Raw genomic sequence first — 1153433 nt, 5'->3', positions numbered from 1 at the left:
AGGATACAGAAAGTGTTCTGGATAGATGAGGGGTTTGCATCATCTGTGTGGGGCTGGGCATCTAAAATGGCAGGTAGATGCCCACATAGGCCAAGGGGCAGCCCTGTGGCACAATGTCAAAAGCAGACAGGGCCAACACCAGTGTTTTTCTGTGTGGCAGATACGATACAAATAAAGACACTGATGTCTTGTTTGCGACTTCACAGAGGCCTGACTGTCTTGGGAGCTGGGCACGTTGTCCTCTCCGTGTGCTGTCCCCACGGCAGCAGAGATGTGCAGGGACCAGAAACACATGGAGAAGCCCTGGCATACTACCAGGGAGCAGTTTGTGGTGGCCACCTCCCACTGCGCTCCCAACCCTGCAAGGGGCTGGGAGGAAACATTTGAGGACCCGTTCCTTCCTGCTGTTCACGTCATTGAAATACTTGTCAGCTGCAAATGATGATGGACCAAGGTCAAGTTCTAACAGGCACCTCAAGATTTATCACTTGTTAAAGTACAATGGCACAGTTATTTATTCAAAGAACCCTGAAATTTTACCTAGCTGTTAAATAAGAAACACTGCGTCATTACAGCATCATTATGTTGTAGTTTTCGTTTACAACTTTTGGCTGGATTTTGGGCTGAAGATGAAAGGAAAATGTTGTTTCTGAAGATGTTAGCAAGGCTATTTAGCTATTTCTCCTTTCTTTCCATTCATTTATATTATTGCATTATACAATGTTAAAGCACCAATTAACTCACAGAAAATGTTCCAGGTTCTCATGATTATTAATCTCTGCTTTTCAAAGAGCTAACTGAATTACTGTTGTGTAAACCCAGAGCATTATTCATGAGGCTGTGGCTGAAACAGCATTTCTTTCAATCTCCAACAAGATCAACCATATCCTTAATGAACAAGAGCAAATGGGAAATAAATCCAACAGAGGATTTTGATATTGAATTTGAAAAGACTACAGTCTATCAGTCTTGGCAAGACAACTGCATAAAAAAGAGAAAAATAATGTTTGTATTATGCATGCTGAAAAGGAAGAAGGAAGCGTGTCCTGGTTGCATGAAAACAGTAGGAATACTGTGATGATCAACTTTCCTATATAAACCTCACAAATATCATTAGGTACACCTTTCCTACTTCATAGCGCATCTGCTACGTTAAAAACAAACAAACAAAACCCTTTACGTTTCCAGGAACCCTTGCTTTGTATCCTTGATTAAAATCTCACTGATTTTATTATACTGCTGTGGCTCCTCTAGTGTATTTAGAACAGCATGCCACAAATCTGAGACTGCAAATTAAAAGAAAAATAATTTCTCTTATTTTAAGAGACAATTTTCGTATATCTTTGCATCACATTATTTCTATTTAGCCAGTCTCTGCCAGGAGATGGTTTAATTCATGATTTAATCGGAAAAACTGCTTTTTTCTCAAATTCCTTTACATAGTAAAAGTGTTTTTCTCTCCACAATGATAATTTCTGCAGCATAAGCACCATACCATAGCACTAGACTAACTCACTGCTGCTAGCACCCACCAGTACATAGGCAGCAGGTTTTTGCATGAAGTGGCAGACAGGCGATGGCATTCAGTGCTACTTTTCCACCCAGTGCACACATGGAGGTAAATCCTTGCCCCTGATGTAAGGCTTCCATATGAAAGCTGGGGAGGGGGCAGGTACCCCTGCAGGGCTGCAGGAGAGCTTTCTGTCCTCCTCACTCGGGCAGACACGTTCTCCTTCTGGAGACCTCTAAGCACACATAGTCTCTGCTCTGGCTGTATAGGATTTTTATGTACTTCCATGAGGACTTTACAACTAAGCACCTGAACTTTAGGCAGCAATTAGCACCCACAAAAGGAAAACTTGATCATATCCTTCAGTTCGTTAAGTGCCTTTAATTGCCACACTCACATTAGTCAACAGCAGCTGGCTATTCTAAGCTATTTTTATTCACCTGCATTAACACCCCAATGACTTTTTTCTGTTAGCAGTGCTTTGTTTGTACTGCTGCAGTGGGGCCCCTTTCTGTTGTGCACTGTGTATTTTTTTCAATATCTATTTACTTGAAAGAGTTTGCCACCCAAGTGTAAAATCAGAAATGGACACAACAAAGATGGGGGAGTCCTGAGGCAACAATAAAATTATTACAATATAAGGAAGGAAAAACGCTCACGTCAAACCAGCCATAAACCTAACCAAGTAATTTGAAGACTGCGATCATATATAATCTGCATTTGAGAGGGGACCATACTGGCAAGACTCTGCTTGCTGGTTTGTCTACGAGGGCGTTGCTAAAAACATATTCCCATCCCTTTGCAGAGGAGTAAAGTTATGCCACTTTTCATAATTTTGAAGGAGATGGAAAAGACTGATTAAACTAACATGTTTGGCAAGCAACACTTCAGTCAGTGTCACCTTTCGCAGGAAAATAAATTTTGGCCCAAATATTTCATTCAGTTCTATTGGTGAACAGTTACTCTGGCCATGGACATGAAGACATAGAACATACTTGTATCTCACTCAGATTTGTCAGCTAGAGCACATTAATCATTCGTAGCTGCTTTGGAAAACCATGAAGGAAGACTTATTCTCAGGTATGTGCAGTGCTAATTTCACCAGAGATTTTATATAGAGCAAATAATTAAATACATGTGAACCAAAATCATAAGACAGCACAGGTGTGGAGCTGTCACCTGCTAGATTCACTCCATGTTGGGCCCAGCTTCCTAAGCAGTGGTTTTTATCAAATGGTCTTTGCTTCCATGCTTAGGTAGAGCATGTTACCAAGGCACTCTATTAAGAAAAAGAAAAAGAAAGCTGTTGTAGAGGGTGTGTTGGTTTTTTTTTTTTCCATCTAATTTGTGTAATATTGCTACATCATTTGTACCCAATTCAGTGACAAGCTTGTAAAGGGACTTTATCACACTCTGTGCCTGCAACCAATTAAGAGGAAAAGGGCCTTTGTTCAGCTAATCATCTGAGTGTTATCAAAATGATCCTTCTGGGCCCCATTTAGAAGTCTAAATACCTCTGGCAGTTGAAGTGTAGTGCATGTAAATAATTAAAATTATAAATATCTCTAAACAAATGAAATTGCTAGCGATCTGGTAGCTTGCCAGTAAATTCTTGCTCACTGAGCTGAGAACAACAGAGAAGATGCTGTAATCGGACAGCATATGGCAAAGTTACATTTAAAGTTTCCAAGTAGTGTTCTTTTTCTGACTCACATTTAAATGATGTGCTATGGAGACAGAGGGTATATAACTCAGTTTGTGGTAGAAGACAGATGTTCCAGGCAACAAGAAATTAAAGTATACTTCAAGTATCTGACTTCATGTTTTTCTTTGTATTTTTATGCCCCAAAAGCAATACCACAGATGTCAAATGTCGGACTTCAAGTAGTTTACTAATAGAAGTCATTTTACATTCTTTAATCGAACTCACCTCTTGTTTAAAATAGTTCCATGAGCTTCATGAATTAAATATTTTGCAACTGCAGGGTCTAACTTCATTTTTGTTTACTTGCACTGTTAGTAATAATATCTTTATATGCAGTAATATATGATGTACAAATACATCCATTTATTTATGCGTCAGAAATAGCCAGAGCTGAGTTAAAGTCAGACAGGCAAGGAAGTAAAAGGACTTTGCACACATAATTATGAGTTTGTAACTTGATCTGGAGTGATGGCTTACATATCCAAAATTTTTTTCAGTGCACAATTTGGAAATATCTGTGGATTTTGGTATTCAAAGATGTGAAAATTCACTTCCACTTAAAATGCTTTACTTTTCAGGTGCTTGAGCAGCACCTTAAATAATTCATTTCTTTTTCTATTTAAATGGAATTTCTTCAAAAAGGCCATCTGCCTGTGAAATGTAAATAAACACCCTAATAATCTCAGAGAACGAAGAAAACCCAGCCACACTCACATATCACTTCCATTTTGTGCAACTGTGATTAGAAATAGTGCTTGCAGAAATAAGATTTACAGCATGACATCAAATTCTGGCCACCTACAAATAGCTATACTGGATGAGAAAAATGGCCCATCATTATCCTATCCCCAGCAGTGGCCATGAAGAAAAGTCTAGGGAAAAGCAAAACTGGCATGCATTTATGATATCCCCCATGAGTACACTCAGCCTTTGCTGTTTTATGCTCAAAGGGGTTCCTGAGACTGATGTGGATTCTTATTTAGTTCTCCTCGCCTGATCTCTCTTCCAAGAACTTGTCCAGTAACATTTGAATCCATGTAAAATTTTCATTCACAAAAAATCGTTTGGAAATTATTTCCACGGGAGCACTACCCACTGCAATGCACTTGTTCTCCTACTGACAGAGGTAATGCACATTTTCTAACCATGCTTTCTGTGTCTCCCATCATTCTGCAGATCTCTGTCATATTCCCCCTGCATCAGCTCCCTCTGGGCTGCAGCAGACGCATCGAGTCAGTCCTGCCTCACACACAAACTCTTTCCTACTGCTGATCATTCCCATCACCCTTCCCTGAATCTTTTTTAGTTCTAATGTGTCTTTTATTAGAATGAGGGAATGAAAACTGCACACCATGAGCGGGGTGTGGGAGAACTAAAAAATTTATTCCAGTGGCATAACAATACATTCTGGTTTGTACTCTGTTCTTTTTCTTACAATTCTTAACTCTGGATTTGGTTAGACTAAGCACTGAGCTGATACTTTTCAGGGAACTGCAGGACAGAACCTCCCTCCTGCGTGGTAACTGCCATCTCAAATGCATTTTGACTGAATGCATTATTTTACACAAAAATGAATGCCATCTCTTATTTGACTACCTAATCATAATATTTAATAAAGTCTTTTATGGTTCTTCACAACCTGCCCTTGTCTTGTTACCAAATCACCAGTAAATTTTCTTCCCTCATTTTACACCCTGTTTTATAGATCGTTGTGATACGACATCTTCTCTTAGGCCTGTCCAGACTTCCTCTTCCCAAGCTGGTATGACACATTAGGATGGAATAAATTCCCAAACCAGGGACTTTTCCAAGTCACTTCATAACAGTACGATCTTCCATCACCATTTGCTATCTGTTCTCATGGTTACTCTTGTTTGTTTCTGGACGAAGTCAGCACATGAGAAGAAAATATATTTAGCAGGCTGCTTGAGAGGAACCTTCATCCTGGGCTCTGCTGATGAGTGACTTTCCAATTGCAAGTTCTTGTAAATATATTTGCTTCATTATAGCCACACTTACAAGTCTGAAAATGTTGGAAACAAAATAATGAATACAAATGAAAATTTACCTTTAAAATTGTAGTAAGACGAGTGCATCTTCTGTTACTGTGGAGACAGTGATTAGTTACTTTGCATCTTTTAAGCCTTGGACCAGTTTTGGTGCCATTGATTGAGACAAAGTGATATTTCTTGAAAACCTCTAAAAGACTATGTGCTGGAAGAGCTGTTATTCATCACTATTAACTCTCTATCCTAAATTATTCTAGTCAACATTTGTATATATTTCTTTGTTTCATGGGATTCTTCAGACAGCTGATTAGATTGTCTCGTTGCATGTCAGTATGATCAGCCAATGTTATTCTTTTTCTTTGCTTCTTCTGTGTTACTTTAAGATAATTATTTTCTGTCTCACCTAGACAAATTTTCCCGGAAGTGTAAGGGCCAAATCCAGTAAATATCTTTTGAAAATAGAGATTACCATAGTTATTTATATCTCTGTGTACAATAAAATTAGGTATAAAAGTTTTTATTTTAATTGATGAAACATTGGAAAAATTCTGAGATAAAGAGGTCTACAAATGTAAACTTTCAAAGGAAGTTTGCAGGGCTTCTGGCATTGGTTCTGCTACAGTTATTACTATTGTTGTTGCAATGTTATGACATTTTTAGCTATTGATTTTTTTTTCTCCTTGTAAAGATATAATATACAAATTGTCAGGAGTATGATGAGGAAAGAACCCAATATTAAAAAAAAATCTTGGGGAAATAGTACCCTCTTGACATTTTGTCATGGGAGGACGAGGACACTGATTTTACCTGTCATGAAATAACAACTCCAGAGGTCACATCAGATAATGAGATGTGGCTGGATATAGAAGAATTCAGTCTGACTTATCCATCTCATTCCTTCAGAAGCACAACAAATCCTCAGGTCAAAGTTTTCAAAGCAAGGTTCAGGGGTCCAATTCTGAAATATATATGTATGCTGAAGTAAAGGCCTAGACCTCTGTCCTAACTCCTAAATCCCATGAAGAGTTACTGAACTCAGACAGAGTTTCCAAGCAGACCATACACAGAACTGGAGTCTCACTGATCTGCTTTTCAAAAGATTTACCATTCAGCATTTCCCACTGAAACCAACAGCACCTGCTGACAACTTGGCAATTCTGACAGTACCACTTTCTATGAGTCCAGCTACAAGTCAGGAGTTAAGCTAAAGGTCTGATAATCCATTCCCAATATGCAAACAGGGGATGTAGGAATCAGTGATTGCATTTAAAACATCTTTAGAGATGTTTCAGAATTGTTCGTCCATACTGCATACAATTTTCATTTAGCGTGTTAACTCTTAAAACTAGATTCCTCTCTTCATTTCTGCCAAATGCTATTTTCATTCTCCTAATCTAAATTGAACTGTGTGATGCAGCAAAGTACATTTCCTCAATGATAACTCTGGACTTACATAATTTTCTCACATCCCAAAGTCTAACGTGAAGGATACAGCATGAAGTAATGCTACTTTTATAGATGGGAAAGTAAAATTAAGATAAAAATGCCATTACTTTACTTCAGGGAAAATGTAATTGCAAGGTTTGAAACTAATTTGAATATTATTCGAGAAACTGGATGACTGTGTGCAGAGCTCTGCAGGACATGGCAAATATACTTGTTACTCTCTCCCCTTTGAAAGATGCAAAGGGAAAAGATGTTAGCCTTGAAGTGGAAGGCATCTGGGGTTTTTACATTACTCTTATTTCATTCTCCACCTCAGCGTGATAAGAGGAAATGTTTTTTCAGTGGAAAAAGAGCTACTTTAATAAAGATGTTTGAAATGTAAATTAACAAGGAATGAAGTAGTCGATGGACAGAAAGCTTCAAGAGCCATGGTTCAGCTACCGACCTACCTACCTGTTTACATGATAAATTCTCATTAGCCTGTCATCACTATAGTCTCTGAAAAAATCAAAACTGTAATATACTTATCTTCTGTACATCTCAGTGAAAAATGGAAGTAGTTTCTCCATATTAAGCAAGCGAGTTATGGAGACGTTAAAATGACCTTCCTAAGGTCACACAGGGCATCTGAACAGGGACTTTCTCATTGTTGTTCCCTTTTTTTTTTTTTTCTGTTTAGGCTACTGTCTCTTGGGATCAGTGCCTTTTTTTTTCTAAATCATACGTATGGCCTAACATAATGTGACCTTGTGCAAGTCTGCACCAGGTGCAAGTCTGCTCGGTGTTAACATGGTGAAATCCTAAATAATGTAATTCATCAGAAGATGAGAGATAAAGAACTGTAGAGGAAAATTAGAAGTCTTAATTTAATTTTAAATGTTTCACCTTTTAATTACTCAAGAAAAAAATCAATTTAGACAATTCCATGCTTCATTTGCTTTGGAACATGTAATTTGAAGTGCCTGGGTTTGTACATTGTCTTACTTTTTGTACCACTTTTACTGGAAAAGTATAGAATGAAAGTTAGAAAGAATATGACAATTACTTAAACTCATTTTACATTGTTTGAAATTTTTTCATGGAAAAAGAAAGAAAAAATGTAAGTGAAATCTATTTTTCTTCCCAGCTTTTACAAGTTTCCCAGGTTTGGGAAAAATGAAGAAAAAGGAAATTTAAAATATTAAAAATAAAATTATCCCATTATTTTTAGAAACATATATTTTCACAATGCCTTCATCAGATATGAAAAAAAGAAACATTTTGAGAAGGATTATTTTTCAGTAACTTCAATTGAACTCAGTGTTCCTCCTTACATTTCTCAGCAACATTTGATAATACTGATGATAATGAAAGCTGTTTCATCTTAATTGTCTGGCCCTGGGCTACAGTTTCATGGTACAAATTATTCAGAGAAAACATTAGCTTAAAGTATTTCAGACTCTCTTTGCCTCCTACCACTTCTTCGCACCTCTGTCATTCTCACCTACTACCTTTACTGTGCCAGAAAATTGTTTGTAAGGTTGCGCTGCCCACCAGATCCTGGAGCAGATGGACACCAAAAGAGTAGCATAATGCAAACGTGAGGCCAAGGAAGACCCTTTCTGCTGCGAAACCAAGATGTTAGTCACTGTTAAATCGTTATTACACGTAAGTATCCATCTTTTTTGTCGACTCAAATAGCATTTGCCCCAACACTAGGCATCTGAAGTTTGGGCTGCTCGCTTAGGCTCTCTCTATAAGCACTGGAAAGAAACAGTAACTTCTTGAGGATAGTATGTCTCATTCTAAATCCACTGTTTCAGGATAGGTGAATAACTGTTTAAAGACCTATATTTCTTTTTAAAAAATTAATTTATAATTAAATGTTTAAAATAAGTGAGGTCATTTCCATCTACCTCCTTCCATCATTCTTGAATTTAAGATTTTGATGGATAAATGTGTAGACAATTAAATAAGAAAAAGAAAGATGACCCAGTCCCTGTCTTAGGAATATCCTGCTAAGGAGACAACATATGATAAGAAAAAGAGGAAATATAACTGAGTAGTTGAGTCAAATATATCTTTCATGTTGGTGAACCAGATTTTTCTGAGTCAAAATTAATTTCACATGCTTAAATATTGAGTGTTTGGGGTCTATACGTTCGAAATGCAGGCCATGACCCCAGTTAAGCACCCTGCCCCTGTACTGCAGATCCTGACTTGCAGGTGGTACACACAAAGGTCTCAGCTTCTGTGCTGAAGACCAGAACTGCAGCAGTATTCATGGGCATCTGCACAGGATACCAAATTTACAGAATCAAAATATGATGATTATTTGTAGCAGGTCAGATGAGACCATCATAATATTAGGTATGGTACAGATAAATGAAAATACAGTTCATCCTCCCAGAGTGTGATTTAAGGCTACAAGAAGAAACAGTGGCAGGTTACATTCAGGCAGATGAGGCTTATACACCACACAGAACCTATTCTGGACAATAGAATTGGCTTCCTGTATCAGCATTCATTCAAAAATTTGTAGGCATTGAAGCAACCACCCTGTATTTCTCATCAAACTAATCTTTTCTATCAAGAGAGGTTGGAAGAGGTAGGAAGAGGTGTTCTATGCTGCACTGCCATACCTGCATGGGGTCTAAGATATTTCTCCCAGAAGCACTGAAACAGTGAGAGAGGCAGAACAACTGCAGGACCTGCCTCTCCCAGGCAACTGTGCTGCCCGAAAGTGTGATTCTTACTTGTGCACAGAATAGTTGTTTTATGCTTCCGAGGGACAATCAGTACAGTGAACATCTGGTGCACAGAGATAAACGTACGCGTACACCATCCAACTTGTTCTTTTTTGCTCAAAGTGGATAATAACAATGTGAGCTCAGTGTTTCTTAATAAACTCGTTCAAAGCACTGATTAAAGAGAAAAATGTCCTGCATTCTAATAAATATTCATAATTCTCTATAAGTCAAAGCTGGCTCTGTAAAGAACAGGGCATACCTTTAAGGTTATTTTTATGAGTGTTTTGATTCCATTGTCATAAGCTCCTTATGCCACTATGCACAAGGACTGAATTTTACTCCTTATAATAAAATCTATTTAAATTTACTGAATACTAGCCCATTTTTTAGTCACAATAAAAATGATACTCTAACATTCTCCTTCTACTTAGCCTAGCAAGCAAATACTTATCTTCTGAGATATGCTTGTGTACACAAAATAATTCATTTGTCTGTAAATGCAAACCAATTATTCTAACAACCTAATCTATGGAAAGAAGAGCCGGAAAAAATAAAAACAAGAAGTCATCCCTGATTTTAAACACCTTTGAATTCCAGAATGCTTTGATGAACATAATGCAAAAGCACACACCATCTGCAAAATTCATACTTCCTATGGATTGATTGACAGGGAGAGCAGATCGTTGGTTCCAGACTACGTGTGAATGGGTGGTAGATTTTGTTCTGTATAATATATTTTCAATACCCACATTGACATTTTATAGCATTATCATGCCAGCACATGGTATTATGAGTAGAAGATTAAAAAACATTTAAAGCATTTAATGGACTTAATTTCAACAACTGACCTTTGCTGACATTACTTAAATGCTGTTTTGCAAAGAAAAAAAATGTAGCTTCAATTGTTCACAGCCTGTCAGCCTTTCAAATTACTTCAGGAACAAATCCTTTTTTTTTTTTTTTAGCAAACTGGCAACTTTCCCATCAGCCTGCAGAGAGGACTGTTGAACAAGCTCAGGCACTGAAGGAGCAAAAGGAGATGTCGATAATGCTGTGGGAACACTGTTAGCAAAAAGGTTTTTCTTCATGGGCTGAATGCACTGCTGTCCTCTTGCTAATCTGAAACTTCAACATATTGTCAAATTCTTTCGTCAGAAACCAGTTTCTCCTTGGGTTGGTTTTGTTCTAGTAACACTGCTTGACATTTCCAGGTGTTTGTCCTGAACTATGTAACAACACTATGGCAGGGTGAAACTTCTGAGCTACTTCTGACCCGATACCCTACTGGGAGAAAACATAAGTGCCCTGGCAAGTATCATTTATTGCAGTGTTTCAGATGCCAATGGAATAAATAAGGACAATTTTAACTGCTGGTGAAAAGTTAGTCTATGGTTATTTACAATAAAAATTGAAAGAATCCTCCCTTATTTTTTCATTCAGAATATCAGATTTTTAAATAGATTCCTAAAAATGGAGGATGGTGGAATGGGAAGTTTGGAAACTAAACTAATGTGAATATCATATGTATAGAACAAAAGGATGTAGATCAGTTTCCCCATTATATCTTCCCTTTAAATCCGAAGAACTATGTTTATTCAAGTTGTTCTAAAATTATGCTTTCATTTATTTACATGTTTACATAGTTTTCTTTACTCCTACTTACTGTAACTACATTAATTTCCTTACATGCTCTTGAATGTTTTCCTCAAACAACAAAAAAAAGCATCATGAATAAATACCAATCCAGTTTCTCCTGGCATCCTTCTGCTCCTTTCTCTTGTGGTAAAACAAACTCAAGGGAGCTCTTTTTGCAGTTGATACATCTTCATTTTCTTCTGACAAATACTTAAAGTAAGCTTTTAAGCTTTAATTCTAGTTTATACAAATTTACCTTTTAAACTTCCATTAGAATTTCTACACCTCTAAATCTTCAATGATAATTAACATTTTTCTAAACCTGAGTATTTTTGTCCACAAGGATCAACCAGGCTGACATAAACAACATCAACTAGAATTTCTAATGCCTGCACAGGTCATTACACATCCTATTTAACCCCTAATAACAATGATTTATATGCATGATCTTCTTTTTCATTATCCTTGTCCATCACCATAAACTGTTCCGGCTTGCTAGAGAACTGCCTGCTTTGATAAAATTTTCTTACATAAAACTAAAGCGAATTCAATTTATCATACTATTTAAAAAGAGGATTTGGGCATACAGAAAAATGTCATTTTTTCTGGTGAAAAATAAGGTCAACCAAAGGTACAATGATGGGCTGTCTTCCTGCTACTCGTTTGCGAGGGGCAAAACTGGCGTTCAGCTCAGACAACACCATCAACGTGGAAGGTCTAACATTTCCTCATAACTTTACAAGGGTTTACTTGGGCTTGTTTCTCATTTTTCTTTGAAATTTAAGTCAGAAATTAGAGTCTGCTAGTTTAAAAAGACAATTTAAATGAGACCCCTCATTTTTAATTTAAATGAGAGCCCTGCTCTGGTGTCTGTGTATCAGCAAAATGGAGGACCCTTTGTACTGACAACAACTAGATGAAAATATAGAGGTACGATTACTGACATTTGTGTGCTTCAGGTGTGTTAAACTCTGCATAGCATCTTGACATTAATAACAGAGATGCCTGATAACTTTGCCTATGTTAAGCTAAAGTTATTGTTAAACATAGTGATTTTTCAACCCCATGGCACTGTGAAGTGTGTGTTAGTACCAGGATATGCATCCTCTTTTGAAATCCCTGTGCGATCTCTCTCTACCTGCTGTGCTTAATTTCAAAATCCAATGCTATCATTAGGGAAAGAGAGCTGTTTCCTCTTTTGTCTATGTGCTCTATTTCACACCAATTTCAGCAAAAACCTTCTACAGTTCTTGCTGCAAATTGATCCTGTGTAGCCCTGTCTGACCTTCGGACCCTACAAAGTGATATTTTTTTGAAGTTTAAAACCTTGCGCTATGACACATCTAAATAGCCAGGGACGCATTTGGTCCTGTTGTAATTCCATTGAAACTATTTCATTTACAAAAGGAGTGAGTTTTTACACGAGCAGTGCATTTTTCTAGCAGTTAGTACACCCCTGCACACCGGTATTGTGCAGAGCGCAATCTGCTTTTTTTCATTTGACTGGAAAGAAAAGAGAAGGAAAAGGAGAAGGGTAACTCCGGGTCTCACCTGATGGTTGCTGCATAGACAAAAGCACCTTATTTGAGAGTTTGGAAGAATGGCTGGACTGCTGGCTCTTCAGGGAACTCACAGCTATATACAGTCTGCACCAAGAGATATCCTAGAATTCATCTTGTTCTTCAATTTATAACACTATTTTCACATTTAAGTGCGATCACCTGCTCCCACAGGAAACATTTTTTACATCCTTTTCCTAATATACTCCTTCTTTAGATGTCTAGTTTTAAAAGCTGTTATTTGGTACTGATGTTCATTAGGTTTTGTTAATAGAGACAAAATAAGGTTTGTTTGGCCACTCCCCACCTGTGTTTGATAAACACTATAATTAGGCTCATTTCTGCATTTCGACTCCAAATTTGCAGATTTCCAAACTTAAATACAGGGTTTGGGCTTTGTGCGTTATTAGGAGAAACATATTTTTATGATAACACAAGAATTATCAAGAGATTTTGCATATTTTTTAAAAATACGTTGTTATCAGAAATTAAATAACTTGGTAGGCAAAAGCAGAGCAAGGAAGGGGCTGAACAGAAAAAAGTGTTCTTGAACGTTCCAGCACAGGCAGAGTAGTTTCTACAGCTCCGCTTCATGGGACACGAGCTGTTTTTGTAATGCTAGAAAGGAGTGACTTTATTAGTGTCCTCCAAATACCTCCCGTGAGCACTACATTCCTGGGAGAAAAGAGAAGCTGCAGCCTGCAAGGCACCCTAAGAAAACCTTACACTGTCTGCCTAAAAGGGAAGAATCCCTTTTCTCTGACTCCAGAATGTTTCTGAGTGAAGAAAGACGATTAACTTGGCTCTGAATTATTATTATTATTAATCCACACAAAAATGAGGTCTGAAAATACATGATATGTAAGAACGGATTCTGAATCAGCTATAAAGGCCCTAGAGTTTCTTCAGCTCTGTAGTGAGTTTTATGGGATACAGTCAGACAAATAGCATTAAATTCAATGGTCTGCTGGGCTAGAAACATCAATATTGACCCAACTCTGCAGTTCTGATTAGAGAGGATTTCAGTGAGAGTTCTCCTGGAATTACAATACTGGAATCACGCCCAGTGTCTCTGCGAAGTCAAAATGGCACCACAGATTACTAAGCGTGCCTGTTCACATATCAGTGGATCCATCCAATATTTGCTCTTACATTTGCTTTGAGAATGCCACAGTAACACAGATGGTGCAATTAGGTGCTTGGCTTTGATAAGTTGCACCTGCTTTTATGGCCTCGGAACATAATGTCTCTAGCCATTTTATTTCTTGCAGCATTTTTTTTCAGCTGCTGGAAAAGTACTTCTTGTTTGCACTGCACTACTTCTGTGGCAGCAAAGTATGTCTTTACAGGAATATAGAGCCACTTTTTTATCTACTGGTGCTAATGGGACCACAGGATTTTTACCATCGGCTGGAAAATGATGCCACAGTGTGATGTGTGAAACAAAATTGCCTTTTGCACACAAATGCTTTTCTTCAGTGAACTCAAAGAAAGTCTGCACTGACAAATGTTCTGGATAGTAATGACAATCTACCTTTTTAAATTAAAATAGAACATGCTCTTTCCCGGTGAAACCCTTTGATTTATTTCCCTAGACTGCAGGGACTTTTCGACCTGCCTTCCGCCTTCAGCTAAGAAAAGGGAGCTTGCTATTTTCGCAGCGGCCATCCAAGCTTTCCCAGACCTCTGGCATGAGTGGTCCAGAGGTTAAGGGACACAGCAGGACTCAATAGGGGTTTGGAAAAGACTGAGAAGTAGGTAAGGCCACAGCGTAAACCAAAGAGCAAGGATAAGTCTATCTAGGTTTGGGAACTGGGAATGAGCCCTTGGTCCAGGGAAAACCCTCGCATTTGGTGCAATACCGAAAATACATGTCTTTAAGGAGATTGTGCTCAAATTTACTCCACTTTAGATCACTAATAGCTAATCAGAAGCTTTTACTTAGTGCTGTGTCTTTTTCCCAGATCAGACAATTTTCTGGTGTCAATCAAAAGACTTTTCTAATCACATCTCAGCCCTCTACAAAATTCTGGGAAAGGAAATATTCATTATGGGCTATTAAAATGCAAAATGTATATCAGAGTTAAAATATCAATTAGAAGAATCACGTATGTGATTTTTTTAACACCCTTCGCACAAAATACATGTAAATTTAGCAATTAGTTAAACTTAGCTGAACTTCTTTCTTTTAAGACTGAATTAATAACAAAGATCCCTCTTTCAACATGATTCCTTTGTCAATCGATCTATTTAAAATTTGAGAAGGGAGACTCTCAATGATTGTGTGGTCTATTGCCTTTCCAACTTTTCCTCCCGTTCTTCAAATGAAAATATTCTTTCAGAAGTTTTTACATTGCTTGAAAATTGTACAGAACAAACACCCTTGCACAGTGACCTGATTCCCATTTCACAGATAAAGCACATGCAGCACGTGCTCAGAGCCTCACCCTAGTGTTTGATAGATGGGCCTCACTTCCCTCTAACACATGCAACTTTTGTAGTAGTAGCAGTGGATAATAGGGAGACATAATTTGTTTAAAATGCATAGAAAAGGAAGCGTCTTATGTCCAACTGGTAGCAAAGCTGGACATGCAGTACGTGAAAATCTGTGTTCTTTCTTTTTCTTTTACACCTGCCTCCACAAACACAGGAACAGATGAGCAGCTAATCTCCCTGCTCTTCCTCAGACCGGCTACATATTAATTCAAGACCACTTTATGCTTTCTTTTAGTTTGCCTTGCATCTTAGTACCTTTACTTTCCATAGAATGATGTCTGTTAATTGCTTCTCGGAATCACTATTCACAAAATGCACTGCCCACACCAGTCCAAATCCAAAGAAAATGAAATATATATCACGTTACAGACTAAAATGTAAAGACCCAAGAGAAAAATACTCAGGCTTCAACTCCTACATGCAAAATTTTGTAAAGCACCTATTTCAAAATATATTCTCTGTGTGTGTGTCTGTGTGTGATATACATGCCTTCCTATATAATTTTTCCAGTCTTTATGGATGATGAGCCAATTAGTATGGTCATAGTCCAGGGAAGGAGACACTAGCAGACACTGTATTTCCCCACAATGTGAACTGCAGATGTATTTGTTTTTCAAAATGCAAAAGATTTATTTCTTTTTAAATATCCAAGAAACTTGGACCAAGTATAAATGGGCATGCATGTCGGAAATAAATGTGTCCATTATGTTATTTATGGGTGGTGAAAACGTAGAGGGGCACAAGATGAAAACGAACGCCAGCCATACGGAACGCACATAGTATTTGAAGGTATAAAGCTATGCATTTTAGGATCGTGCTTAACATGTTTCTTTGCAGCAGTTCAAATGAAGGGCACGGGGAAGTATAAATCAAGCTAGAAATACAGAAAAACAATATATAGTGGCAGTGCCCACACAGCCCAGCTTCGGCAAAATGGCTTGGATAGCAAAGACTAATAAGATAGGGATGTGTGGTGGGTTAGCTTTGGCCAGCAGCCAGACTCCTACCCAGCTGGTCTCTTGCTCCTCCTCGTCAACAGGATAGGGGAGTAAGATGAAAAATCTCATGGGGGAGGTAAGGACAGGGAGATCACTAACCAGCCCCTCTGCTACCAACATCTTGACACCTACACCAAATGCAGGATGTGAGTGTGGAACAATGTGTGTGACGGGACAGACAAACCCATCTGAGAGTGCCTTTGCCTCAAACTGACAATGTTAAGAAGGAACTCCATGACTATCATCAACCAGATTAAACAGTAACCATGAAATTACAAAGAGACTTTTGAAACAAGGAGGGCATCAGCCTGAAAAGCAGTGTAAGAGAAGCAGGGAAATGTGTAGAAAGTGTTGGTAGAGGCCTTGGAGCTGGACAAGAAGCAGTAACCCTGGTTGGGCACTGCCAGGAGTCACCGCATGGCATCTCATCCCTGCCTGGGCCATGCCTAGCAGTTCCCCATGGGGTGAGGGAGCACCTTGTACCCAGCCAGTGACTCACAGCACGAGGGCAGTGTGGGGCACCTCTCCTCAGGATGCATGTAGGACCATGTGGGTCCCCAAGCAGGAGACCACCTGGGGAACCTGGACCCACACAGAGGGAAGGGAGGGTACCTGAACTGACAGAGGGTGCAAGCAAATATGGGGGGGTGCATTAATTACAGAAGGATTTTTTGAAATCTGTAGGGTTATATTAACATTTTTCAAGCATCTGGGATTGTGGTTTATCTGTTGTGTCACCAGTATCGATCCTGAATATATAATTCACTGATTGCCAGTTAACTCTGTCATTAATAAATCAATAAACCACTTTGATCTTGATTTGATTTAAACCACATGAGTTGAGTAGTTTTTCCCTGTGACACACATGATCTATCGCTACATGAAGTCAGAGGCCTAAATCCCACAGAGGAGGATACAGGGCCACGTTTACATCCATAAATAAATAAAAGCTCTCAGCTTAAATGGTTCAGCAGTGGCAAGGTTAAAAATAGTGGAATGTGGAGGGTATAAAACTCTAGAAAACAGAACCTCTTTTTATAACATCGCTGCTAGGGAGAGCAATTTGAGAAAATTATACAGCGTGTTTTGCAAACAGCAAGACTCCGTATGTTTAACAGTTACTATTTTTCAATTTATTGAGATACCACATTTTCCACCTGTTATTCACAGTCAATTTATAAAGAAGCTAAAAAGTTTGTGACTGTTTTGGCTTCCATAAGGAGACAAAGAGTTTCAGTTACTAATTTTGAATGTCGGTGCTTTGTTGCTGAGTATGATTTCAAACACTCATTCACAAGTTTGGTTATCAAATGCAACAAGGATATGCAATGATAACAACCATGTAGAATAGACAGGTTAAACTGAAAGGAGGGTATTACAGCAAAATCGTCAGTTCACTCTAGGGGCAAACCCCTCCTACAGCAGGGCACAGAGTCAGCCCAACAGAGACATCAGGTAGAAAGAAAATCTGAACCACGTTTCTCACTCAGAAATCAAATGTATATGAAAAACTGTTGGAATATTTATCAGGCAGAAGAATCAAAAGGCAAGAAAGATAACTGAATTTTAGAAAATGCAATACTAAAAAAGATCAAAAATTATGTGGAAAACTTTTGCCCTGAGTCATTCCTAATAGAACAAAGTTTCATGTGAACAAACAAAATTGCCCAAACACAGAAGTAGAGAGATCCCTACTGACATCCCAGATCCTAAATAGAGATTGTGGGGCAATTAGGGAGTTAATAGATAATTAGAGCCTGTCTCTCAAAACATCTTTATATTTCACAGTAGACTTTAAGAGGAATGCTTGAAGGAAGAACAAAACATTTTCTGTGATTACCTTGTTATACAAGAAAATGAAAACAGAAATGAGACTGTCTCTGCAACCCAGGTAATATTTTGAATCTAAAGAGACCAGAAACAAACATGAATTAGTTTTGCTTCTTCTCTATGTATTTGTTGATAATTGCAAGCCAGAGTATTCTACATGAATATAGGAATAAAAGGGATTTGAATTTAGAAGTCATTTAATTTCATAAGGTTGATCTTTACTAAATGCAAAAGTAATATTCAACTTGAGAATATTTTTAAGCATTAACATACAGCCTTTCTCCCAAATAATTCATAAAAGTATTTGCTTTTATTTTGGACACAATTTTGTTTTGACAGTCAGTTATAGGAAAAAAAATGTATCTGTAATCAAGGCTATTTTTCTTGCCAGTTCAGTTCTGTTGCTCTTCATCCCTAGATTAAAGACCTATTCATTGCCTGATGTGCTGAAAATTTCTATAAATGCCATCCTTCCTTACAATCTAAAATATTATAATTAACTAATTAGTGATAGACCAAGATCAGAATTTTTGGCATTCCGGTTACATTCAGATAAAAAAAGGTTTGGGATTGTACTTTAACTTAAAAATCCAAACTGGAAAATGCACAACTGAACCAAAAAAATCTTCTGTAAAGGGGTTTCTGCATTCAATTTTAATACTTCTGGCTAATGGCTGAGCTAAATAACCAGTTTTGTTGGATTTTGACATCTGAATTCTAAAATAATATATCCTATAGAGTAAGAATTGTGGAATTGTTAACATATTCATACATATGAGATATATTCATAGTTTGCCCTTTCTAGCCCTCCATCTGAGATTTGTAGCCAGACTAAAGTGGAAAAAAAATAAAAAGAGGAAATGACATTTCAAGGCCAAGTTTATTCTTATTATTTAAATGCATCACAACTGTCGATGAATCCAAACGTAGCTCCCATTGAAAGAAATCTGAATAACTCCCATTTTTATTAACATTATGGGCAATATCCTCTGTAGCATATTGGCAGGCTCTCTTGTAAATTCAATACAAAAATGTCACAATCTGATTCAGCACCTTTGTAGCAAGAGAAACATGAAAATAAAGCATCAGAATAATAATTACGTACTGTGTCTATAAAAGTTGTCCCTTTAAGGTTGGTTGGCTGCTCTGCAGAAAGCTTAAGCTGTTTTAAGCCAACTGAATCTCATCTTGCTCGTGGCCAAAAGTTCCCAATCTTTTTCTTGTGTCAGCACAAGTGCGTATGCGATCAGGCACATGGCTACATCCTACCCTTCCTACCGAAAAATATTTTTTTCTGCATTAGTTCTTAGCAGAATGAACTGTCTGAGTTAGCTGACTGCAAAGCCACGCAAGTGATGCTGGCAGAAGCGCACACCATGCAGAGCAGGCTGAGCAAAACCCATTGGGAAATCCCTTCTTGAGACCAACTAGAACAACTCGGCTCTTTAAATCCGCTCTTTCCTGAACTATGTAGGCTATCACATCATCCATATCACATAGCTCTTGTGATGGTGTGATAAATAAAATGGACAATTCTGATAATTGTGTTATGCTCTGTCATGTTCTGCATAAGAGAATAGTGTGTGCAATATAGAATTAGGTCTGGGAAGGCAGAGTCAGTTGTTGAAGAGGATTCCAACACAGCCTAGATAAGGACTGACCTCGTTAAGAAAGAAACTTTGCAACAGGTTAAAATTTTATATTTTTTATTTTTCTAGTGTCATTGACATGTGCATCTGCTTATATAAGATGGAAAAAGATCTCCTTAATTCTCTGATTCAGTTCCTTGCCTTTGCAGACCACTATGCTACATAATCACATGCAGAGTTTATCAAGCTCAAATTTATCAAGGAATTTGCTACATCTCTTGTCCCCAGTACTCCTATGAGGAGAGTTTTAATCCAGCTTTCAGTGTTAACTAGTAATAGGAAACACATCACAAAGTTCTCAAGTATTATTTTTAAACGCGAGACCAACAAGGAATCCTCCAGTTTCCTCCTCCAAATTACAGAGAGGACTCTCTCATGCTACTAGTCTTCTTCCCTACAGGTTCTGTAGTTAAGAATGTGTTTCTCTTTCTTCAGTAAGCTACATTTCTCTCTGAATTCCTTCAAGTTCTTACAGAATTTTTCAACTGCAGAGATTTTTCAATACATAGCAACTATATTCAGTTTCTCAGTCTCCTGGGGTTTTATCTCTCCCTAAACTCTAATGTTTTACAAGAACCTGCCTGTACCTGGAACGTGTTATTATCATTTCTGCAGTTTGTTTAGATACTGATTAAAATAATTAACCTGTCACAGGTAGACGTAACAGCACTAATCTCTTCTCCTCTCTTCCCAGCTCACCTACCAAAAGCATTAAGAGACAGTTTAGGGTAAAGACAGGTAAGATAAAAAGATAGAATCATGCCAGAAAATCTAACTGGAACTCATGAAATATATAATGCTCATAATGCATCCTGACTTTACTGTTCCATCAAATAAAAATATCACATTGGGATATCACCAGGATGTTCAACAAACGTTTTGCAAATGAGAGTTTTAGAAGCACTTTTCAAACAAATCTTTTCTTAACTTTCTCAAATCCAGTTGTGCACATCGATATCAGAAAAGAATTGTGGAAGGGCCTTTTTTCAAAGCCAGCGGGAAGTATGGCTTAATCAAAACCAATTATCATTTTGATTATCCTTTCACTGATTATATTTCCATATCAATAGAAATAGTGCTATATAATTTTAAATAATTTAATCTCTTCTTTTAATTTAATGAATTAATCAAATATTTAAATCAAATGTATATATTTCTCCTCTGAAACTTTTAAACTGCTTGTAAGACCCACACAGAAACAGTTACAAAAAAGGAAAAGGAAAGGAAGGAAATTCATATATACTAAACATTACCATATGTATGCAAAATATTTGAAGTTATCTGTAATTCTTGTACAAAGCCCTTAGTGACCAGCAAGTAGAAAAAGTTTGAAAAAACGACGAGCTATACAAAAGTCAAGAAATCCCATTCCTTCCTGGAATTAGCAATGTAGCAAGTAAAAGAAACATACACCAGGAAAGAAATAATTACAAAAAATATATGTATTAGCATAATTTTAGTAGAACAAAAATTAATTACAAAGGAAATGCTATTTTAATATTAATATTACATATTGCTACATTGGTGTGTAATACACCTTGCTACTCTGTAAAGTATGTATTTGGAAACTGGTGTCCTAGAGTCACTCAGGAACAGAAGGTATAAAATATATGCATTGAATGAGAAATAGTGTTGTTCAGAAGAAAAACCTGACATTAATCTTCCTGAATCCTACAGTTCTCTGTTCTGTTTGCACCCAAGCCAGCCACTAAAGTGAGTTCTTCTAAGGCTTTTGATTCATTATTCATAGCGCTGGCTATTGTTGGCTCACCCACAGCACAGTACAGATCACGTCTCACTTTGCAACTTCTTGAAACAAAAAACATAGGGAAAGTGAAAAGAACAAATATTTTCATAGAATGTTAAAAGAATAAGTTGTACTTTGCTCTTCTGCACAGGCCATGGAAGGATTTTCATCTGAATTCCACAGTCCTGTGCTGGTCTCTATTCACATATTCAGGAGCAGAACATTGCACCTTTGGAAGATGTCATTTTCAAAACACTTTCTCTTTGTCTTAATAAATGTGGACAGTTAATTTACTGTCCATTTTATGACAATGATGTTCGAAAACTTGGAAAGCACAAAGCCTAACACAGATTGCCCTCAGCCCACCCTCTGCATCATCTACCTACCTCATCTTTGCTTCACCCAGGCACAACATAATGCCAAGCTCTGAAAGTTCACTTGTTTAAATTAAAAAATTGCAATGAATCCTGACAGAACAAATAAAATAGGTCATCTCTAGGAAGTGTACATCTCGCTCACCTTAAAAAAAATCTTCCAAACCTGTAATGCATCTTTCATACTTGTGAGAGAAACATTATACTCACACTTAATGGGTGAAATATTGCATATTTATAATGATTCATTGAGCCATACTCAAGCATTCTGGAGGGACAGAGGTAACCAGACTACTTTTTCCCCAAGTGCATACAAAAACAGAGCTGAAACACGGTGAGCACAAATTGTGATAATTTTAATAGGGAATTCAATACCTATGTTACGGTGATGTTATGAAAACCATGATTTTAATTAAGGAAGTGCTAACAGCAACTTGCGTATTGCATATTTATTTGCGTACCTTCATCAGTTTTTGTTAAAAAAAAAGGTTCAATTCCACAGCACATTTTGGCAGTTTATTTCATGTTCTAGACATTTAACATAAATACAGATCTCTCAACCTGTGTTTATCAATGTGTAAAGTATTAAAAACAATTAAAAGAAAATACGGTGGAAGATAAAAATACCTTTTTCTGACATGTTTCTACACATTAATATTTTCAGTTTCTGCAAAAGCCTATACATATTTATATTTCATGAACTACCACAGAAAAGATACCCAAAAGCAAACCAAAGCACTCTTTGCAGAAGATTAATCAAGCAGTTGTATGATGCTGCAAATCATTATAAATATTAAGGATAATTTCTTGGTCATAGCCTAATGAAGAAAAGTGCCCTGGAGCGCCTTTCCCAGCTGAAAACTTGCGTATTTAGAAAATAGGGTGATTTTGAGCTTTATTGTCTTGTTAATATCTTGTCTGACATTTTTCCAGCAATGCAAAAGAAGAATATAATTTAAGAAGACACATATAATTTAAAAAGAAACACACATTTTATTTGGATTGCCATTATTGATCCGAAGATCAGGTCTCCACTCTGAATACATTTGACTTTATAAGGAAAGTTGTGGTATCTTACATGCATACTGGATAATTCAGTAATGAACAAGTGCTAAATAGAGTTTGCTGGAGCCGAAAGAGTACTGGCAGAGTTTTTATATATTGTTTTCAGCAATTGAAGGTAATGCCATTATTCTTACCACATCCACATAAAATATACAGGTAGATTAGATGAGCAGGATTAAACCCCTACTTGGTCCCTTCCAACCCCTACCATTCTGTGAGTCTGTGATTCTGTGGTATGAAGATGCCTATAATGCAAATGTCTGAATTTGAACTAGACCTTGTGGGACCTCTTTATAGTGAATGGAGAGAAAATAAGTATTTCTAGGGTACAAATCATCTAATCCTGGACCTGAAGTCTATAATAGGTCAGATGCATCAAAATTGAGAAGGTCTAGGAACCAGGACAACTAGGTTAGATGTAGACACCCACACTGTGTACATCTAAGGTAAGATGAGATGGCTGATGTCTACTTCATACAGGAAGAACCAAGACCGATATAGTCCAGCCACATGCCTGAACTTCACTGAAGTTGATGCCCTGCAGAATTAGTTCAATAAATTACCCAAAATTGCTCCAGATGAATTCTGGGAGCTATTGATTCCCCTTCAGTTTTTTCAAGAGAATTCCAAATTAATTTAGATCTAAAGGACGGTAGAACTGAAGACGAGACAAGGAGATTAAAACATATTCCTCAGCTCAAGAAAACAGCTTTGCTGTTTTCAAATTAAAATATGCTATATTCAAATTAAAATATGCTTTATGTTGATTTAATACTATTTTCACTGCTGCTTTCTTCCGTAGATAGGCAAGAAAATCCTCCAAGTTACACAGTTTAATACACTGGGGTTTTATACTGATCCCCAAATCAGAAAATTGGAAAAACATCTAAAAGCATATTTGAACTTTTATGAAAGTGAGTTAGTGAAAGTCAAATTTCCAGTTTGTCTATGTAATGGTAAGCCTGACAGAACATTGGCACCACTTTTCTCATTCAAAAATAATGATCAAAGTCTTTTATGTCTGGCTAGATATGGAGAAATTTGGACCAGCAGAAAGAGTTTGTGTGTTCAGTAGGCTCACTGAAGCTTGCTAGGACTGCTAGCATCAGGTTCTGGGCTAAGCCTGTGACGAAGCTGGATGGAAAAGATACAAATAAATACTGAACTCATTCCCTAAGAGGAGCATCTCCATCTCAGCCAATGAGCAGAGGGATGAATGTCACTAATCTTGACAGTAGTAACTCAGTCTGCAGTTAGGTAATTGATGAAATATCATTGAAACCCAGAGCCCAGATAAATACACATTGGCTCTTAGAAGAGTGTGTTATATCAGTAAATCTACTCAGGAAACCATTGCTCATCTCTTATGAGAAAGATGTACGTTAGCAGGATAAAGACCTAATGTAAATTTCCTTAGGCTGAAACCTTGAATCACTGTTCTACCTGCCCAGTCTAAAGGTTAGCGACTGAAGTACTTAGTGCTATGCTAAATACTATACTTTTTGGTTCAAGCAATTTCTGTTATGTGTCAGATGATAATGTGTGTGGGCGTGTGTGTTTGTACACATGATTTTTTCAAGCAAAGGATTTTTCCAAGACAGCTGCAAAGGAATTTTACGCTGGACAACTCTCTGAAGGAACAGAAAAAAAAGCATTTGTATAACACTAACATGAACTGCAACTTGTTCCACTCCTGCCATGGGGTTCTTAGGTGTATTTAAGTGAATTAAGTCACTGATAAAACGGTGTATGCAGTCCCTGGGTTGAAAGTATAATGTGATATCACCACGAACAGAAACATACATGAGGTTCAACTTTTCTGACAAACAAATTAGTCTGTTTCTTGCAAATATTTAAATATGAGAAACATTGACCTGAGAATAACAAACTTGAGTGGCCATTTCTTGTTATCTTTACTCTACCTCCCAGCTTATTACGTACAGGGAGTGAGACTGTACTCAAAGACATTTTGAAAACCTCTTTCTTTTCATGGAACAACAGAATTAAGCTCTTTCCTTCTGTCAGTAAGAGACCACACTCCTAGTACATAGCAACCACACATAACTTTTCTTTTGTGATTATCATAAATAGCGTACAATGTGCAGAAACATGGGAAACATGAAATGTTAATTCCCCCTCCTTACTGCAGAGATTGGAAAGAGATGGAAATCCATCCTAATTTAGAATCTGCTTTTGTCTTCCTCAACGTTTTACACTCTGTGTGCTGTAACTCTCGCTTTAAAGCCTGTCAAGCTTGTTTACCGAAGCATCATCCCTAGAGCAAGCAGGATAACCAGAGCTAACCAGTTCAGAAGTTGGAGAAGAGAAAAATCTTAAAGGTAGGATGATGGGGTTCTGCAGAGCGAACCTGGATTCCTTAATCACTCTGCATTGTTTCTCAGGGGGAAAGTTTCTCATCTATTCCTTTTTTCACCCTCTTTTCACCCACAGCACGAGCCCTCTTGCCTTCTCGTGCCGACCCTTTCCATCCTCCCCCACTCCGGATCTGAATGTAGTTCTTCTACAAAACAAAAGCAACAAATTCAAAAGAGGGGCGGAAAAGAAACAAATATAGGAAAACGGGAATATTCAATTTTCCCAAGCCTTTCACTGACCATTTTCCCTCAAATTCCTACATTTTGTTCTGTCTGTCCCTAGTTGCTCTCATGGCCTCGTTGCAAGCTTTGTAAGAACGAGCGGAAGAGCGGGCCAGCTGGCTGCAGACACAGCCTCACCTCCATCTGCCTCCTGCAGGCTCAGCCCTCCCTCAGAGAGATCGAGCGCTTAATGGCAAGTATATCGTGCCAGCCTGTTCCTTTGCAAGTGTAGTAACTTTAGGGAAAGCACTGTCGGATATAAGAGACAATTACAATTTCAAAACAGAGCTGTTTGAAGCCTTCTATTTAATTCAATAAAATGTAATGGCAAATGGTATTTTTTTCAAAAAACCTCATAAGACAGTATAAAAAAAATCAATAAAAATCTATTTCCCTAGCTCAGTTGCATCATTAGAAAAGCTCTACTTTTTGGATTCATATCTATGGGACTTTATTAGTTTGATCCCAATTCAATCTTATGGTATTCTTCCTTAAGAAAAGCAAGAAAACCGACAACAAGGGGAAAAAAAAGAATCCTGTTGTAAGGTCCAAAATTCAGATTTTACAAAAATACAAAATCTCAGAACATAATGTTCAGTTTCACATTCTTGTAAAATATTATGTCACTGTCAAGGCAATAAACTCTAATAATGAGAGATATTAAATTTCAAAAGGTATGTTTTTCAATGGTTAAATTACCTGTTTTCCTAGTCATTTTGTCAGGTAAGGCAAAAAGGCATGTCTGATGTAAGATATGAAGCTGAAATATCCCTATCAATATGAAAAAATATGAATAAATGCATAATAAGAGGATTCAGGGCGATATCCTACAAATATAAAAATTAAAAAGGATAAAAGAAGGAAAATACTGTTTTTTATTTCACTGTCCCCAACATGAGACTCAACTTACAATATAAAAGAGCTTTCAAACACAGAAACCTACCCAGTTCTGAAAGAGTGTTTGTTTGTATTTCCAGACTAGTACAGCAGAGCACCAGGTCTCCTGGCAGAAGAAACGCGTGCGCCACGCCAAGAACTTTGCACTGATGCATGAAGTCCCCTAGCTCTATCTAGTGGATGGAAAGAGCAGACTGCTTTCTGTGCAAGAGCTGCTTAGAGCTTTTGCTTACATATTTGAACGTAATATAACGACCATTTCTTTTCACTTTGAATGTAGTTATACTGTCTGTAAATGGATTCAAGCAATAACACAATTGGCTGTATTATTTTAGAATGCTTCTGTTTTCCTCTTCTTGCCCTGTGCAAAAGATAGAGCTTAACAAAACATAGTGAGGTGGGTTTGTAGAGAGAAATTGTATTTTAATTAGCAACTGATATTATTGGACAAAAACAGGACATTTTTTTTAGTCATGCATGTTCTTCTCTGAAACTAAACCAGACTTGCTTATGTTGTGGACCGAACTAAATCTTCACCTTGTATTTTCTTCTTTTTTCCTTTCTTTTCTTGCAATACCCATATATGCTTATGAATCTTGTTTACAAAGATATTGCCTACCTCCCCCATACAGTCTTGCACATCATGACTATGCCAATAATACAAATATAATAAATAACAATTATTTCTTTTACTTTTCTTAAGGCAATGTAATAGGGCATACTTTCTCATAATTTTGATATATTGTACCTACATAGACAAAATAAAAGACAATAGGAGAAGAAAATATTTAGATGTGTCTATTAGCTGCTAACTGCGTTCCCTCTTGAACCTTGCCTGTAAATCCAGCCCAGGCTTCCCCCTATTCCTGCAAAACCTTGTGCAGGAAGACCTGCCTATGGGTTACCAAGTCCGGAGCAGAGCAAAGTTGGGCAGCGCAGCACAGCCATCACTGTGGGCTCAAGGTATGGCCAAAAGGGTGGCATGGGGTGAGGGGGGAAGACTTTGGTGAAGGTAAGGGATCCTTTAATGCCCTGCAGGAGAAAAAACACCTTTCTCATTAAATTTATGAAAGCATTTGAAACTAGTTGTCACGTCCCCTCACAAAAGCAAGAGGAATTCAATGAGATTTCATGTGACATCCCTCTATACCCTCCTAAGCAAGTATGTTCACTCACTTGACAACATATTTGTCAGACTAAAGTATGTGGGAGTTAGAGTATTGTTAGAGTTGTTGTACCATTTCTTTGTTATTGTCACGCATTGCACAAGTTTATGCATATTTGGGATCTCCCAAATGAACTAATGAGAAGTTTGCCACATGAGCTGTTTTTGAAGGCCTGCAAGAAATTTATACTTGTGCTGAATGTAGCTGCCAATTTGTTTACTGGAGTGAGGAAAAAGTCTTTCTCTTCCGAGGACTCTTGTTTAACTCTGCACAGTGTTGGCTTTTTGTTTTGATCTGTAAATCCCTCTATAGTTGAAACTTCGTGCACTGCCACAGCATTGATCTGTTGAAACATTTTAACTAACTTTCTTTAACTTTCCCACAGAAAGGTTTTCAATCTAGAAAAAGTTTGAGAAGCCATCAAATCCTTGATGCATTGCGATTTCAGCAAAGGACTGGTGCCGTAAAATTCTTGGAAGAGTAACTGCAATGAGAATGACTCAAATCTAAATAAACCAGGACAATCCCAGGAAAGGAAGAGAGAAGTGAAGGAAATGAAAGATCATAGGCTTAGCCGATATTAGAAAAAGATTTATTGTACAGCTGTAACAAGAGACGTTTCTAAGTTAGGTACATCTTTTAGCAGTGTAACATATCCAGCTTTACACCAACAAACTGCAATTCACGAGCAAAAATGTTTTTTCCCCCCCTACATAGTTGTGTTTACATTAAGATTTACAACTACAAATATTATGGAAAACTGTACTTCTAAGTATTGTGATTTTTTTAGATGATACCGTAATTTTTTTTGACCAACTGACTTAGCTTACAAAAAATAGGCAAGTTTTATCTACAAAAATGCATCAGTATTTTTAGTGTAGAAGTTTATCTAACAAAGATATTCTTTCTCCTTCCAGACTTCATACCTTTACAGCTACAACACTAATGTCTGTAACTAGTATCACCATATCATAAAAAGATTCTAGCATGGACCTAGCTTTAAATCAGTATTTTTTAACATTTTTTTTATAGCATTTTTCGAAGTATAGACACTTTGAAAGTTTTTCCAGTAGAGATAATGTAGAGGAACATTAATGTGGAGGAACCATTAATGTCCTAAATTACCTTTAGCAGACATTTGTTCAGACCAAAGATCGAGAGTCCCATGGAACCACAGATTTGAATTAAATTAATCTATTTTGAAACAGCACACATATGCATCATAAGTTTCATAACAAGTATTTTTACCTATGATCAATCTGAGGAACTGCTGAAGACCAGAGAGCAAGTAACTGGCAGAGATGAGAAGAGGCAGCTGGTTTAGTACTTAGCTGTACCCCACTCAAGTCTTACCATCAATTATTGTTTTTGCCTAAAGCTGAAGAGAATGTTAGAGGAAGACTGGTGAGAGCACAGTTGTATCTTGAGGGGTTATGCTCAGAAAAAAATTGACTACAATGAAGATGCCATTATGCTGGGGATGGGAACATCCCTGTTCTGTTTGGTGCAAGACAGCTATCCATAGGAATCACATTAATTCTAAAATGTGGTAATATTGTTAATAAATAATACTAATATTGAACCATCCTGCTAATATTGTACATCTATTCAGATCTTGTTGATTTATCTTGCTTCCTAAGCCAAATAATATATACATATTCACACATTTGAGATTATATGAGCGACTAATTAATATTAAAAGCTAAAATGAAAATAGGAATATTATCACAGTTTTGCAATTCAATGATTTTACAGTCAAAACTCTACAACATGGGGAAGGCTTGTAAAACTGGAAACATTAGAAACCAACTTTGATGAAAAATTTCAAAATTCCTAGCTCTTTTTTATCCTTTGGTGAGGTTTTACAGCTAATGTGAAAACTCTAAATCTAAGTAGATAACAGTAATTTATTCTGCATAGACTGCCCATTTAATTGAAGTGTAACTAGCATAGTTGCGGCTATACCCTGAGGACCCTTTGAAACTGAGGAATGAACCCATCAGATTGTTTCTTCTTGATAGGAAAAAAAAGAGAGTGTAAAAGCCTCTACAAATCCTGAACCCTTTGGCTGACAACATAAAGTGTCTGTGCCTAATGCATAGGTGCTGATTAGACATTTATTTGATTTACTGAATCACTGCTACTTAACAGTTTGCAACATATCAGCCTCCCGAATGGAGGCTCAGACCGCAATGTGTCCATCTAGACAAATTTTATCTTCACCTTTGTGAAAACATGCACTAGGAAACTCCCAGAGAAGTGAAATGCTTCTGGTCTTTGGCCAAAATACTTTTGACATTTATTTCTCAGACCTTTATATGACTATTCATTATATTGGTGAAGGGATACCATTTCACCCCCGCCTTTTTAAATTATATAAATAGCTACATAGGTTGTAAGCCATATATTTCTGTCTCCAAGTGCTGTTTCTATTGTACCTTGCCTATTAGGACTTGGTCATTACTAGAGACCACAGGCTTCATTCCCAAATTGTTTATGATTGCAGCTTCTCTTCTTCCTTGCCTCCAGACACGCAACTGCAAATACAGTAAAAAAACAACTGCATTTCTTATAACACTCCCTTATATCTCCTACTATCGCTCTGCTTCCAGTTGTAATTCCTGATTTGCAGACTACTGCTGTCGGCAGCCCCACAATACAAATAATGAGTCATGCAGAGCAGTATAAAGTGCCTAGGCAAAAGCTGAAATAAGTTACATGCTCAGGAGTGCTGCAGTCAGGGAGGCAATATGTAGGCTTTAGACAGTGGCCATATATCTAAGGTATAGCAGAAGATATAAGCCCTTTTTCTCTCACCTCGTCAGACCGCAGCTGGAGAAGATGCAATTCGCCGTGGGAGCCCAGGCCAACCCAAGAGGGCAGGAACAAGGAATCAGCAAGAACACCCTGACAAAGGGAAATCAGACAGGGTCCCTGTCTCTAAAATATGCTGGTGGCGGGGAACAAGCACATGGTAGGGAATGAAGTCCTTGCATGGAACAGCACTGAGTGTGTGTGGGAGGTGGGGCGGGGGGAAGGCAGGGGGAGGAAAGAGGCTCTTTCTTTAAGGCTCGATATGCCTGTGGAAGGTGATATATTGTATTGGCACAGTTATGAGTTGCAATTTATACGGAAAAAATAGCACATCTGATTCCACCCTCTCTCTAAGACAGATGGTTACACCAATGAAGGAGCAGCTAGCAACATGCACCAGGCATAGACATGGTCTTCAGGGCTAGGTCTAAACTGGCAATTGCAAGAGATCTTCCAGCCACCTGTGCCTAGGCCACATCTTGTGTTATCCTTTTTGGGGACGTATATTGAGGTACACTGGCTTCCTCTCATCCTGCTTCACCTCAGTTTCTGTGGGATGGAAACCTGGGCCTCCTCTGCCAGAAAGGGAACAAAGCACGTTTGAACCTTCTGGATGATCAGGGGAAAAGGACTCATGTCCTGTTAATTCTTGTTATCACAAACATATATGACAGTCATAACTCATATTCACTCACATTTTAATGGGGAAAATGTAATGTACTCTATATGTAAGTCTGATATGCAATAAGCTGAGACCATAGCCTACTATGTCAGGAATCACGTTTAAAGCATCAGATGAGCTAGAATAAATCTCTTAAAGCTAATAGTTGATTTCATTTACTCAGCAAAATGATATATTGATTTTGAAAAAGCAGAAGGGTTGTGTTTTTTCACCTCTATATTTAAAAATGTAAAGTCTTACAAGACAACGGCCTAGAGTTTAAACAGGTTAAAAGAAATCAAGGAACTGAATGATACGATCATTTGGGGTCATTGCACTAAAATAGGTAAGATTCTGCATCTCTCACTGGAGGTTAGATTTGCTTTCTGTAGGAATCTTACTTTTTTTTCTGAAGTATCCATAACAAAATTCTTAATCATAGTGTCCATTCAGGCTGTTCTTAGAACTAAATACACATAGTTGGTATCTACACTATAACAGGTAAAAGAAATGTGGGGTTTTTTTTAAAAAAACAGCATGTGTGTCAGACAGAACTATAAGATATCTCTTCCTGCATGCTGTAGAAAACAATGGCTAGGCAGTAGCTCACCCAAAATCCTGAACAAAGACTAAAAAATCTAGTCAGTTATTATGCACTCAGTTGGCAGAACAGCTCTTAAAAGAAGAAATGACAAGCAAATATGATGAAAAGATGATACTTAAAAACCTCTTAATTTTACATAACTTTTAACAGTATAATTAATTATAATTATGATAATTAATAGCTCTGATTTTGATTGGTATAAGAGAATACATAAATATTAAAAAGTTATATTCTTGCATGGGAAAAAATGCCTAAGACACAGTGATCCACAGACAAAAGACTAAGAAAACACTATTTTTATTTTTCTTCTTTCCAAGACCAGGATCCAGCAAAACAGAAGGAAATCAATGAGAATAAAAACAATCCTGAAATTCTTTTCCTTCTTAGTAGGTGGCAATTACATTTTATTATTGTTTTAGGCTTGGTACTATGCTGCTTAATTATCCATTTCTTCATGTTCCCATCTCCACTTGTAACATTGCTGTGGGAAAAAAAAGTATTTTTATGGTCCTGTTCCAAACAGGCTCACTTGAATAATTTGGCCTTACTGAAGAAAAGCTATATAGATATCAGTAGTACTTGAAATTTTGCAAGTCAGCAAGAGACACTGCAAAGTTATACCTCAGATTAACATTTTCTATTACCTAAGGATCTTTAAAATAAAAACCTCTTCTCTTTTCAAGATTCTTGGAGATAAATTTGTAGGCACCAGATCAACTAAGCTGGATACAAGTGTGAATGCCATCAAATGTGTGAATCTTCTCCCTTAGTCTCTGAAATCAGGCCACTAAAAACAGCGAAATACCAGACTCTATCATCATTCCATTAGATCTCACACCGAAGAAATAAACCTCCTGGGAGCTTTTGGGAAGCACTTTGCTTCAGAAATTGTACTCTGTACACTGAAAATTGCTGGAGAAGCATGATCACACGGTGGCAGGTTGCACAGAACTGCTGGGATAGTCATCTACTGAATGAGACAAAATTTAGATAGTGAGAACGTTTGACTGCCTACTTGGATGTGTGCTGTTTGGAGGTTCCTGGTCAAATTTAATTTTGATTATTTAAGTACTTCTTGTCTTTATAATAAAATATGATATGACAGAAGCAAACTGTATGGACTTTCCTTCTCTTTATTTTGTTCTGAGTTTAGCCTGGGCGTTTAACCTTTATGTGGCTCTGTAAGAAGGATCTGTATAACCTCATTTTTAAAAGAAATTATGTGTATGATGTATGGGGAAACTACACTGCTCTGGATCCAGCAGCCCAAGAGAGGTGAGGCTGCCAGAATTCCATGCCACACATCCAACCACTAGCAAGGCTGAGCACATATACCCAGCAGGCACACACACACACAGAGCACACATGTACACCCCATAAGGACTCCTGGGACACATCTGAGAGGAGCCCAGAAAGGACGTCCCTTCCTCTGAACCCTTAATTTTGGTTCCCACCTGCCTTTGGGCTCTGTGCTCCTCTGGGATTGTGGAGATGGGCCTGTGGTGGGCTGATGGCTCCTAGGATGGGCCTGGGAGACCCCAGAGCAAGGTATTATTTGGGCTCCCCTCCATGTGCCATTGCCTTTCTGTGTTCCTCTCTGGGTGTGTAGATGAGCTTTTATCACATGACATATAGGTGCTGGTGTTTACAGAAACTAATTTGTGTCTAGTAGTTGATTGGCCTCAGGAAGTGCCACACCAAGGACATGTGGAGGCACAGAAAAGTCTTAGAAGGGTTTGCCGTTGCGGTTACCTTTGTTCTGAGAAGTTTTTAGATACAGGTTAAATAAACTTCTGCCATGAGTCTGCCACCACAGTCCCCATCCCCAGTCCTGCAACACACAAGCCAAGGTTTCCAGACCTCTTTCAATGTAATTTCCACAACTTCATGATTTTACAAAGTAAGTAACCTGTTTCCAGCTCACACAGTGCACCCAGAGAGACACAGCACCCTCTGCTGTCAAAGAACAATACTTGACCTCTGTCTTTTCACAAGATCTGTGGCTTCAAACAGCAGTTAAAACAGGCAGATGTTGCATGATGATTCAACAGGTTTCAACAAAACAAAACAGATTTTGCTTTGCATGCTGCCATTTTTGAAGATGCACATATCAGACAGCATATCTCGTACAACCAGTATGAGCAGGGAACAGAAAAATCTGTTCCCCTGCTATCAAGAGAAGCAGATGGTGGCAACATCCATTTCTGTTCGTTACAGCAGCAAGTTGGGTAGTGCGGTCTTTCCAAATATATACTTCCCTCGGGGCAGGTAACCCAGATCCCCAAACCCAACCCACTGATACTTTGTGGCATCTCAAGGCTTAATGAAAATGATGCAAGATGACATTGGCATTTCCCTGGTCATTCCACACAGCTGCTTCTGAAATTGACGCTGAGCATTTGATTTGAGTGGTACAACAAGAAAAATGACAATGCAGAGATGTTACTGGCATCCAAAACTGGCTTGGCATAACGAAGGCTACCTGTAGGCTCCAAGAAATGGCCTGTGTGGACTCTAGATTTTAAAATACATTAACCCCTTTTCTTTCTAAATAAGAAAGAAATAAACTACACAATGTAGAGATCAGTTCATACTGCAAGTGACTTTGGCTGGGCCCTGATCCAAGTGACAAGTTACACTTTCATTCCTGGAGTCAAGCACAGAGGCAAAGGGATGATAGCAGCTGCAAGGCAACACCCACGGGATGCAGCGGGAAGCTTTGGTTCTTCTCAGATCCAGCAGAATTCAGCTGAAGCAGCAGCTGGGCAGATGGATAACTGCTATCTGTAGGATGCCATTGTAGTTCCTGCCTTTATTGGCTCTTCGTTGAGTTAGTATAGATCACACGCCAGTCCTATAGCACACAGTGACTCTTCCAGGTCTTAGTGTCAAACCTTTTTTAAAATGAAAGATTAATTTGTTGTTTACACTTACAGGAACTCCAGAGAAGCCAGGTAACCATTGTTCTCTATGTGGCTTCTGTAACCAGTATTTGATGCTTCCGGTCAATGACATCCTTTGACACTGTTGGTGAAGTGTACTTCAAGGTCAAAACCATGGTCTGATTGGGGGAGGTCCATCAACATACTAAACTTCCCAAAGCTATCTCCAAAATAATGTCCATGTAGAAACAGTCTCTAGATGCATCCTTCCCACCCACTTCTTTGTTAGTTGGTTGCACACAGGTGTTCAGCTGGATGAAGGATGAACCCTTTTGCCTGAAGAAGCTGTATGATCTGTCTTCATTTCCTTTTGCTTTCCCATCAGCTTTTCCTTCTTATTCTGATAGTTTTATTGATGTGTGCTCTTCTGCATGAATATTCTCTTTCCCCTTCCAATCATCAGCACACTTACTGTGCTTACAGACTTACAGTGCAAGCATTTCTGTAAGCATATACCCTTAAGAGTACTCCCCTAAGTTTTCAATGAAAATGTTACGAAAAGGAAATTTTAGTGACTATGATCTGAAGTTACTTTTCAAAACTAAAATAAGTTTTAAACTGATGTTTTCACAGAGTTTCTTGCAAATAGCGTTTTGCCAGTGTCTAGTTACTCATTGTTTAGTATCTTGGTAAGTGATCTGGATGATGGAATCAAGTGTACCCTGAGGAAGTTTGCTCATGATACCAAAATGAGTGGAGAAGTGGACACTTCGGAAGGGAGAGACACCCTGCAGGAAGGTCTGGATAGGCTGGAAGAGTGGGCTAACAAGAACCTCATGAAGTTCAACAAGGACAAGCATAAGGTCTTGCACCTGGGAAAATATAATCCAGAAGTGCAGCATAGACTGGGATCTACACGGCTGGGGAAGACTCTGTGGAAAAGGACCTGGGGGTCCTACTGGACAACAAACTCAATATGAGCAAATGGTGTGCTACGGTGGCAAGGAAAGCCAACAGGTTGCTGGGTTGCATCAACAAGGGCTTCACCAGCAGAGATAAAGAAGTCATTATCCCACTCTGCTCAGCGCTTGTCAGGCCACACCTGGAATATTGTGTTCAGTTTTGGTCCCAGCTATACAAAAAAGATGTGGACAGGCTGGAGAGGGTCCAGAGAAGGGCCACAAAGATGATCAAAGGACTGGGAAGGCTGCCATATGAGGAAAGGCTGAGAGAACTACGTTTGTTCAGCCTTGAGAAAGGCTTAGGGAAGACCTTATCACCATGTTCCAGTATTTAAAGGGTGGCTACAAAGAAGATGGAGACTCCCTTTTTACAAGGAGTCACGTGGAAAAGACGAGGGGTAATGGCTACTTTTTTACTCCTGGTAAGATTCCGATTGCACACGAGAGGAAAATTTTTCAAAATGGGAACAATCAGCCATTGGAATAATCTCCCCAGGGATGTGGTGGATTCCCCAACATTGGACAGATAAGATTTGGCTGGACAGGGCATTGGGCCATCTTCTCTAGACTGTACTTTTGCCAAGAAAGTTTGTACCAGATGATCCTTGAGGTCCCTTCCAACCCGGTATCCTATGATTCTATTGAAGTCTTCACTGAATGGCAAAGTATCCCCAAAAGAGAACTGAAAGTTAGTTTCAACTTTTTACTTTATGAATGCATATGCTGCTAAGGCAACCTACAGAGCCCCAGGATTAGTTCATCCTCACTGTCAAGCGAGGTCAACAGGTCAGCAGTGATGGAGCAATATGCAGAATACCTATAATAAAGAGACCACCTTACTGTCCTTTGTTTAAAACTCTTTTGTTAATATGTTCCTGTGTGTTGCAAAGCTACCATGTTTCCAAGCAACATTGTGAGCATCCCAAAGGAAAAACAAATTTCAATCAGTGTATATCTTCAAAGTCAAAGTGATTTGCCCTTTTCTTTAACTTTACCTGTCAATGACAGATGCCCCCATATCACTACAGCAATAATAATAGCCCAAATAAAGCAAGATGCTTCATGGGCCTTGCTGTAATTTAGTGATTTATCTTGCATTACATGGGAGCTTAAAGTTGGACCCTGTTGTGAATCTCCATGATTTAGCGTCTAATACAAAGAAGCTTAGCATGTAATTCTGTTGTAAATTTATATTGATTTGCTGTACAATATACAGAACCTTATGGTGTAGCTTCATTGTGACTCTTTTCTTACTTCCAGTATCATGCAGCTGTAACCGTAACTTCCATGTGAAACATTCTGATTTACTAGGGGGCACAGAAGATTTCACTGTGCAGCTCTGTTGTCACCGTCTAATCATGCGCTCACTGAGTCCTGCTGGAAAATAGGCTGGACTTTAACTGATAGCATTGATGCTGCCATGTGGCAAAGAATATCTGCAGCCAATGAAATATCTAAATATAAAAACCAGCCTCCAGAGCACAGAATCTGAAATAAAACACATTTGCTGCTAAGCCAATCACTAATAAAGTGTCATACAGAAAAGATCATTTTCTCCAAGATATCTAATGGCCAGGCGTAGACAGTATACCACGTGTGCCTCATATCTCCCAGTTTTCAAAACCCTCAGACATTTCTACCTTTTCCACAAAAATCCTAGTATTACTGATGCTACACATGATTATTCCCCCTCCAAAAACTCCATGATTTTTAGCTAATGTACTGTGTTTCAGCTGGGGTCGTCTTGGGCCGGGGCCACAGGTCTTCAAATAACTGTTTGTGGTGGGTTGACTGTGGCCAGCAGCCAAGCACCCACCCAGTCGCTCACTCACCCACACTTCCGTCAGTATGGGGGAGAGAACTGGAAGAGCAAACATGGAGAAAAACCCATGAGTCAAGATAAAGGCAATTCCGCAAGCGAAGGAAAGAGCTAAAAAAAAACCCCAAGTGATGTAAAAGCAATCACTCACCACCTTCCGCAAACAGATCAATGCACAGCCAGTCTCCAAGAAATGGATACTTTGGAAAGACTACCTCCCAGATTTATTGCTGAGTACAACATCATATTGTACACGATATCCCTTTGGTCAGTTGGGGCAGCTGTCCCAACTCTGTCCCCTCCCAACTTCTTGTCCACTCCAGCCTACTCTCTGGCAAGGCAGTATGAGAAACGGAGAAAACCTTGATGCTGTGTAAGCACTGTTCAGCAGTAGCTAAGACATCGGTGTGTTACTAACACTATTTTAGCTACAAATCCAAAACACAACACCATATGACCTGCTATGAAGAAAATTAAGTCCGTCCCAGACAGACCCAGTACTCTGTTGAAGGATGCCTAAGAAAGCAGGTTTCAGTAAAGTTGTCCTTAGCCTTAACTTTAAAGCCACTGCAACAGAACTTAAACAATACAACATAGAAAAGAATATAAAATTTAGCTGCCCTCTGAAGATACCTCTTGCCACTGAGCAGCCAGGGTTCCTATGGGAACTAAGATCCTAACTGAGGTGTACAAGTGCCTAAAATTTGGTGGGGTGAGCCTGTGCCCAATAGCTTTGAATTCAACTTAATATTCCACAGAAAGACCACGTAGGGTGCCTATGGAAGAGGCACAAAACAATTTCATGTATTAACTGCAATTCTGTAAGGGGTGACAGGTTCCATCTCAGGTATACTGTATACATCTCAGGCTACAGGTATAGTGTAGCCTTATAAGCCAAACAAAGCAAAAAAAAATAGACTGGAAAAACTAAGGACATAACATTTACCAGGAAGGAATGTCATATCTACTGTGAGATAGCAGAAAGCACTATTTGAGGATGTCGTTATGATGAGAGCTTAGTGTCAGAAAAGAAATCAAAAAACACTCTTAATTTACAGATTAAATGGAACAATTGTTGTTGTATACCTTCAATCAAAGAAAGTTGCTCTGTAGTTGCAAACTCATCCAAGTGGTTTCTCACCTTCAACCAATCATTCTTCATCCAGGAGCTGGTCTCCTGCCCACTGCCTTTCTCAGTTTTTCTCAGGTGTTGAATTAGAGCTTGCACAAAGCACTCTCACCTGCTCAGCCCTCTTCACATCTTTCTCCCCCTGCTCAAGCCTAACATACATGGTTAGTGGAATTGCTTGTAAGTAGTTCCTCTCCTCTTTGCTTCCTTTACTGCCATACCCTGGGAACACATTTTTCTGTTTTCCACAGACATTATATTAAAATACTCTAAAACAGCAGAGTTTCAGAGTAGTTAAATTAATGCTCCGCAACAGCCTTGCAGGATCAATTTTTATTTCGAGCATTTGAAGAATTTTGAACATAGTTGAGGTCTTTAGTTTAAAAAAATCGTGAAGATTTTGCAAATGAAATGTTGGAGGAAAGGGATTGTTAAGACTTGAATACTGCAACTCTGTGAAGAAATTAAAGATGTGGAAAATGTGAGTTGTGGAAGTAGACTTGCAGAGCAAAGCTGTGTACATATATGAAGTCACAACCACTTTAAAATGTCTGTCCCATGTACTGACTAATATCTAGAATGTGTAGGTAAATTCCAGTAATTTAAATTCTGCTTAGAGTTAGGTGTCTGCTCAGAAATTGAAAGGTGATTGGAATAAGTGTGTCTAGGGTGCATTTATTCAATATGTATTCATGATTTTCCTCCAGCAGACAGGAAAAAGTGATTTGGAAAGGTAGGGAATCAGTATAGGTAAAATGGCAGCCCCTAGAAGCCAGCAGACTTCTGAAAGTATTTTAATCAGATGAAAGTATGAAAGAACTTACAGTGACAGTGTATGCTAAGTCACAAATAGTGAAAACTGCCATTTAATGATTTGTACTTTTGTTGTGATGTTGTTAAAGAATACATAAAGATGATATAGAGACACACACACACACATAGACATATACCTTCTACTAAAGATTTACACAGTGTTATCAAGAATTAAAATAATATTTTGGGTCTTACAGTGGATCCTTTACTGAAAAGGCTATGCAAATTCAACAGTTAGCTAAGCTTAACCAAACAAATGACAAAGATATACGTCAGCTTTCAGCTACCATACTACCTTTTTTAAAAAATATTGTAAGTACGTTTATAAAATATATAGGTGTATTTTAACGTGGCGTTTTTCAGCACAGCATGAGCGCTTGAGATGCCGGAGGAAAGTTTCACAGTACGCTGCTGCCCTCTGGCTGGAGCCCGAAAGAAGAAAGTCTGAACATTCACTTGTGTGTATGGTGTCAGAGGCTTGACATGCTGGAGAAATATTAGTTAATAAATCAAATTCTCTTTTCATATCTCAGAAAACCTGAAGCCTAGTTAGAAGTGTGGCACCTCCAAATTCAAAATAAGCTACTGTGTGGAGGGCTCAGTAGATTTTGTGTTATTTTCTGATACTATGTCACTAAATAGATCAAGACATGATCACAGAACGACAGAATGGCAGGGGTTGGAAGGGACCTTTGGAGATCATCTAGTCCAACCCCCCTGCCAGAGCAGGGTCACCTAGAGCAGGTTGCACAGGAACGCATCCAGGTGGGTTTTGAGTATCTCCAGAGTTGGAGACTCCACCACCTCTCTGGGCAGCCTGTGCCAGGGCTCTGCCACCCTCAAAGGAAAGAAGCTTTTCCTCATGTTGAGATGGAACTTCCTGTGTTATAGCTTGTGGCTGTTGCTGCTTCTCCTGTCGTGTAACAGGGGTGTGAGGTAGCTTCATTCTTCATTGCACAACATAAAATTAACCTGAGCAATGACAGCATGGTGTTTCAATACATTTTCACTGTGTTCCTAGTGTTTCATCATGTGCTGTGTCTAACTTAAGCAGTAAGTCAGTTTTTCTGACTGCTTTGCTAGTACCTACATTCTGGTCTACCTTCTTCCCTGAATACACACATTATTAACAGAATTCCCCATTAAAAAATAATGTGATTGTGTTATTATTTTTAATCTCTAAAATAGATAAAATATTTTCCTTTCCTATAAACACAGCTATGAGCACAGTTTAGCAGTCTGTTCCACAATCACACTGCAACATGAGACCCCAGCAAACAAGGAAAATGAGGCAGCTTATTATACCTGTAAATATGATGCATCTAAGCATTTACCATCTTGGTACATCATAAATTACACTTTGGTGTTCCTTATCAATACCCTTTCCACAGACTTCTGCCTGGTACCAGTTTCATTCTCCTTAACACTATGAAGTTTTCCAGGGTGTCTAGTCTAAATCTTCCTTGATACAAGTCTGTTATTCTGTCCTAACTGCTATCGACAGGAAGAAAACTGCATAGCTTCATCTTTTACGTGCCTGAAAACCATTATGAATACCTATACCCTATCTCTCTTTCTAAGCTAAACACAGTCATTCAGTTCTTCCTAGTAAATAGGTCCTACCTAGGCTTATGATCGCTTGGGTTCGTCCCCTCTGGATTTTCTCCAATTAATCTACATGTGTTTAAAGTGTGTCACCTTATTATCGAATTTAATTGATAGAAGAATTATCAATAGATAGAAGAATTTAATTGAGCAAAAGGATCAGTTTCTGGTTCTTACAAACTATGCCCTTGTTTATATTTCCTGATCTGCCTCTTTGAAATTGCTGAGCTGTGAAACAAACACAACCCAGACTCCTCTGTGAACAAACATGTACCCAGGCAGTTCACATCCTTGTCTCAATGTAGTATCTTGTTCAAGGACGTGGGTTTTTTTCCCAGAACATTTCTCCAATCTGTTAAAACTGTTTTTTCTTTTTATCTTGTCCTCTTACATAAGTGGGGGAAAAAAAGAAACAAGTTTGGTGCTTTTGGAGACGGTAAGCCTGTTCTCTGTTTCATTAGCAAGGTGATTAGGGTAAACAATGCACACTGGACTCTAGGATGGATCCCTGTCAAATCATATACTACAAATTTTTCTATTTTGACAGGTAAATCTTTTATAATTATCCATTTCCCCTTTTAGATTTTTCTGTAAAATTTACTTCATTTGCTATTCCACTGAAATTACATACTGAGTTCTCATCATGTTTGCTAGAATTTCAGATCAACTGTTGTTTTTATTAATAAATGACTTCTGAAAAATATCACCTAAATTTATGATATCTCTCCTGGGATATACTTTCTGTGACAAAACTCCCACTTCACATTATAAGAAGGATTATAAATTTGCTTTTCAGTGAAAAGATTTGTTGATGTATAGTAATGATGCACGTGCTAAATAGGTTATACAATTTATGCAATATGGAATATTCTTCCATAAAAGTCTATATACCTTAGCTGTTAGTTACAAAAGACTCTTCTAACTTTTCTGGTAAAAAATATCCTTTCATGCTATTGAGGGAATGTTTATTTAATGATTATTAATGGTATTGATCAAAAAGCTTAGCTAGCCTAGCAACTGTTCATTTACCTGCATATAATAAATTGCAAACTACCATAATGCCTTCACGATGCTGGCATTGCAAAAGCCGCCTTTCTGTACATTAAAAGGCTTCGGAGGTTCTAGCACTGCTCCTTGTAGTTCTTCTGTATGTTATGGAACCAAGGCCTGGCATGGGCAAACATGTAGAAAAAGCAGTCATAACATAGAACAATGTCAAAAGTAGAACCACTTTGACAACAAAGATATAAATATATAGTCTGCTTAAAGCTGAAAAGACGCTTTATTAATAACATAAATTTCTTACATAAATCTTTGAAACATCTGACTGTAGTATCCTGCAAAATCAGCAGGACATTATGCAAAACTACAGCTTTCAAATGTATTTATTTATTTATTTATAACACTACACAATTTCAAATTATCTAATTAGTGATGCTTAATACATTCATCTTGGACCTGTAGAACAGCGAAGAGTATGTTCAGTCAACACCTCAAGATAAAATTTTAGCAATACAGCAGTCAATAGTAATTCATTTCAATTGAGCAGTATGAAGTAATTATCTTTTCTCATTGCCTTTCTGAAGAATATGCATGAAAATTTGGTTGGGGATGCACACAACTTTAAAAATTCATAGCTGCTTACTTTGAAATAAAAATTTTTTATTTTTTCCCACAGAGTTGGAGTTATTTTATTTTTATTATATAGAACATACTTCGGAAACTGTATTGAAGAAAATATTGACCAAAGTTTAGGACACACTAGCCTCAAGCTGCATTCGTGAACCTTCTATTAAAAAAAATAAAAGGCATTGATTTGCCAGAAACATGAAATATTTTTATTTAATCATAAGTCACTGCCTTTTCAGGGCTTATGTCATTGAGGACTACTTAGAAAACAGAAAATAGACTCAGAAAAGACTTGTAGATTTATCAATTTATCTTATCTTGCTTTATGATAACCTGTAAAACACGAGTTCTAGTCAGTTCTTTGTTCCTAGATAATGGCTTTACTGAATTTAGTCAGGTAGCTGGACATATGCGGCAAAAGCTTTGGGTCTGATGTTATGTCTTCAATGTTGTGGTAAGACAACAACGTGGATAATGCACATAGTATATATAATGAATTTCATGTTCATTAAATTCACTTACAAATTCACTTAATGAACTTATAGAAGTTCATTATATATTATCGCTTTAAAAGTGACTGTATGCAGTGACGGAAAATTATAAATCCAAGACAAACCACGGTGTCTTATAATCAAAAATTTGTTTGAAATTTGGCATAGTAAGTAGCATGACGTCCTAATAATATATGTATATAAATCGAAGAGATAAATACATAGTTTCATCTGATTCTTTGATTCATTTTGCCATCCTTATAATCAGGTGCAGAAGTAGTACAATGTAGAAAGTGAACTTAAATACCTTCTGAGATTTCAACTTAGAAATGTGGTCAGAGTTATGCCAGTGTAGCTTTCCAAGTCCCAAAAGAACTGAAAGAGCAATGTAAGTCAATTTTATAAAGTGTTTAATTGAGAAGGCTGAGTTCGCTTCTGTTTTGTTTAATATGCTTTATTTTTAAAGAAAAATTTGTGAAAAGCACATGCAGATCTGAAACTGGATTTTGGAAACTCAGGGGTGGGAATGTGTTTCTATTTGAAGATCAACTTTCAGCTAGATTTTAAAATTAAGATCACTATGCCTGCAGAGCTTAATACATGTTCCATAACCATTTCTGGTATAGCTTTGTTTAGCCAGTGTATTTACTACCATACAAAAATCCCATCACATTAGCACACATCATAAATGCAGTGTTGTGCTTTAGTACATCCTTGACAGATGAAGAACCAAGGAATAGTTATTAGCCTCTGTAACTGTTGGGACTAAATAATGAGTACAGTAAGCAAGCTGTCTGAGCAAGGAAAGAATTTCTACGGGTGTCTTCTGCCAAGCGCTTGTGAAGATGAGAGTGGGAAATAACCAGGAGGAGAAGATAGAAGACAGGTCAGAAGACAGACAGATTGATTCCCAGAGCCCCAAAAGAAGCGTTAGGGCAGCAAAAAAACTTTTTTTCAGAATGGGAAGTTCTGCTTAAATGTGAGGCTAGACCTGTCCAATGCAAATCAGCCTCGACTAAAGAAAAATAGTCCCATGATCTGGGGCACACAAAGAAATGTGTCAGGTGAGTAAGGGAGAGAAGCAAATCTACTCACCAACCGCAGACCGAGACAAGGGAATGCGTTTATCATCTTTCCTTAGATTATTTATTTCTTTTTGCTACTTGAGTATAAAATGAGTTCTTCTTTGAGATACCACAAAAAGTCTTAGCATACCAGGTGCTACATTTCAGGTGCAATACTCTGTGGGGGAAGAGTGGCAGATTCATCAGTAGGCAACTAACACTTTTCTGTTCACACCTTCTAGTTCTCCATGTTGGCAGAGGCATTGTCTGAACCTTACTTTCATTCCACTGATGTCCAAACACTTTCATTCACAAATCCTTACACATAGATAAAAATATTGGGACAGGATAAAGAACATCAGAAATCACTGTTAATGTGGAGATGGGGTACAAAACAAGGGTTTTCTTTAATAATGAATGATTACAGCAGCAATAAGTAACAAAAACAGAGAGCAAATCTTAAAACCAGCTCCTGCCATTCCAAAAATTTTATTTTTCTTTACACCAGCTGCCATTTTTAATCCTAGGATGGGTCTCCTCTTCCTCTGTTTTACCACTATTTGCCAGTCTGAGTTCACATCTTCACTCTTTCTGGTTTAACTTACTCTTTCTCTTTGTCTCTTCACAGTCATCTTCCTCATCCTTGAAAATATCAGGTTTTGAACATGTAAAAAGTCCACTTTAAGCACTTCATTCTCTGGCTTCTTTGCCCTTTTTTTCTTTATTCGTCATTCATCTCTGAGCTAATCCAATGACTATCAAAACAGACATAATACCAGCTCCTTTTTTTTGTACAGTGGCCTGATGCTCCTGTCTTTCTATCGATCATTAGGTCTTCAAGCCACCATTTGATTTCCGTTAGTATCTTTATCCACTATAATTCTTGCAAACTTCATTCAGTAGCAGAATTCCTGATGTATAGACTATTTTATACACACTTCTCCGTCCTGTCTTTTTATTTATGTCCATTAAGATACTGATTCCTGCCTCTCAGGTTCTACAGCCTCAGTCCTTTGCCTCTCTACAGTGTTCATCATTCTAGCCTAAGTTTTAAATCAAAGTCAGACTCTTCTGGTTTAGCAACTCTTCAGCTACTGAATAAGCCGGGAGAAATCCCATAACCGTGCTGAATAAGAAATTCCCTCAGTTATCCTGCCCTCTGACCCCATTATTCCTACTTTTCTCCACATCAGGCAGTCCTACTACAGTTATACAGTTGCTCTTCTACATTTCACCTTCTCTTTTCTTCTTTTGACCAGCAGGTCTATTCACTTAAATTGAAAAAAATACTGTTTTTTAAAAGCCTGTTAAAGTACTTTCATGAGTATCAGCTTTGCACTGTCCTGAATGTACTCAGACAGTAAAATGCAATCACCATTTACTACACAAAGGAGGGAAAAAAAATCGCAAAGCATTAAAAAGATTTTTAAATATGTTTACTAATTTTGAGATACTTAGCCATTCACTGTATGCATTTACACAGCATCACTACAGAAGAGTGTTCTTTCTAAATAAAATACCCCAGGCATTTATTCCTTTCGCTATCCATTTCTTCAGTTTCTAACTCATAATGCTTCATGGCAACAAAGTATCGGATAAAAGTTTCGCCTAATGCTTCCTTGATGCACGAATCTTTCTCAAGTGCAATAAGAGCATCTTCTAGCTTCAGAGGGACTGACGAATGTTTCAGGTCAGCAGTGTGATTTTCTTCTTGGAGCAAATCATCATACCTAAGTCCTCTTTTTACTCCATCTAGACCTGCAGCAATAGTAGCAGCAAGCACGAGGTAGGGGTTTGCTGTAGCAGAACTTAATTTATTCTCTATGCGAGTGCCTTTTCCACTATGGCATTTGACATTAAAGGCGCAGCTGTTGTCATTATATGCCCATTTTGCATTTACAGTCTCTTTTGATTCTTTACTGTATTTAGAATACGGCTTACGGCAGCTGGTGGTAGGAGCCATCAAGCAGCTGATGGCTGCTGCGTGTTCCAAGAGACCCGATAACCAATTTTTTCCAATATCTGAGAGATCCTCAACTCCATAACCAGCAGAAAACACATTCTTCTGGCCATTCAAATCCCACAGGCTGTGTGACAGAGGCCCTGAATTGTAGAATCCCGATTCTGAGAAAAAGCTAGCCACGTAGTTGTACTTCTTAGCCACCTCTTTAATGCCTGTTCTAAACGTGAAGGCACTGTCAGCAGCATCTATGCCAAACGCTGGATGAAAAGTGATCTCCATTTGCCCAGGCCCGCTGGAAGAAGAAAAGCTTTCAATGTTGGCACCAGCATAATACATTCCTTCAATGAGCTCCTGAATGAAAGTCTGGTCATGGTTATTTAGTATCGTGGCTGCAGGAAAGGATATTGTCTTTGAATTTACAATCTCAGTAATGCCATAAATACAAAATTCATAAGTGAAGGCAGACTGCAGAGAAAAGCCATTGTCCTGAAGCTGGCTCAGCTGTTTCTTGGCAATGTGCCTTGGTGAGGTCATTAACGGGTTGCCCAGCACGGTGAAGGAATCGCATATCACTCTCGCAGTCTGCTCAGTCCAGGGCAGAATTCGAAACGTTGATAAATCAGGGTTCAGGATTATGTCACAATTAAAATTGGTTGCATTTATGTAATCTAATTCATTATCTCTAGGATTCAGGGTCAGCTCAAGATAACTTCTGGGCATGGCAACACCATGAATTGCTTTTTCCTAAACACAGAGCAGAATGATAGATTACCAAATGAGAAAAGAACTCAACAGTATTTTTATGTATGTAAAATACACAACACTCAAATTCTCAGTAAGAGCAACAGCATTTTTCCTAAAAGACTAAAATGCAGTGATCGCTAAAGTGGAGGGCAACAGCCAGTTACTGTGTCATTATGAAGCAGAACAACCTTCTACAATATTGGTATGAAAACCTTGGCATCAGATATCCCAATGAACATTTTTTAGATTTCCATAAAGAACTGAAAAAATGTTCAGGGCTTATTTTCTGTGGTCTTTATACAACCATAGGCATTGCCAGGTAGGTGGACATTTTTCAAGTCAAACTTCTACCTACAGTTACTCTATTAGGTTTCCATATCCTCTGAGCCTTTCCTTTACATAGATCCAAGTGACGACACAAGACTCATGGCAATAAAAAATTCAGGCTGTAACTTCTCTTTAAATACCATAACACGTACCGCACCGTATTTCAGATGCAAAGTTCGACTGAAAATTCTCACCTTCTGGACTTAATGAGTTTGGGGGAAAAAATGCAGGGAAGCACTTTCAAGTGAGAAATTATTCTAATGATTCAGTAGTTCGTCCCCTTCTAGGTAGCAAACAGGGTAATCCCATAATTACATTTTCTTCTCCATTTGAACAGAGAGGTTCAGCTTACACAAGTGCAATGTAGATAGGACCCCAAGGAAGGATCATTTACCTTCAAAGAAGCATCTTTACAACTTACCTCATATTCAACCCTTTAGCTGATGAAAACTGCAATTATACCAAGTTCTATCAAGTGAAATTTGGCTCAGGTTTACATCTTACCTTTATTCTTCTAAGGGAAAGGATTACCATCTAAGTGAGCAGAGAAAAAACCTAAAAAGGGGCAAGCTTAGAGCTAAAAAATAAAATTTTATCTATGCAGATAGAAAATTCTTGAAATACTTCAAACTGCCTATAGTGACTTCTCTTAAAAATAATGTCTGCCTTCTCTTAAGTGGGTGGCAGTCCAGTGGTAGCAATTCTCCCTACACAACACCCATAACCAAAGCTACGTGAGATGGCGAATACAACTTCAAGATGTCTAAGCTGTCTATTCAACAGTGAAAATGAGTTGAAGGTGATTACCCTATAGTACTACCTCTCCCTCCTCCAACCCCCTACCCAAAAAGATTAAAAAATAAGAGGAAATTACTGTCACTTGCTCTGAATGTATACATGTGTGGGTATGCACATGCACACTTTTTCAATGTCCAAAAATTTAGACTGTCATGCAAAGCTCCAATTTGTTCAGATGGTAAATAACTAAACACGAAAGCTGACTTTTAACAAGCTCAACTAGACATTCACAGTTTGATATCGCAAGTGAAAGAGAAGTTGCAATTAACCTACCACACCTCACAAGAATTAAAGTGGCTGAGAGGAAATTTATTTTGATAAAACCCAAATGACGTCAGAGAGAGCAAACTGTATCTAGATGATACAGTTGCAGTTTAGCAATATCTAAAAGGGAAATAATGAAAACATGGCTTAGGCTTCAGGAGGAACTTGAAACAAAAGTGCTCTAAGTCTTTTCATGTTCCTATCTTTTTTTTTGTGACCACTCAGTAGTTTAAAATATTCATAGTGATATGTGAGTGAAAGTATAATGCAGTTATGCACATGAAGTATCACAGAAGCAATATACTGAAAGGCTGATTGGTCAAGAATAGACACAGTGAGGATTGCGTCCTAATTTGGTTCTTAGTTCCTGAATCATCAATACGGCTAGTATTGCTATTAAATCATCACACAACCCAGTGATGCATTCTTATGTGATTGATGACTACAAAATTTCTCATAGCTAAAATGATTTTCTTTCAGTCGTTTTCTTTCATTCAGTGTTTAATCATTTCTTTTTGCAATTTACTGATGTTCAGTAAAACAAAATCTTTATAGTGCATTGAACCTGAAAAGATAATTCTGAGGAGATTATTAGAAGCACAAAGAACTGAAATTACTAGCCTTATTTAATTAGATTACTACTGGGGGGAACAGAGGAATGGATGATTGCAGTGATGAAAAAAGTCCAGGTCCTTTGGGAACATCAACAAGTGGAGGGAACAGATAATTTGTTCTAAGTTTGAGTTTCTGCCTACACTATGAAAAAAAATTAAAAAAATAGAAATTAAGGGCAGACCCATGAAAACACATAAAGGTACAGCTAGAAACCAAAAAACTTACGTGAAAAAATCGAGAAGGAACATTCTTTGATCTTGACACACCATGGAGATCTATTGATTCAAATCTGACAAACTGTATGTTGTCCCTGGCCATCTGCTGCTTAATAAATTCAATATGAGAGAACAGGTGAAGGAGAGTTGGACTTTCAAGGCCGTTTACATCAGGTTCTCTGCTGGACGCTATAAGTGAAGAGGAATGATCACGTCAAACAAAATAATGAATCGTGGAATACAGGCTGTTCTTCTAAAAAGTGCAATAGTGGGAAACAGCGACATGGAGTGTAAAAACGAAAATAAGAAAAAGATACGGATCAGAAAACATTTTTGTAAATAAACACACCTTTTTTCCCCTGAGGACCTGTATAAAATCCCTTATTTTTTTGGAATGGTCTATAACTTAAATGTTTTTTCATGTTGATAAGATAACACAGGGAATTCATGGTAAAGCCAGGAATTTCCGAGGAATACCTCAGATGGTTTGTCAGGTGTTTTTAGGAGCACAAATAGCAGCTGGATACCTATTTCCCACTGAAAGCTAATAGAATTCAGTTGCTATGTTTCTTCAATGCCTTTGAAAAGTGCATGGATAGAGAAACATGATAAAAAGGGCACTTGTCTTCCATTAAACCTTTCTCAAGACCTCCTGAGGAGAACTGGAGTCTTACCCTCAGGCAGCAGACTTTTAAGAGAAGTTTATGCATTTGCTGTTATGGAGTTGTTTTCTTAACTGTATTACAGCAGCTGTAGGACTGTATAAACTTCTTGACATGAAAGCAGTAACATCTGAGTATAACCTCTGCAATGGAGCAGAGAGCCGGGCACAGTAACTTCCTTTCACAAACCTCTCGACCTCTCAGCCTGTTGCTCTTTTCAGTATTGTCCTTGTTTCAGCTGGGATAAAGTTAATTTTCTACCCAGTAGCTGCTGCGTTTTGCATTTAGTATGAGAATAATGTTGATAACACATATTGTTTTACTTGTTGCTATGTAATGTTTATATTAAGTCAAGGACTTTTTCAGCTTCCCATAGAAGCTGAGAGGGAGCATAGACAGGACAAGCTGGCCAAAGGGGTATTCCATACCACAGACATCATGCTCAGTATATAAATGGGATTGGCCAGGGGGGACAGGAATCCGCAATTGCTGCTCAGGATGGGCTGGGCAATTGATCACTGGGTGGTGAGGGCAATTGTATTGCATCACTTATTTTGTGTATTCTTTTACCATTAATAAGAATAATTAGTAGTAGTAATAATAATAATATTTTTTTCTCTCTTCTGTTACTGTGCTATTAAGCTGTCTTTATCTCAGCCCAGGGGGGAGGATTTTTTTGGTTTTTTCTCCCTCTTCTCCCTACCCTACAGAGGCAGCGGGAAGTGACTGAATGGCCGTGAGGTCCTAGTTACCAGCTGGGGTTAAACAACAACAAATACCTCTGTATTGTTATTATTCAAGTTAAACTACATATGGTATTAATTTTCTATTTGGCACAATAAACTAACTGGACCAAGAGTAAAATTTTATGTTAAGATATGAAAAAATGTGAAAAAATATTTCTTTCTACATTTCTGTGAGGAAAGCCCTCCATTCTTCCTGATGATATGAGCAGATGAACTTTTGCAGGTCTTTCAGATCCACAGTGGAAGATCACCAACCACCAGCAAGATCAGCAACCGTTCACCACCACCCTTCAAGTGGAAGTTAAAAGCTTCATGCTGAGGCACTTCGGAGGTTGGTGGGAGCACTCCCAAACTCTCCAGTACCAAACTGCCCAAACTAGAGAAGTTCTCCATTAGCAGTATCCAGCAGACACAAACACATCTTTTTGACTTCTCCTTTGGGGCAAGTAGGACTGCCACTGCAAACCTGTAAGGAGGCTTTCCAGCTAGCCCAGCACAAGGCTGTCTGATTATTCCCTGAGAAGGCAGCAATCCTAACCCACAGTCATAGACTGCTTGGAGCTTTTGAATATCACCAGAGCATCTTTCAGCTTCAGATGACAAGGAGGTGACAAGGATACTTTAGGTCAGTAAAGTAAGAAGTTATTAAGTAATAACAGTGCCCCATGAGGAATGACAGATGAAATCACAGGAAGAATCTTAGGTAAATATAAGAGCCTATATGAAAATAGAGTAAAAATCAAAAAGGTAGCAGCAAAAAAAAAAAAGAAATGTCAAATCCACTTCTCCTCGTGACATCTTTCCCTTTGGTCTGCTTCAGCTGTAAGCTGCTTATGAAAATAGCTTTTTTCCTCTGTCTTGTACAAACATTAGGACATTATGTACTTTAAAAAACGTACATTAGATAAGGAAGTCCTGTTTAAATATTTTGTGTAACACTCACTCTGTTATTGATGCTGCTAAATCACAATAGTGAGCAGGGAGGATATGTAAACTGGCCTCATCTTGCATGTGTCGCCCAAGTAATAGTTATTTGAATACCACTTCAGTCATCCTGTAACGTTGTTTTACAACATAAAAGTTTACTGACATTTAGCAGATTATGAACCTGACCATCAACAAAAAGCTTAACAGCTAAAAAACTGTGGCTGTTTATTAGATTAATAGAACTAAAAAACATTCTGAAAAATCTTCCTACAGATTACAGTGAGCAGTGTTTTCTTCAGCTTCAGGGACAGAAGCCTGAGGCTTTTGCCCTTTGTAAAAGCAGTGCTCAGCTCGTTATTCTACATGTTTAATTTCCTGTGTAAAGATGGTAGACATTTCCAGTCTACCACCTGTCACGCAGAAATTTTTATGTCTTCATATTATTCAAAGCAAAGTTTGACTGGCAACCCTTGGCATATGAATATTGTCAACTTCCGGCATAAATTTTGCAAGTATTCCTTATAATGTCCTGAAATGTTGCCTGGTAATTTGTATCTACTGAACAAACATTTTTCAGGTAAAAACATATAATTCATGAAAAAAAAAAACAACTTTAACTCTGATCCAAGTAATTCTTTAAATCGGTGTTCCTAAGAGATATAAATGGTATGAAATCAATAACTAAGAAAAATAAAAATGTGATATGCATTCATATCAGTGATGTATGAATTTATTTAAAAGTAGAGCTATGAATATACTTAATTTAAATATCTAACAATGGTACGTAATTTTCCAAATTTTATATTTATCTGTTGTCTTCAAGCTAAAGTTATTTGAATAAATGCATAAATACATATTTAGATCATACGAAATAACATAAATTAACAGAAAGATCCTATAAAGTAATGTTTTTAAAGAACATTAAGCAAGGAAAAATGAAGCAAGAATTTGTCTTTTCCAGTTGGACTTGTTATGATTAATGATAGATCTTTTTAAATGATGAGACTAAAATTTATATATTGGTCTACTAGTAGTCTAAAATTAGTCTATATACCAGTCTAGACAGCCTGCTAGTCAAAAGACAGATACTTATTCATTGACAATAACCTTTATCCAAAATCTGTTATAAACAATAGAAACAGTCCCACAGCTTTCACATACTTACTAGAGGCAGTTCATCTTTTATATCATTTGCAGATTATCGCTCACATTGAAATAATAAGTTTCTGTAAACTGTATGATAGATAAAAAATATCATCATTACTTAATATCTCTGAATGATTTTGGAGATACGAAAGGGGATTTGTTTCTTAAATAATATTTAGTGAATAACTACTGGCCTCCAGGACAGGTTCCAAAATATATTTTCTTGGTAGCCACTAAATAAATCACTGGCACACTAGGTCCATGAAGCCAATGATGACTAAAGTTTGGAAAGTTATAGTTATTCATTAGTAGTTATTGGAGATAAGGTAGCTAATAAAAAAGTATTAGACAGGTCTAGCCTGATTTAGATGCACAGTCTAAAAGTCTTACATTCTTATGAGGGGGGATTGTGTTCACGAGTATAACTGTTTCCCTCACTCTCTGGGCCTCTAGAAATAATGACACCTTTATATTCTTTTCAGAAAATCTGCTAATGGAAATATGCATGTAAATTTCAAAAGTTGGGCAGATTTTGGTTTAGATTTTCACTTCAAAAATCAAATATAAATCCAGACTGGCCATCTTTCTTAAATCAGAATGGTACGTACAGGTCCTTGCATATCTGTATCAAATCAGTAGTACACAGAAGAGCACTTAATACTTGTTTTTCTATGGCTCTATCAGTTGTCACTGAGAAACAATTAGCATTACTCATGTTTCTTTTGTAACTGGTACAAAATTTCTACAAATTTAAAAAAATGATCTTCATATATTTAAAAAAGATTAATAACAAAACTAAAAATATTAACCAAAAAAATCTAAAAATTATACAAATTACATTATTATTCTTTCTAGCGGAAATTCTTAGATTATTAATATTGAAATTATTCGGACTGCTGAGGGCAGCCGACATCAGGCTAGGGCAAGTGGTTAACATCAGCTTTATCTGCTCAGCAATGGAAACGTGCCATGACAGAAGAAATTGCACACGTCCCAGATCAATCTGTCATTATCTGCTTGTTCAGAGAAATCCTTTCCCATGGTCCCTTATTAAATCACACCGCATCTAAAGCAAACAATTTCTCAGCTCTATAAGAGGTGACTGTGTCAAACTGATGAAATGAAAAGAACATGTTACATGTTGCCAGGGGACTTGACAATGACAGGAACAGTCTGACCTAACAAATGTGGTAATATTGGAAACTCTTCACGGGGAAACACGACCACCAATGTAATGTAAGGCAATAACAACAGACAGCAGCAGGTAGACTCCAGATACAAATCTTGCACTGGAGAAGGAGACATGTTTCCATCAGCCCTCGTCTGGTTTCTTCCTCCCACTCTGTCTCCAGCTGTCCCAGATGTGCGCTCTCCCAAAACGACACTGCGGCAGCCACACCACTGCTGCACACCCTCCTCCTGCCCCATGAGATGGGGTCGGTCACGCCAGCATCCCAGACAGCATCGGAGTGCACGTCCCTGTGCTCTGTGGCACGTTGTGGCACCTGGTACTGTCTCAGAGCAGCAGGGTAATAGAAGCCTTTGCAGGCATCGGAATTGCTGCACCAGCCAAGGCAGCGTTTCATCACATTACAGCTGTCTTTGGCACTGGCTATTAACGGGAAAGGCAAGGTGCTCTTTGCAAAGTAATCTGCCTAAAGAGAATGGATTTTGCAGTTTCTCACTAAAAAAGGTGGTCTTGTGGTAAGGAACCGAAGGGTTAATATTCCAGTTTGTCTTAATTCCTTCTTCATCCTTAGAAATCTAACACTGGGTGCTTTGAACATCTGTGTGAATATTCATCCCCTTTAAAGAAACATATATCTTGTGCTGATGATATCCACTGGCAATGACTCCCACAGGGTAATCACACATCTAGGCTCTTCTAAATCCTATGGAGATTCCTGTCGGTACTAATTTAAATACGTCTGCTCTTCCTCACAGGACTCCAGATTCTGTATCTAAGAACAGCCAGTCTACTTGGTTTGTACAGCATGTTACTGTTCTCATGGTTGTCTTCAAACATTAACAACCTCTGTTTCTCAGATCTCATATGATAGCTTTTCCTACGCTAGCCATCATTGTCATTGCTAGTATTTAAAGCCTCTCTTTTCTATTCCCATCTGGCTTTTAACATGGCAAATAGAAATCAGTACTAGGTTACATTTGAATTGTGCTATTGATGTGAATAGTGATCAGAAGCATTTTTAGTTGAAAACATTATATAGTTTACATTTCTTTTTCATGCAAAAAAAGTTTTGCCAAAAATGGTTACTGATAGGTCAGTAAAGTATTTGATTTCTGCGGTCAAGTACATAAAAAGGTGTTTATTACCTCTTATTTTTGCTGCCCTACAAGACCTCTGACAGGGGAACAAATATGTAAGCATAACAGAAAATTATGAAAGCATGGGAGACAGTAAAAATATTTCCCTGATCTGTTTGATATTGATACCGTCAATGTTTTTTCCATCCATTTCTTTATCTCATTATATTCTGCTTTCTTATATAATCTTTACTGTGAAGCAGGCTTTTCTACTGATATGTCCGTGAAGAAGCTCAGCTCTTTTTCATGAGTTTTATAGCTAATTTAGAGACCAATGAACAGTTTCAATCATCCATGAATTATTCTTTCCAAACTGCATGACAACAACATGACACAGCTTCTCAGAGGAGCTACATCATCAAGAACTGAATACAAAATAAGATTTTATTTCTCAATAGATGAAAGATAAAATAAATTACTCTCTCTTTTTTCCTACCTTCCAGCATGTTTTATAAAAATGGCTCTTTTCTATTGAATGAGAAAATTATCATAATTTTATAGAAATGTTAGAAAAGATTTCACCTAGGCAAGAGGATTTGAATACAAAATATGCAGGTGTCTGAAAAAAAATTAAGGTGAGCAATACCCACTGGAACTACCTATATAATAATCCTAAATATGACCTATCTAGAGTAGCATGTCTGTCTTCAAATTCAAACAGATTTGGATTTAAGGAAGGAATCACTGAGCAAAGTTGCATGAACTGAGGGATGCACTACTGCAAACTAGATAGCCCTAAAAACGTTTGACTTAATTAAAAGAAAATCAAGTGAGAATGAGTGAAAGCACCACATTAAAAGGGAAGCAAGGTTATTTAGGGAAGAAAAGATTTTGCACAATGCTGAAAGTAAGGACTAAACTCTTCTTGGATGTGTTGTAGAAGGAGAAGTCTGGCAGAGAGATCAAGCAGAGAATGCATTCTATTTACATTAGGTGTAAACTAATAGTTTTGGCAACATTTCACTATTACTAGAAAGAAAGTAGGCACTTCCAGTGGGTGGGAAGGATTACTATTTGAATACATCTCCTCTCACGGTCACAGGAGGGCTAGCTTACTACAGGCAGGGTCAGATGAGTTGGATCTCTCCTGAAAGGGGACACAATAGACCAGAAAGATAGTATGGAAGTGCCGTCTGAGCATTTTTATTTTGTATAGAATGAGGGAGAAAACAGAAAACCATAGAGTCACAGAGCAGGAAGAGATTTCAGCTATTGGTATGGAAGATAAAGGACTTAGCAGTTTTGGTTTGCTTTAAAGAGAAATAGCTGCTCTTAGAGCTTGTGAGGTAAAAAAAAAATAGCAAGTTATATATAGCTCAGTTCAGAGGGAAAAGAAAAGAAATAGGTAGAAAATATGATGGTTTGTTCAACAGAAAGTAAGGGCAATCGAGAAGGTTTAGAAAGGAGCTGAGCTTCACCCTTGCTACGTTCAAGTTGTGTTCAAAATGTAGAAAAAGAAACGTTAGAAAAAAATTATTGAACTGCAGATAGGGCACAAGGAAGGAACATGAAGGAACAGTATGGCTCTAGTTTTTCACTTTAGGAGAGATGCAAGAACAGCACAGATTATGTAAAATACAAAACAGAGAAGAGTAGCAAGTAAAAAACACTGTCCTAAGAAATCCCCAAAGTAAGACATCGTTATTCTGCAGGAGGCAGCAAATAGGAAGTGCCTGGAGTAGGAACTTCTGTGCCTCTCCTGTGTCCACTTATGTCCTGATTGTTCACTTACAGCTCCTGAAGGCTCTCCATTTCTATTTCCTCACCACTGACTAGATTTACCGAGCAGAATCAGTGGAGACAGGTGAGCACGGAAGACAGCAAAAGCAGAAGGGGAGTTCAAATTTTGTTAAAAGTGTGTGGGCGACATTTTAATTTCAATGGAGCAAAAAGCTTAGGCTATTTGTTTTGTTAAAGTCTTCTTTTCATACTTCTGCCCCTAAATACTAGGTATCATCCTTTGCCTTATCAGCAAAAGTAAGAGCTTTAAACAACTTATGAATGACAATGAGGTTATTAATTGTAATAGAAAAGAGAATTGCTTGTAGGACTGGTGAACTCCATTCTTAAGTATGAAATATAGTCTGTTAGCAGCTACTTGATATACTTTTCTTTAAAACAACAACTTGACAAAGGAACTTAGTGTTTGGAGTCAGCACCCACATAACAATTCATGTGATTCTTGGAGCATTCAAACTTTCTTTTTCTGTGCACTTGAAATTTCAACAGTCACTAGGTAACTACTGATGCCTGCAGCTATAGTTAAGACACATTTTCTTTCTTCAGAAATTTCTTTCTCCCTCCTACCGTTCCTGATCCCGTGCTGGTCATACTTACATTGCCTCACTTGATGTGTACTCAAGAAGATGAGCCCTCTTGAGAGGACCTGCTCCTGAGCTGCTCAGGTTTCTGGGGGGCCAGCTCTGCAGTCTACATGCAAAAAGATTTTAACAAACTTGTTTGTCCCCAGCTACAGACCAAGATGTGCAAAGGGAATTTGAAGCCTCAGGTGACAGCCAGTGTGTTGCCCACCTACAGCTACCTGGAGGTGCTGTTGTCTCATAAGGTCCAGAAGAGAGATTTCTCCTGAGCCTGCGTGGTGGCACCAGGCTCTTCAGGTCCCTCTGACCATATGCAGTGTGGGTGGCTGCTGAAGCCACCTGTAGTCCCTGACTCTGGCAGCCCCCTGTGACAAAGAGAACCCCAACAGTGTGGTGTATCACGATCATTCTATGATAAGACCTGAATTCAGAGAGGTCAATTTACACTTACGTTATATGCTATATATACTATACATACAGTATATACATGCATTAATATGCGTGTATGTACATATTCTGAAGTGTTTTATAATGCTATATACACAAAATTTCATCTGATTTTTTTCTGTTTGGAAGCCTCTCTCTTGGTGTCCCAAGAATGCAGGCACTGAACAGCTTAAGAAACACTGGATTGTTAATGATTACATAGCAGTTTGCAGAAGTGCACGTCATTATCATATATAGATACTTATGCACATAGAATTGATAAATTCATGTTAGTGTAGTCAGTATATTTGCCTAATTAGTTACATGTGTTAGTTTCTATCTTTCCATGGTAACAAATTAGATTAAAAGAGCTTTAGCTTTAGCTTCAGCTCCAGCTCCAGTTTCACTGGCTGTTCGAGTACTATTTTTCATATTGACTAAAATATCTTACATGTTTGTCTCTTTTCTATTATCTTTTTTCTCATGTCCAAGCATTTCTTTTACAAGAGACCTGGCAAGCAATGGACAAAACGCACATGCAGTAATATTTCCACAATTTCCAATCAGAATTTTGGAAAAAAGAATGGATTTGTTATTTTAGAGAGATGTTAACCATGTAACTAACATGACTGTATTTCCATCCTCTGCGTTACTGAATCACTAAAGCTCAGCTACAAGTCTTAGCCTTTCTACTGCTGACCTCTAGAGATTGTCCCTTAACTGTGTACTTTTAGAACAATAAGGTTTATTCCTGCTTTGGCCATGGCTTCCAAACGTGAATAGTGCTCAACATAGCAACTAAGTACATATACTGGGCACTGTTTATGTAACAATTACGTATGTAGGTATAGTCATACAATTTCAGTGCTCTCCTACTTTGTATTCCGTATTAAGGAAACAAAAAGAGGAAGAGAACAATTTACGTCTTTAATTGTATTTTTTAAATCAAATGTTTGGAAAAATTTTGGATCAAGATTTTTGATTTGAGCAAGTTCAAATATTTGAAAACTTGCAAAATACAAGAGGTTGTATTTCAGATCTGCTCATCGTCAAGATATGCTTAGATCCAAGACTTCTGTTCAGACACTTTGGTAACTAAAATATTTAAGATAATATTTTAATCATAAAAATAAAATATTTAGGATTTTATCTTATCAAACGTAATAAATTATTACTGACAGCAATGAAATACTGTTTATGCAAAGGCTCATTAAGGACTGCAGAATGTTATCTAAAACTTTCTCTTCAGTTAGGTTACTGAATGTATTCGATGAAAATTAAATTTCAAACACATACATTTCTGATTAAGTAGAAACTCCTTCTGTGTGTTCCATTTACAGTGTGTGGAAACACACATTGAATCCTACAGTTTCTTTGGTCAAAGCCAAATGGAATTCAAACCTCATGGGATTACAAGACTTTTGGTTTCAGATTTGTTTCTGATGAGACAAAACTGCTTTCCCCCGCCTCCCTTCATCGTTAGTTCTCATCTATAATTCTCTTACAGCCATTGTTATTGCCAGTGATACAGAGTAGGATAAGCCCAGGTAGCTTTAGGTATTTTAGAGTTAGGCAAATAATCTAAACTAATCATCATGGGACTTCTTCCCCATTGAGTGGAAAGAGATGCCCATGTCCGGAAGTCAATTTCTCATCAACCCCTAACACCTCTTTGAAGACAAAATGCCTGTCTTTCTCCACTGACTAGGTAATAAGGTTGGATTAACCACTTCACTTTAAGTGGCTAAAATTGGGTTGAAATCTCCCTGTGGAATCTACAATTAATCTCATCAATTCCTTGTGCCTTGTAAATGGTCTTATGATAAAGAATAGTTATTCTTATATTTTAAAATGTATGTGCTGGTTTTGCAGGCAATGAGAAAACAGTAGTAATTTAAATTTGACAATGCATTTAGCTAGCCTTTCAGCAATGCGAAAACCAATGTAATCTGGAAAGGGGACAGCATCAAGTGTAGGCTGAGAAATAATCCTCTATCCTCTTTATTCTAATAGACAGGAATAGAGAGCGGTTTGAGCATGAAATATCTTTACAAAGCTCTATATTTCTCATGCAGGTTCCTGAGTCAGCACTGATAATGTTCATGGATGTCTTGTTCAGGCTTGTTCAAACTGGGTAACACAGTAAATCTACTGAGAAACCCTGCTGCAGCTAACAACATTTGATAGATTCAAATTGTCTGTTTTCAGAGTATGTATAGCAATATTTCTACCCATATGAAAGACTTTTAAAAAGCTGGATACCCTAATGTTGTTGTACAAATTTAATTGCTATCATTATATTTTATTATGGAGTTAATGATGGACAAGGTATTTTATCAATGAAGAGATAAGATTCTTATTTTTTGTATCGGTGAGATAAATCAGTCAGAGGGCAAGATATCTATCCTGAAAAGCTGATAATATGATCTGAGCCTCATGCTCCTGGAAATTTATTAATCTGATATCTATTCAACTGGCAAATTGTTATTTGTGTGTTTCCTGGAATAGACACAAAACAATTAACTTCTCAAGCCCATTACATTATCACAGCGAACAGTAGCTTTCAGTTTGGTGATCCAGCTAGCCCAGAAGTATAGCCTTTACAGTTTCAAAGAAACCACAGCCTGTTAGTAGCAATTAATTGGCCCTATAAACACTTCCAAAATGGACTTATTGAACAGCATGAAGATAAGTGGAAGTTCTCTGCCTCATTTGCTTTTCTTCCCCTATAGTTTATATTAGATGTTTTTGCATTCCAGTCCTCTCACAGGACGGATAATTGAAAACATCATCCCTACATGGGAGCAATTTCCACTGCTGGAAATGTTAACAAAAAGGAAATTTTAAGAAGCCCAGATGCCATCAGAGCTTTGCAGTGCCTAGCAGATCTTTGGGAAATGTTTCCTGAGCTCAATTTAAATGAGGAAATATTTAAGTTTTAGTGAAAAAGACATGACTATTGGTGCATGGCAGCTTTTAGCAGGTAGCCGGGCTTCATAAATGCCTTAAAAAAAAAAAAAAAGGCAGCATAGGTGTAGAATACAACTTCTGATCCATCCCAATCACACAGAAACCACAGGTGTCCATTCTCTTGTGCACTAGCTCTGACAAAGTTTGCAGCTTAACAAAACCCCACAAAACAACAGTAGCATTTTCTTTAACAGGACAGCAGGTGCTGTTTAAATATCCTTACCGGCATGGTCTGTGGAGGAGTCAAACTGAATCTCGGGAGCCGTGCCTTCCACATGCGTAGCAGCTGCTGGTAGTCTCAGAATAAGTTGATCCATGTCGCTTCCCGATGGTTGCTGCTGATCAGACCCGGCAGAGCTGAGGACCAGGAGGGGTTTGCTCCACTGCCCCACTCCCTCCTTGTGGAAGCTGCGGTACTTTTGATTCTCCTCTCCAAAGTGGGGACTAAAAGTCTCAAAGGGTCGGCCCTGCTTGTCCGCTGCTTTCTCCCAGGGCTTCGAATTTTTCTGAGAATAAGTGCCACCCGCCTTGCCTCTGTAATTGGGCCCATAATCAGGCAAAGGACCTTCACTCAGCAGGTTTTTCAACTCCTGCAAACTTCGTTTAGAAATGTCAGGTGCCCCTGTGAAGGCCTCTGCAGTACCGCTCCCTTGCGTGGTTACAGCACTGCCCAGGGAGCCCGTCTTTGCCACATGAAACTTGACAGCTTTGTCTTCCATCCCACCCCATTGCTGCTCTGCCTTCTCGCTGCCCTCTCCCCTGCGTGCTGCCCCAGGACACCCAGCTTTCCCTGAGCTCCTCGCAGCCTGCACGCCCGTGGGCTGCTCCGTTTTAGCTGGTAGATCTATTTCCTCGTGCATTTTTCCTATTGTTTTTGTCCCAGTGTCAGCATTTTCCTGGTTTTCTCCTGTTTGTCCAGACATGTCTTCTTTCATGTCACTGCTGGTATCGGAACTGTCATGACCCACTCCGTCCCTTTGTACTGGAGGAAAGCTAGTCAGGTTTTGAAGCGACTGGTCTGGTGGTGGTTCTGAGCAACTGGTGGTTCCTTGAAGGGGACAAGGATCTGGGATTTTTGAGGTGCGGAACAGCTCCATCTTCTCATTTTCTAAAGGAGGAACATACTTTGTAGGACCTTTGACTCCCTTTTTCTTTCTGAAACCACATATATTGTTGCCATCAACTTCATCATTGTCATTTTCAGATGTGTTCTGTAACCAGCAATAAAATATACAACCAAATAACATGCATGAATGAAACAGAACATGGTAATGGAGTACTACCACCAGCTGCATTTACCTTGTAGCACTTCCATTACATCTTGCTCATGGAGGTCTCTGCGGACACTCAAGTTCTGCTACTTTGATTTTAAAAATTCTCACAGAATTCTTTTTCTCATGTTTTAGAACAAAATTGGTGAAAATGCTTTCATAATATAGTTTTTAGACAGATTTAGTAGATTAAAATATAGGACATTGTACACCGTGTGACATCATTTGTCAAACACATGCCCTTTAAAAGCATTTGTATTTATAAAGGGAATGTATCACCCTGAAACATAGAACATTGGCAATTCTTATAAGTGTGGGAAGTGAAACCTGAAAATAAACAGCTTTTAAATTAATTTCAGGATCTAACTTGGCCAAATAACTGACCTTTCAGGGCAGTGATCAAAAGGACAAACCCATATTTGTATGCGTAAACAGGAAAGAAACAGAAAATTATGTTTACCTTTATATATGGCATTCATATGATTTATATTGTAGTGCTGGGAGCAGATTTTAAAATTAATGTGGAGATGGTGCAAAAAGGAGCTACAAAAATTAATCTGCTTGCATTATCCCAAAGAATATCAAGAAGTATCTGGATCATCAGCCCTCCTAAGTATCCTGATCCTACCACAAGTGTGATTAATCTGATGGTGGCAGGGAAAAGGACAGGAAATCAAAACTAGATACATTCAAATTAAAAAATCACAGAGATTTTAATACTGGGGGTGACTGATTATTTCACAAAATATCAAGGTAGGGATTGAATTCTCCATCTCACAATGTCTTAAAAAAGACTCCGTAATATGGTTTAACCAAAATATAAATCAATCTGTAGCTAATCACAAAATGCTACATTGCTTATGAATACCTACTCAAGCATGTATTTAAGACTCAGTGTCTCAACCAACAGTCCTTGATTTGCTTGAGTTGGGCTGGAATTAGCACCTGTAAAAACATTGTGAAATCAAGAGACATCCTCTGAAGGAGACCATTCTTTGCCTTTTCACTAAAGGAGTAATCTGCACTCCCCAATTATTGAATTTCCAGAAGGAGTAGGGATCTGCACAAAAGCAAAGTGAATGCCAGTCTGGATAATGTAAAAGAGATTCCTGTTGGCAGACGAAAGCACGTAGAAGAAAAGGCAGCAGCGTCTGACGTGCATATGGCAGGAAACAGTTATATGGCCTCCATTAAGGTCATTAACGCCTCCCTTTTTCAATATTATTCTTCCTTATTTTCCCTATCTTCTCATTACGCTATTTTCCATCATTATCTAGTCAAAAAAGGCTTATAACTTCTCTCCTAACACAGAACTCACAGAAATATTTCCTTCCTTGCTCTGAATTTCTGCGACACGCTGTACTTACAGCTACTTTGTGAGCTCACCGGGGCACTACTGTTGGCGTGGACGGGAGCTGGCATCCAGCTCTATAGGCAGGACAAGCCACTCTGTGCCTGTAACTCCCATCCATGTATCTCAACAGTGACATGCTTCTGATCCCCACTTGCAATCAAACATAGCTACTGGCTCATTCACAACAGAAATCCTTGCTTACCCAGTTTTAGCACTCAGTTTTTAATGAATCTGTTTCTTCATCAAAAAGCTTTGGTTTACTCCCATAATACACCCTCTAATACCCCATTAAATAATTCTGGGTGTATTGCTGATACCTCTACACATTCACCTATACAGAATAGGCCTAATTCCTACAGCTCCACATCATTATGGAATAGAAATGGAATGAAGGAACTTTCCTGAATGATGACACAGACAAAACCTGTTTATAATGGAGGATTATAATGAAGAATTTTAACACCTCCATTAGTAACTCAAGAAAGTGAAGGAAGCTGGGGGAGAAATAGTAGGGGTGGAGGAACCAGTGCCTGTCAAATGGGAAAACCCAAATAATTTTGAAATAAAGGGGGCATCAAATTAAATTCCTAGAAGTATAAAACCGTTTTTTGAGAGAAAGGAGAGAAAAGTTCCAGCTATGAATGCTACAGTCATAAAAGGATTGCATTTTTTAATGAATTTATGAAAAATATTTATTAAATATCTTTTGTTGCAGAGGCTGCCATCATTAAAATATCCTGGTTTCAACTTTATGAAGTTTTCAGAGTTCTTTTGCTTCCTTTGAATAACTTGAAACCGGTAACATAACACCATCTGCATTTCTGATGTATACTATATTGCCACTGCGCTCAAAGATAACCATTGAAAATTTTAATATTAGGCTAAGGTTTTGCCTGCCATTCCTATTGCAGATCTCTGAAAATGTTCAGTAAGATGACTGAAGGAAATCTGAGCACATCCTTTTTTATAACACCTGTATAAGTCAGACGAAGAGTAGTTCATGTATCAAAAGCAAAATTGTCAGAATGCTGCCTGTTCACATAATTAGCCATTCTAAATGGTTTAATGAACACAAGGTACCGTGCCCACGTTATAATCCTTAACTAAAAAAAAATTCCTTCTCAATAGAGATGAGCAGGATAAGGACCAACCACTTGCAAATTTGTTAATGGAAACATTCATTTCCAATAGAACTCTAATAACTAGTGTGTCTAAAGGAGTCTGCAAAGGGCTTATTTTCCATAAAGAAATTGAGACTATGGTACTGCATTTTGATCATAGACCTGAAAGAGATACTGTGCCTATTGTTTTTAAACAAAAACAGTGATCATTTTTACCTTCAAATAAACAAAACTCTTACATTTATACAGGGAACAGCCTATGTATTACTTAAGATCCTCAGCACAAGGCACACTGTGACTTTGTGCAGAAGAATGGCTCTTCATTTCTAAATAAATTCATCAACTTTCATTTAGAAATCATTTGCAGTGTTTTCTGCAGTGAACTAAAGAATGCTAGATTTGTTGCAAGGTACAAATACAGCATCCCTCCCTCATACGCATGAGTTATGACAGAGCCTTACTGGCCTCGTAGTTTATGTGGTGTCTACCATCAGAAAAGGCCTCATACCTGGGCACAGAGTGGAGAACACCCAGGAAATAGGACTTATGAATTATATCTTTAACTTTTTATTACTAGCAAGTTTTTTTCTGCAGAAGACAGGGATGATTAAGTAAAATAGCAGCTTGAAAGAGTTACAGTGCAAGCGAGTTGGATACAGATTGTGACTTAATTTCATAGAACCATGTGTCCTGCCGTGCTGAAAGGAAAGCAAAACAGTCGTGGAATTAATATGGCAAAATTTCCAATTATTTTTTATTTCATTGCTGAATGTTTCTGCATTTTTGTTGCTCTGTGGCAGCAGTAACAGGAGATACTAAAGCTACTTGAAAGCTATTTTAGCCAACATTTGTTTCAGCATAATTCAATTTTTGTTTGCTTGTTTTCAAATATGTACTGGCACCCTAAGTCAGAGTCTTGAAAGCTTTGAAATTTGCTTCGCTTTCTTTGCAAATGAACACTTGGGTGGTGATTCAAACATTCATGCCAGAAGGATTAGGTCCAAAAAATAGACAGCATGGGCCACGTTATGCAACAAATTTAGATTTTTCTTTCTGAAGATACATCTGATGTTAATTGTCATTGATAGGTATTGGTACTCCCTCAAGTTCTGATTTCCATCAGGACTTCTTGCCCCAGTGCTACAGCTGGTACTGATACACCCATCCCCTCTGCATTGGGGGTTTGTGCCTGGTAAGGTCTCAGCAGAGGTGGACGAGCACAAGTCCTACAATAGGCAGGAAGAGTTGGGGTGGATCAGACTTCATTTCCCATTATGGATAATCTCAGCTCAAATAACGGCTCTGCTTGTCTTCACTAGATGCCTACTGTGTCCCTTCAGGTACACAAGTGTCTGGATGTCTGTAACTATCAACAGAGCTTAAGAGCTACGCTCGTGCATTACGGCAGCATATTAGGGCACTGTGCAGGTAGGAAGAGGAGAGAAGAGAGGACAGTATCAGCAAGCAAATATTTCAGCCCTGTGCGGATGAAATTGCTTGCTCTACTTAACCCAATTACATGCCACTTCTGGCATGCCATCAGGCTTCTACAGCAGATAGACATTTTATATCTTGCGGTAACACAGAAAACATACATCTAAAGCAATTTTTCTTAATCAGTTTGTGATCACTTTTAGGCTTCATACAAGCTCTGCAGTGGAGCACTAACTATATCATGAAATACAGCAATGCCAAAAGGCCGTTCATCTGTAAACCTGCAGATCCACAAGCTGAGAGCATTTGGAAATATAAAGCGTTGCCTTTGGGAGGAATAATAAGTGCTGAGATTTCTGGTGTGTAAAACACAGGTGAAAATCCAAGGAAATTCTTGAACTTTTGTCTTAAAGGGATTTTGTAGGTGACTGAAAATATATCTGCAATGTTCTATGAGGCAAATTCAGAGGCTGCGGAGGGGACCTTCTATTTTTCTCCTACTTCTTGTTGGCATCATGACCTCAGGCAAGACTGTTGGGTTTACAAACCTCCCTCAAAATTGTATTGACAAAAAGAGACAGGGAAATGGGAAAAAGAAACTCACACTACAGCATTTGAAAGGGAAAAAAAGGGAGAAAAGGGGAGAAAGGGAGTTAGTTTCAAAGATACTCTGAGTAAATATAGGTGAATAGCTGCAGAAGGATTTCTATCCCAGAAAGAGGTGAAAGAGGCAAGGTGCTACTCCAGCAGGAGCTTTTGTTTATCTAATTAACCAAATAACCCAATGTTCCTTCTACTGGCTACCCAAAAAAAGTGATGCAAACACTCAATAAAATACACTGGGGTCTTAGTCACATTCTCGTTTTTTCTTTTATTTCAGATGATTAACCAATTTTAGCCATTATTTTAACTGATTGTTAAGAGGTCAAATTGTGATGATCATTCTGAGTTATTGCTAAAGATTTTTCAAGGACAAAAGGTAAATTTTGCAAAGAACACCAACATGTCAAAATCTGGTATAACTAAGAATTAGAAAAACATGGGAAAATGAAACAGAAAAGTCAAAAATATGTAAGGATTGGTTGTCTGAATTTTTTATTTATGAAAAGTTAAACTGTTTCACTTAGGTTTGACTTTTTTTTTCCCTATCATATCAAGCAGTGTTGAAAAACTGAAATGAAATGTTTCCAATCTAAAAAAGTCTAAAGATATCATTCAAGTGATGTTGACATGTGGTATTATTCACATTGTTTGAACTTTTTTCCAGTTTTATTTCAAAAGCAACACAGATTTTCAAAGTATTTCAGTTGCTATGAAACTGTGCTGAGAACTTTTTCTGTCCCACTGGGGCTGGTTACCCTTTATAGCTCCCCAGGTTGTTACTGTCAAATTTAGTTAATCTTTTTGTGTAGTAACAAATTCCAAAAAGCAGAAGCCAAGTCAACAGGAGACGCTGCTTTAGACCTTACAAAACAGTACCCGTGAAGCAACTATAACCATGTCCAAGTCCTATCCCTACCCCTTCCCTGACAGATGGAAAGCATTACCCAGCTGCTCCCCCAGTATCCAGGCAGCGAAGGAGCAGAGGATGCAGGAACAAATTATCTACTGCTGGGAATTAATGCAGCTTCACTGAAGTCACTGAAGCTACACAGATTTGTACCAGGAGGGAATCTGGCCATGGAGTCACATGGAGGACAACACAGAGGTTTCCAGGGAGTAGCTCCAGGCACAGAGAGGGGTTCTGGCTCTTGTGCAGAGTGCTAAAACAACGTGTGCTATGATAAACAGACACCGGTGGCTTGTAAACTATAGACATGAAGATCACAGCACATTGTCAAGATATTGCTGTGACTAATTTCTCCCTTGGTGACCTTGTTTGATGAAGTGGCTCTTTGAGAGTGATTTACTGCTAGAAAAACCTCCTACTGAAGGACCTGCAAGTGGCATAAATATTAGGTACATGTGATTATTTTGCAGTTAGAGAAGCTGAAGCACAAACTTGCCATAGGTCACAGAAAGACATGGTAATGTTAAGAACAGAAGCAAAGCCTCCTTCCTTCTTTGAAACTTTAAATATACTGAAGATTATTAACATCCTTCACGTGAAAAAGTAAGGAATGAGTTTAGTTCACAATATTGTGCTACTTATTTTCACATCTGACATCTGTCTTTATCTGCTACTCCCACCCAATGCCTTTATACTACACACGCAATTATCAGATGAGCTCCTCAAGGTCATTGATTCTCTTGCTGCCTCAAAGCAGCAGAGTCGTCCTTGTGGCAATGTTATTTCCAAACACTTTCCCTTGGACTATGCCACCTGCACCCCATAAAGAAAAACAAACTAAAGACAGAGTCTCAAAATGAATAAGCTGATCCTGCCTTCACAGTGATTTGGGACTACAAAAGTACACTGGCGGTGTCATCTCCAATTTGCAGCAGTGTAAATGAGATCTAAAAGAGGACCCATTTAACAGTTGACTAATCCTCAGGAAGACATTTGAGAGGAAGTGAACTTAATGATCTACAAGACTTTTATGTCTAATTTCTATGACTCATTTCATATACAAATATGGTCTAGGAGGCAGTCAGTGACTCAGAAGAGGTGCATCTCTGGCATATAAAGTATCTTTTTGTTCACCTTGATAAAAATGTCTAGTAGCCCCAGGAAGTCTGCCTGCACTGTTAGTTCCAAGCCACATTACATCTTTCTCAATATTTTTAATGAAACGCTTCAATTCCATGTTTTGACTATGAGATCTTCTGGACACTACTCAAAATAACATGTACATTTTTTCTTTTTTTTTTTTTTTTTTTTTTTTTTACTTTATTGAAAGTATATCTTACAAATTCAGGACCAGAACCTGTTTTAAAATGTACTCATATTGAAATTGGGGAGCTCCTCTTAGGTCGGTAGCCTGACTTAAGATGCCACTTTCTAATCCAGGTCAGACTCTGGTCCACAAATTTTAGTGCTTTTATTTACATTAATGCAGCCAAAGGCAATCTGTTTTCCCACATATATTAAGGGATCAGATTTTAGATGCCTATTTCTATTACTTTTGATAAAGTTATAACTTAAAGAAATTGGAAGTTAAAATTACTTAGGTTTTCTTCCTAAAGCAAATGGGTTTTTTTCAGCTTAAACAAGAAGCCTTTCTCTGACCTGCATTTGTTTCAGAATTAGACCATGCTCAACATAGATGCATGAAGAGTCTTGTACAAAATCCCCAATGAAGTATTTGCTGACTTGAAATCTTGAAGTGGATTCAAAAAGTATTTTCTATCAGCATATCTGCTCTAAAATCACCCACAATCAGTCTCTTACCTGCTGAGTAAGATCTTCCTTTTTGTTCATGTCCACTTCATTCTTGTTCAGGTCACCATTAGAAATGGTCTAGTAAAAATCTAGTAGAAAGACATGCCATATTTATAGGCATAGATACAATAAAGGTTAGTTAAAACAGAATTGCTGTAAAGTTCTTTTCCCAGAAAGCCACGCAGATGACGAACCCTAAAGAGCAACCCCAACGTAACATGGTGAAGAGCACCGCTTTCTGGAACAGCGTTAGAGTAGTAAACTGACAAATGCACATTATTAGCTGCCTGCCTGCCTGGAAACAAAGACAACTGAGTGTAAAACTGTTTTGCTCAACTTTTCTCCTCACAAAAGGCTTTTGTCCTGTAACAAGCCATTTCTGTTCTGGAATAGAAGCTATTGTTAGGCTCCTTAGAGGTAAAACCTATATTGGGCACTATAACAACCATATGTTATTGAGGTACACGGACTGGGATTCGAAAGGCCCAGCACACTGCAAGAACATCTAGTAATCGCCTGTTATTCCAGGGGCTTGCACATTGTTAATTAATATTGGTGGATCTGGTTGTATTAGAATTGGAGGGAGGGGTCTTTTTTGCATTAGATCTCTAAAAATATTTCAAAGATTAGATAGTTAACCTTGTCTTTCTTATGCTTTTTTATTTATCAGGTTTAACATGAATTCAAACTGGGTTTAACTGACATCTCATTCATTCAAGTTCCTTCAGCTGACATAACATTGCAGGATGACCATATTGTGTGTTGTTTACAGCAACCCTTCCTGACAACTGATCACCCAATAAACTCAAGTAAGCATGGTGTTAAGATTGGCATTCAGTCCTGTAAAAATGCAGATTTGGCATTTTTTTATATTTTCAATAAATAAAAAAAAATTAAAAATTTAGTTTGTTAAAATTACCCCATCAAAATAATGACTCTGGGTTAAGAGCTATAGTTCTAAGACATCACCAGTGAAATGCATAAATACAGGTGACCAAGTATCACGCTGAATCCAAAAATCCTTCCTTGTCTTGGAGGCACTGGAAGGAGAGAGCTCCTAACTTTGTGACTCCATCCTTTATCTGTAACTGCCCCTGTTCTGAACTGCCCCACTTGTCACAGAGCAGAACAAGCAATAACTCAAAGTTTATTAGTATTCAAGAAATAGGCTTACTTATAAGACTTGATACTTTGTCAAGCAGACATTAAAAAAATCAACACCCAGCACACTCCATAGGACTGGGCTCCTGCAAGACAGATAGGATGGAAGTCAGCATTTTGCTTGCAGAATACTTTTTCCAGAGAAGTTGCCCTCAGACTGTCACCATACAACAGTTAGCACAATTGCACAGATCCCTTTTCCAGGGAACTTTCAGGTGTCACAGGCCCATAGCTTGCCATTGCAGAGTTGCTTGTTGAGTCTGTGTTGTGATGAGCTGTGCCAAAAGGAGAACATTCTGAGCAGGACTACTCAGATCAAATAGTCTGAGAAGGAGAGGCCAGACAGAAACAGGTCTTCCGGCTTTCCATTTTTCACATTTTGAATACAAACATGAGCAACATCAGCTCATAGTTTGAAAAAGGCACACCTCAGGTTAAAAATTTCATTTGTCAGAGCAAGAAAAGCATTCTTCACAGCAAGAGTGGTCAAACCCTGGCACAGGTTGCCCAGAGAGGCTGTGGGACCACTGTCCTTGGAGATATTTGGAACTTGACTGTACAAGGCCCTTGAATAACCTGATACAACTTCAAAGTTGGCCCTGATTTAAGTGGTGGATCAAACCTGATGACTACCACAGATGCTATCCAGCCTGAATTATTGTACAGCTGACACATTTATACATATTTTTAAACTTCATTACATTTTTGCAAGTACAAAACATCTTTACCATACTTTGTATTCTGTTCTACTCTATTCTGCCAAACAGACAAGAAAGAACAACTTGTGCCTTAAAGAGTGTAGTTTTTGAGGCACCAGTCTTGCAAACACCATTAGTAATTAATAATCTTCTTGTTAGCACTGGAAAGATCAACTATTTCTATCTCAAATGCCTATTAGATCATCCTAAAAACAGTGTTGTTTTGTTTCATTTTGTTTTCTGGACAGAGTGAAATAGGAGAGGGAGAAGGTTCTCTGCCAACATGTGCCTGTGAGGCTGCTGGTTTCAGTAGAACTGTGCTGATCAGAGAAGCTGAGAATCTGATCCAGAAGCTGATGGAAGACCATTTCACATCTACAACAGTATACGGACTACTGCAAAGAGCACCATTTGTTCAGTAATACTCATCATCTTCCCACCTTTGGCAAATATGATAGATCAGGCCAAAACTACTGTATCTGCATAAGGAATATCCAGGTTTTTGTAAAGAAAATGGCTTTTATATATGGACTCATAAAGACATTTTCTGTCAGTAAGCTTTTGCAAAAACCTGCTTTCACATGGATATGGGAGTATTACTTCATAAAACAAACGGCTCCACGGTCTTTCACAAAAAAAAGCTCCAGAAGGCGGCATCCTATGAGGGAGAAGTATTCTGTTAGTATCCAATTGAGAGAAGGGAAGATAAAATAAACGGGACCGTGTTTATTTTACATTTATCGTCTAATTCTGCATGAGAGGCATTATAATTGGTTAACTCCAGATCCCTGGATTGGTCACCAAAGAAAGGGTGAAAGGGTATGGAGTAACGACTATGGCTTGATCAGGGACACAGCTGTGAGAAACATCTGTACCACCCCCATCCCACTGACCTCGCTCCCTGGCAGGTGGATGGGCTGGAGCAGACCTGCCTCTCAGGCCGTTCCTCTTTCAGCTGCTTGTCCCATCTTTCCTCCCCTCACCCTCTCCCACTCGATTACAGAAGCACTTTTTCCAGTCTTTAATCCCTCCAGGTAGGAGTAGCAAAATTTTGTTCATCTTCCTCGCTAAGAAAGCCTTGAGGTGGTTTCAATCTTAACATTAGCATAACTCTGTGCTAAAAATGTTTTTTTCCAGCTTATACTTGCTACAAAATCTCATTTAACATCGTTATTAGTAAACCCAGTTCCTCAAGGGTGTGTATCATGTAGTCCAATATTTTCATAGCTATGTGTTTTTGGTAGCATCACTGGAAAGAGAGCTTCAGAATAGCAGTAAGGGTGTTCTCTGCAGGAGAAGCAGAGATTTACACAAAATGATCCTTTTCTTTAGAACTTAGAACTGATATCATAAATTTGCACAATTATTTAATTTAAATATGCTCGGCTTCAACTACAGTTTATCAAATATTAATCTAAAAACCTAGACACTTTGGAAGTATAACTCAGACCAAACATCACAAAAGCGATCACTTAATACTTTAACTACAGATACTTTGTGTGCGCTGCCTATGATGAATAAGTGGCAATGAGAAAGTGCAAACTGCTCATTATCCCATTAGCGCTCTTCAGCAGCTAAAAAAGAGATACAGCTTCTCCGATGACAGCTAAAGTGGCAAATAGCTGCCGATTCAGGGGAGCTCTCTGCTGGCGAGCAGCCAGCAACCTTCATGCACACGACTTCACCATCATCGTGGCTTAGAACTATTTCTGATTCCAGCTACTGATGTCCAGGCGTTTTTCACGTATTTTCAAAAAAAGAGATGAAAATTATCACTGCTTGTACTCTCCTCCTATTCAAATGGGTTTTTCAGAAGGGGAAATGTTTATATGCTCTGAATTAACATCATTTTAAGTAGAAAAGAATCAGGCCTCAGGGCATCCACCAGGAAACTGTTTTTCTCCCTGCTAGTGTAGGTTATCTTCAGCTGTTAATTTAAGTGGGTCCACTGAAATACCTAAATTATTCAAAATAAACTTTAGAGAATACAGATTTTGTAGCTGGGATAGGTCTGGGGTAGTGCCTAATGCTTTTTGGGTTGAAGGAAGGGAGAATTACATCCTGTAACCTGCTCACAGGTGTGGAAAATTTCTCAGCATAATTTTATCACTTTTTTTTATCACCTAAATGTTATGGGGTGCTGCCACTCCCATTTCTAATCCTGACGGGCATGCCAAAAGACACCTATCCACCCTGACTGGCTTCAAAAGCAGTCCTCTCCTTAAAGATAGCTAAAGTAGGTAACTAAAGGTTAACAGAGAAAACAGTTCAAATCAAAAACTGTTTCCTCCAATTTCAGAAGCCTTAAAAATAAAACGTCTTTTAAAGCCTTATAGTATTCTTGTAACACGCGGAGATTTCCAAACGGGTGCCAGCTGGCTAGTACCAACTAACATCCGCACTACACAGTACTGTATGGATATACAGGCTGAGATGGATTTTGCACAGACCTATCTTGGACAGCAAAGACCCTCGAACTCCCCAGTTCCAAGGCTGGCAATTACATGGTCAGCAAAAGGAGATATTCACTGAGTTTCTGTCTCACCACCATTAACCTATAAAATTCTGTACTAATACATAAAGGCTGGCATTACAAAGCCAACGGAGAAATTCAAACACCAACTCCTTTCAGGAAAATCTAATGCAATGTATTCTTTCACCAACCAATATTTCTGGTTTTACCCCTAACCCCATGCCTTGCCATCATTATTAAACAGCACCATAGTCTGTCTTGCACAAAGTGTCGTTTTCTTTGCCATTTCTTCACAACTGACATAAAATGTAATTCAGCATCAAGATCTGCAAAAGAATTCTGCTAGTTAAATCCCATTTTATATTGCCACCTAGTAAATTATAACAGTAGAAAAGAGCTTGGATTTGCACTGATCCTCACTCAATTACTGTAGTTTTCTTTCTGCTAGGTTGTCTTTTTTTTTGATTTCTTCACATGGTTTTCTCTTCCCGCATTCTCACCAGTATGCCTTCACTGTGCATGACTGCGTTTACCCAGTATCCCCTGTTTGTTGCCCAGTGATTTACCCTCCGGGTAGGTAGGTAGCCATGCTGCGGCGAAGCCCTGCTCACTCCTCTATTTGCGGGTGCCAAAAGGTCGGCACAAATGGTCCTCACAGACAAGGATAGGACTGAAAACTTGGTTAATGAAGTGAACTTTTATAGCAATGGCACGTATGAGAAATTTTATCAAGAGGTTACAAGCAATTATTTTATACTCATGACTACAGTTGTCAAAAAGGTTGATTATTTGAAACTGTAGCACTATTTGTGCCTAATATATGCTCTCCATAATTTCAGCATTAAAATGAAATGCCAGACCTTATTACACCTTCCCCAGTTCTTGGTCTTTTGTGTATCAAATGTGCAAACAAAATGCAGGGACCTTTTTATTTATTTCACTCCTGACAACACATTTGATTTATTTTCTATATTGAAAGCTTAAAATGACTGTTCAAATTATAAAGAGCCACTGATAAGGAGATCATGAAAAGTCTGTTGTTCTATGAGTCAAAGTGATCATCTTACACAGTCAAGCCCTTGTGAGTTTGTATCATTCGTAATGAAAGCAATCAAATATTTTTTCACCCTTTCCATTGCTTCCTCTGTCTTATTAAGTGTCTGGAAATTATTCTGTTTCTTTTATTTATTGTTTTATTTTTTGCTTTCATTCTCTGCCAATAATATAATTTCTCTTCCAGCCTGGAAGCCAGTCTGTTCTTCATATACTAAACAGAGCCTTGCGCCAAAAGTCTTTCCTCATAGGCTAACTTTTACTTGCAAAGCATATGCTACTTTACTTGCTCCTGCATACAGCTGTCACTGTAATAGAATTTAAAAAAAAAAAAAAAAAAAAAAAAAAGTTACAGAATAATGTTAAGGGTTTTAGATAGGTGACGAAGAACAGTAAATAGGAACCAAAATCAGACCATAGCTAGAACAAGAATTCCTGTGCCCCTAGCTCTGCCCAATAGGCCTTCCTCCTCCTCCTCTGCCACCACGGAGGCAATATGTGCCTGGCAATATGTGGCAATATGTGACTCCCCTGGCAGTCACAGGTTGCCACAAGGCAGTTGCTGCAGTGGGGGAGCGGCTGTAGAGCTGTGCAGCAGCTAGAAATTTGTGTCTGTGGTTTCCCATCGCAGCTCATCACATCTACCCCACGTCAAGGCATAACCTGAGGCGAGGCCCGGAGAGGGAGACCAGCAAGCAAGGCACAAGACACTCCTCCCCGTGAACCTTACGGCTGCACCCGGCCCTGCAGACTATAATTAGCAATTAATCTGGATTAAATTAAACCGGGGCAATGCTTGAATTTCTAATCCTTCAAAATACATCATGTGAGCATTAGTAACAGTATTCCAGTTTTGCAGCTATCCCTGTAATGCTGTCTGGCTGTGACGCGCTCTCTGAGGTGAACTGGAAGAAGCTGCACAACAGAAGCACCAACATGACCTTCTGCAGCAGCTGGGATTTTCCGCATTAATTTAGCATGCAAATTCCTAGCAGATGTAACAGATCTTATTTGACCCTTCAACACAGCAGTGTCACAGGCTGAGGCGCTGTAACTACAGATCTTTGCATCCTGGGTAAAGTCCTGATAATTCATTCTAGAAGCATGCTAATTCAGGAGGCCATGAACCCATGCTGGAAGAAGGTTATATGGTTACCTTAGCTTGTCAGCATGGACCAGCATCATGATTTGATTCTTGTTACCTCTTGTTACTTGTCAGCAGCCTCCACAGCTTTTTCTTTTCCATATTCTGTCAGTCTTCAAGAGCTTTTTCCCATTGTGCCTACCAACCCTGTTTTAGCAGAAGGATGGGAACAATTAATTGTCCTCTTATGGCCTCTATAGCCTTCAGCTTGTTATGGCCCTTGCCTTTGTTCACATGTTTCTATGCCCTCCAGGTAAACACAGATGGTGTAGTGCTGTGGTTTGGATTTGGGATGAAAATAGTGTTGATAGTGCACTACTGGTTTTGGTTGTTGCTAAGTAGTTAAGGCCTTTTCTGCTCTTCACGCCACCCAGCCAGCCTGTAGGATGGGAGTGCACAAGAAGGGAGTGCACAAGTTGTGAGAAGACACAACCCAACTGACCAAAGGGATATTCCATACCATGACCTGCTCAGTATATAAAGCTGAGGGAAGAAGAAGGAAGGGGGAAAGTTGGGAGTTAAGGCATTTGTCTTCCCAAGTAACCATTAAGTGTGAAGGGGCCCTGCTTTCGTTGAGATGGCTGAGCACCTGCCTGCGAATGGGAAACAGTGAATGAATTCCTTGTTTTGCTTTTCTTGCATGCACAACTTTTGCTTTACTTATTAAACTGTCTTTATCTCAACCCATGAGTTTTTTTCTCACTTTTGCTCTTCCGATTCTCTCCCTCAACCCAACTGCGGGGAGTGAGTGAGGGGCTGCATGGTCCTAGTTGCTGGCTGGGTTACACAATTATGCAAATCACTTAAAGTAATGACGTATACCATAGGAAAATCAGGATATTTAGTATGTAATCTGTGACTATTAACAATATTCATGCAAGTCATTCTACAGTCCTGAAATTTCTAATTGTCTATCTAAAATGTACATATATATATACACACACAATCTACAAGAGGAAATTAATTGTGCCTGCTGCTTTAATCTTTACTTATAAATTGGCAAAAGTCAATGAAATCAGACGAAAAAAAGTACATATTTGCCCACATATGCGCTTGTTTGTAAAAAAAATCTTTATAACTGCTAACTTTAGGGTGTTCTTTAGGTAACGCCTGTAATCTTAAAACCAACCTAACTTTTCATTTGTTCAATAAAGTATACTCACCTAGGGTACAGTCGGTATGGTTTCAATTCAACTCGTGCCTGAATGGATTTAAATATGCAGTTCTAACCCATTCCCTTAACAATCACGTTCAAATGTTTAATGGTTCAAAGCTGCATCAAAGCAGGTTCAGACTAGATATTAGGAAGGATTTCTTTATCAAGACAGCGGTCAAACACTGGAATAGACTTCCTAGAGAGCTGATTGATGCCCCAAGACTGTCAGTGTTTAAGAGGCATTTGGACAATACCCTTAATAATATGCTTTAATTTTTGGTCAGCCCTGAAGTGGCCAGGCTGTTGGATTAGATGATCATTGTAGGTCCCTTTCAACTGAAATATTCTATTCTATTCTATTCTATTCTATTCTATTCTATTCTATTCTATTCTATTCTATTCCGTTCCGTTCCGTTCCGTTCCGTTCCGTTCTGTTCTACGCTACTCCTGTTCTGTTCTGTTGTTCTAAATCAGGCCAACAGCTGCTGTTGCTAAAGGAATAAGTGACAAAGGTGTTTAATTTTCCTTGTTAAAATTGTTCCACTTGATGTAAACTGATTACAAGATCATTGGGTCAGATAAATGTAAGAAATATAAGCTTAATTCTGTATATCACTAGTGAGACACTCTTCCATATGGAGGGAGCACCAAGTTTAATCCCTTCTCCAAATGCATTCCTAATCAGGAGCAAGAAATCTAAATCAATCATAAGAATACATGAGCAAACTGATCATCTGTAAAAATGTAAGCCTCGTTATATGAGTTTAACAAAAATTAGCCTCCAAAATCTATTTTTTTCTAGGGATTGCTGAAATCAGAATACAGTTCTGATTCACTTACAGAAAATCAACAGTATCAAACAACTGTCATGTTTCCCTGAATTCCCATAGGAATAGTATGAAAACATATTATTAACGGCACTCAAGAATATTATGACAAATGTTAGAACAGCTTTTGCGTTTTCATGTAGCCCCAGTGCCCCTGGGCAAGACAATTTAAGAATCTCAGCTTTCATTTGAAAAATATATTTCTGTCTTATGTTTTCAAGGAAGCCTTGAAAACAAGCCAATGCCAGAGGAAACAATTTCTTTGAGAGTTTGCTGGTTTAGGGGGAGGGTTTTTTGGTTTGATTTTTTTACTTGTCAATCCCTGTGCTAAACCAGCCTTAATTAGTAAATAAAAGTTTGTGTGCTGTATGTGAAATCACTTATGACTTTTATTTTATGGTGTCCTGATTCAGTTGCAGCTTGCCACTGATTTTAATGGGTCTGCCTCACTGATTTCAGTGGCTCAGTTGACACTTTTTAGTCCACTCCAACTTGATCTGCGCTGATCTGAGTACTTACTGCACTATTGCTTTAGCTCCTTTGCTACACACACACCTGAGTTTCCCTCCACGAGAAGCAAGGTCAAACAGAGGATGACATACACCCACATCTTGTCCGTACACAGAGTCAGGACACAGCCAGCAACAAGGACTATGAGTGGTCTGCTGAGCATTCTTGTCCTACAGTTAGATATACTCAAAAAGGAGCATTTTTAGCCTCTTAAAGGTTAGATAAGGAAGGTGGAGTATTAGTCTGTTTCAAGAGATGACTTAGGCAGAAGAGGGGAAAAATAAAACCATACTGAATTGGGAATCTATTGGGCATTATTCTTTTCACAGGCAAGTGAAGCTTTCTGTGCCAAACCAAAAAAAAAAAAAAGATACGGACCAAGAAGAAGACATGTTCTGTGTTTTATGTGGAATGAAATCCTTCTATTGGATTTTATAGCTTGGCACAACCACCATCTCTGCTGTACCCGGGAAAGCTGATCCGTGGAGTGATCAAGTGATACAAGTATGTTACGCAAAATACAAATCCCAGTCAAGTTGGCTGGTTTTGCAATAAAAATGCTAATTCTATCTATGTGAAGGAAAAAGCTGCTTACAATGCATATTAGTGGGGTCAATGAATGATAACATAAAAAGGTCATAGCTATCTCAAAACTGCTTTCATCCAATGACTTGTCTGTACAGATGATACTGCACCTCTTTTATCTGCTAGCTGTGTAATGACTGAATTTTTGATCCTTGTAAGTCCTGTCCCCAGCCATCTGAATATTGTGCTTTCTCATACATCTTCATGTTTCTGTAAAGAGGCTTTCAAAAGACCCAAAGAATATCACAGTAATGTTGAACATTTAATATAATTCTACTGATATAGAGGGGATTTTTACCACATGAAGCAATGGCTTTTCCTAAGCCAGTTAAAAGTGTTCATGCTCTTAGATACAGGGATAAACAGTAACCTTTAAGTTTTCGAGGCTGAGCTCAGGAAATTAGCTGCATGGTTTTGATAGCTTTAATGAAAGTTGTGTGACTAAAACATTATTCAGCTCTCTACAATCACCACACATGAGCCTGGGGAGAGAAAGAGCAAGATGATCAGTGAAAAGAAGATGTGACTTTCTAGTTAATTAAAATGTGCATCCACAGTCACAGTGTTTAGCTTTTATTTATTCATAACTATGCTTGGGATGTTTTTTAATCAAGAATCCTTACTGTAATTTAAGAAATAAGTTCCAAAAAACACCCTAAGTGACATAGACACTCAGCCTCACTCAAACCACTATGATTGAATGAGCTTGTTTGATTACATGGAAAAAGGTGAAGAATTATATAGCCCATTTACACAAGCTAAAAGACAAGGGCACTGTGTCTTGTGAAGCACTGTATCAAATAGCTCAGCTTATATCAGATCCACAGTTTCCATACCAATTATCCAAAAACAGCTTAAGAAATAGAACATCTGAAAGTAGGTGTCCATAATGCCTTTTTCAAGGTAGGTACCTAATCTCTCCTTGATTTTATATAACTTTAAAATCCCTTTTCCTCTTATGGAAAAGATTCTTTAAAACACATTTCTGACTATGCCACAGTTCTCAGCCAGAGCTGAAGCTCAATACCTGAAGTTACAGCAATGCAGAAGACGTAAATTGCTGCAAACCACACTACATACTCTCAAAATCTGAGTAGACTCCGTTGGTGCAAATGACAGCGGCACTACACGAGCACAAAGGTGTACACCAGTACCTAGGCATGATCATGGCTAAATCTGCAGCAATGCAGGTCGAAACAGCATAGTTAAGGAGGACACAAGACAGCTGCTATTCTGTTAGGCTTTCTCTGCGTCATTTTCCCTTGTTTCTTCTCAGTGGGCAGAGTATTTACTAAATTCTGCTGTCTCCTCCTCCAGCAGTCTCTGAAAATGTTCCCAGGTGACAGATGAATCCGACTGAAGCCAGGAGAGCTGCATGCAGTTAAACCTAAGAGATTTTTAGTCAAACATTTTCTGTATTTTCTATGTTTTAAAGACTTGAAATAGATCAAAACATATTGATGAAAAAAAGACCAGAACAGAAGTGAATCTTACAGAAATGAGACCTTTTCAGTCATCCCATGGAAATCTCTGGCAGAATAGTCTTCCAGATAAGTACACAGAAGGGATAAAAGAATATTAAATTCCTAACCTTTCAATCCTTGCTGGTAACTTAACAATGTCAAATAAACGGAAAACAGTTGTCATGTTCTCTATTTACATTAGGTGGCACCATCCTCACAGATTTATGGTTTACGTCAAAAAGCAGTAAAACATTCATTCTGAAATTGAGTATGAAATACCTTGGTAGAGTAGGTACTTGATTTGCAACCAATAGGAACATCTTACATTATTTAGAAAAGAAAGACTACTTAGCTTTCGCGTAAAAGAAATCCCCATTACTGAAGAAAAGCTGCAAGGAATAGCTAGCGAGAAAGTAGAAATGCTGAGGGATTTAGTAGTAAACCTTGCTCTGTAATAGGCTTATTATTAAATCTGCAATGCACTCTCCATCTCCAAACAGGTTCTGTTCCCAGAAAAATAATAGCTAAAACCCACTTATGATTCAACTTATTTAGCTGGGTTATGATAATTTGCTAGGACCCTAACACTTTTCAGTTATTAGTGGAGGAATTTCTCAAAAAAGGTGACTGAGGTTGCCAATTCCATTTTGTAACATTCATCACTATTTCATAGTGTGGTTCTCCCCATGTTAAAATGAAGTCAGAACTTTTAAACACTTTTAGAAAAAGAATGAAGGGGGGTGTAAGTGGCACCAGCAACAAACATCAAATTAAATTAAGATCCGCCTCTTCTCAAAACAGGAGAAGGCAAGGCATGGACTTAGGCATGGATGTCCAGTGTCTCTAGGTGACACCACAAAACAAATGGTAATGTGTAAGAAGGTTCCCTGACTCTGAAGAAAACTTTGTATATTCTTAAACACTTTTCTGCAAAGTGTTTTCACTCTGAGGTGAAACTCCAAGGTAACAGTGTTCCAGCTGGCTGTAGTCCTGACTATTTCCATGCCATTAGGCTGCCATCACAATTGAAAATCTTTTTAGAAAGAAATTCTTACAAGACTCACGACTAGTATTCCTGGAGAACTCTTGGAAAAGCTGTACTTGAAAGTTCAGGGTTTAGTCTTGCCAAACTTGGAAAAATACATACAGTTAAACAGATAGGAACAGAAGAACCGGAACTGTCTAAATATTTCAGGAACCCAAAATAAATGTGATTTTCTATTTCATCGCTCCATCTCTAGTTTAACATCCTAGGAGCTCACATTTGTGACCACCTGAGGAACTTGAACATATAAAATTCTATGGGACCTGATAAGATGCATCCCAGAGCCCTGAAATTGGCTGATGTAGTAGCCAAGATACTCTCCATGATACTTGAAAAGTCATGGCAGTCAGATGAAGTCCCCAGTGACTGGAAAAAGGGAAACATTGCACCCATTTTTAAAACGGATAGAAAGGATGATCCTGGCAACTACCAACCTATCAGCCACACCTCTGTGCCTGGGAAGATCATGGAACAGGTCCTCCTAGAAGCTATGCTAAGACACGTAGAGGACAGGGAGCTGACTCACAACAGCCAGTATGGCTTCACCAAGGGCAAGTCCTGCCTGACCAACCTCATGGCCTTCTATGATGGAGTGACTACATCAGCGGACAAGGGAAGAGCTACAAATCTTGTCTATCGGGACTTCTGTAGGGCCTTTGACATGTTCCCCACACCATCATTCTCTCTAAATTGGAGAGGTATGGATTTGATGAGTGGACTGTTCGGTACATGAGGAATTGGTGAGATGTTGGCATCCAGAGGGTAGTGGTCAATGGCTCAATATCCAGATGGAGATTGGTGACAAGTGGTGTTCCTCAAGTGTCTGTGCTGGGACAAGTACAGTTCAATGTCTGCATCCATGACATAGACAGTGGGATTGAGTGCACCCTCAGCAAATTTGCAGACAACACAAAGCTCAGTGGTGCCTGCAGGATGTGATGCCTGATGGATGGGATGCCATCCAAAGGGACCTGGACAAGTTTGAGTAGTGGGCCCATGTGAATCCCATGAGGTTCAACTAGGCCAAGTGCAGGGTTCTGCACCTGGTCAGGGCAACCCCCAGTATCAGTACAAGCTGGGGGATGAAGGTACTGAGAGTAGCCCTGCCAAGAAGGACTTTGGGGTACCAGTGGACGAAAAGCTGGACATGAGCTGGGAATGTGTGCTTCGCAGCCAGGAAGGCCCACAGTATCCTGGGCTGCATCCAAAGAAGCGTGGCCAGCAAGTCAAAGGAGGTGATTCTGCCCCTCTACTCCACTCTGGTGAGACTCCACCTGGAGTACTGCATCCAGCTCTGGAGCCCCCGACATAAGAAGGACAGGGACTTGTTGGAGCAAGTCCAGAGGAGGACCACAAAAATTATCAGAAGGATGGAACACCTCTCCTATGAGGACAGGCTGAGAGAGTTTAGGTTGTTCAGCTTGGAGAAAAGAAGGCTCCAGAGAGACTTCCTTGTGGCCTTTCATTCCTTAAAGGTGGCTTATAAGAAAGATGGGGAAAAGCTATTTAGCAGGGCCTATTGCGATAGGACAAGGGTTAATGGTTTTAAACTAAAAGAGGGAAGATTTTGCTTAGATATAAGGAAGAAATTTTATACAATGATGGTGGTGAAACACTGGAACAGGTTGCTCAGAGAACTGGTAGATGCCCCATCCCTGGAAACACTCAAGGTCAGGTTGGACGGGGCTCTGAGCAACCTGATCTAGTTGATGATGTCCCTGCTTATTGCAGGGGTAGGTGGACTAGATGACCTTTAAATGTCCCTTCCAACTCAAAATATTCTATGATTCTATAGCTCATGCAATGAATTTAAGTAACTTCGCTAAGGAGTTAGGGTCAAATTCATAAAGGCAAATAGATGCTATTTGAAATTTTCACGTACATATCTTGTTGCTCTTATTGCTGATGATCCTCTGATACCAAATTTCATCTCAGTGCAAGCTCATGCCATTTATCAGTGCTTACAGAGACAGGTGATCCAAACAGCCTGTAAATTAAATGGGAGTTAGATAACAACATTTTTTTAAAAATCTCCTGAGGACCCAATATGCAATTTTAGATACCAGGTAAAACCAGGCTCTGAATCCTATTACAATTGGTGCTAGTGGAAGGGTTTTTCATAAGCTTTAAGATATGACTCAGTAATGTTAAATGTCCTTCTACTCAGTTTATATCCAGATAAAAAAGCTATGATAATTTGAAGTTACGATTCAGGGTAGGTGATTTAGGTAAAAAGCACGTTAAGGCATGGAAGGCCCTAAATACCTAGCCTTAACTGTGTTTTGGGATGACATCATGCAATGATTATTAAATGCATTATAGTAGTTCAGTCCCAGGTAACACTGGACTGATTACAAGACACGCTCACTCTGTTTTCTTGCTCATATTGCTACTTCAGAGATGAGTTAATGATGCCTGATCTATTTATTTAAAAAAACATCTCAAATAACAGCAACAAAATTTAGAAAACTGAGTATAGTTTTTCTATTGCTTTCAAGGAAACCACATTGGTATCAGTGTTAAAGAGTTGTCAAAGAACTGCAGCAAAACATTGTTCAAAATACTTTTAGACAGTGAAAGTTACCAGGTGACTTTACAGTGTCTTTCTGAGCTCCTGTCTGTAAGAGTCTTTACGGAGCAGATGTAACAGGTTTTTCAGCACTTAATAGGTCAACTGGAGAATGGAAACACATAGCTGCATAATATATGGCATTTATAAAAGTTACAAGTAATCTTAGGATACATTTTCAATAAAGCAAACCACAGTAGTCCTGGAAAGCAGATTTACTCCCATACACCTGTTCATACCTTACACACCTATGAGGTAGTAGTACTCTCTATAACTAGGAGGACGCGGAAAGAATCAGTGGCTTTTTCTGTAGTGTGCTGCTACTGAGACTGTATCTGCAAGCTTAGAAAAGAGGTTTGGCTATAAAAAACAACCGTATGAGTTAAAAGTAGTTAATACGTACAGCAGCACATACTACAGTAGAGAATATAGTGAACGCTTACCACCATCATGCTGCAATTTTGCACATTTACTTGAGTCAGATAGTACCAGTGGATTCCACAAATGCCATTTATCATTTGCCATACTTGAAGCAAACATCCTTAAGGCTGAACCACTGAATTAAATATCTATAATAGGAAAGGAACTGGACAGAATGAAGTTAAGTCTGCTGCCTCTGACGCCTTATCATACACAGACTTAGCATTTCTACCCTATCCGTTGAAATGTCACTGGGTCAAGGCTATACATATAGATATATATATTGTCATTACTGTTCTTTTAATCGAGCCTGTGAGGATGATTCATGCCCTGATAGACCTTCAGAAAATGGTATGGAAACATCCATGTGCACAACAGATGAATGGACTGAAAGCATATAATGAAACCAGTTTGGGAGGCCTTCTAATAGTGTACTCATGGCCCATCACTCTTCCTTGCTGATAGTGGACTTTACAACACTTCCCTCCACCAGTACGCCTGACGTGGGTTTGGTACATGCCCACAGGCCAGGTGGCATTCCCCTGAGCAATGCCTTGGCACAGTTCAGGGCTTAACACAGGCCAGGGACCATTCCTAACAAGTGGCTTAGGTATGCCAAACCCATTTTGAGAAGGCACAAGAGATCAGACGTAAGGGCATGAGTCATGCAGTTCCAGTTAACGTCTGGATCCAAGAGCTGTTCTCGGCTGTATTCATACACTTGTTTACATTTAGGCTGACAGTCCAATGGGGGAAAAGGAGGTAGAGATGGTATAGCACATAGGAGGCTATAAAATATTCTGGCGTCCTATGGCACTTCAGCCACTAGGCTATGAAATGCCTATGATTTGTGCCATAAGCCTTTGAAAGAATTAGGTTGCCAGATTGTTTCCTGCGACTCTGGTAACGGTGAGGCACTTGTTCCCCCGTGCCATAGTCCAGAGGTCATTATTTAGCAAATGTTGAGCCTCTGTGAACTTTTCTAATAAGTTCAACAACATTGGCATGGATTGGTAAATAAAGGTGTTGTGTAGATGTAATTTCTGACCAATCTTCCTCATTGTCTTATCAGGCCAGTTCACACCTACCGTGCTTCTACCTTCTCCAAGCTGATTAGTTACAGTATAGGCAAGCTATTCTTTCCGGTATCCAGTCCAAGGATCCAAACTCCCATTCACAAATAACTCCCTCTACTCAGTAGCTACCTTTAATAATGGATGAATACTCTTTGTAGACACCTGCTTGCATCTTCAGCAAGTACCTGACTGTCCTTCCAAATACGATCCAGAGAGACCATGGGGAAAGACTAGCTGTCTGCTTACATAAACAAAAAGAGGTGCCAAATCCCCACTTTTTTGCTAGTGATTCAGTGTCATTCAGTAGCCCTTTTTTTCCCCAGTGATCCATATAACAGGCTGATCTATTCAAGCATAAGGACGCTAGGTGTAGGAGCCCAAGGTAAAAGTCATTACAAAAACAGAAAAGAGGAACCTGACCATGTAACAATGAGACAGTGACTGCACTGCTGCCAGCCTACACCTGCCTAGAAACAGGATTAACATAAAGAGTGGAGCAGGTGCTTAAGCACCTCATTAGCGTGATGAGTGTTTGCAGTGTGACCGTTCTCATTCTCTGAGGTGTGGGAGAGAGAGAAGAAACTTCTGCTCAAGAGCAACAACTGCTTCCAAAGCTAGACAGGTCTACTGTCATTAAAATCCCTGCTCCTGTTTGCAGAGGAGCACCAGAGCCTAATACTCCTCACAACATACTGCCCCAGGATCTGCAGGTTCAAGGAAATACTTGTTGGGAGAGCTTTGGGGAGTGAACATTCCCCCCTTACAGGTTCTAGGAGAGAAAGCATAGGGTAAAATGAGTGCCAAAGGCACTTTGCTTTTATAAATCAGAGCAGTTAAATTATTCCTTAGAAGCTAGGTAAAAACATGGCTAGTATTCATCAAAATCATTGGTTGTTACCTGTGTAAGCTGGATTTTAACTATGAATTTTAGGTAGAAAGCTCATCATCTTGCTATTTATCCTCCATGCTAACCAGATCACAGAATCACAGAATCTTCATGGTTGGAAAGGACCCTTAAGATCATCGAGTCCAACCAAACAACCTACAATCTCTGCCACTAGAGCATGCCCTGAAGTGCCACATCTAGATGTTTCTTAAACACCTCTAGGGATGGTGACTCAACCACCTCCCCGGGCAGGCTGTTCCAGTGCCTGACCACTCTTTCAGCAAAGTAATTCTTCCTAATATCTAATCTAAACCTCCCCTGCCACAACTTCAGACCATTTCCTCTGGTCCTGTCCTTATTCACCTGGGAGAAGAGGCCAACACCCACCTCTCTCCAACCTCCTTTCAGGTAGTTGTAGAGGGCAATGGGTCTCCCCTCAGCCTCCTCTTCTCCAAGCTAAACATGCCCAGCTCCCTCAGCCTCTCCTCATATGACCTGGTCTCCAGACCCCTCACCAGCCTGGTAGCTCTCCTCTGGACACACTCCAGCACTTCAATGTCCCTCTTGTACAGATGGGCCCAGAACTGAGCACAGGACTCGAGGTGGGGCCTCACCAGTGCCGAGTACAGAGGCACGATCACTTCCCTGCTCCTGCTGGCCACGCTATTCCTGATACAAGCCAGAATGCTGTTGGCCGCCTTGGCCACCTGGGCACACTGCTGGCTCATGTTAAGCTGGCCGTCCACCAGCACCCCCAGGTCCTTTTCTGCTGGGCAGCTTTCCAGCCACTCTGCCCCAAACCTGTAGCGTTGCTTGGGGTTGTTGTGACCGAAATGCAGGACCCGGCCCTTGGCCTTGTTAAACCTCATACAGTTGGCCTTGGCCCATCGATCCAGCCTGTCCAGGTCCCTCTGTAGAGCCTTCCTACCCTCAAGCAGATCAACACTCCCACCTAGTTTGGTGTCGTCCGCAAACTTACTGAGGGTGCACTCAATCCCCTCATCCAGATCATTGATAAAGATATTAAACAAAACTGGCCCCAAAACTGAGCCCTGAGGGACACAACTGGTGACCGGCCGCCAAGAGGATTTCACCCCATTAATCACAACTCTCTGGGCATGGCCATCCAGCCAGTTTTTAACCCAGCAAAGAGTACACTTGTCTATGCCATGATTCGCCAGCTTCTCCAGGAGAATGCTGTGGGGGACGGTGTCAAAGGCCTTACCAAAGTCCAGATAGACAACTTCCAAAGCCTTCCCTGCATCCAGAAGGTGGGTCACATGGTCATAGAAAGAGATCAGGTTGGTTAAGCAGGACCTCCCCTTCCTAAACCCATGCTGGCTGGCCCTGATCCCTTGGCTGCCCTGCACTTGCCGTGAGAGCTCACTCAAGATGATCCTCTCCATGATCTTTCCTGGTACCGAGGTCAGGCTGACAGGCCTGTAGTTCCCCGGATCCTTCTTCCGACCCTTCTTGTAGATGGGTGTCATATTAGCCACCCTCCAGTCATCTGGCACCTGCCCCGTTGACCGGGATTGTTGATAAATGATGGAGAGAGGCTTCGTGAGCTCTCCCGCCAGCTCCCTGAGTACTCTTGGGTACTTACACTGCAACTCCTTCCCGAGACATATCAATATACAAATAATACCAATCAGAAAAAATATTTTTTCCTGAAGCTTTTCATGTTAAAGTAATAGTTGGGTATCGTATATGGAATGATGCAAATATATCAGGTAAAGCCTCAGAATAAACACAATTCAAGTACAATTAAACTTCGTGCAGTGTACATTAATCTTTGTCCATGACAAAAATAGATAATTTTGTTAGATATATCCTATAGAAACTAAGGATCATTGCAAATTTCACTGCCTTGCCTTCTCCAGTGTAAACACACAAGAAAGGAAGACCTACCAAAACAAAACAAAACACCATTCAAAATATACAAATCCCTCCTTGACGTGAAGGTAAAAAAAAAGAATTAACTACTTGCAAAGGATGTAAGCATGCTGACTGAATTGCTTGACCTTGTGATCCTTATTGCAGTGTTGCGGTAATAGAAAAAATATTTAATAAGCTACACAGAAGACAAAACCACTATAAAGATACATGATGACCATTTTAAAACTTTCAAGGTTAGGAAATCAAAAGTTAAATAACACTAGAATGAAAGTTTTCTATGTAGGCTTAATTCAACGTCCTGGTGTATACGTAGAATAATAGAGTCTTTGCACTTACAGATAAACATCCTAACTTTTCCCTTTAGGTTTCCACAGGTATTTGTTTGCACCAACAGAAAGGAGAATCTCCAGCATCCTGAGTTCCGCCCCCCAGAGACAAATATTGTCCAACAGCTTCTCTGCTATACCTTCTTTAAGAGATTCCCCTTGTAACTTCTCTCTTTCCATCACCTATCTCTCCTTCCATAATTCAAGGTACTCCACTCCTTTCCTTCTTCTCTTAGTCCTAGCCTATATTCCCAGCATGTTCGTTTTAGTGTATTTACACAGTCATCCCTGTTCTCTTCTCCCAGGCTCATTTCTGACCCTAACACATAGGGTCCCACCCTTTCCACAGTCAGTCTCCAGGAAGTCTTTAGACTCCGTTATGAAGCAGTACCTTCTCTTTCTTCCCCACGGACCCTGTCTCACTAATCTCCTTTTCTGTATTCTTTCTTTTCTCAGCCAAACACTATTCTATGTTGCTTCCCTTTCTATGTACAGAAAGCCAGCGTAGGGGTAGAAGTGGCCTAGAACATGAGAAGTTTTTCAGAGTTCACCCAAAGTCATTGACTGAAGCATACTTACTCTGTGGGGAAAGCACACGTCTGGTCAGCTAAGGGTAAAGTAACAGTTTAAACTAAAGACGAAATTTGCAACAATCCTTAGTTTCTGTAGGAGATACCTAAAAAGCCTGAACTACCAGCTTCCTGACAACTTTCCTGAACCTGTATGAGTTGCAATTGACATAATTATTAAGACTTTGAAAAAAACAGGCGGGATTTTCACAGGCGTGATGGAAGGTTTATTTTTGACATGAGAGTTAACCCTCCGCCAAACTCAAAATCCCTGCAGGGTGGTGCTGGAGCATTTCAAAGAAAGGACCTCGAAGTATTAACATGAGCAAAGTGGCACTTTGTTCCTAGGCTCACTGAAGGAGCTGAATTATTTGGCTAAAATATTACAGAATTCAGCCAGGGGCACAAGCAGGGTATGAAAAGTTTTGGCTTAAACTCAGTGCTTCAAAAAGGTATAAACAACTAAAACCAGTATTGTATAATGGTAATGAAGGCTGTGTTCACTGGTGCCTTTGGTGCTGCATAATAAGTGGTGCTGCTAGAACCGCGTGTAACAGACACACAGAGTTCTGACCCTGCTTCTTCCCTTTCCATTACTGAAGTAGGGAAGAGGAACTTTTAATAGAAATACCAGAATCGTTTAAAAGGTCATTAATGGCCCATTCTATATAATATTCAATTTCTCCTCCACCTAGCATTCCATTTTAATTAGGAGTTCAAGAAGCAACTGGGAAAAAAACATCATCTCAGGGTATGCCTAGCATTATTCTCTAGTACATCACTGAAGCAGACCGCAGTTCTCCCAACCCCTGAGAGACAAGGAGAGACATGAGGAGTGAGAGTAGTATATCAGTCCTTCCTGTATGCCAGCTTGAAGTTAACAAGATGTACATGACACTATGACTCAGCAACAACAAACCTGCCATTTCCTGCAGGCTTCGGGCATTTGACATCAGAATGACTCAGCATCCATATGGAGAGTCGAGGAGTCCTTTGCACAGCCGCACCAGAGCATCTTTAGCTGAATTTAAGAGAAATAACTGTAGTTTTCAATGTCTCTTTTTTTTTTAATAACTTTTTTAGCTATTGCAGTAACCTTCCTGTGATTGTTTCAATAATGAGATACTGCTGCACAGAGCTGGTTGTGGCTCCACAGCTCTTACAAAACAGTATTGCATCTCGTTCTCTCAGAGGTTCTTATCACACCATCTTTTCCGCCAAATCTTTGATATTTGGCAATACTAAAATAAATAAAACCACAAATATTGTAAGGCAGGAGTCATCACTGAATTCTGGTGAAAAGGAGCTGAGTCATATCTTACAGTCTTGGGCATTTTTCATGCCTAAGAGTGAGAAGCAGTTCACACTTCACCCAGGGAACAGCCTGCCCTCAGCACCCAACCAACCCCACACTTCCTAAAACAACCACACAGTGAGCTCGAGGACCTCCAACTCTGAGTGAAGACTAGGAATGGAAAACATGGAATGGAAAACATGGAATGGAAACATGCTAAACTGAGCAAGATCCCTTCACCCATAATTTGAAAGGAGGCCACAGCTGCCCATCCTCAATCAAGAAGTCCCACATAGAATACAAATTCAGTCCGTGTTTCTGCTTCACGAGACCATCTAAGCACTAGCACATGGACTCATATTCCCACAATGAATAACACACTCCTATTGTCCAAAAGTCAGATCTGTCAAATTTTGACATCAGTGAAGTGAAAAACAACTGAGGGTTCAAATGTGATGATGGAGCTTCTTACACCGTCACATAACGGAAGTTGTTTCAGTCATCTTTTCAAACAAACAGCTAAGGAATTAACTTCAAAACTAATATGCAAAAAGAATATTACTTAGGTTGCAAGTTCTTTTGCTATCATTTACTTTTTTAGGTGCTGCTGCTCCTAAGCAAGCTCTGCTTGTCCTGTTAGCAACATAGATATTGGCCGGCTTCAGTCCAGATGTTGGAGAGTCACTTTAGCCGTTGGTCTAGCAGCTACTTCAGTTGCTTTAGTCTGCTCGGCTTAAAGAGCCCAGATGAGTGCTTGAATACATTCGCTTGGCACCACACTACCTCAACACAGCCACACAACGGTGGGACCACAGCTGGTGTGTGACCACCCGGCGGGGAATGCAGGCTGGGGAACTGAGCTCTGACACTGGAAGTTAGGAAACATCAGATAAATGATTTCCTGGCAACCTTTATTCTGTTCCCTTGTGCAACTACATTTCAATACAGCCTTCAATTATGTAATCACATCCTATTCCTCCCCTTTTTTTACTTCTCAGATTTAATGCAGAAAGTGGATCCCGATGGTAGCTAAATTAAGGTTTCAGAGGCAACTGTAGGTATACTGTTCCCTAGCTTCTGTGCAGCTTGACCCTTCATCCTAAATTATATTTTTGGCATGGCTTTTTTTTATATGTGAGTTTATATGACTGATAATATCGAAGTCAGGCGAATTTTGAGCGTCCTTTACCACAGCTTTGCAAGTGGCTAGCAGAAGCAGTCTTTGTTTTTCACACATCACAAGCCTGAACTCCAACACGCATTAGCTTGTGAAAAGTTTCAGTGTTTGGTTGGTTTGTTTCCAGAAGAAAATTGTTTTTACTAAACACTAAAATGTGATCATTTTTCATGTGAGACGTTGCCTTTTCACTGAAAATCATGAAAGAAAATGGGATACGAGCAATTGAGCTGCAGTTCCCATAAGGCATGAAAGTAGCATTCCACATGAAAACCTATAGGTTTAAACATAAAAGTTTGAGGTTGAAAATTGATGAGGTCAGGCTCAGACCTTCAGCATCCAATTTTTCACCAAAAGGCCAATATTTTCTTTGAGGGAAGAAAGTCAATCCTCCTACTAATTCTGCTTCCGAGTGGTAGCCAGCACTGTTTGAAAACGTTACTAGGCAATGGCAGGACAGCAGAGAACAAATGAAACCAAATTCTTTCCTCAATGTTCTTTAACTTGCATTTGGATTTTAAGAGAAGAAACTGTTTCTAGTTTTGTTTACTTAGCCTATTTCAGCTCTTTTGTTTATAGTTATAATGAAGTTCTAGGGGCAGAATGAACCCCCTCAAAGAACACTGTGTTTCTGTCCCTGCCAGTCAATTGCTCCAAGCATTGAAAACACAACATTATGTTTTCTTCTTGGCAATTTAAGAAGCTTTGATATTTGCTGTTTGTGTTTAGTGCCTGTTTAAAAGCATCTTTTCCAACACACCACTGACCAGACCTGAAAGCTTTTTGCACTGTTCTGAAGGGGTTTATTTGTTCTGTTTTAATCTACGGATAGCTAACGTGGTCTCGATCTCAGGTTTGCTCTTTATTGAATTAGGTGACTCATCTGTCATGGGTGCTTCTATTCCGGTCTGTCCATATCTTCAGCCTGGTTTTATGGGTTTGCCTGCAGTTTGTGCTTGGCTGCCTTCAGGCAGATGTTCTTCATTTCAGCTCCTCTTTTCAGTCTCATAACTAAGCCTAAAGTGAGAACATAAAAGAAACCAAATACTCCAGGAACGTGATGAAAAACAAAGCTTTCTTAGAGGTCGTTAACCTGTGAACCTATTTAATCAGTCGAGGAGATTTGATGCTACCATGGAACAAGGGAAATACTTGAGATTTATAAAGTTTTATTATGATACAAACTTTTGGCTGATGGGCTTTTGTACTAAATTCTTTTATGAATATTTAGGAAAACAGATTTTTCACTGTACAGCCCTGAGACTTTTTTAGGGCTTGCACCAGACATCCTGTGCCTGCAGCTAATAAATAGCTGCAATATCAAAATTTAAAAGGCAGTACTGTGGATTCCTATGGGAGTCCTCCTTTCCAAAAGTGCTTCATGCTACTGAAATGCCTTTACCCCACTAAAATCAGGAGTTTTGTCAGAAGTGGCTTGATGCATGTTGCCTATACTATCTCATTGCTGTATTAATTTATAGGACAGGGAACCCACTGCACACAAGAGGCACCCCTAACTAATCTGTTCAAGAAATGACAATTAGTAATTGCTTTTGCTTATCTGAATTAAATCCACTACTGTGCACTAAATGTGGCTCTTTCAGAAAATCTCTGTTGCTTTGTGGAAAAATTCCTTGAGTAAAGCATTCTCTTTTTAAGGAGTAGTTACAAGGGTTTGGGTTTTTTTTAATTATGGCTCTCACTTTTATTATTATGGAAATAAACATTTGCATGCAAACTGGATTTTTATTTGAGAATTATTCATAACGCCACCACTTTTTTGCATTCAATTCATGATTTTCACCTTGGAAGAGCAATAAAACATCTGTTAGTTACTGCTAACTAGTTACTATCTACCATAATACTACAGCATAAATGAACTATTGTTCCATGAACATCATAAAGGTACATGTGATGTTGCAGTAGACCATCATGAAAAATACTTTTTTCACATGCATGTTTATGATAATTTTACATGGGAGATAAATGAGTGCCAGGAGTAGAACTTTCACACAAATTTTTCTAGCAAAAATGAGGAAAAAACAGCACAGCACAAAGACTTACTGACCTTTGCTGGTTTCAGACTGCAGTTGCTTTCTGCAGTCCTGCTTTGGAGTCTTAATGTCGTGTGTAAGTGAATCTAGGATGCAGGAATTTGGATACTGCTTGTAGAAGATACTAAAGAAAAAAACCCAAACCAATAGATTTTATTTTACTAGCATACTTGTTCTCTTTTGGTTGCACGAGTTGGTGCAGCCAGTGCAAAAATGCCACAAAGAAAGAAACATTGTTAGAAATTAATTTTCTATGAGAATAAAACATATTGCTAATTTCTAGTGAGCAAAATAACATTATGAAAATGCCTCCATCTTTGACATTTTTGTGCCTAATGAAGCTTCAGACACTTAACATGAATTTACAGAGGCATAACACTGTAATCAAAGCTGCCATCCTTTTAATCTTTACTTTCTCATAATGAAGGTCTTGAACCCAGTTTTTAATTTTCAAATCCAATCTTTTCTTTTTATGAATAGAGACTAACTGCTACCAAGGATGTAAGGGGCAAGTACAGGCCATATCATATGTCCTCATTATGATGTTTCCTATTGCTCAACACACACATAATTTAATCACCTGTGGAAAGAGAAAACACCCAAAAAACCAACCAACAAACAAAACCTTTAAACAATTATTGGTGCTGGAAATCCACATGAAAAATGGATCATATGTCATAATGTGGTGTTTTCTTTACATTTCTCTGTACATCCTCTTACATTTAAAAAAAAAAAAAAAACCAAAACCAAAACATTTCATCATCCATGCACTTTCCTTTGTCTTTACTAAGGTAGGATTTCAATTTGAAGAAGGATTTCTGCATGATTTAAAGGATCTTTTGGACTTTTCAAATAATCCCTCAAAAGCTTGCCAAACTCCGTGTCCACAGTTTAGTTCCAGAGGTATCGAGGAAGATCTTCTAGTTAGTTCTTCCTTCCCCAAAATGCTTCTACGTGCTTGAAAAACTAAAATCCTTTCTCTGTAAACCTACTACTTCTTCATGTATTGGCCCTCTGAAACTCACCTGCCTAATGATTTTGCCTGTCAGTTTTGAAGCACAGAAGATAAAACTACTAATGTGTTCTGCAGAAAAATAGCTCTTTTTTTGTAGAAAAAAAAACCAAACATGTTTAGTTCTACATGACGGTAAAAATTTTGGACCACTGAAATATCTGTTTCTGAACTTTTTTATTGTCATGTAAATTAATCTTCTTGGCCTATCTCTGGCCAGCGTAGCTTCTCTAGAAAGATTTTTGCTGTTGCTGGTTTGCAAAGGTAATTTGTCTGCCAAGTTTGCAATTCATGGCCAAGTCACCAAGTGGTGTTTTCTAGCTGTTTAAGCTGTGGGACACTTTCCAGCAAGTAGATCTGAAAGCGCACACTGACCCTACCTCAATCTTTACCCAAATGAAACCTGGGAATGCCTCAGCTCCCTCCAACTTCCAACTGAAGGCAACCTGCGCACCCGGGCTAGAACACCATCCCTCTGCACAGCAGCATCACCCCAACCTGGGCTGCGGGTCATCCCAAGGAACCCTCCTGCCCCCTTGACTGGTCATAGCTGAAGCCTGTGCATATGTATGAAGGAGGGATTTTGTTAAAACAGCTTTTCATGGCAAACACAGTTTCTGCGAAATCTGGATGTTACATAGAAAAAATACTTTTTAATGAAAAACAATGAAACATAATAATTCATTTTATCACGAGTGTAAAACTGTTCTTTGCTACATACTGAACTCTAACTATGGCTTCAGGAGCCTTGTGGTCTAGAAGGTGTTACCCTCTTTTGCCTCCTATGAAGTTTCCTGGCCAGACTATATTTCCCATGATCTACTGGAGACATCCCTTACTACAGTGAAGAATGGCATTTCTTTATCAGATCACAGGTTTCATCTGGTGAGTTTTTCATTCTAAAATTCAAACATTCCTCTTTGTCCCCCTTATTAGACCATATTTCTGAGGTGGAGGACTGGGGTATCCAGGGCTGAAATTCAGTCAGATTTCACAAAATCTTCAAGCGCTGTTGGGACTTTGAGAGCCATGAGTTGCAGCTCGCTGTATATTCCCTATGGTAAATTCACAGTCTCAGCTGACCACCCTGTCGGCTTTAGAGCAACCGAACGCTGCCTTGCGCCAAAGATTGGATATAAAACAGAAAAAACACAAGCAATTTTCTTGTACCTTCAGGCTCCAGCACATTGTATCTATAGCTCAGCCACCCATCTGGAAATTCTGGATCCACTTACAGATAATGGCCACAGAGTTGCCTTTTAATGAACCCAGGACCCAACAGCCACAGAAAGACAGCAGAATATTTTCAACTGAGGCCAAGGTCCAGAGATGAAGAATACTACTGATGGGCAAAGCCCACTTCCAACAATTTTTTATTGCTTTAGAGGATTAACAGAGACAACGGTATTAAATTCAACTTCTTCCACAGTTTAGTCAAACTAATCATTAATTCATTAATATCCACTTATCTTCTTGATGGGTGACTCGCATCCACGGCTAAAGTGCCACATATTTCAGTCTGAGTCATCACTGTTTAAGTTCTGAATTGTTCTGTCTCACATTTTTTTCATTTACACCGCTAGTCATTGCTTACTCACATTAATAGCTTTGCCGTGGCCTCACGTCTCCCTCCCCAGTACCCTCCCAGCATCTGTGGGCACAAGCCAATGTTTGCTGTCTGAGGCAGGTTGGAAGATTTACTGCCTCATCCACGAAAGAGGAATCCTCACTCCTCTGGAAAGCCAGTCACAGCTTTATCACTCCTTGCTGCTGAACGTATGCTACAGCTGATCTAAAAAAGCCTTGGAAGGTGCTTGAGAACTGGAGCTGCTGGCAAGGCAAAGAAGTGGCAGTCACTCCCCACCCCCTCCAAGAATTCACATTCTGCAAGGGGGATTTTCCTCTCATTTAAGCCTGAAAACATTCCTGAGAGGAACAGTTTGTCCTCAAGTTGGCATAATGTTGCACTAAACATTTGCCACTTACTGTTCTGCAAGCTGTTAAGCTTCCTGTGAAAGCAGTAAGATACCACAGAAGCACTCTTTTGTAAACAGAGTCCTACATCATTTTATTAAAGCACTGTGGCAATACTTATCTGGGAACAAAACAAGGGGAAGTTGCATCAGTATGTGGGCTGCAAATGGGGCAAGGGGAACTATTATCCTAAATTAACACAGAAAAACAAATTATATTCAACCAGGAAGCCTTTTACAAGGAACAGCATGTAGAAAGAAAAATATGCAACTCTAATGCTAAGCATGAGTTATAGGATATACAGACAGAAAGAGAGGAAGGGTGAAATTTGAGAGTAGTCCTGACATGAAATTACAATGGAAAATAAAGAGAAGTAGTAAAACTTCTTCTATTGGAAGTTCCAGTAGGCTCTGAAAAATGCACAGAAATAAAGGAGAAATGCACTTCTTTCTTACAAAGATTCTGGACAACATTCCAAGTGAGCAAGAAGTCCCTTCTTTTCTCATTGTACAAGGACACCAGCACCACACTGGGCAATACGAGCCCCTTGCTTGGCTAAGGACATTGCTTTTTCCTTACTTACTGAACTGTAGGGCTTATTTGCAGTCTTGAATCATAACTCTATTTGCTATGCGCTTTACAAGCCCCCTACTGCTAACAATCTAATTGCCACACATGAAATAACAGATAAACACAGATGAACATCACTCAGTGGATCTAGGTGGTCCTTTCTAGTCTAGCATCCCCACAGAAATGGGAAAGCACCCTGAAACTTTATTGTTCACCATGACAGACATTGGTCAAAGAACATCTGCACCTCAACCACCAACACCTGCACCGTCACTGCCAACAGTTTTTGCAGGTTTCTGATTTTCTGAATGGATCTCAGGAAATGTAGCAGAATGGGAGTCCTGCACCTGTCTGTATCTCTGCAAAAAGTGACCAGGCTGAACTTGCTCAAGAGGTGGCAGGTAAGCAACTTGGTGGAAGGAACCAGTTAAAGCACTACACTACTCTACAGAGATTAAGCATGCCCGTGTTTTCTCTCTGATACTGAAACTGGCTAGACTAGAACGTCCTGTCTGCTCTACTGACCACTCCTTCTCGCCAAAGCATGGTAGCTGCTTCCAAACTGCCTAGAGGGAACAACCTCTATTCTGTACTAACTCCCAAGTAGTGCCCAAGAACTGCTGGGAGGAGTCTGAGCTGATCCAGCCCAAACCAGGGACCAGGTTAATGATCTAGCACTACAGATGAGTTTATTACTCCAGATTTAGCGTAAGAGTCACCTGTGGCACTAACCTCAAGGAAGTCACGAGCAAGAATTAACTGAAGGAGAACAACAGTGGTTTGAAGAACTTACTGCAAAAACACATTAACTGGACTGCACACTGTATGTAACAGAGGCAGAAAACAGGTCGATACCCTAGAAAGAAAGCTCCTAAAGGAGCTCTTGTTCAGCAGAACATTGCTTGGAAGGACAAACTCAGGACTGTAAGCATAGAAACTACTTTCTTTTCTCTGTTCCTACTGCAAGGCAATAGGCTTGTTGAGCGCGGCAGAGGGGAAGGCTGAGGAGGAAGACAAGGGCATCCCTATTTACAGACAGACAAGGCTGCACCAAAAGTGCCTGACTTACATAAGCAATTTGTCCTCCTGTTTGTGTAAGCAATCCAGCTAGACCACAAATGCCATCCAGAGTGCTCAGGTGAAAAGCGGTTGCAAGTCATTGTTCTGAGAAAATGCCCTGAAAGGCAGAGCCCAAGGCTGTGACATCAACTGCAGACCTCCGCGTACCAAGAGCGGATGGTGGTGAGTCATGGCATGCATAAAACTGCAGCATTTGAGAAGCCCTTCATAGCCAAGTCCAGCAAAATTTATTGTTCTTAATTTCCAATCAACTCAGATTAAATTGACATAATTGGCAGAATCTGACTCGTAGCCTTTTTATAAGTTTATTTTTAAATCTTACTTATAAAATAAATGCATTTTTTGTTTCTGAAATGATATAAATGAGCATTACTTGTTTCTAAATGAAGTAACGCTGCATTTTACACAGCAAAGGAGATGGACCCTAGTTTGTTAGCACTTGTCCTGTGTCTGGGCTGAGAAACCAATCGATACCCTTAAATCCTGCCCCAAATGAACTTTTGTGCAAACTTACGTCTCACAGCACAAACGAGGTTTTACATCGGCACACTGAGCCAGATCCTGCCTTTAAGCTACAACTGGGTTTATGTTGCTGTAAGAGAGACCAGAGCTGGGCCCCCTCCCTCTTTCTTTTGTTTGTTTGGTTTGTTTTTTTTTTCTTCCAGATAAAAACACCAACTCCAATTCTAATCTCCTGGACTGCAGGATAATTAGCAAAACAACTTGTCCTGTGTCAAGGGAGCTGGTGCGGGGCGGCAGCAGAACGGGGCTGTGCTGGGCCGGAGCAGGCTCAGCAGCGTAAGGCAGGTGTCGCTAGGCAACAAAAGTAACCATGGTTACCTGCATCCCCAGCCATCCCTGGATTTCCAAGGTGAGTCATTCATCTGGAAAAATACTTTTACCAAAAAAAAAAATAAAAAAATAAAAAAAATTCTCACAGTACAACATTTCCTCTGCATAAATATTGTTGTAATGGTGAGATGCAGTTAAATAGATCTTGCTTTACTGGTTGCTCCGCCTCAGACTCGGAGAGCTCTAGGTTGGTGGCTTTCAAACATTTGGTCAAATGCTTGTAGAGTCTTCATTAGGGAAATACCCTGGAGAAGCCTTTAAATGCTACAGGAAAGGCAGCAGAGTTCCTTTACATATAAATTACCCAGGGAGACTGACTGTTCCTTCTCCTTGTTGGTGTTCAGTTGGTATGTATGTTTGTTTGCTGATAAATATCAAAGTTGCCAGTAATCATGTGCCCACACTAATATTCTCACATGTGACATCTTTCTCATATGTGCTGGAGATTTCCAAGAAGCAAAGGTGGCCCAGAGAAAGTGGCACCCCAGGGCCCTGAATGAAGCCACAGCAACAGGGGCAAAGAGCAGCCGGGGTCACCAGCAACTCGCCTCCAGCACTTGCAGGAATGCGATCTTGTGGAATACACCCGCATGATTTTAACGGAGCCAGAAAACCTCCAAAATCCTTGGCAGTCCGTGGCCACTACGCCCCTGAGCAAAACGCCCTGCCAATTCCAAGTCTGGGAACCTGTTCAGCCCTGCACTTGTGTGTCTCATCACACACATCACCTGAGATTCTGGTATTACCAGTCTCTTTCCTACTGCTTCTTTCACCTAACGCTAAATAGTTGAATGAGTAAAATCAATCTGTGGTTAGCATAGGCATTCACAGGAGCATGGATTTGGCCTTGCACAAGTGGTATATTCAAAGTGATTGGCTCAGTCAATCCTTACGGGGGCTTGTAGACAAATTATTGATTCCTGGGTGTTTGGGAGATACTAATTAGAATTTGAATTTACAGCAACAGCTCTCCTCACTTCATCAGAAGAAATTGTAAAAACATATCAAGGAGCTCAGTTAGTAATTAAAAAGTAATCTTTTTTATCATGTGATATGTTGGCTACTTTAAATATGAATGTAAAACAATAAGAAAACGAAGTAATGCGAATACACATGCTACGTATAACCTATCTTGCCTTGATTAAACTAGTTTACTTTGTTTACCATTGGAATGAGGCAGCCCCTGCAACTTACTTTAATCTACTTATTCAACTTCTTGATTAAAATCATGCTTTTCAGCTGTGATCACTAAGCCAAATAATACACAGTGTAAGCAAAAAGCTTATGAAAATCTGTATAAACTATTTTGATCAGTCTTAACCAAAAGATGAATTGGGCTTTGAACAATGAGCCTTTTTTTCTATGAAGCCTTTTAGGAAATCCGGCTGCAAGTATTCTTAAGCTTAAATGGTAGCTACTGAGGCTACCATTTGCATGCTAGAAACATTAAATTAGATTTACTGTGCATTGCAGAAAAACAGAGGAGAAAGGAGAAAAAAAATTGTCTGACATTTTGTCTGTAGATTTGCAATACTGACACAGTCACAAACTACACTGATCTGTCTTGTGGTTGGGCGTCAGTGATGTTGGCTTCCTTGGACACAAGCATTTGGGAAGAGCTCTATCATTTCGTAGATTTTGTTTCATGAAGCCTAAATGTTTATGCACATCTATACAGTTTCCTTGCAGACACACGGTTGCACAGAGATTCTGATACAGCATCCAGGAAAAAGCTTTTTCTCAATCAGAGATGTGAAAAAACATCAAAGTGGTTTAACCCCTAGCAATGAGGTGTTTCTTTGTAAATGATGTGCCAAGGAAAGAGAAAAGTCTTAGACTGGATAATTAGAATTCATATATCCTATACTAAAGTGACAGCCATCTAGAAACAACCCAAAGAAAGACTGGAACAAGACGCACTATAGCAGATGCTTATTATCAAAACCCATTTGATTTAGAAGCTGGGCTGCAAATCTCATAAAAAATTTATTTTCACATGACTGCCCAGAGTTTCTGTTTTAGACTGGCTCAGAAATGCCTTGGCCTTTCTCACAGTGTTACTGCATTTCTGCAGCCAAAAGCAGAGGCACAGCAGACTGCACAAAACGAAGGAATAAATTATTTACTAAGTAAAACAAACCTCTCCCTGAACGTTGAAGCTAATAAAGCTTGGTTGCGTATAAATTTCTGCCTTGTACTTGATTGACTTTGGCCAGATGTGAACACTTGAAGTACTGTTTTTCACAAACTGTGCTGTCCAAATGAAGTTTTTCATTCCAGGCTCCAGGCTTCTTTTTCATGCACATTCTAACAGGGTATAAATTTCTACTGCGGGCTTTAATTAACAGACTTCCCCTCCTCTAACTGTTCGTTTATTTGCATAAAACTTGGAGCTTAACTATTTTTGAGATCTCTACCATTTTGTGAAACGTGACAGAAATCAGACAGGACTTTCCAGTTATTAGGGAGGATTCGGAAAATCACCATAGATGCAAAGTGACCTCAGCACACACAATTATGTAAACCACATTTCTATTTGAAAAAAACAATTAAAAAAAAATGTGGATTCCAAGACTGAATTAAATAATGGTTGGGTCTGTGCTGTAAAAGATTCAGATACGGATTTAAAATGTGAGGGTTCTTGGACCTTAGGACCTGGAGCTGCCCATACGATTCTGCAAAATTCTTATTTAAATCTGGCTTTGACTTCTTTGTGCCATTATCACCTGGGATGTTTTTGAAGATAGATTCTTAGTTCAGATCCTCCAGTGACTGCTATTAATCTCTTCTTATCTAAACAATCTCTTAAAGGATGGAAAGCTTCTTTCTCTGATTTTCTCTTCATTAATAATCTATTCACTGAAGTGTTGGAGTTGGTTCTGAATGCTAAGGAAGAGCACCTCTTAGTTTGCTAATGAGGACAAACACAACATAAGTATTTTTGCAAAATCCTAACAACTGCGACTAGCTTTAGAAGAATTTTCTGAGCTGATAAAATCAGTTCTCTATACAAAAGGGCGCTGAACTTTCCCAGACAAGAAAAGTTTGTGCATGTGGTTCTTGTACCACACTGCAACATTTATTTTTGAATGCAGTGGTAGAGCATACAGTTCATACAACGTGATCTAGTACAAGTGCTTTTACATTTCAAACTGCATTAAATGGATCATATCTCACCATTACTGAGCTTGTGGCTGAGCAGAAAATAGATTTCTCCCCAAGAGAATGTCTGCAATTGTCTGTTAGTTTTGATTTTTCTTAATAATTTATTTCACCACTTAATGCCCTTCAATTTAATAGGCCCATATCTGTAATAAACTGCATTTTTAACATCTGTTTTCACAATATTTTCCCCATGGGCTTCAATGAAGTCCAACAATATTACACATAGTTTGTGAAATATGACAGTTCATGGACAAATTAAAGTGGACTAGAGTCACAGTGGCTGAAATTGATCCCACCTACCTACAGTTTGGATTTTGGGGCTGAATGTGCCTGGACCAGAAGTGACCTCTCATGCTGCTGAGATTCCCTCACCTGCGACCCCTGTTACAGCTGCTGGGCTGGAACGGGACCCTCAGTCCCTTGTCTATACCCAGGTTGTCCACATCTGGTGCCTTACGGTGTGCACTAACCTGAGAGGGCAAACAAGAGGACACATATATCTACAGCCTTTTTGAGATAGTATTTCTCATTCTGGTTCCTGATCTGATCTCTGCCTGTGCAATACCCATTTAAGAGACATGGGATAAAAAGCACAAACAGTATTGGTTTTATACATTTTCCCGTTCCCCGTTCCCCATGAGTTTTTCTCTTCCTGGCTCCATGAGTTCTTTGCAGTCTTTTCTGCACAGTGATTCAGCTTCATCTGCACTGTAGATTATCCAGTGGCCACGTGCTCCGAAGACTCTGAGACAAGGAAGGTGTGATTTCAGCATCTCCCAGAAAAAGTGTGGTGGAGAAGGTCTTGCTTTTCCTGGGCGAGTGCTCTAATTTCCATGGTGCTGATCAAAGGTAGGTATGCCTTCAAAGGGAACTCAGGAATGGGAAACCCCAAGGGGATGTGCGTGTCTGCTGTGAGTCCCTCCGTGACAGAGTTTCAGCCATTGAACAAAGCTCAGAGTTGGTGACAAGGCTGTGACCAGTGTCCATCTTGCTGAAAATGATTTTCTAAATCTTTGGAAACCTCTACCCACTCTTCAGAGGTCAAAAAGCAACTCTGGCTCACATAACACAATGAAAAATTGTCAGAAATTGATTCCTCAGTGACAGGCCTGCTATACCACCCATCTAAGATATTTAGGAAAAGTAAGATGTGGTAACAAATCAATAGAGCGGGGTCTTTTCTGTCCATTGGAAAATATTCTATAATATAAGTCAATCCTCAACTAGACTACAGGAAAAATACATACAAAAAATTTGTCTGCTTTAAGGCCCCCAACATAAGAGCTGTTGGAACAAGTCCAGAGGAGGGCCACGAAGATGATCAGAGGGCTGGAGCACCTACAAAGACAGGCTGAGAGAGTTGGGGTTGCTCAGCCTGGAGAAGGGAAGGCTCTGGGGAGACCTTATTGCAGCATTCCAGTACCTAAAGGGGGCCTACAGGAGAGATGGGGAGGGACTCTTTATCAGGAAGTGGAGCGATAGGACGAGGGGTAACGGTTTTAAACTGAGAGAGGGTAGATTTAGATTAGATATTAGGAAGAAATTCTTTACTGTGAGGGTGGTGAGACACTAGAACAGGTTGCTCAGAGAAGTTGTGGATGCCCCATCCCTGGAAGTGTTCAAGGCCAGGCTGGATGGGGCTTTGAGCAGCCTGGTCTAGTGGGAGGTATCCCTGCCCATGGCAGGGGGTTGAACTAGGTTATCTTTAAGGTCCTTTCCAGCCTAAACCATTCCATGATTCTGTGGTTTGTTAGGCTCATTTGACATTGATTAGAGTTTTGTAGCTTGTTTTTTGGAGCTTAATTTGCGTAGGTTGCTGACTTTGGCAGGATTGTGCATGGTATCTTGTAAGAGTGCCATTTGACTTACTTAGCTCTGATGTTATTTTTTCTTTCTATGTGAAATGCCGAACAAAACCAATAACTGTGTTAAAGATAGACCCTCACGCTTGATATTTTTGTTAATTCACTGCATTTAGCAAACTTTCCGAAATTCTTTTTCTCTTGGAGCTTCTAAAGTCACTAAAAATAATACAACTGCATCTTTACAAATACTGTCTACTCATGGCAGCACATGGCATCTTTGACATCTATAGGATCATACACTAAATTGTTGTATGATATTTTTCATGAACAGAAAATGTTAACACAACTTAACCGAAGGAAGACTTTTTAAGAGATGATAAATCAAATCAAGTTTTCATTGGTATTTCAGTGAAATGTATGGAAGATTTTATATCTGTCCTGATATTCTATTCTTTATGAGTAGCAAACAACAGAGACAAGGAAATAGTCCACTTCTGTATATAAAAATGTGTATCTGATATGTATTTATACATATCAAATATTCAGATACACATAAGGAAAAAGGAGATTAAAATATGCCAGTTCTCCCAATCTAGTCATCTTAAATTAAAACACAGGCTCACAGATTTCACCTCAGAGATGATATTGAGAAATCTGGAGAAGGAGCAATTGGCAGTTGAAACTTATTTTAATCAAATTGCAAGCTAATTATTGTTTAATATTCCATTTTGATATAGATTATTTTCTGCTTGACACATCTGTTAAGCTGTAAGTGTTTCAGAACTGTTCTCAGTGAGAATCTGAAAGCACGGATTACTCATCACCACCTAATTTGCTAATGCCCACAATCAAGTACATTTGTATTCCACTATATTTGCACCACATCTGAAACAAACATAATGTAGCTCAGGTCACAAAGTACATGAAAGTGGAAAGGTAGCATTACAAAACTAACAACTTAGGCAATAGTGAACTTCCATTTAGGTGGTTGAAAACACTGGCAGTCCCTAGTTGGTTGTTCCCATCTGTCTGTTGGAGGTTCGTGACCTCCCGACCCTGCTGTGGGAGGAATCCTCTGTGCAATCCCCCATTTACTTCAGGCAAAGGTGTCTGGGCTGGTACGCAGTCTTGTATCAGCACTGTCACTATCTCATCGATCCTGCCTGAAAGTAGATTAGGAAACCAATGCACAAGCCTTCTGGCAGCCAAGTCATAAACGACTTGGTGGTACATTTGGGTCTATTAATGGCTTCAGCTGAGACAGGTAGATTCCCAAGGGATGTTTGCCCATAGACTGATTCATGCCTTTTATTTAATTTACATTCCTCATCCAAAGAGTCTGAGTTTTCTGCAGGCAAAAGATTTGTATTGGAATACGTTTTGAGTACCTTTCTGAGGTCAGTAAAGAAAATTTTTTTGCTAACTAATCATCTCCCTTTGCTGTAAGCTTCCTAAACATCTTTTTCTTTTTTTATTAAGGCAAATAGGAGCACACATGGTCATAGTCATGGCTGTGATGGGACATGGTACGAGGAGCTTTCCATCCAGGAATTAAACAGTGGCACGAAGCTGGGGTATCATTTTAAGCCACCTGCACACACATGCCTACATCCAGGCAAAGACACAGCGCGCTCCCAAAACTCCAGGGTTTATAGTAAAACAAAGCAGTCAACATTATTGATGCAGAAACTGATTAGAAAACAGCAAAACAAAATGCTAAAGAAAAACCCCTGGTTCTGGACGTCAAGGTAGTTACTTTAGAGCAGCTTTCCTCATCATCCAGACCTGAATACTGAATTGTTCATAAATGCTTCTGCTGTAGCGACATCCTTGGACAGCATATACTGAACACAGCGGCAAACACAACTCAGCCCATTTTACTACTATTTCCTTTCAGCTAGAAACATGGGGGGTTTTTTGTCTAACGTTTCAACATGACAATATTAAGTTATGCAAAGCAAACAATTAGTCAATAAAAAGTCACACTTAAGCACTCTGTGAGTAAAAAAAATGCCTTTTTTATTCTAGGCCCCTCTTTTTTTTTTTTCTTCCAACCAGCAGAAGACATCTCTCTGCAAAGCTGCTTTTTCACTTCACAATTCTGGCAAAAATTCCCCCTTGAAATTACAAGTTCTAGCTACAAACAGAGATGAAACCCATGCTCAAGCCCAGTCAGAGGCAGCCATCACAGAAAGGCAAACCGGGAGACAAGGGTGACACCAGCATAAGTAACACTTCATCAGCAGGGCACAGTCCCAGTGGGACTGGTAGCAACATCCCTCAACAGCCACAGCACGAGGTGAACCAGGTCCAGGATCTATCCAGAGAGCTCAGTCAGGAGCAAAGGAGACAGGGCTGCAGACAGGCTCAAACATACATCCAAAGGGGCCACCCAGGAGCCCAGCCACCTACAGCATAGGCCCAAAGTCCACCCAGGAGAGAGGCACACCTACAGCACAGCTCAGGCTTAAGGACAGGGAGCTCTGGGGCAGGGGGTGACGGTCACAGGTGAGGCTGGTCAAGGTCATTAAGGTCAATTGGTGCTTTCAGGGCCCTGACACATCTCATCATGAAGCAGCTGTAATGCATATTACAAGTCCTTCTGTATTGCAGCTTTCCTACAAAAAAAAAAATTCAGTCCAAGCGTTATACCAGTATCGGTGATGTCAAAAACGTTTTATACAAGTCTGACAGAAAAAAGTTTTATCTGATATTACATTTCTTTTATCTATCTTGAAAACCTTCTAAAAGACTATTATATGTCTTGGTACTAGAAATATTCCGACACCGGACATAATTTCTTACCTTGGCATATATTAAACTACTATTATTTATCCCTTATAGGTGTTTCAGTTAAGCTCTATGTTGCGGGTGCTGTACAAGGATAAAATAGATAGCCAGTTTCTACCCCAGTAGAAGTTAGTTTCTGCCCACAGTAAGCTTAGCTCAAGGCACTGCAATAAATATAATAAGTAGTAGAACAAAATGGAAGAGGAAAGGCAAAGGAAGTCAGACTGCGTGCTAACAAAAGGCAGCAAAATGCATCTGCATCATTTTAGTTTAATTCTTCGGTTGAAAATCACACCTAATTATCAGAAATCCCCTTTGGCTGTTTATATCCAGTAATATTTCTGGAATACTGTTTCAGCTCGGTATAAAATTCAGCCCACATTATTATTGTTTTATTTCTTTGCCATCCAACATCTTCTAGTAATAAGAATTCCTGGCACTGAACTTAAAACAAAACTGTTTTTCTTAATTGCCCTAGGATCTGACCTAGCGTTACCCAACGTCCCCTCTGCTTACTGGCTAAGGCAGTGTCTTGTAATAATGGGAAACGTATACAGATCTGCTATTTCTGAAGAGAAGCAGCCACGGAATGTGAAATGTCCAGCAGATATTCTGCTCCTCTGAGATGAGCTGGGAACACAGAGATCTCTGAGATACCGCCTCTTAAATTCTACAGATCCGTGAATTTGGGGGATGAAGTATATATTAGTCATAAAGGTTTAACAGAAATTAATTTAACAGAATTATTTAATAAAATAAACACGACAATGTCTAGCTCAAGTATCTGGTCACCACATAACCTTCTATTAGATACCCTGATTTTGTAAATAGCCTGCAGAAAGAGGTAGGAATATAGATAATGGAAACTCCCCCTACACAAAATGTACAGGTTAAAAGGAAGTTTTCTGAAGTCAGCCAAAAGGAAATCACTTAAAAAAAAAGGGGGCGGCTGGTCTCTCTTTTGGAGATTTGGTGCATTTCTTAAACCTGCAGTTAAGTTCACTTATCCCCACAGATCGAAAACTCAGACTTCTTGCAGGGGAGGGAGGGGGGGTGTTTTTAAAGCCACATTTTGAAGAATTCAGCAGTGAGGACTACGTTTAAAACATAAGCAAAGGCTGAGGACACAGAGCTGCCCTTTGAATTTTACGCACGAAGATCAGTGTGATGTCAGATCTCCTCTAGTGAGGTGGATGTGCAACCTCAGCACTCACCACTACTTGAGGAACTTTAAGCCCAAATAACTTTGGATTGTACCTTAAGCACCGGACAAGGGACTAACTGGATAAAAATGGTACTTGCCATCGTTTTTGGCGGAGCTGTCATTGTACACAAAAGAACATGAAAGTCATTTGGCCACACAGCACTAATGCAAGAGGGGACATGACAAAGTAAGTAAAAGCGCTCTTTTGGGTGAACAAGAGAGTAATCAGAGCTCTAAGCACTGATCCTTATCCAGAGGTGTTTTACATATATTACCTATGATGCTCCATACCAACATTCATCACAGAAACATTCCAAAACCCAGGTCACTGTCCTCCCAGTGCATGCCACAATTACTACTCTACAGGGTCAAGATCTTTCTTGTGCTCCATCTTCACAGTCCAGTGAAATGGCCTGCTTTCCTTCTCCAAACACTTTATTTCCACGACTGGTCACTCATACCACTCTCCGCACTTGGTTGAATGCAGGCTGCAGCAGAATAGATAGGAATTATCCTTTTCTGGGATTTGCACATCTTTTAGACATAGTCTAAACAGCATCAGCCCTGCAACAAGGGCTCTGAGCAACCTGATCGAGTTGAAGATGTCCCTGCTCATTGCAGGGGTGTTGGACTAGATACAGTTTAAAGGTCCCTTCCAACCCAAACTATTCTATGATTCTGTGATTCTAGAAGATATTAATAACAATAAATGCCCTGGAATCTGCAGTGAAGTAATTCTGTTTTTGTTGGGACCTCTACTTCCTTTATGGTCTTGTGTTCCTATATGTGTCAGCCTTATTCCTACACATCATCCACATTCTAAGTGGGTCTGATCTACCCATAGCAGCTGTACCTGACTGAAGGGCAGGGAGCTTACTGCACTGTTCCTCACAGCAGGAGGAAAAGCCCAGTCAAAAGCAAGGCTTTTGGACCCTTAATACCTTAGGCTCTATTATAGTTACTTTTGGCAGGAGGAGGATCAAGTACAGTTTAAATCTCATGACTGGATATCGGTCCCACAAATAAGTATAAGCAGGTCAAAGGAGTAGCTCCAGAGTCCAGGACAGCACAAACATGGATGTCTGATGACATTAAAGAAACTAGGAATCACTAAAGTCAGCTTGTATCCTCCAAAAATACCACTAACCAGAACAAGGGCAAAAGTTATTTGGTTTAAGATTCAAATTACTGCAGCCAGTGAACTGCTGAGCTGCTTGGACATGTAATTGGGTTAGAAAACATTCCTCTGTATAAACTTTGGGAATTCTATATGCTTTTCTGAGGGAAAAATATATGTGAATACTTACAGGTCTCCGAAATTGTTCACTGGTATGAATCAAGCATTATTTTTTTTTTTCTGTTTTGCTTCTAAATTCAGTATACATAGCTATTTTCTGCCTCTCCAAAGGCTGTGCAAGGCAGCCTGGCAGCCTGTGCTAAATGAGAGGCAAACAAGACTCCATGGTGCACAGCTGAGGACTTGAGCCTTTCTTAAATGAACATGTGTTGTCTCAAGGGAAGAACATATCGTGGCTGAGTTTTTTTATATCAGCTAATCCTTTCAGAAACTGCACTGAAAGTCAAGAAATAAACAGTTATTATACCTTGGTCTAGATTTTCACGAAGAAATAACCCTTCTTTATAATCCTCATGCAAATAATAATACAAGGGGTACTGCAAGATGCAATAATTTCTTCTAATAGGAGGCTCAGCTCATTTTCTAGATGTAGGATTTTACACAGGAGCTCATGAACCTGCGTCTAAGATACCACGTAGCTTTCAGCAAATCATGTTGTTTCCTAGTGTTTCTTTATCCTCTTACTTCCTTTTTCCTCCTCTTTCTTTCTCTCATTTCAGGATGAGTCATATCTACATGCAGTGTTTAATAACACGGACTCTTCAGTTTTTCATGAGTCTGTATTGCTCTTCACACATATGCAAAGGACTACAGATTGATAAATCAAAAGACTGTGAATTCTGAGAGTTTAATAAATTTTAGTGTACATTCTGATTCAATTAAAATTTTACTGAAAGCATAAAATTTAGTCTTCTCCTTTCACCATACCCTTGATAAGTACGTCTGTGTTCCAGGCAGCTGAAACAATACCTCATGACTGTAACCTCTACGCTCATTTATACTGATATGTAAAAGAAGACTCTCTGCATATTGGCGAAGACTGTTTAGGGAATAAGGGAGAATAAGGAATGGGCAGAATTGAGAATTGCCCCAAATACTGGCTGAATAGCAAACTGGTAGAAAATCCAAATGGTAATTTTCTGGTTGCCAAACACAGTGACTAGAAAAATATTGGATGCAGCATCAAATAAAGCACTTCAGCTTACAAATTGTTTGTTGCCATTATCTGTGAAATATCTCAACATTAAATAAATTTGGATAAGTTAGGATTACTCTGGTAACAGAAACAGACTAGATTTGTCAGATTTATTCATTTAAAAAGGATGCTACTCTGTCAACAAGTCCTTATGTATGGAAAAAGCTAATGAATGTGCTTCATGAATTTTTGTTTTATGAGTCTAATCTCAGATTTCAGTGTTGACTTGAAATCAACAATTCTGATCTATCCCTGTAATGAATTTCTATCTTGCATAACAGGACTTTGAATCATATGTGTATAACAAATATGTCCAAGTTTAGGAACATACATGAAATCCAAGAGGCAAAACACAACCACAATGAGGCTCCAGGGGTTCAATAGAGTTAATGAAAAATAAATACCTAGACTTGTTTATATTTCTTTTATGACGGATGGTAGATTAAGAAGCTTTATTACATATATCTATTCAGATGTATATTATTCTATAAATCATATTGAATTTCAGCCCCTTGAAACCCTCATTTTTATTTATGTCTATTTTAGCAGACTACGCCTTTAAGAACATGCCAGTTACAGATATTTAAACCTCTTTGTTCTTCTAAGATGTCATCTCTTATGAAGCAATCGCCAATTCCCATTCTCCTTCTTAACCTTCCCTGAGCTTGGCATTCTTCACCTAAGCATAAAAATTTCTACTCATAACCGGCTGATGTTTGACAGACATCACAAACAGTATTCCGACATCTTTTCACAGACAAAGAAAATTCAGTATCCACAATAACTGTAAAGATGGGTCATAGTAAATTTTGTCTATTGCTCAGAGATTAAATTCTGTCTTATTTCCAATTAAGAATGGCTATCAGCCAGTAAAATTGCAAATAAAAATACTAGGAGGTTTGGCAAGATTGCATCCGCCTCTTCAATTAAATTTAGGTATTCCTTGACTTGTCAAGTTTCACACAGTAAAGCTGAAAATACTTGGTTCCTATTTCCTGCAGTTAAGACTATATATATTTACACTTTGTGACATCTCTGCTTCTCTGTTATCCCACAATCCCAAATGGATCACGGTTATCAATGTACACTAGCATGTCTAGCCTATAAGGGTAAGGAGCGAAAAAGAGGCCAAAAAAGGACTACAGGAGAAAAAAATGTCTCTGTTGCAGAAGCACAATACCTTGTGCAGCCAAGACTATAAAATATAGAAACTGTAGTCTTGGTGTCCAAGGAAATGGGAAGAGAGTCATCAAAATCGCATTCCAGCCTAGCTTCCCATCAGTTTGCCAAGCCCTTTTATAGAGTACCTTTCCATGAAGCTACTCAATCTTAGGAAACTACTTCTGTCTTCCCAATCAAGACATATTAACGAAGATTTGCAGTGAAATGCATACTGACTTTTATCTGTTGTTACAGTGATATCCAAGTCCTCTAAATTGCTAGTTACTGTGGCTCTCTAGACACCAGCTACCTGAATCTTGATTTTAAAAAATACAGTATCCAGCTTTCATCCTCCCATGCCAATCACCAACATGGAGTCTGGAGTATTGCTTAGCCCACTGTCCTCCACTGGAACCACAGAAAAGTGGTGAACTGAAAATGTTACCTGAAGAGACGCAAAAACCAGCTGCTACTGGTTCCTCCTACTTCCCTGAGGTTTTCTTCATGATAGATTAGACACTGACATGTATCACGTCTGGACTTTTCAGCAGCATAAGCATGGCAGAATCCTAACCCCTGATCGAGAACTATAGATTATTCATATTATGATGAGCAAGGAATCAGTATTGAAGCTCCTCAATGAAATTAGATTTTCAGGAAGCTTTTGAAAAGATTCTATTTTAAGCTATTTTAAAAGAGTGCAATGTACAGGGAGGAAGAAGGAAAGTCCTCTCATGGATTAGTAACTGGTCAAAGAACAATCAATAAAGATTAGGAATAAATGGTAGGTTTTTCACAAAGAAGGAAGATACCAGCAATTTCCCTCATGTATCTGTGTTTAGACATACGATATTATACATTCTTAAATGATCTGGTTAAGGGTGAGGCAAAAAATCTCAAAATGATACAAAATTAATTGCAAAAGTCAGCCCTGGAACTGACAAGGATAAGTTGCAGAATGGTCTTATAATACAGGACATCTGCATGATAGAGGGGCAAATAAAATTCTTCAAACATAATACTGGGTTTTAAACGACCATGGGGAAGGTGATCTTGGAAGTAGATCTTACAGAAAGTTCTCTGAAAACATCTTTTCAATGCTTAGAAATGATCAAAACAGAAAATAGAATAGCAAGAACTATTATGAAAATAGTAAAGAATCAAATGGAAATAAGGTACTGTGATTCTACCCCAAATGAACACAGTAAAATCAGAAAATAAGTACTATTGGGGATTTTGAATGTTTCTACATGGGGAGAGATTAAATAAACTAAGATTCTTCAGTATGGAAAATAAATAAACATGGAGAAATTGGAGAGAAGTATGTAGAAACTGTGAAAGGCATAGAGAGGGTGAATAGGGAATTCGCTGTTTCCCATAACACAAAGACAAGGTGGAACAAAATGAAATTACCAGGCAACTGGTTTAGAACAAATAAAAGGAAGTATTTTTCATGTGACACACAATTAAATTGTAGCACTCATTGCCATAGGATGTTGTGGATGCCAAAAGTATAAATGGGCTCAAAAAGCAATTAGACAAAATTAATGGAAGAATTCATGGAAGACCTCCATTCGGAAAGTCCCCAGGTCTCAGACTGCTGAAAGTTGTAAGGGTGTAACCACAGGAAAAATCATTCTGTGCTTGCCCTGTTTTATTGTCTTTCCCAATCTACTAGTAGCCATTGTTAGAGACAGATCAGTGAGCTAGACAGATGTTTGTCCTGATCTAACAAAGTTGTTCTTATACTTTGACACAAGAATGCAACTGTTTTTTCATTGGAAGTGAGCATATTCTAAAGTGCACATGTTTTAAAACAAAAGTCATGGCTGGACTTTTTATCAGTGGTTGGATGGTGGTTGCAAGCTAGCAATGGAATTACTGGTTTGATGCTGCCCCAACTGTGGCAATGAGCAGGAGCTCTTGTCATTTGATGGCTGTTTTATGTGATAGAATTGATGGGGTCAGTCTGATTCCCAGAGATGAGAAGACTGTATCCTAAAGCCATATTCACAACTAAAACTCCAAATTAAAAGGACCTTGGTTCAATTGGTTCAGTATACTGCATCCCTCTTCATTAGCAAGGCACGTTGATTGGGGTATAGCACAACACTTGCACTGACAACCATTCATTGTGTGCAAGGTCTCAGGACGTGCTTCTGTAAACCGTCAGTAATGTAACTGGAGAGTAATTTTCTGAAAATTATTGATACTATCCAGTCTTATTTCCTGCATCTAGAAGTTTTCATGACTGAGGCCCTTGTCTAATTTTACGTAGTCTAAGTAATGAGAATTTTAGACCATTTCTCCTTTCAGAATCCATGGAAGAGCTTCAATCTAAACAATAGCAAGTGACAAGACAGGTGACAGTGTAGGGAGTATCAACTGAGCCCATGTTAGTGGAATTCATTACTTTCAGAAATGAGGCTGAACTGGAGTTTTGAACACTATTCATTTAATACGCATTTTCCTAATGGATAAGGGGGCATTCTGCTGTTGAACTGCCAAGGAAAGGTGATGGGGTAGGCAGGAAAACGAAAAAACAGAAGCAGAGATCCTTTCACATCTTTATGGCTAATGCTCTGGTTTATACAATGCCCCTGAACACAGTGGAGGATTTATAAACCATTGAAAACCAATAATTAGTTCAGAAAAGACAATACTACTGAAGTATCATACTGATAATATACCATTCCGTTTATTTTTTTTAAGCTGTGTAGCATTTTTCGGCATGTTTTACATAGGAGTGTATTTCCTCCTTGACTGCTATGAGGAATTTAAATACTGTAATCATTATTTTGTGCAATATACTTGTTTTTCATCACTGCTATCAAATAATGTTGCTTGGAAGCCAGGCAGATTACCGGACATGTGGCCTCTTGAGGCATATCGTCCTCTGTAGAAACAATCACTAGCAGTTCAGATGGCACAGATGATAAACCAGATACAGACAAGCAATGGATTTTAGATCCCTGCCAAGGAAAGATGTAGATCAAGTTCAAATGTTTACAACACTGACAAATCCATAACTATGAGGTTGCATGAGAACAGAACAAGCCTGTTTTCTCATAGTTTAATAGGGTTTAGTTGCTAAAGGTATTGGGAATAGACAATCTCTTGACAGCTGCAAAATTCTATATGGTCTGAGATGTGACTACATGCTTTCTGCCGGTTTGCTTTAGTCAGATTGCCGCACAGTGTCATTATAATTCAGGCACCAGATAGCTGTAAATTTGCCAACAATGTCAAATCTTTACTTACTGCTGAAAATGAGCCTATGAAATCTGAGGTGCAGATGAACAGGCAGCAGTGGGAGGATGGCAGGAACTGCTTGCGCAGACATGGCACTGGGGTTATGTTTCACGGTGATCAGCATCTGAAAGACATCAGCAAGCAGCTAATTGTCTGTAAATTACTGTATTTACCAGTTCAGCAGGGCAAATTCTAACCTAATGATATCTAAATTCAATACGCCTGCTACACAATCAGACAGACCATAAATTAATTCTTTTTAAATTACAGCTTTCTCACTACAAAAGCAAACAAATAAATGAGAGAAAACAATGTTTTAATTTGCTCTTTCAAAGCTAAATTCATCATTTGTAGTGCTTACACATTGATGGATTGCTGAGGCGTAGAGTCACTCAAATGCCCCCTAACAATACTGCACCCAAACTGAGAAGGACTGATTTAGCTGGAATCTTGTAAGAGGTTCCCACTCCAGCTGTCCATTTTTGCCTTCTCATGAGAGAACTGCTAACTTAGCACTAAGTGGCAAACCCAGCGTACCCCTAAACGTTTTGATCATATTTGCTTAATTCACTTCTTTTTCTATTTTTGGTTTTACTTGTGACTTAGAACTGAATTGCATCTGCAAAAGGGATCAATGCTGTTCTGCAAATTTTTGGGAGGCTGATACAGCTGTGAAATAGGAAATAATTTGCTTATATCCTGTTTCTTATTCTCTGTCTAAGGGTATGAACACATCACTTTTTATCATGCCCCTGCCTCGAACCTTCCCCATTGTTTTGAAATAAGCTGTTTTTTCAGCTAGTATTTCAATGCTGCTGTGTCTTCTATACCTTCAGATGAACACAAATAAACAGTTTAATCCTTTAAATACCATGGAAGTGTTTCTGCTTGGTCTTTTGCTACAGTCTATTGTCTTTGCCATGTGATACTTGCTTATTCAAATTCTTTCCAACCACGTTTCTTTCCCAACCCCTAAGCAATAGGGTAATGTAAACCTTTCCTCCTGGTTTTTTCCTGTTAGGTTATTAGCACTGAGGTGTTTGCAATCACAGTCTGTTGGCAACACATCTCGTTAGAATTTATGAGACATGAAATACCTCACTGCCAAGGCAGGTCTACACTATACATTTTGATAAACTGCTAATAAATGCATTTTGATAAACGTAACCACACATACTGAGTAGCTGGTAAATACAGTAAGATATAGCTGCATGTTGATGCCTTTCAGATGCTGATACCTCATCCAGAACATCTTCCTTCTAAATCAGTTCTTTGCCCAGGCACAACTGGATCAGACAAACCACAATAGTTCCCTGATAGTATCATACACTGAATAGCATAAACTCTGAGATATAGGGCTGGTCCAATGGAAGTATATACTTCTGCCGATGCTTTTTTATCTGTGTTCCCTATGAGATATTAAAGCCACATGCAGAATAGTTACCCAGTGCTCTCAAGTTTGGTGCCCCAAGTGTAGAGGAGGATTAAATGAATGTTTGAAGCTGTTACTGACTTTATCTGTTTGACTCACTCCTCTGAAGGACCACCATGGACACCTGAGGGATCTCAAGAAAGGAAAGGCATTTCAAAGGTCTGAGGGAAACCCTGTCAGATCTGCCAAATTATGAGAAGCTGGCTTCATCCTTTCTGGGGATGAAGACCTTGTTTCCGGATCTGTTAATGGCTTTTCTGAATAGCGCACAAGGATCTCCTAATGCGTAAGGCTATTTGCTACAGCGGAAACCAAGGAAAATTAGCTTTGGTGTTCACAGGGGGCTCTACAGCTAGCCCAGGTGAGCAGTACTGTTGGTTCTCTTCTGTGAGTATGTAGATCTGTCTGAATGTATATGCTTTGGCTTCTAAATGTTTTTCCTTTTATAGGCGCACAACCGGGCTCTGGGTGTTCTACAAACAGGGACATCTTATGGGTTGGACTTACACCCATTCTGCTTCTAGAGATATAGTTATGAAGTTATAGCCCAGAATCCTAACCCCAGACTCCGTTTCATCTCTGGAGCTATAGCCTGTCTGTGCAAAACCCACATATATACCCCATATACCAATGTCCCTGTCACATTGCAGCCACTGAATGACTGATTTCACAGGTGCCTTCATGTGCAGTCTCCAAGCGTTTTACTACAACTCTTCACTATCACCTCTGGAAGTTTCTCTCCCCAAGCACAATCAATTAATCTCCAAGGAAGGAGCAATGACCCCCTCGTTGCAGAAGGATATCCAGCAGATGCAAAAATATTGCCAATCATATCATGGTATGCACACTTTCCAAAACTTTGCTTTTCCAGTGACCCACAGATGATAATATTTCTTGCCTGGATGCTTGCCTTTCCTTGGAGTACCACATTTTGAAACGTTACTAGACATATGCATGCAGTCTTCTTTTGGCTTGAGCAAATAGTTATTTTCATATCCTTGCCTGAAACCGACCGATTACCATCCTTGCTGTGCAAGGGTTGGCCATGGTCTTAAGTATTCCACAACATCAAGGAGAAAGACACTCCTGAGCTCACAGCAGAGCATGGCAGGAAATGAAAACAATTCTCCAAGACCTAACACAGGCTCACACAAAGAATTGTTAAGAGACACTCATTCATGCTTAGCATGTGATACACAGGAATGTCACTGTCCCCATTTGAAACCTCCGCATCCGTTCACAATCCTTATAGCACAACCATCTGCTAACATTCATATTTCTCTTTAGAAACTCAGTAATTGGGTGGAATGAGGATGGGACCAACAGAAGTAGTGATGATGTTAGCAGGTCCCAGCCAGCCAGCCTGTCTGGACTGCACAATTTCCGCGCTGTAAGTGCCCCACTGAGCTCAGCAGTGATTCAGTGGCTGGGCACACGTCAGTACTCACATGCGTAAAACAGAAACATCATCACCTGCAAAAGTCCTTCCAGCGTAGTCTTTATGCTTTCGCTCCAGCCCAGGTGGGAAAGTAGATAGAAGCAGTGGTTACATCTGGCAGAGTCAGTTTACAATGCAGCTGCCTCCTGGGGCAGCAGCTGAGCTCTGAAGCAAAAAGCAGATCGACAAGCACTGGATATGGCAGATTTGTGGAAAGTAAAGGGAAGGTTAGACACAAGACAACCCAAAAGATCACATAAAATACACAAGAAAAACTGGAAAAAAAGCACAATATGATTTTGCCAATGCAGGCAGTGACCATTCATGACCTGACCTTGCAAGGACATGTTGAATTGGCCCTAATCTGCTCTACCAGATAATCTGGCTCTGCGCATATGTGGCATAATTGCTTTTATCATTAGACTTCATAACTACACCTAAAATCAAATAAACCCATTACAAAATAAAGAGTCTTGTTTTAATTGAACACTCTAGATTCGTTTTTGTTGAGACTTACTGAAAAGTATAACATGAAAAAGAGCTTTTGCTTTTATACCTCTTTTAAAAGACCGACTTGAGAGCTTTTTTATTGACTAACAAACTATGTGTACAAATACATGTACACACACACACACTTTCATATATATATATATATGGCAACTTCCTGACATTATGGGATTTTCAGCATCCTATAATGGTGACTTACACGTGATACTAACGAAATAATAGGAAACAGGCCTGAAAATCAAAGGTCATTTAGTCTTTCTCTCAGATGCAGCGGAGGATCAGCTTTGTCACACTCGACAAAGTTTGTCTATTCTGTCCACAAAAGCATTCAGTGATGGATATGCCTTAGTACCCATAAAAAAAATCAAAACAAAACAAAACAAAACCTGTTTCAGTACTAAGGTTGGAATTCAAACGTTAAAATTAAAAATCTTCAAGAGAGACTTTAGTCTTTTTTTCCCTTTTTGTTTATGCTTTGTTATAACGAGGTTCAGTACATTGGGTTTTGCCTGATTTGAGGATTTGAGACACTGAACAACATTTCTTATCAAAATCAATAGCATTGAATAAAAAAAGGACTTGGGTGGTATTGATTACAATAACATTTAAATCCCTGTAGAAATAAAAAGTCAGAAAGACTCTCATTTACCTAATGAGAAGTGCATTTACTATACTTTTTCAGATTTTTCAGATTTCTACTTACTGGATTCTTCCTGCTAACTGTAAATGCTGTCCCAAAATCCCTTCCAGCTGAGTGAGGCTAAGCTGGTAGTAAGAGACAGAAAAGCTAATAAATTGAATTTATTCTGCAATTAAATTGAATTTATTCTGCAATTAAAATTGTTTGGCTACATATGCAAAGTGAAAGAAAGCTTAATTTTCTTTATCTTCGTGATTGCTCCAACAGTAGAGAAAGTAACAACAGTAACAGAAATACTAAGATTGGTATCGGCTGAATTACATACAGAAAAGTTTGTGTGTAAAAGCACCCCAGGAAGGACTTGGTGGATGAAAAGCTGGACACGAGCCAGCAATGTGCGCTCGCAGCCCAGAAAGTCAACCATAACCTGGGATGCATCAAAAGAAGCATGGACAGCAGGTCAAGGGAGGTGATTCTGCCCCTCTACTCCGCGCTGGTGAGACCCCACCTGGAGTACTGTGTCCAGCTCTGGGGTCATCAGACACATGGACACATGGACCTGTTGGAACGGGTCCAGAGAAGGACCACAAAAACAGACGGATGGAGCAGCTCTCCTATGAAGACAGGCTGTGAGAGTTGGGGCTGTTCAGCCTGGAGAAGAAAAGGAGACTGGTCTCCTCAGGGAGACCTTATTGCAGCCTTTCAGTACTTAAAGGGAGCCTACAGGAAAGATGGGGACAAACTTTTTAGCAGGGCCTCTTGTGATAGGACAAGGGGCAATGGCTTTAAACTAAAAGAGGGAAGGTTTAGACTAGATAGAGGAAGAAATTGTTTTACAATGAGGGCAGTGAAACACTGGAACAGGATGCCCAGAGACTTAGTAGATGCCCCATCCCTGGAAACACTCAAGGTTAGGTTGGATGGGGCTCTGAGCCCCTGATCTAGTTGTACATGTCCGTGCTCATTGCAGGGGGGGAGTGGACTAGATGACCTTTGGAGGTCCTTTCCCACCCAAACTATTCTATGATTCTATAAGAAACAATAGAACAAGAGCTAAAAGAAGGTCCTGTGTAGATGGCAAAGGACAAAACTCTCAGGAATCAAACTGGCAAAAGGTGAGGAATGTGGTTTTGTCAAGATCAGAGGGCCTGCGGTCTGGTAACAGGAGGATGGCAATAAAGATACGACATATTGTATGTATCATTTCTGCTCCTCTTATCCTAACGGGAAAGCAGATTTTAACCTTAAAGGTTCTTCAAATGAAGAAGTAAATACAACAGGCAACACATTGTCTAAAATTCATGGAAAGTGAAATTAAATTCTGAAATAGAAGAATCATCCTAAAATAATGTCTGATTTCTAAAATGGTACTGAAGAGCACTCCAAGCCCCTGTTTGTTACCACCAGTAAAGAGGAAGCCAAGAGACATAGCGAGGAAACAACAACCAATATCCTTTTTCATCCACATAACACACAGACAGTCCTTGCTAGACCACTTGAGTATGTGGGTATGAGTGAGTGAAAACCTAGGGCTGACTGAAACGAGTTTTGTTTGAAATAATTTTCCGTAAATTCTCACATTGATTTTTTTAACTTAAATTTCCCCCAAACCTGAGGAGAAAAGGGATGTTCTTATTGATTTGGTTGCAAATGGTCCCCAAAGAGAGACCAGTTAAAATAAGATGAAAAATTGCTTGAGCAAAGAACTTCTTAAGGAAATTTTTTCCTTCTGTGAGTGCCTTGACCATGAGGCCATAGACTTGTAGTGCTGACTAAGTTACTTCTTGATGAGAGAATCGTCATTATTATCTCTTCTATTAGCTATGTTTTAGAAAGTAGAGCTAGAGCTCTGACTGAATTTGAAGGATCTCAAATCTTTATGTGGAGTTAGGCATATCTGGAGGAAGGATTTCAGATTGGATCCCTTTGAAGTCTTAACAGCTGTTTTGGGTAGGTTTTGGATCCTACTACAGCAAAAGTGGAAGCCAAGCACTGAGCTGCTTAAACTGGGACAGTGCAGAAAGAAAAACTCTGAGCAGCAAGGAAACAGTCAGGATGACTTGCTGAAATGAAGCACTTACAGCCACCACATGAAGAATTTTGATGTGCGACTGCACTGTGTATGAGATTAAGACACCTAAATTTAAGTGTTATAGGTATCTAAGCTGCGGAAGTGTTTTATTTGCTAGTGAGGTCATAGCCTTCATGTCTGCTCTAAGGTGATCTAAACTGCTCTTTAGATTCCAAGTGTGTTGATTAGATTTCCATCAACTATAATGGGGCCATAGGCATGTTTGTATGAGTCCAAATATAAAAATCTAAATTTAAGGGTCCTGATGTCTAGCCAAGCATCAGTCATGCATATGTCTTGCTCTAGATGCCATTGGGCTTTCTTTGCATGTGCCTCTAAATCACACTTCTGCAACAGTTTGTTTATGAACGTCCCTCTATTTTTCATGATTGAGTACATTTTTACTGTTGACCAGTTTGTATTTTTTCTCACTTTTTTCAAATAACAGCATTAATTATTAATTATTAATTGTTAATTTTTAATTCATGCTTAAATTGTATATTTCTTGAATTAAAGTTTTGTGTAGTATAACTGTTTCACACAGTTAAAAACTGGCATATTCGTAACTGCCCCGGTTGTTTGGTGGTATTTATGCTTAGCGTAACAGGGCACCATACTCTGGGTTAATGTTTCCTGAAAGTTTAAAAACGGACAGACTATGTGACATGAAATTCAGTATATCTGCAGCAATTATTTACTGTTCAGGTCCCATAAATTTTCCATTATTCACAGATAACATGCCACGGAAAAATGTTCAGATATTTCTATTGTAACAGATCAGACGATTGCATTTTTCTTTTTATAGTGAGAGTAAACTCTTGTTCTTGGAAGTCCTGACAATGATATCTGAAATCTCTTGTTTAGTCACATAGCAACATTCATATCTAATGATAAAGTAAATTTTCCCCGCTTTTGGCTGCCAATAGTTTCAGTGCTGAATAAAATACTCCCAGTTTCCAAAGAATTAGATTAAAGCTGCCTTTTTTTCATGCTATTCTTGGTTGTAAACTCACTACAACTGTACAGTTCTTAGAGTACAAGTAGAAATCAAGACTTTGGGGGTTTATTAGCAGTTCTTTGCTGACTGTTCAGACCTGTGCAGTACCTTAACTTTCATTTCTGTTTTTCTTTGTGTATGGTATTCATGCTATAGTCCAGAATCTCATATAACTCGGCAGGAAAACAAATTTTAACAAGTATAGTAGATGCCAAAATGTTGCTTTTTAAATCTATTTTACTCATCTTAAACATCACTAAGTTGTTGATTTTTGAATGAAGTCCTGATTATTCTTCCTGCTATTACACACAAACACACTTTGAAATTTCATTTTGATTGTGTTTTTGTTTGCCCTGATTTGGGTCACTTTGCAGAGCTGCAGGAAAAAACATCTGCTTTGCTCCCTCCCAATGGTTACAGTGTGAAGCCAAGGAAAGAATGCTGCACAGGCAGTGAAGGACAAGCCGTCCCACGGGAATACCTTCTCCCAGATAGGCACCCCTTCTCCATCACCTTAAGTGGAGCTGGAACCTGTGGACTTCTACGGAGGGCTTAGGATCCTCCCACCCACACACACCTTTGACAAAGCTGAACATGAACCAGGCTCTGAGCAACCTGACTGAGTTGCAGATGTCCCTGCTTGTTGCAGGGGGGTTGGACTAGATGACCTTTAAAGGTCCCTTCCCACCCAAACTATTCTATGACTCCATGCCGCCTTTGCTGATTACAGCACCATAGTCTTGGATACTCCTGCATGTTTTTAGTAATGTTTTATTTCTTTTGGTTTACGTCCAAAAGGTATCTGCCTAAGTGCAAGAGAAATGAGCTCTAGCGGTGATATGGAGAGCCTTCCACCTGCCCACATACATCCTGGCTGTGATGTAGTGCACAGACAAATTTTAAAGTCCCAGTGTTAATTTTTCATGTTTGTCAGGAGAGGTATGATGTAAAAAACATCTATGGAAAATGTAAAATGAGTGGCAGAACACAAAACTCTCTTCTTTTCTGCTTTCGGTAACAGATTCAGGATACCCTGTTGCTATTCTATTCTGTCAAAAATGCTAAAAGTCACTACGTAAATTATCCTCAGGATAGGTTGCCATTAGCTTAAAGACTGAAGTGACTCTTTCTCTGTTTTAACATATCAGTATCTGTTAATGTTTAATACTTGCTTCTGTGATTTTTTAAATATATGATTTTTAAAAAATTTGTAGATTATATCCGCTGCTTATATGAATCCATTTTTGTGGCTTCTTCCATTTTGCCCAATATTACAGCTGAAAGTCTTACTTTTCAAAATTGTTGCAAAATATAAAATACACTGAAACAGAAATCTAAGCCTGACCCTCCTATATCCCTGTTTAAAACTACTCTGTTGTATTTTCCCTCTGTACCAGTGAATAATTATATTACAAAAATGAAACTGTTTCAGTGTGGCTTTTTTCTCTCCCCTTTATTCTGTTAATTAAGGTGTTCTCACATAAAAGGGAAAGACTGCTCCAGATTCTGCTATATTAAAATGAAAATTTGAATGTATGTTTTTTTCTTCTCACCTGAGTGTCCCAACTGTTGCTTTTTTGGAGGGAATGTGCATATATCCACTACCACATGGCGTGTAAAAACCTTTATCGTTCATCAGAAATGGTATGAGACCACCCTTTAAATTGGTCCCCTAAGAGAAGATAGCCGGGAAGATGTCTGGTTTGGCAATCCTGTCAGGAGACAGTTTTCAGCGTAGGTTCCCATGCAGTGGTTCCCATGCAATGGGAACCATTGTATTCCCAGGTTCCCAAGCAATGCTGTGACATCCAGTATAAAGTGGCAGAAGCACCTCAGTGGAAAAAATTCACACAGTACATGAATTGAAGGATTACTTGTCCATAAATTTGAGGAAGTTGGCACTACCAGAGTGAAAGACTTTTGCATTAAGCATCTTTTGGTATTAGACCCCTGTCTCAGATAATGGAGAGAACTGCTATCTCCCCACCTCGCAGGGACTGTGGGGAAATAAGTGCCTTAAAAATTGCAAGGCTCTGAGACCAACAGATAAATAGTCATTCACGTAGCTTTCTAGGATAACACATTGTGTACAGGACATATGAGAAAATGCTTAGTCTAAACAGATGTACAATGCAAAATAGTGGGGTGGAAAATTTACAGATGGCACAGAAATATTCTGAGGCACGAAGCCAACATTTTCAAGTACGAATCCTCAGAAGCCATGCACACAGCGAAAGAAGCATCTTGTCTGAAAGAAGCTGCTCAGAAGTGTTGGCTCCACCAACACAGACTGCCCCTGGCTATTTATTTCAGGTTTAATTCTAGTTTTAGGACTTAAGTGAGCATTCAAGCTTGAAAATGCTCATCTGTTGCTCACAATAATGCTCCAAACCAGGAGTAAGGTAGGTCAAGCAAGTCATGCCATTAAATATTCACACATAGTAGCTGCTCATAGAGCCAGACTCCCAGGTATCACACTTTTCATTATCTAAGGAGGCATTTCAGCATCAAGCACTTGTTACACATGGGCATCAACTGATCACTTTGGACAAAAATTTGACCCAGGAAAATAGCAAACGTGAGAGTCTGTGTGAAAATGATCAAAAGATGTTATATCAAGTTTCTCTTTCTCTTTCTTTTTCCTCTTTTTTCCCTCTCTTTAGTCTATCTTTTCGATTTTGCTCATGCCATTTTTTATCTCATTTATCCTCCTTCAGAAATTGCATTCCCAGGCAAGTCTCCTATTTCCCTAATCTTCACTCAGCAACTCCTACAGTAGTGTAAATCAGACTTTGGAATCAGTGCACTGAAATCCTCCTGTGATTGACAAGTCAATGAATCAACTGTATTCAGATTTCTGAAGGCGGTATTTCCTACCTCTGACTGACAGAATGAGTTCAAGATGGATAATTTCAACCACCTTTCATTTTTTCTTCTTGCAACGCAGCCCAGATTTTTTTTTTAACTTGACACCTTATAAGATTAAAATTTCTCTTCCTTTCCTGTTCCTGTCCTCTTTCCCAAAGATGTCTTCCCAACCTTATCTCTTACCTCTGTTTTTTTTTCTTCTATAAGAAAAAGATCAAATTAACTTACACTATTTCTTCACTGCTTTTATTTATATGTAAGAAATAAAGCTCTCTGATGGTACAAGGAAGGACCTTTAACGTTGAATACAGTCACACATTTTTAGAAATTGATGACAAAGAATGATACAGTATTTCACTATCTTAGTTTATGTAGTTCAAAAAACAATGTTATGCACTTGAGAATATGTATCAAAATGTACTTATATGTACACTACATATATACATATATATGTGTGGAAGGATGGGCAGGTATATGGATGTGTGTGGATATATATTATCATTTCAAAAACAAGATTAGAAATATAAACTGGAAGTCTGCCACAGAAACACATAAAGCCCCCAAAAGACTGAATTTTTAATTACCAAAAAGCAACTGTTTTATGATTAATTCCTGCATTTACTAAAATAAAATAGAGTGGTTATTAATTTCTACCCATAAATGAATACCTTTAACCCTTTTCCTTCTGTGCAGGTCATATGTCAGTATATTCTTTCTTTTTCAAAAGAAGATAAAGTTATGAATATCAAGATGTCAATATTTTTCTTTTACAGTTTTGCAGTTGCTGAGGGTAAATTCCATGCATTTTCTGTAGAAGTTTTCCTGGAGAGCTGTGGATTCAGTCCCAGTATTTCCAGTGTCTCACCATGATAAAAAGAGTCATAAATAAAGCCATCTCATTAAACCCATGACATTTCTTGAACCTTCATATTCATATGAATGAATAGCGTATTTGAAGGGCACTTAATTCATTATGCAAAAGCATCCATTACGAACATAAGATCCTTCAAATGAACTCCTGAAGTATATTTGGAGACAGGCAATCCTATCGTTGTGTGGAAATAAATAAATTTTCTAAATGTTATATCTTCTATTTTAAAGCCCTTGTCAGCATGTTCAGAATAACTACATGTCAGAAAGTTATTTAAAGGAGAATGACCAATCAACAATGCGTAATTCAGAAAGGAACCAAAATACCGCTGAGCCTGGAAACCTACAGAAGAAAGTGTCTCTTCCCCACCAAGCTTTGCCTCAGTCATGATTGCTACACAACTGCAGTACTCTTTTTTTCTAGGCAGTAAAATAGATTTCTATAGAACTGTTGGTTGAAATGGCATTTTTGCCTTTCACTGATTTATGACGATGAAAGCATTGTATGTTTAGAACTACTCATGTAGCAGTTTGAAAAAATTACTTTGTTGTTTTTCTGAATCCTCTGTGGGTCTTGGGGAAGCAAGTTGTAGGATAGCTTTAGAAAATGCCTGTATAGCACAGACAGAATATGTATTCACTTGATGGAGGAATCCCAGGAGGAACAGCAGAGCTGACATTTGACACACACTCATTATTAAACTACATCTCAGGGAGTGTACCAAAAGTGGATTTGCCAGCCATGTCTCCGTTAATAAAGATGAACTGCAGTAGCTACCATACTTAGCAACTCAACTGGAAAGAAAGTTAATTATTAAGGTTATATGGAAAACAATTCCATTTGCCAATGGCTTTTGAAATTACTTTCACTTTGATGTGAAGTGAAAAGAAAAACAAGCGGATTTCTTTCCCCAAATGAACTTCTGTTGAAACAGCTCTTTAAATTTCAAGAACTCAACTTGTATGATCACTAGAAATAATCAGAGAACCCTGCCAGAGATCCATCATAATACTAAATTCTGATGAAACTTCATGAAAATGTACGCACCCAAGAAATATTCCAGCTATGGCAATATTGGATATTTCAACATCTTTCCATTTTAGTGAAAGTAGCTCTCGTAATTATGTAGAAAACTAAGATGAACGCTACCACTCTTCTCTTACAACACTGCAACCAACTTATTAGTAACAAGTCCTATTTTGACACTTCTAAAGGAAATTGTTAAAATGGATAGGAAACAAATGCAATGGAAAACAAAGGTATTTTGTGATCATCATTCTTCACAGGTTAATTTAGATTTCTTGTATTCAAAATGCATATTTACTTCAATGAAGGGTAAGTTTCAAAAGGCACAGTTTCTCCTTTTGTGCCATTGAAACTGCACTGAAGAAGAAACCTTGATATATGAGACTGCCAATAGGATTAAATAAATTAATATTTTTAAAATTATGCAAGTACAATATATTTTCCCTATGGCCCCCATCATTGGGATAAACCAGGACAAGGAAGGACACGACCACTACAGCTAAGCATGATCTCACTGAGAAATACATAATCTAATGTTGCCAGAGTGACTGCTGGGAAGCTGGTAGGTCTCACTCTTTTCTTCTCCCCACCACTGCCCCTCTTTCTATTTTACTAATGCAGCACAAAGAGCAAAACCAGAGTTCACAGAGCCATGCTGTGAAAGGTAAGGCAATTTTCATTCTTCTATATATGGAGGAACTCCAAATAATCATACTTTCTAGGAGGTTTTCTGTTGCAGCATAATCTCGACTTGATGTTCTCACATTGGTTAGATTTTTAAGAACAGAATATTTAATATAAAGTTATTTATCAAAGCTTGCCTAAAAAAGCCAGTGACCAGCTGGTTCCAAGTAATTTAGTTATTCTGTATTAATTAAGTTTCATAATCTGGGGTAATTATACCTCTTACCCATGAGAATTACTTGACTCCTGCCAGTCAAGTGGGTTGGATTCCCCAATAGATTGGATTCTCTTCTGGCTTGCATAATTTTGAAAATTATTTATATTTATGCTTGCAATTAAGAACTTCATTTAAAATGTAATTTATTTTTCTTTTATCACTCTCTTTGCAAGGATAGAAGTGGCTACTCCCATTGCTAGAAAGAAGATATTAGGTTAAATGCTGTTACAGCTGGTAGAAATAGAACATATGAACTAATGCACTTCTAAATGTTTCTCCTCTTTTAAGGACCATTCACCAAGAATCCAACCCGACACCAACTGGAGTCAATAGAAATATGCAGTTTTCACTTACCATTGGATCAAGTTAGGAAGGTGAACACTGACAATATTGTTCTACAGAAATAACATTAAAAACACCCAAAATATAGGTAAAAGTAAAGAAAACTTCACTGAAGTGGGAAATAAAAGAGCACTGACAGTTTTGCCTATATGTTAGGCAAACTGAATGTTTGAGATATACCTGTATTGAAAGAAACCTTAGCACGGATGAAGCTATTCTACCAGTTTACTGCTACAATTATACCAGGAAATCTTTCTAAGCCTAATGAGGCTGACTCAAGTCACCCATTTAAAGATAGCTTCACAACTGGCTCTTCCCATGATAGTTTGTATTTAAACAAGACATTTCTCCCCATGACAGTTTGTATTTAAACAACCTATTTCTCTCCATCGCAGCTGTTCAATTCTGTTTGTGTGCTGCCCCCGTTGTTCTGCTGGTTCATTTATTTGTGTGGCCGTGGATGAACCAGATTGAGAAGCTGACACAAGTTAAAAATAAGCCAAGGAAAAAAAAGATTACTATTTTAACCCAGTTATTTTCTTGATCCAGTTCACCAGCTTCAGAAAGGAAATTAAAGAAAATTTTGCATTTTTTCTTTTTATCAGGGTGGGCCTGCATTCTGGGACACTCGAGGCCAACTCAGGATATATGGTCATTTCCTATTAAGTCTTCTGCAATGCATTTCTAACCCTTAAACATAACGATATAAGGTCTGATGGTAGGGGTGAAGAATTTACAAAAGACAACGTGCTTGGGTCATTTCCAGAGACTGAATTAATGGCTAGCAGGGAGAATATACATCACTTAGATCTAATACCTAAAGTACGTTTCAAAATAATTTTAACATTTGTAAATATTTTTCTATGGTAGCTGTAAACAAATTATCTATTTGAAATGTGTTTTAAATGTCATTTAAGTATTCTTGTTTCTTTCTTGAAGAAAAAAAAAGGAAAGTTCTAATGCATTTTGTGTTTTACATTTAGATGTGTGATGAAAAAGTATTGTTACAAAAATATTTTTAATTATTATTTCAGAAGGTCATTATTAAGATTACAATTTTATAAAAAAATAAGGAATTAAAAGGTCTTCGAATAGATTCTTTCAAGAACCTCTTGAAATCAGTGGCAGGGAAGACAGTTTTTCTATGAAAATCTTTCGGGATTTCTATTCAGATAATGCTTCCTTGAAATTAAGGTTATTATTTTCTTCAAAATATATACAAATTACTAATATTTTAATAACTTGTACAAGTGTGAGGAAATATTTCAACTATTTAAACACATGTTATGGTCATACGGTAAAACTCACATTTGGCAAAACAAAAAAAATTTCAACAAATGCAATAAACGATTGTAAGAAGTAGGTAAGCATTATCTGTAGTACATAATTCCTACTTACTTCAGATTGATACCTTCAAAAGAAGATTAATCTGTTTTCTATAAGATTTATTTATAAAATTGTACAGCTTTACATATTTATTTTTAAAACCATATAGTAACATGTATCACTTCTCAATATTCTACCAATATTATTTAATGAAATGACTATGTTATTTCAAAATATTAACTGTTTTCAGAAGAATATGGGTGAGGCAGAAAGGGAGCAAAGGCCTCTTACCCCTGTATGTTCCTTCAGATAAAGAAGCTAGCTCCACACAACTCTCCTTAGAGTTCATAGAAGCCTTGACAGAAGCCAGGAATGCCTATAATGTCTACAATGCCAAGAATTTCACAATATGCCTAATATTTTTATCAGTTCCTGAAATGACTAATTTTACAGGAACGTAATATATTTTCTGTGCACTTTTCCTATTACTAAAGTAACACAATTTTAAAATAAATTAATGTTTGCACAAGATGTGAAGTGGACTGATAAGGTTATTAGTAAAGAAAAGAGACTACATTTTCCTGTAAGAAACTAGCAAGTCACAACACAAAGAATGGAGATAGGGAAAGTAGGGCAGCAGCTGCTATGAGGAAAAGCCACTACAATGTATGTACATGAAAGATTTGACTTAGCTCCAGATACATACAAGGTCCAACATTCTGATACTTTTAATTTCCACATTAGTAAGAAAATAAAGGCAACATAAACAAGAGAAGAGTCATCCTAGTCTTGCTAAGACACTGTTGTGCTTGCTACAGCAGAAGTAGTATCGTAGTATCATAGAATCATAGAATAGTTTGGGTTGGAAGGGACCTTTAAAGATCACCTAGTCCAACCTCCCTGCAATGGGCAGGGACTTCATCAACTAGATCAGGCTGCTCAGAGCCCCATCCAACCTGACCTTGAATGGTTCCAGGGATGGGTCGTCTACCACCTCTCTGGGCAACCTGTTTTAGTGTTTCACCACTCTTATTGTAAAAAATTTCTTCCTTATATCTAGTCTAAATCTACCCTCTTTTAGTTTAAAACCATTGTCCCTTGTCCTATCACAACAGGCCCTACTAAAACATTTGTCCTTGTCTCTCCTGTAGGCCCCCTTTAAGTACTGAAAGGCCACAATAAGGTCTCCCTGGAGCCTTCTCCAGGCTGAACAACCCCAACTCTCTCAGCCTGTCTTCATAGGAGAGATGCTCCAGCCCTCTGATCATTCATGGCCCTCCTCTGGACTCTCTCCAACAAGTCCATGTCTTTCCCGTGCTGAGGACTCCAGAGCTGGATGCAGTACACAAGCGTAGTAAGGCAAAAGGCAGAGTCCTGACTCATCAAAATAGATTTTCTGGACAACGGAATTTGCCCAGAGAAACAAGACACTCATAGATTTTAACTTCTTACTTTAGTGTGCAAAAGGAAAGAAAGAGGAAAAATATGCTTAATTTACCATTATTTTTTTTCGTGTTAAAACTCCTGACTGTTCTGTCCTTCTCTTTATTGATACACACTTAAGTATTATTGTCTTATCTGACTTACAGTTGAAAATAGAATAGAATAGACACTGTATTAATTCCATGTAACTTCATTAAATTAGTTCTCTCCTCTCATTTGCCCCAGTTTTAAAGTCATGGATTTTCCTCTATAGCGCTGACTTACACAAAAAAAGTGCAAGAGATCTCTGATCCTTTGGCATGGGATTGTTCTTTTAAGAACATGTGTGGATTTCATTCTAAAAGATATATATGCACTTCTCCATGTGCTTTAGCTGAGGGATTGATCTGGTTTTGGAAAATAAAAAAGATGTGATGTAAATTAAATTGCTTATCTGGGATTTCTGATTGTTAGGATGCAGATAATTGAAGGCCAGTTGGAAAACGAACTAAGCTTTCTCCTAGAAAAACTGCCAGAGGGTGTCTGGAAAAGCAACTGGACCTAGAAATACTTCCTAAATACTTAAGGAGGCAAAAAAGCCACACCTCATTACCTCATCTCTAGCTGTTCAGTATTCACTAAATTTATATTAGTGTTCTTAACCAAAGAAATTATTTGAATTAATTTGTTTATTTGACACTATTTTGAGTATTTGATATCACATTTGCACTGATGTTATTTCTTTTACAAAAAATGCAATTATTTTGCACTTGTCCTGGTGTAATTTAGAGCAGAATGAGGCCCTTAGAATTACTGGAAGCGCAGGTGGCTGAGATACCATAGCCAATACTTTCCAGTAGAAAAAGCTGGATCAGTTATTTTAAACTTGTCCAACAACAGTTGTTTAAGCTGACGTTTTCTATACTGGAATTCTGGCTGAGTCTGGAATCTTTTAGAAAACATTAGCAATAACATTTTATTTATGAGAAGAGAATAAGGAAAAACCATGTTGTTTCCTACATAAGAAAAAAAAAAAAGAGATCTTTTTTTTTTGAGCAACCTGGTCTAATGGGAGGTGCCCCTTCCCATGGCAGGGGGGTTGGAACTAGATGATCTTTAAAGTCCCTTCCAACCTAAACCACTCTATGATTCTATGATTTTCTTGACAATATTTTAGCCCCATCTCACTCTTCCCGTCTTCCCCTTCTCCATACTTTGTGCCATGATTTTGAACTTGAGCAAATACGGACATTTCAAGGATGGACCTGTCACTGTCCCTTTGAAATACCATCTTAAATGGCCACATGATAAAGCTTTAATGTGCCACTCAGGCATACCCATAGCAACCCATGAGAGACAACAGTCAAAATCCTTAGAAACGCCACACTCACGGAACACATTAAAGCTTTACAAGGCTTGTAACGATGAGTAGGCTGTTCTCGCACCATCTCCATAAAGTGAATGACTGAGCTCATAGACAGAGTCTTGGAAATTTTTCCCTTTCCTGGCTGTCCCCAGCTGCTCTGCCTCAGAGAGGTTCTGGTATAAGAAGTGAAAACTGCAGTCACATAGTCTGAGTTTTTAGGTATTAAGCACTCAGACTGTAACAGTTGTCAGAGGGGCCTCTGCTCTAGACATAAGAATTGCTAAAAATACTGCCTTATTTGAAAAATGAGGCCTCAGCCTTCTCGGTTAGACACATGAAATTAATGGATCCCTTTGACCTACACCTCTCCACACTTCAGCTTCCTACAAATCAAATAGGGATAAAATATTCCTTTATTTCACATGGGCATTGTGATAATAAATTAAGGCATTTTTGTGGTGATTTCAGATAGAAGTGACACATTTCATAGAAAAATCTGTGAGAAAGGTAATGATTCAGAGAAGAATTTAAATAGAATTTACACTGTCAGCTGTAATGAATTAGGCAATGTTTCAAATATGCGCTTCTATATCATAATACATAGGCACTTGGATGCCAAATTAAGATTGCAGAGGCATTTTTCATTCTGGCACTTACAAGCTTTTTAGTACTTGGTTTCTCAACCTTACTCACATTTTTATGTTTGTGCATATGTCTGTAGTCTTTAAAACGGTGAATTTTGCTGCGGCAGCACTTCAGGTCTGTAGCTCATGGCAAATTCTACAGCCCCTGAATAGAAAAGGACTTATTTCTAATTGCCTTATAATTGTTATTAATTACTACCGACTGTAATTTGCTTCTACAGTCTGTTTTTTCGCTGCATGCCCTGCCTTGCATGTTTGCGACTCTCGTGAGAGCTGAGGAGTCCCTTCAGAGACACTGTCCCTCGTCGCTTCGCCACACGCTCACTGCTGGGGAGTTGTGCTACCTGAGCACACACCTCTGTTTATAAACATTTTAATCTTTCCGTTGCTGGCCATAATGAAAAATAATTGACCAATACACTAATGGAGAAGGGATTCACTCCCAGATTTTTGCCGACAGGCCATGAAATCAGGTAAGCGAACAGCTGAACAGATCACAGTTTGCTATTTCTTGCCCTGTTTCACCTCTACTGACCAGTTTGGTTTAGCATCGCTCAACTTTGAGGAAAGTTAGAAATTTTAATCTTGTGCTACATACCAATACACTTAATAACATTTTTAACTGTTGCCAGCTAAAATCAGTCATACAAATACATCCTTGATGTTAAATCTAGAGACGTGAAAGGGATTAGCAGGAATGTATTTTCCACTCTTTTTTTGTCACTGGCTTACTTTTGCACGTGTAGCTCTCAATTAATAAAGGAATGGATTTACTTGGTAAGAAAGTCACATATTTAAATAAATGTTGTCCAAGGAAAGTCACAGCTTGACATTTAACATGAATTTGAATGAAGTGGAACTTGTAGTATCCAATAGCTTAGAGCTGATAGAAAAGATGCCTATACATTCACTCCAATACCATGGTAAAAGCCAACAGGGAAAACCACCAAAAGTAACAGATGCTGTGGCAAATTTTGCACATCATCAGAAAGAAAACTTGAACTGGTGTTTTATTTGTATGCTTTTTAAGCAGGCAGATTTCTAGAAATCTTAAAAAAGAACATAGCCAAAAAGACTGAGTCCGGGCATTTTGACAGCCAAGTAGGTCACCAAGAAAAGAGCAACCCAACTAATGTAAAACAGAAATAATCCTGAAGATGAAAACTAAAAAAAAAAAAAACTCGGGGATCTAGCTGAAGCAATCATTTAAATCCTAAGGAGAAAAAAAAAAGGTTATACAAAACAATTTCTCTGAGAGAGGTCACTATAAATCCAGATCAACAAAGATTAAAATAGCAGCAGGAGAAATTCACCATAGCAAATCAATTTCACAAAGTAAAAGTCCTTTATCTCAGTGATAAACTAGAGACAAACTAAAAGCATGCAGGAGAAAATCATACAAAAGAATAGCTACGGCCTTTGGTGTAATATATCAAAGTTAAGTCTGGAATACCATCCATATTTTAGTAAGTTTAAAGATCACAAATTAAATAGACATAAAACTTTTGCTGAATCCTGAGATCAGGAGAACTGGGTATACCAAATACAATACGTATGTTAGAAGCATCCCCAAATCCCAGTGAGAAACAGAATCCCGTGTACAAAAAATATATGAAATCATGGTCACCGCTCTTAGCAATGCAGTATGAGCAAGATAGACACTGAACTTGTTTTATCCACTGGAGCTTTTACAAGATAAAAATTATGGGTTTTTTCAATACATTTGTTCCTCTGCTGCAAATTTACCCATAATGAAGGTCCTACAAATTATAGGTTTTAAGATAGCATTCAAATACATGTGTAGGTGTTCATTAGACATAGCAAGCCGCTAGGGACCAAATACAACATCGTGTAAAAGAACAGCTTTTGAACGTTACACCCTAAATACAGCCTCACACTTAAGAAAAGTGAAAATTCAGTTAACTGTACACTGCATTGTTGTTCCCATGTTATATCAGCAATGGCTATATGTTTTAAACTTGCCTACAAAATATACAGAGGCCAATTTGCATTACACTCAGAAGAGAGTTTGCATCTAACATTTCAAGCACCATAACAAAAATGTTCTATCTTGTCTCCTTCAAAATGTTTCATCAGGATTCCCAAAAGATAAAAATTACAGGAGCTTTTGAAATACACTGAAAGACAGCAGGACCGTGCAGTCAGCATTGTTTTCTATAAATTCAATGTAAATGCTACACATGCTGTTGCAGGCCTGACTTGATCCCATTTCTAATCTGCCTGTACTCTTCCAAACCTTCCTCCAGAGATTCAAACTGTTTCATTTTGTCACGATATTATCTAAAAACTGTTCCTCCCGTACATTTTTCTAGTCAATATCTGAATCAGACAATGATTGTGATTCCTTCAAGTAATTGTAATAATATTTACAACTCCAAACAGCTGCCATCAGTTTCGTAAAATACCAAAAAAACCTAAGTAGATAGGATGGACATGAAGAATTATGAAAGGTCAAGCTCTAAACCCAAGTTTTAGAGAACCTTTCTGTCATCCCTGCAGTTTTCAAAAGATGGTGAGTATGGAATTTGCCACATGCTTTCTTAACTCCTCCTGATTTACATAATGACAATACAAAATTGATTATAAATTGATGATGAGTTTCACTGAGATTACTCAAACTGATTGGTACTAAAGGAACTAGTGCCAGCTATGTATGTATAAATGCGTTAGTATTTATTTATTCTGTTCTTATATATGAAAGCAGGTGGTTCAGACTAAGACTTTTGAAGCACTGACAAAATCTCCCTCTCACAGAGTGACTTGGACTTGAAAAATGGAAAAGAAAGACTTCTCATGCCTTCACTAATCCTTTACTAAGAATACTGTATATTTCATTATGGGATTTTGTTTATGGAAGGATCATTTGAATTTGTATACATATCCATTTATCTACGTAAGTTGTTCCCTATAAAAATTATCCTCAAATGTTGTCACTTTCAAACCACATGATAAAAATTAGTAAGTTATCAAGTGATATGGAACACGTCCATAACAAACAAGGAATTGCTGTAAGTTTTAGATCTGCTAGGGATTTAACTTCTTAAAATCAGTGATTCAGTCATAAAAACAAGGATATTCAAAGACGACTGAAAAAACGGAAGGAGTAGGCTCCTTCTGAGCCCTTTGGAAATCCGAGGTGTGATCACTGAGCAGACTAGCATTTATTTTTCTACCATACATTAATGATTTAGCCAATCAGAATAGAAGACAGCAACAACGGAAAAAAGCAAAAGTTTTAGTAACAACACACCTATCTTACGACTTTGATTAACGCCAAGGTACTTAAACATAGTACAGAGCTAACAGCAAGGTACATAAATGAAAATGATTGTAAAGAGCACTGGATGAACTCAGCTCATGGGTAATGTATACTTGTAGGATGTGCTTCTAAACCGCACACTTCAGAAACATATTTCCTAAGAGATTCCCGACCCATTCTTCTCTTTTTTTTTTTTATATAATCATTGTCTATTTACATCTTACTGACTGAAATTGTGAGGTCCTGTCTCAGTTAGCTCTAACCTCAAGGGAAAATCTTCACTGGATTATCTCCACAGTCTCCTTTGACTCTTCAAAATTAATTCAGGGACCTCGCATGCATAGCCGACTCCTTCAGTTACTCAACAATTTATTACTATTATACTGGTCCTAAAATATGTCAGTATTTGCTTTTCCCTCTGCATACAAATGGTTTTTACTCAGCCTTATCCAGAGGCATGGAGACCTTTACATAGTAGTAAGGAAGAGGAATATAACACATGTGCAAGCACTGGTTTGTGAAAGTTACCTTTAAGCTAACTTGGGCAACAAGTCCATAAACTGTCTGTACTTCATTTCAGTGCCCCTAAAGGCCAGTAGGAAGACTTGCATTTGATTTTGGAGACCAAAGAGCGGGTATATTTGGATTCCAGGTCTTTCAAGCCACTAACAAAGGTTTAGGAGGTCTTTGCTACAGATAGCTGACCTACATTAGTATTTAAGTACATAAACAGCATAAATACACGAAAAAAAATTGCTAAGCTGTTAGAATACTTTCTCTATTTGCAGCTTCAGGATGTTAAATAGTAGAGCAAATTTCCCTTTACCAAAGAAGAAAGATGTTTAGTTTCAACAAGACATTTTTATACACATAGATAGTTGTTTCTTTTAGTGCAACCATAGTGATAAAAAATCTCAATAAGAAAGTGAGCTAATTACTCTAGCCTTTTCCACAATTAATGAAATATTAGCAATATTAACAACTAGCAATATTTCTTTAAATATGTTTTGGACCAAAACCAGTTCTCATTGGTTTTGATTTGTAATTATATGAGGGTACAATGAATTTTACCCACTTTTTCTTTAACTTCATGTCATTGTTCTACTTTCCTATTCTATTATTTCTTTTAACAAGCTGGACAGCTGAACTGAATATCTCCCTTTGCCTTTCTTGTCTCAGATCTCCAAATCACTAGACAGTGACACAAGGTAATTGGTAATTATTAACTGGGAGTTGTCTGTATTTGTTTTACATTTTAAAAGTGCTGTATAAGTCCCATTATTCTTAAATGTCCTTCTGCAGAAATTGAGAAGCTATCATTTTCTTAACTATATTTCCCTAGTCATACCCACGGAAGTGTTAAAAACAGTAACAACGCTGGTGCTGACTCATTTCCCATTGCCTCCAAACACATTTGTGCTGAATTAATATGAACAGTAGATTTAAAAGGCATTTTACCCAAAGCAATGCCTTGCTTTCAATTCCAGTTCCAGAAGGTTGCAAATCAAAGCCGCAAACTCCTTTTCTGTAATTTTAAGAAAGGAATCAAACATGTTCTACTGTTATTTTCTTGCTATGTTCAAATGAGAGGCAAGCATCTTGCCAAATTTGAAGAAGAGTTTTGACTGATTTAAAAAAAAAATTCTTTAGAAAATCTAAAAATGTACATAATTTCTTATATATTTCTGTAACGTCTATTTGGTAAAAGCAGGTGGTACACTGGGTTGCAGGTTTCTGTTCTAGTAATAGAATCTAATAGTTTGGTAGGAGCTCAAATTGACACGAAGTCAATTTGCTTCTAGCTGGTATTTCTACAGCATTTTACCCCAGTGCATCCAAAGTAAGTGAAAAAAGCTCCTTTTTTTTTTTCTTTTTTTTTCCCATTATTTCTTAGAAGCCAGCATTTGCCAGGTAATAATTCCAGGTGAAATTGCTCCAAATCAAACACCACACCTCTTAGTGGCAAATAAGCTAGAGAAGAATTTTATTCTAGAAAGTTTTGGAACGATACCTGTCTTGCAAAGAGTAAGCAAAATTGGAAATTTGAGGTTCCCCACTCCCTTGTGCAGTGTCTTCTTCTTACCTAGAACAAAAGACAGGAGAAACAGGAAAATAATATCTGAGATGCTTGTTTGCAGGCACATGCGGACCTGCTAGAACTGTACTCCATTTTCTACCATTGCAAGGTCTTTGGAAGACATGTTTTTTCCCTTAATACATCTACCTGTTCCACTTACGCCCCTGCTCTCTCCTCAAAATAACTCAGTATTGTAACAACCACCTTTTGGCCTTCTCTGGAAAACTGCTTGTATTTTCTGGGGAACAGCCTGTCCTATTGACTAATTTCATAAAGGCTAAAAAGCTTTACTCAAGAAAATGGCTTTTTAACATAACTTGGTCAATTTTTATATGTAAGAAGAGACAAATCACATGAAGCTGGGCCTGTGTTTGTGAGACTTCAGTCTGCAAAATACCAGCAGTATTACAGTCATAAAAACAGGGCTTTGTAGAGGCCATCCCAATTTAGCTAAAGTATTGCTCTCCTGACACTGTCATTATATGAACACAAAGCTCTTCCTATTCTCAGCTCCCACTTGCAGTTTATAAATAGCTGTGTTGCTCTGTGCAAAAACAGGTTGCAAACAAGATGGAAGGAACCAGTAATGAGAAATAGCCTACCTTTTTGCTGGGGTCTAATTATTCTTTGTACTGCTGCAATGAACTGAGTAAAAGCACTTGAGTGCCCTGTGTGCTTTAGAAATGAACTATGTCCTTTTTCTCTTCTTTGTGATTTTGTGGAAATAATTCATAAAAAAAATACTAAAGTGGAGTCCAGCAATGGTGGGTTGATCAAAAGAATAGTTGAGATTAAAAAAAAATTTCCCTATTTTTTTTCCACCCTACCACTCCTTCACATTTCTTCAGGCAACATTTCTGCCTGGCACTGACACAGGGAGAGAAAGTTTGGTGGGATGAGGGCAAAGGTGCACATAATGTCACTGTGGCAATTAGGAGGTACCCAACGCACTCAATGGCAGCAGTAGTACAAAGAAGACCTACGAGTTACAGCCATTGGCCCACAGCCCATGTGATCTGGCCTGCCTGAGGAAAGGCACTATCAAACTAGCCTTTGTCTGGCCGAGATCTGTGGGACAAAGAACAATTTGTATAAGAAGCAGTGATCTTAAAAATCCCAATAGAAAAATCGTGGATTTCTGCCAAACTGCATATTGGGAGCTTTGGGAGCTTTTGAAAGAGATGTTTCCCCTTACAGGGGAATTGCCTTACACATGTACTCTTTTTCCTCTAACTTTTTTTTCAGAGAGATGCTATTAACCTTGCAAAAAGGCAGCAAAATCCAGTAAGCCTACAGTCAGACAGTTCTTCCCTCAGAAAGCTCAACACAGCGTCTGTAAGGTCTGCTCCCAAGACTGAACAGCACCTGTCTTTCCAATATAGTTTGCTCCTGTGCCCTCCCTGCCCCTGGTATTTTCAGCTGGAAACCCTTAGCCTAAAATCCCATTGCATCCTCTATTAAAAGAAGATCTGAAAAGAGACACAATAAGATATTTAAACACTTGGTCCCAGGAGTAGATTTCAAAACCCAGGATTTGGCATCCATATGACATATATATATATATAGCACACTATATATGAAAGCAGTATGAAAGCGACTTAGAACGGCAACACAAAAATTTGATACCCTGCTGCCCAGACAATAAAAAATCCCAGGATAGCGACATGTCTGAAATCCCTCCCCTCTGGAAATGCTGCATGTAATGCCAGACAAGAGTAAAGCATTCCTGTCCACTCGTGATCCACAGTCATGAATTGTTGGTTGAGAGTAGGCTGGATACGGATTAATTCCTTTCCTTCTAGACTGCAATGGAATGGTTTCCGCATAGCTGCCTTGAGGACAACACACTGCTAAGCAAAGGACTGCCATGGGTTTAAAATTTGTCTTCAACCTCAAACCCATGTTTTCTATTTTCTAGAGAATTTTCTAATTGACACACTATCTGTAGGCTGTAACTAAGGTTCCAGAAAGAATTTTAACACATTTTAAAAGGAGGCAGAGAGGGAATTAGGAACTTACAAACTAGTCAGCCAACTGCAATTCTCAGAAAAATACTGCAATAAACAACCAAACAATTGGGAGGTCTTTAAGGGATAGCCTAAGAGGGGAATCCCTTGCATTAAACCAATTTAAATCTCCTTCTAAACCAGGCAATAGGCCTTGTGGATAGGAGAGAAACAGAAAAGATCATACGTATTAACTTGCAAAAAAATTTTTGATACTTCCATGAGACTTTATTTCAAGCAATCAAAGAAAAATATCTTGATGAAACTAAAGGAACATGGGTGCAAAAGCACTTGGGAAATGATTTTAACAATTTTTAAAGAAAATTTAAAATTAATAGTTCATTGTCCAAAGGGAGGGATGATTGAGTATAAAACCGCAGAAATTTTCCTTACATCTGATACTACTCAATAATGTGGCATCAGTAAATTAGATTATCAAACAAAAGAGTAATTTATTACAGTTGTATTTTATATTAGGTTTGGAGAGCACATAAGCAGATTGAATGACAGAATTAGAATTTGGATGCTTGAAGAAACTGTAGAAAAGATCAATGCAATAAAAAAAGAAGACAAGTTCAAAGTATTATTCTGTTTAGGGTTTACCAAAAGTACAACTGCAAGATTGCTAGGCAGAATTTCTTCAAAAAAGAAGCCGTGAGACACTGTGGTTCATAAGCCAAGGTGAACCAATGCTGTCTTACTATTGTGAAAAAATAAGCCATAGTGGGAGGCATAAACAATAGTGTTGCAGACAATGCGATATGAAGTAGCGTTTCTACTCCCACAGACACAGACAGATGCTTGAATTGAGTACTGCATCCTGCTTCAGGCATCTAACTTCAAGAAAGGAGTTGGACAAAGTGGAGCAGGATAGGAGGCAAAATACGTACTCTGGAGCAAAAGACTGAAGGAACTGCGTTTGCTTAATTTCAGAAGAAACCTAAACCTATAGAACTCCAGCAATGATTTAAGCAGATAGTCCATTACTTGCTGTATAAAATGACTAAAGCTGTGTCTGAAGTGCTGTGAAATATTAGGTTCCTTCCATTGTCCTCCAAGTGAAAAAAACCAAATTGAAAAAATTTGCTTTTGGGGGGCCACGTCATCCATATCTAAGACTGCAAGGAAATCATTGCTACTGGATTTCCTCTTTTTTCCCTACTTACCATGTCTGGCTTACTTTCATAAATAACCCCATCGTTAGCAATGTAAAGTCAGCACAGAAGAACGCAGAGCTGAAGCAGACATCCCAGACCTCGACACAGTAAATGCGAATGTGTCGTGGTTTAACCCCAGCCAGCAACTAGGATCATGCAGCCGCTCGCTCACTCCATGCCCCCACTCCTCCAGCAGGGTAGGGAGAAGAGGGAGAAAGGGAAGGAAAAGGAAAAAAACCTCATGGGTTGAAATAAAGACAGTTTAATAGAACAATAACAGAAAAAGGAAAATAACAATAATACTAATAATAACTAATAGAATACAACACAAGTTGCTCTCACCACCCCATGATCGGTTGCCCAGCCCATCACCGAGCAGTGATCACAGATTCCTGCTGCCCAGCCAACTCCCATTTATATACTGAGCATGACATCTGTGGTGTGGAATATTCCTTTGGCCAGTTTTTCCGGTCTATGCTCCTTCTCAGCTTCCACAGGAAGCTGAAAAAGTCCTTGACTACGGACTTTTTCTTTACTTAGTCCTTGACTAAGTAAACATTGGTTAGCAACAACTAAAACAATATGTGTTATCAGCATTATTTTCATACTGAACCCAAAACACAGCAGCTACTAGAAAGAAAATTAACTCTATCCCTGCTGAAACCAGGACAAAATGAAAACAGATCTGGCAAAAAAAAAATGTAGTAAGCTTAAAATGCAATGTAAACTGGGGGGGGGGGAATATTTAAAATATTTAACTATATTTGGAAATATATTTTAAAAGATTGGTTTTAGCCCTTATAAGTTAGGGGAATATTCACTGAAAACCAAGGCACCTATGCAGCAAGCCTCTGTTTTTAACCAGGTGACTAACTATTACCAACAGGAAGGAGGGCATTAGCGAAGTCTTCCTTACACCTTTTAGTCTAGCAGAAGAACTTTGAAAAAGAGCAATTAAAAACATTAATTTACCTATAAATACTTAAAGTTTTTTATATTATATGTCAAATTTAGAAAGGCCTTAATACAAAAATCAGAAGTTATCATATATTTTGTCCAGTGAGCTGAAAAACTGTTTACTTAAATAAAGTAAACTTTATTTTGGATTATTGGACCTCCTTCCCAAATTACAGGGAGATCTCAGACATTACTAATCAACAAACATCATTTATTACAGGCATCAAAATGTGTGGAAAATGGTGATTCCTAAGGTCTGTATTTCATGTTAAAAGGCATGAAAAATGTAAACCCTTTGTTCAAAATCATACCTGAAATCTTCTATTTCAACACTATGTATGGTTGAAACCATATTTTCAAATTAGTGTTTAAAGACTGAGCTCTTGTATCATTTAGATAAGCAGCAGAAGACAAGGATTCAATTAGGCTGAATGTCCCCACCAGAAGGCAGTAACCAAAGTCCAAATTCCTCTTTTTTCTGTCACTCTAACTAAAGTTATGTCCATAGTTCAGGACAAGTATATTCACAGCACAGAGCTTCGTTAACCCTACAGTCCAGGCATTTGTCCCTTTTAAATTGACACTAATCTTATTGCCAGCCTTCTGCAGTTCAGTCTTATATTATGCTGAATTGCTTAAAATATGTTTGAAATACACTATACCTCCTTGCTCTTTTAAATCCAGCAATAAGAAATAAATTACTAGCTGTTAATGCACTATCCTGGAATGTTTGAGACTTCTGTTTAAATCATTATCCAAAAACAGAGAGACCTAACTTAAAATCCTGTTTCTTTAATCACTGGTCTATCCTGGACCATCCTGGACCACTGATTATATTGTTCCACTATGGATATAAAGCATAAATAACCAGTGAGTCAGAGACCAAAAGAGTAAGAAGGTAGACACTTAACTAATAGGTATGGCACATGTGTTTCAGCAAAGGTTTTTACATCCTGCTAGAGAGCGGAAGAGTAACAGGAGAGATGGAGAGGCCCCTGGTCACTCACTATATACTGAAGACACGGTACAGTGTGAGGATTAAGGGAGTCTTCTGAGAGACGCAGGCTCAAATCCCAGAAGATGGACGAGAGGATTAAAGTGCCCTCACCCTGCAGTATTAGGCCAATACCGCAACATAATTGTATTTGGAAACCATGTGAGGTCCTTCATTTATTTTCTTTTTCTTAAAAATGCATAAATCATTTCAGGCGAAATGCACCTTTTAATGCTTTAAAAATTAAATTATGATGCTTTCTTTTCTAACTGTTTTCAAGGTAAGGATAATAAAGAACTAAAACAGATATCTAAGAGGTTGTAGTATACCAAATATTGGAGCACGGTCAGTCAGGACAGATTAAAAAAGCATCTGTCAGGAGTGACATGCACTGCTCCATAACTCTTTGGACAGGAAAATGGACTGGGTGACTTCCTGTCCATTTTTCTCTGATCCTCTCTCCTTCAGAAGGGATCAGACTGGTTTTAATCTTAGCAAAAGCACAAATTTCTCCCACAGGTTTACAGATGACAAGTCCATTTGAAATATAAGAAATTTAGATTCAACTGCAAAATTTGAAATATGGACATGTCTTCTTAGGGCTTGCAAGTACTCTACCTGTCATTTTAATACTCTAAATAGAGTATCACTGCTTAACTTCAGGATGATGACTTCAGAGAATGTATTGAAATCTTGCAGAAGAAAGGTAGAAAATCATGTCCTGCGGAATAGTGGATGAATTGTGTCAACTGACTGAATACATTTATCAATAGTCATATTTGATTGCGCTGCAATTCTGTTGGTTTTCACAAGCTAAGTGGATTAAGGTCTGCTTGGTACGTAGCACAAGTCAAAGTAAAACATCAGGCAGAGTATGGGAACAGATACTGATGACTCAGAAGATGTGCTTCCCTCTGACTCAGAACTAAGCCAGACACCTAGCATGGTTTTAGATATTGATGGGGTAATTTTTGCAGATGAGTGATACACTAAAGCCATTGGTAAGGAGAGTCCATGTCACTCTAGATTGGCAAGACTTGGAGTATCACTTCTGGCACGACACCCAACCCCATATAAATTCTACAGTTTCAATAGAACACAAAGGTGGTTTATGTTATTCCTATCGCACGTTGTTGGGAAGACTTCTACTGTAAAAATATGGTTATTGTTTGCATATCACTATATTAAATGCTGTAGGACAGTAAGCATTAGATGCATTCAGGGTATTAGAATGTAATTTTAGAATTTTCCCTTTACTTTTAGATTTATTTTTGCTTGACGCATTATCTACTATTACAGTTAATAGGGAAAAAAATTTTTAATATTTATGGCCACTAATTCAAAATATCACACACGGTTTGACTCACTGTGTACACTCTAGCATGAATAAATACTAACACAAAGCCAAGGAGTGCTAGAAATAGGACTATAATTAGACAGATGCGGAAATACCAGAATTTAATATCAGAAGCCGTGTGCTGTTAAACAGTCTTATATTTCTTGCCAATCCCAGAATTTCACCAATTTAAAAAATTAGGCATTTGAATACTAGGGAGGCAAATGGAATAGAAGGAGACCAGCTCTTTAGGAAGGACAGGCTAGGGAGACAAGGGGACTGAGGGAGCAGTTGGAGTCCATGGATCTCTGCCTGGGGATGGATAAGGAGACAAATGACAGTTCAGGGACCGGAGCATCTCTCATATGAGGACAGGCTGAGAGAGCTGGGACTGTTCAGCCTGGAGAAGAGAAGGTTCAGGGGGATCTCATCGATGTATATAAATACCTGAAGGGAGGGCGTAAAGAAAATGGAGCCAGGCTCTTTTCAGTGGTGCCCAGTGATGGGACCAGAGGCAAAGGGCACAAACTGAAAACATAGGAGGTTCCATCCGAGCATCAGGAAACACTCTTTTATTTTACTGTGAGGGTGAATGAGCACTGGCACAGGTTGCCCAGAGAGGCTGTTGAGTCTCGTCTGGACATGGATCTGAGCAACTGGCTCTAGATGGCCCTGCTTGAGCAAGATGACCTCCAGGTGTCCGTTCCAACCTCCGCCACTCAGTGAGTCTGTGACAAACTACGGGGGAGTTTATATATCTATCTACCTTAAGCTGCCCATGGGGGACAGGATTCATATTACCAGTTTGAACATTGTTCATTCTCTCTCCACAGTTAAGAGAAACACTGCTGAAAAGCAATTTATCCCATCTCAAATACTTATTTCAGAACAGGATTAATTACCCTCTAAAAGGGCTTCTGTCTCTCTCTCTGAATTACAGAGGAAGCCTAGACCACTAACTCACACTTGACACCTAACTCACAATGGTAAAAGTTAAGTGGGATGTATCCTACTACGGCAGGTTTCTAAATGAGCTGCACCCCAAAGTTGGGTGTCTGTTTTGCCACTTTAAGGGAAATGATTCTGATTTAGCTTGAGCTAAATGTCTGAATTTGTGTGAATACTAATTCGTAAATTTTCTGCATTACAAGTCAATCCTCTGATTAGGGTTTTCTGTATTTATCATTTTGTTTCCTGTTTTACATTATGTCTTATATAATGCAATGACAGTTACTTCAAAGACAACATTTTACACAATTTTTGCCTTATAATAACATGGCAGAAGACAGAACACAAGGAAAGCATACAAATATGTAGGCAGAAACAGACAGCTCACGTCAGGAGAACTTGAAAAAGACAGTATAGAAGAAATATAGAGCATAAGGGAGAGGAAATCCAACCAATCCCTAAGACTAAATATAAAACTGAATTCCTGACCACTCAGAAGGGGAAAATAAAGTTATTAATTTTCACCTCTGCTTCTGAGGTTGAAGACTGCAATCCTTGCAGAACGTTCTAAAGAAGATTGAGGTAGCCTGGTGCACGAGATACAGGACTGAGATCACAGGAATAAAGAAAAAATAAATATGTAGCCTTGTGGCAAATCAGACAAAGAAAACAATATTGTTACTATTTATTGGTTTCTATAATGCCAGCAGAGAAAAAGCAGAAGGAAGGGCTGTCAAACACGGGTAAGTGAAACGTGAAATCCTTAAAAATAAAGAACTTGTACGATACATAGAGAAAGCAGTACACAGGAGTAGTTAAAATTTTACATAATTGTAATACCGAAGAAACCATGCTGCTTTAGTTTCTAGAGAATTAATGGATTTGAGTGAGGCAGTGTGGGAACGAGAAAATTATAGGTAGGAAACTTTTATTTTATGTTCCTATGATGGATAAGCAGATAAATGAAAACATTGTTTAAAGCAGTATTATTCTGATGGTGCTGCACAGCTGAAATGTATTTACAAACTGACTGGAGTAGCCATTTACTTTGCTGATAATTTTCTTCACCTGCAGCCTGTACTGATACCTCTTTCTTAACTCATCAGCACTTTAGTAAGTTTTCTTAGAGGCCATAGTATATTTTTAAAATGCTTTACTTTTTAAATATACTAGTTTCACGGTTACATTCAAGAACTTTTACCCCCATGTTCACGTATTTTCTTCCTTTGTTGTGACTGCAGCCTGACTAAAGAAAGTCATCCTCATCCCCCAAGAGTTGACCAGGTTATTCAAGTTTTATTCCTCTCCTCTATATTTTTTGTTTGCTGTATCTCCCAGTGAGCAGTGCCAACTCCTGTTCTTAGTCTCCTAGTTCTCAAGTTTTGAACAGGAATCCGTAACATCTAATTATGGGTGTGAATTCCCTTACGCTGGCACCATCTAAAGTTGGGAATCCCCAAATGACTATTGCCTTGGAAAACATGACTTACGCTCTGAGATCATTTAGATGCTTTTGAAAAGTAATCTTTTAAACTAAAGGCCAACTTCCAAAGGTAAAACTTACCTTTTGCTCAGCTCTTTATCTGAGATGAAGTCATATTTATTTGTTTCCAAAATTAGTTTCATATGTGAGAATATGCCTGAATAAAGCACAGTAATACCTGAATAAAGGCTTCAGGCTATTTTCTGAAAGATAGGATATCAGTTGTTCTTTCCTAAATAAGGATAATTAAAGTACATAAAAATGGAAAACAGTATAGCAAAAAACCACCAAAATATGAGCAGTGGTATATCGAAGTATTTATGGCCAGCTGTATTCACAATGGTACCTTCAAAAAAATGTAATGATTCCTGCATTACTTTTCACTGTATTTTAGTCAAATCAGAGAGCGATTGGTCGCTTTTATCTTGTAGAAATAATGCTTGGCTCTGAAAGCTTCAAGTCCAGACTTACTGAATCACTAACAGGTTGAGAGGCTTCAGAAAATGCATGGTTCACAGAGCTGCCTTACGAGCCTCACAATAGACAGCAGAAGTTTTCCGGCTTTTGTTTGCATCCACTGAGCAGCATAATGTGCTCAATTTCAGAGGTTCTCTCCCAGGTTTGTAGCATTAATTCTTAGGAACAGTATATGCGGAGTTCTGGTATCACATTGCCCAGACTTTTGAAAACGTCTCCAGGTTGTTTCTTGCTTGCTTACAAATGATTTCATAAAATTAAATCTTGGAAAGTATCTTGATGCTTAGATATTAGAAGTTTTGGATTTTTATGATGTTTTCTACAATGGTGGGGGTTTTTTTAAACTGGAATTCCTAATAAAATGACAAGCTACAAGAAAGGTATCAGTAAATTTTAGAATCTGGTTTCTTGAAAAAGTATACTTTGTGTAGTGAAAACGATAGTCTGCTTCTAAACTTCTTTAGTTCTTCTACAGTACAGCAGAAAAAAATTTATTATCAATTTTACATTCATCTTGTCTGTATCCTAAGAATTTTCTTCTACTAACTAGGAGGACTTTGCACGGAGTGTCTTTTGGCATACTAAAGTCTTTCAAAAGTGTCTGAGAGAGACTCTGCAGGAAATATTGTCTCTATTGGCATCTCAAGAGCTACTTCACCTTTTGCTGTCATTGCAAATACTGTTAGATTTTCTGAATTACCTGTTGTGACCTATTTAGTAAGACTTAGCACGTAGCTCCATACTTTTCTCCTCCTTTTTCCCCTCCCTTCCAAAGGCCAGCTTTAAGGACATGACTTTCACTATATATGATTATCCACAGTGGGTATGTCCACCTAACTGTGTATTTTCACATCTACTCAGGCAACCTTAAAGCAAACTACTTCTGATTATCTACAATTCGATAAACCAAGTATGTCCCGAATACTCACCAGTGCACTTGCTTACTCCAATGGTTATGACGGTACACCCAAGTTTACCTAATGCCCTTCTGACTGGTGCGTCTCTAGGAAAAAAGCAAACAGATTATTTTTCCTTTCTGGCTCTAAGAATGGAAGACACTTTAGCTTGCCACCACATACGCATCAGATACTTCTGGCCCCTGTAGTTCTTACTACTCTCCATTTGCATCACAGATCCATTAAACATGCTGCCCCCAATTCTAAGCGTTTATGTTATGATGGAGAAATCCACATGATGCTTCATGCCTTTTGGACAATACTAGAATGTGAGAAGATGCTGAAAATCAAAGAAATGACTATCATAACATTTTTATGATAAACTGGACAGCCATGGAAACTGCTGCAATTGTTACTCTATCCTCAAGCATACACTGGCATTTCAGGCAGGCATTGTGCAATTCTACGATGGGGACATTTAAACACAGATAGTGAATAGTTGCAGTGGCTCCAGAATTTTGCACTTAAACAGATGTAGAAATAAATGTGTCCCTCTCTTCTTGGTGTGGAGATGGTAACTCTCATTATTAAAAAAAAGTTACCCATGTGGCATCAGAAACATGTTGAAGTAACAGCTAGTTTCGGAAAACAGGGTTATTGCTAAGTGCATATGCCCACTGTAATATTGCATTGCGTACACATACAAACGTATCAACTACAACCATATTACACTCCCTGGTTTTGGGTTTGATGTCAGGTTCAGAACTAATAGTTTGAAAAATTTAAAAAGGTGCATAGCACTACAGGTACAAAGGAAGCCTTTCTGCATGAAGAAACTTGCGCGAGCGAACTATAATGTATTTAGTCATCATATTCTCAATGGGGTAGCGGTCCCTACTATTTGTTTGGTATGTATTATTTTGGCCAACAGTCTTACACGACTGCTGGCCAAAGTAATATTCTGACTGTGCAAGCCCAGGGAAAAGACAATTTAATTACACACATAACAAAGGCCGGTGCAGAGTTCATCTGGCAGACTGAAAGCAAAATAGCATATGACCTACAACATCATTTGAATGTCAGTGTTGCAAAAAGTGTGTGTTTATTGATAGCCTGATACACTCTACCCACTGAAAGACCAAACAAAAGTCCTTTTTTATATCAAAGATTTAGCATATTTTTGATTTGCTGAACCAGTTTGTTCAAGCAAGAGGCAAAGAAAATTAGGGATCCAAGATAATCTCAGCACCAGATCATGGAGGCTGATAGTTCTCAGATGCTTTCTTGTTTAAAATAAAATAGAAAAGCTGCTTATTTTTATTATTTTTTTTTTACGAAGTACAGAAAATAACTAATCTTTTCCTTATATTGGCTTAAAGCTTCCATCCTGATTTTTAAATATACATTATTTTCTCCATTTAAAGTAGTACTAGTTAATCTCCCTGTGTTTGTGAGCTTTGGACCATAAGATTACACATATTTTGGTTTCCAAGTGATTTGTTTTTCCTGCTAAATTCAAAATTTTAGAAGTATGAATCTTTTCTAATACACTGACAACTATGGTACTATACAAAAAAGAAATGTTCACTAAGCAAAGAAGCAACAAAAGGACACGTACACCTAACAAGAAAATACAATCATTTGTATTTTCTATGACATTTTCTAAATTTAATGGCATAGGCTTATATTTGAGCAGGGAACAGAACTGCAACAGAGCTTCTGTTACTAGCTTTGGCGTCTGTCTTTCAATTTTTAATTCAAATCTCAGAATTAAAATCAAAAGCAACAATTTTTAATACTAATGGAATACAAACAGTACATGACAAGACATACTTTTGAGTCTACTGACAGTACAGCATATCAGTTGACAGATGAATACAGTGAGTTATAAAAGTGGACCTGTAAAGTTTTCCTGTCTTGATAATTTGTTGATATTTCGCTGCACAAAAAAAAAAAAAAATAACGAACCAAACAAAAAATCAATGAACATTTCTTCCTGACAAAGGAGGGGGAAAAATCGGGAGCAGTGTGGAGAGGATGCTGAACAGGCAGTGAGTGATTGATAGCTGCAGTAATCTGAACAGACTGAGCAAAGAGATCGCTGTTTAGTTCTGGCTGCAGCACTAACAGCACAAGGCAATAAAATCTGTGGTTAACATTTTAGACCAAAAACATAAATGAATTTTCACACTCATCCGTAAAAACTTTTTAAAAGGCAATAGATATGAGGCCTTGTAATTGCCGTATGCTCTTGTAATTGCCATTAAAATGTCAAAGATATTATTATTAAAGAACCAGTTTAGCAGTCTTCATTAGCAGCATTGTTGAAAGACAGTAACAAATTAACCCAGAATTAGATTGCAATTTTGTAACAGCAGCTGTATAGGATTTTTACACCACAATTTCCTACATACTCACTCACAGCAAATATGGAATGCACTATTAGCATCATCCCTATGGCCAGGCTCTGATTCACCCCCTAACGTATCTTGAGAAAATATTCCCAGACTGTCAACTCAAACAGTTTGTTGAGATAAATGCCATGATATATCCAGAATGTCAGACCATTGGACTGTTCCAAAAAGAGTGTTTGGAGAAAAGCTAACTTAAACAAAATTTAAAAAAATCCAGCTTTCCTAATGATGAGGCTTAATCTACTGCAATACAAATAAATAAGTAGATACGCTGTAGAAGCACTCAATACAAATAAATAAGTAGATACGCTGTAGAAGCACATAACAACAGAAAACTTACTTGTGAGGAAGACTGGGCAATTTTTTTTTTTAAACTATTCATCTTTAGGATTACTCCTGTAATACTTAAATTACCACCTACTTTGATTATATGTTGCCTAAGTGCCAATCATGAATGTTAAACCTGCTGAGTGACAATTACAGCATGTGCCTATAAAAGACCATGACTTCTTCAGTCTTAAAAAAATCCTTCTTTAGTGTATCTCCAAAGTTTTAACACATATTGGGCATAAAGTCCATTACAAAGACAATTCTTTTATTGAACAGACAGAAGCAACATTAGGAATTCACTGAATATTCCCAATAAACAACTGAAAAGAGGCTTCACAAAGTTGGGTTGTATTTGTAAAGTAGAGTAGTTCTCTACTCCCTCTAACTAGTCCATGGCCAATGCATATTACCAGAGTTCCAGAAAGAAAGTGAAATGACATTCTCTTCCAAAATCAGAAGCAGTTTTGGGAGCTGAAAATGGAAAACAACTCTTATTACCACTAAAGCATATACACAAGGTCCAGACCAAGATCATGATACTATACCAGAAACCTTTAGCATACCACACCTTGTATATGAAGTGCCTATTTACATTAATGGTCAGAAAGGTCTGTGCTAAATCCTCAAAATTAATTCAGGGTATTTTTTATTAATATGCATGGACAAAGAAACCAAACAAATATGAAGAATCCGCTTTAAAGTCTTTCAGTTTTGACAACGTGCTTGAGCAACACACGTAAATTTCCTACAATAAGCTTAATTCTGTATCACTCTTCAACCACTTAATTCCACTCAAAACCACAAATACATCAAATATATCTCCAGCACATCATCACAGAAATTTCCAGAGAGGAAAGGTTTCCTTCTCTGGCATAGAGCACAGGTCTATTCCATCAATCTTTTGCTAGAACAGTGCTTCTTAGTGCTTTCTTAGGTGCTATATGCCAGCAGCAGAGTACTTGAATGTATGCTTGTGACCATGAAGGCCTGGGCCATGGATACAGAACGGGCTCCCTGACTATTGAGCAAAATTTGGACATAGGAGATAAATGAATTAACATTTAACAACCATGGGACTCTTTAAAGTACTACACAAAAGGACGCAGTTTGAAAACAGATTTTGACCAAAGACATCCATGAAATAATGAAGAGGAGAATATGCTAGTGGGGGAAATAAATGAGACCAAGCCACAGAAATGAACCTGACAGCAAAAATTGAGAAGAGCAAGAAACTAAGTAATTTAGAAGAATTTCATATACACTGAGAAATTATCATCAGTGGAAAAATATAAAGAAACAGTTAAATTGTAAGTATTAATGAATTTTAGAAATATTAAAAGCAAAATTTCCAGGTAAGACAAAATTTAAGAAATTATACACCTCCATTGTGATATAAATACCATGAGGAGTTTGAACTAGCTAAAAAAACCTCAAATAAAGCATCTTCTATCAAAAGCCTTCTCTTCCCATTAGATTCTTTCCTCAAGATGTGAAAACCTGTATTTTGTAGTTTATAATCTCCTTTGCATCACATTGTATGAAATTTCACCCAGTGATTGCTGTACTGAAGCCGGCAACTTGTATTTTCAGAGCATATGACCTTGTCAGACTTTTATCATCCATTCCACCTTACTCTTCAAATTAAGAAACCTTTAGAAGACTGTATTTTCTCCTTGTGAGATACCACTGAACTCTACTTTTTGAGTTAAACAGGGAGAGTCCTTTACATGTCTCACTCTTTCCAGTCTTTGAATATTTTTTGCAGCTTTGCATTCTCACCAATATGTCACTACCTCTTTTAAGAGATGGCTGTGGACCTACCACATCTCAAACACAAATTTTACATAAACAATTGACACTATTCTGCAGTCTCTTCCACTCCATTACCCTGTTCACCAGAAAACCAGAAGACCGCAGAATCTGAGAGACACTAGAGAACTGAAGAGGGAGAAGAAAAAGGGCTAGAGTAGGAGCCTAACTGTAAAGGAAGAAGTAGGTGATAGGGCATGTGAAAATCGCTACCTACAGGCTCCAGACACATTGGGGTTTTTTTAATATGAGAAAATAAGGTAACTTGAGAGGTCTATGGTCAACAGAACTGCACATGGTATTTCAATAGTTAGTATTGATGCTATTTAAAAATAAAAATCCCTCTACTCCTTCTCACAATTTCATGTTAGATATCTAAGGATCACATAAAGATCATTTTTACCGTTACCACAGCACTGCCCTGGGAGTTCATATTGACTTACTTGTCCATTATAATCCCTGGACTCTTCTACGTGGAACAGAAGCATTCTTAAGAAATTATAAATTTTGCTTGTGCTCCTGGTTCTAGCTGTATGACTTTGTATGTGTCCATACTAAAACACATTTTTGAGTGAACACAAGTTACTAAACAATCTAGATTACTCTGCAGAACTACGTTGACATCATTGTTACTTGCTATTCATCAGTCTTTGCATCAGTCGCACTTGTTTTTTTCAGTGATATTTGATTACACTCCTTTGATAAAACTGTTTGAAAACATGAACATTTAGCGTTACAGCTATGCAGTTACTTTTATGCCCAACTTGTAATCTTATCAAAGCATTAAATCAGCTTTCTTTACAATAGCTATTTACCCTAGAACTACATTGATTTGCATTAATTATATTCTTATCCTTTAATTCTTTTTTGTTTTAATCAGCTTAGTCACGTATAAGTTTTCTATTAGACAACAGTCTAACCCAGTCACAGTCAACTCACTTCACCTTTTTAAACACTGGCATGACATAAGCATAAACACAGCCTTCAGAAATTTCCCCACAAAAAGCTACAGTTAGTATCAGCAAATCAAAGATCTAACCAGCAAACCCTTAAGTCCGTGAGTTAATTCCATACAAATAGACTAGTAACGGACACGACACAAATATCTATATAAAATCCCCGATTCCATTCAAATTTAAAATAGGATTAATTCAGACAAACACAGTGAAACTACAGTGAAACTACATCCAACCGATACTTGAACAAATTCAGATCCCGGTATTTTTTCGTGTATACAATTGTTTGGGGTTTTTTTTCCCTCAAGTTATGATACAGAAGACCCACATAAAGGTCAGGGACAACTGACTTCTGTCTAGAGGGTCTAAGGAAGTTAAGTGTCTGCAAAAGACAAGCACACTAAGCATCAGTATTTTTATTTATACTTTGAGTAATATTTATATTAGTTGGTACATAAAGACACATACTTCAAACATAAGAGTAGTATTTTAAAGTTTAACTTTCATGAATTCCACAGAAGGAGCATTCTCAAACCAGAACCCATGTACTAGCAAGAAATTCATACAAACCACTTCAAAGTGATGCATGGACACCGTGTGACTGCATGTTGAAGACTACTTCCTGTTCTGGTCCTCTGGTTAAAAAATAATATAATGGATTTTTTGTAAGTACAGGGAGGTTGACAAAGGTGATCAGAAGTGAAAAATTGCTTCCTACTTATATTAGGATTCCCCTTCTTGACAAAAATGGCTAACAAAGCGTATATACACTTTTACATAAAGAAAGTGAATAGGGATTTTTTTTCACTGTTGTACTGAAGAGAATAAGGTAACACAGGTAAAAACAAATTATCAGAGACTACAAAGAGCAGGTTTTATAAAATAAAAGAAAGTAATCATAAGGTATAACGTATCATTTTGATTTTTGAAACTTTTATATTCTTCTAATTGTCTGGTTTAATGCAAAACTTCCTATTAAAACTTCCAAAAAATATTGATAATAGCCAACTAGGTAAGGGCTGGACATTCAGACTATGCCCAAGTTTTATTTTTGACTCACACTGCTTCAAAAATATATTTAAGTTTTGTCCTATTACAGCCTCTTATCCTAAAAGTTGTATTAATCTTCCTAATACCACAACAATGGTGATGATCACATCTTTGCTTCTCAAACTGATAATATTGGTCTCTTCTGAATTCACCCCACAGATTTCTCTTCACAAGTATTTATTTTTTCTTATCTTTAAAGTTCTTCATGAGTCTTGTTTCTTTCTGTTACTTTCTGCCTCCTCAACCCACTTTGTTTCATCAGTTCACTAGTTGGCACCTTGTAACTATCCATTTGTCTACCTCTCCTATAAGTATCTTTGACTCTGTTCTATGTTATATGAAATACTTTATGAACTATATTAACTACTTTATTGTAGTCTACTTTTCTCTCACACTCCAAGTATCTTGTCATCTCAGAGCATAAAACACAGCAACTGCATCTTAAGTGCCAAATAGTATGACATAATTAGTCACAACTTAGGGGGTCCAGACAGGGACAATCATAATAATAAAGAATATTAAATATTTAAAATGACGCATTCTTTCCTCAAAAAAAAAAACCAAACCAACACCAAACCCCACATGTTTTTAGACTAAAAGCTTTCTGAACTAAATCCTTTCTTCTTAGGATATATAATTTCAAAGTAACCACTGGCAGCTCTTATTTCCAGTGTAAACTACTGTATGACAGTGTTAAAAGGATGTTACAGCAGAAAGCAATTTGATCCTAAAAACCTGATCAGTTTAATGCGCAATGAAACAGTAAACAAAAGCTTTCACTGTTGGAGGAAAAAAAACCAACAACAAAACACCAGCATGGATTAAAGCAGGTAAAGAGCTGTTTAATCTGACTCAGAACTCTATCCATAGCAAATTCCTCAAGCTTTACCAATGAGAGAAGCTGTGTTGATTTTTGATCTTTTTTCCCCAAAACCTTTGTAACATTGTAACCACCACCAATAAACAATATTAAAAGCAGCCATTACCCTTGGGGTCATTTGTCTTATTTTACAGGGTTCTGAGCACATTTTCAAGAAGTTATACATGCAGAAGTTGAAATAGCTGCAAGTTCACCAGATGTGTGCTCTGCGTCAGTCAGTAAATACAAAATGCAAATGTAAATAAATACAGCCCAGGTGTATTTATAGCCCAGAAAAGCTGAGTATATTATCCTAGCAGAGCCACGGCTGCTGGTCAGAAAATAGCTTATGCCCACCTGAAGCCAGGCGGAGTGAGAGGTCATACAGACATGTTCTGAGTAGCACATCCCTCTCTCACGTGTTGGTTACCACAAAAACTTCCCCTGTACAAACCATGGTTTCTGCAGGTTAAACAAAAATAGAAAATTTGGGCAAAATCACAAGAAAACAGCCACGCCTCTGTACTAAAAATTTGAACCGTTGTTCATTTCTTAGACGAAAACCAAGTTCTGCATGCTCTTGTAAGTCTGCATAGTAACAATAACATAGCATGCAGAAGAAAGGCTTAACTTGTTAGACGTAACGAGAACGGTACCAGGCTAACTGAAGCTAAAAATAGCCTGTCATTTCATAAAGCCAGCGCTGACCCACATTAAGGCGTTCTTCCGGGCTGGCGGTGTCCGGCTGGGGACCGACTCGCACGCCTGCCACGCAGGGCAGTGACACCACGGGTGTCTCCCACCGCCGGGGCTCACCCGGGAGATGTCGGCCTTCCAGGAACGCTCGTGCCTCGGGAGACAGCGCTTCCTGGGCGCCGGAGAGAGACAGGACAAGGCTGGGAGAGTCCGTATTGGTTCACACACCGCTTCTGGCCTACTGGATCTCCCCATCTGTAAAACCAGAAATCATCACTTTTAACTCGAAAAACTCAGAATAATCTGCGGATAAAATGCGCCGACAGCTTCCAGCTCGCATTAAACTCTCAAAAAAAGAGGTTTTGCAGCCGGGCAGTGAAGGGACTCAGGGACGACAAGCCTTGCGGGGCCGCCGCTATCCCACCGCCGTTCAGCCTCGCCCTCCGCGGAAGACCGCGACCCGCCACCCTGCCTCCACCTGCCCTCACAGGGACCGGCTCTCCCGCCTCATCCCCCCACACCCTGCCCTCGCCGCCTTCCCCCTCACCCAGGGGAGAAAGCGGGAGGGCTGCAGCGGCACCGGAGGGGGGCGGCGCGGGGGAAGAGTCTCGAACCCGCTGCCTCAGGGGAACCAGAGGCTGCGTCAGGCGCTTCCCGGCGAAGCCCCGGCAGGGGTTGGGGAAGGCGGGGGGTGGGACTCCCGCGCAGGGCGGGCCGGGCCCGGCCCGGCCCCCGGAGGCGATCCCCGCGCGTCCCGCTCTGCCCCCGCCGCGCCGCGCCCCTCCCCGGCTCCGCCGCCACCCGCTTCATTCACGAACCGGTTCTCGCCGGCTGCCTCCGCCTCTCGCCTCCCTCCCGCCTCCGCCCGGCCCTGCCGCCGCCACGCCCCCTCCCCCCCAACGGCCGCCTCACTCCCGCCCCGGACGCGCGAGCGGCACCTCCGATTGGGCGGGCGCGACGCTCGTCGCTGACGTATGGTGAGCGAGGGGCGGGCTCTGGGGGCGCTTGTGCGGGAGGCGGCGCCCGAGTGTCCCTCCTGGTGCAGCCGCGTCCGCTCCGCGCCAGCCCGCAGAGCCGCCCGCTGCCGCAGCTGTATGGTCCATCCCCGCTCCGCCGCCGAACCCCCGCCGGCAGCTCCGCGGCCTCCAGCGCCTCCGCATCCTCCTGGTTCTGCTCCTCCTGCCCCCGGCGGTGGCGCCCGCACCCCGGCTGTATGATCAGGCTACAGTCTTCAATGAGTAACCATATTCCTGTGAGTGCCGATCGACTGACCGACAGCGACCCCTCCCCGCCCCGACTGCCTCCCCCGGACCCTCGCCCTACGCCCGGCCGGCTGCCCGCCTGTGCCCGGCTCCCGCGCCTCTCCTACCCCGCCTTCCTTTCCCCCCCCCCACGCCCCCCCCGCGTCTCCTCCATGTTGTCTCTTTGTTCTGTCGCCCAGGCCACGCCGGCTCCGGGCGGCTTCTCGCAGCGCTGGGCTGCGGCTCCTCTCGGGCGGGCCGCAGGAGAACCGAGCCAGCCTGGTTGCGGGGCGGCTCGGCCTTCCTGCCGCCCCCGCCGCCCCTCTCTTCCTGCCGGTCCCCCTCCTGCTCTGCCGGGAGAGGAGGAGGGGGCGACATCTCCGCGACTCCCCAGCCGCCCGGCCCCGGGCACAAAGCCGCTTTGTGCGCCTGGCTGCTGCCGGCCCCGCCCGCCGGCCCGGCCTCCCCCCGCTGATGTCTGTCTGGCGGCGTCTGCCGGCCGGGGCGGCCGCCGGGAAGGGCAGCGCCCCTGCAGCTAGGGCTCCCCGCGCCCCTGGGCCGCGTCAGGCCGGCGGCGCGGAGGTGGCGGGGTCTGGGAGCCCCCTGCCGGGAGAGGGAGGCCGGGGCCGGGCGGCGGCTCCGGGGGACAAGATGGCTCCGTGTCGGGAGCCTGATCGAAGCGTGATGCGAACCCGTGACCGCCGCAGCCGGGGCGACGGCCCGGGCCGCGGGGCGGTGTCACGGCCGGGGCAGCGTCTCCTCGCCGGGGAGAGACAGGCCGGGGGGCCCGGCGCCCCGCGGCTGAAGCGGCGGTGGGAGCCCGGGGCTTTCCGGGCAAGCCGGGGCTTGCCCGTGGGCGCCCGCCGTCCAGGTGGCGCGGCGGGGAGCGCGGCCGGGCCGCGGCGCTGGCGGGCTGGGTTGGGCGAGCTGGCGCGGCCGCAGCTCGCCCCCCCTCCTTCATCCGCCGCGGCCCCACGTGCGCGGCCGCCGCCGGGGTGAGGGCGAAAGCGGCCGAGCGGCGGCTTCTTTGTCTGGGGCGGGGAGCGAGGGACGTGAGTCCTTTCCCAAATGAGCTCTGTGCAGCGGAGGTGGGGTTTGCCGGGACGCCGTGCGGAACCGGCCTTGTGCCGGCTGGGCTGCGAGATGGCTCCCCGGCGCGGGGGAAGGAGAGGGAAGGCCGCAGAGGAGTCATCTAAGTCCACGTTGAAGTGGGTGCTTCTGTAGCAGTCTGCTGTTGTCCCTCAGAACCTCACAAATCCAGTTAAATACCTAAATTTTGACCGAACTTGCTTTTAAGAGCTTGCCATCTGGCTTTTCAAGGAAGGCATTTCCTTCTGGAGGTGGATCACAGCTCAGCATCAGAAGTTTTTGCTTTCCTCATACACTTGCTTATTTATTGTTATTATTTTTTAACTCCCCTGGTAATCTCAGTGTCTGTGCTGCCTCACATCTGTGCCCACAGAGCACAAGTGTGTATTTAAGCATAAACAATGCAAGGCTTGCTGGTGGTAGTACGACCCCCAAAAGCAGGGAAGCAAGAAACAAAGCGTTACCAAAATTAAGTAATTTTTGGTAATAGAAACAGAATTAGTATCAGTTATGCGCAGGTCTTGGTTACTGTCTGGTAGCCAGCTACGCGTGTTGCAAATATTATGAGCTGGAAAAAGGGCATGAGGGTCCTGTGATTCTGGTGTTTCTTATTGCTGCTGGAGACAACTTTCCAATATGTCTACCTGCATCTGCAGAGCTTTTCCAAAGCAGTGACTCAGAAGTATGAGCCCCGTCTCCTTGTAATCTCATAAAACCATCAAATCAAAAAACCTGAAGCTGGCACTTAAATGTCAGCTCTTATTATTCCATTGATGGAGCAGCAAAGGGTTTTCAAATTGTCTTGCAGGAACAGAATTGTGTCAGGGGGAAAACGTGGAAAAAGCAATACAAAAATTGCACAGCCATGGGAGGCAACATGCGAATGAGGAAGGAAAATGAGTGACAGATACAGCAGGAGCTTAGGGAGAAGGATGTCATTGTCTTACCGAAACTAAATGTGTCAGTAAGGCAGTAAATAAATAGAATTTAGCCTTATCTAATAACTTCTATCTTGTGAAACCTTCCTGTTCTGACAGAATACATGCCACGTAAGAATGTTGGCTCTATCCCAGCGTGTAGGCTGGCTGTAAGTGATCACTTCTTCTCTTAAAGATTAACCAGAATGCCCAGATCAGGGTATTACTGAATTCTAAACTACTAGCAGATTGTCATCTTATTTAAAAAATTAAAACTCGCTCTATCAGATGAGTGCAAAAGGTGCTTCTGTGTTAAATGTAAGTCTGTAATTCCTTACAGCTTTCTTCACAGGCGCAGCTTCTTGTTTGGCACTTGTACCTTACTAGACTCAATAAAATAAAGTAATAACTGTCTTTGCATGTGTATGCTAAATTTCTCACGTTATTGCTTAAAACGTAATGGAATAACTTTTGAGTAAGGTAACAGGATTTACGTAGTTTGCTATTGAAGTGACAGCGTTACGTCAGTTTGAGGCTCCTTGCTTTCAGAAACTCAAGAGGATGCATTAGACAAGGGGATGGAATGGTTTCTCTGATGTTGTATTTTCCCCAATATCTGTTAAGGCTTCTTTGCATGGGTTTTGTTTTGTTTTTTTCATGGTTCAAGCAGAAGTAGGAAGACAGTCACATGGCCTCAGTTTCATCATCTCTGGAAGTTGCATTGACTTGTTGTACAGGAAGTTTTGAGATAATTTTTTCTTCCCCCTAAACTGCATACTTGAAGCACAAGAAACATCCTTCCTTCATAGAGCATGTTGCAGCAAACTTATGAGAAATGTTTGGAATCTCCCATCTGTGATACATGAGCACATTTTCTTAGGCCATGGGTCACTTTCTCTGGCCCAAAATGGGTGGTGTTATCACTGTGGATATCATAATACTGGCATTCGTGTGCCCAGTTGATATGAGGTGCATCTTGTTAACAATACCTAATGAAAGTGTGCCTCTGCTTTGCGTGATGGCTCTGCAGTTTGTACCCCTTACCCTCCCGCTCCTCCTTGTCTGCCTTAGCAGTTGCTACTTAGGCCTTGAGTAGTAAGAGAAAGTCGGGGGTATTTGTGCCTCTGTCCTTCAGAAGCGTTTTTGTCAGGTAGCAAGTTAGAACAACGAACTTACTTGCAGGTGTTCTCAAATTGTGAAGAAATGTAATTTATTTTAGCTTTCTAGTTTTGATCCTGTGGTTTCACTAGGCGAGTGTGTGGCAGGTCTTGACTTCAGAGAATGTGATACCACATTTGGTTCTGAGTATAAATGTTTCTGGTCTAGAGGCAGGTGGATTGAGCAACTGTGAACCATCTTGCACATCTTCTGAAAGGAGACCGAAGTGTCACGTAACAGTGTAAACAAGGGCTTTTGTTTGCATGCTTCTCAAGATGCTACTGAGTTGTGAACAGGAATGTCAGCGGCATGGGATAACCTTACACCTCTCTGCTTTCCACATACCAGTAACGATTTAATAGATTACTTTCGTAAGCAGTTTTTGCCCCACACGACTGCTTGTTTCAAACCCAGAATTAAAATAGACATGAATCTACGTGTCAGTGAAGACAAATACTTTAGCTTCCTGTCCCAAAGAAGGGCATAAATTAAAGGTTTTCTTTTCAAGATGTCTTCTTGCTTGAATAAACTATTCTCTAACTTCTCCTAGCGTAAATGATAGTAGATGGTACAATCATGATTAACATTACTTTGTCCCATATTGGACAGGATACCTTATCTTAATAGATTGTCCTGGCACATTAACGTTATATTTGTTTTCCAAGTTTATTTTGATAGATCTAATGGTCTGAATGTTGTTTGGCTTTCTGTTACTGATAGAAACAGCTGCTTCTGTTTCCAAAACCCTTCAGGGTTAATTTTCCTCAAGGAAAATTCACATGCAAATTAAAAAGAATATGCTGGAGTACCCAACCTGATGGTATGAATTTATGCTGGAGTACCCAACCTGATGGTATGAATTATGAGCTGATGTCATTCTGATATAGAAATTTCTGCATACGATACTATGCATTTGAGCTTCACTTAGCAGCCTTGGGCTTTCATACACTATCTTGACTTTTTTGATAGTTTACCTACTAAGTAGCTAACTGTCTGAGACAATATAACAATTTTAAAGCTGTATTTCCAAGCCTCTCAAAAGTTGCTCATGTCCTTTGAGTTCCCCCTCACAAGCCTGAGATGGTCTTAATTACTACAACACTCTCTTTATAGCTGTTTTCTTATCTTCCAGGTCTTTTTGGTGAAGACTGGTGCAGTGTTGTACTCTGGTTTAATGCTAAAACACAAACAGCATGCCAGTGTACTGCTTGTCTTTAATTTTCATTTGGCTCCTGGACCAGAACTAAACTAGATTGACAAAGTTGTCTTAGGATAGTACAGTGTGTTGCTGCCTTAAGGAGTTGGTCTGCACGTGGAGCTTTCTGGCTAGCAGTGGTGAGAAGTGATGGCATTCGCATCAAAGGAGAATGTGAGCTTTGCTCCTTTGTAATGCGGCAGCAGCAGTTGCCAAGGCAAAGACTGAGACTCAAGTACGTGCTTGGTTAGGTCCTTAGCTGTGTGAATTAGTAAGGTGCTGATGTGTCTCATTGCTAACTGTTAAGTCAGTGTTAACAAAATGAACTCATTTGTAGGGGTTAATTGCACACAGAAGTCAGGCGTAACATTGTGTAATGTACTTGCTTCAACTTTGTATACGAATTTGAACTGTGCACACCAGTTTCTAGATATGATTAACAATCTGCACTGAAAAAGTAGGATTTACTACTTAACTAATGCTTTGCTGCCTGCCCTCCTCCTTACCCCAACAATGAGTTATCATATTGAATACTCGTAGCTGCGTACTGAGGCCAGGCTGGATGAATCCTCGTTACTTATTACTTCCTACCTACCCCAGTAATGGGGCATGTTAACTGGTTCCAATTGCTCTACGTTTTTTTTCTCCCCAAAAATCTCCATCTTGCCAATTGAAACATCTTTTCTTTACCCTGGTGACCCCATTCTATCTCCTCGAGCTCACTTGCGTGTTTTTCTATTTCTTTTTCTGACAGCCTCCACTCCCTTATCCTCTACCAGGGGAATGGACTGACTATGATTCCTCTTAGCAGCCTTAAGAAGAGATAAACATGAGATCTGCCAGTGCATGCGGAAAGTGGCACAAGACCATGTGCAGCTGTATCTGCTTAAAGCTGTTCTGTCCCTTTTTGCTGTTCTGCTTCTTAAACTAATTGGAAGTGACTTTAAATAAGCTATCTTCGGTTCTCTTTTTCGGTTGCTATTTTAGGTGTTCTCTAGGTCTGGTCCTAGGAGTCTTTTTAATGCACACCTACCTTTCTCTGCTAGGGCATGGCTGGTGTGTCAGATGATGACTCTTGGAGTTCTTCGGAGTCCGAATTCTCCTGGTTCGTGTTACTCTGTTGGCCTTTGACTTCAGAGGATCCTTCTTACTCCTTTTTCATGCCTGTTATGTTTAGACCTCTCAACGTCCATCAGGTTATCACAAATGAAAATGGAAATAGGTTTATTTGTTATCAGGTCTGTTGGTTGGCTTTTTCGGGTTTGGTTTGTCATTTTTTTGCAAGCCATGCCTGTGATGAGGGTGCATCCTTAAAACAAAACTTCTACCAGGAAGCTGTCTGAAAACATGAAAATGATGGCTGGAGGTGTTTGGTCTGCTTTTTCTAAAGGTCCTTTGCAACATCATGTGATGCAGCTCTACCCATCTGCTACAGTCCAATCTCAATGATTCTTATCTTGTCTATTACTATTGCTGTGTTACTGAAATGCCTCTTTGGGCTTTATTAATGGAGCAAAGCCATGTGTGCAGCAGAAAACATTGTTGCAATTCTTTAAATTGGAGTTCACTGTAAGAACTCCTGTACTGCTAAAGATGACTAGGTGACCTTTAAGGGCCCCTTCCAACCCAAACTATTCTATGATTCTATACCTCTTAGAAAACTCAACAATTGTCAAGAGTATTGATCTGTTGTGACTTCTGTTTAATACTAGTAGTTGTTAGGTAGATCTGCTGTAGTCTTACGCTGTATGGTTTAGTGCCTGCAGCGGAGTCTTGGTCTAACTCTACATCCTAGATGGCAGTTAGCAACCACAGCTTCTTTGCATGTAGCTTTTTCTTCCTGCCCTTTGGTAAAGTGTATTAAGATACTGGCTATTATCAGGACTTACTGTACAGTCATCTTTAGGACCTAATCTTTTGAATTGGCTTCCTTAAGGTTGGGAACCTTTTCAGCACAGGCTGCTTCTCTCATAGCCCTTTGAATGGGAAGATTTGAACATAGACCACTGAAATACTGTCTCTTTTCCTTATTTTCTCATGTACGCTTGCTCTGATTATACGTGTGGATGGATGCATAGAGCTGGTTTGTAGCTTGAAAAAAGCCTGAACAATGCTATGATGGAGTTACAGCTTCTGTTTGCTAGAAACTAGATTTATGAAGGCAAAGAACTGATAGTACTGTGTCCCAGTTGGTGGGGGGATAATAAAAAAAAAAAAAATCACATATTTAAGAAAGTAAGCCTGTGGTAGCAATTCTGTAGCACACACTGCATGTTCAGCTAATCTATTTCCAAAGTGCCTTGGGCAACATTTTGTTTGGGCATAGAAATACATGGATTCCATCCAGTGTTTGAAGTTGACTGGCCAACACAAGTAATTTTTTTTCTGCTAAATAGTTGTACACTCGATTGTGCTTCTCTCTAAGTATATGTAGTGGGCATTTGGTTCGGCTTGTACGTATCTTTTTGGGAAACAAAACTTCTCTTCCCTTCTGTTGCCTAGGCAGGTATCGTCAGCAGCGCTGGTACTGCGGCTGGGTGCAAAACTAACTCCTCTGGTGTAAGGTTCTAGAGTGCATAAAAGTATATATTCTTAGTTCATTAGCACAGCAACTGAATACACAACTCGGAGCAGCTCATCAGCTATCTACTTCCTGGTTGTGCGTCTTGCAGTAGTTTTATATGTAAATTTAACCGTAGCAAGATAGCACACCACTGGGCAGGAATAACCTGTTCAATAAACTTCCTTGTGTATGTTTTTAGCTAGACTATTGCCACTATCTTGGTATATTAATAAAGTCATTTGTGTAAAAAGGCAATTAAAAGCAGATGAAGGTTGCCATGTGTCTTCAGCCTTTAATATGTGAAGTGTTGCTTGGTTAGAAATCTGTGTGCCTTGGAAGTCTCAAAGTATGTTCAAAAGCTCACGTTGTTTTGTTAGGCCACAAAGACTTTGCATTTGCTTTCAAGGCCTCCTATTTGGGACAGGCGCATTCTTTTCTACTGGCTGTTCTGTATTTGAATTAATGATGCTTACATGTGAAGTAAGTCTTTAGCCTTTAAGACAAGTGATTCTGCATCTATGTAGAAACTGATAGTTTTGTTTAAACGCTAGAAATTGTCTGATGCTAAGCTTGACTATTCAAGGAATCTCATCGTTGCCTTCATGGGACTACTTAAGATGAATGTAGCTTCAGTATGTGTTGTGATGTCTCTGAATTCAGAATGGAAAATACAGTTCTATGGGTATCCTGGAAAAGCTGTACTTTATATAAATACTGGGGTTCTTAAAACCTGGTCTTTTGTTGCTATGTAGCACATTTGAATTGGTATTTTAATATATCTCAGGTTTTGGTGTTGAAACAACCCTATATATAAATTTTGTATTAAGTAAATTTATGTATTTTCAAGTAATCCTTGCTGAGAAAGGTAGCGGGGTTCTTACGCAAACTTCATTCTTGGATTAAAAAATAAACCTCGTGAAACTGCTTAGTTGTCTTGGGTTTATTTTTTCATTTTATAATGCTTGGTGTCTTAAAAATAACTTTGCTTCACCTGTACTCATTATGCTTTTTTTGTTTCCCCCCCCCCCCGTCTCTTTACAGCAGTTCTGTGGTGTTCTTGGTCACACATTTATGGAGTTTCTGAAGGGCAGTGGAGACTACTGCCAGGCACAGCACGACCTCTATGCAGACAAGTGAACTGTAGAAATTCATTACTACTCCACCAAGAAGCCCCCTTAAGAGTGGTTGACCAGGATAAGAAGTATTGAATTGAAATTGGCAGAGCATTTAACAACAGAATTCAGACCTGGATGGGGTAAACCTCAGTGCACTGCCTTTCTTTTGCCTCAGTATTACTGGATTGAAGAATTGCTGCTTCTTGTTAGGAGGTTCATTTCATTTCCCATTGTTCCCGACTTCATCCTTCCAAGCACTGAGAATTTCACGTGGAGTATAGTGAAGTAGACTTCAGTTTCTCTACATCACTTCTGTATTAAAAATTTTTTTTGAATCCTTTCATAATCTTGTTGCATGTTTAACTAAATCAATATGGCCCGAATGAACCGCCCAGCTCCTGTGGAAATCACCTACAAGAACATGAGATTCCTAATCACACACAATCCAACCAATGCAACCTTAAACAAATTTATAGAGGTAAGGCCAGGACAGAATTCTCACTGATGTATTTTTTTAAAATGCCTGAATAGCATGCTATATTAACAATTTCCTTCTTTACTAGTTGATAACAGCTGTGGAAGCCATATGAAGAGGTACTGAGACTGTTTGTGTATTGACTTTTTTCAAAGACCTGCAGACAAATCTGTTCAGATATACTTTGTCCTTCACAAAAACATACTTCTGAAAGTGAAGCAAAGAAATAATTATGCTGTCTAGTACATTAAGTATGTTGTTTAGGTCTGAAAACAGGAATTATCTGGCAGAGTTATGTATAGAACAATACAAAGATCTGCTAGTGGTAGAAACTTGCATTTAGATTTAACTAAAGTGATGTAACACTTCCTTGCACTTATTGCATAGTGATTAAAAAGAGAATAATTCACAACACATTGTGGATCAGAACCTTAGGAACAAATAAATGGATTGCAATATGCTTTCACTGCCTATCTCCCTTCCGTATTAGCAGATCGTGGCTCTAGTGTAGCTTTTAAGGGAATCCTCTGGGTGTCAGAGTGCCTACTTGAGTGAAACTCGTGGTAATAGGCTTGCTCTGCATCCAGACCTGCTGAAGCTACTTTAAGTGTTTTGGTACATGCTGAAATTGTTTACTGAGTAAAGCCAGGTGCTGACAATGGGTTCCTCCAGAGTTACATCCTGGTAAGGTCTGAGTTTGTAATGTAGTCTCTTATTAGCAAGATTTTAGGTATTTTATACCTCTGTTTTGCATTCAGTGTGGAATAATTTACAATAAATGTAGTGAGATAACATTTGCTTGCCTTTATACTCTTAGATAAAGTATGGTTAAGCTTTGCTTCAGCATCACTGTGACAGTGTGAATGATGGATTGTTGCAGGGAGAATGAAGAATGATTGCTTTTTTCGTTTGTTTTTTTTTTTTTTAAATGAAGGGTAATATCAAAATGGAAAGTTAAATTTTATTGTTCTCTAGTTATGCTAACTCAGGAACTGGAATAACTTATTGTCCTGTGCTCATAATTCTTAACTGTAAGAGGTCTTACAAACCTGTTGTTCTAAGTAGAGGGAGAGAACAGGAAGATCTAAACCTCACTTGTAATGCTTTTAGTGAAGTATATAGCTTTGTAAACAGGGAAACTTCCTGTTCCTTTAAAAGGAATGATCTTTTGGAAATGGACTACTTATTTTGACAATATTTATCTGGATCTGTTTTTAAAAGAAAAAAAGTTTGATCCATCATAACAAAACTTAATCTTCAAATACGTGTGCAGAAGAGCTTAAAAGTGTCTGACATTAGCACACAGGTTTTCAGTTATTTCAGCTTTCTGTGTTCCTCAGGAGGTGGCAAACGTTTGGATGAGTTTACTTACTGAAAACTTTGGAGTCTGTTAATAAGCTAACCTATTGAGAAAATTAAATGGTAAGTGAAATAAGTTTACTCCTAAAGCGGGTTTTTTATTTTTTCATTCCCTAGGAACTTAAGAAATACGGCGTTACCACAGTGGTAAGAGTGTGTGAAGCTACTTATGACACTGCTCCGGTGGAAAAAGAAGGCATTCAGGTTTTGGTAAGTAGTGTAAAACCAGAGTTTAAAACCAGCCCACCCCCTCAAAAAAAAAATAAAATTGACAACTTATTAACGCATTCCAGCAGTTGATGGAGGCAAAAGCTGTACAGACATCCTCTCGTCAGGGGAAAAAAAATAATCTTATTTTGAGAAAAATCATTTGCTCAATGAAAACAGATTGAAAGGAATATATTCGTAATATTGCTGTAGTTATGCTATTAGAAAACTGTAAGCTTGAGTGGTTCCCTTAGCTGTCAGCTATTTTTTCTATTGTGTCCCCTCATTTTTTTGTGTATGCACACAGAGTTCTATGTTTATGTATTTATTTATGTATGTCATGCTATATTCTAGGATTGGCCCTTTGATGACGGTGCTCCACCATCCAACCAGATTGTTGATGATTGGCTAAACCTCCTTAAAGTTAAATTTCGTGAAGAACCTGGTTGTTGTATTGCTGTACACTGTGTTGCTGGTCTTGGAAGGTGGGTAAAGTTTTAAAGATCTATTGAATTGCTATCCCTGGTCAGGCTTGTTAAGATCTAGTACAAAAGCTTATTTGAGGCAAATGTAAAATAGTCAAATAACCAGTATTGGAATGACATCACACTTAAAAGTAGTTCATATAGCAGGAAACTGTTGTATGTATATATTATACTTCAAGGCCTTTTAGTCAACTATTATCATAGCGCTCTCCCAATTACAAACGAAGTAAACAAGTATATTCTTGTACCAAGCATATTGGTGAGTGTCTCATAGGTAACTTTTTTGTCTTGCTATGTTGTCCTTTTTTTTTTTTTTTAATGGATTTTAGTGACTTGCCTAGAAGTTTCCTTTTCATCCCCATTTCAGCAGTATTACCAGTCTCCTTGTACCAAGGGTAGTGTAACCATTAGCCACAAACAAGTGGGGTGTTCTGGCACATCGAGACCAAATTTCATCCATCACCTATTTGGGGGATGAAAAGTGTTCTCCAAAGTCCCAGAGCTCTGTTTCTGTCTCTCTTCTAATGCCAAACCTCAAAGTTTTTATGAATAATGCTAAATATTCTCCTCTTAGCCCTGTTCCTTCTGCTTAAATACAATTCTGACACTCATGAGAACATAATGGTTTTGCTGTTATTGTTCTAGACTACAAGTCCTCTTCAGCTGCTTAAAATGGATATATGTTGGGTTTTCCTCAAAATTGGGCAATTAACTAGTTGAAAAGAAGATCGTAGCTTTTTATCATGGAAGGCTTTTTTTAAATCCCTGAACACACAAAACCATTTAAGCTTGCTACTAGATCCACAAGTCTGCTACTGTGTGGTGTGGGGTTTTGTCTTGATTTTTTTTTAACCATAAATTGGTAATGTATTTGAGTTTGATTTGTGTCAAGCTTTCCTAACTGAAAACTGTATTCTGTCAGATGAAGAATACTGTGGCAAGCAAGGAAATTCTTGGAGATGTGCAGCAACCTGTGGATTGCATCTGTTCCTAAAACTTGTGACACTAGTTTAGGACTTGTCGGTTCTTATCGAACCTGACCCCTCTTCTGATTTCTGCTTTGGGGTCCTGACTGCTTCTAAGGGTGCTTGTTTGTGGGAATAGAAGCCCGTACGCAACTGTTGCCCAGCATCAATTGACTTTGAAGCAAATGGGTAAAGATTACTTGTATTTTATTCCTGCCCTCCTCTCGTAGGCCTAAAGTCAGATGAACAATGCTAAAGTTGACCAGAGTTAAGTTAAACCCCTTTCTTAATGAGGATGGGTAGCTCAAAAACAGATGGTATAATGGCTCAGTTAATGTAGAAACACCTTCTGCCTGTCTCTGTTGCCTCCCCAGGGAAGAAACATGAGATAACAGAAGGACAGAAAAGAGAACTGTGGAAAGTAAACTTTCTTCGAAGTATGCGTTGGCAAATGCTAAAGTGATGTGGTTTTCTTGTTTGTTTTTTTTTTTTTACCAGAGCTCCAGTCTTAGTTGCTCTTGCACTGATAGAATGTGGAATGAAATATGAAGATGCAGTGCAGTTCATAAGACAGTAAGTACGACACTAACATCTAGCTCTTCCCAAGATTTAACATGTTGATATATCTTTGGGCACTAAAGGAAATTCTGAATGCTGTTCTTACCTTAAAAAAAAAAAATCAACCAAACAAACAAAAAAACCCCAAAAAAAACCCAAACCAACATCAAGTACATCTGAACTTTCTAACATGCATACTGCATATAGTCAGTGTTGTAGGACTTGGCCTGTGTGATGGGTGTTTTCTGTTCCTGTGGAAACCAGAATGACTACGTAATTATTTGAGCAAGTTTAAAAAAAAAAAACAAAACAAAAAAAGCAACCAAAACAAACTAACTACATTTGTGGATCCTTTCTTTTCTGTTAGATCAAAGTGTGATAAACAATTCCCCCTAGCCTTTTCTAGGGGTTTTTCCTTGGGTTTTTTTATAAATGTAAGTTGCATGAGAACAATTTTAGTCTCAATGCCTTAATTTTGCAGGTTTCAGCTATATTTAAAAGAAGCTGCAGTTCATATGAGCAATACCAGAATATTTCTTGTATAACTGCCAAGCCTTTAAGGAATTAAATTCAGCATGTACATATTAACAGGCTGGTGTATATAAAGTGAGAAATAAGAAGCCTCGTACATAATCCAAACACTCAACAAAAATGTACCCTTCTTTCACACATTTCTGGTTTGAGAAAACCAAGAAAGCTCAATTTCTGTTCAATTTCTTATCATGGGGAGTTGTAATGTTTATGTACTTTCTTAATATTGTAGTTTTCTTCATAATTATTTTAAGAGACAATAACTTCAGCTTTTTTAAGGAAGCTATATCTCACATCTGCTCCTTAGCTTCCCTTCAAAGTTTCTTCTAAAGATCTTAATGTAAGATCTTTGGCTTGTGTATACCAGAGGCTAAAACACTCTCTAAAATGCTATGTACTCCTTTGAGCACGTGGTCCAATGATGTATTTGTGAAAGGAAGCTACCACCCTCTTTCTTGGCACTTAAATTTTAATTATCCTTATTTTGGTTACAGTCTTGACTTAATGGTGGGGGGTTTTTAAGTGACCTAAAAATATTTTTCCCTGGTTGATGATATTATTTCACGGGGCAGCAGATTAATGTTCTGTTTAAAATCCTGTTTCCTTCATCTAGGAAGCGACGTGGAGCTTTTAACAGCAAGCAACTTCTGTACTTGGAGAAATACCGCCCCAAGATGCGTCTGCGCTTTAAGGACTCCAATGGTCACCGAAATAATTGTTGTATTCAGTAAAGCTCAACAGCCTATAGTACTTCTTTGGGAATAAAGGATGGAAACCAGAATTAAGCAGACTGCATGCCAAAGACATCAGTCTGATATTTGTTTTAGTAGTAAAGGAAGCTTCCTTAGGAGTATTTAATAGGCTAAAGGCTTAGTAGAAATGCAACTTCTATGTTTAGATAAATATCCATCTGTTTGGAGACCCAGTAAATGTTTTTGCTGTACCCTGTTTCTGAGGTGTCTCCTTGTTCGTTTATTACCAATTTAAATATCCTTTAATCATGCCATTGAGTCTTACCCACCTAGTTTCAACTACTAAAAATTGGGGTACTAAAATAAATCAATCTGTAGAGAGATTAGGTGCCAAAATACCCAGCATATCAGCTACTTGGTTTTCCTTATAAATGAACATAGTTCTGATGATGTGAGAATTACCAGCGTATCTGGACCTTACTATCTTTTTTTTCTACAGTCATTTCAATATTGAAGAATATGGCCTCTAAGGTAGTCTTGCCTGCTCACTGTATGTTTTGTCTCCCACAATCGCACTAGAATTATCAGGATTTGCACAGTTTGTCTTTTTAATACTATGAATTACAGCAACTTTTTACCCCAGTGTCTGTACTTTCTGTTATCTGAACCTCTCCATTTTACAAATCATTACTCTGGTTACTCATGTAGAAAATATTTTAAATTGTACAGAAGCACACAAGTCTTTAATGTCTCCAGACAAAAAGCCTTACAGTAAAATTAATGTTGGCACTTCATGTGCAACTTAACAGAGGGCCTGAAAAGGTTGGGAGGGGCTATTTAATATTTCTAGTAAAATGTTGCCTTTGTCTTGTGCAGGAAGTATAGGATATGCCCTTTACTTTAGTAAATATTTTTTTAAAACGTAGAAATGCTTTGTTATTGTAGCTAAAAATTCTTAATCAGAAAATTTCTGAAAAAATCTTGTAGTTTCTTTTACTGTACCTATTGAAAGTTGTTTACCAACGATTGCTTTGTTGAAAGTGTGATTTTTTTTTTTTCTTTTGTTTTTCCTCCTTGAGTTTCTGCTATGACTTGGGCAGACCTCTGTAATATTTTGTATGCCTTTCAAGCTGCGTAACTTAATATTTGGATACTTGATAATTTGTTTTATTATGTAATTGATAAAATGGTGATGTGTATTAATGTTAGTTCAACCATATATTTATACTGTCTTGGGAATGTGTGGTTATAGTTCTGTGGGAGAAATAATTTTGCCAGTGTTCACCAGCTTGTAAAATCTAGTGCGAGAGCTTAAACATCTAAATAAATACTGAAATGCACTTACGAAGTTTGCTGAAACGCTCATGACTTTCACTTATTTTTGTGTACTTTGTCAGCAATCTTGAGGTGCCTAAATTCAGAATCTATCCAGGCATCTGTTTTCTTTTTTAAATCCGGGCCTGAATGTCCCCTTTGCTGTAATGTTTCCTGTTTGTTTTACTCATAAATAAATGTGGACAAAAATTAATAGTAGAAAGTACGGTATTTCTTTATGTAGCTTACTTGTGACTTCCCTTCCCCAGTGCTTCGGGGAGCTTGCTTAGTGTTCTTGAAACTGTCTTTGCAGTAAATGCAGAAGAGTATACGCATCTGTAAAGCTTGGAGAACACTTGGATCAGCAGCATTAGAATTTAATTACAAAATAGTATGATACCGTGCTTCATTGTCCAGGCTGAAGCGATGTCCAAACAGAAGATATCCCAAAATTTATGTGAGTTAAGACCTGTGTTTGAGTTTCCAGAGCGGTGACCAAACTTCATGATGAGAACTGGAAGATGCTCTTAGTAGCCAGCTGAAGTGCTGTTCTTACTGGTGATCATAAGCTTGGCCCCATGTCTGCTTAAAATTCAGCTATGGTTAAAACACATCGTGCCTTTCTGAACGGGGAGGTGGGATGCTATGTACAACATGAGCTTCAATGAAACTTCTGAAGGATTGCTTTTGGAAAAGTATAGTCTCAGTATAAAGAGCACTTTGCAATTCTGTATGATTTAAAAATCTGAAGCTGTATCATTTAGCTTAGTCTGTAAAGTAAAATAAACTCTTTAATTAGTTCAGCTTTCTTTTGGAAGTTAAAACTTGATTCAGGTATTTTGATTAAAGGAATACACCTTCATTTGGCTGAGAAAACAAGGGCTTTTCTTTTGGGATGACATCCAAAGTCATCAATGTTTCTGTTGTCAAGATGGGCTAGACTTTAGGAACAATTGCAAAGACAAAACCTATAAAAAGCCTGTAACTTGGCAGTATAGCAGGTTGATGTAAATACTGGTTTAACGCAGATTAGTATCCAAGTTAAAAGTATTAATTTAGTCCCTTGGGGAACTAGGCGGAATCTGTAAAACAACTACCAGTAAAATGCTTGTGAATTTTTTACTTTTTTAAAATTATTAGTGCAGTTTCTGTACGTACATCAGATTTTGCTGTGTCTCCATAGGATTTACACAGGTAAGGAGGGCTGCGTTTAGGTCACGAGCTCTAACATGTTAGTGATGGGAAATTGGTCCCTTGAACTCTTTAAACTTGAGGCTGGGCTTGGCTTTAGTCCATTTTAGTAAACAGATTTCTAAAGAGTAAAAACTTGTGCATAGTAAGTGTGTGTCTGTTAAACGCAAAGGCCCAGTCAACTTCTGAGCTGTTTCTACATTTACACAAAAGAGGAAGAGACATCTTCTGTTTCTTAGGGATCCATGTCTAACAATGGTAGGTTTTAGGGACTAAGATGTTGACCATACTCAAAATGTAAAGATAAGATAGCAGATGGAAGTACATAAAGTAAGTTTAAATTTCTATGTGATTTATATGAATTTACAAATAAAAGGGAAGAAAAGCTTGAATGGAATTACTGTTTCTTCGCTAGAGGCTAAAGCCTCACGTGGAAGACAGACTCTACTGTAACATCCAATTTTAGGTGCTTAGAATGACTATAACTGCTTTGCCCCTTCTTCAAGAGTTATGTTGTGGCAGTACTTAATTACATGATGGCACATTCTTGTCTACTACGAGACTATGTTTTGTGCTGTGGACCTCATGGCTTGGGTGAGTATGGCTTGTAAATGGTGATAGCATTTATAGGATTCCTTAGCACGTAGCAGAAATTAAAAATGGGAAATAGGGGGAGAGGGAGAGCATGATCTTGCAGTTATGGCAGTGGAAGACCGATGGGTTCTCTATATTGTCCTGTCATGTAGTCGGTAAGTAATGCTGAGGAAAGACAGACAAGATATTCTGTAACTGGATATCCAAAATCAGGTATAAAGTTAAATGTGATCTCTTGCCTCTGATTCTCTCATGTGCTGAACAGCCAGTTTCCACTGAAGTCTGTAAAAACTGTATTTAAATATGTATGAAATTATGTAGTACTACGTATTTCTGAACAGTCTTGAAGCATTTCAGACCGAGTACTCCAAACTAGTTAATACTTCTGATTGTTAATCTCCCTGGTCTTCAGTTCTCCATGCGTAAAAGTCCATTCATTCCAGTCCTCACATAAGGAGGGCAGTTGTGGAGATAAGCAGTAATTTCTGAAGTAATCTGTGTTATTGCAGAAGAAACTGCAGGAAAATGTAATTCTGTATTGAGTACAAATTCTAGGTTAGACTTAAGTTCTTCCTTGGCAGTAGGAAAAGTAGTAAAGCGCTGCTCATTCATGTGACCATTGCTCATCCTTGCAAGTGAGATGGGGGAAAAATCTTGTGTAATTGGGTATTTGTACTTGAGAGGGCCAGACTGAGGTTTCATAGATGACCTTACCTGTATTATTTTTAAGCTTCTGACTGCGCAGCATTAATAACGCTGATTTATCAATGTTTTTTTTTTAAAATGTGCAACATAATTTAAATAGTTGCTGAGAGGTAGTATTCAAAGCAATATTTTAGATTTGTTGGGATTTTGCTGTATCGTTAAACAAGTATCTTTTGTAAGTATGGGGGAGGTTGTCAGACTGGAAATCTTAGTAATCTATTTGGAACAACATTATCTTTTTGTACATATTTATGTAATCCCTACTGAGGTTATCACCACTGTAACAGAAAGAATAGTTGTAATTCGCAAGATTATTTCAAATCATAAAAGGCTGAAATTTGGTGGGCTTTCTTAATAGCTGGGAGGGATTCATCTGAACAAATACAGATTTCTACGTGTGAGTAGAGGCTTCTCTTTACTCTTCCCTCTACAAAAAGTCCCTTTTTGTACTTCTCAAGCAACTAATGTGCTAAGATACCTAAAATAGACTAGTTTAAGAGCTTTTTGTACTTCTCAAGCAACTAATGTGCTAAGATACCTAAAATAGACTAGTTTAAGAGCTCTCTAAAGGTGAGAGCATAGTCTGTAAAAGGAGCATGGGGCAGCAAATTCAGTTTGCAATGTTGATATCTACAGATAGATTAAATAAATCTCACCTAACTTAGAACAATAGTTCAAAGTATCAGGTAAAGTATTGGGTATTTCTCTCAATGTACCCTGCTCTTAATGTGTAATAAACATTGACAATTACAACCTGATTTGATTTTTATTGGTATGGATTTATGCTGCAGGTAACCACAGCAAGCCTAGTTATTAGGCATTATTTTCCTCTTAATGATCACCTGTATGAATGCTGTTAATTTTGATAGATATTGTTCTACTGCGTTCTGTCCTCGGTGCATTGATAATTAATTATCTCAATAACAACACAAGTTACTTATCAGTGGAAAACATCTTTGTGAGCTAATAGTGGTTAAATAGTGGTCTGACAAGAAACGATAAGGACAGTGCCAAAAGATCAAGTTGCCTGCTTCAATTTCTGATTCAAATGAGAACTCTTTCAAAGCACAGCTGAAAAAAAACAGGTACCACAGTGTGTAGATACATGGGAATGCTCAGCGTAGAAATACCCAAATAGTAGAAGATACTCAGCCTCAACACTACGCATAACCTGGGTCAGTGTAACAAAACCTAAATAAGTATATGGAAGGGGTATTTTCTATTGGGCTGGAGTCCTAATTCCACTTTACTGGTGGAGTTAGCAGTAGCAGATCCTTATCCTTCATGTAAATTTTGACACAACAATACTTTATAGAATCATAGAATTGTTAGGGTTGGAAGGGACCTTAAAGACCATCTAGTTCCAACCCCCCTGCCATAGGCAGGGACACCTCCCACTAGATCAGGTTGCTCAAAGCCCCATCCAGCCTGGCCTTAAAGACTTCCAGTCCCTCACCAGCTTTCTTGCAGGCCCCCTTAAGATACTAGTAGGCCACTACAAGGTCTCCTCGGAGCCTTCTTTTCTCCAGACTGAACAACCCCAACTCTCTCAGTCTGTCCTCATAGGAGAGATGCTCCAGCCCTCTGATCATCCTTGTGGCCCTTCTCTGGACACGTTCCAGCACATCCATATCTCTCTTGTAGTAGGGGCTCCAGAATTGGACGCAGTACTCCAGGTGGGGTCTCATGAGAGTGGAGTAGAGGGGGAGAATCACTTCCCTCAACCTGCTGGCCACGCTTCTCCTGATGCAGCCCAGGATACGATTGGCTTTCTGGGCTGCTAGTGCACACTGATGACTCGTGTTGAGCCTCTCGCCTACCAGCACACCCAAGTCCTTTTCTTCAGGGCTGCTCTCAAGCCAGTTACTGCCCAGCCTATATCGGTGCTTGGGATTGCTGTGACCCAGATGGAGGACCTTGCACTTGATCTTGTTGAACTTCATGAGGTTGGCATGGGCCCACCTCTCCAGCCCGTCAAGGTCCTTCTGGATGGTATCCCTTCCCCCCAGCATGTCAGCCGCCCCACACAGCTTGGTGTCGTCGGTAAACTTGCTGAGGGTGCACTCAATGCCACTGTCCATGTTGCTGACAAAGATGTTAAACAAGACCGGTCCCAGTACTGATCCTTGAGGGACTCCACTTGTCACTGGCCTCCACTTGGACATGGACCCATTGACAGCCGCTCTTTGGGTGTGGCCGTCAAGCCAGCTCTTTATCTACTGAATTGTCAGTCCATCAAAGCCATATTTTATCAGCTTGGAGACCAGGATGTCATGCGGGTTTTGCCAGCGAGTTTCACAGATGCTTGTTCTGAAGAAGACAGAACTTGAATTACATTTGGGCTTTGGAGGAGAAATAATTGAAGACAATAAACTCTTCTTCCCAGCCCACAGGACCATGGTTAGGATACTGATCTGAACAGGACAGTGCCACTTCAGCATTGTCACACACTTCATTAGCCTGGTACTAATAGGGGCCGTATGCTACTTAGTTTGCCTCCTTCAATTCCCCAGTAAATCTGTGCATCACAAGGTAGAGCATGCAAACCCTGAGCTTTTAACATTACTTGTAACATTAACATTACCTTTAACATTTCAATTCAACTCTACAACAACCTTTGATTCATCCTAATAAAAGCACATAAAGGCATTGGAGGCATAGCAGATCTGCAAAACCGTGAAGGGGTTCCCTTATACTGCAAGTACAATCATCCCTTTAAGCTTGATGTACAAGGTTTTCTACAGTAACACACACCACCTTATCCCAGGGATGGGCTACCCTACTCTCCACCATTTGGTACGGCAGGATCCTCACTTCTCCCTTCCAACAGGGAGTTCCTTGTAAGATGCTATAGAGGATGGGTACCTGGCAGGAGCTATGTAGCCTGGATGCTCTCAGGCACTGCCTCGCGTGTCCCCACATGGAGTGTCTCTGCACCATATCTTTATCCAGTCAGGATTAACTTGGCTGCTGGGCAGGCTCTTTTTTCTAGGCAGACACATGGTAGCCATTTCCCATTTTAATCTAATCAGTCAGACGATTTTATAATATCCAATCACTTTGTGCTGTTAAGGAGGCTATCCTTCTGTTGGAGAGTGTGCAAACTTCCCCACATTTCTGTTTAATCACAAACCTGACTTGACCTTTTTTGCATCTCCCATTCTCAGGCTTCATGCGGATGTCTGATCCCAGTTGGCTCTTTGCTGCGTACGGCTTGTTTTATACCATAAGGGTCTTGACCTCCCAAGTTCTTGACTTCCTTATATGGTAGTTTTTGTCAGTGTAGTGTTGATGGTTGGACTAGATGATCTGAAAGGTCCCTGCCAACCTAGGTGATTCTATGATTCTATGCTGTTCCTATTTTCCCTGTCCAGAAATTTGTGGTCATTTCTATTTCACTTGTCTACTTGTCCTTAAAGGTCCCCTCTGGACTTCCTTAATTGGTACCTAGTTTTCTTCACTGAAAAAAATTAAGTACTATTCATGTCACTTTGTGTTTACATTCCTCTCAATTGTCCTTCAGCACCACCAAGTATTTATGCTACTTTAAACTTGGGTATCTGTAAGTTCTATTAAATAGCAAGTCCTTCCCCCTTGTAAGTGTAAAAGGAGAAAATTGTGAGGTTCTGAGCCAAGTCCAGGAAGAGAATCAGAGACAACTATCCTATATTATTGGGTTGTATCAGTAGAATGTTTTTGAAGGAAATCCCTTAATTGTCCCATATAGAGACACAGTAATTTAGATTGGACAAAACATTAGGAGGTGAGGTGATCTAGTCCAATCCTGTGCTCAAAGCAGAGCTAACTTCACAATGAGACCAGGTTATTCAGGAGCCTGTCTAGTCAAGTTTTGAATATCTCCAAGGATAGAGATAACTCAGCCCCTTTCAGATCTCTGTTCTAGGGTTTGACTGCCCTCCCAATGAATAGCCTTCCCTTGGTAGCTAGTCAGAATTTTCCTGGATGCAATTTGCCTGTTTCTCCCACTGTGACCTCCAAGGGAGTCTGTCTCTTTCTCTCTACATCCTCCTGCTGCTGAGACAGCAGCAAAAGTCCCTCTTCAGCCTTTTCTTAAGGGTGAAGAAACACAGATCTCTCAACATGCCATATGCTCCAAGCCTCTAATCATCTTGGTGAGCCTCCACCAGGGTTCACTCCAGTTTGTTAGTATTTTTCTTGGACTGGCGAGCTTAAAACTGGACACAGTACTCCAGATGTAGTCTATCATCACTTCCCTTGACCTGCTGCCTGCTGTCTTTCTGATGCAATCTTTCTATTCAATTTGTCCACCGGGTCCTTTCTGCAAAACTGATTTCTTGACAAGTGGACAAGTGGCCCCCAGCCCCCCCGGTGCTTGGGCTGTTACATCCCAGATGCAGGACTTAACAACATAAATAACATCTGTTGCTCTCCCTTCATCCACTGAAGCAATCGTCTCATTGTACGCTATCAGGCCGGTCAGACATAGCTTCACCTCAGTACATCCAAGTTGCTTGTACGCAATCCCTTCTTCTTCTTGTGCTTAGAAATGGCTTCCAGGAGGATTTGCTCCATAACCTTCCTGTGAAAGGAAGTGAGGCTTGAGGGGTCTGTATTTCTCTGGATCCTCTTTCTTGCCTTTCTTGAAAGTGTGCATTGTTGAGAGATATTAGCTGTTTAGCTTAAGTTTTAATTAGAATATATTGCTTAGGCTTATAATATGGTGTGATTTATGCTGTTTGCTTAGCTTTACTTGGCATGAGCAGCTAGATTTGCTGAAGCCTTTAGGCCGCAATGGAGTTAATTTTCTTAGTAATTATCCTAGCAGCTGGTACAGCGCTGTGTTTAGTCTTTTAGTATAAGAAAAATGTTGATAACACACTGATGTTTTGGTAGTGTTTTCCCTAAGTCTGAAACTTTTCAGTTCATGTTCTGCCGGTGATCGCAGGTGCATAAGAAATGTAAACCAGAAGATAAGGAGGCTACAACCATCAGCAGAGACTGCAGATCAACAAGATCAGAGCAGTCAGCAGCCTGCCTGCCAGGGCACAGAAAAAGAATTCAATAAGGTGTTAGAAGACCCCAGATCAAAAATCGGACTAAAAAGATGCGTGAACAGCACGTGAGGGGCAGGTGTATGGATAACAAGGGTATAATTGCCCAGGGATTTCTTTGTTCAAAATCCCTCCCTTTTCAGAGGCACCCAGCCCAGGCTGACCCTGCTGCCGTACCTTTCAATTAAATTACTTACTTTTATAAAATCTGACGCCTAAGACTCTGCTGTGGGAAACCTAGTGTCGAGCCTGAAGAAGAAGGGGGGAGCGTGCCCGAGAGTCAGTGTTTGCGTGTGTGAGGAGGGGAAAGGGGCACCCATCAGCTCACGGGGGTCACTCGCTGCAAAGGGACCCTGGTCCTGGCAGTTAAAGACTCGGGTGGTGTGTGTGCAACTCCTTGAATGGTGTGTGAATGCTCGGGCAGCGGCTTCTCCTTTAACATGCATGAAGTTTTCCTTCCTCCAGTTATCAGAAACCTCCCCAACCACCATGACCTTTCAAAAATAAGAGCAGTCTCACAACAGCTTCAGCCAGTTCCACCAGTAACCTCGCATGCACCCCTTCTGGTCCAGTTAGCTTAATTGCTCCTAAACTCCATCTTTCTCTATTGTGCCTCAGTGTTGAATAAGAAGACAAAGTCTACAAAGTTTATGGAAATAAAGATGTAGAATGAGAATACTTCACATGGAAGCAATTCCAAAGAGCTTCATCTTTTCTAGTTGGAGAGACTGGAAAATGTTAAAATCCAAATTTGGAAAGAACTGACTCTTCACATTTCAAGTTCAGAGGCAAGAGGTGCTGAACTCTTCTCCCTGGTATCCCATGATAGGATGCGCAGGAATGGTTCAAATCTGCACCACAGAAGGTTTAGACTGGACATCAGGAAGCATTCTTTACTGAGAGGGTAGTCAAACACTGGACCAGGCTTCCTAGAGAGGTGGTTGATGCCCCAAACCCATCAGTGTTTAAAAGGCATTAGGACAATGCTCTTAAGAATATGCTTTAGCTTTTGGTAGCCCTGAAGAGGTCAGGCAGTAGGACTAGATGATTGTTGTGGGTCCCTTCCAACTAAAATTACTTCATTCCATTCCATTCCATTGGTGTTCTGTGCCAAAGTCAGAGGCAGGAACCCGGCGGTACAGTTTTGTGCATCTATTGTAGCTAAGGCTGGGATTGAACCACGCAACTGCGGTTGTCTCCCTAGATAACCAACCTCTCTCCCTAAGGAGCACTGGGAGCAGAGGCCTGTCGGTGTCATCAGGATGTAGAGGCCGGGAACGGATTTACTGCAGAGCCAAGTGGTGCACAGCCAGCATCCCCATGAGCACTCCCACATCATATAATGTTGGTGACGCATAGCTCTGTAGGTTCCCACTCATTCAGACTGCAAACATAGTACTGTATAGCTGGAGATTAGCAAGTTCAGTATCTATACATAAGAATGGCGAAAAAAATATAGGGGTGTGTGATGATAATTACAAATTCTGAGCAGAAAAACAGGTGGAATAAAATGCAGAATGGATTTTCCAGAGGTCATTATGCTACATGAGAAATTATTAGTTAAAGTGGAGAAGGAAAGATAGTAGAACAGTTTTAAGGTGGGAAAAAGTGGGAGACAATAACAATGGAAGGCTGGAGAGAGGTTGAGTGGAATTTCTCAACAACTGATTTGTGAGCTGCACTTGTTTTTTGTATACATATATATAATAATAAATTTATAATACATAATATGTAAGCCTATGTATAATATATAAAAATTATATAGACATAATTAGTTAATAGTATTACATAAAGCCTGGAATATGATCAAGAATTGTGCTGACTGAGGAAGATCAGAATAGCATGCACAGTCCTTCCTTCTTATGTTTATCCAAGAGAGATGAATTCAAACTAAAGCATGTGTGCTTAATAAGATTTCTTCTCCAACTCTGCCAAGCCTGAAGAACTTTTAGCAATATCACATTCAAACTTTGAATATTTTAAGGTCCTTTATTTGATTTTGCTTTCCAGAGCGGTGTATCATATATCCTTCATTCATGAAGAAATTCATTTTATTGCATTTTTCCTTAGTCTTTATTTATATTTTTCTTTATTTAGAATCATGTGATTAAGAAACAATTCGCTTACCTCTGTACAGTGGTCACCTTAAGGTCTCTTGGTTCTGCGCTCTGATATTCAACAGAACAGCCCCTCAATTCAGCAATCCCAGCCAAAGGCCTATTGTCAGCCTCTGTTTCTAGCACCATGCCCATGCCCCTGCTACTTGACGCAATATCACACTTGTTGGCAGGAAAAACACTTAAGACAACTGGTTTATTGAACAGACATAGAGTGTAGAGATGAATGGAGAACATGTGTGCTAAGGAAATACAATGCTCAACCTTACTGGAAAAGCAGAGAGGAAATCTCACAAGGCAGAAACCAGCCTTACAGAAAACTTGTACAAATTTTCAATGCAAGATATTTCATATATACACCACAACATATATGAACAAAGCTATAGGAATATATATAGAAAATTACTTATATGAATAAAATTTTCTTAAAACAATAATTGATGCTCTCTCAGATCTTGCATTACAAACATACAGAAAAAAAGAGCATTTATTAAAAATAAAATTATTTTTTACTATCATTTACTACCATAAGTTTGTCTCCACAGAACACAAAAATTAAGGTAAACAGTACTGGAGTGAAATCTCGAGTATTCAGAGGATTAGCAGCAGCTCCATAGGCAACTGCCCAAACTAGTTTGGGAGATAAGTCTCAAAAGGCCTGTTTTGTGCTACCTATCGTAGTTTGTTTTCCTCTAGCTCCTAAACTTCAATCAAAGATTTTTTTTTCCTGTTTTACACAAATCTCTGCAAATAATTGCAACTCCATCTTGTTTTCTGGGATAAAATGTCTTTTGTATTCCATTGGGTAATTCTTAATAAGCAGCTTGTAGCCTCTGTATGTTTTTTATCTCTACTAAACCCTACCCTTACTCATACAATCAATGGCTAAACATCCTTTGTCTTCAGAACCTCAGCTTTGCTCACCAAGCGGTATTGTTAATTTCCAAAGCCACAGTTCCTTTCACCTGTGGAACTGAATGTTTTTCTGCTGCTTTCTGGAGTATGACATGCAACTGCTGTTTGATCCGCCAACTGGCAGCTGATAACGAGTCTTTATGTGGGGAAAGAGAATGATCTTATCTTAAACTTGGTGGCAAGTGGGTAAAGTGGAACATGTTACAGTTCCTGTACTAACTAAAGCAAGGAAAGGTGGGCAATGAAAGGAAAAGTTGTGTCAAAATCAGATATTCTTATTAAAAAGATGTGCATTTTCACTCTGAGACTAGAAAATTTTAGATTATTGGCTGCTATTGTTCTGCATTTGAAAAAGCCAAAGAATTCTTATTACAACAACAAATAGAAAAGAAGTGAAGAACTAGCAGTTTTACATTTCACTACGGATACTTGTTCACAATGGTTTACACGCGATAGGCTTCAAATGAGCTAACTATGGAGCTTCCTGAACTATTGATATTGGCAGTCTGCTGTTCACCCTGGGACAAATCACAGCAAATGTGGTATGAAAGTCAGTTATCTAATTATTAAGAGGTGCAAATGTAATATTTATGACTTTTCAGAAAGCAGACAGCAGAAAACAATAAGCTTGTTCAGTGTTGTATATTTAGATAAATGCAGATAAGTGCAACTGCTGCTGTAGTATATATACTTTAACTTCTTTCAGAGGTCTAATTCTGCTTTGTATGACATTGTAAGAAGCTACATAAATTACAAAATAAATGCAACACTTGGGTGTTAAAATAAATTCAATCAAGTATCTTGACAAAAATCAGACAGCCATATCCGGCCAAAAAAAAAAAAAGATGTTCCTGTGAGACTTTGCTTGAATAGTTATTGGCCTACTGCTATAAAATATCTCAGCTTTTGATAGTGGCAGATACTACCCTGCAGCATGGGAGAAAACCTGTTAGTCTGCTACCCATACCCAACAACTTCTTCATCCAGTTAAGTGTATGGAGCAATTTCTACATTTTTGGAGAATGGAGCTCCTTTCTACATTTTGACAACTGGAGAACTAGTAATTAACACTCAAAAGCGAGCCCTGATTAAGACCAGTACAATATCTGACTCTGTATAGCATATTTTCAAAAACAGTGTTTAGAAAAAAACATGGAAGGGCAGGGGAGGGTTGTACAGAAAATCATTCAGGAACCTCTTGGAAAGAGTTGTGACTGCAAAGAGATGTGGAACTATAAGCAAAGAAACTGCCTTCTGCTGCTGCTGCTGCTTTCTCTTGTGTTCAGGGCACTAGTAGACTGTTTCCTGAAAATAAATAGGTTGCTTTCCAATAGCAACAACTTGCAAGATCTGGACTATTATCAAATAGCTCATGTGCAAAGGGATGACGTGATAAAAACATTGCTAGGAAAGATAGCAGATGGTACAGTTGTAATTGTGTACAGCTGATCTGTCATTGTACACACAGACCTCTGTAATACCTATTAAGTTGTTCATTGTGGTGTTTTCTTTTTTTTTCTTTCCCCCAAATGTTAAACTAAACCATAACATAGGTGCTACAGGTGGGTAAGTTCACTGTATATGTGACAGGCAGTTGTGACTATAAAGGGACTGGCACAGCGTGGGTCGTGGCAAAAGCGGAGTATACAAACTCCATTAAACTGAGATGGGTTCACTGGAGTTCTGTGACTTTTGAAAGCGTGAAGAAAGAACTGAATAGGGCAATGAACAATGATCAGATTAGTAGCAGTGCTTTGTCTGGTGCTTGTTGTCAAAAGTAATGAGATCAAAAGGGTTGAATGCCGGAAAATTTGTGCGATGCAGTGGGATGCAAATGTGTTTAACCGAATTTCACTTCAGACAGTAATTTCATTTCTTAGTATAATCTCGACAATATATTACGGGTTTAACGCCTTGTTGAGAGACTGTGCCTGAAAAGCCTTTGAAGAAATTAGTGCTACCAGCCCATTAGCTCAGTCCTGTGCCATCATAAGAAGGCAGTATTTTTTTAAGGATGCTTGCCTTGAAAAGGAGAAAGAATTTCTGAAAGTGGGAAAGCACAGGAAGAAAACTGGAAAAAAGAAAACAAAACAAACTAAACCAAACCACTTGTAGCGATTTGCATAAAGGTCTTCAAAGAAGGACAGAGAGAAAAAAATTCAAGGGGGTTAAAAACTGTGCTCTGCTTCAAAGGTGTTACTATCTTGTTGCAACTACCCTGTGTAGTGGCTGAAAATGTCACTTAGTTACTGTGCCTTCAGTTTAAAGACTGTTAAATTTCGCAGTATGAGGAATATATAAAGGCCGTGTTAATATACAGTAATTCAGAAGATACTTCTAAATTTGACTTTTAGAAATAATGTTCACAATCTCTTCCTCTTTTGGGGCTTTATTCAACTTGAAACTTGGTATATGCAATAAACCCCCAGTACCGCACTTTATACTACCCATCAGGCTGAAAGAAGAATAACATGCTGCATTTAACTAACACTAAAATGCAAACTGGAAAGAGACTCCTTTTCTTAGACATTATGTAGACCCTAAATTACGTTCTGATGACCTGATAAACTCACATCATAAAAGGCCCTTCGATGGGGATTTGTGTGAATGCGTTCACAGGGAAAAATTGTTACCAGAAAAAGAGGATGCCAAGGAGATGAAATGCACATGCCCAGAGGTGGCCTGAGAGACGTCTCCCCTGGACTGATAGACTCTGCAGACTGTTCCTGTTCGACCTGTAGTAACTGATACAGCTGGCACATCGAGAGTTGACGGAATCATAGAATGGTTTGGGTTGGAAGAGACCTTAAAGGTCATGTAGTTCCAACCCCCCTGCCATGGGGACACCTTCCACCAGACCAGGTTGCTCAAAGCCCCATCCAACCTGGCCTTGAACACCTCTGGGAACAGGAGCATCCACAGCTTCTCTGGGAACCGGTGCCCAGGAAGGACTGACAACAAGCAAGTTGTGTAACACAGACTGCACCGAGGAGGGCGGCAGCTGCTATTTGCAGAACTGTACAGGCACTCGTCGGAGCCATCCCCAGCTGGGGCAGCGGCCTGCGCCCTGCTGCCTCCTGCGCCACAGGCTTCCGGGGGATGTACCGGCCCTCCCGGCCACCCTCCACCGACCAGCAGGCCGCGGCCTGTCAGGGGCACGGCCCGTCCCGCGCAGTGGCCATCGAGGCCGCCACCCGGCTGCTTCTCGCCGTTTCGGCCCCCAGCCCCCGCGAGGGTGCCCGGAAACCTCCCGGGTTTGCCACGGCGGCTGGCTCCGCTGAGAGGGCCTTGGCGGGGCCTGGCGCGGGAGGGGTCCTGAGCGCGGTTATGTCCCGCTGGGGGCGACGGGTCTCGCCGGGAAGGGGCCGCGGAGCAGCAGGAACACCCCAAACATCCCTCTGCTCCACGGCCCAGCCGCCCCCGAACGCGCCAAACACAGCCCTGTCCCGGCCCGGCCCGGCCCGGCGCCTGCGCAGCGGCCCAGCCGCCCGCCCGCCTGCCCCCCCTCGGTGAACAGCGCCGTCACGTGAGCGGCCGGGCCCGGCGCGTCGCCGCTCGCCTGACGCCGCGGGGGCGCGCCTACGGGGTAGCGGGCACGCGGCCGGCAGCGCCAGCCGAGCCAAGCCGAGCCAGGCCGGGCCGGGCAACCTGGGCCGGGGGAGGGTGGGGGGAAACCCGCGCCCACCCCCGCTCCCACAGGCCGTGGGGCTCAGCGCGCCGCCCTCTCTCCTTCCTCCGCGTCCTTTCTCCGGGGCAGTGCCGGGTGGCGGAGCAGGGTGAGTTACTGCCGCCGCGACGCGGCAGGTAAAGGGAGAAGGTGGGTGGTGTGGGGGGGGGTGGCGGAGGGGACCGCCGCGTTGCGCGGCCTCGCCCTGCCTTCGCCGGGGCGCGGCGTGCGGCGAGGCCGGGCTGGGCCTGCCGCGGCCTGGCTTGGCTTGGCTTGGCTTGGCTTGGCTTGGCTTGGCCTGGCCTGGCCTGGCCTGGCCCGGCGGCAGGGCCCAGCGCTGCGGGTCGGCCCGAGCTGGCCGCGGCCTGCTTCCGCCGCGGCGCTGCCGGCACGGCCTGGGCGCGGAGGCGGCGCCGCCGGTCCCCACGCTCTGGCGGCGGGCCCTGGGGGGCGCTCCCTAGGCGAGCCCTGCGCTGCCCCGCTCCCCCCTGGCGCGGCCCCGCGGAGCCTGCGCTGACCTTGCGGAGGCTGCGCCCCGCGGGACCCGGGCCGGCCGGGCCCCGGTCCCCTCGCCTTGCCCGCTGACATGGCGTTCTGGCCCCGGCCTTGCTGCCTGCGGCGGCCTCTCCCCTCCCCGCCCGCCCCGGCGTCCGTGCGGGACCCTGCGGCAGGCTCCCTGCCCGGGGCCGGGCTGCTGCTGGCTTTCCAGCACCGCCTTCCCTGGCCTGCGTTTACTAAGTCTTGCCCCTTCTTGGCAGCGCTTGTCCCTTCCCACTTCGTGAGCCGCTTGATGCCTTCTTGCCCCTTAGAAACCCGAGGAACAAACACCAATTTAGACCCTGCTGTTCTTCCTGCTATTGGTCTGACCTGTTCCGGGCTCCTCCTCCCGTCTCTCAAGCTTAGCATCATCAACAATTTCTGTGTTTAACTCTTGTGTATAGTACCCACTCTAGGAAGTGCGGGAGAAAATGTGGTCACCGGTGGTACCCGGGGGATTCAGCATCCGGGTGGTATTTCCAGATCCTGTTCTTGGATGAGGTGCTCTTTCTGAGGCAATATGCCCACGCTTCTTGCTTGCTACTGGAATGCAAATAATTAATATCTATAAGGCTTTGGAAGAGCTATCGCTCATGTGATTGCGAGTGTGCTTTCTGTATGGTCTGCACAATGAAGACCTGTTATAGCCGTGAGGTGAGGACTTGGAAGAAGAGCACTCTGTGCAGTGTAGGTTGAGTTAGTAAAAGTAGCCTGCGGAATGAAGCACAAAAGTGAGGAAGGGAAGAGAAGAACATGGGATGACAGCAGCTGTACCATACAAATTGTAGTTGTGGTGTTGTCTTTTATGTGGCAGTTAATCCATTATGTAATTTCTATACATTTGCTTTCATAAAAATGTATGCTAATGTTGCTAAAGAGTGGAAATATTGTAGGATTAAATGTAAGGATGGTAAACATATGGCATATCTTTAACACCACTAATTCGTGGCTTGTTTTGCTTAATAAATTAAGGTTTGGGACACACTGTAAGGGAGATCTTGAAAACCTGGATTTTATGTTTCTTGGAATACCTTAATTTTGAGTGGTCTTTGCACTTATTGCATAGCCCGCAATGAAATGCTACTCAGCTCTCTTTCTGCTTTACCAAGTAGCTTCTGCTTTTAATTTCTGTAGTTAGCTTTAAAGGTTACACATATAAATATGGAGTTCTGAACACCTAGATTTTTTTTTTTCAGCTGTCATTGTCTGTTAGTCATTCAGTTTTTATGTGCATTTTACATTTGCAAACCCTCAGGAATTTCAAGCAGCTGAAAAGGCACCTGACTACAAACCTTGTTGGCTAGATCTAATTTAATATAATTAACTGAAGTAGTTGAATACAGTGGTAGTGTGTTACTAAGAAAGAAAAACCTCTAAAAAGTCTGTAATTATTATCTGCCATGCTTGTGTGACCTCCTCTTTTTAGAAGGCTTAATTCTACCTCATGGAGTAAATAGTATTCGTGTTGTGCAAAGACCTGAGCTGATGTATGCTATATGAAATTTTTTTAGCTATTATTTTAATATAAGTTTGTATTTTAAAAAAAAATAATTTCCTCAGTCAACTTAAATATTATTAAATCCAAGTCTTAAAAAAAGTAAAGGGAGATAAATTATTTGTGGGAAATTACAAACTTTCATTGTTTTATTATGTTATTCCGGCATATTGTGTCAGAACTTTTTTATGGCAAGGCAATGTTTTTGAAAGGTAGTATTTTCAAGTAGCAATGTCAAAGTCCACTGAGTTGGGATGTGAGTGTTCATTATATAGCAGCAAAAAGTGAAAAATACAGACAGCTTATGACATTGTCCTGGTCTGTTCCTGAAAAATGGAATTCTAATGTGTGTTTCCAAATGAATCATTATCAGAGAGACAATGACAAATTCAAAAGGTATTACAAATGAAATTTTTCTGTTTGGGGTGACTGACAATTGATCAGTGCAACCTGTTACACAGCTTAACATTTATACTATGTTCAAGATGAAAATATTTGAACCAATTCGTGAGGAACTTGAGGGTGGAAAAGAGTTGAAGAGCATAGCATGGAAAAATAATCTGTCCTTGTGTTTTTCTTTTCAGGGAAATGTTTCTTGGTAGAGAACTTCCAAATTCTAGAGGTATATGCAGTGATGGATAGATTACTAAAACAATATAGAATTTCTGATTATGTTTAATTTTTGTGGGATTCAAGAGTAGTCATTAATTGGACAGTCCAGGAAAGGAAAACAATCTACTTTACAAAATACATTTCAAAGATTTCGCAAAGACTTTTTTTGTGACAGAACACAACTTCTAGTGCAGCACTTTGTGCCTCTTCTAGCTGTAAAGTAAGGGTGAGGAATGTTTTGGTTTTTTTTTTTTTTTTTTTTTTTACGAGAGGTTGCTGTGTTCAAAAGAGAACTATTAAGTTGGTTTTCTGTGCTGTAATAATTTGATCTTGTATGATTAAGAAAAGGTTTCTTTGTACTTTTCCTGCATTTCTTTGCCTTATAATTAAATCATTTGTTTGAAATTTACTTTTTCTTCCTGTTCACTGAAATGATGTACAGTTCTGGCTGGTGAATGTAATTCCCTTGGACAGTGAATGTTTAATAAAGAAAATACCTTGAGCTGTCTGCCCTTCTTTCAAATACCGTGATAGCAAGTAGATTACTACTAGTAGTAGCTTACTACTTGCAGACAGGATCTGCTCTGTCAGTGAGGGGAGCAGCATATACCTTCAGATTATAGGTAGACTTTGGAATGTGGTTTTTTGATGTGTCAGACAATTGAGATTTCAGCAGCAGGGTGATAAGATTTGGGTCAGTTGGTGTCTGAAGACCTTAATGCGAGTGGAAAAATAGTGTAGAAGAGCTGTTTAAGAATGAATGAAATGCTCAGATTTACATTTCTTGTTCTTTGATCTGTGGCAAGGCTTTGGTCTAAACCTAGATCTATAATTTTAAATGAGAGATTAAAATAATAAATAAGGGATTTAAATAAGGGAACAGGTGGCATATGGATACTTACAGGTTGATGTTTCTGGTGTACAGCTTTGTCAGTATACCTGAGCCTCCTTTACAGCAATACTGGTGTTTCACATAAACCTGTTGAGTACGTGTTGCTGTTAGGCAGGTCTTTGACAGTGCCCTGTTTGATGGGAGATGGTTGAAAGAGAGGGATCAAATTCGATTGTGCTTAAAGGCCAAAGCTCAGCAAACCATATTCCATCCAAGTGTTGTGACCTTTTTGGAGGAAGGACATTGACATTTTCTTTAACAATTCTGAACACGTTTCTGTGGCTGTGTTGCAATTCAGATGCTTATAAATCAAATTGCTTGTCCTGTCAACAATGTTTTGTCAGTTAATGTAATTCTTGAAGTCTGCCCTAGGTGATGGGACTTGAGCCAATATGAACCAGAGTAGAAAGCACGTTGGTGTGAGAGTTATAAAGTTCAGATTTTGTTACAGACTCTGCCATTGATGCACTGTCTGGTATTGATTTCCTTTTTTATCCTATGATGTGTTTAGACTGTGAGCTCTGTTGGACAAAATCTGTTACTGCAGAGGACCTGGGTCTCAGTTGTGGCTTTTGGGTCTGTAATATCCATAAATGTTGTAAGAATGAATGCAGCTTCGAGTGCTTAAAATACAGACACGTGGCAACTTAGTATTACTTTACAGTTAGGTGTTTATGACCTTGAACTGTAAGATTTTGTCTAAGAAGAAGGGGGAGGATGGTAGTAAAACTTGCCTGTGTCAGCATCAGCACTTTGAAGCGACATTGGGTAGGGGGGTAGTAAGTGTCAAGGTACCAGTGAGCACATGGCGTGGTCCGACATCCCAGCTCTGGGGAACAAAGATAGACATTTGGTACCTTGAATGCTCTTCTTATGTACAATAGTTACAAAAAGACTCAGGCAAGGTATTTTTTTTTAACTGCCTGTGTTGTTAGCTAACTTCATGTCAATTAAGGTGCAGTTTCCCTCTTTTGCTGTGTCTTGGTTTGAGGTAAAACAAAACCAACTTTCTGTTCACTAATTTTACTTCTTAGCTAGGCCTCTTCTAAGTCTCTGAAATTAACAGTATGTTGTGTCAAAAATGGTTCATTCTCAGAGTGGTAAGACCAATGTTTACAGTTTGTGCCAAGGAATAGTAGGCAGGGAGGCTCTTTGTTATATTTACTGCTATAACAACCAAGGCCAGCTAATTTTGTTATTTGCCCTGTTGGAGGGTCGGAAATGGAAAAGCGTAGAGGGGTCCCACCTGCGGGGAGGAGCGGAGAGGACAGGTGACCCAAAATTGACCAACAGGGGTATTCCATCCCATCTGCCCCATGCTCAGTATAAAAGCTGGGGGATCAAAGGGTCAACTTTTTTTCTTCAATGGCTGATGTCCGAGGAGGACCCTGTCTGTTCATCTGCCTCTGATCCCGATCTGTGTGTTCCTGACTCCAGCTGTGGAATCCAGTTCCCACCCATTGCTGAGTCCAGTCTGGGACCTCCCCAGTGCCTGCTGGTGACGTCATCCTGGGAGCTTAATACAGTTTTGTATATACTGTTGTCTATTTCATTATTTTCCTTTTTATTTTATTATTAATATTTCATTAAAGTAGTTTAGTTTCTTCTAAATTTGTAAATCTCTCCTCTTCTCTGTGTATGAGAGGTTGGGGGGGAGCATCTGTCGCCGGCTATTGGACAATTTGGCCAAAACCATGACATGCTGAAAAGTTTTTGTCAGTTATTGTTACTTACTATTTGACTCCTCTGTGACAGTGCTGAGTCAGCGTTTCCCTTTTGACATCGAAGGTGCTATTCATCCTTTTCTGACCAGTGTTTATTACTACTACTTGAAGAAATAAATATGATATGGATTTTTTTATGGAGCCTATTACTGTTGTTATGACTAGTCCTTGCTCTGTCATCTGGTGTGGATAAGCTGAAGGAAGGTGTTTACAGGACAACAGACCAAGTCTTCTGTCTTGAGTCTTGCAATGTTTCCAATATTAGTTCAGTCAATAACTAGATTTACAAAAGCTTTTAAAAGCACTAGCCATACTCAGTGAATTGGAAGAAACAGACATTAATCAGGAAGGTACATAAATGAAATGGAAGGAATTGTAATGTTACTATGCTATCTTCAGACGCACTGATTCACGTAGGTCAATAAAGTAATGATTTTTAACATCTAGGTTTTTGAGTATCCTCAACACCCCCCCCCCCCACCCCCACCCCCCTATCCCCTGCCCTTTGTTGCCAGTTTGGGTGTTGTTTGGTTTTTTTTAAAATCTCTTTGTAGAAGTATTTTATTTTTCTGAAGCCCAACTTCTGAGGACTTTCATAGACCAGATTTCTTCTTACATTGACAATCATTAAAAAGACAGAAACTTCTGTTTTATATTCTTAAGTTTAACGTTTAAGCTACTACATGAAAGTCAAGTTTAAAAGGTAAATTAAAATATGAAAGTCACGCCCTGGACAGAGAGGGGAGGTGAGAAAGTAATTACGGTGAATGTTATTTAAAAGTGTGAAACCTAACTTTTGTTTAATAAAATAAATGGTGTAGGAGTACTATTAAAACTGCATAAAACATATGTAAAGGAAGATAATAAAATGTCAAGACAAATTTATCGAATGAAAATCCAGATATGTACTTGGAAGTTAAACACTTGCACATACCTGGTGTTTAAGGGAGACTTAATTTAGAATGCACTCAAAGACAGAGTGTGCTTGGCCTGTACATCAGCTAAGAAACACTCAGAATTTCTACTGGTATATACAGTTTGTGAACGCCTCTGCTTGAAGTAGATTTTAGATAAGATGGTGGAGACATGCTGATGCGGTTGGATATCTCTGCTAAATTGTTTTGCTCTGTTCCAATAAGAAAATAATACAACAGGAACTGAAGTAATTTTTAGCTGCTTTCACAGACAAACTAAACAATGAGAAACCATAAAGATGCACAATATCTCTCAACCAGATATTAGTCTTCCTTCCCCTCTAAGATTAGTTTGAAAGGTTATGCTTGTTGGAGAGCTTAGTTTCTTCCCTTAGCAAGTGATGGTTTTGGCTATTTATCTTTTAATTTTGGAAAGTCATTTAGAACTGCTAGAGATGTAACAAAGAAGTAGTAAATGGGGACAAGACACAAACCTGCCATATCAGATCCTACAGCATGTTTATTTCATACTGGGATTTGAGGTAATATTATGACATACCTAGCTTAAAATAATTCAACAACTGAAAAAATGAATTTTATAAGCTGGAAGACTCAGACTGAAAAAGAAAGTGGTGTTGAGAACGTGAAGAGATTTTTATGGTAGACATAATGTGGGAGAAATTCTGGAATTCATGTTTGACATGCTTTTTCTCTTTAATGGGATTGTTTTTAATGATGGATCACTTAATAATGAAAGATTTTAGTTGGTAGGTTACTTTTATGAGTACCTATTGTTACAGTAGCGAGCTGATTGAAACAAATCAGTCTCAAAAGTGTAAGAGAAATACACTTTTTTATAAGGAGTTGTGGACAATGCTCTCTATACCTTTAGCTTTTCTTGATGGTCAGATTTCATTGCACCCACATGCTGTGTTGTGTGCTGTAGCGGTCTCAGTGCATGCCCTGATGGTCCAGGAGCCACTGGGTGGGAGAGGTTCCATGGCTGTCCAGACTGAACCTGTCTGGGGCTTCCTTCTCTGTCATTTCCTCCTTTGCCTCGTTCATGAATTCCTGACTTCTCGCTTGTTCTCTATACTCAAATGTTTTCGTGTTCTGTTGCTTCTGATTAACTACGCAATAGGAAGACAGTTTTGAATTGTTGTGCGATGGGAGTATGCTTGATATGTGCAACTTTGCTGTGAGTGATGCCAAGCCACTAGCCTTTAGGGTTCAAGTGAAGGACACAGCTGTGTTCCAGGGGAACAATACATTCCTCCTCCAAGCGGTTAGAGTTATCTTTGGAAATAAGTGACTGTGAAAAACTTAACTGTATTTTTACTTATATCTCTGGCTATTTTTCCTGATGTTGAAATGTTTCAACTATAAAATAAGCCATTCAAAATTCATGCACTTTAGGGATTGTGTAAGGGAAGAAATTTCTTTTTTTTTTTTTTTTTTTTTTGAGCAACTGTTTCTAGCAATCAGCTGTCTAGCAAGAAGTGTATCTTTCATTGTCAGAGGCCACAGATTCTACGCTTCACGTGATAGTTCATCTAGTAAGGCTAGAAATACTTTTCTAAACTAGGTACTGTATAAGTTATACAAAGAATTGAATGGTATTTTCTTGAACCAGATAAAGCAAAATCTTAATTCCATGTACTTCAGTGGTATAACCTCTCTAACTTTTAAAAACTGTAGAGCATAAATTCTTCATCTTAGATTTTGTAGTGGTAGGATTTTTATGCAAAACGGCTTTGTTTATATCCTTATAATGACTTTTTAATGCAAAATTTTTATAGAATTTATATTTGATCATAGACTCATGCTCCAGAAATAAAATTATCATTAAAATTCCACTTTAATTTTCTCTAATAGCTAGTTAGGTGTTAGTAGTGTTCTTGGTGTTCTGAATGTCTGCTTAGTAGCCTCGCAAAACTCTAGATAGTCTTTTTTCATGACATTGCTGAAGACAGAGGTTAATTTCTGTCAGCAGCAGTTTTTGTAGCAAGGGCTAGCATTCTGCTTGAGCTTTGCTATTTAACACTGATCTTAGTGGAATGCTCAGCTCTGTTGGTAGCAGCAATGTTTTAAGTAACAACTGTATAAATGTTCCCCTCCTATCCAGAAAAAAACCTTGAGAGATATTGTTGTAAACGTGTTCAAAGCCCCTGCCACTCTTTTATATTTAATATTGGGTACAACAGATTTGTTACAGTAATTCATGGGTGTTCTATTGCAGTGTCATTGACGCTTGTTGTGTCAGGGTTCACCATCGTTTTATCCTGTCTGTTACTCTTATATTTGTGTGATGCTAATATGAAAAAACCCTGTCATTACAGGAAGGTGTTTTAAAGTACCGGATTGTGGCATCTGTAATTATTTCCATCCTTCGAGCCACTGCAGCTCTTGTAATTCATCCCGCATAGTATCAGATGGTTGTAACCACATGGCATAATAAAAATAGATTATACGGTGCAGCATAGCACTTCCTCCATTAGTTTGCTGCTTTATTTGTTGCCAAATTTGAAAATTATTTTGAAAACTGCAAAAAGAATAGTTGCTAGTGGGCATGGTGTATATGTAGATGCACTGCATTGCTTGATAAAAATAGTCCATTTTTTGGTGTAGAGAGCTTTTAAATTACAACATACTTGCTGCTGTAAGACTGTTACCTGCTTACTAAATGCACCTGATTTGGCCTGACTTTCCTTCTTGCTGGCTGTTTGGTCAGTATTGTGTATTAGACTGTTTTGTCATGGTTAGCGTGCAGATGCTGTAAAGGCACCATGGTCTGTAAAGGCATTGTGCCATACCTGACCATTATTTTCTTCTGAGCTGCCCTATGGGAGAAGGAAGAAAGTCTGTCGTGTTCTTTTTTAAAAGGAAAAAAAAAAAAAACAAAACCCAACCCAAAACATTTTTCATGCTCACCTGTAGTTTTTGTGAACTTATGAAATTCAATAAATTACGTAAATAGGGTTGAAATTGTAGCAAAGCTCTTTTATGTCTATGGCTAGGATTTTCCCTGTTGATCATTAAAACAGGAATGTCCCATTAACATATATAAGGAAGAATACTTACTGTTCTAGTCAGCATGAGTAGGTACTGGATTTATTTAGTGGAAGGTTGATGAAATAGGGATCTAGAAAGTAATTCACGCACTACAACCTCTAAATATCACTCCTCTCCTTTTCCTTTAATTAAGGCATTCATTCAGAAAAAAAATATTCCTGTCTAGTGTGTAGGAAGATGACGATGAAGGAGGAGCAGAAGAGAATGTATGTCCTTTTTCTGTTTCCAAAAGCTTGAATAGCTTTGTGTGTGCCAGAACTGGTCTCCCAGACTTTCCTGTATGCCAAATTAATCCAGGCACTACTCCATTTCTTTGTCTCTGTGACCATATTTGTTATAATTATCTCTTTCCACTCTTAAGTATATGCTTATGTTAAACTTGTGAAGAAACATTTCACTCTACTTTTTTTCCATTCTGTTGTGTAGTTCTACATTCTTATTAGTTGAATCTCTGCTGTAATAGTAGCATTCCTGCTGTATCGCGAAGGAGTGAGTGATGTAGAAAATAGGGAGTCCCTTCTTGTAAAATGTAGGTGCCATCTTTGAATACAGTTCCTTAAGTTTTACCTAAACTTCTTCAAAATTGAAGGTTCTAAAAGGCTCCTGGCCCTTTTGAAGCCAGCTCAGAATTCTCGCATACTTGCTTGAGGTCTGATTTTTGTATAAAATTTCCATAATCTTATTGAATGTAACGATAGTTGAAAAATAACATAGATAAGACCTTACTGTTTAAAAATAGTTACTTGCTATGAAGTATTTGTTAGTTCCTTTATGAACGAAAATATAATCCTCCTCAGTTTTGGGACTAGTATGGCAGGCTCCGGAGCTTTCTCAGCTCCATTCATTTTAGTGGAAGTTGATCTCACATTTTTACATTTAAAGGTAAAGAAGGATGTGCCCTTACAGTCCTGCTAACCAGGTTTGCTTGTTCTTTATTTCCTCCTCTCTCTGTTGTCCCACCCCCTCGGGTTGGTTAAGTTTTAAACAAATTCTAGAAAGGAGGTGTTTTAGTTAATCCTTGTTATGCACACTCTGTAGAAGTGGCAGCACTCTGAGGGTGATAGTGGAGTTTATATTAACTTAGCATGGTATTTCTTTTAAAGATAATCAGTTAGAGAATTGATTTGTAGATATGCAGTAGGCCGCACTAAGCTATAAGCAGGTTTTTTTTTTTTTGGTTACCATTCTAAAATATCTTAATCATTCTTTATAAAACACAAGAGCCAAAAGAACTTGCTGGTTTCTTAGGTGTTTTACAATTTGTAGCTTATTTTCTTATGGTATTTTTCTTGTCTTTCTATAGGGCTGAAAGACACACAGGAGTCTTCATGGATATAGTTGATACATTTAACCATTTAATTCCTACTGAACACTTAGATGATGCCCTATTTCTAGGATCCAACCTGGAGAATGAAGTCTGTGAGGATTTTAGTACAAGTCAAAATGTCTTAGAGGATTCGCTGAAGAACATGCTCAGCGATAAGGATCCTATGCTAGGATCTGCAAGTGCCCAGTTCTGTTTGCCTGTTTTGGATAGCAATGATCCCAATTTCCAGATGCCTTGTTCAACAGGTAAATGTTACAATTTTTTAAGATTACAATTTAAAATACAGTTATACTCTAGTACCAACCCTTTTTTATAATGTAGAAATAATAATTTGGGATTTCTGTCTCCTTCCTGCCCTTTTTGTTGTGCTGCTTACATGCCTGGCATGTAAACTTTGTGCAGTTGTCCTTAACTTCATTGCGTAAAGATAGAGGAAGGCTCCTGATCTGGATCAGAAGTAATTTAGGCTTTGTCTTGAGTACATGTAAACTATTCCCTATTAAAGTTGTGATTTGTTTAGTGTAAGTACTGTGCCTGATCAGTGAAGTTCCTAGTTGTCTTCAAAATATGTAATAATTCTGGGTTAGCACTAGGAGTGTATAAGTTGTACAAATAGCTGCTCTGACTTCAGCGTTATTTTGTTAGTGCTAGGTGTTCTGGTACTGCGCTGATACCGGATTCTGGGTGCTTTGCTTTGGTTGGCTTCAAACTCAACCTTGGAATGATGACACAATTCTTTTTTACTGTTTGGAAACACCTGATCTGTAAACAGTTTAGAGCAAAGTTTAAAAAAAAATAATCTTAGGAGTTATGGAGTAGTTTTTGAAGATTAAAAAAAAAAAAGGGTGATCTAGTCCCTAAAATTATTTATATTGGTTGGAATAGTTACACTGAATTTGATGTAAGAGACAAAAATATGCTCTAATTTTTTTTTTTTATTTGGAAGTGTTTTTTTTTTTTTTTAAATGCATTTTTTAGGGTCTTTACTTAAGAGTGTTGTAGATTAGTGCAGATAGCTTTGATGATCTCAACATTTAATTTTTTTTCTAGTAACTTTTATGAGCTGGTTGTGAAAATCTTGATAGTTTCCTTAATATAGTATGGATTTCGTTTCTACTAACAGACTAAATTCTCACCTTCATTAAATTAAGTGGTATTACGACATGGAAAACTGTAAATCAAAGATGATATTGACTGAGGCAATGAAAAAGTGAACTACAAAGTCAAAACAAGATATTTGATCTTTTTACTACTTCAGTAGAACATTATTTGAGGCCATCGTTAATGTTTTTGTTTATTCTTGCCATAGTCCCTATCCTTATACTTTTTTGCCTGTAACCCACCAAACAAAATTGTATCCCTTTTATTGTGCCTAAGACTGTACAATGTACACAACTAAACCAAATTCCTCCTCTTTAAATTTTGTATTTCCTTCCATTTAAACAGTGACGTAGATTCTTGTTTCACGCCACATCCTGTGCATCCTCCGGTAAACCTATACTGCACTTAAAATTTTTGAATTAACTCATAGCATTATAGCTGGAGTCACAGGGAGACTTGAGGCAGCTTTTTGTCATACTAGTTGGATATTTCTCCTAAAAGTGATCAATAGTGCAATAATTAATACTGTTGATCATTAAATAATCACAATTAATTTTTGAAGGTTGCTGTCCGTTAAAATAAGTGAGCTAACTCATTTACTTGGGGGCTACTATTTCAGGCTGCGCGAAGGAATCAAACCTAATTTGATTTATGTTGAGTTAATGAGTTTCATGTTTTGTTTGTTTGTTTTTAAATCTGGAAACAAGAGCAGAGCCACATTTTACTAAGTAAATTAAAGCATGCAATTTGGAATTAATGTAGTGGGTATCCCAAAGGACATGAAGTGTTCTTGCTGTTGCTTGTTCTTTGTAGGTCTTGATAAGAACTGTCCTTATTCTCAGATGGTAGCACCACAGTATGTATTCATAGTTTTTTTTAGTTGGCAGTGATGATTATCAGTGTGAAGCAAAAATTATTTGCCTGTCTTTCTTCTGTGAGTATTAATCTAGTTCAGGTTTTATTTAATTTGTCTGAGACTGTTGGTGGTCTAACACAGTTTATATAGTCTCCTGGTAAGAATGCAGTAGTGCAAGATGATAGTACCCTTGGTAAGAATTACCCATACAAAGGCTGTTTTTTCCAGACAGTATGCATGGAAGCTTATCTCTAGACCAACATCAATTTGTCTAAAAAAGAAAAAGCAAAAATCTCCCCACCAAACTTGCCTTACGTACATCTTTAGAGCTACGACACCATTGATGTGTCATACAGAATGATAGGCTGCTGTATTCTGATCCTTCCAGTTCTTTTTTTTCCTCCTCTGTGGGGGATCTCACTATGAATTTATTCTGTAGTGCATTAAGCAGTATACGGTAACAGAACAGTTGGTTGTTGGCTCCTCTTTTAACCTTTCACTAGGGTTAGAAGTGTACCTAGAAAAATGTATATTCAGTAAGGTTTTAGTAGTTTTTGGTACAATTGTTGTTATCTGTTTATGTTAAGCAGGGCAAGGCTGAGGAAATACTGAAACGGTAGATGGTGGTGTTTCTTAAACTCTTGATTTCATTTCTGGAGAAAAGAGTGATTTTTTTCCCAGAGGTAAAACTTTATTTACTACAATTTATTTTAGACCTTCAAACAGTAGTTTACATTATCCATGCCTGGACTGTGGAACAGTTTAAGAAAAGGAGTAAAATGCTCATGGAAGTTAGGCCAGCAAAGGACAGATTCATCATGCTTGCTGCTCCATGAATAACTGGAATGCACTCTGTTCTGTCCAGTTTTCAAAGTGGTGAAGATTTCATGCTTCAGATTGCTGTGAGCAAGCTGAAGAGATAAAGGTAAAAACAGTTGGACTGAGGAGGTGATTTGGCTAAAATGGTATTAAGTGTCATAGACAAAATGGAGGAGCAGGAGGCATGACTCACTAATACTTCGAGAGCCTGGTTTGAGCAGAGTTCAAGAGTATTTGTAAACCTATGCACAAAGCAAAATACTATCATTATATGACTTCAACCCAAAGAACTTGTACCATTTCTTATGTGAACACAACTACATGTGAGTGGCAGCAGCTTTGAGAAAGACTTTTTTCAGGCCTGCTTACCAGCATACCAAATTTCTTAGGATCATGACAACATTTTCTCTGTTTTACTTTGGAGATCAGGTCTTTTTGTCTAAACGCCTTGTCTGTTGCTCTTAAGTTGGTTTTGAGTATGGGTTTGTTTTCTGCTCTTTTTATTACTGCTGCATTGACATTAGTTTGTGTTGGGTGTTATTTACATGCCTAATCCAAAGTTATTACTCATCAACATAGCATCTGTCTTGCTCAGCTTTAGGGTGTATATTACACATAATTCACCATGAACTAAGCTTTTTGTTAATACTAAGCTCTTTTATGGTGAGTTACCACTTACCTGACTGTATGTGATAGATACTGATAGCAATTGGCTGTACGTCCTTTAAACAGGTAAAGTGCTTGTCTCTAAGACAGAAACACAGATTTTTGTGAGTTGAAGCTTGATTTCTAATCACACTGCTTGTTAGAGGTATCTACCCAGAAAATGCAAAGTTTTAAAGTTGGATTATAAATGCTTCTCTGGGGGACGATGGTAGCATAGCATCATAGAATGATTTGGTTGGAAGGGGCCTTTAAAGGTCATCTAGTCCAACCACCCTGCAATGAGCAGGGACATCTTCAACTAGATCAGGTTGCTCAGAGCTCCACCCAACCTGACCTCATCATAAAAAATGTCCTTATATCTAGTCTGAACCATTACCCCTTGTCCTGTCTCTACAAGGAATACTAAAAAGTTTGTCCCCATCTTTCTTATAAGCCCCCTTTAAGTATTGACAGGCCACTATAAGGTCTCCCTGGAACCTTCTCCAGGCTGAACAACCCCAACTCTCTTAGCCTGTCCTCATATGAGAGGTGTTCCATCCCTCTGATCGTTCTTGTGGTCCTCCTGTGGACCAACTCCAACAGGTCCCTGTCTTTCTTGTACTGAGCATCTCGTGATCAGCAGTACTGGTGTGTGACAAATAGCAAGGAACATGAGAATGGATGTCTGTTGACTATCTGTTGATAGGAAGAACTGTACCAGTAAAGCAGTCTCATGGCCTGAGTCCAGTTTGTGCCGGATCTAAATGGTTTCTTCTGTTAAATGACATTGTTGGTCTTTCTCTAGTCGATGAGCTTGCTGTGTAATTGCCAATGTGTAATAGAATGGGGTTGTCTTGTTCAGCTTTGATTGAACAGTTACTTGTTTGGAGAAGACAAGAAGATTCTTTCCAGGTGATCCTGGTAAAGACTTTAAGCAGAGGTAAAAGTAACCTTTTCTGACTTTCACAAGCTGGAAAGGGCATGGGTCAAATTAACAGATGTTATGCTGAAATCCTTTTAGGATGTGTTTGTGGAGTGACTACTGAACTGTAAAGATGTAGTTGGGTTGCTGGTTTGTCGGGTAGACTGTGCAGATTACTGCTCTTACAGCACTGTTAGGAAGTTTTCTGTTACTTCGGTGAATCAATGTACAAGCTATTCACAGATCTTATTATTCACTGCAGCTCATAGGAGCTTAGCAGTAATGGAGGCCATTTACTGTCCTGAAGTAGGTATCAGCAGAAAGACCTAGTGTCAATAGTGGAAATTGATATAACTGCTCACTTTGCGACTTAAAGGCCAGAATTTGACAAAAGGAGCCTTTTCAGGATTAAATGAAACCGAAGTTCTTGAAACAATCAAAAGTGTCCCATATCATGTTTTAGGCATCTCTGTGCTTCTGTTCATCAGTCTGGTCAGGCAGCTGTTCTTCCAAGAACTGAATGATCAACACAGGAGGGTAGGTTATGTGGAACAGCTCTTGGGCGTCTTTAATGTTTGGGTGGTGTGGGTGGGTGTGGATATGTGGGTTTGAGGTTGCTTTTTTTTTTTTTTTTTTAACTTTCTGAGCAATTCCTTGATCAGAAGTGGAAACTGTGAAATTTAGGATGTGACGTCTACTCATGAGAGCAACGCCTTTTTTTCAACTTTAGATCAACTATTGATAGGTTTTCTGTTTCGTTCTGTTATTTCTTGCTGGAAGCTTATCCACTAATTGATAGCATATAGCATAGCAGGTCAGACTGTTCCCATGCCAATGAACTAAATAACCAGCATTCATACTTAATAGGTAATTCTCAGCTATCTGGAATTCTGTAGCTTTTCAGGATGTCGTTTATTGAGGCTGGGAAAGCGTATCCCCTAAGTGCAGTTTGTTCTTTCTAGTTTTAGCCTGTGTTTTCATGAGTACTGCTGAAAGCAGCATTACCTCTGCTAAAATTGTGATCACCTGCTGAATCTTTGGAGCCAAACCAATAGTTCTGACAACAAGTACTTTTCTTTAGCTAGTGTCCTGTCTGACTGTGTTAGCCATTTCAGGTTCTTCTCACTAAAGCCAAATGTATGTGTTATTTTTCCTCCTGCACATGAAGTGATTTTGAACGTAACCTTCGGATTGCAACCCAAAATTGGGTCTACAGTTGTTTCTCTTGGTTTTCTTACGTCTTTATGCCTTCCTTCCTCCAAGCTGTCCATGCGAACAGTTGCACAGTGTCTTGTGACCAAGGTAGTAACTCTCTTGTGTAAAATTTAAATTTACTATATTGATATTATATTGAGACCATGCAGAATGTTTATTTTGTATGCTTTTCTGTTTGTAGGTAACAAACTACCAGGTGTCCCCATTTTAGGTCCTTCTGAAGACTTTAGTTACTCATTCCTTTGGGTCAGTTTTACATTGTTTTATGGATGGAGAGGGGTTGGATCTGTAATAGGATTTGCAAGGCAGTTTATGTATTTATCAATCACAGAGCTCATCTAAAGGCTCATCTAAAGTGTGTTCTTATGTAAGTTATATCATCAGTTGACCTAATTTCTCTTGAAAATATTTTTTTTTTTCTAACTGAGCATTTTTAGTTGTTTCTTGAACATATGCATCACAAATGTCAATAGGAAAAAGGTTTTAATATAAAATATACTATCTTCATTTATAGTCTTGAGACTTCATGATAATTTCTCAGTGTGTATGTTTCCTTGCCTTACTAGAGTTTATTAGCTCTTCTTAAGGCTTACCTGGATATGTGTTAGTTACTGCTTTAGACTGTTACTGTTCTTTTCATTGAAGCATAATGTTAGGTTTTTAACATAGTAGAAATTTTAAAATGTTTAATGTATAACTTTTGGTGCTTGTAGAATTAAAATATGGAATCCACGGTGGATTTGATCAGTCCCGCTGTTAGCATGATTCAGGTGAATGTAGAATTTAGAACGCAAAGTAGCAACAACAGTGGAGCTCTGTTCCATGTGGTTAGCTAAGCAAACGAAAATCAGGGCTAACATCTACATAAAAGAAATTTATTTCTACACTTGAGGCTTACCTTGACCACTGTGTCAAAAACCTGAGTATTTCTGTCTAATTTTGGCTGAAGATTATCAAGGGAAGATTTGTAAATTTCAAAGATTTTGATGATGTTTTTAGGGGTATTTTCTCCTCCTTCCCTCCCCTTCCCCCAGCGAGTAAGTCTTGTTTTCCTCTCTTTTACATTGCTGAAGAATTAAAAAAAGGGTCAGGCTTTTGTTTTACTGCATGGAAAATTTTACTTTAAATTTGCAAGTAAACTATTTTTCCTGTATGTTACTCTGTTATTGTAAAACATATATAAAAATGAGTCAGCAGCACAGTAGTTCAGAAATTTAAGTACTTTACAAATAATGGAGAGACTCAAAATAGTAAGTTGAAGCCCAGTGGTGCCTCTTCCAGTATGAATATGTTGAACGTGATTCATATTTTCCTTATTTACAGCTTGTTCATTTGTACACTGGTGTACAATTTTTCTATTTAGTTACGTTTTTTCTTTATTTTTTCCTTCTATCTTTTATCCTTCTGTCTTAATTTCTGTATTTATTACTGAGATAATCCTTAGGTATTTATTACTAAGGTTACCTGTATCTCTTTCTTCTTAGTTCTGTCTGGTTTTGCTTTTGTTGGTTTACTTTTCCCAGTGCTGTTTCTCTGCCTCCACTTTCCTTTCATAATTTAATGTCCTGGTCTCCTCTGTATCTATTACTATTCTCTGTCACTTTTTCTCTTCCCAGCAGGGTGTGTGTCGAACACTCCTCATCCGGGGGCCTCATGGGGCTGTACTAGCTGAGTTATAGCTCAGGTGGTTTGAAATTAGCAAGATTCTGTGCTTCAAATTCCTCTGTAAAATTAAAGCTACAGCACAGAGTCTTGTAAGTATGAAAATACTTTAATTCTAATATTTCAAACTGTCTGTCAATAGTAGAGTGATTGTGTCCCTTTTGTTATTAACTCAGTAACTTGAGCACGAACATTGTAAAACCTGAGTCTCTAATGGCAGCTCTGAAATCTGCTCCAGAGCTGTTTCAGAAGTTGTCTGAGTAGTTTTTATTTGTCATGTTTTCTTCTGTAGCTTAGTAGTTTAGTTCTACACTGAAGAAACAGAAGAGGATCTGCAGGGTGTCTCCTTTCATAGAATCATAGAATTATTAGGGTTGGAAGGGACCTTAAAGATCATCTAGTTCCAACCCCCCTGCCATGGGCAGGGACACCTCCCACTAGATCAGGTTGCTCAGAGCCCCATCCAGCCTGGCCTTAAAAACTTCCAGGGATGGGGCATCCACCATCTCTCTGGGCAACCTGTTCCAGTGTCTCACCACCCTCATGGTGAAGAACTTCTTCCTAGCGTCCAGTCTGAATTGTCCCATCTCTAGTTTTAATCCATTCCCTCTGGTCCTACCATTACTTTGTCACAGGCTGTTCCCGAATACCGGTTCCACGTTTTGTAGGAACACCCTTTAATGAGAACACTAGTACCAAAGCGCAGAGCTGTTGGGAGGACATAGTCTTTGAGAACATGAGAATGGGCAGCTGGAGTTAGGGTGAGGGCCCACCTCGTTGAGTTTTCAGTCTTGGAAAATGGCCAGTGTTAGATATTATGGGGATAATAAAGGCTAACAGGGCAGTTACAATGCCATCTTTTTCCCAGTATGTAGCTTATATAAGTGATTAAGGAACATTTGGATGAGTGGAGTAAGACCAGCATTATCAGTCCCCTGCAGCTTGTGTATGGTATCTGTGTATGTACATATACATACACAGGCTAAAGGTGGCTCTGTGGATTGGAAAGCAAAAGCTGCCAGTAATTTCCAGAAACACACTTCTCCTGTAAACTGATGTATACAACGCAGTCACTAAAAATTATGGTTAAAATAAAATGAGTAACAATAAACTGTCAGCCCAAGAAACTCCTAGCTTTCAGCTCCTGACAGCCATCTAATTACGGAGGTCCAGAGTGCCGATTACCTGGTGCCAAGGTCAGCCTTCCTTAAAAGGCTGTTTAAAATCTTTCTAATATTTAAACTTTAAAATTAACAGGTTGGTTGGGTTTTTTTGTTTTGTTTGTTTTTTTTTTTTCTTCCTGACAGGTGATTGTGGATTGATTTAAAGTCTTGATAGACGTGATTTTTTGTCACTGTTTGGCTTTAGAAGTGTTTTACAACTTCCAATTTTTATTATTTTAAAAGTATGCTCATTGTTGTAGTGCCTTCACAAAAGCATTATGTTTTTTAAGTTGCAGTAACATCAGACTTGAAAAGGAGCAGGAATTGACAGATTTTCTGACAGTCTAAAAATTCTAACAATTCTAACTTCTTGCTTATTTTGATTTCTAAGATAAATTTATTAATTTAAGTCAGTTTTAAATAATTGTTAGAAATTTTTAGATATCTTATTTCTGTCATGTGAATTAGTTTATCTTGAAAATGCTTCTAGGTGGGTGCCTGACTAGTGACAAATAGGCATACTTGGTCATTTGGAATATTTGTCAGACCCTCCTACGTGTTCTGTGAAATCACTTGGGTATTTGGCTTGATCTCACAAATTTCGCATCCCACAGGGACCAGGATTCATTAATCACACATAGGATCTTTGGGATAGGAGAGGCTACCATTGCAGAACCTATCTTAGAGAAAGTGAGGAGAATGGCTGGTACAGTGGCCTGACTGCCTCTTAGGAAACCTATTTTCAGGAGCAACCTCTGGGATCCTTCGCAGGTTAGTGGAGGCTAGGAATTCGACAATGTTCTCTGACTCTCCTGGGAGACTAGTGCATGCTGCACTCAATGCTCTTCCAAAAAGGGATTTGCAGATGCAGATACATGATGTGGGTGGGACTTAGAGTTTTAAAATTGTATCCTATGAGAAAACTGTGATTTTAAACTCTTTGCACTTCTGGATCAGCTCTTTCTGCTGTTTACCTTTCTTCACTTTTTCTTAGGTGGGAAGGGACAGTGAGGAACAGCTGATCCTCTAAGACTGGGGACCTTCCTGTGGCAAAAAAAACCCAATAAAAATGTGAGTCCACCAAAAAGCTCTAAGGACTATCTACAGAAATTTTAAGCTTTGGGTGATAGCTTCTTCTCCACTGAAACTGCCTGACATGGGAATTTTCTGTCTTGCCTTTCTTCATTTTTTTTCCCCCTTTTTGTTTGTTTTTAGATGGCCAAATTATGTATTTTCCCCTGTCTCTTCCCTGTCTTGCTTGCCATTACAGCTGCAACATTTTTTGATCATTTTGTTTTAGGCTCTTTCTTGTTTGTTTGTTTTTCCCAGTTATTGGTCTGGATGATATTATGGATGAAGAAGGAGTTAAAGAGAGTGGTAACGACACCATTGATGAAGATGAGCTTGTTCTACCTAACAGGAGTTTGAGGAGCCGTTGTGAAGAAACATCAGTCGCATCACCAAGAAAATCGCCACGTTTAATGGCACAAGGTGATCATTCAATAGGTGATGTGGTTTTGCACGTTTGAGGTCAATTGAATTTTTATAATCTCACACCCCCAACATTTATAGACTTAAAGTAAAGCTTTGCTATTTGGTTGTGTGAATTCAAGTACAGACACTTCCTTTTTTACAAACTGGAGATAGATATTGGCATCCATAGGGTACTACTCAATTTGAATTCCTCTTCATTAAATATTTGGTATCTTCCTTAAGGACCGCAGGCCATAAACTCATTTTTTGAGATTGTGATCCTTTTACCTGCATCAGATTAGCACTGAGGTTCTTCACCAGCAAAAGCATATTGTATTTGCAAACAGCATTGGAGTATTAGGTTAGCATGGCTCTTTATTTTCTGTTACAATTTTAATTCTATTTATTTTTATTTGTGTATTTTTTAATTTTAAATTACGTTATAGTAATATCTCAGTATGCTTAATAATTATCTTAATGAAATATTTAAATTCTGTGTGATAGCTAATTGATTATAGTTAGGCTTTTTCTAACTTGTTGAACTGATGGAGTTATTGACAGTTCTGCGTTTTCCCCACCCTGTAGAGTAGGCTGAGTTAAAAAAATAAAACTACTTAATAGGGAAGTCAATTTAAATAAGAACCTGTGATACAAAGCTGGTGAATGTGCTTTTTAAAAATGCATTGGAATGGTTTCTTGTTTAGAAAATGTAAGAGATGTTGTCAAGTGATAATGTGACTCCATCTCAAATTTGTATACTGTCTTCTCTAAAAGCTATACTCTAATCAAAATATAACCTGTGCAATTTTTACTTGAGGTAGAAGAAGTTGAGTGGTAGAAAAGTAGTGGGTTTTGATTGTCTTTTTATCATCACTTCTGTTTTATATATATTATTCAGAACTTTTATCACCATTAGAAAAATGTGATTTTACATCCAAACTGTGTCAGTGTAAAATTGAAATGCAAGCAACTTACAACTTTTTAAAGTAGAGAGAGCTTGTGGGTTTTTGTTTAAGTTTAGTAAACAACTAAGTTTTAAGTTCTTTCTGTGTCCAGTAAGCTAAATCAGGCTAAATCAGTTCTATTCTAGGTAAGTCTTGTGTTTGGAAAGAGGAGGATGCAGTATGCCTAAGACATTTTCTCTTTCCCCTCCTAGAACAAGTTCGGAGTTTGCGACAGAGCACCCTGGCCAAGCGTTCGAACGTTGCACCTCCTGTTAGTACCAAGAAATCAACTGTAAAAAGTGGATCTGCTCCAAAAACTGGACAGAAACAAGAGAGAAGTCCAGCTAAAGAGACGGATGTCGCTGCGCCCTTGAAAACAGAGCAGCCTAAAGAAGTTAGGCGTAGTACAAGACGATCAGGACAGACAGAAGGAACACCAGTAGCAGTAACAGCATCCCAAAGTAATACAAAATGTCTTCCTGGTCCCGAAGAGGTGAACGAAATAAAATCTGAAACCCTTAACCAGGCAAAAGTTGAGGAAACATCCCAAGAGTTAAGTTGTGCTAATTTAGCAGGAGCCTGTTCTCCTTCTCCTGGAGAATCAAAGGAAATAACAGAGGTTGCAACAAAGATTGAATCTGGGAATGTTGAGACAGTTTGTTCAGTCTCTGCAGATACTGAAATTACTGCAGTTAAAAATGAAGCAAATGATGTGATTGATTCAATGGGCTCTGAAACTTCTTCAGGAGAAAAGACTGAATATAAAACAGAGGAACCAGAGAAGAAAACAGAAGAGCATGATCAAAGTGGGGTAACTGGAAAAGCTAATGATCCATCTAGTGTTTGTGTGAATCCAAGTGAAATTTGTGAGGCTGCTTCAAATTTGTCCAGCTCTATAGAAAAGGGGCTTGACTGTAGTTTAGGTTCCCACAATGTGGAAGTTCCTGATGAAAACACATTGTCAGTAAAAGAATGTGTAACAGAACCTATAGATGATAAGGGGGTGGAGAAAACTGTAACTTCATCTGAGAAACTATTGGACAGTACAGAGTTTAATAATAAAGACTTGAAAAGTGAAGAGTTTACTTCTGCTGACGCAGGAAATAGCATTTTAGATAGCACTGTTCTTGACCAAAAAAGCCAAAATGTAGAGCAGCAGATCAGCAGTACTAAAGTAGAAGGCCTTGAGGCATCAAAATTTCAGGATGATGATAAACAAATTAACATTTCATCAAAATGTGAAAAGAACATTAGGCCCCGGCATAGTAAATCTATAATACAGAATAAGCAAAATCTGACTGCAAGTACTCAACAGAAATCAGGTACAGTGCAACAAGAAATAACACGTTCAAGAACAAGAGCTGGTCTTACTGTTTCAGGTCTTCACAGTCCATCTTCAGCAAGTCTGAAGCGGAATGCAGATGAGCAAGAGAGTCATCAGCATCCAAATAATCCAGTTAAAATTAGGAAGAAACAATCTGATCTGGGTTTGAAAGCAAGGAGCTCCGTTTCAGGGGTGACCATAAAAAAGCAGACCAATACCATGCTGAAGAAAATACCCCGAGTCCAGGCTTCTGGGCAAGTACAGAAGTCATCGATTCAAAGAACAAGTGAGAAATCTCCTACTCATCAAAGCTGTTCTAAAGACACCCACCACTCTGTGCATCCCTTATCAGGGCATGTTTCAAATCTTGGTCAGAAGCAAACCCAGGGTCAGAAACAGCAGCTTGCAACTGCGCTAAAAACGAACAGCTCCACAAAGGAAGAGGCAGAGTCAAAAGATCCCCCTGTTGTAGAACATCTGAAGGAGGATGATAAAGAAAAAAACAAGTCAAGAAGAATCGATAAGAATCTCCAACCTCGCCAGAGAAGAAGTAGCAAAAGTCTTTCACTTGATGAACCTCCGTTATTCATTCCAGATAACATTTCAACTGTTAAACGGGAAGGCTTGGAACATACCTCTGCTAGTGAAAGCAAATATGTTTGGGTGCCCAACAAGCAGTGTGGCTTTTGCAAAAAGCCACATGGCAACAGGTGTGTGTGGCTTTGTGTCTGAAGAATTTATTACTCGTCTCAGAAGATAATTTTTTTCCTCTTTTGCCAAATGTTTCATACTGCTGGTGCCAAAATGAAAAGGCATAGCCTTGTAATGAAAGTGGGTCTGTTATACTGTCCATTAGTTTCCTTTGCACTCATACACTTTTTTTTTTGTCTTTAAGTAGAGCATTAGAAACTAGTTTGGTCAAAATATTTTACTAGAAGTGTTTTATTATATCAATATATTTTTTGAGGAATGTATAATTCTGCTATGCTGTTAAAATATGTACTTTAAACTTGACTTTTTTTTCATAGAAAAGAAATGAGACTAAGATGTCTGTGTTCCAGATTGTCATTTCCTTATTTCCGGAGACCTCTTTAAGTTGAAGGATCACCATCAACAAAAAAAAAATCAAATAGTTGTTTGCACGTGACTTTTATCTAGTAGAAGTGTGATTCCAATACTTTTTTTTCATAATTGCAGTTTTACGTGGCAGCCTTTTTTTTTTTTAAATTCATTTCAAATTAAAGATGTTTCTGATTGATTCTTTGCTTATGTGAGAGAAACTTTTAATAGTAATTTTCAGTGAGTGTGCTTTAGAGCTCCGTATATCAGAGTGAAATACGGAACAATTACCTTTGGTGCCCGAGTTCTTTATAGCATTGATTTGTATATAAGAGCCCTTGTGAGTTTTATTGACTTACATCATATTAGAAAAACAAATACATTAAATCCATTTACTGTGCAGCTATAGTAACTGCATCAATGTGGCCTATTAAAAGAATTAAGGCTAGGTTTGCTCTGCCTGAGTGGTGAGAATTCCCCAATTGAAGGGGCACTCAAACTTAGTTCTGCGTGCTTTTGTGTGTTACTGTTGTGTGTTTTTTTTTTTTTTTTAATTCTTTTATTGTTATGACGGTCCCTTTACCATTTGTACCTCTATAATAGCATTTAGTTTTATGCAGTGTGCATTTCCTCAGTTTTTATCATCTCATATGTTACCACAATGGTAGAAGTACATGGGTGGCCTGTATTAGAATGTATTGTTTAAATTCAGAAAGGCTGCTTGCTGATACGAAAATGCTTATGTGGATATTTTTAAAGCAAAATACGCATATTGGGAGTTTAAAGTGCTTGGTATCTGTTAAAAATTCAGCTTTGAGTTGAATTCTTCCTATTTTCTTTGTGGTTTTGCAAACATTCTATGGGTTTTCTTGTTCTGAATGTTTTGTTAGAGTTCAGAAAGTCTTGATTTTTAATACTAAATTGACCTAGACAATACTGGAAAGATACAGCAGTGAGGCAGAACTAAATCTCCTTATTTTAGTTTATAGAGTCAAAGTAACGCTATAGGAGATATACGTACTATGCATTGATATAGGATTAAATGCGACGAACCAATTTTGCACCGCTAGCTCTTACTGCTGCTAGAAGAATAGTATAATGCACAGATCACCAGCTGAGGTCGGATTGAGAGCGCCTGTGAGTTGCCAGAGATGGTGATTACTGGTATCCTTGACTTTGTAATGTCAGTCTTGTTAAGATTTTTTTTTTTTAATATGTCAGTGTAACAAAGCTGTTGACGCAGCCATGAGTTTCAGCGGGAAAAGATCAGATTCACTAAATGTAGAAAGATATTTAGTACATAAACACAGAATTCTTGTATATAGAATGTGACTGAGGCACACTAGTGGAGTGAGGAAGCTTGCAGTATGGAGCCCCATACTTAATAATAGAGAACTTAAGACTGTCAGTCCAGCGCTTTTTATCATCGCTATTCTAAAAAATGAAGTTTAAATTTGTTCAGATTAATTTATTTTGTAGTTGTATGCTGCAAATAAGGAGTCTTTCATGTGATTCATGTGATGTCACTAAGATACAAGAGGAAGCAAAACTTGGGGGTTATAATAATTGGTGCAAGAACAAGAAAACGTTTTCAGTGCAGTGAGGAAAAAAAAGCAAGCTTAACATAGAGTTCACTTTTATCACTTGGAAAAACATCAAAACTGCCGAAATTTACTGTAATGATAAGGTGTTTTTTACATTCACTTTGTGGATTGTTTTTCAAGGAATTTTTGCTTCCCTTTTGTAATGGCCTGGCTGGCCAGCCTGTTCCTTTTTTTTCCCCCTCTGTTCATTGTATAGGAGAAAAGGAGAAAGTGTAAGACACAGGTATTGTCAAAAGACAGTAAGTTCAACAAGTGTCAAAGGCAGAGCTAAGATCTGAAACAATATTTGTGTTTATATCCTGCTCTATCATTCTCTAAACTTTGGAAATTTTTGTCAATGTTGCGGTACAAATTACTTGTAGAAAAACAAGTTGGAACTGAAGTCGCAGCCCCAAGTAGGGAAATAATGTGTGTAAGAGCTTTGCAGTATGTCATATTTTTAGAATTCAGGCTGCAAAACAATAGTCACTTGAACCTTTTTGTATTCTCTGCAAAAATGCAAAGCCACTAACTTGTTAATGTAATACTGAGCTTGGAAAATTGATTCAGGTCGAAGATGATGTGTGGAGGTTGTTTCATCAGCCTTGTTTGTGTAAAGATTCCCCAAAGGGAGATGCTTATGTAGGCTTTTCACAGCCCCAGAGCAATCTCACTGTGCCTCCTAGAAGAACAGTAGGAGGAGGATGGTACTTGTATGTTGTCTTATTTCAGAATCAGCACATGACAAATGCAGTCAATTTATGTCTCTAGGAATATATGCAATAATTTGCTGACCATGTTAAAGTATGCTTACCTCGTACTGCAGACGCAACAGATGTGGCTGGGAAAGGAGGAATCCTTTTTTACAAACATGTGTCTTGCTTTATAAGAGGCGTGCCTGTTTTTTTCTGTTAATAGATAGTCATTCTTTGGCACCTGAGCTTTGAACAGTGACTACTCATGCTGTTTTCCCCTTGTCTTGGTGCTTATAAACTGGAACCAATGTAGCTGTTTTGTATTTTTTATCTTCATTACCCCTCACTTGGTGGTCAATGTTTGGCTTTAGGACTAATTGTTTCAGTTGGTTTGCTTGATGTCAGTTGTTTCAGTTGGCTTGCATTGTGTCAGTTCCCATTCAGAGATTTACCTTTGCAACATAACTAAAAAAATAATAACTAAAAAATAAATGAAAACTAAACCTTATGTTTCTGGCCAAGTCAGATAATTACAATGTAACCTTTTGTACTTAGTAATTTCAGCACATCTGAAACAGTGGTTTTTTTTATTTTCAGCATAAAGTTTGAATTATTGTTACTCATAGTATTGCTTTCAACTTGCTTGACTTTGCTGTTGTGTTCCCATATTGCTGTCAGGTGTTTTCTCATCAGCTAAGAGCATAACTCATACACATAAATTTTCATTCATCTGTCTACAGATTAAACATATGTATGTGTATAGATGTGCATATCACATAGGATAATGTTACAGACTGAAGTTACTACCTCAGCTTCTTAATGAGGTCAAGTGATGTTGAAAATATTAAACTTTGTCACAAACAATAGTTAATTTTCCTGAAGACAGATCGAATGGAGATCTTTAAAGATAGTTGCAGACAAAAAATAATGTTTGATTTCTTGGCATAGAGCTAGATGAAGATAGTGGCTCTGCAGACATTGAGAAATCTGCTAATGTAAGATTTCTTCTTGTATGCATCACATCCATCCTTATGATGTAAAGGCTCATGTTACAAATTTGCCCAGTTTTGACTCCAGGTGTTCAAGTTTTCTGTAGGCTGGAGGGCTGAACTCACTCCTTTCTTGTATAGATAGACAAAACATAGCTGACGTTTTGCAGATTGTCTCCCTTGTCTTCACTCTTATCATCTTTAATGGAAGAAGTTCCACCAATTTCCGATTAATAATTCATAGTACGTAACTTTGGATATTCTGTTTCTAAGCAAATTTTATAGGAAGCATTATATCACGAGGGAAGCCTACAGCTTTAATTTGTTGCTGATGACTTCCTCTTTTGATTTCTACAATTCTAGTAAGGTTTTTTTGTATAGGCTGGGGGATATATAGAGGAAAAGTTACTAATATTGTAGAAGGCAATTAATTCGGAAGTGCAGGAGTTGATTTAGCTAAGATATAGTATTCCTGATAATATAGTCACTAAAAAGTTTCTGCACAACTCTAATACAGAAAATTACTTTGGCTGATGGATGAAATTAAAAAAAAAAATCTGAAAACTGTTTTTTCCTGTAATAAAGATTATTAGGAGATTGTTGGGTGGTTTTTTTTTGGTTTGTTTTTTTTTTTTTTTAAATAGTGCTAATACTTCAGTAAACTATTTTGGAATCAGGTAACTATATAATTTTTACAGCCAATAAAAAAGAGAATGGTTCAGAAAGGAAATTAAGCCTCCGAATTTATAACCACCCTTAAGTTACGTGTGTGTATTTTTTAAGGGTAGATGCATATGCGGCAAATGAATCATTGTTGTGACAACATTCTTCACAAGAAACAGTAATTAGGATAATTATGATGCCTTAGTTTCTAGTACATGTTCATTGAATAGTGTGAGTATGTTAAACTGCAGATTAGGCAAGATGTCATCAATTCACAGTCATGGACAATGCTTTTACGTTTTCTACCTCTGTTACTGCTTTGTTCCACCATGAAGAGACTTGCAACATTAAAAGCTGCCATCTGTGTCCAGCCACAGCTGTAGAAAAACTGAATGCCAGTGTAAACAAAATAGCATTGTAATGTATAGTTAAAGAATGGAAGGACTCCACTGTGTTTTATATCTATAGTGGTACCATTTTATTAGTAGGTTTTTATATGGATTATATTACTCTGCTGCAGTATTGGTAAGATTATTATTAATACTAGTACCATTAGGGAGCCTGGCAAATAGACAGCATGATATACAATATGTGTGTGTGTATATATATATATGTAGTTTATAGAACCTATGATCCTGATCCTGCAAGATGCCACATGTGTGTAGAACCCACTGGTAATTGAGCTTCCTGTAATGTATAGTTAACGTTAGGAGTTGTATTGTACCAGTTTTTTTCAGGACTTCAGTGACTTTGATTTTCCTGTTGTTGGGCTCGTTTCATGCATTCGCTTTTAGTTCAGAGAGCATAGGTTGCTTGTCTCCCTGCTTGCTTCCTTTTTGGAGAGGTTCATGTAATATGAAAAACAAAAAAAAAATTGTGCTTTTAAGGAAAAAAAGAAATTTATATTACATAAAAGATGGGTTATTGAAATTTAATACTTAGGAAGTAAGTTTATGGTGTCTTTTTCCTACACTGCAAGTTCTGTGTAAAGAGACTGATAGTGTTTCTTTGGAGATAGGTTGTTCTTGTTTCTAGAAGATCGAAACCTGAAAAATCATGTCACCTGTGTTAGACTTGCACAAAAATGCAAACGAGAAAGTGCTCATGTATACGTGCTCTGACAAAGTAGTGCGAATTATTTTTTTTTTTTTTGGACAAACACTTGTTTCACTTGAGCTTTGATTGAGCCCATACTAGTTCACTGATGTGGAATTTATTCACTACAGCTTTATCAGAGCCTGTCTTCTCCACTAGTAACATCCTTGTTAGCTGAAAGAAAAACAGTTGCCTCCATGCAGTGTTTCTGCTTTTAACATTGACTGGGCTGTAGCATCGATGCAGCTGAGGCACAGTTGTAAAGTTAATACAAATTTACAACAGATTTTATAGAAGATTGGTGAACAGTGCCATTAAAGAGGGGGTGGATGCAGATGTGGGACATGCTTTTAATCCTGAAGTTCTTAAAAAGTGTGTGAACAGTGGTTTTACTCCTCTTAGGTGAGTTTGGGCTTAGGGTGTCATTTTGAATAGTTTAAGTTTTGCATTTTTTTAAGATTTGAATCCTTCTACCATGTTTTCCCTATGCTATATACTACAAATGCAAAGGATTAGAGAGGCGCAATTATTTCTGAAGTAAATGATTTTCTGTGGGGATGCAGCTTACATAATTAATTAATTTTAAAATCCTGATTACTGGCCCACACTAACTATTCTGACAGCTTTACAACAAACAATTGTTTTATGAATAAGATGGTTTATGCCCATTTTACTTGTAAAATCCTATTTCACAGTAATGGATTTCTTTGGAAACTTGCCTGTGTTACATAAGTTAAATGCATGTAAATTAATTTTAAAACATGGCATGTATATTTTGAAAATAAATTGTCCAAGCCTGAGTTTTTCATCTAACAGATGAATTGAATTTACTAAAAATAACACACCAAAGAAAATCTCCCAAACCTAAGAGAGGCTGTGGAAGGCTTGCATTAATTATTGTCTCTCTCTTTATGTATCATCTATTACTTTCTGATTTTAAGGTGCATCTTTTCATGCCAATGCACGGACTACCAAGAGGATTCTTTAAAATGAATGAAACAATAACATACTCTCTGCAAAGGTCCAAAGAGCTATAGTACTGTCTGCTATCACCTGTCAGCTCTTTTTAGATTTTTCTTGAACAAAATTTTGTTTTTATATTCAAGTCCAGTGAAAGCAATTCTGTTGTTGAATGTGGCATGATGTAATATTTTAAAATAAATTTTTCTTTCTCTTTCAGCTTTACATCCATGAGTAACCCAGCCTTACAACATGGTTAAAACTCCTGCACTTCAAACTTGAAGCAATCTACAGTGAGAAACTTTGGTGTTGTAATAGTCCAAGATATCAGAACCTCTTCAGTCACAACTCTGACAGCTGTGCAAGAGGACATCCTTGATCCTTCAAGCCAGGCTTCAGTTTCCCTTGACTCCTCTTTTTAGTCTTTGAGCGTTGCCCATTACCCCATTGTAATTGCTGTTACAAATCATAATTGTGTTTTGTGTGCAAATGGGCAAAACAAAGATGTAAAAGTGGCCTTGTGGTAAAAAGGATTATTTATGCTACTGGTATCAAAATCAGTATGTTCTCTCCCAGCCTCAGAAGTCACGGTCTTGCAGTTGACTAGTGTGAAAATACTAGTAGAAATAGTGAATCTTTTAGGCAGGCAGCACCAGTATTTTTATTACCATTTTGTATAATTAGGTTTAAGCAAGACAATTGTAAACACTACATCCTGTTTTATAGTACAGGCTTCGTGGACATTTCCAGATTGTCTTTGTAGTCTTAGTTTTTGAATTCTGAAGTTTTATTGTGTGTGTTTAAATATCGTGTAATTGAAACCTTATTGTGAAGACTGGAATGAAGCCACATGGGTATTCCATCTTCAGTAGTTTGCTTAAGATGGCTTAAATGACATCTGTCCATCTTGGTGTACGTTCTTAGGGAAGAATGGTCTGTTTCTGAGCCAAATTCAGTATAAGTTTTTTACTTTTTTTTTTTTAAATAGACCTGAAAATAAAGATGTAAGAATGGATGACTATCTGGTGCTTTACTCATCATACACTGTCCTTATTGCCCACTTACTATGTGTGAGCTAAGCTGAAAAATTCCATGTGCTGTCAATTTAAAGTTGAAGATGTGCAGCATCTTGTGTATTTTAGTCTCCGGAGTTAATCTCTGCGTTTTTGCAAATTTAGTCTTGTGTTCTATATAATCAAAATTTTGTTTTGGTTGCTAAAGGTTGCAGTCTGCCTTGCTCATTTAACAAATTAGTCTCCAATGCCTGAATTTCCAAAGAGGGGGGAAAAAAAAACCCTATATTTTTAATAAAAATTCAAGTAGTAGTTGTGGCTTCAAGACTATTCTTGGTTTCCTCTATTTTTAACTAAAAGGCATTCATTCATTAGTACACTAAAATATCCTTTAAGCAAGAAGCACTTGACTGTATGCTCTGATCTTATTTCAGCTCTGTAGAACGTCTTATGTTTGGAATTTTTGTAACCAGTTTTGGGATTCCCAAAGCTTTACTAATATTTTCTTGCCATGGTGAGAGATGTAACCTATGTAAAGTATCCTCTTGTGGATCCTTGAAGTTGTGAAATAGGCACTCGCACTGTATTTTCTGCATCACGTTTGGCTGTAGGCTCTCAGAAAGGAGTAATCAACTTTCGGTTAAAGTCCTATCGCTTCTGTCTTGTTTGCCTCTTGTGTTTGAGTGTTACGGTATTACTCTGTTAAGACCATCAGAAGCAGTTGTCCCCCAATGTTACCTTTCTTGTGTCTTCCCTTTGCTGGAACGTGGATCTGAAAAGATTGAGGTACTGACAAAATGTGAAGGAACTTCTGCCTTCCTAATTGGAACTACTGAATAGATGGGCAGATACTGTTTGCTAGTCATGACTAATACCAAAAATGTACTTGCAGCTCAGAAAAAAGAAAATTAAAGAAGAGAAAATTGTTTTCTTCACAAACTAGATTAAGAAGTGGTTTCATCAAATCTAGCAAACAGCATCATAGGCTAGTGAAGCTGGAAATGACCTTTTTCTCAAACTGTTGGAGTTTTAAAGCTTCTCACTCTCATTTTGCATCAAAATGGTATTTACTTCAGCAGAATTTAATCCTGATTTATTTTGGGTAAGCAAGGACAGAACATAAAGGCACAATATTTTCTTTCTTTTATGTTTCTAACATTTTCTGCTACACAAATATTTCATCTCTTGAGATACTTGTAGCTTCTTGAATATAGTACCTGCATCAGGCGCTCTGGACTGTTCATCTAGTTGTGGTGAATGAGAGTTCCTCTTAAGTGTGTTCTGTAATATTTATATGGTTTTGTGAAGTAGGTAAGTCATCAGATCCTAGCCTTAATAGGAACATACATATTTTAGGAATAATCTTCCTTAGAATTATCTTATGAAAAAGATTTATAGGATATTAAAGAAACAGGGTTTGCAGGACAATGTATTTAGCTTGTTAAATACATTGCTGAAACAACCAGCATTTGATTGCGTTTCTTTGTAAATCAGGTCTGTCTTCTGTGAAATTTAAAAACTAATAATTTGGTAATTTTTTCAGTATTAACAAACCACTAGCACTTTTCATAATACACTTTCAGTCTTTCTGGATGTTCTTCATCCAGACAAAATATATCACAGTTGATATATTTAATATATTTTATGTAAGTATAAATCAAAAAAGTTATAAAAGGGAAAGAGAACATAAGTGGATAATGCAAGAGATCTTCCTATGTCATTCGAAAGAAGATCTTTCATAACAATGCTAGATTAATTCTTATAAGAAAGGATTGTAAAAAATAATAACTAGCAATTAAGTCTCCTGAAATAGGTTAATTGAGGTGCTTAACTTGTCTAACTTTGAAATTCCCCATCCTTCCAAAATAGTTCCACTGGAAATTGTACCTTTCAGTGCAATTAGGTGGTACTGATACCTAATGCAGTTTTCAAAATGCTTCTGTAAAACAGTCAGAAATTACGGTTTTATTTTAGATCGAGTGATCTTTACAACACTTTGAAAATCTGTACGTAAAGTTACTTTTACTGTCAAAATAGTTAAACAATTTAAGTGATTGTAAGATGAAAAGTGTCCCTTAAATGATACTCATTTTAGTGTTTGAAACATCCTTTAAGTAACTGCTGGCTCTGAATAAAATAGCTGAGCAACACAAGAGCGGCATGTGCCTAATTTAAGACAAGGCAGTCAGTCACTGCAGGCTAGCCAGATGGAGCTGGAAGCCAAACTCCTGGTCCCATATTCACCAGTAAAGAGTCCGTAGGGTTGGAACTAGATGATCTTTAAGGTCCTGTCCAGCCTAAACCATTCTATGATTCTATAACTTTCTGAAGTAATGAAGTAATAACTGTCTAAGGAATGTGATATAAAATACCAACTCGTTTGGAATATCTTGATGTTTCTGTGCTGGTCGTATTTGTCAAAGCGCTCAGATGTCTCTTACTTCTATGGAAGGTTGTAGTTGATACGTTTCTGCTGTAAGGGTGATGGTCATATTTGAAGGAAAGCAAAGATGATATGCTCTTGCAGGAAAATTTTCAAACAAAAGTTTACTGGTTTTGCGAGTTGTGGATTTTTTTTTTTTCCTAATCAAATTTTTATAAACAGTAGTCTGACAAGATCCTGTTGGTAGGATTTGGGGGCAGGTTACAGGAACACGTAATGAGGTTATGGTATTCTCTTGGACTATTGCAAAAGGCAAAAAGGCAAAAAAACCTGTTTCTCAGGAAGATCATACCATGTCGTAAGGCTGGAGGTGGATGTAAAGCTGCAAAGAAAATCACTTCCCAGGCAAGAAGGTATTGTTGAGGTGCACAAATCAAAACAACTATCGGTACATTCTGCTTAAGTTGCTGTATATTCTTTCATCATCTGTACACTGACTTACGTCTTATTTTGTTTTCAGATTTATGGTAGGCTGTGGTAGATGTGATGATTGGTTTCATGGTGATTGTGTTGGACTGAGTCTTTCTCAAGCGCAGCAGATGGGGGAAGAAGACAAAGAATATGTGTGTGTGAAGTGCTGTGCTGAAGAAGACAAAAAAATGGAGTGTTTTGATCAAAACGTACCGGATACTCAAGTGAAACTTGAAATCCATAGAGAAGAAAAAGCAATTGAGTGTGAAAAACCGGGGATGTCGAAGCAAACACCTACTTGTAATATAAATGTAACAACTGAAAAAACAAAGCAAACTGAGGACGCTGGGAAGCACAAAGTCAAAATCTTCAGACGGGTGAGTCTTATTTAACTTCTGATAATTATTGGGGGTAGAAGGAGTTTTCTCTTAACGCCCTGCCATTTAAAATACCATGTTTCAAACATTTATATGAATCTAATTTAAAACTCCTGTGTTATTATTTTCAGAGTTGCTTCATTTTTTAACTGGCTTGACTCCTTTGAGATGATAACTTCTCTCATATTGAGCAGGGTCATGTGCATGTCATAGGTGTGTGTGTAAATACACCTGTGCATATAGCTGTATATAGAAATGGTGGAGAACTTTGTGCATTTTTCTTTCAGATTTCTAAACACTTTTACAGGACATCTGTCAATTTGCTGTATGATATATGCAGATCTTTTAAATATCTGTAGAACAATATGAAAACAGTATTCCAGTTTTGAGTGTTTTAACTACAGATTGTACGTAGAAGAAAATGCCTGACATTTTAGTTAGGGCCTTTCTGCTTTCTGTGTGTCTCATTTTACTAACCAAATGATAATTTGCAAGAGCAGTGAGATGTTTTTATTACAATACTTTAGAATATTTTAGTATGCAGCATCATGTTCATCATAACTCAATGACCAGTAATCCTTTTTGTCTTATTTCTGAATAGCAGTGTTGTAATTGTGACATGTAAGCTATGGTGTTTAATTTTGGTTTAAATGTACTTTCTAATCATAAGTGACTTCCCATGGATGCATGGCTAAAACTGGTTAAGGGATGTTCATTGGTATCCCGGACCTTTTAAAACAGCTGAAAACATAGTGAGTTTCAATATAGAGCTTAACTGCAAATTGCCTGTGATGTGTCTTTGGCCAATATTTCAAAGAGATTGTTAAGGAATACTTGTCAGTAATTTGGGATATTGTTTAGTAATTTTTTAGAAATATACGATGGTGCATACATCCAGAGGATTCATTATACAGTATACTTAAAAAAAAAAATGGGAAAAATATGTGGCAATTACGTAGTGGTTCATTGTGCATTCAGTAGCATGCTAATGTGTAAATGTGCGTGGTAATTACATAGTGGTTCTTTGTAGCATTCAGTAGTGTGCTAACATGTGTAAATATTTATTTCAGGAATCTGGTGATGGGAAGAACTTGTCTGAGTCCAGAGACTCGGATACTAAAAAAGGGCAACATGTTCCTGCTCGAAAAGGATCACAAACTGCTCAAATTCCTCGGCGGTCCCCTGACGATAAAAGTGAAAAAATAAATAAAGAATCCCTTAATGTGGTTGAAAGGTCCACGAAATCAGGTAGCGAGGTTTGGTGAAGTACTCTACACTATAATTCACGTATACGTATGGTGAAGGATGATGACTTTCTTTATAGTATCAGTTTTTCAAAGCACATATTGTAGTGCAAGTGATGGTGATCTGGAGAGCTGTTTGTTCCCATGATGTTTATGATCTTTATTTCTCATTTCTCTTTAAATTCAATTTCGCAGGTAAAATGTTTCCTGTGTAGATGTGCAGATAATTCCTGTTTGAATACTAGGGTGTGCTCCCGTAATCAAGAATGGGTGAAAAAGTACACAAAGACATCTCTGTATTAAACTTTATTTCACATTGCAGAAAACTTTGAAATACTCTTCCATAAAATACTACGAAAAACTTAATGTACATAAGTCTTTTAATTGCTATATAAACTATCCTTTGACTTACTGATGTCTTTTCCACAAATTGACAAATAATTCTATCAGCTCATTTCAAAGGGGAATATTATATTGCACACTGAGCTATCAGATTTTCATCTAAATTTTATTTGAAAGGATGAAGGGACATATTTCCCCTCCCAGAAACCTCTGTCCCCTCCCCAGCTTCCTTCCAGAAAGCATTATTTTTCTAAGATCATGGTAATAGGAAATTAATTTGTGACTGAAATCTCAGCAGCAAAGGTAATGAGATTTTGTGTGAGAACTGTGTCTTTATCTCCTAAACTCGAGCTTGGAATTCTTGTCTAAAAAAATATGTTCTTCTGGTCTTTTGCTAATGCTCATACATTGTAGAAACTGTTTTTAGTGGAAGAAAACAATAGAAAATGTCAGGGTTCAGTGTAAATCTCAATAAGTATTTTATACTGAATGGTATCTTGTAGACTTCAAATACCTTGTTGTTCAACTTCGAAATTCTAAGTCACAAAATAATTGACATCCTTTCCAACTGCAAATTGCATGGAGCAAAATGAGTCTCTGGCATCCATGAAATAATTTAATTGTTCTAAAATGTACTGATCGAACAAGAAGATGACAAGAAGATTTTTACAGTGACGATTTCAGAATAGAAGTTAATATAAAAATCATTTTTAAACAGAGGGGAAGCTTGGCAGTCTCATTTAGAACAATTAACATAAAATTATTAAGCAGCACATTTGTCTTAATCTCTTAACTGCTTTGAATTATGCTCATAGTTTCATTGTTTATTGTTAATGTTGCCCATCACTTCCCTGTTAGGGAACTGTGTTTTCAGATGGTTGAAACTTTGTCATTTAAATATGTGGGGGTTTTCCATTTCCCCTGGCCCCCTCAGGCTACATCTTTTGAAAGGTTTTAGTCCAGTTCTTCATCCTCCTTTGGAGGAGGAGATAAGCAAAAAAAAAAAACGTATTGAGCAAATAAAAGCATTATTAGAGCTGCTTTACTTAAGAAGCCTAGCACATGGATACTTTAGATCACAGTGCGGAATGGCTAACCGCTGTCTCGGGTCTGTTCCACCTTGCTGGTGAGAAAAGGGCAATCAGTAATTTTGATAGGGATATTAGTTGCATTAATAAGAGAGGTGATGATCCAGTCACGCTGTCTGCCCAACGCAAAAGAAAATCTGTCTATTTATAGCTGCTTGAAAATGCAGTTAGTTTGCTTCTGGTATTAATGCATTTTAAGTTGCACTCAGTAGGTGAAAGTAATAATAAAAGAAATACTGCTTTTTACCATCAGACACAAAGTTGGATCTCTATCAGTCTTCAGCTTGTTTCTTTTTTTAGAGTAGAAAGGGAATAAATTAATATTTCCCATTGCTTTCATAAATACAAGGCTACTGCTCTAAATTAGTGACATGTTCACGAGCTGAGACAAAAGAGCTTTCAGTTGACACTCTGAAAACTAAAGTTTGAAGGAATTTGGGGTTTTTTGCTTTAATGATTTTAATTTGATTAGAAATTGCCACTATTTGTATCATTTATGACACAAACCTTATAATGGCCTTATTTAAGAGTGTCTGTTACCTGAATCAGGAGCTGAGATGATTATAATTGAAATAACTTTGATGGCTAACACATACAGAAATGCTAAGTTTAATGAAAAGTGCTATCTTAGAGTTTAATATGCTTATAATAAGTGCTTCCCAGTATATTATTTCTCAGTTTACTCATTGAAAAAATAATTTGTGCTTTTACAAAAATTCAGAGTCAAAAATCCTACTTAAGATCAAGCTAGTGAGCATTGGTCATCTTGGTTCAGTGTAGAAGAAAATACCTTAAGTCAAAGAGCAAAAGTCCTGTCTGTTTCTGCTAAAGAGTTTTTTTTTCTGGATTAATCTATGTAATATGAAGTCCAAACCAAATAAGAAAACAAAAAATAAACAACGTTGTGAGTCCATTCCTTCTCCTTGAAGGTCAATTCTTAGCAGTTTAAAAATAAAAATTCATGATATCTGGCAACAGTAAAAGCTCATAGCAGTGGCTTGAGAAGTTTACAATTTTTAACTCTGTGTTTTGACAGGTGTTCATGAGAAACAAGAAATTAAGAAAAAGAAAAATGAGAAAGGATCCATTAGTGCAACACACCTGCCAGCCGTGCCAGCTTCCAAACCTTCTGCTGATCAGATAAGACAAAGTGTCAAGCAGTCTCTTAAGGAAATCCTGATGAAAAGGTAAAGAAATATTATTAAATGAAACTATTAATTTGTGTTTGTAATTATTTTCTTTCAGAAGGTGGAGGAAAAATATATTAATTATTTGGAAGCATTTGGTAATTTCCCTTGTGTTCTCTCACAGATTGACAGACTCCAGTTTAAAGATTCCTGAGGAGAGAGCAGCAAAAGTTGCCACAAGGATTGAAAGAGAGCTGTTTTCTTTTTTTCGGGACACTGACTCAAAGTATAAGAACAAATACAGAAGTTTAATGTTCAATCTAAAAGATCCTAAAAACAAAGTATGTATTATTTGTCTGTTGTGCTTTACAGAAATGCTTTATTGGCCATAGATTAAAGGAAAAATCTTCTATGTAGATACATTACTAATCCTTTCACAGTTTATCCTGTTTGTTTTTTTTTTTTCTTCTGTAGGTTCGCTCATCTCTTTGATGTTGTTTGTCCTCCTGTGCACTCAGTGTTCTCTGTGTTCTTTTACGCTTCTTTCCCCATCATTAATTCTTCAACTTCTTGCTCCCAGTGTACTTTTTATAGTGGGGTTTCAAAGTGTAGTGAATATAGCTTGCTTAGTTTAAGTGTTTGTCTTTACCCCTGTTTGGGTGTCTCTGTCCCCCAACACATAACTCTTTCTTGCTTCCTGCACTTATTGTTGTTTCTGTCCAGGAGCTTGTCCCACTGTGCTTTTTCACACCCAGATTTCTCAAGCTTGGTCTTCCTCTCTTTTCTGCTTTCTATGAGCCCATCATTCAACATCACACTCACCTCCTCAACTTCTGTCTTCTGTGCTTTTATCAGTTACTCTGATGAAGCTGCTTTGTCTGTAATATTATTACAGCTAGCCAACTGTACGTCATATGAACAAGTTAAATTCTGTCACTGGCTTCTCTTTGTTAATCCTGCTAAATTACGTGGGGCTTTTTTTACCCTAGGAATTCGGTTCAGTTGGTCAAGAAGCATAGATGGATGTCCTTTTTAATATTGGCTTCTTTCTGCTGTATAATACCAGAGATTTGCACCTGTACAAAAAAAAAAAAAAGTCCAAGTTACTGCTGCAGTGGGCATAAACTCACTTTCTCCTTTGGAACAACAGTTAATTATACATCTGATCAGTAAGAGCATATGTTGATATGTTCTGTTATGTAGAGTAAATAGAGTTCTGAAATTAAGCTTTTTATGTTATAAAATCTAGTACGACTTCCTACAATGGGAGATAACTACAAAACCACACGATCCATATAGTTGTTTGGAGTATGTTGTATGTTGCTTCTCTACTTCATTTCCTGCTGCGAGCTGGTTTTGCATTGCTATCAATACTTAACTTTCCTTCTTTCTTCTAGATATTATTTAAGAAAGTCCTGAAAGGAGAGGTTACTCCAGACCATCTAATAAAAATGAGCCCAGAAGAACTGGCTTCCAAAGAACTGGCTGCTTGGAGGCAGAGAGAAAACAGACACGTGAGATTTGTCAACTTACGCTGTTTGATTGACTGCCTATGCGTATTTAACTTCTGTTTTCAGGTTAACGTATGTAGAAAGAATAGAATGCATGTTGCACAAAGCAACGCTGACTAATCAGGAGGATCTCTTAAGAATGTATTTGGTATTAAAAACCCAAAGACAGAACTGGAAGAAGTGTAGTAAATTCCTGAAAGAGGGAAGCCGTGCGTTTTCCTTTGCTGTGCAACTTTGTTGCTGCTTCCTCATTCTTTCTTCTGTCTCAAGAGCTGAAGGCTTCTTTGTCCGTATTTCCAACAAGATTTTAAAGCTCTGGCTGGAGCTTTATAGACAACAGTTTCTTAGAAAGGGAGAGAGATCTCTTAGGACAAACCAAACTCAGCTGGTGTTTTTTATAACTTACATACTCATGGAGCATGACAATTCACCCACCCAGAAGTAAACCTGAAGCTGAAAACTTGATCTGCCAGGCTGAAAGGCAGTCTAAAGGGGGGAAAAAACCACCCACCCCTAAACCCCAACAAAGCATAGGAAGTTTATTAGGTTAGTTAGAGCATTACTTCTCTTGAAACAGAAAGTCATGCTATATTTATAGCTGTGTTGCCAATTTAGGTGCAGAAGCAGGAATATAAGGAGCTGTATTATATTTATAGAAGATGCCTTTTGCTTAGCTATTACCATGTTGATTGGGCAGTTAGTCCTATGAAAGTTAACTGCAGCTGCTTAGAAATGTCCAGTTTACAGCATCAAGTGTTTTGCTTTACATCCTCTGGGTTTATGTTGGCAGAATTTATATGCATGCCACTTCACAGAACTGAAAGGCACAAAATTGGGGTTGTGTCAACATGTGCATTTTGTGTTTGGGTTTTATGATACTAGGAATTGTGTGTTATATCAGACTATATCAGATGATTTCTGATAAAAACTTAATGAGCAGGTAGTGTAACATGGAATAGATGGAAATTCATCCTCTTGAATGCTGTGTTCTCAGAATGAAAAAGTGTTCAGTGATAAGTGACTCAGTTAACTGCGATTTGCATTGCAACATTAATTGTTCCTGAGGTTTTTTCCTTTTCTTTGCATATTGCGACTAGACCTGTTTACAAAACATAACAACTTTTTGCTAGTTCCTATGTAAAAACACTTGTTGAATTATTCTATTATCTCGAAGTCGTTTTGGGGGCCTAGAAAGGCATGGGAAGTTTGTTTATTCTGTAGATACCTAAAGCCCAGCTTTTGTAGTACATCTTCATTACTTTTATTTTTATAAACATCAATAAAATACAGAAAACATACCATACAAAAACAATATTCCACTGCTGTGAGGAACAGCCTCGAAGCAAAAGTGCTTGCAGCCCAGAAGTGCTTGCTGGTGCTTGCAGCCCAGAAGGCCTGTCACATCCTGGGCTGCATCAAAATAACCGTGGCCAGCAGATCCAGAGCGGTGATTGTCCCCCTCTACTCTGCTCTCGTGAGACTCCACCTGGAGTACTGCGTCCAGCTTTGGAACCCTCAGCACAAGAAGGACATGGACCTGTTGGAACGGGTCCAGTGGAGGGTCACGAAGGTGATCCAAGGGCTGGAGCACCTCTACTATGAAAACAGGCTGAGAGAATTGGGGTTGTTCAGCCTGGAGAAGAGAAGGCTCTGAGGAGACCTTATAGTCCAGTACCCGAAGGGGGGCTCTACAAGAAAGCTGGGGAGGGGCTGTTTGCAAGGGTATGTAGTGATAGGATGAGGGGCAGTGGTTTTAAACTAGAGCAGGGTAGGTTTAGATTAGACATTAGGAAGAAGTTCTTTACAATGAGGGTGGTGAGACACTGGAACAGGTTGCCCAGAGAGGTGGTGGAGGCCCCATCCCTGGAGACATTCAAGGCCAGGCTTGATGAGGCTCTGAGCAACCTGATCTAGTTGCAGATGTCCCTGCTTACTGCAGGGGGGTTGGACTAGATGACCTTTGAGAGTCCCTTCCAACCCAACACATTCCATGATTCTATGAAAAGTGTATGCTGCTCAAAAAATTACTGAAGGGTCCTAAATATTTCAGAGAAATACTTCAGAATTTCTAGAAGTTGAAATGGATTACAACATATAAAATAAATAGCAATGTATCATTTGTCTGTATTTTTGATTTTCCTGTGTAAGCAAGACTTAGAGACTGCTACTTGCTAATTTTTTTTTTTTTTAAGTTTCCCCAGTGTGTTCAAAAGTAACTGTAGGCATTTGGCAGACCGATAAAGCAATCGTGGAATCCTTGTTTCCTTATGAAACCAGGCTTAAAATATTGGGGACAGCCAACACAAACTGTTTCTGGTTTAAGAAGGAGAAATTTGCTTTAAGAAGTAATTTTAGAAATAATGGTTGATGTTTTATTTTTTGCAAGAGAGGAAAGCAGTGGGGCTGGTCAGAATTAGCATATCCATTACTTTAAGAATACATTTAAATGTTTTTTTAAGGTGGAGCATTAGGTTTATGTACTAAAAACCCAGCTCTTGAAAAATGATAGAAATCTATATTTATGTCCTACGTTGTCCGGAGTATTATGGGAAAAGAGTTGATGCATTTTTTTTTCTTCAGCTTTTGGAAAGTCAGAATTACCTATCTTTAAATTTAGTGTTGAAGGTCTGCTTTAGAACTTGTTTAAATCCATGCCCTAGAAGTACTTGCTGCACTGTAGGTGAAGTGAGACCAGCTGCTTATGCATTTGCTTTAAGAAACTATTTGACTCTTGCAAAATAAGAATATATTCTTGGTTTGGTTTTTTTTGTGGTCGTCCCCCCGCCCCGCCCGAGGATTTCCTAATTGCAGTCCTATTTTCTGTTGTTACATTTGTGGATATCCAATTGTTATTGCATGGAAGTAAATGAACATAACTTCCTGTTTTTACAGACAATTGAAATGATCGAGAAAGAACAGAGGGAAGTTGAGAGAAGACCTATCACAAAAATTACTCACAAAGGAGAAATAGAAATTGAAAGTGAAACACCAATGAAAGAGCAAGAGGAAGTCATGGAAATTCAGGTAGAAAAGAAAATGTGGCAACACAGTGTATTTAGTTCCTAGGTAATAGGGTTGTAAAGTGGTTTGTTTATGATTTTGTTGTTTCAATCTGTAATTATATGTTTTTTAATTTTTTTTTTAAATTTTTTTTAATCTTTACTGACTTTCACTTCTGGGCCTGGTGTCTTTGTTCTTTCCACGTTGTGTCCGTGACTGTATGATAAATTCTCCTAATAGTAGAAAATACTTTAAATCTCACCTAAAAGATATTTAGGAATACTAATTCATTCTTTTAATGTGTTTGTAGATTTTGTGGTAGCCTTTTAGGCTATATAGCTGAAGGGAGAGTTTTATTTCTGAAGGGAAGAAAATACCATAAAATATTCAAGCAATATGAATAGCAATATTAGGAATATTAACAGAAAAAAACCCAACTAACTGAAATGTGTTTGAGTTTTCTTAGGAACCTAATATGAAGTTGTTTGAGAAGTCAGAGGAAGCTGAAAAAGATAAAGAAGTAAATGAATCTGCATCTCCAGACACCACAAGTCAACATAAAAATCATCTCTTTGATCTTAACTGCAAAATCTGCATAGGTAATTTTGAAAAGCATCTCAAAATAAATACATCATGCTTGCGAAATGCTTTTCAGTCATAAATCTCAGTATACCTCAAGGATGTAAATAAATGGGAAAAAAGCTGACAAAGATGTGGAAGCAGTGTTATAACTTACAAAAGAGACAATATTAAAATTACAGGCTATTGGCATAAATTTGTCTTCTGTTAAAAAAAAAAAAAAAGACTGATGAGAAGGACATGCCTTTCATGGGTGTAAATGCTATTGTTGATTCCTCATTTCTTTATCCTATCCCACTACAGCGGCAATATTTATGTATACATTGTATATATTTATACAATAGTATAAATTTATATATTGTATAAATATGTATAAAATGTATTATTTCTTTATCCTATCCCACTTCAATGGCAATATGTAGTATTTTTGGTGCGTCTTCCATGTCTTCAGAGGAAATCCTCTTTTTGTTTCTTTAATTAAAAATAAAAGCCATTGCATTTCATTCTCTGTAGGCCGAATGGCACCACCTACTGATGATCTTTCTGCGAAAAAAGTGAAAGTGTCCGTTGGAGTTGCACGGAAGCAGTCAGACAACGAAGCAGAGAGCATCGCAGACGCGCTTTCTTCAACATCAAGTATTTTAGCTTCAGAATTACTGGAAGATGATAAGCAAGACTCATCAAAATCGTCATTCACACCTCTCCCAAAGTAATATAAACTGTAGAAACAGGATTTTTAAATGGAAGACATTATTAGTCTTGTTAAGCTATTATGACTAAAGCTAATGTTTTTTAAATGTCATTTTATTAATCCGTTTGTGTAGTTGAAGTTGTACACCTCTTCTTAGGAATGGGGTTCTGTGCCAGAGTAAGTGATGCTATGCTGCTATGTAAAGAATACTACATATATTGTTATGATTACAAACTTCTAATTAGCCCATACTCGTTTTGGGAAAAGTAAACTTCTTTACGTTTTCTGGTGCAGCAAGGTCTAAAAAGGCATGTGAGTTCATATTAAAAAAGTTAGAATATAGATTTCATATTGTATTTTGCTATTGAGGAACGTGGTATGGACAGTGCTGCATTTGAATGAGTGCGTGTTTATATACGTGTATATAAAGTTAGGGAATTTGAGATCACCCTAAACAGAGCATTTACACTGGTAAATCAGGTTAGTTTCAAGTCTCAAAGCAACACTTTTCTGGAAATGACAGTCTAAGAGCAGCTTGTCTGATGCTTTGCGTATTTGCTGTCAGCTCTCCGTTTTCTTCCACGTTCTGCTACCCACTAAAGAAGGAGTTGCAGTTTAGGAGGCTGTTTTTTTCTGGTTTGAGGGAGGAGTTTATACAAAAACATCGACTGCTGGTTGTTTAGAGTTGACCAGAGTTTGTGCTGAAATTCTGCCTTTATCAGGACAGTGGGATCCTTTACTGAGGACAGTGGACTTTGAATCTTCAGCAAGCTATTCAAGACACAAAGCCGTCATTTCTAGTGTGGACAGTTAGGTTACTAATTAATATTAATATATATATATATATATATACACTGTGTTACTAACACAGTAGGTTACTGTGTTAGTATAACAGCACAACACCTGGTGCTACTGGGCAGCTGGCTTAAAACTGCTAGCAGCATGCCTAGAATATTTTGATAGCCACATGTTGGGAAATGGCGGTTGGACTAGATGATCTCCAGAGGTCCCTTCCAACTCTATGATTCTATGAAATGTTGAACTGTGGCTGTAACCTTTCCCATGAGGAAAACCCTCAGGTTGAGAAACACTCTCCTGTGAAATTATTTAAGCCTTTCCACTTATTCTTTGCAGCTGCTTTGTTGACAAAACTGAGGCTTTTTTTTTTTTTGAAGGGGGGAAAAATGCTGTTTCGTACAGGTGGTGATATTGGAATGGGGAGGAGGTGCCCACAGCAGCTGTGGAAGTGATGGATGGGTGAGAAGAGTTGAGGACCAGCTTGTGGGGCAAAGGAAGGGAAGGGGGACGCAGGTGGTGGGTGGAGAGTGTTGCAACAAAAGGTAGGAGCTCTGGGAAAGCGGGGTGAAGACAGGCCTGCAGGCAGTATGTTGTCTTCTCCCCCCCTCCCTGTGGCAGGGGAAGATCTTACTGGGTCTGCAGCACCTATGCGTGTTCGTGTGTCTTCAGCAGCATTTAACAGCTCTTGAACTAAAGAAGTTATCCATTCTCAAAAGATACAGTGATGTGCTGCTTATCTGGTGGTCCTTCACATCACGTAGATCTACTCCATTGGAAGATGAGAAACGTGGTTGTCTGTCTCTTTCCATTGACCCTTAAGTATGCTTAACTGAAAAAGAAAATTCTTAATGACACATAATGTCTCTTACAAAGATAGATTATGATTTACATGATCTTGCATAATATATCATGTTCTAAACAAAGTGGGTTTTTTGTTTGTTGTTTTTTAGGTCAGAAACCCCTGGTACTGTGGAATGTGAAAGCCTGTTTCTGGCACGCCTGAATTTCATCTGGAAGGGCTTTATCAACATGCCTTCAGTGGCAAAGTTTGTCATTAAGGCTTATCCAGTTTCTGGCTCTTTTGAGTATTTAACGGAGGTATTTATATTTACTGCAAAGAATGAAAAATTCATTTATTAACTTTAGTGACTCGTTTACCTTGTAGGCTAATAATAGTATAATGATGAAAGGCAGTGGAGCATGATCGCTGTACTGAGTAAAGTACTTGTGGGAGGACGTGGGTTATGGTGTGTATTTGTAAGTAGGTATTTTTCAGTTTCATGTCCTACGTGGACCCGTGGTTCATCAGGATTTAAGTTCTTTGATATATTTTACAATGTTTTGCTTTCATCTCACTGAAAGCTGTTTCTTAAGGATGAGCAGCAGCATTTCCAGAGCTGGTTTTATGTTGAACTGTTTTTTGTTTATTATGGAGCTTCTTCTGTAGTATAAAGCAGCAGGGAAAGGTAGGACAAAATTTGCTACTGAAATAACCACCTCTGCAGCATCCATTTGCTGAGTTAGAGGTGAGAAAACTGTAGCTCAGTTTTGAATTCAAAGCGTTAAGCAAGTCAATACCAATTTTTGGAAGAGAAGTTTCTGCTGGTAGTTTCCGCTGACAATGCGAGAAGTCTTCTCACCTTCTACAACAGAAACCTGCTTAACAGGGGTGATTTTTTTGCCAATCTGATGGCAGTTCTGGTCATAACCTTCCATTACAAGAATAAAATAGTCCCTGCAGGGAAAAAAAAGTTTATGTAGTGTTCTCTTCAGTGTCTGAGAGGCTGAAAAAGGTAGGCTGAAAAGGGTGCAACTGCTTATAATAGTTGTCTTTGTGTCATAAAATAAAGATTGGAGAGCTCAGAAGGCTCAATGTTGCTTCTTGCCAGTGACACAGGATGCATCAGCTTTCTAATTTAAAGGACTCAGGTCTTCTAGTAATGTGATTATCTTTACTTCGCTGTAAATCTTCAGTCAAGTGCAGGGCATGCAGTACCCCTTAATACTCAAGGATTGTTTTACGAATATGATGTGCTTTTCAAAACCCTTCTGCTTTATTTCAAAAAACTGGGTGTTTCTTACGTGTTCCTAAATGATCCTGAAAGTCTGGTTTTTTTCACTCGTGAGTAGGGAATTCAATAATATCCAAGAACAAATTTATGTCTATATATACATGTGTGTGTAGGTTATGTTTTTCCCTCACAATTAAGATTCTGAAAGTTTATTATGTTCCTTCATAGGCTCTTACAGCACTTTGATCTTACAGATACCTCAAGTGTTTCCAGAGCACAGTAGTTATGTTTGCAGTTAATGTTACTGAAATAAATAATTTTGGGGAAGGTATAGATGAGCAGTATTGAATGATAAATAATCTAATACAGATTTGCACTGAAAATCCTAATTTAAATAACCAAAATTTAAATATAAATTAATTTGCTTCTACTGTTGTAACTTCTATTGATACTTTAAAATTAAAATTTAAGAACTACAAGAATTAAATATGTTTTGAATATATGAAATAGATACTCTGTATGAAGGATTTGCCACTGTATGAAGGATTTGCACACATCTGTTGTCCTTTCTCGTAGGATTTACCTGATAGCATTCAAGTAGGTGGCAGGATATCTCCTCACACTGTCTGGGAGTATGTAGAAAAAATCAAAGCTTCAGGGACCAAGGTAAGAACTTTACCCATGGAAGGCTTGCTGTTTAACATACAACCTATTCGCCCTAAAGATCTCTTTATTTTTCCTGGAATGTTTGTGACATACATGACACTGTAAGGATAGATTAGATAACTGACAGTTATGTTGAATGGGATGGATGGCAGCTGATGGCGTTTATTTTCTTACCTTAGTCTGTCATTTTTTTGTTTGAGAATACTTGTGTTCCTTTGAGACAGTAACTCATCATGAATGTTTGGACACCACCAATGTCTCAAGTGTTACTCTTTAGTTTCGGTACCGTTCCAGTATTCAAAACCATCTCAGTGGTCCGCTGCTGGACTTGTCCCACTGTGTGCAGGTTGTCCTCGTGCTGGGAAGCCCAAAACTAGACAGTGTTCTCCAGATGCTTTCTCGCAAGTGCTGGATAGACGGGAATAGTCATTTCCTGCTGGCTTCTCCAGTTCTGACACCCAACATGCAGTTGGCCTTCTTGGCATGGATGCGTCGCTGGTTCACATTCAGCTTGTCCACCAGGACCCCTGTGTCCTTTTATGCCAGGCTGCTTTCCAGCGAGTCCGTCCCCGGCCTGTCCTGGTGCAAGGGGTTGCTCCCTGAGACGGAGTGAGATTTTTGCATTTGCCTTTGCTGACTTTCATGAAGGTCAGCCCGTTTTTTCGGCCTGCTGAGGTTCCTCTGAATGGCAGCCCACGCTCTTTAGCATGCTGACTGCTGCCCCTAATGAGGTGTCATCTCAGTTTTGCAGGGGGTCTCCTGTCCCATCTTCCAGGCCATTAAGCAAGCCATTAAACAGCATCGACTCCTGTGCTGGGCTTTGCTCATAATTCTGGGATCAGAATACTGGTCTTCCTGTAGTATTAATGGATTTCTCAGACACAATAGGCTACAAAATAAAGCTTTCTAGTAATGTTAAGGGTGGGGAATAATTACTTAGAAGCTGGCATGCTTCCCGAAAACTTGTCATTTAGCTGGCTGATAAAATGTTGGTTTTTTTGTCATGCACTGTAATTCTTTTTTTTTAATACTAAATGCTTTTTAGTTGTTTGCTCCAGTTTTCCTTAATTATTTTTGGCTCTGTTATTGCTCCTTCTGTCTCTGTTTTTCTCTGCGTTCTTTTTCTCCTCCTCTAAACTCTGCTTTTAAATAAAGAGCAGTCACTAAAACAGGTAAAACTTCATGGAAAAATGTATCTGACTGTCTTTTTCTCTCTCTTATTGTACACAGGAGATCTGTGTAGTTCGCTTTACCCCTGTAACTGAAGAGGATCAGATATCCTATGCATTGTTGTTTGCCTATTTCAGCAGTAGAAAACGCTATGGTGTCGCGGCCAATAACATGAAGCAAGTGAAAGATTTGTACCTCATCCCTTTAGGTTCCTCAGATAAAGTCCCACATCATCTTGTGCCTTTTGATGGGCCTGGTAAGTACAGCTTGGGATACAGAACTTCATTATCATAAGGCTACTTAAAGAAGTTTACAACAGAAATATAAGAGAAAGTTGAATTTAAAAATGCCAGCTATTCTGTTCAAACATGTCATGAGTTTTCCATAGCATTATATTAGTTTCCTTGATAAGACATTAATTTCCCATTGTAAGATTATTCTGATACTTTAAAATATCGTTGTTGAAAATATCACGGTGTGTAACTTTGTTTCATGTTTACTGCATTCTTCCTCTATCTCAGGTGGCTTTGTAGGTTACAATCTCAGTAAATTCACTGATGCAAGCGAACTATGATAGTGGTCACACTGAATTCCAAATTGATACTGTAACTTTAAAATAGTATTTTTCTTTATTTGAAAGATACCAATTCCTTTTTTCTCAAGTGTTCCAACTCCCTTAAAAAAAAAAAAAAAAAAAAAGAGACATGGAAAGTTGAAAAACAGGTGGGCAAGGGAGAAAAGATCCTGAAATGGCTCTCAGTTGTTCTGCTTACACCCGAGTTATTTTGTATCCATTTATTTTGGTGATAAAAATTTGTGGGTGATTTCTTCTTTTGAGATAGGCAGGGCCGAAATGAAGAGAGGATAAGCTACAATTTGTAATTTTTTTTTATTGCAAGAACCTAAATTATACTGAACAAAATACAGAGTGAAGAGATAGCTATTAGTATACCTTGCAACGCAGTGCCTTCCTGGAAGGAGGGGAGCACGTTGGAAAGTGACTCTTAGTAAATCTTTGAAGAAGTATGTCTAACACAAATTGATTAGGAGACTTTGTGGTTGCAAATGTGCTATTTGCTTTTCTTTTCTTTTTTTCTTTTTCCTCTTGTGCTTTCCTACCACTGTTGGCAGACGGTAGCTGTGTTAGACTAATACAACGTTTAACTTCTGTGCTTTTTCTGTGTGACTAGATATCCCATATAACTGCCTTGTATTCTGTATTTGGAAGTTATAGTGGGCCATAGAGTACGTAAAGCAGTTTTAATTTGCAATATTTGAAGTCATAATTTTTATGTTGGAAATATTATTTTTTTTATTAACTATTGTTTGTTATGTTTAATGATGGAAATTTCAATTGTTATAAAAAGAATACTTTCTGTAATACATTGTAAGAGTGTGGGGGTTATTTTTGTTAAAATGCTTGCCTTAACCAAAACATATGGAGATGATAAATTGCTGTTATGATTTTGTACAGGGATTGAAATACATCGACCAAATTTATTACTGGGATTGATAATCCGCCAGAAAATGAAGAGGCAGATTACTGCTGTTACAAGTGTTACTAGTAGTTTTGTGGATGAAGCTTCTGAAAGTACGTTGAGTAACTTGCCACCAGAGAAGAAAAGCAAGCCAAACAAACCTGAAGTCTCACATCATGAGCTGGCACTAGAAGAAGAGGAGGAAAATGATTTTTTTAATTCCTTCACAACTGTGCTACACAAGCAGAGAAATAAACCTCAGCAATCTAATATAGAAGATGTTCCAGCAGTTATTGAACCATTGGTAGAAAGTAGCAAACATGAACCACCGAAGCCTCTCAGATTTCTTCCTGGAGTCCTGGTTGGATGGGAAAATCAGCCTTCTACTCTGGAGCTAGCAAATAAACCATTGCCCGTGGATGATATTCTCCAAAGCCTGTTGGGTACAACAGGGCAGGTGTATGAACATGGCAAGTCGGAAGCGAGTCCCAGTGAAGACATACCGTTATTAAATGAACAAGCAACCCTAAAAGAAGAAAACATGGATGTTGCTGAGGTAACTGCTGAAGTTAGCGAAGCAAAGGCTGGTTTGGATGATCTGCAGGAATCTGCTAATGCTACTGTAACTGGAGATGCAGCAGCTGCAGGGACCTCAAGTTCTGCAAGAAGTGCTGGATCTTTGATAGGGCTGAGTCTGAAGGGAAAACCTCCAGATGTCTCCACGGAAGCATTTTTAGCAAATTTATCTGCTCAGTCACAGAATAAAGAAAGTGAAGAAAGTAAAGAAAATGACCCGAAGCGGCAGTTACCCGACAAGGACAGTGTTGCACAGGAAGTTAGAAGGACCACAAATTCCAGCTTTTCTTCTTCCTCATCAAATGCAGGGAAAAAACCCAATGAGAACAACGTTAATGTAGGCTCTGCTGAAGGTACCACTACTAATACCTCTAAATCACCACCATTTATTAATCTTAAGAGAGACCCACGACAGGCAGCTGGGCGAAGCCAGCAGACTAATGCTTCGGAAAACAAGGAAGGAGACGTCAGCAGAAGTGAAGACCGACAGAACGCTTCAGGAAATGATCAAATGGAACAAGAGAATAAACAGTCTTCTGGAGAAGGCGGCTTGAACCCGTATCAAAGTGATGCACAAGCCAATGAGACGCAGTATGGTTCAACTGCAGCCAAAGCAGATAACGCAGGTGCATCACAAGCGGAGGATACCAGACACTCGCAGGAAGATGCACTGATGCAAAACATTGAAACAGTGAACTCATTTAGAAGAGGACCAGCAGCAACTTCATCTCATTTTGAAACTGAAAACTCTTCTCGTTCTGAATTCATTTCCAAAGGCCCAAGCCCTATTACAAGTGGCAGCTTCTCATCTGTTAGACCTCCACAGCAGAATTTTCAGCATCCTAAATCTAATCCTCCTGGATTTCAGTTTCAAGCTCCTGGGCCTCATAACTTCCCTCCACAAAACAACCCTATGTTTGGATTTCCTCCTCATTTACCACCTCCACTTCTTCCTCCTCCCGGCTTTGGCTTTCCTCAAAATCCAATGATGCCGTGGCCACCAGTAGCTCATTTATCAGGTCAGCCACCACACTATGCCGGACCCATTGCCCAAGGGCTGCCAGTGGCTCACAAACAATCAAGATTTTTGGGGCCAGAAAATTTTTTTCAGAGTAAAGACAGTAGGAGACCAGAAAGACGCCACAGCGATCCTTGGGGCAGACAAGAACAGCATTTGGAGAGAGGGTTCAGTAGAGGAAAAAATGATCAACATAGACAAAGATTTTACAGTGAGTCCCATCACCAAAAGAAAGACAGACATGAAAAAGAGTGGAACAATGAAAAATACTGGGAGCAAGATTCTGAAAGAAACAGGCGCAGAGACAGAAACCAGGAAAAAGAGAGAGAGAGGAAGAGTAGAGAGGAAGGACAGAGAGACAAAGAAAGATTGCGATCTCCACACAGTGATAGGGCTGCTGATGGAAAAAGTCCCAGAGAGACTAGAAATCCAGAAAAAAAGACGGAGAAGCCTAAAAGCGAAGAACAGGCTCATGAAAAAGATAAGGAGAGGGAGAAAAGCAAAGAGAAGCATAGAGAACGAGAAAGTGAAAAGAACAGAGAGAGACATAGGGACCACAGTGACAGAACTAAAAGCAAAAGGTAAAAAGATGCAGGCAGTCTTTTAAAATCCTATTTAAATAAACTGTTAGAGTAATGTCGTAAAACTTTGTATAAAAAAAAAAAAAGAGCCTGCTAGGATTGTGCCATCTTTTTTTATTCAGTGTTGGTGTTTTGCAGAAACAAGTCTGTGTTTTGGTACCGCTTGACGTACCAATGCTCATCCTTTTTTTCATTATACCAACTATCGCTAGAAGTAGGAGTTTAATATTTTTAAAAAAATTTTACATTGCTGTATATTCAAAATTTTAAAGATTTCTTTTATTAATATGCAATAAAGGCTTAGAAATTTTCTTAGCTGATGAAGTTGGCTTTAGTCAAGTCTGCAATATAGTTGCTGCCTTTGGTAATTTGTGCTCTCTTCTGTTTTAAGATGCTCTGATAATTTTCAAGGTGAATTTCATACAATAACCTTCTTTTTAAATTGCACTGTTTTTAAAGACTGTAGCAAAGCCTCAGAATCCACACACATTACAACAAAATATAATACTGCTCCGTGGTGTGAAGAGTTTTGTTTGTTTTTTTTTTTTTTTAAATTATTCAGTAGTACAATAAAATAATTCAAGTGTATTTCATTAGTTTTTCAAGTATTTCCTAAGCATCTGAAGCAGTCTGTGACCAGAAATTGGGAGGCTGAGCTGCTCGAATGTTATTGCTTTAAACTGCACTTGTTTTAATAAGAAAGCATTTTTAACCTAAATTCTTGAAAATTATGATTTGTAGTAGTAAATTCATTTCTCCCACCGTTTTCCATGCTTCAAAAACTTGAATACCTAAGCTTGTACATTACTTTGTGTTTTGCTATCCTTTTTACTGTAAAATGTAAATATTTTAAGGGATATTTTGATTCTAAAATGATAAAACTTTCTCACATACTGTGTGTGTTTGATTTCATAGGTGTGAAACTATATAGAAATAGGCTGAATGAGTTTATACAGGAGGCTGAGTTACAGAACACCACATCTGTTGTACACTTCGTGGCTCGGTCGTTTCGAGTTTTGGGGGGCCGAGGAGGGGGGAGAAGGGCAGAAGGGGGTTTGTACCATCGGGACTTCCAGTAAATTGATATTTTGTAGTGACCGCCATCCACTGATGCAAAACAAAAAGCCAAAAAAAGAAGCAAACCTGAAAACAAACGAAAATCTCCTGCTTTCTACTTCTTCAGATATACTGGTCATTTTCTTGAGTCTGTGAGAAACAACAAAAATATTCCACCATATAAAGACAAGACCTTAGGTTTATTGCTCTGTTTTTTCAGTGTTTTGTTTTTCAGTTTGAGTACATGACTTTATGTACTGGTGTAGCATTTTGCACTTCGCTGTAGAAAAGCCTCTTCTTTCCAGAAAGTCCTCTCCAGTTCAACAACACTTTATTGTGAGTTTTAATTATGAATATATTTTAAGGTAAAATTTCACTGGGGTACCTTGCAGGTAGCTTCATGGTCAAATTGACAAAAATTAAAAATCTTGCACCAAATAAAGGAGGCGGTAGACTTCATAAAGAAAAAATCCTCAGAATATTGGTAACAAGAAGCAATATTTAAACTTTTAACTTTTATAGTGTGATAACACGACGTGATCAAATTAGTCTTTTACAAATTAATTCCACGGTCTGGATAGCAGTAGTGCCATTGAATCTATCTGGAGTGTTCTGCATGTGGTGGCGTTTAAATATTTATATCGGGGTTCTTTAGACGTAGAAGTGCACCAAAGCATTGGGTTCTGGGTTTGGAGTAAGTTTTAAGTCAGCAGCTCTGCTTGGGAAGATTCTTCTTTTGGCCTGTTCAGAAGGTGTCTACTCCCAGTCCACTGGCAATCCGTCTCTCACATTCACGTCCATTTGTGCTCTAAAGATAAACTAATAGCAATGAAAACTGCAACTGTCTGTAGGAAAGGGATGGGAATGCTGTCTTTCTGCCAGAACTACCAGAAATTATTTGTTTGGGAAGAATATGTAAACATTTGCCATGTTTGCCAAGTGCTTTCCTACCTGTCTTTTGTATGTAGAACCCAAAGAGAGCCATGGTAGAACAACTTTTGAGGGAGAGTTTTGTTAAGAGTTCAAATTAATAAGCAGTGACAGTTTCCAGGATTTGGTCCTAGAATCTGAGTTAGTGCAATGGGAATAAATCCCACTACCACAGGAATAAAGGATGTTCTCTTCTCCATTGCCTTCAGTCGCCCTCCTTCCAACACTCGTGTTAGCTGGAAGTGCTCCGATTACTTGTTTCACACTGAATCACCACTCAGACCACAAAAAGCAGCGTGCGCTGATGAGGAACTGGCAGTACACCAGCAGACCCAGAGAGAACAGGGTAAACCCTAAATACGCTCCTTTCCCCAGCATCACATGGCCATAAAAGGCCCTCCTAAGAGAAACTGGAAGAGGAGAAGAAGCTGGAGCCAGCTCAAATGCCAAGTGGCCCTTGTGAGCTGCCTGTTGGAAAGAAGCTCTGTTGCATCAGGCTGATCGCTTGAGGGCTCAGAGCAGCTGAAGAGGATAGGAAGAACCTCACAAAGGTGATTGCTGCTGCTTATTGAAACATCTTGGGGTAGTTCCATCACCCCACCACCACCTTAAGTTATCTTCAAGTCATCTCTAACTGACTTGGCGGTGCCTTCATTGCTACGTACCAGCTGTGGTGATGTGGAAACTAATGTGTGACACCTATTTTTACTTGCTTTATATCCGCTTTATGGAAAGACAAAAAAAGAAAAAATCAGAAACGGTTACTTGTTTCTCATAGGTACCCACTGAAGACTTGTATTGAGAGAATTTCCATGCAAGGAGGTGATGGTTCATTACCTGCTTTTGCGCAATAGTAAAGTAAAAAAGGATAGGAATCAATCAGTATTATTTTTATTGAAGGATTTTACTTATACAGTAAGCCAGCAGTCAAATGAGAAATGTAGATACCACCGTAAATCATTTGTTTAAGCACATTAAAATATGTCTTGATTTATTTTGTTTTTATTGTTCACAAAAGTGTAGAATATAGCTGAGCTTTTTCAGAAGGAATGGAGTTTCTGCATTTATACATGAAGAGCTCTATACTTTTGAGGTTATAAATGAACGAAAGACAGAGCCGTGGAACATCAATTTATTGTGGCCAAAACCTTTGTTTAGTAAATTTTCAAAATCTCATGTAGGGGCATATAAGCCAGAAGGGTTTAGGTAAAGCAAAGCAGTTCTTAGACTTTCTAGTTTTCAAGCTGTCAGGAACAGAAGCTCTTTGCAGGCAGACTGTCGCGTTCCCACATTCCAGTTGTAAATGCTTAAACCAAGAAGGTTTCGTGTAGTCAAGCAGGGGAGACCTCTGCTGGAGGAAACCAGCGGGCATATTTTATACCTGTTTAGTAATTAAGTAAAATGCCTTTTCTGCTCTTAAAAATCGTTCTTTAAGTGTAATATTTTAGTGTGAGGGCAGGCGTAAGTTCCACACTTTTACATAAGTGTGTACGCGATAGACAGAGACTCAGACGAGGGGGAGAACAACTTCATTACCTGGAATAGAGTCTTTGTGGACTTCAGTAGTTACAGGTGTTATGATTTTAAAAATTCTCATTACACTCAATATGCGCTTTTTGCCCCAAGTACACCTTTTCTCCCCTCCCAGCCCCCAATTTCAGTCTTTACACTTAACCATGAATTAATATTAAAAAATTATAAAAGAGAAGCTCTCCATTCTAATAAAATTCCAGATTTTTGGAGAAACAGGTAAGTTGTCTGTTCTTATGAAGCAAGAAACAATTAATACTGGGGGACCGTTGGCTTTATAAACTAATTACTAGCTCTGTCTCTACAAAACTATTTCCAACACAATAAAGAAAAAAGAAAACGACAAACTTTCCCATTAAAGTAAATGCTAAAGAGTATGTATAAATAATTATGAGTACAACATCTGACCGCATTTTAGATATCTTATTAATGCTCAACATTAAGAAAAGGAATTCCGGACAATTTTATTAAGTGCTTTCTTATGTTGGTTCCTGAGTCTTACACTGACAGCTAACACAAGGTACAGGAGGAGAAGGAAATTAATCACTTTTAGAGAGTCTTAAACAGTTTTTCAATTAATTATTTCCATGATTTCCATTGTAAACATTATACCCTTCTGCTTTCATTAGCTGAATCTTCTTAGAATCTTGGAAGAGCACAATATCTTTAATTTTACCAATGAATTCCTTCTGAAAAAGCCCTGTAGTGACTATATTGACTTTCCTGCCAATTTCAAACCCGCCAAAATAACAAATGCCACCGTAGTTTAAAGCAGTGTATTTTCTTTGTGGATCAATATCTTCAAACACGATTAGCTCCTCATCAAGATATACCTTAATACAAGTTTGGTTTTGAACTACAGTAACAAAATGCCATCTTTCATCACAACAGCTGGAGTATTTGCTATGAATTAGAGGAACAGAGATTCTTTCTCCAAGATTAATCACAACTTTTAATGTTCCATTGGCAAGACCAATGGCAAGGAAATCATTATCTTCATCTTCACCTTTTCCCATCCATGCTATTAAGCCTTCGGTTTGATTGGTAGTAAAATTTAAAGAAATGCGGCTATACTGGAGGTCTCTTTTTCCATAATAAGGATCTCTGTATTTGATGTAGGAGTTACCAACGAACTTTGCTATAAAAAATTGGATTTTGCTATCGCAGTACTTACCTGACCAGCCCAGCGCGCATACACAGGTATAAGAAAACGAAGCAGGTTGAGGAATACAGAGAGCTTGAGACCTGCACCTGTTTTGTGAACAGTGGATAGATTGTTCGCATGTGTTCCCTGTCCACTCTTGTGGGCAAGAACAAGAAAAGCCCGAGTTTTCAACTTGACACGTTCCATTATTTTTGCACACTGTGTACCCACACGCTGTTCCGTCACAGTCACCAATGTTGGCTCCTCCTTTGGGGTCAGTCGCGGTAAGCTTCAGTTCCCTGTTGTTTATAACAATTTCTCGTATACAACCGGTGAAACCTGTGGGTTCATTTTCTACTGCCATTGAATTAACAAGGTTTAAGGAGGACACCCCTCCAACAAAAAAATCTGTGTGTGCGTCTAGCGCGTTCATTCCAGGACTAGCTTTTTGAGTGATGTTGATACCATCCAGGTCCAGGTAGCCTTCATTACCAACTCTTCCTGCTTTGAGTGAATGCCATGTTTTTCCATTTGCATGGACCTTCTGAAGGGTCTGTAGGATGACTGTCTGGTCTCCGAGATTGTAGCGTAACTGTATAAATCCGTTCACTAATGATACACATAGAAAGTCACCTGTAAAAACCAGAATAAAATAGTTTTACTTTTTAGAGGCAGCACACTGAAGAACAGCATATTCATAATCCCAGTGCTTTCATGCCTGGACTTTCCCAGTTCAGTAACTTATTTTCAGTGGCCTTGTACCATCATCATGCGTAAATCACACAAAGGGAAACAAATGGTCCCCGAGAAGCTTCTCGTGGCTTTTTTTTCTTTTTGTTATTGGAAACTGAGCTCACGTTTGCTTCAAAGTAAAACACCCAACCTTCTGAAAAGCTCTGCTTTGGTGCAGAGACTAGGTAAATGTGAGGTAGGACGAAGCAGGATAACATTGGCATCCAGGGATTGTGAGTTGGTTTTCCCCTGAAAAAGAATCAAGTTTTGGCCAAGTTCAAAATGCCAGAATACTCTTGATTGCCATGTGCTGGATAAAGGCGGGACGGATTTGTCAATTTGATGCACTGAACGTTTGTCGGCACCAAACATGCTCTGCTTTCCCTGAAGGTGCTTTTTGCAACGGGGATGTTTTGGGTTTGATGACCTGACAGCAGTAGGGACAGATAAGCTTTTTACTGAATTGTTCTTCTGGAGGCCTCCATGGCAGGAGGTATTAGGAGGGAGTTATCTTTTCCTTGTACTACCAGAGTTTCGGGCCTTACAAGCAGTATAAAAGGAGAGAGAACACCACGTTGAACTGTACTTACAAACAAACATGAAGAAGAAAAGCTGGGAAATGTTAGGAAATGGGAGGGAAGCTGTGTAAAAAGCTGGAGGGAAGGTGTGCAAGGGCAGAGATAGAGTCTAATAGGGGAAGGTGACAGGGAGGCAGAAGAGGACAGTAGAAGAGTCTGCAAAGAAAGTCACGTTTTCAAACTTTTTGATTTTTGCCTGTGCAATTTAACTTTATATTATATTGCTTTTGGAAATAGTAGGTATAAGGTTGTTAGTCTCTTTTAAAGTTTATAAATTAAATTGATAAATATGTTTATTAAATTTGAGTGTAAGTTTTATCTCCTACCTGTAAAACTTTCACGTAGTATTTTATTAATGAAGAAATACTTCTAAATTTGGAAAGTACAATGTCGTTAAAGATTCAGCAGGCAGACCTGTTAGTAGAATGATGAAGTTTGCTTTCTTGGGGGTTTAATTTTTGAATTAATCTAATTCTTTAATTACTTTGCCTTTAGTGAAGTTAAAAATGAGTAGCTTGATTTACTGGAGGCTCGTGAAAGTTACTAAATTGATACCTCTCTTTTCGGCAATTGTTCAGGTTCCCGTTCAGGCAGGGTGGAGATGTTCCGCTTGTATTACTGGCTGTAGAGCATGTGCTTCTGCCTCACCTTCCCTGCCCCAGACACCCACGAGAAGAACGAGAGGGCGTCTCTTTCAGCTCCAGCCCAGCTATGGCAGTGCGCTTCCTTCTAGCTTGCTAGTTCCAGTTGTGATGATGTTTTACTCTCCTGTGTTTTGTGTTCTTTTTGAGTATCTTGTTTGTCTCTACTTTTTTTTCAGAAAATGAATACAGTTCTCTCCACTTGGGGTTTCTCTTGCTCACTGATGTAGCTTTAAGCTTCCTTAATTTTTCAGTGCATAGTTTGAATGCACTCATCTCGCTTGTTTTTTGAGCAACGTATGTAACCTGCTCGTTGGTTTCTTTTGTCAGGACCTCAATCTCAGGGTAAGAAAGGAGCATCAGAAAAAGTTTCTGAACTACCTCTTCGGCAGCTTTCAATCTCCTCTCCTACCCAGACATGCAGGCTTGTCAAGGACATGAGTAATCAACTTTGCTCTCTAGGAAGAAGGAAAACATCGGACCAGGGTTGCTTGCTCATCTGTCTTGTAATCAAGACCTGGAGAAGCTGGAACTTCTCCAAGGCTTCCTGGCCTTCAGGGAAGTTTTTTGGTAGCTTTGCACATTTGACAATGATCTGTCTGAGATGACATTAGAGAACATTGCGTCAGGGATGTCTAGGAAAAAGTGGTTTCAGCAGTTGGTCATAGTGCTTCTGACTCAAGCCTATGTCTGTTGCTAACATACTTGCAGTGAGTTTTGGATTCTTGTTTATTCTTACTACAAGAGCAAATCTGTGTTCTGGCATCTATAGTGTAAAGAGAGGTTATGGCTGAGTACTCTGGATTATGTTCTAGCACAGATTTGAGGCCTCTCTTCAAACTGGAGTAACTTTCTTACTTCTTTGGTTAGATCTTCTCCTTTCACAGATGACTCGCCGTTTTAGTCTTTGCAAGAACAGGAGAGTGTTGGGATGAATGATGTGGACATTGATCCCAGGGTTCAGCTCAGTATTTCTCCATGAAGTTTATCACGCCATAGGTACTACTCAGGGGCAACTGGCTGAGAACATTTTAGGACTCTCATGTAAAGTGCTTCATTGTCGGTGTCCATGAAACTTCCTCTCAAAGTGAAGGCAAATTACGGGCTTGGCTTTCTTCCTCTTCACTTTAGCAACCAGTGACATTTTCAACAAGGGACCTCAATCTGCCCCATCTCTGACAGACAAGTTGCACAGCTGAAGCCTGTGCAGACCTATGTATGCCATCATAGAATCACAGAATTGTCTAGATTGGAAGGGACCTTTCAGATCATCGAGTCCAACCATCAACATAATTCTGACAAAAACCATCAGTAAGCCATACTGCTAAGCTCTACGTCTATCTGTCTTTTAAATACCTCCAGAGATGGTGATTCCATCACTTCCCTGGGGAGCCTGTTCCGATGCCTAATAACCGATGCTTAATAATGTAAAAATTTTTCCTAATATCTAATCTAAACCTCCCCTGGCACAACTTGAGGCTGTTTCCTCTTGTCCTATTTCCTGTTACTTGGGAGAAGAGACCGACCCCCACCACTCTACAACCTCCTTTCAGGTAGTTGTAGACAGCGATGAGGTCTCCCTACAGCCTCCTTTTCTCCAGGCTAATCAACCCCAGCTCCCTCAGCCGCTCCTCATAAGACTTGTTCTCCAGACCTGTCACCAGTTTCATTGCCCTTCTCTGGACCCGCTCCAGCACCTCAATGCCTTTCCTGTAGTGAGGGGCCCAAAACTGGACATGGTATTGGAGGTGGGGCCTCACCAGTACCAAGTACAGGGGGGTGATCACTCCCCTAGTCCTACTCACCACACTGTTCCTGATACAGGCCAGGATGCTGCTGGCCGCCTTGGCCACCTGGGCAAACTGCTGGCTCATATTCAGCTGGCTGTAGACCAACAACCCCAGGTCCTTTTCTGCCATCATAGGAACTGCATCACCATCGCCATATCAAACAAACGGCATTCTTGCCACTGAATTTCTCCTCTCAGCAGTCTCAGTATGGGAGACCATGAAGCGAGGTGGTTTCCACTGTTTCAGTTTGAGCATTACTCAAACGTGTCCCATACTACCCTAACACCTTTCCAAGGAAGTTTGTTTTTGTTAAACATGAAGGAGATGACATCCTCAGTTTTTCCAGGACTAGACTTTATAGCTGGTCCCTACTTTCTAGAAAATATGACCTACACACAGGACACACAACTTTGCTTCCAGCTTTTCAGATTAGCATCTCATCTAATATGGACTACTTATCTCCATCAGCAGTGTCACAAAAAAAATCAGAGACTTCTGAGGCAGGCACTCACAGTCGCTCACAACCGTTGCGCACAGTCGTTCTTTTGTTGTGCACACAAGTCTTTGCCCAACCTGTTGGGTGGTGTGTAAGGAACTGTAAGGCAATCGGTGTCAGTAAGGTTGAATCTTCTTTAGAAACAGGCTGTTGTAGCTTATTTGTGGCTTGAAACTACAATGTGCGAAGACCCTGAGTGTTGAACAAAATCTTCACTGGTTACAGCATTCAGTTCTGTTCTGATGCACCTTCCTGCCTCTGTCATTTTCCCTGTTTCAGTAAAATAAAAAGAAGAATTTTTTAAAACAGATTTAAAAGATTGTTTCCATGGCTTCTCAGGGGAAGGGGATTTTGTAGCAGGTGTTGCTTTAAGGAAGGAACTGTTCTGGAGTTAAAATAGCACTTTTACTTGCAAACCCAAGTTCAGGGTTTTCACCAAACAACTGAAGGTCAAAGCTGCTCCACCTCAGGGTGGATTGTCTCTGTTCCATAGTAGAAGCCAGCACGCCAAAACGGGTATCAATTTTTCTTCATCACTTTAATTTTCAGGTTTTCATTATGTGCGCAAGTCTCACCTGCTCCCATATCAGATGTCAGTGTTGCCGGCAGCCAAGTCAGCTCTACGTGCTGAGCAATCGGTTCCTAAAACTGGGAGTTAATGAAAAGTCTCCTACAAGTCCATCTGACTACTGTGAAATATGGATTATCCATGATGATATCTGCTTATATGACTTCTCATGATGAATTCTGAATGCATCACAAAAATCTTCAGCTTGCTACTTCTTGGAATAAGTATGTAAGTCTGTAAGCAAGTTGGTTACAGTCACATAGTCGAGCTTTAAATTCTCCCAAATGGTGAGAAGGCCCTTCATGTTCAGCCTTTATGTAGACATGCAGGTGTGTCTCTGTATCCCCGTCTTGAGAGGAGATCATGCTGAAGCAGTATCAGGTCACCATGTTTTTATGCTACCACAGAAAACTCATCCACATCGTAACATGTCAAAACTGTGTACAGTGTGAAACGCATGCTAGGAATGCTGCACTCTATTTTGGGATGTCCTATTCATGCCAAAAGCATTACCGTGCGTAACAAATGCGATAGTGTTGAATTTACACAGCTGGGCTGGGTAAAGATCTCTGCAGTTACTGCCTTCACTATCAAATCTGCCTAAATCCAATATACAATGTCAGAGGATCTTAGGCTCACAGACCATGGGCAGGGAGGGTATCCTGGATTGTATTTTTAACATTTCTCTTTCAGGGTCTCTTCCCCACAGTGACTCAAAGTCTACCCTTGTGATCCATGTGCATATATGTAAGCCAAAGCCTTTATTACCTGTTAAAGTACCTGAATTTTTTCCTACACTTCACTGCAAATTGACAATAAGGAGGATTTCCCACTAGTTTTTAAGGCGAAAGGATCTCCCAGAAATCACAGAATCATAGAATCATAGGGTCGGAAGGGACCTCTGGAGATCATCTAGTCCAACCCCTCTGCCAGAGCAGGGTCATCTAGAGCAGGTTGCACAGGAACGCGTCCAGGCGGGTTTGGAATGTCTCCAGAGACGGAGACTCCACCACCTCTCTGGGCAGCCTGTGCCAGTGCTCTGCCACCCTCAAAGGAAAGAAGTTCCTCCTCATGTTTAGGTGGAACTTCCTATGCTCGAGTTTGTGCGCATTACCTCTTGTCCTGTCCCTGGGCACCACTAAAAAGATCCTGGCCCCATCCTCCTGACACCCACCCTTTAAGTATTTATAAGTGTTGATAAGGTCCCCCCTCACTCTTCTTTTTTCCAGACTGAAGAGACCCAAATCCCTCAGTCTTTCTTCACAAGAGAGGTGTTCCAGTCCCCTAATAGTCTTGGTAGCTCTCTGCTGCACCCTCTCCAGCAGTTCCCTGTCCTTCTTGAACCAGGGAGCCCAGAACTGCACACAGTACTCCAGATGTGGCCTCACCAAGGCAGAGTAGAGGGTGAGGATGACCTCCCTCGACCTGCTGGCCATCATTTTAGCTTTGGAAGCAATAGATGCAGTCTTCTAGTCAATAGCGTTCACCTTTTTGATGCCGTTGTCATGTCCCCAGAAATACAGAGATGCAAGTCTCTCTAAAGGTTTCCTGTTTGCTCAAAACTCACTGATAAGTTCCTGGACTAGTGAAGGTGATTCCTTTACAAAAACTCAGAAGACATTTGATGCTTGTCCTTTTTCTTATCCTCCGTTACCAAGCAGAAGCCTCTGCTACACTGGGGACAGAGGCTTTGATGAACTCAGTGCTTCAGCAGCTTCTGCAGAGTAGGTGTCTCAAGAGCTCTAGGCAGTGGTTTCCTGATTACAGAACATCTATAACCTCGGTTCCTTCAGCCGTTTCGGAGCCCTGAGGCAGCATCTCTGGATGTGTATTTGCTGGCCTCACTCTGTGCCTTCTGTTGCTTTTACCTCACCTTTCTGTCCTCTAGCTGAAGGCCAGAATGTCAGTTTCTATCATTGTGGTATTGGGTAGCATTTCCACACACCACCAGCCACCCACTTCACCCACCTCCCACCTTCTTTTTCAGAAACCTGTATTGATCATTGGCACCGTCTCGATGACAGAGTGAACATCTGAAACTTATATTCTCAGAAGCAGTATCATTCATGGGAATCATTCCCAGTTAATGAAACCTCTTTCTGTAGGCTGGTTTCAGTATGTGCTCGTCTTCACTTTAAGTTGACCTCTTTAAGCCACCACAATAAAGTGCCCGTGTCTCCAACAGTATTACTGCCTCTTGTTGGTACGATGCATCCTATAACCATCGTAGCTCCAGATGTATCTTTGCTCGCTGCTCTTTCCTGCCTTGCTAAACTCAGTTCACGTTGCGTTCATTCTTCCTTTTTTCATCATCCTGTTCTTCACAGTTTTCCTCTCACCCTGCTATCCTGTATGATTTTCCATGGACCCAAATCACGACCTCTTATGCTGTGACCCTTTATGTATTCTTCCAGGAGCAGAACTTCTCTTGTCTAGCAGGGGTTGAAATAGCCGTGTCAGCCTCCAGCTGAATGGCTGTACTCTGTGGCCAAGGACAGTGATGCACTGTGGTCTCCGCATGAGAGGAAACCTAACTGACCAGAAGCTGTCCTTCACAGCTGGTCTCCTGCGCATTTGCAGGAGCCAGAATAAGGCCCAGAGACAAGGAGAGAAAACAAAGCAGAAGAGGGAGGGCTATAAATGGACAGAACAAGGAAAGGACAGAGAGAAGAGAGGAGCCTTATTCCCACCCTTCTGCCCCTCTGACACCAATTGTTAGCCAATCAGCATGGCTGAAGTTTGTTGTTCACAGCTTAATCTCTATCTTTTGTTGCCTTCCCTGTCTTTAGGGGTTTGTTAACCTTGAGTGTGTCTTTGCCATGGTCTGAGTGCACACACACAGTCAGCCAACAGGTTATAGCAGCTTGTTGCAGCTGTTGGAACTTGATCTTCTATCTAGTGATGACCATGCACGTTTACAGGAGCCGCCCATGGATTATTACAAAATGATTCTACTCCATGTATGGAGCTGCATCTCACAGCTAATGCAAGACTGAGACCAGGTATCAAGCCAAGCCTGTAGATCTCTTAAACCATGTAAAAAAATCACTGTGGCAATAAGCAGATTCCACTACCACTTGGAGCACCATCCCAGAGCAGATCCAGAACAACCCTGCAGATGCAGATGCTCGTGCATCTAGAAGGGGCGGGTCATTATCTATTTGTAGGTCAGACCATTCAGCCTCGCCTTTCAAAAATGCTGCTCTCCTTGGTGAAGAAACTTTTTCTGCTTTCTTTAGTCACCGCTGTCACCCTGGCATCCTTTGGCACCTAGAAGGAGCCACTGTCCTTGAGCAACCTCAATTTGCCAGCCTCAGTTTTGGTTTGCTTGCCAGTGGCAAACGGGTAGTGACAACATTTCAGATGCAACACATTTTCAGGACAATGGGGCTGTCTGTTTTGTCACACACATAGCTGGCAGTTCTGCTTCCTACGCTGCTGATTGAGTCTATACAAATGATTCCAAAACTAGTAACAAAGCAGAAATGATGTCCCTGTCAGCTAAGGAAAGATGGCTGCCACGAGAAAAGGCTTAACCACTTAAGTTTCTGTTCTAAAAGTGGGTGGATAATCAGTTCGTTTCTGATTAGGAAAACAATGCTCCTCCCTCATGGGCTTTATAGAAATACTGAATTTTTCCAAAAGATTTTAGTCCAATTCCATGATTCAGTCTTCACCAGAAACCATGTCTTAGAAAACCATGGAGACATCAAACACCTGTACCACCTGTCTCTTATTTTCATGCTGTAGGTTTTTAAACTGAAATGCCTTTAATATCGGGAGTTAAATTTTTAAGGTTTTTCAGACCAGGTAGGTAACATAATCCTGTTAAAGAGAGACAGAGCACCGGTGTTGCAAATGTTGAGTATTTAGCGTGAGCCGTTCTGTTTATTAACCTGACTTCCTTCTTAGTCACCCAGAATAACTGTTCTTTCTCGTCTCGTCAGGGAGCAAACCTTTCCATCACCCTGACCGGAACGCTGGAGTAGTGCAGACAGTCTACAGCATATTCCACCTTCACAAACAAATGTAAAGCTTCAGGCATGCTGTGACTCAACGATAAAGTAATGCTCCTTTACTGCTTTTTACCCAGAGTGCCGAGGCCTTCAAGTATATAGAGTGGTCGCTAGGTAAATGGACTGAATTATACATTGTTCAAGCGGTTGATGCGCATCCAGCAAACCCTGGCTGAACGAAAGGCTGTTTATTCAGTGGGGCTCTCACACTTTGACTGCTAGAAATAGGATACACTGCACTTGAGAAATCATGAAGTGGGCTGGCCTTCTACTGACGCTCTGCTGAACCCCACGAGAATGCAGAGACCTTGCTCAGAAGCAGCGCATACAACTGTCTGCATCTCCCACATTTTCACCTCATTGGCATAAAACAATTAATCGGGGGGCGGGGGGGGAGGGGGGCGTGGGGGAAGTCCCCTTGTCATTCTATCTGCAAGTTTACAAACTAAAATACGGATAGTTGGAGGCCTGTAACCAGTGGTGTCCCCCAGGGGTCAATACTCGGTCCAATTTTGTTCAGTATATTCATTAATGACCTGGATGATGGGACAGAGCGTATCCTCAGCAAGTTCGCTGATGATACCAAACTGGGAGGGGTGGCTGAAACTCCAGAGGGCCATGCTGCCATCCAGCGTGACCTGGACAGGCTGGAGAGCTGGGCAGAGAAGAACCTAATGAGGTTCAACAAAAGCAAGTGCAAGGTCCTGCACCTGGGAAGGAAGAATGCCAAACACCAGTATAGGTTAGGGGTGGACCTGCTGGGAAGTAGTTCTGAGGAGAAGGATCTGGGGGTCCTGGTAGACAGTAAATTATCCATGAGCCAACAATGTGCCCTTGTTGCCAGAAAGGCCAATGGCATCCTGGGCTGCATAGGGAAGAGTGTGGCCACTAGGTCAAGGGAGGTCATTCTCCCGCTCTACTCTGCACTGGTGAGGCCACAACTGGAGTACTGCATCCAGTTTTGGGCTCCCCAGTTCAAGAGGGACAGGGAACTACTGGAGCAGGTCCAGCGTAGGGCAACTCAGATGACTGAGGGACTGGAGCACCTCCCTTATGAGGAAAGGCCGAGAGAGCCGGGACTCTTTAGCCTGGAGAAGAGAAGGCTGAGGGGAGACCTTATTATGGCATACAAGTATCTAAAGGGTGGGCTGAAGGAGGATGGTGCCAGACTCTTTTCAATGGTTCCCAGTGACAGGACGAGGGGCAACGGGCACAAGTTAGAACATAGGAAGTTCCATTCAAATACACGGAAAAACTTCTTTACAGTGAGGGTGACAGAGCACTGGAACAGGCTGCCCAGGGAGGTTGTGGAGTCCCCTTCTCTGGAGATTTTCAAGACCCGCCTGGATGCAGTCCTGAGTAATGTGCTCTGGGCAATCCTGCTCTAGCAGGGGAGTTGGACTAGATGATCTCTAGAGGTCCCTTCCAACTCTGAAGTTTCTGTGATTCTGTGATTCTGTGACACACAGCTCACATGTTGGTTTGTTTTTGTTTTGTTTTTTTTTTTTTTTTTTTTTTTTCCCCCAGCTTATTGTTAATATAGCTAGCCACTTAAAATTTTGCCAAGCTTTGGAAATTATTTTCTTAGGGGCTGTAGAAATCAATACTACCAGACATGATGCATGTTCAGAAATAGCTGACAAAGCATGAAAGCCAGTGACTGACAGAATTCTGAAATTCTGCTAACAGATAAAAATTCATAGGATGTTTTGCATTTCATGCCACTTTGCCAGGTGTTTAAACGTGCGTACTCAAGTAATCACAACGTTAGAGGAGTGGAGGCTGGGACCAGCACATCAACTTTCGAGTAAGGAGACAAGTCACCTACCCACCCTTTCTAGAAGTGCATGTAATGTTCTTTGAAAAGAACAAAGCAAGAAGGAAATGTTTTGATGTAAGTCTCGTGTTTATTTCTTCACCTCCTAAAGATTTTATTTTTTTTTTTTGGCGGGGCATGCCCCTGAAGGGAAAGTCCCAGTGTGACAAGCCAAGCCAATGTGTGAGATGCTAAACTCAGCATCATTGCTAAATTAGCTGCATAATCACAGCCCATTTCTTTGTTAAAAAAGAGCATTGCCTGGTGTGGAAAAATAAGGTGCTAATTATTTCCTATTAAAAAGGAATTTTAGAAAAAAAATCCTGCGGTTTCGGCCATCAATTTATTAGATTTTACATAACTGTGTAGAAGAAAAGTCTTTATATAAAGTGCTTTCTGAACTAATCCCCAACAGAAAGCTCTTTCACATCTGCTGGCTGCTAAGAATACTTCTGAGTCTTTCATCAGTCTAATTCTGTCTGGATTTGACAGGATTATATGAAGGCAAAAGCAAACAGCCAGATGATTAGCTTTTCCTAAATCTTTCAAAACTTCAGGGCAGTGAAAATGGGAGTAGGAAAGTTGCAAAGAAATTAAATTACTCTCTAGAAGGTGGGTTTTGTTTTGAAATGAAATCTGTATGATTCTAGAAAGTGATTTAAAGAAAATATTCCTTCCTGTGCAAACTAAACATTCATGAATGGCAACAGAACGAGGACATGCTCATGCTAAACCACTCTTGGCCCAAGTTCAACAGACTTAGCACTCTCTTTGGTGCTTCCAAAGGGATATTTATTTTCTTTATATGCTAGCTGCTTCCATGACCTCTGACTGTTCTTTTGAGAGAGATCCTTTTTTGTCTTCTATTTTTCATGGCCCACGTAAAGCTTTAGTTTATAGGGGAGAGAACCCTTCACCGAGAACCTCAGAATTTGGCCTCTAAGTGGTAGAGTTAGAAAAGATTCATTGTTGAACAGAGTTTTCTTTGCAAAAAAATGTATTTGTATTACAGATGTCCCATATATTTTTCTTTGAACCTGCTTTTCTGTATGTGGTTGTAATTAGAAAAAGGCCCTACACAGGAGGTGCCAGCAGCGTATGATGTATTATCAGTCTTACCGAATAGCAGCATCTTAAAACATCTGTGCATGGAATAAGAAAGTGGTAAATTTGGCGTATGTGTGTTTATACGCATGCGTGGCTGAGTATGTTTATTGAAATGTCTCAAAGCTTTAGGCTTTGAACAAAGGAATGTAAAAATACATGACAAATAGTTAAGTGCTTTTTTTGTCATGCAAAGACCCATTTTTGTTTAACATACTACTTAATACGAGTAGAAAATTGGCTCTAAGATCATGTTATGAATGCTACATGATGCTGCTCGTGCACATAAATGTGCAAGACACCAATGCAATATAAAGATGAAGTATGTTAACAAAGTAATTACAAAAAATTTACACCTTAAAGACTATATTTTAAAATGTATTTGAACTGGTTGGCAAATTATGTTTTCTTTCCATAAAGTTTTAGGAATTTTAAGTCAGTAAAGTTTAAAATACTTTTATAAAAAGTAGAAATATTTTGGTTAGATTTGTTTTTCATTCTGCATATCTGTCAAAGGCAGAACTTGTATGTTTTCCGTGCTGCACCAGCAAGCTTTTCACATTACATAATAAATAGTTAAAATTCTGATGAACCTTATTAGCTCTCTCATAGTCTGTTCACATTCGCTTAACTTGTTTGATCAGTTTTTACATTGCTTTATTTTTGGTCATTTTAAAACACTGGGCCAACCCCCCCAGCTGTGAATCCCAGTGTAGCTGCACTGAAACTGTGGGAGCAGGATCAGTAAGTGTCTGTTGAAAAGCCGGCTACAGTCACTTTTCAGGGGAAAATGGTTTCCTCAACCACTTCATTAAATACTTGCTGGCTTTGGACTAATCCAAAATTTTGTTTTGCCTGTTTCTTCTTATGAATTTGATCATTCACAGTTCAAAACCCAGTCACCGTGGACAATGAGTTTCAGAGACTGAATGCCTGAATCACTTCAATGTAATGCCTTTCCTTTTCAAAAAAAGGTACCTGGGTGTACGATACCGGCACACTGGAACGTCCTTACCTGACTGAGTGCCCAAATGCTGTGCAGTGTAAAACAGGATACCGTCTGGAGATAGAGGCTGAAACTGTAGTTTGATATGGGTCTTATGCCGGATATAAAAGGGTGCAAATGACATCCATGATGATTCATTACTTCTGAAAGATGGATCACTAATGGAAATATCTGAAAAATACAAGAAATGTCTTCTGAAAGATATTTTGAGAGGACTACATTATTGCGGCACCAGTTGTCTACAGGTATTTTATATAGTTCACAAATGCTGTACATAATACCTCCAATTCTTCCCTTTCCAAAGACTAAAAATAACCTAAATACAGAATAAAACTTAGATAATAGCAAATCAATGCCATTTTGTCTTCTGCGTGCCTTATTTTCATTAACAACCAAGACCATAGTTGTAATGCAAGATAAATGTGATCTTGTTAGTGTTCATGTTCAAATAAGTTTAAGTGTAAATTTTATATTGTTTAAAAATTCAAACGCAAAATACTTTTGCAGGAGTCAGAATAAACATTTATTTCTTCACCATACAGATGAAAGCCTTTGTGGAGGATTTTTAATGAACTGCTGTGTGTGTGGTTAAGAATGTACATTTTAAGTGGAATGAGTCCATTAATCACTGCTGAAATTTGTTTTTAGGATAATCATACTGAGATGCTTGACAATTCAAATTGTCCTGTCTTTGAAACGGAGCACTTTCACGCAGTTATAGTGAAGATACAATGTACGGTTTTGAGGTACACACAACTTCATCATTCTTTTCTCACAGTCACCACTTCTCCCAGTGCTGATTGTTCATACACCCCTAAGAAATGGGGACAGTTAAAATCCCTTCAGCCAACTGATAATTGATTGTGCTTTTCTATGCTGTTTATGAAACTGAAACTGTTTCCAATTTTTCCCAGTATACCGACATTACATATTTGAGGTATAATTATGTTAATTATTAGATCATTCATTATCGTTTGATTGTTAGTTTGCCGTATTTGTGGGTTTACTGCAATAAGTCAAGCTATTTAGATGTGCAGGGTACATTTAGACCGGTGTGTTACGTTTAGACTCTTTTTACTACTTACTTAGCAGCAGCACTGAATGCCTGAACTGTAAGTGCTGCTCCCCTCACTTTTCACAGTTTTCCTGCTGAATCTATGCTGTTCCTGTTATAACAGGCCATATTTTGGTGCTCCCAGTTTCACAGTTTTATAGTAACTTGCTTTCAGTCAAATCTACATTCAAGATGTCCCCGTGGTGCATTCCTAGGCCACCTTATGCGGTCTTTCCACACTCAAGTTTTCTGCATAGCATCTGCTCCTGAATCCACTTGCCATCCAGTTGCACCTCGTACTGCTTACCACAGATGGGCTGCAGTTATTAGCTTGGTACACAGTCAGCGTGCTGCAAGACTTTGTAATTAGTCTATTTGTCACACGGCCTCTCTCAGAATAGGACTCAAGGTGTTCCTGGTGGACTGCGTCCAGCAGACAGATGCACCGTTATACAAGATCCAGATCTCCAACCTGTTATCAGCGTAATGACTTGAGGATGACTCTTAGATGGGTAATAACAACACAGCCGGCCTTTTTGTTCATTCCCCCCCCGCCCCTCCCCAGATTGCAGTTAATACTTCTGAGGAAGGTGCACGGATTTAACCTCGCAAATTCTCAGTAGGTCGAAAAGTAAGTTTACATCTCTGGAATATCAATTATAATGGATTTATGAAATGCTTGAACGATCAGAATCAGGCTTTTGATGAGCCTGATTGATTGTTATTTCTGATGAGCCATATTGTTATTCAACCTACGTATATATTCTCACGCAAACACACTGCGTTAACAAATCACTCCCATCCTAAGCATCGTAACAGCTGTTATGATATCAAGGCTATGCAGTGTCTGCAGTAATATATTATAGAATATATGAAATGCAAAGTTCCTGGCATCTACACTTAAAAGCTGACAGAAATAAAAATACTTTTAAGAGTAGCTATTACCCTGGAAGATAAATAGTAATAAAACTTGCTAAACAGACAAGGCGATGTAATTTATTTCATTAAAACTTACAAACACTATCATCAGGTACAAAAGGTATACTTCATAATTTTCACATGGAATTTTAGGTTCTTGTATTTTTTTTTAGTAGGTAAGAGAGAATGTTCTCCATTACTAGCTAAAGATGTAATCCCTATAACGATGTCTTCATATTTAAAAATCACTCAGAAATAATAATTAATTTTGTACACAGACATTTTTGCTTTATGCATCATTTGGACGTCAGTCTTCTCTTAGCAAATTTTTGCACAGCGAGACTTACATATGGAGGAACTGTGCCACAGCAGTCAATCTTATATTAAAATATGCTGCTGCTTAAAAGGTTGTACCAGGTGAACTGTACAATGAGGCACCTGAAAGTCTTCATGTCAGGTTCAGTTTCGCTTTGTCAATGTACTTAATTCTTTACTGCTTATGAAGGAAGCACAGACAATGACTACTGTGAAAGCAAAACGTTCAGCTGCAGCAGGACTGAAGTGCTACGTTGCTTACCATTGGAAGGCGTATGAAAGGAAGATTGCTATGATAAAAAGCCGTGGTGCAGGGAGAGAAAACAAGGATGAAAAAAGGCAATTTTTATAGTATCGCTCAGAGAATGAATTAAATCCATGGCTTTACATTACAAACACAGTATTAAAAACTAACACGCGCATATTCAGCAGCAGATGTCAGAATGCTTTAGAAAGGAGGTATCATACTGATTTATAGATATAAAATACAATATTCTACTTAATATATTTCATTCTAAAACTTCCAAGATGCAAATATTTTATTCCCATTTTGCTAAAAAAATTGGTTTTCTTCCCAATAAATATATCTGAACAAATGTCAGAAAATGACATATTTTGCCACAATGCAGCAGGACTAACTATAGGAAATACTAGAATGACGTCTAATTTGCTTGTAAATTATCTGTAGATCCCTTAAGTACTGATTATATGCATGGTAGAGATCTGACTTGACAGATACATGGAAATGTGCACCCGTATCTCAGAACAGAATACTTCACTGCAGTGCACAGAGATGATCACTGTAAAATTTCATTTTTCCAAAATTGCATCTATAGACAGACAAACTTTTAAGGTGAGGAATAAGACAATTTAAGCTTTTCAGTTTGCTTTTATGGCAGGCATATGCAAAACTAACACGTGATGTCAAATGCTGAGGTACTTTACTGTTGTTTCCTTGGCAACAAACTTTTTTTTCCTCACCTACGATAAGAAAATAAGAAGCTTGGCTAAACCTACACAAGACAGTTCCTGTATTACACATGCTTACTCCAGAGAAAATCTTTGCTAAAACAATTGAGGTGAATGGATGCCTTTGCCAATCCTATAAGCTAAATTTGTAGAACTTGTGCCGTGTAACTACTACATTACTCACTAGTGCGCTCAGCATCGTGTGGTGCTTTGTAAGCACAACAGGCATTTAAGCAAACATTTCTGTTCTGTGTCTGATTAATGACTCACTTTTCTAAGCTAAGTACTAGTAGCTGATGAAACGATACATTTCTAAATGATGCCAAGGGAAGCTCTAAATCCCGATAGACCAGTTAGAGCTATGGGAACACAAAGTTCCTGCAAGTACTACTGCTGAAGTGTGCTTTTCTTTTTCTCTATTATGCGTTAATATCTTTCAGGTTCCTCCTGCTAGCCTCATTTGAGCAGCCCTGTAATGCTCACACACACTATTCAACAAAGCTTTCTAGGTTGTTCTTGCAGCTCAACTCCCACCAGTGAAGTAGAAATGCTCGTACGCACCCCAGTCTATGTTTTGATGGCATTACATTTTGATAGTTTCTTCAAGTAGCTTGTTGCCACAAAACTTTCAGCAAGCCCATTTTGCTCTTCAGCACGTCAACGAAACTTGCAGTGGAAAAGCCAAACATGAGAAAACTGAGCTCAAACTCCAAGACGGAAGCACAGAGACTGTGGAACAGGGATGGGCTACCCAGCAGGAGTAGAGAGCCAGCACCCAAGTTGAACAGGGATGGAGTTAGGAGTCCAAACTCAGCAGGGGGTGAAACTGGAAAGGCATGTGAAAGGAAACAAGAAGGGCTTCCAACAAGAAGACAAAAGAAAATGTGAGGCTACTCCTCAAAGGAGTGGGGACCTAGCGACAAAGGACGCGGAAAAAGCCAAAATACTCAAAGCCTTGTTTGGCTTATTTTTTACTTGGTAAAACCTGATCAAGCCTCCCTGAGCCTGGTAGCTGAGCCTTGAGGAAGTGAAACATCTACGGCAGAGGAAGAATTTTGGAGCTCATCGGCCCATCAGACATACACATGGGCAGGGCACCAGCCAGGATGCAGTGAGTGCTGAGGGAGATGCAAATATCACCATGAGACTGTTTCCTATCAATAATCTCTGAAAGGTCATGGTGATCGCAGGAAGTTCCTGATGACTGGAGGAAGGCAAAACATCATGGTTTGGATGGATGGGTCAGCCTGTGATACTAACCAGCTGTATCAGTTTGCTTTTCTTCTCTCAAATACTTTTCTGCAACTAAATCTAGCAGACAAGATTTTTCATAGAACTCTGTTGCTTATCACCATTAATCTACTGTCCTGACCACAAACCATAATTTTGTCCCAGTATCTGTTTAATTTTGGTGGTGTTAGAAGCCAGGATTACTGTCAGGGAGTGGCGAGAGCTGGGAGCCAGGGGCCAGGAGTGATCTAACATGGCTGGCAGGACAAAGGTATCTCCAGCCAGAGCCCTGCCCGCAGTGAAGCAAGCAGGACAGGCGTGGGGGGAGCAGCCAGGTCAACTCCAGAGGCCAGATCACCAGGTGGGTCCACAGCGATAAGATGGGTGTTAAGGTCAAGCCTGCAAGTCAGTCTGTGGGTCAGAGTCCAGGTGCAGATCAACACGGCCGGGCAAGGCATGGATGTGACGCTGCTGCAGTGCAGTTCAGAGAGGGAGCAAGGGCAGGAGCCTCTATTATAAAGTGTGCCCCGAGCAATACAGGAGGAAGCTCCTGCTGGAGCTTCTCAGCAGAGCTATCTTTGAGACCAGACACCAGCCCCACCTCTAGCCTGGCTCTGAGACCATGCAGAGAAACTCTCAGGAAGCGGCGGTGGCATGTGCCGAGGGCCCTGGCACATACGGTGCAACAGCTCGTCAGCAATAAACACCTGCCTGAAAGCTTTAAACTCCACAGTCAGAAATCTTCAGTGGTTTCAGCCCTTCATAGAGAGAGAGTGAGCAGCTCCACCAGTTGCTTCTTTCATTTTGGAAAACAATGACAAGTATGGCTGTATGGAAATCCTCATATTGAGATCCAATTTGCTTAAGCTGGTACCTCAAAGATTACTGATATTGCACAGACATGTTTTTTTTCTGTGTAAATACCTGGAAAAACTGAAAATAAATAATTTCACCTTATCTAAATGGAAATGTATTTTTCTGTTGAATTAGCACTTTTTATTTAATCTTTGAAGAGCTAACTTCTTGTAACTTATAACCGAATTCACGTATACAAAAAAAAAAGATAGTTCAACTTTCATTTTAGTGCAGTAATGAGTAGAGCATGTTAACAAAAGTATCAATTATTAACACAACTTTAGAACAATGTACTTATGAAAGCTGTAATTTTGCCAGACCTGAAGCCATTAGTAATCCTTGCTGCCCCTGAGGAGGAGAGACTGAGGCAATCATTATTTTGAGCAATACTGGACCAAAAGATCATAATTTTGTAAGTGAAGTCTACAGTTCTGTTTGGTTTTGTTGCAGTGGAGTTGTAATCTCTACTGCTAGCTAATTAGAGGCCTAATTAGCTAAGAAGTAACATCTAGGAGCATATGGCTAAATCCCTAAAGAGATCTCTGGTTTTCCAAAGCCTAAAATAGCTATTACTAGCCAAAGTCAAAACAGTAGATCTCAGTCTTTCAGCACGACACATATTAAGAGAAGAATGCCTAAGAATAAGTCATGTGAGCCAGAAAATTGTACTGAGAGCGGCTATGAAACCTCACTACCAAGAAATCAATTGGACCAGAAATCTGAACCTGATTCTCCTGCATCTGAAGATATGGATATTACAGCCAAGATATGGATAGTTTTTGATTCTTCTGTCCCATGAATATTTCAGTAAACAAGAAGAAAAAAAAAAAAGGAAAAAAAAAGAAAACCTTATATACCCAATCGCTCAGTGGTCATCACATTCTTTGAGGACGTGACAGATACGGGTTCAAGTATTTGCCTCATGATAGTGAAAAAGAAAGCTTAATCACTAAGCAATTAGGAAAATGTGATACAAACAAAATCTACAAATGTTTAATCCATGCCTGGCTTTGTTAGTAAGCTTGTTCTAGGTATTGAAATGCTTTTAAGATGCTTTCAAGATGAAACCTGCAAGAAGTAAGAACCAGTCTGAGATTCCCTCACTGGGACCACTTCTGGACTGGAAGCCTTCAGCCCTCTGAAGACTAAGGCACTGAGCGTGACTGTGAGTATCTCAGTGAAGTCTGACAAAGCGATTGGAAAAGAATTAAGTATCTAAGACTTCGTTAATCTAGTTTCAAATTGAGATCTTCACTTACTCGTATCTTGGACTGGATTTAGTCTGACAACAGTGCAGGTGTGCTTTGAGGAGGACTAGAGTATAAGCAAGCTGGTGTTCTGCATATTGGTTTGAGAGTAATTAAATCAGGGAAATAGATTACTATATGATTGGAGGGATTAATTTTGGCATTGAGACACTTATATTTAGCCGTCTACACACATTATTTATAGGCATGAAAATACCCATTATGGTCAACTATGACATAAGACAGGATTCAGTTGCTTAAACATGTTTGTCACTTGCCACTGAGATGCTTTAGCATATCCAGGCCGTCCATGTGGGCCTGGCTGGTATGACAGCAACACAGGACACCTGCAGTTGGCAGCTGGAAGCTGTGAGGCATGTATGGCAGTGTGTAGCCAGAGCCTATTTTCAGGCAACTGAATAGCATCACAATGCAACACAGTCAACAGATCTAGAAAGAGAGTCACCTTATCCTGAAGTAGCCTTCTCCAAGGCTCCATTCAGTTTCCCAGACGTAGGTACCTACTGTTATTTTTTCACACCTTCTATTGCCTAGCCTTCCAAGTAAGGCAAAGGTACCTTCTAGGTTGCCTTTCACAACCTCTGTTGCCATTCCAGAAAGGCACAGGTGTCCAACAGATCTTGTGCCATATCTGTGAGCCCTGTCTGGATGCTTTTGGAGACAAGTTTGACTGCCAGGGCATCTCAAACAGCACTAAGCATCTACATTTAGAAAAACTTTTCAGCTAAATAGCTTCACTGACTCTATTGACTAGATGTTCATTAACCATAATGGGAACTCACATGCAGATACTTAAATCTAGGTGCCTTGCCTTTAAAACCAGTTCCTGCCCTTGACAGTTTCTAACTCTGAACACCTTCACAAAATAAGGTGACTAGCATATCTTCAGCAAATCATTCATGCTCGTAGAGCAAGTCTGAAAATAATTCCAGAGCCATCCTGCTAAGTGCTCGTCAGCTGGCTGTATCTTGTTCTTATTCAAATGGGTAACTGGAGCGAACGGTAAGTGCATGATTGAATTTTTATTGAGACGTCGTGTCACTCACGGCTGGCCGGGTGCGGAGGGCATTACTGTTGTACTGCATATCAATTCCTTCATTTCGTCATGCATGACTTCTGCTTGGGTTTATATACGATAAATCCATGGCATGTATTTAAGCAGGCAACTCACTTTATTCTACCTGACATTTTAAATTATACAGATAAATATTAAAAATGCATGTTTTCTTGTGCCTACCATGAATATTGAGTTTACTGGGCTGTTACTGATATAGCTGAAAGTTTAGATTGCTTTTTAGGTAAAACTTTAACAGCACCTTTTATCCTTATAGGACATGACTGCTATAGATACTATTTAAAGATTTTCTCATGTTGCCACAAGGTTTAAAAAAATGATAATGGAGCAGAAAGCTTGAGGGGACCAGTGTCGCTTAAATGAATAAGAGAACACAGTGGTCACTGTGACTCAAGACAACAAGCTAGTAAGTGCCTATGGTTGTCCTTTGAACGGTTAAAGTGAGCCCACAAATTTCCAAATAATAACTATTAAACAGTTTGTGCGTTAAATCAGCAAGTCTAAGTGCATCGTCAGATAAATCCAGCACATGCATGCATGCGTGCACGTGTGCTTGAGTGTTTGTACGTAAGGTGTCTTGTCTAAGAGTCTTGAGCTAAATCATACTGTGAATTAATTTGTCTTACAATAGCAGTCAAAATACATCAAGTAACATTCTAGACTATGTAGAAAGAAAAAGATTTTTATAGTAAAAATTATTCCAAAAGTCAGTTTCTTTCCTCATGACTATGAAGATGGATTAAATAGTTACAGAATTGTTGTTACTTTTTTCTTTTCTGTCAGTTTATCATGTATTTTCAAAAATTTGCCGTATTTTTGTATCAGAACAATTGAATTTGTCATCAGAATAATATCTAGAAAGTTGACTTGTGCTGATAAACATGGCCAAAGGAAGTTGTTTGCCATTTGTTCATCAAGGAAATGGCTTTATTGCTTGACAAGTATCTCACTAAATTGAGGACAGAACGATGAAAACCTCTTTACATTTGCTATCTTATCTTCAAGAGCTGTACGTTGACAGGCAGTATGTGTAGCTATGGAATTCAGAGACTAATATATAGTCGAAGAAACCTATTTATTAACTTATTTCTTTGTGAAAAGGGTAGTAGCATTCCATTATGATGCCTTGAATTCAAGAAAAATTATTTTAATAGATTTTTATGAAAGTATGTGGCACAAACTAATCCTGCTGAAGAAAACTGCTGAGTAATTTAAAACGTATAGAAATATTGTGATGAAAACCATGCTTATTTTAGCCACTGGCAATTCTTCTCCAATACTGCCATCTATAGAATCTTTCAAATATTGCATTGCTGTCCCCTTAAATGACAGTATTATCAGGTCTGTGAAATCTAATAATTAACTAACCTGAAATTATAGGTCTTCTTCATTCCTCTGCAAAATCAAGTCAATTTTCTAGGACATAAATTTCATATGCTTAATCACAGAGTCACAGAATCACAGAATGGTAGGGGTTTGAAGGAACCTTGGAGATTTCCTAGTCCATCCCCCACTGCCAAAGCAGGTTCACCTAGAGCAGGTTGCACAGGAACGAGTTCAGGTGGGTTTTAAATATCTACAGAGACTCCACGGCCTCTCTGAGCAGCCTGTTCCAGTGCTCCGTCACCCTTAGTAAAGAAGTTTTTTCCTCATGTTCAGACAAAATGTCCTGTGTTCCAATTTGTGCCCACTGTCCCTTGTTCCATTGCCCACTGGGCACCACTGAAAAGAGTCTGGCCCCATCCTCTTGACACCCGCCCTTTAGATATTTATAAACATTGATGAGATTCCCTCTCAGTCTTCTCTTCTCCAGGCTAAACAGACCCAGGTGTCTCAGCCTTTCCTGGAGAGATGCTCCAGTCCCTTGATCATCTTCATAGCCCTCCGCTGGACTCTCTCCAGTAGTTCCCTGTCACTCTTGAACCAGGGAGCCCAGAACTGGACACAGTACTCCAGATGTGGCCTCACCAGGGCAGAGTAGAGGGGGAGGATGACCTCCCTCAACCTGCTGGCCATGCTCTTTTTAATGCACCTCAGGAGACCATTGGCCTTTTTGGCCACAAGGGCACATTGCTGGCTCATGTTCAACTTGTTGTCCACCAGGAATCCCAGGTCCTTCTCCATAGAGCTGCTTTCCACCAGGTCAGCCCCTAACCTGTACCACTGCATGGGGTTATTGCTCCCCAGGTGCAGGACCCTACGCTTCCCTTTGTTGAACTTCATTAGGTTCCTCTCTGCCCAACTCTCTAGCCTATCCAGGTCTCACTGAGAGAGCCTTTTGGTGTGTCAGCCACTCCTCCCAGTTTTGTATCATCAGCAAACTTGCTGAGGGTACAGGCTGTCCCCTCATCCAGGTCGATGATGACTACGTTGAATGAGACTGGACCCAATACTGACCCCTAGGGAACACCGCTAGTTACAGGCCTCCAACTGGACTCTGCACTGCTGATCACAAGCCATTCAGCAAGTTCTCAATCCACTTCACTGTCCACTCACCTAACCCACACTTCCTAAGCTTGCCTATGAGGATGTTATGGGAGACAGTGTCAAAAGCCTTCATAAGTTGAGGTAGACAACATCCACCGCTCTCCCCTCATCCACCCAGCCAATCAGTCCATCATAGAAGGCTCTCAGACTGGTCAAGCATGATTTCCCCTTGGTGAATCCATGTTGAGCACTCCCAATAAGTACCTTTTCCTCCACATCCTTAGAGAGGACATCCAGAATGAGCTGTTCCATCACCTTTCCAGAGATGGAGGTGAGGCTGACTGGCCTGTAGTTTCCTGGGTCCTCCTTCTTGCCCATTTTAAAGACGAGAGTTACATTGGCTTTCCTCCAGTCCTCAGGGATCTCTCCTGTTCTCCATGACCTTTCAAAGATGATGGGAGAGCGGCTTCACAATAACATCTGCCAGCTCCCTCAGCAACTGTGGGTACATCCCATTGGGGCCCATAGACCTGTGGGTGTCGAGTTTGCCGAAATGATCTCCACCTGATCCTCCTCCTTTCTCCAGACTTTTTGTCTTACCTCCAGGGTCTGGGATTCCTGAGGACCGGCCTGAGCATTAAAGACTGAAGCAAAGAAGGCATTCAGTAACTCTGCCTTCTCTGTATCCTCCATCACCAGGGGACCTACCTCATTCAGCAGCAGGCCCGCATTTTCCCTAGTACTTCCTAGTACTTGAAGAAGCCCTTCTTGTTGTCCTTGACATCCCCTGCCAGATTTAATTCCCAGTGGGCCCTAGCCTTCCTCGTTGCATCTCTGCAGACTCTGACAACTTCCCTGTATTCCTCCCAAGTGGCCACTGCCTTTTTCCACATTCTGTAAACTTCCTTCTTCCATTTGAGTTTTTCCAGAAGCTCCTTGCTCATCCATGCAGGTTTCCTGCCTCCTTTGCTTGATTTCTTACTCCTAGGGGTGCATCAATCTTGAGCTTGGAGGAAGTGGTGCTTGAATATTAACCATCTCTCTTGGACCCCCCTACCTTCTAGAGCCCTAACCCATGGGATTCCTCCAAGTAAGTCTTTGAAGAGGCTAAATTTAGCTCTCCTGAAGTCCAGGATTGCAATCCTACTTTTTGCCCTGCTTCTTCTATACAGGATCCTGAACTCCACCATCTCAGGGTGCCCCCAACCTTCACACCCACAACCAGCCCTTCTTTGTTTGTTAGTACCACGTCCAGCAGCACACCTCTCCTTGCTGGGTCCTCCATCACCTGCCTCAAAAAGTTATCATCAGTGCTCTGCAGAAACCTCCCGGACTGTGTGTGCCTGTGCTGTGTTGCCTTTCCAGCAAGTATCAGGATGGTTGAAGTCCTCCATGAGAACCAGGGCCTGTGAGGCTACTTTCAGCTGTCTGTAGTAGGCCTCATCGACTTCCTCTTCCTGATCAGGTGTCCTGCAGCAAACGCTCACAACAGCGTCACCCATATTAGCCTGCCCCTTAATTCTTACCCATAAGTTCTCAACATGTTCTTCATCCACCCCTAGGCAGAACTTGATATATTCCAGTTGCTCTCTCAAATAAAGAGCAACTCCACCAGCTTGTCTTGCTGGCCTCTCTTCCCTAAAAAGTACGTAGCCATCCATGACAGCATTCCAGTCATGCAAGCTATCCCACCATGTCTCTGTAATTGCAATGAAATCATGGCCCTGTGACCACACACAGATCTCTAATTCTTCCAGATTACTCCCCATGCTGCGTGCGTTGGTGTACAGGCATTTCAGAGAGGTAATCAAGCATGCAGGTTTCTCTGGAGGGGTGCAAGAGGATCCACCACAGCTAGGCACACCCTTGTTGGCCTTCTGGATTTCATTGTGGGAGGCAGCTAAGGAATATTTGACACAGTTCTTGTTGACCTAGCTTATTCCCCAGTTGGATGTGATGGCATTAGCATTGCCATTTTGGACCCCAACTCCCCAGTTCTTCAGTTTAAAGCCCACCTAGTATCTAGAGAAATTCTAGCTTATGTGGAAATATATCTCAATGCTTAACAGAATGTCAGAGGAACTCCACTGACTCCAAATTTATTGTTGTTCAAGTTTTCCACTGCCTTAAGTGATACTGTTTATCACTTAGATGAGAGACTTGATTTAATCCATCAAAACAAATGGCAATATAAAAAAGGAAAAGCTAAGACACAAATGTTTGGATGCTAGAAAACTGCTTATGGAGATGTCATATATAGTTGCTGTGTTCAGCTTTTCTCTAAACCTTCATTATTGGCCACTGCTAGAGACAGGATTACTGGCTTCACACAGAGACATTGTTCTTGCAAGAGGAATAAGCTTCTGAGATACAACTTAGTAGAGATTAGAATATAATTGCAGACAGTCACTATCAGTAACATGTCTGCATTTTTAATGTTCACATCTCTTAATAATTACTAGTTATGAAAAAGATATTGTGTTCACATATATAGTAATGATGTCCTATAAATCAAACTATCTGCAGCGAAAGGGTTTTCCACTGTTGCTTCTTCCCCAGGAAGAATCACTCTTGACACTTGATCTTGGCCACTTTTTCTCACAGTAGTAATCACACTGAAGCCAGTATGTCTACAATATACTTGCAGGAGAGCTGAAACAACCAGGTCCTTAGAGGTTTCTCCCTCTTCAGACACCCTTTCAGATATCTAGTTATAAAGGTATTCAGTGGGCCAAATGGAGTAAGCTTGAATTCAGTATTCAAAGCCATACAGTAGACTCTTCCAGACAAAGAGCTGGAACCTCTTGTTGGTTTTTAACATTGTGTGTTAATGAAGTAACTACACCAAATTACATGAGAAGAGAAATTAGAGTTCTCTGGTACTTCAGTCGCAAACTTTAAGTCAAATGAACAAAATATTTTATTAACATCGTATTTTGGTGTCCGGGAAAACATAACTACTTAAAAAAAAATCTAGATAAACTACTTCCCCTGAATTCCTAATCCTTGTTAAGGGAGTGCTAACTACGAATTAAGACTATGCCAGATCTTGGCAATGTTTGGTTGCCATTTATGCACTTCAGGATTTGGGCTGGTTTTCCTGTGTTGCTGTTACAATTGTGACCTTTTCAAACCAGTGGAACAGAACTGTCATGAACAGTCTTAGAAATAGTCTGAGTCTGGATGCAATGTTAGCATTAAGTAAAAAAGACTCCTGCATAAATTTTCCATTTCCTTCCCATTTCATTACATCCACTTTTATTTCTGGCAGTATAACTTAATAATTGTTTTGTTTGTTTACATCAGTGTTATCTCTAGAAACTTAACACACTTGAAGAACCAGCCTGTCTTACGACCGTTAATGGGTTTGGCCAACACAGTTACACCCAAGACGCGGAGCTTTAAACTATTCTAAAATGAATGTATTACTTTGCCTTGCCTGACAAGGCTTTGTTCCTTGGACCCATTCAGATCTAATTTCCAACTTCTCTTCCTACTGCTCCTTATGGATGCTTGCCTTTCCAAAGTAGGTGTCAAATTTCATAGATATCTTCCTACTGCACTTCAGTCACCAGTGTGCTGCCTACCTGTGAATTCAGGCCGTATGAGCCATTAAAACTGTGTTCTTTAACTGATCTTGCTCTCCCTGGGTTTACTCTTGCTCTCAGTTTTCCAACTACTAAACACTTGTCAGTGCAGCTCTGACTTCTAAAGCTTAATCATAAAGTACTTTATCTCTGTGCTGATAGTCATTGCATCCTTGGTGGTTTCAGTTGCTGCTCTAAGCAGGACACATCACATTACTCTTTAAGAACAGTTACGTCCTCATCCACACGTACACTTTTGTCTCTTATGTACGTAGTTCATAAAGAACCACAAACATTTTTAGTGTCTGCCAGGCAAATTTGTGCCTCATTATTGACAGTTTATGTTTAAGTACCCTTAATATTTGTGGTCAGAGTACTCTTCCTTATTATTGTGGTTCTACCCCTACTGCCCCATTTACTCACTTTACCTGACCTGTTCTCGCGCAATCCATACTGTTGTACTGTATTTACCAGTTCGGTAAAGCCCTATTTGTTCTTACTCTTTGTTATCCTGTGCTTTTTTGCCTCATAAATCTCTTCTGTCTTTTTCTCACACTTCTTTCCTTCTTTCTTGCACATTCGTTAGTCTTCATCATTTAATTTCCCTTCGTTCTCTCCTGGTCCCTTGGGCTGTTCATTGCTCTCTGTCTCTTTTTCTTTTGGCTCCAATAACCACCATCAATCCAGAGATGAGATATTCAATCTTGATAAGCAGCTGTTTTTTAGCAATTTGCCATCCACTAAAAGTGCAAACTGTGCTTTGAAAAATCTCATGATAATTCATTATTCTGCCAGAGTAAGGTGAAAAGCAGGGCAAAGAGTTTGGTCAGGACCCATAGTCCCTATTCATAAAAAGAAAGCTTTTAAATAAAACAGAGAGAAACCCTCTAATGTGTTTACCAGGAGGAGGAATTACTAAAAGGATGACAATCTACAAGAAATACAATTTTCTGTTGCTCAGATATAAGCTATTTGTACCGGTAATAGTGGCCATCATAAGAAGATCCAAATCTATTCTGAAAACAGAACACGGGAGCGTTTACCTGATTAATCACCTGTTTTATGCGCACATGTCTTGGTGATCAGTGTCCTGAATCCAGATGGCGTTACTTTTGAAAACATCACTTGAAATGAGAATTCAAAGTTGAAAAGTTCATACAAAGAGCCCTGAAAAGCTGTTGTAGCAGAGGCAATAGAGCAAGCCCATTCTTACATGGAATAAAGAATTTAACAATGGCTTTCCAGAAGCTATATTCTCTTTGATTTGAGCCTACCAATTGCAAGTGCTTTCTGTGATGGGATTTTAAAATTGTATCAATCTATAGGCTGGGACTGCAAATTAGGTCAAATGCAGTTCAGCTTGTCAGTTTTGTGCTTGCAACTCGTTCTGTAGGCACACCAAGGGAGGCTGGACCTTGGCAGGCAGTTTGACGAGGGAGCTATTTAACAGAAACTGGAGTTGTCCAAAAGACGTAAAGAGAGATTCTCGAAGGGAAAACATAAGCTTGTACAATATTAACTAGAATCTAAGAGCTGTGGAATAGAGAGTGCGGAGTGTACTACACCCCTTGCACAGAGAGGCACTTCAGACACTTACAGGTCAAGCCCCTGAGCTTGTAGCACCTGTGTATCCACATTGTCGAATATGCGTTGGTACAATCTCTCAGAGAAGAGAACAGACAGATAAAGGATTCCTATACTTGAGGGTAAGAAATGCAAAACCGGCAAACTGAGGACATACTTTGAGGGTGACGTGCTGGAAGACAGCCAAAGGAGAACAGACACTTGAAGATCATTACAGTGATGTTTGCATCTTTTATCATCATTCTCAGTACGTGCCTACCCAATAGCTGGTGAAGTCAACAGGAACCTCTCCATTAGCGTCAGCAGAAATTGGATAAGGTCCCAGGTGCTTCCTACTTCTGAAGCGTACTCAGAAGTGTACTACTGAGGTCTTAAGTGTATTTCTCGACATACTTCATCATGGTGAGCTTTGGAATTGAACTGAGCACTATAACGCTGCTCTGCAATGCTTCCTGTCCCCTCAGTCTCTGACAATGCCGCACTGCTCATGAATTTGGTTGACTGATTTCAAAGAACTGAAGGAACAAATGGTGTTAAAAATAAGCGGAGTCAGAAAACACTAACAATTCATAGCTTTAAATTACTTGATTTTTCCAACAGAAAGAAGCACCACTTCCTTAAATAAAATCTGTTTTGTACTTTGTGTCTCTATGTCACATTTCATTGATATATTACAAAATACTGTGTTTTTTATTATCACATAACTCTACGTACGGCGTACTATCCATTTGACATACCTTGTTCACAATATGTACCCGTTGTTCCAAGGGGACAGTGACATGTGTAGCCCTTAGGCAGCGGCACGCAGGTACCACCTTGCTTACACAGATGTGGAGGATGGTGCTCTGGTTCACAGACTGACACTGTTTCTGTGCAAAATGCACCTTTCCACCCAGTGAGGCAGTCACAGCTGTGGTGGGTAAGTGAAAGGAAAGAATGCAACATTATTACCTAAAGAAATCAAATATCAGTAGCAATATAACAAAGATTTTCAAGTTTGGATACCTACATTAAGTCATTTGATCCAGAATGGTTAAAAGAAAAGTGTAGTAACAAAACTTCTCATTTAACTTTTTGATATGTTTATTTTATTGTAAAAGAAAACCATACCTAGTAGGAAACATTTTATTTTCAATCTTAGAACTACAATATTAGCACCCGTAAAAAAAAAAATAAAAAAAATAAAAAAGGCAGCTTGTAGCTTTTTTGTGTTTTGCTCTACAAATAACTCAAAAAGACTTTGGCTTCATAAACTAGGAGGAGTCAAAGTGGACATTAAAAGGGAAAGGAAAGCAGTGAAGAGCAGCCATAAAAATAAAAACAGATGGTAGTATCAGGGAACTGCTAACAATTCCAAATTTTAGCTAGTAACAGGAGTCTGTCAGCAACTGCCTTTCACTTAGACATTATTCATTTGCTAAATTCTTATAATCGGCACATTAGAGGTAGGTTTGGTGAAGCACTTGATGGAAAAAAGGATAGTGGATTTGACCATGAAAGAGGTGGCAATCAGTGTTATGTATCTATGATTGGAAATCTATGCCATAAGCAAATTCTCTAAACGGACTGAATCGTTGGAATTGTTAGTGTCCACTACTCCTTATGCCTTTCTTCCATCCAGGCCAGGAGAATATAAGAAAAAAAATCACATTAACCTGTAAATCTAAAATTAGTATGAATTTTATACAAATTGTTAAATACAATTGATGCTAAAATTCCCTCCTTACTAAAAAGTTCCAAAATAGTTAAAATGAAACATGCTAAACTATTTTTGTTTTAGGATTTAGTGACACTTTATGACGGAAAAATTATTCCCCTGAATAAAAGCACTTACTGGCTTTTCCTGGAAGTTCTGTCTCTCAAGGCTAAGAATGAAACTTCGTCTACTTTGATTGATTCTTAGTCCATGTCCTTTTCTGTACGTGCAAAATCTTGAATTTTTTCTTCAGACTCACTGAGTTACATTTTCTCCATTAATCAGCCCACTGTTTCTGGGCAAAGCATAATAAGGAATCTGTGAAACTCTGCTGTTTCACCAAACCTTGAGATTAGACCACAACATGTAAAGAAAGCACAGCCAAGCAGCCCTTCAGAGTGATATTTGGAATGAAGGGGAAAAGAGGACAGGACCTTGGAAAAGCAAAAGCACCTCAATTCATCAAAGACAGCATCAGAATGCTTTCTGTCTCAGCTATAAATGTTATGCTTTGATGCACGAAAGCTTCTGATAAGGGGAAGTAATTTAACTCCCTGTGAGCAAACAGAAATATCCATTTCTTGGGCTATGAAGAAGGGTATTTGGAGCTGAAGGTACTGCGGTTGCGCAGCACACTCAAAGGTTCCTCCCTTTCCCCTTGCTTGTGTCTGCATATGTCTGTTTAAGTTTCTTTTCATTCTTGTCTTTTAGGACCTAATAAAAGCTAGGTTTTTAAATGAGTTGAAAATCATTTGCACAGAGCTGAACATGTTTGCTGTGGTCTACAGTGGCAAAGGTCTATGAATAGATGCAACCTCTCCTACTTGACACTCCCAAACAAGTTGGACTGGGATTGAGAAATTTAGATCTAAAATTTCCTAAACTACAGATACAAGGGAAGAGGCAGCATTTCAAATCCTTGCCATAATGTGGCCTGCCATGCTGGTCTAGTTTTCTCTGTTTTCTTGGTTGTGGTTGCTTGTTGTTTTTCCAGACCAGGAGGACCCAGTGGCTTGCAACATCTCTAGTGCCTTGACTCTCAGGGATTTAAAGACCCATTTAGAATCACTGAATATCTCAAGTTGGAAGGGACCCATAATCATTGTCAAGTCCAATTCCCTGCTCCTCGCAGATCATATGACTAAAAGCATCATCCAGACGCTCCTTGAATTCCTTTAGATATAAGAGGTGAGATTCATTCTGAGGTCAAGACACGTAATTTTATGTTACGTTGGGAGACCAGATGGCCTCTAGTTGCCTTTCTAGAGGTATGCGGGAGAGGCAGCTTGAGACCAGGGAGACAAGATTCTGACAGACCACTGAATGCTCAAGTTTAGGCAATGGGATCTTTGAGTAGGTGCCCGAGCTCATGCTAATCAGAAGCGATCCAGCTGAAAGAGTCAGGGGAACTGGAGCACCATCCATCCCACAAACCAATACATGCATAACTCTAATGATGAGGTGCTGCATTCAATTGTCTCAACACAGGCATTTAGTGCCATCTGACGTGCCGTGGTGTATCTGAGAGATCTGTGTGAAACTACCAGATAAGAAGGAAGAACTGCAGACTTGTTCTAGACACCCTACGAAGACCATAAAAGTTATCCCAGGGTCTGTGCCATACAATGTCAAGGTTTAAACACCTGGAGACACCCTAAGTTTATGTGTTGTAGGAGCTAAATCTCACTGCAAGATACTTTCCTATTTTCAGGGTTTTTGAAGAACGTGGATTAAATTGATTCTTCTGTGCTCCAGCTTTTGAGTTTCTCAAGAGCAAGTGCCAAAACATCTCTGACTTTTTCTCTAACAGATTTTTACGTGGAGAAAGGATAGTAAGGCTTTCATATACAACTTTGATAGCGTGTCCGAGAGGAAACTGGATAATCTTGAATACCCTAGTTTTGCAAAGGATTCTTAATTGGAAGCACTTCATAGAATATACATGGCAAAGTCAGCCAGTGCAGGAAGCAAGAACTCTCAAATTCACAGCTCCCAGAGAAATACAACAAAAGACACCACTTCAAGTGCTGTAATTTTTGTATATAGGAAGTTCAAGTATGGTTTAATTTAATGCCTTTTTCTTGTTTATTTCTTGTCAAATGCTTCATAGTGTCATGCAGTGTTCACAGAATGGCTTTCCAGGCTCAAATTCCCTTACCAAAGCCAAACTGAACTTTCAAATAAGTAACACGGTTTCTAAACAAGTAAGGACAACAAGTTTATGTCACTGCTGATTACAGACCAAAACCTGAAATTTATTATATAAGAATTCAGGCAACATTTTAAAAAAATCATGAAAAGTAATTTCATTTGATAAACTATGTAAGCAATATGTTTGTATGCTACTAAACAAAATCCTAATCAAACCAGAAGCATTTCTTAAACCTTACAGGGAAATAACTGAAGGTCCTAAAGGATTTTTGTGAAGGAACTGGAAAGTTAGCTTACATCCAATGTGGTTTTCTAAGCTAAACAAAGAGCATTCTTACATTAAACATAGAAAATATCACGTTTAAAATGTGATGCTCACTGATAGCAAACCTGCAACTTCCTAGAGTTAGCAAATGTGGTGTCATATCAATAAAATAATCTTATAGTAGTAAAGGAGGGATTCAGCTCTGCAAACTCAAACATTTGAATTTAGGTCTCTACGTGTAAGATGTGCATATACTCAATGGAGATCAGAGGCTCAATTAATTTACCTAATTAGTTAGACCAACTGATGCCAGGCAGAGGTTTAGTGCCATCTGAAACTCCCTAGGGTATCTCATCTGGCCTCTGACTACTATTCCAGGAGGAACTGTCACATTTGTCAACATCGTATGAGTAACTCAGATACTGCAGGACATCTCAAATTCATATTGGTCTCTATTGGCCACATCAGCCTACCCAAAGTACTGGTCATTTCTGGATATAGTTCTTAAATTTTTATTGTATTGGAACTGAAAGATGCTAAGCAGTGGAGGAGAGCTCTAAATAAAAGTGGCTTTAAATATAGGCAGTAGAAAACTAGAACATTAATGAAAAACAGTCTATCTTCAGGCTAGAAGGTAAAACTGTAGTCTGAAGAAATTAAGACTGGAAGGAAATTAACTATATTTAAACAAAGAACACAATGGAATGCTGCAAAAGTGTCCTATTAAATAAGCCAAATTGGATGACAATTTTTAGATCTCAGATCCACCCCCAGAAGTAGAAAATTTTATTAAACTATTCCACAAGAATTACAGAAATGCCTTTTCCCTTACAAACTATAAAAGTATGTCTTTGCATTAAAGATTGGTTCTGTCCTTGCACTGAAAATTGGTTCTAATTGAATCTAACGTAATAATGAAACTACAGCAGCTCATTTTATGGGGTATCCCTCTACCATCTAGGGATATGATTTCCTAAACTTAAGTGGCTAGTGGTATTTGAAAGCTATAGAGTACTGAGAAATCCACATGAGGGTTGGAGATATGACAGAAGACTTATGCAAGTCCTAAGCTCTTCTGAAGCAGCAGCCGAAGGCCAAATGGCCTACCCAGGCGTATCTAAAGTGACACTACATGCTTACATTTAGCAAACTGAATCCTGCCCATTATGTCTGATGTTCTGTTCAAAGTGCACAGAAGACATACTTTTACTTCAGCAACAAGCAATAGCCATAATGCACCATGGACAATCTTGTTATATCTAATTTTCTACTTTGTATGATTTTGTGCCATGAATAAAATAATGTGGGATATTATTGTTCCTTGAATATAAGATTCTTCATTTTATTATTCAAATATTTCCTCTTATTTTGTTAAGACATAGTAGCTGTGCTCATAGTAGTGTGCTGGGCAGAATGTAAAGTTTAATGCTGTATATTTCTGCTTCTATTTAAATCAAAGCATTATCCCTATAGCAACTGAATATACAGCTTAACAGCATTGCACACTTTCTGGCAGGGTGGTGAAAGCAAGATATAAAAATAGCCCAAAACAACAACAAAAACCTCTGAAGAGATCTCATTTCAGTAGAAAAAATATATAAACTCAAATCCAGTTCCCTCAAGGACTCTGCTCTTGAAAAGAACACCGGTGATTTGAAAACAGAAAGAAGTTCTCTCTGAGAAAATGTGAGACCGTATTGACAGCTACTGTACATTGACAAAAATGATATACATGCTACATCCACACCTCTTTGGCAATATTTCACTTTTAGCGTGAGAAAAAAAGGTGGCCATTACTGGTACATGCATGCTCATATACATAGTCTGTGAAGATCTATCTGTCCTGAAATATGAGGAGAGGAATACATTTCAGTAGTAGTGCACTAAAAATTAAAAACAAACAAACAAACAAAACCCAGAAAAAAACAAATTACAATAACAATCCCTAAACAAATCTGGAATACAAATTATGAAACTATAATGATGAAAAAGAACTTTGCCTCTAATATCAAGCTTCCAATGTAGCTGTGTCACCAGCTGCCACTCTAGCCTGCCACCTGCTTTCCAAATGTTCTCTAGATCTTGCTGCTGGTGGCTCTGTGTACCTTATAGACATGAAGATGACTTAGCGCAGCTGGGGTAAGTTGTGGAAGCAAGGATTTAGTGTGGTGTAGGTGGGCAGATGGGAGCTGCATGCTTCAGCCTACATTCCTGATATATTTTTTTCCTTGAAGTTTTGGTTTTGTATTTTAGTACAGCCTTACTAGCTTTAGAAGCACTAGTTTTGTACAGGTTTTCTTATAGATGAAGATCTGTCTCAGGGGCAGTGAAACCAATTACCATATAATTCTCTCTCCAACACACAGTTAGTAGAATGCTTTTAGCTTGACAGGTATGCAAAAATCTTTTCTTTGTAGCACACAGAAGGACATGTCTTTGTTGTTTTGAAGAAGAATCATACACAGAGGCTCCACAGTGCAAAGCCTGTTTTTTTCTTCTAATCTGTTATGCTGTCTGCAGTGTTTTCAGTCCATGTCTTCAGATGTTTTAAATCAGCACTTTACTCTTTTTTAAAAAATTATGCAAATACATGTAAATAAATGAAGACATGTGGAAGCAGGAGGGGAAGCAAGTATAATTAATCTTGGCAGATACTTTCAAAATCAAAAGTGCTCCTCAGCAAAGGTTTTACAGCTGTGTTATAAAGTGTTTGAAAACAAGATTTATTACAATGGAAGTGTTGGCACACAACAGCAATTTGGAACTACAAATATACTTCCTTCTTGTATTCTTCCTTCTTGCCTTACAGTCTGGAGACTAAGATCCATCTACACTTAGTGATAAGGCATGAAAGACCATAGACTCGTCTTCTGGGCCAGATCTTCTTGCCATCGCTTACTATCCCACAGATCAGCCCTGTGAACAGCTTGTATGATGCATGGACGTAGTTTGAGCAATTTTACCACGGGATCCTTACTAACACACCTTGTTTTGTTTGAAATGGGTTAAGAAGGTCTTACATGAGCAGGCCAGCCAGCAGATATGGAACAGCAAAGGTGAACGAACAGTCCAGAATGGCATGAAGAGTGAACAGGGAAGGTGCATTTGAGAATCAGGAAGGTATCTACAGAAATCACAACTGGAGGCACAGAGAACTGTGTGTATTAGGGAGAGACTGAGCAGGAAAGAAGGATGCACAGGTGCCAGGTAAGGGAGTTCCTAAGGATTTAAACTGGCTCAGAACTTCCTGATGTTGGGCAGTCTGTGGTTTACTCCAGAAAGGGGTTCTTAGATGAAAATACTCATTTCCAGGAAACAGAAGTCATCTATTTTTGCCCCATCAGCCACGTTCAGACATTAAGACAGTCAAGCTCTCCTCTTTGCTATTTGTTAGAACCATAGAATCATAGGGTTGGAAGGGACCTCTGGAGATCATCTAGTCCAACCCCCCTGCCAGAGCAGGATCACCTAGCGCAGGTTACACAGGAACGCATCCAGGTGGGTTTGGAATGTCTCCAGAGTTGGAGACTCCACCACCTCTCTGGGCAGCCTGTTCCAGGGCTCTGCCACCATCAAAGGAAAGAAGTTCCTCCTCATGTTTAGGTGGAACTTCCTATGCCCGAGTTTGTGCCCATTACCTCTTGTCCTGTCCCCGGGCACCACTGAAAAGATCCTGGCCCCATCCTCCTGACACCCACCCTTTTAAGTATTTATAAGCGTTGATAAGGTCCCCCCTCAGCCGTCTTTTTTCCAGACTGAAGAGACCCAAATCCCTCTTTCTTCAAGAGAGGTGATCCAGTCCCCTAATCGTCTTGGTAGCCCTTTGCTGCACCCTCTCCAGCAGTTCCCTGTCCCTCTTGAACCGGGGAGCCCACAACTGCACACAGTACTCCAGGTGCAGCCTCACCAAGGCAGAGTAGAGGGGAAGGATGACCTCCCTCGACCTGCTGGCCACACTCTTCTTGATGCACCCCAGGATGCCATTGGCCTTTTTGGCCATAAGGGCACATTGCTGGCTCATGGTCATCCTGTTGTCCACCAGGACTCCCAGGTCCCTTTCCACTGAGCTGCTCTCCAGCAGGTCAGCCCCCAACCTGTACTGGTGCATGGGGTTATTCCTCCCCAGGTGCAGCACCCTACACTTGCCCTTGTTGAATTTCATAAGGTTCCTCTTTGCCCAGATCTCCAACCTGTTCTCAGAGAACCTTGTTCTCTGCTAGCTAGGCTGCTCACTTAGTTTTTGAAAAATATCATTCTTAAATATGCATTTTGCAGTAATTCTGGATGCCAGTGACTTCAGTGGAGAAGAACCAGTCCATAAAATTTCTTTAAAAAGGTTCCCAGGAAGCATCCTAACATAATTTTAATATTTTAGTTTTGATTTTATTAATGTAAGATTAAAATTCTCTGTGTAACTGAATGAACCCTTCAGCAGTTTTGTTTCTTTCTTTCTAATAAGATGATAAGTTCCTGGAGACTTCTGTTGTCAAGCCACTAAATTACCACAGTTATTAGTCTAGACATCAGTCTATGCCATAGTCTACAAAAAAATATATACTTACTAAACAGTAGAGCCACTTTCTATGCACTTCCCACCATTTCTGCATTTTATTAAACTACATGGGGAATCTTTACATTGTCCAACACTGCGACCAGAATTGGGATGACCTTCTGGAGTCCCTGGTGATTTAAACTCTTGATTCATGCCAGTGCGAACTTGAATATCAAAAATGCAACCTCAAAAGTAGAAAGAAAAAAAATAAATGAAGTTTAAAACAGATAAAGTAAGTCAAAACAAATCAAACAACAGGACAGTGTCAACCCTCAACGAACAGGTTCCACCAGGACGTCTTCAGTGGATGGGCAACCATACCATTTACATGAGTTAAAGGTATGCCGGCTACTTTCTGTTCAGGCATATGAGTGGATGATTCTAAGTTCCTTCATTTAATGAGGTAAACCAATAGAAGTCATTTCTCAAGGAACAGACAGAATACAAACTTAGTGACTAAGGAATGACGAGATGTAATTTTGTGTTTACATACGCATGCTCTTACAGGAATGCATTTATATCAGATAAAAGCAGTCCAAAAAAAATCCAGAAAAAAAGAGAATAGACACCAAGAAGTCTGCTTCCAGAGAAGTTTCTCCAGAGAACACTGACTAATATAATGTAGGCAGAGAACGTGGACTTGAATTTCCTTAAGTTGAAAAGAACACATTCAGGGAAAGACACAGATACCCCCCTTCTTAAGTGAGTGCTTCTGTCCCTGGTTGATACAGATCATGTTGCACATGACCACATTTTAAAGTAGGTGTAGGCTGCTCCTTTAGGCCCATATTCTTGGAAAATAATTCAGAAGTTTAATGTATACTAGTAAGGTAAATACTTCCAGGGCCTGTTACTTAGTCCTGTGGGCAAGCAACCTGGTGTAGTCACAATTATATTACCAAATTTTTATTACCTTCCAGAACATCTGCATCCAGCCTATAGATGGGAAATGGTCCCTAGATTATGTTAAATCCCTAAATACATGAAAGACTTGTTTGGAAAAACTATAGTTGTAACAGACCAAATATTTGTTAGGGACCATTGTAAGAATTTATTTGTAGAGATGATTGAGTGCCAGTGCCTGGATCTATGTCCTGACATTCTTTTAATTTCCTAAGTGTATCCCAAGTGAAAAGAGGAGCTGAAGCTTCAGAGTGAAGCAGAGATGTTGCCTGCTTGCTACCTTCAGGCAGCTCCTGCAAGCCTGTGGGCTTTCTGGGGATTACCTCTTTGGAGAGTCTTTGCTCTTCCTAGTGACTGCACAGGAATCTTAGCCTTATGGGTCTAACTTAATTGATCAGTATTTCTGAATCACATTTCCAGATCCACATGTCTATTTCGGTACTGCAAAGGTGAAGATTATGCCATATATTATATCTATTTGCATCAAACCCTAAGTAACTTTTCAAAATATACATGAACATCCCCGTGATTTAGAGTCATATTTAAAGGTAGCCTTAAGGATTTTTGAAATGTCATCCAGGTCTTTACATAAATATATACAATTTTAAACTAAAAATCAGGTTTTAAACCACTTCCGTTAAACCAGTACAGTAATGTATTTGGAAATGTTCATACTTTTCTAAACCTGGTTTACACAATTTAGCTGAGATATCGTGAATTCCTACGGTGCTTGAAATCACAAGAATAGTAGGTATCCAGTGGTTAATGCCAGAGGCTCTCTGCTTAATATTAAAAGCAGGGAAAAAATATGATATGGAGATTGCAAGTAAGTATCACACTGTTTTTAAAAAAAATCCCTTAATATAAGTTTTTGCATGATTCACTAAAATGCCATAAGAAAAAGACTTGCACCTGAAAGACACAATGAATGCCCAATTGTGATTTTTTTTTAAACACATAATTTGTTTTGAACAAAACATGAGCAATGTTTATAGCAAGATAACTATTTTAACTACTGTTAGAACACTGTTAGTGAAAGCAGCTTTCTTAGACAGGCATTTTCCATATTACACACATTTTGTAGTTCTGTTTATATTGACACATAACTGGTAATTCAAAAGCTCCTATTAAGCAATTTAAAAATAACCTAGTTTGATGATTATTTGCAATCTCCATATTATTGTTTCTTTGCTTTTAACAGTGTTGGTTTTAGGCCACCGTATGCTCAGTAAATCCTAACTAATGTTTCATCTGTTTATCAGTAGCAGATAAAGCATGTTCTGTTCTCCTGAGTCTTGCTGGAGTGCTAAGAGAAAGCAGCCCAGAGCTCTGTGTAAACAATGGAAAGCACAGTGAGTACCCAAGAACTGGTAAGGTCATAATGGAAAAAAATAAACTGGCATTTGTGTTGATGACTGGTTTAACTGTACCAGCAGAACAACTAGGTTAGAAACAGTTCTTGAGCCCTTGTAAACAAAGCTTATAGAAGGTACAAGAGTGTTTTGGCCCAGCTTTATGAGTTCAACTGATTTTTTCATTTATTTTTCTTATTTCTTCTAATTCTTAGTCAGCGGGATGCAGATGAAGCAGAGCAGCAATTTAAGCCTGTTGTAGCAAGCACTGTGCAACCTTCTGCAGAGGGATCAGCTGATGAATGCTCCTTCTTTCTGACCTGAATTCCCTTTGCTCTGCCAGTTCTGGGCCTCTTTTGCTGAGAAACTGCCAACTATTCTGAATAGCGAAGAGCCAAGTTCGCAAGAGGAACTCAAAAGAAGTTTCTGAATTTGTGAGTTAAACTTAGTTTGCTCCTGAAGATCAGTTTGATGCAAGTAATCTGAAATCAGACACAACAAGACAGTGCATTCACAGAGGATATACTACCTTCCTGTTTGTAATCTTTTGTTCAATGATTCCTTAGACCACACTTGAGCTTTCTGTCAATGACTTTTCTTTACTCTCAATTTAATTTATAGCCTTCGCCCCAGCCAAGCAGAGCTCACAAACCACCAACGAGCCACCAACCATGGATTAAGGAAACTTCGGAGATTATAATAAAAAATATGACTTCATTAGTCAGCTTAATTTTTTTTTTTAATATATCCTTATACAAAAATTTTTTTTCAAAAATTTCTCTCTACTCTCCCTTAGCTGCTTGTAAGCTCTTGGTACTAATTTGACTGAAAAAATACACAAAGCAAGCATTTTCAAGATGTACTAAAAATGCAGCAAGAGAACTGTCCAAAATAGATACATAGATAAACTGTGATCTACCTGAATGTAGTACTGAATTTACACATTTCTAAAATTCTAACTGTCCTAAAGCGCTTTGCTTTTTCCCTGTTTTTCTTGACTTGTTGTGCGTAGTGGGGTGTTTGTCTAGAAGGGAAGATGGCCCCCACAATGACTAGCCAGTGCTGCTCTGAGCTGTGACCCAAACACCCAGAAGGCCTGTATGAATCATACCAAACTACAACGCAAGAGGCAACACTGATTAAAAACTACTTCAGAAGTCACCTTCCTTCTGTGATATCTGTGATACAGGAACACAATAAGAAGTAGTCTTTATCCTGGCAAGCTTGCAGTATATTCTAACTTACTATGAACATGAACTTTGACCACAAGGCTATATTTGTCCGTATCTGGAAATCAACTGAGGTCTGGGTTTACTTTATTTTAAAAAGTGACTGCAGTTGCTGGAATTTTATTTACTTGTTTTGCAAAATCATTTATGTGAAGAGGTGGCTCTTTCAGTGTGGAAGAGGTTCTTCAACAGTTCAGCTTTACGATAAGAGCTTCTTTTGCCTTTTTACTCCTCCATTTAATACTATTTGCTGTCAAACAACAGATTGCCTCTATAGGCATACTTCATCCTATTTGTGAACAGGATCACAGGAACAATCAGTTGCTCCTCCCTCTCTGCTCTTCACTTATTTCTAGATGCAAGTCCTGTCTCTTCGTCAATTGCTTCTATGGCTACAGACTGCAACTTGCTGTCACGGTAGCACAGAACACAAAACATCAGAGCTTTCCCTCTTTATTTCTCCCTAACACCAGATTTCTCTCTGCCTGCCTCAGAGATGTGAGGTCTGGAAGTTCACCTGTAACTTCTATCTTTTTCCAAATAATTCTCTGTCCTGTTTTGTGTAGGTGGGTCGTACTGTTGAACTGTGCAGACCTGAACATGAGGCAGCTGGTTTTATATTCCATTTCAGATTGTGCCTAATGGGCAGGCTGAGTCTCTTTGGCCACAAGACTTGCAGCTACCTAAAACCCACACTGACTTTTTAGAGCAGCTGCAGTATGCTGTGCTATGCACCTCTGAAAACTCTCAAAGGTCCCTTAATTACACCATTATAGGAAAATGAAGAAAAGCTGTACACTTACGTAAACTATCCTACCATGTTCCCATTTACAAAAGGCTCCTTTAAGCCCACAAGGAGCTACAAATTCAGATGAAGCTCAAAGTTCAGAGCACCTCAAACTCCAAATGAACTTGGCTGCTTCATCTGAGCTCTACCTTTATCAGTTTCTTCAGCTTCTCACAGGGGCTGAAGGAAGTTTTCTAAATTGCTCAAGGTACCATCAAACATTCTTCAGCCTATCAAAAAATCTTTAGGTGCTGATCCCCAAATGTCCTAAACTTAAAATTCCCAATCTTTTGGTTATTAAATTACAGTTTATTAAAAACATTTATTTTCAGTTTCCTCCTCCCCCATGGAAGTTAATTGAACAACAACTGCTAAAGGCATGCAGGTAAGGGAGGAAATGGTCTGAAACAGTAGCTGTGCCAAGTAAAAATCCTAACCAATTGCACACCGACACTGGGGACAGTCAGTCTGCAGCAGCAAGGCTGTCCTCGGTGTTTCTTGATGCAGTAGTGATTGCTTACAAAAGGAGAGGCACACTCTGGTATTAGAAGCAAAATGGTTTTAATAAATCATGTCTTTAAAAGCAGCCAACAGCAGCTTTCCAAAAGTCTGAGTGGTTTAATCAACTCTGTGCTAGGTAAATTTATCTTGACTGTCACTTCCAGAGTTTTCCTGTGAGGTCCCTATAGCTGCAGATTGGATGAAGTAAAATGGTTCAAAAATGTCTTTTATGTTAGTGGTATTGCAGTCCCCACTCTGGAGAGGGGCTATGGAGATTTATTTCTGATCCTGAGGATGCTGAGAGCTGAAACAGGGGAGGTTTCTGAGATAGAAGAACAAATGAGATGCTGACTACATAAGAAAACGTTGTAGGAAATCGGTCATAGGGAAGCATAGCTTCCTTGAAAGTCAATACGCTGTGGAGAACAGAGACAAGCTGCTGGTGGGAACTGGAGCTGGGAATGAATTAGCAAATATAGAAGACAAAACTGAATGATAGGGACAAAGAGACAACTGTTTATGTGCTACACATTTGGCAAAATTTTAAGGTAGAGACTTCTTTTTAAACAGTAATAAAACCCAATAAATAGTATGGTAACTAACAGTACATGAACTTTGAAATAGTTTTTATTTTTTTGAAGAATATTTGTCCTGCATTTGTAGAAATTTTATGATCATAATACAGTCTCAACATGAGCAATGTGTAAAACTGCCAACAGGTTTGTGGTTAAAGTGAAGCACCAGAGATTCCTCTTGGTCATCCCTAACATTAACACGTCTATAAAAAAAGCCAGAAGTATTTCACACATATTGACACTGATGTTGAAACCTCTTACAGTTGTAACTCAGTAAATCATTTGGGTAAATGATTCTTGACAAGACAATGGGATAGAAGGAACAAACGGACTTAAACCAGGTAGCAGGAACTTCAGTGGGCTGATTGACCAAGAAATGTGGCTGTACCTCATGAAACGTGCTCTGTAGGTGAACTTGACTAATTATAATAGAAAATGACTCCTCTAGAATTTAGGATACCCACATCCACTTGAAGATCCTCACCCACTGAGCCTTGGGTGTAAAATTAAGAGACACTGTATCTTTGAAGTCGAGGACATTTTATACAAATCAGCTTCAAGAGAAGGAATTATGAGCATCAGTAAAAAGCTGATAAGCAATGAATATGTTAATTATGTTAATTTACAATGTATAAATGAATGACTGTTTCAATGCTGTGTGTGCTAGCTTTGCAAAAATACCCCCTAGCACCTATTTCTGTGCAGAACTGCTAATAAAGAGCTAATACCTCGACTCTGTGTGTTATTGGCTTACACACTGGGTAAACAATCCTACGAGTTTTGGGACAACACCACTGTTAAAAACTTGCACAGACATTATGGTTTATGATATGTTGATTTGCAACCTGTTAAGAAGCTATGAAAAGTATAACTATTCCATCCATACTTCCTGAAAAGACGGAGACAGATGAAATGTTAATTCATATGACTTTCTAAGTGAAAATGAGGAAGTTTCTGTGTAAGAAGAAAAAGTAAGGTGATGGCTGGAAGAGCGGCAGCTATATGGCCTTAGTGGAAATGGAGTGCAGTAGTGTATGAAAGTGAATTTTATTGCTATGCTTGCCTTTCATAATATGCCCCCAGTTTGATAATTGAGAACTCAAACTTTGCTCTGCGGTGGCACAATGTTTTAATTTGAAAGGCTTTCCAGTGCTTAAAATAAATTGAAGTTTATCTCACAAATATTGAGCACATTATTTCAATGGAACTAAGGATGCAAATGAAGAAGTGTTATGAACAAATCCTTTGCTTCCTCGCTGATCTGGCAGGAGCTGAATTAAGACTTCTACAGAGCTTCAAATATCAGTTTCAAGGTAGGAATTATTATCTGTTAGAGAAATAGCTGAAATATTCCTAACAGGAATTACTTAGGTCCTGTCTAGAGACCTAGATCGTGATGTCATATCAGAAAGAAGCTTTCAGCACGAAAACTATTACCCAAACCAGCACTGCCAGTGACAATGGTCAGAGATAGCTGGGAGAAGAATCTAAACTACCGCAGAGAAAGGAAGTCCTTTTGGAGTGGTGCTGTAGAACAGGGACAGGTAAGACGAAATGATATCACGGCAGACTTCTATTTTTGACAGAAACAGAAATTATTAAAAATATGTAGCAAAGCCTCCCTCTTTCATCATATTTCTTAGTTATTGTAGTGAAATAATGAAAAAGCCACAGGAATCTCAGCCAAGGAGATCCTAGTTTGTTTCTTTGTAAGACAGAGATTTTAGATCTTTATTTAATAGGCAGCTGAAACAATCTAATGCATGTTTTAAAAGGAAATGAAAACAGTATAACCTTTACCTTGAAAACCGTTCTTAAATCTGGATCCCTTTGGTAGCAGTTCTGGAGTATACTCACGATAGCCTCCTAAATAAAACTGACTGAAGACATTGAGTCCAACCAGTCTCCCAGGAGAAGTGACGGTTTTATTCTTCTGATCATCCACCTTCCAATGAAACATTTATATTTGTTACAACAAAGGAATCTATCTTATTTAGGAACTCCTAATGAGAACAGGTCTCCAAACTTAACAGGGAAACACAAAAGTAATTTTTAAACTTTCCATATAGAATGTGAAAAAAAAGAACACTTTCATATAAAAGCTATCCTTCTAAAGGAAATAACATCTTACCTGCAGCCAGCCTTTTTGGAGATATCTGCCAAGATGGATGACATGAATATCGAGTGTCAGATCAAGCAGTTTACTAATGATTGTTGCTGTGCCAGAACCTAGATTGTAGCTATATACTACTCTGCCATTACGGAGGCCTAACTCCAAGAAATCATCTCCATTCAGACCTGAAAAGACAAAAATAGAATAACTACTTATTCCAGGATTTAGTGAATACTGATGCCTAAAATAATCTCCAAATCCACTGAAAATATATCAGTTCAGGAAAATTTTAGCCACGAAGGTTTTAAGTTTTGTACATATTTTTAATATTCTCTGTTTAACTTGTAATATTATTTCCAGTATTCTTGTGGATTTAAAATAGAAACTGCAGATTTTGAACATATTTGTAGGCTTTTTGAAGGAAGATCTTTTTCACACTAGAGTAGGTTAGTGACATCCACAAAACCTGTTGAGCCTAGCGGACTTAGCAATCGTTGCTACTCCCTCCACCTGCTACATGAATAAATTCTCAACTTTCTCCAAAATCTTAAAAAAAGGAAATTGAATTTCCAATGTGGGACTAGCCCATGACTTAATTCTATTCTAGTATGCTTTCAGCTTTCGTGGTAGGTACTTCAGCAGCCTCAAAACTTGAGGGCACCTGCTGCTTTGAGGTAAGGGGAGCAACAGTGATATGGGCCTGAGTAAGCTCTAGCAGCTTCTCTCAAGCTCAGTCCTTTGACCCAAGGGAGCCTGGAGACTTTATTGCAGCTGCCCCTGATTAGGGCGGCTCCAGAGTATCTGTTACTGAATTTTCTCTGGTCAGAACAACCACATGCTTTAATTCTCTGAAGTCTCATTAAACTTTCAGGTTCGAACTCATTCATTTGCAAATTTGCAGTAAATAATTTAATTTCTTTCCATTTAGGACTATATGCTATAAGTGTGGTCTGCGCTTTTCAGGTGCTATAGTATAAAATCTCCTTTGAAAGATTTTCGGTCTGACATAAAGCCTATGAGTAAGAATTCAATTCCCAAACCCATTCTTGGTCATCCACATAAATGTATTTTTACACTGGTATCTTTGAAGAGAATTCATTTCCTCTTCTCATGTAGGCAAAAGTGGAACCACCACTACTAAGAGAAAACACGATCATCTTGTTTCTTTTTACAAACCCCACCCTTTCTTTTGTACATACTCTTAGTAGAGTAAAAGAAATGGGATACAAACAATGGGAAGAGTGTTCTCAGTCTTGGACTGGGATGTCCTGAATTGAAATTCAAAGCCATTAATTTCTTTTTGCAGATCTCCTGTAAATTCAAGCAATTCAGTGATCAATTTCATGCCTGTAAACTGTGTTTTATTTGATATTTTCTTCTGTTTTCATAAGGCTATTTCATTTTGCATTTGTTTTATGGAAGTTCTCTTCCTGTTTGTTCTTGCGGTGTCATATGGTGGCCCTCATTTCAAATGTGTGTTTTGACGCTCCTGCCCCAACTGCATGGGGAATTTGCTTCATTTGCAAAAGATAAAGTGGGCTTTTCCCCACAAGAAGCAATGATACGTGTATCTCATCCTCCCACTGAAGCTCTGCAGGCTCCTGTTTCATGGCCAAAACTGCCATATTCCCTCATGCTTTAAATGAACACGCTGCACTAAAAATGCAGGGAGGGGGAACAGTACTCTGCTTTTTCAACACCGAAGCTTGATTTTTCTATACAGTAACTACTTTGATGCAACATGAATATAGATATATAAAGAAAAGTTTATTCCAAAGAATTTGAATACACAGCCTCTGTAGAAAATGTGCAGTTACATTCAGCTGAATAGAACACAAACACTGTTCATTTTTATGACAGTGATTTGTTCATGACTGAATGAAACCCCATTGCCTTCAGTTACACTGGCACATTACCAGTGAAGGACTTCCAAACTGAAAATAGCGATTTTTAAAAATTATTACCAAAGTTTCTATTTTCAGCAGTGTCCACAATGTACTTAACGTGATTTGGCCTGCAAAACTAGGGGAGGCACATTAAAGACAAAGTGTTGTTTAAAATGCCGTCTGAATTTTTAAAATACTTTCTTGGCAGTGAAGTACATAAAAGAAATGCAACAGTGTCAGCATTCTCCAAAATGGACCTGATGGTGAAGATAATGTTAATTAATAGCCTGCATAAATGAGACAGCTTTTCCTGTTTGGTTGGTTTTGATTCTTTTGTCTTACTCCTTGTCCATACCAAGAATAGAAAGGAAACCAGACTCTTGAGTAGGCTTCAAAGAAATAAGTTCATCTTAAATTCACATTCTTTTTATTGACTTCTGATCCACTTATTTAGGGATTCAAAAACAGTTGATTAGTTTTTCTTACACTAGTGTAACTGCAAACAGAATCAGATCCCAAATGTTTTAACATTTTACACTTTAAAGGTTGTAAGTTAAGTGACTTAGCTATCTTAGCTATGAAAACCAATGGTGGCTATTTTGTAGAGTATACACAAATAAATTAATTTCGTTGAGGGAAAATTTCCCGCTTTTTCTGCTCTTGTATCTGTTATTAGCACTAGAGTACTTGTTACTGAAGTTTCTCTGGTCAGAACAGCTTTATTTCTCCGAAGTTTCCTTAAACGTTCAGTTTAGAACTAAATTCTTTGAAAGTAGGAAGTAAATAATTTCTTTACATTTAAGACTACATATGCTATCATTATTAGAAATCCTTCAAAAGAAAGGGTTTTTCTGGGGGGAGGAACAAGCACAGTACCTTTTTATTGCAGGAGGGCAGCAAACGAAACTTGGAATTATCTGTTTTAAACTATTTTTTACTGTCTTATATTTAAACCCTGCAGCTGTTGAAAAAGCACACTTTTATACATACCAGTTTTAAGTGTCCTGTAACACAGGACTACAGTAAACATCCTTCAAAAATAATTTGCACTGAGAGCAAATGTTTGATAGGTATAAATAATCTCATGTTTGAGTTGCAAAACGCACACTCACCAGCACTTTCCTCTTTTTTGATGTGTGCTCTTTGAAACCACCAGTGTTTCAGAGCTTTTAATTTTGAAGATATTTGTATTCATTGTTTTTCTGTTTCATGAAAAGAATTTATTTCTAGTCAAGTGAATAATACAGGTTTTCTCTTTTCAGACTTCTTTTTTTTTCTGTCTGATAATGATACATCCATATTTATACATATACATATTTACCTTCTCTTATCAGTGAAGAACTATATTTGCAAGTTTTTGGAAAGGATAGATTTGTTTATTCCAGTTTGAAAGCAACGGTAGTTAGCATGTTTTCAGCCTGAATTGATCTAAAAGTTGAAAAATCTTATTTTGGAAACAGGAGGCAAAAGCTGTCACGCTATTGCAGTGCTACTATCTAAATATTCACAGGTGGATTTGCTTTTGCTTTTACATGATTACTCCCACTTATCAAATAAGTACCAAAAAACTATTTACATAAGCTTAATATATGTTAAGGCCCAACTTCACTCCGGACTCCTCTTCCCCCCTAACACCAAGCAGTGCGTGGAGGTGGGGGTCCATGGTCAGTACACAGTGGTTTCTCTCTGCTGCTCCTTCCTCCTCACACCTTGCTCTGCTCTGGACTCTCCAGGGGCTGCAGTTACTTCAGGGAACATCCATCTGCTCTGGCATGGGGTTCTCCATGGGCTGCAGCGTTGGTAACCTGCTCCTCTGTGGAGGTGGCATTGATAGAGCAGCTGGTGACACAGTAGCCTTGAACAGCACAAAACACCGGGGTGGAAAGCCCCTCAGGCCTTCCTGGTACCCAGTGAAAAAGAACATATGGTTCCCTCCTTACTGGAATAATGTAGCTAAGTTTGAAATGCTTTGTAAGCGGATACGTTAGACATCTGCTAGGTTTAGTTGGATAAAAGGAAGTCTTGAGACATTGTATCCTTGAGTAGACTAGATAGGGAGAGATGCTAGAATAAGCTAGTTTTGTGAGAACAGGAGTTGCAAACTAAGCCAAAAGACGAACTCAGTATGCGCAAAGATCGAGTTGACTAGCTGACACGGTGAGGAAGACTATTGATGACCACCAGAGCACCCTGGAAGACCACCAATGGACGTGGATGCGCATACGTCAAGGACATTTACATATATTAACGAGTTCTAGGTAATAATATGAATATGTTAATCATTTCTGGGAAATGCAATTAATACGTATATTCTGATTGCTTATAACCTTTGTAGTTGTGCAACTCGGTGCGGACACTAGGTGGAGTGATCCCCTGTGCGCCCAGCGCTGCAATAAAGAATGCTTGCTTTCTAACACTCCAAAATTGAGTTTTAGAGAGTCCTTAATCCCAGGTTTACGGTATCAGCATAAAGCTCCTCCGTTGCTTCCTTGTCCTCCTTTTCCTCCTCCTCTTCCTCTGATCTTGTGTTCCTGCTGCTGTTTCTCACTCTTTTTGTTCCCTCCTCCTCCCTCTGTGGCGTTTTCTCCCCTTTCTTAAATATATCTCCCCTGCACCCTGTACACATACAGACAGTGGCAACTTTTGTCCTGTCCTGTGGGAACAGGAGATGTTTTTCAACTATTCCAGCCCAAGCCAGGGGTCAGCCATAGCCCTGAGATTTCAAGAAGAGGATGTGTCCACTGCCATCAGGAGAAATCGAGAGTAACGTTAGTCTGGCTGCTCTGAGAGGTTTGGTTTTAAGTGAGATGCCAGAACAAGGGTGACTTCTGATTTTTAAGCTTTGTGGGGGTAAGATGAAGAAGATATTCTACATCTCTGCGTTAGACAACATTTGGTAGTACCTCACATGAGGTTAGCGATGGCATCGGCGTCCGTGGTTTAGGCAGAGGTGATGGTGGAGGGGAATCGGGCAGAGTACTGCAAGAGAATGCTAACACGAGAAATGGGATGAAAGGGAGAAAGGGGAAAATGTAAAAGGAATATTGAAAATACTTCTTGACGGCAAGATCACAGGCTGCAAAAAACCTCACGCTGCTCACGGTGAGAGCATTATTGCTTGGTACTCGGTAAAAGTAAATTGTGAGAACAACAGCATCTCCTCTTGGTAAAATAAGCAAAGTTCACTTGGCAAGAAATACTGCTTTCTGGTAATTAAAACAGGGGTTACTCAGTCTCCCCAACCATGTAAACTAAGCAGAAAATAAATAAAACTGCTACATGACGATTTACCAGGTGCCTCGTTGTTTCTTATCCTTGCCGGCAGCTGGTGCTCTGCTGCCCACCCATCATTCAACATGGGGCTGCAGAAATGCGTTACTACCATATGGCAGCGTTCACAAAAGAAATTATATGCAAAATAATAAAAAGCCAGGTTTCTGCCTGGCAACTACATAATAACCGCAGAATGCTAGTATTCTGGTTAATAAAAGTGACACCAGTAAGAATTTTTTTTCACTCAGTTCAGCTAAATATGGTTGCAAGACTTACACTTCACAATGACTTTGATATTACAAGGTTCACCCTGCAGGGAGGCCTTTTTCAGAGAAACTGTAGTGCAATATATCTTTCTTTTTTAAGCAATTTTTTTTATTGCCTTTTGATTATTGTAGTTTGATTATTGAGAAAAAAAATCAGGTTATTTTGCACCATTGGTGCTCTACATTTGATATTTGTATTTTTTCCATCCTGAGTAAACAGTGGACAAATTTGTATTATTTTTGCTTGGTTACATTTCCTACAGTTTCTGTACTGAGATTTTGAAATTCAGTTCCCAAGGTTGCAGAAATGTGTCTGAATGTGGTGGTTCATTCTTGTCATTGAAAAGAATGGTCTAACGATTAGTTTGTGTTTGTATTACAAAAGAGCTTCGTATTACTGTTATTAAAAATTAATGATGGGGACACTGGCTTCTGAAAGCTGCTTTCGAATGACTAGATGGAAATGTTTCAGGTTATGTCAACTCCATGCAGTATTTCCACATGGCTACCCAAAAAAGGAAAGACAATATTTCCTTCATCCACAACAATAAATAATTAGTAAGTGAAAGGAAAAACTGCCTGGGAGTGAATGGTGACTGTTGTGGGAGTAAAATGTGGCATGAGGGATGTTAGACCTGGATGCAGTTAAAATAGTGTTGAATATAGTTCAGTTAGCAGGATCAGCCAGGCCTGACCATATTTTGCTGAAGTTTGGAAAAAAACTTAGCAAAGTCTGATTCACACACAGACAGAGGCGGAGCAAAGTTTTGAGTTTAAATACACTCACAGTGGTTTAATACTTATTTGTGTTAGGCTAATTTGGGTAATCAATTCGATAAATTAAGTAAATCGATTTGTGGTTGGTTATCCATATGCTGTACCAGGGTCTCATGGCACACTGAAGTACAGTTGATAGCTGAGTTGCACTAGCTAAATTTGACAGGATCTTTGTAAAGGAAAAGTAACAGGCTTAGTTATATCACAGATATGTAAACTGCTAAGCCGTTCTAAGCTAACATGTTTTAATTTGCATTGCGATAGACTAACAGTTTGACTCTTGGAAGTCTACCACAGAGAGAAAGGGGAAGAAGCCCCAGAGGATACAGGAACTTAAGTAAAGAAGTTTAATAGAAAACAAGACCTAAGAAAATATCAAATGTATTAACATAGCAAATGGAGGATACCCTGTGTCCTATTGATGTGATGTATTGCAATTGTTTTGTGCAATATATATGTAACTGCATAACGCTTCCCAAAAAACTGATTTTTAATGATGTAGTTTGGGACTCAGTATCTTAAAACTTCTAATAATAATTTCTTCACCCTTTCATCTTCCTGATGTATTACTTTTCTGAAACTGTTCAGCATAAGCGTAGGGTTCCCACAAGTCATGGACCATATCTGCCAAACTCAAGTGATGTTTTGGATGTGATAAAACATCTACTGTGGCAACAGAAACTTATATTTACGTACCTAAATCGCTCTCCTACTGGGATGGGTTTAGACCTAAAGACACATCACCAAACCTCCCTCCTAGGCTTCAACAATCCCATAGCACAGCTCCAAACCCAACAGTTAGCTCGTGCTCCAATTGCAGAAACAATTAAGGTAAAAATAATAAGTTTCCTATGATCTACTAACTACGAAGTAGCTTCTACCCTGACTGCTTTAAGTCTGCATTAATGTTTCATTAAATTTTTCTTGACTTTTCTCAATATTATGGGTCTTGTGTAGACAGTAATGTTAAGATGGACAGAACACAAGTAGTATTACTATTTTACCCCATTTCAATGCTGAGGCCATGCCCGCCTGCCACAGCGGGGTGCTGTGAAAAGATACTTAAAGTATTGCTGAATTTATATAACCTGCTTCTCAGCTGTGTTAATCAGTCCAAGTTGAATACTTGTCTATACAGACTGTAGCACAACTTATTCATAGCCGACTTGGGTTAACTTCCATTGAGTGATCTCAGGCATTAGGGTCTCTTATTTTACGTGAGTAACAAAGCGTTCAATTCTGGTTGTGACAGGGTTGGATTTCAGTGTTGAGAGTCCTGTGGGCCGTGGAAGTGCCGCCATTGTGACAACAGCAGCAATTCATGGCTGCTCCTGCAGCAGGTTGTTTGAGGACACAGGAAGAAGAAATGGCAGGGTGGCTGTGGCATGTTGGATGGATGGATTGATTTTCTAATGAAAAGAAGATTTCAGGCAGCATCTCTCAAAACTGGGCACCAACTAAATGTAATCAATAATGAAATTTATGTTTATGACCGAAAAGAGAACCTTAATCTTCTGGCTTCCATTTATTTTGTTCAGAAATACGCTAACTCAAGTGTCAGATTACCTGTTGACTTTAACTACTGGAAGCAGTTATACTTCTCCTTAATGAAAAGAAACGTTTATACAACCTGATTGTTTACTGTGTGTTTATAAAACAAGAAAGTATTGACGAGATTAATTTCCTCCTAATGAAATTATATCCTAAAAAAAATCAAGAAAAAGCCATGTGTATTTTTATCCTGTTTGTTTAATGAATATTTGAAAGCCTGTAAGGATAGGTAATAAAAATAAAGCTTACCTTGGCCCTTCTGTCCAGTGAAAAAAATCAGGTTATCTTGTAAAGCTGAGTGGTGGTTTGCCAACTGAAATTTCAAGCGGAATTCATAGTAGAAGGTGATATTTGGAATTGTAGAATAAGCTAGGAATGAAGTATAGCCAAAGACATCTGTGCCACTGAAACTCGGTTGACTAATATTAACAGCTGTATGAAAAAAAAATAATTCAGTGTTAGGGCAAATTCTTTAACATATGTATTTGCAAGTTCTATTTTAGAACTTAATTTTATTTTATTTTAGAGCCCATTTTAGAACTTAATGACTAATACTAATAAATTAATATGTTGTAATATTTTATACACATGCAGATATAGTTTGGCTTTCCTCTGAGTGTAATCTCTTTATTTTTCAACTTTTGAAAATAGGCTTATTTTAGAAATGAATTATTGGCAACTACTGCCATCTCCTGGATTCTAGATAACATAGGTACAAATAGAAGTACACTGGAATAAGTACACTCAAAACTCAGACAGACAGAAGAAAACATACAAAGAAATTATCCTGTTAAAAGAAATGCTATCTCTGACATGCACCTAAGCGAAAGTGAGTACAAGGATGTGCTGAAGAGGTTAAGGAATAATAAGTCTTCACAGACAGAGAATTAATAAAAAGAAACATCATAAAGGGAAGAATTTGCAGCACGGTGAATAGGACCTACATGGATTATATTGTTCACATCATTTACTCCATCATTTGAACTGTCTGAATATTTAGGAATTGAGTATCTAAAAATGTATAATTTACTGTACTGATGAATGATTTAACCTTTTTTTACTGTCATTTAGGTTCAGTTTAATGAAAATTTCCTTTATGTTGGGCACTGACCAAGCAAAGCATGTAGCTTTTTCTAAAATACCTTTGCCAACAATAAGCTCCTGCTTCCTCCAAAGCTGTGAAGGCTACAAGTTCATTCAAACACCTACTGGTTTTGTGACACAGAAGTTTATAATTTATGCTGAAAAAAACTGTGGGATTAAAAAAGCAAATAAAAAGCAAATAAACTCAAGTCTGTACATATATCTGTACCAGTAAACAATCAACAGAGCACTGGTACTAAGCACCCACACGGTCCCAAAGACTGCTTGCTGGAGCCGAGTAGTCAGGCTGCAGTAGTCAATACTCGTAGTTGATGCACAGAGATAACACAGTGCTCATATTGATGATGTGGTTGAGTATAAAACAGGAGAGAGACGACGAATAGCTGAGTAAAGCTTAATCCTGAAAGACTGGGTATGGGGCTAGATTTAAAAGATTCAAGCAGTTATCTCCAACCAACTTGAGCACCAAATGTGACTGGATCCAGCTTTACTAAGGCAGTAGGAGGGATTGGGGGAGGAAGGAATTTGTAGCCGCACCATGTACAAACCAGAGTGGGAAGTGCCAGTAAAGAATTATAATCTTCCCCAAGTAAATCTATGTTAGCCTAAGTACATTTAAGCATCTGGCCCTAAATACTTACAGCATGGGAGAAACAATCACACATAATTGTGGAAATGATATCGCCATCTCTAGTCTGTGGAATCTGTTTCTAAATTTGCAGCCTGGGAAACCTGCCATACTGGCGCTGAAGTGGCAGACGTTGCCTTAGTATCTGCATCTGACAAAAGGTGCAGGTGTCGGCTCCGACAAACCTTTTCTAGCACAGATTCGGAGTCTGCAGCAATACAGAGTGCACCGTCCCATTTATTAAACACTACTTCACACATGTGGCACGTTATGCCTTGTTCTGTGATCTTAAATGGGAGCCAGGAAATTTCCATACAACACAGTGATTTTGTCCTAATTAGAAGAAAAACTGGCAATGAGTTTGTTCTCAACCTAGTCTGACTGAACGTAACCGCAAGTCCCAGACATTTGTGGGTCATGTGCTGCACTGGAGGAAAAACACAGCTCTCCCATATTTAAATTTGTTGTTGTCTGCAGTCCACTAGTATTCCCTCAAATTACCTAGACATGCGTGAGGGAGGCTCATGTTCTGCATTTTTTGCTTCTGAGGAAGCTATGACAGACAGGCAGCTCCTTTAATGAGAAGTATCCTTCCTTCCTTCCTTCCTTTTTATAAAACTTGTTTCGTCCTTTCTATTTATTTAATAAAACACAAAATATTTAGGAGCCAAGACTATTTTAAAATAAAGGAGGCTTTTGTGTTTTTTGTCTTTTCTTGCTTTCCTTTGTAATGGGAAAGGCAAATTCTATCATGTACCACTATGGAGCCAGGTAATTTGGTTTGCTGACAGAGATCACTGAAGAATCCATTCTTGACAAGTTATTCCCAGCAGGGTAAAACACTTAATTACCAGGATGAAGTATGCCATTGTCTCAGCAGTTTCCTTGGAGCATTCTAACTGGGGAGTTATTTTTTTGCCTTTCTACTTGCTCCTTTCAGCATTCCCTATAAAGATAGTTGAACATCAACAAAGGAATGTCCTGCAAAGTGTTCTATAGCAGCTGGACCTGGACAGCAGAAGGATGCTATTCCCACTGACCAGGTACTGCACAACATACATAAAATTGTTATATATATATATATACACATATATATATACATATTCTTAGATTATTACTATATACTAGTTTCAATTTCACTGCAGTTTTGACACATCTTAGAACAAAAGGCTCAAACATCTCAATTCATACTTACAACTAAAACCATATCTCATTTAATCAAGAATAGTTTGGCCCATGAGCTGGGAGGCAGCAAATTCGGGGCTACTGAGACAAGAATCACTTTTCTGTGTGCGTTTCCTCATGTAACAAAGTGATAGGTAGATTTACCAGGTAGAGGTTTTGTTGGAGTCACGACAAAACTGTGTTGATAATAGAACTGCACCTATTTAAGGTTATTTAAAAAAATAGTTTATCTTTAAATAACTTTACCTAAAATTAGGGGCTTGTGGATAGTCTTTTAGGAAGGCAGAGGCGGGAACTGGCCTTAGTAAATGAAACATGTGATCCAAAATTTAGTTTGGTAAGTTTGCTGTCATAGGAAGTTGCTATTATTTGACTCCAGAGACTAGTATCACCATTTATACATGGCCTGTGGTACTACATATGGCCTGGGCTCCTCACAATACTGAAAAGGTTGGCTATTCTGTCTTAAATTGTGGTTTCACCTATTGTTTCCTCCTGCTTTTAGGATAAAGTCTAAGAAAATAGGCTTGAGAGAAAAATTACCAGGCCAAATTGACGATGAAGTTTTATAGCAATAAATTAACAGAAAATGCTACAGAAAGACAAGGACTTCTATTAAAAATGTTAAAACCAGTAAATATAGACGTCAATACTCAGTGTCTGCAGACAGGTGGTGTATGCTGCATTTGGTCAACTGTCAGATGTCAAAATCTTGACACTCAAGCAGGCTTAAAATGCTTCTTAGAGACACCTCAGTGACAGTCCAAGTTCAAAACACCTTAGACAGAAGTGGCATGTTTTGAAGAATATTGTGCGAAGTCCTGAAGAAGGTGTATCAGCAAATGTCAACGTGACATGTTACTTAAGGGTTCCTGAAGGCAGGATAGATATTTCTAAGCGCACGCTGAATGAATGCCCTACATCTATATCTTTAACGTGCAAGCACACTGAACGCACATTTGTATGAAGGCAAGAAGATGGAAGCTCTATCTTCCACCCAAAACATGACAAATATTCTGGTTTGGAACTTTTCGTACACTGCAATTTTTCCTATAGTTTACCAGAACCAGGTACAAGAATTGCACTTTACTTTTAAGATCTCCATATGGGGAAAGCTTACATATAATCAATCATACATTCTGCACTCTCACAAAAAAAATCTGATATGTAATATTTTTTTTGTTATATTGTAATACAAAAACATTTTCTTTCACATTGGTGTTTAATAATTGTTAGACTTTTTTTTTCATTTCACAGTATTGCTTACCAATTTTTCCCTATATTTATATACTATAGGAAAGAGACATATCTAGGCTGTAAGCCTCCTGCTCATTAAAAGCAATCTGCATGTGTACACAATGGGCGGCAGTCGTCTGACCAAATGAGGGCACCTGTGATATAGATGTCTGCATTACAGCTGACCACCTATGGTTGCTGCACTTTATGTCAGTGGAAAAATAACCTGATAAAATAATCCTGCAACTACTTCTCATTCTACATGTTCTTTGTCTCTGGTCCTCATTGCCACGAAAGCTAAATGACTTAGAAATTCTGACCTCATTCTCCATGAAATCAAGGAAAGACTTTTTTTCTGATTTTAAAGAATGGGAACCATAGGGCACTCAGAAAGTAAATTATTTGCACAAAGTTGTGCACAAAGTCTGGAATGTATTGAAGAATTGAGTAGAGATTTCTGAACTACAGATTAGATCACAGTCACTAAACATTCTTTGCAAATTGACCTTTTGATTTCTTATCCCCGGGTACCTGAGCACGTCCCCTTTCAAAACATCTGAAGAGAAGCAATTTTCATGAACGATGTCCATCTTTGACTACTTGAGCATCTTCTCTCAGCTCTTTATGGTCTTTTCATCCAGTTTTAACTGTGCATTTTGCTGGGGCCGTGAAGTGCATTCAATAACATGTACAGCATTATAAGGGTTTAAGACATCCCTGCCGTGCAATATGTTCCAGATGCGGTAACAGACAATACCAGCCAACAGTTTCTGGGATAAAGAATTTATCTCAGAATAACAGCACAGTAACAAATACAAATCAGTAGTACAATTACCCAAGTCAAAACAACATTAAATCACTAATAGTGGTCTAAACTTAATATTTGGGCACACATTTACCTGACAGTGGTTACCAGGCGGCTGGCAAGAAGCGGGGCATGTCTCCTTCTCCAGATGAGCACCTCAGCCCCACCTTAGGGCTTAGGGAATTTCAGATTCCCTGACTGGACCGTCCTTTTTCATTGTTGACTTGCAGAAGCACTGCCTGCACTTGTAACAAGCTGTCATACCCCATCCCTGCTCCCCGCTGTGCTGGTCCCCCCTGTGGGTGCACAGTGCTTGGATGCTACCTGGAATGGTGAGTGACCACCATACGGAGCTATACCTATATAAGGCATGTGGTCACCAAATGGAGAAATACTGTATAAGGCAAGAGAAGCCCCACAGGCACATTTTATGAAAACATGCATTGTTTTGGTTTACTTCTTCACAGTTTTCTCCACAGTGTTGAAGCAGTTTCTCACACCTAGTAAAAGACAGATGTGGTAGCTAATTAACTACCCTATCCTTAGCAGGCAGGCACAGTAAGTGTTTGCAAATAGCCCTCCATATGCTGGTCTCTGAAGAGTAAAATGTATTTAGAAATGCTAATTAATCCTGAGTGAAAAGCTTATATTTCTGGCTAATACAATATATCTAGCTTGACAGCTATTCCATATTTTATCTTTTCTGGACAGAACCTTATAGATTTTATACCGCATTTTTAATCATGTTTCTTCTCTACACTATTATTTATCAAGCGATCTTTATCCAATCACATCAAAAAGTTAAAGGTTGTCAGTAAATGTGCATCAGTGTAAAATATTCAGTCTTTGAAACATCTTTCACGCAATGACCTTCATTAGTTTGATTTTAATACAGACTAGTTTGCCATACTCTTACATATTTTTAACTTAAAAAGAATTAATAACCCTGTATGAAAAATACAGTGATTGGTAAAATTGTGTCAAACAAGATAACTCCACCTTTTCTTTTTATTCTCTTTCTTTTCATTACGAAGCTATGGAGCCAAGACTGTGCAGAAAATTATATAATCTTATAGCCCTCTTTTCCTTGAAATACAGTCCTTCAAAACAGTAGGTAGAAAATGTTTGGGGCTGGTTGAAATAGCAGAGGGCACAGCTAACCACACTGGGTTACTTCCCTTTTCCTGGCTAGGCACCACCCAAGCTGATTTCCACTCTTGCTCTTGCAGTGTACAGTCTGAAGTGGCAAAGAACAGAGATGCGTCCCCATGGCTCTGATTATGAGCCATGCAAAAACACACTCCAAATTAACACCGTGCCTGAAACACACGCCACTCTGACAGAATACTGAAGCCTTTTATCAACTTTTTGTCCTTGATCTTGTCCTGTGTATCTCTGTCAGTCCTACACCATTCATCATTGTCCTCTTCTGCATTCCCAGTAGTGAACAAGTAATAAGGTATGGTATGTTCCACTGCCTCACAAACAAATAATGACAAATTATCCCATTATATAAATATATTAATATGGTTGGCTACCTACTTCCCTAAGATTGTACATCTTATCCGAGGTAAGCATAAAAGTGGGAGGTAAAAAAAAATCCACTATAGTTACAAAAAAATCTTAACAAAGAGGAGAGAATATAGTGACAAAGAAGAAAAAGAATAATGGTTTCATTATCTTTGAATTTTCTGTTATGAGTTAAAATTAATGTTCCTTTCAGCATTCACTGCCAATACATCATGAACCACAGCTTTACAATACATTGCAAAAAACAAGACAGATGAAAGGGATAGAAAGAGATGAAGACTTCAGGCTACAGAATTACAATCAGATAATCCACTTTTTTTATATTATCACTGACTAACTGTGAACAGTTATTAGCTCAGTGTCTGGCTCCAGGATCAGCAGCCGTATACGCTGTGGGATGAGTATTATTCAGTTCTCCTAAATACCAGCTCACATATTTGCAAAGACAAGATGCAAAAAGGAATGGAAATTACTACTAAGCATTGTATTTTCCAGTCTTCCAAGCTGTAAAAAAGTCTTCAGAAAAATGCCCTTTGTCATCACAAAATTCTGCAGCCACTGTTTCTCTTACTGGTTTGCAATACAGCTCTTAATAAACCAAAACTTGCTCTTAAGCACAGAAATATTGATGAACAGAGTGCAAAATGTTTTCTTAGCTGAGTTTAGAAAAATTATTTTCAAAGGAGCTCATGTTTCTAATGAAGCAGCAAGAAGACTGGATGTTTGAGCTACAACATGTACTCCTGAGGGAGCAGCTCACTTAACAAAGCTATATGAAGCAATTTATAAGTGCATTTTTATAAATTCCTATATATTTATCATCACCAATTTTAAATACTGATTTGCTTGCAGACCTCTGGCACAAGGTTCTGGTAGGAACCTCGCTCTGTGCATTGCAGTACATGAGAAGGTATTGGATCAGGGACTGCTGGCTGATAGGTGGAGGAAGAACTTGCTGCTGCAATTTCCATGTCCTTTGTGCCTGTAAAGACGTAGAGAGATGGAGAGGACAGGGACCTACCCAGGGACCAACCATGGAAATGAGGTGGAAGGCCTGCTGTACAGACATGTAAGACGTAGCGTAATTTGCGAAGGAGAGGCAAGTTGAGGGAGCTAAGCTGACATTTAGAACAGAATAGAACAGACTATTTCAGTTTGAAGGGACCTACAGTGATCATCTAGTCCAACTGTCTGACCAGTTCAGGGCTGACCAAAAGCTAAAGCATGTTGTTAAGGGCATTGTCCAAATGTCTCTTAGACACTGAGAGGCCTGGGGAGTCAATGACCTCTCTAGGAAGCCTGGTCCAGTGTTTGACCGCCCTCTTGGTAAAGAAATGCTTCCTAATGTCCAGCCTAAACCTCCCCTGGTGCAGCTTTCAACCATTCCCACATGTCCTGTCACTGGATACTAGGGAGAAGAGATTGGCACCTCCCTCACCACTTCCCCTCCTCAGGAAGCTGTAGAGAGCAATGAGGTCACTCCTCAGCCTCCTTTTCTCCAAACCAGACAAACCAAAACTCCCTAGGTGCTCCTCGTAGAACACTCCTTCCAGTCCTTTCACCAGCTTTGTTGCCCTCCTCTGGATGCATTCAAGGACCTTCACATCCTTCTTTGGGGGGCCCAGAACTGCACACAGTACTCAAGGTGAGGCTGCACCAGCGCTGAATACAGTGGGATAATCCCCTCTCTTGAATGGCTGGTGGTACTGTGTTTGATGCACTTGTGCCTGGCATTACTCTGTCCTAGGGTGCAGAATCCGGCATTTTGACTTGTTAAATTTCATCCCATTAATCATAGCCCAATGCTCCAATCCATCTAGACCCCTCTGCAAGGCCTCCTGTCCCTCAAAAGAGTCAACACCACCTCCTATTTTGGTATCATCAGAAAACTTGCTAATGGTGCATTCAACTCCTGCATCCGAATTGTTGACAAATATATTGAAAAGGACTGGCCTGAGAATTGAACCCTGAGAAACACCACTGGTGACCAGCTGCCAGCCAGATGTAGCCCCATTCACTACAACCCTTTAAACTCTGCCCTTCAGTCAGTTCTTCACCCAGCTCACCATGCACTCATTCATCTCACAGTTGGACAACTTGTCCAGAAGGATGCTGTGAAGCACAGTATCAAAAGCCTTACTAAAATCCAGAAAAGCTACATCCACTGCCTTCCCCTTATCCTAGAAGGAGATCAAAGTAGTTAAACAGGACTTTCCCTTTGCTAATCCATAATGACTGTGCCTGGTGATTGCATTATTCTTTAAATGCCTTTCAGTAGCACACAGAATAATCTTCTCCATAATTCTTACAGGAACTGAGGTTAGACTAACAGGTCTGTAGTTCCCTGGGTCTTCCCTCACACGTTTTTTTGTACATTTGAGTGACACTGGCTAGTTTCCAGTCGGCAGGGACCTCCCCAGACTCCTAAGATCTTTGGTAGATGATAGAGACAGGTCCTGCCGTAACATCCACTAGCTCCTTCAGAACTCTGGCAACTCAGGGGGTTGGACTCGATGATCTCCAGAGGTCCCTTCCAACCCTATGGTTCTATGATGAATCCCATCGGGCCCCATGGACTTGTGAACATTCAGCTGATACAACTGGTCCCTTAAAATTTCAGTGACCACAAATGTAAAGTCACTGTTACCACACTTGTGGTCCTTCAACTCAGCGGACCAACTAGCCCAACATCTGAATGAAGCAAAAAAGCATTGAATGCCTCTGCTTTTTCTTCATCCCTGTTAAGTGAAACAACCATCTTCAACAAGTATCAGTCCAATCTTTTCTTTAGACCTCCTCTTGCTATTAGCATATTTAAAAAAGACCACCTTGTTATCTGAAACAACACTGGCCAGTTTCAACTCTAATTGAGCTTTGGCCTTTTGTGTCTTTCCCTGCATAAAGGAACCACAGCTCTGTATTCTTCCTGCAAAGCCTGAGCTCGCTTCCAGGTATCACACAGTTTCTTTTTCCTCTTGAGCTCCACAAGGAGCTCCCCGTTCAGCCAAGCTGGTTTTCTGCCCTGCTTGCTTGACTTATGACATGGTGGAATGGCCTGCTCCTCTGTTTTGCTAACTAGTATTACATAAAAAGCTCTTTTCTTTAATAGGAAACCTGCTTTCCTCACCAGAAACTCTGGGAAGTGTACGGATGAAAAGATAAGGGATGCTGGAGCTGCAGGGCAGTGCACTGCCAGGTGAGAGTTCAAGGTGGTAGTAGAAGACTCTTGACATCTGGAAGACTATTGTATGAGAAGTTCATGATCTGCATAATGGGTAATTCAGGTGTACGCCTTCCCCTCCCCACTCCCAGTAAATACTTAGGTATTTCTTTTACTTTTTTTTTTGTGGTATCTGTAGTCATGGAGCCCATGGGCCCTATTAGCTTCGCTTATTTCTGTAATCACAGGGACTAGTAACTTGTACTTCTGATTGGAAGCTGATATTTGAAATAATAAAAGTGATTTCACTTCTCAAGGATGAAAATATGAATTTGAAACACTGGTAATAGAGCAGGGACACTAATAGTGTCTAAGTGGGCCTGTGTGTATTTTGTACAATTTTTATGACATTCCTCACACTGGAGGGGAGGGGGAAATTAAGGCCCAGATAAAAACAAACGACCCAGAAAATAAATTCTCTTGAACAGGAAGAAGAGCGACCCAGATCAGCACTCCCAAGTCTCTTATGACTGACCAGAAATCTTGCGATTAATTTTTTTTTGTTAGCTGAGGAAATTCCCTTTGGGCGTCTGCTGTCACCAAACTGCAAAGTTCAGTCTGCAGACCCAAACAGCTCTGAAGGTGACATTGTGTGCCAAACATAGCTGCTCAGAAGCAATTCGCTTGCAGGCTGATTTTCACTCTACAGAGCTCAGAGCAAGTGACTATTCCCACTTCAGCACTTTGAAATGAATTTTATACATGGGGGGAATACACCCTACAGAAAATCTGCTGGAATCCCTTGGACTGTGAAGCATTACCATAAATGCTGCTCAGAAGTGTTTCAAGGAACATACAGATTGCTGTGAACGCGTGCTGTGGGTGGCCCTTTTCGGTGTGTGTTTATTGAATACCATGTCACAGTTAGGACTCTGTTTTATGTTGTCACATATGTACATACATGAAACATATAGTGAAACTAAAACACTGAAGTTTGGTCTAAAACACTGCAATTGACACAATTACTCATCTTCGCATTCCTTTGAAATCCTTCTCCTTTTAAATTTACCTTTGTGCTTACGAAGCGCTTGCTCTTGATTCCTGGCTTAACAAAATACTTCATATTATGACTAACAGCTTCCCAGAAGAGCCCAGTTTCTTGTGTAACATATAATTAACAACATCATCAAGAGTTTAGAAGTCCAGGTGTTCATTTCTGTTCCTGGCAAATGAACCATTTCTGCTTCACTCATATTTATGAGGCCATCGCAACGCTGCAGTACAATGAAACCTTGGTATTTCCTCTTTAAAATATCTGCATTTTATTTATCAAAATTCCTTCCACTCAGATATTTCAAACATACTGGTCTTATATTTTACAGACCATATCAATTTCCTGTAGCAACCAGGGAATGACCCCAGTTTGTACTTAGATGAATGTGTTAAAAAAAATAGAAAAAAGAAATAAAGGCTGATTACAGACATGGTAGCAATTGAACATCTTTTGCCTTTTTTTTTTTCTTTTTTTTTTTGAGGTAAAGGAAAAGTGTCCTAAACTCTGCTTATGTTTGTGAGACACAATAATAGCATTTTAAATAGTTTAGGCTAAAACTATTTGACTTCTATATCATGTTAACATGATTTGGCCACATTTCTATTCAAAGCATTATAATTATAATCAGAATTCTCTTTCATTTTAAAAGAGTTGAAGTATGGTGATACGTACATCTCTCTAACTGTCTGAGCACAAGCTTTCTCTTTGGATCGAGCAAGCACCACAGACTTTAATTTAAGTCTTAGATACTATGAAACGACAAATCTCCCTGGATGTCAGGCAGTTCTAGTGCTAACCTAATCCTCACTTGCTTCCACAATGAGGTGTTGATACATCTTCCTGACCCAGTTTTAAAAGCAGAAAAATCAAATATATAGGAAGTATTTTAAAAAGCATTTTACAGAAAAAAAAGTTCCTAGCACTGTTGAAGAATGTGCATTCATTTGGTCTGAAATGGTGCTATTTGTAAACACTTTCATTCACCAGTGTGATCATAAATACTGGAAGAGATTTACAATTGGCAAGAAACACAATACCAGCAACTTTTTACCAAATTAAATGTGAAAAGAAATTTATCTGACTAGGGTTTGAATTTGGCTGCTTTTACGCAAAACTACTAAAAAGCCAGAGCTCAATAACTGGACTCAGTTTAAATGATATAGATCCCTTTATGTACAGCTTAAACAACCTAAGTCACTTGGGAGGTTGAGTCAAGCTGCCCATGTAGACATAGCCGCTGTTCCAAATTGTGGCATATTGATGATGTGCACTGCTAAATATTTCCTGTTTTCTATTTTGGTAGTGACTAAATTCTTGTTTCAGGCAACTCCACCCCCCTGGGTTGAAAGTCATGGAGGCATTTAACTCTTCAAATCAACAGTGTTTGGTTATGTGATAAATGCTTGCCCACACACCCACAAAGCAGCACAGAGATGCAATGGCAGGTGGGGAAACTCAATTTAATACCCTGCCCCAGTTACTTCCAGCCCTATCCCAGGAGCCATCAGCCCACCAGAGGTCCATCTCTGCAATCCCAGAGGAGTATAGAGCCCAAAGGCAGGCAGGAACCCAAATAAAGGATTCAGAAGAAGGGACACCCTGTCTGGGCCCCTCCCAGGCTTGGGACAGCCTGGGAGGCTAGGGACTGTCAGCCCTAGTGTCCAGATGTGACACCCATCACAATGAGTCAACGTTGGCTGGAGCACCTTTCACAGAGAGGGTTGTAACTGCCATGGGGTATGGGACACATTACAGGATGCAGGTGAAGAGCATTCTGGAATAGCACAGGACTTATGGGATGTTTAAAGGAGGAATCAGAGGTGGGGAGGAGGGAATTAGGTGATTTGGGGAGGAACAAGTGTGGAAAAACAGAGGGATAAAGGGACAAAAAGGGCCAGTCCCATGTAAATAGCTGGCTAGTCAGTCCGCTTGTCTGGCCGTGTCCTTTGCCTGATCAGTGCAGCCTGCCCTCCCTTCTAACTTATATTATAATCCCCTGTCCCCATTGTCCCATTATGCCTTAACTGTGTAGCTTCTTGTGAGACAGGCATGACGCTATGATTCTATGATTCTATATTTCAATATATAATGGTCAACTTGCAGTCATAATAACACGGTCATCTAGTGATAAAAGCAAGGAAAGATGTGTAGTGAGAGATAATGCATTTTACTATATATATTTGGAAAAATGTACAAGCTTTTTGGAAGCTTTTCTTGATGTCTGAAACAAGCATAATGTAACTAAGATAAACTCAGAGCAACTGTTCCCAGCCTGCTTAGACTGCAATATGCTCCGTCTGCTTCAGAAATGGAAGAAAAGTCCTTGTTAGTCCCAGGAGTTAGTCTCCTTTTCCATATTTATATAGGTTAGTTTCACAGAAGTTACTGTCTGTCCTTAAATTTGTCCTCGTTTGTCATATTTACGGTAGCCCTGTAGTTTTCTCACTTCTAGAATGTCGTGCATTCCCCATAAAATGATGTATTTTTAACTTGTCGTGCTAAGTGGTTTGGTTTGGGATTTTTTTTTTCCCATTTAATAGTGACAATAGTTTTATTATGACTTTTTCTTACCTATTTGTAGAGATCAATGTTGTTCTTAGTGTGACTTCCAACTCTTAACAGATGGCAACTGGAGCTCTGATATGGGTGAAACCTGTAGCAGTGGGCTCATTTGTGGCTCTGTCCACACCTTTATTTATCTTACTTTGTCTTTTGTAAATAATCTCTATTGGTAGGAGCAGCAATGCTGGCATGAAATCTGCAGTTCTTTTTGGTACACTTGCTATATTAATTTTATCAAGTAATCACAGTAAGATCTTGCACATTTCTTGTTGATGAAGATCAACTATTATTTGATAATAATTTAGGAGAAACAAGAATTTATTCATTGCTTCAGACACAAAGTAGCATGCACTTGGTTACTAATCTTAATAGTACAGACAGTATGAGGTATATCTTAAATGGGAGATGATTCCTCAAAAATGTGTCCACCCAGACTTTAGATTTTACGGACCATTTCTTTCTAGTAAGTTTATTATCTGGGCCACTCATTTTTTTATATAGTAAACAACTAAATTTTTCTTCTGTTTCTAATATAATTTATATTGTTCTACCATGGTCATTAGGCAATGTATCGTTATTTTCGAATACCTCACCAAACGTATGTCTTTGATGCTGCTAGGGCTATCCCTAAGGCTGCACCCAGCCTTCGCTGCATTGTGGCTCTGTTTCTCCCCTCTGTTCAGTTTTAGGAAATGTGATAAAACGGCCTTTTGAAGCACATTTTGCTTCAATGCAAAGCCCAGCTTAACAAGTCTTCTGTCTGTGCTCAGTTTATTTCTATTCCTTCTAAACTCTTAAGACACAGTTCAATAAAATATTTTTTGGTATTTTAAAAGTTTTTTATGTTGTGGGATTATTGACCCTAGATTTATAAACTGTCCTACGAAGCTGGGTATTCTTCCCCATGTTGCTTGCTTACAGTAATGATCCAGACAGAGTTTTCCCTTTGCACTCAACAAAATTCCATTCTTTCAGTGCTTTCAAAGCCTCTGTAGTCTAATCAAGCTAACAAATTTATGTACTTTCTCTCAATTTAGACTCTCTCAATTTTTACTCAGACTCTCAATTTAGAGACAGGTAATTACAAAGAGTTGTGGAAGAGCCTCACTGAACAACTACACAGAAAAAGAGTTAGATGATACTCAGTGTTGACAGATGTAAATTGAAGTAGATTACAGAAACAGTCCTAGCCTTAGATACAGAATGGTGGGCTCTGAACTAGACATCAGCATTCAAAGAGAGCGGTGTTAGGAGTTTTAATAGGCAGTTTCATGAAAACATCAGTGTACTCATAAAAGGAAATAAAACGGAAGAAATGGTTAAGAAAAGGACAGAGAGTAAACCAGAGAAATGTCAAACATGAGTATATAAAGCAGCGCTATTATCACATCTTGAATAGTGTGGTCAGCTCTGGACCTTAATTTTAAAGAGGATGCAGTGGAACTGGGCAGGAACAAAGAAAGGCATCCTGGATGACTGAAGATACAACACGGCTGGTGCCCCAGAAATGACTGAATCAACTTGGACTATTCAGAAATAATTTTGGGAGGGTTATAATAAGGATATATATAAAATCAGGAGAAGCATGGAGAAGGTGAACAGGGAAACATTCATAAAACACAGATCAACTCTGAAATATCCATTCTAACACAGAAGCTTAGCAATCGGCGCATGTAAGCAAACAAATGAAAGTACTTTTGCACAAGCTGTATACTTAAGCTCTGGAGCTCTTTGCCACAGGATGCCATATATCAAGTTTACATGGACTCAAAGACAAATCAGAGAAGTGCATGGAAGAAGTCTATCATAGATAGCAACCCTAGCACATGAAGCCCCCATGTCTTGTGCTGCTGCAAGTTAAGAAAGATTATCAAGGAAGTATCATACTTGTTTCATACACTTGCCTACATATTTGCTATTGGCTATCAATTATCAGGGTTAGATGAAAACATGGATAAAACATAAGTGCTCATCTACTGAAAATCTTGGAAATTGAAATTTTAAATAAGAGGTAAATATGCATATAACGTGAAGAAAGAGGCAAGGCAGACTTTGATGCAACCTTAACATTGCTAATATTTATTTTAAAAGGCACTTCATATGCACTGCTGAATCAGCTCAGAACCAGTGATTATTTTCTATATGCAGATTTTTCAATCATTACTGCCTGCTGCATTGAGTGTTAGGGGAAAAGAATACCTTGGATGTTCACACACAGGAATTTCTGACCTAGAACAATCATTATAATCAATGCTTGAGGAATAAATGCCCTTCATTTGATAATATTAGTCAAAATGACCTATTTACTTAGCTTTATTAATTTCCCTTCATCCTGTTTCCTGTTTCATAGCAAAGCACTTGGTAAATTTTAATTTGTTCCTCTTTTTGACCTCAGAAATGAACCAAATTTTAACACCTGGTGATATTTTTACAATCCAGAAAGTATTGTTTATACACTCCTTTTATTTACAAAATGTACGAAGTAATGTTTCCCTAAGTAGAGGAAAAAACCAACTACAGGATAAATTTATTTCTCCAAAGGGGCTCTCAGTCAGATCTCTGTCTCAGCTTTTCTCCAGGTGAATTACTAAAAAATCAGACACTACCTGGTATTCCCTAGCTTGTGTACTCTCAACTTCTTTGATCCATCTGTCTTCCTTTCTTTGGCCGACACTTTTATGAAACATCAAGCAGGGAGGGTGCTCAGCTCAGACATTCTTGGCTTGTGGCTGGATTCTGGGCTATGTTTGTAGGTGGGGTGGTGGTCACTTTCAGTGTTTTGCCTTTAAAGCATTTGACTTGTTTCTTACCACAGCTTCTATGAATGACAGAAACTATGACCAATGCATGAAGAATATGGTTCTTACCATCACTGCAGAGGATGCCAGATCTTCCGTATGGACAAAGGCAAACAGCATCTCGCCTGGACTTTGGAAAACATGTAGCACCATTTCCACATGGATTTTCATCACAAGTTGCAAACTGGCAGAGTTTTCCAGAGTACAGTTTAGGGCATTCACAAAACCAATTTTCTGCATCACTGACAAATTTAAATTAAAAACAAAAAAAATATGTATAAGTACCGAAATGCACTTGAAAAAACAAGATGAGTTTTAGACTTACAGAAAATCAGTCACATTTGACTTATGGTTGTAATATATGTCTGATGTTTTTACTCTTTTTTTTTCGCTTGCATACCTGGCATTAGAGATGCCAGAATGCTCTATCAGTAACTTGAACTGACAGGTTCTTTTGGGCTTAATGTTATATTTTAATTCATCTTTCCTTTCATGGTAAAATACGTGACTTCTCTAATGTCTCACTAGTTAATTCTGCTGCTGCTTTCATAACATAGTCAAAATAACTGCTACAGAAAAACAGCTCTTCTAATATATCTGAAAAAAAAAGAAAGTGAAAAAAAAAAGTAAAGTTACTAGTTTACTTTGCAAATGGAAACATCAATTTGACATTCAGGTATTACATATAGCTTGTAACAACACAGTAGGATGTAAAGAAAAACTGAAATATGAATACTTACAGTAGTGATTACACTGAAATTGAACCAGAATAAACAGGTAATATTTCTACTTTCAGATATCTTATATCCTCAGTCATAGAAAGAATATTAGAATAGGCAAGGGAAAAAATAAATTGTAATAATTCTTGAGGGGTGATAAAAACAAACGTTTAAAAATGTGCATATTCTGTTTATATGAATTATCTTTTTTTTAGTATAGAAAGATAGCACAATGACAGATATGGTAGGAAAACCAAAATCAGATAGGAAAAGCAGGAGCGTAAGATATTCCCATCTACCACTTATTATAAATATAATTTCATTAAAGGTCTTATTTGATCTTCCCCTTTTTTTATGACTGAAATTAGATGACAGCTAGATAGGTCAGTTCATATGATAACTACACGTCCTTGGTATTGAACAGAAACATGTCTGTCTTATATTTGATAAGGTCACATGTGCCTGTGGGTATGAATGCAGAAGACATGATGTGAGCTGTATCAAACCACATCCGTTATGTTTTTTCAGATAATGGCATAATCATTAGAATGTTCAGTGATAAAATGTCAAATACATGTGATTTCTAAAAATCTGCTCACTGCTTATAATATCCAGGCAATCAGGTTAGAGGAAATAATCTGGAGCTGAGAGAACTCCTGTATTTTTTAATAGAAGGAAATAAGTAGGTCTTGTGACAGTCTTTGTGCATAGCAGTTGATTAGTGTGTTTCTAAACTGACCACCCGCAGTTCCGGGGAGCGAGAATCTCAGCTGGAGAGTCTACCAGAATGAATCTCATGAATAATGCCTCCAGACACCTTTGCAAAAGAAAATTGCTATCAGCTGCAATAATAAATTTCTGTGTGTAGCCTATTCTATTTATAGATCTGCTGCAGACACCAGGAGAGGAATGTAAATGAGATACTGGATTGCTTTTGTTTGTGCAGCATCAAGAAGCCTGTCTTCAACAGTTTTAATATCAGCATTACACAGTTCAGCTAATTAAAAAAGCAATAATAAACTGAATTCTTCCTGTAAATCTACAATTGATGGTGGTGATCTCTGAAACTAGTTATATCAAATGTGTTTCTGTTTGTTTATAGAACAGAAGACACATCATTGCTGCTGACTGCCAAAATACAGAGACTTTAGTCTTCACCTTTAAAAAAACAATTTTCATACATTCTTCTATTGAGCTGTATATGTCAACATTGGTCATTTCTTTTTATAGCTTTACTTTTGCTATTTTGAAGAAGATTAAAAATAACAGGTCTCATAACAAATTGTGAGGAGTTTACTGTTATCAAGATAAGCAATGTTCTAACACTTCACTATTGATGGCATAACATGCTAATAACAAAGAAGAGTGATTCCCGATAAGGCAAAGAAAACAGTTTTTGAAATGTTCTACAAAATAATACAAAGCTTGAAAATATAACAGCTAACTGCACAGAAAAAATAACACAGGCAATTGACAAGAATTAGTATACTGAAATACAAAGTCCCAAATGACTTATTATTCTCTCTCAAAGCAGTCTGTCACTGTACTTGGTTAAGAGGAGGACAAGGTCTCCCATATTCTGCTGAATTAATCTCAGCTGCAAGAAACACATAAATGCTTGAATGACCAGGGACTTCTCTCCTCCCAAGTGGACTTCACAATTTCATGGTATCCTGCTATCCTTTATAAATGCAAGAAGCAAATGAAAGGCGATAGCAAATAGAATGGTAATATCTTTTGCCTATGCTGTACACCTGTGAATGGCTCTAAGAAAAAGTTACTGGATAACTACATACATGAGCTGAAGAAAGTGAATAATGTGTGAAAGAAACAAGGAAAATACCAGAATTTTGAGGCTGTAAAATCAGAAACAAATTTGGAATGTTTTGCTGAAATGTGTTATAAGTCTATATTAGTGCTTGAGTTCAGATCCAGGGCATGGTTTTGAAATAAACTTCCTTGCTGTTTCCAGTTGAAATGCCTTGGTTCACATTGTGGAGTGGTCTCAAGAGTACATGAACTCAATTTCTTTCAGACAAAACTGCACCAGAAGATTGTCTCACACTTCAGGTACTCCAGCTGTTAATGGGCACCCAGTCCATGGGGCCAGACCAGGTCTAGCGTAAGTAAAAACATGAAACATGAATAATGGCATGTTGGGTCCTCAGCACTAATCAATTTGCCCGGTAAATCTACTCCCACGGAACTACATTATCTGCTTATATGTATGCAGATTTATAAGCCATCAAAAGAAAATCAGGCAGCTATGGTACATATTAAAAAAGGCTCCAGATTTTAAACTGGGGTACTGACAAACTCCAGAAGTAGATAGAGAAGAAAACCTAACCAGGCAGAATCATATGAAGGAAGAATGTCAAAAACAGTAAGAGAAAATGGGAGAAGACAGAAATAGTGTAGAAAAGGAGTGGACGAGACAAGAACAATAGTCCTAGAGTATCACCACGTCAGGTCACCAGCCTTATGATATATGAGGAGAAAAGTGTAGGGAAGATGAACTGTTCTCTGACATTCTCATAATCCTCCTCTGAAATGGTAAGGGATACACTTTTCGTTACCATTTCCCATGTTAAAATATTCTTTTGATCTTTGCTCTAGACATTAGATTGGAAAGAAAATCATCAAGAATCATTTGCATGGTATGACATCATATTGGTAATTCAATAATACAAATACTTCTTGAATCAGCACTACACCAATGACCTGATTTAATGAAATCAAAGTTTTGTGTAAGATTGACACCTTTGGGATGCCAACAGAGGTTTGGATAACTTTTTTTTTTTTTAGATATTGCACAATACAGAGTAGACTGCATCATAACACGTTAACAAGACAGTCACTGCCATATTTAAGCACAGTTTTTGACTTTTAAGCTAATTCTGTTTTTAAAAGAAAAGATTAAAATCCCTCAGTACAATGGGTCATAGATGACATTTGTACTTTAGTGATACAGTGCTGTGGTTCTGCAAAGCATAGTATAATTTTCTATAAGCCTGTGCTTTTTCCATCTCTAAAGTGGGAATGCTGTGCTCTGTGACTCCCACTGAAAGCGCTGTACTTGCCATTTGTGTAGTCATATGCAAGTGGGCTTCCCTCAAAGGAAGAGCACTCAACACCCTTTAATCATGACAGTGCTAAGCTGAGAATGTAAAAAACCTATGTCACAGTGGGTTCAATATTTAATGATGCAAGTTCTTTTAGTGCTCTCACTATAATATCTGGGATAAAACTATGGAAGTTGGAGGGAACAGTTTCCCAAGCTTCTTCAGTTAATAAATAGTACATTCAGTACTATTCAGTAATTCAGTTTCTTTTAAATTTGTTACTATTATTTATTTCTGGTGCCAGTTGGTTTAAAATTACTGGAAACTGAAAGGAGCATCATACTTCATCAGTTTAAACTTTTAAGTTGAATTACACTTCATGCAAAGACTCATTACATCTCTTTCTAGAAAATATCAGGATAATGTAAAGATGATTAGGATCTTCCTTTGAAAGCTTTGTGTAACAGCCAAATCCACAGAAACTCATTGCAGATAGAAGGATAACCTTATCTCATCAATAATCTTAAAAATATCAAAGGACAATATATAAAAGAGGCATTTCTTCCTTGCGCACAGCAGGCATTTTTCTAGTATATAATATATCTGCCAATCTTTCCTTGTATTATACAGCTCCAAAAAATCAATTCAGCTTTCCTGCTGCTTTAGTACTTTCACCCAGGTTTCCTCAATTACGGTACCTTCTCTAGATCTGACTGCTTTTGTTAGCTTTACTGTTTTGAATCCTTTTTTCCTCTATCAGGAATTATTATTCCACAAGCTCTGGTTATTCACTTCAAATTTCCTTTCCTTTCACTGAAAGCACTTTCTAAACTGCTTCTCTTTATATAAATAACCACTGACAGGCTCTCTTTAAACCAAGTCTAAATCACTTGTGAACTAAATTGGTTTTGAAAACTCCTAGGAAAAATATTTCTAGATTGGTTGGGTGCACTCATGGAAAAAAGCTTTTACTTTAAATTTTCTTTGAGGCATGCTTATACTCAGAGTTATAATCAGAGTCTGTGGTTCTAGCACAGACTAAACAGGAGCTCACATTTTAGCAATACTTCCAAAACTCTGATCCAGGTTAGAAGTATTGAAGTAGGAAGGTTCCAATTCCAATTCAAAAAGAACAGGAGTGACAAGGAGGTGCCAGCACCTCGCTTACCTGCTGCCAACAGACAATAAAAAGACCATTGTGTACAAAATGGTTCATCTCAAACAGAAAATTAATTTATAGGACCCAACTAAGAAATATAATTAAATAGATGCTTGATCCATCGCAGTCACACAACAATGAGCATCTGTTCAATCTTATCATTAAGCATATGTATATGAGTTTCCTTGAACAAGAATCCACTCCTGAAACAATATCTAAACCTTAGGAAGTTCACTGGAGTTGTGCTTGAGTTAGTTTTGACTTGGGAAGGACAGAATTGGGTTTATCAAAATGATGAACGAGGAAGAGCTCTTGCTTATTGGCAGAATATCTATTTCAGACCTTCAAAGATGTCATTATTTTGGGGAATTTAGGATTGTCAAAATTTATTTTAAAATGTAATCATGCAAATATCTCACACGGTACTATCTAACTTCTCAGGATCATGAAGCGTCTTCTGGAGTCTTTTATAAAGCCTCTTTAACCCCCATTTTCCACTCAGATGGTGAATATACAGGTGATTCCCCATCATGAAGGATACACATCCATTAACTAATATGATGCATAAAAAGTCCTGTCCTGTAATGTGACAATTATTACCATTCCTGCAACACAAGAGGATACACAACTGTGGTATCAAGCACTTCTGAACACCTAACACTTAATGGTGAATGGTAAAAGATCCCTCAGGAAAAAGTACAGCAAGCAATGGTTGGTGAGAACAATTGTTGTGGGCAACAATCCATTCCCTGGACGCATCTAGAAGAGAAATAATGTCCTGTCAGGCTGGGTCCACTGCGAGGGCTCTAATTAGTTCTGACACTACTCCTTTCCCCAAACTCCTCAGTCTTCTCAGTTAAATCTACATTTTCTCTTTCCTTGTGTAGTATGGGAAAAATAGTAAACAAATGTTATTGTTTGCTAAAGTGTATTTATAAAAATGAAAAGAATGTTCTGAAAAAGTTGAAAGGCTATGATTTGGATAATAAAAAATTAGCACTTTATGGAAGATGGCTGGCAAAGCACATAAACATTTTCAACAGCATAATGCAGAAGCCAGATCTCCTCCTCTCACTGAAATCATATGCTGCCTAACTCTTGTTGTCTTTGGAAAAATCTCTCATAAATCCTTATGACAGAAAGTTTCCAATTGCTCCCAGCAGCCCCTAGAGCCCTAAACAGCCTTTGCTTCAATGTATCTGCTACTTGCAGCAGGACTGGTGAGTACCATATACAAAGCAGTAACACTGATCACAGGTGGGCAGCATGTGGCTTGCTGCACTGTTGTCATTAATGATACATTCATACTGTTACTCATTTCTGTTAGAATTTTGTAACAATCATTTAGCACAAAAACATTACTTACTTCAATGTTAGATGAATTTATAGGTTGCAGAACTATGTAATTTAGCAATTTCCAAGATTTCAAATCTCACAGATTTCAGTCTCCTCACAGAGCAACTGTAGGTAGCTACACTGATGATGAGGAACCACAGAATCATAGAGTCATTTAGATTGCAAAAGATCTTTAAGATCATCAAGTCCAACCATCAACCTAACACTGTCAAGTCCACCACTAAACCATGTCCCTAAGTGCCACGTCTTTTAAATACCTCCAGGGATGGTGACTCAACTACTTCCCTGGGCAGCCTGTTCCAATGCTTGATAACCCTTTCAGTGAAGAAATTTTTCCTAATATCCATCCTAAACCTCTCCTGGTGCAACTTGAGGCTATTTCCTCTTCTCCTATCTGTTGTTACTTGGAAGATGGGACTGACACACCCCTTGCTACACCCTCCTTTCAGGTAGTTGTAGAGAGCGATAAGGTCTCCCTTCAGACTCCTTTTCCCCAGGCTAAACAACCCCAGCTCCCTCAGCCGCTCCTCATAAGACTTCTGCCCCAGACCCTTCAGTAGCTTCATTGCTCTTCTTTGGACATGCTCCAGCACCTCAATGTCCAATAAAGAGTGGAGATTCTCTTTAGCCTTCCTTTTGTTTTTAATGTATTTATAGAAACATCTTTTATTGTCTTTTATGGCAGTAGCCAGATGTAGTTGGCTTTTGCCCTTCTAATTTCCTTCCTCCATAACCTTACGACATCCTTGTAGTCCCTCTGAGTTGCCTGCCCATTTCTGCAAAGGTCATAAACTCTTTTTTCCTGAGCTCCAGCCAAAGGTCTCTGTTCAGCCAGGCCGGTCTTCTTCCCTGCTGGCTCATGTTTTGGCACACAGGGATGGCCTACTTCTGCACCTTTCAGATTTCCTTCTGGAAGAATGTCCAGCCTTCCTTTGGCCTTCAGGACTACCTCCCAAGGAATGCTGTCAACCAGGCTCCTGAACAGGCTGAAGTCTGCTCTCTGGAAGCCAAGGTGGCAGTTCTGCTAGCCCTCCTCCTTAATTCTCTGGGAATTGAAAAGTCTATCATTTCATTATCGCTATACCCAAGATGGCTTTCAACCATCACATCATCCACAAGTGCTTCTGTGTTCACAAAAAAAGGTCCAGTCGGGCACTTTCCCTAGTTGGCTCCCTCACCAACTGTGTTAAGAAGTTATCTTCCACACAATCCAGGAAACTCCTAGACTGTTTCCTCTTTGATGTATCGTATTTCCAGCAGACATCTGGTAAGTAGAAATCCCCCATGAGAACAAGGGCTAGTGATCATGAGACTTATCCCAGCTGCTTATAGAATATTTCATCTGTCTCTTCATCCTGGTTGGGTCGTCTATAACAGGCTCCCACCATGATATCTGCCTTGTTGGGTTTTCCCCTGATTCTTACCCATAAACTCTCGACACTCATCACTATTGACAAGTTCCAGTCAACTCCAGATACTCCCTAACACACAGGGCTACCCCACCACCTCTCCTTCCTTGCCTATCCCTTCTGAAGAGTTTATAGCCATCCATTGAAGCTCTCTAGTTGTGCGAGTCACCCCACCATGTATCCAGGAGATGGATAACAACAAAATTGAGGAACAAAACCTTGAATAGTTTGTAAAATAACAGCATTTACTTTGAATTCACAACATAATAATTTTGAACTCTACTGACTGTAGGCTAAATCCAGAACTGTCTGCTGTGGAAAGAGAAAGTTTACGTAAATCTAAGTGTTCATTATACTTTCCTCTCTTTCTCAGTTTCTTCCTAATATTTTTTTTTTCTGTTTGTAAAACAGATTTTTTATGTATTTAGTATTTTAAACTTTCATAGATGCAAACTCTTCCTATCCCATTCTGAATTCAACTTATGGAAAGAAGTTTTCATAACCATTTCTTCATTGCATTGTCACTAGTTCTACTCATTTGCAACTCTAATTATCAGTGGCTCAGCATTTCCTTTGTATTTATTTAGCACCCATTACCCTTTGTATTTTAAAAACAACCTTCATCATAAGGAGTTGATCATCAGTACTTTCTTGTAAGCCTAGTTTACGTAGAGGGCCGGAAGCCAGAAATCTCTATGAACTCACATAAAAGGGCTTTGAACCTTCAGGACATCATCATCTTCCCTACAGTGATTTGCTCTGTTCACACAATTACTTCCCAGTACCTCCTGTTAATTCAAATGCACAGCCTTCTTTTCAATCCTAGGTACTGTCTCAGGTCCTTCTAGTTTCAACTCAGGCTCTGAACTTTCTGCTTCTAGCTCAACAAAATGGAAATCATTTTACCATATGCGTGTAAGACAGTGTAATATTTACATAGAAACATTAATGTTTATAAAATATGTAAAATGAAATACATCCTAAGCTATGAATAAAAACAGCAATTACAAAATATTCTATGAAAACCTGACATCATTGTAATCAGACAAGGTAAACCATAGCTGCTTTGAACTGATATAATCTTTACCATTCACTCTGGATACTCACTTTTCTAACAATCGTACAAACGCCACAAGAGATAAATTCCAAATGAAAGAATTTCATGGAGGAGAATCTGAATTGAACCTTTCTCAGAGGGTCCATCTTTACACATTATGTCTTAACCCTATTTTTCTCAGTGATTGCCAAAAGAAAATTTGTACCTTGCTTGTTCATTTCTTAATGAAAACATAAAACTGGGTGCACAGGCATGCACTCTGCTTTTCCCTGGACAGCTAACAGACCCACAAGAAGTTTTAACTGGGACAGAGCAGGTACTATGATAATGCTTTTTCACAGAAGGGGATAAATATGAGCCATAGTTTTACAACAATATTTTAGCACTCATGAGAAAATCATTTCTCTCTACTTCACCTATTCAAAGATTGCACATAGTTTCTCATTTTTAAATTGTATTTGTTGTCTACCCATGGGCCTTGGAAGCTTGTTGGTTTTTTCTGATTCTTTAAGCTGTCACAGGAGAAGATAATATTCCTCCTTACAAATCATGCCTTGAAGCAGTAAACATTTGTGGACAGATATCCTTTGTGTTTGCACAATGGCTAATGAAATGTAGCCCTGTGTTGCTTCTGCCTATGCATTACAGCTAATATGATTAAATAGTAACATAAACCAATATATATTTTAAAATGTACTTTTCTTGTGCCATGTCATGGTGTAAATAACATACTAAAAATGCACCATTGACCTAATCAGTAAAGACGGCAGTGATCAATAAAGATCACAGTGCAGGACACTGCAGGACAGAACTTTTACACGTTCTTTGAAAGAATTAACTTGATATAACTAAAAGCCATTTGCCTATAGAAAATGTTTTTTCAAGCTCCTGGGCAGATGACATTAATGGCTATATATACAGCATAGGAGGCTGTAGCCTCTCAAATACTAAATTCTAAGTATGTTGTAGGCTAAGTTTATTTCTATTAACACCTGAATCTCAACCTATTATAAAACTTGAGGTGATATACAAACAATATGAGCAATTGCACTTACCGTATTTTCTACAAATTTAGTGCGTACACAAGGTGGTAGATTAGCTGAAATTCTCTGGTTGGCACAAACTAAATAACGTAAATTTCCTTATCAATGACCAAGATAATTTCTCTGCCTCAGAAGGTAATTCACACTTCTGTGCCTTTTCAATCTGTGGTTTCTTTGACTGACAAGAGCTCTAACTCTAATATAGGTAACTCCTAGAGAACTGAAATAAGATTTTGGGAAGTTCTCAGAGCTTTGTACTGCCCTCAGACTAGAACATCATCACTCACATGATGCAACTGAATTGGTGGGTGAAGTTTGAAGGACACCAATTTTCAGGAATCACCTCACATATACTGGGAGATAAAGTCTAGAGCTAATTCTTATCTTAGTCCAACAGTGGTGCTTCATCACTGGAGATATATCTAATTACATTGGAAGCATGGAGTGTGTGCTGCTGCAAAAGCAACACAGACCACTCCTGAAATCCAGGAAAAAAAAACCCTCACAAATCTAAGCATCTTAGATCTCTGTGATTGTTAGAAGAAGAATAGTAAAATTGGCTATCATCAGGCATTTCACTCTCATGTTGAATGTAGTATAAAGACTTCCCACTACAACAAACTAGCATTTTTTTGACTTCTAAAACAAAATGTCTATCCTCTGTCTGTCTTTTTCTTCCCATTTCTTTGAGATTCACTTACTTCCTCACTTCAATTCAGGCATCTTCCTCTACTGTCAGGAATAAGAAAGGAGAAGAAAGCCACAGAACTGACTTCTTGTGCAACCTTTCTTTGGGGTGCCACCAGCCCTCAGAACCAATAAGAAATCACTGCAGCATAGGATTTCTGTTTATGCATGAACTGAACTGTAGGAGTTTAAGGAAAACTTCATAGATCCCCATTGCCCATGGCTCTATCTGAATATCTACAATTAATTCTGACTAAGCTATTTCTTTAAAAGACATCAAAGGTAAGTCATAAAAACTGAAAACAAAAAGCAGTTAGGAACATAAGCGCATTTGAAGGACCAAATCTTGACCTGTCTACATCTTTCTCCTACTGCAAATTAAAGATAACATATAGGAGACTGCACAAACCTTTTTTGAAGACTAATTGCTTAAGCTTGCACAACTATTTGAACATGAGAAGTGCAAGAGAATTGGTGAGTCCTAGAACTACTGACAACACTGACTGAAGTCAAAAGTTAGCAATCACTGTGTGCTTTCAATTTTTTTTTTACAATATCATCTTTATCAATAGGTTGAGTTGTTCTGTCGTGTAGGTTGACCTTTTACTTTGATTGCTGCCTCAGCTCTGAATTTCACACATTCCTGGATGAAGGCTATGACTTATGAAGGATATAAGGTGCCCTAAAAACTGTGAAATCAAATGCCATAAAAATGATTGATAGCGTTTTTCAAATGTGCAAGAACTGTAACTGTTAGAGTTTTTCCATTGTTGAGTACTAGCATAGTTGGGTGACACACCAGGCTTAACTAATGCATAATTCAACAGAAAAAGTCCGTTTTGCAGCTCACCTTTATAATTGGTACAAAACGGCATTTGTGTACCATTTTCTCAAACAGACCTAACTTAAAATGCGATGAGATTAGTCTCTCTAGCTTGCACTCAAGAGGTCAGACAAACCAGGCAGTCTGACTTATTTGCAGCAAAAGGTAAATGACTATCTTGAAAAAGTAAATTACAGGAGAATTTATGTTAGAGAAAAACCACTGCATGACAGCACCATTAGCAGTACTGTTATTTGCTTCCAGACTTCCTTCAGAAAAACGAGTCAGATCCTCTTCCGTGATATCATGATGCTGATCCATTTCTTTACATTTATTCAGAAGAGTAACAGGAAGTTATTCTGTCAGCCTGGCTCTACAGGCTATCTTATCTTGCAAACTTCAGAGGAATGGAAATAAGCCATTCTTTTAAATCAGACACCTGAACTTACAAATGAACTTAGATTTAATCATAGCAGTGTTTAGAGTAGTTTTCTGGAAAAAGCAGACATAGGATTTTACATTGTTTTCTGGATATAAGGTGTCTATAACTAAGGTTTAGCGAGATGTGTGACAGTATTTACCTTGGAATGTAAATGAGCTTCTTCGTGTCTTCTGAACATTTTTTATATTGCAGTGTCCATCAGTATGACGTCTGTCCATGTAAAATGAAAGTACTGGAACAATTGCTAATAACAATCTGTTTTTACACTATCTCACTCTAACATCTGAATATTTTACAGATACGGCTGTTTGCTGCTGAGTGGAATGGGAGGTGCTTCAGTCTCTAACATACAGTGTACTCTTCTGACAGAAAGACTTCTACCCCATTGATTCAGTAAGGTCTATCAATATTTTTGCGATAAAGGTTCAAGGCTATGTCCACACAGCAGAATGAGGAGATCATGGAAGCAGAGTTAGACATATACAACTTAGCTTTAATAAATTAGCACCCTTACCACCTGCAGTGAAAACATGGGATGTTTCATCCTGACTGCTAATCCTTCAAGGAAAGCAGAGCTTTTATTCAGTTTACTAGCATGTATTGATATTACTTCTCATTCTATCTTCTTGAAAACTATCTTAGTTGTGCCTTTTCTAAAACGTAGTATCTCTTTATTTTTCTTTATAAGCATGACCTCTGTATATCCATAGAAACAAGCACGGAATGAACTGTGATGCCTTGTGGTCACACATTTGTTTTGAAGTCACCACATAATGGAATTGAGAGTGCCTTAAAAAAAAATCATGGAAAAAATAACACAGAGGGCTAATGCAGCCAGAGGAAAGAATACGTTTTAACCCTTCCTGTTTACTTTCTTTATTCAACTTTTAATTAGCACAGTTACCAAATCCATATTGGCTGCAATATTAATGCAGAAATTTCTTCCTTTGATATCAATACTCCTATAAGTGAAATGCACGTTAGAGCTAGTAAGCACAATTGACTATTCCACCAGCTCAGTTAATAGGCTGGGGAAGGGAGTTAAACATCCTGCTTGTGGGTACACAGTGATTTGGTAATGACAGTAGGTACTTCGAGTTTTCCCAGGCTTCTAGGTTCAGTTGGCTAAATCAGGACAGCTCTACTGAAATTTGTGGTGCTCTTGAAAAGTCACAGCTTTTCACACACTGTAACACAAAGAGGCATAGTTAGAATCAGAAATGTAATTTTAGTGTGCTCAGACGGAAGAAGGCAAACTGGAATCCCATTCTCTACTTCTGACTGCTTATGCTTTAATATTAGAAATTTACTGACAAAAAGAAAAAGTAACCCTGAAGTACGAACTAGAACCTCAGTTCTCCCTATTTCTGTTGTGTGTCTGATCAAAGGCAGGGGCAGGTCCCCTGCTAATTATTCCTGGTACAGAGCAACAGACTCTTTCACTCTTGCATTGCTGGCTGCAAAGTTCTTCACTTCTGAAGAGAAGGTGAAAAATGCTCACAGAAAGATTCTGAGAGGCTTGGGTACTGAAAGACTAACCTAGAACAGGGCCTGGAGTCCGAAGGTTGGAGAGACCTGTACCATAAATCACCCTACAATCATGAGAAGTTGACAGAATCTGAAGTAACATTTTTATTTTACAGGTATAAAAATTAAAAATACAAATGCCATCTGTACTAGCTAAATGATTATACAACTGTTACTTAAAGGAGAACAATTTCTTTGTTAACTGATTCCATTTTCTGAAGTGCTTTGTAAAGCCTTTTTAAGAGCTTCAGGACTGGAAGGCAGTTCCCTGGAGTTGAGGTCCCCCACTAACAAAATAGCTTTCATATCAAAGAATATGTTTCTCTTGAAACTCCTACTTGTGACTGAATTTCCAACACAATAGTTTTTGGTGTGTTGAAGAGTCAGGCCATAGTGTGAATGTTCAGCTTGTGTCTGAACCAGATAACTGTTTTTGTGAGGATGGTAATCTTCAGCACAGTGGCAGATGCTTTAATGCAAACAAAGATCTCCATGAAACCACTTTACAACTACAGAAACCGGTAAAACAGATGAATTCTCTGATGCATGTGCTTCTCCTCATTGCAAAAAAGAAAAAAAAAAGAGTAAAACAACAGCTATGACTGAATTATATTCTCTGCTGTATAAAACCTCTGTACTAAATTGAGGTGCATTCGGGGGTAGAAAATTAGTAAACGATATATTGTTGTCAAAAACAGGTATAGTTTTCCATTGCTTTCACTTTAATTTTTTAAATTTGATTTGTGAAATCCTGACTTTTTTAACATTCACTTGGAACATTTTATATGTTATCTGTGTAAATATGGAATATAATAATCAATGACATAAATTTTACATCAGTTTGACATTGTATCATCTATGAGACAAAGGCTTTAACAGATCTTTAACTGATAAAAACCATAGTTGATTATAAACATTTATTAACCATTTTTCTACTGATCGATTTAAAATGTAGAATCAACAATTAGAATTAATCAGTATTTTCTATTATATGATGAGCAAATTCCTTTATAATCTCAATTTACTTTCGTACCTACACTACCATTTCTTTTTAAAGGTGTCAAAGAGATGAGTGACTAAACTGTTTTAAAATGTGTTGATATTCATGATCTTTTAATTTGTCAAACAGCAATAAAACTCGCGTCACGGTGGTATTTGTGGGAAAGGGACCTGTGGCAGAGGTTTCTGCTAATGCACTGAACATGGAATATCTTCACTGGGATTCAATCTGCATTGTAATTGTGAAAAAAGCAGGGTAAGAGCAATTTGTGTTGCAGTTGTAAGAAGCTGGCTCCAGTCCTCCAAGATTTTGCAGTGCACAAAATCTTTTCTGGCAGAAATTTCTGTAACTCGGATGACTACCCTTAAATGTATTTTCCGTGTGTAATATAATTCTGTCTTCTAGTATAATCTAAAACAGTGTTTATGCCAAGCTATCATTTACGTGTTTCCTGTGTTCCAGCAATTGGATTTATGCTAGACTGGAAACTGCAGTACTGGAAGAATGGAGTGATTCATTGCTAGGGTGTTTCTATGGTAAGCTTTTCCACTGCTGTAATTGTTCAGCTCCACAGGTGGTAGCTATGGCAGCATCACTTGTGCAGGCAGAACACCATGCAGCTTCTGATGTTTTAAGGAAGGTTAAATTTTTTATTGCTAAAAGGAGTCCTATACAGCATAATACTTACATAAGGCATTAATTACACTGTTACTATTAAAGACTAACTCACACACTGTGAGAGTATCTGTAATAAATGCTAAAAGTAGAAAAAAGAAAGATACTACAGAGTGATTTAGTAAACAAAGAATATTTGAAGCTGTACGAGTAAAAGTTATATGTAGAAGCCACATAAAAAGTGATTGACATGGTTTTAAAAAAGTCTATAATATACGCAACTGTAGCTAATGTTTTTGTATATTTGTCCATTTTATCTAAGGGTCACCTCTAGCTCCAAAGTGGTGCACTTATGCTGCAAACGTGCAAGCTAATATATTTTACACAGAACTCCATAAATCTCAGATTTTAGTGAAGACAAGAAAAACAGTTTCATGGAGCCCCTTTAGCACTCTATTTGTTATTTATCAATTATCTTGCTGTATACATAGCTAAGTTGTGCTGCTGATGTGATACGATAAGAGGCAAGGAGCACTAGAACTATGAATTCATCTAAGAATCACCAGCATAAATCACACAGGATCACAAACCATACATTAATCACTCCTTCTTCATACATCACCACCTGCCAGGGGACGGCCGGTAATGTGCCCTCTCTCATTCTTAAACAGTTACAGGCAGTGCCTGAAATAGTATTATGCCCTATTTTATGAAGGTTAAGTATCCTGGAGAAAAGGCATTGTCCTCTTACTACCCAAGCTATTAAAAAGCCTCATCCCCCATTCATCATCATTTCAATGGATACATTGCTCTGTAGTCACTGTGCGCTCCTGCCTGCCAGGGGATGCAACCCTCAGAAGAACACAACCTGCAGCACGTTCCTACGCGTGTCACGTTGAAACAGCAGAGCTTTTGCAAATGCATGCCAGAGGCCCTGTGAGAAAGACCCAAAACACACTTTCTTGCAGCCAATCTGATGACAAGAAAAAAGTATTCCTTCCCAGTGTCCCAAAAGAAATTAGCACAATGTTCACGGGGGCTCACAAGATTCACAGCTGTGCTCTGACCTATGAATGAAAACGAGTGATCTCCCAGCAAGAGAACTGTGGCTGATGAGGCAATATCATACACTTTCTTTTCTGAAATATGAAAAAGAACTGCTGATTTATCTGACTCATTTTTGATGTGTCTTATTAAGTCACGGGAGAAACTCAGAACCCCTTCTTCCTCCAGACAAGGCCATACTCCCTTTTAGCTTACACAACAGGCATTCTTGAAATGGCAACTTTTTGCTTCTAAGACCTGTCCTGTGGCCAAGACACGCTGACACCAGGCAATGCCTCCTCACCTGAAACAGTACAGGGTAGCAGAGACACATGCCATTTTTGTTCTTTTGCTACTCTGGTAATGTTTCCAAAATTAAGATTTTTCAAATATTATGAGTGGCAAAGAGAAAAGAGGGAAAAAGTGAAGAGCCTAGATATTACAGCATGTTCAGCCACAAAAAAAAAAAAAAAAAAAGTTTTTTTTTTCCCCCAGAAGATGCTTTCAATTAGAAATGCTGTTATTTTTAAAGCTAACTTCTACTATCATTATACTATTATTATCACCATGACACTTGTAATACTGCAAACATTTCACACTGATGAGATGCTCTGCCTTGTGACAGATATTAAAAAAGCCCATTAGTTTAATTTTATTCTGAGTTGAATTTTATGCAGGGTTTGAAACGCATGAGGTTTTTTGTTGGGAACTAGCATTTGCTAAAGACTAGCTAGGTCCCTCAAGCATTAGATTTAGGTCAAAGTTTGTACTTCATTTATTCAAAGTCTCTCACTCCCACCAAAGAAGACAATTGCTGCTGAAGGAACAGTGAGGACATTCTCCCTTTAAATCCTAAAGACATAAGGCAGGCGGATGTGGACATTATTTATGATTTTATACATTGACCTATTACTGAAGTGTAATCTACTGGATATTTCATAGTTCACTACTGTTGCAACAGGCTAGAGAATCAGGCTTTCAACATTTATTCCAGCTAGCTGTACTGGGTCTGGCTGGGAAAGAGTTAATTTTCTTCATAGCAGCCCATGTGTTGCTGTGTTTTTAATTTGAGAGCGAAGCAGCCTTAACACATCAATGTTTAGCTGTTGCTGAACAGTGCTCGCACAACAGCAAGGTCCTCTCTGTTTCTCACTGTGTGAGTAGGCTGGGAGGGGTCAGGAGGTTAGGAGGGGACACAGTCGGGACAGCTGACCTGAACTGGCCACAGGGATATCCCATACTGTGTAAGATTGTGCTCGGCAATGAAAACCAGGAGGCTGTCTTTCCAAAGTAGCTGTTGCTTGGAGACTGGCTGGGCACTGGTCTGCTGCGGGTAAATCATTGCTTTTGCATCACTTGGGTTTTTCTCTGTTTTTCTTCACTTATTAAGCTGTTGTTATCTCAACCTACACAGTTTTCTTGCTTTTGCCCTTCCAGTTGCCCCCCATCCTGCTGGCAGCGAGTGAGCGAGCGACTGGGGGGTGTTTACCTGCTGGCTGGGCTGAACCCACCCCACTGAATAACTGAAAAATTCCAAATGAGCCTGGGAGCTACGGTAGCAGGGACTGCAATACCGTCACACTGGAGCAGTTTGCATTTGGCACGCCATTCAAGGACAAATGATGTGGCCCAAAGACTGGAAAATCTGGACTTTGCAAGGGACATTAACTTCCTGCAATTCTTCCCCGTTTTGATAACAACAAACATTTGTCAGAGTGAGTTCACTAGCAGGTCAGGATTTGTGTGACAACCAGGCTGCAACACATTTAATCACGAAATAGAGAGCAGAAATCCTGCATATCCTTAAAGGCTTTCACACTGACTCTGTTCCTGATGAGTCCTTGCCTGGGTTCTGTTGAGGGCAAATACAGAAAACTCATTCCCCTGGAGCCAGTACAAATCCCAGTAACATGCCCACAGAGCAATGAATATGTCCTTGGAGTTGACACTAAGAGGGGCTGAGGAGCAGACCAAAATATGCAGAGAATTCTTGGTCTGGCCTAGCGTAGTCTTTGAAATCCAGGAACAACAAGGGCTGCAGGAGAGGCGGGCTGTGTGCTATCAAGGGAATCATCTACCACGGGGAACATGTATCATTATCAAGCCATTTAGCAACTCTTACTTTTGCTGAACATCATCGATCTTCTCAGAAAAATTGTAAGTGTTCTTGTACAAAGAAATACTGGATGGTGAGACCCAAGAGGATGGACTAAAGCACACCAGAGACTTGATTCTGTGGGGCATTTTGTGATACTTTAGATACTAGCTTCGAGAAGGAGGCAGTGTTGCTTCGCATGTTACTTGTAAGCGTATTTCAGAGCATTCAGAATTAGAAAATTGCTTCCACTATTGGCAAAAGATGGTCAGGCAGAGTTCTGGACTTGCTGATGTACACTGGATGCTAGTTGTGTCTACTGCCTAGGACCCAGAGCATCCAAAAGCAATTAAGTATTGCCTCAAGATTTTTAAGCAGGCCAACCAGCAAATTACAGTAACTTGCAGGGAGAAACATACAGGAATGCTATACCTGGTGCAATTATGTAAAAAGAAAGGAATGTCAGAACAGTTCCACCAGGTCAGATCAATGTGCACATGTACCATTAACATCTTTCTGGCAATGGACAAAACTGTCATCTCACAAAAGAGGATAGTTATGTGACATTCATCTTCTCGTGACCTGCAGCAAAGGACGTTTTGAATCAGATGTGTTTCACAGTCCTTAATAGATATTTTTCCCCCATGAACCTGTCTGATCCCTTTCTAAACCCATGTCAGCTTTGAACATCTACATTGTGTGGCAGTGTTCCACTGCTTATGTATAAAGTATTACCTAAGTATCTACCTTTGCTCTGTTTGAATTTGTCTCCTTTTTACACCTGATGCACATAAGTTCTTCTATTAGAACACTTATTGTCTATTTGCTTTTCTCATGTCTCTCCTGATGTTGTAGATACCTCTCATAACACTCTTCTAATACCTCTTCTCCAAAATAGGAAATCTCAAGGTAATCCGTTGAAGGGAGACATTCCATTTTTTCTATCATCCTTCTCGCCCTTTTTCCTTTAACTTCATCACTTTCCTTTTTGAGATAAGAGAATAAAATGACAAAAGTAATCTGGGGTAATGGAGCCCTATCAATTCATATTTGTGCATAATTATTTTTTTCTTCCCCCCCCCGCCCCCTCCCAAGGATTTACTCCTTGCCTTATTAATTGCTACTGAGCACACAGCTGGTATATTTCATAGATTATTCAAAAACTGTTTCAGAGACTATTAGAACCTATAAAGTTCTGAAACCTTTCCTGAAAGGTTGTTCTAATGCAGAGCCAACTCTTCCATTTGCAAAGTGAAGATCTTCCCCTCTTTTAATGTGTTTTACTTCTCAGTATGTATTAACTTTCTTTATATTGAATTTCCATCCACATTTATTTATCACTTAGTCAGTATTGTGAGAACTCTCGTACAATTCTTCACAGTTGTCTTGGACAGCTATGGATCAGCCTTCAGAGGTAAATGATAAGGTAATAAAATGTTATAGTGGACCTTGAGCAGGGTCAAGAACCAACTTGCATCAGGGAATATTGTAAGGATGGCTTACTTGCCATGAGCTTTGGAAAAGACAGCAAAACCTCTGTATCCAGTGAACCACATACATACCCTAATTCTTTGCCCCAAGTGGAATAAAGCGTTTTTTAATATTTCAAATTCTAGAATATGGGGGAGAACAGGTAAAGAGTATCAATGCACCAGACATGCTTACGCCTGGTTAAAAGGTGTGTCTGTTGCAACGCAGCTGCAACTTTCCCTTTTCATTTCAGGACACCCTTTATGTCTGTATCTCAGTTAATATTTAAAAGTGATTCCACAATCATTAAAATGCATATCCAGTTAAAAACAATGAATTAAAGAAAGTTAGGAAAAGGCCCCATTCTGTATAGTGAAAAAAGTGAAAATAATGTTTTGCTTATTATGTCACACCCTGCTGGATTTAAACCATTAAAATGCCTGTTTTAGAAAGCTATTAATTATATTCTAAGATGCTCTGAAGTAAAATAATATTAAGTCTGTTTCTAAACGTGTTTCCATTCAAAGCAGATTAAGGCAATTTATCTCCAAGAGCTGTTGGGGAGAGATGATAAGGATACAAATGCATCCTAATTGTAAAGGGCCATTGGCCATTTCTGGAATATAAAGGAAAACTGTTATTAGTTAAGGTTGAAAACGGTGATAAGAAAACATGGCATTCGCCTGGAATTTTGCAAATTTACATTTTGATCTATCATGTTAATTTTTCTAGAAATCACCTAATAGAGCTGCTAAGGCAGACAAAATTAATAAAATCTGAAGTAGACTTTCTGCTGTCTAGTCTCCAAGTGTCAGTAGCAATACATTCAGTGTTACGAATGTCCTGAAGGTCCAAGTGTTTCCTGCTCTGATGAGTGTGATGTGTTTCATTTCTCAGGAAGAGCAGTTGCCATTGAAAATTACATTTTAAAACTGGTAAATCTCTAGAAACCAAAGAATCAGAACCATCAAAGAACAGATGACTGCCAAACAGTAATCTGCATTTTGAATAAATGCTTCTGATGGTATAAGGCTCATTACTGTTCAGTTTCTGATAAGTCTTGCTGTATTTACGCAGAAGGTATAGTAAGATTGGAATGTGCTAGGAACCATGGTACAGGAAAATCCTTGCTCTTCCACAGATTTTCAGACCTTGGGCAAACCTGTTAGATGTTTTCACTGAAGAGCATATTTAAAACAGCAATAGCTTCACTACAACACACCACCTACAAAGCTGCCTCATGAGATCCCTCTGCTAATGCAACCAACTTGAGTTAAAAAGACCACCGTACATGAATTTTTGGTTGTAAAGGAATTTAAGTTAGAGGCAAGACTCAACTTTGAATCTGAATAATTTTTCACCTAAGGGAAGACAAAGTTTTTTCTATGCTAAGGTTCTTCATCTGTAAAATTAGTATAATTTTATTTTTCTGGGTGGGTTAAAAAGATCAGCATGAAGCACTGTAGAAATATGATCCAGATTAGTCCTTAATGTATATTTTAAACAAATTCTGGTACAACAACTTATGTTGTCTGTTCATAGACTCATCCAGCACTAGTGATTCAATGGAATGAACTAATATTTCCACTTCCATTTAGCAATATTTACTTCTTGGTGCTAGCCAAACTAGGCAAACATTACTGGTGTAATAAGGGCTTCAGGACATCCTCTACAAGCCTGCCTGAGTCCTTCATACATTTCCAGAAAACTTTTCTATAAAACTGTATTCCCTTCAGTGAAGTTCATACAGAAACTGTCTAGCTTTGACTTGTCTACTTATGTTCCACCACCTTTAACAGTTGTTTTAGAAGAAAAATATTTTTTTCCTGAAAGAATAGGAACTTGAGGTATTATGAGTGTATTTTTTAAAAAATAAGCTTATATAGAACAACATAATTCTGCTTACAAACAATCAAAAGAAACGCCCAATAGTCTGAGACTTTTAACTCCAAGCCACTGTTAAAATCTAATACAGATCAAAAGGGACAAACGTGACAACTACTAACAGGCAAGTATCACTATCACCAGCAGACATGCAAACTTATCAAAAACCCAAGCAGATAAACCTAAGACTATACGTGATGATATGCTGGATGTAACACTGTAGGAAAAGCTTTCCTTATACCACTTTTTTGAAGAGCTGTCAGTCATTTACAAAAAAAAAAAAAAAAAAAAAAGAGTAGCTGTTTGAAAAATGCCATAAATCCTGAATGCAGATAACAGCAAATGCTCTGTAAAAATAACTTGCAAATAAAGATTGACACTCAGTTAGTGGAAGAAAAAAGCTCACCCTCTGAAAGAATACTGGAATTTATCTTTCAAAAGTTATACTTGGGGAAATTCAAAGTAAAAATGCTGCTGGAAGCAATTGGCTTAACAAGTCTATTTTCAAGAGTCTCAAAACTGAAATTAAAATAGATCTGAAAGACTGTAAAGTCAACTAAAATCATTGCAGTGGCCTATGGAAATGTCAGACTTCTATTTACTTTACTCCAGGTTCTCTGCTGAGTGAACATGAAGACTATTGGTACCATATGCATTTAATTCCTTTTGAGAAAACTGTGAGATGGTATGTGTCATAATAGCAAATCCCCCTTGTAACAACCTCTTAGAATTGTTAAATATTATTCTTTTATGCCTTAGTTTTCTTTCTCCTTTTCCACACTAAAAAAACCAACCCTCCCCCCCAGCCTGAAGTGGTGTATCAATGAAACTGTCTTAACATTACACGTTAACAATCACTCAGGCAGTGCCTTGTTGAGGCACTGTTGAGGATTGGGTCCTAGTATAACAGATATTTAACGCACAGAAAGAATCAGATCTGTCAATATAATATTTAAACACCATGGTAACAGATCTGTTCATGCAGTTGCTCAAATACTATGAAGACAACAATGATATAAACAGAAAGCCTGAAGATGTCAATAGCTTGATAGCTTTTACAATTCCTGTGCTCCTTTCTCCATCGGCTGTAAAGATCAGGGGGCTCATATCTCACTGCTGCCCCACTTCTCAAATCTATCTGTAAGCAGGAGTGACAAACTTCACCCACACATTGCTTAATACAGTTCACACTGCTGAGCATTTTTGTATATGCTAGGGGTTCTCCATGTCCCAAAAGCCTGAGAACAAGAATTGTATGACTAGACCACAATTTGTAAGATTATTTCATTATGCTTAAATGGTTGAAAATTTAAACAACAGTCTGTTAATTTCATTGCAGGTACAACTGGGGAATGAACCATTTTAGCAAATGAAAGTCTGCCCAGCAGGTTGCAAATGTTTTGTGTATTTGCAATTTGTTATCAGAGTATAACTGGCTGCTTCTAGCTTTGGTATCCCGAGCAGTAGGCTTAAGTACCAGGCGGCACAACTGAGAGCCTTCATCAGTCAGGTTTCAGAATTGCTTTATGACAATTTGTAATGTTTATGATTCTGGCAACTGTCTGTAATGTAAACTCTGTGGTCATCAGGATAAAATAATGCTTTTATACTAATATGATAAATCAAAGCTACTATATAGAATTTATTACACATATTATGATGCCCTTGGTATAGCATTATCTTAATGTACTCCGCTGCAATAAGGCTTTGTACATTTGCGGTAATATACTGCAATTTTATACAGTTACATAAAAAGCTTTATTGAAATAATACTGCACAGCATTTTTACACATTTCTTAAAATAGAAGAGACATAATGTAACCCAAAAATCATAGGTTATTTAATAATGCATGAGATGTTAAAATTATGCCACTTCTGTACTGTAAATCGTCCTTTTTTTCTTCTTCTTAGTCTCTCAGATGTTCTCTTCAACACTGTGCTACTTCACCCTCCTTCACTGATCTCAGTGCAAAGAAGTATCATTTTACAGCACGCTACTGTTGTATTTTTCCTACCAATCTATAATGTATTATAAGAAGCAGTTAAAGTATAAAGGAGTTCCTTTTGCCCCTGCTTTCCCATTTTCTTTGCTTCATTTGCACATGTTCAGAAAAAGCTGAAGGAACCACCATGTTTACTTTGCTGAATGCTATTTCAGACCTTATAAAATCAAGGGAGTGATTCATGGGTCACGGTAATCTTATGCATAATTTTATTGTCCTTCAGATACCCTTAGATGCAAAAAGCTATGTTCACAGAAACTAAAGACTGCCTTCCAGTCTAGAAGTCTGTTTTTGTCAACATAAAGATATTACAGAAGACAGTGCTCACATAGTTTACCAGAAAGGAATACCCTTGCCTCTTCAACTCCTGAAGCAGGCAGGCATTGTCCTAAGTGTACAACAAATTTCTGTCACAAGGGGACCCTAAAGCAGTACAATCCTGTTGCTTAGCAATATCAAGGAAACAAGATTAAAAACAATTCTCTTCATCCTATTTTCCTCTGCCCTGCACTTGTTCCTTTTCTGAAATATCCATGGGCATTTGTGACTAAGCCATACAAAGCTTATATCCAGTATGATAGCCTATATTTTTTAAAATATGAAAAAGGCACTTTTATGAAATCCTGTAACAGAAGTAGCCGACATTACTGAATGTTTAAAATTATTAGACTGCTACTAAACCGGAACAATCCACTTAACAATATTTGTGGCAAACAAAAACAGATGTCAGATGCAGATTCCTTAAAAAATAGAGGAATTAATACTGTGCCAGAAGCAGAATTCCTTTTTCAAAGATCACAGAATCAGAGAATGGTTGAGGTTGGAAGGGATGTCACCTGGTCCAAACCCTCTGCTCAAGCAAGGTCACCTACAGCCAGTTGCCCAAGACCATGTCCAGACGGCTTTCAAATATGTCCAAGGATGGAGACTCTACAACCTCCCTGGGCAATGTGTATCAGCATATGTTTAGCTAATAATGTAGTACAAAGCAAATTACAATAACTTCAGAACACGTTTTTTTTTGCCCATTTCACTCCTTATCAAGATAGTTATAAGGAAAAACCAAGAAATACAGACACTGGCAACCTGACAATCACTTTAATTTAAAGATAGATTTTAGCTATTAGTAATTACACCAGTCAGTCAAATGGAAGTTGCTTACACAGGTGAAATAACATTTGAGCAGTCCAAATAGACAGTGAAGGATGTTCACTGGGTTTTGAGCATTTTCAGTGCTGAAAATGCTTACTTGTCAGTTGGCTAGCATGCATGTATAATCAAATTTTCAGACTCGCTGTGCCTTGCAAGCAAATGCCAAGGAAGATGTATTTTTTTTTTAAACTGTAAGACCCAGCTATTGAACTGAATGCTTGCAATTTCAGAATGTTCCAGTTTTCCATCATAGGTTTATCCAACAGTTCCGACTGTAGTATTTCATATTCTACAGGAAATAGGAAGATTAAAAGAGTATTAATAAATGTATCTCTAACAATTAAAAGGTTGCACAGATCACAGATGAATCGAATGACTGTAAAGAATTAGAAGAATTTCTTTAGATGGGTCAAATGTTGCTGAATAAAGATGCAGGGTCAAAAGAGCGGAGCAATGTCCAGGAGAATATACAGAACATATAGAGCAATATGTTACACAGGGAGAAAGTCTTTACTGTTAGAAAAATATAGCCTGTTGGGGGTTTTTTTTCACCATTTTATATCATAAATACAAATCTAATCACTTTTAATGATGGCCCCTTTTACAGAAACTTCAAATTCAGCTTGGCTATATACTATAAAATACACTAGGTGGCAGCAAAAAGTAAGCTAACAAATCTGTAACATTAAGGCACATACCGAGATTTAGTACAGAAAATCTGAATTATTTCAACAGGGAACGAAGGTGAAAGGATGGAAATTCTAGTTTTCTTTTGCTTGGGTATTTCCCATTAAGTAGCGCAATGCCTAAGCAAGTTGTCTGTTGCAGTATTTATTACCCTATAGCAAAGCTGAGATGTTCACCAGGGTCTTTTGAGGAGGATGTAATGCAGAGTCCATACATGGCTCGGTGCAAAGAAAGCCAGTAACAAACCTAATGGTGCCGTTAATAGGTGCACAAGTGACTACTCCATGTTCTCAACACTTCGGGTCAAATATTTTAGTTAAAATGATATGCCATAGTTGAATGTAAGAAAATGCTGAGAATATATGTCAAAATAAGGCTCTGTTCTCCCAATGATTTGTACTGCTGCCTCCTCTTCAATATATTTTAGTTTCTATAATTAGGATTTCAAACTGCAGACATGCAAAAGATTCCCAGAAGATTTATGGTTTGACCAGTATAGTCTGATTAAAAGTGGATCTCTTCCCTAAAAAAAAAAAAGCTACGTAAAGCTGTACCACTTAAATCTTATCTAAAATGGCTGCCAGAATATTAGGTATAATACAGAGGACAGCTGTAATGACATTATATTCTGAAAAACATTTAGAAGCTGTCGCATAGTACTTACCATGGCCCCCATTGAAGTTAATTACATATATCTATCTAACTGTTTGCTTGCATACACAGGAGACACAAAAAGTTACAACTAAGAAAAGATTAATATAATTCTTATTATCTCATGAGAAGAAATCCCTTATAAATGTTGCTCTGCTATTTATAATACTTTTTATATTTTTATTTCTTCCTAGCTTTCCTTCTGTCACGGTACTACAGACAATGAACCATTTTCAGAAGCTCACACTTTACATCCCAACATGCTCTCCTGCATACGCATCTCCCACAGGGATTGCTTTGTCTAGGAAAGGAGGAATAGGGAAAAAGAAAACAGACCAGAAGACTTTGCTTAAAGATCACAGGAGTCACTTCTTGAATTTCAGTCGCTTCGGTATACTCTGAAACAGACATTAAATAATCTATTGAATAATTCAGGATGAGACATGATAGAACTTTCTTGCAAACTTGTATTATTTGGCAACTTCATCATGCGTAAGAAGACAACAACTGTGTCAAAATGTGCTTTTTTGCCCATCAGCTGAAATCCCCCAAATAACCTATAGAATGTAAATTTAAACTACAGAGCCTGACAAGTGTTGTGGCAGGATGTAACAACACTGCAGGAAAGAAACTTCAGTCCCAGTGTGTAAGTAAATCGATAACTGATTTTACACGTCACTTTTAATATTAAAGAACATAATTTTGAAACTCCCGTTGTACTAATAAGGGTATCATTTCATATCCAAAGATACTCTGTTGTATTCAAAAGGATTTTTCATCAAAATATTCCCACTCTGAATACTGTGGTTATCCATTTTTGTTTTCAGAAAGGCTGATGAAACTTTCCTACAATATGATAACTCTCCTAATCTGAACAGAATCAGATGGTTTCTGGTGTCGCTGTTTCCGTGCATGTGCATACAGACCTACATTCTCTATTTCTTCCCCAAACCTTCTATACCTTTCCCTGTGTATAGAGTTTGCTCTTCTCCATTTCCCTAAGAGTTTCTTGCTGATGTAATTTTCACCAAGTTCAACTAGCTGAAAGGATACTTCTATTGAAGTAAGTACACACACAATCCCACATCCATACTGTTTCTAAATGGCTTTTAATTAATTTTCATGAATTTTGTGCAATACAAAGCAGCATTGTTTAATTTTTCATTCTGGAAATCTAGTTTTTCAACAAGGGCAAAAAACTAAATATTTTTGTACAGAGAGTTCCATGGGAAGTTTTCCTGTTTTGAAATGGTTGTTCTGTCTATTTGGATGAAGTCATGCCATCCTCTGGAAAGATGAGGATTACCTTTTCTGCTAAAGGCTGTCATGAATTCAGAATCACTGTACACAGCAGATGATACTAGAGAAATTCTTTGTGGACTTTTGCAAAAGAATATTTTCTTCAGCTCCTGCTAAAAGCCATCGAATCCCAGTTACAAAGAATTAAAAAAAATAATAATGGTTTACTACCACCTCTAAGGAGAAATAACTGTTCAAATACAGTCAATACAGAAGATTTCTGCAAGTTTTATCTAGCTAAGAGGTTTTGCTATAGTTGGAAAAAATGTTCCAATACCACAAATGATACTTCTCAAAGTACCCGTTTTAAAATTACTTTAATTAATATGTTTAATTTACCAATAAACTTTCACTTTTTAATCAAGGTAGGGATATAACTTTGGTGATAAATTTTATTCTGACTGTATAATAAAGCGACTGAGTGCCTTACTAATTTGTGAAGCTCATCGTGGCTTAAGCTAAGGAACACCAAACAACAATTTCTGAAGTTAATAAATCAAAATGAAAAATATACCTAAGGGATCCTTTTCTGTCCAACTTCAGTGCAGCTTTCTTTAGAAAGGGAAACAATAGTAGCTTAATGACAACTGAACATCTGGGCAGAAAATACCATTTATTTGGGTGTGCAAGCATAATTGCACGAATCCATCTTGTTTTCCAGCCAGTAGGTTACTCCTGCATAAATCTGTCATATGTATTTTTGAAGTATCAGAAAACCTTTAGCAATTGAAAGCAAGTAAGACTCATGCCTAAGGTCTCATATGGAAGAGAACTGCTGTGTTCCTTAAAATGAGACTAAGACATTTAACCAGAACTGATTTAAAGGGATGAGTGTCCCTTGCCAAATCAACGACAATGATTCTTTCCCACCTGGGTTTTCTATCTGAGCACCGAACCAGCATTACACAGCTTAACAGCTCTGACAGTTTCACTGCAAAATACAACAGGCCTACAAAGTATCTGCACCTCTCATACTGTTCTACGACCTTCCTTTACGAAAGACAATTATTTATTTGTTCCTCTGCTTCCCCTTTTGGGTCAGGTGGACCTTGTGGAGATCCTTTACTGATATAGCATTGCAAACCACAAGGTCTGCTCGAGTAAACACATTTATACCTGCAGGTTTAAAATGCTGTCAAATTTTTGCCATATTTCAGAAGCTTCCTTGGAAGGTAAGTATATAAATCTGCATTGAAGAAAATTTATTTTTCTAATATAGAAAATAAATTGAAAGGGAACTGTTAGGAAAGACTTTATAATCATCCTTGAGGCAGAAACCATTTAAAGCAACACTAGTAGCATGCAGGCTTCATATAAACTCAAGAAAGCATTAAGAACATTTATGATTGCTGCAGCAGAAGTCCAATTTACTAAAGTGAATGCATGAGCTAAAGTGAATGCATGACTTGGAATTACCAACTGCGCAGATAAGTTGAGCAGGTCAGAACAGGATCAGTGTCATACCTTTGGGTATGTCAGAAGTAATGTGTACTAATGTATTATTTAAAGGATTTTAATGAAAACTGAATCAGAGGAAGTGAACTGTTTCTAATCTGATTTTTACTATATCAAGCTAAACCCGCTCTGTGATAATAAAGCCCATGAAATCTAAAGAAAAATAAATAAGCAGTGATCATCAGAGTGTAAAAAACTTCAGTCTGCAGGGCCGAGAGTCAAGCACTAACTTTCTGTTATTAGTTGATTCCCAACTTGCCAGAAGACTTACACTTTCAAGAGAAATTAGCAATTGATAAAAAATGCCACTTTTCTCCACCAAGGACTGTCAAGATTAGAATCATAGAATCATCTATGTTGGAAAGGACTATCATCGAGCCCAACCACCAACCTAACACTGCCAAAGCCATCACTAAATCAAGTCGTTCGGCACCACATCTACGCATCTTTTAAATACCTGCAGGGATGGCGATTCCATCACTTCCCTGGGCCGCCTGTTCCAATGCTTAATACCCCTTTCAGTGTAAAAATTTTTCCTAATATCTAATCAAAAACTCCCCTGGCACAACTTGAGGCTGTTTCCTCTTGTCCTATCGCCTGTTACTTGGGAGAAGAGACCGACCCCCACCTCTCTACAGCCTCCTTTCAGATAGTTGTAGAGACTGATAAAGTCTCCCCTCAGCCTCCTTTTCTCCAGACTAAACAACCTCAGTTCCCTACAATTACAACCCCTAGTTAGGATTTCTCAAGCAGAATACACAGTATTAGTTTCTTTTCCTCACCATCAAATACTCCCTCAGAACTGGCACTTCTCATCTGCAATTAACAAACAGAATGCAAGTGCCACAAGTTTTAGTTGTGCAAGTAATGATGTGAAATTGTTTCAACAGGCTCGAGGTCTTTCAAGGAGAATAAAAAGGCTATGCTATGTAACACTCTCCAGACTACCTCACACTCTGTTCCTGCTTCTCTCCTCCAACAAACTCCTCTGGGGCTCTGAAGACCGTGAATTAATAACATTGAAATTTTTTGTAAGAGCCAGTTGACCCAGAAAACTGCATCAATATTTCTACTAAAAATCCTTAGTTCTTCAAAAAATAGCCTCAAAAATGCAATTACAGCATGCAGGGACTGATAAACCGGCACTTACATAATAAAACATTTACATTTGCAACCTCAGGTTAATTTCAGACAAGATAAAGGAACACTTTGACTTTATTTGACCTAGTGACTTCACAGACCGGCCAACTCAGAAAGATTTTGCTTGCACTGACCACTGACTTTGATTGGTGAGAAATATATACTGGTGGCTTCTTTCCTTGTAACGTTTCATTTATCAATTCTTAATTTTGAAACCTTTCTTATTAAAGTTGGTAAAAGCAACGTAGGAGTAAATAGTATGGGTATTTCCCACTTCTAGTGCCTTATCTAGTCTTAGGAACTATATTCAGACTGTTTCTAAATTATGAAGGAAACAAAACTTCTTTCAGTTTCCCAAGGGCTTCAGTCTATATTTTGCACTAATTAATCGTAATTTGTCTCTAACCTTTGCTTCTTATCTATTATGCTGGCTTGTCATATTTCAGTATCTTCTCCCATCAGCCTCAGAGAGGCTGATTCAGACCTTCATATGTTAGCACTGCACTCTCTTAAATATTGCAACTTGTAACGTTCAGTTCCAATTATTTTTATGCAAATGGATATGACAACAACCCATGTCTATCTTACCTCTCACTAATGAGATTCTAAGTTTTTAAAGGCATTTTTAGCCCTTTTAACTCTGCACCATGCTTGAAAAAATATTATTTCTGTAACATTGCTCTTCTTCCAGCACTGCAGCCCAGCCTTTCTAATAGTTTCCAGATAATTCCTCCTTGACACGATTCTGCTATATGATATGTCTTTCCCTCTGGGCTTCTTTTAGGAAAAATATTCTCCACAAGGAACTGAGGAAGACATTTACTGCATAGCTGCAACTGCCAAGAAATTACTATTCTTACCATATTGCTGCTTCTACAGACAGGGTATGGCACCTTTTTCTATAAACTCAGACATGCCAGTTAAAACTTGAATGTCCAACTTGATTTTTATTTTATTAATTTTCTTGATGGGTCATAAGCTCAAGTTTGACCTTGTTCTGCATATTCATAGATGCATAGCAGATGCAGTGCCATGAATCCTTGATGACCATGTAAAAAAAAAAAAAAAGGTCTTACTTATGTTTCACAACAATGTCAGTAATTATTTAGGCTTATATCTGTTGTATCCATAGCTTCCAAGAATACTAAGTGAGATTTAAGAAGTGTTTCCAGGCGACATTTCCATTTGCATGCAGACTTTCAGCAGTTATGAGTCCAATTCAGAAAGTGATTTTCTGAAATACGCCAACATAATTGTGTGCATTGGAGAGGCTCTGTACATGGGTACTTGCACCAAAACCACCTGAAAACAAGTCAGAAATCCTGTGTGATAATTAGATTGGGTTTTGATGATCAAGAAAGGGAACAAACCACTAACAGAACGTCAGCATGTATGAATGAAAATAAAAAAAATATTAATTACCCAAACTTTCATTGATTTCATAAACTAAATCTATTCCATTAAGGTATAAATATTAAATAATGGTTAGGAATGCAGCAATAAATTCTTCCAGCTTATGAGAAGTTATAGAGAAGTGTCCACTTATGGAGAGGTGTCACTATTATCAAGTCTGAAAACCTAAGTGCAAAATGCAAAATCCATGAAGGTAAATTCAGGTTTTACTTAATGAAACAGTAAGGCTGAGCAGCGAAGATAGAGGAAGGAGTCTGCAACATATTAAGAAAATGGAATTGCGAGCACTTTGTTGGGTCACCAATTTGCCCAACTTTTAGCGCTAACAACTCAGCATGACAATTTAGCACTTTCAAGGAAAAGAAGAACAAGAATTCATCAGAATGTTTTAAAATATACAAAGATGGTGGAAGAAGGGACTTCATCATAATTAAAACCCCAAAATCCTCTCCAGCTACACACTGACCTCTGAAAACCAATGCTCTCCTACACTTACGAGACGGAACACTCATTAATTATAATTTATGAGCCAGAAAAGTAAGAGTCAGTAACTATCAAACACAACATTGTTGGTGTGGCTCTGACACTCCTTCTTCGGCACAAAAGGAGAAATTTTCTTCAGTCAAATATGTAGCAAAGAAACATTTCATATTGTTTATAGATTTGTCCTACATGGTGTTTTTGAATGTCCATGAGAAAAGGGAGACCTGTAATCTTCCTTGGATGTTTAATCTGTGACACATTAACTTCTTATTAGTGTACTTAGTAAATCGCTTTATAAAATATCACCAACGAATAATAAAATACAATTAATGGAGACATCAAGTATTACAGCTTTAAGTTACTGAATATTAACTGAATCTAAGCTAATCTTTACTGGTACATAAATCTAAAATCTAAAAAATAGCCAATGTTTTCAAACTCTTAAAAAACCAAATATTCCTGATAATAAACTTACTAAACCCACTAAGTAAAGATCCTGTTCTCTCTGCTCTCCCTTCACCCAATCTTCCTAAGCTTTTAGTAAGACATGTATGAATTAGTTCTTAATTAGAACTCCATAAATAGAAATGTATGCACAAATATTTTTATTAATATATGAGAAATAATAATATTTGGATTTAGTTTTTTACATATACGCAAACACATTGAATCGGAAATTGAATACTGTTCTGGCCTTCAGACAAGAATTTTAACTGTACTGAGAGTATGAATGTGTGTATTGTGTTTGCGTGTCAAGGTTTTGGTAGTGGGAGGGCTACAGGGGTGGCTTCTGCGAGAAGCTGCTAGAAGCTTCCCCCATGTCTGATACATCCAATGCCAGCCGGCTCCAAGACGGACCCACGGCTGGCCAAGGACAAGCCCATCAGCGATGGTGATAGCACCTCTGTGACAACGTATTTAAGAAGGGGAAAAACCTGCACAACAGCAACTGCAGCTGGAAAGAGGAGTGAGAATACGTGAGAGTAACAACCCTGCAGCCATCAAGGTCAGTGAAGAAGGAGGGGGAGGAGGTGCACCAGGTGCCACAGCAGATTCCCCTGTAGCCTGGGGAGGACATAGGTCACTTTCTGAGTCCAACAGAGAGCTTGCTATGGCCTATGCCTTGAACACTTCTCCTGAGATGTTAGTGTCACTTTTCATTTTGAGATGTTCTCAGGTCCCTGACTAGCTCACAAACGTTTAGGAAAAAGGGAGTGACCAAGAGAATCTGTATCTCATTGCATGAAAAAACAGAAACCAAAGGAGCATGTAAGATCAACTGACAGCTTCCCTGTATTTTATAGGCTGTCAAATTATTATCAGCTTGAAAATGATCACTTGTTCAAACTTTTCTGTAGTACAGTCTTTAATATATAGGTCACGGGAGTGAAGCAGAAGAGATCAAAACACCTATTGCCATCTTGCCTTGTACTAGGTTTGCATGGCAAGGCTCTGGTAGACGGGTGGCTAAAGGGGTGGCTTCTGTGAGAAGCTGCTAGAAGCTTCCCCTATGTCTGATAGAGCCAATGCTCCAAACCACACCTGCCGCTGGCCAAGGCTGAGCCCATCAGCGATGGTGGTAGCACCTCTGTGATAACGTATTTAAGAAGGGAAAAAAATTACAAACTGTGCAACAGCAACCAGGAGAGAGGAGTGATAGAAACAACTCTGCAGACATCAAGGTCAGTGTAGAAGGAGGGGGAGAAGGTGCTCCAGGCACCACAGCAGAGATTCCCCTGCAGCCCACCATGAAGAACATGGTGAGGCAGGCTGTCCCCCTGCAGCTCATGGAGGTTAACGGTGGAGCAGATATCCCCCTTCATGACCCCACGCTGGAGCAGGTGGATGCTTGAAGGAGGCTGTGACCCCATGGGAAGCCCTCACTGGAGCAGGCTCCTGGCAGGATCTGTGACCCCGTGGAGAGAGGAGCCCATGCTGGAGCAGGTTTGCCTGCAGGACTTGAGACACTCTGGGGGACCCATGCTGGGGCAATCTGTTCCTCAAGGACTGCACCCTGTGGAAAGGACCCATGCTGGAGCAGTTCATGAAGGACTGTCTCCTGTGGAGGGACCCCACACTGGAGCAGGTGAAAAGTGTGAGGAGTCTTCTCCTTGATGAGGAAGAACAGCAGAAACAATGTGTGAAGAACTGACCACAACACCCATTCCCCGTCCCCCTGCACCACTTGGGGGGAGAAGGCAGAGAAAATTGGGAGTGAAGTTGAGTCTGGGAAGCAGAGAGTGGTGGGGGGAATGTGTTTTAAGATTTAGGGGTTGTTTTCTTATTAGCCTACTCTGATTTGGTTGGTAATAAATTAAATTACTTTTTTCCCCAAGTAGGGTCTGTTTTGCCCGTGCGGTAGTTGCTGAGCAATCTCCCTGTCCTTAACTCAGCCCACGAGCTTTTTGTTATATTTTCTCTCCCCTGTCCAGCTGAGTTGGGGAGAGACAGAGTGGCTTTAATGGGCACCTGGTGTCCAGCCAGGGTCAACTCACCACAATGTGGCAGCAAAATCATGACATGTAGATTAGAAGAGTATTTAATTTCAAATCAGCTACTCTCCATATTTTGCATTATATGAAACAATATCTGACTGCACCCATATGACACACTTCACATTCTACATGGAAAATGATTAAAAATGGTTGTCAAAAGGGAGAAAATATAACAAGGCAGATGCAATCTTTTTTAGCAGAGAACAAAACCTCAGCTTTTAAATACAATGTGGAATTGAATTTGCTGAAAAAAAGTTTGAAAGAAGAACTGTATGTGATGTATCATCATGTGGTTAAACCCTTGACTATGCCATGTGCTCTGAGTGAAGAGCAGCACTGGAAAGGAAAAATAGAGGTAATACATTAGTAAGTCCCACTGACTGCAAATATTACCAGTAAACAATTTTTGCTGCTAAAGTGGCAGAAAGCAAAAATGATGTTGGAACAGTAAAAAGGCCTGAATGTATTTTAAGGGATATGCTACAGCTAAAGCAAAAATAAGAGGTGTATCAACAGATTGCGATGAAACTCTGTTGTCTCTGTTATGGAGTATCTCAAGCTAGACAGTTGCAATGATCCACTTGCCATTAAATCCATGGTTTCAGTGGTCTTACAAATACGATAAAGTATTTGGTTATTCAGGATATGAAGGGAATGCAGTCTGGGTTGCCCCAATTAATAATTTATGATCTTAAAAAAAGCTAGCAAAACCAACAAACCTAGCAAAAAAAAAAAAAAAGAAAAAAAAGAATGGGAGGTAAATTACTGTTCTACATATAAGATTCTGTAATCTCTGGCTTTCACATACTTCATAAGCAGTAAGATTGGCTAAGAGTCTCAAGCCCTCAGTTGCCAGTACCACTCCCTGTTGGAGGCAACACCACCGCAGGACAATCAGTGGGACAGAATGTATAACCATGGTTCAGTTGCTCCTCTTCACAGCTCAGTACCTTAATACAAATCCACCTGGCTTACACTAAAATGCCAAACTGGGTGATGAGATGCAGGCATACATTCCTTCATCTGACACAGAAGTGGAGCAGACAGCTCGAACAGGCACTGCCAGCATTATCTGTCAGAGCTCTGAATGAGTTCATCTAGAACTGGAAATTTATACTGGACAAGGGCAAGTTTATGTGACACCTTTCTTTTTTGGACTATATGGGTGTATCTAATTTGGAAAACAAAGATGACAGGCTACCTGTAATAGCCAAATAATGTTCATGCAAGTATGCTTTCCTACAGTTTGGGTTACAAATGTTAAATTATCATCATGCATGCAAATGTTAAATTATTATCAGCATGCTCTCTGCTGCTATATATACATTAATTGATATCTCATAGTATGTTCATCTGGTCCTTGTTATAACTTTGCATTGTTATGCTATATAAGATGTTATAGAATTCACTTTTGAAAATCTCCTTCAAAGTTATTTTTAAACAATGGATTGATGATCAGACTTGCATATCAAGTAACATTGTACATACTCATTTTTATGCACTATAAACAATTCTTGCATTTCCTCTACTGACTTTAAAGTGCAATTCCTTTTTGTTGCTGTTTTTCAATAATTCTCCAATCAGCAAGATATCACTCCAAAACTGAATCAAATGTTACCAAGATGTCTTGCTCCCAATGTTTTGTATGGTGCATACTAACTGCGAAGACACTGATTCACTACATCATCAAAAAGGGTGGGAATTTTCTCTTTTAACTTGAGTGGTCTGAAAGTTAGACAGCTAGACTTCAGGAGAAGGAAGTTAAAGGTGCGATGTAGTCACCAGAATTCCATGGTTCCAGCACAGTTTTGGGGATGTGTGGTTGTTGCGAAATACCTGCAGAAATAATTTTCTCAGTTGATTGCACCCGAGTACCTGGAATGATGGATTTTTGGACTGCATCTGGCAAACTCAAAACTAACAAACAAACAAACAAATAATACATATAGCATTTGTATCCTATTTGCATACAAAGATAGCAAAAGTAGGATGCAAAGATACTCCAACCATAAACTAATACCAGCAATAAGAGGACAAACAGCAAGAAGAAAATATAATTATTAACAAGAACAATAATCAAGCAATTTAGTCAGCAAAATGACTGCGCTTGAACTAGCAGAGTGGATATTGGCAGTGGGGAAAATAGTAGCCCCTAGATATTTCAGTATTAAAATGTGAAGAATTTAAGCATTACAGAGGAAAAAACAAACTGCATAGGCAGATCATAAAATCTCATGTAATAGAAATAATAGAAAAATGTTAGAATAGCAAATACATTGGAACAGAGGTTTTCAAAGGAAGGTATTCTTCTGAAAAAAAGCAGGGAGTGGGGGTAGCATTGCACAAAGGTGTTACGGTAGACTAGAGCTCTTCCTCAGGAAAAAAAAAGGATGATGCTCCCATAATGTTCAATAGCCACAAAAAATCTGGACCTCAGTAACTTACTTGATGATACGTTTGAAATTGCTAAAGTGTACAATAATATCGGGTGGGGGTGTGCCCACCTGGCCCACCTTCAGCAAAATGTCCTCAAAACGAACAGCTGATAGCAAAGGGACATGAGTGTGTAACAGTGTGTGATGGGACACTGAAACCCACCTGTTTGTCCCAAACTGCTAATGCTAAGGAGGAACTCCACGACACCATCAGCCAGACAAAGCAGTAACCAGGGAATTACAAAGAGACTTTTGAAACAAAGGAGTCAGCTTGATATGCAGTGTAGAAGGCCAGAAATTTGTAAAAGGTGCGGGGGGAGGCAGGGTCAGGAGCAGTGACCACGGTTGAGCACCTCAGGGCATCACCTGGCAGTATCCCCAGCCCCGTCTGGATGAGGCCCAGCAGCTCCGTGTGGGGCACAGGAGCTCCCTGCACCCAGTCAGGGACCCATAGTGGGGGGGTGGGACGGGAGGACCCATCCTCAGCAGCGGCAGGGGTGGATGCTCAGCTGGAGCGCCCACCTCTCCACACGGTCTGCATGTGGGGGACCCACACTTTTCAGTGTGTGTGAAATCCACACGGCCTGTGAGGGGCTGGGTGCGCACACCCTGTGTATACGTACGGAGGTTAGTTAACAGAAGTTGCTTAGAAATTTGTAGATGTTTATTAACATTCTGCAGTGTCTAATACTGTGGTGTATCTGTGACATTGATAACACTGACCCGGAATATTTAGTTCGCTTATTGCCATGTCATTAATAAATCAACAAATTACTTCATTCCCAGTTTAAAACACATGAATTAAGCAGCTATTCCCTGTGACAAATATCCGTATAAAATTTAAGATAGGAAAAGAACTGCCAGCATAGGCTGCATCTAGCTTCATATACTATGTAGTCCTGAAGAAGAACAGACTGTTGCGCTTACATATTTAGGAAACTGTGTAAGTCAAAATGAAAGTACTAGCTAATTTTACACACCTATTTGAACTAGGAAGTCCTTGAAAGCAAACAATCTGAATTACTGTCGGAGAGAAAACAAAGTTTGTCTGAATTGAGAAACTAGGTGTAGACAGAAAAAAATGCAGAAGTGAACAACCAAATAATTAACCGTATTGCACGGTGGCAGATTTGTTTCAAACACAGATGAAAGCCCTTAATGGACAAAATCTTTGAAGCATTCAGTTAGCTAAAAGCAGATGCAAAGGTTCACGGTCGTGCTCTCTGTAGAATAAAGGAGAGACCGGAATTAGACTCCCACTTTTCAGACAGAACTAATTGGTTATTACTTAAGATTTCTATTCTCTTTCTGATTATTGAAAAAAATCAGCCCACTTCCCTTTTTTCTTGAGAAAGAATTATAGTCAAACCAGAAAGAAAAAGGCAAACATAATGTTGTTTACCAGTAGCTATGGTGACTGCTCGTAGGGCCAGGTAATATGTTCACAAAGGAAAGAAAAAGCCCTCACTGTCTCCTCCGTAGAGTAAAACCAAGTCAAACCAAACCAGTTCATTTGTTAATATGTATTTCTTTATGCAAGCCAGCAGAGTGGGAAGGGAAATAACTTCCTACAGTTCAATGCATTAATTGGAAAATTGTTCTAGGAAGGATGTTGCAAAGACTTCAGGAATTCGATGCAGTATCATTATATCATCTTTCTTTGCTCAAGATCTCTGTAGTAGCTAACAGCTTTTTAATAATTATCTCCTTCCAGAAAGCAGGATGATAGCGAGGAGGGAAAATGTTAATAGTTCACGCAATAGTCAGGATTATTGGCACACTATCATTATAAATAATTGAATCAAGTAAGTCTCCTGGCTGTAACATATCCTTGAGATGTTGGATTCTTGTTCATATTGATGTGGTTCTGGGACATAATATTGATTTAATCATCCTTTTCTATTAAATCAGTGTTGAGAAAACAGGCCAGATTTATATTCCTCTATGTATTCATTCCGAAACAGGGAGATCTGAAAGTATTTATTTGCAATTGCCCTTTCTGTTTGCACTGCACTTATTCTGAAGCCATTTTTAAGCTGGACTACCAAAATGCTGTACTGCTTAATCATGAGCTGGGATGCATTCAGCTAACAGTGGGCTCTAAGGAACACATCAAGTCATTGTATTTCAGCAACATTAAATACATATTAATGCCTAAAATATTGAAAGACAAATGTGACAGAATTGACTTTATATTAGTTCAGAGCTTACAGTCTATCCCTGCTGTTATTAATCAGGCCTGTGAGGATCACTTAGTCACTCTATGGTAAAGGTTGCAAAGTCATCTCAAGATGAAATTCTCAGACTTCTCAGCAACACATACACTTATCTGCGACTGCTATCACTAAAGGTAGAACAGGTTTTGCCCTTTCCTTTGTCTCAGAAGTGAGAGGCGACTGGATTTCTCTTTTCCCGTTTCACTGTACGCTGACATCCGTAGTGCCACACGCTGGTAGCAGCACGCCAGAGACAGCACAGCAATTTCTCTCCTACAGAGTCATTCATCCAGCAGTCTGAAATGGCTCAAACAGAGCTTTATTGCTCTGTTTTCTGTCTCTCGTTACACCGCCTTGTCTCGCCCATTCTAGCTGGCTACACTTCTCTGAAAAGAATAATCAAGGCAAAGGTGCAGAAATTTTTAATCAACAGGACTGCAGCAGTTTTGATGGTATCCTCCCTGCACCCAGACTTTACCTTCTATCCATAGAAACCACTTAATAAGTTCAAGACATTTTTATGCATGCTTCTGACTGCAGGTCTTTCATTGATTTCTAAGGATGATCCAGCCGAGTACGGCAATGAAACAAGCACCTTAAGAACTTTTATTACGTTCTAAATGAGATACTGTTTCTCAGATTTCCCTCCTGTTGTTTTCTGTTCAGTTCTATAATGCAGATCAATACAATCCAGAGTTATCCTGGGTGAACAAAAAGTTGTTGAATGTATCCAGCTGTGGGCTTGATTAGATTTTCACTTCACTGGTATAAATCAGAGTAACTCCACATAAGGTGAGGGAATCTCACCGCTCCAAAATGGTGTCATCTCAGACGTAAAAGGAGAACCAAGTTCCGTTTTCTTTCTTTTTTCACTGTCAGTGTTAGCTCCAAATCCTGCATCAGAGGATGAAGCTCCTTTACATGTAAACACTGAATTGTACAATTACTAATTATTAATGATTACAACATTTGGGCAGAGAGGAATATGCCCCTAACATCTGCTGGCAAGAAAGATAATTGGAGATGCTGCCTGAAAGAATCTGCCTCTGTGACTCAGAAGTCAGTGCGTAATTCCTGTTTGAAGAAAGGTAAGTGTTTTGAAGAAATGCTGGTTACAGGCATAAGTGAGCTCAAACAAAAGGCAGTTCTGATGGATGGCTGGAATATGTTGATTTTATTTCTTTAATAGCATAATGTATTCCTGGATTTTTTCTTATGCTCATTCTGCTTTCAAAAAAGGAAAAAAAAAGTCTCTAGCTTAATTCCTATATTATAAATGCAGGATAAAAAAATATGTTTTCTGTAGTGTGAATGCAAATAAGGTAGCAATGCTATGCAGCCTCTTGCTTATGTGCTTACACACTTCACTGCGCAAGAATACCTTCACAAACACAGCATTTCTACTAAAATACATCATTTGCTAAATCTCACTGGATCTACTTACATAAGAAATCCTTTTGGGAGTGAAGTAGCTTGATCAGCCCACATGGAGCACACTTCTTCAGTGTAGCATAGAAAGGGAAATGAAATCAGGGAGAGTGTAGGAAAAAGCTCTCAAATACCACAGTAGTAGTGAAAAAAGAGGATACACTTGAATGGAAACAAACAACAACAATTTCCCTTCCTTCCCATGCACACAGAATTTTTCATGCCAATATTTACTAGGTTAAGCAGCACAGAGCAATTATTAGATGTAAGTGACCCTGATTTTTCCTTAGTGAAAAAGATACTGCAATGAAGCAGAGAATGAAAAAGGTGGGAGCAGTTGCAGAAAATGGCACACCACTGCTGGGCATTATTATTGCTGTTCTCCTGAGGTCTTAATTTAGAGCATGCTGCCCTTTTTTTTTTTTTAAAAAAAAAAAAAAAAACCTGCAGAGAAAAAAATGCAGTGGGGAGGAGGGACTGAGGTTATAGGAGACAAAGAACATTGTAAGGATCTTAAAATACTTGCAATACACAAACCCACAACAACTAAATAGGCCCCAACGCAGTACAATCTTCTGGGTTTTTTTTTGTTGGTTTTTTTTTTCTTTTATTTCTGGTAAATCTCAGAGCGTTTCAAATGCTAGCTGACATAAGGATTGTCAGAAGCTCTGTTTCTTTCTCGTCTCTATGAAATTTAAACTCTGCAACATTTCTGCCAAGCTACTGCCAGTAGGAAGGAGCTTTTATGAGAAGAAAATTGCTTGAATATGCTACTGGGGGATTTACTTTCTCTGTAGCCCCAGTTTTATTTAAATGTCATCAAAAGCTGGCAAAACCCAATTACCAGCAGCTCTGCAAAGTCCTCCTTTAGCTCACCTCTAAGATCTACTGCATTTTGTCCAGAGGGGCTTTAGTGCAAGGTCCATTTCTCTAGCTGGGAGTGGGTGGTATTCCAGCTGTAGGTGGCAGTAACCCACAGCTCTTCCATTCCAGAACCGAGCGGAAGATTAAAACCAGACCAGGCACACAGAACAGTGTTTCACTCAGATGCAGCAGAACAAAATATGAAAAAGGATTTTTCCCAGCCAAGGATCACAGGGTTTTCCTGGCAAAGAAAAGGAGATTTTGAAGCACCCATTTACATAAATGACTCTTTTTTTTTTTTTTAAATAAATTGTACAAATCAAGTATTTTTCTTTACCTCAGGTTGGAGGGCTTTTTTTTTGAGAAAAGGGCTATTTTGCATACACGGCCTCTTGAATAGTGTATAATCAGAAGTCTGCAGAGTAAAAAGATGAAATTTGATATAACATCAACCTTTGTCATTTTGTCTCCAATTTTATTTTTGTAAACCGGAGTAATCTGTGGTGCATGAACTCAGGATGCTCTGGGTATACTTTTGGGTTTGAGGCTGAGGGTGCAGTGTTCTTGTCTAAGGAAAGCTAATGGTACAGGTACCTAGCTACTTAGAGTAAAATGATAGAATAAGTGATCTGTGCCAAGGACTAGAGAAATACATGTATGTTAACAAAGTTACTAAAAATGCATATTATCAAGACTAGCCTACAGAAAACGGTTGCAAATTTAAACCTCTGGGAGTTAGGAACTGCCCAATTCATACTCAAAAAACCACACCCCAAAATATGGAGAAAACCAAATTGATAAACAAAATCATTATATATTCATACATACCGCTTTATCTATGCATACACTTATATAATAATGCACGACTGTTTTTGCTACTGCACAAATATTTATCTGTAAAAAATGGATCAAACTGAAGTTTTAACTACATGAGTTCTAGGCAGAAAAAAAATATGTTCATTTCAATTAGCATTTTGTACACATTCTGCACCTAGCAAGATTAGTTCATATCCACAAATGCCACCTTGTTCATATTAAATCACAGCATTTTACCATCAAAGAACAGGACAAACACCCTCTCATTTTAAAACTAGGTATTATAACCCCACATCTGCTCCTAAATCATCAACCCAGCTTTAAAGACCTGCTTGAAAACAAACAAGCAACTGTCCATAAATAAAAAGAGTGTTCTGATATTGAATCCTCCATCTCAATATTGGCTTGCCTTGCAGTAGTTCATATGCAAAACATGCTCTCCTACAGATGGAATCCACTTGTCCTTGCTATTAAGCGAAACACAGCAGGACCCAGAGAGCATTTGCTGAAGCTGAAAACTGACTTTATAATTTAGCCTTGAATCTTGAGCTGGTGTAACTATCACATTATAAATCTGGATGCTGAGTCTCAACACTTGTAAAGGAAATAAAACAAACACCTGATTGCTTTGTCTTTTTCATTGCAGTTTAAGCATATATACTAAAGCTAGACTTCAATGTTAAAAAAAATCATGTTTGTCCACTCAAAGAATTTCAGTGCTTAAATATGTATCTGCCAAGAGTGAAACAAATACCGTTTGTCTACCTCGGTGTTTTTCAAAGCAGGGAAAATAGTAAGGATACTCAAAGACTGCATCATTTTTTAAAATGTGAGTGGCTATATTTAACTTACTGTGAAACCAGATGCACATTTATACATTGCATTCTCCCTCCATCGTCCCTGCAACAGTGACAAATCAAGGAGCTGTTTCCAAGGGGCAGTGCAAAGCCTGTGTCCCACTTCGGCTCTGCTTCTGGGGTTTAAGTAAATCTTAAGTAGGCAAATTTCACCCCAGGGAAGACGAGGGTGTAAGACTAGTACTGACAGAATTAGGAACTGAGAGAAAGCAACAGGAAAAGGAAATGGATTATAACTCTGTTTCTGTGTAGTCTCTAGGCTAGAAGGTGACATTTATACCTTCTGCCTAATTGACAGGTTTAGTATTAGTCACCAGGAAGATTTTTTTTAGGATACTGTCTTTTCGATAAAAGGAGAGTAGGGCTGTACCAGGCATCAACTGAGGTAAAAGAAATTTCATCAAATTATCAGCTGTAAGTGTATCATATAATTTGGAGTAAAAGCGCCTTATAGATGATGTATCCAGGGGAGCAGAAGGGGAGATTCCAACCCTTTGGCAAACTTTCACCTTAACTTCTCCATGAAATCTGCTTGGGGGAGAGCTAAAAAAAGGTTAAAATAGCTACCCACCTTTACAATAAACAATTTATTTGATAATGGTTCTTAACTCCAAATGGTTTTCAGTCCAATTTAACCTAGATATTTCTAAATAGTTTATTCTCTCCATTACCTTCGTATATTTATCCAGGTAGTGACTCTGATCATGTAACAGTATCATGAATACTAATGAATGCCAAGAAAAAAATCTGGATTACATAAAATGATAACATGATGAAAACAAGCTTAGCTGGAATTTTGGGTTTTAAATCAATGTCTGAATATTTCTGTAAGGTGTGAAGTCCATAATTAATCCCTGAAGGTATCCAGGAAAGAGCTTAAATCTGGGCTAATGAACTACTGTGCTTGGTGTCCAGCCTAGAAATACACTGCACTGTTTCTGAAAATGGTTTACAGAGCAGAAAGGCTGATGAATAATTGCGTGAGTCTGACAACTGAAATGTAATGACACTATACTCTCATATTATATCCTACTACAAAAAAGAATAATTCCTGGATTTTCTTCAGCCTACAGATAGTAGCAGTCTTCATGTTTTGCTTGAAGATTTGTGTTCAAAATGCTGTTTATAAGTCAAAAGGCCTTGCTGTTGAGAAGAATTGTTTTAGGTTGAATGTCTGTTATTGATGCCATATAATTTTCTAGCATATTTTTGTGTATTTTACAGTGACTTTTCTTTAACTTTTCCAGACCCCTGATCTGAATAATTCTGAAGAAAATAAATTAAATAAGCTGTGAATAGTTGCAGGGCTAAGACTGTGATCAAGAAAAATAGAAAGAAATGGTTATTTACAGGACAACAATCATGCATCTTGAACAAACGCTGTTCATTTATATTTCATTAATACTATTCACTCCCAATGTACTCCAGTTCGCCTGTCTGTTGGGGGTTTTACCTATTTTATCAGTGTCCTCATCCAACTGGGGGGAGATACAAAATAAACCCAATTGCCCTTAGCACCCTCACCAACAATATATTATAAAACTCCATACTATAGAAGACAATTACGAACAAAGGAATAATACATACAGGACAACTATAGCCATAATATAATTAAATTGTTTGAGTGTATATGCATACATGTGTTTTTGTCTGTGTTCTCACACAGATATTTAACTCGCACTTCACTAATTCCTGATGATTGCAGGAAAGATGATGACATGGTAACTAAGTTATGGAACTTCACATCCTATTAGCAGCTTCAAAGGCTGTTTGGAAACAGAAAAGAGATTTCACGACCAGACCTTCTGGAACTGAAGGCTTATATACCCCTCTGTAATCTTGAGAAAATTTGCAGGGGAATGTAGAAAGAGATCTCTAATGTAAATAACAGTGCTGCACGGAGGAGGCCTCATAACTGGCAGTTTCAATAACTGGTTAAAAGAACACTCCTGATGCTGAGTAACTGTTTTCTATCTGGGACATTTCACCTTGGGGGATTCCTGAGGTGCTCTCTCCCACTGGTGTTTTTCAGAGCTTGATCTCATTTCTATTACAACCTATTCAGACATGAGTGTGAAAAACTGCTAGCACTTCTGTGTTCTTTTATGTACGCACCACAGTAAAGTATCCATTAACGTACTTTGTATGTTAACATATATTGAAGTGGTGCACGTAAAGAAATGAGTAGAATGTCTGAAACCTCATATGACTATTTCGTATGTCCCACTTCAAATGTCACAACCACATTAGAAGATGCTAAGAAGAACCAGCATGGTCAATCTTCTCTTCAGAGCAATGAAATGTTTTCTTAGCCATCTGTAGAACTCCTCAGTGAGGCAATGTCAGAAGAAATCTAGTGCACATCCTGACCCCCAAGCCAACTGAATTTTCTAAAGCATGTAATAAAGCTAAATTGATGGGCATACTGAGAAGGTGACCTGAATTCAAGAGAACACAGCACCCCTTACTAAACTTGCATGCCTCATGGAGTAATACAGATCATGTCTTGAATCCCCTGATCCTCTGACTCATGACTCCTAAGCACTATCAGATTTTGAAGCAGAAAAAACCCAATATTGGCTGTACTCTTACAAGCACACAAAGAGCATACTTCAACTGGATATGACTAATACATCTGGTAACAATACAAACACAACTATTAAAAAGAGTAGCATGTCCCTAAAGGAAACATTAAGCCTTTAAAAGCTATGCAGGACTTTTTATTTAGTAATACAGTATTCTAGATAGGTAATTGAACAGTATTGATACCGAATAATTGATAAATGAGACAGACAGTAGATAACTATTACTGAAAATAATGACATCAGCTTTCAAGGTGCTGCTGTGAAATTATTTTTATTGTTCCACAACTAGTCTACAGCAATGCTAGATAGCTAGATGGCTCCAGGGATTATGGAAGATGACAATGGAGCCATATTAGGCCTTGTGCTCACCTCTTCTACTATGATTTGAGGTAATCTGAGGAGGGTACTGGTGAAGGACAAATGGATTTTTGTGGTTCTAGGGTCCTTTTATCTTCATATCTCCTAATATACTATAGGTTACAGAGAATCAGTCTTCAGGAGCAGTTGTTTCTTACGTATTTTTGTCCAAGATAGTCTTTGTTGAAGAGGGATGCACTAATTCTCTAGCAGGACACCAGGTAATTCTTAAATCTTTGGATTCTTTATTAATAACATACTGATCCATGCTCCACTTCACTTAAGAGCAATACACAACTTCCAACAGGTCTTCCCTAGATTCCCTCCTTTACAACACGCAAGAGTCATATTTAATCAGAAAAAACTAGACAGTTGTGAGGAAGACTGTACAAGCACCACGTGTATTGACCCATGACAATGGGTAGTGAGAAGAAAGTGAGGGACTAGTGAGGTTACCTTGGCCTTTGAATAGTCAGCTGGACACCTGCAGATACTCTGGGTACAGGTAGAACATATCCTCTGTTTCTGTCTTTCTCCTCCCTGAATCTATCTTTTAGCTACCTTTGGATAGCTAAAAGAAGCCTAATCTAAGTGCATTCTATAAATGCACACACAGCATGAAATTCCCGTGACTATGTGAGTGCTGCTCTCTGTATTTATCTGTACACAGGATCACAAAGTTGGCTGGTTTCACTAAACCCAAAAAACAAGGGTTACCGGTAAAAAAAAAAATCTCATTTCCTATCTTTCTAAAAAGCAAACTTAAATAAATGCTGTTACTGAGAAAGAAATAAAGTAACAAGAACAAATTTGGTGACATGGTGACCTTCTGTATCAGGATGATACCTTATATCCAGACTTTCCAAATTCCATTTTAATATTAAGCATGTTCTCGAATTCAACAAGATAACAAAGGTGAAGAAGGTTTCCCTAAACCATAATCAAAATCTGTTCTGTTATGTAACCTCAGATAAACTTCAGTCTTCCTTTCAATGATAAGCTCCCCAAAACAGGGTTTCAGAACGATGATGTTCTCACCCATTCAATTTCCAGTCAACCATGCTAGTCAGGACTGAAATTTCATAATTTTTTCTCCCGTATGTAATTTTCTTTGCTTGAAGTATAGAAATCTGTCACTAGTAGGTAAGTTTATATATTAGGTTAGCAGCAAAGGAATAAATGTTCTAACATACATTACAGATAGTGCATTATTCATCTTCTGCAGTACCAATCTTGTAATTTTATTGTGATAACTTACAGTAAACAGCTAGAGCATATAATCAGTCCTTGCGGAAAACTTACATATTTCACTGAAAGGATTATCTCTGTGGAATTTTGGAAAACCATTATTACAAAGAATATGGCACATTTATAATTTTTCATACACATACTACGTATGATACAACTTATAAAAAACAGTACCAGCTACACCATTTTTCGTGATACATAGATGAGTGAAATTCTTATTAAGAATCCCTGCACTACTTCTCCAGTTGGACAAATATATATGAACAGTGTTTTGACTATTTCTATATACACTTAAACATCTCACTGGCCTTGGAAAAAGATAGTATTCAATTCATTTTACTGATATGTTGTGTTTTAAAGCTACTAGAAATAAGATACCCCTTCTGGAATCAAAGCTATCAGAAATGCTGATTTGGTTGTGCTATAACTCTCAAAAATAATGTTACATAGTATTTCTGGGAAGTGAGACAAAATATTCTAAAATGACTGGCATTAAAATGGCACTTACTGGTATTTCAATACCCACACTAAAATTTTAGCCATGGAAGCTTCTCTGATTTAAGTACAAATTGAATTGACATGATGTATAAACATCACGTTTAACAAATTTTGTGCACAGCTTGCACATTAGCTAAACAGTCAGGAATTTGAAGTCCTATTTATATTTGGATCCTTGATTTTCCTGCATGCTCTGTTTTCAGTGTGTTACTTTTTACACTAATCGAATATTAAATCTCTGGATCTGAGAACATAAAAAATTGATTTTTCCACAGACATCTGTAATAGAACCACCACCATACTGCCTAAATTAAAAACAGAGAAAGGTTTACTCTTCAAACATCACTTTTTCTAACTTGTTTGCTTGGATTATTTTTCAGTTGCCAGAATTTGTTATTTCAACAATACTTCTATGATAAAACGATGTTCTGAAGCAAAAAAATTCTGAAGAGCGTACCACATTTTAATTAGTAAAGAAGTTGCATATTTTAAATGCTTAATTAAAAAGAACAACAGTTGAGTACTAGTATATCCAGTAATATTTATGAGTTCGTATTTTGCTATTTCCTCATACATTATCATCGCACAATTTCCTGGGGATTTGCAGATGTTTTGTTGAAAATCTAAAACATCAGCTCTTAACACTGCCAGCTTAATGGAACAGAACTTTCATTTCTCTGTCAGACCTCTTCTCCATACTACTATAATCTGAGGAATATAATGCCTAAGAAATAAAGTACGATAAAATGGGAATATATTTAAATGGGAAAAAATTTGCCCTGCAATGCTGTTAGCCGTTTTGGGAAGTGCTTCAGTGCTCCTTGGTTTGAAAATGGGCACTTACTCATTCTCATGTAACAATTTTATCTTTAGTATCTTTAGTTCAACAAACACACAAATCAGATTTTGTGTGCTGGAAGCGAACTGAAGCTCTGTGCTAGAAATGAGAGAAAAGCACTAATAATGGCATAAAAGGCTATTCTTAGAAGAATACCTTCAGCCAAAACCTGACATAACATGTATTTTGGGCTTGTGGGCACAAGGAAGCACAGAGAAGTATTTCTGGCATGTGATCTTTTAAAGATTCAAACGACAGAGAACAAAAGAGAACAAAACATTTGTTAAGGCACTTCACCTGTTCTCCTCAGTAGCTGCAACATATGGAATTCTATCTCTTAACCAAGTTCAACTCTAACATCTCCTTTAACTTACAAGAAAGCTAACCTAGAACTCATTTTCTATCTTTAAAAAAAAGGCATTCAAAACTTTATCAGATGAACTTTAGGAAAAGAACTTCAGGACAAGAGGTAATGGGCACAAACTTGAGCATAGGAAGTTCCACCTAAACATGAGGAGGAACTTCTTTCCTTTGAGGGTGGCAGAGCACTGGCACAGGCTGCCCAGAGAGGTGGTGGAGTCTCCGTCTCTGGAGACATTCCAAACCCGCCTGGACGCGTTCCTGTGCAACCTGCTCTAGGTGACCCTGCTCTGGCAGGGGGGTTGGACTAGATGATCTCCAGAGGTCCCTTCCAACCCCTATCATTCAGTGATTCTGAGATTCTGTGAAACAGTTTGAATGCATTTTTTGGTGATCAGTTCTTTAAGGCTGAAGAAGAATTGTGTGATGCCCCAGCATGCAGAAAACAGACAGTTTCTGAAATATGATTTAAAATATGGCGTTTCCTTTTTATAGCTGAAAAGATACCATCCAAATGAGACCTACATATCTAAGAAGGTATATTTTACATTAGCAGGGAATAAAAATTGAAAAATTACATTCCTTGTGTATTTTTGGTGATTATAGCACTCATGGTGATTGAAATCTGAAGAGAAGTGTCTCTCTATTGAAATTTATTGCTAATTGAGTTTGATTTTTCCATTTTCGTTAATTGATTAACATTAATGGACCCATCTGCTGCACCAATACATGGGGAACAACAACAGTAAGAATAATCACTGTGAGAATAGTTTGAGACACTGGAAACATGACTGTTTGTGGGAGCAATTAACTTTGAGATTGTACTCTGCACTATAAAACCTAAACTTGTCTATGTTTACGCTTTCTTGAGTCTTTATGCAATTTAAAACAAATGTATTTATCAACTACTACTGGTGTAGTGGCTGACATAATTGTCAAATCATTGGTGAAGTAATTTTGTGAGTTTATGTCCCCCACACAGATGTGTCTTCTTAATTAACACTGAGCTTCGTTTGCAACATCTGGCTCATATGATCAGTGGGCCACACAGAATATTAAGAGCTTCCTAGGTTAATCTTTCCATGCCCTTTTCAAACACATACTTTCAAATCCAATCACCTTTGAATTCACAAAATTAGTCATAGAACTGTATGACACTCAAATCCTAAATTTACTGAATAGTTGTCATTTTTTTCCCTCTGAAATTCACCAGTCTTCTGAATTTTACATTAAAATTGGATTAAATGTGCAGTAAAAGAGCTAGTGAACTTACAAAAGTTCTTCTAAAAGCAAAAGTAATAGAGCATTTACATAGGACAGTACTTTATTTTTAAAAACTAATAAAATAATGGCTATGGAAAGAATTAGAAATTCAGATTTTTACTGAACCACTCATCTAATACAGCATATGTTTAAATACTTGTGAAACAGAATGGCTTATGTCCTATTGTGCTGGTTTTGTCTGGCATAGAGTTAATTTTCTTCATAGAAACTGGTATGGGGCTATGTTTTGGATTTGTGCTGAAAACAGTGTTGATAATACTGAGATGTTTTCATTATTGCTGAGAGGTGCTTACACAGACTCAAGGCCTTTTCTGCTTCTCACCCCACCCCACCAGCGAGTAGGCTGGGGATGAACAAGAAGTTGGGAGGGGACACAGCTGGCACAGCTGACCCCAACTGACCAAAGGCATATTCCATACCATCTGATGTCATGCTCAGTAATAAAAAGCTGGGGGAAGAAGAAGGAAGAGGGGGATGCTGGGAGTTACGGTGTTTGTCTTCCCAAGTAACCGTTACAGGTGATGGAGCCCTGCTTTCCTGGAGATAGCTGGGAAGCAGTGAATGAATTCCTTATTTCGCTTTCCTTGCACATGCAGCTTTTGCTTTATCTATTAAACTGTCTTAGTCTGAACGAACGAGCTTTCTCACTTTTACCCTTCTGATTCTCTCTGCCATCCCAACCACAGGGAAGCGAGTGAGCGGCTGTGTGGTGCTCAGTTGCCAGCTGGAGTTAACCCACAACACCTATACACAGCCAGATTTTTTAGTCAAAATGTAAACGGAATGTAGATAACACTTTTTTCTAAATGGAAGTAGAGTGGATCTTGGTTCTGACCTGTCTTTCCCCAGCAGTGGACTGATGTTCCAGCCTGTCCTCAGACCGCCACTATCCCCAGGGATGTGCCTGATGTGTGGGGCTGGGTCTGTCCTGATGTCTCCTGGCTGCCCTGCTCCTGGCTGGGGTGGTGGGATGGGCCCTGGCTGCCAGGCCCTGCCCTGACAGACCCCTAGGGAATCCCCGATGCAACCAGTGACCACACCACAGGGAGCTGATGGCCCCCTCTGCATCCTGAACTTTTGTACCTGAAAACTAGGCACATACTAATCCCTGTCCCTTGCTACCAAAAATAGAAATAAAACATTTTTTCTGTCAAATGAATTTCTTCTGCATAATTATTGTAATTAATGGGATGAACACTACAATAGTATTTTTGTACTCTTGATGATGAGAAAAGACAAGTAACTTTCTTTTAAGAACAATTGTAAAAAAATGTTTCTTATGAAACATGCCTGCCTATGCCCAGCAGTATGTGTTGACAAGCTCCAGTGTTCATTATAAAACATGGCTGAGATATTCGCTATGTAATACTTCATGGCCTTTCAGAAGCAAAAGCTCTAATTAGTTGCCAAGCACCTGAAGAATAACATGCTATGAAAAATCTTTTTTTTTGCCACTTAACAGTGTAATTGAAACAACTGGCAAAAATCTTGAACAAGTCTATAATAGTTCTATATGAATCGTCAATTTGTTGCTTGCTTCATCTGAATTTTTTTTAAAATACAACTAAGCTTTTTTACAGTAATAAATACATAAATGGACAATTAGTGGTGTAGATGTGAATATTTTTAACACCATAGATTATTTATGGCTCTCATTGTCTGCAGTCTTGTGAATATAAACTCATTATCTGCAGATAACTCAGGTGTATAGTCCACATGCACCACTTGAACACTGGGACTGAAGCCTGGAAACTTTTCCCCATGAACTGTGCACAAAATGTCCACCTCTGGCTTTCCAATTCTCCTGCTTCACATGTGACGTGGTGTGAACCACGTTGATGTGACAGGTTGATGACCAAATAATTAATCAAATAGTTGCTAAGACAAAGTAATGAATAAATTAAAGTGGAGTGTGGGGAGAAACTCCTATCTTTCAGCTACAATAGGTACCAAAGGATGTTTGTAACCAAATCACTGAAGGAAGAAGGTGACAACAAGCCCAATGCGCTTTAAAATGGTCCATTTACTGAATAGAGTTTTTTACCTTATGCACATTTGCTAAATAGATTCCTAGTATTAATAGGCACAGCCTGGAAAGAAGTACAGGAAGAGTCTATAGGAAAGAATCTATCATCGTTCCTTTGAGGAGATGCTTCACTCACTGAAGCACTGGACTTGGGTCTTAAGACAACAGATTCAGAGTGTTCAGGTCCAGATGAAAGAGGTTCTGGAGCCAGACCTGCCAAGGCTGATCAGGAGGTATACAAGTCATTGTTTTCTCCTATTTCCTCAATCTGTTAAAACCTGTGGAAAATGGAATTGATATACAGCAAACTAAAGCATTCCCCAAAGGGGTTTCTGACCCTGGCATTCTGTCAGGCAGAGTCTGTGTAAAATGCAAATACCTGCCAGTATTCCTGAAAAATGGCTGCTAGCACAGGGAAATTTGCATCCCAACTTGCCATACTGTTTACATTCTCTACAAAGAAATTGGTGCAGACAGGTAGACAACTTATAAAGAAGTGAATCCTTTAGATCTCTCACACTTCTCAGCAAAGCAGAAGTGATTTTGTTGATGGCACACTATACAGTGATGGAGCAGTCTGTTCTCACACATACATTTAACTCTCCAGGAAAGAGAATGTTGCACACACTGTGGACAAAATGAAGCTTCAGGACTTTGGGATGCAGTAATTGCTCCTTTAAAGACCACTACCTAGTAACCTATCCAAGTGAGACCTCCAAATCCTGAGAGATAATCTATTGTGATAATTTTTGTTGGCAGTCTTGACAGCTAAGAGGAATGATCAGTTACTGAAAAAGCAAATTCTGTTCTGCCAAGTGAACAGTATGAAAACAGAGCTGCAGAACTTGGGTGTGAAACACAGCATCTAGATCTTCCTAGCAAGGTGAAGCTTACTGAATATGGACTGTTTGTGAACTGACTGAAGAATATACATACAATTTCATACATACATACGAAAACCAGAAAACCAGGTGAGAAGAGAGGGAAAGAATGACCTCTCTTGACCCACTCTCTCTTTCTAATGCAGGCCAGGATGCTGTTGGCTTGCTTTGTCACTAGGGCACATTGCTGACTCATGGTCAACTAGTTGGCCACCAGAACTGGCAAGTCTTTTTCTGCAAAGCTACCTTCCAGCCAGTCAGTCCCTAATCTATACTGGTGCCTGGGGTTATTCCACGCCAGGTGCATGACTTTGCATTTCCCGTTGCTGAATAACATGAGATTCCTACTGGCTCATCTGTCCAGCCTGTCGAGGTCCCTCTGAATGGCAGCAGACCCATCTGGTGCATCAAACACTCCTCCTTGCTTCACTTTTTTCTGGGGTCCACTCTGTCCCATCTTATAGGTCATTAATGAACATAAACAGTATTGGATCCAGTATTGAGACTTGGCATAATCTGCTAGTGATTGGCCTCCACGTGGAATTTGTTTCGCTGATCCTTTGTGCTTTTTGAGCCTGCTCTTCAGCCAGTTTTCATTTCACCTTGCTGTGCACTTACCTAGCCAGTACTTAATCAGTTTGTCACTAAAGATGTTATGGGAGGTAGTGTTGAAGCCTTACTAAAGTCAAGTAAACAACACCCAGTGCTCTCCCCTCATCCATCAAGCCAGTCATCTTATTGTGGAAGGCAGTCAGGTTGGTTAAGCACAATTTCCCCGTCATAAATACAAGGTGACCACTCCCAACCACTTTCTTGTCCTTCATGTGTTTGGAAACAGCTTCCAGAACAATTTGCTCCATCAGCTTCCCACAGATCAAGGTGAGGCTAACCATTCTGTAGTTCCTCAGATCCCTCTTCTTGCCCTTCCTGAAGGTAGTCTTCTAGTCCTCAGGAACTTCTCCCAAGCAGCTTGATTTTTCAGAGATTATCAGGATTGATCTTGCTATGACATCAGATAGCTCCCTCAGCACTTGTGTGAATCCCATCAGGTCCCCTGGATTTACACGTGTCCAGTTTGCTTAAGTGTTCCCTCATCCAATCCTCCTCCATCAAGGGTAAGTCTTCCTTGCTCTGGACTTTCTTCCACAGGTCTGAGAGGAGTAGGATTCCTGATGGTCAATCTCATCAATAAAGACTGAGGCAAAGAAGGCACTAAGTATTTCATTTCTTTCTGGATCCTTTGTCACCAGAACACCTGCCCCATTCAGCAGCAAGCCCACATTTTCCCGTCTTACTTTTGCTGCTGATGTACTTGTAGAAACATTTGTTTTGGCCCTGTATGTCCCCTGCCAGAGTAATATCCAGATGGACTTCAGCTTTCCTAACCCCATATCTGCATATTTGGACATTTTCTCTATATTCCTCCTGGGTCACCTGGCCATCCTTCTACCTCTTGTATGCTTCCTTTTGACGTTTGAGTTTTGTCAGAAGCATCTTGTTCATCCATGCAGGCTTCCTGCCACTTGATTTCCTGCTCATTGGAATGGATCATTCTTGGGCTTGGAGGAGGTGATCCCTGAAAATCAGTTGACTGCTGTAGAAAATAATGAAAATCATGCCTCTATAGAGCTGCTTATCCCCGGTTTGCACATGCAGTCTTCCATGACTCCTCTGGACAGAAGAGCAGTGGCCCATTTCAGAACAAAAGCATTTCTGAAAAGGGCTGAGGCCAGCAGCTGGAAAGCAGAAAGGCAGGAAACAAATCCAATGGTCATGAATTATTCAGGACCCAAGCTTTAAATGAAACAGTATTCCATAGTGGTGAGGCCAATCAGTAGAATGACAGAGATACAGCAAGGAACAACAGAGGAAAAATAGGCTCATTACTCCCAAGTACACGCTCAGTTTCTCCAGTCTGGTAGGCAAATTGTGTATGTTTTCATAAGTTGCCTTGTTCTCATTTGTGCTCTAGTCAAACAAGGTTTAGAGATCAGAAACCTGTTTGGTGTTCTTTATGTGCTCACATCAATCAAGACAGGCAGAGAAGCACCTCAAAGCTTTGATTCAAGGTCTCCTTAACCAAAGAAACACACAGTGGTTCAGAGCTTTAAAAGAACTTTAGACTAAGTTCTGTTCAGCGTTTGCCTTGAAGCTGAAGTACAGTTTTTAAAACAGACATGGCAGCTACTTCACAAGTTCTATCAATTTTAAACAGAAACGTGGTTTCTAAATGCTGAGTGCCTTAGACAATGATCAAGTTACTACAGCTTACAGAGTTACTGCGCTCTAATTGAACCATCATTCAACTGAACCATCATCCTCTGTGCTTTTAGCCCATGTCTCTTTTGAAACCCATTTCCTCTTTCAGCATGATGCACTTTAACTTTCAAAGGTTCTTTGACAATACTTCACACATGCTGAACATGTCGACTTAATTGTTACTGTTTACATATAGCACGATGATGAAGGCCTATACTGCGTACCCAGAAGCACACCATGGAGATGGGTGGGGGTACAAGGCCTACTAAAATAAAGAGTTGTGAGACAGAAGAATGTGACCTTATCTGTTTCTGTCCAAACTATCTATTCAAAGAGTCTGATTTAGTCACCGAGCCTTGTAGGGAAACTGATCTTGTTGATCAAAAAGGAATTCTGGCAGCAACCTGATATGTATGCACTGTGGGAAATGTAATTACATTTTATATCTCTTTTCATGTAAGCAAAGAAGGTATAAAATCTCTCTGGTTAGGCACGAAGATGTCACATTTTCTATTTAATATTATCAGGACAAAGGATTGGTGATTACTTCATTACACAGAAAATTACAGTAATTTCTCATTTAAGGATGAACCTACCAGCCACAGAGCGTAAATAGGTGATAAAATGATTAAAGAGTTAACTCTTACCTAGTGCAGGTCCCACCGTTGTGACATGGATGATAATCACATATTGGAACATTGCAGTTCTCAACATTCCTCCCTCCAAGAGCCTCATCTATGATGAACAATTCCTTGTTGTTAACTTGAAAATCCCTAACGCATCCTTTGTAGCCATATATCTGCCCAGCACATCGATGAACCTCTTCATGAACAGGAACATTTCCAAGAAAGATTGATCCAAAGGTGATCTGCAAAAACAAGAAGAGACTCATCAAAAAATAATGTGATTTGTGATGTTACTGTAAGCAAAGAATGAATAATAATTAGAGATCAAGGAAATAGCCATTACTTGAAGTTGGCCAAAAACTATGATTCCTTTCTTAAATGTGGTTCTCTTTAAAAAAAAAACAATAAAAAATCATACAAAGAGAGTGGTTTAATGTGTTTGCATATCTTCAAACATGTAAGACAAGATACATTCCACGAAACACAAACTGGAATTCCCAGCCTTAACCACAGTGATCATGCCAAGGTTCTCTCATTGCTTCCCTCATTTCTACACTATGAGCTTTGCACTCATGATTGAGGGATGGTGCAGGAACACAGGAGAAGCGGTAGACTTGAAGAGAAATCTTTTCTTTAGGGTCCGGGACCTACAGGACGCCAAGATAAGGGGAAAACAGAAACAAGATTTTTCTTTTTTTGGATGAGTGACAGAAAACAGACCACTGTACTGAAGCCAAGGGGAAAAGGGGAAGTTTCAGACAGTAAATTCTAGAGCTACAAATGCCTAGAACTTCTTATAACGGTGCCAAAGAAACATCCACAACTACTTCATACTGGGACTGACGAAATCATATTACCAGTCAGTGTGGTATTTCCTGTGTTACCATACCTAGGAGTCAAACCCTTGACCACCACATATAAAGGATCTGTGACTCACTTAGCACTGCGAATTCCACTCCTCAAGCTGATGTCTGACTTTCTGGAGTTCTGACATGGGTTTTCACCATTCCTAAGTTCCTTTGCTAAATGCCTCTCACTAAGATTGAAAAAAACATATTTTTTTCATAAGTGTATCACACACTGTGATGCATTGTCTGTACAATATCATCAATCCAGAAAGTGAGTGAAACCTAGCCAATTCAAGTCAAGTAGGAATAAACCAATGGAATAAAAAATATATGACAGCATGTGTAAAATGAAGATAATTTATGGGAGGAGATAATTTATAGTGAAGGGGCCCTTCACTATCATATTCAGATATCAACTATAAAGAACTAGGAACAGGACGAAAACATGACATTGACTTATCTGGAATTCACACATCCATATGATTTTGCTTTGCTGTTTCCTGACTTGCTTTTATCAGTCCTGGGGCTCTGTTGCTGACAATTTTAAGTGAAATTTGGAGACACAATGAACATTAATACCTCCAGATATTCCTCTGCTTACAATGCTTTTCATTTAGAAGGGAAATTAAAAAAACCCTACTGCTTTCAGAGCATGGATAAAATTTTATCAGATTTTTTCATGTGGAAGGAGTTTAAAGACATCAGCTCAGCACTTGTTGAATTAATTTCATATCACTTGACTTTATCCCCTTTCAAACAAAGCTATAAACCAGCATAGCTACGGACAAGATTTGTAAGTAATGTTTGCAGACAGACATTTTCTCTCTGCTTGTGAACCTGTTACAAAAATTGAGCAAAGAATTGGACTGGAATGTAAAGCGTCTATGATTAGGAGAAGGGTTTTTAACACTCTGCTTAGAGTTTGGGGCAGAAATATTCTGATGTACTATCTTGGTGCATGACATCAAAGGTGGCTACCTATAAGTTTTTCTATGAGTAAGGTATTGCTGGCTTCTCTATATAATTAGGTACCGATGGGTAAGTTCTTTCCCCAGATTCTCTATGCAGAAGCTGCCAATAGTGTTAGCTTTACGTTCTGCAAGAGTTATGAACCTGGGACATAAAGGGAGACACAAAGGAACCTTCTGCAGCAGAATGTCAGGTTGATCATCTGAAAGCTATGAACAGACAACTTCTCAGGCTAATAGCAATATCTAATACAAGTTAAATCTTTATATTGAATTGAACAAACACCTAGATACTGATTCAGGGAAGAAACAGGGAAGAAATTCTATTACTAACTGGCAGCAATATGCACATTATGATTAGCATCTCTACAGCTAACTCTCCTGCCTTCCAGTGAACAAACTTATAAAATGAGCCGTCAGCCACAGTTCAAATTCTCAAGTCTAAAAACACTTAAAAATATATCTTGCAGAAATAATCTTGTGGTAAGAGAATGCATAACAAAGACAGGTGATAACATGGAGACAAAGAATAACAGAACAACTCAAGATTTGGGAAAGCTGGCCTACTGCCCATTTAGAATGAGTCTTCTGATACCAGTTTCAAAATGGAGACAGTCTTTTTTACAATACTATTCAGAAGTGAAGTCCTCGCAACAATACTGACACCAGGTTGAGTCATTGATGATTCATGACTGCCCTCCATTAGACAGTGTGGCTTGCAAATAAAAAGTAATCAGAATTCCTGTTTAACAATATCTGAATTGCTTCTAGTAACACCACACCCTCATTAAATGACATTGCTAATATATTATTTTCCCTCTTGCAGTATCAGCGTCCTTTTCATGGACTTTAGGCAGTTGAAATAGAAGTTTCAGAGTCAGGTAAACTGAAATTAATGGAAATACTATAGATGCTTGATGTGAAAAGACATATTAAAGGAAAGTAAGGATACCTAATGATATCTGAGGAGGAATCACATTTCCTCCTTCAGAAAAAGTTAGAATGCCTATTCTCCTTTAAGAAAAACTAAAGCGCATAAGCTGATGAAATACTCAAAGCAAATAGCTATTTTTTGATGTTCAGAGACTTACCTGAGATGCTCGATATGAGAGAGAAAGTCTGTGTTGTACAGGAGGATTTCCATCTGCAGCCATTTCAATCATACAGTAACCTTCAGGACTGCTCACAGGCAACATATAGCTGGAAGGAAACAGAAGATCTCATTACTCTTTATGCTGTTGACAGCAGAGTATTCAAACCTCACACAGCAAAGGCAAGGTGAAAAAGATGCTTCTGTCTCCATAAAGGATGAAAATCTTTGGACACTAATAATTCCAGTTTCATGTCTGCTTGGACTACCCAGGAGACAAAAGATTTAAGTTTCTTCTACTAATGTCCCTCTTCTATTTGCTCTCCTACTGTTCTTGACTCTAGTGTTTGAAATGTATACAGAGACAAAGAAGAAAGAGATCTTTACATGCATAAGTGGGTATTGATAAATTGTAAGTGCTAACTGCGGCTGACATGGTCTCCCTAGTATAGAGGATTGTTGGACAAGTAACATCAATGTTGAATGATGCTGAACTCCCTAGGTGGAAATTTCCTTTTCCTGCCCTACAGGGGAAACAGAAATGGAATAAGAAATGAAAGGCTGCATACCTCTGAGCAGCAAGATTACACTGTGATATAGTTATCGCTACTTGGGAAGCGTGCTGTTAATGTAAACTCTGGTACTAAGCTTCAGAGATAAAGAAGAATTTAAGGTTAAGGGAATTTGTAAAGTAAATGCTAGCGAACATTCAATAAAACACTGAGAATTCTTCAGGTTCTTTCTATGATGAGATCTGATGAAATGCTATTAATATTATCAGCAATAAAAGTTCAATCCAACAAGGTGATCTTCAAATATACTGGTTTCGTATTGAGAAAGGAAATTTGCATAAACATTATCACAGCAATGGCAGAATAGGAAAATAGTAGTTGACAGATTCTTTAAAACTGAGTTCTGCTTTTTCTGTAGAAGTGTTTCCCAATTCCACTTTACCTAAGTTTCAATCTTCACATGCTTAAAAGAGAATGTGACGGGCCTCCTTTTGGGAAGCATGTTAAGGTTTACTGATTACACGCACTCTGCCCATGAAACTCTGCTCAGTCAAATCCATATAAACAGGTTTCCAGAGTATAAGCCTTTAACAAGAACAATGTTTCATTTTGTGTAATATTTCAGAAATGTTACAAAACAGATTTTACAAAAGATTCTGAAAAAAATTATACATTTATATGGACTGACAAATTTTCCATTTTTTTAGCCGAACAAATGCTAAAGGACAAAGGACAACGACAGGAATCCCATAAGCCATTTTGTGGTGGGATGGATGAATTTTTATGTTAGGCCATAGACATACGAAGTAGTTAACATATTTTAAAGCCCATTATGTCCTGAACACTAGAAGCATATATTACTAATCTTAGAAATGACCTCAGCACTGCCAAGGACAAATTTACTCCTGGATGAACCACATCAAGACCTACCATGCTCTCAAATGCCCACCTTTTCATATACCACCACCTGGCTGGTTGCGTGCAGCTACTGTGGTATGACTTATCCCCCGTTATGCCTTGAGCTTTACTTTTCTACTCCTGTGTTTACATTCTTACTATTTTGTTCTCCTGTCTGTAGATTCAGTATGAAATTTAGAGTTTGAGTTTTCACCTCTGAAGTTACTGGGAACATTGTATTGACATAAATGGATATAGTATTAGGCCCCTAATGAATATTTATAACATTCACTGCAGTGCAGTGATTTCTGAGTGAGCAGCAAAAAACCAGTGCATCTACTAACACAAGTCTCATAGGCAGTATATCTATATCAGCAGGTGATGCACCCATATTAATAAATCCTACCTTTCCAATGGTTATATTGCTTCTGGTTCCAGATCTAATTCAGTCAATACTAACTCATTGACTTTTCACTGTGCTCTGCTCCATGGGGTTGAAATGTGCTAAATTATTTCACCTTTGTAGGTATGCAACACTTTTCCCATTTTTGAATCAGAAACAACGTTCTAAATTTTTTTAAAAAGACTGAGATATTTGAATGGCATCTTCTATTATCATCTTTTGAAATGTGATCTAGAGTCCTAGACTACTCAAATGGGTTTGAAAAATGTTTATTTTCCTTTCTTATTTTAGGTTAAAAAAAATTCATGTTGTTTTTCAGTATATTTTAAGTTAAGTTCTTTCTTATATAGTCTAAAGTTAGCATAACATTTTGATTTTGAAGGTAGGGAGCCAGAAGCAATATCTGCTGTTCTGAAGATCAGCTAATTTTCACAATTTCATTATAAAATGTGAACTGAGTAAACAGAAGTTCCTTCTTAATAAGTAATGTGTATATTGACAGATAGTTTTGTGATCTGCTTTTTAGATACTTGGAATAGGAGAAAGTACTTCCACCTACCGTGATTTCTAACCAATTCTTGACATATAAAATATACTTTGAATTTTATTTATTATTCCTACTCATATTTCAGCTGCTGAGAATCTTCAAACAGGTAAATCACAGTGTATAAAGATAACTTTTTCAGATAAAAGCAAATGACCTTGTTTAGCATTCTCTAGGGGAAAACCAACTCATAATCTTTCCTTGATGGTTTCTACTTTGAGTGAATATCACAGTACAGACCTAATGTACTCATGGCAAAGTCTACTCTCTGCCCCTGCCTTGTCCCTGCTTCTCAGGAAGGTTTCTGAAGTCTGAATCTGCTGCAGTGTCTAAATCAGTTCAAGGTTTAACCCCTTGTATCACACATTTTAATAGTCCAGCCTACAAATGACAAATGTTTAAGTGATGTGACAAAGTCAATAAAGGAGAATGTTATCTCATGGAAAAGAACAGAACAATATGGTCTATGTCAGTTTGATCATCTTCAAGCAATTAGCCATCCAAGCCAAATTCAGCATAGTAAACTTTCATTGCAAATGTCTGGTATTCACACATCCTCACTGTTATCTATATCTAATTTCTCTTGTTTTGATTCTTTACTAGGGAAAAAAAAAGATTATAAATAGGTGCAATTAAAATAAGCCTTAAAGATTACTTGATGCTGACATGGTCTTTACTGAGGTATCTTTATGTAGACAAGCCCAAGTATCCTAAATTCATATAGATAATAACACAGTCATCCCTACACAGACATATCTGGTGATGCGTTCTACCTTTAAAGAAATGTGTCAGAAAAAATGAAAAAATAAATTCAAAAGAAAAAAAAAAGACCAATATCTATTGGTCTATTTTATAGTGATTTTGATCATTAGGTCTCAACTTCACTAAGGACATAAAGCTATTATTTTTTTTTTAAGATTCAGCAATGAAATCTCAAAGAAAGGGACTGAATTGTTTGATGTCGGCCAGTAGATTAGTATCTGAGTTGTGAGAAAAAAACCCATAGGCTAGAGCAGCAACCTACTGCCCTCTATTCTGGAGCGCAGATTAGGAATGCTACCACTACTTTCTTCAGCATTTGCTCCTTTCTCTGCAAGGATTTCCAAGCTCATAATACTTGAAATTTCTCTCTGTATTATGTCATAGAAAGGAAAAACTGTCATTTGAAATGTGAACAAAATGAATATTTTTCATGCTTACATTACCACAAAATTAGGACTGTTTGAATTTGCTAGATTACTCAAATATGCTTAGAATAGCTTTTAGAAAGAGACAGAGCATGGAAAATTACAGCCTAAAAGACAGTTTTCTGAGAAAATTATGAAAATAATGAAGAATGGCAATTAAACAGAAATGCTGTCTCTATCTTTACTATAGCATTTAAAACCACAAAGTGCTTCAGTATGGACATATGTAAGGCATAATTATATCAGTTTTTAAAAACAATGACAGAAAAAAGAATGCGCTTGAAAAATTCTGTGGTAGAAATAACCTGAACTAAAATGCCACTTAATGTAGCTCTATAACTCGATAATATTTTTCTTATAATGTAAGATTCAATCTCTCTTAATCTTGCAACTGCATAAATGCAGTTGTATTACTGCACGCATCTCATAGAGGATTGAAATCCATTATCCACATTAGAAAAGTTAAAATGGAACTGATGATTTATTCTCTTGACATTTTTTCTTTATTTTTCTAATTAACCTCATATTATGAGATACTGACCTCACATTAAGAACACCTGAGATGAAAGTGGCTAATCACTGACATCTTTGAATTTTGAAGTATTTTTAGTTCAGTTGTGCTTTTTCACTCGTTTAGATGCTGAAAGCATTTCAGTCCATCTGCCTCGCATCTCAGCGGCATATTTCAGTTGCACTCAAAGCCAGTGTATTTTTCCCTCCAGAGACAGTGACAGAAGAGAATGCAATATGATTCCTATTGCAGGATTATTTTGTCAGGCACCAAAATTGTGATTCATGCACATCACACTCATAATGATATAAAAAGGATTCACAGAGCAGTAGAGAATTGGGTGTGTGGGGAGTAGGTACGGGAAACGGGTGTGTGGGGAGGACGTATGAGAATGTTACGCACAATAATCTAAATAGGTCTGGAGCCATGTGGAGCCCAACCTGTTCCTGTAGATGCTAAGGTACAGACCTGGTGTAGTCAAACATTTGTTTCCACAGATTTGAAATAAAAAGAGGTTCAGCCTTCTTTTCTGCGTTTGGCTTAGAAAAACATGATTTTTTCATAGCTGCTGTGGATTTTATGTAAGCTTGCTGAGAACAAAAAGTAACAAAGGTTTTACTACAGGGGCTGTTTCTTTACAAAAGACTCATGGACCTCAACAGATGCAAAACAGAAGTTATATACAGTGATTAATGCCATTGCTAGTTACATCTTGATAAATTATGTGCCTAAACACTGAATTCTAGCAGCATGCAGTGTTTACCTAACACGCTCGTAGCTATGACACAATTGCGGATATTAAGTATTGGATTAATTTAGGCCTGGAAATGATATTGAAAGGAATCCCCTTAAACTTGCTAATGTTGAGGCACTTCTAAATCAAATGTTGCCTGGTATAATCTTGCTCAAGCAAATGTTTTAGCCTAAATTATCACAGCTACTTCTCCAAGTGAGAAATGCAATCATACCTTTATTTCCTTTCAAGCTAGTCACCAGGTGGCACTAGAGGAGCACAGTAGAAAGCATGAATGCGAAATTCATACTAATGTCTCTGCTAATCATTGGAAAGACTGACTTATGCCCTAATTGATAGCATGATTGCTTCAGCTTCCAGTTTCTATCAAGGGAAACACAGTAAAGTATCTTAAACTGATTACGTATTTGACAATAGGGATGAGAATAGGTCCGGAGACTGGAACTTCTGGAAGACACTTAACTGCATTCATGCATTTTAATTACCTAATGTAATCATGTAAAAATGGTGCATTCGTGGTTGTGTAAACATACTTAAGAAAATTTAGTTTATAGCAATTATGTTTTCTATACAGTGCTGAAGGCGCAGCCGTATTTCTAACAGATTAAGGAGATGCATAACAAAATTAAAATGTCAGATCATCAGGTATAAAAAAAACCCCAAGCATTATAAAGAGAACCAGCATCTCTTCTTATACAAGCTAAATTATCATGTTAAGTTTTTTTATGAACAAAGATCTCATACTGCTAGCAGACCAGGGTTTCTGGTCTTCTGAAAAATAATTGCAAAGTAGTTACACTACTGTCCATTTTCTAATGCCACAATTGGAGGATTACATTTAGAACTATTTGCTATTTTTCTCCCTACAAGCTGACAAACATTAGTTCAACTTAACAAACAAGCTGACAAACAAGCTGACAAACATTAGTCCATCATAGAAACCCCTCCACCCCCCAAAAATCCTCTTTACTGAAAAAGTGTTGATATTAAAGACACAATCTAAAATTACTCTTGCAAAACACTGGAACAGCGGCTTCATTTACACCCTTGATTAACCAGAGCAGTTGTCAAGGGAACATCTAAGCAGCTGTCAAGCAATACAGGAGATTTTTGAAGAACAGTGATTTTACTTTTGACTGAGCACATTCAATTCACAAGTGTGAAAATCCGTACTGCATCTTACAGTTTTAATAATCTCTTGGTACTTCTTTCCAAAATTCTTGCACTTACCTTTTTTTTTTCCTTAAAAAATATGTTTTTAAAATTTCATTATTTAGAACACCTCTTCTCTTCCCAAAATTAGTTTCAACATACTGCTTCCATGGAAATGTTCACATGTTTCTTTACCCTCTTCTATTTCAACAAGGTCAAATTTTGGTATTTATTACTACTTTCAATTACAACACTTGTGATAATTATAAAAATGAATGCTTCATGTTATGTCTGACATTTTATTTGAAACCAATGAAACATCTGTCATAACCTCCAGCCATTCAACACCAAATTTCAGGTTTCCTAGTTTCTGTGAGCTGACCGAACAGTAAAAGCGTACCAGCAGGGGAGAGGAGGAGAGAGAAAGGGAAGGGGGTAGAGAAAAGCATGGAAGATGAAAAATCCCAAATGACTTTGACTCCTAACAGTGTCTTGCAGTAATCCCTTGATGCCTTTTTCTTAAAAAAAAAAAAAAAAAAAGGAAAAAAAAAAGAGATGTGTGAAATTCTGAAATGCATTAGGGGATGATAAACTCCCAGCTGACCCTGAACTTGTTTGAGACTTGCAGCTCCAGCTGGATGTGCATAAATCTACACGGCCCAACGAGATTCATCCCAGGGTACTGAAAGACCTGGCCGATGTCATTGCGGGACCTCTCTTCATTATTTTTCTACGGTCTTAGGAGTCTGGAGAGGTCCCAGTCGACTGGAAGCTGGCAAATGTTTTCCCAATTTTCAAGAAGGGAAAGAAAGAAGACCCTGGTAATTACAGGCCTGTTAGTCTCACTTGAGTGCCTGGTAAAATTATGGAGATTATTCTGGGAGTTAGTGAAACTTCAGAGAAATGCAATCTTTGGTCATAGCCAGCACGGGTTCACGAGGGGAAAGTCCTGCTTAACCAACTTAATTTCATTTTACAACAAGGTCACCCATATAGATGACCAAGGGAAGCCAATAAACATGATGGGTTTGGACTTTAGCAAAGCTTTTGATACTGTATCTCACAGTATCCTTCTGGATCAAATGTCCAGCACGCAGCTAGACAAGTCCAGAATACGATGGCTGACAGGTCAGGATCAAAGAGTTACAGTAAATGGGGCTGCATCAGGCTGGCAGCCAGTCACCAGTGGGGTTTCCCAGGGCTCAATTTTAGGGCCAATTCTCTTCCATGTTTTAATAAATGATCTGGATGCAGAAGTTGAATGTACAGTAAGTTTGCTGATGATACTAAACTAGGAGGAGCTGTGGACTCCCTTGAGGGTAGTGAGGCCTTCGAGAAAGATCTGGACAGGCTAGAGAGCCGGACAGTCACCAACCACACAAAATTTAACAAGAGCAAGTGTCAAATTCTCTGCCTGGGATGGGGCACTCCTAGTTATACATACAAGTTGGGGGATGCGAGGCTGAAGAACAGCCCTGTGGAAAGAGATCTGGGGATTTGGGTTGATGGCAAGTTGCATATGAGTTAGCAGTGTGTCCTGGTAGCCAAAAGTACCAACTGTGTCCTGGGGTTCATCAAGCACAGCATAGATGGTCGAGGGAGGTGATTGTCCCACTCTACACTAGACTTCTCTGGCCCCACCTAGAGTACTGTGTGCAGTTTTGGGTGCCTCAATATGAGAGGGACATCAGACTATTAGAGTGTGTCCAGAGGAGGGCAACCAAGACGGTGAAAGATCTTGAGGGGGAGACTTATGAGCAGCAGCTGAGGTCTCTTGCTTTGTTCAGCTTGGAGAAGAGAAGGGTGAGGGGGGACCTCATTGCAGTCCACAACTTCCTCAAGGGAGGCAGTGGAGGCAGAGCTGCTGATCTCGTCTTTCTAGTGACCAGCGACAGAACACAAGGAAATGGAATGAAGCTGCATGAGGGGAAGTTCAGATTGGACATCAGGAAGAAGTTCTTCACCAAGAGGGTAGTCAGTCACTGGAACAGACTCCCCAATTAAGCAATCATGGCACCGAGGCTGTCAGAGTTAAAGGAGTGTCTGGACAACACTCTTAGTCATATGGTTTAGTTTTCAGTAGTCCTGCGAGGACCAGGAGGTTGGACTCTATGATCCTTATGGGTCTCTTCCAACTTGACATATTCTATGATTCTGTGATTCTATGATTAGTTGTCAGAGGTCTGGGTTTGGAAGAGAAAAGAAGCCCTATCTATTAAAGACTTTTGATCGGGCAGAAAATCTGACAGTGTTTTCTTAATTGGGCCTTAGAGTGTCTGGTATTTGTGTAAGATTCAGAGTTGTTCCTCACTATGTGAATAAAAACAGTTAACAGTCTTTGGCAGCGTTACACTGAACACCACATTCCCCGTTATTGCTGATACCTTCCTCATATCCACACATTGAACGCTGTTCCTCCTAATGATACTAAAAAATAGATTCTGCTATTTGTAGTTAAATTCCTCCCTTATTCCTTGATCAGTTTTACTAGAATATGTAGGAAAAGAACTACCTAGAAAAATACACAAAGGTGAACAAATTTGAGAGAGTAAGCCCTTAATGACAGCCAATTAGCATACATAAGAGTGGACATGGTAATGCACATGAATATTTTGGGGGGTCTAGCCTGCCTTATAAGTAGTTTCTCTGATATATTTGTATCCAATAATAAGGGTACTATAGCTAGGATACAAATGACATTGCTCATCTAATCCTATGCCTTACATAGTTTGGTGTGTTTGTATGGCATAGGAGGTCCTGCAATACTGCATTAATTCTTCTTGATTCAAAAGGATATTAGACGTCCTGTTACTGGCTACTGCAGAAAAGGAAAAATATTTCAAACTGAATTGGAGTTTTTTTCCAGCTTTTATACATAGTGGTCTGTCTTTAGCTCAGTTTGCTCCTAAGTGCTCCATATTGCACTGTTGCAAAATACTACTTATTGGTTTCAATTAAAAGAGTTGCAAAAAGGACCACCTAAAAAAATGAAAAGTGAGTTTTTAGAGCACCAATCCAGTTACATTATATTTTGACTTTGAAAGTCTTCCAAACACTCCATTTTCTCTTGCTTCATTGTGGTTGCAACCAAGAAACCATAAAAAGGAAATATCTAGCTGTTGTTTGAACACCAATACGCAGTTTTATGGAAATATGAGTCTTAGGCACCACTTTCAACATCAATTTCCTTTTAAATTAAATGTTTCTTATTTGCATTTGATTACAGATTTATTGACAGGGTTGTTTTATCCACAGAACATACTTGATTTTCTGCCAGACTCTTGGATTTATCTGTGGTAAATAACAAACATTTCAGTCAACACCTCAAAATGTATGAGGAAGTTTGAATGGAACTGTACATATGACACATACACTAGAACTCCTATGTAATACATAGAGTGATTTGCACAGTAGTATCAGAATTTTTGTACTAAATGCCTCCTTTTCCCTCATTTTTCCAGATAGGTCTTTTAAAAAATCTTCAAATTGACACGTCTGAATGAGAAACGCAGCAAGAAACAGGAAAACCTTACAGTTCTTCCCCATGTGATTTTGCATACTCCAGGACGTCATAATTTTCTTACCATACTAATAAAACTGGTGCTGTGTTACCATTTCTAATCTTTCTTACAGACATTTTATACACTTTCCTGTGAAGATAATATGGAGATTGACATGAAAAAGATACTATTTGCCTTTTGTTTCTTAGTAGACTTTCAACTAGCATAATATGCTGTACATTTGGAGAATGCCATTTGTCAAAATTCTGACTTTGAAACTGCCTTCACAGTACTTGCTGGGCATTCTGAGAACAGACCAAATTCTACCAAGGTGTAACACATGTCAAAGGAATTGCATTAACATATGAGAGAAAAATATGGCCAGCTCTTCCTCAGTTCAGTTTAATCCAGGAAGAATAACAGCATCCTAACATGGCTCTCATATTAAAGTTGCTGAGCCTTCTCTAGTAATACCTATATTAAACAATAGGAAATGAAGCATCCGTAAGAGAACAACTTGGCTTTTCATTATTGTTGTGCGAACATATTTTAAATACCGTCAAAGCCAACCTGCTAAATTTCAAACACGTTTACCATATTTGTACTTCCATACAACCCAGTTTTAGTATGAAAAGATTAAGTCAGTCTGACACTGACTTTTTGCCATTATTTTATTGGGCACTTCACAGTGGATTTTAAAAGCTCCTAGATCTTGGAAACTGTTCCACAGTAAAGATCCTTAAGAGTAGAAGACAAGCTGAAAATAAGTCAACAATGCAATCCTGTTACAGAAAAGGTAGGGACAATAATGGGATATATAGACAGGTATATAGGCAGCAGACATGTAAAGCATTTTTTTGCTTTCTTCCAAGGTAAGAACAATGAATGATGTCATATTTCTTAACAACCCATTTTATTAATCCCCAGGAGTTTTACTCAATCCATTTTCACTAATCTCTGATCTTTTCTTCCCTTACTGTCATCAACATATCTGGTATCTGCATTCCCTCATTTCTGTTGTTGCTGCTACATAAGGCATGCTAACAGCCTTCAAATGGGGCCAGGAGAATCAAGACTAGGGAAGAGCTTCAAGAACCTTTGGAGATCTGGAAAAGTGACCTGTAAGGTAAGTTTAAATCCAGGTTTCATCAAATCCAAGATATATCCTTTGGTTGTTAGCATCTTTGCAGTGGATATCTGATATTGATAATACAATACAACACTCAGGCAAAATAAAAAAAGCTGAAGAAGACAAGCCAAATCAGATGTACAATATAATCTCCAAGCACATAGAAGGCTGCTACAAAGAGGAAGTAAGCAATCTTTCTTTGTCTGCATGTCAGATGTCACAAAAAAATCTCTCTAATAGTACAGATACTGAGGTAGGTTGCACAGTTTGTACAGGCTCCCTCACTGGAGACTTTCAAGGAGACAAACATCTGTCAGAAATGCCATAAGCATTTAATTTACAGATATGATGAATATGGTATAAGTGTGCCCTACTAAGGCAGTAGGTGATTACCTCAGATGTCTTGTAGCCCTACAATTCTATAATTCTAACACTTCTACCAGAAGAATTACATATGATTCAGTGAATAAATGTTAACACTGACAAATTTGTCTCAGATTTGGTAAAAAATGATCTTAAAATTAATATGATATTTCCAGTCTTTCAGATAATTGAGCCCATCTACAAAGTAAAGAAAGAGTAGAACAGGTCTCATAATAGACAAACAAGACTACAACAGAGGTGACTGCAATGATCAGTGTCTCTGAATTTATATAGGAATAGATTCTATTACACACAAATCTAATGTTACATATTTAAGAATAAATGTCTTCCTAGAGAGTGCTAAATAAAAGGCAAGAAAGGAAAATGCTTTTGTTCACCTTCAAACTGTATCTTTTCTCTTTTGCAGTGGAGATACAAGTAGAATTGGATAGCGTAAGGCGAACAAATACACTTTATCTTGCCTAATATTGTCTACCTTGCATAGAAGATGCAATTTCTTTACTTAATGTTGGCATAATTTTTCACATGTTATATAGAATCTAAAAATACCCAAGAAATTCATGTTTGTGTATAAGCCAAAGTAGCTGAAAATGGTAATATCTACTTTAGGTGAAACAGATACTGTTTATGCTAGGTTCTACTTAGCTTGCTTTATGCCTCGCTTACTACAGCTCGGCCAGTCCAACAGTCATGGATATGATCCTGTGGTAGACTGCTTAATGGGACTCTTTCTATACTGCATGTATCACCAAACATACTACAGGCAGTATGCACCCAAGGATCATTTACTTCAATGGAATGCTTTTCTTCAACATATATATTTTTTGAATCATGACTTTAAAGATACCTGTTCTCAGTCTGCCTCCTAATAGAAAAGTGTAAATTCTGCTCTTAATCATATTCCTGCAATTCCACTGGCTTCACAGGGACTGCACCGGTGTAAACACAATACTTCAGAGCACTGTGACAACAGACTGGTAGATTGTGACATCTCCATTTCACAAGAATACTGGAAGAATTAGCATTAACATTTATGCAGAGTTTTGAAGCTACAATAAAATTTAATAGTTGTTACCTTCATCATTATGGTAGTTATTGTCATCATTTTTCATGACCATGACAGTATTGGAAGAATATATTGTTATAAAATTGATCCTGACAGTAGGCACCAAATTCTACAAAAACCTTATGTTTCAGGACAACCTGTTCTTATTTAGAAGGACGGAGAATACGTACCGCGCTCGTGCTTATGTACTGACTATTCTCTGTTCGATCATAATCATAAGCTTCTTTGTGTACTTTTGTGGGCTAGATGAATTCATGGAACCAGTTTTTACTGCTGATAAAAGCCTGTGTTTTTAAACCCAGTAATCCACCTTCAAGACTGAATACTGCTGCTTTCTCTTGTTTCTGGCAGCATTGCCTCAGGTTCATTTACCAACTGGGTATTTGCTGCACCTGAACATGGCTATTTTAATTTTCATTATAGCTACCTTTAACTTTTCTTTGAGCCTACATTATACCAAAGAGAAAGACTTCTCTCTTCTACTCTTTGGAGCTCCAGAGATCAACATTCCTCAGGGAAAGTGCTTGCAGTCTTTTGTACAGCTCTTTTTTACCCACTAATCTGGGTTGTCTCATTCACTGATTTTTAATATAGATGTAATTGCATTCAAGGCATTTTATTAAAAATTATATAATGACAGAAAGGAAAGTTTGCTTCCTCCTTCAGTTAAAGGCCTCCAGTTAGTCTAAGCAACACCTAATAAAAAGTGTGGAAGACACATGGACAAAAATGAGGGAAATTCAAGTATAACCTTCACTGAGACATGAAAAAAGTGAAACGTTTTATATGAAAAGTCACTGCATAATAGGTTTTGACCTGTTCTTCTCTTATGTGCAGATAAAATCATTTCAGCAAACAAAATGGTAAACAAGCTCCCTAACACTGATCTATTAACTCAAAAGTCATATGCTTTCCTCTACGGGAACTAAATTAGGCGATTTTGTTAATTTAGAAAAAGTCAGAATAGTAATCAAATGCAACAATGCAATATTCTATTGATGAAGGATGAGTTGGGAGACTTCTGCTAAACAATGAATGAATTGAAGCTTAAATTTGATTTCATGGAGCAGCTGAACACTACCTTTACAAGAAGAATATTCTACAAAAGTACAAGACTTTACCGAGTCAGAGATCATTTATGCTCAAAAGAAACATGACTATCTGTCCATTATCAGCAATATCATTCTCTTTCAGTACAAAATCAGTTGTAGGCAGGGGGGTTGGAACTAGATGATCTTTAAGGTCCCTTCTAAAACCATTCTACGAGTCTATGATCATGTTTCTATTTAAAAAAACATTAATATCAATAGAAGCAGACTATATATAAGAAACAATCAGTATTATCTCTTTATCTGTTTAATATTATTAAACAGTGAGCAAATTAGTGTTATTCTAAGAGCACTTGGTAAAACCTCAAATTTCAAAAATGTTTTGGATACCGCCCACTTTGTTGCATTGCTGACTGTGATATCATGTCTTAAAACTCTTTGTTAAACCATGTATCTACCTACTAGCTAAGTGAATCTCATGCATATGAAAGTACTGGTGAAAATAAAGAAAAATAAGAAATCGGTGTATGTACGTATAAAAGCAGTGGTCTCACGTGAAATGGCTATGACATATAAAGTTTGAAGAAAATACATGCATACATGTATTTCTGACAACAATCAATGTTTACCTACAACATGGTTATAATAAAAATTTGCCTATAGTGGTAAGGATTTTTCTGTGTATAAATAAATTGTGCTTGTTCAAATGTTTAAAATAGAACCAAGAAAAAAATAAAGGAAAAGAATAACATATCCAAAATATCTTATTTTTAGGGGAAAATTCCACCTAAGACAGTAACGAAAAAGGTAAACCTAAACAAATGTTGAGGGTTGAATTGTCCTAACACCGCATAAACAAAATGCCCCCAAAAAGAGTTGGAAATGTGCTCACAAAGAGACATATAGTAGGTAATCTCCTACCAATTATGTCTCCCCTCCCCTGAGGAGGGCTGTCACTCCCAGCAGCATAGAGACTCTTCTGGAGTTAGCAGGGTCTTAGTATTGTACTAGAATATAGGAATGAATGATTATGTTGAGCCATCTTCAGATATAGTCTTCCATTTAGTGTCTTACATAAATCTGATCCTATGAATGAAAATTAGGAAGCCACCTGACACATGAATAAAGCTGTATCAATGCAATGTTGTACAGATAACAGTGCAATACTGCAGTGTCCTCCAACTCAGAATCTTCTATTTTCTTACCTATTACAGACAGAAGAAATACAATAATGAGTAACATATATTGTTTCTACCAGGCATCACTAATTAATGTTCCTTTGCATACTCTGATGGTCTAAAATGAACTGCTACCTCCCCTCTATATGAGAAAACTAAGAGAAAAATACGTTAATCACTGTGGTTAATGAAAAACTGACTCTTTAACTTAAATTCCAGGAGAAGGAACAATTTATATACTCATACTGGAAATTACGGGGAGATTCTCAAGAATGAAATCCTTCTATTGCCAAATAATGCAAACCCTGAGGTTAAGGCTGGCATCTTTGCTAATACTCATCACCAAGAGACATCCTGCTGGTATTTCAGTTTTCGCATTTAAGTATCTATTAAAAAAAATAATTATTGGTATTTTGGTTTCAGAGTCTTTAAGGATCATGTCTTCTAATCCTTTGTAACCTTGTCTTTGGACCTTGGAGCTACTCTCACATTGCCCTAATTAAGACTTAGGCAAACTTTATGTGCCTGCTTCTCATAGTAATATTCAGACAGCCTATTCTTGGGTTCTGCTGATGACATTTGAGTAATTTGCTTCTTCACATTCTCAGAAGCATCCTAGGCAGAAAAAAGGACAAGGTGGACACCTAATCTCTGTTATAATTCATGAGCAGCTGCTGAAGCAACTCAACTCTTCTATAAAGGTCTAAGAATGCCTAATTCAGTTGAACTACATTAAGATCAACTGAAAATATGGCAAGAGAATGTGAGTCAGGGTATACAGAGCCCACGACAGCCTCTTAAAATAGGATGTTGAGTTCTTCGCTGTTCTGCCTTATTTGTCAAATTATTATTTTAGCCTTATTGAAGGTGCAAATATATGTTATTGCTAAAGAATAGTTTTTCATGTATGACAAGAATTATCACTGGCAGTTTATTTGTGGTAAGCATTACTTCTTATGCTGTCATAAACAAAGAGCCAATCAGACTTGCAGAGCATACAGCAGAAAGGTAACATGCTATTTGTAGCCCAGATGAAAGTGGGAATGAATAATTGATCTTTCTTAGTAAGCTGTAACACCATTTAAGAGCATCACATCTATGTCTCCAACCCTCACCAACATTTTGTCTTTTGTGCTGACACCATCAGTAAGAAAGAAGGTAAGTCCTTGTCACCATAATCCCTTCAGGCCCTCTTCAACATGTGTAAAGCACAACTCTGATTTTGGGTAAATGAGAGGTAGCAGTTCTACTAAAAGTGCTGGTCATATTAAAAATCTGCTTTCACAAAGCATAAACAACTCACCTGAAGTCAAAAATACAAGGCAGAAATGTTACATGACACGCCCACTTACCACACTTAGGGTTTATTGATTTGTGAAGCCTAACTGTCAGCCAATGTAATCAGTTAATTGCATTTTTTAAAAAGTGTTTCATGACTGATACTTATTTCTTTGAACACACTCAGGAGCAGAATGGAGCAGATCTGTGCTTTCAGAATACATAAATACAGAGTTGCACAGAACTTGAAGTTTACTGTTGTCATCTAAACTGATTAACCGGGTCTGCTTACCTTTATCTGGACCAGAGTCATTAGCTATTTTGTTGCAGTCTGCTTATGATTACACATACTATGTTTTTCCCTAACACCAAAAAAGTATGAGCTTTAGAACTATGTCAAAGAAATTAAGATTCTCATAATATTTTCATGTGTACTTTGTACTTGAAGCTGTCTAAATCACAGCATCCAATATGAACAGCTAAGAACATTTTGCTAAACCATAACCAACTATTAAAAGAAACCAACCTGAGACTGCTTTATGGTAATACGTTTATACATATTTTATCTGCAATCTTCTTTAAAAGTACTCTATAACATATATGAAAGTACAAGATCATAATATTTATTCCCTATTTGAATATAAAAAGGTAAAATATAGATTACAAATTCATTTGGATGTGCTTCAAGAGAGACTACTTAAATAGTCAGATGTACATTTTATAAAGTATTACAAATGACCCGCCTATTTTTTTCACTCACTTTGATTAGTGATATGTATTTGAGCTGAAATGTATTATTTGGAAAATAAATACTGCACAAGATTCATGAATATTAACTGCAAAAAAAAAAAGAAAAACAAGGTAAATATAATACATTTAGCTTGTATGAGTAAATGTGTATTCATAGGCCACCCTTTATTAAGTTTTCTGTTTTTTAAACAAGATAGATTACTTTCATCAGACTTTAGGACTAGAAAGTATGAGATATTCATGGAAAAAGGCAATCTTGTATGATATGAAATGTGCTACATTTCTTCATGGGTAGATAAAATCTGATGTAGGGCAGTAGCCTTTTAACAAGATTATATTTTATGGATGCAAGTCGTTAAAGAAATTATGGAAGTGTAAACAAACACCACAATGACTGTTGCTGCTTATGTAGAATCTGGTTTTCCTTAAAGATGAGGTGCTTTATTTCTTCATTTTGATGTCCACTTTTTCACTTAAATATTATGAATGCAATTACACACATATTGAATTTGGAAATATTAGAAAATATTTCACTACAAGAAACAAACTGAGATTAACTCTTTCATTTCAAAGGGATGCTCAGTGCTATTAACCATGTAGATACTTCAGGTAAAAATTCAAGCACTGAATATAGTTCCAATTTATCAGAATAAACATTTCTAACTGACAAAAAAATCATTTCAGATTAAGCTGTCTCTGATTTGCAACACTGTGGATTATGTGCACAAATTAAATCACAGTCAATTTAACTATCCTATTAAATAAAGTAAAATTACAAAGTTCCAACCTAGAAGTGTGAATTCATTCAGATTTGTTCCCACAGCAGGAATAAATCCCATTTGGTTTGATCTTACCCTTAAATTGATCTATTTAGTAGAAAATCCCACCTTCAGTGAAAAATTAAGAATGTGAACATGTTTGGACTGCCTCTCTTTCTGGTAAAAAACATATTCGGAAGTTTTGGGGAACTACAAAACAAATGACCGTTTGTATGTTCATAAACATACAAAATAAAATGTTTGTCATAACAAAGCATATCACAAACTTTACCTTTGTGTACCGAAACATAAGAAGTGCTTTGAAAACCTGAGTTCTCCAGCATCTATATAGGAGAATAGCTCATAATAGACAAATATCACAGGGCGAAAAATACTCACATAGAAGACTGGTCCAGTAACTGCTGAAACCATTGGTTTGAGATCATTTAACAGTTAACTACAAAATAATCAAAGATAATACTAAATCTTTTTAAACAGATTATTCATATGAGCTGGATCTTTTTTTGTATCTTGCTGTGTGAGGGAGTCTGGATGGTCCTCTCTGGTAACCACAAACCTGTCAGAGACAAATGCTCTGCAGAAGTTTTCGTGGCTATTAGTTGTAAGGAAGTGGGTCACAAAGTATGATCGGTGGGGAGAATTCAGCCATGTTTGAATGGAGATTAGCTATAGCAGTGACACAAAAGTAACATGAAAAAGTAAATAACTGCGTGGAGACTGGTACTGAAACTAACATGAGGAAGGAACCAGCAATGGGAGATGAAAGGGATGACTGGAGGAAAGCACTGAAATTAATACTTGACTGAGAGCAGGGGGGTTAGAACTAGATGATCTTTAAGGTCCCTTCTAACCCGAACCATTCTATGATTCTATAATGCTCAGACCAGGAGACTGCTTATGTAAACCCACCATGGTACTACGCAAAACTTTGGCGGGAGAAAAGATTCTCAGAAGACCCTAGAGGAGCCACCACCAGTAGGTCCAACTTATAATGCCTCAGGGGAGGAAGTAGGGGAGCCTTGATCTCATTGCTGCAACTAGGACAAAGTAGACCAAGTGTTATATTCTGAACTTGACCTGTCAGGACAGTGTGTGGGCCAGCTGCCCCCTCAAGGCTGGGGTGTCAAGAGCCACAGGGGCTCCCTGGGATGGCAGGACAGGGTCTGGCAGCCAGGGCCTATCTCACCACCCCAGGCAGGAGCAGGGCAGCTCTAGAAATTATGAACACAGTTGTTTTCTTGTAAGAAAATCCAGCAATAGCTCGAATAATCTGCATTGAGCGCTGCACTCTGATCAGAGACTTATTTGATGCTGCACAACTCGGGGTTACCAGCATCTGACTGGACCAAGATCATGTCCCAGGAATGCCAAACATGTCAGGTAATGAGTGCAAGTTCTTTAATTGTCATGGTTATATTTATTAAGTAATCATTCCCATATAAATTTACTAGAAATTAAGAAGAACTAATCTAAACCCAACCTGCTTTTAAAGAACATATCCATTGTACTGACTAAATTGCACCAGTTAAGTATTTATCTGTTTTCAGTCAATATTCCTTGCAAGCAAGGAAGAGGGCTCTCGAAGGCCTGAAGAGCCACCAAGGCCAACTCACCTCAGGCTGGCCATCAAAACTGACCCTGAAAAGAAAAATCAAAGGGTCATTGTTGTACGTGTCTCCCTGCTGAGGCAAGCAGAGGGCCCAACATGCAGATCGAACCCGCTTCATAGAGAGGTCTGCTGTCTCCCTGGTGCCCAGGTAAAGGACATCGTAGGTAAACTCCCCACCCTTCAGGTTATTACCCACTTCTGGTCTTTCAGGTGGGAAGTGATGAGGTAGCAATGAGAGGCTCACAATCATTTAAAAAAGATTTCAGGGCCTTAGAGCAACTGGTAAAGGGATCAGGAGCTCAGGTTGTGTTCTTCTCCATCCCTCTGACATCAGCAATGGATGAGGGAATATATAGGAGGAGTCAACAGGTCAATTCATGGCTCCAGGACTGGTGTTGTAGACAGGGCTTTGGGTTTTATGATCATGGCTTGGTATATGAGGCACCAGAGCTGCAAGCAGCTAATGGGATGCACTTATCTCAGAGGGGGAAAAGAATTCTGGAGCAGGAGTTGGCAGGCCTCATTGACAGGGCTTTAAACTAGATTTGAAGGGGTAAAGGGTCAATAATTTCATGCTTGCCTGTGACAAACAGTGGGGCAGCACATCAGGGGCAGAGGGATGGAGTCCTAGTAAGGGCTCTCAACTTGTTGCCCTATGGCAAGCCGGAGATGACGCACTCGGACACCCCAAGGGAATCAAGGGGGATTCGCGCAAGAGGGTGACACGGCCAGCCCAGCTGAAGTGCCTCTATACAAATGCACGCAGCTTGGGCAACAAACAGGATGAATTAAGCACCAATATGCTGCTGGAAAGCCATGACAGAGTGCCCATTACTGAAACTTGGTGGGACAATTCCCATGATTGGAATGTAGGGATAGACGGATACAAGCTCTTTAGGAAGGACAGGCAGGGTAGGAGGGGAGGTGTTGCCCTCTACATCAATGACCAGCTAGAATTGATGGACCTCCACATGGGGACAGACGAGGAGCTCGTTGAGAGTGTATGGGTTAAGATTAAAGGGAAGACAGGGGAAAGTGATGTTACAGTAGGAGTCTGCTACAGGCCACCTGACCAGCAGAGCCAAGCAGATGAGGCCCTCCATAGGCAGATAGAAGTGGCTTTGCGTTCACAGGCCCTGGTCCTCGTGGGGGATTTCGACCACCCTGACATCTGTTGGAGGGACAACACAGCAAGGCACCAGCAATCGAGGATGTTCCTGGAATGCATAGATGACAACTTCCTTCTCCAAATGGTAGAGGAACCAACAAGAAAAGGTGCTATGCTGGACCTCGTTCTCACCAACAGGGAAGGGCTGGTGACCAACGTGAGGCTCAGGGATAACCTTGGCTGCAGTGACCACGAAGCGATAGAATTTAAGATCTTCAGGGCATCTAGGAGGATATATTCCAAGCTTATGACCCTGGACTTTAGGCATGCAGACTTTGACAGCTTCAGGGATCTGCTGGCCAAAGTGCCATGGCACAAAGCTCTAGAGGGAAGGGGGACCCAGGACAGCTGGTCAGTATTCAAGGATCACCTTCTCCGTGTCCAGGAGCAAACTATACCGACAAAGAGGAAGGCAGAAAAGAATGCTAGGAGTCCTGCCTGGATGAACAGGGAGCTCCTGGACACACCGTCACACAAAAAGAAACTTTATAAGGAGTGGAAGAAAGGACAGCTAGAATGGGGGGCATGTAAGGAAGCTGTCCAAACAGCAAGAGACCTGATGAGAAAAGCTAAAGCTCAGTTAGAATTAAATCTAGCCAAGGAGATCAAGGGAAACAGCAAAAATTTCTATTAGGTACGTTAATGGTAAGAAGAAGACTGGGGAGGGTGTGGGGCCCCTCAGAAAGGAAACGGGGGAGCTGGTGACAAGTGATACGGAGAAGGCCAAGGTTCTCAATGACTTCTTTTCCTCAGTCTTCATTGGCAAGGGCTCCAGCCACACTCCCAGAGTCACAGAAGACAATGGCAGGGGTTAGACAGAACTGTCCACCGTAAGTGAAGATCAGGTTCATGACCATCTGATGAACCAGAAAGCGAACAAGTCCATGGGACCCGATGGGATACATCCATGGGTACTGAAGGAACTGGCGGACAAGGTTGCTAAACCGCTCTCTATTATATTCCAAAAGTCGTGGCAGTCTGGTGAAGTCCCCACTGACTGGAAAAGGGGAAACATAATCCCCGTTTTCAAAAAGGGAAAGAAGGAGGAACCAGGGAACTATAGGCCAGTGAGTCTCACCTCCGTGCCTGGTAAGATTATGGAGCAGATCCTCCTGGAGGCACTGCTGAGGCAGAAGAATAATAGAGATGATTGGGTACAATCAACACGGCTTCACCTAGGGCAAATCGTGCCTGACAAATCTGGTGGCCTTCTATGAGAAGGTCACAACATCAACAGACAAGGGGAGAGCAACTGATGTCATTTACCTGGACCTGAGCAAAGCCTTTGACACTGTCCCACATGACATCCTGGTCTCCAAGCTGATAAAATATGAGTTTGATGGACTGACAATTTAGTGGATAAAGAACTGGCTTGACAGCCGCACCCAAAGAGTGGCTGTCAATGTGTCCATGTCCAGGTGGAGGCCAGTGACAAGTGGAGTCCCTCAAGGATCAGTACGGGGACCAGTCTTGTTTAACATTCTTGGCTTGAATAAGAAACCAAGTCTATACTGATGTAATTAGAATGCCTATTTTCAGTGGGAAAACTGCAAAGGAGAAGTAAGAAGCTTATTAGGCAAAGTTTTAATACTCATCTTTCTTTGATCAGCTCAGTGTTTTGGAATCTACGTGTCCTCCATCCATGATAATGATTTAAAGCACACTAGTTTTATAGGAGAAGTTCTTTGGAGACCATATAAAACTATCCTCAATTATTTGGGATTAAAATGAGCAGGGATACTCTCAGCTGCCGACATGTAAAAGATCTCAAATGTTTGAATATGCACTTTGGAGGAATGGCATCTCTGAATTTTTGTCTTTCTGTTGTTTAAAGGTATGCAGTGAGATCTGAGAAGTATAGAATATGTACCTACAATTTCCTCAATTATTAGGCAATTTAATTTATTTCATCATCTGAAAATGCAGCAGCACTATGCTGTTAAAGTCGCAGGTGTCAAAATGTTAGTTCATGTTTAGTTCAAGAACTTGTGTAAGGTGAGATGAGATACACCAGCTTCATGCAGCTTAGCTTGAATTTAAACCAAGCAATTCTGTGCTGCTTCATTTCCCACTTAATGTAGCTGTAAATGTTTTGGCCCTTTGGTCTTCTGTATTCAGTGTGCAACCTTTGGCATACTTAACAGTCTTCCTGCTCATAACTGAGAAAAATGACATCTTATCCTTTCTCTGTCTTCTTAAAGTAGATTTTGAGTAGTTTACAAAAAAAAAAAAAAACCATCATAGGAAGAGTTCTAAGTGAGAGCTTAGCTACCAAAAAAATCCCACAACCTTGCTGCAAACTTGTCAGAAAACGTCTATAATTAAAATTATATGGACAAATCACTTCAAATCACAAAGCAGTGGTATGAAGTGAACTAATTCTGACAGTATTGGACCCACCATCTTTGGATAAGGTTTGTCTTCCACATGTTAACTCGCCAAATTAAGAGTCATTAGAATCTGTTATAAAGAACAAGAGAAGACTTTCCAAGATCTAGGCCTCTTTTTATGTCTCATTACCATACTTGCTTGAGTGGTAAAATATTTCATATTTAATCTATAACAAGGGGCAGTTTTAGTCAATCTGAGACTGTGCTGCTGCCAAAAAGAATGGTGCCCAATAGCACCTTGATGCAGCTGTTCAGGGAGTGTGATTAGAGATCTGATCCAACTAAAACCCAAATTACCAAATCCCCCAAAAGATGATTTTGTAGTCAGATCAGCAGAATTTCTGCAGTGGTTCACAGCTAATCAGACTAAGTTTATCAGCCTTCTCTTCCACTGCCTGCCCAGAAGACTGACAATACCTTCCTGAGCAAAGAGGACTTTAATACGAGATAGATTAATTCCAAAAGCTGTAAGATGGCGATCAGTGTAAAACTCACAAGAAAATAAAAGTTGCAGATGTTATATTGGCTCAAAATACTTTATGCTGAAATGTAGTATATACAATAATACACAGCCATTTGCCATTCAGTATGAATGAGTGTTTTATGTGTTGGAATGTGTAAACATTTGAATGCCATTGGATTACTTTTTAGCATTCTGAGACTTTTTGCAGTTTTTATTAGAAAGAAAGCAAATGCTGATGCCTATCACTTTTCTCTATTACTAAGTAGAGGATTTCCCTATTATTAAAAGATGTGCTCTATGTTTTGGTAAAAAAAACCAACAAAACCAACCAAACAAAAAAAACCTCCAAAACCCACAAAAAAACCAAAACAACCCCAAAAACTTTATGGCTTAAATCTGAGGCTTAAAGAGGTTAAGAGGAAACAGGTGAAATAATATAGGCTTTAGAAAGCGTTTCTAGCCCTTGGAGCAAGAATTGGATATTTAGCAAGACCAAAAATACTGTATTATTGATTGGGAGAACCTCTGCGCATCACCACAGTTGAGTTCTAAAATTGAAAAACACGTGTAGACATTTGGCATAGGCTGCTGCTGAGATTATTGTCTCCATTAAGCAACCAGCAAACTCGACTAACGTGTCACTGTGAGCCTGTTTTATTTTACATATCTCCACCTTATGTTTTCAGTAAAACTGCTTGTATACATGCTGCTTTACATGTCAATTGAAGAAACGCCATTTACAAGGTGGTATGATAGAAGTGCTAGATTCACTGCCGACGTGAAATACAGTTAGAAATCTGTGGTAAAAGAGACTCTACAGGAAGATCATAGGGGTAAGTATTTGGTCTAAATAAATTCACTAAACCAAAGCAGTATGTGCTTCTCTTCTGTTAAAGGTGAAGGAAAAACTCATAATCTTAATCAACACCTTCTTCTTTAGGTGGTTGAGGAAAAGTGCTTTTCATCTACTTCAGACAAGGGAAGAAATGGTCAGATTGTGCATTGTCTTAGGTCAGCCACAGACTGGTGTTTAGATCTGTATTTTTCACAACATTTGCCATTGAGCAAAACTTACACCATCCCCCAGAAGGCAGGCAAGTATAATCCTGTTATTTTCCAGATGGGTGAACAAGAGAGGCTGCAGAAGATTATTTCTGACAGTGCTGGGAACAAAACCCACGGGCCAAACCACCTATCAGATTTACATAAAATGTATTCAAATGCAAGAGAAAATGTATTTTCTGAAGGTATTTTGAACAGCTGCTGAGTAATTTAGTAGCAACACTGCATGCTACACTATAGCTCCCACATTCACATCTTTCATTACTACTAGTCCCCTAGGTGCTGGCAGCTCTGACAAGGCAATGTGAACTGCAGGGGGGATAAAACAAATTCTGTGACAATGTATAGATCCCTAGTTCCTGGTGTCCTCACTAAAACCCATCAGTTCACTAAGTAGTCATATCCACCATCAATGCAAAAGGCCAACCAGCACTGGGAACTGCATAAAATTTGTAGAAGAAAAACCACAGGGACACATATCCCAAGGCACAGATGTGAACCGATGCTATATGAGCATCATATACATAGCATATATATACAGCATCCCCCAAATGCGGAAATGTACAGCAAACATACTGCAGTTCAGCAAAGCCTCCAGAAAAGGCAGTCCGCAGCATGGAGAAGAATTTTATTTTAAGGTACTCCAAACCTCCACGTTACGTATCTGTTTAATACAGTTCACTTGGAATGTGAGCTCAAATGCAGATTTGGCCTTATATGAAGTTACGCCCTTTCATAGCAAAGCACAGGGTTTCCACAGACCCAGAGAACTTGTTTACAAACTATGTTAAAATCGTTACTATATCCTGAAATACCTTGTAATGCAGCAGATGTTTTTCATGCCTCTGGAAAGACAAGAGCACCAAGAGTGCTCGACATTAATTACTTTTCTATGTTCAGTATATGCTAACACTTAGAATGTGACTACAAGAATTCTGCAATATATTCACCTTTACCGTCTGTTGAATAACAGAATAAAAAAACCCCTTATCCAACACAAGGGAGCACTAGTTATAATTGAAATAAACTACAGAGGTCATGTCTTTATTACAAAGTTTTGCCCACACGACTACATATGCAAGGAATCTAGAAAAATGACTTTCTATATCATTTCACAGTTCCTTCTGTGGTGGGCTGACCAGCTGTCAGATGCCCACCCAGCTGCTCTCTCACTCCCCCTCCTCAACACGACACCAGGGGTGGCGGAGTAAGATGACAAAGCTCCTGGGTCGAGACAAAGACAGCGAGATCGCTGATCAATTACCACCACAGGCAAAACAGACTTGGAGCGAGGAAAATAAATTTAATTTATTGTCAGTTAAATAGATTTGACCGGTGAGAAACAAAAATTTAACCCCCTTCTCCCTAATGCCCTTTCTTCCAGGCTCAACTTGACTCCATTCCCAGCTCCTGTGCCTCCCCACCCCACACAGTGCAGGAGGGGGATGGGGAATGAGGGGCTGCCGTCAGGCCGCAGCTCCTCTCTGCTCCTCCTCCCTCCTCACACTTTTCCCCTGCTCCAGCGTGGGCTTTCCGTGGGCCACAGTTCCTTCACAAAATACCCACCTGCTGGAGCCCATGGGCCGCAGTGTGGCTATCTGCTCTGGCACGGTTTCCGCACAGGGGTTTCCGCACAGGCCGCGGGGGAGTCTGCGCCGCCTCCCCTCCTTCTCTTCTGACCACGGAGCTCACAGGATCGTTTCTCCATTTCCCCTCACCCTGCCTGTGGGGTGTTTTGCCCATCCTTAAATACATTTTCCTTAAGGTGCCCCCACCGTGGCTGCGGGGCTCAGCCATTCCCTGTGCGGGGTCAGTCGGAGCCGGCTGGAACCGGCTGTGTCCGGCACGGGGCAGCCCCGGCCTCTCCTCACAGAGGCCGCCCCGCAGTCCCCGCACCAACGCCTGGGCACCCGCACCCCATAGACATTCTTTATACAAACTCTGCATGGACTTTGCCAATACATTAAGCTATTGACACTAAGTTTCTAATTGTCAGTATCTGTATGAAAGTAATACCTTTGGAAACGAGTCCTAGCTATTTTAAAATATCTTTATTTGTTTTGAACTGCATGGTGCAATACCAGCACAGATCTGCACACCTGACCTATTTCTGGTGAAGGTGTCTGCCCTCTAGTTTCTGCTGCATTTACCCACAGCTTAAATTTCCACCTGCAATCAGCCCCCAGGGAAGTGCATTTTTATTTAATTCCATATTTCCAGCCATGTCAAGGACAAGATCAAGCAACAGACACAAAATGAAAAAGCATCTTCGGATGAAGGTGATCACAGATGTTAACGGCAGCATTACGAACTACATAGAAAACAGATCAACAAATCTAAAGAGTGTGGGACAAGGCAAGTGGCACTCAACAATGAGCATGCAGGGAGGTGGTGGATTCACCGTCCCTGGAGGTGTTTAAAAAAAGGGTAGATGGGGCACTTAGGGACATGGTTTAGAAGTGGCTCTTGTCAGGGTAGGCTTAGAAGTGGCTCTTGTCAGGGTAGGCTAAAGGTTGGACTCGATGATCTTAAAGGTCCCTTCCAACCTCAACAATTCTATGATTCTATGATTCTAAGAAAGCTTCATGGACAGTTTATGGCCTAATGAAAAGGCAGGCCAACGTGTGCTTCAAAGAACAAGCAAAGGACAGTCAGTGTGGTGGAGAGAGGAATAAAACACCTTTTCCGACCTGAATTAACTACATTCCAGAATATAAATTCATCACATAATTGATGTACTTCAGTCGAAGGGAGACAAATCCCTTCCCTCTTTGGTTGTCTTCCTTAAATGGGTTTCTTTCAGACTTTCAGAAAGATGCAGCTCACATGTCCCTCTCTCTCTAACCTGACTACTAAGGAGGACAATTTAACAAATGTATGTGTAAATTTTACTAAATAGTCTCTTTAATCAACTGATTCAATTTGCAGCACCAAATTTTCTTACTGCCAGTATGTAAAACTAGACTTTAACTGGCTAATCTTAAAACAATCAGCTGTCCAACATCCTGTTTTGTACCTCCTTCTCTGCATATGTGTGAAGTATATACTAAATATCTAACCGAAATTTATTTAGAATGCAAGAAGTTAGAAAAAATAAGGTTATAGCAATTAAAATAAAAATAATAAAACACAGAATAACCGTTGCTGTTTCTTCCTTCCCCCATCCCCCATGAAAAAAGGATTTCCAATGAACTGTATGAAACAGAGATCTCAAGTTCATATACCTGAGGTCCTGTGATGATTTTGGGTCACAGAGCTGGACTGAGCATAGTACAAAATACAGATCATGCGCCAGGATCTCAATGCCACTTTTTTAAAAAAATCTGTTTAAATACTTAAGTTGCCCTCAGAACACACAATCTTTTGAACATCTTTCTGAGACAGGTAAGTACTGCTCCTGCGTTAAAGCTGTGCAAACTAAGCAACCAGCTGAGATTAACCAAACCCTTTAAACCCACGTAGGAAGTTTGCAGCTGAGCTGGGAGCTGATCACCTAGACTGAGAAGAACTGCTCCCAGCTCCCCAGCACCGAGGAGAAAATCCAGCTAACCCTGCAGCAGTCTGGACTGCGCAACTTGCCTGTTTCATTGTTTGTGGAGACCTGCCCTCTGATTCCTCTACAATTACTGGTGCTCATGAGGTGTATCAAAGAAAGAGAGACAAACTGGCTTGTTGTGGGATACATTTTCTTCCCCTTCCCTCCACTACTCCTTTTTTGGACACTCATGCAAAGGCTAGCTGCCAACTGTTTTTTAATTTTTACTGATTTTCAATATCCACAGAGCAAATAGCACTTGATATTGCTTTCAGCTAAAGCAAACCTGTAGAGAATTGTGAACTGTTACCAGCACGCTGAACCAATTTTATTTCTGTATTGATCTTCCACTTAAGTGACAACGGGCTTGAGGAAGAGAATGAAAAAAAATTGCTTTGCCTTCACTGATTATTTTGGTTTCATTTTTCAGAACTCACAAAGACTCATTTACTATCATCTCACTTCTTAGGAAGAAGACAACAGGACACCTTCCTAAGCTATTTGGCAATATACTCTATTGCTATAGTTCCATGGGCTGTGCCAAACTAACAGAAACCAAACAGCTGTCTGAAAAGTCCTCTGTGTGAAGCACTGGGTGACAAGACACTGAGCTAATTAATTTTACAGAATTCTAGATACTTTCAAAATAAATAAATAAATATTGAAACTGTCAAAATGTCGAACAATACTGAAAAAAATTTTTTTCAATATATCTGATTATCTTTAATTTTAGTACTTTATTATTCCCTCTGTAATCCAGTTACTACTTTTTCCTTCAAGTTACAGACATCTGCATTGTTTCATGTAGAATATCTACTGTCTCTTCAGTACTATGGAAATCCCTTTGTACTGTCACGTATGTGGAAGAACCAAGCAGGTCAGAAGGGCTCCGCACCTCCTGCTTCCCTGGAACAGAAGGAAGAGCCAAGTATTCTGAAGTCATTACTATGTGTTTCATGCAGTCTGACCCGGCCACAAGAAATCGAAAAAGTCAATCACATGACATCATGGAGCAGAAACTACCTATGTAAACTGCAGTGAGTAAGCAATCACATCAACAGTACTTGGAATACAATGCTTTATGCAGCACACATTAAAAAAAAGACTATGGCACACTTGAAAGGATCAGCATACACCATTACAACAGTGTCTCCTTTAATACGTGAAAGAAGAGTTCTAAAGAGCTTAGCAAAATTCTGGAAATTTAGGTTAAATGCAGTTTAGAATTTCAATGCTATAATAGAAAGAACACTTAAAAATGCTTTAGCTATAGCATTGCTGAAAGGCAAATCACATAATTTTCAAAGCAGATGTATCCAGAAAACGGGAATGGGTCTATACAGACATTTAGAACTTTAATCTTGCTTTAATCAGAGACTGAAGCTTGGAATTTTAAAATTATAACACAAAGCCAAATCTAAAGATAAAAGGTAATGAAATGTGCATTCATTATGTTTTATAATGTATACCTTAATTCTGGTGAATCTGCAGAGCATTATCTTTAGAAGAGCCAGTAAATTGTGACACAGAGCTTCAGTACAATCACACAAACTAGTAGCTGCTATTCGACACATCAGTCACTGAGAAAGTAATAGAATAACTACTGCAATTATCAACAGTGCATTGAATCTGTTTCTTTAATGTGATTATTAATCCTAGAGCTTTCTTTGGAAAATTAGATTTTCTGGTTATTCTTGATTCTGAAAATTACACTAGCTATTATTTATGTCACTTCTGATAAGAGGGGCTGCTAAACAGGAAGGTGTTAGAATTTTCTGAATTATACAATACTTTAGTCATGCTTTGTGAAGGTTATAGCATGAAAAACTAACAATCTATTCTCATATACTCAACATACATTAGAGATTTCCATGGTCATTAAATATCTGATCTTGTTTAAATATGTGAATACTGATATGACAAAGTTTGTAAGCATCCCTGATTAGTCCTATTCCTTCTACCATTTCAATTCTAGTAGGAAAATACAAAGAAAACATGCTGTCTTGGACCACTTGGCATTTCTTTACAATCAGTAATTGACAGCAATGAAATTCAAGGCAAGAGGGGTATTACTGAAATATTCAACTTGTCTTAGGAAAAAAGGACATAATAAAAGTAGTATTCAAAACTGAATATATCAACCTTTATTATCATTTTCAAGTATGGTCCTCTGCTTTAGAGACGGAGAATGGTGGAAATAAAACAGAATTATTGGTCAGGAATGCACCTTAACCATTGGAAAGATTAAAAAATCCTTCCATTCTACCACTAGGCTATACAGGTATTCTCACTGGGACAGTCAGTATACAAAATATAAAGCTTGATCCATGTCAAAATGATCACTGACAAGAGAGAAGTGGCTTCAGAAGTATTTCTCATTTTGCCCACCATCATAAAGCATTTCTTTGGATTTCTTGTACGTTAGTGAAAAGCTAAATCTTCAAATCTTTGTTGTGAATCCTTAATTATTTTACATAGTTATGAGACAGCTATGCCTGCAGGCAAACAAAGTAACATTGCAAACTGAGAAACAAAAATATATCTCAATGAAGTGGAAGAACTTTACTGAACTCAAAGGTCACCAGTTGTCACAGGCTTGAAGCAAGGAGCTCACAACAGTCTTTCTTCACATATAATATGTACAATACAAAGAAAATTATTCCTAGGATATTAAACCTGTACAAACAAAAACACAGATTGGTAGAATTTTTTTGTGTGTGCTGATTTTCAAATGATATGTTGAGACAGGATTTACCAGTCTTGTCTTCTTTTAGGATGAGCAATCCAAAATAAACTACAGCAAAAGTTACTGTGATTTTTGCGTGTTACCTGATTTTGCTTTATTATGCTAAGTTGAACATGCTTATAAATATAAATACCCTCTAGTAGCATCAGTAATACAAATGAAGTATGTTACATTCTTAAAATAGATAAGAATATAGATAAAAATAAGAGCTATCCTTGTTTCTTATAGGGAATAGAGTAATCTGTAGCATCTCTTATTCTATCAAGTAAAAAGTTTAAATACTGGTGGATAATATCTTGAGGAACAGAGCTTAAATTATGCGCTCTTTTTTTTTTCGGGATACTGAAGGGCAGACAAGAATTTACTATGTCAATTTAAAGCTCAAGCTCAGAGCATCTTTTTGAGTTAAAAGTCAGCATTTGCCCCCAGACAGAATTTAATTTAACAGAATGCCAGATTTAACATAAAATTTCATTACATAAAATTACCAACAAAATCAAATTTTTCAAATTCCATGTTCAGCAGGAGATTGGAAGCTGCACCATACTAACAGAACTTAAGAAAGAGAAATTTGTTTAAAATTCAAATATCTTTGTCACTGTTTGCACTACTATTTTTCATGGTACTAAAGACATTTACAAAATGTATTCCTTTTATCATTAAGGCTCACAACATCAGGACCTTAAATTTTCAAGTAGATTTGAAGTTGCAGTAACTGCAACAGAAAGAAGGGGTTATCAATCAGGAAAAAGACTGTGAGAAAGAAATAAATTTTGTTTTGCAAGCCCATTCTTTTATCTCTTCAGAATGTTCATCATTTAAACACCGGCCTCTATATTTCAATGGAGGTAGGTAACCTAAAGACAAGCTGCTAACGTTTAGCTGAGTGGCAAAAAGGCCTAGTGAGCGATAATAGTCTGCATACTGTATTAATTTTTGATTTTTGCCATAAATCCACATATTTATACAAATGAACTTATTTAAATTAGAACTTGAAAGCAGGTGAGGTTGGATGGACTGAATACGACTCATTAGAATTTTTCTTAAATATCGTAAGTAATCAACAGCCTCATATTTTTTCCAATATCTTTATCTTCAAAATACGAAAATATGAAGGGACATCTTCAACCAGATCAGGTTGCTCAGGGCCCCATCCAACCTGGCCTTGAATGTTGCCAGGGATGGAGGAAGCTCAAGAAAGGTCCATCCCAACAAATGGGAAATCAAGCAAACGCAGCTAGGAGGCCTGCATGGGTGAACAAGGAGCTTCTAATTGAACTCAGGCATAAAAAGGAAGTGCATAAGGCATGGAAGCATGGGTAGGTGATCCAAGAGGGGCACAGAAGTGCTCTCTGATCTTGCAGGGATATGGTTAGGAAAATCAAGGCTGACCTGTAGTTGACTATGGCAAGTAACATGCAGGACAAGAAAAGATTCTACAGGAACACCAGCAGCAAAAGGAAGACTTAGGAAAATGTGGGCTCACTGCTGAATGGGGAAAGCAATCTGCTGACAAAGAACCTGGAAAAGGCTGAGATACTGAGTGCCTTCTTTACCCCAGTCTGTACTGGCAAGACTGTCCTTCAGGTCAAAGCTGGTAATTTTCCCTCTCTCTTCTGCACTGGTGAGACCACATCTGGAGTGATGTATCCAGTTCTGGGCTCCCCAGTACAAGAAAGATATGGACTTACAGGAGCAAGTTCAGCAAAAGACCACAAAGATGAGTAACGGACTAGAGCCTCTTTCAAATATTCAGAACCTGACTGGACATGGTCCTACATGGTCTATGTGACCCTGCTTGAGCAGGAGTGTTGGGCAGGATGATCTCAAGAGGTCCGTTCCAACCTAAACAATAGTGTGATGCTGTGTTTCTGTGTTCTTGAGATATTCCTGTAAGGTCAGTTAATTTAAGAATCCTAGTCTAAGCCAGAGCATGAAGGGGACAGGAATTCAAACATCTGCTCTTCAAGTCAGTAGCTAATGAACTTGAATAGCCATAGCAGTAGGTTTGTTGGCTTTGACAGATCACTGATGAAATATTGAATACTGTTGCTGAATGAAAGCAAAAAAAATGTTTCAGAAAGTGACGTATGTTTCTAAACACACTGAATGTTCTGCTTAAACACAAAATTTGAAATTGAAATGAAACCAAAAAGTCATCTTTTCAATACTCTTTATGAGAATCCATTTTCTTATTTGAGTTATTTCAACTAGCAGTCCACACAGAATAATTTAACTAGTTGATTCTAATGTTCCATGAAATAGTCAATTTTAATTGTATATACAAGAATTTATAGGCATTAATTTGATGTAATGCATGCATTGTGGGACTATTCTTGTGACTGAATAACAGATGTAGTGATTTACCTACGTAAAACTGTAACAGCTGGATTGATGGATCTGGGATTAAGGTTTTTAGAGAACAAACATCATACAGGCATGCACTGCACAAACCTTCTTACCTTATAGTGGCAAATGTGATGATGATTTTATGAAATAGATATACATAACAAACTGAACTGTGTCTGCTCCTGTTTTTAGAAGACCTGATACATCATCATCAACTGTCGATAATAACAGTGGAAAATCATCTCTATGAAAGCCATTTTTAGGTTTTGTCCCACTAAGACTTATGCTGAGTTATTATGTTTTGCAATTTCTATAGTCCTGTAAATACTAATAAAAGGATGACTTGAAATATGCACTAATATGAAAACATACATATCTCTGCAATGATGAAAAGAGATAGGTAAATCCCATGATGCAAAAAGAGGCAAAAAATTGTATGGATGGTGATTTACATATTCTTTTTAAAAACACATTTGCAGAATGCATATGCAATAAAAAACTGTAAGATCGGTTCAAACAACCGTCCCTTCTGTGGAAAAGGAGGAAGTGGAAGTGTAGGTTAAAGCACAGACACTGATAACACAATCATGTAGTTTGCACTCAGTACATTATATCTTGCCAAAGGTTGCATGTGGAGGTACAAAAACATTTTTAGGACTTTCACAGTTCAGAACGAGCCATCTGTTTTTGAAGCACGAAGATGAAATAATAAACTTCAGCAGCTTCTGTAAAACTGCATGGTCTAGACTAGAGTTAGCCAAACAACATTAACGGAATAATTTATTTAACAAATAAATGTTTTTATGGACAGCTAAGGGTGCCCTTCTCAGCCATGAGTAAATGATTACATCCATACCACTAATTAAAGTGTGACAGAAAACTGGAAACAATTACATTCAATATGTTCACTTGGAAGATAATTGAAATATTAACATGCATAATACAAGGATAAACCTCTGTGGGGATGGGAACTATGGTCATTAAATTCCAGAGCAAAATTCTGACAATTCTGAAGGTAAATAAGATGGAAAAGAGTGACACTATCCTATACAGGCAAGATTTTAATTCATGCTTGCCTAGAATCTTCCATGCAGAAGAGAATCTGGTGTCCCCCATCACTGGCTAGAACAGACAACCCAATCTTTTTAGGAAAATACAATTTAAAAATTATCATTGAGAGAATAAAAGTGTAAGATGTCTAAAAAAACCCAGCAGGCCTACTCTAAAAGCTAAAATCCATCCCACTATCCAGAAAAATCAAAATCCTGGTGACTTGATTATCTCAGTCTCTTGCATGTTGAAGCTATTTTCCTTCAACCACTGAATTGAAGAAACACCATCTGGCCCCAGTGACAGTCACATCACTTTTACCACAAATAACATACCGTAAATTTTGCATCAGGCAATCACAATGCAGACCCCACACATAGAATGAAATGTGTTTGAACTAAAGTTTTTTGAATAATTTTAAAGGAAAAATCCATAAAACAATCCAAACTACATCTCAAGTATGTGCTCAAAGCTTTAACTGAGAAGATCAATACAATGTCAATTATGAAATCACAAAAAAATTAAACACAAACAAATGCACATTTTCAAACCCAGCAATCAAATAATTCTAAAATAAACAGAAATGGAAACAATGAATAAAATTGGATTGAAACAGGCCTCTATTTTCTTTAGGCAAGGAAAAAAAAGTAAGCAATCAGAGTTTTACTGTCCTTTTTCTATAAAGCTGTTGTTTCAGAAGGACCATAATGACAGTGACTGAACATTTAAAACTCGTTTAATCTTCATCAGGTTTGAAAGAAATGGCCATATCTAAGGAAACTAATCACATAGTTAAGAGAAAGTAATAACTGTAAACTATGGGGATATCTTAGCTTTCTGTATATGGTAGACTTAGAAAGAAAAAGTTTGAGAAGATGAAATAGACATTATTGACTGCGTTAATTATGCTGTTTATCCACTGGAGCCAAAGTTGCATGCAGAACTGGAATATCCGTTAAATATGAACCTGTAGCCTTATTCAAATCTAATTTAACAGAAATATGGTCTGCGGGTTGGAACGTTTTCAAACAGTAAAAAAAAATAGTTATTTATTCCAGTCTTTGTCTCTTTTTCTGCATTACGGTGAAAAAAGCCTCATTAATTTTGCAGGTAAAACATACAGGTAGAGTTATCTATCTTCAACAGTCTCCAAGAGAACACAAATCAACAGTTTTGTCATGGATTCATATTTTATAGCCTATGATACAAGATCCTGGGGGGCCACAAATGCCTTGTCAAGTTTGCTTTTTTCTTTGGCAGAGGTTAAGGATGATTGCTGAAGGATTACAATTTTATTGCTGCTTGGTGAAGGATATACTGCTCTCTCTACATTTTAGAAGGACTCACAAGAATAATCACAGTCATTTTGAAGGCCAAGCCCATAAACTCAGATGCATGTAAATCCCCGCCAGTCACCGTCTACAATCACACCTTGCAAGTTATTTAGTATGCCACTGTTTTAAAGATAGCAGTATAAATTCCAGTAAACAAAAGTAATGTGTAAATTGAACTGACACTACTTTTTAGTATAACAACATGGAGAATGAAGCCATAAATATACAGGTGTTAATTTTAAGGTAAAAAAGAGGGAAATAAATTTATTTTTCAGTGTGAACTTGAACTCTGTAACTAGAATCGATCTTTTGAATGCCATTTAGCTGCATTTGTTGCTCTTATATTATTAGGCTTTGAAATCTTTACAGCATTTTAATGTCTTAATCTTCTGAGGCAGAGACAATGGTACCACAGCTAATACAGTGCAATTAGCTGACCAATGTCTCACACAAGAGTAGTCTCTGAGATTAAAAAACAAACTTAGAATCTTTTGTTATTATTGAGATGTATACTCCTATCAAATATCTTCAAAGAGAAAAAAAAAATCTTTATCTGCTGGCTCATAGGGAGAGGAAGGGATACAATTTTCTTTGTAAATTTTATATATATTTACAATTGACAAAAATCCTAAAATAGATTCATACACTGTCAGCTAACAAGTAATTAGATTTGAATGTATACTATGTGACTTTGCTTCAATAATACTAGGCATTAATACTGATATAGAATAAAAGAGAAAAAAACCTGTTTTAAATGGAACGTAAGAGTAATGTAGAGACCTGTGGCCAAGAAGAAATGTAAGATGGAAATGAAACAGTTTCTTAAATGGTAGATCCTTTCACCCTTCTATATATTGAAAAGTGGTCATATATTTATATTCTAACAAGTTTGTTTCTAAAAGAATATGATAAAGTTATAGGGTGAGCATAAAATCTAACAAAAAAAAAGCCTAAACAGCCTCTTCTCCCCATACCAACCTACTCTGTATACCGAGATCACAAAACCTCCCGCCATAAGCAGCATTTTAGAATTTCGCAACATTTACATCATACAGAAACAGTTCAGAAGGCAAATACAAAAATCTTCAAATAATGCTTTTATTTTCTTTTTTTGGTAGTTAAGAAGGTAATTTTGAGAACTCTGATGTACATGTTTCAGGGAAACTTTTGCAGTCTCCTTCATATACCACGCTCTAACCGCAAAAATGGTCCTAGCTAAAACCACCTTTAATTTAATAACTTGTGCAGGAAGTTCCCTCACATCACAAATGCTTACACTTCAGATGCAACAATTAGCTCTGATACTTTACCTATGTAATAAATAAAACAATATCTTAATCATCGTAACTTGAAATTTTATATGCGCATCAGAATTACTTCTAAAATATTTTTAAAGTAAACATTAAATACTTTTATTATTATTTTAATATTACTAATATAAATATAACACATCTGTATTATTTTATTCTTACCTTTTTCCTAACTTCCATGATTGCAAAAGAGTTAATCCATTACCAAGGCATGATACCAATACATTTTCCAAAACCATAAGTTAACTACTCTGTGAACTATTGTGTGCAATACATGAAAAATAATAATCCTGGTCAGCCACCATTGCATACTACTGGCAGTACAGTTGCATATGTAAATATGACAGCTTACTGCATTGCAAGATGTTATTAGCATGCCTGTTTTTAATTTTTCATCTTAAAATTAAACAACAAATTAGCCCTATATTTAGCACTAAAATTCTGATGACAAATCTAATTTATTCAATGTGTAAATTAATAAGCATAAATTATGAGCTACCCATTTGTAACCTCCAACTTTATGTTTAAATTGTTTCAGTTCTCAAACTGATTTCATCTGTATCTATAAAAGCGTTGGGAGTTTGAACCATTCAAAAGTTCTCCAATGGACTGAACTAATCTTTGTGAACGAAGATGAACTACAATGCATTTTCAATCAAGGACCCTACCTTATGAAAAAGGTTTCCAAATATGCACACAATTTTGCTTTCCAATATGACTTGTCTTTTTATTGTCAAAAGAAGAGTGAAGTCACACTGTAGCTCAATATATATGACTAAAACTCTTCAGTGTAACACAGTGGTAAGTTCTTACCTTATTGTGATAGGGATGAGTACACCCTTGCTAATGGATTGATTGACAGATACTGTCAGAATGTTCTGAGAGTTTCCACAGCTGAATCGAACTGTTGGTCTTCCCTCCACAAGATACAAGTGAAGAAACTGTTCTCCAAAATTCCTTTCACTGGCTTTGAAAACAAAAATGGAGACAGTGACACTTCTGAAAGTGTAGGACCTTCCAAAAATATTCCACACTACTGGGATGCCATTGTCAGTTGCAATGCCTATATGACATTGAGGAGCCTTCTGTCCATATACAGGACTTTGCTTGAGTGACTGTGAGAATAAAATTAAACTTTGTATCAACAGCTGATAACAGGTCAAACTAAAAGAAAATAACCAAAAGACAAAATTTATTTTTATACCACTTAGTTGCCTAAATCCTACGGAGATCTTTACATTAATTGAAGGTGAGCTTTTCTCTACATCCAGCGGTATCTTTAAGGTAACAAAGGTGACGCTAAAAAAACCAAATCACAAAAATACTATAATAACATTATTTACTCTTTTATTCAGTTTTTCAACCATATCATAGAAAACAAAAATTATGAGAACATCTCCTCTGTCTAATAATCTCTGTAAAGATTACGAACAATTCACCTTTCCCAATTAATGATACATTTCAGAGTTTATGAGAAGAATAATTGTTAACTACAAAATATCAGAGATACTGTTAGTTGCACAGTTCAAACTAAGAATAAAAAGATATTTTAAAAAAATCTTTCAATCTTTGTTCATTTCACTTCCACTAAATAGTAGATTGTAAATATGACAACGAACTATTTCTACTTAAATGATGGATGGCACATGCTTCATCTACTAAAAAAAGAACTGGCACCTACAGTTGCAAATTATTTGGGACCACTATTTTTTTTATGAATTTGCCCTTTGAATTTACTTCTCATAGAAGGTAAGACACAGTTCCTGTTTAGGATTTTTATTCCACTTGAAGATAAACTGATAAAATATTAATCTGTTTTTTGCACTGAAGTAAAAAACTGAATAGCTAGGTCATGAAAATGGGATGATAAGGAAAAGTGGAAGGCAATAAGCAAACCACAAACATGACAAATAAACAGTAGCAGAAACAATGACAAGAAACCAACCATCTCGTCAGTCACACTAATGGATGGGTTATCAAGAAATTTCAGGCACCACTTCAGAGAGTCCCAACCTGGACTTTGCAACTGAGAAGGCTGCAAACCTGGGAGTCTGGGATACTGGGGGAGGGCTGTTTTGGTAAACTATGCAAACCAACGCAGCAACGTGTACAAACAGGGAACTGGGGAGGAACAAGGGAGGAACAGACATGAAGGGGTATAAAAGAGAAGGGTTGCTTGTAAAACAGGGCCAGTTGGCAAGCTGGTCTGATTTAGCCCTCTGTCTGATCACCGCAGTCTGTCTTGTCTTCTTATTAAATCCTTTCTTAACTATCTCTCTGTGTAACCTCACTCTCACCCAGTGCGAGTGGATTTGATGCCAGCTACTGGAGTCAGACTGGAAGTGTAGGCACCCTGGCCTCTGGTGTCAGCTAATGGAACCAGTGGGAGTCTCAATGCCAGGGACTGGTGCAGATGGGGGGTCTCAGTCACCAGTCACTGGGGTACTAATGTTGCACGTCCGAAAAAACAGCTACTGGGAGACACCAGGATAAGTGTATTTGTGCGTGCACGTGTGTGTGTGTGCAGGGGGCTGCAAGGACTAGGTGACAGTAATTGATGTGAGTGGATCTGGGGCCAGCATCTGGAGTCAGACCAAGGGTGTAGGCACACCTGGGCCTGTGGTGCCAGCACCTGCAGCCAGCGAGCATCTCAGTACCAGCTACTGGTGTGGGTGAGGGTCTCAGCTGCCAGTGAAGTGAGTGAAGTGAGCAAGGGACCCAGTGGCAGTGGCTGAAGTGGGACCATGGTTCCCAGTCTGTGTGCCTGGTGCCAGCTTCTTGGGGTAAGCAAGTGTATCTGCTAGCAAACTTCAAGATGTACTGCCTCCGAGTAGGAGGCCCCAGATCCAGGCATGGGTATCAGATAGGTAGAGGGTCCATGCTCGTATCTGGGGGACCCCCGAGCGTGGAGTGGCTGGGGGACAGGTATGCGAGTACACGCGTCTGTCTGTGAGCTGGCGAGCAGGAGACCCGTGGGTCGGGTAAGAAGGCCTGGGATCTGGACAGGGATACCAGATGGACACAGGGGGCTGTGCTGGTACTTGTGTGCCTGTGCTTGTGAATCTAACAAGAGTCATGTGTGTCCCTTCACTAATGAACTTCTATCTCTAACGGTCAGAGAGGAGGAAAGGACTTGGCTTTCTACAGTCATGTTTTATGAGTCGTCAAGGCATGTCCTGTTGAAGACACTGCCTTGCCTGTGGCAGACTGTGTAGCCAGCTCTCATGTTCTCTGTGTGTCTGCAAGTGTGCACATCTGTGTGTCTCTGGGATACATACTTAACTTCGCATGGATTAACCCGCAAATGGGAAAGCCGCAGCCATGTCCATCAGCCTGGGATGGAGACCCCCGAGTCTCTGAGCTGGGTTCCAGCAGCTGGGCAAGAGGGAGTCCCAGGCCTCCAACTGCTGGAGGTGGCCACAGCTTAGAACATCCCTTAACATTTTTATTCAGAAAGGTAAAAAGAATGTGGGTGTACTTGGGACAGCTTCTTGCTGGAGAACCTACTAATTTGTGAAAATAAAATGATCAATTTTAATTTGGAGCACAAAAGAAAAAGAAAATATATTTTAGCAGATAGACAGAGGCAACAGATGCGTGCAACTTCCTGATCATTTGCTGTTGTATAGTTCATAGCAGAAATAGTTCACAACGTAAACTCCCTCCTCGAGCGCAGCTGTCTAGTCAACACAGGTTTTTTTCAGTCTGTTAGAAACCCTGATGACCTACTGAAAGTCTTTTATGCTTAGACATATTTTGTATTCTGAATACCTAATTAACTCCAAAGCTACTTTAATTTGACTGGATTTTATGCCTTTGTTTTTTATGATTTCCTTCTACAACAGTCTGATGATTCTCTTTCAAAATCTATTGTGCTATCACTGTTAAAAAAGTCACTGCATTTTAACCCTAACATAACTGATATATGCACATATTGCATCATTTGTTTCCTTATCTTCTTCTCCCCTCCATGTACACGCTGTTCCAGACATTTCCAATTTCTGTCAATGAGTAAATCTGTAAGTTACGTTGAAATCTGAGACAATGAAATGAAGGAGGGTTGTGAACGTATCTACTGACAACATGTCTTGAAGAAGTGAAGTTACGGATGAACTGCTTGTATCTCTTCTCCAGTGACTCTGTCTGCCTGTTCACATTGCCCACTAGTAAAAACTTGGAAGAACGTCCTCATTATTACAAGTAAAAAATCTGGGACAGCTCCCCCAAAGGCAGAATTGCTCCTTGAAACCTCAGCGAGTGTTAGTGCTTGAACTTCAGTCTACTGAGTGCTTACAAATCACACAGGTGACTAAAAGCATTCTTCATATTATCTAGCTAGGTGGTATGAGAACCTTTGAAAGGACAGTCCTTTAAATCTTTCTACAGTGAACATGAGGAGACAGAGTGTCCCTCTGAAGAATCTTGTTCTGGCAATGTAAAAGAGCATATGATACCCAGCGTCTATAGTGGGCGGTTGCCTTTTAGGAAAAGCCTGACTCTTAAGCAAAACAGACAGATTCTGGGAACAGACAGAGGTCAGGAACCATCTGAGTAAAAAATATTGTTGGACATTAGGGGTAACTTATCTTGACCTTAGTAGAGAGTATGTGAGGGCATCAGGTCAAAGAAACCAGACCTTGGGAATCATTCTTTCACAGGAAACTGCAAGCTGGAAGGCTATTTTTGTACATTAGTATAATGGCAAGCAAGCAGCCACTGGGCTCAAATGATTGCCTATCTAGAAAAGACAAATTTAAATTCCCATTAAGCTATGGGACGGTGCTTTATTAGATGAAAACGTATTTTGACACAGAGGAAGGATACTGTGAAATGCTCTGCTTGAGAATGCCAGCTGAAACAATAGATAAATAGACTATGACTGAATTGCCTGAAAGGCCCATCTGTAGTTTTAGGAGGGTAAATAGAATATGGAAACAAAGGAAAATAATTTATGAGCACAACTTATGAAAAAGGACTGGGTGTCCATAAGGAATGCTATAAACATGGGCTGTGATATCTGAAATCCAATTGACAGAAGTTATAGACTACGATATATAGCAGAAGTTAAATGATGTGTCCTTGAAGGGATTGTGAACAGCATTATGTTGACTCTGTTAAGAGTGAAAATGATGAAGTAAAACTTTATAACTGTATTAGTTTTTTATAACCACTTGCAATTTACTTTGCTTTGTAGCTAAATACCACGATTTGCTTTGACATGTTGATGAAATTAAATCATGCAAACAAGTAAAATCAATAAGGAACAGAATAAAAAATTCTAAGAATGCATACTGTATTCAAGAAATATTTCTCAAATGATGGTTAATCTTTATTGGCACAAACGTAATAATTGTGCATATTTTCATACTTTTTCTCCTGACATATTTTAAGAGAAATCTCCTCACACTCTACCAATAATTTAAGATAAAGTAACTGCGAAAAGTCCAGACATTTTTAGTCCATCGACTGTTAGCATTTGTGTGCTTCTTAAATACATACTGAAAATAATTAGGAAAAAGAAGATTATTAAAAAGGTAAGTACACTTGTCTTTGCATTAAAACAAATGATGGTTTATAATCTATTAAAAATGATGTGCAAACCAATTCTTCTTGTATTAGTTTCTTTGCCTCTGACATATGTAGTAATTTTCTATAAATCACTTATATCCTGTCTCTTTCCCCATGTTTTTAACAGACAGTCTATTTTTTGGGAGCCTCTAAAAACAACAGTTAGTCCTCAGTATTTGTTACTCTCAATCAACCATTGATAAGATCCTTGCTAATTAATGCATTAAATAGGAATTTAAGCTTTTCAACAACAATATGGTATGATTTAGTAAAGTGACAGCACCGTTACTGATTCTCATATTCTCGTATTTGTTAGCCTATAAGTAGTCTTGTTTTAGGTATATAGATATTTTATTTTTCTTTTAGATATATATTTATATATATATTTACATTAACTGCTAGAAGGTATTACAACAATGCATTGGTACTTTTAAGCGTTCACTTCTCTTCATTTTAAGATGCATGAATATGAAGAAGTGAAGAAGGCACAGATCTCTTTTGCATCCTCACTGGCTCATGTACTAGGTAAAGATAAAGACATGTTTAAAGACAAAGAGACGTTTTCTCTTAAGATACTGACAAATAGTCATCTTATGCGTACTTTCTGATTCAAATCCATTTGTATATCAAAAGCATCTTGTCTGAGATTCTCACTATAATTAAACGTTTACTAATTATCTGCCAGAGAAATAGATGTAAGCTTATCACCACATGGTAAAATCAGGTGTGTTTGTAAAATGAATGGTCTGAAAGTGGACTAATCTAAAAAAAAAATCAAAATGTGTAGTTATTTTCTGGTAAAATACACCTGAAACAAGCAGATCACTGTGGTTTTCCTCCTATTTTTAAAAATGCTTTTGACAGAGACAGAGGACTTTTGCTTTATGAATGTGTGAAACTTATTGCAACCTCAATTATAGAGCTACTGCTAACATCAGTATATTAACAGAATATGAAAATGTTAGGAACATTAACCCTTTTTTAAAATTCTGTAGTTCTTGTACCTAGTGAGTGCACTAGCCTCAAGACAACTTTCTGCTGACAGTTCATTTCTCAGCTGTTTGATGGTAGCACAGCTTCAAAAAAGCAGCAACAGAAGCAGGAGTTGTACTTTTATTAAAAAGAGCACAGCTGACAACAGCAGCTTCTCTTTTGAAGTCGTTAGAAGGGAAAATGAAAGACAGAGCAAGGAGCAAAGAACAGGGATGAAGGAAGAACAGAGGGAGCATGTGAACTCATGAAGGATATTATGTTTATCTGACAGAAGAACTTGGTGCCTGCATACAGAAATAATAAATCACAAAATTCTGGATAATCTGTATATGCACATAGTATTCATGAACAAAACACTGGAGAGATTTTTATTGTAGAAATGTATATAATATTGTATTTTATATTCATGTAAACTAAACAAGGATATTGACATGGACAATCATAGCAAACATCTGTATTATTTGAAAAGGAACCTAATTACCAGAGAGACAGAATTAAAAAAAACAAGCAAAAATAAGGGAAAGAAAACAGTGCTATAGAAAAGGGAAAACAGCTTGAGGAAGACTAAGTAGAAGGGTAAAGTAAAGATGTAATTAATGTTAAATAAAGTATCAGAGTTCTACAAGATATGCAGTCCTCCAGTGCCTTCTGTGTCTGTGTTCAACAGCCAGGAAGAGACCCAAATTTTTTTTTTAACTTAGTGGAAATCTAACCTGAGAAGAAAATACACTGTTCCTTATAAGAGTGGAATCTTGCAAGTCAGCTATAGCCCCATTTTAGGGGTAACAAGAGTAATGGGAATGCAAATATGATGTGTTATTGGGAACCAACGGAGAAAAAGCGAGTAAAACGACTTCTAGAAATCATGTAAAAATTACTCAAGTTCCTGGAGCTGTTCCAGCTCAGTGTCATGGTTATAATATACCTGGAAGTATATCACATTACAAATTTAAGTGGATGAAGATCAAAACTCTCAGACAGGACTAACCTAACAGCTTTAAACAATCTTTGATCAGATTTCTATGTCTTAGGTAACTGGTCTATGGAGTTTCTATGGAAATAAAAAGGAGAGGATATAGAAACATAGAATCACAGAATTGTTCGGGTTGGAAGGGACCTTAAAGATCATGTAGTTCCAACCTCCTTGCAGTGGGCAGGGACACCTCCCACTAGACCAGATTGCTCAAAGCCCCATCCAGCCTGGCCTTGAACACTTCCAGGGATGGGGCGTCGACAACCTCCCTGGGCAACCTGTTCAAGTGCCTCACCACCCTTACAGAAAGAATTTCTTCCTGATATCCAATGTATATCTACCCTCCTTCAGTTTGAAACTGTTAACCCTGTGTCCTATCATTACACTCCCTGATAAAGAGTCCCTCCCCATCCTTCCTGTAGGCCCCCTTTAGGTACTGGAAGGCTGCTATAAGGCCTCCTCAGAGCCTTCTCTTCTCCATCTTTGTGTAATTTCTGTATATAAGGCAATGGAGAAGCAAGTAGCTTGTGTTTGTTTGTAATTATGGGAAAGCATAGATAGTGGAAGAGTTGGAATTTGATTTTCAGTTACAAATTTTGTACATTTGATGTTTGCCAAGATAAGCAAATTCTCTATGTGTAAAACAGTTAAGTTGTAAACTCAACAGCATCCAGCATCGTGAACCGCATCCAGCATTGCAAATTCTGTTTCAAAGCTACTCCAATCACCATCCCTCCCCAGATCAAAACCTTTTCCAATGGGTAGTGATAGAAACAAATTTGTCTCTGGTATAGGATTACAATACACTTACCCAGGTTTTCAGAAAACACCACTCCTGAGAATGGCAGAGAAACTTTTATGTTGGATTATTATTATTCTTTTAACAGCATGCTAACTCATTAGGGCTTATGGACAGATAGCAAACTTCACTTTAACTTTGGCTGGAAGCCAACTATTTTGCAGGGATGAGGCAAACAAAACCATTAACAAAATCATTAAATGCCAAATATATTCAAAGTACTTCCAGTGACCTCCCTTGAATTCTTCTTCAAGGACAAATAACTCCTCTTGAAACTGAAATAACTAATGAGTATAAACCACTTCAACATAAAGAACTGACACATCACCATTTATGCATGATTCTTAGCCAATTCTGCAGCTATGTAGCTTAGGCAGCTGCAGCAAGCGCCCAGCTATAACATAGAAGGATTTGAGACAGCATTTTGAAAAGCAGTAAGCATAAATACTCAGTTTGGGGTTACGGTGTTTTACATCTAAAGAAAGGCGTTACACAGATAACAATAAAAGGCATAATTAAATAATGCCAGAGAGCTTATATTACTTTTAACCCTTGCTTATAAATATTTACACAGCACATTTACATAGGTGAATTCACATATATTACTTCCAGATTAACATAAAAACAACAGAAATTAATCAAAGTAATGTATATTAAATTGGCAAGATTTCTTTGAATGGACAAATCCTAGGAAGCTGCAGTGAACAAAGAATGCTCCTAATGATTTTGTCTTTGTGGAGTAAATCTATCACATAGATTACACAAACATATATTTCTAGCTCTTCCTGGGTTCAGGAAGAAATCACCTCACTTTCCACGTTCTCCTTACCTCACTTTCCACGTTCTCCTTTTAGATAGAAATTACAAGCTGAAATGTATGAAAAATATTCAAATGGCAGAGAAGCCTGTTTTTCTTACTGACTCGTGAAAAGCATACGGTCTCAGAAGTTCATGCCATATACTGAGGAATGAAATATGCAGGCAAGAAACAACATTCTTATGTAGTAATAACAAGCATATGCCCAAGTCTGCAAGTACACTCTTCAGGGACCACAAAAGAATCCTCTGAAGTCTGAAATCACAGTAAATACCCTGAAAGACAGCAAATTTGCAGAACTAAAGATACTTCTGCAAGTCAAAAAATCTTTGGAACCAACATCACAATTATAAGAAAAAGTGAGTCTGAACCCAGATACAGAGAAGCTGTTTCTCTCTAATAAATTGTTCAAAACTTCAACAGTTGTATTTTAGAGCTGTAACACTTATTACTGGAGTCATCTGCTTACTACATTCTTTCTTGTCAGGAAGCAGCATTTTCAGTTGTAAGTTATGTTTTGCTCAATGAGTCATAAATTAAGGAACTTTCCAGAGTAACAGAAAGAACGATGGTACACATTTTATAACGCATCATGCATTAGAATACCAAAAGGATTCTACTGAATTTTAATGACTCATTTTACTGATGAATAGGAAATGCCAGCTGATGTACACTAACGTTAATAAGAACCTGAAGGAGCTGAAACTCATACTTTGCTTCAAGTATCATTGGTACTCACTGTAAAGAATTGTGCCATTTAGAGCAGTTGTTTTCACTGTCAAGTAGAGAGTTGTCAGATTGCTTGTTTCCTGCCCAGATGCAGTCCTGGTCTCAGATACATATGTGAGAGAAGGTAGTTCCAAGTAAGAATTTCCAGTGAAGGATGGGAAAAACAGGGCTGTGTCTGAAATAATAACCAAAACCTAATTTTATTAATTTATTACAAAATAAAGTAATAAAATATGATATAATCAGCAAAGCACATTTAAAAATATCCGTTCTTTTGAATACCTATGAATAGTGTAATTAACTATATTATTCACAGAGCATGCATATAAATTTATTTAATTTCAAACATTCAAGTTAAATATGCAAAAAATGAAAACATTCTAGCATCTGCATATTACCAGAAGTGAAATGACTGTTGCAGAAAGGACTACTGCTAGAAGACGCAATGAAGTTCAAAAGATTGTCACAAATTTTCATCTTTACATATGTGTCCATGCAGAATTTTTTTCCTATGACACTACACTACTCCTGTGTTAAAATAAATAATCGCAAGAGAAAATTTTTAACTATGGTGTCTTAACATTTGCAACATTTATTGCATTAATTACCTTTGTCATTATGTTTTTGGCTTTTTTTCCCCTGTAGCTGTGATAATAATACCACTGAAGCAAGAAAAAATAGAGTAAAACTAATTGAGGTTAGGCAGAATGTCTTCCTGGTGCCTTAAGCACCCTAGTTAAGCAATGCTCCTTGAAGACTGTCCAAATTCATCAGCAGGGATGTGAATAAGGAATGAGTAACAAGAAAAGCTGTTTGAGTTTACATAGTATTTTTGTAAAGAAATTTTTAATTTAATGAACTAAAACTATAAAATGGATTTGTGCCTGATGATGACACGTAGGCGTGACTAGTATGTCGATATTATTTTTCAAAATTTGTATTCACTTCATTAATTTTTTGTTTGCTTGTGAAATCTGCCCATGGCTTATTCTCTGTCATTTTTATTGGACTTAAGACAAAAGAACATAATGAAACCCCTAGTTAAACACACATATGTTGAAGGGCATTCATTGAAAAAAACCCACAACCTGACAGCAAAAGATAGGCAGAATGGAAAGCACTAACTAGTTACGTTTCTAAAAGTTAGGTCTGGAAAAATCAGGATTGCTAGAGAAAGTGAAAAAAATAGGGGATGAAATTCCCTTGGAGGGTGAGGTACAGGTAAAAGGCAGTGCAAAAAATAAAAAGTCAGAAGCAGACCTAGACAATGACAACGCCATTTATCTAATTCAATTCATACTTTCACAGGAAGCAGTACTAGCAGATCTATCTTGTCCAGTGCACGGCCACAAACATGATTAAGGGACTGGAGCCTCCTTCATATGTGGAACGGCTGAGAGAGCCAGGACTCCTCAGGCTGGAGAGGAGCAGGCTTGGGTGTATCTTATCAATGTCTAGAAATACCTGATGGGAGGGGATGGAGAACAAGGAGACAAACTTTTCTCAGCAGTGTCCCCTGACAGGCAATGAACACACATCAAAACCCAGGAAATTTACCTGAACACATGTAAATGCTTTGCCACTGTGAGGATGGTCAAACACTGGCACAGGTTGCCCAGAGATGTTTGTCAAGTCTTGGAGATTTTCAAAATCTGATTGGACATGGTTGTGAGAAACCTGCTCAAGGTGACCCTGCTTGAGAAGGTGGTTGGACTAGTTGATCTCAAGAGGTCCCTTCCAACCTCAACAATTTGATGATTCTGTCATCTTTCACAGAGAGGCTCTGTGCGGACAACATTAATTCTTATTCTTCAGATGTAGTGGCTTCAGAAACCTCAGTGTAGTACAATACTCACAATATAGTGGTACATATGGCAGCTAAAGCTATTCTATCTTTTCTTAGGCAGTTTTCGAAAACTACTCAACTGTGCAATTAACTGTCCATAATTTAGTTTCTACTTTAAAAATAATATTTTGTGAAGTTTTTTCAGCTAGCTGAAAGGGAGGAGAGAGAAGGGGAAGGGAGCACAGGATGTCTGGGCAATCTTGAATGGAAGGACAACCTCATCAGTCCCTTTAGCTGAAACAGTTCCCTTCAAAGGAAAGACCTTCCATAAAGACCTGCAACTTTCCAGGGAGTCCAGCATGCTGCACCCAGAGGTCAATGCACTAACGGACAGCCAAAACTACTGAGAAAACCGCTATTTCAACTGTAGTGACTACATGTGCAGTGCTGCACCCAAAGCAGCCTAGGCTTCCATCACCAATGCAGTAAAGTCCTCTCTGGAATCAGCAGAAAAGATATAGCAAAGACAGAGACTTCACCAGAGACTTAAACCCATACCTGGCCAACAAAGCCATCCAGAACTGCAAAGAGGCAGAGTACACCCTCTTCCCCATGGTGTGCAGGCTATTAGCCTGCTGATCCTCAACAGTCACTCTCTCTCCTAAATCTGTGCAACAGCTGCAATCTATTGCAGCGGAACAACATCAGCAAAGAAGTCACTAAGCGCACAGGGGTTAGTCCTCTCCTTGGATGAAGGGCCTAAGTAGGAGAAAACTAAATAGAGGATATCTCCTTGGGCTTTCATCTTTACACAAACTGAGACTGATTATCTCCATAATGACTCCACAATGACTCCACAATGTAGATCAGAAGAAGGAATAGAACCTCTACAGGTAGCACAGTGAAGCAAAGAAACCACCAAAGGCTTCTTAAGCACAACACATCAAGAAAAAGCTCCTACCCAGCAAGAGGAATCAACTGTGAAGCAACAGTTGAGGAGTACTGAAACAGGCCATGGTCAGCTGTGCTTTCTATGACCTGTACTGCAGGGGAGAGAGATGCTTGAGTAGCCATAGATCCTGCAGAGAATAACTTCACAGCAACAGGGAGCATGCTCTTGACAGAATATGCTCTCTCCAGGAAAATGTACCCATGAAAATTCTCTAGAGCCCTCTCCTCCACTTGGCTTAAAAGCTAACTTGCAAGCATCACAAGCTAGCTGAAGTGCTTGAATAGCAGAGGAAAATCTTTACTGCTGATCCTACTAGTCTGTATCTTTTGTAACTTTGTTCTGTAACTACAAAATTGTTTTTAAGTACGCGTATTCTCTTGTTCCTTAAATCCTGACAAATAATTAAGCTAATTCTGAGTAAACTAATACACAAATGAGAACTTAATTCCTCTGGAGAGGAAACTAATTCAGTGGCAAGCATTAGTCAAGCAAGTAGGCTAGCATATAGCAAGACAGTGAAGAGCATGTAGGAACCCCAGCATCCCAAGGGCACCTGTAGCAATATCCACTAAATCTAAGTGTTCTTGTCTCATCTTGCATAAAGTGGAAACACATTTTAAATACCCTCAATATTTGTCAAGCAAAAAGCAATTAATTTTCAGTGTTGCTGGATTTGGCAAAAGTAAAAAAAATCCAAACCCCACTTTTGAATCATTTTTTGCATCTCATGTTTTATCCTTAACAGAATTCATACATACAGCTAACCGTAGACCCAGCATTTGAAATTAATTCAGTAATAACAGTGAATAGTTTGATAACAGGGAATAGTTTCATGCAATGCAAACAGTTGCTTGCAGCAAACTGCAGCCGCACACAGAGCATTATTCTTTCTAAAGCTTATCAAGATCAAGCTAATGACACTCTCAGTATTTTTGGAAGAACACAGTAATAACTTTTGAGAGATTTCATATAGATATGAGAGTTAGGAGACCTCTGATAGTGGAATATTGTTATCAAATTGAAAGAAATCCATAAATAAAAGAAATACCATCATTCTAAGTTAAGTTCTTTTCAAGTTGCTACATTATAGAGGTAACTATAGATCCACTTTACAATGCTTTGTTTAATAGTTATACAAAATTCCCTGACATGGGCTTCTGAAAAAGGTGACATTCTATAGACCATAAGAAATCATTATTGATGTTTTCGATTTATACATATAATTGGTAATGGCATATAATGAAAAGAAACCTTAAATTATGTTTAGCATGCATACACAGTACACAAACATGGTTACAGTAAACTTTCTAAAAATTGTCAAAATAATAGCCTTGAAAACAATACTTGGAATTCCAAGTGAAAAAACTCAGAATACAAAGTAACTTTTAAAAAAAAATAATGTCAAAAATGCACGTATCGACAAGTAGAAGCTATATTAAGATAGATCCGTGGTTCTGAAAAATCAGTCATTGCTCCTTGATGGAGTTGTTCGAGTCTGGGTACTAAAGGCCTAAAATCTTTAGATTTGTGATGAAAAACACAGGTAGAATAGTACAGGCAAAGGTGCTTGCCTGGAATCTCTTTTTCCACTTCTCTCATTCTACTAAACCCTGAATTAGCAGGAATTAAAGTCCCATGCAGCACTGAGCATGGCTGCACATTGTCAGGTTCCATGAATCAGAGCCAAAGAGGGCATATGTTAAACTACAATAAGCTAATAACAAATACTATCGATGCCAACTACAATGTGCATATAAGACTTTACCAAGTATGGGAGTATTTTATGCTGTTTTCAAACAACTTTTACATATATTCATATTTTAAGATGGTTGCTGGCTATAAGTATTTTTTTACTTCATTTATTTCACAGGACATGCTGACAGACGAGATGGTTACTTTATTCTCTGCTGGGGCCACTAACGCTGTCTGTACTGTCCATGACCCCAAGGGACTGTCCCACTTGGGCAGTGGTCTCCAAAATGGAGTGCGTGCACTCCAAGGGGTATGCAAGACAATTCACTGGGATGCAGGAAGAAAAATATTAGAACTGCAGTAGTACATATATGTAATTTATAAATAAATACATATACATACATTGTCAGGGTGTCCTCAAAAATTTTTTACTGATGAGGTGTGCAATCAAAATAGTCTGGAGATCACTGCACTAGGGAAAAACTGAAGGACAATACCATGTTCTCCACAAGAAGGAGGGGGAACGCAATGGAGTCACCAACACAGCAGTTCTACAGTTTGGAGAATTTCTACAAAGGAATGGAGTTATGGTTCTTTGACCTATATTTAAGTTCTTTGAGCAGAATGTAATTTTGTGAGATATTAGCTGCTACTACGACTAAACAGTGACCCATGTTACACTATACCAATAGAAGACAGTGAGAAAACTAGTATGGTACAACTCCTCAAAGCCATACAGCTCTTTCAGACTCAGAGTATGTCCCCATTCCAATAAGCAAAATGACTTAATGAATTTTAGTCTCCAAACTGTATTTGTTAGGATATATAGATGTCTAAAAACTAAACTGATTAAACTGGGGTCCCTATCTGCACACAAGATTAATCTTCAGATACTTAAATAGGTGAATAAACAGCAAGCAACATAATACAATGATAAACAAAGTTGATATATATAAAAGACTTTGTAAGTACAAGGCACAATCAACTACAACTAATGTAACAGTTTTACAGGTCGTTATACCGGAAGAAATAAAAAATTTTCTATCATTTTAAGGGTAAAAAAGGAGACTACAAGTAATTCAAGACACAATACCTGCAAAAATTCATAATAAAGACTACAGAATTGGGTCTTGGATTTCCTGAACAGCACATACAGATTTAGGTTAGATATAAGAAGAAATTTTTTACGATAAGGGTGCTGAAACACTGGGACAGGTTGCCCAGAGAGGTGGTAGATGCCCCATCCCTGGAAACATTCAAGGCCAGGTTGGATGGGTTCTGAGTAACCTGATTGAGTTGAAGATGCCTCTGCTCATTGCAGGGGTGTTGGACTAGATGACCTTTAAAAGTCCCTTCCAGCCCAAACTATTCTATGATTTTATGATTCTATATGGCTAAGAATTATACTTTAACAGTTTAACTGAAGGCTGAAATTTTCTACTGAAATAAACAGGTTATCTGGAATATTATCGACTACAATTTTCATAATAACACACAGTATAACAAGAAAATTTTTGAGAAAACTTTAACAAGGTTCTATTAAAACCATATTTGAATTTGTCTTAGAAAATAAACAGCAGTAAGGGAAAGAATACCGCTTTCCTCCGCTAGTAAATTCAAATCAGTCTGCTTCCAATCCTATCTCTAATTTTCCATTTGCATTGTTTGCTTTTTGTGACAAGTTTGGCTTAGTACTGAATTCTATTAAATTTTATTGAATTCTATTAAAAATAAACTTTTTAATCTTGAAGATAGTAATACCCATCAACTGCTCCAGCCATTGCTAAATAAATTCAAATAAGTAACACTTAAAATTGTAAGGATGAATATCAGAAAAAAAGCTACCACGAAACCCTAGAAAGGCAAGTAATGCATCTATCTTCTGGTAGGACAGATCCAACCAGACATATGACTAAGCTGTCTACAATCTACAGGGTAGGTAAGTGCATTGAAAGTCCTTGGTCCTCTTTAATAATGAGGAAAAATAGGTAATCCTAGGATGTGATTCTCTTCACCTTATAATAAACGTCTAAAAGGGACAGATGAATCACGACCTAAAACCACCTATTTCTCTCCACTTGCTATGAAAGGGCTTGAGGGTCACTAGCTTAGCTGTAGACCTGTACACTGTCAATATCTGAAGTTAGATGAACAATTCACACTCTTGATGTCTGTGAATCAGAACAAAATGGCCTGCTGGAGGGTTTTCTTTAGGGAAAAACAGCTTAATGCAGTAGTTCTGAGTAGAAATGTTAGACGTGAACGGAACAGGATATCAGAAAAGTTAGTCAGGGACTTAAACTCTGAATTTCCTACTTGTATTTTTCAATTACAGTGGTAAACATCCTATGACAGAGATCTGAAATTTATGTACAGATTCTGTGCTTGTTCTTCTTTTCCATCAAAGAGTATAGAATCATAGAATCATAGAATGGTTTAGGTTGGAAGAGACCTTAAAGATCATGTAGTTCCAACCGTCCTGCCATGGGCAGGGACACCTCCCACCAGGTTGCTCCGAGCCCCACCCAGCCTGGTCTTGAACACTTCCAGGGATGGGGCAGCCACAGCTTCTCCCTCACAGCCAAGAATTTCTTCCTACTATCTAATCTAAATTTCCCTTCTTTCAGTTTGAAACTGTTACCCCTTGCCCTATTGCTACATTCCCTCATAAAGAGTTCTTCCCCACCTCTCCTATAGGCTATGGAAGGGATCTTCAGAGATCATCTCACCCAACCCCCTGCCAGAGCAGGGTCACCCAGACCAGGTTGCACAGGAACGTGCCCAGGCGGGTTTGGAATGTTTCCAGAGATGGAGACTCCACCACCTCTCTGGGCAGCCTGTGCCAGGGCTCTGCCACACTCAAAGGAAAGAAGTTCCTCCTCATGTTGAGATGGAACTTCCCATGGTCAAGTTTGTGTCCGTTACCCCTTGTCCTGTCACTGGGCACCACTGAAAAGAGCCTGGCCCCATCCTCCTGACACCCACCCTTTAAGTATTTATACGCATTGATAAGATCCCCCCTCAATCTGCTCTTCTCCAGGCTGAACAGCCCCAGGGCTCTCAGCTTTTCCTCAGCAGAGAGATGCTCCATCCCCTCAGCGTCTCCGTAGCCTCCACTGGACTCTCTCCAGAAGTTCCCTGTCCTCCTGGAACTGGGAGCCCAGCACTGCACCCAGTGCAGCTGTGGCCCTGGCAGGGCTGAGCAGCTGAGGGCAGGGGATGGTTGGCTCTGTGCACAGCTGGGCTCCACGGGGGTAATACTTAGGATTTAGCCATGGAATGCTTCATTTTCCTGACTTTGTGGCATTCAATTCCAAAGAACGACTACGTCCCTATGGCATTTGGGTGGAGTGCTAGCACAGTGGCTGGACTTGCCCTGCCCGCTCAGCCTTGCCTTCCTTTGAAGTATCAGTAGTGGTGTCTTTCATTTATCAGCAGTAATTAATCACTTTCGGAATGCGGTAGGCTATTTATGCTCTTCAACTTGTTTTAAACACACACTTAAAAGCAGAGTGTTTCACTCCACTGCTTCCTGTTAGAAAACGTAAATGCTGAAACAGTCTTCAGAAAGCAGGGGTGGGAAGGGTCCCTGCAGCGCCCCAAGTAGTAGAAGCACGGATGATAAAAACTTTGCCAACCAGTGCAGCAAACCGTTTCCATATTACTGAGAACAGAGGTGTTCACAGCAGGCAAAAAGCCAGTTTAGCAGCAACATCAAGAGACTGACAAATACGTGACTTGCTCTACCCATCTCATGCCCACAATATATCACAGGGAACAAAATTTACCTACCTGAGAGTAATGCATTCTTTTATTTCATATTCACGGCAGGAAGAAAATCAAAGTGAAATAAATATGATTCAGAAAATTCCTAGGGATTATGTCTGGTACATACAAAATCTGACTTCGGTATTTCATAAAGCTTCACACACCTACGATAGTACAGAAATACAATAACCATTTCCTCAATGACTGTAACTTTAGAAATGTACGAAATAATTGATTAGGTGAGTTCAGCTGTTTCCAGACAATAAAATATGAAACAAAATAAATCTCACCCTTGCTGCTTGCATTCATTTGTTTCAATGCTCAAAAGCCTCCTGCTTGCTGTAACTGAACTCCTACATTACGAGGCAAAAAATCCTTATGGAATAAAATACACAAGTTTTTCTTTATCAGGCCACCCTGGTGCCTTGGTGATAACGCTCTCTGCTGTCAGCTGGGAGATCTGAATTCAGATCACTGACTTAATCTCTTACTTTGCAGATTGCTAGGGGTTTCGAATAGCAGCAAGACAGTATGTTTAATCGTGAAGACTCAGAGGAAGCACTGAGAAGCAACAGGTCAAATAAGCAATCCTTAAGAGCAGGACATCATTTCATTTTCATTGAAGGAAACTGCCATACAAGTGGAGAAGTATTAGATGAAGAGAGTTTATAGAATCATAGAATATTCATGGCTGGAAAAGACCTTTGAGATCATCGAGTCCAACCATACAGACACAAAAAAACCCCTACAATCTCTGCCACTACAGCATGCCCTGAAGTGCCAAATCTAGATGTTTCTTAAACACCTCTAGGGATGGTGACTCAACCACCTCCCTGGGCAGGCTGTTCCAGTGCCTGACCACTCTTTCAGTAAAATAATTCTTCCTAATATCTAATCTAAACCTCCCCTGCCGCAACTTCAGACCATTTCCTCTGGTCCTGTCCTTATTCACTTGGGAGAAGAGGCCAACACCCACCTCTCTCCAACCTCCTTTCAGGTAGTTGTAGAGGGCAATGAGGTCTCCCCTCAGCCTCGTCTTCTCCAAACTAAACATGCCCAGTTCCCTTTTTTCCCTTCCCAGCCTCCCAGTTTAAAAATATCTGGGAAAGTAAAGCAGGTGATGCCATTAAAAGTCTCTTCTGAATTTTCCTGTAAAGGTACAATGAAACACAGAACAGAAGCAGGGATGACCAAAGGGATGGTATGGCTTCCAGAATGAGAAACAGATCAGGCCTATTCAACATGGATAAAATATGCAGAGGGAAATGTGAATAAGAAATGACCAGTCATGTCTTTTAACACAAAAACTAAGGGCACTCAATGATACTGTCAGGTCACAGGCTTGAAAAACAAAAGGAAATGATTAATAACTTTTCACAGAATGTGTATTTGTTTTGGGTTGGTATTGCCACGAGACATTATGTGGGTCAAAAGTATTTAAAAAAAATCACAAAAAATTAAGAAAAATACAGGAAAACCAGTCCACAGACCAGAAAGTATAATGGAATCACAGCTCAAAAAATCTCCCTGCTTGGTGGAAGTTGAAGTGATGTACTTTGGGAAAAATCACCGTTGTCCTGTTTTTTATATCCCTTTCAAATTATTTGTGACTGGTTTTGCTCAGAGATTGAGCTAGGTGACCTACTGGCCTGATCCAGCTGGTAATTTTTATGTGACTTGTTCTGCTTTCTGTATCACTGCTAAGATTGCATGACAGAAGATAAAATATATGCACGCCATTTAACTTAAAGGAAATTAATGATTCCATAATTATCTGAAACATAAAGCAATTGTCATTACCTAGTGCCTAGAGATCATTAACGTTTCTTTTGGCAGCTACACTGTAATAAGTAGATCAACCCAATGTAATTATGTTATTAGTTTTATTTCAGGAAAAATATTTGATATGTTGATAGTTTTAGCGCTCCTTAAATACTGAGAAGTTCAAGAGTTAGCTGCATGTCTCACAAAATGAAATCCTAGTAAAGCAGTTTGATGTTCATATGCTTTGGGAAACAGGGAGCCACAAGAAGAAATTATTTTCATATTCCTATTTTGTAGCCTTCATTATTCCTTTTCTGACCTCAGATTTTAGGAGGGATGAATCAGTTTTCTTTTTCCTAGACCTTCAGTTGCTGCACATCAGCAAAGTTCAAACTGCATGAGTTTACAGCAGATGAGAATTTAGTATTTCCAGCCAACTCCTGTGTATCTGTAAAAGGAAGAAAATGACCTGTCTCACAGAGTAATATGAAGCTTATTCAGTTAATAGCCATGAAGCATGCTAAACTACGCAGCTGAGAGATGATGTGTAATTATTAAATTCTGTTATTTTTTGTGGATATTGCATAGACATGTAAAGTAAGACCAGATGTGTAAGTGGAACAGACTGACATGAGAAAGGTAAAAGGAAAATTATTCATTCACATTTAGTTCAAGACTTTGTGAAAACAGGTATGACAGTAGTACCCCAACACAAGGTGTAAAAAATTGTCAAGAAGTTGTGTGTTGAAAAAGTCCCAAACGATCTAGCTGTTGCTAGTCCGAATCCACAAACAAAATTAGCATTTTACTACCTGTTTTTAGTAGTTTTGAAAACAACCAAGTCATTTATCTTTTTCTATTTGATTAGTTTCATCTCCAAAATTTATTACTTTACTCCTAGCTGCATTGGATTTTGAAGAAAAAGAATGTTCCTAATTGATACTTGTACCTAATCAGATGTATTTTACCACCTGCATTCAAAATGATGCATAAGTGCTTAATTCTTTTCCTGAATTTGACATAGAGGAAATTGGGAAGCTATTATCTAATATTTTCTTCAAGCTCAAAATATTTGACAGGAAATATGATCTTCCTGCAAAACAACAGAGTTCTATCTATTAAAATAAAAAGTCCTATCTAGGAGGGAAATGAAGGTCCTTTATATCTTAATTTGTATTTTTCATTCTCTCCCAATTACAGGAAAAAATCTGAGGTAGACTTTGAATATCAAACCATAATTTACACCGGAGTTGTCATAACGCATTACTATATTTGATGTTGAAAAGCTGGTTGCTTTTAAGGTCACTGTGACACATGTTATGGCAAATTTTAATGAAGCAAGGACTTGTAAAAAACCTTTTGAAGTTCACTCATTAATATATTTGTTCTGTAAAGTATCACAGAAGGTCTACTTGAACATTAGCTTTCACATTTTTGATTCAAACCTAATGAACTTCTAAAAGGAGTGAATGAAAGTCAGTATTGGTTTTAAGGGGGAAAAAGGCAGCTGTCAGAATATATTTGGAAACTCATACTTTTTATAACACGTTGATGTACTAGAGATCATATATTACTCATTATAATGAGAACTGTTTGGTTACACAAATCAATGTGGCCCAATAGCTTCATTTTCTGTTGTTTTACAGTGAGTCTTGGATAAATGTTTGTGTATTTCATTTGTATATTTGTAATTCTTATGTTTATCAAAGTTCGAAGTCCATCATTTTGCTTTATGAGATATCAATGTATTTTCAGTCACTTTAATTTTATTTCTGCCAGCAAAATTTGATTTTATTCTCTGCAATGGTGCTTGAACACATAAGCTAACATTCCTATCCCAAAGGATCAGAGAAACACTTGACAAGTAATTGGCTATAAAAGTTTAATTTGGACAAATATTCAGACTTTTTCAGTGTGTGTCATATTTAGTCAATTGAAGAGGAATCTTCTATCTGCATATCTCTGTAGACTAATTTGTCATCTGGCTGGCACCAGAGAATAGATGATCGATATCGTACGTCTAATGCAAGCTGCAGTTTTAAGCACACTAAATTTAATGTGCTCTTATAAATTATGCAGTTTATGTATTGCTACATTATATATGTACCAAATTTTTATTTACTTTTCTAGGAAATTTTGATGAGATTTTTTAGACTTTCCTATTATTATTTAGACATATAGATGGATAATTTGCAGAACTGTGTGAATCTAATCTGAGTTCTAATCTGAGCTTGTTTTCATAGGTTTAGGGTGCAAAGGTAGCTCCTGAAATGTCTTGTTTTCTGGCTATAAGTAACTTCCCTGTAAAAGTAAGTTCCTCCTGCATAAATGTGGAAAGAAAAAAGAGAAAATTGTGTTGCACAGGTACTCTTACTGTGTTCCTATGAAACAAAGAAGGTCCTTTATCTTCCTGTGAAAGTTTTGGTAATACAATACTGAAGTTCTTCTGAGCTGTTTATGGATGATCTGCTAATCTTTTATTAAATATTGCATAAAATGGAGAAATTAATTTGGTAGGGTGTCAACTGGTTAATCAACCAATGACCAACTGACATCCTTCTACCAATGCCTTTAATGTGAAAAATATTGATTTGACCTTTTTAGATGACTGTTTTGAAATTAATTTCAGTACGCTTCCTAGGACTTTTGCAAGATCTCTAAAACATATTTATAGGAATTTATTCACATTCTGGTTTTTATGCCTCTCTTCATTTTGATACACAATAATTTGTGGTCGGTATATTCAGTGTTTCTCTGGAAAACTGGTAAATTTTCTTGTTAGAAAATACTTCTGGTTTTGGTTTGTTATTGTTTGGGTTTTTTGGGTGGGAGGGGAAGTTAGTGCATATATGTACATATATATATATGGCTTAGTTAAAAATATAAATATATGAAACAGTCATGCAGCTGCAAAGAAAAGGATTGAATATTGCCCAGCATAACAAGTGGTTAATAAGCTACTGGAACACAAAAAAGAGAAAAAAAGCAAACCAAGACCTAAGAGCCACATCATACTAAAATAAAGATAAGAAAATGATGCAGGTCGTGATGAACCAAAAGTGTGGTATTCTGTGGAAGACTGGATTTCAAAGGCAATTTCATACCTTAGGCTCCCATTTATAAAACTAATTAGGAGGTTGGACAATAAAGTCCACTAAGCTGCAACAGAATTGCAAAAATAAATGCTGTATTTTGGCAAAAGCATACTGAACCCACAAACAGCTAGTTCATCAAGAAGTCCTTCTAACTTCTTGAACCAGAAAGTATAAGCTTTTCTACTTCATAAGCCTGGAATTAATATATTTACTTGACTCTACTTCTTAATTGCAGTGAGCCAGTGGATTGGTTGCAATGTTTTCATTTGTTTAGGCTAGCATTTTACAGTTGTCCCTGGGGCTGGGGGCTGGGGTGGGGGCTGTTTCAAGGCCTTGGATTCAAATCATAGAGTTACGATCCTATTCTGAAATGGACTGGTTTGCTGTATTTTGCTTTGCTCTGATAAGAGCCCGAGATTAGCCATCGACAATGCCTGCAGGTGAGAATGAGCAAGGTGAACATAAATATTCTTTATTTCTGCTCTTTCAAAATGTGAGGTTGTAAGAGGAACAATGAGAGCCACAAAACAGGAGTATGAAAGCAATTCCTTTTCCATCTCCCAATTATATTAACACACAACTACCTTGCCATGGCTTCTTTTGGGAATCATGTAACTAAGTTTAGGGTTTGGTGGAAAAAAAATCAACAAATAACAGACCAAGAAGAATATTTAAGGGCTAAAATTACTAACAAATTAGGGTAGATTAATCTTCAGTTAGCATCAGAGCAGGAATTAGAAAAAATTGCTGCCTCCCCACAGTTTTGCTAATGTAATTTATTTATTTTTAGCTTGAATTTTCTGATAGAAGAATGCAAAAATATAAAATGGAGAAGCATCTCTATAGACATCTTACATATTTTTTCCCTTATTTCCTAACATTTGCCACTGCTATGTTAGTTATAAAGTACCAAATTAGAGAATACTACTTGCACCAGACTGTATGTAACATTGTCATAGAAAAGTTATTTTCCAATTGATTTTTAAGATAATATTTACTGTGTTAATATTTATTATCATTGCTATTAATAAAAAAAAATAAAGCTGAACTACAGTAACAGCAATAATTTCAAAGTGGTTTAATTGGGCTCAGTGTTGTAGCCACATAACCAGTTCAATCACATGAAACTGCAAGAGAATGTTACAATCAAGTAAGCAAACTTACCTGGATTAAACTAATGAGGTGGCCAATTGAAAACTCAGAAATGCATAATCTCTTGCACAATTATTTATTTTTTTTAGCAGCCTTATTCATCCAAGATGTAAAAGCAATACTGTCTGATATTACCTTAGACTGAAATGAGTAATTTTATTGGCTTTATCTTGGTTACCTTGGCTTTAACTGTAGTACCATCGCCCTCCCCTTCCAAAACATAACCACTAGAAATGCCAGATGAGATGGATGTTCAGCTCATCTGCCTGCTTTTTTTTCACTGATTTGACGTTACAGTGATGTAGCAAACCCCTGCTGCAGGTGTAGGAGAAATAAAAAGTAACTGTTTGATTTACTTGTACATTGCCTGCTCTGTGCAGACTGCAATGTAGATTTTGGTAAAGAAGTGACTGAGCAGTAAAGAAGAACCTTACTTATTGCCTATCCATAGCTGCTGCATTTTAGGTCAATGTCCCTTTTGAGATGGAAGAAATAGTGGGGAGATTGCTTCCCCATGGAACAGCTAAGCAAACTCTGGAAATGGAAGACACAGACATTCTCAACCCCATGTTTTCTCACCCTCCATTCTGCCTGCCCAAAAAGGCCTACCTAAATTTAGTCCAAAAGGAAATAAAAAGGTCTATGAGAGTTTCAATAAACCTAGGAATCCAACCTTCTTGAACAGCTCTGCTTTCAAACCTTCTTATTTTAACTTCTTTGGAGTGCAAATCTGACTTTCATCTACACAAAAAACTACTTTGTTCTAATTTAGTGTTTTATTTTCTATGCAGGACAATTTTAGACAAAGATTCCTTTCATGTTCTGGGGCGTTCTTTCTGAAAGAAAAGGAAAACAGTATTTCAGCTCTAGGTTGTGGCTGATTTAGCATGGCCAGGAGGTCGAGGGAGGTGATTCTGTCCCTCTACTGCTCTTGCGAGACCACACCTGGAGTACTGTGTCCAGCTCTGGAGTCCTTAGCACAGGAAGGACATGGACCTGTTGGAGCAGGTCCAGAGGAGGGCCACGAAGATGATCCGAGGGCTGGAGCACCTCTCCTGTGAGGACAGGTTGAGAGAGTTGGGGTTGTTCAGCCTGGAGAAGAGAAGGCTCCAAGGAGACCTTATAGCAGCTTTCCAGTACCTAAAGGGGGCCTATAGGAAAGATGGAAAGGAACTCTTTATGAGGGAGCGTAGCGATAGGACGAGGGGTAATGGTTTTAAACTGAAAGAGGAGAAATTTAGATTAGATATTAGGAAGAAATTCTTTACTGTGAGGGTGGTGAGACACTGGAACAGGTTGCCCAGAGAAGCTGTGGATGCCCCATCCCTGGAAGTGTTCAAGGCCAGGCCGGATGGGGCTTTGAGCAGCCTGGTCTAGTGGGAGGTGTCCCTGCCCATGGCAGGGGGGCTGGAACTACATAATCTTCAAGGTCCCTTCCAACCCAAACCATTCCATGATTCTATGATTTGGGAACCTGCCAAGTGGTTTCTCCAGACTAAAAGCTCTTATTTCAGAACCATTTCTGGTACAGTTTTCCAGTTACTGCAAAATACCATATGCTTATTGATTTCAGTGAAGCATTACACACCACCTAACATAACTTCCCTTTTGTTTAACTGTAAAGACATAAATTTTAGCATTACTGAAAGCCCCTTTGTGTTGGTGTCAGTAAGTCTACTCAAACAGGTTGTTGATTTGATTTACAGCATTAGTTTGTAAACTTACATAGTTCAACGAATAGCAAGGTGGTCAATGAAAGAATCGAGATAATTTTATCCTACAGAAAAGTATGCATGGACAAAAATTTCCTTTTCTTCCTAGTTTTGCTGCAGAATTCAAACACGTTAGTTTCACAATAAGCAAAACTTCTGTTTGATAATAATCCAAGTCCAGGTGACCAAGCTACACCTACAGTTTGGAAAAATTGTCAGTGAAATTACAAAAATGGTGGAAAGCAAATGACAAATTATTTCCCAGTGTTTGCCAACATTTATGAAACACTTTCTTGTATACATGGGTATTTCTACAAAGGATACCACGAGTGAAATAATTTCTCCTCCAGACAACAAAACAACTACAGTAACATTTGCCAAGGACGAAAATAATCCTTGTACTTCAACACAACACAAAAGAGAATTTCTAAAGCAGGGTGTGTAAGCAGAACAAACCTCAAATATACTTGGCTTGATTATGGAAAAAACATAGACACTATTAAAAAACATGTTTGATGCTCTCTGACGCAAAGAATACAAACTGGAAGATGCATGAAGGCTACGTGGCAATAAAAGCACGAAACATGTAAATGCTAGATGGTTTCTCAGTGAACCAGGACAACATGCCCTTAAAATATTAATGTTTCTGTATGCTTTTTGTTTTTGCTCAGTTTAGAAAGTAACTGTACGTGCACTACTGGAAGCCCGTTTGTGCTAAAGACAAAAGCAGGACACTACTGTGGAAGTAAAAGGGACTCACAATTTGTAAGCCACCAACCTCCAGTCTCTTCTCACACTATGAGCACCTATTCCATCTACCCACATGCTGAGGTAAACCTCCTTGGAGCCTGCACTGTACAAAGTGAAGCAAAAGATCTGAAGCTGGTTTAGGGCTCTTCTTTTCATCTCAATATTTGGTGCTGCTACAGTCAAGCAAGTAGAATTTATCTGAAGATCATGTCGGTTTTTTTCAGTGCTAGAGGACTCACTGTGCTGCACAGCTGTTAAATACTGTTCCCAGAGAATGTAGAGAAAAGACAAAAAGCTCTGTCATGGAAACCACATCCAGGTATCCTGCATTGTGCTGTTGAGCTGTTTAAAATTTAGTTTTAGTAACTTTCAATAATTTATTTTTAGTAATTGTTGAGCTAGGGAATTAATCTCATGGTATCTTATTTTCAACTAATTATCTAATTTTAAATAGTGTGTTGCATTGTCTCATAGATTTTCAAATTGTCTATTTTTTCCATTAATGTCAACGATTTTCTCTTGTAGTGGGATGACTTTCACCATATTCTTAGGGGGGGAAAGTGATAATTCCAGTAGTTTTCCATTATAAGGCCTGTTTAACAGCTGAGTAGTAATTACAAGAAATCAGCACTGGGAGGCTGATACTGAGCTCTTTGTGGCACAGACAGTGCATCTAAACTGCTCCATTTAAGACTTTAATGCAATGTAAAATCAGGACAGTCTCCCCTTCAAGTCACCAATGAAAAGGATGCAAGGGAAGCAATTCTTCTTTTACACAATTTAGGCTATTATACATACTTTGGAGGTAAGGCCAAAGTAAACAGAGAGAGCATGTGAGAAATGGATACATTTGAAACACAGATCCCCCTTTCCACTGTGTTGCCAAAATACTCCTCCTTACGTTAGTACAAATGTCTGTGGACAGTCTAAGAAAAAAGTGCATCATAATATGTACACTTTCCTATATGTAAAGGTCACAGCTAAACTCATAGAACAGAAGCATGTTTGAGGTAGAAGACTTTTAAATACTGATTTACACCAGATGAAGAAGTTGTGCTGCCAGGTAGGACAGCTGGACTATCAAAAAAAGGAGAAATAACAATAATTACAAATAAAACAATACTTTGTAAACATACAGTATGTCCTGAGATGGGCTTCTTAGGCTTTCATCCTTCAACACCTGTCCTGAAAAGTGACCTACACCAGGCTGTCAATCTCAGTTTCCCAAGGAACCCAACGCAGAACTGGAGGCATTAGGAGTCTATTCTGACAACTAGGTCAGAACTCCCTCTTCCTCACTCAGGATCAAGAAATCTTCAGATACTCTGGTCTCCCGCTCCAGGGAAGGAAATCCTATACTTCAGGACACCCCTCAGATCACGCAGGGGGTTCCAGATTATGGAGTACTGGGTCTGGAGACTGATGAATTTCTGCAAGACTGATGAACCAGTTGGCTCAAGTTTGGAAAAGCCATGATGAGTTTATAGTGGCAGTAATCTCAAAATATTAAGTCCCAGTAACCACCACATTTGGTTTTAACCTTCCAAATTAATATTAAAAAAAACCCCAAACTCCTGGTGTGTTGTTTGTTTTTTTTTCCACAGCTACAGGACTCATGTCCTAAGCAAAGCTTAAAAACTATTGATGAAATGCACTGTGCAAACACTAACTTTTTTGCTTGTAGTCATATATGATGTTCTTCATTATTTATTACTTTGTGACACTGAACATTTTTTAATACGTTACTTCCAACAACCAGGAGAAGGTATCTGCAATAGTCTACCTTTTCTTCACACTTGTTTCAAAAGGGAAATTTTCAGGCCAAAAGTTCAGTTATGAAATACAGGCATAAACCCATCTGGTAAATTCCAGTGTTAAAGACATAATAGAACCATATGAATTTGTGCAGAATATGTTGGTTTACTGGCTATTGTGTATAGCCAGAAATGTTTTAGCAGCTCCTAGTTATTAATTATTTCACTAGGAAATCTTTCTGAACAGCAATTTCTCAAGGATATCCAGGGAGGTTTTATCAGCCTAATGCATTTTTATCGTATGGGACGTCTTCAAAGACAATATTAACAGGTAGCAAATAACATAAGAAAAATGACATTATGATCACTGGAGTTTTGAGTCCAGAAGCATTTTGTAGATGTGATCCAGAGAAATGAAGATGTGGGGGCGAAAGCCCAGCTCAGAAGAGAAATATTTTTCACTCATGGGTATAAATGGCAGATGAAATCCATCTCTCAAGTCTGAATAGCGGGGAAAAAAAAAATTGTTTCACTTGAGCTAACTGCTTAGATCACAGCCAAGTGGCTATGTTAGAAGTACAAATCATGTTGTACAAACTTACTCTTCACTTCATATGACCCTACGGAACTGCAGCTCAGAAGAACAGGTCTGTATTAGGATATGGTATCAAGAATCCACATAAATTCAAGGACTCTGAGAATTAATTTCCGGCTACAGATGGGTGGAGCAATTGTCTACTTCGAAGCTGTTGAAAACTACAGAGCCTGGATAAGTAAGAGTGTTCTTTTCTCTCCATTTCTGATTTGGATCAATGCTTTGTACAAACAAAATACTGCGGCACACAAGAACACAAAGTCTCAGGACAAGTAACTTTATATTGTGCTTGACATTTGCATATCTACCAATTGATGCATCTTCCTTAGCAAGCCATAAAAAATAATTTTATGCAATTTATTACACCTCAATTAGAGGTTTAGTGTTTGTATATCAGCTGTTTTTTTCTACCAGCAAACTCTGAAAGGTCAGTTCAAAATGAAGCTGCTGATATTGTTGTGACAGTTAGGCTGTTTTTCCCCTCTTTAATAAAATCATAGACAGCTCAGTAAACAAATCCCATTATTATGTTAGATATTTTTTTCTTTAAAGATGAAATAAATCCACCTATATATTCCACTGGAATATTATTCACTGTTACACATGAAGCTGGGAAATCAGTAAGATTTAATACAGTGAGCTAAAATACAAGCAATTTCTCAGACTGGAGAGGAGAACACCCCTGAGAGACAAACACTAACTTTTCATTACATTTTGTGAAACTGTTAAAGCTTCAATTTGATTCAGTATCAGAATAAGAAAAAACGAATTAAGTAATGCCTTCCTTTTAAAAGTAAGCATTTCTGATTATCTTCTCTTCCCTCCACCCATCATGATTTCAGAACATATATTCTCATCAACTCCAAGATTTAGAGATTAATACGTTACCTCACTTCTGATATTGATTTTAGATTTAGCTTTATCAATCTTTCAGTGAGTGGCTGCTAAAATCAAAACCGTACTAAGGCAGACAGGAATGCATAAGGCAAGATGATAATCAGGGTTATGTGATTTCAGAGATCCCAAACTATCAGAAGCTAGAAAGTCTCCTGTTCTCACCAATGGAAAGCTAAAGATGCTTTCAGCTTTTCAGCTGGTATATTTCTATTTTTGATCTTAGAGTTGTTCAGAAAGCACTTACTATATCCAACAGAGCTGGGCAGTGTTCGTTTTATTCAAAGCAACTCATGTCTATGCTGCAACAGCAGCTAATTTGCAGAACAGTTTCAAAACTCAAATACTTCTAAGTCTAACTTTGTAATACAATATCACTGGCATGTAGCAAAATAAACCTATACTCTGATGTACTGATAGTGAAATAACCTAACTTTTAGGGATTGCTACTTTCTCCTTTACTCCATTTATCATTGATCTGGGGCCAATACATATTAAATAACAGATTATCAAACATTTTGCATTAACTTAATTCTATTACCTAACATATTGGAGGGTACTATCAGAATATGAAAAGCTTAAATTTGATTTTTTATACCTAAAATTAAACAATAATCTGGAAGAGCATTAATTGTTCAATGTGCCAGTCTTTTGCCATGTTACTTAGAATTTCAAGAGCTACTTCATTAAGTTCAGTACTTTTGTTGTTGTTACAGTTTATGTTATTCCTTCCATTTTAAACATCTGATGACCAACAGTAAATTTCAATGGCATGACTGTACTGGTTTTAGCTGGGATAGAGGTAATTTTTTTCACAGTAGCTGTACGGTGCTATATTTTGGACTTGTGATGAAAACAGTGTTTCTCACTTTTACCTTTCCAATTCCCTTCCCCATCCCACTGAGAGGGATTGAGCAAGCGGCTGTGTGGGGCTGAGCTGCCTACTGGGGTTAAACCACAACATTGTTCTAGAAAAATACTTCCAGGCCATCTAGAAAGCATTGTAATGCAGTTTTCTGTAATTTTTAGTCACCAACCATTAATAGCTCTGAAAAGCATGTGAAGCGCCTTGCTTATCCTTGTATAATGAAAATAATACCTGGGAACCACCCACCCACCTAGAGTCCTAAGACTCAACATAGAACTTTCAAAATAAACACTGAAGATCCTAATTGATAGGCAACTGCAAGAATTTCTAGAAAAGATCTGAAACATCCGAAGTAATAGAATTCAGAACAATAATTGCTAGATTAGAAAAAAAGGAGGTAGCACTCCTTCTTTGACAGGCCTTTTTGTGTACCAACTCTTCTTTTCTTCCAGCAAACTCTGAAAGGTCATTTCAGAATGACAGGCTTGGCCAAATACAATGCAGGGGACAGAAAAGGAGAAACAGAGGAGATAAATAATATCATTGCAAAAAAACCAACCCACACCATTTTAACTGCAACACCGGTGCAACCCAAGAAGAATAGGTAGAGGCTGCACCATGAATTCATTATATTCAGTTTTTGTTCACAAACACGGATCAAGTAAGACTTGTAATTCTTTGCCTCCACACGCCATGCAGCTGAACTGTGTGAGTGGAGCCTCTCCCAAGATCTGCTCTTATATAACAAAACACAGTCACTAACAATTCATTTTTAATATGACATGGTACTTTAGGATGGAAAATTTTATTTAAAGTCATTGGCAGGGCTGAGTTAAGTTTCATTTTGAGAACTACTTGCACTACTGTTATATTCTTTTTCTGTAAATTTTTCCCAATCTGATGAGCAACTGCAATTGTAAAACAACTGTACAGCAATGTCACAGCTCTGCCACTAACACCACATGATATTATGGATCTCTAGTACGTGATAAAGAAAACAGGAAAGCAGTGAATAAAACAATACTTAAATCACATTACTGCTACTTTTAAATACATGTTTCCCATCTCCCTTACTGCTTGGCTATAAGTAGTCATCTATGAAATTACTTCTTTTTCAAATCATAGATGAAAAATGAATATGGGAGGAGAAAACAAGGCTGAAATGAACTATCATTCAGCACAGCATAGCACTGATGATTATTCTTTTGAAAGAAATGCAATCTCAAAACACACTGAAAGGGAGAGAAAATATTTTCACAAGAACATGTCCTAGGATAAGGAACACCTGCCCTTTTAGATTCTGGTATCTAATTAGCACAGGTAGATTCTGCATTTTAGTGCTCCTGATCTTTCCTCTTTGAACTATATTTTACCCTGAGTCACACCTCAGATATTTTCTTCCTAACAGTCTCAGCGCTGACGGATTTCAGATTGGAAAATGTAATTGCTTTTCTGGGTTTTTACTACATTCATTTGGTAACAAACCTACTAAAAAGTATCACAATGGATGAACTGCAGGTAAATGATCCAAGACAGATTTAATCTAATTTATCTACTAAATCACTTTAATTAGTTTTGGACTGTCAGCTGTTACTTCTAGATCTTTAAAAGAAAAGCTCTCATTTGAAAAAAAGACTCCTACACACTTTCCTCAAGTCAAATAACCACACACAAATTAAAAAATAAATAGAGAAAAAACCCATGTCTTTAGTATACCACTTCCAGTTTATAACTTGGATGATAAGACATAAAATAACTAACATCTGTCATCTTGAAAAGTGCTCTTTACCTTTATTATCTAATGTCTCGCAGAGTCAGACATTGAGTAGTCTTGTTTAGACTGATTTAAATTCACATTTTAATGCATGCCTATAAAAATTGAAATTTGCCATTTGGTTTGTTTTTCTACATTGCTTATTGATGTCAGATTTCAGTAGTATAAAGCCAAAAGAGTCTGTAAAGCTAAGTATGATAGTGACTGCTACCACAAAGTGTGGGCAGCTGTTATTAACAATAGAAATTATCATAAAAATGTACTTAATATCTTTTTGTATCTTGAGCTAACGCAATGAAATCGTGTTTATTTTTTGTCTTTTATGCACTGCATGTAAATAAACAATAGACCTTTAAAATCTCATTATATAGTGCATATTCCTTTGTTCCTGAGCAGCAACTGTTTTGAAAGAAGCTTCATATTGATTTTAAGGAACAAACTGTGTTAAATAAAGCCATTATTTCAACAGTAAAACATTTTCAAAATTATATCCAAATATGAAATGAATTTGTAAATCATGCTGGCATTACTAGGAACACACAGGAGTGGTCTTGCTCAGGTACCATGTTGGCTTTGTTTGTTAGACTTGTTTAAAAATTTTTCGAAGTAGAAGAGGAACAAGACAGAGAAAATAATTACATGAACATAGACTGATACCTTCCCCAACCACCTGAGTCTTACAAGTTGACATATTTGCTTCTTAATCTATGGGAAATTTTCATTTTGTTAAGAACTCTGGGACCTCCTTTTTTATCCTTTCGCAATAAATGAATATATAGAATCATAGAATGTGTTGGGTTGGAAGGGACCCTTAAAGGTCATCTAGTCCAACCCCCCTGCAGTAAGCAGGGACATCTGCAACTAGATCAGGTTGCTCAGAGCCTCATCAAGCCTGGCCTTGAATGTCTCCAGGGATGGGGCCTCCACCACCTCTCTGCGCAACCTGTTCCAGTGTCTCACCACCCTCATTGTAAAGAACTTCTTCCTAATGTCTAATCTAAACCTACCCTGCTCTAGTTTAAAACCATTGCCCCTCGTTCTATCACTACATGGCCTTGCAAACAGCCCCTCCCCAGCTTTCTTATATGCCCCCTTCAGGTACTGGAATGCTGATATAAGGTTTTCCTGCTGTTATAAGGTCTCCCTGAAGCCTTCTCCAGGCTGAACAACCCCAATTCTCTCAGACTGTCTTTGTAGAAGAGGTGCTACAGCCCTCTGATCATTTTTGTGGCCCTCCTCTGGACCTGCTCCAACAGGTCCATGTCCTTCTTGTGCTGAGGGTTCCAGCGCTGGACACAGTACTCCAGGTGGGGTCTCACAAGAGCAGAGTAGAGGGGGACAATCACCTCTCTGGATCTGATGGCCACACTTCTTTTGATGCAACCCAGGATGCAAGTGGCCTTCTACGCTGCGAGTGCACATTGCTGGCTCATGTCCAGATTTTCATCCATGAGTACCCCCAAGTCCTTTCCCACATGGCTGCTCCCTATCACATCATCCCCCAGCCTGTATTGATAACGAAGATTGTCCTGACCCAAGTGCAGGACCTTGCACTTGGCCTTGTTGAACTTCAAGAGTTTTGCATGGCCTCACCTCTAGCTTGTCCAGGTCTCTCTGGATGACATTGCATCCCTCTGGCACGTCAACCGCACCACTCACCTTGGTGTCATCAGCAAACTTGCTGAGGGTGCACTTGATCCCACTGTCTATATCATTGATGAAGATATTAAACAGCACCGGTCCCAGTACAGATTCCTGAGTGATACATCTTGTCACCCCTCTCCATCTGGACATTGAATCATTGACCACTACCCTCTGGATGTGACCATCCAGCCAGTTCCTTATTCACCGAACAGTCCACCCATCAAATCTGTATCTCCAACTTAGAGAAAAGGATGTTGTGGGGGACCATGTTGAAGGCCTTGCAGAAGTCGACAGATGATATCCATTGCTCTTCCCTTGTCCACTGATGCAGTCACTCCATTGTAGAAAGCCACCAGGTTGGTCAGGCAGGACTTGCCCCTGCTGAAGCCATGCTGGCCGTCTCAAATCACCTCTCTGTTCGCCATGTCCCTTAGCATAGCTTCTAGGAGGATCTGTTCCATGATCTTCCCGGGCACAGAGGTGAGGCTGGTAAGTCAGCAGTTCCCAGGGTCCTCCTTTCTACCCTTTTTAAAAATGGGTGTAATGTTATCCTTCTTCCAGTCACCAGGAACTTCACCTGACTGCCATGACTTTTCAAATATTATGGAGAGTGGCTCTGCAACTACATCAGCCAATCCCCTCAAGACTCTGGGATGCATCTCATCAGGTCCCATGGACTTGTGTATGTCTGGGTTCCTCAGGTGGTCATGAACCTTGTCTTCACTTAGAGTGGGAGGGACTTTGTCCCGGAGGTCCCTGTCTTGCAGTCCTTCAACTCAGGAGGTGTGAGGAGAGACGCTGGCAATAATGGCTGAGGCAAAAATGTTGTTGAGAACTTCAGCCTTCTCCTCATCTGTTGTCACCAGTTTGCCACTCTTGCTCATCGGGGGTTGGGGGGGTGGTGGTGGGGGGGAGGAGTACGCTTTCTGTAACGTTCCTTTTCTGGTTGACATACCTGTAGAAGCCCTTCCTGTTATTCTTCGCATCCCTTGCCAAGTTCAGTTCCAGAAGCACCTTCCTGACCTCATCCTTACGTAACCAGTTAGCGTCCCTATACTCTTCCCCGGATACTTGATCCCGTTTGAACTGCCTGTGCAGTTCCTTCTTGCCTTTTAGTTTGACCAGCAGATCCCAACTCAGCCATGCTGGTCTCTTCCCTTTAATCCCTTTATATCTGTTACTATGGCATACAACTCTGCCATGGAACAGAAAGTGTGGAACTGAACTGATCCTACTACTGTAAGAATGTACTGCCTGGTCTTTAATTAGATTCACACATTTGCTTAAGGAGGTATCTGAAGACAAAATATGTCAATTCCTCTCTGCCTATGTGTATGCATCAAGGAGAAAAAAACCAAAGTCCTGACGGATCAACAAAATAAATTAATAAATTGTTCTCTTTAGTTAGAGCAGCAATCCTTTTGTTTTCCTAGGGGGGCTGGGAAAGGACCAGAGCAGCAGCTGATGCAAGTCATGGATTAAAGCTCTACTAAAAGAAATATCAGAAAGGAGATTTCCAAACAGGGAAATATAAGGGACGGATCTGAGATATCGTTATCTTCAAATATGAGAGATTTGGGCTCAGAAATGTCAAGGTGGTGAGTCTGTTCTCAAGTGCTGACCCCTCCAACTAGGACTTGCAGCTGGGGCACATACACACACAAAAGAGACTCTTACAGACATCCCATTCATTTTTGCTGCTAGAAATAGCCAAGCTGTAACACAGATTAAACCTCCATACGAGCCGAGCTGTCATACAAGGAAAATCCTGGCGCCATAAGAACAGGTAGTCCATCCACAGCCTAGCCCAGGATTCTGTTTATGATAGGGGCTAAGAGAGGATGCTACAGAAGAAGATAAGAACATGGCAAGTATTTAGTGAAGCTTCTGAAAAATACTCTTCCAGCCTCCAACAATTTGCAACTCGTTGACTTTATGAGCCAAAGGTTTTGCCTTTGCATTTAGTATCTTTTAATGAATCTTTATCTCAGTAATTTATACATGTTGCTTTTTGAACCCCTGTAAGTTTTAGTATCCACAATATCCTACAAAAAAACTCCCACTGCTCAATTACACGATGTGATGAATACAAGCAGATGAATGGCCATCAATTTCAACCAGGCTGAGGGTTTCTTTCTTAAAATAGACAAAACACCTAAAAGCTGTGGGAAAATATGAATTCCATGAAACAGTTCATCGGACATTCTGCTAGCAGTTCTGCATTACACCCCAAGAAATTAATTCCAGAACTGATTTTTTTTTTCCCCTGAAAGACTTCATGTTTATCTTCAGAATCTGAAAACTAAGAAAAGTTATTATAGGTTTCAGCACATTCTCTGAGAATGAGAGAAAGCAACTAATTCTATTATTGCAGATTACAAATAAAAAAAGTCTTGATGACTAAGAGTATACAGGCATAAGAAAAATATAATAAACCATTCCTACTGTCAAAAGGAATAAGAGAGACTCCCTTCTGTTAAGAAACTATTTTCTACCAGCATAAACTTACCGGGAGAGCTCAAGAAGCCCTGAGCCCTCAATTATTTCTCCACAGAGTATGCATTCTAGTGTCATGGCAGAAATTCCTGTTCAAAACCCTCATGTTCATAGCAGACACATCTACCCCTCACCTCTCTATTCCTAAATTTAATTCATGCCATAATTTGTTGGATTTTTTTCTTCTCACAAATACTACCATCTAATGAAAGAACTGAAGTTTAACTAACCTACCTGAAAAAGAACATCAGAGGGCATATGACAGAGAGCAATAAGAATTTGCTGATTTGAAAATGAAAGCAGGAAAATCTTTCTCTAAATGAGCTACAATTTTGGAAATAGGGGAAATGCTGAGACTATATTCATGTTCATTTATGAATTAGATGTAGTAGCTGCTCATTACTGCACCCTCAGATAAGATCTTCTAATCTTGTGAATCATGAATCCACTCAGTACATTTCAGTGCACAGTAAAACATGTTAGCTTAAATCATCTTACAAATGAGAGCATTACAGAATCAATTTTTATCACCATGGATTACAATAATATCCTAAATTAGGTGAAAAATTAGACAGTAGACTCACACTTTACCAAGCCTCTGAAAAATCTCTAAAAATAAGCCTTTTTCTTCATGCATTCGACTTTGTGCTTCTAAAAAGCTTATTTAGCATTCAGCTTTTTAGAAAACAGAACAATTCACAGTTTTAAAATTTTGTTAGCTCTTACACAAATCATGAAATGACTAATGCCTTGGGGCAGGCATGTGGAAAACACAGCTTTCTAAAGCACCAGAACACCCTTGATAGCTTAATTAGGCCAAAATAGTAATAATAAACCCTCAACACACACTTGGCAGAAGCTTCTATTGTCTTTGTTTCCTGTTCTTATTTAACTCATGTAGTCTGCATTATATGATATTTTTTATTAGTATAATACAATGACTATCATTGCTAAACTCAGTTTTTTGAGAGCTATACCTTTTTCCTGCATATGGTATTTTGGCATGATCCTGTTCAGAATTTTTCGTACAAAAATAAATAACTCCCAAGTATGATGAGAGGTTTGTGGTATTTATATTTCGGATCATCAAAATGGTACTACTGTTGCATAAAATAACAGGAGCAAATTGCAGCACTTTTTGTTCAGGATTCCGTGTTTCATAGAGAATTTTTAGCAACATCACTTTGTGTGAGAATGTTTTTGTCAAAGTTATGGAACAGCTGATACAGAGCTGCCGTCTCTATATGTATGACATTGATTATTGATGTAAAATGACCACTGAAATTTGGTGTAATAAAGTTGGTAGCTGAAGATTTCTATTTCTTTAGCTCTACCACACATAGAGTAAGGCTAGATATTGCATTATGGTATCAGTTGGGCATTACTTCACATCTCCTTGGAACACAGTTTCAGTTGTTTGGCACTTGGTTAAATGAAACAATCTGAAATTTTGACTATGTAAAGTCTGACTCATGTCCAAAAGATGTTACTAGAATGCTAGAATTTAACTGTACAGATTGAAAGGAAAACAAGAAAATTAACATTCACAGACTAAGTCTGGCTAAACTCAATTGACCTTTATGCCTCAGAAAAAATGCCCGTCATCCAAACTTGGAATCATAGAACAATTGATATTGGAAGGGACCGTTAAAGATCATCTAGTCCAACGTTCACCGCTTCAGTGAGAACAGTTAAGGGATGCACAGACAGCGGATACTTCCATGCTGCATATGAGGTAGCTGGGAAGTAGCCTGGACGTCACACATTCATGCTGCAGGGAGTTATAGATCTGGTTACCACACACTCACAGCACCAAGAGCTGCCCAATCTCAAGCTGCTTCTGCACACCAACTACCTGTGTAAAATGTGGCACTGGGGCCTCTCTACAGAGATCACTGTGAGATTGTGAACATTCAACAATCTCCATTTTGCGACTGCAAAGGATAAATAACTTTGAAGGAATGTTCTGTTTCTTAAATATCTTCACAATTTCTTTTCTCTCCATTTTTGAAGAAATCAACTAAGCACTGTAATTTTATAATTAACACTGAAACTCATATTCTGTCACATAAGCATATGACGGTGCCAAAGAAGTAGTTGTTGGGACTGGACTTAGCTGTTTAGCTTGCAGACAGACACTGCTAATGGCTAGTCAAGGCAAATTTAAGACTCTGCTACGACACTCCTAATAGATTTTCTCTTTAATTTTTCTGCTTTTTTGACCAAGGAATAAAAAAAGGAAACAGGAAAGCGTTTGGTGAGAGGACATTAAAAAAGATGACTGTATCACATTCCTGATGGTATCCAAGCTAAATAATTGCCTATGCCCAATGTTCATTTGATGTGCCAGAGTCCTCAAACAGTAAGTTGCAATTTTGTCAGAATCAACAAGTCTTTCAGCCATGTGATACAACCTGATACATCCAAATATTCCACTGGAGATCCCTTCATTAGTGACTAACCTGTATTTTATTCTTCAACCATATTATTCTCAACTGCCCAGGACATTTTCTGAAATGTACCTGTCTAGATAGAGTGAAAATTCTCTGCAAACATGCAGTATTATAGTCTGTGTTCTCCTTACCTGAAAGTCATTTGGAAATGCTGGTGAGGAGATAGGTTCATTTATGAAGTGACACACAGCTAACCTTGGCATATATATAAGATGCAATTTCACAGAAACCTTATGAAATATGGCAGAAGATTCAATTATCAATGCCTGTTATCAACTTCTTTTATGGAGATGTTGCCACTAGTAATGAGATACAAAGTAGCCGTAAGTTTGAAATGTGGGATTGTAAGGTTTGATAAAGACCAGTGCAAATATAAACTCAGTATACTAGATTCACTTAACGGAAAATTTTATTTAAATACTTTGGAAAGGTTGTCATTTGCTGACAAAATGCTGAAAAGCCCTGCAACAGATGATACATGGCTGGGGTAGCAGCTAAATATATTGTTATCAAATCCAGTGACAGGCAGAGCTGCTTAAGCAAACAGTTTAGGATATGCAGAATCTGTGATATTGTTAGTAACAGACATTATTGTGGAGAAAATGACAGATTGTTTTTTCACTTTGCAGGTATCTAGGTTTGCTAGAATTGCTTCTGTTACATTCAGACCCCTGTGGTACTTCTGAAGCATGCACCTTGTCTGGAGGAAATCATGCACTTAACTTAGCTTCCAGTAAGGCAGGCTGCAAGATGAGCTGAAACAAGGCTTAGGTCCCCTAAGTTACCTGTACCTTAAAAGGACTGAAGTATATGAAGTATGGGTGGCCTCAATAAGGAGCTACTCACAAACTATTTAATCTTTATTATTGTAATTCAGAACAAAACCAAGATGATTACACTGCAACTACTGCTGACCATATATAATGGCAGCATGCTTTGAGCATGAGAACAAACGAACCTAGCAAACCCCTTCTTGTCTGTGAGAGAGCAAGAGAAGATGTGAGAGTCTCCTACGCCCACAGAGGGGAAAATGGCACAACCACTGGAAAAAGAACAGTGGTCCACAGGGGCTGAAAGACTTCTGATTTGTTTGGGCTTTACAACCATGTGAAGAATGGCACTCAAAATTAGTCAGAACTTCCCTGAAGTGACAATGCAGCAGCTGCATCGCCATGGGATAAACTAAGCCTGCTGTATTTGGCAGTCTGGGTTAGAGTGCCAGCAAAAAGAAAGGGCAAAGCAACTGGGAAAAGTGATTTTAAAAGTTAGGTGACACTTATAAGAATCTGCTTATATGAAGTGGTTATAAGGCACTTCTAGGTTGTCCTGATTTTTTTTGCCATAAATTAAAAACTTCAATGTTTAAGCTAACAATCAGAAAGGTAAGAGCTGTCCTTAGACAGCCCTCAGGCAGTTCACAACCTTTCTTGCCTTTTAATGCTTTTGTACATCTCAAGTCTTTAAAGAGCATCTGAGGAAAAAAATTTTTTCCTGTATCTCTGCTTCTATTCAGAATTCAGAGTGTTGGATTAAAGTAACAATGAAAAAAACTCTGTTGTTGTTGCCTTAGGGTGATGTTGCAGCCTCAACTAAATGAGGGCTCATTATCAAATTTCCTGGTTTATTATTATTAGTGTTAAAAGAATCCAGATAATGTCAATATGAATTATACGCAGATTCTAGCTAAGCAAAACCCAATGAAATACAACAATTAACACTTACATATGAGTTTACCGTTTCAGTGCCATGAAACAATAGCAAATTGTCTAATAATCCTCTTAAATAAGAATTACTTTCATATTATAGGGGAAAAACAGTGTTCCTATTCAAGGGTTTATACTCATGAAGAGCAGTCAGTCATGCACATTAAGGCATCGAGGAAACCTGCACCTTCAGCAATGGCCCAGCAGGCTCAAACACAACACATTACTGTCTGGATGATAATCACAACTCTGTTCTTGGCTTTGAGTTTAACTTTCCGTTTACTGTGGCACAGCGCTGGTTAGACCTTGTCGATCTCCAGGTGACTCCCCTGTCACTGACTGCTAATGGCGGCACGTACCTGGGTGTGGAGAACCTTCCAGAGCAACAGGCGGGGAATGCCCACACAGTGGCACCCAATGGCCAGGCGCCTCAGGAACCTGAGCCAATCAGAACTGGGGATTCCCCTCTCTGCTCCTATGACTGACAGGAGCTGCGGCCCCTGAGGGAGAGAGCTAGTAGAGGTTGGTGGCTGCAGCACTTCCGGGCTCTAATGGCCTCTGGCCCTGCCCAGCCAACATGGCTGCCTTGACCCGCCGCACCTCACCACAGCAACCACCACCACCACTGCCGCCGCTGCCGCCCCCAAGGGGCAGGGACACTGTGTGAGGAACCTTTACTCTGGATCCCCCTGGCTTCTCGCCCTGGCTGTCCCATCTCGCCCACCACAGGCAGGGAGACCTGTCCTTCATTAGCACTAAATCCATATCTGTGAGTGAAAGTTCTTCAGTGTCTGAGCCCATTCAGTCTCCACACTGTCCGTTCAGCCCCAGACACTTCTATATCCTGATTTAAACACCTATTGTTTATAGTGTTCCCAATGAAAGGCTACTAGAAAAGGACTTACTGACAATTATAAAGTGATTGCTCGCATTCCAGTTATTGTATTAAATTTTAACAAAATTGAGCTCATTGCAAAGTATGTTGTCAACAAAGGCCATGAGCAGTGTGGCACCAATACAGATTTTCTTCTTTGGGGCAAAACCAGATTCATGTCCAGTTGTCTCCAAGCAAACACGATACAAGCTTGGCTCCCAACGTTAAAGGACTGCATAGACACATGCTATATGTAATATGATCTATTGTAAAATGAATTCATTTTATTTAAGGAATAAAATTTAGAATTTATTTCAATATTTTCAGGGTTTCAGTTGTTCTTTTAAATTTTGAATTAAACTTGTCTCCCATTCTCTTTCTGTAATTTTCTGTACAGTTCTCTCACAATTGTCTTCCCTCAGATTGTTCAACAGAAGACACATCTCCATCACTGAAGACTCTGGTCTAGATCTTAACAGTCAAAGTGTAGCATCTCCTGGAGTAGTGTTCAATGTCCTGCACTGTTACAGTTAAGTTACATTCACAGTTTCAGTGTTTTCAGATTTGAAGAGAGTGTAGAGACAGACAAGTAAATAAATATCTTTACTCCCACTTTTTTGCATTATAATACCCACAAAAAATAGGCTCGAGTTGATTTAAGACTGGACACCTTCATATTTCCTAAACTCATTTATGTCTTAATACTCTTATCAAAAATACTTCCTTTTACTTCTCTTGTATGCCTTTAGGGTACAATAGCAAGCAAGCTGTAAGAGGATACCTTCTAAAAACCCTTTAGTTTTAATGATTTTAAATCTGTATTACTTCCTGGAATTGCACTGCATGCACAAGTAGAAAATGAGGGAGAGAGGGGAAGAACTGTACTAACTGCTGTCCCATTTCTGATGGGCACTGATCTGTTCAGAAAACCGGCTCTGCACAGTGCTGTGTGAAGTGAACTCAGAAACACTGAGATTTTATAGATGCTTCAGAACAAATGAAACTGCAGTTTTGGTGCTGCAGTGAAATAGGAAGGGCATAATCCAGGAGATCAATCACTGCATATTTTTTTAGCAGGTAAGACCCGACGGGCCTATAATTGACTACACCTGGCTTCGAGCGTGGAGCTCAGTATGGTGGAAAAAGTACCTCTGTACCTATGTTCAGGTATGATGGGTACACAACGTACGTTCTTAATCAATTAAAATCTGACTTTTGGCAGAGTATGAGCAGTAGGAGTAAAATCTGTGCAAACTACCACTCAGTGAGGGGCACATTTTTCACATACTGGAGGAGCAGAAAACAGAAAGACTCCAGCCATTGTCGTAAAAAATGTCTCTTCTCTTGAAACCTAGTAATAAGAGGTAACATAAAATGCGTCATTAATTATTGTGAGAGTAAAAGAAAAAAACAACCAGTGCCTACACTGAAAAAAACCCACCTGATTTTGATTCCTGGCCTAAGTGTTGGCATTAGCTGACTGTCTTCCTAAACTCATGTCCACCTGACCCAGTATGAGTTACTCACGCAGACTCTGTTTCTAGTCAGTGAGTGGAAATAGGCAGAGTGCCTGATTGCTCTAACTATTTCAGATGGGTGAGATAATGGATGCCCAAGAAATGTCTGCTTCTCTTCTTCACTATGTAAAGCAGTCTAGGATGTCTAGCTGAGATACAGACATTTATATTATAAATATAATTAAGTGAGACAAACTCCACTAGTAAGCAGTGAGGTACCAAATTTAAGCTTATTAATCATAAAGCAAATTGAAGGCCGCTCTAGAGCTTCAATTAATTATTTTTTTATTAGGGTGGCAGGCTTACAAGCTTCTGTTTGCGTGAGCGAAGACTTACTTTTATCTTAATATCACAAATGCTATCCTAAATATCAGAAAAGCAGAGGGTGTTCAAGCCTGGAAACTAGCTCCACGGGACTTCACTTCTTTTTTGAAACTATGGTGAGAAACTTGACAACATTGCTTAAAGCAAGTTTGAGCTAAGGAGAGAATAAAATGATCCAACCTCTAGAGCTTACTTCCACAGAGGCACACCTTTGTAGGGAGGGCTCCACTCACATAACTGCATACAGTCAGTATTTATATATAGCCATGCATGGAAGTTTCTCATCACAGTTTGGGTTCAATGCCACCACAGCTAGCTTGCTACCGACAGTTGCTAACTAACTGTGGCTGCAACGTAGGTATAACTTGAAGAATTGCACATTTTATACACAAACTGATTAGAAGTGTTTTAAAATATTATTGCTATTTTCTAGACTCTTCAGTCAAAAAAGCTCAATAAAACTTTATACAAGAGTCTGTTTTACATGCATAACTTTCTGAAGAAAATAAAATAACATGCCCAAGAGTTTTAATGTACATTTTTGTCATATTAGAAAGTTCATAGATCTAAGAAAAATAAGTAAGAAAGTGTTGTCTGCAACTTAGCACTAGTGTTTGACTAAATATTGTCCATCCAACAGATCAGGCGAAGTATTTTTATGGTAAGTTACACATTTGATCCAAAAGAAGGAAGCACTTCTTTTTTTTCACTGTTTGAAGTCAGAGGTATGTGAAGTTACCAGTGATTTGATGAAAGCATGTTTCTGGGGAGAAAGTATAAGAATGTATGCTTAAAGAATCATAAATAATTTGTCACATGCTTTAAAATTTTATCGCATGATTTCTGTTACTGTCTATTTGGTACATCAATACAGCTATTTACATGTTATGTCTAAGAAGGATGCAACTAAAACCAGTGTTATGCAAAAAAAAAAAAAAAAAAAAGAAAAGTTGATGCATACTAGGGAAAAGTTACCCAATCATTTTTTATACGTGCTTTTTCAACTCTTTTAAAATATTAATTTCCTGAATCCTTCACACCCCGAAATACAAAGACTTGAAATATTCTTCTTGCTAAATGAGTCTCATTAGGAATATGATTAATGTAACAAAAAAGTTGCAGTGTATCGCAAGGTTAGTTTGATCAATTGGTAGAGCAAGCATGGTCTCCTAGCCAATTTTATAGGCTGGTGATAAAGAGAGAGACATTTTTCTTTTAAAATTACACAGTAAAACCTCACTGGATAACAGCCACGAGAGATAAGTCATGTGAGCACTCACAAAATGCCTCATCTTAATTAGTAGTAAGGACACCAACACATATCACATATCTTCACTCTTTGTTCACTTGGTTCTAACTTAAAAGCAACCCAAGTCCAAAGTCCCCAAACACATCTTATTTCACAGGTAAACAAATTGAAAGCAGCTAAATACTTGCTTCTAGAAAGCTGGGAAAACGTGTTGTCTGCTTAAAAACTATACTTCTCACAGTCTGCATGATTTTTTGGAAGATAAAGCTTCCTTCCTGTTGAGGGAAAACTGGATACATAGCACTGTATATCAAATAAAAGTATAATTAAAAAGACAATGCCAAGAGTGACAGCTCAGCTGCTCAAGCTGCTGTCAAGTTATACTTTACTATCTTCAAACTGCTGTAGTTACAAAAATTGCTGGAAAAACTGTATTACTTTATCTAGCAGTGAATAATGTTTGCAGTGTTTTAGTTCTCCTATAGCTCATCCATCTTTTTGCCTAGCACTCTGGTTAAAATAAAGCTCCCCTACCTAGTTTTGCAACGCAACTTTCCATTTTTACTAGTCTTTTATAAGGGCATACTCTCTCAGGCAATGGATTTAAGTGATTTACAGAGTGTTAGACCAAGGGGGGAGAAATGTCTGTGTCCCCCAGAGCAGCCACACTTTTAATCACATATAGCTCATAAATCACATTTACAACTTTCAGAGCTCAATCAATAGGATACTTTATAGTCTGTAACAAAATTATCTGCAAAGAAGTAGAAGTACAAGAGGGATGTTACTGAGGGACCACACACATCTAGGCTCTGCACCCTGTCTGCCTTTAGGGATTGATCTGCCAATTTTAACAATGAGTGATCTGTCCCGGAACTCTAATGCATTTATAAGCAACGCATAGTTGGCTGATAATGAAGCATTCTAGGAGGCCATAATCAATAGTACCAAAGCCCAGCAAGTTTCCTGTCCACTTTACCCTAGTTTGGGGACAATTATTACTACTTTTCTCATTAAACTTTAGTTAAAAACTTCTGTTCTCATGGGTAGAAGTTTTCATGTCTTTGCTAACTCTGTGCTATTAAATTTCTCTGAAGCTCTCTCCAAGTAAATCACAGAATACCAGGGATTTCTCAGTGCTAATTCAGTTACATGTCTTCCTTAAGTTCAATTTGCATATTTAATATAGCAAATTCTTCATCGAGTGTTTAATTTGTATACATAACACTGAACAATCTCCTTCTATAAAATGTTGTAAAAATTACTTCATTATGTAATGCATAGAAGTTGCTATTTGCACAGTATTTCATCTAGGACTGACATACATAACACCAAGTTTATAAATTACTGCTAAATACCTGCATAACTTCAATTATATATTAGATAACTTTCTCATAATTTCTGGAGTATATAATAGAAAATGTGAACTTAATCACCTCACATTAGGTAGTTCTTCAAAATGAATTGCCTACTCGTATATTCCAGTAATGACACAAAGGCACTGTGTGTATTTTGTGTTGAAGATTTACTTGAACTTTTTTTCCCTGCAAAAGGCATCATGAGAATTCTTACACTTAGTGCTGAGAGCACAAATAACAAAAAGTTTTGTCTCGACCTCTTGAAGATCTAATGACAGCAGCTTTCATGAAATTATAAACAGATGCCTGCAGCTGTTGTATCAATATTCAAATTGCACACATACTCCAGTGATAGCAGGGAGTCCTGGCTAAGTGACTTCTAAGTGACAGACTACTCAACAGCAAATTTTCATTTAAATGAAAATCATCTTAACAGACTGAGTTGAGACAGCTTTGCCTTTCATTCCTTCCTAAGACATCTCCAGAAAGTATTGACAAAGATGTGGATGATTTGAAGACAGAAGACTAGAACACACTAAACACTGAAGATGTGTGAGCTGTTAACAGACATCAGACAAAGGACAAGAATTAGGAAATGGTACTGATACATTAAGATTTTGCATTAAAATGTATTTCCATTACTTCCAGCAACTCTAGATGGAAATTGATTGTAAAGACAGCAGGCAAGGAAAGTGCCATCACAGCTCAGAAGTCCATTCTCTTGCCAAACTGCAAGTGACTTTTAATAATACGTCTATTAGGGATCATGTTGCCACTGATTTAAGACAGCTCCGTAGGCTAAAAATGTTAAATTAAGGTCCTAGATGTGACTACGTCTCTAATTGGTTTAAACGCCTATCCTTTTTAATCAAAACCTTGAATAATTTTGCTTTAATGGAGGATGGGAGAAAGTTTGACAAAAAAAGTGAAGTTGATAGCAGCCAAATAATCTTTGATCAAATTTAATGCCAAATTGCTCTATTTCAGTTTTAATAAACTGTCTAGGATGAAAGGCACCAAGTTCTCATTGGTATCAGAAACCTCCTGAGATATCTCCAGAAGTAACATGAAAAATATCCCTTATACTGCAGGTCCTATGGCTTTCTCATGAAGTCGAGTGAATCTGTTTGTGAAGTTTATTTATAGAACTTCTTTTTTATGACTAGAGATTCAAGTGGCATAGTAGGATACTGCGGAGGGGAGCTAAAAGGATTTGAAATACAGAAACCAACTGTTTGAATCCTGCTTGACACTAGTATTTTAGGAACTAATCAAAACCTAAATATATACATGGTTAAAGCTAAATCCAAGTTTTTAAAAGGTATTTTGATATACCTCTTCGATTTCCCACATATGGTATGAGGAGAGTATGTCTGCTAAGGTTTCCTGTTGTGGAGTTCTGCAGACCTGATGGGTGAGTCATGGCAAATACGATGTGGTGTAGGGTGCTCAGCTTCCAGACAAACCCTGTTCTTGTAGATGGAGAACATGGAATATAACAAAACTGCCATCTTTATCTATTTTCTATCATAATCAGAATCCTCTGACATACAGCCATATATGAAAATGTTGGCAATAATAGCTTTCTGGTATTCCAAGGACAGCAACTGGATGGACACAGAGAGGCCTGTCTGCATGATCTTGAGCAGAAAAATACTTACTAATTCAATTTCTAAACAAAGTTGGCAGGGCATGAATGAGATCTGATCGAAAAGGCATGATGCTGCACTAATGCACACAGATGGTAGTAATTTTCCCAAATGTGTGAATTCCCATGCTAATAAAATCACACTATTTATGATTTCTTCACAGGCTGCTTCAAGACCAGTGATTTCTCATATGGAGTTACAGCATGACCATCTGTCACTGATCATGCAGACATGCGTAGAGTAGCACAATCACAGAGCATCTGGTCAAAATATAATTCAAAAGGCCAATAAGGGGAGCATTATCTGGAATATGATATCATAAAAGTTATCAAGTCATGAAACAGCCGTGTATTCTAGCAAGGCAAGAAACACTTACACTGTGGGGTCTGGATTTTCTTCTGATTGCAAGATTCTGAAATCTGTACCAAACCATATAAACTATGAACTTAGATTTTTCTCAGGAGAAATCACATATCTGAGCTACTACAGGTTTCCTAACTTGTTGAATACATGCTGAGTATCCAATTTATAAGAGGATGTTTTTTCTCTCTTATCAGCCAATCACCAAGGAAAGGTGTACCAAGATAAAGTTTTTTAATTATATGTGTAACTGATTCCATTAAAAGTGAGGGAAATTGCCATTATGTAATAACTAGACTGACAGGTATATTTCTTGTTATTAATAACAAATAGGATTTGTTGCCAAGAATGAATTACAGATACTAGATGTACATTGATAGTAATGATATACAGAAATAGATATTTTTAAATTATTCAGTGCAAATGAATCCTCCAGACTTTTTTTGCGCATTAACATATTGAGTTTTCAAATCCAAGCAAAGTTAAACTTTCTCTTGAGAAAAAAAAAAAAAGAATTCTTCTGGGATAAGAAAGAAATAAAAAAAAAATCACTGATAATGTACACATGCCTGTTTCAGAGAAACAAGACTAACGGCTTGTGCTCTGTGAAAATGTATGATGAATAGGGTCCTCGAAAACACATGGAGTACCTGTGGTTGATCTTAAACTACGGGGCAGTGGATTAAAAACTCCTGATCAGAAATACCTTCATCCATAATCTAATTCCCAAGCATTCTCATGAGAATGAATTTGTCTTTGCTGACTGTCCTGTACTGAGTTAAAGACAGTTGGTTCTGCCTATGAAAACACTCTCTGAGTGATCTGCTGCTCCTTGGCAGAAAAAAATGCTTAGGAACTTACTTTTGTGGGACATGATTGCTAACAGATATGTAGAATTTAATTTCTGAAACCTGACAGATTACAGTAGCTGCTAATTCACTGAGCCTCATGTCCTTTAAAATACTATATTAGCTTTCAAAGGTAGCTGATCTGAATTATCAGACACCCCATGATTAGAAAAGGACGTAAAAAAGGACGTTCCTGAGGCAGCCCTGGAAATCTTAAAAAACATCTACATAAAGAATAGAAGAGTGACTTATCACTTGGCAAGCAGAATCACATCATTATGGTCCCCCAAAAACTACGGAAGAATGTGCAGCAAGTCTTGCGGTGAGGGAACAGAAGTCCAAGGTCACACAGTGAGTCTGAGGCTAATTCAAGAACACAGGAGAGTTTGGTTTCTAGACTCCTATGCTATTTAATAGTAACAGTTTCTGTATCAAGCATTGAACTTGTCAGACTACAATAGAAAAAAATATGTCGGTAACTGGAAAACCATTTTTTTGCAGAGCATGTGTGGAGCTGCTTCTAGTGTCCTGAAGTACTCTCCCTAAGCTACTCCCAGGAACAGGATTTTGATCTAATAAATTATTGTAGGTTTACTTGGGGCTGGAGGAGGGGATGCTCTTTTCACTTCCTTATCTGATTGTTCTTTCATTCGTCAAATACGCTCTGTGTTGACTGAGAAACAGTCACATTCTTTGATTTCTGACAGTCTAGTTTACTTTTCTTTCACTGTATTTGGCTTTGTTATTTTTTCCTTTACACTGAACATTGTCTGCGCAACTACCTCTTCTACTGTTACCACGAAATAACTGAATAGTCGGCTCCAGGAAACTAATTCTGCAAAGCTATGTGACATCATCTTTCTCCAAAACATATCTCTTTCAAGTCAAACTCTCTGGAAACTAATCTCTCTCTATGCTCCGTTTTGGTCCTTTTCTTTCCTACCTTTAATTCAGCTTTTATAATCCACTACGAATAGCTAAAGAAAACTATTTCTGTGGTCTCACTAGAGTGATTCAGGCCATCTCAGAATATACGTATTCTTCTTCTTCCCTAAATCCTTTCCCTCTTTCCTTTATTCTTATTGTAGACCTGATGTGACATGTGCAGAGCACCAAGCTAAGCTGGGTGGTGGATTCTGTTCTCTGCTGTATCATAGGTGTGATGCTCCAGTGGTCACAAAAGCAATGAAAATAAGCATCAAGCTACTGCAGATTTCAAGAGAAGGGTTTATGGAACCAGCAGAAAAACACAAAGGCCATAGGTTTTGTGGTCAAAGATAGGACAAGTAAAGCAAAGTAATTATTAACTTCAAATTGTAACACAAGTATTTGGATGTACTTTCTGAAATAATCTCTGGCTGATAGCAGTGAAGTTATTCAGCTTTTTATTCAAGTTCTCCAATCATTTCCTAACATCGTCTCTTTAGGCGACCAATGCGTTTACAAAATTTCAACCCCAAATTTTCACGAAATTTTCCATTTCACCTTCACCACATTCTATTAATTTTGGAGATCGCAATGGCTGCTAATCCAGTCGAGCCTCATGCTCTTTATGATACTATATTAACTTTTGAAAGCCGAGGATCTCAATGATCAGACATCCCAGGATTAGAAAAGGAAGTTAATAAGGACATCACAACACTACACAGTGAAGAACTGATAAGCAAACTTAATGGTTTTATTCTACATATGATGATGTCCAAAGACATTAAGGGCAAAAGAAACAATGTTAATATTTGCAAACATTATAGAGATATTTGAAGGTTAATCTTTTCTCAGTTTTTGCTTTCATCTGAGTTATTCTTCTGAGTAGCTATTTAATAGTTATGCTGCCATACCTTCAGTGTACTACAAAGTTTTCCACTTTTTTGCCAGAATAAAAAAATTGAATTATAGCATAGAAAACATAAATGGAAGCAACAAAAATTAAGATTTTTTTTTCCCCCAAAAAAAGAAGAAAATTCATGGCTCAGTCTTTATTCAGTGATGACAACAGGGAAATATTCATGGTCTTTTAAGAAAAAAAAAAAGTCATAAGGTGGACTTGATTGGACTAAATATGACTGGTTTTAGAATTTCACCCAGATTTCTACCAAGAGATAATTGGATTCAGACTTTGTTTAGTAAGTATTATCTCATCTTCAAAGTTACTGTCACCATCACTTATAAATAACACCAAAGCACGCTAAGCATGTGCAGATAGCACATAAAAGCAATGGGAAAACCAAAGGAGTATTTTATATGGAAGTATTTTTTCCACTAAGCATTTAGTAAAAATATCAGTAGTAAAGAAATTCACTTTAACTTCTTGTCTCCCTCACATTCTCTATTAAATGGGATATGGCACACAACAGTTCTACCGACCTGAGCTTCCCACCACGGGGGCCACCTCAAGCACCGTGAACGCCTGTACCACAGAATGCATCTCCTGCGGACCCCTGGGAAATGGGCCGGTTAGTTCAAACACTGTTCTAGGTGAGCAAGCTGAGCGACCTCTACATGGCTCAGACTGCCTCACAGAGCGGTATTATAGCTGAAACATAACATACTCGCATATGCTTTGATGTATCTGTAAGGTTAACTTTAGATTAAACTGAAATCAAATACGTTTTCCACATAACTGGACTATAAAGAGAGTAGTGCAAGGCTGTAGCAGTGGGCAGGCACCTTCCACCTGAGCAAGGATTGAAAACCCTCAGAGCAGGCCTCCCTTCTTTTTGGGAGACTCGTGCATGTAAGAGTGAAAAGAAATTGTCAGATACAAGGAGGTGACAAAACTGTCCCTGTCTTTAGACTGCGGTTCATAAAAAAAGGTGCAGAGTCCTCCTGTTGCTGTTCTGTTCACACTGCGCTGGGTGCATTTGGCAAGTCACAAAGGATCCCCAACAGCTACCAAAAAAACAGCAGAATAAACAGATGAAAAAGGGTGACAGGAAAAGAGATAAAACTATTACAAAGTTGAACTGTAGTGTTCCTATATGCTTTTTGTGTATTATACACATATACACAATAGCATATAACCAGTTTATTTGGGGGAACAAAGCTGGAAAAGAAACGAGGGCATAATAGCAATATTGCGTGGTCTGTAACATAATGTTAAGAAAGAAAAGAAAAAACAGTGTTGGTCAGGTGCAGTAAGAAGCATTTCTGTTATTAGACACTACTTTTCCATAGACTTTGTCAGCATTTTCCTCCCTCACCTTTTTTTTTTTTTTTTTGTAGGCAGACATTGTCTGATTATATCCTCTCTCAAAGACTCATGAATCAAATGTTAAGGGGTAAGGCACTTTTTTTTTTTTTTAATAGGAGAGCACCTTTGAAAGCAGAGAATGAAAACAGCCATGTTATAAGCAAACAATCATGGCATAGATAAATGACGACATTGCCAAAACTTATAAAAATCCTAATGTCATGCATAATAACTAAGCCTTATTGATTATTACGAGTAAGCCTCACCACTACTTATAGAGTTGGAGTCGTATATACTTTTGGCAGGTTGTTTATGAGAAAAATAAGATACCGCAATACAACAGTATAGTATTAATCTACTGCTGCTGAAACTGTAACAACTCAGCAGGATTTCAATGTACCGCTACTGGAGCCGGAAGAAAGAATGAAGAACATCTCTGTTCTGGAAATGCAGGAAAGACGTGATGTTTTTTCAGAGGTAAAAGAAAATGCAGAAAAATGCAGGGGTTGGTAAGGTCCCTGCTGAAACCGCTTTTTAACAACAACAAAGCAGCAGACTACCTTTGCACTGAGATAAGATGACAACACCACAAGCTGAAAGTGTTTGTGGCAAATGTCAAGTATAAAATATTTATTTCCTTCCCCAAATAATTCTGAGGTTTTTGTTAGCATTCTCTGTGTCTGAGATTTTATTTCTTTATTCTTGTAAGATACCTTCAGATGGATTAAGTGTAATGCCAATGAATACTTTTCTTTATAACTCCTCATTCCATTTTTATTTTGCTTTTCTAGACTAGTAGTTCAAGAATGTTTTCAGTGTTGAGCTGCTCTATCACACAACCTTAGAAATCTGTCCCGCTTGTTGTTAAATGACACAGTACTAGTTTCTTTATCCTGTTCCTTGCTCCTTTCCTTAAATGTCATCAATTTTTTAGTGTATCTAAAAGGGACCAAAGGTTTAATCACCTTCTTAATGTACCTAAATCCCTCTGAAACTAACTCTTTGTTGTTTTGCAAACAAAACAAAAAAAGCAAGGGTGACCCTTGCATCAAACATATTTTGAGCCAGTATTTTGGACCACAATGTTCTGTTTTGGTAAAATTTATTGTTACTGTTCCTTTCAAATCTTTTGCCTCGCCAGCATCTCTGGATAAATTTAAGACCCTCAAGCATCAGCATCTGGATCATAGAAATGCTCAGGTTTTAAATCTGGGCTGACATTCTTCCCTTTATTCTCAGCTGCACCCAGTCTACTCTCCAGAAATGTCAAAAAGTGGGAGACTGATTCTGATAATCTAGAACTGAATTTCATCTTATCATGTCCTGTCTTGAGTCTGTCTGGATTCATCTTTAAAGGAGGAGATTTATGCAGCCTGATGGATTTCAAAATGCAATGAATGAAATGTTGCTTCATACTCTATTTTTTTAATGCATGGAAATCCTTGATTTTCTGCACCTTTTCTATGCAATAATATTTTTATGAGTGATTTAAAACACTTTTCTATCAAAAGCAGAATTACCACAACATGGATTCTTATAAAACTCCTAAATGAGAATCTCCAGGAACAGAGAGGGTTACACACTGATTCTACTATGCTCTTAACAAAACATTTAAAGAAGTACACATGTATTTAGTAGGAATACTCCCATTTTATGGGAATTTTTTTTTTGCTATTAAAACAACAACTCCATAATTTAAACCTCAGACAAACCTGCAGGGATAAACCTTTTTCATTTTGCAACTGTGCTGCAAAACACCCCCAGTAGCATACTCCCTTTTATATGAGAAAATATATGTGAAGAGACAGGCATCCAACAGGGACTAGGCTTCTGCTATTAAACTCCAAAAGAAACTTTAAATACCGTACTTTGCCACTTCATACATATTTTATTCATATAAATTTTTGGTTGATTTATGCTTTTTATTTTGCTGAAGTTGACTGTCGCTGAAACAGATTGTTCATATGAATAAAAAGAAACAATCACTAGAACTATGATTATTTCCATAAGACACTATTATAAGAATAATTCCCTGTGTTGGAAAACATTTTTGGATGTCATATGAATCTATAGTTTTCCATTATGATTGGTAGAGGCTAATAGGATGCTTTCCTTTATTCTCTTGGGTTTATTACCCATATTTGCATATTTTCCATTGTATTCAATATGCAAGAGTTTTTTATTATTTATTTATAATACAGTGGTTTTATTTTGTCTTTTATAGAGTTTAAGAATTCATTAACGAAAATTCTTGATACAGGGCAACACAATTCACATAGAAAATACGTTTTCATTCATGCAATTTCCCGTCTTAAATATGAATCTAACAGAACGTAGGAATCTGACAGTAATTTGAATTTCTGTTTATGTTTAGGCAATGCCTCAACTCTTTGCTCTGTTTGGTGACGTATTCAGTATTTTCACTAATTCCACTGAAACACAGGAGAACTCTACATGCTCCCAAGCTTTTGAATCTCCCGTACATTCTGCACAGAACTGATCTCCATACATGTAGAATGTAAGTATATAAGTATATGTTAATAATAGAAAATTCACCTTTGAAATCCTGAATTTCCTGGGTAGCTAAACCAGCTAAATAGCTAAAATATTTTTGCTATATAATTAGTTGCATATTTTATCACCACAAACTGTTATTACAAAAATGTAAAGGAACTACAGTGGTGGGAAGAAAAACTAGCTTTGTCTATTATATAAGAGAAGCTGACTTCTTTTCCTCAATGGGAGATCTGCCGTCTTGAGAAGCCTCAAATCAGTGACTTCCAAACATTTATATCATAGTTTTTCCTCCCCTTCAAACAACAGTAGTTTGAGATTTTATGTCAACACAAGTACCCAGGTTCCATGAAGATGCATGAAAAGTAACGTGTCAGGCACTCTTAATTAGAAATAATGTGGGGTTTCATGCTTAAATCAGTTTTATGCTTAGGGTGGGAAACAGTAAAGCCATTTTCTCTGTACCCACATCATGTAAGGAGCCCCTGTTCTCCCAAAATGACCACTCGCTTTGGGAGGTGACATTGAAAGGATCTGCCAGTCAGCACGTCCGTGAGCAGGACAGTTCAGTGAGGTCCCTAGGGAGAATCCTGATGTTTGTTTCACACTCTCAGCTAGCTGAAGCTCCTGAGAGTGGTCTGCGAGAGGACCAGCGGCTGCATGCTTTTGTATCCAGCAACGAAACAGGCCTCTGTTTTTAATTGCAGCATTCTCGAAATCAAAATGTCAAAGTAGCACAATACACCATTATCCTAACTCAGTAACACATGTGATTTCAGTGGTAAAAAGCCTAATTAAGTACTGTTTATTCTGTGCTATAAAAGCAAACCCAGTCTTCTATGTGTCTTTCTTACAGGCTATGTAACAAAGCTCAAAGACATTATTTAATACCTCATCTGCTTTATTACATGGTATTTCCTGTGAAAGAATGCAAATGAGTCAAGCTCAGAAAATAAGCATTGCCATACTGCCCGGGGAGACACATAACATTTCCACAGATGACTTGATTATCAGCAAATTAGCACCAACAGAACAAACGGCAGCAATTCAGGTGTTACTGAAATAAGGTGTTTCCAGAAAATACCTTAAAAGGAGAAGGAAGAAAAAAAGCAAGTATTTGTCACCTATGCAACAATGGTTATCTTTGAATGAAAAATGACTCGAAGGAGCTGGGAGATTAGCAGCTGAATAGGTTACAAGTTTTAGAAACAATCAATTTTTATATCAACATTTTCAAGCGGAAAATGAAGGGAAGAAAGCTTGTTCCCTACAAATGCTAAACTTGCCATTATTTCATTTTCTGTTATCTGTTCTTATCCACAATAGTGTTTGTTATAAAATTGTTTCAATTCTCCTAAAGATTACTATGACAAGAAAACTTTCATTCACATTAAAGAAATAGTGATTCGGATGCCTGATGATAGAAATGCCGAAATTTCACAGGTCTGATCTACATAAGGAGACAAAGAGGTTTCTACTGCTTTTATCAGTTGTTTTCCCCTGAAATAAAAGGATAACTTCTTAAAAAGTGCTTATCCGTGCAAGCCTTTACAACAAAATGCTACAGCTATCTAATTTTTAATAACACCCAAATGAAAAAATAAATCTTGAAACAATACTTAAGTATTTTAAATGGCTCATGACTGGATGTGAATGGATGTGAATACAAAACAGAGAATATACTAGCAAATTGACAACTATTTAAAATGTTTCTATCACCATTAACTGTTTTCACAGTAATCTTTCAAAGCAACTAATGCCCAACAGGCTCCATAACGTTCTTTCCCAGAACAAACTTCTGAAATATACATTAACTCTCTGTTCAGTAAGAGAACCCTGTAGCTCTGTACTGTACCCTATAGCACTAGACCCTACAGCTGTTCTGAAGATCACCGTTTGGGGGTAAGAGGCAGTGCGATAGTAAATAACTTTAGAGAGACTGGAACAGCAGCTGGAGTTGGTTGGTGCTTTGAAGAGCTCTTTCCCTAACTCAACAACCTCCTTCTTTCTCGTTATCTTCCCTCTAGATATAACTAAGCTTTCATTTAATCACATTCTTGATCTATTCTTAATAATCGCAGAAAACTGCCACATTGCTTTACAATTTCACGAAGTTCCCTAGACAGGTTTGAGATATAGTCCAAACTAGGAACGTAATGGATGGATCCTAATTCAGGATCTGATGTAGCAGAATACCTGTGTCCTTAACATTAAGGACATGAATCACACAGATTTCTTACACTCTTACAGTTAAATACATGTAAAGCTTACACGCTCCACTGGCTCTGGAACATAAGTTCTAAATTAAAGCTCAGGTACACTGACACTTGCTTTTGAGGCAGTAAAATTCTACAAGACTGTTCAGGAAGGCGGAAGAAGGATTAGCTGAAAATTGCTTCACCACTTCCTTGTGAACCCAGCTGCTGTTCCCGCAAAATCCTATTTTCCTTCAATTTCAAAAACACTTCAGCAAATTAACACAGAATAAAATAATAAAAAATAAAATGGTATGTAGTAACTGATAAAACAAGTCAGATTGGAGATATTTTAGACATCTTTAAAAACTTCTCCATAATTTTGTGAACTAAGTAGGAAAAAAGGAGGGACCATATGCTAAATCCAGGTGACTGTGCAACGAACATGATTACTCACAGATGCAGGGTATTACGAAATGTTAACAAGTTACACTTCACAAGGTTTGTCCAGTCTCATGTCAAACTGCAAGATTATATCTATGAGTGAAAGTGCAGAGAAGAACATTAAAATTGATTTAGAAAATTCCTTTTTTGCATTGCTCACCAAAATAGTACTCCTGTTGAATTTTATGGTACCACACAATGGGTACATGGGAATGGCTAGCTATTTTCTACACACAACTTTAAAATTGCTATAATGGCAACTAGTGTATCAAACCCAATACACAAAATTATTTAACTTCTGGCTAAATCCTTGTTTGTTCTTAATTAGCCCACTCTGTTCTTAATTTTTAAAGTTACCCTTTAAAAAACCATTCTGAATCTGAAGGGAATACTTACTAGTTTTTTCAAATCTAGCCCAAAAGCTAGAGAGCTTATGTTTATTTTGTGGGAAATCAATAGGTATCTCATGAGTTTAGACACTGCCTGTGGTTTGACATCAAATTTATTACTGAAGTTTATACATATCTCTAAACCCATTATAATTTTTTTTTTCTGCTCCCAGAGTCCTAAAAGGTTATCGATCATTTTGAGGGAGGACCAAATGGGTGAAAAACCACTTGAATTCTGGAAAAAACAGAGGATGTGGGGTAACAGTATCCTGTTTTTCTTCCTGGGTATATCAAACTGACACTTGAATGTGGAGATGAATGTATGGTTGCCCTTCCTCATCCACACCTCTTCATATGATTCCCAGGTCCTCATCCTTCTTTTTGATGGAAATTGTCACAGACTTGCTTTAAATCATAAAAACACAGTATAAACATTATTAAGGAGATAAATAGATGTATGAGCTATTGGAGAAATGAGACTGTATGCTTCTAAATATGGCTGTAATCACAGGAATTGGTCCGATTACATTTATATTCAAAACCAAATACATAAAGACGAAAAAAAATTGTCAGAGACGAATGATACTAGTCAATACACAAGTTGGAATTGTTAAGTTAGGAATAATGTCTAGAAAAGCTGCCAGTAACAGAAACCTCTAATGTTCAGGGTGATATTATCAAGTATCACTCAACAAATCAGGAATTCAACAAGTGTATCTCAGGGAACAAATGTAGCAAAATCTCCGGATGGGACTGTTGCAAGATAAATGCCTGTAACAGCCTCCTATTTTACTCTTAGTTTTGGAGATTTGTCAAAGGAGTTGGACCTTTAAGTAATGTACAGAATATTCACAGGCAACATGGCAAATTAAACAGATTTCCTGTTTTTAACATATGACATTTAAATATTCTTTTTATTGAACAATTTACAAAACTTTCACAAAACACTAAAAATTTTGGAGACTTTAAAAATGTTAATCTTATAATTAACAGTCAGGGATGTACTTTCTTTGCACATGCAAGACAGTGATATTCTAAACCTATCGCTATGAACTTTACAGTAATAGACAACCATCTGCCTTCATGCTAAAGCAGAAGCATTATGTTTTTTCTGCTCCTGTGCAGGGGTTTCACAATGAAGCAGATAAAACAGCTTAGCTAATAAAGACTTGTTTCATGGAGGAAAGAAGGATACATTTTATATTAAAGTCAAAAAGCTTATTTATCCAGAAACGAAAAGAAAAAAAGGTAGCTCAGAGTACGCTATCTACCCTTCACTGTATTCCCTATTTACACAATCTTTCCTTTCTATTGTTTGACCTAGCACTCACTGCTCAGTAATAAAGATTAAATTTACACTGGCAGCAAATTTTCTATGTTGCATTTAAAGTTAGAGTTTTTAAAATAAAGCTTGTAGCAATTTCTCATTTCCAGATAACTTCAGTAGTTTGTAGTAAAAATAAAAAAAAAGGAAATACTGAAAGCAGTATTAAAGGGAACTGAGGCTCAGATGGTTGCATATATGCGCTTTGGACTAAATCCTCACTTTGTATATTTTGGCATATATTCAGTGTTGATATCTTCAGTTTGACTTCAGCAAATACACTCGTTTTTATCCATAATTTTCTGCTTCAGAAAAATGGAGACAGATTTCCACTTTTGAAAACTGTCATTTAAGGACATTTCATATTTCAGAGGTAACTGATAGTTTAGAGTAAATACACTGTGTATTTAAATAAACTGGCTTGGCCCTAATATATCCATAATGACACTTATGACTTGAACATATCTCTCATAAGCGCAGAACAAGCTGCTGGAGTTTATTAGTTAAGAAGCAATCTAATGGGAAAATGCAATATTGCATATAATAAGATGCTATCAAGTTGAACCACGCAACTGAGATAATGACATTCACTTGCTTTCAGTCTAGAAGATGGTCTTATATGTTGTCAGAAATATTCACTAAGAAACTAAGTGGTATATCTTAACCTAGACAGGAAATAAACAAATGCACACATTGTAATGAAGCCAAGGTATCTACACAGGGTTTGTATACAAGACCTTGTGGTGGGCCATGCTGACGGTTACTATGCCAGTTGAGGGTATGAGATATTTTCTTGCTGAAAGTTAGTTAATTGCAGTACAAGGTACATCACTAAGATGATTAATAAGTTCATATTACTGAAATGTACAGGTGAACGTTACAGTATGATTAAAAAAGATCACAGCTATCTTTAAGGAGTCAAGAGACAATTTCCTTGGGAGACAAAATCCCTTTGGGATTGCATACATGATCATTTACTTTCTCCTTTGCAAGGTCTACAGTAAATAATCAAGATGCCCTTATCTCCTGGAATTATGAGTTCTCTCCAGACTTCTTGAAAAACTGGTCCCTGAATATCAAAGGTTTATAATGATAGTTCAGTTGGGCAATTTCTGGTCTCATTACACGAAATTATCAATCTCGTTGAAACTTCGTGATTAAATAAAATGACATTATGTTTCAGTTACTTTTCAGCCAGTAAATACACGACACACCAAATCTGATCCTGACCTACAAAAACATGCGACGTGGGAGCATGTGCCCTAGGTTGTAGCTGCCCCGGTGAGCTGCCGATGAGCCTGTCACATTCTGCAGCCCTGGCTGACCTGGGAGTGCTAAGCACGGCTCCCTGTAGGGACAGTGGGTTCTAGAAGGTAAAAGTAGAGCTCTGTGAAAAGGTGAACTCTTTAAGTCTCCTTCTCCACACAAAGGGAAAAAAGAAGAGAAATGTTCTTCTTCCAGTGCCAGAACTATTAAAAGACATCCTATGCAGAAAAATGGATCGCTGTTAAAAATCTCATCATCAAGCATGCCTGCAAGCTTCAGCAAGGCAAATGGCATCTCTTCCAATTTTAGAAAAAAAGAAAAGATATCTCATGGAAACTAGATATTCAACCATTAAAAGGATGATATGATTATACAGCTGAGGACACATTCTCAAAAGCAGCTACTTATTTCAGGGATTTTTTTCAAGCTTGTATTCTGATTTCATTGGATGGAATAGTTACCAGTGTGTCTAACAGAGGATGCTTCAGTCCTAATCATCAGAGATTTGGTTACAACTGCAACTTAGTGTAATAGTCCCCTACTTCTAATTTATTCTTCAGCTAGTCAAAATTCAGTCATATTTTCACACATGAGTTTTGAAACAAAGTCACAGAAAGAGAGAGAAGGGGACCCGTTCATTTACACAGGTAATATAAACTTGTGAAATACCCTTGGAAACGTAGTTGGAAGACAATCAACTCATCCCACTGTATGAACTCAGCAGGCAGGTGCTGGTTAAGCTTCAAAGGAGAAAATGGCTTAAGATGATGTATTTTCAAACGAGCAACTCAAAAATAGCTGTTTCAGTCAATGGACTGGAAGGTCTGTGGCACAGGGAGGTAAGTACTCAGCCTGTATAATATGATTCAAACATAGATTACGGCATTTTTCATTAAAAACACCAAACCGTAGAAGACTCCTGGAGATTGACAGATCAGCTGGAAGGTAGGACTAGGTCAGGAGGCGACAGCAATCAGACACTGGTAGAAGGCACCGGTGGAGTCCAGACAAGGTGTCACCCAACAGTGTGGTTGTGCATATACACTGATACGGCCTATTACCACTGGATGTCTAGCAGACTCCCGCTTAAATTTAACTTTGCTTGCTCCTGGTGTAACCCAAGCCAAAACCTGCTCCCACCCAAAATACTGCAGATAATGCTGACACAACGGATGCCAACCAGCTGCGTTCTTTGGAACACTGAAGGCAATTCTGTCACATAAAATGTATGTAAATAAATAGAACACTTTATGGAAATATTGAAAATACTTAATTGAAACACACACTGAATGATAAACTAATTCTGTTATCTTTGAAGGAAACCCACTTTTTTGGTTCCACTATTTTATGGATCATGGTGCAGTTTGCACAGCTGCCATGTATTGAAAGCAAGTACAAATGGTATGCTCAGATACCAAAGGCACAGAAGATATTCACAGACTTCAATTTTAAAACTGACAATATGAAAATATATGATTTAATTTATTATAAAGTTGGGAAACGCTGAAAGGTAAAATATTCTCTGATATCTAGGCAACACACGACAATTTTTTTTCAGAGCTACAGTCATTGATTGCTTTCATATATAGTGAGCATAATGACCTACTTTCAGACAGTAATACAAGGTGATGTTAGCTCAGATACACCAGCAGTCTGGCAAGGGCATTTTTAACTCTAGCTGCCAGTATTTCATACCATGGCAAGTTCATTAGGAGGACGTTACAATTCTATAACCATAATCTAGACAATATTTTTGTTCTTTTCCTGTATACTAGTAATGTCTTTTAATGCAATGAGAATTATCCACTGCCATTTATAACTCACTGTACCTTAAAAGCTAAAAGAGTTTTTGAAGCTAGCTATAAAAATGTCATAAAAAAGAACTTTCTGAAAAGCAGCAATGCAAAGTAATTACATTTGCAAACCAGAAACCCTAGCAGCTATTGATCAGTTTGTCCTATAGCCTTGATTCTTTTTACAAAGTAACCAAAATTGTTAGAAGAATTAATTTTTATTCAAATCCTAATTAAATTATGTTCATGTGACTAATTTTTGCATTATAAGCAACAGTAATACAATAGAAGTATAAATGAGCTACAGACTGAAAAAATCCTTTTTCAACAAAGGACTAAGCACAGTGGCAAAAAAAGGGAGAAGAAAATGTAGAAATGGAAAACATATAATCTTTTAAGGATACCTTCTCCTTAATTTCATAAGTTAACTTTCTTCTGTCCCAGAAATACTAGGTTGCATAACATGCATTAACACTGCGCACAATTTGCACAAATAGCGCTTTTTTTTCATTAACTCAAGCCTGCAACTCTTATTATTGTGCCTGACTGATACCACCCATCTTACCCTCCACTTACTGCAAACACCTCAATGAATCTACGCCTGAGTTACCAACAGTAACCAGAATGGAAGCAGAGAAACATGATGATCATCACCTCTTCCCCTTTTCCTGCTCCAAAGATGCGTAAGACCTGCATTTCACAACTAATACAGAAAGAATGAACCCCTGACTACCTTTTTCGCAGAAGCGACCAGTGAAGTGTAGTGGGCAGTCGCACTGAAACGAGGTGGCCCCAGAAGGCAGAGAGAGAGGGTGACAAGTCCCGCCATTATGGCACAGTCCTTCCAGGCATACAGACGGCGATTCAGGGGAAATCCGAGAGGGCACAACAGGCTCAGGCAACTCGGGCACCTCAGAAGAAACCATAGGGAATGCTGTTGACAGATGTGTGGGTACAGGAATCCTGAAAGGATAGAGACAACACATCAAAACAAAAAATCACGAGACATAATTTTGCCACTGCACTTCAGTTTCATTTAAAAAACAGCTGGTTTCTTTTGTTTAGGAATTCAGATTATATTTAAGAAAATGTGAGTATATTAGTAATTCCCAAATCAAGTTCCCATCCTGAAAACTAGCAAAAAGATAATGAAGGTATTTTTCCCTGTGAAGGAGCAAGAAATAAACTCCATGCATATAGCACAACATGTACGTGCCCTCCCAATTCCTTTTTGGTGGATGTCAACAATAGAGTCATAAATAAATACAGGCCTGTATTATTAAATATTTTATTGCTTGACGTTCTCAAAGCTCTTAAGGCTGTTCTAGAAGACACGACTTTCAAACAAGTAGGTTAAGCAGGCGTATGCAGGAGGACAATGCTGTAGTACAGCAATACAATATTTTTGAATTCATAGAAATAACTGGGGGGGAGGGAGAGAGAGATGGGTTTCTTTTCATTTTTCCCCACATGAATGACATCCTCTGTCTCGTCTCAATTTTTGAGCTCTCACATTAACTGCTAGACTGATATGTTAATCATTTTCCTTCTTTTCAATTATTTTCTATCTCAAAGTCGCTAGAAATTAGTCAGCAATACCACCTGTTTGTCCTAATTATCTCTTTATTATTGCTTTTTGTCTTATACAGAGAGACAAACTTGTGACTCACTAAAACCATACACATTTAAGGCTAACGATTTACTAACCAGAACAACTTATATGCACCACACAAATTACTACGATGAAGGCAAAGCAAAAGGAATCAAAAGTCACAAGAAGATTCATGGCTATTTGATAAGCTTGCACAATTAAAAAAATAGTTTTCACTAAATTTTACATGAAAGAGACATTCTTCTTTCATTTTATGAAGTTCAAGAGGTTCTACTTTTTCCCAGATAACAACTTCTAATTTTGAAATTTGGCAACAGTAATCTAATAAAATATCTTACTACTTTTACTTCATCAGTAATTTATACTTTCTGAAAAATTCTCTTACGTCTTGATACTGTGCAAAAAAAAAAATCATATTGGAGAAAGGGAGATGAGATTGAAGTGAAATGTCACTAACATTTTGGCCAAAACGGAACATAGAAATGACCTACTTCACACAGTGGTTTATAGGCATCACAGCCAGTGAAAGCCAGTGTTTCTGGCAATGTGTTAAACCTGCTTTACAAAAAATAAAAGCGGCAAAAGCACTGTGATGGGACCCCTTCAGTGGGACTTTGCATTCTCCACTCTAGGCATTTGTCGTCTTAAATCTAGCTTCCAAATGTCTTACATAGCCTGTTTAGTCATGACAACCTGAAAATGGATTTTCATAATTTACTTTTTGGAATCCATGTTTTATAAAGTACTAATAAGCTTTATAATATTGTGAAAGAATATAGTACATCACATCCCAGTTAAGTATGGCACGTGTAAGTCTCACTAAATGAGAAAACGAAAAAAATCCACTCTCTGCATCATCCATACAGCATGTGTAAAACCTGTATGAAGACGATGACACATGCTGAACGGCGGGGAGAACGGAAAAGAAGCTGGACAAAGGAAGGACAGAAATAATTCAGGACAAAGTAAATATCTGAGGGGACCCAGAGAAAGGCATAGTAATTGAGAAAGGAATGGAGCCCTGGGAAAGAGCGAAAGGGACACAGGGATTACGTGAGAGCAAAGAGGAGACATGCAGAGCAGTAAAGGTAAGGGAACTGTTAGAGGGGGATACTGCAGCAGGGACGCAGGCTGCCTACAAAATATAAGATACCCAAAATACATGCACTATGGTGGTTAGAAATGAGGATACAGGGATTTCAAGGCAGTGAAAAGATATCCACTTTGTATGAGAGAAAAGCGTCCAAAAACATGGCAGACAATAAGGCGGCTGAAAACAAATCCCTAAAAGATTTCAGAGGCTGAGGACTTGCTGACAAGAGGCTTTTTAAGATTTTTAAGAAAATAACTTAATTCCTGTTTATTTCCATTTACATGAAAAGAATAACAATATTTCCATTTATACGAATGGAATTACGACAAAGAAATTGCTGGGTTTATAACCATCCTTTTCTTCTAAGGGAAATAACTAACACGGTCTTCATGTGGGCTCTTCCACTCATAGCAGCATTAAGAGTGCACTAATATGAGTGTTATCTTCTACCAGGCTAGCACTGCCAAGTAAAAATGCCTAGTCACCCGCTGCTGAGATTACAACCGCTGATTAAAAAAAAATTAAAAAATAAAAAAACCTTAATTTTCTCCCCAAACATGAACTAAACGTTTGAGAAGCTCTGAACTATTTGTAGGCTTACATAAAGAACCAGAAATTTACCAGGGAAATTTATTGGGAGCTATTACTGGGATTTGGGATTGGTTTTTCTCTTCCTCCTGGAAAAATATCAACAACAGAAACTAAATAAAACTTGGGAAAGAATGAGGGCCTAAACTAAGGTCTCACTACTAGCTATTAGAAAGACCATTTCTCTAATGACAGATAATCCTATAGATGAACACAGCAAAAATTATTCTTCTCAATCCGGTCACGGCTACCGTCAGGGGTAAAATACTGAATGAGAGGGATATCTGCCTGACTGGCAAATCCTGCATTCTTGTATCCACTGGAAGCACTGATTTCCAGCCATGGAAGTTTCACATCCCCTTTCTGGCAGGAAGCTACCGTTTTTCTCTAAAACTTTACGAGCGCAAGTGGCACAGCCTCGCTACATTTTTCGGTTGACACTCTAATCCACGGAGAAGCAAGCAAGCAAGCAAAGCTCCTTGGCAGGTTGATTTCTCCCTGGTTCATTTGCTAGTCTTTCGCAAGGGTGTCAGCCTTCGCAGTGACGTTCTGGATGTTTTGCTTCTAGATGGTGCCTGACTGCTTAGGTGCCAGCACGGCTTCCCGGCGCCCCGCGGCTCGCTGCCTTACTCTCCCCAAAAGCCGAGAAGAGTTTGCCCGGGCTGGGGGGTGGCGCAAACGTCTCTGCAGCCGCACTCGCAAGCCAGTCAAGCTGCTGTTGTTGAATAAGTAACGATTCTTGGCTCAGCCCAGTTTAACTAAAACATTTATTTGAATAACGAGCCAAAGAAGTGTTTGGAGTAATTTGGTAACCGAGGCGGTAAAAGTTTTGACAAAGCGTAACCCAAATAAATCAGGCAAAACTTGATTCACTGACGCTACGCAACGAGGCCACAATTTTCTGTGTTTTTCTCTTTTCAATTTCCCAGCCTGTCACTGTCTCTCAGGTCAATAACACGCACAAAGATCTTCTAACTTGCTGCCAGCATCAACACATTGTTTTTAATCTTAAGATGAGCTCAAACAGCTGAGTTTTAAAGGCCTGTAACCTTGTGTTTCATAGCTGAGTGCATGTAAGTTTGAAATGCTTGTCTAAATATAGATGTTAGTGCAATCTGAAGTCTTGTTTATTTTATATTACATTCTTTACCACTAAAGGAGATGTATGATCAGCTGAATGGCAGGAATATAGCATTTAGGGATCATGCTTGATGTTATGTTTTAAAACAAAAGCACACATACCCTACCAAACAGCACTTCCCGTTCCCTCCCCTGGGCTCTCCTCTTTTCAAACAGAGCTCCAAACTATCAGTGTGTGGAGTCAGGGCCACTGCAGGTTAAAAAGCTGACACAACATCTAGGAGTCCCCAGCTGTGCCCTGGCCGGGCAGTGCGGGAGCTCAGCCTCGCCAGGGGCTGAGCTGTGTGTCACTGGTTTAACCCACTGGTTTAATGCCAGGGCCAGTGACCGGGGCGCAGAGAGCTGGGACTCTTCAGCCTGGAGAAGAGAAGGCTCAGGGGCATCGTGTCACAGAATCACAAAATCGCAGGGTTGGAAGGGACCTCTGGAGATCATCTAGTCCAACCCCCCTGCCAGAGCAGGGTCACCCAGACCAGGTTACACAGGAACGCATCCAGGCGGGTTTGGAATGTCTCCAGAGACGGAGACTCCACCACCTCTCTGGGCAGCCTGTTCCAGGGCTCTGCCACCCTCAAAGGAAAGAAGTTCCTCCTCACGTTTAGGTGGAACTTCCTATGCTCAAGTTTGTGCCCATTACCTCTTGTCCTGTTCCTGGGCACCACTGAAAAGATCCTGGCCCCATCCTCCTGACACCCACCCTTTAAGTATTTATAAGCGTCAATTTGTATAAATACCTGAGGCGGAAGGGAGGGGAGAAGATGGAGCCATAATCTTCTTGCTGGTGGCCAGTGAAAGCACATGGCCTTGGACACAGACAATGGCAATGGAGACAGAATGAAATACAAGAAATTCCACTACAAGAAAAAAAGTTGTTTTTTTTTTTTCCATTGGGGTGATCTATCTGTACAATGGACTTCAAACTGAGACCTGCAAAGAGAGCAAGCTTGTCCCAAAAGTACTTCATTATCAGGCTGATGGCAGCCATGTCTGCAGAAGCACTCTGACATTTTTCCTGGAGTAGGCTGATGAGACAGGTGATGGCACGGGAGTCCCAATGATGTGATAACATCTCCACTGCCTATATCTTCTGGTACTTACGCACTTAACATTTTATTACTGAAGTAAAGGATTTAGCCTTATCTGATAGGAGTTTGATAAGGAAGTTTGTATTTTTAGCTTGTCAATAAAGTGATTTGTGCTGGGAAGCAACTGCTTTTATTTGCAATCTTCCTTGGTGGAGAAGTGTGTACATGCCATTTTTCTTGGGCTATGACAGACTATTATTTTAAGCAAATATTTTAGATTTTGGAGCCAAAAGAAAGATTTTTCGAGGTCATTAGCATGCATGGTAGAATACCAGTTCAAAACCTTATGAAACTGAAAACAACTGCACTTCATGGAAATGTCAGTTTGAACAGGAATAAAAAGCTAGTACCTTGCGTGTAATTTGGCAAGAATGAACAAAGCCTTTCACAGACTGCTTATTTCACTGTTCACAACCATGTCAAGAAGAATACTTTAAATGGCATTTCACTGATTTCGATGCATCCACAGACCAGTATAGCTACACACTTACCCTACTGGAGAAACCACTTAAATCGCTCGACACAGTAATTGAGAAAACAATTTAAGAGATCACCAGAGAGGGATTATTTTTGTTCAGCGGTTTATATCTGAATCTTATTTCCTCACCCATCCCACTCCTTGTTTTATTTGAAAGAATCAGGTGTCTGTTTTCCTAACAGACATGACTTTTGATCAGGCTTATCTCTTTAAAAAATTCAACTCTCGATGTGTGTTCCAGGCTATGAGCCCAGCTTCTCCCTCCTACTAGGCACAAGATTTGGTAGCAGAACTCAGTGACACTGTAGTTGCAGCTTTCCAGTTAAAAATTCGCAGTTGGTATAACATCATTTGCAACTGCTTTTGCACGCACAGCATCTCATTTAATGGTGCAAACTCTTAGCAATGCAAATAATATATTCGATATACAATACATAAAGATGTGAGAATGCAATTAACAGACATAATGAAGTTTATGAAAGCTTCATTTACAAATACAGAGAAAATATCATGAACTCCAGGATGCACAGCAGTGCCAGATACGGGAAGAAATGTCAGGTACGGAAAGAGACGGGAAAGGGGAAAAGGAAATATGGGTACTAAGAGGCATATTCCTGCTCTGTTTGCTTTAAAGCATGTAGATTCCATAGACTTTGCAACAGATAAATAAGTTAACGTGACACAGAATTTGCAGCAACAATATTTATGGTGAAAGTGTAACAGCAAAAGCCTTCCTAAACAAGACATTGAAGTGAGCCTTCCTTAGATGACATTTGAAAAAACCCCTCTTAGTCCCTAAGTTTAGGTCATGACAAATAATGTTTTTGATAGAACTGAATTTCTGTACCAAACCCAGTCCTCTTTTTACTTGCCTTGCTCGCAGAACTGAGCATAGAATCTCTCCGTTGTTCACACCAATCTTCACTTTGGTTTGGTTTTGCTGTTTCATAGCCTTCCCCATCCTCCCTTTTAAGCCTCTCGACTTTCTACCATCCAAACATCAAACTCAAAAAAAGGAAGAGCAATCAAAGCTACTGAGCACGGAGTGGACCAATGTGCAAATCTTAAACTTTCTGATGTTTAGGCAAATCTTGAATCTGTCTACACTGCAGCTTTCCATTTTGCATTTAGTCAAAAGTCACAGTTAGAAAACCACTTTCCAGTTTCCTTTTAGCTGCTATTCAGAAAAACGGCACTTGAAATGCCCGAGTACTGCATCTTTTTGTTGAATGATGCTTTTGTTTCTTGAAACTAGTGGTTTTGAAAGGGCAAAGTACTTTCATTCCCTCCTTGAAGATTCTCTCAGCAGATCAGAAATGTTTGTTGGGTTTGTTGTTTTTTTTTTTTTTAACATGGCACTATTTGTCCTTCTGAAAAGCCTCTGCAAGATTAGAATATAACCTTTCTGTCCCAGTCCTAAATGGCTGAGTAAATTGTACTGGGTAAATTGAGTTCCTGTAACAGAGGTGCCAAGAGAGGTATCTAAAAAAATCACAATTGCAGAATGGAGTCACTACTGTTTACCAAGGCTTCTCTCTAGCTGCAAGGGCTAAAGACATTCTTCCACTTCTATGATGCCAGCCATAATTTAGACTCCAAAATGGATGATCTACCTATGGATGATTATCGCACAATGTGTCTGTGAGGGATAAAAGAGAATTACTTCTAGATCCTGACTATGCAATTGACTTCCTAAATAATAATTCATGTCAGGCAAGAGTTCTGCATTGCAATTATCGGGATTGTTGTAGCCAAACCTTTGGTCTTTGCCCACAGTGAAGATTCTCCAGATGGCTAGAGCCCTGCCTCACCAAGAAAGAAAGTGAAATGCTTCAAGACATAGATTAAAAAAACCAATTATTATGGTGTAAAAATCCAAGTCTGTACTCAGGTGAATCTTCTAACCCAAGGGATGGGGAACCATATGCGAACACTTTTCCTTTCTCCACTCGACCCAATGGATGCTTGTTCTATGAAGGACAGAAGGGGACTGTCTGGGGATTGGTTTGGGGAGTTCTTACAGCACTTCTGGTAGCAGACTGGCAAGTTTATAATTCCATCAAGCTGAGGACACAAATGAAGTCAAGTATCTCACAAATGAAGTCAAGTATCTCATATACCACAACAGTTCTCTTATCATTGATCTGCAGAATAAAAAGGAAAAGCAAGTATGTATTACCATTGGACGTGTCTTGCACAGCCTCATCGCAATTTCTTCTGCACATGCCTAGTAGATCTTGCCCTCTGAAAGACACACTAATGAAGGATGAGTAGAGGCATTCTCAGACCCTAATAGGAGTGAGGGGGTCTCTCAAGAGAATCAAAGTGCTTCCAGAAATTTGTCAGGCTGGAACTTCAATGCACCCTGACTACATTACAGATAAAACGCAGTTTTGAAAGTACATACTTTTCTTTTTAGATGCCAGAATAGTTTAGGCATCTACGTAATTTTCACAGACAGAGTCCTTAATCTCTTTTTGCATTTGTTTCCCTATGTGCTGAAAACAGTTCTCGCTGGATAGAAAGCATTTTGCTATTCAAAGACTGTGTGACTGGAGAGAGATGGGAATATAAAAACACATTTTGTATCACACAATATTGAAATTAGCACGAGAGCTGGCCTGCAGGCAAGATAAGACAGACGTATGGAAATTATTAGTACAGAAAGAGTTAAAATTGCACAGTACTGTTGTGTATTACCTAGTCTTTCTTCCAGACTTAATTTCTAATTATATCTTAATGCTGGAGAATGGCTGGCATGCATAAACACAAACATCATTTATTCATCAGTAATCTGGCATTTAATTAAAATATTACTGCATTCTCATTGAGTGCATAAGGAAGAACGTTGTAAATATGACAGGTCAAAAACCCCCTGTGATATTAACAGGGTGAAAAAATATACTACTGAAAACTTCCTGAATAGTATTTCACAAGGTAATATATAGGGAACTAAAATAATAAGCCTTTATGTACATTTTTTTTCTATGAGGAAAAAATGATTTTGTAGTCAATAAAGCATGTGTCACAGATGAGAGAGTAAACAACAGCCCGTAGTTGATCTGGGTACTGGAGTTTACTTAAGAACTGATGATATTAGAGCTTTTACCCTGCTTGATTATCTCACACACTCCCTCACGTCCTCACGCCACCCCATGCCTTGTTATGTTCACTAGGCTTCCACTTTCCTTCCCAGCAGGGAGGTTGCTGCCGGTCTGGGAGGCTTGAGTGGAAAGTCATGTTGATTCACACTGCTCATAGCAACTGGTCCTGACGGTTACCAGCCACGGCTCCTGTGCATCCCCTGGTATTCATCTCCACGCATCTTTCTCATCTTCACTACCTTCCCCCACTTCCAGGATCTTTCCTCCAGCCAGGATGTTTACCTCCTTCTTTCCTGGCCCCCTTCTTTTGTTCAAGACCACATCTTCTTTTCAGGACCTCATATTTTTCAGCACTCACTTTTCTCTCCAGAGCCCCCTGCACCCATTTTTCCCAATCAGAATAGTCTCTCTGTGCAGAAGCACGATGTGAGATCAGCCTCATGAATGGTGCTTTTGTCTCATGTCTCTTTATTAATTGGAGGTTTCAGGATGTGTTACTACTGTTTGGCCCAGACATTATCAAAATTTACAGCCACCTCATACTGATTGCAACTATCAACTAGGAGACTACTGTTTTGAGAATTCACAAGTTTAATTTTGGATATTTGTGTGCATGTGTGTCGCATTATCTGCTGCCTGCTATTGTTTAAAATTTAATCCATTTTTTTTCCCTACAGCTGTATAACATTTTAGAGTGTCCTAGTGTAAGAGGCAATGCTGGTAGATGTCTTTTCTTCTTTCTCATATTAGCATGGAATGACTGTAAGGGTATGCTAAACAAAGTTCTTATTGATGGGATTTTCCTAAAGCAGGGTTGTAAAATGCTGGAGTGCAGAATATTTTTCTCTCGTGCAATTGGAAAACTATTTGGATTTTGGCCACAATGTGTTTTTGTAGTGAGGACTCTCGCAATACTTGAGAGTGAACAAATACTGTAACAATGACAGTGACAGCAGAAACAAGAACAATGAATAACAAAGTAATTAACATGTCCAATACTTACGACCTCATGTTCAATCTCTCTTCAATTCCAAATTCTCCAAGGCATCGAAATGCCACCCAAAATAGCTTTTTCCTTTCTAAATATTTGAAGACATTTCATCTGCCAATAAAACCCTTAGGACAGAATTCACTTTGCCAAAGATTATCTGCCTAAGAGTTTGGAAACCTGCCTGAGCTGATCACCTTGGTTGTCCCTATAGACAATCTATAGGCAGAGAGAGGCATCTCCAGTTCATCCCGCTGTAAGATAGGTGTTCACCTTGCTCCACTGACTAGAGATGGAACTGAACAAATTAACTTTGATGAATAAGGACAAATTCCTGCTTCTAGTTAATATGTCACACTTAAAATCATGTGTGTTTTGGTTATATAACTGAAAACCACCACATTTTTAGGAATTCAAAACATGTCCTAAAAGCATTCCCTATGAATTGCATGCCTTTACAGCAAAGAACAGAGCTTATTTTACCCTGTTACAACCTAAACCTTTAAGCAATTTAAGTTTGCAATGAAGAGACTGATGCAACTTCAACATTAGTAAGAGAATGTGTCTCTCGTTTAGCAAAATCATAAAACATGGAGAGATAGTAACAGGCAGCATTATCAGGACTGAAACTGGGAAGTTTTATTATTAGTGTGAACAACTGGAAGAAAAGCGTAACAGTTCACAAACAAGAAATAAGGAAAGGAAACTCCAGATGCCTTGTCAGCAGGTTTCTGTCTTTCCTTTCAACTTGCGGAACAGTACTCAAAACTGTCTGCACAGGAACCAAGATCAAATGCAGCAGAAGAACAACATGCCACTGCACTGCCCTAAACTATTCAGTTTTGGTCGGGACTAGGAATAATTAAGGAGCTGCCTTTTCTTGTCCTGGATTACTTAACAGAAAAATGCTAAAAATGGATTATTCATACCCTCCCCTCTTCTTATCAGCCGAAAGGCAAGATCACAGGCAAGCAGAGAACACGTTAAACTAAAAGTATGTTATATTGAAATTATCAGGTGCTCAACCTGTTCCAGGTAACATTTAAATGAATTGATATTTTGTATCCATTGATCCTAACAGCTTTTGGTTACCATAAACGCTATCTGAACCCAAATGCTGTGTCATTGGAGCTTTAAGGACCCGGTTATGACTCGGGACTAGGCAATGCCAGTTGGCAAAGTCATTGATCTTTCCAGCTACAAAACAAGTTACAAAGTACAAAACAAGTACAAAGCAAGAGACAAAGGGAAACCTGAGGCAAAACTGGGAGAATATTCTCAATAGCAGAATGAATACTTCTAGTGTTAGCTTCGGATTGCACTACATTTTTCTGCCATTCATAACCGAAGTCATGAAAAGCACCTATTTAAAGCATCCATATTAGTCTTTTAACAGGGTCATTATCTCAAAGCAGATCGGGTATAAGAATACCAGCCGAATCCTCATAATCGTATCAACAAAACAATCTTTTTATGATAGCTATCATCTGAAACACAATCAGGAGGTTAAGAGATAGATTACTTTGTTGTGCTATCTAACCTTTTGATTTAAATGACGAAAATAAAACCCACCATGGAAAGCAGATTGTCCTTTGCCATTTGCAAAGGGTTTAGTAGGGCTTAGGAGGTACAAATACACCTTTTTTAGTAAAAAATAATAAGTTCCTTCAATTAGTCAAGTGTGATGAAAAACTGACAAAGGCTTAATTATATGGCCATATTCCCAAATTAGAGAATTTACCTTACTCTGTTTACATTGGAAATTTATTCTGAAGGAAAAAAAAATATTTACTTTAAATAAAATTAATCTTATTTGCAAGTAGAACCATCTTGCCACTGAAGAGTTCTGAAGTCTGGTGAATTTCTTTCGTATACTTTAATTCAGTCAAGACTATTTTATGTCTTCTGGTTTATGAAATGGATTTTGTAATTGGTAAATCCTGGAAGCCAGTTATTGATGTTACACTTGTGTTTATACTGCCCAGAAACTCAAGAGATCTAACCACTTCCCTTTGTTTTCACACACCACTCACTCAATTTTGTAACACCCGCGTTAGGCAGTTTGTTCGAAGAAATTACTGCATTTTCAATTGGCTAATGTCATTTGGCCTTCAGCCTTGCTCCATACACATGTAAAAATTTCATATTACATCTTGTTATTTGTATAAGGAACTGTTCTGATGGTTAAGAAATGCTAACTCACACTTTTGTGTCAACTAGGACCTTGTATGAGTACTAGTAGCACAGCATCTTCTTCTGCTATCTACCTCTTAGTTTTAGTGTGGATGGAGAGAGGAAAATGGGGAAATCTGACTTCAGAGAGCTGGCCTGGAGCATGTATGTCTCAACAGGTTCTTGTCTTCTTCTCATAGAGACAAGTGGGTTTTTTGAAGTTCAATTCATTTATGTTCATATCCTCTTTCTGACACTGTAACTTTCACAGCTCAGGATTTTATGAGATGAAATCCTTCCTTTTACCCATACATAGATAAATTACTTCAGACTTCTACTGTTGCTATGACCAACCACTGCTTTCTTTAAGCGTCAGAGCTTCAAACAAAATCCTCAAACCCACGACTAATACTGTTTCTAGAAATTTACCAATGACTCGAGAAAGATGTTAGTAGGAGCTAAAGGAGAGGACACAAACCTCAAACTTATCTTTATATTGTCTGTGTGATTTTGAGTGAATTGTCAAAAGTATGCGTGTATACCTACTGCAGTTTTGCACAGACAAACCAGTGATTTCTGTATACTCTGAACATTCAACACATTACAGAATTTAATCTTCCGAGAGCCAGACTTTCTTTTTGTAACTATTCATTTTAAAGTTTACACAAATATTCTGAATTGCTTATGCTTCTGTTTTCTGCTTTTCATATGCTAATTCTTTGGGGGGGAAAAAAAGGATTTTTTATTCTCATGAATATATCATGATCTGTCTTGAATTTTAGGTTAATTTTCTCAAGCATTTTCTCTTTACCCAAGAGCTGTGATTTCACTTTTAAAGAAGGAAGGAGAAAAAAGGAAAGGATACAACAGGATTTAAAGCTGTTCTTTTTCTAAATAGTTACTTCAACAAGGATCAGTAGCATATTTTTTCAAATGTTACGCTAGTGTTTCAAGGCTGCAGGGGGCACTGATGCACTGTATATCTACAGTACTGCAGAGCAAGAGTCAGACAGGATATGATTAAACAGTCCTGCAGGTTACAGATACAGAAAAAAACACATAAACTATTTATAATCAATTTAGGTTTTGAGAAATTAGGTAATTGTAAAATATTTATATGAATTTTGGAGGGGAATTAATGTTTCTTTTACTGGTAAATATATTTGTTTTTCTGCTGCAATCAAGTACTTGTAGGGATAAGACTGTTTTCTTAACTTTATAACCAAGGTCCCTTGAAGGATGATATATCTTTCTAGTATTGCATTACTTAATATTACAGCCTTATTACAGCCTTAAACAAACAATCCCCAGTCCCTGTAGAAAATAAAATTTTGCTTAGCAGCTCCCCAGAGAAGGCGGTTTATTGGCTGTTGATAATAACTTGTTTATATATTAATCAGCCAATACAGATACTATCTGATTCACAGACTCATTTAGGTAAGAATGTATTACAGCAAGAAAAAACGATATATTTTATCAGTTTATTCACTATTTTCTATTTTAGGACCTAAGAATGATGGCATCTAAGATGTAGAGATTTCCTGATAATAAGAACGTATGCCAATTTATCACTTGGCAACATATGGTAGACATGCAACATTAGAGTTTAATCTCTTCTGTTTATCTCAGATCTTTATATTTCCTGCAGTTACAACTGCACTAAGCCTAATAAGTTATGCCTGTCTTGAGAATCCTTTCTAGAAAGAATATGCAGTCTAATTGCAACACAGCAACACGTGAAGAAGACACCACTTCAATTGGTAGTTTGCACCAATTATAATCATCATTACTGTTACAGCTTTTTTGGTTTATTACCAATTCAGATGATCTGGTTACAGCCTTCAGCCACTGGTTCTAACATGCTGGTCTCTGTTGAGCTAAAGAAACCTCCTCTGTGTCCAGTATTTCTCCTCATTAAAGATATGTGTTACCTTCGTATAAACTATAATGACCTCAGTCATATTTTAGAAAAAAAGCAGAGAGTCCGAATTCCTGAAGCATCTTTCTGCAAACCTTTCTTAAAAAAAAACAAACACCAATTTCTTTGAGGATTTTTTTAAATTATACCTTTCATCTTTTGCACTTTTTAGGTACTGCTCCAGTGCACAGCAGTACACAATGCAATACAGTACAACCGATATCACAATCAACAGTGTACACAGAAATGAAACTGTCTTCCAGCTTTCTTGTTCAGACACACAGAAATCACATTTATCATTTTGCTCCAGAAGCTTACATTGAGTTGCTTGTCTACATTAACTAAAAAAAACCTCTTCAGAACATTGTTGTACCATTGGGGTTTGGCCTCTTTAAAGAAGAACTTCAAATATAAAGTTTTGTACAAAATTAACTTCAAAAAAGTTACTACATATTTCCATTTTTCAGGCCTTACAATTCTTGTAATAATTAAACCTGCAATGTTTGAACGATTTTAGAGGAATTTTATTTTATTGAAAATACATTTTATAAAGTTAATTGCATATTAATATATGAAATTTTGATTCATAGGTTCACAATACATATCACTACAGTGGGCATCTTTTGGATATCAATAATATAAGGGACTTTAAAAAAATCTCGTTTTAAAACTTGGATTCTTAATAATTTTCTGAAATGAACAGTTGTTATTAAAAGTGCTCTGCCAAAGAGAAGCTTAAACCATCTTTTTTTATTGTAAAAAATGTTCAAAACCTTTTCCAGAAAGTGGAATATTATTTGTGATGGATTTTATTTTCTACAAAAACCCACAAGGTTCTGTGATGTTGCTGATTGTTTCACTTTTATCTTCGTTAAATGAGATTTTTACTAACCCACAAATACTTTATAAGTCATGAAGTCCTGTGGTCTATTCACTGACACAATGAAGGACACAGAATGGATGCCAGCAGAGAGCTGCTAGACAGAATATAGCTGAACTTCCCAACTTTTCCCTTCAGATTCCGGCTGTAAGCAGTTGAAGGCAACTCTTATGATTTCTTATTACTCCTGTATCAAATTCAAAAGTGAATCTCAAAAATCAAAGAGAAAGTATTATACTGATTCAAGCTTCCAGTAGGCAAATTATTCCGTTCAGTATGACTCTCATTCTTACTTGTTCTATCTAATATGCCTCTCTTCACAATACAGTCTGGTATAATAACAAGAACAACTACATCTCCATTATGAGGCACTCTTTGCACGTAACTTGGATGTCATGGAAACCTGCTCCAATATTTAATTATTTGTGAGTATATAACAAAACATTTTTTTCTCTATAGATTGCTGTAATTGGAATGACATCAAATGCTCGCACTAAAGCTAAATGTGACTGTAGTCCAATAAAGAAAGCATGCAAGATAATTTCTTCTGCTATTCCATTCTTTTTAGACAATTCCTTCTGTTAGATACTTAGCTTTCTTGAACCACTGCTCATAAAAAATTTAAGAGTAGATATATATCGAAATGTTCTTAAAGCAGAATTCTGTCAAACCGTTCCTGCACCCATCTGCAACTTTTAAACGGGCAGAAAAAATTGAGATTATTTTTTCTGTTCTAAGAGACCATTTTTTCTATTCTAAGAGAGTAGAAGAAGCGAGGTTTATTATTCACATACCTGTCTGGCTAGAAGCCCAAGTGATTATTTCAGGAAGCTACTGAACCATACTACTTGATGTCTTGTGTCACTAAAATAATTTTTCTTAAGCATTAAGGTAAAGTTTCCAAAGAGCACTGCAATGGCTATGACACATGGTATTATTAATGCTGTGAAAAAATAGGTAGTGAATTTTTAAGAACTTTGAAAAATGGCTTTAAATTTAGTTTTTATTTTGTGAATCTGCTCCAATTTTATAGGAAAGTTAGGATGTTCTCAATCCAATTCTTTTTTTTTTTTTTAATTCCAGGAAAAGGAATTCATAATTTGTTTTTCGGGGAAGCTGTGCTGAAATCTGAAATGAAAAAGTTACATTCATTCATGAGAAAATAAGTCTTTCTCATAAATCTTAGAAGTTTTACATTTCAGAAGCTAATCATGTTCAAGCACAGTTCTTGTTTGAATGGCAGAATTTCTAGGGAAATATAAATACTCAAAGCAATTTGGCAGAAGGTAAGTGACACTATGATTAACCTAGAGCAACCCAAACTGTTGTGGCAATCTGTAGGGTTCCTGGAACTACGATCTTTGACATAAAGCAAAAAGGGGGTTCTCCTCATTTGCTGGAGCTAAAAATATACCTCTGAAATCCTACACTTCTCCAGGTGTCAGATTACCATGTAACCCACAGGTAAGAAAGGCTGAAAGACTGCAAAAAGGCTTTTAAGCTATCTTGGCAGCCTCCTAGTTCTGATCACTCTTGACACTGAAGAAGCTCCAAGTACAGAGAATTCACTGTGTTGTCCTTTAGACTATAATGCCTCCCAGAATTTCTGCACCACTCCGTGGTGGTTCACTGAGCTCTGTCACATCCTTAACTCTCTTATCTCCTGTGTAAGAACTTGTGATGATCTACTGAACAGGCTCCTGATGATAGGCAATCTCTCCTATTTCCATGTTTTAAGAATGTGTGTGATGTGCCGTGGATGGATACAGTGACTTTATACACTAATCACAGTTGTTTGTGGCGCTTTCAATCTACCGCTCAATGTAAAGATGCCAAAGCAGATAGATAGAAACTTTTTGTTGCAACAAAAGTCATCAACACGTATTTTTCCTTCCTAAACTATTTATGTAACAAATTTTGTTCTATACTATGAGTATTCTGATTAAAGCTTCGCACTTTTTACTGATGTATAAAGGGATCAATTTATATGCAATGTTTAAATATTTGGGGTGAAAGAAGCTTTATAAATTCTGTTAATAAATTTCGTAATCATATAGAGTAAGAATCACCAGTAACTGGAGATATTCAGTATTGCATAACTGCACTAAAATGGATACAAATTGTGACATGAGTGCAAAATAGCATTTCTCCAGCACTGGAACCTTTTCTTCAGAACACGAAACAAATACGTTCTAAAATAATGAACACATGAACAGTACTAGAAAGACAATTTAATTAATAAATCCATAAGTCTTATTCATAACAAAATTTCCTTTCTGTGCAACTGTATCAGGGTGCTTTCCAAAATATCTGAGATATTATTTATTTGCAGTAACACACTGCCTCGGACTTATGCATTGGCATGCATACATTGACATATAAACTTGCAAATGGCTCCTTGATAGAAACAGAAGAAAAAAATGCATGGTATCTTTTAAGTTTCTCTTATTAGCTTCCATGCAGGTACCTGGCAATTCCAGCAGAAATCCACATCTCACTGTTCATTACAGACACAGTAACAGACAGTGACTGCCACTGAATTCTGTTGACAGAATTAAGAAACGATCCTCTGTTGCTATAACACACGTGCCTAAAGTTAGAGAAGTGTAAGTAAGGTCAACATAAACATCACCAAAAATTATTATTATTCTTTCAGAAATAGAGAGTTGCCCCAAGAAAGACTGGTGTTAGTTCTGTAATATGCTGATGAGAGGCAACTTTTTCCAGAAATAGGGAGAGAAATGAAATATTTACAAACACACATTATCTCACCTGCATGTATTTGACACACGGATTTGTCTAATACCCATCACAAACAATTTCACAGAATACTTCAAAAGACTGAGCTAAAGGCTTACACAACAATTTAAGCGATTTTGAGGATTTATAACAGTAGGAAAGACTAGATCTGTCACTTTTTTTTTTTTTCCTTTTTCAACATTGAAGTCTGTATCCCTGAAAAGCCACCATCTGAACAGGAATGCCAAAGGACGAAGAAAAGGTAACAGAAAAAAAAACCAGAATTCATATACATATGCAGAACAGAAAGAAAATTGCACAGGACAGCAAAACTCACAAATGTAAAGAAAACATTGCAAACAAATTTTGTAAAAGATGAGGGAAATCAAGAATGGCAAATCAAGCAAAGGGGATGAAAGTATATAAAAGCAATTCAGGCACTGGAAAAGGAGGAAGTGGCAGTTAGAAACACACACAAAAGATTATCAGCCAGTAAGAAAATAAATGTATAAAGAAGAACAAATGCTTGTTATCAGTCTCTGTGTTAAAACTGCACTGAATTCTTATTAACATAATATCATATATGTGGTGAATACACGTGAATGATATTTCTGAAGCTTTATTTTCACTTCTGTATTTCAGAAACTTTTAGTCCCATCTCTATGCTAATCACAGAAAACACAGAAAAGTTGTTAAATAAATAAAACCAAATAGTGCTAATACTAATAGTATTTTTCATTTGATCATTTTCTTCTACAGTGTTGAGGAACACTGTATCTTTTTTTTTTTCCTATTTCAGAATTAAGCATATAACTCCAAATTGTAAATGAAAAAATATGAGTGCGACTACCTATGCTGAGATGTAAGAATATAACTTAAAAGTACGAATAATCTCTCTTTCACATATAACAGAAGCGCAACGTCTCTCATAGGGTCTTGCATTTATTCATAAATTAAGATGTAAGTAGACAGAAAGCTTAAGTTTGGAACTCTGTGATTTCCCCTTCAGGTGTACATTTGATTGAATTTAAGTTTTTCAGCTCAGGTGGATTCATATGAAGAAACTTTTTAATCTCACCCGAGTCTTGTAAGGACTCTTACTATTAACGTACAGAATGCACCACCATAAGCACTTTTCCTTTCCCAGGTGTTAAATGGTAACCAATTTTCACAACCAGCTGAAAAATAACTTTCAACAGGCCCAACTTTCCACTTTCCAAAATATGCAGTTCATTCCAAAGACAGAAATCAAACATCTCAGACGCATGGTGTCAGATGCTCCAAATTTTGATGTTTTATAATATTCTTAAAAAGCAGGAAATTCCACAGAGGAAGAGACAGGCTGAGAAATTGCGCAGGAGACTGAACTTCACAAAGCTGTTAGGGGTCTGTTGGGATGTTTGTAAAAATATCACAGAAAACCACAGAATGGAAAGGGGAATACTCACACATAAGGAAGGGGATTTAGAGCTTGTTGGGAAGTGCGTTAAGTGAGGGGAAAGTGGAACCGAGGGCTTACTGAAAACATGGAGAGATCTCCAAAATGTATTGCATAGCTCCTGAGAAAATTGCCATGCATTAGGGAACCCATCAGTCCTCTTGATGGAACGGAACTTGGGTAATGCACATTCAAGAGCCTCTTTCCTAAATGCAAATAGCAATCAGAGCCTTTGCTGAAATGAAGCTCAATTTCAGCCTGGAGAAAACATCTTAAGATAAATTAACAGCAAAATGAAATCTTTAAAAAAAATCAACCGAGAATCTGTCCAATGGGCAGCAATGAAAAACTCAGCTTATTAGCTCCTGTCTGTGAGTGCAAATCAGCCGTGTGCATTTGCATTCATCAGTGAGGCTCCTCTTAGGAAAACAGCAGTGTTTTTCTGTTTGCCGGTAAGGAATTTTTTTAAAAGGACCAAATCATGGCTTGGCTAGATAGATGTATATGCATATGCATCGATGTATGCATATTTATATTTGTATGTATATATTTTATCTATGTGCGTGTGTTTGGAACCTTTGAATTTACTACGTGCGGTAAACTCTTACAGGAATATAAAGCAGTCCTGGCTCCCAGACGCTAAACCAGAAGTGAGCTGCAGTAAACACCAGCTTTTAATACTGGGACTCAAAGCTTAATTTATATATGTCATCTGTACTCTACCTGAAAGTGACAGTCATTTTTCCTGAAAATCTATTCCATTTTCTGAAACACAAAAACTTTATATTGCATTAACACATCACAAGTATCTTGCCTGCTTCAGAAGAAGGAAAAAACAAAAAAGATTTCATTTCTTAACAGATCTCGTCCGAGATCTGTTATTTCCAATTGTCTCTTCTGCTACTGTTCGCCATTATATAATCTTTTTCAAAATTGCCTATATAGTCATAGCTCTGAGATAGGAATAGTTTAAATAATCTTAACACAAACTTTGACAAGATTTAGATAAGTATGTAGTCTAGCATAATTCTAGAAAACTACCTATTGGAGACTGACCTTTACTAATTGATACGATTCTATTATAACCTTTCCTGAAAGCACTCAGAGCACTTTTATGGCTGCAAATCTGCTTCTCAGAGAGTCAAGCTTAAATTCATCCTCCTGCCCAGATCATTATTCTGCCATTTCTTATTCCACTTTGGTTACATCCTATAGCAGGAAGCTCTGATGAGCCCTCAGTGCAATACATCCCTCCTACTGTTCTCTCCTCCCCACGGTACCATTTGTTGTCGTGTATCTATGAGCTCCAGGCTTAAACATTGATGCATGTGATTAGCAGAAGATCTGGGCCATGGCCTTACAGATTAACGGAGTTAAAGATTCATGCTTGAAGCCTCAGTGCTTCTGAGCATGCACAGAAATCCTGCATCTTTCATAACGATTAGGGTCATTGCAAGTTTTAAGGTCTTTGATCTTATTCTATTGCCCAGTGCTGCCTTTACCAACTGTCCTCTTGAATTTAAGCAGAATTTAGTACCTGCTTCCAAAATTACAGGAAAGGCAATTTCCATGTTGCCCACATCTCCCATTCAGTTCTACCAAGTTAAAACAATTCTCCCTCCTTTGCAGTCTATGAAATTTGCATTACAAAATATGAACGCTTAAGTTCCAAACAGCGTTCTTGCCCTATATATTTAGGGCATTTTAGACAGCAGATAGATAGTCAGATATGTATGCCAGTGAAATTAATATTATGGCTTCGTTTTTTACATTTCTTAATTCTGAAAAATTTTTAAAGAGTAACCTACATTGCGTTGATCTCTGAGATAAGCAACGTGGAGTATATAATATCCTATGGAAGGTACTGACTTGTCCTGAAGTAGTGATGCCTATAGTCTTGAAAAGGGTAATGAACTGTATATAAAATTTGTTTTTGAAAGCTCTCTATATTCCTTGCACATATTAGCTCATCCTTTTGGTATTTTAAAATTCAAATAGACCCAGTTAAAAAAAATGGCAGAACACATTTGAGTAAATTTCAGACCTATTAAAAATTCATAACCTTAAAATTCACTCGCAAGCCCATACACTTTAAGAAGTTTCCATATGTGTCCCTTTGGCTCATGTACACCACAATAACGAAGTAATCCATGCTGCTGGGGCACCAAGAAGTAAAAACCCCCGCAGAGTAACTGAATGCCACTACAGTATGGCTAAAAATGCAAAAGCAGGGGCATTCAAAAGCATTAAAAATCAAAAACCAGGTGATGATATGTAGAAGGTCAATTAAAGAAAAATTACAACAGCAAGAGCAGAAATACTTAGTGGCATTGGATGATAAATACAGGGATGTTCTTACAGGAAGAAATTGGATTGCTTTGTCTGCCAAATTGTAGAGTACTCTGTTACTGCCAGGCAGCTCCAACTGTAGCAATATTGCATCAACAGAACCATATGAATTCTGCAAACAGGATGTAAGTACACCAGGCTTTCTAGCATCCAGCAGCTACTAGTATTTGTAACATATATAATCCATTACTGGCCTATTTAAGCAACTTCAAGCACTTTCTCCTTTCTTCTCAAAACAAATGTCTCTTCCCAAGAAGCCTGTCTTGCAAAATCAGAATGGCAGCTGGGCTTCCTGGACACTTTCTGGGAAACAAAATTTATATGTAAGGATTGATGATGGTCAGGATGCATGTGGGTTATACCTAAAGTGAAGAGCAAAGGATGCCGCAAGCTGCCATGTGTGGGCAGATGCGAAATTCACGTGTCACAGGGCAGGATTTACACCCATAACTGTTTGTTAAATGCACTTAGAGAACACTTTCCAAACAAAATGCCTTGGGTAACTCAAAGGGTGCAAAGATTTATTTCTTCATCAAGTTTGGACAAGGAGATGACACTGAGCTGCTCTTCTAAATAAAAATGGTGGCAGGTCTGTGCAGTGTAACAAGCTGAACTTTATGTTCAGAGTAAGTTTTACTGGCAAAAGATTAGATGCCTAGGACTTGAGGCAGGTGGTTGATTAGATAATGGGTTTGATGTTTACAGTCCTTTCATAACTTTGAGTGTGATGAGTGTAAGTTCATTAACGGGCTCGTGGTAGGAGTGCAGAGTCCAGATCTCATGGATCTTTCATTAATGATCCACTGAAAGCTAGTTAGCACTAGCTTTCTAACATAGTGTTTAAACAAGCACACAAACATCAATTAAGCTATTTTGTAAATTTTAGGGAAAAAATTAAAGCCATATGTAAAAAGGTTTGCGCAAAATTCTCCAGGGATATAGGACATATATGTTCTATGACTAAAATCATACTCTTTTCTGAAAGTCTTCATGATTTACAAATGCCATTCACCTCTACTTACTTTTGTTTTCCACTTTCCCACATTCAAACCTTTTATATGCCAGAACAGAATCTTAATCTACAGCATTGTCTTTGCATAGCCTTTTACTTCAGTCAATGCGTGACCACAGCAATGTGAATATGCAAAAATGAAACCAAATGGCGGTTTTTTATGTATTCAGAAACAATGCTTTCCAGATTTTCAACATCTCATACATAGTAAATGTAGCAGCAAGTCATCAGGATTTGTTACAAGACTAATGGAAATCCCCAAACCATGAGTCGAAACACAACTGGCACATCACCCCACTTCCCACTCCTGTATTTTGCTGCAGATTATCTTGCTTAGTACAGTGTGTTTCAGCATTCATTGGGCGAAAACTCACTCTAAATAAGCTGTCAAGCTTAATTGAACTACTCTGCAAAAAGCATCTTACATAAAGAAGAGGCTTCAGAAGCATTATAGGAAGCACAATACCCATCTATATAATACTTTTTTTTTTTCTGTAACTATGGTTGAAATTATCTAAAATGGTCACCCTTTTTAAGGAAGAAAGCAAAATCATCACAAATACTTTCTTCTGATTTGAAAAGGCACAGAGGGTAGTTTACCTGCAATTGTCAACATTATTTCTTCCCACAGCATTAGAGAAGTTGAAAGGTCCCACGTTATTGATTTCTGTGACTTGTATACAGCCAGTGAAATTGTAGACAGGTCCAGGTATCTACAAAGGAGAAAATGGACAGTTATTTTTCTTGTTGTCACTGCCATCAGTTTTAAAAATAATTAAGTTTCTGCAAAAGATTTGTAACATAATTTAACCCTACTCCTGAAGAACCCTCCTGGCCTCCATTTTTTCTCTAACGACATTAAAAAAAATAAAATTTGAATGTGAAAAGAAATTACAGAAAGACAAGCAGTACTGACTTTAAAATAAACTCATAGAGTTTTGGACATACAGACAGCACCACAGATATAGTGAGACACCAGCAAAATGTGGAATTCTCTAAAATTAATTAGGTATTTATTTTTTATAGATGAAAACAGGTCATGGGGAATGGAAAACAAGGAAGCTTTGAAAAGTCTACTTTTAAGTCTACTGCTTCCCTGCTCAAAGAAATCTAGTACCATTAATAATGTTTCAAAGATAGCAAAGGACCTACTAAAAATGGGAATCACTGTAGGGGCACTGACAAAACACAGAACAATAAATGCATATCTCACCATCTAAGCAAATAACACTGACACAATATGTTGAGAAGTGTTCTAATATATAAACAAACCACCCAAAATGTTGCAACTGAGTCTTTATGAACTGGACCACTGGACTGGAACAGGTTCCTGGTCACACCAGATCACAGGTACCTGTCCTTGGGGCCACATAGCAGGTAAGACTCCATAGTTTATATAATAAATTTCATGCCAAAATAGGAAAAAAAAAGTACTGCTAGAACTATCCATGAAGATGAAAGTTCACACATCTGAATAGGGCACTGGGGGACTACTCGGGAAGAAAGCATGCTAACGGTGGAAGAGGATATGACCTGAAGCACTAAATGGCAGCTGGTCATAAACCCACAGGAGGAGAAGCAAGCCTTGGCTTGGTCCTTAACACTGCAAAGGACCCGTTCCTAACACTGAGCATGAAGTCAGGTTTAGATACCCGCAGGTTTAGGTAGCTGCAGAAACAACAGAAAAAAAGCCATCGAGGACATCATTTTGTACAGGAACACTACATAAAAACTAAGAGACTTTTTAAAGGGAAATTCAAAGGAATATCCCAAAGGGTGAAGCACATGCAGATGAATACTTAAACTATCAGAGGTTCACATAAAATGTAAATAAACTACTAGGAAAAAAAAAAAATACTTCAGAGACCCTCAGAAACCGGAATATTTAAATAGCAGGGTACGAAATGTTTATAAAGGCTAAAATACATCCTTTAAAATTTGAAGTCATGTCCAAATGAAGAAAAATAGGAAGTTATATAAATGTTGGCAGCAAAAATCCAATAAAGGAGGCCAAGTAAAGAAAAATAAAAAGATCTTGAGGAACAATTTGCTAAAAGCATAATGGCAAGCAGTAAATTCTTTTTAAAACCCAACAGAAGCAGTAAGCCTGCCAGAAAAGCTGTAGGGCCAATAGACCATCAAAGTATAAAAGGAATGTTCAAAGAGATAAGGCTCTAGCAGGAAATGTAAATGAACTCTCCAAATCAAAATTTAATGTAGATGAGCTCTAGGAGGTTCCCAGGCCAGAACCCCTTTTTATTAGGGATACATCAGAGATCTCAAATCGAATTACTACTGTAAAATGTTTTAAAATAAATAAACAAAGTGAACAATTAAAAAAAAAAAAAAAGGAAAAAAAAAAAGACCAATCAAATAGCGTTTACCCAGAAGTCCTAAAGGAAATTACCGTAGCCATCACTTAAAATGGCATCCAAACCATGGGAATGGTAAGTGTGAATTTTTGGGTTTTCTGTTTGTTTGGGTTGGGTTTGGATGGGTTTGGGGCTTTTTGCTTTTTATGATTTGGGAAAGGGGGACAAGGGCACACCTCAAACTATGCATCAGCAAGCCTCAGTTTCATTCCAGACAAACCATTAAGAACTACATTAAAGAATGGAATTAACAGATACATAGATGAACATAATGTACTGGGGAGCAGTCGAGATGGTTTCTGGAAAGGGAAATCACAAGTCCCAGGAGGAACACAGAAAATGTGAAAAAGGATGCCTTGGCACATAGCCTTTGATTTCCAAAGGCTTTTAACAGGTTTCTGTGCTAAAAGATTCTGGAGTAACTCGGTCACCCTGGGATAACAAGGAAGGCCTTCAATAAATGAAGAGAATGGTTGAAACAGAAGCAGAAAAACTGGGATTAAATAGTGAGCTTTCTCAATATGGAGAGCCTCTAGAAATTCCCTCAGCATCTGTATCAGGATCTGTGCTCTTCAGCACATTCACAAGTGGCTCAACGTTTCCTGTGTTACTCAGGATAGAAAAAACAAAATTCTGAGAAGAGGATTTCACAATACGCAAAAATTTTACAGTGTGCAAAACCTGTAAGGTATGTAAGGATGATGGTACGTATGAGAGTTTCTGACCAGAGAGTGAAGGCATAGACTAGGATTCTTTATTCAGGCAAACCCGCCATCAAGGAGAGTCAGAACAGAGTAGCACGCAGACAAATAAAAGAGTTTTCACAGTTCCTCACAATACAGGATAAAAAGGACATGAAATTACATAAATCAGTGCAAAGATTAAAGCAAGCTAAAGGGCATACTTTTTGTGCAACTCAAAATTAAGCTGTGGAACTCTGCTATAGGATGTTGTGGATTGTATAAATCTAAATGGGGTCAAAAATTGGTCAAATTAATGGGAAGAGATTTTTCCAAAATAGTTTTCCTTATCTCTTTTCTTATCATTAAATGTCATAAAAAGAATGATGGCTTTTAGCCTGTATATTTCCCTCTTCCTTACCAGCCAGTAAACCATATGTCATATTCTGATGGCTTCTTGCTCTGTCCAGAGCCTTGAGGTAAAACCACCTGCCCTTTTCTTTAAAGGAAAAAGAGATTTTAAAACACTGATAGATTTTAAAACCAGGTTTTACTAGAAGACAAAATGTTAAATTAGAACATGGCAACCATTTAATAGATTTCAGATTTCTTTTCCTAGACTTGGAAAAGATAGGGGGCGTTACCAGGCTCCTTAGGAATAAGTCTGGGGGTGGCAGAATTTCGGCTCCCGCCAGTAAAAAGGAGAAAGGACCTATAGCCCAGCTGAAGTGCTTATACACTAATGCACGTAGCATGGGCAACAAACAGGAGGAGCTGGAAGCCATTGTGCAGCAGGATAATTATGATGTAGTCGCCATCACAGAAACATGGTGGGATGACTCACATAGCTATAGTGCTGCCATGGATGCCTATAGGCTCTTCAGGAAGGATAGGCAAGCTAGGAGAGGCGGGGGTGTGGCCCTGTATGTCAGGGAGTGTTATGAATGCTTTGAACTTAATGATGGTGATAATGGGGTTGAGTGTTTATGGGTAAGAATCAGGGGCAGGGCTAACAAGGCAGATATCGTAGTAGGAGTCTGTTATAGACCGCCCAACCAGGATGAGGAAGCAGATGAAATATTCTATAAACGGCTGGGAGAAGTCTCAAGATCTCGAGCTCTTGTCCTTGTCGGGGACTTCAATTTGCCGGACATCTGCTGGGAATACAATACAGCAGGGAGGGAACAGTCTAGAAGGTTCCTGGAATGTACTGGGGATAACTTCCTGACACAGCTGGTGAGAGAGCCAGCTAGGGAAGGTGCCCTGCTGGATCTGTTGTTTGTAAACAGGGAAGGTCTTGTGGGGGATGTGAAGGTTGGAGGCTGTCTCGGGAACAGTGACCATGAAATGATAGAGTTTTCGATTCTGCGAGAAGCAAGGAGAGGGGTCAGCAGAACTGCTACCTTGGACTTCCGGAGGGCGGACTTTGGGCTCTTCAGGAGCCTGGTTGACAAAGTCCCCTGGGAGGCACTCCTCCAGGGCAAAGGAGCCCAGGAAGCCTGGATGATTTTCAAGAAGGAAGTCTTAAAGGCGCAGGAGCAGGCTGTCCCCATGCGCCAGAAGACAAGCCGTCGGGGAAAAAGACCGGCCTGGCTAAACAGGGAGCTAGTGTTGCAACTTAGGGAAAAAAAGAGGATCTATGGCCTCTGGAAGGAAGGGCAGGCCACTCAAGAGGACCACAAAGAGGTAGTGAAGCTATGTAGGGAAAAAATCAGGAGGGCCAAAGCCCAGCTAGAACTAAACCTGGCTTCTGTTGTCAAGGACAACAAAAAAAGTTTCTATAAATATATTAGCAATAAGAAGAGGACTAAGGATTATCTCTGTCCTCTAGTAGATGGGGCTGGCAACATAGTGACCAAGGATGAGGAAAAGACTGAGGTACTTAATGCAGTCTTTGCCTCAGTCTTCAGCAGTAGGACCAGTTGTTCCCTGAGTACCCAGACCCCTGAGCTAGAAGACGGGGATGGGGAGCAGAATGAAGCCTCTGTAATCCAAAGGGAAATGGTGAAGGACCTGCTTCAGCACCTGGAGGTGCACAAATCTATGGGGCTGGATGGGATCCACCCAAGAGTACTGAAAGAGCTGGCGGAAGCGCTCACCAGGCCACTTTGCATCATTTATGAGCAGTCCTGGACAACCGGGGAGGTCCCAGTTGACTGGAGGTTAGCAAATGTGACACCCATGGACAAGAAGGGACGGAAGGAGGATCCGGGGAACTACAGGCCAGTCAGTCTGACCTCGGTGCCTGGGAAGGTCATGGAACAGATCCTCCTCAGTGCCATTACACGGCACATGCAGGAGAACAGGGTGATCAGGCCCAGTCAGCATGGGTTTGTGAAGGGCAGGTCATGCCTATCAAACCTAATATCCTTCTATGATAAGGTGACCCACTTAGTGGATGAGGGAAAAGCTGTAGATGTTATCTACCTGGATTTTTGCAAAGCTTTTGACACTGTTTCCCACAGCATTCTCCTGGAGAAACTGGCTGGATGGCCGTGCCCAAAGAGTGGTGGTAAATGGAGTTAAATCCAGTTGTTGTCCAGTCACAAGTGGTGTCCCCCAGGGCTCGGTGCTGGGGCCGGTTCTCTTTAATATCTTTATCAATGATCTGGATGAAGGGATCGAATGCACCCTCAGTAAGTTCGCAGATGACACTAAACTGGGCGGGCGTGTTGATCTGCTTGAGGGTAGGTTGGCTCTGCAGAGGGATCTGGACAGCCTGGACCGATGGGCTGAGACCAATGGTATGAGGTTCAACAAGGCCAAGTGTCGGGTCCTGCACTTGGGACACAACAACCCCATGCAGCGCTACAGGATTGGGGCAGAGTGGCTCGAAAGCAGCTTGACAGAAAAGGACCTGGGGGTGTTGGTTGACAGCCGGCTGAATATGAGCCAGCAGTGTGCCCAGGTGGTCAAGAAGGCCAACAGCATCCTAGCCTGTATCAGGAATAGTGTGGTGAGCCGGACTAGGGAAGTGATCATCCCCATGTACTCGGCACTGGTGAGGCCCCACCTCGAGTACTGCGTTCAGTTTTGGGCCCCTCGCTACAAGAGGGACATTGAGGTGTTGGAGCGTGTCCAGAGAAGGGCTACAAAGCTGGTGAGGGGTCTGGAGGACAAACCTTATGAAGAACGACTGAGGGAGCTGGGGTTGTTTAGCCTGGAGAAGAGGAGGCTGAGGGGAGACCCTATCACCCTCTACAACTACCTGAAAGGAGGTTGTAGAGAGATGGGGGCTGACCTCTTCTCCCTGGTGACAAGTGATAGGACGAGAGGAAACGGGTTCAAGTCACATCAGGGGAGGTTTAGATTGGATATTAGGAAACATTTTTTCACTGAAAGGGTTATTAAACATTGGAATAGGCTGCCCAGGGAGGTGGTGGATTCACCATCCCTGGAGGTGTTTAAAAAAAGGGTAGATGGGGCACTTAGGGACATGGTTTAGAAGTGGCTTTTGTCAGGGTAGGTTAAAGGTTGGACTTGATGATCTTAAAGGTCCCTTCCAACCTCAGCAATTCTATGATTCTATGATTCTAAATCTCCCACTTCCCTCCTCTGTCTCTGCAGGGAGGGCCCCCTCCTCTTGTCGTGCTTTTTAAAAAGCTCAGTGACCTTGGTATCAAAAACATTCAGTGTTCCAGATGCACAGAACTGCTCCCAAGTAAAATTTCCTTTTTCCATCGCTTCTACAAGATGGCTGAGAGTCACCGCCAAGCTTTAAGTAAGCGCCCTGTTCCTCTCAGGACTGTCCCAGTCTCTTTTCCTCCCCCAGGCTTTCTGCCTGAGGCTGCCAAAAGCTGCTCCCAGCTCCCTCGGGGAAGGAGAGATCTCTGCCTCCCAGCAGAGAGAGATGCTGCACAAGCACGACACGGCTGAAGCAAGGCGAATTGCTTCCCTCAGCGCTGTTCAGCCACTCCGAAACATAACAAACTGTGCCACGCCATACACAATAAACAAACCAGCCTCCCAACCCATGGGAAGGGCTCAAAAAGCTTGTTAACAGTTCACTGTGTATTTCTGTAGCAGCAAAGGTTCAGAGGCAGTTAGGACTTTAAAACAGATACATTACTACAATGCGACAACGTGGAAAGGTATGTAACTGTTTAAAGTGGCGTTTGAAGCCAGTAAGGTTCAGGTGCTGGAAGGGGAAGGTGGGCTCTCCGTGTCACAAACACGTTTTAGAGAACTGCACTGAGGCTTCCTGGAACTTAGAAAGAAACAAAACTCGCGTTCAAGGGCTGGATGTGAACACTCCCCTTCTCAAAGTTACACTTCGGCTACTAAAAGGCCAGTATCATTTGATTTACCACAATGGCTGACACAGACTATTGATAAGGATTATGGACAACAGAAGGCTGCCTCTCTTCCATACCATTCCTTTACCAGTCACTTTGGCAAGGAAATAAGCGCGATGGATTGACAAGTGTTACAGTCAGCAGTCTGCTTTTGCTGCCATTATCATGACAAATTATACCAGGTAATCTTTGAAAATATATTGTCCTATGAAGTTTCACATTTTACTCTTCAGGAGAGATGCTTGTTATTCTTTTTTCACCCCTGTCTTTTATAAATAGTAAATAAAACAATTTTCAAATTAGCAGAATGCAGTATCTGTTGCAAATCTAATATGCACATGGACAAAGACAGTTACACAATTCTGAGTTGGAAATTACATGGGACCCATAAAATTCCCTAAAAAATGAAAAACTGAACATTGTTTTAATATTGGCTGCATAAATCAACTTGTTAGAGCTCTGCTGCTGCTGCTCTCCCTTATCCTCTTCTGAAGTTTCACTAAAGCTTAATTATGATTGTTCCAGTCACACCATGTACGTTTTTCAACAAAAGCCCTCATTCTTGGGATTTTAAACACAAATAAACAAACAAATAGAAAACATAGGCAACGAATAAACACAAAGGTCAGGAACAATATAGTTTTAACATGTACGACAGCTACTGTGCCTAGTTAAGTTCATTCAAGACTCTGAATGTCAGGTTGGTGTAGGGAAAATTCGCTATGGCAACCTATGATCCATTTTGCACACTGAACAGCAAATTAATCGCTTGGTTTGGAAATAAACATTTATCTGCGTATTCCCCCCAGCACTATTATCGGTAAATATTTTAACAACATGGTTTCCTTCCCCCCAAAACAAACATACTGATTGGGTTCCTAATAATTTCTCCCACTTTAATATGTGTATATTTTGAATGTAATGCATTTGTCTAAAGTGGTATTAAAATCTTTACTTCTTTGTTTTGTAATCATAACTACATCATAAACACTTTGTCAATTACTTGCCTTGGGAGTGCTATGCTATCTATACAAAAACCTAATGTCTTCTTAGACATCTTTAGGAATAAAAAGGCTATTGATACAAACAAGCAAAAGTAAGCAGCTTTTATTCTGCGATTTTTGAGAATAGATACTTGTTTGTGATTAGCAGCGTATTAAAATGCAGACTTCACATGCAGTTGGGTTTCCTCCCATTTACAAAAATACATTAATATGCTGACAAACTGTAACACTTAAATTGCCTGAAAATGTCAGGGTCATAGCAACACCAGAAATTTAATTTAATACAATTCGCTATTCAGAAACTATGCAGATACGTTTGACATATAGTAACCATGCTCTTTAAATGCCCTTTATACTTGACAAAAATGAGTACAGATACTTACCTGGTAGGAAAAGTTCACACATATATGCCAAACCATTTATTAACATCCCTTACTGACTACCCTAAATTAGAGCTGCTGTTAGGTAGAATTAACCTGGAATTGACTTCCTAGTGAAATGAGCTTGCATGCTATCATTTCACTACAGATTCATAAATAATATAATGAGGTTTTGGCTTATGAGCAGAACATTTATTAAAAAAAAAAATAATTATAATTAACTCAAAAGAAAACAAAGCATAGTACAATCTTTCCTCATTTGTCTCCACTCAAGATAAATTTTATATAGCTTAAAAATTCTCACTGTAGATATCAGAATATACCAGGATTCAATAATCTTTCACATCTTCATGATTCCTGTGAAATATGCCTGATTTTGAAGTCTGATTTGTAGAACTCTGCAAAATATTGTGAAACTTTTAAAATTGCGATGTTTTGAACATAAACAAAATGGCCGAGGCACACATTTTTGAATACTCTAATAACATTTTTATTTACGTTTCCTAACAACATGATGAACAGTCTGGAAATCAGTGCATAACTCCCAGATAAAAATCAACCTTGAGATAAGAGTTTCTCTACTCCAGTTCTGGTTCTTGCTAGTGATTAGAATCGTATGACATGGTCATAAAGAATTCTGAAAATAAGCAAGTTCTACTCTCAACTCTGTATTCTCTTCAGATTCGTCAAGCAGCAACAAATTTGAGTAACAATCTCAGTTTTAACCTTCTCAAGACCTACTGCAACTGAATGTGAGTATCAGACAACATCAGAAAACCAAAAATAATCTCCTTTTCAAAAAAGCCTAAATTCCTTGCGGGGGGGGTGGTGGTGGTGGTGATGTTCCTTCCCACCTGAAGAAGAATTTGTTCTATAAGCAATGTTGTTTTACAAGCCATGTTCCTGGGTCAGATACTGATTTAAATACAGCATAAAATAAAACTATAGACTACCAAATTAGCACCAAAGGAAACAAAACACGCTTAATCCAACAGGACCTTATTCTGCCTTTGTATGGCATTTAGTGAGCACTGATGCTTGCCTGCATTCAAGGCAACATGCCATAGGTAGGATATGTATTTTTTCCAGTCCCTTCAAGCCACTAAATTTTCAAGGATTTCTTGAAAAGCAGCTTTAATCACTCAGACATGACCCTGAACAAAAAAATGTTAACACTTTTGTTCTTGCTGATTTAAACTTTTTAAACACCAATTAAAGAAATTAAACCTTGCACATTTAACTCCAGTAGTTCAAGGAAAATGGATAATGTTACTCTAATTAACTTGTATAGCCACTAACTAGAAAGAAATGAGCCTTCCTTTGAGAAGTGTTGCTGAAGTAGACACTGTGTGTGTCGGGGGGTTGATGCATCTATGTTGTTTGTTACTGCACTTTCTAATATTTACTTTTTAAAATACTTTTCCTACTGTCCTGGTTTGAGGTAAAACAGAACCAACTTTCTGTTTAGTAATTTTAGTTCTTAGCTAGGTCTCTTCTAACTCTCTGAAATTAACAGTATATTGTGTCTGAAATGGTTCATTCGGATTGATAAGACAGTTTGTGCCAAGGAATGGTATGTACGGAGGTTCTTCATTATAATTATTGCTATAACAACCAAGGTCAGCTAATTTCGTTATTTGCCCTGTTGGAGGGTTGGAAGCAGAGGGGCGTAGAAGAGTCCCACCTGCGGAGAGGAGCGGAGAGGACAGGTGACCAAAAATTGACCAACAGGGGTATTCCATCCCATCTGCCCCATGCTCAGTATAAAAGCTGAGGGATCAAAGGGTCAGCTCTCTTCCTTCAGTGGCTGATGTCCAACGAGGACCCTGTCTGTTCATCTGCCTTTGATCCCCATCGGTGGGTTCCTGATTCCAACTCTGGCACCCGGTTCCCACCTGCTGAGTCCAGCCTGGGACCTCCCCAGTGCCTGCCAGTGACGTCATCCTGGGAGCTCAATACGGTTTTGTATATACTGTTATCTATTTCATTATTTTCCTTTTTATCTTATTATTAATATTTCATTAAAGTAGTTTAGTTTCTTCTAAACGCGTAAATCTCTATCTCTCCTCCTCTCTGTGCACGAGAGGCTGGGGGAAGAGCATCTGTCACCGGCCATTGGCCAATTTGGCCAAAACCGCGACACCTACTCAGTTCCACTTTTAATCCACACGCATTTTGATTGTTAGTGTAGTATAAACCAATTTTTATTAGAGTTTAATGAAATTTCAAAATGTGTAGGAAAATTAAAAGTGGTATTGGTTTTGAAAACAAAAGTAATAAAAGAAAACATTTAAAATATGGAAGAAGGAGTTATTATTTCAGCTTCTGTACTAGTACTAGTACAGAAATGGGAAAGAAAAATGGGAAGCTAAACTGGTAAAATTGCCTATATGCCACCATATGTAAAATAAAGTGGATGAAACACAAAGGAACTGAAATCTCTCCTACAACCTGACCAGTACTGGTCATGAAATGAAACACTGTAAAACATATGCATAACAACAAAGCTTCATTTAATTAATATGTTAATATAATAGATGATTTTACACCAAAATTCTGATTCTGAGTCATACATCCAAAAAAATAATTTTAATTCAGTTATACTAATACAACTAAAAAGCGGCTAAGCAGTTAAATCAAGATTATTTTTTTCATGTAGCTGCTTCTACTGAAATTTTTAAACAATTTATTGCTACTACCCTCAATCTGTGTTTATAATATCTGACACAGATATTGAACCATATCACACAACTTTCATGAAACAAGAATGGGAAAACATAATAAAATAGACAGAAGAGGGGAAAATCCCCAAACTGCCTAGGGTGGCACAGGTTTACATTTCTGCTCCTCATTTATCATTTGTTCCGGCAACTCAAATCAGGGGTTGAAAAACTTGCTACCCTGGTAGTTCTACCACTATCGGAAATCGAGAAGTCAGGAGTTCTTCTAGTCTTCTGTGCTGTAGGGCAAGGAACTGAGATTATCCTCTCACATTTGGATCTGTGAGATCGGTATTGGGAAAACAATTGATTACAGTATTGGTAAAACACCTCCTGCAGTGCTGTGCTGTACAGCAGGAACCAGACTGCTCGTCTGCCTGGTCCCAGACTCTGATGGAGCCAGCTCACCATACAACAGACATTCACATTCCTCTTGCATCATTTCCTTGTCTAAATTGACTGGCAGCATAAAACTTGAGCGTTAAGTCTTTCACTGTCAATTTCCCATGATTCTGCCAGTTTGTGCTGGCTGAGAATGGTTCATTAAGCCACAAAGGATTAATTAAAATCAGTAAGTCTGAAAGATTCAAAGGTACTGAGAAATTCCCTTACCATTTTTTTGAAAGTTCGTCCTTGGCCAAGTTCCTCGTCTTCTTTTAAACTTGCTCTTGCCTTGCAGTTAAGCAAGTGCAATGTTGCATTTCAGACGTGATATGAAGACTCTGAAGTAAGGAAGGACCTCCCTAAGTCTTATGGCTAGTAATGTCTGGCCTTTTTGTGAAAAATGTCAGGTTTTATGCTTATAAGCATAATGTATGATTTACTTACTGTGTTTGCTATTGTTATTCTTAATAAGTTCAACTACTGTAATTTATCTTTTTTAAGTCTCTCTTGTTAATGTGGTATAACACCTTGCCCATGAGCAAACTGGTAAATATATTGGCCTGAGATGACCAGAAGATGTAAAGTGAAATTTGGAAAACAAACTTATGTTTCTTACCTGGTACAGACACTATTAAGTAACTGTGGAAATCAGCTCATCTCCCTGCACTTCACCTTTTCAGATGATGGTGAGGTTAAATGTATTGAACACTTTGCTACCCTAATACAATACAGCACATTAGAGGAAAGGTATTTGGAGCCCATCACGATGAACGAGTGTGGTGGTGCAACCCACCCTCACCCCTACCCACACATACGTAGGACCTAAAAGCGGCACCTTTCGGCTCGCTAGCATTGCCCACTATTAAGAAATTCACGATCGGAGACCTGTGTGTGTGTGCACATGCGCTTATATGCTTTGCCTAGAGATATATATAAAAAAGTATTAATTTGTAATTTATGCCTTTACTCATATGGATATGTATTGAATCGGGATACCTTCTAGTAAGTTCGTGTGAATCTTGCCATCTTCAAATCTCTAACTAAGTCACTGCTCAATTACTTTGTTTACTCACTTTGCAAACCTTTAAACCGGCTAATGATTAAGTGCTGCTAAAATTCAACCTCTCAATCTACCTTACATCATTAATACATTTTGAATAGCTGCTAAATCCTAACTGTGTCAAGTATTTTCATCTGCGACAACGAGTTTTCAGTTCAAGCCAGTCAACTTCTGTAGTTCTGGTTCTCTAACCAATAGCTCAGACCTACAAATATTTAACCCAAAAGATGTTTGTATCAAGAATATGTGTTTAGGTGCTGATGGATTTGATGATCCTCATGGCTCGGTTTCAACTCAAGATATTCTATGATATACAAAATAAGATTCAGTGTGAAACACTTCTTACTGAATCATTAATATTGAGTTACAAAAAAGGGAGGGGTTGAAGAAAGGAGTTGTACATCTGTCGGAACTAGAAGAGATAACACCTTATCTAAAACAAAGACATCTGCATACCAAAGAAATTAATACTCATATGATGGTCAGGCCATCTCCAGCATACAGAGGAAATAATATGTTTCAGGGAGAATGACTGTATTTACCTGGAACATCTGGAGCTGTTCAGAAGGAAAAAATGGCTATAAAAGCTAAAATGTTCCAACAAAATAGGCTTTTCCTTAGGGACTGTAACCTGAGGTATTTGGTGTTCAGAAGGGCTTCATTTTGTCTAAAAAAGTTGAAGATTCTCAGCTGAAGAAGGCATAAACAAAGAGAAAATTTCTTCACAATTTTTTATGCTTTTGTGCTTTCTTGTATCATGCCTGTACATCTTTTATAAACATCTGCAACTGGACTGTCCAGTTTTATATATTGTAATTGCATAATTTTTTTTTTTTCCTAGCTCAGTCTCTTTTAAGACAAGAGGGGTTTCACAGTAACACCATATTCCTCACACAAGATGTAAGGAGTGTATCAGCTGTCACACTATGCCTTTCAGCAAATGCCTTCACTTCCCCAAAATACTTCATAGAATCCTAAATCTAACAGCGTGGCATATATAAGCTACCAGGACCAGATGACAACCAGTATTATGGTGGTTTGCAGTGTTAGGAACATGGTAACAAGGAGTTCTGCCTGACCTTGGAATGCATGCATGCTCCTGCAGTTCCAAAATGCATTTAATTCTCTTACTATAGTAAGACAAGAGAAAATTTTGTGTTCCAAAAACAATAAACTCTACCAATGAGTAAAAATTTAAAACCTTTATCAATTTTTGATGAGACAACTGACAGGTTACTGCTCACTGTTGTCTGCAGTGTCTTTCAGCTAGATGTTACTGCCTCTGTGACAAATGTCACAGAATAGGAAAATACATCTATAATTCATCATATTAGCATAGATTGAGATTAATGGCAGTTTAACTTGGCACAGCTAAGAAGCGGACCCATGACCTGTTTTGTCATCTCTCCTGAGGAAACAAAAACCTTCAGCAAAGGAGTGAGGTAAGCAGTTGGATTCGGTTACCTAATTATTTGTTTTAGCTTGAATTTCTAGCTTGAGAGTCACAGTCCTTAGAGACTTATGACAATATGTGTTTCCCCAGAGCTGTGAACTATATCCGTACTGCCTACTCATTGCCAGAGGCAGATGTTGGTTTATGTGCAATGTTTCCTTTTGTTCTAGCTCTCAATTCTATCTCCCTCCACCTTGACTCGTATACTATTCATATACTTGTCAAAAAAACACCCAGTCTTGAGATTCTCATGCTTGCCCTGAGTTTCATGCTCTTAGAGTTCTTGTCTACATCATTCACAAATTTTATTTGGAATTGATAATCCCCAGGAAAGCCAGAGTAGACAAAAAGGTCAGATTCACACGATCCCACACTATGTACTAGATGATCTAAAAGAGAAACCAAACAATATCCTAAAAAACAGAAGTATGAAGTAAGTTCTTCACTTAAAAAAATTGAAAACAAGTCTTAAAATAATTAATCATGCATGGTGGATTCTAAACTGCTTCCTTACTTGTTGCCATCACTCAGATCCTGGAACTGAGTTCCCTCCCCTCCCTGCCTAGCACTGCTTTAAGCCTCAATGTTGACCTGCTCTATTCTTCTTAAGATGAAATCGTATCTTTTTTAATTTTACTCTCAACATACCTCAAATACCACAGGGTCAGCCACTTTCCTTTTCTTGAGATTCTAATGCATTTGTATTCTTTCTCTAGCGCATTCCTTCTGGTTGAAAAAACTGTTGCAAAATTTTCAAGGCTTTTGAAAGGCTTTAGAATGATATATAAAAAGAAGTGTTCATGCAATATACATCTTACCAAGCTAACAGCATTTAGTTTTCTATTCAGTCTTCACAGAGATTACAAGTGCCACTAATACTGATACAGAGATCTGGTACTCAGAGGGCTCTGAACCCTCCCTTCTACTGTTCTGCAGCCATTGAGGCTCCTACTGCCACAGCAAAGTACATCTGGCCATGCAAAATAATTTAGGTTTCCCCTTCAACTTTCTCCTAGAAACATAAATATTAGATGAGAGTAAAAAACCATCTTCCCCAGGCATTGAACTGATCTCCAGTAGCAACAAATACAGGCTGATAGGAAATAATTGTGATAGAACAGGGGGTAATAGCTTTAAACTAAAAGAGGGTAGATTTACGCTAGATATAAGGAAGAAATTTTTTACGCTGAGGATGGTGAAACACCGGAACAGGTTGCCCAGAGAGGTGGTAGATGCCCCATTTCTGGAAACAATCGAGGTCAGGTTGTATGAGGCTCTGAGCAACCTCACCTAGTTGAAGATGTCCCTGCTCATTGCAGGGGTGTTGGATTAGATGACCTTTAAAGTTCCCTTCCAACCCAAAGTACTCTATGATTCTTGAAAGAGAACAATAACACATCATGTAAACTGTGGTATTTCACAGAATCAAAGCATGGTTGAGGTTTGAAGGGACCTCTGGAGGTCATCTTGTCCAACCCCCCTGCTGAAGCTGTGTCACCTAGAGCCAGTTGCTTAGGACCATGTCCAGATGGCTTTTGAATATCTGCACGGATGGTGACTCCACAACCAATCTGGTCAACCTGTGCCAGTGCTCAGTCACCCTCACAGTCAAAAAGTTTTTCCTGATATTTAGATGGCACCTCCTGTGTTTCAGTTTGTGCTCATTGCCTCTGACCCTGTCACTGGGCACTACTGAAGAGAGCCTGGCTCCATCCTCTTTACACCCACCTTTCAGATATTTGTACACATTGATAACTTCTTGCCCTGAGCCTTCTCTTCTCCAGGCTGAACATTCCCACGTCTCTCAGTCTTTCCTCACAGGAGAGATGCTCCAGTTCCTTCATCATCTTTGTGGCCCTTTGCTGGACAGTCCATGTCCAGTCCATGTCCAGTCTGACCATGACTCTTATGCTGGGTAGCCCAGAACTGGACACAACATTCCAGGTGTGGCCTCACCAGGTCTGAGCAGAGGATAAGGATCATCTCCCGTAGCATGCTGGCAAAGCTCCTCCTAATGCAGCCCAGGAGACCATTAGCCTTCTTTGCTGCAAGGGCACATTGCTGTCTCACATTCAACTTGGTGTCCAGCATGACTGACAGGTGCCTCTCTGCAAAAACTCTACAAACTCTTTCCTGTAAAAGCTTTACAGATCACGGGATGCCTGATGATCTCAGGCATTTCTTCAGCAGGGAATTTTTACCATGTTAGTAGAAGACTTCTCACATGATAATTCAGCTATTAGAATTTCAGAAGCCAAAAGGAATAAAATTTCATCTCTAAATGCATACACACATGCACATGTGCACACACACACACACACACACACAGAGGTTTGCATTCAGGCACTCATTTACGCTGTTAACCAGGAATCTCTTTTAACTAAAGACATCCGATTCATTCAAATCCCTCTCCTCTAACCCCCCCAAAGGGTTCAAAACTATTCTGCTGTATGCAAGAAAGACACCAGAAGATAGCCAGCAGGTTTGCCACATGGACGAACAGTTTTCACCATTTTCCCACACTGATTACAAGGCAAAACCAATAGCCTTGTTTTTCAGGTCTTGTGTACCCATGAGCTCACAAGTGGCAAACAATACAGGCTCATGTGAAAAGACAGGATATTCCTACCATTTCAGGTTTACATTAGCATTTCATCTCATAATTAACTTGTGCTACTTTTGAAATACGTTCTATAAATGTATTTAATTTTTTCCTCTCTTTTCCCATACTATTCTGCCTGTGCTGTGAACAATAGTCTGTAAAAGAGCATTCTCTAACCCGGAATGAGAATCTGTATAATGAGACAGTGACACAATCAAAGAATATTTTTCTGTTTATGCAGAGAAAGCAGCTTTCAGTAGTTGTATACATACTTCTCAGAATTTAGTAACAACCACCAGCACAGTAAAGCGGGTAGATGCTAGGTAAGTAAATAAGAAGGAAGTTTAAACCACAGAAGAGAGTGACAGGCACTGACACAGTTACTTACCTTTACTCCTTTTTGCCTTCAAAAAACATAGCATTAATACTAATAAAATAGGAAATTAATGATCTTATGCTAATGTTCCCCCAAAGTTCCGTTTTATTAAATGTCTCCCCCTCCTCTATTCTTTCATTTCCAAACCTCATCTCATTTAGATGAAAGAGCACAAAGTAAGAGTTGCGTTTCCAGTGGTTTCATGTATAGCAGCTGCCAGTTCCTTCATTCCTTTCTTGTTTTTCTGACGCACACCAAAAATCACAAATCACAAATGTGATCACCATGTTCCTCTCTTAATACTGACTCTGTCTTTATATTGCAACAGCTTAGTTGGCTTCTACCTTTCGAGCAGAGTGCACTCCCTGCTGGCTTGGCAAATGTGTTATTTGACTATTTTTCAGGCTCAGCTATTCGCTGCATGCCCAGTAGGTACATCCAGATACTTAGTTTAGAGTGAAGCCATTAAGCAAACAGCACTGAGGGGCTTATTTGCCAGGGATCAGGAATGGCTTCCATTTACTATAGTTTTCTATAAAAACTGCCTCTGCTACATTTCTTGCAGTTGGGAAAAGAAATGAAACAACGCAGTGAAATGTCAAAGCTGCCAAGATACACAAAGTCAATTTATTGTTACTGAAATAATGCAAACTTGGACGTAGAAGATCAATGAGAATGGAAGATCCTGGGACAGAGAATGAATGTGGAAAGAGATCGCTAACATTATTAGAGAATGAGGTTCTAGGGGAAATCACACAACTATGAGACTAACTTAGTATGCGAAACAGGAGACCAAATGCTTTTGATGTTGATAGAGTTTCTATTCCTCAGAAAAACATTTAGGTATTTTTCACACACTCAGCCTAAAAAAGATAATGATACCTTATATTTTATTTTTATAAATGTCAAGGACACTGCAGAAACACCATTCACCCAGATTAACTCTGGAAGGAGCAAACAGGAAACACCATGATTTAAACAGAGGCTAGACAAACAAAACTGCATCTTTAAGGAAAATTGTATCTTTTGGAAGGAAAAAGCACAAAATTAAAGGACTAAGTTAAAGAACTGAACAGATCAAAGATGGGAGGTGTGACATTTCCTTAATTAAAGTGGCAGAAATGTCTGGCAATCACCAGCTGGAAGAGCGCACTGGGAATAATGAACACACACAAACATACACACACAAAGAAACAGAAAAGCATGATATGTGTTGGAAGTAGAAAGTACAAAGATAAAATAAAACTTTCCAAAACTCAAACTGAGCTGGACCTCACACAAACTTTAAACACACTGAGGAAAGACGAGGGACTAACAAAAAATGAGTAGAGGGAAAAAGTTAAAAATACTGCAGATGTGACCAAAAAGCTTTGTCTTAGTACCACTGGAGAACTAGGGTTCTCCTGGATTGTTTTGTACCAGTGTGATGCTGTAATGGGCTGCACATTATATTTACTTCTATTTTAAGTTAGTATCATGACCCCTTAAGGACAGCAGTTACACACACACACACACACCCCATACAAAAGGAAAATTTTGTTTATTTCCATAAGGAGGCACTGAGTGGGTTCATGTTAAAAAAAAAAAAAGAAGTTCCAGAGAACAACCCAGATGGCAGGGAACAGGCATAGCAGGGAAGTAGCAGACTGCAGCTTAACCAGAGAAAATGAGACTAGTGTTAGGAGAACATGGCAGAGGACCTGGGCTCAGAGATGACGGAGAGGAAAACAGGATCAAAGAAGATGCAAATTCACTAAACTTCAGGGCTCTTATCTCTGGACACACATTTAACACATTGAAGAGTCTACTACAGATAAATCTACAAATAAACAATGACACCTAACAGAAGCGTAAGAGGGAATACTGTGTACGATTCGTTGTGAGCATGTGACAGAAGTTAGCCACCGAGGTCCCTGTGGGGTGACAGTGTGGTTGAAGAAATGTGGTGGGTTGACCCCAGCTGGCAGGTAAGCCGACCCCTCCAGTGCCTCGCTTGCCCTCCCCCAGCAGGATGGCAGAGAGAAGGCCAAAAGCAATCAAACTCGTCAGTTGATTTAAAGACAGTTTAATAAGTGAAGTTAAAAAAATGAGGAAAAACCCACGTGATGCAAAAGCGATCACTCACCACCAGCAGACCCGTGCCCAGCCAGCCCCTGAGCAACGGCTACTTTGGAAAAATTTCCCGCCCAGTTCTATTGCTGAGCGCGATGTTATGGGATATCCTTTTGGTTATCTGGGCTCAGCTGTCCCAGCTGTGTCCCCTCCAAGCCTCTTGCCGACCCCCAGCCAACTCGCTGAGTCGTAAGAACAAGAAACGGAGAAGGCCCTGATGCTGTGTAAGGACCTTTCACCAAAAGCCAAAACACGCCTGTGTTGACAACACCGCTTTGGTCACCAGTCTAAAACACAGCACCGTATGGGAAGAAAATTAGTTCCACCCCAGCCAGACCCAGTACAGAGAATCAACAGGAATCCAGAATTTCTCAGATGCATGACAAGAGTAGCTGATGTACTGCCTACTGTGAGTCAGTGCACGCAAAAATGTTAGCAAAATGCGAAGTGATACGAACACTACTTTAGTGATAATGGTGACAGAGGTGAGAAACAAATCCCCAAAATTTCTGTCCCAGAATACTGTAAAAACATATCTGTGAGAGCGAAGATTTTTTTAATTATTATCAATTTGTGTGGCACTATATGGTTATAGAATAATAAATAAACTACCTTAATATACTTTCTAACCCCATATATGCTTTTGGTTACTAAGCTTGTATTTATCAGAAATGGCAACAATTTGCTCCACTTGCCATCCAAAGCACACAAGTTTAATCAGTAAAGGTAATTTTCAATGAGATTTTGTGGGATTTAGCAGCAGATTGTCTTCTTTTTTCCCAAAGAAAACCTCATGGATTTGCATGTTAATAGGATGGAGGTGTACGCCCAAAACTTCATGTTCGTGGCATAAACCTCCCTGCTGCTGAAAAAAAATTGGAGGAAAATCACGCATACATAAAATAGGAAGAGATGAATATTGCATTTGTCTGTTAAAACATAAGAAGTTTGCATAACATGCTTTTTCTCATGACGCTTGAGTTTTGTAGTTAGACTGATACAACTTATGTCTAGACCTTTGCTGTTATCAAAAACAAGTTAACAGGTGAGTACATTGATCGCTAAAGGAGGTCAACTCTTGATTTTAGTTGTGTGTTAAGGGGAATGCATAAAGAAACACAAGGTAAGATTTACACGTTCTCATCGACTGCATAAAGAACCCGTCTGCAAGAGAATAACCTACAGTTCCCAGAGAAGGGCCACAAAGATGATCAAAGGACTGGGAAGGCTGCCATATGAGGAAAGGCTGAGAGAATTGGGTTTGTGCAGCCTTGAGAAAAGAAGGCTTAGGGGAGACCTCATCAACATGTTCTGGTATTTAAAGGAGGGCTACAAAGAAGATGGAGATTCCCTTTTTACGTCACATGGAAAAGACGAGGGGTAATGGGTGCAAGTTACTCCTGGTGAGATTCTGATTGGACACAAGAGGAAAATTTTTCATAACAAGAACAATCAGCCATTGGAATAATCTCCCCAGACAAATGGTGGATTCCCCAACGCTGGAACTTTTAAGATTCAGCTGGATAGGGTGCTGGGCCATCTTGTCTAGACAGTGCTTTTGCCAAGAAAGGTTGGGCCAGATGATCCTCGAGGTCCCTTCCAACATGGTATTCTATGATTCTATGATTCCTGGACACACAAAGAAAGAGTGGGCAATTAATATGGGGAACTGCTGATTAATAGGATCATTTGGGTAATTATTGCATTAGTTGCCTGACTGGTACTTATATTCCGTTAAATGTATTTCTGCTTTGTCAAATGGGCTGTAGTCTGATTTCTCCTGAAGGTGAAAGGGTCCTACCTAAACTACAGGGAAGTAACTGCTGTCTTGCAGTTCTCTTTTAGGTTTACACCATCAGGCTGTATCACCACCGGAACTACAAAGGAAGATTACAGGCCACTAACTGGTATCTGGTGGTACACATGGTCAACTCATACCCTTTTCTGCGGTGTAAACCCTAGCTCTTCTCTATTCATTTTCCTTGTTTATAGGGTGAGTCTAGTGGCCACCATTAAACTCTCTTAGATATAATTCTGCCTTGAAAAAGAGACTGAAAGAGAGGGGTAAAACAGAGTGAGAAGCCATAAAAACGGAGTTGTGGACTGCATGTGAATTTTCAGTGTGAAACTTTTTTATTCTTTTTTTTTTCAGGAAAGTGTGCCCATATACATTTTCAGTCCAAATGTGTTCCATCAAGCTTCTCACAGAAGATCACAGAGTACACTTATGCAATGAATGCAAGCTTCGGGAGACTGCTTGGAAATAGTATAATGTTCAGCCAGTGTCTGGAAGGAGCTCAAAGTGATTAGACAACAGATGTCTGGGATGCAAGCACTGAAGAGCACCGCTGCATTAAGTCACTTCACCGTAGTTTCTTTAAGCTTTCAGGTTTGCTGGAAGGGACTGATACCAAACACATCCTCTAAGGGCTCATGAAAGTTATGTGCTAACTGCTCAAGCTTTACTTCTCACTTATCATCAATCAGACCTGCTGAAATTTTCCAAAAAAGGATCTCAAAGAGTCACACTGAGGAATTACTGAAATGTCATCTTCACAGATGATGCCATCTGTTGAGCGCCATTACTTCCAGACAAAGGAAATTATTTCTTTTTGTTGTTTGTATAACATGTGGTGGCAAAGCTATACCTACAGGTCTCAAAGGTATACGCATTATGAATTGCTTCGAGTTCCAAGATGTCAATGTGAAGGCACAGCTCCATCAAACACCACAGATCCTGTGTAGTAGACTCCATCCCATTTTCAAGACAACAATCACCTTTTAAAAACCAGCTTCCAGACTGGACAATGCACAATAGGCTAACAAAGGTGAAGTACCTGACAAGGTACCTGAGAAGGTGTTATGTACATACACACTGCCACAGTTCCAGCTAAGTGAGACAACTTGGAAACATGGAAAACTATTGGATAAAAAGGGCTGAATATGCTCAGCAGAAGGTAAGTCATCCCAAATGTCTGTAACTGCCCTGAATTTTGCACACTGAGCAGGAAGAAGAGACAAACAGTTAACGTTACTAAGAGAACAGGGCTGTCAAAGAAGGAAAGCATCACACAGATGTTGAAAATTTTCTCCCAGGACAATTTCCACATTGGCCCACACATCAAGATAAGGTGTCAAGGAGATGTCTTGCTAACAAAAATCGGCTGTAGCTGTTGCCAGATCCTGTTGAATATGCAGGAGCTGTGGACTAATTAAGTGGCAACACGAACCACAAACTGAAGATCTTAACAGCGGGTCAGCCTGGCAGCTATGGGAAAATAAGTACCCTCAGAGTTGGAAGACAAAAAGCAGTCTTGCAGCCTTGCCAATACGTTCAAAGACAAATGATCACCTGGATTTGAACTTGAAAATTCATAAAAACAACTTGCATGCAAGTTCAGAACAGTGTAATCCCTTCAAAATGTTCTTCAAAATAAGGAAATAATCTCTACAGAAACAGAATCATATCTTTGCACATCGTCAAATCATAACTTTGTATAGAGTGTAGGTGTCAAGGTTTTGGCAAAGGGAAGGCTGCACAGGTGATCTATGTGAGGAGAGGCTGGGGTTGCCCAGTGCCAGGGCAGCCAGCTCGAATGGGCCCACTGTAGGGCACAGCTGTGCCCAGCAGCCAAACTGGTGGTGCCTTTGTGAAAATCTCACAAAGGCAGAGGAGGCATGGAGAAAAAAAGAGAGAGAGAGAGAAAAAGTGCAAACACCAAGGTCGATATCTACTCCATGGTGCCGGTGCAGATATTCCCCTGCAGCTCATGGAGATGACCGTGCCAGAGCAGGTGGATATTTCCTGAAAGAACTATGGAGAGGACCCAGGCAGGAGCAGGGGAAAAGGAAGGAGGAGCAGAGAGGAGCTGTTAGGGACTGACTACAACCCTCCTTTCTCCCTGCGCCACTTGGGGTTGGAGGTGAAGGAGTTGGGAACGAAGCCGAGCCCGGGAAGAAGTGGCAGGAGCGTGGAGCGGGGGGAAAGTATTGTTTTGTCTTTGTTTCTCACTACTCAAATATATTTTAATTGGCAAGAAATTTGCCCCAATTTCCCCCAATCCAAGTCTGTTTTGGCCATGATGTTAGTTGGTAAGTGATCTCCCTGTTTTTATCTCAGCCCACGAGCTCTTTCATCTTATTTTCTACCCCTGTTGAGGTAGGGGGAGTGGGTGAGCAGCTGGGTGGGCATCTGGTGCTTAGCCAATGTTAACCCAGCACACTCCTGAGAATTGACAGAGGCTTACAAGGTAGCAGGATGATGAAATTAACCAAATGACCACTTGTATCTTAGGTCAAGCGCTGAATGTAAGAGGACCTTAAGATGGTAGAAGGTACTGTAGTTGTATGCAGTAAAGGAGAAAAATAGTATCAAGTCTTCCAACAAATACTTAAGCCTGTTGATATGCAGGAATGAGCCGGTGGGAATAATGCAGACAACCAATGATGGATAAAGCGCTGCCACCTGTGAGGTTGCTTAAATTACTACTGAGGTTGACCTTGAGGACCACCTAGGGGAAGGAGGTAGAAAGAAAGTGTCTCATTCATCCTATGAGTCATTAGAAAGATTGTGAGGGAACACAGGATGACATAGCTTCAAAGAAGTGAAGGACTTAAATCAGTTATCTCCTGTAGATTTCTCCATTTCCTTTGGGAGCCCTGTGCAAAAATAAAAGTACAAAGGGTACCAACAGGAGGAGGTACCTGATAGATCATGAACAGTTTTCAGTGCTATAAAATAATTGTTGCCAGTGGCTGAAAAGTCCTCTAAGGTACCATTCAAGACAGATTCTGCAGCTTCAGATATTTTATTGATGAGTTCTTACTGGTGAACAAAGCCAAACCAGTTCACTCTGAAATCTGAGGGATACAACAGAATAAGCCGTTTCTTCTAGTAGTCAGTATCTTAACATCCCTTTTTCTCGTGAGTCACATGCCTCTACACTGCTCTGATGCAGCCATGTAAGTAAGGGAAAAGGACAGCAGAATACATATAGGTACTCAATATTCCTGGGGGTTTACCAGTTGTAGTTCATTCATTTTATAGATGACAGTAAGAGGGTAACAGTTGCCAAATTGCCTGGTCAGGCTTCAGCAAGGCCTCACTGATGGAAAATAATCTTGCATGGGCTAATAATGAAGAAAACTTCCATTACACCATGTCTGCCCTAACTCTTTGAATGCTGGATAGAAGTTTCCAGGATCAAGCAGCACACCGGATCAGCACAAGGCAGCAGGTTGAACTTCAAAAGCCCCAAAGCCCAAGGACACCACTTCCCAAGGCACGCATACCAATAAGGAGACGGGTGTATCTGTCTCCTCCTTGGCCACACTGCCATACTATGACATGCACAGAAGATATCCTGAAGAGAAGTTCAAACTTGTGGCTCCAGACAAAAAGACTTAATAGAGTGAAATACCCAGGAGAGGTACAAAAAAACAGGGTTTGGATATGAGCTTGGTATTGACCCCTAGTATCAGCACCCTCTCCAATGCTTAGAGCAGACATGGGTCACAGAATCACAGAACTGATTATGTTTGAAGGGACCTCTGGAGGTCTTTAAACTAGGAACGACAGGGAAGGGACCAGCTGCCCTCTGAGGGACTGATGACCCTTTTGAGGGTTGATGAGCAAAGGGCCTGGGGTGATGTGACAGGAAGGGATCACAAATTCAGAAGAACAGTCCTAGCTCTTTCAGCCTTTCCTCATATGAGAGATGCTTCAGTCCCTTAATCATCTTTGTGGCCCTGTGCTGGAGATGCTCCACTAAGTCCGTATCTTTCTTTTACTGATGAGGTCCAGAACTGGTCACCTTAATTAGATGAGGCCTCACTAGTACCAAGTAGACAGGATGAATCACCTCCCTTAACCTGCTGGAAATGCTCTTTCTAGTGCAGCTGCAGGATACTGTTGCCCTTCTTTGCTGTGAGAGTGCATTTCTGGCTCATGGTCAGCTTCTTGTCCACCAGAACCCCAAGGTCCTCCTTTGCCAAGCTGTTTTCCAGCCAGTTGAGCCCACCATGTACTTGTGCATGGGGTTACTCCTCAGGTGCAAGACTTTGCAACTCCCCTTGTTGAACTTTGTAACATTCCTGTCAGCCTATTTCTCCAGCCTGTTGAGGTCCCTCTGGATAGCAGCACAACCCTCTGGAGAATTAGCCACTCCTCCCAGTTTTGTATCATCTGGGAACTTGCTGAGGGTGCCCTCTGTCCCATCACCCAGGTCACTAATTAAGATGTTGAACAGTATTGGACCCACTATTTAGTCCTGGGTACACCAGCAGCTACTGGCCTCCAACTAGACTTTGGGCCACTGATCACAACTCCAGGCCCGGTCATTCAGCCAGCTTTTAATCTACCCCACTGTGAACTTATCTATACCTGTACTTTGTAGTTTGTCTATGATGATGTCATGGGAGAAAGTATCAAAGACTTTACTGAAACTGAGGTAAACAACATCCACTGCTCTCTCTTGCCCACGAAGCTGGTCACCTAATTGCAGAAGGTTATGGGCTGGTCAAGTGTGATTTCTCCCTTGTAAATCCATATTGATGACTCCCAGTCACCTTCTTGAGCTCCATGAGTTTGGAAATGGTTTCCAGGAGGATTTTCTGCATCACCTTCCCAGGGACAGAGGTGAAGCTGTCTGACCTGTAGTTCCCCAGATCTTACTTCTTGCCCTTATTGAAGATAGGGGTATTTGCTCACTTCCAGTCTTCAGGATCCTCTCCTAATGACCATGACCATTCAAAGATAATTAGCAGTGGCCTCACAATGACATCAGACAGCTTCCTCGGCACTCATGGGTGCAACCTGTCAGGCCTCATGGACTTATGCATGACCAGTTTAAGTGCTCCCTAACCTGTTCTTCTTCCTCCAATGGTAAGTATTCCTTGCTCTAGACTTTCCCTCTGGTTTCAGGGGCCTGGGATTCCTGAGGGCTGGTTTTATGAGTAAAGACCAATACAAAGAAAACATCAAATACCTCATCCTTCTCTATGCCATTTGTCACTAGTTCCTCTGTCCCATGCAGCATTGGGCCCATGTTTTTTCTAATGGATGAATGGGTGAATGCCCACAATCAGACTTGAATCACTGGCGTCAGCACCAAAAAATATAATGTATCTCAGGAAATGGGGTTAACACCCCACAGCTGGCACAAGACTGAAAGGGACTCAAAGCTGAGTTTCTGAAACCAAAAAGGCAAAGACAACTTCAGAGCAAGAAATGCCTGGTAGAAGAGCAATTCAGCTCTGTACAGTGTGAAATGGTTGCAGATATTCTTGTATTTTACATGTTGTCTAGGAAAGAAAGAGCTTGAGCAGGTCTTTCAGAGGTATTGCAATAGAAAAACCTTCTGATGTCACACAGGAATACACATAGAATCATAGAATCATTCAGGCTGGATCCTGAATGAATCCTGACCCTTGGGATCATCGAGTCCAACCATCAACTCCACTCTGCAAAGTTCTCCCCTACACCATATCCCTTAACACCACATCTAAACAAGTCTTAAACACATCCAGGGATGGTGACTCCACCACCTCCCTGGGCAGCCTACTCCAGTGTCTGACCACTCTTTCTGTGAAGAATTTTTTCCTCATGTCCAGCCTAAACCTACCCTGCTGCAGCTTGAAGCCATTCCCTCTTGTTCTATCACTAATTACCTGTGAGAAGAGACCAGCACCAACCTCTCTACAATGTCCTTTCAAGTAGTTGTAGAGAGCGATGAGGTCTCCCCTCAGCCTCCTCTTCCTCAAACTAAACAGTCCCAGCTCCTTCAGCCGCTCTTCATAAGATTTATTCTCCGTCATGTACTTTCTTTCAAATATAGATGTATTTTTACAGTGGTATATCAATTAATCTGAGAGCACCCACCAGTTCCCTTTACAAAATGAATGATATAATATTTTCCTTTTAATTTATCTTTCATTTTATTTCCTGAACCCTTATTTCTCTCTATAGGAAATATTAGTCAAAGAAAAAGTTTCTTCCATACTAAACAGAAATCTGAACTCAAATCTCTTACTAAATTCTACAAATACAGAGTTTGTTTACATCCCCTTCCACCACATGTTTTTTTAAAATTATCTCAAGAGAACAGGATGGAGAAAATTTCAGTGATATGCTTGTATCAGTCCTTTAATTTACTGAGGATGCTATCTGGCTAGCTTCAAGCATTTAGAACACACATATCTGAGTTCAGGCACTGTAAGTACGAAACCATTAAAATACTTTTGAAAAAAATACATCCATAAAGTCAAATTACGAGGGGTTTGCAGTGAGACAGTGGCAATCATCATCACTCAGGGTTAGCAGGAGATTTTGCTGGTTTTTTTCTTTTCCTTTTCTCCCCACACTCCTTTAATTTCAGACTCAGAAGCTTCAACATTTTGATGTCCCCATACAGAAACAGAGAAGTCTGGTTATTTCTAACTGCATAAAAGAGCTCCTAGAGAATTTGGTTAAAGCCATGCATATCAACACTCTGATACACATAAGGAACAGGAATAATCTATTTGGCTCAGCGTCCTGATTCTGCACAGAGTTTTGGAGTGCAAACCCATTGTTTTTAATGTTCTGATTCAGTCTGGCTGCTGTTAGCTATGTGCTGCACAGATAGCCCAGGGCCGTGAATTTCTTAAAGTTCATTGGCTTTTTTTTCTGCAAGGATAGAGTGTAACTATAATATCACTGGTTTGGGTGATTGGTAGTTGTGTAATAAATAAAATGAACTTGGCATTCTAGCATTATCTAATGAGACTGAATTGCATTTTTAACCTTGCTTATAGTAATCGATTTATATTGTGGACTGCTGAGATATTATCTATGTGGAATGCAAATGCATTTTTTTCATGTAGAATTGTTGATATTAATGACATTTTTGCACTTCTGTGAAGCACAGACATGTGAATATGTATCGTTTTATGTATAATCTTAAGTGTCTCAATTTGATGTAACAGATGATCACTGAGAAAAGATCTTGATCTCTCACTCGCAATACTTTCTGGTTTGTGTACTTAACAGTGAAGGATATTTTTTGCTTTTTGGTTTGAGATTATTTTGTTATGTTTTTGGTAGATTTTATGGAAAACATTAATAATAATATAGTATTAATACAATATATTAACATTCTATTACTATTAGTATCAATAGTTCATATTATGTTGGTATTTGCATTACTAATATTACTATTTACATAATATAATACTAAATACATTCATATCTACATACACACACACACATGAAATTCTAACTTCTGTAAAACATCTGTAATGAAATTTAAAAAAGCAGCATTAAAAACATTACAGAATATAGCTGGAGAAAAGGCAGAAAAAAGATGACTGCTTCTAATATACATGTTCACAATCAATAACCAGTCTGATATTATAAATGTCAAAAATACTTCTCTCAACTATCTCCCTAATCAAATATGAAGTGCAATCTGTAACTAGTAAAATCACCCAAATTAATATGAATATTATTGAGAAGTATTCAGGAAATAGTACTAGTAACCGAATAAAAAGAATTGAGCAGTCTTTATACTTACTTTTATGTCTTCTATTCCGCGTTTTCCATATTATAAATTTGGAATTTATTAGACAAATTTATTTCACATTTTGATTAATATAGTCTAGGTTTAGATTTTATTATAACTAGCAGAATCCAAAACTTTTACAGTCTGTATGAGCTGCGATTTTTTGTTTTAGTTTTAAGGATCGCACGGTACTAATACTGAACTTCAGCAGGAATTCAAACTTGTTTCAAGATGATAAATCAATAATAAATGATCCAAAACACATGAGCATATTCAGATGTAAGAAAAAGTGTTAACAAATCAATAATATCCCTATAAGCACACCGATTAACCTAATTAGAAATAAATAAAAGTAGAATGTGTCTCTATGCACTACAATGCTCTCTGCATATACATCTTTCCTTTAAGTTGGTATCTCAAATACTGCTACGTCCAAGTTCATAATCTGCAGACTTCATAACACCGATTGACTTGAAAGGAAGAACACAAGCAACTAATACGGTGTTACAGGAACATTTTAGATTTTCCTTGACGGTATCACTTCTTTGTATTGTTTAGCCTTGAAGACTTAGGAAGATCACACCCTGAAATGGTAAGGGCTATCAGCACACTAGTAATGAAGAATCCCAACAGGCGAGCAGTGTATGCATCCAGAACTTGAATCAAAATATGTGAAGTCTCATATACATTTATTTTTAGATCAATGGGATTAGGCAAGACAGTATATCGCCATTATATGGTAGCCATAATTACAGAACATTGCAATTCCGTTAAAAGGGACTTACCAATCTAGTTTCATTACATTTCTCTCTTTACCTGGAAAACCTTTTTTTAAAAAAATCAAAAATTCACATTCAAAATACACATGATACAACAGAGCTATGTAAATATGTTACCTCAAAAATATAGTATGAACAATTTGTGATTTGTGTGCTTTTAAATACAACTCCCTTTCTGTCAAACAACTAAACCATTATTTCTTTTCAAAAGACAAGTAACTGCTTCTGGAAAAATATCTGAATTCTAAAAAGAAAAAGAAGCATTGAAACAATACGAATATGATAAACATCTTGACAGTAGAAAAACAAACACTGTGATATTATGATGGAGGCGTAAAAATCATGTAAGCCGTAGGCTGCACCAGAAAAAAGGCAATATAAAGAAAGCAGTCAAATAAATATATACAAACTAGCACAAATCCTTTTGCACTGACATTTCATGCAGAAAGAAAAATACAATATTAGAGCTCTATTATGTATCACCTAACCAAGATGATGACAGTGCTTGTTAAACACGAAAGCAGGTTAGAAAGGGTAAGGCAGAAAACACAATAATGGGAGAGCTTAATTACTCCCAAGCAGTCCGGTAAGAAATCATGGTAAGATATGATGCAGGGCCTACATTTTTAGATGCTGTAAATAACAGTTTCTTGGAACCATTAGAGAAACCACAAGAGAAATAACTCTTGATTTTGCATTAAGCCAGGCATAGGATCTGTTTCAACACGTAATCATCAAAGAAAGAATTTAGAAACACTGACTACAATGTACTCAACTTCAGTGTTCTTCTGGGAGCAAAACATACTTAAAAAATCCACCAAAAATAATTTAACTGCCAACAGGACAAGATTAGCAAGGATAAAAATAAACAGAAAAACTAATGGGTTAAATGCTTGAAGGTTACAGAAAAACACTTCCATAGAGTTCAGATAAATACGTATGCTCTAGCAGGAAAAAAAAAAATAATCAAGGATGGCTTTTAAAAAAAAGGAGCTGGAATGACAAAATAGCAGAACAAAGACGACTATTAGTTGACATCTTTCAGGCCAAAATAAGGGTGGAGGGTGTTAAATCTCCAACTGTGCATATTCAAAAAAGTTCTGGGATGTAAGTTATTTTAGGCAGAGAAAATTACTCATAGAACCATAGAATCATAGAACTATAGAACAGTCCAGGTTGAAAGGGATCTCGAAAGATCACCTGGTCCAACCTTTAATAGGAAAGGGAGTTTAGATGCATCCTGTCCAATTGCATATTGAAAATTCCTTGAACACATGAATAGTCCTATACAAGAGGGTCATCAAACATCACAGCTTACTTAATTTCCAAAAATATTTTGACATTGTTCCCCACCAAAAGTTTTTAAAGAAAATTAATAGTCATGGGAAATACAAGGTCGTCTTTTCTTGGGTTAAGTAAACCAGTTAAAAGAAAGTAAACAAAAATTACAGACACTAGGTCCGTTTTCACATTGGTTAGCTGTCACAAATATTGCCAACTGAGTCCTGTGCTCTTAAACGCTTTCACAAATTACCTGAGAATATATGAAGTACTGAGGTGAAAACATTTGCTGATCACAACAAACTACTCAGAACAGTTAAAACAGTAGCTCCCTGCAGAAGACCGAAGAATTATCTCTTCATTGGAGAGACAGGACCCCGGATTTCAGCGAAATGATTAATCATGTAAGAAGAGAGCATGTAGACCATGATTGCTCAGTATAAAGGAGAATGAGTAGCAGTGAATGGGACAGCAGTCAATAAAACAATGAATGACGTGTAGAAGATATATTTTTGGTGGTGTGACAAATATCTATTTAGTCTCTAACTGTGTATTTATATAAAAGCACATAAATATATAAAATAGCTGTAGAAAGAATAAGCAGAGCTCTTAATTAGAATAAGCATTCGGGTGATGCAAAGACAGATCCAGAGCATACCTTAAGTAGGACATTAGAAAGAAAAGACTTGTCATGATCTAAGGCTGTCATGTCAAGATCCAAGAAGAAATCAGACACTCTTCAGAATGTAACATGCATTTCAAACAAACAAACACTTTGAAAAAGCCTTTCTGAATACTGTAATCACAAACCTGACAACAGAGCAGACTTAGAAGACATATAATGTGTGTAAGGAAAATCAAATTAAAAGGAAGTGGCATAAATACAAGGACAAATATTTTCCTCTCCTTTTTGGAAAAATATAGGCACTGGAATTGGTACAAAAAGGAACAGCTCACAGTTTCTGCAATGTAACATTAAACCACATGAAGATGTTGGACAGAAGAGTTATAGAATCATAGAATAGTTTGGGTTGGAAGGAACCTTTAAAGGTCGTCTAGTCTAACCCCCCTGCAAGAAGCGGGGACATCTCTGGGGGTTGGACTAGATGATCTCCATAGGTCCCTTCCAACCCTATGATTCTATGATCTTCAACTAGATCGGGTTGCTCAGAGCCCCGTCCAACCTGACCTGGGATGTTTCCAGAGATGGGGCATCTACGACCTCTCTAGACAACTTCTGCCAGTGTTTTACTACACTCACTGTAAAAAATTACTTCCTTCTATCTAGTCTAAATCAACACTGTTCACTTTCACTTTCTGTATCACGGCAGAACCTCAAACTCAAGTGCATAGCTACTACAAGCTAAGCACCTATATTCCACTATACCTTGAGTGAAGATTAATGCCTGGCAACTAGCTCCCACTTAGTCTATTCTGAGCTACAGCTTAAACTCACGGAGCAGGCGATGGTTTATATTATATAAAATATGAAATCTTCTTTGAACAACTGCCAAGCAGATTTATGAGCCAATGAAAAAAAGCTATAGCCAGTCTACAGGTCTCATCGTATACATTGATAGAAAAATTTAAGAAAACTGAGGCAGGTTTTTTTTTAAACTTAGAGGACTCTATGAAGAAACCTGGCAATTTGACTGGCAAACAATATGTCTAAATTCTGTCAAAATAAAATGCTTTTACAAATCATACTATTCTTAATAATTAAGTACGAAAATTTCAGATGTGCTGTGGACCAACAGGAAATTTGTGAAGGTTCAAGAACTGGCCCCTCTAAGGTTTCAAACTACCTGCTCTTGCTTATACCGCTGTAGCTAACAGTTGCAGCCATGTAACAGTCTAGTATGCCTTGTAATCCTATGAAAGATTGGACGTCCTTTCCATTGTTGGTTTCTCCAGGAATCTTCTCACGCTGAACGCTGCAGCCCAGGTGGCATCAGCTGGGTCAGGACCACTGCAATTTGCTCACATCCAATGACTACCGTAGCAGCATGTTAAAGCATCACGTCAATATAATATTATTATAAATTATTATGTGAAAGCCCCAGTCTGCAGCTTTATCAAATAAGGTGAAAGCCAGACAACCAAACCTGAATACTGTGCACAGATTGTACTAAATTCTCCCACTGCTTTGCAATGCTCCAGGAAGGGAAACGGATCATAAACTATGTCTAACTAGACAGTTACAGAGGGTTTACTGTCGCTTTGGTCTGTGGAGGCACAGCCGCTGTAACACACAGCTAACTGCTTTCAGATCATTCCAAATTAAGGGCCTGATTCTGTATTTTGTAACAACTGTTTTACATTGCCTATTTCTTCACTCAATGCCATTAAATTCAGATGATTTATATGTTTATACGTTGTTTTATACATTTTAGCAATTGTTTATTAAAATGTTTAAAACATGTTTATGGACATATGGTAACACCCAAGAATATTCTGAGACCAAATGGGCAGTTTTATAGCATCATATGATTGTGATATCACACTCTTTTTCATCACATATCTCTTTTTCATAAGAAAACTGTATGTATTCTTATATATGCACAGCATATTTTATACCTATGTATTTAAAATACGTGCCCCCCACAAAAAAAGTTCACCCAGATTTGGGCTAGTAGTCTAAGTGAGAGACTTTAGATGTATAATGATTTCCATCTCATCTTAGTTACAAAACTAACACACTACGATCCTGAGCATATCACTCAATTATTACCTGTTGCCACTTCCCCATTGGTAACATGGGGATACGAATGCATATGTATTTGCATACTTTCCACTTAATCTTTTATCTTTACTTTACTTAGAAGATTGTTCTCCTGGTACAGAAACTTCCTTTCCTTCTGAAACTTCACTGTTTGAATACTTGCAAAGTTTAATTACAGAGAACTGTTTATGTTGAAAAGGAATATGAAGATATAATGACATTTCACATTCTCAATACTAAAATACTATTAAGTCTAGAAATATAAATTATTGTAGCAATTATAGCAGCAGAAATAACACTATTACTGCAATTAACTGTTGCTGTAGGTATTTGGAAACAATCTTTAATTTCCCTTTGAGTGTACCTATCTTCTCTGCAGAGGAATAAGCTATTGTAAACAATTAATGATACTAAAGCTAGCACGAAATTAATTATTCTGAAACATGTCTTGAGATTTCAGAAATAATAATTTTTTTTTCAATTTCTGATTTAAAATGTCTTTTTATTGAGTGTAATTTGGTTTCCCTGTTGTTGATTTTTGATTCTGAGAAAACAGCTATCATAAACAGCTTAAAAAACTCAATGATTTAAAAAGATGACACTGTTTAACTGTTTAACTGATTTTGCCATTTATCTCTTTCTTAGATGTGACAAGTCTGAAGTATGCCCGTCACATTCTTTAACGAAGAAATAGGATATGATTTAAAGATAAGTAATAAACAAAGCTGTCAGAATTGAATGGGAGTTTTTTTGCTGTGTAGAGACAGCAGAACGAGATGTCTGCCAGCCAGCTATTTATAGTTTAGCTTTCCTCCTGGCTCTTCAGCTCTGCCTTCCTACACTGTCAGATGAATCCACTAAACTTTGCAAAGGACGGTTTACGGAGAGTTATAAAACCAATTTCTTGCTGTGCGTGAAACGGTTTGCAGTGCTTGAACTTGGATGAATTTGTCCAAGGTGCTTCAGCGCACGTTATCTGTTATCTCATTTCCTACCCATGTCTTCAGATCCTTCAGAATTCATACCCAGGCAAATACTTTTTCTACCGTCGGCCTGTGGGTGCGCAGCACCAGAGAACTGTAGATGTGTACGAGGGAGGAGTGGCAGCGACAAGCCGTTATTGATCAAAAAATTTAAGCCCCCATTCCCCATCCCCCTCTGCCGCTCGGGGGGAGGAGATAGGGGAGCTGGGAATGAGTTTGGGGAAAAAACGTAAGGAATATCCACTGCCCTCCCTTTGTCCACAGAGCCCGTCATCTCAACATGGAAGGTAATCATACAGGTCAGGCAGAGTTTTCCGTTGGTAAATCCATGCTGATTGTTGACCTGCTTGTCCTTTGTTTGTTTGTTTGTTTGTACAACTGTCCCAGGAACTGAGTTGTGCCATTGGCCTGACCAGCTCATGGTTACACAGATCTTCTCCTTGGTCTTTTTGAAGATGAACTTAACATCACTTCTTCCCCCGCCCCCCCTTCCCCCCCAGTCATCTGGGACCTCCTCTGATCGCTCTAGTCTTTCAGAGGTGATAAGAGAGTGGCCTTGTGATAACATCAGCCACTGGCACATGCTTGTATGCATCCTATCTGGTCCGATGATACTTTCTATGTCTGGATTAATTAAGTAGTCCATAACTTTATCTTGCTGTACTGTTGCTTGTGTTTCTCCCCACCAACCACTGCTACTAGGCACAGAGATCTGGGAGCTTTTGATTAGTGACGAAATCTATTGGGTACTATGGCATTGCTTCTGCAGATGTCACATTTAAATATATCACCGCCTTGAGCGTAAGGCTGTATTCTGTTCTGAAATGCCTTCCCAAGCCATGGCAGCAACCAGGGAAATCAGTAGAGAGTGACTAGGAAGGAAATTCAAACTTCTGTTGATAGTGTACTGTCTGTTACTACCCTGGGCAGCTGAAACATAAATAGTTGGTGTTTATCAAGCACTCCAGTCTAGAGCTATTACAATTTTATTTATTGATATTTCTATTCAAAATGGTGTATAACAGGCAGAATGGCAATCAGGTTCAGAACAGACTCAAAACACCTCAATGAGTACATACAGAGAAACAGTAACTTCTCTTAATAATTCCTCAAAGACCCTATAGTTTCCTACTCAATCTTTAAGGAAGACTGAAACAATTTTCTTCCTTAAAAAAAGAGTAAAAGGATACACCTTATAGTACCCTTTATAAAGATAGGGAGGTAATTCCCCTCTCATTTTTGGAGAAGAAAGATTCAACTTTTTGAGACTGAAAGGCAGAGAATAATTGTTGCACCTTACCTTACACGTCGAGGGCACTCTGACTCCAAGCAATACCAAATAATAAACATACAGACAAAAAATAAATATGTGGAAAAAAATGCATGGACACTTGAGACCTGATTAGAAAATTGCAGTATAGGAAATCCTCAGAGGACACAAAATTTTACCCTGAGGGCTTCACAGATCATATCAAACTTCACTCATAAAGAAAGGAAGAGGAATCCAAACTGGAAATTAATAGTGCGGCATCAGCCAATTCCAGCAATACAGAACTCCTGTGTCAACAGTTTCTGGCACTGACAGCTAGAAGTTCCTGTTAGACAGAAACTGAAGCAGTCCAGGGTCTGAAGTCACTGCTCTCTACAACTTCCACAATATTGGAAGGTAGGAGAGCCAAGAGCAGAGTGAACTACTCCAGTGAGAGAAGTAGCTCATCTAAAACAAGACAATGTATTATTAGGCAGATACTACGGGTATCACAAGGGTCATTATCAGACTTGACTCCAAGAGCGATCAGAGCATTTGCCAGAAAAAGCTGAGTCTCAGCTGGAACAGAAATCTCCCTTGAAGCAAACTGCAGGATGAAGGTCAGAAACAGACCTTTTCTGTTTTGGCGATGATGAAGGTTTACAATAGAAGCCTGACTGCCTGGGTCAAAGCTGATGAGAAAGAAACTTCCTGGAGTGGTTTCCTACTGCTGGGATTGAAAAGCCCACATAAAGAGAACTTGGACAGACGGTTCTCCGTTCCCTGACAAAGAGGAAAAATCTAGCCTTTATAGACTGTATGTGGCTTATAGCCAACAGACTTTGACAGGGAAGCCAAGAAAAATTAAACTTGCCCAAAGCTACAAAAAAGTAAAAATTAAGCAAAATGAGACACTAAGATCCAAATAAACACAAAAATCACAAAGGAGAAAAGAAAATTAAGTTAAATAAAAGGCTGAGGTAATTTCAAACAGAATGCAATGAACTGCAAAAGCTTCATGGGAAACTAGAGAGGCAACTCAGAGTTGAGGATTTTTACCTTTTGGGGAAGTTATAAGAACACATGCTTTCCAGGTACTAGCAGAGGTTAAGTATGACCATCGTGAGCACTTGCACCTGTCCCACATTTATTACCTCATCTAAATAACAAGCATGGACCATAAGATTTCCCCTATTAATCTTGTGTTAAGAACAGAATAATCTATTGAACTGCAACATCCTTAAAGAAAGAAATCCCGTCTTGATATGATAATCCAACACATATGTAGGCAAAATGTTTTAGCAGTAAATTACCCTTAAACCATTGTGGTTTATTGCCATTTTAACTTACCTAAGGAAAACCTATTTTTCTGGATTTTATTTTGCCTTTAGCTAGTGAAGAGCTATTTACCATCTCAGACTTCCTTCTCACATACACATTATTATGTATAATCCTCAAATAAATTGCTTCTTTACCTGCTCCTAAATACACTCCATGGATTAAACTTCTCTACGCCTTCACTATAAATTCTTTGGGTTATCCCAAAACCCCATTCCTTTTAGCTTCTAGGAGACGGGTCATTTAAACATCGAAACTAAAATTTTCTTTTATCTTTTTAGTATAGAACATTTATTGAAGATACACTGTTAAAGTAAATAAAATCTTACATGCAACTAATAGGATAAAATATTCTAGATGAATGGATAGGTTATGTATGAACATCTGAATTAAGAGAAAAGTTATATAACTGCAAATACTATTTGATGTGTTCTTTTAATGCCAGTATGTGGTATTTAGAAGTATACTTTCGGCTGAGTATTTTGCAATCCTAAAAGCACCTACTTATAAGAATTTTCAAGTTGGATTTCAACAGTATTGTTGCTTCACTGGTTACTGTACAATTTATTATAAGGTGAAAGCAATCTAGAAATGCTGCATTACAATAACAGCATCAAAACCACGTCTGTGCTTGAAATGACTGTATTTGCCTCATGATAAGATGACCTTCAATTACTGAAGAACAGAACAGAAATAAAAAGGTTCAAATGATTGTCACCGGGTGAAGTCTACCCAAATGTATGGCTTAAAAAATGAAATCTGGACTACATATGTCCATCTCTGACTACATGATTCTGCTGTGCACTGGGAAACCAAAAAAACCCCACAGATTAACTTTGTTAGAATTGTGGGGTGACACCTATCCAAAGATCACTGCTCAGATAAATGAGACCTGGACTACGCCAACGCGGCAGTAACAGTTTAGTTTATTCCACTATGCATGGAAAACTAATAAAGACTCACAGATAATCCTTGTTATATAACGATGAACAGCTTTATAATCTGGTAACACATCTGGGACATGAGACTAGAGAGCGAAACAATCCAGGTAGCAACACTCACTGGTTTTATACCAAGGGAAAGTCAGAGACTGACCTGGGGCTATTTGAGTACCAAAGCCACTAGTGCCTAATATCAGCAATTTAATTTTAAAAAATTATACATAGCTATGACAATAGTTCCTTGGTTGCAGAGGAAGACTCCATTCTCAGACACCTGACAAGATGTAGAAGGCTGAGCCAGCTGGGAACTGCTTTGCACAGGGGCCACACCACCAGGAGCTGGACTGAGTGTCCCCTGTGTGCACGGTCCCTGTTTCAAATGAATTACGGGAGCTGGGACTTTGATCTGTGAGAGTGTGAGGAGTTTGAGTATCACAGACTAGAATAGACATTGCTATCTACACTCATCCTGCTTTAAAAAAAATAATGTAGTTTGGTAGTCACTGAAGTGATGCACATCTGTTATTGTGACTGCTCTACGTCAAATTCCTCCGTAACAACAATTCAGCAATGATCCACTTCTCTCCAACCCTCTGCATGATCCCCTTTGTACTCTTCCATATTACTTCTAACCCCCACACATGTCGTTACCCTGGCTGCATACAGGGCCCTACAAATTCAGGCTCCTCTCCTTCATTAACGCAGTTCCACAGGCTAACTTTCTCTTGCTTGGTCCATTTTAACACACCCCTGCCTGTGCCAGCACGGCATGCAAGCAGTGAGCCTCTTCCGTTAGGGAACTCAGTCCAGTTATATTTTTCACATCTTCATAGAACTACCACCTGAGCTAACAGGTACCTCCTATAAATTTGGTCATATTTGCTCCTTAACTCTAGAAAAAGACCGGCCTGGCTAAACAGGGAGCTAGTGTTGCAACTTAGGGAAAAAAAGAGGATCTATGGCCTCTGGAACGAAGGGCAGGCCACTCAAGAGGACCACAAAGAGGTAGTGAAGCTATGTATCAGGAGGGCCAAAGCCCAGCTAGAACTAAACCTGGCTTCTGTTGTCAAGGACAACAAAAAAAGTTTCTATAAAGATACTAGTAATAAGAAGAGGACTAAGGATTATCTCTGTCCTCTAGTAGATGGGGCCGGCAACATAGTGACCAAGGATGAGGAAAAGGCTGAGGTACTTAATGAAGTCTTTGCCTCAGTGTTCAGCAGTAGGACCAGTTGTTCCCTGAGCACCCAGACCCCTGAACTAGAAGACAGGGATGGGGAGCAGAATGAAGCCCCTCTAATCCAAAGGGAAACGGTGAGGGACCTGCTTCAGCACCTGGAGGTGCACAAATCTATGGGGCCAGATGGGATCCACCCAAGGGTATTGAAAGAGCTGGCGGAAGCGCTCGCCAGGCCACTTGGTATCATTTATGAGCAGTCCTGGACAACCGGGGAGGTCCCAGCTGACTGGAGGTTGGCAAATGGGACACCCATCCACAAGAAGGGCCGGAAGGAGGATCCGGGGAACTACAGGCCAGTCAGTCTGACCTCGGTGCCTGGGAAGGTCATGGAACAGATCCTCCTCAGTGCCATTACACGGCACATGCAGGAGAACAGGGTGATCAGGCCCAGTCAGCATGGGTTTGTGAAGGGCAGGTCATGCCTATCAAACCTAATATCCTTCTATGATAAGGTGACCCACTTAGTGGATGAGGGAAAAGCTGTGGATGTTATCTACCTGGATTTTTGCAAAGCTTTTGACACTGTTTCCCACAGCATTCTCCTGGAGAAACTGGCTGCTCATGGCCTGGACAGGTGTACTCTTCGCTGGGTAAAAAACTGGCTGGATGGCCGTGCCCAGAGAGTGGTGGTAAATGGAGTTAAATCCAGTTGGTGTCCAGTCACAAGTGGTGTCCCCCAGGGCTCGGTGCTGGGGCCGGTTCTCTTTAATATCTTTATCAATGATCTGGATGAAGGGATCGAGTGCACCCTCAGTAAGTTCGCAGATGACACTAAACTGGGCGGGCGTGTTGATCTGCTTGAGGGTAGGTTGGCTCTGCAGAGGGATCTGGACAGCCTGGACCGATGGGCTGAGACCAATGGTATGAGGTTCAACAAGGCCAAGTGCCGGGTCCTGCACTTGGGTCACAACAACCCCATGCAGCGCTACAGGATTGGGGCAGAGTGGCTCGAAAGCAGCCCGGCAGAAAAGGACCTGGGGGTGTTGGTGGACAGCCGGCTGAATATGAGCCAGCAGTGTGCCCAGGTGGCCAAGAAGGCCAACAGCATCCTAGCCTGTATCAGGAACAGTGTGGTGAGCCAGACTAGGGAAGTGATCATCCCCATGTACTCGGCACTGGTGAGGCCCCACCTCGAGTACTGCGTTCAGTTTTGGGCCCCTCGCTACAAGAGGGACATTGAGGTGTTGGAGCGTGTCCAGAGAAGGGCTACAAAGCTGGTGAGGGGTCTGGAGGACAAACCTTATGAAGAACGACTGAGGGAGATGGGGTTGTTTAGCTTGGAGAAGAGGAGGCTGAGGGGAGACCTTGTCACCCTCTACAACTACCTGAAAGGAGGTTGTAGAGAGATGGGGGCTGACCTCTTCTCCCTGGTGACAAGTGATAGGACGAGAGGAAACGGGTTCAAGTCACATCAGGGGAGGTTTAGATTGGATATTAGGAAACATTTTTTCACTGAAAGGGTTATTAAACATTGGAATAGGCTGCCCAGGGAGGTGGTGGATTCACCATCCCTGGAGGTGTTTAAAAAAAGGGTAGATGGGGCCCTTAGGGACATGGTTTAGAAGTGGCTTTTGTCAGGGTAGGTTAAAGGTTGGACTTGATGATCTTAAAGGTCCCTTCCAACCTCAGCAATTCTATGATTCTATGATTCTGTGATTCTACTCAAGGCAAACAGGATTGCAGGTCATAACGTCAGGCGAGAATGCCGTTTCTGTTCACTTCACTTACCAGAGTCCCACGCACCAGCAAAACTCTGCAAGGGACCATACTCAGATGTAACCCTCAAAAAGCTGTAAGTAATTTTTATTTTTTGCTTAGTTTAAATCTCTTCAGTTATATCCTATCAATATGCCACTCACAAAATAACAAACACCTTAAATAAAAATAAATAACTAGAAAAAAATACCTGTTTAAATGCATAACGATGAGGCAAGCCACCAACAAATATGGATCCTGTTTCAAGCCAATGTGAACTGGACCAGAAATTTCCAGGTATACTTGTCTTTGCAGATATCCCCAGGATTGACATTTCTGCTTCACACGGTACCATGCCTTGCCTGCATAAATTTAGAAATAGGCACATTTTAAACCATATATAGTTTACATTACTGTCTATCTGACAAATTAATTGGGCTGTTACTAAACCATTAAGGAAAGAAAATCAAGCAAATAGCTGTTTCTATATTAAAGACTATAAACGTAAAAGAAGCTGTTTAACAAGCCGTAAGTTGGCGTGTCTTTGGGGTTTGAACTTCCATTTAAATGAAGCCATATTGTAAATCTGAGCAGTGTAACTGCTAAAAAAGCCAAAGCACATAATAATGGCTGAATTACAAAAGACAATTTTTAACAATAACAAGAAGGCTTTCTAATTTGAAAAAAAAAAGAGACATCTACTGACCTCAAATATTTTAAATATCCCTCTTTTTCATCACAGAGAAAGATAACCAGGAAAAGCAATTTAAAATAAACTGCATTTTAGAGACTGCAAACATGCTATAATCTGTAATACTTATCCTCAAAAGCATCATTCCTAAAACTGAAAGCAGTAATATTAGACCCGGAAATTAATATATACATTCCCTCTTCCCTCCCCCTGTCCACACACCCTCTTAATGGTGTCACTCTTAACAGAATGCATAAATTGTTAACAATAAACAGAAGGTGCAAAGTAAACAATTTGGTTTTCTTCAGTTTTTTTTTTTTTTAATGATGTGAAGCTCATTTACATTCTGATAACCAAGTGGCAGCAAGCACTCTTGTCTTCATGAAAGAAAGCACAGTGAAGAAATACCAGAACTAAACAAGTCTCTCTCACAGGAATTTGTTTCAGCCTGTCCTCCTCTTTGCACACAAAACAAATCAGAGTTCAATCAGCCATATGTTTAAAAGTACCTTTGTAATAGAGGTGCCACAAAAAACCTATGTGAAAATAGCATATGCCAAAAAAAAACCCCAAAAAATCAACATAAAAGCAACAGTCTGTAATTCAGCTAGGATGCTACAGGTAAAGTAGGAATTCAGTTTATCTTTGATAATGCAAAATTAGCTTCTGAATTTACTAGTTACAAAAAGAGCATGGAAGGAGTTTTCTTCACTATCCTCTGTCAGATAATGACATATAAAGGATTTCTCACATACTATTTGATAAGGTCTTATATAATTTTTTAACTGAGAGGGTGGAGACAACATTAGCAACATTTGCAAACAGTTCTCTCTGTTTTCTGTATAACTCTGGTTTTGTGATACTTTCAGAAAAATATGCAAACATGGTAGTAGCCTTTTAACAGAAGGACTATAAATCTTTTTTTGCAAGCAAAATGGCCTGTCCATCCTTTGGTAAATAACTTCAGAGGAAGACCATACATTTTTGTTTCGTTGTTAAAATCAATATTAAAGAAGAGAAATAAATTGGGCTTTTAATCCCGTGGACTAAATATAAACTACTTAAGGGATCAGATCAGGGGATTTTTTTTGTTGTTTTGTTTTCACCTGATTTTTTACAATGTTTTTTTAAACTTGCTAAATAGCTAACACGAACGAGCAGGAGGAGAAAATCGTAACCAGAACTGCAATCAAGGAAAGGAACGTTTTCCTACCACGTTTTGTAGATACCATGCAATGGTTGTACGTCTAAGCACACACACAAGGCTCTGCAGCACACCATTTTCATTATGTGCTTACAAAGGAAGTTTGCTAATAATGTGTGTAAGTGCTACGTGCATTCTCGGGTAGCTCTGTTTGCAATGCTTAAGCAGTTACTCCTAAGGCTGGACCCCAGCGTGACATCTTGGGCGTATTAATTCTGCAGCAGAAAGCTTTGGTGAGAGTCCTAAAGAAAAAAATTATTGATTTTTAAATATCTAAATTTTTTCCTCTTCCTGATAAAAGGATATAATATTTATGAATAAAGGTATAATGACAGGATAGCAATCTTTCGGAAATATTTTAAATCAGGCTTGTTTTAATGCAACGTAATCCTTAAGACTGGAGTGGAAGACAGTCAGGAGGGGAAGTGACAGGCATTTTTTATTTTTGTAAACTAATCTACAGACGTACTAAAGGAAGGAAATCTGCCCAAACAACTTCTTTTATTTTCTTTTCTTTTAATTACTATTTCTTCAACACATTCTACACATGCTAACACTGTAACTGGTTTTGTGACCACGTATGTACTTCTATTTCAAAAGCACCGTATTTACAAATGTAATTCTCTTCATGTTAGCTTTAGACATATTTGTTAGCTCGTCTTTAACAGCTAATATGATGGGTATGCAGAGGTATTTTTGTGTGCATATATAAACATATTTTGAAATTAATTCCCAGTATTTTATGTCAGAAAACAAGTTAATGCAATTCAATAGCGTGAGCTGCCTTCCCCCTAAGCTTGTTAGAATGTCAGCCACGGACCTTTGATTGCGCTTGATTGAATCTAGCAGGGTCTGGCCAAATTAGAATAACAACCTTAAACCATTATTGTTTAGCATTTGCTGATGATACAATCACTGGGTCATATATGCACTCTATGAAATTTCCATCAGGCTTTTAAAATACTTTTTCTACAATCAGCACATTGGGTGCTTTAAAGGTCAAGTAAGAAGACAAAGCTTTTTGCATAATTATAAAGGGGGAAATGCATACAGCAACTCTCAAGCACTTTTGCTGGGTAAGCTACCAGTAATTGCGCCTCAGTCCAACCCGGCAGTAATAGTTCACAGATTCCTCATTTGTACTCACATAAACGTAATGATTAAATACTGGCCTATTAATTATGACCTGAAGATGAGTTCTGTCTAAACAGTATTAAATCCATTGCCTAATGCCTCGCAGGTTGGAAGGATGGAAAGGTCAGACAATAATTTGATAACTGTTGGGATAACGGTACCTAAACATGACAATGTCTGCATGAAATCCAAATCCTTTTACATAATGTCCTCACTTGCTGACATTTGTTAGTAATGATTAAATGACATGTTTGGGATTATCATAAAATGGTAAAAAGGTAATAAAACAAATGGGGGGAAAGGAGGAGGGAAAGGGGGCTGTCCAGATAAAGTATTAAATGTCAGTCACGCTGCGCAGCCTTGCTGGGAATAAAGCTTCTTTAATCGGGGTCTCCTGATGAGAAAGGGAAATCTCTTGTTCTAGAAACAAGATTGAAACTTTCACCCATCTAGCAATTTCACTTTGAACGTGATCACGCTAAACAACAATAAACAAGTCACTAACTACCCTTGAACGATTTAGGATGTAATGTTAGCATTCAGTCTATTCAACAAAAACAAAAGTAGGTTTGCAAACAGCTCATATATCAGGTATGAGTTGTGAACTACAGGAATTAAAGAGAAGTTTTATTATTATATATTGTGAAAAACAATCCTGAAGTTCCCTGGTTTTATTGAAGACAACCAACTGATTAATTAAAGCTAAGAAACATATTTCATTTTCACTGTGTTTAATTACTGTTTTACAGATTTCTTATCTTAAAAAGTCAAAGCCAACTCCTGTTTCCAACTCAGTATCTAGTAGATTTCATTTTCTGGTTTCATACTGAAATTGCTCCTTGCAGTAGAATGCTTATGTTTGTAAAACTGCAACAAAACAACAGACCTATCCTCACAGAAAATTAAGAATTACATTTTCTTAATGCACATTTAAAAGGCTGAATCAATTTTGACCCAGTACTAGTTTTAAAAACCTTAAGGCTTTACAAGGCTGTTTGAGACAACTTTAAGATTGGAACATCTGTACCTCTCTGCTCAGAGAGGGTGTGCAGGTTTCACCCTTGGAGGTTTTCAAAACCCCACTGAAAGCCCTGAGCAACCTGGTCTGACACCTTGGCTGGGCCTTTGAGCAGGAATTTGGACTAAAGACCTCCTGAGGTCCCTTCTAGTCGGAATTATCCTATGAGCCTACAATCCTGCAACATTCTTCTGTAGGAAAAAATACTCGCAACCCCATAATAATAACATTTAAAGTGGAAGGCAGAATCTCATATTCATAGATAATGTGGGTGGGAAGGGACGGTTAAAGGTCAACTAGTCCAACCCCCCTGAAAGGAGCAGGGACATCTTCAACTGGATCAGGTTGTTTAGCGCCCCGTCCAACCTGAACCTGAATGCTTCCAGGGATGGGACATCTACCACCTCTCTGGACAACCTGTTCTAGTGTTTCACCATCCTCGCTGTAAAAAATTTCTTCCTTCTGTCCAATCCAAATCTCTGTTAGTTTAAAACCATTACCCCTTGTCCTCTCCCAACAGGCCCTGCTAAAAAGTTTGTCCCCATCTTTCCTATAAGCCCCCTTTAAGTACTGAAAGTACCCTCAGTAGATTTATTTAGATAGAAAATATGCCAGTTATACTCAGAGTCGCTATATTTTCACTCTGCAGTAAGACGCGTCATTTTAGACTGCTCACATCTGCTGGTGCTGACTGTGCCCTACTGAGACATCCAGTAACACACACTTTCATGTTGCAGATGAACTAATGAGTCAACAACATTTTTTTTCTCGTTCCCTCTGACAGCAGACTCATGGAGCATATTTCCTAGTCTGATATTAGAGAGCGATTTAAATAAATAAATAAGAACAATGAAGCTAATTACAAGGCATGATGTAAATTGCTTTAAGAATGTGTGTGTGGGGGAATAATCTTTGTTTCGTATTCTAAGGAATGAATAAATACGGTACCCCCTTATTCATTTCACAGAGGTTACACTTACATTACTAAACTGAAAAGGTCCGCAACGGGAGTTCGAGTCCTGACACATAATCGTCCATATTTTTATGAAGTTATCACAGCCCCTGTTAGAGTTGCCGCCCAGGCTAGCTATCACCTCCAGTTCTGAAAGTGAAAAAGTTCACTGGTACGTGCAGTTCAGGAATCATTCCTACTTTAAATGTTGCCAGCCTATTTTGCTAGAAGTATTTTTATAGACACGATGTGGGACCTGTCAGTTGGCCTCAGGTCCAGAAAATGGTCTTCAGATTTCGGTTTTATTTACTACTATAGATTTAGCTAGAGAAAAAAACAATAATCTGTGCCTCTGGCCAAATCTGTCTGCAGTTGGGAGAGCTTCAAGTTTCCTGCTGCTCAAATTATAATAGCCTTAAATGCTATTTACAGAAATTAAACTTTAAAAAAATACGCACTTATTTCAAGTTGATGTAGCCAGATGTAAGTAAAGGGTCATTTAGTGAACAGCTTGGCACGAATGAGAGTGCTGTATTCAAGCATTCAGACAGTGGCAAGTTTAGAGGTGGATCTAGACTTGCAACACTGACGAAACTGAAAGACGGCATTGAATAAGAAGATAGTCACACAGTGGGAATTCATATTTACATGAACTCTGCAGGCCAACATTATTTCTGGTCTCTAGACCCTGTCTGTGTTCTCAATATCATTTCTATGCTTGTGACATGGGGCCAAGGCAGCCACAGAACACTGAACCCACCTGAGTATCCATTAGCACTCTTTGGCGTTCCTCAGAAAATTATATAGAACAAAGTTTTAGGAATGTTGCCTGTTATTAAAATCTTACTCTATGGTTTTTATATTTCTGCTCCTGCAATTTCAGAAGTTCAAGCAGAAAATTTTAATGCTTAGAAGTGAGACTAACGAGGTCTTTTGCGATCCAAACTAAAAGAAAGTAACAATGACAGGAACATTTTTAGTATTTATTTGGTTAAAAAAGCTAGGCAAGAATAGATCACTGTACACCACAGATCTGTCTCTTTGATGATTCTAAATCTTAACTTCTGAGTGTCTCCTTTGATGGCAGAGTTCTGAAAAGGTGTGGAATGTGATTTGTACCCAAGATGTGGCATGACCAATTAAGCTTTTATCTTAAAGAGGCTGTAAAACAACAGTTTGTATCAAACTAATTGGTGGTATTAAGTTGCTATTAACTGTTATTATGATCAATTCAGTATAATTAAATCCACTGCATTCAATTACATTGTTAGAAAAAAGCAGTGGCTTGTTCTCTTCTATTGTGTTTACGTGTCAAGGTTTTGGTAGCGGAGGGGCTACAGGGGTGGCTTCTGTGAGAAGCTGCTAGAAGCTTCCCCCATGTCCGACAGCGCCAATGCCAACCGTCTCCAAGATGGACCCACCGCTGGCCAAGGCTGAGCCCATCAGTGACAGTGGTAGCACCTCCGTGATAACATATTTAGGAAGGGTAAACAGCTGCTGCACAACAGCAACTGTAGTTGGAGAGCGGAGTGGGAACATGTGAGAGAAACAACCCTGCAGACATCAAGGTCAGTGAAGAAGGAGGGGGAGGAGGTGCACCAGACGCTGGAGCACAGATTCCCCTGCAGCCCGTGATGAAGACCATGATGAGACAGGCTGTCCCTCTGCAGCCCACGGAGGTGACAGCAGAGCAGATATCCACCTGCAGCCCATGGAGGACCCCACACTGGAGCAGGTGGATGTGCCCAAAGGAGGCTGTGACTCCATGGGAAGCCCTCACTGGAGCAGGCTCCTGGCAGGACCTGTGACCCCATGGAGAGAGGAGCCCATGCTGGAGCAGGTTTGCCTGCAGGACTTGCGACCCTCTGGGGGACCCATGCTGGAGCAGTCTGTTCCTGAAGCACTGCACCCTGTGGAAAGGAGCCACGCTGGAGCAGTTTGTGAAGAAGCACAGCCCGTGGGAAGGACTTATGTTGGAGAAGCTCACGGATGACTGTTTCCTGTGGGAGTGACACCACGCTGGAGCAGTGGAAGACTTTGAGGAGTCCTGTCCCTGAGGAGGAAGCAGCGGCAGACACAACGTGTGATGAACTGACCACAACCCCCCCTCCCCCTCCCCCTGCACCGCTTGCGGGGAGGGGGTAGAGAAATCAGGAGTGAAGTTGAGCCCGGGAAGAAAGGAGAGGTGGGGAGAAGGTGTTTTAAGATTTAGTTTTTATTTCTCATTATCCTACTCTGATTTGATTGGTAATAAATTAAATTGATTTCCCCAAGTAGAGGCTGTTTTGCCTGTGACAGTAATTGGTGAATGATCTCTTCCTGTCCTTGCGTCAACCCACGAGCCTTTTGTTATATTTTCTCCCCTGTGTCCAGCTGCGGATGAGGAGTGACAGTGCAACCCTGGTGGGCACCTGGCGTCCGGCCAGGGTGAACCCACCACATCTCTGTTGACTGATCTGAAGTTTATGAAAAATAGACACTCTTTGTGGAATATAAAAAACATGCACAACATATTGAGCTTTCATTTCATAATGGCTTTTCATTCCAATTAAGATTTTTTTATGTTGCGTTGATGCAAGACAATATTATTTAGCTGCAAATAAACAATCTTTTGTTTTATTAGAAGATTTGATCAGTGGAGGTTTTTTTGTATACTAAGATAGATATGCAAGACGAAAGTCTGCTTTCATTATTCTCTATTTCTGGAAACTAATCGCAAGATCTGAAAATATTAATGCCAAGTTTCTCTGTCATAATTTCGAGGTTCTGTCCATTTCCACTATTCCTTCTTTCTCTGTGAAATCTTAGTTCTTGCTGAATTAATAAAAATCACTTGTTGTAGAGACTTCAGAATAGCAAAGGGTATTCTGACATGTCTGGCAATGCAGAACCGAGATCTTTACTACACAATGTTCTAAAGGACTAAGCCCATGTAACATCAGCAGTATAACAGCATGATTTTCTTCCGAAAGAAAGCTTGTTTCTGAAAGAAAGTTAAATTGCTCATTTTAAGACAAGCTTTAAGCTAACATTTTAGAGAAATTCTGAAAGTGGAGGACTGTGAATATGTGCAGTAGATATGGTAGCGCCTGGATCATCTCACTGGCATTTCTTATACACCTATAGGTATGGTTTGGCTGGCAATTTAGGCAAAGGACTAAGTTCCAGCCTTTATTCCATGGGCATTCATATGTTCCTTCTCCCTTCTTCGCCTAGCAATTTGCATTAAGAAAATCATTCAGCTGAAGACAAAAAAAAAAGTATATACTTTTATCTGGATCTGTTCTCTATAAAAGCTCTAGACACATAAGGCAGTAGCTGAATTTAAAAAAAAAAAAAAAAAAAAAAGGAAGAGAGGGAGAACAAAGCAGCTTGAACACGGAAGAAACAACCAAGTCTCCCTGAGGCCAAAAGTCCCTTTGAAGGGACTCTGAATTGTTCCCCTTTTGTTGAAATGACTTCTCGGAAAAGAAATAACAGGATCCCCCTCTTTAAAGATAGACTTTATTTAGCGCACAAGATAACAGATTTTTAAAAGGCAACTTTTTAAATAATGAAAATGTAGAAATAAGTGTGATAGGTTAAATCAAAGTCTTGAAAGCAAATTTATTCTCTAACTTGAATAAATTCTTTGCTATATACTGTTGGTGCTGAACAAAATCTCCTTCCTTCCATGATCTTACAAGGCTCACCTTAGTGCTTGCTTCCTACAGCAGGCAGACTCTGTTGTTTTTTTTTTTTCCCCAGGATTTTCCCAGTCTGCGTTGTTGCTGCAGACTCTCTGCAAGCTCCATCCTGTCCTTCAGGAAGACAAAGCTTATTTGCTTTCAGAAGAGGAGCAATCTCCCTGCCTCCAGATGACTCTGACTGAAAAGGAATCATGTGGGATAAAGCAGAAAGACAGCTTGCTTCTTGCTAAGCAGGAGTTACAGCGTACAGTGTTCACACAGCGCTGCCTGAATAAACAAGACGGTTATACTGCTTGTCTCGCTCTCTGCATATCCCTCTTCCTTCAGTGAGAAAAGGATGCCTTGCATCATCTTTCAAATACTCATGCCGCCTTGTATCTGCCTCAGCACAATGATTTTTCCTAAAACTTATGCCTCCAGGCTGCTGGATGCAATGTGCAGTGCCTAACAGCATTTTTCTCCCAGTACAGAACCGGCTAATTATTTTTGTTTCTCCTCTCTCTGGGACGTCTCTCAAATAGCAGAGCTTGAGTTTTGTGGTGAAGGGATATCTAGGAGGTAAAAAAAGAAAACCTTGAGGTGAGAGTGAATTACACCTCTTAGATCCCTGCCACTACTTGTTCAGATAGTCAGGGTCACATATCTGAGACACAGGGTTAGCAGGGTCAGAAAGGAATCTGCACCCGGCTTTTATCTTCAGCTTTTCACTGAAGTGCTGTCTGGGGTTTACCAGCCGGAATCAATTGGATATAGAAATTCATGACCAATACTGTGGGTTTAGGAAGAGGTGGCCACAGTAGAACGTAGCTTGGGAAAGTATCTTAGAAATGGTTTGATTTAATTGAAGTCTGTGGCTTTCTGAACAAAATATTGATCATTTATGACACAGAGGAGGTCAACCTAGTGGTCCCTTGGTGGTAAAATGAGTGGTCCCTTCTCGCCTGAAACTCTAAACCCAAGAAATTTTAGAAATTTTATTGCAGATAAATGTCGTAGCCTGTGGTATCTTACTCTGTACTATTCCAATGATGTAACGTGCTCATGCATAGAGGGAAAAAGAAGTTCTATAGAATAGTCTTTTAATCCTACACTGTATTTTTTTCCTAAGCTCCCTTTGTGATATTTGGTGTATTTACTCTTAATTAATATGCATATATTGTATAAAATATATTGACTTCACGTGAAAACATGAGAACTTAAAATCACTTTCTTTAGGAAGTGAAAGGGCTCAGCATATTTTAAGTGTATAAAAGAAACTAATGGATTGTTTTTATTATATATATTAGGTCTGCCTTGGAAATAACAGAAATCATTCGGAAATAGGATATTGTTTCATTCTATTACTTTTTATAAGGAAAAAATATTTCAAATGTACAAAAGATGTCAGTCAGTGTTGTAACACCTTTGTTTTAAAAATTTTCAAGTTGGGATATTCTGAGAATAAAATTATGAACAGTCTGGGAAATTAATAATGTGAAGAATGGAGCTAAGAGTTACGGTACAGATCACATGGGATAGAACAGGATTTAAATATGATTAAACAGAGAACCAGCTAAGGACGTGGCCTGAGGAAAAGCCTCTGGCAAATACATAAATTGTTGAGACAGTATCTCTAAAAGTTATAGAATTAAGTGACATGCAGCAGTCAGTAAGAGCGGGCATGTTCTTTTTTTGCTTTTTCTATTGAAGACAGAGAAAGAGGCAACTGTGAGTAAGGAAAAAATTAACAGTTTTTGAACCTAGAAATAACAATATAGTTTTGTTTTTCACAATGATGACACTTCAAAGAATAGATAATAGTTTTGGTAAAGTAGTTCTACTACTGAAGTTTGTGAAAAAAATTAAACTGTTACTTTGAAAATACCTAAGATGAGTAGAATATAAATGCATTGATACACTCTATACGAAACTAATTTCTGGTATTTGTACACAAAAATAATCTTCAGCAACAGAAATCAATGCTTACTCACAAAGCAAACTGGGTGAGTATAATTTCATTGTTTGCCTATCACTTTCCTTAATATTTCTTCATCAGCAGGTATGATCAATGCATTCTCAGTATTCAACCTATGTACAGACCAATTTGCTTATCTATTATTGTTTAACTGTAATGATGATTTTTAGTGAGATGCTGTATTTGTATTTACATCGCTATTCCTCTCTAGCAGCTACAAAGTCATTATTTCTATAGTGCTCTAAGTCATTAAAAAGGGAGGTTTATGTGCTTGGACAAAAAAATAGTAGAATCTGAAAACCATTATTGATTGAACGTTTATTCTTAAGAACCATCACCATTTATTTTGAACACTTAACCTCCAAATAGAAAGATACATTAAGCTACTTTTAAATCATCAAGTATTTATGAGATAAAGTAATGAATAAAATTAGTCACAGGAGGGAATGTTATTAGCCCAGCTCCCCTTCTACTTATCTGTGAAAGGATTAAAATCAAATTAATTCTCTCTAAATGTACTATGCAGGTTAGTAGAATGAACTGGAAAACACATGAAGATATATTCTGACTAGCAAGATTTCTAAACTTTTCCTCTATTTAGTATTTTTTTATTCGTATTTGGTTTTAATCTCACAGTTCATAAATCAGAATCTCCTCTGATTCTCTTGCTTCAGCGCAGCATTGCCATTTCTGTGGCACTGTCAGGCTCTGCTAGTGGGCAGTAATAGTGTCATTGTGTAACAAAAATCGTCAGCACCTAAAAGTTCGTTTTCCACTTTTTAATCTACTTGTGCCAACAGACACTGTTTATTGTTGCAAAGTCAGTATCTTTTTCTTTTCAGATGTATTCCAGAACACCCTTTTGGGGGGATATTCTTCACTTCTTCCTGTTCACCTGTGAGATGGTCACTGTAAGTTAGATTTGTTTATCTCTGTCCAAAACACCAAGCCAAAGCACAAAAGAATACTTCACATTTTCTTGATACTTTATGAACAAATCACTCCTGTTTTCCACCTTACAAATCCAGGTCTTGACATTAGTATCATTATTTCAAATTTTCATAATTTTTGTTCTGTTTTAAATAAAAATTCCTCCGCATCTGAACTATATTCTCAAATCAGTAAGTAGTAGATATAACCTAATTAGGAATCAAGACACAGTGGAATTTAGGAAACAAGAAATGTAATTTTATTACCAGTGTTAATAAATCATAAATAAGTTGGACTAAAGGTAATAAACTGGCCTTTTTCCAAGTAAGACCATTGAGCTCGTAGAAGATTCAGACTATACAGAGATCAGAAATTATGAGATAAGTCAGCACTCCTGTTGTATTCCATACACTCCTAGTTTTGCACTAGGCACTTTTGCAGGGATTGAATAAAAGATCAACACAGCCGTAGCTAGGAAAGTATGTTTGTGAGGACCCTATCAGTGGCCAGTTTGGAGGTACAACAACTTCCTTACTATTGCAAAATAATTTGTATTGGTAATAAATTTAAATCAGGCTTAACTCTGGGTATGTCCAAGCACTTCAGCAAATGTCTCACAGCTGGTGGAAGTCCATTGATAGCTTCCTTGGAAGAGGCCTGGAAAATGCACCAGGGGAGGTTTAGACTGGACATTAGGAAAAATTTTTACACTGAAAGGGTTATAAAGCATTGGAACAGGCTATTTAAAAGACAGGTAGACATAGTGCTTAGAGATATGTTTTAGTGATGGCTTTTGTCAGTGTTCGGTTGATGGTTGGACTAGACGATCTGAAAGGTCCCTTCTATGATTCTGTGATTCTATGAAAAGAGCACCAAGCTATCTTATACCAAGAATACACTTCTTACGGCACTGTATAAATGTTGACTACACTTCTACTCTAATTAAGCAGCAGCCATTGCTATTAATATCTTGTGGCTTCCACTGTTTTTTTGAGGAGATGGCCCATTAAGCATGTTTTCATTAAGTAGAGTAGATGGCATTTACACAGTAAATGAAACAACAGATGGATGACCTCTTCACCTATATGCTGTTATGTTAAAAATCAAGGCCAGTGATTGGCACCTTTGTGATAAAATAAAAATAGGAATTTAAAATAAAAGTTAAAAAAAAAAACAAACAGAGAAGCATCTGCAGTTTTTTCTAACCACGTTATCTATCATCTGCTTATCTTCCCTGCTTGGAAGCCCTAGGGAAAATCTGAGCTTTGTAGTGTATTCTGAAGGATAATAAATACAGCATATTTTGCACCATATGGATTATCTCAGGCCTTCATAAAAAGCTATCAAAACCAAGCAATATACAAGCTCCAGAATGAGCATATGTTGCATTATGGCATGATTAGAAAGATCTTTTTCTGACTAGAGGAGTCAGAAAACATCTACATCTCAAAACCAAGACAATCAATCACCAAAAGTCCTATAGTTAACTAGTACAAACTTCAAATTACAAACATTATGACTTAAAGGAGAAGAATAATGCACTCTTTTAAACAGCAAATTGCCACATTTTGCAGTTGGTTTCTAGGCTGACGAAGCATCTACACCAGTTTTCTAATCTTGATGGTCATGGTTGACTAAAGAAAAAAGTTCAAAGCGGACAGGCTTATTCTAAAGAAAGAAGCTGCACTGGTGATGTCTACTGCATAATCAATTTATAAGTTGATAGATTTGCTAAAGCAATTGACAATTGTGACCTGAGATTAAAAGGTAAAATAAAAAATGTTTTTTTATTTAATCAATGAAATTAAGACACTATTATTATCAGTACTGAAATGGATCATAGTGGACTAAGAGAAGGAAAAAGTTCTAATAATGCTGCTGCAGTTTGGCCTGTCTCTGCAATACATGTTACTTTAACAACTTGTTTTGATGAGGAAGATTGGAGAAGATAAATCTTAAGGCAGTTAATGAAGACAGTTTTATGAGGGCTGGAAGGGGAATATTCTGGTAAAGCATCCCCTGCATTGCCCGTAAGGTAACTATCTCCACAACAAAACCAAACACGTAAACCTCCCAGTGCTTGAGTCCCTTTAATATTTCCTTCCCTTCATAATACCCTGCAGAAATCTAATCCCGGTGGGATATTGCCCATATCCATTTTTCACTGTAGCTCTTTCACTTCCCTGGTAACATTCTTAAGAAAACCAAAGCCATACAATCAGACATGTGAGTGAAACAGCTGCAATAATTTTCATTAATAGCTAGACTTAGTAAACAAGTCTTAGTCCTGGCTCACACCTAAACCAGAGCTCTTGGGCACTGCTCTGAGGCAAACCTTGACAAGGTGTTGTTTTTAGCAGCCAATGCCATAAATAAAGACTAATCTGACGCAAAAAGTTACATCCTATCTGAAATTACCAAGCTAACCAAAATCTTGATGCAAATCCAGTCCTCTTATTATATCCAATTTTATTAAATTGTTAACAATTGTTGTAGCCACAATATTCCATCATCATGAAAAATATGTTTCAGTAATGCTGCTATTTTACTATCAGCACGAGTATTCCGGTGAACTACGAGAACTAGATATAGTAATGTGTGTCTGACAGTAATATGCACGTTTATTTGCAAACTTTAAAAGGTGTGACATTTCTTTTATTCACACCAGGAATGATTTCTGTGGGATAAAGGAAGCAGTAAAATGTTCTCCTGTAAACAGAAAAAGGAAGATATTATCACTATCTAATTTTCCCTGTATTTCAACTTGTATTACGCAACGGTCACTACTTTTAAGTCTATTTCTTTCACTTAATATGATATCATAGAGGCAGTATATTCTTTGCAGATGGCTTATCGTCAGTAGTGGAAATGCATTGCTTTTAGTGAATTTGAAGGACAAAAATCTTTTATATCACAGGGACACATCAAAAGGGCTCCAAACAGGAACATTTTAAGTAATTAGAATGAGCAGTTTCTTTCAACAAACTAGTACAAAACTGTATTTTTTTTATTACCCATGATGTCTATTCATAATACTTAACACCTGCAGAACAAAGAAAATCCCACACTGTGGATATCCACGATGTTATAGCATGTGGGATCTCCTACATTCCCATCCTGACTTCGCCAACTTCCCAGATACCATTGTTCAAAACTTAAGTTACTTATCTCACTGCAAATCAGTTCTGTGAAGATTAAACAAGGTTTGCAAAGCTCTAAACAGCTGCTAAATAAGCTACGGCAATTTTTCTCTGGTGAGTTTCTCTGGTGAGGCAATAACTCTGGTGAGTTATTTTAAGTTTTTCTATGTTGCATTATACCACAGTTGAATAAATTAAATTTTAACTTCATAAAACAAGTAACACATATTTCAAGAGTGACTTTATCAAATCTAATTGTCAACAACATATATTTAATTGCTAATTAAGAAAAGAGTGTGTAAAGCAGTGGTCAATACACTTTTCTGTACAGCATACGCATTCTCTTCATTAACTCAAGCACATGTGAACGTGCACTAGATGAAAATAAGAAGCAACTTCTAATCAAATGCTTCTGACATCTGCGCCATTAAGATTTTAAATCTTAGAAAAATGTCCAAAACCATTTCCAGTCTACTAAAGTGAGCAGAGTGATTAATTAATAATTGCTCGCTAACTATCCTGAATCCCATAAATGGTATGCATTCCTTCTCTTTCAACAGCAAAAATCAGTGTGGCCCATCTTACCTGAGCTGTCCTGAAATAATTACCATTCTCTGCCAATGAAAGAAGGTAACTTTTTCTTCCTTCCTTTTTAGGCTCCAAAGGAATATCAGAAATAGAAATCGGGTTGTTTTTCTCTCCAGCTATTGACACAGCCTGATTTAAAGATTCGAGTTATTTTCTGCTCCATGGGGTTGGGGGAAAATGCATAAAATAGGTGCACTCACATCACGGTAGTTAATGCATCCCTGAGTAATGTCAATGACATGGCAGTTCTAATGCTCTGGCACCAGGGGAAAGGACGTTTTCTTTAAAGTTGCTACAGTACTGAGAGTTCAGGCATTCACGTTACCTTCGGGATCTTAAATCTCTCTTAAAATGAACAAAAAAGGAGTAACAATAGAATTCTAATGGATTAAACTCGCTAACAGACTAAAAATTTTATGCCTCCTGTCCTTATCCACTTTCCCTGTATCACTTGGGATTTTTTAGACTTCTTTGATATTCTCCCTCAGTTGCCTTTAATAGACTTGCAGAGTCCTTGATTATTTAGTCACCATTCATACAGAAGCTGCTTAATGCCTTTATCATCTTTATATCTCTTCTCTAAAAAAATTCTGTCTCTATTTTGAGATTGAGAGGGAGTCACAAGCAGAGAAATAAACAGAACTGCCTATGTTATTCAGGATTTTTGAGAATCCCACTTTTATCAGTGCCATAGGGATGTCTCCTATTCCTTCCTGTTCAGAGAAATGCTTACGCTTGATTTTAGCTTCCATTAGCTTGCTTTGGTTTTATGTTATTCCCTTTTTGGGTGATAAGCACAACTTCAGTGAATTACTGGCTTTTGCTCCTTGCATTACTTTGCCTTGTGTTACCCTGCGGTCCGGATCTGGGGCCTGGTTTACCATGTTGGAAAAAAACATGACAGCAATGATAGCTGAAATGCAGCAACAAAGTGTTGTCCTTCTCACTACTACTCACTGCCACATCTGAGGCAGCAAGGCACAATATGATGGATAGAACGGATACAGCCGCCACTACAGTTTCCCACAGGGAAAGGGTCCAGTTGTAGGTGTCCTGCAAAGGTGCTACGTTTGGACAGATATAGCTCTGAAAGGCTTAGTCTAGTAAAAGTCTTTTATTCCTTCTGTACCTCACCACAAACTTTTTGCCATTTACTCCTGAGAGACAAGCAGACACTTAGCTCTCTTTCATCTCGCTGGACTAGAGGACTTGGACCTATTTTAATCTGTCTAATAGCAACTAGGCACCTGAGAGCTCTCATGCTTAATCTTCCCATGAAATGAAACCAAAACTTTCTTTTCCAAGTTCTTAAAAGGCTGTGCATTCTAACAGCACAGACATTTGGTCATTAGATACATTTATGTACATTTGCCCTGTTAAAAAAAAAAACAAACAACACAATACATGCAAGTCACCATTGCCTCTGTGCAAATAATATTTTTTTCACAAGTATTTGAAAAGGATCCACTTTTTATTACTGATCCAGATTCCCAGTACAATTTAGTAATAAGATTAGTGCAACTGGCTAATCTATAACTGACATCTGAACTTTGTTCAGACAGCTGTTCCAGAACAGTTCTCAACTAAACCAAAAACTGACTTGTTTTATCTGACTCTTTTTTTTTTTTAAGCACAGATGTCCTTCTGTGAAAATCAAGTACAATTGATTTTGCTAGGTCATAATTTGGTAGGTCGGAATTACTTTGTTCAGCTTCACAATGCAAGGGAGTCACCAATGAGTTTGATTACAAGGTCTGCTGCACTTTGGTTTTCTGCACATCTATTTCCAGACAACACTAGGTGGTTTTTTTCCCCCCTTGATTGCCTGCAAGATCATCAAATGTAATTGCTTCGGTCAGCCTTCTTGCGGATTCTTACAATGGTGCGTATATATGTTATTCCAAAACATGTATTTGCCTTTCCCATTACATTGCCATGACAGGAAACAAACATAATCTGGAAACAAAGAACATGGAAAACCTACTACCTACCTCATTTTTCTTTCATTTTATCCTCCTTCAGTTGCAAGTATTGTGACTCTTACAGGAGTAATATATCATATTATGAATTGCAAGTCAGTGACAGCAACAAAAGTCATGGCGCTACTTCTGCCTACCTATCCGTTTTCCAAGGTTTTTCTATTAGTCACATTCTCATTGTTGGGAATTCAGCTATTCCCTGGACTAAGTAGCTTGGACCTACTGCAGAGTAGCTTCCCTGTCTGTTTATGTTTGCTATAATACATGGTAATACATGATTTCAATGGGAATAAATTTTTTTCCATTCAGCACATCAGTGACGTGACGGGCACTGTCCAAATGCACTACAGCCGTAAACATTCTGCCGTAAACAGTCCACACTGCCATAACATGATTCTATTGCACATGCTCAGGTATCGCTCATAGCTAATGAGATATAATTATCGTTGGAGTTTACTAACTATCCAACCTAGGTGATCTTCAAAGCAATTATAAATACAGACAACAGTAAAATATAAAACTTACCTAATTTGAACTTTGTACCACTGTCCATCATCCACTCTTGCAGTAGTAGTGATGTTACTGACTTTTGCTGCTTCATCACATAAAAACTGGTACTACAGAGCGGGAAACAGTTACAGGCTTAGAAACTTGAATTTAAAAATAACAAGTGGTTTCATAAAACCCTGAAGGTTACCACGTGTATCAAGGAAAACTAATGTTTCATTAACGACCTGGATCAGGAAATCTATTGTACCAGAAATATACAAGCGTACATATATGCTTCCTAGCCTGCATGAAAATGCTTTAATTTTGTGTATTGTACAATCAGATATTATGGGCCTGATTTGCGAAGAAGTTGACCATCTGCAACTCAGCTGAAATTAACATTGGCCACGGGTGAATTTTACTTACCATTTTATGGCCTCCTTACACTTCCAAACACGTAATGTAGCATGCAGGCTTGAGCATTTTGGAACACCATTTAATTTCCTATACTAATGTGAACAAGCACTTGATTTCATGGTTTGTCTACTTGTAATTGTAGCTTGATTGTGAGCTTAGAACCATTTGTTCATTGGGCTTTAAATCTACATTTAATTGACCGGCTTTGTGAATGATTAAGTGAATTCAATTAGTTTTAACATGGCACACTGGGATCTCTGAATAGATTTTTGTCAATTAAAGTACTTTCATATTTTATGGTGCTTACGATATGTTAGAAAAATATTTTTCTGCATCATTACTTTACCATGAATACAAGTAAGATGGACTTAAAGCCGTCAACATTTTCTAAACCTTGGATAACTTCCTGCCCCTGACTCATCTCATTTGTTCTGGATAAAGATAGTCACAATATAATAAAACATAGTAAATCACAATATAAAAGAAAAAGAAGTAAAAGGTTTTCTTCTTTTTCTGTTTATCTGCAATTTATATCCCTTTTTAGTATGATCATGCTCTTTAAACATGAAGGCAAATGTAACTTAAATATGCTGTTCCTAACAGTCATTTCACAATCCGTGTAGGAGAATATAATTACAGCCAGACTTTTTGAAACTTTTAACAGGAAAATGGGAGATCCATTATGAGAAAAGTACCTTCTCTTTTACCGTCTATTTATAGCCTCTTTGATATCTGCCCATCTCTTCATAAAGCTCAAGCTTTATCTCTTCCTTGGAAAGAAGGAATAATTTCCCAAAGGTAAAGATATACTGGGGTACATACTTTACTCCTTATATACAAATGTATTCCTATTTGGTTGTCCATGAAAGCCAAGCAAATGTTTTTTGGGATCCTGTGGAACTGTGAATTAACATGATAGACCAAGTAAAAGGTTTCTACTCAGAGCCATATGGTAACAAAGAAACACTATTCCCTTATGCAGTAAATTTTCCTATGACAATTCACTCAAGTCCACAGCCTTCCTTATAACAATTTTAATGAACTTACACATGAGGAGGTTCAGGAGGTTTAGGCTTTGTATATAAAATAGAATGCCTTAATTCGTACCAGTTTTAAAGACAAAATCTACATTCTTTATTACTGTCTTTTAATATGTACTTTTTATGAGACATTCCAATTATAATCATTATTGAATTCTCCTCAAGCATCACCTCTTATGAGACATATTAATCATAATAGCCATGAATTTTCCCTTATAGGTAGCAAGTTTAACAACAATTTTCCTTAAAATACTAACGAATTTCAAGACTTGCTTTATCTCTATCTACTATCTTCTACAGTAAGAAACAGAAAAAAATATTAGAACTTTTACAGATCCTAGATTTTACTTGTTTGGCAGAAAATTTTGATGCCTTACCTGTAAGGTGCCATGTTTGATGAAAAGCTGAATTAAAAAATGTCCTATTGTTTCTGGGCTCTGTTCAATATACAGGAGGAGTCCATGAGAATTATAGGTCTTAAATTCCAAGTTGATGAAGTTTTGCGTGTTCAAATGCAAGCCTTGAAATTCCAGGTAAGAATCACCATAATAGCGAGCGTAACTAAAATCTGTAAATAGAATTTTGAGAGATATCAGGATACAAGGACATTTTTCTTCAGCAGTTGCTTTTTTATTCTGCTAATGGTAGCAAAGATATAGGATGCTCTTTTACATCTGTCAAGGAGAGAGAGATGAATCTGAAAATTGATGTTAGCCACCTTCTGTCAAAGACTAACGCTGACTATTTATAAAACTAGACATAAAGGTTTAGATCAAATTATATTAAGCAGACAACTAGGATCAATGCCTGAAAGAAAAGGCTATGAAGTTATAGCACTTGGAACATATCTAGCAGCTTTGGCTCCCCGTAAGTCAAGAACAGTTTTTTTCAAAGTTAGGCATTCACATAGTTTTTGATGCAAAAATGAATGAGTTTGAAGTCTTTGCAGAAACAACACAGTACAGAAAGGAGGAAGATATTCCACAACCTAATTATGAAATTGCCATCTTAATCAAATATGTTAACTATTTCTGTCAAAAACAAACAATGGAACGTTGCTAGGGTGAAAGCTAAAAATTTCCCTTCTGACTGTATCTCGCTTGTCTGATTTATCTAGGCTCCTCTTCACCTCCAGCACCCTGTGCCATACCTGGCAAGGCAATGCAGCTCTTATTTAAATGGATAAAGTATGTGAATAGATAGCTCCAAGCCTATCAGGTGACAGAAAAGTACACTTAAAACGGGCTGCTTTGTTTTTCCTCTCCTCTCCTCTGACAAAAAATTGTACTTTATTCTCACTGACATTCGTGTCATTTTATCTTCCTATGGCCACAAATGATGCTGCCTTGCAAGACAATACACTCCATTATTCTATGGACTTGGGGACAATTTGGCTTCTAATGGTTAATATATTCATGCTACTAACCAGAAAGCTTTTTAAAAGAATCAGCTCGGTAGTAAAACTGCTGCAGTTGCTTTATGTCCATAAACATGGAAAGAGTTATTGAGAGAAAGCACTGAAGGCTATTTAGCAGGCTTCAGGTTTTTGTGAAACCCCTAGGAATGCGCTACTTGAATCACAAATGGCTACATACCTTCCCACAATAGCTATTAACAAAACCCACTGTTGTGGTTTTATCTGTATTCTCACATTGTTTGTAACACTACACAATCTCTTTTTATAGAACATAAGCTTTGCTTATAATCCTTCTACTACACTTACATGCAGCTTTTTCATTTGACCTCTGAGTTGGCTTCCTAGGTTGCTATTTGTCCTGCAGCAGAGTGCTCATCACCCAAGCCTTTAGAAAATAAAAAATAAAAAATTGAAGCTGTATTTTATCTTTGACTCTGAATGTCTAACACTTGCTTTCCTAAGAAACAGGAAAACCCTTTGGCCTATAAAATCCTTTCAGTTGTAGCTCGTTCCCCTGTGTACATACAGCTCTCTGCGTTTTTCTTTTTACAGGAATTCACATGAATGTCAGAATGTTAAAAGGTTTGAGACCTCACGGTAACAGTAAGCACATACACAGACAGGTCTGCAGGCCAGCTGACTGGCAAGCTTCATTAGCTTTTGCCAGCACCTACTGGGTTTCTTCTGTTCCAATGAGCTTCAGCTGGATCAGTTTCAGAACGGAGGCATTGGAATTTAAAACTTCTCGAGAGCTAGACAACTGTAAGTCTTCTTTTTCAAAGGCAGGTAGAGATAAAGGTTGTCAAGCATTGGAACAGCCTCCCCAGGGAAGTGGTTGAGTGACCATTCCTGGAGGTATTTAAAAGACATATAGATGTGGTGCTTAGAATCGTGGTTTACTGGTGGACTTTGCAGCGCCAGGTTAACGGTTGGACTTGACGATATTAAAGGTCTTTTCCAACCTAAATGACTTGAGGATTCTACAATTCAATAATAATATGCCCATAAGCATATGCTCCTGTGGATAATGGAGCTTCTGTCTCTGGATATTTCTATGTCTAATGGATACTCTGCAGTTTGCATGGATTGAGGCACAAAGAGAATTACAATAACGCTTTTCTTCTTTCAACTGCTATTCTTTTTTGTTATGTTACACTTTGGGATAAAACGCTCTTGCGCAAGCTATCATTTTCCCTTCTTTCATGGACACATCTTTTACATCATTTACTATTCTTTTAATTAGAAATACTTTACAAAATTCAAAGAGAAGGCATCATTGCCTGTGGGAAGGACAGTCTCATGAAAAATATGAACAATTGATTTGCTATTTGAAAATTTTATTTATTGTTTACAAAGAAGGAACAAATCTCTTGCAACAATATAAAACTATGGCCATAAGAAAGTTATGTTTGTTTAAAACTGGGGAATGAAAAGTGAAAAAAAGTTTTACGGAAGTGAAATGAAAAGGTCAGAGCACGGACTGTTTCACTGGGCTGGCTACAGACCCCTCCAGCCCAACAGCTGACTCCCATTGGCAGCCCACAGCCCAGGCTTAGGCAAACAGCATGCAGGAAGCAACAGTCCTCCTCGGACAGCCTCTTAGCTTCCACCACAAACACTGCTGTGGCTTCCTCAGCCAGGCGGTGTGTGTGGTCCACCACACTGGGCACCCACCCGTGCTTACCACCTCCGGTGAGTCTGGCTGGCAGGCAGGCCAAAGACGTAAGTGGCTGCCTTGTGTCCTGCCCCACTGGTGGCTACGCCAATGGCTGCCCCATGTGCCACGGCCCCCTCTCAGCCCCTCACTGCCGCTTGTAGACTGCTGCCAGTCTGACCTGGTATCTCTGGAGGCTTGCTGCCTGGCAGGGCCAGGATCAGGGATTTTGCTCAGGGACCAGCAAAGCTTGCCCAGCCCACACACAGTTAACTCTTGCTACTCTTCCATGTGGGCACCAACACTGCTGCCAGCGTAACCTGAAGCACCAAGAACGCCTGCAGAGCTCTGGGTGTGAGGGAAGCAGACATGGGGGCCCCTCAGTTCCACCAGTGAGGGGGGAAAGTCCTGACCAGCAGCCAACCCATCCAACAGGTCAACACCTGGCTGTTCTCCTGACACATCTAACAAAGTCAGGCAAGACTGGTTTTGGTCGTTAGCCTAATGAAGAGGACTTTAGATTAGGTGTGCTGGGGGGCAGTTCCCATAACCTGAAGAGAAGTGAGGGGGGAGCAAGTGTGTCTGGGCAACAGCATGATGGGAAGCTTCTGCAAGTAAGATGAATTTAACTCAAAATGTGCTGGTAAAGGATGGACAAGCACCTCAACCACTAACACTTCACACGAAGAAAAGAACAGTACGAGCACTGCAAAGAATTGCAGACAGTAAGTCAGGTAAAACATCTTTATATTTAGTTAGCCCTACCCATCATTTCATTCTCCTGTTGGTATTCATACACAGCATTCTTTTAAGTTACAGAAACACCTACAGAAATCTGAAGTTTAACAAATATTTTTGTGAACATATTCTTGGGGAGACTAGTGCTGGTAACAATTCTTCAATGACCTTGAAACTACTGATTTCCTTTCAACTAATAAACAAGTCTTTAGGCCTCTAATTAAGATGGCACAAAGCAAATTCGACTGTGATACTTTGCTATGAATACTTTGCTTTGATACTCTGTCTCTGGGCTTGTTTCTTTACTTTCTGAGGAATGTGGGAAATGCATGGACATAAAGTAAATTTTATTAGTATTACTTTTATCTTGATGTTGACTACTGAAAAAAGGAAGGGAGATTTTTATAACCAGTGTTTCTTAGTGGTAAAGCTGCTTAGTGGGAGTTCCATTTATAGCTGGAATTTATATATTCAGTAAAATATTACTGTACTGCACCCTGGAGAAGATTTTCAAACAATGAGACTAACTCTATAACTCTAACTAATTATAGTTAACTGTTTTGTCAAAACTGCAGTGTATTCAACTTTTGCACTTAATATCAATAAATGACTGCAAATGCTAAACTGCTGTTTACGCTTCCTTCATTCACTATTTTTGCTGTATAATTGTATTTGTACCTAGATCACAGTTACAGTTTTCAGGTACACACACTACCTTCTCCTATAGGTATGCACAGTGTTAATGACATGATTTGATTGCATTTCAACCACTGCTGAAGGTTCCCACATGCAAAAAAAGCTTCAAGTGAGGAAAAACAATTGCCATGACAGAACAAGGGTCCAGCATGGTGTTCATGCTGAAGATGAGAAGCCTTCAGGGAGGGTTGGAGGGGGACCTAACGGCAGCCTCTCAGTACTTTCAAGGAGGTTGTTGAGGAGACAGTGAGGCTCGTTGTAGACAGGAATGACAGGAGGATAAGAGAAAATGGTCTTAAATTGAAACAGGTAACTTAGCATAGTAGAAACATGCTTGCTGGGCTAACTATAAAGAATTCATGCCTCCCCATGATTGTGAACTCTGACAGAATATAAAAGCAGGGTGAATGGGTAAGATTAGCCATATGATGCCTTTTTTTTTTTTTTTACCTCTTTTAGAGCCTCCTGTCTCAGGTGGCCTATGCATGTAGCAGTGTTTTTTCTTTACTCTCAATATGCTGAAAGTAACTCAGCTTTCATTTTCTGTACACGTCTATGTCTTACCTCCAAAATCTGCATTTCTTTGAGGTTTCACATTTAACAAGTCATATTAATCAGTCTCTTTGGCATTCTAAAATAAGGCCAATCGTTCCAGTGAGTCCTGGAGGGCAACCATAGCAAAATAATCCATACATTTTATTCTTTATTCCCTTAAATGCAATAACCTACTTCATATTTGTAATCAGTATTTAAAAGGTTTTAATTTATTCTCAAACGACTCCCATGTCCTTCCATGTGTTTTATTTAGTCTTTTCAGCTGAAACGCCTTAGACAGAGTAAAACAATGATCTTTGACCATTATTTCTATTTCCAGACGCAATGCTATTTCGCTGTGATATGCCTCACCTTTGGTTCCACATAATGTACCCACAGTTACAGTAAACCTATTTTTTTTTATGCTGTCAAAGAAGTCTGTGCTGCATGACTAGCAGAGAATTATAGTTATGTTTTTCTCTCAAAGCTGAAATGTTCTCTAATGTGGCATGCTAGACAACAATAAAACGTGGTTAACATCCAGAACTGTTGCCAGTGCAGCCCACAAGCAGCTTTCAAGCAAAGAAAAACAAGGGTTATGAATAAGCCCTCTTTACTGTTCCTTTGTTATGCTTACACAGAGCTACAGGTTTGAGTAGACTGCAAAATTCTTCTGAAAGAAAAACAAGGCTGTTTTAGAGCCCCTATAATTCACGATGTCTACACGTCTAGCCTAAACATGCACAAACACATCCATAGAATACAGTTGCTTTAAAGGGATGCAAAATCAGATCCTAAACCCCATGAAGCTCTTTCCCTTTTCCTGCAATTATTGTCTGTCTTTCCTTTCCTGACACAAGGCATCAGTCACGCCTGTTGACCCATGTTTTGGTTCTTAACTCATTCATAGAATCATGTTCAAAAGTCACTGCAACGCTGTTGGTAGTGAGATCTGCACTTACCCTCCCTGCTCACCCATAAAGGGGACAATTGGCTGCAGTAAAATCGCTTTTTAAAAATGTAAATAATTTCTTTGTTTATTATTTACAGTATTTGGATACTGTGGGGAAAATGGGCATGAAATTTTTTTATATCCAAGGATAATAGTAGGTTATATTCACAGTAATAATTTCCATGGTCTATATAATTTGATATATATAATTAATACATATCAAATTTCTATGTGTATAAAATACATAAACAACAGACTTTTTAAAATCTCTTGGGCAGGGTGAAAAGAGCTTCTCTTAAAGTTGGTGGGAGTTTTTTTTGGTTTTTTTGTTTTTTTTTTTTCCTTAGGAAACTCACTGAACACCAGCAAATAGCTCTATTTTTGTCCCTTTTCGATAACTCATATAGGCCAAAAAGAGGTTCTGCAGAGCTCCCCATGGACAGGAAGGACTGGAATGCTGGGCTGTGCCCAGCAATGTGGACTATGCTTCTCACTGGCATAGGGTATGTGCCAGTAAAACATTTGTGCTCCAACAATCTTTCAAAAGCATAACTTAAATGAGTCCATTTGAAACAAACTGGAGATCAGATGTACCTTTTTTTCCCAGGTATAGCAGTTTGGAGAGCTCTAACACTTGTAACTTTATTCATGAATGCAAAGAATTCCTGAATTACTTTGAAATTATTTTAGGATGACTTATACTCAATTGTAATGCCTAAAATGAAGCTCACAATTTCTGTTGATTTCCATTCTGATTTTCAATGATGCCTGCATTCTGACAGCCAAATTAATGGCCATTTACAGATATTCAGGTCAGCACTTCCAATTCAACATCCTTCCAGAATCACCTAGCGCAGGTAAACTGTGGCTGTGCTACCTTGCCAGAACAATTATAACTACACTGCATTTCTGGAAACAGTTATTCGCTATTTATATAGGTAATATATACGTGTATTTCAATACCTTAAAGCTCCGTATTTATTAGCAGTTCATCTACAATCTCTGGTTTTCCTCTCCCCTCTTCCTTATACTTGCTGAATTTGAAGAACACCACGCTCATGTAATGTGACCTTTTTCTACCGCTGTTACTTGCCTGTGAGCAATGCTTTAATTGCCAGTTTTGCCTACTTACTTTCAGATGTCAAATTCCCTCTGCCTCTTTTGCACTCGGACGTCTATCAGGGCCCACTAGAATGTCTTTTCCTGGGATTAGCAAAACCTTGCTGGGGCCCTGTGCCAAAGCATCTTTTGGTATATTCCAGTGATGTTTAAATTAGACTGACAGAAATGTCTTCTCTAAAAGTATGACTAGAGAAAATTGCTTTACAAGACATGTCAACTGGCCCAGTGGACCTGAAAATCTTTACGGTTTTCTTGTCTTTGCATTTACCACTGAGAGGGTCATATTAAATGCTTCTCCTGCTACCACATCACTGCTAAACGAATTCCACCAATAATTCAACCAGAAAATACAAGTGCGCTACATAATGGAAAAACTGCTGATATTGAGAAAAATTTAGGATAAGATATATGTAATACAGCTTAACCAAGTTCAAGGTTTATAAGAATGAGAGTATAATAAAAACTCTGAGGCATTTGTTCTGTTGGGTTCTAATAATAAAACTACTGAAAATGTCTACAAATGAAGAGAAGCATGACAATCCTGGAAGCTTCAAGCATTTCTGTTTTAATTTGGTATTCTGCTCACTCTTTCTTTGAAAAAGTATTTTTCTGTTTACAAGTAAACACTCAATACATTTTCTAGAAATGTTCATACATCCAGCAAGCGCAGTGAATGCGACATGCTTATATCTATATCGCTATGGAATAGTGGAATTGTCTGGTTTTCTCTTATAAGTACACATAAAACAGTAAATAAATTAGTTGATTACAGCCTTCATCTTTTCACACGTATTGTGTGTGTGAAATTATATTTCACATACATTGACTGCAGAGAACTGAGAAGATGGTAAGTCTTGGCCTCTCCTTGAACTCAGGGAAAAGGGGGGCAGAGTCTTCTAGCAGTATTTCATTTAAATTATATAAGGCACCTGGAATGTAATTAGTGCAGGAAATTGTTTTATTATTATCATTAAAGTATAAATAGTTCCTAAAACAGGATTCTGTTTCATGCTCAGGTGTGGATTTGAACATCAAATACACTGCATGACTAAGTTTATTAATTACAATATTAGCTTAGTGAGATGAGCTGCGATTTCTCAACATGTGGGCCAGCTCAGCAACATAGAGAAAATGGAGAGGTGTTAAATTTTACTGCAATCAGCAGGTGAGTAGAAGAGAGACTCTCACAGAAGGTATAAAAAAAAAAAAATCAGGAAAACCTCAGCTGTGTGTGGTTCTGTTTCAGCTAAAGCCTGTGGTGTTTCTTTCCCTTTTAAATGTACCATAAGGGACACAGAGAGGATCAAGTATTATTACAGCAGAAATCAGGAGCAGCTCTTACCTTGGGGATAATTTGGCCTGCTCGCAGCAGAACTTCACAAGTCGTGCTAAAATCGTTCCCTTCTGACGCCCTTTCTACAAAGTGCTGGCAGGTGGCACACAGCCAGCACCAAGCCCAGTGCCACCGCGTGCATGTTGATAACCCCCACGGCTAGAAAGCATTAGAGCTACCACTGGGAAAGGAGCAGATGCATCCATCAGAAACTAAGCTTTTTCACTTCTACTCATAAACCAACTTGCTATTTTCAGCCTCTTACAACTAGACTTTGAACAAACAGAACTGAACTAATTTTATCTTACCAACTTATTTTGAATCTTATCAACTATTTTAAAGATTACAACCAAAATCAGTGGTCACAGCATGAGGTGTACATAATAGGGCTTTAAAATTTCCTTTATGGTATTGTAGGTCCCTCCAGAAGGCAGTTGTCTCCCATTAGTAAGAATAAATACTGTGGATGGGAATAGCACAATAATCAAAATCTTGCAATGTGTTGCAAGAACTGCAACTATCCCCTAATACCAAATCAATCACTTAAGCAAGATTATTTTCTGAATGCAAAAACAAACAAAAAAACATTATTGTGAAATCCAGAACAAAACAATATTTCTATCTGGCCAAATCAACTGGTAGAAGGGATGGATTTTTAAACTTTTTGTCATGGTGTTTTGTTTTTTTCTAATGCAGTCAAAAAATCACCATGCATGGGCATGTCACTTGAAAGTGGCACTCACAATAACATTGTATATTCTATATGTTTAGTTGAGGATGCATGTATGGTATCTACTGTGGCAGAAGGACAATAGAACTCTCTGTGAATAATTTGTTCTTGTTACAGATCCAAATCTTCACAGATCCAACATTTTTATTTAGCAATTCAGCTTGAATTTGCTTAGCACTATGCTGCTATGCAAGAAGTGATATCCAGGTGATTTGCTGACAAGTATTCTCAGGAGTGTGCTTCTTCCTGTTGGAGGTTACTGGAGAAATTCTTGTGGAGTCCTCAGATTAAAACGATTCTCATCCTGAAAACCATCTCTCCCCAGTCACGGATGAAATAGTGTGGCAAGATGGCATTGTAAGGCTTGCACAGTAGCTATGCTTGTTCCTCATAATTTATAGTAATTGCTTTTACCTATTAATGGCACACACCTCACTAAATTGACAGCTAAGTTTTATCTGTTCCATGTTTATAAGTAAATATGCTGCCTTTACTAAGGTTGCGACTTTGGATAAGCCCGTATTTGGCCAATAAGCTGCAGTTAAAATGGCCAAATGCACGTCTCTGTCTTCAGTGTGCCTTGTCTGGGTCACGGCTACATATGCCAGCTCTCAGAGTGGTGCCAAAACTGTTACTGAGCAGGTATGTCAGCTGCAGAATCTGTCTTTATCCTGGACATATGGAACCTGAAAACGGTCCCAACTGAAGCTGCACGTGCAGAGATGGACAGTGTTCACAGCAGTGCTGTGCCAAGCTGTCATTTACAAATAGAACTGATGCTATCGATCCTAACAGCAAAACCATAGTGCTCTGAAACGGTACTTCGTTCACCTCTTCTGGTGAAGGTATGACTTTTTCAACTAACATCTTACACACAGTACTGTGTTCAGTCTGCCTGTATCTCTCTGCTTTCCTTTCCCCCAAAGTACGCTGCAGTGCAAGTATGTGGCTGTCTTATGAAAGGAGTACTAAAGCACTCAGTTGAGAGCGTGGTGAGCCTTATTTCTACTTCCTTTGTCTTACATCAGGTAGTAGAAGCCTGTAGGCTGTCTTGTGTGCTGGTATGCGCTTCATTGCCACGTAACTCGTGAGTTCTGATGAAGACCTGTATGTACACAAAGCATCAACAAAAGAACACTTGATGATGTCTTTCATCATTCACGGTATTAACTTCCTCAGTAATGTCCAATAAAGGAGGCATAAGACAGACGCATACGACATCCCATTTTCTGTTTCACTTTCCGAGTCACAGTGGTCTAGGGTCTATCAATGTGAACAAGTACTACGGAAACAAATGCTGCCATGCATTTTTAAGAATATAAACAAGGACTGAACCATTAATAACACAGCAGACCAACGTCACACCACATAAAACTCAGTGAATATTTTGAAGGTCACACAAATGAAACTCTGATTAAAAACGGGATCGGGAAATTTAGTAGGTTATCATTTATGACACATAACCTATTACAGAAAACCAAAACTCAAAATCTAAAATAGATGGTTCATAAATTACATAGATAATATATAGTCCCAGCTGCTTCCCTTCCTGTTTTGTATGTGATCTAGTCACTTGCAACATATAAATGCAAATTTCTTATTTGATAGCCTTTTAATATGGGATCTGGCAGCTCAAAGGATGGGAAAGATTCAGAATGATAGTGCTGCTTAGGTAATTTATTTCAAAATCTACATTTGAAGTAATTTCTATCCTGAAAAATTTAAGTTCACATTTGGAGTTCTAGTGTAAGTACTGTAGAATAATTTCCCCTGTGTAAAAGAACTTACAGTGCAAAACGAAGCCTTCACACAAATTTTCTGTAGCAAAGATTTTACATGAACCGTGAAGATAAGATTAAAGTGTGCAGACATAGGGCATCTTCCAAAATAACTACGTGTATGGAATTTGTCTGTGGTAATGAAAAATGAAAAACTTGTTGTTGCTTCAGTGTAAATACGTGTTTGTATTGTGCTCGACTGTAGTGTCTTTGGTTTAAATGCAGACTGGACTCTGAAGAAACTACATTGTGGCTGGGATATAGGCTTTCTAAACAAGGTTTTGTGGAGACTTTCCCACTTTTGATGATGATACTGAGTTAAACAGAAGACTGACTGCAAACCTAACTGAGGGGACATGGCTGAAAGATAAATGGCTTAAAAAATCCTTGACAGCTAGCGATCAGGGATCCAAAATAAACAACAATTACCCATACAACTTCACTTGTGAAGGAAAAAGAAATGCAAATAGGTGAAGAAGTCTGTCATCAAGATGACACAGACAATCAAGACGGCAAGATCGTGAACTTTTGCTTTTGAAGAAACCGTGCAAAATATGTAATATTTTACTATGTTACAAAGCCATGTATTTATATATGAAGTTTTTCCGATAGATCTCAAAAATTAAGATGACAACAACAAAAGCCGGAAACATTGATCAAATTTAGAATAGATCCAAAGACATGTATGGAGCAAAGAAGATGGTGGTAGAAGACAACAGTCCCCTGTCCAGATATGTATGCCAGATGAGAAACTAGGAATATATTATGATTCAGATAAGCAAGCAACAACGAGGAAAAGCCAGGAAAGGATCCTAGCTAGTAAGAGAGAGACAGTAGAGATGAGAAATGAGGAATGAGAAGTAATGTGAGCAAAGTCATTAATGCAAGTTGAGAGGAAGGTGGGTGCTAAGAGCTTCAATCTAAGAGGAATATGGATGGCATTACTGAAACTTTGAAAATGAAAAGGCAGGATTGTCTGTGATCAGAACTCAGGTGGAAGCTTATGCAAAGTGGATATACCATCTGGCAATCTGCAACAGCAGGAGAATTGACTTAGCATGTAGAGGTCCTTGCCAGCTTTATGCTTATGTTAGCACTGAAGTAAGCTGAGGCAAGTAAGGGCTTATTTGGATTTCATGTCACAAACACAAAACAGCAATAGCTCTTCTTGCATTGATGGCATGGTGTTGACTCTGACACAACTAAGAGCAAACCAAAGTCGGCTCTAGAAATTCTAGGAGATAAATGAGAAGCCTAGTATTTAAAAGGACCTTTCTCTACCACGGCACCTGAAGTTCTCCAAACAATCTGCCTGGTACCATTGTTCAAATGTATGTATTCAGACATCTTATACAGATTTAATTCAGAATGATCATGAAGTGATGGACAGAATAGAAAATACCATACTAAATTTTAAAATTAATTCCACTTGGTCTGAAATTACTTGCCACCTCCCTAATCCTTTAAGTGCAACAGCTGCATCTCAGAATCAAGACAAGCTTAGGAAGAATGCGAGTAAAACCCGTATCCACACTTGATACTGTTTATCTTTAAGGTAGATATGAAAAGAAATCTGAATTCTTATTTTGCAGGGAATACAATTACTTTTAGGTCAGTGTAAGGAAAAAAGAAAACATCGTTGTTACATATTCCAGTTCTTACCATAAGCAAAATGTCTCCTTTATATCAAGTGAACTGTCTACGTTAACACATTAGAACTCTATCTATGGTCATATTTACTTTTGTGATGTACACCATTAATTTCTGATGAATATTCTACCAATAGGATCACATTTCAAGTTCTCCACTATTTTTTTGCTCATACATATTTAATTCTGAAACTAAATTAAAATACAAAAAACCCACCGGTTTCATTCTTCAGATTCAGCACCCATTTTTGCCAGAGTACAGGAATGCTCTTTGCTGATATCCAAATTAATCAGAGTCATTCTCTTGATCTCTTCTAGTATATGGGAAATCACTGCACAACTTCATGAGCTGGCACAGAAAAGCCAGCTAAAAACTGTATAAAACCAGCCACACATGCTGTTTTTTTACAGTTTTTAGCTATACAAATGGTTGCACTTCCTGTGTCACAATAACCCCAAGTTTCCCTCTAGTGGGGAGTTACAAATCCTCTGGGAAAAGCGGAGCTCTGACAATTGCTATTTGGCAATTCACTTGCAAGACACATCTACTGAGTGTAGATGTGTAATAACTTTAACAAAATAATCTATTTCTCTTACTATCAGCAAATTCCCTATAGGTATGAAAGTTTACTCTCAAAAGTGCTGCGAGAGCACCAAATGCCAAAGAGAAAAAAAAGAAAATCTGTAGTTATTTATGTTTGAGACATATTCTGAAGCACAGCATGGGTTCAGAATTAGTGTCAATTAAAAGGGTCACTTGGTCAATGGCTGAGTTATCTAATTCATGCATAGAAAAGCTGGAAAGCAGCTCTATATCACACTGTCTTCCAGTTCAGTCCATAGAGAAGAAAGCCCGTTGGGAAGTTCACCCACCCCAAGACAACTTTCTAAAAGAACAGAAAGAAAACTCTGCAAATGCTTCTTTTTCCACTACTGAAAGATCCTAAATCACCATCTTATATTAGTCACTTAGAGAGTTACTAATGCGTATATGGAAAGTGTCTTGCCCAAGAAGACAGCAGGAGTTTTTGTTTGGTTTTATAAATCTCTGTGCATCCGAGCAGCAGGGCCACTATAACTGTAAGTCTGCTTTAGGAAGAGCCCCTTACGTTGTGACTTTGAATGGACCAGATATCTATAATTTCAGGTCATGTATTTCCTAATATGCCTTCCCCCTTTTAAGATAAGAATTGGATATCAATAAGCTGGTTACAGAAGAATCACTGTTTCAACTTTATACTTATTCCTTAGTAGCCTTTATATAATTTTCTGACTATGATTTTTATGTTGCTGAAATTCTATTAAGTAGGTGTAAAGCCAGTGTATTTTCTACATCTTGTGTATACCACTAATATCTAAAAACAGTCTGTATATTTTTCTTCTAATAAGAAAAATATTTGTGAACAGGGTGAATGTAAAACACCACCTTAACTGCTCCTGATATCTCCAATCTCCATGGAATGTAAACAAACAAGACAGAAATATTTGAGGAATTTGAGGAAGGACTGAGGTACAAAATCACAATTTGTATAGGAGCTGGAAACAGTCTCATTTCACAGCCAAGCCCATGCAGAATTCTTAGTTATTGTTGTGTTATTCAATTTTCTGCCCCATCTGGGAATATGCCAAGCACTTCCATCTAAATGTACTCGTTAACTCTCACAGAAATCTAAAATTCACCTCTGGTAAGCCCAGTGTTTACCTGTCCTGTATGAAATACCATTTAAGAAAATCAATGCTGTCCCTGATGCATCCAAGTAAAGATTACTCAGGAAAATCAAACCACAAATACTGACTTATGCTTAAATAACACACAGCGGCAGTCACTGAGGAATTTTTGACAAACACTGAATTCTGTTTCGACCAAAACAAAGAGAAAAAAAATCTACAAGAATAGATTAATATGTGGGAGCTAGACCATATTATATTTTATTTCTTTAAAAAGCTAGAGAGGAACTGTCAGCAGATACAGATAAGGATAGAAAAAACCTTATTTACACCAAATAAAATTTGAGAAAAAAAAATTATTATAATTTTGGGTACGATTGGTTCCAGAGGGCCGTGCTGCCACCCAGCGTGACCTGGACAGGCTGGAGAGCTGGGCAGAGAAGAACCTAATGAGGTTCAACAAAAGCAAGTGTAGGGTCCTGCACCTGGGAAGGAAGAATGCTGAGCACCAGTATAGGGTAGGGGCGGACATGCTGGGAAGCAGCTCTGAGGAGAAGGACCTGGGGGTCCTGGTAGACAGCAAATTATCCATGAGCCAGCAGTGTGCCCTTGTCGCCAAGAAGGCCAATGGCATCCTGGGCTGCATAGGCAAGACTGTGGCCAGTAGGTCGAGGGAGGTCATTCTCCCCCTCTACTCTGCACTGGTGAGGCCACAACTGGAGTACTGTGTCCAGTTTTGGGCTCCCCAGTTCAAGAGGGACAGGGAACTACTGGAGCGAGTCCAGCATAGGGCAACCAAGATGATTATGGGACTGGAGCACCTCCCTTATGAGGAAAGGCTGAAAGAGCTGGGACTCTTTAGCCTGGAGAAGAGAAGGTTGAGGGGGGACCTGATTAATGTTTACAAGTATCTAAAGGGTGGGTTTAAGGAGGACAGAGCCAGACTCTTTTCATTGGTTCCCAGTGACAGGACGAGGGACAATGGGCACAAGCTAGAACATAGGAAGTTCCGTTCAAATACACGGAAAAACTTCTTTACAGTGAGGGTGACAGAGCACTGGAACAGGCTGCCCAGGGAGGTTGTGGAGTCCCCTTCTCTGGAGATTTTCAAGACCCGCCTGGATGCAGCCCTGAGGGATGTGCTTTAGGCAATCCTGCTCTAGCAGGGGAGTTGGACTAGGTGATCTCTAGAGGTCCCTTCCAACTCTGAAGATTCCGTGATTCCATGATGACTTTTTGTTTACCCAACTCTGTTTAAAACTCTCTCCAAAAATCCCAGTTTGATTTATTAGAAATGTTAGGCATGAAGTGCAAGCAATTTGAAACAAGTAGTTTCAGATATAAAAAATACAGAAACAAAGAATAGCTGCCTCTTATAGATATTTGTATGATAGATAGGATATTCACCAAATACATTCATATGAAAATCACTTGGTTAAAAAGAAATACTATAGGATTTAAGATTTATTGTTTTCAATTGTTAATATGTCAAAAGTAACAAAATAGTTGCAGTGCATTTCATAACAACAGCAGCACGTGCTGTGCACAGTTTTGGAGGAACAGTCATTAATGCAAAGCAGAAAGAGCCTGGAATACAAAGGCTTTGTCCTGAAAACTGATGTTAGCTCAGCACATAGAGATTTAAAGTGGAATCTACAGTATGGCAGCACACAATGCTGGTATTACTTAGGATGATCTTTCCAGCATTAGAGAAAAATTGACAGCACCGATTATAACTGTTGTTGATGCCATTCATGTGTCTTCTTTAATTGGTTTGTAAAGGTCCTATGTTTCTTTCTCTTCACTGGGTGGAAAATTCACAGTCAATCTGGTTAAGTAAAATTTCAGGCTAGCAAATAATGACTGGGCTTAATATCCCCAAGTGAACTTCTTTGCATCCAGTATTATAAGCAAATGTTGTGAAAATACTAAAAAAAAGCAGAAAGGAGAAAGAACATCCCACAATTAAGGACATGTAAATGATCTAGCTGGTGTCTTTTACAGCCCACCCCCTAGTTATTATTTTTCAATTAAATACATTTAGAAGATTTGACACGAATTGATCCAAAACATCAGAAAATCATCTTATGTCTTTCAAATGTTCAAATTCTAGGTTTTACATGAAAGTAAAATCACAGCGTTATCAACTGTTAGTATTAATAACTACATTCTCAAGAATAAGAAAACTCCATGGCTTATGTTTTCATCAGCTTCATTATGAAGCTTTTTCTTCTCCATAGGTCCAAGTTTTAACAACTTCCTAGGGACAGAACCAAAAATAGCCTGATATTTAAAACTTCGGTGTTGTAAAGGTCTAATGAAAATCAGCTTCTTACTGCAGAGGAAATGAGTTAAAACAGCATTAAACTAATCAGCACATTGAGCTTTGTGCACAGCTTTGAGTTCTAAGGACTTAAAAGCAGCTCTCTCATTTAAAGTACAAAGCAGGCTTCTCCATCTGTAAGGAACATAGTGCTAAGCCCCGTGAAGGAACGAGCAGCATTTTCTTCTCTTATATGGACAGTAGGCATATTTAATGCATGACCACAATTCACACATATGCACACGTTACGAACCAACATACATATTACAAAACCTCTCTGCCTGAAGAGATTTAACCTACAGCTCTCATCTTCCCTTAAGAGTGTAATGTCTTAATAATGCTATTCTGTAGAAGTGAATGCAAAATCCACTGGGACAAAGACCGAGAGGGAGAAGTCCAAGACCTCTAGCTGTCACCTGGACAGAAATCTCAGAGGACTTGTACTGTATCGTAGAAGGATTTTGACTGTATGACTTCAACTGTACTACACATACAGAGAAGAACGAAATTTAGGTCAACTTTTCTATGTTGTTGAAGAATGAATCATTTTTGGATGGGGGCCTGGAAAAGAGGAGATATATTTGCAAATGAAGTCCAGGAAAGCTTATGCAAATACAGTGGTGCGTTATCAGTTGCATTAGGCCTAGAAAAGCAAGAAAAAACAAGGATAACATAGCTCTAATGGGTTAAACCTCTTATTTCGTTTGAATAAGATATAATCAGATATATTTGGCTTGAAATAATCAAACTCAATGTAAAAATAGCTATCTAAAAATTCAGTCGGCTAAATAATAAATATTCTGCTCTTGGGTTTTCACATAATTCAGGGAATTACTGTTTGAACACCATCTGCACTAGAGTGATCATGACTAAATCCCTCTACTGTGGCTTTCTGGCCCCCTAAAATGGGATCAAGAACTATGCAGTACTTGGGAAATTAAGCCTTTTTGAACAATAATGCAAAATCTGTACAGGAAGCAGGAACCTATCTAACGCTAGATAATAGAAACCAGGGAAGACAGCGGCTGGGACTCTGACCCCTCCTCAGCTGCCAGGTGTCTGATTAAGGATCGTATGCAGATCCATCCGCCTGGAAGCTGAACGCCAGGATTTTCTGCTGTGCGTTGACACGTACAATTCCACTTTCAAAGAACTAAACAGGGATCATTATTTTCCTTTACAGAACTGACACAGAGGTGACGGTAGGGCCACTGTTCATCTTTTATGCTACAAAGCAATTATTATACTGTTCAGCCAGTGGGAGACCCAGGTTCATTTTTTTTTCCTCTGTCTAGGACTCAATATCTGTATTTTCTATGTATTAGCAAATGTCCTAGCTACTAGATAGAAAGCTAGCCCAGAGGGCATTTTGTCCCTCAGAGTGGCAAAATTCATGAAAAACGTAAGTGAGGAGGAAAGTATAGATTTTGTAGCCTTAGATGAGGGCACTTATCTGAGAGCAGGGAGATGCAGGATGATTTGGATTTGCTTCATGGTGGATGGAGAGAGAGGAACTTCTATAACATGATTTATCTGAATAATTTTAGATGCATTCCTTGAGATGAATCACACCCTAAAATCTATTTTTCTGCATAAAGGCAGTCTAGTGTCAGACTCCAAATCCCACCATAGGCAAAAGAGAAAACACCATTTATACAGTGCCAAGAAATCAGCGCTTTAAAGGTCTCATAGCACATACTATCTAATTAATACAGAAATGCCTCATTAATTAATGTAGCTAAAATTGTTTTACAATAAAGTCTTCCTAGTATCCATCCCTTTTCTTAGCTGTTATGCTCATCCTTCTTGTGTCCTGCTGGGTTCTGGGGTGGACTCTCCAGTCTTCCTCAAGAAGGATGTGGGTGGGGGGTTGCAGGGGGGTCACAGTGAGGTGTCAACATGCTCAGGTCTTCACCAGAAAGTGTCACATTTCTTTCTCTTCAGGCTTGGGCTCTGCTTTGGGGTTTTTTTTTTTATACATTTCCCTGCCACAGCCCGTTTCCTTCTCCCAAGCCGCCCACTGCAGTTGGGCAGTGACCCCCAGCCCCCAGGCAGTGACTGTCGGGATGTGGGTGTCACCCTCATCCCATCGGGGCCATCCCAGAGCTGAAGGTGGAGCAGGGGAGGCAGCAGTTGCTGGTCCCAGAGCAGGGGTTAAACCAGCGACACCCAGCTCAGGCCAGGGTGAGCCCGAGCCCCTGCACTGCTGGGTCAGCGCACAGCCGGGGCTTCCCCCCGCTGAGGGCAGAAATCATATTTACTGGGCTGCACTAGTTACCTGGCTCCCATATGGAAATCGCCATAAGTCTCCAAGGTTAGGCATGATGAAGTCTGTCTTTAGTGTCTGAAGTCTCGCTAAGGATAAACTATGGACTATTCATGATCAAGTGGATGACAAACAGTATCCACTGCAAATTAAGTCAGCCAAGATCACTCTTCTGATGTGATAAAAAGTTACCTTATGTGTCCTTGAAAGCAGGGGAGAAAAAGAAAAGGAGCAGAATGGGGCAACGCTGGCACTAAAACTGTTGGTAAAAACAACAGTACACCTGCAAGCTTCTGAGAAATATTTACTCACTCGTGTGCAGAAGTAAGAGAAGTTCAATTAATCAAATTAAATCTATACCTTTGTCTTCCCTCACAATTCCCCCAAATCCTCTAATCTCTCTGAGAAGGAAGCTTCAAATTCAAGGACGGTGAGACGACTCTGAATTCAATGAACTTAAAAATTAAACAGTATGGTTTTCCAGATAAAACAAAGTAGTAACTTGTACTACTGCTTTTGTGGATGCTGAGTTTAGGAATGCAATACCCAAGATGTCTCATTTATTCATGCAATACATTCCTACTGATGTTATTGCACAGATCCCCCTCACCCCCTTCTTTTCTGCTATTTAGAAATCATCTGAAGCACTAAATTGAGTACCTACATTTTGCTTAGGAAAAGTCCTGTTTTTTCTGCTGTCTTGAAAGGATAGAGAAAGGAGTAACGCATCAGTATTTTACTGATCACTGAGTTGTTTATGGTCCCAATTTCTATGTTAACTTAAGAAAGTACCAGTATCTGGTAAAACTCTATCCATCGGTTATTCCAAACAGAAGCCTCTGACTTTACTGAACCAGAAAAAAGGGAAGACATCTCATATTCTATGAAAAATAATCTATGACAGGAAAGTTCCTTGCACCCTCTCCTTTGTTGAGCAAGTCCTTAAAATTTTAGGAAATGAACACAATTATTTTTTCAAAGCCTTGAGAGAATAAGTGTTTGCTTTTCAGTCATCAGAATTGAATGGAGTGTGTCTAGAACCTGCATTCTATTAAATACATAAATTTTTAAATTGCTAGTAAAGCCAAGATAACAAAAAAGGTAACAAAAACAGTAGCAGGTGTATCTTTAGTTACCACTGTATTTGGTTACCATGACGTTTGTTGCGTTTTTAAGTCTTCCATTTTCACCTGTGCTGATTAATCATGATGTTTTATGACACATTCATGTCAAGAAAGAAAATAAATTTCTATTTTTAACTACTAGAAATGCTGTGATAAGAACTGGAACTGGTCTCAGTTCTTATTCTGAAGCCAGGTTTCTTAGGATTTCTACTATACAGCAACTTGTATTCAAAGTAAATCAAACAACACATCTATTTTTTAAATATTCCAGTCTCTACTGGAAGGGATTCCAGAACATGTTCAGATTCATCTACAGGTTAATAAGGAAAAGGTGGCTATTTTAAGGTTTATTCCGGGCTAGCAGAAAATTCAAGCAACTGCCTATTATATATTTTGACTATACTGGATTTAGTGTTGCAAAACGTCTTTCACTTTGGCCAAATCTCTCACGAGAACAGCTCAGAGATTTCAGCATGGTGAGTCCCAAACTCTAGCTGTGTTTTGATCTCAGATGTGATTCTTAGTAGAAACCTAATCCAAATCAAAATACAGTCTGATAATTCAGTCTCTTATTAGTTTGTGTAAGTTAACAGATCTAGTTTTACAATACAAAAAAATATCATCCTTCTGTAACCATTTAGTGTTGACTCTGCATATTCTACTTCCTATAAAGGGGAAGGGTACATATCAAACTAATTTTATAGAATTTTTCTTTATACTCATCTATATAGTTTGTGACAGAAATATAGTGTCTTAAAAATTTCGTATATGTATATTTCGTTATACAAGCCTTCTGTCATTTATGTCTTCTGCTGCCCTTAGGACTTTTTTTGGCAAAAATTGCCTCTGGAATATTTTGGTAACAATTCACACAGCTTGTTCAACACAGATAATCTGTACTGCTGAGGAGAGCCATAATAAAGAACAATTAAATTTAAGATGATGACTTTTCTTGCAATTAATTTTAAGGCAAGAAAAAAATGCAGTAGTAGCTAGTATCGAACACATGTAACAAAGCTGCTATAGTTGCTTGGCGGCCAGGATCAGACTTCTGGAGAACAATAAATACCTATGGTGATCTATCGCGATTTGCCTATAACATAAAGGGAGCTGATTCTCACTGGCAGGTTGGTTTCCCCACTATGTGAGTTCTGTTTCTGTGTCTTCTTGTGATTAAGACTTTGAATTTCTCTGCTTAGATTGCCGATGGTTTTATATTTGCTTTATTTCTTCATCTCAATCTATATTGGCAAACTAGCAGCCATCATGTAAATCTGCTGAGCAGACAGAATCATAGAACTGTCTAGGTTGGAAGGGACCTTTCAGATCATCTAGACCAACCGTCAACCTAACTCTGACAAAAAACATCACTAAACCATATCTCTACGCACTACATCTACCCATCTTTTAAATACCTCCAGGGATAGTGCCTCAACCACTTCCCTGGGCAGCCTGTAATGCTTAGCAACCCCTTCAGCGTAAAAATTTTTCCTAACATCCAATCTAAACCTCCCCTGGTGCAACTTGAGGCCGTTTCCTCTTGTCCTGTCACCTGTTACTTGGAAGAAGCGACCAACCCCCACCTCTCTACAACCTTCTTTCAGGCAGCTGTAGCAAGTGATAAGGTCTCCCCTCAGCCTCTGTCTGGCTTCCAATATGACTTTGAAGGTTTCTTGGAGCACCTACATTTGCTGTGATTAACTTTGAGCCACTGCTGCTGGGGAGACTTTATGAGAACAGTATCTCTAAATAGCAGTGTAAAGGTTGTGTTTGCTTTCACAGCACTTTTCAGGCATCAGTATGTAGAACATGTGCAAGTCCAAACCTCTCTGGTTTCTGCGCTGTGAGGATCAAAGGCCATGACTGGGTCCAGACCTGGAGATCTGCAGGGAACAAGATCCTGCATCACTATTAAGCTCAGACCAAGACATGAACCCACCTGCAGTACGAAAGGTTGGAGTATTTTGTGCCTGGCCTATATGGCACACCTTTTTGTAGCTCCTGACCTCCGTTGCATGAAAGAGTCTCAAGGCTGCCCGCTGCAAAAGCTAAAGGGATTTGTAGACAATACAAACTTAGGCTGTGTAGGCAACATCTATAGCTGTTCTCCAAGAACAATAGCATGGCCTTAAACAGCTGCGTCAAAGAGGCTGTGACCCGAGCCTTTCCTGACTTGGTACTCTACCATAAGCATAGATACAGCCTTTCCTGTAAGGTGAACTATTTCAGAATTTTGTAGAAAAAAAAAAATAAATTGCTCTCAGAAAAAAAATAATAAAAATTTGGAATAATTGCTTTTTACACAGATGCTCCATTGCCTCCTATGTTCCAGATGAAACAGTTAATCTGAATGCATTGGTAAAATATCCTCTGCCCTGAAGAAGCAGTAGATCATTTCATTATAGATTAACCTCATCTCTGCTATCTGCTTAGTCACGTATGATGTAACAGTGCTTACGTTATAGATATGAACTTCACTGAACACATGGAGGGATTCCCTTTAAAGAGAACTTAACTCCCACTGGACTGGGTTTCTCATCATCAGGGTGGGGCGGGGAACAATTGCGGTGTAAGCTTTTCTTTTTTCTGGTTGAGGTTAATTCCTTTAATAAGTGTAGCCTACTCAAAGCCAGTGTCTATCATAAAGACTTCCTCCTGTTTTATCTCGGAAAAAAGCTAATTACTCAAAGCCAGTAAGAATGATAAAGGTACCATGGCACTCTGGTACCTCTAGGTAAAGCCTAATTTTATTTTTCCTTTGGTTATAAAAGATTTTTGTTTATATAAATGCATCTGTCCTCTCACAGCCTTCCCTTTCAATTTTCACCTTTAAGCTACTATCTAAGGCTTCAGATTACTGCTGATGTCAAGAGAGGTCTTTAAAAGGGAGTGAGACTATGGCACCACAATCATGAAAAGAGGAGAATTCATTTACAACCTACAGCTATACACACTTTCCTTAAAAGAATTTCCTCAGCAGGTTAATGTTCCTGTCTTGTGGATAGGCTATCACATGATAAAGGACAAGAGTTTGAATAACACTTTTTTTTCCTCCTAGACACTTAGAAGACTAAATATGCTTCAAAGGGATTAAGACCAGACACAAAAGTGTAAAACACTGCAGAATAAACAAGAGAGTGTTTTATTATCATTTTCTTCTATCTTACTGCAGTGGATGAGTAAATCTAAGGTAACTCCATTTGATTTAACTGTCTGCGGAGAATTGCATGGAACTAAAGCAAGCTATAAAAAAGTAAGCACAGATTCTAAGTGTTTCTAGTTATTCTGACACATACCCAGACGCCCCACATTTCATTAGTGCACAAATAGGATACTGGTGGTTCTGCTGCAAAACTACACCTTTAGTTTCTACTTAATATTCTCATCTCAAAGAATCAGAATAAAGTATTTTCCATTAATGGGCCCATATAGGTTGTGATTTCATAGAAATTCCTTTTAGTTGTTTATGAGAACATAATTATTGATGGGACTGCAAAGGGAGGTTCCGAATTAGTTTGTATGTACTAATTCCAAATACTACACTTGGTTTCTATTATCTCCCTGGAGTTCTCTCTACTTTTCGTTCCTCATTTAACATAATACCACTGAACTGTAATACTGCTTCACATATGAGAGCTTCAGCAATTTAACTGGTTTTAGTGGTCTTAAAGTGTTCGTACCTGTAATGCAGAACTAGAAAAAGCCTTTTGATGCTTAACACCTATAAACCTGTCATTGTAGATCACAGAAAATCTATTATACCAGTGAACACTTTCTGCTTCAAAAGGAGATGGGTAGGCAAACCTTTTATAGCAATTTGAGAGACATTTAATGATGTGAATCACTATTCAGAAGTTTTTTATACATCTATTAAGTCCAATATAATACTTGAGCTTAAGAAGGTGACAAGCATTAGCTAATAATTCTGTTACTTCACAGATTGCACCAAGCGTCAAGGAAAATGATAGTGGACGACTTAGCAGAAAACAAAACAAAATATACAACAGCTACCACACACTGGCATTTGAAAATATCACTTTTAAATGATGTATTAGTTAAAACGTTACAGCGCATGGAAGCAAAAGAAAAAAAAAGTCAAAGAAAAATACAAAGCAAAAAACAAGGGAAGAAAAATCTGGATGTGAAACCTTATTTATTATTTGTTAATGGCAGCAAACCTTCCATCAATCAATATACCTCATACTTCCTCAAAACAAGCTCAGCTGAAGTGTTGCCCAGTACTTACAGAGTCAATTTTTTTAACTCAGTCAACACCTGTCCGATTGCTAGAGAACAGTTTTCCATCTGGAGCCTTTCATGTACTTCATAAAGTTGCTAAAAGATTTAATAAAGAGATACCTAATCGGGTAGTGCTCCACCTCTTTACAGTTATAAAGCTTTTCACAAGACCTTTTTTTGGTGTTTTGAGTTAAAGCATCAAAAAGGCACAGAGCTATCAGCAAGGATAAACTTCTCTATCTTAGATCTTACAATGGTCACTCTAGCGTTTCTATCTTATGCAAACACAGAAGTAAACTTTCGGTGTTCAATTTTTTGTAAACTAAGTACTTGTGTTCTCTTTAGGTAAGCTGCAAGATGCAGGGGAAAAAATGAATAGAGCACATTTAAATATTTGGAAATAACCAAAGCTAAATGCTCAGGAAACCTCCAAGCAAAGTAGGCATGTACACAAAAAGGTGAGAAACTGCTCAAAAGGACACTGGCTAACTTTGGATTTAAGGAGGCTGCATGTGGCCAGAACAGGAAGAGCAGACTGACTGGATGGGGAGAGCCTTACAAGGCCATGACCCCTTTTTACTCATTGCCAGCACTCCAAGTGCTGCAAGCTCTATTTCATGTGACAAATGAGACTGAAAAGTCTTCTTACACATCCATATAGCAAGCTTTAATACATACAGATGTACATAAAGATGTAAATTGCATAAATTAGTAACTAAAAGCACACTTGTCAGTTTCTTTTACCCTCTGCCTCCAAAATTCACACTACATTTCACCAAATATATATGTATTTATAAAAAGGTGATGGTTCCCTGCATACACTCTTTAAAATTTCTTTTAAAATGCGTAGATAGCATAAAACTAATAATTCTTTGTTAACTTAGCAAATGAGAACACCAGGTACCTATTCACAGTTCCGTAAGAGCTGCTGCTTGTCCTATAGTTGCCACGGTGCTTTGAGGAACTTTACCTGGTGGGAATTCCACTTTTGTCTCTTATACTCATTGGGAATGTGGTAAAATGTTCTTTAAAATAGCAGTGTCTACTGAGGCCTTGAGGTGACCTCTGTCTCCTTGTATTTTCCCATGAGAAGATACAATAGAAAAAAGAGCTTAAAATCCTCTCCACAGAGTTGTGATTTACAGGCATCAGCTGACATGAGTTGGGCATGCTTGGGATGCATTCTAACTGTAACATCTTAAAATAAATTCCAGTCATAAATGAGCGAGCTACCTGTCTTCACTGAGTACATGCTGGCCCAGTACATACTCTACTTGACTAGTCATACCCTTCCCACACTGTGCAATTAAGTGTGTGTTTTACAATGATCCAGAGTGAGACAACTTCACATTTCTCAAGCTATTCAACTGCTCATCCAACTACATTCAATGTGTGGTGCTTCAAATGGTCCACTAATGGATTCCCAACACTGATTTCAGAACTATGACAACTGCAACACGCAGAAGTTGTTCCTTGCCCCTAGTGCCGTTGCACCTCCATGGTTACCAAAAGAGTTATGCTAGCAGTATAAATGTCAGAAGAGCCATGACCAGTATGGGCTAATTGCTCAGGTTCCTCGGCAGGTTTCACAGTGCTGAACTCTGTGCTCGTAAAGCTACTCTGCTATCTGCACCACGGCAAGATATTTTAAAGCTTGGTCCTCTGTACCTACATAAGCTGTAGTTACACTTTGACTTTCCTACAAAAAATTTCGGTTGACAGAGATTTCACATGCTCTTAGATCTTTTTCACAAGAGACAAAAACCATATTAGGGATGGGATTCAGTTCAAGGTGTAAAAGCCTAAATGGAAGTGTGTTGATAGATATATAAAGACATACTAAATTATACTAAATAATCAGTGGAGCTTTGTAGTACAGACACTTAGTTGCCTGAACCCAAATATATGCTAACATTTTAGATTCAATAGGATACGCTGCTTGGTGAGGATACTTGAATCATATCTTCTAGCCCTTCAGTAGCCACAGGATAATCTAGGGCCTCTAGTATGCATAGGATAATCTGGTGTTTCACTTGACAGCTGTTTAGTCAATTGAACCTAACTCTTGGTAAGCTGAATAGCTCTCTAAGATTCACTGACAGTACTAACCACATCTCAGTCTCTTGACGCAGTTAGCAACACCTACAGTTACTTTTCAAAATGGAACCAAATCTCAGTCTGTGAGATTCTATCCTTTTATTCCTAGACATCCCAAGCAAAATTGCAGAGTCCACTTAGTTTAGACTTTAAATATAATTACATACAAACCTGATAATCCTTTAGACAGAAACAGGTTTTCTATTTGGAATGTCTCTTCATTAAATGTTGACAGCACAAAATGCAATCTCTGGTGATTTAGATAAAACTACTCCATAAATGGATTCTTTAGAACAGAGAAATGAAAACCACAGGCATCTCAGTGGAGAGAGATCTATGAAAGCTGCATTCAAGAGCTGTCACCCTTCCTAGGTATTCTCTGACTAAATCAGAATTAAAACATCTTTTCATACTAAAATGGAAAACAGACTAAATCTCAACACAGGAGCTCTACAACTCTCATGCAAATGGATTAGCTCTGCATGATGCATGATGATGACTGCAGCAGCGAGTTCATGCTCATTCTGAAGAATGTCACTGATGCTTTGCAGCTACACAGAGCACTGAATCATTATCTTTGCTTATGACTTGTCACCTAAAATCTTAAATCTTGCAGGAGTCTTGTAAGAACACTCAGGTCTGGGATAACAGAAATAAACAGAAGGTACTTAATTTCTGGGACATTCAAATTCAAGCTGACATTCATAATAGCAAAGTTTCCATTTCTGAACCCCCATTTCTGATCCTTCCTAATCAGAAATGTTTTCGAGATACAGACATAATTCAGCAAAGCTGAATTTTATTTTGAAGTCTTTGTTTAGTTCCTGTACTTAGCTCACCTCAGAGATCATGTAATACTAAAATTCAGCATTTGTAACAATTGACATCTAAGGCTATCAACGTTCCTCCCTCAGTGTTTGCCAGTGACAGCATTCATTTCCGGGTCCACCATATTTCCATACAGTTTAACCCAGAATGTCTTCAGAATTTTCCATTTACATCAAAGAACGTTTGCAGTGTCCGAAGATGTCATAGTCTCAATATCTGGTCTTACTAGATCTCTGATAGTGTTCAGTAATAAATCTATCCAATCCATCTATGTGAGTTCTTTGGATACCATAGCAGTTAAGTATTAGATGACTATCATTTGCATAAAAATATTGAACTAAATAGTAATTATATAGAACTAAAAAAACCAAGCTCCACTAAGTTTAAGAGGAACTCTTGCCTTTTCAGGTAAAAGAATATGGAGCTTTCTGAACCTAACTGAAGTACTCACAATTAGACAGGAACTGTATAGCAAGCTAACATTCAGGCAACCCTCCCAACATGTGCCTGGATCATGTGGAACAGCAGAAGTTCACAGAATCTTCCCCTTCTTTCATTTGATGGCACAGGCTTGCTCTGTCTTGGTGAACAAGTGTCAGCTTCAGTACTATGTGATCAATTCTCTGGGGTAAATAAATGTAATTTCATGGAAGACTGTGTGCAAAACAACATTAGAGCCAGGAAACTACAACCCAAGCTGAATGCAGGCACAGAAGAAAAAGCTGACAATAGTTCAGGAATTCTGCATTCTGTTCTCAACATTAAGTAAGCTCAAACAGGACACCCTTAGAGAGACAGGCACTGCTATTTGCCCACCTGTAAGAAGTGATACTTAGAGAATGCATGGCAGGAAAAAACAACAGATAATTACAAGGCAGTCCACATCCCATATGCTTGCGCTGTCCCTCTCACTTTTGCCATCATTTCCTGGACTCTTTTTTTTCTGTTTTAGGAGTCAAATCTTCCTTCACTACATTGACTGAGCTTGTGGAAGGCATGCAGGGACAAGGCCTTTGAGACAGCTAATTAATAGTAGTATTATAGAATGTATTGCTTCAGAAGGTGGACTGGAAGGTTGACTGAAATAGGGTGCAACAGCAAGCACTTAGAACTACATCAGGATACAGTGTTGAAAACAACAATGAAGCACTGCTGCCAGTGTAAAGTGGTCTACACACCTCTCAGGTGCCATGAGGAATATGAAGGTGTAGAGGTCATCGTTGTAAAGTGTCTAATAATTCCCTATCCAAGCCCTAATGCTGGGGATAAAATGAAATCTAAATTCTCTTCCATTGCTTACACCATGATTTGTAACAATAATCCTATTTGTCAGTAAATTGAAATGCTTAGAAGCAACACAGGTCGAGTTGTTTATAATTATAATAGCAGCAGCTTTCCTTTACCCATCGCAGTTTGCATATTGAATGCCAGCCTTTTGATAGTCACTCACCTACGTGTTTCAGAAGAACTAGAAAAATGAGACATAATTTGCAATTGAGCGAAGGAATAAAATATCAGCTGAATTATCTCCTGCAATGCTAATGCCCTGAAAAGAGAATATATCGCAAGAGGAACCTCTCATGTACACAAACTTGATTTTCATTAGACAAAGATGATTTTCCTACAGAAGATAAACAATGCTTTAAATATGGTCATTATCATCACCACAGATTGTGAGGAAAACAGTAGTTTCTGGAATGAAGGAAGAGCAGGAAGTCCAATTCTGCTGTTGACATGAACATCACGTCTTGTTGAACCTGAAGGATTTCTGTGCAGAATGATGCCCACATCCACAAGAGGAAAAAAAAAAAATCCGCTCTACTTTTGTGCAATGGTCCAACTGAGCAGTACCTTTTTCTTGGTAACAGCACGCTTTAAAGCCATATCGCCAAATGACAGGTTATTGTCATGACCAAGATAAAGAGTGAGGAACCAACAAAACCACACCTGTCCTTTTTGGAATTCTCTTTCCTTTTCCCATCCTAATTCTGATGGTCTCTTGTATGCTCTGACACATTTGCTGCCAGCTCTATCTATCTGTACTCCACATATCTATGCTCCACATATCTGTAAAAGGCCGAACTCACTTAAGAAACTGCACAAGTAACAGAAAAAAGAAAAACGTCACTGTGTCATTTCAGTTAATTGAGTTGTATCTTTGAAGATATGGCAGACTTTAGACAGCTGCAGCTGGAACCTAAAGCAAGCAGCAGAACAGCAGGCACCTCTCTCTACTTTTCAGCCTTACATTTTTACAGACAGTGCTAAAGAAGCCACAGTATACGGGAAAGGGATTTGGAAAAAGAAGAAAATGTACCCCCTCTGCAGTGTACCCTGTTTCAAAGTTGTTGGGTTGTTTTTTTTTAAAAAAAAAAAGAACACAACCAAGCAAACAAAAACCCAAACACCTAAACAACAGAACAAGTTTCTGCAGAGATCATGGTTATATTTTATCACTTCATTGTGGTATCTCTACTTCTAGTTTAACTCTTTTCTCTTAGTAATTTTTGTCTTCTACTTAGGCATTCACCATCTCTACCTATATAAATGCATTCCCTCAGCTACTGCTGGAATTCTTGCATCCCCATCTTTCCATGGTTTCAAGGAACTTGTGAATCACAGCTCTGTTCATTCCAGCCTTACTGCCTACACAACTATGTCGCGATCACAACGTAATGTAAAAATCCCAAAGACCACCCTGTGAATCCACAGCAACTCTTTTAACCAGTCCCTGGACGTTTTACCATTACTCTGGTGAGATCCTCTCCAAATTCAGGGCCTTACAGGCCACCTGTAAGTCTTGCAAAATGACCCTGTTTCTTCAGAGTTTGAATTTGCAACATTTTCTCACAGAAAGTTGTATTCTTATTTTTCCCTACTATATAGTTTTGCTCTCACCAAAACCCGACTCGTTCAGGATTTTTTTGTATGGTTGTAGCTGCACATTGTAGTTAGAGGAGATAATGAGGAAGAAGGCATTCCAGACACCCACGAATCCCATGGTTGTACCCTTGAGTGAAGAAAGGATGGCAGCCATCACATGAGAAGCACTACATTTTACCTCTTAAATTCAGCGACCTCTGAGGAGGAGTTAAACACACTTTCAGTCTACATTTGCGATCTAACTTTCAACTAAAATAACTCTGAAAACAGTAGTGTGTCATTCAGAGGGAATGCTGTATGGCTGTAGGAGCCCCTGTGATCACCGTAACATCCGGAAAGCTTTATATCCCCCAAACCATACCTTTTACACACACACACAAGGAGTCAGGCATGCCTTTATCTTGAAAGGCTCAAGCCATTCATCACAATCAAGATGAAGTGAACTGATGTCCACCTCAGCATTCCACATTTTACATCGTTTTCATGGCACAGGGTCAGATCACTTGTTTCCCCTGCTTTTGTAATGTGACAGAGACTGACTACAGGGAGAATCTTTTCTGCCTGACTGATAACCAATCGCTGTAGCTCACTAATGTAAAGCAAGCATGGGAAAACAAACAATCTAATATCAGAGAAATCAGAGTAGGATTTAAGTTAAGGATATGAAAAATCTGCAATAGACACCATTTCCTTTTTAACTGTGGCCCGAAAACTTAACAAATCACGTGGGTATATATCACGTGCTTTTGTCAAGGCAAATACACAGATCGTTAAAGAGTTGTTGGGAAAAGTTCTAGAGTCTCTAGTTTAGAAAGGAAGATCTTACAGGAAACAATTCTCTCTGGGTAAGATAAGATATAGCCAAGTGCATCTTACAACGTAAAATTATTTAAGGACACTGACGGTACTGAAATCTATTTACATTTTAAGATGTTGGGTTTATGTGAATAAATAAATAAGGTCAAATGCTTTGTAATGTAAAATGAGCTTTTTACAGCTAACAATCTAGAGATGAAGTAAGTATCAGCAAAGCAACTAGAATATATGCATAATGGTTCAAAATTAATGTAATAATCAGATTATGAAAGAGAACTGATGTAATTAAATGTAATAAATGGACATAAATAAAAAGAGTGAAGCATGGAGGGTAAACATGGTTTAGGATGAAGGAAAACAGGTCATAAAAATGCAACACAATATTGAAAAATATTATACCATTTCAGGCTACAGGTAAAACATGGCTACTCTGAAATAAATCTTTCTCACACGAACAGGTCACCTGCTGAGGATATGGAGGTAAATACACTTCTAAAATTAGATATAAAGAAAGTGTACTCTTCGATAAAAGCTTAACAATTTGATATAATTTAGCTTTAAACCTAAGCTATTATATCTAGACTAGTACAAAATAATCATTCTGGTGCAAGATACATATAGGGAATGCAAAACATACAAGCACATGCTATACATACAGCTTGCTGAAACAATATACACGTTAAATTTCACTAGTCTGAAAATACATATATTTATTAATTCTACACTCATTTGTAAACAAAGTGTCTTCGAAGCAGTGCCACGTTTTCTAATTCTGTCCCTGCTAATTCTTTATACAGACGATATTACATGATCCACTACATCAGATCACAGGGTTTATCTAGAGCTGACACATGCACATAAGAGCATCTAGTATAACAAGCAGCTGATTTTACCTAACAAATCAGAGTTTTGGAATACGTTGTATTGGTTGTTTTGAATACAAAGGAATGATTTCTAATTTTGCTGTAAGAAAACATACTGGATGGATACATAATAAATGCTTTCTTTACAGCAGTGAAGCTCTGAATGATCTGGGATTAACGTGCAGAACACACACTGTTCACAAAGGAAAGCTGGTTGGGAGTATCACCATGGAAAGTACACATCGCCTCCCCTGGAGTCTGACAATCTTCTAATGCTCTTATAGCAGACCAGGAATAATTTAATTCAAGATGAATTTCATTAATTGTAAAGGTTTAGTAAATGCTCTGAATAGTTACTAATACGTCATCTGGAAAATTAAAAGAAAAAGAAAAAAAGCATATATATCAATTGCAGCCATATTCCCAAGCAAAAGGAATTATTTTTTTTAAGATATGGTATTATGTGCAGCATTATCAGCCTGGGAATGCGAGTGCTGCTCAATTTAGTACCCATATGGATAGAAAACTTAGTTCCTCCTTCTCTTCATGTTTTTTACTTCGTCTCAAACTTGCCTCAAATGTACTTATTGTAAAATGTTTACATGAAATCTCTCCACAGATGTTTAAAAGGTGACAAAACATTATCATAGCCGTGACTTGACTAGGTGTACGATGCAAACAGGAGCCAAGTTCTGGGACCCTGTTCAAAAGGACTCTAGGAAGAGGACCTGAGTACAATGAGCCTTGGCGTGTGCTATGGATTGACAACTGACAGGAAAACAGTGCCTGAAACTGTTGGAAAGACGAATCATTACAGCAGCACACGGTGATTGGACTGGCAGCCTGTGCTGAAATCTGGTGGTGAACACCTCACACACACCCCTCACCACCCCAGCGGTTACAGAGATAAGTTACAATAAATGATAGCGGTGGGAGGGGGGAACATTTTCACACGGATGCAGAGGACCTGAGGTGCAACGGTTTTGTGCTTGAGCAGGGCTGCTGGCCGGAGCCCAATGCTGACACTGGCCAGAGCTGCCTTCTCTTGGGCTCAGTGGTGCCTGCTCACCACGGCACCAGAGATGGGTCTCAGTTAACAGTACACGTGTGCACGTGCGCAACATCCCTCTTCTTCGGTCCCCTTACTAAATCGAACGTGTCAGTGGCACACTGTATGGTGCTCCTTTCCCCTCTCCTGTGACAAAGGGGCTCCACATTTTCTATCTCGTAATTCATTTATTTTTCTTCATACATGGGAGAAAATAACGATTTATATATAAAAAGTCTAAAGGAATTAAGCACACAAGCTGATTTACTCCATCCCACTTGTGCTGTATCACAACTAAGTTCCCACGGAGCAAGAACCACTAAGAACATAATGTTCTGAGGACTTCTGGACATCCTGTAAACTGGAGACAGAAAATTGCCTCTGTTCTCAATCTGGAGAAGAGAAGGCTTCAGGGAGACCTTATTGCAGCATTTCAGTGGCTAAAGAGGGCTTATAAGAAAGATGGGGACAAACTTTTTAGCAGGGCCTTTTGCGATAGGACAAGGGGTAATGGTTTTAAGCTAAATGAGGGTAGATTCACAGATACAAGGAAGAATTTTTTTACAATGAGGGTGGTGAAACACTGGAACAATTTGCCCAGAGAGGTGGTAGATGCCCCATCACTGGAAACATTCAAGGTCAGGTCGGATGGGGCTCTGAGCAATCTGATCTAGCTGAAGATGTCCCTGCTCACTGGGAGGTGAGGTAGTGGGGGTAGACTAGATGACCCTTTAAAGGTCCCTTCCAAACCGTTCTATGATTGATTCTATTCTGTTATGAACCCAGCACTGTCACTTCAATAATGAAACCGGGTATGCACCACGGCCACCTGTACAAGAAACAATGGCTTCCTATGTATTTCCTTTGTAATTGTACTTACAAGAAGAGTCCCAGACTGATCAACTGCAGTGAAAAAATCAAAAAGGATTTTTATAGGTAGTGCCTTCCTTCCAAGCCACTTTCCTTTGATAAAGAGATATGCAAGAATAAGCTCTTGCATTGTGTGTTTCTACTACTGTATCTCAAAGCTCTTTGCTGGCAAGATCTAATATATTAATCACCCATTGTAGAGATGGGGAAATGGAGACATGCTGAAATGACTTTTATGAAGTCAGCACATCAGAAGCGGGGACTGAAAACAGAAACAAGATGGAAACAATTGATGCTTTCACTGAAAAATGATTGATATGGTCTTTTCTGACAACCTTAGTAGGGCAGCTGAATTATTGCCTTATACATTTTAGAATTTCACTTGACAGTCCTCAGATATCATCATTTGTATGTGGATCCATCCATCTACTCCTCTTCTCCCTGAGACACATGACACATCTAAGAGTGCATTCAATCACGCCCCTATCCCAGCCACCAATACAACCCTTGAGACTCAAACCAGAATTTTTCAAAATGAAGCAAAAAAAAAAAACCAAACCTGAGTGCACTGTCAGACAACCTGCATTTATACTTATTATTAAGGAAAAAAACAAAATCCAAACTTATTCCCTCTGTAGTTTTTATAAAAGTTGCACATTACAAAAAAATAAAAATAGCATGAGTGTCATTTTCCCAATTTAAATATTGAATATGCATGAAAAATCAGTAAAAGTAGAAATATACATGTTATTAGGAAGCTTTTTTGACCAGAATTAAATGAGTGCAAACAGAAAAAAAAATATATATATAAGTACTATACATAGTACTTAAAGGCAAACCTAGCAGTAAAGTAATGCACATTAATCAGGAGTTAGAGAAAAGAATTAAGAATAGAGTGGAATTGTACTAGGTCTTATTAATGAATCTGTTGATTACAGTTCAGGCATCATGAGAAATCTGAATTAGTGATGATTTACAACCTGTGCCCATACTAAACAGTTAGAAAACAGAATTGACCAACATACAAACTGCATTATATCTGTCTTTTTAATTTGTTTCTCCATATAGACTGCAGCTGAAGAGAGAATGAAAGTTATAGCACTGAAATATAAAGTAACCAAGAAATAATTAACCATTCCTAAGGTAGGTCTATGTGTTACTGATACCACAAAATTAAAGATAAAAAAAAAATATGCTCACAGGAGGGATTTTTCCCTGGCAAATATAATGTGTAGGCTATGCTCTTGAGGGGTAAAGGTAGATTTGTAAATGCTTGAAGTAAAATAATTGGTTAATAATTTTAAATCATTTAACACAGCAACAAAGAAGCTTTCTATAACTTACGAGCGAATATTGGTATCTAAAATGAAAAGGGCTGGAGAGAATGGAAGCAGCTAAAACAACAAACACTTTCCTCAAAACAGTCCAGTGTCTGACACATTAACTTTTTCAATTACTTTAATTTTCAGTTGCTCATATTCTGTAGTTGAAATGGACTCTGCAGCTGTATTTGCGTCCCCCAGCTCTTGGCATATCATTTCCAGTGAGCAAAAGATAGGAAGATCCTGTGGGTGTCCAATAATAACTGCCTCATAAACAACTGTTTTGCAACTGAGATGCTATTCTTATAAGGAAATGTTGCTACGCATTTCATATTCTCCTTATCAGGTATTTTTTTCCCATGCCTTTTAATAATATGTACTTTGGATTGTAGATGTCATGAAAATCGTAGGCATTCATAGCCTCAAGGGGTGGTGGGGGGGGAGAACATAGATAAAGCTTCTAAATATCAAATGCCTTCAGTGCCAGGCCCCCCCTTTCTCTCGAAGGCTAGCAGGAGAAGAGAAATGTTAGCACGGGCTAACACCCATATATAGCTTTGCAGCCTTTAAGGATGCTTAAAGGTAAACACAAGAAATGAAGCTTTAAAATCCGCTGTCAGGAGTCCACAGGCATTCTAACGTATCAGAAATTTGTCAGCTGTCATCAAATTTATCCACTGGTTACTGTAACATCTTCAGACCAGCCACAAAGTACGCCATTAGTACCTATTGCTGCCATTATTCTTATGGATCCTGGTGTTTCATGGAAAAAAGATTTATAGTAACTGTTCACATGTATGAAAACATGCTCAGCATTATTAATTGGTCCTGACACAAGCAGTATTTTTGCTGTATACAGCTGAGCAAAAAGCCTTACTCAGTGCAAAGCTTTCATCAAATTATCTACCAGTGAAAGCTGACAAGCTGATTGAAAGTGTCAGAGGAAGGGGAAGGTGATATATAACAGCACAATTTCCATTGCACAAAGCAGTATTTTTAGCCCTTACAATTTGTACTGAAACTCATTATTCTTCTCCATTATGGGCAAAGGGGAAACTCTCTAAGTGCCCAAGTCTGTAACTTCTCTAATTTTAAATCTAGCTCAAATGACTGCTTTCCGCAGGGAGATGACTAAATGATATACAGCTGCTCACCAGGCATTTGTCTCTTGTTCACATTCAGGAAAAGCTATCAAGAATTAAACTCGGTGCAGCCATTACACTGGTGGGAATATGAAAGCCGGGACTGTGCTACATGAGACGCAGCGTAATGAAGGATGTTGCATTGCAGTCGGTCCGGAATTGATGTCACCGGGCAGCTGCCTGTGTCACAAACAGAGCGAGCTACAGCACTGCACTTCGGGACCTGCTCTAGTTTGAACACTTCTTGACACCACATAACCACTTGCCGTCCACGTGGCCTCCTCCTGAGACTCCAGACAGGCTGACAGCAGGAATTTATTGAACTGCCTGGACACACCTGCGTACAAAATGATCTAACCGTACTCATTATATGCACACAAGTGAGAAAATGATACTAACACCTGATGGCAATGTGTAAAACCATTTAACAAAACTGTTACGTGTAAGATTTTTATCTTATTTTTTTTAAGTTAACTTACAGTAGTTAAGTGGTAAACTCAATCTGGTAAAATCAAAACATTCACGGACCTTAGTTTTGTTAGGTTTTTTTATTATTGTTGTTATCGTTATTATTAAACTATTTTATATTATATGTTAGAAAAAAATCAAGACACTTTCTTGCCCTGGTATTTTCTATTGTACCAGGCAATGAAGCATGTATATAAATTCTCTGTTTAACAAAAATTTTCTAGTTGCAACAGATGCCTTAAATTTAAAATAAATAAATAAATAATAAATTCTAAATATTATTTCAAAGTAATTTTAACTAATTTATTCTTTATTTCTTAGTCAGTTATTTGCAGCATTTGCATTAAACTCTCATCATAGTAAGACTGTACTGAGACAACAGTAAGTAGCAGTTTTGACTTCGTAATACTTTTCAGGGCATAATTCACTAAAACCACAGGGCCACAGAGCATAAAGAAGTACCTTACCCAAGAGCACACAGGAACCAAGTCCTGTACCTGACTTTCAGTTTAGTGAGCTATTTGCTAGCCTGTGCATGAAAAAATTCTCAGGCCTCACTTAAAAGCAGGAAACATTCGAGGTCATGGCATACAGTGACACACTTCCAACGCAAAGTGAACACAGATATGTTTGTTACTCAACTGCGGAAACAAAAATGTTTTTGTGTGAATGGTACCAAGGGAAAAATGAAACTTGCTACTTTCTCTCCCCTGGTACTTCTATATTTTAGGGTTGAGGCAATTCAGAAAAACAAAACAAAAAAAGACCTGAAAAACATCTATAGATGAAGACTAGCAACACACAGAAAACACGTTCACTAGTTATTAAAAGGAAAATAAAACTGCAAAGGTCTAAGTCACACTAGAAGGAAATTGCACCAAATTCCTGAGAAACCAATAAATTCCCATTAGAAACAAGAAATTGTTTTAGCAAGGACCAGAAACACCTGCCGTCTTTCTCCAGGGTAAGAGAATATTAAGATTCAAAATCGTCATTGAAAAATTGCACTTGGGACTCTTCTAGTTTGTAAGTGTGAATGTAAAAACACGTGTTTTCCACTGGATGATGAGAGACTTTAAATGGGAACTTTACAGGCCTTTGATTTGACATCTATTCAATGCTAACGGCATTATTTTATCGCTTCATAGGAAGACTGGGGCTCTGGGGCTCAAACTTTTGTCTAGTGGCTCTATACATAAATAGACCATTTAGATATAAAAAACCCAAACCCCAAAACACTGAATAACAGGGTAACAACTGAGGATGTGTAACCTCTTATCTTGCAAAGATGGAACTGAATTTCTCTGCATAGTTAGCCAGTGGTGACCTAGTGAGTGTAGTCCACATGACAGGGACCAGCAACTCCACCTCAGGAATGGCAATTCAAAATTTTTCGTCTTGCAAGCCAGGCTTTAATTCCACACAAAAACCCATCTCTGAATCATGAAATGGAAATTTGGTTTAAGTTACTGTGCAGCTCCAGGAAGAAGTTAGTGAGAAAACCCAAACCTCCCCTTTGTCTTTCTCTCCCTTTTCTCAGTCCATCGGCAACATTAAACTCAAAAGAGCTTTGCAATACCTGCCACCTCAGCAGCCAGTCCAGGCACTTAGAATAATTCTGGCCTGAGTCACTGAGGAGAGTGGCTGGAGTAACGAGATGTTGGTTGCACCTACCCAGTTCTGTGCTCGTCCTCAAAACTTGGTCAGCTGTACACAAAACGTGGAGATGAAATCCTAAAAGCTATTCAGAATTTCATGGAAATTTTATACTGTATATACAAGTTCTCTAACAGCAGTCTGTGGTAAGCTGAAATGCGTAAGTGGAATTAAATACTAAGGCATTACATTAAATATCTGGCTGAAAGATCGTCGCATTATAATTGGACGTCCCAAGATCATCCCAAAGATTGTCCCAAGAAAGCTTGTCCCATTATAATGAATGGACCTGGATGTAACATGAGAAGAAATGAAAACTCCAGAATAGTAAAGTTAATGATTTTTCCCAAATCTACAGCACTTTGTTATTCTTGAGATAGCACATCTGCTCAAAGCATTATCATTATGAAAAATGTATCATTTTGTCATGTATTTACAAAATTGCCTCTTGAAAATTCTGAGGCGAGCAAGTATCCTTGTCTTGCTAGGATACCAGTATGAGCAGATGGAGGAGGAAAACATCAGGTCCACTCACATCTACTTTATTTTCTGTTTTCAAGTGTTTTTGCCACAAAAAAAAAAAGCAGCTTTGCAGAATGTTGAAAAACACTGGGCACACTCAGTTTTGTCCTTATTCCATAGCATACATTATTATTCTACTCCTGCCTGAAGCCTCATGTAAGTTGTATTTGCCATTTCATTAAAGTTGCTACAAAAAACAAGAAAAAGGACACAGGACAGGTACACTCCAAAAACCGATGGCAAAATTATCTTGTAAATTCTGTGCCTGGTGGTGCATGATTGTTCAGAAGTTTGTAAGAAAATTATTTCCTTGGTGGAAAGAGTTCAGGATTTGAAAGTCAACTTGATACCTAATCAAGAAAAAGAACAAAATCACTAGTAATAAAGTTTCTGCAGGTCAAGTGTTTCCTTGGGCTACTTCTATGGAAGCTGACTATTCCCAAAATAGACTTTAAATTACATCTTTACAATTTTATTATCTTTAGTATGGTAGCATCTGAGGACGTAATTTGAAGAGAAAACAGTTTGATAAAGGACATTGCAAATAAAACTGAGTTCTGATGACTATTGAAAAAATAAAATATAATCTAATTCAATTTTAGACTCATGCTGATTAAAATACATCAGAGAAAAGTTCAGTAAAAATACACCGATAAAGTATGCAGGAGCATATAAACAAGTAAACATAAAAGCAAGTTCAATGATTTTTTTAATATAGTCATTTCAGGACTGAACTACATATTGAGGGAAAAGAAGGGCTTGTTATTTTCCTGATGTTGTTTGTCCATTGCCCCAAGTACTGGTCAAAGATTGCTCAAATATATTGTTACTCACCAGTGGCAGACTAGACACTAGTATTAAAGGACAGTCTTCCAAACAAGAGCTGTAATGCACAGGAAGGTATTCACACAGGGGGTTACAGTATGTGATGTTTTTAAATCACTAGCATATTTTAATGGTAACAGAAGTGTGATGAAAAAAGAAGGCTAGTTTAGAAAAAGAGAACTGCACAAACAAAAGCAAGGAATTCTGAATGTCATTTTAAGATTTCATACCAAACAACAGCTAAGTTAGGAGATGAAAAGAATGAGGCGCGCAAAAACTATAATGCTGCCTAAAAACTATAGAGAGAATTTCTCCCCATTAATAAAAAAAAAAAAATGACAACAGTGACAGGAAAAAAAAAAGTCAGAAAATAAAATTTAAAAAAAGTAAGGAAAATAATATTATATGTCAGGAACAAGAAGGAAGTTGGCTGAAAAGACTAATAACACAATGGTAAAGAGTGTCAAAGACAAACTTTCTAGAGCAAGTGGTAATTCAGCACCATTTCTTCTCTATCTTGGAATTCTCTGGCAGAAACTGGCATCCTTTAAAAAAATCTTTCTGCTATCTCTAGGTTCATTGAAAAAGCAATCAGTATATTGGTTTTGCTATCTCTGTCTCAGAAGGGTTTTCTGTTAAGACATTCTCAATGAACTCTCAACGAAAATGAAAACTTCAAAAACTGTAAAAGATAAATTAATATTAAAGTGGGGTTTTTTTTCCAATTTTTCCTGTTTACCATGGAGTTTTGAGGGACATTCTTGACAGTATTATTCTAAAACTCTTTGCAGTTCCATAATAAGTCCAAAGACTATTTTAACTATCTTCATAGAATCATAGAACGTGTTGGGTTGGAAGGGACTTTTAAAGGTCACCTAGTTCAAGCCCCCTGCAGTAAGCAGGGACATCTTTAACTAGATCAGATTCCTTATTTATAGAATTAAAACTACACAATCAAGTGAAATCAGTGTTTCTCAGTACAAATTTGCTTATTCTATCCAAGCTCAGAAACTATGTTATATATATATCTCTCTCTCTCAAATCATACTAGTACATGGATAACGTTACTGGATACATTCAAATTCCAGGTTGAACAAAATAACAACAAGACAGACCTTGAGCATAAATATAACTCCCCATAAAATGTGAAATATCAAATAATTATTCCATTTCAGTTAATCACCTTCCGGTAGAGTTTACAGTTTTTTCCTGACCTAATTAAAAATCATGCCATCTACAATTCAAATCTATGTCAATTTATTAATGATCTACTACAAATGCAACAAATCGAAGGAAAAAACATCAGTTCCCTAACATACAGATTCCACGAAACAAAGAACTGAAAAAAACCACAAGGAACACGGCACTGAAGACTATTTAGGTGTTGCAAACATTTGCATACTTTTGAGAACTACCTTGTCATAAATCACGTAAAGGTAACCTCTGACTAGAAGCACCATAGGTAAAAGACAGTGCCGTGCTCAAAGGCTTTTCAACACATTAGGCAATAACAATGATTCTTCAAAGGAAGTAAAATTCTCCTGTCTTTCTAAAATGCCTCAGAGTTCAGACGTGATCCCTCATTACACTGCGGCAAATTTTCCTCACTGACTCTTTGGGGCTCAGAATGACCATTATTAGTTCTCAACTAAGACAAATAACATGAAGTCTTGGCAACATGCTCAGCCTCCATTTTGATGCACATACTATAATTTATTAAAGAACTACTTCTTGATATGTCCTAAATCCCCAGATATGGGTGACAATAGTACTGTATTTAAAAAAAAAAAAAAAAAAAAAAAAGGAAGCAACCTTTTCCTAAGCCTTTATTTTAGATAAAATCAGCCCCATTAACCTTTACAGAGAAAGGCAGCACAAAAATTCTGCCCTGGCTACCCCACTGGTATTTCCAGTTAGGCTTGAAACCACCAGTATCTGAGGACACAGTATCTTCCCCAGCAGTCTGAAGGGAAGCATTCTTCACACTGACCAGAGGGAGAGCAGGATGTTGTGTCTAACAGCACTCTACACTTAATAGGCTTTCTTGACCTCTCCAAATTAAAAACAGAAAAGACAAAACTATAGTAAGCCAATCAACTAAAAAAAACCAAACCAACCCAAACATACCCTTTAATTACTTATCAGTTGACTAAGATTTCAATGAGAGTTGGAGGAGATAATACCTTTAGCAAACTAGTAGAACTTCTAACAGTACTAAGATCCTGGAGAGGTTTGAATAGCAGCAATGATTTAGTAACAATAGGCTGGATTTCAAAAGGAAATATAAATGTATTCAGAGTATAGAAAATTAATTAGGATGTTGGAAAATGTCTATTTGATAAATTACTAATGATAAAGAACTTCAAAGTTATATTTCTTATAGATCTTGATTCCTCTTACATTAAATGTACATAATTTATTCTTAGACTTCATTGGTAATTATTTGATGTCTTTCTTATGCAGCAATACCATAAAGGATTCACAACTCTTGACAGCTCTGGTACTTTTCAACTTTCAACTTTTCTGAAGAAACTCGAGTTTATCACTTCATTTTCTGCTTTCTCTTATAAACTGAAATAGCTTTTATATATGGTACCATAGCAGATGTATTTTAAAATAAGTGTCTAAAAATCCATGAAAGAATTAAGGATTTCTGCTCCTATTTGGAAAATGTTTTTGCTATGACACGCAAACATTTTAACAAACAACCCTTAGATGGAGATTCAGGAATTGAGATTACACGGAAACAATATGCAGAGAACATATAGTCAATTTTGTGATTGAAGGATGGATATGCAGTTTGTGGATGGATGAGCATGCCACCTAATCTGAGCTCTAAGCACAGCATTGCTTGTGTTGTGGGCTAGTCTGACTTCTGAACTACCTTCGGAGGTTGGTGGTGATACCTGCCTCACCTTCTCTGGCTAGAACCAGCTATAGCTGGGAACTTGAACCTTTAGTCTGAAACCAGATCATGCGCTCAAACCCCATCAAAGATTTTTGATCTCTATCATGACTGTCAAAGGGCTAACATAAGTAAGACTAAATTAGACCTTTTTAATTAAAATTTTCACTAAATTTTTTATTGCTTGATACTTGACATAACCCCTTTATACCACTGCTCATAACTCAATGGCAATAGAACCAGTAAAGCCTTCAATGAGCACCAAAACTTCTGACAACTCAAGAGACAGCAACAATGGAACCCTGGTTTTCATATAAGCCTTTCCTAAATTTTCAGCATACGGCATTGTCTCTACAGCTTTTCCTGATGTCAATGAGCTCTTTTGGTTATCTTTGAAAGAGACAACCACCTATTTCTGTGTAAGCTTAGTTTCACATGATCCTGCCAGATTTGGGACACTGCCTTGGTTTCAGTATATCTCATAATGCAACTCCAAATTACTCAACGACAAGTTAGAGATGTCAAGAGTTAGAATACAGAGATCACAGTACCATGTCCATAGCAGCAGACTATTAAATTCCTCCAGATTCAGTGCTAGTGACTCAGGTGACGGCACATTAAAGCAAGAACAAGATCAAGAGATACAAGGTAATACAATATCAAACCTAAAACTGCTGTAAATTTTGGTGTCATTTTGATGAGGCCAGAAGTTAACTCTTCAGTAAGAGACAGAGGCAGCCATTCTGTTTTTCAGATAAATGAATATTTATCTCATTTGCCGCAACAGCACAGAAGGATCCAAACCAGTATAATTTTCTATTTCATCAGGCTGCAGTGATTTCACTGGAGTTATTTTGTCAGACATACATAGATACAGACCTCATACAGTTAGTCTTAATCTAGAGAGGATTTTCTCCCAATACAGGTAGCTGCTGATGACTGAAGAGGATTCAGTGACAGTCATTTGTTATACTCAAGACTTTATGTCTATGGTTAGTTTTTATTATGCATCAAGATAAATGTTTCATACAGCCTGACAAGCTTCTCAGGGTTGTACAGAAGTATTCTTCAGAATTTATTTTGTTGCTTGGATTCCCTTTATTAACCTTCTGGGTTCTCTCAAAGGACCAGGTTCACAAAAGGATGCAATCAACTAACCATTTGGCATGGACTGCTTGATGTTTACCTTTCTGGTTCTTGGCACAGAACCCCAAGTCTCTTTGCAGGTAAATGCTTTATGAATGCCCCAAGTCAACCAGCTGAAGAATCACAGTTGCCGTTGAGAAGGATAAGCACAAAGTTCATCTCCTGTCTCATGTTATCTAAGCCATGAAGCAGTGGTCCAAGATTGAACACTAGAAAACCATTTTGATTCATTTTTGCATTCAGCATTGTTACCCTTAACTCAGGTATTTCCAAGATATTAAAACATCAGTGTTTTAACTGTAAAGAAAAATAGTTCTTGGTAAGATAAATTCAAAATAGAATTTGTAGTAACTGACAGAGAAGGTGCTGGTTTTAAAACCCTTCAACACAACCCACTGAGATCAGATACTGAAGAACTATTTGCTTACTCTGTACTTAATATTGTTTCAAATGATATAATAAAACACAAGAGAACTATAAAGCCTTGTGAGAGCACAGAAGCAGGTAGTTGCACATGGCTGTATTGATGGGGCTTTTACCAGGACTACCTATTTTGAAGAAATCCCAGTTTGCCAGCCATGTCCCTTAAAATGAGCACTGTCTGGTTCCAAATTATATATATCTTTTTTTTTTTTTATTCATATCATCATCTACTTTGTAGCATGCTTTCTTTGCCCTTACTGCAGATTCAAATAGGAAACACCTGTTTCTGTTGCAGCTTTAGATGTAGCTTCTGTAGATCCAGTTTTGTTCCATTACCTATCTGCCACCCCAAGAATATGTCTGATACAACAGTTAATCAGAAATTGTTGAAGAAAAGGCTGAAACAGCAGTTACATTGATTTTGTGGCTACCTGAAATAACTGCAGCTGTGGTAGAATGGAGAAGCTACAGCCATTCAGAGGCCAGCAGACTGTAGGAACTAGCAATGACAAAGACTATATTCTGGACGTGGTGCTATTTCTCATATAAGCAGCTATCAGGATCTTATCATTAAAACAGAAAGCCTTTGGTACAAGTTGCCAGTCACTATATTTTCAGAATTTTCAAATAACAGAAGCCATTAGAGAGAGTTTTAGAAGGGTGTTTTGTTGTTTTGTGTTTTTTTTTTTAAAGCGACAGTGTGCATTAGGAAGGCGAAAAAGTAATGGCCAACACATTTATTAATAACCACCACATTCTGAGAGTGCTTTCCGCTCCTAAAACAAAGAAGGAAACACATTTTACTGTCACAAGAGGGTATAAAACTGTCTGTAAGTCAAGCATCAGAAAACCCATAAAAGTTATGTACCTTGCTTATAGCTCTATCTTTACTTTTTACTGTGACTGACTGCTCATCTCTTTTACTAGCACATCTTTTTAAAACATTCCTATTGATCACACTTTGCCTTCCCTTTCCCTCTTCTAATGACATTTGTTTCAATTTCTCTCTAATCATTATTGTCTCCTGGCTTTCTCTCTCATCACACTTTGGAAATTTTCCCCTATGTACCTCTTGGATGTTAAATAGATAGATATTCTAAGTTGTTTATACAGTGAATGGTGTCACTTTAGCAGTACTAAATGCTTTGCTGGCCCTAGTCCTTGAGCAGGCAAAGGTCTGCACTTAGGTTCATTCCACAAAACTCATGTGAGGTCAGGCACCACAATATGTTCAGAAAGCTTTGTTAAGAGATAACTGGTAGGATGATCGGAATATGCAGGAACTTTTGATTTACTGCTGCTGAAGGTGGACTCTATCTACCAGATCCCTCCCTGAAGAAAGGGGCCAGTGTCTTTCTCAAAGCAGTTGGCAGGAATTTTGTTTTTAAGAAGGGCAGTGCCAGTGGTACTGTAGCTGCTACCTGCTTTTCATATATTTGCTCAGAGTTTATGAAAGCAGATTTCCACCTTTGTGAACTGAGAATAACTTCAGAAGCTTGAAGTTCTCACCCAGAACCAGACAGTAGCCAACATTACTGAAGAATCAAATCTTAACTGGTGTGTGCTAAGCCATGAACACAAAACTGACTGTACCCAAGAGAGCAGAGGACGACGAATCATTACTTTTCTACAAAGCGATGAGGACTAGCCAGGCACCGCAGCAGTGCTCAGTGCTGATAAGTCCCTAGTATCAAAAGAAATCTACTATCGTCTTTTGATGAATCTGAAAAAGAGTGATACCGAGAAGTGAACCAATCTGAAAGGGTCTACTTTGAAACACTTTTAAGGATGATCAGACTGATTCATGACTGGAGGACATACTTAAAAACCCAACACCACAGCTGTGATTTAGTATGTTCCTGCTATCTTCTAGTGACTAGACATTGTTCAACACCAGCTGTATTTCTCTCTCTTTCAAAGCTAGAAATGCTGCCATTCCCTTCCCCAGTTTCAAAAAGTGTCCCTTGTGTTCTGGTTTGAACCTTTTCTTTTGGAACTTTCATTTGAGGGAGGTGGAAGAGGGGTAGGAGGAACAAATATTTTTTCTGGTTTTATCTTTCAGAGCAAGAAGTCAGTTGCCCCAGTTGCAATTTTTTATCCTGTATAAAGGCCACTTTTAATTGCAACCATATGTATAAATACCTGCATCGATAATGACTCTGCCTCTCTTTGTATTCTGGGATCTCTAGATTTAAATCCCACTCTTCTTGGGACATTTTTTTTCTCAAAGTAAAGGATCACATGCCTCTCCTACCTCTAAAGAAGACCTGTCAACGATGAAGAGGGTGACTGAAAATAACAGGTTGATCGTGAGAGCAAAGGATCAGAAGCCTAGTCTGAGAACAGTCTGAACCTGACAAAGAGCAGCTGATAAACTGCACAATGCCGACCTCCATGAATTATATCCTATCCTTCTGGTGGCAAGAATAAAAAAATTAATTTGTGTACACATGTGCACACATACAGTTTACCTATATTTATAATAGGAACAATGGCCAAGGAGAAATTTGATCATAAACAGCGAGATATCCAGCATAAAACAGTTGCTAAACATACTCCCACAGTGAATAGTAATTTACATAGTGCAGTAAAAGTCACCCTGACAAAAGAATAAACACGCGCTTCCACTTTATTCTGTTTTTAAGATCGGATGTCCACTGTGAGTCCTCAACCTTCCAGCTAAAAGCTGAAATAACTCCCTCAAACCACAGAGCTACATTTCTCCCTTCAGTTCTAGCAGGCCATGATGGCTTAAGTTTCTGAGTTGATGCTTTTTACACCAAGTGAACTGGAAATAATGTAGAAGGGTTTTGCAATATTAACTTACAGAGCAATAAAACGGTAAATGAAAGTCAATGTAGATAAGTGCAAAGTGATGTTAGACACTAAGAATGTAAAGACAAGGAAACAAAAAAGATCTTATTAGGCTCATGTACTGGTGATGTCCCCATACTATGAATACTGAGTGGTCTGGTCGCTCATCTCGTAGACTGCCGGTGTGGAACTGGAAAAGTAACAAAGAAGGACGATCGCCTTCTTACTAAATAGAGTAGGAAGGATGGAGGTATAGTATGAGAAAGGTCTAGAAAGCTATGGGTGACATAAGAAAGGTTAATGAGGCATTCGCCATTTTCCGAAAGAAAAAATAGAGGCATTATATTAAATCTAACTTGGCCGAACAAAGCAAACTAACAGCAAGTGCTATTTCTTATCATTTCCACAATTTTTAATTTTTTAAGTCAATCCATATTGTTCTGCTCTCCTAGGATTTGTTATGGTAAATATTAAAAATCGTCTTTGGGAAGACAAAAAGCAAACATTAAGTTCAGTGTTGAATCAAAGTGATTCAGCAATGCTGTATACTTAATTAATTGCCCTGAGCCCATAAAGAAGCGTATTTACTTTTTTTTTTTTAAAACATGCTTGCAGCTGGTACCTTGAAGCATAAAGTTTATGAAATGCCTCTGTACAATGGTACAGAGAAAAAAAAAATAGCAAATCAACCATTTTGCCTCACTTGTGCAATTACGAAGTTGTAGTCACTGGTCTTTCTTTGAAAGCAATATTGCACTTATATTCCAGTAATTTTCTTGAAATAGTTACCTGTGTACTCTTCAAGCTAAAGTAATACTGTCATATAACCACTGCTGCACTGAGAAGTCACAGTTCCAAATGGTGGGGAGGACAAATGCTGCATAGGTACCTGAAATCTGTGCAGTGACAGACAGGGTCCAGCATTTTAGGTACATATCTGAAAATGTTACCTCCAAGGCTGCAGACTTATCGCATGCCCAGATGAGCATCCTTCCCTGGGCGTCCTCTCTGGTGCATCAGGTTTACCACAATAGCCATGGAGTCTTCAACAGGACCTGTTCAAACTCCCTCTAAGTTGTTCACGCTTACAACGCTATTAGCATTGACTAGAACATGCTTCGGTCATGGAGAGGTGCTGCACACTGTCTGGTTAAGCTTTGCACATGCATTTTATTGGGTTCCCTAATGTAAAGCAAAACATAAAACCAGCAGGTAGGAAAAGGGGGAAAGAAAAGGTGATTTGCAGGCCACTGGCATGAGAACTCACCATAACGACGCCATCAGGGTTTGCAGGAGCATGGCCATGAAAGTGGCAGCATAAGAAGGAGGAAAACATACCACCACGGTGCCTCGGCACTCTGCTGGCTCATGGTCAGCCCCCCGCAGGGTTCTTCTCAAGAGAGCTCCTGCCCAGCCAGCCTGTCCCCCATATATTCCTGCCACAGGCTCTAACAAGAATTTAATTCTGCTGTTCCTACTTCACATACACCAGCACATCGAGCCCTTTGGCAGCACTACTTCTGCCTCAGTTTTTGCTGGTTTTGGCCTCCCCACAACCTTGTATTCCAACTGCCCCCCGACTACTGGAGCTGCCTCTCTGTGAAACACAGCCTCAGTTACACAGCCTTGGCTCCCTCTGTAATTTCACATTATTTTTAGCAAAAACCCCTAACTTCAAGTCTTAATCTCAAATTACTTGTATGGTTATGAGTTTCCCTCTCACAACTTTATCCCCTTTTCAAAGAAGAAAGATTTCCAGAAATCTCACTTCTTCTGAAACATTTCCGGGTATGTAAGAACTTGATCCAAGAACTCAAATACGATGCAGACTGACTGGTTCAACTATTTATTACACATAATTATTGTGTCTTTTGAGCTGTAACCACAGGTGTTAGACACACGTTTCCCACTCTGGCTAGATGTAATACTCCCACCTCGCTTACAAAATCAGCCGAGTTTAGCAAACAGTTTTAATATAGTTTATGCCAGTCTTGTGCATCATATCCCACAGACACTTAGACAACTTACCTCTGAGATGGGTGCCTCATTACTTGACTGGTTAAATCCTGAATAAATATTCTATACTATAGTCAGAATAACGGTCGTCTCTCTGCCACATGAGAGGGGCATAAGAAATTTTAACAATTTGTGTACATCAACTCAGTTTCTACTGTGTATTTTTGTCCCCAAGCCAGGACAATTTTTGCAACCGGGAAATTGTTGATTAAGCTACTGCAATTGCAGTATTTTAGATGCCGCTCAGCATCATTGTGACACACCTTTCTCCATCAGTACCCTTCTTCATTGCAGGAAGTGCAAGCTAGCTGAGTGTAACACAGAAATACAGAATATTCGGGGCAATATGCAATCTTATGTCCACTGCCTGCATGGAACCCTGTCTAACTTTCCAGAAGGAACGAAACACAAAAATCCCTCCAACTTCCCTGTTTACTTCACCTCTTTCTGTGCCTGAGCAATAGCATGGCTATTCTCCATTAAGTTTTAAAATATATATTTTTAAAAAATAGTAGGTTGTGAATGGTGAACTGAAATCTATCACTCACATTAACAGAGTTGCTACATGCCTTATATGAAGTAGATTTTAAAAGTTTGAAAAATTCTCCTGAATACAGTTCAACTTGCATTCCTTTCCTAATACCGATAGAAATAAAAACACTTTTTCTTTTTTTTTCCCCCCCAAACCTATGCAATTACTAAAATACAGAATGGGTCAGTTTTCAGAAGCTTGAATCTACAAAAAAATCTTATACAGGTATATTAGCAAGTTTACTTACATTTGAAAATCCTTGTAACATCACATGCCGTAAATCATCACATATTAGTTGATGTCCCTTTACGTTATAAAGATACTGAGATTGAGATCTACTATAGCAGTGAATATTGCCTCATATAGATTAAAAGAACAGTAAGAATAAATTTGCCTGAGTATTCCTTTTCTAATTAATACTGCTATTGTGAAAGGGGAGAAAGAACACTACTGCTTGCAATTGCAATATCTGCTTTAAGCAACCAACAAACAACAGGGTTGAGAGAATGTGACGTTATAACTGTAACAAGGCACATTTGTTTCCGTCTTCCCTTGTAAAAAATGATGTAAAAATGAAGTCAATATATATTAAAGGTTTTTTGCCTTCTTTGGTTTCTATTAAAAAGTAGGCGCTGCCTGCAAATTAGGTTAAGTTAAAAAGTCATAAACAACAACAAAAAAAACCCCTTGCAACTTCATGTTCTTTTTTATAGAATTTTACCGTGTTTGTCAAATAATACCATTTATTGTCTACTAAGACTGACACCTTCTTAATTCTTTCTCATTCATATAGCATATTTCAGCCAGTCATTTGAAAGCTGAATAACTAAACCCTCCTGGAAATATGTGAACAACTGAAATGCAAAACAAAAAACCCAACACGTTGTATCACTGGTTGGTGTAAAATAGGTATTGGTAACTGGCTGGCCACTTTCAAGCAATCCTATTGTCTCTATTCAAATTAAACATTGCACGAGTAGAACTCCCAAAATATTATTTAAAAGTTTCTTGAATTGTTAACGGCTCTATTCGGGTGCAGTCACTATGCTTTTTTCAATCAGCATGCATATGAGTGAATTTTTAGATTGTCTGGATGTTTGCACAAATGGCAGTTTATCCTTTATACACCCATATACCAGTACAAACAGAATCTGATTATTTATACAAATATTCTCTGATCAAGTTCTACTATTATATCCACTGACTTTCCATAAAGTCAATGGATATTAATAAAGCGAAATACGGATGTACCTTCTGCTGGATCTCAAGGTTGGAGGATAGATATCAATATTTCATAGCTCTGAAATTAACTGCTGTGCCTCTTACAACAATCTCAGTATGTGGCAGGGCTCTTTTTTTTTTTTTTTTAAAGTTGTTGACAATAACATTTCAATCTCAGGGGAAAATAGTTTTGTTTGGTATTTTACAGTTACATTTCAAAGCATTATCGTACAAGGAAAAGAATGGCGTTCACTCATGTCCCAATGCTAAAATGTACTACAAAGCAAAAGCCAATTCCGCTGGCTCCTGAAGGAGGATCTCTTGTTCATTTCCAACAGGGGCATCGTTTCATCAGTATCAGAAATGATGAGATTTTAAGACACACCATACTGTGAATAAATTGATTAACTTTTCAGTTGTAGCAGAAGATAAAGAGATTTAGTTAAAAAAAAAAAAAAAAAAAACCAACCAAAAAACCCCCCAAAAAACCAAAAACCCCAAAAGAGACAGAGAGAGAAGGGACAGAAACAGAATAAGTCAGTGAAAAAGGGGAGTCTAAGAAGCCCAGACTACCTTCTCCTTCCCTGTCACTTTACCCCCACCCTATCTGCCCCCCAAACCCACACACTCACTACATCTAATTAAGAAGTTTTTGAGCTGATAAAGCACTTGCTACTTCTCACTGACTTCAGGAAAACATACCATTGAAGACATCCTCTTGACAAAACACAACTCGCATCTTCTTGTAAGTCAAAACACTATCTAATTTCTCATACTTTTCACTCTGTAAGATCCCCAGAGTACTTTAAGTTCTAGTTCCTGCATTTTGCAATATTTTCCTCAGTGATTGCTTACGTGAATAGCTCTTTTCATTTAAGTCAGTAAACATTTATCTTATTTCCCTGACATCCACTTTCTCTCCCTTCCCTCTTCACCTCCAAAAGAGTTTAACCAAAGTTTACTGTGCTCAAGGACAGTCTCTTTGAAACATAGAGATTAACTTAGTGATGACAGAGGCTTTATCTTTTTTGTTTGCTCACAGTTTTTCTTTAGAAGGATGACTCTCAGCACCAAAGACAAAATACCCGTTTGCTTTTGCCCAGCTACTGCACTACTGGTAAGCAGAAACAGTGCAGGCTGAGGAAGGAGGAGAACAGCCTTTCCTCAGAAACAAACCTACTCCATTGGGATAAACAGAGCAAGAGACAGCACAAGCAAGGAGTCTGTGATAGTAACAGAGAATGAGAGGTATCTGAGAATAGCAAGGAGCAGGGACATAGCTGTACTTAATGGTGACAGTAAGACTTTTTCCAAGGGACTCGCTAGAGACTACACAGAGACTTCTGCTGTCAAACACAGCCTCCTAGTTTTAAACTACATAAGCCTTAGAGGACGTAAAAATTCACAGTCCTTACACAATTGTAAAACTTAGTTCCAGAGAGACTCTTATATTATAAGGTTATGCATTATGTGCCCTGCCACTAAGACATTATGCATCTACGCTTTCAAGCAGTCTGTCCTTCGTTCCTCCAGCCATAATTCTACTTCACATAAAAAGATAACAAAGTCCTACATCAGTGTTAAAGCAACAGCATCTCTAGGTTTACTGCGTCCTGATTTTGCTTCATGGCATGGTGGAAGTCTCTTTTCCCCAGTCTACAAAAAAAAGCGCTCTCCAACTTCTCTCCTACATCTGCCCCCATCCTCAGCAACTTGCTATTAAAAAAAAAAGGGCTATAAATTGATTGTATAACCTCATAAATAATATTATTCCATAAATTTACAAGACCATACAAGTCCATGCATTTAGTATTGTTTCTATATAGTAAAAGTTAATCTGGCCGTCATTGTAGGAAAAAAAAAAAGAAAAATTTTGTGAAGTAGGTTTTCATAAGTAGCAGTTTCCATCTTAAAACAATTCTTTCTGGCTCAGGACAAGAGCCATTGCTGAAGGCTTTCTTGGGGTTTGGAGGCATCTTCACGTTTTACACTAAGACACTGTTAGCTTTCCCACCTAGTTCTAATTTAACGGTAAATATTTTTTTCCCATGAATAAAGACAAACAAAGGACACCCTTATAAAAAAAAAAGGTTAGTAGGAATCCAAGCATTCATGAAACATTAAAGATATGATAAGCACAGGACAAAGCTGTATCGCATACCAACACAGAGGTTCTTAAGAATCTCTCAACGAGCAAAAAATGAGCAAAGAAAGGAGAACATCATCTTCAAATGTAAGTCCATATAGCAGGTATTCAATGCCTATAGAAGTCACAAATTTTCAAAGCCTAAATCAGCATTTCTATGTTGAGTGAAAGGACTCATTTTTACTTAAAGTCTTATTTCAATGTAACATTGAATTTAAGTGAGATTCAGGTTAATCTGCACCTTTCCGATAGAGAACAAACTTTAATAGCGCTTCAAGAAATATGACATAGTGATGAACAAGATGATTAGGGTTTACTACACTTTTCCCCAGCATATACAAAGCCAATATGACAAACTACTGATACCTTTTCCTCAACCCAAGACCTCTAGGTGACCCTGCTCTGGCAGGGGGGTTGGACTAGATGATCTCCAGAGGTCCCTTCCAACCCTATGATTCTATGATTCTATGATTTAATAATCATGTTTTGCTACAGTGTGGGCCTAAAACTATTGGCATTCTGAGCACTTTAGCATTCATACCTACTTGGGAGGGGGACTGTGCAACAGATTCATAATTCCACTGATGTCTTGGTTTCAATTGCCCATGCATTCAGCTAATCAGAATCCCTGCATTTAGGCATTTTACAGCCTGAAAGTACTGAAATGTATGTCTTCTCTCTGTCAATGATTAGATTACGAGGATACTTCCCACCCATCCTATGAAAGATGTGAAATTGTTGTCACCCACAATGTGCAATTGATTGACCCTGTAAGTCAAGTAGGCAGTCACAACAAATTTCAAAGAGTAAAGCAGTTTAAAAGCCTACAAAGGAAGAGTAGAGATGGCACAATAGTCTAGTGACAAGTAGAAACACATTATGAATAAACCCAAAGAGCAAACTGGAAGTCAGTAGCTTTTCAACACAAAATGCACACAGAAATCCTGGAAGAGTGGGAACACAGGACTTAGTCTTACGTGTGGACACTTGTATCGGTTATATTCCTAACATTCCTAACTACAAATGTAGGCATACACTTCAGATTTCTGTTTAATATTGTAACCTAAGGAACTGCACATTATTTCAGGTGATGTTAAAGGCAAAACACATGGCAGAAGAAGCCTCCCCTCTCACTTAATATTGAAATGAAGAAATTCATAAACCCCTGCCTTTTAAGAGGTATGTTTGCTCCTCATTTTCTAAAGTGATTTTGGTAGAAATCCCAAAACCTTGAAGAGCAGATTTATGTTTGACCAAATAAGTCCCTTTCATCTATATCTCTCTAACCATCCTGAGGGAGTTCAAAACGCTCATAATGATTTATGTTACAAGGTTTACTCACCTCAACTGTCAAGTCCAATTTCAGAACAAATCATTAGACCAGCATAGCTACTGCAACATTCCAACCTGACACTGATAATTATATCTTGTTGCTTATTTAAAAAAAAAAAAAAAAGCTTAATTGGCATATTTAATTTACGACTTTAACTGACTAAACTTTCATTAAAAATTTCCATGTGGTACAATTGCTTCATTAGTCTGGCTTTAGAGGAAGTGACTATGTATTAGAAATAAAGATTAACAGTTTGAAAGTTTTCTTTAAAGTAGGCGCAAAACTATAAAATTTAATATTACTGTAAAAGCACCAGATATGTTGGCATTTCAAGGTAAAATAAATCAACTATTGAATTGCATCAAGACAAATAAGCCAAAACTGGTTTGTTCTTGTTTTTTTTGTTTAATACCGGTTCGTGACTACCAATCAAAAATTCTGCAGAATGAGGATGTAACTCCAAATTCTGTCATAGGAAACATGACAACAGCCTTACTGTTTGATTTCAGATGTCCCCAATCTCCAGAAGTATTTAAAATGAATGACTGTAGAAGGCAAGAACAGATCAAACATACGAGTGCCTCTGCTAGTCTTCTATTATTCTTCAGCTCAGATGTAGCTTTGATGGCTTGCACACTAATAACTTGAATATTCTTCTCTGATCATTCCTGATCCCGTTATAACTCTCTAAAAAGAGACAGAAAGACCAAAACTGCACACAGGATCCAAGATATGAACATCTATGCTGTACCTTTGGTGCTATGGAATCCCCCATTTATTTTCTTAATAATCCCTAACATTTGATTTGGGATTATTTTATGATTACTCAGCACCGAGCTGACGCTTTCACACAAATATCAGGCATGAACCCCGAACGCTGTTCCTCAGTCTGTCACTGTAAACTGAGTCAGATTTTTAGTCTTCCTTCTTTGCCTGTGCACCACTTCAGACATACACGGAATTTCATTATGCCATTTTACAGTCCCACAGTGTCATGAGGCTCTTTCTTCTACAGTTCTTCAACTGACTAACTTGATTTCTTCCATTAACTGTTTTTTATTGCACTGATTATTCCATTTTTAGGGCATTAAAGAACTTAGCAGCTTGTAGAATTTCACTACTGATCTCCAGCTGCACCAAACATTCAATGCTTTACTGTTTCCTACCCTTCAGACACTCAATTTCCTTAAAAGTCTGTTTTCTGGGACTCAGCAGCAGCCTTTTGGAAATTATGGAGGCTTCCATCAATCCCTTATTCACATGACAGTTAACTCTTCCCAGCCTTCCAATAGGTTTTAGGGTAAAATTTCTTAAAGAAAACCCAAACATGTTGACTGTTCTTAATTAGGTCACATTTAGCTGCATATTCACTAATTCTATTCTTAAATATTATTTCTGTTACGTTATCTGCTAAAGCAAGACATCAGTCTTATGGCTTATGGTTTCCTGGAGCTCTCCTAAAACCTTTTCTGGCATCACAGTAATGTCTTGCTTAAAATTGACTTGGCATTGAAGAGACAGAAAATTTCTAATGTTCATTTTCTCAGTTTATTCAACTATCATTGACATAGTTTGTTTTCCAAAAGGATCTCTTGAAGACTCACACTCAAAGAAGGGATCCAGCCTAAACGCTTCCTCATTTTTTTTGTGAGTGAAGACAGAATAAAGAGCGTAAAGATGTAAAGACTGATTTCAGTTTCTCTGTAATGGCCCTGGCTTCTCCATTACTCCTTTTTTACCTTTATCCATCAATTTTATGGACTTGCTCACTGACATCCTGCCCTTGAAATACAGAAGAAAAACACATCATTAGATTAGACACGTTTTGCTAGTTGTTCTTCAAAGCCTTTTTGACCTGCCTTATGTTTTTATGGTTATCCTGCCATAGTTTCAGAATTTATTGTCTTTAATTTTCTTCATTTGGACAATATTTAGCTACACCAGTTTCCTCTAGCACTTTCTGTAGATGTTTCTAAGTGCTCTGCAGTGATAGACAATCTCTATCATTGCTGCTATCGATTTGTAGAAAAGAACTCTAAATACTCAGAGAGGAATGCACCCAACTTTCTAGTCTAGTGATTACAACAGCCAGAAGAACAGACTACTGGCTTCCATCCCTGCTTCCAGAGCTGTTTCCACAAATTATCAACAGATTTTAAATGCAAATGTGAATAAGTTAAAAAACAGGGTCAGGCAAGGCATAGCTGATTAGATTCTTATTCTCCTCCCTTCCCTGGTATATTCCAACATGTTGTACTGAATAGGAAATGCTAAATGCTTGTATTCTTTTTAGGTGCAAATTTATATCTCGACAGCCTGTGATACTTGATACATGCCAAATATAAAGTGATAGGAGATTAAATCAACACCGTGAGGCACCACGGTTGGTATGCTTTATAAACAAAAAGAACACCAGGCAGACTAGCTAATGTGGAGGCTGGGCTTTGATCACATTGAGAAGAAGAAAGCTATACGTAACATGACAAATAAGTTATGAATCCTGGCGGTAAAAAGCAGCCTCTCATTAACTCCCTTGCTTTGCAAATCCTTGGAAGGTGTGTGTTTGTTTTGTTTTAATTTCATATTCAACTGCCTTGCTTAGAATAATCAATAAATACACCTTATATTAAGCTTCCTGTTTCTCAAACCATATTTTTTTTCTGTATTAGAAAACAGAAAGTAGACAAAATAGAAAACTATCCTGATGATAACGTCAACTCTGAAGGAACTGCTATTATCTTTGCAGAAGCCCTGGCTACCTTTGCACTTTCCGAGTCAGATACTGTACACACTTATTTCCAAACATTTTTGGATTCAGTAAGAATTCAGGAACTAAGGCAAGAGGTTTTCTCTTTTATAAAATGGAACTTTCTAATACATTTCTAAGACAGTATTTTTAAACCATGCATTTGTGCTTAGGTCATTGCCAGGGGCTTCAGCAATTACGAAAATCCATGCACTACTACTGTTTGCTCTTTTTCTGTTAAATTTAAGTGTTGGAATATGAAGGAAGAGAAATAAGTTTAGCAGTGAGGGCTGGTATCTTGCCTATGAACAAAAAAGTTACTGATGATTCTCAACAGGATATTCTTCCTTTTCTTAAACAAACTTAAAGAGAAAACAGTTCAGAATGAATTATATTTTTCTAATGAGCTTCATAATCAGCATATAATCACATTTTCAGGGACAATTTCTCTTCTGTTTCCTACACCGACAGGAAAAAGCCTAGCTTTCTGGCATTGCGGTTAGTATACTCAGAAGAGTGGATTTAAAGTTGGGGACATGAAAGATGAGAGTACCAAGTAAAGAAACCAAGAAACCACAGAAGAACTAGACCATCCTAATTTGAGAAGTAACTTCGAAAGAATCTAAAGAAAACTGTATCACCAATATCTGCAAGTATCTTGTGTTGATTTGAGTGGAAAAGGGTGATTTTCCTAGTTTTATATCAAGAAAGATGGTGATATTTTCAATAGATGTTGCTAGCTGACAGGTAAATCCCTATTCAGCAGAAAGCAAAGACCACTCTTGGACCAATTAGACAAAAGATGCGTGTTTGTTTGATAACAATCCATTTACAGACATTTGTTTGAAAGAATAATGCTAAAACCTCATCCATATTTCACCAACTCCATCCCATCCCCAGGTTACAATATTCTTTTTTAACTATTGTAACATATGAAATCTAATTTGAAGTCTAGCAAAGAACAGAATTTAAGATGCTAATAATATTTTCTTAACGGACCTACACCTGTGCACATACATTTTTTGTATGTCTTTAGTCTTTAAAATGGAAATCTTAGGAGTCCAAAAGTTAACATGCAAAAACCCCTAATTACTACCCTGATCAATTATTTGCCTCATGCTAGTCACAGCAAATTTTAGAACACATGGTGGTGTGACATACAGATTTGTTGCAGTGATCAGAAGTTTTACTCAGTCATAGACTCAGGCTGTGTATTTGGAGCGTAACTGAAGGGATACTTCCACTGAAAAAAATATTCATTCTTAAATAAAATAAAATCCAATGTGATTGTACTAATCAGACAGAAACCTTCCTGCCCTTCCTCAGAAAGTTACAATGGTACTTAATCAGTGGTTGTTGGGGTTTTTTTTTATTTGGTTTTATTTTTAAATTTAAAAGTATGCTTTAGCTGCCAAACTAAAGTCTGTTAAGCTAATTCAAGAAAAATGTCAAGAAACAGAAAGCAAAAGGGACAGGGAGAGTCTCACGCTATTCAAAGGCAGTTCATTCTGAGAAGTCACTCAATATAACTCCTTGATTTTCCCCATCTCATTTCAAAATTTTAACTTCTTAGTCTAGGAAACTCTGACTAGGATCTGAAGGAGGAAAAAAAAACTTGAGTTCTCATGAAGTGTTTAACAATCTGCCACTTTCAAGCCCTTTAAAGGCATTACTGCAAAACTAAGGCAGGGGGAATGGCTGTACCCACCCATCAACTTTCTGTGTTGAGGAGCAGAACCGCATGCAGCCTGCCCACTCTTACACCAGCAGAAATCAACGTCCTTTACAGCCAGAGCAGAAGTATAATTTAATACAAAATCTGAACTTAAAAACAGCATTTGTGTAACAGTTGTGCTACAATGATTGCAAATATTAAGCTAATGGCTTTTCCTAAATGGGAAAATGTTATTTCACAGTTTAGTTAGAAATTTTATTTAATTATTTATTTTTAACTTTGAACTATACAGTTATGCATCTGAATGCAAAGGAATCAAGAACTGAATAACAGTAGGGTGCATTAGAATATTTTTTTTCCTTGAAATACTGCATTGTTGTTCCTTTGAGCCTGAGGGGACTTTCAATTATGAAATCATATCTCACCTCATCATCTGTCATCTCTTGGAAAAGAAAAGCATGTTGACCTACGAAATAAATAAAATCGCTTCCCACTGCTTAGATGGATGAATTATTTATTTGCTTCGTTTCCATGAATGCAATGCATCTGTGTAGAGCAGTTCCTTACATCCCACAGGCCAATGCTGTATTATGCCCAGCAAATTACATTTCAAGAGATTACGCTATGCATTAGGCAAATACTTCAATACTTGAAGAATTGTTATTGCTCTTCTTGCCACTCTTACCATTTTTTTCCTAACACAAATCTGAATGAAACACTTACCAGGAATAACCCAATCAAGTGTGCATCAAGCTTCCTTAATAAAGGTATTTTAAGTGTTTTGTAAGTGAAAGTTGCATATAGCAGCAGCCTGTACTACTACAAAACCGAAGTAATTTTAAAAGTAGGGCATTATCCAAAAGCCAAGATTTGGAAAGAAAGGATTCAGAAATTTTATAATGATCCTGTTGATTATGAGTGGACACTTCACAATCTCATCGAGTTAATGCTTTCTTAGTATAACTGAAGTTATTTTACTGCAGTAAGTGTTGGTATTGAAATGTTTTCATTTGAAATTAGTAAAGAGCAATGATTAACCATCCATTAAAAATGTAGTGGATTAAGCTTTAATAGCTCCAAAATACACAGAACAATGTTTGTAATGCTGAAGTTCAGTGAGATGGGTGTTTTAACAGCTTTTTTGAATTAAGACCAAGAACAGCTGTATCATTTGTACGACCCACACTTGCTTACCCTGCAAATGGGGCATGATACTTTCAGCAATTACTATAGCAATAACTTAGTAATTACTTTTAAATAGCAAAAAAGGTGCTTCAGTAAAAATAATTTAAAATATCCTCATCAAACTATATCCCACTGAAGCTTCAACAGGGTTTCTTTTTGTTTTCTGGTTTAAAAAAAATACTTTCGATAAAAGCCACTTTCAGTCACCTAAAATCTTGGAAAAAAAGTATGTATATAAGACTAAAATATGCTATACCTAAAAAAAGTTATTTCCATTTTAAGCAGATAAACTTATAGAGCCTAAAAAGATACTAAATCGGTATAATAAAACACAGCTATCTGAGGCTTAAAAGTCTGCAAATCACATTACAGTAAAATCAAGTTAATGACAGGAAGCATTATACACATTAGTAAATGCCTGTAGGATTATACACAGCATTTGCCTTCTATGAAATGTACAAAAACATGTGTGTATATATATATGTATATATAATTTTTTAATCAGTCTTATTATAACATTGAGGAGTAAAAAGAGATCCTCGGCCTTTCAGATGAGAATTCTGCTAATGAACTGGAAATCGCAGCTTTATGAGCTCATCTGAACATTGTTGTATCTGGTCTTATGGATGTATTCCAGAGCAAAACAGACTTAGAAAATCAAAACAAGAGACCTTAATATAAAATTAAATAATACTCCAGATTAATTAGTATAACAGCAGCCTTAGGTGGAAGCACCAATAAACTTTTTATGCTTACTATAAGGAAGACTTCCAGGAAAGAAATGTCACAGTCAACACACTGGAGGGAAGGGATGCCACCCAGAGGGACCTTGACAGGCTTGAGAGGTGGGTCTGTGCGAACCTCATGAAGTTCAACAAGGCCAAGTGCAAGGTCCTCAACGTGGGTCAGGGCAATCCCAGGCACAAAGACAGGTTGGGCGGAGAATGGCTTGAGAGCAGCCCTGAGGAGAAGGACTTGGGGGTACTGGTGGACGAGAAGCTCAGCATGAGCCAGCAATGCACACTTGCAGCCCAGAAAGCCAACTGCATCCTGGGCTGCATCAAAAGAAGCGCGGCCAGCAGGTCAAGGGAGGTGATTCTGCCCCTCTACTCTGCTCTGGTGAGACCCCACCTGCAGTACTGCATCCAGCTCTGGAGTCCTCAGCACAAGAAGGACATGGACCTGTTGGAACGGGTCCAGCAGAGGGCCATGAAGATGATGAGAGGGCTGGAGCACCTCTCCTGTGAGGACAGGCTGAGAGAGTTGGGGTTGTCCAGCCTGGAGAAGAGAAGGCTCCGAGGAGACCTTACAGCAGCCTTCCAGTACCTAAAGGGGGCCTACAAGAAGGATGGGGAGGGACTCTTTATCAGGGAGTGTAATGATAGGATGTGGGGTAACAGCTTCAAACTGAAAGTAGGTAGATTTACGTTGGATATCAGGAAGAAATTCTTTACTGTGAGGGTGGTGAGGCACTGGAACAGGTTGCCCAGAGAAGTTGTGGATGGCCCATCCCTGGAAGTGTTCAAGGCCAGGCTGGAGGAGGCTTTGAGTAACCTGGTCTAGTGGGAGGTGTCCCTGCCCAGGGCAGAAGGGTTGGAACTAGATGATCTTTAAGGGCCCTTCCAACCCGAACCATTCTGTGATTCTGTAATATTATTTATCTACCAGGTGGGAACTGGCAAGTTTAAAAGTATATTGTGAATAATTGCAACAATTAAAATAAGTCCTGATTTTTATACTTGTACCTTAGAGAAATGTTTTAATCACCTATTAAATGGAAGCCACACTTGTGTACAGACTTGTATCATTTACCTTCAACTCTAGGTCAGTAAACATTTTAGTGAAGTCAACTTATTACAAAGAAATATAATTTTAAAAAGTAAGAAAGAGACTTGACTGCAAGACTACTTATAGTTTGGAAACAGCAGATCACAGTACGTATGTTTTTTTCACTTCTTTCTGTGCCTTTACTGACTCTTATTAATGCTGATGGAATAGTTTCAAGCTAGCAGTTACTGACTTTAATTTAGAAATGTATATTCTAATTCCATTTTTTTTTTCAGATAACTGCAAATGTTTCATTTTTATTTCTATTAGAAAATGCACCTTCATGTAAAAGCAGTTATCCTTACTACAGATTTGATACAGAAAGGAAGTTCTAGCTATCTTAACTTATGAAAACATGCAACGGGAAAGAACAGTCACTGCGCTAAAGGCATGGCCACATCTACACCTACCCGCTGCATGCCTTCAGCATCCATTTTACACAGTTAGATATATATATATGCAACACAAATAAGCCACTCACTGATTTAAGAACCTAAAAAAGAAAGATTTCCAAAACCCAGGAGAAATACTGAAGATGCTCTACCTGCAATTACAAAAACTGCAAGGAGAAAAAGATCCCGGTTTTCAGAAGCTGGAAAGCTGGAGCTACTAGTATTCTCCAAGACTTCAAGATCCATAAATATGTTAGGATGCCACAAAGCACAAATTCTACCTCAAACGTTGGAAAGCAACAGCATTCCACTTCACGAAAACTCAGGAATTCCAATTAGTCCCACGACATCCAAATAATTTATTTGTTCAAGTGCTTCACTGTGGTACTGTGTCAGATATGTTAGTATGCGTTAGTAAGAGAAGGGGAGACAGAATGGGCATGGTAAAAGGGAGTCCACAGCCATTTCTGACCCGTGAATTCAAAGACATCGCCTGTGTTAATCCAAGTAACTTCTTGAGCTGAATCATAATGGACTTAATGCCGTAGACATTAAAACAAACAAACAAAAATTTGAAGGATGAACTCTTAGCCAAGCCACTCTTACATTCTCATTCATGTGAGCTACTGAGGTTCATCACCTGGACTAGTGACCACATAGGAGTATAAATTTTGAGGTTTTGCCAAGTCCTTGTCATGACATATTATTTTATAGAATTCCTGAAGCTACTGTCTTTAGGTGAAGAGAAGATAAATAACAGAGTTTAATAGTTCTTTACTTGATCTTGAGACAGTCTATTCACTGCCAAAAAAAAAAGTTCAGTGAGGCTACAGTGAAAAAAATCTCACATAACAGCGGAATTTTGGATGAGTCAGTATTACAGGACTTGGCTCTATTTTTCAGTCTTCAACAGGAAACTATCTTTCAACATGATGGCTCTCCAGTAGTCTTAAATAAAAACTGTAAGAATTAATAGTTCACTGTTTTAGAGGTGGTCAGGATTATAACTCAGCACCACAGTATTGCTGACAGGCACTCTGTTTCCTTTGTACCTTTAAGGTTAAGAAAAAAACAGGAATAAAAAAGGCAAACGATTACCAGAAGAAAAAATTACTCACATAGGTTAGATAGAAGAATTAACTTAAGAAATAGGTACAATAATAGATATTTCCACTTCAAAGCATCATGTGGGGGGAAAAAAATAAAATCACTTCTTCCCCCCTTCCCCTTTTTAATATAAACTAATTAAAAAATAAATGTAGTAAATCCATCACACTTCTAATACTAATAATTAAGTTCTTAATTTCTCTTTTTTAATTTCAAAACTCAAGATTTTTAATTGTGAATTCCAAAATACAAAAATACATTTAGTAAAAATAGATGTCTTATGGCCTAAAAGAACCTCTGTTAAAGCCACATTCACATAAATCAAGTCAGCACGTGAAGCCTGTTTACCAGATGTCATGCGGACACAGCTAAAAGCCGCAGTAAGGGTGGCTAACCTAGTACTGATTCTACCTCTGCTGAATATCGCGAGGTCTCATGCAGACGTAGGTGGGCTAATCAGATACAACTGGGGGAATGCCTAGCATATAGAAGAAGTGTACAGTTTCAGAGACAGACTGTCTTTCAGATTTTGAAGCCACGAGATTCTACAAAGTTCTGAAATACACTCTACCTGTACGAAAAGGGCTTGCAGAAGCCACGAACTCCTGAAGAACTGAAAAAACTGGTTCTGAGGTTAAGTTTCAGAGGAACTACTAAAGCATTACATTATAAAAAGTTTGAAACATGCCCTTCAGAATCAGAACCATGTAGCAAATTGTCCAATATAATACAGGATTTTTTCTCTCTTCAGTAGAAAAAGAAAATAAATTGTTGACTGGATAGTTCTTACCCTTCTAACCAAATGCAGTCATGCTGAGGTTAATTCTTAAAAGACTGTTTAAGATAAATATCTCATTTTCTATATTGAAGTATAAAGAAAACTCTACACTAAGGTTTCATCACTGAACTCTTATTGTTTTATTAATATTTTATTATGTATCTAAATTCCGAAAAGATTACTAACTAGGACAATGATTAGGCTTGTATATTCATTCAAACATGGGAGTATAAAATTTTTAAAATGTTTTTAGTTTTTTTTAACACAGCAATCCATTTGTTCACTCAGGTAATTTTGAGACGTCTGCGTAGGATGAACTGGATACATTAATTCACCCAGATCCCACTACTTTTGCATTGTAGTCATTTGCCCTTAAGAACAACTTACCTACTTCTAGAACTTACAATGTCCAGTGCTTCTTTTTATTTGTAAGATCAAAATGCACATGGTACAGCACCTTTAGCAATCAAGAGAGCATACATCTCTCCAAAGTAACTCAAGTCAAAAGGGAGTCAAACTATAAACTAAAAGGGCTTCTATTTAGCCACAATCCATTCTTCACAGTTTGTGATTTCTAAGTATATCTAAAGGATCTGGTAAGTCCTCTTTCCCCAGAGGCCCAGAGCTCTCTGTTTGGTGCCTGTGTTCCTTGCACACTTCCTAGACAGTTTGAAAGCTTTAGAGTAGCCTATAGGAAAACTAAAATATTCATGGGAAAAGCGATCTCCCTATACCCTTAGCCAATTCCCCCTGCCAAATCCACAATTGTTTTTTTTGATACAAGTCCATGGCAGAAATCTCATGGGATTCCACATCCAAGTTCTTCCCTTCATGACAGTTCGTGTCTCTCCTTGATGCAGCTGGGGTTAGTGGGGACCCTGTCTCTCTGGCCAGCGTTTACATTAAAGACATGCTAGTGAGAATTCTCCCTCCTCCCTGTAGGACAGTAATCCTCAGACCCTTTATAGAGAGATGATGCAGTCTAGCCTGCAGTTCACCTTCACTACAAAACTCAGCATAACTGGAAATAGATTTCATCCTCCAGGCTTTGCTGAAAATTTGCTCTTACTGACACAGAGAGAGAACTTTGAAAGAATCAGAGATGAGAAGTCCTATAGCAAACGAACACTTCTAAAGGGAAGGGGAGGGGAGGGGAGGGGAAGGGAAGGGTAAAAGAAAGTCTTCCCAATCTCAAGTCCTAACACTGTATTTTTAGAAATGACTGTTACCTAGTTGTCTCTACATGTGGGTAGAATTTAAGATTTACCATATGCCCAGAAAAAAAATAATCTAGATTTCCTTCCCTACCACCAGTACTTCAGGCTATCTCTTGTTTCCTATTCCACTTCCCTTAGAGTCCTTTTATATTAAAGTGTAAAAGCAATTAAATTCCTCTCACCAACAAAATAACTATTACTTTTACCAATATTTATAAAGATAAATATATTCAAAGTCATTCATTAAAAGTCTTCATTAAGTAGAATTCCATCCTGTCCAGAAATAGATGTGATACATGCACAATATTGGCTATCTCATACTTCCTAATCCTAACTTGAAGTATAATGACCGTCAAACTTTTTTCCAGTATCCCCATCTATGTAAATATTAAGTGGCTGCATGCATAAAAAATTATGGTTACCAAGGAAACTATCTGTAAAGAGATTAAAGAAAAGCAAGTATGTAAGTGATCATATCTGTACACAAAAAGAAGAAAAAAAGGGAATAGGAAAATTTGTTACACTGTTCCATGTCCTGCAGGTTTTAAGATGTGATAATTTAAACCAGATCCATAGAAGGCAATCTAGATAATCACTCTTTTACGTTTTCCTTTAAGATATTATTCTATCCCAGTTATTTAATTGAAATAGGTATTCTTAGTATAAATTAAATATACTATTAAATATGCTGTTGCACTGCACACTTTTAACACTCCTTTTTGCTTAATGGTTCTAAAAGAGCATTAAGGGCACTGAATAAAACTGCAACATGAATATTGGTATTCTTTTAGGAACAGCCAAGACTCTCCCACAATTAAGGCAAAATGTTATATTCTAGGATATTTGCCAATATTCGTGGAGTTCTCCAAATTAGGATAAAAACATCAACATTTGAATATTCAGGCTGAAAACTAGGAAATCAGGAGAAACCGAGAATACTTGGTCCAAAAAGTACATAGAGATTCTCAAGCATTTAAAGACACGCTTCTACCCACGGCAGAAGCACTAAATTGGAAGAGAACTGTTGTTTTGTAAGGAAAAATATTCTGATTCTTTCATTCCTACTTCTACCATGGAAGACAGAATAGACTTTTAATTCATGTTTCTAAAGTGAGTATGTTCAGTATGTTTTATGCCCTCCAAACTTGCCTGGCTTATTTATTGTGATACTAAAATTATGAACACTGAATAGTTCTAAACACAGTTATTCTCAAATTATTTTTTTTTAGAGTTACTAGTACAAAAACTGCTCGGGATACACACAGTGACTGAACTGCCATATGATTAAATGTTTTTGATACTTTACGATGCAGAGTGTCTTTGGTATTTGGAATATACGACAATTTGCTACAATGCAAATCACAATGTAAGTGAGGATCGCACCTGCCCAGCTTGGAAGAAAAAAAAGGGCCTCCAAAAAATCATGCTAAGAGAAGCTAAATCACCATTTTTCCCCACAACATAGAAAATAATGCCGAAAAGCTGTAGGTTAAAACCTTTAGTTGGGGAGCAGCTATTTCCAGCCAATAAGAAGGTATAATCTTGACCTATTCAGGTATGCAGAAAAGGCATAGCTCCAACAGCTCTTCAGCTATTATATTTGTTCTTTTGTACTAACAGGTGTTCATCATCAACTGTTTAGCTATACACACACCAGCAGTGCTAGGAAGGAGGTAACAGAAAGGTATTTAAGGTACCTCTAAATCCTGAAGCAGAGCAGAGGCTACAAATACTTGAGAGAATTTGCTCCAGCTCCACACTGTATACTAATAGGGAAAAATGTGTTGTACCCTTCAAGAAGGGTGTGACAAATTGCCGGCCAGGCCAAGACAAGCCACAGGGCAGTTTACTGTTAATCATGCATAATTATCTCAAGAGTATTGAGTAATCAGTTCACTCTTTATGACAAAATGACCCATGTGACATCAAAGGAAAAAATAGGATTGGCTTATGAAGTCATTTTATGTTTCCCATAACTGCACACAAAGATTTACTGGCTACTTGAAACAAGACGAACCCCCCGGTCAAAGGTCTGAGGTGCATAATCCACTCTTCCTCACAACTCTACAAGCCTGTTAAAATTAGATGTATTAAAAGGGTAAAATAGTGAGCCTATACGACACATAGTAGGAGGACTAAATAATAGACTTTCTTTAACCTCACTTTCTATGAAGGCTGAAATGTCCCATCACCTGATCAACACCACTTCTATGCTCTTCAGATACAGTCCAAATATTTTTAATATTATGTATGTTACAATACTAAGAGGCTTACTGGACATTACATTAGGGTGGACTTAAACCTTACGGTCTGTGATTTGTCATTCATTTACTTGTTTAAACTTTTTGTATATTTTGGCACTATTTCACACTTCATCAATCCCATTTTCTCATAAATGAGCCACGGATGTTACAATATTGTGGACTGTTCACATATTAGATTGTGATAATTTTTGCAAACGAGTAAAATTTATTCCTTCTCAAATTTTTCTTCCAGATTTCACTGTAATAAGATTACACCTGAGATATCATTTTTCCTCCACTATCATAATTTTATTACATCAAAAGAAATTTATATAAAAAACTGATTGAAAGTATGCCACATATTGATCTCAAATTTTCTGGTCATTCTACATTGTTATGACATACTAGATGACAGATTTGAAAGTATGATGTTAACAAACGTTGATAAGATTTTTAAAGTTTATCTACACAATGTTTGAACAGAAAAGAAACATCATTTACTACACAGATATAGCATTTTAGTCAGATAAATATTAAGGATTATTGACCTGAGAGCTAAATATTTGATGAAGTTAAAAGTCAGCGTTTTCAAAATGGACAAAATATTTTTCAATGTAACTGAACTCAAGAACTGTTGCATATTGGTAGGAATATATGCGTCTATATCAGGAGTACAGAATGCGTATGTGTATGGACATTACTCAGTGTGTTTGTGACTGTATTTCACAAACTTCAACACAACAGGGTATGTGTATACACAATATATATAATTTACACGTGTAGATTTTTACGTGTCAATATATTCAGGTATTCATTTTCATTCCAGTACAGAAACTTAGAAATTAACACATTATGTATGATTTTTAAAAGAAAGGTTGATTTTCATTTGTTTACCTTTTTTTTGTTGTGACAGTAAGGTACACAGAATTCCCACAGATTTTTCTATATATCTTGCTAGCCTGGAAGTCTGAGCACAAAGCAAACAGAGCAAAAAATGCACTTCAAAGTTACAGGCTATCAGAATGCTTTTGCTTGCAGGGCAGCAATTTGCACCTAAATAAAAGCAGAAGCAGGCCAGGCTTGCATTAACACTTCTATGTGTTCTTTATCAGATCGCTGGGGAGAATGACTGCTTGTAAAGGACTTCTGGAAAGTTACCAAGTTCAAGCTTCAGGCAGTTACAAATATAGTGCAAGTACTGGATCAGGGTTCAATGCATTCATTTTGCATGAAAATCCATGCTAACCTACATAGCTAACCTACATCTTAACTATGTAAAAAAGTGTTTCCTTCCTTGATATAGCAGATATTACAAGATGCGTTTAAAATCAGCATATGATTACCATTATTGAGAACAGGGAAACTAAAATGGGCTGAATAATAATGTCTGGCAGAACAGATAAAAGACAAAGTTTAAAGGAATCATGAGAGCGATGGCAGCTCTAGTGAACATAGCAGATAAAAATCAGTATGATGAAACAGAATTAGACGACAAAGGTGTCATGAAATTTCAACATTTTTCAGAAACTTCAGCGTACACTATTTCATATAATTGAATAGAACTTGATTAAGGAGAAAGATGGAAAAGCATTACATTATTATGGAAAACAGTGTGTAAAAACAATTAAAGATCTAGATTTTCCTTTCTCCTAGGAGTCTTTAATTAAAAACAACTGAATGTGAGAAAGTGAATTTCAAAATTTGAAATTTGGCAGCACAAGATTTTAAGCAAAATAATACTGCATACAAGGAGCTTTGCAGTGTGCCAATTTGACTATTGTTAATCATATTTTCAGATCCCACTTCATATGTTAGGCAGTCTGAAAGGAAATAATGATACATGCTGAAACACAAACCATTTAAGCAGTGGGAATACGTGGTGCAATAGGGGGATGAAAACCCATTTCAGTGAAGTATTTGTTTAATGTGTGCTATTCTCCATAAATAATAGAAGTCAAGTCAGTTAGCTGCTGCGCAGTAGCTCTATTTCTCTGAGAAGTGTTCTTAACATTGATATCTGGTTCTACTGACTTTTGTCTCCCAGATATCTTTGTGAGCTCCACCATCCACACACATAACACGAACTGAAAAGTCAGCACAATCTTCAGTTCCTTTGCCAAAAACAAAAGTAGAGAGAAGCAGAACACCATATATGGGGGAAAGGAGAAGAGTTTACATCCAGTCCCAGAACAGACATCTAAAGCAGATGGTGCCATTTCTCTTCATTTACTACAGAGTGATACAGTTTACTGAGATTAACTAATGCATAGCTACAGGTAAAATGAATCCAATCCTTGGTGACGAACTAGATGCTTGCGTGGAAGTAAATACTAGGAATCTTTTTAAACAATGTCTGTAAGGCAATTCTCTCCTGATAATTACAGGGTGTCACACAATCACAGAACAACTGAGGTTGGAAGGGACCTCTGGAGATCATCTAATCCAACCTCACCTGCTCACAGCAGGGTGAGCTACAACAGGTTGCACAGGACATTGTCCAGTTCAGTTCTGAGCATCTCCAAGAAGGGAAACTCCACAGTCTCTCTGGGCAACCTGTTCCAGTGCTTGACTGCCCTAACAGTGTACAAACGAAAAAAAAAAAAACACGCAAAAAAAGGAAAAAAATTAAGAATTTCCTACATTTCAGTTTGTGTCAATTACTGCTTGTCCTGTCAGCGGGCACCAGTGGGAAGTCTCTGGTTCAATATTTATAAGGTCCCTCTGATAAGGTAAGATCACCTCCTGAGCCTTCTGTTCTTAAGGTTATGAAATCCCAAATCCCTCAGACTGTCCTCATATGTGGGATGCTACAATCCCTTCATCATATTCATGGCCTTTTACTGGACTCACTCAAGTAAGTCCATGTCTCTCCTGTACTGCGTCCAGAAATGGACACAGGACTCCAGATATGGTCTCACCGGTGCTTTACAAAGGGGAAAAAATCTGCTCCCTTGACCTGGTCTCAAAACTTTCCCTGATGTAGTCCAGGATGCTCTTTGGCTGAACACAGCCCTTTGACCCTGGCAGTTCAGCCAGTTTTCAGCCCATCTCATTGTCCATTCATCTAGTCCATACATGGCCAGCCTGCCTGTGAGGACGTTATGACAGAAAGTGTTGAAAGCCTCACTAAAGTCAAAATAGACAACATCCACTGCTCCCCCCTCATCCACGAAGCCAGTCATCTCATCACAGAGGGCTACCAGTTTGGTAAAGCACTATTTCCCCTTCATAGCTCCATGCTGACTATTCCTAATCACCCTTTTTTTCCCCCTTCCTGTGACATTGCTTCATCAGCTTCCCAGGAATTGAGGTGAGGCTGACTGGCCTGTAGTTCCCTGGATCTTCCTACTTGCCTTTCTTGAAGGCAGGAGTTACATATGCTTTCTTCCAGTCACCAGAAACCTTTTCTGATCACCATGACTTCTCAAAGATTGTCAGACTGTCAGGATTGTCAGGAGTTGCTTCACAATGGCTTGAGACAGCTCCCTCAGCATTTGTGGGAGCATCATTGTATTAGGTGCAACAGACGTGTACATGCCCTTTTTTATTACATGTTCCCTCACCTCATCCTCTTCAAGAGTGAGTCTTCCTTTCTCCAGAACTTCTCAATGGTCTTGGGAATTCCCAAAGGCCAGTCTACCTGTAAAGAATGAGCTGAGCTGAAGAAGGCACCAAGTACCTTGGCCTTTTTTGTGTCCCTTATCATTAGGTTCCCTGCCTTATTCAGCAGAGAGTGTGCATTTTCCCTAGTCTTACTTTTGCTGCTGGATAGCCTGTAAGGAAGCCATTACTACAGAAGTGGTCTGTAAATGTGCAGACCCAACTTCCCCAAATAACCCTGCACTTTTAAAACTGGGCTTACTTTTCAAGCTGGTAGTAGAATATGCTTGAGCTCCATAATCTACACCAGAGGCACCAAGTGAACAAATTATTACATGTCTTCATAGATCTTTGGATACCTCTGGAAATTACCTCTAAAGAAAATTTCTTTGACTGTCTTTATGTTGAAGAGGTTTCAAAACTCAGATGGAAACTCTTCTGCTGTTTTAATTGTGATCAGAAGAAAATTCACATCAACATGAGCATGGTCATATTATGAATAGGGAAATTAAGACTGCATACAAAACTCTGTGGAGTGCTAACAGACATTTCTATGTGATGAAGAACTTAGATCATTCCTTCTGGTCCCATAAAAGCTTTTCTATAAAGATTTATTTTTCTCAGAGCAAATTTATTTACAAAATATTTTTTGCCACAAGCAACGGCTGAAATGCATACCTCGAGACTGGACCAAAGAATATACTGAGAAGTGGCAAGTTAATTATATTATATATAAAAATTATTCTCTCAAGAGATAAAATCGCATTTTTCTCTATACTTATTTTACATTCAAAAATGTTAATAATCATACTCATATACTTATATACTGCAACCACAGAGATACCGCCTGAATTTATATGTAAGTATGATGAAAGCTACACCCGAAAGTGGTGTCCCTCAGGGCTTGGTGTTGGGACCATTTCTGTTTAACATCTTTATTGATGACCTTGATAAGGACATAGAGTGTATCATCAGCAAGTTTGCAGATGACACGTAGCTAAGCGGGAGTGTTGATCTGCATGAGGATAGGGCGGCTCTACAGAGAGACTTGGATAGATTAGACCGATGGGCCAATGCTAACGGTATGAGCTTCAACAAGGCCAAGTGCCGGGTCCTGCAATTGGGCCACAACAACCCCATGCATCGCTACAGGCTTGGGGAAGTGTGGCTGGAGAGCTGCCTGGCAGAAAAGGACCTGGGGGTTCTGATTGACAAGCAGCTGAACATGAGCCAGCAGAGTGCCCAGGTGGCCAAGAGGGCCAATGGCATCCTGGCTTGTATTAGAAACAGTGCGACCAGCAGAAGGAGGGAGGTGGTTGTCCCCCTGTACTCAGCACTGGTGAGGCCACACCTTGAGTATTGTGTCCAGTTCTGGGCACCTCAATATGAGAGAGATATCGAGGTGCTGGAGCGAGTGCAGAGGAGGGCAACGAAGCTGGTGAAGGGCCTGCAGAATAAATCTGATGAGGAGCAATTGAAGGAGCTGGGGCTGTTTAGTTTGAGGAAGAGGAGGCTGGGAGGAGACCTCATCAGTCTCTACAACTACTTGAAAGGACATTGTAGAGAGGTTGGTGCTGGTCTCTTCTCACAGGTAATTAGTGATAGAACAAGAGGGAATGGGTTCAAGCTGCAACAGGGTAAGTTTAGACTAGACATTAGGAAAAAATTCTTCACAGAGAGAGTGGTTAGACACTGGAATAGGCTGCCCAGGGAGGTGGTGGAGTCCCCACGCCTGGATGTGTTTAAGACTTGTTTAGATGTGGTGTTGGGGGATATGGTGTAAGGGAGAACTTTGTAGAGTGGAGTTGATGGTTGGACTTGATGATCCCAAGGGTCTTTTCCAGCCTGAATGATTCTATCAGTCTATGAAATTCTGAAAACTTTACGGTAGAGAAGTGAAACCTGCCAGCATTATAGCAGCCTGCTTCTGTATTGATCTAGTTGCCTATGTGGCAGAACATGAAGAATAACCATCTGTGTCAGGTACAGCAGCAGGTGCTGTATCCGTTGAACAGGCTGCTGCCCGATTACGATAAATCTCTTTCAAGCACCTGGCAACCTTGACAGACACTTTTATCTTTGTATAAAAACACCCCACCACCTCAAAAAGTTGTCTGAATAGAAATGAGAAACTCAACAGATAACATCAGCTGATAAAGGCCAGAAACTGAATCCACTGCAGATACACTGTGAAGTCTAGGTAAGACAGTGTTTAGATTCATGAGGAGTTGTTCCTTATCATGCACAGCATTAGCGTCTCCTCCTCATGTGTTTCAGTACAATATTGCTAACGTTCTTGTAAGGCAGAACTTGAAGTAGGATAACAGGTATGTAAAGATAAAACACTTTGTCACTAGCATTTTACAAATTTCTGTTTGCCCAGATGAGGCTGGTGCAGATAAAACCAAGTAAGATAATTCATCACTCGGAGATTCAAATAATGACAACTTTTCAGGGTATCTGTCTGTAAGTCTATACCTGAAGTTTTTGTAGGCAGAAGATATAAATCAAAACCCAGATTGTTTTTGAAAATATTTTAAGAGTCTCACCTATATTTATCAGTAGATGTGTTTTGAACTCAGAACTACTATTTCCTATGTGGGTTAAAGTAGTTCTTGAAATACACTACTCAGCTGAATGTCTAAGGAAGTACCCTGACTTAATGAATGACAGATGTCTGTAAGTGGATCATGCAGTCTTGACTCCAGTAATTGTTGAATTTCCTCTGTTGTCAACTGCTCAATAGTAGTTAATCGCTTTGTCAAGTCTATGTTTACCTCTTTAAAGGACGTAAGTGATGAAAATTATGATTATAAAGAGGTGGTCTTTGAAGGAAAAATAGTCGGACAATATGAACCAAAACAGTGAAAATAAGTATCTGATTCTTATGAAGGAAAAGGTCGAACAGACAGTTCTATCAGTTGTAGATCTGTGTGTATTTCCTGTAGTGGGATGCAAGGATGACAGTTCTGTGAACTCCACTGATTATGTTATGAGGAAAATAAACACCCAGAAGTAATAGCAGTAGCTCCCATTAGCGTGTACCAGCTGGTAAATATCACTGAGTTCGTCCAAAACATCTCGTAAGATGGGGACTGTTTGCTATGCAGAACTTGGTCTGAGAATTCATCAGTTTTATTCCAGTCATAGAACGTTGCACATATTTGGCTTAACTCACTTAAAGAATCAGCAGACTGTGATTTGATGTTTGTGAGTCTCTGGCTGATGGATAAAGCAGTAATAGCCAGATATTCACTAGAAAGAGATGTTTGCATTTGAGTTTCATGACTAACTAACAAATTAAGGAAAGATATCTGGTTTTAAGTATGTATTTTAGTAGGGAAATGAGAAATTATTGAAGGAATTCGTAATCTCCACAGCTCCTCTGATGCTGAAAACACACCTGACAATTCTTCAGGACCCTTTTGAGACAACCTAGAGAGAACTGAAGCTGCACTTGTAGAATCAGTTATAAACTGTAATCCACAGGAGAGTAATGACTCATTATTTAATTCTATTTCAGCCCCCGGTATGTTACTAATTACTGAACTCATGTCTGTGGCAGATAAAGCAACAGTCTGGTGCTGCTCTAACGATGCAACTTGTGTAGGGAAAACAGAAAGTGTCATTAAGGAACTACTGATAAATGAGATTGTATCATAATTATGCTGGGGAAGAGGTACTGACCTTAAATCTATGGAAATATCAGTAGCCACATATGCTACAGGTGTGATATTAGACTTTATTTTTACTGAGACCTGAACAGCAGAACCAAGAAAGTGTGAAGGGAGAACATCTGATGAGGTTGCTATCCTGAATACTGTTGAAGACTCTCCAGTGGCAATTAGTCCTCCTAGCCCATAGCTCAGTTTAGCCAAGTTAGTGGTGAGAAGCATCCAACAGTTGAAAAGATCTGCCTTTTTCAAACCTTTAAGGATAAAAATGTAGAAAAGAAAAAAGAAAACCAAGAACACTAACCCAACAAAAAAAAAAAAACACATAAGAGAAAAGAAAAATGAAAAACTTTGGCCCTGGACTGTGTCTGCAGCTAATTACATGGCCACCAAAACCTTGTACACTCTTACCAAAGTATTATGTAGCAGACAAATACAACTCTGTAAATCATATTCTTAATAAAAGCGTAGAAGCGGTTTTAGTCACCTGCAAACCTTCCTGTTTTTCAAATCCTCTATGAACAGCATCAGAACAAGTGGCACTGCTCAGAATAGAAGTATTAAATATTTGAAATCAAACAGCTAATGTGAATCAATATAAAACAAATGAATTATAAATCTTATCCATTGAGAACATAAGCAAACTAGATGACAGGATATTTTGGAAAATACACAGATGTAACTGCATTTACTAACTGCATTTCATTCAGTGTCATTACTTATATCAAGAAAGAACATCAGCTATTAAGAACGCAACAAAAGCTTAGATAAATCCCCAAAAGACTAGTCTATAGAGAAATCAAATGTTCAATAAAACTCAGCTCCCCAAATTAAAATACAGGACTCCTGTCTTATTTCTCATACAAGTAATTACTTTGAAAGAGCATATAAGCAAAAAATTCTGAAACTAACTGTAGAGAATGCCTTATACACACACTATCGGTATAATACCTAGCTTTAGTAAAATGAACAGGCCACAATGAAGGTACAATCTTCAAAATAAAACATTACATTCCTGTTGGTGCTGACTTTTCTTCAAATATTTTAAAGATAACAGCATAGGCAATTTTTTAGCTTCCCAAAAACAGGAACAAGGAAAGGGAAACTGAAATCACCATGGAGTAAGGCAAATTATCTTTCTGCAGCTGATCGGCCAACGAAGAAGGGAGGATTGGCATCGGGGTCAGAGCAAGCTGAACACAACATGAGGTATATGAAATTGTAGAGTCTAGCAAAGCAAACTGAAAAGCAATCTAAGTGACAGTGCAGTTTTCCTTTCTGGATTTGTAAAACTGGGAAAAACTATTTTGAGAGAAGAGAGTCATTATCCAGTCACATTTCAGTGCAATTAAGAAAGGATGATGGATTAAATAAAAATAATAGAAGGCAGTAGAGAAAGCAGAAAACAACATTCTTAAGAAGAAAATGAATACATCTTGCATATTCTTACCATTTAAAAAGCACTAACAAGGAAAGAAGCTTGACATATGCATTACTTCAGAAGCTTTTTCTACTTACCTTGGGACACCTCTCCTGTATGAAAACCAGGAGAAGCATGTTTAGACCAAAGTTCCATAGACACAGCCAGGGCTGATGGAAGGTCATTGTCTGAAGTCTCAGCAGGAAACTCTTCAGCCACTTCAGTGACAGTTTTCTTGCTTTGGGGGATAGTAGGTAAACAGGTGATATTGTTTATTCCATCAACACAAAGAAACCCAGTGGAGCAGGACTGTATAAGGCAATCATTGTAATTAAGCTCACAGCTTCGTCCCTGAAAAAGAATTTTTAAAAAGCCATTTTTGAAGGCAATTTGCATTTCATAGTCATGCTAGTTCAAATTATTGCTTTCCTTTGTTCTAAGATGTTATTTGCTTATATTAAGCTGTCCACGCTTTTGAAAGCAAATCTAATCATGTGGAAAATATTGCTTAACTAATTTAATAGTATAGTTGTATAGTTTAAATTTTAACTAAATGATATTTTGCCTCTTAGTATTAAAAATTATCAATAAAAATAATTTCCCCACAGATTTGTAATTGCAAAGTGTCAAAGACAGTATTGTCACCAGCAATAAAAATAATCACCTTCAGTTAGCACGTAGTTATGCAAAAACAGAGGACTTAGCTATCTAAAACCTACAGTTTGTTCTGACTGTCAAGTTAGCGTTCTTTTTTTTTTTTTGTACACCATAGCTCAGCATTTGTTGCCTGTTGTTACCAAATCTTCACATGGCACCTTGTTAATACATTAGGTTCACAGACAGCTCTTGGAAAAGAAAAAATGTAGTGGCAGTCTCAAATTGGACCTGGCACTCACTTTTTATTTTTTATCAAGACTAACAGGAAGCCTGAAATATCCTTCCTAGTAATAAATTAAAAATGTTCATATTCAGTGGTCTGTAAAAAAGGCAAGAAAGAATGCATTTCTTTCACAGCAATAATTATGTGAATTAAATGCATTATTGAAGTGTGAAATAAATATATGCTGAAGCCAGGCCTGGGTTCATTTTATTTTCACTTCTGTTGTAATGAACTAATGGGCTATGTGCAGAGATACAGCTAACTTAGCTAACCTAGAAGGATCCTACATGTCTAGATAGCCATTTAAAATACACACAGTCCCATCGCTGAAAGACATGCATCTCTGACAACACACATTAGCTTTGGTAATAATCTATGGATTTTTTGAATGGACTTGTTCATGATTTTTTTCATCACCATTTCCAGGCTATGAATAGAAGCACAGTTTTATCTCTTTTCCTGCCTCTTGCCATCTGCTGTTTTAGACAACTGCCGACAGAGATAGCCTTCAGGCCAACCATATCGACAAGGCCTTGGAAACCCCAAACCACTGGTGGTTAGGTGTCAAGAATATCCCGCAACCACCTTTTGGTGACTAGAATGTCTTAAGCATCCAAGTCCTATTTTCAAAATAAAGAATGCTAGCTAGAAGGAGATGTTTAAGACTGACACATTGAAATTTAGGTGTCATGTAGTAACTGCAAGCATGCTAGGAGCCTAAACTCACATTAAAGTTAGTACAAATTCTGAGGGTATTTACTGCTTAAATGTGGGTGTCTAGTATCACTTTTGGAATTGCTGGGTATCTTGTCTGAGTCCCAGCAGACAAACCAGGAGTTGTAGGTTTCACACAGGTCCTATGTTATTCTACCTGCCATATGAAGGTATAGTGGATACTCTATAGACTGTTTCAAATATCATTAGGTGCTTATGGTTAGATAACCACATCACACTTTTAGTCAATAAAATCAAGAAAGCTCCAGAAGCTAACCAATCACCCTAATATAGACCCAGGACTGCATTTGGAAAACAAATTATTTTGGGATACTTTCATATGTCTGAGGCAGCTAGATGATGTTGGCAGGTGTATCACAAAATCCACAGAAAATTCACAGCCTTCTGTGGCAGCTGAAAACTGGGGAAACCTCAAAACGGCATTGGACACCTAGGTTTAGGCTTTAGGTGCCTGTGCAGTCAAACAACCCTTTAAGCTGCACTGACCATATCAACTAGGTCTCCGTTTAGAATTATGTGAATATAGGTACTCGGTGCACAGACAGGCACTTATACAAATTTAGGTCTCTGCAGCTCAGATTGTATCCCAAATCACCTGCTAGATCCAGAAAAGGCTTGCTATTGTCTGAAACAGCATTTAGACTGCAAACAATACACAAAGATCTTGCAATCTTTCAACGCATGCACTCTCTCATTTTACACTTCTGTGGTTTTGTTTGCACTTAGAATACCGGGGAAGTGGTGAAAAATTAACATAATACTTGTATCCCCAAGGAAAATATTGTGAAAATCACTTATCTGATACTGTAAATGTTTTAATGATGTTGAAGTATTATGATGTTAGCCTCAGAAATTAAATTCTCAGTGCAAATCACATTGATGCATTGAAGCAATATGTTCTTTGAATACCATAAACTACTGAAGCCTAATATCCTGTAAAGTGTGTCATGTTTAACACTGAAGAGATGATTTCTGACTGAAGCTTCTCCTGCAACTGGAGCACATGTAAAAAAATTCAAGTAAGTTCCCTAAAGCTCAATAAGCATGTGCTCATTGCACACATTCCCTCAGACAAGATGCTTAATTAGTCTCTCTTATTTACATGGCTAGCTATTCACACAGAACTTGAAGCAACTTACATTTTCTGAGATCTCTATCAACTCTATTAATTTAATCTAACAGTTTGCTGGCGACATGGATGTTGTGACTGAGTGCACCCTCAGGTGTCGCTGCCCACGGCAGGGGGGCTGGAACTAGATGATCTTTAAGGTCCTTCACGACCCAAACCATTCTACGATATTCGGAAACAATAGGAGGTGCAAGAGAGAAAAAGGCAGAAATACAGACACATAAAAAATTACTTTTCTTACAAGCAGTTTAAATCATTCAGTGTTTAAAATGTAAGAGGTTAAACTGATGTTTTTGGAATGACTTATATACATCCATGTTTGTATCAATCAAGTTCTTAATTTGTTTTGGTAAGCGGATGAGCTATCTGTAAATTAATGGTATCTTACCAAATCACTCACTGTATTGGTATTCCAAAGCATAATGGAAAAACACGTCAATTTATATGTTGGATTTCCATGCATTCATAACAAAAGATTCCCTCCTTGCTCTCTTCTAATTCCACACATAGCACAAATGATCAGTTTGAATAAGGTTTCTGTCTAATAGTCTTTCTTAATCCTATAAAACTTAGGTTTCAATCTGACTTTCACTGTGACAAATTAGTGCATTTTTATTACTGCTACTTGTAATGGTGAAGAGCATTTGATTATGATTTTATGACTCATAGAAATAAAGCAGATGTGGATAACCTCCACTGTGCATGAAGGGTAGATTAAATAGTCATAGATAAATTTGATAGCCTTGAAAGTGTCGGTAAATGCTTTAGCAGTTTCCATGCAGACAGATGCTGCATATTTGTATTTAAAAGTAGGTATTCCTGTTTCCATTTAAAAAGTAAACATTTATTCCATATACCACTAGCTAGGCTTTTCTTCTCAAAATTTATGAGAAACTTCATGATCCATATTTTATGATCCGTACTTCAGATAGGATTAGATACATAGACTACAGAAGATTTATTTAACACACACTGCAGGTGGAGTTCCTTGAATACTTATTTCTCTGGGAGTTCCACTGTTTCCACCACCCACTTACTCATGGTTAGGAACCAGAGCCAGTCAGGGGTCTACCAAATACACATCTTGAGAAGTTTGGACCCTAACTCCTTATCTTTCATACTGAAGATAGGCATGTTAAACATTCTTCTGCATTTTTTTTCATGTTTTCTTTCTCTGCTGTGGACTTCCCAAAACATAGTGGAATCTGAGGGACTGAAGGTGGAACAATGAATAAAGGAATAAAAGCAGAGACAATACACCTCAGATTGCAGCTAATTCAGAGGCTTGTTACTTTTTCTTCTGTAAGGGCTTGTTCTACAACATACTGTACAGTTAATGCCCAAGCTATCTAGTAAGAGAAAAGCTGCCCCATGGGTCAAATATCTATCTAGCTCTATCACCAGTGGGCTATTAATGAATACTTGGGGAAGAATACAGGAAGAAAACAAGCAGAGTTTGCATCTGATAATTCACCAAATATACCATTCCAACCTCTGGCAACTCAAAGACTCCCTAAGCCAGGGTAACATTCAGAAAAGTAATTTTAATAAGGATAAACCTATCTCCCTGTTTTTGGACTTATTTGCATTTTTGGTCTCTATAGTATCATGCAACACTGACTTGTACCAATGAACTTTGCACTAAGTGAAAAAATAATTTCTTTATACAGATCTTAAGCTTCCTCTCTGATGATTTTATTTGGCATTCAGAAGATATTTTTTGGTAAAAAATAAATACTAAAAAAATAATGTAACTTATCTCCTCTGTTACAGTTGTTCATGTAGGATAAGTATAAATACTCCATGAACAAAATGAGATTATTTGATCATGAAGGTTTGACTGTTTTCCATATAAAAAGACTGTGTCCCTCGACTGGTATATCCTTTATCATCACCTGACCTTGTTTTGAATGCCAGCCTGCCTTTGAAGACAAAAAGAATGCAGTTGCTACAGACTGTGGGGGAAGTATCAACTGTACCCGTTGTACCCTGTAAAGAGCACTCTACAAAAATTGTATTTATTCTTATGGGCTAGTCTCTTCCTTCTTAGGATAGTCTGTCAGTAAATTTAGACAGATTATATGCATTATTAAAATCCATTTTCAACCTACCAAGTCCTTATGGTAAAATACAGATTTTACAACGTTGTGGGCAAACAGTAACTGCAACTGGGAGAAATTCCTGGTGACTGGAAGAAAGCATATGTCACTCCTGCCTTCAAGAAAGGCAAGAAGGAAGATCCAGGGAACTACAGGCCAGTCAGCCTCACCTCAGTTCCTGGGAAGCTGATGAAGCAATGACACCTGGAAACCATTTCTAGGCACAGGAAGGACAAGAGGGTGATTAGGAATAGTTGCATGGAGCTACGAAGGGGAAATAGTGCTTTACTAAACTGGCAGCCCTCTGTGATGTGATGACTAGCGTGGTAGATGAGGGGAGTGCAGTGGGTGTTGTCTATCTTGACTTTAGTGATGCTTTCAACACTTTGTGTCATAACGTCCTCATGGACCAGTTGGCGATGTATGGACTAGATGAATGGACACTGAGATGGGCTGAAAACTGGCTGAACTGCCAGGTTCAAGAGGCTGTGGTCAGTGATCAGCAGCATGAAGTCCTGTTGCAGGTCGGTCATTAATGATGTACACCACGAGTTCGTACTACATCCAATACTACTTAAGCTCTTCAGTAATGGATGATAGCACAGAGTGCACCCTCAGCAAGTTTTCACTTGATGCAAAATTCGGAGAAGTGGTTGATATGCCAGATGAATTTTCTGCCATTTATACTGACCTTAAGAGGTATGGAGAAGCGTGGCGACAGGAACCTCAGGAAACAGTAAAAAGAAATGCAAAGTCTGGTAACTGGGGTGGAATAACCCCATGCACCAGTCCGTGCTCAGGGCTGATACACCAGAAAGCAGCTTGTCCTGGTTTGGGCCAGATTAGCCAATGACAACAGCTGCTCTCCCCCACCTCTTGCTCCAATGAGAGGAAGAAGACAGATAAAGAGGTTTATGAGTTTAGAAAAAACTAAACTACTTTAATGAAATGTTCATAATAAATTAAAAAGGAAATAATGAAATAAATACAATATATACAAATGTACACAAAACCACATCAAGCTCCCAGGGAGATGTCACTGGCAGGCACTGAGGAAGTTACAGACTGGACTAAATGAAAAATGGGAACACACTGACCGTGATCAAAAGGCAGGTGAGCTGATGGTGTCCTCCTTAGATGTCAGTCATTGCAGAAAGAGAGCCATTGAAGAAGAGCCAAACTGACCCTTTGATCCATCAGCTTTTCTACTGAGCGTGGCAGATGGGATGGAACACCCTATTGGTCAGTTTGGGTCACTTGACCTGTCCACTCCTCCCCACAGGTGTGACCCCTCACAGGGTGAACAACCCAGTCAGTGACCCTGGCTGCCACAGCAGCAAGCGTGAGCCAGAGCCTCTCACTGAACAGAAAGTTCTGCTTCCCCCCAAACCAGGACACAGCTTTGCAGACAAAGACCCAGGGGTCTTGGTGGATGACAAATTCCATGAGCCAGCGATGTGCGCTTGTAGGAAAGAAGACCAGTAAAATCCTGCGCTGCATTAGGAAAACCATTGTCAACAGGTTGAAGGAGGTGATCCCTCACATCTACTCAGCAATGGGAAGGCCACATCTAGAGTACCACATCCCCTTCTAGGCTTCCCAGTACAAGACAGATACCTACATGACCTACAGACTTACATGAGAGAGACCGTCAAAGGGCCAAAAGAGATGATTAAAGGCTGGGGCATTTCTCACATGGGAGAGGCTGAGAGAGCTGGATTTTGTTCAACCTGAAAAACAGAATGCTCAGGGTCTGGGTTCTCATCAGTGTTTATTAATACCTGATGGGAGGCTACAAGGAAGACAGAGGTAGGCTAGCCTTAGTGGTGCCCACTGACAGGAGAAAGGGCAATGGGCAAAAGCTGAAATACAGGAAAATCTGAATATAAGGAAACACTTTTTCGTTGTGAGGGTGACTGAGCACTGGAACAGGTTGACCAGAGAGGTTGTGGAGTCTATCCTTGGAGATATTTAAAATGCAATTGGACATGGTTGTGGGCAACCTGCTGTAGCTGACCCTGCTTTGAGCAGGAAGTTGGGCTACATGATCTCCTGAGGTCCCCTCCAACCTTGACTATTGGGCTATCCAGCATCGTCTTGAAAGCACCTTACTAAGCTACTTTACTTGCTGAAACAAATTAAGATCTTGACTGAAATGAACATGGGTGTATCATCTAAACCATTCCATCATCCATTTGAAACACTGAATGTTTTGAAACACTAAACTATTTGTAAAAATAAAATGCCTTTGTGTTATGTTCTTAAGAGGACAAATGTTAACTGTAGCACGGGCTGCTGCGTGAAGGAGAGAACTTGGGATATCTCACAGAATCAAATAATCCACTCCAATGAGTCTTTTGTAATTTTCCTCATTTCCTCTCAATTTTCTTCACAGATACAATGCTTGTGAAAGTTGACCACATTAGCATTGGTACACTAGAGAACTGACCTGAGATGAAATACAAATCCACTGCCACACTCAAACTGACCTTTATCCTCCACCTATTATTGCCCAGAGGAACTGGAGAAAAGTTTACTTTATTTAGAGAAAATCTCTGCCTCCACACAATCCTTTCTGTGTGGATATCTTATGTAAATGAAGCAGCTGCTCATCTCAGAATGACGACTTTGCACTGTAAACAAATAGGGGAGGAACAATGGAGAAGCTGGTGGAACTGGTAGTGTCTAAATCTAGAACGCAGGAGTATTCTACTTTTTCTAATTTAAATTAACACCAGGTGTGAGGCCTAGCCAAAAAAACCCAAAAGCACACAAACCAAGGGATGCTTTCACACTGATGGTTTCAGATGTAAAGAGTCCTCTGAGACTTATGGTTATATTGAGGTTAATGAAGTTTCATTGAATCCTTTCTCCACATTTTGGATTGTGGCCAATATGAATGCAGACTCAGGGGACTCAAAACCTCTTATTCTGGAAGTGAATGTAAACTTCCTGAAAATATGTTAGTTTCAGTTACCTATAAAGGTAGCCTATAAAGGCTTCATTACCTGGTGCCATGTTTATACCACCATGTTTACATCACACAAAGAAGGCAGCCCTTTCCTCATTTACTACTAATGATGAAGTATTTGGTATGAAGTTTGATTAGAATTGCAAGTTCCACTCTGAATGTTTAGGGGTGTGTGTGAAGGACTTAGAAATGTCCTGTGATAAGAGCACTAACACAACAGTCTTCTGGTATTTTAGACTTGAACATAATCTTTTCAAGGCCCTGATCAGACTCATAATTTTCTGCAAACCATCTCTGCAGTCTCTTCCTTCACTTTCACAGGCTTAGCTCCCTGTGCTCAAGGTTAGCTCTGATACGGTGCAGCTGTGCAACCTCAGATCAGCCTGAGATGAAAAGAGCTAAGCTGTGAGAAAGACATGGGAGATGTCTCATCTGACGCATTCATACCTGAGCTCAGAAGCTGCATTTAAGCTCAGGCCCTTGCCCTTGATCTTTGACTGAGCTTACCATAAAGCTAAAGCCTGCTACAGTAAGGCCAGCAGTTTGTTGATCCTGACCTTGCCTTGCTGCCTTGACTTCCTGGCTTAACCTTAGATCTTCCTTGTGATCATGGACTTGCCTGGAAGTTCCTGGACTTTTGGAAGAACTTTTTGGATGGTTACCACCACCACAGGTCTCTCTTTGCCACCCTTGTTCAGGTACTATGGGACTCCACCCCTTGCCTGTAAGGTCACTGCCCCTGCATACCTTGCTGCTATCTTTGGCTCCTGGCCTGCCCTCCTTTATGGAGCAGCCCACTTGACGCTTATGCTCCTTGACATGTGCTAACAAGTCTGCTAGCTGTACTGGGGATCCCCTTGAGAGAATGGGCACAGGGCAGAAGTTAATATGGTGCCTGAGAAGAACTGAAGATGGATTTTTTTTTCACTTTTTAGAAAAAAGTTTCTATCCATTTTATTGCTCGGTTAGTTTTTCCCTAGTTGACAGTAAACTAAAATCTTCTGCTGTAGAAAGAAGCCCTGAAACTGGGTAACATTCGAAAAGTTATTCATTTCTTTCTTGACGTTGTTGCACAGAATCTATGAAGGTAAATCTGAATCTTACTTGCAATAATCTGTTCCTTCTATTTTACAGATGTAAATACACCAAATAAATGGTGTGTAGATATTAAAATAAGCATCACTGTCATCATTTATAAAGAAAAGGCATTCAAATAACAATTTCAAGCTTGAAGTTGTAGAGATAAGAATTACTGACGAAAGAAAAAAAGAATTAAAAGAAAATGTACTTCTTTCTTTCCTTGTTACTAACCCCAAACTATTAAATGATACTATTAAGTGAAACCTGAAATGTGACGAGGTAAAGCACAAGCTCAAATTGTTGGTACCAACTGCATATCTTTAACTACAGAAAGAACTGTCATAAAAAGGTAGTGGCAGCATGGCAATTTCAACCTTAGATGAATACAGCTCTGGCATTTAGCCACCCTCAGAGGATTCTTTTGGTATGATAAACAGAGAGAATAAAACATAGGACCAAAGCCCACAGGGTCAAGCATTCAAAGGAATTGTTTGATTTAGTTTCAGGGAACTTGTTTTCAAAATATCTGTCTGTATGCAATAGTTTCAAGTATGAGTTATCTTAGTATGTGAAAATATTAATTGGTCTGTGAAATAAAAATTTTAATTGGTAAGTAAAAAAAATACTAGTTAGTGTTTAAAAATACCATTGTACTCTGATGACTGACAAAGCCATTATATACACTCACACTTTTCCACTTTTTGTGGATATTAGGTAACTATTTCTCCAGGATATTAGAGCTCCTGTTAGTAAAACAAACAAACAAAATAAACAAAGAACAGTTACTAAAATATGGCACTTTTCAGCAAGGCTGAGTTTTATCTGAGTGAAGTTAACAAGGAAAAGGATTACATACAGTATTTCCTGTGCAAGAGTGAATAGTCAGTTTAAGGGAAGGAGAAGAACGAACATCAGCATCTCACCACAAATCCAGGCTTGCAAAAACAGGAATAACCAAAGCTGGGGTCCTTCTGAACACAGATGCCATGTATGCAGGGGTTGGATATGCACTCATCAACATCCAACTCACAACGGAGGCCTTCCCATCCTGGCAATAAAAAAAAAAAACAAACACAACCCAAATCCAGGATCTATTAAAACCTAAATCCATTTATTGAGTGTCAATCAAAAAAATCTATAGGTAACTATAATCAATCCTCACATATATGTCAATATATAGTATAGGATAGGTATGAACTGCTTTTGGCTGAGGTTTCTTAAAATAGGAAAAAGAAAAGAAATAGTTTAACAATAAACAAACACAACCCAAACTATATGGACTTTACAGTTATACTCTACTGAACATCTATTAGGCCAGTTAATATTTGCTGAGTTCTATTTCTGTAGAGACATAAGTAAGTAAATAGAAGTGAAACCTGAATATATTCTCTCATTAACCGACTTGATGGGAAAACTGGAAGCTTAGATAGATGAAAATAGTCACAATTACACAAAATAAAACAAAGTGAAAAAGTTTAAAAGAGAAACTCCGAGGCAGACTACTGTACCAGATCAATGTGGAGGACAACTTCTGAGCCAATAAGATTTCTTTTTTAATGCCATCAGAGTACTATCCTCTTATACTTCAATACTCACATTACAGGCATTTTTGTTAATACACATCTTACAAAAATCTCCTTTACAACTAAGTATGCCCAAAACTGATCTGGAAGCTGATTTTTAGATCATGTAATTTAAGCCTGCCTTGAACTTGCCTCTCGGAGGCTAAGCTGAACTGGATGCAGCCCATTTGCTTGGCAAATACAAACCCAGCATTTTGTAAAATATGGCTAGCTCTTGAAGAACATCAGACCTTCTGCCACGATACTCCCCATCACCCATTACAGATTTGTTATTTCTCCAATTTAATTTTTCCATTTAGAAACAAACAAACAAACTCCCATCACGAAAAAACCCAAAACAACCAGCAGACTTCAGTTGATACAAATCTAGTTGCCCCTGTCCTGCATTTGCCTCAGAGCATGTGTCAAATGGACCCACCAGTTGCACTCCAGTCCTGCTTTAGATGCCCTGGTAGAAGTGCAGCCTGCCCCAGGTAAAGACCTCAGCTGTGAGGCTGCTATTAGTTCTAACGGCTTCTGTTGTTGCTTTTGAGCTGTCTGAGATGCTGTTAGAATACAGTTTACATCTCTCTGCGCTGCTTCTGCACCTGAACAGCCTGCAGCTGCAGACACAGATCCTGAACGTGCATCTATTATTCTAAGGGTATGGGGCCTGCTACTGGGAGAATAGCTGACAAAATTCATGATCCATTACAGAAGAGATTTGTCAGAGCTAAATAATTTCCCCTTTCTGGTATCACATGCTGTCACCACATGCTTCATTTTGTTCTCTGGAGGCTTTTGGAAAGCTGCAATCATCTGCCTTGTTCCTACTTCTCTCTTGCCACTATTCCTTTTCCGTTTCACTAAATCACAACTGTGGATCTGTTGCTGGATATCTCAGACTTTCTGCCTTGTGGAAAGTTCTTTCCCTTAATTGCCTTTGCAGACCCAAAAATACTCAATCCTGTCTCCGTATTTCTAAAGGTGAAGGTTAGCAGAGAAATGCAAGACCTTTCATACGTGAATAGCAGTTGTCTGCAACAAAAGCAAATTTATTCCAAGCATTTCCACTTTCTGCATCTGGAAGATATTGTTTCTTTATCTTCGTCAAACCACGACAATCTTCTAATCCCTTTCTTCAGTTCTGGAACTTTCTAAAAGGCTATTACTCCCAATGTTCTCCTGCCAATCCAAATTCACTCCTTTTCTGAGTGGTAACCTTCTCATTTCTTCAGCTATTTCAGAGACTCAAATAGCATTTGAAAATACCACATCAATTTGCACCAACAAGGAGAGGAGCACTCCTGGACCTGGTACTGACAAACACAGAGGGACTGGTGGAGGACATTAAGGTTGGGGGCACCCTAGGTTGTAGTGATCATGAAATGATAAGAGTTCAGGATCACGAGTACTACACACAAAACAACAAGAAGTAAAATTACAACCTTGGATTTCAGGAGGGCTAACTTTGACCTCTTCAAGAAACTGCTTGGAGAGATCCCATGGGCTAGGGCTCTGGAAGGCAAAGGGGCTCAAGAAAGCTGATTGATATTCAAAGACCACTTCCCCCAAGCTCAGGATCTGCGCATCCCTAAGAGCAAGAAATCGGCCAAGGGACGCAGGAGACCTGCATGGTTGAGCAGGGAGCTTCTGAAAAAGCTCAAGTGGAAGAAGGATGTTTACAGTAAGTGGAAGAGTGGACTGACCCCTTCGGAGGATTACAAGAATGCCGCCAGAGCATGCAGGGATGAAACAAGGAAAGCCAAGGCCACCTTGGAATTAAACCTGGCTAGGGATGTCAAGCTCAACAGGAAGGGCTTCTACAAGTATATTGGAACCAAAAGGAAGACCAGAGAAGTTGTGGGCCCACTGTTGAATGAGACAGGAGCCATGGTGACGGAGGATGTGGTGAAGGCGGAGTTACCGAATGCCTTCTTTGCTTCGGTCTTTACTGCTTGGTCCAGCCCTCAGGAGTCCCAGGCTTTGGGGAAAGTAACAGGGAAAGAAGATTTCCCCTGGGTTGAGGAGGATCCAGTGAGGGATCAATTAGATCAATTAGATATTCACAAGTCCATGGGCCCCGATGGGATGCACCCAAGAGTGCTGAGGGAGCTGGTGGAAGTCATTGCTGGGCCGCTCTCCATCATCTTTGAAAGGTCCTGGAGAACAGGCAAGGTGCCTGAGGACTGCAGGAAAGCCAATGTCACTCCAGTCTTCAAAAAAGGCAAGAAGGAGGAGCCGGGGAACCACAGGCCGGTCAGCCTCACCTCCATCCCTGGAAAGATGATGGAACAGCTCATTCTGGGCATCATCTCAAGGCATGTGGAGGGAAAGAAAGCTATCAGAAGTACTCAACGTGGATTCACCAAGGGGAAATCATGTCTGACTAATCTGATAGCCTTCTACGATGGCATGACTGGATGAATGAATAGATGAGGGGAGGGCGGTAGATGTGGTCTACCTTGACTTAAGCAGGGCGTTCGACACGGTCTCCCACAGCATACTGATAGGGAAGCTTAGGAAGAGTGGGTTAGATGAATGGACTGTAAGGTGGATAGATAACTGGTTGAAAGACAGAGCTCAGAGGGTCGTGATTAGGGACACAGAGTCTAGTTGGAGGGTCCAGTCCTCTTCAATATATTCATCAATGACCTGGATGAGGGGATAGAGTGCACCCTCAGCAAGTTTGCCGATGACGCAAAGCTGGTGGGGGGGGCTGACACATCGGAAGGCTGTGCCGCCATCCAGAGAGACCCGGACAGGCTGGAGAGTTGGGCAAAGGGGAACCTTATGAAATTCAACAAGGGCAAGTGTAGGGTGCTGCACCTGGGGAGGAATAATCCCATGCACCAGTACAGGTTGGGGGCTGACCTGATGGAGAGCAGCTCAGTGGAAAGGGACCTGGGAGTCCTGGTGGACAACAGGATGACCATGAGCCAGCAATGGGTGCACCTGGGGTGCAGTAAGAAGAGTGTGGCCAGCCAGTCGAGGGAGGCCCTTTACTCTGCCTTGGTGAGGCCGCACCTGGAGTACTGTGTCCAGTTCTGGGCTCCCCGGTTCAAGAGGGACAGGGAACTGCTGGAGAGGGTGCAGCAGAGAGCTACCAAGATGATTAGGGGACTGGAACACCTCTCTTACGAAGCAAGACTGAGGGATTTGGGTCTCTTCAGTCTGGAAAAAAGACGGCTGAGGGGGGACCTTATCAACGCTTATAAATACTTAAAGGGTGGGTGTCAGGAGGATGGGGCCAGGCTCTTTTCAGTGGTGCCCGGGGACAGGACAAGAGGTAATGGGCACAAACTTGAGCATAGGAAGTTCCACCTAAACATGAGGAGGAACTTCTTTCCTTTGAGGGTGGCAGAGCACTGGAACAGGCTGCCCAGAGAGGTGGTGGAGTCTCCATCTCTGGAGACATTCAAAAGCTGCCTGGAGGTGTTCCTGTGCAACCTGCTCTAGGTGACCCTGCTCTGGCAGGGGGGTTGGACTAGATGATCTCCAGAGGTCCCTTCCAACCCTATGATTCTATGATTCTGTGATTCTATATGTAAACATGATGCATATACCTAATGCATGTTGTTCCTTCACAGTGTCTTCTCCTGGTGAAGCAATAATATAGAGCTCTTTCACCCTTACTAATGAATGCTATTGTTAAAAGCAATGTAAAAGAAGAGCAGCTTACACTTGGTTTGGAAAGTATTTAAAACATATTAACAGCAAGAGTGAGTTCCAAGGCCCTAAAGAAGCTTTTTTCTACTTATACCAAGCATTTCCACGTACAGTTTCATAGAGACATCAGTTACAGTCCTTAACTGGCAAGAAATTTTTAAATGTCTATATTCAATTATATTTAAAGTATTACTAGCTTTAAAAATAATAAGAAAAATTTTGAACTCGACAATGTATTCTGTGTGAGGCGCTGTAATGATAAAAAAAAAATCTTTTAAGTTGTCCTAAAGTCATCTGTATTGGTGAAGTGGTATATAGCCATATACAGTATCAGGTAGAGTGAGGGGACATACAGTTTTATCCATGTTGAATTTCCATTGGGTAATTGTGTAACTGTGCTGAGAGGAAAAAAGACATACAGTAATGAAGATAGGTCATGACTCAGACTTTTAAGATCAGAAGGGACCGTTATGATCATGAATTCTGACCTTCCGTATGGCAAAGTCCAGAAATTTTTCACTCAGTGGTTGATACATCAGGAGTATAGTGTCTTTCTGGATTATTGAGTATCTCTTAGACATAAAAAAAGTTGCTATAAAAATATTAACCTGTCAGCAAGTTAGGCCTAAAATTAATTAGACTCTAGTAAGCCAAAGATACTTCCATTTAAGTCTTACATAATAGAGTATCATTCCTCAGTACTGGCTAAACAAATGAATAAATTGTCAATATTGACTCATTACATGTGCACACACAACTTGCTTCAGTATCTGGCTTACTTTTTTTTTTTTAAATCTGTCACATATAGTTTTGTAAACTGCAGTAGAGACACTGCAGAATGAAAAAATATGTAAAATCAAATATGTTTTTATTGATATTGAATTCATGATGTGTTTTCTTTATAATGAGGAACAACCATGGATATAAATCTATGTAAAAATTACATGAACAGATTGCTACAAAGACTGAAGAAAAGTTTTGTGTAATACATGTATAGTCACTTGACTTCAGGAGAGTTTAGCAAGATCTTATTGTTTGTAAATGGAAGCCAACAAGGTGAACATACCTCATTACAAAGAGGATAAGCGTATCATCTGTATGAAGACAACATGGGTGAATATTTATCTTCCAGAATACATATAAATAATCTCTAAAATAATCACTAAGAAATCTTGGATCAGTACCATCAAAGAAAGTATTCAGCAGTGCAGGTCAGTACAACAGGAAACAACAGACTTAAACTGAAAACTTAAAAGTTTCAGGAGATAGGTACTAGCATAATTCTTAAATTAAGAGTAACTGAATTATGGAGCAGAATGCTTCAAGGTAGTAATTTATACCCTACTTACGTTGACAAAAGGCTCTCTGATAATAGACATGACAGGAGACAGTGGGTAGTCCTGAACAGATTAATTTTGTCATTGTGTGACAATGCGGGCTGATTGTGACCTTTCCTTTTGTATAAATCCTAAACCCCTTACACTTTCCTAAATCACAAGCTCTGTTTAAATTGATCTATGCTAGCATAAGAAAACAGCTCCTGTTTTTTTTAGAAAGTGCTTGTGTTCATTCTATTTATAATGGTTCAGAAAATTTCTTTTCATCCCAGACAGCAGACCTAAGCATGGGTATGTGTGACAACAACAACAGCAGCAACAATAATAATAAATATTAGTTAAAATGTTCAGAATTTCTTTTCGGTCAATCTTATTCTGTAGCTAGTTAAATTATCTAGTCGCTATATAGTGCCTACTTGACTGCTTGGTCAGTAAGTTACATCAATAAAGATCATACTTAATAAATTTAGCTCTAGATAATTCTTCAAACTCATTTAGTGAGCTGGTTTTAGTGTTAAGTCTTTCTAACATGCTTATTAGACTAGCCAATTCTCTTTAGATTTTACTCAAAAAAACTTGTCAAAGAGATAGTTAATCATTTCGTACCTTATACGTTACATACAAAGAGCTTGATATAATTTACCGATTTTCTCAGTAGTAAAACTGGTAATTCAAAACTATCATTGCTTAAGATTGTTCTGTCAGGCATCAGTTACCTTGTTGACATTTACAAGTGTATCCGTTGATATGATCTTCACAGGTTGAGCCATGTAGACAAGGTGATGAATTACACTCATTAACTTCTATTTCACAAAACTGTCCAGAAAATCCAGCAAGACACCTGAAGCAAACAACATTCCAAATTGTTATACTATGCATAACAATCACATCAAATATACTTTGTGTGGAAGCAATTTGTATAAATTATGTGCATTAACATGACACAATCTCATATATTACTTTCTGTTTTAAGGAGTATTTTACTGGAACTCTTCCAAGTTTCCCACTGTAATCCATGGTGATCTTTTAGGGGATTTATGACAGTAAAACCCATCTGCAAATTTCACATCTGGATCATGATCAAACCTAACAGTCTCAATTACAGTTTACTGGTTCTAGCAGGTCAGTACAAACCTTTTTCAATGTACTCTTGGGAGACGGTCTGTCTACTAAAACAGTTTATTTAACTAAGTAACTGCCGTCTACGTTTGGAAAACTGCATGTTGAGAAATGTTGCACCATTAAATGTAACTACAGCAGAAAAGCTAACCTTCAGGGACCATGTTTTCATTATCATTCTAGTTATCAAATATTAGTCATATAGAAAAAGCTTTTCTGTATTTTTCTGGTTATAAATCCTATGTGATCATTATTACCAAAATAATTCCATATGATTTCAACATATAACTATGCAACTGACCTAAATAGGCTCACAAAACCTCTAATGAAGCTCAGAAATCTTACTAATCTCATTATGGAGATATGTCCTTGCATGCACATGCACAGATATACTCAAATATGTTCTGCAAAATAGAGCCCCCTAATGACATTTACATTTTCTCTTTTGAGATGTGTTGTACAATATATTTCACATGAGGCACTGTATTCAAAAACTCCTGCTAGCAATGGGGTGGTGCACACCTTATATGTTGTTTGGCTCTAATGAAGAGCATAAAACTTTATGCCCCACTTAGAGGAAGATCAGTACATTAAAAAACTACCTTTGAGCAAATTAGAATAGTCATGTCACGTACTCCTCAAGGTGCTACATCATGTGAAAACAAAAGACATCGTTAGAATGAAGTATCTGCAGTGTCTGCCTTAGCTTTCCAGATCCTGAAGCAAAAGAGAAGGAGGATGGACCACGGAACAGGTGTCTGTAACACTTTCTGAAGGATCATTACGCTATGTATGGGTAATTATGTTTTGGTTTACTTCTGCCTTGACTATTAGAACATATTTATTTCATTTTATATGGAATACACTCTGGGTAATGGGAATTTGGAATCTACCAAGACAATGACAGCAGAACAGATTTTCCAAAGTGCAGATCAACCACAGATGACAGTGATGGCATACTGCTTGGAAAATGCACAAACTGATGAACACACTACTATTTTTCAAATATCTAACTATAATGTGTGAGAGAAAAAACATGGATAAGGTTTAATGAGTGAGCCATAAGGCCACCCGTACAGCTCCTTGGCCCCAAAACATTAAGCAAAATCTACTGAGAAGATATAGTTTGGCCTTTCATCCTATGGGCAAACAGCAAAGCCTGGGATTTAGAACTGGACTCATCCCACCTAACCTCACCCACCTAACTGTAATAACACTAGGATAGTTTATGCTCAGTGGAATAAGGGGTGCAGAGGATGATTCTATTCACTTAAATGATTTTCTGCAGATACCTTCGTCTTTCCACTGGCTACACAGCATATTAAAAAGAAAATAATAAAAAAAACCTGAAGAGAGCAACTTATCGCAGATATGGGAAGGAGGACCAGAAGGATGAATGCCTATAAAATAATGGAAAGAATATTCTACTGGGAAAAAAAAGGCAACTAGACACAGGGAATACTGGGACAGTTTAAAATCCATTTAACTTTATACTTGGGTGTGCTCATAGACATTTCACTTAAAAAAACAAAAGGTGGTTACAACATAAACTGGAAGAAATATACAATTATTATGTACAAATTCTGGACAGAATAACTATACCTATGCGTATTTAAGGTGACTAATGAAATTAACACTTCTTAGGATACGAAAAGCACTTCAATAATTTCTTAAATTTTTGTTTGCTTTCACTTTCCTTCATTCTTACTCCTTTTTTTATAAATCTGTATTTCTGTTATGGCTCTCCACGTTCTTATCTCCCTTCTGTCATTTCTTTTTGAGCATTAGGAAGAACAGAAACAATAGAATGTAAATACAACTGACATTAAAAAGTGTAAGTTGATACAGAAAACAGTTCTTTTGCAATAAATGGCATTAAACTTAAATACTTTGGAACACATTTGTATGTGGTGCTTGGGATATGACCATTCTGCAAGTGAAAAATAGAGGCTTTTAGATCACTTTCTTATCAAGGTATGACGACTGCAAATCTTGTACATTGCTTACTATTTAATAAAAAATAATTTATGCCTTCATTAGGAAATACATATCTAGGTATACAGAAAATAACTCATAGAGCTTATCTGATAAAGAAAGCTAATACACTGTGAAGGCTGAGCTTTTAAATTTACAAAGGTATCAACATAAGATCAATAGTTCAGTACTGAAAGGCAGCAAAAAATTGCTTCTCTAAGAATAATGTATTCATCATTTAATTATGACCTGTTTATAGGGATGACGGCAAAGATCTTTCTCTTTTCTATCATTCTTTACAGCTTTTTTCTCTCATATTAAATGCTGAGATAACATAGTGCAAATAGAGTCCTTTTTTCTGTTGTACCTTTATATCTATCATTATCAGGAGTGATCATCTTAATTTGGGCATACACCAATAAAACAGCTGAACAAAAGACTGAAAAGATTCTATTGAATTGGATGGATTTGAAACAGAAGAATGTAACTTTAGTATTTTTACTCTGCAGTAAAGAACAGAGATGGGAATAAGCATCTCAGCAAAATGCTTAGCTGAGGATTAGTGTGGTGTAGAAGACGACAGCTCATTTCCTTCTTCCACAAAAACATGGCCAACTAGTGGCCATTAAATCTCCTATGTACCTGTAGGAGCCACTTCTTTGCAGTTTTCAACCTGCATCTGACATTAACTGCAAATTGTGATGTAATGATACCTGCAAACTTTCAGTTTTGCAATCTTTCCTCACTCCCCATTAATCTCAACCAGAATGGAAACTCTGCCTTCTACAACGAATGCAGGAGTTTATTAAGATGACCTTGAAGGTCCTGTAGGAAGCTAATGGGCATTTGTCCTGGTTATGACAAATGCTGTTTCAATAGCACCTATATTAAGCAGCACAATGAAGAACAGAACTGAAAGAAAGAGGCATATACCCGTCTTGGTGTCTAAACTGCCTCTTAAATATATACACAGGTTTAGAATCAGTAGCCAGCTCCACCACCCATCTGGTAAGACCTATTTTATAGCTAAATTAATCCCAAGCCACCAAGGAAACCTGTGAGTCGAAATCATCTTGAAGCGTAACTATTAACATCTTAGGCACTTCCAAGCTGAAATTCCTAAATCAGGAGCAAAGTCCAGTGATGATTTTAAAGGTGCTTCCTCTTTATGCTTGCCATTTGGGCTATTGGCTGATACGAACACAGAAAAAATAGATAATGAGCAAGACATGAGTTTGCTCATCAATAATTATTTTACTTAATATATGTGGTGAGAGAGATCAGATGGGACATTTGAGAGAGAGCAAGAATACTAACAGAACAAGAGGCTGGGAACACTTAGAGTAGGGAAGTACAGGCTGAACGAAGATCCAAACACCAGTGGTCTTAGAACACAAGAGAGTCACTCAAGAAAGAGAAAAGGGAAGTGAAGTTTAAAACATAAAACTTGAGTTTTAAAATCATATTTTGGGGACAGAAGGAAAAAACTATCAAGAAACAGAAAGAATAAAAGGGTCAGGCCCTGCCCTTTCAGTGATGAAGTTGCCATGGCACTGCTCATCCAGAGCTAGAAGAGCCAGCATCATCAGTGCCCTGATGATGCTGCACTAGGGCCATGACTATTTTTATGCTCCTTTCATCTAAAAGTCTAAAAAGCAACGGCTCTGGGACAAAAACTGTCTGTGCTTGTAAAAGACCAATTACCTCATCCTCAGTGTCAGTCTCCAGTCTCTCTGGAAACTAGTACTAGTTCACCTTAGGCTTCCTCTTCCTTGCCTGTACCCCATCATCCCTGGAGAGGGTTGGGAGTGATAAGGCAGAGATACTTCCAGCCCTATTCTTCTAAAGAAGCCATGCCTCTGTCACAGTTGAGTTATCAAATTTGGCTTCTAGTGAAGATGTTCAGTTTGAGAGGTTCATTAGTTATTACTAGATGATTCCAAAACATGATCGTTGCACTCTCACCATCCCCCAAAGTGCTGAGATAACAGAGCTTGTCGTGTTATGCCTTGATGACAGTGAAGAATGTTTTGCTCATAGAGCTAAAAAAAAATTCAAAGGTTTGTACCTTTCACTTGTACTTGGTGTCACAAGTGGTTGCAGATACCTTGGAAGATTCAGTCATTGGAAAGCAGTAAGAATCTCTGTTGCCTGAGTCCTAAATAGCAGGGTTATGTTGGGAAGATTTATTTTGTCAGATCCAGCATTCTAGCTCTATTAAGGTGATTTTCACTGTAGTTTATATTATGATTCACTATGGGTTGATAGAAGCTGCTCTTTGTTCTTGTCCCACAGGGTTCTGTGGTCCTTTGATTCAGTAACAGCAGTGTGAATAGTTATGCACCGAAGGTCTTTTTGCAAAAAGCAGCTAGGACATTTAAATCGAGTGAGCGAGGCATTATACAGAATCGGGGAACAGGCAGGAAAGGGGCTGGAGAATAGGCTGTAATGGACTCAGTATAAAAGCAACTTGCAAGCTTGAAACTTGCCTAGCTACACAGTTCAGGCTAAAAGAAAGATGACTCATTTGGGATGAAGGATTAGCTGCCCATTAATATAAAGAATTGTATAGGTACAGAAAAAAGGTGGAGTTGTCTATATGCACTTGGCTGACCAGTTTAGGAAAGATGAATCAGGCCCTAAGAAACACTCGTAGATTTAGTAATCTTAAACCACAGTTTGAGCATTTAATACTATAATATTGATAGATACACAGAACTATAAGAAATTGTAAGATTATCGATATTTTATCAATCAAAGATTGATAAAATGCCATCTACCTGATTTTAGTAGCCCTGTCTCACAGTGTTGTAGACAACCTACCCAAAGGCTGGCTATACAGTGGATCAGAACTGGACTAATTGTTAGTAATGAGAAATGTCCTTGCTTTATATATAACATCTAACAATCTAATGCAGCAGTTGCTGCACATATGAGACTGATCCCAGGTCCACACTCCTGCTCTTCATTATATCAAATAAAATAATTAAAATAGTAAATGCAGCAGGAAAATTAACAAATAAAAAAAAATATGGATACCTTAAATGTTTTTTTTTTAAGTTGGACATTGTGATTTATCAATCAATAATAAGGTAGAAATGCATTTTTCCTGTAATGAATTCATACAACTTACACTGGGAGAATGAAGCAGTTATTTTTCCACTAGTCCAGAGCTTGTCAGATTGTACCTGAGAACATCGCTGTTTCCACATCAAAGCAAAAATTTTTTTTCAGATTAAAACTAAAAGAGCAGCAGAGGAATCTATTAATGAATTGGAACACAGCTGAGGAAAGATCTGTCTGTATGTCTGCTTATTTCCTGAGTTCCTCACACTTCAGCATAACCTCAACTGTCTATAGTCTCTTGTATAAATGATTATCAATCCAAACACTAACTGTAGAAAAATCTGACACATTGCCACAGTTGTGGGGATGAAAATCTCCTGAAAATTATTCTGCTCCTGAAAATTATTCGAAACAAAAGCAAAGTTATTTTACTAGCTTGTTATATAATAAGTATCTAAGGGTTTGTTTTGTGTTTTTTTAAAACAAACTTTCAGTTATTTCAACACATAAAAAAAATACAACGGTTTCTACACAAATTCGAAATTCCATATTTATATCAGTATTGGAACTTTGCAGACTTGTTCAAGTGTTTTATGCAGAAGTGGAGTTATTCAAGCCTAATCAGAATTTTGCAGTAAATATTTATCTGTTGCCAAAATAACTATTTTTTGCTAATACATTTCCATATAAAGAGTGAGTAAACCAATAAGAGACTTCAACTCCTGGATGAAGTTTCCAGTAAAAACCAAAGATGTCCTATGTAAAACTCCTGCAAGAATGCAGCAGTGATAGATACTGTCAAAGTTCTACTTCATGATAATTCTGCATTCTAAGGGCTACTGGCATGCATACATTTCTACTACACCAAACACTACATTTAAAACAATTCCAAAGTGATGGATTCGTGATTTATTAAGAGAATTCAGTGAAGGATTTTGATCTGTAACAATAATAGCTGCAGTCACAGTAAAATTTCTTCTATGTGAGTAAACTTTGAGCCTCAGAGAAAATCTGCAAGAACCCAAATGTCAGCCAAATTTTTCCTTACAACTCTAATTCATATCCTGTTGCAACTCGTTGCTCTTTGAGTCTGTTTTGTAACTCATCATTCTTTGAGTCTATTTTTTATCTGTACCCTTTCCCTCCTCTCTCCCTCTCTTCATCTGCCTTCTAACCTTTTACAGCTTATGAATAATTTGTATATCTGTGAGATATAAGGTTCAGAAAAAACATGGCTTCTGCAACACAGAAGTTTACTAGTTTTATCTGGGAGCAATGATTAACAGCAATTGTACTTATAAGAGAGCATTTATGCTGTAACCTTTACCTGCCTATGTGACTCATTCAACCTGGTAAAATCAATGAACTTTATGGACCAATCCACACTACGAAATTTGTTTGGGACATCAATTTTTCTTCGTGAGTGTTAACCTTGATGAGTGGGGCAATGTTGTGTTAATATCTCTCGGTTAGGTAATTAGGGCTTTGGACAGAATAATAGATCAATGTGAAAAGCACCTCTCCTGAGCAACTGTCTTCAGTAAAACAGTCTTGTAACTGTGCAATCCCTTTTGACATCAGTCATGATTTTTTTATTTTTCAAATCTGCATTTTCTGTCCAAAATAAATCTAGTTAACTGCTGTACTGTAACAGCCCAGCTCTGTCACTGCAAATTTACACTGGGATTGCTATACATTATTAACAAGCTATGAAAAGTCACTGGCTAAATGTCATGGAAGCTGAGATATAGCAGCACCTTGGGATTCATATAGCAAACAGTTTAGTTTTAATCATCTTGGACCACAAGGTGCCTTGACATTTGCGAGGCAACTTTTTCCTTTTTAACTTCCACTGGAATCAGACCTCTATTATCTCAACCATAATTCTCAACTTCAAATGTGATAGAAAGTTTTACCTTCTAAATTAAAAAAGTGAAAAATCGATCAAACATGGACCTTATCATTCATTTAATCGATGCTCTCATGCCAGCTTGGAAAGGAAAAAAGGAAGGGCAAGGAAAACTAGATAATTCAACCACCTTCAGGATTATTATAGATGTTTCCTGTGAAATACATGACCCTTACCTTAGCACTACTAAGTCATGACCTTCCCAAGCAGTATTAAGACAACAAACTTCTGCAGAATCCTTTTAATTTGAAAGAAAAAATGAGGAAGAGCACTGATTCATTTTAAATATACATATCATTACAACATGATTTCTTAAAGCTTTAAAAATTTATTGGGAAAATTCATCCATGGTGCCAAATAAATTTGCAGTCGTTATCATACTTCACTCTAACAGCCAACCTTCTGGATCATAAGTTCCAATTTACTGGAATCCAATGCGTCATTTTTGCCCTTTTAAGTAGGATTGTTCACAGACAAAAAAAAAAAAAAAGACAAACGTTATTTTATTCAACTGAAATGATTATTTCCCAAGAAATACAAGAGCAAGCCAAAATCCTGACCCTACCAACTTTACTTTGAAAGATTAAGTATACTTAATTTGCAAGCGATGTTTATGAAGTTTTGAATGTTTAGATTTTTTTATTTCTTTCAAATTTAACTGCTCTAATTTCTGTGTGGTTTCTTTTTCTTTAGTTTACACATCTACCTATGCATTATCTGTATTGCCTTAACACACACCAAAAAAAAATGTTGCCTTATAAATGAATGTATACAAGAAGTACTGTCATCAGGTTATACAATGAATGACCACAACACCCTACTCCCCATTAACCCTGCACTACTCAGGGAAGAAGGAGGTAGAGTTGGGAACAAAGGAGCGAAGTTAAGCCTGGGGAAAAAGGAGCAGTGGCGTGGGGGAGGGAAGGTTTGCTTCTCACCATCCTATTCTATTTTAAATTGGCAATAAATTTAATTTTCCCCAAGTGTGCTCACCCTCCCCAGGTGCCAACCTTTATCTCCCATTACCCTGCCCAAGTGATAACCACCCATGGTGGTCATAATGGGTGGATCTAGTTATGATGCCTGTCCCTGGCTCAACATGGTGTCAGGGAGACAGATAACAACACAATAGGCAAGTACTAACTTGCCAATACTGGTACTGTGGTCAATATGCAAATACGACTATAAGTCAATCATCTTACCCCCATGAATAGTGAACAGCCCAAGAGCCCTTTGAGCTCTCCTGCACGACAATGGACTGCATGCCAGGATCTTCCCCTGAGTAGGGATGTCGCTCAAGGTTACTTCTCGACATTCAGAGATTCCTTGCCGCAACAGATCCTTGGTAGGTGATTAATAGCATGCTAAACTTTGAAATCTTAGCTAAGTGATATAAAGGATTGATTGTGCATATATAATCCTTTAGAAATAAACCGTTGACCAAATCTGTGACTAGGATCGTATCCAGCTGCACCTAGACTCCTCTCTGAGAAGTTTAGAAAGCAAGAGGGTCCATTCTGAACCTCATGACTCAATGGGAGGGTCTCCCTAACAGTTCTATCTGACCTTGTCCTCTATGCAGTAAATAACCAAGTGTGCCTTGCCATCTCGGATCTTGTTAAAACACTGTCACATTTACCATCAAACTTTGTTAAATCCCTTTTTTATACCAATAAATGTATTGCTGCTTCTCTCTGTGAGTGAAGTGCACTGCGCCATCTGTGACACCAAGTCAAGTCTGTTTGCCTGTGTTTATTTAGACCCCATTTTTTCTTCCCCCATCCTGTTGAGAAGAGAGAGTGGGTGGATATCTGGCAGACAGCCAAGTTCAACCCACCACAAAGCTATACGCTTTTCCAGAGATTTATACATAACTTCTGAAATTCTCAATTGATTTCCCTACCTCAAGAATTAATTCTATTTACAGTAATTAAGACAGAGAGTAGGCCTCTTCAGAGCTTGCCAGAACCTTGCTAAGGAACCTACCTCAGAAAACAGTAATATAATATGAATTTCTTCAGGAACTGATCTGTACTGTAAGCATATTCTCTAACAAAAAAAAAAAAGATACTTTCTGAGACAATGCAAAATAGCACCCTCTGGTGAAATATTTTCGGTGTGGATTTTTTTTCTTTCTGTTTCTCACAATGCCATAGCTGATGTTAAAAGAAAAGGTCAAGAAAATTTGTATGAACCATTAGATCTGCATACTCCTGCCCATTATACAATATCAAAGCCTATCTGAAAAAGGCAATATTTGCAAAGAAAGTCTGTATCTTAAATCAACTGATGCTGTTTTAGTTGTCTCACCCCAGAGTCCTTGCTTCTCTTACATCCTTTGACCATCCATGATTATAACATTAAATTGATTCAAATAAAAAACTATTGGCAGTAGAATCTTTTATAGCATTCTCGATTCACTTATCAAGTTACTGAAACTTTTGATATATTTCTTTTCTGAAAGTTAGATTAATAGCTATGGGGATGTTACCGTGAACCTGATAGAGAATTCAGAGAGGAAGCTCTCATAATTATCTAACAATGACCAAGCATCTCATTACTTTAGAAGGAACTTCTATAGGTAAATCACTTCAGCTGAGAAACCCTCCTTCCAGATATTTCACTACTCCAAGCTTTGTATCATGCATTTCAAACAACTTTCATAGTAGTCTTTATCAGGGCCTTCAAGTAACAAGTAACACTAGAAATGTGGGTGCTGGACAGGTCACATAATGAGCTCATCTTGGTGGACATGTTTCACCAGCTACAGATTTTGAACTTTCATGATTAAGCTCAGATGTAGTAATTCCTATGGAAAACTGAAAAACGAAGGTATCGCATCAAAGAGAATTATATCCTGTCTGGTCATCCATCTGGTCCGAAGATTGTGGATGCTGGTGATGATGCAGCAGATGACCCAACCAATGTGTAAGCTATATAAAAAAAATGTTTTAAATGTTCTATTCCTTTTAGATTCTGAAAAAGTGATAAGGGTGTGTGAACTCTTAGTGATTTCTGTGATCCTATGTTGGATCAGCATAGATCTTTGATGTTACTCTGATTTCACTCATAGGTTAAACTGATTGTCTCCATAAGCCAAATGACTCTAAGTTCAAAGTAATATGAGTCAGCTGCCTTATCACTAATACTACTGAAAATTGCTTCTCCTGATGTACTTGTTTCTATGGAGAGAATTTGACAAAGCAGCCAGCAGGGAACATACAGAAGTCTCCCGAGAGAGCTTTTCTCGGATTACTTTCTCTAAAACCCTTCCCAAGGGTGATACTCTGATTGTTAATTTTAGAACATCGACAATGAAGCTTTCCCTAAGCTGCAGGTCTAGCACATCGTGTTACTTTTTTTCTTTCCCTTCCCTCCTCTGAATTCTCCTTCGAGGCACTGTCAAGAATGAAGAAAGTTTATTTACCTCTGAAGTAAAATTTTGCTTGGAATGAAGTAAAAATAAATTATAACTCTCCATGGCTGTCAGGAAATGTTAGTTCTGTTTTAAAGAATAGCGAATGAGAATCAAAAAGAAAAAAAAAATAGTAATAACACACTTGAGTGTATGTTTGAATTTAGAAGGTTTTCTTCCATTTATTCATCTACAGTTATGTTCCTATCATGTTAGCATCAGGGTCCCTGCTAGAGATTTATAACCTGAAATAACAAAAGTAATCTTTTTCCTTTCTGCTTTTTTTCTTGTTTATAGGAGAAATCATTCAATGATTAAAATATTTTAGTGTTGTATGAAAAATCTTTATTAAAGTAAAATTAAGTAAGTTGAAAAGAGGAGTCACATACATAGTCCAAGAGATCTAGGTTCAGATCCTGTAAATGTTCTGATTCTTAAAGTCAGGAACTTCTCCATATTCATCATTAGTTTATACAGAATGTAACTTTGCAAATGTAAAATGAATTTTAAAAGGGTAATTAATAGCGTTATTCTCTTGGAGAACCAATGTTAGAACAGGAGCTACAAACCATAAGGTTGTGACCTTATCCATATGTTCACTTTTAACAGCCCCAGATTTTCACTAACAATCAGAACTTCACGTAGACTTACATAAATCTCTGACTGGTTTAAAGATGTCAGACATTTATTGCTGGTTTTTGGCCCCATCTCTACTACGTATTATTGCCTGGGGTAAACGTAAGGAAAAATGAGCTCTTATTCCTCTTAGATAAGTGACCCTCAGCATACTACGCTGGGAACTCTAGTGCAAGGCGTCCTTCTTCCCAGAGGAGGAATGTTGCATGGAACAGCCCAAAACAGATTCAGGTAGTTTAGACAAGATTGGAGCTGGAAGCTCTGCAACTTTTCATCTTTCTTCTGTGCTTGAAAAAGAGTTAATAAAATAGAGAATTTATCACCTCTATATAAAAGAAAAAAAAAAAAGACAATGCAATGGTAGGGCAGTAAGGACCGTATTTAGAGCTTTATTCCTGATTATAACAATGAAGGTGCAATGTGGGCTAAATAAAACTACTTTTTTACTACTCAGGACACACAAAACTACTTGTGACATTGTCTACATTTTTATTTATAAAAATATCTGGCCAATAAGGGTCTTTATTCTCACAGAATTTCTCAGGACCACTACAACACATACTAAACATTTGCTAATAAAAAGTTCCATTCTTTCTAAGGTCATTCTCATTATAAGAGACCTTAAACTTTCTCAGTCCACTTGGATACAGCCTTTATTTTCCCTAAGAGAAAAAGCAGATTTTACTGCCAGTAAAATCTCCCACTGTGGTTAATATGGACATTCCTATTAAGTGATAAATTACGTACTTGCTAAATCACAGTTGGTGGGGTGTGACAGTGTTATAAGAAAGGTTAATCTGTGGAAGCTCAGGCTACAATGAATACAGTAAAATAAGCATAATGGCTAAGCCTTGATGAAAGTGTATTACAGTTAACACACTCCTTCCTTTATTTTATTAATCTACCCAATTGGAAAGTAGAGCATTTCTTCACACACCAGTAGTGTGGGCAGAACTAGAGGAGGAACTGGCGTGTGTGTGTGTGTGTGCCCTTGCAGGACTGATGAAAAGCCACCATTCGGCTGTTTGCTAAAATAATCCAGATTTGCGCTCAAATTTCACATACAGAAAAGCTATCGTCATTTGGTCAACCCCGGCTCAAAGAGAACTCTTCATAAGCTTTTTACTAATAGTTCTTGTAAATGAATGAGTATGTCAACAGAGGTCAATAGCTGATGTAAACTCTCGTAACATCAGTCTTGACATGTTTCTGTGCTATCCAGGCACTCATTCACAATCACGGATACAATAAAGCAAATTAACATCAGACACCATTTTCTTATTCTTATTTGTCCAATTTCCTTGGTTCAAACCAGCTCCTTTTGTGACTGTGTTGAGAACCATGCATATGAAAATGGAAGTTTTGAATTAGTAGATTTTATATAGATACACTTAAAGGCATTGCTTCTTCACGTCTTAGTGATCTCTGTGCCGGAACACCGAAAAATGATAAAAGTAGCCAAAATGGTCTGCAGCCTATTCCAGCCAAGACAGAAAATGAAGTAAAGCAATTTTTATTTGTACTGTCCCCCTGCCCCCGGTCATCTAAGATCTCCCCATTTTCAGCGGGGGAAGGATGGTGCTTCCACAGAGCAGTTCATAACAGTTCAGAGATCTATCCTACCTTGCAATTTCCAGAAAGTGATTCAAATTTTTTTTCTGGAAGGGACGATTCATAGTTTGAGGGTCCCTGTTGCTCCATTCAATATTAGTAGAACCAATGCAACTTGTTTACACAAATGCCCAATTTTTGCAAAGCAGATTTAAGCAAGATGGATCTCCTTATTAGTGTTATATTACTAGGAGTTGTGCATCTGTAGTGAGATTTTGTATTTACAAATCCAGTCAGCTGAAAAAATTATTTGATTGTTTGCTCTCTAAAGTTTCTCACTACTCTGAGTGTCTCTACACTTAAAAGTCTTTCCTGCTTATAAATAGCCAGAATCAAATATTCCTCATGAGAAGTATTTTATTTTGAAAAGTCACAAATTATGGACAAGTGGCTAAAGTTGGGGATTTCTGTTTCCCAAAGAACATGCAAAGCACTTATTGTTCCAAGCTGAAAGCCATCCTGAGGGAGAAATCTACAGAAGTATACACTGTATTATAAAATTCTCACTGAAAAGAAATGTACTCTTTGCAGTTGATTTTTTTCTGGTGTATTTAAGCTACCAAAGATGTTGCTATAGACTTAGGAGGATTTCTGAGACAGAGAATATCTCAAAGCTAAATCCAACCTGCTTTTTTCCCTTGGGTCAGTCAGACACTTCCTTAAGGACGACTGGAATGTAAGGACAGCTGGTTTGTAAGTATATCTGTTTAACAGGTATTCATCATATGGGAAAAGGACAAAACATAAGTAAAGTAATAAATTAACTAGGATGACGCAAACCTTCAGGAGCAATAGATAACTGAGATGATAACAAACACAAGATGCTTCAGGTCACTAACTGATGGGACATTGAAAGAACCAGTCAAGCACAACAGTGGAGAGGTTCAACCAGAGCCTTATAACTAGCAACAAAGGAAACGACATTATTGTGCATGTGATGGGAATAGCAATAGAAAGTAGGCGCGTGTACACATGGTTCTCATCAGTTTACTGCTCTGGCCCATCCCTCCACACAATCCCCATAGTCTGTGTTATCCTCTTACTCAATTCCATTACTATTTTCTGTGTGACCCCTGCTCTACTGTGTGTGTGTGTGGACATGAGCAGCCAGTGAACTTAAAGCTGGACTAGCCAGTGAGAAGACTGGCATTTGGAAAGATCTAAGGTCTGAGCTTGCAACTCCTTTGTGTATATTATATCATATTATAATTCTTATATATTGTATTATAAAACAAGTGAAGAGCTCACAAAATGCTAAAGAAGAGGAGAGATGTGACCCAAAGAGATAGCCCTTCTAGTATAAAACATTCTGTACTACTTTAGTTAGTCTAGTTTTGCAAGTACTATTTAAGACCTCTATACTTCCCAACTGTTGATAATACAGTTATAATACAGAATTGTGAGCACCTCAGTAGCAGGCTGCTATTTATTGTCAAGACTAAACTCTCTATACCCCTTAGCTTATTACAAGAATCCCCAAGGATCATTTCATGGTGGCTGTCTCAGATGATTCTCAGTGTTAGTCATTTTCACTTTGAATGGTTCAAAACCAAGTGAACTGTATTAGGTTCCATTTGAGAATATAGTCTCAATTTTACAAATAGTATCAACACAGTTTGTTCCTGTGTCTCACTTTTAGTCCTTTAGATTAGTAGATATAGCATTGCTGAAGGAAAAAACACAGGGTTTGTTCTAACACTGCAAGGCCACTGGACCGGGGCTTATCAGGCATGATTTCTCTGCACTTGACTTACGGTTGCCTGGAGCTGTGTTTTAGCTTTTTTAGCTCTAGCAGACTTATCTAATTTGTTTGAGTTTTGCTTATCTTTACAGAATTGTGTGGTGCTATGTCTCTTGTTATAATAATTTTGATATAGCTCTGTGAGTAACAGATACTAGTAACACGTATTATTCTAGTGACACAGTTTAATGTGATATTCTGTCACACAGAATGAATTATGTGGTATTGTGGAATACAAACACTGGATAACAGTAGAGGCTTTGAAAAATATAAACACTGGTGAGCAGATCAAGGCTATAAACAAATCATCACTGACTGACTACTGATCATTGAAGAGATGATCCATTTGAAGCTGGGTGAAACTGGCTTTAGGAGCAACAAAAGACAAGCTTCCAACATAAAAAAACCCCACACCTTATATAACAAATGCAGATGTAACACCGAAATGCAGAAGCAGCAAGATGTAGAATTTGTTAGAAAATGCTTAAAAGTATCCCCTAGTATGAGCCACTCAAGTACAAGAAAGAAGAAGCCACCACCACATTCCCTTGGCAAAGGATTCACAATGACAACTCACCATAACTGTTTCCTCCTGAATGAAACCATTGAAAAGGGAAAGTTTGTTTGTCAGTTTTAACTATTGAACTATTATTACCGTGATTGAACTGCAATAATCAGATAACTTGCATGGTAAGTCTTAGTACTTTTGTAACTGGACTAATATTACTTCTTTGACAAGATTGTTAAGATTCCAGTTAGACCTACATTAAATTCTCGGCTTTGCATATAAGGCATGTCTCTTGTGCAGATAGGACACCACAATTTTAATGCAACATACTGGGAGAGGCAACTAGACTTAAGATTTAGTTGAACCTTTTTTCCACATTTAAAATCAAAACTGTTACCTTAGATTCCCCAGAAGCATGATGAGACAATATTGCAATCTGTCCAGATTACTAGCGCAATCTCTACGCAGCAGACGTTTTAGGAAAGCGTATAGCTCCATTTAGTAGTAGTAGAGAAGACCGCTGTCAAGTCAGTTTATGAAATTTGGAAACACTCTGACAAGAAACAGTCCCTTCTGAACCCAGATTGACTTATGAAAGAGGAGCAATAGTGTCACCTGGAAAAAATGCTACCTGTTCATGACTAGCCACTGCTACTGTTTCTTTGGCTGAAGAGAGATAACACTAAAAGTTTTCCCATGCTGGTGGTCAGGGGAGAAGGCTGGTGAACTACCACAGCAAGGAGAAACTGTGATATATAAAAAATGTCTCGAATGGCTAGGAACAACTCATTTAAAATCAAAAGTGCTACCTTAGCTTCCCCAGAAGCACGATCAGACGATATTACAATCTGTCCAGATTACTAGCATGCTTGGCAATTTCTGCACAGCAGACATTTTAGGAGAGCATATAGCTCCATTTAATAGCAGCAGAGAAGAACACTGTCAAGTCAGTTTATTTATCAAGGGATGCATTTGACTGCCAACAATGTAGTTAAAACACTTAAAAACAGCATTCCTACAGAAAAACTCAGAGCACCTCTTTGAAAGGCTGGACAAAGCAATAATAATTCTTGTAGAGCTGAAAACAATTTTGACACAATAAAAGAAAATAGTGGAAAACGAGACGAGAGAAGTTGTGAAGAAACATTTGAGTGCAAACATAGTACTTAGTTCTATTTTTCACATGTATTTATTGTTTTATTCAAGATAATTGTGGAAGAATAATGTAGAACAGTACTACATGCTAGCTTCTTGGAAAGATAGTATAGGTGTCAATAGGCATGAAACAAGAACCGATTTTTAAATAAGAGCTCCTCACACTAACTAGAACATCAGTTGATTTTCTTCTTATACTGTGTAATTGCAAGATTCTGTATACTGACAAAAATCTCTAAACTTTGTTACTAATATATACCTTCCTTAAAACATGAACAGACACTACATCAATTGGTAAAAGTAGAAAACTAAAATAGATATTAAGGATAAATAACAACATATACAGAAATCAGCAGTCACCCTTTCTAAGTGAGATTGAACACAAAATGTAATTTTTTTTCCCCATGACTTTCCATCTTTCTTTTTCCGTAGCACAGAAGATTCCCCTTCAGGGCATGCATAGGTATTGCATATGAGAAGGAAAATCTTGTGTCTTCCTTACACTGTCTGGTATCTTACAAATACTGATGACTATCTGTGCTAAGCTACCAATGCTGCTGCCAAGAGATCATCTCCAATTCCTGATTTAAGCTAAGAAGCGGATTCCTCTCCCCCTTCCCACTCCAACACTCAAAAATGGACAGGATGAGTATTAGTATAAAGATGGTGATAGGTAGTGCTCAGTCATAAACTGTATTTGTAAAATTTAGTAGTGAAAAGAATATATTATCCATCTTAACTCATCACTTTTCAGCACCTTTGGCATTAATCCTCTCCTGTCCATTCAAAATACTCCTATTACAATGCAACAACTTTCCCTTCTTTTAGGAATAAGGTGAAGGTTTTGTTCAAATCCTTATCTGCCTAAAACTGCATCTCCAACCTTGAACATCTCCATTATATACTCAATCTTGTTAAGCTCTGCTTAGAACTTCCTTTATACTCTGACTAAAGGCTCCGTTCTTGCCATTTTCAGTATGTAGTGCCTTCTTATTTTTGTTTCCTAGCCTTTGGTTGCTGGCTATAGTGTTATGGGTGGGATTCAGTCACTTACATAGAGATATCAAGTGGCAATTTAGGCAATCTGATGTATTCCACCGGGCTTCTTGCTACATTTCTAGAAGGCTTAGTTTTCCCAGAGGTCCTATATCTTATTTAGTACCCTGTCTGAGTCTCACATTCAGAAGGGAAATTACAATTGTACTTAACGCCTATTGTATTCCAGTAAATGTGATTTGTGCCATTAACAGTAGAAGGATACAGGCTCTATATTGACCTGACACTGCTGGGTCTCATGCTTTGTCTGAGCTTGTCTTGGCTTGATCTGGCTTTGCTTTGTTGTAGCATCTTTGCCCGGCTCAGTGACTGCTGCCTCCCCTGCTCCAGCTGCAGCTGGATGGGGATGCAGCCCCTCTGCACAGGGTGTCACCTCCCCCCCGCCAAGTCACTGCCAAACCACAGCCCTTTGTGGGTAGGGGGGCTGCAGCTGGCAACCTCTAAGATAAGGAAGCATGCTGTGATATGGAAATACACGACAGAAACCCAAGTGGACCCAAAAACTGAGGAGGAAGAAGCCCCTACCATCAGCATCATGCCCCTCACAGAAAAGACATCAGAATGCTAATAGCTTATCACAGCCTACCGCACATCTTACATAAGGAAGACTTGAAATATCAACCTTTAGGACATGGAGGGAGATTGGAAATGTGAACATAACACCAAAAAAAGGGCAGGTATTAAAAAAAAAAAAAAAAAGTAACAGCTTTAACTGCGTTTGTGGTTTTCGGTATTAATTAAGTACACTGGAGCACTGGGCTGAGAGAACTAGTTCATGATTCTCCCATTTATTTTGTGTTCCCCCGTGCCCATGAGAACACCAACTGCAGCCCTGTCCAGACGACTGAATCGCACCCATCACACCACAGGACACTTCTCACGCCTTCCGTCATTTCCATCGCGCTCCATCGCTCAAATGGGAAATGCAGGGCTAGGCCTAACTTCATCTGATGAGGTAAAAAGCTTGCCCGTTGAGCTACACAAGACCTTCTTCACAGAAAGTGATGTTGAAAGTTAAGATCCCATGATTAAGTACTGCGGAATTGCAAACAGCATTTACACATGACGGCTTGATTTAACTGATTTCCTCTACTTTTATGCATTCTTTCCTGGCGTTCACAAAGCTATCATAAATATCCATTAAGGAAGTTACCCGACACTTTCTAAGCCACTGCTCTGATTTCTTTTGTAACTTCTTCAGATCTTAATCACGCGAGGAGGCGGTCATGTCCCTCGCCTGCAGCGCTTCACGAACGCAAGCCAGACGTGCCACGAGTTCACAGGAGAGAGAAAAATAAACATGAGGATAACTTAGACTTCCTTGCTAACACTCAGGAAAATGCAGTTTAAATGTGCCGCAGCCTTGTAATCCTACCTTGTTCTACCAGTAGAAAATCTGACCCGTGTCTTCCATACTATAAAATCCGGTTACGGGGGAGTGAAGAGGGAAGATGGAGGATTGAAAAAAATGGAAGCCCCCTGGCATCGCCAACCGGCCTGTCAGGAAACAGCTAACGAGCAGGAATCCACAGACCAGGGAGCGGCCTGCAGAAGCCATCAGCTGCGGAAGGCCCCGGAAGCTGCCGGAAGGCGCTGAAAGCTACGGTCTGGATCCGGGGCAAAGCTAAACCTGAACAAGAAATAAATAACCTGCGCCAGCAGCTGCCAGGGTGAGGAAAGGCTGCTGAAAAAGACACAGGAAATAAACCAACAACAAAAAAATAAACCTGACCCTCAGACTCACCTCTGAAAACAAAACACACAAAAAAAAGAGACAAAAATTAAAATAAATATAAACAACCCACACCAAAACTTGCTGGGGGGGGAGGGCGGGGAACAAAAAGAGAAAAGGCAAGCAAAAAGCTCACTGCAAGAAACCCTGTCCAGATAAATAAAGTATCCACAAACTCCCAAAGAACGGGACCCCCATCCCCAAAAATGTTGAGAACAAGGGAAAATCCCAACAAAAACTTGCCGGAAAAAATGCACCGTCTGCCTTTCTCTTACAGCTGGACGCACCATCGAGGCAGTTCGTGCCGTGTACTCGCCCGAGAAGGGGCCGATGAAGGAACAAACACCTTCTCCTGCCGGCACTGGAGATGGGGCCTGCGTGGTGTGAGGCCATGCTCGGGCGCATCCCCAGAGGGCACCTCAGACCATCCCAGATGGCGACCACAAACATCCTGCTTTTTCCTCACCCTGTACTGAGGCTGAGCTAGGCCCCTGCCCTCATGGAGACCTCTACAGGGAGCGGGGAATGACATTTCCTGACGGGCAGTCTGGCCAGCCTACTTATGGCACAGCCACCGGGGCAGCCCCTGGCCATGCGGGAGGGGATAGGGCTCCTTGCAGAGGTGTCCCCTCTGCTCGCATCCAGCTCTGCTGGCTTCTTGTCTCCCCATTTCTCGCTCCTTGCATCTTGTTGCTCACCTGGTTGTTACTGAATACAAAGCGGGTCTTTCCTGCATGCCACAGTTGTCAAATCCAAACAACAGCAAACAAAAATATGATGCCACCTAATGATGTATTATAAAACCCTCTGGCATACTCTGGAGAACTTCCTCTTTTTTCTAGGATCTAATAGACTTTTGACTATAAATTTAGCCAAGTGAAGATCAGACTCTGTAAAGGTTCCTCTGTCACCTTTATTTAACTAGAGAAACTGGAATTAACACAGAGGTAACCCCTTTTGGGAGAGGCTTTGTCAGAAGATGACATTAGCCCCTTCTTTTCTCTCCGTGGATTTTGTCAGTGAGCCAAATCACTAAAAATCACGAGTGTCCAGCTCCCTCCTCAAACCTTTTTTTGCTATGTAAACCTCACACAAAACTTCAGTCTCTCCAATCCCTCTGCAGTTTTTAAATACATTTTTCAGCAGTGTGAAAGAGGCCAGAGACAGTCTGTGACATTTTGTTGCTTTTACTGACTCTGACATTGTGTCGAGCACATACAGAGAGGATCAAATTGCTCCAACCCCTACAATTTTTATGCTTCCCTTACGCCACTGTTCTCTCACTCCAGCCAATTTAGGACGCTGGGACCTTGCACGACTGAACTAAGTGGCTTTCTACGCCAGATCTGCTCATTCTTTTGAAGTCAATAACTGCTCACTAGATAGAAGTTATAAGTAATATATTTCTCTTCGTGCCTCTTACTGACAACAAGAAAAACATTAATTTAACTTCTTTGTCTGAATGTGAACTAAAGCCTTAAAAAGAAGATGAGTGACTCAAACTACTTTGCTGCAGCTGCCCTGCAACTCTCAAAGAGAAATGAAATACTGCAGGGATCCTGGTACTCGGTTATGGTGACTTTCACAGGAGAGAATAATTTCAGTTACATTCTGCCAAGCCATACAAAAGTACTAGTTCAGCTTTATGCACATTAAGTCTCCTTGACCCTGTTCAGTTCTGAAAAGGGTACATATTTTTAAGGGACTTAACAAACAATTTTTTTCCAGCTGATTTCTCTCTGGCAAAGAAAGCACTATTGAAACGTTACTTTTCTCCTATAGACTTAGAATCACATCACTGATGCATTTATTATTGTCATTGCTATTATCAGTTGTATGAATGTAACATCAAAATAGCCAGATCAAGATCTGTGAGCCTGTACACATGATAAAAGAAAGTGCAAGCAATACAAATAGACGAAGCCAGAGGGATGGGAGCACTGTCAAAGAGAAGGGAGATACTCAAGGTCATCCAAAGTACCAGTGAGAAAGAACTGACATTTCATCCCAGCAAAAAATCCTGAAGCATTCCATATGGAAGCCATTTCAAAAATAACATAAACAACTTGCCAAATTAGAGTGATCTAAATTTAGGGTGTTTTTCTGCATAATGTAATACCCTCTATCTTAATCTTTTTCAATGTAGCTATAGTTACTTGCTAATCCTGACATAAATACAGAACAATCAGAAGTAATAATCTGTAACTCATTAATCCTGATGTTGGTTATGATGCCTAATATTTCCTATCAGCGCCCTATAGCACATTCAGCAACAATGTGAATGATTAATCAACATTAGAAGAGGAGATGCAGTTGTATAGACTCCTGTTTTTTTCCAAACTTTCATTTTGTTTATACATGTGTGAACATAATAAAACAATTAACACTCAAGTAATTCAGAAATGTAGTATGTTTATTAAGCTGTGTAATCATTGAGATGTTTAAAACCACTTTTCTCATACTAATTAACAGGAAAAATGTAAACCATCTCTTGTTTTTTCCAGCTGCTTTCCTTAAAAAACATTCCACAGATGGCATTTTTGACTAGCACTGTGCAGCAATATTTTATAAAAGTTGCACAGGGGCTTATGAACCCCAGTTAATATTTAAAGCCTGCTTTCAGCGGCAGCAGGAAATGATCCATCTATGTCAATAGTAGAAAATAGCATCAACAAAAGTTTCCTTGCGAGGTATGCCCTTTTGAGCACAGGGCAGTTCACATATCTTGTAAAGAATTGTTCAATGGGTATCCTGCATTTAGGCTCTATTCATCGCATTTCCAAGTTTTCCATATATCTTCAGGCTTTTGTGGTTGACCTGCGTGAAAGTTTGCACCCTCCTACTCCTCAAGAAGAAATACCTATAACTGCCCTAGCTCCTGCTTGTATTTTATACCTGTTCATCAATAATACTGTTGAAAGCAGATTAGGTCTTACTTAAGTTTAAATATAGAGTATACGAACTAAGGTTTTGGCTCAAGGAATAAACAGAAAGTTGGGGTTTGACTTGTCAAGTATCTCTGCAGTCACTCTTTTACATCTTCAGCTCTTCCATGTCCTGCAATGTCTCAGTTAAGGAAGACATAAAATTCATTTTTCTAAATACAGGTATAGTTCTGCATTACTGTATCTAGAACAACATTCAACAAAAGATAAAGTACATATAATATGGGGAAAAAATTCTATTCTTGCTGCAACAGAATTCTACAGTAGGTAATTGATGTTGTTCTGTTAAAAACAGAAACTAAAAGACCTGAAATGAAAGAATACACACACCCACACCCACACCCACCCACCCCCCAAAAAAAAAAAAGGCGGGAGCTTCATACATCTCCCTGTTGTTTTTTTTTTCCTCATTTTGAGCATATAAAAAAGTCTTATAAATAATTGTGCACACCTACGTGCACACAGATTTTTGTGCTAGAACAAGGTCCTGCAGCTATATAAGCTAATTTGGATAAGCATAAAACAAGAATATAGAATCACAGAATCACTCAGGTTGGAAAAGACCCTTGGGATCATCGAGTCCAACTCTCAACCCCACTCTGCAAAGTTCTCCCTTACGCCATATCCCCCAACACCACATCTAAACGAGTCTTAAACACATCCAGGGATGGGGACTCCACCACCTCCCTCAGCAGCCTATTCCAGTGTCTGACCACTCTCTCTGTGAAGAATTTTTTCCTAATGTCCAGTCTAAACTTACCCTGTTGCAGCTTGAACCCATTCCCTCTTGTTCTATCGCTAATGACCTGTGAGAAGAGACCAGCACCAACCTCTCTACAGTGTCCTTTCAAGTAGTTGTAGAGAGTGATGAGGTCTCCTCCCAGCCTCCTCTTCCTCAAACTAAACAGCCCCAGCTCCTTCAATTGCTCCTCATCAGATTTATTCTCCAGGCCCTTCACCAGCTTCGTTGCCCTCCTCTGCACTCGCTCCAGCACCTCGATATCTCTCTCATATTGAGGTGCCCAGAACTGGACACAATACTCAAGGTGTGGCCTCACCAGTGCTGAGTACAGGGGGACAACCACCTCCCTCCTTCTGCTGGTCACACTGTTTCTAATACAAGCCAGGATGCCATTGGCCCTCTTGGCCACCTGGGCACACTGCTGGCTCATGTTCAGCCGCTTGTCAATCAGAACCCCCAGGTCCTTTTCTACCAGGCAGCTCTCCAGCCACACTTCCCCAAGCCTGTGGCGATGCATGGGGTTGTTGTGGCCCAATTGCAGGACCCGGCACTTGGCCTTGTTGAAGCTCATACCGTTAGCATTGGCCCATCGGTCCAATCTATCCAAGTCTCTCTGTAGAGCCTCCCTATCCTCATGTAGATCAACACTCCCACTTAGCTTCGTGTCATCTGCAAACTTGCTGATGATACACTCTATGTCCTTATCAAGGTCATCAATAAAGATGTTAAACAGAAATGGTCCCAACACCAAACCCTGAGGGACACCACTTGTGACCAGCCGCCAGCTGGATTTAACTCCATTGACCACCACTCTTTGGGACCGCCCATCCAGCCAGTGCTTGATCCAGCAGACCATATGCTCATCCATGATACAATCTTTCAAGAGTAATCACATTTTGGTTTTTAAAAAAAAATAATGTTGAAACTATGTATATTTGTACACATTATTAACTCCTTTTCATTTTGAAATACACATATACACTTATATCCATATAAACACCTGTGTGCACATTCACACTGCCTATATACAAGAAAACTGATTTACCATTACAAATGCTAACATTTGCAGATGCCTGTTACAATTTTAGCCTTATGTATCAAAAGAAGTGCATTTGAAAAAGCTTATTTTCTGTTCCTAGTGTTGACTTTTGAATGAAATACAAGTTTACATTCTATGCATATACACCAGAAAAGGCGAAGAAAGCACCTCAAAAATTTTAATACTTGGACATATGCAGACATTAGATCCTGTAAATTTATTAAACCCATTTCTAGGGCAGGCACTTGATTTGTGCATGCAGATGTTTGGAACCTCAAAAGCGCATGTGCATGTTTAAGCACATGTATTGTTGCTGTGATCAGATGCTTTGATGTAAATTGAATGCTGGATGTTCATTTGCTTCTGAATGAAGAAGCTGCAGAAAACCAGGCAGCAGTTATCTAAGGCGGCCACGGAGAATGCGGCTGAGATGTAAATCAGCAAAGATATCAGTCTCAAGGACTTTGGCATACACAAAGAAGAGACACTGCTGTGGTTTTACGAAAAAAACATTTTCCATAGGCAGTTGTGTTAAACCTAGCAGTTGACAATTATAAAGCTGCAGATGTTTCAAAATCTGATTAGGGCTGACTGAGTCCTTTTGGTTTTAGGCCATTGATTTCCAGTGTGCTTAAAGATCTGCTAGAAGGCACAGTGTGCAAATCTGTATAAATAAAAGTGATGGCAAATTGCCAGGGTATTACATATAATCTCATAATCCAGCAGGTGTTTGCTCTGGGAAAACAAAGTGCTTGATGTGGCTCTCAAGTTTTCTACTAGGCATTGCCTGATATAAAACATAAATACTCCGTAACCTTCTTTTTTAGATGGAGGATTAAAACATACGTACCTTGTGTTTATCAATAATTATTATTCCAGTGTTATACTATGCAAGATCTCTGATACTATGAGCAGCTAGAGAATAGTAATGAGAGTGGTTTTATAACATAAATACGTATCTAAGGCTTCAAAAAAGAAAAAGAAGGTCTCGTTTCACTTAGTAGTTCACCTAATATTTTTTTTTTTTATTTTGCCAGCATCAGTATCACATTAAATTTTGTTAATAGATGATGCTGGCAAAATAGTAAGAATTTCCCAGTTACAAGTAGTTCTTTGGCAGGGAAGCTGTTTCCAGGTATCTTTTGTTAGAAGGGAAGGCTGCGTGAGGAAAAAAGTATTATTTGGACCTAAAAAAACAGTGAACATACATATAAGAAAAACCAAAATGCTAGAACAATGATCCAACCATGAAATATCAATGCCCATGGAAGAAAGTCAGTTTAGCATTCCTTATTAATACTTTAACCTGTTAAAGATATTAAAGAAATTATAATCATACTAGAAGTCAAGTATATCTGGTTCTATATTGCAATTGATATTAAAAATGAATTTCAACATGGATCATAATCCCTAATAACATTAGCATTTCTATCCAACCTTTGCCATAGCCCTGCAGACTAATATGTTCTAAATTCAGAGGGATTGCTACCCTCAACTATTTAGATTTCTGGCAAAACACAGACCATAAAACTGCTCCCTTATTCATTAAGCCCATCAACTTCTGTTTAAACTGATTGTGTATGCATAGCCTCATTTTTTCAAATATCATCTGTTGGGTCCACCATTCTGCATTCAGCAGCAGGAAGAATCACTGTTTCAATAATCTGTTTAAGTCTCAGTTACAGGCAACTGTGTGTGTTAGAAATTTCCTTCTCCTCTTCTTTATCACTTGTAGCATAATGTACACTTAAACATTTCTCTTCCACCTCAAAACCCCAAAATACTGTATACTACATTTTTAAAATTACATCTATCATAATGTATTTTGTTTTACTTTCATTACTCATAGACTCTGTTCTGATCATCTAATAGTGCATTCTGACTTGCTCAGGCATTTTATTCTACTAGTACTGAAGAATCCCAAGGGAAGACCATCATCATCCAAAGACTATATCCTCTTCCGAGCAAGGGTTAAGCCTGATTTAGTTATTTTGCAGTGCTAAAATATAGTGAGCTGTTTAGAGGTAACAAGCAGAGTTTAGTGTTTAACTACTCAATGAGGCCAAATAGTTCTGTCTTCAATAGTAAACTGTTTGCCACAAACCCCGGGTGAAGACAATATTTCTATTTATTTCATTTTACCTCATGGATACTTTGCTGGGCATTCACTGATGGACTATTTAATTCACTAATGGCTATGACTAGCAATAAAGGTGACTTGGCTGTTGATAAGCAGTCAAAATATGCTACTATTTTGTTTTACTTCTATTTTCATCATCTGTTCAACTCTTGTTATGCAGTGAGTACCTCATGTCAATGTTCAAAAGGGAGTTCACACCGATGGTTAAAAAATGTTATTACAAAAATTGTATGTGGCTATACATATAAATATATAGATATGTCTCTCATATATGCACACATATACAGATACACACATGCGCACATATACTGTGTATATATTTACACACATAAACTCAAAAGGATAACATGACAGAGAAATGTTCCATAGAGAGATTTAATTGAAAGAAATATATAAAAATTCAAGAATAATCCATTAAAAGGTAAAATACATTTCATGACTTGAAAAAGTCTGGTAAATAAAGTTTTCACAGTATTTTATGTTCTTCTCTTCACAGTTAAAATATAGATGTAAAATAGCAGCATTCATTGTATCATATAGCCTCTAAACTCATTGTGAACAAATAGGCAAGCTTCTAGTTAAAAAGTGCATCATGTCAAGACGAAGACCAATTTTTATACTACCCAGAATTTAAATGTTGATAGAAGTGATCTGAAATACTAATTTGTAAAATTAATGCGTGATGAGACTGTAATTTATACATTAATTCCCTTTTTTCCTCATATATTCATATCAAATTAATATTTTTTTAATTCTATAGTCAAATGAATTGTGTTTTGTCTGTAGTAAGTGCCTTTACCAGCTAATTGAATTTAAAGCCAATAATAAATCTTTCGGTCAATAAACCTTTTCAGTCAAAGACAGAAGATCGAAATTATTCCCAATATCATGGATGCAGGCAGCTAAAGTCAAGAGGAGACATACAGTAGAGTACAACAGCTTTTTGCTACCACCTGTTACTGGAGGGTAATAGCCCTGAAGTTCTTCATACAGACATTTAACACAAGTTTTCTTTAGCCTGTTCCAAGCAAAGTGAGTCAGACTGGCTTAAATTGTCAGTGAAGCTAGCTGGAACTAATACAGTTGACTGTATCTGACTTGGATTAGGGCAGTTTTACTCAACCTTTCTGCTACTGGCAGTTACTTCCAGCAGCTGGTAACAATCCTATGGGGCACACAGGGTTAAAGACACCACTTATAAGCAGTAATGAGCAATACAGACAGTATTTTTAGCTGGCACTGTTGTAACTGAAGATGATGTATGTCAAAAGTGACCATTTCAGAGAGCTCTCTTGGTCCCCTTGGAAATTATAATTGGACTATAACTATGCAGTCAGAGAGTACTGAATTCAGCAAAATACAACGATGCAGGAGAAGAATTCAAGTACAACCTTTTATAAAATGGAATGGTTAATACTTTTGTCTATGCTGAGAAAGATTCACATAAACTGTGAAAGTCTGGATTTGTTGTTCCTGCTCTCCAACAGAATGCCTTAATTTTCCATGCGTCTTTCCTTAAGTGTTGTGAATCATCCAAATTACTTACTTTTGAGATGTTGTAACATCTTGATGAGGCAGTCTGAATTTACCCTTGGATTAGTGGCAAAACACTAATATGCTTCTTTACAAAAGGGAATAAGGTTTTGGTAATGTTGTAAAAGTTCTTTCTTTGATAAATACAGAAAAAAAAATTACAAAAATCCTGTATCTAGAGTCACAGAGTGAAACCTACCTGAAATAAATGAGATCGGCACTACACCTGCCCAGCTCTAATTGATAAGATGCACTTGCATCTTAAGATGCCATGCACTGAGAAAACAAAAAACAGATAATTGTCATGGGGAAGGTCTACTGGAAACCAGTCTGGAGGAGAACTGACCTATCTCTACCCTGCTATAATGGTCTAGCCATATGCTCTGTAAAGAAACAAAGAATCACAGATGAACTGTTAATAACTTTACATTCTAGTAGCACATTTGGGGTGGTGGCCAGAAAGTGATAGTGATCCAGATAATGACTGCTAATTGGCTTAGATGGGGAAAAAATTAGAGATTTACCTAGGATGACCTGACCAGCAAGGTCATTGTGCTAACCATCCAAGTTAAAAAGCAATGAGTAGTGAAAACAGCAGTCCCTTGGGGGAACACATCTGCTAACATCCAGTGCTGCAGAGAGAGTTGAGCCTAAAACAGAAGTGCTGCACGTAAAGGCCAGATCCCCAGCCAGGACTGGGACCAGCCAGGTTCCTGTCCTGGTCCCCCTGCCAGGTCCATGGTGTTGGTCACAACCACACCAGAAGAGCGTGGGTGTTGGTCAGTGTGAATGTATTTGTATGAATGTGTGCGTGTGTGTTGTAGAATAGGAACTGCTGTACACTTGGTATACCCATCCCATTAAATAAATAAATCTTGTATTTTATGTTACTGAGGAGCTTGGTTCTTGCAGCCACCCCAGCCTGAATTCCCCTGTTACAATCTGTTTGGGTCAGCACTACACCAACAATCAATACTAATCAAGAATGCAGTCTGCCTCTCTGATATAGCTTCAAATTAGAGTTAAACAAGGGTGCCGTGTAAGAGATGATATATGTACACTGGTAATTAACTTTTTTTAAAAAGCGCAGCCTTATTACTAAGCTGAGAAAAAAGCAAAAAGTTTTTTATGGGGACCAATATAGGTCAGAGTATCGATTATAACATACAGAGTCTATAACTCTTAAAGCTGTTGTAGAAATTTTTGCACAAATCGGATACTATAAAATTGTTATCTCTAAGATGTCCCCACTGCCTTTGCAAATTGAAGGGTCCTTAATCCAGTAGTTCCTGGATACTTGATACTAATATACAAGGTTAGGATCTAAATTTAGATGTCAACAAGCAAATATGCTGGTACATAGTACGGTGCCTAGGGCTCAGTCTAGTTTTGCAAGACACGTGCACCAATAGAGAGGATCTGAAGATCAATAATTTGATTCTAAGGATATGACATCCACACTGTATGCATTTCCTAATATTTTTTTTTTTTTTACCTTTAACTAGTTACGGTCTAGTCCTGTGGGCAAGCCCATTTGCATTTGGACACCGTGAGGTGTGGTTTTGGAGCACATCTTCTGGTTTAGTTTCATCCAAAATGAATCTATTGTGTACTCTGAGACCACTCCATTATATGAATCGAAGCAATCAAAAGATAACTCAAAAGTGCACTCAACATAAACTGAACATTAATGTATGCCCTTCCTAAGATCCCATAATATTTGATAAAGACGCAGCCAGCACAATCAGTTAGTGAGCCAGCTTAGACATACAGCTCACTGTCCTTAGGGAAATGATTCAGTACCCCACTGTTTTAGGGGCTGCAGACTCAGACTGACACCAGATCTGCCACAGATCTCCCATAGATACTATGCCTTGTCAAAGCTTTGGGTACTCTAGGGTATTAGAAATGACATTGATACCAATGTTTAGGCAACAGAGTCTGAAACAGACACTTTCGTTAAGTTCTGGGTCACTGGGGAGAGCTGAATTGCTTTTCAGGCTGCAGTGACTGTATGAGTGGCTTTCATTGACTACAGTAGCAGCATAGGCACTTGGATATATGTGTACACCTAAACACAGACACGTGGAAATTTAAATGTGTGTGTTTTATTCTGGAGGTGAATTGCCCCAGCTGTCTGCATTGCACACAAAAAGACGCATCACCTGTAACAGCGTGTTGCCACTTTCAATACCAAACCCAACATTAACATAAATACAAGATGATCTGACACTTATTTCACACCAAAATAGGTGGTCTTTGCCAAGAAGTAGAATTTTGTTGCTGGTGTGATATACCAGATTTCTGTTATTACTGCCTACTCTATCCAGAGGACAAAAAGATTTGCTGTCCAGAGCAGTCTCCCTGATTAAGAAACAGTACATGAATTACAAGAGGTTTTAAAAAAAAGTTTGCGGGGGTCTCACTCTAAGTTAATGCAGTAGTGTTACCAAAGCTTTAAGTAAGACATAAGAGGGGAGGGGGGAAGGCTGTGCTCAGTACACCGTGAGAAATACTTTAAATGGATAGATGACATAATAGGTTCCTAGCACCCGTGTTTGATCTCCAGGGGCCTGGGTTCAAACATAGTACATCAGTAATGGAATGAGGTGTTGTGATCCTGAACTAATCCGTAATTGAAATTCACTCACATTTAAAAACATTATAGACTGTAGTTCAGTCGAAGCAGGACTCTACTTAAAAGTGCTGTATCCATTAAACAATTTGGAAATAGAGTTATGGAATACTACTGAGAGTCACAAGAAGTCACATAATATTAATCACTGTGAATGCTGATGTGGACCAGGTGTGGAAATACATGTGTACTGAATATAAAAGAACTCCTCATCTGGATACTCACTGCTAATATTAGCCTTATATAAGAAATCATGGGCAGAATAGTAAAAATAACACAGTTTGAAGAGAACTAGAGAATATCTTGCATTAGGAGAACAGAGATAAACTGCCCTTTTTATTTCAGCATAGATTATTTTATGCAGCACTGTTAAAATGTAACAGAGATGGAAGCTGTCAGTGATTGAAATAGATTTTGAAAAGTATTAATTAGTTTTCCAACATTCTTATTTTTATAGTGAATACTAACATTTCCCATGCTCAGAAACTTTTGACTGTGATCTTAACGCATGCAGCTTAATAAAGCCACAAAAGTGATCTGTTATTGTCTTTAGTGAGAAGAATTGTATTTTCATTTTCACTTAATTCACAAAATGAAAGTGACATCTATTACAAAGCACTGTTTATATCCAAGTTATGCTGGAGTTAGCATTAAAGTGGGGTAAAAATAAAAGGCTTCTCTGATGACTACTGATCACACTCCATCTTCAGAACAATGATCCAAAGGAAATTATTTGTTCTTTCTGCCCTTCAAAAATATAGAAGCCCAGTAATATTCATATACATACACTAGAACTGTATGTCTAGCTAATTAGTTATTGATAAAGACTATATTGGTTTTGTATTCAAGTCAAAAAAAAATGTGGTCCTCTGTTTTTCACTCTTCCTGCAATGTTTGGATGGCTTTGTGTTGTTAATGTTATCATTACCAGGAATGTAAGTAATATCCTTAGTTTTATTATAAACTGCCTCCATTTTAAAACTCAGCTAATATGTTATGGAGTCTTATTTTCTTGATTAAAATGATTGTTACATGTTTGCCTTAATGTATACAGATGCAGTGGGAGGCAAAGTACTATTAATAAAGAAACCTCAACTATATCCATTAATCCTGAGTACTGCTGTGCAATTCTGGACATTAGCTGAACTATTCCAAGACGATACTACCTCAGGACTGGCAAAATTTCATTATAACATTATAAGATGGAGCAACATGGCAGTGACAGAGATTTAAAGACAATGATAATGTTACATAGTTTGTTATTCTAAGATCTTATAATCTGTGATTAATTTTAATGTCTGATTTTCTATGGTGCTGAAGTGCTCATTGGTTCGTTTGAAGCAAGCATCAGTGAATTCGCATGTACTGATAAATCTTTGATAATGAGTATGATCCTTAAATCTCATTTTCCTACCAGACGTAACACATATTTTCATAGAATCATAGAGTGGTTTGGGTTGGAAGGGACCTTAAAGATCATTTAGTTCCAACCCTCCTACGGGGACACCTCCCATTAGACCAGGTTGGTCAAACCCCATCCAGCCTGGCCTTGAACACTTCCAGGGATGGGGCATCCACAACTTCGCTGGGCAGCCTGTTCCAGTGTCTCACCATCTTGACAGTGAAGAATTTCTTCCTAATATCTAATCTAAATCTCCCCTCTTTCAGTTTAAAACCTTCACCCCACTACACTCCTTGATAGAGTCTCTCCCCATCTCTCCTGTAGGCCCCCTTTAAGTACCAGAAGGCTTCTATAGGGTCTCCCCAGACCCTTCTCTTCTCCGGGGTGAACAACCCCAACGCTCTCAGCCTGTCCTCATAGCAGAGGTGCTCCAGCCCTCTGATCATCCTCTTGGCCCCTTGGTGGTTTTCATTTGTATGTGAACTTCTGATAACATAGCCACCTTTAAATTTTGTTCTTTTGTATGTTTGTTTGTTCTTATCCTGATAGGTATGTTTAACTACTTATTCAGATATTTAAAAAGCCATGCATCCATTGATATCTGTGTAGGGGGACTGATTTTTTTTTTTAAAAAAAGAAAGGAACGTGTTTGAGCCACAACCAGCATCATATAAAATATATCTATCTACCTCCCTTCATCTCTATACAGAAAGAACAAGCTATAGAGAACTCGGTGTTAGGCTGTCATTTGCTATCCTGATCACAGTAATTTCCAAAGCAGCACAGTATATTGATACATCTCAGCTCCACTGGCCTTTAAATCTACGGCAGCTAGTTGTGACTCAGGAGACAAAGGGCTATGTCTAGCTTGCCCACTAAAATGTAGCCACCTACAAAATACCAAGTATTTCCTTCTTTATCTGAAGATACTTGCACCTTTACTGTGATTTCTGATGTAAGGCAATTTCTGTATGATTATGGGCCCATTGTTTCAAAAGCACCCACCCACAGCCAAACAAATTTTGATACATCTTTTGGAGATTTCTGAACTGTGTAATTTTTTTTCTACTGATCTTTGCATTTTACCTGTTTGACTTTTAACCAAATGCCATACAGTTTTCTTCTAAGCCATCCTCAGAATGCAGTAAGAGAAGATTTGGTATAAGCTTGTCTAAAGCATATGAATCATAGAATAGAATCAGAAAAAATCTCAGGCTGGAGGGGTCCTCTGGAGGTTACCTAGTCCAGGCTTCTGCTCAAAACAGGGATAACATCAAAACTGATCCAAGTTGTTTAGGGCATCCACATCATATTTGTCAGAGCTGCACCTCAGCCACCATGTCCCTCACCTGCACTGACGCAGGGAGTCAGTTCCACCAGCAAGACTTTGCATTTGTTTCTGTTGTAACCCATGAGGTTCCACAGGCTCATTCCTCCAGCTTGTTCAGGTCCATCATCTTATCAGCTGCTCTCCCCATGTTAGTTTGTTATCATTGTCAAATGTACTGAGGGTATATTCTCTCCCATTGTCCAGACCCTTCGATCAGCCCCAGTGTCAAATCCTGAGGAACACCATTTATAACAGTTGCCATTAAAGATTCAAACTACTGTACACTACTTTCTGAGGTGATGTCAAGAAAGTTTTCCGGACATCTTATAGTCTACTCATCTGTTTCATGACCACTTAGTTTATCTACAAGGACGCTGTGGGAAACTCTTTTGAATACCTTGTTAAAGCCTAAGTAAACAACATCACCTGGTCTCCCACAGGGATGGAACTGGTCACAGATGACAATCAGCTTGGTTAAAGATGATTTGTCTGTGCTAAGCACAAACTAGCTGTTTCCAGTTACCCTGATTCTTTTGTGTCTGGAAATAGCTTTTATGAAAACTTAGTGTAGTTCCCTGGATCCTTCTTCTCAAATACAAGCATAATAATGTTCTTTTTGTAGGTACCAAAGTCCCCCTGCACTATTTAGTACTAGACCATGTTTTCACTTGGCTTTCTTTCCCTGATGATATGCCTGCAGGTACAACCAAAAATCTTAAACTCTTTCTTTATGTTTAATTAGGAACATGTCTGCCTTATTTAGCAACCATCACAGGATGGGGGAACGCACTGGCTCTGGCTGGCACAGAGTTAATTTTCTTTATAGCACTCATATAGTGCTATGTTTCACATCTGTGACTATGAGAGTGTTGATAACACACCAGTGTTTTAGCTCTTGCTGAACAGTGCTTGCACAGCGTCAAGGCTTTCTCTTTTTCCCACTCCACCCCTGCAGCGAGTAGGATGGGGGCGGGCAAGAGGCTGGGAGAGGACACAGCTGGGAGAGCTGATCTGAGGTGCCCAAACGGATACTCCATGCCATATAACATCTTGCTCAGCAATAAAAACTGTGCGGGTAGTCTGTCCCACGTAGCTGTTGCTCAGAGACTGCCTGGGCATCGGTCTGCTGGTGGGAGCCGATGAATGATTGCCTTTGCATCGCTTTTTTATTTTTGTCTCTTACCTTCATTTATTTAACTGTGTTTATCTTGACCCCCGTTTTTTTTGTGGTTTTTTTTTTCCACTTTTGTTCTTCCAACTGAGGCTGGTTGGATAAAATTTCCCTCAGGCTGGACTGTGCCAGGTCACTGGAATGGCGATCGGAGCAGGTTGCAGTTACCTGCAACAGTGCGTGTGTGCTATTGAGTGTAAACCTGTCCCTGATGTGACCTCTCTCTTGTGCTCTCGGGGAGGCTCAGTTCCACCTCAGTCCTTTGCTTTTATGCAGTGTTGGATGTTTCTGTAACGTTTACCCACAGTCCTTAATACAGTGGCATTTTACAACCAGAAGTTGGCGTGGGCCACCAATCGAATCAGCCCACATTCTCATCACCTTTCCAGCAGTTTCAGGTATCATTTTCCTGTCATTTGTTGAACCACTGCTTGTACCAAAGCTCACTGCGCTCAGTTCTTGTTCACCTTGCCCATCACTCATTATCGTCAGTTACTCAACTCCTAATGGAGGTTAAGGGCATGATGCTCCCCTGACAGTAACTATTTTGCTTCACAACTTTCTACCTCAATATATATTCCAAATTCTTTATTTCTTTGATATTGATACATTTTTTAATTTTACATTAATCTGGATTATTCTCTGTGATTTATGCTTCTTTTATTCATTATCCCTTTCTTCTTGTTCCCAGCAGGTCTCTGTAAAAGGTAACTTGTCCATGGAAGAATGAATTGTCTCCCTGGCAAACAAGAAACTTCCAAGGTCTGATTTTTAAATTATTCATCCTGCAATAACTACATTTTCGTGTGCAGATGTTTTAATAAATGCCTTAATCCTCTTTGTTAGTCTCCTTTCTCATTTAAAGGCCAAAATGTGAGAAAGAAAGTGGGTTTGCGATTGACTGAACAGAACATTTAAGAACCTTTCTATTTTAGTGTGAAGAATTGTTTTGCGTGTTTTTTGTTATTCTTTTTATTTTTCTATCAATGAAAATCTCAGCTCAGTGATTTCTAAATAGGTAGAACAGATGAATCGCAGGTGAAAAATCTTGTCTCTAGGATTTGTCAACCAACTTGGCATTTCATTGTCAGGGCTGTCATGCCAGATGCAAGATGCTTTGCAAAAGACAATAGGTTGCCCCACATAGTTACCTTCCATCTTCCACCAGACATTATTTTTCTGAAACCAAAGATGCTGCTTCTGGATGACTGTGCTATTGGAGAAATGTGCCTAAACATTTAAATAATTTCCTAGAAAACTGACCCTTAAATACAGATCTGTATTGTCCAAGGAAAAGCTGTATGGAACTCAGGTTCTTATATTTAATAATAATGATTTTTAAAAAAGTAAAAAAAACCAGAAATATTCTAATTGGAAAAATCAAAATTAGTACAAGTATTTGCTCACACAATTAAGGAATCTGAGAGCATCGGTAATAACAAGACTATGAGAACAGCAATCAGTGACCTAAAATTGCTGAATCACAATTTACATTTAATGGCTGAGCAAAATAATGGAACTCTTAGTTCCTTTTGTAATTTGACAGGGATGTCAAGGAAGAACAAGTAGGAAAAGAAACCTTGTCATTGTGGCCCTTATACTCAGCTGCCTCCCAGACTCGACGTTACACTACAGTATGGTTCATCTTTCAGTGAGTGATCTGAGAAACGATCTGACCATAGACTGAAGTGTAAATCCTCACAGATGAACTTGCATTTGAACCACCAAATAACACTCTAAAGACTCTAAAGGCTTCCTATATCTACTTTTTGCCACTTTACTTTTGCAAAGAAGGTCTATATCCAAAGAATTATCCTATGGGGTCTTCCACAAACAAGTAGGTCTTCGACTAGAGTACCAGCAGCTCTAATATGCCACCTCCCTGATTTTTACGTAAAACATACTTACAACGTGGCAAACCCCAGCTCTAAGTCTCTACCAATTACCAGTCTACTCTCAGAGAATTAATGTCAAAAGCTTGGAACCCCAAAAATACTCACACAGATCGACATTTTTTTTTTTTTTGTCATAGCTTGAAAATGGAATTTTCTCAATTTCCATCCAAAATCACAATCGCTTTGCATCTTTTTTTTTTGTGTGTGTATACTTTTTAGCTTGTGTATTTTTGTCATCAGATTCTACGGTTTCTATTTTCCTTTCTTCTGGCTTTTAAAGTATTGATGCCTTTAGAATATTTTCTGGAAAGTACACACACCAAATGGGGTTATAAAGTCCCATTCTATTAAGCATCTAGGGGGCAACCCAGTGTTACCAAATCAGGTGCTCTGAATCACCCTCAGGAAGCATATAGTTCACTTTGAGAATTATAGAACTGTGTAGTGTGAACGGCTCACCATCTTACTTTGCTTAAATAGCCAACGGTTTTATATGCCAGAAAACATCCACATGGTATCCATGTTTAGTTTTGTTGCATCATCACAGAAAAATCCTCAAAGATAAGCTACAAAAGATTGTCTCATCTTTATCAATCCTACAACAAAGTGTATAAACATGTCAGTCGAAAAATTTGAAAGCTTCTTTCACATAATAGTTTGACTTGATCAATGGTAATATTTTAAAATAGAATGTATTGATTTTTCTCTCTTTGACTATAATTGGCACCTGCATATGCAAATGTAAACATCATTCCTCCTACCTGACTCAACCCGTTCGTTGAGAAGGGTTAATGAAATACAGCTAGGACAGCTAGAATGAGCAGTATCTAGAGCTATTTCTCAGCAACTCACCTATGTAATACACATTTCATCCATTAGGTTCAACTATATTGGTCTTAAATAGAGTCTAAAAAACAGGTTTGGTCTTCTTCCTTAGCAGCCTATATGAGTAATAGGATTTAGCAGTAATAAAACACCGTAGAAAGTCCTGACAGGAAGAGACAGAGAGCAGACCTCATTTACCAGGTAGTCCATTATCCAAGACTAGGCCTTTTGCACAGAAAGACAAATAAAAATAAAGGAACAAATGAGTTAAAATTGTGTTAAAATAAATTTGTATTACTTTGAAAGGTCTCTACAAAATATATTTTCTAATACAAGGTATTGTGTCTTGTCAGACAGACTTTTATGAGCCCTAACCTCACCAGACACTAAAAAATAAGGGGTTTTAAATTTATTTACTGTTTTTGGGAGACATGCTTTCTTTTCTAGAGTCAAGTCTACAGGAAACCAAAATAAATGCAAATATATAACCTGACAGACTCTTTGTACAGTTATAGTTTTGTTATATGTAACATTAAAAAGAACTTACTTTTTTTTCTGTAATGTCTGCTCCAAAGTATTTCAAGTTAACAGCTAAATAATTCACTCATTTCTGATTACCACTTTCCTGTTTAAAACTTCATATTTTTACATTTTGTATACTAAAACTGTAATTCAACATTTTATTTTCAGCATACTATCCTATATGCTTTTATACACCTGGATGCTTTCTTCAGGAAGCGCAGGTTAACTGAAGACAGGAGAAATTTATTCCCTTTGTGTTCATATCCCTCTAGGTACATCCCCACGGCACTGAAATAATAGCAACATATTCAATGGTTCTTCTATACTGCAAAGTCTCCGAGTCCAATACATGTTTGAGAAAAATAATGTTTCTGCAATTATACAACAGTGTTTTTCTTTATAGAATTCAGTTGCTCTTCCCTTCTAAATAAAATATTCCAACACGTCTCAGTTGCCAGCAGTGCTGAACCAAGAAGCTGCAGAAAAACTTAATGGTGGGCAAGATAAGCACAAAGACATCTCTCACCCATCTCGGCATTTCATAGTCCGAAAGAAGTAGAGATTGAGCAGAATATTTTTCTTTATGCACCTCTGTACAATGCTTGCTAGAGTTCAGAAAAGGCTGTTGTCATGTGAGATCAGTCAGACATAAACTAGATTTTGCTGAAACAGTTGTAGATGATGGAACTGCTGTTGAGGTTATAAGTATTGTTCCATACGTTCCTGGTGTTTGGCCAGGTAGACATCTCAGCATGAGCTTTTATGAAGGTTTGTTCTCTTGGATGTTCTCCAGGATGCACTGCCAGCTGTCAGTTGGCTGAGAAGTTAAATTTTACAGTTTGTTACTACGTTGTACCTGGAGGTCTTTATGCCCATTCTAAATGGCTGTATGACTTCACAGCCTACAGACGGGGCTAGAATAAAATGGAAGAGGGAAGATCCTTATTTTTCAGAAAGAAAAAACGAGGACTAACAAGTCGCTGCCATATCTATTTGGAATATTGATACTGGTAAATATTTTAGCATCACAAGTAAGAGAAACTGACTTTTAATTTAAAAAAAAAAAAAACAAAAAAACCCAAAAAGATTAAAAACACCAAACCAAACAAATACAGGGAGTGACTTAAAATGGTGTAAAGAACATGAGTAGTATAGAAAAAGAATGCTGCCTTTGATCCTGCTGTACTGCAGTCAGGTCACTATATAGTTACATAGTGTATTTGAATTCCCATGGAAGAAAAATGAATCCCCCTCACATCAGCGCTCACGCGGATTATTCTCACTGGCTTGATTGTGGCTACTCAGTATTTGAGAGCGGTTTTTCCTACTGACTCACGGCAAGTGCCACTGAGCCCGGAGAATGAAAAGCGATTCCAGTGTAAAGAACCGAATCCTTTCTAACTTATAGAATACACAGATGACAAATCTAGCTCATTTTGTAAAGATACACTTATCTACCTTAACCTTTTGATAAAAAAGTCTTTCTTGAGCAAAAATACACAGCCAAACACCCTACTTATATTTACAAAATAGAAATTTTACTGAACCCTACCGTAATTTTGTTTTTAAAAACATAACGTTGAAACCATGAGCCAGCAAATGTGCCCTTGCAGCAAAGAAGACTAACAGTATGCTGGGCTGCATTAGGAGAAGCTTTGCCAGCAGGTCAAGGGAGGTGATCCTTATCCTCTACTCAGCACTGGTGAGGCCACACCTGGAGTGCTGCGTCCTGTTCTGGGCTTTCCAGTACAAGTGAGATGTGGACATACTGCACAGAGTGCAATAAAGGGCCACAAAGATGATGAAGCGACTGGAGCATCTCTCCTATGAGGAAAGGCTGAGACATCTGGGGCTGTCCAGTCTGGATAAGACAAGGCTTAGGGGGAATCTCATCAACGTATATAAATACTTGAAGAGAGGAGGCACAGAGGACAGAGCCAGGCTCTTTCCAGTGGTGACTGGATCAGAGGCAATGGCTGTACCATGTGTTCAGACAAGCGATTCTGTCTGAACATGTGGTAACACTATTTCACTGTGGTGGTGATGGAGCACTGGCACAGGTTGCCCAGAGACGCTGTGGAGTCTCCATCCATGGAGATATTCCACACTCATCTGGACACAGTTCTGAACCAGCTCTAAGTGACACTGCTTGAGCAGAGGACTTGGACAAGATGACTTCCAGAGGTCCCTTCCAACCTCAACCATTCTGTGATTCTGTGAAACCACTACAGAGAAGAAACTGGTGTCTGTACACTGAAAAACAGAACCACAGTCTACATGAAATAATACAACTATTTTAGCTACTACAACTCAAGAAAAAAACCCCACAACAATTCACTGTAGCTAATAAAAACCAAGTTACAGATAAAATACAACTGCTACAATTTCAAATTTAACCCAGGCAGGTAAATGCACTGTAAGAAGATGAACTGTACACTTTGAAGGCTCCAGGTTATGAAATGCCATTACTCAGAGTCTTAATCAGCATGAACCCATGCAATCCCCAAATCCAGACAGCCACTTTAAAACTTTTAAAGGGGTTTTCTTAGATAATACACAAGATAAAGAGATTTAAACCAATAGAGGGCTGATGTGATTCACATTTGTCATGCAGATATGAAAGGCTGAATATCGGTTTAAAGTCTGAAGCTGAAACTGATAAAACCAAGATAAACACTATGGAGCATAAAGCTTCACTTGAAATCTATGATAGTGCCAAACGGTTGTTTAAATTGGTTTCTTTAATGAAAACTGAGTTATCCATTCAACCATAGATTACAGGCTGGCAAATAAAGATTTAAAAAACAGAAGATACATCAGTTGGTTCAGAGAACTTCTCTAGAAACTGATCATAAAAAGAATGAAAATGTAGAGGTTATCATTCAAATGCTTAGCCTTATCTTTACCAAGAAACATGCAGTGGTTCTATTGAAAGCAATAACCCAATGATCATTTTTTTTCCCGTAATTTAAGATATGAAAGATGCTTATTTTATATGTACACTAGAAATTTTAGAAAAAATATTGTAAAGCCTCTAGAAATAGCCATCGTGTAAGATCAAGATTTTGTAAAAGACAGCATGTACTTAAAGTTTATTTCTTCCAGGCACAGCCCTGACAGCATATTGCAGACATGACCAGGAACAAAAATGATCATGAGACAGGCTATCAGAAGTATAAGGTACCATACTTCTGTTGGCTTTTATGAAGCCAAAAGATGTATACCAAAAAATGGTCTATCTCTTGTGGGCTTTCTGCCCATGGTATCTTGCATAATTGTTTCTTTCTTTGTTTTTGTCTTCCCATTTGGGTCTTTTTGTTTCAGTTGTGGTAAGAAGGAAAACAGAGAGTGTCTTTAACAAAATTATTGACGTTAAATAATTTGACATTGATATCCACACAGGTTGCTAGCTGTCTGATAAAAGCCGCGGTGTTTTTTAGGGAAATACCATCAAGTTAAAAGCTACATAAGGTTAAAGTTAAAAGGAGTAATCTGAGAGAATGACTCTTGCACCTGCCACTAGGTCTAAAATCTGGCCCTAATCTCATCAGAGAATAATTTAGGACAATGTTCTGAATAAATAACAAGTTGATAATAGCTATTACATACCTAGGGAGAGAATGAATCACTGAGATGTCACGTAAAAACTAAAAGGCATTTTAAAATAATTAAGCTGCAAAAATGAGGTATCTCCAGAACATGTATCAGTTATGAGCAATATATTTCATAAAGGTAAAAAAAGGGTGTTTAACACTACATTTTTTAAAAAAATTAAATCTGAGTTCTGTTTGCAGGAAAGACAAAACCCCCCGTCAGATACGAACCATAGTAACTGAAAGGACAGGCAAGCAGTAAACCACTGATTTACTTCTGTATGTAAAATGATCCTGATTGTAAAGATTGTCTTATTATAAACTTCTTATACTATACATAAATAAATTTGCATCTGAAGATTAGACTGTCAAACAGCATTTTTTTTATAGTCACATTTACAATGTAAGGCTTGACTATGCCCTGCTAAGTGAATGGAAAAGTAGGCACTGACTTGTATAGAAGCAGGATCAAGCTGTAGTACTTGAGGCAAAATGTACCATTTCTGTGGGGATAACTCAAGTCACAGAGCACTATAGCAGGGGGAGACCAAATTCTTCACTGAGTTTTGCTGTAGGCCTGCCTGGTTCATTTAAATGCAGCACAACTCCAGCTTTTATAATATATGTTCCTCAAGTAAAGTAGGGCATTGGTTCAGAGTGAAGCTAAAATGTTTGTCATGTGAGTTGTAAACAACGAGCAACAAGAAGAAAAATATAATGGAACAAAAAAGCACACATCTCTACACTCCAGAGCACTCCAGTCCTGCTGCAAAAATTTAGTTTAAGCAGAAAAATCACTCACTTCAAACAATGGAGACTATCTAATAGGAACAGCACATATTAATACTGTCAGCGTGACAGATGGTTGTGCAGTACATAATAAGGTAAAAGACATTTTGACGAGAAAGAAGATGTATCTGATAATTTGCAAATCAGAATCCTGGCAGCACAGCAAGGGAAAGATAACTGAGTGCACGTTATGCTGGCGCATCTGTAATGTTTCACATTTCAAGGCAATAAGAAATGGAGGTGAATACAAGTACTTGGAGAACTGAAAGGGAAAAAAATGATATGTTTATCTGCTACTAACAATGCAATATATCACCTTTTGGTTTGAAAAAATAATACTACGTTTCTAAAAAGGTCCATATTAGCTGTATGGGGGTATATGTACACACTGTAAGTATTTGAATGAATAAGCTAATTTTTAAAAACATCATCTGATATTTCAAATTTCAAAGGCTCCAATTTAGCCACATGTAAATTAAAAACATGCTTAATTACAGGATTCTCTGCTTCTAGCACTGTTGTTTTAGTTTACGACATATACTGAGTGGCTCAAGAATTTTAATCACAGTATTTCCTCCAAAGTTATCTCTTCCCACAAAATATCAAATAGACTTAAATCATAAATTGTGTTTTCGGACAGCTAGAAAGTGTTGAAGTTGTATACTATGTATCCAGGACAGGAAGATATATATCATCTTAATAGATAAAAACTTGGTTGATGTAAATTTGACCTGGATGATGGCTGAAATGTTCAGGATTATATTTACTTTTTAACAGCAAAATTCACAAGTAACTAGGGCAAATATTCACCAAGATCTCAGAAAGACATGGCAACATCCTCACCTGAATGTCCTTTCACAAACCACAACCCCAGTCTCAGTCTGTGGAGGTTTCAGGGAAAGGCATATGCAGAATCAACACCACCTTTCCCAGTCTAGCTGTCTTTAACTGTGCTAATTTGTTTTCTTTTGTTCTTGTGCTAATGAAAAGATGCATACAATTTTTGTGTTTCTTAGAAAATGTTGTATTCATAGAATAGAATCATAGAATCTTTTTAGTTGGAAGAGACATTTAAGATGACCAAGTCCAATCATTAACCTAGCACTGCCAAGTCCATCACTAAACCATGTCCCTCAGCACTACACCTACCTGTCTTTTAAATACCTCCAGGGATAGTGCCTCAACCACTTCCCTGGGCAGCCTGTTCCAGTGTTTGATAAGCCTTTCAGTATAGAAATTTTTCCTAATATCCAATCCAAACCTCCCCTGGTGCAACTTGAGGCCATTTCCTCTTGTCATAGAATCATAGAATTGCTGAGGTTGGAAGGGACCTTTGAGATCATCAAGTCCAACCTTTAACCTACCCTGACAAAAGCCACTTCTAAACCATGTCCCTAAGTGCCCCATCTACCCTTTTTTTAAACACCTCCAGGGATGGTGAATCCACCACCTCCCTGGGCAGCCTATTCCAATGTTTAATAACCCTTTCAGTGAAAAAATGTTTCCTAATATCCAATCTAAACCTCCCCTGACGTAACTTGAACCCGTTTCCTCTCGTCCTATCACCTGTTACTTGGAAGAAGAGATCGACCCCCACCCCACCACAACCTCCTTTCAGGTAGTTGTAGAGAGTGATAAGGTCTCCCCTCAGCCTCCTTTTCTCCAAGCTGAACAACCCCAGCTCCCTCAGTTGCTCCTCATAAGACTTGTTCTCCAGGCCCCTCACCAGCTCTGTTGCCCTTCTCTGGATGTGCTCCAGCACCTCAATGTCCCTCCTGTAGTGAGGGGCCCAAAACTGAACACAGTACTCAAGGTGCAGCCTCCCCTATGCTGAGTACAGAGGTACAATCACTATTCGTATGCCTTGCATCTTCCTTGGCTTCTGTCTTCTTACTTCTGTCTATTGGCTGTTCTTTTCTGCCACATTTTAAAGTATCCTTATGAATTTAAACTTCAAACAAAAGAACTTACTCTTAGTCGCAAATGTTTTACCCCACCACTGTGTAGTAGTAGTTACAAACCTCACCTTGGGCTAGAATAGACTTGATTTTGAAGAAGGATACTCAGTGATCCACAAAGTATCTATCTGTTCAGATGAACTGGACATAACATTCACAGTGAATACGGAATTTAAAAGACTTCAGTTAATTGACTAAATCCAGTTTGAGGCTATCACTTGATTATATTTATATAGATTTTAAAAACTGAACTAAGATAAATCCAGAAAGAGTGGTCTTCTTTCTCCAATGTCAAATTTCAGGGTTTATTGATTCAAAATATATGTTAGCCAGTGAGCTTTTTAAAGAAAAAAAAAAAAAAGTTGTATACATGTTGTGGTTTAACCCCAGCCAGCAACTAGGACCACACAGCTGTTCATCCACTTCCTTCCCTCCCCCCTAGTAGGGCAGGGAGAAGAGGGAGAAAAAGGAAAAAAACACAACCCCCATGGACTGAGATTAATAGTACAGAAGAGAGTACAGAAAAATACTCTCTACTAAAAGTAACAGAAGAGAAATTAGTAATAATGGTAAAAGAATATACAAAAAAGAAGTGATGCAATATAATTGCTCACCACGCAATGATCGATTGCCCAGCCCATCCCGAGCAGCAACCGTGGATTCCTGCCCACGCTGGCCAATCCCTGTCTATATACTGAGCATGATGTCTGTGGTATGGAATACCCCTTTGGCCAGCTTGTCCTGTCTATGCTCCCTCTCAGCTTCTAAGGGAAACTAAAAAAGTCCTTGACTAAGCATTACTTAGCAACAAGTAAAACAATATGTGTTATCAACATTATTCTCATACTAAATCCAAAACACAGCAGCTACTAGGAAGAAAATTAACTCTATCCCAGCTGACGCCAGGACAGTACAAAGCATTTTTTTCTTGACTTTTGGCTAAATTTAGCCTCAGATAGGTAACAACACAAAAATATTAATCCCGAAACTTTGGAACATGATCATTAACTGAAAATGGCATATCATGGGACATACCAGCAGTCTTGGTAACTGTGAGTCTAACCTGTAAATTTCTTCTTCCTTAGATCATCAGAATAGTCACAGAATATTTTTTCTGCTTTTTTTTTTGTTTTGACGTTTACCATTTCTTATGTATTCCCAAACAAATCTTTATGTAGTTCAAATTTAATTATTCGCCATTACTAAATACACCCTTACCTGCATTCCATTCTTCTTCCACTAGCAGATGAAGAGAAAAAAAAATCTGTGACATATTTTCTAAAGGTATAAATATGTACTACTGTTTAGTAAGTTTAACTGAATTCTGCTTAACAGAACTCATTTCAGACTAATCACTGAGACTCAAGAGAAACTGGCAATAACGACTAACATTCTCTTAGTATTTCTGCCAATATCTATATAGTCTTGGTGGTAAAGCTCTACAGGTATCTTGCTATGAACATCTGCCATGGACATGCATGATGAAAAACAATAACATCAATGGATTTGGCTTTTATCCTGACAAAAGAGGACAAAATGGGTAACAGAAGTTCAATAAAGCTTTTAAAATATTTTTTAAAAAATTTGTGCGTACACCTATTAAAAAATAACAAATAACTGTTGGCAGCAGTAATGCAACAATACAGAGGAAATAAAATACATAGCCTTCTCAGAAGAAGACAGAAACAGCTGTTACTGAGCTTCTCAATGCTGTGTACAGCTCTCAGAAAGATTTATATTGACATTTGAGACTGCAAATCTCCATTAGGGTCGGACATAGGGACAAAACTCTCATTTACTCTCCATAAAAATGTGTAAGTCCTGCTAAAGGTATTTCATTTGTCATAAGGATACGCGATAACGGTGCTCTGAGAATTACTGCTCACTTGACCATTTTATGATTACAGACTAATGGCAATTGTTAGGCAGTAAACTTGTAGTTACATTTAAGTTACTTACAAGCTGACTACTATGAAGTGTTTCTCTATCAAGCCTGACACAAAAGTAGACCTGGTGTGCCTCTTCCCTTTGCAAAATAGTCAAATCAAGATTTCAAGAAATGTGTACTTGAAGCTACATCTCTTAGTGCACAGCAGGTTGCTAGATAACGTACACCAAGTTAATAACTTCTTAAGTCTCTAGTATCCAGGTCTTTCAAAACTTAACACACCCATCCAGGTCCTGCAACACACTGCGTAATTTTTAACGACCAGTGATTGATACACATGTGGACAGCTTCTCACCCAAGAAAGCCACCAAAATGTTAAAAAGAAAAATAGCATATATACTACAAATTTTAATATATATTTTTATTTTAAAAGTACCTTGTGCTAGTAGAATCACAATCTGCTTCCTTACTCCTGCCTATAAGCACATTTTATTCCTAATTAATTATTTGAATTGTGAAAATGTTTATAAAGAGATTAAAAAGTAATAGAAACAAAAAAATTTACTTAGTAAAACAATAACAAAAATATTAAGTATCTTATCTTTACATTCCTATTACAGCTGTCACATAAGAATGAAGCAGAGGCGACCCACAGATTTTTTTGCAAAGACTAATAGCTTTAATCAAGTATCTTGAGAAACGCAGAGATGAATGGATGATGCTACAGTATGTAATGCAGAGAACCTGCCGCTTCCATTTGACTGCATGTAGAAGCTTGGCAGAACTACATCATTTTAATTAACTTCAAGTAATATAACTTCAGGCAACTATTTCCAAAAATTTTGGCTTCTTATGTTCTACCCTTATGATTACTAGCCTGAAATTTTGTTCATGTCAACTGAAGAAAGTGTTATTACCTAGTCCCAGATGACATCTGACTTTTCAGAGCTAGGAATCATCAGTCTGGTAAATCAGAAATGCAGTAACCAAGGCTATATGCTGTCAGGTTTAAAACTTCACTGGAGGTTGTACAGAGAGCTGCTGTACTTGTTTTGGCTTAGATAGAATTAATTTTCTTCACAGTAGCTGGTATGATGCTAAGTGTTGGATTTGTGACCAAAACAATGTTGCTAACACACCAATGTGTTAATTATTGCTGATCAGTGCTGGCACAGCCTCTAGGCTTTTTCTGCACAAAAAGTTGGTAGGGGACACAGCTGTGAGACCTGACCCCAACTGACCAAAGCAACATCCCATAGTATATAAAGTCATGCTCAGCAACAAAAAACTGGGGGAAGAAAGACAAAGGGGGGACATTCGGAGTTACGGCATTTGTCTTCCCAAGTAACTGTTACGTGTGATGGAGCCCTGCTTTTTTGGAGATGGCTGAACACCTGCCTGCCAACGGGAAGAAGTGAATAAATTTCTTGTTTTGCTTTGCTTGCACGTGTAGCTTTTGCTTTACCTCTTAAACCGTCTTCACCTCAACCCATGAGTTTTCTCACTTTTACCCTTGCGATTCTCTTCCCTGTGCCCACTGGAGGGGAGTAGAGCGAATGGCTGTGTGGGGCTGAGCCACCACCCAGGGTTAACACGCAGCAGTTGCAAAAAAGTATTCTTCTCCATGAAATATTAATGAAATTACAATGGACTGCTTTTTCATTTAAATTTACTATGACACATAGAGATATGTAAAATACATAGCGGCAAAGCTACCCTTGAAAATGAGTCCATTAGCCTTTAGTAACTTACAGCCATTTATTTGCATCATGTTCATTTATTTCTTTGCTAATGGGTAAGCTATAGACAGTCAGAATCACTCACATATCAGATATAAATCTAACTGGTCAGCTCACTGAATTTTTCAATCATCAGATTTCACATGAAGTATGGTATTATCTAGTTCCATGGCTACACGTCGGCCTATTGCTGATTACTGTTTCTAAAGAAACAGCCTTTATCATTACTATTTCTTCCCATTTTTAGAATAGAATTGTCTTTTGAGTGTCTTTTTTATGATATTTCAAATATAAAATAACTGGGCTACATTGCTTTGTTCAGGATTTAGTACAGCTGATCCCAGCATCCTGTATTATCAGGAATACAATGATCCGGAAATAATCTTACAATATATGAAATAATCTTTCAGGACACTGAGGCATGTCAGTCAGTGGGAAACAGCATTAGCACACAAGAATTCACACAGTGAAAGAGGTCGACTTTTTTTGCTGAAGAAACAAATCAAACATGAAAAAGAGGAATTAAACTGAGACAAAGGAAACATTAGAACCATAAAAATGACACATTTCTAGAGAACTGGTTGGTCTGTGTAGTGGAGCATTTTCTCTCCTAAATGGAAAAGTTAGTTTTGTACAGTCCTATGTGACAAGTTTTAAGCTTAAGTATCAAACACTGTCATATATGCGATTCAAACTCTGCGCGCCTGGATTTCAATAAAGAAACCAAATTAGACTATATTTCTAGATAAGCCTTAAAATTTGGTATTTGACATCTTTGGCAACTATTACATACTTTTGCTAATGGAAGGACAGTAAGGAACTGCTGTATGAAGAAAGTAGGAATGAGAAAGTTATATGCAGCATTGCAACTCACAAGAATTAAACTCAGAATTCTGTTATGAAAGATGCTCCTAACATTAAATTTAGATTTTTATATTTCTAGATAATTTAACTTCTTCAGCAACTGATTCAAAAATTTTATTGCACTTCTAAATATACATTTAGGTAAATTTTCTGTTCTCCCCACAAAAAATGCCAAGTAAGCACTTGCAAGCCAGCCCCCACTCTCCACCACATGTGCACACATTGTTCTGGGGTAAATTTAATGATGATAGGGTGGAAGAGAGTTCTGTAAAGGGTCAGGAAAGGTACTCAGATGGGCACTTAGCAGTTAATGCACTGAAAAATTCTACAGATAATGAACAATTCGGAGAGACAGATACTTCAAAGATATCTTATAAGGTAACCCTTAAACTGGAAGCGATGGTACTACATATGTGAATGAAAGACTAAAAAGAATTACAAATTAGAAACTGTTGAGGGAATATAGAGAAAGCACAAGAGAGAACAGAAAGGAGGGAGGTTAAGCTACTACAGTGGTATTTCCAGAGTATCCTGAAATATGGGAAATAAAACAAGCTTTTAACACCTGCATATGTTTCTATCATTGATACAATTTTTCAGAAAGTTCGAGCTTGGAATACACATCTGTGCTGAAAATCCATAGCAAAGACAATAAAATAAATATTTGCCTGACTTACATTAGGGGAGGAAAGGCCATGTAAACCACTCCTATGCATACAAAACCACTGCAGACTGAGCATCCAGAAGTTCTACAGTAATTCGTGAGAAAAACTATAAAGAGATATTTCTCCTATATTCAAACGCTTGGGTCAACTGAAAAAAGGGTTGTCACTCAGTTGTAGGCCACATAGATGTGTTCAGACCTAGCAATTTGGTTTGAATGCAGAAATATCACCCTAACTTAACAGCAAGTGGATAGTCAACATTCATTTCAAATAAGAAATTATGCTAATTTCAAAGACTCGTGATTGAAAACATTATTTCTCCTGTAATTAAAAAATGTGAATTTGGTAGATGTACAACATGAGAAAGTAACTGATTAAACAGGGTTATTTTGTCTTCAAATATAACAAGATAATAAACACATCCACTAGATTTATGGAAAAGATAAATATGAAATATAGAGTAATATTAAATTATATTAATTTTATGCTTTATTTAACTTTGAATATAAACATAACATTTTAAACATAGTCTTCTCCTAAAGGATACCTCCTTTCAATATATTAGGACCAGGATTTCTTCACTCTTAATGCTTGATACTAAGCTGTTCTTTCAAAAACTCTTATCTGATACAGGGAGCTATTCACCAAGGAAATGAGAAAGTAGGAAGTTTAAATGAGAAAGGAATAATTACTTAAAGACAAAAGCTGAAATTAGATGCAACTGTCCCCTTCCCCATGATTCCTGTTTTCCAGATCTGGAAGCTAGCAGCACAAAAGCAAGCCCTGGTTTTCCTCATTACTCCTTGTATAGTTTGTTTAAATGACATGGAGGCAGTGTCAGTGGTGCACTGTGGCATCGTACTTGACTCGCCACAATCTTGGACATTGTCTATCTGGACTTTGGTAAGGCCTTTGACACCATCCCCCACAGCATTCTCCTGGAGAAGCTGGCGAATCATGGCATAGACAAGTGCGCTCTTCGCTGGGTTAAAAACTGGCTGGATGGCCGTGCCCAGGGAGTTGTGATTAATGGGGGGAAATCCTCTTGGAGGCCAGTCACCAGTGGTGTCCCTCAGGGCTCAGTTTTGGGGCCAGTTTTGTTTAATATCTTTATCAATGATCTGGATGAGGGGATTGAGTGCACCCTCAGTAAGTTTGCAGACGACACCAAACTAGGTGGGAGTGTTGATCTGCTTGAGGGTAGGAAGGCTCTACGGAGGGACCTGGACAGGCTGGATCGATGGGCCAAGGCCAATGGTATGAGGTTTAATAAGGCCAAGTGCCGGGTCCCGCATTTTGGTCACAACAACCCCAAGCAACGCTACAGGCTTGGGGAAGAGTGGCTGGAAAGCTGCCCAGCAGAAAAGGACCTGGGGGTGCTGGTGGACGGCCAGCTTAACATGAGCCAGCAGTGTGCCCAGGTGGCCAAGGCGGCCAACAGCATTCTGGCTTGTATCAGGAGTAGCGTGGCCAGCAGGAGTAGGGAAGTGATCGTGCCTCTGTACTCGGCACTGGTGAGGCCTCACCTCGAGTCCTGTGTTCAGTTCTGGGCCCCTCTGTACAAGAGGGACATTGAAGTGCTGGAGCGTGTCCAGAGGAGAGCTACCAGGCTGGTGAGGGGTCTGGAGACCAGGTCATATGAGGAGAGGCCGAGGGAGCCGGGCATGTTTAGCTTGGAGAAGAGGAGGCTGAGGGGAGACCTCATTGCCCTCTACAACTACCTGAAAGGAGGTTGGAGAGAGGTGGGTGTTGGCCTCTTCTCCCAAGGGAATAAGGACAGGACCAGAGGAAATGGTGTGAAGTTGCGGCAGGGGAGGTTTAGATTAGATATTAGGAAGAATTCCTTTACTGAAAGAGTGGTCAGGCACTGGAACAGCCTGCCCAGGCAGGTGGTTGAGTCACCATCCCTAGAGGTGTTTAAGAAACGTCTAGATGTGGCACTTCAGGGCATGCTGTAGTGGCAGAGATTGTAGGCGGGGTTTTTTTGATTTTTTTTTTCTTTTTGTGTGTGTATGGTTGGTCCTTTCCAACCATGGGCCTTTCCAACCATGAAGATTCTATGATTCTTCTATATTCTATGATTCTTGTTTCATAAAATATACAAATGCTAGAAAAATATCCCAGATACTTCAACAGCTTTTCTGGCCCTACAGCTCAGGAACAGTACTCAGTGTTTCAAAGACTCCTTCCTACCCATAAATGTTACCCTTAATAACTACTAACTTCTCTGGCTTTTAGTTGCTACAAAATCAAATTATTTTGAGAAGTGAGAGCCTAAGTTGGAGAGCAATTGAGACTGAAGTAGCTGTTCTTGTTTAGTCAGCAAAACATGAGAACTAGAGCTCTCTTAGTTTAAACCAAAAAATCCCTCACCTTGGTTTAGGGCATTATTGTATCTCAGGGCAATTTATAAATAAGAGAAAGATTTAGTATTTAATTTTAAAAAGACAAATATTAACACATATGCATATATTTTTAGAAACTGAATGAAATATTCCTTCCTGTTTCTGTCTTTGACAAATACATTGTGTTTTCTATTGTTTTGTCTAATACTCCAAGGAGTTGGGAAGAAACTAGAGTACAAACCTGTTTCATTTCAGGGGCCATAAACAGAACGGCTGACACCACGCAGTTCTGTTAAAACCCGCCCTGCATGACTATGAAATGAATTGCCAGAAAACAAGCAAGAAAATCTGCTTCAACAACCAGCTAAAGTTAAGGAATAATAACGTATCTACCCATCGCACCATTTTCAAACCGAGCAAGAACACTCATAGTTAATGACATGGTGAAACTTTTTCTGCTTACACAATAAACACACTGCTATTATCAGTAAAGCACGGTTTATTGAAGTGCAGAGATCTTAACTCCACAGTTGGCTTCAGACTTTTTTTGTTCTTATTTGAATTTCACTACATACCTGCTAATTTGCAGAGAAAATGAATGTTTTTATCAATCAGAAGTAAACCTTTGGTCAGATACCAATCCATTTAAATAATTCTCAAACAAGACGCTAGGCTCAGGATATGGGTTAGCATCTACACAGGAGGTAAGAATGATCAGATATTTACTGAGACTGATCTGTGCTCAAAACTGTGGTTCACTTTTCTGTTAAGAGATCTATTAAGCATTTGAACAAAACACTGTAATGATTATACGGCTGGAGAAATTGAAACAACTGAATGGTCCTTCAGAGAGTTTTAGTGAATAGATCAGATTCTCAGAAAAAGAAACAACAAAAAAAAGCTAAAACATTCTGTTGCGCATTTGGTGATGCTCTTCTGTCTTCCACTGTGACTGTCGGATACTGAAGCAATACTTATTTCTGTGGCTGCTGGTTTACTTGATTACGGTGTAAATTAAAGGGGAGGGCAGTTAAAGTGTTGCTGAGTCCTGAAAGCAATGCTGGATGGTGGTATTAAAAAGATGGGAATAACAAAGTACATAATTTGAACTGCAGAATATTTAAAAGTGGAAATAACTTGCAAAATGATAAAATGCATCTGGATAAAGCTCTAAATGAGTTCACATAGCTAATGCAAATATTTTCACATTAATTTTTAATAAAATTGACCATATATAAAAAGTGTAAATCGTGTTAAATATTTAGCAATACTTCCATATTTGGATAGTTCTTTTACTCTTTCCATCTCCTTGAAAAAATTGTTTCATACTGTTGCCAGTAATATTTCTTGTCACAGAAGATGCCATGGTGTCAGCAACAAGTATGTATTCTAGTGGGAACGTTTTTACTGCACTGTTGGCTACTTCACACAGAAGGGAACTACTCAAATGTGAATGAATAAACATAAAGGGCTAATCACACAGCAGGATTTGTGCTTTGCACCACCTTGTGTAGTTAAAAACAGCTATTTCCTTCTGCTAATCATTTAATTCCATCTGTTGAAATCCTGCCAGCCACATGTCTAATGCAATCATAGAATTTGTACTTCGGGGTGTCATTCACATGTCTGCCATGCCTATGAATTTCTTCCCATGGATAATGCTGTGGTTGTATAAAATCATCTGTAATATAGTGAAAATGGTAGGTGAAACATGCCAATGGAGAAGCTGTATCTTCTTAAAGGAAGGGAAATTATTTCTTAAAAGAAAAAAAAAAATCTTATCCAGAAAAGAACATTTGAAAGATAAGTTTGCAATGAAAAAGTTAATATGTAGTGAACCAGCAAAAGAAAGGCTTATCCATACAAACTCATGTATACAAATTCAATTGCTAGAAAAGCCAGATTTAGTTTCTTGAGTAGTCTCATTTGTCCTTATATTCGAAATACTTACTCTGTGCAGATAATGCATCATTAATAATATTATATGGCTACACAAAGATTGTATTATTGAGCATACATGACTTGCATAGTGACAGATTTGGCATTTTCTATACTTTAACCACTTGACTTTGTATCCTATACAGCTGTCACTTAGCATACTTTGTGTATGTTTTCTGAGAATTCGGTTCAACAGGGAAAAAGATACACGGAGCTCCACACTGCATGCAAGTGCATGACTTGAATCTCCAGTCTTCCGTGTTACCTGCATATATTTCTGCACATTTAGTTCTACATTAGGCACACTAGGCGGCACTTGGAGAAAGTTTATTTCGACACAAAGGCGCACTGCTCAGGCTACACCCAAGTGATAGTTGCAGACTTCTCTCTCTCTTGTAGTCACATCTTTCTCAATTCTGAAGAACCTCTTGCATGGCCTGTACAAGGTCTGCAGACGGCAGACGGCTGGAGCCAGGCATCTCCTCCCCCACAGCAAGTAAAACTGCTTTGGCAACTCCCAAGCACTCCCAATGCAGCGTATGCTGCTGCTGCAGGTGTTGCTTTGGCAGCAGCGTGAGCTTAGCTCTTGAAAATGTTCATGTTCTGTGATCACTTTGTCAGAGTGCCAACTTTCTTCCTGAGGAGAAAGACAAAATGGCTGAGGCTGAACTTTAAATGTTTTGCTAGCATAGATGCAATGAACACGGGGAAAAAAAACCCCACATTTCTATCCAACAAAACTAGGAGGACAAAATATGCTGGGTAGATGTGATTTAGACAAGAAGATTCCTGGTATTGCTACGGCTTGTGTCATTCAAGAAGGCAGTTTAATTATGGTGAAGAAACAGGTTTTTTTGCAAGTAGATATCTCTCCAGTAGAGGGCTTTATTGGTATGACTGTCCTCACAAACTTGCTACAGTTTCACTAGCCCTGAAATTCAGCCATAACACAGTGGTATTTCACAAGACAAGAAAAGACAGCGGAGTTTTCTTCTTGTTCAATTTCAAAAGCTATGTCAAATAAGTGTGTTAGACCAGGAAGAAAGAAGGTCAGAATAATCTCTAATAACAAAAAGTGTCAGTTTAAATGGAGATGTTGATTTCCGTGATGACTTTACCACATATACATGTGAATTTATACACGAGTTCGCTCCTCTACATGATCTGTTCAGGTACAGCTGGCTGTTGTTCTGAAGAGCACAACATCAGCTCCTATGTGCTAAAATAAAGATTTAAAGAGGTGACTGAAACATTAGTGAACTTTTCTACGCTGTACTGCAAAGGGAACTAAAACAAGAAAGTTTCACTATGAAGTTTATGTTTGCTTCTTGCAACATTTTATTAAAATTTCAAAATGAAAGTAAAAATTACACTGCACTTAATGTTCATTTCTGAAAAACAGAAGGAGAACAGTGAGGCTGGAACTGAATGTGTTTTATCACACAGAGATATTAAGAAAGTAAATGTTGAGAAATTAAGAAACTGACCAGAGTGTTTTGTCTGTTTATCTATCTCAACCATCCCAGTTCTGCGTTGTCTTGCAGACAGGGCTATGAGGTTGAATGGAGCTCTCTTCCCTCTTCCCTGTGCATCTGTATGCTCAGACTCTAGGAGGGGGAGCAATATTCACCTCCCGACTCCTATTCTGCCCCCCATGATGATGAGTGAGGAAGGGCTAGAAAGGAAGGGGGTGGAAGCTTTGACAATGTGTCAGTGGGTATTCCTGAGCAAAGGAGGTGAAAGGATGAGGTCCACACCTGGGAAAGTTCTGATTCACCACGGGATTCAGGATTCTTCCTTGTGTGTGTGGGGGGGAAATGGAACTAAATGGTTATTTCTTTTACGATGGCATTCTAGCCCCATCCCGATATACTTCTCTTTATTTGCTCTGGCTTCCAAACTCAGACCATGGCTGCAAGATGTATTTCCTGAAGCATTTTCTTACTATTTTTACAAGTTTGGATTAGTTGCAAGCATTGATTTGTCTGTATTTATCATAGAAGTCTTGAAAGACAGATCCTGCTACATTTTAAACAGAACCATATACTCTATCTCCCACAGTTTTATTGAATACTGTGCTTTGACTTTCAGATTATGGTGTGTCTCAACAAGTGTAAGGTTCAGAGTGTGGTCTATGCTTAATAACTTCTAAGAGCTGCATCTAGAAAATTCAGTGACTAAAGAATCTAAGTTAATGAAATTATGTAAGCAGTAAAAGGCAAGGTAATACATGAGAAAACTGGGAAGGTGATGAGTGCAGAATGGATCTAGTCATGGAGGTTCTAAATGCTTTCTGGGAAGTACCCAGTATTCAGTAATGCTTATCTCGGCTGAAATTCACTCTTTGATACCTTTTACAATAATATGATCAATCAGTGCTTGTAAGCCTTCAAAAAGTATATTGAAGAGCCTCTGTCCTCTTGTTTGGTAAATGATAAATATTTAACATTTAGCATCCTCTCTCATACAACATACATGCCACGCCATTTGAAAGTTATTTCACATGTAAATAGTGACACTCAAGAACCATTGACATCAGCACTGCCTCCAGTATGTGCTGTTATTTTTCAATGTAACATTTTCAATGCCTACATTTTCAAAAGTAAAATTCAGAAGCCCTGAATTGAAAAGAATAGCTACATTTTCTGAACATCAAGCCCTGTTGTGTCTCAAGTTTTGTGCCCACATATTCATAGCAATGTAAAGAAGTCACTACTCACTATTTGCTTCAGAAACTGCATTTGTATTTTCCAGGTAAAGGAACACTTTTTTTTTTATTTACCGTGATAAGGCTTAATATAACATTTTAAAATGTTTATCTTAAACTCAGTGTATGCAGAATTTAGTACTGGAAATCTGGATTATTTTTATTTTAAAAATTTCTAGATAAACTCGTTTCACAAAAAAAAAAGTGTATACATATGCATATAAGTATGAATAAATACATAAATATAATATTGCTGATGCCAGTTTCTATCACGGAATGGGATTTTACTGTATGTATCATAAGGAAAGGAGATGTCTGAAATTATATAGCATATCTTCCACTAACTGCCAGCTATTGTTGCTCTCCTATTTGAAGGACAGAAGCGGCTTAGAGAGGATTTTCTTTATTGTTTTGAAGGAGTTGGCTCTGTTTGTAAAGAAAACATCATGCTGAGCTACCAGAAGCAGCATTCATTCTCATTTGAAAGCAGGTCATGCATTCAGCTTTGCTCTCAATTTCCGAATAATCTCAGCAATATGCACCACACATGCTCCTTCAGGCCTCTGAAAGGACTCCTACTGGTAGCATCCCTTAACACACTTGTTAGTGGTCTGGGCTTATTTTTCTTCTACTTCAGTTTCTAATTTTGCACACCTGCCACAACGAGGCAACCAAGAAGTCTGCCTATGTCATTAACACTGACTTTTTCTTTTTTTTTCAGGTAGAAACACTCAGCTTTTCCCTCAAAACAATGTGAAAAGTAGTATAATCACTGCAAATTCCATCATTGCTTCACAAAAAGTATTCACAGATAAAAACCAAAACCAAATAAACTGTCGGCATAATACTCAGAACAATGGATTTAACTGGGTATTCTCATCTTCAACATACCTTCCATTACTGAGAACACAACCTGGAATGTATTTAGATCCTATCGCCAAAGGCAGCTATTGTTGTATGTCAGTCAGTCACACACTCAACCTACTACCCCAAAGGCCCTCAAAATTGTGAAGAATTGATTTTTACTTTCAGGTCTTTTGTTTCTAAAAAAAACCACCAAAACCTGGCAAAATAAGCAGTGGCTGCAAAAGTTCAGAATAATACAATGGGTTCTTTTATGGGGACTTGTAGGGAGTGCTCCCCATGAGTGCAAAGATAACACTACCTGACTAAATACCCCTTTCCATTAAAAAGCACATCACCATCATCACCTAGAATGCCTTCAGTTTCTGTTTGCTAACCAAGAGGACACGGGTAGGTGAACTGTGCAGCTGTTACAAAAGAATGATTTATATCCTGGCATGTAAGGGATATCCCTATATCTTGCTACTACATGTTACAAAGATTGTCAGTTTTTTAAAAGCATGTACCTGAAGTTTCCCAACTGTGTTAATGTAAATGAAGGAATCATCAACGAAAATAGATATTTCTCTGCTGTGCTCCTATCAGTGGTCAGTCACCCATAGTAAATTAAAAACATGCTAATTTGTCAGGAAAAGATGATAGCTGTTGTAGCACTTATAAAAACATAGACATTAATGGTGTTGGTGACCCTAGGCTATTTAATAACTGGAAAAAGATTAATATTATTTTTACCTTTAAGAAAAGTGAGAAGGAAGACTGGGGCACTATATGCCAATCAGCCTCATTTCAGTCCTTGGAAAGGTCATGGGCGTGGCCTCTTGGAACCCATCTCCAAACATATAAAGGACAGGAAGTTAATAAGGAGCATTTAACATGTGTTTACCAAGAGCAAATATTGCTTGACCAACCTGTTTATATTCTGTGATGAAAAGTGTAGTTATACCAAGGAGGGGATTTAATATATTTTGACTTTAGTAAGACTTTCGACACTGTCTCCCACAGTATTCGCATCTGGAAGATGACAAAATCTGTGCCAGATAATCAAAACACTAGGTGAGCTAAAATTAGCTGGACTGCCAGGCTCACAGGGCAGTAATCAGTGGCTTGACATCTAGTTGATGGATGGTAATGAGTGGAACAGCTCCAGTATTGCTACTGTTCAACATCCCTCTCAGCAATCTTGGTTACAATACCAAGTGTGTGCTCCACAGATCTGCATACAGCACAAAGCTGGACGGGGGGAGAGGTGACACACTGAATAGCACAATTTTAATCCAGAGTTGATACACATGAGGGCCTGGACCACAGAAGCCTCATGGAACTCCATAAGGAGGACTGCAAAGCTTTGTGGTTGAGGCAGAACGAGTCCATGCTATAGTATGAGCTGGGAGCTGCTGAGCAAGCAGTCCTGATGGAAAGTATAACCTGAGGGTTATAGCGGATGCCACGTTGTATTTGAGACATTCTTGGCAATGGTGTGGATGCATCTAGAATACCACGTCTACTTTCACTCCCCCTACCACCACTACCACACACACACCTTCAGTTAAGCAACAGAAGGGAGTCTGGTTCAAAATAATTGGGCGTATAGGTGACGTGATCTACGTGGAGAACTAAGGGAACCATCTTGTTTAATCCTGTGAAGAGAAAGCCAGTGAGTACTTGAATAACAACATGCAACTACTTGGAGTGTTACAAAAATGATGGAGATTAGTTCTATTAGAGTAGTGACAGAAAATACAAGAAGGGCCAAAAATCACAGATTGTGAGTAAGAACGTTCCAGCTGGACATTTGGAAAAAATTTCAGAGAGACTGTGGAGTTCCCTTCTTTTAGAGGCTTTCAAGATTTGGCCAGACAAAGCCATGACATGATCCAGCACTGACAACAGTCCTACTTTAAGTCAAAGTTGACCTGTAAATGATGTAGATGACCTGTAAAAGCACCTTCAAGCCAAAACTTCTATGGTTCTACAATTATTTCTCCTCCTTATTTCACAAGGCTGCATAGACCTTTTATTACCAGTCTAATGAAGCTTTTGGAGAGAAGCTGGACTGTAGACGGAAAGACAGCCTCTGTAAGTGTTACTTAACCCATTAAATGCTGTTATTTTCAGAAGGACTGACCAGTAGATGGCAGATGTGCTTTAGTCTAATTGTATGCTAAGTAAGATGATACCAACCCAATGCCTGCAGCTACACTGTCAAATTGTTTTCAGGCATTTTTTTTCCTGCTGGAAAGAAGGATACATACCGGGGCCAGTCATGCTTGTTCCTGCTGGAATGAGTTTTCCCATTTTGGTAAAACTGGAATTTGTGAAGTTTGTAGCTGCAGTGAATGTTCTGTGTTGTCAAAGGGGTAGAAATAGGACTATGGCCTGAAGCAGGTGTACTCTCCAGCAGCAAATGCATCTGTCAGTTTTTTGAGATTCTAATTCATATCTTTATCAGTTGTAACCACATAAGCTTAATCATTACTATATCATCTTCTGCCACATCTCATTCAAATATAAACACTTCTGTGCCAAAATTTTAACCCACATGCGTTTCCTCCTCCAAACTTTTCTTCTCCTCTGTGGTCTTCCTCTCTAGTCACTCTCTTTAATTGTAGTATTCATGTCAGAAAGAAAGAAAAAGTTTTCATCCATAATTTAACCCGTCCATTATCAACTGAAGTTTCCTAGTTTCAAACACATGCTTATTTGCAAGTCTTTACTAGAACCCCAGAATAAATTCCTCTGCAATTGCAGCCAAGTCAGTCTTTATTTGCTACTGCTTACTGATTGCTGTCTATAACCATACAAAACTCAAATGTTTCAATCATAAAAACTTATCAGTTTGGATTATAAGGAGACCTATGCTTGGACTTCACATGTGTTCTTGACTTGATGGGCATACTCTGGCAGAATCTAAATTTGAACGTGTGCATTACTGATATGTGCACAGATACCAGTTATTTCTTGGTAGGCTGCAGTCTAAACAATCTTCTTGTTGTACTACTAGATATCATCAGATTTTACTTGCATTTATCGACCCTCACATCGAAAGTCATCTCCTAAAACAAACAAAGGGAAAACCTACCTAAAACACAACCTGAGTTTTGTTATCTAATCTTAAAGGTACAACCACAGAGATAAAGTCACTCATGCTAATTTTGCTTATGTGAGAGCTCCTACATATAAAATAGATACACTGAAAGCAAAATACAGTTCAAAAGAATGCGTATTCTAATGGTTAAATTAATTTGCTTAAATGAAGCAGCTTGCTCTAGAAGGAACTTTTCCACAGACTTTTCCAGACATTTTTTTCCTAATAAGTCAGAAGATATAATAGTTTATGAGCATGTTGTTTGATTTTATTTATTTTAAAATGACTATATTAAAACAAATATCAGGATATTAAACTCTAGTTCAGAAATAGAGGGGAATTCAGACAAAATACAATTTTATAGTCATATAAAATGACTAGCTGGTATTTATTGTAATTCGGTGAGTTATAGGCCACTGTTAGATACTAAACCTAAAATAGCATTGTTGTTCTCAGATTATACGCAGCATCTTAGAAAAGTATAATCTCAACTGGATATAACTGGAGTTCTATGTTACACATTATGTACATATGTATATTTATTGATATAACACAAACATATTGATACAGTGAGTCAGTAAACAAAAGAAAGACACTTACTAGTGTCTAACACACATTTCCCTTTGAAGCAGGGAAATACAATATTTCAGATGCCATTTTTGACAAATACAATCAAGTGACAACTTTTTAAGTCTATTCATTTTATAAAGATTAGGAATAAAAATTAAAAGTTTGCCCTTCTTCAAAACAAGTGAAAATAGGAACAGTTACTAACTCTATTGCCCTTCACAGAAAACTGAATTTCTACCACTGTCTAACTTTCCCCACTATCTAATTTTTATTTCATCTTTCAGCCAGCCTGTACCAGAAGAATCCTAAAGAGTGCCTAATGTACCATGTCTGGTAGACTTCCCCTTGGAGAGAGTTTCAGGAAACAAGCCTCTAGATTCCCAGGATTGCACATCAATAATCTATACACTTAACTTTTCAGTTAAAACTGATTTGGTTTTCCAAACCTGGCAAGACCTGGAGTAAAAAACAGATGCTTCTCATTTTTTTCCCAGTGCACGCCACCTCTCCAGAGAAGATACTTCAAATGATACAATTAAGGCATTCCACAAGCTTCATATCATCCTGGTGTTTTTATAAGTTTACCATACTAAGATGACTTCAGTGCTCGCACTGCCGATGTAGTATCTAGAGTCCCATCTTAATTTCTGAATCTAGCCAGCTGCAGATATTGAAAACCATTGAGAGATTTACAAAACATAACACAAAACAAAATAAAGTTGTTACCAGTATAAAAGTGGGATAGAAAACTGGCTTAAACTTTACAATGTTGTGCTATAGAAGTCTTTAACCTTTTCTAAGCCTTGCTTTAAACATGGATGGAAAATCAATCTTTACTATTATTCTGGGCTTCAAAAATAACCAATTTACCTGAATAATGCCTTCTTTCCCTTTCCTTTTCTCTTCCACTTTCTTCCCCTTCCCCCTTTCCATTTCCATTTCTCTTTCTCTTGCCCTTGCCCTTCTCTGAAAAATAACAATCTGTACATCTGAATAACAATGTGAAACAGTTTGTGCTAAAAATAAAATCACGTTTCAGTGAAGTCTCTTATTTTTTTCAGACCTACTTCCCCCCCCCCCCCAACATTTTTCACATGCAGGGTATAACAAAGCCAAATAGCCATAAGCTACACTAACTTTTTCAACAAATGCCCTTTAAAAACAAACCAATCAACCAACCAAGTAAACAAAACCTGTGGAAATTCTGTTGTTTCGTACAATGACTTGAAAGGTCCTGCCCTTCGAATTCTTTGTGTGACCAAAGTTTATAGACAAGTGAATGCAGTTTAGAAAAAGCTTTTCTTATACAGATAAGTTGAAACACTAATACTTCTATATTGGTTTTAAAGCAAGAAATAGTATTTTCCCTTACTTTTATACTTCTTGTGACTATTTTGGATTGTAAAAATTGAGTACATTCATTTAATTATTCAAAAATACCCTCAAGGATTCTAGTAAACTGTGTCTTCCTGCCTGAGCTAGCAGTTTTCATATGAAGCACAGTCCTTTTTCTGACTTGTGGGCTGTCACTCAAGATACAAGGTAGTAACGTTTTTTTATGTTTGCAAAATGCCAGTAGGTTATAACTGTGCAAAAGAGTAAATAAAGGATATTTTAAACAACAATATGACAAACATTTTCAACCATCACATTATATGGCCTGTTAATTTAATACAACAAAATAGAGAAATCTTTTTAAAATGTTATAACTTTTATGATAGATTTATTGCTGCTTTTGTCAGCTATAACTATAAAAAGGCAAAGCCACTGTCAGTGTTATGTGTGCCATTTGTATACATGCACTCAGAAGATGTATTTTAAGAAGGAAAAAGAAAAAAGAATGCCACAAATATCACAAAGTTTTGAAGACAGTAATAGTAAAAATATCAAAGGTGGTGTGTGTTTGAATCACTAGTGTTGTATGCTTTAGTATTCCATATGGAATCCTGAATAAATAAACAGCACATTACATCTTAAAGCACTGTGAAATTTTAAATCTTGTTCCAGGTGTTGGATTTTATTTGGGCATGCATGTTTTGGGTAATGTTGAATTAAATATTCTCTGTGTGTGGCAAGAAAAAACCGAAATGTTCTGTTACAGGCACATTCCCAACTGTTCAGTCACTGCATCTTGTATAATGGGGACATGAACGCAATTCCCGGTAGCTATTCTTATTTGGCTTCTGTTTCACGAAGTCAGAAAACAACTTAGGCAGAAAAATAAAAAACAAAACCCATATATACATGGGGTAGAGGCATCCTGTGTCTTTTCAAGCAATGAATTTTTTAAAAGGTTTGCTTAAAAAAACCAGAATATAACAATTGACAATAGCCATTCAGATATAAGCTTTAAAATGGTTTTATTCTGAGACTGGGCAGCTGGGTGATTTGTACTAGATTTGTGTTTTGCTTTTGGGTGTGTTTTTTGCCTACTAGTTTTTAGTGCCTCATTTCCAGACGCTGTTGTCTGCATTTTTGTAGACAATGCTAATTCTCTAGCAGATTGTACTTTACTGTTGAATTTTAGAACTTTAAAATGGTACGGAATGTGTGTAATTTTAACTAGATGCAGTACTATCATTGTAGTTACCACTAGCAAAATGCAACAAGAAAGAACACGCACCTATTAAAAAAAAATGATAACCATGTTTGGGATATGTTTATTAATGCCTTGCCTTTCTTCATGCTCCGCTTTTACCATTTTCAACTTTTTGTGTTTCTATTTTGCTATTTAATTGGTAAAATGCCTCTATAGACGTTTTAAATGGTTTGATATAATGTTTTAATATCAATATATGTATCCACTTGAGTGACAGAATGATAATTTTTCTCTACTTTTGCCCAGAAGCACTAGTGGACCCAGCTATAGCAGCGATTCCATCAGGCATATTGCACACATTAAACATCTTTAGACACTTTTATTTTGTTTGTTTTAAACACTCATTCCAAATCCTGTGATCTTGACCTTCTGGTAAATTTGCCAGTATAGCAGAAACCTGTCTAAAATGGATGTGTTGCCTATTTACTACTATGATATTTCATGCAATATCACATAAAAAGAGCAACGTATCAAGTTAATCCTATTTGATTAAGCAAGGGATCAATAAGGCACACATTAACCAAAAATTTATTAGAAAGTATGCAAGCTACAAGCACCAAAGCTTCTTCCCAAGAAGATTTCAAAAAAATATTTCTAAAATAATTCAGAACTATAATTCACTTGCAGAACTACTGTTGGTTTTCTTTAAATTACATATTGACATTTTTATGATTACAGTTCTGGTTTTTGTTGATAGTGTAGAGATACGTTGAGAAACAGTTAACATATGCAGTTTATTAAACTGATCATTTACTTTATATTAGCATGTAGCATAATAAAGCCTATGATGTACTTGTTCTTTTTGTCCCTTATAAGCTTGTCACATGTATAAGTAGGGAATTTTACTATGTATCTGTATATACTAAGGAATTTTACTATATATACTGTAAAATAAAAGATGTGATACTAGTTTTTATTATATTATTTCTTTTCATAGTATTTTTCGCATGGAGACACAAGCATTTGTCATTATAAAATGGAATAAATGGTTAGAAATTTTCATTATCATAATTACCTATTCTTGCTCTGACAGTAAGAATGATATTTTGATTAAATAAAGAAGTGCAATGCAATGAAAAATCACGCATATATATACTTATATGTATATTTATAGGTAAACTAATTATACATGGAGTGCTATAGGAACATGTGAGTATGCCAACATTATTTAATGATTCTCCATGGAAACTACAGTTTAATAATCAGCCAACTTACGAATAAAACTGAAACACCTGTGTTTCCTCTCGTCCCAGCATCAATGAAGTGCTGGTTGTTGTTATTATGGGAGGAACAGAGAATGGCAAAGAAAACGTTATGCCGCTGTATAAATCACAGATTGTCCCATAGCTTGGATACTGTCTGTACTTCTTGTCCCTTTGTGTCAGTAAAGGCAAAATAGAAATTAAAAAGCCTTGAAAAATGGCAACAAGGATGACCAGAGGTCTGGAATGGCTTCTGAAAGAGGAAGGACTAGGAAAGCCAGAAATCTTTACCCTGGAAAGGAAGGAGCATGGGGCAATATGGCAGTGGCACACAAAATCAAGGACAGGATGGCGTGGAATCAGCTTTTCATTCTCCTTTTCCATACTAGAACTAGGGGACACAAAATAAAGCTAGCAGGAGCAGTACTTAAAATTTGAAAAGGGAGGCATTTTTTCATGCTACAGGCTTGACCTGTGGGTCTGCTTGCTGAATGGTATTGTCACGGAACAGCTGATGTTGGCAGGGACCTCTGGAGACTGCCAAGTCTACGCTCCCGCCTCAGAGGAGAGGTTCACGTAGGTTCAAGGGAAGACTCTGTAAGTACTTAGAGACTCACTAACTTCTGCTGAACAAACTACAACATGGTCAGGAAAATCCCTGTTTGAGGGAGCATGGGAGAATACTGCAGGACAAGTAATATGCACGCACTTTTCATATTCTTTCCTGGCAATCCACTTAAGGCCACCCTTGGAAATAGCATACAGGGTAAGGTGGTTCTTGGCTTGAACCAGTACATCCATTCTTGTATTTTCATGTCACTTAATACATACACAGAATGCAAAACCTAATGCTTCACTAAATGTAAAGAACTAAGCATTTGATTATGAAATCAGCAAGTCATGCAGAAAATCTTTTAATCTACATATAAATGGAGGAGCATCTATTTTCACACAGAAGAGACTGAGAAAGAAAGAGAGTACTGTGTACATACAAACAGCACATAAGAAAGTAAGAACTTACTGTTTTACAACTTGCCTGTTTTAAGAGATTCTGATGTTCCAGTGAACTGGAGTCAGTCCTTCCATATCATAAAATGACTTTCTTCTTACACTTATCTCAGTGCTCTGAGAAACTTAGATACATAGCGCTGTGTAATGTGTACTCTACAACTTTGGTCAGATCTTGCAAGCTGTCTATCAACCGCTAAATGAAACAAAGCTTTTCAGTTAACAGTCTTCCAACAGAAGCGTGCCTCTTCTGTTACACAGTACGTAACACCTGAGTTAGTTAGTCTCAAAACGAATACTGTACCATTAAGTCACTCTTTGGGTTGATGGGGGCACACAGCTGTGCAAATGCTCCACATGTTAAGCCTTCTGAAGTACAGGAAAACCTTTTGATTATTGCCTGGAGATACAGCTGACATGAATAGCTACGAAGAATAGTTCTATTTCCTTCGGGACGAAGGACTGAATGTACGGTACTGATAAATGATATTTCTGTTTAAAAGACAGTTTCTTACATACATCACATTTTGTTTTGTCATCTAGTTGACTAGGAAGTCATAGGGAAAATGCTTATGCAATATACATTCTTGGCAATAGTCGGAAGCATTCACAGTGTTTTCTATTATTGAATCTCACAAAATTTCTGTCTTAGTTTTCAAGGTGGACTCCATCATCACAGCAATCAATGCATTTGCCAGCTTCAGACTGGATTATTACAATTTGCTAAGAACAATTTCTTACAGAGACACGCAAAGCCCAATTAATTCAAAATGTGACTGCACCCATCTTAAGTAGTGTTTCTTCAAGAGCAAACTATATTTTGCTCTTAAAGCAAAATCTGCAGCAGCTTTCAATTTAAATATATGACTGTCATTTATCAAACCCTAAACAACTTCGATTCTTCAAAATCATACAGATTAAATCCTTTTGCATACCATGACAGAATTAAAGAGCAGCTTTTTTGGATACAGTTGCCTAGGTTGCATCCCTAGGCTCCCACCACAACTATCTCCTTTATACTAACAATATATTGTCTACCTTATACATGCTCTAAGAGAAATCATTCTTCTTCATCGTTCCTTATCTTATATGCAGTCTGCATGCCGGAGCTACACAGTAATACGTTTTTCAGACTCCGGTTTTCTGCTCATAGAGCATGTCCATTCTTGAATTGTTTTAATCCCTTTCCTGGACCCCTGCAGATGCCCTAGCTAGTTATGAGGCCTGGTACTCCAGTGGGACACCTTGCTTACACAGATAAAGCAAATTAAAATAGGAAACTGGAACTGGAAACAAGACATTTTAAAATCTAAACTTTGTTTCCTTATCAGTAGAATACAAGAATATGAATGTACTGATCTTAGTTTATTTTTACCAGCTTTTCCTAAGCAGCACAAGAATAAGATTGTAGGACAGTTTTGGTTTTTAATTATGTTATACACATGCTCCAACTGTGGCAAGAAAAGCATTAAATAAAGAAAATATATAAAAGAATGTAAATCAAATGTTTTCATGAGCAATTTGATTTCACTGAGAGAAAGAAAAGGGAAGAATAGTTACAGGAAGAAAATGAAAGGCTTTTCTGAGTGCCAAATGGCAGGTGAAGAATTCCAAGGAAGAAAAAAAAAACCTTAAGTTGCTTACAGGTTTTGTGGATATCTTTTCATTGATACTTGAATTCTATCTAATATGACACGCTCCGTCATAATACCAGTCCCTTATCCTTATGAAAGTCAGAAGTCAGGCTAAATGATACAGATTTCATATTCTTGCCAGCATAATTTTTAACACTTGAAGATGTCAGAAAGTGGTATTTTTTAAAGATTTCGACAAGATGTTGCAAGGATACTAGCTGATGTATAAAATGTATTATCATGACTGCTTTTGACAACATTATTTGCCCCTTTCACTTAGTATTCAAGTAATTATTAGGCTATGTTATTTTACAAATGCTAGTGAATGGTTGGTTAAATATGAGTCAAAGGTCCTTCAACCTTTTCTCATAGACATGTGAGATTATAAACAGCAGTATCCACCCTTTCACTACTTATCATTGCCTTCATTACAATCAGTTAATAGTCACAAATAAGAATGAGTGGTAGATATCATAATAAACATTTTAAAATAATTGCACATTATTTGGAGGAAATGTAGAACAACATATTCCTATTTTAGAATTCTCTCTTACTAAAACCTCATGAGCTGGAAAAAACCCTTGACATTCTGTTGATCAGGTGTTCTGTTGATTGAATAGTCACTCCTACCTGCCCCTAGAATACAAAAATCAAGCCCATAGACTTGTCTTCTGAGTGTAAACTAATCTCTCAAAGGTGCTGCCAAAAAAGCTCCAGTTCTGAACCTAATAATGTAGTTAAATATTCCAAAAAGTAGATTTAAAAAGCACCAGTCTCACTTTATGAATCAAAGGATAGGGTCAAACATACTTGTAACCCTACACATTTCTAAGACCAACAAACTTATCTCATACCACTAAATACATTTAAATTCTGAAAAAAAATTACTCAGAGTGGACGACAAAAGACAGAATGGCATCAAAAATTACTTGTTTTCCCTAACAAAAATATTACAAGACCAAATGTTGCTCTAATGTGCTGAAAAAGTACAATGAAGCTATATTCAACAACTTAATCTAAGGCAAGGCCTGTCATAAGATTGTTGACATTATTTCACCTCATCAGGCTGAAAGCACTGCACAGATAATCCTTGTCAAGATAGTATGACTTCTGAACCTACTCAGCAGGAAGTACCTGAAACACACATTTCAAAAAAATCTCAATGCAAGCATGAGTGGGGAGGGAGGATTTTTTTTAATTATTATTATTTTACTTTAACTCCCAAGCCAAACATACTGAATGGTCTGGGACCAAAGATACAAAAGTGAGGAAGAACCCACTGTGGATCAAATACAATGAAAAAGATCTGAATATTTTATGTGGAACGGTTTCTCTTCCTTAAAATACTTGGAAAATACTATGAAAAGGCTTCAGAATTACTATTACATACTCATTATAACAACCATATGTAGGTTGGGTTGAATTGTCTTCTGAAAGCCCCCCTGAGCCCAATGATAGCTTTATTATTAATTTGCTAATTTATATAGTGTTTGTTGTTGTGGCAGCCAGTTCCTTTAATTAAGAAGACTAAAATACAAAGCAAGGTAGGTGGGCATCCTTTCAGATGGTAATCTGTTTCCTGAAGTCCTGATTCAGTGGCAGCCTGCCCAGGATAGAACTGAATTACAACTCCCAGCACCCCTCTCATTTCCAATGAGTTGTTTTAATTTTAAACCAAGGGTTTGAAGACAGAAAGATACTTCAGATAACACACAATTCAAGGGCTATCCCAAAGGGTATTTTTCATATTCATTTCAGAAAGAAGCCTGTAGGGTTGTTCGTGTAATTAATTCCCACATAATTCAAGAAAAGTTGAACCATTCACTGTACTACTGAGTAAAATATCACATACGTCATAGCTGAATCCAGCAGTGCTGCCCACAGTTAAAGCAGCCTGACACTTACCCATTACTGGACACTCTTCGTTATTTGCTACTTCCAGTTTTACCAGACATAATACAACTACCCCAAGCCACATCCCCAAAACAAGGAGACTCTAAACGATACTGGATTTTGTCTTTCCTTCTGCCCATTCCACAGTAAGCGTGTAACAAGCATTAAGACTTATTATTCATTTGAATATCTGTGGCATTTTGCTAGTGTAGGAGCTATTTCTCCCTTCCTTATTTTCAATTATTTTGCGTTTCCATCTTCCATATCACTTTTATTCTCCAGTCTGTACATGAGTTTTGTTCAGACTGCTTAAAGCAAGTGGAAGGCATGGTAGAAATGGAGTAGTGTTCACATCGTAATGTTTGCAATACAGGAGAAAACCCAACTTAATGATCTTTTTATGTTTCTTATTTCCACCTTGTACGCACTACTTGGAATGGTAGCAGCTACTGAAGGATAAGAGAGTTACGTCTGTCTTCTGAAGCATATCAACATAGAAGAGGCAATCAGCTGAAAAAAGTCCTTTCTCTGAACTCCCTCAGAAGAAATTTATATCAAGTAAGTCACTTTTGCAGCATAACAACCATGCCTCACATAAATCTACCTTACTGTAGCCTTACATCACTCATGAAAACCTTCGTGATCTTGGCAACACTAAAAAAACTTATTTTTATCACAATTCCGGACTCTGAACAGCTCCTCCTGATGGCCAAGAGCTCAGAAGCAAGTGCAAGGTAGTTACCCTCACAATGTTTGGAATAAGTTCCCAGGCAGAAGAGAGAAGACATATAAGTAACTACATTTAATTCAGAAGAAAGAAGAAAGGATGCTGCAGCACCCAAAGCTTGAAAATAGGAGGCTACAGTGAACATGAGTCGGGGAAGAAGAAATACGAGAACTCACAGGATTGAGTGTTCAGACTGGTGATCAAACAATAGGGGCTAAACAAACTACCAGACATCTGAGCCACAGAAAATAGCCTTTGTGCAGGTAGCAGCCCATTGCAGGAGTATGCTAATGTGAATTATTTTACCATGTATTGAGAGGGTTAAACTAAACCATAATATATTTCAATTATCATGGGACGAATACTTTTTAATATCTTCATTAATGACATACTAGGATTGAGTGCATCCTCAACAAGTTTGCAGATCACACCAAGATGAGTAGGCCAGTTGTTTAGCTTGGAGAAGAGGAGGCTGAGGGGAGACCTCATTGCCCTCTACAGCTACCTGAAAGGAAGTTGGAGAGAGGTGGGTGTTGGCCTCTTCTCCCAAGTGAATAAGGACAGGACCAGAGGAAATGGTGTGAAGTTGCGGCAGGGGAGGTTTAGGTTAGATATTAGGAAGAATTACTTTATTGAAAGAGTGGTCAGGCACTGGAACAGCCTGCCCAGGGAGGTAGTTGAGTCACCATCCCTAGAGGTATTTACGAAACATCTAGTTTTGGCACTTCAGGGCATGCTCTAGTGGCAGAGATTGTAGGTTGTTTGTTTGTGGGGTTTTTTTTGGGTTTGTTTTTTTTTTTTTTTGGTGTGTGTATGTTTGGACTCGATGATCTCGAAGGTTCCTTCCAACCATGAAGATTCTATGATTCTATGATTCTCTAGGGAATGGATGCCATCCATAGGCACCCTGACAGGCTTGATGAGTGGGCCCCACACAAATGTCATTAAATTCAACAAGGTCAGGGCAACCCCCGGTATCAAAACAGATGGAGGGATGAAGGGATTAAGAGCAGCCCCGAAGAGAAGGACTTGCTGGTACTGGTGGATGAAAAGCTGGACGTGATCCGGCAATGTGTGTTTGCAGCCCAGAAAGCCAGCCGCATCCTGGGCTGTGTCAGAAGCAGTGTGGCCAGCAGGTCGAGGGAGGTGATTCTGCCCCTCTACTCTGCTCTGGTGAGACCCCACCTGGAGTACTGCGTCCAGCTTTGGAGCCCTCAGCACAGGAAAGACGTGCACCTGTTGAAGTGGGTCCAGAGGAGGGACACAAAAATGATCAGAGGGCTGGAGCACCTCTCCAATGAGGACAGGCTGAAAGAGCTGGGGTTGTTTTGGGGAGACCCTATTGCAGCCTTTCAGTACTTAAAGGGGGCTTATACGAAAGATGGAGAAAGACTTTTTACCGCGCCCTGTCGTGACAGGACAACGGGCAATGTTTTTAAACTGAAAGAGGGTAGATTTAAAATGTATATAAGGAAGACTTTTTTACGAGGGTGGTGAAACACTGGAACAGGTTGCCCAGAGAACCTGTGGATGCCCTGTCCCTGGAAACGTTCAAGGTCAGGTTGGACTAAGCTTTGAGCAACCTAATCCAGTGAAAGACATCCCTGCCCCATGGCACAGGGTTGGACTAGATGATCTTTAAAGGTCCCTTCCAAATTCATAATATTCTATGATTCTATGATCATGAATATAATTATTTTATCTCATTTGACATGGAGATTTTATGTTAATTTTTTTGTGTGTCTCTAGAGTAATTGTAACGTCACCATTTAGTTGTAGGATAGAAACTAATCACGGATGATGATCCTCCCAGATTATGGAAAACAATGCCAGCAATCAGTGTAAATATTTGCTTAAGTTACAATAACAGTAATTTCTGGCTGTCCATTTGACATTTGCCTTGCTAATCCCGTTGAATACTAGTGTAAATCTGCAACAATTAACAGAAAGATACAAAGGATCAACAGGTGGAAACTGAGCCACAGATTGGAAGTAATACATTTGTTTCTTAATCTTCCACATTTCATAAGAAGTGAAATTAGTTTCATTTCTTATAGTACCTTATAAAGCTATCAAATTGTTACACACAACTAAGAACGATCATTCTTGCCTTAGCAGGTGTTTTTTTTCAATAAAACTATTATTCTTAGCTTCAATTTTGTCCATCAATCTAAATCCAGATATTGAACACATGATTGTCTAGGGAAAGATATTTATGCTTCATTATTAAGTATTTTCTTAGGATTTAATATTTCTACAAAGGTAGCAGTTGAACAGGGCCTTAGATAATAATTGTGAGTTGATATATTTTTTAGATGTAGTAGAGAATAATGTATACAATTTATAGAGTAGCTTAATTTTAAAGGAGTTTCGCTATATTATGAGTATATATGGTATAAAATTACATGCATTTAGTTGGAAACCTTAAACAGCCAGAGAATGATGATGATGGATCATAGGAGATTTCTTTGGATATATGTCTGTGCACTTATACTATACAAACTAGCTGTCCTCTAAATTTGATTGCAAACTTTCTCTTTGAGTACAAAACACAAGAGTACATACATACCCGTAAACATAAAGATTTTAAATTTTTTAGGGTTGGTTTATATTAGAAGTTTCCACATATAATTCTGAAAAGCAGTAGAAGACAAATTTCCAGAAAAAGGGTCTGATATTAAACAGTGAATAGTTTAAGACAACAATATTTTTGAGCACTAGATTGAGAATCAAATTCACATGAGTTCACGTACTGCATGTAGTAACACCACCACCCTGAAATCTTAACAAACCAATGTTTATTAACTAAAGCAGTTATATGACAGTATTCACACTAACCTGCAATGAAATGTTCTTCCAGGTCCATCAACACATACGCCTCCATTGGAACAGAGAACCGAGTTCAGTGTGGGCTCACTGCAAACATCAACATCAACTTCACAAAACCTGCCAGTGTACCCACTCAGGCAAGTACAAACAAATGCATTGACTGAATCTTGACAAGAACCTCCATTAATGCAGGGAGCAGACTCGCATTCCTGAGGAGAGAAATAATAATACATTGACTACACAGCTTTAAAACACATTACTTATTCATTCATATCAACAGCAAGTGCAAGAGACTGAATCTGGAGATTAGAGAGGGTTGGACTTTTATTGTATCATAGGTCTCTAATTTGGGACAATTTTTGTTTAAACAGAGATCCTTCGATTATAACTCACACTCTTGAAACTATGCTTGTTCCTACTAATTAATCTTGGAGAAATGCAAATATGTTTTTATATAAGCAGTCTTACAGCCGTAAGTATGTGCTTCCCACTCATGATTCCTTTATTAAAATTTTAAAGCATGTTTTTGAGCCATAGTTTATACAATTACTCCTAAGTTTTTATAGCAGGGCCTACTGCAGTGAAAAAAGGCGCATTTTAGTAAGACAATTCTGGACAGAATTAAAAATTACTTATATGAACCAACACACACAAGCCTTTTATCAAATATTTGCTGATAAATGCTTTCTTATTATCAGTTAATGCATAATATTGCAAATAGAAACATGTGGAAATATTTGTGTTCACATAATAACAATTCACTCTGATAAAGCTAATGCAAAAGTCATCAAACTCAAACCGTGGAAAGTAGCAGCAAATTAATGTTTCTCCAGAATTATAGGAGAATTTAGTTAGTGCAATTGCCAGTGCAAAAATGTGATTTTGCCCTTGAGCACAGAGACCTAGTTTTTGCCTATATCCCAAGTTTTATTTTGCTCCTGCCACCCAAATAGTCTAGCTAAATCCAGTATTTTAAATTTATTCTCACACTGCTGTAACTTTAGAAGGTTTAATTCTTTAAGGATATCCAAGGGCACTTAGATTTCCTGCAGGTACTAGAGTTGCTTTGACAGAATGTAAATTCAGATATCCATGGGGAATTATGAGAAAACAACTTATTTTCCTATAAGCTCTCCAGCTGGGTGTCTATAGGATGATTTATTAGCGAGCATTACATAAAATAATTGAATTACACATCCCACAGGAAGATGGGGATATTTCTACAGACTACCATAAATCCTGTATCTATGTTCTAGAAGTAGTCTTTTGCTATATTAATTACATTTGTTGTTGTCAAACAGAAGTCTTCTTTGTTTTGTTTATAAAAAAAATCTCAAATCACAGTTCCAACTTTCTGGCTTTTTTTTCTATTCCAGTAACTTCTCTTGTCTAGTCTTCTTAATTTGTATTCACTTGTATCCCTCCCTGCTACTTCTCTTTGCTTATTAGGAGTACAAATTAAAAATCTATCAATTAATAGATCAATTTTTTACCTAATTAAAATTCAAAAAATATCAAAATCATCAAAGTAACTACGGATAACTTCAGTGCTCAGAGAAATGTTCACAGCTTCGACTCAATACACCATCACAGCCATATTAAATTGCAAACTTAATGTAAAACCTTTTCATTTTCCTCTATGGAATGTATTGTTCTTGTAAAATTTTACAAAACCGCCCACAGTAATTAGTTTGTACAGTAATATAAAACCCAGACAGTTTGTAAGAAAGAAATCACTCCTATCACTTTCCAATTTATTTTGATGCGCTGTAATTAAAAGCCCATCTTCAGACTTGCAAAAAAACAGAGTACACTCTGTTACCAGAGAAGGGCTAGTCTGCACTGTTCTTAGGCAAGAAAATTGTTTCAGTGAACAGACACACCATTATGTTAAAAATGCCACACATAACTTTATGCCAAAGTAGGTGAGCTACCACACCACCACTAAATGCTCTAATTCATAGTATAAAAGAACAAGAACATTAGATGGCAAACTGAAGTTGCAACATAGCTATGACCAACTCCTGCCTATCTTAGATCCTGCCAGGGACTGACTTCACAGCCTGGCATTAGGGAACAGCTGGCTCTACAGAGAATCCCCAGCTACCATGATTCCCTGGACACAAGCTCATCTAACCAACAATACCATTTCAGTTTTGTCTTTCTTTTTATTATGGGAGATTGAATCTTAACTATAACCCCTAACCAGAGAGTTCCCAAATTAAAGCAACATTTCAGGGACTCCCAGTCCAAGAAACACGCCCTCTCTTCTTCAGTAGAGCCCAGGAGAAATACTTTCTTGGGCACCTCAGGTGCCCAGTTCCCAACCTAGTTAGATATCCTTTATCCTTTTCTCCCCTAGAAGTGATCAGATCCTGCAAAAACAAAACTGCTTTTGAATAACTAAGAAACCTGAAAATTACCAAAATTATATTCATAAAGATGGGTCATTTTAGCTTTTCCTAAACAAAAATTTGTTGATCTATAAAAATGTCACAATTGCTCATTTATCTGTACTTCATTTTGTACCTTCTTATTTTCAATGAGTCTTTTTAAACTTTACTAATTTTGGTCTGGAATTTAAAAATGCATAATTTTTAAGCTTCACAGTAAGTCTTACTCTTACAGTAATCCTTCCAAAATGTTACAAATAACCTGTTTAAGTAAAACAAACAAATATCACTATCACTCCTGCCGTCAGTGAGAGCAGCACAGGCTTGGTCCCTTAAAAATTTACAGTATTTGGTTGGCAGATACAGAGAATAAATACCAAGTTTAAATGGTGACAAATAAGCTAACAGACTGAATGTTGTTCATCTGCAGATAAATACGAATGACTGCAATTTTGTGCCACTAGAATCAAATGTTTGCCATTATCAGAAAAGAAACCTACTTTGCAATACCTCACTCATCATGAGGCCAGTTTCTGTTTCATTTTTCTCTTTCCCCTCTCCTCTCCCACACACAAAGAACAAAATACCAAAATGAAACTCGCCCCCAAGATCACAAAATCATTTCTAACAACATTTCAAAATTACTTTCAGTTCCTCATTGGAGTTCTCAGCAAAAATATCCCATTTAGAAAGCAGAGAAAATGCTGAGATGTCCAGATACCACCGGCAGTCATAACAGCGAAAGACTGAGGGGCAGTAACGGGGAGGACAGCTTTTCTTTCTTTGACTTTTCTGTTTGATTCCTCAGGACTGTCTACAAACAGCGAGTACTCTTCTTTTATTATTCTCTCAGATGTCTTTATTTCTTTCAAGCAACGCTTTCACTTTTAGTCTCCTCTGAGAACACAGAAAATCTCATCCTTTGACTGGGGCCTCTCTGGCTCACTCAGGGTGTGAACAGGAGACATAAGCCTTCCTGTTGTGTACGAGCTCTGTGTGTGAGCTTCTCCAAATTCACAATTAGCCTGGCCTCATAGGCCTATTGTACTTTTGCCCGAGCAGTAACACACTATTCCAGGCTTTGCAGATTGCTTCCTTTAAGAAAACAAATTGAAATAATTCAGGTATCCCTCTCGTCCAGTCCTGTTAAAAGAACTTTACATGGCAATGTTTTGTTTGGGGGGGGGGGGGGGGGGAAGGGGTGGCCTCTGTGAGGAGTGGCCAGGGCTGCCCCTGCTGGACACAGCTGCCTCCAGCCAACCCACTGCAGGACATGGTTGAGCCCCACAGCCACAGTGGTGGTGCCTCTGGGAAAGTGTATTTAAGAAAGAGTACAAAACATTGGGCAGCAAAGCATCACAGAGAGGAACGAGGAGAAAGCGTGAAAAACAGTCTTGCAGACACAAAGGTCAGAAAAGGAGGGGGAGGTGGTGCTTCAGGCAATCTCCACCAGAGAGGCACCTGGACAAGACCACTGTGAAGTGGGCTGGCCCCCTCCAGCCCATGCAGGACCAGAGTGGAGCAGATATCCACATTCTATGTGTGTGAACACCACGCTGCAGCAGAAGGATCTGCCTAAAGGAAGCTGCAGTCCATGGAGAGCCCACGCTGGACCAAGCTCCTGACAGGAGCTGCAGCCTGTGGAAAGGAGCCTGCGCAGGAGCATGTTTTCTGGCAGGTTTGGAGGAAAGTGTTTTAGCTTTTTATTATCAGCCAATTAAATTAATCTTCCCCAAGCTGAGTCTGTTTTGGTGACCATGACCAATCTCCCTGTCCTTATCTAGATCCACAAGCTTTTCTTCTCATTTCCTCCCCCTGTCCTGATGAGGAAGGGAAGTGCAGGAGCAGCTGGGTGGATGTCTGCCAGCCAGTCAAAGTTAACTCACTACACCTGTTTATTCATAGGCTGTAAAACTTTCCTTTCTGTCCTATCAGAGCAAGTAACCTGTCCAAACTGAGTTGTATTGCCTAGTTTTATTCTGTGGCCATCATTGCCCTCTATCTCTTCCCTTTTCTAGTTTGTTCCCTTCACAGGCAGCTTCTGTCAAATCAGGGCTGCAGTCATCCATCTCCAAGAAACCAGAAGGCCAGAAGACCTGCTCCTCAGGCCTCGTCAGGTTCTTCCTACTCTGAAGAGATTTGTTCCTTCAATTGTTACCGAAAAAAAGATAAGTGCCCCTTACTAACTTCAGCTGGGGTACTCTGCTCATTCCTCACACATCATCACATCTGTAAGTGATACCCAGTACACACTTTACAGCATACCAGTACTCCCCTTTCCTAGCTCATCCTTTAGAACACAGCTTCAATAAGCTCCCTTATAAATAAATGAAATTATTTTACAAAATAGAAATTATACAATTGTGATTATATGTATAGAGTTTTTATCAACTCTACCTGACACACTTTATTCTCATCCAGCTATCTTTGAGTTTTCTTGTATCTGATCTCCTTAGAGTAAGCAGGAGGGCTCCCTTTCGGTAAGTGCTTCTTTTTCTGAGTCTACTTTTTTCAGTGAAGCATAACTTTTCTCATTTTGATCTAACAGGGAGTCCTTTGAGTTTATGTGTTGTTAACAGGCAATGACCTTGGAAAAGATTTGAAAGTTATAATGGACAAGCTGTCAACATGAACTCCCATTGCAATGCTATGGAAAAAATTGCTACTGCTATCCTTAAGTCTTCAGAGAGGGGAACTGTGACTTACACTTAGACAAGAGATTATTCCTCTTTTAATGGCTAGGGGAAACTGAAATATTGTGCCAAGTTCTAGAATCTGTTTATTATAAAGGATGTCGAAAAACTGAGAATATAAAATGATTTAGGTACTAGATAAAATGCTTTAAAGTACGCTAAGTCTAAGGAAAATAGCACTTAACAGAATTTTTAGGACAGAATTTTTTTTCAAGAACATTATTACATCATATATCTCATTTTCTCATGATACTGCCAAAACCATAAATAATATAAATGGGTTAAAAATTATTAGACAAATTCATGGAGTACAGGTCTGTTTCTAGCTATTAAAGGCAATAATTATTGTGAATTCTTGCTATAAGGAGTTTCAGAACTCTTGAAGGCTCTATGAGTGTTCCTAGGTTTAGTTTATCACCAAGAAAACTGACAGAGAGAGAGATAATGGCAGTGCAGTTATTTTCAGAAAAAGTATTATACATTAAGAGTATTTTAACTCACCAAGAAAGTCAGTACAAAAACGACTACCTGAATTCCCAAATCCAGATATATCCAGCTAAGTCCTACTTTACTACTGAGAGGCAGCCACTGTAAAACTGTCAAAAGTAATTGATCTTTCACCTCCTTATTTTTTAAAGAAACACTGGATGCATCTCTAAAACATATAGTTTAGGCAAACATAAGTTAAATACAAGCATTAGTTTCCATGAGGCTGTAAATGAAAGGAATATACAGACTTCTGAGATGAGAACAGAACGGTGATCTTCTGGGTTCATTTTTACTAAATTATTGTTGCAGTGCATGTAAGTCCTCATTTATTTTCTTAGCATAGTAAGACAATTAAAAAGTCGAGGCAAAAAAGTGAAAGAATATTAAGATTTCTAACTATGCAACTCCTTTAAGGGTAGGTTTGGTTAAGAATCCTTAGTTCAAACAATGCAAAACAAGATCCACTACATTAACTAGAGCACAATAATGTATTGTTTCTTGTTCTTTGAATGTCATGGTGTAGTAAATCTTGTTTGTACTAGGAAAGGAATGACTGTCCCTTAAGAGAGCCCACCTGGCATGGCACACTCCACTGGTTCTGCTGGCAGGGAATTGTTCTGAAATCTGGACTCTAGCAACTGACCTAGAAAGGCACAGCACTTTGCTCAAGGCGTATTGCTCCCTTATCCAAATCTGTGCGTCCATACTGACATCTGTCTTCAGAAGTGAGGTCAATATGCCTAAGAAATTCCAACTTTCTGTACATTGCACTGTATCATTTCCATATTCACAATCCATAGCTTGAAATAATTATGAAGGGATGCAGTTTAGCAAATTAATAAAAATAGTGAAAATCCACTATTTTTCCAAATAATGCGTCAGTTCAATTCTGTTTCTAAAAACAAAATCTAGAAGTGCATTTTAGAAGCTAGGATTTCTTTTTCCTAATAAAAAAATATTTCTATCAACATTCCAAAATTTATTTCTGTTAAAAAAATCCAAGGTAAAAAAAAATAATTGTGATGATAGATGTATTTTTATTTAAGTGAAGTTTTGCTTTGTATCAAAAGATAAAGTGGATTAATTCTGAACACAACTCGTGCAAATCCACTACATGGGGGAAAAAAGCCTATTGGAAATAAACATAAGTATTTACAAATCTATTTTTTGACATACTTGTATGTATGAGGTGCATTATACAGTGTAATTTCCTGTGAATACTTATGATATAAAGCCCCAGGTACCATTTGCTGTTTGATTTTTTTTTTTGTAGACAACTACGGCATGATTAACTGCAAGAAAGACTTGAAGCAGAAAAAGGTAGTGTACTTAAATATCAACTCAGGGAGTGGGAGCAAGCATCCTGGTATTTGTGAGAAAACTGGATTCCAGGTGGAAGTCACTGTCTTGTAGAAGCAATAACAAGACAGAGCTTTAAAACTTGAATTTGATGGAGTTGAAAAGAAAGAAAATCAAAGACAGGTACTGCACCAGAAAAGAAACATGCTTTATGACAGGACTGAGGGCAAAAGTATCCTCAGGTCAAAAGCGGAGATTTTTGTGACAAACAAGAGCCATGGGGTTAAGAATTTGGATTAGCAAAAAAAAAAAGGCAGAAAGGAAATCAATGCTGTAAATAATTGTTTTAGAAACTAATTCTTGTGTTAAAGCATTTTCATTTGGTGGATTAAATATACATATAATACTTTGTGGAATGAACTGGGAAAACTTATTTCCATATTTCAGAATGTTGGGTTTATCCAACATCATTCAATTCAAAATGAGTTCAAAATGACTAAAATATTTTCTTTGGAATTTTGATTTATAGATACAAGTTTCCTTTTACACAGTTTCCTTTCCTGAAATTGAATGTGTACCTGCCGAATTTATCTGGCATGCTTTCTCATACTACAGTCATAAACCTAGCCATATTATAGTCACACACAGAATCACGGAATAGTTTGGGCTGGAAGGGACCTTTAAAGGTCATCTAGTCCAACCCCCCTGCAAGGACCAAGGACATCTTCAACTAGACTAGGTTGCTCAGAGCCCCATCCAATCTGACCTGGGATGCTTCCAGGGATGGGGCATCTACCACCTCTCTGGGGAGCCTGTTCCAGTGTTTTACCACCTTTGTCATAGAAAACTTCTTCCTTCTGTCTAGTCTGAATCTTCCCTCTTTTAGTTTAAAGCCATTACCTCTTGTCCTATTACAACAGACCCTGCTAAAAAGATTGTCCCCATCTTTCCTATAAATCCCCCTTTAGGTACTGAGAGTCTGCAATAAAGTCTCCCCAGACTCTTCACTTCTCCAGGTTCTCTCAGCTTGCCCTCATAGGAGTGGTGCTCCAGCTCTCTAATCATTTTTGTGGCCCTCCTCTGGACTCATTCCAACAGGTCCATGTCTTTCCTGTGCTGAAGGCTCCAGAGCTGGACACAGTAGTTTAGCTGGGGTCTCACCAGAACAGAGCGTCAGAATCATCCCACTCAACCTGCTGTCCACGCTTATTTTAATGTGGCCCAGGATGCGGTTGGCTTTCTGGGCTGCGAGTGCACATTGCTAGCTCATGTCCAGCTTTTCACCCACCAGTACCCCCGAGTCCTTCTCTGCAGGGCTGCTCTTAATTCCCTCATCCCCCAGCCTGTACTAATACAGGGGCTGCCCTGATCCACGTGCAGGACCCTGCACTTTGCCTTGTTGAACTTCATGAAGTCCACAAGGGCCCATTCATTGAGCCTGTCCAGCTCCCTCTGGATGGTATCCCATCCCTCAGTTGTGTCAACCACACCACTCATCTTGGTGTCATCTGCAAACTTGCTGAGGGTGCGCTTGATCCCACTGTCTACGTCATTGATGAAGATATTAAACAGTGCTGGTCCCAGTACGGACCCCTGAGGGATACCACTTGTCGCTGATCTCCATCTGAATGTTGAACTGTTGACCACTACCCTCTGGATACAACTATCCAAACCAACTCCTCATCCACTGAATAGTCCACCCATCAAATCCATATCTCTCCAATTTAGAGAGCAGGATGTTGTGGGTAACTGTGTCAAAAGCTTTAGAGAGGTTCAGATGAATGATATGCATAGCTCTTCCCTTGTCCACTGATGTAGCCATTCCATTGCGGAAGGCCACAAGTTTGGCCAGGCAGGACTTGCCCTTGGTGAAGCCATGCTGGCTGTCTCAAATCACCTCCCTGTTCTCCACATGCCTTAGCATAGCTTCTAGGAGGATCTGTTCCATGTTCTTCCCAGCAAAGAGCTGAAGCTGACAGGTCAGTAGGTGCCAGGGTCCTCCTTTCTATCCTTTTTAAAAATGTGTGTAATGTTTCCCTTTTTCCACTCACTAGGGACTTCACCTGATTGACATGGCTTTTCAAATATCATGGATAGTGGCTTGGTAACTATATCAGCCAATTCCCTCAGGACTTGGGGAGGCATCTCATCAGGACCCATAGACTTCTGTGTGTTCAGGTTCCTCAGGTGGTCATGAACCTGATCTTCTTTTACAGTGGAAGGGACTTTTCTCCACCAGTCCTGGTCTTGTGGTCCATCCACTCGAGAGGTGTGGGGAGAGAGGTGGCCAGTGAAGACTGAGGGGCAAAAGACTTTTTAAGTACCTCAGCCTTCTCCTTGTACATTGTTACCAGTTTGCCAGCCTTGCGCATCATGGGGGGTACGCTTTCTTTGACCTTCCTTTTCTGTCTGACATACCTGTAGAAGCCCTTTTTATTCTTTGCATCCCTTGCCAAGTTCAGCTCCAGTTTCACCCTGGCCTTCCTGACCCTATCCCTACATAACTGGGCAGTGTCCCTATACTCTTCCCAGGATACCTGTCCCTGCTTCCACTGTCTGTGCATTTCATTCTTGCACTTCAGTTTGACCAGTAGGTCTCAACTCAGCCATGGCTGTCTCTTGCCTTCCTTTCCTGATTTCACACACCTGGGGATCGAGAGTTCTTACACTGTGTGGAAAGCTTCCTTAAAGATCTGCCAGCTCTGTTCTGCTCCCTTGTCCCTGAGAGCAGTTTACTAGGGGGTCCTATTGACTAACTCCTTGAAAAGCTGGAAGGTGCTTTCCTAAAATTCAGGGTCCTGACTTTACTCTTCAGCTGACTCATATTCCTCAGGACTGCAAAATGCACCAGTGCATGATCACTGCAGCACAGCTTCCCACACTATTTTTCCTCACTCCTCTCTCTGCTGGGCAGAGTTTTTTACCTTTTCTTAAATATGCCACCACCTCTGGGGCTCAGCTGTGTCCTGTGGTGTTTCTGTTGGAGCTGACCAGAACCAGCTGTGTCCAGCACGGGGCAGCCGCTGGCCTGTTCTCAAAGAAGCTGCCCTGCACCATCCCGTCTAGACACAACCTTGGCACTTACACCCAATGAAGTTGCATAAACCTTAATACAAAGAAATGTATCTTCAAGTGAAGAAAACATTGAAGTATATTTACCTGGATTAATGCCTGATCATTATTTTAAACAAAGGAACTGGCTGATGTTAATCTAGAGCAAAACAATTACAGAGCACAAGCCTACCACGATTATCCAGATGTGCACGCCCCTACACAGTCAGAAAGCCTTGCTGATCACTGTAAGACTTACAGAGGCATGATATATGCCTAGCAGTATGAATGCAGTGTTAGAGCTTTTAAAAATATGACACCTGCAGCATAGTCTAATCTGGGAATCACACTGCATGCAAACAATGAATATCAAAAAATGAAGCCATCGCTGTGACAGACTTATCTGTCAAATGTGTATGTATATTGTTTCTTTCTATGAATTTCTAATCTATGCATTTTCAAACACCTCTGTGTGAAATGTGGTTATCTTTTGAATATGACTTTATGCTGTTGTCTACAGGTCATTTAATCTCTCATTCTCTTAAAATGGAGGAAAGTGTAAATCATGGATGTTGCTAGAGAAAATACTACCCAAGAGTATTTCATATTAGCATTGGCAACAGCTGATAATCATACAGATTTGCAATATCGTATCATGATGCGCACTCTGTTGAGCTGAATTACTTATTTTCTGACTTCTTCTTTCTGTAAAAGAAGTTAGAAGATAATATTCCAGATAGATTTACTCCTTGTAGGAGACTGTCATGCATTTTCAACAGAAAAGTTATAGACCATACTTTCTTTATGTAATATGAGGTATTTTTAGTTATCTAGTACTTTTAGTTATATATAAGAAAACCATGAAAGGTCCCTACATGCATATGTAAGTTAAAAAGAAGTTTGGATAACATTTTGGAATGTGTTTTTGACAATTCAGAAGCACAATATTAGAAGCTAGATAGCTCAAAGGGGCAGATCTCATGCCAGACTTTTTCATGAGACCAAATATACTTAAAAAGATCATAACCCAAGATATGATTAATCTCTGTTTGGCACAAAACCTGAAAAAGTCTAAACTGACTCAAAACTTTCCCCAAAGCATGGCCAACATTGTGAGGACTGTTCATTGTTATGCCAGATGTAGTCACCTTCTACCAATTGGTTTGCTGACCATGGGAATCTTCATGGCACAGACTCGCATATACAGATGCCTTCTTATCCACAGCCATTCCCCGTGGTAACTCAAAAAATACTCTTGAACTTAAGAGGAGGAAGTGGGCAGTGTATTTTGTACATCATAATTTTCTATCATAGAATTCTACAATTACCTGGATTTTGTAATTTTAAACACAAGTCATGCCTACTTTCTGTGTAAACACGGCATCTTGAGGTTTACTATTCAAATATACAGTTAACCTGCAGCAAATGGGGCTCACAATCCAAATTAGGTAGTTATGTCATCCAGGATGAATTGAGTGATAAATGATTTTCAGGTAATGTTGGCTTAGCTTGCTGTGGCTTTTCAGATTTATCATTCACACTTCACCTTTAAAGTTCCTTAGACATTTTCTCAATGATCTTTTTTAATGCAGTTTCATGTAAGTAACAAATAATAAGCTTTCCAGAATGGATTTGAAACAACAGAATTTCTGTCACACATTTTCAATAAACCGACCCATTCAGAAGTTAATTAAATAAAAATGAGTTTCAAGTGGCATATTACCCTTTCCCCTATAATTAAAGTAAAATTTAAATACATACATTAATATTTATCTCACATCTTGAGCCACTCCATCCAGATTCACAAGAGCATTGATATCCATCAATGAGATCTATACATCTGAAATACAAAATAGTGTTACTCAGATGAAGCTATGCAATTCTAGATTCAGCACTAGTAGTATCTTTCCATACATTTCAAAATAGTGGTCTCATGTAACCTACTGAAATCCGTAGCACTTTCAATTAATTTTAATAATAGGATTTAAATGTGTATATTACAGGTGCTGAGGGGTTTTATAAGGATACTGATTCTCATATTAAAAGACATCTTCCCATTTCAACCTGTTGGCATGAAACAGCTAAAGATTCACTTTTAAGTATATTAAACTCTAATTAGTGCACATGTGCCAAAAACTGGTTTATGTTAATGAACAAAAATGAAAGAGAAACTGAGATAATGTAACAGTATATTACATTAGCTTGAGCAGGCAACATCTGTCATCTTTAAGTGTGCTTGAACTCTTACTTTATGGAAGAACATAATTAAAAGCATATTTATCAAACTTCCCGTATCATTAAATCTTAAATATTGCTAGTTAGGTACATTATCGTTGAGATAATAATAGTTAAATAAAAATAGCCACCTTCCATGAAGACAAGGATCTGGCAAGCATTCATTAACATTTATCTCACAGTTTGTTCCAATAAAACCTCTCCTACAGTGACACTTATAGGAACCGATGTCATCAATGCAACTTCCATTGTTGAGGCAAGGAGAAGACATACATTCATCTGTATTTACTTCACATCTGTCACCTGTGTAAAAAACAGAAGATAACAACTAAGCTTTAAATTCTAAACTCAAACCAGCTAACAGTTTATTTATTAATATTAATAATTCCAGATAAACTGTTTTATTTACACACATTGCTCATATTGTTCATTATATTCATCAATAAAGAATATCCCACTGGTATTACCTACAGGTGCAAATGCCCAAAAGAGTGGTTATATTGCAATATATTACAATGATAACATCTGTATTGTGGCACGGCTAGGTGGCTTTGAGGGTCAACTTGCAATTAAAATAGTTTAATGGAGAAATTGAAATTTTAAGAGGAATTTTTATACGCAGTTATTAGAAAGATGAATAGCACAGGCTTCCTATAAGGAGAATACATAATTAAAATGGTGCATGTCTTGCTGGTGATCTAACTGTGACACTTATCTTCTCAAAATGAAATTTTGAGAAAAGCTTTCAGTAAATGATGTAAGATGCAGAATTCTTTGAAATCTTTTTGAAGACATTCATTATGTGAGATACGGTGGTGCACTTTTCTGCTTGTAATTTTCCTGCAAATTAGTGCCACACATCTTCCAATAAACATCTCAAAGTACTTTATGAAATACTAATTGACAACCGACATGTACCTAGGTTTCTTTGTAGGCAGCTACTGCCCACTGCCTGGTAGGCAGCTAAGCCCCACACAGCTCGCTCCCCCAGAGTGGGACAGGGGAAACAGAAAGGTAAAAGTGAGAAAACTCATGAGTCAAGATAAAGACAGTTTAATAGGTAAAGCTAAAGCTGTGCATGGAAGCAAAACAAAATAAGGAATTTGTTCACTGCTTCCCATCATTCAGCCATCTGCAGGAAAGCAGGCCTTCAACACGCGTTACAGTTGCTGGGGAAGCGAAACACCCTAACACCGAAGGTCTCCCCTTCCTTCTTCCCCACAGCTTTTATTGCTGAGCACAACGCCATATGGTTTGGGATCTCCCTTGGGTCAGCTGGGGTCAGCTGTCCCAGCTGTGTCCCCTCTCAAATTCTTGTGCACCCCCAGCCTACTCACTGGTGGGGCTGTGTGAGAAGCAGAAAAGACCCTGACACGGTGCCCACACTGCTCAGCAATAACTAAAACATTGATGTGTTATCAAAACTGTTTTGATCACAAATCCAAAACATAGCCCCATACTAGCTATTATGAAGAAATTTAGCTCTCCCAGACAAAACCAGTACACTAGGGATAATGCAAGAACATTCACATGATTTTTCAGGTGTGTGGGCCAGGGCAGGTGTGGAGGACAGAAAAGGAACGCTTAGACAAAAGTGTCCCGAAGCCAGAAGTTACATCAGTTCCTCTGGCTCTCCATTTCACAACAAAAATGAAAGGCATTTTTTGCCTCTCTGTAATGAGGTATTTACTTAAGTATCTCAGTGGCAACCCAAACCCAGCTATTTTATAGACAAATGTGAAGAGTAAATGAAAAGTTCCTATAGCCTTTTGCCATTGCTATGCACCCAACTACTCGCAGCTTTTTAAAGCAAGGGATTCATAGCAAGGAAGAAGCACGGAGATACCCCAAACTCTGTCTAGTCACTGTGTGAATATACCGCCAAAGATCAAAATCAGACATTTGCAATAAATCTATTAACATGCTACAAATAGTTACGTTAAGATTGTGGGGAATGTTTTTACCCAGTGAAGACTAGTAGTGTAATATTCAAATTAATATGCACGTTAGGTATGTAAAAACCTACACATTTGAGGGAATTGCTTTTTCCACAAATATTCTCAGCCTTCTGATTGAGTCAAAGAGAATAAAACATCCCAGATTCTGTTTTGAAGCCTGTGGCCTCAGCCCCAGCAGCCCTAGACCACTGGTGTCATGATCTAGTGGCAAGTGCACGACAGGAGATGGGACTTGGCAGGTACCCCCAGGAAACTGAACTGAGAGGGGCTGCTGTACGTTTCTGTATAGACCACATCTTGGCGCAGTGGTACTTGCACTATGCTAAGCCATATATTAGTGAAATGGGTAGTAGTAATGTACACACTGCTGCGCTGCTGTTTTTTGTACTATGTACTCTTACCAAAACAATACAACTTACTTTTAAAAACCTCACTTTCCTAGTTAATTACAGATGTTACTTAGGAGCTGCACATCTGTATTTTAAAAGTTAAAGGTTCTCAGTTCAAATTTAGTAATTTGCCTTTGATAATGGGATCTATGTTAAAGCCATAATAATTAAAAAAGTAGCTTGAGTGTTTTACTAGTTTGTTTTTTTTTTTTGATCTTGAAGAAAGCAAACCCTAGAATAGCTCTGTTCAGGTTTTTTTCTTATTATTTAAAATAGTTTGCTTTATAAATAATCCAATGCCATTCGTTCCTCCTGCTACCTTTCACTGCTGCTGTCTTCTATCCTCTGCATAGGTGTAATACATCCACCAAGGGAAATAAACCTGAAATCAAGTTACATTTTATTTTAAAAAATAGTATATTGCTAGTAAGATATTTAAATATTAGTTCAGCAATATACCAGTTGCAGATTCCAAAATCACCTAATGAAATTTGATTTGACCATAATCAACGCATTAGAGGCTTGGCTGCGATACCACAGTGGCTGCAGCCTTTCATTTGAAGAGGCTGACACATATTGATATATCGATTCTGAAAGACAGATTAAGGGTTAAAGTAATCATTGATAACTGTTCCCTATTCACATGTGGTTCCATTACTGCATAATCTATTGAGAAAGGAAAAATTATAGTTCCTTCAGATGAGTTACATCTTGTAATTACATAGATTCTGATTTACATTCCTGACCTACTCTTATTTATGCTACATTGATCTACTATTTCAATGCCATTGAACAAGTTTTTGCCTGAACAGCTCAATGAATGCAATGGCAATGCAGTGGAAATTCATTACTTGATTGTGGGAAAAGAAGACTCAGTGCATAAATTTAATGTGTCAATAAATAATTTTAAAAGTTATGTTTCAAAAGACAAGACATATTGGGAAAAACATACTTTACATCTTCCTTTCATTCCTAAAAAAACCCGTACTATTATAAACTTGGAGAGTTTTAAAAACAGGTATCATTGCAGTATTTCTTTTGTAAAAAAAAATGTACTCAGAACTACTTACTGAGAACCACCAAATTGTGGAGAAATATTCAACATATACATGATATAAAGAGATTTTCCTTTTCTGTAACTTGAAGACTTAAATTAGATATGACTGATACCATACTTGTATGAGCTTACAAGGGATTAATTATTGGGGTTTTTTAAACTCTTAATTTTTTTAAACTCAGCATTCATTTAACAATTGTCCTCATTACTGATATAACTCAAAGAAATATATAACAGTAAACAATTATAAATCATCAACAGAAATTGTGGAAAAACACTCAAATATGATACTTAACGCTGGAGTTATTTGCAGCTTCAAAATCTTAATTTGGACAGATAGAAAATATGCATTCAAACATGTTTTGTCTTGACCATGATCAAGAACGGTAACTGACCATTCTTAGCTGACTTTTTGCACGAGAGAAAAAAAACAAGAAAATAATACAGAAAGAAATATATCAGCTGAGCTATCTGGGATCAAAAGCAATTTAAAGATAAACTGTTATATGGAAAAATAATGTATTAGCATCTCATAATTAAAGGAAAAAAAGCTGGGATGAGTACTAGGTGAAAAATTGGTGTATTTTAGCTATTAGAGGAAGATGCAGAAAACTCGTCTTGAAAAAATATGGCATGACATCAAATAATCTGTAATAATTTCTACCAGCTATAAATTTATTACCGTGGCTTTTGAAATACTTTCTATAATAGAGAAATTTTCTGAATACACATACGTACAAAATCACATTGTAAATAAATCCTTTAGTCTCCTTAGAAGACATTTTTCATCAGAATTTATCTTTCATCTCTGATAAATTAACTTTCGTATAATAAGCCCCAATCACCATATTCTAATACAACTGTCTTACAAATCTAGAAATATGTTGCATCTTAAAATTAGTAACTGACTGCAAAGAACTAGTACTCATTTTGTCACAGTGACATTAATCTTGTGAGCAGCATAATGTCCTTTTTACATCATTTTAGTATTGCCTCATTCAGGCAATCTGTTATCAGTAAATAAGCTGTAACAAAAGTTTTCTAAGCATGCCGGATGAAAAACTAGGGTTGATAAGGTTGCAGAGCCTGTTTTTTGTTGATTTCATCCTAAGAAAGATTTATTATAGCATAGTGACTAATACCAGAGGTCTAGCATTTCTATTTCTATTTTATTTTGTGTCACTAATAGATTTATTTCAGGCAGCTATTTCACCTTCCTTATATTAAGTCAAGTTAAATTTGTGCTGATTGGACTGCAGAAAATGTAAGTGGTTGCAAACTATTCTGAAGTAAGTATTTTTTTCTTTGTTTAGACAAGGTTTGATTTCCACTCTGGATGGGAAAGCAACGAGAACTTTACAAGATAAGATTAGACCACAGGCAACAAAGTAATTTAGACAAATACAGACTAATTTGCTTGTTGTAAAACTTTTAAGATACTTGTTTTCATTAAATATCAATTTTGGGTCTTCGATATGTATGCATGGCTTTTGAGAACGGTATCTGCCTGTTTAACTTAAAAATGAATGCAAGAACCAGAGGGATTAAATACATAAATAAACATCACCTTTAGCCTGCAGTGTCTGTTATTTAGATATTCGAACTCTAGACTGTTGCATGATGCATAAGAAGCATCAATCTGCCTACGCAAATTACTTCTTGCCTTATTGCTGTGGCTAGTCATAGAGCACATCAGATCAAGCATCAGATCTTGGTGATTTGAACACTTTCTGCTCAAAACAACAGATATTTAAAAATCCATAATCTCGTGACAGGTGAAAGGGCACACACCATATAGAGAGTCTAGAATTTAATGACAGTCCCATTAATTTTTTTAACAGTCTGGTAGTCAAAATAACCAATACTGAAAAGCATTGATATTAAAATGGTTAAGATGGTTATACCAAAAATCCCAGGGAACCTTGCTACTATCTAACTTTTTCTACTGATGGGGTGCTCAGGCTTGAAATTTCCCCGCAGCTCTAAAGTGTGACACTATAGTTTTCTCATGAAAATTGTAGATGGGGGGTGGACAGAGAGGCATTGCAAGGATTTGCTGGGATCATGACATCTTTGCCAGGGTGACTGTGATGTGCCTGGTGGGGGATTTCTTTCTTCTCTTTGTTTGAAGGAACATGAGGTTGATACTTTTTTCTTCCCCTAGTCTTGGGCTCTGCTTCGGTATCCCTTCAAACCTTTCCCAGTCACAGCCCCCTTCCTTCTCCCAGGATGCCAGCTACAGCCTGGCTGTGGTCCCCAGCCCCCAGCACACAAAGGGCTATGGTTCGGCAGACAGTGACCGGGGGTCGGGGTGACACCCGTCCGCATCAGGGACCATCCCCAGAGCTGAAGCTGGAGCAGAGGAGGCAGCAGTCACTGGCCCCAGCGCAGGGGTTAAACCAGCGACACCCAGCTCAGGCCATGGAAAGGCGAAGCCCCTGCACTGCCCCGCACACAGCGGGGCATGCCCCTGCTAAGGGCAGAAATTGTATCTACTGGATTGAAAAATGACAAAATCAAGCTATACCTAAAGACACCACAATTTAGAATTATGATTCAATTCACAAATGAACAGACTTACAAAAAGGGATGGAGAACAAGATAAATCTGAAGACAGTGCAAGTAAAATCTGTTAATTCATGTCGGAATATTGGAAACATCATGACAAAAATGTCAGAGTTGTCAATATTGCCAGAGGAGGTCTCATTGTAGCTGGGCAAGCTGCAAATATCAATTCAATATTTATGACATTTTAAATGATTTTAAGAACATAACGTTTAGTATGAGCAATTACTTTGTTAAAATTGAGAAAAACTTTTAAAGCTAAACAATAACCGAAAACTTGTAACTGAATGACGAACTTTAAGAAGCAAAGTGTCTCTCATTTGAACTAATACAGTTCAATACGGAGAAAAGAACTGTATTGATATGATGTATTTTATATATAATGTATATATTTCATATATTGCGCATATATATTAATATAAACATATTCTTACAGAGGCATACCCATATTTTTTTCAGTATAGTCACTGTTTATTGGCCATTTTAACACTTTCATATAAAATGGAGTGTAAAAATAAAATTAAGGGAAATTGGAGAGCTGCACTATGTGGTAAAGGCACCAAGAAAAAGATGTTCTAGCATCACTCTAAAATAATATAGCTTTGTTTAAAAAAAAACATTCACATTTACCTCCTTATCACTCTATAATCTGAATGCCTCCAGAATATACTAATATTATGATGATTATTATTATAGCTTTTGATTTTCCTCTCTATTTGGCATCTTTTATGTAGCCTGTAATAGTCTTATTTAAGACTCAAGCAGTTACACATTTTTACAGTCAAATGATAATCAAAGTTTAGTGTATTGCGAAAAACTCAACTTGTTTTTCTCTTCTTGGGACACAACAAATCATACTAATAAAGTAATGTATTGTTCATGTTACAGTTCAAATGACCCATCAGAAATTAAAACAATACCGTCCTAGGAGGTTTTCCAGACCCAACTGGACAAAACCCTGAGCAGCCTCCATACCTAACACCACTTTCAGTGGTTGGACTAGAGACCTCAGAAGGTCTCTTCCAACCTGAATTATTCTGAATCAAGAATGAAATTTCCCCCAGTAGCTTGATCTGGTAGCCTGGTTAATGGCAAAATGCATGGGATCGAAAGTATGCAACTGGTGCGTAGAAGCTGATGACAATGCAACAAGAATCTGATCATGGTTAAATGGAAATTTTTTTGTGAATAGCATGTATTTCATCATAGCCTAACAATTGTCATACTTCTTACGTAAAATTCTTATAATCACTCTGGTCAAATTCAACCCCCTCAAAAAAATCCAAAAAGAAAGTATGCAAAAAGGTAGGCTAGGCAGGCTCCTTGTTTTCCTATTTAGATTGATGCTAATCACACACTGAGACTCCATGCAGGCAAGCAGAAAGTACAAACACTGGAAATAACCCTAATTACTGATGAGAAAATTTATTAGTTAGAATGCAGGTATGCCTTAGGTAGTATATTTAGGCACCAATGTTTGGTTCATTTAATTACTATAGCACAACACCTTCACTAATTGTTTCAAATGAATAGAAATACTATTCAAACTTAGAATAGTACTTTAGGCTGACTGCAGAGAAATAAAACAGATCCAAGTCATGCAATCAGTGAGACCCAGAGAACCCCCCAGAAATATTTCCACTGCATACTAGAAAAAGACCTTTGGAATGGCCACTAGATTCTTAGCATGAAAGGTCAACCCATTCTACTTTAGTGAATACTCTTCATGAAGTCATCTACTTCTCTGAATCCTGTTGAGGATAAGAGACAGAGATTGCCAGCAGAGATAGCTACAGAGAACCAAAAAATTCCATGATGCTACCATGGTCATGCTTTTCAGAAATAAGCAGCACAACTTTACAGTAACTGTTCTAACATACAGCAAGTTAAACCATCAATCACCAGTCATTGCTTTAGATATTTATTGCTGTGACTGACTGAAACATCCACAGGTTTTTAAGCGATGAATTGCATGTTTTTATCTAACTAGTTCCTAGTCATGAATTTTTGAGTACATAGCAAAAAAAACCACACCATCAGAAATAGCTATTAAAATATTATTATTTCATTTGTAACACTATCTTTTAGAAATACTACAGTAATTTAATATAAAAGATTTAGACATTAAATACATTTACAACTTGCACAAAGCTCAAAGAAATATCACAGAATCACAAAAGAATAGACTGGCATTATGATGCATAATGTTCCTCTGTGGTGTTCCAGCATTAAAGCTGCTTAAAAGTTCCTTTGTCACAGTATTTGTAGCAGAGCAATTTGTGTGGAAATTGAGATTTCAGTCCCCTGGGCCTTGGTAACTCTTATAGAATAGAATAGAAACTCCTTTAAAGCATGCACAGCGGCATACTTGAATACATTCAAAGACCCCTCCAAAGTTACACTTGCTGAAAAGTACAGAGACTCTCCTAGCTAGCAGTAACAGCTCAGAAACAGCTCTAACAGATGCATCAGGGCTTTCTCAAATTTGTTGCAGGTATAACGTGAAGCACTGATTTTGGCTCTAGAAGCCCTAGATAATTTAAATTCTCACCTAATAGCTTACCATAACAGGTAAGATCTAGATATAATCACTTGCCCACAAGCTCTCTGATGTTCTCCCAGGACTGTCCTATCCCCTAAATTCTGCATTTCAAGCAGCTCAAAAAATCCTCAGGGAAGGATTCTACATCTGCTTTACCCTAAAACACTGATCTGATAGATTATAAGAAGATAAATTAGGATGTTACCAATTTCAGTGTTACTATCTGTTTGGCTGGGGATTGTCTCAGTTTTATTACATGTTCCTGTTCTGTTCAATAGCATGTGTGTGTCCTAGGAAAGATACTTACATGGTATATATAGTACCATGATCAAAAACATAAGCAAACTGCAGAACTTCAGAGCAGCACTTCCATAACTAAGATACAATGTTTAACAGTGATTCTATTCATGTGAGGCATGGTTTCCTGGAGGAAGGAATTATTATTATTACTACTACTATTACTACTCCTCCTCCCACTACTACTATAATTACTTTGATTACCACTTTATGGGAATGAGAGAAATAACAAGAACGGTGCCAATATTCTTGGAAGCCTCAGCAAAATCCATTCCTTTGAGAGAGGCAACCAGCCTTTCCATGAAATCCACATGGGAAGTCAGGTACTGAAGGACTTCAGAAACTAGAAAACTGAGAAAAGAACTATCAGCACATGTCTAGGTAGCACAATGCAGTAGAGTGTTAGAGTCCCTAAGACAGACGTGCAGACCAGTAGCTCTGGTAGGCCAAAATCACTTCAGCCATGTTAGTATGGCATTGTATGTGTCTTTACAACCATGCCTCTAAAGAGAACTAATTAGCCTGCGGCTGACACCATTCTGATACAGCTACATTATTTTTTTTGGCCATTCAATCTACCTTGCAGATTTTTAACTGTGATGTATAGTATGCTTACTGCTGTCAGCTGCATGAGACTGGTGGATCACTTTCCTCTATTTTCACTAACAAATTAAAAACCTGTTCTCAAACATTTCCAAATCTGCTTGATGTGGAGCAAGAATGTTTCCCATAAACTGACAGAATGCATGGATGGCACCTACTGGATAGTATATATTGAAAATATTTCTTCTGGGTTTTTTTCCTCTTGGTATAAATCATTAATATCAAACAGACCAGCTATAGAAAGAGAGAGAATGTGTGAGAGGATACATCACCATAATCTTACATTATGTGCAAGAATCAGATTCAATATTTTTTTTCTGGTCAATATGGAGTAATACATGCAAAAAGAATCAGAAGTTATTCGAAACTCTTTTTAATGTTGCATTTAGTAACCTCTATGAAGGTGCAGGAAACTTGGACAAAACTGTGTGAGAATCAAACTGAGATTTTCTCCCAATCCATGATACCACTTTAGGCAATGGGTATAAGTCCTAACATGTCATGACTGCATGAGCAGTGTCCTTTTTATCATTATAAAGTGGTGTCTTCTACATTGATGCTATTCATGAATAACATGCTGTTTCTTTTCAGCAGTCAAAATAAGCAGAGCTTGTTCTAGTCCTCTTTTACTGACTTCTATAAATCCAGGAAAAGAAGCTGGTTTTGTTTGAAGATAAATAGTAATTAACTGTACAACACATTGGTGAAATCACCTTAGAACTGCTATACTAAATACATTCAAATTAGACAGTAATGAGCATGAAGAACAAACACTTCACATTTAGATATTCTTTGCCAAAAGACAAGGATTTTCCTCCCTAAAGGCACAGATCTGTAACCCAAAACAATTATATTTTACTAAACAAGGGGACTGTACTGTCATCCAAGTTCCTAATCACCAGATTTAATTTGTATACACAGTGAGAGTTGCTGTTGCCAAACACTCATTATGAATGGACTGTAGCACAGCATAGTTTGAGCATAATCTGTACAAAAAATTAGGTGGTTATTGACTTTGTATCCTTAACGACCAGAGACTTTGCATGCACTATAGAGACCTTTCTTTCTTACAAATAGGATTCTTAGCTGTTCAGACATTTCACTGCTTTGAAACCACAAATACATTTCTCAAGCTTCCTAGTTAGAGGTCACTGCTATATGGTATAGTAACCTTTACAGACCACATAAAATAAATGTCTGCTCAAAAAAGAAAATATGTACTGGACTATCTTCTCCTGTCGCTGAAGCTGTAAATACAAGACTGGAAATCAAATCATCAAAAGGTCACATCCAAATAGCGAACTTGGATAACAAAGGTTAGACACAATAATCTAAGTTGGTTTCTGTTGTGGCATAAAGAATACTGGGCCAAACACAAATTCTCGTATTCAATTCTTGTATTCATTTCCTGTAATTCAGTTCAGGAACCCTGAACTCAAACCCTATGGGCTCCATCCGCGGGCGCTGAGAAAGCTGGCTTACATCCTTGGAAGGCTGCCTTCTATCATGCCTGAAAGGCCATAGTGACTAGGAAAGGCAAACTCTGCACTTACCACCCAAAAAAAGCCAAAAGGGATGATATGGGAAACTACAGGCCAGTAAGCCTCACTTTAGTCCCTGGGAAGATCATGCAATGAAAACTCTTAGAAGCCATTTCTAGGCAATAGAAGGAGAAGAAGGTGACTAGGAACAACCAGCATAAGTTGTGTCATGCTTTGGGCCAGGTTGGCCAATGACAAGGTGACAGATGGTCTCCCCCACCTCTTGCTCCAAGGAGAAGAAGAGAGATAAAAAATTTGTGAGTTTAGAAAAAAATAAACTATTTTAATGAAATATTAATACTAAAATTTTAAAAAAGGAAATAATGGAATAGATACAATATATAGAAATGTACACAAAACTGTAACAAACTCCCAGGGAGATGTCACTGGCAGGCACTCTGAAAGTTCTGGACTGGACTCAGTGACAAATGGGAACGCACTAACCGTGATCAAATGGCAGATGACCTGACAGGGTCCTCATCAGACATCAGTCATCAAAGAAAGACAGCCATAGAAGAAGCAGTCTATTGAAAAAGACCCAAAGAAGAGGAGCCCTTGGAAAAGAGTCCTTGGAGAGGAACCCATTGGAAAAAAGCCAAAGACAAAGAGCCAACCTGATTCTTTTGATCCCTCAGGTTTTCTACTGTGCATGGCAGATGGGATGGAACGTCCTATTGGTCAGTTTGGGTCACCTGGCCTGTCCACTCCTCCCCACAGGTGTGACCCCTTCACAGGGTGAACAACCCAGTCAGTGACCCTGGCTGCCACAGCAGCAAGTGTGAACAAGAGCCTCTCACTGAACAGAAAGTTGGCTCTGCTCCACCCCAAACCAGGACAGGTTGAGAGGAGCCTTGCTGAGAATGACGTGGGGTACTTGTGGATGAAAAGCTGCACGGGAGCCGACAATGGGTGCTTGAGGCCCAGGCGGCCAACCACATCCTGGGCTGTGTCAAAAGCAGGGTGGCCTGGTCGGCCAGGTCGAGGGAGGTGATTCTGTCCCTCTACTCCACTCTCATGAGACACCACCTGGAGTACTGCATCCAGCTCTGAAGCTCCCAGCATAAGAAGAATATAGACCTGTTGGAACAGGTCCAGAGGAGGGCCACAAAGATGATCAGAGGGCTGGAGCACCTCTCCTATGAAGACAGGCTGAGAGAGTTGGGGTTGTTCAGCCTGGAGAAGAGAAGGCAAGACCTTATTGCGGCCTCTCAGTACTTAAAGGGGGCCTATAGGAAAGATGGGGACAGACTTTTTAGTAGGGCCCACTGAGTTTGGACAAAGGGTAATGCTTTTAAACTAAAAGAGGGTAGATTTAGACTAGCTATAAGGAAGAAATTTTTTACAATGAGGTTGGTGAAACACTGAAACAGGTTTCCCAGCGAAGGTGGTAGATGCACCATCCTGGAAATGTTCAAGGTCAGGTTGGACAGGGGAGCTCTGAGCAACCTGATCTAGTTGAAGATGTCCCTGCTTATTGAGGAGAAGTTGGACTAGATTATCTTTAAAGGTCCCTTCAAATCCAAACTATTCTGTGGTTCTATAGGTTTATCAAGGGAAAACCATGCCTGAACAACCTGATGGTCTTTTATGATGAAATGACTAGGTTTGTGGAAGAGAAGACAGCAGTGGATATCACTTTTCTTGATTTTATCCTGGCTTTGACACTGTTTCCCCCCCCAAATATTCCTGCTCCCAAGTTAGAACATAAGAGTCTGGAAGGGCGCACAACTGGATGGCTAGAAAGCTGGCTGGCTGGTTGGGTTGGAGAGTCGTGGTTTATAGATCATAGGCTACCATGAGGCTTGTTAAAAGAGGAGTATCCTCAACTCTGCCATTAGGCTCAGAAACCTGGGAGGCTTGAGACTGGACTTCAGTAGTAAACCCTAAAAAAAAGGCAACATTAAGTACCTCAGACTCTTCCATGTCTTTTTGTCACTCAGCCCCACTCCCCACTGAGAACTTTTTTATTGTCCTTCCTTTTGCTGACATTGTAGAAATAGAAGGCCTTCTTGTGGCTTTGCATATCCTTGTCTATTCTCAGCTCTAGCTGAGCTTTTCCTTTCTTAATTTCAACTCTGCACACCTGGGCAATGGCTTCATATTCCTCCTAAGTAGCCCATCCCCGCTCCTTCCACCAAATGTGTGCTCAGTCAGGTGTTTCCTATTCATCCTTACTGGCCTTCTGAAATGCCTTCTTGACCACTCGCTTCCTTGAACAAGGATGGGAAGTAATTGGAACAAAGGTGCTACCAGCCTAAGATTTAATTGGTTAAATTATGGCTCAAGGCTCTAGTTAGTAGACAGTAAGTCACTGAGAGAAAAAAGAATGTTTATGCCCTGACCTTGGCTCTCAGGAGAGGGAAAGGGAAATAGCAGTCTGGACTTTGCACTTCAAGCCAAATACTCGATAAGGTTACACATCACTGTTCTATGTTCTTTCTGGCCCAGGAAATCTTTGCTGAATACTGCTGAAGCTCAACAAGTACAGTGAAAGTGCCCCCTCTTTTCCTTACAAATCAGGCTAACTTATAATGGACATATATAATGGACATTACAGCACTTCTTATGAAGTAAATTTGTCCCTTCATGATGGTGTGTTCACTGAACCTAAAATTCCCAAAACTTATGTGAATGCTCTGATCATTAAACTAAAAGACAGACACCACTACCTTGACATTAAGTACAGAAACTCAGTTCTATCAACATACATGTTAAATTTTTTCTTGGCGTGCCAATCAATTTTGGCCTCTCTTGAAATGTAAGCTGCTTTGACATCTCGGGGAGTGTAGCATGAGATTCCACCCCTTTGACTCTAAATAAAATAGTCACTTCAGTTAGTCTTGTTGTTCTTCTTCCTCTGGATATCAATAACAAGGAATACAGACAGAGGTTTGAGGAGTGCAAATGCAATCACTGCCAGAGTCGGCTGGCAGTACGAAGCTGCAGAAGTAGCTGGGAATGTCAAGAAGATAAAGAAAACTTCTCTCCTGTTTCATTGATTAGATCCTGTGGGAGTTTTTTGTTAGGTCAGCCCACTGTATAAAAAGCAGAGCAGAATTTTTATTGTCACGTAGACAAGATGAACAGCAGGTTATGAGGCCCAGGACAAGGAAGGCTGGGGCTCAGAGCTGGCATTAAAGATAAAATAGAAGATGAGTTATTTAAGCCAACGTTTTGACTTGGTTTAACATACAACTTAAGTGCACCCTTAGTCACTTTCAAATGTCAGTTTGTACTGATCTCATAGAGAAGATACGACTGTAAGGGTAGATCTGAGATTAAGAGAATAGCTAATTAGAATTAAGGAATAATTACTGCTCTGCAGAAATGACGACTGAACCTTCACAGCAAAAAGTGATTTCATGATACTTAGTCATTTTTAGGCATCTTTTGAATCAGATGTCCAGTAATTGGTAGTTGGAATCAGCATTTTGAATTTATATACCTCAGTTTAACACATCCTATTTTAGGCAATGAAATCTTACTTTTAGTATTGGGTGGAGGTGTCAAGGTGTTGGCGGGGGGGGGAGGTGGGGAGCTGCAAGGCAGCTTCTGTGAGAAGAGACTAGGGGATGCCTCATGCTGGACACAGACAGTTCCAGGTGGCTCCAACGGACCCACTGTAAGACACAGCTGAGCCCCTCAGCCAAGATGGTGATGCCTCTGTGAAAACGTATTTAAGAAAGGGCAAAACACTGCACAGGCAAGGTGAGGAAGGGGAAGTGAGAAACAATCCTGTGAGCACCAGGGTCAGAGAAGGAGTGACGGGGGTGCTCCAGGTGCTGGAGCAGAGATTCCCCTGCAGCCCATGGCAGAGACCACAGTGGAGTAGGTATTCCTCTGCAGCCTGTGGAAAGCATCCCCAGCACAAGCAGGATATCCATGCTGTAGCCCACGGAGGACCCCACGCCAGAGCAGGTGGTTATTTCCTGAAGGAACTGTGGCCCATGGAGAGCCCATGCTGAAGCAGGTGTATCTTGAAGGACTACAGCCTGGGTAGAGGACCCATGCAGGAGCAGGGGAAAAGTGTGAAGTGGAGGGAGCAGCAGAGAGGAGCTCACGGATTGACCATAACCTCCCATTCCCCATTTCCCTGTGCCACTCAGGGTGAGAAGCAGAAGAGCTGGGAATGAAGTTGAGCCAGTGAAGGGGCGTGGGGGCAGGGATGAAGCGAAAAGTGTTGTTTATATTTTGTCTTTGTTTCTTACCATCCAAAAAATCTATTTTAATTGTCAATAACATATAATGATTTTCCACAAGTCAAGTCTGTTTTGCTGGTGATGATAACTGATAAGTGATCCCCCTGTCTTTATCTCAAAGCATGAGTTTTTTCACCTTTATTTTCTGCTCCTGTCCTGTTGATGAGGAGGGACTGAAAGAGTAGCTGGGTGAGCAGCTGGCAGCTGGCCAAGGTCAACCTTTTAGGAAAAAACTTCTAGTCATTCCAAGAGATCTTAGAATTATTTAGTTAACGTCAAGCAAAGAAAATCGGAAAATAAAGACTTAAGAATTACGAAGTCTGTCAGTTAAGGAAGTAATGACTTAGTAATCCTAGAATCCTTTCAAATGAAGCAATTAGGAATTATCAAACAAAATTCTACCATAAAAAAAAAACCTTGTATTCTTACTAAACTCATTTTGCAGCAGACTTAGTGATCCAGAAACTTATGGTTTATACTTGAATATAAAATAAATTTTTCATGAACATGAAAAATATTTCACTTGAGGCATGTCTGAATCATCTGGATTATACTTTAACGTAAGGTTGTTTAGATAATAAGATGGTAAGAAGAAATTCAGCTGGTAAGAAGAATTTATTAACCCCTCAATCATGAAAATGACCTTGAGGGTAAGTGATCATAATATATTACGTTTAATTAATTATTCCTTTTAAGATGTTATAATGCACAGCTGCAAAGAAACTACTATTAGTGTTTTAATTAGCAGGTTTTTAATATCAAACTAGTGGAATATATATATACTTATTTTTGTCTTGTTTTATTCCTTACATAGCTGTGAACCAGTGCAGACTCAGAATGCAACATCACATTGATTTGTGATAATGAAGATATAGCTATACTCATTGATTATATTTCCTTATTTTGCTTTTAATTTTAAATTGCTGCTTATGTTCCATTTAATTTATAATTCCAAAGTCATAAGAGTTCCACTTGTTTGCACTGTATCTTCAGATTCTCTAACAAAGGTCTAGTAACCTACCAAGCCAAAACTGAATGTGACATAGCCTTTGATTTCCTTAGATTATGACCAAATTTCCTGTATTTATAGTAACATGTGAAATCAAGGGATGTTGGAATCATATAGAGAAAAACAGTCACAGAATCACACAGAATCACAGAATGGTAGGGGTTGGAAGGGAACTTCAGAGATCATCTAGTCCAACCCCCCTGCCAGAGCAGGGTCACCTAGAGCAGGTTGCACAGGAACGTGTCCAGGTGGGTTTGGAATGTCTCCAGAGACAGAGACTCCACCACCTCTCTGGGCAGCCTGTGCCAGGGCTCTGCCACCCTCAAAGGAAAGAAGTTCCTCCTCATGTTTAGGTGGAACTTCCTATGCTCAAGTTTGTGCCCATTACCTCTTGTCCTGTCCCCGGGCACCACTGAAAAGAGCCTGGCCCCATCCTCCTGACACCCACCCTTTAAGTATTTATAAGTGTTGATAAGGTCCCCCCTCAGCCGTCTTTTTTCCAGACTGAAGAGACCCAAATCCCTCAGGCTTTCTTCACAAGAGAGGTGTTCCAGTCCCCTAATCATCTTGGTAGCTCTCTGCTGCACCCTCTCCAGCAGTTGCCTGTCCTTCTTGAACCGGGGAGCCCAGAACTGCACACAGTACTCCAGGTGCGGCCTCACCAAGGCAGAGTAGAGGGGAAGGATGACCTCCCTTGACCTGCTGGCCACACTCTTCTTGATGCACCCCAGGATGCCATTGGCCTTTTTGGCCACAAGGGCACATTGCTGGCTCATGGTCACCCTGTTGTCCACCAGGACTCCCAGGTCTTTTTCAGCTGAGCTGCTCTCCAGCAGGTCAGCCCCCAACCTGTACTGGTGCATGGGGTTATTCCTCCCCAGGTGCAGCACCCTACACTTGCCCTTGTTGAATTTCATAAGGTTCCTCTTTGCCCAACTCTCTAGCCTGTCTAGGTCTCTCTGGATGGCGGCACAGCCTTCCGATGTGTCAGCCCCCCGCCACCAGCTTTGTGTCATCGGCAAACTTGCTGAGGGTGCACTCTTATCCCTTCATCCAGGTCATTGATGAATATATTGAAGAGGACTGGACCCAGTACTGACCCCTGGGGAACACCACTCGTCACTCGTATAACAACCAGTGCAACTGAAAAAAGGCAACAGGTGATAGTGGTAGGTGACTCTCTTCTGAGAAGAAGTGATCATCCCCCTGTACACAGTACTGGTGAGGATGCACCTCAAATACTGTTTTCAATTTTGGGCTCCTCCCTACAAGACAGACACTGAGATTTTGGAGTGTGTTAAGAAAAGGGCAGTGAAGCTGGTGAGGCAACCAGAGCACCAGCCTTATAAGGAGCAGCTGAGGCAACTGGGGTTGTTTAGTCAGGAGAAAAGGAGGCTGAGAGGAGACCTTATCACTCTTTACAGCTACCTGAAAGGAGGTTGTAGCGAGGTGGGGGTTGGTCTCTTCTCCCATGTAACAAGCGATGGGACGAGAGGGAAGAGCCTCAGGTTGTGCCAGGGGAGGTTTAGATTGAATATTAGGAAAAAACTCTTCACTGAAAGGGTTATCAAACAATGGAACAGGCTGCCCACAGAAGTGCTTGAATCACCATTCCTGGGGGTATTTAAAAGACGGGTAGACATAGTGCTTAGAGATACGGTTTAGTGGTGGCTTTGTCAGTGTTAGGTTAATCGTTTGACTTGATGATTTTAAAGGTACCTTCCAACTTAGATGATTCTATGATTCTATATTTGAGAAGTCATGGGAGTCTGGTGAAACTCCTGCTGACTGGAAAAGGGGAAACAGAACCCCCGTTTTTAAAAAGGGAAAAAGGGAAGACCTGGGGAACTACAGACCACTGTCTCACCATTGTGCCTGGCAAGATCATGGAGGAGATCCTCCTGGAAGCTATGCTAAGGCATATGGAAAATAAGGAGGTGATTGGTGATAGCCAACATGTCTTCACTAAGGGCAAGTCATGCCTGAAAAATCTGGTGGCCTTCTATGATGGTGGTGAAGAGCCACTGACATCATCTACCTACATGATTCTATGATACCTGGACATGGATTTGATGGATGGACCATTTGGTGGACGACGAATTTGCTGGATGGCCGCACTCAAAGAGCTGCAGTCAACAGCTCGATGTCCAAGTGGAGACCAGTGATGAGTGGCATTCCTCAGGGATTGGTACTGGGACCGGTGCTCTTCAACATCTTTGTTGGTGACATGGACAGTGGGATTGAGTGCACCCTCAGCAGGTTTGCCGATAACACCAAGCTGTGTAGCACAGTTGACATGCTGTAGGGAAGGGATGCCATACAGAGGGACTTGGACAAGCTTGAGAGGTGGACCCATGCAAACCTCATGAACTTCAATATGGCCAAATGCAAAGTTCAAAGGCCAAATGCAAAGTCCTGCATGTGGGTTGGGGCAATTCCAAGCACAAATACAGGTTGCGCTGCATCCTGGGCTACATCAAAAGTAGTGTGGCCAGCAGGTTGGGGAGGTGAATCCATGCCTCTACTCTGCTCTCACGAGAGTACCTGAAGTATTGCATCCAGCTCTGGAGCCCCCAACAAAAGAAGGACGTGGACCTGTTGGAGCGAGTCCAGAGGCAGGCCACAAAGATGATCAGAGGGCTGGAGCACCCCTCCTAGGAAGACAGGCTGAGAGAGTTGGCATTTTTCAGCCTGGAAAAGAGAAGGCTCCGGGGAGCTCTTCTTGAGTTTCCACGACATGGACAACCATGACATGTTTCAGTACCTAAAGGGGGCCTACATGATAGATGGGGGGGGACTCTTTATGAGGGAGTGTAGCAATAGGATGAGAGGTAAGGTTTAAACTGAAAGAGGGGAGATTTAGATTGGATATTAGGAAGTAATTCTTTACTCTGAGGGTGGTGAGACACTGGAACAGGTTGCCCAGAGAAGCTGTGGATGCCCTATTTCTGGAAGTGTTCAAGGCCAGGCTGGATGGGGCCTTGAGCAACCTGGTCTAGTGGAAAGTTTCCCTGCCATTGCTATAAAATTAAAAGCGTGTAAAACCTGTGAAATAGCCTTCTCCACTGTGGTAGAAAGTGGACCATACCTGTGAATCCAGGGGGACAGAAACACTGATAGCCTCCAAGCCTGTTGATGCAGCTTCCTCCATGCAAGCAAGGCAAAGTTTCGCACTCATTTACATCCATCTCACACAGAGACCCATAGTATCCGGGTGCACAACTACAGATGAATCTTCAAAAAAGGGGAAATTAGATAAGTCAACAGAAGTTAGCAATATATCTGTTCCAATATTCTGAAGCCATAAGTATAACCTGATGTCCAGCTGGTGTCCCTAATCATCATCCATATGAAAATAATTAATGGATTTTGCTCATTTCCATGTTTCTGAAGCAAGCAGAGTGATTTATTCTTTTTTAGATTAGGAGAAAAATCGTGCAAAATAATTTTAGCTGACGGCATAAGAAATGACTTAAGGGCCAGTGTTCTTTTGACACGAGTCCCTGAATAACTGTAGAGTGTTGTGGAACAAACACAAAATACATATTTTTCTCTTGCTTACACTCCTTGTAAATGTTTACACTAGAAAAGGTCATCATTGGAAGCTGAAAAGAGAGATGTAGCAATCTAACTGAAGATCAATTTTCCTCTATTTCACTCTTATTTCAAATAAAAAGTAAAAAAATACAAAAGGTAAGGAGGAAAAGAACAAGTTGTGCTGAATACAGTTTCCCTTCTATTTTCCTCTAAAGTCACATAACAAACAAATAGCTGAGTCAGTGGCATTTATTTGCCTACCTCATTTTAATACAGAATTCTTGTCATATGCTGAAGGTTCCATCCAAACCTCATGGCAGCAAGTAGACTTTATGCATAAGGAAATCAGGGAATTGCTCTTCATTTAGTAGTAACTAACCTGTTTATGAGATCCGTGCAAGTTCCATTGTTTTTGCAGGGTCTTGATAAGCATTCATTAATCTCTACTTCACATAGTGTCCCAGTAAAGCCATGTTGACAGGAGCACCTAGCAAAAAGGATGTTTAATTTTTTTAGTTTTTAGTTTAATATAAAAAGATTCTGGAAAAACACAGCAGATTTTGAGAGGTACGAATTAGGTCATTGCAAAATTATGTTTGATTTTTTTGTGATCATTGCAAAGTGCAGTACTTACACAAGCTTCATAAGTACAGTGACTGCAGACCATTTTTGCCTTATTTGTTGAAGGCCACAGGCTTTGTGCTGACCCCACTGTGCAAGGGCTCAGAACTTGCCTTGGCCTGAGCTGATTTTCACTTGTTTTGATCCCTGCCCTGGAGCCAGCTGACTGCTGCTTCTCATGTTTTAGCTTTAGCTCTGGGAAAAGCACCTATGGTGAGGGTGCAACACACTGGGATAATCATAGGGTTACAAACAATAGCCTTCTGTGTCCATGGTGGCTGGGGAAGCTGGTAAACTGTACAAAGGAAGTCAATCATGATAAGGAAACACACAAAAATAGCTGCAAGCAGGCCTGAGACTGAAGATGAGAAAAGCCCCACATTAAACATCACAATTCTCCTGGCAAAGACTTCCAGACGCCGTGGACTTGTAGTAACACTGCCACTTCTTCTTGAGGAAGACAGAAATCACTGATCACAGAACCCAGACAGACATTGTGAGGGACGAGACAAGAGCTAGATAATTGTAAGATTTCTTATTAATGAATATAACTACATTGTCCATGAATCTGTTTTCTATTAATTTCAATTTAGTATTATTGTAACTGGACTAATAACAGCTGTTTGTTATACTTTGATTAGATTTTTAAGATTTTAAAGCCCTACAACAGATTCTTGGGTTCACACGTATGGTGTCCATGTACGTCTTTTTGCCCACAAAATGATTGTGAGTGTAATGTAACAGTGTAATGTGTCAAATGCATCACAAAAAAAGACGTATTACATCAATGAAGAACAGAAAACACAATACAGCCAAAATACCAAAAGAATAGCTAGATGAAAAACATCCATGTATCACACTGAATATCTGTTATTCAAATAATTTTCCTCACCTGTAATGGTTAACCCCATCCACACAGAGACCTTCATTCTGGCACGGATGGGAGATGCACTCATCACTGTTAACTTCACAGTAAGTACCTTCAAATCCTGAAACACAGATTATATTAACTGTGAATGAGTGAATTCTACTACATAATATGAATGTAAGGGTCACAGATCCTCTTGGAGGCTGTCTGAGCTCAGGACCAACTCAGGACAATGCAAGAGGGACACCTGAGAAACCTCTGCTGCCCCCGAAGCTGTTCAAGAAAGAGCTGAGAGAAGCATCAGTGGTGACTACCCCTTCTCTTGGGAGCATCTAGGCTGAGGCCCTTTGCCCTTAGTATCTCACTGACCTGCACTGCAGCCACATGCATGCCTAGCCATGCACCTGTTTATCTGGATGCTGACTTCGGCCTGCAGACTAGCTCTCTGGCTTGACCTTGGACCTGCCCCATTCCCTGTAGACTTGACTGGTGATCTGGCATGCTGTGCTGATCCTGGACACCATCATTGGCCCTGCCCTGCTTGCCTCATTCCGATACTGTCAGACAGGACCCTCGACAGCGAGTTGGCTGCCCTGGCAGCCTTGATAAAGCTCCTGGCTTACCTTCACTTCTGGAGCAGCCAGCCCTCCCTGCTCCTTGACTCTGAGATCAGGGGCAGCAAGTAGATGCAATCCTAGAAGAACTTTCTCCAATTATTTTTGTTCCTTAGCTTCGGTAAGTTCACTTCCAGAGAGTATAAGAAGTCTTGGCAGACTTTCATGAACCAGAGATTTGGATGGAGCACCTGGCTAAATGTACTGGGCAAAAGTAACCCATTTTAAAGGACTGAAATGGCTTTCTTGGGGAGTACGGGACAGTATCAGAAACTAAAAGCTAATTCAATAATTAATATATTACAGAGCATAATTGATGTTAGAGAGACCACTGTTATTCAAAGCAGTCAGCAGATGAGAAAAAACATTTAACTGTTTTTAATATTTAAGTGAAGAACAAATGGTATCAAGATCTTATCTGCAGAGTACATTACTTGCATAATACATTACATTTACCTGTGTAAACGTCCCAGAATATGTGCTAAAGAGAAAGAAGAGATTTTGCAGTGATATAAGAATACTACTTCTGCTCTTAGGCAGCATACTACATCTTACAACATTCACGTAAGTAAGTGTTCTACTAAATATAAAGTTGCGTTAAAGTGATATATGGTGGATAAACTACAGCTACTTAGTTGACTTTTGCACAAATTCAATATATAGGTTTCAGTTGATGTAGTAATGAACCCATTCCAATGAACAAAGTGTTTGCACTGTACTGACTACAATACACACCACCCCTGACAGCAGAGTGACTGAAGTGCATTAATGGCATTCACCAAAGTGCTTTTGAACACCATTTAAATATCAAAATTAAATTAAAACAAGTATAAAAACATCCACTGAAGTTCAGTGTATATTATTATAAATATGATGAAGACTGTACTGGATTCTCTATTAAAACAAGTAAAAATTGTTATCGGTACTTTTTTAGACACCGAAATAAGGATAGTAATGACTTTTATTGCTATATTATTTATTTGTGGTTTTCAAAGTACTTCATGAAAGTGGGGAAATCATGAAAGATCACAGTTAGAAAAGCATGGCTCAGTTTTAGCTAGAGAAAATCATTATTGGAAAAATTAAGTGGCTTGGTCAGAGTTGTAAGGAAAACTGTAGAGATAAATCTCTGCTGGCACTCCAGTGTATGATCTAAGCATCAGCCCACATCAAAGCAGTTGGTATTTTCTTCTTACCAGGATTTTTTTCTGTTCAACAACTTTCCTGGCTACACTTGACAGAAATGAGTCCTGAATATTTGCTGAAGGTTTCACAGCAGTGTCTGCTACACAAAGCTGGAAAATAAAGCCTGTAATGTATCTCAAAGTAACCCTTCCGTTATAGTCACCTGAACTACTTTTTTTTTCAGAACCATGTTGAGTCTGAAGTGCTACCCTCATTTATTTCCTATTTGCATGATGTTTCACAAAAACTTTGCAAAAGAATTGCCATTATAGGGCACAAAAATTCTCTGTCCCAGTGTATCGCTTTGAAGTAGCTTCCTCAGCACAGGCAACTGTTATATTCTGAATGGTTTAGAGTATTATTTGTAAATGGGCCAGTACCAGTGAGGGATCCAAATACTTTTCTTATCTGTAACACATGTAATCTGCATCTTAATACTGCAACTTGAGCCTGAAGTTTGATTAAGGAAAAAAGAAAGGCAAAAGGACTATAACTAGGGCTGTGGCATGCTAGTTGAATGTTTAGTGCTAGACTTGATTACATCAAGGAGTCAGCAGTCACTGACGGACGCACATACACCCCCACAAAATAATCAGGAGCTGTTGTTTTGACAGATGCCACCCCACTGCCACTGAATACGAGCAGAAAAGATGATCACATGTTTCTCTAAGTCTGGTTTGATCAAGAAATTGGAGAGCATAGAGAATGTGAGAGACCAGGACCACAGGACCATTTGTAATCAACTGCCTCGTCTGTGGCTTCTCATTTATTTGTAATGTTTGACATTTCTGAAAATAAGTTTTGTTACAGAGTAGAAGGCTATGTCAATGCACAGGGGAAATGGGACTTCACTGAAAAGTAGTACACTGAAAGAAAAAGTAAACCTGTATGGTATTATAAATAATTCAAAGATATATAGACAGTTTTTAGTTTTATAAGATAATCAGAGAAGGGTGTGAAGCTAACATAAAGTAAAACTTAAAAAAATACTAACAAAACTTATATAGAATAGCTTCTTATTCTTTTGTGATACTATATAATATTTGAGCAAGCATCTTTTTTTAAAGAAGTACCACAGTTGTCAGATTAAAATACAGAAAAAGGAAAATGGAGGGCATTCATCATTCTGCTTCTGCCTGTCGTCCCCACTTGGTTATGGATGTTTTATAGTCTTTTTGAAGTAAATAGTACTGAAATGAATGCATAAAGCACCATTTAGACACATTTTTGATTGCAGCAGTACACATCTTTCTAGCCCACAGCAAAATATAGCTACCTTGAAAAGACATAAAATAAATAAACATACAGCAGGCATGCTACTTTATCTATTATTCCTACAAATGGAGAAAAATACCATTTTCATCACAAAATTTTACTGGAAATATACATTATGAAATATATGAAATATACATACATTATGAAATGAGCAATCTATGTGCTCAATTTACTCTTCAATTTACTATTGAATACTGTCTTTTTTAACTGACATAAATTAGCTTAGTCCTTTTTTTATTAAAAAAGTCAATCATTTTTTTCTTAATGACATGGACTGTTCAAAATTACATAGAACTATTTAGATGACTTTTTGATCCACAATGAAAACTTTCGAACTCATGCAGCAACTTTTTCTAAGGAATTTTTAAGGTTTCTAGTAATTTTTACAGATTTCAACAAAAACTCCTGGTTTCAGCTAAAATGGTTAATCAGAAACACTCTAATCTGCTTAAAAGGACCTGAAAAATATTAGAAGCGTTATGAAATTATGTTACGAAATAATGAATTAAATAAAGTTAAATAATACTGCTAATATACAGCATGTCTGGGCTGTAATATATTTATAATTTATGATGCTTGTACAAAGGATGCTTCAATAAAAGCATATGCTAATAAGCCAATTTTAATTCACTCATGATATATGTTCTCAGAGTAAATTAGGAAAATGAAGTGTAACACTGTGCACATCACTTGTACAAACAGGAGAGGTCAAACCTCGAAACGTATACTGCAATGTTAGGATTACAATATTTGTAAAATATTTATTTCATGAATACGCTTGGACAGACATCAATCATACTATTTTCAGATCCGAAAGAATAATTAAAATGCTCATACCTAAGTGGAACCGGTTTAAGGAAAGAATTACCTTGGTAGTTGATTTACATACTGCTTGTTGAAGCTATGAGATACCTCATGGGTCTGACATGCATGGGCTCCCCTCATTCTTGCATTTTACATGATAGCCAAGCACAATTTAAAGGGTAATGTAATAAATTAAGTTATTTTGTATAAGCTACAACTGCTGCCACACATTGCTGTGATCTTTTGGGATACTTAAACTAAAATTAATGTATGGATGCAATTTTTACCGGAATGTAAACATGTTTGCAAATTATTTCATGTGTTGCAAGAGAAAAGAAAAAAGACAACGGGGGAAAAGTGACTTAAAATCTTTAACACATTGGATATACTTCTGAAACAAACATTTTTCAGTTGCAAAGAAATTTGCAGTATGCAAAAAAGCATTCACTTAATGCAGCCAACAAAACAATTTGCAGTTTATACTGTGAATGCAATTAATTTGTTTCAACTATAAAACACAATAATTTTTATTTTGAGCAAACTGTTTTGTAAAGTGGTACATTACTGGAAAGCCTGAAAATATGCATGGTGCTGCAATGTATTGTTACTCTAACAATATTTAGTACTATGTGTAGGAAAGTAATATGCACATTTAAATGCAACTACTTGCTGCCTTTGCTACTGCAAATCAGTCAAACTTAAGATCCAAACTGTAAATCAATAGCACATGTAAATGATTTGACGTAAGTCTCCAGCCATATACTTTACAAGGTAGCTTCTCCACATGTCAAACACAATTGATACATTAAAAATGCAGTTTTTGACCTCAGTGCTTTTTATGCGTAAAACCCAAATTTTTTCTGAACTCAATTCAAACAATTCTGAACTTCTAAATGAAAAAATGCATCTAAACAATGGGGAAGAGCAAGTGGCACACATTGTCCCTTGCAAATACAGAATTCCATTAGATACCTGCTCAAAATTTCCAATATTGAATTCAAGAAACTAGTGGCTTTTTTTATTTGTCAAACATATTTTACAGTATTTTTCCTGCCACATTAGAGAAAATGAAGACGTAAACATAATCTCATTGATATTACTGCTTATCTACATTTTTTAAAAAAATTATAGGGATGCTACTTCATTTGAAACATTTATTTGTCATTTTAGGGAAAACGTGTTAGGGTTTTTTGACGAAGTGTAATTCATCTCAAAAATGTTAACCATATTCATAGTAACATATAGCAATTTAAAGACTTTCAGAAAGTAAGGGAGATGAAAAACAAATTGAAAATCATTGCAATTCTTTGTGTTAGACAATTTACTTTTATTTCTATATATTTTCAACAGTTCAGGTAGCACAAAAGTGGCTTTAACAATATGAGGTCTAAAAATACCTGTGTTCTATGGAGAGTGTCGCAAAAGCAACTCATCTAATCTCAAACCCTAGTTTTCTCATATTCCACATTAACACTAGTGGGCGTGACTCAAATTTGCTTGGAAATTATGTGCAGGTAGAATGATATATTCATTTTAGTATACAAAAATTCCAACATCCTGTGATAGTTTTGCTGTCAATGGATGAAGCATTAAATGCTGTTACTTAAGATGGGACAGATCTTATCGTTCATTCTGTTCCTCTGAAATATGGGAAATGGCTACTGCATGTCTCAACTCTATGGGAATTCTGTGAGCTACGAAGTGTTCACAGGAATATGCAGAGAGTAGAAGCTACACATCTGCTGTTACAGTTACGGTCATTTTTGTCTCCTTATTCCATTGCAGAGAAATATTACTTAACTCTGCAGGCAACACAGAGGACTAACAGGATTCTTTCCCCATAAGCTCTCTACTGTTTTACTCATCAGCAGAGTATCATGGATTTCATTTGTCTCCTTACTGTGAACGATTTATGAACCAATGTTTGCAAGCAGCAAAGATATCACAATAGCCCCATGATGATTAGCATAGGTATTTAGGTTAATCAGTATAACATAGGTAGATACACGTATCAAAGTCAAAGGTGTGTGAAATGTTAGACATGGTAAAAAGGCTATCTGCCTTTGTGAATTATGTGTGCGTGTGCCCGAAAAAAAACCCTGGCACTGTAGGGCTCAAAAATCTGACAATGGCAATCTCCAATTCATACAACTTCTGTTCTTTAGCATCTACTTATTATTTCTGCTTGATATTATAAATTTTGTGCATTATAATAACTTTGATTTAGTCTTCTTTGAGACATGGGCTGAGAAATATTTTGTCTCAGTTCAAACTTCTGCTTGTAAGATGATATAGACTAAATAAAAAATAATTATTAGCATGCTAGGACAAAGGGTATTAAAAAAGAAGGTGTCACGGGAAAGAGTTATTGACAGTAGTATGATAAAAGGGGTGAGAAAGTCCTGGAAAGAGCTGTTTAAAACAACGACTTGAGAAATTACCTTGAAGCATCGAGAAAGGGACCATAAAGTCTTGCTTTTGGAAAGGGTACTTGGAGGATAAAGAAAAAATAGGATGGCTAATTCCAAGTGTAACTATTGGTTCTCCTTAGAGATGGCACGGTACTCTCCTTAAGACCTCATTGACACCTTTCCCTGGAACAAGACACGTAATTTCCCTACATCCTAAAACTGGTCGTTATAACCTTACGACCCTTGCAATTCCTCTTGCATAAACCAGTTTTTCAGCCTCCCAGCTTCTGGCTTTGTATATTCAAAGATACAATGAGCACAAATAAGAAGACAAAGCTATAATGACACAAACTGCTGCTCTCCATTCTTCTCTTTTACTACTCTCTAGAACTGTGTGCTTCCCAGAACTATACAGATAAAAAAAAAAAAATCTCTACAGAAATAATAATCCAGTCAACAGACAACTGGTAAAGAATTCAGCCCAACTACCATCTGAACAAATTGTCCTAAGCTGCCTATATAGTCAGCAGAGCAACATAAATATTTCTACAGCATTAGCCACTTGACTTTGTATGTCTGCTCTCGGGTGAAATGAATTACCTCAGAAAACTGTCTCTTTCTCATCATTGACTGTAAATGGAGCACAGGGGGACCTCCTCAATGTATACTGTGTATATCTTTACATATACCTCCTCAATGTAATACTGAGGGGATCTACATCTGGTCAAATTAATAAAGACTTTCTGGTGTACTTGCTTCAATAATAAATACATTATTTCATTGATTTATTTCCCTTCTGAGTTTCCTAACTCATTAAAATGCTATTGAACTACACAAATGCTCACCAAATAACCTATTTTCGAACAGGGTAGGTAAAGCTTTGGTATTAACACTCTCTCTTTCCCTCTATGTGTGTATATATATATGCAATATATAATGTATTTACATATATATTTCTTGAGAATTTTCCCATCACAAACTAAAGGTAAGCAGAATATTGCTTGTATTGTAATAAGGAGACTGCATAAACATCCTGAGCTGAGGATACTACTTGGACTAATGAAGAAAGATCTACATCTAATTTTAAAGAATGAGATTAATTTCTACCTTCTATTATAAGAAGCAGTAATTCTAAACATCCTCTAAATTCAACAACCTTGTCCTTCTCTTCCTGTCTTTATGTCCGCAGCAACTACATCTGCTGTTTCTACAAATCTTGCCTTGCTTTAGCTACTACTGGCCTATGGTTTATGTTGGCAAATTTATTTTTTGTCTTATTAATTCTCTGTAATATTTATGTGCTTGTATTTCCCCAGGTTTCATATTTCTCCATGATAACTGTTACCTTTTGTCCCCAATTTCATCATTAAGTATGCTTGCTGTTGTTCAACAGTCATAGCCAGAGAGCTGATCTTGCACTCTGTAGTTGCACGCCTTCTCGTAGTTTGTATCGTTTTCAGTAATTTGTTCTTTCTTGGAATACCATTGTTCTCAGAAATCTGCACTATTTTTACCAAACTGTCCTGTATTCACTTTGGGTTGCCTTTACAAAACTTAACACTTTTGTGCTTGTCATTATCTAGAACAGAATGGTCTAATGCTCATCCTCTAGTTTATTTACCCTCTAGTTCACTTAAGCATGCAGCTGAGTTGCTCTTTGGATCTTTTGCGCGTAGACCTTCTGGGGAATTTATGAATGGTTGCCCAGGCTCAGCTACAAAAATTTCAACATTATTTATATTCTGTAGCTTTGCTCATGTTTTCTAACTTTCTCTTGTTACACCAAAAATTTTATTTCTATTATTAATTACAAGAATGGAATTCTTTAAGAACTGAAAACATGTTGATAAATTAAGCAATAAAACATTCTACAATTTGCCCTAAGTTGTCTGTTCCTCCTTTGTTTCATTTCATTTAGTATACAGCATTTCAGGAGAAACTAATGGCAGGAAACAATGCTGAGTATATGCATAATAGCTCAAAAAACCATCTCCTCCCAACTGCCTTGATCAAACCCTTGCGTATCAATTAGTGGCAAAGTATATATTTTCTGTACACTTCTTGGAAAACTTGTTCTATTGCAGTGATTCCTAAACTTCAATAACGGCTTACCTGGTAACATTCTTGCAACCATGAATATACCAGCATATAATTGTATACATCACATTTTTTTAAACTGTTTAACCTGCTTGTGTTACAAAACAAAAATATTTTGAAAAGAAGACTTTCCTAAGGAATGTTAAGAAAAGACTTGAACTACATGTCTCTCTACAGATCATTTCTGACAAATGTTTCAAAATCAATACATTGTATTAAAAGCTGCTTCAATAAGCAACTTGCATACCTCCCCAGCGACTTTTTTTTAAACTCAGAAACTTGTGGTAATCTTTACCTTAATAGCAAAAAACCCAAGCTATAAATACTGCTGACTTCTACATATTATCTCTATATCTTTGCAGCTCACTAAACAATGAGTAATTCTATTGTGGTGTAACACTGCAATTAACGTATTTGCTATCCTTGGTCCCTAGGAAACCCCTACATCCCTGCCACTTATTGGTATAAAAGTGATGACTTAATCCTGCCTAAATTTCAAATTCAGTAGTTGTACTCTCCCTACTTAAATCTTCGCTGCAGTTTTCATTAGTTAATGTATTCTTCAATTCCTATGCAGAATTGCATAGTGATGTTCTGCACAGTTAAACTGTTGCTCTGTTCCACCTTAGCAGTTCTTGTACATCGAGGGAGAGATTGTGTCTTTTAAGCCATGGCCCAGGAAAGCTGTCAGTACCTGTTGTGATTTTGCTGCTTGTGCGTATGGAGAGCAATCCGCTCTAACCATTAGGCAGGGGAAGATTACTCCCCTGATGTGCCAGGCCTTCCTGACCGCTCAGCAGGAAGAGGAACCATTTCCAACTTGCTCCAATTTTTGCACTTTTAACAATTTGCATATATTTTGTCTATTTCTGCCTGTCTGTTTTGTCAATTTAGTCTGTCAGCTCTGCTGGCCAGGTGCATGTCTCTCTCTACCTTGTTGTAACAATTGACTCAGAAATAGTAATTCTGAGTGCTGGAATCTAAACATTTATACATTTAATAAGTACTATAATATAAGAAATTTATAGTAGGTAAACTGACAGCTATCTTACCAGTCTTTTAACATAACTGATAGACCTGCTGTAATTCATGAAGATTTTATGTGCTTTGAAAGGTATACATTGTTACTTTCACTGCAGACAGCATTACATTACTTTCTACAGCACAACAGACAACAGAAAAGCTTAACTATACTAGTTCTTACCAGTTTTGCAAATGCACATTGGATTTCCGTCGACTTGTGCCAAGCATGTTGAATTGTTTATGCATGGATTGTAAGGCAGCTCACAGGGACTGAAGCGCTGATGGCAGAAGTCCCCAGTATAGAATGGAGGACAAATGCACACAAACTGTCCCTGCTTAACAGATTCATAACACGTGGCTCCATTTAAGCATGGTTCAGAATCACATTCATTTATATCTTCACTGCAGTCCGGCCCTGTCCACCCTGCTGTACACGTGCATCTGAACAAAAAAAAAGAGTTAATGTGAAGGAAGAATGAAAATCAAGAATTTAGCCAAATCAGTTCCAACTATTTAAATAAAAATAAAAATCAAGAATCTTCTTCTGTGCATAGCTTTTTTCTGCCAGTTGTATCAGATCGCACTATGAATAGAAGTTATATATTCAGGTTCTTCTCATACAATTTATTTGAGCAAAAGCAAAATGACTTATTCTAAGTCACAGGATGTATCCACTTGGAAAACCACCCGGTTTAGTTAATGCTGACAGAATCATCTGTGGATCTTCAAGCTGAAACACCACCACAAATTATCAAATGTGGAATATAAATTTCTTTAAGCTTTAGGATTAGAATTACATCTTTTCATATGTGTGAAACTACTAAGTAGGTACTTCAGTGTTTGGGATGAAATGCACCAGGATGATATGTGTTCAGTACACTTTTAAGAAAGAAGGTATGAGATCAAAGGCATAATAAATGATACAAGAATCCTCTTTTCATTATGTTCTTCCTTTTTTGCATACTCTTGTGAAGACCTGTTACTGACAACACAGAAGAGAAACCTGGACCAAAAATCTATGTTACATCTGATTGTAAAGAATATATATTAATGAATTAGATAAACATCTGTTTTTATTTACAACATAAATATGATGATAAGGTTCTAAAAATTCAAAGTTAACAATTTGTTAATGATTTCAAAGTTTGCAGAGAAAATTTCCTCATTAGCTGCAGTAAAGGAAGGTTCTTTGTGCTTTAAAAGTTGCACATTGCTTTCACCGAAGACAGAATTAAATTCAACATATATTTGCAACTATTTTGCAGGACAGCAGACAACACGAAAGATTAACTATGCCAGCTCTTACCTGTTTTGATTGATATTGATTTCGGACATTAAATCATTCAAATATAGCTTGATTGATAGTTGTAATTTGATTAGAGGTATTGTTCTTAAGTAACAATAGGTCGTTCAATGGAGAATCAATTAGATAGTTCTATTCTAAAAGGCACAGGTATTGCTTGACACACAAAAGACAAACTTGGCCTCATCAAAACACAGTGTTTTCTTTAAAATTGATTTGTGGGGTATAATTTCCATGTCACGTGAAATGAAATGGCTATTACTAGGAAGCTTTATCATTTGGAAGTCCTGAGTATTTCAGCAATAAGGATTCAAAAATCAGGTTACTGTACGTTTTTAATGGGAAGAAAAATAGTTGTAACTATCAAAAGGCATTCAGGCATTCTTAAAGTGAGAAAAATCACATTTCAGGACTCTTATCAGTTACAGCACCCAGAACACATTTTTGGAAATATGGTTACAAATAAAAATGTTTTGCTCATCTGTGTTTAAGCACAACAAAGATATCTGCTTTTGCTACACATGGTAGCATCAATTTGCTATCTGGAGGCAATACCCACTGAGTAACAGCACACCCACCACTCAGCGCTTTGTTCACTTTTCCTCTAAGTAGTTACTCTATAAAAGTATAAGCCTCTATTACAAATTAACTGTCTCCAAATCACCGACACTGGACATAGTAGAACACTCTGTCCCACGAACAAGTATTTTGGATGTCAATTGTTTCACAGCTGCTCATTTTTTTCTTGACTTCATTTACGAAGTTCTGAATAAATTACTACCAATGAACTACTACAAAGTGGTATGTAGTACCTTGTCTATGCTCCAATTGTAGCTTGGAAAGCTCATTAAATGGAGAGCCTTCCACTTCATATTAGGAGAACAGGGTTAAATTCTTAACTAGTACAACTGTTACAGGTGTAACTGACGTGCAGTTCAAATATAAACACAAATACAAAACATGTTCCATTCCCTTTTTTTCCCTAATGAATTTCCTAACTCTCTTTGAGTTATCAAAACTATTCTGTATGGCCACAGGGAACATTTTGTCAAGTGGAGATCACTGAAACACAGCAATTATCTACACTACACAACTAGCCAGTCCTACCCTGGCTTCATGCAGCCTGCCAACTGAGATGCAACAGTCAATATTAATGCAAAGGAGACAATTAATAACATCGTTTTGTTGTACTCTTATGCGTATTATTAAGAAGTTGCTGGTGCCTTCATTAAATGTGAAACAATACAATGAAGTGTCTATCTGGAGACCCAGTTTTTAGAGTCAAGACAATATTTTGTCTTAATGAGAACTGTTATTTAAACAAGGTAAGGAGGTGTTATGAGTATTAAAAGCATAGAATACAGAGCAGAGTTTTTTAATTGTGGATTATCAATGAAGTTACTATAGCTGATATTCTTATAAATTATCTGATCAAAACTCAAAAACCCAAACAAACTGTCCTTTTCAAAATGACCATTTCATTCACTACATTAGAAAGATCAAGATGATTCCTAGGATCCTCAAGCAAAAAAAAAAAAGTTAATAAATTCTTTTATGAGAACACCTAAAGGTAAGGTAGTCATTGTTCAATTTCTTTCTGTTCTTTTACCAACTTGTAAACTCAGATAAAAAGTTCTAATAGTGCTAGCAAAATACAACTAAAGTTTTCACATAGCTTCTAAAAAAATTGCAAATATGGCAGATGTTCTGTATGCAACTTTGTGTTTATTCCTAAATTGTTTACAAATTATATAAACTTTTTTGAACTTATTTGCCAATATTTGGTGTTTAAATAACACCAACTTTTATAAAAGCAATCTAAAAATTCAAGCTATATATATAAAAACTATCATATTCATCAAGCATATTAATAAAAATCTCTTTAAGCATGAAAGTTTGCTATTGCCTGTAAATTTCTCTGCTGTATTCACTAGGAATACATTCAAATTTTTTTAGAAAACTGTGTAAGTCTAAAAGATGTATGTTTAGTCTATAACATAAAGTTTATAACTACCACCTGTCGACTTTCTGTAAATCTCTCCATAGATTTAAGAGCTTTCCATACAGACACAAATAAAAGGAGAGGGTAATGAAAATATAAAATATAAATTATATCCATGGTTTTGTATTTTACTGTCTGCTTAAACACAAAAGTCAAAGACAAAAATTGCAAGCTATAGTCATGAAAGGTACCCAGAAAAACTAACATTAATGTTATAAGTTCCTTTACACCTATATGATGTGTTAGGTACATCGTATTTATTTGGTTCTCACCTGCTTGAAAGCTCCCTTTTTATTTCTCACATTGCAGTGAAATATATTGGTATCACTTGCCTTATGTTCTACCTTATAGGTTTTAAGGAATCAAGTAACAGGGAAGAGTTCTAAGCATCCCTGAATGGTTGATCTTGGAAAAAGTCTCCAAGACTCATCTAGTCCCCCTTGCTCAAAACAGGGTCAACTACAGGTTTCTCAGGTCTGTGTCCAGTCTGGTTTTAAGTATCTCCAAAGATGGAGACCCCACAACCTTTCTGGGCAACCTGTTCCAGCACCTGACTACCCTCACATTAAAAAATCTGTTTTCTTAACCTTAAAGTGGAATTTCATGTATTTCAACTTTTGCCCACTACCTCTTGTCCTGTCACTGGATACCATTGGGAAGAGTCTGCCTCAATCTTTTCATTCCCTTCCATTAGTTATTTACTTACATTGGCAAGAGCTGACCTCAGCCAAAGCCATTTTTTCAGCACGCCAACCACAACTGCAAGCTACTCTGAATCTTAAAGCTTCTAAAATGATGTCATCAATTAGAAAAGCCTATTGGTGGGCTTGTTCCAACCTAGCTCAGCTAGCAGCTCTGGAAAAATGCCAAAGCTTGACAAAAGCAGTAATGCGTATCATTATAACAGAGCAGAACAAATTTCAAAAGCACCAATTTTTTGCCTTCAGACATCTTGCAGAAGTAAAACAGAGGAAGCTGACCTTTTCAGTCCTCTGTATTTTGTACCAAATTTTCAGAAAATACCAGTCAAAGCACTTGCCTTTGCTACAGATACTCCAGAAAAAAAATGCAATATTCAAGATGCAGCAGAACTGTTTTTTCCTTAGTGGTTCAGTCAAGGCAACAGGAATCCTAAACTGAACCCTCAGATACACTGTGTCTATCATTCACCTGCCTCTTTATTTGACAGGATCTTGATGAGAAATGTCAAGATGTTCAGTGAATTTTAGGTCGGCCTGTTAGCTATACAATACACGCAACAATGGTCCACTCTACAGTGAGAGTTTATGTTGTCTAGTGCATTCAGTCAAATCAACTAAAAGCCAGAAAAGCCACAGTGCTCAGTGACAAATGTATTCCTTGTAAGCTAGAGGCTACTGGACCATCTGAAGTAGTAAAACGAGAGCTCACTTTTAATACATGCACAGCTTTGAATTTAGAGCACCAATACATACCACAAAGCTCCAAAGACATAGAGTGACCACGGAGGCTTCAAATACTCATTTTTCTTTCACCTCTTCCCTCCCACAAACATCTTTCTTCTTTTATTCTCTGAAAGCTTAATGCAGTCTGTTCCTCAGCTATCTGACCCATCTTACGTACACCACCAGCTTTCACCTGCAAAAGCCCTGTTACGAGTTCCTCTCTGATGTTCTTCTGGTGCTACTAGTTATCCCCTCTCATACATCACTCCTAGGTATTCTCCTCAAATTTCCACCCACGGCTCTCCTCCTCTCCCCTGAATTCATACGAGCCTTTCTTTACCAACACTTCTATTATTCCTTCTCTACCTTCTTCCTAGAGCTCTTCATTTGTAACCAATAAAATGTGACACATGAACTACAGAGGTCAAAACTGGTGGCAGCCTGGGCTGCAGTACTCATGTCCTGGTAGAATTCACAATCTTGAGCAATATCGGCCAGTTGATGAGTACAGTCAGGACCCGAATTTTAGGACAGCAAACTTTCAGTTGTTACAGGAATTAGCAGATGAGACCCTCTAGGAAACTGTCCTCAGGGACAAAGGAGTTGAACAGAGCTGGCAGCTATTTATGGACATTTTTCTTAGAGCACAACAGCTCTTGATTTCCACTTGTGAAAAATTAGGCAAGGAAGGCAGGAGACCAGCATGGCTTAGTGAGGATCTCCTGGACAAACTGAAATGTAAGAAGGAAATGCACAGGCAATTGAACAACGGAAATGAATCCTGAGAAGAATACAGGATGCTACCCTGATGTGTAGGGATGGGATTAGGAAAGCTAAAGCAAATTTCAAGCTGAATTTGTCAAGGGATATTACAGGTATGCTGGCCAGAAAAAGAAGATTAAAAAAATGTACCTCTGTGACAAATAAGACTGGAGAACTGGTGACAGCCAACACACAGAAGGCCTCAGCACTCAATTTACCTCAGTTTTTAAATGCTAGTCTCTTTTCCTAAAAAGGACAAAGAGCAAAAAGTAAAATTACACTAAGTAATTTTACTAAAAAGTAACTAATTAAAAAATAAGTAACTAAGGCTAACTTTGGCCTTTTCAAAGAGCTACCTGGAGGAATGCCATGGTCTAAGGATCCAGAAGGAAGGGGGGTGCAAGACAGCTGGTTAATATTTAAGCGCCACTTCCCCCAAGCTCAAGATTGATGCACCCCTAGGAGCAGGAAGTCAGGCAAAGGAGGCAGGAAACCTGCATGGATGAGCAAGGAGCTTCTGGAAAAACTCAGATGGAAGGAGGAAGTTTACAGAATGTGGAAAAAGGGACCGGCCACTTGGGAGGAATATAGGAACATTGTCAGAGTATGCAGAGATGCAACAAAGAAAGCTAGGGCCCACTGGGAATTAAATCTGGCAGGGGATGTCAAGGACAACAAGAAGGGCTTCTTCAAGTACATCAGTAGCAAAAGGAAGACTAGGGAAAATGCGGGCCTGCTGCTGAATGAGGTAGGTCCCCTGGTGATGGAGGGTACAGAGAATGCGGAGTTACTGAATGCCTTCTTTGCTTCAGTCTTTACTCCTAAGGCTGGCCCTCAGGAATCCCTGACCCTGGAACTGAAAGAGAGAGCCGGCAGTAAGGAAGACTCCCTTGATCGAGAAGGATCAGACTAGAGACCGTGTAGGCAAATTTGACACCCACAAATCCTGGGCCCTGACAGGAAGTACCCACTATTGCTGAGGGAGCTGGTGGAAGTCATTGCTGGGCCGCTCTCCATCATCTCTGAAAGGTCCTGGAGAACAGGCGAGGTGCCTGAAGACTGGAGGAAAGCCAATGTCACCCCAGTCTTCAAAAAAGGCAGGAAGGAGGAGCCAGGGAACTACAGACTGGTCAGCCTCACCTCCATCCCTGGAAAGGTGATGGAACAGCTCATTCTGGATGTCATCTCTAAGCATGTAAAGGAAAATAAGGTTATCATGAGTGGTCAACATGGATTCACCAAGGGGAACCATGCTTGACGAGTCTGATAGCCTTCTATGACGGCATGACTGGTTGGGTGGATGTGGGGAGAGTAGTGGATGTTGTCTACCTTGACTTCAGCAAGGCTTTTGACAGTTACCCATAACATCCTCATGGGTAAGCTTAGGAAGTGCAGGTTAGATGAATGGACAGTGAGGTGGATTGAGAACTGGCTGCATGGTAGACCTCAGAGGCTTGTGATCAGCAGCGCAGAGTCCAGTTGGAGGCCTGTAACTAGTGGTGTTCCTTAGGGGTCAGTACTGGGTTGAGTCCTCTTCAATATATTCATCAATGACCTGGATGAGGGGACAGAGTGTTTGCTGATGATACAAAACTGGGAGGAGTGGCTGACACACCGGAAGGCTGTGCTGCCATACAGTGAGACCAGATTCTGAAGCACATGTTAAAAAAGCTATTTGTATTTTCTCATTCTGAAGACAGACTGATACATCTTTTTCTGCTTTTAGATTTCTGAATTAGAAACCAGAAAGATTAACCCTTTTACCTTGAAAATATGAAGTACAATACGAATAAATAAATAAAATCTGCAAATACAAGCATGCTGAACCCCTTCAGCTTGCTCTTAAAGCTGGAAATAGAAGTAGGTATTGACCTCGAACTAGAGAAAAAGGATTTGGGAGGTACATTTCTGGAAAGAGAGATAAAAAGAACACGTTTCTGCTATTATAGTAGTGTGTAAGTGTGCCTTTTGTGTGTTTGATGTATACAGAAAAACTTCAGAGGGCTTAGGTAGTTTTCATTCCCTTCCAGTTTAATTGCTTCAGCCTTTTTATCCTTGTCCCTTTTCTCATTTTTTAGGATATATTTTCTCTATTTTGTGTATTTTTGCTCCCATAATCCTCTGCTCACATTTTTCCTTTTAGTAGCAATAACTAAAATTTATTCCTAATTCCGTGTATTCAGGGACATGACAAAGAAAAAAACATTTTAGAGGTAAAAACAGATGAAGTTGTATTTGCTTGTTTTCCATGTATTTCTTCCTTACTCCTCTATTTGAAGCAATGAGTTCACGCAATCACAAGGTAACATTCAGTTCACTAAGACAGCAAGCTATATTTCAGCTTTTACTTTAAGCACTAGTTCAGCTGCAATGCACACATTTCTGTTTTAGGAAACAGAATTTTATGTCCTACAAAGGGTATTTCAACTTTCAACTCCCAATTTTTTAATGCAGTTTTTTTTTCTTTTTTCATTTTCCTAAATTAAAATACAAGATACATCTTATGTCAGACTGGATGCAACTTTCAGACTACTGAAGCACAGAGTTGAGATACAACCAGTCCCTTTTCAGATCAATCAAACTATTTGCATATCTCAAGCAGGATTTTGCAGCAAATCTTCCTATCTACAAAGTCAGATGAAATTTAATTGTTTTCTGTTTTGGCTGGGAAACATTAAAATAATTAAAAATAACCAGTAAAACTATCACTAGAGAGCAGTCTCATTAGAAGGATTGTGCTTAAGAATGCACAAGCACTGAGTATTTTGAATACTTTTAATTAAGGAAGACAACAAAACAAGCAAAACTGAGTATTATTACTGTCACTCATGTCATTTGGCTTGCACCCAGAAAATACAATACAGTTTGGTATCAACAATCTTGTTCATAGACCATGACCACATAGAAAGCAGTTGGTAAAACGCCTGCCTATCTGTCTTACCTCCTGAAACTCCTCTTTTAGATGCAGCAGGAAATAATTAAAAATTACAAAATAATTATTTTCATGTTTTGTGAATATTTTTTTTACTTTTGCTTTACAGTTTTGGTTGTTGCCTAGGGTGCTACGAAAAACTACTTACCATGTTCAAGACTTTTAAAAGACATTATAAAAAGATTAAAAAATACTGAGTCATCCCTTAAAAGATAGGAACTTCCATCTCCTAAATTCCCCAAGTTATATCAGAAGGGTGTCATAGTCATGTGAAAATTCTGGAATGCAGCTTAGCAAGTTAGCATACAACGCAAGGTAAAGAGAAAGAAAGATCTCTAAATTTGTGTGCAGTATGTAAAATGATATTCTGAGTAACAGAATTAATTTCTTGAATTATGGCAGACCCCATATACGGTGTCTATGCATTCTGGCATGTGAAGGTGCTCTTCTGAGTAATATCATGTGTTAAATAAACCTGCTTTAGACTTCCTTCTGTTCTTGACAAAACGCAATGGGAAAAGGACATACATTCCTATCTTACCAGCTCTTGTCACTAACATCAAGAGCTGCATTCTTTGCCTATGCGTCCTTCATCCCACACCGGAACAACAACAATCAGTACAACAGCAACAAGGTAACTCAAGACTCCATCCAGCAATCTGGGGGAAAATACATAATTTGCGTCCTTTTTAACAGTCAACACTTCTCCAAAGATTGAGTCTGCCAGAGAGAAAAACCTTCACTTGTGAAAACACAGAATCAGTAAATCAATGCTATGGTGAACAGTAAGTAAAGAATCCACCTCCAGTATCTTGGATGATACTGATTCCCTTTGGTAGAGAAAAAAGAAATATTATTTCATTCTTTCAAGAACCAGAGGGATACAGCTGTCATGCATGCTTCCATCTCCTTAGTCACCTGTTTGCTTGTGCTCCTCCATCTTAATTTAATGCCAGTCTTTGATGACAGATCTGGCAGTACTGGGTTTATGGCTGCATCTATGGAAACCTTCAGCACTATTTCCCCTTGGAAATCTCTTCCTTGCTATTAGATTTCAGTGTAAAGGGCCTAGTTGATATGGAAATTAGCCCAATCTCTTTTTTTTCAGTTTCATATTGCTCTAATAGTTTCTGAGAGTTACAGGTAACTCTTACTGTGTTTTAGTACATTGATTTTGAGATAAGTCCTCTTTGACCTGAGAAATCTGAAAGGAAGAACAATGCTGCACTGAAAAAATAAAAGCTATCACCTGCAAGCAGGTAACAGCCACTGCAGGAGAGCTACTTATTAAATTTAGCAATGCAGGAGTAGTTCTGTCAATTGACCTCAAATCTCTTCACCTAGTATGCAGAGATGGCACTGATTACAGAAGAGAAAAATGAATTCTTCAGGTAGAGTGCCAACAACAGCAGGTACTTTTGCTCTAGGGGAGTAAAGGAGATCTTTCCTGGTCTGCTCTTTCTACCACAGGCAACAAAAGAAGACCAAGTAAAGGTGATTACAATTGCTAATATTTATTACAATAATTAGCACAGCAACATGAAGTGGTAGATGGCATGCGGCAAATCTGAAATTTTATGAAGACTGAGAAATACGAATCTAACCCTGAAGACAGACTGCTGAGACACTTAAAAAATTTGACATGAAAAATGTAATGCACACCAATTCAGAAGTCTATGCAAATGACCTCTGCATACTGATCTGAATGATTTGAACAGATGAGACAAAGAAACAAGTCTCTCCTTCATGTTTCTGACTGTTTCTGAACTCTGCAAACACTTCTGTTGTTTAATCAAGATGTCTTTATCAGGTTTCTTCCTGATGTTCTATGCCTATTTTTAAACCTACTTTCAGGATTGTCACTTGATCTTTCCCTTAGGTCTACTCAAGCTGCAACGAGGTATATCACAGAAGAAACTGTATGCCTTTGGCTCAGTCAGACATCAAACCTAGGAATGGAAGCGATGGCATAAAAAAGCATGGTTTTGAACAAATGGATTAGTGTTCTGTGTTAAATAACCTTGTTCTCTTTTTTTTTTTCATTCCAAATATAGAACACATTGAATACTTTATGCCTAGAACCAATTAGCTGCCTATAAGCAACTGATAACCAAGGATAGATGTAGTATTTAGTATAGCAGAATACATCAGGATATCACTTATATAGTACCAACGTCTATACATTTTAAGAGTACTATTCAAGCATTTTCAACACCCAGTAGTAGCCAATTATACATCAAAGGTTATCTGGTGAATCATTTAGCATGTGAACAACTCTCACAAAGCTAATTTTAACATTCTAAATTCAGAATTCAAAGGAGCCTATATGAAAGAAAACATTTGGAAAGGCTAAAGTTTGTCATCATCAATACTGGTAGTCTAGAAAATAATTTAGAAAAAGATTAAGAAGTAAGGAGGCCTCTGTTCTCACATTTGTTATTAGAATAACAGAAAGAAAAGAAAAAAGGTTTTGCACAAACTGACATTCATTAATGTTATGGTTTGAGTAACCCACGGTAATTTATTGTCGTTTAGACAATTATTTTATGACCCGATGACCCCTCCCCACCTGGGAAGCAGAACTGAGAAAAAACAAGGAAACCCGAGGGCTTAAATATGAACAGATTTAATAGAGTAAGTCTAAGCAATTAACGATAATAATACTAAAGACCCAGTATGGATCCCACTACCAGTGTAAAATATACAAGGACTATACTCAGCCAATTCTATCAGCAGGAAGCTGTGCCCTCCCAGCAGTGGACAGCAAATGTCGGACACTGCGAGCGCTACGGCTTTGGGAGGAAGGGAAGGGCTCAGGGTCCGGCACCGGGGCAAGAAGTTCTCAGGATCGCAGCCATCAAGGAAGAGAGAGAACTTCCAGCAAACTTTCTAATTTATATTGAATGTGATGTTCATGGTATGAAATAACGCTGTTGGCCAGCTTGGGTCAAGTGCCCGGGTCTCGCTCCTTGTCATCCCTGCACCTGGCTAGGCTCGAAAACACTGAGTCCTTGAAACCCACATATCATAGCTGGCTATAAAGTAAATATTTTCACAAATTCAGGCACCAGAGTCTTCTAAAAGTGCAGTTTTCCCATGCATTAGAAGAGAAATTAGTCCTGTGTCCCTCAAACCAGGACAATTAATTATAATCCAAATTACAATGTCTTACCATTCACCTAATCATGGATGAGGACTGTAACTTCCAATAAATAACTGAGGCAGTAGCATTTCATCTTGCCACAACTAAGTTTACCAAAGATCATCTAACACAAGCCTTAAGTTTGCCTACGAAGAATTACTTAAGTAAACCCATGAAATATTTTACAAAGGAGTGCCACAACTTACAAGCATATAAACAATAGGAAAAGAGCAAAACTAAGCATTTTTAAGTTCAACTCAGACAGTATTTCTCAAGTTAAAAAAAAATATATATATGTTGCTCAAATACTGTAGTCACAAGATGAAGTAGATATTTCCCTACTACAGATTCTGTTACAAAACAAAATTCAACTTGTCATGTCCTGGCAACCAGCATTTCAGAAATAGCTTTGTCCTTAAAAAGATTATTGTTCTGATATAAAGGTATAAAAGCAAACAACAAAAAATATTTTCAGTTGGTCTCCAACAGTCAGTTATGTCTTTATCTACCTTTGATATCTAGTGTAATATAAACAATCCAACTTTCTACTATGGCTGTCTCACTGAGTTATTTCAATAGAGAAGACCTATGAAAATTTCATGACTGCCCCTTCCAGAGAGGGAATGAACAGCCCTAAGAGACATACATAACAATACTTATGGATGCTCATGGAGAGGTGTGACTTTTGTATCTGTCCTCCCTTTTCTCTACTTGTGACCTTCGAAGATAAAGGCTTCCTATTATTAACTATGATAGATTATTTTTTTCTCACATCCAAACTGGCATTTGGTGGAAGCAAATATGATAATTACACATCCTACATTAGTCTGCTTGCTATTGCTGAAGAGCGAGCACTGCTTTATGGAGGACCTCTAATAGTGTACTATCTGTAATTGCACTCTAAATAAACTTTCCAGTAATACTTTTATTGATCTAACAGAACGTAACAGTTTAAATCCCAGGCAAACCCAAAAAGACTATTAACTAAAATTCGATTACCCACAGAAACTAGTGGTGGGGAAGATGATGTTGATTTTCTAATTATGTATTGTGTACAGTTTACTCATACTAGAATCATTTCACATAATTTGTACATGCATACATATATTTCATATTGTACTATCGTATACAAGCAATCTTTTCAAAGATGCAACTGCTGTAGCTGAATAATTCATACTTTTTCAAAAATATATTTTCTAAACATCCAATCATAATTTTCTCTGAAACCAATTTTGTAGTTGCTACCACAATCTTGTTTTAAAAAATAGATTTTTTAAAGGAAAGTCTTACATTAATTTCTTTTATCATGTCTTAAATAGAAAAACAAAACAAAACTCTCTTTTTACTTCCATAGTCTAGGCCATATACTGCCAGTTTTGCATATGCTAGATTTTACTCCATTATGTTAACAGTTTTGCAGAATTCTTTTTCACATATGTTATCTTCATCACCCCAGTGACCTAACGACAGTACTACAATCTACTCATCTAAGGCAGCTGAGCACCACTGATAGAAATCAATGCTGCCTGGGTTAGATAGTATTTCACTACTGAACTGCCTGACATAACTAAAATGTATTCACCTACACTACTACTAAATATATAGTCAGGCTTCATTTTCTCCCCCTAATCTCCCAAATCAGAGAAAATTCTGTCTGCAAAATAGTCTTGTATGTTGTTAGTAATAAGCAAATTATGACTGCTATTCTCTAAAAATCTCTCTCTACTTCAAAAGAAAATGGCTCATAATTGAAGATGAAACTTTGCTCTTGTTTGGTTGGAAAGTCAGTTCAGTACAAAATAAACACAGGTAACACCCTGGCATTAAAATTGACATAATTCATTTACAAAAATTTTGATTCTTAACCACTTGAAAATTCCTTTAAGAAGTTGGGTAAAAGGAACAATATCTATGAAAACGATGAAACCTATTCTAACAAGTGCAACATGTAGGTTTTACTTACGACCATTCAAATCAAAGGAAAAAATACAGATTCTATAGTAAAGAGAATGGTGACCTACATCCTGTACTTTTATGTGGAACTGTTTATTACCCATTCTCCATAGTTCAACAGGATATGTCAGCTGCAATGCCCATAATCCTTTCTAAATTTTGTTCCTTTGTGCATGTATTAGATATTGCTGATGCATGAAACATGTAATCTGCAGCTAACAATGACAGATGGTTTTACCATTCATTTCTAATGAGCCATTTTTACAGTGTCAGCACCATTTTTTGTTTGTTTGTTTAAACTTCCTATTTACTAAGGTTTCCCAAATAAAAAAAAAGTGAATGTGCTTTAAGGGAACTGTTAAATAAAGGGCAAAAGAAAAGCAAAATCGAGACTATTATGAATCATCTGCAACAGAAGCATTGTAACAGATTTGGATTAGAAATAACAAGGTAGTGAAGTCCATCTTGCAAACCTTTTCAACCCATCTTTTCTTCATCGCCTATCTTATTTCTACACATTCTAGTTTTAATTCTCACTCTTCCCCCCAAAGAATACTCAGTGGTGGCAGCACTTTTGTTATTGTCCAGAACTGTGGCTACAGAAGACCAGCCATCGAATTTCAGTTTTAATACAATTGCTATATAACGTGATGGGGGGATGACTTCCATCCAAGATCTATCAGGCAGAAAAATGCCAAGTATTAAAAGTTACATACTTCTCTGAAGGTAACCACGAATAGGTTATGACAAAATAAATAAATTAAAAAAAAAATCAAAGAAACAATGCCACTTCTTGTCATTTGCATTGAAGGCAATAGGACATTTTTTTGTTCTATCATTTTTATTAGACTAAATTTCATTATGAGCATCCAGCTTTCTCTCTTGCACTTTTTAAGCTTTATCCACCCTTTTATCCACCACTTTAGCTCATATACCTGCCTTCCAATGCACCACCATCTTAGCGTCAAACCTGAACAACAGCAATATTCTGAGATGGTACAAACTGTTTCTCCAAACACTTGCTTCTTTCACCTCAATGTCTTTGAGCATATTCTGAATGGATCTGTTGAACAGTTCCTTTGTTAAAAAGGAATTCCATGTGGTTTTCTAACCCAGTTTCGGCAAACTCCTGCAGAATCAATTCTTCCACCTCTGCAAAATTATTTGACTATTTTCTCCATGCTTAGATGCAAATAATTTCTATGTCTTTTACATGCACCAGAGTACTGAATTCACCTGTTCATATGCACTTCAGCCTACTCAGTGTGTGCTTGTACAGTTTTAAAACTGGCCCTTGCAGATGACTGACAGATTTCTCCTTTGGCCCTCACTCCCAGCGTCCTTACAATTGCATGCGTCTACTTTTCTGTGCATTTTCTCTTCAGCAGTGACCCTGAAGTCAAGGAGCTTTGGTTTGAGGATAGACAAGAGGTACCTCAGTGTGCTCGAGGATTTACCCTAAGGCTTTTCCTCAAAAGGGAAAAGGTACTCAGTCTGCTTGTTCTCCACACCCAGGGACAAAAATCGGTACAACTCAATATTTCTTCTCCAAATCTGTTACAAATTATGTCAACCTATGCTTACAGAAACTGGCATCTCCGTCCTATCCCATCTCGTTATCTTCTCCAAAGCTGTTACAAATTATGCCAGCCTATGCTTATAGGAACTGGCATCTCCATCCCACCCCATTTCATCATCTGTGAGAGAAGAAATGAAAGAGAAGTTTACATCCATGGTTTTCTTCTGTGTTTTCACTTCAGCCACCAGAGGAGAAATGTAACAGAAGCACAGTTCAAGCTTGCTTTCTTCTTTAGCCCTTTCCTTCATGTTTTGTCTTTTAAATCTTTCCATACAAATCTTATGACTGGAAATTGTTGAATTAATACCACCTTTATGTATGTAGTTCACTATTTTTTTTATTATTCCTAACTATAATACATATATGATAAACATCTTAGTTTATGGGCATATATGGAACTTGCTATTTAAAAATGTCAGGATCCCCAAATACATACCAGAACTGAAAACCTGCAAATATCGAATTGCATGGATTTTACATAAATTGAGCATAAGATTAGACCTTCTGTTCTGAAGTGCAGAGTAACTGGTGTATATGTTCTTGTATATTTGTGTTGAATTTTACTGTCAAAATCAGCTACTTACGCCCAAACTTTGAGGGACCTATGCATATAAGCAGGCAACAAAAACCTGGACGATTACAGCAAGAAAGAGAAATGCATAAAATCATTGAGGTTGGAAGGGATGTCTGGAGATCGTTTAGTTCAACGACCCTGCTCACAGCGGGGTCAACTACAGCAGGCTGCTCAGGACCTTGTCCAGTTGCGTTTTGGCCATTTCCAAGGATAGTTACTCCACAACCTTTCTGGACAACCTGTTCCAGTGTTCAATCACCCTAACAGTAAAAAAAGATTTTTCTTACACTTAAATGGACTTTCCTGTACTTCAGTTTGTGCCTGTTGCCTGTTGTCCTTTGACTGGGCACCACTGAGAAGAGTGGCTCTGTCTTCTTTACCTGTGTCCTCTCCTTGGACCCATCCTCTCCCAATATCACAGACATTGATCCTGCTAAGTGTTTCCTCATATGGAGGTGTTCGAGTCCCCGGATCTTCTTAGAGGCCTTTTGCTGGACTCTCTCCGGTTTATCCATGTCTGTCTGGTACTGGAGAGCCCAGATGAGGACACGGCACTCCAGATCTACCTTACAAGTAGAGAGGAAGGATCATCTCCCTCAACCTGCTGGTGGTGTCCTTCCTCATGAAGCCCAGGATGCTGTTGACCTTCCTTACTGACCTTGTGGACACACCACCACTGACTGACCACCAGCTGGTCTTTGTGTCTGGCAGTTGAGCTAGTTTTGTCTATGACGATGTTATGGCAGATAATGTCTAAAGTCTTGCTAAAGTCAAGATAAACAACATCCACAGCTCTGCCCTTATCCGTCAAGCTAGGCATCTCATTGAATGCTATCGTCAGACATGCTTTCCCCTTTTTAAATCCATGCTGAAAATCACCTTCTTTTCCATCACGATTATGGAAACATTTTCAAGGATTATTTGCTCCATCACCTTCCCAAGGGTCAGGGTGAGGCTGACTGGTCGATGATTTCCCAGATCCTCCTTCTTGCCTTTCTTGAAGACATCAGTGACATTTTCCATTTCTGGTCTTTTTCTGTCTTTTTACATTCCATTCTCTAGGATATTTCCATTTTTTGTCTTTCTTCCAATCCTTAGGAACCTCCCCTAGTCACCAAGACCTTTTAAAGATTACCAAGAGTGGTCTCGCAATGACATCAGTCAGCCCCCTCAGGACTCATGACACATCCTACCAGGATCCTGCAGCAGGGCATCTCCCAGTACAATCACTCACCTTTTCCTCCCGGTGCTATCTCATGGCTCAGGTTCAGCTAATTCAGGTACTTCCCTGGACAGAGCTTCCAGTCCCTCCTTTGCTACCAGGTCACAGAATCTACTTTGTAGCTGCAGAGCTGTAGACAGGACAGGAGCTCCCATCCTGCTGTTGATGTCACAAGCTTCCAGCCTTCATGATCACTGGACAGCTAAGCACAGCCTCTGTCTGGCCCACCTTCACTATGTTTATGAGTTCATTTTCTTTTATCTGCAGGGTCTTGGACAATATAATGTTGTTCTCATCATTTCTGAAGCTGTGCAGTCTGCTGACTGCCTCCTGCAGTTCATTTACTTGGCAACACAGATCCTTCTCCGGTGCACAAGTACCACCTGCAGGCAAGGATACTGTATGCTCTGGTCCCAGCCTCAGCAAGAGGCCCCATACACCTCTGCATCCCCCAGCTCCTAGAACTACAGGCCCCCTGAGGAGCTCAGTCTGGTTTGAATCTCTAATGTGCTGAGGTAGTTGTTACTGTGGATGGTCAGGGATAGTGCCCTGTAGCACCTCACTAAGTACACAGTGCCCTCAACAAAGTTTCTGACCCCTTCTACATTACTGCCTCCATTGGCTGTGCTCTGAGCTCAGTAGTTACAAACACTCTTTCTAGAATGCTTGACTGTTCCTAATGAGGAGTCAACTGGAAACAAAAAGCTCAAAGTCCCCATTGATCAAGAAAAGTTGACAACAAAGCTTGTGGGAAACTCCTACAGCTTGCTAGCAGTCACAGCCTCCTGTAGGTATCCCTTTCTCAGGAGTAGCAGGCACCCTGAAGCTCCTCAAAGAGTTCACAGCAGTCCTCTGATGACCCCAGAAGTAGTTCCTAGAAAATCTAGCTTATCTCAAGCCAGAGTCCAGAAACGGCTGTGCAAACTGCTTCATCTGTTAGCTGTCTCTGTTAGCTGTGCTCATGTATTTGTACATTACTCACACTGGAAGTGTTTAACTGCCCTCCAGCTATGATGAATTCAGGTAACTTTGATATCACATTTCATGCACTCTCAAAGCTATGCCTTGGGTACCTCATTATTTTAGACAATGTTTCGTACTCCTTCCCTTTAACCTATGAGTTCATCAAACAATCATTTCATGTGTCTTTAGGTGTCTGTAACTGAAAGATATTATAAAACATTTATTTAAAATACATCATCTAATGATTAAATATACCAGGAGGAGCAATTCTACTGTTTGGGAAGGAAAAGTTGATAAGCTGGTTCGGGGGGGGGGTGAGGTATTTTCCAGGTACTTACTATGTGTTGGTTTAAATTTCATATTTCATTGGGATTTAGAACAAAAATGCCACTGTCCTTTCAGTAAACTGTTGAAAAATGGCCAAAATATGCCCTAAGGGGTGCAAAATGTCTGTGACTTTTTAGTAGATGCTACTGAGATAGCACAGTAATATTTTGTTGTTTGCCTAAGGCAACGAAAACCCTAAAGCTGATTTCACACACTGCAGTATAACTAGCAGCACACTACACATTTCCAGTTGTTAGCAGTATTACCAGAGATGAAACTACAAAAGACTTACTATCTTTGGAGGAAATGTTTGTTTGTGCTTTCACAAATTTCTTTAACTACTTCATTAGTAAATCTCCTGTCCATAGAAATCTTTTGAAGATGGTTTTGAGTAAGAGCTACATACATAACTTAGCAGTAGGATGAGGAAAAAAATTATAAGACAGAACCAAAGATAAGTCAGAAGCGCAACAGACAAATGTTTTGGGAAACATCTCTGCAGTAAGAGAGGAAGAGCTGGCCAAAGAACCCTGAAGTAATGCCAGCTAAGAAGCCAGATGCTGCTTGCAAAAAATGTTCCAGAGTTTGGCATCTGGGACCATTAAATGCCAAGCTGATCCCCATCTGTGGGAAAAGCTGTTTACAGCTTCTGGGGGAGAAAAAGTAAGAAAAAGTCTAACTGTAGTTTAAAGGAGTGCCAGTAAAAACAGAAGGCAGGCTGAACTCAGCATTCAAATTATAATCATACCATGATTTACTTTTGAATTCCATGATAGTTTTAAATAAATTCATGTAGAAATAGGTATAACTTAAAAATATACTGCATAAATATGCCTGCTTTTACTTATGGATCTTTCGGATATTCACCCATCCCTAATTTAGGCATCACCTGTTTAAACAATTTAGCACCGAAAAATTCTTGCATAGTTCCGAGGAAATGCAGAGGCTGATTTCAACTTTGCTTTTCCAAATAAATCCTCCCCGGAAGGGGGGAAAAAAAAGGAGGAAAACAGTATGCTACATTTCTGTAACAGTACTGTAATTACAGTTCATGCTATGCATAACACTGAAAACAGTAATGACACAAGACTAGTCCTTTTTTAAGAACTCAGTACAGGTAGATGACAGTGACACTAATGAAAAACTACTTTTTCATTCTGAAAAGAAGACGTGGCTTCAAATGGTCAGAGGCAAAGCAAGCTACAGGGCAAGATGTTGTATTTGGGAATGGACTGAGAAAGTAACAGGAAAGAGTCAGTCCAACTCTGGCTGACAGTATGGTTACCCAAATTGTCAGCTGGCATAAATTATTACCTAAGCAAAGATGAAGAAAGATGATCTTGGTGTGGTTACTAATTGAAGAAGCATTGCTAAGGAAGACTAGCACAGTTTGAGATGAGTTCTGAAAGTACTCAAAAGACCCTCCACTACAAATACAACTCAGTATTTCAAATTGGAGTCTAAAGGGAAACAAGAAAACCAAGACCTCGTATAGAATCATAGAATTGCCTAGGTTGGAAGGGACCTTTCAGATCATCTAGTCCAACCAGGATAAACAACAAAAAGGTTTAAATGAAGAGCATTTAAGCACAGACAACATTTTTACACATTATGAGTAATTTCTCACAAGTGCTTAAGGAACTTAAGCCTCATAGTAAAAGGTGACACTGGCATTTACCAACTTTTGTCTTTGCAGAAGTTAGTGGGAAAGAGATGTTTCAGCACCCGAATGACCTCTGAAAAGAAAATGCTAGCTCCTAGAATTAGAGGCATAAAAGTAACATTACAAAACTATCTACAATTTCTTACTGAGGACCCACGTGTGACCCAGTCATAACATTAAACAAAACTCAGATCTGTATCATATGTAGCCAAAGACAAGGACCACTGCACCAAAAAAGGGTGTCTAGAAGCAGGATAAAGGAACTGTACCTAATATTTGTTCCAGACATAAGCACACTAAAATAGCGTAACTAGAGAAAATGAATAAGCATTTCATAATACTGTAATACCACTTACAGCATTTTGCAACACAACTACACTTAAATATACAAATAATATCCATAACTTTAAAGGGGCAAATGGAGACCTGTGATAGAGCTGCACAAATAAGGTGTTAAGAAAACATGGGCCAGAAGTAAACTCTAAAGGATGAGCAGGCAGGAAAGATGTCTGTCTCTGCAAAAGTAAGTGAAACAAGAAGGAGTCCCGATTTCAAAAGTAAGATGTCAAGGGCAGATAAGATCCCACTTGCCTTTTGAGGAGGAGTCAGGAAGCATAAAAGACTGATGGTAAGTGAGGACAGACAGGGAAGAAAGAAGACAAGCCACTGTGGTTCCTGCTTCCCTCACTGAAGAACTCTAGGTACTGACTACCTTGACCTCAGCAACTAAGAACCATCAACAGCCACAACGCTAACTAAACAGCATCAGTTCCATAGTACTGCACAATTATATAAACATAAATGATAAATATATAAATAAAATAGTGTTAGTTTGTAAAGTTTCTAATGGTAAGGACTAATGGCATTGTACAGGCAATGATAATGATTAACTGTGCTTAAGAATTAACCTTTGGCAGTGTGTAATGTTAATGAATATCAGCAATCCAGTAAAGAGTCATTCTGAAGTTTAGAACTTGCATAGTTTGTCAGTCATTTTAAATACTACCACCAGAGATCACTAATTTTCTAACTAATATATACATCTATATATTCACTTGCAACAAACTTATTTTGAATTAATTTACAATTAAAGGAATTTATACTTCATAGTAAAGTCATAGGGAGTAGACATTCTGGATAGAGCTCTGGTGCTAAGGACTGGCACTGTTAGATTCACTAACATGAACCATCAGTGAACCAAGATATCTTAAGGATGACTATTCTGTATTTTTTTTAAAGATATTAAAAAAGAAAATGAAAAAAAAAACCAACAAAATAACAACAGGAAAAAGGATAAACTACGGGTATAAAAATAGAACTTTACTTCGGTTTACATAGAGATTATAAAATGCTATCTTAGTGCATGGGTTCAACCGCTGACAAAGGATAACTTTACTGAACCAAACAGAAAAAATGTTATGAAGAATATGAGCTCAATAGACAGCACAAGGAAATATACTTAAGTAATTCTGATTTCTTGTTTAGTATGGATAAGTCCATTGGTATGTTATAAAAAGAAAAGCAGCAACAACACACCATCTTAATTCTTTATAACAACCTCAACAATGAATACTGACAAAATGGCAAATAGCATGAATTCGTGGGATTCAACTTGGATATAAAGAAAGAACTAAGTACTTCGGAAAGACACTCAGATAATTCACCAAGTTATAATGTCATAATGATTACAGCCACGTTCCAAACTATATCATTAGAAACACCAGTTCATCCATAAAACTGTGTTGCCTTTTATTTTGCAAGAAGAGTTGAAAAGATTTTCACTTCAAGTTTCCCTGTAAACTGGTAAGAGCAAAGGAGACACAAGGGCTTTAATCAGGGTTTGATGTTATTAGGGCAAAACCTCAGAAGTATCAGGAGAGATGATACAATAGCATAGAGGAGAAATAGGGAATTCAGCTGACAATAGATGCATCTGTCTATAAATGTTCAGAGACATAATTTGAGAGATCATGCTATCATGAGAATTAGAGTGAGGTTCACATGGTACTGGAAATGTATGCATGAAAATACTCTAAATTCACTTCTTTGCTGTGCCATGTGCCAAACTGAAAAGTGAGAAGGTAGAAAAAGAAATTTCTTAGTTTATCAGCTGAACAAAAATTAATTGGAATGAAACAGGAATTATGTAGCAATGATCCATGTTTAACAATTTAAACTTAACTATCAATTCAGTATCTTTATTCTGATTTTTTAAAATAAAAATATACAACTGAGGCTTTTTTTTTTTTCCGTCAGCATGTGATTTATTTTTCTGTGATGGAAAGAAAAGCACTCGGTTCTGGCATACTTGTTGATTCTTCAGTTTTGGCAGCAAGTTTTCACATCAAGGTTCAAAAATGAATAGCACCAGACAAATAAAAGAACTTAAAAAATAAAATTTCAATTAGTAGTTACGGTTTGTATTATTCTCATTATTACAGACTTCTAACTTGGTACAAAAATATTTCCTTTTGCATTATATTATTTTCTGTTTTTTTTTCTATACACAAATTTTTTTTATGCTGTTGCACAATAAATTATCTAGTTTTTCAAGAACTGATGTTTTCAAATGGATTTGCAAATACTTAAGAGAAGCTAAACTAACGAGTATTATCGAAGGCATAAAAAGAAAGCTATGTTATGTATCCTTTACATTAATTTAAGTTAGAAGGGATATCAAGCATCAGTAGTGGTGTGGCCGACTTCAAAGAAAGGCAGAAAATTCTGAGTATCGTTGCCAGCAGCTGAACTTACACCAGGAAAACAAACGGTGCCAGAACATGGCCACAGGCAAGGAAACTGCACTGTCTATCGCTATTGCATTCTCAAAGCACTTCCTGGCCTGACTTTGGTCCAGACCAACTAATGCTTGTCCAAAACAATGCCTAGGCACAGCTCAAGAATGCCAATAATCTCTCCTATTAAGCAGTTAGAATCCAGTTATCCTGTTTTAAAGACTACGTTTAATTTTAAAGGTATGGCTGGATGTCCTCATGATCAGATACTAGTCACTGCCACTGCTTAGGTGCCACGAGATGACCACTTTGTCTTGTTGCTATAGTTTTTCAGAGAAAGTGTTAAAAAAGCAAACAGAAACCAGCAATTATTTTATTAATTGTGAAAAAAAGCAGAATGTCTTTTAACATCTGTGAGTATAAACTAGGACAAATCTAATGATTGAAATAAAATTGCTTTACGTTGGTCTAAACTCCTCATTCACGGAGCGGCCCATCCATCAAATCCATGTCTCTCCAATTTAAGGACAAGGATATTGTGCAGGACAGAGCCAAATGCTTTCCACAAGTCCAGGCAGATGACATCAGTTGCTCTTCCTTTATCCACCAAAGCTGTAATGCTGTCACAGAAGGCCACCAACTTCTCAGGCACGATTTGCCCTTATTAAAGCCATGCTGGCTGTCACCAATCACCTCCTTATTTCCCACGTGCCTTAGCAGAGTTTCCAGGAGGATCTGCTCCATGATCTTGCTGGGCACAGACGTGAGACTGATGGGCCTGTAGTTGCCCAGGTCTTCCTTTTTACCCTTTTTAATAATGGTGGTTATGTGTCCCATTTTTCAGTCAGTGGGAACTTCACCAGAATGCCACAACTTCTCAAATACCATGGATAACGGCTTGGCATCTTCATCCATCTAAGGAGCCTGAAGGTGCACAAGTCCCATTTTCCCAGTCCATGCATTTGTCTTCTGTGACTGTTTCCTTCTGCAGAGGGCCCACATTTTCCCTAGTCTTCCTTTTAACACCAACATATCTATGCAAGCTTTTCTTGTTGCCTTTGACATCCCTGTCCAGATTTAATTCTGCCAGGGCTTTAGCTTTCTTAACCTAATCCCTGGTTGCCTGACAATTCCTCTGTATTGCTCTCAGGCTACGTGTCCTTGCTTCCACCTCTCTGTAGGCTTCCTTTTTGAGTCTGAGTTTCTCCAGTAGCTCCTTGTTCATCCATGCATCCTCCTCCCAAAAAAGCTCCTGGCATTTTTTTTCTTGGGATACACCACTCCTGAGCTTGGAGGAGGTGATCCTTGAATACTAAATGGATTTCTTGGGTCCTTCTTCCCTCCAGGGCTTTATTCCACAGTACTCTAATAAGCAGATCCCTGAAAACATCAGTCTGCTCTCCTGAACTCCAGAGTAGTGAGCTTGTTGTGCACACTCCTCACCGCCCTAAGGATCTTGATATCCACCATCATGGTCACTCACATTCCCTACCAGTCCCTCCTTGTTGGTGAGAACAAGGCATGGCACCTCTCCTCACTGGCTTCTCTATCACTTGGATAAGGAAGTTATCATGGACACATTCCAGGAACATCCTGGATTGCTTATGCTCTACTGTGTTATCCCTCCAACAGGTATCGGGATGGTTGAAGTTCCCCATGTGAGGCTGCTCCTATCTGTCTATAGAGGGCCTTATCCACTCGGTCTTCTTGGTCAGATGGCCCATAGCAAACCCCCACTCTAACATCACCTGTCCTTGCCCTCCCATTAATCCTGACCCATAAGCTCTTGGTTGACTCCTCATCCACCCCAAGGCAGAACTCCATGCACTCCAGCTGGTCACTGACACAGAGGGCAACACACCCTCCTCGTCTCCCCTGACTGTCCTTCCTGCAGAGCCTGTATCCTTCCTTTCCAACGCTCCAGTCATAGGATCCATCCCACGTCTCATGATGCCAGTAAGATCGTAGCCCTGCAGGTGTGTGCACGTCTCTAACTCCTCATGTTTATTCCCCATGCTATGTGTGTTTGCACGGAGACATTTAAGTTGGGCCCCAATGAAACTGACTTACTGGCTGGAATGCCTGGTATTTGTTTGTGCTGCACTCCAGGTACCCTCCTGACGATCCTGCTCCAGGGTCTGGGCATTGGCATCATACTGGCAGGAGTCGGATGAATTGAGGTTCCCCCTCCCCCAGCAATTCTAGTTTAAAGCCCTCTTCACCAGCTCGGCAAGCCTCTGACTGAAGATACTCTTCCCGTTCTCTGACAGATGGACCCCATGAGGCCCCAGTAGACCAGGCTTCTTGAATCAAGTCCTGTGGCCTAAGTAGCCAAACCACTGTCTGTGGCACAGGGAGCAAATTGGATTGCCTTACTCAGCTCCAACGCCTCTCCTGATGCAATGGGTCTTTCCTCTTCACTCTGCAGAACTGTGAAGCGGTTCTGCAAGGGCACCTCAAGGCTTCAGGGGAAGTCTCCTCCTCCCGGCGGTCCTCTCCATCACTTCCATTCTTCCATGTTACTGCCCCGCCTCCCTTCTGTGTCTGCCGGTGGAGGCTGGGGGGTTGGCTGCCTGGCTGTGGGCTGCAGGTCCACTGCAGACTGCACTTGGAACCAGTGATCTATCTCCTTCACAGCTTCCCTGATGTTATGCAGCCTCCTCACTGCCTCCTGCAGCTCAGCCACCTGCTGCAGGAGGTTCTTGACCTGGGCACACATTTTGCAAACAGGTCTGCCACCTATTCTTGCCCCAGGAGAAAGGTCTAGGCACTTCCTGCAGTTTGAGGTCTGCACTGCAGCCTCTCCGTTCAGCAGCTTCGTCCAGGTGGAGCCATCAGCTACTGCTGGGGTGGATGGTGCAGACCCCTAGGTCAGAGCTGCAGCCTTTGGTCTCAGAAAAGTGCCCACCATTCTGCCTTGAGGGTCAGGTAAGATGAGTGTCCTTGACCTGTGCAGATGGTCACAGAGCAGTGCCCGGTGCTAGACCAGTGGAATGCTCCTCTGTTGAAGAGCCATCCTCCTCATGCACCCCTCCTGCTTGAACTCAGTATAGTAGAATATCAAATATATAAGATATCAGTATCTATTAAGAGTTTACACTCAGATACAGAAGGACTGTTCTAATATTGACATCACAATACAAGTAAACCCTGGCTACAAATAACAGAAGCTAATTTCTAAATTGTTTACAGAGTTCTTATCTTCATAATACTGAACAAAAATAGTTTCTAAATCATGAATGCATGCATGAAATAAAGATTGGGGTTTGAGTTAAAAAATAATAAGGTTAATGTCAAATCCTCATTTCTCTCAATTTCTCCCAGCGTGGCTGTAAATTTTAGTTAAGTTACTATTTTGTTGTCATTTTAAGCCACAAGGTGGCAGCAATGATATTATCTCTTCATCTAAGATTGTACAACTCTGTCCACTCCTACTACTTTTTCTCTTAAAGCAACTCCTGTGTTTACAGGGCGTATATGACAGAAAGAGGTCCTGTTTTTTCTTTGACAAAATACAGTTCCAGATTAGTTTACTTAGTAAGTGTTTTCAATTAATGCATTTTTTTACTTTTTCATCTACAATTTATGTCTGCTGACTTCAAATGAATGTGCAGTGAAGCAGTGTATCCATGACACAAGTTGTTTGCTCATCTTTGTGTAATAACATTCCATTCCCCAAGCAGAGAAATAAAAGAATAACTGGATGCGTAAGTCTGTCATTCCTGGAACATAATCATAAAGTGAGAAGACGCAACGCTTACCGATAGCTGTTGAAAAGATCCACGCAGGTTCCATTGTTTTTACAAGGCTCTGAATTACATTCATTTGATTCGTATTCACAAAATGTTCCTTCCCATCCAGGCAAGCATACACATTGATATCTCTGTAATGTTTTAAATAAAATAAATAATCTGTTACTTTTCGTATTTTTAATAAAATTATAACAGGCATTATTACTGATTGTGCATTTTTTGTCTTCTAACAGGTGTTTCACCATTTCAAAACTTGAATATTTTATAAATGTATCGGCAGTTTGACCTACTAACATGATGGGGGAAAAAAGGATATGAGGTAGGTATGCAACACTACTTATTAGCTACCTTTTTATATAATTAACTTGTGTACACAAAATCCTTTACTGTTTCTTCCTCCCTCCTCCAAGTTTTCCTAATAAAAGATACTACCTCTTCTGTAAATTTAATTTGTTTAGATATTATACTGACTTGTCTAAAACACATGTATTTACAATCACCTGAGTTGTACTGCTCAGTATGCAATCCAAACAGAAGAGAACTCAATATAAAATAATTTATTATGGAAATTCTCAGAATTATATCTAACTTGTTTAACACATTTAATACGATATCATGTCTAAGTATCTTAATTAAGCAGTACTAGACAACTCGTGACATGAAAAATGCTGTCTCCTATACAGTACTAAACAACTCACAACATGAAAAATACTATCTCCTATACACTGTACTAGACAGAATACAGCGTGTATTAGGTAGTAATCCAGAGAACATAAATATAAATCTTCTAGCTCTATGGTGATAGCGCTAAATATACTAATGATCAGGTGTTGTGAGTGCTAAATTTCTGACTGATTAAACTGAGTAAAACTTCAGCAGTGTGTATATCCACTTCAAAATGACATATGTTATAGGACATTTTTCATCACGCCACAAAGCTATTATACGAAATTTTAACCACACTCCGGTATTATCTCCAGCTTCAAAATTATCTGGTATCTGTATGCAATGGAGTGTTTGACATAAGTCTCACAGAACTGAAAAGTATAAAACATCTTTTTCCTGCCTATGTTCTGTTTTGTGGTTTAGCCCCAGACGGCAATAAAGAACCAAGTGGCCCTTCGCTCACTCCCCCCGCCCTGTGGCCAGATGGGAGGAGAACAGGAAGAAAAAGGCAAAACTCGTGGGTGGGTTGAGATAAAGGCGGGTTAACAGAACAGCAAAGAAAAGGGAAAACAACAGTAACACTGATAAAGGAACATACAAAACACAATTAATGTACAACAGCTCACCGACTGCAACCCGGAAAAACCCCAACCCACTCCCAAGCAGCGATTCCTGCCCACCCCGCCCAGGGCAGCTCCCCTGCTATATACCGAGCAGGATGCCACAGGTACTGAACACCCCTTTGGCTAGTTTAGGTCAGCCCTCTGGGCTGTGTCCCGTCCCAGCTCCTTGTGAAAATTAACCCTATCCCCACCGGAACCAGGACATCCTACCACAAAATAAAAATTTTTAAAAAAATAAATAAAATAAAAAGAGAGAAAGGTGAACATCTGCTGAATTGATTATTAATTAGAGAGAAGCAGCAATGCAAATGCTTCCATTCAGCAGAAGTTTTAATTGTTTTCTTTTTGAACATGCTTGCTTCTAACAAGGCTGCTTTCTACCAAAAGTTAGGAAACACTTTAATGGTAAGTGTGACTAATGTGAATTATTACATTACTTGCTAAACATTGCAACAGCCTTCAGGGTAGATTTTAAAGCCTATTAAAATCCATGTAAATTGGAAGCCATTAACAGCAAAAAAAGCTGAGTTTTTTGAAAGCTGAGTGCGTAAATAAATTGCCATAGCATCATGATCAAATGTGTAACGTAGCAACATTGCAGCATCTACAGGTGTTTACAGTCTGCAAATCACATTGTTGCTTTTAGCTGCTTTGTTACTGAATCCACACTTTGGAAACAGACAGACCAATTGTGTTTCAAAGAGATATGGGCTATGAACTTTTACATTAACGCTAAAGGGAAATCATTTAATTTCCAAGTACAGTTTAAAAACATAAGTTAAGCGTCAGAACTCTGAAGGAAATGCATACTGGGCAACTGTCCCAGACCTTCTATGATGATACTCTTACCCTCTCCTGACAAACTAAAAGCTTAGAGTATTTTATTGGAACAAAGTTAACAAAACAAAAAAAAAAAAGGAAGTTAATGGTTTGAAGTCAAGCTCAGTATGATTGTCCTGACGTGTCATATAGTGTGGAACAGCTCCACTGTTTCCAGTACTTAAATTATTAACATGTATATTCTACTATAGTTGGTCAAGTCAACTTTTGCGCCAGCCAATGTGTACACAGTGTATGTGCGATTTGTATTTTTCCCAACTGCATTCTATTTGTTTTGTGCTCATGCTGACCACTGCAGTTCCTATGCTTGCTTGGGACACACCCATAATTTCTGTAACATGGATTTTCCTGAACCCACTGATATATATTTCAAAACCCAGAAAATAAAATTGAAGGGTACCTTTCTGAGTTAAGACAGGGCATTTTGACAAATATGAAACGTCAGTAACTTATTTACAGAGCAAAATAAGACAACAGAAAAATAATTGCCTTAAAGCAGACTGGACACTCAGGATGACCTCAGTATATACAGATCCGTTAACTAGGTATCATACTCAAAAAAAGAATGTAACATTTTGTCCTCTGTGTTTTACACAGGCAAGGCTATTTCATGTAACTAAATACAACTTGCAACCTGTAGACTCCATCTGTTAGAGGGGAAAAAAAAAAGCTTAATTGACAGTTTACTGTTACTGCTCTGTACTCCTGAACTCAGGCACAAGAACTGCAAAACATTATCCATGAAGAGAGAAGAAAATTGGCAGCATGAGTTCAAGAAGTGGGAAATATTTGAAGTGACAGTAAATCAAAGGTTAATACAGGAGACAATAAAATTTTGTTAAAATATTTTTGTATTTTTAAAATAAAAATACTGGGAGATGAACTTGGTAAATCATTTTCTGGGAGTTGTGCCAAGGAAAGAAGAAAGAAAATACACTGAGACAAATTACATTACTAGCCCACATGTTAACACTTTCTATTACATCATAGCTGCACCCAAATTAGTTATTAAATATTTTAATAAATTGGAAAGTTTTTTTCTGAGATTTCCTCAGTTCCCTGCATATTTATCAGTGCCTTGAAAACAAGTGTTTGACTGGGAGGGAAAAAAAAAAGATGCTACAAACACACAAGGCAAAAATGGGGACTACTAGTCCATACCCACAAGTAACTATTAGACACCTCTTAAAAGGTGTACTATTGTCAGGTTAGGTTTTCACAAAAAACAGGAATGTGAGATAACGACTTACTGCCAAAAAACTCTTCCAGAAATGGATTACAAAATTAGAAGTAAAAGGAGGCTGCCAACAGTTTTGTTTAGAAAGCATCAGTGTTTTTCCTAATCTCACTAAAACATCTATCAATCAGCTACTGAAATTCTATGCTTTGCAGATTTCTCATTACAGGAGGATTGCCACATCAAGCACAGAACACTACTCACATACGTGTATATCATGCATTGATGCACTATATGTAAACTAAAAGAATCATATATTATTTCATCTCTGTGTAGATTTACAGTAACAACAGGTACCATGTTACAATAAATTATATGTAAGTATATGTTGGTAAAAAAGGTATTGATAGACACAAGACTCCACAGAGAAGGACCCGGCGCTCCCGGTGGACACCACGTTGAACACGGGCCAGCAATGCGCCCTTGCAGCAAAGAAAGATAATGGTATCCTGGGCTGCATTAGGAGGAGCGTTGTCAGCAGGTGGAAGGGGGTGATGCTTACGCTCTACTCAGCACTGGTGAGGCCACATCTGGAGTGCTGTGTCAGTTCTGGGCTACCCAGCACAAGAGAGATACCGAGCTACTGGAGAGAGTCCAGCGAAAGGCCACTAACATTATTAAGAGACTGGCACATCTCTCATATGAGGAAAGGCTGAAACAGTTGGGACTATCAGTGTGGGCATAGTATACTCCCAACGACATAAAATGACAGGAAGCTGCATAGTCCAATTATGCGGTGAATCAAGCAAGACTGGAGGAACAGGATTTGATACCTATTTATGTATTTCTTCCCCTTTATTTACTATATTATGTACTACTATACATTGTAGACAGGTTAAAATACATGGTACCTTTGAGTTCCTCCAAATCATCTCTTCCTTGTCCTCTAAAGAACACACCAAATGCATAACTAACACCTTAGTTATTGCTTGTACATAGCTCTCCCTTGTACAATATATACCGCAGTATTTATAAGAGTGAGTTTTATCAGCAACACACAGGGTCAAAAACTGTAATTTTTTTAATCTCCTGCATACATACCCAGAATCATATATGCACACTAGCATGTCTTTATCCAATCAACAGTGTGCATAGTAAGAAAGTGTTACATAAGAGCATTTGCATATTTTCCCTTCTCCAACACTGTAGATGAAGAATTTATCATTTCCTTAAGCCCTAGTCAATGTTACTTTACTGGAAAATGGCAGCTGAACATCTGGTAAATAGAATATACAATGAAAAAGGTTCATCACACACAACAAGACTCTGAATTATGAACATGGTAAATCTTCAAGCCTGTACTTTACATGTGTAGGCTGAGCAGAATTTTTCCCATACAGATATATATTCCAGGTACTTCTTCCATGTCTAGAGCAAAATTTGAATGGAAGCAATTTCACTTTTAAAGATCCTATGGAGTTGGGGCGTTTTGGTTTTTTTGGTTTTTTTTTGGGGGGGGGGTGGGGGGGGATGTTACTGGTTTTAATTTTTTAGTAAACAGAAAGGAAAAAAATATACCTTGCCTGGAAACAGAAACACATGAATGGAAATGTATACCATGTGTTTTGAGTTCTTCTGCCAGACTACGTTTCCTGTGGTGCAACCCTTTTTTCATTAAGGCCAAACAGGATGAGCATATCATAAGACTACTTATCATTGGCACACAATAGCAGACATACTCCAGCAAGAAACCCTAGGTTTGCCTTTGAGACTTTTTCTCTCCTGAAAAATTATGGTCTTTTTGCCTCTACATAAAACTTTTCATCCCAAAATTCTGTTCTGGCAGGGCTTTTTCCTGCTGAAAACCTTCATGCAACATAATTTTGTTAGTGCTAACAGCAGTTAATTTCACCTTGTGAAATAAATGTGAACATAAAAACGTAAGCATCTGTGAAATCATATTTGCAATTGCTCTAAACCATATTGAGTTCCTAACATTATTTACGCAGCCTTTTTTGTTAATCTAAGGTCTTTTCTAAGTTGCTACTCTAATGCTTCACTTTTAAGCTGTTATTGATTTAACCATTTACATATAACCATACATAGTCACTAACAAAACTAGTTCATTCCCATTTTTTATTATGACATTGTTTTCATTATGGAAGTCTGCATTTATAACCTGTACTTTTACTAAAGAAAATCAAACTAAAACAAGATCTACACAGCGAAGTTCTAGCACCTACACTACCTTTCAGTCTTTCGGTAATGAATTATTTACCTGTTCTTCAGAGTATGTTGGAACAGTGAATGTATTAATAGCGTTGCTCCACAAGTGAAAGAAAACTGAATTCTGAGGCATGAAGAAAATCTGCAACTGGCCCTGTTTTTCCTAGTCTGAAAGACATAGATGGCTTGCTCTTATATTAGTTAATAACTGTAACAGAGTCAGATTGCCTAACTCATAGCAAAGAAAAACTTATTGGGGCCTAGTGCCATGAGGTTTGCAACATGATCACTAATACAGACATTAATTGGATGAACAATTATGATAAGCAACATGAAAGACTAAGATAAAAAAATACGAAACAGGGATTCGGAAGTGTAGAAAAATTACAGTAAAAATTCTGATTTCTAAACAGCACTCCAACAACTGAAGGGTTCTGATAAAACCACTATTTAAAAATCACCAAAATCAGTTACTGAATTTTATTATTAGAATCATTAGCTGTCATATTCATATGTATTACTTTATTTAAAAAAAGGGTTTTTTTTCTATTTTACTCTTTGTAAGTTACAAAGCCTATGTGATTTTTGTGCTAAGCACTGCAAAATGTGAAATATCGGGATAAACATCTCAAGTACTAGCTATCTACAGAACTTGAGATAGCATCATGGATTTTCAAAAGCTTATCTACTTTTTATTTTTATTCATATATCCTTCCCTAAACAGTTTGACATGTTAAAACTGCTGAGCAGTATATTTATTTGTCCTTCCAAAACTACTCATATTCTAACAACCCTAACTCATTATAAATTATATATTATCTGATATCAAGGATAAAACAGAATTTCCTTTATTTAAATTTTAAGCAAGTCTTACAGGAGAAGCAAAGAACATTTTTAATTTGCTTATCTCTCCAACCTCTTAAATAATGAATTAGTTAAATTAGCAAGAAGGAATATATTTAAAACAGCTAGTAGAGGCAAAGTTTGATGAGCTGTAACGAGCTTTGCCTTACATTGTAGTATTTCTATATCTGTGTATATTAAATGCATTTAATAAATATATGCAAAGCATGATTTTTAACTTCTTTCAACAGCAAGCATACCATTAGTAAAGGCAAGTTTGCATTTTCATTCATTGTGGGCCCCAGTTTAAAATATGGCTGGCATCTAGACATGCTGCATATTTACAACTCTAACTGCACTGTACTGTAATTTGTGACCACGAGGAAAATGATCTTAAATGGGAATAGTAGCTATTTGCACTGCATGTCTTTATACACTACCATTTCATAAAATGGTAGCTTTGCTAATAAATTTATAATCATCACTGCTTTTAATATTGATCATTTTAAAGTGACACACTTTACAATACTTTGCTGAAAACTTACTGCTCTTAAAATTAAATCACTAAAGACTAATGCTAGCAAAAGACTTCGCTTCAAATTATTTTAGATTTCACATACCCATTGCAAACTAATGCTGGCCTGTGCCTTCAGAGTTCAATCAAATCTTTCTATCACTGCTTAGATATGACAGTTCTCATAGACCAAAGGAAATCTTGTTGGGATTAGTCTTCTCTGTGGAGATTTGTCTGTAACATGCTGAGGCATACAAACATGCAACATGGCTTTTATTCATATTGACACAGGTTTTCTATTTGAGAATGACCAATATTAAACATTGTGTTAGGTTTGCAAAAAAAAGGAAAAACAATAACAAATCAATGCCTCTGTGAACTTGTATTTTTCTAGTTATTTTAAAATGTTATTCTATGCAGCCCTACAAGAAATATGAACATTACAAAACCATAAGTATTTAAGAACAATCATTAAAATAAAGAGCTGTGACAGTCAAAGTCTTTAAAAATTGTTGCTGCGAATTGGGAAAGATTCTTCTTAGGAAAGCTTAAGGATATCTGGAAAAAAAGTAAGTTTTTTTTTTTACTGCTTTTAGGAATGTTTTAAGCATGAGCCTAATCTAACCAGACTAGAAGTCATTTTATGATAACAAACCAAAGTCAATTTGAGATCTCCTACAGATTAATAATTGGCGATAGATTGTTTTTTGTCTGTATTTCTTGACCTGTGCTATTTATTCTATCTTACCCTTCTTTCCTTCCTCTCCTAGATAGCTTACTAGGAAACGTGGCAAAATCACCTTCAACATGACAGCTACTGAACAACTCAGGAAAACTAATGAGAAACAGCAACCTTAAGTTATTTGTGCAAAATAAACCAAATAACTAATCCAGCTAGTGACAGACATTTGAGTATCAGCCTTTGATCAGTGTATCTGGTTCGACGTTTAGCTCCATTGTTCAATGGATAGTGAAAGGTCATAAACACGTTTCTGTTAAGCGGCAGTACTGACAGGAACTTGACCCAACTAAAAGCTTGTCCGGAGCTTTCAGTTTGCCCCTAGATCTCCAGTAATAGGAGAGCTATGGGAGTTCACTGTGATATTCCAACAGAATAGTCTAGGTACTGACAGACAGAAATAGCATTTTGCTTCTGAATTTCAAACCTGCTGGTAGTTTTTTTAACAAAGTAAGAAAAAGCAGTGCAACAACTACTGTTTTCCATAAAACAAAGCTACCTGGTTCCTTAACACAATAACCTACTCAAATTTAGATTTTAAGCATACAACCATTATCACATCAGTACACTTCAAATACCACAAAGGGACGTTTTTGCCCGCCTCAGGCTCAAAAGTAGGGGAAAGTTAAAGAAACGGGCTGTTCAGAAAATACTTCAACCCAAATATTCTTAGAAGCACCCAGACATTCACAGAATTATTTGATGTCAAGTTTGCTCTTTTGAACTTTCACTCATCCCTACTTTAAATTTATGCAGCATTTCGGTATAATAAATCACATTACAAATTAATGTGCTGCTTTTATCACAACTAATACAAAGAGGTGAGTTTTTCAAAGCACCAAAAGTAGGTACTTGTGCCCTTCTCTAAGCACAGCTGGCATAAAAAAAAAACAGCTAGACAGCTAATAGATAAGAATCAAGGAAGATGACTTTATAATAAACAAATTTTATTCAATCTAGTCCATTTAATATATAGACTTGAGAACATTTTATTCAATCTAATCCAATACTACTACAGACTAGAATAATAGTTTCAAAATCATACACACAAACTGTGAAAGAATGTGATATCATTCTCTGAACTAAAAATACTGCAAGGATCAGCCCTAGTGATAGACATAAAATGGCTGACAGAACCTCTGGATTGGGCAAAGGAAATTGGATTAATGCAGCAACTACAAGCCTATGAAGAACAAATTATGAGAATGGGAAAAGGCGGGAGAGGAGGTGGGTGGGAAGCATGACCTGACCTAACAACATAAAGACAAACATCAGGAAGCAAAGCATTAGAAAAAAAGACACAAAACCCCAGACTTTTTGTGACAAAACGAGACCTGATCAACCTCAATTAACCATAACTTTCTTCATTGATATTAGATTCCTCTGACATTAAGTTATGCCATTGTCTCTGAAACTAGAAGCATGCTGACTGGGTGGTCATATGGTGGCTCGGCATTTCAGTACCTCACAGCAATCCAGAAGAGCTCTTTGCTCTCTTGTTTCCTTCCAAAGGACCGAGAAAATTTGCTTATCCAGTGTGGCGACCTGGCACAAGGTAAGCACTACCTAAAACCTGCAAACCCTCAGGCAACTACCCTCCTAGGACCTGCTAGCGGCGACACTTGCCCACGGCCAGAGAACCTTCCAGACAGGCAGGCGGGAGCACCCGCACAGCGGCAGCCAATCGCCAGGCGCCGCGGAAATTTGAGCCAATCAGAACGGGCTATTCCCTCTCTGCTCCTGTAACTGACAGGAGCTGTGGTCGCGGAGGGAGAGAGCCGGCAGAGGCGCTGTGAGAGGGGCTGGAGCTCCTCAGGGTCCTAACAGAACCGAGGAAGGAACCGGCCAGTGTGGCTTAGTCCGATGCCCTGACTCGCCTCAGCTCCTTTGCTCCGTATCGCCTTCCTCAACCCCCAACGCCTCAGGGTAGGGACGTTATGTGAGGAACTCTTACCCTGACCCACCTGGCTTTTCTCTCAGGCTGCTGCAGGCAGGGAGGTGTGTCAGTCGCGAAGGTTAAATACATACCTGTGTCTAAAAGTGCTTTCACACCCGAGCCCAGTTAGTTAGTTTGGTCTCAAACAGTATTGTTTGGCTCAAAGTCTCTGAGTGGTGAGTGCTCCTGCCATCAGCGGTTCAAGCTGGTGTCTGGTAGAAGCCTTTACCTGATGTGCGGTGGTTACCTTACAGAGTACATTTTCAAATAAAATAGGCGGTGGTGGTGTTAGGCTGCGAGCATGCAAGTGAAGGTGCAAAACTCAGAGCATAAACCAGTAGGAAATCATAGAGCTGTACCAACACAGAGAGAAACAAACATGTTCGAAGTCAGGTATTTCATAGAATGAGAACACGGATCCGCGTTCACCTGGGGCTGAATTTGCAACTCTTGGGGCTTGACTGTGCTGGTTTGTAGAGCTGTATCATCATTATTTGCTTCTTCAATTAGATCAACGTGCATAGCAGTTTAAAATATGGGTGAACTCCCCCATGTATTCAGCTCATACAGCTAGATAGTTGCTAGTTACTCCAGGTAGCACTGTCCATGCTTTTATGAGGAAGCTCAGTATCTTTATTGCCAAGAGTTCTGTCATTCCAAGCCCAGTGTCGCAGCTCCTGGAAGGCCAGTTGGTGTCTGGAGCCAGACAGGTCATGTTCCCCAAAAAGGGAATTCCAGTGTCCCCGGATTCCGAGTCACTAAATGCAGCACAATTTTCTAGTATTTATCCCAGGACAAAAAATAACACAGTGGTGCAGATGTTTGTGTTTGATACGTGTCCTCTGTATGTAGAAAATAAACCTTGGTGCTTTTTTCACTGTTTCTTCACTCACAGTCTTGCATTACCTGATAATGCACACCTGAAGTTGATTCATACACTAAGAACTTGGAAGAGTCTGTTAAACAGAGTCACCTAGCGATAGCTGCCCTCACAAGTAAAAAATTCATAGCGGTTTCTGATTGCAAGAGAATTTCTGTAACTACTACTTCTAGTCTCAGAGTGGCTTGTTACAGGAATCAATACTTTCTGGGAAAGGCAAAAATTGTGTCCAACAGTCTAAGTCGCTTGTTATGTAACATGATTTATAAATAAGTCACCAAAAGTCAAATACAAGTACTCTTTTGAAAACCAGATTATTTAATTGAAAAATCAATGAGAGCTTACTTTTGAGGCTTTTTCTCAAAATCATACATCAATTAAAATATGAATAAAGAGGCTGTAGAACAGGACACAAAACTTAATGCTAAGATACATTTTAATTAGCTAAGGGTTGTCACCATTTTAAAGATACAGTTTACTAGAAGCAAGAGAGAGAGAAAAGGGAACTGTAAAATTGGAGACAGATGAGATAAACTAAGCAAGAGCATCATGACCAACCACCACCATTTTTCAAAATTTTTTCCAGTCTTACATTTTTTCTCTGTCCTTTTGAACGTGTTTGTCTTTTGAGAATCAGAACATAATTTTAACAGCAGCAGCAGTTCCAGACTTTAATAACCTGTTTCTCTTTTTCCTGAAAAATCCAAGTTCATTCTAGATTTATTAGCATATTAGAGGATTGTTAAGAAGGGATTTCAATTATGAAACATTTACACAGATAAAAGAAAAGGGAATAGGAGTATTCTTACAATAAAATCATAACTCAGTACTTTACATTCAAATGTTAAGAACTGTCTTCCCCTCTTTCTCTATTTTCCTAAAAATAGTTAAAATTAATATTATTAGTATTTAGGATGAAGTGATAAAACCATTAATAATTTGTGTTGTAATTGGACTACGCTGTGAGCTTAGGGAAGTTATGCTTTAAGAAATTACGACTTTGGGTTTTGTGGTTCTATCTATATTTGGTATGGTAGAGGTTAACAACTATTTACCCGTTAGCGCATATTTCAAATGAAAGAAAGAAAAGGCTTTTTTCTCTGTTTGATAGCAGCAAATTTAAAGACTTTCATTCTAATCTTGTAAGGCTGTAAAAATATTTAATCTTAGCTATAACTTTTTCTGTCTCATTTCCACTCCCTGGGAGAGCTTGATCTTATTAAGGGCAATCTTTTGTAATTTGCATGTTGTGGGCCTTCCTGGAGTTTGCCTCTTATTACTCTAATGAAGTTCTGTTTTTGAATATTGAGGGTGCTTGCCTCCAGAACTTCAGGATGCTCCACACCTTTTAATGGTATTGCAAGCATCATACCCACTACCCATATTTATTAAATCTATTACAATTTATGATGCTGGTGCATGGTTAGGGATTTTCTTCATTCTTGGGATTTCAGCAGCATGTTGATGAGACAGGCAATCTCATCAACAAGCCACAAAAAGATTATTTGTGTCTGAAATTTGTCTACAAATATGATAAATTACATTTGTTCTTTTTCTATCTGTATAATTGCAATTGTGTCATCATTAGGCCATTGGCTCTCTCTTTCTTTTTCTTTATTCTCCCTCCTTCTCTTTCCACCACTAAAGATGGTGGAAATCATTCATCCGTTTCTTCTACTCATGGAATCCTACCCAGGCCCTGTCAGGAGCTGGACGAAGGTGTGGATTTGTGCAGCCATTGCAGGTAATCGGAGAATAGCAAGAGACTGAAGTGCAAAACCAATAGGAACTTGAGGAGACAGTGATGAACCCTGGAGGATTGTACTGACTTAGAGAGCTTTAAATGGGGGAAAGTAGTAGCAAAATAGGATAGGAAAGTCAGATAGGGAACTGAAGATTCAGAGCAATGAGAGCATGAAAGTAGATAACCTCTGACTAAGCAATCTTTATTAGCATTTGTGCAACTTTAATAAATCTAATTTTGATCATCTTCTGTTAGTGGATCAAATTTTGAATTGAGGCGTGCTGTGGAGAAATGGATTTTCTGCAGGTTGGAAGAAAAATGTTGCAAGAGCACTGTGAGAACTCTGGACTGAGGAGATTGCTATAGTGTATTTCCCACCAGCCATCTCGGGCACATAAATTTAGGACCATGGTTTGTCAAGACACACATGCAAGATCCCTACTCTTGCTTTTTCACCTACAGTGTCATCATTTTTTGTTCCTGAGGTACAGCAATGCTCTGTGAAATAATTTTAAGATGCTAACATCTGGAAAATATAAACGTATACATATACAACAACTCCATTCGGTTAAACAAAAAGCAAACAGAAGATTAGTTTTCTAAAGGCAGTCTCAAATAGATGTTTTCCAAAGAATAGATTACCATTAAATGTTATTCTCACAAATTAGTTATTTCTCAGGAATTCCCCAAAATTTTTTGCTTTATCATTTCCAAAGCATAGTAACCAATGTCAGTGTCCTCCTACAAAACTTTGGTGTGCATTGCTTGCTAAAACTCATTGCACTCATTTGTAACTACATAGTTTCAAAATAATGTTTTAAACCACAGGAATAGTGGGGTGGAGAGTGCATTTTTGCATGTACAGCATAGTTTTTCTTAAAATATTTTATTAAAGATATTGAGATAGAATCATAGAATCGCCTAGGTTGGAAGGGACCTTTCAGATCATCTAGTCCAACCATCAACCTAACTCTGACAAAAACCGTCACTAAACCATATCTCTAAGCACTATGTCTACCTGTCTTTTAAATACCTCCAGGGATGGTGCCTCAACCACTTCCCTGGGCAGCCTGTTCCAATGCTTAATAAACCTTTCAGTGTAAAAAGAGATACAACAGAACAAACACTTTTCTGTCATCTAAAAAATAAGTTTTCAAATTATTTTTACTTCATATCTCACTAAATTCTATGTGTGGATATTTCACTTTGATTATATGTTCAGAGGAAAGTAAAATGTAAGTTGATGCAACAGCATATGATTTAATATAACTTTTGATATTAATATTATACTGGGTGTAGTTGATTTTTTTCTTTCTCTTTTCTTAACTTTAACAGAAAACTTTAGTATTTTCTTTTAAAAAGTGTATTATCACTGTACAAGCATGTATTAAAAGGCCCAAAGCTCTTAGCCCTCTGGTTATAAAGTAAAAACTGAGTAAGTTGAGTTCCATACTGGATTCTTCCGTTACTGAGACAGAAGCTTAATATATTAAGGACCAATTATTTTATGGTGCTGACCCAGACTTGAGACTGAGCTTTCCAAAAAGGGGACACCGTAAAAGGCCAGCATAAGAATTTTCACTTGGATTTTGCTTGCCATCAAAGTGGAGTCAATTTACTCCAGCATGGAAAGGGTGTAACTTAGTTTCCCATTAGTAACAACTGACAGGCCATCATAGGCCTAAAGAAGGTATGCACAGGCTGGTTTAGTCATAAGATGAATGAGTTACTGTTACAAAAATTGTGTACCAAGAGCTAAAGGTAAGACAAAGACTGGTGGAAATTCAAGACTGCAACTTAGTGGGAAAAAATTGGACCAGCTTATTTGAATCAGATGTTTTAAAAAGTAAGTGGATAGTCGTAGAATTGTTTAAAATACAAATGTTAATAAGATCTTTTTCTCTGATTAAATAATTGTTTCTGTAAAGCGTATACAGAGCTAGAAAATGTCACTGCTTAAGAACACTGAACATTGAAAGTTATTTAAAAATCAAAATGATTTCAAGAATTGCTCCTGCTCTTATTTTCATTTGCATAATGTGTATAATATTTATATTATATATTTATGAATATAATATATATATTATGAATATAATATAATCTTCAGAAAGATAACACAGCAAAAGAAAACAAAGTAGAGCTCTGTAACATTCTGTACATTGAGAAATCATGAGACAATGAAGTGTACCAGAACATCTTGCTGCTTTGGTGTTTCATTAAACATGCATACTCTGAACAAGAATAAAGAATGTTTGTTTACTGATATGTATGGAAAAAGCCAGCATAAGCACTATTCTGGATTAGCTGCCGCCATTGTACTCAATAATAGATGAGGAAGGAGGTCTCAATTTTATAATGCAAACAGGATGGTGCTTATTTAGAATAGAAACCCTTAATTCATAATTAAGAGTCTTTTCATTTAAAAATTAAGATGAGAAGCAGACTGGAATCTTTATCTAAAATTTTTTAAAAAACTAAGTTTTTTAAATTAAGAAAACATTTTTTTTCAGAATGACCATTCTGTTAGTAAGCAATTACAGAATAATAAAAAGTAACTGTACATATACACATACACACACAAAATCTTTGTAGGAGACAATGACTTTGTGCTCATGTTTAATTTTTCCAGAAATATGTCAAGCTGCCTTTTGTGTACTCCTTTCCTCATGAAAAGCACAGATATACTGAAGAGAAGTGTGTTTGCTTTCTCAATGCCTAAACAGCCAAATGGGAGGGACTTATGTTCACATGAATAAATTGTGACATTATACAGGACAGTAAAGAACTGAATTTTAAGGATTCTATACGTAAGGATAAAGCAGTGCTAAGCATTGGGGGTATGTTACCAAAACAAGAATCAAGTCTAGAAGTAGGGTCAAGAAGTGTGAAAATTGCCAGGGACAGGATGAAAGAGGAGGTGATATTTTAGGAATGTCTCATACAGTTGTGTTGTAATTAAGGTAGAGTAGTATATGTATTCATAAACTACAAAGTTGTTGTTTATGACCTGTTGAAAACTTTTGCAATCCAACAACAGCCCTTTTTTTCCCCCTTCATTATTTCTATATCTCAGTGATTGCATTTGGATGAAACTGGAATAGCCAGGCACGTGATGCATCGAGATGTATTAAGAAACAAAATATCTTTATCCTTAGTACTCAGAATCAAGAAAATGGAAGTACCTCCTTACTAGGCTTCCATTTCATATCATTAACTGAAGTACATCATTGAGACAGATGTGACACCAAGATATAAGTCAAGCTTGTCACACAGCAAAGCTACCTACAGCATCTAGTCATTCACCTTTAAAAGAAAATGTACTTTCTTTGATATCTGGCAGTGTAGTGCTAACAACTAGCTGGTTCCTTCATGGTTCAATTCAGTTCCATAGTATACCTCTGCCAATAGGCAGATTGTCAGTAAGAACTGTCTAAATTTAGTCTCCTTGCTCTGGTGTCTTTTAGAGCTTGGGACAATAAACAGAATTTTTTTGAAGCGTGAATACTGAGTTTCATTTATGTTTGCCATATGCGATCTGGTATGAGATGCACTGTTATAGGCCAGCAAGAGTTAAAATATTTCAATCACTTGGCACGTTTTGTCTGGCTCTGTTAAATGGACCACTGATTTTCTAGTGGGCACAAAACCAGACAAACATATGGAGAACATTTATAGGCAATCAGTACACTTACACGTAATTTGAGTATCTCAGCTGACTAATGAGGGACAGACTTAAAGTCAGAGATTTCCAAGCTGTCATCCATACTGAGATCACAAACTGCTGTTGCGGAAGACTTGTCCTTTATGAATCTATTGGCCCAAATAACTTAAAAACAACCATGTGTCCGTATGTTTCTCAGGGTCCATAAGGTTCAGACTCATTAGTGTTTTAGTTTAGATCAGGACTATACTTTTGACATGAATTTCTCAATTGTCCTCACTTAACTGTGCTTTGCCTCACATCACACAATGGTCTCTGTTTACTTTTGAAAGAAACTGAACCAGAGGCTGTGCTTCAAGAGCACACCTGCTCTCCAACCAGTAATGAGTATTTAGTCCACAGGACTATGCTCACTATGCTAGAACTAGTCCAAAATAGCAAGCCCCTGCCCCAAAACATCTATATTGTTTGCAGCCAAGCCTCAGGTCCTGTTGTTTCACCAGTTTTCTGTTGCTCTGTGCTGCTTGTGTGCTATGACACGAGTGAAAAAGACAGAACTTCTCTTTTCTTAGCTTCCATTTCTGAAGTATTGTACTCTGATTAACAATTACTGTATTTACGTAGAAAGTCCCCTTATTATGTGGGTCAATACCACATAAACTACTACAGACTTTCAGTAAAGTATCCATATAACTAAATTTAGGAAGGTCCGTTTACAGAGTAATTTTTGTTTAAGTAAGAAAAGTATGGAACTGTGATCTAAAGTCATCTGTAATCTTTCATTAGTAAGTAAAAGTCTGATCCTATCCTGGCACAAGTCAATCTTAAATGGTTTTTACTCTAAGATTGGACCAAAAACCTGAGCTTCCTATCCTTGTATACTCATTTACACTCAAGTGAAGTGGTTGTTAAATAAACTACTGCTGCATTTTCACATGGGGATATTTAGTGTCACATTCTGTCAATATAATTTTTTCCACCTAAGTGATTTCTACAGATGTGAACCACCTTTTGATCAATACTTAATGTGTAATGTATCTGCAGTGTAATTCTAGGCTTCTATTATTTGGTTTTCCCATACCTTTACACCATTCCCATGTAAATTTATATCACTGTAGTGAAAGGTATGTATTAAACTGCAAGTGGTTAGATCAGATACAGGAATCAAGCTTTTTTATTACAGAACCATAAAACAGTAGACACTGGAAGATTATCTAGTTCACACCCACTGCTCACAGCAGGGTCAACTATAGCAGGCTACTGAGAACCTTGTCCAGCTGGGTTTTCAGTATATCCAAGGATGGATACTTCACATCTAGGCAACCTGTTCCAGTGTTCAGTCATCTTTACAGTATAAAAGATTTTCCTTACATTTAAATAGACTTTCCAGTGTTTCAGTTTGTGCCCTTTGTCTCTTTGACTGGGCACCACTGTGTACTGAGAAGAGTCTGGCTCTGTCTTCTTTACTTGCTGATGTATTTCAGATGGGCACCCAGTTGTGCTCATTTCTTAGAAAAGGTACAATACTTTCCTTCATAATGCTGTCCTCTTCTGGCATCTCCTTATTTTTGTGCACAGACTGAGGAGGTGCCTTTGAAGCCCTAGTCTGTTGATCAGGAGGCCTTGTGTCTACATCACCCCCACGCTTTGCTTGACAACATCACTTGTTCATTGATTTTTGTTGGCCAACCTGTTGTCAAAGATACTTTTGCCCCAGTTGATTGAGTGGATGCCATCTCTTCCTAGCCTCAATCCTGAGAAAAGATCCCATGGTCCTAAAAGATGAAACCCTGTTATCAATGTCAGCTATGTAACCTGTTGTTAACCAACAGGATTTGATCATGCCTCCTCAAGGCTGTTCTCTCACTGGCAGGATCAGGGAGAAAAACATCAAGGCCCCCATGCCCTTCATCATACTCCTGGAGACATGCAGTCACCTGTGGTATGTTCCAGGTCTGCACTGGCCATATCACCGGTATCGACGTGGAAGAGCAGCAAGAGATGATAGGTCCTGGCTGGACAAGCCTTGGTAGCCTCACCACAATGTTCCAAATCCAAGACCTTGGAAAGCAGCAATCCTCACTAGACAGCAGGTAACACTGGCAGATGGGGGCCTCCCTCCGCGTCAGGGAGTCTCCCACTACTGTCACTTGCTGCTTCTTTGTAGTGCTGCTGAGTGCATCGGTCTCAGCTGGCTTGGATGCTTTGTTGGCAAAACTCCCAGTCTCTCATCTGCTACCAAATCAGTGAACCTGTTCTTTTTATTCATTAAATAAAAAATACGATAAAATTCATAAATTCTTTCCAAGTTTTGTTGCTTCTTGGTTTCACCTCAAGGGGAGTTAAGATGAAATTATCTGATATGTTCTTTTTTTTTTATCTTTTGTTCCCCCTAGAGAAAGTCTAGTAATTCCTTAATAAAAACCTTAGTATTAATTGGTATTTCCCCAATTAGAAGGACAATCATTTGAAAACACGGGAGAAAACATAGGTGGAATGCAAAGAAGTACTTTACGTTTCCTCTCGTATCTCAGTCATTTATGGTCCTCTCCAGACACACCATGGTTCCATTGAGCATGTGTGAATGAGTATTTGTCAAATTCAGTATTTAATGAAAACTGTAATTAAAAATGATGGGACTTTAAATCTTACCATCATATCAAGCAGTTTTGCCATTTGACTGGAAGAGGGACTCAGCAGCAGACATTAAATAACTTTTCCAGATTTGCTTAAGTTATCATTGACAGAATAGAAACATCTGAATTGTTCCTATAGGATTTCTTTCTGTATTGGTGAAATCTCGGCAGGATGTTACTCAGCAGATGATGACAAGAAATTGTAAGAGCAATGTATCCAGTATTATATATGTAGCACTAGTCAGATGAATGAAATTTTGTGTTTGCTTTTTACGTTAAAAATTACCACAGCTATTTCAGTGAGGTAGTGCTTATCTCAAAAGATAAGGATCAGGTTCATGATACACAGATGCTGTACGTAATAAGTAACTGGCAAAATTAAAAGTCAAGTCATGGACTATAGATGAAACAACACAAGTGTAAACCATACGGAAAGAATTCTTAGAAGGTAAATGGTTTTAAAGCACAAACATGCAACTTAAAATCTCCAGTGAATAACAAGAAAAGCAAGCAAATTGAGATCACAAAATGAGTAAAGTGGTTTTTTTATGTTTGAGGAATTTGAGTGAAGCTGTCTGTTTTACAAACTTCTGGGATGAACTGCAGGCACAAGCTCTTTATCCAACTGCTGACCATATTGGATTAGTGAATCATACCATTGGTAGAACTTAGGCCTGCTATAAGAGTCAAAATAGATTAAAACAATAACAATTTATAAAAAAGTCTTTAAAAACTGGCTGCTTGGTGATAATTCTTAATATCCTGCCATGAAAATAGTATTTTTGTATACAGTGGTAAATATTTTACAGTATTATTTGACTGAATAATAGTAGCCTAACAATTTAGCTGTTCAGAGGTGTTGGTTTTGACATAAGATACCATTCATGATTGTGACGTAAATGGCAAGCATGGAAGGTTAAATGCATTTTTATAATTTTGTGCCTCAGAATGTGGCAGGTGCTTCTCAGAAACAAATGAAGAAGCATGGTATCCTCTTGTGCTGAGAGCTTCCAAGGACAAAATGGGAGAAATGGAACCAGGAATCAATTATTGACTAGTTATATGCACATTCATTATTGACCAGAACACAGCCACCCTGTTTTGGTTGCTAAAAATGCTTAAAGAAAAAGATGTCCCAGGCCATTTGATCTTAAAGCTAGGGAATAAACTCTGACATTGTTCAATTTACTATGTTAGAGGAAGTTAATGAATCGACATTAAGATGGTGAAGTTTTTGTTTCAGGTAATCTATTTTGCCTATAAATAGAAACATACTTCTCTACAAATGAACCTGGAAAAGAGTACTAGAAATGTGTACTGAAATACGAGGGATATGATGTCTGACTGGAACAGAATTAATCTGGGAAGAAACACAGTTTGTTGAAATGTTCAGGGAATTTCTGGCTGGTGTTGAAACTGTACTGAAACAAACCTAAGAAGATACTTATGGGATATATCAACTCTTTGCCTTAGTATAAACAGATTCAGAAATTATTCAAAATGTTAGTAGAGAACTCTAAAAAAGCTTTCTTTTTAATAACAGATCCAGAAGGTGATGCAGATGCCTATTACTAATTATTTTTAAAGAAGCAAATTAATATGTAATTAGTGATTCAGAAAGCTTCTGGCTAACTCCATGTTCTGACTGGCCATACCTGCAAGTGTGTCCCTGCATAGGGCTGCAAATAGCCCTTACTCTGGACCACTAAATGGCAGTGAAAACCAAGTATGAAGGCGGAACTTGAAGAAGAACTTAATAAGGGAGAGTAATGAGGAAATTATTTTGATAGCAAATTTTGGTCAAGAGTTTTGATTTCGGTCAAACCCAAATCTGATGTAATCTGTTTTACAATTCCCTGATAGTCCTACAGAAATCAATTAGCACGATTACTCACTGAATAAATGCAATGTTTTCCTAGTGCTATCAGAGTCAGTCCTTTTGTAAAAGAATAAACTATTAGAAATTAATCTTGAAAATTACTTTTTCTGGGCAGGATCTCAGCATATTTTGGGGTTTTATGTTATCCAAATAAAACAGAGTATATACAACCAGAGTGTATCTCTAATATAGTTTGGTTTTAAAGGTTCTCTTTGAAAGAAGGTAGATAAGACACGGAAATAAAAACAACGGGCTCTTATGACAAGTAACTCAGTGCCAAATGCAGTATAAGGCCTGCTAAATTGCCAGGGGTTGTCTTCTGCTCCCTCTTTTCCATTGTCATAAGAGAAATAGGTTAGGGGACAAATTATAATGAATAAAGAAATAAAAAGTACTACAAGATATGGGCTAATTTAAAAATATTTAAAAGGACATCTTTACTTTTTTGGAACTATATCTGCCAAAATATAAAATTTGCCTGACATGGTAATGGTCCCTATCAATTAATTTTTTTCTGTACTACATATTGATATTTTTGCTTATATGATACTGCAGTGTAGCAGAAATATTATTTCAAGGCTTTCATCTTACTTTTCTGTTATTTGCTCCTCTTTACTGTCATGTAGCATGTCATGTGCATTTATTGCCTTTCTTTTTCCACTTGTTGGCTAGCTTGCTTTTAGCATCATCACTGAATACATTAATTTTTCTATTACATATTAGTAATATTTCTATTACATATTAGTAAAAATACTATTAATTTTTCTAATACATTAGAAAAATATTATTTAGGGAATCAAAGGAAATGTGTTGCAGTGTTATTCTTGAAGAGCCCATGGAATCTTTTTGCTCAGTCTAGCTGAGTGAAATAGATTCAGAGATGTAAGATAGAAGTAACTTTCTGTATTACTATGCAAGAAATCATCACTGCTGTTTTCAGGAAAAGCTTTTAGCAGTAATGGACTTCATGAGGTAAATTTCAGACTCACGGAGTTTTTCAGCAATTGCATGGCTTAACTCTAAGCATCATTTTGAACATTTGAGGGCACATGCTGTGCATGTATGGAATAAAACAATATTGCTAGACTGGCTGAAATAATTTACTTTGTAGCAATATCAGCGGCAAAATAAATAAATAAATAAATAAATACAAACATCCATCCCCTAAAACTTCCATGGCATACAATTTATGTAAATTGTATACATTTAAAAGCAAATAGTATGTAAGTAATGTAATCAGGCTGGGTGATTTGTGCTGTATTTTCATGAAACTTCAAACGAGTATAGCTACATCTACACTAGCAATCAGCAATCGCAACAAATCTCCAAAAGCTGTTGGCACTGAGGACCCAACATACACACTCACTGGGTTCTGAGGGTTTTACTTTAAAATAGTTTTTATCTGAACCCACAGACTGAAAATCGGTGATTGGAGCGCATTATATGCATGTACGAAGAGCATTTTCTCATTTAGTTTCATCCAAGGGAAATCCTGTTTGCATCATCCAAGTGTTCTCCACAATGTAAATTATATGTAGTAGGTGGGTACAACTGAGAGATTTGCTTCAAAAGTGTTCTTGTAATACAAACTAAAATGCTATTGTAAACATACCCTACAGATGCTTTAAAGGATTTGAGCTTTTTTTCATTTGTTTTAAAGAAAAAATCATTTAGTAAGACTGTGGCACAGAAAGAAGAAGAAAGAAAAAAGAAAAAGTGGACAGGGCAAACGTTTGTCCACAGAGATGTTTGGTGCAAGAAAAATGAGTTGATCTCAAATTAGCTAATGCTGAATACACCACTTAAAAATGAAATTCAGAACTGTGAGCAAGAGCTTTTCCCAGTGAGGCAAACAAGCTGGATTTGCATTTGTTCTAAATTAGTGAGCTAAAGCAGAGAGCTATTAAACAGTTTGCCCAGTGTTAAAAAAGCCATTTCAGAAGCCTGTTAAGCTAATCTGAGCAGCTGTATTTCCAGAATCTCCCTTGTGATCACACCTTTTCAGGAAGAAACATTATCTCTAGCCTGAGACCTTTGAAATTTTATGTCTAATTAAAGCAATTTCTATGCTTTAAATTTAAAGCAATTTTCTACGCTAAAAAGTGAGATACAGTTATGTGACTTAGACACTGATTAGTATGCATGTGGAAAGTATTACTTACGAGAAATATTCCAGAATATTTTATTTTGATGTGGTAGAAAGCCCTCTTCTTCATGTCCATCAATCAACATGCTAGATACTTTGACATGTTTTTATCACAGTGTGGACTTTGTAACATTAAAATAATCAGTTATCTGACTATCTGTGAGACTAACCGCTCATAAAACCCTTAAGTTATCCCATGCCTTTAGCCCTCCCCCCTTTTACAGCCTATGTGGTGCATGACCAACTTTGCATACTTTTCCCCAGTTCAGGAGAACTTACAGAGACTGAAACTGTGCGAAATAAATTTCCATCTGGTGGCATAGCTTTTTGTAACAAAAGAGAGCCGGTGCTGAGTGGACAGTCTGAGTGAAACTATAGGAGTAGGTAACAATGAGAGAATCTAATCTACTTGGCTGTCAACACCGAACACCACAAGGTCTTTCTAGTTTATATGTATTAATTTGTCTGTGAAGACAGACTGTGAAAATTCTGGATAACTGGATTCTACAAAGTATATTTCTTAATAAATAGGTTATTGCATTCTCTGCTGTTGAATCAGGTTAAATTTGTAGGCTTTAATTTTATTTTACTTTATTTCTTGAGAAAAAGATCATATCTAATCTGGTAAAAAACATGTTTATCACATGATCTGGCAATAAGCTTTTTATATAAGTGCTATGAAGTAAAACAGTATCTTGATCAAGGGGAAAAGCAGAGGTGGTTAACAAAGTTCATCACAGATTTTGACTGGGTACATGGCATATGGTGTGTCAGAATTGGGTATGCAAACAGAGAGAAGGCTTTCAGCATGAAGAAAAGGTAATCATTCAATATGATGGTTTAGAAATGCCGGTAAACAGTGATACAGTGAAATCTGCACATGAGAACAGCTTAGTAAGGACTTAATAGATGAACCGGCAACACAATAATAGTTATAAGTCAATGTTTACTAATTATTGCTGATAAATAATGCCTCAAATTATTTAAGATCAACATATATATTAAGAAAGTATTTTTTTTCTTGTTATGAAAATCCACCCTTTGTAGTGAGATTAGAACAGCATAATGGAATCGAGTAAAGGCCTTCTAGTAAGATTCCTTAGAACTTGATTTTTTACTAAGAGCTTTTAAACAGTGTAAAAAATATCAATTGCGAAGAAAAAGCATGGTATCATCCTCCAGTAAGTATAGCTTTCCATAAACATGGTACTCCAGGTATGTACTCAGTCAATAAAAAAGTCTCATGTAAAGTCTCATGCACTATCGGTTAGTGCCTATTCTTGTATGCCTTTATAACCACTTAGTCAAGGGGAAGGGATGCCAGAACCTTGGCTTCTCACTCACAGTTTTTCAGTCAGAATCCCTGGAACAGAGTTTTAAAATCACAGAACTTCCAAGTAGCTAAAAAAAAATGGGGTAACCATTCTTTCTCTGGACTGTTTTCCATGCCAAGTGCCCAGCAGTTTTCGCAAGCCTGAAGGTAGTTCTAAATAGAGGTTAGCTGCTAGAAAGATGTACTAAAATTAGCAAATTACCTGCTAGTCTGGGGATGACAAACATAAATAGGTAAGTTAGCAGTTCTACGTGTTTCATGTGAAATATTTCACATTTTATTATACAAACAGGAAGAAGAGGCTGTTCTTTATTCCTTCAGAATTTACTTTGTTACAGAAGAGACACCATAGTCTAATCTACACTTGATAGAGTAGAAGTCACACTCAAACTTTCTCTAAAAATGCAAAGAGTTTGAGTCAAGTACAAAACTATCTCATATTCTTTAAGCAAAAGAGAAAATCCCTCCCACTATATGGAGAAAGTGTTTTTGTTCCACCCCTGTAGGATTTCCTTTCGGAGTGAAAATACTGTAAGGCTTGCAAGTCTGTGGGAAGTGAAATAAATGTAGCATAAAAGGATCTTTCACTGCAGCTTCAGGGGGAACTTGTCTTTATGGCATAATTGTCCACTGCAGCAACATTTGGTGTTCTCTGGATCTGAGAAATAATATTGGTTCTTGTTTCCTGTGGAAAACTTCTGCAGTCAATGGGAGCATTCCTAGAAGCAGGCACTTGCAAATATGACAGTCCAGCTCTATGCTTATAAATATATTTTCCATCAAATATACAGTCCAAAGTAAATACTTTTATACAACTTAAAGGACATTTATGAAGAACACTTTCCTTCTATTTTTATTGTCTTCTACTATCGAAACACGAGCATCTGTCTCTTAATTCATTCTGCAATCAGAGCTGCATTTGCCATGCCTATCTTAGCATCTTGCTGTAGAGTAATTTTGATATTTTTCCTCGTAGTACCAACTCAGTTCTTTACTTTAGAATATAAAATTTTCAGTGTAAAACTTTCTATCTTGAACCAGTCTTGTACTGAAAATGGACAACACTACATCTAAAGCCTGGATATGGTTTATGAAAAAGTCAACCAAAGACAACGATCCAAAGATCAGACAAGTAGCCTAAGGGCATGAAGGTATTGATAAATCTGATAGGGTTCTTCGGCTTCAGAAAGAGAATAGTCGCTGCTTTCAGGGTGCCCAAACAGCAAACTCCCTGCTGACCACGGTACAGTAATTGGCACAGCTGGTAGTATAGGATTAACAAGTTATATTGCCATGGAAGGATTATCAGAAGACTTGATTCTGTTTGATGTTTGATTATCAGTTTATTATAACAGCACCCAGCAGCGCCTCAAAAGCTAAGCATCAGATGATTTTCCCTTTATGAAGTTTTTGGAGAAGAGTTGATAATGTAGACAAATTTGCTTGCAGTGGAAACTTGGTATCCTTCGTTAAGATCTCTTCTTTCATAAAAAGAGAAAACAGATGGAATCCATTTTCATAAACAGGAGTATTTTGTAGGAAACAGATAAACAGATAAGCAAAGCAGGGGTCAGAGGTATTATAGATCTTAGATATTTTTCTCCTTTAATACTGTTCTTGTGAAGAAGATAGTCTATGGATAATCATAGAATACCAGGTTGGAAGGGACCTCAAGGGTCATCTGGTCCAACCTTTCTTAGCAAAAGCACAGTCTAGACAAGATGGCCCAGCACCCTGTCCAGCTGAATCTTACCCAACAAGTATCCAATGTTGGGGAATATTCTGGATATTTTTTACTTTTTTTTTTTTTTGCATAAAGAAGGTAAAATATTTGCTTGGCAAGGGATAATATACATCAAGTGTCTGCCACTACACAAAAAGCTGAGCCTGGAATTAGAATATACGTGGCTGGTGGAGCTCTGAAGTCAACAACAATTATTCTGTCAGCTACAGTGGGAGCAGAGCAAGGCCAGGGCTGAGTGCTTTTCAGAAACTACTGCAAATATATGTAGCATCTGCTCACATTTAAGATTGAAAAACATCTACTATATGGATAACAGAAAATAGTTTCCTTACCAGAACCCATCCATGTAATTATTTGGATCCATTACATTTTTTTTAATATAAAAATGTATGCTAAAAGTAAAATGCGGGAGCTGCAAAATCATATACATTCAAAACTCAGGAAATACCATAATTAAGGTTTGGGGTTTTTTTATTCATTATATTTAGCCTCTGTCCACCTAAATACTATGAAACAGTCTTTACTTGTATGGATTAAATAGTTTTCCATCACTTCTTTCAGTGTATAAGAGAGCATGAGGAAACTGGTCTGCTCTAGAGGTGCAGTAAGGGGAAATATGTTTGTTTGTGTTTATTTGTACTTAAAATAAAGAAGGAAATGAGAAAAGAAGAGTTAGTTTTATGGTTTCGGCTGAATTTTGTCCTAAAGAAATTAAAATAAAACATACTTCAGATGAAGTTAGTTTAGTCTATTTTTTTTATAGGTAGAAACGGATTCCTCCTTTTCATTCTTTCTGAATTTTCAGCTTAAGGCGAGATTTTCAGAACTGCTGAACACTCACGATCTTCAACTGAAGCCAATAGGACCTGTGTTTTAAATTAAAAATTAAATATTTGCAAGATACTTAGCTTCTTTGATGACAAATGTCACAAAAATACATCATCAGAAAATGAACAATGCTGTTCTCAGAACACGGTGTAGATGAGGCTTAAAAATTCCTACCCAGAATCATCTGGCTCAACTTTAAACACTGACTTATTGCAATAAAAACTGGGGTGTGAAATTACAGTCTGAGAGCTCCTTTTCAGTAATTGTCCTGATGCTCAGACTTATCCCACAGTAAACAGATTGGTTTGTCATGCTTTTACTGAAAAATAAATTTAATCTTAATTCTTCTGTGCTGTATGGTAAAGACATACATGTGGGAAGTTTTCAAAGACTGATTGATGATCTATAAATTTCACAGTTTAATTTACTTCAGAGTAATTTCTTTGTGGACCCATAGCCTTCCATGACTTTCTGCTCTGTAAATCTACGAAATACAGATGATTTCCGGTATCCACTTCTCTGCAGCTAAATCCTCTTATGTAGAATTCTCTTCCTTATAAGTCAATGAAGTTTCTGTAGTCCCAAGTCTCTATAATACCACTGCCAGTCTTTTAATGCTTTTCAAGGTTACAAACACTTCATATCCCACCTCAAACAAAACGTTAGTCTCTGTATCATGCAAATATCAAATTTAGGGTTATGCTTTCCACAAACAGGCCACAGTTCTCTGTCCTGTTCCTTATGTTGTGAAGTTCTTCACTTCTTTCCCTGCTGTCGCTGATTTTCTCTGTCCAGTCTCCTCACTGCTGGCAGAACCTACAGCACTCCAGCTGGGACCAGATGATTCCTGTATCTTTATCACATTGATTTGCCATCTGTTCACAAGTCTCATTGGAAGTCCCATCTTTGACTTCCAATCTCCCTTTCCTCCACTTTGTAACAGTTTTATTCAGTTCCGTAGAGTATTTCAAATTCAGTTTATGAAAAAGACAATAGAAGGCTTTCACATGGTATTTACTGACATTGGTTAAAGCTAAGAATTTTCATATATGTCTGTGTCGTGGTTTCAGTTGGGATAGAATTAACTTTTTTATTAGCAGCTGGTATAGTGCTATGTTTTGGATTTGGGATGAGAAATACTTTTGATAGCACTCTGCTAAGCTGTCAAGGACTTTTCTGCCCCTCGCATCACCCTGCCAATGAGCAAGCTGGGAGGGCACAAGAAGTTGGGAGGGTCCACAGCCAGGACAGCTGACCCCAACTGACCAAAGGAATATTCCATACCTTGTGATGTCATGCTCAGCGTATAAAGCTGGGGGAAGAAGAAGGAAGAGGGGAGATGTTCGGAGTGATGGCATCTGTCTTCCCAAGTAACCGTTACACGTGATGGAGCCCTGCTTTCCTGGAGGTGGTGGGACACTTGCCTGCCGATGGGAAGCAGTGAATGATTTTCTTGTTTTGCTTTGCTTGCATGTGCAGATTTTGCACTACCTATTAAACCGTCTTTATCTCAGCTCACGAGGTTTTTTCTCACTTTTAGTCTTCCAGTTCTCTCCCCCATTCAAACTGGGGGGAGTGAGCGAGCGTCTACGTGGTTCTAGTTGCCAGTTGGGCTTAACTATGACAGTCTGCAATTTCTTTCAAAAAATCAAATTAAAGCATTTAAAAATAATGTAATAAATAAAGCAAATAAATGGAAAGTTGATGCTTGTTTGCTGACTTCAACTTTCAATTAGATGAGTAGGGCATAAGACATCATAATCACTTTATCCAGGCAATGTGTAATTCCACTGATCAATATTAAGGACATTATCCTAAGTCAGTAAATCAATAGGTAATTTTGTGCATTCCAATGTCTTTGACTCAACTGGACTTATTAGAGCATAAAGGAGTACACCCCATAATGACTTAAGTTTTCAGTCTGTGTACTGCTATATCCACTAGCTCCCCAGTACAAGGCAGAGGAGGGAGTTATTTCATTAGATCTTAAAAAAAAAAAAAAACTTTTATTGAGGGACTATGAAGACACTGCTCATTTTTTTAACTAAATATAGGTAGCAGATGAAATATATCAGGGATGGCAAGTCAAATCTTCAGGGCAGCGCAGTGAGTTGTATTAGCAGTGGTATTTTGCAGAAGTACTGCTGTGGCTGCTCGTTTCTTAAGTGAACTCCAGCTGCTGTATAGCTCTTTTCTGGGATGTGTAATTGGTAATCTGAAACTGATTTGTCAAACAGCACATTCACAGTTTCAGCACAGGGATTCACTCAGGGTAGTCAATGCATAAGTTTAAGTCACATACAACTCAACTTGAATTTATGTGACCTGGGAACTGTTAAGAGCTTTTTGCTTGTTATGTACTGGGTGCCATTCATGGTATGTGGTTTGACCTTTAGTTAAACTGAGGTACTGTTTCAGACCAATTTCAGTGGCAGATCTTGTTTGCTTTATTGTGACATTAGAGAATTCCCACTCCCACAGAAATCTCGAAATTTTTCATTGATGCAGGCCTATCTAGTCTTTATTCTCATTTCAAGTGTCAGACCACCTGCTGTCATCATCTAGGAGGTAGAGGCTCCTGAAGCTCAGTTACTTCATCATACCTTGAGCATCTCTGGGTGTTCTAAAATAAATTATAAATTTTTGAGGTGGTACTTTTTCTTCTCCCTATTTAGCAGAAAGTACAGGAGATTCTGTTTTCGGTGGAAATTAAGGGTGGATGACAAAGTGAGAAAATTATTTTAGGTAGTCCAAAAGACCTGACTAGTTTATTTTTGGGTAACATAAACTGTTAACAGTTAAGTACTACTTTGTACCTTAGTTCTTAATGCCGGAGTTCCTTCCAATTAATCCTTCTCTCACAATTTATGTAATGAGCTAACCTACTTGTGGGTGATGCTCTTGAAATAATCCATGGAACAGACCTGTCTGTCAACTCTGTATATATTTTCTGTTAAAAAAAAATAAAATTTAATAGTACTCTCTCTCCATCTTTCGCATAAACCTTCCCTCCAACCCCAAATTTAAGTTCCTAAAAGACCTGAATTACTGAATTTCACCTTGTTATGAGCCCTTTTTATCTGCCACTTTAAAAACAGAAACCAAACAAGTAATCATTGCTTTTTTAGGTTCAAATTGACAGTATCTTCTGTATTGTATTGGAGACCTTATTTCCATAACATTAAATTTTATTGAAAGGGAAATAATTGTGTTTTAAATCAAGTAGTGGTAGAAAGCTAACCATAAGGAGAATATGGGATTGCAATAAAAACACTATCATGCAACTATAACTTTATGTCCTGGTTTCAGTTGGGATAAAGTTGATTTTCTTCCTAGTAGCTGCTGTGTTTTGGATTTAGTATGAGAATAATGCTGATAACACATATTGTTTTACTTGTTGCTATGTAATGTTTATATTAAGTCAAGGACTTTTTCAGCTTCCCATAGAAGCTGAGAGGGAGCATAGACAGGACAAGCTGGCCAAAGGGGTATTCCATACCACAGACATCATGCTCAGTATATAAAAAGAGGTTGGGCAGGGGGCAGGAATCCGCAGTCACTGCTCAGGATGGGCTTGGACAATCAATCATCAGATGTCGAGCAATTGTATCGCATCACTCATTTTGTATATTCTTTAATCATTATTGTTATTATTATCATCTTCTATTCCATTAGTAAAAGATTAAACTGTTGTATTAAACTGTCTTTATCTCAACCAATGAGGTTTATTTTTTTCCTGATTTTCCTCCACTATTCCACTGAGGGGTGGGGGAGCGAGTGAACAGCTGCATGGTCCTGGTTGGCAGTTACAGTTAAACCATGACACTTTACCTACAATTTATATTTTTTAATTTACTATGTGGTAAGTACACAGAAATAATAGCTTCCAGAAACAAAACTCTGAAGAAACATCTGTGACAATTTCCTGCATGGATATCAATATATACTAAAGTGACAAGATTTGCATTATATCTTGACATACAGAACAGTACAAGCAAAAAATGAAGTCAGAGCTACTGTGAAGCTAAAATTACTTGTTTTTTTCCATAATGCAAATACCCCAAAATAATGTTTTATGTTGTATAGACTACATGTTCTATCTGATCTTATAAAAATACTTACAAGCAACATCTTAACTTTATAAAATGCTTTGAATTAACTGTTTTAACTTTTTTTAGAAGATTTTGCAAATTACTTTAGGTAAATCCTGCCTTATCATTAGCACAGCCAGAGCCTAATATTCGATTTTATAGGTTTTTTTCACTTACTGTTTACTAGCTTTTTTTGTCAACTATTTAACTGTTTATATAATTTAGTTTTATTCTATTTTTATTCATTACTTATACAGTGAATGCAGAAAGTTTCACTCCTTTTCTTTTCCTCAGTTACTGAGGACTGCACCTCTTTCTTTTGCAGTGAAATGCTACAGCCTTTCAACCCATCTCATACTTCTCTCAATCTATTAGTTTGATCTATCAGTTTGACTGAACAATTGAGTTATTTCTACATGCATGTAAATCCAAGATTTCACACTGTTTTACATAGGACTGGCCAAATGTTTCTTACTACAGTGAAAATAAAATCACTTAGACAGACCTTAATCAGGAATGTTTCATACTTAAGAAAAAAAAAAAAAAGAATATAATTGATTTATGAAGGGCAACTAGTGTCAGACCAACTGTGGTGGCTTGACCTGGCTGGATGCCAGGTGCCCACTAACGCTGCTCTATCACTCCCCTCCTCAGCTGGACAGGGGAGAGAAAACAGAACTGAAGGCTTATGGGTCGAGATAAGTACAAGGAGATCACTCAGCAATTACCATCACAGGCAAAACAAACTCCACTTGGGAAAAATTAATTTAATTTATTACCAATCAAATCAGAGTACGGTAATGAGAAATAAAAACTAAATCTTAAAACATCTTCCCCCCACTGCTCCTTTCTTCCTGGGCTCAACTTCACTCCTAATTTTCTCTACCTCCTCTCCCAAAGCAGCGCAGGTGGATGGGGAGTGAGGGTTGTCGTCAGTTCATCACACGTTTTTTCTGCCACTCCTTCCTCCTCAGGGACAGACTCCTCACACTCTTTCCCTGCTCCAGCGTGGCGTCCCTCCCACAGGAGACATTCCTCCATTAAATTCTCCAATGTGAGCCCTTCCCACAGACTGCAGATCTTCACAAACTGCTCCAGCATGGGTCCCCCACAGGGTCACAAGTCCTGCCAGAAAACCTACTCCAGAGTGGTCTCCTCTCTCTATGGGGTCACAGATCCTGCCAGGAGCCTGCTCCAGCACAGGCTTCCCATGGGATCACGGCCTCCTTCAGGCACATCCACCTGCTCTGGTGTAGGGTCCTCCACAGGCTGCATGTGGATGTCTGCTCTACCATTAACATCCATGGGCTGCAGAGGGACAGCCTGCCTTACCATGGTCTTCACCACAGGCTGCAGTGGAATCTCTGCTCTGGGCCCCGGAGCACCTCCTTGCCATCCTTCTTCACTGACCTTGGTGTCTGCAGAGCTTTTTCTCTCACATATTCTTACTACCCTCTTCAGCTGCAATTGTGCCCTTAGATTTTTTCCCCCTTCTTAAATATGTTATCACAGAGGTGCTACCACCGTCACTGATGGGCTCAGCCTTGGCCAGAGGTGGGTCCATCTTGGAGCCGGCTGGCATTGGCTCTGTCAGACATAGGGGAAGCTTCTAGCAGCTTCTCACAGAAGCCCCCCCTGTAGCCCCTCTGCTACCAAAACCTTGCAACGCAAACCCAATACACCAAACTTCCCAGCATCGATCTCCTTTTTCAGTATCTTAAGTTTTTTATAGTCGTGCTACAAAACAAGAAGGCAATTCTAGTTGGGCTGACCGATGACTGAGAATATATAGCATAGGCATCTGTGCTAATAGTATTAGAAGTACTACCAGCTTTTGATTTTTGCTAGCCTAGGCAACCTAATGAAGGAAGTGTCACCCTAATTAGTTACTCTTACTCATGTCTCAGATTAGTTGCAATAGGTAAAATTACTTCTTCTTCCATGATGCTTCTATAGAAAAGCACCTTATAATTTATCACATATTGCTTAAGATAGACGGAAGTTGATATGTTAGTAAGATGACTTTTCTATTTTTTAAAAATCATCTGTTAATTCTGTGTGTCTGGTTTTTACTACTTAACACTATTTTCTTAACAACGCACGGGGCTAATGTAATGCCCAGGCATCTCACTATATGAACAAATTTTGGAACTGAATAATCAATAGATGTCTCAAATTTTGTCTTAGCAACTCAGACATAATGGGTTTTGAGTCCTCAGTTATAACCAATTTGGCAGACGGTCTTGGAGCACTCCACTGTTACAATCTTGAGAATGCAACTGCTGTGTTCCCACTTCTGTCTATACTTAGTTAAGCAAAACACTTTGTGTTTTTATCCTTTTTGCTGCTGCTCACTATGTGTCTTACATTAGTATTCAAAATAGTTTTTGGGTGGGAATTTTATGGTACTGAGAATCTTTATCATAGAGAAACCTTAAAATTCTGAATATGCCACCACCCAGAATGACCGACTAATCCCTTACAGTTCAGTAGTATATGTTAGAGTAATTTAGAAGCTTTGGTTGTATCTGAATGAAGAGGACCACATCCCTGGTAGGACTGGCCAATATAAACACCTTACATAAATATTCTACAGAGAGATTGTACAAACTAGACTTCTTAAAACATCAGCAGCTGCATCACAAACCCAGCTTTTGTGATTTCCTGCTGTCAAATTTAACAAACCTCCTTTTGTAGAACTCTGGTTTGTAGTAAGTCTGGCTGTTATGAAGTTAATTTTCTTCATAGCAGCCCGTATGGTGCTACGTTTTGGATCTGTGACCAAAAGAGTGTTGATAAGACACTAACATTTTAGCCATTGCTCAACAGTGCTTACACAGAATCAAGGCCATTTCTTTTTCCTACTGTGCCCCCTCAGTGAGTAGGCTGGGGGTGCACAAGAAGCTAGGAGGGGACACAACCAGGACAGCTGACCCAAACTGACCAAAGAGATATTCCATGCTATATAATGTCATGCTCAGTAATAAGAGCAGAGGGGAGGTGGGTTTTGGGAAGGTGGCCATCGCTTGAAAAGTGTCTGCGCGTTGGTGTATGCGTGGAAGGTGGTGATTGCCTTTGTATCACTCGATTTATTTTCTTCTTTCTTTCTTTCTTCCTCCCCTTTCCTTTGCTTATTAAACTATCTCAACCCACAAGTTTTCTCACTTTTGTTCTTCCTATTCCCTCCCCTGTCCCATGGAGAGGATAGAGTGAGTGAGTGGTTGTGTGGTGCTTAGTTGACAGCTGGGGTCAACCCATGACACAAGTGTCATTTTTTGTGCCTATTTTTGCTGACATATTGTTAAGATAACATTGTTATCTACTTTTAAGGCTCTATGTTATACCACATTACCAACACCAAAGAGGAATATGTATTGCAGGTGTCATTCTACCAATGCTAATTTTCTCACCTTCACCTAGAAAAATGCATCAAAGGTGTTTGAGCTGTTGGACTGCAGAATGGAACTTTTATTAGCATAGGGGTAACAACTTAATTATTCCTGAGCCACCAGAGGGTCTAATATGACTGACAATGGCTTGTGCTGGTGTATAGTAGCTCTTGGGTGACAGGAACTGTCAGGTGTACTAGAAAATTGGAGATCTTAAGCTGACGTAGTTGTGTCATTCAGCTCTATACTTCACCTATCCTGATCTCATCCCACGGTCCAATTGCTTAATGCCATCTACTGCCTGGAGAGCCAAGGTAAAGGCAATTAGAGGGTACATTGGAATTCTTTCTCACATTAAGATCTTTGGTCCTTGACTTGTATAATAAGGCTACTGTAATATATCTTTGGAACAAAACTGTATTTGAGGGAGAAATTATGAAACTCCTGAGATCTCCATCTGTTTTTAAGTTTTCCTTGATTACACCTCAGTTGCTCCCCATCCCCCAGCTTATTACCTTTTAGAGAAGGAGGAGGAGGAGAAGACCCTTTACATGTGAAAAATTCATTCTCTAGGGGATTGTTATCTCGTTATCTGTTCTTTTAAAGCTGCTCTGGCTGAAGAAGAGGAAGGAATGGATCTTCTGCTGTTTTTATGAATATACGTTAATTCATTAATTTTCTTTGCATCCATCATGGAGGAATCTTGGTGTATAAAATGGCAGCATTTGATGTGGAAGAAATGCAGTACTCGTTGATACTGAATACAATAGGAAGGACGTTGCATGTGGAATAATATAGTCGCATATAAACCGAATAATACAATCACTTAGTGAGCGAGTCTTTTATGTTCCTTTCAGGATTCAACTTAAAAGATGATCTACATGAAAGTTATTTGAGAAACTTATATCAGAAATTTTAGTTGAAGTAAATATAGTATAGAGAAGAATAGAGAAGGAGGAAATATAAATATGGAATAGCAATGCATTATTATTTCTACAGCAAAATGAAACTACTAGCAAATCCCTATTTCTTGTGTTAAAAATATGCTCATACCAACTTTTCAATTTAGCAGAGCCCATTCTGTATTCATTTTCCTCTTTTTTTGAGCACAAAATTATGTTACTATCAAAAATGCCACAGAACAGTCTTCCAATGAAAAAAATACTGAATATTTTTTATCTCTGCATTAACTGTCATCAAAATGAACACTTCAGTGTGAACGCTTACTGTAATGTTGACAACATAGGTGAACTATGTTGAGAAAGACATTGAGGTCTGAAAAAGATCAAATCGAAGGTCTAAAATGACACTTTGCCATTTAGTTTCTACAGCATTTATTTTCTGTAGTTAGTAACTGAATCTAATCCATAGGTTAGACTTTTTAATGTCAGGCTTTCTCTGAAACAGTGAGTCTGCACGGATCTCACTGATTTGCTGTGTCACAGCGCATTTAAAACAAAATGGCATAGGTCTGTGACAAAGAAGATGAGAAATGTATAGGTACTGCAGGAAAAAGCAAACACAAATCAATCAAGAAAACAAAAGCGTGAAAGACATATGAAGAAAAATCTAAACTGTGTTAAAAATTGCAGTGAGCTACCATTCGTTGTCAGGTTTAATTTTTCCCAAATTAAAAAGTCCCCCTGGATCAATATTACGGCTCATTCAGTAAAGCTTAGCAGACATTCTGGGTGGAACGATATGTTTATTTATAAAAAACCCATAATTTTGTCCATTTCTGATATCTTATTTTTTGGGAAGGATGTTGCTTAAACTTTTGCATATAAAACTCCATTTCATCAGTCTCAGTTAAAGCATCAGCTGTAGTTAGGAAAAATAACTGGAATACCTACATATATAATACAAGCTCACGGAGAGTAGGACAGTACCTGCCTTGTGAGCATAAAATTTATTTCTGGAATGCTCTCTAACTTGATTTTAAGATGGCATTATGTGTCCAGTATGAGAGCTTGAAATATTAATTACAGTCTACTGGTAAAAAAATATGCATTCCCAACAGCATTCAAAGACAAGAATGAAAGTGTCACAAGCTCTGTGGTCTCCATACCAAGCATTTAATTTTGTCCAAGGTGTTTACTGGTTCTTGATGCATATTTACAAAAAAAATATATACAATACATAAAGTGTTTTAACTGTGAAAAGAAGAAACGGCTCTGGAAATCAGAGCAGAGAATTTGAGAAAATTCTCTTGAAGCATGTAACATCTGTTCAAGTTTATTAAGTAGTGGTAGCTGCAGGTTACCATGAGGATTTGCCAGAAAGAAGTGCAATTTCTTTATGCATGTACTAAAAAAACCCACAAAACAAAACACCAAACCAAAAAGACAAAACAACAAAAAAGCCAACCAAACAAAACCCCTCAGACCACTCAGACACTTCTGGGCTTCTGGGATGGGATTCAGCTGGAAACGTAGACACCTAAACATGGGTGTCTGCTTCAGTACTAATGCAGCCTAGCTGTACAGTCAGTGGTACCCACCGGGTTATTCAGTTCACCCAAAGTGGACATCTACAAGATGGGCAGCTGAATAACTCTCTGTGTTGTGCTGACTGTATCAGCAAGGACTCTAGCATCTTTGGTGGGCGCTTAGATGGTTAGCTCATATATAAACACCTGTATTTAGCCATTTAAAAATTAATGTGAACTCTACACCATGCTTTAACATTGTATTAGTTTAATATTCTCACAAACATGCTGGGAGAAAATAAAAAAAGGAAAAAAAAAGCCGACCTTCCATATTTTTTAACCACCCGCAATTTCTCTGCTAATCTGAATGTTTCTTAAGGACAATTTTCATACTGTATAGTCTTACTGCCCCTGTTGAGTACGTTGAAAACAAATTGGTTCCTGACAGATTCCTGGAGGGAGTAACACAGAACATGGGCCACCTCTGGTGCCAAACTTTACTCCTTCTCTCCCATGAAGGAATCAGTTGATAGAATGCTTTTATTTCTGAGAAGAAATAAGTTATTGTTTCAGGAACTAATATAGCTGAAGAATTTTGAAAATAAATGGTGAAGTACTTAAGGCATTTTGGGGGATATGATACTTTTTAAGCCCCTTTGTGGGTAAATGAGTATTCCTGTCACTTATAATGAGGCCATAAACACACCCAGTTCTGCTCCTTTTGAATTCCCTAAATAACCCTGTTGACTCAATAACTGCTTTTAAATGATAAAAACATTTCTTTTTCCCATTGCCTATATCATTACAAATAAACAAAAAAACAGTGATTGTAAAGCACGATCATAAAACTCTTCACAGGTGTACGCATTAAGTGGTGGTTTAGAACTAGCAATAGTATTTTGCTTTAGATTGCAGGAAGAAAACTTAGCAATCATTTTGATTTAAAAAATATTCTCTACTAACCAGATGTAGATCAACACATGTAGAATTGTGTTCACAAGCGTTGATTATGCAGTCATCAATGTCCTGGTCACATTTCAGTCCTGCATATCCTGGGTTGCACAGACAATAGAAGCCATCGACAACTGTAACAGAGATAGTATTTAGATAGATCTAAAACACTAAGAGTGTTTTAGAATAACAGCTGAATGTAGTAAAATAAAGTAAGCTGTAGTTATGACTAGTATCTGGAAAAGATTTGGACTGGCTTTACCTAAAGGATGTGGACATGTTAAAAAATTGAAATAAATGAAATGCAATATCTCAAAACACCTTTTTAATATGAAAGCAGATTTCTTTACTGCATTTTACCTAAACAATTCAAATATTCTGATCTAAAAATTATAAATCAATGACTCATTATTAGCTTCTGAAAAAGTGATGGCCTCTTATAAGCTAACGAGTAATTTTCCATTACAAAACTGTACACAGAGTGCATAAGATTTTATCTTTCATATTGTGCCTAAAGGAGATGCAACAGTTAAATGTTGTTTGGTTTGCTGGCTTTTGTGTTTTTTTTTGGTAAGGGATGCCTTATGTTATACCATTATATTAAAGGAAAACTTGCTTGAGTTTTATTTGGCAGCTCAACCTGTGATGTATTTCTATGCTTCATTTTTAAACAAGCTAATAATAAGAATCTTCTCCCTTTTTCATCATTAGTTTCATCATTAAAGAGGAATCTTTAGAGTGCTATGTCCATATAAGGAACTTGTGACAGCAATAATTGCACTTCTGGCAGGCCTGCGTTTATTCTAACCTCAAAGAGGTCCCTGGATTCTTCATTATTTCTGAGGTTTACCATGGAATCTATTCTGCCATTGTGTCTGTACACATAGCTGCTATTGCATTCATTAAATATTTTAAGTCCTTCAAAGTAGGAGCATTATTCAATTGCAAAGTCCTCAGGATTCTAACTTTCTACAGACAGTGCGCTTAGTGCAGAGGAACTGAGACATCCACTGATACAACTGAAGTCCAGAAGCACCACAAAGACAAGCTCTCCCAAAAAATCTGTCACTTTGTGAGCATGAAGAACTTTACTGGAGCTCATCTAAATTCCAGTTCAAAAATATCTCTGAACCAATGTTGACTATATAGAAAACATCTGTAAACTTTTTAGGAAATAGCCGTTACTAGATAAAATATGAAGCCACTCACCTTATCCCCGTGTATGGAAAGATAGAATTCTTAGACCTTATTGAAACTGGGTTTTGATGGTTTTGTTGCCTTTTTTTTTTAAAAAAAACTTGGAGCATTTTAGGCAGTGATATATTTAGGAATTTGGGGTAAGATCTCATCTGAAACTATTAAGTTGATTAGATCTTCTGCAAATTTGTGTAAAAATTTTGAATTTCAGGGAAATTCTCAAGTCATCATTCTCATTTTAAAAAGGATGTGGGGAAAAAGGAGAGAGATGTAGCAGAAGAAAAACATGGTTTCTCAGTGCTTAAAGCGTGGGACCTATAAGAAAAAGTTGAGTCAGACATCTTGCTTTGTATTAGTCCCTTCAGGGAAGGGTTAATAGTTAGAGGGCTGTTTAACAATAACTTCAAGGGCAGTTGCACAAACGACAGAACCGTATTCCTCTCAGTAGTGTTAGATGATATAATAGGGGACAATGGCCCTAAGTTACAATTTAGGAGATTCAGATGGGGTTGGGAGGCGAGGGAAACACTACAAAAGTAGTGCATCAGCGGAAAAGGCTGTCACAAAGAGCTTGTGGAATTTCTGTCCATCCTTAGAGGCTGTCAAAACCCAGCCAGAAAAATCCCTGACCTGATCTAGCACTGTTGATAGTCCAGCTTCATGCGGGTTTGACTACATGACCTCCAGATATCATTCCGCTTTCCCGACAGCATTATAAGATTCTCTGAAAATTACCACTTTTACTTTTTTTTTGACTAAATGTAGTAAGTGTCTGATAGGTGGTAATAGCCCCATAAAACCTTCCCGTAAGTACTCCATACATAATGGGTGCTACTAAACTTAGCTTGCCAATCCAGACAGAATGTGGTAGAGTAATTCATGATCAAGTTGCTTCTAAAACCTTTAAGTATATCTGTCAGTGAAAGTGTAAGTTACGGAGTTATGTGACAGAAGGCACTTAATAGTAAACAAACACTCCGTTTTGCATCACTTTGATATTTAATGCAGTTTTTGTCCTCGTTAGAATTATGACATATACTGCCTAACTACTCCATGAGCTCCTTTTCAGCACCTGAATATTCTCTCATCAAATGCACAATGTAAGATGTGTTTGGCTAATTTAGGTATCAAAGGAGACAGCACAAATCTCATTAAAATTTCTCATTAGCTGCAATTCTGACCCTCTGAACACACAAACCCCAGTGCCAGGAGTTGAGGCATTTGGCAAAACTAATCCTCCTGGTACTGGCTGTAGAGCTTCAGACAAGCTAAATTTCAGTAAATTATCCACTGTTCTCCCCAGAGCAGCTCAGTAGCTACAGACGCTTCAACAGAAAGACTGCTCTACATTAAAGCGGGTAACCAGACTGAACTCACTGTCATAGCAGTATCCGTGGAGGCAAGGGTTAGAACTGCACTCATTGACATTGATCTCGCAACGTGGACCTGCAAAGCCCTTCACACACTGGCACTGGAATCCAAGGGGAAAAACGTCCAAATTTATTTCTTCTATGCACACAGCTCCGTTCTCACAGGGATTGCTGGCCTCACAGGCCCTAAACTCACAGTTCAAACCTGAAAAGGAAAATGGCAAAGCTGTCAGTGTTTAACTAATGAACATATCCCTGCAGCTGCTGCCTATTATGAGCTGTATTTTCTTTGTATCCCTGGTTAAAATGGAGTTGGAACATCACAGAGGTATATACATGTGTATTACCATGCAGAAACATGTATTTGCTTTGTAGAATTACAAACAAAAAAAGACAAGTTTATCTGTTCTGTTTACATAATGACATTGCATTTTAAAATCGTAATAGCTTTCTCAATATATTTTATAGTTATTCTGTTTACCTTATCCTCTAAAATGGCTCAGAAAGTGTATTTAAAAATAATTAATGAATTTTGTTTTGAAGCTTCCTGTTATTTCTTCCTGATATCTTGTTGTCACAGCTACCATATGAACTGTTTATACATTAACCCATAAACCTGAACATCAATGAAATGTAAGTTAACTCATATAATTGTTCTGCATGCAATTCGTGACTACAAACAAATGGATTTTACTGAAATTATGTATGTATTTAATAACGATTGACTGCCTCCATCATTTATAAAAGTTCCGTATAATAGAAAATCCCACGCAGTCCCTCTACTCTTTCCTAACAAACACTCTAGTGTGTAACAGATTATGTACGTTTATCTGGGCTAATCAAGGAACTGTGTGATGGTGATCTTGGGTTGCATATGCCATCATCTAAACCTTTAATTTGCAATAAATAGATCAAAAGGGATTAAAAGGCCCTTTAAAGTGAGTCTTAATTTGTTAGAACGTAAGCAAGACTGATTCATGTTTTCCAGTAGCGAAACTCCAAATGATGAGGGCAGACAGAACAGAGATCAAATGGGTCTGGGTTTGTAAAGCTGCCTCCCTTTTCCCTCAGTGTTGCTGAAGGCACGTCTGTTCTTTCAGGCTTAGTTTCAGACAGAGCTCAGGGGCTTTTGGGGCTGCAACAACCTGTGCACAAGCCCCTCTGAGTCGCTTTGAAGCCCATCTGCCTTTCTGTGCCTGCTGAGGCTGGGCTGTGTCTATGCTATGCTTTCTGGCGGAGCTGCCCAGGGTTTGCTGTACCCCAGGCCCTCTGCCCGCTTCCCTAGTGTCCTTGCCCCAGCTCTGATTGCCCAGCCATCCCTTCCTGGAGCAGCTTCTCCCTGCCCCAACAACCTCCCTCTTCCTTAGACAGGCTGTAACCTTAGACCCAGTGATGGGCAATGTGACACTACAACATAAAGCACCTGGATAGTCATGTAAAAAAATTCAAATCCATACAGTTATGTTGTGGTGGGTTGACCTTGGCTGGCTGCCAGATGCTCACGCAGCTGCTCTCTCACTCCCCCTCAACAAGGCACATGGAGAAAATAAGAGATAAAGATGGGGTACCACTTCCAATTACTGTCACAGGCAAAACAGGCTCGACTTGAGGAAAACCGATCGAATTCATTGCCAGTTAAAAATAGAATAGGATGGTGAGAAACAAACACAAAACACCTTCCTCCATCTCCCTCTTCTTCCCAGGCTCAACTTCACTCCTTCACTCCAGACTCCTCTGCCCCTTCCCCACACCTGAGCAGCGCAGGGGGACGGGGAATGGGGGTTGTGGTCAGTCCGTAACGTTTCCTCTCTGCCCCTCCTTCCTGCTCACACTTTTCCCCTGCTCCGGTGCTGGTTCCCCCACAGGCCACAGTTTCTGCCAGGAGCCTGCTCCACCATGGTGTTCTCCAGGGGCTGCGGGGGCATTTCTGCTCTGGTGCCTGGAGCACCTCCTCCCCCTCCTTCTCTCACCTCGGTGCTTGCAGGGTGGTTTCTCACGCTTTTTTCCTCATGATTCATGTGCAGCGTTTTGCCCTTTTTTATACACATTTTCCCCGAGGTGCCCCCATCGTGGCTGCGGGGCTCAGCCATGCCCTTCGGTGGGTTGGTTGGAGCCGGCTGGAACCTGTTGGAACTGTCTGGAACCGGCTGTGTCCAGCTCGGGGCAGCCCCGGCCCCTCCTCACAGAGGCCTCCCTGCAGCACCCCCCACCAGGGCCTGGGCACAGGCACCCTCTCCACGAGATGAGCCATGCTTGTGAGATGGATAACAGTACTGAGAATTTTCAATTTCTTTTCAGGCTCAAAATTTCAGACAGGAATTCCTGACAAAGCATCGACCAGTGTTACAGGTCACCTGTAGTATATGGCAGCTTTGAGTTTGTAGACCGGTTGCTAATTAACAGAACTGACAACTCATACAGGTTTTTTGGATATAATTTTGGGGAAACTGAATCAGTTAAGTGATTAGCTTATTCTGGAGGAATATATTGAATATTTATTGTGGTTTCAGAACAGCAAGACTTTAACTCTAGCATAGTGGTTGAGATCCAGCTACAGTGCTGTACAGAACTTTTGTATTTACAGAGATATGTTTTCGGATTTGGGGTCTGCTATAAAAGAGTGTGGTCAGGCGCACAGTTATTATACACTTAATATTGGCTGCAATCAGCTGAACCTGTTGTATCTCCTCCTCTGCTTGCACTGTCATTATAGACCAGATTTTGTTGGCCTATTCCACACTAACTGCCTTCCTTTGTTTTACAGTAACTGTTAGTCACATAGCAGCTCACTGGTGTGAACAGGCCTTCTTCATTAAAATGAAACACATAGATGAGCAGGTTCCTTACTGTAGGTGAGCTGGTTCCTTAACAGTGTCGTGGTTTGGGCTGAGCTGGTCACTAAAGCAAATGACAGATGCTCTCTTTTACCTCTCTCCCCTTCAGAGAAGAAAAAGCATCTCCCTCAAACCAGGACAGAGTCACCTAAGGGATGAGTTCTTAAGGCTTCTCATAGCAAAAGCAACAAGTAGGAATGAATTAAAGTAAAAAAAAAACAAAAAAACAAAAAACAAAAAACAAAACCCAACCACCCTCTGACTCCAGTTGTCATGCTGACAGAGGAGAAAAAGAAGGGCACAAGTTGTTCCCTGTCTTTATGTCACCAATAATCTCTCCGGTGCTGGGTGACCCTGCCATAGGCAGCCGACAGCCTCAGATCTGGAATTCATGAACTGCATAGAAAAAGCTGCCATATGGCACACTGAGATTTTGCCCTGAAGTTTTCATCTTTATATCACAACAGCTTGACATGGGTGACAACCCTGCTGATTCCTAAAGTGGAGTTCACACCCACGCTAATGAGCTTAACACATGGCTGACAGTCATAAATGGAACTGTGAGATGATCTAGTAATACAGTACTTGTTTTTCTGCTGTGTTGATGGAAGAACCTTTAAAGAGATTTGCCCATCCTCTTACGTGGCAAGTGTTTGTGGGGGTAGGCATTTCTGTTAGATAAAGCAAAAGTCATGCCACACTGCATCAGTTTTCCCCTACTGTAGTATTTTTCTCGAATGCTAGACACCGCCAATTTTTAGATGAGAGAATAACACAATTTTGTCCACCATTGCTTCACTGTAGTGGTGCTGGTGAGGTTGTATGCGTGAGACTCAGACAGCTTACATGCCTCTCCGGATGAAACTGACTCTTCCTCACCTGTTGACATGGCCCAATCCTTATTCCATAAGTGAACCTCTGTAGGTGAAGAGAAAGTCTCCTTCAAGTTGTCAGAAGTAATCATCTTCCGGCCTCCACTGTCGTAGAATCTCTGTCCCCCCATGCCTGAGCGTATCCTCTACCTGTCCTTACCCTCTCCTCCAGTCCAGCTCCTGTGGGTAACAGACTTTTGTCCCTTCAGGGTCTCTAAGAAAATACTCTTCATCTTCCATTTTGTCATCACTGACACTGTGTAGCCTGTTCATTCTCCTCAGCAACTTCCCCTGGCAGCATGGCAACTTGACCAGGATGCGTATGTGGCTGGTAAGGACCTCATGCACCTTCCTCCCATGCTGTACTGCAAGCAGGAGCCTGGGTTTAGATTCTTGCTTAAGGTAGCTCCCTAGAAGGGTGTGAGGTCCAAGTGAAGTTTGTACTGATTTGAAATTACACTAAAAGTGTTCCCTGACCAAAAAAAAAAAAGACTCTTTGAGGGATTAGCAGAAAAATAAATAACTGCTTTTGTTCTATCTGTAGTAAAGCAAAACAGCACAAAGCAAAACGTATTTACATCATCCTGACACTTACAAAGAATGGTAAATTAAAATCTAGTCATAAAGTTGATGACCTGGGTTAACAATCCTATTTGTTAACATGTGGTATAATATTAATTGCTAGTAGTATTCTAAACAGTTTTTTCAGTGCCCTCTTTCAAGCAACCTCCATCACTCTTTAATTAGAAATGCAACCTCTTTTTCCTACCACCCAGCTTTCCTGCCTATCACTGCATGGAAAATCTTTTTCTGCTACTGACAGAAATGGCAAAGATTTCATTCATATTCAAACTAGAAGACTGGGAAAACAAAAAGACAAGAAATTAATAAGACTGTCTCCCACCCACTCAGTCCCTTTCCCTGAATCAATTAATTTTTAACCATCAGTGTTGAGAATTAATAATTTAAAAGACCATTTCCTCACTCAGAGGATTACAGCTGTTTATATTATTTTAATACGATTCTGAAAATAATTTGTTATTAAATAATTGATTATTAATGCTAATCAATATAAGTAGGAAAAAAAAACCAAGAAAAGAAAGTTGGCTGATTTAAAGTAGAATTTTTTTGAAAAATGCATATCCACACAAAGATTAAAGTTGGATAGTAATAGGCAATGGTGCTTACATGTTAGTACAATGCATGCACTGCTGCTGTTGCTCTTATATCCGCATTTTTACAAAGCTGTAAATGTATGATTAAAGGTATTTGGATAAATCAAGCAGCAAACAGATTATAGGTGAAAAAATGTTCATTAAAGTAGATTAATCAGAATACGGAATTCATGTCTTCTGCATTTTCTTTCATAAAATATTTGTTAGAGAAATTTTGTGAAAATATAGAAATATTAAATGCTTAACTGTAGATGATTAATTTGAATACATCTATTTTTTACTAAATATATCAAAAAAGAGAAAGAAAGTACGCCCAACAGATCAAATGTGAAAGAATCGAACACAGAAGTTCATTAATGAATTAATAAGTTCAGCACATCTTTCCAACCATGCTTATTTCCATTAGACAAGTTTAACCTTTTTGCTTGTTTAATTCTTGGCTATATTTTATTGATTACAAGAATAGATTGTCTTTACTTTGCTAGACAATTAAAGGCCTGTCTATCAGAATAAACATGAACAAACCCTCAAAGAATATGCACAAATGATTAAATTACACAGTCAGTTGAAGGACAATTTTCTTTTCAGTGGCACAATATATCGGATTAAATATTATACTTCTCTATATTTAGAAGCATATGCTCATAACATACACTATGCTTCTCTATTAGCATACAATATATATCAAATAATGAATAATTTATTTGGAAACTCCTCTTTGTGTGTTTAGGAATAAGAAGCATTTTGCATATTCAGAAATGTCTTTCTGCTAATATTAATCAGTTCTCTTTTCTGCTGTGTTTGCTTATAATTCTTCAACAGTTGAATCTCTAAATATAATAAATGAACAATGAAAATAGATATTTTTGCTGAAAAAGATTGTTCTGTTAAGGCTACTATTAAAAATCAAAAGCATAATTTATAAAAAAGACATAGAAAATAAATTACCTGATAAGTTTTCATTTCTTTATGTGAAATTATTTACATTTTTTTGTTTTATTTGCTTAGCATAAATCTGTACATTAAATGTTTTGATACATACTACAGAATTCTCTTATAATCAGAAATGGCATCTTTTCAATGTTGTTATTCTCTTTTGGAAAATAATTTAATAAAAACCCCATTTGCTACTAATATTTTAAGAACTTAAATCTGACAACAGCTTTCAAAGTCAGCATTTTGCAGTAAAAGTATGGACTGAATCAATGACAAAATATATCTGATTGCAAACTGCTGGCATGATTATGACAACACCGTGAAAATAAACTGTCTGTGGCTAGTACCAGAACAGTAAGTGTGTCATTTCTATGGCAATTTCCTAAATAATACCAAGTATTCTGGTACTGGTGTTAAATATGCACTCATAAGGACAGGAAGCTCTCAAGACAGACCCAGTGCTGTCATTGCCAAGTGGTCCATGTGGGGGTTTGGACGAGAGGAGGAACCACCCAGGTAGGAGCGCCTACCCTTGGGCACCAGGCTGGGGCCAGAGGAACTAGTGACGCTGTGAAGTTATGAAGTGAGTGTCACAGTCCCGGCTCTAATGGCTGCTCCAACAGGAACTGTGATGCTGATCTGATCTTTGTATCTGATCTTTGGAAACTGGATAACTAAAAGATGTTTTTATTTATTTTATTTTATTGGGATCCAGCTCCAGTAACCTTATGACACTGGTATCATTGGATTTCAGTAGCCTTGCTTAGAATCTATTCGCCATTGTTATAAATTTTTTGAAACAATATATATCATAAAGTTAATAGCATTTTGCTTCACTGAAATGAGAAAATTACACCAGTTTGAAGGATGTCCGTAAGAAAAGAATAGGGAGAAAATCTACAACAGACTGATTTTATACGGCTGACATGAATACATGAAATTTTTCAAAAGATCACGTTAACTCAGGAATGTTTTTATTTAAATTTACATTGTTTAGTTTATATGCTCAGGTTCAGAATGTAAAGACTATTTTTTCAAAATGACACTACACTTATTTCATATATGAAGTAAAAGCCAATGACTCATGTGAATCTTCCACGATAAATATGTTTTCTTAGATGTTTTCTGTTTTTAGTTTTTTCCCGTTACCATCATAACATCACTGCAACAGCATTAAGTTTCAGTCTTTCAGTAACTCACCTTTTAACAACCAAGCTAAAATACACTTCTAACATTGAAGTGAATCACCACTGTTTTCCAAGGTAAATTAAGTAAATCGAACACCATTCAATAAAAGTAAAAATGTATTCAGTTATGGGAGATAATCTAGTGTACAAAGGCACTATAAGGCTGTATAAAAACCAAAAAACCACCCCCCAAAATCCCTGCCCCCCATCTATATGCAACTTTCTGTTTTTCCAAAGACTGTTCTTTTGAAACTAGTGTATACAATAATTTTAATATAAACAATTATTTTATCACTTCAGAGAAATCTGGTTTTGGTTTTCATCAACTTTATACAGCTCAATGGTGCCAATCCCCAAAGACTTTCATAAACTTATCATTAAATCCCAGGAATACTAATGAGCATTTAGATGCCTAAAATTTGATGTCCTTGTAACTCTAAAGATTAAACGTCTTAATGCTAAATATGAAATTGTCTCTATTAAAAGTTCAAAATTGTCATTTTCTATAACTTTGAAAAGTTCAGATGTACCCCTAAGTTCACCACTGTTTTATGAACTGTCTGCTTAGCTTGATCTACTTTGTGGCATAAGAAAACAAAATACCTCTACAACTGAGATGATTAAATGCTAATAAATGTAAATAAAAAAGCAGAAGTACCCAGGAAGTGGATAGGAAGAAAAAAAAATACCTGCAGAAGCATGCATATATTGATATTGCTTGAAATTAAGCAAAGTATTACTTTAACTGCTTAAAAACATAGCAAGTCTTTTCTTTCAATTCAAATGTATAGCCAATCCGTTCTTTTCCTTGGAGTACAAATTCTACTTTCCATGAAAAGAATTGCTTTGTGATTCTATATCTAATCTGTGAAAAGGCATTTTCTGTGGAATCCATATTAATTGAAAATATGTATGTATGTTTGTTTGTTTTAAAGGAAGAATGTTTGAAAAGCAATACTTAGCACTTTTCAAGTAAAAAACATTTCCTTAATTGTGTATGATAATGCAGACCATGCAACAATGCTGGAACAAAGCATGAGATAGACCCACATCACAAACTTTAAAATTAAAATCACACAGAGATACATATTATTGCTCCATACCTGTATAAATTTCTGTAAAAAATAGACAAAGACAGAAGTTGGATATATTATTTAAGTGCATTTTTTCTTTTAAAATATACAAGTTTATAAATAATAAACAATGAAGATATGTCTGTATCCACATCTGTGCATTTCACATTTCAACATACAAGCATGCTTCACTTTTTCTTAGAAAATAACAGAAGAACCCTACTAAGGAAAACAATTACCACAAATTTATTTCCTACTGAAATACATGGGAATGCTTTTCTTTTCATTCTTTTATCTTATCTTTGTTTACTACATCACAATTCAACTGTAATTACTAATATATGCAAAAAACTTACAGAGAGCTGGTGTCAAACTCAGTTTTTCTTTATGGCCTGTGGGTGTCATTTTCAGGTGTAGTAATGGCCACCTTTTGTTCAAGTGGCCAAATCCTTCTGTGTTTTGAGATCCTGTTTGACAGGTTTAGCCAGACATTATTTATTTTGTCTGATACCAGGATTATTATTTTATTGCTTTTATATATTTGTGTCTTGGCAGATGACCCTAAATAGGCCCGCCATGTAGAAAAATAAAGCTGTAATCATTTGTTTCACCAGCCAAATCCCTCCTCCCCGCCCCTGAAATTTGGTAAACTTTTATTTGAGCAACAGCAATGTCCTCATAATTTGTAGGGCAGCCAGGGAAAACATAACCATGTTTTAAGTCTTTGAAAAATTGTAGTTTGCACATACTTTCTGGAAAATTAAGGGACAGATAAATACAGGTTCTCATTTGCAATGAATATACCTTGTATTATCTACATAACTTCAATCTCCTCCCTCTAACCAAGGGTCTTGTACACCATTCTCACAGAATGACTAATGAAATTCAAACCCCTTATCTGCTGTGGATGACTGGATTTACACATGCGGTATTCCCAGAGTACTCACGGCTGTAAAGGCTTAGAAAATTTTTCTTGTGGATCAAGATGTGTCCCAAGGTGCAAACTGAAAGCAGAGCTGAAACTACAACACATACCTCACTGAATTTATATGGACAGAGTTAAGCAACCAGGGCTTTTAGAGATGCCTTTGGGTTCTCAGTGCTGTTCTGGAAGGCCATGGGTCTCCTACAGATCTTGTCGTATCTGCCAGACCCTTGTGGATACCTAATGTACCCAAGAGGGTCTAAGCTGACCCTAGAAATGGCCTAAGTGAATTACTTGCTCTCTGAATTGTTTGATTTTGGGGGCAGAAATACCTGAATTTATGTATCTAGATGGCAACTTTTAGCAACAATAGAAAAATCAGTAAAAATATGAGAAAAATATTCTAAAGTTGTTCTTCAGTGACTTCATATATGAACCAACAGCAAGTCCCAGTTCACACTGATTCCCATTTAGGCATTTCATAGCCTTTTAGACTACCCTTCCTTTTTATTGCTTGGAGGCAATGCATATTTTCTAGGTAATATACCACAAACGTGGCCGCTCTGCCTCTCTATCCACAAAAAGCTCCTATGTGATGCAAAGTGCCCTTCATAGCTCTATGCACCAGTTTAATTTTTCCCCTAAATAAAATTTTATTTGGCTGTTCAGTGTCAAGAGAGTGTCAAAACTAGATATAAACTGGTGTTGAACAGGAGATATTCTTTTATGGTCTAACACAGAGATATGCTAGAAAGAGCCACAGGTCTTGCAAAACTGCCTTTTTGCATGGGTCTTGGCACAGGAAAGACTGAAATTTAGCCTATGAGAACTGAAAAAGTAATTGCTCTATTATCTCTACTCTAGTTTTTTGCCTTCATGAACGCTTACATTTCTTACTTATTATCTGTTTTGTAATTAGCTGTTCCCATAATAGAGTGTCCTATGCTGAAAACTCCATTATTACTCTTGCTTTTCAACAGACTTAAGCATTTTTTTTTCTGCTGAGTTGCCTTTCTCACTAGTTTACTTTCTTTTGCAACATGTTTAATGGCCAATTACCATTTTTGCTTTAATCTTAATTGGAACACATTTGGAGACATGTGTCATTAAGGCTGCAACAAATAAGCAGACATTTCCTCAGAACCGAATTTGATTTTCCTCTACAATTACATACATTTGATTAAAAAGGTCATACCTATTAGCAACATCTAGACCAAACACATACAGTGCATTTTTTTTAAATGAGTCATGTAATATTTTGGATGGGGCTTTGAGCAACCTGGTCTAGAGAGAGGTGTCCCTGCCCATGGCAGGGGGGTTGGAACTAGATGATTTTTAAGGTGCCTTCTAACCCAAACCATTCTATGATAAAATTCTTCACTCTATGTATTAAAAACAAGTTACTAAACAGCTTTTCTTTTTTTAAATTAAAAAAAAATAAATATATTCATGTCAACTCTTACAGGGCTATCCCATATAAAATATACAATCTCTACATGAAAGGGACAACTTAACGCTTTCTTCCTTCCTGCGCTTTCTTTGGGAACAGCAGAATACTGTCTCAGTCCATGGGTCACAGAAATGTTGGTAAAGTAGTTTGGTTCACCTTTTCCTTAAATACCAGTGTAGAAAATAAGGACAATTTGCAGTTCTGGTGTGGGAGTGCAAGATCTCTTCTTAGCTTTCAATCCCAATTAAGAATAAAGTACCCTTATAAGTCACGCTTTATTTTCTGTAAAAATAAGCTGGTCTAGAAATTGTAGTGGGATCATTCTCCTTTTGCATGCTAAGAACGCTGAAAAGCAGCATCCCTCATACAGGGACAATCTCACTTTGCTACACTCTCAGCAAGGACTGATGTCTAGTAGTTATGACTAATTTCATTGATGTGGCTGTGTGATGCATAAATATGTTGTCACTTCAAAGCTGTCAACAGTAAACTTGCATTTATTACTACAGACTTGGCTGTTAGAAGAATATTTGAATATACCGCAAAGTTCTTATAAAACACCAAAACCACCAATGCATCTAAATATGGATGAAACAGCTAATGATTGGGGCGAAATACCTAGAGGTACCTGAAAGTAGATATGTAATACTAGAAAAACTCAAAAGTGTAAGAAAGACTCATCTACTATGTAGGGGGCCAGTTTTACTAAGAAACAGTAAAACAGTGTTTATCAGTAGAGCGTTTGAGCACATCTTCTACTAAGATATCTTTGAACAATTGAATGAACTGCAGACATTCCTCCTCTTCCCTTCATACCACTGAGGAAGAGCCAGATAAAATCTATAAACTGATGTGCTTCTCCAGCTGTAAGTTATATGAAGACTTAAAACCAAGGAAAGCAAATAAAACTGTAGCAATCCAAAAAGATAGTTCTAATTTTGCTGGCATGCATGGAGGAATATAATGGGTGTGTTTCAGCCTTATAACAAAATAAATAGCCTAAGACAAAAAATGCTAAATCATAATGGAGACCAGCAAGGGACTGAAAAATGTGGTAGGTTTGAAGTTTGGAAAAAAATTTTTTTCACTCCTTAGCATAAAAGAAGGCGGAGCCTTTCTTTCTTTCATTGAAAATTAAAGGGCATGTTGATTTCAGAACATGATCATTATCAACTTCAGCTTCCGATTATTCTCTGATATAAAGATAGATAAAATATATATTTTATATATAGATAAAATATAACAATGGGGACTAAAAAATTTACTAATTGCACTGTTCTTGAACTGTGTGTGAATTTTTAATGGAACAAGACAGTATTTCCTGCTAGAGACATGGGAGCTTTCACTCTACCTTCCATTAAACTATTAGGACCCCTTAAATGAGACATAGTCTCACAATATGTTTCTCACACACTCTGCTCTCTTCTGAAGCACTTAATACCAATTCTGCAATAACTGTCATTCTGTTATAGAAAGGCTACAATTGTGGAATCAATATCATAATAGAAAAGTTATTATTATAACTCTCCAGTTAGGATATTATAATGGAATCAAGCTCATAAGAGAGCTGAGAGGCCTGCTTAATACTGTAATAGATAAATTACTGCCAAAGACTATCAGTGATAATGTATTAGCCAGAAGTGTTGCTGAATATACTTCTCAGCTGTTTGTCTCCTGTCGCTAATGTTAAAATCTTTGATTTTTCCTGCCCCCAAATCAACTTTGCCTTCTTGCTCCCAGCTCCAATAGTTACTTTGCCAGTGGGGAATGCAACAGAAAACCAGCTGATCCCCTTTCTCTGTTTCTGAACAACGTCGGAATGTTCTCTGATAAAAAAATGTCCATTATACATGACTGTCAGTGTTGTACCTCAGATATGATAGAAAATGGGTGGAAGAGGGAAACATTTCTAAAATAGTAGCATATTTGCAGGGACTAATACATTAGAACCAAGCAGAAGCAGTTGTACCGGATAGGTACTTGGGTTAAATCTTGTATGAAAATGACGTTACACTGCAGTATGTGTAATTGGCAGCATGGTAAATAGCATTTCAACATTTAAGGATGAGATGTAATCGTAATTTGTACTATACAAGTCAGTGACACGACACTAGTGAAAGAAGACAGAAATGTAGAACTGGATTTTAAAAAGGGGACTGTTGTTTTGCGGTAATTAGAACATACTCAAAAGCATATGCAATACTGGTGGCATAGATAACTATTATAAATGGCAAATGCATATTTTATAAATCTAGATGCTATTATTTTTTTCCCCATTTTACCTCAGTTAAAACACATGCTCAGTGAGGCTCAGTAACTTCTAGGATTTCTGTGTGGGCTTACACTGGAATCTCTTCAGTAATAACATAATCTGGTATATATTTTTTTTTTCTTTAATCAAATCTTGAGCTTCCTCCAAACTAAGGTCAAAAGAGTTATGATATAAAAGTATATGGACTTTGAAGTTCATTATTTTATACCTTATCAGGACTACAGGTAAAGCTCTGTGATTTTGGAAAATAGACATTCAATTTTCCCCTCCACAGGACAAGAAACTTGGCTGAAAGAGGATGAAATACTTCAGTTATCATATTCAGTAATTGGAACATTATTAGAAGTCGATAAGGATGTTATTTTGTATCTGGAATTCTTATAAGTTTCTTCAGTTTTCTTTTGAATTGTAGGTGGACTGCTGGTACCTTCAAGCTGTTCAGCTGAACATGTGTGAAAAGTCAAAGGTACCAATTTCAGTGGCAATAATTCCAATGAAATACTAGAATATATGGAAAGACCAGTGATCTACACTAGCTCTGGGGAAATCCTCTGTCTGGGGAATACTGATGGAGAGGAGTGCATTAGTTTTGTCACTGTTAGGGTTACAGCAACAGCATCAGAAGACGTACTTCTCCAGTGCTCTCCATGCATTGACTTTACCATGGAAATTGGATTTTCTAAAAAGGTTTGTGCCCACAGGAAAAATAAGACATCATTCACAGATCAGGCTTGTGGAGTTAACTTGCACAGTCTGGGTGGTCAGACATTTAAAGAAAAATCCAGATATGTACCACTGCCCAAGCATCATTGTTCTTAAAAGCTTTGGATATCTTCCAGTATTCTATTGAAGCCAATGGAATGAGTTAAAACATTCTGTCAAAGTAGACAACTACATGCTTTAAAAAAAAACAAACCACACACAAGAAAAATACAAGAAACTATGATTATACAATAACACTTTAATAAAGTTCCTGATGACTTTTCGTATTCATACAGGACTAATGTAAAAGTTTTTTATAATATAGTAGTACATATTCAGGATATCAAAAAGTTTGCAGCACATAAAAATAAGAAGCAGCTATTCTTGCTCTCTAAGTGAAATGGAAAGAAAGCAAAAATGTGAAGATTTTTCTGTTTTCTTTTTTAAAAGAAGAGGAAATAAAGGAGAAGAAAAAGGAAAATGGAAAAATCAGAACTTTCTGGTCGTAATCTTGCAGTCTCCTTGTCAAAATAAACAGAATAGTCAAGGAAATAAGGACGAAAGAAAGATAAATATATGCAAACCAGTTTCTATAGATAGAATCCATTTCTAGCTTAATCTGACAGGCTACCTTTTGTATGAATGCACCTGAATGTCCAAATCATGCTCTGAATTCCTTAATTCTACATTCTGTGTAGTGGAGGTCTGCTGAACACATCCTGATCAACTGTTACATTATATGTTCCTAATATTGGTGCATACCCTTTAAGTCAGATTTTGTGATGGCAGAATCAAACCATTACAATGTATTATGGAAATACGACTTCAGATTGCTTTCCAAGTAGATGACAGAATTCATAATAAAGCATTTATGCATTTCCACTGAGAATAACAGAAGAAGCAAGAAAGCCTGAAAATATTCCAAAAATAAAACAGATATTCCTATATAACTTTTACCAATAATGCCATGTATTTACTTACTTAATAAAGCAATTCTGTAATCTAATTAGTGCAGACAAAGGTATTTGTTACAGTAACCTGAATATTTCCACAAAATTAGAAAACAGTTTAACTACCCATTATGTTGGCTTACTGTGAATCTGTTAAAGACTACATTTACAGCAGTTTAATACTAAATAAACAGATGGCATGAGACTGAGGTAGAGTTTTTATATGAAAGTAATTCTGCTTTTAGTTATACCGTCATAAATCTAGGTAACGTCAGTATAAGAATTTGATCTTGAAAGGTGCTGAGTAAACCTGTAAAGAAGTAAACAGTCTCAAAAAATCTTTCATTTCATCAAGAATCCTATAGATTCTAGACATCCAAGACCATTATTACCAAGAATATTATGTTTTCAGAGGATCTCAGTTAACATTTATGAATCTTCCCAGCAGGGTTTAACTTTTCCATTGAGAGTAATAGACACTGCTAGCTACTTGAAGGATGACTACAGAAATGTTGACTTTCTGAAATTTTAATTACTTACTTAGATATCTAAATGAATACCAAAGTCTTCTGAAAAATCTGGCTCCTTGTGAAACAAGTACTTAAGAGACCAGTATTTCTAACCATGTACTGAAAATGATTTCACATCTTTCTGAGCAGAGGCAATTCTGGTACTGCAATACTCATTTACTTGGTTTTATACTAGATTTTATTCAGCAGAACATAAATTAAAACTAATAAAAATAACAAACTAAATTTTGACCATTAACTAAAATAATAAGAACAAACATTAGAGCTCACTCCTGTCTCATGAATGATGAATTTAATGCAACCATCTTCCCTAAAGGGGAAAAGCCCTGCTGTCTCAACATACCGAGAAAATTGCCTTTTAATGATTATTCTGGAATCCTAAGTATCTATCGTTATATTGAACTGCAGGAGGAAAAATGTGTTTATATTTAATTTATAAATCAACAAGCGCCTTTAATTGAGATTATCGCTTGAACTAGATATGCTCAAGAACACCACACAATTTGTTATTTTAAATTATTTTAGCAGTGAGTGTTTAAAATTAAATCCCCAAACTTTTTATGAAAAAGGTCACAATAAAGCTTGCGTTTTAAGTGTATTTCCTTTAAAAGCATCAACAGAAATAATCATACACAATTTATGGGTTCCAAGATAACTGTAAATTATTTTCTGAGAATGAAAAAAGAAATCAGACAGTGCCATGACCAATCAAATTAGAGAGAAAAATATCTAGAAAAGCAACTGATCTTTGTGATGGCAGCTTAATGGGCATATGCCTCTCATTTTGTAAATAATCTTATTCTGTTAACAAACTGATATTAAAGTATCCATTTTGATTAATAAAGAAACACTCCTAGTAGATGTATAAACAAAGTTTACTTCACATTACTTGCAGCCTAAGGCATAATTGGCTGGTCATTTTAAAAGCTTTGCTTGAAAAAATGAAGGACTAATAATGCTGTAGTAAGAGTGCAATGAGTTCAGACAATTGACAGAAATGCTTTCTAAAGTCAATTATGTTTGCTTTCCCCTTTCCTTGGCGTTCATTACCTTTAAACGGAGCCACACATTGGCAGAAGTAATTACCAGGTTGGTCAATGCAGGTGGCTCCATTCTTGCAGGGAAATGAAGCACACTCGTCTATATCTGTTTCACATCTTGCACCTTTGAAAAGACGAAAGATTTGAACATTTAGTAAGACAATCAGGTGCCAATTTCTAATTAATTTGCACCATAAGAATCTCAAGCAACTTGTGAGGAGAAACTAACATAAATCAGCCAAAGAGGGAGCCACACATACTAATGTCGGCATCCATTTAATTCTTATCACCACAAATACATAACGACTTATTTCTGAGTTGCTAAATGGTAACTAATCTTCACTGTGTGTGGAAGCTTTGAAGGCCTTTTTAAATGCAGACTAATTTATCTTGTGCTATTTAGTTTACAGATGGAGTCAGTGTTCCAGTTTGTTGGAATGCAAATGAAACATTAGACCAGGGCAGATAAAGAGAAATGAGAAGGAAACACGAGCAAATTAGTCAATGATGTCTTAATGGATGCTTTGTAGACTACCTCGCTGTGGAAAACAAGGTTTACTATGAATACAACTCACCAGTAAAGCCAGGTAGACAAATGCATTCATAGCCACCAATAAGGTCTGCACATGATGCATTATGAAGACATGGAGAAGAGTGACATTCATTTATATTTTCTTCACAAGTTGTGCCTATGAATATACAATCAGACAAAGGGGAGAGACGTTACTGCATAGCAAATATAGTTAAATACCAACATTTATTTTAATTGAACATAGCTCACTTACTGGAAACTATTCGACACCCTTTTTATATTCAAATTTGGCATCTATGACAGTATGTTGATATGTTTAATATTTAAGCTATTCACTAATTTTCCCAGAAGATTAAAAGTACAGTCATTGAATAGATTCCTAAGGCTTAAAGTAGACAATTTTCTTATGATATGAATATAGAAGAATAGAAAGCAAATTACATTAAATATAACAGATTGCATTGCAATGACAGGAGAGGAAATATTCCTTGTGTTCATGATAAGGCAAAAGATGTACTCTCAGAAAATGGAAAAAAACAACCCTGATGTAGACAAGAACACAATTGATTCAAGTCTAGACTGTGGCTAACATAACCAAATAGCTCCTTAAAGTATAAAAATACTCTATTGGTAATATTTCTGAGTGAAATTAATTTTTTATCAATTGAAGAATGAATGAAAAATTACATCAGTTGCGAGGTTTGGGAAGTTCAAAGAATTTTAATAAATAAAAATGCAAGTGATAATTCTTCCGAATATAATTAGCAGTTGAAAAGTAATATTTTGCTTTGTGACATTTGAATTATAGATTGCTTTGTATTTCAATGATTAAAAATCCATGATGTTTAAAAAATTATGCACTAAAAAGAAAATGGATGCACTTTAAATTCCTAATCTGAGCTGAAAGCAAAGAACAGCTGCAGATATTAACGCATCCACTTATCAAAGTGATTACATTTTTCATATAAATTGTAGAAGTATGCCAAGAACAAAACCTTTCCCACACAGGTTTTTTTCTCTGATTCCGTTATATTAAATCTGCCAAGTTTAAAAAGCTTACAGAAAACAGTATAAGCTATTTGCAAGATTTCACTGAACCCCAGTGATCCATTTTCAACAGCTAAGCCACCAGCCAGCAGAAAACACCTAGTTCCACGCTGTCGTGAAAACAAAGTAGATAACTTTAGTCGGGATGCACTTATGCTGAATTTAAACGGTTATAACTTCAGATGACACTAAAACAAGTATACACGCATCTTATCCGATATGTTGAACAATTGGTGTACCAGTCAAAGTAGATAGTTATAGTTCTATGGATTTTTTTAATACCTTGAAATCCATGCTGACAGATGCAACTGAAGGCATTCAGATGATCAACACAAGTAGCTCCATTGTGACACGGGTCACTAAGACACTCATCCACCTCAATCTCACAGTTATTACCTGGAAACAAGTGAAGGAGTCACTTCATTAGGAACATGCCGCTGGTGAGTCACCAGTGCAAGCAGCAACAACAAAATGAAATAACTGAGGTTAGGTACAGGGAACTTTTAACACTGAGCCAGAAATTGTCCTTGGGGAATTAATTTCTTCTTGAGTAAAGGCAAAAGTGAAATGTATATATAACATATACTATTTAACAAAGATCTGTTGGGAATTTTATAGATTTGTTTATAGATGTACTCAAAAAATTGCGTCTTTTCATATTTTAAGGGCAGTAAAGTCTGAGTTTTCCTGAAGCATCACAAAAGAGTAAGTATGGTTTCAAAGACCAAATATTATAATATCACAGTCTTTTTCTATAATATTCTTTTTCATTCGTTTATTAATTTCTGGGTTTGTTATGAAGGTCTCTATGGAAATATTGGGAAAGGTTTTCATTATGGACAAATATTTTAATAATTCTTTTTGGAAACTAATAATAAAAAAGTTAGATATTGCCATATATTTTTAAATATGTGGCATATTACTATTTTTTCTGGCCTTTGAGGCAGAACAAAGCTCAGAAAGTATTTATCCGCATTTTGTATATGAATTATCCAAACAGATGATAAAAGCCTCAAATTTATTATTACTTGTACCTAAGAGGTAGGTAAAAAGTTCCTGATTGTTTCAGAAGGGTTTTGAGGGCTTCTTTTGGCCACAGAAAAAGTATAAACTAAAAATACTAATCTGGTATTACATAAATATAAGAATTTAAACAAACATTTCAATAAAATAAGACCTCACCAAGAATTATCATAAGTAACATCAAACAAATTTACTTCATATTTTGATGATAATAATAAAATAAACCAACCACAGAGACAAGATACAGCATTTCATTATATTACAGACACAAATACTACAGCTATTAAATTACAGATTATTTCATATAAATAGATGCCTACACTAGAACATAGAGCAACCATTTAAGAGAGGTATGGAGTCTACTCAAGATCTGGATTCCTCTGGTTGCCTGTGTCCTGCTTGCCTACTGAGACAGACTCTAAAGTTATCCTATTCCTGCTTTAGGAGCCCTGTCAAAGTCCCTGCAGTTAGATAGGATGGGTCTGGGCTGCAGAGCTGACCTGCCGCTCCGGGAATTCCTACTGCACTTGATTATTTCATCGTACAGATGATCAAAAAGATCTGAATCTGTATCTAGAAAGGTTGTTTTTTTGTTGGGTTTTTTTTTCCCCACTGTAATCTGGAATTACCATTACAGTATGCCAACATAAACAAAATAATTTTAATCTTATCAGACTCTGTACTAATGGCAATGACCTGCAGGGTAGGTTTAAGCATGAGCAGTTAAACCTGCCCGGGATCTTGGATGTATATTTGGCAATTGAGGCCCTTGTTACTGCAGCCTTATTGTTACAGGAAGTACAAAGCAGATAAATTAAGGCCAACTTGCATATGGCTAGGAGTTGCAATCACATCAGTGTAAGACAGACACCCTGTCTAAAATAGTATAAAGTAAAAGTTATTGGAGTGAAAATAGCCCCTTGTAGTCAGTATTTTTTACGGCTGAATACCCTTATACAGCCAAGTACTTTTGCGTGCCAGGAAACAAAAGTTGCTTCTGCTTGAATCAGAGGCACACTGCTAAATTATATCTATTGCTACTTTTGCATAACCTTCTTTTCTGTGGTTTAGGACTGACTTAAACATGGTAAACAAACAAACATGTTAAACAACACTCGTTTGAACCCACCTATAAAACCAGGTGCACAGAAACAAAGATAGCCACCCAATGTGTCTTTACAGATGCTGGAGGCTCCACACGGTTGTGACAGGCAGGCAGCAACATCTGCTTCGCAAAACTGACCAGTAAAACCTAATGAAAAATAGAGTAAAAGAAGACATAAAAACTTTATTATCCCATTTAGTCTGAGAAAACAGAAAAGTGAGAGACCAATTTTGCTAAGTCCTTTTGTGTTCTTTACTTGTATTTCAAAATTTTATTTAGGATAGAGTAAAATATTCTGGTTTCTTTGAAAGTTTCAGTTTCAGAAAGTTTCAGAAAGTTTGAGTTTCAGAAAGCAATTCTAAATGGAACAAAAGAACTGTATGATAAAGCCATACTTGCGATAATATCAAAATCATTCAAGATACAGCAGGTCTTCAAGACCATCTGATAGAATGACAATTTCCTCAAGTGGTTTTATGCAGATATGCCTATTTTTATTGCAATATCAGTAAACACACTGTTGATGAAAGCCTGTTCATTTTTAGTGTGGTGTTCCGTACACCAAACTAAGAAGACACCCTATGTTTCCAAGCCAAAAAAGAAAATGTCCCAATACATTCTGTTGTAAAGCAGATATTACAAGATTTGACAGGTTTGGCAGCTTATTGGTACTGATTTTTTGAACCACTTGATTTATAGTTAATAACATAATCTTGTGAAACACTGAGTACCCGTGTTTCCTTTTGAGAGGTACATCTGCACGAAATTTAAAAAAGAAATTCAAAGATAAAACATGAATCTACATTTTATACTTAGGGTATATTGGCCATGGTATTGTAGTTTCTGAAGTCATCATCCATCAAGAAAATCACATGGTTCATTGATGACAGCACCTCTATTTTAGAACATGCACAATAAATAGTTGCAAGTAAATATTCTTTGTTTCACTGTAAAAGAGTTGTTTTCAAACCCAATAAATATTTTTAATTAATTGATATAAAGCAATTAAAAAATCAATCATTGTTGTGTGGAGCTAGCATCCAAGTGCTGAATATAAATGCTAGGTTTCAAACTTTAGACATTTTTGTTGTAAATTTTGTCATTAAAAATCAGTGAGTTAAAGTATAAGAAGTATAGTTGTCTGTTCTCCTATTAACTCAGCACTTTAAAAGTTTCTAAAGATTTTTTAGATTCTTGCAAAAATTATGTTCCAACAAAGATCAAAAGAGATGGGACCAATTTATTATAATTTAACAATTACAGCATGAAAAGCCACTAAAGACTTAAATCAGAGATTTGGTTCAGTGAGCTAAATGTAATTAATTCGAATGTCTTACAAACTTGGATACCAAATCTGGCTGAAGATCTGAACTTCACGTTTCATTTTAAAATAATTATAAAGGAATGTAATGTTTCAGTAGCATCGGTATTGCCAGAACAGATTCCAGTGTGCCATCGAGTTGCCCCATCTGACCTTGTGTTCGTCAGTGTTTTACATAACAAGGAGAAAAAGGAAGAATCTTTGGTCAAAGACGTTCAAACAAGTCTGTATTCCTACAGTGTACTGTGATAGCTTTAAAAACTAAATATAACCCTGTCTTTATAGCACTTACTAAGTGCAGTTCCAGAGTGATAAATTATTACCAAATTTCAAACGTTCAGTCCTGCTTGGGCCTAGTTTAGCATAGTCTACAAATCAAAGGAAATGTAAATGAAGTCTTTAGGACATGACTGAAGAGCCCCGATCGGGAAGATGTTTTAGTTTTTGAACAGCTGGTTAGATGAGGTAAAACACCAACTTCTGACCATTAGGCTAAATTGCTGAAACATACTGCACTTTAGAAATCCTGGCTTGTATAACAAGCCTTTGAGGCATAAATACAAGACAATGCATATTAAAGTGGCCCTACATGTGCAGTCACTTTGGTTTCTAAACCAGTAGATGCAGAAAGGTATCTTCAAGCTATGTTTCTCTTCCCTCCCGAACACCAAACACCAGCTGTGCAATGTTCTCACACAGCTGAAGTTTTCCTCCCTGTTGATTGCTATTAAAAATTTAAGCCTCTCTCTCATTTTTGCCTTCATAAATAGCTGTTAACATCTGCTTACTGAAATACTACATAAAACTAATATAAAAAATTATGATAAAGAAGTAAAATGGAAACATTAGTCAATGTTAGTAACAGTTATACACAGATATATGTATAACTGTTATATGTGGTTATGCGACTGTCATTCAAGTAGCGATACTGAATATTGAAAAGCCAACATGATTTTTTCGTTGACAAACTAAAAATAAATATTGATAATCATTTTATACATTATAAAGATCTTAAGCTATGTATGCTTTTATTTCTGTGTTTTGAATTAATTATCAAGGTATTGCAGCATTGACCAATATATCTGAAGTTATTATACTAAGTTGAAAAATAAAGAATGGTGGTTTCAGGGCCGAATTTCAGTATTAAACATCTGGTTTTGTATAAAGTTTCTCATAAAAACAGAGTCAGCAGCAGTACTTAAGAATATACTATTTCCTATAAAAAGAAATGAGCAAGTGTTGCTTTATTTTTCTGCTACAGACACTCAAAAGATACTTTATGAATTTAGATAGTGGAAATTTAGAAGCAGAGTAGTTAAAATATCTTTTTTTCAGAAATGCCGCATTTACATTCTTCAGACATTTCTTTCTGACAAACTCAAATGCCTCATGACAAAAGTGATTTTTGCTAGTCACTTTGTGACACTTAAACTCTCCAGGGAGATCATTGCGTTGTGATCCATTCTGACATAGTCCAGCCACACAGTGATTTATGGCAATTTCACTACATGGCTCCTTATATTCTGGATGGCAGATACATCTGAAGCTATTAACTGGAACCTCAAATTAAGTGTTATTGTCAGGGCCAGCAGGATTTGATGTGCATTCATTCATTCGTATTGAACAAATATTACTTCTGGGGAAAAAGTTATATGGTTCCTGTTAAAATTACAGCTGGAGAAAAACTTAAACAGACTGAAACAGATTTCAGAATTTAATAAATTAATTTAAAACCTAGACAATATTTTCACTGTCATTAAGATACATACATACTAACAGTTGCTAATTTCCCCTTATTTGCACTGGATATGATAATAATAACATACAAGCCATTTTATTAATTTGTTTTTTGAGATAGAGTGATTGTTACTGGTTTTGTCATTCAACATCTATCATAATGAATTCCTATGTGGATCCTACCCCCTTGCTTGGGTGCTTTAGAATTCAAAATATAAAAATTGTACTTACTGCAAAAATCATACAAAATGTAAAAATTGAAAAAAAAAATTCAACTAATAATAGCATAGCTGAACAAAATAAAAAAAGGGTAATAAAGAGGAAAAATTGTCACCTTTGGATGAAAGATGGGGTAAAAAAATTGGTGCTGTTGCCTCAGACAATGCAACAGGAAAGTGTTTTATTGTGACCATCTGCTCTAATAAATACATTTGATTGTTGCATTGAAGTAACCAGTCACAACTATAAAAGACACAGTGGAAGGTGCAATTTTCTCTGTTGTATCCTTCTTGCATATCAGGGTTCCTGGAACTCAGAGATCAAAATCCACTAATTCTCAGTAAAGACAATCTGAACTTCAGCAATTAGATTAGAATAACAGAACAACTCACCTAAAGTTTTTAAAACTTCATATTCTAAAATTAAAGAGACTGAGAAATGATGCACATGTGATTTTAGGAAAGCTTTTGTGTTTTCTGAAGATTACTCATTTTCACAAGCCAACTTCCTGATGTAATAACAGCCACAGTCTGAAAAAAGGTATTCTGTTCCTGTGAGAAATTCAGTTGTTATTTTATATCCCAGACTAGCTGAGGGACAAGTAAAAACTTTTGTTTATGTACACATAATCTAAAAGAAAGGTAAAACATGTTATAAGAATGTGCTATTGTGAGTATTTAGGGTGCTTGTACTTCAGTTTCTTACCTACATATACCATTCCTGAAATAAACAGATAAATATTCTAAGGCAAATAATTTCAACAGATTTACAATTGTCTGTCATTTAGGTTTGAGGTGAAGTGTTTCAACAGCTTTAAATCTTTTGCAAAGTTTTCTCAACTAAGTAGTAAGTGAAAAAAATAGATCTCCTAGGCCGTAAATCAGTTTTTATGCCATCACGTCAGCATTTCTGATGAAATAACATTTCACTGGATATTCCTCAAAAAGCTCTACTGGCAGCTGAAAAGTCATCATTACAACTCGCTTTGAATTTTAAATTATGATTTTCTGACAAGAATACTGAAAAAAATATTTTTTCAGCAAAAACCTGTGTACATTATTTAAGCTTAATTTAGTCTGGAGAGGAATCTTAAATAGCCTTAAATAGTCCACCTTCTGCTTACCACTCACTCACTTAGGTATCAACAAATACCCGTACATTTTAAAATATTCTTGACACCACAGAAGTTCTGCCTCAGTCATATTAGGTTGTTTACCGTAAACATTAATGTGACAATGACGGCAAGCTGTTGTACCTGTCACAGGCAACAAAAGGAGATTTCATCTAGGCTACAGAAAATATCTTTTCGCCAAGATGGATTTGCTCTGAGACTGGGACTAAATGAAGCTCAGTCGGCCTAGCTCAATGCTGATTCATAGTTCCCAGTGGACAGACCTCGCAGGTAGACCTCGCAGAGCTAGAAGCATACCATATATGAGCCTGAATCCGCATGCCTTTCTGGCCCTCTTCTAGGCTTTTCCCAAGCAATTACTGCTGTCCAAATTGCCCTAGTCACCTCTGTGCTAGGGCAGAAATTCTTGACACAGTCCCAGTAATTTCCCTTCACTGATATATTTGCAAGCGCTGCTCAACCCGGAGATGCGTTTTACCTACACATGCTTCAGTTGTGCTCCTACACAGGAGAGTTGAAGGGCATTATTTCCATTTTACGAATGCAGTCCATCAGACTGGAATTACTGGTTAGTATGAATTCTGTGTACCTGAATGTAAATTGCCTGGCATATTTACAAATTAAGAAGTTTTCAGATTAAACTGAGTTCTCTAAGAGTACCAATCTGTTCTCTAACAGTTTGGTCACTACATACTGCATACTTGAGTTTTTCTGATAATAATCTTTGCTTACCAGTGAACCCTAGCAATGGGTAATAATGACTTTTTTCTGTGTTTCATGATCAAAACCTGAATACCTATAGCTCCATCCAGAGGCACAAATTCTTTAGAGCAATAAATATTAATAGGCTTTGGGAGATGGGGAATGGTTGGCAACACACACCTTTCAGTCACGTCACATGGTGACTCTGTATGGCAGGTCTACATCTTAACACCGTATTTTAAAGTATTGTGTTCATCTAGGTTTAGTTTAATAATTTTAATCAACTTTTATTATTCATAGAGGGACTATAACAGCAAGGCAGGCAGACCACAAGCTCACTGACAAGCAATACCGTCCCACAGTACCCAAATGAGAAGAGATGAGCCGGTCTAATGCTGGTAACCAGGGTCTGCCACCGCCCAGTGGTGACCAGACAGCCTGCAGTGACACATTAGGTCTGAGATGAAGCTGGGAAGCCAAAGTCAGCAACGCAAGGTCAGATTGGCAGAAGACTGCTGGTACGCTCTGACATACGGCAGGGAACTACATCACTTCCTGCACAAGCAGAATTCCTGACCAAATATCTCAGACTGTAGGTTTCCTTTCCCACAACACCAGTACATTGCTGAATCCCATTCATTCATCTTGAATTCTCTGGATCTGTTTTTGCAGATTACTGCCTGGTTGTTCCCAATTAGTATGTATTTGTTTATGACTGCCAAAGAAGAAGTGCCTTCGCTCCTTGTTAGGAAGCAGATCGATACTTTCCTTTCTCTGTTCTAAAGAATTACACAAATAATCAGCTATACATTTCCTCCCTTTTCTTTTTTTTTTTAAGGGTGCTTCATCTCTTCTGTAATAGCAAAATGGCAGAACCGGAGTTAATTATCTAGAAGTTCTTTTAAAAGGAGTGACTTCAAAAACTCTGCTGCTAGTGATCTTCAAATTTCTCTGTAAGATCTCTGACCTTTCTGTCACTTTCTTACTCTTCATTCTCCCCCTGTCTAGAATTTCTTTCTGACAGTGAGGGCTAATGAGTGCATCACTTCTCTCTTAGCAGCCTGACTTGAATGACCATTTTTACTGCTTTGGACAAGCTGGACCTTAAGCCGTAGAATTTAATAAGAAGATGTAAGAGAGCTATTGCTCCACAGTGTTTTTCTTTCAAAAAACCCCTCAAACCTAGGAAAAGGGCCACAAAGGTCAAATACATCTTCCAATACTGTAGGAACATTTTTGTCAGTTACACTAAAAGATGGATTAGACCTAGAGAAAAAGGATTAAGTAAGAACAGGGGCATACTCTATACATCTAACAGAAATACATCAGAAGACTTACAGCTATTACAACAGAAGTTTGATTATATACCACAGCAGGCAACTTCAGATTCTCTATTATTTACACTAAGAAGCCACAGAATAAGTTTTTGTTCTGACTGTGCTTTCTGCCTTGGAATGTGTCAAACCATCTTATCATTTTCTGGTATGATGCATTAGAACAGGACTAATGCTATTTTACAACTGCAGAATAACATAGCCACAAAACAAGAAAGCAAAAAGGAAAACCTTATGAAATAATAGCACTTATCCATTTTCTTTTTACCAGAAGGTCTGCAAAGTGTTCAGTGTTTGTGGCTTCTTTTGGGAGGATATCAAGACCTACTGAGAAGGTGAAGTGTGTCGCAGTACATACCTTGTTTCTTATTACCAATGGCTAATTTATAACCCTTTCCTATATACGCAATTTATATTTCCTATATACGTAATTTATAAGCAAAAACTATGGAATTTATAAATTCCCTTATGCATAATGAAAGAATGAGCGTAAGATATTGTCTAATAGAAATAGTTTTGATTTTTCCATCTCATTTTTTTGTTGTATCATCTCATAGATCAGTCTATTATGATAACACTTAGTGAAACGTAACTACAGGACCTGAAAAATGGCAAAACTTCAGTAGATAATTAAAGATAAGTTCAGAGACACACTCCTCTCCTTCCTCTATAATGGAGTGACTGTACATGCTACTTTGATATTTTTTAAAACAAACTCTGTGTAACAAGACCAAAATAAATATTTGAGATATTTGTTTCCAAAGCAGGCAAAACCAGCTAGAATCAAGGAAAAGGCAATGCTGCTAGTAGGTCAGCACGTAACAGCTGGATTCAGCTTCTGGGACACTGGCATTTTTTAAGCATAAAAATAATAATAGTTCACAGGAATAGATTAGTATTCTAGAAGTAAAAAATGTCTTGCTACTCAAACGTTGCTAGTTTAGTTAGAAAGTAAAGAAATAACATGCCTTGATTATTCTCACCTGTTTTAGAGCACCAGTTGCAAGATTAACTGGGATTGAAATGATGGCACTCCACCAATGAGAAAACAGAAGTGGAGCCATATTTTTTCTTAAAAAAAGAGAAGAATGAAAAAAGAAAAAATTCTTTAAATGTTCTTTTCAGAATGCCTATTTTGTAGAAGCACATTTCTTAGAGGACTTTCTGTTTGGGTTTTTTTCTGACCGTTTACAGGTAGATTACACAGGAATATTTCTGCCTGTCTAGAATTAAAACAAAAACCAATCACCTCTTTCTCCTTGGGTCCTTTTTTCAATGCTGATATATGCAACAGTAATGCTTTAATAGAATATACAGAGGATGGCTTATGTTTTGAGGGATTTTTCTGCTTTAATAGTGTTCTTGGATGCTTCATTTTAATAGAACTGATTTATTATTGCTTGCTGCTATTAATTATTTTTGGTGATGTATTTTATATATCCAACACCTATTCATTATTGATAGCCTTACCTTAATGTCTATTGCCATCAAAAACTCTCTCTATTGTGTATATTCTGAAAAAGAATAGGAAGAGTTTCCAGTGGAAAGAATTAAGATTTAATGACGAGAAATAGCTCTTTCATTCCTTCAATAGAGTACTCAATTAATTCAAAACAGCACCTCCTTAAAACCAGTAATTGAAACTGATGGAGAAAATTTACTTTTTTTTTGTGTGTCCTCAAAGCTTATATTTTTTTGACAGGTCTATATAATTTCCAAATATTTAATATTTCTCAGAAATAAATGCCTTTGAATTTCAATAGAAACCAAATACATGTGATGAACTGTTTTTATCCAAAAGCAATATTGACAACATAAAGAACAATTGTAGTAATTAATAGAAATTCTCTAACTTCTGACAATTACACAAAATTTCACTCAGCTTAACATTTCTGAAAAAAAGATCAGTGAAACATGAAGCTCCCAGTAAAATCAGCACAAGCAGTGGGCAGTGTTTCTATTGTCCATCAGTCGTATCTTGGGGGCATTGCCTGCCTTTCGGAATTCATGTGACAAGAATAAGAAGATAACAGGATGAGTTTCCCCCCATAGTGTGATCTGATACTGGATTAAATAAAGAGCTCTTCAGTGCAATATTCTAAATTAAATTTGTTACAGAAAGTAAGTTCAATGACTTTATTTAAAAGAGAATGGTTTCTAAAATGCAACATAAAGTTGGGCATGCATTTCCTCAGGAGTGTAAAATTTTAAAGTGAAATTCAGGAAGATGAATAAGAAAATAAAAATAAGCATACTATTAATAAAATAAGCCTGCTATTCATGTCATTCACGGTATTAGGCTTGGCAGATAATATACAACAAAAAAATTGGGTTTGAACTATTTCTTAGCATTTGCTGCTAAGCAAGCTGTTGGACAGAGAAAAAACACACAGACATTCCCTTTTATCCATCATATATTTTCTAGTTTATCCTTTGTAATTTTCCAAGATAAAATAATTATAGGATACAAATATGATCCTTTATGATTTCTTATCAGATTAGAACACCATATGGTACCAGAAAAGCTGAAAAAACCCAAAATTCTTTCTAGTAACAGATAAATAAGAAAAAAAAAAAAGGAAGGTGATTAAAACCCATAAAGCAACAGCTATAGACTTTGCTGAAGGTCTGTCCAGGCAGTTCTGTTAGCCAACATTGTCAAGAATTTTATGCAGTATTTTTACTCCTTACTAATGCAAATAGAGCCATAGAAAATGAAAACTGAACAAATGTTAATTATTTTTCAGTATATTGCAGGACCAGAAGGAGAAGATTAGTTTGACAGTGAATTGTTGAAGAAAGAAGTTATTTTAGAGAAAGGTAGGAAAGCGTAAAGACAGAACAAAAACTTAGATGAAGAATTAAATGAGTGTATAGAAATGTCAAAGGAAAAAAAATAAATGCTGTTCAAAATAAGGAATGTTAATATTGCTAAAAAAATTGGCAGTGGAACAAAGACCATTCTGATTTTTTCCATATAAATAGACTACAGAATTACTTTTTTTTTAAAGCAGAGATTGCCAAACAACATAGTAGATGATAATTTAATTCCAAAACCTTTAGATCCTTGATTAGAAATTTTAATATATTTAGACATGTGTTGGACAAATCACTTATTAGTTATTTACTTTTCAGAAATAGAAGGTTTGGACAATTTTAAAGACACAACATGCTAACTTCAGAAAAAGGCCACAGTTTGATTATCACTTTAACTGCTTTACAAATAGTATGATTTTAAGCATATTGACCAACATTTTAGGTGTCTATAGCTGTTTTCTGGAAAAGGATCTGAGAAGATATGTTATTTGCATTTCTAGTATTAGAAACAGAAGATAGAGAGGAGCCAGAGATTGCATCAAAGTGAAGGACTGCGTGAAGCAATGGGCAAACTAAAACTCAAGCTTTCGAAGTCTGTAAAATAAAAAAATGTATCAGAAAAAACCATGGAAAACTATATATGTGAGTGTTGACACATGTGTTTATACACCCCCATACCTTACCTGGTGCAGATATATACTTTTTCTTTTTTTTAAATGAGTGTTCCTGCTTACTAACAAATGCTTCATTTCTCAAGATTATGGAATCTCTAAGTGGGATGTATACATTACTGGCTTAGTTTTCCTTTAATGAACTATCTTGCATGGCTGTTTTGTGAAGCGTTGTACTGTCCAAGGCAGGTTTGGGGAAGTATATTGAAACAAAGCATTATAATATAAAAATACTCATAACATTGTCTCTGATCATGGATGTCTTCTGGCCACCTATGTCTGACAATGTAGAAGGGAAATGAGGAAATGCTCATTAGTCTTCTAGTCCCTGCGTGCTTAGAGCTGTCTCATGTGACAGAAGTAAAAACTTTCATGTACTTGCCTCTGCATGGTAACTATAAATAGGCAGACTTACACTTACTAGTGCTTTCAATTTAGGCTTTTTGTTAACAACTCAGTAACTCCGTGTTTGTTTCTCATTCTCTGAAAAGGGGAACAAAGTTTCATTACCTTCAAGGTATGCTTTGGAAACAAACTAAAAGCTGTTAAAGATATAAATTTTGGTGAAATATGTGACATCTAGAAAAAGACATTTTAAAATAACCGTGGCCAAACAATCAATAGGCAGTTGCTCTCTGCAGTCTTACTATCATCATGAAAGCTTTAAAATGTGATTTCTTTAAAAATACAAAACTGTAATTATCTACACCGCTATAGACTTTATATAGCATGCAATACTCTCTGGACAGTTCTTCGCAGTGAAGGTGCTAATAAAAAGCTTGAGTGGTCTTTTCTGAGATCCATCAGTGTCTTACCTTACTCCTTTTCTTCCTCACCAGTGACAGTACCGTGAATAAGCCCAGATATCCTTCCACATGTAGTCAGTTGTCTATGCAGCTAATCTCACATGCTTACATTTAGCATTATTTAAGTTTTGCCCATGATGGCCTTGTTCTAAACATGCATATAGCAATGAAAGGTATCTATTTACTACATAAAGTTATAGTTACAATGACATCTGTGCATGGCATTGAAACAAGGATCATAGATACTGAAGAATAGGGGTGTGAGAGAACCCATTTTTATGGTACATACTGGAAAAAACTGTAGGGCAGAAATCTGGAGCTGCTGCACCTCAGATTCTTCTTGTCACAGAGTTTATACGAATACAAACAAAACTAGAGTTTTCTCACATGTGAAATGGAATTAAGTGGCTTTCTAGATCTGATTCATTTGTATACCTGAGTAATAAACCTTAGGATTTTTATTTTGCTTGTCTGGGATGATCTTATTAATTTCTTATGATTTGTGAATGGGCTCATTCTGTCAGCAAGAGGCACTTAAATATGGTAACAATATTCCACTGAAATATCAGACAATAAGAAAAATGTAGAGACACCAAATACAAGAAGTAGCAAATGAAAAATTAATCAACAGTTGGGGAGTTAAATCCTTTATAGAAGAATATAACTTTGGTGAACTGCAAAATACAGCTATGATGGTTTTAACAGGTCTTTAAAATAACTGTTTAATATTGAGAGAACAGATGATTCCATTAGTTTCTATTACTGCCGTTATAGTAGTTTTAGAAATGAACAGACGCAAGCTAAAGCCTGTCATAGAGATATTTCTTCACCTGGGGGATTTGTAATGGGTTATTACAGTATTTCTCAAGACATCACTGTTTTGCGTCTGCTTTTGTTAACAGTAACTCAATGTCTTATTATCCACTTTGAAATAAATAGTGTTGTTTGTGTTAGAAAAATGTCAAATTTTTAAGTTGTCTGTTAGGTTGGAGGATTGAATTGATGTTACAAATGAGCTGTTAATCAATAGAAAATTTTTCTTTCTGTATTTTTTAGCCTCATAAATGACAGCACATTTTTGGAGAAAAGAGAGGGAGCCAGCAATTTTTTCTCGTTCTATTGCAGAAAAATTTCACTTACCACTGCCATGAAGCACTATACTAATAAAGATAGGAACACAGGAAGAAAAATGGAATTATAAAAGAGAAAGTAACTTAGTAAAGCTATTACACCTAATAAGTTCGGAACCTTTCACAACAGTGAGAAATTTGCCATGTGCTCTCTTAATCATAAGTTTACTTTCTCTTTCTTCATCACACACTCCCTTAACCTCAAACCCTTGTAAAAGACTTTTTAATGAACTTCGAGAAGTATGTTGTTTCTCAGTTTGCCCTTGCTTCTTGTTTCCTTTTTGCATCACAATTACTTTGGATTCCTCCTACACTTGGTCGCATGCTTCTTTATGCTGCCTAGTACGTGCTGGTGTATAATGAATGGTTTTCAATGCCATAATGTGAATTTCCTTCTTCCTTCCCCAATTCCTTCTTATCTTTTGTAAAAACTGTCTGTAATTAAAAGGTATGTCTATTCAAGACATGTTTTTAATAATTTTATCTTGATTCACCTCTTTTTAATTTACCAAAATTACACATATTTCAGTCTTTGAGTGCAAAAGCTCACTCAATGCTTATGTGTGTAAGAATAACATAATGAAATCTCACATAAGTAGAAACTGCAGCTTTGTTTGCTCTTATACATTTATGTCCACTTTTTTAACAGATAATAAAAATTCAGTTTAAAAATTAAAATCTTACTGTGCCTCTGGGAACAATGTAAACAAATAGAAGTTGCCAGTACAGTTGCCAGTGTATTACAGAATCCACAATTATGTGTTACATCATAACGCACACTTTCAATACATGGTGTCTGTGCAATTACATGACCACTGCAGGAATGACCTGCTGTGTTCATTTTTACCAGTACTTTTATTCACATAAATGTTAAAGTGCAGATTTTACTTTGCACGGAATGTACACTGAGGTTTTTCTCACAACTTAACTTAAAACATGTATGGCAAAATTATAACAATTCCAAGTGTGAAAACTTAAAACTTTACTGCATTGTCATCTTGGTCTTCTAGTGAAAGTAATGAAAGAAGGGAGAGGTAAGTATATCTCAAAATTTGGTTTACATATATTACATATACCATACATTATTCTCTATATGGCTTAAAAGCAGACTAATGGTGCCCTACGAAATTGTTACAACTCTTCTGACACTGAAAAGATTAAACAGACAAACTGATGTTGTCTTTCTGCCACCTTGACATTTATAGCTTTTTATTTTGTAAGCAACAAACAGCAATGTCACTGCAATTCCCTACAACTGAATGACTAAAGGAAATATACAGAAAAGAAAAACTGGAGTGTTTGGCAGAATTAACGTATATAAATTTATCTGTGTTTGTAAAAAAGAAAAGTACAGCCTGCATTAAAAGAAAGTTTGTCAAGCTTATCTAGGTGTCCTTAGCACATGTACAACCTGTTACTCAATTCCTAGAACTGCCTTTAAAGAGCTGCATTGCTTATTAAAGTGTGTCTTACATTAAGCTTCTGAACAATAGTTTTTTAGCAAGTATAATCAATATCAGGATAATCTGCTTTGATAAGAAAATATTCTGAAAGCATGTATGAAGAAATTTTGTATATGTGCACATATATAAACGCATATAGATTGGTGTGCATAGCTGTAGCTATGTATACATACACGTAAGAGTCAGAAGAAGAGACAATGAAGACATTGTCATCCAGTTTACAGATTGTTTACAAATAGCACTGATGGCACTGTCTAGAAGTAAACAAAATTTTGGATGCATTTATTTATTATTACTACATAAATGTAGCATTTAAATTAAGCAACAAATGCAACAAAAAACCTCCTCTTCTTCTTTTCCAGGATTATTTTAAATTTATTGTGGCTTTCTAACTTTTATTGCGCATCAGAAATTTAACTGTAATTAATATGTGCATCAAGAATATCTAACCGTTTTTGAACCACTCTGGTATAGTACAACTGTTTCAAATGACAGATCTTACAAAACTAAACGCAATTAGAAGAAACATCAGCTGAGAGAATTTAAACTGAAAAAAGAAATTACAACAAGGAATCTTTCAAGAAATTTTAGTTATCTAAATCTGAATGTTAGATGTGTAAAAATATCAAACCTACAATTAAAGTATAATTGTATATAATAACAGTATTAAAAATCAAATAGAGAACAAGCATAAAAGTTCATAAAAATTAATATCAGCAAGAAACTGGAAGTTACATAATAATAATAAAAGGGCCTAACAGGTAAAGTAGAAATCTGTGACAAAAAAATAGAGACATAAAGAAGTATAAAAGTATATAAAAAGTGTATAAAAGTATATAAAAAGTATATAAAAGCAAAAAAGCAAACAGAGTGGGGTGGGCTGACGGGTAAGCCCTCACACATTCACTCGCTTACGCTCCCCCAGTGGGATGGGGGAGAACTGGAAGGGGAAAAGTTAGAAAACTGGTGGGTCACAATAAAGACAGTTTAATAAGTGATGAAAAAAAACCAAGCCGGAACTCCAACTGATGCAAAGGCAGTCGCTCTCTGCCTCCCACCTGCAGACAGATGCCCAGCCAGTCTCTGAGCAACAGCTATTTTAGAAAAGTTCTCCCTCAGCTTTTATGGCTTAGCACGGCGCCATGTGGGATGTCCCTTTGGTCAGTTGGGGTCAGCCCTCCCAGCTGTGTCCCCTCCCAGGCTCTTGCCCAACCCCAGCCTACTCGCTGGTGGGGCAGAGTGAGAAACAGACACGGCCTTGACAGTAAGCACTGCTCAGCGACAGCTAAAACAAGTGTTAGCAACACCGCTTTGGTCACAAATCTGAAACACAGCACCGTATGGGCTGCTATGAAGACAATTAACTCCATCCCAACCAGACCCAGTACACAGAGCCAACCAATTCTTTGTTTGGGAGGAATACCCATTAATGACTCACACTTTTTTGGTCTTTCTTTTTGAGTCCTTCTGTTCTGATGATGAGCAGGTCAGGGACTCTTTCTAATTATGTCTTTCTCAATTACACATAATGAGTAATAGTGGGTTGGTTTGGTTTTTTGGTGGTTTTTTTTTTTCCCTTAACGAAACAGTGACAGAGAAAAAGCAGTAAGATACTGAAGGTAAATGTAGACAACTTTTTTCACGTTTTCGGGATCCAAGCCTGTTGGATTTTTTGCAGACACATTTGCTTTCTAGATTCTGTCCTCGGTCCCCAGATGGGGTATTTTTTTGTTCAGCTTTATTATCAGCTTCTCTCTGTCATTCTCTTAGGTCGAGGCTAGGACTGATCAGCATTCTTCTGTTACATTACCATGTTTAATTTTGTCTGATGTTTCTGCTGATACACAAAATTCTAGTAACCATTCTCCTATAGTAATGCATGAGTTTCATGAGGACATAATGATTTATTCAATATGTTATTTCACACATCTTAGAAAGCTAAACTGAATGGCATACTTTCCTGTACCAGGCTTAAATAGCGTGATGTAAACATTACTGAAAAGGAGAGAGGAAGGACAGGTTAACCATTACACCAGAATGGAAAAGCAAAGAATGGCCTAGGAAGATTATTTTTCTACTTTCTTATTTTGAAAATACTTTAGAATACTTGTGATTATTTTTTTTCCTTTATAAAAGAGGTCTCTCGTAAGTTGTGCCAGTTTTAGAATTGTCACCTTTTTCTGCTAGGCCTTTTATGACTAAAATATTACACATAATATAAGAAAATATTGAAGTCTTTACCTAACTTTATAAAGGCTTCCATGAAAAAGTGAACTGAACAGTCAGACCTTGTATGGTAGCAAATGGCTGGACATTCTCAGGAAGCTTGCTATTAGAAAAACATCTAAATATACCAAGATTCTCAAAACCACATAAGAATTATGGAGGTAATAAAAATATATTTAACATTTCCCAAATACCAGAGAAAAATTAATGCTACTGTATGGATCAGCTATAAATGTAAGGAGGAAACCCTGGGAAGGACGCCTAATGATGTTCCCTGTCACTCGTTGCTTCCAAGTACTGCTTTTGCAAGAGTCAGGTATGTGGCAGGCCCTGGGGAGCCATGTCTGCAGCATAACCTCTGCTTCTCCAACAGCACTGACTATCGGTGACCTCAGCCCTCTTCCTAGACGAAGAGTCAACACTGATGTACCTCATGGATGTGATTGCCCACAGAAGTTTCAGTATAAAGACTTTGCAAAGAACTAACATCATATGAATGTATTACTCTCTATTTCCCTAAAATATTGAGTCCACTAACGACTGCCTTCAAGTAGTTCTGTACTCCTTTGCTATATGAATACTCAAAGCATCTTCTATAAATTGTAGACTGCTGAATAGCATTTCTCCAGCTAAGTTCATGGACTTACTCAGAAAGAATGCTATCCCACTATAAGTTAGGATTTTAGAGGTATAAGAAATTACAAATTGTATAAATGAATTGTAACCGGGAGCAAGAAATTGATAAAAGGAATTTTAAACTACGCATCAGGTAATCTTTTTCGTAAACTGAGCAAGTTTCATGTTAAAAATGCTAGACTTTGTTATCAGGCAACTTTGAAATCAAAGCAAAAAAAATAATCATTACAAATTCTGTGTTAAGAGTGATTGTGCACTAGCAGCATGAAGGACTGAGTGATTTCCTGAACACTTCCCGTCTGTAATCTTGATGATTCACTTTATTTTTTGAATCACAGCATGCAACACTTTTCCTAAGGCCTCTTCCTGGAGTGAAAATTTTCATGTTTAGGCTTCTACTTCATAATAAGGGTTGCCAGAAAGGTTTGAAAGAAAGTACAGTCTTATTTCATGGTACAGTAAGCTTTAATAACAGCAAACCTCCCAAAGAGGAAGAATTTGATTCACAATTTTTCTGTGTGTGAGTTTAGTCTTAATCAGAAGTACTGCTCCTTTGATTCAGTGTATTAAGTTGAACAAAAATTGATTCTAGGTTGAATCCATCAATCCAAGCACCTCAACTGACAGGATTTTCTGCTTCAAAGTCAGTCTACTTTAGCAATCATGCTAGTCACCCACTAATCCCGCCGAAAAAAAGAAATATTTATGTATTCAGTTCGGTGTAGCAGGGATAATACATCACATGGGGATGGGAAAGAAGTTATGTAGTAGATGTAAGGTTTTGTAAAAGACAAAAAAATGAGAAAATCCTATAAGAACCTAAGAAACACCCTGTGTGGTCAGTGAAATGGTGCACCTAGCCTAGAACTGTCTGAGAGTGGAAAAAGAGAGGTTATTTAGGGAGAGCATGTTTGCTTAGCCACTTCTAGCAGTTCCCTTTGAAACGTCCAAGCATTCAGGTGTATTAAAGAAGTCAGAGGATCCTTTAGTATCCACTTACAGCCTTTTTAGTTGTCTATTTGTCTAATCCGTTACCAAACCTTCGAAATAAATTCTCCAGCTGTGGTATTCCACCATTCTGTGGTAACAAATATAAGAAATGTAATGTCATCTGTTGAAAGTTCTTTTATGTGTTTTAGTCCAAAATTCCCATAGGTTCTTCAAGTGCCTTCTTGCTTCTTGTGAACAGGCTTTGGTGAACAATGGTTCCACTTTTGGCTTAGCCCCTGCTTTCATAATTTTCTTTCTAGGCTTCCTCTTTTTCCCTCATGCTTTTCTTCTACAAACTTAGAAGGTCCTTGCTTTTTCATAAGGCAGTTGTTGTATTCCATTGATCACTTTTGTTGCCTTTCTGAATACATTCTATAAATACAGCATCTTCTAGATTAGTATTTCCTTAAATATCAGATTACCTGTGAAAAAGTTATAAATTTAAAGCTTGACTCCTCACTTCTTCGTCAAACTCTGCTTCTCTACTTCACCATTTCAAGGAAAGGTTTCCAGATAGCAGACTACTGTTGTAATAAACTTTTTATTCTGCCACTATAGTACTTTATTTTGTTGTTTTGCTTTTTTTTTTCCCTCTTGTTAAAATTCAGTATAGATATGAAGCCATTTCCTAGTGGAAGGCTAAATTAACACATGGGAAAAAATTATATTTGAGAAGTTTTTAAATATTCATACAAATTCTGGCTTTGGAAAACCATTGGATATAAACAAACACTTATTTTTTTCAGCTACAAAGTTGATTGACAAAAGTTCACACCCTAATGAAGCCTATGGAAAACTTTTAGATATGGCTGAAATGCTTGCAGTTTTAAAAACTGTGCATGTAGGCACAGGTAGTTCAACTCAACTTCAACTATTACATTTGTAAAGCATACATAAAATTGGGCAAAGATTCCTTATTTAGTAATAGAATCATAAGATAATTTATGTTGGAAATGACTTTTTCAGGCCATCTAGTCTAATTCCCACTGAGGATAAGATTAGCTAGATCAGGTAGTTCAGGGAATTGTCATGTCAAGATATGAATATGTCTCTCCAAGGACGGGGATTCCACAAGCATTCCATACAACTTGTTCCAATAGTTAACTACCTTCTTAGTGGGTTGTTCCCCCCTAGTATCTAATCAGAATTCTCCTGCATTCCAACTTGTGTCGTTTGCTTCTTACCCTGACACAATTTTCACCTCTGAGAAGAGCCTTGCCCTGTCTTCTCCGTATCCTCCCATGAGGTAGTTGTAAAATCTTTTCTTGGCCTTTTCTTGAAGCTAAACAGGTCCAGTTACCTCAGCCTCTCTTTGTACATCAGGTTCTCCGGGCCCCTGGACATCTTCATGGCCCTTTGCTGGACTTGCCCCAGTATTACAATGTCCTTCTTTTAGTGAAGAATGCAAAACACAGTCCTTCAGATGCAGTTTCACAAGTCACAAGTAGAAAAGTAATCATCTCCAGACTTGCTAGCTACATTCTCTAATGCAGCCTAGGATGCTTCTTTGCTACAAGGGCACATGGCTGGCTCACGTTCTACTCGCTGAACACCAGGACCCCCAGGTCATTTTTTGCAAAGCTGCTTTCCAGCCAGTTGGTCACCAGGCTCTACTGGTGCATGGGATTATTCTTTCAAAGCAGTGGGACTTGCATTTCTTTTGTTGAACTCTATGAGATTCCTGTTGGCCTGTTTCTTCAGCCTGTCAAAGTCCCTAGCCTTCAACATTGTCAACCATTTGCCCCATTTTTGTATCACCTGTGAATTTCCTGAGAATGTAACCCAATGTCCAGGTCACTAATAAAAACACTAGGCAGATTTGATTCCAGTATCAAATAATGATGAATGACACTAGTTACCAATTGCCAATTAGGCTTTGTGCCACTTACCACAAATCCTTTAACCATGGTGGTCCAGCCAATTTTGAGCCCATCTTACTGTATAGTTTTCCAGCCTGTATACCCCATTTTGACAACAGCATTACTCAGGGAGGTCATGGTAAAAGCCTTGCTAAAGTCAATTGCATCCACTGCTCTCAGCTTATCCACAGAGCTGACTATTTCACCACAGAAGGCTTCCAGATTGGTTAGGCGTGATTCACCCTTGATAAATCCATGGTGATTTTTTCCAGTCACCTTCCAGTCCTTCATGTTCTTGCACACAGCTTCCAGGAGCATTTGTTCTATAATCTTCCCAGGGATCGAGGTTAGGCTGACTTGTCTGTAGTTATCTGAATCCTCTCTTTAAGATGTGGTTGTTTTTGCCTTTTCCAGTCATGAGAAACCTCCCCCAATCAGTATGACTATACAAAGATAATAGATAGCAGTCTCACAATGATGCCAGCCAACTCCCTCAGCACCTGTGGATGATCTCATCAGGTCCCACATACTTATGTATGCCTAATTTGCTTAAGTCCTTCCTAATTATTTTTCTCTGCCATACACAATGCTTCACTCCCACAGATTCTGTCTCTAGGCAGAGCAATCTGGGAGTCACCTGAGGGTGAACTTATCAGCGAACAGAAGTACGTAAGCCATTAATAACCTCTGTCTTTTCCATACCCTTTGTCACTACGTGCACATCATTCATCAACGGGCCCATGTTTTCCTCATCCTTTAGCCACACCTGCTCAGCTTCCTGCACATTGGAACAGACCGTTACTGTGTTTGAGAAGGTTGTCCTGGGCTCCTTTGCTCTCCAAGGGTGGGGATCTGGTCAAGGAGATTCCTCAAACAAAATGAGCTCTCCTTAAATTCAGGGCTGTGATTGTGCTGTTTTTGTCTTCTCACAAGATTTTCAACTCAATCACTGGGGCCAAGGCTGCTTTACATCCCTTGCCAGTTTTTCCTTGATTGTGAGCAACAAGTCCAGCAGAATATCTCCCTTATCATCTGGTTGATCACCCGTAAAAAAATTTTTTTCTCAACACTGCAGTTGACTCCTGGGTTGCTTGTGCCCAGACCTATTAAAGCACCAGCAAATACTGCGGTCATTGAAGTTGTGCATGAGTATGAGGGCCTCTAATGATAAGACTTCTTCAAGATGTTTAAAGAAGGCTTCATTTAATTCCTCTTCTTGATCAGGTGGTCTGCGGCAGATGCCCACCACAGCACTTGTGTGGGTTTGCCCACTAATCCTTACCCATAAGCTCTTGACTGGCCCATCATTCATTCCAAAGCAAAGCTCAGTATATCTGAGGCTCTCCTACACATAGTGTGAAACTCCTCCTTCTCAGTTTGTTTTTCCTGAAGACCCGTATACTTCTACTGCAGCACTCTGTTTATGTTGGCTATCCCACCATGTCTCTCTAAACCCCATGAGATCATTGCTGTGCAACTGCACACACACTTCTAATTCCTCATGTTTCTATCACATAGAATCATAGTATTGTCTAGGTTGGAAGAGACCTTTAAGATCATCGAGTCCAACCATTAACATAACACTGACAAAACCACCACTAAACCATGTTGCATGCATTTCTGCCTATGTACTGAAGAGGGACACCCTCAGTCGTGCTGCTTTCACAAGTGTCTGAGCCTCCCCCACTATTCTGTCCCTTAGACACTTTCTCATTGCCTTCACTTCCCTTCCTGTTAAGGCAATCCTCCTGTGGTGTATCTAGTTTAAAGCCCTCTCATTAGGGTAGGAAACCTGTTGCCAAAAATGTTTTTATTCCACTTTGTCAGCTGGGCCACATTTCTCAGCAGTAGTTCTTCAGAGAAGGTACTAAAAGCTAAAGATCTGTCTGCAATACCAGCCAGGCAGCCAAGTGTTCATCCGCATGACACGCCCAAACCTGTCTAAGCCTTTGACTGTCACTGAAAAGACTGAGGAAAACACCACATGCTCCCCCAGGCCCTTTTTCATTTTTCCTAGTGCTCTGTTGTCACTCTTCGATTTGTTCCAGGCCTCCCTTGGTGGTATTGTTGGTTCCCATTTGGGTGGGCAACCACAGGTAGCAGTCTGAACACAAGATGAACATCATCAGTCTCTCCAAAGGATCTGAGATGCAAGCCCCCCAACAAGTAGGAAATCTTCCAAGAAATGAAGACAGGTAGGCAGATGGGTTACTCCATCCCCTGCAGAAGGAGATTCTGTCTATTATCCACCACATGTCCTTGGTGCAGGTAGTTGGTTCAGGTTCCACTGACCTCACTGCCTTCTTTGATAGATATGCTTTGTCCTCACCTATTCTCAGGGCACAGTGCTTGTTCAGTAATTGCAGGTGTATAGGCAAAGAAAGAATATTCACTCTGTTATTAGAGTCATAAGTTTCCAGCATCCCCCATTTTGGAAGTCTCCGTCCACTACTCCTTTAAGCATAATCTCTAGCTGTCCATCCCTCCCTGCATCATGTGGCTCAGGCTTTTGCCTCTACGGACTATGTAGAAAGACCTTATCCATCTCCTGCATTCATTCTCTGTGACGGCATGCAGTCTGCTCACCTCTTTCACAGGTGAGGCCACCATCACCCCCACTCCAGAAGTATTGCCTACAGCCCAAAGCCTACACAGCAACATCATGATTCAGGAGTATTGCCTGCATCAAGGCTTCTGTTTTGCCTGGGTTGTTTGCTTCAGTTGATGCTGGAGACTGTCCTATAGCACATTACTACCATCATTGCATAGATCTTAGTCTTGGGCATAGTTTCAAGGGCCATCTTGCAACAGCTGTCAGGCCTCTATTTTCTGCTCTCCTGGAACTGTACTTCTACTTACCAGATTTATATCTGCTCCCCAAGTTTCAGCTAAGTAGTTGTTCAACACTCCCTAATTAGCAGCCAGATGCAGATGGTTTTTATAGGCACTCCCTAAAAAGGAAACAGCTAACAGAAGCAAAGCCCTCCAGAAGCTATTTGTCACCCAGTGTAGCAGCCTGTGAGATGTTGCTCAAAAAGGAAGCCTCCAGAAGATACTTCCTGCAGTTCATTGGAGAAGCCTGGAAACTGCTGTAACAACTGGTAGGTCTATGTTAGCTGTTCTGTTTTCTGTGCTCATAGTCCGTATGAGACATAATTTTATATAAAATTTGTCTTCTTTTATTTAGAAACAGTCTTGCTTTCTTCTTTCAAATCCAGTGTATGCATGCATAACCTCATACCTTCCTAGACTAAATACTGTCTAAATCATTCATTTTCATCCTTTTTTTGTGTAGATATGTTAATTCTTCATGAAGACCGTATCTAATAGGCATCTCAAAAATATTAATGGAAAATGTCTATAGTCTGAGAATTCATGTGTGTACTTCTTACAGCATTTTAATAATAATTTCATGCATATGATCTCACTTGTTCAGTCTTGCAAAGCAGGCAGACATTTTCATACTTACTGTTGTGTTTGTGATTGCACAAAGCAAAATACTCTTTGACAAAATGAGGTGTGACATTTTGTTTATCCACCATGGAAAGAGTAATGAAATATAGTCATAGGCTTTGCAATTTAAAAAGCAAAACTAAACTATAACATCAACATATAAGAATCCAGTCTTAACAAATTAGCCATACTAATTCATAATAACAATAAAAAAGACAAAACTTAGATATTCTGCATCCTGAAAGTTTATTGGGAGACTCTCAGGTCTTAAAATGTATTACACATATATGTACATGTGTAATACATACAAGCATACACTTCTATATATACTAATACCCATATGTATTTATATATATATATTAAAGTTATTTTTAAGCACATATACCATGATTTAGTGGCAGTGCTAGCTGTAATTGCTATTTCTGTGTTTCACGCTTCAGTAACTTTCAAGCTATTTACGCATTAGACTTGTATACATTTTTAAGTCTCTTACACAGAAACACATATAACTCTTATACATATTAATTTTAACCGCTTCTTTTTCTTATCCATTACAAGCAAATATTTCTGTCCAAATATAAGCTTGATCCTTTTACCATTATATTGCTAACTTGACATGATGGAACAAGGTTTAATGCAATTTAAGTGATGTAAGGGTATGAAAAAACTGCAACTGAAAAAGTACTATTGTTTCATGTCTTACTTGCTGCTTTCCAATCAGATAATGACTAGTTGACCCACAATAAAGATATCAGGAAAAAAAAATCAACTATTAGTTATAGTATGCAAGTATCGTATATTTAAATTAGGTGGTTATATTAAAAGAGATTACATTTCAGTTTATAGAAGCTGGCCTGTAGCACCAACCTATAGAGAAAAAGCATATGGTTTTATGTATTTGTAAGATACTGTATATTTGATAAAAATTATGTATGCCATATGAAGACAGAAAAGTTGGTCTGATATTGTTGATGACTTCAGTTATTAATAGCTTCTCTCATCACTGCAAGCAACCCTTATGACAACTACTGTATACAATTTCCCCATTTTATTCCTCAGTGTATAATAAGAAATATAAAAAATAACTTTTGCTAGTAGAAAAGAAGGAAAGAAAATCATTCTATCTTCATGGCAGGAAGAATATTAACTTTTGCAAAGATTTAAAAATTCAGAATTCCTCAAAGATTCTGGGGTGAATACCACGAACAGTGTTGGCTGATTTTATCAGTTTGTAAGGCAGGACTTCTGGTACCCAAGTTATGTTTTGTAAACAAATTCTGCTGACACCGGCTGCATAGCAATTGTAGAGTACACTTAAAGAATACCTGCTCAGTCCTTCTCTCTTTTCAAGCAAAATAAATGACTGCTTAGTTGTGTGCTTATGAAAAACTACTCCTTTCTTGAATACCACAGAACATTTCTCACCTAAATGTCACCTGACTTCTTACCTGGCAAACAGCTACAGTAAAATTCACCAATCAAATCATGGCAATGGCCTCCATTTTTGCAGTGATTGAAGGAACATTCATCAATATCCGTGGAACAGTTTTTGTCTGACAGAAAAGAAAACGAAACATTAAAACTATAAATCATGCCGGGTTTGGAAAAGCAGAAAAGCTACTTCACAGTACAAGTGACAACTGCATAATTTAAATTTTCCAGGTTGGAAACACTATTTTATTTCTGCTTGACAGCTTTAAAACTAGACGTATTCATAGATCATAGCTGATAGTTAACAAGTTAAATATTTTAAAGAAATAAGTATGAGCTACATTTGCAAGTATATTGTGTATTCTAGCATTACATCTTGCCATTATAATTACTAGAATTATATGCCCCAATTTAAAAACTATGTTAGAGATTTAATAACCTCAGTAACAATAAGAAAAATATTTCTGAAGGTTGTTTCCATGTTTAGATGAATAAAGCCACTTCTCAGATCCCAACAGAAAACCACAAATTCACTCAAGCATTTCTTCATTTTTCTTCTTTTAAAGAGATTTAATTGAGCTGCAATTCAAATGAATTAAAATCTGAAACAACAAAATTATAGGAGAACATACAGAAGATATACAGAGGAGAATATTTAGAAGGCTGATAGGTGGCTTATGAAACTATTAACTCATTTGGCATACCAAAGAAAATTCATAGTCCCTCATCTCTCTATTCTGCACTGCATTAATTTAGAGCAAGCTCTAGCCTGGTATAAACTATACTGTGATCTTTCTGGTCCAGAATTCGTTCAAAATCAAGGGACAACTGTAGAGATTAACAGCTCCTGTGAATACCAAAAGCTACTCCAGTGATAGAGAAGGAAAACTGTAGCTGTCACTGACGTGAATGAGAAAAATCGTTGTTGGTATTCTATCCAGAAAGCAATGGAAGACAACATTTTGGAAAAGGAATCATCATTCAAAAATACAAAGATTTTTGAATGTCCTATTGGCAATTTTTTTCATGCAATAGTGGAAAAAGCAACTACAAAGACAGATTTTCTGGGATTTGATTCTAAGTGAAAGGAAAGAGTAATCTCTGCATATGAAGAAAGGAATGTGAAGAACTTGGGTGAGATCAATAAAGATCCATGGGAAGTGAGAGGGTATTGAACAACATAAAACCAAAGGAATTCAGAAAAATTGTAAAGAGTGCAGAAAATTTCTGATGTGAAACCTGATGAGAGGCTGATTTAAGATAAAACCGTAACTAAGAAAGCTACTGCTTTCTTTAAGTACACCAAGACAAATTATCCTTTTGTGGGGAAGACGACACTGCTTATTAGGAGATCAACATGGCTTTTCCTGTTTTTCAAAGGATGAAAGTGCCTAACTAACAAAATATAGGTCAGGTTACTAAGATAACTTAAGAAGTACAGCATAAATATGTAGGCTTGAAATCAGACCAGCAAAGGCACTGAATAAGATGGGATGGTCAAGGTAACGAGAAATCACGCTGTAAGTACTTTGGCATTAAAGATGAAGGAAAGATATGGTTTCCCATTGAATGGAGAACGATGGGTACTGATAATGGTAATCATGCCAAATTGTTCAATGCTTCTTTTGCTTCAATCATCAGTAAAAAGGTCAGCTGCGAGCAGTTCATTATCATAATTGATACCTCTGATTAAAGGGCAAAACTTCAGTGTTGAATAGAGAAGGCAGGCTGGAGGATTGTCAGATGAGTTAGATGTTCAGATAGGCTGGTCTGATGAACGTCACCCTTGGGTACTTCAAGAGCTACCTGATAAAAACTCAGTAGTTTCCTTGGTGAATTTGTGGAAGATAGGTAAGGTACCTGAAGCCTCAAAAAAGTCAGCCTTTAAAAAAGTGTAAAAGAGTCTTGAAATTACAGATCCATTTGTGTAATTTCAGTTCCTGGATGAAATATGGGAAAAAGTTACTAAACTGATTACTTATAAGAACCTATACATATAAAATGTATTAAAAATGAGCCTTATGTAAACAAACCAATTCCCTTCTACACCAGAGTTACAGGCCTTGTGGATAAAAAAGAAACATAAAACAGCAGCATATGTCATATTCCTTAACTTCAGTAATGTTTCTACTGCTCTCATGTGAAATCCTAATAATTGGACTAGATATGAACTACAAGAGGATATTATCAAATGAGTAAAAATTGTCAGAAAGCAATATTCGTACATTAGTTATCAGTGGTTTTACTACCAAAATAGATGAATGAATTGCACAGATTTTGAAAGAGGTCTGATGTCCATCTAGCTCCACTCAATTTTTTCAACAACAGCCTGGATGGTGGACAACAGAGTAAGCTTCTTGGTGGCAACACAAAAAGGTACATTGGAGGACAGGATTAGAAGTCTTCATAAATTTTGTCAAATTGGATATAGTGTTTGAAATAACAAACATTATCCAATCAGAACAAGTGGAAGATATCATAATACAGTAAATCACAAGTTAAGTAGGAACAAAACCCAGAATTTTATTCCAAATCAAACAGTGTGCTGGGATATATAAAAAGGAACATAGCCAGTTAGAAGCATAAAGTAATCCTTTTGTTCTCATCTTGCTAAAGTAAAGTTGCATTTGGAGTGCTTTGCACTGTGCAGTCAGCTGCATTCAAGACATGTGTGGACCAAATGAAGACAGTCGAGATGATCATGACAAGAATGGCAAAGAACTTGAAAGCATGACATCTTAGGAAAAGCAAAATGAATGGGACTGTAAAGTCTAAATAAGGAAGATTTGAATAGAAATGTGATGACAGTCATAAAATAAGAAAAGGATTTTGCAAATGTCTTTAGTTTTCCATGTTCATAGCAGACAGGATAAGAAGTAATGCATTTAAACTGCAGTAAAAGTCTGATTAGATGTTAAGGAACTCCTAGTGGTTAGTATAACACACTGGAAAGATTGCCTGAGGAAGTAATGGTGTCCGACTTCTTTAAGGTGAGATAAACACATCAGGAATGACACAGTATGGTATATGTTTTCTGCTGGGATGAGGATGGAATAGATGATCTTTAGTGTTTTTTTTTCTAGTGCTACAATTATATAATACACAGGGCACACGCACTCTATAACACAGAAGAAGGTCCAAAGGCTTTTATGTTCATGTAGTGAGTTGGATTGTCTGGAAATTTGCTGTGCCTCGTAACAGGGTGAAGCAGGACAAGTATTCCAAATCCGTGGTCATGTAAGGAAGGACCAAGAGTCATGCATATCAAAAAGTCTGGGAAATTTAAAATAGAATAGGAAAGGTTTTAAGTTACTTGGTGTGTGATAACAGGGCTCCCACTTTGGAATCTAGTGCTTCTGTCCAAATCTGTATCTCCACTCTGTCTCTCCATTAAAACACATTTATTTTTTAGTCAGATAAGAGAGAGAGGAGTCTAGGCGTGCAGTAGCCAAAGAAGCAGAGGACACTCACGGTGTAGTAAAAATATTAACACTAGCAGGCAGAAACAAACAAATTCTTCATGCACACCATAAATGTACATGGTTAAAAATACAGCGGGATAGATGGAAAGTCCTACTCTTACAGAGTGAATCTGCAACTTTTGTCACATTCAATCTATATTCACCCCTCAAGTCTTCCTCATTAGAAAATCGTAATGAGACAAACTTCATACTTCTCTGAGCCTCTTTTTCTGCAAGGTGATTATGAAAAGCCCTTAGTCTATTATTTCAATACTGACTTTTAAACAAACTCTGCATTTCTACTCTCACTTCATTTCCTGTATCTCCCTGCTACAGGAGAGAAAGCATATGCATTAACTGAAATCTTGTGATAACTTTTATTTGGTTAAACAGTACATTTTTCAATGTACTGCAGGTCACTTCTGGTCACTTGCGTCTGCTGGATACAAGCAAGGAAAAAGATACGTAGGTTATAGCTACTGAACTGTAGCTGAACTGTATGTGAGGAAAAAGATGAAGTGATCTGAAAAGGACTGCTGAAGACCTCAGCGTATGAGTGCTATTGCAGTGCTGTGCCAAAAAATAAAATTCTCAGATGTATTTTAAAAAACAAGAAGGAATATTGATGTGTAAAATACCTTTGCATTAAAAATTGACTACAATGTTCCATATTTAAAAATAAGTGGGAAGGATGCAGGAAAAGCTACACAATTTATTCAACAACTGAAGAAAGCACACTGTCGGCAAAGGCTTAAAGAGCTCCATCTGTTTCATTTAGAACAAACAAAAACAAGAAGTGACTTGATTAGAGTGTATAAGTGTCTTTACAAAGAGAAAATACTTGGGTGGTAAGAGGCTTTTTCATTTTGTGTAGAAAAGGTAATGAGACTCAATAGCTCCAAGTTGGAGACAAAAATTTAAATAAAATATTTAATATAAACTTCTAAATCTGATGGTGATTACTACTAGAAAAAAAATCCAGTGAAATTCTGGCTTCTCTTCATGCATTCAAATCAGGATTGAATGTTGTTGGATTCAATGTCTGCTTTAATCAAAACTAAGTAATTAGGTTCAGTACAAGGTGGTTAATGGACAACATTAACTGCCTTCTGGTGTACAAACCTAACGTAGAGCATACAACCAGCAATCTATGGGTTGTTAGAAGACTTCCAGAATAAGTTCCCTGATTCTGTAGCCTTTTGTGGGTCTTCGCAGGGAAAACATCAAGACAATTCTGTGAGCCAGGTATATCTCTGTGACAGCGGTAGCCCACCCCAAGGCAGCTGGGCCCTGTAGCATCATTGTCATCATGCAGAATGTGTATGTCCTGTGCTTGGAGGTTCTGGAGGTTCTTAGGAAAAGTGGCTGTCAGGTGCTGCTCTGCTGTTATCAGAGCTAATTATACAGTTCTGTTTCTCGCCTGATTGCAAAAGTGCCAAGGAAAAAAATCTTCTTATAAAAGTTTTACAAGTAGCTTTAAAAACATCACTCTGCATTTAACATTCTTCTGCCTCGAGACTCCTCAGATCTGGGCAAGCAGCAGTTTCTAGCCAACCTACTGTTTTAGTTTTTATTGTTTAAGCTTGTGAGTCAAGCTGTGGGGTAATGTCCCCATTATCACCACTGCAGCCCTGTAGCCCAGTACACATGGCATTGCCATTGCTAGCATCAGGCCACGGGTTTGGTGTCAAGCTAACACCAGAGGCCTCAGGACTTGCCTAGTGGCCAGGTGGATCTTGCCTCATTTGGTTTAGTTTTCTTTAATTTTGTACAATTGCATCATGTTATGCTTATTGTTAATAAAATGTAGACAGGAGTAACAAGTAGTTAGGCTGCATAGAATGAAGTAATTATGACCCTAGAGTAAGGCTGCAGTGTGAAGGACTACAAGGGAGAGAGCAGAGGCCTTGAAGGAACATTTGTAGGATGGCACTGAAGACTCCAAGGCTATTAGCAGCTCACCTGAGGCCAGTTACTGCTAGGGAAGCAAACATAGGAGCTGGGCAAAAACAGGTCTAGGGATAACAAAAAAGACAAAGAACAAATGCCTACCGTACGTAAAATGCTTCAAATGTGGCAAAATCAGTAGTTATAGGGTGTTGCAGAACCAAGAAAGAGAAAGGTGTAAAAAAAAAAAAAGGAAAAAAGGAAAAAATAAAAAAAAATGGCAAAAAAGTGAAGAAGGAAAGAGTCAACTGTGCTACTGAAGATGGCACCAAATATGGCTACTACTTAGTGTGGTCATGCTAAAGCTGATGGTGTCATACCTTTTATAGTCTGACTCTGTCAAAGAAGAGGGTGCCCAAAGGTAAATTTTTTTCACTTGTTAAAAACACAGCCTAGTATATACTGGGAAATATAATTTAGTATCAAAACCTCTGGTACAATTGCAAAGTTGGTATTGCAAAGGCAATATTGAACAGCAGACTTTTTCCAACATCAATGATTTGGTGGATTTTTTTCAGAAGAGAAACCATCCGCTACAAAAAAACAACTAGAGAGAACCATTCTTATGTAAGGTGCCCCATCCATTTCTCAAATTTATTAACAGAATATCTGGGAGGGACGGAAAATGTGCACTGCAGAAGTTGGCTGGAGGCAGATTTTCTTATGTCAGCGTTCATTCACTGATTGCTCATGTCATAACAGAAAATTTAGTCCTAACAGGTTAATTGAAGCAGTTATAATAAAAATCTCAATGCAGCAGGAATTTCTGTCTTGATATTCATATGTTATTTTTACAGGTGCACTAAGATATGAAAAGTAAAAATTGTGCTTGCTGTGCTGGCATATTACTGTCCATAGTATGATGTCATCTATGATCTTAACTGTTTAGAGTATAAATAGAAAACACATGCAAAGAAACAGAGAAAACAGAAATAGTTTATAGAAAAAGATGTAGTTAAGGAAAAATTTGGTTAATGTCCCATGGTAACTCAGGAAGACTAAGAATTTCAACCATGTTTTCCAGAGTTGTCTGCACGTCCTTTAATCACTGTATGAGCTTTTCTAGACACAATTGCTTTTCATTTTTTATTTGATAATGTCCTCCCAGCAACCAAAAACTCTTTTTTTTTTATTGAAAAACAATCCTATTCATATTAAATGATTATGTTCCAATTTATCTAAAATTAATTAAATACACAATCACACCCAGAAAGATATTAATATATGTTCTACATACATTATATTATGCATGACAATTGGCATCACTATTGGAAAAAATCCATTATATCTAAAATAAAGGGAATAAACTGAAATACAAAAATAATCTCATAACACCTCCAGTAGAGCAATGATAAAGTAAATCCCATATAAACTAATTACATTTATGATTGAAGAATTAACTTATCTTTTTTCAGAGGGTTCCAACTGTTACTATTCACCTTCTAATTTAAACAAATCATGCTTAGTATTTGGAGATGGAAAACTATTGGAGAAATGTGCTATTTGATTTCTCACCAAAAAAAGAGATTTTGCTTATTTTTTCAATGACTGGAAAAAACATTGCTACTGAACTATAATTGATTTGTTTTTCTTTAATGCGATTCAATAGTTTTTTATGTATTAGCTTATCAACATTTTTACGTAATGTAATTTGCAACATGATGAAATGTAAGCAGTCTTTTCTGCACTCTACTGATCTTTTTTTTCACACTCATTGTTCTAACCTGAACCCTTTCCAGGGGAAGCAGGTACACTTACACATTAGACGTGACAATAAATGTTCCCTAATAACCACAGAAATACATACTGAATACATTTCCATGTATGCATAAATAGTGTTTATTTTCCAGCATGTTGAGTTTGCATGCCCAACTGTGGGAAGCCTGCCCTCGGCAGCCCACCTTCTGGAGTGTTTCTGAAATCCAGCAGCCCATTGGCACTGTCCCAGCTGAGCAGAGGAAAGGCAGTCAGCCTTTTGCTCTCATGCCACCATAGGCCCGCTAGGAGTCAGAGCTCTGCCGGCCAGAAGCCAGGAGAACCATCTCGCCCTCTTGGGTCTTCAGCTTCCACATTTTGAGTTGGTTTGAAAAACCTTAGTGCTTTGACTAGAGATCGGGTACAAGCATGTTGTTCACATGAACTCTGTCATTAGGGGACATCAGAGAAAAGCACACCTGGCTTTTGGGCTGCTTCTGTAAGGGTCATTGATCATAAAATCACAGAATTATAGGGGTTGGAAGGAACCTTTGGAGATCATCTGGTCCAACCCCCCTGCCAAAGCAGGGTCACCTAGAGCAGGTTGGATAGGAATGCATCCAGGTGGGTTTTGAGTATCTCCAGAGAAGGAGACTCCACAACCTTTCTGGGCAGCCTGTTCCAGTGCCCTGCCACCCCCAAGGTAAAGAAGTTTTTCCTCATGTTCAGATGGAATTTCCTCTGTTCTAGCTTGTGTCCGTTGCCCCTTGTCCTGCCACCAGGCACCACTGAGAAGAGCTTGACCCCACCCTCTTGACAACTGCCCTTTAGATATTGATAAGCATTGATGAGATCCCCTCTCAGTCTTCTCCAGGCTAAACAGACACAGTTCTCTCAGCCTTTTTTCATAAGAGAGGTGCTTCATTCTCTTGATCATCTTTGTAGCCCTCCACTGGCCTCTCTCCTTCTTGAACCGGGGGGCCCAGAACTGGACACAGTAGTCCAGATGTGGCCTCACCAGGGCAGAGTAGAGGGGGAGTATGACCTCCCTCAACCTGCTGGACACACTCTTTTTAATGCACCCCAACGTGGAACAAGAATCTGATGCATGAGCTGTAAGCAAGACTGAGTATCTGTGACTGACTCTAAAGATGGTAAGTACCAATAGATTTTTCATGCTAATTCTTTCCTTTGAATTGTTGAGGACAGGAATAGAGATGATTAGTGTGGAATAGAGGATGGAGTGATTCAATGATTTTAAAATGTGCAGTGGACTTGACACTAACAAAAAGCATCTAGGTCAGACAAAAGCTGCCTAAAATAGAACAGGTTTTGCAGGCTTACCGAAAACAAAGCTTAGAAACTCTTAGAAAAATAATGCACAGGAAAAGACTTCTGAAAGCACAAAAAAAGGTGTCTGTCGCCTTTTGCCTCATGATGGGATGAGTTGAGCTAGAAGGCACTGCACATCCTTTTATAATTTTGGTTTCCAAATGTTCAGTGTTTCAGGGACCACTTCTTTAGCCACAATAGAGACTACAGGATTCAGAAAGCTTACAGTATGAGACATGCCAGAAGAAATTATACAGATTTGATCTTCAGAAAGCATATTAAATGGCTTGCAAATTTATTTAGTCTGCTGCATAAATCCTAAAGACTTATTTAAGTAAATATGTGACTGATGGTACATTTTGACTGTTGATTCATACTGCCTCATGATAATAATAAACATGAATGAGACAGAGACAAAACCTAAAACAAGGATCATGTTACACATAGAGAATTCATATGGACCATGATATAAACGAGGAAGTCAGATTAAGAATCTCATGCATATAAATTACAACAAAATTCAGGGCTAAGTGCTAAAGTAAAAATCACTTTGGAATCACATTTTTTTCTACCCAGTGTACACTGCTGTCAATTTACTAGCATAGGGATCACTCAGGCACACGTGCACAGTTTTGAAATCCATGTAGTTAGTAATCTCTTCGAAAATTTAAAATAGGCAAAGGTTTATAATGGACAAAATATAATCCTGTCACTTGTTCGAGATGAAAAAAACATGCCTTCTCATCCCAGAACACAACAAAATTCTTGGGCTCCAGTGACTTACACTACCGGAAGAAATCCGCCCAAATAATGAAACCAGTCAATAACCAACACCTCATAAAATTGCCTCCTCCTTCTCTATCACTGATGAATTCCATAGCAGCCCACCTGATTGATGCTTTGATTCGAGGTATCTTACTACTTAAGGTACTAAAGCTGTCCTACTGTTCAACATTAAAATTCCCTGCTTCACCTATGTTCAGGTTCTGATAATGCCCAGAATTTACTAGTCTGGATGTGCTGAACGAGTCTTTTTCTAATTTTTGAGGCTTGCCAGGTTAACAGACCTGGACTGCCTTTATCTATCTCAACTGCCAGATGTTCTTGAAATGCCTCTAATTGTCAAAATCGAACAAAACATTGCGAGAGAAGGAGGTGGCAGTGCTGCCATCTGTCCATTTGTCCAGTAGCTGTTTACTATGGGATAATTACAGTGATCCTGTGTGTGCTGACTCCCACAAGAGGGCATTTGAGAGCAAGCTTTGATTTAATGGAGGGAGACAGAAGGTCTTTTTCTTTCTCAAGAGCTGCTTCTCTCTGTCTACCTATCTTGGTCAGAGTAAAGGAAGCTCTGCAGCAGGCTGCAAAGGTGCCGGCACTCAGGTGCACACCCTTTTAACAATAAAATCTACACTTGGGAGCAGAAGCTGCATGAAGACTCCCTGCTCCTCTCAGGACTCTCTCAGTTGGGCGTTCCTGTCCTACTGGCTTTCCTCAGCAGGAGAGTGCTGCTCCCTCCATCCAGGCCAGCTCCCTGCCACCTGTATGGTGCTGCCTCTGCTCCCAGGGAAGGAACAAACTCCTCAGGCTGGAGAGGGCTCCACCACCTGTGGAGCACCACAGCCAAGGCCATTCAAACAGGCAGCTGTGTCCCTCCCATCCAACGCTGCCCTTCTGGCACAGCATTCATGCATAAGGCACGTGACACCAAACTGGTGATGCCACCTGGCACGGCACTAGAAAATGACAAGACAAGCAAACAGCTAGGCCTAAGACAGCTTTTGTACCTGACCAGCTCAGATTCTAAAGATAAACGTTATTTGGCAATGCCTTTTAACATGTTAGGAAAACAAAAATATGTTTGGAAAAAAATGAAAAGAAAAAAATCAGCCCTATCCATTTACTGGGCTTTTTCAAATCTCACTTCTGTGATCAAGTTGCATTAGAAAAATACAAGATGTGATCAACTGGGAGCTAGCAGATCTGTCGATGAACTTTCTAACTTGTGCCTCCTTGTTCATAGCTAACTGTTGTAGCCCGGTAAATAAGATTTCTGCCCTCAGCAGGGGGAAGCCCCGGCTGTGCGCTGACCTGGCAGTGCAGGGGCTTGGGGTCTCCGTGGCCTCAGCTGGGTGTCACCGGTTTAACCCCTACACTGGGACCAGCAACTGCTGCCTCCCCTGCTCCAGCTTCAGCTCTGGGGTGACCCCGCTGGGGACGGGGTGACACCCAGCCCCCCAGTCACTGCCTGACAAACCACAGCCCTTTGTGTGCCTGTGGCTGGGGGGGCTGGGGGCCACAGCCAGGCTGCAGCTGGCAACGCAGGAGAATGACACAGGCTGGATGAGAAAATGTAGAAAAATAACCTCAACCGGATCCCTGACTAACAAGGAAGAAACCCTCACCAGGAACATCTTTCTCTTGGGAAGGGGCTCAAGATGCTAATTACTAATGCCTAAACTCACCCACTCCTTCTTGAGAAGACTGAAACTGTCACCTGTAGCACCCAGGGGGACACAATGAAGTTGAACATAATGCCAAAGAAAATGGGTAGATATTAATAAGTTTTCTGTTATAACAATTTTGGCTGTGCTGATAACAGTGATTTTCTGCATTCGTTATATAATATGGATTTCTACATTGTTTAAATGTTAATATCTAGTTAAATGTTAATATCTAGTAATTATCCAGTTAATAACTGGATAAACAAAAAATTCCTATATATACACACGGTTTCCTTTTGCCCTTAAAAAGTTTTTGAGTGTGTGACTGTTATCATGGCAATATCTTCTTGGGCCATCTACATCAGTTGTAGAACTCATAAGGACATGGAACGTTGTTTTACCACTGTCTGCTTTTCTTAGAAGACAAAAACTCAAATATTCAGTATTTTGTATCAAAGACTCATTCTAGGGAGGCTGCAGCACTTGTTGGAAGGCCTGGGGAGAGCAGATCTAATGACATTCACAATGGCTAACTCTGCATTTATTATGCAAATAGCATAAGCACACATGAAAATATTCAGTGTAATCAGGACGATCCTTCTCCCCACTTCGAATTCCAGTCAGTAGACTGGCTGATTTGTTTTCTTGTAGGAGCTGTCCTGTCTCACAAAAAAAGTCAATATGAACTGAGATCAATAGCACATTCGTGATGAAAAGTCTCTCACACAGGAAATGCGGGAGAAAATAGAGCTTTTTCATAATGGACTATTATGCAGTCATGTGAACTTCTGTGACTGCAACACAGGCCTCGAGGTACCCATTAAAATCTGCCCATAACTCACCGGTAACTGTTTTACTGTTGACAGATCTTGGCTCCTTTTTGTCTTGGAATGAACAGATATGTCACTGGCAAACTGTTTGCATCAGTATGAATCTAGGATAAAGTGTTCCTCTTAAGGAGAACATACCCTGTTCCAGGCTGCCTTGGTGACACCCACACATTAGTTTATAATTGCATTTCTGTAATGTGGACTCCATCATATCCTAAAGTAGTGTAGCTGTATTTTCACAGGAACAGCTTTTCCTACATTCCTTAGTACAAACTGACCGACTGTAACCTACTACAGAAAAGTTAGATGTTTTCCATTTTGATCCTTGTAGTATAACAGTAAGAGTTTTTAAAGCTCTTTCTTTTCAAATTATTGCATTAAAATGCTTCTATTTATATGAACAAATACTTTGTAATCACCTCAATTATTTTCATGATTGACACAAAATAGTCATATACTATGCAAACTCATGACAGCAAAGCCAGTTATCAAAGAAAGAAGAAAAGAAGAATATGATTTTGTAGGAAATAGAGCGTATCTCAGGTTTGTCATGCTGAATAATATTAGAATATGTTGGCATGAATCAAGCAAAATCACAGACATTCGTGGGAACTGCAACTATTATCACTTTCACAGATTCTAAATCTCTGTATATCATCTTACATTCCTTATGTCCCATCTGCCTATTTTTAACCATTGACAAAATATGTATGAGGGGCTCCTAAACTGGATGTCACTGCTGTTACTATAAACCTGAAATGCTCTATTTACTTCTAACTTAATTTTGCCTTCTCATCCTTCACTGCTCTACTCACTTCTTTAACCTTTCATGCTCCATAATAGATCTCTCTCATTTTTCTTTTCTCTCCATTGGTCACCACAGATTTTGAGCTCTCTGTACATATCTGTTTGGCTTTTTTATTACAACACCCACTAGTTTTGTTTGATTCCTGAGACTGCCACTACTTTTCTTCCTGTTACCTCTTATGAATAATGCTGCTCCATTTGCCTCTGAAATCAGCAGCTGAAAGTCAGTGTGTTCCAGTCCCTGACATCACAGCATATTAGTTGTTAAGAGGGTATATTTTTTGAGACAGTTTTATTGATTTCTGCATGATCCTGTTAGCTGCTTCTGGCAGAAAGCAGGGCCATGAGGATTTGCTACTGATGCGAGAGCTGTTTTCTTAAACCTTTTAGACACAAAAATAATTGTGCAATTTACAAGCTATTTATCATAAGGATCTGATGGTGTCTTTCTTGACGAGAACAAAGTGTCCTCTTGCTAAAATTGCATTCTCATTTCTATCTATCTCAATCACATAAAATGTATGACTGTGATATGATCTTCTGAAGACAAACAGCACCAGCTACGGCTATCATTGCTCACCTATTTTCATAGACTAGGTGTTTTCTCAATGCTTTTTTTTTCTAGGCAAAATATAGTTTTGCTTCACATCAATTAATCAAACAGCATACACACTGCTTTCAATTTTTATCATATTAGCAGGGAAATTAAAGCAGATTATCAATAGCGCAGAACACTGAGTTGAATTTATTTTTATAAATGCTGAAACAGTGAACAAAATGCAATTAAAAAGAGGGTTTTTTTGATTTCAGAAAAGGAAATTAAAAGTTTAACTATTTAATGGCTTATCCAGAGTTAAAATAAATCTTACCAGTAAATCCTGGAGGACAAACACAACGGTAGTCTGCAACCAGGTCTAAACAAGTTGAATTGCTTTTACAGAAGCCATAAGTGCACTCATTAAAGTCGATTTCACAGTTCAGACCTTCAAATCCTTGTTGGGAAAAAACAAAGAGCTATGTATTATTCAGCTATATCTGTGCCTTCTTTTCCAAAGCATGCTTTGGGGTCCTTTTTTTAAAAAAAAAATATTGTTTTCAATTTATTCTTGTAAAAAAAAAAATCTTGAAGTCTTACAGAAAGATCCTTTAAAAGCTTTTTCTGCTCTGGAAAATACATTTGACCATGAAAGATATTTTAAAAGGAGATAATAATTGAAAGAACAAATTTAGGATTCAGTATTTTCATTAATCTAGTTGAATTCTTTGATTAGCAGAGACTTCAGAATCTGTATATCTTCTGCCATTTTGAGAACATTGCAGATGAAGATAAGTGGTGCTGGGATTTGGACATCTGATTATAGTTTTAAAAATCACCTCTCAAATAGCTACTTCTCTACTTTTTCCTCTATTCGTTTCTTGTGTCATAGTGACTTTTAGCAAACTCAGAAGTCCAACATTTTTTTGTACTTGAAATTGCTGGAGAATCTCCATTCCAATATCTGACATTTTACACTCTTTTAAATGTATTCTAATTCATGGTCATGCTACAAAATTACTATCATTAGTGCTGTCACAGGCCATGGCTGCAGGAAGACCATGACAAATGCTAAGCTATCAGCACCCTCAGTGCAAGGCATATTCCCGTAATTTCTCAGACTGACCATGGAAACAATTTCCACTGATCCTTAAGTCATAAAACTTTAGAATTACCCTGAGTTCATTAATAATGTATACAGTAACAGTTCTCATTTGCATTTAGAGTTTAATCAGACCCATGTCTCATAGGTAACAAGTAAACCACAAAATTATCAATGTGGATGCCAAGATTTATTTTTTTTATAAGTTGATCAGGCAGAGTAAACAGCAGAATGATCTTTTCCAAGCTTAATTTTCAACTGCCTTCCAATATCTGTTTTGGCTTCTAATTTAAACTAGCTAATGATGGAGGCTGTACTTATGAGAATTATTTGTAGCAATTTCATCTTTCACGATAAGTTTCTGAACATATCATCACCCCTAGAATGCTTGTGTTAATATATAAATACCTGAAATATTGTAAGCTATGAAATCAACACACCATCAGTCCGTACTTAAAACATAGTAGTATTTGAAGATTAAAATCAAACAAATAGAAGAAAGTTTAAAATGCAGAAACAAAGTACCAGGTTATAAACCACAACCTTGACTTTATTTTTAACTAAAAATCCGATTAAAAAAACCATACACATATTTAGAAGAAACCCATTTGTGAAAATATCTCAGAAAGATACTGTAATTTTAAATGTTTTAAAGCATTTCAGTTTTTCCGTGAACTACTTTTTTCTTGAAACCACTCATTTGTTCATACACTTCTGATAACACTGGGCAATATGCATTTTTGCAGAAACAGACAAAAAGTGCTGAAAATCATGTTGGTTTTCTCTGTGAAAGTTTTAAGAGATTTTTTGTACTGAAGATATATTACAGTCATTATTATGACCATTGTAATTTGATTACTGTTCTCAGTTACAAAGCTGCAAGTTAGTACATCAGGATAAAATGTTTTCTTTGTAAGTTTATTGATTACATTTTCTGTGGATTTCACGTACTGCACATTTGTGTGTTCTCCGCTCCTTCAGACTTTGCTAAAATCATGAGGTTTTGCCTGAAAAAAGTACCACTTACAAATATATCTTCCTCCATAATTTATGGAGCATAGTTATTTTATTAGTTGCCTTGGTGGACGAAGATGCAAAGGAGGCTTCAGAAAAGAATTAATAACTTCCACAGAAAGGAAATTTTAACAATGGTTTTGAAGACTGTCAAGAAGATGTTCTGCAGGCTGCAGGCAATTTTGAAAATTTTCAAAGATAATAAAAATAAATTATTTTGAACAGCTTACCGTCAGGGCAAAAACAATCATAGCTGTTGACATGATCCTCACAGACAGCACCATTCAGGCAGGGAGCTGAATCACACTCATTCATTTCTATTTCACAGTACTGGCCTGAAAAACCTGCAAAGGAAGCAAGATAAGCTTTGATTTTCTTCATCTTTATGTGAGCTATTAACATGAAACTTTCATTCCAAATGTTGTTCTGTGATTAAAACCAAGAAGTGTTAGGATGCATATTCCACTGAATGGGAAAACTGGAAGTCAGAACTTCTGTATTTTATTTACAAAGAATTAAATTTCAGTCATTTCTAATTCAACATTACAAATACATGTCTTTATTGCTGGAATAAAGCAATAAAGGAACTAGAAAGTACTTCAGCGAAGTAAGACATTCGTAGCACTATGCAAGCAATATACATATTTTCAAGCAATATACATATTTTCAAGTGTTTTGCTTGTATTAGAGTCACTTTAGTATTTTTATGATACCTTTTTTGAATTTTGCCATGCTAATATGAGAGACAGTACATCAGTTATCTCTCACCCATCGCCTGGTGCTTTCTACTGTGGAGAGGAGCAGTTAAAAAATGCAGAGTACAAAAACACGGAGGCAGAACGAGTACATGCCATACGAGTCAGCTCTTCAGCACGTGTAAAGTGCACAGCTCAATGACAATGGATGAGGATGCTGTATATGTTGCTAAAAGAAGGAAACTAGACATAATTAAAACAAAAATCCAAAGACAAACTTGCAAAAGGAAAGGGTAAATATTTTTTTTGTGACTTCTTTCATGTCCTTTGGCACACTGTGTTGGATGTGGGTGTCCAGGCCCTGGCAGGGGAGCTGCAGGGCGGCGTCTGTGAGGGGAGGCCGGGGCTGCCCCGTGCTGGACGCAGCCCGTTCCAGACGGTTCCAGACGGTTCCAGACGGCCCCGACCAACCCCTTATAGGGCAGGGCTGAGCCCCGCAGCCACCATGAGGGCATCTTGGGGAAATGTATTTAAGGAAGGGTAAAACGCTGCAATCGCAGAGTGAGGAGAAAAACCAGAGTGAGAAAGAATCCTGTGAGCACCAAGGTCAGAGAGGGGGAGCAGGGGCGCCATGAGACCGAGCAGCAGTGGACGCAACCACAACCGTGACCGTGCCAGAGCAGATGTCCACAGTGTCCACGCTGGAGGAGGTGGATGTACCCTGAAGGAACTGCAGCCCACGGAGAGCACATCATGGAGCAGGAGAAAAGTGTGAGAGGGAAGGAGCAGCAGAGAGGAGCTGTTAAGGACTGACCATAACGCACCATTCCCCATCCCCCTGGGCTGCTCTGGGTGGGGAGGAGGTAGAGGAGTAGGGAATGAAGGAGTGAAGTTGAGCCTCAGGAAAAAAAAACAACACAGGGGTGAGGGAAGTATTGTTTTAATTTACCTTTATTTCTCACTGTGCAAGTCTACATTAATTGGCAATAAATCATACTGATTTTTCCCAAGTTGAGTCTATTTTGCCTGTAATTGGTAAGCGATTCCCCTGTCTTTATCTCGACCCATAAGCTTTTTCATCTCACCTTCTCCCCCGATCCTGGTGAGGAGGTGGAATGAGAGAGCGGCTGGGTGGAGGTCAGACAGACAGCTAAGGTCGATGCACCACACATATATAGCTTTGTTCTATGATATATATAGACCTTTGTTCTATGATAATTCCAGATATTAATTGCTAATTTTGTACAACTGTTCCAGGCATCATTTTTAAAGCATCACATAGATAACTGATGGAAACTAGGTTAGTAATCTGCGCATACCTCAAAAGCTGAATATACACATATATATTTTAATTTATCTTTTACATTGGGTTCTGCGGCTGATTTTTAATATATGGCTGATCCAAACCTAGTGACTACAAACAAGGCACTTCATAGTTTAATTGAAAGAACAAAATAAATTATGTCTACTTTGTTATTAAAATAAAAAAAAATAAATAAAATTAGAATGTTCCTGTTGAATGTTTTTCTTCTATCCAAATTCTTTCCAAGTAACCTAGAGTAATTTTTCGAATGGAGAAAAAACATTCTTTTTTTTCTTTATATCAGGTTCTCAGGATGTGAATTGTGAAAGATGTATAGTGAAAGCATGCCACGCTGTTAAACAGATGTTTATTTATGTAAAGAAAAAATTCCTCATTTTTGTATTTTCTTAAAAAATGATTTTTAAAACTACTAAACAAAATTAATAAAAACAATAGTATAAGTTAGGAAAAACAAATTATTTTACATCTTTTTTTCAAAAATTTAAATCATCTTTAATGTCCCTCATAAACCTTACCTTATTTATAAAACAAATTCAAAAAGTCTTCAGAGTCATCATCAAATGTCAACCTATGAGACATTAGTGAATACCAGAAAAAACAATTTGTGGAGAGTTGATATTTGCGTAGCAAAATAACAACAAATGCAGATAAATAATGGAGTGTCACAGCGCAATCAATGTGTGAGTTCTTTTCACTCTTTCTTGCAGAATTTATTTATCAATTCTAATATACGGTTGGGTTCTCACGTAAAATACAGAGCACACGCTGCACAGAATACAAGAGAAGTCAGATATCAGACATGCTTTCAAAGATTCTCCTTTTCAGTCTTGGCTTAAACTAAACTTTTCAGAAGGCAGCACACAATCATCAATATTTGGATTATTCTGAGTTAGTTCATTTCCCATGATTCTACCTAACTATCAAAGAAAATGTAGTAGTTAATATGTTCATGATAGAGGATATGGGTTGAGCCGGCTCAAGGGCCATTCCCTTCAGCAACTGGCTGCTTACAACTCTGAAATTGTATCTTTTCTGAAGATCCTCCAGTTTTTTAGAAAAAAAAAACTAGCTACGAAAAAGCTTGTATCTGTTTCAATTGCGGTAATTTGGCAGCAGAGTTATAACCTATTAAAAACAGTCTGACTACGCTTTTTAACTTACTAGACCTGATACGGACGGCACACACAGCATAATGACAGAGCTCACACCTCTCAGTGGGATGCTGCTTAGAGGAAGAGTCTAGGCAAGTGGTAGAACACAGGCTGAGGTCTATGCTGTGATAACACAGTTTGCTATCTACATGGTTTAAAGATACTATGATCTCATGGGCGCACGTTGTCACATTTACCTCCAAGGCTAGTCCTACCCAATCTGACTCTCTTCCACTTGGGAATTCAGAATAAGCAACTCTCCCCTTGTGATTTGTGTCAGCGGATAACCTTGTGTGGAAAGGAAGGGGAAAATAAGAAGAGAAGAATGAGATTAATTGTTGCTGAAAAGACATGTTGAGAGTCTTGCAAACTTGTAAGTTTAAGAGGAATGTCCTTTAATATAACTGTTCCACAGCATATCCAAATGCAGAACTCCATATTTTTTTATTCCTTATGATTTTATCATCAGAACAGTACCTTGAGACCAGCTCTATAGTAAGAATATAAGTAAAAACTCTCATGATGTAAACTAGTAGCTGATAGCAATTTTATCTGTGCAATGATGGGAACGTGCTCAAGTTCTGCATATTTATTTGCAGTTCTGTATATGAAGAATTTTGCCGTTAAAAAACCTTAAAAAAAAAAAGAAAAGAACTGTAAAATCAGAATTGCCTCACAAACTACTAGATGGGTGCTGTGTCTTCAAACTTCCAAAGGAAAACATGACAAAATGAACTGGGTTTAAAATCTGTTTTACATGACCTATCTAACTGCCTAATGAGTGAAGACATGTAAAATAATCCTTCGTATTTTTAACACAAACAATCATTTACAAGTGTATTATGAGATTAAACATCATGAAAATGAAAAGCTGGCATGCAAAATTAATTAATGTAAATCCTTTATTATAAATTCTAGTGGTCTACATGCATGAATTATCACAAGTTTAGTTTTTCTTTAATTAATATAGAGTTATTTCTTTAGTGTGTTGTAAACTGGGAGCTTTGAAGAACATATCAGATTCCTAGAGAAGTTATTAGTTGTTTCACAGGAATCATCAAAGGTCCTAATTTAAAAGTCCATAACAGTGAGTCTGGAGACACAAGCGTTGCCAGTCATGACATGATAAAATTTAATATTTTAAGTTGTGCTGCAACATCAAGTTGACACTACAGAAACTGCAAAACTCTGAGACCAGAGCCTTTCTCAGAGTAATAATAAGAAAGATGTGTCTTTTTAAAGCAGCAAATATATAACTTCAAGGTTTTGTTATTTTATCTGATTTCTCTGCAGATGCACCATCAGACATTCAGTAGGAGTCCTAACAAGATAACACCCGCCAGCTTCAGACGATAGAATAAATGTTCAAGAAGTTCAATTGTTAAAGACAGATGGGAAACTTTATTCACTCCTTTTATAGATATACAGCTTTCTCAGAAACCATTTCAAAAATCTTTTCTCCAGGGACTGGAATCTTTTCTCTGCGTACTGGAATCTTTTCTCTGGGGGCTGGTAGAGAACAGGTAGACAATACCCGATTTCTCAATTCTTTCTCACTTTATTATATTCATTAATAGGTAGATAAAACATTATTTCTCCAGCAAGTTTATGTTCGGTATCTTTTGCATGTTCTTCCGCATTTTCTATGAAGTTTGGCCTAAGCCTTACTCATTTTCCGTACACTATGCTGGAAATGAGGAGAAATGGAGGTTTTGCTGCTTATCCTCTTTTAAGTTAAATATTATGAATTATTAAACAACAATTGTTACTGTCACAACTTCATGCTGCTTTTCTTTCCTGCTAGGAGGAAGGTAAGAATTTCCTGATGTCATAGAGCAAAAGAGGAGGGATGGGAAGCAAAGCTATAATGAAAAGAGATATTCCTTTAACAGGGTGAGAGAGAGAAAAAATTCTTCAGTATGTTATCTGCTGTTGTTAGCCACCAAAATGTCAAGTTACCATCACTTTTATTTCTTATAATAAAGAATGTTCATGATTTGGCCTCTTTGAACAATTCTGTATGGAAAAGATGAGAGAACACTACTGTTCTGATAATTTCTCATCTTTCTCAGTAGCAGAAGCCATCTTTTATCTTGTGTCCAACAAAGAAGGGGTCACCCAACTAAAAGAAAAAGAAATAGGTATACCAACTTATTAGAAGTGCTCAATAATGGAAGAAAAAAGAAAAGGTATTGAAGATCTCACAACATTTTTCTAAAATGTGTCATTACATCTCAGAAAAAAAAAAAAAAAAGAGGCTTTTTCAGACTAACAAGAGACCCACACAAATCACAGGGGAAAAATATCTCACTTTCTGAGAAGCCCTAGTTTGGAAAGCAATCCTGTTAAACTATGATTGACAATTTTCTTCACTGCAAAGGTATTCTGTACCATCTCTTCCATATAGCTCACAAGAAGATGCACAGCTCAGTTTACCTCCAAAGATTAGGCTGCTGAGATCTCTTGTTAGATTTCTTTAAATAAAGATTGAAAAGACGACCATCTGCTTCCCTCAGAATGGAGAAAATGCCAAAGAAAAAAAAAAAGAATTAAAAATACCAGTCAGAAAAATAAAATAAGTTTTTTCTTAGAAATGCAATCTGAAGATTGCCGTCTCTGGAGTATCATCCCAGTATAAACAGACAATGGCTTGGAATTAAGTTGGATATTGGATAGCTATTGGCAAAATTTATGGCAAGAGAATTTTCTGTGCTCTTTGTTTTATTTCAGAGTGATAGGAAATTTCTAAGAATTCAGAGAAGCACAAGAAAAGTAAGACTGAATTATGGGAGACACTTAAAAAAATTCCCTAAAGGAACGTAGAATATGTTCATATCTTACATTTATATTGTTCTAAGTTACGAACAGGATGACTATATCGTGATCATAACAAAGGCATCGAATGAATAAACTAGAAGACCTGTCTGTTGTGGTTTAACACCAGCTGCCAACTAAGCACCACACAGCTGTTTGCTCACTCCCTCCTGGTGGGATGGGGGAGAATCGCAAGGGTAAAAGTGTCAAAAAACTCATGGGTTGAAATAAAGAGAGTTCAACAGGTAGAGCAAAAGCCGCACACGCAACCAAAGCAAAACAAGAAATTCATTCACTGCTTCCCATTGGCAGGCAGGCATTCAGTCATCTCCAGGAAAGCAGGGCTCCATCACATGTAATGGTTACTTGGGAAGACAAACACCATAACTCTGAACATCCCCCCTCCTTCTTTTTCCCCTTCTTCTTTTTATTGCTGAGCATGATGTCATATGGTATGGAACATCCCTTTGGTCAGTTGGGGTCAGCTGTCCCAGCTGTGTCACATCCCAGCCTCTTGTGCACCCTCAGTCTACTCACTGGTGGGGTGGGGTGAGGAGCAGAAAAGGCCTTGACTCTGTGTAAGCGCTGCTCAGCAATAATGAAAACATCTATTTATTATCAACACTGTTTTCAGCACAAATCCAAAACATAGCCCCATACTAGCTGCTATGAAGAAATTTAACTCTGTCCCATCCAAACCCAGCTCACTAACCAAGCTTTAACTTTTAAGCTACTGAGAATATAAACTGAAGTGGGTCTGCTCATGTTTCTAATTTATCAGGAGACAGAATCATACTGCATTAAGACTGTCTGTCTTCAGCAACATTTCCAACCTGACAGGAGCAGACAATCTTCAGCACGTCTCAATTCAATGTGCAATGCACCTTCTGATTGAATGTGTGATACTGCATTTATGGAAGTGTATTTTTTCAATCCTGTGAACAATACTAAGATGGAGAAAATTATTTGTGACGAGAATAATTATTCTCACATCATAGATTGTCCTCATTTACTGCTCTTATGGTTTAGTTTACTATTTAACTCCTTTATTTATTTTGTTCTGTTCTTTATATATTACTTGGGTCTGTATCCTCACATGTTAACAGGCATTAGTCAAATGACCAAAATGTAACAGTAAAAATCTAGTTCTATAATTTTTAATTTTGGATAAATAACAGGGTTGCAATGATCACATCAGCTGTGAAGGTCAAAATTCCTTCTCCGCACACTTTAAATTTTATATTCTCTGTTCAAATTTTTTTCTAGGACCTTGCTTGCATGAAAGCATGAAAGCATAAAATCATGGCAAGTGAAAGTAAAATTTCTTTATTTCTATTAGCAATCTTAATTTGGGTATGGATTTCCCTAGAGAATATTGGGAGAAAAAAGAAGAGGAGGGATGGATCTTAATCGTTGTCATCTCAGCAAACAGTAGCTGGTTGTAGCACATGGTCCTGCAGCCTCATAGATGATCCATTTGATTAAACTTACATTTATCTCAGTTAACCTTTGTATTGCTGCACTTTTAAAGTAAACAAAAGTATATTGTATAGGTTACTAGCTTATGAATTCACTGCCTTATGGACATAATAGGGTACAACAGGTTTACTGTATATAGATCATGGTACTTTGATGATATAGAGAATCATAAGATACCTCACATTGCTAAAAACTGAAACACTTAAAAAACCCAGAAGATTGATTCTGCCCTCACTTATGCCATTGTAAATCAGAGCAACACAACAACAGCTGAAATTCAGTGCAGTTTCCTAATACTGCTGTAAAACTGGTGTATGTATATTAAACCATACTGTATGATTCTTCAAACAGCACAGTGTTTCTGAGCCAAACACAATGCTCAAAAAATTCAAGGGTTTGGAAATATTTTATTTCTTATGAAGTCTTAAAACCGCTGTCCTCGGAACCTATAAAAAAAATAAGGGCATTAGGTTGTGATAAAAGGATTTTAATAGCTAAAGTGCTCATATCAGCATATGTCTAATATCTGAAAAAATGTTTTAAGTACCAGACAGTTTGTATGAAGTCAGCAGATTTCTCAGAAGTAGTTTAGTGTATTAATTCTTCAGGGAAAAGGTCCCTCTGAAACTGTATATGACCCTTCCTTGTATGACCCTTCCCTGTATCCCCCTTCCCTGTTTATCAACACTTCTTGGCCACCGCTTCACAGGCTTGAATCCCATTTTCCCAAATTTATGATACTTAACTCCATAGTAGCTGAGTCCGTGGCTGGCTGTTCTTGTATCAATGATGCAATTTTGTCTAAACATCAAGGAACAAATACAGAAACATCATCACCCAGGACATCCCAAAACACCATCCTTCTAAGGCGTGGCATCTGAGAGTTTGACCACCCTGTGTTCAGAGTGGAAAATTGTTGCGAGCAGTGATATAATCTTCCTAAAGGATTTTTCAAGTGAGGATTAGGAGGCAAAGAAATAGTGGGACAGGAGAGAAAATGGAGTTTGAGCACTCCTTTTTCAAGTGTTACTTTCTTGCTTGTTTCCTCTGTATCAGGGAGGAGCTATAAATTGGGAAGAAACAAGAAAATTCTCCTGGTGACCCTGCCTACTGCCTTCCAAGTCCCTGTTCTTTCAGAGCTGTATGTCTGACCAGCAGAGACATACCAAATCATCAAGGAAATTTGAGGAAAGAAAGCAGTAAAGAGATGACTATGATGCGATGTTAAAAGAGGATAGGGATGAGGACAAATTCTTTCAGCTAAAATCTCCTGCCCTGCTTACTGTATCCCTCACCCGGTTCCTGCAGTTGCCTACCACGATTAGCTTCCTTATTAGTTTCTGCCTTATTTCTCTGTTTCACTAAGCTGTTACTCTTAAATGACCTGTTGAATGGCTTTGTCCCCTCTAAATAACCTCCCTTTAATCCATCTGTAAGGATTCTTTAAATAATTCTTTAAATGTGGCCCGTAAAAGTAAATAACTGAAGTCTATGCTGCTAACAGCTTTCCTCAATAGACTGTCTTGTAGGGGAGAATGAATAGATGGAAAAAAATTTGCAGAAATACATCACAATGTAAAAAATAATTTTGCTTTCGGGTGACATCATTTTATGGATTATGTTATGTGATTAGAGACTCATCTCCACACATGTGAAAGACCACAGAGGTAGAATGGCAAGGGGGAACACCCCAGTGCCCCAGTCAGGGGCACCAGTCCCCACCGTGGCTCCCCGCCGTGAGCTGTTCCAGGTGAGCCTCAGCTCCAGAGGCCAGGGGACACCCCACACAAGGAGTGAGCAGGGGGTGAGCACCCCAGGCACCTCACAGACTGCAGGGTCTGGGGCTCATTGAGGGGTGCAGGGGAAGAGCATTTGGAGATTGTACAAGGTTAGTTATGGCATGTTAAGAGGAGGAAAAAATGCAGGAAAACAGAGGGATAAAGGTATAAAAAGTGCTGTTGACCTGTAAACAGGTGCTGGTCAGTGTGTATGTCTGACCATGTCCTGTGCCTGACCAGTCTGTCTTTTGTTATTATTAAACTCAATTTCTAACTAATTTCCTGGATAGAAGTCTCTATCCTGTGCCCAAGCGTGTGAGGGTATCTGAGTGCCAGCAATGGGAATGGGACCAGAGGTCAGAGGGGCCATGTTTCTGGTAGTCAGCAACTGGAGAGACCGGGGTGCATGGGCATGGTGTTGGTGTTTATGTCAGTGTGTGCAAACAGTGTGTGCACCTAGTGAGCAGGTTAAGAGAGTTGGGAGCCATGTATTGTGCCTGCCCTAATTCTGGCTGGATACCGGAGAGACCAGAAGGTCTGCAAGTTGGCTACTGAAGGGACCAGGAGGTCCAAGTGAGTGAGTGAGGAGACCATGAGACCTGTGGGCTGGCTCCTGATGAGGCTGTAGGTCTGGGCCAGCTACTGGAGAGATGCGTATACATATAGACGTACTGTATTTGTGTGTGCGTGTACCTGTTGGGAAAGCCCTTCCAGCCTCGTTACCGGTTAGACCTGGGAGCATGGGACTGCGGCAGTATCACCATTGTTGGGCTACTTGCTTCAGCAGCTCGTAACAGATCAGACCTATCTCCTTAGGGAATGGTGATTTGTTCTAAATTTCAGCGCTTTTCAGCAAACCACAACAGCACAAGATCTGTGTTCTTGGATGTAAAAATACAGAATTTAAACCACGGATATTATCGGGTAAGTGTTGAACCACTCAAGCTTTAACTTAGCTCATATTCCACTTTGTGACAATTTTGAGTACACGGCTGCGTGGCTAAAGCTGGAAACAGCGGAAGGCATTTAACTGCCTTACTGTTCAGCCTAGAAACACAGAGCCAGAAATTCAGTTTAGCAGAACTACAAAACAACAGAAAATCTAAATTTGCTTTCGCTGTGGGAAAACAGGGCAGAGTTAACCCACTTGCTCCAAGCTTACATATGCCGGATGAAGACAAGATAAATTGGTATTCTCATAAACAGTGAGCAAAGGTGCAAGATTTAGTCTGAAATATAATGAAGAACTGTTCTAAAGGGCCTATAGTGTGAACCAAGACCTAGATATTTTAATTTGGTTTGGTGATATTCAATAGTGAAGAAACTTGAAAAAAAATGCAAAATACTAAAACCACTGAAATGAGGTGATACTTTCTACATTTAAAATGTAAAATGCAGAGCAGAAGAAAATACAAATAAAAAGCTGTTTTGCATGTGAATGTGTGAAAAAACTACAGGACAAATTTGTTTTGCCTGTGCTTTTTTGCATTTTGACCTTTAGGGAAACGAAGGTAGTTAGACATAGCTGCCAACCTACCTTAAAGTAGTTGTTACAAGCCATTTTTTTAAATTTTAACTAGTTGGAATTGTCTTCTCCTAGCAATTCTGTCCTTTTGAAAATGTTAACTTCTGACATGTCTCTAAAGTTAATTGATAACTAGCTAACTAGGTGGAAACTGATTCAGATTGAAAACCTAGTTATCTGTAATTTGGCCCAAACAGCTTTTTTTTTTTTTTCCCTCCTAAAAGGGCAGAAATTACCAAGCACAGAGAAAAGCACCTCATTCTTAAAAATGGAAAAAACCAATGCTTTTCAGTACTTCTCTCCTCTTTCTCAGCAGTCCCTATTTCAGAAACGATTTCCTGAAAACAACACTTTATAGAGAGCTTAACAGAGCTACTGACAAGTGTTTTATTCAGGACATTTTTTAAATAAATACCTAACATTCTTATAGTCTTTGTTAATAGTATGAAAATGTTTTAGGAACTACTCCTGCCCTTTCAGAATCAGGAAAAGCGCACACATTTTGATCCTACAATTGGAGACGGTTTGAAATCTGAGAACATTACAGAGACCCAAGATCTCCCAGCCCTCAACATTTCTGGTTGGGATGTTGCAACTATTCCCTGTGAAAAGTCACGGGAGGGACACCCTTTCTCAGGAAGGATGTAAATGTCTAGTGTCTGTTCCCAACATTCCGACGATATTTGTTACAGGAGCACAGTAGGCAAGGGGAAATGTCATAGGGTCAAACACAGAGCTGCACACAGCAGAGACTTTTTTAAAGGTTTTCATTATATAGTTCACTTCATGCTGTTGCAGCTATTCAGAGCCTTTGGTGTATTACAAACATAAGGACTGGGAGGGAAGAAATTAAAGGTATAAGTCGAATCTGTCTTTAATAGAATCATTTGGCATACACAGCGCAAATTATACACTCTGAAACATTTGAAAGGAAACATATTGATAGATTTATATTTCTTTGTCTCTTCCTTGTCACATCTTTAAGAGAAATTGTCCTGCAGACAGAAAACAATTTAAATGTAATTTGTGTTTGTCTTAATTTGTTTCTGACAAAGTAGATTATTCATTTTCATTATAATATTATATGCTTTGAGTATGTTTATTTCTTGCTGATCAGAATGCCTACAAATGACGCCTCTTTCACAAACATCAATTAGCTATCTTAATGTGCTGGAAGAACATGAGGAAAAGTAAGCTTCATTTGCATTATTTTTAAATCAAGAATGAGTTAAGAGGGAAGTTTTAAACTACATTATAATCCATGTATGCACATTTAATTACCTACTTTTAATATAAAATTAAGTTTGACAAGAAAATAGAAGAAATTAGTCAACTAAAATATAAATATATTTGCATGCTTGAAATTGTACCATCTTAATATGATTTTAACTGGGATACCATGCAAGTTTCACTAGTCCTATACACATGAAAATATGAAAAGAAATTGACATGAATGTTAACATAGAACATAAAATTTCTGATAGTGGGATAGTGCACAAAATGCTGAGTAAGGGGAAACAGGATATTTGTATTTAATTAGTTTATGGTAATTAAACTGTAAAACTAAATATCTATTTAAAGTTTGTAGATATAAGAATATGAATGATAATTCAAAGATGAACATGTGTATAAAATATTCCTATTTTACATTTTATGAGTATCACCAAACAGTTCAGATTTGGAAAACTGAAGCAACTTGATAAAGGACATAAGACTACTACAAGAAGAAATATGAAAAGAGAAATTTACTCTGTGCAAAATGCAGGGAACATGAAGAATCAAATTTGAGACAGTTGAGATCAAAGCCTTTTTCTTCCCGCTTGTAAAGGCCACAGGAATGAAGCATGCAGCTTTGTGATATGACCGCATCCACGCCAGTGCTTTGCTGTAAAACTATGTGCGCAAAGTCTTTCAAGAGTTCGCAGAGCCTATGATTTCACAGTCAAAATCACAGAATCACAGAAAGGTTGAGGTTGTAAGGGGCCTATGGAAGTCATCTGGTCTAAACTTTCTGCTCAAACAGGGTCACCTAGAGCTGGTTGCCCATGATCATGTCCAGACAGCTTCTGAATATCTCCAGGGATGGAGACTCCACAACCTTCCTGGGCAACCTGTGTCAGTGTTTAGTCGCCCTTACAGTAAAAAAGGGTTTCCTGATATTCAGGTGGCACCACCTGTGTTACAGGTAGTGCCCATTACCTCTAGTCCTGTCACTGGGCAGCTCCATCTTCTTTTCACACTCCTTAATTCAGAGCTTGAATATAAAACAGTGGTTTTGTATTAGCATAAAAAGTAGGTAAACAAATTATGATCTGCATAAATATTTTGACATTGCCTTCACTGAGTGGCAAATAGCTATCGTCAGAGCATGTAACAGATGATGCAGCTGCTACACATCTTTTCTCTACACTGAAAAATCAAGGGTAAAATGTATCTGAAAGATGAATTAAAAATACTAAATTAGCTTCAATTATTGCAAGAAAGGAATTGGTAACTGACGGTTTCTGGGGCTGCAGGCCTGGAAAAATATAGCATAATTATTTACTGAGGATACAGTTTCATAATTTTTTTTGCCAACACACTCTTACACCAAAGTAATTCATTTTGGCTCTCAGGCTTTGTAACTCTTTATTTAGACTTCTTCTCAAGATGTGGATGAGATCTCTGTTTCCACTGGTACTAGCCATAGTTTTCTCAGCAAATGGAAAGGTAAAATAAAGCATAAATAATCAAGAAAAGGAACAAGATTCACTGGGAAGCAATTTTGTGAAAGCAACATTGCTTGCAAGAGGCTTTTACATATATGAAGTTGTTTAAAAAACAATAATTTTTATAGAATTGTAGATATTCTGTGAAGACATATATGCAGTCAGCTGACTCATAATCATATTGCATATGTTAAAACCTCAACATTATTTTGTTTTTCAGAGACTAATGCCAAGGAATAAATCAAAAAACGAAAAAATATTTTCAGTGTTTCATACACAATCCAAGAAACTCTAGGTCAAATCTAAAAAATGCAGTTGTTTCAATAGAAAATATGGAATGAAAAACTGTTTCTAATATTTGATACTTGAGAATTATGATTCCACCTAAAAAACAGGTCTAAATAATTCCTTCTCATTCTTAACAGAAAGGCCATAGCCACAGAAAAAGTAATCTGCATTATGAACATGTCAGAGAAATGAGAGAGACTTCCTGAGCCCTATAGGCATCCTGCTTAACAAGATCTCCCTGGATGATTAACTCTATTAGATCACATCCTTACTCACTAAAGGCAAGAAATCTTTGCTATTATAGTTCATTTTTAATAATGCACCTATTTGTAAAAAGGAAACAATATATGTATATCTTTTGTATAATTCCATTAGTTTCTACAAAATTACCCTAATGCAAATGTGGTCTAGGATCAACTTCATGGGAGTTTGAATTCAGATGCTTTACATCAAAGTAATAGTTTTAGAAAGTGGTAAGACTCCTAGACGTTTTCCAAGGATGAGATAATAAAACTGAAAAATATTTTATGTTACAGTCTTTAAAGTCTCAGCTCTTAAAATGTCAAATGAATCCAGATACTAAAGTAGGTTATATGTGAATCTCTTGCACATAGGTTATGCACTGAAAAATAAGGTGCATTTGGACACTGAACTGTCTACACATCCAGCAATGATGTGTGAACTCTCGTACCCAAAGCAAGATCATTACTTCATTAAAAGCCTCCTCTGAGAACAAAGGAACAACAATTCAATCCACAGAACTGGTTGGATAAAAAGCCAGAGGAATGACACACTATTTTCTACTTCAAATGCATATTGGCAAAATAAAGGAAGGGTCTCATTAGAGGAAAGCACTGCTTTTCAAGAAGATGTAAGAAATAAATTTTTTACGGTGAGAACATTCACTGGAACAATCTCCCCAGGGACATGGTAGAGTCCTCGTCACTGGAGGCTTTCAACATGTGACTGGACAGAGTGCTACATAATCTCATCTAGGCTCCATTTCCCATGAAATGTTGGACCAAATGATCTTTTGTGGTCCATTCCAACCTGGGCTGTTCTATGATTCTATAATAAAAAGCATGTTAAAAAAGGCTAGTAGAATGACCAGGGAAACAGAGAGCCTGTCACACAACAGAGGACTCAGAAAGTTTAGGGTCTCTAGTGTAGCAAAATATAGGCTGAAAGGAGATATGAGTTTTTCTCCTAAATCTGTCAGTGAGAAAAGTCATCCAAAAAAGGTGAACAACTATTTAAGTTAAAGGATAAGGATCACAGGTACAAACTGATATTGATTTTTCACAAATTTAAATTACATAGTAGAAAACCTTAATCAGCAGAGAGCAGTGAGATTCTGGGATAATCTTCCAGCTGGAATGGTTAGGATGAAAGCTCACTGACTCTGAAAAGTAATTTTTAGTAACAGTTGCAGAAAGTCAAAACTTGATTAGTATAGGAAAACAGATTGTGACAAGTTTGGTTATCATCACCAGAGACTGGAATTATTAGTTTAGAAATTCCCTTCTAGTCATGCATTCTTGAGATCTCCTTTTTATTTTTCCTAATTTTATTTTAAGAAAGTTAAACTAAACAAATGTTTTACTGAAAAGTCTGTGAGTATAAACCAGCATGAAAATTCTAGAAAAAGATACTACTACTTCTACTAGATAAATAGAGCAGTTCAACAATTTTGCAAGTAATTTGGCAAATTCTTATGGTCACTGAGGTTTGGTTTGATCCTTTTTTCTTTTTTTTTTCTCCTTTTTTTTAGACATGGTATGTTATAAAACTTGGACTGCAAGTGAACAACAGGAAATATCCGTACATATTGGTGCTATTTATGATTTCTTTTCTTCAGAGAGCTCCATACCAACAGCAGTGGTGCAGCTATTTGACAGAAGACACAGGATTCGGTTGTCTAGATGTAGCTTCCTTCTGCTATTGGAGATGTTCTGGGGAGTTAAAGATATCTGCAAAGGATAAATATCTTGGCAAGTCTTGGGGTTCAAAATAGGAGTAGATGCCTGGATTTAGGCCACTGAATCCCCCCTTTGGAGCACCTGTCTACATGTAAATTTGATATGTTGTCCATCTTAAACATCACAGAATCATTAAATAATTTAGTTTGGAAGGAAATGCTAGAGGTCATCATGTCCAGCCCTCTGCTCAAAGCAGATCCAATCAGATCAGTTTGCTCAGGACTCGGCTCAGTAGAGCTTTGAGTATATCCAAGCATATTGATTACACAACTACCCTGGGAGACCTGGCCCAGTTTTCAACCACTGTCATGATTAAAATAAATAAATAAGTTAAAAAAAATCCAGTGAGCATTTGGAGACTGAAGAGGTCTGACGCCGCTTCTCCAATCATTGGCCACTTCTGAGAAGTCTCTGACTGCCTTCTCTAAAGCCTCCCATTAAGTACCTGTAGACAGCAATTAAATCCCCTTTACTCTTTTCGTCCTAAGGGTGAACAGACCCAGTTCTCCCAGATTCTCTTCACTTAAGACCTGCACCAGTCCCTTAACCATCTTGCTGGCTCTCATTTCGACACACTCTACTATGTCAGTGTCTTTCTGGTACTGGGGACCAAATGTAATGACACAGTCAGGGAAACAAAACTTATTTCCTTATTCATCCATCTCATTAAATTACCTAAAAGAGTCATATAATTTGTTTCAGATTAAAATGCATCCAAAATATTATACAAAGGTAAAAATTTTGCTACTGCTACTTGCTGTATACTGATGTATTCATTAGATCTTTTCACATAAGTACTCATCATCTCTCATGAGCTTCTTAAATCTGCATAAATGAATTGTGATAGTATTGGGTATTATTGAGAGGATATAAAAATACTTACATGACAATTTTAATAATAAAATGCCAGCTTTGTATTAGCAACATATATCAGCAGCTTGGATGTGATAGAAGAAAATATTTTTTTAAAAATCAAGATTATATTTATGATTGAATTATCACTGCACCAAATATTATTCATAATAAAGAAGCCTCCTCAACTGTTAGAATCCAGGAAAAAGCAGAGAAAAGAGCTATTACCTCTTAACCAAAATTTTTAAATATTGCTGTAAACAGAAGACATCCGTAGTATTCTGGAATTTAACTGATGGCTAAGAATATTGGAGTATATGTGTAGGAACATCTACTCTTGGATTAAATGTATTCTGCATACTGTAGGCAAAAAGAAATCATGCAGCTTCAGATTATAATGGATTTGCACAGGGAGGAAGAGAGAGGGTACAGGAAATCACACTGGCAACATTAATTCTGGCTTTTCCAGATTTTGAAACCTTAATCATTCTTTTAATACATTTTGTGGGTATATACATAGTAGACACATTCAAGTATTAACAAGGAAAGAATAAAGTCCTCAGTTGTGCAAGAGATACAATATGGGCAAACTATTCTGCTTCTACAAAATTCCACTGACCTCCGTAGAGTGAATTATCCCAGATGAGAGTGTCCCCAAAAAACATACTTAACTTTCTGGTTACAGTACTAATCTAAAACAAATGAATGGAATACTGGGGATTAATCTAGAAGCATTAAAGAACAGAATCTCATCTCCCAGATGTTTCAGTTTTCTAAATCTGCATCCAGATGATTTGTTTTACATCTGTGGCTGTTCGGGGTTAAGCCATTACTAACTCCATGGGGTTAGGAGGGGAAAGAGAACATCCATAACTTAGCTAACTTGTCTTCTGCAAAACGCCATGCATCCCTATGGGATTTCATATCATATTTGTATTTTTTAAGAACTCAGTAGTCTATGCCTAGGATAACAAAGTATGAGAAAACTTGAGAACAAGGAGAGAACAAACACATTAGAATTGTCTAGTACAAGGGTTAGAATTATTTGTACAAGAGATAAAGCTTTCTTGACAGCCAGTTCAAGACTGCTGAACAAATTTCAATAGGAATTAAGAACAAACATATAGCAGAGAATACATGTATTCAATTATTTAAAAAAATCCCTGTATGATTTGCCCTTGCAGAGAAAAATAAAGACAGACTTGCATGTGGGAGATGCTAGTCACACAGACCATAACATGGGCCTGAATAGAAAACCATGCCCCCTGACAGGATGATTGTATAAAACTGTGCAAGATGAGGCTTACTGATTTTACTTGTGCTACAGCAGGAGATCTTCCAGGATTTTCTTTCAACCCATTCTAATTTTCAAATGCCCTGTGAAATTGTTGTTTAAAGATGAAAAACTTCAGAGTGGTTTCTTCCATTCCTGTTAAGAACAGCATTTTAGGTTTTTTTTTAAACGTTAGTATCTGTCTGTTTGAGAGGATGTCATTACTGCAGACAAATTTAAAAAGCCACATCAAAACTAAGGGCGCATGAACAGCACCTGGGTACCTCCCACTGATAAAAAGCTACAGATGCCAGCACAAAGAGCTCTGTTCCAAGCGAGATGCTGAACATACCTGTTACCACAGTCAGCCCAGGGACAACTATTGTTTCATTTATATCTCTAGGACTGAGGAACCTCTTCCGGCATTTGTGGTTTTCAGGACTTACAGCTTGAGTGAAAAGAATAACAGGATTTACAGCTCAAATAAAAGGAATAACTTATGAAGTGCACACCGTTGTAAGAAAATACAACACATCTATACAGGAAAAATTTTCCTTGGTGTTAATGTATTAAAGACAATATATTTACAAGGATTTAAAGAACTGCTTTTGCTTGGAGTTCTTTTGTTTGGGTTTCTGCTTTCCTTTCTTATTGTGGCTGTTCTGTTTTGGTTGGTTTTTTTTTTTTTTTCCAGTGATGTCTTATTCTACATTTATTTTTCTAACAGATTCTAATCTGAAATCAAACAAAAAATTTCTTGATTAATTCACTGTAAAAGAAATAGAATGAACAAATTATATTAGAAAGAATAACTGTACATCTGGACTCTAACAGCCAGATGGGAACTTTTCTATCCAAGAGACTAAAGTTCTCATGTATATAACTGTTATATGCTTGTTTCCCAGCAGATGTGCAACACGGATGCCATTTTTTCCAGAAAAAAGACATGAACCGTTGTAAATTTCTTTTAAATAATTCAACAGAATATTAGTAATTCCACAGCTCCTTAGATTTGCAAATCTGTTTAAATTATCTGTCCTTATGAGCAACGTATTCAGGACAAAATTTTACCCTAGGAAAAACTCAAACAAAAAGTTTAGAAATAGTCTGGAGTCTAACCTTAAATCTAAATGACAAATAGTTCAGAGTATGTAGCATTTGAACTAGGACTTGAATGTTAATTTTTGCCTCTTGCTGGTAAAGCCTGCACAAATTCTATCCTATAAAGAATTAATGACAGCTCCATAATTTACCATAATTTATAGTGGCAAAGCTGCTGAGTACGACTCCCAGTGAAACTGTTCGAATTGACATCCTTGAAATTTGATAACCATTCATCGCAAATAGAAATCCTTAATGTGACTGTGCCAGAGGTGTGTGTGTTTGTAAACTTAAGTTGTAAATGGTAGCAGGCAGCAGATAATTGTGGACATGGGTGTGGGTAAATATCTCAAGCAGAAGGTTGCAACTTGTTAGCTGCAGTAATTGTGTGGCCTTATTGTAAATTTTGATAACACTTGAACCAAATAAAAGTTGAACGTATGGAATCTTCCAGTTAATGGAGAGACATGAGAGAGCATCACCCATGTGGTCAGCAGTTGTGCTTCTGCACAAAGGCTTTTTAGGCTGGGAGAACTGGGGGGATGGACTTTCAGAAAGAAGAGCTTGTGCTGAAAGATATGAGCTCCTGAAAACAAGAAGTGGTGTTGTAGAAAGGGGATTGGTAAAAAAGAAGGTGAAGATCTTGGCTGGAGGAAAGATCCTAGAAGTGTGTCAAGAGCCTGGAGATCAGAGAGATGTGTGGAAACAAATGCCAGAGGCTGCACAGGGCCCGTGGTCGGTAATGCCCAAGATAACTTTGAGCAGTGGCTCAGCATGAACCAACAGGACTTCCCACAAAATCAAAACATGGTAAACATAGTGCTGTTGGGGTGAAGTGGGTGAATGCGTGGGATAACCAGGTATGGTAAGAGCTCTAATATGGTTTGTTCTTAAATAAACCCCATTATCCAGATCCACTATGGGCTGTCATTTACACTGTCACCAATGACAGTGGCTTGATTGGCACCAAAGATGTCATTTTGAAGAGGCTTAAAATACGTGACTTCTCTTGACAGAGAATGTCACTTTACTTAGAATAAACACGGAGTGTACTACCTGGCAAAATTATATCTAAAAGCCTATATCAAGCTGACTAGAGAAGTATTCTTTGCAAGGTTTTGGGGATTGTGCTGCATGAGGCGCATTCATTCCCATGCTGATGAAACAGACCATATGGAATACAGCTGCTTATCACTGTAAATTGGTCATAAACCATCCTGCTGTTTTTACTGCTGTCATCGTTCATCTTAATGGATATTACTGGATGTTTGGATCATAGAATGAAAAAGTCACAGAATCATAGAATTGTTTGGATTGGAAGAGACCTTCAAAGATCATCTAGTCCAATCCCCCACCATGTGTGGACATCTTTCAATAGATTGGGTTTCTCAAAACCCAGTCTAACCTGCCCTTGAACACTTCCAATGATGAGGCATCCACAACTTCTCTGGGTAACCTGTTCCAGTGTCTCACCACCCTCATTGTAAAAATTTTTCCTTATATTCCGTCTAAACCTACCCTCTTCCTGTTTAAAACCATTGCCCATTGTCTTGTCACTACAAGCCTTGGAAAAAGGCTCTATCGGTCGTTTTCGTAAACACCATTTAAATACCAAAAGGTGGCAACAAGGTTCCAATGGATTTACTTCTCTTACTATCCTCCTGAGCATGTGACAGGGATAAGGTGTTCTTGAAATTCTTATCTTACCCTGATCTCATTATTAGAAGCAGAGAATAGAAGTAGAGAGTCATACTCATTAGTGGTGATGGACCCATAGAGGCAGACCCTTGCGATAGGATAGTACTGTCGCATACTAAATAAGTTAAGTTCCACTACGTTTCACTGTAGTGGCAGATATGGTTTTTGAACCAATCTCTTGTGCTCCGAGTTCTGTGTTTCCATCACTGAAAGAGTTGTTGGCAGAGTTTCATTAAATTCCCGAATAAATAGTGTAGCAGAAGAGATATAAATTATAAGATAGCAAAAATAATAAACACAAAAACATTCTTTATATATTTTCTAACGAATAGTTACTACTTTTACTGTGAACAGAATTTTGCCAATCACAACAATTGAATTAGAGTTTTATAAGTTGTCAAATGACCGCCACTGTATTTCCAGCTGTATTACTAGCTCTAGTTAAACTTGAGTGCTGATAAAGTAATTCTAAGAAACATAATAATATATTAGTTATTTTATTTTAGAGGGTACTCTAATACTGAAATCATAATTTGTTCTCTTTTGAGTCCTTAAGAAATCAAAGTGGCTAACAGTTTGAGTAAACTCAATGATTCATTGTGATTTTCGAGAAGAATGAAGGAGGGGGTTGAAGGACATTCTTGTTGAGTGGTTTTGAAGTTTAGAATTGCATTTATCAGTGAGAGAAATGTAGTTTATTATGTTTGAATTTCTTCTACTAGTTATATGCCAGTTGTTATACAGTCAAGCATCTAACTGCACTAAAGACTTACAAACCAAAGATACCATCAGCATCCCAAATAATTTAAAATCTAAGCCTAAGGTGAGAGAATGGGATAACAAAAATAAATGAGATGGTGTATACTGTGATGGTTCAAAATCCAATAAATGAGTAAATGGCAGAAATATTTTAAGTACTACAAGTTTAGATCACAGAGAAATATGAAGATGATAGTTCAGACGTGCATTTTTCTCTATTTATAAAACAAAATAATTGTATTGAAATAAAATAGGAAAACTGACAGGTCTTTAACCTGATTATCATAGAATCACGAGATCGATCATAGAATAAATCAGGAGGGAATGGATTTCAGGCAATCACCTAGTCTAACTGCCCATTCAGATCACGGTCAACTATGAGATCAGACCAGGTTGTTTGGGGCTTTATCCAGTATTGTCTTGAAAACCTCCAAGGATGGAGACTGCGTGACCTCTCGGGGCCGCCTGTTCCACTTCTCAACTGTCTACATGTTGAAAAGTTTTATCCTTATATCCAGTCAGAACCTCTCTTCCCACTGCTGTCCCCTGCCGCAGCCCTGGGGGAGCCACCGGGCACTGCCTGCCACCCAAGACCTAGATGGGAGCATCTTACCCTGGAGCTCTGGAGAAAAGGACACTCAGGGGAGACCTTATCACCCTCTACAACTACCTGAAAGAGATTGTAGCAAGTTGGTTGTTGGTCTCTCTACCAAGTAATGAGTGATAGGACGCGAGGGAATGGCCTCAAGTTGCACCAGAGGAGTTTTAGATTGGATATTAGTAAAAATTTCTTCACTGAAAGGGTTATCAAGCATTGGAACAGGCTGCCCAGGGAAGTGGTTGAGTCACCATCCCTGAAGGTATTTAAAAGATGTGTAGATGTGTTTAGGGACATGGTTTAGTGGTGGACTTGGTAGTGTTAGGTTAATGGTTGGACTCAATGATCTTAAAGGTCTTTTCCAACAGAAATGATTCTATGATTCTGTCTGGGTTGAGGTGCCTGGTGTGCTGACAACTGTGCTCCATCCCAGACTGGAGTCCGTGCCACGTGATGCCTCACCACCATTGCTGCATAGGCTTTGGCAGAGGCCTCTCCCAGCCCACTCTGTACCCCTGCTGTGACAACTGCTTGAACATTATTAGCTGTTCTCTTGGTAAACCAGATATATTTTATCTGTGAAGTATTCAAAGAGTAGTCCTTCTTATTAACATAACTTGCTGGTACAACTAAATGGATACTGCTTTCTAGTTGTATGATTAAAATGGGAGTTTTTATTAAATAAAAAAAATTGACCTTAGAGACAAACAATATAAGTCAGTCTAGTTTCTTCCCTTGCAGGAACAGGATAATACATTTCTCTTCCACCCAGGATCTCAGTGAACCAGGATCTCAGTGAACCAGTGTAAAGCTATGTTCAGGATACAGGCAGAAAAAATAACACTGAGAAATGAATACCCGGAAATTTAAAAAATCAAGTTAGAGTCCTCTGAGGGGAGAAGCTGAGCTATATTTATCATGAGAAATTAAATGACCATAAGGAAAAATTGCATGTTTGGAGTATAATATTTAAAATCACGACAAGCCAAAGTACAGGTACCTAGAAATATAAATATTGCCACAAGATTTAGTACTGGGGTGGTAAAATATTGATGTGATGGATCTGAGATAGCTAAACAAGCAAAGAAAATGGTTAATCTCTATCATCATTTACTACTGAAAAATGTTTTCCCCTCCCATCATGAATATCAGAGTAATCTGGTTTTACAGAACCACTAAGTATGGGCAATGAAGTATTTATTTTTCACAGCGCTCAAGATGTACCATCACCATTTCCTGAAACAGAGAATTTTAACAATGATGTGACAGTTTAATGCAAGACCATGGAGACCAACTGCTTTCTATGCTGTTACAAGGTGAGATAACCATGACAAAATGATTTCTGTATGTGTCTATAGGGAGCCCATTATGAGTTTATCATGCTGGCATTACAGTGTGAAATTATGATGGGGAAAAAAAATATTCAAATTTGTACCACATGACAATGCTGTTCCAGCATGAGTTAATGATATATAGCAACTGAAATGCAAACCTTTTTTTCCCTATATTCTGATTAGAACTCTGCCTAACCACAAAGTTTTGATTCATATGTAGCGTAAAAGAACTTGATATAAAAGTAAATTAACAGAATTACCTGCAGTTAATCATATATTCTTCTCTATTCAGTGTAAAAATTCTGCCTTTAGGCTAAATCAAGATGTTTCTTTGCAAATTCACCCTCAACAGAAATTCACCTTGTGAGATAAAGCACACAAACAAAAAAACATAAACAGAAATCAATTACCTGTGCCCCAAATAATCTAAAAAAATAGAGTATCTGCTCCTCACTTACTTAAATTTCCATTCTCCAATCCAATTATTCTTATGCCCCTGTCCCAACTTGGGGTTTTTTGTTAACAAAATCATTTTGAGCTTATTCTTTCAGGTGCAGTAACATACCTATTTGTGTGTATATTTCCCAATATTCCATGATTTGCCCTTCATGATCAGTGATTATTGAAGCAATATTTCCTTATTCACTAATAAAAAGGCTATTTTTCTTTCTCATCAAAACCTCAGTTACCTGAAGTATTTTTGACTCAACATTGCCTAGACTTTTTATTAAATGTCACCTCTTTGCATAATCTATATTTAGCTGAATTTCTTTATGTTGTTTTTTTTTTAGAGAAAAACTAGCTTGAACTTCCTTATTTACTGAACAACTAAGAAGAAAACTGTAAGAAGCCTGCCTGTTCGAGATAAATTTACACAGCCCTAAGAACTTATTCAGCATTGTTTCATGTCTCTTGTGCAGGGTAACAAAAGAACTTTCTGATATTGTCTGCAAGGATGCTTGTTTCCCCAGTAGGTATGGGAATAGTTAAAGACTGTCTCAAGTGCATTGTTCCGTGGCACAAAGCACTGGAGTTAAAAAATCTGAGACTTCTGTATTCTCTTAGCTATGGAGTTAGAAATTTTTCATTTAAAAAGTGAGCAAAACGCTGGTTGAAATATTGGACAAGCATTGTCCTTAAATACAGGCGCTTAAAACCAATACAATGACATCCCATATGTATCCTAAATAATGTGAATTGTTCAGGCTTTGGATGAACCTCCTTCGAGATTTAAAATTAATTTAATTTTCCAATATCTATTATATGTTATTATTGAAACTACCTACTGGGGGAGCATGACATGGTAAATGAAGAAGCAAACCAAAAGAAATAGCTCTGGTCATTTGAGTATCAGGGAGAAAAGGATCACTTGAATGCTAATATTGGTTTGGGATGTGACAGACGAAATGTAGCATATTACTGTCCGCACGTATCCTACAACTAACTTTTAATTTAGCTTTAGCATTTTAGGTGAATTCTTCATAAAATATATAATCCATAATGGAAGTAAAAAAAGTGTACAAATTGTAACCAGTTTTAGCTTTTCCAAACTGAACATGGATTCCTATCAGTTGCTTAAAGATTTCTGAGCTTTGTGGGTCATTAATCCAATTACGCTTACATTACTGTTTGATTTAAAAAATAAAAACCAGATTGAAGGTGATAACAGATCTTAGAAAGACAGCAGGTATTTCTCCACCGAAATGTTGTGGGAATCAGCTAATTTTAGAAGCAGCATAAGTTACAGGAACATATAACTGGCAGGAACTACTGAAGTCAGTGGATCAGTCATCTCCTCCTTTCTCACTCCTGAAAGCTGCTGATCATGAAATAGCTGCTTCTTTCAGAAGGGTTAACATTTTCTTCACATCTCCTTCAGAAATCTTTTCAGTACACTGTCATAAAATAAAGACTTGTGCCAAAAAAATCAATTATATGGGGGGAAAAAAAATTAAAGATCAAGAGATTGACTGAAGTCTTAGATACAGTAACAGCACAGGATTTGTTAGATAAAACTTCCAGATTATCTTAGGATCTAAGAACAGCCTATGCTACAGAGGAAGGCTAAAAATATGCAATATTTATAAAAGAACTCCACAGGGAAGAAATTTTTAGTGTAATTAATAAACTAAGGTGCTTAGATATGTGACCTGTGGTGTTACTTTCAGTAAGACTAAATGAAAGGTACCCGTGGGAGTTATTCCCCACCTACTTTGTCAGGGGAAGTAAGGTGTTTAACTGCATCTAGCAGTCAGTGAAAATCAGGCAACCTATGTCCTTAAGGTGCTTTGTTAACTATCTCCTTGAAGACAGAAAATGAGAAAAGAGCAGTTCTGTACTTTCTCATACTTGAGATTTCATTAAAGCATTTTTGATAAGGTAAATTCATGCAGTTAAACTTAATATTAAGACCGTGAGAACCAGCAAGGATCAGCTACCCAGGATATAGCTAATGTATATTATCCACATGCTTTTAATATCAGAAAAGTTTATTTTGAGAATGTTTGCTATGGTGTATTGAAAATAAATAAAATATTAAAAAAGCAAATAAAGTCTGAGGTAATGTCAGGAACTAGAACGCATCCAAATGGAAACTCAAGAGATGCCCCAGTAGGCAATTTATATATTCCTTCTTTCACACAGGGTTTGGTCGATATTAAATTTCACTTCCTGCTACTGTTCCTCTCAAAACCCGGTATCAGTCTGATAGGCACACAAAGTGGAAAAACACAATATGAGATATGGAGATCTGCTACATTTTGTTCAGATCTCCGTTGTCTAATGGGATGTAGGAATTCAGCTTTGTTGTATAAAGACTTAAGCAAAATTCCTTTCAGGTAGCTGATTTCCGTGAGCATAAAGTTTATGTTTCTGATTCTTAAATTTTTATTCAGAATGTATACTTCAAATTACTTTTAGCACATACGTTTCAGTAACCTTCTCTTGTGATACCAGGCCTATTATAAAGTCTTTTTGCACCTACTGAAACAAAACATGAGGACTTACTTTTTTTAATGATTTTTTCCTCAAAAGCTGTATTTTTTTCATTCAAAGACAAAATTTATTTCTAGGGAATCAAATCTAAATGCCCATCTCAGAGTTTTCCTACCTCAAACTTGAGGATAGTTGTGACTATAGGATTGCTGCTTTGTTCATCTCAGTAATCCATTCCAGCAACAACTACTTAAAAAGTAACTGACCAAGAATACAATATTAGCTTAAATTGCTCTTGAACAGGTGTTAGAAATAGTGTTTGAATAGGTGCAATTTATTTACTTAGAAATTAACAACAGAGATTCTCTCACCCACCAAGAACATCCTTTCTTTTCAACAATGATTTAATGGTTTCTTGTACAGAGCAAGTCCAAGACAATTAAAAAGCTAATAAATAGTCACAGTGGAGGGTAAATTGCCTTTCCTGCTCTCGAGAAATATGTATGCAGCTATAAGATAAGATGTTGTCAATCTGTTTAAATTGCAGCATAATCCTTCCTCATCAGAAGTTTATACCATAACATACCTTAACGTCTTGCTATAAGTACTGAAGGTTGTTCTTCCATATAGTGTCACACCTTAAGAGCATAAACAAAACTATTACTTATGACACTGTAAATACGAGGAAATCATGTTAAAAATCCCTTACTTTATCATTTCATGTCATGTAGGTCAAATGCAATTACAAAGAAACACAACTAAGATTAAGATTTAAATTAGATTGACAATACTTCCAGAAAAAAATTATAGTAAGATTTGGATAGAACTTCAAGATGAATTGAAAGACAATATAATTGACATCAATAATCACTATTTTAGGAAAATAGGCAATACCATATCAAATTGACATTTATGACATGATCACAAGTACAGTTAAGAGAAAGTATGCTGACACAAAAGAATGAATTTATATATATTTTTTGGCTTAATATCATAAAATATTCTGAATAACACATCAATGCTATGCAAAATAAGGGGTTCCCAGATTTACCGAAATTAAAATTAGCTAACTGAGACATAAGTAATTTTGTCTATGGAACCTCTGCAGAGCAGGAATTTTTTAATCAGATATGGAAGAGATCTGTTCTTGGCCTGAAGATGTCCAGTATTTTAATAATAAAAATATAAATATTAGAAAAATTTGCACTTGTAAGTAAGGCTGACAGAGTAATAAATATTGATGGAGACATGCAAGCTATAAAAATTACAAGGCTTTGTAAGATGAGTGTTTGGACAAACTGTTCCAAAATCAAATGGTTAAACTAAGAAAGTGGGCCACACTTGCAGATGAGGATTAAACTGTAGCTCAGAGGTACTTCCAAAGGGTCATTTTGTTATAGATTGTGGCCCAATAATTGACAGGAACCAGTCCAATTAATCAAATTAGTTTATTAAGCAAGCGGCAACAAGCAAAACAGCGCTGGGCGGCCGGGGAGTCTTTGCTCCGCCAACGGCGCACACCCCTTCCCGAAAGTAGTTGATTATATATACTCTTCTGGTTCCCGTATATGTGTCAATCCTGGTATATTCCGTGTCTGAGCGACGTGTTGCTAGGGGGTCGGTCTTGTCCCGCCTCCTGATGGTCGTGAGGCTGAAGGCTCCTCATCTTTATCAGTGTCCTTGGGGAGACTCTTTTCAGCTTAACTCACAACTTAGCTCTTCCCTTTGAAGTGTTAAAACACACCAGATGCCTGTGATTTAGGCCTTGAGGTGTCAAAGTGCCCCAGACAGCACACCGGATGCCTGTGATTTAGGCCTTGAGGTATCAAAGTGCACCAGATAACACGCTGGATGCCTGCGATTTAAGTATGTGAAGAGTCGAAACAGTGTAAGTTTTCACCAGCCTTTAAGAAAGCCTGATTTGGTTAACAAACATGATCCTATCTATTACAATTTTAACATCTCCTGTTGCAAAAGAAATATTATGTTGTATGTAAGAAGTTGATGTATGAAGTGAGAGAGGTTAAATATGAAGAGCCGTACCAGTGAGACCATTATGGTAATCCTCTACCTAGTCCTTTGGTTGTCATTTCTAAAACGATTTGAGAAAGGATCAGGTCTTCAACACATTGTCTTGCAAAGACAGTCTTAAGAGCTTCAGTCAATCTAATCAAATATAACACAACAAATGCAAAATATTGCACAGAATACAAAGATGTAGAAGACAACCTCTGTCAGCAGACTTCATATCATGTATACTTTTTGTCTATTCCAGTAGTCAGAATAGATTGTGATTATAACTGATTCTGTTTACTTTTAGATAATTACTTCTTGGATGGAAATTTGTAATGCTGCCTTTCAGACAAAGAGCAGTTCTTACTTGGGCTCATAAAAATGGCAATAACACTAAATTGTATCATTCTGTTCAGGTGTGAATGAAATCTGTATGAAACTCCATTCTAATTTATCTTATTTTATACAGGACTATGCAGAAAAAATATTAATTACATATGTCCACATTTGTAATGAAAATTGGCTTCCCAAATTATTTAAAGGGAGTCAATGGATGTATTAAATTACATGTTGTTTGTTTATAATTTTTATTAATGCGATCCATTGACTCAGTCTGACCTTACGAAATGAGCATGCATCTAAGATATGAAAGTTTTCCAGAAATACCCCTTTATTGTTACATTTATCTGAAATACAAAGAAACACGTTTTCTGAAGATAGTATTTTAGGCTTGAATCCAAGAAAGCACTTAAGTAAGGGTACAATTTAAGCATGTGAGGACTGCTATTGATTTCAGTGGAGGCACTTATATAATTAGAGTTACTCAGGTGATTAAATACTCTACTGGACTTGGACCCCATTGGCATGGCATAAAATTCACCTTTATGGAGAAATGCAGAGTCATCAGAATGAAAAAAAATCTCATAAAACTTTCGAAGTAGGGGCTCGAGTGTGGGTTTACAGTCAAACTTTTCATTTTGGGAAAACAGAACACTAGCCTGGCTATAAAACAAATTGCATGGCCAAAGAATGATGTGGCTGAGTAGCACCTCTTATTTTTCTTTTTAAACAATTGTTTCCTCTACAGTAATTTTTCAAACCAGAGCAGGCACTCTTGGTATACCAAATATAACCCAGGGAATAATCTGTGCCACTGAACTTGCAGAAGACACCGAACGAGTATGGGAAACTGATTTACTATATTCCAAAGTGGGAGACTTCGTGCGTCATGTGCTGGGAAGAGGCCGTCAGTGAGTGGGTAGGTGGCAGACCAGAAACCTGTCCACAGATGGGTGCCTGTGGGTGCACCCACCTGCTTCTAGGAGGGTGCTAATGGGGCTTCTCTGAGGTTCAGTTAGGGAGCAGCGCAGTGTTGCAGACTCTTACCAAACAGATACAGTATGCCACTCTGAAATGGGGCCAGACATCCCTACGTGGCATTGCAGAGTGGGAAGGAGGATGTAGTGTAACACTGTACCTAAGACCAAGACGCAGGACTAGCGGCAGGGTGGTCTGGGGCAGGAGTCAGTTACGCAAACCTCACTTGCACTGTGTGGGACTTGCTCCTTCCTAGTTTCGGTCACCATAACCAGTTCACCATTTCTCCTTGTCTAATGTACTTCATGCTGGTTCAAAGTGGGAGATAGAGCAGACATTATAGAATTTTTCTGTCATTTGACATTGATAAAAACGGGCAAGAGACCATCTGGGTCCTAGGTCTCTAAATCTCTGTGTCAAAAGTGTATGCTAAAAACAGATCAAGGGGTTTATATAAACATTATTAGTGGTATTAATTTAGAATGCCGTAGTATTTTAGCACATGCCTGCTTAGAGGACTTATAAGTAAATGACTTCAGCATATGTGTGTGGAATTTATCCAACAAGCTTTTCTCTGGGATTATCAGAAAATCTTAAGTATTGGGTTTTTATCCAATCTGATTCAACCTCAAATGCCTCTGCCTTTTTTTTCTTTTTGCAGAAACACTCACTGAATACTTTACAAAGCCAGACAATTGCTGAAGAAGTTTGATGAGACAGACTCATTTAAGGTTAAGATATGCTTCACAATGCAGTAATTAAATTGTTCTGATATTTTTGATTCCTGTTATTACAACTAATTTACATAACCACTTAATTAATTATATGAGAATATTACTCAGCACTACTATAAACTGGTATTTAAAACATCTATGGCTTTGGAATGCAGACATAGCAACTACACGGGCACTAGGCTGCAATTACCCTCAGCTTGTCAATGTATATTTCTGATTGTGAGTCCACAACTAGTCAGCCACTACAGGACCTGGTTATCTATACTTCATTATGGAGTTCAGCCATTTCATGTCTTCATTTTCATATCTTTATATTGAATATTTTGGTATTAGAATAGTTATCTGAAATACTTTTCACGAAGTTCTATTCAAAGTGCGGTTATCACTCAAGGATTGAGTACGGTCCATTCCTTTTTCCTTTTTCTTTCTCAGTTTTGCACCATGACTCTTTTATTTCTATTGTTTTTTGTTTTATAACTGTCAAAACTGAAGAAGTATTTAAAAAATTCTTCTAGGCAGTTTTCATATCAACTTAAAACCAACAGTAAATAAATTCTATGAAAAGAAAATAGGCCTTCAGCTAAAAAGAAATAAGCTTGTTGATAAGAGATTTCTAAATTGTATCCATCTTTAACCTTTCTTTCTCTTACGCTTATTGCTTTTTCATTATTAGTTAAACGTGTTACAGATCCAGTTTGTTCAGATGTTTAAATTCACTGGCCTAAATGCTATGGCCCATAAAAATATGGCTGTTCTAGGAGCTTAGAACCCACATAGACAAGGCAGACAAAGCATAGAAAGGGAAACAGGGGCACAAACAACAAAATGAATTTGTCATATCTTGAGCAGATTTGAAAAGGCAGTCTAGGTTTCACCTACATCACTCATAGTTCTGACTGTGTTATTTCTTGTTTTTACAAATGAGAAGAGAAAATGAGAAATGCAGTACAATGCCTTCAGAGTGAAAAGAGGAATCTAAAAGCCAGGAGGCTGCACTGCAGCTCATTAACCACCGATGAAAATGATGCAGCTGAATCTCTCTGCAAGATGCATAAACAAAGATGAAACAGGAGCGGTTTGCAATTGCTGTATCCTGAAGATGAATTATAAATAGTTCAAATATTGTTTTCCATGTCAGAGCTGCTCAGACAGGCAATATTTAATACCTAGCCATTTGCAGCTGGACTCTGGGCTAGCTGGATTGTGGTTCACAGCCTTATGCAAGGGCCGATATAAACAGTGTCCAGCAAAAATCAACTTTTATCAATAGATAACACACCCAGATATATAATGTGCCACAATCGTTTTTTATTTGAAGAAAAGAAGAAAGGTAGGACATATGTTAGATTTTATGTGAACGGTGGCTATATGCTATTAAACAAGGAATACATTGAGTACAGGGACAGGTTTTTCATAGCGTTTACAGCATGTACTCCTGTAGCTGTACCATAGCTGAACCGAATGTATAAAATCATTGCATAGCAAAAAAAAAAAGCTTAGAAATGTAAATATTACACAAGTAAACACTGAGGATAGCTTTATTCAATTCATTGACCTGTATGTAATTTACTTCATTCCAGGATTTTCACAGCTTTATTTTACGGTTCTTTCTCATCTACCTACATCCTTGCTTAATGCTGGTTGACTACAAAATCTTTCTTCATTTTACTTTTTGTATTGTAAATGAGTGGCATATTGGGTTTTCTGAAAATTTACAGGGACTTCTATGGCATATATTTTCTGTACATTGCTTTACAATAGAGCGTTACTGCTTCTACTGAAATATTTGCTCTCAACATATTTTACATTTTAAATTCTGAATGTAGCTATTGCTCTTGCCAGATCTGTCACTATTCTTACTCCCTTTCCACTTGTAAATTTGCTTTTAGCATTCCTTGTAACTATATTTTATTATGTTAAAAATGGCGAGCGTAGACAGCAGGAAATGCAGGCTATAGCAAAGAGAAGAACTTCAAGTTTTAAATGTTTAAAGACCTTAAACTCTTTATAGAAAGAAGATTTATAATTTTATCTGGCTATAATACTCTACAGTTTGAGATAATTATTTATACACGATAATTTACAATATCTACAGAGCAACTCATCCTCTGTACTTTTTTTCTAGTCACACACCAATAGCTGACATAACCTACTTACCCTGTAATGTTGGATTTATGATATTTTTCCTCATACTCTTCAGAACAGCTATAAAATTAAGATTATTGCTATTTGATAACATATTTTATAAGGGCAGAAATCTTAATCTTGGCCTGATTCCAGGAACATTCCCAAATAAACTATTTATGCTACCACATCTTTTAACTGTGACTAGCATACCTTTTCCCAGATATGCTGCTAAGTCATTTTAAACTATATGTTATGTCTAAGCGTTAAGCAATTTGAGATGACCAGAGCAAATCTCCTAAACAAAGACAACAAGCAGGAAGGTCCAACTATCTGAAGGTTTCAGATAACTGAAAAGCCTCTATAACTTGAGGCATAAAAAGTCAGACAAGAAATCCAGGCTTTTGGATGTATTTGTTCTTATTCTCTATGTAAGAAGACTTAAAAAATACCCTGTCAGGCAATTCCAGTGCCAGCTGGCTCGTGAGTGCCAGCTAGATGGTTCTGCAGCAAAACAACACCTCCAGCCTGGAGAGAAGTGGATAGCGTTGGGTAAGCTCTCTGGCTTTGGGATCCTCCAGGCTGCTCTCCAAAGGCTCGATCCCACTGAAGTCAATAGAATTCTCTCTGTTGATTTAAATTGTCTTTGGCTTAGATCTTAACTTCCCCAAGCCAAGACCTCTATAGTGAGGATTTCACCTGCCAGTCCAATACATAGCCAAAGCTCAGGAACATGACACGGTACTTCATTAGGAAGTATTTGTTGAACTTTGGATAATACAGCCTGTTTTCAGTTTGAATTGCTCTACGTTATAATCAGAATAGCTATAACTATGCATAAAATCATCTGGCAGACAATCAGATATTTCTGTAATTAAACGTTAGAAGATGACTTATCCAACCACATCTGCTAGACTTTTAATGTTTTCCACACGTTCTCATATTTATGACACTTTCTGTGATAACTTCTCATGACTCATTAGGCAGAATGTAGTGAAGACTATATGCAGAAGATAAGGGAAGCCAGCAATTAAATTAATAATGACATCAAAGCAAAATGATTTGTAATAAAAAGAACTAGTCTATTGTTCATTCATAAAACTTGTTGGGAAGGTCATTATTTTCTGTTGCATATAGTTTTGCTTCTGTTTGAACAAGATATACTCAAGCATACTTACATGGGTATAAATTCACTGGTGTTTTTTAGGATATTAGTTATGTGAAGAAAATGACACTGCAACACTATATTTATGACAGTACTTTTGTAAGATAATTGCTTTGAAAATTAAAATAGCAACAATGTAAGGCTCTGTATCATGATATATCTTATCTGATATTTTATGTTTAAGCCAATAATTTCTTCAGTTACAGTAGTTCAATTATTTTAGTCTCTTCTGTGCTGGTATCAACATGTTAAGACTATAGGAATTCATCTTAATTCCTCCTGACAGCTCAGTAGCAGATAAGTATCTAGAATAATCACAGCTTTTTGTGTTTTAGGGCATTGTTCTGCATTCCCTGTTCACATTCAAGTCAGTTTAAATCCCCATTGTATAATGACTGTAAAAACAGGTAATTAAATACTTTGCCAGGAATTCTTTTTTCCTCATTTCATTTTATTTCTACACTGAATGTGCTTAATCAAGGGTGAAAAACATTTCATGAAGAGTTTTATATTAGAAAATCAAAAATACCCAGCAAATTAACTTAAAAGTGAACTGCATCAGGTGCAAGTGAGAGTATAAACCCGACAGTTAAAGTATGCGTGTGCTAAGATAAAAAGGAAAGGAAACAAAGAAATTAAAAGCTATGACTGTTCTCCTTCATTGGGTGCTAGAAGCATGGATCTTCATTTAATTGTTTATATGAGGAGAGAGAATACATGACTGCAGTATGGATATGCAGGCTGTCAGATTTGCCTCAAGCAAAATTCCTATAATCATAAATGCACTGAAGCAGTATTTATGAATTTTGTTGATCTAACAGTAAATCAGGAATTACAATACACTAAATGTTTCTAATATGCTGCACTTTAAAATTTGTGTGGATAATTATGTAAACCATATGACTAATGACTTGTCTACTGCAATTATTTAACACATCAGATACCAAACTTTCAAACTCCTGATGTTTAGGTCTGGGGATCTTTAATAGGCAATCAAAGCAAACATTATTATCAAACCATGAAAGACATAAGTATTCTAAAAAACCCTCCACTGCTTAAAGTCAAAGGGTATCTATACTCTTTTTTGATAAGTAATGTTTTCCTGCCTATTTCAAACAGATACCTTCTGATTTTTTTTTTTAATTCTCATTACATTTAAATTTTCATTTCGTATTAACCAAATATTTAGCATCCTACTAATTACCAACATGTATTTTATATTTACACTGTCTTTTTAACTGGCAACTATAAAAATAGGTGTATACGCCTTTCGCCAGTTTGAAAAAGAAAATCTGCATTTGATAAACAGAGCTGATCTGAATTTAAAGTTGGCTGGGGGCTCTCATATAATGTCGAATATCTTTGCGCACCTGGGTGGGTTGTGCAACAGAACAGAGTTTAACAACAGAGATCAGTCACGAAAAAATCCCAAGAGTATGTGTGTGGAACATCACTGATTTCAAAGGGCTACTTTGGGGAAGAGTGCTGTCAAAGGTCATCCCGGTGTAAACAGGAGCTAATCTGCTGCAATCAAGATGAGAGGTGATCACAACTTTGCCAAAATTGTGATAAGTAGGTACTGTGGCATAAATTAACTCGACAAATTACAAATTATGCACGTTAGATTTATTAGGCAGGCTAAGCAATTTACGGTGGTAGAGTGTCCCTCTATCCCTGCTGACATCAACTTAGGCCTAGGTCACAGGATGAGAATGAGTCTGTGCTGCTGCTGGATGCACTTCCCCTATACAAACAGCTTTGTGACTCTTCAAGAGCTGTAATGGCCATTAACTTGTGAGCATCTAACTGGAAGAGATGGCTCCAGACATGATAGGCTGAAAAAAGAGGTCTGTGCTCACTTATGCTGGCATAAACGATATGGAATTTCACTTGATGTCAATGTACAATTGTGAATGAGAAATATTAGTCTCACTGTTTACAGGTGTCATGGCTCGACCCCAGCCGGCAGCCAGAAAAGCACAGCTGCTCCCTCACTCCCCCCAGTTTGGATGGGGGAGAGAACCTGAATTTTCATTTTCACCTAAATTGTAGTCTTCTTCTTGCCACCAAATTTCCAGAGCACACTTACATAATTTCTTTTTGAGATTTTTTTTTGAGGATTTGTTATTGCCCTAGAACTGCATAGAATAATAGTGTCTACAGAAATAGGGAGAAAGTCTTCCATGTTATCAGAAAAAGACCCACAACACCACTGAACAAACTGAGCATCAGGAATCTTGAACATAAACCCAAGGGAGAACAGCTGCTTCCTTGGAGCCAACATCTGGTTGTTTCTGCTGAATGCTTCAAAGCAGGGAGTGACTGAACATAATCAGGAGCAAGGACAGAAAGGAACCTTGGAATTTTTTTCTCTATAGGGAAACATTTCTTTATAGATAAATTATTTTTCTTACTTATTTACAATATATTAAGGAAAAATTATACTGAAATTGGAAGCCAAGTCAGTTAAAACTGCCCTAGTGAGGACATTATCTTTGAATCAGCTTTCTCTTGAGGCATATTCTGATAGACAAACCCCATTTATAGATATATTTCAATAGAATTAGGTTATTTTCAAAAGAGAGAAAATGCTTATTTACAGGCTGTTACTCCATAAGTTTACTGACTTTTCCATAAATATATGAGTAATGAGTTAAAGGCATAGAATAGTTTTGGTTGGAAGAGACCTTTAAGATCAATTCCAGCCGTTAACCTAGCACTGTCACGGTAGCTCATGTTTGGTTACATTACATAGACTTGCGAAAGAAATCCACTTCATAATATTTAAAAAATATTATTAAAGCAGAAAAAACAACTTTCTGAAAATAAGGTCCAAGTTGCTAAAGGCCAGCCATGCCACACTCATTGAAAACATGGAATCCGGAATAACACCAAGCACTATGTCTATGTAAGTTTCTCATATAAACTATTATGGACAGACATCACCCTTAATGTATGAAATCTCAGCCATAGTTAAAGACAGTTTGACATCCTTCCTACCATTTTACTGTCTGAATAACAGACATTCATTCTGATAAATCAGATTTTCTTCAGTCAGACTCACTTATATATTAATTATAAACCAGCAGCAGGAAATGATAAAAATAACAAAGTAGTTGATGACACTGTGGAATAATTACTAAATTGGCCAAGAATACAAAAATACAGCATTGTTCACACATTAAGGAAAGTCATAAAATCAAGAGGTTTCTGAGGTAGAATACAGCCGCAGCTGGCATGCGAAGAATGCAACATCTGCGATTCCCTGTACAAAGTTGTTTGTGAAACTACATGAGGGATGGAACAGAACGCGATTGTTCCGTGGCCTTCCCTTGTGACGAATAGCAGATATGGGAACAAGATGGTACTACGGAACAGATAAGCGGCCTGCATGCTGCGCGAGCCAACATTTCATCAAATGTTGATGAAATGCTGTTGTTTGTGCGAACTTTGCTCACTACGATGTACCAAAACACACCTCCATCCCGGAGGCTACTCGCCCCCAAGGTGCGACCACTCCTCCTTGAGTACATTAATCATAATAGAAGTACGTATGACTAAAGTCACTCAAACTCCACTTTGAAGATAAAAAAAATAGTATAAAAATAGCCCGAGAGAGAGGGGATGCCAGGGAAGACACCATCACGAAGAATTCCACCGCTGATTTCCGGGATCGGTTGACGGGCTGAGCCTTTCTTCCCCCCTCATAGGGACGCCTTTGGGTAAGACTTAGTTTATACCGAGTGCTTTCTCGGGGACTTAGAAATTTCTCTAGAGAATCTCAATCCTACATTTATAGCCAGGCTGTATCGTTTATAATTTTGTCGCGCATTTTGTGTACTTAACAATATCTTTATTTGCACGTGCTTTGCAGACAGTGTATTTATCACCAGCAAACCTAAGAACCTGTATATCTGTTGTTTAAATAAACTGCACTGTTTAAGTTGCTAGTTGTTTCGGTTTCTCACTGAACTCAACCAAAGACTCAAGAGAGGCCGTGCTAGTTCAGGAGCACGACTAGACTGAAGGTGCAGTCCACTATTAGTGTATCCAAATCGTAATAGTTTAATACATATTAAACGCGATTGGACTGATAGTGGTGAATTGGGCATCACTCAGAATTTAAACCTAGCCGCACCTAGCCTCCCACCTTGGTGAGGAGTGTTAGAACGCAAGGGGGTTTATTTTCTGCCAAAACCACTTGGCCCCTGTTCACGCAACAGACACAGAATAAGCTGCCAAAAGGATTAACTGGCATCAGATTTTCTTTATATTCTCAGAATTTTTGTTTCAGGGAAAGCCCTGCATAGGCAGATATTGTCTTCTAGAAGTTTCTGGATCAAGTCCTTCCTATGTGTTCTTGGCAGAACTAAGATATGGCAGACACTGTCTTGAAATCGTTCAGTCTCAATTTTACTGCTGGGGAAATCAAAACTGGGAGTAAATGACCCAGGCCTTCAGGAAGAAACAGTGTCAGAACTAAGGCTAAAATCTACTGCCACATAATCTTCACTCCATGTAATCATCGAAATGTGATTTTTATAGTGAAACAATTTGCCAAGCTCCTCCAACACAAAAACACAAAGTTTTTGCTCAGTGAGACAAGAAACCTGTCATGATAATTCTGTTTTCCATGACTTTGTTTTGGGAAGTAATACTGGCCATCCGATCCGATAAAGATTGCTGTGCAAACTGGTGGAAAGAAGGGTTGCATAAAAATACCCATCCATCCAAAGCCACTCATTTGGTGATCATCTGCAATGGGCTCATGCATACTCTTCTGTTCTCTAGCTGTCATCAAAACATCTCCTGAAGAAACTTATGTTAACTGAAACTGGATACAGCAGAGGCTTGACAGGATATGGAACAGAGGACACCAAAACCCTCTGTTTCTGTACCCAACAAGTATGTACAAACCAGTGGTCATGTTAATCACTGGATTTATCTTCGAGAAGAAATTTTGCTTTATGTTAGATTGTCAGGGTTCTCAAATGTTGGTAATTCTCTTCTATGTTAGCATTTTTTATTTTTTTTCTGACATCCTTTTAACCTGTTTTTACCATTGCGGGGGCCTAAAATGTTTTTTTGATCTTTAAATTTCCTTTTCATTAGCTGTGCCCTACAACTGTGCTAGAGGACGATATGTTAAATCTTAGTGATTAATATAGAGAGGTGGGAAGAAGATAAAAGCCTGTAATATGAAAGTGGGAACAGATGTTTTGATGATACCTTCTGGCATAAAACTCTGTATAGCATTTCTTCTTCACCACTTCCTCCCACATTTAAAAGGGAATAAAATAGAAAGTAGCATTTCTAGTCAGATATGATGAAGAATTTCTAGGGTTTATTAACAGACAGCAAGACATCATCAGGAACATTTGGCAGAAATTAATCTTTTCTTATATCATCACTCCCACTTGACTTATGCTTTTATGCTGTTCTGGGTAACCTTATTCTTCTTATTTAAATAGTTCTCATGTAAACGGCTATGCACACATCTTCCAGACTCCTTTAAGCTTAAGTTGTTTGACTCATTTTCTGAGTTGCTCTCTGCAATATCTTTTACTATTCCTACTATTCCTGAAACTTTTTTCCCTTTTTTTTTTTGTATAATTGATATCTATAGCATTTTATAGCATTTCCTTTTGTGAGAAAAACAATTAAATAATGCAAAGAAATTTTTTTCCACTTGAAATATGGGTTCTAGGTACTTCTATCTGCATTGTGGTTTAAGTACATTGATGATCACTGATATTTTGAGTATTATGTCTGTAAAGGTGTAAATATGTAAAAATAGGAGTCACATTAGCATGCTTTTCAGAAAAATCAGTGAGTTGCCAAATTGGACTGCACTCTGCATAGAAAGCTAAGAGAGAGCACACAACCAGAAATAATACTGGAGTGATAGAAAGGTCAGATCAGTGCACACTCTATGAAAGCTTTAGTTCCTCAAGAAATAACACAAGGTCTCATCACAAGATAAAATATTTTTTTATAAAAAAAAGAAAAAGTAAAATGAAGGCTGAGATTACAACTGTTGGTGCTGAATATAGCACTTAGTACAGCAATTTTGCACACTGTGGTTTGGAATAATCTCTTAATTAAGAAGCCTTTAAATCATTAGTGACTGAGAAGAGACTGTTATAAAAGAAAGTGGAATCTAGACTGAAATTTTCAGTGCCTGTAGTGAGGCAGTTCTTATAAATTAGTGTCTACATTTGTAGTACGGTCATTGAAAACAGGTGTTTTTTCTTGAAAGGATCTATCAAGTCAGTTTGTTTACCTAACTTTATGTATGCAATTTATCAAATTGGATCCTATCCCCAATTTTAAATTATTCACTATATGGAACATAATACAGTGATCATAAACAGGTATTTATGACAAAAAGAGATATAGTTGACATCTGAATTCAGAGTAGCACTGCTCAGCATTACCAATGTCACATGATGTAGGAACATATGGCGCACTGGTCTGTGCTCATGATAAAGCTACATTCTCAGCCCCTCGACTTAACCCATTGGTAAGCAAGCAATTATAGCACTAATGCTTCCTCCATGCTTCCAAAAATTAACTTAAAATAGCTTTCCCATAAACTGTGCTACCTATGATATTCAAAATTTTGTTAGAGTATAGAGTTACATGGCAGAAGAACAAATGTAAGGCAGGCACTGATTTTCTCTGTGTGCATGAAACAATTTCTGTTATACAAATAGCAAATGCATTGAAGCAGAATCCATCTTTAAAAAGTGACGTATTTGATTCTGGATATTTCCATGCTAGAAAAACTGTATTCACAGTAATACTGTGTGCATATTTTCAGGAAATGTATATTACGCTTCAGTGAGATTTAAAGTAATATTGACATCTTAAAAAGTAGTTAACCATCTACTTCAATATTATGAACCCAGACTTATAATAAGGAATATTTTACCCTATATGATCTCTTAAAGTATCCTTTATCACAGATATATGATGAAACTTCTAATATGGAAATAACTATGCTAATTGTAAGTACACCTAATTTTGAATATATACATTTTGTGCCTCAACTGCCTAGTACCAATATTTTTGACAAGAAAATATATATTTTTTTTCTAGCTGTAAAGGACAGTAGTCATCAAAGTAGTCACGCCAAAATTTAAGATTGATAATCTGCCTATAATTTATCTTGAAAAGAATAATGGAGTTAGTTTCTTTCAGTTCAGCTAAAATTGCAGATATCTTAATTTGCATAAATACTCTTTAGAAACATTTAAATTTGCCTTTATCAGAAACGAACTAATTTCAATAAGGATTAATCTTCATTTCTTACCTCTTTGTCCTGAATTCAGAATCATGCAAACTTGTTTGCTGCCACAGATACCAGGATATGTAGCAATTACTATTATGCACAATCTTGTTTTATCCTCTAACAAAGCTTGAGTGCTTCTTGGCAAGGTCTCTGCATGCAAAATGTTATTCAGCACAAAGGGAACTTGATTATCTATTTCTTAAAAGCTTTTATAGTCATTTCTACCTCTGCAAAGTGTGTGTGACGTCCTGAATTGTTTTACATAGTTTTACAGGGACTATATTCACACAGAGAAGAAGAGATTGTATCACAGATACGAAAAGTTTAGTACATGCAGGAGAAAATTTGTGTGTTTAAACCCTAAGCATTAAAAATTCAAATGTAATTTGAAGAGAAAGAAAAAGAAGGAAAAATTGAATGGAAGAAAACAATATTCTAATAATCAATAATAATAAACTATTAACACATCATAGAATCACAGAATCATAGAATGGTTTGGGTTGGAAGGTACCTTTAAAGATCATCTAGTTCAACTCCCCCTGCCATGGGCAGGGGACACCTTCCACTAGACCAGGTTGCTCAAAGCGCAATCCAACCTGACCTGGGTCATCCATGACTTCCCTGGGAAACCTCTTCTGGTGTCTCACCACCATCATCACAAAAGATTTCTTCCTTATATCTAATCTTAACCTACCCTCTTTCAGTTTAAAATGATTGTCCCTTGTCCTATCACTACAGGCCCTGCTAAAATGTCTCTCTGTCTTTAAGCTCCCTTTAAGTATTGAAAGGCCACAGTGAGGTCTCCCTGGAGCCTTCTCTTCTCCAGGCTGAACAACCCAAGTCTCTCAGGCTTTCCTCATAGGAGAGGTGCTCCATCCCTCTGATCATATTCATGGCCCTCCTCTGGACCTGGTCTAACTGGGCCATGTCTTTCTTGTGTGGGGGACCCCAGAGCTGGACGCAGTACTCCAGGTGGGGTCTCACCAGAGCAGAGTAGAGGGGCAGAATCACCTCCCTTGACCTTCTGGACACACTTCTTTTTGTGCAGCCTGTGATATGATTGCCTTTCTGGCCTGTGAGCGCACATTGCTGGCTCATGTCCAATTTTTCATCCACTAGTATCCCCAAGGCCTCTGCAGGGCTGCTCTCAATCCATTTATCACCCAATCTAGTACAATAACCTATGTCTAAAGAAATCTACAATTTTGAAAAATATTTTTACTGGTAGATGCTTGACCTGGAACAACCTGTATTTCAGTACTCACTAGTACTCTCTGCTCTACCACTTCTAGTGAAAATAATAGAATCTTCTTTAGAATCTAAAGCATTTTAACCTTGCCCTTGTGCGGTGTGAAAATAAAAATGATGATTTTTTTTACTCTCTATATAGGTCTAAAAATGAAAGGTTACAATTTAAATAGAAACCATGTAAAATCTTAAGTCACTTATAGATCCCAGTGTATTCAATATTTTTCTGCTGCAGTGACCCCAAGACTGATAAAACCAGAATCCTCAATTTGTCATTTAATAAAAATAAATGCATTAAAAAACAGTTCGAAAAATAGAGTTTGAAGATTTCATTCTTGTTCTTGGTATATTGACTACTGGATCAGGATAAAGGTTCGGTCATAGCTCATTATCATTTACGTGGATAACCAAGAATACATTTTCATCTAGATATGTCAAGATTAGTTCAAGATCCATACTCTGCACTGTTACATATGGCATGAATAATAAAAACACTGCACCAAATATTAATAATTATAAAAATGTATACTGTTATGGAAATAATCTACATAATTTAATAGAAAGATAGAAAATTTAAAAAATGTTCATTCCAGGCAGGTTTTTTGATGTAACAGGAAAAAAAAACCCAACCCCCCCCCCCAAAAAAAAATCTTTATAAAGGGCTGAGGGGGACCAACTCTTTACAAGGATAAAGGAATTGCTGATGTTGAACTCAGCAACAAACCTGTTTTCTGATTTTCTATTTGTGACAAATGTGAAGGATGTATAAATACATATGTATAATATGTGTGTATGCATACTCACTCACACATACATGCATGTGTGCACACACAGACACTGTATAAGGATCCATGGAGAGATTTCTGGGAAGACTAAATTAAGCTGTAAGGAACATCACTCTGGTGGTATCCATACTTCAAGTTCTGAATATGCTCATTCAGCGTGTACTGTAGGATGTTGCTATATCCAAAAAAGCTGTTACTATCATAAGACCACTTCCATCTTTGTGCATAAAGGCTGAAACTCTTTCCTTATCACATTATTTTCTTGATTAAAGATTAAAAAAAATAGGTTTTGAAATAATTTTATAGGTATGCAAGTAAAGCCTGATTTACTTACTCAGTCTTTAGTTAGGCAAAAGACCGCTGATTTTTTTCTTAATAGTTCCTTCTTTTTCTAATGTATGCTATTCCTTTTCATTGTCAGGAAGTTAAACATGAATTTTCCGCTTTACTACTTAATGCTGCAATATTTCATCTAAGTGGTATGGGAGATCGTACCAGATCTTTAGATCAAATGTTGTTTTAAAATTAAGTATTTCATACAAAATCATTTTCAATCAATTTCAAGAGATAATCCAAGGATTTTAATAAAATTATTCTATAGCTGAGAACAGAATATAGGCCAAAACATCTATAGAGAAGTAGTTTTGTATCAGGCAGGAACATGAAAACAAGGAAGAATATAAAAATAGATATAACTACTGATATTCATTAATATCCTCTTATAATGCTAACTCTGTAATTGCATTACTGAAAGAAACCATCTATAGTAATTGTAATAACGTAACAGTATTGATACTTTTTCAACTATTTCCACAAGAAAAAAAGCTTGTGATTTTTAAAGGGAAACACAATATATTTTATACTTGTTGATATATGTAGAATTATTTATGTTTGTCTATAAAAATTTCAACAACAGCACATATGACAGATTTTGAACCGAATACAGGACACATGCCATGAAGAGAAAACACACTTTTTTGCTAAAAATTAATCCATCCCATTAAACTTTAAAACTAACTGTACCACTGCTGCTGCAGTTATGCAAGCTGTTCTTTTTTATTTAATATAGGCTAACTCATTTAAATTTACCCAGTGGATACTAAGTAAGCTCAATTTGCAAGAGCCTTGCAAAAAGAGAAAAAATTCACGAAGAACAATTTGTCAACAATATGCCAGAGAAAGTCTGTTTCTCATTCATGCTGAGAACAAACGTCAGCTGCCATTGAAGGCAACTGCAACAGTTACAGTCACAAGGCTTGCCAGTTAGTAATAGTTGTGAAAACGAAGCGACACTGAAAAGCCCAAGCTGGATGCCATTTCTTCTGGTGAAATCCGTAGGTTAGCTAGTTTAACCTCCAATTTCTAGTTCAGGAGAATTACAAAACTGGAGTTTCACATGAGAACTACAGAAAGCATAGTCACACAAGCCTAGGATGGGCCAGAAAGCGGAGCCGAGTACTGTACTGGGCAAAATCCTTCTCATTCTTTTTCTCCCTCACTGTTATTTTTTTTCCCTCACATGTAAGTAATTGGGTTCCCAAATACAACTGAGGGCTCTAGCCATAAGGAAAACATGTTTAATGATACAACAGCAGCCAGACATTATTTATGTACTACTAGAAAATAATAATAAGGATTTTAGTCATTGAAACGGGGACACTTGCCTGTGAAAACCCGCTGTGTTCTGGACAAGGGAGCATTTTGGGGGTGGTTTTATTTAGAAGACCTAAGCTGGGAACAACGAGCCAAGGACTTGAAGGAGTCATTAGAATGGCTTCCTCAGCCAGTTCAACAGCTTCTGTTTCAACCTGCTGATATGGATTTCACAGGTTGAAAGCCAATAGGCTTAGAATTAGGTCACACTGTATCTTAGGTAAACTTGGAATTTGAACCAATTTTAAAACCTCCTATGGAACAGAAGGCTTTGAAAAATAATAATTTGGTGAGTAACTGTCCATGATGTTGACAAGATAATATACGCTCCTGTTTTGCGAACATTTTCTAATTAAATTTATATTCTTTTTTGTTCCAGGCTGTAACAATTATTAGAGAATATAGCTTTCCACTCCAAAAAGCCAAAGGAGCCTGGATACTGAATGACAGATGGGCTACCAGATCTTAGGACAGATGACAGAAGTTCAGTATTCCTTGGATATAGTTCTACATATACATTCTATCTAGTAGAAATAAGCATTAATCCTTACTTTATAATCACAGCTCTCCTTTTTGTGTTAAATGTTTTCGTCGTGTGAACTGCTCTTGGGTTTACTGTGAAACAGTTATAGAAAAAATTAATCCAATTTGCAAGGTGGAAATCATTCTGAAAGCTCACACGGTGAGAAGTACTACTTGCCATCATATGCTGCAAATTGTGTTTGGAATTAACCTTTTCATTGTAAAAGGTATTGAGCTTCCTGGAGAAGACCTATGTTGCTGATAAATCATAATTTTCAGTTCAAAATTCAGTTGAAGATTCTAAAAGAAGATAAATGATAATCTTGACCATTTAATAATTGAGATGTAAAAAAACCAGTTTGTGTCTCTGAAATCTTTTTGAAAAACTTGATCAGATTCTTTGTTAATTTTTTTTTACTGGAACCTGTGTAACTCAGAATTTATCCCCAAATTTGCCCTGTGAGAGACAGCACAGAGTATAAAGCAGCATAGATCTGGTTTAGTATGTTCATCTTCAAACATTAAATCTAGAGCAAAGAAAGAATTGAATTCCAAGCAGAAAAACTAAGCAAATTCAATATGAAAATTTTAGAAGTTGTCTCACTGACATGAAGGGTCATTAAAACATCCCCTGTCCCCCCGAAAAGAAATATTTTTTCTTGTACAGTGGTACCAGCAGATAAATATATAACAACTTAGCTCAAGATAATATTAAATTAATCAAGGCAGATTTCTCTAAATGAGGTTTTGTATTTTCTCTAAGATTAGTCTGAAAGCAATTCCTTCGTGAGAGGTACACATTCTGAACCTTTGACTGCTTTCCAAAAAATGGTGAATCACAGTCACTTTTCAGGGCCAGAGGACGTCCTACATTGTCTTGCACTACATTACACTGAAATTTCATTTAATACGTGCTCCTATAGTAGTTTTAAATAGAAAATTAAGTCCACATCTCAAATACTTATGCTTTATCCCAATATATGGAGGGCCAAGACAGCTGCAAACATTCCAGAAAGCCCAGAGATCATACTCAAACAGCTTCATCTCTGTAGAAAAGGCTGAGGCTCTCATAACCGAGAGAGGTTTTCCTAATATATATCCAACAGAATGAATGAGAAAAAGGCCACTCAGAAACTACGAACAATTTCTTTTTGCTCTCAGGCCTACTCTTCACTGTAAATGTGATTAGAAGCTTAAAGAAGAAGCAGCTAGCTTTGTTTCAAAGTTAGTTTCCCTGGGTATCTTCCAGCTGCTATTTGGACTTTATATCCACTTCAGGAAAGCTCCAGGGCAACAGGCATTTTAACAGCCCAAGAAACACTTAGTCTTCCCGTGGGGTGCAGTTACAAAGTCAATTCAGTTGAGATTCATTGAATCTGCATGAAGAAAACACAATAGGAAACCTTCTTGGTAGCTAAAAACAGCTACACAAGAATTAAGTATAAAACTGAACGGTCCATTTGTTCATCCTGACTTACAGTTGTTTTTCTCATCAAAAACGACGAAGATAATTCCAAATGTTAAAGTTCTATGTGATTGGGATATGACAAGGATAGAGAACAGCCCTCTCCATCCATATGCAAAAGCAATTTATTTGTTATAGTGCTAATCTGACAGCCTTTTAGTTTAACCTGTAGGTAGGGCCAAGGTATACAATAAAGACCTGCTTCCGTGATACTGATGGTTTTGTCAGTTAATCAAAGTCCAGTTTGACTAACTCACTCTGCTCTATAAAGTGATGGTAAGATGCTCTCCATACAATACCTAAAAATAAAGGCAGCGTCTTAATGAAGGGGTGCATAATTATGGACTGCATGGTAATATGTGTAAATAATCAGACTTTTCCGTAGTGCTTGGAGTAGGTGGAGAGGCTTGATTTTTTTAGTCGATAGAAAAATTTAGGAAAGCTGGGATAGAGAGAAAGCAGAAATTCTTGGGTAGAGTTTTACAGAAATAGAAGAACTGTAAAGGTTTTGGAATATAGCATTTTAGTACAAATATATGCAACAATATGTGCAAAAATATGTGTGTTTTCATGACATTTATGTACTTGATAATGGCTCGTGAATTTTAATATTCTAATTATAATGTTGACAGGCAGTTCAGGAGAACTGCTCAAAACTTTGTTTTAAAAATGTATTTAAGCTATGGATTCTGAGAAAAAGGGAAGGAGAGTTAACTGTCTGTTATCATGACTTGTTCATGCTGTGAATATGTGAATAAGTCTCCAAATGTAGTATTGCTTATGCTGTGTAATTTGTTTTTTGGTCCACATAATATTCTTGTAATTTTCTTTGCTTCAGAAGATCCATTTTCTAAATAACATCTCTTGTTTTGCTTTGAAGATGTGAAAGATAATGAAAATGATGGAAATACTTTTCACTGCTTAATTACAAAAAAGCCTTTAACAACTACAAAAAAGAAAGGAAGAGTGGACATAAATCCGATAAGAATAGTGCTGTCTTCTACAAGCTCTGCTCATAAATATTATGCATTGCTGCACACCGGTACATATTCCTTAACAGTTAGAATTAGTTTTGCATACATTAAATGCATTGAATATGATTTAATACAAAAATATTTTATGAGCAGCTTCAGCAGAAATTAAATGCTGGGGATTGATAATAGGCATGCAACCTTCTTAATGGAACAAATAATTTTTTAATAGATAGAATTTTTTTAAGTACCAATTCTTCAGTTATATTGTCATACAGTATAATTAACACTTTGGTTGATGAGGATGGGGGGGAGAGAGAGAGAGAAGGCAATCAAACACAAGAATCGCTCTTAATAGCTACAGTGCATAACAATAATAAGGACAGTTTGACATCAAAGTGTTCCTTTTTAATGCTTTGATGTTTACTTTCAGGTACTTATTTCATTTATTAATAGGTAGCAGTGCATTTGGTATTTTTTTACAATAAAATTTGTTTCCAGATTTATATCTCCGTTAGGATGGCTACACTAATTAAAAAAAAAAATGAAGAAAAGGGAAAAGATAAAGCTATGATGAAAAGTAATTTAGAAAAATAAATCAAATATAGTTTAAGCCCCACTGTTCTCCCTGGTTTTACACTTGATTTCCTGCAAGCTGAGTCTCAACAAGGTGAATAAATGTGCCCTTCCTGCCGCCCTGACTATCTATGCATGTCTTGAGATCAGGAAATGTGAGTCACTGCTGACTCTGAACAGTTCAGAGCATGAGCTCCTTCCCCTCCGGAATATTCCTGAATCTCTTCCAGTATTCTTCCACAAGTAAATTGTACAAAGCTTTTGAAGAGTCTGCCATCCTTCAGATACACTAGGAATATAAACTGAAAAGCCAGCAGTGCCTTCGTACTCAACTGCTTTCAGCAGCCTTCAGAGTCAACACACCTTTGGGTGTTATTCTGATGAACTGAACTTAATTGTTACTACCAATGTGAATTTTTAATTATCATGCCTTTTGCTTCTTTCTTTTTCACCTAAAAAGCATTTAATGAGAAACAGGAGCACAAGACCCAAAATATCTATTAGATGTCCTAGTCTTTATACTAGCAGTCACATTCCCACCAATCTCATTTTACTTCCTTTCCTTCATCTCTTCTTCCCAGTGACAGCTGAGGAGGTTGCCATTCATTCCAGCCTCTCTGGTGGCTGGGACATGTCCTTGGCAAAGTAGGAGAGGCTTACAGGATGTCTAGAGGTCAGTACCTGCAGGTCCTTGGTTTGTTGCCTGGCTGTCTCCAGCGGGGTCTCTCCAAAGCAAGGCTCAGGACTGATTCTTGAGGTCGTTTATTCCAGAGACTGTTCCCAAGAAGCAAAACTGATAAGATGGAACCAGTTTTGGCTCTTTCAGCTCTACATAGTCTGTGACTATACCAGAAGACCGGGCTCTCAAACATTGCCACATGCCTTCATATTGCATTCTAAGGTACTTAACATGTATTTCGGATCTCAAGCTGTGGTGCTGCATTTAGACTACAATATTTTGTTGGGCTACAATTCAGCTTTTGTCCCTTTTAGACACTTTGAACTGAAAAATAGCTCCCATACGTGCTGTTCAGGAAAGCATGGCCAAGTGCTGTGGAAGAAGCCAGTCTGTTTTACATGGATCTAGGCCCCCTCAGAGTGGTATATATGAAAATCCCAGAGCTGAAGCTGGAACAGGGAAGGCAGCAGTCGCTGGCCCCAGCGCAGGGGTTAAACCAGCGACACCCAGCTCAGGCCATGGCTGAGCCCCTGCATGGTCGAGTCAGCACATGGCAGGGCTTCCCCCTGCTGAGGGCAGAAATCTAATTCACTGGGCTACAGCCTGTGTCCTGGAACTGACTGACAGGTGAAACTTAATTAAATTTATCTTTATAATTTGAATTCTAGATATTACAAGACAGTCATCTTTTTTTTGAAAACGTTAGAGATGCTTACACATAAGCTTAGGAACATAACTCTGTACTTTTGTTATGCTAGTAGAACATCAAATTAATAAAGGCAGGATTGTTTTCATTAGACCCTTTCTCTGAATCAATCCCTACACTTTTAAGGTAGGAAGAGACAATTTTTTCAATATTTATTGAATGGAAATTCTCCTAGCTCCTAAATGGAATACTATACCTAAATATGGTAAATTCATAATGAGAATTTTGGCATTTTTTTTTTCTAATTTATTATAAACCATGGGTTTGTGAAGTATGAACTCTAGAAAATAAATCTGGTTGAGAAATATGAGAGACCCATAATACACTGCTGAACAAAAGTGATAGCAAACCAAAGTTGGTAAAAAAATAATCTAAATATCCTCATGATGATAGATTTTGAATTTAAAGTATGCTCTGAGGGACAGGAATAATAATAATTAATGCTTTGCACTTACACGTGATCTATTATCTGAAGGTCTTGAGTACTGCACGTTATTATCTCATTAAACCTTACAACACCCCTGTGAGGGAGGAAAGTGCTTTATTATAGATATTTTACAGATGAGTAAACTGAGGTATTCAATTAGGAAAAAACATGGAAGCTCAGTAACAATATTAGCCCATATTGCCACAGCAGTTAAAAAGCAAATGCCACAATTTTGCCCATTAAGGAAGAGCAGAAACAAATAAAAAAGTGATTAAAGCCATTCTTCTAAAAAGAGGACAGGCCTTCATTTAAAGCACCAATTTGAGTTTAATAGCTTAAAATAGCACTTTGGAAGGGCTGTTTAAGATGTCAAAGACAGAGAAAAGGTTACCCAGAGAAGTTAGGTAAGTTTTATTTTTAGAGATTTAAAAAAAAATTACTGCACAAGATTCTGAACAACTTGAGTGTAGCTCTGTTTTAGCAGAAGTTAGACAAGAGCATCTTGAGAATGACCTTTCAGACCAAATCTTTATGTGATTTTTTTTAAAATCAGTATTACACTTTAGATATTGAACTCTCAACTACAGAACAATTTTTAGTAAAAATCCTCCATTGTGGACATTTACAAACTACACAATATTAAAGCAATAACTTACCACAATTTTCACTCCGAAGAGAAAATAAATCCCAGAATTTTTTTGAGATCCATCCATGCTATTCCTTTATTTACAAAGGTAACATATGCTATTATAAAAAGCAGAAGTAAACACACACAAACAGAAAACCACAAACATGTGAAATATTAACTCTTATTCACATATATCTGCAGAAAGGTGTTCTTTCTATTTTAACTGAGCTTTACTAACTCACTGGAGACCATTAAACTTCAGCCAGGTAATTTCATGATTTTCCTAACTATATCAGTTAGAAAACAAGTATTACAATGTAAAACATTAAGCTTGGAATTATTTTTTTTTTACCTTTTTAACTTATTTAGTGTAAAAGCAGACATATTTTTGTTGGACTTTCCATTTACCTGCTTTTTAAACATATAGTACCTTTCTTAAAAATTTTATACTTAGAACTTTTAGTGTAGATTTTTTTCCACAATACATTCAATATCGTTTAGCTTCTCAAATTTTCATAAAATGTAATGACAGCTCTCAGATGGTATGGCTGACATGGAAAATCACTGGGTACCTTTCAAAATTTTAATTTTCCTTTTTTCTTCCTCAACAATCAGAGGAATAGAAGAATGAAAATGGTTGACCCTGCTAATTGTGTCATTTTCCATTATGCAAATATTCAATGTCCACATAAAGACATTGAGAGCTTCCTTCTGTTTAGTACTGATACAAAACTACATACGTGCAGCGAACAGTTTGATTATTGTTTGTTGAGAGCATTTGCAAGGATAGCGATGAGGGAAGTATGTTATGTGTAGAGTTTAAAGACAGAAGGGACATCAACTTGGTGTGAGTTTCTGTTGACAAAAGGGCATTACAGTTCACTTGGTCCTTCTGGAAGGCTAGCCTGATTTACAGCTACAGAGCTAGAGAGCACACAGGTTCATTGCGGACTTTCTTATATCTTTATCACTAAAGAGACCATTGCTCCCTGTTTTCTACATCATGGAAGTTTTCTTAAGAGCTCTGACACTATCCTCCATTATTTCTTCCTGACAAAATGAGCTCTTCCATCTTTCACTATAAACTGTTTAATAAATTTTAGATATTCAGCATTGTCCACTCCAACTTTCCATCAGACTTTTTAAAATGAGCAGACAGTGTGGTACCCTGCCAGTGTCTCAAGGGTGAGGGAAACTGAATGTCCAGACTAAACAGGCATTATCTTACCTGTTTTGTCGAGGCTAACAGACATGTTGCTAGTAGACTGGAGAACTTCATTACAATATGGGTATGTAATGTAGACACAATGCCAATAACTTCCTTTAACCATGCTAAATCCATCTTTAGCATTGGCTACTGGAATTATTTAAGTTTTGACATGATATTATAGTTTTAGCCTGCCCCCTTTCATTATAGAGAATAAATAAGAGTAAAGAAGTTATCATTGTTGTAAACTTGCAAAGTTTCAAAGCAGATGGACCAACATTTTTAATGATAGCATGAGTTTCTTTTTAAAAACGAGACAAAATAGAGCACTGGATGACACATAAATATATATATATCCTAAAGTTAAATTTCTAAAATATATTTGCCTGGATAACTATGAGATTTGGGCTTCTAAGTTACTTAAGTACTTTTGAAAATTGCCTTTTTAAACACCTAGGGATTAAGCTGTTTATAAATTAGACATGGTAAAGAGAAGTTTGCCTATGAGAAGATAGACTGTTATATTAGAATTGTTGTTACCCCAAGAGTGTTTAGGCCATAATTTCACAAATGCCACTCTCCCCTCCCTACAAAAGGAGGGGAAAAAAAGACCTTGTTTCCAAAGAATCCATATAGGAAGAGAGGAAATAAGAAATCTTCTTAGTTCTGAAGAACTTTGAAGCACCTACAAGAGAAAATGTATATCTTGGGTTTAGATTGGGCTTTTTTTTCCAGTACTGCTTTTAATGTGTCAAGGTTTAATGTTAATGTTTCTTTCCAAAGTACTAAGAGTAAATGAATATAAGTAACAAAAGCAAATACAGGATAATGAAATGAGTACAAAATTAGAATTCAGAGACTTCATAAATAAGCTAAAAGCTCTTCTGAAAACATAAAGCAAAATATTTTTAAGTGGCAAATTTTTAAATGGTCACTTAAATGAAATAATTTTCTTGTCCTTTCTCCCTTTAACATGGGCTTCTTTTTCTTACAGTTTTCCTCACATACGGGTCAAAACTGGTTTGTGCAGGTAAAGTCTGGGAACATTTGCCAGACAGCAAAACTTCAGTTTTCTTTCAGGTATCTAATAGCTAATAACTAAAAGCTTTATTTTTAACAATTTTATTTTTAAAAGTGTCCCTTACAGGGGACCATACCCCAATGACTGAATTACTGTGTATCCCCATATGAAACTCTAGATGTACCCTCTTCTGATTCAGGTAGATTATCTAGACTATGAAGATTTTTAATGTGATGAAGTGATTATTTTTGATCCTTTCCATTAAAATCTAACTCGAGGCTTTTAAAGACTTGGGAATTCCTCCAAGGCGCATGTAACAACAGAAACAGAAAGGAGAAAAAGCGCCCCTCCTGAGGCCCCCAGATGGAGATAAACCAGACATTTTACATCTTTACTGTTTAATTTCTGACAGAACAATTAAGCAATACTTCTCAAATAAATTACAATTCATAAAATAAAACTACAGTATTGGAGGTATAAATGTACAGCTTTCTATACTTTGGATTATCCTGCCTACTAGTTATCAGAAATACTTTAAATTGTTTATAATGTTTCTATCGTAGATATTTTTATCTGTTTAGGTGTTCTCACAGATAATTCCAGCCCTCCAGCTCTAACCACCATCTCTACAGGTTATTAGATCACCGGTGGATGAGATCAAGGTGCTTCCATAATTCTCTTTGTTCCCATTCTTCTTATTGTTCTTTCTAGGACAATATTGTTAAACTGTATAAGGAGAAAGCTACATCACATCTACAATAAAAAAAACAAACATCAAATCGTATCAAGTCAACTTTCTTTTAAATGAGTTTTGACACTACAGGAGAGACTAGAGGAAACGGCTGTTGTGACAGGGAGGTCAGCATCACATGTCAGTACATATCACTTCAGATGCATTCATTCTCCATTTTCAATTACAAATGCCATGTATATTGAAACTAGTGAATCTTTGCGTTAGATTTAAGAGATCCAATTCTATCGAGGACGAGGAGTTCAGACTAGCTTGCTGTTGACTTTGCATAATCTGCTTTTTACTAAAATAAGTTTTTGGTTAATCATTGTATGAATAGAATAAGGAACAAAAGGTAGTTTAGTTTACTATTCTTCTTTTTCATTGTTTGGTGTACAGTGGCGTGGTGTTTCTTTTCTTGCAACATTCACTTTTCTTAAATGAGTTATGGCTTGATCTAAACCCCTCTGAAAACACAGCCCTTGCATTAGAAAAAAGGAAGGCAAGGCAAATTCCATTTCATTTAGTAACAATGAAAATAATAGAGGCCATTGTACTCACTGAACATTGTACTCATTGATTGAACAGAGGCTTAGAGGCTTAAGATACTTTCCAGGAAATTATATAGCAAGACCAGATCTAGCATATAGATTTGGCACTACAAGAGATGAAAATGTTTAGAGATAATTAATGCAGTCTCTTACAAATCTTGGAAGTATGTCCCTTGTGTCTATAGAGGGTTGATATAGCCCTTTAGATATTTACTGATGTTTGGCATAATCATGGTAATTTTATCACTTTTAGCCTGAGAAATTTGACCTTGTTCTGAAACATCTAGATCTTAATATATAAAGATGCAGTGAGATCATGCCAGCAAACAAAATTAAGAGTTTTATTACTAAAAATTACCCTTATAGGCAAAAATCCCAAGGGGTGTTATTAATAACCCTTTACACATATTAAAAAATTCTTTACTACTTAAACCATTCTGCCATAGCAAAAAAGGCTAATTGTGGAGGTAGCTTATAACCAAGATGAATAATGACAACCACATAACGGGTTCACAATAAAGAGAAAAAAATGTCTACTGAGCAGAGAGAGCAGAAGAGACAAAGCAGTGTTGCAAACAGAGATTATATTGAAAAGAGCATTTGGCATTTATAAAAACTTGATAGTTTTGCATCTGAAGCAGACATTGGTCCTTTTGCATGTTATACTATGACATTTTATCTGATCATAGCCTTTTCTTTACTAGATATTTTTTCTTGTGCAGGCATGAAACAGAGTGAAGTGCAATATCCATTTAATAAATTTGTGTTTGGCATAGAATATGAAAAAAATTCATCTAATTTACTAATTTTGAGGCAGTGGTAATTAAAAACCTTTTATGATCTGTTGTTTTGTCTCATAAGTCAATTCTTCCACAATCCATATGCAATCCGATGAGCTTACTAATTAAAACGCAAACACGTCTGAATACTGGCACAAAGGCAACTTTTTAAATTTTTTACATTGATATGAATGCATTTTGAAAATATGTTTTATATACTTAACTTTACAAAACCTTTCCAATATTTGAAATTCAAACTAATTGCAAACTATGTAGAATTCAGTGAAATGTTTGCTGCTTTCACTCATATTGCACATTTACTTTATCAGCTAAAGTAACGTTTTGTTTAAGTGAATGGAAATCTTAGACTTTCTTTTTTCTTTTTATCATATTTGTTTGAAACTAGAAAAAGGCTTTTCATACTTTACAGCTGAGTAAATGTTATGGGAGGACATATGACACGGTTTTAAATTTGCAAGAAACTGAGCTCCTATTGAACTGGCAAATTTCAATACCTCAATGCAAAAGAGCTTCATTAACATCTGGATATACCTCCAGATCTGGAGACTGCACTGGCTTACTGGAAGTTAAAAAGTCATACCGAAACAAGAGGCTAGTGTATTTCTTCCCAAATCAATTTGGAATATTTTATCCTTGAATCTTCATTTTTTAAAAGTTGTTTTCTGTACTGTAATTAAAGACAACTATGAAAGAGAGGTACTGCATGATGCTGTTGACTTATCTTCATTCTGTCCTTGATCGAGTGTGACAATTTGTGCTTATCTTCAAAATGTTCATGCTTTCCTCCTAGAACTGCAGATCTTCAGAAAGTCATCTGTCACACAGTCCAATAGATGACCTTGATGTTAAAATTCTGAAGTGAAATACTGAGGTTCCCATACCAGGATTTGGGTTGACACTGGTACTGTGAAATGGCAAAAATCATATGCTGAATGGGGAACCACCTGGAGCTGGCTGATAAGATATATCCCCAGATCACTGTGCCTTGAATCCATTTAATCTCTAGCTCGCTGCTTCCACCCCCTTCAAGAGTAAAGCCTGGAATCCTTTACTGAGAATTGGTACTTCTACTCATCTTCTTTCAGGGTTTTAAGTGATAAGACACAAGATATTGACAGGCATGTGTCAGGGCCCTGAGGGCACCAGCCGGCCTCTGTGTCCCTGCCCAGCCTCCCTGCTGCTTCCTCTGTCCCCTTCCATCGGGCCCAAGAGTCCCATTGCATCCCAATCCCTGCTGTGGTGGTGCTGTAGGAGAGTTGGTCTCCAGCTCTGTCTCTGCCCTGTCTCCTGGATGGACTTCAGCCCTACACTGTAGGTAGATGGACCCTTCAGACCCACCTTCTAGCCTTGTCTCCAGTCTTGCTTCTGGCACTGTTTCCTTTTGTCCCTGGCTGGATTTTGTGATGGACCCTGGATGTGGTTCATTGCTCACTGTGTCTGAGTTTTCCCTTGCTACCAGCCCCCTGCTCTGCCCACAGTGTTCAGCCCCTATTTGTGGAGCGCTGTCTGTGCTGGGGTCACCCTCTCTGCTCTGTGACGGTGTGTTGCTATTACTTTATAGCTTTGTATCCTAACCAATGATGTGAAAAAAACTTGACTCAGAGAGTTTCATACCCTGAAATTATTTGCACTGACATCTTCTATTACCAGGAGAGTGTCCTAGCCCCAAGGTCATCAAATATCTTTGCAAAAGATTCAACCTTCACTTTTTCTCTTCCTCAGTGAAGAAAGAGTACATAGAATGGGCAAAGAAAATGTGAGGATAGAGACAGAAATGTATGACTTCTTAGCTTAATGGTTAAAAAAATAATTAGAGAGGGAACTCGCTTAACATTTTTTACAAGATCTGCATCTTTGCAGGAAATTTGTGAATTTCTCACTGATGTGAGTGATCTAACCACAAGGCTACAAATGCAATCTTCACTTTGTTTCTCAGACTATGCATTCTCTAGGCAGAAGGCTTTGGAATTGCATTTTGCGTACGATGTCCCCCTATTCTGGCTAAGTCCTGCATTAGGCTCGTTACAGAATTTAAGCCTTGAGCCAGTTCTTTATATGGGCAATACTTGGCACCTCTCTGCCAGTGATACCATGAATTTTAAATAATAAAGGAATGGAATTATAATAAATGCAAAAGATTGCTTTGCACACTAACTGAACACTCAAGGAGGAGCAATTTTAAGACCAAGCTTAAAGGTTTTCTCTTGCCTAAAGGTATTTCAAGTCTTCCAGGTAAGCCTTTTGCCAGTTTGCAGCTACAATGAACTTTGTTAAACCCTTTGACACTGCTTCTTACAGCATTCTCTTGGAGAAACTGACTGCTTATGGCTTGGATAGGTGTATGCTTCGCTGGGTAAAAAACTGTCTGGATGGCTGGGCCCAAAGAGTTGTGCTGAATGGAGTTAAATCCAGTTGGCAGCTGGTCACAAGTGGTGTTCCCCAGGGTTCAGTATTGGGCTGGTTCTGTTTAATATCTTTATCAATGACCTGGACGAGGGGATCGAGTGCACCCTCAGTAAGTTTGCAGATGACACCAAGGTGGGCAGGAGCGTTGATCTGCTTGAGGGTAGGAAGGCTCTACAGAGGGATATGGACAGGCTGGATCAATGGGCCAAGGCCAATGGTATGAGGTTCAACAAGGCCAAGAGCCAGGTCCCGCATTTTGGTCACAACAACCCCATGCTGTGCTGCAGGCTTGGGGAGGAGTGTCTGGAGAGCTGCCCAGCAGAAAAGGACCTGGCGGTATTTGTAGTCAGCCCTCTGAATATGAGTGAGCAATGTGCCCAGGTGGCCAAGAAGGCCAACAGCATCCTGAACTGTATCAGGAATAGTGTGGCCAGTAGGACTAGGGAAGTGATTATCCTGCTGTACTCAACACTGGTGAGGCCGCACGTCGAATACTGTATTCAGTTTTGGGCCCCTCACCACAAAAACAGACACTGAGGTGCTGGAGCGTGTCCAGAGAGGGTAACAAAACTGGTGAGGGGTCTGGAGAACAAGTCTTATGAGGAGCAGCTGAGGGAGCTGGGGTTGTTTAGTCTGGAGAAAAGGAGGCTGAGGGGAGACCTTATCACTCTCTACAACTACCTGAAAGGAGGGAGTTGGCCTCTTCTCCCAAGTAACAAGTGATAGAGCAAGAGGAAATGGCCTCAACTTGTGCCAGGGGAGGTTTACATTGAATATTAGGAAAATCTTCTTCACAGAAAGCGTTATCAAACAATGGAACAGGCTGCCCAGAGAAGTGGTGGAATCACCATCCCTGGAGGTATTTAAAAGATGGGTAGATGTGGTGCTTAGGGACATGATTAAGTGATGGTTTTGGCAGTGGTAGGTTAATGGTTAGACTGATGATCTTAAAGGTCTCTTCCAACCTAGATGATTGCAAATACTATTGCAATCTATTGCAAATACTACCTACCACAGTGTACTTCAATGTAAATGGTTAATAAAAGCATACCAGTTTAAACATACAGTATAAATTACCACCTGTGCCAACAGGTCAGCCATTACATGTATATGGTATAGCAAGTTCAAAATAGCTTACAATATAGCTGTATCAAGTAATCTTTTCATGAAGAATGGAGGTTCTTAATACCATATTGTAATTTTGAATTGTTTTCTGTGCACTTATATGTGAACTATAATGGTCTGAGAACTCTGTATCAGCAAACTCACAGAAAAGTTGAGAAGACATACATGACAAAGCCAGAAAGAGTGAAAGGGAAAAAGAGAGCATGAATGCTAATGCCACTGCTTTTATAATGCATTTGGTTCAGAACAGCGGATGTATTAGTGTTTGCTGATACGCTGATAAGCATGAGGTACTCACAAGTGAAGGAACAGAGCAAAATACATCTGTATCTGCTATTCATGCATACACAGCCATATAGGTAGGTGCAATCTTTTGGGTTTTTTTAATGCATAGGAAAAATTAAAGATTTATGGAGAAAGGTGCTCCTTTTCTCAAAAAATCCCCTGTGAAATTATTAATCATGCAATATGAATATCTGCAGATAGAGAGGTGTGGAATAAAAATTACCAAACACAGACACTAGCTCTAAGCAACATCAGCTAGCAAATCATCCACCTAAGATGCAGTGGTAAGGACATCATTTCAAGCTACATTGAATACTGCATGGTGTAATACAAGCCATTTTGAAAGATAATTAGATGCATAATTTCCTATACAGACTGCATGAGAAGTCCAATCAAACTAAATTTGTCATTCTGCTGACACATTTTTGCTATCCTTAATGTCAATTTGCTGCAATTTTTTCCTCCTACTGTGTTGTTATTTTTGGTGAGGAAGAGTGCCACAGAGCCCTGAGGTATATCTTACTCAAATCAATATATCAGAATGACAGCTATGAAATTCATTTACAAAAAGGCTACATAAGGTTTGAAGAAGGGACTGTACTGGGCAGATCCACAAATTCATGTTTGTAAGACTGTCTCTCACTTTTCTAATTTTCTTTACACATATTTTATTTCATAACAAAGGCAGATATTTTATGAGTTACAGATGACTGAGATGTTTATAATCCCATATGAGTGATGTCAGAACTGAAAAGGACAAATAAACAGTACAGGTTCATGATGTTATGAAATATAACAAAAAAGATTCTTCTATCTGACTTCCAATTCCTGTGTCTTCAACATATTTTCCTGGTAGACTTTATTGTAAAATCTGGGATCAAATACTGTAAAAATGGTGTCATTACAATAAATCAACATTGGGTTAAATGAAATCAGTATAGCTTCCTCTCTCCCTCTCTCACACGCACACATGCACACACATGCATTCATAGAATTCTCCTCAAGTTGTGTTCCTCTTGTTTGTGGTGATAAATGTGTGCACTTTACACTAAGCATGGTTCATTAATTACAGTATTCATTATACTTATTAGTGCTTTCAATAACCACAGGTTATAACTTCTGCGTAAGGAAGCCTGCACATTTAGACTGAATATCATTTACCTCTGTGTCCTGTGTTCTTCAAAAGATGATGTTCAATGATTATTTTCTCAAATCCTTTTTTTTTTTTTTTACAGGTACAACCATAAAATTATGATATTGTTGAGTTTTTTTAGGCCTAGTAGTTGGATGTCTGACCTGACTGAGTGACACAACAAAATCCCCTGCTCAAAGCTGTGTTTCTCTCTGTAAGTGGGAATCAGACAGCCTGTAGCTATCAGAGCACCAGGCAATAAGCTATGAAAACAAGGCAGTAGGAAACAGGGAAGTGATTTCACTTCAGATTTAAAGGCGCCTGTGCTGAACTGGGATGTGCATCCCAGAATGTGCAAGACAAGTACTGAAGTCATCCGCTTTTTTAAAGTGAGATATTTATTTTGTGTGTGCATTATACAGTTCTGTAACGGAGCACTCGTGCGGTAAGGCAGAGATGCAGCAGCTAAATATGTTGCTTCTCAACCAAAGATGTTTGACCTTGACTGTTGCAGTAGCAAGCCATGTACAACAGGATGTTCTCTCGGGTTCCTTTACCCAGCTTCATTCTGGGAATAAGCAGCAATAAATGCAGTATTAGGGAAAGAAAACTGGAAAGTATAGGCTTGTGGCTGGCAGTTCACACAGGGTTTTGACTGTACCTGCTTTAGCTCAGACCTGTTTCAAGTAGAGTACAGAAACATTCCTGGGAACAAGAGCTGAAGGCAAGTTCATACTCTCAGTGGGAATACGTCAGCATTAGGCTGCTGGGGAGCACAAACTCTCTTGCATGCTTTTTCTCACATCTGTGAACCCTGAGACCCTTACTGTACAGTAGTCTAGTTACTATAGAAAGGGTTTATACATCTCGCCCATGTTATATCATAGTCCAATAAGTAAGGCTTGACATTGTTCTCAGTGGTGGGAGAGGTAAGCTGAGTAGGGAACCAAAACTTTGTACCCTTCTTCCTGTATGATTGTTCTAGTAAATAGTGCTGTTACAGAAAACAAACGTGCTATTGCTCTTTTTTTTTATTAAACAACAATGGAAGATGCCAGGTTTTTTTGTTTGATGTAGGTTTTCAGTCCTCACCCATCAAAACTATATCCTTTCTATGAATGTCCCCAACTCTACTGTCAAATTAATAAATGCCTTACTTAGAATAAGTAATTAATTCTTAATAAATGGGCTTACTTAGAAATCTATGGCTTAGTCTTTCTGATAGGAACAAGAACGTTTGGTGGAACATATATCTGCTTAATAAAACGATAAGGAGGCTATTTGTACAATAATATTTTCACCAATATGAAGACTGCACAGCTGAAACATTTTTTAATTAATTTCTTTCTTGCTATTAATGTCTGCATCAACTTGCAACAAATACAAAGTACACAAACGCATAAAACCCCATGAAACCATTTGGGACAGGGCTCTGAGCAACCTGATCTAGTTGAAGATGTCCCTGCTTATTGCAGGGGGGCTGAACTGGATGACCTTTAGAGGTCCCTTCCAACCCAAACTATTCTATGATTCCATGATGAAAGAGATAAATTTTCGCCACCCAGAGCTACAGTTTTAAACAGTAAATACTGAGAAATATGGTGCAGTGATTCACTCAATAAATCACTAGACATGTCCTATTCCAAAACTGGCAGCAGTTGTTGTTTCTTTATTCTTTTTTCCTTTGTTTATAGGCTTTGCTTCTACATGTGTCACATTCCTGTCAGGGACACTTCGTACCAGAGGGAAACTACTGCTTCATCTGATGTACTGTGCTGGTTTTCTACTACAGAATGTGTTAAATTGCAATCATTGGTTTAGTACTGCATTTTCAGTTTCTGTTACCTAACTATGTCTTAATTATACCCAGCAAATGGCCAGCTATAGCGTATGCTCCTTATCACCACATACACAGAAGCAGAATATCTTTGTACTTACATTGTTCTCTTTTAACACCCCTTACAGGTCTGGTTTGAAATGGTTCTCTACAGGGACCCTAGAGAGATGCTAACGTAATTGTTTGCAATTTGAATGTAAAGAAAATTACTAATAGGTTCATGGAGGCTGCTCACAAAATCACTGTACTTCTTATTACAGGATTCAGCATTTATGAATGCATCCTGACCTAGTTTGCTATACATAATTTTCAAAGCAAGGATTGTTATGAAACTGTAGCTTCATTTAGGTCATACTGATCCAGATTCTCAAGACTGTATAAAGCAACATGTAGAACTTACTGCTAGGAAAAGACCTGGCAGACTATGGTTTACCTTTATGTAGGCTTCAAGAAATCAGCTGGGTGTCGTGTGACGGAATAAAGTGTAGGCTGAAGGGGCTGTGTGACGGCAGAGCCACTTGTCCCATTCTGTGCCTGGGAGTGAATGCCTTTTGAAGAGTAAATGCCATGGAGGTACATTCTCTAAATATCCACAGGTGTAGCCCTCAGAATAATCTAGATTGATTTTCCTCTATGCAGAATAGACACTGTGAGAATAAACATTTAGCCTTACTGCTCTTCTGCTGATGATAATTGAAATTTGGACCCTGTAAAGTAGTTTGTACTGGAAGGAATACTCTGTGGGGTAGCATCTGCATATGTCCTTAGTGTAACTTATTTATTTACATTTACATGGATTCATAAATGGATGCATAGGTATGCTGTAGCATAGACAAGCCTCTCTAGCTGAATTCTAAATCCAAACACCAATATCCAGTTCCTGAAAATTTACTGTATGCAGAAAGATTAGAGCATACACCATGTTTTCTTGCTGCAGCACACCCAAATAAAAAACAATACAAGTAATTCTGAAGAAAGAATATATGCGCATGTTAAAAAAAATAAATATAAGGACAAATCTATAATAGATGTTGGAGCACGGTGAAGAAATAAAGAAATCCGTGAGCTAGGTATGGTCTGAAATGTTAGGATGCAGCAAGTCACTGAGACAATGCAATCTCACATATTTGCACAGGAGTGCTTCTACATTCTGTTCCAGCCCTCCAGGCTGTGCCTGGCCCACTCCAGCCCCCGCCCAGCCACATGCATCAGGTATAGTCCTCTCTGATCTGGATCTAGGGAGACCCATGAGATGAATCCAAGTCTACCTGCTCTGGGGGTCTGTGAAATAGTACTATCTTATGGTATCAAATGAAGCAAAACCAGCAGATCATCTCACAGCACTTCTTTCTTTTGCCTAATTTAATGCATATCCTTGTCTCACTTTCTATTTCCCTGTTTTGGGATTATTCTTTACAGAGAAGCTTTCTGGGTTCAGTCATGCATGGACATAATGAAAATGTATTAAGACCACTGGGGGCTCTATATTGATCGAAACAACAGCCATGTAGAAATCTGACTGCTAGTAAAAAAAATATGTTGATTTTATTGTCTAATGCCAGCTGAGCAACTCATTATCTTATAATGACAAGCCTGTGCCCTCCCTTCACCAGACTCCTGGATATGGAACACCAAAAAAAAGCACAATGACAATGGAAAGATACTTCTCCAGTGCTTGGATGTCAATGAAGGAAAACTGGGCAACTATCATGACTATTACACTATTAATAAAGATTATGATGACAATATCAGAACAACTTTAAAGAAAGCAAAACCTACCATTTTATTTTGTGTACAATTCCATGTGAATTCCACCTTGTAAGAATACATATGAGCCAACATTCATCTTGAGAAATAGATTTAAGACTGAGAACTCTCTGAATCTGTACTGGACTTTGCTCAAAGTTTAGCTCATGATATCCAGACCCTGACAAATCTCATATACTTGTGAATTTGGTAAGAAACAAGGTTTGGGGAACTTTTACGTGGGACATAATTCACTTCCAAACATAAATATTGGATTTTTATGCCTATTTTTACTAAGCCTTCTATCTGTATGTTTATTAAAATAAATTTAGTGAAATAAAATAGATCACTAGCAAACTAATCCGTACAATATTATAATAGCAACTGAACACCGAAGAGGCTTATAGCTAAATATACAACGTCTCCTACCAGGAATATTTTCCACTAAGCTTTGTTCTTTGGTACAGATTTTTTTTCCAGACTGTGCAAGCCCCTTGCATAAAGTTGCTGGGCTGTCATTGACTGCCTCAAGCCCTCAATCCTTCTTATGGCAGCACTTGTGTAGAAGTAAAATCCAACCAAACAGCTGATTTGGAATGTAAGAGGAATACAAGAGGAACACAAGATTTCCCCCTCCCCTCCCCTCCCCTCCCCTCCCCTCCCCTTCCCTTTCCCCTCCCCTCCCCTCCCCTCCCCTCACCTCACTCTAGTTAAAGGTCTAGCCTTAAGCGTTGCTACATATGGGCATATACACAATGTTGAGAATTAAACAAATAATATTAAAACTATCAGAATCCTTAACCACATAGAACTGAATACACAAATTTTTTAATGCATGTATTCTGAACACACTAAAAAAAGGAGTTAAAGCGGGAGTATTTGTGACTCCTTCCTGTGCGGATTGTTTTCTCCTGTATAGTTATAAACTTATTATGACTGATTGTAATAATTTATTATCACTCTCTAAATTCTATGAATGGAAGAAGCATGTGTTTCCTGGATCTCATTTACCACTGTCAAGTTGAAAAGGTATGTGAAGTTATAATAGATGCATCAGAGACTCCCTATTATGTGAATAAAAACCCAGCAAATTAATATTGGTGAGATGAATTCATGAATATTTACATTCTCCTTGAAATTGATTATGAGAAAAATAGTCATTTGTGTGAAATTTATCAAAGCAGACAGGTGGAAAAAGATGATAAAATGTATTTTTATGAATATAGGAATATATTTCAATGAAACTTATATTATGATACCACTTTCTTATTCTGACTAGAAGGCCAAACTTTCATTTCAGAAAATGCTGATAAACCTGGCAGCAGTAAATGTCATGCTGAAATGCGAAGTCAATGGAAACTGCAAGCGAAATGTTGGAGCACCCAATATGCAGTTATTCTGACATACAGCAAAATAAATATGTTTTGAGTGCTGTGAAGTACAACTGAGTGTTTATCAGATGCAAAATAACACATTTATAAAGTACATAAGTGGCATCACTGTATGGAACAAATAGCTGTAAGGTGCATTTAACAAGTTTTTTAAAAGTCTGTTTATCTCAGAAAAAGCTGAAGTTGAGTATTTGATGGCAGATAAATAAAACAGAAGCTTCATGAAGTATGGCACTTATTTGCTTCCAAGAATTCAGTAAGCTAAAGAATTATGTAATGCATAAGCAGGTAATTAACATATTAAACATATGCAAAGAATATATATCCTGCTTAGGCAGGAATTCAGAGGAACTGAAATTCACTTACAGTGGTTAGATTACAGAATGAATAAAAGCTGCCTATTAAAATCAAGAACATATTAGCCTGGTGTTGACATGTCTCTCCTAGAGGCCTGACAAGCCCAAGGCTGAGTCTATACATCAGCACAATAATTGGATAGGATTTGGTCAGGATGTTACGTACTGGGCTTTCTCTTCGGAGGCTCAAACCAGCACACATCTTATCCCTTTGTCACCTATGAATTATTGTATCTTAATTCACATCGATTTTACAAACAATTCTCCTCTTCATATGATGTCTTGTGACCCCCACAAATTATATATATATAAAAATTACATTATATATAAAGTGTATATATATATATAATAATTTTTCTGCCTGTTGTACTGATATACATAATTTTTTCATGTATATGAAAAGATTATGTATATCAGTACAAAAGGACAGAAAAAAGGATTAATTTTTTCTGTAACAGGGGTTGGAAGGATCCAACTATCCACAAAAGAGGCATAAATATGCTTATCTTCTCTCCTTATAATATGTTTCCATGAAAAAAATTATATTGTCAGAGAAATAAACTGGTATAAATAGGTTGTGTTTTAATAGAAATAAGGTTGCAAGCCATCAAAGTTATTGAGTTTCCAGAATAATTTTACAGAAGTCATGGAAAAAAAAACTTCACTACTTTTAAATGTAACTTCATTGGTTTGTGAAAAGAATTATAAAATGTGATCATCTGCAATAGCAGGAAACACAGTTCATACCCAGAAGGCACTTTCAGATACTGTATTGCTACATAGGAACTTGTTTTACTTCATAGGAACTTGTTTTTATGGAATGTTTAAGAGAGCTGGTTAGTGAGTAGCCAATCAAATTGCACGTGGAATGAGAAGATACCTGCAAATTTTGACAATCAATTAGTCTCAAATTAATTTTTGGTAACCCAGCACACCTATAAATAAGTATACACACTAACTTTTCCTTGCCAGGTTTCTAGTAAACACTGTTAAAAAGATTCCTAATACAGTAGCTTATCATTTAGTGATTCATGCAATGAGCTTTGACAATATCTTGAGGTCAAATGTACTAATCAGCAACTGCAAGATGACTTAATACTACAGTCAACTTTTATGTCTAGGCATGAATGCTGATACCGGATGGATGAAGAGGTGAGGAGAATGTACAGTTGATTCTACTGTTAATGGTGATTGTTTTTCTAGTTAAAATTTTTTTAAAAATGTATTTTAAAATAAATTTTAAAATTCTGAACAATTTTATGCATTTTTTTTGTATAACTTTTTTCTGCATTACTGGTTTTCAAGGGAACATTGGTTAACGATAAACTCATGAAATGAGAAAACAGAGGCAGTGTTTCACTGCCACTTGTTTCACTTGTTTCCACTTGTTTCAAGTTCCTAACTTCATGTTGTGTGTAGGCAAAAATAAAATAGTTTCCAATAAGATTGTGAAAAATATGTTAATTCTGAAAAATAGACCCATATATGGTTTAGTGGTAACTTGGCAGTGCTAGGTTAATGGTTGGACTTGATGATCTTAGAGATCTTTTCTAACCAAAACAATCCTATGATACTATGCAATGATCAAGCTCACGGGTAGTCCAGCTTTAACTTAATCAGTGGCCTGAATTACTCAGCACAATTTTAAGTGAAGCCATAATTGACTTCAGTCTCTGGGATACTTGCAGAGCTCACAGCTACCTTTCTTTGCATTTTCAGGCCTTGACATTTCATTTTTCTCAGGGTTTTTCTTCTCATTATCTCTTCTGTCTAGGTTGTTTTTTGAACTCCCGGTTATTTCACAGACTGAATTGGCTGACAGGGGAGTCCAACCCATTATTTTTAACTAAGCTTTGTTCAAATTTGACCTTAGCTGAATTAACATCACCAGTTCAGCATATAATCTTTGAAGAGCAACATCTCATCAGGCTGCTACTACTATCTGACCCTCAGCCAAATAATGTCAATATATTTGGACTAAGTATATTCAATTTTTTTAAACAAAATTAACATGTATGCATTTGGACAGATAAGGTATATTTGTAATATGATTTTAAATGGCTGAGTTATAAAGTTCTTGAAAATTAAGGTTAATAATGAAACCATGGAAAGACACTTGAACACAGCAATAGTGCATAATGGCTTCTTGATATATAAAAGAAAACTCATACTCTCTTCTAAAGTTCCTAATGATTTTTCATTACTCTTTTGCAGTATCCCTGGACTACAGCTTCATACCCTCTGAAGTGCAATCTAATAGAGGCTTCATCCTATCACTATTTGTCATCATTTAGAAGGTGCCTCAGGAAAGGACATATTAAAACATCTTCAGTTCCTCTCACTGGTTCAAACCTTTACAGAAGCTCAATTTTACAGAAATTGTAATTCAAACAATACATATCTGCAGTATTACAGCATGCAAGTACTTAACTTCAGCAGGCAGCAAATCTGAATAACTCATATTTACCTACACAAAGGTTTCACTTCAAAGATAAAATGACAAGGAGTGTTCTTTTATTCTCTTAGTTCCCTTTCAAGGAGCTTAAAAAACCTTCCTTTTTTCCTTTAAGAAAAATAATATCTTTAAATGTAACAGCAGAAAACTGCTAACAAAAACATGTTCCCTGAAGAGATATCAGTGCGGGTAAATGAATTCTGTATCGGATAGAAAATAACTGTTTGTTAACTCTACCTGGGAAACTGCCTGGAACCACTGAGTTTTGCACTAATTGTAGGAAGCAGATCCATCAGGGAAATAGTGTCAGAAACAGTTCAGAAAGCTTCACAAGACGCTCTGAGTTCATGTACTTACATTCATATTCTAAATAATTCAGAGGAAACAGTCTTTAAAATAAAGACAAAAAAAATAATCTGTGTTGTGTAGGATCACACAAAGAAATAAATACGGTATTTTCTTCCAAACCGGTCTAGTGAGCAACAGGGAGATGAAATAGCCAATCTGTTGAATTGTGGAGTAATTTAAGTTGGTCATCTACTTCAGCCTCCTGCTCAAAGCAGGTCTATCTTCAAAGGCAGATGAAGTTGCTCAGGACTGTATCTAGTTACATTTTGAAAATCTCCAAGAATGGAGATTCCACAACCTCTCTGGAATCTCTGATACAACTTTTGACCATCACCCCCCGCCCTTCTGTTGTACACGTCAGAGAAAGGACTGCTCTGTCTTCTCCATTACTTCGCATTAGAATGGAATTAAAGCACTAAAGCCTCCCCTGCTTGACTTCCCTTCCCTGGGCTAAACAAACAAAGCCCCCGTGTTCCTCCTCCCGAGTTATGTATTCCAGCACTCTAACTGCCTTAGTGATCCTCTGCTGGATTTGCTTTACTTTATTAACATGTTTCTTGTATTGGTTCAGATATATTAGTTCAGATGTGGCCTCCCCAGGGCAATAACGGCTTCCCTCAGCCAGCTGTCAATGATCATACTAATACATCTGTATGGGGTCTGGCTGGGATGGAGTTAATTTTCTTCATAGAATCTGGCACAGTGCTGTTTTGAATTTCTGGCCAAAACTGTGTTGATTGATAACACACGAGTGCTTTAGTTATTGCTAAGTAGTGCTTGCACAGTGTCAAGGCCTTTTCTGTTTCCTGCTCTGTCTCCTAGAGTAGGCTGGGGGTGCGGAAGAAGCTAGGAGGGGACACAGTGGGGGCAGCTCACCCCAACTGACCAAAGGGATATTTCATACCATATGAATCATACTCAGCAATAAAAACTCAGGAAAAGAAGGAGGAAGGGGGGAGACATTTGTGGTCATCGCGTTTGTCTTTCCAACTAACCATTTTGTGAGCTGAGGTTCTGCTTTCCTTGAATTGGCTAAACATCTGCCTGCTGATGGGATGTAGTGAACAAATTCCTTATTTTGCTTTGCTCAAACAAAGCAAGTTTTTTCTCACTTTTGCCCTCTGACTCTCCACCCCTCCACCCCCCCCACCCCCCAAGCCGCATCCTCCTGCAGGGGAGAGAGCCAGCAGATGTGTGGGGACTTAACTACCAGCTGGGGGTCAGGCCACCACAGCAGCCTTCTGTGTGTTTAGCCTTTATCACCACAAGAGTGCAGTCCTGGCTCATCTTAATTTGTTCATAGAATCAGAGAATGGTTTAGGTTGGAAGGGACCTTAAAGATCATGTAGTCCATGCCCCCTGCCATGGGCAGGGACACCTCCCACTAGACCAGGTTGCTCAAAGCCCCATCCAGCCTGATCTTGAACACTTCCAGTTATGGGGCATCCACAGCTTCTCTGGGCAACCTGTTCCAGTGCCTCATCAAGACACCCACTCAGGACTTTTGCTGCAGCACTCTTCCTCAGCACATCAGTCCCAGCACTGATGCATGAGGTTGTTCTGCCCATGGGCCTGAACTCCCCATGAATCTTTGTTGAATTACATGAATCTCCATTGGTTCACTTCTCCAGCTCGGTTAGCTCAACGTAGCTGGCAACCCCCATATCAGCTGTTGCCCTCAATTTGTTGTCATCTGTACACTTGCTGAAGGAGCCAGATGCAGTATTGATCCCTGAGTTACTGGAACAGGTCACTCAGAGATGCTGTGGCATCTATGTCAGTGAAGATTTTCAGATCTTGACTGGATAAGTCCCTCAGTAACCTGATCTAACTTTCAAGTTAGACGTGCTTTGAGCAGGAGGCTGACACAGATGACCTCTCAAGGTCCTTCCAACCTAAATTATTGGTACAAACAGAAAATAGATGAGGAAACCTACATTTTCTCAATTTATTTAGTCACCTCAGAGCACTAATTACAGAAGGAATAATTAACTATTTACAGAAAGAAAAATCAACTCTTCCCATACTGGCAATGCTTTGATTACACCTCTGGTTGTATTCATATACAAGTGATTTAAAAGAGGTAAGACTTGGTAAATCCCTGTTTTTCTGCAAGAAAAAATGTGAGTGCTTTCTAATAGGAAGACAGAAGTAAGGCTCCATAATGATTTGAGAAATACCAGATATTTCAAATGCTAATGGAATTCCATTATATGGTAATGATCAACACCGCACAGTAAACCAAACTATATTATTTAGATGTTGCTGTCAGCAGGCTTTCATTCCTGTAATTTCTTCCTAAATTGATCCAAAAGATTAATAGATACTGGATATAACTGTGACAGGTATACCAGACGTTTTTAAGCCTCTCTGTGTGTTTTTGTTGTGAAACAGCCTTTTCAATTCAAACTTTCCTTTACAGGATGGGTTAAAATCATACCCAAAGGCACGTGTATAAATTCTTATTCCTTTCCCACTACTCAGAGATGTTAGAGTTACAGTGGTATTCATGAAGGAAGGGTACTTATAGCTCAGAGCATATCCTTTGAAATGCCTTAGAATAGCCATTCTCAATTCCTGTAACTCTTTGAATTAATTGGCTAAATTGCATGCTTTCTTATCTTTGCAGTCCTATTCCAGTGCACTAGAAACCCAGAGCAGTCCAAGCTGAAGTATAATTTCATATCTATGCACACACACACAAACACACATGAAGCCTTAGCAGAGAGTTCAGATAGATACAGGGACATAAAATCATTTCCTTGCAGTCATCTACATTTTCTGAGAGGAACCTATTTGAGAACTTTTTGAATGTGATTTATTTCATCCAAAATAGACACCTAAAAACGATGAAATGAATCGTTCACTAAAAGTACCTCTTTTCCCCTGCTTACTATGCAGCCATGTCATTTATCCATGACTATTTCAGAGAAAGATGGCTCAAGCTGAGTGAAATTAGTACCATGTCTGGCTAAGAACTTCATATTGGGAGCTGACAAGATGATTGCTATTAGGGACTGTCCATGTGCTTCCAGTTTCTGAAAACTTATCTAAAAGGTCTGGCGTTCTTTCTGGGGTGAAAGCTTCAGTGTGGGATTCACCTCATCTTACTGAAGTTGTCTGCAATATTATCGTTACCATGTCATGGAATCCCAATAGCAGCTAAAACACCTGTTGTTTTCTGAGTGAATCTGGAATACAAACAAACTCATTTCCAGTGCGCTGTGAGGCAAAAAAGATGCCATGGAGCTTCATACTCACAGTTCTCACTGTAACTTAAACACATGCTTCCTCAGAATCCAATTGAAAAACCAAAACCTTTTTAGCTCTTAATGTGAAAAAAAAAGAATTCCTATTTTATATAATATAAAAATACTGAGTGAAAGAGTACACAGTTCACGCATACACTTAAGTTAATACACTGAAGTTAACATTGACATAGACAAGTATTTGATCACCTTCTTTTTCTTCAGCATAGTACTTGAAAGATCTAAGTATCTTTCTCCAACTTAAACAAAAAAATATTTTACAGTCAAGTTGCCTGAGAATTAAATTTGCAGTAAGCAGTTCAAGTATTGTGACTTACCTCTGAATTGCCCTGGCATAATTGATTATCATGAAAATTAAGAGCAAGAGCCCAAACATTGACAGATTTATGCACATAAATTTTACTTCTCTTGGCAAGATTAAGAAAGCCATATGCACTAATATTACCATAACAACCTATATATGCGTTAATAGTCTACAAATTTGGATGTTTTGGCTTCTATTCTTCTTCACTTACACTCCCAAGAATAGAGCATATGGAAAGAAAAGCTTAGAAGTACAAGATTCAATGAAAAAACCCAACAACCCACAATCCGCCCCCCCCCAATATACACTCTCTGAACATCAAAAATACCCCTCTGTGCTATACATTTATTGCACATCGATGAATATGAGAGGGGATTGGGTTTGGTTTGTGGTCTTTAGCTGATTTTCTGTTTCCCTATGAGGTCCGAAAAGGCCCTTCTCCTGGTCAGAGGGGTCAATGGTCAGAGCTGAGCTGCTGGGATGAGAGAGGCAGCATAGAGAGAACTGGAAGTACATACTGGCCTGGCTACACCCAAACTGGAACTTGCACAGAGAATTCCTGGCAAATGCATGATGGCTGCTGCTGAGTGACAGCCCTCGGACAGAAGTCACAGTATAAATAGTATAAATGGCGATAGCAGACATAACCTGTGTGCTCACCTTACCTGCTTTTTTTCAGATCTGTTATAGCATTCCCTTCTGTTTTCCTTTTTTTTTTTTCTTTCCAAATCAACTTCAGCATCAGTATTGCACCTACTTTTCTTTGCCTTTTCAACCGAGGAGCTATTTTGGGTCTTTCCTTTATCAGCACTTTGGAAAAGGAGAGCTGGGGAGCAAGGAAGGGCTAGAAATGTCTCTCTTTATGGAAGATTAAAAAAAAAGAGAGTACCTTCTGCAACTCAACCTTATCTTTTCATATGGAACGTGTTTCCCAGCTAATGCAATGGAGAATATTGCTATCAATTAGCTTATTTATTGGACTTAGTTCTTCATTCATATTTGTATGAAATCATAGAATCATAGAATACTAGTTTGGAAGGGACCTCAAGGATCATCTGGACCAACCTTTCCTGGCAAGAGCACGGTCCAGACAAGATGGCCCAGCACCCTGTCCAGCTGAATCTTAGAAGTATCCAGTGTTGGGGAATCCACCATTTCTCGGGGGAGATTATGGCTGATTGTTCTCATTTTGAAAAATTTTGCTCTTGTATCCAATTGGAATCTCCCCAGGAGCAACTTGTACCCATTGCTCCTTGTCTTTTCCATGTAACTCCTTCTAAAAAGGGAGTCGCCATCTTCTTTGTAGCCACCCTTTAAATACTGGAACATGCTGATAAGGTCTCCCCTAAACCTCCTTTTCTCAAGGCTGAACAAACCCAATTCTCTCAGACCTTCCTCATATGGCAGCCTTCCCAGTCCTTTGGTCATGTTGGTGGCCCTTCTCTGGACCCTCTCCAGTCTGTCCACACCTTTTTTTGTATAGCAGGGACCAAAACTGAACACAGTATTCCGGGTGTGGCCTGACAAATGCTGAGTAGAGTGGAATAATGACTTCTTTGTCTCTGCTGGTGATGCCCTTGTTGATGCAACCCAACATCCTGTTGGCTTTCCTTGCCACTGCAGCACACTGTTCACTCGTATTGAGCTTGCTGTCCACCAGGACCCCCAGGTCCCTTTCCACACAGTTGTTCTGCAGCTGGGTAGATCCCAGTCTGTGCTGCACTCCTGGATTATGTTTTCCCAGGTGCAAGACCTTACACTTGCCCTTGTTGAACTTCATGAGGTTCTTGTTAGCCCACTCTTCTGGCCTATCCAGACCTTCCTGCAGGGTGGCTCTCCCTTCCGAAATGTCCACTTCTCCACTCAGTTTGCTATCATCAGAAAACTTCATCTGGGTACGCTTGATTGCATCATCCAGATCACTTATGAAGATATTAAACAGCATTGGGCCCAATATCGGTCCCTGGAGGACCTCACTCATGACAGGTTGCAAGTGTGCATACTCACTTTATAAGATTACAGTCTTATACACCAGATCCTCATTAAGAAATGGCTTGGTGTAGAATGCACCAAATGATTTATTCACATTGATGATGCTTATCCTTTATGCCTGGTCCTCCTCCTCCATCCTGTATTTGTAATATCACATTATTGCATAGTGTTCGTAATGTTGTTAAAATGCTCACTATTAAAAAAAATCAATGAACTTAAATAAAATTGATTTTCAAATATAGCCTATGGGGTATTCTGTGAGAAATTACACCTTGCCTATAGATTTTTTTCACACTGCTTGACTAGGAAAAATGTCTGGAATTTTATTTTAAATAAATGAATGTTTTAGTTAATAGATTAAATTTCAGTAACTGACATCTAAAAATACCTTTTCTACCTTTTATCTTCTGAAAACAAAGAAAGATTTCTTTCAAACAGAGAATGAAACTGAACAGCTGGGTTGAGAGTTTCATTATCCCTATTATGAGATGAAATCTTACATTTTCAACTTAGGTTTATTCTGGCAGATGTTAAATACAATATAGTGTGATAAAACCATGGAATTATTTTTTTAGGTCATGCATAATCATTGACCGACTTATAAAATATATAGGTGTGTGTATGCAACATGATAGTGCTATCAGACTAACTAAATATTGTAATTACTCTCTTTCTTCACAAAATATTCAATATCATACTTAAAAGTCTAGATAACACCTTCCAACTGTCTATTTACAAGCATCACTGCAACAAGAGGATATTTTTGCAGTGAGATTGGCTGGAGACCAGAGTAATTGGTTCTGTCTGGTGAAGTGAGGTAAATTAATAAAATTACTTTATGTTTAGACTTTGGTGAGACAACGACCCAGCCCATATATTCTAAAATGTGTAATAATTATAATTAGATGAGTAAAAGACCAAACAGTATATGCCAATGGATTTGGTATCCAGCTCTATTAAATATTCACAACAAATCATTTCTTGTATTTCTATATAACATTCTGTAAAACCATATTAACTTTCTACATGTTTTTTGCAATTACTACACTACACTGGAAAAAAAAAAGTATTGTATAAGTGTTAAGTGTATACATGATTCTGCAAAGTAACTTCATTTTATTAATGCTTTCATGAAAATGAAGTCCTAGATATTTATTTACTGAGTGAATAAAAATGTAATTAAGTGCATTGTATGAATTACTATAAAGTATGCCACTGCAGATATTGCAAGGTCTATTGACCTGTTGCAAGTAATGTCTCTCTCTCATTACTTTTTTACAGTAAATTGTTTTGTATAATGTTTTGAGTAACAAACTCAAATATATTATAGAACACAACTGGAAATAGTGATACCTGCATATGTTGGTATGCTGAGAGAAAACATTGTTTAAGAAATAACACAGAAGAAGTGTCAGTCCACCTCTGTACGAGCTCTGACTTCTCAGAGGATATTCAGAAAGTACTCAGACTGCAGGACTGGCTATGAATAATGAATGGTACTGCAGCTCCAGGAAACAAAGCGTTATATTTAGAAGGATAATTGGTATCCAATACATTGCAAAGAACTATATTTGGAAAGAAACAGCTTCCAAACCTGTTAGTGTAATATTACCAAACAACCGTCTGCTTTGTGAAACAATAGTCATGAAAATACTATTTGTAAACACTCCTGTCATTTTTACCAAAGCTAAGCAAGTTGCCAGTTTTGTGCAATTCCAGCATTCCATTTTGTCTATTCTGCTTCTATTCTGATGATAAAAACTTGCTATTAATTTCAGAAATGATAAATTTATAATGTCATATCAGACACATCAAGTTAGATGTAAGATACCAAGTAAGTCCTTATGACTTAAATTTGAAAAGATACGGGGTTATCACGGGCGTCAGAACTGATGTGCTGTATTCCATTACTTTCACATCAGATAACAGCTGCCAGAGCTGATGAAGAATGCTATGTCTCCCTTTGAGGATCTCCTCACCCAATGAGTCTTGAAAGTCCTTATTTATACTGTTAATGATACTGAAATAATCTGATACATCTATACTACTCTATAAAATCAAGTTATAGGGAAGCTGGAATCTATGTGTACTCACAGATCAGCCCACTTTTGTGAGGCCGTGACATGCAGAAGTAGCCCACATCCTGCAGGTAAGCAACTTAACAACCAGCATGTCTAGATGCAACTAGTGGTACAGAATAATAGAAAAGTCTAGGTCAGGAGAGACTTCTGGAGACCATGTAGTCCAACTGCCTATTGAAAGGAGGGCCTTAAATTAAGTTATCCAGGGCTCAGACAAGCCATGTCTTGGATATTTCCAGCAAGGGACATTTCACTACTTCTCTGGACAGGTTATTCCAATGTTGACTTGTTCTCATGGTAAAGACTCCTTTTCTTGAATCCAGACAGAATTTGTCCTGAAGCTACTTACGTCCATTGCCTCTTCTGTTACTGGGCATCCTTGTGAAAAGAGTGCATTGATGTCCTCTGCAACTACCTTTTAGGTATTGGAAAACTGTCACTTCATCTCCCTTGAGCTGTCTCTTCTCTAACATGAATGGACAAAATTCCTTCAGTCTTTCTTCATATGTCCAGTTCTCCAATCCTCGGATTATTTTGGGGCCCTCTGTGGGACACTGTCCAACTTTCCTATGTCTCTCTTCAGCTGGGAGGAACAGAATTGGACACAATATTTCATGTGTTGCCTAAAAAGTGTCAAGTAAAGCTGAGTAACCACATTCCTTGATCTGCTCACTATACACTAGACGTTGCAGCCCAGGATGCATTTTGCCTTTCTTGCTGCTGAGGTACATACCACTGGCTCAAGTTCAGCTTGCTATCCACCATGACCCCAGAATCTTCCTGTCAAAGATATACCCCTACCTGCTTTAGTGGTGAGGACCCCAGCTTGTGCTGCTTTTTGGGGTTATTCCAGTTACAGGACTTGATATTTATCCTTGTTGAACTTCGTATGATTCTTGTTGTCCCAGTTTTCTAAGCCTGTTGAAGTCTCTCTGTATGGGTGCTCTTCCTTCTGACTTATTTAATTCTCCACTCGGTTTGGTGCCATCTACAAAATTTGTGATGATGCATTCAGTCCCATCATCCATGTCATCTAGAAAGATATTGAACAGTATTGAACCCTGAGCAAACCCACTCATGAATGGGTGCCAGTTTGACTTCAAACAATTATCCACCATCCTTTGAGCTCAGTAGGTTAGCTTGTTTTCCACCATTTGTGGTCCATCTGTCCATTTCTTAACCAGCTTGTCAACACAGATGTTGTGGGAAACTGTGTTAAATGCTTTACTGAAATCAAGGTAGATAACAGCTACAGCTCTCCCCTTGCCCAGTGAGAAAACTGTTTAATCATTGAAAGCAATCAGGTTGGTTAAACCCAATTTACCTTCGGTAAATCTGTATCGGCTTTTGCCAACGCATCTGCCACATAAGAATGCAAAACTGTACTACCCAGTAGTCAGTCTGTCTACCAACAACAGTGATGCTTCCAGCAAGGTGAAAGGCTGTGGCTCTCAGACTGTGTGGACAATAAATATAATGAAAGTGTTGGAAGTGGTCTGAAGGATTCTTTCAAAACACCATATAAGCATACACACAGTATGACTTTTTGTTTTAAACTCTAAATTACAGCTTTCCACTTTCACTGTAGTGGGGAAATAATTTAGCCCTATCCTGTACCTCAATTTCTCTCATACTTCTGAGAATCGTATTGGGCTTCTACAGAAGTTTCTTGTGATATTAACACTCATTTTTGAGGCAGAAATCAAGGCTTAACTTTCCTTTCCAAATATGGCTGAACACTATGATCACAATTTTTTCTTAGTTGGATGGTTACTGCAGTTAGTATAAACTTAAAAGTTTAATCAAAGACAGCAAAGAGAGGATTCACTTAGTTATAATGTAGTTGTTAAAGTAACGTCATGCCATGTTTTGCATAGGGATTTAGTATATTCCTATATTGCTTCATGTTCACATCTTACTTGTGAATTCAGCTCTTTGTTCTGATGCATATGTCCTAAGATCTTTAATTTCATTGAAATATAATTCATTATATTCGAATAAAGGTATCTTACATAGTAATTAAGGTTCAGAGTATTGATCCTGCCGTCCCCATCCATGTGCCAGGCAACCAAATCTTGAGGTTACTTTCCGTATTTTCAAATAACAGTTGGATTCCGTGAATATCAATATCATTCATGAGTGATGGACTACTAAACTGGATGGTAATTACACATTGTGATCAAATAATCATTGAAATTCAACTAAAAGAACAAAATACAGTAATAGTGTAAAATCCATTTTGATGAATGCCTTTAGCATTACGAATACATGAAATGTCCTTTCAAAAATGTATGTAGCACCCAATTGTAGAGAAATACTGGAACACTAGGTTATTTTAGCTTTTTCATCATGGTTAGTTAACAGTTTGATTTGTCTGTTAATGTGCAGAACACCATGAAGCAGAATGGAAATAAATTTCTTTTAAACTGGTCCTTATTAAAGGATAAGCACCAAAATACAAAAGTGAAAAATGTAAAAAAATTAGAATTTTGGGGGAGTTTTATGGTTTTCCTCATTGTATTTCTATTTTCAGGTATTCTATTTTTGCAAAGATCATGCGCCTATATTATAACTCATTATAAATATGTTTGTCATGTTTATTGGCTATATTTATTCAAAGAAAGTATATGGAATTGATATAGATATGAGGAACAATCACTTGAATGACAATAAAGCTTTTACAATCAGGATCTTCTGTCTGCTGTTTAGACAAAAAGAAACAACCTCCAGTATATTTACCAGTAAAACTGAATGACAAGATAGAGCCTTCCAAGGAAATGAGAAAGGGTGTTCTAGGGCAACAAGACTACAGAAATAGCAACAGTTCCAATTGCAAGCTGCAAATGATATAGAATCCAACTGATTTTAAATGTTATATGGTGAGTTGATCTTTCCTGTTAATAAATGGAAACTTCTGACCTGCATCTAGTTGGTGTACTCATCCACTGAGCTTATTACGTCCCTTTGGTGCAGAAACTCTAGTACAGCAACGTTATCTGGCTCATAATCTTATATTTCTTTATAAAACTACTTTTGTAATCAATTGTTATTTTTACTTTGATTTAAAAAAGGTAAAAATTTAAAAAATAATAATGAAGAAAATAGAGCGGCAGAAACTTGTTTGACATATAAAGCTAATTACGTGACAAAACATATTGCATGTGTCTAGAGATGTCCTAAACAAAGACTTTTGTGTGTTCTTAAATGTCAATAATTTCCCAATTAAAAAAAAAAACCAAAAAACATTTAAATTAAAGAGAAGATTACTCGCGAAAAAGGGGGAAAAGGACCTCAGTAAAAGGGATAAAAGTTGTGTTAGGCTGTCACACCCACAGGTGTGACTAATACAATGCATTTGACAAATTGCTATTTTCCATAATGCTGTGTACACCTGATTTGTTGCCAGAGATTGTCAGAATATCACATTTCTTCTCTTCTTTGTTACTGAGGAGGAAAGTTAATTGTATTGATTCCCTGGCTCTTGTACCATTTGCAGTTGACTGTGATTCCAGTGATAGCATCCTTCAGCTACGCCACCTCTGTCTGCTGATGACTGCACGCTCTCCTATCCATTCCCTGATTCGGCTCTCTGCTCTCTATAGACCCAACTCAACGTCACTTCAGTCACCTCTGCACCTCAGGCTTTACAGGTAGTATTCACGCTCTCTTCACTTTTCCCAGACCTCTTCTCTCAAATGTTCTTTACTGTTTGTCCCGACAATTGCTCACCCTTCTACAATACACGATTCCCATTTACTTCTGTCATTTTGTCAGGGCTAGCATTTAAATTTTAACTTTCAACCAGTTTATCAAAACAGCCAAAATTTTTCAGCCAGACTTCAGCTTCTGAGATGTAGCTACAAGGCTATGATTTATCATGGAAATATGATCAGAGACTGTAGTTTATGAAATAAAGAAAATAAAGCACTATGGAAACTCCACTTTTTTGTTTGTTTTAGTTTGGGGTTTTGGGTAAAAGGCATACAGAAACTGAATGCAGTTTGACAGCCAAGGCAACATTGTGGCATTCTGATATTTTTCCAGTACTTCCAAAGCTAGCAATTCATAAAGTATGCTCTTTTTCAAAGCTATACTCACCTTGGAAAATACAAGATTCACTGTAAACAACCAACAAAATCTATATCTTTTCAACAGAGTCAAGATTTTACTTTGGCTTTCTGAAGTCTTTCTAATAAGATCCCACTTCTGTAGCTACACTCAGTTGTTGAATGCTGTTTTTCGATGGTTTTTCCCGGGTAAATGCGTATTGCAATAAAACCAGTTATCCACAACACAAAAAAAACCAACAAGGCTTCAGAGCACTACTGTGCTACTTGGTCTTTTGTGACCAAGCAACCTCCCTCTAATATTACTAGGGCTGGTGGCATTTTTGAGGGGCAGGAAGGAGGACGGAAGCACGTATTGTAGAATAGTGATAATCTTCATTATTTTCTATGGTTTATTCTTTTGGAGCATTATTTTGAGAAAAGCAGACTTTTGAATAGCTTTCAAGTGTCTCAGAGTATAAAAGGGAAAAGCTGGTAAGAACTTTCTGACTTTTACCATATTAATTTGAAAATCAGCTAAACCATATAGTATTTTAGATGTAAAGAATAAAAAATCTAAGTACAAGTTTCAATATGACAGCAGGTATTCCTCAAGAAACCTAATTAACACAGAATATTCCTTCCACTGCTTTTAGGATTGTTCTTCTGGAGGCCCCTCACGCGCATTTCACTGAGTAATCAAGTCTGGTTGGTAATGACTGGTCTTTTGATGACTTTAAATACATTAATTCTTCCATAGAAAATGAATAATTAGAAGACATTTAGTATAACTAATGATTTCTGTGGGTTTCATTAAGTGGAATAAATAATTATTTGATTCACCACATGTGCAGCTAGCAACTGCTATTATCTGATCAATACGCTTTCATAAATGACAGCAACATTATAGACATTGGCACTTTTTGCTGATATTCCTTCAGATGTCCTGAAAACCAGCTGCCTTTATAAAAGGCAACAAGATAGCTAGTGTATTCAACTTAATGCATGTCCTGATAGCCTATCTTTTGTATTAGGTATAAATCTTCCTGAAATGTAAGACTATTCGATTTTTTTTCTAATAAAGCTCCTTGTGAAATGTCAAGTCTCATTATTTCTTGAAAGTCTTGGCTGTTAATTTCTCCTTCCAAAGCAAGACAGTATTTCGTATACTAGAATGTATAGAAAAATCTGTTCTTTTTAACTTGTTAAAAAGTTCTAGCTTTGTTATAATTTTTTCAGACAATAAAAATTAGAAAATGGAGACTCAGAAATAATATTTTAACCATTTAAATAGTTTATTATGTTTATCCTGATATCTTTATAAAACAAACTATGTGATGATGTTCTTTATGCAGTAAACTTTATTTAATGGTGTTTTCTGCATGTATGCATTAAAGAAGCCCATTAAATTCACTGACTAATTTCAAATTCCAAAAAGTTGCAAGTCTAAAAGTGCTATTTGTATATGGTCCATGAAAGTGAAAGTTGAGTTCTGATGCTTCTAAAAAGCTTTACCTTTAGCTCTCCACTTTTAAAAGAGCGGATAATTCATGAGGGATTTTAGCCTTCATGTGGCTAAAATTAGGCATGTTATCTTAAATGTAAAAAAACTAAAGTCTATGATAAGGAAGTCATAATACCCAAATATGCAAATACTGCTATCAGTCTTTCAGGTCTCAGTGGTACAGGATGTTATCTGTCCCGTGCTTCTCTATCTTACATATGCTGTTTAATTCCAAGCAAAAAGGGTGGGAAAAGAAAGCTATTTCGTAAATATATCTTTCCAACATGTGTTCTTAAAAAAAAAAAAAAAGGACAACTAACTCAGAGATGTGAAATAGAAGAACAAAATATGGATAATTAACAACCAAGAATGGGATTTGTGTTACTAACTGTAAATATTTACAATGTAGATTTACATCATACAGCTGATCTAGTCTTCCTAAGGACTTTTATATCAATGATGAAAAAATAAAGCATTTCTGGGTTGTGAATCATCACTTGGTATAAATTTAAAACGTTAAGTGAAATGAGTCCTAAAAGTTTTAATTTTTTTCCATTGGCAAGATAAGATTTAAAGGTGTGTTGTGAATATATAGATTGGACTCCTGAATCTGTCTGTCCCAGGTGAAAGAGTCAAACTAGTTGCTGGAAAGTGTCTTTCTTCCCATACTTAACATAGAGCTAGAAATTGCAGGACTGGGTCAAAAGTGTTGGATGGCTAAATTTTTGGTGGAAGTTTCAGCATGAAGGATTAAACTTCTGCGTCAGTCCTCATCAAGTCACTTCTTTAATCCTTTGACTAGAGTCATGGATTGAAGAATGGAGATAATGTAATGTAAAAGTTTTGACCCAGAGTGGAAAGGAGGGAGGAAGGAATAAGCAAGTCTTTTGTTTGCGATTTATTTTTTGATTGGGCTATATATGAGCCAAAGGAAATTGGTTGTGAAATCTAAGCATGCCTTTTCCTTTTCCCACAAAGAAGAATTTCTGAAATACAAGAACTGCTTTTGCTAACAGCTGACTAATGCATGTGGCAGACTAAGATAACTAAGTAGTCAATGGCAAAGGATTAGGATGGTTTTGAAGAAGGAATTGAAAATCTCTTGGAATGAAACAAAGTATAACATAACCATAAGAATGAGAAAAAAAATTATGTACTTTGAAGACTTAAGCCTCCACTAATGGAGAATTCTAAAAGTTATAATATACAATAAGGACAAGTGTTTAAGATTTTATAAATAATACCTTCCCCAAATAATGTGCCAGTTACAGCAAGAATTTTGCCAAGATAAATAAATCCTAGCACTAACTAGGAATGCACTATCTAATTAAAGAGACCAGAAGAGAATTTTATTTTCAGGAAGACACCTTCAGTTCCTGGGTGACTCAAGTAATGTTTGTGTGTAAAGAACTAAGCTCTCAGGATGAAGTTCACAGATTTTAAACGGCCACAGAAAGCTCGCCCCCGGCTCCACCGGTCCCGCCTCCCCACAAAATCCCATCTCCTTTTATTCTTGGTAGATAAAGGGTTGTACATGAATTTATGCATATTTTTTTTGTAACATGACTGTAGATCCTAGAAAGAAACTGTTTTGGTAATGAGAATTAGGAGGAAAAAAAACACACACCAAAAGATTAGAAGCGCCGGATGAAGGTAATCCTCCTTTCACTCCGGCGAGTACTTAGAGTCTGTGTACTACAGCTGTGGTCCACAGGAACGAAACGAATACAAAATCTTGCAAACAGGAGAAACTTCAAGAAACACCCTCAGTGGAGACTGTGGGTGACCATGGGTGGCAAATTAGATATGAGTTTGCAGTGTAATATGACAGAAGAATGGTCAATACAATCCAGAAAAGGTAACAAGTTATGGAGGATGAAGACAGTTGTCATTCTGTACAGCTCATGTAGTATCACACCCAAACATGCCATTCTATTGCATGTACCTTGGCACTAGAAAAACTGTTGATACAAAGACTTGAGGAGATAATTTGTGTGGAAAGATTGAATATTTGAAGTAAAAAAGGGGAACTAGAAAGACATAGGTGGGTGAAAGAAAGAATTAGTCACTGGTAATTTCCCACATACATTCCTGAAGAATGGAAATGACTGGTGGGATTAACTATTTGTTGTGCTATTGGAGGTAGGCAACAGCTGAGCAATTTTATCTCAAAGCATACAAGAATATGTAACAAATCTGTTTAACTAAAATATACATTGATCAATGATAATACATTAATGCTTTTAGCAATCTTTAGTATACCATTGCATCCCATTTTAAGGAAGGAAAACACGGAGGAAAAGATATGTTAACCCCAGTGGGCAGCTAAGCCCCGCACAGCCACTCTCTGCGTCCCCGACAGAGGGAGAGCATCAGAAGGGCAAAAGCCAGAAAAACTCATGGGTTGAGATAAACACAGTTTAATAGGTAAAGCAAAGCTGCGCATGCAAGTAAAGCAAAGCAAGGAACTCGTTCACTACTTCCCATCGGCAGGCAGGTGTTCAGCCGTCTCCAGAAAAGCAGGAGTTCATCACATTTAACAGTTACTTGGGAAGACAAATGCCATAACTCCAAATGCCCCCCCGCTTCCTCCTTCTTCCCTACAGCTTTTATTGCTGAGCATGGGAGATCCCTTTGGTCAGTTGGGGTCAGCTGTCCTGGCTGTGTCCCCTCCCAGCTTCTTGAACACCCCCAGCCTACTCACCGGCAGGGCAGTGTGAGAAACAGAAAAGGCCTTGATGCTGTGCAAGCACTTGCAAGCACTGCTCAGCAATAACTAAAACACAGGTGTGTTATCAACGCTGTTTTGGTCAAAAATCCAAAACAATGCATCATATGAGGTGCTATGAAGAACATTACCTCCATCCCAGCCAAAACCAACACAGATAAAAAAACAATGTAAAGGTTTGTTTTGGGTGACGGAGAAGTTAATTCCATGAGAAAGAAGTTAAATGGACTTGCTTGAAAAAATAAACTTTAATTGGACTAAGAAATCCAAAGAACAGCACTTTTTAACTAAATCTCAGTTATCAAAACTGAATAATTCTCTTGGGATTATAAGCAATCTGTACTGTGCTCTGTTTCTTTGTTGGTTGATGTACAGCCTCCCTATCCATCTGTCAGAAGCATGGTTTGTTATTCTGTGCAAGTCCAGCTGACACAGCTGGCGCAGGCTGAGTTACAAGCTTGAGGAAGCAAGCTGCTGAGTCCTCTCAGGGACTACTTGCAGATGGGTTGTGAGCTGGATTCCTGCCTGGCGAGTAGAAAGAATAACCAGATAGCCAATTTCCTACCTAACCACAGTTTATCCAAAATAGGCTGGAAAGAATAACCATGCCTAGTTATGATGACAGACTAGAAGTCCAAACAGATCGTCTGCACTGCTAACTGCAACAGATTAATTTTTCATCATGTGACAGTGTCCAACAATGGTAAATTTGCCATTCAAAGTCAGTCTGTGAGGATATGAAATATTTTTCCCAGCCATGTTACCAATTTCAAGTCACAGACAGTCAGAAAATGTGTCAGGGCTGCATTCTTATACAGGAGTAGAAATGTTGTAATAAAAGAAGGCATAGAAATGTTGCAAAGTGATTATGTGAACTACAGCATTGTTTATCATCCATGAAAACATATTTTTGATTCAATTAAAAATAGCAAGGAAGACAGAATAAAACTATGGACAGGGTAAGTAAATAAGTTTATGTAGAATTTAGTGAAAGAAACGTTTCATAAAGTTGCTTCCAATTAAAAAAATTAATTGCCTATAGACAAGATAAAAGTCAGTGTGCTTTCTGTTTAAATATTTCCCCGAGAAAGTACATACAGACCTTTTTCATCAACCTATGGTTTTGTTTGTGAAAACAAATAAATTTCCATAAGCAGGTTTGATTGCTTACATTAACAGTCATAAATGGATATTAATAACAAGTAATTAGAGAGATATTAGATGTATATTGTAAAAATGAGTTTGTGCTTATACGTTTTTATTTTTGATATGTAACTTGAATTTCTAGGGATTGTAAGAAATCTACAAACCCCTAACTCAAACTATACGTGTGATCAAGAATGTTTTAAAGCTATATTGAGCCTTATTTAGGAAAACCATCCATAGGATGCTATGTCTTTAAAAAAGTCAATCTGCAACCAAAATAACATATACTCAGGTAGACGGTGCACAGATGAACAGGTTGTCTAAGGTGTACTGACTATTTAAGAAAATACACAATGTGGGGCAGTTGATGTAACTATTTCTCAAATTGAAGTGAAATCTTTTGTGAAAAAATCAATTAACCGTGTAAAGGGATCCCGATTTAATCATGCAGATAATCATTAAAGTTGATCATAACCAGTAGCATGGGTAGACCTGCCCTAGTTTGGGTGCATAATGCTGTAGTAATCCCCAGTGAGTTGTGTAGGTGCTCTTTTCTTAAGAAACAGCTATGCCAAATTGATCACTGCTAGCCTTTATTTTATTGCTAATTACATCAGCATTGTTTTATTGTCATTAAAATGAACTGCCTTTGGGGTTGTGTTTGGCCTGACTACCTAAGTTTGAGGACTGCCTATTAAGTCTGGATGCAACAATGGATGAATAATGTGGGCAGTCTAGACTGTAATTTGTCTGCAGCTATACCATTCTATTAATTAGTTTAATTTCTTATTTTCAACTGTGGGAAGCATAACATATACAGATAGCGTGCAGTTTGCCTCAAAAATCGTCACTGTACTTAAACAATTCAGGCAGTAGTTTTACAATTTCAGTCCTGAGTTATTCTTGAAAAAGGACTGCCAATTATCTTGAACTTAATAAAATTGCATGGTAGCTTTTGTGAGGTTTCATTTTATTGAACTTTTTAATGGTGCCTTATTACAGCTTATTTTCACTGTCATATATGGACTGCAATTCTGCCCTTATCGTCCTGCTGCACATAACTCCCCTCATGTTATTTCTTCAATGATTCATATTTAGTTATAATACATACACATTTTCGACTTGTCCTTTTCAGATCCTGTCAGTGGATTAAAGCAAAAAATTGTACTTTATTAAAGTAGATGAACACTTTTTGGAACCTTAAGTGTATAATGAAAATAACAGAGAAGAAAACTCTGTGAATCAGAAAACACTCCCATTCCCAAAATTCAGTTGTAAAGATGGAAGAAAGGCATTAGACTAAGGCTAAGGAGGCCTCTGTCCACTTTAACTGCAGTGTCCGTAGTCACAGAGAAAATCACTTCATCTGGAATTCATCTCATCTACCTTCAGCCATCTAAAGGTAAGTTTTCTAAATCTAAACTCTCTCAGTTTAAGCTCTGGTACAACAGATTGGTACCTCTAGCAAAATGTTCATCCCACCTGTATTCATGTTGCCTCTATAATTACAAAATAGGGAAAGCAATACTTAATATATCCAACCATTTCCTATGTTTTTCACAGCAATAATGATTGCACTTAAAAAACAAACAAACAAATCCTGTTGAACTTTCTGGATTGGATTAATCCCTATGCTACTGTAAAATGAAAACACATACATAAAGCACATTGTATAATTGTCCCTAATATAAATCAGGCATCACGGACACTATTATAATACAAATAAAGAAATATTTTCTATCGTGTATTTCACCTGACTTTTTTACATGGATAAAATAGAAATATCTATCCATTTAAATAATGTACAATGAAAGCAATGAGTAGCAAAGGAGTAATACAGAAATGATTTTTGAAACTCTGAGAAGGGAGGTTGTCATGGAAACAGCCAGGTTAGAAATCTTTTTGTTGCTACAATTTTATGTAGCTACTGCTTTGTCTTCATGTTATTTTAAAAAATTATTCTTCCTCAAGTTATTTGAATAAATTAATCTTCCTTTGGGGTTAGACTGGATGACCCTTAAAGGTCCCTTCCAACCCAACACGTTCTATGATTCTGTGATTCTATGATTCTAAGTCATTCATGACTTTATTTTTCTCAAAACAAGATGCTACATTAAGAACTTTTCAGATGTAAGGCAATGACTAATGTCATATTCATCTATACTGAAACATACAAAAATGAAATCTTCCATTTTACTCCTACACTCACCTAGCTGGAAGATTAAAAGAGAAAGGTGAGTAAAAGTTAGTCACCCCCTCCATAAAAGGCTATCATGGCATTATAGACAATGATTTACCTAGAGTAAACTAAAGGAAGATAGAGTCCCCCAAAATCTGAAATGCTGAACTATTATACTACATGAATGTAACATGTGAACTCGAAAGATAACTACCAGAGGTCATCTATAAAAGTAAAAAACAGAAAAGACAAGTAAACAATATGAGTACCATGTTAATCAGAAAAGGAACACAGATACTTAGCTGACAAAGTGAAAAAAAAAGGCTTGTTAACTAGCCTGCCTGCAAGAATCAGAAGTTTAAATAATCTGTATGGGCATACCTGCGACAAATAAGAGTTTCTAAATATTAATTATCATCAAAAAAAGGAAGTGTTAAATACCATCTGGAGAAGAATGGAAAGGGCAACAAGTGGCACATCGTCAGAAAACAACCTGAAGGAATGAATATAAAACAAACTTAAAAGCAAAAAAAATAAATTAGTAGTGTTTCAATGAGCAATATAAATTGTCAAAATGACAAAAAACATGAGGGACAAATAAAAACAATCTGAAGACTGAGCCACATAAAAGAAGCAGAATGTACAATGAAACTACAGGGCAGTAAAATATACAGGCAATGAATCCACGGGTTTTGAAAGCGTGCATGTTATTTTTTGGAACAAGAACAGATCTAACATGCTTTACTGCTAAAAATGCTGATTCACCAATAGATAAAATGTTTTGTTGACACATTAGTCTTAACAAACCTTGGAGCACAATGTAGGTTCAAATAAGGTCTTTTAGGGCTTCCTCCTCAGTTATCTGCCCTTCAGTTTTCTCGGCAGACCATGTGAAGAATTACATTCACTCTGTATTGAGCCAATATCACATATTAAATTCAATATCATATACTAGTTGCGTATATATCATCAATGTTGTGCTTTTATTACACTGAATTCAGAACACAAATTTATCAATACTGATCAGTCCTTATGTTTCTGATGAAAAAGATCGCATGGGGATAGTGAGTGATGGGAAGAGACACACTGCTAGTGCCTATCATGTTTTCCTTAGTACTTTTAGTTCTGGCTGGAGGTTTTCTATGCTCCAGTGAAAGCGGCAGGAGTTTCTTCCTATAGAAAACATCTTTCCAGAAGGTATGATTTAACAATGCAATTGTTAATCATATGTGTGTGATGTGTGGGTCCTGTGGGGTGATGTGTGGGTCAGTGTGTGGGTCCCAGATCTGTGTGTGGAGGATTTGTGCTCTGACTTGCTGTGTTGGAACACAGATTTCAAACTCTTCAAAATTCCTTATTTTTCCAGTGCCATCTTTCAGGCATATCTGCCATAGGTGCAGCACTTGCCTCGTCAAAGTACTGAGCAGAATGTTTGCCTAAGGCCTTCCACCCTGTTTATAGGGCCTATTGTTATGGTGCTTTCACCATATTTCAAGAATCTTAAGCAGAATTCCTCATGTTCATTATATAACTAGCTAACCTGGATTTAAATATTCTAGAACTTTCTTGCTGCAAACTTTGTCCTTAGATGCAAGACATACTTGGCAAGGTTAAAATACCAAAGGTTCCTGCTGTTTTTACTTTTCTTTTTATTAAATATGTTAATCCCCAAGACTGGTGCTTGTGACTGTGTGGTGGGATCACCTTGGAAGGTTGCCAGACCCCTCCCCAGCTTCTTTCTCACTCACCCTCCTCAACATGACAGGGGGAGAAAATAAGATGAAAAAATCTTGTGGGTTGAGATAAAGACAGGGAGATCACCTACCAGTGAGCATCATGGGCAAAACAGACAACTTGGAGAAAATTAGTTTTATTGCCCATTAAAAATAGAGTAGGATGGTGCAAAACAAAGACAAAACCTAAACCGTATTCCACCTAACCTCTCTTGCCCCTCTTTTTCCCAGTCTCAACTTCATTCTTTTATTCCTGACTCATCTGCCTCCTCCCACCAAATAGCACAGGGGAATGGGAAATGGGGGACTGTGGTCAGTCCATAACAGCTACATTCTGCTGCTCCTTCCCTCTCACACTCCCGCTGCTCTGGTGTGGGTCTTTCCCACAGGCTGCAGTCCTTCATGATAAACCTGCTCCAGCATGGGTCCTCTCCAGGGATACAGTCCTTCAGTAAAATACTACACCTGCATGATCTTCATCTCCACATGTCCCAGATCCTGTCAGGAGCCTGCTCCAGCATGGGCTCTCCACAGGCTGCAGCTGCCTTCAGGGCACATCCACCTGCTCTGGTGTGGGGTCCTCCACAGGCTGCAGTGTGGGTATCTGCTCCACTGCGCCCCTCCATGGGCTGCAGAGGGACAACTTGGCTCATCCATGGTCTTCTCCATGGGGTTGCAGGGGAAGCTCTGCTCTGGTACCTGGAGCACCTCCTCCCCCTCCTTCTTCTCTGACCTCGGTGCCTCCAGGACTGTTTCTCAAATATTTTTTCTGCACTGCTCTCTCTCACAAACTTCTGTGCAGTGTTTTACCCTTTATTAAACATGTTTTCCCTGAGGTGCCACCACTGTGGCTGCGGGGCTCAGCCATGACCTGTGGTGGGTTTGTTGGAACCAGCTGGAACCGGCTGGAACCAGCTGTGTCCAGCACGGGGCAGCCCCGGCTTCTCCTCACAGAGGCTGCCCCACAGCCCCCCCGCCAGCGCCTTGCAGTGGGCACCCAATACACTTTGCACAACCAAATCCTCTAAACTGTTCTGTCCTAGATAACTAAAACATGGCTAGCAAATTTGGTGTGCTTCAATTTTTATGTGTTAGATTTTTTGGTGTACGTCTAATGATAAGTTCTTCCTCCATGAAGACTGTAAATTTGCCTGTGCACAAGAAACTCATGTGCCTGGAGATGCTGATCATGCAGTGCCGATGTCATCCAGTCTGTCCACAATGGTCCATGTATCGACTGGGAGGCAGAGATCACTTTTCCAGAAGCTACTCTTTTAGAAAGGTATAGATGTAGAAATATACACCTTTTAGAAAGATATACATATTTAGATAAAGCTATATAGATAGACAGATGGTGTTCAGATGGTATATTCTATGCCCCTGAAAAGAAAGCCCTATAAAAGGATGCAGTGTTAGCATTATAAAAAAAAAATTGCCTTGAAGAAATTCACTGTTGATAAACATATGCCATAATCGACCAATACTGTTCATCAGGTAAATGGGAATACCATTATCTAGAATGTTAACGTTCAAATATAATGCTTGTACAATCTCCTGTATAAGGTCATCAGAACGTCATACGAAAAGCCATACTAGGAGTAACCAGTGACCCAAGCTATATCATTATAGAATTACCTTCTGCTAAACACTTTCAAAAGATGGTGATGGCCTTCACCTGAAAGCCATGGATGTTTTCTATACAGAGAGAAAAGGAACTACGTAACGTCATAAAATATCTAAAGACATTGTCCAATTCCATTTTATGGAATTGTTGTATTTCTCTTTGTCCTATTCCTTATCTTGAGATGCAAAAAAATTTGTACTCTCACAAAAGCAGAGTCCTACAAGACTCCATTACTTAAAGTAACCTGTAACTTTTGATGGATGGGGTTCTTATGTTGTGATACAAAAATAGGTTCTATTACAAGGAAATTAAAAAGAAATGCAAAAATAAATCTGATAACAATCAAACCCAAATTGTTGAAAGGCAAGAGTTTTCTCTAGTTATGTATTTTTAGAAGTTAAGGCTCTAGTTATGTCAGGTTTCCAGCAATGTTGGGATATATTTATGTGAATTAATGATCTGTATTAAATGACCTCTTTTCATCCTATTTAGTGACAGTATCTTATCAACAGCAGCATGGAGTACTGGAATAATTTCTAAGATATCTCAGCTGTAACATAGAGAATTTTAATTAATTATTTTTAAAGCTGCTGAAAGGAGATTTGCCATATGAGAATAATAGTTTTAGTGTTAAAATTGACAACATATTAAGACAATGAACTACCTGACAGTAACTAATAAAGCATAAGATGTATTTTCATAAAATTTGCATACACGAGTTAAACATGCATATTTCAGATTTGCTAAATACATATAGCTCTTCTGATTTCTTAACAAGGAAGAGTAATCCTGCTTCTCAAGCATATGTAAGTTTGAAAACTAAAACTAAAAAAGATAATCTTTTTGGTCATTTTAACTGACTGTGTAGGATACAGAAGCATTTGGGGTAGATCTGGGTAGCTGACTAGAGAGAGACAGCACACCTTAACTGGCACCAAGGAGCCAGATGAAGGTTAACGTTAGACTTTAGATTTGGATAAGCACAAGCCAGTGATCAGAAACCTCAGCTCAAAACTTTCTGCCACCAGCATCATGCTACAGTTCATATTAGCAGAACCAATTCTTTGACTAACTTGTGGTATTAAATATATTGTGTAAAAATTCACTCTGGAGTAATGTAGAACTTGCAACAGATTTCCTAAATCAAAGTTCATTGCTTTAGACCTAGGCCATCCTTTCTTTCACCTTTTATAGATGAAGGATTTCCTTACTGGTGTTCTCTTAGTTTCTGAAATGTGGGTTTTCTTTCTGCAATAAAAGAAGAGTTTGCTGTCTTGTTTAACCCTACCAAGTCAGTTGTATGTAGACCACTAGACGGGTGGTTGAAAAAGGAATCCATCATACTCTTCCCAAATTTGAAGTTTTCCAGAAGTAAGAGTACTTTTCAAGTTTTTATGCACTTCTCTATTACTCAGTATTGACTTCTTATCCATTATATTTAAATATTTCATCAGTCTGTGGTCATTGTGCATTTATTCCAACAACACCCTACTTTAAAAGTATGTAAATATTAATTGCAAATTATCGAAGGTCTTGGACTAGGAATGTCTACACCATGACATTTTTATTTTTTAAATTTTGTGTTATTACAGCTCTAAACGTACTTTGAAGATAGAGAAATATGGACATACATATTCAAAAAGGCATACATTTTTTGAAATGTCTTTTCTTCACTTTTAAAATTGTTCTTACATACCCCCAAGGTTCTTCTTCTACGAATATATTGAATGTGTTTATAGGATACTCCCTGGAAAACAATGACTTGATTTCATATAATACAACACTATGGATTCCTTACTAGAAATTTCAAGTTACTAATACTTGTTGTTTTGACATTATAAATAGCTAAAATGTATCACTAAGGGTGTTTATCATACTTTACTCATTTATGTTTACATGCGCAGACTTACAAGTTTGCCTGATTTGAACTGAAACAGAACAAGTATGAAGACTGATATGCTAATTTTTCTCTTAGTTGGAACTTATTATTTCTTACATTTAAAGGTTGAGGTTGAATTTCTATAGCTGAAGAGAACACATGTCCTTCCTTATAAATATTTATCTTTTGAAAAACTTTGTGAATTTTTTCAAAGATTTTTTATTTTTTTGAGAAAGTATTGGGGATAAATATGATTTTATATTTTTATATGAGGGTCAAAACATGATTTGAAAAAAGATGTACTAAATGAACTGCCAATGAATCAAAGCAGTACTTTGATATTTGTGTTACTGTTAAAACTGTGGAACTTTTTAGTGCATCAGTGAATCCAAGCTAGAAGGATTTATACTGAGGTTCAGCTAACAGTAGCAAAATTTTCAGAGGTAACCTAGTTTCCTGACATTTAGGTAGACAAAACATACCTACTCATATTTTAGAGAGAATTTTTTTTGCATATATGAGATATGAAATGTGAATTGATAAAGTAAGAATTCAGTAAAAATAGTGAAACTTTTGAATTTCAGTAACAGGAAATCTTTGTTATAAAGAGGGCAGAATTTGATCTCTAAAAATAGGAAAAATATTTTAACAATATTAAGTTATTCATTACTGTAATGCTTTAAATCAATCAATGTATCTTATTTACTTAAATATTTTTATGTGATAAACTATTTTCCACAGATGTATTTTTGTGATGCGTATCTTACTATTCTAAGACTATTAAAAAAAATAATTATTTTGTTTTAGATAAATAAAAATTATTCTGGCATTATTCACTGTTGTTTAATGATCATATATAGCACAAATATTCCAGCAATTAGATTTTATTTTGGGAAGTTCCTACTGAAGTTTCCTATTGATTTATGCTTTATTTAGTAGTGAAAGAAATGAAGAAAATGCTTGCAATTTTGCATTGCATCAACATTTCTTATTTTTATGACTGATGTAAATAAGTTTTTTTCACTAATATTTTATAGAGTAATTAAAGGAGATAGCAGTATCATATTCAAAAAATAGGAAACATTTCACATGCTTAGTAAAATCTTTAATGCATCTATTTTTAAATAAAGTTTTCAAATTTTTCTCAAAATGAAATAAATATCTACACTCTTACACAAAAGTGCAGGTTCTGCACTAAATTAAAATGCTTCTGTCTTTTGAAACATAGTATAAATATATTTAATACACTGAAGAATATCACTATTGTAAGAAAATTCTCATTGTGGTTGCACCCAACAGTGTGTGTTCAGTATTTTCTATATACTGATTACAGAAGTGTGTAACGTTATTGTGCCTTGGTTTCTATTAACACAGTGACTATTGTTGATGGAAAAAAACCCCAACAACTTTGTATTTTTCAGTGGAGAAAATACTGAGGTCTTCACAGTTGCGTTTATGACAATTTCTAAAAATAGAGACTGTCTTGGAAAGTTCATACAGACATAAATGTGGCAGACTGGAGCTAGGTCTGTTGGAGGACTGCCCTGGTAATGCAGAGGTCCCATTGCTCATTCTACATGCATTTCCCACGTCAAACTCTTCTTTAAATAAAATAAAAATGGAAGACCACAAGTCTCAATCAAAAGCAGTTTGATCAGTCTATAAATCTTCTCTGACAATGGAATTCTCTTAACTCCAGCCAACGGCAATATGTTAGTAGCTCTGCACTTCTTAAATATAGTACTTTATAAAGATGCAGTATCTGAAAGAGCTTACTTCAATATCAGAAGCAGTGTAACTATTTAGCATAGCTTTTTTGTCGGGTTAATAAACCTTGCTTGTTAATCAGGCTAATTAGCCTGATTTTTTTCAGATCCGACCTAATGTCTGCACCACACAGTAACAGTGAAGAATCCAGGCTTTCATCGATCATGTTCACATTCTCACTGGGGCAGTCACACATTTCCAGACACAACATTATATATCATGCGTAACCACATGAGCTTTTGAAAAAATAGATATCTGAATATTGAAAATTCCTACTATGACATCCACTTTGCATAAAGACACTGTATAAGAGAAAAGAAGACACAAAACACTCTTTCCTTTCAAAACGTATAGCTTTACTATTCGCGCAGCGTCTCTTCACTATTAAGCCATGCCAAGATCATTCATTAAGCTATCTTCACCCACTGTGCATACAAAACTCTTCAGGAGTCCTTCCAGATTTATTTTAGCTTAGCATCAAGAGTTTCTGAAGGAAAAAACTAAAAGGAAATTAATCCTTTTCCTACTAAATTGTACATGAAGATAACTTCTGCTCTCATATCCCCATATATATGGCATTACTGTTACAGCATAATTTGAAGGAAAAATCTCGTTAAATTTTAATGCATATAACTCCTACCTATGATCACCTTTAAATGTTTTAGTCAAAGCTAAAAAATAGTGCTGCTCACTTTTGACATGGCAGACATGCTGCTGACATATTTCTTGCCCAGAAGCTGTATCTAGGAAAACAGAGTTACAATTCCTCATAAAATAAAAATTTAAATAAAAATAGAAATAGAACCACCACTGCATATAGAGGAAAGCTCTTTATGTTCGTTATTTGTAGCAAATTTGATAATATTGAAAGGTCTAATTTGGGAAAAACATCACCATGCACCTAAATATAAGACGCAGCCAGAGACTGTTTCAGACAACAGCAGGCAAAGCAGAAAAGTGGAAAGATAACAGCCACCTACCTAATGAATAAAAATGTTTTCCAAAGAAAAACAGTCAGTGAAAAATAAGCTATTGGTGGTCTAGTCAGACGCAGATACAAATACCTTCATTTACAAGAACTGGATCATTAGGGCATATCCAAATTCTTTGTGCTCCTTTGTATTTTGTAACTGAATAGATGTGATTTATTCAATGGTTTTATTATTTATTTATTTGCTGTTACTTACTTGCTAAAAGCCAGCAACTACAGATCCTCTGATAAGCAAAATCTATTTTTTTATTATTTTTTTTTCAGAAATCCAATATGACACTGGTTGTCAATGAAAGTATGGAGGCATAAATTGTCATTTTTCACTTCAGGATTAGCTTGAGTTAGCTGCCTTAGCTTTTGAAGTGATACTCTAGTTAGAACCAAGGTAGCAGTAAAAATATCCAGTAATGTAGCAACTTTTTTTTTCAGGCAATTTACAGACATCATCTATTTAATCATTTTAATATCTTTGTGAGATGGTTACACTTGTTTATCTACACCTTCAGCTGGAGAATATGAACTGAGATATTCATTAATTTACCCAAGGGCACAAAGGGAATCTGCATCACATTTAGACTAAAATTCTCTTTTCAGCTCATTGTTACGTATGCATACCACTACACAATTCTCCCCCTCTCTAATTCAGCTTGCCATTATATTAATAAAGTAGCTGCACATAGTAACTCAAAATATCTTAACTCTTTTCAAAAATAGCTGATCATTTCTACAGGTAACTTCTGGTTGACTGTGAGTTACTTGTTCCTTTGACTGATGATGATGAAGAATCACTGCTATGCACAGCATTTTAGTAGATTCAATAGAACAAAACTCAGTTTCTAGTGTATATGTATCCATTGCATAAACCCCATTGTTCCAGGTGAATACCTAGATTAACCTCAGAGGCACAACACAAAGGAATGAATAGTTACAGACACTCAAACTGTACATGCACACACACACTAAGAATGATAATAAAAATTAAGTGGATAAGGCCTGTTTGCAGAGTGACTGACTTTTCTTTAAAGAAAGAGGCACAACGACCTACTAAGACAACATCACAACAATTTTCTTCCCTATCACTGACACACATTCTGTGTGTCAAAGAGATCTCCCTTCAGATCTGTGGAAGGAGGTGCAGGATGTTTCTGCCTCATATCCACTGTATGTGAGTGTTAGCAAACACCGATGAGAGTTAAAACGGGATAGCAAAGCAGAGCACTGAATGCGAGAATCTCCTTCTCAGAACAAAGGAGGTAATGATTGTGTTAATATTTAGCTACAGCCTTTACTCATTAAATCACTTGAGCACATGCCTACATTTGTCCCAATGAAGCAACAAACATGAAAGTATCATCTTACCTTCAAAGATATAACTCGGTGTTGTCTTCAGTTTCCAACTCAGCAGGATACCACCATTAAAGCATTTAAAGATCTCTTGATATTAAGCAAATTGAAGTCCTCTTAAAATCAGTTGCTTTTCTTGAGAGGGATGGTTGGAGACTTTTGTTTCAGTACTCTGACATTTCCAGGGTTTATTGATCACTATCAGTTTTTCTTCTAAATACCCCAGTTCTGTAAGCCTTCTTAGACCATGATTGTATAAAATTAGTTTTTCTGACCTGAGCTTATAAATATACGTGCCAAACCCCAAAAAGCTGTTTAGAATTTATCAGTAATTTCTTATCCACATTTATGAATGAAGTTACCAGTTGCTAAATCTCTACCCCCACAATGGCCCCCCTCTGTCCACAATGATTATAAAAATTGGAAAAAAACTGCTGATCCTGGTTAAAGAATTTCTATGATCAGGAATTTCTAACCCAACTTTTTCTATGTTTTTTTAGTCAAAATAACATGCAAAATCCCAAATTATACAGTGTATATATAATTAGCAAAGCAAAATCTTCAACATATTTACTCGGGTTAGTTGCTTGGGTGACTTTATATCACCCGAGTAACAAATGTAGAACTCACACACTATGCCAAACTAACAATTGTATGAACTAACAATCGTATAACACCAATAAATGCCAAACTAACAATCACATAAACCCAATAAATGCTTACCAAAGGGACAATTGCATTTGAAGCCATTTATGTCCTCTTCACAGGTTCCTCCGTTCCAACAGGGTCTGTCTAGACACTCATTCATGCGACCAGAACACGTTTCTCCTGAAATTTTAGATTAAAATAAAAATACAAATGTGCTGACATGTTCAAATCATAGAGACATGTTTGTAATGAAGAAGGACTATGAGATTGTCACAGTCGAAATGCTGACCCCACTGGCCAAGGTGTGCTTACTGAGTACGCAGGGATACTGATAGACATCCTGTGTGTCATGAATTTTTCTGCTTCATTGGTTACAAGACAGTCCATTTTGACAGGCAATGTTGGAAGCATGACAATCAGAAAAATAGAAAGCTTTCCTGCTGAGGGCATACATAATCCCAGAGCTTTTTTCCGTTATACAAAATTACTATATTCAGGCAATTTTTGTTCAGTTGTGTCAATCATTTTCTTTCATTTCACTCACTGTCTCCTTTGAAAAAGAATGGCAGAATAACATTGCATATGAAAAGCAGGCCAACACTAATTTACAGACAGTTATGTGTAACAGTAGAGTTGAGCCTATGTTCTACAGAAAGTTGTCGGTACTATGATAACTGAATGTACCTTTTTCTCCATGTAATACAAAGGAGGAGGACGATCATTCACTGAAGAATATTTAATGAAGCAAAATGCAGATGAGATGGAATGAAATAATTAAGAGCAAAGGTAGGGAGTATAGTGAAATGTAGATTTGTAATCTACAATAGGTCTTGCTTTGATTTGTAACAGGAAATCTATTGCCAGCCACAGGAATATGGAAGCAAATCGTATGTTCAGTATTATCACAGGTCAGCAGTGTACAAAGCACACTGGGCTTTCTGTGAACCTTACAGAAGATAAAACCAAAACGAATGCTGAAATTCCTCTGAATTCTTTGCACTGCAGAAAATATTTGGTCTCTTATCTGCAGTAGACATACATGCCCTCTCATACAACCATATGAACCAAGACAGTCAGCTCTCAAAACCTGTATTTTGTGAATCTACTAGATATAAAAGACCTCAATTGGAGAAGCCCTTAGTAGCACCAAGGTTGTCTTACACACATAAACTTATGACAGAGTGGCTCCTTTTAGGGTTTTTTCCTGCCTCTAAACATGCTCTGCATTTTCCATAAGACTTCAAGATACCTGGATGAAAAGAGGGAGACACAAGCAGAGACCAGGGAAAGTTCAGGTAACTCAGTAAACTAAAAAGATATCTGCTAGCAGCAGCTGCTGAGTGCTGCGTAGAATGTGCTGTGGCACCAGTGAGGAATACAGACAGTCAGGACTGGGCCAAATACGAGTCCTTTTCTAATTTCTTTTGATTTTTTAAATTTTCTTTGAAGTGCTGATAAAGTAACAGCACTATGTGCAACATTTCTGATCTAATTCTGTTATTTTGCTTTCCTTATGTTTTCTAGTTCAGCTCCATTTCCACAGTTAATCCCTGATTATGGTAGGTCTCTTTTGGGGAAGATAAATGGAAACGCATTGGCATCTGTTCTCTTCTTCTGCATAGACAAGTGGAGAGTAGCGCAAACAGAGTTCCCTCTAGAAGTAAATCATCTGGCCACAAGCCACGGGTAAGCTGCAGCATGTACAAGAAGAACTCCTTTAAACAGGTTCTTTCACTTCCCTTGAGTTGTCGTGTAGTCCTAATAGGTAAAAGGTTAAAATAAAGCAAATGCAATTCTAAGGGAAATATTGGAATGAGATCACCCCCTTTTACTCATGATACCCAAGATTTGTGAACTTCTTGCTGCCTTTTTGTGAAGATGGCTCTGTTTTCCTCTTGAAACTAAGGCAACAAAGGTATGTTACTGAACTTGATAGTACCATAAGTTCTAGACATGGCTATAACAGGTATAGCTACAGTTCCCTGTGAGCTGTAGTTATCCATCTCTGGTTTTCTTTTCTTTTTGGGGTAGGAAATTGTGACATTCAGCAGGAAAATGAGTCAACTGCATGTAGGCTTCTGATTACAGATCTATACTTTAAACCTGAGTATTTAGGTGAAATTCAGCTCCCTAAATGTCAGTATCTGATGCATTATAGGATATCCTGTATTCAGCCTCCAGAAAATAGTCTTTAGGGGATGAAATAGACAACAAGCAGAGAAAGCTGCAACAGTTTTATAACAGTACCATAAATTGGTCATTCAGGCTGGAAATCCTGACGGGATGGTAGAAAATAAGAGAAAAGAACAAAGACACAGAGGGCAGCTGTCAAGTGAGGAGTATTTCCAAAAAAACCCCAAAAATAGCATGTACTGAGCAAGGTGAACCCTTTAAGGAATTCAAAAGCAAAATGACATCTGATCAAAAGGTTAATTCTGTGACCATGTTTTGACTGAACTATATGAAATGATACAACACCCGGGTAGTCCTGAGAGGGTGATGAAATAATGAAGGCTAGAGGAATTTGGGACATGAAATGAACATTGGAGCTTTAGCTGTGTTGAGGACTAGTGACAAAACCCGATTGTGTGTAGAAAAGGTGAGAAAGGAGTCAAAGCCATTCTCCTATTCCAAGTCTGACAGGAAACATAATGATTCTGTCAATATGAGAAAGGATGCAGAAAAAGATAATTTATTTTCCATCTTCATTTGGAAAAAAGTAAATATCTGCTATAATGTACAGCTAAGAAATTCTCACCAGTAGCATCAGAAACTGAGTTTCACTTCTGATATCATGCCACTAACCCCTCTGTATTTTAAGACTTCAATGACTACAGTTTTTTTTAATGTATTAATCTATATTGCAACACTCCATAGATTAAAAGATTTAGTTCCAATTTAGACATTTAATCCTAAATGTCCAAACTAATGCTGTACAGTAGAGATATACGTGCTATACTTGTTTAACAGAAACCTATCTGCTTTCAGGTACTTTGCTTTTATTTACCTATGACCATGCTAGATGTGTACAAATTCCATTCTTCATTTAGGAGAACAAAGAAATAGAAATAAATAAATCAATCAATCCCTACTCTGATAAAAAAGGTGCTGATTTTATGCTGGAGGCCATTATTACAGCTAAATTACTTCAGTTGACAAAGGAGCAATTACATGCCAGTCAGTCTCATCTGAGTTATCAAGTACTGAGAACACCTTTCTCATAACTGATGAAAATATTTGTGAAAACTGCTGACTGATTTACAAGTTGCGCTAGCTAACAGTACTTGTAGAATGATTTAGAAAGATATCAAACTTTCTGAAATATTTGAGTTGAAAATGCTGTTAACACATTAAATACAGACAGTTCACCATTTTTTTCCTGACAAACTTGCAGTATTGTTGACATACACAGCTAAGACTCTAGTTTCTATGCATCTCTCTTACCATTCCTTCAAGATCACTTTTGTTTCCCTTCTAATTTTGCTATCTAGCCACTGAAAAATACACGACTTACAAAGATGAAAAACTGATGGTATTTTTCATGTAAAAGTTAACAGTGCAGTCTTGGTAATTCTGTACATCTCAGAAAAGGCTAAGAGAATAGCATTTTCTTCCTATAAATCATGATAAAACTTGGAAAAGCCTTCATATTTTACTGCAATTTCTGCCAATCAAATGCACGTGTTGTGAAAATAAAGGTAATTGCTTTTTGTGTACTGCAGACAATAACTAGCTCTTCTGGTAATGTGCTATAACATGGGGTGTCATTAAACTGGTAGTTGCACCTGACAAAAGGCATGTCTCAAAACTTCTTGCAAATAGTTGCTAGGGAAATTTAAGAATTCATGTCCTCAGACTACAAAGGCAATATATGGACAGTATTTTTTAAATATTTCAGAGAGAATCAAAGAATCTATGAAGCTACTGTGAGACCATATTTTCTGAGTATTTGAGACACGAAAAAAGCTGGACGCCTACAGAGAAGCCTTTTTTTTTTCAATATGCAGCTAATCTCAGCTATGCATTTTAACTGGATGATGAGAACCTTCTTTGAACATTACATAAAAATAACTAATTGGCTACAAATTACTTTCAACATCAAAGTATGTTAATATAAATATTTTCTGGATTTACACTTTTAAGGTTAAAATTAATACAACACATCCAAAAATAATTAGTAGTAAAATGTAATATTTAAATATCTATTTAATAAATAATAGCTTAGGATCTGAATTTCTAAATAATTTACAGGGATCATGTCACCAAATTCTGAAATACAAAGAGAATGTTAAAACTGATCATGAGCGGATTCTACTTTTATTAACTCTGTAGTGTGTTTTATCCTGTATAAATTTGAAGTATTCTTAAAATGTATAACAAATAAGTACAGCTACTTAGGGAAGTCTGTCAGTCTTGCAAATTGCATGGCCTGACGTTGAACAGCAACATTTTCTACAGGCACGTTGATGATACACAAGTGACAGTTTATTCTGCGGGAGCACAAAAGTTTTGAGAAGAGCCTAGGGACCTGAGTAGGTGCACGCTGAAAAAATGAGGAAAAGATATTTAGTCCTTCACCAGCATTACTGATGTAACTTTCTCTGTTTAAAAAAAAACATGCTATTTTAGCAAACGGAGATGTTCTGAAGTTCTCAGGTAAATATAACTGGAGATCAGAGAAAACAAAGAAATATTCCTTTTCATAAATATAATGGGCGAAGCCTCAATGAATCTTCCTTCACTTCAAAAGTAGGAGCAACTCTGTACAATCACTAGATTGAAAGTTTGTACCTTTCAGTGGTTCAAGCTTTGGATGTTTTTTTTCTGCTTAACTTAAAGAGCTTAATTTATCTGAACTAATTGAACTATTTTTAGATTATGCAGAATATCCACAAAACTGATTTTTATTTTGATATCAGAATAACTTAACTTCATATCCTTCTCAAATATAATATTCAGAAATTAGAATAAAACTGGAATTGATTTGAGAGCTTATTTTCTCAATGTAATACACATTATACATAAGTATCCCTTATTAATTGCCATTACTACTATTAACTTCTCTGTCTGAATTATAAAACACATGCAAAAGTATCAAAATACAAATTTTTGTTTACATACTCTTTATCCCAACTTTTGTTTTATAGGTGTAATGGGATATAAAGTTTGACAATGCAAAGGCAGACAGAATGACCAAAATTAATAAAAGGATGTGTAAGAACATTTTTTTAACTAAAAAAACCCCTCCTTGCTTGTGGAAAAATTACTTCAAGACATAATCTGAATCTTTTTATTCTCAGATCAGATGAAAATCAAATGATTTAAAATTCTACTTAATGTAATCTTAATGAACTACTACTGAAAAAAACAAGAGGGTTTTTTCGTTTCACTAGTATCCAAAACAGTAACAATATATTTGAAGGATGTCTTCACAACACTCCTGCCTTACTGTCCACCAGTCTGTAAAATGTATATAAAGCATTCAAGTCACGTACCTGAGAAAAAATCATGTGATTTTGTTGCTTTCCAAGCAACATAAATTACTGTACTAACGTATCAGCCTGAGTAACATTTCTGCTAACTTTGCAGAAAATGCAGTTATGAAAAAGCAAGACAGATGGTCCAGGTGTGGCTTTAGTGAACTTAACTGACATTTCCCTTTCTCAACTTTGTTGTTATACACACTTTGTCATTTTTTTCTTTTATTCAAAGTCTTTTCTGTGTAAGAAATTGCAGTAGTTAAAAATCCAAACTAATTTTATTTTTTATTTATTTACTTCATACAGCGCTAGCCTTTCTGTGAACACTTATTCCAGATTGAAAGTGATTTGCATGATGTTGTTTTTAAACCACTTCCCTGGCTCAGCTCCTCTGAAAGCGCGTTAACTCGGAGAAAGTCTGTGGCTCTTCAACCGTAAGCTGCCACGAGCCCAGCTCGTCTCCCTCTGTGGGATAACACCATACATCTGCCAGGCTGCATTGGCACAGGGTGCCAAGGACAATAGTCTCTCCTAGCAGAAAAGGCCAGCCAGAGCCCCCATGGAGGCTGCACTGCCCGATGCCCTGAGCCACACACCCAGCCCAGCCCTGTTTGTGCTGGAGACATGGGAGCAGACATGAGCTGTGCTCACAAGATGGCCTTGCCCTGTCAAAATAGGAACTGCATGAATGGAAATACAAGCAGGTATTTCAAACAGAGAAGGCTTGTGTGAACAAACCAACTGAACCCAATTGCTTTCCTTTGTGCAGCAAAAATAATAATTTCATAATTTCAGGTGACCCTGCTAAGATAAGCAGACATAGGGCCCTGAGAACACTAATAGGCCCTAACTGCCCTAAGCAGCCCCACCTGGGACCTTCCCCCACACCCTGCGTTTCATCCAGTGAGCTCCTTCTCAGCTCAGCTCTACACAGCTACAGGCACACAGATCTGGCCTGAGCTATTCTGTAGATGTGTCTGTTCCTAGTCCTGTTTCTGGCCCTGTCTCAAGAATGGACTTCAGCCCCTGCTGCAGGTGGTTTTTCTCTTTGGATGGACCCCTGGTATGTACATTGTAGTTTTGTCTCTGGTCCTGTCTCCTGCTGCCTCTAACTTGCTTCCATGGATGGGCTCTGGAGCTGGTCCATTGCTTGCGATGCCTGGGGCTCATGAGGGACCCTGTTTAGGTGTTGCAGGACTGTGCCTCGCTTAGTGATGCCACTGCCTGCACTGGGGTTACACTTGCATCTTCATTTGTAGTTCCCCTCACGGAGCAGCCTTGCTCTTGCTGCTCCCTTTTGACAGGGTCAATCTTCACTATGCCATCAGCTGTTCTAGACTTCATTTGTACAAGGGGTTAATTGTTCCTAAGCTTACTTGTGTTGAAAAGGATTGGTTTTCACACAACTTCATGTATTTTCCTTCAAGACTTATTTTTCTTAATGGCATCAAGGATATACTGTTCACATACATCACAGAAGGGATAAAATATTTAAAAAAACATCCTGACAATTTAATTACTGAAAGTACAAACACTTAAATACTTCCTTAGGTAGACTCCAAATATTAAGTGGACTTGTCTGATGTATTTGTGGAATAAAAAAAGGAAAACCAAAGCACAGAAATCTGAAGTAATAGAATGGTATTAAAATTTCCCACATGCCATTTTCCTCTTTTGGACAAAAAGAGAGACTACTGAATAGCATCATATATAGAATACATTAATGTCAAACTCAAAAAGCCACTGGAAGGCCTACATTGGTGATGAGCCTTAATACTGTTATTTGTTACTTGTGCATGGGTGAAACAATGATGGATCAGTATCTTGCTATGTGAGGTACAATATATTTTCAGAATAAAATGATTTTCCAAATCTTAACTATACAATCAATATCATAGATACAAACCCTCAAGAGAAGCCAATGAGGCAACAATGCTCATCTACTTAGAGTTCTCAGCAGCTGTCTTCATGTTTTTGCAGGCATCTAAACAAACATGAGTTTTAATGAAGGATGTGTTTGGATAAAGACAGCCTTTTTTTCAAATACTTCAAGAAGAGCTTCTTTTAAACCAGAAAGGAAGCGCAGTGGTATTTGTTTAGAAATACCAGTCACCATGAAAGCTGGAATCATTTCACGCTGAACACTGATGTTTTGAGATAGAGTTAATACAATGATACAGAAGAAGGGATAGACTGGGAATGACTTTGAAGGTAAACAGAATTATGTTATGTTTAAAGAACTGAGCCAGGAGGCCAGGAGAGGGCAATATGGAGGTTCATCACATGATCAAAAGGATGGGGTAATTTTGTTGAGAAAAAAAAAAAAAAATTACTCCATTTTTAAAGATCATACTGCAAACTTGCAAGTTTGATGTAGGCCAAATTCTCTTGTAGGAAGTGGAGAGTACTCCAGATACCTACAAAAGGTCTTCATATTAAAGTTTCCATCACAAGTACAGTTTACAGTTCAAAAGGAAAGACTGTGGTACATGATATTACAAAGTATTTGTTTTTACTGTGCAAATACCCAAGTATTGGATTTTTTATGAACTTGGTTTTTTTACTAAATCAGATCATGCTTTTCATGTTGACAAATCCCATTACAGTGCCTAAAGGGTCCCTAGCTAACAGAATGTAAAGCATTTGAGAAATGCTCATAGACATCAGATCGATCAATTATCTAGGCAGAGGAGACAGCTATGAGTTGTCTATGTAATTTTTTTTTTTTTTCTGAAGTAAAAAATGATTCTAATGTTATATCAAAAAGTACCCAGGGATTCATTTATTAGCAGGAGAGAAACCAAGTTGGTGACTGGGAACTCATGGCTTATTTGCAAATCTATGAATCCTGGTACACAAAGTATGATAGTTCCCCAAAGATGTACAGCGTCCTGAGCAACAGTAACTTCTGGTTTACTCTTTAGTTTATTTACTATTGCCTTTGATATTTCACCTGATATTGAATTTACTATTTATGAAGAAAAATGAAGTACATCTGAATATGTAAAAATGTTGAATTGCAGATAAATGACATAACAAACACAGACACAAAAAGAAATGAGATAAGAATAAATGGGGTTTTTTTAGTATTACACTGAGATACTCTTCGCTGATTCATAACGTGCAGTTTTGAATGAAGTCATCTCTTCTGTGCTGAGGAATATCCCAGGATCATAAACAGAGACTACATGAAAATGGAATTGCTAGTGTAGTGATAACATTTTTATAAGTTTAAACAGCCTTTTACTAGTTGTTTGTAGTTCATACTCTGAAAAATCAGAATTTGATATATTGAGTACATGTGATAATGAGTTACACTAAATATGTAATATTATGAAACTTCTTTTTCCTTTGAATTTGCTTCTATGGAAATGCTATTATATAATATCTCATTGGGTGATAAAATAAATAAATAATAAAAAAAAGAGAGTATATTCCAGTAATATATAAGCAAGTCCTCGCATTCATAGAGTCACAGAATGGTTGAAGTTGGAAGTGACTTCTGGAGGTCATCTTTTTCCTGCTCGAGCAGAAGGGGTTGGACACCTAAAGCCGCTTTCCCAGGACCATGTTCAGATGTCTTTTGACTATCTGTACAGATGGAGACTCCACAGCATCCATGGCTGTGTCACCCTCACAGTAAAAAAAAAAAAAAAAAAAAAAAAAAAAGTGTTTCCTGATGTTCAAACAGCACCTTCTGTATTTCAGTTTGCCCACTGCATCTAGTCCTGTCATTGTGCACCACCGAAAGAACCCAGTGCCATTTTCTTTGCATCCTCCCTTCAGGTGTTTATATATGTTGATGAGATCCCTCCCTGATCCTTTCCTTCTCCAGGCTGAACAGTCTCAGATCCCTTAGTCTTTCCTCATAGGAAAGATGCTCCAGTCCCTTAGTCATCTTAGTGGCCCTTCACTGGACTTTATCCAGTAGTTCCATGTCTCTCTTGTACCTGGGAGTCCAGAACTGGACACAGTACTCCAGGAGTAGCCTCAGTACCAGTGCTGACTAGAGAAGGATCACTTCCCTTGACCTGCTGTCAAAATGCTTCCTAATGCAGCCTAGGCATTTCCCTTCTTTGTTACAAGGTCGCATTGCTGGCTTACACTCAACCTGATGTCCCCCAGGACCCCCAGGTTCTTCTCTGTAAAGCTGCTTTCCAGCTGGTCAGCCTCCAGCATGTACTGGTGCTTGGGGTTATCCCTCCCCAGGTGCAGGGCTTGGCACTTCTCCTTCTGGAACTTTGTGGGATTAATGTCAGCCCATTTTTCAAGCATGTCAAGGTCCCTCTGGATGGCAGCATAACCCTTTGATGTATCAGCAACTCCTCACACTTTTGCTTTACTGAGAAACTTGCTGAGGGTACACTCTGCTCCATCAGCCAGACAACTAATGAAGATATTAAACAGCACTGGACCTGCTATTGACCCCTGGTGTCCACCTCTAGTTACAGGCTTCCAGCTTGACTTTGTGCCACTGATCACCACCTTCTGGGCCTGATTGTTCGGCCAGTTTTCAATTCATCTCACTATTTGCTCATCAACTTTTTCATGAGGATATTGTCGGAAACAGTTCCAAAACCTTGCTAATGTCAAGGTAGACAATATACACAGCTCTCCCCTCATCTACCATGCTAGTCATGTCATCGTAGAAGTTTATCAAGCTGGTCAAGCATGACTAACCCTTGGTGAATCCATACTGACTACTCCAGATGATTTTCTTGTTGTTCAAGGTTTCCAGGATTAGCTGTTCCACCACCTTCCCAGTGACCAAGGTGAGACTGACCCGCCTGTAGTTCTCCTGGTCTTTCTTTTAGCCCTTTTTGAAGATAGGAGTGATATTTGTTTTCCTACGGCCTTTGGGCATTTGTCCTAATCACCATGATCAATTAAAGTTTATCGACAGTGACCTCACAATGACATCTGCTAGCTCTTGCAGCATTTGTAGCTGCATCCCGTCAGGGCCTATGAATTTAAGTATATCCAGTTTGCCTAAGTATTTTCTGACCTGAGCCTCTTTCACCAAGGGTATGTATTCCTTGCTCCAGCCTTTCCTTCTGGTCTCCAGGTCATTGGATTTCTGAAGAACAGTCTTACTAGTACAGACTAGACAAAGGCAGCATTCAGTACCTCAAACTTTTCCATGTCCACTGTCATCAAGTCCTCATCTCATTAAGCAGTGGGCCCACATTTTCCCTACTCTTCCCTTTGTCACCTATCTACTTGTAGAAGCACTTCTTGTCGTCTTTCACATCCCTTGTCAGATTCAACTGCATTTGGGCTTTGGCTTTACTAACCTTATCACTGCATGTTCGGATAATGTCTCTGTATTTCCTCCTAGGTCACCTGTCCTTGCTTCCACCCTCTGTATGTTTCCTTTTTTGTGTTTGAGTTTGGCCAGGAGCTCCTTGATCATCCATGCAGGCCTCCTGGGCATTTTTGCCTGACTTCCTGCTCTTTGAGATGAACCACTCTTGAGCTTGGAGGAGGTGATAGGCTTTCTTGGGCCCTTCTTCCCTCCAGGACTTTATCCCACGGTACTCTTCCAAGCAGATCTTATATCCTGCTGTATTTTCCTTGCAGCTGGGGTGGTTGAAGTCCCCCATTAAGACCAGCGAAGTACAAAATAAGGGTTGAAGTTTCAGCAACGAAATAGGAATATGTTAGATTTTGTACAGGTAAGTCAAGTATTTTTTTCTGTTTGCTTGTAGTCAGACATTTATTTTTGCTATCTCAATGGAATTTAGGCCACCCCAGGGACAATCCTCTGTTTTGTTACACATTTGTTAATAAATGATCATGAACAGGAAAATTAATCTTTTATTAAATGTGTATTCAAATGACTAAGAAATTATATTCTCAACTCAAATTGAGGACAAAAAAATCTGCAAATATATATCACATACATAAATATATGTATATATTTAAGTGAATATAAACATATTTGAAATTAAAAGTGTTAGTGCTGAAATGTTAAAAGTGAGCGTAGCTAGCCAGAATTTATAATGAAAAATTAGCACTGAAGTTATAATTACTTGATAGCTCAGCACTTTGTAGGTGACCCAGAAAGATCCAAATGTGCTATCTCAATGGTTTAACTGGGACTTACAAGTCTAGTACTGTGCATGCTTCCTGAATTGGAGCAAGAGCCGTCAGCAACTTGGAAAAATAAGCTGTAAATTAATGATTAACTAGCACAGATGACACTGTGTATACTATAATATTTATTTTTGTTTTTGTTAATAGTAGTATACCACAGATTGTAAATAAAGATAGAGAAGCATTCAAAGCATTAGTGCTTATGCTCGATGATACAGACTAAAGTCTGCGAATGCAACACTTCAGTATTGCTGAATCCAAAATTATTTTCTGCCTCACACACATAGTATCAGGGTACTCACACAAAACAGAAAATTATGACAAAAATGAATCACGTTATCAGCTTGTGTGAGATTGATTCATCTAAGCCATTGAAGAAATCTATAGCCCATCTCATTCTAGAACAGATGTCTAAGATTGGCAGATGTCCTATCTCCACTGAGTAGAAGGGGAGTCTGAACAACTCACTCAAATATAGCTGTTTATATTCCATATGTGCAGAGAGATGATATTGTTGATCTCATTCCTCCTCATGCTTAGATTTTCCTGTTCTGTACCAAAACATTTGTTGTTTTCAGCCTGTGTATGACTAAATCCATAATACCTAGGACTGCATAACAGCGAAACAGAAATAATACAATTAAAATTGTGTTTTGGAACTTGATCGATTTTTGTTGGTCTGGTTGGTTTTGCCAATGGCATCAAAGCTCATGCTCAGAATTGTGCATTTAGTGGAGGGAAGGTCAGCTGAGGAACAATTAGGATTGTGCTGGTTTTGGCTGGGGTAGAGTTAATTTTCTTCATAGTAGCTAGGATGGGGCTATGTTTTGGATTTCTGCTGGAAACAGAGTTGGTAATACAGGGATGTTTTAGTTATGGCTGAGCAGTGCTTACACAGAGGCAAGGGCTTTTCTGCTTTTTGTACTGCCTTGCAGTATAAGCAGGCTCGGGGTGCACAAAAAGTTGTGAGGAGATACAGCCAGGACAGCTGACCCCAACTGTCCAAAGGGATATTCCATACCATATGACATCATGCTCAGCATATAAACTAGGAGGAAAGCTGGCCAGGGGGACGCTGATAAGGGACTGGTTGGGAATCCGTCGGTTGGTGTTGAGGAATTGTTTTTCATTTCCATCACTTGTCTTTCTTGGGTTGGATTTCTCTCCCTTATTGTTATTTTCCTTTTCATTACAATTTATTATTTTTTTAACTATTATTATTTTATTGTGTTTCAATTATTAAACTGCTCTTATCTAAGCCCACAAGTTTTCTCACTTTTACCCTTCCAATTGTCTCGCTCCCCCCCCCCGCCCATCCTGCTGGGGAGGGGAGTGAGTGAGCGAGCACGCAGCTGTGTGGTGTTTAGTTACCGGATGGGGTTAAATCACAACAACAATCTAAGAGTTTCCATGCTAATTCAGTTAAAAGTCCTGTAAGTCATACAAACACACAAATATATATATATATATATAAAATTGTTATTAAACAATCATATAAACATTGCTTACATAGAATTGGGCAATCACATCTGTAGTACAAGGCACTTCAAAAGAGAAAACTTACCTTTGAACCCAGCAGCACAATAACATGAAAAGTGGCCAATTAAATCCATACAGGTAGCTCCATTCTGGCAAGGTGAACTTGAGCATTCATTAATTTCAACTTCACATAAGGGTCCTTCATATCCAGGCATGCAATTACAGCTGTAATTACGCAAGTGGTCCTGACAGAAACCATATTCAGAGCATTGGTTTCCAATGCAATTGTCTATATCAAGTTCACAAAATGTACCCGTGTAACCAAGGGGACATATGCACCTGTTATTGAAATGAGAGAAGAAAAAACCAAAATCACAACACACCAGCCTTGAATATATAGGTCAATAATGTCTATTAATGTTAACAACATTTTCACTTTGAATTACTCACAAATGAATTGCAATTTTTTTCGATCTTCTTTCTTTACCTTTAATTAGTCACTAAATAACTTTGTTTCACATAGACTGCTTCCAGTAATTAAATGGAATTGCACACTAATCAAAATCTTAGCTATTTAGACGGGACAAACCAGTAGCTATATAGCTTTTAATATCAAACTTCCAATGACAATATTCAAATAGTAAACTGGCATTACGCATTTTAATAATTTATTTTCTGAAAATTATTAATTGCCTGCTACAATACCACTAAGAGAAAAAACAATATTGCATCCTGCTTGCTCTAGACATGAAATCAGTATAAAAATGCTTTATCATTAGAAACAAAGGTGGCAATTTCTGTCTGTAACTGAAAAAACCCCACCCCAATCTATACAACTTCAAAGAAATTGAGCAGGATATTTTTTTCCCCACAACATATGATGACATATAAGTTGTATAAGACTGGAGATGACTTTTTCATGCTTCCCTTTCTACCAGGTTTTTTTTTCTTATGTATGATGAAAACAAAGCTGGATTGTCTCATAGCTGATCCACATCTCACTAAATTAGAAAATCCCTTTTACTTGGCAATATTTTTTTTTTGATTGATCCTCTCCTTACCATGTGCAGATGTCTTCTCGCAAGGGAGGAGAGAATCTTACAATAATCTTACATATTTTTGATCCACAAACGTGCTATATAGATGCTGGAAAGAACTAACATGTTAAGGAAGACTTGATTATAGCAATTTTCCCTACTGATCCATCTGGCAGAAAGGATATTTTTTTCTTTATTTTTAACAGAAGTGACTGTTCGTGTTTGCTTCAGTTCTTGCCTATTATTCCTGCATTTTTATGTTAGACTTGTGGAAATTTCCTCTTAGATATTTTTATATCTCTATCAAATTTCCAACAGGATAATTGTAAGTCAGTAGGAAAAAGACTCCATGTAAGATTCTGTGTACAGAAAGGATTCTATAAAAGATAACATGATGGTAGCTATTTTGAATGTCATTTCACAAAAGCTTTTTGCAATCTAACTTTTGGACAAAGGAATTTATAACCAGATCCACCACTGGTGTACTTTGTTCTCTGTTCAGTTAGGCTCTAATTGGACCTGCAATTCTTCTTGGCCAGAGAGAATTTGAAAGACCAAACAACTTTGCCTATGCACAAACTAGAGACTGAGAATGCAGAATACTGTGGGAGCTCCATCTATCATAATACTAATGAAATACTTCTGAAGAAAAAGGAAGAAGGAGAAGGGATATGTATAAAATGAATAGCTCCATATTTGATCCAATTAAATTTTATTTTTTTTTCTCCCAAGGTTATCTGCAGCCATTAGTGCAGCCATTAGACTTCAAGACTAGCTTCAGAGCACATAGAAAATTAGGTGATTTTTCCCTTCCATATTGTGACTAAAAGAAGCCTACGGTAAAGAAGGTATCTTTATAAGGAGATATTGTTGGTTTTTACGTTGAACTCTACAGTGTACTGAGTTTAGAGATGGTTTAATAATTTTCTTATAATTAAAAGACTTTTAATCTATGGAAAAAACAGGTGCTATTAGAAAATAAAATGGTTAATTCTTTAAATAGCAAAATCACCAAGTGATTGAGACACAATTATTATTTTTTATAATATATAAACAAATATTAGCTGCTATTCTTTCCACTGTCTCCTTGATGGAAGGCCCAAGCTTCCCAGTCGTATTTTTGTCAACTTTTTTTAAAATTAGGAAATTTTTTCATAATACCTGAGGCCTGGCTTTGTGCTTCCTTGTGTCTCAAGGTGCATCTGTATAACCATTTTAGATCAGATGAGGAGAAAACTTTCATGATTAACTTCCTGGCTGTTCCAAACTGCAATGTTTCGTATCACATTGCAGAGCAGTATCAGAGCATGTAAAATTGTTTTGTTTCAGTTTAAACTAAATAAGTAGATGTGCTCCTTGTAGTACAGCTAATGCACACCAACTGCTAACAGGCTTTTAGTCCATGGACCAAAACACAGCTTGCTTGAAGTAAGCCCTCAATATCTTGTATGTGAGTTCTTCAGCATCACCATTTTTGCTTTACAGATCCATTGCTACTGCACTACAGTACCTACTCAAGTAGGTGTAGCTACTGTATTCTCTCTTCCAACCCCAGTCACTCCTTAGCAAAGGAGAAACCTTCCCCTCCTCTTGAGAGCTCCAGCTGCTTCTGTTTCTCACTTTTAAAGGAATGAAGTTTGCATCTCATATGGTTGTTTTACAGCTGAATGTAAATGATGATTTACGTAAAATGTTATTATGCATAAACATGCAAAGCAAACGCACTTTTAGTTACCTTTAGCTGCACAGTTTCGGGATCCACCACCAGTAAAACTTCAGTATGGAAACAACAGTCATACTAATTTTTCTGGTACAGTTAATCACTTTATTTCCTTTGTTAACTATCATGTAGTAAAAAAAAATATTCTTTTTACAGTAATATTAGTGTGTATATTGTGAAAATGCAACTATTCAATCATTCTTTGAAAATGTGGCTCTTATCATTAATATTGAATAGAATATTTAACTTACAGCTCTCCTTAACAGGAAAGAGAGGATAAAGAGAAGGAAATTTCTGTCATTTCCTTATTATTACTAGTTGTGTAGCTTCTGACACCGCAGAACTACACAGAAACAGATGTAATGGAGAATCTTCTAATTTCAGTTTCATGTTTCTGATTCCGTACTGGGAGCAATGCTGTTAGAGTCTCGTATTTTACAGTGCTTCGGTGTCTGTAGGAATCTGAACCAATTAAGAATGGAATGTGCTTTGTTTTTCCTGGTGAAATTTTAACTGGATGTCTTTCAATTTAATATTGCTCAACGTAAAACTACAAACTAACGATGCAGAAAGAGGTTTTGTTCTGTTAGTGTTTGTTAAGCACATACATCAATGCAAACATGAGTATTCTAGTGCTCTGAATAACAAGTTAATTTTTTAATGTGTTGAGGATTAGAACATCTAACAATCATTAATTTATTGTTTATAATCCGGACTACGGTTTAGAGGTGATAGGATCTAGAAGTTCAATAAACTCCTTATAAATGTAATTTATAATAATCTACATCAAATTCTAATGGCATGTTTGCAAATAACTTTAGTACATAGCAGCATATATGCAAAATCTACAAAGGAAGATTAAAATATATTTAAATGAATAAGTTAGTAATAGTCTTTCTTTAAAATATGTACTTTATAATCTGTCTATTTTTTCAATAAATACAGGCCATTTTTGTGCAGTAAAAGTCTAAGCTAGTCCAGTCTTAAAGTTAGGTGCATTTTTTATTAATTTAACAGCATTAACATGTAATAGTTAACACTTACATTAAGGCATTGTATATTCAACAGCACTATGTACAAAGCAGATACAGATCATACTGTGGATCTTTCTTAAATTTAATGTGTAGTAGTGTAAGTGAAGTTCTGTGGGATTTGGATATCAGCATCTGAGTGTGTTCATTTGTGTCTTTAACATTTTTATAAGATACTAAATGATCCAAGATGTTACTAGATATTATCTTTTCATCTCTAAGTCAATCTATGAAATGAGTCTTGAACGTAGTTCTGTTGAACACTGTGCCGGTGTAACACTGATATAACTAAACTTCAAATATCTTTTCCTGTCTGTCTTGGAAATAATATCAAGACCAATGATCTCTAAGTAATTAAGTCTTTTACACTTGTACTAGGAAAAATACCATCACCACATTAGATTTTAATGAATATGACCTTGCATTAATACTTCAGCAGCATTAAAATACTGAACATGATATCAAAAGCACTAAATCATGGATTGATTTGCAGTTTTCATTTGCTGCAAAGCTGAAATGCTTCTGTACAATAAATTCGAAAAGAATTTGTATACAGATATATATGATAGCAGAATTTTTTCTGCTTTGTCTTTGTGAGTGAATCTCTAGCTCAGGAAACAAGTTTTTTGCACTTATCAGAGGGATGCCCCGGCTGTGTGCTGACACATCAGTGCCTGCTGCCTTCCCCAATCCAGCTTCAGCTCTGGGAATGGCCCCTCTGGTGAGGGGGGCACACCTCCCAGCAAGGAGTGGGAAGATGATAATGACACCCCCCAGCTACTTCCTTAAGGAAGACTAAAAAGTCAACCTTACAAACTGGGTGAACCTTGAAAGGATGAGCATAGCACCAAAGAAAAGGTAAATATGAAGAAGTTTTGTATTAACGTTAATGGGAATGACAATAATTTCTCAGCTTCACGTATGTTCTCTTTTGTTCAGAGCAAGATTTTGAGTGTAACAGATCCTAGGCAGGAAAACGAATACCTCAATGCTTTTGCTACAAACATGGATTTTAGTAGTGGATGCCAAACTTATGCCACAGTTACCTAATTGTGGGTTGCTTTGCTCCCACACATATCATGCAGATGATTGTACATTGCAACTCCACTGCCTGAATCTAGTTAATATTGCACAATAATTTGATATGCCTGTGAAATAAATGTTAAATGGAGATGCAGATAAGTCAGACATAGAATTTAGTCTAAGAAGGAACGTGTTACTCAAATGCAGGTGGTTATGGCATAGCTGCAATGTGTTCCTACCAATATGCAGTAGGATATAAACCAATATGCAGTAGGATATAACTTTTTATCAGCGAAGGTCTAGAAGTGCAGGTGTGCAGGTAAACAAGTTGGTACTAGTTAGTCCAGGCAGGGTGGCTGTCACAACGTCACCACAGACTGCCTGCGCTAAAGAGAGTACAACTTGTGCCATTGAATAAATAACTGTGTACAACGGATGAATCTTAAAAATGACTGAAAAAAAGCCAAAGACCAGACTGAAGATGTAGTTATGCTGATCTGTGCTAGGAAACAACCCAGCTATTTCTGTCTTGAGACAGAAGGCGCATAGGAGCACTGAAGCTTGGCTTTAACAAAGACTTCCCAGTATCTCTCTACTTTGTTTTTTAATATTTTTTTTTATTATTATTATTACAGTCCAAGCAGATTAACTGCATTTACTCAGTATTAATTATTGTGTTTTCTAGTTGAAATAGGAACTGCACACGCTTTCATAAATGGACTAAAAGGTTATTTAGTTTCACTTTGGCTTTTTCTAAGTGTCTATATTCTCTGCAGAAAAGCTGTTGTATAACTTATTACAGAGATATTCCCTAAGAAATTGCAACATATATTCACCTACCTTCTGGAGTTGTAGCAAAGCAAGGAAAAGCATTTTTCCTCTTTCTCTAGTGGAAGAAGCCTATTATTGCTACAGAACACTGTGTATATCACAGTAGTAACTTTATAGGGCACTGCCAACTAGTTCCTGCAGTCAAATTGCATATATATTATAGGATAAATAAACTTGAAAATGGAAAAATAGATAAAAAAATAATCTAATCAAACAGCTTAATTTATCCAGCTGGCAGGAAATGGGAAAAGTCAAGGATGAATAAAGTAATAGAAGCTTTGCATTTTTTGATACTCAAAAGTTATCTAAATTATGTTTACTTTTCATAATCTTGCTGTCATCATGTGAAGAAGTGTTTCATATTCTAAAGCATTTTATTTAACAATGTGTCACTAGGTAAGGCTTTACTCTTTCCTAGTGAGACTAATTCAAGACTAAATCATACACTCTGAAATTTATGTACTGAAAACTGAAAAATGAGATGGGAATTCAAGCTTTTCTGTACACCAAATCAAACTTCTTAATGGGAAGTTTTCCTGCATAAAAACTCATGAAATGCTGACCTCAGAGCTATACCTATAGAATAAAATAAATTTTTAAAACATAATAGTTTATCATGAACTTTTAAACAGTGGTAAATCCTACTATACAGCTTCTTCAGATGTCTTAATCTAATAATTTTCAGTCGTCCTTGCTGGGCTTTCCTGGGGCTATGATAAGTGTAGAAATTCATCTGAATAGACTGGACTGAAGAAACTGGAGAAACAGGACAGGTCATAGAAACTACATTGAATTTTAAATTCTGTCATTTCCCTCTTTTGCTCCACTTCACTAAAGAGACTACAGTAAAATATTTATTAGGACTTATTTCAGTTAGGATTTTGGTTGTCTGAAACGTAATATTGTCAAAGAATAAATTTACAAGGGTGAAGAAAACAGAGTAATAACCCTCTCCCCTTGGATTTTGAAACAGGAGGATCAACTCCTTGACGAGTTCTTTCACTTTAATTATTTATTAAATACTTATCAGTGGTCCATGTTCTCTTTTCTCCTACAGAGAACGTAATGAAATGATAGATGTTCTTTTGAAAGGAAAATTCAAATAATTTTTATGTAGCAACGCTGTGTATTTACTGGGGTAACGAATCTTCTCTCAGGTATATGTGACCAAAGGTCAAGAGATTCCTTCAGCATGTGGATGCAATTGGTCTACTGCATGGCATCTGCCAGATTCATCATATCAACAGCTACACCATCAACCCAGTGGCAGGAGCAGTAATTCTTTGGAGAAGTTATCACTTTAAATACATGCCAATTAACTTATGCTATGATATCTCAAACAGCACAGACTCAGTTGGAAGTGCAATAATTCATTTGAATTGATAAGAGGTTTGTGTCAGTGTGATTGAGGCCACTTTAGTTGTAAGAGAAGGGTCACTAAACCAAAGGAGTAAAACTCCTAAGACTTGTTATTGTGATTATGTTGCTCTTATTAGGTAGCCTTACTGAGTGTTAGAGTATATCATAGTTTTAAAGCCCCCTCTTTCACCCAGAGCAATTCCCCATCCCGAACTCAAAGGAAATTCTCTGCATATATTAAATATATGGCAATGTGACACTGTCTGGAATGGTAATTTCAAAATTGGAGGAAAAACAGAATATGCCGTGGTAAGGGGACAGAAAGTTAGAAAAATTACATACAGCTGAGTGCTTATTGCCAATCTGTAAAAACCTGACAAGAATGCAGAATGTGAGAGCTTAAAAGAGAAGGATGTTCTTAAAGCTAAACTGGCTACTTTCCATGCTTTCCTGGTCTTAGCATTACTATAACAAGCCACCACTGGAACAAAACATTATGACCAAAGTTTAATAATTAGTCTAGAAGTTAAGATTTCTTAACTAGGAGAAAAGTCTAGAGTTTTACACTAACTTTCCATAAATAAAAAACTAATATATAACATTTTGTCTTACTTAATAAGTGGAGGAAATAAAGGTAAGCGGTGTTTTGAATGACTATAATAGCTTTCCAAATTGATCTCAGTAGGGTTCTTAATGGCACTTACGCATCTAATTCTACATATATTCTGCTGACAATTTTTTTTTGTCTTCCTGAAACTACTTTGCGTCAAATACAGCCCTTGATAATTGCCTTATCAAAAATGATACTCATTTTAGGATAGAAATGCAAATTGCAAGAATCTTTTGAAAAAGTTGGGTGACAACAGTAATTATATTCAGTATTTCCTCTCCCATTCTTTTAGTTTTATTGGTGTACTGGAAAGGGGAAATGACAATTGTTTCACTTGCCGACAATAAATAACTCTTGGGAAATACCATTATTTTTAAGGAAGGAATAGTTCAGTTCTCTTAGAAAATGTTTCACTGTCACTGAGAAACAACAATCCTCTGTTGACAGAGCAGGTATTATACAGTAATAACATGCTGCACATTGTCTTTGCAAAATTACTAATTGTGTTTCTGTGGGATCGGGTCCTCTAATAACAAAACTGCCCACTAACACATCTAGGATTGTGATCTTAATGGTATGTTTTCTTGTTTCTTACATAAACAGACTGATCTGTCAACTCAATTTGCCTTTCAAAGACTTAAAATTAGAAAAGAGAATTGTTTTCTGTCAGTAGCTTGAGTCTGGATTAGCGAGCTAAATTCAAAAGGTCTTGTTTTACCAGAAGTCTTCAGACCTGCTCATTTCTCAGTAAATGCTAGTGGATTTTGTGAGGTAAACATGGCTTTGTTCTTCTATCAGAATTCTATTCCTGACAGACAGGAAAACCAGAGTTATCAGTCAAATAAAATGTCAAAATATGGTCCAGTATTTAGATACAAGAGTTAATTGCAAGCTGGTAAAAAGAAATTCCTTTTAACTCTGATATATTGAGAATCTTATCTGTATTTGTGTACTTATTTGTGGATTTCAGTTATTATTACAGAAGTTCCTATAAAAACCAGAGGTGGAGTGTAACAAATTTTTAATTACTTGTATTTAAATTTTGTCCTCTATAACAACCTTTTCTAAATAGAAATATTAAAGCATGTTAATTACAGTGATTCTAAGCACAGGACAGAGCACAAAATTAAAGCCTTTCAAAATACATTCACAGACGTTATGGAGATGTTTTAGTTATTCTGTTTTTTTTACAGAGAAAAATAAATAATTCAAGTCTGATAAGAACAGCTGAACTCTGCTTATTGAAGAAATCCTTTTCCATTTATTTTTTCCCTATACTTTTATAGAGTCTCACTTTCAAATATCTACAGCTCACTAAGGAAAGCATGTACTTGACAGTTTTGTCAATACCTAGAAAAAACCCCACCAAAGCCACAAATATAACTCAGCATTTCAACTATTCACTTGAAAATTAAATTTGAGTTTTAATAAGAAAAGTCACTGCATGTCACACTCCAGGCTCATGAAGTGTTTACCATTTACTAAAATAGATGATTTGTTTATCTACCATTTTGCATAGTTGGTTTAACTTCTTTGTTCCACAAAGAGGAATATTTGTGTGGCCTTCCTTTGCAATATTTTGGACTACACAGTCTTATTGAATGCACATGCTTATTGACAGCTAGTATCCATGATATTTTATGATCTGAGAAAAATATTACTGCACTAGTAACTCCCTTTGTAATTCTTATTCAAAGGAAAAATATCTTCATACAGCATAAATTCCTTTATGAAGATGTGTATGGAGAGCATCATGTTAGTACCTGTATTTATTAATTCCATCTTCACATGTGGCTCCATGTTGGCACTGGTTTACCTCACAGTCATTAATATTCTCCAGGCATGTTTCTCCTATCCATCCAAGAGCACAGACACAGTGAGATCTCTGGGTTTTTTCATCGTAGAAGCAGCTACCTCCATTCGCACATACCTGAAGATGAGAAGTACAAATATATAAAGAGTTTTTTCTCTATGAGTTGGGTTTTTTCCCCAAAGAGTTTAACTGAGTAAGCTGTTGGTAATAAATATGGTTATTTAACATTTTTATGTTGTAATATTACAAAAGACACATCTCCAAGAACCTAAAATACTGAATAACATTAAATCAATATATCAATTAATTGTTTAGTTGGAAAGAGGCATTTATGATTCAATTTAGCAGTGCCATTTTCATAAATGACCTTAAAATGTGATTGTTTTAAGAAGCATGATAGTGAACTAGCCTGTTATTTTTCCATTGAAAGAGTAGAACAACTGTTCCTGTGTTTAAAATCTATGTATAATTTAAGCAAATTTGTGTCTATCAGGAAAAGAAGACTGAATAAGTTTTGATTTTAATCATTATTCTGATTCACAACCTATCCTTGATTTTTTTTTTAATTTCAGTAGAGAGATATATATATTATATCTATGCTCTGCGAAGACCAGAACATGCAGATATTGAAAAATTAATAAACCTAGACCGATCAGCATTTTTTTCTTGTAGCTATTATTTGCTAATATTATTTAATAAACTACTATTTCATATATTCTTCAAAAATTACAGAAAGTTCTAGGATGTAGTGAATGCTTCTTTCTTCATTTTACTTCAAGGATCCATTTAATTTCCATGAAAATTTTGCCAGTGTAAAAACAGATAACTACGTTTTCATTTGAAAGCAATTAGGACCTCTCCTTCTAATCAATTGGTTTCTAAAGAAAATGGTGTCTAGAAGATGAGCTAATGCACTAGTACTTCAGTTTGATTGAGTCTGAATCTCTTTATAATGTCATTAAGATTTGTAATAATAACAGTTCTTGGCAGAAATCCTCTAATATTCATTTGTCTTTGATTAAGTTTTAAATTGACCTTAAAATTCAGAGATTTTTGCTATGCTCTTGTTCCTGAATTTTATCCTTAACTTGTGATTCTTTTTCAATAGGACAACTTCTTGAAGAAAAACACTGCTCAAACTCCTATGCATACAGTTTTGGAAATATTCTTTTTTAAAATTATTTTAATGTGTCTTCTTAATTTTTTATTTAAACATTTCTGGAGGGTTTTGTCCAGAGGCTTACTATTTTCTCAAAGCTCAAATAGGTCAAATAAGCTTGCACTCAAGAAAACCATCTAGAAAAAACACAAACAATTAAGAAAAAAGTTATATTTCAATATTGCCACAGTATTATATTAATTATATTCTTATGTTGGTTTGACACTTTATACTGTGAAGAAAGGTGTTACCCTTCAAGATGTTAATGCAATCTAAAGCAGCTTTAAATTAAAATTAAAGCTACGGATGATATTTTTTAGCATCAAATCTAGTTAGTAGTTTTCTCTATCAGATAGATTTTTATCTCAGCTGTAAATTTAATACCCTATCAGTTTAAATATTGAAAAATAGGGGTTAGAATGATTAAGGATTTTATAAGAAATTAAGGCCAAATACATTTTTTAATCTATTACTAAAGTCAAAATAAATACCTCTACATGTTGGTTTTCTAACCTTCAAACCTGTATTGTGGTTTTCTAAAGTTACTACAGAGATTTGTTTGTTACTTTTTTTTAATACAGGGAATACTTTTAAATGAAAATAAATTGACAAACAGACTTTTGGAAAGAGCAGCATCCTCCCATCAATCAGCTTTGTCTTCTTCCAAAGTAATCTTCCTCATAGTTAGGATTAAACACTAATCTTACGGTTTAACAGACCATAAACACGGGCTCTTCTGGTCAGTCTGATCATCACACTTCTGTCTATTGCAAGTACTTTAAAACAAATCTGCCTTATTGTGTAGTCTTGATAAAAACATAAGAATCACTTCCTTCTAATATCAACCAGGAAGTGTTATTACAGCAAGGAAAGATAATTAGTCCCTAGATGATTACATTTTATTCTTCTCCTTTCTTCACTCTGCAGTAATTGAGGGACGTAACCCTAATATATGGCTGTCTCTTCCTCTCTAACCCTACTCTCTCCCTGGTCAAAACAAAAATATCAGAATGTCAAGAAATATTTGCTGAAAAGTCCAGAAGAAATTATGACAATAAAAAAGTGGTATGATTAATATGAAAGAAGTACTCTGCTTAATTTAACTGCTTGTAGATTTAACTTTTACCTACATTGTAGATGCTATTGAATTATTCCTTGGTGAAGTAAATCCTTAAATCCTTACATTGCCTATAAGCAGAACATGATGCCTTTCTTGGTCTCCAGAATATGAGTTAGTTCTCTTAATTTATGCAGACTCAGTTCCATTATGTTTCCTTTTATTCAATTTTGCTACTCTGGCTTCTGACAATTAAGCATTATTTTTCCACCCATAAGTATAGTAAGTATCATTAAAGCAGTTTCTAAGAAGCGCACTTTGTAAAGGACTATATGGAAGATATATTTCTACAGATGGCTATATTGTTCAGCATCTAAAACCCTACATGCAATGCCTATTAGCACTAGTAATTGAATAGTCATTGAATTTTTTGTTTTGGAGATTAATTGCACATAGCAGTCCTGAAGTTCACAGATGTCACTTGTCCTTTGCAAATGTACACATTATATTCCATCTTAATTTTCCAGATAATTTCTGTTGACATTCAGTTTTATCACGTGTAGTCTATTCCACCATCCAGGAGGAAAATACTGAGTGGAACTGGGTGCAAGTCAGGTCCTTGCAGAACACTACTTACTATTTCCCTTGGACAATTGTCCAGGAAATTACTGCTGGAATAATTGAGTTATCTTATCTGCTTACTATCAAGCTGGAGCAGGTACATTGTTTCACTAGCTTGCTTGTGCAATTACTATGTGAAAAGATGATCCATTTCAACTTTTGTAAAAGCTTTTTACTTTTGCCGCTTCTATTCTTGTTATAGAAAGAAAATAAATTGGTTTGAAATTATTCACTTCTGGCAGTTTTTGGCTAACTACCCCTCCCTTTGCCTTTTTTTTTTTTTACTTTCTTGCAAATAACACTTTTTCCAGAAACTTTAAATGGATTGTTTATAGTTGGTTTCCTTTAAATAAATAAAAAAGGCTTCATTTCTGAATATATGAATGTATATAATCATATAAAATATAAAACAATGTCTCCCTTTTCCTGTCTTTACTAACCTGTGCAGGTTCTCAAAGATAAACACCTAGTGATTCAAAGACAGCCTCCTCCAAATTTTTTATTTATATGGAGGTCCTTCATAAATCTAGGTATAGGGCAGGCAGGCTTTATCCTGGTTACAAAGTTAAGATTATATTTTGAAATTTAAAGGAAGATATCCCCTCTTTTAATATGTTCACATTTCTTCTTTTCTAATATTTATTTTTAAAAGTATATAATTAAAATAATATTAAAAACCTTCATGTTTTAAGTGTTGTACTCAGAAAGAAAAAAACCAAACCCACAACACAATAGTATCGCTATACATTTATATGAAAACAAAAGAGCCTCAATGACTTAAATTTACTTTTTTGTTTTTTTAAGAAAATATTAAAAATTATGCCATTCTTTTCAGTCTATTGTGATGAATAAACAGAAGTAAAGCAGTTCAGTAAAACTAGAAAAAAAAAAAAGAAATGAAAGAATGCAAAAATATATATTTACTTCCCAGCCACAAAGAATAAAGAATTAAATGCTGAATTATGTAATTTACTGAATAAGATAAATGTTTAATTTCGAATTATTACTTACACTACTTCAAAAAGTATTCAAATATTCATTTGTTTGAATAAGGCCTTCATTTTTTCCAATAAGCAAATGATATTACTTTCATGATCTGTAGGCTATGAAAACAAGTAAAACCCAAACTCCTTTATTTTAGTTTCTATTCCCTTTCCCATTACAAAATCTACTAATTATTCACTTTATGTCCAAATTGTTTCATACAGTGAGTGTATATAGATACACATATATTATTAATTTTTTTCCCACATGACATTTATGATGATCTGTGAAATGTTTGTATGAATAAATTAAATATGTCTGAGGGCTTTTAAGCAAATACTACAGTAAAATGTTTTAGTAGCTCCCATCAGCATCCTTGGCACACCATCACTTCCCATCCTAACTAGCCATAATGATTATTGTATCATTATGGTGTTATGCCATGTACAATAAATGTGCACTCAGTATGACACTTTAAATCATAAAAATGTTAAAATTTACCAGATGCTGAGCATTTTAAATATAAACCTTTGAGCCAGTGAGTATTTCAATGTTGCATTTCATATTCATTGGTGAGCGTGTACCCATGGACTTCAAGGTGACATAAATGTTGATTGCTTCTTTGTAAACACATTGCTGCTCTGCATAGTATATTTTTATGGTGAATATATTTCAATAAAAGAATTGATTAAGCCTTTGAAACACTGGTTATCGTGTTTAAGCAGCTGTTTGAAAGGGCTATATAGCATTGTGTACATAGCTTTTAAAATAGCTATCATAATAAAAAAATGCAACATTATTTTCCTTTATCCCATATCGAAATCTCAGTAACTCAAGGGCCTGGGTCTGTAGTCCACACAGACTACTGATGTACCCAAACCAGTAATTAAATTGAAAATGACACTAAAGGGAATTGAGAAGGATGCAGAAAATACATTTCTTGAAGACATCTGGGTACACAATGGATGCTATTTTGTCCTAAGCATTGTCAGTATCTAACTTAAAGATTTCTTGAATGTACAAAAATCAAATTTATTACTATATTGTGTAAGCGTTTAAGAGTAACTTGCAAAGAGAATTTTGATTTTTTTCTAACTCTATTTTCAGCTCATTGCAGCTTAGTTAGTCTTGCTTTGGTTTGTTGTTGTTTGGTTGATTACGGTATTTATTTTTGTTTTTAATGGAAATGAAACTTTTGTCTTTCTGTGCATTGATGTACCGTCAACCTTCTCTCTAGTAACTTTTAAACACATCAAATATTTTAAGGAAATTTCGTCTTAAGTTCCTACAAGTTTCACGACATAGCAGCAGTAGGTAGTGGATAGGAGATATCAGTGAGTACACCTATAAAAAGCAGGAAAGGCAGAGCTCTGTCATTGCACGGTTTGTAGGACAAGGACCAGACTAGTCACATCATGCACTTCTGGATGTGTGTGTTATATGGGAAAGAGGAAGGTTAGCATGAAAATATATCAAGAATGAATATTGTGTTTAGGAAACTCGTGGGAAATGAGGCTTCATCAGCTCATTGCTCTTAGAATAACTTGTTTGATTTCCCAAGAACACTGGGGGGAATATATCACTTTATCCTACCTCTGTGTTTTCAATACATGGTGATAAACACGTGTAATTAAATCCATGAGATTTATCCATACACAGTGCTCCTGGGGCACAGCTTATATTGTAGAATAGGCAGGCGTCAATATCCAGTTCACATCTTTCACCTTCAAAACCTGCACCACAAAGAGAATGTTTAATCACACTTCATTCAGAATATTGACATTATGTCTGTTCAGGGTGTTAGCAGTTAACACCAGTCTACTAGAGTAATTTGGCAGTTTTATTTCCTAAACAAAGTGAAAAAGTGGGGTCCTTCATAAAAATGTTCATTGCATACAGAGACATGTTGCTATTTTAATGTTGCTGTTTCTTAAATATTTGGATGACAGTTTTTTGGTTCTGTTTAGAAAATACAATAAATTTCCAATGACTTACCTATAGGGCAACTGCACTTAAAATGATCTTCATAGTCAACACATGTTCCTCCATTTTCACATGAATTGATACCACAGTTATCAATTTGCACCTCGCAGAATTCTCCTGGGGTTGAAAAAAAAATACTAAAAAGGTTAAGAATTAATACAACATTCTTAAAAAAAACAAACCATGAATCATATCAATAATACTGGTAAAATAACTAGTACTTTAAATGATCTTTCTGGAATATTGGATAGAATGTAGAGACCTTGGATAAGTTTCCAGACTCCCTTATCTCCATTTATATATAAAAAAAAGGTCAAAAAAAACTATTTCAGCGTTAAAAAAACAATTTTAGATGGGATCCAATTTGGGATATAGAGCTGAAGAGAGAGGATTTTCATTGGAAATAATTTTCTGAAATGGAGGGAATACCTTTGCATTTTGTTCTACTTTTTAGTGCTGCATGAGTCAACCCTCATCTCTACTCAAGACTTTTGATTCTATTATATATATATTTAATTATATCTTTTCTGGGCTCCATTTTGGCTATGAAAAAGCTAGTCCACATTTGTCTGAGGTAACCTGTAGTGTCATTCCACTGAACAATTACTTGCTCATTTAGCTGAAGGTTTTTTTTTAGCTCAGCAGGAAGAAATAACTGAACTCTTAACTAGACAGCTCTAAAAAAATATGTACTAAAGAGAAATATATCTCTGGCAATGGGATAAGTGTCAATAAGGAAGATTATCAGCTTTCCAGTCTTGGAAAACCAGTAGATTTGACAAGAAATAAAACACATCAAGGATTTCTCCTTCTTCTTTTTGGAACTGAAAATAATATATTGAATTCTGTGTAAAAGTTCTTGAGATTTTATTTCTTGTTGTTGGTGTGCTACTGTTCCTTTTTACATGATGTTTTTAATTTTATTTCTAATTTACTATTTCTACAGCGGGACTTCTGTAATTTTTTTTTTTTCAATCTTAGAAAAGGTAAAGAATAGAGAAATGAAAAGTGAAACAATCTTTAATGCTCAGAAAAGTAGGAGAAGGTGGAGGAGTTTTGAAAAGTTTCAAAGAGGAAGAAAAAGAAAAAGGGGAGGGGAGGGGATTACTGTTGTTTCTACCACCAACTTGTTTGTAATCTGTGTTACGTCACTCAGTGGCTTAAGCAGAAAAAACAGAAGAGCTGTACAGGAGAAAAATGTTTCAGGGAGATGTACAAGATATCAGGATCATTTCTTTGATCAGACAATATATTCTGTAAAATTTTGTGTCAAAAGTTAGTATTCTATTTGAAGTCCTTCATATGGCAAAAAAAGAATAATTTTACTTCAAATAATTAATTTTTTAAAAAAAATTTTTTAGTCAACGTTCCTTTTGAGCTAAAGCCAGAAACATCAGGAGAACATGGACTAATAGTACAAAATTTGGTAAGAAATGACTACGTCTGGGTTTCAGCAAAGCATTTCTGCCAATTTCATTCACTTTAGTCCATTCCTAATATAAACACTTAAGCGTTGATAAACATACACTGCATCTTTTAATATGCTGAAATGCAGTGTCAAAGTAAGACCTAAAGATTGCTTTTTATGGACTTCTATAAATGCAAACAGGAATATACTTATTAAGGCCTTAATGCTGTCATTTGTTGGCTAGAAATCTCTATCTTGGTCCAACAGGTGCTGAACCACATGTACAATTTCATGTATTTACAGAGAGGCTGACCAACATGCTATACAGACTTTTAATGTTTATTTTGCCCCTTTGCTCTTAAGCCAAAAATAGCCCAGTTTCAACATATGTCAATTTTTCAACAGCCAAGAGTATATTTTACTGGAAGTTATAAAGCTTACTGAGTTAGACATATGTTTTTTAAAGTATATTACCACTGTAAAATTTAAGAAAAAGAGAAAATAGGAAATTAGATACTTCTTGCTGTTTATTATTATAATATAATATGTAATATTACATGGGCAACTATGGATAACATGACCTTATATTTACAAGACTTTCATTTGCTCACTTTGTATTGACACTAATGGAAACTGTGTTTCTGTATCTCTGGGGAGGTACCGTCCTGATTTTTTAGAAAGCCATGTTATGAGCCAGGACAAGTTTTAAAATGTAACTTTGTGTAATATTGCTTGGCAAAAAGACATGCTCAAAAATAAATAGATATTTTAACTGTGAAATCAACTGAATGTATTGAGGAAGTTGATATCTCCTAGGAAATGTCATGTTTTTTCATCTTTTTCTTAATGAGCTCTGGAAGGCAAAATTGGGGAAAAAAAAACTGGGAATAAACTTAAACTTGATATGTATTTTGGATCCATTTTTTTCATATTTATTCATGAGGGTGGAATTGTCTTGTCCAAGAAGCCCTTATGAATAAATATTAGTACAATAAAACTGGCTTAAAGAATTATTTCGCTATGAATCTGAAATCCTTATAACGGCTGTATCCTTTAAGCGAACTTTACAACTTTCCCCTGCCACAATGAGGTCAAGAAAACCTAGTAACTCCAAAACTGTTATAAAATTTATTAGAATCTGAATACTGCTGAGAAATGCATAATTTATGGTATTAAGATCTGATTAAGTGTTAAATGGATGTCAGGAGAGATCTCCACAGTAATCCACTTAGCTTTTAATGTCTAATTATCACTTCATAGTGAGTGAGGGCTGAATAATTGAGAAATGCAATACTTAGAGAACTCAAACAAGATTTTTGTATGCAATTACGCATGTTATCCTTCTATCAGGAAAAAGTTCAGCAGATACAAGGAACAAAGGAAAAAAAATAAACACAGCATAAGAGGGAGGGAAAATAATTTGATCAAAGAGTTTACTTTGTTGTACTGTTTATTTTTAAAAATGACCGTATGCATTTTTTTACCTAAGTGTCTGTTCTTACAAGTTAAATTGTTTAATTACAAATTCTAAGCTCAAGATATCAGTGAAATAAAGTGTTACCACAAGTGCGCACAAACTGAAGTTACGCATGAATATCAGGAAACATTTTCTTACTACAAGGGTGACCAAGCACTAGGTTACCCAGAGAGGTGGTGGAATCTCCATCCTTGGAGATATTCAAAAGCCATCTGGACACAGTCCCGGGCAACCTGCTTTAGGTGACCCTGCTTGAGCAATGGAGTTGGGCAAGATGACCTCCAGAGGTCCCTCTCCAACCACAACCATTCTGTGATTTCATGAATCTGTGATTCTGTGATGCATAGAATCATAGAATATCTCATGTTGAAAGGGACCTATAAGGATCATTGACTCCATCTCCCTGCTCCTTGCAGGACTACCGAAAACTAAACCATATGACTAAGAGCGTTGTCCAGACCCTCCTTGAACTCTGACAGCCTTGGTGCCCTCACCAATTCCCTGGGGAGCCTATTCCAGTGAACAACCACCCTCTAAGTGAAGAACCTTTTCCTAATATCCAATATGAACTTCTCCTGATACAGCTTTATTTCATTTCCTCATGTCCCATTGCTGGTCACCAAAAAGAGGAGATCAGCATCTCCCCCTCCACTGCGACCTCAGCTGCTCCTTGTAAGTCTTGCCCTTGAGGCTTTTCACCATCTTGGTTGCCCTCCTCTGGAGACACTCTAATAGTTTGATGTCCTTACATTGAGGTGCCCCAAGCTGCACACAGTACTTGATGTGGGGCCACACCAGTGTGGCGTAGAGTGAAACAATCATCACCGCCCTAGACTGGTTAGCTATGCTGTGCTTGATGCACGCCAGGACATGGTTGGCCCTTTCGGCTGCCAGGAGAGACTATTGACTCATATTCAACTTGCCATCAACCCAGATCCCTAGATCCCTTTCTGCAGGGCTGCTCTACAGCCTCTCATTGCCCAATTTGTATGTATAACCAAGATTGCCCCACCCAAGGTAGAGAATCTGGCAATTCAATAGACTTCAGTTCTTGAAGATAGGGGTTGGCATTTAAGTTTCTCCAATCAAGCACCTCACCAGCTTACCACGACTTTTCAAAGATGATAATGACCTCACAATGGCATTGGCCAGGTTCCTCAGCACCCTTTTGTATGTCTCTTCTGGTCCCATGGACCTGTACATATCTGATGTACTTATGTGATCCTAACAGTATCTTCCCCTACTGTGGGTAATGCTAGATTCACAGACTTTGCTACTAGGCTCAAGGAACTGGAAGACACCTGAGTGCACACCTGTGAAAACTGAGGCATAAAAAGCAATTTACTTTGCACTGTACCCACTGCCACATCGTGCAGAGGGCCTGTATTTTCCTTGTCTTTACTTTTGCTACCAATATACTTAGAGAAAATCTTCTTGTCCTTGTAGTGAAGCAACTACATAGCTCTGGGGTTGGTACCAGCCAGCTAAGAAACAGATAAACTAGCATATTATGTCTGTACCTAATTACATACTTACCAGTGCATTTAAATAAATTATAACAAATAACCAAAACCAGGTGATCATCACCTAAGAATTCTAAAAAGACTAAAATATTACATTGCTGAAGTACTGTCAGTTAAACATGACCAATCATTTAAATTGACTTTGGGACCAAAAGAAGGAAAGGTGTCAAATGCAATACAAATTCTGAAAGGAAACATGAGGGGTTTTACCATGTAGCCCTGCAATACAATGCTGCCCCTGCTAGCAATAGGCTACAAGATTTGCACTGAATTTGCAAGGCCTCAGGACTGAGGCTCACCAGGCTTGATTTGTCTTTCCTGCAGTGATGTTTTACTTGGCTTAACTGTGACAGCAGTTTTTTCTTCTCATTTGCTTTGCTTCTGTTTATCTTTGTATGGTACACGATAGTTTTATATAGATAGTAGTAACAAGTAGTTATTTGAAATAGAATGAGATTTACAATTCTAATAAAATGCTGTAAAGAAATATAGGGCTGGTACAATAACAGAGGCCTGGAGAAGTGGAGGCATAGGTTGTGATGTGAGGGACACAGGCACGGGATGGAGTACAGGTTTGGCACTGGAGACCCCATGGTTATAAACAACTCACCAGTGGCAAGTTAAAGAATGCAGACCTGGAGCTGGACAAAATTGGTCTTAAGGGTAACAAAAAGAACAAAGAAATAGTATTTAAGGTAAGTTAGAGCCACCATAAAAAGTAAATTCAGATACTAAATAGAACCACAGCCCAGTGAAGAAAAAGTGTGAAAGCATTTCATCAGACATATAGAAATGACCCCAAGCGGATCCTAGAGAGATGAAAAAGAAACCATCAGTATGAACATCACATTCCTCACAGTGAAGGACTATAGATTCTGTAACACTGCCCCCAGCACCACGACTGTGAAACCACTAACCTTAAGACCTGGAGGAGGAGGGAAAAGGGTGAGTGTAACATCATCAAAAGAGGCAGAAACTAAAAATTGTGTGAGTCCCAATTTAAGCTGCGTTTTTATTCATTTTTTGTAGCGATTAGATCTGGCCCAATAATGATTGTATTTTTAACATTTCAGATACATTACCAATAAATTCCTGCATTTACATTTACATAAGGTGTGCTTCTCCCTTGACCATAACAAAGATTTTGAGCATAACAGAGTCATCTAGAGATGTATGTACTAGTAAATCGGACTTTACCAAACAGCTTCCTGAAAGTCCTTGTAAAGAATATAACTTGCAGTTGCCTTTCATGTTGCAGAGGGTAGAAAAGTCAACACTTGTAATAAGACTGTTTCATTTTTAACTGACCCAAACATTTTAAGCTCTAAAATCAGAATTTGCATTCCTTAGGACTTTAGCTGAACTTGTAGTTGCTAGAGATACTTTTAGTTTTATGTGATCTGCTTTGGTCCATTTTTTTGCACTTCTGCTTTCAAGTTAGTATTATCCCTTTTTTTGCAGAAAGTGTGTAACAACCGGTATGCTAATAAAGATTATATAAGGATGATCTACACTAAGTATTTCCCATTATCTATTTTATATGGCAACATGCTTATCAAACAAAACGTATTACATGACCTAACACTTTTCTTCAGAGCACAAGTACTGAGACTGCATCATATTTTTATTTTCCCTCTAAAATGAAAATAATTTTAGCAAGCTACAACTTGAAAGCACTTTTTTTTTTTCCATTTTTCTGTAATTATGATATAACACCCAATTAGATTTAGTACACATGTGCACAAGTGTGCACATGCAGACATACAAACAGAGCCATTACTTTTTGACCGTTTAAAACAAGAATCTAGTAGCAACGTTAAAAAATATGTTTTTTGGGAGAGCATGGGCAGTTAAGATTCACCTTCTGAAATGTGGGCCTTAATATCCATGCTATTGCATTTACAGGCCATGAAAAACTCTTAACTTTTGAAGCAAGATTTGTCTCATCCTGAAGTCTATGTCTGAAATAGGTCAGGTGAGTGGAGCCTTTGAATTCTCATTTCTTCCAACAGAACCTGTGAACAGCACAGAGTGACAAGCCTGGTGCAGATGTTTACATTGTAGGCACTTAAAAATGAGCCAAGATTTATTACACTCCCAGGAACTTTACATTTAATTATTTTGAAAGACAATAAATACACTTTTAATAATCTTTATTGAACCCATCAGATGTTGGAAAATAGGTTTCACAGATTCTGTGCATAGGATTCACAGAACTGTGCATTCTTAGAGAACTCTGTATTCTTAGAGAGGTCCAGTTGTAGCAATTAATCTTTGTGCTTTTCAAAGAAAAGTAGTTTCAGTAAATGAGAAAAACATTAAAAAAAAAGCACAAATAAAGACTTGATCTCACAATTCACACATGTAGGTGTTAAAAGCGTCTGCCTGCCTGTAACTCAGGCAGTTGAACAATCAAGTTTAAATGACTTGGTTTTAACATTAGAATTTGAAAATTTGGCTACATGGAAAATCTGTCTTTAATAAATGAGTTACCATAAATATTAAATGAAGTTTAAATTAAGTTTTATTTAAGATCAATATAGGTAATTTTTCAGTCCTCTTGGAATAAAATACAACTGTATACTGATAAAAAGTAAAAAAGGTGTCTTGACTGTCTCTACAGCTAAACTTGAAAAACAGGAACATATAATTCATACCATTGTTTGAGAGATTTCTACTATAGGTGGGTTGAGGTTGCTTACAACTGGATAATCACCACTAACTATAGATGGAATCTAGACAACCTGTTTAGAGTAAATTATTAACTTTTAGATTGCTAAAGATACATACATCAAACTAAATTAGGTCATTCATTGACTATCACTGCCTTTATCCCAATATTTAATAAAAAAAAATAATGAATGAATCATAAAGCTATCTGAAATGGCTGTTGGCTTTAGAATATAGCTATTTATCTATAGTGGTATTTGGAAAATAATACATGAATATTATTTTTTTGGTCAAAATTTGCAGATTAATAATAATTTCTCATTTACTTTAATTCCAAAATTCATTGTATCTCCATTTTAGGATGGTGTTTCACAAATGCCTGTGAAGGAGAGTTATTCTTCTGAGGGAAGGGGATTATAGAAGGTAAACCCAAGAAAAATGTGATATTAATGATTTTCTAATCACACAGTTTTTCTAATTAAGATCTAAAGGGAATAATTTCCATTAGCTCCTGAAAAATGAGAATTTGCTGGGGTTGGAGATAACAGTTCTGAGATTGGAACTCATCATTTACTAAATCTGATTAGGTGAAAGCTCTTAGGCACCATACAGAGGACCAGTGTTCCAGAAAGCTATTTCTCCTCTTATGAAAGCAACATGAACTGTTTAACATAGAGACACACATGTTCCAATAAGTGAGAGAAGCCAAAGTGAAACACGTATGTTCACGAAATACTGTCCCAGCTTCATAGATTAAGGGGATCCAAATTTTAATACAAACATTTTCCAGTTCAAGTGAATGTTACTGTGCTAATTCTCAAATTTCATCCACTAGCATCGTCTTATTTACATGGAGCTAGATTTAAAGCTTTTTGAAAAGATAAAAAAGACTTCCACTGGACACAGCCAGCTTATGACTTAGCCCTGTTGTCTACTGCTGCATGAATTATAAACATGGGCACATATTCTCAAATGTTAAATATGCAGTTAAAATTTCACCTTCTCCTGGTTTAGAATGAAACGAATCATTCAAGGGCTCTTAGGAATATCCTTCCTGAAAGTTTGTCTGTAATTGTTGTTTTAACACAGAGACTTTTAGCTGAGCTACTTTTTACAGAATGTCTTTAAATTTGTTTGAGATGTATTTTATTAACCTTGGCTTTTAAATGAACTCATTATTCTGGAACATACAATTTGACTTTTGACCATCTAATAGATTATCTGTCCTTTCTTTTAGCTGTCTCCAGGATTTAGTTGGAAATCTGGCCTTAAAGATTTAGCCCTTGTCAAAGTCTTTTGTAGACCTCTCTTTCAAATAGTCTCTTATTCTCTTTTGGGGGCGTTGTTTGTTTGTTTGTTTTATTGCCAAAGTGCCTTTCATATGTCTCAGTAAAAAATCTTGTTCATAGAAAAAAATCCCAGGATACTAGAAGAATATGCAAAACATTTTTCATGTCTGGAACAGAGAAATTTCGTCTAGTTTTATCCCCTTTCATTCCCTTTTAAATTCTTCCTTGTCTGAAGTGAATCAGTCAATCATCTTATGTGAAATATGAAGAACTCCAGAACAGCCACTCACGGAGCTACTCACAGAGGGAGGGAACCTTCCAGAATGAGCATCCTACTCCGCCTAGATAAACACCACCATCCTTGCAGGTTCCTCTGCCATCTGGATCCCCTAACCATCACACAGAAACTCTCTAAAGGACATGAAGGTTGTCCGTGACGATGAGGATGCAACTACTACAGCACTGATATTGCTATATGGATGCTTATTGGATTAATTTCAGTGTTGACAAGAAGAGCAAAGAATTGGGTATTGCAGGAAGGCAGTGTGCTCACAGCTGTACCGACAGTTATCTCAAACCCGTAACCTTCCCAGCTGTGTCTCTTCTTCAGCCAGATACCTGCTTTTCATGTCATCATTCTTCCTCTACCCTAGCTATGAGCCCAGATAGTGTAGTAGGGTACTTCATCAAACCTTCAGATTTTAAAATAATGAGTGGTTTGTATGAGCCCTCAGAGGAGTCCAAGAACAACTGTCACCGGTGATGGAAAATTATACACGTTTCCAATTAAAAAAAACCCAAAGAATTTAGTTTTGCAGTTTTTCACATTTTCCCATTTGCCAAAATTATCTCTGCTTTATAATTCTGTGTCTAACCATAAAATATCACAACAATATTTTTTCACTTACATTTGAGTTTTCATAAGACATTCAGGAGAACATATTCAAATCACCTATAGGGTAAATCTATTTAAGAAGGTACATCGCTCAACTTTCGTTTACATTGTTGAAATGAAGATGTCAATGGCATTCATAATAAAAAAGTTAATTATTTTTAAGAAAGCCTAAACAACTGTGCCTTTGCAGAGGTAGAAAAAATGCTATGGGAGATTACTGTTCTCAAATTTAAGTGAACCTACTTTTCTAAGCATGGAAATGTAAAGAGAGTTCTCATATGGTTGTCCAGCTGGTAGCCTCTACATGAAGGTCTTCAGCAAAGAAACAATCCAACTAAGATCAGCAATAAAACATTTACCTTGACTCTTATTATTTTTTACCTTAAAAATGCAGATGATTGCAGTGTCAATGCAAACATGTCTCTCTTTCTCTCTCTCTTTCCCCCCTTTTAAAAAATGTCCTTTGAAAAACTTTGACCATGCTTGACAGACTGAATAATATTCAGTTCCAGCACAGGTCAGGTAAAACGTTAAAAGGGAAAATAGCTTTTAACAAGATGAATGTCAAACATCCAAACATTCAGACTTTCATTCCTAGAATAAAAGTAAAATTGCATATGCCTCATTGAACACATCCCCCCTGCCCTGACCTCTTATATAGTCATGCCACTTAAGTTCATTATATAAACTGATCATCTTCCACCTCAGCTAAGATTTTTCCCTCTTATTTGGGAATCTGAAAGACCTTTAATATCTTTAATAGTTAGAAGGGCTTTTGTTTGTTTTTTTGTTTAATTTCTAGTATAAATATATTGATAGATCATTTACATTCACATATGCATATTTCAATGCACTTACTCCACACTCTGACATAACAAGTCAGGGTAAAATTGAATCAAAACATGCTGTGTTCTGAGAGAGATCTTCTACACTTTCTATTTAAAATCCCATCAAACTGGAACTTGACAGTGTTTGTGTTTTAATTTAATATCCAGCAGGTAAAGTCAGAAAATGTGCAAATTGAGATTTTGGGCTCTGATGCTGCCAGCTCTAGGTACAGCTTGGTAGTGTGTTATTGCAGAGAACTATTACTTCAAATCAATACAGAGTTTTGTTTTATATCCACAGATAACTGATCAACTGATTTATAATTCAATTTAGGATAGGTTTTATTGTAATTTGGTTGAAGAATAAAGGGATAGTGTATTTTCCCTTTATTCTCTGGTAGAAAATTAAAAGGACTCTTTATTTGTTGCACAGTCCTGATTCGTCCACTGAACATGGAAGGGCTGTTGCCTTAGGTGTCTGTAGTTGTCCCCTACTTATAGCTTTCTTGCATTGGAAGCAGATCAAACACAAGTCTATCTGTCAAAGGCCTTTTGAATAGATATTTTTTTTTTTAATGTTAGCATACAAGTAAGTTTAGCTCCTGGATTCATTAGACATTTTCTATCTGCAGCTGGGGCTGCCTAAAATTACACAAAGCCAATTAGGATCTTAATCTCTCTGCATATGAATGCCCCCTCTATGAGAAAAGGATAACGGTACTCCCTTACTCAGAGGAATGTCATAAGACTACAGACTAACTGTGCTAGATGATGAGAGTTTGCTGCTGATTTCACAGTATGCCAGACATTCTTATACTTTCCTCTTTACTCCCATATAGTCTTTATCCGTCTCCCCCTAACTTCTGTGCTCTAGTCTACTTCTGGACTCAGTATCACCCTCACAGATTCTTCTCTTATACAAAAGAATCTGCTTTCTATTCATTTCTCTCTATGCACTATACTTTCTTCACCCAGCCAGGTGAAATAAAGTTTACTCTTTTTTAGAAATAATATTTTACTGTACTGAAGCTATACTGAAATATTTGGCTGTGCTTTGTTGCGCAGCATTGTACAGATTGTTCTTAAGGTGCCAGAGATCGTACAGTCCAGTAAGGAATACCTCTTGATGAAAGACTGCTTGAGGTTGCCTAAAGAATGCGTAGAATCAGGGTACTGCCCAGTGTCTTTAATACAATCATCATATGGCCAACAGCAGGCTCTCACGAGTATCAAACCTGCCAACCTGTAGTTGCACAGCCAAGCTTTCTGCTCCTAAAGCACTCTGTTCCCTGATTTGTACTGGCCAAGAGGAAGAATACTTTGCAATAAGAGGAATGAGTATCACACTTGGAGTTCCAGAAAGGTGGTGTTTTTAAGTTTCATAAAAATTCCTTGGCAAACTGACTTTAACTATTTAGCTACACAAATTCTGGATTGAGAACAGGATGAGATGTTATAAACCTGGAGTGAAGATGAATGTCAGTGTACTGGGATGGCAGGATAAATTTGGGGAGTGCCACAAAGATTGCTGTTAGTTCTAATGTTATTTAACGTTATTAATGATGTGGAAAGTAGATTAAACAAAACTTTAATCACATACAGAGTTTATACTAAATTGATGGCAAATACTGAGGAGAAAGATATAATACAAACAGATCTAAAGAGGATAAATATTTTACAGGAACGTGTTTTAAAAGTGAGATATGTGTCAGGAAACAGAAATGAAAGCAAGTATATTTCAGAAAAAGACAAAGTAAACCTGAGCTATTCAGAGACAGTCCCAGAGTGAAGACCAGTGTATAGAAGTTGTTGCTGAATGTAAGTTTCCAATGTAATACAGGTTAAAAAGAAAGTGGATAGGTCTTAGAGCGCTTATGAAGACTGCTTATGTCACAGGAAAAATATACCTCAATAACAGGTATCAATAACACAGATGAAACTGTGCCTTCATTCTGTTACATTGTAGTATTGTATATAGTATTTCAACAGAATGCTTTTGGGTGGTTTTTTTTGGTTTTGGCTTGATTTGGTTTTTTTTTGCTTTGTTTTATTTTGTTTTCTTTTGGGGTTTTTTTTGTTGGTTTTTTTTTTTTTTTTTGAGAAGGAATAACTACTGAACATAGAGCTTGAGAAATAGCATAAGAAAGCCTTATTTCATATGTAAGCATAATTCTAGCATCAGTGAAGATACAGTGGACTATGTTGGCTAATGATGAGGTACATTGTGTCTGAAAAAAAGTAAGCAATAGCTGATTAAGCATGATTATCCATACTTTAAAGAGGAAAGTCAACATTCAGGTTGGTATAAGAATACTGTGGTGGGTTGGTTTACTTGAACATGGTAAAACAGGTAAATGTTTTGCTTAATTATGTTTTCTGTGTAATTTCATCCATGATAATTTCTTCAGACACACTTAATCCCAGTTACTTAATTAAGTTAACCATGTATACATAGTTGTTCCGATGGACAATAATTCTTTCAAAATTCTTTCTTATTCATATAGGTCAAATATATTCACTGTACAGAGACTTAAACTGCAAACTGAAATACTAAGAAATATGAAGGTATTCATAATTATCCCCGTGAATTTGGAACATTTTCTTCCATTTTAAAAGCAGCCAGAACTTAAATGCTTATATTATATTTCTCTTTGAAATATCAGGTAGAACATTTTCATAATCTTTTGGCTTTTCATGCAATTGCTGCATGCCAAAGAAAAATGCCAAAGAAAAAAAAAAAGTATCCACAGCATAAAAATTTCAGAAGTCTTACTATTTCTTGTGGAAATCAAGACTGAGAAAAAATGTTGACTTAAACTGCTATAGGTCACAGTCTGCCTGGAGTTCCCACAGGTATGGTGCAACTTCAGACATTACCCTTCACTTCGTGTTCTAGAGTTTATCTGCTTCAAATTTAATATTATGCCAGCATGGCTTAATGTATTATTCTTATCTTTGGACTGCATACTTTATCCTTTTACCTCAACTAGGAGAGTGGAACGCTCCAGATGGAGTGGAACTGTTGTGTTTTCATGTAATTCAGCTTGGTATCTTGTTAGGTAAGAAATCTTTGTAAGGACCCATGGTCTAGCTAAAACCATTTGCCTTTTGCCCTAACTAAGCTTCATCCAAATTGGTTTATATTCATTTCCCATGTACTTGTAGAAATTAGCAGCCCTGTCTCAACGCAATAAAACAAAGAGAAAGAGAAAACATACATTGTGGATAAATCTGTGAGAGAACTTAGTGAATCTTCAAAAAGGAAAGTTTGAAGATGAGGAAAAAGTATGTAATTGAAGCAGTACTTTAAATTCTAGTTGGTGAGTTTGCTTGGGGTGCAGTTCATTTTAGCAGCAGTAAGATTATTTTAATTAAAGGACTTTTCTACCAACTAAATGAAGTGTCTAACATGCCCAATCAATTCCTGCCAATATGATTGCTCTACACACAAGGAAAGATAGTAATTAATTAGAGGAAGCTTCTTCAAGGACAATTGGTCTACTGTGCAAAACCTGAGAAACCGCTGACATGGATTGTTTCATTTCAATGTCATAAGCCATGTTACATGCACTGTTGTAGGTACAAAGGTTTTTATCCACTTTCAGAGAACAGAAAAAGGAAAAGCGAAATAAGGAACTAACTGTAGAAGGTAATTGAAAACACAAAAGTAATGACATTTAATCAACAAAACCCCCTATATTTTATATATGTTTTATTCTCTCCCTTGAACATTTAAACTAAACATATGGATATTTTTCTGAGTCAATTATCCAAAATGTATTTTACATATAAACAGGAATAATAAATGTAGTTTAAAATTGCATTAGTGTGTATATGCTAAGTTTATCCACTCTTTCTTCATTAAATATTATGAAACCAAAATGAACTGGTTTTAGTACTTTTAAAATCAAAGTCCTGCTTTTCACAGCTGAGAATGTTACATCATGTCATACTTTGTTTTCCCTAAGATAAGTCTACTCCAAATATGATTTAAATGTTAATGCAAAGGCTGCAGCTGTAGTGTTTATAATTTGTAAACACAATTAAGAACAATTAGATGTGAAGCTGCAATAGCCTTTCTGGTTGCAGATGCTATTTAATTCAGAGTCAAGTAAACATGCCAAAATTGCCACTGCATTGTTCTTCCTTCTGTCTCTTACCAGACACATAAATGAAACAATAAATAGGTATAAATGAAAAATGCTATGGAACAAGAGTTAAGAAGTAACTTATTTAAAAATAGAAAGAAGTAAAAAAAACAAACATAAATGTATTACAACATAAAGAACATCTTACAATGAGATCCCACTAAGGAAAGAATCTTGACCTTATAGTAATATGTCCCTGAACACTGAAATCGCTTCCACTTGAACTCAGTCATAACTTAGTATTTACTAAGGTTAAATTGTATTAACTACCTACATTTCTTGCCGTTTACTGTAGCCTGTCAGACTTTTGTTTTATGATTATGTCGTACAGCAGAGACATTATTATTATCTCAAAAGCCTTGAAGTATTGCAGTGAAACATTACTTTTATTAACAAATCCATAATTTTGGTTGTCACACCAATAAAAAACAACCCAAGATTAGATTGAAAAAAAGAAAATTGTACAGGTGACAAGGTGAAAGTGAAAACAGAGGTTGATAGTTACTACTCTCTGGGGTTCTTTTTCAATGTCAGTAGATTTAAAGTCTGTTTCCTCTGTGTATTAATAGCATTTCTTTAGATTAATTTAATTTTCATTCTTCAGGTAATAAATATTAAGTTTCTATCTTTCAATGGGTTACTTTAAAAGTTATATTAATCTTTTTGGCACTTACTTTGAAATTGATATACATATGGCTAGTACCTGGTTCCTTAATATTTCCTAAAACTGGAGTGAATCCCATTCAATGCTTCTCTCAGTGCCCTCTCTAACCAAAGATTAGCGAAGGCTTGCAGAACCCAACTTAAATGAGCTTCTATTTAAAGGCTAAGGCTGCAGGAAAAATTAGAAATCGTTTTCCTTGCCAGCTGAGAACCAATGTGGTTAATCTAAGCTATTTTTCTAGGCTTTTGTAGCTAATAAAAGAGAAACCACTCCTGAAGAAAGTGTTCCATCCACTGACCAATATCTAACACAGGTGATCTTAATTCCCCTCTGAAAACACTTAGTCATTGATGATACAAGGAGCCTTGAAGACTTGTTTACTACACCTTACATTACTTTAGACTTTTAAGGTCAAGTAAAGTGAATCAGTTATCCCCACCCCAAATAAAGTTTCATAAGTCATCAGTGGCCCATCAAGGAATTAAAATAGGAGGTGGGATTCAACTCTCAGAAAAATTACTGAAGTTATCTGAACAAATTCAGGCTGATACAAACTAACAAACTCCCTGCGCTTCATTGCTTTCATTAATTAGATCTCCAAGAACTACAATGAGAACACAGACATCTAGCTCGCGTGCAGAACTTCTACGTGTAGGCATACGCTTAGTCGCTTAAACTGAAGCCTACTCTGGGTCTGTTCTTACTATAATCTTCATGTGTAAGCTTCAGAAGTAACCTGTAAGTTAGATTTAGATGTTGTAGGCATCAGAGCAGAGAACAGAAAATGCAGAGAAATGTGATTACTCATCCAAGCCCTTCTCGATTCCTTATTTTTGAAAATTCAGCATTGAACACTTGAATATTTAAAAGGAAACAAAACTACAAACTTCTACATGATTTGTATATGACTTACCTGTGAAATCATGAGGACACAAACACTGAAACAAAGGTTGGTCTCTCAGTTGGCTCTTATCAATGCAAGTTGCTCCATCAGGACAACTATTTGGGTAAATTAAACATGCATTTTCAGCAAATTGGCAAAATTCTCCTGTCCATCCAGGTGCACAGAGACACTAGATATAACAAACACACAAACAAACAAAAAACAACAACAAAGAAAACACAAAATGAAAATGTAATGTGAAATTTTGTAGGAATTTCTTTGGGCCTTATGTTTTACTGCTGAGTGAAAGTACTGTAGAATGCAGTGTTGCATCCAGCTGAGACTATTCTTCATGCCTGTATTTGCAGATGATAAAACAGTTGAGAGGCAGAACTCATCTACCATGTCGGTTGAAAAAATGTGGGAAAAGAGGACGCATGAGTAGGAGGAAATGGCAGAGATAATTACTGGCTCTGATGGATGGAGCTGCCTGCAGGAAAAGAAGAACTATGTGTGAAAAAAGAATTTAAAAGGCCTAGAGTGAGGGAAAAACCAGGCAGTGATACTAACACAGCCTGCAAGACAAACAGTGGCAAACCAGTAATGAGAAAACATAATATGGAGCTTCTGTTATACATTCTGACCCTATCTGTTAACTAAAATAAATAAAAATAATTTCTTCTGAGGAAAGGGGAAGGTTTGAAACTATCTAGTGAAGTTTTTATGTAGAAGGCTAGAGCTGCTCATAAGGACAGTATTTATTTGGAAATTGTCATTGACGTTTTGTCTGCTCAGTCACTAAACATTACTATTTACAATATTAAAACTGTTTAACCCGTATTTTCTTTCTTTAAATATTTTATTAAGTCCATTCTGCAAAAAAGAGCTACTTCAAATAAGTTCACTTAAGTTTAACCCTCTTCCTGGTGGATACATACTCACTTAAAAAATATGTTCTCAGAGTGGAGAAAATATGCCAGAGAGTGAGTTGTTGTGGAAACTACATTTACTTTTCATCTAGCAAAGTGGCTTTGCTGCACCTGGGGTGAAACATATTACTGGCAAGACAGCATTCAGGAATTAAATCACTATTTCCAGATTACATCTGAATTGTTTTGAGGATAATTAAAGGACAAGTCTCAGCGATGCTTAAGCCAGAGCTTTCCACCAACATTAAGTCATGTTTTTAAGCTGAATTGAAATCACCGCAACAGCATACTGCTTGTTGAAAACTGGTATAATAACCTTTTTTTTTTTTTTTTTCAGTTTTCAATTGCCTGGTAAGATGACTTGCAAAATGAAGATGTTCATGTGTATAGGGTGCTCTGCTACTTTTAAAATATATGGAGAAAACCCCAACTCAACCCAAAATTTAGAGATCAAACTGGGTATGAGTGGTTTCAATTTTTGTCTTACATATTCTCTTATGGTTTTTTTTTCCTTCTCCTCAGATTTTTTTCTCCACTCATTACACAAATAGAGTAGAACTGATGTGCATATCCTTGCTGTTGTTTATTTTATCAGTTTTTCCTACAGATATTCTCAATATTAGGAACTTGAGTGACTGGTTTATGACGAAAGATTTAAAGAACTCAGCACACGTTGTTTGGCCAAATGACAAAAAAGTAGTATTATTATTTTCCTATGTTGATGCAGCTATGAAAATTTTTAAAATACAGAAAATAAAAACCTTAGCTTAATATCAGGGAAAAAAATAATCTTACTACTTTTTTTTTGCATGTAAAATGTGTGCCTAAGTGAAACTGTAGAAGTCACTCAAACTGGAAAGAAAATAACAGCAAAGAACATAAAGAAATTCAGTTCATAGATAACAAACGTGTTGCTACTTAGTGAACTGGATTAAGGGACGTACTTGGGGAGATCTTTTTAATCACATCCTGCTTCCAATTAGAATACATCTCTTTTCGATAAAAGAGAAGGTTATGTTCTTTTGACTTCAAACTGTGTACAAAAATTTAAATGAGGATAATTCTATAGCTGTCAATAAATTCTGCCATGCCTGGAACGGCTAAGGACCTAAAGTTTACAACACTGATTCATTAGCCTACAATACACCAGAGTGTGAGAATGACTTTTTAGCATAAACAGAGAAAATGAGTTGGTCTTAACTTACTATATCTGTCATTGCACAGGCTAAACATTTTTTTTTTCAAGCATTATATTACTGTCTTGCAAATTATTCTGAAAAAAAAATAAGAAAAAAGAGAGGTAGAATTATTTACTGGTAGTTTTTTTAAGTCTGCTTCCACATTTATATCAAATACTGCTGTAACACACACTGATTGAAAATCCTGGAGCTGAATCACAATGGCAGTACATTGCTTTGTCATGTGGATATCCCGCCTAACATGTTCCACACTGTTAGAGGTTTGGAAACTCCAAGGGCAGAAATTTCATTTTTATAGCTCTTAAGTGATGCTGGTGTGGGAACACCTGATTTCCTCTCTCAATCCACAGACTGCAAGGATTCAGTGAAAATGCTCTGGTCAGGCTTCTCCTTTAACAACTTTATCTCAGTTAGAGTATATTGGAGTTGGCATAACATGTAACTGGAGGCATTCAGTTCCCCATATCCTGCTTGTGTTATATGAGCCATTATTACCCTGTTAGTTCTTGATGGCTGCTGAAGTGGCTGATCTCTGTTACTCATTTCTCCCAGATCTGAGCTGCTAAGGGACCCACAAAGGAGGCTCAGCTTTCTGCTACTACAGCCGTAGTATCCTGTCTACTGTGATGATAATAATTCCTGAACGTCTTCAGCTGCTCTGGCATGCATTGTCCAGAATGGATTTTCTTTCATGTGTTGGCAGTGCAGTTTGGGCAGTGTGCAGAAGAGGTCAATTTTTTCAGCGAGGATCTCTCAGGTGGCAGTCTAGCTCTGCAGATTCTTCAAATATCTTTTAGGAAGCCCAGAGTCCCTTCAGGGGACTGGTCTAGCAAGAAGAGTCACCTATTTTTCCATTCCTCTCTCACCCTCTCTAGACCTTGAATGGTCTAGAATTTTTATTAGAATGAGCCTTCTTTTATGACATATAACAAATGCGTGCATATAGATATATAGCAATTGTAAATAAAGGTAAGCGAGGCCACTATTCCACTGGAGTTTAACCTCTCATATCAACAGATGTTATGAGAGGTTCATCGCTCTGAACGTGGGCCAGAGCCTTTGCCACTGATTCACATCCAGTGATATTAGGAGAGGAGGTACGTCATCTCTAATATGATACAAATACATTCATACAAATCCCTAATTTCAGGTGACAATATTAGGGGTCTGGGCAGGAAAATGTCATAACTTGAATTAATTAATTGTTTTTAATAGAGATGACATTCTTTCATTCTTTCATTTTGACATATGAGGGGAAAACAAACTACATTTTTACAGTGACAAGTATTCCTCTGCCCTCTGATGAAGTAGAATTCTATCCATGCACATCTCATTTAGGGAGGGGGAAGATGAACTTCACTTTTGCATAACTCAAGCAGACACCATATCTCTTTTCATCAGACTTTATAAAATAATAAAATCTCTTAATATTTAATTATACCCTAGAAAGGGAAATTAAGAATGTGCATTTTTGGAGTGTTTGGCAGTAGCGGAAGAAAGGGCAGATATTGAAGGATGAAAAATAATCAACAAGAAGCTGTAGCATGTACTAGAAACTTATTGTGCAGTCTTGGAAACAGCTGCTGAAGGCACCACAAAATTTATACAGCACAGGGAGAAAGTGTGTCTGATCTTACTGGCATTAATAAACAGGTTAAAGAATTTTATTACAAGTTAGGTACTTCAGAAATACACAGTGCTGAGCTGGTTGGCTGAACTTTTATGGGATCTTTCTACAGCTACCCTCCTTATCTCAAGGGGCCAGCTCCTTATTAAATAGGGAAGTCAGAAAAGAAGAGATTTGGGGAATTTCTGTATCCTTGAAAAGTGGTTTAAACTTGAGCACAAGCTTGATTTTAACTATTTTTTTTTAAATAGTTCAAACTCAGCTAACTTGCCCATTCCTTGAGCTTTTTCATGAGACATGGGAAAAGAACTTATTTCAATATTACACAAAGTTGTCGGTTCCATATTATTAAATTCATACTTTTTTATGCAAGGTGTAGGTCTGAACAGCTTTCACATAGACAGTATATACTGTACTGTTTTATTATAAAACACATAGACAGTATATACAGTACTGTTTTATTATAAAACCACAAAATATGGGGACTGGTGGGAGAGAAGACCATGTCTGAAAGGTACCTGTTGTTCCATTTGCAGTGAATATTTAGCCTACAATTTTAATAAAAGTATAATACAGTATAATAAATAATAAAATAAATAATAAAAAAGTACAGTAGTAAAATTCAGTCCAGATTTCTTTCTTAGGTTATTGATTATTTTTAGGACTCATAGGGCTCAGGGCCTGTTTTCCTTTTACCCAAAAACAACCCATCTGTTAGATTAGTTGAGTCATGAGAATCAAAAAGAAGTTGAAATTTTGAAAGACCCAATCACTACTTCATTTTTCTATTTCTCATTAACTCATGTTACATAAGCTTTTTGTTTGTCTGTTTGCTTAATTTGCTCCTAATTATGAATAATCGAAGCTGGAGTTTTTTAGTTTTCAGTGAGTATGCCTATTATCACAATCCTTTGCTACTCTGGGAAGCCAGCTTAATTCCTGTTGGCTGAAGATCACGCAACCATCAGAACATCTTATTTGGAAAATCAGTGCAATTATTTTTCAATTTGAAAACTGTTAAAAAATATTCTACCTTATTTTGGTTGGTTTATGCAACCAACACAAAAGAAACATTAGATGCTGCTTTCACTCTACTTGTTATTTCTCTTTGGAGGATAGTTGTTGCCATGTGATTCATTAAAAAAATAATTCTTTGTGTAAAGTTTTTGTGGATGCTTTTTGTGATTCAGTTAAGATATGAAAATCCTGAACCACCAGTTTCTACACTGGAAAGGGAAATTCATAAAATAGAAAATTCCAGATAAAAACTTTATTTTTAATTTTGCACAGCTGCCTAATGACTTTAGATATATTCAGCTGAAGTGTCAAGATGAAAAAGGGAACAAGGGAATTCTGGTTGCAAAGTATTATTGTGATGTTTAATGTGTTGATTGTACACCTTATTCAGGTGGGAGAGACTAAAGGGCACTGATATCTCATAGTCTGATATAACATTTCACGTTTATGATTGTTTACTAACAATGAAAGTATAGCTGTACAAAAAAATCCCCAAATGTTTAGAGGCTTAACTATGAGTTTGAGCTAGTTGACATGGAAATGTACTCAATACATTTTCCATGTACATTGCCATGTATTATCACTAGGAAAAGACTCTTTAGGAGAGGATGATGAGTCACCAAGCCTGTCATAGTTCAAGGAACGTCTGTGCAATGCTCTCTGTCATATGACTTGGTTTTAGGTAGTGCTGTGAGGAGCAGGGAGTTGGACTCAGTGATCCTTATGGATCCCTTCCAAGTTAAGATATGCTGTGATTCTATGACTCTGTGTTACCTACCAGAAGTAGGTAACTGTGCGGAATAGCTGATAAATCTGTGCATTTTGTATGAATTGTAAATTTCCAGTCCTAGCATAGCTCCTGTTTAAATACCTACGTACTCCACTGTTGCCTAACATAGTTTTAGGACAGAAAAATTTAGTGAAGTTTTGACTCAAGCATTGAGGATAAAAGAAGTCAACACATGCACTGGCAAGGGAAATGGAAAAATAATATTTAGGAATCACATTAATATTTTAAAAAAGAACATTACACTATGCAACAAGAACATCATTCAATAATATCATTGTTATTGAAAACATTAAAATTGAACATATCATCTGTAAGTTACTCTGTTTTGTTGCTTGTAGATCACCTTTTTAGTTATTTAGTGTACTCTATGATACACTATAGATATATAGTGATATATATGTGTATATCGATATATAGTACACTGTAGAATCATAGAATCGCCTAGGCTGGGAGGGACCTTTCAGGTCATCTAGTCCAACCATCAACCTAACTCTGACAAAACCATCACTAAACCATATCTCTAAGCACTATGTCTACCCATCTTTTAAATACCTCCAGGGATGGTGCCTCAACCACTTCCCTGCGCAGCCTGTTCCAATGCTTAGTAACCCTTTCAGTGTAAAAATTTTTCCTAATATCCAGTCTAAACTTCCCCTGGTGCAACTTGAAGCTGTTTCCTCTCACCTGTTACCTGGGAAAAGAGACCATTCCCCACCTCGCTACAACCTCTTTTCAGGTAGTTGTAGAGAGTGATAAGGTCTCCACTCAGACTCCTGTTCTCTAGGCTAAACAATCCCAGCTCCCTCAGCTGATCCTCATATGACTTATTCTCCAGACCCCTCACCAGCTTCGTTGTCCTTCTCTGGACCCGTCCCAGCACCTCAATGTCTTCTTTGTTGTGAGGGGCCCAAAACTGCACACAGTACTCGAGGTGGGGCCTCACCAGTGCTAAGTGCAGTGGGACTATCACTTCCCTAGTTCTACTCATCACATAATTCAGGGGGGAAGTGACATCAGGAGGTCGCTAATAACATCTCCTGCTCAAAGCATGGTCAGCTATGAGATCAGACCAGGCTGCTCAGAACTTTATTCAGAACATTATTCAGAACTTTATTCAGAACTTTATTCAGCTGAGCCTTGAAAATCCAAGTTCGGAGTCTGCACAACACTTCTGGAAAGCTCTTCCAGTTCTTGACTGACTGCACAGTGAAAACATTTTTCCTTATATCAAGCAGGAACATCTCTTGTATCAATTTGTGTCCATTGATACATATTGATGCAAACAGGCTAAAAATCTTATCTAAAGACAATAAAATATGCCTCTGGCTGCAAAACTTCTTCATACCAGATGAAATTAATCTTTTCTGTTCTCTTTAATGCTTGAATTGCCTAGCTGCTATGTTAGGCAATAACATATTATTTTATATAGTTGTATATGGCTGAATAACTAGCACCTTAGGTCATTGAAAGATTACTTTTAAAATTATTTTTTTAAAGGCTGTGGTTATTAACATTGCAGCTACTTAGTATCCAACATGTTAAACTTTTACGTACACGAATACTGGCTCCACTATATGCAGTAAAAATTATAATTCTTTACTGAAAACCAAAAAAATTATATAGTTTCTTGTTAGCGTTGTCCTTTCTGTGTTTCTACAACATGGAAGTGCATTACAGACTCTTATGTTTGCATATGGTCCCTTTTTCACAAACAGGACATTCCACCCAGGTACAGGTTTTCATCTTCCTGTATATATTTCATCTCTTTCCATATAAAATTGAAGCATCTGGACTGTGGGTTGTATGGTCTTTGATATAGAAACTATTTCATAGTACAAAAGTAATAAGAAATACTGCTACTGTTCTTATATGAACACTGATTGCTTAAGATTATTTTTCCTTTCTCCTTGAAATTCGTAAGGTATTTTTGTCTTTCCATTCCTGTTGTCTAAAACTTATATTATTGCCTCTTTTACCATCTCAGAATTATCTAATTTTTTTCCTCTGCACACGATTCATAGAAATGGCATTACATTTTATCAATAAAAAACAATGTAGCACATCTTTCATTGTAATATTTACCAATTTTGTGTATTTTATTTTTCATTATTTTTGCTGTCTTGTCCTTTTGTTTACTTTACTGACAATGGGTTAAAATTACTATTTCATTTTATCATAGAAGTTTCATTTAGAAATGAATCAAAACATTCCTATTGGTTATTTCTTATGTATTTTACTCTGTATTAATGTTATATGCCCTTCTAGTAGGTCAATTAAGACACATTGTATAAAACAGTGTAAAGGTATTACATGATCAGAGCTTCAGCTAAATATTTTTCATTTAAATTAACTTTTGGAAAGCAAGATGATGCTTAGTTTATTACATGAAGAATTCTACTGTTCATTAGCTTCTGTGCTGCTCAGAGATACTTAACAGCACATATGAAATGTACCTAGGGTGCTTTGATGCTGTTTATTTCAATAGCATAAGAAAAGCAGGAAAAGGTTGTTCTGATAAAGTTCAAATTAAATACTGAAGAAGTGCAAAACCGTATAGGACATTTTAAAATTTATGTGAACTCTTCTGTAGAATTACTGCTATTGTGTGGAAGAAAATGGACTAATTAACTTGTGCAAAACTAGCCCCTAATGGAAGTATCTGACTTTGAACTACTGCTGTTTGAACAGTCCGCTGGAAGGACAAATACGGGAGAGACATCAATAGAATTAATGACAGTGGCAAAGTGGCTTCACAGAGATGAAACTATTGCTCACATAGTCCATGGGGAGAAAACAGTAGTAAAGACTAGATTTTTTTTAAAAGGAAAATGACAATAATCTATTTTATATGTTGTACATAAGTATAAAAGTTGCATCTGAGAGCAGTAGATTTTGCAGTGCCAATTTTCATTGCTTCTAGCATTGCTAGTAGAGCTCTTATAAATATTCATAACAATTTTATCACTCCAACCAACTGCTTTAATATATAGTATGCCAGACATATTAAATGTTTGTTTCCTTATGGCTTTTTTATACTCATAAAACAAATGTTGATTGATACAGTGCAGAGGGCTTTCAAAGAGCCCTAGTGTGTTGGGTATTTTTTAAAGAACTGCATTTGTTAAACAAGGTAATGTTTTCTCTCAGCTGTACTTCCTCTTCATTTTGGATATGTTATCTAGAGCTTATTTCTCCTCTCATGCAATAAATGCAAATGGCTTTTCTAAGAATAAGTCTGAGGCCTTCTTAGGGCTACGAGATCTAAGCAGTGTGATGGATGTAGCTCAATTCTGGAGATTATTGCTAATTCTGCATACAGATGCTTTACTTCTGGGTTATAAATTTAGTCAGACTTCTGGGGATAAAGTATTATCAAAGAGCATTAGGACTGCAAGTGCTCCTCAGGGAAGAACTTACAAAGCGGCAAAGGGGAACAGCAGCAGCGGAGTTTGCACAGAGGCTGTTGAGGCTGATGTAGGGTGTACTGCAGGCCTGCAGGGCTTGGCACTGCTTGCCACTCTTCTGAAAAGAAGCAGATTGATTCCCAGCCTGACAGCTGGCTGGCGGGTCTGGTTGTGCACCCACAAGGGCAAACCTCATCTGGTTAGGGATGAAACTTGGAGCTTTGTCTGCCTGAGTGTAATTTCTGCACAAGTTCTGTTGAATGTGTACCATGTACCGGCTTTCTGACATGGGGAAAAATCACAGGAGAAGGAGAGGTTCCCTCCTTTCTCCTCTCTCTTCTCTCCCTCATCTACCTGTCCCCCCACAAAAGGAACATATTCTCTGTGGTGAGGACAGTTCTTTATACTACTATGTAAGCCTCTTCTGTTTTACCAGAGACCGACTATTCATTTGTACTCACAATTTTACTTTATCAACCATATACTATTTCAGTCCACACTTTGTTATTGAAATATCTCAGTATCACCATAAAACTCCAAATATAACAGTGCTGGCCTTGATATATGATTGTGAGGAAAAGGATCAAAAGAATATAACTTGAACAGCCACAGAACCATCTGCAGAGCAAGATTTTAGATACCAACCTTTTCTATTATATTAATTTTTCTACCCTGTTGCAGTGGATCATACTATTTGATATACACTATTAAATGCATGTCCATATAACAAAGAAAAAATTGAGTGTCTGGGGAGCAATTGTCTGAAGGTATGCATGTTGGTATGTAATTAGGTGTTCTCTGATTTGGTTTTGGTTTATACGTACAAGGTTTTATGAATCAGTATTCCCCAGGCATAGGCAAACACCTGATGTTTACAGAACACATATTCTGCAAATTACTTACAGAAGTTAAAAACATTAATTCTTTTTGCTTAGCTTCACTCCCCCTTAACAGCCCAATCTACTTCCACAGCACTGTATGAACACTAGCCAGAAATAAGCAGCAATTCCTGCTGCTCTTTTGGAAGGCAGCAGGACGTCCATTGACAATGATTCCAACATAAAATTTCACATTTCAGTGTCAGTACAGTTTCTCAAAGAAAATTTAAATATTTGCTTTGAATGACTAACAGTAGGTGTAATTGTAGAACTCATAATGATGACACAGATTATTGTCTCTTTCCTTAACGCTGCTGTAGTGTTTATTTGCTTGCCAAAACAGCCCTGCTATTCAAGCAATATGTATGATTTGCTTAGTCCTTGTCTCAAGTGTAGTGCATGTAAATGGTAATGGACCTTACAATGGCATTGCTTTCACTTCGTCTTTCAGTTTCAGGTTTTGCACCTATATAACCCAATTCCTTTGTCAGCTGTAAGCACATAGCTTTGCACGAATCAGTGGTTTGTCAGGATAATGGGAGAAAGGCATATTGACAAAATGGACTTGGATACACTATGCAAACAGTATAAGTTGAAAGACAGCTGCTCGTAACATAGCATGGAACTGTTAGGGAAAAAAAATAATGCTGTAAACCAGCATTTTTACACCCTGCAAAAGGTTGAATGCATTTTTAATCTGTATGCCCTTCCGTAAGAAGTGTATGGCAGAGCAGAAATAAGAGAGAGTGTGCAGCTTTTCCAAATCTCCTGCTTGCAACTGCTGTAGGGCTCCATCTTCTTTTGCTTCAGTGCAGTTCTGTGGGTTGGCATAACTGGCCTATGTATTTTGTAAATTCTATGCAATTCAGTGGTTGAAACCAAAGAACTTAATCTTTTGTTTCTGCCTAGAGAGTGAAGAAAGCTTGTATGCCAGAAACCTGGCTCTTCATACTCTTGATTTTCCCAATATTGTGTTTTAGAAACTGCTCATCTTCAAAAATTTGGTAACTGACAGTTCTGTTGTCCTCAAAATTTACACTAAATTGCTTATTTTTTTTTTTCAGTATCAGTTTGATCTTATATATTTTTTTTAAACTTTAATACTAATAATTCAGGAAAAAAATGGGATCTTAAGCAGGGATAATTATTTTGCCTTGATCTAAGCCACTTGCTGTGGATAAATAGATAGTTAGGTACCTGATTCCCCCTTGGGACCTAGAGGCAAGCTTTAAAGTCCCCAGGTGATTCCTTGTTTGCATTCCCTCTTTACCTGTTTTTACTGCCCAGTCTCCTTGTGCAAGAGGCGTTGCTGGAGCAAGTCTAATTCACTGGGATAACTCTACCCAAACCACTACATTCTCCCAGGTGGTTAGTATGTGGCAGCAGTATGATCAGCATGAAAGAAACAACAGCTCTTTCTTCCCTGTCAGCTGTCCTTTGGGAACTGTTCATCTTTCCCCATCTTCACAAAAAGATAAGGATAACAGATATCTATAGCCATAAATTCCTTTAGACGCTCAGATTAAAAGCACTGAGGAAATACTGTCAACTGCAAATTAAGAACACTGAATTTTCATTTATAAAATCCATTTAAGAAAAATAAAAGTTGCCATGAGAACAGAAATGTCTATTGAAATGTGTCTCTCTGGGCAGATATTTTAAAAATTGTTTTTAAGAAGCAGATTATCATATTGTCAAAACAATGCAGCTGAATAGTTTTATTGAATAAACTTCTGCTGGAATCTGCAATTGGTTCATACATTAGTAACTGTAAAAGTATGGTTTATGTTAAACCTGTTATAATTTGATTTTTTCCTTAAAACAGTGGACCCTGTCTTCTAATACTGAGTAGGCAGAGGTGTTTAGGATAAAGTTGTCAAATCAGGATAGTATTAATTAAAAATTTTCCTAGGTGATGGATACCAAAGAAAAATAAGCTATATTATATTTTCTTCAGAAGTTCAACAGTGATTGTACAGATTTTTAAAAGTTATTCCAAAATTGCAGCTGCAAAAGGGGAGAAATTCAATAGCACTGTTCTTGCAATAATTGACAAATCAATACTAAACAATGGAATTTTACATAGCAGTAGTTCTGAAAGAGGAAGAGCTGTAATGTTCAAACACTCTATTTGCCACATGTTAAAATGATATGTTCAAATTATATCCCAATTTTTAAACTGCAATATTGTCTTTCTGTATTTTAGAAACTAGCTAATTTTAGCTAACAAAGTAAGCATCCAAATAGAATGGGATTTTTAAATGTTTTGACTATTTATGGCAACTCTGGGAAATAGAGCCTTTTCCCAACTGTTTAATATCAGTGGAACGAGTTTGCTGCATTGACTACTAGAAGCAGTCCACAGTAAGTTTTCCAGCCTTCTGGGGGAATCTGGGGTTTTGGATCCCACAGTAGTAGGTCCTCATGAAACTTAATGTCTGCTGAAGTTACTCACTAGGACAGCACAGATATGACCTGGCCTTTTGATCTAAAAGAAAACTGCTAATACACTGCTCTAAACCATATTTTATTAGCTAAGAATTTTTGAAAATGCTCCTGGTATAATCCGTAGTGCATAGAAGAAGCAGCTGCACAGTTTATGCACAATACGGTTAGCACTTCCTTGCTAATGGGGCTTCAACATTTTCTGGTACCTGGAGTTAAAAATTTTAAATACAATAATTCCTCCGTTTTTCTTCCGAAGAAAACTAATTGCCCCTGGACTGGCTTAACTTTGTGTATCTGTACATGTGTTTGAGAATATAGGTTTAAAGTGTTGTTTTTCCATAAAACTCGTTGCTAATAGAGTTTTCCAGTTTTTCATCCTTGTTAAAAAAATTTATATGATAGAACTACCTATGATGTACCCTCCACTGACAGTCACTGAAGTATGACCACTTAAAAATGCTTCCATACACAAGTGCTCTATTTACGACTACAGGGATTGTCTTTCTGTCTTCATCAATAGCGTGGTGTCAAATTTAATATCTACCTTGAGCTCAAAGCTGTCGTCTTTGTCGCTGACTATCAGGAAACAGTCACTTCTATGTAGCTCACATTCTTTTTCCTGTGCATACAGCATTGCATTTGCGTCTCCGAATATACTTTTTCCTTAGCTTAGCCTACCAAGAAATCCTGATCAGATTGGCTTATTATGAACTACACTACCTTTTTCTGTGGTCATCTGCACATTTCAGCAGAAAGAGTTTTGTATTTTCTACCACGTTAAAGTACTACAAATCACTAGTCGAAACCTAAATTGCCATGAGGTCCATTAAAAACAGTCATAGGGGACAATAATTCCCAATTTATAATTATTTCCCTCTTTGACAATTCACTCAGTTTTTAGTTAGTTTCATGTGATTTACAAATAAATCTAAGTAAAATTTTAAAATTGGAATAACAACTACTTCACAGATCTTTAAGCCTATAAGCCAAATAATATAATAATAATATTTTAATCAGTTTATACTTTTCCTAATTAAAAAAAAAAAATGATCCAAAATTTATCTTAGACAGCAGTCAAGCTCTTTTACAGTCATCTTGGCAGCTGGCATAACATACACATCTAGCTACGCAAACTGTTATCTTCTGCTTCTTCTGGATGGGGGCAGGGTGGTATGTGCGATACAAAAAGCAGAACATGCAACTAAAACTTTCCTGTTTCAATACAGTTGATTCGCTAAACCCACCAAGATTCAAATTTTTTCTTCCTTTGAATTGTACTGGCTCCATTAAATGATTTATTTTGCTTAATGAGTGAATTGCAGCAGAAAATATTTCTCCATCACTATCCATTTTGTCATCTCATTAAATCTGCTTTTTCTGATGTGAACCATTTTCATTAAGCTATGTTAACTAGAATTAATTATTCAACTACATATTATTTTTCTATTGAGAAATCCTGTCTCAATATATACATCATGACTTTGGATGATGGGCAACAAAGGAAAGAACAAAGGAAATTATTTGTTACTATTACAGCTGTACTCTGAAATATGAGAAATGAGAATTGAGATATGAAAATATGAAATATGAGAATATGAAATGCAAGGAGAAGTTCCATTTCCTACGAAGTAATAATTCCCATGTTTATCTGACACAACCGCATCATCCATAAATGCTTCCTGTAACTAAGCGTTATTATCTTGCAGAAAGTTGACATACATTAGTCAGAGGGATTTCTTAATCGACAGAGATAATTTTAGAAGCATGTAATAAATTACTAAATATAATAAATGTAAGCAGAGTAACCATTATCATTACAATTACTTATAATTTAATACTAATTAGTGATCAATGACTTGTGCCAATAGCTTCCAGAAATACTGAAAAAAAACCCCCACAATACTGTTTCAATTCTAAGGATTTACTACTCTTTGAAACTAAATGAGAGATGAATTTCAGAACAAAAATATTTTTTTTATTAGATTTCAAGATTCAACACCTTGATTTTTTTAAAAATATTTTGTTTTGGGGTTGTTTGTTTTGTTTTGTTTTGTTTTGAGGTCGACTGCTTAGTACCACTTACACAAATGCATTGAATGTTTCAGTACTTCCAAATCTGCTTATGTAAAAGAAATTAATTCTCTCAGCTGGAATTCTCAAATCACTCGTGAGTGTTTGATTTTCTGGTAATACTGAAAATACTTATTTTCTATGGGGAAAAAATAAATTTTGATCAAGAAAGTTACAACTAAGAGAAGCAAAAAACTGGCTGGACAGAATCCATAGTTATCTGTGTCTTCAAAGAGAGTTTAACCTATAATTGATGTACAACTGCTTAGCTTACAAATAAAGATGCCCCACCACAGACTGACTGTCAAGGAAAAGGGCCATGATTTTCAACTGTGGTTCAGTATAATGTATATTTTCATCAGAAAATTCCAGTAATTTGTATCTGGCTCTTCAGTATTTGTCATGTTTTCCTCCTTTCGTCTGCTCAGTCTTATTTTTCAGTCCCAAAGTCCCATCATACTAGTTTTCTAACAGGTGCTATACCATACCATACCATTAACTTCTGTAGGAATCAAAGTCTAAACATAAAAAAATTAACCTTTGCCGTGACAGGTCATTTAGCTCCATCTTATAGCCTAATTCAGTGTCTCCTAACAAAGTATCATATCTTATACTGGTGTATAAGTTTGAGGATTATTTATAAAAAGTTTTCCTGTTATATACCTATTTTGCTTGTGTCTAACAGTAAATGTTAGCAAGCTTACTAACTACACAAAAATTTGGTATCCAATTTTTGTTTGCTTTGCTAAAATTTTGGGTGTTAACTATTTTGTGTTTTATTCACTTTGATGTCTGCGTATGCCATACACATTTTTGTTTGGTCTGGCTGGGATGGAGTTAACTTTCCCCATAGCAGCCCTCATAGTGCTGTGCTTTTTTTGGCAGCTAGAAGGGTGTTGTTAACACATCAGTGTTTTGGCCACTGCTGAGCAGTTCTCCCACAGCATCAAGGCTGTCTCTGCAACATTCCTCCCTTAACAGTAGGCTGGAGGTGGGCAGGATCTTGGGAGAGGACATATCTGGGAGAGCTGACCCAAACTGACCAAAGTGGTATTCCATACCACATGATGTCTGCTCAGCGATAGAAGCTAAAACAGGGGGGATTCGTTATTATGTCATTTGTCTTCCAGGGCAACCACTATGTGTACAGAAGCCCTATTTCCTGGGAAGTGGCTGGACATCACCTGCTGATGGGAATAAATCTTTGATTTTCCTTTGGTTACGCATGCGGCCTTTGCTTTTGCTTTATTAAATTGCCTTTACCTTGAGCCACGAGTTTTTTTCCATCTTGTTTTCTCCTCCCCTCCCTGTGCTGCTGAGGAGTGATAAAGTGGCTCCGTAGGGACAGGTGTCCAGTGGGACCTGTCAATCCACCACAACGTTGTCCTCACTGATTAATTATATCACTTTTGTATTCTAATTGTTATACTGTAAATTTTGCTATTGCTTGATATAAGTGGACATAACATAAGTAGCTGACAAGAACTAAAAGGAATGTTTCTATTTTGGATCTAATATTTCTATCATGTAGACAAGTTAACTGGGAGACACAAACATTTTGAAATCAGTATATCTTTTCATGAACCCTTTTATTTCAGTGCAGCAGAACTGGGTTCAGTACTTCTGTTTGTTTCATCTGCTGTCAACGGTTAGGAGAGGCAAATTCTCAGAGAGAATGCCTTGCCATCTATTTTATTCTTCTGTGGGTATATTATATATAGCATACTCAAAGCAAGAATTAGAATTCTGTTTTTCTACATATGGAAGTTTTAGTACTCTATTAGCATAAATCTCTGCTATGCAATATTTTGCAAATTACTTCATATTCTGCATTAAAGTACATTTATATACTATTTCTCTAGTTAATATATATTTATAGGTAGTATTAAAAGTGTTCTTAAAGCAAAGTTTAAAAGAACTTTCATCAGAATTAAGAATTTAGCAGATACAACATACTTATTTCTTTCAGTAATCCAGTATTAATTCATTTCTGAAATTATCGTTTACATGTGAAACATTTACTTCACTAACTTTATCAAGCTCTTAAGTAAAATTCTTGTTACAGACCTGTTATAGAGCTGATTACATATCTGTGGAAATGCAAGTATTTGAATGAGTAACAGGTCAACCTAAGCAGCTGCTCCTGGTAATTAAGATCAGAGACTAAGGGAAAGGATAAGATGCAGCAATAGGGAGACTGTGATGCAGTCAAAAGTGGTATGAGTTTAATTCTTAGTGACACTTTAAATGTTCACAAGGGTATCTTAGAATGTGCACACAGATCTAGGCGTAAAAATATGAGCCGGCCACTTTAAACAAATGACTGGAAGTTTCTTTTCCCTTTGTTCCCATAATTAAATAAGACAAACAATCCCTTGTCACCTGTATATAGCAGTTTTCAGATCAGGTAAGACTCAAGGAACATGAGCAAACACAAGGAGTCAGGTGAAAAGCGTTGGGGAGAAAATATCAGCACCTCTTTAGCTTTTGTGATTATGAGAAAGGCAACGATATTTGGCCTGAATGAATAATTACATACAAGGAATATTCAGAGAAACTGTCAGGGCTCTAATTGGGCTGACCAAACTATAATCACCTTTCTCTGCAGTCTTCCTTGCTGATCTTTTTCCCCTCCCTCACAGGTTTAACTGCCTGTGTTCAAGATCAGCTCTGATGTGGCTGGGCACTGTCACCTTGCACCACTCTACTGTGAAAATAGAACCCATCTCCGAGATGTCCACACTTTCATTCATTTACTCGTCAGCTGCATTTAAGCTTAGGCCTTTGCACTAGATCCTTTCCTGAGCTATTTTGTCAGTATGCTTGTATTCACCTTTGTATCTTGCTGATTCTGACCTGTTGACTACCCAGCTTGACTGCAAACGTGCTTCATCACTAAGTACTTGTGTGGTGATCACTGGACTTTTGGCTCAATCTGTGGATCTGCTGCGTTCTTGTGGGTATTGAGGGATTGTGCCTCTTGTTGGTGAGGACAGAGTTTGTGCTGGCCTTGCTGTCGCCCTCGGTTCCAGTTTTCCTTCTCTTACGGAGTAGAGTGCTCTTACTACTCCCTGAAGAAAAGAGTGACAGTAATCCTAATACATTTTGTCTGAACACCCAAAACAGGTAATTGAACTAGGACTAGATAAATGACTCTAGGTGGCCCTGCTTGTGCAGTGTGGTAGACAAGAGGTTCAGAGGTCTTTTCCAAGCTCAACCATTCTGTGATTCTGTGATCGTTTCCTGTTATTTGCAGAGCAAGTGGTTGTTTAGAGTAACATTTAAGTTGTTCCCAATTACTACCATTGGAGAAACTATTATTTCCTCACTTTTGACAAGTTACAGTCAGAAGAATCTTGATGCATGATGGATCTTGCTCAACATTTTCAGGAGCTATTTCGAGAGTTAAAACAAGCAGAACTACATTTTTTCAAATTGTCAGTTGGAAACAACCTCACTGAACTGCATTTTTGTCATCAAACTTCTAAGTTTCTATTAAGTTTAAATGTGCTTATGTTTAAATTACTAATTCAATTCTGGATAAACAATGGCAACAGATATACTCAATTCAAGCAATGTATTTTTAAAGGCTGCAACATAGCTGTGATTATAATCTCTGTGGATAATAGCACTGGACCACAATTAGTTATATATTCTTTTTAGTATAAAAATGCTCTTCAGTTCTCATACTTGATATAGTACAAAACACGGTTTCAGTAGAAAAGTAATAAAAAAATCCATATTACCCAAGTGAATCGTCCATGTGTTATTGATTTAAATAAATAACAAACACATAAATGTAAGTCCCTCTTGTCTCTTAGAGTAATGAATGCATTTCAAGTTCTGCTTGTCTGAAGCTTTTATAGTTTGGAGCACTGAATTAGTTTAACATGTATTAAATTACTTACAGTGAATCCTCCAATTACATTAAGACACAATCCTTCATTCAGACAGTTGATGCTGAGCAGCCTGCAGTAGTCAATTACTTCCTCACAGTTCTTTCCAGTGAATCCTGGCATGCAGCTGCAAATACACCAGTGTATTTTAGAGGACTTGCGTTTTAAAAGTTAATTGTATTTAATTATATTCCATAATTCTATTAAATAATGTTCTTGCGGTAACAAAACAGACCTCGTATGTTATTTAATATAAACAGTACATGTTTTCAAGAAATTAAAAATCAGTTGAATGATTCTGGATATTTTGTCTTCTCCATAAAATATTTTTTTCCGTTGATTAAAGCATTTTCATACCAATATTTTATATAATCTTCCAGAAACAAAAAGAATCTCGAATGAGGTAATATTTAATAAAAAGCTATAAATGAGGTTTTGGAAATCTATTAGAAAGGATGAGTCAATTAAACCATCAGAGAGGAAAATATGATGATAAATACATTTTAAAATAGTTAGCATCAATCATTACTGGTGATTAACAAAGAGCAGGCAACAATGACATGCTTAAGTAGGTAAGGAATGATGTAAGGACCTGTGATAAGGGCAATGCGTAGTTGTTTTTGTGTTTGCTTAATTGTAATTTGGTATTTTCCCTAAAGAACAAAACTAGCATTCTGTTTTGAAACAATTTGTTAGTTCCATGTGATGCCAACAGGGGCATGGATAACCGTTCTACGGTAAAAGGAACTGCAGACATTTATTCTGCTTCGTGTCGGCACTTGTCATTAGTAGGAGAAAATCCTTTTCTTATCTAGCCCTCCAGTGTTTAAAAAAATCCCCTATACACACACAAAAAAGATGAGATTCAAATAGATAGTAAACAAGTCTTATTCAAAAGCAATAATGGAACAGCGTAGAAAAATATTTGAATTTTATATCTTGCTTAAAATGTGCAAAAAGTAAAATCCAGACTGCAAGAAGTCTCTTTTGTGTTTTGATAGATACATAATCCCTGTGAAATTCACTTGATATGTTCTTACAAACATGCTCAGCATGGTCTCCTGTCTAAAGGCTTTTTCTGGTAGCAGGAAAGAAAAGATTTAAATAGAAGAGAACGGAAATGGAGAGTTAGCTGAAAATTTGTGTTCGTGAAGGAAACCAAGAGTAATAGATGGGAAGTTTCTTTAGCTTTTCTTGAGGGGTACTTTGTCTAATGACTCAGACCAGAAGCTGTAAATCATGAAGATGATACAGAATTGCTTCTGTTTTTCCTGTGCTCTTGCTTCTAATGGATATGAGATTCAGTCGTGTTACTTATGTCTCCCCATTTTAAAAAATAACGCCATCCCTCATTTCAAAATACATGAGGCCTCTCAGAGTTATGTAGCCTATGAGAGTAAAAGATATATTTTCAATAGCAAATGGTCAGGCAACAACAACTTTCAATAGAAAATATCTGGGTTAACCATATATTCTAAATCAGTTAAAGGCACCTAATCAGGGTGTATGGCTGTGCCTCTGAGGGAGGCACAGAGGCATCTAGCATGTCCAGAAGCTGAAGTCACTTATTAGCCTTTGGTGAAGTGTTAAACAGGCTGGATTTCACCAGTAACCTCTGGAGAGCATCCACACAGTCCATGCGTAGAACCATTTGGACAGAGGTAGGTGGATATGGGAAAATCTTCTCTAAACAGTTACATTCTTTGAGGATAGTATGGACACAACCACAGGAGAACACTCTGTGCAAGTAGCAATGGACTACATAATCCTCACCTTCCTCTTGACACAATTGCTGTATGTAAATCTAATAATTATACTGCTAACCTTTGAAGTACTTGGAATCAAAATTCTTGCAAATTCTATTCTCAACAGATTTCAAGTTCATTTATTGTAGCTAAAAGTAGTTTTTCATAATACTGAGATGCTTTTATTTCAGCATGTTCAAAGATATCAGGTAGTTACACACTTATGTTTTCCTCTAAACAAAATTACTCATCAACAGATAGCATATTTGTTGTCCTTTATATTATAGCACCATTCATCATATATTAGAATGTAGAATAATAAAATAAATAATTGTATCTTTTGTTATAATTCCATATTTAAATAACACTTAAAACCAAATCCCGGAAACTCAGTTACAACATTTGTTTTCCTGATTTGTTTTTACCTATTATCTGAAATCAGGTGAAAGAACTCCTAGCTTTCTTGGTTCAATCAATTTAGGTAATCTATGATTGTTTCATAAAATAGATAATTTAGTAAGCTAATTTTAGAAACTGCTTCTTCTAATTTTTATATTTACTCTTTTTTTTCTGGTTTTGTTTTTGCTTTGCAATAGACATACCAATGTCAGAGAAAGTAAGAGTAGATAAACAGAAAGTTAATAGCAAAGTTCCAAAGATGACACTAATAGAACAAATTTTCTCAGAACACCATTTCACATTTTTTGTGACTTTTTATTGTCCTAAAGAACAAGGATAATAGAAGAAGATACAAAGTAAACAATCACAATTTATTGTGATGGATATCCTTGTTCACTGCCTATTTGAATTCACCTTAAATTTTGACATTTAAGAAAAAATGCTACTATTAGATTCTTAGCACAAAGTTGTATATGATAACAAGACTGAAAAGATGGAATTAGGATACAAGATAGTCATACATCATAACTGAAGTGAAGAAAATGATATTGAGTCTGTTTGGTTATATGTTTAGAATGGAAAAGAACTGCTTTCATAAAGAAGAAAGTATAAGTAGATACAAGCTGAGATGGTGATGAATATAAGCAGAATGTAGCTTGGGCATAAGGAGACGGAGAAAATATAGGGGCAACCAAACCAAAACAAAAAAGGATTAAAAGGTTAATTCAGCTTTTATTTGAATTTGTGAGCTAAATTCACATGTGAGCTAAATGCCATTACATTTATTTAAAATGTTAAAATGCTGTAAAAATGGATCAGGTAGTAGTATTAAACCAAATGAAACACATGCAATTTTTTGTGGACTAACTAGACACAGTCATAACCTACAGCATTTGGCAATTATTATTATGAACCAAAACCTCCACTTAAAACTTTGAATGAGCAGCTCCAAACCTCCTGAATAAAGCAACATTGTTAATGGTAGGTTTCCTTTAGGTAAAATGAATTAAAACATGACTCACAGCCAGAAAGCTTCCAAGGCTATGACTTAAGAAAATTGTAACTGTTAAACCACTGTTCCTATACAGAGGCCTTCCGATATCCTCTGTTATTCAAGTAGCTAATACAGGACATAAATTTACAAAGATAATTTTGAATCCTAAAACCAATAAAACAGTAAAACCTGCTGAATGCTGGCCCTCTAAAATTCAGCACCTCCTCTACATTTCAGCGCACTGATTTCAGCAACACTGCAGCTCTCACAATCGAATTACTGAATCTGGTCTCCTTGTGAAAATTACAGGATTCATACTCCTCAAAATGCTTTCTCCTTCCAAGTCGCCTTCCAAGTACACATTTACAAATATACGCAAAATTTACATTTATTAAATCTTTGGGATTAAGTGAAAACATTTTATTTTGACAAAAAATGAGGAAATAATTTTAAATTTATCAACACTAAACACTAACAAATATTGCGATCACTAACTGGAGCCTTCGGGGACTGAATGGCAAAACTGGCTGAGTATTGAAACTAAGTTCCTATGCTGCCATATTTATCTAATGTTAAAAGTATGCAGTTTTAGTATCTGGTTTAGGACAGCAGTCCAAGCTTTCTCTGTACCTCTATACCGAGAAAATTGGGAACCCCCAGAAGATGCTTCATCTCACCTGTCCTGGATATTTTTCTTTGGAAGAGATGAGTCACTGGAATTCTCTTCCTTCACCAAGAAAGTCTGGTGTGCAGCTTAGATGATAGGGAAAACTATGAGAATTAAATACTATCCAAAGTTTTTACTCAAACAGCACGTACAGGTCCAAGTACTCAATGTTGAAGAAAATTGAAGGGTGTACTCTTCATTACAATATCCATAATGTTCTCTATGGGATGTTATTTCCCTTTTTTAGAGTGTTCTTAGTGTTAAAAATAATAAGCTTATAACCTATCGCATTTCTTAAACTAGCTCTCCACAAATTTGTCCTGCCTGTCTTGTCAAATATGTATTTTACAGATAGCACAACTGAATGCATGAATAATACACAAACATTAAAAGTAAAATCTAAGCACCACTGACATTAATATGATCTTAATTCTTGATATTAATAGTAAGCCCCAAACTAAACTCTCTAGTACTTAGTTTTACCACATGTGATTCTCTTGATGATCAGTATAAATGGGTTGTTAATTGCTATTTTTACTTTCTGTTATATTGATCTAAATAATGACTTCCACTCTTATTCCCACATAATATATCGGTGGAAAGACTGTTAAAACACCATGCCTTTCCATAGCTATTTTTATTAACCAATTTCCATGGTACAATGATGTTCACGGTAGAGACCATTTCTACCAGTGCTTTGTGAAATGGTAAATTATTCAATCTGCATTGCACACAGGGCTAGGATATTTCTTTTTTTTTTTTCAAAGAAAAGCAATCTACATCTTGATATTAATTGTTCATGTTGTTCATATTTTTAAATGTAAGTTTCAGGCATCATTTCATACTAATTCATACACCAACATACTGTGTAAAAGACTGACTATATAACAATAATTAATTAGTAGCTTGTATCTTGGCTTAAAGTATTGGAAAATAAATGATAACACTGTTGTTCTGTGCTATACATATCTATATGGGAAGATCTTGTTTGTGTGTGTACCTCTGTATATGTATGTATACGTGTTTTTAGGTGTAAGCATAAATAAAGTTGTATGTCTTTTTTTCTTCTTTGGGAAAATTGTAAACACAGTTCTACTTATATTTTAATATAAGTATTATATTTCCAGACTTCTCAACTGAATCTCTTCTGATGGACTGTAGCTTTATGTTCTATACTTCTGTTATGTATTTGCAGTTTCTAAGTTCATTCATAATGTGTTTTCAGGCTTTTATGTACCACAGCTTTCAATTTTCTGCTTTTATGAATATCCTAAAATTTGGAAGTTGTTTACTGGACTTCAGTAATGCTTAGCAGAACTTCAGGCAGACAGATAAAAGCCAAGCAAATGTGAAGAGTACAAATTGTACTCCTTAGTGGTGTAAGAGAATATCTAAAAAGCTATTTAAAATTGAATGAAATTATATACCTACTGGGTCACTTCTGTTATTTTCGAGTAGATACTTTTCAGCATGGTCTTTCTGAATGAAGCACTTTTTAATAAATTGCTTGAAGGATCAATCTAAGACCTACTAATGCATGTCTGTGAATTAGAAACTAACGAAGTTGTCTTACCCTTTCAGAAACATAGCATAAACATCATACACCCTGAATGGGAGTGGTACCTATAGTTTAATTCTCTCACTTGTCATCAATGTGTCAGGATTTATATATTTTATTGTACAGAATTAATGATGAAACAATTTATAACTCCTTAAACGTGTGAAATATTTTTGTAGCACTTTCAAGAGTTTTCGAGAAGACTAACATAGTAGGGCACCAAAAATAACTAAAAAATTGTTAAAAGAAAATTATATAGTTTTCTGTGTTCTCTGTGACTGATGATGTCTTTTCTTTCTGCAATCAGTGGGATATCATCAAGTGATCCAATGAAGTACTGAAATAAATTAATTTCTAATCTTACCGGCAGTTATAGTTCTGCTGCTGAGCTACACAAGTTGCATTATTTAAGCAAGGCAAAAATTCACATGGATTCATTATTCTCTCACAGAACTTGCCAGTGAATATTGGCAGGCAGATACATGCCACATCCTATAGAAAAAAAGGAAATTAGAAATAATTATTTGTTGTACCCAAGGCAATAGAGAAATTAGTATTTACTTCCATTACTATAGAGACCCTAACTAGGTCAGGGTCTCATCATATTAAACAGTTTACAAAGACAGAACAAAAAGTAGTCCTAGCCCCAGATAGATTACAAACATAATTTAGGACAAGTGGAATAGGCCTTCCAGCACAGATTGTATGAGAGTTGGGTTTGCTAGCTGGAAATACACCAGCTCTAAATTTGGCTGCCTTTGTGATTTCATAACGGAATCAAGAAAGAGCTTTATAATTTATTTATGGTTTTTCCTCATTTCTGAATTCGTTCCAATGTAATGTTTGCATCTATCAAGCGGTAACAGTGCACAAGGTACCTCAGATACCAAACAGTATCACTAACTAAAGTAGGAAAGAAAATGGTTTTTATCCTTTTTTTCCCCTTCAATATGAAGCATAGAGACTATACTTCTCTACGATGGTGAAAGACATCTGTCAGTTACTGCAACCTGTAATTTACACAGCAAGAACAGTAAGTTATTTTATAAAACAAAATATTTATTAGACCTGGCACTCTCACCCTTGTTTTTCTATATAAAGTTCTTTATAGTCCTTTTGATCTCAGAAAGTAAAGGAAAAATATATAGGGGTTAATTGCCCCAGTGATATTGGAATTGTTTAGGTGTTTCTTCCGAATTGGTCTTAAAGGCATGATTTTGGCCTTAAAGGCATTATTTTAACATCTGTTGAGAGATCTCTATATGTGTGAAACAAATTACTGCATCTGTTTGTCTGTAGAAATGATTGTACAAAATGGTATGTGCTAGTTTATCTACTAGACAAAAAAATTAGACAGATTGAATAATTTAGAAATCTATCCATTTGTTTGGCAGCTTAGACGTCTCTTTTTTTCTCTCTCTCTGAGTGTATATGTGTCACTTGTATATGCTTTTGAACTCTTCTTTCACTATTTTGTTCTGTATAATCACTGCTATTTGCAATTGTCACGCTAATGAAAGAATGTCAACAATGCAGTATGAAATACTACCAGATATGACTCTATTACCATGCACCTTTGACTTTGTGGGTCTGCATAAGTTTATTCTATTTGATAAAAAGAAAAAAAAAATAATAACATATACCACAGGAAAAGCAATAATAAGAAACAACCACTAGGTAATAAAGATAAGTGATTTATCATGTTTTATAGCTGATTTTATTAGAGAGAGAGAACAAAAAAATGAACCAACATCAGTAGTTTCTTAAGTGATCTCCAAGCAACTGAACTAAAAACTGAAAATGTGGAATTTGGGCTTTTTAACATTAGAAATATTGGGAACACTACACTTTCACACAATGCTGTGTTTTCTCACGAAGAATGCCTTATTGTGGCCATTAGGTACTTAAAGGGGGCCTAGAGGAAAGATGGGAAATTTTTAGCAGGGTCTGTTGTGATAGGACAAGGGGTAGTGATTTTAAACTAAAAGAGTTATTTAGACTAGATATTAGGAAGAAATGTTTTATGATGAGGGTGGTAAACACTGGAACAGGTTGTTCAGAAAGGTGGTAGATGGCCCATCCCTGGAAGCATTCAAGTTCAACATTCAAGTTCAGGTTGGATGGGGCTCTGAGCAACCTGATCTAGTTGAAGATGACAGGGGAGTTGGAACTAGATGATCTTTAAGGTCCCTTCTAACCCGAACCATTCTATGATTCTAAGATGTCCCCGCTCATTGCAGCAGAATTGAACTAGATGACCTTTTAAGGTCCCTTCCAACCCAAAATATTCTATGAGTCTATGATTCTGTGATTCTGTGATTCTACGGTTCTATGAGTCTATGTCCAAATAGGGCTATCTGATGTTTATACTTACATTTGGCAAATCGATACATGTACCTCTGTTTTGACATGGCCTTGAGGAACATTCATTGATATCAATTTCACAGTTGTGACCAAGAAAACCAGCAGGACAATCACAAACATATCCAGACTGATTATATTGGCATATGCCCCCATTCAGGCATGGCTGAGATGCACAAGGATCACCAGGTTCCTCACAAAATGGACCTAAAACAAACAAGCATTAAAAATTAGGGAGTGTTTGAGTGAATGATGCGTCTTTACATGCTGCCCATAAACATTACCTTGTCACTATATTGTGTTTCCCTATTACTTCTTATTAAATCTATATATTTTTTATATTTTTTTAATTTTAGGAGGGATTGAAGGGCTTTTATTTATTGTGTTTTTCTTAAATTTGCTACACTGTGAAGCTCCATTTACTACCTGGGACATCTGTAAACTATCATCATTTAAAAAGAAAAGAACTTAAAATATCCCTGTATGTTTTGTTTGTTTTGGTGAATAAACATGGTAGAAATGTGTGGGAGTGAGTAAACTCATCTGTAGCAAAGGGAGGATGAGAACTGGAACCATAATCCAAGGAGACACCGAAGAGTCACTGAACATCTCCTTTGCGGTGATTATTCTTAAAGGAGGTTGTTCCCTTTCCTGCTTATAGATCCAGGCAGTAGTGAAGCTGAATGTACTCTCAATAGGTGCACACAAAATCACACACACACACACGCACACAGACACAATACAGGCACAGTGCCAACATGGATCAACACGGAGAGAAGCGTCTTTCTCTGCACCACATAAACACAAACATCACTCAAGTGAGCATGAACAGCCATGATGGCTCAAGCTTTTTCCTCCTCTCAGTCAGTACTGAAGTTCACCAGTAAACATACACACGACCTCACTTTCTAAACACGCAAACAAATCCACGTTAATGGATTCCTCAAATATTAGCACAAGTTTTAAGTCTGTCTGATATGCATACCCAGATCCTGGACCTATTGCTGACTGGCAGGTTCAGACCTTGAGTCATTCCAGATCTGGGTATTGTTCTACTTGCTGGCTAGTCCAGTTTAACCCTGCCCACTAGGAAGGGTGGTAACACAGAAATAGCAAAGGAAAGAGACTGCAGTGCTCAGATGCAGGGCTCAGCCTGACCAGCGTAATGAGCCACAGCCCACTTACACTCAGCCAGCCCTCTATCACCTTTTCTCTGCTTTTTCGCATGTTCGTACTTCTCCCATCTACCTTGATCACTACCCTTCTTCACCCTTTTCTTCTCCCAGATAAAAATCCCTTACCTACATGCTTGTCCCCATTGGCCCTAGTTTTGTTACCTCCATAAAAAAATTCAGTATTTCTGATATGGTTACCTATATAATCTTGGCTTTATTGATTACTGATATGGTTGCCCGGGCTCTGTTGGCCTTGCAAGAAAATAATCCCTGAAAAGTCCCCAGTTCCCTCCCTTTAATTATCTGTGTCTCTTTTCTGTGTCTCACAAAATTCTCCCCTGACTATTTGTGGAATCCAGTCATTGCTCATGTTGCTATCTGTAACTTTTGTCAGCCACTCACTCGATTATTACTTAAGCTCAGCAACTTCTCATGTCCAGTAGTTTCCCATGTTCTGTTCAGTTATTGTAACCCCAGGCAAGGGTTGACCAATCTGCCTGCATACCTCAACAGTTATGAACTGCCTAAGTATTTTGGACAATTATCTCTTTAATTGTGCAACATCAAAGTTATATCAGAATTATACCAGCTAAGAATTTACTTCCATTTACTTCTGGAAATTATGTAACAAATATGCTTTTTACATATCCCATACTTTGGTACTCTGATTTAAACCACCTTCCTAACACATACTTACAGATTACGTCAGAAGTATTTTTCAATAATTGGCTGTAGCAATAACATTAACTTTGTAATAAATCTATTCTGAAGTAGTAGTATGTATTGATTCCACATTTTGCTAGTCACTTTAATCAGCTGAAGTAAAAATAGACATTCATAAAACAATAAATTATACTTTACGAAAAGATGTATACTTTTGAAATGGTAAACAGAATACTTCTAATTCAGAATTGTAAACTGCCAGGTTTCAACTGTTCTAAACCAATTAATAGATAAGTATGCGAGCCTCTAATAATTTCCTTACCAACACAGGCTAGCTATATAGAGCAACTGTAAGTATGTGGAACATTTCCAGGAGATCCAAATACCACACTCTGTCTCCATTATATACCTAAACAGCTGATACAAGACAATCCTATTAGCAGAAAAAGGGTCAAAACACAATTTTATTTTTATCACCCAGTTCATTGCAAATAGTTGTTCCAATAAGGCAAAATGAATTGGGTCTATCTTTTAGGACATATTCACTTCTCTTTATCATCAGAGGACATTCAAAGAATCTTTTGTGAATATTTTGCTATCCCTTATCACCATAGTAACCAAATTACAGTAAAAGTATACTGCAACTTGCAGATGTTAGGACTTGCTAATAGGAAAAGACAAGAAGGCCATTCCTTAGAACACAGACATTGACCGCTATTAATGCATATATAAGAGAATATTTGCAACATGAAATAAGGTGCATTGGCCAATTGTTTCTTATTATTCAATTTAGTGTTTAGCTGTCCTCTTATACTCCAATACAGTATTGTACCCCAGCAGTACTCATAGATGAGGTTACATATAAATGCTTATCTTATTTTTTTTTCCTTTCATTGGGCATATTTGACAAGAATAGGTGCTCCTGACCCACCCACATTACTAAACAGGAGAAGGCAAATCAGCAAAACAGTGACTCCAGCTGCTCTATCCAAAGGAAAGCCAGAAAATGTAGTTCCACAAGCCAAATGGATTAATGAGTTGTTCCTGCCATTGTTTCTACCCTGAATCCATTCAGTCCTCCTCATTTTTTCTGCCACCATTACCAAGATATTCTTAGCCTTTTGTTACGAAATGGCACTGAATGAGATTACTAGAACAGGGAAAGATTAAATAAACAAAATAACACAGAACAATGAAGACCAGTTGGGGAAACCAGACGAAAGAGGTGCCTTTTTGGTAATGCTGTGCTCGCTTGTAGCAAAACTCAGAAAAGGGCATTGTTCTGTTAAAAAAAGAGTGTAATTTTCTTTTAAGGAAGACTAAAACTAGCTAGAAGAGGAACAGAGAAAAACCTGAGAAGACAGAAGGAAATAGTTTTAATCACAGCATGGGAGATGGATCAAGGAAAAAATGCATGGTTCAAGGATGGCAAAAAAGGTGTTTTCTCCTTGGAATCTCCTTGCAAAGGGCAAAAAAATATATTTTTATTTTTGTTAATTTGGAAAAAACAATGGTTTTAGTGTGAATTGGGAGCCAATTACCTAACCAGGTCAATGGGGATAAATTTAAATGAAGATACCAAGGCAGCAACTGCACTCATGGTCTAAAATGCAAGTCACATCTTTCATAGGTCTACCTAGAGTGAATTCAATAAAAAAACTCTATGAACTGCCTAATGTCTTTTAGGAAGAATACAGTCTTGAGCAGGAATGTTTCCTTAATCATTGACACTACTTATGTCTTTGACATTCCTCTACTTTATAATTTCTTGTATTCAGCATTTTATGTGAAAAGCAAGAGCAGTGCTCTTTCCCCCGAATGTACATGCCTGATGAGTCTGACAAATCAAGTTAAAAAAAGGAATTCTGGACAATTGGTGTTTTGAGCTTTTTATTCCAGCATTCCCAAACCTGATGTCACACTCAATCTATTTTCCAAAGACGACTGAAAGGTGACTTGATTATAGCCCTTGGATGGGGAAAATATCAAGCACTAAAAGGATCGTTAATTCAGTGTAGAAAAGTGTAACAAAAGCAAATGACTGAAGAGAGAAGCAAAATGAAATCAAGTGAGAAACACCTCATATATTTTTACTAGTGAGGTCTCTGTACCAGAGTACCATGAAAGAACTGGATTCTACAGTTGCTGATGCCTTCACATTAATGCTTTTTGAAAGATACTACTTTAACCATATACAAGACACAAGCCTTTATATATAGGTAAGCAATATAACAACCTTTGGTCAGAACAGATGAACAACTGGTCCTGTAAACTTGCAAATCTATTTATCTACTTTGACTCAAAATTTATACAAAGCCTCCTAACAGTTGTGTAAAATTAGAAATTCTTTCCAAATTTCCATTTAAAAAATCACATGGTTTTGTCATCATCAGTGCCTCTTGTTTAGGTATGTTTAAATAAATACTTAACTTCACAGTCATACTAACATTTACTGAACTCTTGAATGCTGTTGTTGGAAGCAAGGTAAAGAGGGAACAGGATAAAAATAGATCTGTATAATCTGAAGTCAATCATGAACCCCTGAGGGAGGACAATATTCAAGCAATGAACAATGCAGCTGGGAATGACACATCAGTCCAACTTGCAAGCGCATATTGAAAATTTCTGTACAAATTCTGGAGACCTGAGATTTCAAATAAGTTCAAGATAAATTATTTTAACTGCACAGATTCGATGCATAACCTTCTATTTTACTTTGATGATGACAGCAAATACTACAGGCATAGTATTTGACATAGATGTTGTGTATTTCCATTGCCAACAATTTCAACAGAATTACTTCTTCCCTCAGTCAGACCCAAAAAGAAATATTTGCTGAGAATACTGAAATCCCTTTAATGTTCACTGATGAATGGTTGGCTACTCAAAGCTATGAGATACTGTTCAAATTCTCAGGAAAATAAATGCAGAAACCATGTCCTAGTGGGAGACAGCTGATTCAAGAGACTTCAGTATGAAAAAAAATAGTTATCAGCTTGATTGAATATCCTGATTAAAGAAGAAAATTCAAGAAATTAAAGAAGAAAATTCAAGAAATTAAAGATATCATTAGTAGGATTGGTTCACCATGGTCTTTCAATACAGTGAATTCTTGTTTGGTTTACTTCAACAAAATAAAAATTGTGGAAGATCAAAAAAAGGGAACGAGCGAATGAAGATTATCCTATAGACCAATATGAAAGTATAACAAATTTTAGTTTAAGGAACTGAACCTTATTTCCAAGATCTTATATTGCTTTTACATATTAAGAGACTAAAATCCTTCACCAAAACCAAACAAATGACAAAAAAAGCCAGCCCTTCCTTGTTTGGTTTAACTGTGTCTCTGCTAGTCTTCATTAGTTTCACTACCACGTTATAATGATAATCCATTAAAAATCAAAAGACATTCCTGACATCTTTGATAAGCATTAGTCAGTTCATTAAGATACCACATAGTGCCATTTACATAAATATCTGGGGTTACTGATTAAAATAGATTTTATTTTTAATATGAGTCTCTTAGGGATTCATATTTATACAACCGTTTCTCTTTCCAAGGAGTAAAACGTGAAAGTTCATAGTAGCATATTGCACTTTAACATGATTTAAATATTTTTTTTTGTTATTCCTCTAATGAAGAATCAATATTTTCTAGAGCAGTTAAGCATAAGGCACAGTATACTATTTCAGGGAACAACATACGTTACACACATATATATTCACTTATTTGTACTTTAGTTAGAATGAAGCAATAATATTTCAGGGTGAGCATAAAAAAGAAACTATTTAGTCGGAGAGAGATTTATTTTCAGTTTAAATGAAACAAGTGGTTGCTAGGAGCTATAATCAAGGAATAAGATACACAGTAGGCAATAAACAGAATAAAGCCTGGTAATGAAGACAAGTATGATAATTCAATTGTTAAAAATACTTTTAATATTTTAGTATGTTCAGTTTCACAACTGAAATTACAGAAACCTACCTCTTACATCATGCCATTATTAATATTTAGCACTCTTGTTCACTTTAAAACTAATTTCAAAATAAGGCTCTTTTAATCTGAAGAACATCAGATTTCAGTTGATTAAGTGAAAGTATTTCTGCAATTAATCTAATCCCTATCTGCATAGCTCAGTTAAAAATTCATTATAATTAGTCCAATCCAGTGGACTCCTTGTTTTTAGTTTCCTGAGTTTCATCAGCTGCCCTTCCTTTTAAATGTAAAATTGAAAAGTATTTTTAAGAGTTCTTTTTGTAAAAACAACATATTTTTTTCTGTTTAAAAGCATCACTGAATTACAAGTTCTTGTCTTATACATCTAGGCCCTGAAAAATACCAGTATTTCTATTGGTGCTCTAAATGCATTAGTCTTTCAAATATGAATACAGTATTTGCATCTTCATATAAATTTCTAATCAAAACCAATGAATGACACCTTTTTTTCTGCATATGAAGTTTGAATAAAGTTTGAATCAAAATTAAATCTAGTCAAGGCACTGTAAATCTAGGTCTCAGAAGCAAGTGAGTGCAAATCTCCATGAAAGATTGTAAGGGCTACAATCTTAATTTTAGACCAAATAGGCAGTATCAAAGCTCACTGATGTGCTTTATACAAAAGCTCCAATCAGCAGACTTGAAAATAGACATTTTGGAAGTAAATGAATGAGAAGAACATTAGCTTCCATCAGAGGAAAGCCTATTAGAGAGAAAATTACAGTACTGGAGGAAAAACTCATCAACAGTCCTTGTAAACTTTTAGTTTTACTTCTTATCTTGACTAACTACAGTGTGCAGAAATTCTAAAATAGCCGAAGCAAATAGAGCTGGGTTGATTCTGATCCAATACCTCCCTGACCACTGCTAAGGCAGTGTACATGGGCTGCCATTGCTTCTGGAAGGCTATTATTTCCTGGGGCAAGAGCAGGGCATCACCCTAGTTATAATAGATCAATATACTATTCCTAGCCTAAAATGACTTCCTAGTGCCTCAGTTTGCTGCAGAAAGAGGTGTTTGAATCGCTGCTAGGGGCAGCAGGAAGGTAGCCATAATGCTCAAATTGACAGCTATGACTTTTGTCAAGACCACCAATGCTGCCCACTAACAGAAAGTCTAGATTTAAAATTGCCTTTTCAGGTACAGAAGAAAATGTAAGTGTATCCATTAACAGTGAATGTACTAGTACCCCACGGACTTTACTATGGTAAAATGATATCCACCTTTTGGGAATGTGGTTTTAAAAATGCAATGATTAGTCACTCCTTTCTCTAAAGTAAAATGTTCTCCAGACAGTATTAATTCAGTTCCCCAGCTGCCCCTGAGGTGACAAGACCTTTCCTATGCTCAAATACAAGGTATGTTCCTGATGGTTCACATACTTCTGTGAGAGGTTCAATACTTCTGAATTCTGAAGTATTTCACCTCTTAGAGATGAGGAAGTCTCTCCTGGCATTCATGGATTAGCACTCTGCCTGATGTTATTCAGTATGGTTTTTAAAGGTATGAATGTGAGACACACTTTTTATTAAAATCTTAAACGATAATAGATCGAGTCAATATATGGAGTGAGAAAGAAATTTTCTTCAATAAAATACAAAAGTCTGTGTGATTTCAAACTGCAAAAGTATAAAATATGAAAAGAAACATGCACAAAAATATTAAGTAAAAAACTGTACATAAATAGGCACCAGACACCAATTAAGTGGCAAATGCTTTGTGAACCAAAACAGAAGGAACTCAATTGGATGGCAAAAGTAAGCTTTATTTGCTCAGTTTTCAGTGGAGAACAAAATCCTTTCTCGTTGTTCACAGGGAATACAACATCATAATTATTGGTGAGAGATATGAAAGTGCTGGTTTATATACATCGCTAGCAAGACTAAAATTAAATACTTCATTCCAGTCTGAGTAAATGACAGAGTTGATTCAAGGAAATTTAATATCCGAACGTGTCTCCCAAGTGAAGACAGGCAGGCTGTGTAGGGCACGTTATGCTGGGCTGGGCGAAACCTAAGGATGCAGCTGGAATAGAGAAGGAAGAACAGAGATCCAAGGCCCAAGTTCTCCCTGGGTTTGCAATGTACAGAAAATGGCATCTAGTATGGGTGGGAATCGAGGTAGAACCATTGGGCAGAAAAAGTTATTTAGAGATATTTGAGAGATTTCTTGTGGAAACAGATAGAAACTATTTCAGAATTTGTTGTGGGCAAAGCAGCAAGAATAAATTGAACAGCAAAAAAAAATTCACAGAAGAGAGAAAGGGGTAAAATGACCAAAAGGAAAAACAATCGTTAGCTGTTATTATTACTAATACGGGGATGTATATTTCCTGATTGTCAAGAGCTGTTGCAGAAAATAAAAGTGTTTATTAATAAATGATAGTGCAAAATCCTTAAAGAAGAAAATAAACTTATATTTAGAAAAAATATGTTCTGTCCTTTTCTGCTTTATTGCCTGTGTGTTTACAGCCAGCTAGAATTGCAAAGCAACACCCCTCCTGAAGAGCTTAATAATATGGGAAAGGGAACAAGCCTCAAGGAACACTGTAAGTCTATTAAATTCGCGATGGGCACGGTGTTACTTAGGACTTCTATGGTTGTCTGTAAAAATCCCATTGGAAACTGAAAAGTCCTCAACATTTCTGTTCTTTGCAAGGCACGCAAACCATATTTCCTTGTCTTCTGTTTAGTGGAGTAATGAGTGGTAGCTTCAATACTTCTTAGCAGCAAAGATTAGCTCCCTGTTGAAATCATGCTGCTTTTATTTTATTTTTTTGGTGGTAGAGACCTTAGGGCTTCTGCTTCTCCTTAGGGTCTGAGTTGTTCAGTTGTTTTCTCGACTTGCCTCTCTTTCAACGGTCAAACCTTTGGAAGCTCTTTAGCTTAGATATCTATTTCACATCAAGGAAGCACTAAAATAAGCTTGTTCCATGTCCCATAGGTACGTTTGGAACTTATGCTTTTATAACAGGAATTTTTAGCTGAAGTTTTGAATAAATGTTTTTCTGAAACTGAGATAACTTGATCATTATGTGCACTGAAGTAAAATGTTCTTAGCTCTTTTTTTCTGTAAAGAAGAATTAAAGCTTGTAATAGTTTCTGATATTTCACTCACCTAAGGGAGGAAACGAGGGAGGAAGGATGGGAGGTAGAGATTTCCTAGTGGGGCAGCTGTACTCTAATATTCTCCAGAGTAAGCATGATAGGCACCTGCATCGACTAAACAAAATACTTCAGTAGATGCCAAAGCAGTCTAATCTGTAATTCGGAGTATTTTAAAGGCTTTTAGTTTCTAAAATGTATCAAAACTATTAACTGTGAAAATAGGTTCTCAATTTGTTCCAGAACTGACACACTAAAAACATAGTAAGAGAAAGGTCTCAATTTATTTTAATTTTCTGTTATATATTTATCAAAGAAGATCATTTATCTTCACACAGGTATATTTAGACACTACTACAAGTTAAAAAAAGTATGGTTTTTATATATTTCCTGTTCATATTTGCCCACTTGCCAGACCATGCAGGATTACAAGGAAGTTAACCACTATATTATCTGAAAGGACTCAATGTAGATCAACAAAATAAATAGAAAAGCAGTTAAAAAATTTGCACAGCTTGTATACATTTTATATATTATGATAACAATAAGATTAAGACTCTATTTATTTTAACATTTTATTACTAAAAAAGCTACATCAATATTTGGATCTTTTATCTCCAAACAGCACACAAAGTGGGAAGTGTGATACAATGAGAAAGAAAGAGAGAAAGAGAGAAAGAGAGAAAGAGAGAAAGAGAGAAAGAGAGAAAGAAAGAAAGAAAGAAAGAAAGAAAGAAAGAAAGAAAGAAAGAAAGAAGGAAAGAAAGAAAGAAAGAAGGAAGGAAAGAAGGAAAGAAGGAAGGAAAGAAGGAAAGAAAGAAAGAAGGAAAGAAGGAAAGAAAGAAGGAAAGAAAGAAGGAAAGAAAGAAGGAAAGAAAGAAAGAAAGAAAGAAAGAAAGAAAGAAAGAAAGAAAGAAAGAAAGAAAGAAAGAAAGAAAGAAAGAAAGAAAGAAAGAAAGAAAGAAAGAAAGAAAGAAAGAAAGAAAGAAAGAAAGAAAGAAAGAAAGGAAGGAAGGAAGGAAAGAAGGAAAGAAGGAAAGAAGGAAAGAAGGAAAGAAAGAAAGAAAGGAAGGAAGGAAGGAAGGAAGGAAGGAAGGAAGGAGGAAGGAACGAAGTAAAGAAGGAAGGATGGAATAGAGAAAGAAAAAGAAAGAAAAAACTACAATTTAGTGGGAATGCCAACGTACATAGAACAATAGAATCCCAAAATGGAGTAATCTACATTTTAAAGACTTGTGTAAATGAGTAGGCTTGAGTAGGAAAAAGAGGGGAAAGGTTGTGATGAATAAATGGATGAGTTTAAAAACAAGGAAAAGTGATGATGGAGAGAAAAAACCCAAACCAACAGCACATACAATATAAACTTGTGTCCAAATAATTGCAGCTCTACCTACTCCACTCAAACAGGCCAGTCTGCTTGCATCCCAGGTAAAACAAGCAAAAGAGGTACTATAAAGCATGAAATGTAGAAATAGATCTCTCCTAATTTAATATGAAATTCTAACCATTTAAACATGATTTTATGGTCTGTTATGAGGTCAGATAAACGTTGTAAAGGTATAATTCAAATCTTTGATGTCTGCAGTGGAAAAATTTATTGGGAACATTTGAAATTCGTATAAAAGATGTAGAAAGACCACACCTTCAACAGCATCCAGAGTCACACTGGTGTATGTTTTCAAGACTATATTAAATTACTGAGTAGTGCTTTTCCCCTAACTTAAAGTGTAATTTTGCCTCCTACACTCATGTTTAATTATTTTTTTTTTTAAATTCACTATCAACTATCTTAAAAAGCAGCAACTTCATGGATAAAATAAATGTAATGAAAGAGAGTGGCAAATTTTGCTAGACCTTCTTAGTGAAAAGAGGAAAAGAAAATGTGTTTGCATTTGTCTTCATCATCATAATCTCTGTCATGTAGTCTGCTGACCTCAGGTATTCAACGAATACAAACAGAGCTTGTCTGCTTCTAGATGGGACAATGTAGACATTTTTATTTACCGCTGTACTACTGCTTGAGATTCACAAAATCACGTAACAGTTTAATTTTACCAGATCACTACAACCCTGATAAGTAACGTGTATGGCAAAATTGAACAAATTATTTTCTCAGATCTTAAACACTCCATCTTACTCAAAAAGATTACCTTAAACCTTAGATATTATAGTAGAAGAAGTTACTTAAAAATTAAAGCAGTTTGAGATTCCTGGTAAAATATTTCTGAAGTTACATGTTCTGTAGACTCCTTAGGAACATTAAAAATACTCTAAGCAAAAGAAGTTTTGTATGGATAAAAGAGCTTTTGTAGATCAAAAATGGGTTTTTATTTGTTTGCTTTTTTCCCAACTGCTTTTGACACTGTTTCCCACAGCATTCTCCTGGAGAAACTGGCTGCTCATGGCCTGGACAGGTGTACTCTTCGCTGGGTAAAAAACCGGCTGGATGGCCGTGCCCAGAGAGTGGTGGTAAATGGAGTTAAATCCAGTTGGTGTCCAGTCACAAGTGGTGTCCCCCAGGGCTCGGTGCTGGGGCCGGTTCTCTTTAATATCTTTATCAATGATCTGGATGAGGGGATCGAATGCACCCTCAGTAAGTTCGCAGATGACACTAAACTGGGCGGGCGTGTTGATCTGCTTGAGGGTAGGTTGGCTCCGCAGAGGGATCTGGACAGGCTGGACCGATGGGCTGAGACCAATGGTATGAGGTTCAACAAGGCCAAGTGCCGGGTCCTGCACTTGGGTCACAACAACCCCATGCAGCGCTACAGGATTGGGGCAGAGTGGCTTGAAAGCAGCCCGGCAGAAAAGGACCTGGGGGTGCTGGTGGACAGCCGGCTGAATATGAGCCAGCAGTGTGCCCAGGTGGCCAAGAAGGCCAACAGCATCCTAGCCTGTATCAGGAATAGTGTGGTGAGCCGGACTAGGGAAGTGATCATCCCCCTGTACTCGGCACTGGTGAGGCCCCACCTCGAGTACTGCGTTCAGTTTTGGGCCCCTCGCTACAAGAGGGACATTGAGGTGTTGGAGCGTGTCCAGAGAAGGGCTACAAAGCTGGTGAGGGGTCTGGAGGACAAACCTTATGAAGAACGACTGAGGGAGCTGGGGTTGTTTAGCCTGGAGAAGAGGAGGCTGAGGGGAGACCTTATCACCCTCTACAACTACCTGAAAGGAGGTTGCAGAGAGATGGGGGCTGACCTCTTCTCCCTGGTGACAAGTGATAAGATGAGAGGAAACGGGTTCAAGTTACGTCAGGGGAGGTTTAGATTAGATATTAGGAAACATTTTTTCACTGGAAGGGTTATTAAACATTGGAATAGCTGCCCAGGGAGGTGGTGGATTCACCATCCCTGGAAGTGTTTAAAAAAAGGGTAGACGGGGCACTTAGGGACATGGTTTAGAAGTGGCTCTTGTCAGGGTAGGCTAAAGGTTGGACTCGATGATCTTGAGGGTCCCTTCCAACCTCAACAATTCTATGATTCTATGATTCTATGTTTCTGTCAAATTAATACATGTATTTTTCCTTCCCCCAATCTTGATTTACTCAGAGATTTTCTTCCTCACACCTAAAAACATTATGACTACAATGTGGAAAAATCAATATATTTAAAATTAAATTAAAAAAATAAAGTTAATTTTCTTCAAGACATTTTATTTTTCTTTAAAATGGAGACCAACAAAAAACTAGAAAGAGCAAAATCTTTTCAGAAGGCATTGAATGCACAGCGGTTTTCATGAGATACATAAAAGCATAGATACGTGGTCCAGAATTACTCTGAACCACTCAAAACACTTTGGGTTTTTATATTTTATAAATGCTCATAACAATTTTAGCCACATTATGTACAACCTGGTTATTTGTGATTGTTATCACTTACCTTTTTAGCACCTTAAAACTAGATGAGATTTTAAAGAACACATATAGCCGAGTGACATTTTTGAAAACATCTAAATAACTTGACATACAACATGAATGTGCTATGTGAGATATCTCACTTAGAGGTCTCTTCTAGTAAAGCTAGACTATTTCCCATCTTAAAATATCTTGTACGAAGTAGTATTGGCAACTCCATATTGAATTTTAGATTTCAATTTTGAGGTGACTTTTATACTTTGATGTCCTATGAAGTTCCATGTTCAAAAATTATCTAGGCACCTTTAGAATGGAAATTTTATCGCTGGCACTGTAAAATATGCTGATAAATGACAATTTTAGAAGGTGGAATACATAAATCAACCATATATTTTTGAAAAGTGACTGTTAACTCTGTGCTAGCAGGCTTACTGTAGTTACATAATACTTTATTCTGACCGCCTTCTTGACATGCTTTTCTTTGGTAAAGTGATATAGGTTAGATTTGTTGAGTTATTTTTAATTCACTTATGCAAGCATGAAAAATGACAAACCTTTCAGTTTGGGGGCAGTCATAATTGTCTTTATTTGCTAATCTATCTCAGTATCAGAAGAAATCCTATAAAACCTGATGAATTGATATTGATAAAATTTGTCAGTAGATACAATAAGTAGATTCAGCAAATTCCTCAGCTTTCTTTTCTACAGAGTAGAAGTGATCAAATCATTAGTAGATTTTAGATATTTGGACACCAAAAGCTTTAGGCTAACACCTATTGAAATCCAAATAAACTGACCTGCAACTGGAAGTTCCCTAAAAGACTTTCCAAAATTGGCTCTAACATTGCTGTACTATGTACGCCAATATTCAACAATCATGACTACAACATAATAAATATAAAACTTTAAGAACTGTAAAACTATTCAGAGGTTTTTAATTGTTGTTGTTGTTGTTATTATTATTAGCCATTCTTTCTGCAGTAATATTTTCAAGAATTCCTCTGACCTAGGATGAAATAAAGATGCAATAATTTAAATATTGATAGTGAACAATTCAGTTAGTTATATGAATCCAGGAAGAAGAGCCTTAAATAAAGCAGCAGCTGGAAAGTTGGCATTTTGGTATTTCTCTGCTAACACACAGACTTTCTAGAATCACATGCCAGATGATTAACTTTGTCCTCTCTCCTCAAAGTTACCACAGCCAGGTGACTGATGACAAAAGATATGTACAGGCTGAAAAATCAAATGGATTCATTATAATACTTGAACACTTTTCTCCATAGCAAATTATATCATGTGTAGCTTGGCCTTCTCTTGTTTGCAGTCAAAACTATGTTGTGTGAGCACACAAAAAAGCTTGGGTAAGCAGGTACCAAGCCACTTACATCTTTATACATCAACTCTAAATCAACAAAATACACCTGCAGTCAAATGCAGCACACAGTACTAGTATACTATACACAGCTGTAAACATTGAACTTGACAAAAATGTTGACATATTTTCACCATTGCCAAGTTTTCAGATGGAGTCCTCAGCAACACACAGTTGTTTAAACCCTGTAATTCCCCCAAACAACTTGAGCCTTTAGAACTTACAAACTTTTATGGATCCCTTAACAAAATAACTTTCAAAATGAGTCTGACAGATGTCAATGACTGAAGCCAGTTGTATCGCGTTCACGTGGCAAGCTTTTAGTAGTAGAGGGGCTACAGGGGTGGTTTCTGTGAGAAGATGTAAGAAGCTTCCCCTATGTCTGATAGAGCCAATGCCAGTTGGCTCCAAGACAAACCTGATGCTGGCCAAGGCCAAGCCCATCAGCAAATGGTGGTGGTGCCTCTGTGATAATATATTTAAGAAGGGGGAAAAAAATCTTCACAAAAGCATACTGCAGCCAGAGTGTGAGGAGTGAGAACATGTGAGAGAAACAAGTCTGCAGACACCAAGGTCAGTGAAGAAGGAGGGGGACCATGGAGAGAGGAGTCCATGTTGGAGCAGGTTTGCTGGCAGGACTTCAGGATCCTGTCGGGGACCCAGGCTGAAGCAGTCTGTTCCCATAGGATTGCACCCCATGTAAAGGGTCCTCGCTGGCGCAGTTTGTGAAGGAAAAGGACTGTCTCACATGGGAGGGACCCCGTGCTGGAGCAGGGGAGGAGTGTGAAGAGTGCCCCCTGAGGAGAAAGGAACTGCAGAGACAGGGTGTGATTAACGACCACAACACCCATTCCCCTTCCCCCTGTGCCACACAGGGGGGGAGGTAAAGAAAATCGGGAGTGAAGTTGAGCCTGGGAAGAAGAGAGGGGTGGGTGGAAGGTGTTTTAAGATTTAATTTTATTTCTCATTATCGTACTCTGATTTGATTGACAATAAATTAATTTTCCCCAAGTCAAGTCTGTTTTTTGCCTGCAACATTAACTGGTGAGTGATCTTCCTGTCCTTACCTCAACCCATGAGCCTTTCATTATATTTTCTCTCCCCTGTCCAGCTGAGGAGGTGGAGTGATAGAGCAGCTTTGGTGGGCACCTGTCATCCGGCCAGGCTAAACCCACCACACCAGTCACTCATTTGTCTGTATAGTTTTGCACTTAATTGTTAATTATTGTTAAAGATTATATATCATCCTTTCTAATTTGTAGTAGTGTAGAAACAGGGTTACAAGTAATCAAGAAGAAAGAAACTGACATGGGGAATAATCTTATCAAAAGATAATTGATTGTTTAAGTCTGAAAAAGGAGACTATTCAAGATATATAAATTTGGTTTTTTCCATGGTCCTCAGAAATCACAAGCCTAAGTGGCAAAGTCCTTCTATGACACTGAAAGAGGACTCTGGCTGAGATTAATTCCTACTAATGTTCAGAAAAGTGACTGTAGATTTGAGGCAACTACTAAAGTAGTAGACCTGGCAAACAGATCTTCAGGAGACATATCTACTTAAAATTCAGTAAGCAAGGTAAGGGCTGAGGTAGAAATGTAAACGAGGAATATATTCTGGGAAGGTGTGCCCTTAGGCAACTGCAGAGACCAGGGACATGTGCTAAATAAGGGGTAGTCTGAGGCAGCAGTGGGGATTGAGTATATCGAGGAGGAGGGGGAAGAGAGAGTGGGTGATATAGAAAGTAAGAGCAAAAAGAGCCCTTGAATCTCAGGAATAGAGCCCATCAGAGTAACACAGAAGCAATAGGATGGGCTGAGTAGCTACCAATAGCCCTGATTTAATACCTCCTGTATTTTAGGAGGCAGAGGAAGAAAAAAAAGGTGAGAATAGCTGTTTAAAAAACAGTTTATAACCTTTTTGTTGGTGGTGAGAAAACGATGTTGGTTTTAACTTGAGTATTTCCATATTACTATTTTTTTATCCTAGCTGCTAATTTTTAAGATATCGACTGTCATGAAAAATCCCAAGAGGGCTCAGTTGTGTTAATGTCTAAAATGAAGGCTGTTCATATGGATAAAATGTGTGATATGTTCTCAAGTGACCACATCACTTCATCTCATAATCCAAATTTATCTTCTCATCTTCTAGATTGTGCATTAATTTATTCTAATAAATTAATCTTGAGAAAAAAAAATCCTTAGGAATACCTATAGCAGAAAACCAGAAAAACAAAATAAATATTAAATAAAATTAGATAACTAAGTTTTGTACATATGTATGTTCTATTAGAACTGTCGTGAGAAGGAAAAAGGTCTGCTTATTGTAGCGGTTGATAACTTTATTAGACTCTGAGAAACAACAGAGTTTTATACCCTTTGCAGGAAAACCAGCTTTTGAACATTCAAAATTTCTTACAACTGTAACTTTTAGTCTCCGATGACCTTTGGTTATATTGGTTATATTATTATTTGGTTATATTTCTATTTCCTGAGGCCAAATTTGACATCTCTTAGCATTATTTAATGGGACAAACTGGGAGCATTTGAATCCCTGGATATTGGGCAAAGTACTGCAGCACCTGGAAATTCTGGAAGCACTGTAGATGTAGAATGTGCTTGACTACTTGCCAGGGCACTGATATTGAGACAAGAATAGGGTCTGTGGGTCTGTCATAAAAAGGATAGTCGTCCTCAAAAGCTGAAAATACCACATAGGTTTATGGCTTTAACACAGTGAAAATGTGAATACAGAAATACAGGCCTGGTATGGTAAAAGAGGCCTTGAAAATTGTAGACACAACATGGAGCATAGGGTAGTACAGGTATGGAATAATAGCAGGTGAGGCACAGGCTTCCCATTGGAGATTCCACAGCATAAACAACTCACCAGTGAACAGTTAAAGAAGTGCAGACCTGGAGCTGGACAAAACTGGTCCTAAGGACAACAGAAAGGGCAAAGAAAGGGGATGTAACATACGTAAACCTCACCATATATAGTAAATTCAGATGTGATATGGAACTGCAACCCAATGAAGAAAAAGAAAGGGATGTAAGCATGTTAGCAAACATATAAACATGATTCTAAGTAGATCCTAGACTAAAGAAGATGAAACCATCAGCACAAACATTATATTACTCCTGGTGAAGGACCCCAGATGCTCACAATAGCACTCACCAAAACACCCCTGCTGCCAATAGCATTAAAGGAGCAAGAAAAGAGTGAGCATGGCATCTGGAAAAGGGAGACCAAGGAAAACCAAGAAGTGTATATATAAGAACTTTGCCTATAGTATTATTGAAATATTTTCTGCACAGAGGACTCTCAAGATTTTAATTATACTAATTTTTTTTTGCCTTTATGTAGGCAGTATTTTTTCCAGAATATTGTGTTTAAATACCAATACATACTGACACATACAATGGAAGCAAGATAACAAAGCCAAATGAAATGAAAGCCAGGGAAAATGAGGAAAAAAACATAATTAATTTAATATTAAACTCTCTTTCTGGGTTAATAAGAAGACTCCTTCAATATTAAGTGAGACCTCTACAGCGTCAGAAGACTGCATTTTCTCTCACCATTTGGGAGTTCTGTACTCTGTAACATATAAAATGCAAGTTTTATACTTGGGCCATATAAAAACTAGATGTTCACTCTAACGCCTGTTAGAACCAACAGTTTAAACTGGACACCTCTAGAAGATGGTTCATTCCATCCAAGAAAGGTCTGTAGGGCAGATGCAATGCGTTGTTCCTGGGATATCTGTTTTTCTTCTAACTAAACAGGGAAAACTAAACAAATATTTCAGGTTAGATACCAAACTCTAGACAGCTGATGTTGAATAACATGCAGGCAGTCAATGAAGAATATCTGAAAGTTTGCCAAATGAATGGGTTAAAGCTAATCAGAGAATATAGTTTTACCACAGATTTATCTTCAGAAGTGTTCACTTTGCAGCAAGCTGCAAAGGCTAATTGATAAAAATAATCTTTTTTAGTCTGTTGGTTTTACTGCCAAGGCTGGTAAAACATGTTTCGAAATGACTGATTACTATTTGGAAAAAAGCCAATGAAATGATGTCCTGCATCTTGGAAGAAAAGCAACTTCAAATATGATTTATTCCTATCTATACATCGAGGGATTTCACTCACACGTATACTAATAAATTAAAATGGACAACGGTTAACGTAATCTTTTCATTTTTCCTATGCCATATTTATATTTTCATCCATAATCTCCATAAATTTTGAAAATGCCCCAAACTGAAAAGATCCAAGTTTGCTTTTATTGGTATTATGTTTGAGCAGTTCAGCAAATAAAAAGTTTTAGGACTTAAATTCATTTTAAAATGATTTAAATCTATCTTCAAAATGAAGAAAGGAATTCTCAAAGCTTTCTGAAAGCTTTGAAAAGCTTTTGAAATAGTGACTTTTTGTCAAAATTCACGGGTTTTCATTATCTTCTTGTAAGATAAATTTGGCTTTTGTCTGTTTAATAGTTTGTGTATCATGGATATGCAGAGTGGATTTCCCTTTAAAAGAAGACAGACATTATTTTGCTGAAATGTTTGCAGCAGTATTGATTCTATACATTGGTTTGTATCCCTCCTGGAGGTAGTGAGGTCATTTGTAAAATTCAGCTTCATTGCTAATTCCCCAAAATAAGTAAATGAGTCTTACTAAATTTGAAATGTGTATACTCATCATCTAGTCAAAGCAAGAAAGTAACTGCACACATTTTTCATGTTCTCTAATGCTTGAATTTCATTCATTAATTAAGTAGATTAGGTATTGTGTTCTGTTGACACATGGTGTGATGTCAATAAACAGTCAGCTATTTTCAAGACACATTGTGTCACGCCATTGATTTCCAGACCCGCAAATAAATAATATGATAATATTACAGTCTGTAACTTCTATGGTCCTTTGCATTTTAATTAATTATGAAAAATATAATTACTACTGTACTCGCACAATTTTTAATTGATTGCCTGCCACAGAGATTTTCTTCATTCAAACATGCTTAAGTATTTTTAGAAAGCTTTTCTCTTACCTTCTTGCATGTGGATGCTAGAGATACTTCTTTTCTTTCTACTGATTCAAGTTAAGCAATGGAAGACTGGAACTAAGATAACAGCAAGTGAAGGGTACACTGTGTTACCAGAATACAGCCTCATACCTGAACTCAAACATTAGTCATCTAGTGACCAAATTGCTTGTCTGTTGCCTCTGGGTAGGTATGGATCTGAAGGCATTTGGAAATATGGAGAAGGAGAAATCTGGAGTCAAGCTACTCCTTAGAGTGGGAAGACAAGTCAAGAGAGAGTTGCTGTTTGGAAAGTATTGAAATATCAAATATCAGATCTTTGATAGGGTGACAAAGTTTGAATTGCTTTGAGAACAGTGTGGTGGCATCACAGGGCCAGCAGCACAGGGACCCTAAGTTTTCACCTGCTTTCAGGACCGTGCTCCACTTTAACACTTGAGCTATGTTTTTTTCAATAAAGCTCCCAAAGTGTGAAAAGCTGTTATTTCTTTGTGTGCAAATGTAAAAACCCCACTATGTGTATCTGTTATTATTAAAAGTACCTAATTCCTGCAAGTGTTCAGTGTGTTTACTTTTAGAACTCTATTAGGAAAAAAATACAGATTCCCTATTTACATATTTACTGAGCAAGAGAGAAAAGGGATAAGATGTGAGTGAATATGGCTTTGTTGTCTAGAGGTTAGTGAACTTGTACAGCAACTATGAAATGCATAGTGTGATCAAGATTCTTGTCCCTTTCACAGCTAAGGATGAGGGTCCTGTCCTGGTGTCCAGAGTCAGGCTTATCTCTCTCTTTCTCTCTGGACTAATGAATTCCATGGAAAATGAAAAAAATTCAAAACATCACTGTAAAACCACTCTCACTTTATATAAACTATAGGTTGCTCTTAATCATATAGACTTGGCATCTGTTTTACTTCTGGTGTTATTTTTAATTTGAAACTAAAAGTGGTTCTAAATATTGTTGTTCACGCTAAGTTTAAGATTATTTCACCACTGTTACCACAGGGTGTAAGGGCAGGGACATTAGGAAGTCTGCAGTCTAAACTCCTGCTCAAAGCAAGATAAACTATGAGGTCAGACCAGGTTAGTCAGGACTTTATCTAGTCTAGTCTTCTGAGCCACCAAAGATGGAGATTGTAATCTCTCAGGGCAACATGTTCTAGTCCTTGACTGCCCACCCAGTGAAAAATATATTTTCTTAATATTTTCCTAATATCCAGTTTGACCCTCTCTTTTTTCAGCTTATGCCTGTTGTGTCTCATTCTCACAGCATACACTACTGTGGCAAGCCTGACTCCATCTTCTCAATAACCTCGTGTCGCAGTTTAACCCCAGCTGGCAACTAAGCACCACAAAACTGCCCGCTCACTTCCCTCCCCTCCTCCCCAGGCAGGATGGGGCAGGGAAGAGAATTGGAAGGGTAAAAGTGAGAAAACTCATGGGTTGAGATAAGAACAGTTTAATAATTGAAATAAAAGATAATAATAATATAAAAATTGTAATGAAAAGGAAAATAACAAAGAGACAGAAATAAAACTCATGAAAGAAAAATGAAGCAAATGAAAACTGCTCACCACCAACTGACAGACATCCAGCCAGTCCCTGAGCATGAGCCCCCCCAGAGCCACCCCAGCCAGCCTTCCCCTGAGTTTTATTGCTGAGCCTGATATCATATGGTATGGAACCATATGGAACTTTGGTCAGTTGGGGTCAGCTGTCTTGGCTGTGTCTCCTTCCAACTTTTTGTGAACCTCCAGCCTATGCACTGGGGATGACGAACAGAAAAGGCCTTGACTCTGTGTGAGAACTGCTCAGCAATAAATATAACATCCCTGTATTATCAACACTGTTCCCAGTATAAATGCAAAACATAGCCCCATACTAGCTACTGTGAAGAAAATTAACTCTACCCCAGCCCAAACTAGCACACCTACCTTGTAGGTATAGGTGGATGCTATTAGGTCCTTGTGGAATAATTACTAAATTGGCCAAGAATACAAAAGTACAGCATTGTTCACACATTAAGGAAAGTCATAAAATCAAGAGGTTTCTGAGGTAGAATACAGCCGCAGCTGGCACGTGAAGAATGCAACATCTGTGATTCCCTGTACAAAGTTGTTTGTGAAACTACATGAGGGACGGAACAGAACGGAATGCGATTGTTCCGTGGCCTTCCCTTGTGATGAATAGCAGATATGGGGATGAGATGGTACTACGGAAAAAATAAGCTGCCTACTTGCTTACTATGAAACAGATAAGCGGCCCTACTTGCTACCTGAGCCAACATTTCATCAAATGTTGATGAAATGCTGTCCTTTGTGCGAACTTTGCTCATTACAATGTACCAAAACACACCTCCATCCTGGAGGCTACCCGCCCCCAAGGTGCGACCACTCGTCCTTGAGTATACCAACCATAATAAGAGTATTTATGACTAAAGTCACTCAAACTCCACTGTGAAGATAAAAAAATAGTATAAAAATAGCCCGAGAGAGGGGGGATATCGGGGAAGACACCATTGTGAACAAGTCAGGAGAATTCCATCGCTGACTTCCGGGACGAGTCGACGGGCTGAGCCTTTCTTTCCCCCTCTTAGGGATGCCTTTGGGTAAGACTTAGTTTATACCAAGTGTTTCCTCGTGGAGCTTAGAAATTTCTCTAGAGAATCTCTACCCTACATTTATAGCCAGGCTGTATCGTTTATAACTTTGTTGCGCGTTTTGTATACTTAACAATATCTTTATTTGCACATGCTTTGCAGACAGTGTATTTATCACCGGCAATCCTAGAGAACCTATATATCTGTTGTTTAAATAAACTGCACTTTTTTAAAGTAGCTAGTCATTTCGGTTTCTCACTGAACACGACCAAAGACTCGAGAGTGGCTGTGCTAGTTCATGAGCACGACTAGACTGAAGGCGCAGTCCACTATTAGTGTATCCAAATCATATTCGTTTAATACATATTAAACGCGATTGGACTGATAGTGCTGAATTGGGCATCACTCAGAATTTAAACCTAGCCGCACCTAGCCTCCCACCTCGGTGAGGAGTGTTAGAACGCAAGGGGGTTTATCTTCTGCCAAAACCACTTTGCCCTTTTTCACGCAACAGTCCTGTCATAGGATCAGGTCTTGAGCCAGGACCCAAAGGCATTAAATTTCAGACATAAAACTGCAAGAAATCCTGAGGATCCTAAAGCTGTCATTTGTAAATGGTAATGGTAAGTTTTATCAAAAACTATAACAGTGAATAATAAATTAATTTGTTGTTTCTAGGGAAATCAATCTTATTTTATACTATTTTAGTTAATATCTTGTACTAAAACCAATATTTTGAGATTTTAAACATGTCGGTCTTCCTATACTTATTCTGAAGAAAAAGAAAACTCTGCAATGAATTCTTTCTCCATCAGTGGTAATTAATTACTAGCCTGGGGACAAAGATTAGTATACTGAATAGTGGTGTTATCAATCCTGTGACTTTGTGTCTGAAAACATTTCCCAGAGCACAAACTTCTGGTGGCATGTCATTATGCAAGAAACTTAACTTTAATTCTTAAAGGAAGTTTGTATTTCTAGCGGACGGAGTTCCAAATGAAAAAGTTAGGTACTTGTTAGGTCATCTTTTTACTACATATAAAATGACAGTATAAGTTAGTATATATGTTAAATTCTCTTAAAAGCAGGTGAGTGAGAAGCATAAAGGAACGCTGACTGTTTAAACTTTTCCTGTCTACTGCACTAAGGGTTAGAAGAAAGCTGCTGGAGGGAAGGGGTGAAATCACTCCTGAGTACAACTGAAGCTGCAGGAATCCAAGCAGAGCTGTGAGCAACAGGGAGAGCAACATGAGCAAAAAGTGAAGGATTTCCAAGAAGCAAAGAAAACAGATAGGGGGGTAAAGCACCATGGAGAAGGGCAGGGAGACATTTTTCCTAGGGTCCCAGGAAGTAAACTGTAGAAATTGTTACAAGCATGAGAACTGGATTGACAGAAGAACTGGGGAACTGATAGCAAGGACAAGACATAACAAATTTAATTTAATTTGTCTTTGTAATAATGTTTCTCTTTAAAAGTTCATTGTTTTCATTGTGCTTTTATAAAAAATAGCTTTGGCAATTCAAAGCCGTTCTGTATTAAAGAGACAGTGCAGGCAGGTCCATTTCAAAGCGCTGTATGAGTCTGGTTTGTGTCACAGTTGCTAACTTTATTTTTCCCACTCCATAGATGAAAAAAGGTAGTACACTGTAGTATTGTAGGCTATTATTAAAATAGACATACACTCAGCACAAATTAGCTAGAATAAAAAGGTTTTGGGTGGTCTACTAACAAAATTTACTAGTTACCCTATTCTTGACTTGAAGGGTCAGAAAAACCTTTACATAGAGCAAAATTAAATATTTGAGAATTTAGAAGAGAAAACAAAAATGCTGATAGCACTAGGAAATGGACATGCGTTCACACATTCTTTGCTTATAGCTACCCATCTGATTTTAAAACTACTCAAGTTTGAGAGCAAACAAAAACAAATGCAATCTTAATTAATTAATTCAAGAGTGAGAGCTCTTCAGCCCTGGTCAATATACAGTGCTGTCAATCAGGACAGCTCCATTCAATCTGCTATGTTATTTTTTAATGTATGAATTCTTAGGAACTAAACCTGAACCGTAAACATTAGCTAAATGAATTATTGAGTTATTTAGGTGCTACACACTAATGCTGGATGACTAGAGCTACATCTCCAAAGGCACTGCTCTTGAAGATGGAACCAAAAAGCAAGAAAGCTTCTAGCTGTACCCTGTTGTCTCACTTGTTATTTAACAATCTGTGTTACCCTTCTGCTGGTGTTTAGGCTGAGGCTGACTAGGATGATATCAAATGGGAAATGTAGGACAGATTAACTGGATCAAGAACTAGAGGAAGTGACAAAATGGCATAGGGGACACAGAGGTCAATATGGTGCAGATTTTGACTAGAGAAAAATCGCTTCTGCTTACCTGTGTTATGAATTTGGTAGAAACTGAGAACTACATATTATGCACAAAATATTATGAGCAAAAGGAAACACACCATATGATTCAATAATTTACTGTTCAATTCATGTTTTAACTGTCTAATGGTCCATACTCCCTGTTTAATATACAAACACCTAAAAGCCCTAAAATATCTATAGAATAAAGTTTAATAATATACCCTTCCTTTGGTGTTATGTTCACCCTTCCAGTGTCTCTTTTGAGCACAAGGTTGACAGTTTCTCTCTTTCTCAATAAGAAGAGGGTAAATGTTCAAGCCTTAGTTGTGAGACTTATGGGTATCTTGATACCTTCTTGATGAAAAGTTCATGGAATGTTCACGGAAGGGGTTTCTTCCTCCCCTGTCTCAAGTCTACGGTGGTTTTGTGTGTGCATTTTTTGAGGGTTTTTTTAATATATTTTCTAATCACAGACCACTTCCTTCTCCCAGGTGGCCACCTGAAGCCTTGGGTCCTGGGGCCCCCAGCCCCACGCACACAAAGACTTATTGTTTGTCTGGCACTGACTTTGGGAGGTGGGATGGGTGGTGTCTCGCCCCTTCTCAGAGGGGCCACCCCAAAGCTGAAGCTGAACCAGAGGAGGCCGCAGTCACGAAACCCAGCTCAGACCAAGGTGAGGCTGAGCCCCTGAACTGCTGGGTCAGCACACAGCCTGAAGGCTTCTACTGTTAATAGCAAAAATCACATATTCAGTGCACTACACAAGCATTACACTCTCTCACAGGTGCAAGATACTGCCAGCCAGCTAATCAGTAGCATATTTACCCTCTAACTGGCAAAGAAAAAGGCAATCTGGTGTATATATACTGAAGGACTTATGATACTCACTTTAGAAAGCACTTCAGATTATGCATCAATCTATTGCCTTGCTATCCAAATCTGTATCTTGTTGATTTTACTCATTCTGCTATCCAAAAATGTTCCCTTGTGATTTTATTCAGAACACTGATTTACAAAAGAGTAAAGAACCTTGTAAAGTTTCATCCATCCTCAAAGCCCACTTGATCCAATAAACCAAAAAGTCATGTTTTTTAATCCTTTCCCATTCATTCTGACATATTTTCAAATTCTATCTTCTGTTGTCTCTTCATATCCTTGCTTTTACTCACTTATAAATATACTATGCTTATACTTTGTACTGGTTTTGGCTGGGATAGAGTTAATTTTCTTCATAGTATTTTGTGTGAGGTTATGTTTTGGATTTGTGCTGAAAACAATGTTGATAACACACTGGTGTTTTAGTTATTGCTGAGCAGTGCTTACACAGAGTCAAGGCCTTTTCCGCGTCTCGCAACACCCCACCAGCGAGTAGGCTGGGGGTGTATGAGAAGCTGGGAGGGGACACAGCTGGGACAGCTGACCCCAACTGACTAAAGGGATACCCCATACCACATGACATAGTACTCAGCAAGAAGAGCTGAGGGGAAGAAGGAGGAAGTGGGAGGATGTTTGGAATTACGTTGTTTATCTTCCCAAGTAACTGCGACACCTGATGGAGCCCTGCTTTCCTGGAAACAAATGAACACCTGCCTGCCAATGGGAAGTAATGAATGAATTATTTTGCTTTGCTTGCATCTGTGGCTTTTGCTTTACCTATTAAATTGTCTTTATCTCAACCCACAAGTTTTTTCACTTTTACCCTTCCAATTCTCTCACCCACCCCACTGATGGGACAAGTGAGTGAGTGGCTGTGTGGGGCTTAGCTGCCCACCAGAGTAAACCCACAACAAACATTTGGAGAACTATGTAGAACTGCGTCACAATATGCCTGAAACCTTACTTCATGTATTGCTTTTTCACCTTTCCACTAAGTATTGTTTCATGTAGAAGTTGTTGTATTGCTCAGGCTTCCCCAAGTTGAGTCACACAATGTATCTGCAAATTTCTGTTTTGAAGTAATATTAGAATATATCAGTACCTTTTTTGGGTAATTTGACTTCAAGAACAAATCGCATGAAGTAAGTTGAATTTTTAAAGCACTATAATTGATAGTTTAGGTTTGGCTTGGTTTGCATGTTTCCTACCAAATTTGTTCTGATTTTGGTGTAGCTGGTTTTGGCTTCGTTTAAATCTTGATTACCTTCAGATTTCCTCGCAGAAATGGAAAGCCATCTGGATGGATTCAGTTATAAGATAAACTGAAGAAGATATTAATGAGTTGGGATTTTTTAGAATTGTCTTTGGAATTGATTTATCAAGGGAATAAAATTTATGCAAAGTATACGGGCATGTATTTGAATTCTATTTTATTCAGTGGGATACAAATATACTGGAATAGGTCACCAAGTCAGCCACCCATTTGAGGCTGACGTCTTCTTGACAGTGAGTTCCTAATAACACCTGAAAGGTTTTTAAATTAAAAAAAAAACAGAAAGGACCAGATTCTATTAGACTATGAGCTAGAACAATTAATTTTTTAAACAAAAAGAACTCAAAGTGACCCAGCCAGCTAGAATAAAAGGTATTCATACATGGCTTTTTCCTCCTCTGTAGTTTCTCTGCAGATTAGTTCTTGTTTCTGGGCTAGGTTTCTTGGCTAACTGCACAGTCACCCTGGTCCCTTGGAAGATCTTTCTGACATCACTGATCCTGGCTGTCTTAACCACATTCCTCTCCAGTAGTCTGTTTTCTCACTGCCTTTTTTTCCTGTTTGCTAGACTGCCGTGTGGAGGCTTCTTGCCTAAGTCTGCTCAGTGTTTCACTAGGGAAGAAGCAATCTTCTTTTGTTTTTTCCTTTTTTTAAAAGGGACATATCAACTGAGACTCACAAACAGCTGTGATTCGTTTTGTTACCTACGTTCTTTAAATGGATGGGTGCCTTATTCCATGCTGCTTATTTTTGTTATTTTAAAATGATGCCACTGGTGTCAGTATCTCTGACTCATTTATAGTTGTCTCTCTTCTACCTGGCCTGTGACTATACAGCCTTATAGTCTTCTCAATTTACTGTCTTATTGCATGATCATTAAATACTTTGAATATTCCTACAAAAATTTTGAAGGTACTGCTGATTTTGAGTCATGATATATGTTTACTATTACTACTATTACTATTAATTAGCATACGGAAGACGCTTTTTTAAAAGGCTACTCTCTTAATCTCTCTAAATCTCTTATGCCTGTAAGAGATGCGTATGCATTTGTGTACAAAGGCTGCTTTTAAGAGATTTCATTAAGCAAAGCTGTAATATGGCTATAGTTGTTGATGCATTCCAACAATGAGATACATAGACTGTTAAAATGTATTTATGCATTTGGAGGCATATAATTGTGATTAGAGACTTATGAATATTTAATATATTGTGAATTTCTGACTCTTTGACTAGGTAGATAAAATTTTGAAACATTTCTTCCAATGTGAATACACTTTATATGTTTTGGTTATTGGGCTCTAGGTTCAATGCACATAAGATATAGTTGCTTTTGTGTGATTATGGTCAGTGTGCTGGAAAGTTTTCAAGGGATCTGCATTCTCAGAACACTGGCCTCTTATATTTATAAATCATTGTGAGTCAAAATTAAAACAAGAACTGAACTCTTTGAAATATATCAAAACTCCCAGGGTCCAACTCCTTCTCCCTAAAGAATGATAAAGGATCTCTTAATGGCTTCTTCAAAATTAGAAGAGTTATTCTGGAAAGTAAACTGAATAATCAATCAACAATCATTCTCTGGCCTGCATGGAACTTTCTGCCTATTTTGCAGGCAACATCAACAATGTCCAGGATGGATTCCAAATGAACCATGGGTTAAAAGTAATTTGCAAACTGTTTAAACCTCTTTATTTGGGGTTCCTGACGTGAACTACTGTACAGAAACTACATAGTAATGGACAAAACATGAAAATTCTAAATTGAAATGGCATGGTGAAAGACCTGAATGTATTACATTCTTTAATTATACAACATTTCTTAAACACCTTACATTTCTAGAAATAATAAATTCAGTTACTTTCATACAAATTTACTTGCAGGAAATGCCGGTCTCTCCAATTGTGTGTGCAATTAGCTTTTTTAACACATTAACTTTGATTGCACTCAACAAGGTCATCAGCTCCAGTGCAGGCATGTCCCACAGTGGAGCAGGGGATCAGGGCATACAGGGGTTCTCCTGAGACGAGGAAACCCCAGGCAAGTGCAGAGACCCTCCAGGAGCAGTCAGCTCTCATGAAAGCAGCTGACAATGCCTGGGCAGGGTGAGAGGTAACAGCAGCCACCCCTCACTCCCACAAAAGACAGCTCTAGGGAGCAGGAGCAACCAGGAGCCCTGCAAACAGAGTGGGCAAACAAGGCATGCGGCATTTCGTGTGGAAGACTGCACAGGAAGGATGCATCTTCGAAGGAGGAGCATTCCACTGGCTGAGTGGGAGACCTGAAGTACACATAAACCAGCAGCCAGGCACCATTCTGTGACCATCTGCACAGGTCAAGGGCACTCATCCTACCTGACCCCCAAGGCAGAATGGTGGGCACTCATCTGAGAGCAAAGGCTGCAGCTCTGGGCTGGGGGCCTGCACCATCTACCTCAGCAGTGGCCGATGCCTCCACCCAGATGGAGCTGCTGAAGGGAGAGGCTGCAGTACAGATTTCAGACTGCAGGAGGGTCCTAGACCTTTCTCCTCGGGCAGGAATAGGTGGCAGACCTGTCTGCAAGATATGTGCCCACGTGCAGGACCTCCTGCAGCAGGTGGCTGAGCTGCAGGAGGCAGTGGGGAGGCTGTGTAATATCAGGGAGGCTACGAAGGAGATGATAGATAGCTGGTTCCAAGTGCAGTCTGCAGTGGAGAAACAGCCCATGGCCAAAAAGCCAAAAACTCCCCCACTGGAACACACAGAAGGAAGAGGGGGCAATAATACAGAAGAATGGAAGCTTGCAACAGCAAGACCATCAGGAGGAAGAGACTTCCCCCAAAGCCTGAGGTATCCTTGCAAATCTGCTTCACAGCTCTGTAGAGTGAAAAGGAAAGACCCACTACATCAGCAGAGGTGCTGGAAATGAGTAAGGCAGCCTCATCTGCTCCCCGTATAACAACCAGTGCAACTAAGAAGAGGCGATGGGTGATAGTAGTAGGTGACTCTCTTCTGAAGGGTACAGAGGCACCCATTTGCTAACTTGATACACACTCTAGAGAGGTGTGTATTACTTACAAGGGCCTTGTATCAGGGATGTCACTGAGAGACTACCAAGCCTCGTGCAGCCCACTGACTATTATCCACTGCTGTTGTTCCACATGAGAAGTCTGAGGAGTATGAAACAGGATTACACAGCCCTGGGAGTGGCGGTAAGGGATTCTGGAGAGCAGGTAGTTTTTTCATCAGTTCTCCTAGTCAAAGGGAAGGGGTTTGAAAGGGACAGATGAATCTGGCGAATCCACAAATGGTTACGAGACAGGTGCCACAGCCAGGGGGTTTGGCTACTTAGACCACGGGCCTCGCTTTGAGAAACCAGCTCTACTGGGACCTGATGGGATCCATCTGTCAGAGAAGGGGAAGCGCATCTTTGGTCAGAGGCTTGACAAACTGGTGAAGAACTGTAGGAGAAGATCAGGTTTGAGATCATCTAAGGAACATACAGGCGCACATATCCATGGGACCCAATAAGTTGCATCTGTGAGTCCTGAGGGAACTGGCGGATGAAGTTGCTAAACTACTATCCATCATAGTTGAGAAGTCATGGCAGTTTGGTGAAGTTCCCACTGACTGGAAAAGGGGAAACATAACCCCACTTTTAAAAAGGGAAAAAAGGAAGACCCAGGAAACTACAGGCCAGCTAATCTCACCTTTGTGCCCAGCAAGATCCTCCTGTAAACTATGCTAAAGGCACATGGAAAATAAGGAGGTGACTGGTGACGGCCAACATGGCTTCACTAAGGGCAAATCATTCCTGACAAATCTGGTGGCCTTCTACGATGGCATTAGAGCATTGGTGGATAAAGAAAGAGCAACTAATATCATCTACCTGGACTTGTGCAAAGCATTTGATGCGCCACACAACATCCTAGTCTGTAGACTGGAGAGACAGGGATTTGATGGATGGTGGATAAGGAATTGGCTGGATGGCCACACTCGAAGGGTTGCAGTAAACAGCTCAGTGTCCAAGTGGAGCCCAGTGACAAGTGGTGTTTGTCAGGGGTTGCTATTGGGACTGGTGCTGTTTAACATCTTTATTGACGACATGGAGAGTGGGATTGAGTGCACCCTCAGCAAGTTTGCCAACATACCAAGCTGTGTCATGCAGTCGACGCACTGGAGGGAAGTGATGCCACCCAGAGGGACCTGGACAGGCTTGAGAAATGGGCTTGTGCAAACCTCATGCAGTTAAATAAGGCCAAGTGCAAGATTCTGCATATGGTTTGGGGCAATCCCAAGCACAAATACAAGCTGAGTGGAGAGTGGCTTGAAGCAGCCCTGAGGAAAAGGACTTGGGGGTGTTTGTTGACAAAAAGCTCAACATGAGCTGTCAATGTGTGCTTGCAGCCCAGAAAGCCAACCACATCCTCGGCTGCATCAAAAGAAGTGTGGCCAGCAGGTCGAGGGAGGTGATTCTGTCCCTTTACTGTGCTCTCGTGAGACCCTACCTAGAGTACTGTGTCCAGCTCTGGAGCCCTCAGCACAGGAAAAACAAGGACCTGTTGGAGTGAGTCCAGTGGAGGGACACAAAGAGGATCAGAGGGCCGTAGCACCTGACCTACGAAGACAGGCTGAGAGAGTTGGGGTTGTTCAGCCTGGAGAAGAGAAGGCTGCAGGGAGACCTTATAGCAGCTCTCCAGTTCCTAAAGGGGGCCTACAAGAAAGCTGGAGAGGGACATTTTACAAGGGTATGTAGTGATAGGAAAGGGTGTAATGGATTTAAACTGAAAGAGGATAGATTTAGACTACATATTAGGAAGAAATTTTTTCACTATGAGGGTGGTGAGGCACTGGAACTGGTTGCCCAGAGAAGCTGTTGAGCCCCCATCCCTGAAAATGTTCAAGGACAGGTTGGATGTGCCTTTGAGCAACCTGGTCCGGTGGAAGTTGTCCCTGTCCATGGCAGGGGGTGTGAACTAGATGATCTTTCAACCCAAACCATTCTATGATTCTATGATTCTATGAGTCTATGATTCTATGATTCTAAAATTCTATGATCAGACTGCCATTCTTCTGAAATTATGTATAAAGATTTTCTTAAAATGAAAGACTGCCTGATATAAAAAGAGAAGAGGCTTTGCTTTCAAATGGCACTATCCTATATTTTCATGACCTTGATTCATTACTATGTGGACAAAGTTAAAGTCAAGATATTGCTGAAAGGTGTACTATCTGTTAAGTTCAGAGTGATTAATGACAAGACAAGATATCAGATATCTCAGAGTTGAGAACCCATTAACTTGGGAGAAAGCTGAAAAGCCAGAGGGAAGAAATAAGTCATAGTAACAAAAGGAGATGAAGAAGCAATGCAGTTCTCTTGACTATAGATTGATATGCTCCTGTAGCCATGCTTAGTGTCAAAAGGAATTTAAAATTACTGCTCGTGTACACTCTGGCTTTACATTTGAATAAACTACCACAAGTTGACCAGTAAGCACTAAGGGCTTAAGTAAGAAAAAAATAACAGATGCCAGCAGCAAACTAAAGCAATGGTTCTCTAGAGTGAGTTCATAAAAACAACAAGAAAAGTTCAAATATAGGAAAACTAATGGCAGTATTTTTTTTCCTCATTAACATAGTTTAAAAAAAAATAATTGAACTGTATTGAATAGAATTGCATGTGTACCATATGTGTTAAATCAATGAAACATGTACAGAATTTCTTTTTTTTTTCAGACTCTAGAGAGTTTAATCCACTCAACGTACTGTCAGAATAAAACAGGTTTACCTTCTGCCAAGATATCCATTGAAAAAAAGGAAAATATTTAGCATGAATCAATGTCAACAGCAAACGTATACAATTTGCTTCCATACAAGCTTCTGTACTGTACAACAGCTTAATACAGTATACAAAGGCTTTTTGTATTTTGAATAAAACTGGCTTCAGGAACAGTTCTGATTATGTTTGTTTTTAATAAAACAATAGCAACAAAAACCACTACTGATATAAATAAAGAATTCTTTAGTTGTCAAGTGTTGATAAAGCGGTGCCTGCTAAGTGATCTTCTACAAAATTAATTGAGTAAAGGGTACCTGCTGGTTTTAAAGGCCAATAATAACAGTAAGAAACTGTGAAACTGTATTTTTTTGTACTGAACACTTACTAAGCTCTTTATTCCTGCAGTGAAATAGATTTCTTTAGGATAAATCAAATGATGAGTGTACGCCTTCAATCTATACCAACATAACAGTAAAGAAACACCTCAAGGTACAGGGATTGAATCTTTTATGGGCAATTCAAAGGAATGACAGGTCTAAGCATGGAAGACTCAGTTTGCAGATATGGAGAGGAAGCAGAAACTGCAGCCTAGAGCTCAAGAAATGTTCTATGTTAGTGGCAGGACTTCGGCAACTAAGTTCTCTCTATATCCAAAATTAAATAAAATACCTTCTAAACAGCTACAACCTAATCATCCCAGGGTACATTAAAAAGAGCGTGGCCAGCAGGTGGAGGGAGGTTATCCTCCCTCTTAAATCTGGCATGGTGAGGATACATCTAGAGTACTGTGTCCAGTTGTGGACTGAGAGGGGATCTTATCAATGCTTATCAATATCTAAAGGGCGGATGTCAAAAGGGTGGGGTCAAACTCTTCTTTGTGGTACCCAGTGACAGGACCAGGGGCAAGAGGCACAAACCGGAAGACAGGAAATTCCATCTGAACATGAAGAAAAACTTCTTTACTTTGAGGGTGGCAGAGCACTGGAACAGGCTGCCCAGAGAGGTTGTGGAGTCTCCTTCTCTCGAGATATTCAGAATTCACCTGGATTCGTTCCTGTCCAACCTGCTCTAGGTGAACCTGCTTTGGCAGGGAGGTTGGACCAGATGATTTCTGAAGGTCCCTTCCAATCCCTACCATTCTGTGATTCTGTGTGATTCTGTGATCAAGGCACCCACACGCTATAGGCATTATCATTTCAGCATTCTGTATTTGTCTAACATGCAGATGCCATATTTAGGCTCAAGCTACCACAGTTTGATGTGGTCACTGACTGTCTTCAGTGGTGTAACCGAGATAACAGAGCTAAATGACATTTATTCACTTGTAATTGAAGTAACGTACACCAAGGGCATCAGCTTATCTATTTTTTGACACTGTAATGCTACTATACTCATGTTCAGTGAAGATACAAGAATTAGGTGCCTTTCTAAATTCCCCCAAAAGTTTGAAAAGCTATACACAATTAGAGAATTTCTTGTACATCAGTCTGAAAGAATTCACTCCACACCATGAGAAGAAACAGTTAATCACATCGCAGTTATTTTTAATAAAACTGAAGTATACCCACTTATCATGGAGAAGATCATATTACTTTCACAAAAACAATGCAGAATGCTTGTATGTTTGGTTCACAAAATTTTGTCTTGTGTATAAAACATGAATATTCAGAAAATATCTTTATATAGAAATACAATTACTATTAATGATCTAATACTATCAGTGGACATAAAATATCACTATACTGAGGAATGTTATTGTTTCAAAGACATAATGATTACTGAATGTACTAATTCAAGTTTAAGTTGTTGTAAATAATCCAATCACAAAGTACAAAAAATAATTTAAAACTAAAGTTCAGAAATACATGCGTTTTGGCTACTTTATTTTTTTTTGCATTAAACTAAATATAGGGTTAAGCCATTTCTTCTTCTTACCCAATAAAGCCATGCTTATCTTGCAGCTGCAATTCAGTCAATTCAAAACATATTTCTTGCAGTTCTAAATGTATATCCATTTACAGAATGCTGTTTGACTTGGGGCTTTCAATTATTTGTAAATGATCACTGAAATAAATCCATAAAATCATGTTGGTCATACTGAAAAATGAGTTTGATACAAATGAGAGTCTATAATCACAAATTATTAAAATGTGTTGGGGACAGCTTTTTGCTATGGAATATAGATTTCAAAATACTTCAGAAAAGTAGGATGCAATCCAGTGAAACGTGCAGTCTGCAATTAGATAAGAATACTCATCTATGCAATAACTGGCTAAATAACAGTATTTAGAAAAGAGTTTCATGCTTTTAGAGCACCACAAACAAAATGTCAATCAGTAATTTCTTACTGTTGCAAAAATTACTTGTATAAACGGAAAAAATTTCTGTGTAAGTAAAAAAGTATTTTCTGTAGCCTGTGAAATGTTTTCTCCTCTAGTTGTTTTCTTTAGGTATAGTACCTAATTTGGGTTCATAGAATTATAGAATAGTTTGGGTTGGAAGGGACCTCTAAGGGTCATGCAACCCCCCTGCAATGAGCAGGGACATCTTCAACTACATCGGGTTGCTCAGAGACCCATCCAACCTGACCTTGAATGTTTCCAGGGATGGGGCATCTGCCACCTCTCTGGGCAACATGTTTCAGTGTTTCACCACCCTCATCATAAAAATTTTTTTCCTTATATTTAGTCTAAATCTACCTCTTTTAGTTTAAAACCATTACCCCTTGGCCTATCGCAACAAGGCTAAAAACATTGCTATCTTTCTTATAAGCCCCCTTTAACTACTGAAGAGCTGCAATAAGATCTCCCCAGAACCTTCTCTTCTTCAGGCTGAACAATCTCAACTCTCTCAGCCTCTCCTCATATGAGAGGTGCTCTATCCCTCTGATCATTTTTGTGGCCCTCCTCTGGACCCACTCTAACAGGCCCTAGGTGCCTAATGGATTTTGGATAGAAATTAAAGCAAACAGTGATACTTCATGAAGTCCTAAAGGCTCGGAAACTGCCCTCATCCCTATGTAGAACTGTTGTACTTCTGAGCAATGGACACAAAAGAAAGGTTTGAAGTAACCCAAATTTGTAGAGATTTCTGCAATTTTTACTATCGAACATGAGAAAATTTTACTAATTGACCATATTCAGACAAACAATTTGCATTTTACTCCCACTTTTTTTGATTAGCTATGTTAATAGACAATTAACAGCTATAGTAGGAAAATTGGAATGGGAGTACGCAATCTTTTCTTGCTCTGATCATATAATTTGATAATATTTTCTAAAGCAGTACTGCACTATTCCTTTTATTCTTGACTATATTAACTCCTACAGTGCAGAAAACCAGAAAAAGTTATATGCAGATGTCATATTTGGAATTTAGAAATGCTTGGCGATCGCATATGAACTGGAAGATTTTGAAGCTGCCTGGGTGGGAAAACTGGAGGAAGAAAAAGAACAAAATGTGATTACTGACAAATGAGTTCTCTACCTAAGGAACTGGTAGGCCAGCTGTTGGTGTTACAGAGAGCCAGCTGGTTATTTTGCTACTATTGAGGCAGTACACTCACTATGATGAAAGAACATAAGAGGTCAGAAAACTATATCTTTACAATGCCATGAAGTTGATGGCATAAAACGACAAACCCTTGACTTCCTACTCAAAGAAAGGATCTAGATAAGCATAATTTTAGAGAAGAAAATAAAAATAGTATCCTACCGAGTTTCAGGTGGTCATGATTAATATAGTAATTCAACAAGCCGAGAAGCAAAAATTCTAGATTTATACATAGTCTAGGTATAGCAATTTGCTAGTTATATCACTGTGAGGGAACTTAGAATTTGCAGGTGTCAAAATTATCTATCTATCATGCCGTTTGCTTGCCAGATGATCAACCTATGGGGTGCTATATGTCGTAAGATGCCTGACAATTGCAATTTAAATACCAATTGTAACACATTGAAGGATTCAGATTCAACTAGTCAGAAGAGCAGAGAAGAAGAAATTAATGGAAGTCATTCTTAATGCTGTTTAGCTTTTTGAAAGATCAAATGGAAAATGTCAAATAAGCTATTTGCAAGCACTTGGAAGACAGTAAAGATAGCATATAATAACTGACATAAAAGACAACATGGAGTTGTAAGCTACAAATCTTGTCAAACCAGTCTAGGTTTATGAAGGACAGCAAGTCTTACAATGCCTTTTATGTTAAATTTAATAGTGCATTTGACATTGCTTTCCATAAATAGTTGAAGAAATCATAATCTGGTTCTATCTCAGTTAGATTACTGGGTCAATCTGAAAAACAGTGGAAAAAAAGAAAGTGAATCATTACAGAAAATCTTTCTTAAAGAACAAGAAGTATTAAAAGTTTAATGAACATGATTTACAAAGGCAATCTGAATGAACTTGAGTTCAGTTTAAGAAAAAAAAAGGCTCAGGGATAATGTGATGTCAATTTTCAAGTACAAGAAAGACTTCATGATTTTCCTTTTAAGAAAATCCTATAATAGTTCAACTGACCAAAATGCCATGGACAGGGTCAGCATGGAGTGCTGCACACTGCTTGGAGGACTGTTCAATGACGCACAATTTGGGATTATCAGAATTTATAGGAATATAAGATTATCTATACTATTTTCTCTTTCTTTATTTTGTTAGCCCTGATAGATATCATTTTAAAGTATCATTTAGCATGAGACTTTACAGAGTCTGAGTGCCTTTCTTCCTGGAGTCATAACAGACCAGCAGCTCCTGGTAAAAAATACCTTAGTGATAGGAAGTGTTAAAAAAAAAGACAAGAGAGACACTGACTAGAAATTATATGGTAGCTGTCTTGCAGCAGCCTAACAAAAAAAAAATATTTCTTACGAGGAACATTATGGGTATAGCTGATCCTGCACTGGAGAAGGCGGATAGAGTAGATGATACAGGGATGAAATTAATGTTATATTTCTTTGGTTTTTGCCAGTCAGAATGCAAGTCAGGCAGCATGCATTACCTCAGAGGAAGTTCATTGTTTTGTCAAAGGCAAATGTGAGATGTGTTGGGTTTGTTTTTTTAAATAATTTAATCAGAACACCGCTAAAGTATAAATACGTCACAAAACTTGAATAAAATGTAAAAACTGGCAAACAAGAAAGCTGCTTACCATAAACGAAAGTTTCAAAATGCTAACGCAAAAGAGTATTAACGTCAACAAAATGCAAAATGGTATCACATCAAACACCTCTACAGTGGCTTTAAATTATATATTCCCCTTTGATGGTGGTATTGCACAACATTTCAATGGAGATGATCAAATTCTGTCAACTGATAGAAGAGAAATCCTGAGTCACTGGTGCAAAGTGAACAATTCAACACCATTAAATCATTCATTTATCATTTCTGACAAAATGCTAAATGAAACTTAAGCTATCCATCAAGAAGCAGATACTAGCAGCACTACCTTTGTGATACGTTTAAAACTACTGAACAGCTGCAATAGAGCCATTTAACAGAAGCTTATGGTATTCCCACCAAAATACAGAAATATAGGAGACACTAGTGAGTCAGAAAGACCGTGCTTTTGACAAACTTCATATAAAGAAGATTTTTTCACATGAGAAAGTAATGTTAACCTTTACAAAGAGAAACATGACCTCTCAGGCGTGATAACGACCATATTGATTGTCTCTGTGATAAAAATATAAGGAGAATTATTGTTGACAGTGCTGATCCTAATAAACTTCTAGCAAATCTGTTCAGTTTCTGATTGTATGGGTTTTGGCTGGGATAGAGTTAATTTTCTTCATAGTAGTTGGCACAGTGCCGTGTTTTGTATTTGTGATGAAAACAGTGTTGATGATAACACAGAGATATTTTAGTTATTGCTGAGCACTGCTTACACAGAGTCAAAGCCTTTTCTGCTTCTCACAACACCCTGACAGAGAGTAGGCTGGGGGTGCACAAGAATTTGACAGGGGACACAACTGGGACAGCTCACCCCAGCAGATCAAAGGGATCTCCCATACCAAATGATGACATGCTCAGCAATAAAAAGTTGGGAGAAGAGGGAGGAAGGGGGGACATTCGGTGTTGTGATGTTTGTCTTCCCACCTGCCTGCTGATGGGAAGTATTGAATGAATTCCTTATTTTGCTTTGCTTGTGCGGACAGCTTTAGCTTTACCTTTTAAATTGTCTTTGTCTAAATCCATAAGTTTTCTCACTTTTACCCTTCCAATTCTCTCCCCCACCCCACCAGTAGGGAGTGAGCAAGCAGCTGTGCGGTGCTTCGCTGCCTACTGGGGTTAAACCACAACACTGATCAAGCTGATATGATTTGTACAAGGGAAATTTAACAAAAATATTTTGTAGTCAATCCAAAACCTTCAGTACTATCAGCTATCAGGTCCTCTGAAGGCTTCAGGAAAAAATTTATTATGGAGACGTTTTCAAAGGTGTTTCTTTTATTTCATAATGTGTGAGGGCACAGGTCCTTGTTTAGGTCTTTCAATGACAAAAAAACCCTCCAATGCAATAGCTTGTTCTATAGTACAACCTGTAGGTTGTACTTAGTTGGCATAAAGGAATCTCCATTTGTCAGCATATACATGAGAGAGATTTTGTGCTAAAGCAAAACCTACATAATTTTCAGCTGTACTGTAGGTTGTTCTTTGCCAATGATTATGCACATATTAGGATGTATGACATATATCATCAACTCTTTTGATTACAAGAACAAGAGATTAAGCCTGCACATCAACATAAAGGAAATTAAGGTCCTCATCCAGCTTCACAATACTCAAAAGCTAGAAGATGCTGAGAACTCAGTTAGATCTGTGCGTTGACACTGAATAACTGAAAATTCTGTGGGATAATTTAGCTAGGTTGATAATACAACTGATAAAATGTACATGGATGACAATACAGATGAATTTAAATTCTGGTTTGAGACATTAAAATCTCATGCCTGTATTAAAGAGAAAAAAAAATCTTTTGAATGACAGTGGTTCTAGTCATTTTTCAAACCAGTTTTATGTAACATGCAGAAGTTAAGAAACTTGCAGTCTTCAGAACAAACATCTCAATACTTTCCACATGAGTCTGTATAAATGATTTTGCTGATATCAAGTGACAGAATATAGTTTTGAATATTGAGATCAGCAGCACAACTGTATGCTTCTTTAAGCACAAATATGCTGGTCCAGGCATCTGTATGTCCGGTAATAGATTGCTCAAACCTATTTTTGCTGGCCAGATAATATATGCATAAATGGCTGAAAAGAAGGCTGATGAAACATTACATGGACACGCTCAAGACAAATCTTTAGTGGAGTGGCAGCAGTTCCACCATGATATGGAAAGCTAATGCCTAAGGGTAATTTGCTGAGTCAGAGAATCTATACCGTTATCGCCAAGGCCTTCAATTCAAGCTGCATGGACAAAAAACACCATTTAAAGAGACTGCAATGAAGACTAAAAAATATTTTTATGGCATTTATTATGCTAATTGGATACAAAATGGTACCATATATTACTATGCCTACAAATTACAATGGCTACAACGTGAAACTAATTTCTCATGAAGAAGGCACAAAACTGAATCTTCCCATATTGAATTAGTAATGGCTCTGCAAAAACTTTCCTGGAAAGCCTGTCTGTCTAAAGAAACACAAAAACAGTTTGAGATTTAGGATATTCTGATGAAAGTCTGGCAATGCGGAGCTTTGGACGGGGGTGGGGGGAGAGAGGGAGAAAAATGCTATTTTATTCAGAATGAGTAAAATTTACAGGAGTTGTGGTGCTGAAATATAGACAAAACTGCCTAACTTTTGTGGAACAAAGTGTTTGTGGACTGGTCCCATTTTTATTTTAAAGATATATTTTTTTATTCTTCTGGATAAGCCTAGTAACATATATGCTGCAATCAAATTAGCTAAGCAAATATAACTACTACCATTTCTGCCTGGATGTTGATGATGTGATTTAAAGTTGATTTTGTAACTCCAACCTCCTGTGTGAAGAAAGCCAGCACAAGATTAATTTGTGGGGATGAAGCCAAGTGAAATAGCACATATTCACATTAAGAAAATGTTTACCTCGTTATCATCTGTGCTGCTGGTATGTTATTTTTTTTTGGTGTGTAGTAGACAATAGGTAGTTTGGTGTGAAGGCTTTAAAAGAGATAACTAACCTCATTACAACCTATGGATATGATACAGAGTCTCTCCTGCTAGGAAATACTAACTTATTTATTTTACTACTGTGTACAAGTCAGCAGTGACACCATTGCCTTTTACTTCTTGTGGTTACCATAGTAACTAGATTATCATGTTAACCTTCTGTTATTTTTCATTTCTTTATTTCATATTTTAACTAAGGATCTTCATTTATTTCGTGCTTCTTTAATGAAGATCAATAAACTCTTAAATAATCCTGAGTTTACTCTACATCAACAAGTTCTTGGTTTCTTCTACAGCAGAGTCCATTACAGTTTTCTTTAGTTGTATAATTTCGTCCTCTTTTTCAATATTTCTTTCTCTCCAATCATTTTAACTGCCCTTTCAGATTTCCTTTTTCCAATTAGTATTCATTGAGGACTCATATGAGAATGATATTGAGTGAGCTGAATTGATAATATTACATGGTGTTAACAGGAGCACATTATACTGAAAATGTAATGTTACTTGGTGGAAAAAAATTGCATTGGAGGTCCTAAACTAAATAAAAAATCAAGCCAGAATGAGTAGTTCTTTCCTGGTTGTTTAGTTGCTATAAATGCAGGTGACTATCAGCCTTCCTGTATTGATAATTCCTGTATTGATAAATACAAGTTAGAGTTGCCTCATGGGAATACATGACTAAAAGGACTTCTTGGACTGCAGAGTCTGTTCTGGTCTGAGGTAAAACAGAACCAATTTTCTGTTCAGTAATTTTACTTTTCAGCTAAGCCTCTTCTAACTAACTGAACTCTCTAAAATTAATGGAGTATTTGCCAGACACTGTTCACTTCCAGAGAGGTAAAACCTGATTGTTTATAATTTATGCCAAGGAATGGTATGCAGAGAGGCTCCTGCTTATACTTATTGCTATAATAACCATGGTCAGCTAATTTCATTATATGCCCTGTTGGAGGGTCTGAAGCGGAAAAGCATAGAGGGGTCACAACTGTGAGGAGGGCGGACAGGACGGGTGACCCAAAACTGACCAACGGGGTATTCCATCCCATCTGCAACATGCTCAGTACAAAAGTTGAGGGATGAAAGGGGTCAACCTCTTTCTTCAATGCCTGAGAGGAGAAAGGAGGGAAAAAAAGCAAGATCAAAACACTGGACTTGAGGAGAGTAGACTCTGGTCTCCTCAAGGATCTGCTTGGAAAAGACCCATGGGATAAGGCCCTGAAGGGAAGAGAGGCCCAGGAAAGCTAGTCAATATTCAAGCATCACCTCTTCCACATTCAACTGTCATCCCTCCCCATCAGCAGAAAGTCAGGCAAAAATGCCAGGAGGCCTGCATGGACGGACAAGGAGCTCCTTGCAAAACTCAAACATAAAAAGGAAGGATACAGAGGGTGGAATCAGGGACAGATAACCTGGGAGGAAGGAATACAGAGACACTGTCCAAGCACACAGAGACACAGTTAGGAAAGCCAAGGCCCAAATGTAATTGAATGTGAGCAAAGGATATCAAAGGCAACAAGGTCTTCTGTAAGTGCATAGGTGACCAAAAATAAGACTAGAGAATATGTGGGCCCACTACTGAATGGGGCAGGGGATGTGGTGACACTGGACATGGAAAAGTTTGAGGCATGTTTCTTCACTTTGGTGTTTGCTAACAAGAACATATTTCAGGAATCCCAAGCTCCAGAGGACAGGGCAAAAGTAAGGATCAAGGTGGAAGAGGATCAAGTCAGGGAATACTTAGGCAAACTGAACAAACAAAAGCCCACAGGTCATGTTTAGTTGTGCGCATATGTGTTGGGAGCTCGCTGATGCCATTTTGAGGCCACTCTCAATAATCATGTCAACTGTGAGAGGTGCCTGAAGACTGAAGGAAAGAAAATGCTACTCCTATCTTCAAAAAAGATAAGAAGGAAGATCTGGGGAACTACAGGCTGGTCAACTTCACCTCGATCTGTATGAAGGTGATGGAGCAGCTAATTCTGGAAACCATTTCCAGGCACGTGAAGGACCAGAAGGTGATCAGGAGTAGCCAGCATAGATTCACAAAGGGGAAGTCATGCTTGACCAACCTGATAACCTTCTACAATGAAATTTCTAGCTTGGTAGATGAGGGGAGAGCAGTGTATGTTGTCTGCCTTGACATTAGCAAGGCTTTTGGCAGGATCTCCCGCAAGATCCTAATGAAAAAGCTGATGAAGTACACGCTGGATGAGACAGTGAGGTAAAATGAAAATTGGATGAACAGCCAGGCTTAGAGGGAGATGATCCGTCGCATGAAGTCTGTTTGGTGGCCAGTAACCAACAGTGTACCACAGGGGTCAATAGTGGGTCCAGTCCTGTTTAACATCTTCATTAATGATCTGGCTGATGTGGAAGAGTGTACCCTCAGCAAGTTTGCAGAATTCTCCTTGTTATTGATAGAGCATCCTAACTGGTATATTTAGCAAATCTCATTACCGCAGCTTTATCTTCTATACTCAAGTGATTAATGGTTTGTTGTTAAGTCACTGCTGATCATCTCTCATGCGTGTCTGCACACCTCCCTTCTGTAAAAACCAGTCTTTGTAGGTTTACATTTCCAGATGTAATCACCTTTCTACCTGGTTGTCTGATACAGATTTGCAAACCGCAATGCTTTTGAATGTTTATAGATTAATATTTTTTTGATTGCTATGGCTTTTTCACCAGATTTTTGTAATATTAAGCAAGGTGGAGATTATACATTTTTCTATGAGAAGCTGCAGTAAAATCACTATGGATATACAATAGTTCCTCATATTAACACTCATTTTTATTAATAGGTAAGCAGTCAGGTACTATAATTTCTATTGTTGTGCATAATTTTTTTGCTATTGTAGGTGCTATCGAAAAGCTTCCCTTTTCACGAAATCTGATTTTGGTTAATCAGTCACTTTGTGTTGATATGTCCTGCATATTATACTAGGATACATCGATGTATGCAAGTCATTCATGCATACAGAATTCCACTGTGGTTACATTTATCCAGTAAATAAGCAGGGATTTATGCATGGCACCTGAGATGTATTCTTGTCTCCCATAGTATCCTGATGAGTGACTTTGGAGCTTCAGTTACAGTCTCCTAGAATCCAGCTAACTTGTTATTTCAGTCATAAAGTCTCTGAAGAAAAGATATTTTTGCTTGCACAATTCTTAGTAAAACAACGACTGGAATTACAGCTAGAATTAATGTAAGGTACTGAATTGAAAAAAAAAAAGAAACAGTGTCTTCTCTTTTTTTTTTCAATTTCATGGCATTCTGTCTTATTCTCTTTCTTTTTTCCTCCTCTGTATGGATTTCATAAGCCATTATTATCATACCACTCTGAAATAGTAACATCTGCTTTTTACTTTTGCTCATAAACATTGGTTTTGATTTCAAACTATATTTTTTTAAAAATGTGTTCCTTGCTTAATGTTGAGAATTGTAAACAGTCTTCTGTTCAGTGGCAGTACCTTTACTCACTGTGTCACCTTTATTATTTTCTACAGTTTGTCCTCTAATTACTATTATTTTTAATATTTGCTTTGTCAGAGTTTGTGAGACTTCAGTATGCTGTCTATACTTAAGTTTTCATATCACCTTGTGTTTTTTTTCTCTCAGTAAGTGTAATATATAACTCTGTAAGTGAAATGGCACCACAGGCAGCACCAAAAAGAAATATTACATCTCTATGTTTTCATCAATATTAACCCAATATATTGCAATGTATGCTTTGTCTTCACCAATCCAACTGTGATTGCTAAATATGAATAATGACAGCCAAACCATGAGCAACCTGTTTGTTGTATTATCTACCTATCTGTCTATTCATCCATCACCTCGGTATCCAATCACTTCCATAAAAATGAATAGTGATATATTTTGTGGACTTAATGGAGCCTTTGGCACGTCTCCCATTTCAGACCCAGCATTGTGCTGGGGTAGAGCTCTTTTGTTCTTGGTATTTGCTGTGGTTTATGGTTAACAGAGAATGTCACATTTGAGCTACTCCTCATTCATCAGCCTCGTTGGCTACCCTAGACTTCCATGCATAACTGGTATTCCTCACACTCACTTTTGGCTTTTTGAAAAGCGTGGCTCTGTTTTTATTTCAACCACTTCCATTCCTCTTTTTTTTTTTTTTTTAATTATTTTATCTCTTCTTTTGTTTTCAGTTATTTTTTTCTTTAAATACTAATTACTAAATCTAAAATGTTTTTCTCTGATTCCTCATGTCTATTCAGTCTCTCAGCTGATACCACCTTCCAAGCCTATCTTCCAGAAGTCTCACAATCATTCAACTCATTTTTATAGAAACAAATCTCTTTTTCCTGTTTTTTCTTTTTCTGCCATTCCTCCACTATGTTCTCTTTTGTGGTCTCTCTCTTCGTCAGCTATACAAAAAGTTGTTATTAAGTCGTGGCTTTAAATCCTTCTAGTTCTTCATTGATTATACTTAAAATATGAAACTGAGCATAATGTAGCTGTACAGGGCTCTTAAGAAAACGCATGCTCTCTTCTGGTCCTATGGAAGGAAGTGGAAATGCTCTTGCTGCTTTACACTGCTTGTCATACTTCATATATATTTTATTAAATACAGATTATTATAGTGGTATGCTTTGCAGCTGTAAGAAGCAGCACGTACCTTTCCCTTAAGTAAATATTTTACAGAACTCAGTATGTCATATTGTACAAATACTATTGATGATATTCCCTTTCATGATGCATCTAGCAGATGTTGAAACAATGAACTAAAATTAGCAATTAACTAAAATTAATGTCCAAACATTTTCTCATTCCCTGTTTCCCCATTTGTTTATACTGTTTGACTCATCCCCTTTTTCTTTGCTAATTAAATAAAAACCACAGAATTTCTCCATCGGATTTTATGCATTTAACTGAGACATGCAAGTTAGGAGCTTGCTTTTTATAGATATCTTTGTTGTCAGTGGAGAGAGACAATTTTAGGGCAGACCAACTAAGATCAAAATATATGTCTCCACTGACTTCATATTATGATTGTGCTATAATCTGAAAAGAAGCACATTTAAAACTGTAACAAACATTGCAGTCAGATATTAATAATAATTGGTTGAGAAAGCGATATATATACAGTATTATGCTTTTAAACACCAGTGTTGTGCACTGTGAGCTACTGCAGACTAGACAGGTATGTAAAAGTGAATAATCACAAGACTGTAGCAGGGGTAGCAGAGGTTTTGAAAGTACAGAAACGTATCAAAGACTGCAGTGCAATGCACACAAATGGCCAATTACTGATATAAAATCATGTAACAAGCTCAGGAAGCTGCCCATAACTCATAGCATGTCTGGAAGTGCCTTTACAGTGTACATAAGACTATGAAAAAGAACTGATTCTGCAGATGCCATGCTTCAGAATTGGGTATGCAGAGCTGATCACTCTGGTATCCTACAATGTATTGCTATATATCTAAGTATTGTTTTATTGTCATCAAAGGAAATTTTATTTAGAATTTGGTCTGAAGTTTTTCTGACTGTGTTTGATTGGTCTGGTTACCCCTATTTAATGACTGTTTATTTAAGCTAGATATTAACATTTGAGTTCAGTAGAGTGAAAATTATGCAGCTAATTCTACCTTCTTCAAAAGAACTACATGCATCTGGGGATTCTTTCATCTGTCATTGTCTTTTCTCAGTACACCAAAATTATTAATACACCTAAACTCGGTGCCCTTCTGGGTATTGTTGTTTTCATGGTACAACAGATAGAGACTTTACAACTCCTTGGGTTATTAGAAGGAAACTATATTATATTCAGATGAAGCCTTTTTGTTTATATTTTGTGTCTTCGTTCCTGACAGACCAAGGAAACATATAGGGTGTTTTTTGCTTGATTGGTTTTGGTTTTTAATTTGAAATAACGTTTAAGTAAGTAGGTTCTATTACTCCGTAGCAAATATACACGTTTGCAAAAAAACATGTAACTGTCTTCAGGTCCCTGCCTAACATATGAGTGCATTTCACTGAAATAATAGATTTACGTGTAATGCCTAACTTCAGAAAGGAAAGAAAGCAAAAGAGAAAACAAAAAACTATAGATGAGTCAGTTTACTATCAGGCCTCAAAAAGTCTGGAACAAAGCAGAGATTAATACATTTCGGGTGGTCTAGACTAAGGAATGTCAGACTGAATAGAGCTATAACCATCTTGAGGTACATCAAAGACTTGCAAATACAGAATACAGTTCTGTTTGCTATGCTAAAGTCATAGCATTAAACATAGCTTTGCAAAAAAGACTTAAATCAGTTATTAAGAAAACTTTTAACGATGTGAATACAACAGAATGGCTTGGGAGATTACCAAGTCTCTATCTTTGGAGATTTTTAGGAACATGCAAGAAAAAATATTGGTATGCACGATTGTGGTGGTTTAACCATGGCTAAAGGCACATGCCCACCCCGTTGCTTGCTCACTGCCTCTCCTCAAAAGGACAGGGCCAGAAAATAGGAAGAACAGGAATGAGAAAGCTTGTGAGATAAGGACCGGCAGGTCACTTACCAACTACTACGGTGGGCAAACCAGCCTCAACCTAGGGAAAATTAATTTAATTTATTAGTAATTAAAATAGATTTAGGTGTTGAGAAACAAAGACAAACATTAAAACTACACCTTTCCTCCCCCCTTTTCCAGGCCCAACGTCATGCCACTCCAGACTCCTACACACTCTGCAGGGAAATACCTTCTCCACTGTGTCTCTCCACGGGCTGCAGGGGAATCTCTGCTCCGGCGCCTGAAGCACCGTCTCCCCTCTTTCTTCTCTGACCTTGGCATTCCTAGGGCTGTTTCTCATACATTTTTTTCCTTCACTCCTCTATGCCTGTGCAGCATTTTGCCCTTTCTTAAATACATTTCCCTCAGGGCACCACCACCGTGGCTGTGGGGCTCAGCCGTGCCATGCAGTGGGTCTGCTGGAACCGGCTGGAACCGGCTGTGTCCAGCACGGGGCAGCCCCGGCCTCTCCCCACAGAGGCCGCCCTGCAGCCTCTACTGCCAACAGCTCACAACAGATACCCTTATCACGACAAATATAGCTAAATCACCTAAAGGAAGCGAGTGGGTTCTAGATTACTTTTTGGTATCTCGCCCTCTTCTGTTTTTCTATGGTAACTTTAGAGCTTTTAAAATAATGATGGTATCAAGTAACAGCCCTTTCTTTTGCAAGTATGAAGACTCTTCGTAAAGATGTTATGTGTGAGTTATGTGAGAGTCTATTTGTCTATATTAAAAGCTGTAGTTGCATCACCTGCAGCACCATTATTCACACTCTTTTAGTTTTAAAAGGTTTACAAATGTTGATTTCATGTTTTCTATCACACACAGAAACTAATACTGATCAGGTTAGGAACAATAATCACACAAGTTAATGATTTGTGCTTACATCTGAAAGGTCAATCAGTTTTGTTTGTACCTTTTCCATACTGCTATACATTTTAGCACTTTACAGATGCTGTTATTTTTCAGCCTGAATTTAGTACGTAAACATAATGTAAGGTTTTATCAAGAAGATTTGTTTTCCAGAAGACCATTTCGATGTGTTAACTGTATAGTCATCAAGAGTATTGAAATATTAACCGTATTCTTCCACTTTTTCTTTTGAGAACTCATGGTAATATTTTACATAGTAAGGCCTTTGTCAACATGTACCTCTTTTAAATCACGTGAATAAAACTGTTTACAATTAGTTGTTGAAAGATATCATTTAAGTATGTAGTTTAATCCAAAGTGCATGGTCAACGTCAAATGAAATAGCTCTTTCAGTATAGCGAATTTATTTTCTAAGTTGAAAAAGAAAAAGATATTTGCAGATCAAATTGCAAAAGAAGACATGAGAAACATGGTGTGATATTTTTAGATGATTTAAAGCACAAAGCAGTAAATGTGCCTGACCTTATTAGGTATATTAAATCTACTTTATCTCTTTCATAAAAAAAGACATTTTTTTCAAACTTGAATGCACTTCCTATGGAGTAATTCACAAGTGCAATATAAAGATAGGAAATTAACTAACCAGGTGTATAATTCTATGAAGTCATAATTAATGAAACTAAGACACCGGAATCATCACCAGTTGTTACATGTACTGAGATTCTTCAGCCACTTGTCTGACTGGGACTGTGGGTTTTTTAGAAATACAACTTATTGTCAGGCGTACTGAGGATTGCAAATGATACCTCATTATACAGATCTTGAGATGTTACAGCAAAAGAAAATGAATGACAAAATGTTCTGATGAGCAGATGGGTAGCATTATCTTGTAGTCAGCTTTGATGCCATAGTGAGGCCTCTGAGAAATTGCCTAATCTTTTCTTCCTACCCTCCCTTATGCTACTTCCTAAGTCATGAGCATCTTCAGCCTGTTATTCCATCAAACACAGATGAGAGTCAGTGTGTCTTGCTTTTTAGTCCTGATGCCCGCCTACATTTTTCAAATGTTATATCCCACTTGGTTCATCCTCCAATGTAAATTTTCCTGGCTGTGTAAGACTGAAGTCATGGCTTTTGGATAGAACTTGCATCTGTGTTCTCTTGTGCATATTGTAGACTGTAGGCACACTCTCACTGTACCTTAGAGCTTCTATTATTATACTCATTGTCATAATATTATGTTTGTATTCCTTAAATAAAAACTACCATAGACCCTGGACTCTACAATATTGGGTTCATTTTTCTCTCTATTCACAGCAATTATGTGAAGTACTTGAGGAAAATGCAGGCAGAAATTCAACATCCATCCTACAGAACCCACCTCTGCACTTATCTCCAAGCTTCTTTGAAAGAAATCTGTATCCTTAACACATCTCCTTAACAATTGTTTCCTACCATAATTGTTTTAAATAGAAAGTGAACTACAACTGCATTCAGATTATAATGAACAGACAGATTTGTAAAGAGAAAATTGTTATGAGCAGCTATGTTAGGTTTCTGAAGAAAGCAATGGGACTGAGAAAGTGAAAAGAAAAAAAATTACTATGCCTTTGTATGCATACTACCTTTGAATATTTGTACAGAAATCCTCGAACACTGAGGCTATAAAAATCTCTAAATATCTTTGAACAAAATTTAACAATATACTTTATGTGGTTTAAAACACAAACCCCTGTGGAAGTGTTTATTTTTCTCCAGAATTTTCACTTTTGCTACCTTAGTTGTCTTTACTTCATCCAGGGCAACTTTAAGACAAATCTTTCTACAGGATGCTTGATTGGGCTAAAAATTTGGTTAAATGACTAAGGTTAAGATAAGATAAACTGGAACTTCTGTCTTATAAAAATTTTCACAAGACTTAGTATCTGGTCCCATCAAATAAAGGCAAACCAAAAACAGATTCTGTGATAACTGATGTCGCATGCACATTCTGTCATGATATTTGGGGTTTTTCTGCTTGTGTGTTGATTTGTTTTTTTTTAATGCATTTATAATGCAGGACTACATCTGTAAAGCCAGACTTTACCTTGTACTAATTTGTAGGACATGGAAGGCAGGTAAAGACTGATTATGAAAGAGACCAATTATCTTTATACACAAATGTCTAAAAGGAATGTCAGCTTGACATAAATCAAGCTAAATTATATTCCTAGTAAAATTAAGCTTGTTGTAAAATCTATTTTAACTGAATCTCAATGAACAAATATTTTTGTAGTTCCTTTTATTATCTATACATAAAACTGTAATGTTTAACTTTTTCTAGAACTGGTGGGTTGTTTGTTGCTTTTTTTCCCCCCTTTCCATGGAAGACTAAGAGTTTGAGTCTTTCTTAGGGTTGAGTGCCAGGCCAACCCTAAAGAAAAATCAATAAAGACCACAGTAACTGGAATTCATGGAGAAGTGTGAACATGGCCGGTGCTCGTGGTCCAATCTCATCATGCTCCCTCAGCACCTCATCTGTCTTATTAAGAATGTTACAGGAAACTTTAATTGTTCATAAATTTGACTAAACGTTTTTTGAGCCCATTGGTATTGCCTCCCTCTATAAACTTAAGTGACAAGAATATCCATCAAAATTCTCTGTATTCTTCTTGAGCTATGAAAAAAAAAAAGCAGTAATTAATATATCACTGCATATCGGTTTCGCTTGTGAGAGAATGTGCCCTCCATCCTGTTCTCAATTCCATTTTTGATGAAGCCCAATAGTTTGTTGGCTTTTCTGGCTGCCACAGAACGCTGAGACAATGATTCCAGAAAATTTTCGATGATAACTCAAGGAGCACTAAATTGATTAAAGGATTGAAGCTTCATATGAGAGAAGGCTGAGAGAGCTGAGACTATTCAGCCTGAAAAAGAGAAGGCTCAGGAGGGATCTTATCAGTGTGTATAAATACCTGATGGGAGAGAACAAAGAAAAGGGAGCCAGACTCTTATCAGTAGTCACCACTGACAGAAAAAGAGGCAATGGGCACAAACTGAGGCACATGAAATTACATTTGAACACAAGAAAATGCTTTTTTACTATGAGGGTGGTCAAACCCTGGGGCAGGTTGCCCAGAGATGTTGTAAAGTCCCCATCTGTGGGCATATTCAAAACCTGACTGGGCATGGTCCTGGGCAACCTTCTACAGCTGACCCTGCCTGAGCAGGGGCTTTGAAGCAGATGATCTCAAGGACCTCTTCCAACATCAACATTTCTGTGATTCTTCAACTTCTTTCCTGAGTTTTATCTGAAAAATCAGCTTCATTTGGAGCTGTTTTCAATCATTTTAGCCTAGAATTATTGTCCATTACTTATCCACACTGAAGCTCATCAGGTTTTTTTTCTGCCCACTTTTGTGCAGTCCTCTGTGGGTTCTTCATTTTTGGCATGCCATATGGCTACCTGAAAGAGCACGATTTTATCTGCAGACTTGGAGATATCACTGTTCATTCCTGGTCATTGGTCATTGTTGAAAATGCTGAATAAAATCAGACATGGTGTTAGTCTTCAGGTAATGTATGACTGACCTCTCTCTGTCCTGGAATAATGAACATTAACTCATACCATTTGCTTCCTGTTCTTTAACTGGCTTTTAACAATTTCCTCCAGTTCCACATAACTTTGTTGCTGTTGTTATTTGGGGTTTTGTTTTTGGTTTTTTTTTGCAAATTCAGAAGTATTATGTCCACTGGATTTAATGAGAAGCTCACAGAATTTCAGCAGGTAAGTGAGGCAGAATTTGCTTTTAGAGAAGCCATGCTGACTGTAATAACATCCATATTTGTTGTGTGCTCAGTAGTCTAATTTTTTTCACAGAGCTATTGAAAACGATATTTTTAGTACTACACCAACGCTTGAAGGCTGTGATATTAAACTAGTTTGTTTGAATTATTTCCAAACCTTTACCCTATGGCCAACCCGAAACCAATCACTCCCCTTAAGTTTCTTTTTCTTTTTCTTTTTTTCTCTAGCTCTACTTTCCTTCACTACTCAGTAACAACTCAAACTCTTCTGTGTGTTCTCTCTAATCTATGTTACTTACCCCTTCCATATCACTACATCTATCTCTTACCAGTCTTCCATGTTATACTCCGTATCTTGTAAGTCAGCACTGAACATGGATTTTAATCTCCTTCCTGATCTGTTACTCCATACTTAATTTCGTACCAGTCTTCACTTACTGGAAAGTTACTTTTAGACATGTGGCATGGCACAAATCTGCTCTTCTGTTTCGCAGGCCCGTAACGATCCATTTCCCAGTGACTCCTGCTGCCAACGGTACCAGCTGTTCTCTATTCATGATCGGTCATTTTAGGCCTGGCAGAGAGGGAGGAAGTTCCTGGACCCACAGGTAAACCCAACCCTTCTGCTTCACACCTGTACTCTGGAACTGATGTGTTCATGGTTCTGATGTCTCTAATGAGGATAGGCTAATATAAGAAAACTTGTATTTGAGGGCAAATTATATATTATCTCTCTTTACTGCCATATTAAATTTACCTCCCTTGAGGCAGAGGGGATTACAGAAATTTGGTAAAACATATCTTTTGTAATTCTGCGTATAAAGGTTTTGGGGGATTTTTCTCTATAATGTGATTTACAGCTGGGAAACTCAAAATGAAAATTTAAACCTATAATCCTAAAAATGCTTTTAGCTAAAAATATATTTTAGGCTACTATGGAGAATTTTATGTGACTTTGCACAGAGCATACACGTTCTTATAAAGTGAAATGGTTAATTCATCATTACAATAGATTCTTGGAATGAAAATATTTTTTGAAGATTATATCTCCTTTTCCAAGATTTTAATCTTTAAAAAGTGAACTATTAAATATTCATACTTCGATAAAATTATAAATTCAACTATGAACTATTTCAGCCACAGTTGCAGTAATGTCAGAATATTACTATGCTAGTATGCAGACACTTGAACAAAAACCATGAAAATTCAATGTATGGAGAGGGTTTTTTAATAAAGAATGTTAACCGTGTCCACATTGCAACGTGGGAAAGGTGGAAATGAAAGCTTATTTCCTTGTAAAATTCTAGGTATTTTGAATATAGTATTTAAGAAGAGAGCAAGCATGACAACATTCTTGCTTTCATTAATACACTTAGGTGTATTATCTAAGTTTAGATATCTATGACACAAGAAAGTACATGTGAACTAAATATCTAGAAATTTCTTATAATTAGGTGTTAGGGTTTAGGTTAAGACCAATTGTTCTAAGGAAATTGCTCTGGGGAAATAATTTTTTTAGCCTGTAGAAGGATGCCATGGGTAAATTAATCTCTCAGGTTAAGACATCCAAATTTACATAATTGTGTGGTTACATGGTTATGTAGATGAATGCATGCGTGCCTGTGGCTCTCATGTTCCCACTATTTTCAGTTGTGAAGCAGCTAATACCAGTCAGTGGAGCTTAGAGAGTGATTCAGCTAACACTAAACATTGTGCACTTGGTTGATTAAATCTCTTAGCTCCATTTTGTGTTGATTAGATACTCATTGACTGCAATAGGAACTTGGACACTTAGCTCTTATACCAACATGTAAACACTTACATTTAAGGATTTTAACTTTGTGGATGTCTAGCTGAGACACAAACCAATGCCAGGGAGAGATGAATCTCCAGAGCCTTGCAAATTCAAACTTGGTATTGATGACAAAATTTTGCATGGGAGACCATGATACGGGTTTACAGGCTCAGCCATTCTGCTAAAAGTGCATATGTTAATAATAACTGAATCGCTTTTGTTCACTGAGGATCTGACTAAGAACACCAGCTGCTCTCAAAGGATAAGCTCTTGCCATCCCTACTCATGTAAGGTTAAGTCAGTTGGTGTGTCATACAAACAGGGAACACACATGAGCATTTGACATCAGAGCCCAGGGTCTTGAGTTGTTCAGTCTCCTGACCCAAGTGTGTCTTCTCCCAGATGTTATTAGAGGATGAAATATCATCCTTTCTCAAACATAAAACATTTGAGATGTGTAAGGAGGAGAAGAGCTGCAAGGAGTTGTTTTTTTCTTACTACTAGTTGCACTCAGTGTGTTCTGTGCCTCAAATAAGCACAGTACTAACAGACTTTTTCAGCTACCCGAAGGAGTTTGGAGAAAACTAGCAAACTTAAAGGTCATAAAGAGGATAAAGGATAGGTAAATTTGCGTATTTCACTTTCACGGACATTCATACACTAGAGTTTCAGCCACTTTACTCTTTAATATCTATTACAGATTATTTCTAATTCCATGTTCAGTGCTACCAGTTTTTCTTAGCTGATAACATCTATAAATATACAACAATTTTTCTCACTACCTTTTGCAAGCTCATGTGCAGGCATTATTTTGCTATTCTTGAAGAGCTGTAAAAAAAATTAAAAAATAGAAATTACAGGAATACAAAGTAATTTAAGAATTACTAGTGAACATCTCTAGTGAAGGACAGTTATCCAAAGAGTGAAGAGACCTTCTGTCTGTAAGGTGATGGAAAAGATTTTGTTGATTGACAGCCTGATTATACCTGATAATATTAATAAATATTTAAATTCTATCATCTAATTTCTGCACAGGATGGTAATGTAGTAAGGAAATAAAGGGAGCTCATGGGATAGAATAAAGAATTGTATTAATATAGTGGAAGTTCTGTCACCTCACAACAAACTAATTCATTAAAGTGTATAGTGTGATTACTTAGGTGACTTAATTTAGTTAAGATTTAGCAAGAATTACATTGCTTCTCCAACTATTCAAAAACCCACAATCACTTATTTAAAAATAAATTAATAGAACTAATAAAAAATGTTATTCATTTAGAAATTCATTGTGGAGTATGATATTAATAATCTTGTAGGGAAAAAAGTCCTTCCCTGAAGAACAATATGTCAGAAAATTATTCATTTACAGGAAATGAACCAAACTGTCACATAAGCTACTGTAAATAACATGGGTGGTCTTATATCTGCCTTGTAAAAAGTATCTTCTACAGGCTCAGGCTGATATGTTCTATGGACACTAACATATAGCCTAAATATGGTTGGATCTTGGCTATTAATGAATTTTGAGACAGTAATAAAAAGTAACTTTACTTTTTTTTTTTTTTTGCTTTAAAATAAAGTAGCTATTAAATCAGTTCTTCTGTTTTTTATTTTGTGGGGAACATTTTACTTGTACAAAAATAGTAAATAAAATTTCAAATCATGATGTCAGGGTAAAAAACTTCTTACAAGCCCAGGTTATTAAATAAAAAATGGAAGTGATAAATAAACTCCTTTTCATCCAAATTTTTAAGACGACACTGCTGCCAATATTGAAAAACAATGTGCTTTTGCAACACTGAAAATACAAGGAAAAAAACATTTCCTGATTTGAGTAATCTTTTAGTATTCTGCCCTACATTTTGTCATCCAAAGTGTTTACTTCATCACAGCTCAAGCATACATCCCCAAAGCATGTTATAAGCAATATACTTAAAATCTGTACAACACCCACGAATGTTTGCACATTGTCATGTGTTTCCAAGTTATTTTAGAGCTGACAGTCTCACTTCTTTTATAATAGCGCAATTTCCACTTTTTACTGTAGAACTAAGTATTGTTATTCAATTCATGGTCAGTAATCTTTCCCAATTTTTTTTAACAATTTGTTACAATTAATTTGTTAAAGACTTACTAGCCATATTGGATTAGAGTGTCAGTGAAATGTACAATTTACTCTCCAAGGTCTTGATTTACATTTAACTTTGGGAAAGGTAACTGAAATTCGCCTTGACATAACATTAATAATAGGTAAAATTGAGTGCAAGTTCGCTAACTCCTTTAAAAGGATCACTGAGCTTCTCAGCATTTGAAGCTACTTCATTTAGTAATTAACAGTAAACTAGAAGAAGCATACATGTCTGGTGTTGTCCCAGAGTAATTGTACTTGTGTATTGTAAAGTGCTATCAGACATATATTCAATCATTATATTTGTTGAGTATACTTAATGTTGAGTTGATATACTCAACAAAACTCAACAAATATGAAAGCTGTTATAAATAAGTGATGGTTTTTTATCAATAAAAGCAAAAAAATAAATTGGGTGGTTATCAAAACACATATCAAACTATTATCAAAAGGCATATTATCAAAACGCATAGGAAGTTTTAAAAAAGAGACTACTGAAGTAGTCATGAAATCATGCCAGCCAGGACAGTACATTTAAGAAAACTTAAAGCTACTAGGTTAGACAAGCTAATTTATTTCATTTGGTGTAGTTCCGACAAGTCTTTGTTGTGTATACATCTTTATTACTTGCTAAGATAGATTGATCTGTATCGTATTTGTAGGAGTAAATTATAGCTATTTGTACTAGAGTGATAACTCTAGCAGTCAAGTGACAATTGCCTAAACTACTTTAACCTCAAAAGACATATGAAAAGTCCTGTCACATATTCTCATCATCTAATTTAAGGGCATTTACCTTAACTCTTAAACTAGAATATTCCTTTATTGCTGAACTAGTCTCTTCAGGGCCTTGGTTGCCTGAATCACTCTCCAGAAACGTAAGTCCCTAGAAAACACAGTCTTAATGAAGGTAGCCTAATCGAACATGATGTGAATGAAATGTGAACTTGCTGACTTTAAATTTAGAACAGTTACTAAAGAAGCATGTATAGTATCTGAATCAGAGAACAGGGAAATGAGCTTTGCATTTTTATTTTCACATTGGGGTCCTCTGTGGCTGACAGATATTATGGTCTCTGGCGTAGAATAGGTATCTGGTCTGGAGAAGAACTGAGTCTCTTAATCATCGATCGGTTTCACCTGTCAATAAGTTGCTTCACTTGGATACACAGAAAGTGAGGACAAGTACTGCCCGTGGACCATGGTGAAATTACAGTGTAACACAGCGGCTAATGAATGGTAGTTTATGACAGAGGTTAAATGCAACAAAGGACACTGAGGAAGACTGAAACTCTAACTTTGAAATTTCTACTTTAAATTGTTTTAAAAGCAGGTTAAAAATAATCGGAAAAAAGGGCAAAGAAAAAAAAAAAAAGCTGGTATTCTCTTACAGAAAGCATTTCATAATAAAAGATAAATATTTTTCAAGACCTGAATTGTGGGAGAGATGCAAACTCTTACTCTGGACATGCTGTCACAGATTTTACAGTACTTTTGAAACAAGCATGAAATATACATGCAGTGATGGGATTAAGAAAAAACACCATAACTTCATTAAAACCTCAAATGCAACATGCATTTTCTTCCTTAACATTAAAAGAACTATGGCCATTTCAGTGTCATTCGTAAAAATGGCCCAAAACCTTGACCATACTTTCTTCATTCTAGTGACACTGAACAGTGATCAGGGAATGTTTCACAGGATGTTTCTACAACTAAGGATCATAATGTCATAACTTACAGCTTTATCGAAGGAAAATGTCATCCTTGACAAACTGTTTTATTAAACCACAGTCAATCAGTTAAAAACAAAACAAAACCCAACAAAACAAATCACAAATGAGATTAAAATAGCCTGGAAATCTCTAATTTCCACCTTCTCTTCCCCATTCCTGCATCACTGTAGCTATCACCCCTGCTCCCTAGAGAAACACTAAAAAACAGATTTCGTAGTAGGAATATCTTCAGGCTGACCTTTGTGCTGACCTGACAGTGCAAGGGCTCAGGATTTGTCTGGTTTGTTTTAACCCCTGCTCTTGGGCCCAGTGACTGCTGCCTTCCCTGCTACAGCTTCAGTTCTGGGAATGGCCCCTGGGGAGGGGTGACCCCAACCCCACCTCAGTCACTGCCTGACAAACCATAGTGCAAAACCAGGGGGCAGCTGGGGACCTCTGCCGGGCTCCAGCTGGTAGCCTGGGAGAAGGAAGCAGATAATGATATGAAAACATGTAAAAGTAGCCTGAGATGAACCCTTGACTGACAGGTGAGAAACTTCCAGCATGAATGTCACACTCCTCCAGGCAAAGACCTCAGGATGCTGATGACTTGCTGCAAGTCTTGCCCCCTCTTCTTGAGGGAGAATGATGTATTACTCTGGGGACCAAGAGGAGCAACGGAAAGTTGAGCATAATACCAAAGTGAAAAACAGATAGTAGGAAGGTAATTTTGCATAATATTTTCAGGGGCGTTATTATTAATAAGGCTTTGGGTATTAATTTGTGCTCTGAGTGTTAGTAATGGAAAATTGAACTGTTAGGCTGCTAAAACACTAATTGTACAAACAATAAATTCTTCTCTCTACATATACATATATATAGTGAATTCCTTCTACAATTATGACCTTTTTCAAAGTACTCCGGCTGTAATTCACTGATTAAGTGAACAGAACATTTTAAACTAAAGCACCTGGATGATGGAGCTCTAGTAAAGTGGCTCTAAGCAAAACCGCCTCATTCTTATAGTATCTCCTGTCCCACAAGTGAGGAAGGAACTCATTATGGCCTGTAAAGAGGCTAATTGGACTATTGGGAAAGGCAGGAAATGTAGGTCTCCCTTACAGGAAAATGTGAAAAAAATGCAATAATCTTAAGTGCTCTAGAGAGGGTTGGTTTTATTCACTTCTCTTACCTCCCATCTTCCCACATAAGGAGTAAAAAGCCCCCCAGATTCAATAAAACATATTCAAATGGAAAAATACTGCTCCTAATGCACCAAACACTAAGGTAAGCACACTAAGCATTACCATTACAGAAGTATTCAAGGTATTGCTATTTCCTGTAGGTTTTGAATGAGTCACATTAATTTTCTGTGCATCTTCAGAACAGGACCACAACATCCATCAGAATTTCTGAGACATCCTCTTTGTTAGATGTATAAAAGGCATTTCCTCTGGTGGACTCTGGGGCCTGAGGAGCCTCCTTCCCAGCTGCTGGAGCCCAGTCCAGTGCACCCAGAGACCTGGGAGTCCCTCTGTCCTAGGCCAATGAATGCAGCTGTTGTTTTACTGTTTGCAGCCTCAAGCAGCAGCAAAGATGAACATGTATGCCAGAGATGCACACATGCAGAGGACCCTAACACAGACAGCTACACAGCCTGCCCACAGACAGGCACTGGCTTTAGCAACACACATATATAACACTACCAGAACCCACATAAAACCTATGCACGAACAGCCAAATCCTAGTTTTCTTCTCCGACTGATCAGGACTGAAGCTTGCTAGTAAAAAAACACAGGCCCTTACTCTCTAGGTCAAAAGGACAGACACATTTGTGCACCCCTTGAATAGTAGTGTAGGATGTCAGCTTATCTGATATTGATGCCCAGATCCCAGGCCTCCTACTCACCAGGCAGTCCAGCTTGATGTCTGCTAATGAATTACACATGCACATGCATGCATGTGCGTATACACACATGTGCACATATGCACACACACCAGGTTAGAGAAAAATATAAACATTCTGGTCTTCACAGTGGCTCGTGCCCAGGCACACAGGCCCTATCGCTCTTGGTCCTCTCTCCCCTTGCTGATGCTGGGACTCTCACCTGCTTCAGTTGGCACCAAGCACGGAAGCCACCATCACCCAAGGTCGGATGCCAGACACTACATTCACTCAGTGCAGACACACACTTCTAGGGTCTTTGGTCTCTCTTCAGGTGCTTATGCTGAGAACCTTATTCAGTCCAGCTGCCGGCACCACAGACATTAGGACCACTATCACCAGTGGTTTAACTCCAATTGCAGACCCCGTCAGTCACTCTCATCTCTCCAGTTTCTGGCATCTAGACTTTACAGCACTCACAGATGGGGAGAGAGTGAGATTACATGGAAAGAGAATTAAGAAAGCATTTAACGAGAAGAATGGATAGACTACAGATATTTGGTGCAGGGCTCAGTCAGACAAGCATACTGACCCACAACTGCTCACACACTACCAGCCTATTTTATAGGTCCTTCCTCTCTCTGCCCACCCTGTCCTTGTTTCACCCAGATTCCCTTCCTCTGAATATTCCTTAACAAGTCTAAGGGTGCAAATTCTGGTATGAATTGACATATTCAATCATAAGAATAATGGCATGCCTAATGTTAGCTGTTTGTTATTAAGTTGTGTTAAAAATGTTCTGTCAGGAAAGAGTAAAGAGAGTTTTGAGAGCTCAGTCAATGAACTAAACAATTAATAAAAACCAAAACCACATAACTGACATAAACATATACACTGCTATTTCAATAGATCCATTCTGTCATTGTGAACACAACAACTTGGACAATTTTCAATTTTACTTATTTTCAATAAATATTTGTAAATAATAATCTTAATTATAAATATGAAATAATTTTATCATAATTTTATTTACACCTCATCAATTTACAGTGATAAGGATATGTCATACTTTCATTCAGATCACGTGAACTAGTTACTGCCAGTGTCTTACCTCATTTTGGAAAAAAGGTATGTCAAAGTTTATCAAATCTTAAACATCATTTGCACATTTGGTATTATGTTTGTGTTTTCTGTGCACAAGTTCAGTATCAAAACAGAGGAATGTTTTGAATTTGTTGATGACCTCACACACTTAGAATAGCATTTGAGATACAAGATTCATAATTGCACAACTCATCTTGTCTGAGAACACAATACAGCCATGATTGAATATCAATAGAAAAATATCTGTTTTCATAGAAAAATGTCTGTTTTCACAGAAAAATGTTTGTTTTCACATGGGTTGTTTTTTTTAGGTAACTATTCTTGAAATTGCCTTAGTGCAAACACTTTTACACAGGATCATAGAAAGAAATGTAGACTTAAACCAACCACATTTGGTCAGAAAATAATTGGAAAATGATACTGTATGTCAGTCAATCAGTCCTGTTGCAAGGTATGCTGATGTAATACATACAGCAGAACCTGAGGCAATTTATATAAGAGCAGGAAAAAAGAGGTAAATTCATGAAAGTCTGCCTTCTCCTCCCATGATACTTATTATGTTTTTTTCACACTCATACTCTCCTTTTCTCTTTTGCAATCCTTACCAGCTACCTGAAGAATAGATTGCAATGGTTGCTTCCATCTGCTAGACTTGAGTGTATTGAACTGTTTTCATGTCATTATGGGTTTGGATTTACTGTATCTGGAAGGGTGTTCTTCCTGCCTTCTCCCCTCCTATCCCTCATTAGGTCAAAACTGCAAGGATACAGAAGATTTTTGTGGGGAAATTTCAAAAGCAGTGTGTCCTCACAATTTGAGTGAAAGGGATGACAGTAAGTGTTCTAAAAAGATATAGACCATGTGTGTGGGAAAAGCTAGTTCTAGAGAACCGTACTAATGGACTTTCCTCCTTTGAAAACACAGGTTTTTTTTTCAGTTTTCTCAGAATGGCACTAACCATGATGCAGTGAAGCAAAGGGAGGAAAAGGAGAGTAATACGAAACAGATTTATTTGGAATTATGTTTGTCTATATGACTTTTAAAAATATAGTTCTACACAGACTTAAATAAAATGGTAAAAAGAATGTTCAGTCTTTTACTATGAAAATAAATATTGGCTCTTGGATCCCTCTAACTCCCTTATGCTTTTTTCTTCTTTTTTTTGTTCTTTTAACTTTGCATCTCAATGTAATGATTTGTTTATATTCTATGATTCTCAGGGATAACTGATGCTTCCAAAAAACAGACATTTTAAAAAGTTTTACTTTCATTGGATATTCAAGTGCTAGTTTTATACTTAGATCATTCTTAAAGAATGTTCTTCTGAGTATTGCTGCTACTTTTTTACACAGTAAATCTCTGCTGTGAAGTACAAGAATGAATAGTGATTTAAGTTTGGCTGCTATCCTGACCCCCAAGAAAAACTGTTTACAATAGGATGTCTTTAGATACATTTTCTGATTCAAGCTTTTCTCATGAAAGCATCTTTTTGTCCAATATATCATAAGTAAACTGATTAATTTCTGAGTTGGGGTTTTTTTTTAATCAACACACTACTAAATCATGAGATTATTGACTCTTTAAATTATTTCTATCTTATTTTTCCAGCACATCTATTAAGAGGATGCTGAAATTATGAATAGAGGTGTCATGATCATTCTAAATCATCCAGCAAGAGCTTCTGATGCTATGCTTGCGAAACCTGTATTTCAGAACCAGTGGGTTAGTGATAATGATTCTTCCTTTGTCATACTGCCAATAGGAGAAAGGTACTCATGGATGGAATCCAATTATGAAAAGCCTCTATCATTTATACCATTTTACTTTAGTACATGAGCATCTTAGAACAGACATAAGGAAGTCTGATTTCTTCATTTTACAAAACCTGTTTAAAAACATCTGAGGAAAGTGCAAACAGTGCAACAATCATCTAAAATAAGTCTTTAAGTAAAGTAAAAGTTCACACCGTTATGATAACACAGGAAACCATTATTATAAGACAGGAAACAAAGATGTTTCTTACCTGTAAAGCCCTTGTCACATTCACAAAGAAATGTATTTGGAGTAACATTGCTGCAGTTACCATTGAAACATGTATGTGGCTGGCACTGTCCAACTATTTCTGTACAATTTTTACCTATTTAAAAGGGATAATAGGAACATTGAACTTTAGTAAATACTTATATTTTTTCCTGAAATTTAAAATTTATATGTAAAATAAAACATATTTAATAGGTAGGCGGATGATTAGATAGGTAATTTTACTAATGTTGGTTGCTAGTTTTCAGCAAAATTACTGAAGTCCTAAAGCAAGGCAGAAAGATATTCAGCTGCTGTAATATGAGCTATGGTGCTCAACCTTATCTGTCATACAGTTACAAATTCACTTATAGCTTAAAATGCAGAAATGCTATTAGTACTGTAGTATTTGTTTCTTTATAACATGAATCTACCTTACAGTTCCTTCCAGCATTGTGAACAAAAGATGTTCTCATGTGGAGTCCAATTTGACTGAATTTTTCTTAATATGCAGCTTTCTGGAAATTACAATTCCAATTATAAGTTGTTTATGTTATTACAGCATATGGGTCTAAATACCATATAATTATGCTTGTCACTTGAATTGTTGCTATGAAATTATTCACACTTCAACAACTTCTCAAATTTCTAATAGACTTCATATTGTGGGAGGCACTTTTTTTCTCCCTTACTTTTGTATAGCCACATCCATTACATATGATGGTTTAATCTCCTAGTCCTTCTTGTGTACATACAGCTTATTTACTGGATGAATATTGCCGGTACAAAATTGTGGCATTAGCCAACACTTTCCCATATAGGCTAACAGAATATTTTAAGCATCGCTTATTGATTACTTATGATGATTATTTTCAACAGAATTGCTTGAGAATCTCTCCATTACTTTGAATTAAAGTAGTACCAGATACTATTCGATATTATTATTTTCAAAGCATTTTACACAGCCCGCAGAAATCATAAAAGAAATAGAAAACATACTGCATACCATCAACATTTTCCACTCTCTTACTAAACTTTGAATAACTATAAAAATATTTTTCTCATAACATTGACTTATTCATACCTGCGTGATTTCTATTTGCAAATGCATTAGTAACCAAATTATTATGCAGCTTGAAAAGCAATTAAAAATAAATTACAGCAAACTTTATGCAACATAACCTTCATTTCTGTATTCTATGAACCTCACTCATTCCTGACTCATCAGCTGTGTTTTATAACATAGCATCACTATTGAGAGAGCACAACAGTGTGGTCCATCAAAGGAACATTGCTAGTATTCTGCTACATAAGTACAGAAGGAACTACAACGATCCTTTCTGTGATGCGAATGAATATTTCTGGTACTTTCTAAAGGATTTCCAAACTCCATTGCTCTGAACGCAGGAATAATATACCCATAATTTCCTTCATCCTCTTTTCTTTCTCCACAAATGGAGATAATGTTTAGGTAGGAATGTATCTAAGTATGCTGTACTCTCTGGCAGTCCAATTCCAAACCCAGATTAAATTTCTTCAATGGGTTTTAGGTAAGTACTGCAATATTTCCTAGATAGAATTAGGTAAGTTTATTCATTTGTGAAATATTTAATTTGTATGTTTAGCAAACTCCTTTGGAAAGGATCTTTACAGCACAACACAATCTGGAAGAAGACAGTAAGTATTTTGTTTTACTTGCTCTTCTAATTAAATGTTTGACTCTTCAATTAAAAACAAATTTTGATTTTAAAAAATTCTCTAGTGTAATTTAAAAGGTCTTTAAACTGAAAAGGGAAGTTTTGTGACAGGTTGGAAAAAACTGTTCCTTTCAACAAAACCACTTGCTGTTTTTCAGCAGTTTACTTAATTAAGTATTTTTTGGGAGCTTACTCTAAATGATTTATGTTCTTTGGTGTAATAACTTTGAAGTGCGAACAAAGAAACAAAGAAAACAGTTACTTCTGTAAGTTCACAAGTACTTACCAATGTCTCATGCTTAAGTGGGAAAGAAGTGTGATTAGAACTTATTCTGGTTTTCCCCACAATGTGCACATGAATGTAAGCAAGTATAAACTGTCTTCAGAAGACTGCACAGTCTCCCAGAAGTGACTACATGTAAAAGAGATAGTGCAGGTGTGGTAGTGGCAATGGACAATCAAATGATACAAAAACCTTGCTAATGATGTCCTCACTGTTTTACTATCCATTAAAGAAAATGTATGATCTATGTAACATTTATTCCTAGAGGGTAAAAGAAATACCTGAAAATTTTGGAGGACATGTGCATTCATAAGAATCTCCAGAAAGTTCTGATTTTGCAGTGCAGGATGCATTGTTGTGGCAAGGTTTAGTGGAGCACATATCAAACTTCTGGCAGAATCTTCCAGAATACTGTGAGAAACAATGGCAATTATATGCTTTTTCCCAAATGTGGCTTAGACATTTTCCATGCCCAGAGCATAATGGTGCATTTGGAGACTGTTGGCAAAACTGCTGCTTCACGGTTATATTTAGACGAAGGCCCATGCTGCACAATAGCGGGCCTCTCTTATGAAGCTCTGCAAAGTAATGAGTTCCAACACCAAGCCAGTTAGGGTCAACTTGGTGCAGTCCTCTTATCTGGCAAACAAAAATCAACCCCTTTTGAAGAAAACCAGCTTTAGGGCAGTTAATAAATTCTTCCTTGGAGACATTTACCAAATTCATTCCATAGGACTGAAAGGATGGCTCAGAGGAGATGAAGAGACTATCACCTAATTGAAGCTGTAAGGGGCATATCTGAGGGATACTGAGATTTTGTTCTTCGGAGATTTCCCCAGTTATAGTTTTATTCATATTCCAGCATTCGGTGTAAAAGTCTGAGCAGATGTTTTCCCTTGGTGTCCATTTTACTACACTAGGTTTTGGTTCCAGTCGCCATTCAGCAGTCATTTGCCTCTCACATATTACCTGCCCATTTACAATCCATAGTTGAAGAAAGCAGGCTAACATGTGAACTGCTGATTTCGTAGTCATTGTTTCACCTGGCAAATGGGAATTGTCTTTCACACCTGCTTCATTACTGAGGGTAGCTTCATAACAATTGTTCCTTAAGGTTATTCTGTATTTTCCATGGCAGCCTAGAATTCAGACAGAGAAAAACATATTTGTTTTCACACGAAATACAGTTGAATATCAATGCCTCACTACAAAAATAGAAAATACACAACAAAGCAAGTACTCTGAAAACCAAAGTTCCTTAGTCATATGCTTGAGGTTTTTGGTGTATCACAATCAAAGCCAGAAGCCTACAGAGTCCTCCAGGACCATTTAATTTATAGAAAAGTGTGTTTTGGCCCTTCAATATATCCAGCAATTTTCATTGCATGGAGATGAGTGATTACAGAACAGAAAGAAAATCAAAATAAGATAATGAAGCTTATTTTTGGAAGCCTTTTTTTTCTCAGTACATTTATCTTACACTTCAAGGTAGTGGCCTCTAAATTAACATTTACAAATGAGACAATTATTGTAAAGAATAAAGTGTATCTTATAAGGGAAGCCATTTAATAAAAATAAACAACAGCACTTATATTTTGAAAATTCTTTACATTTTTTTAATTTCTACACAGCACGTGTATTGACATGGGGATGTGTATATTTCTATACCTACATACCTACATACACCTGCTCTGTCTCTAAAGTGCATGCGGATTATGATATCACTTTAATTACATGGTTTAATTAAATGTCTTCCTCTTCCCCCATGTACTCAAAAAATATTTTTGAGCATATTTTGGACTATGCTGAAAGATCAAAATAGGACAGGAAAGATACTCTCTGTGGAAACCTTGAACTGGAGAATATTAAATGACTAACTGAGCTCTTGAAAATTATAGGATAATATTAAAGGGTGGTATTCAGTCTCTCCTGTTGTCACCTAAATTGTGGTGAAAACATCTAAAATTTAGTTATGTCCTGTTAGAAAATTGCTGTTCATGTGAACCTGTCCCAATGACCTTTGTGCAGCAGAGTGACCAGCTCTGTTTAAGCCTTTGAAGATACCAGAAAGGTATGCACTATGACAAACTAGTAGTAATAATAGCAGACTTGATGCTTTGAATATTAAACTCAGAAGGGGTAGAAACCGGATTTTCATCTTCCTCCCAGCATAGTTTTTGTTTTAATTTAACAGTTGAAGTACTCTAACCACCTAGCTGCACAGCCAGGCAAATATGCTAATTTCCAGTTCCTGTCTCTGTATTTCCACCCCTGGGAGGTAATTCCCCAGACTAAAAAGAAAGCACGTGGTTCTGCAAAGAAACTACTAGCCTTTCTACAGAATATTCATAGTCTTTCTATTCTGAGACCACTCCATTATCTTCAGAATCTCATGATGTTCAATGATACTATTAGATAATGTGCTATCAAATGTGTAGTTTGGATCATTTAGCATTTTTTCTTTTAAGGTAACAGTGTCAAACTATTATATCCATTATAGCTGGTATTACTCTGTCAATACTATCAGGTGTAAAAGTTTATGCTCTATAATACTGTATATTTGGAAATCCTACATTCAGGAACCCATTTTAACATACCTTTTTCATAATGAAATTTTCTCATGGGTAACTATAATAGATGTTTATAAAAGGTTAGTTTTCCTTATAGTCACTTCAAAAAGAAAGCTGTTGCATGCCAAATGCAGTAGAATTCTTGCCCACTTATATTTTGCCCTTCATTCTTGTAATTATGCATAGTTCTGGTATCGTATACAGGACTCGTTTTTACTGGTAAAGAAAATGCGCTCCCTCATGATATTTGTATGGGATAACATTTCTGAACTATTTAAAAATAAGTCATCAGTAGGATTATAACAGCTGATACTCTGTCTTCACAAAAATCATTATTAGTCTTCATGCAACTGAAAGATTATTAAGGGAGTAGTAGAATTAATAATGTTAAGTAAACCAATGCATCCTGTAAAAGCAGTGGAAAAAACAGGGGAAGATGGAAAATAAATACCAGTAGAGAATAAAGATTTTTTTTTAGCAATGACATAGAGAGTAAAAAAAAGTTGTATAGTGAAGAGTATGAAAATTAAAGAGCTATACATGAAACAGTGTTACAGTATTAATATACCTGACTTAGAAATTAAAGAAATTAAATATCTGCAAAATACTGGTGCTATGTCATGAGACAAAATGATGTCACGAGATGAAATTTGAAAGTGATTATGATAATTGTTATATTTTAGGTCTGCTTTAGGCAGGAGAAAATCTTCCTATCTATAACCCCAGGTGCTTCCATGTAATTGATGAAGAATAAGAAAAGCCCAAGACTTTTATGGACACACAGTAAGATACTTGAAGAAAATATAACTCTTAAAGTTATATAAGGCTGGGTGAAAAGCAGCACAATACTCTGTTTTGTACTAAAGGGGAACTAAAGCAGAAAGATTTATGCAGAACCCCAGGGAAGTAATTTAGAAGCAAAAATGAATGTCAAATGATTTTCATTCAAGTCCCCTATCTTAAAGATTACGTTTTCTTTCTATTAATAAGAATTATTAAATACTAATGAAATAAATAAAGTACATTTTAAGTGAGACTGGAGAAATACCCACAGAACATAATGGACTCTAACAACCTCTCAGGAAAAAAAAAAAAAAGGAAAAAAACTATTAGAGAAGAGAATACTCCAGAAAATGTTTGTGAACATCATGTCACCATGTTGGGGACAGGAATGAACCTCCTCTTGCCACCTCCCCACACATCACACACACACTTTGTGGACTGCCCACCTGTGCTCGAAGTGAGCTATGGTAGGATGGGGCTGCGACCTTGAATCAAACTGCTGTGAAAAGAGCTGAGAGGGAGCTGTGCGGAGGGCTTTCTGGGGGCCCCCCACCTCAGTCAGGAGCTGCATTTAAGCTCAGGCTCTCGCCGTTGGCCCTCACCTGGGCTATGCTGCAAGTGGGTTGGTACCTGACATTATACCTTGCCTACCTGGGCCTCGACCCTAACCCAAATATTTGACTTTCTGGCTTGATCTCAGGACCTATCCCCTTGCTGTGGACCTGCCTGGCAACCAATGGACTGTTGGCTGTCTCTGAGTGCCACTGAGGTGACTGTCACTCCCCGCTCCCAGCAACCCTCCCTTGCAGGACAGCCCACGCTTGCTGCTCCCTGGGACTGTGCTATCATGCTTGCTTTATTTCTGATGCATATTTAAAAATACCAAATTAAAGCATTACTTAGTATATACACATAATATAGGAAATGCCAGAAATTATAGTGCCTGCACAATTTGACTTCCACTCTCTGTGTTTTACAATATGCACTGTCTCGATGACCTACCAACTCGTCATTTGTACCCTTACATTTTTCATCACAAAATTAATAGTTCTTAGGAAATGATGCATTATTTACGCCAATATTCATTCTTTGCAAATTATCCTTTCCTTATTTGCTATACACCATTCAAAACATACAGTGTTTGCTGAACTATTAATTTGCTAATATGATTTTCTAGAATATTGAACATACTAGACAGTGAATTTACCTGCACCTCAAAGTACAGAATCCTTATTTCTATAGTTATTTCTATAGTTGTACTATATCTATAGACAGAAGAAGTAGTGATGCAGCCACCGCTGAAGTCATCAGGGCTTTCTGATGACTAGTCTTTTACTCGCCAATCCATACAGTGTCATTGTAGGCATAACAGTATCAAGTCAGGGAATTTTACCTGACTCTAATTTATTGCTAGCTGTCATGGTTTAACCCCTGCCCCAACAGCTGCTCGCGCACTCTCCACTGGTGTGATGGGGGAGAGAATCGGCAGGGTAAAAGTGAGAAAACTCATGAGTCGAGATAAATACAATTTAATAGGTAAGGCAAAAGCCATGCAAGCAAGCAAAGAAAAATAAGGAATTAATGACTTCCCACCAGCATGCACGTGTGCAGCCATCTCCAGGAAAGCAGAGCTTCGTCTCATATAGCAGTTACTTGGGAACACAAACACTGTAACTCTGAATGTGCCCCCCCTGGGCCAGCTTCTTCTTCTTCTTCCCCCAGCTTTTTATTGCTGAGCATGACATCATATGGTATGGGATATCCTTTGGTCAGCTGGGGTCAGCTGTCCCAACTGTGTCCCCTCACAACTTCTTGTGCATCCCCAGCCTACTCGCCGGTGGGGTGGGGTGAGAAGCAGAAAAGGCCTTGACTCTTTGTAAGCACTGCTCAGCAGTGCTAAAACATCCCTCTATTATCAACACTGTTTCCAGCAGAAACATAAAACATAGCCCCACAGAAGCTTCTATGAAGAAAATTACCTCTATCCCAGCCAAAACCAGCACACCAGCCAGCATAAAATTCTGTTCAGTTATTCCAATATTGAGAAAAAGAATAACAAAAATGATTAAAGAAACATGTACATAAACCTCTATTATCTCCACACCCAAATGTCTGTTCGGAGTCTGTCCCCACCTCCAGGGTGGTTGTAAGAGGTTGGGTTGTTGTACGTAACACAGTTTTTTCTGCTGCCCTGTGCTTAATGGATTTCTGATGCTCAGTTCCTTATTGTTCCAGCCCTGGTATGGGTTGCCCATGGCTGCAGTCTCTGAGGATGTGCATAACCCTGTGGCATGGCATGCCTCCCCCAACACGTCTCCACCTCTAGCAGCTAGCAGTACGTATGCCTGAGCGGGGCCATGAGCTCCTCTGGCTTGGTCACAGTTTGGCACACATGGGTTTCCCCACCACTCTTTATGGCAGTCCCAGAGACCTCAGGAACCGCCCATGAGGAGCAGAAGGTGGTTCATGGCCTGATTCCACTACAACCTGGCTACTCAAACCCAGTCCTGTGTGCCTGTTACACCATACACAGCTCTCACGTACTTCACTCGCAGTTTTGTGCACTCAACAGACACACATACCCTTGTAAGATCTAGAAACCTGCCAAAAAGGCAGTCCAAGGAGTCACAGAGGCAAAACAAATGCTAGAAAACGTATGTCTTATCTCAAATGTCATGGTTTCACATAAATTTAAAAAAAAGAAAAAAGACATTCTTTTTGCCTGTCATCTTTATTGTAGTTCCCTATCTAAGGTCATGAGGAAGCCCCTGATCATGACTGTGACCACACTGTGACCTGCTGAGGTCAGAGAGGCTGTGAGTACAGGTAACTAAACAGTAATGGGAGATTACAGCTAACGTACATTGGGCACATAGCTCAACACAGCATAATTAAAGATTAAATATTAATTTTGAAGTAATTAAAGATTATTTTTTTATGTAGGATCAGTAACTGTTTCATGGAGTAGTAGGTTAGAAAAAAAAAAGTAATGCAACCTTTGCCATGATGGCCAGCAGCTTGAGGGAGGTGATTCTGCCCCTCTACTCCGCTCTGATGGGACCCCACCTGGAGTACTGCATCTAGCTTTGGAGTCCCCAACATAAGAAGGACATGGACTTGCTGGAGCAGGTCCAGAGGAGGGCCATGAAGACAGGCTGAGAGAGCTGGGGTTGTTCAGCCTGGAGAAGAGAAGGCTCGGGGGAGACATTATAGGAACCTTCCAGTACTTAAAAGGGGCCTATAGGAGAGATGGGGAGGGACTCTTTATGAGGGAGTGTAGCGATAAGATGAGGGGTAATGGTTTTAAACTGAAAGAGGGGAAATTTAGATTAGATATTAGGAAGAAATTCTTTACTGTGCAGGTGGTGAGGCACTGGAACAGGCTGCCCAGAGAAGCTGTGGATGCCCCATCCCTGGAAGTGTTCAAGGCCAGGCTGGATGGGGCTATGAGCAGCCTGGTCTAGTGGGAGGTGTCCCTGCTCATGGCAGGGGGGTTGGAACTGGATGATCTTTAAGGTCCCTTCCAACCCGAACCATTCTATGATTCTGTGTTTCTCGTTATTTTATATGTCCTGATTCAGAATTGAAGACTGTCTCTCTCACAGTGGCCATCATGTACTTAGATTCAAAATGCTTGCAGAAGGAACAAAAGTTAAAACAAAGTTCACAGTTGTCTTCAGTTTTGAAAAGAGAAACTAAGAATGCAGTTTGTTAAAAGGAAGCTTAAAAGAGGGCAATGATGTTAAATGCTCATAGAAAACGCAGACTAAGACTACTGTATTGGACACAGAGAAAAATGTGTACATTTCAATCAGGGCTCAAAAATAAATAAAAGGAAGGTGGTATGGCTAAACTGGAGGGTGTGGGAAGGAAAGGAAGAAGCAGACCTTAGAATCTGCCATTCCCCATAAAAAAATGAAATTAAAAAATCACAGACTCTGGTAGGTTGAATGTGAAAATATTGATTCATACAAAAACACTAGAAGGAAGAAAATAACTCAAAGAGCAAATAACAGTAACAAAACCAACAACAAATCCCTAGAAAGCCTAACAGGGAGCATCCATGACCAACAGACATCCTGGGTACAAAAGAACATTCAGGGAGATATTTAGAAAAACTAAATTATATGTGTTTATATTCACTAACAAAGAGTTTGATGAGGCTTGTACAAAGGATTTGTTAGGGTTTGAAGTGTTGATAGAAGGCGTTTGAAACAAAATAAACAGTCAACTGCAACAGTGAACCAGACTCCATGAAATACACAGTTCAAAGGGAGCTCAAGGATTAAACAGATGAAATTATTTTTGTGTATGACTTCTTATTTAAAACTACCTTGGTATGAAACATTGTAGAAAAGTCAACGTGATTCCTGTGAAGCAAAGTTAGGCCTCAAGAGACTTATTGGACTTCTCCGAGGAGGATTTTTCATAAATGGAATATTACAAAATCACTCTAAAAATCTTGATATTGTGTCTTTGTCTATTAAAGTATACTTGCTGCAGGATAAGAAGGAAGAAGGGTATTTTTTATAATTTAAATGCAAGAACCAAAACACATTAGTCTTTCCCCCCAGTTGAGTGCCCTACTATGCTCTCTCTCAACCACCAGTGAAAACCTGAGTTATTTTCTGTTCAGTGTTATCACTTCTTTTCTAGGAGAGCTCAAAAGTGTATTCCCGTGAATCTAGTTTATCCTCTCATTGGTGACAGAAGGAGATGATAGAAGGATGAAGGAAAGTTTCATGCTTGGGGTATAAGGTTCAAGAGATTGGTGAGACAGGCACAGTAGGGAGCTGGGTGCTTGCAACTCTTAACTAGAAGTTGCAGGCCTCCAAAGTGATGACAATACTTTCTAAGGACTGAAGCATGCAAAGTTTGTGGCAAGCCAGAAAGTCATTGAGATGACTGGGATCAGTGATTTGCACAGTGCAATAGGTAAGAGCTCTTAATAAACCCTTTTTGTGTATGTTCTGTCTTCCTTGATTTTCTCTGTTAAAAAGGTTATAATCAAACATGCTGTTTGAATAAAACATGGCTTTATTTCTTAGCTTAAAACCTTTGGGGGAGCTTGCTTGAATAGATGGTCTATGCAGAGCATGCCTGTAGAAAGTAAATATGCTTCTCCAGTTGATGGAAGATATGTCAATATGCTTGTCTCTGTCAATATTCTTCATACAGCACCTTTTCCTACATTCTCTGAAGAATTTGCGTTGCCCCAGGATCTACACTCTGTTGTGCTACTGATGCAGTGTCACAGTAGATCATATTCACATTTGGTGAAAACTGAGGTCACAATACACACTAGAGAAGAAAATGACATATTCAGAAGTTTATATCTCATCCAAACCTGAAGACAATTTCACAAGCTACTGAGAATGGCATTCCCTCTAGTCCCACTGACTTCACTCTACTGAATTTCACAGGTTTGCTGCAATCACTGATGATGCTTATGGTGCCTGGGGGAAAAAACATTGCTAGAAATATTAACAATGGAAATTGCTAAGGAACACACTGTGTTCTTGTGGTAAAATACCTTTCTCATAATTCTTAATCTACATACTAATTTACATAAGTCATATTTAGTTAATTGCACTACAGCTGTATTAAAAGAGAGAAGGCAGTAGTATTTTAAAATGTGTTTTGTCCTTTACCACTGCCATACTTGTCAACAAAAGGTCCACAACAATGGACAAGAAGCTTCAATATCTTTAATAGTTATAGCACAATTGCAGAACAAGGTCCTGAAAGTGACCATCAGTGATAAAGAGCACTGACATTCATCGAAAAACGTATGGAGTGTTTACTTCAGTTACATTTCTTCAAACAGCTTCCCTGATTAGTGGTGTATGAAGAATGAAACGAAAACAGATTGAGTTAGAACATGATACACGTTTCTCTTGCCCGTGATCATGCTAACCTTGCTTTTGGTGTTTAAACTTTGAAAATATTTTGTCATGACAGTAATGTACATGTAAACTTTTTAAAAATGGAAACAAGATTTTCAAAGAGAATGCATGAAAAGTAAATGTAAATGGCAACGTAAAACGGTAAGAGGATTCTAAATGCAAAAGAAAAGCTTAGCTATATTTACTTATTGTATATAGAATTAATGTGTAGATTGGGAAGAAAAGCCACCAATATTTGTGTTCTGCCACTGCCCACCATGTTTACTGCTGGATTTGCCTTGAGGTTTCTCCTCTGCATTTCTTGTGATAATATATTTCCACTGCTGTCCAGATAGTATCACCTGTGTTGCTGATTTTATTGTTCATGCAAAACCAATTTGTTTTATTAAACAAGACTTAGGAAGGCACATTAGGTTTGCCTTCTGTGTTCCTTTTTACTTCTTTCATGTTGAATACGCAACTGTTCTAAAACATTATTTGCTGTGCATAATATTAATGCATTGTGATTCATGAATGAGGTGTTACTGCTTTGAAATCTCAAAGACACAGACTTTAGAGAGGGTTGTTTTTTTTCATTACTGTTTCTACATATCAAAAAATACAAATATTAGAATTTAATGTATAAATCCTCATCAGAGATGTGAGAAGGTCAGCCAACAGTTCTTTATTCCTTTTCCTTCATTTGAAGAATTTGCTTATTCCAAATAATCAAATATTATGTGCTAATTTTACTTCTTAGAAAAGTTACTTGAATTTTCTTAGGGAAACAGTACTCTTTTTCCATAGAAGGTTAAACAATGAAACAGTTTGAGATAAAAGTACTGCTAATGTAATTAAATTATCCATGGTGATATCAGCCCATTTTGTAATATAACAAGTCACAAAACATGTGAAGTACGTTACACTCAGCTGACTGGAATATTTACGCTAGTTTCATTGAATTTGAATTGAGACATCTGTGAATGATAGATAAAGCCATCAAAGAAAAAAAAAAAGAGGTTAACAGATCGTGCAGTAATGAGCACTGTACCATGAGAACAATTAGACCTTGAATGTTAGCATTTCTCAGTTTAATGGAAGATTACTATACCATGAACAACTCTATATGTAAAACCATTTATATGTGTCCACTAATGCTTGATTTTATACTACATCTGACTCTCAGTGTATTTTTAGCTTTTTGTTTTATATATTGGAACGAACTTTGAATATGTTTTTCATTCTTCTTTCTTCAACTGACTGGAAAATCTAGATGCAGTTGGATAGTTGGTTGTAACTTGTTTTTAAAAGCCTGAAACTTTCATGACTTGCTAGACTTAGAAAAGATCAATTTCAGATAGCACAGTTTCTTACAAATAAAAAATAATTACAGAGATTTTGTTTTTTGATCTTGTTTCTAGGATTTTTCAATACTTTTTTTTCTTTTCTACTAGAAGTGGCATATTTCTAAATTTGGAAAGTAGTCACTAAGACAATTCATACTGAATTATGATCAACTGTACATTAACTTCCATGTAGGTGTATTCTTAAGAATCTCATTCTTCTATATCTTTTACAATTTCAGTATTCAAAATGTGGAACCATATTAAGGACATGAGTCTCTGGTGCAGAGCAAATTGGTCTTTACTGCACTAGACATCCAGATCCACAAATCAATTTTAAATCAATTGTCACCTTGTTTCCATATCTTTGTGGTTTTTTGAGGTACGTATTGTATAGGTGTGTTTACAGTCATCTTTTCATTAACATTAGAAATATACTTCCAAAGTCAACTCCAAATCATCCCCTCTTAGCATACTTTAGTTCACATAATGTAGCAATCTCAGAACAAGTGAACCTTCAGATGAAACAAAACTAAAATAAATGCTTCAAGAATGTGCCTAGTGCACTCCAGCTCTAGGAAGTGGGGAAAAGACATTGATCTTCTATACTGTTAAACTATTAGGTTGGTTCTTGGAACAATTGTGACCATCATCAACTCACTTTAACAGTCAGCTCTGAAGCACAATTTGTGAGATGTCAGGCCAAATATCATTCCCTACAGGCAGTCAGAGTGCAGACACAGGTTCTGGAGGCTAAGAAAAAGTGGTAGTTTGGATAGGTCAGACAATCCCATTAAGCCTCAGACTAGACAACAGGCTCTGGAAACCTTCAGTTGCTAGGAAAATGTCTTCAGGCTTTTAATATAAGATATGATTATACTCTTTCAGGCAGTTGGGAAGCACAAGACAAAAGGCAATGTCTATGTCTACATGAAAAAATAATTGCCCAGAATGTATGACCAAGAATACATGTCCAGAATACACAACTGCTGTTTTACTAGTATTTTGGAATGTATTATATATAAAAGCAAAATAATTGAACCTGTGAATAATGACAATAAATTAAATTGTATGACTCATAATATTAAAAGGTCTAAATGATAATTCTCAGTTCAGTAGTGTTGTGTTTTACTTAATCCTAGGCATTATGAATTCAGATGCAGCAACTACAATTTTCTTGTAAATATTCCATAGCTGCCACACATGCACTAACAACACATACAATATGTAATCACAGATAAATATTTAGGATAACATAGTGATGAAATCTCATTCTTAGCACAATGTGTAAGCAGAATCGTAGAATCATAGAATCATCGAGTCCACCCATAAACCACTAAACTATGTCCCTAAGCTCCCCGTCTACATATATTTTAAATACCTCCAGGGATGGTGACTTAACCACTTCCCTAGGAAGGAAATGCATACATATGGGGAATGCATCATCACTATAAGTAACAATGTTTATGTCCTAATAGATCCCTTATGAAAATTCCTACTAGAGGTGACAGTAGCTTCTGTTTAATGACAGAATTAAAAAAGCCATTCCACTTAAAATGTTAAGATTTACTATATTTGACACTAAGTGTACAACAGTACACTAGGCAACAAGAGAAACTGAATAACTGGTTTATCTTTGCTAGAATTTTGCAAATCACTATGTTACAAGGACAAAAAAGAATTAAACACCCTCCCCACTGCTCCTTCAACTACATTCTCATCTAGACTGACTTGAAGGACTTGTTTCTAATGAAGGGGAATTTAGTTTAGGCTTTTTATCCAACTTGTTACCTGTATTCTTGAAAGAATACAAAAAAATAGCGATTAATGCCACCTATGATGGTTATGTACCATTTTCTGTGGGTTTTAGTTGGCTCCATAATAATTCTTGCATGAATTCACAGAATAAGGAATTTGAGGCATCTATATTTCAGGGATAAGAATGAAAATTCAGAAAGCTCACAATTCTAACTGCATTTATTTTGAAAAACCTGAGTAAATAGGCAGATTATTAAATCCTCCTAGGTCTTTATAAGTCACTATTAACACTCTGAATATAAGCCAAGCCTTTAGAAGTCACTATCAGTAATCTGAGTTCATCTATCTGAGTTAAGTTGCAGCAGATGCACTTCCAGCACAGAAAAATAAGACAGTTTTCAAAGCCAGCCTTTCCACTAGTCAAGATGAGATCAATAGAATTTTAAACAAAATCTTGAAGAAGGTATCACGTGGATTGCATAAGAGAATTTCAGTTTTGATGTCAAAATTATATGAAGAGTTAATAAGTATAATGTTAGAAAGGAACTTGCAGTTCTCCTAAAACCTCAGCTGAAATGGACAATCAGGGAGTAATCAAAACTCTACAAATAATCCTCAAAAGTAGATTTTAGCTGATGGTGGGAAAATAAACCTGTGGATAGCGAAAAAACAACTGATGATAGCAAAAAAAAAAAAAAAAAAGAAAAAAGTGGTGTATCAACATTTTTCTCCAGATTCTTATCACAAATAATGATCATAATGAGTTATCTTTTGCTGACATGTCTTAGTGTTCCTGAAACAGTATTCAAACTCTCTATTTGCGAGGAAGAAGGTAACTTGTCACCTGTTTAACTTGCAGAAACACACTATAAGACAGAAAGTTTTATAAAACTCTGATGAGGTTGTGCTTGAATTTAATTGCCTGAAAAGATCTGGTTTGGACCTCCTGCTGCTTTTATTCAAGTGGTGATGTTATTCAACTATACTTGTGTTACTAGTCAAAGCAGCAACACTTCCTGGCTCAGAGCAAAAAGGTTACTGATGCATTAAAATTAATTTACATTGATATCTGAACTCCGATTTTCTTTTCTTAAAAAAACATTGCTCCAATGGTACTTTTTGGATGGATAAAATGCATATATTTTACTCAGACTCTTATTATGATCTCAGACAATTAATTTCTCACACAACTGTGAGAGATTCCTTGCTGTTCTGCTGATCATTCATGAAAGAGGTGCAAGTGCCAGAGTAGCTTTCAGCTCTGAACGAAGCACGCAGACTGTAATTGTCAGAGCAAAGCAGAAACGGGTTCAATGCTTCCTGCTGAGAGCACTTCATTTTTCCCGGTAGGTTTTGGTAAAACTCAGCAAAGCTCAGGGGAAAAAAGAAAAAAAAACCAAACAAAACCAAAGCCCCAAAGCAAAACAAAACAAAACAAACCCCTTAGAACAGCTGACAAAGATGAAAAACTACAGAAATCTCTCCAGGACTTCTAAATGTAGAAACTGATTGATGGCTGCTGACCCCAAATCACCTACGGCTTTTAAATAGATGCACCCCTTTTCATTTTTTTTGGAGCCAAATGGTTTTAGAGTTGATCAGACAAGAAGAGAAGGATTTTTTAAACAGCATTACTAATACCCATTGTGTAACTGAATTGCATACCCTTTTCTGTGGTCCAGCAGTTTTCAGAGGTCTTTTGGATTGAAAACATCCACACCGTTCTCTCTAGGAAAGTAAAAAACCCTGTCTGTATTTCCTGTAGTCCCTGAAGCTTTCTCCCTGTTCATTCCAAGATCTCCCTGGTTCTGTTCATGCTTGACAATCCTCACTTACTGAGGTCGTTGCTCACCCCCTGCATTGCAAGAGCTTCTTCGAAAGCTTATACTGAGCTGCAATCAGACAAAGAACAATCTTTCACTCTTTCCTTAGAGGTATCCATATGCATCAGTTAGGACAGGGAACATACATAACTTCCTTCTCTGCTGCCCAGTCACACTTATTTTAACATATTATGTAAACCACAGCAAAATGCAAGCAAAGAAATAAAATTAATATCATCTATCAAAAGTAGAGGGAGACAGATGTACCTTACAGAGAAACCTATAAAATTAATTGGTCAAGCTGAGAACTACATAAAAGCAATCCAGAGGATTGTCCATCTCTTGATAAGAGTGATTAAAAGTAAATGTTTAATCTGAACTGAAACACAAAAACTTGATAATTCAAGAACTAAGGAAAGATTTTCTGGGTTTCCAAGTTTTATTATTCTTATTTTGGCATTACAAATGTTACGCAACATTTGAAATGAAGACACTGGAAATTTTTACCTAAACACTATATAGCTTCAGCCTGGTTTACAAATAGCATCAGTCAGAGTCACATTTTTAACATACAAATGTCTTCAACATTAAGAAGACTTAAAGACAATGTTTAACATATAGTAAATTTGGAACATTATATTAACTATTATTTAAATAATATCTGAAAAGTAATTCAACTTACTGTCGGTAAAATGGCTTCTGAAGGTTTTCAGAAAGTGGTATCAACATTCTAGAAGCTATAAAATATTTTTAGTTCATAGCATTTTCTTTTCTGAAGGAACGTGCATATGTTGACAAAAATGCAGCCATTTACTTTTAGAAAATCCTATTTAGCTGTTCATGGGATTTTTTTTGTTGTAGTTTTGAGTTATTTTCACAAATATTAAATGGAAAAGGAATTAGTTTCAGATATACAGGCTAACTTATTGGAGAATTCACCTCACATAATTGAGACTTACAATCTAATTATGTTTTATTCTCACTTTTGGGTCGTGTACATTTTCTAACATTTTGTCAGCTTTTTTTGTGCATAAGCATTCTTATTCAAAAAGCAGTATCTGTTTAAAACATTTCATCTGTTGACTTCCATAACACATTGCAATACATGAGCTATATTTGGAGATTTCAATATCCATTTGAGACATTTGCAATTACTTTTATTTGATGTATGATTTAATTCATGATCTTGCATTTTGCAATAGTATTACTCTACTTTTCCATCTGTGAAATTCAATTGTCACAAATTGTTTTCACTTCTTAGGGTTCTTTATCAGAATTAAGCATCACTAGCTCTTAAAATCTGCACATCTGAACAATGTTTCTAATCTCTTCTCTAGAAAAAGCACTAATTTCACAAGTTTACTTTGTTTAAAATAAAGCTGTATTTCTGCATTATATAAATAATGAAAACAGATACATTTCTAATATCAATAAAAGGTGATATTTCAGTACTCCTAGTCTAGAACTTGCCTATTATTTTTATTATTCTTTGCATAGTCTACTGTATTGTGTCATGTAGAAATATAGATACAAAAAATCTGAAGTAAACTTAGATTTATAATTATGACATAATTTCTAATAATATTTAGATAATTTTCTTTCATGGAATGATAGCTGAATTTGATTGGCTTTTAGATCATATGTAAGATTTGAATGTTAGAACAGATAAATTATTTCATGACAAATCAAGGTCTGTAACACTGGGGCTTGGCTTCTGTGGAAAAGAACAGCTATAAAAATGATACCCGAGATAGGTAATCAAAGATCAAACTTGAAGTATTACAGTCAAGGATGTGATACTAATGTCAACCTACAGTTGTAGGTTGTTGGCAATAGAATACCCAGTTCTACACATAGAAGCGTCATTTGAATTTAGAGTTCTATATTTGGCTTTCACAGAATGGTTGGAAGGAGCCTCTGGGGGTCTTCTTGTCCAACCTCATGCTCAAGCAGGATCACCTAGAGCTAGCTGTCCAGGACTGTGTCCAGTCAGGTTTTGAATACATACACAGATGGGGACATCACAACCTCCCTGGGCAACCTGCCCATGTGTTTGGCTACCCTCACAGTAAAAAAAAAAAAGTGTTTGCTTGTGTTCATATGGAGATTCCACTCAGGTCTGGTGAAGCCACAACTGGAGTTCTGTGTCCAGTTCTGGGCTCCCCAGTACAAGAAAGGTATGAACATACTGGATTGGGTCCAGAAAAAGGTCACTAGGATGATTAAGGGATGGAAGCATCTTTCATATGAGGATAAACTGAGAGAGCTGTGACTGTTTGACCTGGAAGCAAGAAGGCTCAGGGGGATCTTGTCTATGTGTATAAATACCTGATGGGAGGGAATGAAGATGAGGCAGCCAGACTTCTCTGTAGTCGCCACTGACAGGACAAGAGGAATCAGGCACAAACTGAAACACATCAAATCAAGACTCACTGACATTGTTAATATTATCTGAGCCTACAGTGGGGAAAGTAATTTATAAATATGTTATGCCTTAAATGAACAGCCAATATTCCAGGAGTGAATTTTCTGTTGGGGTCTGCATGGTGTCTGCAGGAGTGGCTTCTGTGAGAAGATGCTAGAAACTTCCCCCCCATGACTGACAGAGCGAGTGCCAACCGGCTCCAAGACAGATCTGCCACTGGCAAAGTCCAAGGCAATCTGCAATGGTGGTGGCACCCCTGTGATAACATATTTAAGAAGGGGGAAAAACTGCTGCACCACAGAAGCCAGAAGAGAGGAGGTGATAATACATAAGAGAAACAACTCTGCAGACACTGAGATCAGTGAAGAAGGAGGGGGAGGAGGTGTTCCAGGCGCTGAAGCAGAGATTTCCCTGCAGCCTGTGGTGAAGACCATGGTGAGACAGCTTGTTGCCCTGCGGCCCATCAAAGTCCATGGTGGAGAAGATACACACCTGCAGACTGTGGAGGACCCCATACCAGAGTAGGTGGATGGGCTAGAAGAAGTCTGTGACCCTGTGGAGACCCCTCGCTGGAGCAGGCTCCTGGCAAGAACTGTGACCCCATGAAGAGAAGCCCACGTTGGAGCAATTCATTCCTGAAGGACTGCATCGTGCAGAAAGGATACATGGGAAAGGACCCATATTGGAGTGGTTCTTGAAGAACTGCAGCCTATGCGAAGGACTTACATTGGAGAAGTTGGTGGAGGACTGTTTCCCATGGATGGGACCCCATGCTGGAGTAGGGGAAGAGTGTGAAGAGGAAGGCGCGGCAGAGATAACGTGTGATGAACTGACTGCAACCTCCATTCCCCTTCCCTGTGTGCTGCTCAGGGGGAGGAGGTAGAAAAAAATTGGGAGTGAGTTGAGCACAGGAAGAAGGCAGGGGTGGGGAGACGGTGTTTTAAGATTTGCTTTTGTTTCTCATTATCCTACTCTGACTTCTAATTGTCAATAAATTACATTAATTTCTCCAAGTTGAGTTTGTTTTGCCCATGACAGTAATTGATGAGTGATCTCCCTGTCCTTATCTCAACCCATGAGCCTTTCTTCGTATTTTTCTCCACCTGTCCAGCTGAAGAAGGGGAGTGATAGAGTGGCTTGGTGTGCACCTGGCATCCAGCCAAAGTTAACTGACCACAGTCATCAAAGTTCTTTGAAGGAGTTGGGAAGAAAGTGAAGAAAGGGAAGGTTAGCTATATGGCTGTGACCCAAACATTTCAGAATTCACTAAGAATTATTGCTTGACAAAATCTATCTTGTAATGTGAGTTGGAACAATGGGTAAGAGGAGATCAATTTGTCATAATGATCTTCTCGATCATCCTTTTTAATTCACTTTCTTCATGGATTTAGAATAACAGAATCATAGAATATCTTCAGTTGGAAGGGACCCATAAGGATCATTGAGTCCAACTCCCTGCTCGTCTCAGGACTATCTAAAAAAAACCATATGACTAAGGGCATCATCCAGACATTCTTTGAACTCTGACAGGGCTGGTGACATAACCACTTCCCTGGGGAGCCTGTTCCAGCGGCCGGCCACCCTTTCAGTGAAGAACCTTTTTGTAATATCCAATTTGAACTTTCCTGATGCAGCTTCATTCCATTTCAATAAGAGTAGAGTGGTGAACAGCTATGTTAACAGACTCTCCTCACAATTAAAGCTGAACTGATAAAGCAGCAATCTGTTGGTCCCTGGTGTTTGTTTCAGATTCTAAAACCTGTCCAACTATACTTAATAAATCATAAGCTGGTCTTGCTGCTGTTCTCATGATATTCTTGTTAAAATTTGAAGATGAAACTCCTCACAGATAGGTTACAGCATTTAAAATATTCAAAAGCAGTGGACACAAACCCTGAGCTGTCTTAGCTGCCAAGGTTTCACTCACATATCTGAAGCTATGTCAATCTTTTCTCTGAACAGTTGACCTCTTATGACTCCACAGTACCCATTGTCACTATAAGCTTTATCACAGTCGAGATTTGGGCAAGATCTTGCAAGTTACTAACAGAATCTGAACCAGAAGTTGTATATTAACTTCATCATGATCTGTGCTAAAGCTGGTGGGTCTCTTAAACTTGTTTATTTAGCTTTCACATAGGAAGTGGTTTATGACTGGCCAGCCTAGGCATAAACAAAGAGAGTTCAATTCCTCAAATCTGATTTTCAAAGTCTAAGGCTAAGAGAATGCAGGGTTGCAAATAGGTGCCCAGAAAAGTAATAAACAACTATTTCCAGTTTATAAATAAACAAAAAAACAAATCTAAATAAGTTACATGGAAATTTTCAAGTTTCGGCAAGCGTTACCAAATATTAAATGAACACCTGTAGCAAAGATCATAGATAATTATCAGCCATCGATATAAGCAAGCTACTTAACACCCTCAAGAAAAAGTAATTATCATGTTAACATTTATATCAGTTCATAGTATTTATGTACAATTGGAAAAAAACTGCAAAAGGTATGGTAATTTGTTAATAATATTTTTTTTCATACACTGTACATTTCATGATTATTGGATTTATATCTGATACCCTCCAAAAAATCTAAAAATCAAGTAATACTAATCATAGGAAATGTTTTCACATAAGAGTAGCTATGACTGACCAATAAATCCCTACAATGGACGAAGGCTCGGAGACTGGCAAAGATGATGTGCCCATGAAGGTCAGGGAATAATGTAGGGTGTGACTGCATGTAGCTGTTGCAAAGAAGCTGATTTTATCTCAACACAAAGGGGACTAGAGGGTGGCCTTTATTTTAGGTGAACAGCTATCAACAGTTGCATGGATCAACTGGTAGCGTAAATGTTTCTCCCTGAGTTCATTAAAAGTATGAATGTCTCCCTGAGTTAGACAGACCAGCATGGGAGGTGTGAATACATGGCAAAATACAATAAAAAGTATAAAAAAGCCCAAACAACTAGCAAAAAAATTTTGAAGAGAGCAAGAAGCTTGATCCGGTTTCAACCCACGTTTTCCTTTGTGGTGACTGGGGACACCCTGCATTGTGACAGTGAGCATATTATCGAGAACAGTAACAGGGATCATATTGGTATTGTGATTGAACGGCATATTGCAATTTTTGCTATATTTTGCTAAGTTTGACTTACATTTGTATTGTTATGCAGTATATTTTGTGTAACTCTGCTGAATCAAAAACCCCATGGAACATCAACTATCTTTAAGTAAATTTGATACGAAACTTTTCACCTTCCGTATGAGGGCTGTCTAAAAGAACCTGGTCAGAGAGTATTGGACTCTGACAATGGCTTACCTGAGGAATTACTCAACCATATAACTCAATATGATTTAAACGCAGACTTCTCATTTTGCTCTGCCTTATTAAAAGCATACTATGTATTTCACTACTATTCTTGAAAATAACTAAATTAAGATTTTAATTTAGGACAGCAAAACACTTGCGGTGTAACTATGGTACAGTGTTGCCTTTTCACTGCCACAATTTTTTATTTTCTTCTAACTTAGTATGTGTCTTCTCTGTGTCATTGCCACTATTAATCATTTCTCATTAATTGTGGTATTATCCCTATAGCTAATCATATAACAAGATTCTAGCACGTTGGCTTGCACAAATGTAGAAGAAAAAGACCTACTCCCATGTATCTTCACAGACTCAGTCTGCAAATTAAAAAATGTTAGAGAAAAAATGTATAGCAGAGTCAAAAAGATACTGACTTCTATAGAAAGTAATTAGAAATGCATTTCACTGCAGAACTTCAGTCCTTCCCTTCTCCCCTCCACCCCCCCAGTTTTATTCCTTTATACTTTTGCATTTGGCACATCTTCTTGAAAGATTTTTGTATTCTTACCATATAGTAGTTGAAAGCCCCTTTTAATTTCCTTCTTATATCTTACTCATTTCCCTCCATTTATAGCTGTAATAGCCTTTCTGAGAGTGGGAATTTTTTGAGTTGTACATTTGCTATTACTCTGTTCCCAGTCCTTGCCTTGTGAATGCATCTTTCAGCTTCCTTTTGTGCATATACTGTGGCATTACAAAAGGTTAGATTTAAAACTGTTGAAGGTTTGACTGGTATGCCATGAAATCAAGACCTGTCAGAATTAAGGCTGAAACTCTGGCCTGACATTGGCCTCTTAGTATAAATCCAGTCCCCCAAGTAATCCTCTTAACTAGTTCCTTTTTCCATGATCATACTTGTAGTTCAAATAGAAAATTATTATAATCCTTTAAGCAGAAGAAGTATATTAAATGCAATTCTTTCAAATTTATGGTGAAATTATGCAGATAGACACAGGAAAAGAGAGGCAAGAGAAACTACCTGATCATGTGCTGTGGAGCCACCTCAAGTTATTTGTCATAGGTCGACTGCAGTATAGAATACTTACAGCAGCAAACTGACAGTCTCTAGAATTAAATGTAAATAAATAGATTTCTTAGAGACAGAAGTCCGATAATTTTTTGTAAGTTATGGTTAGTAACATACTTTCCCCTGATTTATAAGCAGGGCTGATCAAACAATAACTTGTTTTGATTATTTTAAGGCACTTGGAGGAGAATCTTCTGCAATAAATTTTGATATGTTAGACTTTTGTGTAAAAAAGGAAACATTTCATATAAAGTGTAAAAAAAATTTTAAAAATCCACCATTTCATATTATTTTCCATTTTCAATTTTTTTTTCATTTCTTTGCCCCTTTCACCTCTTGTCCCTTTGAAAGGGGAGAAAACAGAAAAGCATCTGAAAAAAAAAACCCAAATATTTTGAATTTTTTATATATTTTATTTTCATCTATTAATCAAATGACAACCCTTCCCCCCCAAACAATTCCCTTTTTTAAAATTTCAAATCATGAAATACTTCTGCCAGTACCCTGCATGCGTCCCGTTTTTACTAGTGCATTTCCACATTTGTCATTGGGTTCTAATCATCAACTTACCTCCACACAACCAATGTGAAGCTGAATTAATTGAGAAGTGCTGTATTTCTACATTTTTCTTTGTGTCACTTTCTATTTTTACCAAAGTTTTTGTCTTGGAATTTTTTTCTAATTGTTTTATTTTCTGACACAAATTCCTACTTGTTTTTTGCTTTTTGCTTATTTGAGTATAGAAGCAATTCATCTGGCTTCACATTTCCTTTTTGCTAGAGTTTACTGTACTTTGCCTTGGCACAATGTGTACATTAGAAAACACCTATCTATTCCAGAAATAAATGAGCCATCCTTACTTTGAAATAGATGTAAGGTAATTTAATATTCAAATGACAAAAAAACCCCAACCAAACAAAAAATAAACCAAAAAAAAACAGTCCCCTGGAATCGTTCAATTTACTAGTATAGTAGAATCTCCTAAATCTCCTATATCATAAATATCTTCCTGACTTCTCTAGTGTGTTCCCCTCTCCCTGTTGTTGTGGTGTTGGGTTTTTTTTCCTTTCCTCCATTTCACCAATTTATTTCACCAATAAACACATACTTTTGAAAAGTCTCATGAGGGGCTACAACAAATTTTTGAAAGTGATTTTTTTTCCTTTACTAGTTTTGCTTTTTTTTTGCTCATCTTTTGTAATCTGAACAAATAAACAGATAAATAAGGTTGCATAAAAGCAGTCCCAGTATGGTACCTTCAAACCATACACTTCAAATACTGGTCTTGGTTTTGAAACCTACTTACCTACTATAAGTTTTCCATAGGCAAAACCACACTTATCTATAAGTTACAAAGCCATTAATTAGGTAGAAGTTGTACGGTTCTTCTTATATACAATTGTGTGTCAATTTTTTTTTTAAAGTTTCATTCCAAGATGTGACATAAAGCTTGGTATCTATGGAGGACATTATCTAGGCTATGCAGCTTCTCTAAAATAAATATTGTAGCATTATAACTAGGCATATGTTGCATTTGGAAATAATTTAAACTTCTCCTAATTATTTCAGACTGAATATTTAATGCACTCAAATAACTCTGTAACCTTTTAATTTAAGCTTATTGAACAGATGTAATACTATATTGTCATACTAGACAAAAGATTTAACTTGATTCATAATATAGAACTGGGTTATGTTTGTGGCAGTTAACATTTTGACAATACAAATGTATACAATTTTAGTTTTTCCTATTATTAAAATTCTGTGTTTTTTTTTTCTAAAAGGAATATGTTTTTTAAATAATATAAGCAACAAACTATTCAGTGTTACTAGGAAAAGAAAAAGCAGAAAATTATATTTCTCTCTAACAAATGCATAAATAATTTTAGAATTGTAATTGGCAATCAATGGAACATTTAAAAATAGAAAGAAGAGGAGGGTAACTATATACAAATGTGCTGCTAGCTAACCATCAGACTAAAACATTCTAAAATGGTAATAATTCCTCATAAAGTAGTTAGGCTTAACATCTGTTCAGCTAATTGACAGTAATCGTTCTCACAGAACAGGCCAGGATATTATCCTCTAACTCACAGATTGCCTTTATGACTGAAGTAGTCAAACATAAACTTATAACCTATTTTAAAATTCTTATTTATTTCCTTGTAGCATGGAACAGACATTCCATAAGCACAATCACAATAGCTACTTAGAGGCATTTCCCACCACCTAGAATCCCCATCCCTCCTGTTCTTCAGCTTAAAATGAAATGGCAAGAGTTAGGAATTTGACGCATGCCTAGGAACTTTCTGCAGAAATGTGCAGTCATGTGCTAGGTTTTCCTTCATTTTCTAAAGAGGGCAGCAAACGAACCCTATGTGAATGAAACTCTCTCAAAGTAAACATGGAAATTTGCAACATAGGAGATTTTGACGTGGGGAGGAGAAAGCTGTGAGCTTAAATTTTGAATACATAGAAAATTAATAGGAAGAAAAAATGTCTTTTAACTTAAAGAAAAATATTGCTCAGCCTAATAGATTTTGTGATGTACGGTATTTAGTACTATGTGTCTACTGGTCACGTCTGCCATTTACAAACCTAGTACCACCAGCGTGTGTCTGCCATCATCTCGGTATCACTCAAGTTCAGAGCACGTAACTGGAAAAAGAGAGAGAGAGGAAGATTTATGCTCTGTTTCAGAACTGTCTATTCCAGCCTTTAACTGAGTGAACTTCTCTTGTGGTAGAAAGCATAATCTTTACGGTAGAAGTCACTTCCTCATGAATGTATGACAGAGGGCTAATGATGCCTCGTACACACAGGAGATCACTGTAAAAGATGAGTTTACAGAGATAAGTTATATGCTTTAGGAAAATGAGATTTGATCATTCAAGCATTTCAGGTGATGATCATGAGAACAGTTAATGAACTTGAAAAAAGGTGTTAGCTCTCCTGAGACAATCTTCTAGTGGCTGGGAGGTTGCAGAAGCAATTGTGATAAGACATAGCAAATGGAGAGTCAATTAAACTAATTATCGGAAGTGTTACTATATGTTGCTGTATTATAAATACAAAAGTCTATTGCTTAAATTTAAAAAATAAATAAAAAAGCCCAACATATAGGTTTTAGATTTTCTAGTCTAAAACATAATACATATCTCATCCTTTCCCATCCAAGCAAACAATCATCGCAGGAAGTTAATTATTTCTGTTAATAGAACACTGATTTCAAAGTACTGTGATTTCAGGAACAACGCTGAATTCTCAGGTAATCCTGACTCATTGTGAAGACTTTTGTGACTGTCCAAAAATTTCACAAATTTTAACAGGAATTCAAAATAACTGTTTATCACAATCCTCTTAGGCATCCAATCCTCATTTTTAAAAATAAAAATAATGTACTCCAGAAGCATAATCTATGTAATGACTGTTGCACAACCAAGTGCATTGTTAAAAGTAACAGCCCAGGTAAACCATAACATACAATACCCAACATTTTAATCAGTTTACAGTATCATCTCTGTCATGCAGGAAATAGTGTAAGTACAGTAGACGTCACTGGATGAAAAATTCAAATCCACAGAACCTGATGTTTGGATTTTCAGAGAATAACAAAATTAGGAAGTGTTAAAAACACTGCCATTGGTAAGAGACAGCACCCAGATCCACAATTATTTCAGTTTTATATTTGTTATAGAGCCTTTCATCTCAATTATCCTTTATCTAAAAATTTTGTATGATATACTTGAAAAGGATAAACTTATTGCACTTGTATAACAAGAGTTTAAAGTTGTTTCATTTGTTATAAAAAGATAGTTAGCCACAAATCTAGTAACCTGACAAGAGTGAGTTCAAACTGCTTTCGAAACTGAAAGCAAACGATTCACATATTATTTGGCAACATAACTTCCAAAACCCGTTTGGAAAGAGTTTTTGTCTAAAATAATTTTTGCATTTTAATAATGCAATAATAAGTTGCATTTTAATAATGCAACTGAGAGGTGTATATATGCTAGTTAGAAGAGAACAACGCTTCATGAAGAGGGAAGACCTTCATTCTGAAATCACCTGAGAGTACTTGACCACATTCTCACATTGTTTTGATTACTTATAGTTAATTCAGTTCTAAAATAACTGTTCTTTCGTAGCCTGTGTCTATGGAATTAAACTGAATAAAGAGGCTCTTCAACAAACATTTTATTATTCTTCAGTCACAAGCTTCCTGACCTCTATAACCATGCAGCTGATGACAATCTAGTGCTGAAAATAGGAGTGCAAGATCTGACAACTATAAAGCAAATTGTTCTGCAGCTTTCTTGCATACCCTCCCACAAACCCCAAACCCAAAGAACATAGAAATCTTCACTGGAGTAAGTCCATTACAAAGCATGCATATAATTTGTTGCATTTAATCCATGCAGTTACAAGTTTTAACTTCAGCAAGCTATATTCAGCTTAGAAAATGAGAGCTAGTATTTAGTTCTGATGCAGATGGTGTCATCATAATCTAAGATCCACATAGTCTGAATGTTCTAAAATAATTTCTCTTTAACATGACAGAAGAACGAAGCTTTCAAGGAGAACAAAATACCTCACACTAATTAAAAGTGTATGAAAAGCAAAAAAAATAATCTTGATTTCATCAACGACAGTGCAAATTTGAAACAGGAATGTATTCTCAGCAATTTCAGGAATTGCTTTGTCACCAATTATTTAAAATATTAATAACCAAATTAAAGAGTACAGAAAATATTCTATGTTATCAAACAACTAATAGATGGCAGGACTGCAAAGTCTTCTCCATTTGTAATAGAAATGTCATGCTTCAAATGCATGCCAGCATCATGCCTGTAAAACAAGATGCAGCTCTTCACAGAGAAGCCTCTTCCGCCTCACACCCTACAGAGGCCTACATTCCTGTATGTTCCTAGGATGTCTTCACGGAATCACGGAATCTTCAGAGTTGGAAGGGACCTCTAGAGATCATCTAGTCCAACTCCCCTGCTAGAGCAGGATTGCCTAAAGCACATCCCTCAGGGCTGCATCCAGGCGGGTCTTGAAAATCTCCAGAGAAGGGGACTCCACAACCTCCCTGGGCAGCCTGTTCCAGTGCTCTGTCACCCTCACTGTAAAGAAGTTTTTCCGTGTATTTGAACGGAACTTCCTGTGTTCTAACTTGTGCCCATTGCCCCTTGTCCTGTCACTGGGAACCATTGAAAAGAGCCTGGCTCCGTCCTCCTTAAACCCACCCTTTAGATACTTGTAAACATTAATCAGGTCCCCCCTCAACCTTCTCTTCTCCAGGCTAAAGAGTCCCAGCTCTTTCAGCCTTTCCTCATAAGGGAGGTGCTCCAGTCCCATAATCATCTTGGTTGCCCTACGCTGGACTCGCTCCAGTAGTTCCCTGTCCCTCTTGAACTGGGGAGCCCAAAACTGGACACAGTACTCCAGTTGTGGCCTCACCAGTGCAGAGTAGAGGGGGAGAATGACCTCCCTCGACCTACTGGCCACAGTCTTCCCTATGCAGCCCAGGATGCCATCTTCTCCGAAGATGTGGCTCAGCCATGAAAGAAAATACCTATATTAGAAGAATGACAGTAAAGCAACTGTCTATCATCACCTCCTGCATGGTTGCTTCGGGCAGTTTAATTGTCAAACTGCTGCAAAAGCAAAGCCAAAACATGAGGAGTTTTTTGAGTTTACTTGACAAAGTAACAGTGAGATAAGGAGCAAGGCAGCTGTGTGCAGTTGCTGAAGATGTCGTCTGCCAAAGAAGAGTTCTTTAAGTCCTTCTATGGGAAGGAAAACGGCTCAGTCCTAGCAGCATGGCAACTAACAATCCTGTCCAATGCTTGCTTAAGATACAGAGAAGCTCAAAGGCACTTGAGAGATGCGGTACCTTTTTTTCCATGTTATCTAGAATCCAGCAGTATTGATTTCCTGCTTTTCTGGTCAAATACCACTTTCTTTTCCTACTATGCTGAACTGGAGTGCCTGGCCAGTCTTTCAGTTAAGTTATATCTTGTCCAGAAAATGTTCCTATTCTTTCCCTATTTTTAAATTTCTCACTTTTACAGTATCCCAGGTTACCTAATGTAACCATAGTTTGCTCCAAAATGAGAAGCTGCAGCATACTCAAAATGTTGCATATTCTATTCATACACGGATTACATTACATATTAATAACATTTCTTATAGTTGCACTCTCAGTGTGAAAGACATCTTTGCGTTTGTAAGATGGTCCCTGTGACAAAGGCACTTACATTCTAAGGACAGAGAAGGAGAAATGAAGGGAAAAATTAAAAAAAAAAAAAAAGAATGGAATTAAAAAGAAATAGAAATTTACTATATTGAATGCCTGCAAGCTTACAGAATCAAAGAAATGGGTCCTTAGAGGGCCCTGAAATATGATCAGAGTAGGAGCCTTGCATACAAGCCGTGGGATCAGATGCAACGCATAAGGAGCCGTGTGAGTGAAGGCACGGGGCGATTCTGTGAGAAACTGACAAACAGGCAGTCAAGGGTGGAATTCTTAGAACTGAAGACAGGAACTCTTTACACGTGGCTGAGCAAGAATAAACTTTGCTACAAAGCAAAAGTAAATAAAGTGACAGGATCTAAAAGTTTTTATATGTGTTTTTCATAAATAATACTGTTATGAAAAAATATAAATACAGAAATATAGGGAAAAAATTATGAGGAAAGTAGTATATTTTTCTTTTTCACAGCTTTTACCTACTTGAACAGGAATGAAATAGGAAATAGTGTTATTTCTTTAATAGTAATATTGTTTATCTGATTTCCTAATAGTTTTCTATACTAATTTTATTTTTCCTTATAAATTTGATAAGGAAAACCACAGAATTTAAAAGAAAGCATGCTGTTCAATAAGCATTTGGCACAATTTGAACATATATTATGCATTTGAAAATAAACCTACAATCAGAGACTCTGCTTTGAATAACAAGATGAAAATTTTAGTTAGCTATTTTTCTAAGCTTGAAACAGATTTGATTTAGTGTTTGGATCTAAGTGCCAAGGCTTGAAAATTCATTTTCACATCCTCATATTATCTTAAATTATTTGACAAGTAAGCCCCATATGTTCAGACCTGGCACACAGTGCCTTTTTAGGACTCTCTTTTTTAATATATAATTTTAATTTAAAAAGGCATTTTCTCATAGAACTATTTGACTGGACTTCCTGTCCATGTTGACATACAACTGCAGCACCACCAGAAGAGCTTATGTATTAAATATTTTATAATCTTGTTGTCTTAATTTGCCTGTACTTAATTCTAGCCAAAGGTAAGAATAAGAAGTCATTATCAGGTAATGGTACATAACAAATTTCAGGTGGTTCATGGATCCCATTCCAAAAGCACCTGCTGAAGCCTCCTGAGGTAGCATCTGCTTCCTCATGTTTTCACAGTACCTTGCTCGAGGGTGCACAGTTTAAAGGCATACAGTAATGAATCTATTTATAACAAAAGCTATCTTATTTTCCTGTTCTAGTCTATTAAGCTCTGTATTTCTTTCTTCAGAAATAAATTAAGCATCTGATTTGCAGAGGGCTAGTTATCTCCTATTAGCTGCCTCTCAGTCACTGAAAGAACAGTAAAAAAATGCTTGTGTCTTAGATTGATATGCCCAAATCAAATCATACTCAGCTCTTTGTTTTATGTGATTGATCTAAAGATAGACACCCAGCAACCACATCACTCTTTCTAACTTGTCTGAAATAAACTATGATGAAGAACCAGCCTGTCAAGATAAAATTTGTGATTTTTCACACAAGATACTGGGTTAGACTACCAGCAATGTCCTACAACGAACATCAATATTAAGAGCTAAGTGGTATAAAAGGCAAGGTTTTGGCAGCAGGGACAGAGGAGGGGGGATGTAGAGGAGGCCTCTGTAGGAGGATGTCGAGGCTGCTCCCATGCTGAACAGCCTGTTAGAACAGACCCACCACAGGACACAGCTGAGCCCATCTGCCAAGCTTGTGGCTCCTCAGTGAAAACATATTTAAGAAAGATGAAAAAACATCGACCGGGAGGGAAAAACAGAACAGGGGTTAGGGGAAGAACAAAGTGAACAAGGGAAAAAGGTCAGAGTAGTAGAAGGTGTTCCACAGCAGAGCTCAGAGCTGGTAACATCCCTGAAGGGACTAAGGGCCATGGCCAAGCTTATGCTGGCACAAGGACACCCTGAAAGGACTGCAGCCCATGAAGGACCTATGCTGGAGCAGAAGAGACACGTGGCAAGGAAAAAGCAGCAGACAGAAATTGTTATGCCCTGATCCTGTTCCTGTGCCACTGCAGTGGTGTGCTCCCCAGATCCCCTCCACCCCAACTTAAGTAATAACCACCAGTGGGAGTTGTGATGGCTGCATTCAGCTTAAGTTGGACTTTGGGGAGATGGATGGCAACACAGCAGCCAAGGGCTGTCTGGAGCAGAGACCCAGATGTCTTGCTGGTATACAAATATGACTACAGGTCAATCATCTAACTCTAAAAATAGTGGACAGCCCAGAGCACGTTGAGCTCTCCTGCACAGCAGCAGGCTGTACACCAGGGTCTCCCCTTAAGCAGGGACACCTCTCAAGGTTACTCCTCAAGGTCGAGACAATCCTTATCTTGTCAGATACTAGGTAAGTGAATTGGGAATTAGCGCGCTGAAACTGAAATCTTAGCTAAGTGATATAAAGGACTGATTACACATATATAATCCTTTAGACATAAAGTGTTGGCCAAGCCTAGGACTAGGACTGCATCCAGCCATACCTAGACTCCTCTCTGAGAAGGAGTTTAGAAAACAAGGGGGTCTGTTCTGAACCTCATGACTCAATGAGAGGGTCTCCCTGACAGTTTCGTCTGACCCTGTCCTCTACGCAGTAAATAATCAAGCTTACCTTGTCATTGAATCTTGATAAACCACTGTCACATTCGCTGTTGAACTTCGTTAACTCACTGTTTCATAGCAATAAAATATACCATTGCCTCTCTCTTGTGAGTGAAATACATCACTCCTTCCGTTACAGCCACCACCACCAAAGGGACTGCATGAAACCTATGGCAATACAAGGGGAGTGGAGACTAGGGGGGGGGAGTAGAAGTGTCTGGAGTGAAGTTGGTCTGGGAAAGGAAAGGTAGCTTCCTATGTGTTTAGATGTTCACCTTCTTTGTTTCCCTATATTTCAATCAGTAATTAAATGTTTAGGTTATGTTAATTAGCAATAAATTAAGTTAAATTACCCCTCATTAGCTGTATGGGTGCTTGGCTGCTAGCCAGGGCCAACCCACCACAAATGTCAAAGAAAACCAAGTATTTTCACTACTGTCTCCTGTTTTTTTACCCTAGATATAAATACTTATTTTAGGGTAGAACTTTTTTCTTTTGAAAGTGGAAGATAATTGATTAGACACTGAATTAAGATACTAATAGTCTCTGGAGAAACCAAGTCCCTTTATGTATGTAGGAAATGCAGAAAAAAAAAAGAGAATATTCTCATTGAATTTTCTGCAGTCCTACAGACCCTTAAAATAAAGCTTCAGCCTCAAATTCTGAACCTCTTCTGAGTAGAGAGTGACAGTGAAGATGGGTTTCATGGTGATCTTTGTAATATAAATGCTCTTCAGTCGAAAGGAGATATAGGTTATGAAACTAAACTTCACTGTGACCTGGGAAGAAGGGGTGTGTGCGCAAGATCAGAAAATCTGTTTTATATAGCATAGAGAATTTCTAATTTTGTCATTTCCATATCTGCTGTGGAACATACAATCAGTGAATAGATGTTGATTACACTGTGTTTGTCAGTACCTTATCCCAAGTAACAAATGATAAGACATAAGGAAATGGCCTCAAGTTGTGCCAAAGGGGGTTAGATTGGATATTATGAAAAATTTCTTCACTGAAAAATTTATCAAGCATTGGAACAGGCTGCCCAGGGAAGTGGTTGAGTTGCCATCCCCGGAGGTATTTAAAAGACGAGTAGATGTGGCACTTAGGGACATGGTTTAATGGTGGACTTGGTAGTGTTAAGTTTATGGTTGGACTTGATGATCTTAAAGGTCTTTTCCAACCTTAATGATTCTATGATTTCATGTTTCTTTTTTAAGATTGACAATTTATATTTTTTTTCCAGAATCATTAATCGTCAATTTATATCTATCATATAGAAATGGAAAATGGTATTAAATTTTTTAACAACAAGGATAAATAATAAGAATTCTTGCATTTAAATGTTAGGATGATTTTCGTTGCAACTGCTTTGCAGGTAAAAATATTGGGTTTGTTTTGCAGATTTTTTTTTTCTTTTTTTTAATTTTAAAGGAAGTGTGCTCATCTATTTTTTTGTAGCCAGATGAAAATGAAAATAACAGTCCTTATAGAACAACTCCCAAAGCCAGCAGTGAAAATTACTGTCACACCTTTTCCACATAGATAGCCAAAACAAATGAAATATTTGAAATTTAGTGTGTTTAATAGTGTTCATTTTGACAAAGACTATGATTGGAATTGATTAAATTGAGGAATTGATTAAATAATAATGACACAGGGGACCAGAACTTGATGTAAACTCATTAGGCACTGACTGAGATTCCCTTTAGCACCTACTAAGGAAACCCAGCTGCTTCTACACCTCAAAATAGTCATTTTCTCTGCTCAGTCTGGCAGGTAGAGCAGCTGCTCAAGGACAGTAGTTTCCCTAGGAGAAATTTGATTAAGGAAAGACATATGACCCTATATAACCAAAAACATTCACTGAAGTGTGATCAACAAAGTCTGCAAAAAATGAAGACAAAATTGTTATGTAACTTTATACTGTACATTATTCCCTTAATGATAACATTTAAAGCAAAATATAACCTCTTCCCCTTGTCCAGATCCAGCATTTCACTGTAAAATAAATATACATCTGTTTACAACAAGTATTTATGTTCATTCAAGTATCAGGAGTAACAAATCAAACTTACTATTATCTGGATTTCTGTGGAAAGCCTAGCCTACGATATTTGATGGCTGTTGTTGAAATGACAATGCCATTCAGTGTGCTTTGTTATGACTATTAATCTCCCTACAAACAGAGGCAACTCAAAATTAAGGCTGCACAAATAAGAGTTTAAATATGCATACTTTTAATCAGAAAAAAATATCTTAAAAGTACTGCATGGCCTGAATGTCATGCGTAACAGAAGTGAACTGTATTTAATGAAATCTACTTTAAGGCATACAATATGTTTGAAATTTAATTTTATTTGATTGCCTTGAAAACACTCCAGCTGTTTTCTGGTTTCTGAACCTGACTTTTTCAGAACTATAGATCTATTCTCTGTTAATTCATAAAAGTGATCCAGCAAGCAGGTGCCAGTAAGTTAGCTGAGTTCAGTGTTTGTTGACCATGATTCTTCTCTATTGGGGTTTGATGGGGTTTAGGAGACAACACCATAGCAGCCAGATGTATTTATTCCATACTCACTGGAGATGGTGGATGGGAAAGTCCACTAAATTTGCAGGTCATTCTCCTTTTTCCACAGTGTACATAAAAGAATTGATGAATTGGCTTATAATCATGACTCTAAGGTATCTACTATCAGTCTTTGTATTGACAAAATAAAATTTACTCATAGTCGATAACTGGGCTATGACTATCGTACTTTTCACATTAGCTTTCAACTATAAACTGACTCTTGCTAAAGTTATCATGGAAATGAGAGCTTTGGCTTATGTCATCTTAAATGTCTCTTGTCATCTTGTCAGCAAGGTTTTCTGGCTTTTGTGTGTGTAGTGGACTGGATATGATGATGAATATTTGAGTATATGCTAAGAATGCCAACCTGATGATTTAAATCTTGGGGTAAGCAAAGATGAACAAAGATGATATGAATCACAAGTCAATTGTGATAAACTAAGAAAAACACTGGTGGATCATCAATAATAACTTAATTTTTACCACACCAAATTGACTACATGATTATTTTCTTCACTTAAGACTACAGCAAAGAGCTGCCCTTGGGTAGAACAAAGATCTGTATAGCTTGTTTCTTGTCTCTTGCACAGGCAAATTGTAAATGCTTAAAAAAGAGCCCAGAAATAGAGCTCATTTTGTTATCCCAGCTTTCAGAGACAGCCAGCTGAGGAACAGCCTGAGCTGTTCCTGAGCTGAGATGATAAACTCTGTATTTCACAGCTTTCAATGGATTTCTTGATTCAGGAAAATATTTTTTATCCCTCTTGAAGTCCTTCCTAAAAAGATAGGAAGATTTGAATATACTTTAATTCATATTTTTTCTAATACTCCTCTGTTATTTTTTTGCAGATTCAAATATGACTGTTTCTATACTAAACAGCTCAGGAAAACATCAAAAATAAGTGTATCAATGTGAAAATCAAGTAGTGGGGTTTGGGGTTCAGAACAATTTCATGCCAATATAAAGAGCTGTGAAAATAAAATGAATATTCTGTCTTTACCAAGGCTGAAAGGCACAAACACACTCAGAAACTCTACACCTTTTAGATGCCCAGTTCCAGTTACGAAATTGATAAGCCTGAACAAATGATAGAGCATTCCCTGAAGAAATGACAAGTCATTTTCTTCTACACCATCTACAGGTTTTAAACACTGCATTTTAAACACTTCATTCTAAACAGCTACGCATATAGGTTTCTGTACTGCATAGAAATGAATTTGAAACTTAAATATAAATATGGGATGCACAACAGATGAAATGAAAAAGTAGGTGAGAAAGATGTTAATTTACTAATAAAAATACAGAGAAAAGGTCTGTATCAGAAACTCTACTCATCTGCTTTACTCTTAAGTATCTGCTAACGCGTGCACGTTCACATGAGGGCTCACACACAAAAGCTGTGCCAGTTTATGTTTCAACAGAAGCAGCTGCATTTTCCAATGTTGTGTTTTAACAGTAGCCAGTAATAGGAAAAGAGGGTGAGAAATGGAGCAAGTGTGAGTAAATTGCATTTGGTCATGCTAGTCAGTACTGATTACAGATTACAGTAGCAGTTACTGATTGACTTGTCTTTAGATTCATCTCATTCTTCTCCTACTTCCAGAAATATGCTATGGCAAAGTATCTCACAACTGTTAAACAGTACTTTGTTTTGTTTGTTTAAACTCTGTCAGTTATGAATTGCAAAATGCAGTGGCTAATACTTCTCCATTCTTGTATGATTTTAAACACAATATTTGTCCCTTTTTTGAGATTATACATGTGGATCATATTATGCCTTTTGTAAAGGTAAAATTTTACCCAGGAAACTATCTAATTCAGGTACTCAGTCAGGAAATTAAAGGCGTAACTTCAGTTTCCACCTTAACTATTCAGGAGACAAATCCCATCTCTTGCACTTCAAAGGAAAATGCCGTGACAGCTAGGCTGCAGAGTAATCTTGGAGCAACACAGTCCATACACCAACCAAACAGCTAAATTTCTCCCCTTTAATTAAGTTCACAAGTACAGTTAGACCGTTTCAGTTCAAAATCAAATGTGTAACATCTGCTGCATTTTAGACTTGACTGACTTCACATCAAAATTAACTGGGAGCTGTTGACAGTGGCTTAACTATTTATTTGATCAATGTCATATGCCATTACTGGATATAGTCTTCAGCTAAAGAAAGTGTGACTGAAGACAGGAAAGAAGGCTGTCCACTTGTCTGGTCCTGGCCTTCACATCCTGCAGGAAAACCTTCCAGAGAGTAGATTATACCAAGCTCATTGGAGTGTGCTAGTTTTGGAAAACCTTTTATAAATGTGACAATGGGGTTAAGGAGAGAGCCTGCAGTAGAAAAGATAAGGACACATTTACAACTGGAAACAAATTCAAAGCTAAGTCTCAAAAATTTTGACAAGAATGCAGCTTTCATGGGGATCCATGACCACACATTATTTTAACGTGTAGAGCCTCTAAACCATTGAAAGTTACTGTCTGGAGAGCAAGACTAGAGTACAGGTTGGAAGGTCAGACCAGGTAAGAGAAAAGTTATTTTCAGACTTGTATTTAACCCATTTTACCCACAGATCTGAGCATTTCACTATTTAAAGTGTCACCTTTTTCCCATGTGTCCATTTTAGAAATCAGAAGCTTGTTGCTATATGCTTAGAAGTTGCAAGGGACACCATGACACTCGGAACCCAGTCCCAGTTAATCACTATCCCAGCTGGACGTTACTAACGGCTAAGGTTCAAAGCATGGCCCAGCCTGTTGAGGTAGGTACTGCACTAGAATGAAAATTTTGAAGCAGATTTATTTAGGATTATATAGGATTACTTGCATAGTGTAATCCTCTTCCAAAATCTCACATTTACTTGGGACATGCTTGAGAGACAGCTCCCATCCATGACTTGAGTGGTTTTCATCTGGTCATTGAAGAGAGTGAAACAACATAATGAAAACAATTTGCACTCCAAAAAAGTAGAGCAAGAGATTCACCAAGCTAGATCACAGTTCAAGCCAAGAATGAAATGTAAACATACAATTCGGAAGGGGTAGATTTTTTTTCTGGAAGCAAATAAGATCAGATGTAGATGTATGTGTACCATAGATATGTCAAAGACACATCAGATATTTAGCAAGCATAGGAAAAAAAGTACTCAGTGCTGCTAACCCAAACATATCTCTAAGGGGATTACTTATGTTTCTATACTACACATTTATATCATAATAAATTAGTACTTTTCAGCTCAAAAGTGAAGTCTGTGGTCTGTGCAGGATTGCAAATATACTAACAAGTAATGTCAAAATGTCTACAGAACCATTTTACAAATTGTTGTCCAGGATATTCTTACAGAGGATGTTAGGAACATTACAGAATAAATCTGAGGTTTACTATTAGTAAGAGTAGACAAATGCATTTACAAATCTTTAGAATTCTGATCTTCAAATCTTTAAAACACTTTGTTTCTTCCCTGTTGCTTTGTCATGGGGATTCATATTATTCATTTAACGTTTGCATGAAAGCAACATTCTAGCTAGTGGTTATATGTTCTATTCTGTCTCTCTGAGAAAAATATCTGTATGCACTGAAAGAAAAAAGGGGTCTCTATGGAAAAGAGCATGTAAAATCTGTTCTCAGAGATAGTTTATCTACCCCTGCTAAATTACATCACATTGTTAGATGTCATACCAAAAGTATACTTGCTATGCATTTATGAAAAAAATAGCCTGAATTTTCTGATAGTAGGACAACAAACTGAGGGTTGGGAATGGGACTTTGGGGGGTAAAAATTAAAACCAGTGTTTATAATTATTCTGACTTGTAACATAAAATAATAACACTTTTTACTATTAAAAAGATAGAAATAAAATACAAAAGTACTTAAAACATAGATACTCAAACTAAAAATGTAAAATTAAGATTTTATAGAGCAATGTATTAAAGGAGTCAGAAATAGCAGAAAAGCACAGAAAAAATGTCAAAATCTTGATTAATTTTTTTTGTGTTCTTTTGGAATAGTAATTTGACCTACAGTTCCTGAAGAACTGTCACTCACAGATTGTTCCAGTTAACAGACTGTCACATTGAACACTATACGCAGCTCAGTGAAATTGGCACTGCTCCATAATTGAGAAGTTGTTTTTTCAAACCTCTTTCAATTATATAATATCCTCAGAGTCAATAATATAAAAGCAGCAGCTTTTCTCCTATGGAGGAGAACTTTTATCATGTCCTAAATTAAGTAATAAGTAACAAGCTCTTGCATTTTAAAATCCTCAAAAGGCAAGTAACTGGATTAACTGTTCTTGCAGTGAGATTAGTGTGGATCAGGTCATAAAAGTGACGAATGGGCTCTAGTGTAATATTTGTGTGAACATTTTCATGGATAATCTATCTCAAATGCAAAAAGAGTACCTAGAATAATTTAGTTACTGTATGTTTGGGAGATACTATGTAGTGAAACCTGAAAAATTCTGCGTTTGCACTCATTTTTCAACAAAGCATATTTAATCAATAATTACACTTAAGTAATTATATTTATGTGAAATAGAGATTAAGAAAGAAAGTACTACATGAAACGTGATATTTCATAGAATTGTAGAATCATAGAAGGGTTTAGGTTGGAAGGGACCTTAAAGATCATCCAGTTTCAACACCCCTGCCATGGGCAGGGACACCTCCCACTAAAGGAGGAATTCATGTTCACAAAAATAGGAATAAACATGCACATACATATCAGAAGTCATTTTGGGAGCTAATTCACAAACACAACCTGTAACATTCTCAACAATGAAGTGCTCACCCTGCTTCTGAATGTAGTGTTCATTTCTCTAATGTTGCTTTTCTGAGAAAAGTTGTAATGCGCTGGTTATTTTTTCTTAAACTCTAGAGATGTGATACAAAGTATTTAATGCAGAGCCACACAGGAAAATTAATCTGAAGTTTCTGAATGAGGGCCGCAGTTGTAAGGTGTTTTACTGCAGATTGAGAATAACAGCATTCAAAGGGAAACCACAAGGCTGAAAAGCAAATTCTTATCCTGGGGATCTCACTAATAAGAACAAAACGTAACAAAGCATTAATAACATCTGCCTAACCCACAGATATGGAAAGCATCACTGATAATCAGAACAGGAAGAACTGAAGTCTATGGGAACACAAATGGAAATTAACTATATTAGTATAAAATGCATGATTGCTAATAATAGAAGTATGTATGCATGGAGATTCTGAGTTGAAAAGGGCAAAGGAGGACAAAATACTGACTGTATTAATTCATCAACTAGCAATGTAATGGAGACATGAAAAAGTCATTGAGTTTTGTAGGGCTGATCAGGCCATGTACTTGTAATAGTTAAGGAGTTGGGCCAGTGTACAAAACACAGGAGAGGCTTCATCTGGAGTATTGGGAAGAATTGCTTTGACCTAATTTTAGGTTTCTAATTGAAACATCTTCATTTTAAGTCTACCTATGCAATTAATAGCAACAAATAAGCTTCAGAGTATGTGAACAATATTCTGAGTTATCATTTTGAATGGCCTGCTTTACGGTTTTATCATATGAGGAAACTATATTTGATTCCTCAGACAAGTAATATGGGCTATTCTTTGTTGTATACAGTATGGGTCATTGTTTTTAATACGTTTATTCAGATGCAGAAAAAGGAGTGATCATGAAATTAGCCTAATTTAGACAAAAATACTAAACCAGATTGATTTACTTATCCTAGTGAAATGAAAGCTATATAGAGTTATAATTTCTCATAAATACATCACAGAGCTAAAGTGCGATGTTGGCACAAGAACAAATTAATATAAATGTGCCAGAAATAAATTTAGGAAAAACCCAGATATTTCTAACCTTCGAACTACCAATGTTGTGAAGTGGTAAGTCAGTAGAATAAGTGAGGCAAAAATATCTTGCTAATTTTATTAGAAAGGTGAATCAATTTACAATATGGTTGCTTACGTTATCAGGAGCCTGGGTTTAGTGGCACGTGGAAATGTGCAAATCCTTACAGAATAAGGCAGATTTAACTTGTAAGATTCAGAAGGGTTTTCACATTTTATTAAGAATTGAGGGGAATTCTCTTTTGTAAATTCATGAAAGTATTGTAGCTAATGTGCTTCTTATAATTTCTCATTTCCAGAATTTCCAGGTAAATGAATTTGCACAAGGCTGACTTTTCTTTCCTAGTCACATCTATATAAGCTTTCATGATAACCTTTGCTATTCCAAGGAGGTGAAATGGAAGTACTTCCTTTCAGCTAATAAACTGTTTGGATGCGTAAAAGTAGTGTTAGGAATTTGTATCACTTGATCCTTTTTAAACAGTAATCATGAGAATCTTTATGTCAAAACATAGTTACTAACTACTTTTAATTTACCTTTACAGCTATTGGGAGTCAATCACTACTACCTATTGACATAAATAACCTCATTCTTTCAGTCAAAACACAGATATATATGAAAAAAAAAGGGCCCAGTAATCTGACATGCCATGTCAATGTTGTTATGACATCATAAATCACTCATTTTCTCATTCTGACAATAGCTTCTTCTATTCTTTTAAGGTGTCATGAAAAATACAGTTTGTTACCTGATAATTGTTGTTTGAAAGTTTGAACATAGCCCTGCAGCAAAGGCTGCAAACTTCAGCTACTCAGAAGAAAGCACTGAAGGTACACTTTTAAAGAGGAAGATTTATTTTACATAGACTACTCTAGGAAATATGTGCTTAGAAGAGTCTAGAAGAAATTGAAATGAAATGGAAGACTGACAAGGTACAGATCTTGTGTTATAATGGTGTAATTACGCGTAATTTCAAAATTATAAAATATATAAAATAAAAATATGAAATAGCATTGTCACTGTGTTTCCCCATATTATCAACATTCATCAAAGTCACGTGTTACTATTAACTAGGCATTAGGTATACTACACCAGTATTAGTATTGCTGCAGTCATGATAGTCGAAGGATGCAACATAAGAAAAAATTATAGGAAAGGAGAACATAGTTTTTGATGCTATCTGATATGCCTAACCTCTCTCTGTAAGCTAGGTATAAATCTTTGCATAGCTGAAAACAATGCATCTTGGAGAATTATGAAAAAAGAAAAGCGAGAATAGTTTTCAGACACTAAAACATCAGCTAGAGCGGGTATACAACTTAGTC

At 37.9% G+C, this 1153433-nt stretch overlaps 5 protein-coding genes across 53 annotated transcripts; 3 read left to right on the top strand and 2 right to left on the bottom strand.

Annotated features, from left to right (window-relative positions):
* Window positions 1-41972: 41972 nt before the first annotated feature.
* LGSN (lengsin, lens protein with glutamine synthetase domain) lies at window positions 41973-157249 on the bottom strand. 19 transcript variants are annotated; one of them, XM_074581512.1, is made up of 11 exons: window positions 156543-156705; window positions 155657-156250; window positions 153961-154025; window positions 151036-151096; window positions 147915-147988; window positions 137562-137633; window positions 114429-114543; window positions 68846-68925; window positions 60558-61545; window positions 48822-49000; window positions 41973-46592 (listed from the first exon to the last, which is right to left on the bottom strand). In XM_074581512.1, the coding sequence occupies exons 8-11, from the start codon at window positions 68873-68875 to the stop codon at window positions 45393-45395; spliced, it is 2397 nt and encodes a 798-aa protein (XP_074437613.1). In that variant the 5' UTR covers window positions 68876-68925; window positions 114429-114543; window positions 137562-137633; window positions 147915-147988; window positions 151036-151096; window positions 153961-154025; window positions 155657-156250; window positions 156543-156705; the 3' UTR covers window positions 41973-45392. The 19 variants fall into 19 exon arrangements, 18 of the variants coding, with proteins under 18 accessions (XP_074437613.1, XP_074437615.1, XP_074437617.1 ...); XM_074581514.1 differs by having other exon boundaries at window positions 151036-154025; window positions 155657-155761; window positions 156116-156250; XM_074581516.1 differs by having other exon boundaries at window positions 156116-156250.
* LOC141741248 (uncharacterized) lies at window positions 157113-165340 on the top strand. Its single transcript, XM_074581524.1, has 2 exons — window positions 157113-157247; window positions 165200-165340. Exons 1-2 carry the CDS (start codon window positions 157209-157211, stop codon window positions 165293-165295), a joined length of 135 nt encoding a protein of 44 aa, XP_074437625.1. The 5' UTR covers window positions 157113-157208; the 3' UTR covers window positions 165296-165340.
* Window positions 165341-165611: 271 nt separating this feature from the next.
* Window positions 165612-171889, top strand: PTP4A1 (protein tyrosine phosphatase 4A1). Its single transcript, XM_074581523.1, has 5 exons — window positions 165612-165751; window positions 167225-167317; window positions 167669-167799; window positions 169263-169337; window positions 170467-171889. Exons 1-5 carry the CDS (start codon window positions 165647-165649, stop codon window positions 170582-170584), a joined length of 522 nt encoding a protein of 173 aa, XP_074437624.1. The 5' UTR covers window positions 165612-165646; the 3' UTR covers window positions 170585-171889.
* A 14052-nt stretch (window positions 171890-185941) lies between these two features.
* Window positions 185942-238841, top strand: PHF3 (PHD finger protein 3). Of its 31 annotated transcripts, XM_074581488.1 has the most exons (19): window positions 185943-186190; window positions 196631-196899; window positions 203832-203966; window positions 205652-205808; window positions 206032-206108; window positions 206367-206528; window positions 207667-209488; window positions 219739-220066; window positions 221137-221314; window positions 223777-223927; window positions 224052-224208; window positions 225265-225381; window positions 228271-228402; window positions 228845-228977; window positions 229471-229666; window positions 231397-231544; window positions 233035-233124; window positions 234355-234550; window positions 235769-238841. In XM_074581488.1, the coding sequence occupies exons 6-19, from the start codon at window positions 206387-206389 to the stop codon at window positions 237949-237951; spliced, it is 5973 nt and encodes a 1990-aa protein (XP_074437589.1). In that variant the 5' UTR covers window positions 185943-186190; window positions 196631-196899; window positions 203832-203966; window positions 205652-205808; window positions 206032-206108; window positions 206367-206386; the 3' UTR covers window positions 237952-238841. The 31 variants fall into 31 exon arrangements, with proteins under 31 accessions (XP_074437579.1, XP_074437580.1, XP_074437583.1 ...); XM_074581478.1 differs by lacking the exon at window positions 196631-196899 and having other exon boundaries at window positions 185942-186190; window positions 206367-206543; XM_074581479.1 differs by lacking the exon at window positions 196631-196899 and having other exon boundaries at window positions 185942-186190; window positions 203829-203966; window positions 206367-206543.
* Window positions 238842-239574: 733 nt separating this feature from the next.
* EYS (eyes shut homolog) lies at window positions 239575-1114867 on the bottom strand. Its single transcript, XM_074581469.1, has 48 exons — window positions 1114099-1114867; window positions 1111842-1111955; window positions 1049753-1049946; window positions 1047743-1047870; window positions 1042028-1042142; window positions 1023788-1023947; window positions 1007986-1008090; window positions 1007584-1007723; window positions 1002120-1002286; window positions 992831-993084; window positions 979766-979870; window positions 882699-882812; window positions 880687-880809; window positions 867319-867423; window positions 843399-843521; window positions 841529-841642; window positions 840243-840356; window positions 839678-839791; window positions 823729-823926; window positions 821167-821288; window positions 783890-784011; window positions 757729-757988; window positions 748163-748259; window positions 747029-747136; window positions 746201-746346; window positions 727084-727255; window positions 726479-726557; window positions 714802-715001; window positions 642511-642635; window positions 636150-636274; window positions 626431-626683; window positions 550747-550937; window positions 548949-549040; window positions 531356-531506; window positions 490540-490652; window positions 468077-468306; window positions 415208-415372; window positions 406132-406285; window positions 369231-369339; window positions 366345-366565; window positions 310645-310817; window positions 294763-294945; window positions 286779-286945; window positions 286448-286592; window positions 279311-279485; window positions 271374-271546; window positions 255364-255525; window positions 239575-243240 (listed from the first exon to the last, which is right to left on the bottom strand). Exons 1-48 carry the CDS (start codon window positions 1114850-1114852, stop codon window positions 242039-242041), a joined length of 8856 nt encoding a protein of 2951 aa, XP_074437570.1. The 5' UTR covers window positions 1114853-1114867; the 3' UTR covers window positions 239575-242038.
* Window positions 1114868-1153433: the final 38566 nt, after the last annotated feature.

The sequence above is a fragment of the Larus michahellis genome, chromosome 3 (genome assembly GCF_964199755.1).
Source record: "Larus michahellis chromosome 3, bLarMic1.1, whole genome shotgun sequence".
NCBI lineage: Eukaryota > Metazoa > Chordata > Aves > Charadriiformes > Laridae > Larus > Larus michahellis.
This window is presented reverse-complemented; position numbering and strand designations above follow the sequence as displayed.

Excerpts from the sequence above, each read along its gene's own strand:
- PHF3 (XM_074581470.1), top strand. The coding sequence starts at position 196,605 with ATGGTATTTTTCTTGTCTTTCTATAGGGCTGAAAGACACACAGGAGTC. Across the intron at positions 229,667-231,396 it reads TCATTCACACCTCTCCCAAA|GTCAGAAACCCCTGGTACTG; the intron begins GTAATATAAACT and ends GTTGTTTTTTAG. Across the intron at positions 233,125-234,354 it reads TCAAAGCTTCAGGGACCAAG|GAGATCTGTGTAGTTCGCTT; the intron begins GTAAGAACTTTA and ends TATTGTACACAG.
- PTP4A1 (XM_074581523.1), top strand. The coding sequence starts at position 165,647 with ATGGCCCGAATGAACCGCCCAGCTCCTGTGGAAATCACCTACAAGAAC. Across the intron at positions 167,318-167,668 it reads AAGAAGGCATTCAGGTTTTG|GATTGGCCCTTTGATGACGG; the intron begins GTAAGTAGTGTA and ends GCTATATTCTAG. Across the intron at positions 167,800-169,262 it reads TGTGTTGCTGGTCTTGGAAG|AGCTCCAGTCTTAGTTGCTC; the intron begins GTGGGTAAAGTT and ends TTTTTTTACCAG.
- LGSN (XM_074581504.1), bottom strand. The coding sequence starts at position 61,629 with ATGCAGCTGGTGGTAGTACTCCATTACCATGTTCTGTTTCATTCATGC. Across the intron at positions 49,001-60,557 it reads CTCCTCCACAGACCATGCCG|CGTCCAGCAGAGAACCTGAT; the intron begins GTAAGGATATTT and ends CTTCACTTATAG. Across the intron at positions 46,593-48,821 it reads TTCCTTCTCGATTTTTTCAC|GAAAAAGCAATTCATGGTGT; the intron begins GTAAGTTTTTTG and ends CTCTGTGTTTAG.
- LOC141741248 (XM_074581524.1), top strand. The coding sequence starts at position 157,209 with ATGATCAGGCTACAGTCTTCAATGAGTAACCATATTCCT. Across the intron at positions 157,248-165,199 it reads CAATGAGTAACCATATTCCT|CAGTTCTGTGGTGTTCTTGG; the intron begins GTGAGTGCCGAT and ends GTCTCTTTACAG.
- EYS (XM_074581469.1), bottom strand. The coding sequence starts at position 1,114,852 with ATGACTACGAAATCAGCAGTTCACATGTTAGCCTGCTTTCTTCAACTA. Across the intron at positions 1,008,091-1,023,787 it reads GTGTCCTCATGATTTCACAG|GAGAATTCTGCGAGGTGCAA; the intron begins GTAAGTCATATA and ends TTTCAACCCCAG. Across the intron at positions 993,085-1,002,119 it reads GATGGAATTAATAAATACAG|GTGCATATGTCCCCTTGGTT; the intron begins GTACTAACATGA and ends TTTCAATAACAG.